Below are 1,097,378 nucleotides of genomic sequence, written 5' to 3'. Positions count from 1 at the left end.
GGTCCTGCTGAAGTCTTCAGGCTTGGAAAGGAAGAGAGAAAGAACCAGAAATGCTGTCCCCAAAAGACACCTTAAGAAATACCCCCTGGGAACGTGCAGGAGCCCATGGCCACGTGCTGAGGCAGGAGACGGACATGGGGCGGCCTCCACTTGGCACCATCTCTGGATCTGTACCCACCAGCCCAGTGGGTCAGTGCCACCACAGTGCTGCTGGCCCCACTGTGCACCCCAGAACCCTTCACTGCCCCTTGGTGCCGTGGGGCTGGCTTGTGCCACGCTGTGTGTCCCTGCTGCTGATGCAATCCCTGGTGTCACATCACTGCGGTCACCTCCTGCATCACCCTGGGGCTGTGCTGAGCATCCCGCAGTGCTGGGGAGGGCAGGGCTTGTAGCTCCAGAGCTGTTCAGTGAGGACATTGGAAAGAGAGGAAAACCTGTTCAATCCAGAGAGAAAACCCCAAAGAGCAGTTTGTGCCCAGAGCCCTTGTGCTGCCACGGGAGGCACATGGGGTGTCCCTGGTATGGGATTCACCCCACCAGGACAGAGCTGGGGCTCCCTGCAGGCATCCCCACAGCCGTGTCCTGGGCAGGAGGAGACCTTTGCTCCTCAGCCTGTGCAAGCTGAGCCACAGCCGCTGAGCCCAGTGCTGACAGAGCCGGGCTCAGGCACCCTCAGCCAGGCCGAGGGGCTCAGACCCTGCAGCCACGGCAGGACCATACCTGAGAGCCCCGAACCGCACTCAAACACCTGCAGCCCCACGAGCCTCCTCCGGGAGCGCTCGGAGGCAGGAGCAGAGGGATCGGCTCTGCCTTTCTTACCCACGCACCGAGGTGGAACCAGGAGAGGCCACAACCTTCCCATGGCATCAGGCAGCGTTCCTGCCAAGTGCAGGAGTTACAGGAAAGGGAAGATCCCAGCAGAGGCTGTGACGGGACTGACAATACCCCGAAGGCAAACAGGAGGGCACCTGTGCCTTGCTGTGCCCAGCGGTGAACCCACTCTCCTCTATCTGCCCCACCACACAACACAGCCTCTAACCTTCCCTTTGCACACCAATGGGCTGCTGGCCCTGTGGCAACAAGCACAAAGGGTCCTGAGTGTGCTGTGGGCAAGAAAGCTGCTGAGGGCTGGAGCAGCCATGCTGGGCAAGCCCGGGGCAGAGGAGCTGCTGCTACACCCGCACCAGCCAGAGCACCAGGGATGGGCACACAGGGGGTGAGAACAGCCCCTTTCCTGCACATCCTTAAGGGGCAGCACACAGCTCCCAGCTGAGCCTGGGCATGGGAAGGGCAAACAGCCCTTTCTACCTACAGCCCATGTGCCCCATGGTACAGCCAGGGCCTAGGGAAGCAGTGTGACCATGGAGTGCAGTCATTCCCATGGCAGCAGGTGCTCTGCAGCCTCTTACACACGAGGAACCACAGCAGCTTGTTCTCAGCTGGTTTTATTCCAGCTCTGTCACAAGTGCAGAAGTTTCTCAGCTGTTCCTGTGATTCTCATCCGCACGTGCAGCCCAAGCACCAGTCTGGAACAGGACCCTGCCCATGCAGCCCTGGGAGACTTCAGGACCAAGCTGGACAGGAGCCCAAGAGCTGCCATAAGCCCTTGTCTGCTTCCCACAGATCCAAACCTTAAACCCCCAGATTAATCTTCCCAAGGAATAAGAGTGGCACCAAGTGGGCTATTAGGAGATAACCCACTGTTGCCTTCCTTCCTTGCAGCACAGCTCAGGGGACAGGCTTCCTCTCACTGTGCCTTGCATCCCAGCACACAGACGTGCCTCACCCAGAGCTCCACTGGGGTCTCACGAGAAGAAACTCCCATCACCTCCAGCATCCTGAAATAAAGCAGAAGAAGAGTCTCATTCTGCTCAGCCATCTCCCACCTGACATAGTGTGACACCCACAGCCAGAGATGAACCAGACTGGTTTGTGCTGGAAGGGACCTTAAACCTTACCCAGCTCCAACCCCTGCCACAGGCAGGGACCCCTTCCACTGGAGCAGCTGCTCCAAGCCCCTGTGTCCAACCTGGCCTTGAGCACTGCCAGGGATGGGGCAGCCACAGCCTCTCTGGGCACCCTGTGCCAGCGCCTTAGCACCCTCACAGGGAACAGCTTCTGCCTCAGAGCATCTCAGAGGTTTCTCACCTCTTTTCTGCCTCTTGGAGAAGGGATTTCGCGGCTTCAGGGTCACTCTTCATAAAGGTTTGATATGGAGAAGATGACTCCAGGTAACCCACCACACCAGCGACAGTCATGGGGATGGTATCAAAGATATCGGTAATTCTGGGACACATGGGGGAGAAAGCAGCACTGGCAAGTTACATCTTAGAGGCAGGGGAGCAAGGACAACAGACTGACAAGGTGGTGAATATCTGATACCATGAAATACCAACAGATGGAAACAACATCCAGCTGTGGCATTTGGTAGGTCAGAAGCTCCAACTGATGCACTACTAGAGCAGAGATGGTCATTAGGACCATCTAACATAGTCTGTGACCTGATCAGCCCTTTCAACACAGGCCTATTCCCCTCCAGGAGCCAGGACACCAACACGTCTGCACCACCACTGCCAACATGTCCTTTATGCTGCAGAGTCAGCCCCTGCCCCAGGCCCTGGTGGGAAGGGGGCACTGGATCCCTGCAATTCTTGTCAGGTTCTTTCACTCACTGCATTGTTCCCCTTCCTCCATGAAGTGATCAGCCCAGACCCTCAGATTACCATAACTCACCATAAAGAAACCCCTAACCCCGTTCTCCTTGAGCAGGAAGGGCTCTTGCACCCCTCGGACCTCACACGCTGGCCAGCACAGACCCACATCCAATGCAGCAGAAGTGGAAGTGCAGCCACAGTGCATGTGCTGGAAGCTCTGGCAAACCCAGTTCTGACCGAACTGGTGGCAGGGAGAGGAGCGGAGATGCCACCTCCACGCACTGCTGGTGCTGCACCGAGGGGTTCTGCTCACCTCTGCTTGTCTGGGAATGGCAAAGCCTCAAAGATCTCCTTGTAGTCCTCCAAGACAAGTTTTATCCTGTGATGGGAGTGTTTTAAAAGCAGGTCCCAGAACTGTAAAGGCAGTGCATTAGAAACCAACCACAGCCCTGCTGGAAGCTCTCAGCCTCACCTGCCCCTAGATCTGATGCACTCATAAACATTTTCTTAAACACTCCTGGCATTAAAATACACCAAAATCTTTCTTAGCATCAAGAACTTGAGAATACTCTTTTATTATAGAGATAAGGGTCCTGTCCTGCTCCCTGTGCTGCTGTTACTCATAGTGGGAAGTCTCCTTTTATCAAGTTATTAAAACACTCTCTGTCAAGGAAGCATCACTAAAAAACCCTCTTTCTTTATTTCCCATTCTTTCACCTGTGAACAGAGCAAACGAGGTCTCTGACAATACCAGCCCCCCCATCTGCTCTGCAGCCCTTCTCTCCACATCAGTCTGCTCCATTAACCCCAATGCCCTCTCTTCCTCATCCACCCACCCTGCCATATCCCCCAAGCCCCCTGCTTTCCTCTCTGCCTCCAAGTACTACACCCTTCCCCTCTCCCGACCAGGAGGGAAGCCCTCAGGTTTGGATGTCACCACCTCACCTCCCTGAAGCCCTGGGTCAGGTTTTCAGAGCACTCCCCATAGCGCAGCCTCATGTCCAGGGTGTAGGTGCTGATGGCCACGCATCCCCCCGGTCTGACCACGCGCTGCACCTCCCTCATGAACCCATCAGTATCAAACCAATGTGCAGCGGTGAATGAAGTCAGGAGGTCCACAGAGGCATCCTTGAACGGCAGCTCCTCTGCAGGGCACACACTGGAAGGGGAAGGGAAAGGGCAGTGTCTAATATGGGGATTAGAGAGTAGCACATTAAGTCAGTGGGTATTTCTTGGAGTAGATGATGGTCACTTGGGATGCAAGACCCTGGCTACTCAAAGGGTAGGATAACGCCTGCTCACACCAGGAATTCCATCAAACAGGATTGTCCTTGGTGCCAGCTGATAACAGTGACACTCACAGAACTCCACCTCCACATGGGGACCTGAACTTGCTGCCCCGACACTCACAGGTAGGATACATTGGGCATGGAGAGGCCCTCCTTGGCCTCCTGGATCTGTGCTTTGCTGATGTCCATTCCCACCACCTTTTTGAAGTGCTCTGCAAGGAAGCGGGTGCCTTGTCCAGACCCACAGCCAACATCCAGCACCAGCTCAGCAGCAGTTATCCTCTGTGGGGAGAAGCAGATGCATCTCAGCAAACCATCACCCTATTTTAGTGCTCTCACTCCATTTCTTCTCCCAGCATTCACACAGGAACACCCATTGAAAAGGCTCTTCTATGCCCACATCTTGCATTAAGCCCTACTGATGTATCCTTCCCACTGTCACCAACCAAAGTGACACTCATTGAGGCATATGCCACCACCCCACCAAATGCCACCACCCCATTCTCAGCCTGGCCATACCCCATGTACCTTCTCCTGCAGGTAGGTGAGAATGGTTCTCTGCAGCTCTTTGCCCGGTGCAAACCTGTACTTCTGGTAGATGGCTGCGTGTCCCCTGGCCTCGAACATCTGGGTGGCCATGCTGGGGTGACCTGTGTGGGGGGAGGCAGCCAGTGGGGTTTGTCACCATAGGATCCAACAGCACCTAACTGTGAGCTGGAGTCCCAGCTGCTGGCAGGGAACCAGGGAGGACTTTGCCCATGAGGCTGCAGGCAGAGTGTGAACACACTCTCCAGGCATCCCTCCCACAAGTATGAGCCAATCCCAAAGCAAACCAGTGCCAACAAGGGAAAGCCTTCTGGGTTTTTAAACCCTTCCTCTCCTTTGCTCTCCCCATCCACCTGGGTGTCTCCGGAAGTAAATCACCTGGATTCTCTGTGGAATTCGGGGGTACTGAGCAGAGCATCAGGAAAAACCTGACCACGGAAAAGCTTGTTTTGTTTCTAAAGGAAATCCATGTTTTATTGTTAGCAACACAATCACAGCAGCTCCACCCTGCACCTCCTGACCCATGCAGCATGCCTTTTGCCCCTTGCTGCCCCACAAGTGTCCAAAGTGACTTAAATACAGACTCACCCCCCAGGCAGGTGAGCCTGGCCTCACTGCAGGACCCCTCAGGCTTCCCATCACACCAGCCCCACATACACAGCACCATCTGCTCAGCATTCAGAGCTGCTTTCACAGGTACAGCACATGGATCCCTTGCTCACACAATTTACCCTCACTCCAGGTCTATTGTGATAAACACATCAGTGTATTGGCTTTTGCAAATCATAGGTGTGGTTATGTGGATATAACTATACAAGTTTACAGTAACAAAAACAAAGCTCCATAAAGACACAAGATGAGCAAAACGGAGTCATATAGTAGAAGAATCTGTAAAGGTAAAGAGAAGGGGGGGGGGGTTGCATGCTTGATAGAAGAAAAGCTAATGCCTGTAAAATATAAAGTACTTTTTAGCTTAACTTAGATTGTAGAAAGAGAACAATGTTTATGTTGTTAGCCTGTGGGATTTAGTGGCCCCACTAAATGTGAGTTAACTGTTTCACACTGGTCCTCTAAAGTATCTTTAGTTGTAAAGAACAATGTTTGTGTTGTAAGTCTGTGGTGAGATAACAAGATTTAGTGACCCCACTAAACATGAATGAGTTGTTTCACACCATCCTTGTACTTATCAGTTAGTTCAGAGACAGAGCCTCCCAAACACCTGCTCCCTTGGGATGCTCCTTGTCTGCCTGTCCTGCTGTAATTGTGCAGGAAGGTCACACTGTTGTAAATCTGTGTTAGTTACCACAATGATTACAGATCTGGCTGGTGTTAGCGAGTTGTGTGATTACTGGGGCGTCCAACTGTGCCAAAGGTGAAAAGTACACTGTGAGGAAGACTGCTTACTTCATCCTGAAGACCCTTACTCACATGAGGAAGACGCCTTACTTCACCCTCCAGACCCCTGCCCACAATCATTGAAGAGCAGTGCGCAGACACCAAGAGGAGGAGACTTATGATACTGAATTACTGGACTTAGTTATAATGTTCCCTGCCTATAAGCAGGAATTATGAATATGGATGTGACTCATGGAATTGTGAAAGTATATAAACCTGTAACAAATACTGATCATTCCTGCCTCTGGCTACAGTCACACGCCCAGCGCTGTTTGCTTTTGCTTTATTGACTTTGTCCCTCAATAAAACCTTGTTACCTTGTTCAGAGGAGTGAATTGGTATTTCACACTGTAAACCCCACTGGACAGGCTCCCACAAGCCCCTGATGGGCTTGACGATCTTAAAGGTCCTTCCCCACCTAGCTGATTCTATAGCACGTTGCTATTCACACATCACACTGTACCAGAAGGCTCCTGGCCATATGGCTACACCTCAGTATTGTGAGGACAGAGCCCAGGAGCCTCCCTGCAGCTTGCCCAGCACCTGCCCCTCTCACACGCTCACAGCAGCACGGATGCACCGACAGAGGGACACAACTATCACCATCAGGCAGTAAAGGGTTACTGCATGTCACGGTGCAAGGCGTTGAACTGCTCCCAGCACCAGCCCTGCCATCCCCTTGTGGGAGGGGAGCCCTGGGGGCACCTCCATGCGCTCACAGCAGCCCTGTCCCCCCCGCACCCCCTGTGCCCCGCTCCGTGCGGATCCAACCCTCCTCTTACCGGCCCCAACCCTCCTCTTACCGACCCCAACCCTCCTCTTACCGGCCCCATCCGCAGCAGCTCCCGGCTCGCTCTGGGGCAAGGACCGGAAGGCAGCGCCCAGCACCCTCCGGGATGCGGCCGCGCAGGAGCCTGCGCGGTTCTTGCGCCGGTGATGCGCTGCGGGCAGCAGGGGCAGCGCAGGACCCACACGGTGCGGGCAGCGTAGAGCTGCGCTCACAGCGTGCTGGGGACCAGCACGGAGCAGAGCCTTGTATGGCACCTACACCGACTCCGGAACACACAGCTGGGATGTCAGGACTGGGCAAAGCCCTTCCGCTGGTCTGGGGCAGGATTTTAACCCCTTGCATGCCATAGGAATGCGCATTCCATACAGCATGAAGCCAGCATGGCCCTGGCTCGCTGGAAGCGCGTTGCCTTCAGTGTGTATTCTGCACAGCACTGAATCCATGCTCAGTAACACAAACGTTAAACCCTTCCTAATGTAAAGAGGAATCAGTGAAACTCCCCCCGGGACTGCAGATGGAGGCTGCCTTGAAGCAGTTTGCAGCATCAGCTGAAGTTACTGGGCTTGTGCCCTGAGTACTTCATCTGGGTCATCTGCTTTTGATTGTACCTGGGGTGTCTGTATGTATGTGTGTGTGTATCTGCACCAAGGGAACACAACACAAGCAACACACCCCCCATGCTTTCACAACCGTGTCCTGCAGCATCTGGCAAGAGCTCAGCCTCTCTGGGGTTTAGATGTTCCCAGTTTGCCTGTACCATGCAGAGAGCAGGGCTGCACACAGGGATGATGTCCTGGGCTTCCATCACCTGCCCTCTTTCTATCTCTGAGGTCCCCATAGCACAGGCTGCTCCCATGGGCAATGTACAGATGAGTCCTAACTGATGATCCTGCCAGGGATGGGGCAGTCACAGCTTCTCTGGGCAGCCTTGTCAGAACCCCCTTCCTTGTTCTGGGGAGAGCTGCTCTGTTGTACCCAGAGCAGAGCTGTGGCTCTGGAGCAGGCCTGGCTCTGTAGTTGTGCCCATGCCATCACCAGCAGTTAACTTCACAGCAGAACCTCCCCTCATTTCACCTGCACAGCTCTTAACCAGCTTCTTTTCCTGCAGCTACGAAACACGTGTGGCAAAACTCATGAACTCCTTTAATTAATTACCCCATTCTCAAATGGAAAACAAATCCTCATTTCTTTTCTCCATGACTGTATTTCAAGACACCACAGCCCTGAGCACTTCTGTTTTCTACCTGGGAAGCCTTAAAACTGAGTTTTCTCTTTCCCCTAAAGATGTGCCATTCATCCTTCCTCCCTGCAATGAAGTCAATGTCACACTCACCTCCAGGTTTCATGGCTCCTATGGCTCTTCCCATAGGATCCAGTGTCCCAGCCGACTGCTACATCCTTTCCAAGGCAGTTGGCACCCTGGCTGGTTGTTCTCATGCCTGAGCACACCAAATGTTGGAGATGGAATGAATTCTGCCTCCTCCCTTAGCTCACCCTGCTGTAAACCCTTCCCCACAGCACGTGGGGCAGCTGAGAGCAAAGCCCCAGCACTGGGATCTTCCAGGAGCAATAACAAACAAGTCTTTCTCCCATAATTTCACCTTTTGATTAAGGAAGATGGGAAGACCGATTGTGTGGTGATGAATGAAATGGAAGCTAGAAGTCACTTGAGGATTCCTGGCAGAGCATGTGAGATGTTCCATGCCTCTTGCAGGGACCGGATGCTCCTGCATGCTCCTGGCCTTGAGCACTGCCAGGGATGGGGCAGCCACAGCTTCTCTGGGCACCCTGTGCCAGTGCCTCAGCACCCTCACAGGGAACAGCTTCTGCCTAAGAGCTCAGCTCAGTCTCCCCTGTTCTGGCAGGTTCAAGCCCTTCCCCTTGGCCTGTCCCTACATCCCTTGTCCCAAGCCCCTCTCCAGGTTTCCTGCAGCCCTTTTAGGCACTGGAGCTGCTCTCAGCTCTCCCCTTCTCTTGTCCAGGCTGCCCCAGCCCAGCTCTCTCAGCCTGGCTCCAGAGCAGAGCTGCTCCAGCCCTGCAGCATCGCCATGGCCCCGCTCCATCAGCTCCACCGCTGCCCCATGACAGCCACATGAGGCCCCATGAACACAATGCAGCGCTGCCCGACGGCTGCGGGACGGAGCAGAACGGGTCTGGTCCTGAGCGCACCGCCCAGAGCAGCCACGGGGCGGGGATGGACGCGGGGCGGAGCCGGGCTGGAGGCCGGAGCAGCGGGGGGGGCCCTGGGCTGTGCCGATGGGGCTGCGGGGCTGGCTGTGTGCTCTGTGCGGCTGCGGCTGCTGCGGAGGGGAGGCGGCCGACAAGGAGAAGGAGAAGGAGCCGTTGCTGAGGTGAGAACCCTCGGGTGCTGCCCCTGCGACAGATGGGGCTGAGCCCCATCCCTGTCCCGTCGGTGCTCCCCATGGGGATGGAGATGGGGATGAGATGGGGATCGGATGGGGATGGGGATGGAGCCGGTGCCCGGTCCGCAGCCACGCGTGAGCCGCTCTGCTCCCCCCGGCCACCAGCCCTGTCCTCCCGCTGAGACCGCCCCAGTGGGTTTAGAGCCGTTGCTGTCCCCGGTTGTCCATCCCCGGGCTCACAGGGGGGTTCTGCCGTTGGTACCAAACCGCTCTCGGTTCTCTTTCCACCCGGGTTGGCTCCAACAGGGGCCGGGTTCTTTCTGACACCTCGTGGAACAACGCGTGCCAGGGCTTGGAGCAGCTGCTCCAGGGGAAGGGGTCCCTGCCCGTGGCAGGGGTTGGAGATGGAGGAGCTTTAAGGTCTCTCCCAACCCAAATCATCCCGTGATTCTATGCTAAGTTTTAGCGGGTGAACCAAGGGCAGCATCTCTGATGTTTCCTGTGTGCTTTTCACCATAGGAACCGTTCAGCTTTTGTCTTTCTGTGGTGGGGTTTCAATAGAGGAGGCTGAGGCACTGAACAAAAAAGGGGTCCCCATCATTATGTTGGGGGTCAGGTCCCTCTGCTGGGCAGAGCTCTGTTCCCAGGCGGGGGATGCTGAAAAGCAGATGACAACACACTGCTGGAGCCGGCTGTGTATGACAGCAACACGCATGTTGTGTCCTATAGAACAGCTTTTCCTCCTGCTGTCAGTCGCATCTGTCTTGTGCACAGAGCTGTGAGGTTGCACGGGAAGGGGGGTTGTGTTTAAAGATGAAGCCCCGAGTCATGGAGGAGAGCTGCGAGCTGTGCAAGCACACAAAGGAGGGTTGCACATTGCAAAACATCTGTGTGTGGGGATTGCAGCACCTCTCCTTCCTTCCAGCTGCCAGATGGGGTCCTGGCCACTGCAAGAGCCCGCAGTGGGATCCCTGGGATGGGGCAGGGACTGTGTCATCAGCGGGGCAGGGGCATTTCAGGAAGGAGGGTGGGATGCTCCTGCTGTGGCCTACATAGGAGTCAGGTAATACCAGAGCTGGCAGCAGTGTTTGCAATGTCCTGATCTCGTGCTGTTAGAGCCGTTCCCTAAATACTAACCAGATAATCCCGAGCATGGGGCTTCCAGTGCAGGAAATTGGCAATTAACCTAAGGCGAGCAGAATAATTAATCTAACAGCCTAATCACTGCCTTGTCCCTCTTCAGGAGGCTTTGGGCTTTGATTTCAAGGCAGGGATCTTGCCAAAGCACAGTTGCTGTGGTGTTGGTTTTATTGCAGCATTGTTTAAAAGGAGGGACTTGCTCGAGATTTCAGGTCCTTTAGCTGAGTTTCAGGTTCTGGGGAGCTGGTGTTGCTACCGCAGAGCTTACTTTATGACTTTTCACCTTATTTTCCCCCAATGGACCGGTTGCTGCCTTATAAATCCAATATGTCAAAGCATAAAGCAGTGAGGAGGATGTAATCTGTGTAGGATGAGGTGCATATTTACCTGGGTGTATACAACCTGTGAGGCCAGTGAGAACAGCCAGCACCCTGTGTGGAGATGGGCATGGACCATAGTGTGGGGCTGGGACAAAGCCAGCGAGCTGGGCTGCTGCAGGGAAGCATCCAGCCTGCCTGTCTGCCTCTTGATGCACAGAAGTGGAATCTGGCTCCGATGGTGTCCTTGGGATGAAATAAAGTGAGAATTTGGACTCCAGAACAAGTTAAATCTAAGCTGGAAGTCCCTTGGAGCACAAATGCATTGATGAAGCTTTGGTGCCCACCATTTGCTGGATAAAACCCAGTGTGAAACGGTCTGGGTCCCCTCTGGTCCCACAGGAGCATGCCAAGCAGGCTGCTGTTTGTGTGCTCCTGGTTTTGATCCCATTTCTTCATTTGAGATGTTCCTTGGAAGTCCAGCACACTCAGGTGTTCCCTGTCTGCAGGGCTCCTTGTGCTTGTATGGGTTTGCTGACTCCTGGGCACTGCCTGTACCCCTGACAGGCTGCTGGGTGCTCTGGAAATAGAGGCACATTGGGAAGTGCCTTGCAAGCTGTGGGAGTGCCTCATAGAAGCTAAGGCTTGTTGGTGTTACTGTTGAAGGTAACCAGATGTTATGGGTACCCTAAGCCACTGGGTGGGAGGAAGCCTGTTGAAGCAGGATGGGACCGGACACATGCTGAGAGCACATCTGGCTCCTGGGAGATGCCTTCCAGGCTGGGATCCTGTCTGCTCCACCTCTTGGCTTGAGAAAACCCATGCTGGCTCCAGCGTAGGAAGGGTTGAGTTATGCCATCCACACCTTCTAAGTTACTTTTGTTCGCTTGCCTTAATGAGAGATTATAAAAGATTATCTTTTCCCTTATTACCTGTTGCTCAGGTTTTGGGTTTGTTAAGTCTAATTAAGCTTCCTGCAGGAATGCTGATGTGAAGGGCTTCTTCTATCTTATCTATGTGCTCAAGCTCATCTTAGCATCTTTTTTATGGCTTGGCATCATGGTTAAGCACCCACAGTGTTATCTGATGTTTTGCTGGTTGGGTTCCTTGTGAAATGAATGAGATTTGGATAGCAAATGGAGTAAACAGTGGGAATAACAGAGGTGAGCAGGGATTGCCACAGGATGGGTGGTGAGACCATTGGGTAAGGCTGAAAATACTTCTCTGTGTTGTTCTGCTCAAGTGTTTGGACATCTTGATCAGAAACATGGAAATCCTCTGCTAAAAGATGTCCCAGCAGAATGCATAGAACCACAGAATGGTTTGGGGTGGAAGGGACCTTAAGGATCATCCAGTTCCAACCACCAAATTCAATAATCCTGTAAAGAAAAATGCACACCCCAATAGCAACATAAAGCCATAAAGTCAACAGAACTGCCACCAGTGCAGAGGAGGTTTCCCTCGGTGGGGACAGGGGTCTGTCTGCTTTGCTGACCCCTCAGGCCAGAATCCACATGCAGGCTGTGCCCATTCCCATCCCAGATAAAGATGTACCTCTCCAGTAGGAGCTGCTGGGGTGCTGAGCACCTGCAGGGATTGCCTGCTTGTTTTGGTAGGGTTTGGGCTGCTGGGAACCTGCAGGGTCACACAGAACATGGTGGTGGATGTGGGACCTCTGAGAGCACCCACTGCAGTCCCTGCTCAAGCAGCATCAGCTGGAGCAGGTTGCTCAGGGCTGTGTTGGGTTTAAGTGTGTTCAAGGACTGCACAACCTCTCTGGGCACCCTCAGGATTCACCCACCATACTAATGAGTAAACAGCATTTCCTGTATTTCAATGTGTGTCCTCCCATGGGCAGCACTAAGAAGGGTCTGTCTGTCCCCTTTGCTCTCTCCCAGCAGATCCTTGCACACAGGCAAGTACTCAATGGGGAGGTAAAGGGATGATGCTGAAGTACCTAACGCTGCCTCGTCTCTCCCCTTCTCTGCAGTAACAACAACCCCTACGCCTCCTTCGGAGCCACACTGGCCCGGGATGAGGAGCAGAACCTGTGGAGCACCCCACATGACGTGACCCACACGGAGGCAGATGATGACCGGGTTCTGTACAACATGATTGTGGTCAGGAACCAGCTGGACAAGGACTCAGAGGTGAGTGGTGCCATTCCTCGCACTCAGTTTCACCAAGGCTCCCTGCTTTCATCAGATGCTTTGCAAGTGCCTTTAAGCACCCGTTAAGCTGCTCTAAACACCCCAAAGTCCCCACTGTGGCTCACACAGACATGAGGTCCTCCCATCTGCCCCATCACCCTCCAGATTTTACCCTATATCTGGTGTGGATGCATCTGTGGATGTCATCCCTGGGAAGCTGGGATGCACAATGCCCTGCAAGCACCTCTACACCACCACCACCACCACACGTGTATGGGTAGCACTGGGATCCCCAGCTCAGTTTTCCAGCTTCACAGGCTGCTTCTTTGTGTCCAGCATTCCCCTGGGTTGGCCTTTCACTGGTCAGACTGGTGTTAGCCCTGCCTGCAGTGGTGGTCACCGGCAATGGCAGCGCCTGGAACCAAGCTGCTGCTCCATTGACACGTCAGGTTAAAGATGTTTCTGATGGGTTGTACAGCAATTACTGAGAAGCAGAGAACTGGCACAGCTCTTAGTGCAGAAGGGGAAAATCATCCCTGTTACATAAAGGCTGTTTTGCAGCCCTGATTTCCTTCACTAAAGCACTTGGATGCAAAGCAGATTTCAGTGGCCTGATTAGGATCAGACTGTAGCAAATAGTGATGCATTTCCCCCTCTCTGATTGCTTCTAAGACCTCAAAATGCTTGCAGCAAAGCCTGGAGGCTTCCCATTTAATTTCAACATGATTCCATTCCATCCAAGAGACTGCAAGACTGTAACTTCCTCCTGTTGTAGTCCCCTCTAAACCAGAAGTTAGCTCAGCTTTCACAGGAGCCTTAAGCTCCAGAGGTAAAGCTGAGATCAAAATTACAGTATTTGTAACTGGAAAGGAGACAATGCCATCCCTGTATACAGCTGACCAGAATCCCCATCTGATGTGTTTGTTTCAGGGGCTTTTGGTGGGGTTTGAATACATATTGATATTAGAATAGATGGTTTTGTTACATTTTAATGGCTGCATGTAACCTCTGCAGTTATAACTGAAGATATTCTCTTCCTCCCCACTGCTCTGTTCTCTACCTTGTGATTGCCTTCAAGAAGACAGGGAGTGTCATCCACCCCAAACTGGCTGAAGGAAACAAGGATGTCTCTGTTTTAGGGGCCAATCCTTGGTTGTTGCAGAGCTGGGTGTACTTAGGCAGTGCTGAAGCTCCTGATTCCAGCCCTTTCAAGTGCCTTTTAGCTTGGTTTAGGGCTCATGATGGGGCAGGCCTCCTACAGGCTATTATTACTGATAAAACAGTATCACAAACGGATGGGCTGCTGAAGGATGGCTCCCCAGGCAGAGGAAAGTGGTGTGTCAGCCCTGCAGAGGACAGCATCTGTTGTATGTGAGCAGGAGAGGGCTCCTGCACCTGCCTGTCCTAACCCCAGTGTGCCTGCCTGTCCTAACCCCTTGTCCTAACCCCAGTGTGCCTGCCTGTCCTAACCCCTTGTCCTAACCCCAGTGGGCCTGCCTGTCCTAACACCAAGGCTTTCTCCTGCATTCAGTGTATCAGTAAGGTTCTTAGGGGGTCTGAGCAGTCACCATTCCTGACAGTGAAAAAGGAAAGCACAAAGAGCACGCGGCTTCCTCTCCACAACAGATACGAGATCACATACCCTGAGGTCTTTATGCAATGCAGTTAATAAAAAAGCCTAACGTGTACAACATTGAAGAAAGCCAGTGCTTGATGTGCTTTACTTAAATGATGGCACAGTGCTCTTTGCAGCTGGTCATTGCCTCTCTCTTTTACAGCCAGGTAAACTGAGGCAGGATGTATAAGCCCAGGAAGCTGCTGCAGTTTCCAGCTGCAGCTCCTTCTGTGTGGCAGCACAGGGAGGGACTTGGCCAGGAAAGCCAACATTCCTGTGTTCAGCCTCGGTGCCAAGGTCTCTCCTTACTGCTGGCAAGCACTTTAAAAGTAGGCCAGATTGCATTGCCCTCCCCTCCTAATGGGACTTCAGCCCTGGGAGAGAGCAAAGAAACTCTAATTGCAAAGGAGCACTGGGCTGTGAAAGCCATAATCTGCTTTGGGAGCTGCTCTGCTCCCAGAGCCCCCAGGGAGAGCGTGTGGGTACTGGGGACAGGGGAGGGAGGTTTGTGTGTGCAGTGCACCAGCATTACGAAACCATAGATCCTCTTTTGCTCTTGGTTAAAAGCAGAACTATTGCCTCTATTGCTGCTCCTTCACTTAAAGAACCTCCGGTGTGCTGTGCACTGAGGCTGTGCTTTGCCATTCCACACCTTTGTCATAGCTGTTTTCTGGCACAGGACTTGGGAAGGGTCCCAGGATGGATCTGCCCTGGCCTGGGCATCATTGTGCTGTGGACTGCAGTAAATGAATAAACCAAACCATGCATTCCAAGGGCCAGGCGCTCTGACACCGAATGCACCCTGTTATCATCTGTGGTGGGGCTGTCAGCAACCTGCAGCATTGGTGTCCTCCTTTGGGGTCAGTTCCTTACCCCCACCGTGGGGCTGGACTGGCTGCCAAACCCACTGTGCAGTAGGTAGATGAGGCAAGGTTCACTTGGAGCCTCCTCAAGGCAGAAGGACTGAGTGACTTCCAGCTTCACATTTCTCTCTGCTTGAGGCCGATGAGTGTCACATCCTTAAACACACTTTTGGATGCAAAAGAGAAGAGTATGTGCAGAGAAAACCAGAAAAGCCATAGCTGAAGGGCTGGCTGAAGGGGGGTGGTAAGGCTGATGCAGCCTTTGGAGATCAAAGCTGTTGTCAAAGCTTTTGAAGGCTGGGGTCAACACTTGAGATATGGAAAACATGCTCCTGTTCTGCAGCGTTGTTGAACCTGGTGTGATGTAAAAACCCCATAGCTGGAGGTGAGCTGAGGACTGTCTAGGAAAACCGGATGCTCCTGAAGATACTACATATATGTATATACGGGTGAAGTCCTCTGATGGGGTGCATGGCATCACCCAGCTGTGGGCAGAGAGCCTGAGCTGTTGCACTAATACTGGTTTCAGAGAAGGAGCCAGGTTTTGGGCAGCTGCACCATGATGATGGTGATACCTGCAGGTGATACCTGCACCATGGGGCTGTGAACAGAAACTAAAGGTAGGGTTTTGCATTATAACCAAGGGAAAAACACTGTTCTTATGGCTTGTAAATGCAGCTGACATGGCCCCTTTTACTGCTTCCTCCTGCTCTCCTACTGGCTTCTTGTTTTAAACAGGTTGCAGAGAAGGTTGGTATTGCAACATGCTGTTGCTGGGGCATGCTGGGTTTGGGTGCCGATGGGTTTGTCCAGGGCTGGGGATGCCAGAGCCCAGAACTGACCCTCTTAACCTGTATGGCTTTCTTAAACTGAACCCAGTTTAAGCTTTTTTGAAGCTGCAAAGTCACTTGATGGTTCATTGTGTGAGTGTGGATTAGAGTTTGGATTTGCTCAGGTACTTCCAGTGGAGCACAGCACACAGCAGCATCCCTGGATGCAGCGCGGTACCTTCCTGCACTGATAGTTCAGTTCTTCCCTGACAGCTCTGTTTTGACCTCATTTCCAAAGTAACAGAATGGTGACACAATTACTTTCAAAGGAATAAAGGAAATGTTTCTGACAGAAGATTGCTTTGGCAACATGAAGAAAGCTCTGTACTAACTGGAAAACTTCCCTATGATCAGGGATGAGAAGTTGGACTGTTTCCTTGGCACACATTTTCCCAGAGCTCTGAGTTATGCACCAGCCTGGCTTGTGTTTTGTGCCCAGCATTTCCTCCCTCCCATTTGGCATTTGCAGGTTTGGTGTATCACACTACAGGAAGTGTTCCAGGTCAGTATCTGAAGGGCTGAGCACACAGAGAAGACAGCAGGTGGAGTTCCCCTGCTGCTCCTGCGATGCTCTTGACCCATGCACAAAGGATTTTGTCAACCAGGGCCAGTAACTGCAACCTGCTTTGGTTTCCTGTGGTTAATTCATATTTGGGGCAAAGGGGTATTTATTTCTTCAAGGATTGATTTTGAATGGGATGTCCCAGACCCATAGAAACACCAAGGATGTTGGTGCACAGCATGCGGTGCACACATGCAGCCGAAGTCTCTGATGTTGCCCATCCTACATGCGGGCACGACAAGCTTTGCTCTTCCTCTGCTGTGTTGTTAAAGGGGGATGCTTGGCAGAATAATTTTGGGGTGGAAAGATTCCCTCATTAGAGTAACCCAGAGAACAGCCTCCTGCCCACAGTGTTTAGGATGCTCTGCCACAAGAAACTGGCTGGGAAGACTCAGGGTAGCTGATGCTGATGGAGAACAGGGCATGAGTCCCTCTGAGAGCTCAGCCCATCAGTGCCCAGCCTCATCCTCATGATCTCTGCTGTTAATCCAGAGGAAATCAGGAGCAGCTTCCCTGCACACTAATCACAATGGCCATCTGGATTGATTGTCTGTGTTAAAGCACTTGTTTATCTCTGCAGGAGGGCAGAGACATGCCGCTTATACCCCCACCAGCGTGCCCAGACTGGTTTGCTCTCCTTTCTGCTTATACCATGGGGTCAGGAGCAGGCTGAGATGTCTCTGAGGGATCCTGCCAGCAGGGACCATCGTGCAGCCCTTTTAATCTGGTTTTAAACCTTTCAAGTCTGCAATAAACTCCCCACAAAGCTTGAATACAGCACAGCCCCATTCTCCTTTCCACTGCGAGGAGCTGGGTTCCAAGCTGGTGCCACAAGAGAGCAGGGTCTGGTCCCTGCCTTTCTCTAGCTGCTAAAAGCTCCAGGGCCAGGAGCTGTAACCTACTGTGGCTTCCTGGGGTTAATTCAGAATAGGGAAAACATGTGTTTTTAATTCCAGGATTGGTTTGGATGCAATGCTGGGATGTCCTTGCCTGCGTTCTCTCTGCTCTATGGGAAGATGAGCAGTACAGAGTGAACGGAGCTGTTTCCCCTCTCTCCTGACCTGAATTCACCAGTGACTTAACCCCACCGGCTGCTTCTCCCAAAGTCTAATCTCCAACTCTTCATCAGATCAGTTCCTTAAGGCACCAGTATCAGAAAACCAGTGGGATTTCTAGCATACATCCAGCTTCCTGGGTATTGTTTAACCCCTTTGAACCCAGCATGACACGTGGGAAAATCCCAGGCAGACAGCACGGATTAATGCCTGTGTATTCTACAAGAGTCCAGCTCTGTAATCTGTGGCTGAGAAATGGGATTAATTAAGGTTATTAGTGCAGGGGAATTAGCTGAGCGATGTTATGACCTGCTGTTGGGATGCTTCTGGGAATGCATCCTTTGCAGTGTGGGCATTGATTAAACTCAGCCAGTAAAGTACTCCTGGTTTTCCTGCAGAATACATGGATTTCCACAGGGACGCATACTTATAGAGTGGAATCATAGAATAGTTTGAGTTGGAAGGGACCTTCAGATGTGTTCAATTGTGCTGGTATAGTTCAGTAAATAACCTTAAACCCTTCCCTTTTAGACAGTGACCCTTTATGCAGATATATCGTAGAATTGTAGAACAGTTTGGGTTGGAAGGGACCATAAAGATCACCTTGTTCCATCTCCTGCCACAGGCAGGGACACCTCACACTAGACCAGGCTGCTCCAAGCCCCATCCAGCCTGGCCTTGAACACTGCCAGGGGATTTACAGTTTGAGGTCAAGTGCAAGGATTTAAGCTGTAGAGCTGGATGAGGCATTAGCTGCAGGAACTAGCAGCCACTAACAATTATTATGTCAAATGACTCCAGCTCAGTCCTCAACCATCCGTGTGCATCCCTCTTCTCTGGTATTTAAAACAGATACCCCAGCCTTTAAGGAAAAATAAGTCTATTTTCTTCTTGTTTTCTCATCCTTTTGAACCCCTGCCTACTCCAGTTAAATGCCAAACAGAGGGCTGAGCCACTCTATGTGTGACCATGCTGAGAGCAGTAACTTTTAGTTTCCCATGGGCTATCATCAGCTGTAAGAAAATGTGCCATGCCAACTGAACTGCAGGGGTATGGAAATAAGGTGTTGCAATATAGTGATGTGTGGTTGTGGTTTCTCAAGCTGTAGAGCCTGAATAAGGTACTTTCACAAGCTCAGGGTTTGATACTAGCTGGCGTGTCAAGGTTTGGGGTAAAGGGCTTTGGCCCAAATACCTTCATCAACCTTCATACCAGTCCCTCTGTGCCAACATGGACAGTTCTGCTCTGGATCTGTTCCTAAAAGCTGGAATCCCTAGAAAAGCAGCAGGAACCTCCCCACATGTGAATGACTGTCTCTTATCCCCTTACTTTGCAGGAATGGCAAAAGCTCAACTATGATATTTATACCTTACGGCAGACCCGAAAAGAAGTGAGAAGCAGGTGGAAACACATTCTGGAGGATTTGGGTAAGCCAGGGGACAAAATGATGTGATTTCTGTGGTACCGGTGAGGGTTCAGAATGGGAATAGCTCCACAGAATTAGGCTGGTAGAAGAGAGCCATAGGCAAACAGAACAAGGTTGCTGAGCACTGCCATCAGGTAGCCCACATAGCAGCTGAGAGCCTGTGGAGATCCTCCAGAGCTCAGGCATGGCTGGGAGGAGATGGGGCCACTGTGGCCCATCAGAAAGCCCATAAACCATGATCAGTGGGGAAGCCTTTCAAGCCTGTAGTAGGATGCAGAGTCATCTGCTTCAAGCTTCCTTCAAGCAGGGACACCTGAGAGCTCACGTGAGCTCCAAACAAGAATGAATATAGCTTTGAACACAGGTAAGTCTTACTCTCTTCCTTAGCCCATGCCAGCTGATCAGAGCTAAACCACCCACTCTGTTTACTCCTATTTGAAACATCCCTACACCAAATGAAATGACTCAACAGGGGCCCTCCTACCTTTGGAATGTGTCCTAGCTGCAAACTGTGGACTGCACCCACCAGTCCTGTGTGCTGAGCTGCTGCTCCTCTGTGTGGGACCCGGTTTCTCACATACATACATAGCATGTGACACTCAGGCCAAGGACATGTCCATACTGGTACATCAGCTTGGGGACTTGCATCATGCTCTGGAGGAGGTTGGCAGCTAAAGAGAGAAGGATGTGGGAACTGAGCACACTTGGGCTGTTCAAGGGTGTTATCACTGGGAGACAGAGATGGGTATCTCAGCTGCTCCTGCCCTACCTGCTGTTCTGGGTGGGAGGACCATGATGAGTTCATGACTAGGTATCAGCATTCACCTTCACCCAGGTGCTCAGGTAACCGGTACAGAGCAAACACGGGAAGGTCACTTGACACCCTTGCATCTGTTACTGCACGGTGATGTGGCTCTCCCACATCTCCCTCATGTCTGCAATGGCTCTGGAGCTGTTTTGCAAGGCTGGGGATCATTTTGCCTGAGCACAGCTAAGTGCAACCAGATGTGAGACCTGCTATCTTTTGTTATCTAGAGCTGTGCTTTAATCCTAAGACCACCGCTCTTTCCCCATAGGTGTTTTCAGGTGAGACATACCACCCTGGAGCTGAACAAAGAGTTAATGGTACCCATTACACTGAAAGATCCCTGCATTGATTTTCCTCCTTTCCTTCCTTGGATACCCTTCCTATGAGGGATGCTGACTGCTACAGGAAACATTACCCAGGCATTCTTTACAGACACAGCTTGCCTGGGGAAATGCTAGTTTGTTTTAGCAGCAGGGAATGCAGCAGCCCACGGTGGAGGGCAGGAAGGAGCCTTGCAAGAGCCTGGAGGGCTCAGGGATGACCCTGCTCCCTGTTTGACTCATTTCTGTAACATCCTTCCCCAGGTTTCCAGAAAGAAGCAGACTCCCTCTTGTCAGTGACCAAGCTCAGCATCATCAGTGACTCTCAGAACATGGGCAAAGCCAGGGACATCTTGTTAAAGCTCTCTGAAGAGACAAACATCTTCCCAACCAGCTGGGAGCTTTCCGAGCGCTACCTCTTTGTGGTGGTGAGTAGCTCTGAGCATGCCTTCCTCTGAGCATGCCTTCCTCTGAGCATGCCTTCCTCTGAGCATGCCTTCCTCTGAGCATGCCTTCCTCCGAGCATGCCTTCCTCTGAGCATGCCTTCCTCCCGCTGCTCCATCCCTGCAGGTGAGCTCACATGGAGGGAAGCAGGCAGGTGAACTGCACGTAGTGACTGTGAACCCCTGTTGCTTTGCCAGGACCGGCTCATAGCCCTGGATGCTGCAGATGAGTTCTTCAGGATGGCCAGCATGGTGTATCCGAAGAGACCCAGCGGGGAGAGAGTGGATGATAGCCTGAAGGCCCCGCAGTGCACCTCTGTTGTGATGCCCTGAGGATCCTGCCTTGCTGGCACAAGATGGGTAGTGGGTTCTTCCCTTCTGGGACCAGGCTCCTCTGATGAGGGGTTGGCACAAGCAGTGCTGCTCCTTGTTTTCCTGCAGAGAAGCAAGGGGCTGGCCGGAGCTCAGTGAGGAGGTCAGTGAGCTGTGCCCCACTGGGAGGGCACAGGAAGGCGGATGCTGGCCCCAAGGTCCTCCCAAGCAGAAGGGAGCAGGAACTGCTGTAGTGTAGCCCTGACAGGAGACTGCTAGCAGAGTAGCGTATGCAATAGGCACAAGGAGAACCTGCCACACCAGGTGATGCTACCAGTAGCTGCAGAAGTTGAGATGCCTGTAGTTGGAAGCACTGCAAGGAGACCCACGTTTCCACATCCATTGGTACCTGCCACTGTCCCCTCCTTTGGCCCTGCTAGCCAGGATGATGAGAGAGGGAGGAAAAGTACTGCAGTCTGCAGCTCCATGATGTGCGCTGCTCCTCTTCCTCATCCCCAGCCCATGGCACCCACACCATGCGATTCCCAGCGGATTCAGCAAAGAGGAGCCACACTCTCCAGGAGAAGAGTTAATGCCCTGGCAATGCCTTGGAGCAGTGTTACAGTTGGGTGCTCTACCCCAAGCCGTTAGTGGTTTGGAGGTGTTTGTGTTGGGGCTGCTCAGCCTGACAGCTTAAAAGCAGGTATATTTGAGGAAGGTGCCAAGGTCAGAGCTGCTGTGTTGTCCTCAGATTGGCTGCCCAACATCTTCATTCACTGCTGAGAGTTTTGATCTGAATTACATAAAACCTCACTGTAAAGCTGCGTGTTCTCTCAGAGTACATGGTCCCTGCTGTTAATGAGGGTTTTTAATGAGTATCCTTTATACCTTGTGGTTTGTCTGATAATGAGCAATAATTTTAACACACTGGATTTGATCCTTGTAAAAACAAGTGGAAGTTCTTCAGTGATGAACACACGTGCTGCTAATTGCCCAGCTGGAAACGCTGGTTACACAGGACCTCCCAAGATAGCAAACCAGAGCTTGTTTGTTTATACCTACAGTGTTTGGAATATATATAAATGTATTTATGAATTGCTTCTGTTTGTCTGTCTTGCTGGGAAGCATTTCTGTCAACTCAGGACACAGTGAAAACCAAGCTCAATAAACAAGACACATTACAAAACTAATGTTTCTGACTCTGCAGCCCTGTTCGGGCAGCACCATTCATACTGACAGCATAGCAAAGGAGTTGGGCTATTTGCAGAGCACACTGCACACTTCCAAGCACCTGTTGACTTGCAAGAGCAGGGTTGTTTGCCAGCCTAAGACCAAATGTCCTTGTAGGAGATGAGGGGGAGTGAATTTCATTGCAGTGGGGTTTGGGTGTGCTGCTCACGGTGATTTTCTCCTTCTTTTTCACTAGTTCATTTGTACTTTGGAAAACCTCCTGTTTTTACAGGAAATAAACATCAGTGTGTGACAGCTCAGCTGCTGGAGAGCAGAGATGCAGCAGTGTGAGGAGCACAGTGCCATAGCATGTGGAGCACGGTGCCATAGCATTTTGTTGTGGTAACTTAATAGGACAGGAACTGCCTAAAAAGGGCAATAATTAGGAGGTCTGGATGAGTTTAGGTACTGAAGCAGGCCCTGTAGTAGGGGGATGGTGGAGTTTCAGAGCACAGCCACAAGGAGGAGCAGGAATCCACAGCAGCATGGAATCAGAGCTGCTCACTGCTGTGCAGCAGGGAGGAGTCACCAGGCTCAGGAGCTTGTGCATCACATTGAGCACCGATCCCAAGGTGAGCAGAAAAGCCTGTCAGTGGCAGCACTCAGGTAAGGCTGCTCATGGGGTAAGCAGCGAATACTGCAGAACAGCCTTTGGGGAAGTAGAAGGATGCAAACATGCTAAAAACAAATCTGCAATTTGAACATTTACAGAAACCATCAGAAATGGTTTTCATAGAGGTCCAAGCTCAAGTCTGTCACTCTGTCATCTCATAGGAAACCCTCTGTCTTTCATGCACTTGAGGCAGAAGCCCCATAAGCTGTATTTCAGTCAGCAAAACACAGAATAATTTGCCTTTTCTAATATGCATAGAAGTGACCAGGGAGGCACACATCTTACACTTCAGGTTAGCTCAGATTTGGGCCTCCTCATGCACCAGGAGAAGGAAATGCAGCTCCGTTTGTCTCCAAGTGAGCCTTTGGCTGTGTGTCAGGGACCAGCAGTAGAGGATGCTTCACCCGAAGCCCAGAGATGGAACACACATGAGGTTCAGATACTGCCCAGTTGCCTATTGGTACTGATATGGTGTTTAAATGCTGTACTTAGGCTCTACAGAGCAAAAGTTACCTATGTCTGTACAGCAGATATGATGGGACCCTCCTGTTTAATGGCAAGAACAGAGATGGGGACATCTTCCAATGAGACTCATTCCAAATTCTGGTAAGTTAAAATCACTGGCACTGGCAAGCACTTGTATTTTGGGTTTTAGACTGAGAACATGACATTAAACTGAGACATTCAGATGGTAAGACCACAGCTGAGTATGATACTCTGGAGCTGCTGTGACACAGACTGTCAGAGGCTTCCTGGTGATGCTGCCCCACTGTATGGGGAGAATTCCTCCTCCAACAAGAGCAATTACCTTCTTCACTGGAAGCAAGCTTTGGTTTTGCTCATTTGATGCACCATCCAGCCCTCCAGCTGCTGTTTAGATGGGCTTGAGTCTCCCATATGACCTGTATCATGCTTGGACATTTGTACTGATGTCTTTGACATCCTACAGGTCTCAGGTGCCATTAGACATCTGCCACTGGATGCCACTGCTCCATAAGCCATGCTGCAGCGCGCTGGGGAAACCATCCTGTTCACAATGCAGGGGAAACTCCCCAAGTTCTTGTTGCATGCACCATGTCTCCGAAGCCTGCGAGCGCTGTCTGCCTGGTAAAGCTGGTGGGTGCATGGTTATAACTACTCTGTGCTCCCCGTGGCAAGAGCATCTCTCCTGTGAAGGTTCTGGGGCCAGGGCTCCTGCTTGGAAGTGCCTCTCTCCATGGGGTGGCTGCTGCAGGAATTAGCATGTTTGCTAAGGACATTAGTTTTTCTAGCTAGAGGGTGACTTTGTATTTAACCAATATTCCAACTGGAAAGCAAGAAAAAGGAAAAAAGAAGAAGAAGGAACATTTTCCCTTCATCCCTAAGCCATAGACATCATAGACATGTGCCACTTGGGTGTCCTTATTCTAAGCCACAGTAGAAGCAGCCACAGCTAGCACAGTTTGTACTGATAACTATGGACAGCAGGGTAGCTCTCCAACATGAGAAATGTGGCCTTATACCAACCAATGGTCAAAGCCTTGTCTCCCACCAGCACCCATTTGGATGTTCCAGGCATTGCCTGTATCGATCAGGCTGTTGAGCAAACGTGGAAACCCACTTGTGCCTCATTGTTGGCTTGACAGTGGCCGAGCAAGGAGTTTTAGTGCTTTGGGTCATGGGGAGAAACACTGTCAAGTTCCCTTCCTCTAAATTAAAGTTGGGAATTAGGCATAGTGCAACATGTCACCTGTAATAGAGACCTGCTAGAAACAAAGGTTAGTTCACAGACCATCCTGACTGTGCATGTGCACGCGTGGTTTCTTCTTTGTATTCCGAGTTTTCCTTGACATCATGGGTTTGGCAGGCTAAGAAAAGCAAGCATCCTGATGGAAGTTCGGCTGTGCTGTCAGACAGGCTGAAGATGGCAGTGTAGGTGTTCGGGAAAAGCGAAAGAGAGGGCAGGCAGTGCCTGAAAGGAGTCGGGCTTTCCATTTACTTGCTATGGATGTAAATCACACCGTAAGCTCTGATAAATAATGAGAATGGACATGGGAAAGAAAACTGTCATCTTTTACATTTCAGATATAGGAAAAATTACCATTTCAAACCACTCAGTTTCAATCATTTCTAATGTTAGAAATTCCAACACTTACATGCTCTTCCTGGAGGGAAAGCGTGTACTTTTCTAATCTAATGAGGATCAGTAATGTTGAGTGACTTACCACAAAGTAGCTCTCTAAAAGTATTTCTTTGAAGAAAAACAACATTTTTGGGGTTTTTTTTTGCATGGGGAGTCCTTGTTAGGTAAGTTATGGAGTATCAGAAACATGTCTCTGTCTTGCAAATTGCAGACCTTGCAGACACATCCATTGGGGAGCTGCCCTTGCACAGGGGAGGCCATGGAGAAATCTGCCCACTGCCCACTCCTAAAATGCCCTAAGGAAAGACTTGTACAGCCAAAATCTTGTCTGTTTTTAGTATCAGTTGGCTTAATGAAACATAGGAGAACAGTGATTCTTCCAAGTAATAAATTCTAATAAATTCAGGTAATAAATTCAGGTGACTGGTTTGTCTTACTTGGGTTAGGAAATGAAGACACTGTGCAGGCTGTGGAACATGATAGGGCCCAGCACCATTCAAATCAACAGCTTTAGGCAGTCGAGCTAGTCTACAGCCAAAGAGGCAGAGCCATATCAAAGCAAAGACAAGAGGGCAGCAATGGAGGCCAATAGGGTTGGCAGAAAGAGGGTTTGGCAGGTGGGGAAGGCTGTGTGCGATGGGCACAGTGCTGGTGCCAAAGATTTGATGGTGTGGCAGAGTGTGTCACCAGCAGGGTGAAATGTGTTTGTGTGTGCCTGAATAACCATGGTTAAACCCCCAGTCTGATGATAGCTCACCAGCAGATCAGAAAGAAGAGAGGTTTATGAAACCATGTGTTACCAAAGGTTTATCCTTTCAAGAGTGGCAACTTTATATCTGTTAAGCTGCTGGATTCTTTCCGTTGGCTTGAACTGGGTTTGAGTCAGCCTTTGGAGACACAAACACTAGGGCAAGTCCAGACACCAGTGAAGTCAAAAACAAACCCTGTGCCAGCTGCCCATCAATTCCTCTTCTGCATCAAAGCCTCAGGAATAACAACTATGGGTTCTGAAGAGACTTCCATAAGTGATGAGAGGTTCTACCTAAACTTGCCTGGAGTGCAAACCATTTCTCATGGCCAAGGGTACATTCAGGTCAGACCTCAGGAGCTCTCAGCCAACCCCCATTATTTCTTGCCCTAAATAATCTCTTCCATTTTGGAAATTTCGTGAGCAATTTGCTTTGAAAACATTATTTGCATACAGAATATTTCACCCAACCAAAGAAGTTGGTACAAAGGAAATACATTCAACTTTTTTCTCTTTTTAATTAAAAAGAAGTGAAATAGAAGATTTGTGACACTCATCTGGAGAGCAGGTTTGGAGCGAATTAATCCCCTATGAAATACTCCTTCAATACCTCTAATCATCCTTGGTGATAGGAAATTGGCCTAGAATTTGGAACCTCCATTTCTATTCCTGACCTGCCCTTCAGGTCACCCAAGTGCAGGATGGGGAGGTTACACCTACTGGTGCTGGCAGCAGAATGGCCTTCCTGTGCTGGAGGTGCTGTCAAGGTCTTGATATTCCTGCATCTGTCTTCAAGCAAAGCTTTGTATCTCTAAACCATTCACCAGGCTATTATCCACAAGACTCTGCTATAATAACTTCAAGATGTTTTAGTAGAATCCAGATAAAGCATTGTTCCTATCCAGAAAGTAAAGCTTCAAACTCAGATCACAGCAGTGCCTTTTAGAGCAGTGCTAAAACAGTTTTGGGTTTTTCCTTAATCCGGGGGAAAACCTATTCCCATAAATAGTTTCACTTCTGATAAATCAGCGTTTCCAGACAGAAAATCAGTTAATTTAGTTGTGTTTTAAATCCTAACCCTTCCCAATGCTTAACTCTTTGTTGTGAGCTGCTTTGGGATCTACTAACAGTTTGTGTTACGTGGCAGTCAGTAGCATTAAGATCATTTCTGTAAGAGAAAATTGCGTTTCAAAACATAAGGGAAAAGCATCTTTTAATCATTTTGCCTATGTTTAAGTGAGATCACCAAGAGAGACTGCAGCTCTGCAAAGGACATGTGCAGGCATGCACAGGAATTTGGCTTGCCTGAGGTTTATCTGTCCCAATTAAAGGCAGATGCAGCCTTTTTGCTTCCATGAACGTTTATGAACTGGCAGCTCTGCTGAACAGGGAGACAGTTAACACACAGCAACTGGTCCTGAGCTAATCACACACACATTTTACAGTGTTTGGCTTTAATTTGCTCAATTCACTGAAGAAGGTTTTCAGGTTTCCTACCTACCTCCTTGGACAAGATGCATCACAGAAACTCCCCAAGTTTGGGTAATCGTGTCCTTTGTGTCACTCCTCCAATGCCTATGACAAGAGAGGAGAATTACAGGATGCACAAACTATCCAAGTGCTTCTACTCTAATTCTGCTTTGCAGAAGAGCTTCCCAGAAGCCCATGCAAACATATTGGGAATGGTGAATGGTTTGGAAAACCCAACAGGCACTTAAATCTGCTTAAGTATCCAAAGAGGCACCCTAGACCTGAACAACACCATTCCCATGCTGAGGTGCTGAGTGGTGTCCTGCTGATGAGCACATCAGATGCCTGGTGAAGCTGTACCAGTTGTCCATCAGGGCCAGCTCCCCTGCAGCCCTGCTGTCTCCCACAGGATCAGTTCAGCCTGGAGACACTTCAGAGGCCAAACATGGTCACAAATGCAGCATCCTCTCATTATTGCTCCTTGTCCAGCAGGAAACCTCAGTTCCAAAGGACTCTGAGCATTTGGATCAGCTACGGATCTGGCCCCCTAGTTGCAAGCCAACACAAACCCTGCTAGACGACGCACAAACAGGATGTCTAAAGGTAAGCTCAGTGCAGTTTCTGCTCCTATACTCATAAATACCACTTACAAATGCTAATTTCTCTTTCAATTATGTATATGTGTTATCAAAGGTCTCAAGCAGTTTAACAGCAAAGAAAACGCTTCACACATCTGAAGAGCATCTGCAGGATCAGAGCACCAGTTCCTTTCCTCTCCAGCCTTTCTTTTTCTTTAAACAGTGACAACTTACTCTCCTAGTTCCAAATGCTGGGGCTTGTTTTTCACTCCATCACCCCTTTTGCACAGTCTTTCCTTGGGTTTTATTGTTCTTATTTCATGTCAGGTTTGCTGGTACTTGGTTTCTCCCTTTGAGCCTCACCTTTCACACCTCTCTATTTCCTAGTTTTTATTAATGTAAACCTGCAGGTTTCAGAGTTAATGAGGTGGTAGGGGCTGGCTGGGATCAGGACAGCCTGACGTCAGCGGTTACCAGGCTTTTCCTATATTTAGAGCAAGATGTAGCCGTGAAACTATGTGAACTGTCAGTTGGCTAACCTACAGCTATACTGTGATATGTGGTACAGACGTAACCGTCAGCCTGGGACTGACCCTCCCACCCACCAAACTAAGCAGAAGGGTTTGTTAGGGATAACAAAACTCTCTCCGTCTTGCAATGAGTCATGTCAAAAGGCTGTTGACTTCAGTGGAGAGAGCTAGGGGCTTGAATCTGGAGGGTGGGTAGTCACCATGCAGCCTCTAGGCAAAAACAAATACACTTCTCAATGCTGAAGAAAGGTTATCCTGAAGAGGAGAGTGGTCCACACCACCCAGCTTTTCATTCCTGTGGTTGGAGCAACTTCTGGAGGTGCTATTTGCCATTATCTCCATTCCTTTTACATTAAGGACTAGTTACACTTGGTGTTGAGAATGTTTTATCACCCTTGTTGTAACAGATTTCTTCCTTACATCCAGCCTGAATCTCCCCTCTTTTAGTTTAAACCCATCACCCCTTGTCCTATTGCAACAGACCCTGCTAAAAAGTCTCTCCCCATTTAATCTTACAGTCTTGCACTTAAAGGGTGCTTTACATGCAGGGAACAGCAAATAAAGAGGTCAGCATAGATGTCTATGACAAAGTTGTAAACACACGTGATTGGAGCAGTTTCTCTTCTTGCTTTAAGTGCACCAAATACTCCTTTTCACTTGAATTCCTTTCTCAAGTGGTTCAGCAGGATGTCAGCCTGCATCCCCCAGGCCAGTAGAGCATCCTCACTCACAGCAGGCAGCACCCTTGAGATGTTTCTGTAGCCTCAAAGGTCAACAACAGCAACAGGATGTGAGGATACCCAATCCTTTGTGTCACAGAGTTCCCAAGATGCCATTCCCAAGACTCCTTCCTATCCTGCAGTGAGGATGGTTGTGGCTCAGGACACAGACCTCTCTCAATGGCTTTGGCAAGCTTTCCTGGTTGAGGTCGGCTCTCCAAGCAGTGCACAAGTGAAGGGTCCATGCCCTGGAGTACACGCACATGAATCACTGCAGCTCTGCCCATTGCAGGTGTCTCCGGACCTGGCCACAGACACACTCTATTTGTACCATTTCTTCCTCCCTTTGAATGATTGGTGTCTTCTGAAGATGCAGAACTGATTTCAGCCTGAGCCAGGGCAGCAGTTCCCCCTCAGAGCTGGTGACCTGTGGCCTGGGTTCATACATGATAAATGACAGTGAGGAGTGAAGGGCATTTGCTCCAATGTCTTCAGTAAACAAGGGGATGGAAGCAAACACGCTTTCCTAGCTATTAACTTTCCAGTTTGAGTTTACAGCATTTGTTACAGCTCTTTTGAATGATTTTCCATTCCAGGACAAGACAGATGTGATGTTTTCAGAGGCGTTTTGCTTGCTTTGCACTCTGCAGCTCAGTGCCTTGCTTGGTCAGAGCACATCAGTGGGTACAACCAGTTTCTGGCATTTCAGTGGAGGTTTTAGTTTTAGTCCTCTCTAGGTCCCCATACCTATCCCCATATCCCGCTCTGGGAGGATTCATTGCCAGACAGAGGTGAGGAATGAATTTAGGCTACGTGGTTTGATGGGAGAGGCTTAAAAATCCCCAGGACCCCACATTTGCCCACCCTGGAGCACATCAATCTCTCCATAAAAGACTTTGGGAACAGGAGGAAGTAGCAGGCAGCTGTCTTCTACTCTTCAAGGCACTAGCCCCTCCTGAGCTGATAATCATTCCCTATGAGAGACCCTACAAATGATCAAATTCAGGGTACCTGTTCCTATTTGTATTCCTCCTGTGTGCTCCTTTGAAGCACATTTTAATTCTCCCTGTTCCCCAGCCTCATTGCAGCTGATGGTGCTGGAAGGTATTTAAAGTTACAGCCACAGTCCCATGGGTCACCATGGAAGAAATTAAAGGGGAAAAAAAGGAAAAGAAGCCCAGAAAGAAAGCCTGAGTCTGTCTGCTGCACAGCAATGCTTATATTTCAATTACAGAGAGCGAGGGGCCAGACTCAACAGTCTGAGACAGGGAAAGGAAGAATTATGTTGGAAAGCCAGACACTGGAGCCATAAAAGAGTGACTGCCTGTAAATGGCTAATCCAGTTAACAAAGCAGGCAGGTGGCAAACACGCTTCTGATCCGAATTGAGCAGATTTCCAGTCCCTGTGGGGCTGACCCGCAGCTGGGCTGCTCCTGCAGGGCAGGAATGACCCACAGGCCCATGTGTGATGGCATTAAAAAAGCAACACACCCCAAAGAATAACTCCTCAGCCCTCCTTCCTCCTGCTCACACAGCACTGGTTCAGAGCAGGCAGCTCCCAGCTCCACAACACCATTTCCTTGCTCCTTCCCTCCTTGAGATGCTGGCAGCAGGGATTCCTGTCCTGATGGCTGATGCTCTCCTCCTGCAAATGGCATTTATGGCAGGCCTGATCCTGCTGCTGCCAGCCTGTGCACACACACACACTGCCAGGGAAGACGGAGGCATCCCTTGGCTGAGCTGGCCTGGATAAGGCACGGAGGGATAAAGGAGCATTATCCCGTTGGTAGGATGTTATGAATGAGGCTAGGCAGGGATTTGCAGATGGAGGTGACATGGTGCAGCTGCCTTCCCAGGGGAGGCTGAGATAAACAGCTCACCGGCTCCTTGGGGCCACTTCTCCAATTACCCAATCCTTTCCTGTGGGCTCCATGTCTCATACATCCCTTGGCTGGTTGGGCCCTGATGGGGGCTGTGAACGTGCAGCCAAGCAATGCGCCCTGCTCCTGGGCTAACAAGGGACTGTTTGATAGGAGCTCCAGGAGGGATGCAGGCCAGCCAGGAACCTCTGGGATGGGAGGATGCTGCAAGCCAGGCTTTGAAGGCATGGTTTGTTTGGGGACATCAGGTTTCAGCTGCATCCACTGATACTGGATATGCCAATAAGAAATCCCAATTACCAGGGAAAATTGAGTAAGAGGCTTTGAGGCTGCGGGTACCTTTAGCTGAGCAGTACATAAACATCCTGCTCTCTCCTTGGCAGGAAGGGACAGAGAAACCACTCTGCCTTGTGTGCTGTGTCTGAACTAAATCTGAGCTCTCAGACTTGAGTACCTCTTCCTTCTCCATGCACCCAGCAATAACCAGGGGAGCAGAAAACTCACAAGAGATAGTGTTGAAAAGGGCTTTGCTGTGCCCCCCATTAGCCCCTGAATGCACAGCATAAGCCTCATCCACATGCAGAAGCTTGGTTTGAAAAGGAGTAACCACCTAGACCTTATGCATCTTTCTTTAGAAATGCCATGCAAATAGGCTGAGTTTTGAGAAGGAGTTATAGTAGCTTTTGATGGGTTTCCAAAGGCTACAAGAAGACACCAGGGGAAAGACAGCTTCCTAATCCTCAGGCACACACTGGGTTTGGGACCCAGCATACCTCTGTAGAACATGTGAGACCAGAGCAGAGATGTGCTAGATTGCCCTGTGACCGTAGGGAGATGTCAGTCCAGGCTTACTGAAGTCACCAGGAGAGCTGTAAACATACAGTGCTTCATGCTTTATCAATGAATAAACCAGGAAGAAACCGTGCTTGACATCACTGATAACCAGAGAATGGGATATGGCCTTCTGAATTCCCAAACCGTGGCTTGGATCCAACCCTATTAAAGAACAAGGTTTCACTAGGAGTTAAATTCTTTCTGCTCCTGCCTGCCTTTGGCCAAGCTTTTCCAATAGGACATGGGACCACTTTGGACTTTGTCCAGAAGCCACCCCAATTGGGGATGCTTTATTTCCTCTCTTTGCTGCTCTCAAGGTGGGCTGCATCAGAAGTCCCAGTCCTGGAAGCTGTATCAAACAGCTTAGTGCTTTTAGGAGATGCAACAGATGCAGTCAGGCTTTTATCTTCCAGGGCCTCCAAATTGCTGGATCTGTGTTTTATTTCAGTGATCTCTCAGTTGCTTGCAATTACACAGAGCAAGAGAACAGACCCATTTGGATAACTTTTTGCTTGGTCAAAGCCTATATTTAACTACAGTTCCTGGCTCTCTTTGCAACAGTCCAACCTGCACCTGAACAACCCAAAGCCCTCAAGAGATCAATAAGTACAGCTGGAAACGACCCATGATCCACTACCTGCCAAGAGCTGAGACTGATGCTCCTGATTGCTGTGAGCTCCTCTACCCATCAGTGAATCCTCAACCTCTCAAAGTGAGCTCCTGCACCAGTCCTCCACATTAACACTGTCAGCTGCTGGTGGCCTCCCCAAACAGCTCCATTTCATGCCACAGCCATCCATCTGCAGCTGTATGCCACCAGGTCACTCTCTGGGAGCTTGCTGACCTTATAAAGCATGACTTGGGTTTGTTTAAAGAAACAGAACTGCCTGCCTGCAGGATGCTTTGATCCTAAACAGTGTTTTTAAGTGATGGGGCTGGGTGAGGCAATGAAATGATATGCTGGTGAGTCACGACATCCGCTCTGTCAAACAGCATACCTGATTTCCTTGCTCAGTGTCAAATATTTGCTGTCTGTCTGAGTATAAAGGATAGTTCACAGCAAACCAAACGCCTGTTTTTGCAGTGGTGCATCCTTTCACTGCTGGGTGTTCTCTCTCACACATGTGTACACACACTCCGTTGTGCAGAGGAGTCTGACATAAAGCCAAGGTAAAAAAACAGTAATCAAAGTTACACACAAAGCAAAACGAGACACCCCAAAAATGCCATTAGCTTTCAGGAAACAGCTTTCACAGAGTCCAAATCACCCTTGGTGAAACAAGCCCAGCTCCATTAAATTCAACAGACACTGTTCCACTTCACTGGAGTAGTGCTTTTAGGGTTTATTTGAGGTTAACTGCCCAAATCTCTGGCTTGCAGACCTCTTTATGTCCAAGATAACAAATGCAAAGGCAAATAGGAGCAGAGAAAGAAGCCTCTGGTTCCCTGCTCGCTGTGTTTGCTGACAGCGCAACTATGCAAAGCATTTGGCTCCACACACATTGTGGCTGTCCTGCTTTTATTGCAGCCATTCCCAGTACAGCCCTGTTCCCTTGGTTTGCTCTTCTGGTAGGAGCCAGGTTGGGATACCCATGTCAAGTAAACAAGTCCTATCTGCACTTCTCCTTGAGTACTGATAATGAGAGTCCATTATAAACAGGGCCTGGGCATCCCCAGTCATAAAAGCTGAGCTTAGGTCCACACCTGGAGGATGCTGCAGCGAGAAAAGCCCAGTACTGGTCAAACTGGGACAAAATCCTGTGCATCCCATGGGCAGAGGGTGCTGTCTGCTGGTGCTCTGCAGAACTGAGATGCTGTCTGTAGCTGATGGAGGTAGGGAGTAGGACTGTGGCACCCACACTGAGTGCTCCACAGTATTTCTGTATCTTTCTGCTTCCCCCTGCACAGGCATGTCTGTCTATATACAAGTCCAGCAATTAATCTCACATTCAAGTGTCTGTTATCCTGACTTAAATTGCATCAAGGGTGATTTTGGTTACATATTAAGCAATACTTTCATACATCCCTATGCTTGCTTTCCAAGCTTGCCTGTGGAGTCTTACTCTCTGGATGTTTAAGAAGATTAATATCATTCTTACTATATATAAATAGATATATAATATAGTAATTATATATAATTTCATATTTAATGATTGTTGGTGTTGATTTGCACCTAGCAGGGGTAAGGGGCCTTAGCCTGACTTCTTTATTCATTTATATATATATTTTTAATAGAACCAGTTCAACCCTCTCTTACCAATCTGCTTGTTGTTATGGGAAGAGTCCCTATGTGGAAAGAGGTTTGGGGATCAGAGCCCATTATTACTTTGGAGTCCATTATTATCTTTTAGTCCATTCTCATCAGAGCACATTATCTAGGGTCCTTCATGAGATAAGAAACAGCTCCAAACTGCCAGATATCTGAGGGGAGATGCTGTGGTGTCTCTTCCAAAGTCACAGCTCTGATAAAGGCTCAAGCACCTTTTCTGGCACTACAGGAACACAAGCATCTCCCTGGGCCCCTGCAGAGCTTCAGGAAGGAGCCAAGCAATGGTGCTTGTACCTGGGTATTCCCAGCACTCTTCTATTTTCTCTCTGCCTTCATGGTCCTCTCCTTGACCTCGGAGCCTCTTGCAGCTATTTACACCTTCAAGAGAGGCATAACTGCCATGAGCTGCTGGCAGCAGTTCCAGGATGAGGCAAGGAACACCATTGGATTTACTCACTGCAAATAAACTCTCCTTTCCTGCAGTTCCCAGAGCATCGCAGGGATGCAGAGCCAGACTCACTGGTCTTCCTCACCTGAGAGCTGGGAGGTGTGGGGGAACCCATGGCTCCTTACAGCCACTCTGCCTGTGGCCTTGCTGCTGTGTTTTGGCAATTAAAGACAACCACCTACTTCCCAATGGCTGTTTCCTCTCCCACAGTGTCTGTGGCCACAAGCCACAGGCTGGGATATGCTCCACTGACTGTTTTGTTCAGGATAGAAGGGCCTCAGTGAAGATGCCCCATCTCCACCTCGCACACAGCTCCTAGAATGAAGCTTGTTACACATTGTAATTAGAGTTGGCACTAACACATGCTGCAGCACATTGTTCCAGTGGCTGTTTTGTGCCTTTGCTTTGCCGACGTGGTTAATGAACCACCAGTCCCTGATGGATGTCCTTGGTACCCAGCAGTAACCAATGGATCTGAGCTGCACTATAGCTAATGTGAATGATCTCCACCAAGCAACACCCCCAAAATTGCCTTATTACAGTCAACCAAGTGCCCTATTGCATTCTTTTCTTAATGCAACATTTAGTTAAAAACTGTCACCAGATTTCATATCAACTTATCATCACAGAGACACAGACTGGTGTGGGTTGGAAGGGACCTTAAAGCTCATCCAGCTCCAACCCCTGCCATGGGCAGGGACCCCTTCCACTGGAGCAGCTGCTCCAAGCCCCTGTGTCCAACCTGGCCTTGAGCACTGCCAGGGATGGGGCAGCCACAGCTTCTCTGGGCACCCTGTGCCAGCGCCTCAGCACCCTCACAGGGAACAGCTTCTGCCTCAGAGCTCAGCTCAGTCTCCCCTGTTCTGGCAGGTTCAAGCCATTCCCCTTGGCCTGTCCCCACATACCCTCATAAAAAGCCCTCTACAAGGTCACATCGACATCCCCATATGCCATACTAGGATTGCCTGGGGTTCAGAAGACCCTGATATCTTTCTTCCTCTCATAGCAGGCAAGGTTCAGTGGTCTGGGGTGGTTTTGCTTCTGGTCTCAGCAGGAGGAGATGATGGGATATGTTATCTCAGGACTGCCATCACATGTGGGACAGAGGAGTCCCCAAGGGATGCTCTGGTCAGGGGAAGGCAGCTGGGGAGGTGGTGGGAAGGGAAGGAGGCAGGGGGAAGGCAGAACAATAGTTATTTATTTTGAGTTTAAAACCCAAAATTTCTGGTTTGTTTATTCTGAGCTCTGAGGAGAGGACAGAGATTCCCAGGAAAGTATCTGGGAAAAAGAGGCTCCCATGTCCTGCAGCCATCAGAGAACAGGACCACAGTGTTTGTTTGAAATAAAGACAAATATAGCACAGAGCCAAGCAAGAGCCCCCCAACAGCCTCTGTCCTCACCATACATGTGCACAGGCACACACGGATGCTGGGACATGCCTGCCCAGAGTACCACCTTCGTCTTCCCTAAGCCTCCTGTGGCCTCAGAGCAGGTCTGCTCGGGTGTATTTTATGCTCTGGACAGGCATCTCCATCCCTCAGTGCACTGGTCCCTTCAGCTTGTATTCAGCACCGTAAGACTTTGAAGCAAGGATGCATGAGAGAGCAGAGAAACAAATGAATAAGTATCTTAACTGACAACCTCAGTTCACATAAACCCACTGTATCCTTCCTCTGTGTGTGCTGCCAGTCTCTGAAGGACTTGCTATGCCCAGAGGTACTGCATGTCAGGCAAATCCATTCAGTGCAAACAGGAAAAAACCTTCTTTCTTTTCTTTCTTTCTTTCCTTTCTTTCTTTCTTTCATTCTTTCTTTCTCTCTTTCTCTCTTTCTCTTTCTCTTTCTCTCTTTCTTTCTCTCTTTCTTTTTCTTTCTTTCTTTCTTCCTTTCCTTTCCTTTCCTTTCCTTTCCTTTCCTTTCCTTTCCTTTCCTTTCCTTTCCTTTCCTTTCCTTTCCTTTCCTTTCCTTTCCTTTCCTTTCCTTTCCTTTCCTTTCCTTTCCTTTCCTTTCCTTTCCTTTCCTTTCCTTTCCTTTCCTTTCCTTTCCTTTCCTTTCCTTTCCTTTCCTTTCCTTTCCTTTCCACAGATGTCCACTTAGTCTTTGTTATGGAGTTTTGGGGTTAATGGGTTTTTTTTGGTGGTTCAGTTCACATAAATCCACACTGAGGAGTTAAAGAGGACATCTCTCCTCAGCTGCTCAATCTCTTCTGTTGCTTCTATGGGATCTTTCAGTTTTCAGCCCAGCTCACTCTCACCCCGAGGCTGACTGCCTGTCTGAGGATATGATTACACACCTGAAGCACAACTGCTCTTACACTACCTGCTCTTTAGCCAGCTGCAAAGCACTACAAGTCATCCTGAAACAAACCTTGAGAAACGAGGCAAGCGGCTTACCAAGCAGTAATACTTGGGTTCCTCTGATCTCAGTTTGTCAGACAGTAGGGTTGCATTTCCAGGCTTTGAATCTACAATTATGATAGCTACAGATTCATTCCCTTTATTTCACCTCTTGAGTTTATCTCAAGGTCCTCAAGCACAAAATAACACAGGAGTTGCAAGAGGCACTGCCAGAGAGCAAATTCTGCATCCTGCTGGCCCCTGCTCTCAGCATTCCAAGGAGAAGCTCATCCCAAGAAACAGCATCTTTTCCATCTGAATCCCTGCTCCTTCTGCAAGGAAACTGCTGGCTCTGGATGCTGCAGGGTGTGAGATGAACTGCTCTGCAAGAGCGGATCTGGAGGGCTGCAGTGGGCCTTGGTAAGGCAGAGAAATGGCTTTGCAGTCCCCAGGAAGAGCACCCAGGATGGCAGAGAGGGAAAGAAAAGGGAGAAGTCTATTAAAGAAATCATACAAACATTAGGATAAGAGGTAAGAAAATGCAGTGCACATGTTTGTACTTACTGCACATAATTCAAACTGTAAGGTAGACACCAGTGTGGATGAACACCGAAAGGATGTATGGCACAATACCTTGTGCCATCAGACCTCTCAGAGCTCATATACAGCAGAATTAGATGTATTCCATTTCTTTTGTATAAATTTTAGCCAAAGCAACAGCTTAACTCTTTGGGGTCCTGCAGCAGGCACTGTGAAGTATTACATGTCAGAAAGAGCCTTCTGGTTTTGCTTAGACCTCAGGCTGGAGAAGCCTGACCTGACACTGCTTTAGCTGGAGAGAGAGCTCACATTCAGCAGAAAACCCCCTTGGAAGCAGGCCTATTGCAGATGCTGGAGAAGGAACCTTGCCTGCAGTTATTTATGCATGAGCAGATATCTGCTACATCAAGTTCATGGGAGCAGAAAGCATACCTATACACTCACCTGGGGACAGCAGTTCACATGCTGCTGGAGGCAAGGCTGAAATGCCAGTCTGCTGCCCAGCAGAGGTGTGCTTCCACAGGGAATGATGAAAGGGAGCCAAGTCAGCCCCAGCACATGGCCCAGCTCCTCACTGAGTGGGATAATCCAGGTCAGCTAGCTCGGGTGACATCAGGGAGTGCATAGCATTGCACTGGGAAAAGGAGAGATGCAAGAGATGCTGTCCCAGCTCAAGGAGATGCATGCAAGAGATTCTCCCACTGAAGAGACCTGGCATGGAAAACATCGGAGGTGGAAACACACCTCAAATGCATATAGATGTCTTGGGGACTGCACAGGTTGAGTCCTGAAGCAGCAACAAGGACCAGAACACATCTATTTACCTGGCTGGAATCAGCTCAGGAACCATTTCCACTAAACTACAAGAATTAGAGATGGTGAGGGCTGAGCTTCTCTCACCCATCAGAAGTATAACAGGCATGTGCCCCAGACGTGTTCTGCAATATTCCCTGGATGTGGTTTATCCCCACACTTCAGAGACTTCCTGGGCTCCCATTTCAGCTGCACGGGAGGGAGATGACTGCAGTTCCCTCTCACTTTTTCTACTCTTCTGCACAATATAGTTTATATTTAACACTTGTGTTAGAAACTGTAGATGTTGGTGATGCTGTCTCAAGCCCATCACTAACCAGTCCTATCCTAGCTTTGCTCTTCCCATCGCTTCTCTGACATTTGCAGGTTTCAGCGTTATTTGGGCTCAGGGGGTGGCTGTTGACATTAAAGCTCTGTTCCCAGTCTCCATCTCTGGTAGGCAAGACAGTATTTGGTCAGATGTTGGTTCTCACCAGGGGCCGGAGGCAAGGAATTGCACACCAAGATGTGCAAAAGGCTATTTTTGTTCCGTCTGGGTTTACACCCACATGTGTGGGTTTGTTGCATGAGCCAGTTCTCAGCTGGTTTGTTGGTAAAAGCAAGGAACAACTCATCATTCCGAATGGAAACACCCTGATTTAAAACAATGAGTGATCTGCCTTCTAAGATCTACTGTAATAAGAAAAGTGTGTGTTTTTTGCTAGTAAGTCGTGGAGAAAGTAAAGTGACAGTGAACTCATTTAGGTGTTATTAATGTCAAAACATATTTAACCTCAGAAAAATGAGGCTACTGAAAGAATTTCTGGTATGTAAAATGCTGTTAAGTAGCAAAGGAACATACTGAATTTTGGTATCTGGTGGTCATCTCACAATACACAACAAAGTAAACCAGAGCAAAGATGCAGACACAGCCTGTGGGCTTCAGAGGCTCCCAGGCTGGACTGGTGGATGTCGGGTGGGTAAGTCCATGGACACTTCATGCTGTCTTGTGCTATCCTTGGATTCTTCCCCTCTGCACACAACACCAGTTACTTGGGGAAGGATGCTCGTAAAATTGGGCCTCTGCTGTGAGCCACTGTGGAGACATCCCTACATTTGGAGAACAGTGATAATTAGGCTGAGCTTTAATTCCCTTCCTGTAAGTTTCCATGTTCCCTTTCTAATACAGTAGCCATTACAGAAATGACTTTAGGGAAGAATGTGCAAGGAGCAGCCTTTTCTTGGCTTCTGGTAGCAAAAACATGGAACAAAGCACAAGAAAATTTCCTTGCTTTGCAATTCCATGTATTTTAGTTTTAGTGTGAGGTGTCCCTGCCATGGCAGGGGGGTTGGAACCGGATGATCTTAAGGTCCTTTCCAACCCTATTCTATGATTCTATGATCTTTCAAAACACTTCTCTCACTGAAAGCAATCCTTGGGATGACCAGGACTGCTTCCCAGCCCATGGGAATGGTGCAGCAAGCAGGATTTACCCTGTGAACTTCCTTTGCTTTCTGCTTCCCCTCTGCAGTCCACTTACACACTGATGTCTACCTACATCCAGAAGACGCCTGTGGAAGCAGAGGCTAAAGGTTTCCCCTTTGGGGAGTGTGGAGGTTGTTTTGTAATGGTGAACTTCTTATCCTTTCTTTGTCAGAGGCCTTTCACATCCTGCTAACTACACCCGTCATACACCATTTCAAGGCAACGAGACATCCCATACCTCATCTGAACAATAACAGCACAAATTCAACACTGTGTACATATCCCCCCAAGTTTCCACACAGTGTGATTGATCAAATATTTGCTTTGCACAAAGCAGATAACATTTGTGAACTTACAAACTTCAAACCCTTATCCCCTTGTGCTCCTTATCTCAAGAGTACAAAGGCCAATTGATTCCTTCCAAGACAGCCAGACCCAGGCTCTCAGCTTTCATGCCTGTTGCAGTTCCTGGTTTTACTCTTTGGGTTGTATTTATCTGATTTAGAGAGCAAGGGAGAATAACTGGGAGAAGAGGGTCAGTAAGGACTGACTATATATATATATATATATATATATATATATATATATATACACCTAACGTTCCAGTTAACCAGTCAGCTGGGCACAAAAATCCCATTCAGCTGCTCCTCACAACCAAGGGCTAATTTAGCCCACAGTCCTTTAAGGAAGTCACACCAGTTTCTGATGCTCTGAACAGAGGCTGGCACTTGCAAAAGGCTCCTCCAGCCTACGGAAACCACACACCCAGCTTCCAGTGGCTAAAGTTACCCAAGAAGTGCCCTTAGTACCTTAAGGGGTGAACACCCGGAGCTCTACAGACCCTGAGATATCCAATATGGTTACAGGATTAACTTCTGAACCATGAAACATGAGTTCACATCTCCATCTTCAATTGAGAATCAGAAGCAACATGCTAGTGTGCAAGCCCCAAAGGAAAGGAGATAGCTGGAGACCCAAGGAAAGCACAGCTTGGTGCCGGGATAAGCTATTGCTGCTTCTCAGTTTCCCTAGGAATCCTGAGATCTCCATCAGGCCAAGCAGGCTGCTGGCAGAGTGATGCCATGAGGATCCGCAGCCTTAGGATGACCTTGAGAAATGGAATCAATTCAGGAAACAGAGCTATGAGAAAAAGATCCATTAAAAAATAAAAGTACAGTGGAAAAAATGTATCACTTGGCTTAGTTTTAGTTTGGAAGTAGGGGAAAAGCCTTACATTTCTCACTCCTGCATTTAGTTTTTCTTAAGCCTTTGCTACAGAGGAGAGATCAATTCTGCCTGTGACTTGTGGCTGTTGCCTGAATGTGTGGGGAGCTGTATCCATCACTAGTGGGGGTCTCCCTCATTCCTCCAAAGAGCTTGAGAGCCAGTGCTTTAATATGTGTTATGTCTGCCTTTAAAGTGGCAGGGAGCTACTCTACAGGTTTCTTTGCCCCTTGCAACAACCCTTCGGCTGCAATACCAAGCAGGACAGTTGGACACCTCGATCATTCAGCTCAATGAAGGCTTAATGGCAACGTCTTCTACCCTTTAACCTATTTGAAATGGTCCTTTCTTGGGCACTGACACTGTGGATGGAAAGAATACAATCAGAATTAACCCTTTCCAGGAGCACCATGAGCAGGGGGAGTCGGAGCCAGGGCTGGACAAACTAGGGAGCCTGCAGAGGGCTGATTCATCATCACTGGAGTTAGTCATCACTGGAATAACGGTAAGAGTGGGTATTGCTGGAATCCAGTTTCAGCCCTGAGGACTGTGAAAGCACTGGATCCAAAAGCTCACTTAGCATGCCTGGCATTTAGGGTAAGTACACATCATCTCCTACTCAGCTGACTGAAGTGTCCATTGTATTCCCATTTAATCACAAATAAGGTCATCTGCATTGCATAAATACTGGAGGAAAAACCCACAAAGCTGCATGCTGCAAACAGAACGTGAGGATCAGCCAAGAACAATGATTCATGACAAGCTTCCCACTTGAGACATCTTACCTAGGGGTCTGAAGAGCATGGCAGAGAAGGAGCTGGACAATCTTATATTGTTTCCCTCTTACAAAACACTTTAGTTTTGCAAAAAGCACTGAGAATCCTAGATGTAGGTAGATGTGTCCTGTAGAAATCTCCCAGTATCCTCAATAGGAAACTTTACTCTTTGCAGCTCAGCTTTCTATCTTCTTACAGACCGAAACAGAGCAAATATTGCCAGCCAAGACTATGCTGAGGGGTACCTCGGTGTGCTGGCAAGGCATGAGTTACTACACCGCTTCTTCCAGAAGCATAGCTATTCTTCCAGCTTCCCTTACCCAGACATGTACTTGAACACCTCATAGGGCTGAATTAGATCATTAGTCACAGAGAACATAATTCAGAGCCTGTCCTCCAGCTCCTTTGCTATTTGTTCTGTATTCCACCCCACCTCTGAATGTTAAAGGATGCCCTGATGTGCTATCTCTCCACAAACCATTGTTCTCTTCTAGATATAAAGGAGATTTACTTTCTTTAAGGAACCTGAAAGAAAAAGAGGAGACAACAAGATGCTCTAGAAACAGACACAGCTCTGCCAAGGTTATATCAGCTTACAGAAAGCCAGAGTTAGGAGCAATCTCTTTAACTGCAGTTTACATAAGTTCAGAACATGCCTCTCAAAGTTTTAGGGTCACTTAAGCTAGCTCTGTATTATGGGATCCTGTTCACTTTATCCCCATGAAATAACATAGCTGGAATGCGGGTTGTTTGTACATGAGCCCGATAGCAAAGATGAATGAAGTAGGAACTGCCCACATCTCTTGCATATGGAAATCTGTGTTTAAAAACAAGCACACCCACACAGCTAATTACCATGAGATGAGTTTCTTGTTCTGTGGCTGTGCTTACAACAGAACCACTGTTCTGAGAGACAGTATTTTCAAGCTCAGGTTTTGTGGTTCTCATGGCACTTTTATTTGCATGGCCACTCTCATCCACTTCTTCCTTATATCTAACCTGATATATATATCTATATATATCTAATGGTTGTTTACAGCTTATTGATTCCCATTAGAGCTCCTGAGGACCCCCTCATCAGAACTGAGAATCAAAGGTGTGGGAGAAGAAAGTACCTAGGCTTTAGAGGTTTTCAGAAGAGCCCTGTGTGAGATTCACGTTGAGCCAGCGGCAGAACTAAGTGGTTGTTTCCAATCTAACCTCTCTCCAAGCAAGGAGCAAGGTTGGAACTGGTTGATCTTAAGGTCCTTTCCAACCCAAACCAGACTGGGGTTCTATGATCCTATGGTTATTAGAAACAGATGCAGCATCATCCCAGCGGTTGCTCACGTGCTTGCAGCTGTGCTCTGCTAAGACCACAGAACTCCATGGAGCTCCAAGGAACAAAGGCATTGCTCTTGGAGGTGGGCAGAGGCAGTCACATTGGACAGCTGGGCTGGATGAAGAGGGAGCAGCCTCCCCCTCTCCCCATCACAAAGTGGGCCAGTTCAGCCCATCCTCACTTCTTTGTCCAGGCTCTCTGCCCACAGCCACGTCCAAGGGAGGAAGAGGGTGGGAATATCAGCACTCTCCTTGTTGACAGCCCTACACATGCAGCCTTCCCAGGAGAGCAGCGGAATACATCTTTCAGGAAGCAAAACACGTGTTTTCCACAGTGATGAATGGGAGAGGTTGTTCCCAGGCAGCCGTGAGCATGACCCCCACATCCCAAAGCATGCACACACCTTACATGCAGCTCCAGAGGACTGCAGCAGGTTGCAGCTGTCTGGATTAGTGCTGCCCGTGAGGGACAGCAGCACTGGGGCAGCATGAAGCACTGAGCATAGAATCATAGAATAGTTAGGGCTGGAAAGGACCTTAAGATCATCCAGTTCCAGCCCCTCTGCCATGGGCAGGGGCACCTCACACTAAACCATGCTGTCCAGCCTGGCCTTGAACGCTGCCTGTTCCAGTGCCTCACCACTCTCACCTTAAAGAACTTCTTCCTTATATCCAGTCTAAACTTTCCCTATTTAAGTTTGAACCCATTACCCCTTGTCCTGTCACTACAGTCCCTAATGAAGAGTCCATCCCCAGCATCCCTGTAGGCCCCTTCAGACACTGGAAGCTGCTCTGAGGTCTCCACGCAGCCTCCTCTTCTCCAGGCTGAACAGCCCCAACTTTCTCAGCCTGTCTCCATACCCTGGGACTCCCTATAAAACCCCTTGTGTCCTGCATAAGCTGTTGGGAAGCTTGCTTGGGCATGAAGGGGTAGGCAAGGATTTGCCACCTCGACTGGCAAATAGGGAATCTGCTCTCACCAGTAGCAAGCACTGGCCCCAAAGCTGACTGTCTGAGTGAAGTATCATGCAGAGGCCACTGCAGTGCCTGTGGCTGGGACAAGAAGACTCCTCCAGCACAGCAGGGAACACACATCAGCTACTGAGCTGCTTTTGTTGATGTTCACTCTGGTTCATGGCCTCGGGCTAGGTTCTCCAGAGTAAAGAGAGGGCTGAGGGGAGGAGGAAGAAGCTACAGCTAAAGAGAGGGTATTTGGTGTCTGTGGTGCTGCTCCCAGGACTTCTGCATTCCAGGGCTCACAATCAGAGGTCAAGTCCATGTTGACTCCTGGCTACATGCACACCTCCTACAGCCAGCAGATGGATCACAACCTCTGCTCAAGTGGCCCAATGCATCTTCCAAGAGACCTGTGAGACAGCAGCAGAAGAAACACCCCAAACACACAGCTCTTCAATTCCCTCATTACTCTTCCATTCCACACACAGAGGGGAGTCAGTGGCCTTTGGACCTCTAGGGCTGTTGAATATCTCCACAATGCTTTCAATGCCTTGACCCCTTTGTCTAGTGTGATGCCACACTCAGGTAGCTGAAGCCAGCATTAACATTTCACAGGCTGGGTTTAAAGCCAGGATGGAGATACAGAGATGCTGACATGGCTTGCTAGGTCTGAGTCAAATGAACTAGAGCTCAAAGGAGCTGGAGGAGCAAAACACAGCAGAGGAGGCTTTGTTTTGCCAGCTCTTCCTTACCTGCTAAACACACCTCAAGCACGTGGGAAAGCATTTGGGAATGTCATCATGACATCAGCTGATGCTGGTGTAATCTTGCCTAAAGGCCAAGCTGCAACTGGCTGTCCTGGGAGAATAGCGTGCTGGGGGCCATGAGCAGGAAGGACTCACACCTGCAGGGAAGCTGACCCCAGCCTAATGGCCTCTTATCGGGAACACTTCCATTCCTGGGAGAGCCCCAGCTCTGCTTGGAATGCTGCCCCACTCCCTCCTCACCACCACAGACCTCCTCAGGTCCCTCTCTTGTCACAGCCCTTCCAAGCACTGTCCCAGGCACAGGATCCTCACCAATCCCACCGGAACACCTCCGGAGGGCTGTATGCCCTGATGCAATGCCTGGATCTTTAGTGGGATTTCATTCCTAGAGCTTCCTGCAATCCCCCCAAGGCCCACACAGATCATACACAGTGACAGCCATGTCTCATTTCGTTCAGCCTGTCAAGTCTTGGAGCACATATACAACCACTAACCTGGAATTCAGATTATTTCTTCCCTTTGAATATGTCAGGTTTCTATTTGGCTTGAGGTGCTGGGGGGAAATGCATTTTTAGTGTGTTTAAAGTGTAATGGTGAGTTACTAAGAGATGCTGTGAAGCACAAAACAGGTTTTCAGATTCACTCTGCTTCAGCACTAGTCTTCTCCATTACAAGTTTGGCGAAGGGATCTGCCAGAGGGATGTGTTCCTGGAACTTACTACACTTGCTGTCTGTGCAGCCTGTCTCATTCATTTCTACTAACAGGTTACGGAAACTCAGCTCAAAGGAGAAACCATTGCACCTAATTCAGGGCATGGAGCATAGAATCATAGAATCCCAGACTGGTTTGGGTTATAAGGGACCTTAAATCCCATCCAGCTCCAACCCCTGCCACGGGCAGAGACACCTTCCACTGGAGCAGCTGCTCCAAGCCCCTGTGTCCAACCTGGCCTTGAGCACTGCCAGGGATGGGGCAGACACAGCTTCTCTGGGCACCCTGTGCCAGCGCCTCAGCACCCTCACAGGGAACAGCTTCTGCCTAAGAGCTCAGCTCAGTCTCCCCTTGGGCAGATTAAAGCCATTCCCCCCATCCTGTCCCTACAAACCCTTATCAAAAGCATCTCTCCAGGTTTCTTGTCAGTCCCACTAGAAGACTGTTATAAGGTCAACAGGACACAGGCCATTGAGGCAAGGGCAAGAGGCAAGCACAAATTGGCTTCCCAGAAAGAGGGTGGGAATTCCCAGGCTTGGCTTTTGTCTCTTCCCTGCTGGTCTACCAGAAATATCTCCATAAAAGAGTAAGTTCTATTTTATTTGAGGACATACGAAGTGTCCTCTTTTAGCAGCTTGAAATACACACATATAACCTGTCCACAGCCCCATCAGCAAGACCTTCTCAGGAATGAATTGGACAAACCATTTACCTAGCCACCATATATGATGACAAAGCAATTGTCAAGTTTCAGGCCATAAGCTCAGCACTGACATTCCCATTCTGAGGTAACAGTGTGGCTCTCTGGTGAGCAGTGCAGGCATGGGTCAAACCAAGGGATTCTTTTGTGACCCCAGCCTGTGGGGCTTCTCTTTGTCATACAAGAGTAATTACTTTGCATATCTCATCTCTGGGTAAGCCTGATGGTTGCATTTCATTACATCCCATAGGGATAAGTGTTGTACCAGGCTTTAAGGAGAGCTGAACCTGAAGGGGGCAGAGAGAAGTGGATATTGAGAGGCTGTTAGTACAAATGCACTATTAGAAAGGACATAGCAGATAAAACAAATATGGCCCCTTTAATTATGGCCAGGCAGTAATGAATTCATGCTGTCAACTAATTAATGACCGGCTTTGAGGACAAGGAGAAAAGGTCTGTTTGTAACCTACAATGATGTTATTGCTGCTCAGAAAACAAGAACAAAACATCAGCTGAGGATCAAACAGCTCTGTCAAGGCCTGAATCTGCTTCCAGGAAATCCTGTGTGCTGCTCACCACGGAGCAGTGATTCATAGTTGTGTCTTGCTAAACAGCCTAAAGCTGGGTGCTCTCATCTGCTCCACACTGACAAGTATCCACATTTGTTGGTCCAAATCTGCAGATTCCCAGAGCCAAAATAAGCTGCAGAGTGTCAGACAATGATAAAAATTGGAGATTTATGACAGGGCTGGTATTATTTTAGCACTTTGGAGAGCTGGTAGAGAGCCAGGACACCCTTCTCTTCCCTCTTTGCCAAGTATTGTATGAAACAGAACAAAACAATATGGTGCCTGCCCTCAAATACTCATGTTCCAGCAAGCAGGCACATGGAAAGTGTTCCAGGTCCTGCATAACCAGTGACTTTCCTGGGAGGCTGTGATAGCTGCATCACACAGTCCCTCACATGGGCCTGGGGCACACATGATTTGGAGAAACAGATGGTGGTCTTGTGCCCTTATTGCTCTTCTGTCTCCAGTAAAGATGGACCTAAAAAGGCACAGTCTCGAAAGGCAGGACAGAGATTTAGATATCCTTCTAGTCTCTCAGTCCCTTTCAGTGTCCCATAAAGCTGGCTCCCTTAAAATGGTTATTTGCTTTATACAGAGAGAGCTCAAGCTCATATGGCTGCTCCTTGGCTGAAAGAGCAGCAAGATCCTAAACTAAACAAGTGTGTCATTTCCCATGCAAGAAGGATGCTGGAGGAGCTCCTTTGTTTCTTGCTCTCCAGAAGTGAGAGCTCTGTGGCCAGAACCTCAACTACTGAAACCTGTATGAACTGGAACAGCTCTGCCTATTAGCTTATGGATGATCAGGTCACCAACTGCAGTCCTGGCCTGGCTTGTTTTTCTTCCTAATTCCTCACAAGAAGCCTTTCTGAGGGCAGTAAATTGCTTCTTGCTGATTCCCCTTCTTTCCACTTGGATGTGCATTTCGTCACCAAGCTAAGCAGAAGCAGATGGGGGAAAAAAAAGCCAAGTAGGCCAATAGCATCACAAATATAAACCACAAAGAAAAGCTTTCAGAAACCCCTAACAGCCCTCCTGAAGCCCCCTCACTCACCTAACACTCATTACTTCAGTTGCACTAAGAGACAAATTGGTCCCTACTGAGCATCCTACAAGAAACACAACCACTCCCTAGATAGCTTAGAATTTCCATGTCTTAGTGAATGAACTAAGGGCAAAACACTGCACCAAAGAGCACGTGTTAGCATTTGCAATGGGCTTGTTAGTAGATATGCTAATACTTGGCTCCTCAGATTGCTATGGAGAGCATTACTTCCCTCTTTTTGGTTGAACTGGCACAGGGTGCCCAGAGCAGCTGTGGCTGCCCCATCCCTGGCAGTGCTCAAGGCCAGGTTGGACACAGGGGCTTGGAGCAGCTGCTCCAGTGGAAGGGGTCCCTGCCTGTGGCAGGGGTTGGAGCTGGAGGAGCTTTAAGGTCCCTCCCAACCCAAACCAGTCTCTGATACTACAATTCTAACAGCAGAAACCCACAATAGTCAAGTGAGCAAGCAGAAGTGTGAGCTGAACAGACTCTTTTACTGGATTAACACAGTCTGTAGCCATTATTAGAAGAAAATATGTGAAACATTCTTATTGGCAACACCAGGCTTTAAGGACATTGATCATTCAGCCTAATCACACAACTGAGTGTATCTGATTTCCTTTTGCACTTGTCTCTATTTTCTCTGCAACACTTTTGCTAAAAGAAAGCCCCTTTAGAATCTCAAGCAGTTACACAACTGAGCTAGCAAAGAGAAGGGAAGCTTGAGATTCCAGCAGCAGATACAGAAAATCTTAGGAACAGCATGAGAGTGGCCAACACTTACTCACTTTTGACCTGCCATTCCTGGGAAAACCAGGATTATACCCTCCTCCTCCTCCAAAACCCAATACATGTTATGTGCTCAGCTCTTGGAACTAGTTTCCTACAACTTCAAAAGCCAAAATCACCCAGCTGGTCTGTCAATGTGATTAGCAATATAATAACTGCTTTTATTATGACAGTAAACCCAGTGACAACAACAGTGAACTGAAAAAGGGATTTAAAGGCTGGGGGATCATCTTGAAACTGTCATTAAGTATCAGACGCTAAGTAGCAACTAGGTGATGAGTAAGAGGAAACTCAAAAAGGGCAAGGTTAGCATAGTAATAGAATCATAGAATGGTTTGGGTTGGAAGGGACCTTAAAGCTCATCCAGTTCCAACCCCTGCCATGGTTTCCACTAGAGCAGGCTGCTCATAGGCTTTTTAGTGCTTTCTTTTTAATACTCCCCAAGCATTAATAACGTTAATAATGTTGCATGTGATGTGTCCCCCCACATCTACCCTGCTGCTTCTCAGCAGAGATGCCTGAGGCCAGCGAGTCAGACTGGGAATTTCTGACCACTGATGGTCAGAATAGTGACTAGAATAGACATTGAACACCAGGCTGAAAAGAGATGAGGGCCATGAGGACTCTGGAAACACAACCTGGTTCTGAAACCCTTTTCTGCCCTGAGCAAACCACCTTCCAAGGTTGCTCAAAGTGTGTTCCACATCAGCTCTCACTGAGAGCACAGAGAGAACAAATATGACCTTTCAAAGGGGACAAATATCAGAGGTGTGTATCTGGCAACAGTCAGAACAGATTAACCTTCATCTTAGGAAAACATCCCAAGGAAAATCATTGGTTTGATAGGAAAAACAACCCACTCCTAAAGAGTATTGCTTAGGAAAAACTTGAGCTGGATGTTTCAAACTGTATTGCTTTCCAGAAAGCTTTGAAATTGAAGTAGTTTTGAAATGTTCACAATTCTCACCCTAAATCCTTTCAAATGATTTGGGAAGAAACATCCATGTCTGCCTTGCATATGGCTGGATGTGTGCAAGACAACAGTGCACGGGCAGCTATAGATAGTGCAGCATTTTCTCCAGCCACCCTGGCATGCTCTTCTGTAATCTTCCATGTGTTCCCAGGAGGATGAGAGGAGGCAAACACTGCCTTCAACAAGCTGTACTCTCCTGGATGGATCTGAGCTAAAACAAATAGGAACTGGAAAACTGCTGTCAAGGAAAGAAATGCCAGGGGTGGAGGGTGGAAGGGAATTGCCAAGAGGCTGCAGTTTCCAGAGAGCAGAGCGTGAGTCAGCACAGTGATCTTTAATGTTACAGAGAGCAGTGATGCCCTGAAGACCACAGCAGATGAAACCTCTTTGCTTCAAGTTTGTGTGTGTTTTATCAATCAGGCAGCAAGTCCTCATTGCTTCCTGACAGAGAAACCAGCTGGGATGGCTTTTTGTGTTAAAGAAAAGCTTGTCTGTTGTGTTAAAGAGAGCTTGGGCAATCTGTGTGCCCTCCAAGGGCCTGCCTGGATGAGCAACTTCTTCCATCTCCTATCTGATTCATCACCACAATATATGTGAGTTCATGGAACTTACAGCTTTGTAGGATTTAGGAATTCATGAGGGTTCCTTTGATTTGCCCTTATATCCTGCTGAGAGCTTTCCCTTTGAGCAAACATTCACATCTCTTGGTGGCTGCTGTCTTTAACACCCACTGCAGCAGCCAGCCCCTTGGCTAGCATTTACTCCCCTTCACTGGCACTTACATGGCACCTTTGTGCACCTCTGCAGAAGGGAAGGCTCGGGGGAGATCAGTCTTTACATACCTGAAGGGGGCAACAAGAAATCTGAAGAGGGGCTTTTGACAAGGGCCTGTAGGAACAGGACAAGGGGGAATGGCTTTAACCTGCCAGAGGTTAAACATCTGGCAGTGTTCAAGGCTTGGAAGGAGCTTGGAGCACCCTGCTCTAGTGGAAGGTGTCCCTGCCCATGGCAGGGTTTGGAACTGGATGAGATTTAGGGTCCTTTCCACCCCAAACCAATCTGTGATTCCATTACGTTGGGTAGAGCTGAACCTAACACTGCTGAATCAACTACCCCTTTAACAGCCAGGGCAGGTGTCTTCAGATTCCTGCTCTCCACAGTTCCGGCCCAAAGTGCCAAAGCACTTTCCCAGGATACCAGAAAGCATCTCAGGAGTGCTGTGTTTGTGCCATCCCTCTCTGGGACTGTCCCAGGGCCCTGCTTGTGTTCAGGGAAAGCACAAACACACTGCCCATGGAGACAGACACTGGGCAGTCTGACTCAGGGCTTGGGGCAGGGTGACCCTGAACTACACATTGCAGATGATTTCTGTTCCTTCTGTTCCTTCTGTTCCTGTTGCCAGCAGGGATAATTGGAGCTCTTCAAACGCAAGCAGGCTTTCATCAAGATGATTGTGACACCCCAGCAAATGCAGAAGTGACCCTGTCTCGTCAGTGATTTCACTACACCACCAAAGCCTTACCCATGCTGGGAGTGCCTCTGAGCTGGGTTTTCCTTGGTGCCAGGAAGAAGCTTGTCACTTCTCAGCACTGCAGATCCCATCTGCACAGTCCAAGGGAAAGCATTACCAAGCTCAGGACCTGATAAGGCAGGCAGGCAGGCTTTGGGAGCTGTGGCTCGTTTCCCTGTCTCTTCTGCATGGGCTTTTATTCTGAAGCGAGAGCTGCAGCAGCTCCTCCAGCCTGGTCTCCCGAAGCATTCCTCCCCATGTCTGCAAAGCATCAGACACGTTCCTTTCTGCACATGTGGGCTCTTGCCCAGCTCATCCTCTCCTCTCCCTTGTCTCTGAGCAGAGCCAAATACTTTTGTGCTCTATTTCCCCTGACTCAAGTGGGTTTTGACCTCAGTGCTTGCAGAGCTGGGGGCCTGAGTGTGTGACCTCCCCACTCATTTGTATGAAAGCAGGCTGTGATACCATGTACAGAGGAGTGGGGAGATCCAGCACTGACCCAAAACCTACTGGGATCAATGGGAAGGCACTCAGGGATATCATCAGGCTTTGCATATGGCTGTGGATGCCAAGTTCAGGGGGTAAAGCACTGAGCTCAAAAGAAGGCAGAAGAGGGGTTCTGCTCCTGGCACTTGGCTGTTGGGTCCCTCTGTATTTCACCATACTGCTGCCATAAAACATCTCCATCATGATAGAGTCCCCCTGTACATCTCCAGCATGATATGGGCCTCCTTTAAGCTGCTGGATGGAGAGAGTTAACAGCCATTACAGACCCAGCCCACTTTCCAGCTATCAGAAGGTTCAAATAAGCTGTGCCACCAACATTAGTTACCAAGTAGTTCTGAACTATGAATATATGAGGGAAAGTCAAGATCAGTTTGCAAACAGACTGGATGGGAGGAAATCTGATGCATAAAGAATCTGTCATGAACTGTTCACCCCTTGCTATTCCTATGACATCCTCAATAAGCTAATAAGCAGTCCTGTTGCTCAATGGAAGATTGACAGTGTATTTGCCTTCTGTGGTGTGATGTGATCACTCCTAATAGATTCTGGCCACTGACTCGCAGTGCGTGGTGTGTATCTGGTAAGAGCAATAACTTTCTCATGCAATCATCCTGGTCAGAGACCAAGACAAGCTATTCTCCAACAGTCACTGGATGCCTTCCTACGTGCAGCTTCAGAACTCCAGCATAGCTCATAACTTCTGTGTCTTTCCTTTGCAGCCCTCCAGAATCCTGCTTTCCGGAAGGCAGGCCCCTTGCTCCTGGCCATTTAACCTTGTGCTTCAGGACTTTGGTCATTGATGGTGCAGTTTTGTATGGTTTTCTTTGGAAAAGATAAAATCTTCTGTTAAAAGGACTAAAAAAATCTCCAAAATATTAACAATGTGACAGATTTGGAGGTATGTAGGTACACAGATGAGCTGCTATGAACATCACTGTGGGTGACACAGTACAAAATACCTGGAGTCCTAGCAGAGAGATTGTCCTTTCCTCTGGTACTGTGTTTCATTAGTGTTTCCATTCCCATTACAGCCTAAAACCTCTCCTGTTCATAATCAAATGCTCTTATCTGGCCAGCTCTCCTTTCAAGATCTACTGCTTGCCCTGTTGGACTTTCACAGTGAGGTTGGTCACAAGAGATGTTTTACTTACTGGTTAAAAACCAACCATCCTCAGGTCATGCATGGCATAGGTTCATCCATCACCAGAGTTTGGGGCTTCTCAGGAAGTTTCTCACTGGGACCTTGGCTGCGAGTTTAATCTGTTGCACTGAGAACAAGGGTAGGTAACCTTACCTAGCTTTTGTTGGGTAAAGCTTAAGTAAGTATTGGCTGAGCATGAATTTGAATGAACTCAAAACCTCTTTACCGGAATGGGAGTTTCCAACCAAGAGGTGGATTGATTTATAAACCAGTCCAGGTTCATATACCTGATCCCAAAAAGTCTCTTCCATCCTGTAGCTGTGCATGAAAAGGAATCAGTGCCCTTTCCACCACCTACCTTTTAGGAGAGATTGCTTGCTGATTCCTAAAAGCATTTAAATGCAAATCAGCCTTTAGCTTAAGCATTTCAGATAAAGAGACCTCACTAACACATGTAGCTTTGAAAAGGGACAAGTGTAATTTGCATTGGAAAAAGGGAGAATTATCTTCAGGAGATGGTCATGGCAAGCTGCTGGAGCAGGACAGGAAAGTCTTCAGCTAGAAAAGAGCATATAAATGGACCCTAATGGCAGCTAGGATAGAAACTATCATAGGAACAGCTCTTTCTGAGGTCAAATCAAAGGCCCATCAAACCCAGCACATAATCATAGCTAGGGAGTGAGAGCAAGAAGAGGGAAGCCTGCAGAGATCCTTCCCTTGGCCTGACCTCCTCCTTGCAGCCACCAATGGGTCAGGGACTGCCAGGTGTCTCCTCCCTGAACCTGACCTGCACTGTGGTGAATCCTGTTACATACTCAGTCCCTGTCGAGGAGCTTCAATGTTGTATTCTCTGTGCCACGTGTGATCAAAGCCCTCTCTCATATCCCTAGAAGGCACTCATCCTTTTACTTGTTTTCCTCCTCTTTCCACTATGCCCTTCATGAGACAAGATGTGGGCTGCACACAGAATCCCTACACCAGGGATTTATTTAATCATAAAGAGTGTCTTCTGTGCTATTTGTCTGTGCTAAGTCCTACCTTTTGGTCTCTAGTGAACACAGAGATGATGTTTGCACAGGCCAATCCACAGTGCACTTTCCAAAGCAGTGATAACCGGGTGCGCCTGTGGTTGGGGTGCCTCTCTCCTGCCTTTGGCAAAATCAAATCTCATTTGCCAGTTTGACTGAATCTCTGCCCCATTTTGCTGCCCCATCCCTGGTCATGTTCAAGGCCAGGTTGGATGGGGCTTGGAGCACCCTGCTCTAGTGGAAGGTGCTGCTGCCCATGGCAGGAGACTGGAACTGGATGAGGTGTAAGGTCCCTTCCAACCCAAACCAACCTGGGATTCTATGAACCCTTCAGTACCAGGAGATCACAATCACTTTTTTGCCACACTCGAGTGTGTGTAAAACACTTCAGTGAAAAATCTGAGGATTTTTGTCCTGTGTTTGCTAATGTTACAAGTTTGTAACTGATGAAAAGTCTTCCCTTCCCTGTGAGCGCGCTGTTAAAAGCCTTGTGGCTCCGTCAGCCAGCTCAGCCTTAGCTAAGGGTTGTTTGACACTTCAAATAGTTGTAACAGATTTGTGAAGTGTGGTTTCTCCCCACAGATGCCACACTAACTCCTCCCCAATCTATCAGTTTTATCCAAGTGCCTACTAATTCTGCATCTTCTGTCAGCTTGTCTGACACAGAAGTCTGTCTTCCTGGTATATGGGTCCCAGGAGATGCTTTAGGAACTGGTGACGTATTTACCATGCTCCAAACTTTAGGCACAGAGACTGATTTAAGCAAGAGGCTTCACACTACCCCAAGTGGTGCTTTAGTTTCCTATGTAAGCAACACCAGAGCTTATGGGAGAAGAGCATCTCATTCCAGCTATTTATTGCTGTTTATTGTCTCAGCTTGGTCTGATCAAGTTATGCTGGGTTAATGAGCCATCACCTATCAGGCAAGCTGCCTGCATTCATGTCCCATTACAAAGATGGGGGATTTTAAGCTGTTGCATTTTACTTCACAACAGAATTAGATGAAGAAGCTGCATTTCTTCCAGCTTTGCTGACAGGCAGTAACTGATTAGATAGGAAGATTCTGCTGCTTGCAGCTGTAAATCACATTCCCTGATGCACACAATGCTCATATCCAAACTAGCTAGAAACTGCAGCAAAATTACCCACCAGTTCCATTAGCCTCCAAAGGGCATTCAGCCTAAAGAAAGGAAGGGCAGAGAGTGCAGGTGTTTTTGGGGATGGGCGCTGTGCAAACCCTCGTCCTTGCTGAAGAGCCTGCACTTCAGGCTTACAACCTCCGCCACTGTAGGTGCATTGTGTTGTGGTGGGATAAGCTGAGGCTGGAGGATGGAGAGGTTAAGTAATTCCTCAGCTGAAAATACATGATGAGAACTGTTGCCAGGTTGACTCCTAGAACAATCAGCCTCAGCCCGAAGGGCAGCTAGTAAATGGGAGTATAAACTAAACAAAGTGCTGACGCAGCCTTCGCTGGAGCAGCTCGCTCAGTGCTGCTGTAACACGGGGCCAGGATGAAATTCCACTGTGATTGACACTCTGCCATCACATCATTTGTTACCGAGCCCAGTTTTCCTCCCTTCCTCTGCTTTTCACTTCAAGGGACAGGACCTGCAGCAGCACAGCCTGCAGAGCCCTCCTTCGATCTGTTTTCCATCCCAGCATCCTCCTCTGGGGACTGACTCATGCTTCTTGACATAAAGCACTGCCTCTTTGGGCTTTTATAAGGAAATAGCCTGAGAGAATTGTCTAATTCAGGCTTTTCTGCAGACTTCACATACTATGCATTACAGTGTACATTTCTAGCCTATGTCTTTGCCCATTTGTGGTCATTTCAGAGCAAACTGAGCTGCCTGCCTCTAGATTTGGGTACTTTTGCAACCTTGCAATGCTTTAGACCAAACCAAGGCTTGAAGTAAATCAGACTTTGGTGGAATTATTTTAACATATGAACAACTCCTGTTTCTGCTTTGCGACTAATTCACATCACAGTAACTGCAAAATTCGCTATAAGGAAATACATTTCAGCATCGGATATGACAAATGAGATGTACAACTACTATCACAGCTATTGCCTGTGTTTATGGGAGCCCTGTCTCTGTCCCACACTCAGGTCTTTAAATCTTGAGCTGTAAAATGAGTCTGTAGTGAAACATGAAACCAAATGAGACTGACCTGGACTGGGATTTGGTTTTACTGAGGAAAGTCAGGCCAAGTTCACCTAGAGAGTTGTGAAGGTTCATGAACCTTGGAAATGAGCAAAGATCCAGTTCTGAACAAGCCCAGCCAAAAGCTTTGCAGCAATTTTAAACAGCTACATATTTGGGAACAGAGATCCTGTAAAACTAATAGTTTCAATAGGAAGTCCATCGGAGAGAGACCTGATGGCTTCAACAATGTTTAGCATTAATGTATTGAATGAACCTAAAGTTCAAGCTCACATAGAGGCTGAGAAGTGTTAACCAAGTAGGACTGAACCACAGTCCCCTTGCTCCTGGGGCTCCAATTAGAAATGTGGCATCTGCAGCTCTGCAGCTAAGGAAAGGTCTATTTTGCTTTATGGGACAGCTGCACTATGTCTGAACTATGGATGTCTCTAGCTGGCTGAGACCTTCCTACATTGCAAGCATCTCCTCATTTTCTCCTGAAAAGCCTCTGAGGAGAAGCTTTTTACTGTGAACTGCCAATCTGCCATTTATACACCTCCTTTTGGCCATGCTTAGTGAAATACTTCACCAACAAAAGCGCAAGCTAGCTGAAGGCTCAGTAAGCATTGCTGTTAACAGAGAGGGTGTTTGTCTGAGCATCACAATATTCCTGCAGAACAGATCCTTAGAGACAGGTCCCTGATTATCAGCATTATTATACCCTAAAATAAACCTGGGATTCATCAATGTAACAGAGTTTCTCAGAGGCAAAGAGATATGCCAGCAACTGATATGCTTTTAAATGCCACATTGCTAATCCACAGTGTCATTAACACGCTACCATGTGGAAGACATGCTGGTCTCAAAGTAACTCTTTTGCCCCTTACTCTGTGGGTTTGGGTAGCAGTGGTAATGCACAAAACCATTGATATTCTGCCCTGAGCTCCAAGCAGGAGGCACATTGGTGGTCTTGGCCTCATGACAAGCTGATAGTGACAGCACAAGAGAGAAGAAGGTGTCAGAGGACTGAGCTATTTGGGTGATGAAGTTCCCCTTGGTACCTCTGGCTCATGCCCCTCCTGGTATGCTCACTGCAGAAGTGAACAGAGAGAGGCAGGGCAGAGCACTCAGCTCAGTCAGCAGCCTAACAAAGGAGGAAAGGAGCAAAACTTCACAGCCAGATATAGTTACTTCTCAAGAGTAAGCTTAGAAATTAGCCTTGTTTCCCCTCAGAAAACTCCCTACCCTCCGTGTGATGGGCAAAGGATTAAGAATTAAGAATTAAGAGACAGAGCAGTGGCATGCATGCTATACAAACACTTCCGTGTGCTCTCCATTGCCAGAGCACACATAACAAAGCTTCATTTCCTGGTGCTGTGCCCTGACAGTGATACACTGCCCAGATCTTCCTCCTGCTCTCAGCTGAGAGCCAAGTGATGCTATAGGATTATTTTGTTAACAGCAAAGCTATTCGATCTGAAGGTTTAGCACCAGATTATTGCCACAGCTTCTTCCAGATCAGCGGCTGTAGAGGAAGAGGGCAGGAGTTATCTGGTGATTTGAGTTGAAGGAGCCTGGGAGACTCGGGTTCAGTCTTTATAGCAGCTTCCTCATACATCCAGAGATAAGATACCTTCTACTCCTGTTTCCACTGAAATATAGGGTTTGAGGAAGGTGATTATGTTAAAGAAGTGAGAATGGGTTAGATAGGGCTTGGAGCAAGCTGCTACAGTGGAAGGTGTCCCTGCCCATGGCAGGGGGTTGGGACTGGATGAGCTTTAAGACCCCTTCCAACCCAAACCATCATTCTATGATTCTATGCTCACCTATTATAGCAGGGATGGACTACAGTTTTGATAACAGCACATCCAAAGCCATCTGGAAGCCAGAAGCCCCATGCCTTTACAGCACTCTTGAACTCTTCCCTCAGCCCGATGCCACATCTCCTAGCCCAGCATCTCCACCTGAAATCAGCTGTAGTGCAGGGATGACCAGCCCCAGGCCAGGCCTTCCAACCAAGTGTGGCTGGAGGAACACATGGCACTGATGCGGCCTCACCTCACACCTCTGCCATGGGGTTAGCACTTGCCTTGCCCTGGTGCACCAGGAAAAGCAGGTTTTAATAGAGCTGATGATTTAGGGAGAATTCCTGTTTTTCATTGCTGTCCTTTGTTTCATGAATTGTTGAATGAAAATGAACTTCCCCCTGGACTCCTTAAACTGCAAGTACATCTTTTATTTGCACATAAGTGTTCACTTCACACACAAACAACTGTAACTTGTAAAGGGAGCGAGAACAGCCTTACAGATTTTATAGTGCCAGCTTTCTAAGCAAGCCAGCTCCAGCTCGGGTGGTTTATTAGAACTTCCTGTGGACTCTCACCCTGTTGGAAAGTGTTACCTGCATATTACTAGTGAAACACATGTATGAACACCTCCCTGAAAGGTGTACAAAAGTAGGCTGTAAGATGAGTGCCATAACTTTCTGGAGATGTACATAGACATATGCACATAGCACTCTGTGACAACTCCTTGCTTATAAGAAATGACTATTGTTACCATATCCCCCCCCCCCCCGAAATGCTCTCCTGCCACACCTGCAGCTCTAGAGGGAAGGATGTATGTCTCTGTGCTTTCAGCTGGGTTGCAACCACCATAACCATCATTGGCACTACCATGAATAGGTCTTTCTGTAGTAAGTACCAGTTATTTTACAGCAGGAAAACCTTTTCAGAAGTCCAGATTAGCTCCACAGTGGGGGAAATGAAAAGTAGAACACATCCCTTCCAGCCCACAGGCTGAAACTGCACCTGCAGTTGGCATCCTATCTCATCTCCCCAGCCTGTCTCTATTTCATACACCAAACCCATGACTTTCTGAATTCGCATCTGGAGCAAGCTGTGACTCAAAGAACAGCAATACAAACCATAATCATAACTCCCATAACCCAAAGCAGCCATCATGGAATGCTCTGAAACTCTTCCAACTTCATAAAGCAATGGCAAACTCTCTTTTGATTGCTATGGGAGCAGCTTTTTGCTCTTTGTGAACCAATTAAACCATTCTTTCTCCAGGGTCATGCTTTAGGGTTAATTCTTTGTAAAATACTGAAAAACCCATATCCCTTTGAGAACAAGAATGTAGTAGGTAAGAGGCTCCCAAATCTGTTTCAGCTTTTATGTGTTTGGAACCACTAAGCTGCAACAGGAATCATCACATACCAGGGTACCCATCTAACATGTCAAGCCCTTTGGCAGTGGGACATACAGCTTCATATCAGCTAGCAGGGGGCTCTTTTGGAGTTTGCAAGCAAGTGCAAGCCATGGACCAGCCCTGGGACTGTCAGCTCGCAGGGTTTTGCAAGCCTTAGGTTAGAAACCACAGACTACATCATAAAAATAACACAGTAACGTTACTTAGACTGGAAAAGAAAAAGGTTTGTTTAAATAGAACCTCATGGAATGTAACTATAATTATAGTATTACCACTTACACAGCCCTACCAGTTACTGGAAATACTGATCAACTTAGAAATACAAAACAGCTACTCTTAGAATCTGATATACTGGTGAATCTTTTTCCCAGCTCCATGCTGAATTGCTGGGTGGCTAAACAAGGAATGAGGACTGAGCACTGTATGTGTGATGTAAGTAGAACCGGTAATGGTCAGAAACAAAATGAGAAGTGATGGAGGTGGTTTTAAGCCTTGGTTAAAGACACTCAATAATTCAATGGACTTGCTAATAGTTTGTGCTAAGTGATTAAATTTGTACTGTTATTTATGGCTTAGCTTTTCATATTTCACTTACAGATTAACTTCACTGATGCAACAATGACCCCAGGCCTTCAGCTTCCCTACTGTAAGAGCAAAGCTGAAGGGCTGGCCAGTGAAACAGTTGGCAGGGTCTGATAATCTGAGAAACATGGGATAGACAAACACAGTCTCCAGGAACAGACTGGTGGTCCTGAGCCTCCACAGGCCCTTGGGAAAGGTGGCACTGAAAAGGTGGTGCACAGGAGCCCTTCCTGTGCGTTCAGCTTTAGAAGCCATGCATGGCCTCTTTAGACTATAAGCAATGCTACAGGGATTGTAGGCATCATGCTGCTTAAAAGTCTGATGTGGAAGACTCTAGCTGAGGCAATTTACTACCTTTCACAGAGGAAATGAGCACAAATTTGGCTAGGGACATAAATAAATATAAGATCATTTTCTCAGTGCTGACTCCTGTGATGAATGACTCGCTCTTAACTGTTTCCATCACATGTTGTTCAAACCCTGGAGGTAGTGTCCTCCTCCTGAAATCAACAGGAGCTGCAGATGCTCTTCACTTCAAACCAACAGGTTTCTTAGAGCCAAAGCAAGCACCAGGCACTTTCCAAACCTCTCTTCCAGGATTTTACATTTGCAGCATTTGTTACAAAACAAACTCCAACTAATTGTATGAAAGTCATGAGACAAATCATGAGTTCTCATTATCAGATTTTCATCTAGGCCATTTTTTACACTTACACTAAATGCTCCCCAAGTCTAAGTGTTTTGAACCAGATTTTTCTTCATGCATCATATATATTGAAAGAAAACCTTAAAAGTAACACTTTGTAGAAGAAACCTCAGTGTAATTTCCAACTGTTTGACATTCTGATCAGTGAAAATCTCATCACAATGCCCAGTCCCCAATATTCAGCCTTGTGTGGAGTTCTGACTGAAAGGATCTGATATTAGTAGCATGATTATGCACACAGCATTAATAAAGAGTAGAGTATGGCTATAAACCAGAGCTGGTACTAGTACCCAACTGAGCACTCCAAGGACAAGTTTGGTTTCTACCATTAAAGGACCCTGTGAACAGTAGGAGTCTGCACTGAAATAACTGCATGTTTGTATCATCAGATGGAAGGAAGATGTGGGTTGCCTGGGGGGAGGCTGAAAGAAGGAAAGCTCTGAGCTCCCAAAGATTTACTTTGCTCTTGTCAGAGGAAGCACAAAGTTTAGCCTAAGTCACTGCAGCCTTCTTCATGTGACTGAAGACACATTACCAACCACCTGAGCTACAGACAATGCCACAAGCCATGAAAGGAAAATGTCCAGGTAAAAAAAAACATAGGTCTTGACTGCCCTGGGAAGAGCTGCATGTTATAAACTGGAGGAAACGTGCTGCTTCAAAAGCTGTAGGATTCTATGCTCTTGAGGTGAGATATACCGAGTAACCAACTCCTGCAATAGCATCGTGGGTTACTGAGCATTTTACTTGAAGCTCCATTTCATCAAGTCACATACCAAAGACCTATGGAAGGCACACCAGAGCTCAGTGAAGTGTTTTAAAGCTCCTTCATACCTCCAGCCAGTTCCTGTAGCCCTGGCCTGGGATGTTGTCAGGGGTACGCTACCTGCCTTGGGTCCAGGGCACCAGGAAGTCAAAAGACAACAGCTTCTGCCCTTAATCCGGATCTTGCTGAATCCTTCTTCCCATCCCAGTCCTGAATTTCTGGGAATAACCTACACATACTCTGACAGCAGCTAAGGGAATCACAGGCTATTCCTACAGTTTGTTCATTTGAAAATCAATATCCACAGGGAAAACTGAGGTGAAAGAGGCCAAGAGGAACATCGTACCTTGTTATCCCAAGAGATGCTCCTCAGAGGATCCTGTTCTGCTTCATAGCCCTGACTGCAGCCAACTTGACTAACCCATGAAGAGCTATGAGCCATCCCTGCTAGTGGTATAGGGCTATTAGACTTTGGAGTGTTCCTTGCAAGTGGCTCTCCATGCAGACAGTCCTGGGAAGAAAAACAGACCTAAGCAAAGGCCACCCCCATGCTCCTTAATGTTCATCTATACTCAGGTCTTTAAGAAATACTATTGCTGCTCCAAGCACCTTACTGACAATAAATCCTTCCTCATACATCCTTTAGTGCTAGCGCCCTCAGGCAATGCCAAATGGAAAGAGTAAGGTTTCGGGCTCTGTACCAAGGAATTCCTGTTTTCAAAGGGCCAGACACAACAGCTGGGGTTTTGTGTTATTGCTGCTTTGTGTCAGCTCTTACCCATTCCTGGAGGGGGGTGTAGTTTCTGAAGCCTAATAGCATTAGAACCAGGCTGAGCAATCTTTGAGTTAGGTTTTGGCTGACATTTCATAGAGGAGGGAGTGTGTGTCCTAACACATAGCTAGATGTGTATTTTCTCTCTGTGTATGTAACACATGTCATGGGGAAGGAAGGAAGGAAGGGGGGTAACTCAGCATGTCTAGCCTTCAAAGTGCTGATTCAGGAGGCTGCATCTGCCCCCACATTGCTGTTCTACCAGACCTTGCCTAGCTTTCAGCCAAGAGGAGTCCAGGGATGCCCAAGGAATCTGTTTAGGGTGAGGGTCCAGCCTGAACAGCAGCACTGCTGGGCTGTAATTGTTAGCACATTTAGGTTTGTGGTATTTGCATTCCCAATGCTTCCCTTGCCTTACCCCCTCTCAGGAAGCTGTCTCCTCCTCCTCACATATATGCCGAGCCCCTGTGGGGACACACGTTTCCATGGGCAGGAGCAGTGGAGAAGCCCTTGTGCTAGCCCAGTAGTCTCCTGGAAGTTGCTTCTTGCTTTCTCCAGCACCACATTCCCATTACAGCCCAAGGGGACTTCTCTGCCCTCTCACAGGTGCTTTGCCTTTAGATCCTGCCAGGAGCAGCAAGGAGGTGTTATTTTGCTGGCATCTATAGTGACAGTGTAGCTGCTCACGTACATACACATGTGCCCACACACATTTCTTTCCCCAGACTCTTTCCATACACACATGTGCACAGCAGAGGAGGGAATCTCCTCATTCCCAGGAAAGGCAAACAAAGCTGTCTGAGCATATAGCCCCTGGATGGGAGGTGAGACCTTCCACAGGCAGCACAGAGTACTGGAGACTTGAGACTAATCAAAGTGGTTTATCCATTCTTCACTGGGCATGCTGTTAGAGGCTTTGCCACCTTGAGTATGCTCTGCCATGGGCCAGGAGTATCCAGCTGCATGAGCAGAATCAAGACATGGAGTAAAGGAACAGACCCCCTAACCCTTAAGACTCATCCCCTGATGACAAGTTTGAGGCCCTTTGGAGCCATGATCCTCTTTCCTAGACTTTGCACCCTGATCTTTGTGCTGTCACAAGTTCCTTGGGTCTGAGCCTGAGGAGGAAGATCTCCTCCTCTTCCTCCCTGCCTCCTGAGCCAACAAATGCAGGCGGTGGGGGCATTTCTCAGCCCTTTCCTGCGGGATCTTGAAGGGGCTGTGCAGCAATCCCTGTGGCTGGGTCTGCCCGTCTGCCTGTCTGTCTGCCTCTCTCATGTGGGGATCAGGACTCTGCTGAGAAAAAGCAGATAGGGTTTCACACAATCCAAAGCACATGTACAGTAACTAAAGCTGCGTAAGCACTTTTCTTTCCTAGGGAAATTTTCCAATCTATGTTTCAAAGGAATGTGAAAATATTCCCCCTCCTTTCTTGCCTGCTTCCTATAAATCCAGCCTGATACAGATGATCCCCTTGGATGCTTTCCTCCAAGTGGGATATAAGGCTCTAAACAAGACAACATTGGGAATGCACGCCTCGAGCAGCCAGTGCAGAGCAAGCCCTTAGGAAAGGCTTATCAGTCACAGGAACCACTTGAGGATAATCACACATTACTTCTGTAAGAAAGCATGCTCAAGCACTTCAGTCCAGAGAAAATGGATGTGTCTGGGGTTATTTCCCTCTGTCTAAGCATCATCACATGTTTACATCCTTCATAGGCAACTCAGTGGTTTGGATATTCCCCCCTCCTCCAGGAATGTCCATGCAAAAGGAAAACTCTCCATGGGAAGCAGTTTGTCTAAAAGCCATTTTCATGGGGAGGAGAAAAGGAAAGCCTTGACCAAACACTTCTGACCAGCGGCTTTGTGCACTATAGGCTGAAATGACCCGCAGAGAGCTGCCAAAGGCAGAGCTGGGGGGGAGAGGGGAGGGGAAGGCAAAGATAAGGTGTGATAAGCCACGTCCACTGCCTACAGATAGGTGTGATAAGCAACGTCCACTGCCTACAGATAGGCTTCTTGTTGCTGGCAGCTCCAGTTGGGGAATGAGCCTTCAGGATGGTGCCCTGCTGATGCTGGGATGGCTGACCCCAGACTATGTGTCCTTCACTTTTCAGCCTGTGCTGAAGTGGATACATCCATGTACACTAACATGTGAGCACATGCTCCTATAGAATCCTGCTTCTCCCACCCACCCCTAAGGGCTGAATGTGGCCCTCATGCAGGGTGGAGCGATGCTGGCTGTGAGCAATGACCCATGGGGCAGTGTGGGAAGCAGATATCCCTGGAGAAATGGCTGAGGAACGCATTCATACCCTGGTTTTTGCACTGTAGATCCCCAGCACGGAGCTGAGTCACTGCAGACAGACTTACAGGGGATGGTTTCCCCTTTAACTCTAAAAGGATTTGCTGGGTTAGAATTACTCTTCTTAAAAAACCCCAAGCCTCAAGCCCCAGAAAAAGCCTCCTCCTCCAAACACTGTATACATAAAGTCATGGAGAAGGAATGCTAAACTTGCAGTGTTTCTGCTGGGTCGCCACATCCATCTGCAGACTTGGTGCTCTTGCAAAATGCTGTCAAGGGTCTGCACACAGTTCTGGTTATGGCCATTTTTCTCATATCCAGATTCAAGCTACAGATCCATTTACACAGCAGAAGGAAAGCTGTAGGATTTGCAAGAGGTTAAGTTCCAAAACCCCTTCCAGTGTCCTGGTCTGTACAAGTATGCATTCTGGTACATGTGTGTGTCTGCATTCAGAAGACAGACAGCAGAGGTGAAGAGAAGGGATACACGTTTGGGCTCTCTTCCCAGTTAATGTCAGTCAGCATCACTGCATTGTGTATTTGTGTCTATTTATACCCACTGAGGAGCTACAGTTATGGCTTTATGCAGGAAGCTAAACCTAAGAGCTATTAACAAGTCTAGGCAGTTGAATTCAATGCTCAGGGGCAGGAGTGGCAGTTCTGGTACTAACTGGGAGGAGGGCTAGACTTGAGGAACAGCAACAGGAGACAATTTTCACCTTATTATTCACCTTATGAAAACCTTTTTAAATATACCTCATGATAGAAGCCACAAAACATTATTAATGTAGGGAAAGCCTTTCTGAGACTTACGGCAGCTTTCAGTCCTGGAAAGGCACAACTATACACAGACCTCTCTATTTTTCTTGCAGACAGCTCCAGATCAGAAACTCCTGACCCCAAACTTGCCCAAACTGTCCAAACATGCTCGAAATCACAACTAGAAGTGAACTGTAGTCCCAGAAATGAGCAGGGTCGCAAGCTGCTAACCAGGAATCTAATGCTGTAACCAGAACCTTTCTTTGATCTCTTTTAGCTCCCAAATGAACTTCATGCTCAGCATCCCCTAGAGAGGGGTGAGAGACAGGAATCCTGCATGGGGAAACTAAGGCAGGCAGCTGTGAAATGACTTCTTACAGTCAGGAGCAGGACTGCAAAGGAAATCTGCATCTCCTGGATCCCAAGGGCACAGGAATGCTGAAGGAGGTTATGCCTGGCCTGCAGGAAGGAGCTGCAGTGAGGTAAAAGGCCTGACCTGTCATCAGCTTGCTCTCCCATGCCTCACTCCAGAGCAGCACAAAAGCAGATGACAAGAGGATAGAATCCTTCCCATCCCTCTCAGCTGGGGCTGGGGCTGATGTCTCTCCTCATGATCCAGCTAAGCGCATTGCCTGGCTGTGGTGGCCTCTGCTCTGGAGCTCAGGTGCAGGGTGGGAAGGTGAAGGCAGGATCCCTGCATCTCCAAGCAAGGAGACAGCTTCCAGTTTAAGGGGCAACAAAGCACAGAAGGAGCTATGTGGTCCCAGTCCCATCCACAGCAGCCACTGCTCCAGCCAGAGCTGCTTCCCACCATAGTGTTTTATAATCACATTTAAGCTGTAAACAGTCTTCCCTCTGCTATAGCTCTGTCCTTCAAGCCTGTTGCAGGGCAGCCTGGTAAGGGGTTGTCTGAACCTGGACTCAGCATGCAAGCCTCTGGCACAGAGGGAAAACAGCTTTCTTAGGAGCTCACATCCAGATCTCAGTCTCAGTGTAGTTATTATTCACAACAGCTTTGCCTGGAAATGACTACAAACATGAGCAAGAAGTACCAGACTGAGGATGAACATGCAAGTAAACCTCCAGGACAAAAACTGTCTGTCCTGCTCTTCTGGGGAGAGGCTGGAAAGGCACAGGAGCCCTTTTCTCACTGCTCTCCAATAGGATGCAACTAAACCACCCAGGACCTAATGCAATTCCCAGGCATGAAGTTTCCTTTAATACATGGCCTCTTGTATTTGCCTTTTCAGCAGTCTGATTTCTAAGTGATACACAGAGTTCATAAATGGTCAGTAGAGCTCTACGAGCACTTTACAGATGGGAAAACTATACACAACCATCAGCAAGCTGCTGGGTGCTACCCACTGATTACTCATTTGTTACAACACAAGCCCCTTTCTACCACCTACAAATAAAGAACATGCTACAAAATGCAACTGTCTTGGAAAGCAAGTGCATGGAGATGAAATCCCTTCCCAGACATGGAGGTGACCTGTATTTACTGCAAACATTATCCCACATGTACATTTGGAAATGAAACAGGCATTCCAGGCAGAGCTTCCCTGCAGCTGGAGGTGAACTCTGGTGCCAAGCCTTGCTCCAGCCCCACTTTCACACTATCCCCCAGCTTTCTTTGGATCGCTCTGTACATGTTACAGACAGGGTGGGGAAAGGTTCGTTTGCACCCACATCTGATGAGGCTTACTCACAAGTGTTACTCACCAGCCACTTGCTTTTGGGGAAGGAGAAGTTCAAGCCCCGTTCTTTGCTCAGACCCCAGGAACAGCCACAAACTACCTTCAAGTGAAAGGGCTGGGTTCGATTCAAGCCGTGTACCCTGCGGTTTGTATGAAGAAGCAACATCAGCTGGAAGGAATTCCTCTCAGCTGAAAGTCAGGAAGCACATTTATGACTCTCCAATGGTCGAGGTGTTTCTCAATAAGCACAAAGATAGCTCTCCAGTGTGAGGAGTGGGGGGAATCCTTAGTGTCAGGTGTTGGCTATATGACCAGCAAACCCTGTTCAGCAAACCAGCATAACCTCAAACAGCATAACCCATCTGTAGCAGAAGGCTAAGCCATGCCTCAGTGAATTAAGATCCTAGTGAGTAAATTCTCTGTGAAGAAGTTACTAAGGAGCTGCTAACTATAGTTTCCTATGTATGTTGTACTGACTGTGTTTTTTTCACTCATGTAAATGGGAAAAGGAGGCATTTGGCATTTTTAGGCAGGGTATGGAAACCCCTTTTTCAGGAATGGCCCTACCTGCCTTTCTTTTCTGCCTGCCTTTCCTGATGCTCAGCATAAGCGAGGAGTCAGAAGTCTGACTTGTAGATTTAACCAGCATCCCACTCCCTTCATGTGGGCTTGCAATTCCCAGTCAGGCTTTTGTATCCTACGCTCATATTACAGACGAACAAAACCAGACACTGCCAATTTGAAGTTTGAAGCTTGCCCCATTCTAAGAGAGGCACAACAGGAAACTCATCGTGCTTCAACCTGAAGTTAGGAGGTCCTGCTGACATTAAAGAAGGCCTGGATCTACATTCAGCTCAGTCCTATCTGTGCAAGAACATCTGCAAACACAAAGCTGAAGCCTGAGGCCACTCATATGACAGCCTCTTATCCTGGGCTTCCCAGCCCAGCCCCATAGCTTTGAGAGAATGAGGATCCAGTTAGCCTGTAGACTATAACAGGTTGTCCTTGTGACTGTCAGTATAAAGCAGCATAGAGAGTTCTGTAAATGAAGAATCATCTAAACCACATTTTAACTAAAAAATACCAAAGAAAGGGAAAGACCATTTAAAATATTCCTCCCCTGCCATATAGACTCTGTTTCCTATTAAAGGCAACTGTATGCAGCATTTCTGCTTCCTGTTGTGTAATATGGAATGTTAAAAATCCCAATAGCACTTAAGAAGTTATTAGAAACTCCAGAGAGTTTTTTATTCCCAAGAAATCTCTCCCAGTGAAAAGCAGGAAAGGTTCCTGTTGAAATTACAGCAAATACCTCAGACCCTATGTAATATTTATGGTCTTCCTCTCATCTTATCCAGGCTGGTTTGCTGTTTTGCTGCTGTGAAAGGAAAGCCTGTTTCAATGGTTAAGGGCTGTGACGTTCACTTTGAAGCATATTGAAGCGGATATGATAGCCACAGGAAATGTTCCAGTCTCACTGGAGTACCTCAGAGAGGTAGTTGGCAAAATGGGAATTCTCTAATCTGATTCCCAGGGAAAAAAACACAGTAAGTTAATGAAGAAAGAGAAAGAAATGTGACATATCTACATTCATGGCTTGCCAGAGCAGGATTCCAGGAAAGCCAGGGGAAAAACTCCCATTCACTTTCATGGGAATAGGATTTTGACCCCAAAGAACTCCATTCAAACAGAGTTACGCTGCATTCTTCAACACTGTGAGAATTAGGTGGTATCCATTTGCATTAAAAAGAAGTCAGTGCATGATATGATGTGGATGTGTATTTGTATGGCCACAGGCTACAGATACTATAGCTCTTCTTGCTAGCAGGTCTCTGAAATGTCTCGCAGGGGCAGTGAAACAATCTAGTAGTGTTGTCCACCACTTCATTCCTGAGTCAAGAGCAGAGATGCCACCTCCAAAGGGCTGGTTAATATTGCTCCACACATGTAAGAGTGCCTGAGCTGTAACAAGTGCAGAATAGATTTCTTCTCAAGAGCTGTTCTACCTTTGGTGCCTGCAGAAGAAATGAACTCACAGTGGAAACGGTTGAGTATTCAAACCTATTGGAGAGAGAGGAGATAAAGGAAGGATGCCCCCTTTGGGTCGCGCTTGATACAATATAGAAATGGTAAATAGATGATGCATGTGTACTGACAGCTCCTTTAGTGAATACTTCTGCAGTCCTATTTACAGCCGAGACTTTCAGAATAGAGGTTAGGGCTAAAAGTCCATGTTTACCATGATTCACAAGTGCTAACCACTCAAAGCACTCAAAAGCTTCCACTGGTCCTTAGGGAAGATGCTGGGTGCACAGTGCTTTCTAAAACAGGCATTTTTGAGGAGCTGTGAAGCTTGTGACCAGGAACAAGATGTCCCAGTGGTGCTGAAGGCATCAGTCACATTGAAAGGTGAGGAAATGGGACATGGCACCTGCATGAAAGGGATGAAATGAGCAAAGAAGCAGCCAAGGGGCTGAAGATGAATCCTGGCTGTGAAGTCTGCTAGGTGGTAGCATCAACTGCCAAAGGGAACAGCCTGAGCCTGAGTCATTGCAAGGTGGTCTGAGCAGAGTCCTGGAAAACACTGCCAAGGTTAACCTGCCCTGTTCTCTGTGGATGAGAGACACAGCCCAACAGGTCACAACCCTGTCTCCTGCTGTCTCCATAAACAGAGAGAAGATTGTGTGGGAAAGAGAAACCCGCATTAGCTGTATCCTTGAGGGCAAATTATAGTTCAGGATACAAAAAGTCCTAGGAGCAAGAAGCAGCAGGGGTGCTAAGCCTACATATTCATTTTTAGTCTCCTTTGCGTATCCACACGTACACAGGAAGAGAGCTTATTGCACCAAATAAACCACAACCCTGCTTTAGACATGGACAAGCTGTCCCAGATGAGTTGAAGGTGATGTTGCAGGGAAGACAAATTCAGTATGATGTCTCAGTGGACATATAGAGAAGATGCAAAGCCCTTCATCCCGAAAGCAAACTGATGGAAGAACCATAGAACAAGAAGAAATAGTAGCTGTTCCACACTGAAAAGCAGAGATACTGAGGGAACAGGTAAAAGGATTAAAGTTGGTGCCTGGTTTTATTTAACAACCTCATTAATTCCTTGAGAATACAAAGGCATGAGTACATTCGCATCTGAAATGACTTTGAAAAACGCAGCCAACATCCGTGTTGCACTGAGTACTTTGAAATATGAGGAGGAAACAGTGAAACAATACTGAGTTTAGGGTAGTGAATGGTGAATGGCCAGGGAGGGAGAGTGATCCAAAATGCAGCTATTCAGTGGAAGAAATACAATGTGAAAGTGGGAATTGGGGTGGAGGTTATCACCTGAGACACAGATGTGTTAAACAGTATGTGAAGGTGGTTATAATTCATTTGTATGTAACTGCTGTGTGCGTTCAAAATGGAGCATCTCTGGCAAAGGGATCACCAATGAGCCTATGTGGAAATTAGTGGTGATTGCAACCCTGAAGGGAAAAAAAGAACTCCAGCAGGTATAACAGGAATAATTAAGGGATAAATGCATATGATGATAGTCACATTTAGAAAACCCTCAAGAAAAGGTAAAGTTACCCTTTGAGAGCTGTGATATCCCTGCTCCAAGAACATTTACAAGCCCCCACTACACATTGGGTATTTAATATTCCAATTCTCAGCCATTCATAACTCTAGTAAGAGAGCTAGGATGTGGCACAAGGCAACCACAGTGCAGAGATACAGCATCGAGGTACCGAAGACATGTATCAGCTCTCTGGTATGCAAACCTCACCTTTAGCCAGGCTATATGCCCGCTTACCTAGTGACTAGGTTGTAAGACTGCATCTGTGAGTTTACGCCTTTGGTGACATGGGGAGAAACCGAGTTTAAGGAGAAACTGTCCACCTCTGCATCTGAGATCTTCTGACTTGTTTGTAGTGTTCTTTCCTGGGGTGGTTTTGCTGCTCATGGCTGTCGGTTACAGTCAGAGCATGCAATGAGAAGGAACTGATGAAAACGCTGTTTGGGATATTCACTGCAATATCAGAGCACTTCAGTCTAGCAGCCCAATTAGACTGGAAGAAGCACTTGAAGAACAAGAGCTTAATGCAGGAAGTGAGTCTGCATGGAAGAAAGCACAGACTGGCCTGGTTCACATCACCAGCAAATCCTGCACCCCCAGGAATCCTGGATTTATCCAACACTATGGAAGCAGGATCTGAGCTGGGCTCTGTCGGCAGTAGACATCACATGCTTGAGGCCATTTAACATGGTGTAAGAGAGCTATCTTTCACGCAAGATGTTTGGGAATGTCTTGTGGGACTAATGGATTGAGAGTTAGCCAGAGAAGTGCTGCATTCAACATACATTCCTCTCACCACCTCATTACCTCCCAGCCATTCTGCCTCTTGTTTGTTTAAATGGAGCTCCTGAAGACAGAGGATGCTCATTAGGAGCCTGGTATGATAAACATGGCACTTGTACACTTGCCTGATCTGATACATCTGATGAGCCAGAACCTCATAAACGCAAACTGCTACCAAAATGACTTAGACTTGTTGTTTTCTGTCTTCCTCAGTGTATTCTATGGGCTGATCTCATGACATTCTCCTTTGTGCCAGGTTTTTTTGTCCATCTGAACTTTCTTTTTCCAGTGGAAGCCTCCAAGCTGGACTCCTCTCAGGCCCTTTGCACATATTATTTCACTGCTTCAGGGGAATGGTTCAAACTATTATTTTCCAGCTGAGATGCAAAGACTGATTCATTCAAGACCACTTTTTGTGTGTGACAATGTAGATTCCTTTGTGGTGCTCGAGGAGATAAAATGTATGCAGAGGGATGTGGGAAAACCAGGGAGCTAAAAGCAAGCATTTGGACACAGGAAACAATTGGTGCTCTTCACGTAGAGTGAGGTTGTGTGCTTTCAAGTGTATCCTATGTACTCTTCGGGGATAACTTGATTATCAGCTTGGGATGATGGGAGAGAATACAAGATACTAGATGCTGAGTAAGCATAATGAGTGACAGATACAAACCTGAGCTGAAGTCCTTTGCTGGTACTAACCAAATGAAGCCAACAGCACTAGTCAATGCCAAGAAACTGGCTGCTAATTCTGTGGCCAAGCAGCATGACTACCCTCAAAGCTGCTCCAGCAGTGAGGATCAATGCTATGTCATGAAGCTCAGAAAGTGATGCTAATCCTTTGCCTTGAAAACCAGCCACCCGTGTCTCTTGCCAGTCATTGCTGAGCCCAGCAACTCAGGACCTGGAGTGATGTGGACCTCCTACCTCCAGCCTTCCATTCAGGGTGGGATACATTGAGGAGAGGGAAGATTGAAACAGCAGCTTTCAGTGGGCCAGGAGGCTTTGGATGTCACCATCCATGTCAGCATGCAGGGCTTACAGCTCCAGAGACTGCTTCATGGCTGTAACCCCAGAGAGGGGGTTCAGGGCAGCTGAGAGAGATGCCAGGTATGAGCCTACAGTTACATGCAGTGAATGGAGGTCTTAATGACAGCCCAGCAGATCAGAAGCAAGCAGCTGGGGGGCTCTGAGCAATACATGACCCTTTCTTCTCCTGCTGGCAGAGTGTGGCTGATGATTAGGGCTGGCCTCCCAGCACTGACCTGCATGTCCTGGACACTGATGCAAGCAGATCTCATTGCCATGGCCCCAGATAGCAGTGAGGAAAGCAAGCTGCCCTGGAGGACACAAGAGAGATCATCCACAAAAGCATGCTTGGCAAACAGCAAATCAGTGTAGGCAGTGGGATGTCATGGCACAAGGGGGAACGTATTTGGAAGGGTGAATCCAGGTTTATTTCCATCCACTACTCATGAAAGAAAAAAAGGAGGACCATTTCATGGCTGTGATCATGATATCTGACAAGTAGCTTATATTAACTTGCAAAGTAATCTTAAGAAGTAAATAGCATTGTTCTGGTGCACTTAATTTAAAGCACTTGATGTGCTCTAACACATTCTAACAGATTGCACTTAATAATGTCTGAGAAATAAGGGTTTCCAGTCCCCACAGAGAAGTCACACCAGCTATAAGCTGTGAAAATTGATCTCCTTCAACCAGTGCTTATGGAGAAGAAACAATTCCTGTGCCTTAGGAACCAACGCAGCCAAAAGAACTTGAATGGCAATGCACCAAATCCCTGGATGAATGTTTTGTGAATCAGTTCATGGGTGATTTGAGAAGGCACAGGAACAGCAACGAAGAGTTAATGTGATAACAATCACGGTCTGCCCGCACAGTTTATTAAGGGCCTCAGGAAAAGAGAGAAAAATAGAGGAAAGAAAGAAGACAAGAAGGAATCAGTTTGCAAAATATGATTGTTTTTGAAACGTTCGCCTAGCAACAGCCCAACAAATGCTGTAAGGATGGCTGTATTTCATATTCCCATTGCAATACCACAGCGTTTCGACACTAGCCAGCTCTCACTCTGAAATCCACCCTGGTGACCTCAGCTGCCCTGCTCTGATCCTTGGGCATCCCACAGCTTCTATCACATCCCTCTCCCAAGCTGACTGCAGCGCTGCCTGCCCATGGGGGAGCACAGTTCCATCTGTTTCCGCTTGCCTACGTTGCAACAACCTATGCTCCCCAGTTGCTCTTGCTTGGCACAACAGAACAAAACAACTCGATGTGCCAACTTCCTTCCCTCTGCTCCTGGTGTCGCACTGATGCTGCCCACCTCTGTGCACTCGCCTCTGCTTGACCTGGCTTTCCCAACAGGCTGTCTGAGCTTGCTGATGAAGAAGCCAAAGTTAGGTCAAGTTCTTCGTCCTTTCTTGTGGGATGCAGAAAGGAAATCAAAGCCCAGGTAAAACCTCTTCCCCATGGAGTGCTGTTTACTTTCCCCATCATCTCACACATGCCAGTCCCCAGGCTTTGAGAACATGGCTTTGCTTTTCAGAGCAGACTCCTAGAGTCCAACAACAGAAACAATTTAAACAAAGCCCACTGGAGCTGCTGGGAAAAGAAAGGCATCAATCCTCAGAAATTTAGCCTGAAAAGAGTTTCAGATCCATTTATATCCCTGCTTTCCCATGGAGCACAGATGCTGAGAGAATAACCAGTGGCCACACTGTGAGAAGCAGACAGCTATGTGCATGGTAGAGAGACGTAGGATGGCAGACCACTTCCCCAGCTGCTTATGTTGCTATTGAGACAGGTATATCAGCATGTATATCAGCATGTTCAAAACCAGGGTGGATTTAGGTGTCCCTGCTTCTTGCAGCTACAAGGCACAGCTCAGCAATGGAATTGGAAGAAGATCTCAGACTCTTGGATCACCTGCACAGCTCTGTGCTCAGCAGGAGCTGTGAGAGGCAGTGTCCTGGGAGAGCAGAGAGCTCTCGGAGCTCCTGCTGAGCTCTGAACTCCAAGGAAGCTGCAATCCAGCAGTCTACATCCAAACATATCTCTCCTATCCACTTTCTTCTATTCCTTGTCAATAGAACAGTGAGATTCATCACAGGCACCAAGGGTAGAATCATAGAATCCCAGACTGGTTTGTGTTGGAAGGGACCTGAAAGCTCATCCAGTTCCAACCCCTGCCACTGGCAGGGACACCTTCCAATAAATCAGGTTGCTCCAAGCCCAGTCCAACCTGGCCTTAGGTAGGAACAATTCAGCCCTTAAGCACCAGTGCTTCCTGCCTCAATGCCTCATTGATTAACAGAGACAGTAGCACAGCACCATCTTACAGGCAGGGGTACTGTAGAGCCAGCACTTTAAACACTGGTATTCTGGTGATAGACACATCAATGCATGTTAGACAAAGATGCCACTGGAGGGAAACTCTTAGCAGGAAGCCTTTTGTGGGTCATCTCCTAATGTGCCCCATCAGCAAAGAAGCAGCACGCGCCCAGGCAATGGCTGATGTGTCTGGAACAAAAGCTCAGCAAGGCAGACGTGAGCATGAACTTGCTTCATTAGCTTACAACACATCTGAGGCAAAAGCAGCTCAGCAGCTGTCCTTGGGTGGCCAAAACCTGCTTTTATGAGCCCAGTTGCATGGAGCTGGGACTGCAGGTTGCCACCTCTGTTCCCCAGGCCCAGGTCCTGCAGACTTGGTTCCACAGTAACTAGAACCAGACCTATGTACTTGCATCATGGATGTAACCTTCATCACAGCAGCTCGCACAATCACATTTCCATCAAATAATAGAGTATATGAGATGGGATTTCACCTGGCTTCATGCTTTTATGTTAGCTTTGTCCTAGCTGTCAGAAATCAGACACTTCCTAACTTAGCATAACATTTGCCAATGCAGAGTTCACCCAGTTGCACTTTTTAGCACAGTTTTGAGGTAGAAAGGTGACTTTACATGGGATTGTCTTGTTTTGCATCACGCTGCCATCATGGTTTGATCTAATGCTAGGAACCCAAGAGCTGGATTTACCATACCACTGAATCATCGTTTTCATGTCCCTATCACAAGTCAGAGGGGACAATAGCTAATTAGTTACTATCTGCAAAGCACCCTGAAGCCCACAGAGAAGCATGGCAGTGAGTGACAAGTGTTACTTATTCTGAGTTAACAGTCCTTTACTTCGCAGTGTATCTTTGACTGTAGCTATCTTACCCTTCCTACCTCCCCAGCTCCCAACCACAGACAGTTACAATACAGAATACATCTGTTTCCTGTTTCATAAATTGCAATTGCACATTTCCAACAGGCACTCTCATCTGAGATTCAGAAGCAAGCAGTTTTATTTACAAGTAGTATGTGTTCCTGAACCTGTCTGTCTCCTTTGCATTGTGCAGCCTGCTCAAAATGAATAGCAGAATATAGCAGAAAGGACTTGCTGGGTTTTGGAGAAGTTTGCATCATCCCCTTTTACTGCTATTAAAAGTAAATAGGTGTCTGAGATACACAGGTATATTTAACAGAAATAAATAATTTACACAATATAGATAGAAAAGACATGTAGCAATTATTTAAGCTTGTCATAAATATTCCTTAATAAGTCATTATAAACATTGTTCTTTGTCATGAGAACCTGTGGGCCGAGTAAGCAGGGCCAGCGAGTAAAATCTTGGCCAAAAGAAGTGAGTGGTCAGAGGTCCCAGTAACTTGGCTACAGGCTACATCACACACTGCAGCAGAAACCTCTCCTGAGCATCATCTTTCACCTATCTGGAAGTGAAAGGAAATGTAAAAACCAAACACCCTTTGTGTATACCACTGTAAATGATGACTTTGGGATGAGACTTGGGGTTGTGTATGCCAGTGTGACAAGTCACCACTCTTCCCTACTGAGCCACAGCAATTTGCTGTCCAGTAGAGAAGCAGCATGGACCCATTCCTGGAGATTTTGGCCCAGTTCCTCTCCATCCCAGGTGGGGAGGCTGTGAGCACACCCTGACAGTGTCTGCACCTCACCTGATGAGTGGTAATTTAGTAAGCTGCTGAAAATCAGTTCTGCATCTGGGCCCATCGGCCCTGATCATAGAATCATAGAATAGTTAGGGTTGGAAAGGACCTTAAGATCATCTAGTTCCAACCCACTTGATGAAGTTACCCCTATCTGAGAAAATCAGCCAATGTGGTGGGATCCAGGCAGCACCTGCAGAAAAGGGCACACTTTATAGCACACTGCACACAGAGGCAAGGCTGCTCCCAGCAGGCTTACAAACAGGTTTTGCAAAATACACCTATTCTGGTCTGTCCAAGATGCTCTAGGACAAAGCCTGAGCACCCCACAGTGTAGGCTGTCTATCACCTTCTGACAGAGGGGAGACTGAGCTGAGCTCTTAGGCAGAAGCTGTTCCCTGTGAGGGTGCTGAGGCGCTGGCACAGGGTGCCCAGAGAAGCTGTGGCTGCCCCATCCCTGGCAGTGCTCAAGGCCAGGTTGGACACAGGGGCTTGGAGCACCCTGCTCCAGGTCCCTGCCTGTGGCAGGGGTTGGGACTGGGTGATCTTTAAGGTCCCTTCCAACCCAAACCAGTCTGGGTTTCCATGATTCTGCTAACACTTTGGATGCAGACTAGAAGCTCTCTCTCCTGCCATGATGGTCAGCCAGGCTGAGAGAAATGTATTCATCTGACCACCCCTCTCCTTCTGCCTGTTGTATGCTCTGGTGCTGTTTAAAGGACTACATCCAAACCCAGCACAGCTCCCTGCTGTTTCAAGTTAAGCAACTTGCAACTGATGGGCCCAGCCATGTGCTTAGGGATAAACATTTGTGCAAATATTTGCAGATGTGGGACCCTAATCTAGAGAACAATGTCAATCCCAGATACCACTTTGTTTATGACTGTCAATCCTGGGGCATTACTGAAAGCACAAGGAGAAAGTCTGTGTTTCAAGATGCTTACAGTACCAAGGCCTTATCCCACAGCCTGTCTCAAGCAAGCAGCCTTTACTCATCAGGGCAGTCAGAATGCAGCTAAAATCACCAGCTGCCATAGGATGGATGTGTTTTGCAGACAGAACTGGAAGCTGAAACATGCAGGCATGCAGAAGTGCTGGCACTTTATAGGACAAGCATTTGTAAATGCTTTGGCCAGCTCTAAGTCCATCCATGATAAAAACTCATGTGGACTGCCTGTGTATGGAAAGAGAAGAGAGAAAACAAACTGCTGCACAGGCCTGCTTTGCTTGAGAAAGTGAATTACCTGCCTCATTATCTGTGTGCTTTTGACTTAGCATATTCCTTTCTACTTGCTGAGGCACCAAAAGCAAACAGCTCCATCGCTAATGGTCTCCATGCCTGTTCATCTGCAAGACATCAACTCTGCTACAAGCTTTTGTGTCTCCAGCTCTTTCTCCCAGATTCTGAACTATAACATGGTCTTCCAAAAGATTTGCTGCTGCTTAAGTGTGGAATAGGACCCAAACCTCTGAACCTCAGGTGCACACTGTTTATAAGCCCTGCTTTTACCCCTCCAGCAAGCACACATAGCAGTTCTTTGTGCCAAAATAAAAGCTACAGCACTTTAGCTTTTAGCTTAGAGAACAGCATCCTGGGCTCTCAGTTTGGCATGCACAGCTTCGTGCCAGACCCTAATCTTTTTGAGAGGTAGTTTTAGCAAGCACAGAGTCACAGCATTGCAACCATGGTGAATCCATCAGGAGAACTGGAGGGATCCCTGAACTGCAGGGCAGAAACCAGTGTTTGGGAGCTACAAAGTTGGCTTCATCTGTTTACAAGAAGATCTGCTGTGCACACCATTTGCTGATGGTTCCCAGGCAGCTTTGCAGACATGACAGGGATAAAGATAGGCCCCTCAAGACCACACTCACTTATAAACAGCTCTCTTATTTGCAATGGATAAACAACACTTCTATCTGCAGTAGCTCTGCTCCTGTTAGATGGCTGCTGATGGCTTGGATGGATGTACTGGTCACTGGGTAAAAAGGTGGCTGGATTTGGGAGCCCAACATATGGTGGTGAATGGAGTTAAATCTGGTTGGCCACAACCACACTGTTTAATTACATGGACAAGGGGATTGAGTGCACCCTCAGCAAGTCTGAAGATGACACCAACTTGGGTGGGAATGTTGATCTGCTGGAGGGTAGGAAGGCTCCTCAGAGGGATCTGGAGAGGCTGGGGGGTTAGACTGGCTATTAGGCAACATTCCTTCACTGACAGGGTTGGAAACAGGCTGCCCAGGGCAATGGTGGCATCACCATCCCTGCAGGTATTTAAAAGATGCCAAGATGTGTCACTCAGGGACATGGTTTAATGGTGGGCTTGGCAGTGCTGGGTTAATAGCTGGATTCAATGGTCTTAAAGGTCTCTTCCAAGCTAAACAATCCCATGATTCTACCTGAACCCAGCTTGTCTAAAGTGTTTCTGCAGACAGTAAATCAATTAATGCCCTTAAAGTACTGAGCATCATTTGTGCTGCATCACGTTTCTGCAGTGAGAAGGTACACCATGCCCACACTGTGATGCCCTCTTACCACAGTGTGCCAGCTTCTGGAGAAACCTCTGGTCACGATCTCTGCTGGATATGTAGATTTGAGCATGATTTTATGGCAGGCAATGAGCTCTGTTTCTTGCACCACCACTTGTGGTAGTAATGATTTTGCAAGAGAATAATATTTTTATTTACCTCCTTTTTTCCTAAATACAACAAATTTTTTGTTGTTATTTTTTCCTTTGTTTTAGCCCAAATTTCCTCTCATTTGATGCCCCTGTGATTACAGACACAGTTGCTGGTAGATGACAGAGGCTGGAGAGCTGTAAAGATCCTACTTTTGCAGACTACCCAGACGTTAAGTTATATTTCAAGAGGCCATATCAGATTTTGGGGGAAGGCAAGAGAAGGCATTGTGTCAGATCAGCATTAATCTCAAGAGAAGAAAGGGGGAATCTTTATGTGTGTTTTGTCTACCACAGTCAGGAAACGCAGCAGACACATCTCTTCAGCATCATCTGCTGCCCTTATTCATTCTCTGAGGCTGAGGCATGCTGGAGAGAGAAGATTCTGCAGCCCCAGCAGAACTGTTTGTGCAATGTTTATCTGATCAGCTAAAGACTTGCTTTGGGAAGGAGTTCTAACACTTCATAACTCAGATGGAACTGAAATTCTCCGTGTCCCCTTATTATTTGCAAGAGAGACCTTCATTTAGGGCAGCAAACTTTGTACCGAGAGCAAGAACAAGGATGAAGTCAGGGTGCTCAGTGAGGTTTTGTTTATGATTTTCTTTTCCTGACCAAAGCTAGTGATGGGATTACATGCATTTCACGTTATCAGACACACTGTACTGTTCACCACCTAAGCCATCCCTGTAAGGGTAGAAAACCCTATTTTTGCTACTAACTGCAGAAACCATCTGGAGATGCACAGGCAGGTGTATGCTCTCCCTCTGCACGGAAAGCAAACCTGATATTAGCTCTTATTATTCCCTTCTATGTCAAGAAGAAGACTGCACAGTAGGGACAAAGCACTGTATGAATCTCTGTGCTAACAGGAAAGGTATCAGCTTTTTGACATGGAAAACATGATGTGACTGTCAGAGACACGTAAGCAGCCTGGGAAGAAGCAGCTTATTGACCTGCTCCATAGCTTATCAAGCTGTTTGACAGCCGGGCTCTGCTTCCTGCTCTATTACATGTGATAAGGATGAAGCTTAGAAAGAGCAACCCCTGTTATCCTCTTTTTACACTACTCAGCATATCCTAACTTCAAGATCAGACTACCAGAAAAAGATATATGGAAAGGTTATACGTTTCCATGATACTAAGTATGCCTAGTCCAAACTAGACAGTTATGGCTTACCTCAAGCAGAATTGTGTGGGTCTGCACAGTCATATTCTGTGGTTACATGTGCAATGTGCATTGCCCAGTGATCTACTTTGATTTTAGGTATTTCTAGGAGCCCAGCTACTTGATGCATTGCAATGGATGAATCATAGAATCCCAGCCTGGTTTGAGTTGGAAGGGGCCTTAAAGCTCCTCCAGCTCCAACCCCTGCCACGGGCAGGGACCCCTTCCACTGGAGCAGCTGCTCCAAGCCCCTGTGTCCAACCTGGCCTTGAGCACTGCCAGGGATGGGGCAGCCACAGCTTCTCTGGGCACCCTGTGCCAGCGCCTCAGCACCCTCACAGGGAACAGCTTCTGCCTCAGAGCTCAGCTCAGTCTCCCCTGTTCTGGCAGGTTCAAGCCATTCCCCTTGGCCTGTCCCTACAGGCCCTTGTAAAAACCAGCTCTAAAACCCCTCTAAAACCAGCTCCTTTTAAAGCTGAATATTGAAGTACTAGGACTGCAGCAGAGACTATATCTAGGCTAAGTTTCTCCTAACAATGCCTAATGCATACCAAGCATTCTCAAGACTCAGTGTGGGAAAGTCTCCCAAGAAATAGTGATGATCCCTGTTAACCTCTATCAGCAATAACTTGCTTAAATACAATTAATTCCTGTAAATCTCCTGATGATACCCGTTATCTCCTTCAGATACTGCTGTAATCTTCAACTGCAGAAAGAATTCTTTCTCTATAACTTCCATTTCCTCTATGGAGACCATTATAATTTCTGCCTTCCTACTTTCCAGTGTCACCAAGTTGCTCAGAATCTTCTCCCAAGTCTCCTTCCCTTCAGCTTGCTTTTATCATTTATATTTTCCCCCAGAAATGGTTGTAATTTGATTGTATTGCTCCTGGCATTGCTTCATCCATCCAACTTCCATTGCTGAAGCAAATGGGGCTGGAGCTTGAGCAATATGACTTCAGAGCAACGCAGCAGATAACTGAGGCAGGAGGGAGACAATATGATGCCTTCCTCTTGCGAAAGAGAAATAGAGATTGCTGAGGCTGTAAACAAGTGCTTCCTGGTGGATCAAACCCCCACAACATTGCAGGCACCGACAGAGGACGGTTTCAACATACCCAGGGCTGTGGTGTTTAGCATTAATCTGGCATATTTTGCTGTGGTTTTCAATCTCGCATATTAGCACAAGTCTATGAGCAACAAGCAGTGCGTATTTTAACCTTGGAAGTTCCTCAAAGTTACTGAAATATCTGAAGCTGTTTGTACTCCATGGGCTGCTTGAAAATATTCCTCCAAAAGGAAACTGGAGATATAATTTGATATCATTTATATTGATGTTTTCTTCCATGATTCCCTGACTGCACTGAGCACTATAAATATTTAGTGTTTATTTCCAAGTTTTGTTAGCATTGTTGCAAATGACCAGTTTTTAATGAGGAGGTTGGTGCAAATATTCAATGTGACCATCACCTTCACACCAAAAGGGGAAAATATATATATAGGAAGAGGTAAAACCATCCTGCTTTGAGGTGAATAAGATATAAATGGAGAAAATCAAGAAAACTGCAACTGAGACAATAAGCTGAAGCACAGAGAAATGGAAGGACCTGCCCAAGGTCACCTAAGAAAGTCAATCAGACCCAGATAGAAGCATACAGTGGTGTGGGTTGGAAAGAACCATAAAGCTCCTCCAGCTCCAACCCCTGCCATGGGCAGGGACCCCTTCCACTGGAGCAGCTGCTCCAAGCCCCTATGTCCAACCTGGCCTTGAGCACTGCCAGGGATGGGGCAGCCACAGCTTCTCTGGGCACCCTGTGCCAGCGCCTCAGCACCCTCACAGGGAATGGCTTCTGCCTTGTATCTAACCTGAACTTCCCCTGTTTCAGTTTGAACCCATTCCCCTTGTCCTATCACTACAGTCCCTGACGAAGGTGATCCTACATTTACTCGTTCTAACTGTATGTCCAGGGTAAGAAGCACAGATATTTCACAGACAAAGCTTCGATCCCTATTAGCTGTTGTATCATTATTTCTGTGAGCCCTAGTCCCAGCCAGGATTACTTTAGGACATGTTGCCACTGGGCACTGCAATGCTGGGTGTACAGTGAGCTGACAATTACATCTCACCCTAAATTTGACCCACTTCAAATCAGGAAAACACGTTGTCAGGTGTCAGACACATCTGCATTGATTTTCTTCAGCAATGCTTCAGGCTTCCTCATCTATCCATCTATTCCCAGTCTGCATGCAGGGAGATCTGGCTTGCCACAGAGGCAGAGGAGTTTGCTTGATCCTACATAGAAGCAAGAGGCACAAAACCAATAGTTCCCTGGGGCAATGTCAGCAGAAGACTGACAGAGGGTTTGCAGGTTAATATCAGAGAGCTTAGAAAATCTCAGGCTACACTAATTATTTGTGTCCATGGTATTCCATCTGATACACGGCATACGGACAGGCTGCTGTTTTCTGATGAAAAGCCATTAAAATAAACACCCTGAATTTCTGGTCTTTGGTTTCCATCAGAAACGCTACAGAAGATGAGCACCTTCCAATGTTGAATTTCATGTTGGGCTGCATCTGTCTCTGCTCCAAGAGGTAACAGGAGAATGGAATCTATGTTGGCATTGCATTTGTCCAACATTGCTTTTCCTTGTGAGCACACAGCAGGATTTAGTATACAACTGTGAACCTTCCAGATTTACTCTCAACCTGGATCCCTGCTAAGCAGATCCCTACAGATAACTGTGGTGCTTCAAGAGCTAAATTCCAAGGTTCCCAACAAAATAAAAGTATCAGTGAAATCATAAAGAAAAATATATTTCTAATTTCTATCAATTTTTATTCTGAATTTACACACTGAGTTTTGGACACCAGTAAATGTCACCAGTGCAGTGGCATCCACCAGTACAACTCATCTAGCAGTACAATTTACCTTCTGATTTGGGGCAAAAACCCTTTTGCCCTGCACCCTTTATTGTTGTGTTCGGATTATATTCACTGCAAAGGAAAATAAAGATAAATATAAATATCTCTACTACTTTTGCTCTGGTACGTGCAGCACAGCTATGGGGAACATGTTTATCCTGTAAGGAGCAGTGTGGGAAGGAAGTGCAAAACAAGCAGCCCTTGTGAGTGGGTGATCTGAACTCAAGTGAAATACAGCATCACTTTCTTATCTATCCCCTCTGCTGAATTCTCTTTGGCTTAAACCACCCCCAGGGAGGCTTCTCTGTGTGGAGAGGGTGAAGTCAGGGTTCAAACTCAGGCTAAAAGCGCAGTGGAAATTCACCCTGTGTCAAGGAACAGTACGAGAACTTCATGGTTTTGGTGTCCACATCTCTAAGATATCATAAGCTATCCTAGTATTGCTAGGGAAAACACATTTCTGATATTGCCAGTACTGGAGAGCAAGCAGAATACATTATTTTCTAATGGAAAAAAACATGTGGATGCATTGTTTTCAGGGAAAATACTATTTTCCATTGTTGGGAGGGAAAGGGAGTATTTTGGTCCAACACAGTGCTAGTCTACTTCCTCTGGCCTCAAAACAAGCTTTACATAAAGTATCCTGATAGAACTAGAGCTAGAACGATAAGCCTCATCTGCCTCTGCAGGCATCTTTGCATTGACAATATCCCATCCACAGTGAACTGCTCCTAGCCTGCCCACAAATGGAGAAGATACTGAAGGTGTTAATGTCAAGCAGCTAACTACCTGGTCTAAGGAAACCTTGGAACAACCTGGTCTAGTGGAAAGCTTCCCTTCCCATGGCAGGGGTTTAGAACTGGGTGAGCTTTAAGGTCCTTTCCTACCCAAACCAGTCTGTGATTAGACAGCTCTTGTCTCATTTTTGCCACGTGGGGCACAGCCAGCCCCCTGCCACTAAAGAACATGAGCCTGACAGCTGAGCATGGACATAAAGAACTTATGGATGACAGTTATATCCTACAACACTGAGCAATGACCACTCTTGTAAACAAGAAACCAGGGATGTGAACTCTTGGTCTAATCTGGGCTTGCAACCTCTGGTTCTTCAAGGTTTCAGGTGTGTATAAATACATTCATATATAGGTGTGTGAGTGTGCTTAGTTTAGCAGAGAAAATGAAGGGCAGATGCTTCTAAAGACTTATAGGCAATCAGGATATCACAGCCAGAGTTGTACTAAGTCAAGCTGTTACAATTCTCAGTTTTGTTTTGATCTTAGTTCAATCCTGAAGAATCCTATAAAATGTACCTTCCTGGAAAACATAATATGAAAGGATCTTATTGAAGCACCTGCTGTCCTTGCCAATGAGCTGTAACAGAGGGAAAGACATTTGGAAACTAATGTTCAGAGACTGGGCAGGAGGACTGGAAACTTTGCAGAGATGCTGTTCTGTTGTCCTCTCCTGTTTATCCTCTTTTCCTCTTCTTGCTCAGCTGGCCAGTGGTTTAGGAGAAGTATTTTGACTCTTGTGAGTCACACTTACCAGAAACATTTTGCTTTGGGCATTTCGTTGTTGCCATGATCCTGGTCCCCATTCTTTCTGTCTTTCCCATTTAAATGGAAAGACACCAACTACTATGTGGAAATATTACCTGCTCTTGTATGAAGAGCACTGCATTGGTCATATCCAGATCTTTCCATTACAGCAATCCAGGACCAACTGCAAATAACATTTGTAATTGGAGTAGGACCCATAAGATGAGCCACTGATGTGTGAGAGGTTCCTGGCTATGGCATAAGCAGCTCCCAGTTTATGGGAAGGGGGTGGTTGAAAAGTAGGAGAAAACAAAGTTTGGTTCTCGTCCAGACTTATATCTATACTGGAAGTGTGGAAGGAAAAGTGAAAGCTTTCCTAAAACACCAATGGAAAAACACCCATTGTTCCCTCCAATCTTTGTTATCCTATGGAGTAGCGCAGCTCCCTCATGAGAGGAACTCAGCATGTACAAGCAGCTGCTCCAGAGGTTTCCAAGAGGGTGCACACATTATGCTCCCAGTGCGGAAACAGAAGTGAATGGCCACACTGTCCTGCTCAGCACTGGGAGCCTCCTGGAGCAGGGTGTGCCTTGCCTCTTGCTGCGGGTGCTGAGAGCAGCAGAAAGTCCCTCAGGACTTCAAGCTGCAGTGAATCACAGCCCTGACTCAGTTCTGAATCACAATAAACCAACCTCAGTATGAAGGAGTTATCCACAGGCCCTCTCTGTGCAGGAGGTTGAAAGCCCTGATCCCATGTGTTGAAAGCCATGGGCCCTAACCAGCTTACAGCTGGTAACAGCCATGGGCAGAATAGCAAGGGAAGATTTCATGCCTACCTCTACCCTCTCCTGGATGCAGAGCAAAAAGTGGGGCACCCATCCAGACAGGCAGGACTCTCAGGCTCAGGTTTGGTTTTAAACCAGGTTTTCTCACTTCTGTTATTCAATACCAAGGACTGCATTCTAGTCAACAGAGATCCACGAAACAGCCATGGTGAGAGTGGCCCCAAGATACTTCCGATCCACCATCCTATATCTGATATGTATATCCTATCTGAGTTCATATAATGAACAACAGAATGGTTAGGGGTGGAAGGGATCTTCAAGATCATCTAGTTCTGAAATTCAGAATGATTGCCCAGCTCAGAGATGCGTGAACCCTCAGCAGACATCCCCTAAGTTTCTACAACATTCCTCATCATCTTCCTCGGCACCGTATCCTTAACTGAGGGCAAGCACATCCTTCTTGGTGTCCACTGCTTGCCAATGTTACAGCTGAGTGGATCCCAACCATTGCTGAGGAAGGAGCCCCTCCCTGTCCTCAACATTGCTCATTTCTTAACACATGTGTAAGCGATGGATGGTGTCTTGAAGGTCACTCTAAAGGGCCTAGCAAACAGCCAGCAATCTTCAAAGGATATCTGGAACCACTGTGCAAGTGGAAAGTATTAATAAGTACATTGCAAATCCACATGACCCCACCCAAAAACTCATTGGGGTTATCCTTCCTTTCTCCAACAGCCTACTCAGCCTCTGGCCTATGGCAACAATTGGGTCATAGCTGCTTTTTGCAGGGCACGTTGTAAGTTACAATAATGTGGTACAAACCCCACCCTTCCCATGGCTTTTGATTCCTGTAACCTCACCTCTCACCCTCAGTCATGGCTTGCCTGATGCACTGCCAGTGCTGAGGTTGCCTCGCTGCTCCAGTAAAGCCTTTTGTCCCTCAGAGGCTTACCTTGTTCTACAGAGTCCAATAGAGGGGCTCTGCTCCAGAACCGTTCCTAGTTTTGCTCATCTCCATTTGCTGAATATCCATCCTCCTTCCTCCTTAAACCAGTAAGGAAGGCATTCCTGTGTTGTTCCTTTCCTAAGCCATGCAAATCTGTTCTTATCCTCATTTTTCTGGACTGGGACATGAAGTTCAGACTGCTCTTCAGACTCAGCTCTGCTATATTTAACTTCACATCCGATTTAACCCTCAGGTTTTCCAGAAGGAGCCCAGATGGGAGTTTTTGACTATGCACCATTCACAAGTGAGGTGAGTGGACCAGCTCACACCAAGATACACAGCAACATTTCCAAGACAAACTTGGCATTCCTGTCCTTTGACACCCAGCTGAAGCCAGACTTGGTTTAAGGGACAATAATTCTCACCCAGGAGGGCTGGGTGTGTTGCTTTGTTAGACCAGGGGAAAGGTTCTCAGTGGCCTCACATCTGGCTTCCATGCATAAGTCTGGTTCAAGTCCCAGAGTACAAACTGGCCATCTTTGGTACAAATGCAAACCAAACCTGCTCTAACTAATGGCAAGAGTCAGGGCAGCTCATGATGAAGACTCAGAAAGCAACTGAGAATCAGATTCTCTCCTTTGTTCCTGTACCAATGCATCCATGGCTGCAGATTGGAGCTCTGGATGGAATACTGCAGGAAGCCAGCAGAGTGTGAAGTTGTCTTGTGACACATCTTAATGCCACAACCCTGTGGTTTCAGCAACACATCTAGTGACAGTTCCAACTCTGGGGCAGAAATCTGTACACTTGACTACTGCAGCTGAAACTAAAGATGTGGCATTCAGGAAACCTCTGGGTTTGGCTGGTGATCTTCCTCTCCCCTTGTCTTCTGCAAGCCAAGAGGTGCATCAGTGCCCTGCCACAAGACATGATGGGAAGGCATCCTGGGAACTGCTGCACAGCTGAGGAAGCTCAGGGCTGTAAAGTGTCTGTGCGAGAGCTCCCATGAATTAGTACAGTATGGTTCAGGGTGCAAACCAGAAGCATTTCTGGATTTCTTGAGTGCTCAGGTTAAAGTTTTCCATGGATATTTTTCCCCACAATTCACAAACTTCTTGTTCAAAAAAGCAACATTTCCTTTTTTGAAAGTCTGATTCCTTGGCAAAAGAAAAGCTAAATGGTCAGAGCATTAGGAAAGAATTCTTCCATATGGCAGTGACACAGGGTGTCCAGAGGAGCTGTGGCTGCCCCATCCATGGCAGTGCTCAAGGCCAGGTTGGACACAGGGGCTTGGAGCAGCTGCTCCAGTGGAAGGGGTCCCTGAATGTGGCAGGGGATGGAACTGGGTGAGCTTTAGGATCCCTTCCAACCCAAACCAGGCTGGGATTCTATGGTTTCTGATCAGCTACACATGTGATAAAGTTGTCTGAGTTATCACTGAAGGATCCTTAGCAGCGATGAAATCTGATGTTCCACCCCAGCTAAGTAAATGATGTAGAAGGCATAATGTAAAGCCGAAAGAAAAGCAGAGGGAATGAATCTCTGGTCTGTGGGCTGGTTATCAGTTCTAGCCTCACGCAGCTCTGTGGGTGGCATTTCTGTGGGACATGATAATAAAAGTGGGGATGTTTTTCCACCCAAACTTTTCATGCTTTGCTTTTGCTCTGAGATCTACCCAGAGACCAGATGTCTCGTGTCAGAGAAAGTGTGACTTCCTCAGCTTCACTTGAGGGAGGAAGGAAGAAAGGATTTGTCCTTGATTTGGAGCTAAATTGACACACAATGGATGAACGGCAGGCAGAGACCAGGTATCCCATTGACAGAGGAGAGGATAACCCTGATCACCACAGCAGCTGAAGAAGGTATGTTTGGAAGTAACTTTCACCAGGACAGGGTTCTCTGTAATACCTACAACAAAGCACCTGCACTTAGAAATTGCCCTCAAAGAGTTCTCTATTGACACCCTCTCAGCTTACCTAGTCAATACATAAGATTTTATGTATGCAGACCCTGCTCCAGCCCAGCCTTGCGTTAGGGCTGTGAGGGATGGCATACCTTCACCTCTGCAGCTGCTTCAGCTGTGACAGCAGTGAGTGATGGCAGTGTGCTGCAGTGTCTGCTGCTTACAGACTCGTTACTCATCCTCCCACTGTTATTTGGGCTTCTGTGTCTGGCTGGGTTCATATGCTAGACCTTGTAACAAACACTCTGACAACATAAGCCATCTCCTTGCACAGTGAATCCCTGTGCTTAGCAAAGTGGGACCTTGGTCTCCCATTCAAGCTTCTTGCTGATGGTCTGTGCAGATGCATCATTCATGAGAGAAGCTGCACTCAATAAATCATTCCCTTGACAGTGCTTGGAGAATGGGATATGAATGTCACTTATCTCCACCAGACTGGAGACCAGCTGGGACACTGAAATCACTCCCCACAAGTCCCAGAGAAGTACAGCAGAGCTGTTCAGTCCAGTTAAAATCCACAGCACATCCATCCCACACTCACTGCAACCATAAATAGACCTAACAAAATAAGGCTGTTAGCAGAGAAAAGACCAAACCCCCCCAGAAACTATAATATGCTACTGAAAGCAAGTGAGGAGCCTCAGGTGTTTTGGTGTCCTGAGGTCTTGCAGTAGTAGAGAACAGACTTCAGCCCATTTATGCCAACACAAACACGAGGGCATTTCAGTGTCAGATGGCATCAACACATGGTAAAGCAAACAGGCTGAGCAGTGTCTTCAGCTCCAGATGTGCAGAACAGCTGAAGGACCAACACATGTTTGTCAACTTCTTCTGAGCTTCCTTTCTGTGTCCTCCATCCAGGAGTCCTAATGGAGCTAATTCCCTCCATCTTTCCCAGAGCTATAAAGTGGCTGCTACTCCCTTAGGATTTATTGGCTCCCACTGGGAGAGAGGAAGTGAGATTCACATGAGTCATTAAGTTTTAAGTCCTGCCGGCAGGATGACCATGAAAAATGGCATTTTAGAAGGGTTTTCACTGGCACTGCTTATCCGGTTAGATGCTATAACATAATGATTGAGGGAAAAAGGATGTTTTGAGAGAAAAAATACAACCCAAACACAGAACTACTCCACAGAACCCAAACAAGCTACAGACATTGCTGTGAGTTATTTATGGTGGAACCGGCTGTTCTGCTCAAACACATTACATGGGTCAGGCCATCTCTGTCCACGAAACCAAGATCCTGCCCTGAAGCTTCATTGTGCTTTAAGGATGAGCAACAGAAAGAGCTATTGTCTGCTGCAGAGGTCATTAGGATTAAAACAATCCTGGTCAGAAGTTATCCTCAGAATCATTTGTGAGGCATAAATGGACAAACCCAAATGGATGCTTGAGCTCAAGCTTGGTTCTTACATCCAGTCAATGACAGGAAAGCCAAAACTTTAAGCCAAAAAGCTTTCATGCACGTGTCTGAAAGATGCTTTTTATTTTGCTTCTGGGCAGCCCAATGACATGCTACACTTGAAAGGTGAGCTGGTCACATCAACGTGTGGCTGCCTTGTCACACTGCTCTCCTGGTGCTAGGGAAGGCACTAATTTCTCTGCCTAGTCCTCTAGCAAGGCTGTTTCTCCCTCTCTTGCACTATTCAGTCCCTTCTTACCAGCTTAGCAAAGGTTACTGACACAGTGATGGGGTCTAATGAGTTTCTGCACCTATGCACGTAGCTAGAAACCATCTTGCCACACAAACATGGCTTTGTAAGATATGGGGGAATGCAGGTTCCTTGGAATCTGGCTCAGCAAGAACCATCAGCTCCCAATGACCATCTAAGTGATCCCAACAGGGCAACAGGAGGAATTGACTGTATGAAGAAACATACTATAATTAGAAATGGGTTAAAACCAGATGGACAGACCTCATCACTTGTTTTTTGTTTGCTTTTGCAAAACCAATACCAAGAATGGTTTGGCCGCGGGCCTCATTTCTGAGCTCATAATATTCATGGGTGGATTTAGGGATCAGAGAAATGGTTTCTGTCAAAAGCTGTTGGCAGAAAGAGCAAACTATTATCCATTTCAGCATGCTCCCACTTTTGTACAGCTGAACCCTTCCTGACTGTCATGGTTTAAGCCCAGCCAGTAACAGAACCACGCAGCCACTCTCTCACTTCCTCCTCTTCCTCCCCCCTGTTCCCAAAGGGATGGGGAGGAGAATCAAAAGAATTGAACTTCCACGGGTTGGGATAAGAACAGTCCAGTAACTAAGGTATAACACAAACCACTGTTGCTACCACCAATAATAATAATGATAAGGGAAATAACAAGGGAAGAGAATACAGCTGCTCACCACCCGCTGACCAATACCCAGCCTGACCCAAGCAGTAATCTAACCCTTCCTGGTAACTGCCCCCAGTTTATACAGTGGTCATGATGTGCTGTGGTATGGAATACCTCTTTGGCTAGTTTGGGTCAGGTGTCCTGTCTCTGCTTCCTCCCAGCTTCCCCTCCTCCCTGGCAGAGCATGAGACAAAGTCCTTGGTCAGAGTAACCATTACTGAGCAACAACTAAAACCATTGGTGTTATCAGTGCTGTTCCCAGGCTGAAAGTCAAAACCACAGCACTGCACCAGAAGGAGAAAAAAATGACTGCTACTGCTGAACCCAGGACAGTGACCATCATCACATCTATCACTACGGGTTTAGAGATCAAATGGCTGAATGAACCTGTGAAGCTGCTTCGCTGCACTTCAGTGATGGAGTTTATTCAGCCTGTGACTCCACAGAATATGCACCCACTCCTCAGCCAGGAACCATCAGCTCTGTGAGGTGTTCATAGAGTGGCCCTATTAGTGCAAATCAATACTGTGGGCTGTAGACTCTGCTTGGGTGTGAACAAGGGACTTTGGTCATGCAGGAGGGAGTCCACTTCCTATTCTGATAGCTCTACCAAAGTCCCAGAGCATGGGGCTTATAAACATTCTAACATCTCTGGAGAGGAATACTGCCAGAAATACCTGATTTCCCACATGGGAGACAGGACAACACAAAAATCCAGGGGCAGTGGTCACTACCCTCTCTCCTTCCCACTCACATCTATGCAAGACTACATGTACTTGAGTATCTGACCAAATTCAAGTGATGTGATACCTGAAGGTAATACTACTAACTTCTGCAGATATGTGACCTGCCAATTGCATATGTCCCTGTATTTGAGGAGCTTAATAAGTTTCTGGGTAACATGAGCTAACACAGGCTTAAGTGCTCTTACAGCCCCACAACTTCCTAGGGGTCCTACAATCCTAACCTAATTCAGGACAACACTTAAGCAAAATTGATCTTCCACACCACTGACATCCATTAGACTACATCTGCATTGACACACTGCTTTATAAAGCATTGCTCAGTAGAAAGCCCCATTATTTTCAGTGTATTCACTTCTATGGAAAATAACTTCCCAGCTGTTTGCCATTTTACCATTCCAGTATTAAGTGATGGAATATTATTACTGAACGTGTTTCCGTAGACCTTATCACTTCTCACGCTCCCACATCAGCTGCCTTTTGTTAATAGGTCCTTTGTTTGTAAGGCAACAACAAAGTCATAGTTCTTAGTCATTTGTTGTTCTTCCCAAGCATTAAAGCCCTCCAGCTAAAGGATCTTCTGTTCCCTACAACATGGACTGATCTATAGACAGAAATACTCTACTAGAGCAGCTATTGCTGCAGAGGAGTAGCAGCACAAACCTCTCTACATATTTCAGGCAAGCCAGAACCTAGATCTGTGCCAACCATGCCTGAATATGAGAAGGTATTCAAGCCTCGGAGCCAGTCATTCCTATGCCAGGGTGTGAATTTGTGCCAAATGAAGTGATTTGCCATCCTACATACTGTCCACAGCATTGCATCCAACCAACTTAGCACAGATGTCTCAACAGTGGCTTCAGTAAAGATAGGAAATCCACTGCCAGTTCACTTCCCTCTGCATGGAGCAGTGTTTCAACCTTGGCAGAACACAGAGAGCTGGGAATCATTCAAGCAGTGACCATTGTCAGTGTCCTGCTTGCTTTTGCCTCACTGGTCACAAAGCATCTTGGTTTCAAGAAGCAGAATCATAACATGGTGTGGGGTGGAAGCTCATCCAGTTCCAACCCCTTGCCATGGGCAGGGACACCTTCCAGCAGACCAGGTTGCTCCAAGCCCCATCCAATCCAGCCTAGCAATAGCGATCCTTTGGTAACTATAACAAATAACCAGGTCTTCAGCTCTTCTCCTTCCCTCCCATTTAATCAGCAGAGTTGTGCTGTTAATGGAGTTGGACCATTTGTTTGCAGCTGCAATTCAGCCAGAGTTACCCTGACTTTTACTAACTGAGGATGTGATCTAACACCTCTGCATTCCTCTGCTTGCTCAAGCAGTGCTACAAAGCCTTGCTGTGATTCTGCCAGCTTCCATTGGCTGCATTGGTCAAGCCTGACCTCTTCCTGGACAGTTTTCCAAGCAGAACCCAGTGAGCAGCCAAGCCTGCAGCGCGGTGCTCATGGGCACAGTGCTGTCAGAGGAGCCGTGGATCAGATGTGCTCATACCCAGGCCTGGATTCAGGACTGACTCAAAGGGAAGAACACCACTCCCTGAATCACCAGCGCAGCTTCCTGCAGACCTTGAGGTTTCCTGGCTGGACATCAGAAGAGGTTTCTGTTCCTCTGGACACTTCTGTTTGCCCTCAGTAATTTTCCACTATGTTAGACTTCCATGGACTCTTCTGGTTGGAGCAGGGCAGACTGTGACCCAATGTGTTTACCTGGTGTATGACATCCCAAACGCCTAACATGCCACCACTGCACCCTCATGGCAGGAGCAGCAGCTCTGCCGAGGTGGGCACTCTCACTCACATGGGACCTTGGTCCCCTTGGCTGATCTCTGGAGCTTCTCCAAGGTTACCAAGAGGAAAAGAAGGAAGAAAGGGAAAACGCGAAGGGAAAAGAAATAAACCCATCATTCCTGATGACTTCTGATTCCCTCCAGAGCCTGGGCCCAGCAACATTCACCAGCAGGTTCTTGTGCAGCAAAGCTCTGGATCCAGTCTGACACTGCACAAGGCCACAAGCCAGGGTTCCTCCACCCGAGCCTCACGGGAGCTCGGGTACACAACTGTGATCCTCCAGGACCTCTCTCCAGCTCAGCGCTGGGCTCTGCAGTTCTATGCTTCAAGGGGCCTGAAATGTCAATTGCTCTTTTACTTCCCCCTGTGGCATGGAAACAACTTCCTCACAAATTACTGAGGCTGAGATTTGAAATCATAGAATCCTTTAACTTGGAAAAGCCCTTTAAGCTCACCCAGTACAACCTTTACCCCAGCCCTGCCCAGGCCACCACTGCCCCATGGCACTGAGAGCTCCTCTCCATGCTGTGTGAACCCTTGCAGGGCTGGTGCCTGCAGCCCTGCCCTGGGCAGCCTGTTCCAATGCCTGAGCACCCTGTGGGGCAGGAATTGTTCCTCAGCTCCATCTAAACCTGCCCTGGCAGCTTGAGGCCGTTTCCTCTTGTCCCATCCCTTGTTATGTGGGAGACTGACCCCACCTCACTACATCCCCCTTTCAGGAAGCTGTTGAGATCAATGAGGTCCCCCCTGAGCCTTCTCTTCTCCATCTGAACCCCCCAGCTCCCTCAGCCATCCCTCATCTCTTGTGCTCCAGGCCCTGCACCAGCTCCATTCCCTTCTCTGGCCCCATCCAGCCCCTCAAGGTCTCTCTTGCAGTGAGGGCCCCAGAACTGAGCACAGGATTCAGGTGCGGCCTCCCCAGTGCCCAGCACAGGGGCACAATCCCTGCCCTGGCCCTGCTGCCGCACTGGTGCTGATCCAGCCCACGATGCTGGAGGCTTCCTGGCTGCCTGGGCACAAGCTGCTCATACTCAGCTCCATCAACCATCACCCCCAGCTCCTTCCCCATGAGCAGTTTCCAGACACTCTTCCCCAAGCCTGGAGCATTGCATGGGATTTTTGTGACCCAGACGCAGGAGCCGGCACTTTGCTTTGTTGAACCTCATACCCATTGGCCATAGACCATCTATCCCTCTGCAGATCCTTCCTGTCCTTCAGCAGATCAACACTCCCAGCCAACGTGGTGCCTGCAAATTTACTGAGGGTGCACTGAATCCTCTCATCCAGACTGTTGATAGATACTGAGCCCTGGGGAGCACCACTAGTGACCAGATACCCTGATGAGGCCAAGCACAAGCCCAAAGGCAAGCAGTTCTGCTCTCTGCCTCTGCACAAGGGGCTTCTTTTGCAGCTTCTTTCCATTACAGTCTAATAAAACACCTTACCAACATACTAAACTCCTGCCTGGACGTGGTTGTGGCCAACCCACTATAGCCAGCCCTGCTTGAGTAGAGGTTTTGCACTAAATGATCTCCAGAAGATCCTTCCAACATGATGGTTCTGAATTTCTTAAGCACATAAACCAATTGACACTTGATGCCAGAGAGAGAGTGGGAGATCTTCCCTCATTCTATTTCATTCTGGAAATGAACACACGTTGGTAAACATTATTTCTTCCCTGCTGGGTAAAGAGCTGATATATCTTTTGATGTTGTAGGCTTCTTAGTGGGTTGTTTCCAGGGGACTCAGGAGAGGGGGAGATGCTCCAAAGTAAGTGAAAATGTGTAGGCTTTCATAAATTCAACATGTGAGAGAATCTGCATTCATTCCTTGCACTCTCTGTTGTTCTTTTCCATTCAGTGCAATGGCCCCAGAGTCCCAGAAACCTACTGCCATTGAGAGAAACTTCTGAAGAGGCATAAAAATGCCTCCAGAATTGTGAAGATCAAAAAGCCCACTCATCCTCCTATATATGTCCTGGACTTTGTAGTTGTGTTAAAGGGAATAAACTCTTTTATTAACTCCTTTACTCAAAACAGCAGTGTGCTGCTTTCCCTGACCATACAGCCGGAATAGAGAGTCCAGACTTTACCCCAGGACATGGCTTAGAGCTCAGATTTGGTGGGCTTCTAGGACTGGTTATTTACCCAGGGCTATGCAATTTCCTCCCACATAGAGGCCAGCAGCCAAGGCCTCTCTAGCCAGATTCTAGTGCTGGATGGTTATGACTCAAGGCTGACTCAACAAGCCTCTTGCCTCTGCTGATGCTGCAAGACCATTTACATGTGATCTGATGATGCTGTTTGTCCTCACTGCAAGAACGGGGATGGAGGAAGACACCTCATCTGTGGATAGGTATGGAAAGCCTGGCTCTCAGGGAAGCACAGAAGCAGCATTTCTGGATGTCCTGGCTTCAGGGAGGAGGAGCAGAAGGACCAAAATCAGAGACTGTGTCTGATCTGCACAGTGCCTGAGAGAACACACAAGCCTGACAGTCAGCCCCATGAAATGGGCACTGTGAACCACAGTACAGGAAATAAAGCATTTTGATAGGAGGAAAGGGGAGATTAGATGGGAAGGCACCTTAATAGAAAAGCAAACATCATGTTTTTGAAGCAACAGCTATCCTGGGTGCTTACTGTTGTAAACCACTGCAACAAGAAAGGGAAAAGGGACAGTGCCAACAGAGGCAGAGCACTGTCCTAAAGCTAGGAAAGGGAGGAGAGTCTTGGTATGGAAATCTACACTTCCCAAGAGCATTCCTGGGCTGATTTTAGAACCCTTCACTAAATATTGTATTAAGGAAGGCATGCCTTCACATATGCCTTTAGTTACTTTAAAAGAACACATGCTAGCAAACCTATTGTGTTTCTCAAGCTGCCTATAAATGCTTTTTGGAAGGGAGAAGCAGCACACTGACATGGCTTTCATTAAAGAGATGCCCTGATAAGACAGACAGCAAAGGTGGTCTGCTGGCCAGCTGAACTGGTCCCATGTTGGAGAGCTCTATAAGCCTAAGTCATATTTAATCAGGAAACCATTTTCTCTCATGCTATTTCTTACTGCATCTACTTACTGAAAAAGATACTGCAGCCAACTGTTGCATGCTTCAGCTCTTGCTCAGCTCAGGGAGAGCTTTGCTCAGGGCAGAGGAAATCTGTGGATTCATACGTTTTGCTAAGGCCAGAAAGGACCCATTTGCTCACACATCTTCAGCTCTTCCATCGCCCAGGCCAGTGAGGCTCTGTCATTGCTCTCCTGGGGGTGAGAAATACCTTTCTTTTGTGTCTATGCCACCCCTAACAGGCCCAATAGCTTTGACTGACTTTTTCAGAGCACATTCTTGAACTAAGGCAGGAACATAAACTGTGATGTAAATGGTTGGACTTGAGCACACCTCTCTTCTGCAGCCTTTCTGCTTCATCTGATTGTATTAATGCAAACAATGTGGTGCTGTCATGAGTTCCAACTAAATGGTATTTGATGTCATGGATGCAGAATGTGATAACATGATTCCACTTCCCTATTGTCACTGTGCAAAGTTCACATGTCATTCAGAGAAAGAGATTCCTGCTACATCAGTAAGAAACTCCACTGTACACAAGTATCAGTATGGCTGGTTTATGTTTTTTTCCTTAGACCCAATGGCTGCTCAGCTAGCATCAACCTAATAACTTCTGACATAAAGGGAAATGCCCTAGGTGCTCTAATGGAAGGTGTCCCTGCCCATGGCAGGAGGTTGGAACTGGATGAGCTTTAAGGTCCCTTCCAACACAAACCAGTCTGGGATGCATTGTGACCATGATGATTCCATGATTCTTAGTGGCCTGGCAGGGTAGGGAAGCACTCAGCAGCTGTTGGGGAGATTGGCCTCCATAGCAAAGGTATCCTCCCATCCTTGACCACAGAGACCTCTCCCTATCCTCACACCCACTATGCTTCCAGCCATTATAATACTCAAAAGGAAAACTAATAGATTCTACTTGTTATTCCTTGCATGAAACACAAATCAGTAGAAGCCAAGCAGGTACAGTTACTCATGGAACACAGTAACACAGATATGGGGGAACCTCACAGTGATGGTTTAGTCTCCTCTCAGCTCTGCAAGGTTAGAAAACAGTTGTCTGCACTTTCTGCATAGAAAGATTCAGGCATCAAAAGGTCACCAAGTCGCTTTGTTCATCCCAGACAAGCCACTTACGTAGGAGAAGTTTCTTCCTCTGTCAGCAGGGACATGCTGCACTGCTTATAGCTGACCTGTGTGAAAAAGTGACTGCCACAGCTTTTTGCCACTGTCTGACAACACCCCAGTGTTAGAATTCACTGGCTCTTTGGTTTTGCCAGTGACAGTGCTGTTTCCTAGCAGCTCCATGCAAAATATCACCCTTCTTAGGTCTGCTGGTCTCTGCCCCAGGTCATCACTCTGAGAGGGGACTACATAAGAAAAAGGAACCAAAATGCTCAAATGTGGCTCCAGCTGCTGAGTAGTTTGGGGAATTGTATAAAACACCCAAAGAATTACAGTCCCACTGAAGCCAAGAGATCTACTGCAGTCACGTTGGGAGGAACTGAGTCAGGCAGCCAAGACCTGCTTCCAGGTTGGGCTTACAAGCGGTGCCTTGAAAACCACAGAGACAGCACACCGAGGACATAAACGCACTCTTCCCCCTTCCCCACTCCCCTTGCAGGGCCTCCTGGCTCTTTTGCAACGCTTTGGATGGCTGATGGGACTGTGACTGGAGGCTTTGTGGAGCCCGACGGGTCTGGTGCAGGCATTAGTAACCCTAGAGCCTCTGCATCCTACAGCAGGCAGGAGCTGGCAGGTACTGCACAGATGTAAGGAGCCTTTGCTGAAAGGCAGAGCAGTGGTTTTTGGCAAAGCCTCTGCTCTTCAGACCTCCCCTCCTGTTCTCTGAGCTGACATTTGTCTCTGCAGTGAGGAGCGTCACTGTGTGAGGGAGCTGAGCGAACAAGGAGGGGGTTTGAGGGAACACAGACACATGTATAGACAGGGAGACACAGCCAACAACTTCTGCAAAGTCACCAAAGGAGAGCCAGCCTTAACTGCTAGTGCTTATTTGATGTAACTGTATACACACAGTCAAGCATATGCACATACATTTGTATATATTACCTTCTCTGGTATCTATTATCCAGCAAAGACATATAAAGCTACATTTGCACATACTTCTGCTATATCCTTTCATGTACTCACAGCATGCCAAACTTTATGTGCTAAAGAACAGGGCAAGATTCAATGCTGGAAACTGCTTTAAAGAAACCTATCTCTGGTGCTTTAGAGGTGCCAGAGCATGAAAAGAAGTTTACAGACTCCTACCCAGCTGAGCATTCAGACATCTCCAGCTGATTCTGGTCCTTCTGCACTGCTCCAACATATAATCAGCCTTGTCCACAGGCTATGAAGAAAGGAATTCTGCGTTTTTTCCCCAGGAATACAACACCCAAATTCCTCCTCCCCCCTTTTTATTTTCTTTCAGCAACTGTTAAACAGCAACCAAAAGAAATTCACTTCCACTTTAGCATAACCAGATGCTGCTTGAAGGATTATATCATAACATGCAGTAAAAGAAACCCTCACTGAAAATGAAAGTTTTTCACAGAGCCCCTTTACTTTTGTTCAGTGGAAACTCATTTAAACTTGATTTATTGCACCGTGGAATGTAAAGCTTCAGATGAGATTAATGGGCTGTTTTCTGGTTACATCATCTGCATGGATTGTCAAGACAAGCCTACACTGAAATCACAAAGGAAAGTTTGGTTACAGTCCCCTGTTAGAACACGGGGTGACTGCTGTTTCTAAGTAACTCACTTGGATAACATAACAGATAGGCTTCATGAGAAATAAATATGGAATTTCCAGTGTATTAGAGCAGGGAGCTGTAGCAGTGTTTTACATTACAGGAACAGGCCATATATTTTTAAATCCATCAGACATGACTCATTCTTTAATGCATGCTCTGATTGGCTGGGAGAACACTTTTTCCCCTTTTGGACTGTATTATTTTAGTGAGCTTGAGCACTATACTTACAACCAAACCATACTGGAAAGGGTAAGCTGATAGTAATAGTGGATAGGTTGAAGGGGGGCATGGGGGTGGGATTTTCAAAGGCAAAGAGAGGCAAATATCCTGCTGCTGCAGAATCCCAGACTGGTTTGGGTTGGAAGGGACCTTAAAGCTCCTCCAGCTCCAACCCCTGCCACAGGCAGGGACCCCTTCCACTGGAGCAGCTGCTCCAAGCCCCTGTGTCCAACCTGGCCTTGAGCACTGCCAGGGATGGGGCAGCCACAGCTTCTCTGGGCACCCTGTGCCAGCGCCTCAGCACCCTCACAGGGAAGAGCCTGCTAGAACAACAGGTTTATTTATGAGCTGCACCTACAGATACCCTGGGGTTTGGACCTCATAGGTTCAAAGGCAGCAGCAAACCTCTTAACCTGCAAGGCAAACAGCAGCCTTAGTTGCTGTTGTGAAAGAAATGAAGGTTTACACTACAACCATTCCTCAGAAGAAAGGTTAAAACTGTCCAGCAGTACAGCTCTGACACGCGTTGTTGTTGCTCTCACATCTCCCTAGGGCAGACAATGACTTCCATCACATACTCATACCAGCATGTAAAGAAGACTGAAACCCAAGTCCCGCTGCCTGGCAGCAGAAGCCTGAGGATCAGACCCCAAGTGGCACAGGAGGGCCCAAGTGCCGACCCAGAAGGGCTGGGAGGAGGCAGAATAGCAGCCTACAAAGAGAAGCTTTAAGGGGTTACAAAACAGGTCCTTGCAACAAGCTACGTCTGATCCTCCCCACTTGAAGGTGGGAGCCTCCCCCAGAGCTCTGCACACATTTGAGCAGCTTGATAGGCTTCCAGGAACGCAGCCTAAAGCCAATAAACAAACAGCTTAGTAAATGTAAGATGTAAAGAATGATGCTGTTTGTTAACGTACGTCCAACCCATCAGGATAGCCAAGCACTTGGATTTGGCTTTGCTTCCACACAATTTCAATCCCTAGGGGTATCCAGTTCAGAAAGCAAATTTCTTTACAATGAAATGGATTTGGCAGCCCCACTGCAAATGAAGTTCATCTTCAGGGCAAAGAAGAAAAAACACCCCAGCCTCTAAATCCTGCTAAGCAGTTGCTGTGTAATTTATGTCACATTATTTGTTGCTAGGAGGAATCGATCCAGAGTTGCCCACGTTTACCACAGAAAAGGGATTATAGATCTTTCATTCAGCCCATCATAAGTATTATCAGAGCTGCTACTTAGCCTGCCAAATGTCTGATGAATGATTCTGGGGGGGGTGTCCTTGGAGGCTTCATTTCTTTAACAGCCTTGTCTAAACCATGGAGAAGAACATTAGCTGACTGTAAGGTTGAGCCATACGTGGAGCTCTTGGAGGACCAATAAACTCAGAGCATCGGAGCTTATAAACATCTCAGATTTGTTAATCTCCTGAGAGGAAGGTGTGAGAAAGTGCAATAAAACCAGAAAAGCAGATACAAACCAAAAGATACAAACCAAAGAGGGAAGAGGGGGAAGGGAGAGGGAGAAAAAGCAAGGAAAGCAGACTAAAATACAGACTTGGCTAATGAAAACAGAATATGATGTTTTAGACTTCTCTGGGGTTTATGGTGAAGCAGCTTTACTTCCTAGCCTGTATAAAGAGCTCACATTCAAGCAGGAGTTAGCATTAGTTAGAAATTAGGACCACTGCAATTCTCTTCATCAATTTCCATCTATAGACGTGCTCACACTTTGTTTAGGCTCAGATTTCATCTGAAGGAATTCCAGCATCCTACTGAATAAATGCAGTCCAACTATCAACGCACTCCTGACTGGTCAGTGCTATTAAATACATACATATCTCCAAAAGGATGAATCTTTAACACATGAGCAACTGTTATATCCAGCTCCCATGCATTTTCCTTGCAGGAGCTGGAAGTACATAGTAAAGCAGCACGCAGGGTAATTAAGGCTGAGACCGAAAGCCAGCACATTTATGGGCCCCAATAGACATTTCTCAGTAGTTCATAGGGCTTACCATAAATTTACATGCTTTTTAACTGAGACTGCTCACTGGATGGGGATTTTCTTCTGCTCCAACAGGTAATTTTCTAATGTAAGAATATGTAACTGATGCAGAACCAACCTGCTGCAGCACAGGGTCCTGCCGCTCCGCTGCACAGCCACAGATCCCATTGAGCTGCCCAGACGTTCCCAGATTGCGGATCATGACCCATGCTTTGCAAAGCAGCAGCCTGTGGGCTGGGCACAGGTGAGCAGCAACAGGGTCTTTATTCCTAGGAATGAGGTGCTTTCATTGTACCTGTTAACTGCCCCTGAGTGAAATGCATTTTAAAAGTCCCATGGAGAAATGATCTCTATTCTATATAGTCAGTACTTTGCTCACAAGGGCTTCTTCTTCCTCAACAAAACCCCATCATAAATCACAGACACCAGCTTCTTTCTGTAACTTGTCATTTTTTATCCTTGTAATTACTGCAAATTCACTAACATGAATGAAAACATAGTTAAGGGAACTTCATACCAGCCCATCAACTCCTTGATAACCACTTCAGTGCACATACACGTGACTGGTTATGTCAGGTACATGCTCTTTGGAAGTATTCCACAGTAACTGAGAGAATCCTGGGGGATGAATCACCTCAATACAAGTTCTGTTACAGGTCAGCAAAGGGAGGGGAGGGAAAAGCCAACCTAAGCAGCCCAGGTAGTTGACCTCAAATTCTTCTGTTCATACACCCCGTGCCCTGAAGGCATATTGAGTCCCTCCAGACTGCTGGGAACGTCATCTTTTCCCCATGTTTCCTTAGAGACAGGGGGGAACCAGCCTGGAGAAAAGCAGCTGGAGCCGATAAAAATTCCAGAGGGATAACCTGGCCCCTCTGCCTCTTTGCCTAAGACTTCCCAAGTGGGACTCAGCTTCCTTCTGGTGCTTCAACCACAGGGACTTCTGTTTTGAGGGAGGAATGCAACACCATCACAGTAGAACTGCCTTGGTCTTGGGGAGGGGGGTCCTCATTCTCTCTGACATTCAGCTGTTTCCCTATGCTTTGTTTATCCCCCACTATCTGTTCTTATGCAAGTGGCTCAGGCAGCCCTGTCCATCTGCAGCTTCCTTAATGCACAGGCTGAGCTCTTCAAGTAATCATTTCCCTGTCCCTCTGACACACAGGGTTATTGGTATCCTCACCAAGGATGACAGGCATCACTTGTAGCCTGCTGGACCAGAGGCAAGCTCTCAGTGTGCGGGATCAGGACCAGGAGCTGTGCAGCAGGACTGAAGTTTATACTCCTACCCAGCCTCTTCTCTCTCTGCACATAGAATCACAGTGGTTTGGGTTGGAAGGACCTCCAAAAGCCATCTAGTCTATCCCCCCATAGCTGGAACCTTGAGCTTACCTAGGCAATAAAAGATAGTCCTGTTCAGATCCTCTCCCTTCCATGCTCATCATTGCACAGGAGATGCTCTTAGTGGTGGTAAATGCCCTGAATCAGCAACGAGGGACATGACATGTGGCCACCCTTGAAAGGCATGGTGAAACCTTCACCTCAACACTGCACAGCTCCTAAGTCTGGGGGCCCTTTTGAAAAGGCCATCCAAATTATTTAAGAGGTTGGGTCTAGTCAGAAAGTAGAAGAATCACAGGATGGGCACAGGCTATGTAAATATATACAGTTAAAACCAAAGGAAACAGGTTTCTTAAAAAGAAAGAAATGGCACATTTGTTTCTATGGTTCTATGAAATGGCATATTTGCTATCATTACTTCTTGGGTAGAGGCCAGAGAAATACTTTCAGGTTGTCTCAGCCAATCCTCTTGAGCTGATTTCCTTCATGCTTTAATTTGTACGTTACATCTATATCTCTTTAATGAACAATCTACTGACTTACACTTCTATTCTAAATTCTAAGCCTTTAAGCTGCTACTACACAGCTCCAGACACCACAGGGATATATTTAACATGCTAATGTGTAACAGGTTTCATTCACAAGCCTCAATCTATTCTGTAGCATAACAGAGCCAGAGTCAGATGTGCTGTAATGAGCTGGGGCTCCACTCGGGCAGAATGAAACTCAGCCTTCTTTGAGTGTCTCTTTCTGGGGATAGCCTCTGAAAGCCACAGCAGACGGGAAAAGTGAGAAGTTCCTTCCTGCTCCTTCCAATTTCAACAAGTTGAAGGGTTTTTTCTCATTCATGAGCCTAGAAGCTATTAATAAACTCACTGAATGAGAATGGTGAACCCCAGAAAGTGACACATACCTTATGCTCTGCGAGCCAACATGACAACAGTCAAAACAGAAATCAGCCTGTCAGTATCTCAGCACCTAAACGCTGTCTGCAGTTCAATACAAACACATCAGACGACATCCTATCAGCTGCAGACAGATGAGTCACTAGGAGGGCTGAGACAAGCAGAGCCAGAGTCACCTCCAGCCTGCACAACACTTCCTGCCTGGGCAGAGTGGTGGTGGGTACAGGCAGATGGTGGGTACAGGCAGATGGTGGGTACAGGCAGATGCAGAGCCCTGCACTTCCCATCCCTCCTGGGGAAGGGGGAGCAGAGGGTGAGGAGGGAGAAGGGGCTGCTCTCCAGCAGGCCTGCAGTTGGCAGGGCAACAGGAGTTGCTCCCAAGCAAAGGAATATGAAAACATCCTTTAAAGATAAAACGTGGGATGAGGTGCAGATATTTGGGCTGGAGGGTAACAAAAGCTTTGGATGGTTTGATTTCTTACTCCTGTTTCATAGAACCACAGACTGGTTTGGGTTGGAAGGGACCTTAAAGCTCGACCAGGTTAAACTCCCTGCCACGGGCAGGGACACCCTCCACTAGACCAGATTGCTCTAAGCCCCAACCAACCTGGCCTTGAACACTGAAAGGGATGGGGCTTTATAAAGCCTGGAAGCATACATGTTCCATCAAGCAAACCTGACATTTTGCTTTTTTTCCCTAAAAGCACAACTCCATAGCAAGGTTTTGCACCAGCAAACCCCAGCATCTATCAAAGTGACCATGTATGTTAGAGCAAGCAGTGCTAGAGGGCTCAGAGCAAGATCTGGGCATCTGTTTAGAGGGGGATTTCTGCCCCTACCAGTCAATCCATGACTGCAAATGCCTTCTACTCTCCCCTGTTAATAAATAAGCAGAAGAACCATTTACCAGGTCCTGCAGCGTCCCTAATAAAGAGCAGTGCAAAGAGGAGGGAATGTTGGTCTCCTCAGCTCAGGGATCCCCCTTCCCTGGTGCTGGAGACCTCTGAGGTGTGACTCATATCACAGCCTTCCTAAGGCAATGGGGGTCTGCCTACAGCATGAATGGCTTGGGTTAGCATCTTGACTCAGTGTATTTATTTACATTGTTCCTCTGTTAACAAAACCTTCAGTCTGCCCCTTCCAGGCTTGCAGCAGAGAAAGGGGAAACAGAGATGGAATTTCTGCAGTCAGGTCTCTCTAACTTAGTCCTCGTGAGATAAATCAGAACAATGACTCTCAGCACTACCTCCTCTTGCACTTCTCAGATCCCTCTAATAGGTTACAAGGAAAAAGGGGTTGTTATTTGCTGTCTACACTGTCAGATGCCATACCCTCTCATGTCCTGCCCTTTGCTACCATCATCCTTGCAGCAGTGAGCCTGCCATGAGATGCTTTCAGGATGGAGCAGGTAGGGCACAGCTCCCAGCCCCTGGAAAAACATCTCCCAAGGTTTGGCTTGTGAGTGTTCCAATAGATCCACACCCATGGCAATGCAATGCTCAAGGGCAACCGAGTGCCCTGGGGAAGGAGGGCAAAGGGATGGATGGGCTTAAACCAGGGCGAGAACAGAAGTCAAGCACCTGCACTGCAGCCTGGGGAGTCCCTTGGAGAACCACGTATGTGTTTCTCATACACACCATGCAGCTGGGGTATAAGCTTTAATCTCTGTTGGGCATTTGATGTGACAGTTATTTCTTTTGGACAGCTTGCTGTGGTCAGAAATAGCATTAACTGCCTCCACTACTGGGGTAGCTGCAGGGGGAAGATGGGCAGCTGAAAAGTGCCCCTGTCTTCAGAGGCCAGTTGGGTGCGGGACACAGGCTATAGCTTGGCTGGGCAGGGGAAAAACATGCAGGCACACTGAGCTGGAGTGGCCTTACCAGCCACATCAGGGTGGATGAGAGGGAGAGCAGCGGGGAGCAGCCAGAGCAAGCAACATTGCAGGCTAGAGAAGAAGTTACGTACCAAAGCAGGAATGTGATTACCTTTCACTGAAGGCTAGACATGCAGGGAGGCATTTGTCTCACCCACAGATGATTCTGAGTTTAAAAAAGCCAGATGCAAGCACTGGATTGTAAAAAGAAGTTTAAAATTTAAGCACAAGCTCAGGACCTCTTTTGATAAATACTGCATCAAAGGGTGCTTCACCTCCAGCTCAGGCAGCATCCTCTATCTGACCCTATGAAAATCTCTAATTGCCTTATGTTTCTCCCACCTGAAAAATCCTAGAATGGTTTGGGTTGGAAGGGACCTTAAATCCCATCCAGTTCCAAACCCCTGCCACAGGCAGGGACCCCTTCCACTGGAGCAGGGTGCTCCAAGCCCCTGTGTCCAACCTGGCCTTGAGCACTGCCAGGGATGGGGCAGCCACAGCTTCTCTGGGCATAAAATAAAGAAGAAAGCTCCCTTATCACCCAGAGAGAAGGTGAACAAGAGGAACAAGATGCAATTGAATGACAGTGAGGGATGGAGAAGAGGGTCAGATACTTGGGAAGAACACTACAGCATCCTTTTGCTCTCCATGGGATGGATGAAATAGCTCTGTTCTAAGCAACGATGATGCTTTAAACTCAAATATTTGAGCAAGAGAAAGCTCCTGAATATTGCAGAACTTAAAGCAAGAGGGGCAGGAACATGAACCAATATACTACAAAAAACCTCTAAGTTTTCCAACACTGTGTAACTGGAAAGTGTTCATCCAGGAAAATACCTGCCTTATGTACATACAGTATCCATGCATTCTTTTCTTCAAGCCTGATGAAGGAGTGAATGTATAGGAAAGGAATTCACATCTATCTGTTTCTAATTGTAGAAGTTAGTAGAATTAGCAGAAAGTGTTCAAATTCACGTGCCAGGCTTGGGAATTTACATCATAGAATCATAAAACACCTCTTGAAACATTGCTGTTACTGCCTGTTCTGCATGTTAGCTGGGTAGCCAGCACATCACCCTATCCCTAAGCCAGCGCAGGCACTTTCTTTCTACCCAATGCACGCAGGACCCTGTGACCCTCACAGGTTTCACAGATCACTCCCTGCTCCTGCCCAGCTTCCCACAGAGGACTTCAACACTCCAGGACCTGTCCACGGGTCCCATCTTGAGAGTGAGAAACACCTTAAACCTCAAAGAGTCTTCAATTCCCCTCATGTTTGAGGAGGGGTAAGTGGCTTTTTGCCCTTGTTTGAGTGGAGCTGGGGAGGGTTCCTATCCCCAGCAAGGCTTCCCAACCACAGCTAACCATTTCCTTGCTATTTTCCAGCTGCTCAGGCTCTCAGCAGAGTGAGAAACCAAATGTAATGTGCATTTCAAGCATTCTACAGATAGCAGCTAAACTCAAGTGGTTGTTACTCTTCTGCTCTTGGCTGAAGGGGTTTTCCAGAGGAATGGATTGAGACAGGGAATCTTTGCACAGCAAAGGACTAGCCCATCCAAAACATGAGCAGTGGTGCACACAATACCTAACGCCTCTACTTTGTACTGACACGAACACCTTGGGAGCTGTAATGGTCATCTCTATTATTTGAATAGCAACTGAAGGAAAACAATGCATAGGAAGAGAGGTGGAGAATGTTAATGTGTGAAGTTTTAAGTGTGGATGCAAAGGCTTTGTTAAATAATGTTTGCCAAAGGCTCTAATGCTGGAGGAACTTTGCCAAGCAGGAATTTGGCTCTGTGCACTCCTTTGTTTTATAGGGTTTCTTTAAGCTTTATCCCAGCCCTTACCCCAGACTGGGTGTGTAAGTAGGTCTAAGATAGCGATGCCTATATATTTAATATACCATGAATATTTAATATTCATAAAGTAAGGCCTTTAGGGTTTCCAGGAAGTCATACACTGATCCTAATCCTGCAAAAGACTTTGGCAGAGTTTAACTTCTCAGCAAATGGAGCCCTGTTGCTCCCCTGCTCTGTGCACCGTTGTTAAGGATTTGATGGGATCATTTCAAAGATGCTCTGCAAGTCCCAGCTTCATTCTGTGACAACCATGAACATAAAAATCATCCGCTGTTATTTACATTAGCTGATGCCTTCCTTTCTGTAACTCCAAACAATGAAATCTCCTTGTTTGACTAGACAATGAGCCACCAGCAAGTGATGTTTATTTAAATCAGCTTCAAAGAGCCTCACAGCCAAGAAGACCCAAACAAAGCTGCTCTATAAAACTCCCTTGCCTGTTTCTGAAAGCCCAAAGCATACCAGTGTTCTTATGTGCCTATTCAAGATAAAACTCATGTTGAGAAAGCCTGGTCTGATAGCCTGGATATTCTGAAGACTATATCTAACAATAATAGTGAGAGATATCTCGATTAAAAAGACAAGGCAGTTCAGCATAGTCCCTGCTGGCACTGACTGACACAAGCAGACCACAGGTAGCTATAGCACATGAGACAAAGGGGGGGGCTAAAGAATGAATGGCTCAGCCATAAAACAGCCTCCTATCTATGAAAGGCACAATAGCTTTGTTAGATGAAATCCAGCTATTTAGCTAGGAAGTTGGATCCAGCACTGCACAATCAGGGTAATTCAGCCCTGAGAACAGCCTTGGACTCACACACAGCCAAGCTCAGTGGTGAGAAGGTACCAAACAGATGTGTTCACAGGCTTCCTGGACTCCCCACTCCCCTAACAGTAGTGTCACATTTGAGTTGGGGTGAGCTTTCAGTCTTTCCACTCATCAGCTGTTCCTATTTGCCGCTGGAGGTAAGAACTGATGCTGAAGGTGTGAAGTCATCAGTATCCTTTATATGCCCTGCATGCCAAAGCCCTTGGATTCCCTCTCATTTCTCCTCCCAGTCAGTAAGGCCACCACTGTTTGCTACAAGCTGGGCATGATGCTCATAAAACAGTTCTCAACAGCAGATGTCAAGAAGCTGCAGAAATGCTTTGGGGTCAGAAAGACCTTTCTGGAGCAGGAGGATCAAGCAAGCACAGCTGAAGGCTGGCAGTTCCTTTAAGTAATAGTGTATAGTTAAGAATATAATCACCATCACTAACTCCAAGCTCAGAGTTGAAGTGCACTTTCACCTATTGAAACTCAAGCATCCAAGTTAGATGCACTGCAAAGTGTGCATGGGCAGATTTACTGCCACAGAAGAGGAATTGCTCTGCATTGGAAACAGCACCGGAGTAGTTCCTAAATGCCATTATCTTCTCATGGATTTGGCACCCAACCTTAAATAGGAAGCAACTCCTTCCACTTGTGATTCCCAGGCCAAAAGCTTTCCCAGGATCTTAACTTTTAAAGGCTGAAGGAGGAGCTGTATGGCCCTGTTTCATCTGATTGCATCACCGGTGGTTATCACAAATGGGTTCATCTCATTGTTGGGGGGACTAAAACCTGCAGGTTCTGCTTTGCAGGAGGCTGCCCCATCACCCAGGTTTTTGTGAAGGTGGTGCTTTCATTCCCTCTATTTCCCAGCATACCACAGCCAGTAGATGTGAGCTGAGAATTAGGGCAATTGTTTGGTGTTTTGGGTACTGACAGGAAGAGAGGGTTTGGGTACAGAATCCTAAGCCTGCAAAGACTGACACGTGTAAGAGGGACTGCTCCATCCCACAATCAACATTTGAGAGGCCAGAAACCACTGGGGAAGGACAGGGATGATGTGCTGGGTTTGACTCACCATGAGGAGACCTGAAACTCAGCATAGCTCATCCTTCCATGTGCTATAACCATCATTTCTTGGGAAGAGGCAAATGATGTTGTGCCCTGACCTGACCAGTCTGACCCTGCACAGGCTGAGGACATGTACTAGCTTGAACCCTGTGCATAAAGCAAACCGGAGGATAACTGATTTATGGGGCAAGGATTAAGTACTGAAATGTCTGGCTCTGTCTAGACCACAAGCATACCTAAGTACGAGCAGGATTTTAGGTGGTTGTGGAGTCAGCTCGTGTTAGTCTCAGCAGCTATGCCAGCTTAAACAGCTCCCACCTTCGCCTGTCTCCCATCAAACACCCCCTCTGCTTTGACAGCCCAGTTGATCTCAGGGCTGCTCAGGACACAGCATTAGTGAACAGATCAAGTTAGACTTTTCTTCTAGGCTTATTTTATAGCCCGGAGCTGCTCAGATCCAGATTTACCATGCAGACAGGCAGGCCAGGCACTGGGTCAGAACAAACAGGTAAAGGGAGGGGACATAAGGAGCAGTTTAGGATTCACACCAGTGTATCTCCTTCTGGAATAGGGCAGCAGCTGACTGAGGATGTGGGGACCCCATTCTGGATTCAGGTGCTTACAGTCTTTTCTGGGGCAATACCATAATTCTGAACTAGAGAATCTCTGGCAGACAGTGTTGCTCTGTTAGATTACTCATAGTTGATATTTAAACCTTCCCTGCAACAATGCCTCTGTACCAGCCTTCGAAGTTACACTTCTCCTTAATATCCCATTAATTTGCCAGTATCATGCTGTTGATGTGTTGCTGAAAACTGAATACATGTTGCTAAGGGTCATAAATTTCATCTCAGAAACCAGCATTTCAGGGCACTGAGCCTACCACTGAACTAACAGTTATCAGTGGTGGGAATTGAATACATTGCAGAAGCAGCCAGTGTAGAAACAGCATCTGGGCAGATGTGTCAGGAGAGGGGATGTCTGTTATCCCTGCTGCCTGGATGGCACAGGGGTCTCTGGGTTAGAGCTCTGTTGCTGTTTTAACCAGTACAGTTGTAAATGAACAGCTTATTCCAGGACACAAAATAGCTGTGGTTTAAGGCTAGGATGCAGCTCTAGGTAAGCCACAAATGTTTGCATCCCAGAGGAAGAATTCCCCGGTTGTCCAGACAATCCAGGAGACTGAATTCAATTGAGCTGTCAGGCAGATGCAGACTTCTGTCTAGACACACAAAGCATACGTCAGGACAGGTAGACAGGACACATGGATGAGAACATGGGTGGCGGCAGGAGATAGTGAAGGAAGCAGTGTTCAGCAGCACAGCAGATGTTTCAGTGTGTCTAACCAACACCAGACAGCTTTACAGGGATTTTATTTGGCAGAAACCTTCCCTCGTCTTCCTTGAGGCCATGCCCTGTTGTAAGTCTGTATTTGCTGTCATGCTTAAGAAGGCAGCAACACAAATATGAGCGCATAAGAACAAATGGATTCTAACAGGGAAGATAATCTGGGGATAAATGCAGCTTTAAAACATTTGCCCCCAAATTATAACTCGTTTCCTTGAAGGAAAACCTATGGACATGCTTAACTCTCATAAAAACTGGAGCGTCAGCCCCTTGTTGGGGATTTATCTCTGTCTCTTTAGGAACTAGGGTGGAAAAATGCTATAGACACTGGTAGGCAGGACATGCAGGTCAGTTCAACTACCTCTAACTCCCACTGGACACAGCAACCTTGCATTTCTCAAAAGAATTCACACCAGATCAAGTTATTTGAGGGTCTTTGACCATAGGGAGAGAAAGAAAACAGCAATTAGGCTGCAATGCCAGAGCACTCTTCACTCCTGCCCCATATTTAAGTGAGACAGATAGCCCCAAACCACGCTAAAAGCTCACACTGGGCAGATCTCAGACCATTACTGGGCATGGATCAAGATACAACTCAGCAATAACATTTTCCTCCATCCTTCCAGCAAAGTACCAATACACCCAGCTGGATGTCTGCTTGGACCACAGAGTTGGTCGAAGAGTCTTGCTTGGAGAAGTGAGCACCCAGAAGCCTTCAGTCTGCTTTAACCAACTTGTGCTAAAGCTCCCAAAAGCTTTAATAATAAATATATATATATATATATATATGTATGTATATGTACCCAGTCATTAAAGAGAGGCAACCCTGTCCGTGACCAAAGGAAATGACAGGTCCCTCGCCAGGTTCAGAAGCAATTCCATACCTTGTCTGGACAAATGCTCCCCTGCCAATGGAAACACCTTCTAATAATCTTTTAAGAGGCTGGTTTTTAATAACCGCTCTCTAAAGTGAGCTGGGAAGGAATTCCCATTAAAATCAGCTATGGAACTCCATAGGAAAGAACCAAAACAAACACAGTGGGTTGAATCTGGTGAACCTTCCCCTCTGTGCTCCCGGACCCTGCCTTGCTGCACTCTGCACTCCTTCAGTAACTCCCCCATCTCCACTAAAACCCAGTTGCAGACAGACACTGGACAGGCTGGACTCCCAAAGGATATCGAACCACATGGCTTGTGCTAAATCATGTGGACCTGCACCCTCCTCCTTTTTCACAGCTCCCTTCTCTCTTACTTTCACCTGCAAGGAGCATGCCACACAACAGCCCTTAGCCACAAACTGGAGCAAACGGGTACCTGCCATCACAGCACTTAGGGCAGAATAGACTGTGACAGCAAGAAGAAGAATGTCCCAAAACCACATATTTGTGCCCTCACACATTGAGTGAATCTTTAAGCATGAGCACTAAAGTACAAAGAATTCTCTTTTTAAATAAGAATTATAGAACAGTTTGGGTTGGGACATTCAAAGCTCATCTAGTTCCACCTGCAATGAGCAGGTCCAGACAGAAGAAACTTCGACCTTGCCACATGAGCAATGGTCTCCCGAGATACCCACATCCCCTGTGACACTGGCTCAAGCTGGAGGCACGAGGAAGCTCAGGAGACAAGCTGGTGAAACGATATAAACCTATTTGCTGATATAAAAATAGAATGAGTGTTTTTCTTTGGGAAGCACTTCAAGCAGACACTGTTTTATCCAACCTTCCCAAAGGCTTTCCAGCAGCTCCGCAGGTTTTGAATGCAAACACCAGGAGTACATCCTGACCACTGGAAGGTGACAAAAATGTTTTGATGGACAATTTTGCTGGAAGTTTTCGAACTTTTGGGTGAAAAAAGCTATGAAAAAACCTTTCACAGAGGTACCTTTCTGTGGAAAAGTTGGCTTAAAAAGCCCATTGATTTTCATGCAGTTTTTGGAGTGTTGCTAAGGGGATGAAAGCTGCTCCTGTTTACCTATAAACATGATTACGTCCATGGAGTTGTAAGGACAAAGTCAGCACCACATGAACATAGCAACTCAGAGCAAAGGTGGAGCTGCATTTGCTCATGAAATAGTACAGACATACCTTGAGTTTCCTACTGTAAAACACAGCCTGTCAGTTGGGATGCTGCAGTGATCAACAAAGGAGTAGGGGGGTGGTCGTCCTGCATCTCCATGAGTACAGACAGGAGGGATGCAGAGCTCATGGCAGGGGCTGGAGTGGCCTCTCCATGCACCTGGGGCTCCAGGAGGAGTCATGTCTGCTTTGAAGTACGACTACAGCTGTGCAAATAATTGTATTTTGGTTTCCTGGCTGAACTTAAAAACAGGGTATGTGTTTTAGATCCATCCAAAAATGATGTAGAACGTTTGAGTGCACCGAACAGCAGAACTCATCTGCCCCCCACCTGAGGCCAAACAGAACCTTGCATTTAGCCCAGGACAAAGACAAAGATATTACTTTAAATATGCATTTTTCAGCCAGTGGCAATACCCTCAGCATGGTACCAAACTCACAATCCCAGACTGGTTTGGGTTGGAAGGGACCTTAAGGCTCATCCAGTTTCAATCCCTTCCCCTAGAGCAGGTTGCTCCAAGCCCCTGTTTACTCCTGTTTATTCCCCATGCTGCGTGCATTGGTGTACAGGCATTGCACCTTCCTTTTCCTCCCCATGCTCCTTCCTCTAGCAGCCCCAGCCACTGAAAATCAGAGCACAAGACTACTTGAGGTGACCATCTGAGAAGCCATAAGCCAGCTTGCAATAGAGATGTTTCTTAACCCAAACACCTCCAGACCCAAACACCTGAGTTCACACTTTGCTCCTCTGTTTGGCAGCTCCACAGCTCGATAGTCTCAGGATGGATCCCATTCCAGCCTAACTCAGCCATGACCTGCACTCGGTATATATATTCCACATTCACATAGAGGATAAGACATGAAAAACACATGGTGCTTGGAGAAGTTAGCGCTGCTGGAACTGGAGTACATATCCCCTTTGGAGAAGGGATTGGGCAAATACAGAGCTAGTGATCACCTTCCAGAAAGTCATCACATTTATGTATTAATGAAGGTGTGAAAACCTCTCAAACACACTTTATTCCCACCTGTAAGATCCAGAGCTACCTCCATATGCCCACTATAGGAGGAGAGCCAAACGCCAATTCCCCCATCCCAGACAAGGGCACGGGAGAGCTGCAGCTTGTTCAACTGCTGCGAGGGTTCAGCAAGTGTAGAAGCTGATCCAGGGCCAAGGAGGATGCATGTAAGCTTGCTTTTGCTTGGGAGGCCAAGAACTGCCAGTTTTAGTGGCTCCTGCCCTTCTTTCCTGGGATGAGAGGTGCAGAGGAACATGCCTATCAGCCCTTCCTTTCTCTGTGATTGCTTTCATGCTACTAAACCTGCTCCATCCACACATTGACTTCCTCACCACAGGCAATAGCTGTGATGGTTCTTGCCGAGTGTTGCATTTGGTTCTTCCTCTCCTTCACAAAAGGGATTTACAAAGGAGACTATATCAGGTCCCTGAAGCCTGTGGAGAGGGAAAGGCACACAAGCCATGTGAATGCTAAACAGCAAAGTAGTAGACCCTAGAATGTCAAATTCAGCAAGTCTGACAATACCATGAGAATGAGAGTGCTGAACGAAACCATTCAGTGTTTCCAAACATGTTTGTGAGACAAAGTTCACTACTTATATCTTCACTACCAGTATTATCTTAAACTAACCTGGAAAGTGACTTTGGCTTATTAAAATCAGCTTTCTGAGAGGATGGCATTTATCCCCTCCCACAAAAGTGGGAGCAGGTATAAACAGCATTGCCATCACTTGCTCTACAACCGCATATGAAACACCAGCTAGAGCTCACACAGAACAGAACAGCCACTGCCTTGAAAGGCCTCAGCACTTTGAGCTCAGTTTAGAGAAGCCACAAGAGCCCCACAGAGTAAGTGGGAGCCCATATGACTGAGATTTGATGACCACATAGATGAGGTGGATAAAAGATGACAGAAATAACAGACGCACTTACATTGCCTGACACAGCAAATGCCAGTTCCCATTCCCTCAGGGAATCCTGGCCTGACTGTGGCAGTGCAGCTCCAGCTATTATCACAAATATAAGCCTGCACATAAGTTCCCTTAAAACAGTTTGCATATAAAGTGAAACTGGCATACTCTGGCATATAAAACTGTATTTAATGAAGGACTGGTTTAAAAATGCTTGCTAGTTGCCAAGAATATTTCACCAAATCAAAACAGGCCATTAGCCAGGCTCTGGCTGTTCCAGATGCATTAACGTCAGGTTCCTATTCTGAAAGGCTGGATGTCTCAATGGCAAAGACATACTCCAGCCCCAGGCTGGAAGAAACAGGCTGGTCCAACGTGAAGACACAGACAGACTCAGTAGGAGCCTGTACTTTGCCTTTAGCAGCCTTGGATCTGGACCTAGCTGTGTCTGTACTCCCAGCACACATTTCTCTTCCTTACCAATACCCCACAACTGCATCAGCAGCCTGGGACACCTTCCCCACATCATCTTATGCCATGTGCTCAGATTTTAGTTTGGTGATCGGAAATCAAACCTCTCTTGTATTATTTCAACTTTGTTTTGTAGCACAGAAGAACCCCATCCAATGCTCTTCATTTCCTGCAGACTGGAGTCTAACAGTGAGAATCAGACAGTTTAATTAGTTGTCTTTTTCTTAAGTCTAAGGTGCAGTATTATATTAGGAAGCACTTTTCCTCTATTAAGTCAGATATATAACAGGCTCCAGTTAAATGGTATTTACCTACCTTGCAAATACAACAAGAAAAGTGACACCATAAACACACCATATATTTTGCTGGGCCCTTTGAGCACATCTATAGTAAGTCTGGGGAGCAAAACTGTTTAGATATCTGTGATTTAAGGTCTAGGTCTGCCACCCAGCTCCTGACTGCGGGTGAAGATTGAACAGAAATGGTCAACTTTAATAAGACATGAGAAAAGGGACTGAGGAGAGGATGATGGATTGTAGAAGGAACAAGATAAAAAGATCAGTCATAGCAGAAAGGGGACCTTTCTTGCTTGCACCCAACCTAATTCTGACTGGAATGGATTCCTGTCCTCAGCTACCAGTTTAGGATAAAGAACAATGAAGACACAATATGAGTTGAATGGGTCAAGTGTACACTTAACACATGTAAGTCCATTCCTGCTCTGACACCATTGTGCAGCAGTATGCTGTTTAGACAGCAGTTCAGGCAGATTACCCTCCTTTACAATGCCAGCAGACCCCTGGCCAGCAGTCACCCTGAGGCTAAAGAGATGCAAGGCTCTGGTGTACTCAGTAGGCTTCCAGCCTGACAGCCTATGTATTACACATTGATTGTGCTATAATGGTGATGTGCTACTGGAGTATACTTCAGTCCTTGTGCTGATACTCCAGTCAAAGCTCCAGTGCAATGTGCACAGCCCAAAAGAGTGTGCCTGTGGTTCTTGGAAGCCTCAAGCTAAACTTAATAGCATAACAAAAACAACTGAGAGCTTATTCAGTGCATCATCCATGGCATTTATTAATATTAGATCACCCACGTTCATTGGCTGCTTTCCTCTTGTGAGTAGATATCAGTAGAGATTTGCTCCCTTCCAAATCATTTCTCCTTCCTGAGTCAGAAGGGACCTATGAGAAAGTCATCTTTTGGAAAAACAGAGTCAAACTTTAAAGATCTATCCCTAAATTGCTCCTTTTCATCACAGTCCAAATTCCAGTAGCTTTTAAGAGAGCAGCAGAATAGCTCAGCACACAAGGCTTCCTTTCTGTGGCAGACGAGGCTGACACTGAGTTCAAACTTGATGTGTACATCCTCTTCTGGACAGATGGTTGTTTATCTTCTGTAACCAAATACGTGTGTCTGGCCTGTCTCCAGCACACCATGGTGGTGCTGTCATACTTCACCCTGCCTCCTGAACACCCCCCCCCCCCAGCCTTGCTTCTCCTCACATACCCAGCCAGACACTGTTTTCTAAGCCCATCACTTGAGCATCAGTCACTGCTTATCCTTCCAAACCCCTGGCAATGCAAGTGCCAGCTTCTCAGCACTCATTACCAGCACTGTTGCATCTTCTCATGGTTCAAATGCCTTCAGCAATGAAAGTGCTGCAGATTCATCTTCAGCAGCTCTTTCTACTGAACAGGGTGAAAGGTGTGAACTGCCCATTTACAGCTTTCTCCATAAATCTTGTTTCTCTGCAGGTTCAGAGCCTTGCTGATGAACTCGAGCAAAAGGGTTTCCATTGACACCAGGCCTGAAGCAGCTATAAATGTAATCTTGCTTTGCCTCTAGCAAAACCTGTGAGCTTCTTTGCCTCTTAAAAACACTTGAGAACTTCTGTGCTTGGAATTTTGCACTGTACAATCCAAGCTCATCAAACTCTCACTGTATTCCTGGAAGCTTTCAAAACCAGTCCAGGAAGCACCTTTCTTGGCCTGGCAATCATAGAACTTACCTTTACACCCAGCTACAAACCAAGTGAAGGCAATAAGTAAGTAAATGTGCAAACTCCACCTTTCTTCATCGTGGTGTTCATTTTCAGTGGCTCAGAGAGCAGAAGGCTGTCATCACAACTGTGCTGGGCTTGCCTGAACTGAGAAATCACAGCTCTGGTTTACATTAGGTGGACTCAGCCATTTGCAAGGGATTTCACTTTAAATCAGAGAATGCACCAGCACATCTGACTTCACCTTCAGTGAACACACTGGGTATTTTCTTGGGCCCTGTGAGCATATCCTAAACCTCAAGTACAAAAAGAAGACTTTACAAAGACTTCCTGCATTTTGAGATAGGAAAAAAATGACTACCATTAACATTGCCCTTGGAACATCTCTTTCATATCAGGCACAAAGAAGCAGGTTTTTTGGCCTATGATACCTGCAGTTCTCTAGTTGAGGTTCCTGCCTTCCTGCCTTCTAAACTAGCAGTGATTGCTCTAACATAATTAAGACACCATAACTGTCTCAAGTTTAATTAATACCTCTCAGAGTAACAGTTCCACCACAGACACAGTATCAAGGGGAAGTGCATTGGGCATTGGCACCAGCTCAGGCTGGTCTCCAAAGAGCTGATCCATGCACAGTATTATCTATTTCCATAGAAAAGAATGAATAAACTGAAGTTATGACAAATACAACAGTTTCCAAGGGAATCCATTGTGTCCTTACCTCACTATCACAAAGGATGAATCTTTTGTAAGATGAGACAATATAGTACAGACACAAGAAGTTGTTTTGAAGATGAATGGGAGGGTCTTGTATTCACTGCACAAGTAATATTAGTGTGTATCAATCAGAAAGATATTGACTTTTCACAGTCAGCCAATTTCACCCTACTGCAATATGAAGGCCTGGGAAAACTCATAGGGAGAATGGGCTTGTTTATTATGGCAAATATTGGTAGAATGTGATCCTAAATGTAGTAGTTACATTAAGTGGAGATACTTGCCCATCATATTTGAAAAATCATGGCAGTCAGGTGAAGTTCCCAATGAGTGGCAAAAGGGAAATATAACCCCTGTTGTCAAGAAGGGGAAAATGGATGACCCAGGAATTACAGACCAGTCAGTGTCACCTCTGTGCCTGGCAAAGTCTGGGAGCAGATTCTCCTGGCAGGCATGCTGGGGCACATGGAAAACAACCAGGTGCTTGGTGACAGCCAGCAGGGGTTCACTAAGGGGAAATCCTGCCTGACCAATTTGGTGGCCTTCTATGATGGGGCTATGGAACTGATGGACAGGGGTGGAGCAGTTGATGTCACCGACCTGGACTTGTGTAAAGTGTTCAACACTGTCCCACACGACATCCTTGTCTCTAAATTGGAGAGACATCAATTTGATAGGTGGAGCACTCGGTGGGTAAAGAACTGGCTGGATGGCTGCACGCAAAGAGTTGTGGTCAATGGACCAGTGTCCAGATGGAGACCAGTAATGAGTGGTGTTCGTCAGGGATAGGTGCTGGGACCAGTCTTGTTTAACATCAAAACTCCCAGTTTGAAATTGTGACTCTCACCTTCACTGAAATGGGCATCATGTAAGTGTAAGCAGAAGCATAAAAAGGGATCTATGCCACTGGATCCATTGGCTAGATATGAGAAGAAAATGGTGCACCAGTTCAGACTAAGACCAACACCAAAACATTCCTGCTTCCCACTGACAAAAGTACTAAAAGAAAACCTAAAACCTTTATAACTTCCTTTACATCTCTCTCCCATTTTCTTCATAGCCCAGGAAAGGTTAGGAAAAGCAGCAGAACAGGGAAGCCACGTGCAGAGATTAAGCTCAGCCACCTCTGGATTTAAACACACAGCTCTTCTGCTGTATTTTCACCTTTTGGTGGTGATAGAGACATAAATCTAGAGAGCAACAAGAGGCCACAGGTTCACAGCTGGCTGCATAGGCAAGTTGTTTACAGGTTTTTATACCAGCCCCACCATGGGCTTCTACAAAGGAAGAGAAAGATTTCAGATGTTTCCATTCAATCTTAAAGCATGGCAGCTCTGAGGAATAAGGGGATAATATCCTTTATGCTCTCCCATGGGAAGAACACAGCATGGAGCTGCAGCAACCCAAAGATAATGCAGTTGTGTTACTATGTGGTGCTTCTGCAGTGGCAATGTAGAGACAGTCCTTTGGTTTCTCACTGTACAACAGCAGAACATCAGCTCATTTTCAAGCATTTATCCCCATGTTGCTTGATAGTGTCATGGAGTCACTGTTAAGCTGTTAAACAGCAGAAGCTGCCAGTCCTTTTGGATTGGTGAGCCATAGTTTCATGCTGTGTCCCAGGAACCTCTTTACACCTTTACCATTAAGCTTTAAAGAGAAAATGTCAGAAAGTTGATGTAGTGCCATAAAGGTGAAGCTAAGCTTTTCCCACTGACCAGATATTGTCATTTTCCCCTTATTGGGAGCTCTATGGCCAACCCTTCCTCAGTATTCATAGCAGCAGAGGGCTGGATTCACAGTTAATTCCCACTGATCCCTGAAGCAGATTACAGAATTCAGGACATGAAGGATCTTAGTGCACACATTTAAGTTAGAAGACTGTTAACTTAGGAGCAGCAGCTGAGTCAACTTTAGGCAGCTACAAGATAGGGACAAAGCGTGCATTAATGAATGCTCTTGTAAATCAGGACATCCCAAGCGGTACGTGGCCTTGATGATAGATTAAGAGGAACTCAAGACCCCTTTTAATCTATTAGTTTACAGACCTACAGAAACATTGTGTCCCCACTTCCATAAGAGACATATCTTGAAAGCGTTCCTACATCTCGATAGGCAGGAGGGAGTATTTTTGGGCAGGAATGATAATTCTTTCCTGACTGCTAACATCTGTTTGCTGAAGCCTACAGAACTTCCCTGGAGTTTTGAGGTTTAAAAACATTGCTTGAAGATGACATACTAAATATTATGAAAATGTGCCTCAGGATCCACACCCAAAACCCCCCAAAGAACATTTCATATTTTCAGACTTTGGTCAACACATCTTTTTTGGACTGTTTTGAGTTCCTTAAATGATGGGTGTTTAATTAAAAATGAGGCCATGCAACAGAATGGAGAGGGAACTGGCCAGCCATAAACCCACAAGACTAACTTTGGGCTAGACTGTGATGGAGAAAATAGTGGCTATACCCAGCATCATCTTAATGGGAACTGGGATCATTTGCAGACACACTCATTGAGCCACCATATACAGGTAAACACATAGTAGATGAGTATTTCCCATCTCAGACATCCTTGGAAAGTCTGCAATGGTGCAGTATACTCCAATAAACTGGCCCCATTCAGAAGGGAGTCTAATTCATCTTTCAGTATAGCTATGATTTGATAGTACACTGCTGACCCTTCCTAGGGTGACATTTGGTGACACTGTTTTTCCCACACTGAATTTGCTAAGCTTATCCTTATTCTTCCCTTTCCCCTAAAATCCAGCCTGTCTACTGCTGTGATTTATGAACCATCTGCCTGCTGTCTCTTATCTGATTCCTGTCACTGGGTGACTTGCTCAAATGGATCAGATATTAAGTTCCCAAATAGAAATTCGTATGCCTACAAATGCAGGAATATTCAAAGTCTGAGGAAGAACAGGGCCTTTCCCAGATATGCAGGTAAATCTCCTTCCTGCTGCTAAAACAGCATGCAAGAACTAGTTGTATACATCTATTTAAATATAGGTGACCTCTTTTTTGAAAGATCCATAAAGATACAGATTTCTCCTTAAAATACATGGCATTAAAATCCCTAAGCATCTTTACAGATCCAGCCCTGCCTTTTAAGAATCAAAGCAAAGAGGGTAGAAATTCAAATGGTTGCTCAGGGGATACGTTTGTTAATCAAGTTCTGCAGCACTGCAGCCAGCCTTTCAACTGCAGCCTATTGACTCAGGAAGTTTTCCCTCTCTTGGGGACCTGCATACAGTGGGTTAGACTATGGGGCCACCCAAGCACTGTAACCTCCCTTGAACTGCTGTAGCCAACTATAAGGAAGCATGTGAGGACAGACATTCATGAGGGTGCACATTCGGCAACACCTCCTCTCTCAGGTTTTGGCCATGTGTATCTCAGACTTCTTGAGCTTAAACAGACCTTTGAGTTTAATAATGCCCAATAAAACTTTACAGTAGTTACTCTAAAGTTTTCTTTTGTTAGGGTTTTGGGGGTTTTTTGGATGTTTTTGGATGAAAAGATGCTTGGCAACGTTTGCCAATGACTTCTGCACCCAATTCATACCTGGTGTGACAAAGTACCTCTTCTCATTTGTTCTGAAGAATCTAGCTAGCAATTTAACTTCCTGTCTCTGAGTTTTAAACCATGAGGTGACTAAGCCTTCCCCATTGACCTTACCCCCACAGGTCATGGAGTTAAAGACAGTTCTTTCTTATTCATCTCTTCCATGCTGAAACAACACTTTCAGTCACCTCTTGTACAAAAGCTATTCCATGTCCTTAATCTATTTCTGTCCTTTTCTGTATACTTTAGAGTATCAAAATCCCCATGCAGATCTTAAGGGAAGGATGTGCTAACGACCCATCCCTTGTCACAGGTTTAGTTCATTCTTTTTCCTGTCCTCCTAGTTTTTAGCATCATTTCATCTTTTTCTTACCCCAGCTGAATTGCTCTTTTCATGCAACAGCCAAGGTGATACAGTACTCTAAAGTGACAGTCCCTCTTTGAGCTGGGGAGCTAGCAGAGTATCTCAGTATCTCTTGCAATGAGGCAAACCTAACTTGTCACCTCAAGACCTGGATGTGAACATAGTTCTCACAACCTGACAGTGTCCACTAGCAACGGACAGAGCAGGACTTCATCCTTTAAGCAGGCAATGAGCAAACACCAGCTTGGCCATAATGTGTGTTTATATATGTATAAATATATATGTTTATATAGGTATACATATAGAGATTCTTAATAAAGTCAGTTTGAAGTTTATTTTTAGGGCAGCAGAAAGCCACAGATGAAGAGGTTTGTTGTCTGGCAGTGATCCAGCCATGCACGTTTCCAGCATCTGGAATGCTAATGAGTCCAGCTCTATTAAAATGAATTGATTGGCACTTTGCTTGTGCCAGCTCCCTGAAACACCAGCCAAGGAGCACTTAGCATGACAGTCTTCATAAGAGATGAAAGGCCAGCTCAAATACCTGCTAAAGCTTTTCTCCAAGGTCACTGTCAGGATCAGACATTCTTGGAGCTAGGGTATCCAACAACATCTATAGAGAGATAGTGAAGAGATCAGGAGGAGACCATTAATGGAGTCAGCTCACACTCTGGTATGGCACAGCATCATCTCTAGTACTCTGTTGGGTTCCTCATGTAATGATGTTTCAGTCGTCTTCATAGTAGACTCAGGTAGTACAGACTCCCTAGAAAGAGCATCCAGTGAAGTACCAGACTGATATTCTCATTTAGCTCTCAACTCTGCTGTAGGCATGTCCTTTCAGCATTCATCTCTGCAGGTATTTTGCACCCGCTGTTCTCTTCCAGTTTAAGAGCTGGAGACTCTATAAATGCAGATCTTAGATTTGCCCAGGGTTTCTCAACCATTTAAAGCAGCTGCATTTGAAGTGGGAAGTGTACTCAGGTATCCCTAACTCTGAATTCAATATTGGCTGGGTTGCAAAAGGTAAATCACTGTCTAATATGTTCAGAAGTTAATTACAGAGCAATAGGCAGCACTAAGTTAATACCATGTTGTAGATCTATTATCTGTGCCACTTTACAAGTAAACAGCCATGACCACTCTCTTACTTCTTTGAAAGACTCTGAAATTCACCATAAGTGCAACATTAGGAGCTATTTTTCTTCTTGACATATTATTTTTCAAAGCAGATGTGTTTGGTAAACACCATCATAAGCCATCATACTTCTTTATCCACCTGTAAAGTCTTAGCACAAAGCCTGAGCATTTTAAATCTCTTTGGATTCTTTATACGTTGCCCAAATTAACTCCAGAGCAAGAGGCAAAACAAGGGTGAGTTCATTTTCTCCAACAAAACTCAGTTTTGATAGTGTCAAATCTGTTTCTCACAACCATTTCCCTTGAATCTGTTAGAGTCTATCAAAATAAATAAGACTGGTTCAAATCAGGGTCTTCAGCTCTCAGGCCCCTGATGTATAAGTTAGAGGGCTGACAACAAATGGCCCCCTTTAAAGATTGCATGGAACACTGCCACCTCTATGGCTCCTCATCCCCTTCTCTGCCTGTCAGTAATAAGAAATCACTTTGCAACAAGAGCAACAAATAGAAGGGGGAAAATGAAACCTTTACCCTGCTTGGGCATGCTTTAAGTAAGGGGACAACTTTACCACCATCATACAATGTAAAGCCTGGGGCACAGTTTACACAAGTCACCCTATGCTTCCATGGTTTTAAACAAGCTACACTATCCCCAAGATATGAAAGCATTGCAGGTACAGATTAACCTACTTTCCTTTCTCCATACACCTGATACCTTTGACTACCTTGCTTTTGTTCAGTTTTATACCTGGGAGGATTCAGTATTTCTTATTTATCTCCAAAAGGGCCAAGATTTTCTCAAATATTCCAGCTTAGAATATGCCAAGGACATTCACTGTGGTCAAACTCTGCAAAGGAGGCAGGGGAGTGTTCTCTCTTTTATATCCCACTCTCTTTAATAGCCACCCCAATGAAGAGCATCTTTTTTCCACTAAACTACAGCAAAAGGTAAGATTACTGTAGTAATATTTCCCAAACTCCAATCTTCAGTCATATTGACAGTGATTCCCAAAGCCTCACCCCAGCACCAAGACAGTCATCAAACATGATAAGTATTCACTTCTTAAATAAAATCTAAAAGCTAGGTCTGTCTAGACAGGAAAGGATGAGTAACCAAGCTTCTCAATCAGTCCAGCTGCACAGGTTTGTGAGGCTGGTTGTTTCAGACAGCATTTCACTCCTTGTTGGCAAGTTCTACCTTATGCTGATACTGCTGTTATGCTTCAGGTTAATTTGCTAACCCCAGGCTTAGGAGGCCTCTAATGACTGGGGTTCCTTTGCTTTCAGCTGGCAATGCCTTCCAGCTTTGCATGGCTCCCGTTTCCCCTAGACTAGAGAGCAGAGAGAATTGCTTTATACACAGTTAAAGTCATCTGGTGAGTTACCTAAACCTATGCCTAAGGTACAGTAATCTCCTGGAAGGGCTTTCAGTGTAGCTATTTAAAATACAACAGAAACAGGCTGAGGAAATCTAGGGAGCTAAGTGAACATACAGGTGCAATGGCCCTTACTTTGTAACGAATACAAGAATTCTAGATGCTTACCAAATGCTTCAGACTATGTTTACTGCTGCAATCAGGAACCCTCTCCAATGGGAATCCCATGGCATCAGAGTCTGCACATACAACTTCACATCCGAGATCAGTCAGTTCATGCAGCATCATTACCTGCTCATCTTTTTGCATGTGGTGTGCTCTGATTTTTCAGAGCTCAGCACAAAGTAATAACAATTCTCTCAAGGACCAGGGAACTTCAGCCTTCAACGTGCTTAAACTCAGGATATTCTCATAGTCATGAGGTTCTGATCCTTCCTTTGCTTTCCAGCCTAACAGAACATCAGTCCGCAAAGGCTTTCAGAGGCTGTCCAAGCCTTTGAATAATTGGTGGCTCCAGGAACTTTAAGATAGCTTTTATTAACCACTGCTCTCGAAGCACAGAACTCACAAGAGGTTTCAATCTGCTGGGCAATGCTTCATTTCAAACACTGAAGGATTCACCCACCTCTGTCATCCCATTCACAACCTGGAATTTAAAAAGTGACCCCATTTGTGGCCATATTTGTTGCTCCCTCCAAATACAGGCAGAAAGCATTGGTCTGAAAGAAGGAGGCCATGTTTCCAAGGCTGCTGACAGAGATTCCCAGATCACAAGATCCAGCTTCCAGGAGCTTTGCTGTCCAGAGGGACCAGCTCAAAGTGGGTGGCCACTTGATAGAACTGCTCACAAAGTAAAACCATTGTGATTTTTTTCCCCATATAAGTATGTGTATATATGCACATTCTAGAAGAGTACCTGTATTATAGAAGAGGGGGGGTTGGTATTATTTCTGGAATAGAAGAGTATTATTTTTATTACTTTGAACTGGAGAATTCCAGTATCTTCAAAAACTGAACAACAGCTGAATTTCCGAGAGTTTCACTACAACAGACCTGTTGTCTGAGAGCTCATTACAAACTTCATTATTACTCAGTGCTCTTACTCAGAGGTGTAGACACAACTCCCAGTGGCCAAAGTAACTCATTACAGCTCAGTCCTCTCACCTCCAAACTGCCTGAAGTGAAGCAAGAACAGCCCACAGGCAAACACATTTACCCACCTGGGTGGGTGGGCTTCAGCATACTATGTAATATTATATTGCCCATGCCAATGGTGGAAACCTACGTGTTTGTGCAGAAAGCAACCAGCCAATAATCCATATTCACCCATTTTAGTACTTCTGGATGAGTTCAACTTGTTAGAAAAGGGCTTTCAGCTGGGATAAGCAGAGGAAATGGAAAAGCCCAGCTCTGCCTTTATCTGAGACTCCTTGTCTCAGTCTGTGGTAGGTTTGAGACCAGCGAGTTGTTTTGGATAGCAGCTCAGTTGACATTTTCAACTATGGCAGGGTTAGGCTCAACTTGAGTAGGATTCAAGATGAGAACAGCTCATAGAAATGAATGGGCAGATAAAAAGCTTTCTCTGGAGAGTCTCCAGTACTGCCACCTATGCAAACTGAGCTCTGGCACTATATCTGGAAAAATAGTTGGCTTGGGTTTGTCATGTTTCCTCAGTACTGTGGGAAGCCTATAACCATAGCAAGTGCTATTATCATCTCTGCTTTAAATAGAGCATCTAGCAAGCCTAGTTTTGTCTACAGTGGTAAATGACAGCTCAAAATGGACGTTCATACACCAACTTTGGCAAGGACATTGGTGTTAGAGGTAGAGGATCCTATGTCATATCATACATACACTGCTGAGCAATGCCAGCGCCAACACTCCGCTGCTTCCAAAGCTAATGCAGCTATGACATTAGCCTATAGGCTTCCCCTCAGATCTTCCCAGATAAAGTCTTTTTGCACATTGAGGGTGATGCTCAAATTGTTTCATTTTCTTAAGATCCACTGATACATCTAATACTGTTTCTGCTCATTTCCCCCTCATACATACATCCTCACACAGCCTCCTTTCAGATCCCCTTCAAAAAACAGTTGGCAACATGGAAAGCAGCTTATTTCTTACCCAGTCAGAATAGGGGCTCTACTTGGTAGACAGCATAGCAACTAGCCTCTGGTTTAGGCAGTTCCAGTGGTTTCTCGAACAGGGGCTGCCTCGTTCAATGTATTCATGTAATGCTGACATTAAAGGATGATCGATACACTGCCTATTGTAACAAATAGATGTTGCTGTCCCCTTTGCTGCTTTGAACATGTTATGTATGCAAACATAAGCTTTGTCATCTTAAGACAAGAGCTATAGTAATACAGGAGAAAAATTTCCAAGGTAACCTGGAGCTAAAATGGCCCATTCCATTGGGATTGGAGCATGTGGCTCTTCTGGCCTGTTGAGCACACCAAGCTTTTTTTGAGTAGCAGAAACAACATGGAAACAGCAGCCAGATAGGCAGTTAGAGGAATAAGTAAATGCATTAAGTGCTGTCTGCATGTCAGCACAGATGAGTGTGAAATGGTATCTCCAAAAGGGCACTGAAGTGTTCATACACAGTGCTGGAGAACAATATTGCTGTGCTGTCACTGCTGGACCATCACTGTGGCCTGAAGATAAGCTGGGGAGAGGGGAACCTTCCCTTAACACTGAATATGAGCACAATCAATATTATTTTATTAAGAGACCAGCCTAGAAACTATGGAAAACAAAAAATACCTAGAACAGAGGCACAATTTCCAGCCCTTAAACCACACGTTCCAAAATACATGTTTAAAATACACAGTTCCTACCCACACAAATCTAGCTCCATGGGTTCAGGACACAAGGAAGTCGGCAGTTTTCAGCTCAGTCTACTGTAACTCAGGGTATATATCTAAATGGATTTTGAGACTATTTATATGGAGGTTTGGGTCAAACACTCTCTTCCCAAGTTTAAATGTGAAGAACTGAATGCCAGCTTAAACTAACAGCTCTTTGCATGGCACTAGTAGCATAAAAAGGGATCTCCTCAATAATCTTTGCCAGAATCATGCAGAAAGACTTAATCTATCATTAAACCTCAAAAGGTTCTTGGTTTCAATGTGTGCATGGTAGCAATATATTAACAAAATTAGGCTTTTATCATTTATCAATTCCTCCCAAAAATACACCAGGAGAGTGATTTCAGATTGTAAACTGTTCCCATCACCTTTGCAACAGCACAGTCATAGCCAACATTTTTATCCATGCTATGCCTGAACACATGGAGCAAGGCTCACAAGTAGGTTCTGGGGACTCTGCTGTTCTGGCACTGCACAGCTGTAGATACAGCACCATTAGAGCATCTCTTCATTAATGGAGTTACACTAGTAAACTTCTTACTAAAAATATCAAACCTTCCTGAATAATGCAAATATTCATAATACAAAAAGTAGTCAAGAACAAAATTAGACAGGCAATAGAAGCAACTATAGAACTGATCTGGTTCTAGATAAATCACTATTTGTCCATGAGAGAAAAAACAACAGAATCAGCTTCTACATGTTAGCAGCTGAGCAACTGTAATTTCTACTACAGCATCTGGCTGGAGCATTCTATTTCAATAAGTACCATCTGATTTAGGACCCAAAGTCTCATTTTACTAGACAGAATTAAGCCTCAGCAATAGGGGCAGATACCTAAACACCTTCAAGTTTCTGGGGTATGGGACCAAGTTAAGAGCTACTTTAGGGTCTTAAAGATACTGACACTGATAAAAGCAACTTTCTCTTTTTCCAAGAACTATGCTACTGAACGTAAAGGACTTGGAGGACTAAGTGAGAACCAATGCATTTATTTTGTGTGTTATGTGCATAGAGAAAAAGAGCACTTAGTTCATTCAGCTCACCAGCATTTTGCCTTTTCCTCCCAAGACAAGGATTATGGTTGGATTGTGTTTGATCTAGCTTAAGCTTCAGGGAATGTTAAACATGACTGTAGCAAAAAAACTGACTCTAAGTATGTTGCACATCTCATAAAACAACTCCACTTACAAACTCAATTCTTATCAGCATTTAGTGCACCAATACTCTCAAAACCTCCAGAAAACACAAGAGAATGAGTCCCACAGATGTGGGAGCTGGAGGGTCTGCAGCTTAGCCTCTTTCCCACCAACACCACAGATATAGCTGTATACTTCCACACACCCAGGTGCAAGCTTCCCTAAGCAAGGGCAAAACAGAAGATAACAAAAGTTGATCAATTCTTCCCTAATGGGACCTTTCAGCTGTTTCCAAGCAATATTTTGCAGCACCCCAAGTGCATTGTAGCAGATGAAAACCATGGGTAAAATTAGCATCTAACACCAAAGCAAAAGAAACCAAGACCTTTTTCGTTTACTGGCTCTTGGTACACTCTCCAGTATGAGTTGGCTATTCATCTCATATGCTGCTGGTCATCAGGGTTCACAGATCTTTTACAGCTTCTCAGTTCATAAAATGCTCAGTTAGATGTGAAATGGGTCAAGATTTATCAACTGCTTAGCCAGTAACCCTGCAACAGTTTCAACTGTTTTTCTATATGTATGTGTATTTGGCTTGCAGCAAAATAGGTCATGTTTAGTAGAGGGCATGTTCTAAACCAGTTTGTGTCAAGTCAGATGTCCCATAAATTTCCACCCAAGATGAGTTCTCATGCCACCATCCACTTTGAATAGGAGCTCAGCAAGGATACAGATGTGTTAGCTGTAGATAGGGCTTTCAGAAAGCATGCTGGTTAGATGGGAGAGCAGCACTACCACACTACCAGCCCTCCCCTCCACACAAGAGGGGTACAAAGAACACATTGAAACTCCCTAATTTCTACTGAAGTAATTGAGGCTGGTCTTTTTATTAGACAGCATTGAGGGACATGACTGACCCCAGCCATACCAGAAACATAAGGTGCTGAAAACTCAGTGCCCCTTGACATCTGCAGGTTTCACAATGTCTTTCAAGCCCCATTCTCCATTTGAGCACAACTGGGAACATGGTGCACAGGGAAGTAGAAGCTCTGAGACACTATGTCCTGCACCAGTGGGTCAGACAGGGAGTGGTGGTGGAAGCTCTCCCCTTGGGCATCCACACAAATGCAGCACAGGGAGGAGATTCCAGGAGCCTCCAAGATGAGACATGGGGCATTTCTGCACAGCCTACGGTGGCAGAGCTTTCACAAGGGTCAATTCTTCAGCCTGTGTATTTAAAGGCTTGGTAAATAACTAGTCAGGGGATGGGGTTTTCAAATGTACTAATGATGCTTTCATCAAAAGACCCTTTTCACTGAAATAGACGAAGGAGAAAATATTTATTCAGTGTTTCATGGAAGCTCCAGTGGCTAGTGCTTTATGGTAAATGATTACGGTGTTCTGGGGACAAACATACCTGGCAGGCCAGACTCAGTCCTGCTCTTGAACAAGCACAGGTGGAACAGAAAGAAGTTGTACCTTGTCTAGCCTACTGAAGGGATTTTCCCCCTCCAGCCTGCTTGAGAATAGCCCTTTAGTGCACAGATCATCCATTGAAGCATAACATTGTCCCTGTCATCATGCCTCTTCTTTCTCCAGCTCTTACTGAAGCTTGCCAAAGGGACAGATGGGGGTCACCCCCACTCTTTCCAGGCTTTGTGGGATGCTCAGTCACAAGCATTCAGCTCCCCTTTGGAACAGCTTTCAGAAAAACCCACAGACACATTTATTTGCCCCTCATATATGGTTACATATTCTAGTCCCCAACAGAAGTACCTCTTAACATAACCAAGGAGGGTTTCCAAAACCAGAAGGATAAGGTTGTTCTAAGTAGCAGTAGGCCATAACTTCCCTTCTCTACAGACGGGCTCATTCCCAGTTACCATTTCTACTTTAGGTCAGGAATTTTGGGATGGTCTTTTTTAGAAGCACTTTGGGAATTTCCACCTAGCTCTGCAGTCAGCTGCTCTGAAGTCTGTGTGCAGCAGCAGACAGTGGGGAACAGCATGAAAGGATGGATCCAGTGGGGACAGAGCTTAGAAGACTCATGCCAGGATCTTTCCTCAGGCCGCTTGGGATATTATTACTCCAAAGTGACTCATATGATGGCATCTTGTCAGTAAGGCTGTGGCCTTCTGGACAGAGCCACAAGTCCATGCTGTGCCTCTGTCCAAAGCAGGGAGAGATGCCACAAGTGTTCCACATCTAAAACAGCAGAGACGTGCAGCCAGTTGTACAATAAGAGACATTAGAAGTGGCCAGTGACTCAGTCTGGTCTCAGGAAGAAATGCAGTCAAACAGCCCAGTGTTTGCACCAAGGCCTGAAAGCTGCTGAAGTGGAAGGAATTCCTCCCTCCACACCAGCACAATGTATTTCTGGTGTTTCCAAATTAGAGACAAGACTTCTCTACTGTAAGCCCCTATAAAAGAGGGGCTTCGAGGAAATCAGATACCTATAGAAGGTTGTATGCAATGGGGATCACATGCTGCCTGTGACATTCATTTTGGAGTGGGGATGCACATTTAACCTTCTGCAATTCCCTCTGACTCCAAGGACAGCAGTGCTCTCCCTCACTGACTCAGTCCAAGGGGGTCATCTTATTCAGTAACAAGCACCCCATCCTGCAATAAGCCACAGAATCCCCACCAAGGAGGAGTACTGGCTCAAGGAAAATAGCATTACATGGGGCATCACAGTCTGGCTGTTCACACAGCTGAGTGCTTAGAACTTCATAAAGTTAGATGACTTTACAACAAAGGACCACAAATGTTTATATCATGAAGATATCCCTGCACTCATGGATGAAAGCTGCAAGCATGGCAAGGCTTCCAGCTTTGCAAGTGTCCAACAACAGCAATACATCACAAGCTGCTCCCAGCTGACCTTTCTGGCACAGTTAGACAAAGATGTGCCATAACAAATAGATGCTTTTCCAACAAGATGCATCAGTGTCCTGACATCACTTACACCAGTAACAAATACCAGCCACAAAACCCAGAAGCCAGTGGGCCTCGGAGTTCACATTACTCATTACATGACATGATCATTATGATATATTTACAGGAATAGCTAAGCTGAAGTAAGCTGCTGCAGAATGAGCACCTACCTGTTTTTCTCTTCAGCTTATTTGTTATGGGCCAGATTTAACCTCACTATATCCAAGTGGGAGACCCTCCAAGTACTTGGTTTTATCCTGTGATATGTAAGATATTCTTTTACGTACTCAAAAATTGCTACAGGGAGAAGAGATACACATTCAGGTGCCAGGTAAAGCCTTATATCTAGATGAAGATGTAAGAGTTATTATTGAGTGCTTCATGCACTATATAACGTGTTAGGGCAATTGGACATGAGGTAGCCTTCACTCCCATGGGTATTTTTTGCCATATGATTCTTCCACTTGTGGACTTGCCTGCATTAATACATTAAGTGGAGTTTGCCCTCCTCCTCTGGGAAACAATGCAAATCTAGTCAGAAAAGCATTTCTGAGAACTGGAGGAAGAGTGGGCCAGAGCCTCTGCTGGCCCTGCTCCACTGCAATCAGAGCAGCAGGAGATAGTTCAGCCATACATTCTTCAAGCCTTACTGCTAAAGAATCTCTCCCAGAGGGGAACAAAAAAAACCCCAAAAAACCAAGGGAAATATTCTCATTAACAAGAAATTAGATAAATTTATGAGGCAGAAATGTTCAATTCTTACTTCTTCATATCAAGAGTTTCCAAATGACCATCACTTCAGACTGCGAAACCTCTGAACTTTCGAGGAACTAGGAAAGAGAAACAAACAGAAATGGAAGGGAGGTGCTGCTAAGGAGAAATAACTGATTGTTTTCCTCAAAGCTAATGTTTCCTTTCAGGAGACCCAAGTGATCATTACTTCATTCAGCTTAAGCAAACAAAACACCACATCTAAACAAAGGACTTGAACAGTACAGTTCTGTTAAGGAATTGTCCAATAGATTCATATTGGCATGACTACATAATTGTAAGATACAAAATTAGTGCTGCCAATTAGACACACACCCCTCTTAGTCCAAGTGTGACAAATGACCATGTCAGCCCACCAGTCTCTTTGATGGAGTATGGGCTCATCTTCCCTGCTGCAGCAGGGAGAATGGTGTGAAGCAGGACATACCCAGCACTTCCATAGCATTCCCAATGGCTGGCTCATACCTTGAATGACTGATACCACAATACTGTAATTAAGTCATTATATATCTTCTAGAGGAGAAAGTGCATAATATTCAAGCTGGTAAAAGTAAACTACTCACTTCCCTTTCAAATCCACCAGATTAAATGTTCACAGCATCTAGAAGTCAGCTTGCCATTTCCTTAATGAAATTTATGAATGAGAAACAAAATACTCCAGCACCATCTTTTTCTGTCCACAAAGGGCTTGGCCACTCTCAACCCAATGTATGTAAAACATACAGTACCGTCTGAAAACATTCTACACATTGAAGAACATTAATACCTTACCATTAGTACTCTGCTAAGAAATGCCAGTGGCCATAAGAAGAATCAAGATGTTTTAGCATGCCTAAGAAGGCTAAAAGACATATTGAAGTTTGGTTAGTGCTTATGTTTGCTGCTTCTCACCAGCAAACATAATCTTGGGAGATGTTTGATAGAGCAGAGAACATATCTGAGGCTTTAGGTGTCCCTGGAATATCTGAGCTTCCAAGCTGCACCATGGCTTCTGGCTATAGCCATCTGCAATACTGTAGCCTCAAGGTTTTGCTGGAAGACTTGTGGATTATGACACCTCATCCTTCAAATCAGTGCTACCTTTCAAAGGAAAGGGCTCCAGGCAGATGCAACTGGAAACAGTGCATGATCACAGCAAAGAAACAGACTGAGAATATCCAAGCCAAAAGATTTGAGGTCATTTCTATCTAAATTACATCTGAATCCTTTGGTGCCTTCCAAAGGTTTCACAATCCTGACTTAAGTTTCTGGTACTGATGTTTTGCCCTGGGGTTTGATTACCAGATTCAGTGCCCAAATTCAGTTCCACTTAGGATTACACCCCTGAAAACCCCCCTCCTTCAAGAAGCTGCAAATAGGTTACCCAGAAAAACTGCAGACAGCTAAAAAACATCTAGGTTCCAACAACTTCAGTGGTAGCTCAGCACTGCAAGGGATAGTAGCAGTTACCTTCCTGTGGCTCCAAACAAGCACCTGACACCCACACTGCAGAGCACCTTTGGCTTTCCTCTCCCTATTTGATGGGATGGATTTTCCTTTTCTCCATATTCTTCCCCTCCCCTCCATGGAATCCCTGCCCTAGGAAACAGTCAGGACAGTCTCACAGTTGTTACCAGGTTTATATGTAGAGAGATGACAGAACCCAAACAGCTTTCATTGTATTATCCTCCCTCTTCTGATGCAGCGAGCATTTGTAACAACTCAATCAGCTTGTACCAAGAGACATGAAATGTTCCTCACTTCATTCCACAGCTCTTGTGAGGAAGTAAAGATGGGCATGGAAAAACATCCACTTGTCAGCCCCTGAATTTGTCAAGTGTTACATGGGGTCTCCTTACACACCTTGGAGGGAGTTAGAACAGTTCCTAAGCTTGTGTTTTTCCATCAAGAGATACTTGTGAAGGGCAAGTAGAGCAATTGATCCTGCTGGAATGGTTTTATTTGTAACTAAGCTGAGGGAGGGATGCAGTATTAAAAGAAACCAAATGTTCATACAGGTAAAGTTTTTTACTGCTATGTTTGTCCACATCGCAGCTGTGGGGAACAACGATTTGCCTCATCTAGCACCAGTGAATTTCCAGCAAGTGAAGCCAAAATTGGATGGATTCCAGCTAAGCCACTGCTCCCCAAAACTGTTTCTACTTCAGACTCCTAGAGGAATTCTCTCACCTCCACAATACCCATCTCCGCAATGTATCCAATACAATCCAATAGCTTTTTTCATTCCAAAATTGGGCACACTTGTGTACAGACAGAGGCTGATCAGGAGGAGATTAATCCCTTGATTCAGAGTTAAGCTCTCCTGATTCAATCACCATGTATTTGTGAGTATTCAAAGTGCTCCCTATATCCTCTAACAGATGGGCGAATCGCTTTCATCTGCTACAGCATCTTTTACTTCCTCAGGAGCAGCCTGCTACATAAAACAAAGGCAGAACTGAGCAGTAAGCACTGGATTCACTCACTGTTCTCCTGGTCACATAGGACTGACTTCTGTATTCTGTTTTATAAGTTTGGTGTTATTTTTATACAAATTAAAGCTTCCCTGGGAAGGTATTCCATGAAGATTCACCCTGCCTGAAGTCTTCTGTTCCAGTGTGTGACCTGCAGACACCAGGCTCTCCCAAACACTTTTATTCCAATACCATCTTATTCAGCAACACAAGATTTTAGGTTTTAGCTGTTTTTAACCCAAATAAGTGGATTTCAGCTGAAAACCTGAGAAAATAAGAGAAGTTAAAATCCCAAGCCTTATCTTTACTGTGATACTGCAGGCAGTGGGTATGGAGTTTGATATTACTACCAACTGTCAAGCTAAACCCTGACCTCTTGGCCACATCTTATTACAACCGAAATCAAAGCTATTGAGAGCTGATGCCAGTCTGGAAATTCCTCCCAATAACGTTGATGTGGTTTCAGAGGCTCCAGGACTGGCTTTTCAAGTTATAATTCCCTATTGATTGCTTTGATTCTCACATATGAATCCAGATGCTATCCTGGGGCACCCTGCAGCTTGGTATTTAGTAATAATTTTTACCCAAGGGTTTTGCAAGCAGATGGGCTCAAAACAGGTTCCTGACAGCCAGATGAGCCCAGCCGGTATCATGTATGAGCTCTCACCATCCCAGATTCAGACCAGTTACAAGGCAGCTACCAGATAATACCACCCTATAGATTTTGTGCCTGTGTACCAGTGCACTGTATGGCAATGCTTGTTCTGACAGTGGGGGGATTTGGGACATGGGCTCTTTTCTTGCACTGTCTGTTACCATCGTGTTGGAAAAGGACATGGTGAGGGTTACACATGCTGCTCTGCAAGAGGAAGGGGTGTAACAGCTGGATAATATCCCTGCAAATCCAAACATTTGGGAACAGCTTAATCCAAAGCCAGAACAGAGTCATGATTTCCAGTGCATCTAGAAACCCCCAAGGCAGAGCTGTCAGGATGGGACAAGAGTCTGTGCCATCCCCACCCTTGTTTCATCAAGAACTAATGCAGCTTGCTTTCAGATGTTAAGCTGCTTGTGTCATAATGGTACCCATTACACTGGTCCTTTCCAGGGTCCCAGGCAGCAAAGTAATGTGAAGGTTAGAAGAGCAAGAGTTATTTAGCTTTCTTTGCATGAAGCAGAGCTGGGCAGCCACTCTGACAGCATTCACTGAAAAAGAATGTTATTTTCCTTAAGAGCTCAGCATCAAATGGGAATTTATCGATATTGTAAGTAAAGGCTTCAAATAATCTACCACGAGTGCTAATAAATGAGGCCTGCCTATAATATATTAGATAAATATAACACAAACATTAATACAAGTGCAGTGCAGAAGAGGTGGGCTCAAGCAGCCAGCACACTACCAGCAGCAGTGAGAGGATAGAAGCACAGACTTCTAGCACAGTGAAATAACCACGAGGTGCCCCAGGTGTTTAGCATCATCCTTCTTGGTGTTTCATCTATAGCCTTTCCCTGATTAGTTATGTATTAGATAGGTAGATGCTAGCTTGGACATACCCATAGTAGTGACCACATTATGGAATTGACCTTAATATTTAAACAAACTAAACGTTTCTAAGAGCATTCCAAAGAGTGAAGCCAGACTGGCACACAGCATGAACAACTTCAGCTGTCACCAGGTGCGTTCAGGAGCATCCCCACACTTTCTAGCTTTGAAATCTAAGCATCAGAAAGGCAAACTTCAGCTTCAACTGCAGTTTTTCCTCAGCTTGGCTCATTTACAGCAAGCTCTCCCTGGTGGGGACTTGCAAATATCCTCCGAGTACGAGGTTACAGTTCATAGCTCAGTTGCTCCATGTATGTTGAGTAATACTCAGAACTCAGATTTAAAGTAGCAATGATCAGATATCAGCAATTTACTTGGTAATTCTACAGAGTTTTAGAACTGAGATTTCTTAATGATTTAAGTACATGACAAAAAGTGTACTTAATATCTGGGTTAAAGAAAAAAAACCTTTGGAGATTGGGGAAGAAAACCAAGAAGCTTATAAATAGGACAAGGAGGACTTTCTACAGAGAATGAATGTGTTCAAGAGAAACACTGGCTGGCAGAAAGCAAGGAGAAATGCCTGGAAGAGATGAGACTACATGTGGAGTTACCAGTTTCCCAAGACCATCCCTGCTGGAAATTCACTGCTCCTCTGCATGAACAAGGGATTATTTGACCATTCTTGGATAGCAATAAAAATCCTCAGGAACACATTCTAAAAAGCAAGACAACTTAGTTCTTGGTACTTTCCTATCTTGCTTTGTACATAATGATAGTATTGGGAAGTCTGGACCCACAGTGCCTCTGAACTACTTACTGAAAACAGAGCATTCTGGAGCCACAGAAGGTGCTTGAAACAGCGGGAATCATATTTAATGACAAATTAGAGAATGAGCACACTGATCTATGAAATAAAGAGGAGAGCATCATCCATGTGACATACAGCAGCAGCACATGTCACACATGCACAGGTTTTGGGAAAGGTCACTCAAAGGCTTGTAAACCAGGACAAAAAGTAAAGATCTCGTGACAGATGCACAGATGTAACTCTGAAAGCAGCAGAAGAAGGAGCTGGTTGCATTTGAAAAGGCAGATCCAGAATTCAGAAGTGATGTAGGGCTTGACAAATACCAGCATGTTTCTCACTGCTGCAGGGGAAAAGAGAAACTCAGAATTCAGTTTTAAGTGTCTCTGACTGGTCCTTATGAGGACCATATGCTTTGTTAGAAAGAGAATCAAAATTTGTGTACTTTTCCTTATACCCAAACAATAGCAAAAGCCTTTATAACATAAATGTTTAGATAACAGTTTTAGTCAGAAGTGATGACTAAACCCAGATGAGCAGCTTTGGCAGAAAGCAGCAGCAAGGACTCAAGAACGGGTTTACCAAAAAGGCAACAATAAGCAGTCTTCTTTGCTTTAGTTTACTGGATAAGGCATTCAGGAACACTTGGAATCTTTATCCACATCCCTGCTCTACTTCACTGTGCCCTCATGCCAGTCTTAACTCCAGGATTGTTGATTCTGATGCAGGTTCTTAAAGCCATCTAAAGCAGAACATTAAGGTGGTTTAGTATAAGCTCTTCAAATAGTTATGCTTACAGTGAAGCTGTTTGTTGGGGAGGTTCCTCCACCCCACAGCAATACAGATTATCCTACTGAAAATATTAGTCTCCATAATACTGTCACCCAGGAGCAAACATTCTGTGCAAAGTACAAGCCATGTTATCCAAGTCATACTAAGAGATACCCCCTTTTTCTCTATTTTAAGCCATTGATTCAAATAGAAGATGATGAATAACTGAGATGTAGCAGAAATAGCAATAATGGCTGTGAACTGCATGGTTATGTTGGCTGTGCATTAGAGTGCATTGTGTCTGCAACTCAGGAGGGGTTTTTTGTTTGGATGGGGCTTGAAGCAGCCTGGTGTAGTGGAAGGGGTTGGAACGGAATGAGCTTTAAGGTCCCTTTCAACCCGAATCAGCCTGTGATCCTATGAAATTCTTTTAGTTACAAGAATGTATTATACCTGAACCAAATCCAGATAAAAAAAAAAGCAATCTTAATTTTGAATGCATGTTGACATAAATCTGTAGTGCCCATTTTGGCATATTTGGGAAAAGAATATGCCACTGCTTTTTATATGTATGTATTAGTTACATTTAGAAAACGTTCCACGTATTCACCATTACATTTATCCACACATTTGAAATCAATGTACAGTTACAACCTACAATTTCACTTGTGCTGCCTACCATAATGTACAAATTAAGCATAGCCCCCCCAAAAAAGCATACTGCTCACCATGTGTGAGAAACATCCCTGCATACGTGCTCTTCATTTCCTTACATGCATGGTTTACAGCTGCTCACCACTCCCCAGCCACATTTTGATGCATTAACATTCCTACACTAACAATGATTAAACCTATTTCTGTACACCTTTGACAAGACACTAAGACAATTAGCATTTGTTGCCTTTTTTGGACACATTGAAGCTTTAAGAGCTATCATAACACAGTATATACCTTCTAACCACAGCTAAAGGCAGATTTAGGGAGGAGATGGCTGGGGAGAAGAGCAAGGCTCCAGGAATATGTCCGACTATACCCTATTGGCTTTCAGAGATCAGTGGTTTTGAAAACCTTTAAGACTTGCATCTGTTGAATGCACCTTGATAAATTGAGTTATACAGATAGCATCAAAATATTGCCTATATTTTGCATCCAGAAATACCCAGCATTAACTCCATGCCTTTTCATAGGCCACACCAGCCACTTGTTGCACTTGCGGATGGGGCGAGGGGACCATGCTCACTCTCTAGTTTCAAGCACCCTATAAATACAATTCAGTGTATGAGCTCTCTGCCTCCAAAAGGAGACCCCCTCTTGCTCCTGAGCACATCTGTACATTGCACAGCTACATTCTCTCACTTCCAGACTTAACTGGATCAAATGTGCACACAGACATGTAGTCACCCCTGCTCTGTAAGCAGTGCTGTTTGCACATACAAGCACATGCATGTGTGCATGCACCACATACATTGCTCTCACCTACACTCACTTCATTAAACCAGCTTTTCTCCTTTTATCCTTTACACTATTTCCTGAGGGCTGTCTCTCAGCACCAAAGTTTTCAGGGTTTCATGTTTTTAATGCTTTTCTAGGAATTTCAGAGCCTCAAGTATTTCCACATGAAAAGCCCTCACTGTTGACTTGAAATATCCAACAGTGAAGCACGCAAAATCCAGATAAAATCTATGTTAAAGATGACACATCATTCTCCCCAAGCCCTTAGGGCTGTAATCTTGGAAGAAGTACAGCCTGCAATGGAACTAAAGCCACTGGGGTGGGTGACTTTATTGTGCATTTCAGACTTCATGCAACTTTTGCTTACATTTGTTTCTAATGACAGTCACAAGAACAGCATTGTGGATATGTATAAATAGAACACCCAGAGCTGAAAGAGTATCCAAGATCAAATAACAAAACCTGGGATCTAGTTTTGAGTATACAGAGTTGATTCAAAGCTGCTCAGCTCTGCAGTCACACCATGCTCTGAGGCATGTTTTAAGTGTGCAGCTCTACAAACCCCATTTATCACCGTCTTAAACGGCAGGTCTTCATCATACTCCTGTCCAGAAGTTTTGCTTCTTACTACTCTGTGAAATACATGTGTAGTGCAAATGAACAAAGTGAGAAAGGATTTGGTTTTACATTTAGTGTAGCTTTCTTATGAATAGTTGACTGTATTTAGTTGCTTTGCTGTTTGTGTTTTTCTCTTAGCAACAAGGAGAAAACAGTCTTTTAACTATAGGAAATCATAACTAAGATCAGAAAAATTGGCATAGAAAAGATATTCAAAACTACCCATAACAAATCATTTAAACTGCCTAAGCCACAAATGGAAGGTGATCCTTTATCTTTGAAGGAATGTAAATACAAATAAATGCTTAGATTTGTGTTTTGTACAGAAACTTCCCCCAGACCTTTACATGTGGAACCCATTCAACCCCCAGGAACCCCTCGAGGGCTTGTGTTCATAGGAATATTCCCAGCTCAGTGAGATTATTCATTTATCTAAACTTAGTCACCAGTTGATGTATTTGCAGGAGTGAGTGTGCATGAAAGATCTGGGACACCAGTGAAATACAGACACCTTTAAAGCAAGTTCATGTTGCTCAGCAGCTCTATAGCACAGAAGATACCAAGAAGCCATCAGGTTTGAACAAGAGTTCAAGGAACAGACAGAAAATCACAGGCTAAGTTAAAACTTGACCTGGACTTTACATCATTTCTCTGAACAAAAAGCATACCACAGGCTGTTTAGCAATAGGTTGACAAGTCAAAACTTTGCCTTTACATCTCTACCAAAGATGCTTTATCCTAATTTAGCAAACCCCAGAGGGTGCTACTGGTTTGAGCACCATTAACATCACCTGCAAGAGATAAGATATTGCACAGGAGCTTAAAGAGCTGGAGGGGAACATGCTCCAAAACTTCATAGCCTAGAGCCTGCAGAATTTCTACTAAGTGGAGGGAGGAAGTTTTGCTAAAGGACTATTAGCATACAGCTGACAAAACAAACTCAGCATCCATTATCATCCTGTAAATCTTAGGCTGAGATTTACTACCATGGCCTGTTAGGCACATCCCATGCAGCCTTAAGGTCTTCCAAATTGGTGCAATGAGCAGCTCCAAGCCAGCACGTAGCCCCTGCTGCTTGTCACAAACAAGTACTTGTTGCCAGTAAACCACTAAGAAAACCATGCTCACCTCTGCACCTTCGGTTTGAGAATCACTGACTCCTGAGTTGACAGCACACCTTCCCTTTCCTTGGGTTTGGAACAACTCAACTACGATAGCGAAGTGCAAAACACCGTTTAAACAAGAGACTTCCCAGCGAGCTGAGGTCTTGGGCAAATTCCTTTTCCTTAATCTCCATTACTGTATAAGCAGCTGCTGTTTGCAAGTTTTCTGTGGGAGAAGGAACTAGCTCTTATCAGGGGGAAATCAGGGGTCAGAACAAGAGCTGAGCACTACTTAAGCTGCCCTCAGGTTGTCTTTCCTCCCATCAGTATGCTAATCTCAGCCTGAAGATTGCCCACAGGTAAAAGCCAAGCCCCCCTGCAGTTACAAGAACAAAGAAGGGAAAAGAGATTATGACCCTAAAACAAGACGGGGGAAGCAGGTGTTGTTTGCTGCAGTGTTTGAGGGTCAGTACTACTCATATGCTAAGTGATTCAGCTGACTGCAGGGATTGTGTCATCCCTCCCCCTTTTTCTGTACACCACCAGGTACAGAGGCAGGATCAAGCCTCAGCAGGCTCTTCGGGCAGCATCACCAGTATTTATATTGCTTTTAAGCACCTACATCGATCAAGACCTAAGGCTGCAAGCTAGTTCTGTATACTTAGCATTAAACTGCACAAGGCAAGTCCTCCAGCATTTCAAAGTACACCTGCAGTAGCAATTTATAGAGCCAAAAAGGCTGAGACAAGCAGGTACATACAGTCCCACACTTGGCTGTCAGATGTGTTTAACCATTTGTTCACCATATAACACACCAGTTGTGTCATAAAATCAGACTGGTTTGGGTTGGAAAGGACCTTAAGATCATCCAGTTCCAACCCCCCTGCCATGGGCAGGGACACCTCACACTAAACCATGGCACCCAAGGCTCTGTCCAACCTGGCCTTGAACACTGCCAGGGATGGAGCATTTACCACTTCTCTGGGCAATCTGTGCTAGTGCCTCATCACCCTCACAGTAAAGGACTTCTTTGTTATACCCAACCTAAACTTCCCCTGGTTTAGTTTAAACCTATTACTCCTTGTCCTACACCAAGTATTAGTCACATTGACAACTGCTACTCTAGGCTAACATAGAGACTGGGAGCTTAGTAGTAAGCTCAAGCTAGCTACCCTGCAGCATCTGATCCACTCAGCACCCCACATTCTGCCCAGGGCCCCCTGCAAACCCAGAACACACCATCTGAAGGCACAGCTGTGGCTCAGCACATTGCATTCATACCAGAACTGCCACACAAATGATGTGGTGGCACACGGAAATGCCAACAGTGCTCCTGAATAGCATCCTATCAAAAAGGTGCCTGTTTGGTAGGAGTTGAACAGCATCTTCCTCCCACAGCATATAGCAGCTTTATCTAAAGCTGTTCTGCAGACTGAACTGTACCAGTGGTCTTGGTAGAGAGACATTACTGTAGAAATGTGTTTCCTTTTAGCAAACTCAATGTCTCTTGGCCAATTCCAAATTGGAATTAGTTGCTTTCATTCTAGATTTACATTCTAGCTCAAGCCCACAATTACAGTGGATGTGGATTTGAACTGTACATGCTTACTGGAAGTGGCAGGCTCCAAATGACTGGCATGCATCCAGGCTTGTGAGATAATCACGCTTACCACAGGCCTGCTACACTCAGAGGTGCTTGAAACCAAGTCTCACCACCTCCTAGGACCTCAAGTATGCTCACTGCATTTGGGCAAGGGCAAAACAGCCAGGAGCACCTGTGAAGATCAGGAGGACACCAGTAGACAGGAGCAGCTGATCCAGAAGCCATTTACAACATTTACTGGAGGTGTTTTGAATAACTTGACTGCATCTTTCATTTATACAAAGTGATGTCTTATTAGCATCCTGCTGCCTATGGTACAGTCCCACAGAGCATCTGCAGCAGCTGGGTATAGTCCCTTTGGAAACCAGATCTACCTCATCCCCTCTAATGCATCCTGGAAGTGATCCCATCAAGGAAGAATTCAAGACAGGGAGGCAAAGAAGAGGCTGTGCAAGAACAGGGTCTGTAGGCTTCGGTCACAACCTTTGTGGCGAGTTTTATGGCCCACAGAATAGTGGGAATGTGATGGAAACCCTGAATGCCCTGTGAAAACATCATCACTTGAGAGCAAGGAAAATGATTCCAGATCACCTCATGGGTGCTGGGGTTCCTACCATTCAAAGCTCTCTGGGCTGGTTGTATGAACTTGTGTCAGCAGACGTATAGCTCCATTTGTTAAATAGCCTGAGATCCTTGCATAGTAAAGCCAAAACCAGCTTAAGGAAGAGCTCTGAGCACAAAGTATTATGTTTGGGCAGACTGACAGAGCACCAATGTAAATGTATTGGTGGGAGTTAAACCTCCTCATTACAAAAATGTAAACTCTAAGTATGTGCAGGAACACCTTTCTTAGCATGGAGTTTAAACTGTTTACATATACATTAGATACCTGCAAGCAAACTGGCAAGATGAATCAGAAGGGTGGTTTGAAAACTGCTTCCAGGACTTGCTGTCAAGGCTGACAGCATTTTGGTTTTAAACAACTGCACAGAGCTTTCAAGAGAGAAAGAACACTGTAAAAACACTTCACAGCAAAGTAAACACTCCACCCTAATAGGAAGTTGCTCTCTCCCCTTTGGATCAGACACTTCTGTTTCCAAGCCTGAATTTCAGATCCAGCCTCGGAGGAAGTCCCAGTCTAATGGCTGTTGGACAAAACCCCAGCACTATGCATTGGGGCACCTTAGGCCAGGCAGTGTCCTCACAAGAAGTAAATCAGTACTCTAGGCTTATGTTGGGCATCCCATGTGACAGATCCTGCTGTAAGGTACATGTGGAGGTTGATGACTGGTACACAGGGAAAAACCAGACTCTTAAGCTAATTTCAAACAACTTAAAAGCCATTAAGAACTCCAAACCGCAAAACAAAGCTCCAAAAGTCAACATCCATCTTCAAGTGATTGCAGTCTTTTGGGGCTTGCGACAAGCTCAAGCCAGTATCTTACATGATCAGCTGCTTTTAGTGTCTCATGCAAAGCACATCAATTCTAATCAACAAAGTCCCATCAACTTACTCCAGCCCCTTCAGCTTACTCTATTCTGTATTCAGATTTGTTTGATGCAACATATTTCTCTTCCCCAATGTCCTGCTGAAATGACACTGAAGTTTTATTGCATTCATCTCACTGCCCACTTTTCAGTGCTGTTTAACCCATTGCATGTTCTGCCTGACACTGTACCTCCCATTTCCTTACCCAGTCAGGCTTGTACTGCATGTCCAAACCCAGAATAAACTGCACTGAAGTGAGAGGTGGGCACTCATTTACCCATATAATAGCAACAGAGTTCCCCCACCTACAAGCAGTCAAAAGAAATCACTTTAGGATGAATACTATAGTGACAATGAACAACACACACTTGTAACAGCCAGATAACTTCCTCACCTCAAATATTAGCCATGCCTTGAGCAGAACATGAGCCAAACCATTTGGCCATTCAAAAAGCAGTGAATTTGAATGTATTTTCCATTTGCCCACTTGGAATAGGCAAGAGTATTTTTGGCTTGTAGAGTGTGAGAAAATTCCTTCTCAAAGCTTCTCCAAGAAAAGAAGAGGAACAAACAAACACCTTTGCTCATAAACATGTGTTTCCAGCACATTACAGTGAGAGTTCGTAGAGGCTATAGAATATTGGAGGAGAATTAGCTCTCCTACAAGCAGGATCAAACCCTGGGCTTTCTGAAGTTAGTCCACACTCAGTCATTAGCACAATGGGGTTTTGCCCAGTGAGTTTGTACACTTTAGGTAGACAACTCCACACGTGCTTGAAAACATAAGCCTGGATGTTTCAGAAGCTTTCAGAAAACAAAAGGAAGTAGGAAGAAAAGAGTTTCCACTCTTCTAGCTAGCAGAGCAGTACGAGTTGCCTGAATGTTAGGATAACAAACCACCATTACACCACTTACTTAGAAATAATATTTATGTACTGGAGTTGTGTCAGCTACAATAATGTAATCGATTTTGAGCAGTTCAAAAAGGGTACTAAATTATAGAGAGGAAGTGCTTAAACATACAGCCTTATCTGCAAGGAATTTGCATGCCAGTTTTGCTTTTTTATCAAGAGCTGGCAAACAAGGATTTAGCCTGGTTTTATGATCCTGGCATGGAGTAGATTGCGGCTGATGTGACCATTTAAGGCCTCATCCAAATACAAGCTTTTGCCATTTACTGACTACATTTAGTACACTCAGACATGCACATCTAGGCTTGCAAGAGTGGTCCCATCAGCCCTAGTCCCAATAGGACTGGTTTGTTTTGGTGACCTAAACTCCACCCAGAGCCAGTTCTTTGGATGTGGGGAAATGTTATTGCAGGACTGGCAGCAGCACCTACTCCACCCTCTTCACAGTACTCAGCATAGGGCAAAATGAAGTAGAAAGTGCTGCTCCTAGTCAAGTATCTCTAGGAGGTTGGGAGGGTGCCCAGATCTTATTTCCTTAGCCCCACACCAACACAAAATTAGTGCAGGTAGAGAGGACACTGACTTATAAAGCAAGATGTGAGGTCTGCTTCTGATACATCACCTTGTGATGCAGGACAGGTTATCTTCTCTCCCTCAGAAGGTTTATTATCTATTTCAAGCTCCAGAGAGGAGACATACAAACTGTGGTTTGTTCATATGACCCAAAGGCACAAGACTCCTCCAACCCTGGGACTGACAAACATCAGTAAGATGTGTTAATCTTGCTTCTCAGTTATGTCTGAAGTGCCTGGCATCAGCAAGAAAGCAATATTCATCTTCCCATTTCAATTAGGAACTTCACAAGTAACAAATGCTCCTCATGTGCATCACAGCTCTGGCATCAAGTTGGCTTTCTGGAGACTACACTGAAGAGCAAGAACAGCCCCAGAACTCCTCCAATTTGTGCTATCAACCAAACTACCTCATCTATTACTGCTTCTTCAGTGATAAATCTGACATAGAGGCATCATAAGCCAGATGAATGACACTTCTTCAACAAACATGGAAAAATCCCCTCTGCCTTTACTGTTTCAATCTGTTCACATTTTTCTGTCACTACTATTAAGCAGCTGTTTCTTGCCTGGGGGTAGTTGAAAGATCCCATCTGCTGCAAAAGCATCCTGCCTAAATAAGCTTTATTCCCTCAAAGGAAATAGCCATTATTTGGGAAGGAGCAAAGGCTCTTGCCCCCCTACAGCTGCCCCTGGGAGAAAGCTGTCCAAAGGAGAAGTCTTTTGACTTGAGACAAGCAGAGACCAGGACAGGCAGCTGGCAAAGGCTCCATGGATACTACAAACTGATTTAAGTAAGCGGATTCTCTCCTTAGCACTGACTTACAGTACTTAGAAGGCAGCAGGAGGCTGGCTTGCAATGCCAGGCTCCCATCTCTCCCTTCCTCACACCGGTGTGGAGTCAACACAGCTGAAGTGTTTCTTCTTTGCTGCCCCCCCATGATGGGGTCATGGAACAGAGTCAGAGGCTCTGGGATGAGGCAGCAGCCAGCACCTTCATCCTACAGCTGGAGAAGGAATAAGCCACATGGCATCAGGTTCAATTAGTGGCATTCCTAAGAGGCAGGTTTGGCCATGCCTCAGGGAGCACTGGCTTGATAGCACAGTGCCTGGGGCAGCAGGCTATGGAAACACATGGTAGATGGGAAGAGGGTCCTAGGAACCAGTGCTAAGCAATCCTTGTCAACAGAGGTTTCTCACTTTAGGTATCTGCCCTTTGTTGGCCTTTGTGGCTTCTCTCACAGTTTCCACAGAGGCAGACATGGCTAAAAAGGGTTATTCCTATGGGACTTCCTACATTTATAATCCCACACCAGCAATATCTTCTATTGTTACCTTCTTCAGATGTTGTCTTCTCAACCTCCATTCAATACTTATATATACCTCCAGCGTCAGCCACACAGCTCATGCTAAAGGCTGACTCATGCCCATAGCAGTGACACACAATGTTCTGAGGAGTACTTGAGATAGTCTCTACATTGCATCCCTTAGCACTGCTTTCCCTAGTGGACCCCCAGCCCACCACTTCCCTAAGGAAATCCCTTTCTCCATACTCCCTTCCTGTCATTTTTACAGCCACTTCATTCTCCACTGTGGATCAGAGATGTAGCCTGAAAGCAGCTAAATGTGTTAGAATAAGCTTTAAAGGTTCAAACAGTATGTTACCTTATTGGGTATGGATCTGAGGATCTCTGAAGGGAGGAGATTACAGTTCTGCTTCCACCACCAACTTGTAATGAGGTTCTGTGAAGCACTCCCAGCATTATGGTGCTTAGTCATCAATTACACAGAAATTCATTCATGAAAGTAACACTTGGAGGTATACGTTAAAAACAGGGCTAACCTGCCTTTCAAAGTTCCCTTCCCTATGTTGGACATCCTCAGAACTCCTAATTGGGGACATAGGAACTGAGATGTCAATTTTACTTCCAAGTCAGTTTTCATCCCAAATTAGAGAAGTTTCATGTTTCCACAGTTAAATCACCATCTCAGGGAAATGCCTGTTGGAGCCAAAACGTCTCATTCTATTTCAATAACATTGGGAAGGCTTGCTCAGAAGTGGCATTTTGAAGTTGGCTAATACTATGAAACCCAGCATGTTTTAAGTGAAAGTTTTAATCTGAAAGGAAATCCTTCATCTTCATTTGTTTCTATGACTGAGCTACATTGATGCCAGAATTGCACCAAGGAAGATTTGAATTTGCTAAAGCAAGTTTTCTTTGTGTGGAAATGGTCTGTCAGAAAGCTTTCTACCACATGTGCTCTGGAGATCCTGCCTCCTTAGCTGTCATCACACTCCTGTTGAGCAATGCACCCTGTGAATGGGAGTCAGTAGATTACTGACACAGCTACTAGTGATCAGCATCTCCACACTGCTAACACTGTTTACATGGCAACAGATTTCCAGCTGCTTTATATTCCTTAAAGCTGACTCCAGCTTCTTTTCCTTGCCTATTGCTTCAGCCCCATTTTCACATGATTTCCCCACCTTAGTGATTTTAGAGCAACACAAGAAGGATAAAACTTTACACTGTAAATAGAGCATTTATAGAGCTTCCAATCTCAGTTTCCATGAGCCATACTTCAGGGTGGTAACTATATGGGCAATACCTCCATTGAAGCCACCAATTTTGTGCCCCAAGAGGTTCCAGCCAGGTGAGGAATACTCTATGTGCCCATGCATCATCTTTCCACCCAGCCTTTTGAGAGATACATGCTTAGTGTTTAAGAAATAGTTGAGTTTTTGTAATTTAAGGCTAGAACCAGCAAATGGTTCACTCTCATAGGCAGTTCCCACTTAGTAAACCAGTGGCACTACACACATGGATAATAACAGCTCTTCTAAGCAGTGCTCTTCCCCATGGAACTAGGGAATTGGTGGTGAAAATGTATTTGCATGAGAGCATGCACCAAACCCACACCATGGGACACATCCTTAAAATTATATTCAAAGAAGTCACACCAGATACCACTGTTCTGCTCTCCTGTATTTATAATTAAATGCTTCCAATGGGTAGATCTCAGACACATGCACAAATTGCACCAGTAACTTTCCAGTGGCTGGAATTTGTTATGTTTGTTCAAAAGTGGCAATCCAGTGGAGAAAACATAGCCTTGGTATTTTACTTGCATAATCAGCAAATGAGGCAGAAAGAATGTCAAAGGAAGCAAAGAGCTGGCCAGGATAGAAGTCCACAGACACTAATGTTCAGATTGGAATAACCCAAAAAAGAAAAAAATGGAAAAGGAGGAATATTGAGCCGCAGTCTCGAGTCTTTTCTGTGATGGGAGACTTCAGCCAGTGTTTGGAAGATAAAATTCCCACTGTATAATGTAAAGCCAAGGGCAGCATTAGGGAGAGGGGATAATATAGTGGATCACAATGGGCCATCACTGCAGAAACAGTTAAGTTGTTGTTCTAGCCAGCTACTATCTGCACTCAGGATGCTCTAAACTGACTTGTAGCAAAACCAACTCTCAGCTAGTTAAAAAAAGACAGTATTTAGTCATATCAAGCTTGTAGCCTCCCCAGGATGCAAGCTGAATGCAGCTTCAGAATGGCAACCAGCCTTGACTGAATTCAAAGCCAGCAAAGGCTAGAAGTTTCCAGGAAGAATCCTACACCTTTGTGGTACAGAAGGTATCAGAGCAGGCCTCTTATCTTGGACCATAACACTTCCCCATGTTGATTAATTCTAGGGTAAACATTGCATTAGCTTATGACAACTATGAGCAAAATATAACACCAGAACACGGTCATTAACTTGCACAAGACAGCACCACAGCTCCTTGTGCAGGTACTCCAGATGGCCATTGTCCAGTTCATCCCATCTGGCACTCAACACATGCCCTGTAGGCTGACAACATACCTTCGAGGACCAGTGCTGTTCTTCCACTGGGAGAAGTGGGAACACCAAGAGCACCAGAAAACCTTCCTCCTTCCCTTGGTTGTAAAACTAGTCAAACTAGAACTCTTAAGGGCTTTAGGGAAACCAGTAGTACCAACAGCATTATGCACATTTTAAAGAGCATTCACAATATTGCCTTCCCAGATCATTATCTGTTTCAGTTTAACATACACCGTTCTCAAAACAACAGGAATAAGAAGAAACTTACATTAATATCTTACTCTGCCTGTTCCCCCAGGACTAGGAGTGTAAGAAATGGGTAGGTCTGTGTGGGGAAGACAGCAGCTAAGGAAGGATTCCTCTAACCCTCAACTGCTTGCAGCTGCTATATTGTGCTGTAGTCCACAAACAAGCCAGGCTTTGTCTCAGGCTGTGTTCTATGCATTGCTCAGAGGGAAATATCACTGTCTAGAGCTCCTTACAAAAACCACTTTCAATGTCTTCTGCAGAAACATTAGCAGTTCTCTAAATAAGAAAACAAAACTTACACCATTTTCATATAACAAAGACAGGGTTTTAAAATGAGAAAAAACACTAGAATTGGAATAACTGACAAATTATAGTAAACTCCTATTTATACCCGACACATGTTCTTCTGAAAATAAATTTGTTTCCTTCACATAAAGGCCACAAAACTGAAGCAAAATTATTTTTTAGGACAAAAATTAGCTTTTATTTTTATTCTGTTTGCTAATAGGATGCTTTTAAGCCCTGTCTGAAGTGTGCAGAGAAAGCTACTCCATTATTTTGGCCAAGAAAAGAAGCAAGAAAAAAGCCATTCAGTATTTGTGATGCTATTTCTCAAGAGCAGCATGGGCAATATCTCAGGTGGGTGTGTATCTCTTCATCATGGCCAGCCATTCACTATCCACTTACTCATTTCCCACATACATGAAGAGAAGCTGCCTTTAAGCTTCTGAAGTATGAACAGCCTCAGTTTTACCACACAATAAGGAGAGCTATTGCAGAAAACTTGTATTTCTGTTGCTACATTATCCTTTTTCACCCCTTTTGCACATCAACTCAAAGAACAGTTGTGTTATCTGTAAACTCACATCAGCCAGACCAAAACAGAAGCTCAAAAAGAACATCCATAAGTTGGTACAGGAAAAGCATTACCTGTTGTAGACATTGAGGATGTTCACCAAGTCGTAAAGCAGTAGCAATCCACTTGCTGGCATTCAGTGTAAGCTCATGCACAGGAAAGCACAGTGCTGAAAAAGAGCACAAAAAGCCCCCACATTAAGTCATCTTCATACCTGGTCTTTCATGGGATTCTCTAGGCAGTCTCACACTTCAGAGCTACCCAAAGCAAGCAGGGACAAAAGAAGTGCAAGGGGTTATTCCAGCCACCATTGGTTAGTAGGAGCAGAAAGCACAAGCAGCAGAAAGTTGACTATCCTGCATTTTAAATACCCTCCTGTGCAAAAAGGGGATGTGAAGAGACAGGTCAGCTTTCCCTAAGACCTTCAAGCTTTTGAGGGTAGTCAGACATATAGAATGGAGCAAAATTGTATCTAGAACCCCCTTCAGACAGAGTACACTTCTAACAGCAAATTTCTTCTAGAGAAAAAGACAGCCCTGTATAAAAGCCCCACACACTCCTGGGCTTGGAGAAAGCTCCATGCAAAGTTGGGTCAAACAACAAAAAGAAACACGTAGAAGAAACAACACAACAAACCCCAGACATACCTCTTCCAAGCAGTGGCAAACCAATATCCACAATAACCTTTGCACTCACCAAAAACACCTGATGGAGACTCCCCCTTATAAAGCACCACCTAAACATCACCTGCTCCATTTAAAGCAGCAATCAGTTGGTGCATGCTATTGGATCCCTTAGTAGTTCTCCCCCTCCCTCCTTGTTATCACCCAGTGCTGCACCTGATCACTGATGCTGAACACCTGTCTGATAGGAGCTGAGGTTATTTTCCCCCTTCCTTTTCAATACAACTAAAAAGATCCTGTAAATACAAAGCTTAATGTGGTTTCAGTTTTGCTCAGTACATGCTAAAATGATGTGTTCCAGGGGAAAGTAGTCAGTCCCTCTTGCACTGCTCTGTGTTCCTAAGCCTCCTACCACACACAGAGCCTGGCCTCACTCCTGCACAGGGGCTTGTCCACCTCAATCACACAATGTGGGCTTGAGAAAAATTGGCCTTTTCCATCAAAACTCTGCTTTGATGGGAAATTTCCAGCCAGTTTTCCTTCACCCTGAATATATTAGAGGCAAATGATCATAACAGGAAGGGGCTTTCAGTTTCAAATCACACTCCTCATCCGATTCAACAATTCTGTTTACCAAGTCTTACTATTTGTTTATTCCTAATCCAGCCCTTTAGAAGCACCAGTGTTTCTCTGATTTATGTTACAACCCGTTTTTAGCCTGATTTTAATTACTACTCAGTTACAGGAAGGATATGGCCAAATGAAATTGTAATCTGTGACCTTACATCCCTATTGGAAAAAGAGAAAACTGTCAGGAAAATGGACAACAGTCTCCTTAGTTCTCCTCCATGCTTCTAACCATCACTCTTTAAGCAGCACATCCTGCTCCCGGGGAGGTGAATGGCAAAACTGACCCTGGTTCAGTGGAATGGAGGGTAATTACATGGGTGGAAGGGAACCACGGATGGTATTTCCTGGTTACTGGTCCAGGAGCACCCCACGTCATCTGCTACACAGATGTGTGGAGCTGGGGGGGTGACGTCTTACACAATGAGAGCTCCTGAGCTTGGGACCATAAGACAAGGACCACTCTCTCCTCCCTTAGCAGTTATATTGTGATCAGTTTTGGTACAGCCTCAGAGGGAAGCATCAACACTCTGACCAAATGTGATAGATTGACCCTGGTCGGACATCAGCTGCCCACCAAAGCTGCCCTATCACTCCCTGCTTCAGAAGGGCAAGGTAGAGAAAACAGAACAGAATGCTCATGGGTCAAGATAAGGGCAGGGAGAGATCACTCACCAATAACCTTCACAGGCAAAACACACCCAAGTGAGGAAGTTAGTTTAATTTGTTATGAATCACATTAGAGTAGGATAATAAGAGATAAAACTAAGTCTTAAAAACACCTTCCCCCCACCCATTCCTTCTTCCCAGTCTTAACTTTAATCCTGAATTCTCTACCTCCTCCTTAACCCAGTGGAATAACAATGAGGAATGCAGGTTATGGTCACCTCATCACACATAGTCTCTGCTGCTCCTTCCTCCCAGAGGAGGACCCCTCACACTCTTCCTCTGCTCCAGCATGGGGTCCCTCCCACAGTGGACAGTCCTCCATGGACTTCTCCAATGTGAGTCCTTCCCACAGGCTGCAGTTGTTCACAGCCTGCTTGAAGATGGGTCCCTTCCATGGGGTGCAGTCCTTCAGGAACCATCTGTTGTGGGCATCCCCCTGCTCTGCTGTGGGGTCCTCCATGGGCTGCAGGGGGATATCTGCTCCTCCATGGGCCTCCATGGGCTGTGGGGCACAGCCTGCTCACCATGGTCTGCACCTTAGGCTGCAGGGCAATCTCTGCAGAGCTGTTCCTCACATCCTCACTCCTCTCTCTTGCTGCATTTGCTTCTGCCCCATAACTTTTTCTCCTTCTTAACTATGTTATTCCACTGTCACTGCTGGGCTCAGCCCTGGCCAACAGCAGGTCCATCTTGGCCTGATTGGCATTGGCTCTATCAGACACAGAAGTCCTGGGATATTGGCTCTATCAGACATGGGAGAAGCTTCCAGCAGCTTCTTACAGAAGCCACCCCTGTAGCCCCTCTGCTACCAAAACCTTGCCATGCAAACCCAGTACTCCAAAGCAGCAGCTACCCTGAGCAACAGCTCAAGAGAACACACAATTCATGACTGTGGCATCAGTGGCAGCAAAGGTATCAATGCATCACCTCTGTCTCATGTAACCACCAATGTATCCCATTGTCATGAGGAAAGGATCAGACCTGGGGGCAGAGAACAGGTAAAGCCTATGTATCTAGATTTTTCAGGGTCAATAGATCATGGAAGTTACAGAAGTCTTCTGGGTTGTTTTTGTTTTAATCTACGACAAAAAGAATGCATTACCTTCACATTTTGCTTTGCTTTGAATGAAAAATGTATCTGCAGATCTGCAGTAATGATTGGTTCCATAGAACCATAGAATCGTCTTGGTTGGAAAAGACCTTTAAGATCATTGAGTCCAACTGTTAACCCAGCACTGACAAGCCCATCACTAAAGCATGTCCCTTGGCACCACATCTTTTAAACACCTCCAGGAACAGTGACTCCACCACTGCCCTGGGCAGCCTGTTTCAATGCCTGACCATGCTTTTTGGTGAAGAAACCGCTCCTAATATCCAATGTAAACCTCTGTAGGCAATCCTCACACGAAGGAGGACTGAGAGCAGTGATTCATCTGGTGCAAAGCAAAGCAGCTACATAGAAGCATAGAATCATTTCATGTGGAAGAGACCTTTAGGATCATTGAGTCCAGCTGTAAACCTAACACTGCCAAATCTACCACTTCAGCATCAATGAAATGATACTGATTCACCAAAGCTGATGCTTTGTGTCTTATGAAGTTGAGCAGACAAGTTTCCTCAGCCAGCAGTTTTCCTCACAGTCACCAAGCCCTTGCATGTGCCCTCTCCACCCTGTCCCCCTTGTTTTGGTTGGAGGGTATGTGATTTTTAACATTCTCCCCATGGAAGAGAGTTGAAGTTTATCTTGGAAATGGGCATTTCCTCTCAGTTCTCGTTAAAACATCAGAGGTCAGACAAAGCAACACTCTGGAACTCAGTTTCTCACATTTCTTATAGGCAGTCCTCACCGGCAAAATAAAGAATCAGATGTCTACAAAAGAACTGTTATACCATTTCTTGCCATTTTCAGGGGTCTCTCAACATCTGGTTATTGTACTTAATGCCCCAGCTTAGGCATAACATGGTGAAATACTAGTCCTGGTCCTGTTGTTAAGATATCCAATAAACCTTGAGCCTAATGTGACGTATTTAAAGGCATCATAGAATAGTTAGGGTTGGAAAGGACCTTAAGATCATCCAGTTCCAACGCCCCTGCCTTGGGCAGGGACACCTCACACTGAGCCATGGCATTCAGGGCTCTGTCCAACCCATCATGATAACTAAGCCAGCTTCCTGATCTGAGGATGCCTGATCCATGAGTTCATGGGCTGAGAGGCACAACTCTTTGACCTCTCTGACTTCTAGGCTCTATCTCATTTCTAGATCTCTCTTTATGGGCCTTGTTTAAATTGTCAGGATATAAAAAGAGAGATTTGAGTAGCAAACACTTGTGGGAAGCTTCCAGGTGTCCTTTTTTCCCTCCAGAACTTGAAAAGCTTGGTTGCATATCCATGTAGACCAAGGGAACAAATCATGGATGATGAGAAAAAAGCCTGATGTTACTACAGTCTTGCCTCCTGCAAAAGCCAAATCTACCTGTCACAATCTCCTCTTCAGCAGAAATAACAGCCTCAGCTGTTCGCTTTGCTGGACTCTGGCATAAGGAAGTGAGAAGCAGGACAATGATCTTTTTGGCATCGCCAGCATTTTTCTGGGTGCAATTTTGCCTGCACCCAGACCTAGATCTGGAGGAACTTGTTGGCCTCAGTTTCCCTCAAGCTGTCCAAGTCTTCTTGTTACAGGGCATGAGGTGCCTGCAAGTCAGACTGAATATGTCAGCTCAGTTCTGCAGCCTTATTTCTGCCTGTCTTTCCACAGATTGACACAGATGGGGATTAAAAAGAGGACCCTCGATACTGGGCTGCTTTGAAAGTAGCAGTTGACTTTCCCTTTAATGACTGGATAGCTTGCAAACATTTTCAAAGGGTGTTCCACAATAGACCAGCAACATCAGAAGAGTCATAGCATCATACTCACAGGCCAATAGGGGTTGGAAGGGACTTCTGGAGGTCTTCTGGTGCAACCTGCCTCCTCTTCAGAGGGGGAGCAGCTTTGATCAGGCTGTTCAAGGCCTTGTGTAGGCATTTTTTAGTATCTCTAAAGCCACTTGAGCTACTTCAGGAAACAGAGACCTCAGAGTTAATCCAGGGAGGCATCAGAATAAGTCAGTTGATGGGAAGGTAGAGGAAAATGGAGTGAAATGTATATAGAGAAGCATATTTTTTCTATCAATCCTATTGGCATCCCAGCCATGAAATTGTTTCCTGATGGTTCATAGATTCATGGAGCTCCTGTGGCACATCACCTCTGGGCCTCCGTACCATTATAATTTAAGGTTCTCCAAAGACCTCTCTGCTGTGCCATCAACACCTTGGATTTTGTCATTAATCTCCATTTATTTGGCATTTTTCTTAACAGCTCAGCTCCTAAAGACTTAGAGCTGTAGAACAATGTCGACTTTCATGGTAGAACAGTAACCTGGTAGATTGCAGAGGAAAGCAGAACAGAGAACCTTACAAATCCAAAGGCCACAAGTCAAAAATCTCCCCCAATTAATTTTACTAGTTGAACATGCAGTGAAAGCTGCGTTGCTACTGAGCCACATCAGATGTGTGGATTCTCAATCATTTCCCCATTAGAGGAGCTTTCATAACATCCCCCCTGGGTACATTCAGACCTACTCATGCCTGAACTCACACTTCAGACTTTCCTTTCAGTCACAAGATCTCTCTCCTACTCAACAATTTAGTGCTGACACTTACAGAAACAACATTATCTTTGACATTTCTATCCTTCTGGTGAAGTTGGGTGACATTAGTCAGTTGGTTCAGGAACTGAGGGGAGTGGAGCATGATCACGTAAGGAAACAAAGCGTAGGCAACACAGCTAAAACGAGCTCACTGTAAACCAACTTTGTCTTTCTCCCTCTTTAAATGCCTGCCCTTGCAAGATAGACTCAATGCAAGTCTAAAGCTGGGTAGAATGTATCACAAGGAGGCTCAAACATGGAACAAGTTGTGTTCTAGTGTTATGCGACAGGTATATAGACAGGCAATGCCATGTTTTATCCTAGGAAGTGGGAAGCATGGAAAACAGCTGTTGAGAGCACATTTAATACATTCACTACAGCTATACTAGAAAAGCAGATCAGCCCATGTACTACTGAATTAAAAACTAAATATTGCAATGATTTACAGACCGGTTTCCTGTTGCTGCAGACACTTGGGACCAGCTTTACAATGAAGCAGCATTTCACAAGGACTAGTTCTAGCTGCTGTGTCATGTTTTAAACCAATACTTTTCTCAGAGCATTGGACCCACCACCCATTTGACTCAACAAAATATCCCAGGAATCTTTCTCCCTTTCTTCTCTCTGCTACCAATTCTGCCCTTCCTGTTTGAATGATGTTTCTCTGTAAAGAATGATAAAGCCAGTCTTTGATCACCTTACTCTTAATAAAACCCTTCTTGCTTCTATTAATCACCAGCTACTGTGATGAATAGAAGCAAGAAGTGCCAAGCACTCTGTTTAATGTCCTGTGGTTGAAAAGCAACAGATTGATGCCTGGGGTTTTCATCCCTCTCTAGCAATTTTGCCCATCTTCACCTAAGCAAGTGTTTAGCATTTGTACTTATCTCAACCCTGCCTCTTGACATCATTTCTGCCTGGTAAAAGGCAAATCCTCAAATCCTTACTCTCAGGAACCTGTAAGGATCCCAAATCCAGGAAGAGAACAATCTTGCTGCAAGAAATAGGAATAAATCTCCCCATTTTCAGGCACATTGACTGGTTTCATACTTCTAACCATTCATCCAGCATTTAATTCAATTAAGAGTCACTCCCTGGATTTTAGAGACCTCCAATGTACTCATCTCATCCTACTGCTCTGATCTCATGTTAACTTGCCCCCTCAGGAGACTCCTCTGATTGCTTTCATTTGTACTTCTGGCTAATTCACCCCAGTGGAGGATTGTTATTTCATTTGTGTGGGTCCATCTCTTTGGCATCTTTGCTCCTGTTACTGAATCACTTCCTCTACAACAAACACTTATTTTCTTTCAACTTAGGCTATGTAAGAACTGATGGTAAAGCATTAAGTAGAATTAAGTAGATCTTTGGTGGTCAAGACCAGCTGAATGTATTCCAGCCTTCAAACAGTGAGTAGGCTGCGTAAATGGCCTCTGAAATCCTAAATTACATGGCATTGTTTTTACTGAATGATTAAAACACTCCAACACCCACAAAGAACTTCCAAAACAGCTGAGCAAATGCTTTCAGAGGGTGTTACACTTTTTCCTTTCCATATTTGAGACTCTTTTCCATGGATATACTGTTGTAAGTAAAAATGGTCGTACAAATGCTTGGAAAAGAAGGAGAAAAGGGGTCACAAAACCCGTCAAAGCACAATCAATCAGCTCTGTTCTGATCTGGAGAAACGGGTCACAGTTTCTCTTATAAAATAAACACAGATTCATCCATCTTTATCAACCAGTCACAACCCATGTTCATTGTACGCTGTCTTCCAAGCAGAGTGAAGGGCAATGTAATAACCGTGCAACACTAAGCCACCACCCAGAGAAGGAAGAGTAAAGAGAAAAGGATAACACAAAAATAGAAAGACCAGAAATCCTTCTAAAACCAATGCACTTCATAAAAGGAGAAAAGAAGTCCCATTAAATGTATGTCCTGTAATATCTGAGAAAGCAATGTTCACTTTTACCTTACACTAGTACCATGAAGTTTAAAATGATGCTCAAGAACTCTAATGCATGATGCTCTGTAAAACAAGCTATAAGAGAGTCCTTGCCTTGAAGTATTTACTGCTTCATCATGGAAGGCAAGAGCAGAGGCAGAGGAAATCAAGGCAGTTGTAGCAGAGAGAATGGGAACAGCACACTGATTCTCCTGATACCAGTTAAATGTTCAATGTAACAACTCCCCTGTCTGTTATTTTCCTGGGGGAAGAACAGATCTCTGTCATTTAAGAAATGTTCATCATTTTTACTATGAAGTCTGAAGTGCTCTTTTGTAAACCCATCAGCCCAGCCTCTCACCAGTGATAGCTTCCAATCAATAAGGGTGGCAAGAAAGGTAGCAGCGAAGAAGCGAGGAGAGGCTACCCCAATGCACAGGAGTGGCCTGATAGAGCTGCATTCCTGTGGTCACAGGGACTAATGTCTTCCAAAATGATCAGATCCACTGATCAGGACAAGATTCCCAGCTGAGCTATCCTGTGATGGGAATCAGAGCCACAATGAAATGACCACGGTTATCCCACAGCACAGTTGCAGTTCTCAGCTATCTTTCATCACCATTTGCAACCTGACAATGGGGCAGGGCTTTTCATACCTGCATGTTGGATGGGCTTGGAGAAACCTGGTCTAGCAGAAGGTGTCCCTACCCATGGCAGGGGGATGGAACTGGGTGAGCTTTAAAGTCCTTGCCAATGCAAACCATTTTGTGATTCTATGATTCTATGTTACTGGAAACACTGCATTCATGTAGCACTCAAAACAGGGTTATGGGGCAGGGAGGGCTGGGGAGCAAATCAAGTTTCAGGTCACTCCAGGACATGATATACGCCTCAACATGGGCTATACAAAGAGTCCTCTTCCTTACCCCAACCAGAGGATATAAATACTCTGCTGTTGCAGCAGTGCACCATGGTGTTTTGCTGGGTGTTGTGCAATAGAACACCTGTGCAAAGGAACCTTTCAAAGTTACGATGCCAGCTTTCACTGGGATGGGTCTAGGGGCTGAACAAAGATCACTTCATAGAAGGCCTGTCCCCGTTGAAAACAGGAAAGATTAATTTGGAAACGGCCAGTTGTCTCCATCAGTTCCAACTGGTGCCCATAGGATAGACCTGTGAAAGTGAACTGGTACCTGTTGAACATCTTGACACTAAGTAACTACCTTCGAAGAAAAAGAAGTGAAGGGTATTTTGGTATTCACATGCCAAGCATGAGAATAACCCTTCTTTGTACCTATACACAGCAACAATGCCCACTCTAACAACCAGGGCCAACACCAAGTTGTGTCAATATATGAGTCAGAAGAGGAGGAGGAGAAGATGGAAAAACAGGCCAAAGAAAGGCAAAACTGCTGGAAGAAAAGCAAACAAAACCCAGCAGTCAAAGCAGCTGTGTTCTTAAGGGTACAACCTGGAAATGGGTTAAATTCAGGGGAAATTCACCTTTCATACTTCCTAATATTTGTAACAAGCCTGTCTCACATACTCAGAAGGGGCAGGGGAATGAAAGACATACTTGGGGATAACTAAGCAAACACAGGATAATTAAGAAATCAAAGTTGCTTTCCCTTCGGTCCAAACCACCATTCCCACTGCCTCAGTTCAGGGCACATTCCCCCCACTCCCGAACTGCTTCCGTATGCAGGGAATGTGGCAGGTCTTGGGACACAAGTCCAGCCATTCGTGAAACACATCAAGAGCTGATAAACCCCATGCAGGTATTTACAACAACATGCTTCAAGGGCAGCAGCCCCAGCCTCTACTGCTGTTTAATAGAGCAGGGCAGAAAGAAAGCCCAGAGGATCTTGGGTTTGTGCTTCTCCAAAGGTCCTGAGGAAAACAGAGGTGGTTATTTTATGGGGTGGTGGTTTCCCTAACCCTAACCCCAACCCCAACCCTAACCCTAACCTTAACCGTCTTTCACGTTCATAACAGCTTTTTAAAGAAAATGTTCTTTAAAATGTTAAAATTAGTAGAAATCTTAAAAATAAAATATTCTGTAATATTGGGGGTGTTGATATTATCCGAATGATGGATCTGATTGTCTATAAATTTTGTGGACATTTTGCTTATATTTCCAAAGTTCTGACTTTGAGGATACAATACTTTCCAACAGAAAAATATCCCATGAAGGCATTCGAGTCCAACAGATCCTCACCTGGGAGTGCACCTGGATCATGAAAGAATTCAAAGTAACAGCTATTAAGTTAAAGAAAAAGAAAGATACAGATTCCTAAGAGACATACAAGACATTGGATGGATGGACTGGATGAATGACAAGAACATAGGGTTAAGTCCACTGAGGAGTTCCAAAATGTCAGTGGAAGGGCATCTTCCTGCTTCTCACAGGAGTCATCACTTTACACCACTGACTGTGTCTCATCATTCAAAACCCCATCTCACTTGCCACAAGAGTAGGAGGGATAGCCCACAGCCCTGGCTCAGGCTCAAATGGGATTTTGCCTGGTTATAATTTCACTTGTGGTTTCAACCAGGAAAGCTGCTGTTTTCCTCTTGTTCTCGTAAATGCTGTTGTGCGTGGTGCGTGGATATGCCGCTTCATTCCCCCTCAGCATGGCTGCTTTCTCTTGAGTTATTATTTCCCTTGAATAAGGATTTTCACTGAATAATTATGCTGGTGAATAACAAAAGCACTTCAGGATCTTACAGGATGGAGTGGAGCACATCTCCCATCCCAGCTGTGGAACAGCTGCAATAGTTGTACCCTTGGTCTCTCTCCTGAACCCTTCACTTCAAGCCTACTTTGGAGCTGCCTATGGTAAAATAAAGCTCTGGAACAGCCAGCTTATGAATAGCTGGGTCCTCATGCAAGCCTTGCTGAGGACTTTCACCCCCCCTGTGGCAGGAGAATGGCTCCTCAGGAATCAATTAAATTACACCAAGCTGCACCAGCTGAAGAGCTATTTGGGTTATTCTCGTTCTCAGCTCTGCAGGCAGAGGATTGCATGCCTCCATGAACACCCTTAATCACACTCTCCATGAAGCACGTCTCCGACTCTTTTGCCTTGCTTCGCCTGCACGTGTTGGCTGTTGCAATATCAAGGTATTTGTATTACCAGGAAAAGTCTTGGGTGTGAAAGGAAATCTTCATTTCCTCTTTAGCTGAGCACTTTACAATATGTGTTTTAATAAACCAGGGAGAGTCAAATGATTCGCTTGTAAATGCCAATGCGCAAGAGAATTAATTAGAGCAGGAGCAGCCTGGCTGTAGAGCCTCTCTTGAGGGGTTTCACATGCTCAGGACAGCCAGAGCATGGATTCCCTGGATAAATGTCTTCTGAAATTGCAATCTCTCTTCAAAAATTGCTGCTTGTGAAATCAGACTCATGATACACCAGGGGCCAAGTTTATCTCTGCTCCTACAGTGTCATTCATCAGCACTGAAGTCGATGAAGATCCTGCTGTCAAGGAGGTGTGATTGCCAATGCGTCCAGTGTATTGTGTAACCTGGAGGAGATTACATGTTGGTTTTTTATAGCTCTCAGTGGGAATAAATCTGGAGGGGTATTAGGCAAGATGGCATAACAGTCCCACTAATCTGCTCCTTAGAGACTGGGTTTAGGCCAGTAGGTAATGGTCTAGTAAAATAAAACTAGATGTAGAGGAGAATCAGCTGCTATAAACTGAGATCCAACAAATACCCTAGGTGTTTAATTGCACATCATTTTACACTCTGTAATCCCTCCCCTGACACCTCTGTGCAGCTCAAAATGCTGTCAGTCACCTTAAGCTTCCCCAAATCCATCAGCTAGCTCATTGGAGGAGGGAGACATACTCCCTTTGTCTCTCAGAGCTCAGTATAACCTCTGGAATGTCCTCCAGAACTGAAAGTCAGGGTACAAAATAAAGAGGGAGTGAGACACCGTGTGATAGCCAGGATGAGTGTGGCTCCAGAGAAGGGAATGGGAGCAAGCAGCATCTCATGCTCAAAGGTGGCTGGGGTGGGTCAGAGGATGGAGAATGTATCCTCAGTTGCACAAGAGGAACCCATGGGGTTCCTAAAGGCTGAACATGCTTAGCAGATAAAGCACCACTACTACAAAACCTTCATTATCCATTGCACCAAGGCAGCAAAGAACTGAGCAAATAAGGCAGTAGCCTGACCCCATGCAAACCCTATCTGATTTATCTTTTCTATCAAAGGCAGGCTTGAGTGCTTCTCTTGCAGCAGTCTCCTCCCCAGTGAGTGGCATACTGAGTGCTACTGGTGGCTGTGGGCAGTCTAGTTTCTACAACAGAGAAGACTGGTCCAAATTCCTACAAGTGACTGTATTTACCCCAGTGAATTCCTACCAAAGAATCCCTCATTTTTCATGGGCTGCAATAGAGGCAGTGTGGTGAAACCAGCAGAGCAGCTGGATCTGTGTTTAAAAGCCAGTTGCTGAAAGAACACCGGTCTCCAGTATACTGATGGGAATGCAGAAATGTACAGAACAAGTTAGGAATATAAAGTGAAGGGGAAAAAACCTCCTGGTTTATGCAGTGAGAAAACAACTGTTGTCCCTACCTGCCTGGAGCAGCTGATTTTTCCATGACACTGCTATTCTGGGCTCTGCCAGCAACACACGTCTGTGAAGCTCTTCCAACGTGATTCACCCCAGTTTGTTTTCAAAGGACACACATATACACAAACACACGTACATGAGGCACCTGAACTGCAGTTTACTTTAGGAGCAGAGCTGCTGCTTTCATACAGCCCAGCCAGCAAGAGAGGCATTTTTGTTGTTCTGTCTGTTACTCTGTATGTAAACTTCACGTATTTCTTGGGATGCTCCATCCATGGCAAGTCATCAGAATGCATGAAAAAAGAACCATTTGCCACATAATCCAGTTTCTATTTCTCTCTTGCTGCTGCACATCATTAGAACATTGAACATAACTGCTAGTGCTCACTTGAAAGGACTATGAATAAATCACTTCTTTGATCTCTTTCAAATACCAAAAGAAAGAAGAGATAAGATAGGATAAGGATTGCATTAAATATGATTATGTTTAGAATTTCTTCAGTCTCGAATGCTTCTTTTTTAGGGAGAGGCTTTAAGCTAAAGATTCAAGTTATTCCAATTAAAACACAGTTCCCTAGTACAGCTGTCAAGAATAAATAGAACGTAACTGGGACATTTGTGTGTGGCCAAAAGTCACAAAACTTCCAAGAATCTCAAGGACAGTGTCAGATTCCAAAATGACCTTGCCATCACCTCTGAAGTCAATAACATGAAAGCTGATTTAGACAAGTGAAGATTGATCCGCAATAAAGGGAACAGCAACAAAACTCTAGCAGAGAACTAAGGGATAAGGAAAACTTCAGCTTATAAAAGGATCAGTAAGATGTTGTTGCCAAAAATTACAGTTCTCTTTTTGAACTGTAGGAATGGAGAGAAGCAGAACACTGTAGGCAAGACTCAGAGGGTTATTCCCATGCTCTGTCTGATCAATTGTGATACCACTCCATTTATTCTGGTGCTCCAGCCTTTCAATGGGTTGGCTAGGGCCAAACTGGAAAAAGTCTAGATGGAACCAGTAGAAAAAGAGCAATGGGAAAGTGAGGTTTATCTGTGGAAAAGAAGGAAGGAAGAAAAGTAGAAAGAATGGGATAAAGGAAGAGAGAACAAGAGAATGAGAGAGAAAGAGCAGAAGAGATTAAAAAGAGAAGGGGGAAAAGGGAAAGAAAGAGGAAGAGTCCTGTAACCTTACTTTTCAATGATTACATGCACCCTCAGTAAACAAGTCTACATCCAATTCCTTTCTGCAGTCAAGATGATTAACAGCTGAAGCCTTGAACTTCTTAGAACTGAAGGAGTTCTACCATGGACTTGAAAGTAACCTAGATCCCAAACTTTGAATCCTAATATCTTCAGTGTGAAGTTGAAGGACAATAACCAGTGAAATTCCTGGGCTCAAGTCTTCTGTGTTGCAGCCTGGAAAACTCCTTACAGACATCACACTGCAGTGGGCTGTACTGCTCAGCTACAGCTCACCAATGCACATGGCTGGTATGTGATACAAGCTGTGACTTGCCCACCTGCATATGCCTGTGTTTCACTGGTGAAGCCCAGCAGATGTTTAACTGGAGACAGACATGGTAGTTCTTGAAAAACAGTTTTGGGATTTTGTTTTTCCTTAATGTAATTCCATTATTCAATTATTCATCTTCTGATTTGTTCTCAGAGGCAACTTCTTAAAAATCTAAGTATTCTGAAGACACTGGATGCTCTTCATCTTCTGTACCTTCAACACAAACTAGGCTGCATTAGCATACACACACATTAGCAGAGTTAATGGTTGATGTTAGGACCTGTAGAGTGGAGATCTCCATCTTTTCTTTCATTTATTGTGCTGTCATTTCTACTTATGACATCCAAAATACACATCTTTTTTGATGCTTTATGACACTTTAATATACCTCTCAGGAAGCAATCCTTGCTTTAATATCTTGCCTTCCTGAGTTCCCTCAGTAGTGTTTTTCAAGTCAGTATCAGGAACCTTCATAGACATTAGACTGGTTTCTTTTCCCATTTATTATTAGCATCTGCCATGACATTTAAGTTGAAACGTTTCTTTGGCTTTTTTCTTTACATAAATGATACATTTGTTTGTTCAAAATAAAGACTTATTTTCCCTGTAAAGATGAACTTGAAAACCGATTTTCTCCCTGTAAACTTCCAGTTTTTCAAAGGGAAGGGCTCTGAAAGTTTTCTTTGACTCAAAAACAATTGGAGGATTAAAAAAGAGCATAGTCAGCATCATGCTATTCCATGTAGCACCTGACCTGAGGAACCACTAGGGAAAAACAGTGATAATCTGAGATGCATTTGTTTCAGAAAGGCAAACTGGCACTCAGCAGCATCTGGCCACATGTGCATTCCTTTTGACCCCAGGAGGACCAGTTCTTGCAATCAGAACATTCCAGTTCTTCAAAGAAGCCTGAAACATAGACCTTAAAATGGCAATTGGGTTGGCAACAATCTGCACATACCAAAGATGTGGTTAAGGGAAGATTTCTGGAAGAGGTATTTGTGCATGGGGTGATCGACAATACAATAACATAAGGATCCACGATGTTTTACTGTAGTGATAGTGGAGATGATTTAAGACAGATATGTTCAAGCCAAGGTTGCACAGAAAGTCCTTTGGTCTTTTAAACCAAACACAAGCAGGCTGTGATACCAGCATAAAAGATGGTTATTACTGTAGTTATAACAGACCCACTATAAATTCACTTTTTGTCTAGCTTGGCCCTCTGCCATAACGTGTCACAAACAATGCCTTGACATAGCATCCCAAAATGTCTTCCTTTGGCAGCACGCCTCCAAATTGCAATGTGTACACTGTTATTTTAATTCCTCAGGTCATCTTGACACCCTATAGTATTTTTCAGATGCCCTGTAGCCACATATAGATAAGGACACACTATGTTAGGAGAAACCAGACTAGTTTTTCCTAGCTGTCTACAAATCTTAGATGCAAGCCATGTTAGAACCTGTCTACCAGAGCACCCCAGAGCAGTAAGACTGCTATTGGCAGATAAGAATAAACACCTTCTGTCTGTGTTCCACTGTCAGAAAACCTACAGCTTCCTGCTCTGAGTCCACTGCAGTGAAAGGGAATTTGCTAAGAATGTCACAACTGTAATTTTAAGACAAGTTTTGCAACCCAATATAGCAAAGATTTTGTTTCAAGACGCATCTGGATTTTATTAGATGCAAACACAGTTGGTAGACGTCTGGAAGAGGAGAGAGAGATAAAAAATGTTCTCTCTGGAATATCTGAAACCAGAAGCATTCATCATGCTCAGCATACCCTTATAACGTAACCAGGGGGTTTAGGATGACTGTGCAGTTCACTGCAAAGCTATTGCTACCACAGTGAGTTATTGTGTTTATACTTTCTTTGCCTCTGGCAACTTGCAGATGGGGACAGGTGAAAAGTCTCCTTTCTCCTTCGCAAGACTGGAGGTGCTTGCAGCCTCACTCACATTCCCTAGCAGCAGGAAAGACTGAACACTGATTTCTAGATATTCACAGGCAGTTATGGGCATTTCCTGAGCCTTTCCCCTACCAAAACCCCTGACTTTTGGGATGTCATTGCTACAGGTGTTGCTGCCCCTGTTGCTGACTCTTCCAGCACCAGTTTAACAGTTATGTCTTCTAGTTCCCACCCAATGAACACTATAGATTTTGTTCTTTTATACAGAATTTATACAACATGAATATCTAGCGACATGTGAATGTAAATTTGACTATGAATCTAAATTCTAAAGTCCCAGATCAAAACACCCTGAAGCTATGCTTGGATTTAAAATCAACATCAAAACCTCACTTTTATAAATGAAGTCTCTTCTTTCAATGAGGCAAAACAAATCAGTGACTGACTTCTAGTGTGGCATTTGAAGCTCAGAAAGTGTTGCCTTCCCTGGAGATTAATTTCTTCTTTAAACATACAGCTCACTGGAATTATATATGCAAACAAGAACATGCTTGTCTAAGAACTACATAATCACAGTCCATATTCACATGCACTGTGATGTAACTTGGGCTGGAAGTGACAGCAGCCACACAGCAGGAGGGCTGGATGCTCATCAGCTGGTCCAGCCATCTGTGTTCACACGCAGGTGCTAAAAAGGATCCTCAGAGATCTAATGGATCATTTTTCCATGGGTAGGAAGGGCACAGGGCTGCTTTCTCAGCTGGCTCTCTCTGCCTGTGGTCAGTAGTCCAGGCAGCATGTCAGATCAAATGGGCAAGAAAGAAACATGGGGAAAGTCACCCTCATCACAGCAGCATACAGCAGGTCTAAATCACTTCTTCTTATACTTGGAAGCTTTTTGCATCAGGGAAGCATGTGGACTGGCAGTTTACAAAGCCCCCCCTTGACTTAATCTCCATAGCAGAAGGATAAAAAGACATTAATCAATGATGAGCATCATGCAAACTACCTTGCTAGAGAGGTACCACTCTCTTTTCCACTGTCTAAACCTCACATGGCACACAAAGTGAACTCCAGTAACCTGAGGGAAACCCTGCACGCTCCATTCCTGGGGAACCTGATTCTGCCAGCTGGCTTTCTATCCTGGGGCTCCCATTCACCTAACACCCCACCACCCCTTCCAAGTGTCAACACACCATTCTGATAATTTAGCTGTGGAAGAAGGTGGGTGTAGTTCACCATCTATTTATATTGAGTCTACCATTTAGGAGAGAATTTGACTGAACAGGACTTAAAGATGTAAGCAGTCACCCTTAGCTGAGGCATGTTTGCAGTGTCCCTGTGCATTCATAAAAAGAAATGGTGCTCATAGCCCTGGACACACTATGAGGAATGGTTTTGAAATGAAATCTTTCTGCATATCACTTCTGATTTAAAGTGCTCTGATTTGGGAACGTTCTCAAGCGAGGTAGTGAAGTGTGCCCTGAATGCGCTGGCACATTCTTCCATCCCTACAACAAAGTGTAGGGTGTTAGGCAGCAGTAATAAATAAGCAGATTTCTGGGAAAGCTCAGTAGTAGTGAAACCTGCTGTGTGGCACCCGAGGACAAGTGTAAATGAATCATTTTAAGATTGTCTTGAGGATGGATTAAACTCAGGCCATTTCCTATCCCCTCCAGCAGCTTGGATAGAGGCAGCAGTGTTGGAAGGCACATTCTGTGTATCTGAGGACCGTATCCAAAAAGCCATTTAGTACCACTCATAAACGCCAGTTAAGAGCATAAGCACACAAATACTAACTCTGTCTGTTGAGCCCTCACTGATTCATGGTATAAGCCTACGCAGACAACAGCAGCTCTCAAGGGAGAGGACTTTCGCCAACATGCTTAAATCATGGGAGGGATTTTTACAGATGCCAAAAGGATTAAGAGGCTCCGTTTTCATACACAAGGCCCCACAATGTCTTTGAGAGTTGTTCAATATGAAATCATCTGATCAATATGAAATCATCTGATGGGCTGCATCCTCCAGTGGGTGCATCTCTCCTTCTTTGTTTGCCTCCAAACCCAGGAATAAACTCTTAGTAATGGGGTAGGACTTCATCAGTGTGTTCAGATCATAACCAATACACCATTATGGGTTTTTACTTCCTGTTTTGTGTTGATTTTTAATTAACGTTGACATTTATATATAAAATAGTTGGTTTTCCAAAGGCCAAGTGGAAACCCTCTTGTGGATTACCTCATCTAAGCACACATTTTTTGTGTGTGCATATTTGTAATTGTTTGAAGGTTTTCCAAGCATGCCTTAAAGTCACACTACAGTTTTCAAACACATTTCTAAGAATGTTATAAGGTTACGAAACTTCAAAGGCAAAAAAATGAATTTTACATGGTAATGGTGTTTAGACTTTGTGATGGACACTAGACATGGGAAGAGTATTTAGGCCCACATCCCATGAAGGCTGACACACTAATTTAAGGATATAGCTGCAGTCATGGATTTAGACGTAGGCATGCACAGTATAAATGCTTTTGTGGGATTGCTCCAGCCTGCTTAAAAATCAGTTTCACTTTATGGTTTGGATTTTGGTTTCCTATAAAGACAGCAGAATTTCTAATGGTCTTGAAGCATCAATCATTCCCTGAGAAGTTAAACAAAAAGGAAAACATTAACAGAAATAAGTAGACCAAACCCAAAGAAACCAAGGTCAGAAATGGTCTCATTTCAATAGAACAGTCTAGTAGCAAAATTCCTGCCTTCCTCTTAAATGTTAGTCTTCCTTTCCTTTTCTCCTCATGTGTATGCCATAGTTCTCATCTCTCCAGCAGCTATGATCTGCTGCCAAGATTTGTTCTACTATCCATGTAATTTATGACCCTGTCATGCAACTTTTCATACACACTTTCCCAGTGGCAAGGCTGAGGGTAGCGATATATTGAAATGCTGCTCACAGAGGTGTGGGGTGCAGGCTCTGGAGAGACAAAGCACATGCTTAGCTTTATTCAGGTGACAGCCAATGTAAATCAAAAAGTCTAATTACTGCAACAGGTAAAGCTAGACACCTTAATTAATCTTTGTAGGGTTAGCATCTGAGCCTTGCAGCTGCAAAAAGTCCATTGCAGGTCTCTAAGCTGTGAGCCAACAACAGTAAGGAGTTCAGTGCACTGGGTTGCCTCTAGCTTGATGCTGCTGACCTACCTTCCCCTTGTCAGTGCTTCTACCAGATCCTACGGGAGCCAGAGGTCTAAAAGACATGCCTATATACATTCATGTACCAAGAAACCTAAATTGTACTGTTTTTCAGTTAGACTTAGGCTTACAAGTCCCTTAGACCTGGCCTGTCAAACTATCTTAGGTCTAAAACACATGGGAGGTAGATGTTTGTACGCTGACCTGAGCCCCAGGCATTTCAAAGGAGCTTAACCACCAGTAGTCCAGGACCCAAAGCTCTACCATAAAGTAATCTTACAACAACATTGATACAATACTACTGATTTTCCTGTGATCCTTAGAATTTTGTTGTCTTAAGTATTTCTTTCCCATGCACAGATGCTCCCTCTTCTATAAAAGCTTCCTATGAAAGGTATGTTTCTCTCTTCCCCTTTCTGTTTTCTCCTTCAAGGCTTTCCCTATAAGAAGTGTCTCAGTCTGGTTTATTTACCAGAGGAAAAAAAAAGAGTCATTTTTAGAAGCTATATTTCAGCAAAATACTCTCTAAAGACAGAAGACTTACACAGGCCTTTTACAGCCCCTCATTTCCACATGCCTTTTACAGCCTCTCCTTTCCACATCCCTGCACAGCGCTGAAACAGAACCCAAGAACAGTGAGCAGGAAGTGTCAGTCAAGAGATAAATGCCATGTGTAGCACTTACCTTCAATATTACACATTACATTCTGACTAAATTAATTGAAGCGACACACTGTCAAAACCTTTCATTTAATGTGCATGCAATCTGCATTTTACACTAATGCACTCTATGGAAAATATGAATGCTGTTCCTGGAAAGAAGTTAGCTATGACCTCTTTCCACATTGTATATAAATCTGGAGAGGATAATCAAATGCAGAAGCAATGTCTATCTCCAGACTCTGAAGCTTCTACCTGCCCCTATAAATCTTTCAGCACAGAATGGTCAGCAAGTAGTTTATACTAATCTAGCTGGGTTAAGAGCCCTGTTTGATGACACGTATTTAGGTAATGTTTGCTTTAACTTCTGCATGACCCAGCTAAGTAAAAATGTGCCGCTAATAAATATGGCAAGCTTGGGAAATATTTAATGAGTACAAACACCAGATGCATCATCAAAAGCTTTGGGGTATTTGTTTTTAACACGACCATAACACATGATGCATGTCTGCAAAACTTCCTACTTCATTTAGGAATTATGCTCAGCTTTTTTGGTGTTGCCAGAAGCTATCCTGGACAACATAATGAGAAGCTTTCCCCTCCAGACTGTGTCAGACTGTTTAGGCTTTTCTTTCCCTTGAAAGCCCCTTTTTACCCTCTGTTTCCATATCTATGGAAATGCTAATAGTTAGCCAGTTTGGAAAGCCCCTAACTCTACCTTCTAACAGGCCCAAATCCTGCTTATTTTAAGAGAAACATGTGTTTTATTGTTCAGTTTAACAGGCTGGACTACAGTCACCTCCTTTAACCAGGAAAAGGATTTAGTTTTCCATCCATTACATGGTAACTGCTTCTATGCCACTACAGAAGAGGTGTAGGCAAGAATGTGTAGGTTAAATTATGATGCCATCCCTTCCCCACATACTCCGTGCTGGTCTTGAGAGAAGAGATGTGCCTGAAGCTTTAAATCAGTGTGCAAGCACTTGGAAGCAGTGCATCAAATTCCTGGAACATAGGCATGGATCCTTGTTCTGGGCAAACTGACTTGTTTTCACTTGTCATGTCCCAGTGGAAAACCTCTTGCAGTGTATCTAGCTAAGGCAATCATACATCAATGACTAAATACTGTCAGCAATAAAGCTTTCTTTTACATACACAAACTCCTTTAGTGTGACTGTGTCAGTATAGATGGCAAAAAGAATTATGTAAAATGGCCCATGAGAACCATGTATATTTACTGTTACTACAATAATTCATCATCTCAAGAGTGAGGAACACTACAAACCATGTAAATATTATCAGAAAGGTAAAAAAGTGAGGATTTGGAAAGCATCAGCTCCAAATCTCTATGATTTCATGGACAGGTAGTTCAATACAGACTGAAAATAAAACCTCCAAGCCAGCTCAAGATGCAAAGTAACTCCAGAGCCAGAACAAGGACATAATAAAAAAGCATATGCACACTATTATCAGTTTTGGGTGCCAGCAAAACAAAGCCAACACAAAACAAATAAAGGTCTAGACCACAATAATCACTATGATCAACATTCCACAGAACCATAGAATAGTTACGGTTGGAAAGGATCTTAAGATCATCCAGTTCCAACCCCCTGCCATGGGCACAGATACCTCACACTAAACCATGTCACCCAAGGCTCTGTACAACCTGGCCTTGACCACTGCCAGGGATGGAGCATTCACAGCTTCCCTGGGCAACCCATTCCAGTGCCTCAGCACCCTCACAGGAAAGAACTTCTTCCTTATATCCAATCTAAACTTCCCCTGATTAAGTTTGAACCCGTTACCTCTTGCCCTATCACTACAGTCCCTGATGAAGACTCCATCCCCAGCATCCTTATAGGCCCCCTTCAGCTTGGTATAATCGGCAAACTTGCTGAGAGCACCCTCAATCCCACTGTCCATGTCACCAACAAAGATGTTGAACAAGACCGGTCCCAACACCAATCCCTGAGGGACACCACTTGTTACTGGTCTGCAACTGGACACTGGTTCATTGACCACAACTCTTTGCATGCAGCCATCCAGTCAGTTTTTTATCCACCGAGTGCTCCACCTATCAAATTCATGTCTCTCCAATTTAGAGACAAGGATGTCGTGTGGTTCAGTGTCACATGTTTTGCTCAAGTCCAGGTAGATGACATCAACTGCTCTGCCCCTGTCCATCAGTTCCATAGCCTCATCATAGAAGGCCACCAAATTGGTCAGGCAGGATTTCCCCCTAGTAAAGCCGTGCTGGCTGTCACCAAGCACCTGGTTGTTTTCCATGTGCCCTAGCATGCCTGCCAGGAGAACCAGGCACAGAGGTGAGACTGACTGCTCTGTAATTCCTGGGTCATCCATTTTCCCCTTCTTGACAATGGGGGTTATATTTCCCTTTTTCCAGTCATCAGGAACTTCACCTGACTGCCATGATTTTTCAAATACGATGGACAGTGGCTGAGCAGCTTCACTCGCCAGCTCCTTCAGGACCTGTGGATGGATTTCATCAGGTCCCATGGACTTGTGTATGTTCAGGTTCTTAAGATGGTCTCGAACCAGATCCTCTCCTACAGTGGGTCTAAAATCTTCATTCTCACAGTCCCTGCATCTGCCTTCCAAGACTTGGGTGGTGTGGTCATAGCATTTGCCAATGAAGACTGAGGCAAAGAAGTCATTCAGAACCTCAGCCTTCTCCAAACCCAGGGCAGCCAGTTCTCCCAGTAGCTTCCAGAGAGGGCCCACATTGTCCCTAGTCTGTCTTTTATTTGCAAAAAAACAAAATAAAATCTGAAAGTGAGGAATTAATTCAAAGGGTTCATGAGGGAGCAGAAATTCTCTGCGTCAGTGTAGAAACTCCTTTGCCATGAGGTACAGCTTTCAAAGCACATATAGATTTTAACATGCAAGCACACTGGAAAGTTACACAATGAGACACAGGACTGAGGTAGCTCCATTCTCAGCCTGACTTCACAGTTAGAAGTTTCCAATACAAGTGACTTTGGAGGAAATAAATCTTACCAATACCTATGCTATACAGGACAAAGGCTCTCCACTAGCAAAGCTCCCTAGGTAAGAATCACACCTGTAAGAGGCCCTGACTTCAGATTCAGAACGAGTTGAGTAATGAACACAGAATGAAGTTCCAGGCTGCTTCACTAACATTTCTTGTTAAAAACTCATCCTCCACAAAGGGTTTGCATAAGTCAGAAACAGCCCTGACTGGGCCTCACTCTGGGCTGCATTCCCACCCACAGAAGAGGAATAGTTGTGAACATCCCACAGGAGAAGTGACACTATTGCTGGGCCACAGAAACAGCCAAGCTAAAATAAATACCTCAGAAACCAGGGAACATCTTGCTGGCCAGCAGACCTGGAGTACTGGAAGGGAGAGGGTGGAAGAGGAGGGAAAAGAAAGTGAGAATGAAGACAAGGAGAAGACCCAAGTTCTTCCTCGGAAGCTGGAAAGTCTAAAAGGCAGCCAACGAGAACTCCTGGGCAGGGCTGAAAAACAAATGCAAGTGAAAGCTTCTCTCATGTGAGAGTGCAGCCAAAAAATCAAGTTACCAACTGTAAAAGAAAGAGGGGAAGGGGGAAAAAAAGGCAAACCCTCCAAAATTATTGGCAGCAAAGAGCTATCCACACTCATTGGCTGCATGTATGGCTGGGTGGAAGGGGTAAGAGGAAATGGGAGACAAACTGCAGCTTGGAGCCAAAGTATTTTCTTTCTGGATGCTCCTGGCTCAGTTCAGCCCTTTGTGACTCTTAATTTCAACCCTTTATGCACTCCCCATAATCATCATAATAAATAGCTGTTTGCTTGCTCAGTATATTCAACTTCCTTGCAGCAAGCCAAGCTCAACCCAGCACTAGCATTTATTTCTGGATGTTGACCAGGCCTGCCTAAAACCAAACAAGACTCAGTGTGATTTGCCATATTCACTGGGAGAGAATAAAAGCAATAGCACTCAAACACCAGGGTTTGTGGCCAAGTTCACCTCATGCTGCTGGTGGTGATATCACTGTTATTTAACAGTTAAGTGCTTTAGTACTTATAAGACTGCAGTGGAAAAAAGGGAGGGTTCCAGTTCTGTTTCTGTGCTTTGAGGGAGAACATGGATGTAACTAACTGTTGTCCTTCCCTTAAAAGAAAAAACCCTCTATTACTCAAAAGTCAAGTTATTGTTAGAAACCAGGAATGACTAAATAAAAACAGACACAAGAATTAGGAGCCTTACCCTATTACCACCAGTAGGTGGGATTTTGGCCAAAACACGGAGATTAAAAGGCAAATAACAGTCATAAGAAACTGTGCTTCTCCAGCTGTCATAACCTTTTTCCTTCCTTTGTCCATGCTTGATGTTTACAGGCTTGTACAGGACTGAAGGAGGCTTCTGCCTCCTCATACTTGATCTGTCACAGCAGTGTAAACCCCCGTGCTCCCTGCAGCCATCCTCTCTACTACATTTTGTCCCAGGTAGCCCTGTTTCAGGGCATTTTGGAGCTCTCTCTGCTTTGAGGAAAAGCTGCAGGATCCCATCTCCTTCCATGTAAGGAGGAGGAGAAGGCTTGCCCATTCCCTGCAGTGGTCCTTGGGGGCTGCTTAACCTCTGAAAGGAGGAAAATCAGTGGCACAAGAAGCCAGTTAGAGGGGGATTTCCTTTGAGCAGAGCAGACATCAACTGGGGAGATGGAACATCCTTCATTAGAATGAACTAGTTCCAAATCTGCCTAAAATAACATCTTTCAAGACCTAGCAACCCCATGCTTGGTGTCTCAAGAAAGGTCATGCAGCCTGGTTCAACAGTGCCCATGGCACATCCCAGAATGCTGATTCAGGTTTCCAGAGCTGTCTTGACAAGTTCTCAGAAGTGCTGCAGAACTTCCCCAGCAATGCAGCAGGCTGGGATTTCCAAAGGGTTTAGGGCAACAGAATTCAGACATCTGTGAAAATCTCTGCCAAACATCTCCAAATGTGATGAAGAACATATTTACAGCTATTTCAAGATGGTTCTGCCTTTCCAAAAGCTTCTTGTTCTGAACAAGGGTCTGTCCTATGGTACTTCCCTGGCAATTCACAGCGACATGAGTTCTAATTTTTCTCCAAGTTCATTAGGAAGCATGTCAGACTCATGGAGTCCTAGAATGGTTTGGGTTTGAAGGCACCTTAAAGCTCATCAAAGTCCAATCCCCTACCATGGGGGTGAACCTTCCACTGGAGCAGCTGCTCCAAGCCCCTGTGTCCAACCTGGCCTTGAGCACTGCCAGGGATGGGGTAGCGACAGCTTCTCTGGGCACCCTGTGCCAGTGCCTCAGCACCCTCGTAGTGAAGAATCCCAGTTTTCATTCTTAAATAACTTTTAATGTGATTCTTCCTTAAAGAATCAGGAAACCAAACAATCAGAATTCCCCAAAGAACCTCTCTACCTGGAAAAGGGTGAAAATCTCTCCCCTTGCTGCCTCCAAAGCTCTTCCTCTGGTTTTGCAGAGAGTGACTCAGGAGTGTTGAAAGCCTGGGGCTCACAGTAGTGCAGACACAACTGCAAAACAAGGCTTGTGGCTATGAACTTCTCATTACTGGCAAACTGCAACAGTTCAGGTAGACCAAATCTAAGTAACATAATCGCTGAGTAGCTAGAGAGAGGAAATGCTTTTTTCTGCTTTGATGACACTGAACAATATTTTAGGTAAGACTGGGGAGGAGGGAAAAGGGAATTTCCATTGAGAGTGCCAAGGACCTAATTAATGCCCAGTCACGAACCATTTATACACAACGAAATTCATTCCTGCACTGCAACCACATAAAGTTATGTACCACTGAAGTCACCGTTAACAGGCAGAAGGAACGGATTTCATTTAAAGAGCGATGTTCCAGATTCCTGGATGAGACACTCTGGAGTGAATGAAGCACTGTGCAGCAGAGCCTCTGAAATGGATTTCGCTGTGACCTAACAAAAACCACAGACTTGAAATTGTGATGATTCAGAAGTTTTCAGCTCGCAAGAGGAGTTCTTGCAAAATATTTGGGAACTGCAGGAAGTGCTTAATGGTCTCCTGGTGTCAAGGAGAGGAATCCTGACCTCTTGTCTTTATGGTTCTTGTTCCTCTGAGTGATAATTTTAGGAGGGGATGATTAAGCCCATGTTGCTGAAAGAATAACAAGTGACCTAGCTTGGTCCTTTCTGTACTGATTCATCTTCCCACTTTGCTGTTGGAATTTGCAAGAGAATGGTTACAGGGGCAGACCGTTCTCATAGTCATATGTGTAGCCCCCCCATGAGTGTGTGCAGTAAAGGAGATCAAGTCGATCCAGTGGAGAGGTTTATCTGCAGAGCAACACAACAGAGCAACAATAGTCAGGGAACCTTGTAAGGGTGTGTGCTTTTCTAACCAAGAGTTAAAAAGTTAGGATTTCAGCAGAAGAAAACCATGAATCAGAATACCCATGGCTAAGGCAGAGGTTTAGGACATTCTTAATCCTTATTTGGATTCAAAAACCACAGAAGGGTGGTTATAAATTCAAACTGATCTCATCGTAAGAAAGTCTTCAGGTGAATCTTCCTGCTCTTCCATGCTCTGTTAGCTCAAGGGAGGAACTGACAGCAGAACAGACAAAGGAGTTAACATCCATTTCCTAAAATCAATAGGAGACATCTCAGAAAGTCTAACAGCATGCAATATGATAATTACTACATGTTAGTGTCCTAATTACTGTCAGATTCATTTAGAAGTGAAACCAGGCTGTTCCAAGTGGTGTTGAAATAGGACTTGTAACACTGTTTCTGGCTGCTAACAAATAATGGGTATGCAAGAAACTAATTTGAGCAATGTTGGAAATGATCATTGTGTTTTGTGCGCTTCCAGTAATGTTTTCTTAAACAAGAATCTTACGTTTGTCCCTGTGTACATTTGTGCTGTGGAAGGCACATGACACAGTCACATACTTACTAACACCATATTTCTCATTCAGTTTTCAGAGTGAATTCCATTTTCAGTCTTGTGTAAATACTTAGAACTGCTCCTGAAGACCTAGGTGCAGTGCAGGCTTAACATGAACTGGACTTGAAGCAGCCATGGGAAATGAGGTCCATGCCCATCATTCAGTCTTCATGAGAAGCGTGTCAGTGTAAAAACCTAAATGACATTTCAAAACAGTCGCTAAAAGCACGCTGGAAATGGGGGTCACTAAAAGCAGCATCCTGGAAATGCATCTAAAAGTCTTATTTCTTGGGAGCAGAGACTCTCTTCCTCCAATGCCAAGACTTACAGAGGTTTTAAACTCTCTGGAGACCACTTGGGCTCTGTTTGCAGTGCATCTAGCACCCACAGGCTCTTTCTCCACAGTGAGGAGTGCTGGTTGCTTCCTCATGTTTGCTCATTGCACCATAGCCTGTTCCTTATGGATTACCTGTCCTTAGCTCTTACATTTTAAGCAGGTTTCCTCTGGCATTTTTTGCTTATAGTCTTCCTATACTTGAAGACTCCTCATTACCAGTTCCTTTTCCATGTCAAGTGAGCTTAACAGGGGGACATGTTTGTATATCCACTGGCACTACATTGCATACTGAGCAGAAGAAACTGAACTGAAAATGTGGCCAAGACCTATACACATTAACTGGATAAAATGGCCTAAAATTGCCTCCTCACTGCACATGCATGTTTCCTGGAAGGAAAATTCTCTTGCACTGATTTCTACTCAGTAATGCTTCCTTTGGAGCAGGATAGGTAAAACAGACCCCAGTTATAGAGTCATGCAGCACCATTTTCTGACAATGTGCTCTCCACATGGTTTTTATCGGAGAACTCCAGGTATGTCATAAGCTGCAATTTGAAGATGATGTTTCCTATCTCAGGTCACACAATAGCAGGAACACTTCCTGAAAGCAGGCTCTCATTTCAAGAAACCAGATATTTGTTAGTTTATGATGATGTTCCCTGCTCCAAAAGCTAATGCTCTCTCTCACTATGGCCACCTTAGTACTGTGCTTATTTTGAGAAGTGTCTGGTAACTCAACAACCACAAAAAATGCAGTGCAGCACATCTAAAAATAAAAACCAGGAGAGATGGGATTGAGCTCACCTCAACTGCAAGCTCGGGTTTCAGTTTCCAGTAAGTTTTCAGCAGGGAAGCTTGTGTTAATGTGTCTGTGGGCACTCTTCGTAGAGGAATAGAAATTTCTTTGAAAACAGCTACCTGACATCACAACTACGTGGTTTCCTGGCACAAAGCAGGTGCTGGATCTGTACGCCGCCTACTGAAAGAGTCTTCATCCCAAGTGAGATATTATTGCTTGTATTTCCATAGAGATAATACAATTGGTTTGCAGTAAGTAGAAATAAAGCTTGGTGCTCAGCTTGCCAAAGAACTCTTATGGAGACCTGTGGATATCCAGTTTAAGATGTCTGGAAACACTGTAGTATACTACACACACACATTTTTCTGGAGAGTTGCTTTAACACATCAAGAACCACAGCAGACTTCTAGATTAATAATGACAAGTGTAATGGTTGGACTTGGTGAGTTTAAAGGTCTTTTCCAACCTCAAATCAATTCTATGATTCTATGATTCTATGCCTGAGGGTCAGGAAGATGGTTAGCAACACAACCTTCCTATATGACCTGAGCTTGAGCGTTGGTCCAGGCACTGGACCAGGATGAGGCACACCATTCTTTGCTCACTTAGCTTCCTACTTGAGAGCCACAATAACAGTGCACACTCTCTCCTCTCCTTCAAACAATGGAAAAGAGACACCCTCAAACAGTAGAGATGGCTATCAGAAGACACGGGAAAGATGATGCCAAAAGTTGCATTCAGCAGGGCTACATTAGATCATCACACTGAAGGGGTGACTTAAAGGGGGGTCAGATCCTAGCATTTCTCTTTTTTTTTCACTTTTCTTTTGTTCTCAGAACTGATCTTGGGCAGCAAGAAATTAAGTCAAGGAAAGAGGCTGTTACAGTTTGGAACAGACTGTAACCAATCCGTTTTTTAGTTTCCAAGTGAGACATGAAACATATTAACCTTGAGTCACCAGGAGATAAAGCATCACTTCTGGCTTCCCATTTCCAACCCTGTACATATGTTACTCCTCACCTTCTCCCTCTGTGAGGAACATTATTCCTCCCGAATAGAGCGGTATCAACTTACAAGCAGCGTAGCTCAGAGAAAAAGTTTGTCTCTTCCTAAAACAAGCCATTTTGTTAAGCCAAACGCTCTACAAAATGGCACGACCGCCTTGCAGTCAGCTCTCCTCACGGGGACGGGCATCCCACCCGGGATAGGCTCCCTCCTCAGCCTAGACCCGACCTGGCTCGACTCCGCTCGGCTCGGCTCGGCTCGGCTCGGCTCGGCTCAGCTTTGTGGATGCCGGGCCGGGCCGCCTGCCTGCACAGGGCGATGGCAACCCCCGCCCGGCCCCCGGCGATGCCGAGGCCAATGGGCGCCGGGGCGGCGCCGGGCTCCCCCTCCCCGCACCGCCCGCCCTATATAGCGCTCGGGCGGCGCCGCTGTCCCGTCCGTCGGGCTGCCTGCGAGCGGCTCCGCTGTGTGTGCCGTGCTGTACCGTACCGTACCATACCATACCGTTCCATACCGTACCGTGCCAGGATGCCGTGCCGCACAGCGTGGCGGCTGGCGCTGCTCGCTCTCTGCCTGGGGGCTGCAGCGGCAGGGGGTGGCGGAGGAGGCGGCCAGCGCCGCGGAGGCGGTGGCAAGAGCCGGCGGCAGGCGCAGACCACCTCGGTACCTCAGGGCACTCCCGCACAGGGCAAGCGTGAGTACCGCGCCGGGATGGGGTCCCGCAGGCAGGGCAGGGTATGGAGGGGGGCGCGGTCCCGCTGGGTGACCCCCAGGCGGCTCCGGAGCTCGGCCCGTTGGTACCCGGGGGGACCGCACACGTGTGAGGCTGCGGCGCAGCTGATGCCGCTGTAGGCACGGTTTGCTGTGCCGTGCCGCTGCCGTCCGTAACGTCCAACTTTTCTTTCTCTCCCCCCTCTGCTTCTCCTTCTGTTCCCCTTCCCCCCGCCCAGAGACCTGTTATGATAATGGAAGATACTATCAGATAAACCAGCAGTGGGAGCGCATTTACCTGGGAAACACGCTGGTCTGTACCTGCTATGGTGGAAGCAGAGGGTTTAACTGCGAAAGCAAGCCCGAACGTAAGTTGGTGGTCTCTTTTGTCTGCACCAAGACCTCAGCGTAGCTTTTGATGCCGAGTAAGCTAAGCTTTGTACCGAGATATAGCTGGCAGTCCGCGTTTTTCAGCTGAAGTTTGGTACTTAGGGACAGTAACGGATCTACACTCAATTACACTGAAGATCTGGCTTGGGATTTTAAGAAATGCTTGTCGTTAGTGATGGGCCTGCCAGCAGAACCCTGAGCCAAACATCACTCATCCCTCTGGAGGATTGGACCTAAACAGTAATTCTGGAGCCAACCTCTTCTTTATAATGAACTGAACTGACTCCTGGACTCGCACGGGGAAGTTCAAATCTGGAGTCACTTTGCAGCTCTGGCTCTGCTGTTTGGTTGCTTCACCCCAACTTTTCATAGCTATGCAGTGTCGTCAGCTTGTTTAAATATATTTCAGCTTACAGCTTTCCACAGCCCCCTGTGCTGTGAGCTTTCTATAATTGAGTGTAAAATGAGATTGTTTAGTCTTCTGCAGAAAAAGCTTAGGTAACACAAAGAAGTCTAAATGCAACGTCTGCTGGAAGATGCATCTCTCTGGGATACCATGTAGTTTAGATTATCAGATGCAATCTGTCTGTATTTATTGGTTTGAAGCCACTGGTTTGCCATAACTTCTTTATGTTGCTGTAGAGATATGAGAGAGAAAAACTGGTTCCTGGCTGATAGTGTTCATGTAAGACAGATGGGAATGTCCCAGCAATCTGTTTTGCAAGCCTTGTGTGCTGCCTGCCTCACAGCTAGAGTATTTTGAGGAGTACTCAGTCTCCTTACTCCTCCATAGAAGAGAGTTCAATTTACCTTTTCTTCCCCTGCAAGAGTTCCCAGGTTTTACAGCTTCACAGTCCAATAGCAAGTTTCCTGTATGACACAGCTTTATCTGTCCAGAGGTGAAGAAGGTTGTCCTGCTGCAGATCTCAGTTTGGTGGCATCATTGACATAATGATTCAGTAATCAATTATTCATGCACGAGTGTGAACAACTCACAAGTAGTGCTGTTGACTTTGGGACTGCTGTAGATTTTGGGATTAATATACTCTCTCTTTTGCCAAGTCAGAATGAGGATTAACATGACAAAGCACACAGCTTCCATGGGATGTTTGCTCCCTCCTGTCTTTGGTTCTGTTGCACTTCAAACAGCTGGGATTGATTTTTTCAGGGCATGCCTGCCACATGCCATGCTCAACTTCTTGCCCTCTGGGGGAGGGAAGATGGGCTATTCAGCATCATGGGGACCTTGAGGGGGTGAATTTTACTCAACTTCCTCTCTGCTGTTCCATCCCAGGAAGAAATAGGAGATTGACATGCATTTTTATTCCCAGGGAAAAAAAGCATTTGTGTGAGGAGGTGAGGAATGTGTGTTTCTGTTGCCTGTGTGTGTTACTGGCATGGTTACATGAAGCTGATTTTTCTCCCTCACAGCTGAAGAAACTTGTTTTGACAAATACACTGGATCCACTTACCGAGTAGGGGAGACTTATGAGCGCCCCAAGGACTCCATGATCTGGGACTGTACTTGCATTGGAGCTGGACGTGGGAGAATCAGCTGCACCATTGCCAGTATGTAACCAAGAGCCTATTACTAGAGCTATTGTTCCTTAGTATCACGTTTTCCAGAGCAACTTACACAGTGTTCCAAAAGCGAATCTTTGGGGGTTTAATCCAAAGACTTAAAATCTTGGAACTGAAATTCCTTGCCCCATGTACAGACAGTTGCACAACCAAATTCCTCTTTTTTTTTTAAGAGGTAAATGGCTCTGTGTAAAAACATAGGTGAAAAATTCCTGTTTGTGTCCAGCATACAGGTCAGTACATTCACTATATACAAGAGTGTGTTACATCTTCACAGGTGAGTTTGTGAAAACAGTCTTTTTGACTGGGAGAAAACCCAAGTGAGGGTCTGCTGTGCAGCTGGTGACAAGCATGCCAGCACTTGTCCCTGATGGAACTGGGATTTGACATCCAGACACCAGCTCAATGTGTTTCTGCAATTCCATTTTGCCAGCTGGCCACATACCTTCCTCTTGTTCCTTCTCTTCCCTCGGTTCTTCATCCCAGCTCTGCCTTTCACGTCTCTGTATGGAATCCTTTCCTTACTGAGTCAATTGTTCACTGTATCCCTCTGGTTCACAATTAGACTTTCTGTGAGCACAGATGTAGATCACTGTGTGTCAGGACATGGAGGTTTCAAAGTCCCTGAGGCACTTTTGAGCAAAGTCTTGTTCTTAAAAGTACCCAGATTCTTGTTTTAAAACACACATTCTGATCATAGCAGCATTGCCACAGGATTCGGAAGCCAGCCATCATTATGGCATGGACAAAATGTATTGAATTTAACAAGTAGAGCTGAAGCCCTTCTGAATTTAATGGCTTTTTTGGGGCAGGGATGATAAGTGTTGTAAGAAAAGAAAGTCAGCAAGGAAATTGCAGACATAAAAGCAGTCTCGTTTCCTCATCATCGGCCTGGTTTAGAGCTCACTGGAGGGTCTCACTGACTGCAACTGGTTTCCAATCAATCTTTGTAACTCTTAGATTCCCTGCTTTCAGAAACGAGCCAATGAGACATTTTAGTGGCTCCTAATAAATGACTGGGTATATGTTCCTCCTTTTTTTTGTCTTCTTGGAAGAAAACCCTGTGTTTGCAAACCGCCCTTGTCCATGTTTTTCCCTACCTGACCCTGAGCCTCAGGGCTGTGGGCAGTGGCTGGTTAAGGATCTGCCTTTCCAAAGGGTGGCATTCCCAGATCCAACAGAACCAAGGTCTGACTGCGGTGTCACCCCAAGAACCTCATACACGCCACTTAGGGATGGACACACAGCTCTAAGCCCAAGAGGTACCACTCGGGACAAGATGGCGGCAAACCCTCCCTCAGCAGCCCTCATGAGGGAGAAACAGCACCTCCTCAATGCCCGTCCACCAGCCAGGCCTTGGCTGTGGTTTCAAACATGGAGGGCGTTAGCTGAGGAGAGAGGATAGGACCCGAGGCTCAGAAAATGGCGGCTGTCTGTGGAAAACACCAACCGCCATTGTGGAGGCGGCACAATCATGGCTACCCTGCTCCCTCAGCGCCCCACACCTCCACCCCACCTGTCCCCTCCACCCCATGCCAGGCAGCACTTACACCATCACCCCACTGCTGTCCTCAGTGTGGGGCTCCCCTCAGCTCCCCTCTCTCTGCTGCAGACCGCTGCCATGAGGGAGGCCAGTCCTACAAGATCGGCGATACATGGCGCCGGCCCCACGAGACCGGCGGCTACATGCTGGAGTGCGTGTGCCTGGGCAACGGGAAGGGCGAGTGGACCTGCAAGCCTGTGGGTAGGTGATGGCTCCCTCCTTCTTCCCCAGCTCCATGAGGTGCATGGCTTCCTCCTTGTCCTCCCTGCTGCACCCCAGTGTGGGATAGCTCTGGGCGGACGCTCATCCCCTTTCCCCCTCACAGCCGAGAGGTGCTACGACAACACCGCCGGGACGTCCTATGTGGTGGGTGAGACCTGGGAGAAGCCATACCAGGGCTGGATGATGGTGGACTGCACCTGCCTGGGGGAGGGCAGCGGCCGCATCACCTGCACCTCCAGAAGTAAGTGCTGGGCTCACCCTGCCCCTGCTCCTTTGTATTTACCTCAAGGTTTCAACTCTGTCCTGCATCAAAAGGAAAACATCTTCCTTTTCCCCCCCATTGCAAGCAGCTGTGGGTGTAGAGGGATGGCTGCCTCTGAGAAGCAGGGAAATAGACCCCGCTGAGGTGAGGGGAGGGTTTACTTATCCCATTTGCGATGTGGGGACACACTGGGGAGCTGATGGTCTGTGGTGGGATTATTTGGGGTTTTAACCTGATTTAGAGTGAAAGGTGTGAGAAATCCACAGCCAGCTGAGTCCCAGCTGTGCATCAACCAGGATTCCTGTCAGGGAAACTGCTTGGGCTGCAAAATGGTGGAGTTTAACTCCAGTTTCTCCTCAGGGAGAATTGGTTATCTACTCTGTCAGAGTGAAATGTTGTCTTGTTTCTTGTCTTCGTCGCCGGGCAATATATATGTTAGCTGAAACAGGTTTTGTCTTGCCTGCTCTACTGTCTTGCTTAGTTTTTACTGCCATTTTGTCTTCAGCAGGGCAGGTGACTGCTTCACTTTTTACATCACTGAAGGACATTACCCTAAATATTCCATTTTATTTGTATTTGCAAAGCAAACAGGGCTTTTAAAGCCCAAAATCTCTCTTGTTTATTCACCAGTCCTGTTAGGGGCAAGCTCTGCTGTGGAGCTATCATGCTTTACACCAGTTGCCTCAAGAAAGTTCAACTTTGTACCTTGCACTTTTGTCATGCAAGGTTTGGTAATGCTTCTGCAGCATTTAAATTGCCTTGTATTCAGTTGCCTGGGGGCACATGGATAATGGCTTTCAGCTGATATAAGCAGCAGATCTCTAAAGAACTAGAACACTTAAGGAGGATTGGGGTTAAAACTGAAGATCTGGAGAGACTTGGTCAAGAAATAAGCTATAAAAGTCAAAGCAGCCTTGACAATATTAAGTTTGCCTAAAAAAGCATGGGGAAAAGTCATTAACTGTGAAGCAGGAATGAATAAACCAGAATGTGGTGTTTGTGAAGTTTGGAGGAGTTGCTATTACTAATACAAGTTATTTGGCAGTATCTTTCCTCCTGTAACTCAGGTCTGCACTGTTGTGTTGTAGGGGAAATTGCAATATAATGACCTGGTATTTTGCTTTGTTTTCAAATACAATCAAATAGAGAAATTCAAATTTATGTGTGTAAAAGGATAGCTATAACCCACAAAGGGGTAATACAAGGCCATGCTGGATAGAGCCTTGGGCAACACGGTCTGGTGTGAGGCATCCCTGCCCATGAAGGGGGCTGGAACTAGATGACCTTAAGGTCCTCTCCAACCCTAACTATTCTGTGATTCTGATAACACTTCAGTATGTGCTGCAGTTATATATCTTTTATGGCCAGACTTTTCCAGAATCACAGCTGATTTCTTAGGGAACATTTCAGCTTCTCATTGTCTTAATTTGAGAATCAGCTCCATGAGACAGGTTTTTTCACATTTGCAAAATTACATTGTGAATACTTCACCAATTTACCACTCTTCTGGCATGCTGTAATTTTATATACTGCAAATTAGTAACTTGCTTTCCACATTCATATTCTATTCCATGTGCTCTTTAAGGGGCAATCTGGTATGATGCCCTTCCACAGTTCTTCATAAATCCATGTTCATTGATCCATGATTATATTTGAGCCACTGTATCAAGTTGCTTTTGAATAAGAAGGTAAAATGTTGTAATGGAAGTACAACTAGTTAATCCACGTGGATCTGGCATCAAGACAAAAGTAGTTTGTTATGCTGTCCTTTGAACCCATTTACTCAATTCATCAGGGGCTGCGGTTATTAAAGACAGCAGGGAGATTTAGCAAATCTAATATTCCTAGTATGACACGAGCAGCTTATGTTAACTTTCCTGGAGCTTCATGCACACTTCTGTTGGAAGAAATGGAATTTAACATGTTGCCCTCAAATAGGCTTTAGTTTCCTCCAACTGAAGTAGATTCCCAAACTTGAACTGTGTATAGTATGAAATTATCCAGCTACAAAGACTTCTGGTTTAACACCACCCCCCCAATAAGGCTTTAAATGATCAATAAAGGCTTTAAATGATCAGCTCGTTTGAAGGTGTTGGTGGTTAAGTACTATTAATTGTTTGGTGTGAAGTCATTCAATGCAGAACAAGGTAACAGTCATGTTCTTATACAGATCGGTGCAATGACCATGACACCAAGACCTCCTACAGAATTGGAGATACCTGGAGCAAGAAGGATAACCGTGGAAATTTGCTTCAGTGCATCTGTACTGGTAATGGCAGAGGAGAATGGAAATGTGAACGACACACATCCCTGCATACGACTAGCACTGGTAAGTGGGGCATCGTAGTGTGTAAGGAAGGGGAAGGGACACGGAAAAGCATTATTTGAATGGCTAAGACTTGGAGTTGAATTGTGTGAGAGGTCTTGTCCAGGACAGATCAGCAACAAAGAGGGTCAGAGTTCAGGAAATGCTCCTTGTTTGTGCATGAGTAGATAATATTAATTTATACTTTGTTTCTGTGCACAAATGGGACTTGCACATACAGGTGTGATTGCCTGCACAACCACAGAGCAGTAAATCACTTCTAAGGCCCTGCACACACGGGAACTCTGTACTAGCTTTGTATTGGAAGCAGGGCAAGTCAAGCTGATATTTGAACTTTATGTATTTGCCTCAGGGTAACTTCTTGAAATGTCCTTAATTTAAACTCCACCGAGACCATCTGGTTTCTCTGACAAGATAAATACACCTAGTAAAGGTTGAGCTTTGAAAACCAGAAATGTCAAGGAATGTGTACAACGCTATTTAATATACGTTCTTTAGATAGTTTGTAATTTTGGTATGAAATACTACCTAGTGTATACATAGCATATATTTTTCTCCCAAGGTTCATTAAAGTCTTCAGGTTTTAAACGACTTTTTTGCCATTTTAAGGATCTAGGTTTCCTACTGGTGAATGCAGTGTAAAGCTTCTCTGTTTTCCTGCATACCTACACTAAATTCTTCTTGGGAAATGACCTTTAACTGTTTGGAACCAGCAGATTAACTTCAGACTCTCAGAAGGTCTGAACCTCAGAATACACAAAGCTTCAAGGGTGCCAGTATTTTTTTTCCATTATTTCCCCTGTTTCAGCAGAGCTGAATTTATGAAGATGCCTGTGGGAATCATTAGCAAAAATTTCCATAATGTAGACAACAAACCTCTTTGTCTCTCAGTATTATTCCAAATGATAATGGGCCAAAAACGTTGATTCACAGTGAAAGAATCCCAGAGTAAATGGATACATTTGTGGCTTATTTTTCTTTTTCAATGAAAAATTCTGAATTAATTCTTCTTGCTTTCTCCCCCTACTTCTTGGAATTTTTTATTGTCTTGTCACTGACTTTGATTTTTCTATTCTACATTTCTTTCAATGAAATTAAGGAAAAAAAAACGTTTCTAAAATATTCCTGTGAAAAGCAATTGACTCTTAATCCTCTCTAATGGCACTCTGCAGAGGCAGAAACCAGAGGCTGTCATTAGCAGAAGTGGGAGTTCTTTTAACTTTGTAGTTTGCTAAGTGGAATAACTAAAATGTGTCTAGGGAAGCTAATAGAGTTGAGTCTTCGATATGATAGAGTGCCTAAGGTTTTATTAGCTCAGCATTTAATTGGAAGCATTCTGTTCTTTAGCTTTGCATGTCATGTCTCACTTCTCTCCTATGTTCTGGTGCAGGATCTGGCTCTCCTAGCTTCACAAATGTGCAGACTGCGTTGTACCAGCCCCAGCCTCAACAGCCCCAGCCTCAGCCATATGGCCAGTGCATAACTGATAATGGAGTGGTGTACTCTGTGGGTATGCAGTGGCTCAAGACACAAGGCAGCCAGCAAATGCTTTGTACCTGCCTGGGCAATGGAGTCAGCTGCCAGGAAATAGGTATGAGTTTGCATTTAGTGTCTGTTTAGTTCAGTGAGATCTCAAGACAACTGCCCTGGGGGTTAATTTTGAAGTAGAATCCTTTTATGTGTGTATCAGAACTGTCTTCTCAAGAAGACATGCTGGAGAAAGGTGTAAGGGGGAAAAAACAGTTGTTTTGGTTATTTAAAGCCTGGTTCTGTAGGGCAGAAACATTTCCCAGTGAGTTATATATAACACGCTGAGGGAAAAGAGAGCCCTTGGGAAGTAGCATTAATAACTATTCAAATCAAGCTGCAATAATGTATGTTTGGAAAAGAATGTTAAAGAATGACACAGCTGTGGAGCTAAGTCGTCTGTTGGTGTGTATTGGCCGAGGTCCATGGCAGTCAGTGTGGGTCTGCAGCAGCCTGTGACTTGGCTTAGAGGGGCTATTGCTGATTTAGAGCCGTAAGATTTGGGGATTGCTTTAAGACAGAATCTAATGCTGTGATTTGCTTGTTTTAAAGCTGTGACCCAAACTTATGGTGGCAATTCTGATGGAGAAGCCTGTGTTCTGCCTTTCACTTATGATGGAAGGACTTTCTACTCCTGCACCACCGAAGGCCGCACCGATGGGCACCTCTGGTGCAGCACCACTTCCAACTTCGAGCAGGACAGGAGATACTCCTTCTGTACTGAGCAGAATGGTAAGTACTTCTCAGAGGATCTTCACATGCACGTGACCCTTGTGCACAGATAGATAAAGGAGCAGAGAACATAGGTACAGATGTCCTGATCAATTCTTGCAGTGAGGAGGGACTCTAGGCATGCCTCAGCAGCAGGGCAGTCCTGTGAATGAAGGGCTGCCTGGTGCCAGGGCATTGCTGTGCTCTTGGCTTCTCTTGAGGGTAATCAGGGTGATATAAGTGTATCCTTTGAGTCCTGTTCTGTCTCCTCCAAGCTGACCTCAAACTGAGAGTACCTAGTCAGGGTAGAGCTTTGGCCCGAAGGATGCGTAGGCTTTGGGTTTGCTTGGCTGAATTGCTAAAGCAATGCCTATATTAGGCTGGGAAGAAGAGGTTATCCATGGAGTACAGTTTGTGCAGTCCCTTGTCACTCCCACTGTCCTGACTATCTAGCCAGGTTGCCATATATAGCAGTAATCTTAATGTGATTTGTGATCACTGATCAAGAGCTGGTGCATGACTAATGCAGCAGCATTCCCTCTTGCCTGTGGATGTTCCTTTCACAGCACAGCTCTACCTGTGTGGTTGCACTTCCTGGGAAACCCATCAGACCCCCAGGGAACACAATCCAGGCAGCTCCTCTGGGATCTGACCATGGAGAGGTTTTTTCACATTCCCACAGGAAAATACCACTTCTTACACTGCATACATTTATTTTTTCTCTTAACTCTCTTGTACTTCAGCTGTTTTTCCTAATAAAAGTCAAGGCTTCCTCTGCAGTGCATACATACAATATTCTTCCTTAAGAAAAAAACTAACCCCAAAACAACCCAAACACTGCCCCTGTCTCTGCACACATTCTTGTTTTAATGAGGCTTCTTGTGCTATACTGTGGGGAAAGGGAAATATCAATATAGAAAGACCTCAACAAAAGCCTCCTTGTTTTCCACTATCTGTAAAGCAGAGTTGCTCAAGAGGTGAGTAGTTCAGGTAGATTACAGCCCTCTTTCCACTGCTGCTTGCAAAACATGAAGCTTCCAACCTGCAGAGAGTTTTTGACTTGTCATGTTGTACATAACTGAATTGTAACCCTCTCCTAAGGGCTAAGGCCTTGCTTTAAGCCAAAGGGCACAACTGGGTAATAGCCTCAGTGAGATAACACAGGTATGCTGAGAGCTGAGAGTTTGATTCCCTAGACCTTGGCACAAAGGGTCTAAAAAGCTACTTCCCAAACAGAGTAAGCTTTGGGTTTTGCTATTCCCTAGGAATTCCCATGGCTGGCTCCACAACTTCTTCCAAAGTGATGTTTGAACTGAGCTGACCTTGTGCAAGGCTTATGTTTCCAGATCTGAATTAATTAAAGCCAAGAAAAGAGGCCTGTGAATAATATACAGGGTACACATGGGAAAAAGTAGTGCTAGTTGTTTGCTTTCCAAGCTTTTCCATGCACGCTAAGGGAGAGTGCAGGCTTCATTTGCATCTGTTTTCTTTTCGCTTTTGTACAGTTTTGGTCCAGACACGTGGTGGCAATTCCAACGGTGCTCTGTGCCACTTCCCATTCCTGTACAACAACCGCAACTACACTGACTGTACTTCTGAGGGACGGAGAGACAACATGAAGTGGTGTGGAACCACTGAGAACTATGACGCTGACCAGAAATTTGGGTTCTGCCCTATGGCTGGTAAGGCTGAAAACCATAAAGGGATTATGGAGTACCTATAAGTGGTTCTTTGAGGTAGAAGGGAAAGAGCTGCCTGTCATTGATCAGTTATTGATGACTTCCAATGAGCTGCGTTCCAACCCAGAATCCTTTAAGACATTTCTGAAGTTTCATTTTGCCCTTTTTCCTACTGATCACCTGTAGTACAGACCTAGGCAGTGCCAGGAAAATGCAATTTTCATTACTTCTTTGCTACAAGTCAGTGGTAGGCACACTTCTCAGATAGTGCAAACTGGTATAGATCCATATGAGAGTTTTGTAGCAAGTGAGGTTTTTATCTTTCACCTACCAAAGCTTCTCCTTCATGGCTCATCACTTCCTTTAGCCTGATCCGTGATTAGGAGTAAGTCTGTACTTACAGTATCAATGTGTTACCCCGAAAATGGCAGTAATTCAAAATCAATGCTGTGGTCCATTCCTCGGTTCATGCTTATCTCTGTGGTGCCCTAAAGGGACTTGTGAGAGGGAATGTCACTGCCAATTCTTAAATGAAAGGCTTTTGTTAACTAATGGCTATGTAGCATCTGAGTCCTAAACCAGCTTGTGGAACATGTGAGTCTTCAGATGGCTGTGTTCATGTAAAGGCATGGATATAACAAGAGCTGATTCTTTCATGTAGCACCTCTTGGACATAGTACAGAAGCTATTTCTAGTAGCTTTCAAATGAGAATTAAAATGAATGAGCTCCTACAAGGAATCTGCACTTAAAAAATGTCATCATCCAGCAAAAATGCTATTTGAAATTGAGTGAGTGCCTAAAGCTTCCTTGTTAAGTTGCAGAAACCACTACACAGTATGAAGGGGCATTGCAAATGGTCTCAGCCCTCAAGATCTTGTTAATTCTGGCCACAAAAAGTATCCTCTTGCTTTCTTCTCAACCAGCCCATGAAGAAATCTGCACAACCAACGATGGTGTCATGTACCGTGTTGGAGACCAGTGGGATAAACAGCACGATATGGGCCATATGATGAGATGTACTTGTGTAGGAAATGGCCGTGGAGAATGGACATGCATTGCCTATTCACAACTCAGAGGTACTGATTCTCATGTTGATGCCAACACTTTAGTCTTAAATGTTTGGGGGTGGGATAGATTGGTTTTCTTTTCCATCATTGTGAGTTTCAGCCCTAGCTCAGGAACTATATATTGAGCTTTTCTTTGGAGTAGAAAGTGAATCACAAGAGCAAAGTTCCTGTCTTGTTTATGTGCTGGAAAATGCTATTTCAACTTTTGCAGGCTAGCAAGTGGAGGCAAAACTTGGTTAACTTGGTCAGCAGGTATCCCTACCTCCTTTTGTCTACGTTTAGGAATCAGCACTGCTGGGACTTTATGGAGAGCTTGATAGAGGCACTTCCCCCGCTGAGGAACAGACAGGGCTCCAGACTAGTCTGAAGTTTGAATGTAGAACTGTTCTGTTTTATTGTTCTGCAGTAAAATTTTCAATTTCTCTGTGTTGGATTAGCCATTTGCTGGCTAATCTATATGAAAAGTTGGCAGGACAGCACTGAGATTACTCTTATTTATTTACTTATTTATATGAATGGTCCAAGTGGAGAAGTGCTTAAGCAATACCAAAAAAAGGAAACTTAAAAGCACAGACATTTGATCATCCTACAGCTAGCTCACAGCATTGGCTTCATGTCTGGAAAAGGCAGGGGGTTGCTGTCAAGCAGCCAAGAAAGGATTCTTAACACCACTGGTGAAATGGGATATAATTTATAGGAAAAAGCTCACTCAAGAGCTTTGGGAGGCTTTTTCTTAATGTGTTTCCTTCACAGCAATGGGAAATGCACTGCTAAATGTTCTGGTCTGTGAAACTCCTTTTTCCATATACACAGCTAGTTCTCTGCAGCTCCATTCTGGAGTTAAAGTGGTCTTTCTTGATGGGGAGGGTGGAGAGACTTTGCTTTTTCAAAAGGCAAAGGTTATCCAAGTAGAGCTGTTTAAACATAGCAGCCAGAGAAGGTCTTTGGCACCCATAGGAGGGTCTGAGCTGCTTGGGTTATCCTGACGCCATACCCGTGGTGTGGGAAAGTATGATGGAGAATGAAAGCCTGGAATTAACTGAGTTGCTTCCCCAAGGACAAATGGTCTGTGATTAACTTCAGAACGGAACTTGGGTCTCTTGGGTCCCAGTTAACAAAACAACATGCTTCTGGGGTGGTTTGCATGTTTGTTTGGTCTTTCTGTTCCTTGCTGTGATTAGACTGGTGTTAGGAATTCTGGGCCAGATCACAGGTTGATGTGTTGCCATTGAACCTAACAGACTGACACCACAGTGTCCAAGCATGGGGTCTGTTTACTGTTTTGAGTGAACAGTAGATTAGTAAGCACCACTAGCATCTCAGATGTGTAATAGATCTGCTCCTATCTTCAGGTTACTACAAGGTGTAGCAAAGATACCCTTCAGAGTAACAGTGTGAGGATGTTTGTTCTTCTTTGTGGTATCTTTGTAAATGTGGAGTAGCCCTTTTCTCCGTGGGTAGTTGTAATGATCTCACACACCTCTCACACCTCAAAGGAGGCAGTAAGCCAGTTAGTGTGCTGGTTTAGGTTTTCTTTCATATGTGGAATCCACCAAAAGGAAAAATCAGACAGTTCTGTAGTTTGAGTAACATCCAGTACTTTGGACTGCACTCTACAGACATCTTTTCTGCCAGCATTGCTTGTTTGCACACTGCTGATAAATGAAATTGGGAGCAGTAGTGTGTATGCAGCACTAACCTGTGATGATCACAGATAGTAGGAGGGCTCCCTTTTGCTTGAATGGAGCTTGTCACAGTCAGTCTCTATAAGCTGATCAGGAGGAGGGAATGATGTGCCAAGCAGAAGGATTTTGTCTTAACACTTAGAGCTCTTGCTGACAAACTGTCTCTGCTCTTTCTCAAACAGACCAGTGCATTGTGGATGGTATTACCTATGATGTGAACCAGACCTTCCACAAGCGTCATGATGAGGGGCACATGTTGAACTGCACATGCTTTGGCCAGGGCCGGGGGAGATGGAAATGTGATCCTGTTGGTAAGTCACCAGCTGTCCCCACATGCCAAGTGCACTCTGTGGCTATGTAGAAAATGATCATGGTATAGTGAAATTGGTGTGTGTGTTTCAGCCCAGTCTTTGCCCACTTTCTGTCCTAAATTGCACAAATGCAAAACTAGAAATACCACTGGATATGCTGGAGGGTAAGTGAAAGGGCATTTGTAGTTTTAAGGACCTAAGCTTGGGTTATCAGACATGCTACAGAAAAAGTCAGTGATGATGCAGTTGTAGTCGATCATGGCAACATACCTCTTCAGGCTGTGATAACAGGGCACTTCAGCCCTTGGCTGGGTGATTTGGCTGAATTCTTGCACCTGAGCTGTTGGTCAAGCAGGCAGGGTTGTCAGACTGAATGCTGATAAAACAATATGCAGCTAGACACTGATGCTAGGATCAGTTTTCTTTCTCTCTCCAAAAATCTTTAGGTCTCCTCATTGAACTGAGAGAGGAGCACCAGCACATATTAAATTACTTTGGATTAAATTGATTTTTTTGGCTGTCGTTTGTTCTGGCAAAGAGAAGGCTCAGGATGAGAGCATGTGTTAATAGCACTCTGGAGGTTAGCTAAAACCATCATGGTTCTCTGCAGGAATGGGGAGATTTAATCTCTTCTGCCTCCCCCCTTCCCTGGTGAACCTTGATTGGAAGATAAGACCTAGCTGTTTGTCTTGCAATTACTAAATTCAAGAGAACTTCAAACTATTTCCAAGAAAATCTGATTTATTTACAGTAATAACTGTACAGGTTTACTGGAGAAACTTGGATTGTAAAGCTCCTGAAAATTACTACTTTGGAAGAAGAGGAGGGGGAATGATTTCAGCTATCTGTAAAAGTGCAATCAGTTCAATTTTGTTGTTTCACTCTAAAAAAGGCTGTTTATCCAAGCAAGCATAATGCTAGTTCTCACTGTACATTTCCAATGAGCCAGAAACACAGATATAAGTCAGACTAGAAACTGTACCCAAGTGCTTGCACTGTGTTGCGTTTACATTAGTTAAGCTGATTTCAGGATTTGATCTGTCCTGCTTTGGTTTATACAATGGTAAATGGGGAAAGACTCTGCTAAAAACTAATGGGGGAGTTCCTATTTAAAAGGTTTTTTATTTTACTGCTCAAGCCAGTAGGAATTTTGCCATTGATTTCCTTGAGGGCAGCATGGTTTAGCTTTGGATGAGAGATGGGCTTAGTTGACTGCAGCAGAACTGAGCTCCACAATAGTGCAGACTAAATCCTTTCTTGAAGGAACACCCCAGTGACTTCCCTGGGAAGTTTGCCAGGTGGACAACTTATACCTAACAGTATCTGAAGAAATGCATCACAGCTGAATTAGCTTCCTAATAGCTAACTTAACACATGCAGTGATACATCAAGAGCTATGATCTGAGATTCAGTTTCTGTTGCCACTTTCTCTTTATCTAATTATACCTGCAAAAAAACATTTATTTGCCTAAAAGTCTCACAATTTACTCTTCTGTATTTGGCATAGATTTTCACAGCAGTTTCTGTGATGTACAGTGGTTAATTGTCTCTTTTGTGCCTTTAGATCAGTGCCAGGATTCAGAGACACGTACCTTTTACCAAATTGGAGATTCATGGGAGAAGTACGTCCATGGTGTCAGATACCAGTGCTATTGCTATGGTCGTGGTATTGGAGAGTGGCATTGCCAGCCTCTGCAGACCTATCCTGGTAAGAAACCCAACTCATCTGTTGAGTTATCCTTGAAGAAAGCGAACTTTGCACCCTTCAACCTGCTCATGTTTCCTTTTTAAACAGAACCATTTCACTCTCTTCCTTGGCAAGCACAAATAGGTGTCATGATTAGAAAGAGGAGGTGAGGCTGTCAACAGCTGTTACTGAGGCTAGGGTTAGTTTACAGAATGACTATCAGTTCACACTACTTGGGTTTACATTTTCTCATGGTATGTAGCAATATCACACCTGCAACCTTCAGTTTCTATTGCTTAAAACTGTAATATATGTAGTCTTTCCATTACCACTCACTACAGAAGCAAAATCCACCATGGAGTGAAATGTTTTCCCTGATCAGTGCCCTGAAGAAATTAAATATTTGGACTTTCGTTTGCCCAGTCAGTTCCAGGAAATCTTTATAGGGACAGGCAATGCCTGCTTGTTGGCTTGTTCTGTTATAGTTTCCTGAACAGAACATGATAAGGAGAACCTCTCTGCTTTCCTGTTTAAGCTTGCAACTGCCCCTGTCTTAATTTGTTGTTAAGTAAGGCTGTGTTTGTGCTCAACATAAGGAGGAGAAGGCTGTGCTTCACTGGTTACCTAGCCCATCTCTGAGCATAAACGTGGAGGAATTGCATAAAGATCAGATATGGCAGTTTCAATGCTCAGGTGGTTCTCTGTTTTTATATCAAGATAGGTTAAGAAGAGTCTGTCCACTCATTAGCTGCAATATATTTATACCCCAAGTGCCCTGTAAGTTAAGGGGGAAAGTGAAGCTCATTCAGAAAGAGGATTTTAATATAGGTGCCCCTGCTGTTTATGTGAAGCCACTATGTGCTTCACATAAATAAGGTACCTCTTCCCTGTGGCTGGCTTCACTCACATCATATAGAAGATCTTTGTGCCAGCACCCTATTAAACCTGACCTGTACCCAGCAGTGCTGTCAGTGAACTGACTGCATTTCTCTCTGTGGCCAGCTAGTGAGCCAGAGACAAGGCAGAAGGACACTTAGCAGCCAGAACTATGTGGACTTGCCCTTCTTTGGGGCAGCAAACTAAGGAGGGCAAGAATAGGAAGCAGGCCTTCTTTGAACATTTTTTCTTGAGTTTCTTACTGAAGCTTGCTGAACTTCATTGACTCCTGACAGACTGCTTAAACAAACATCTTCCTGAGCTATGTGAAATATTCATGCCTCCAGACTGGAGACCAGGGCTTTGGGCTTCTTTAGACACAGGAGTGACTGAAAACGTGTAAATAAACCAAATCTAATGCTTCTGAATGTAGGCTTGGGGTTAGGTGAGCTTTGAAATTTTCTGCCTGTGGGCACAGGTTTGTTTGCCTGGAAGTCTGGTTAAATATGAAGCAGGTATATATGTTACACAGTTGTCCAAATAAATTATAATTAGAAATGGTGGGAGTAGGGGGAGAGTGAAGGTATTTGATGGCTAAAATGAGACACTTCCTTGCAGATCCCAGGGTGCTCTTTGCTGGAATTTTCTGAGAATTGACATGAGGACATGTCACTGAAGGCTCAGCAGCAATCTCCCTAATCAGGCTAGGAGGGAGTGAAAAGAGAACCTTGGGATCATAGAACCTTTCCTTCTCCACTGGGGAGCTTTGTGGAGCTGAGCCCAAGCCTGACCTAACTAAATGCAGACAGTAGTCTTAAGCGTTAGAGCACTGCTGCTCTTGTATTTGCATCAGTTTCTGGGCCTGATTTCAGTGTTTCAGATCAACTGATTAAGAAAATCAGCACCACAGTAAAAGCCTAGTGTCTCTTTGCAGGGTGTATGCAATGGCAGGTCAGGAGTGTGCCGTGCCACAAGATTAGATTGCACTTGGCAGACATTTCTCATCTGTTTCTCTGCTCCCATTGCAGGAGATACTAACTGATGAAAGTAGCTGCTGAGAAGCTCCATCTCTTTGAACAATGCAGCTTTGCTTTGTACACTTTTTCTATACGGGACTGCTCCAGTTTTCTATTTCATTGACAGCTTATAGGAAATTAACCCAAACAGGGGATGTTGATTCTCTTCCCCCCCCCCTCCAATATATTCTAATTCATCAGTTTTTCAAGTAGAGATGAAGCATTAAGGGTGGAAAGACAATATCATTCATTTCCTGTGTATAGCAATAGTATGTGAGCCATGCAACTTTCCTCCTTTTTGATGACTCCACAAAGAAGGCAGAAGAAAAATATCTCCAGTATGTTAAAAAGAGCAATTCTTTTTTCCAGGGTCATCTGGGCCTGTTCAGGTGATCATCACAGAGAGCACAAACCAGCCAAACTCCCACCCCATCCAGTGGAATGCTCCCGAACGATCTCACATCACCAAGTACATCTTGCGTTGGAGACCGGTGAGTGCCACAGGCATCATCATTTGTTCAACAAAACACTGTATTTTTTGGGCATTTTTGGTGTCTGTAAGTGGCTGACAATATTTCAGCAAACTTTAGTTGCTAATTCGGTGTCTTTGTTTTGCTGATGTCAACAGTTTCTCTGAGGATCTAAGACAAGTGCTGCTTAAACACTTGATGTTTTCCTGCTCCAACTTTAATGGTCACTGTGTTCATGAGGTATCTTGTTAACCAAAGCACTAGCACAGTAAGCAGACAAGTTTATATCCTTCCTCACTTTAAGTAATGTAAGTCCTTGTGGAAGCTTCTTCATCCTAAGAAACATTGTTTTAGTACCATGTGCATGCCCAAAGAAAACTGGGATAGATTTTATCCTATTAATGAGGAGGTAAAAGTAAGTAGGATATGCAGATATAAACAGCTAGCATAGGATTAGTCATCTCCCATTTTTTCTAAAGTCTATACCAAAGCTGGTTGACCACTGCTGGTTGGCTCATTCGTATTTGAGGAATGATTCAGTTTAACTAAGGTAGATGAGTTGTGTTACAGATCCCGAGTGCAGCTTCACAAAAACCACTTAATGATTAAGAACATTAGTACCTCAATGCTGTCTGTTATTAAAAGAACAATAGGGGCCCTGATCCAAAGCCATTAAAGGCACTAGAGTCTTTTTACTGACTTCAGTGTATCTTGGATCAAGGCCTGAATGAAATGGACTTTAAAGCGCTGGAGTACAAACCTCAGAGGATGGAGCATTACTTTAGAGCTTCCCAAAGAGTTCAAACACAGGGTAGGTGGGAAGAACATTTCTGTATATTATTTTCATATGATGGCTCAGAATGTTATTGTGAACAGCCTTCGAATATGTATTTTCCAGCTATTCCTTCATGCCTTACTGTGTTTTTGATAAAGGAATGAGTTTAGTTTATATATTATGAATAATTTTCCTTTTAAAGGCAGAAAGTTCAAAGCTAGATTGTTTTTGAGTTTAACCCAGTAAAACTTAATCACCCAATTAGCCCTGCTTCCTGGCATACTTTTCTCATCTCCTTTGACTTGATTCCATCTGTGCATTAGCCATTCCAGGAATACCTGTGTTTGAATATCAGAGTGCTTGGAAAGCACATAGCAGATGCATCACTCCATACCTCTGCTTGCAGACTGGGGAGTTTCTTACTATCTGATTGTCCTTGTTCTTTCAGAAAAACTCTGGAAGGCCATGGAAGGAAGCCACTGTTCCTGGCTACCAGAACTCCTACACCATCTCAGGCCTGAAACCTGGTGTGATATATGAAGGACAGCTCATCAGTGTTCAACAATATGGCCACAAAGAAGTCACCCGCTTTGATTTTACCACAACCAGCACCACAGCAGTGACAAGTAAGTTGAACAGCAGGGCCATGCAGAGAAGCAGAATCTCCTTCACCTAAGTCTTTTGTTTCATGCATCCCAGGTAACGTAGAAGTAGTGATGGTTAATTAAACCTTTCCTGTTTTCTCTCTTGTAGGCAACACTGTCTCGGGAGAGACAACTCTTCTTCCTCCTATGGTTGCTACATCAGAGTCAGTCACTGAAATCACATCCAACAGCTTTGTTGTCTCCTGGGTTTCTGCTTCTGACACAGTCTCTGGATTCCGTGTTGAGTATGAGCTGAGTGAGGAGGGTGATGAGCCACAGTATCTTGGTGAGACTATATTTGAGTTTACTACACCAAAGCATTGCTAACTGTTTTCTGTGACAATCAGAATAGTGAGGATCTTCCTGTCTTTCCGTAGGATTCAGTAGGATATGAGAGCAGTGAGACTAGGTCAGATTAAAAGCTCACTTAGTTCATTGTCCTTTCTCCATCAATGACCATATGTTCATGTCCAAGGAAGAGTATGAGAAGAAGGTAATATACCCTCCCAGATCCTGCAGAGGAAAACTCCCTGAACCAGGGATGGTCGATTTGTACTAACTGTGGATAGATATATTTATTATTTTCAGCTCTGTGAATCTGTGCAGTATTTTTTTCCTTTTGAAATTATGTTAATTTTATAGCATCCACAGCATCCTGAAGTGAGCAGCAGTGCAGATGAGAAGAGAACCAAATGTATTTATTAAACTTGCAGCCTGGCTAATTTCCTTTGCTGTACCTTTGTTCTTCCATCCAAACAGACAGAGAGAAATCTTTTCCAAATGTCCTCTCTTGGCTACTTGTCATCTCATATCTGTTCCAGTCCACTTACTCAGTTGTTTTGTTTAGATGGGATCTTCCTCATCTTTGATAGTGTGACAACTTAGCTAAGATGGGAAGGTGGTTAAAGGCATTGGACTCAGACCTAGGATTTGAATCTTCTTACATCTATTGTAGAGCCTGTGTCACCACACATAGTTTCATCTTATCTTCTTTTTTCCAATTTCCTGTCTTAACCATGGTAATGGCAGTATCTCATGAGGATTTGAGGTTATAATAGATATTCAGATATGAGTGTGACTGATAGACAGACACACAGGAAAAAGACCTAATAATTCTCCCTGGCCTTTGCTTTCCTCAACTCTCAAGCTTGGACTCCTGAGCAGAAGTGACTTACACTGGGACTGCCAGCACTGTCACCACCTTCCTTATTTGCACAGTGGCTGCCCAGACAGCTGAGCTGTGTTGTGAAGCAGCTCCTGAGATCATATGTCTACAGAAAGTGGTTTCCAGGCAAATTGAAAGGCAATTCCCAGTTCCCCTTAAGATGCTTGGCTTCAGTCTGGCCAGTAAAGAGCTGCTTCATGGAGAGTTTCCTACATCTGGCATGTAGGTGGACATCTGGGGGAAAGGGAGAGGGGAGAGAAGTTCATCAGCCCTCATGTCATTCTTCTCTACTCATGAGTCAGTCTTTCCACATAACCTCTTCATGTGAACATTTTTCCATAGATTTCTGTATTGAAAATGCCATTTTGGGGTATGAAATGACTATTCAGCTGATATGGCTTAACGCCAGCAGTGTGCAGCTCACATCACCCTGCCACAGCATGCATCAAGGCATGCTGTCCTAGGTGTTGTCTGCCTGCTGAGCGCAAAGACCTTGTCCAGCTCTTCACACAACTCTGACGTGGACTAAAGACACAGTGTGGAACAGATGCTGTTTTATTGCAGGAATACTGTGTTTCAGCCCAGATTAAAACAGAGCAGTCTCAATTATTTCGTTTGGAGAGAAAGCAAGAAGATGGGTAGAATTGCTAAGGCAGTTTTTCTTTCCTGCCTTCCTTAGATCTTCCAAGCACAGCCACTTCTGTCAACATCCCTGACTTGCTTCCTGGTCGCAAGTATATTGTTAATGTCTACCAGATCTCTGAAGAAGGAGAGCAGAATCTGATCCTCTCTACTTCACAGACTACAGGTATGTGTGAGTGGGTGTTGCTGCACTTTGAAAGCTGTTTCTATTGTATGCTCAGTAACTTTTTGTTATCTTTAATGCTCACACTTGCTGGCCTGTTCTTTTTATTTCCTTAAACAGCTCCTGATGCACCTCCTGATCACACTGTGGAAAGTGTGGATGACACATCAATTGTCATTAGCTGGAGCAGACCACAGGCTCCAATCACAGGTTTGTCTAGTTGGAGTGTACCTCTTTTACATTATTGCTAGAATCTGAAATCTAGGTAAAAACTAAAAGTATATATATTCTGTAATGTGCAGTGGTTAATTATCTCTTTTGTGCCATATATAATATGTCCTCTAAGACAGAGGGATAGTGCATAATTCTGCCTAGTCTGAAAGACCAGCTGGAAAGCACATGGGCAGTATAGCATTTGCTTGGTTTCACTGTCTGAACCAAGCAATACAGGAGGTTGGATGCAAAACAATCCCTTCTGGATTTGTGTTAAATAAAAACAAGCCCCATGACCTTCTCTTTGTGTATGTCATCCAGACCATCCCCATAACAAGCAAGAGAGCTCCACATGTCAAATGATAATCCAGGTCAGGTTATGCTTCATAAAGCGTTCTGCGTGTGTGATCTGTAGATGGGGTGTGAGCACAAGCAAGCCATGGGTTCTGCTGAAGTTCAGGGCTATTTTTATAAAACCTCAGTAGGAAGATGAGTTTAACTATCATTTTTTGGCATTCCTTGTGCTTTCTTACTGATCATGGCTGAGGACTGTATATGCTTCTCTTGCTTTAGGCTACAGAATTATCTACACACCCTCTGTGGAAGGCAGCAGCACAGAGCTCAACCTGCCTGACACTGCAACCTCTGTAACACTCAGTGACTTGATGCCAGGTGTTCAGTACAACATCAGCATCTACGCAGTGGAAGAAAATCAGGAGAGTACTCCTATCTTCATCCAACAGGAAACCACGGGTGTCCCACGCACAGGTAATGGGCAGCATTAAACTCAGTCACTGAGTATTCTCTTAGCACACAGAGCCAGTGACAATGCACGCTCACATTGCTCTAGCTAAATGAATACTTAAATGGACTCAGTTCTAGTTTGTGTCATTGTTGTGTTTCTTAATGGTAAATGTCTGTGGTACTGAAGTTTCATAGTAAAGTCATGGTAAAGCAACAGTGATGAACTGACACAGTGAAGCCATCGCTCTGCATTAACTGGGGTGTAATTCCCAGGGATCAGACTGCAGGCAGATCTTGCATTGTGTCAACGGAAAAGAGAGATCAGAGTTTCCAGAGTTGTCTTCAGGGGATTCTGCTAAGAGATCTTTTAGGAGCCTGGTATATCATTTTGCCTTCCTACTTGGCCTACAGATGTGTGATGTTATGTACTCAGACACCACATCACAAATCCAAATTGTTCACCTGACTTATCCATCGCTTTTCCAGTCCTAACCATTATTTTCCATTGCAGTCAGTGAAGATTGGAGATTGCTCAGCACTGACTGATGTGCCAGAATAGCACCATACCATCTAAACTTGAGGCCCCACACAATGAAAAAAACCTACTGGTTTCAGGATTCTTTAAGTATCCAATTGGGCTGAATAGCCAAACCAAAAGAAAGGATAGGGAAAGACATGAGATCTCATGTGGTAGCAGTGGAATGTGATGGTCCTGCAAGTTGCAAGCATGCGTTTGCAAATGGGAATTTACCAGGAATGAACTCAGCTGAATGTTTTTATGGTTTGGCATCAGTATATTCCAAAAACAAGCATTGGTTAACCTTAGGGCAGTGTCAATTTAATTTGAACATAGAAATTCAAGGCTGCTGTACTGTGGACCAACACAGAGGTAACTGGATATTGTCTTTGACTACAAGGGCCAGATCAGCCCCTGTTCTTTTTTAATAATAAAGATTGATTTTAAGTTAATTATAGATACTTAGAACATACCATGGGTTTGAAAACCCTCCCTTTTAATTTTAAAAGGAGGTTCCTGTTTCCAACTCCTGGAGTATTTTTTTCCCTCCAAGCTTTTGGTTCTTCATATACTTGAATTTCTGTAGTGTATTACATCTGGTCTTTCAGTTCTCTGTGACAGCAAGATACTTTCTATGACTGTGGCATAAAATACATCAAACTATGTAGTGACATTTTGAATTGCAGTCTTCTCTAATATTGGCTGGGAATGTGTGCAAACACGTTTATGGTAAGGTTACCATGACATTCTTAATGTGGTACATATTCTTTGGCTAGCCATTACTCAGTCAAAATTAACTGGTTTTCTTTTTCTTCCATATAAACCTATAGCTTTTCCTGCCAATTGCCAAGGATACTCTCTAACATTGTAGTGTCACTCTGCTTTCAGATGAAGTTCCTTCACCCAAAGATCTGCAGTTTGTGGAGGTTTCTGATGTCAAGATCACCATCATGTGGACCCCACCACAGAGCCAAGTGTCTGGCTACCGAGTGGAAGTGATCCCTGTCAATCGCCCTGGCCAGCATGGCCAGAGACTGCCCATCACCAGGAGCTCTTTTGCTGAAGTCATTGACTTGCTCCCAGGAACAACCTATCTCTTTAAGATCTTTGCAGTGAGCCAGGGCAGGGAGAGCAAACCTTTGACTGGACAGCAAACCACCAGTAAGTGCTTCATGCTTTTTTCAACCTTTTGAAATGCCTATTTCTCTGTCGCTTAGAGAAATATATAAGCAGAGCACTTAAAGTGCAACAGTTATAGCTCAGGAGGTACCCCATAACTAGGATGACAGGGATGGGAATTCATTCAGTCAAACAATGATCTCTTCAGCAGATTTATCCTCCTCCAGGGCTTTCCAATGGGAGTTTAACTCTCATGGCACTTTAAAACAATTTCGTATGGCTGGAATTCAACTTTCTTATTACTCCCTGAGAATTGATGGGCCCTGCAGTTCTTTACAGCACGGATCACAGCCTGTGATTGCTTTTTTTTTCTCTTTGTGAGGATATTTTAGGGCAGATTTCAACATGACTTAAGAGCCTTGCTGAGACAGCTCTGAAAATCCTTATCTCCTTTCTGACAGCTGCATACCTATTTGGCTCCACTGTGAGCAGCAGGAGTTCTGCATGCACATGTGAGGACAAGCCTGGTCATTAAAAGGACTGCATTTCAGCTTTGCCAGGTCAGGCCTGGCTTTCCACAGGCTGCCTTACTATCCCAGAAATGTCACTCTTATCCCAGTGGAAGCTGGGGAAATGGTTTGCAGCAACTTCAATGGACTGTTGACAAGACCCATTGGAGCATATGTTTTTCAGGAAGGGCTGTGCAAGATCTCAGAACTCAGCTGCTAATGATCTAGTGGCAGTGTAGCATCCACCAGTGTGAGGCAAGTGACAACCACAGTACGCAAATGCTAGACATTGATTTTTGCTCTGCAGAAGTGCAGAGAAGAAAGAAGCAGTGGCTGGGCAAGATACAGGCTTTCAGATAGAAAAAGAGGAGTTTATCATGGGTTTGGGTGGGTATCTCCATTTCTGATTGAAGAAAGATCAGACAGAAGCTGGGAAGTGGTTCACTTGGGCAGAGCCTGTTTATCGGGCAGTAGAAGGGTGACTTGGTGCTTGTGGTGTTCTTTGGGTCATGTTATTCATAAGACCAAAATTCAGCTATGGATACCTGCTGCTGCTGTGGCTTTTTTCAGTAAAAGAGAGCAACTCCAGAGAATCCAGGACAGCTCTTACAGAGATGAGAGGGAAGGAAGTGGAATAATCTATGAGTATAGTCATGTTGTTTGAGAAATGCTACTTACTTACATCCATGAAGTCAGGAGCTGTGAATAGTGCCTCTACCTCTTACCATCCTCCTTGACTATGCAGGGAGAATGGGATCCTTATGTTCATCCTTTGACATAAGTATCTGTGTGAGTGCCCTCCCTCCTCTTTCAAGTGAAGCTTTCAAAAGCAAGGATACAGCTTAGGAGTCTGGATTCTTTTGGAAGCTTTTAGAACAAGAAGAGCTCAGTTCCCAGTTAGATCTGTAATTTTAAGTGGTTGTTTTCAGGAGCCTTGGCTATGTGTAGAGCCCTTCTGAAAGTCCACACAGAGTTGTACATTGGAGCACAGACATTTGATTCAGACAGCACAGGGCAAGTTACAAATGTCTGGAATCATTTTCCATAGGCTGTGATGATCCGCTTAACTGCTTTGCCTAAACCACATTTCAGAAAGCATTCACATAAATTGCATCCTGTAATCGAAAGTCCTGGGAAACAGAAATCAGTCAGAGTTCCCAAGGAAAACCCTGAAGCAAAAGTCTCTTCCCACGGTGTAAATGTGCTTCTCTTTTTGGCCTTCCGTTAAAAAACAGTCTACAAATAAACTCTGAGTGTGTGTGTGGCTTTTTAATCTTCCCCTCTTTCCTTTACTATGGGGAGAGGAAGTGATAAAAGCCTAATAGAGCTGGCAAATTAAATTGTGCAGAAAGGAGCTGACTGCAGGCTACAAATTGGTGGAAGATAAAATCCTTGTCAGATGAGACTTAGGGCAGATGTTAGGTACCAAGAAGTGATAAAGTTGACTCTCAGCCTGTGGGTTGGAGATAGGCCTAAGAAGGATCACTCTCATCCTTTGTCTCTTAGAACTAACATCTCAATTTTTTTAAGTGGTGGAAGAAAGAAGTCCTCACTTCCTTTATCCTCTCTCCTATCCTGGTTTTGGCTGGGATAGAGTTAATCTTCTTCCTAGTAGCTGATATAATACTGTGTTTTAGATTTAGTGTGAGAAAACAAAAGGGACACAAACTCCCACTGAATTACTAGAACACTGAGGAAAACATGATTTTTTATCACAAAAACGTTAGTTACTCAGGGGGAGAAGAAAAAAAAATGGTGGATTTGCCATCAAAAAAGAGCAATTAATTTCAGCATAGAATTGGGACCTAGGAAAGGTGGAAAACTTGCCACATAGATGCTATAAACTCTTCGCTGTATCCCGCCTGCTGTACAGGACAAATCACTTAGGTGTCCTTCCCCCTCTGAGCCTCATCTTTGTCTCAGCCAAAGGTAGTGACATCTCCACTGCTCGCTGGACTCCAGTGTAAGTGCTGAAGAAGCTGTGTTGCTTCAGCCTCCTGTTTACGTAGTTTGCTGGGTTATCAGTTGCAGCAGCTTCCCAGGGGCAGTGATAAAGAGGGGAGGAAGCCTGCTAAGAGCGGTTGCCTGAGTCCCGAGGGATAGATGAGCATGCTTAGAATTGTTGGATAGTCAGTTCCAGGGTGTGATTGTTTTTAAGTAGATCTGGGGACTGGTTTTCTGCTGAAAGTCGCTGACTCTTCTTTATTTTTACATGAAAATGACCAACTTGGGGGTATTTTGTTTTGGGAAGGGATTTTGAGAGGGCAGGGAATAGGTCTGGGCAAGGATTGAAACAAATAAATCTTCTTAATGAAAAAGGGCTAAAGTTGGGTTTCTGTGCTTATGCTGACAAGTCTGAACTGAGCTGAGCTTTAAAAAATGCTCAGCATTCATGAGAAACTATTGAAATTCCCAAGTGTGGTTGGGTTCATCTGTCTTGCCTCAGCTGTTAGCTTCACTTCCCATGGGATGGCACGTATGGCAAGCACCCAAATCAGCACAGCCAGGAACATGCAGATCTGCCTCACCCAGCATGTTACTGGATGGCACTAAGGCATGGATGTAGTAATTTCACAGGTATCAACATAAAAAGGACATGGAGCTGTTGGAGCAAGTCTAGAGGAGGGCCATGAGGATGACCAGGGGCTGGAACACCTTGTGTATGCAGATAGGCTGAGAAAGTCAGGGCTGTTCAGCCTGGAGAAGAGAAGCTGCTTGGAGACCTCAGAGCAGCTTCCAGTGTCTGAAGGGAGCTCCAAGGGTGCTGGAGAGGGACTCTTCATCAGGGACTGTAGCAATAGCACAAGGGAGAATGGGTTCAAACTGAAACAGGGCAAGTTCAGGTTAGATGTAAGGAAGTTCTTTACTGTAAGGGTGATGAGGCTCTGGAACAGGATGCTCAAAGAAGTGGTAAATGCTCCATCCCTGACAGTGTTTGAGGCCAGGCTGGGCAGTGCTGGGCAACATGGTCTAATGTGAGGTATCCCTGCCCATGGCAGGGGTTGGAACTATATGATCTTAAGGCCCTTTCCAAACCATCCCATGATGTGATTACCATCTCTGTCCTGGTTCCTACCTTCTCTCTGCCCTACTGTTGCACTCACACCCTGAGTGACAAATACAGTCTCAACAACCTCATTGTGTACCCATGTTTTTTCCACAGTAATGGACTGCCTTGGAAGTAGGGGTGACATACAGATTCAACTGGGAAATTGATTCCCATTATCCTTTTTTTCTTCTCCAGAGCTCGATGCCCCCACCAACCTGAGATTTCTCAATACCACGGAGCATTCAGTCTTGGTGTTGTGGATGCGCCCCCGCGCTGTGATCACAGGATACCGGCTGACTGCAGGTCCCACAAGAGGAGGTCAACCAAGGACCTACAATGTAGGACCTTCTGCCACCAAGTACCTTCTCAGGAACTTGCAGCCTGGCACTGAGTATACCGTCTACCTTGTGGCAGTTAAAGATGACTTGCAAAGCGCCAGAGAAACTGGAGTCTTCACAACTTGTAAGTATGACAGGCTCATACTCTTCTTCCTTAATACCCTGCTCCTCCTTCAGAACTTGTGCTGAAAGTGTCTACTGTGAATTGGTTTACAGAAGAAGCCTTTTGAAGCAGCATTCCAGCAGAACTGCTTGGGAAATATTCCTTGTTCTTTCTGAACTATTTGTCAGGATAAAAGAGAGTAATTTGCACTAAAAAGCTTTTAGTAAAATGTAGTTCAGCTTTTTCAGTCATTAAGGACAAAAGGGAAACTACTAACTACTGGTACTTCAGGTTTTGTTCAGCTGAATAACAAAGAAATTCTGTTTGACTTGATCTTTCCAGTTGTTTGGTTTTGGCAAACAAAAGCAAGGAATCAAGGAAAGGAAACAGCAGCCTTAAACTGGGCAAGGAATAATTAGTCTGTCATCTGAATAAAGTTGAAAGCAGTCAGTTCTCATGTCCACCCATACTAGCTCAACTGTAGTTACAGAACTGATACAAACATTGTGTTTGCGTTTTGCTTCTTGATTTCAGTCACATGTGCTGCTGGGCTGGAAAAAATATTGAGCAGATTTGGAGAGGAAAAGGAGCTCTGTAAGAACCCACATGTACTTGTAGAAAGAACAAATACATTCACTGCTTAAAAAATGATGGAGCCATCATATGAAGTATCAAAATTCAAAGCCATCCAAGCCCAGAACCACATCCTCTTTTCAAAGGAGAACGTGGTTTCTTTTAGAACAATGTGAAAGGGTTCAAACTTCTAATCACAGTAACACTGTTAACATTGGCAAGATTCTTTTGTTTTTGCTAACAGACAGCCTTATCTATAAATATTTCTCAATTAAGATATGATTTGGTATCTTAGATGAATATTGCCTTCAAATTTGGGCTTATCTGAATGAAACCAGTCCAGTTCAAGACTATAGATTAAGAAACCAGGTCTCTTCATTGATAGTGAGATCAATGCAGATTAAACTCAGTGGAGGTATTCCAGCTCATTCTGGGGTACACAAAGGCTTTGGCTTCTGTGTGATGCTCCTGACAGATATCAATGAGACCACAAATTCCTCAGATAGACTTTGAGCTCCCTTTCACTCTGCTGACTTCAAAAGAGTTGAAGCTGCTGGTGAGGAATGAGATGGTCCTAGCTGGGACAGCTGGATGACAGACAAGGGTGTAGTGTTCTGCTGATCAACTGGCATATGGTGGGTGAAGGAAAAAAAGCTGGGGTTTGAGGAACTCTTTAGATATCATGCCAAAACCAATATTCCTCAAATTCTTGGGGTTGGATGCATAGAGGATTCATGAGGCCCAGTTCAATATTTTCCTTTTCCTTAGGAACAACAAAAGCACTGCCACTTGTGTACTGGGTCAATCAAGCCCAGCAGCAGACAGAAGTCATCTGTCAGACCTCTCCCACATCACTGGCTTTTTAGAAGTAATATAGTTGAGCACCTATCACATACCCCTTGCCATTTGGACTGCTGTAGGTCAGGTTTTCTAGCTGTTTGTTACCACCACAGCAGCAACACTCCAACTCTTTCAATTCACTTCACAGATCAGCCTGCTGGCTCTGTTCCTCCTTTTAACACAGAGGTGACTGAGACTTCTATTGTCATCACCTGGACACCTGCCCCAAGGATTGGTTTCAAGGTAGGAGAATTGAAGTGCTGTGTTTCTTTTTTCTCTTGTTTTGTTGTGATAGGAAGGACAGATTCAAGCTGTTTATTGTGGACTGCATTGAAGACAGCACAAAGTACAAAACACATGCTGCTTACAGGGGGCAGGTCTAGGTCACAGAGGTCAATGCAAGCATCTCATCTGGGCTTCAGGTCAGGTTCATCAGTGGGACATCTAAAAAAGGGCTACAGGGTGAACAGCTGGCATTCAGCATAAAGGCCTATGATACTTGTATTGGATAAGTCAGGATGCTAATAGCTGGAATAGGAGTATTTGAGACTGGAAAGCAAACTTTCTGCTTCTCTGCAGCTGGGTGTGCGCCCAAGCCAAGGTGGAGAGGCTCCTCGGGAGGTCATCTCTGATTCTGGCAGCATCGTGATATCTGGCCTGACCCCTGGAGTGGAGTACACCTACAACCTCACAGTCCTGATGGACGGCCAGGAGAGAGAGACTCCAATCATCAGGAGAGTGACTACACGTATGTTGCATTTGCTTTTCCACAGTTATTCCTTCTTCCACTTGTTTCCCTTGCTCTCCTTTGTGCTGTCTTCTGGGAGTTGGTTCTAGTCTTTTCCTCCTGTCGTGGTTGGAGGGTGTTTTCCTTTCTGATGCATAGGTGACAGTAGCACTAGCTTATGCAATGCAGGGTCACAAGTTGAGAAGAGTATTTTTAAGTCATTTTGAAGGGTGAGGATAAAAGGTAGGGTGAAGGGATGGGAGGGAGCTAGTGTGATTCTCAGTACCACAAATGACCCATTTGTCTTAATGCTTGCAGCATTGTCTCCACCAACCAACCTGCGCCTGGAGCCTAATCCTGATACTGGCGTCCTGATCGTCTCTTGGGATAGAAGCACAACTCCAGGTAACTATGTCAACTCGCACTATGCTTGAACATTCTGTTGTATCAGAATGCCAGCATTTGTTCTGTGATGACCTGCAAGTCATTAAGGAGACTTTGATGGGAAGCATGCTGTAATTTAAGGAAAAATTTACGTGGTTTTGAATATATTAAGGATATGATGCGGTTCTGGGCAACATGATCTAGTTGAAGATGTCCATGATCATTGAAGTGGGTTGGATTAGATGAGCTTTGATGTTCCAACCCCCTGCCATGGAATGCTTTCCACTAGAGCAGGTTGCTCCAAGCCCTGTCCAACCTGGCCTTGAGCACTGCCTGGGATTGAGCAGTCGCAGCTTCTCTGGGCACCCTGTGCCAGTGCCTCAGCACCCTCCCAGGGAACAGCTTCTGCCTAAGAGCTCAGCTCAATCTCCATTCTAATTAATAGTCAAGTTAAAACTATTCCCCCTTGTCCTGTTGTTATATGCCCTTGAAAAAGTCTCTCTCCAGATTTCCTATAGGCCTCTAGGTATTGGAAGACTGCTCTAAGGTCTCCCTTGAGCCTTCTCTTCTCCAGGCTGAACAAGCCCATCTCTCTCAGCCTGTCTCTGCACAGAATGTAATGTGTTTGCTTCAGTTGTTTATACTGAGACCTGATGTAAATAAATACATCATGCGATTACTGCATACTGGTATATCTGTATTTCAGGCATCAGTGGGTACCGAGTGACCACTTCTCCTACCAACGGGCAGCAGGGCTCTACCTTGGAGGAAGTAGTAGGTCCAGATCAGACCACCTGCACCTTTGAAAACCTAAACCCTGGTGTGGAGTACAATGTCAGTGTTTACTCAGTCAAGGATGACCAGGAGAGTGTCCCCATCTCTGAAACCATCACACAAGGTAATGAAAGGATGAGCATCAGTTTTAGTTACTCAAAGTCAAGTTGCTGAGCCCAAGAGCTCTATATTGCAGAACGCAAATATTAGTCTGATGGCAGAGGGCTTATATATGGTCTTAAGAAGCAGAATAGCCATGTACTGGCATGTGACAGAGAAATTTTTATACCCATTTACTTCTCTGCATGGGCAGCCTACATTGTCTGTCAACAGGGTGGTGGTAAAGAGATGGGTCTGTTTTATCAGCACACTGAGCTGATAAATTCAGTTCTGAATGCAACAGGGATTTAACTTGGCTCTGAAGTGCCCTAACATCTGGAGTACAGCGGGTGGGAAAGGGATGTAGGTGAAGAGAGCTAAGAGTGGGAAGCAGCACATGAGAAATTTTGGCAGCAAAAGTGGAGGAAGATCACTTCAGCACAATGGAGAGGAAAACCAAGATTGAAAGGTCCATCACTGTAGCACTTCTGGGACACAAAGTGGTGTGTGCCACCTCACATGACATGCTGTGATGACTGCAGAAACCACCTTTGTAGCCACAGTAGCAAAATTAATATGCATCTCCACAAATGGTTTCATTTCATTTTCCTTTGTGAGGGCTTTGTTTGTTTGTTTTTGTTTCTGCTCAGCCCTGAAATGATGCCAGCTACTGTGTTTGCTTGCTCTTATAACACTGCTTTAAAATGTCTATGCTTCACTGAAGTGCTGTATGCTCCCTGGGGGTGAACTAATACTGTGATACTGCATAATTAAAGCAGTAATAGCTTTGGCCCTTCACCATCTTCTGGTGGGGGAAAGCTAAGGATGTATGTCTCTGGCTTTTGGCACTCTTTAAAGGTGATATGGTACATGCATTCCATGTGGATAAACAATGATTTTACAGAAAACTGGCAATTTTTTTGCATCTCTTCTGTAAAATGCATCTTTCCATAGGACATTAAAATGGAAATAACCACTGTTCTTAAAGCCAGTCTTTTGAGATATTACTGTCCCATAATTCCTTTTGAAGCTAACTTGTAATAATCCAACAGAATGGATACTGAGTTGTGCATCCTTGACTCACCTTTGGGTGTCTGATCCTCAGTGAGGAAGAGCATGCATAAGCTCCCACTGATTTCAGGATCACCCTGCTAAAGTTACCCATCCAAATCTTGTGGCTTAAATCAATACCAGTCTATTGACTTGAGCAACTGAGGGTTTGGCCATTGTCTATTAAAGAGGCATCTAACTTTCCCTGCTCCCTGCCCAATTCTGTTGGTCCTAACATGCAGGGAAAGAACAGCTTTGCTAATAGGAATAACATGGATAGGGAAAACAGTCCCAGCTGTGCTTGTTTGCCATACAGAAGTTTGGACAACATCTAGGTTATGAAAGAGGATCCTTGTTCAGTGCTCAATTCAGAGCTTTTGAACAGTTTAGCCAACAAATCAAGTCAGCCTGTTGGCCACATCATGTGCTGGGCATAACCTCTGAATATGGGACATGGTCACTTACAGAATTCTTTCCATCTAATGCTTATTTAAACCCATTTGCCATCTCTCTGAGGAAGTGTTTAATTATTCACTGTGCCATATCATCTGGTTTTGCACATATATTGCAGCAGTCAGTGGTAAGTAGAATGGAAGGAAGTCTGGGCCAGATCCTCAAGCTGTTACAGGGATTTGTGACTTTTCCCCCAAGTCCAGTGTGAATAGTTCAGGTAGTGGATGATCTGCCCTGAGGCTTTGTGATGGATCTCACCAGCTGAGGGTGAAATCTGATTTAACCCTTTCAAATAGACTGATTATTTTTATGATCCCAATGATAAAAGCCATTTGAACAAGACAGAAATTCTAGAGGGTAAATCAACAATTGTTTCAGATGAGTTGTTTTATTTATGTGCTAATAGACTTTGATGTCTTGTTTTCTACCTGCACACACACAAAACAAGAGGTATATTTTTCCTGTTTCTGTTTTCATCAGAAAATGAGTGGTCATTATGGCTCATTGTTGCTCAAAGTAAATTTGTTGCAAATTAAGTGCCTCTTCCAGGTTTTTATGAAAGTCATATGTCTAAAGTGGCAATGCATTGTCTCAGGGGGTTGGAGTTTCAGCTTCTGCCTGCTCAGGGAGGCAGTTGGAGACTGCATTGAAGGGCACAATATAAAAAGAAGAAAAAGCAACCCAGAAACCAAAAACCACCAAAACCTCCTCCTTTTCCCCCAAACCCCACGAGAAATTCTGCATATCACCGCAATTGCTTCTAATGTGCTGTCAATGTTGAGTGATGAACACTGCTTTTTTTCTCCTTTATCTTTCTTTTGCCTCTGTATGTCTTTGCCTTTCCCATTTGCTCTTTAACTCATTAGAGGTGCCCCAACTCACTGACCTAAGCTTTGTTGACATAACTGACTCAAGCATCGGCCTGAGGTGGACCCCGTTAAATGCCTCCACCATTATTGGCTACCGCATCACAGTAGTTGCGGCAGGAGAGAGTGTCCCTATTTTTGAAGACTTTGTGGACTCCTCAGTAGGATACTACACAGTGACAGGCTTGGAGCCGGGCATTGATTACGACATCAGTGTAATCACACTCATTAATGGCGGAGAGAGCGCCCCTACCACTCTGACACAGCAAACGGGTGAATCTTGCACACTTGTGTTTCTTGATGCGGACGGTGTTTCATGCTGTCACTGGCTGGCAGGAGGACGGGGCTTTGTCCAAAGAGGAATCGAGCCACTCACTGCAGGGAAGCCAGGAAGTCCCAGCTTGCTCCTTTTGCTAAATGGCAGCTGGGGATGGATAGGTGCTATTTCCAATTTGAGGTGTTTTAACACTGTGAGTGGCTGCAGACTTGTCAGACACATTCACTGTCTGCTATCTATATTTCTGGGAATTAAGAGCCTGAAACATGAGCTGTATATTCACCAGACTATGAAACTGTGATTCCCCAAAGTAATGTTGTGAAGGGTGGAGCAGTTCAGCAGACACCCTCCAGTTGATAGCTATTTGAGCTTCCAGCAGCCTGTTTCAGTGGTGGCTCCACTCTTTCCACAACGCCCCAAAGGATGCAGGAGAAATGGAATGGCCACTCCCTGTGTACAAGCCATTGACAGCCATGCCATGCCGTCAAAGGTGTCTCTAGTGCATGAGCAGAAGGCAAGCTGAAAACTGGTTCTTGCATGAAATCCTATTGTGGTTGAGGCTGTAAATCCTTTGACATGAGTAGAAGTAGAGCTATAGGAAATTAGTGGTATACCTTTTCCTCTCCTATGTGTGCATGTATGAATTCTAGATGAGATTACTTTTCCATCTGTAAGCTGCTGTATGGTGACTTTAAACCTCTCTTGGCTCCACATCCCTAATACAAAATGTATCTGCAAGAAGCATGTTATTTAAACTTGCTGCCTTGTTTTCAAATTAGCCCCCCAGGTGTATTTCAAGTATCAGGAATTGCCAAGAGGTTAAAGGAGCCTGACAGTAGTACAGACATATTTTTAACTATAGTAGAACCAAATGTAGTTTAGAAGTCTGTTTGCATGGATATGACCCAGTAGTTTGATATGCATGAGATGCTGATTCCCTGAACATGCATCTTGATCAGCTTTTATGAATCACAGAACTAAGAGATCTGCTCTTTGCCATGTAGCTGTGCCTCCTCCCACTGATCTCCGCTTCACTAATGTGGGGCCTGATACTATGAGAGTGACTTGGACTGCACCAACTTCCATCGTGCTGAGCAGCTTCTTGGTGCGCTACTCACCTGTGAAGAAGGATGAAGATGTCGCAGAGCTGACAATTTCCCCCTCAGATAACATGGTGATCTTAACAAGTAAGTAGGTTACCTACAAATATAAAGAGGCCCCTTATACACCACATAAGATGGGGCAAAAAAAAATTGCTTACTGTAAGTACAACTGGCCAAATTCTCAGCTGATCTAAGCTAATGTTGAAGTAGCCTCCTACAAACTCACTAAATGGGGTTTGGCCACATGCTTTACCCAAGTTAAAGGCCAACTGCAGGAACATTTTTTCCTATCAATCCAAGGACAGTGATGAATCAGGCTGTGGGTCAATTGCATTGATTTGCAGCCTGGTTAGGTATTAAGAGTAAATACCTATTACTCACCTGGTTTGCCAGAAATGTCAAGGACTTGCAGTGCAGAGGCTCAGGGAGAGGATCAGAATACGCAAAAGGTCATTGCTCCTTTGGCTTTGTATGCTCGGGACCAGAGAATAAACACTGTTTGTAACCTTCCAGGACATGGCAACAGAACATTGGGCATTTTCGGAAAGCTGACATTAATTTTTGCTGGTGCAAAAGCTCCAGTCTTTGCATTTGAAGTCTCTTTTTTCTTTTAATCCATCCTAGAATCAGGTAGGTTGAGCTGAGTGTGAGACAATACCCACTTTCAAAATAAGAGGGCAGATCTGAAGCTTATCTGAGTTAGAACAGCTGTGTTGGCAATCCTTGGCTTTATTCTACTTTATATCAGCTAAAGTTTTGGCTTGGTGCATAATTAAACTACTAGATAACTAGAAGGGACCTTGTAGAAAACTAATTGCTTCTAGCCTGTCTCCACAAACTAATGAAGCAATGATATAGGGTACCATGCTCCTTTGAGCTAAAACACCATAAGCAACCATAATGCCACAGAAAGATCTGATTTAATTTTTTTGTCTGTCCTGGAGGCTCAGATCTTCTATCAAGTCAAACCTGATTCTCTCCCTTAAGAAGCACAGTTAAAACTGTGTAGGCTGAATAACCTCTAGCTATTAGTGAAGAAAGATACCTGAATTCCTGTACTTGAATTTCTGTCCTTCAATTCCACAGATCTGCTTCCTGGTACTGAATATCTGGTGAGAGTCTACAGTGTTTCTGAGCAACATGAGAGTGCACCTTTGTCTGGAATCCAGAAAACAGGTACTTAGATGCACGCTGAGACACATGTAAGATTAACACCATCTACTAGACATTCATTTATGGGACTTTGCTGCTTGCTCTTGTATATTGCCACCTCATTGGTGGGTTGCCAGCTAGATATCAAAGAACAAAGCAGATGAACCTCTTGGGAAACACTAGCAAGTTTTGCATTTCTTTATGCCTCAGGGCCAGAACTTCTGTTAGTTTTAAGTAGAGCACCTGGCGTGAATGTACATATGGTGTCTGCCTGAGAACCAGCCAGGCAGAGCCTGTCATATCTATCATTCAATCTTTCATGTTTCATAACTGTGCAATGGAGTTTGCTCATGTGCATTGTTTATGCTGTGTTGTCTCTGTGTGCCATACTTTTTTCCCCTACAGTTGTGTTTCAGTGCTTGTTTATCTCTCTTTGATCATTAACACATATTTATTTAGTTCTATGGCTAAATAGTGTTTAGCTTAGGATCTGGTAGCGCTGCAGTATTGAGCTTAATGAAATATGCTAGCTGTCATAATGACCAGTGTTTTGGCTGAGCTCAGTCTCTTATCTCTTTGAAATACCCAGCTCTTGATTCCCCAACTGGCCTTGACTTCTCGGATATAACTGCCAACTCCTTCACCGTGCACTGGATCGCTCCTCGTGCAACCATTACAGGCTACAGAATCCGGCATCACCCAGAGCATGGTGCTGGCAGACCCAAGGAGGACCGTGTGCCCCCCTCACGGAACTCCATCACCCTTACAAACCTGCTTCCAGGGACTGAGTATGTGGTCAGCATCATTGCCGTCAATGGCAGAGAGGAGAGCTTGCCCTTGGTTGGCCAACAAACAACAGGTAAGCCTTGAGAGAGCACTGGCTAAAAGTTGCCTGAGGATTTTTGGTGTCCTCTAGCCAAAGTAGTTGCTATTGAACCAGATATTCCCTACCAGCTAGTGAAACTTTGCTTATGAGAAAGTGTCTATGATATTGAGGTAGGGCTAAAAGTAAGCGAGATGAGTAGCAGAGGAGCACAGTATGATAGGTGGAATATATGACTGATGTATGTTAACTGCATTTGAACTCTCTCAATTCTCTGTTTCTAGTGTCTGATGTTCCAAGGGACCTGGAAGTGACCCCCACCAGCCCGACTAGCCTCGTGATTTCCTGGGATGCTCCTGCAGTGACAGTCAGATACTACCGGATCACTTATGGTGAAACAGGTGAGGCCAGGCCGCTATGGCTAATCACAGAACAGAAACTCTATTCTGAGGCCATTAGAGAGCCACAGCAAATGGCAAAGGCAGGTTTGACTGTAGCAGACAAAAACCTTGTGTCTCTCTGAGAATCTTGCAAATCACTTTTTGTCTACCAAAAAGAGTATCTGGAGCATTCCAGACATTTAGGAGTAGTTCTCTGTACATGTTTCATTCTTTTCTTTGGATTGCTCTGAAAAGACGTTGACCTAAAAACCATTGAAATCAACAGGGTTCTGTCTTCAATGAATGATGCATATAGGATTGTTCTGGTTTTGGTAATGATTTAAAATGTAGAATTTAGAGATCCATTATATCTCTTTTTCCACCCAACCCTTAGGTGGAAGCAGCCCTGTGCAGGAGTTTACAGTGCCTGGTACTATGTCTACTGCTACCATCACTGGCCTCAAACCTGGTGTAGACTACACCATCACTGTGTATGCTGTAACAGGCCGTGGAGACAGCCCTGCCAGTAGCAAGCCGGTCACTGTCACCTACAAAACAGGTGAGACCTGTTTAAACAAAACAAAACACAAACACCCCTACAGCCTATGATCAATTATACACATACATTTTTATCACTGATCCCTGGTTTCTTTTACAAGCTGTGGGCTATGTTGTAAGCCCATCACTTTCAGTGGAGCTGTGTATCATAGAAACATAGAATAGTTAGGGTTAGATCATCTAGTTCCAACCCCCCTGCCATGGGCAGGGACACCTCACACTAAACCATGCCACCCAAGGCTCTGTCCAACCTGGCCTCAAACACCGCCAGGGGTGGAGTGTTCACAGCTTCCCTGGGCAACCCATTCCAGTGCCTCACCACCCTCACAGTAAAGAACTTCTTCCTTATATCTAACCTAAACTTCCCCTATTTAAGTTTGGACCTGTTACCCCTTGTCCTATCATGACAGTCCCTAATGAAGAGTCCCTCTCCAGCATCCTTGTAGCCCCCTTTAGATCCCGGAAGGCTGCTCTGAGGTCTCCACGCAGCCTTCTCTTCTCCAGGCTGAACAGTCCCAACTCTCTCAGCCTGACTTTGTATGGGAAGTGGTCCAGATCCCTGATCATCCTCATAGCCTCCACTGGACTTGTTTCTACAGTTCCATGTCCCTTTTATGTTGAGGACACCAGAACTGTACACAGTGCTCCAAGTGGGGTCTCATGAGTAGGGGGGCAGGATCACCTCCTTCGACCTGCTGGTGTTGTGGTGCCCCAGCATGATAATGGCATGACAGAGAATGGGATCTTCTCTGGACTTGAACTTCCGGTGGAGAGACACCCTGCAGAGTCCTAATGGGGATACAAGCAATATTTGACTGCTTATTTCAGAGGGGAAATCCTGTTGGGCTCTCGTATCATGGGAACACTCATGGCTTAACTAACTCTGGTGCTTGAGGCACACTGTCATATTATGTGATACTGATAACACCTGGCTTTCTAATGCCAGGACTGTCATCTCACTCCTCATCCAGATATAGCCTAATCCTACTCCTTCTGTAGCTGTGGATAAAGGCATTTAGTCTCCTTTAAAACAAAAATCCTCAGCTAATATTGATATGAAGTCAGTCACCCACACATCTTGGTTAAGGCTTTTTTGCTCCAGACTATTGTGAGGGATAAATAAGTAGCAACACATGTTTGCTGTTCCAAGAAGCACAGCTAGAAAAGGAAGAGCAGACACAAATATAGAAATGAGGCAAGACTGGGGGAGGGCTCCCTGTACCAACATACTCAAAACACCCTTTTTTGTTGCCCAGAAATAGACACACCATCCCAGATGCAAGTTACCGACGTCCAGGACAACAGTATCAGCATCAGATGGCTTCCTTCGACATCCCCAGTCACAGGGTATCGTGTGACAGCTGTCCCCAAGAAAGGACATGGGCCCACAAAAACTAAAAATGTCCCTGCAGGTAAGAGCAAGATCTGTAAAGGATGAAAGATGTGGCCACCAGAATCAGCACTATCAGGCACTAGGCATGTGCTTGAAGCTCAAACCCTGCTGACTTCAGTTGGGTCTCAGTCAGGAGAAGCTAGGACAGATTTTGTCCTTGAAAGCTTTGCATACTGCAAAGGTTTGCTTTGGAACCCTCAGTGTCTCTGAAAAGCACCTGGATTTCAAAGAAATGCCATTGGATTTTCCAGCACCCAGCAAAACTTCCTCTGAACTCCTTCTGAAGGTCCCATAGTGTGGCCCTTGCTCATAACATGGACTCAGTCACACAGGCTGCAGGCTTGGCATCATTACCATAGAGCTTGCCAAGTCAGCTCTCAGGTTGCTCTCAAGAACACAGTGCATTTTGTAGGATCAGCAGTGATTAGCACTCTAGGGATGCAGTTGGGTTAATGGTCAGATTTAGCCCAGAAAATGATGAAAGCTGATCTTCTCTCACTATTTTTTCTACTGTGCTGACCTGCCCTTTTAGCTGGGGGACTTTCAAACAGGTACAAATTGCAGATGCCGTGTTGTGAACTGCCAGAGAAGCATAGTGCACGCAAAAGGCAAACTTGATATGTCAATCCCATCTTGTTTAATGATGTTTATTCATGGTATGGCTTATACAGGCCCTTCATTCAGGGCTATTTAGAGGCCAGCTCTGATGGACTAATGTTGTTCTTTCCTGCCAGATCAAACACAAGTCACTATTGAAGGTCTGCAGCCCACAGTTGAGTACATGGTCAGTGTCTACGCTCAGAATCAGAACGGAGAGAGCCTCCCCTTGGTAGAGACAGCTGTCACCAGTATGTATTTCACTTCATGGTAACAAAACAAGTGTTATCTACTGATGTCTTACCATGCAGTATCACATTCCCAGTGAAAGCAAGGGGCAGCTGCCTAGTCTCCAGGAGAATGCAAAGCGGTCTCTGCCCTGTGATAAGTACCATGCACCTAAGTTGCAGATGCTGAGATACCTCAAAAAGTGCAGTTTCCTTACCTCAAACAGTGGCAAAATGCAGTTCCTCACCCCCTCAAAATGCTGTGCTTCTGATTTTCTTTCACTAAAGCCACAAAGTCTTTTGGGGTTTTGTTTGCCATCAGCCAATCAGTGGGAAACAATGTGCAAAGATCTTTCTGGAGCTAGGTGGCAAAGGTGATTACTGGCTGCAAAGAGAAGGCAAGAAGTAGCATGTAACTCAGAGGGGTATCCCTGATGTCAAGTGCCTTTTTCACGGACACCTTTGGGATGGGGATTTTGATGCATGTTTTTCCCTTGCTTGAGCTTGTATTCAACACCACAGCTCAGCCCCAAATACAGAATTGTCCTAAAGACAAGAGGAGCTTGGGAAATAGGGTCCACATCAATTTCAAATAAACAAGTTCCTGGACAAAAATCACCTTTGCCAACTAGAAGATGAACTAATATAACATGGCAAATAAGAGTTGAAATCCTGTAGAAAAGCATAATTTGAATCCAATATAAAAATGATATGCCAGATCCTTGCCTTTTGTGTAACAAATGGGTATAGCTCTGTGGTAGCAACTCCTCTGGAGCAAGGCTCACTTACCTTGCTGTCCAGCACTGAGCTCCCACCTCTGCTAGGAAAAGCTGATGAACTGATCGAAGCAGGAAGCGTGCATATCACCCAGTTGCACCTGTGGACATTCCCTGTGCACTCAATATGAAGCTAAAAAGTTCGTTTCGAGCTGATTTGAGACTATAATATACTGAGTCATTTGCTTTCTTGATGAGTGTGTTAATTGGATATTAATTCATGAAAGAAAACAGCGGGACTGATTCTCCTTGGTCTGGCGCTTTGCACAGCAGCTTACAATACCAAAAAGCAAATGCAGCATGAATCCAAACTTCCCAGGCAGGTGGGTTGACTGGTGACCTTTAGCACTAGGAACCAGTTACTGGCTCTGATGGTAGAAACAGGGCTTAAAATTCCCACTTCCTTTTTCATTCTCTTGACCACTTGAAGGTAGCTCAATGCTGCAAGAGTTGTTTGAAAGGGCTTTAGTGCTAATGGCATTCAGCTATAGGTAAGGATTGGTGGCCTGGCTGCTTTGAAAGTATTAATGCAAGTGCTTTTTGTTTAACCAAGGCCAAGGTATCCTTCCTGCTGCCTGGCACCTGCAGGCTCTCAGCTTCACTCAGCACAGTGTAAGCATGTGTGCAAGGTGCAGCACAGAGGAGAATCAAGTCCCCCCACTCCCGCGCAAAACCAAAAACTGCTTTGCATGTAATAGAAGTGCTTTTTATTTGCCTCACCCACAATCTGCTTTTTATCACATAACCTCTTCCCGTTAATTTGCCTAACAGACATTGACCGCCCTAAAGGACTAACATTCACTGAGGTGGATGTTGATTCCATCAAAATTGCTTGGGAAAGCCCGCAGGGGCAAGTCACCAGGTACAGGGTGACCTACTCAAGCCCTGAGGATGGAATCCATGAGCTATTGCCGGCCCCAGGTGGCGAAGAAGACACTGCTGAGCTGCATGGCCTCAGGCCAGGTTCTGAGTACACTATCAATATCGTTGCCATATACGATGACATGGAGAGCCTGCCCCTCACTGGGACCCAGTCCACAGGTACACCTTTAACTACACCACCCAGTAGGCCATGGCAGCAGTGGCTTCTGCCTTGTTGGGTAAAGTGTGCTTCCATGTGTAACTCTGTGCCGGGGAAGGCCCAGGGGCAGCTGAGGGGATGTGATTGCTCTTGAGAGATGGCTTAGTTGGTGCTGGAGAGCTGGCTGCCAGCAAATTCAGCCCACATGCACATTAGGGAAGCTAGGGAACGCAGGAAAGATTGGCAGGATTGAATGAGCAGATTCTAGAGGAAGGAAGAATGTCACTTCATAGCCTTCTCTTGGTCCTCAAGTGGATCAGTAATGTCCGGTCCCTACTCACAGAGCCTAATTCATGGTGAACCACCCTCTCACAATGCTCTGGTCTTTAGGATGTGAGGCACCTGCAAGCAGAAGCAGTTACCAATAACAAAAAGATCAGGGCAGCTTTCATTCCCCAGGGTCCTCACTGTTGGATGGAGTCAAAGATGAGCATGAAGGGCTAGGAGACTGCCTAACCCTTGGGTCTCACCGAGATCCTTCACTGGCACTGCCCTAAGGACTACAGCCCCTGTGCATGCCCGTGCCTCTGCTCACATCACTTCCACAAGGAAAGGACATACTCCAATCAGGAGAGCCCCTTATGTGCCAGTCTCATCCAACTCCTTGTAGAATACATTTCAAATTCCTTTGTCAAAAAGGAAAAGGAAGCTGATAAAATTATTTCCAGCAAAATGGAATGCATGGCAGATCTTCCAACATTACCAGACATGTCTTTATGGCAAAGGTAGTACCTCTGTAATAAAGGTCTTCTGCTCATTTGTGGTTGAAAAGCTAGCACTCTAATTCCAGGGGTGTAATGAAGACAGTGATTCCTAGTGTACAGATTGTTATGCTAAACTGAAGCTAAGTGCTATAATGATTAAAACAGCTGACTGACTACCTGCCAGAAATGCATATATAGTCATTTTTAAACCCCACTCTCTGGTTTTCCCTTTGTGGGCTCTTCAAAAGCTTATTTGAAGTCATTCAAGACTTTCCATTGACTCTCTTGAGCTTTAGACTGAGCTTTGAGCAAAGCAACAAGGAAGAATTACCTTATATTTCCACTCTATAAAATTAGAGAACTTCACAGCAGCATGCTAATAGTGGGCATTATGGTAACAGTGTATATTTCCCTTGTTTACAGCCCAGGGATTACCAACAGTAAGGCAAGAAACTGTTTCAATGGATGCTCCTGTTTATGTAAACATTTGTTTTCAAAGACATCAATCAGATGCGTTCGCTCATGAACAGGCTCTTGTGTGATGAGCCTTATGGCCACCATAGCTCTGCTTTTCCATTGCCTTGCTCTCTGTGTAGTAATTTACACTTGTGTAAGTGGCTGTAAAATGCTTCCCCTCTGCATTTGCAGTATTTTTATATTCTCTTTGCAATTCCTGAGCCTGCTTCCTACTTACTTTTGTAAATCATCCATCCTATGTTAGAAATGAACAGAAACAGGCAAGTGAAGCAGGACTTGACTATTGGCTGTGTGATGAAAAGCAGAATTAAAGCAGACTAGCCTACTGCAGATTTAAGCACCTCCCAAAGCCTTCAACTTATATCACAGCAAGTGTTGTTACTCAGCTAACTTCAGGGCTGAAGCATCAAGATCATATTATTTCTGCTGAAAAGTATTACTGTAGATTTGAGCACCTCTTCCTGAATTCCTTGTCCCCTTGCAGGGAGCTTTATGGCTGTGTCTGCAGGAGACACACCACTTTTCTGCCCCTCTGTTTCGAGCCTGAACCTGTCTCGAGTTTAGGACAAAATCTTGTTTTGTCCAAGATGGTTTTCTTTAAACTAACCATGTGCCAATATGGATTTTTGCAGCAATTCCACCTCCAACAAACCTGAAGTTTACTCAGGTGACTCCCACCAGTCTTACTGTCAACTGGAATGCACCAAACGTTCGCCTCACTGGCTACCGAGTCAGAGTGAACCCCAAAGAAAAGACTGGTCCTATGAAAGAAATCAACCTTTCTCCAGACAGCACATCTGCTGTCGTGTCTGGATTAATGGTAACTCTTTTCTCTGTGTAGCACAGACCATGTTGTGGGAAGATGTTAGGAAAACCTGTAGCAATTTCAAATTCCTGGGTCAGGAGCCTGAGCTGGAGTAGGTCACTCCAGCTCCTAAGGGTCTGATTGAGTTTGAAGCTGATGGCTAATCAGACTTTAACTATGTATTACCATAGCTTTTAAAAGGCAAGGAGTTGGCCTGCTGAATCTGCATTATTTTCCCTTCCTCATTGAGCACAGACAGACTGGATGCCTTAATCAAATGGAAATTATCAGGTTCCCAATCAACAGTAACCCAGTAAAATACTTTTACTCATCTTTCACAAAGAGGTAAGATAAGCTGATCTAATGCAGAGGTTTTCAAGCTGTGATACAGGAGCTCTGGCAGTCTTTTGCCTATTTTTAAGACATCTGTAAAATATAAGTACAAAATGCAAGTCTTTTGTGAGTAGGTTTAAATTTGCTGTAGAGCCATCTTCTCCACTGGAAACATTTCACAAGTTCCTGAACTGGGAAAAGCTGAAAATCGCTGCTTTTATGGTTCCTGCTATCTTAAAAAGCTGCTGATCTGGTTTTAAGGAGTTTTATGAATCATTTTCAAAAATGAGCCTTAAAAAACATTCTTCTTTAAGTGGACTCCTGGTCTGATGCAGACAAGGATGAAAGACCACGCTGTAACTTCCACCATTCTCTTTGCAGCAAGAACAGCTTATCATAGCAAATGGCATCCATTAACCCCAGGATAAACAGGAGGTGAAGTAGGTTTTTCCAGAGAATCAGCTTTGAAGCACTGATTCCAAAATGAGAGATGACAAATAAGCTTCTTCCAGGATTTTGTCTGCTCCTGTGTGTGCATATGTGCACTACTGGCGTTATCAACAAGGCCCATATCTACTCTTTTGTTACAGCTGGAAATAATTAGAATTATCCCATCAATCCTTCACTGATTACAGTTATTTTAAGGTTTCACACTTCAGTGACTGGTCATTGAGAAATGTGACTTTGCCAAACGCTGAGTGAGGGCAGGAGTATTTCCCTCTGTGCTAGCTCCTTCTGATAACATGGTGTAACTGTCCATTCTAGGTAGCAACCAAGTATGAAGTGAGTGTGTATGCCCTGAAGGACTCTCTGACCAGCCGACCAGCCCAAGGGGTGGTCACCACTCTTGAAAGTAAGTAGTGATCCTTTCACAAATGACCAGTTGATACTGTGCTGGGTGCAGAGGCTGAGATCCTACTGTGTCAGAAGTAGGGCTCTATACAAAGCTCCAGCAAAGGCTTTCACACTTAGCTGGTGAGATTCAGAGTCCCCAGTGTACTGACAGGAGACCTTTTCCTTCTGGTGCAGATGTTAGTCCCCCTCGCAGGGCTCGTGTGACAGATGCCACTGAGACAACCATCACCATAACCTGGAGAACCAAGACTGAGACCATCACTGGCTTCCAAATTGATGCTGTCCCAGCGAGTGGGCAGAATCCCATTCAAAGGACCATCAGCCCTGATGTTAGGACATATACTATTACTGGTGAGTAGCTTCTGCAGGTACAGGTGCTTCCAGGGTCATATCAGGAGGTACACCGAGTTCTTCCTCAGATAACTAACATTTATGTTTCAACTTCATTTTAGGCTTACAGCCTGGCACTGACTACAAGATCTACCTTTACACTCTGAATGAGAACGCACGCAGTTCCCCAGTAGTGATTGATGCCTCCACTGGTAAGGATCTTGTCTGACTTTTCTGCTTATGTTAGCACACTGTAATCACATATGTTTAGTTGGTTTTCTATATCTGACCCCATATAATACTTTCTGCAACTTTTACCAATAGATTTTACTCCCGAGTTTGAGAAGGGTGTCAAGAAGACGAAGTTCAGGTGAAGAATATGCTTGTCTTTACTGTGTTTGACTTGTGTCCCTTTGTTTTCACCTAGCTATTGATGCTCCTTCTAACCTGCGCTTCCTTACAACCACAAGCAACTCCCTCCTGGCTACCTGGCAGCCTCCAAGAGCCAAGATCACAGGCTACATCATCAGATACGAGAAACCTGGCTCACCAGTCAAAGAGGTTCTGCCTCGCCCTCGGCCTGGCACTACTGAGGCTACTATTACTGGTACCTGTCTCTGTCTTGTGTGGGAGCTCTTCACCTGGAATGCTTAAAGTTGAAGGGAGAGGGGGGAGGCCTGATCATAAAATGTGTTGGCGCTCAGCTAAGAGAAAGACAAAATTTTGCCCCTTCATTGTGGTTTCTAATGACAGACAGTGGTTTTACTTGTCCTACTAACATGATACACTTAACTGAGCAGATCAGCCATCAGGTTAGAACAGTTCACAGGTGTTTGTTCCCACTGTCACTGCAACTATTGTCCATTCAAGAAAAAAGCCCTTGACACTGGCACCCCATCAGTCACATGTTGTGAAGATTCATTATGCTTTGTCTGCAGCATCCATGATCCCAGCTGACATGGTCAGATCTGAAACTTGCTCTTAGGAGCAGGAGATTGGACTCTTTGTACTCTCCTGAAAACCTCAGATCCAAAATACCCGTACTGTAGCCATACCCACCTCCCTTTGTACCCTAGATCCCACATATAATCATAAAAGAAAAGCAGCTCGTAAATTTCAGATTGCTTTATGTCCTTCCTCCTTCCCTAGGTTTGGAACCAGGAACTGAATACATCATCTACATCATTGCTGTGAAGAACAATCAAAAGAGTGAACCACTGGTTGGCAGGAAAAGAACAGGTAAAACAAAGCTCTGGAATGCTGTGTGCCAACAGGAGATGATGTCTTCCGCTTGCGGAATGTAATCTCAGGGCTGAAATAATAATGTTATCTAAAATATCCTGTTCACACCATTCAGCCACACTTTTTTATGAGTCAAATAGGCTTTGTAGGGAAGTTTTCCTTTCTAGAATGCAGGAGGTAAGATTCTGAAGTTCCATTAATCACATTTAGCTGTGTTTGAACCCCAAGAACAAAACAACATGCTTAGTGCTTGATTCCTGCCTGGTTACCTAACTGATAATTGAATTAGGATTAACAAACACATTACTATGCAGCACATGGTGGCCTCAAGGGCAGGATACTTTAATTTGTTCCCCATTGCATTTCTCTTACTGTAAAACCTCCACAATGCAAGTGTAGTTTCTTACTACACACTTTAAACAGGTAACCTGTGGATATGTCTTGTAATCATTTCTTCTTAATTTCAGCAGTGGTGGCTTCTTTGGGTAGCAGTGTTCAAAACTGTTGCTCAGCTGTATAAAAACTTTATACCAACACACTTCTTATGCCTATGTATTAAGGATATACATGTATATAAATATACCTACAGATAGAAATTTCCTTCACAATCACAGCGAGGTCACACGAAGTGTGTTGCATTTTGGGATGATTGCTAATTGCTGATGCTTGGAGCAGTGTACAGCCTCCATTCTAGCTGTTTAATTTATCATTGTTAATGCTTTGCTCTGTGGCTTCTCACCTTCTTTTTGGCTAGATGAGCTTCCCACATTGATTACCAGACCTCACCCCAACCAACCTGACATTCTGGATGTACCTTCCATCGACGAGGTCACCCCTTACCTCACCAACAATAGGTATGACAATGGAAATGGCATCCAACTCCCAGGCACCTCTGGGCACCCACAGACAATAGGACACCAAGGCCAACAAGTCTTCTTTGAGGAACATGGCTACAGACGGCCTGTACCCACTACAGCAACACCCTTTAGGCCGGGGTCAAGGCGGCAACCACCAAATGTAGATGAAGCAATTGAAATCCCTGGGTACCAAGTGCCCATCATAGTTGAACCTTCGTACCCCCACTCCCGTGTGCCCCGACGCAATGATACCACAGGACAAGAAGCTCTTTCTCAAACAACCATCTCTTGGAGGCCATTGCTGGAGAGTTCTGAATACATCATCTCATGTCAGCCAGTCAGCCAGGACGAGGATACCCTGCAGGTAACTGAACTGTCCTGGCATAGGAATAGTGTTGGCCTCACTTGTGGTACCAGGCATCTCTTGACAGTCCAGTCCCTTTGCTGTGTTAAGGCAGTGGCAGTGAGAGTTAGCTTCAAGAGTCTTTTTAACATGTAACTGAAACAAGGAAGGATAAATACCTCCCTCCTCTCTATGGTGAAGGCTACAGGATAAAACTGCTAAACCAGAAAGCCTTTGGAATGCTGTCAGCATCCCCACAGGGAAAGGGACAGTCAGGGAGGTGGTTGGGGGTTTCAAAGACAGATGCTTGCTTCCCCAAAGACTCTTTTAGCCCTTCTCCTTTGTCTCCCTTGGTTTCTGTTTCCCTTAAATGGTGGTAATAACATATACCTTATAAAGCACAGTCCAGAGGAAATCTTAACTTCGTATGGGCTCCATCATATGCAGAGCATAGGAGTCAACCTAAACACCTATGTCTTTTCTACTTACCTAAGGAGTAGTCACTCTTTCTGCTGACTTGGCATTGCCTCTTGTTTCAGTTCAGGGTTCCGGGCACTTCCTCCAGTGCTACACTCATGGGTCTTACAAGAGGGGCCACCTACAACATCATAGTGGAAGCCCTGAAAGATCACCGGAGACAAAAGGTGCTGGAGGAGGTGGTCACAGTGGGCAATACTGGTAAGCAAAAGCCTTATGGAGTCCCAATGAACCTGTGCTGCCCTTCCTCATTTCCCTTACTCAAGGCAACCTACCTGGTGCCCAGGGTTGGGAACAGTTCGGAAAGGAAGTTTCTCCTGACAAAGGAGAGGTCATAGCAGGACATCAGGACAAGTGATTTGTGGGTTCCACTGGTTTTGGATAACTGACCCAAACTGACTGTATGACTAGAGCTATTCTGATCTGCTGTCTAATCATGAAAAATGTGCTTTGAGGCACCATACACTCCTCCTCTAGGATCAGTGCCAAGGAGAAAGGATCTGGTGTTTGCTGCTTGCAGAGGAGGTCAGGGATCATGCTGGTGTTGCACATTCCTGCCCAGTAGCAAAGGTCTGCTGTCCAAATATCACATCCTGCTTACGGGAAGGTGCTGGTGGCCAGCTTAACTGCTCCATCAGTCACTTGCCACTGCTGCTGTGTTAGCTATCCAGCAGCACCACTAGCCCATTGGGAAGGTCTGGCAGCAGGGCAGGCTGCCTGCTGAGATGCTGATCAAGCACAAACAGGCAGCACTTAGAAGCCATCTGACCAACCACAAAGTACTTGTGGTCTGAGACAGCACTTGCCATAGATGGAAAGCCCACAGCCCACACACACCCTGTGGGACCTGGGCTTTGCTTTTAGCAGCACAGGGGTCTAGCCTGGTCTGGTCTGGTCTACAAGTGGCTCTCCCTCCAGATCCTCCTGTGTGCATTTTGAGGTCAAAAAGAAGAGGACGGGATGGGTGAAGAGGAAATGAAGAGTTAAGGATTTATTTGTCCATCCATTATGCTGCTCCATGCAGCCTCCCTGGGAAATCAGTCTGTTTCTCCCCTTCCAGCACCCCAGTTGCCTTATGTCTGTCACAGACTGAACCGTGAGCATTAGCCTCAACCTTGATCATCACACACCGAGCTGTTGGTGTGAAAACCCCACCTTTCAATCAAGGCACATACCTAAGGTGTAAATCAGTCCGTCCTGGTTTCCACCTTGGTCTGGTCTCCTCCTCCCGTCCCCCTGCCATGAGCTGGAATCTGAAGTGCCTCAAAAATGTGCACATGCAGCTCCCAAGCTCCTGTTGTTCCCCAGCATCTCACAGCATGCTCCTCTCAAAACCAGGCTAAGTCAGGTTGTTGCTCTGCAGCAGCAAATGCAGAAACTCACACGTGCTTAAAACTTGGCAAATCAAAATGAAAACAGTCTCTGTGTCAGCTTTTTGTATCATTCAACCACTCTGACACACGCAAATGGGAAAGACATCCCAGGGAGTCTGGGCTGCTGGCAGAACCATCGACATGCCCATGGGGGAGCTCCATTACTGCCAGGATATTATAAGGAGAAAAAAGCCACATGTATTCAGTGACAATCATTCTTTCAGTAGTTCCTATTGCTGTGTGTGATGCCTGTTTCCTCTCTTTCCTTTCCAGTGTCTGAAGGACTAAACCAGCCAGCTGACGACACCTGCTTTGATACTTACACTGGCTCCTTCTATTCCATTGGCGAGGAATGGGAGCGGTTATCTGAAACTGGCTTTAAGCTCTGGTGCCAGTGTTTGGGCTTTGGCAGTGGCCATTTCAGATGCGACTCTTCTAGTGAGTAGCTTGCTTTTGACCATCCCTGTCTCCAAGCTCCCCGAGCACTAATGACATGTTTGATGGAGCCAGTCTGATCCAAACATGATGCAGATGGGTGCAGGCTCTGAAGTTTTAAACCAAAGCAGCGTTTTGCATCACGAGAAGTGATGGAAAACTGCAGTTGCTCCTGAGCTGTGCAGCTTAGCTAGTAGTGCCACTCACTGCCTCAGCAATGTGCAATGCTGTATTCATACATAAGGACTTGTTCACCAAAGGGAACAAGTCACATCTAGGTAATGGGTAAGAGTCAGACAGGCAAGAGGCCTAAGTGCCAGTGAAGAAGATGGCTGTGAGTATTAGATTATGGTTGAATCTGCATGTCCTAAGTATACACATGGTTGTCATGGGCCAGACAGAACTTGTGTGGATTTCAGTGGGTATTACAGCAAGTCCCCAGGCTGTTTTACAAAGCAAAAGCAACTTGTGGAACCAGCTGTGTCCCTGGCATGGCAGGAGGGTTGGACCAGATGATCTCCAGAGGTCCCTTCCAATCCTGATGATATGGTGATCTTCTCAGCAGCTCTTTGAAGCTCTGCTAAGCTCTGCAGGCACCATCTCTGCTGTGGCACTAAGATTTATTTTGGCAGGACTGGGTTTTACCTGAAATAATCTCAGACTTCATGGAAGGGGATGGAAGAAAAGCCTGTGACCGAGTGGTTTAACACAACACATACCCAGCTAATTTAAACTGTAGAGTAAGCTCAGCATAGAGGATATTTCTGCAGTTTGCATGGCCTCAGAAGAGTGACCAGGGAAGACTTTTGTTTTCCAGGATTCATATTTATAACTCATTGTTTCATACACATGGTCTACCCATTGTTTTGCAGTCTCAGTTTTACCAAGTATTTGCTCAAAACCAGCATCTGAAATATTTCTCCCTCCCTTCTTTCTCCATGTCTATTAAATTCCCTTTCCTTTTTCTTCCTCTCCTGTTATCCAACACTCCTTTCCCTGTCCCAAGTCTTTGTCACATCCTACTTACTCTTAAGAGCCTCCAGCCATTTCCTAGAGCTGTCACAGCCTTCAGCAGTTGAAAGCTGCAGGAGCTGAACCCATTTCCAGCAGGAACTCACTTTGTCCTTGGCACTTGGATAAGCTGAAAAGATCCTTTCTCCTGCCTCTCTGTTGGTTGCTGAGACACTGCCAAGGTGCTCTGCTATGGGTTGCCTCAATGTGTGAGATAACTGCTTCTGTTGTTTCTTTACCTTCTTCAGAATGGTGCCATGATAATGGTGTGAACTACAAGATTGGGGAGAAGTGGGACCGGCAGGGAGAGAATGGCCAGATGATGAGCTGCACTTGCCTTGGAAATGGGAAAGGAGAATTCAAGTGTGAACCTCGTAAGTCCCCTTCTGATGTTAATCTGAGCTCCCATTCAGGAAAGCTCAGCTTCTCAGGACCCTTCCCATTAACTTTTAGTCCTGCCATGGGCTGAGGCAGAGTATCAGGGTGTCTGATCCAGGTGTCGGAGGCTGAATCTGTGACAGACTGAATCTATTCTCACAAGGGCTGAAGGTGTAAAAGTCACATTGGCAAGCTTGACAAGAAGAAAACTCTCTGTTGTTAGCTAAGGTCACAGCACACTCAGCATCTGGCTGCCTATGGCAATGGAGCTACACAAGAGGGACATGTCACTGCACCGAGGGGTGTAGATTTCCCTAATCAGTAACACAGAACTTTCCTGCAGGGCTTGTCACCTGAATGTCCTCTGACTTCACACTCTCAATTAAACTGTATTGCTCTTGTCAGGCAAATACCCTCATGCTCTAATTTGAAGTGTCTGGAGAGCTATAAAAATGACTGATGTTCTCCCTACCAGTCAGTGAGCATCCTTTCAGACAGGAGCCAGAAGCTCCTGTTCTGAGCACCAACCTGCTCTGAGACTGCTTGGAGCCAAGGCTAAGCCATGCAGCTGAGCTCTGCCCATTCCTCCACAGATGAGACCACGTGCTATGATGATGGGAAGATGTACCAAGTTGGAGAGCAGTGGCAGAAGGAGTACTTTGGGGCCATCTGTTCCTGCACTTGTTATGGAGGACAGCAGGTAAGCAGGAGGGATGTGGCATGCTGAACAATGGGGTGAAGAGGCTGTACTGAGGGCAGTCCTAAGACTGCTGGGTTTCAGGTCAGATTGTGCCCAATGCTTGGCCAAAACAGGCCTTTATAAGAGGAAAACTGACTAGCAGGAGAGCTTAAATCTTGCATCAGGGCCTGTGCAAGGTAAAACAGGGAGCAGCCTCTGTGGTGTTGGTGTGAATGCTGGCAGCTCCTCGGCTGCCTGTCTCAGTGTGGTCTGACCAGTGTCCATGTGTTTCCCCAGGGCTGGCGCTGTGACAACTGCCGCAGACCCAGCGTGGAAGTGGCCCCCGAGGGCTCTGCTGGGCACACCTACACACAGTTTACACAGAGATACCACCAGGCCACAAACACCGTGAGTACACCTTCCTTCTCTGTGTGGGGTGTGTACAGGGCTTGAGGGTGAGAGTAGTGCTCTGCTTGGTCACAAGTGCATGGTCCAGCCCCTGATCCAGCAAACTCACTGAGCTTACCCTTCCACACGTGGTGTTGGGTGCACACTCACATCAGTAGGACTTAGTTCTGGGGTATTCCTGCATGCTCTGGCTGAGGTGGTGGTGCATGTAGTGATTTCCTAGTCTCCACTCGCTGCTCTAAACCAGCTTGTGTGCTTTGAGCTGAGGAAGCCTAAGCGCTGGCAGCAATCCTCAGCCCAAACCACAGCACGGAAGTGTCCGTCCTTACAGGACAGAGCACTAACTGATTTCCTTCCCTCCTGACAGAACGTCAACTGCCCCATTGAGTGTTTCATGCCCTTAGATGTACAGGCAGACACACAACATCCGCGGGGAAAGTAACATCCAGCAAGACCTCTTGCGGCAATGGCAACAGACAAACCAAAGCCTAAATCCCTGTCTGCCAGGATTACCACCAAACTGGAGTGATGCTAAAGCAAAACTGCAGCTTTGGAGAATGGCCAAATGCTCCGGAGCCATTGTCCCAGCTTAAGCTCAACTCACAGCTTCTCCAAGCGCCACTCTTGGAGTGTTTCAGACTTTTCTCATGATTGATAGCAATTGTCTTGGTTTTGCTCAAAGTGTTGAATACCAGTCAGTATTTTCAAATTTAAAAGGAATAAAAGGGGGGGAGATGCTAAATCACCAATTAGGGGGGGATCAAAAGATGAAGGGGAAGGGGAGGGTGTAGAAATTCAAGGGTCCCGTGCTATGCAAAGAACATTTGAGTCCAACATCACTGAAGCTTAGAGATAGGAAAGTCCACCAAACACTTCTGCTTTCACATAAGCGTGCAGCCAGCAATAAGATAGGAACAGCAAATCCAGTCACTGTGATATTTAAAATATGCACAGTCCTCATTCTTTCTCCATGATCCTAGTATTTTTCTAGCTGTATCTTTGTATCTCATACTGTTATTTATCAGTTTTGTTCCCCTGACCTTCAAGTGTTTTTATATGGGAATGAAATGTATTGAAGACACTTAGTATGCAGTTGACAAAGAGGAATTTGGTGTAATTATGATCAGTGATTATTTTTATACTGTAAGTGCCAAAGCTTTACTACTGTGGAAAAGAATAAAAAACAACTCTTTTAATAAAAGATTTACAAACCAGGCATGCAGTTTAAGCACCTCTCTTTGCTACCATGGGCTCTAGGATGAAGATTATTATTCTGAGCTGGAGTAAGATTGCCTTGAAACAAGATGGAGCAAACATCTCAGTGAAGGATGGAGTAAACCTCAAGAGAATACTTATAGAGCAGTTTGCTAATTGCAGACTTCCAGCTGCACCCCCTGCCCCAGTAGAGCCACTGTATGTATGTATGTATGTATGTATATATGCCATGCTGCTGGAGGCAGGGCCTTGCTTGCTTTGTGGGAACAGGTGAGGAAGGGAAAGGGGAAAGGAAGTATTCCCTGCTTTGAACAGGAACAGAGGTAGCAATGGCCTTCAGTCCAGCCAGACACTTCAATATCTATCTTCAGCTATGCTTTGGGTGAGGTTGAGTTGCTGAAATGAACAAGGCCATCCACACCTGTAAAGGCAGAAATGGTCAAAGACTCACTGTCCATGGGCCAAACGACTCCCACCCAGGTCCAAATTGATCCTGGGTCTCTGAGACCCTGCTCCATGCCTTGCCCCAGAGGAGGCCACAGTTCACCCCTCTCTGCAATGGAGCACCTGAAGGGTTTGCCTTCCTTCAACTCTCAGGTATTCCATCTCCATTTGACCACAAGGAATTCAAATGCCCATATCCAGAACTGAGGCTGTTGGAGCAGTGAGCATGCCCTTGGGCACTGCTGCCACAGCAGCCTACAGATCCTTCATCCTGCCCTTACCTCTGCAGAAAGGGAGAGGGAAACAGAGAGCGCCTGGGTCTGTGCTGGCTTTCAAGTCTGCTGTGCTGCTGCTCATGGGGTGGGGGTTACTGGAATTCACCTTAAAAGCTGTTTTTAAACCAAAGCCAGTCTTGATTTTAACGAACAAAATCTGCCATAAGTGCCTTGTGCTTGCACTGCTACCACTGCAAAACCTGTACAGCATCTGCAAGCACAGGGCAAGAAAGGTTCTGTCACAATCCCTTAGGCCACATCCCTCTCTCAGCTACACAAGTACTGTATTGCTCAAGGCAATGGATTTCTCTGGGTTGAATAAAGCATAGCATGAAAATAGAATCTGGCTTCTTACCACACATGGCAGATGTTTTCAGAGGTTGCTATCTATAGAGCAACCAAAACATTTGCAAACAGTGAATGCAGCAGGAATCAGTTCTGGCCCACCAGCATTCAAGAGCCAAATGAGTGTTAAAAATGCATAAGAACTAAAACTGGCATAGACAGACACACAGAATACTTTCCTTTCAAAGCACATTTCTATACATGCAGTCCACCTCATGTCACATCACTTGTGACAGCGTTATGAGATAGAAGTATTGAAACCCTGCATTTGTCTCAGGTCCCTGTAAAGGTTTGTCTGGGCCTTAAATCATGAGGGCTTGCATCTCTGAGAACGTCTGTTTAACATGTACCAGGGCTGGGAGCTGGGTCAGACAGGTAAGCTATCTATTCCCAGTGACATTCACAGGGTGCCCAGAGAAGCTGTGGCTGCCCCATCCCTGGCAGTGCTCAAGGCCAGGTTGGACACAGCGGCTTGGAGCAGCTGCTCCAGTGGAAGGTATCCAGGCTAGTGGCACAAGCTTGGAACTGGATGAGCTTTAAGGTCTCTCTCAACTCAAACCAGTCTGGATCTGAAACCCACCAGCAGAGCACAGCACAGGGGCAGTGGAAAGGTGAGAGCCAAGGTACCAACCACACACCTTCCCTTTCAGAAACAACCAAAAGGAACCAAAGCTTCTCAAGGTTCCCATGCTTCACCCAGGCTGTAGCACATCAAGTGACAACAGAACAGCAGCTGGGCCTTAAAAACACCACTTACATCAGTGGTCGCCTTGAGCACTCAGAGCAACTGATGTTGTCCAACCAAAGTTACTTTCAAGGCTGGGGCAGCTGCCCCTGTTGGAAAGGAGCTTTCAGATGTCCTGGGCTCCCAGTCCAGGTGCTCACAGCTATGCCAAGCCCAGTGGTATTTAAACCCTTCTTCTGCAGAGGCACATCACATGGTTTGTCCTCTCAGCTAACCCAGCTTCAGTCTGAGCACAGGAGCAACCAGAGCCAGGACTCTACTGCAGGGAAGAGGCCATCAGGGGCTGAAGGGGAATTAAAAAGGAGAGAAAATACATGGTACTGACTGAAAAGGTGGAGAAAGGCTCCTCCTGCTCTCCTTCTGCTTCCCCCTTTTGGGAGCTATTGCTCTGCCAGCACAGGACCTGCTGGGATCAAGGCGCCACACATGGACAGTGCAAACCAGAGCCTGTCAGCAGCCAGCTCTTCAAAAAGCATCAACCAAAGGAGCAGAACTATCCCCTCCTTGAGAAGAGACATGCTCTTTCCTATGGAAAACACATACACAGCAGAGCTGCCTTTAATCATGCAGATATCAAAGGGAGAAGTAATTCACTCAGCTAGCAGGAGCCCAACATGCCTCATGAGGATCCCTTCTGGACCTGTTCTTACAAAGAGCTGTGCGAGGGGAAGGCTCACAGCAATGCAGCCCAGTTGTCAGCAGGGACTGGATCCCCCCTTCAGGGCATCTCTCAGCAGCTTAGAAACAGCAGCTCCCACCCCGGCCTTGCAGAGCAGCAGCTGAAGCCCTTGCTTTCAGACCTGCATCCTAGGTTTGCTAGCATCTCCTACAGGAAGCTCACCTGGAAGATCAGCATCCATTAACTTCCATTAACAGTGCACCAAGGACAGCAAACAAAGGGTATATTATGAGCAGGAGCACAGAGTTTGCCAGGTGCTTATTACCAGTCTCTATTTTAGCCAGCACTCTACATGATGCAGGTAAAGAATGAGCTATCAGCTTCTGAGAGAACCTCATAGCACCTCTGTACCAGCTACAGCCAGAACAGCACGGCAGAAAAGACATCAGGAATAGAGCAACAGTGGAAGAAAGTGTCCAAAACCCAACTTTTGAAGTATAAACTGGTAAAGCCAAGGAAGACTACAAACACTGACAATCCATGGGAAGCAACAGCATAGAAAGCAGTCAAGGCCAGGGCTTGGGGTAACAGAGCCAACAGGCAAGCCATAAGCAATGAACTGTTTCTATTCTGGACTGTCTTCATCTGAGCCCCAAAAGTAGAATCCTCTCTACCCTGTCCTGCTTAATCCAGCCACTTGGAAATAAGCCACTATAGAGACCAGAAAAGAGAGGAGACTGCTCTCTTCAGCCAGAGCAAGGGCACACGGAATTCCTAGGCAGTACCCAGTGCCTCTGACACAAGAGATTGAGAGGCACACACATACATAGAATGACAGCATTAAAAGGAAAACCAGTGTGTGGATTACAATCAAAGACTCCATAGAATGGTTTGGGTTGGAAGGGACCTTAAAGCTCCTCCAGCTCCAACCCCTGCCACAGGCAGGGACACCATCCACTGGAGCAGCTGCTCCAAGCCCCTGTGTCCAACCTGGCCTTGAGCACTGCCAGGGATGGGGCAGCCACAGCTTCTCTGGGCACCCTGTGCCAGGCTTTCTTGGTATCTTAAATGCCTCATATTCCCCAGGAAACCTCTTTGCTTTGCTCACTTGAAGCAGTCTGGATCAAGCAGGCAGGCAGGGAGGGTTAAACACATGCCCACAGTCATAGGAAGGGAGCAGCTGAGCCAGGAACACACCAGAACCTCCGCTCTCAGTCTGCCTCCCACCTATGCACCCCTGCAGTGGCTTGAGCAAAGGGACCACAGACAGACTTCCTGCTCTGTCCCAGGCAGGATCTGAGGCACAACTCAAGGGTTTATTGCAAACCTGTGGACTGCTCCGTGCCAAAACTGAACAGATTCTACAGAGCAGAACCCAAACTCATCCCTTTGAAATGGTCACAGTGACTGCCAGCAAGGAACGTGTCTGGGCTTGGCTCAGTTCATCCCTGTGCTCCAGATCTGCACTTTGTTTTTCTAATCAGAGCTCAAATCTGCTGCAAGCAAACTGCACACAATGGAGAAGGGAAGTGGCTTCAGGCAAGATGCGTCCCAGATGCCTGCCTGTGAACTCGGAGCTGAACTCCCTGGAATGAGAACAAGCACATCAAGCTCCAGGCAGGAACCAGCCTTTCACCTTGGGGAACACAACCTGACTGCCCCTTAGCCCCAGGGCACTGGCTAGGGCAGGATTCAGAGGGCCTGGCACAAAGGACCCACTCCCCTCTCTTCGCAGTGGAAGAGAGTAATGGATTAGAAGCACCTGGAGAAAGCTATCTGCTGACTCCCCCAAAGGCAGCTCAGCTCAGTGTACAACACAGATTCTTATCAGTTCATTAAGAAGTTGGGCATGAGCCCAGCTTTCATACCACTCCATAAGCCTTCTAATGAAGCTGTAAAGTCTGCACTGTAAAATGTACCTCAGAGATAAACTTGTTTCCCCGAGGACAGGGTATTTGGATGACACAAGACTACAGACTCCACATAGCTAAGAACTGTATGTTTATTTGCAAAACAGACTTAATTTCCACGTTGGAGGCCAACTTCTTGTGCCTTCACTCTCTGCTACCACAGGGAAAGACTCATTTACAGACCCTACAAACACTTGCTAAGCACAGGCTGTGAGTGCCTGCCAATGAAATCAGTGATATTCCAGCCACTGCTGCTGGTGAGACTGTGACCAAAGAGGACCACAACATCTCACAGCAAACTCAGTGATGAAACAGCCGGAGATTGGTGTGAATCAGGGTTATCCCCAGCTCATTGCAAGCTTCAATCACAACCTCGTCTGCAGCCGAGCCGGATGGGGCAGCGATGAACTGTACTCCACTCTGAACAAACACGGAGAGAAGTGGAAGGATTAGAGCATGGAAAAGGAGCTGGCAGCCCCAGTCCTTCATTCACATCCCTACATCCTAATCAGTAAACGAACAAAAGCTTCCATTGCCCAAAGACATTCACAGGGAGTTCCTCAGTGAGCAGTCAGCTCTCTCCACAGCTCAGAAAGAACAAACCCACTCCTCTGGAAGCAATAGGCCTTGTCTGTTATCCTTGCATGGTTTAAGCAGCTTCAATCCTCTGTTCATTCCAAATCAACAGACTGAGCAATGAGTGGGTAATTACTGCCCATATGGGACCAGTAACCACAAGAAGCATCCTTCCCAGGGTGCACTCCTCCAGCTAACAGTGCACAGCAGACATTCCTCAGCAGTCCACACAAAGCCCAGCCTCTGCAGGCATTCCCTTGCACTCACCCTGGCACCACCTTACCCGCTTGGCTCTGTCAACGTTATCCCTGAAGGGGAAGAAGGCATCGGAGCTGAGGGACACAGCGCTCAGCTTGGCAATCCACTGCTTCTTCTCCGCCTCTGTTAACTGTGCAGGCACCTCTTGGAACAGTGCCTGCCACTTCACCAGGTCTTCACCCTGGGACAGGAGGAAGCCAGCTCAGCACCAAAGCATGGGTCTGCCAGCGGTCCCCTGCCAACATCAGTGGTGGCATCCCCCTGAAGCTCAGCAGGGCATCCTGCTCACACACCTCTGCTGTCACACCCAGGGCTTTAAAACCCCAAGTAGTGGTGGGGACGTGTTACTGACATCAGCTCTTTTTGTATCCATTTATCTCCTTTCCTTCCCCCTTCTCATCCCAGGGTTTGAGGGATTCTCTCTGTTTTCCCATTAATTCCAAGATGCTCTGCTTGGCCTACCTGCAGAATGCTCTGTGTAAATGCCAGCACACACAAATGGGATCTGGTAGATGACTTAACTAAGACATGACAAACAGCAGCCTGGTTTATGATTCACCTTCTGAACAGCTGTTCTTAACCCCTAATTGATGAATCACCAGGTGCCCAATCCAGCTCTTGGTTTTCAATACTCAAAAAGGACATACTATTTTCTTGCCTCACTATTGCTTGTAACAGGGAGGTCAGAGGGATTCTGAGAACCCAGAAATGCCACACAAGCAAACAGCACCATGTGAGAACGTGCCACTGACATTAACTGCAGCTTTAACCTCTCCTTACTGCTGGGGGACGTATCAGATGAAACTACACTGCACACCAAAGTGCAGGGCAGGCTCCAGCACCTGGAGCAGTGGGTGCAGCATCACAGGGGCACTGTGCCATTGGGAAGTCACCATCCTGGGCCCTGGACACTTATCTCTGGGATCATCCATTACCCACACCCACAAAACTCAAGCCACTACTCCATAAAGACAAAGAAGCTGGGATCTCCAGGAAAACCCTTACCTCACCAATGGTCCCAGTCACATACTGGTCGATGGCATTGGAGACCTCTGCTCTCTTCACACCCGCTTTGAACTTCATGGAGAGCACCCGCGGGTGGTGCCGCAGCCACCAGTTGTTTGCCTTGTCCCCAGCCAGCCGGGTGCAGTGGATCCGGGACTGCTGGCCTGCTCCGATACCTATGACCTGCAGCAGAGAGGGACAGCACAGTCACACATCGCTGCACGGGGACCACAATCAGAGCTGCAGATTCAGCCAAGCAATTAGGAAAGGCCTCCCACAAATCAGCTGCTCCTCACTGAAGCAGAGCAGGAACACAGGTAATTAGTGAGGAAAGCCAGAATACCTGCAACCCTCTGCTGTAAAGCAGTGACAGGGTCAGGGCTCTGCTGAGCTGAAAGCACCACGTTCTTTCATCCTAAACAACACAGCCCCAGCCATCAAACTGCTCACCTTAGGAGAGAGATACGATTACAGCTTTTGTTTCAAGCAACACAAAACCCTGTTGGTTGCAGGAACGAATGTGACAGCTAAAGAGAAATGGTAGGATGCCTACCAGCTCCTGAAAAGGGCACTTCAGGTAGAGGATTAAAGTCTGAGCCCAAACACCATGATCTTTCCTTGTGGGCCAGGCACACACAGCTTGAAGAGATCAGCTGTGGTATGTAGTGGATTGCAGGGCAGTTTGTCTGCCCATAAGAGACTAAATCCACTGCTCAGTGGGGGAGGCTGGTCAGTAGAACCATTGCATCACATGGATTGTCAAGGTCCTGGAGCTACCAACACATTTCCTGCTCTGCCATGTGCCCGAGAGCTCGGGGCTTTCAGAATAGCTGCACTTAACCTTATTTAATGGCACTTGTATTTGATATCAGACCCAGTGCTACCAGAAGCTAAATACAAAAATACCCTAATACACACTGCAAACAAGCTCTTGCATCCCCCCCAGAGACAAAGGCACATCTTAGGTGCTGATGCTGAGTGTGGCTGGAGACATCGTGGTTATGGACACTGGTAGAACAACCCCTACAGATGTGCTCTGCCTGCACTCACAACTAAGTCCAAGGGACTGAGCTGAGGTCTCTTGGGCTCCAGACTGTGTCCTGTCCCTCAGCTTTGCCCCTGCCATGACCATATGCCAGGCGCACAAAGGCCAGACCCAGACCTGACCACCACAGCTGTCAAACTCAGGCTGGTTACTTTTCCCTATGGCTTTCAGAGCTGTGGGTCCTGCTTTCCAAAGGCAGTTCCTGCCATTTCAAACCAGGGATCGGACAGAAAACAAGTCTCTCCTGTAATTTCCTCCTGCTATGAAGCCATAGCTGAGCTGTTCACCAGACTCTGTGCATGGGGATTGCTCCAGGGATGCTGTGTTGAGGCTACTAGCAGTTCTGGCTGATGCCTCAGAGTTTCCAGCTCACACTGGAACAGATGGTAAAGCTGTAAGTTGAAGGGTGCCCTCAAAGGAATGAATCATTTGTCTTCTCATTCATCAAGACAGTGACTTCACCTCTTACCAGAACTGTAAAACATGCTGCTGGATGCTAGTACCCCAAGGAGCAAACCAGAGCCTTGGCCTGCTATCTGGTATCATTTGCTCAGCTATAACTGATGTCATTGGTGCTTAACATACCCACAAGGACATTAGTATTATCATAAATACAAAATAGATGCAAAGTTCCCCATGGCTTAGTGACACCTTCCCCTCTACAAACACTCCTGATGCCTCTGCTCTCATGTCCAGCTTGTTTGACCCTCAAATGCACAGGAGACCCTGACTTTGTAATGGCTTAATGGGCAAGCTGCTTCTCTGTGCCTCCCTCTGATAAACCCACATTGTCCTAGGACTAAGCACAGCTATAGCCTAGGAGAATGAGATGCTTTTCACTGGAAAATGCTGATTCAGAGGAAGTGAAATCCTTTCTGTGCAGAAAACGTGTTCTGATGCAACAGAACATGCTGGGGAACATTTCCTCAGTGCAATTTCTGGTCTAGACAGAAGAACTCAAAAGTCTGAGCTTCTGCTCAATACAAACTATAGACTTGTATCTGAATCCCTCCTCACACTGTCTGAATGTACCTGTTCTCTGCCTTTTTCATTTCATGGGAAGTGAAAGTCTCTCTCCCTTCCTCAGATGTTGGCTTTCCACCATACAAAACCATAGCTGAAACCCCAAAATCTTCCACAGAGGAATCCTTCCCCTTCTATTTTCTACACAAAAATTAGCCATGTTTTTTCCAGACTTGAATGTCCTGGGAATCAAGAAGTGCTTAAGCAGGGCCTAGTAAGTGTGAGGAGCAGCAGGAGACAAGAGCACAGGCTGAGTACAGAAATCACTTCCTAAAGAAAAGCTTGGGTGAAAACAGAACTACTTCACCGAAACCCTTTGGTTCACAGAGCATCCAAACACGCCCCATAGTTGGGATACTGTGCCAAAGCAGACAAGATGGATAATGCCCAAAGGATATTGTGAAATGATCCAGATTGACCTGGATTTACTCAAAAGATTCACCCTGAATGTGAAAATAAACCCCCTAAATACATTTGGTATCCCAAAGATCAAACGAAGGACTTCACAACTGGAAGACAGAACAATGAGATCCCTGACAAACGGCTGCACCACTGGTGGAAAACAGGAAGGTAAATTAACAGGTTTGTTTAATCCTGCTGTGCAGACAATACAGAAAGAGAAGAATTCTCAACTGATGCTTTGAAACCTGATTATATCATTAGAGAAATGGTAAATCAACATGTTTCAGCACCCACAAAGCCAGGCTGAAAGTCAGACAAAACATGTGCAATTAGTGGCTGCTGGCTTGCTGCAAATTAAGTGCCACTCAAATCCACAGATGCTTTCCTAGAACTTATTAACACCAGCACCAGCCCTTGCTGGAGCTGTCAATCCACTCAAAACCCAACAATGCTGTCAAAAGCATTCTGAATGTGTGATACACAAGAGTTTTGCTTGGCAATGGGGATACTGGGAGGCTGAAATAAGCCCTGGAAAAGCAAAAGCAGTGAAGGAAAGCTTGACTTCCCAGGCTTGGCTCAGGTAACCCCAACTAAGTCAGATCCTGGAAAAGCTGTAAGTATAACACTCTGGAAGTTACTTTCCATCCCTGCTGATTGTGCTATTGGTTTGCATCCAAATATTCCTGTACAGATCTTATGCCTTGGTAAGTGATACAACCAGTACTTAGCTCTGCACATTACCAACACGGGTCTAAGCTAACCACTTAGTAAGACTGGGTTTCCATGGACCTTATTTCTTTCCCCACTTATACATCAAGAACAGGGCTCTTAATACTTAACAGTCTCAGGAAGCTTTTGGAGATGTTAAAGCCAGAAGGGAGCTCCCATCTGAGCTCCTCCATCACTACCTGTAGCATGTGCCACTGCTGGTTCTGCATTTGGACTGTAATGAGTCTCTCTGGGAAGATGTCAAGCTTTGATTTGAAGACCTCAGTGCAGATTCACCCCCTCCTTGAGTAAGTGATTGCAATGACTGACCTTTACTGGCAAAAAAGTCACTTGTTTCTTAGTGCAGCACACAGAGCTCTCATCTTGACCTTCCCTGTCACACATCCAGCAAACCAAGACAATGCACATGTGTATTCGATTCAAATGTATGCCTGCAAATATGCACAACAGCACTGAAGCCCAACTACTTAAATCCATGCCTGCCCACGCTGCTTTTCACTCCTCCCTCATGCTTTCCCCCTTCCATATGGTACACCCATTACCACACACATTTCAGTAACAGCTGCAGCACCACGTTCTGTCCAGACTTGCAAAAGCACTGGGGAAATTGCTGCTGTAATGAGGGAAAAGGAGCAAAGATAGTGACACTTTTGTTCTGGGGCTATGAGAACTGACACTCTTGAGTAGAGAGAACCATTTAAAAGGAAGGGGAAAAACCCCAAATCTGAAGAAAAACACCAGATCTCCAGAGACATGTTCATTTTCAAGAGCCATACAACATATGATGACCCCAGGAAGAGGTGTGAGACAGCCCTGCAATGTTTCCAGGCTGTAACAACAACCTGACAACTGCAGATGAGTACCAATGCAAAGAGGACAGCACTGCAGCTCACTCACAGGCTGCACCTGCAGGGCACACTGATCCATTCTGCTGATTTATGATGTACCAAAGCCTAACATCAAACACATTCTTTGGCTTGAATTCTGTACTTCTAACAAAATAATGCAGGCCCATGGAAAAGTTACCATGGAGAGCAGAGGATCAGGTAAGGAACAGCATTATGAGAACAGGCTGCTGGGCAAGAATACATTTTGTAATACATTTACAACAACTTTAGGACAACTGATTTGTTAACTGATTTTAGGGGTTTTAAGATTCAAGCGTCTCACATCTTAATTCATATCTTAACTACACATTTTATAATGCCCCACAAATCCAATTTATCATGTGTTTAAATCAGAGAGAAAAGATTTCTAATGCCCCAAAGGGGTAAAAATAAAACATATCCCATCTTCCTTACATAAGAAGTAAAAAATCAAACTAAGAGCCATTCAGACGTGAGAATCCAGCTGTGAAAACTCCTGTCATTTCCTAAGGCTCCATACAGACAACAACATATGCACATGGCCTCAAGAAACCATATAAAAGGACAAAGTAGTTAAAAAGAAACAACTCGAGGCCAGACTTGCAGAAGCACATAAGAGCTTTTCCAACCCTCCCCCTGAAGGAACTAGCCCAGTCATTACCAAGGTTCTGAAGCAGCCTCTTGAGAAACAAACGGTTAGCTACCATTCTGTACAGTGCTGTCTAGGGCAGTTCATCTGTACCTGTTTAACAGCTTCCTGTATGCTGAATGATTTCAGAAGTCAAGCCTGACAAAAGCATTACCTGACCAGCTTGGCTGTGCAAGCACGCTCCAGAGAGCTGCCTGATTCAGTTACCTGCCCATCCTTGGCATAGCAAACCGAGTTGGACTGGGTGTATTTAACAGCGATGCTGGCAACAATCAGGTCTCGGACAGCAGACTCAGGCAGCTGAAACAAAACACTGTTGTCAACAGCCATGACTAGCCATGTGCAGTGATCTGCAAACCCCCCAGGCCATCACAAGTACTGTAGCACGGACAGGGAAAACAAGGTAACTAAGAAAAGATCCTATTTGGTTCAATTACCAGCAAATTTTGTTTAGATTAAAAACTGTAAATGATCAGTTTGGCAGCTGATGTCATAGCTCATAGGGATTAATGATGGTCTTGGCAGTCCTGGGGTAATGGCTGATGATCTTAAAGGTCTTTTCCAACCTAGTTGGTTCTATGACTCAGCCTTACCAGGTCAAGAGGGCTCCATCACTGGCATGAAGCCTGCAAAGTCTTCTGTACTCACTCATTGACATCAGATGTGCTTATAGGTAAAAAGCTAAGCACATGCTGAAGTACACACTAGACCACCACAAAACAATAGAGCTCAGTATCTTCATGAAGTATTATTAAGTCTGTTCCATTACTAATTTACTAAGCTTATTTTTATTACCTCAATGCCAGAACTTGCTTCTGAGCCCAGGATTAATCACGTGCTCATTAACATCTGGTTTTTAATGATAACAAGATCAAAGACAAAGAAATAACTGATAACTTCCCAATGATGTGACCAGTATTAGCAAGGCCAGGGTTTACACAACACACTGAACACAAAAGGAAGAACTGAACAGTGGGTCAGAATGAGATCACAAGAGATCCTTAGCATATGGCTGTCTCACCATAACAAATCACACACGGTAGCTTCTTACTTATAAGAAAGACAAATACTTTGCTAGTTAGAGATAAAAGGCAAGGTTCAGCTCCTCTTTTTTATGCAAGGAATCAAACCAAAGGCAAACGACTCTGATTTACACAAGTATATTTGGCCCAGAAATTTGCTGCACTGTCAAAGCAATTTAAAAGCCAATTAAATTTCATTTAAATATTTTAAGAGCTCTTAAATCAGTGCTGACTTCCTCCACAAAAGCACACCAGCTCATTCCACCAGGATTTAAGCTCATTCATCTTCTGACACTTACACTTTTGTTCTTTGTAACAATGTTCTTGAACAAGGACCGGTCGATGACTGCATTGTTCCTCTTCTGCATGAGGTGCAAGCCATAGAGAGTTCGAATCTCATTGTCATCTGGCTCATAGTGGGGATCCATCTACAAGCCAAAGGAGAGGCCAATAAAATGCTCTTAGAGCAATTAAAAGCCTATATCCACTAACAGCTTCAGTTAAAATGTGTTATCTAAGGAATCACAGAAGTAGTGAACTGTTCATGGAAAGCAATGTCAAATCATCAGAAGTAATTAGAAGCAACTGGAGCAGCAAGGTCTCAACAGCACAAAGTGACATATACAAGGTGAAGAGAGGTAATGCAGTAGAGATGTTCATATACAAATGTTCACATGGCAAGCCATAAAACCTACAAAGCCGCCTAGTCTGGCACAGAAAGGGGAAGACATCCACACATAGAGCCTTGCAGCCTTGCACAGGAAAGGAGAAACATTTTGAGCTCTTTCATACATACCTCAAGGTACAACTCCCAACTCTCTTTGACATTCAAGAGAAAAGAGATTGTGCTCATTTCCAGAAGTGCACTCTCTTGGGGCACATCTCTTCACAAGTATGCAGCAGTGTAAAGGGTAAAGTTAAATGGAACTGTTACAAACTGCATTCAGGTCTACCATGCATGGGCTGACTTAGAATTCTGGTAGCCTCAGGTTATTGAGACATGAAGTAAACTGAATTAAGGCTATCACCTCTGAATGTGGCTTCCCTAATCTATTTATGTTCGTTCCCACCAACTTTTCTTAGCATCCCTCTGCAGACAGGCCCTGAAGATACAGGGTTAACCAGTACAACCTCATCCTTGCAAAGCTAATTGAATTCAGGAAGCAATCATCTGCCATTTCATTCCTTCTTGCCTGAAGCTCCTGAGCCATCTTCTACAGCTCCCCTGATAGTAACACTACAATTGCAGCTTCAGCTAAGCCTTGGATTCTCTTTTTGTAACACTATAGCAAAGTTCTCTGCTCATTTGTCTCCCAGAGACAGGCAGAAATAGGACCTGTCTGGCTGCTCAGAGCATTCTGTAACCCATTAGTTATGTTCACCAAAACTGGATGATTCTGAAGTCCTAACAATCACTGCAGAAACTATGAAGGCAACTGCATACTGACTTGACCACACTATAGTGATATGTCTCAACAAGCATCCTAGTTGCAGTACGTAAAGGTGTGTCATCCCAGATCCAGTCTCTCCCTGTACTGCTATCTTCATCACTGACTGTTGTGTAGCCTGTCCTATAAATACCCCATGCCCAGACAAGAGCTCCCCCAGTGATAAGACTCACAACATCACTGAGACACTATATCTTAGATACAAAGAATTCAGAGAGAAAACAAATCCAGGAGAAGTGAGAGGAAAGCTGGCAAAGAGAGCACAGAAATTCTGTCTCTTTGAAATACTCTGGCTGGTCATAGACTCAATTCCTTTAAATCCACATCCCTGTGAAAGCCAAGGAAGGCATTATAGTCATATAGGGGAGTGATTTTATAATGACATGACTACAACACTGCTAGTGGAATTCCAGCTCATACAGGAATCCCCAAAGACCCAAAGGAAACACTTCCAGGCACTGTAGAGGGACCTGGATCAGCCCTCCCACCTATTTGGACACTAACTTCTGTGAAAAGCAGGTACAGGGTTACAGTGGAACAGGAATACAAACCTGAAGGACACAATAACCACCATTCTTCTTTTTGGAAAGGATTTTGAGAGCTTCTTCCTCATAGCCAGGAGCTACCACACCATCAGATACCTGTAACACACAGATTTCAGCTTCCATGGAGAAAAAGAGGGGCTAATACTGAAAACCCCACATGCCATTTCCAGAAAGGCACTGAAGGCACACCTCTTGGGGTCTGTATGTATCATATAACACAGGCACCATTACAACTTCGGCTTCAGTCCTCAAGTGGGAACAGTGGAGTGCTGTAAGCTCTTGGCTGGAGTTAGTAAAAAATAGGCACCATCCCTTTCAGCAGAATGGAACTAATAACTAATATTCCTCTTCATGCAAAAGATCCCCACTTTAAAGCCCTAACAGTGAACATGGCTTAAAAAACCAGGTCTTTATTTCAACAGTGACACGTCTAATGAGACAAAAATACTGGCCTAAGAGCTGTTACCAGCCTTAAAACTGAGGAGTTTCCATTCATCAGCTCCATGAATTTCCCATTCTTATGGTACAATGTAGGTGAAGTTTTATTTGCTTCTAAATAACAGTATAACAAACATTTTCCTCATAATCCAGTCATCTGTTTAAAGTAAGTCTCCAATGTACAATACAGCCCTTTCCATTGTGACTTCCCCCTCTCAAATAAACATTGTAAGCAACATATAAGGGCTGAAGGTGCTTGGTAAAGCATGAGCTCCCATTTGTTTAACTATGTATGTAAACTAGAGACTTGTGTAATACAGTAAGCTACAAAGTTCATGTTGAATCCAGTAAAGTAACAGGTACAGCCTGGAAAGTGGCTGAGCCTACACATAACTTGTATCAACTGGCAGGCAGCAATACACAGCCACATTCCTGCCTTGGGCAACAGGCTGGCCATCAGCCCTCCAGTCCTATTGTACTTACAGCCCTTCAACCAGTCAGATACATGTGACAGAGTAATCAGGGCTCATTTCCACAGGTCTACTCAGAAGCTGAGGTTTCCAATCACCTCCTTGGAAACAGCATTTCAAGCACTGCTATTTCACAGGCTCTACACACAGCCAGGTTTTAACAGGTAGGGAGAAAAATGCATCAAAGGATAGGTGTAAATTCTGCCCTCTGGATACAGACTTACACAAATGGATCAATAGTCTTGAGTAAAATGGGTCAAACTCAAGCAGAATGGCTGCTACAAACCAATGCCTTCATCTAGTGCCATTGTCATTTTTACACTCACAGGCTTTGTTGCTGTTTAACTGACCTCTCTGGAAATGATCTTGGCTGTAGCCACATCGCAGATGTCAGACAGGGCAACGAAATCACCAAAAGAAGACATCCGGTCAGCACCTGAAAGATCCTATCTTCAGCAACTCTAGCATAACACAAAGGAAAGTCTTTGCTCCTACAACACAGTCCATTGAGTCAATAATTTAATCCTACGGCAATAATAAGAGACCACATAAGAGCAACAAGGATGAACAATCCTACCTCAATCACATGCACCTTTCAATATTCCCACAGTTCAGATATGCTTTCTTTTCCACTGCCTTTGTCAAAGCTCTAACTCTGTAATGACTACTCCATCCCCAAACAGCAATGCTGTAGCCATGGTGGCAAGAGGACAAGCAGAGGCAAGGGGCATGCAAAAAGATTTTAGAGGGGAGATAGTTGGAAGAAGAAGAAAGCTTTCAGATGCCTATGCTCCCATCTGGCTTCTCCTGTAAGAAACCAGAGCCAGAAAAGTAGCTGAAAGTGTTTTTAATAGACATTCTGTATATTTAATGACATAGCTAAGGTGAACTCAGCTCTTACCGCAGATGCTCTGCTACTTAGCAAGGACAATTCTTCTGTCCCTGCCACTCTAAAGGTTTCTTTCTCTATCAGTCATGCAATGGCTTTCTGGGGGCAACATTCAAAGGTGGTCTTTAAAGGGTGAAAAATGAACCCAAATGAACCCAAAGCCAATGTGCCCCTTGTCAAATAACTGCTTTGTTTTCTCTCATCTGGGCAGATTTTCCAGGAATGCCATGGAAAATGAGGAAATTAGGAAAGTATCTCAGCTGAGAAAGCTATTGTTATTTACTTAGTACTGGGGGTGGGGGGTGAGCTCTGAAGAATAAAAGCATTAAAAGCACCCACCAAATACCAGGCAGAAACATTTCTACCCCATATAAGTACTCCTGAGCACCTCAACTGCAGTGGAAGGCTGAGTGTGCTACCAGCACAGCTATTTATCCACATCCTTTAGCCAAAACCTCACAGATTTATACAAATACGTGTGTATATACATATTTAGTTAAATAAATAAAATCTACACATCTTCTATATACATCAAGGAACAGAATCCCCCAAAATGATTTTGGCCTCTTTGAAACAAGAGGCCTGCTCACTTGGAAAACAATGCTTGATAGACATTTAATTCAGTCAATAAGAACCTTATGGAGAAAAACCATACAGAGGAGGAATGCAACGCAAAGGGAAGAGCCTCCCAGGTGCCAAGCATGCTGTTTAGGTGCTGAGAATTCAGCTCAGCTCCTTGGACACACTAGTTTATTCCTGGACTTCTCACCTCTGCTTCGTGCATAGGCAGATGCCAAGGGTGTTAAAGTCTTGTGGAAGTCGTGCACCATGCAGACTTGCGCCTCCTCTTCACTGAGAGGTATTCCAACAGCAGCACCTAGTGGGAAATACAAGCCAGGGCACTCAATCCTGGGACCTCCCTGGACTGCCAGAGTAAGGGATGCAGATACATCACTGATGGGGAGTGCCAAAAGCTGGAGTCTATTCAAACATGGCAACATGGAGCCACCCTACCTGCAGGACTGACATGCTTGAAGGAGGCTGCAGCAGGAATGCCCAATGCCAGCTTGAGTTCTTTCACCAGCTGCCAGGCATTGAGAGCATCACACAGGTTGATGAACCCTGGAGAGCCATTCACCACTGCAAATACAGCACACAAATAGATGCATTAAAGCAGACAGAGTCTGGAGAGCAAGCAGAAGAGATTTGTCCCCCCAAGAACCAAAACGGTTATGAATTGTTCTTGTTAAACTAGCTCCTCAGCAACTGGTTAACCCTGAAAAGCCTCAGTGTCTTGTAAGGAACGCAGAGGCTTGAGACTGGGAACAAATGTATGCAAATACAATTCTAGTCCCTAACTGAAGCTGTTGGTATGACCTTGGAGCAAGACACACATTGTCCCTATGCCCATCTGCTCTTGTGAGAGAGGAACAAAGAAAGAACATCCCCCCTTATGTTCTATGAGCTCTTCAACTGGCAGGCATTTGGAAGAAGGGCTATCTTTTTCTGTGGAAGTCTCCCAGAGCTTGATTTTGATCAAGGTGCATAGCCAGAGTTGGTAGGGAAGAATACAAAAGCACATCCACTAGCAGGGTAGATTTCTTTACAAATCTAGTATAGGAATTTCATATAGTGACTATGGCTCTGGTTCAACAAAGTACTCTGGCACTAACCAAACTTTAAGCACACATTATCTCTAACTGATGTCAATAGAACCACTCATAAACACAAAATTTAGGGCAAGTTTGCATTAAAATGCTTGATCTGGTCCTTTCACCACAAATACATGCCAAGAGTGAAGCCCATTTAAAAGCCTATTCTCAAAACCTTTTGCTCTGGCTCTGCAAGAACTGCTTGTACCACCATAGCAACTCAAGAACAAGAGCAGCCAGACTTTCTTTCTCTCCAAAACAGGGGTATCCCTTAATGCAACAATGCTGTCATGGGTTGCACACCCTGCAAAATAGCAGATACACACCAGACATGTCTCACTCACAAGAGTCTGAGACTTGTATCCCTTCCCTCTGCCATCACCAGCAGAAACAGCAGTTTAAAACACCAAGGTAAAAAAATCTCTCCTCAAACCCATCAAATAAAGAACAAACCCCATTCAAACCTAGAGGAAACAGCGTGGTTCCTAAACAGAGTAAAGGGTGGCAAAAAAACCTGGGAAGACAACTAAGAAAAATGGGAAGCAGCAAAGCATCTTAAAAGGATGAAGGGTTTTCCTTCACAAAAGCCAAATTTGATGTAAAGCAGAAAGTTCATCACATAAATCTGTTCCAGTTGTCTTCAGTGTGGACACACCACCCTACACCAATAGGAAACACAATGCCACAGCAAGTCTTGCAGCAGCCAGGCTTTTCTGTCTCACACAGCTCTATCTTTCCATTGCAAAGCTAGTGCCACTCAGTAATAAAGCAGTTGTTAAGGCACTGCTTGCCATCCTTTGGACTAAAGTACAAGGTGATGTTTCAGTTTTAAAGACAACAAACAGACATGCCCAAGCACCTCCTTTCCTAGCTACCTCAGAGCTCCCTTTTGGCCAGCATGGCCTAAGCCTCACCTGTCATGGGAAGTTTGGATCTCATCGTGTAGAGCTGCGCAGGACTCTGGTGAGGATTCATACCATACCTCAGGGGCAGCTGGGACACCCCCTTGCTGTACTCCTTCCTAAAGTAGTCAGAGATGGCTGCATCATATTGAGCAGTGTGGGTGAAAGCCTGGGGACAGAATGGGGAACAACTGTCAACTTAAAAAGGATTTGGTATTTAAAGGTGATTGAGTCTGGCTTAGCCCTTCACTGCAGGCAAATACAACACACCTTGAGTGCAAGGTGACGTCTGGTCTCCATGGAAGTGTCTTTGTCCCTTGATGTTGCCATCTCTTTTGCTACTGCAGAATAGTCTGCAGGGTCACACACGACTGTCACACGAGCATGGTTCTTGGCAGCTGCCCGCAGCAAGGCAACTCCTCCTGCAAGAGAGGAATGGAGGCATGAAGCAGCCACATCTGAGGCCAAGAAAGCACATGCACCAATGGATCATTTGTGCCTGATGAATGTGCCTCTCTCCAGCAAGAAGGGACTGCAACAGTACTCTTCAATATGCACAAGTCTGGGGAGTTGGATTATGTCCACTGGTGACTGGCCTTTGGAGACAGGCAGAGCTGCAGACACAGAGGAAGGAAACAGGTCCAGGCTGCACTGAGCAGCTGGGGCAAGAATGTCTTCACATAGCACATCCACATCCTAAGGAGGATGGCTCATCTCCATTTACCACTTAAGCACCATCCTCTGCAACACTGGGCTGAGGAGGGCTCTATAGGAAGATCAGCTTCTATGCTGCCAAGCAACAGAGGTTCCCAAAGCTCTCTGCAAACATTAACTCCTGCCCAAGTCCTCTGTGTAAAATAAAATGCCACACTTCCCCCTTAAATGTGACTCTGCACAACTCTTACAACAGTTTAAATCATACGAGATACTAGGCTGTTGCAAAGGAAAAGTAGAAGCTGGCACTGCTACACATTACTCCATAAAATATTTAATAGAGAGCTCTGCTGGGCATCATTTGGACTAAACTACTGCAAGAAAATTCAATCTCAATCCAGCCTCATGGTACAGAAGCGTGCCTGTACTGTTGACAAGCTGCCAACCAGAGCTGCTGCCCTGAAGAACAGCACGCCTTATGGGGTTAATAACTAGCAGAAAGAGCAAAACTGCTGATGATACAGGTGTCCATGCTTCCAAACTCAGGACCCAACTACTCTCCCATGTATGCAGACCAACCGCTCTCCTTGTAACAGCTTCCTGCAGGGAAGTTCTCAGCAATACCCAAAGCCCTTTCAGTGGTTCAGCTTTTCCTCTCCAAAGCTCATGGGTTTTACTTTTATTACACTGCCAGACGCTGCAAAATAGGTATAATCTGCTCTCTGTGTTTAGTAGGAAGCATGCTCCACCTGGCCTTTCCTAGTACAGCCTTCTACAGTACATCAGGCTGCTTCTTCTGGGCATGCATGACTTGCCCATCTATGCAGCATGGCTTGTAAACCTGTGCAGCAGCCACTTGACTGTACATCTGCTTAAAAGCAATGAGGTTTACCCAGCTATGCCTTCAGCCTGCCCCTTGCAACTCCCAAGCAACTTAGAAGACTTCCTTTATGCGTGTGCAAAGGTACCAAACAAAAAGGAAACAACAGAGACCACATAAAGAGACCAGAACATCAGATCTGCCTAGAGAACAGATTTGCTCTCCCTTCAACTTACCAATATCAATCTTTTCCACTGCCTCTTGCACAGTTACACCTGGAGAAGATACGGTCTTCACAAAGGGGTAAAGGTTACACACTACAACTCTGAGGATTTAGAGAAAAAATAGGGTTATTCAATAAGATATATAAATAGCAAATTTGGCTCAGCAAGCACAAGCTACCATAGTGTGTTTATGTCTTGTCTCTCTCTTACATCAGGGACCAGCACAAAATGCTGTAGCCAAGGCTTCTTTCTCCAAAAGACTTAAGAGACAGCAACACTCAGCCAAAGGCCAAGTGATGGCACAATGCATTATGAAATTTGGCTGAATTGTGTGCACTAAACAATATTACAGCAGATAGAACCACAATTTACTGAAGATAGTTTAAAAGAAGAGTTTGTTTAAACACCTGGGCCTGTATTTAAATGTTTAGTGACTTTGGTGCACAACTTGAGACACTTCAAAGGACTTCAAAGTGGGCTCTCAGCAGTGCTGAAAATAGGCATCCACCAACTGTTGTATGACAGTAAGCACCCAGGGCAAAGTCCACTGCACATAAAGTACAATCTCATTTTCCACAACTTTTCCTAGAGTAGATGACCTACGTATCACCTTGTGGACTTTTAAAATACCAACAGCATATGCAGCCTGAGTGCACAGCCTGGATCCCATAAAATCTCTGGAGCACATGAAAGCAAGGGGGAGAATTGACTTTCCCCTCTCAAGACAAGACTGGACCCTGTTGGAATTAGTTTTCTCATCTGATCTGGAAGAAGCTGCAGTCTATACCAGAAAACATGAAGTAATAACTTGCACTGTCCCTTCCTACCAGTGCCACATGAACTGCAATGAATGGAGGTACCTTTTTTGACCTTCACATCATCCAAGGGAATAAGTTTACCCTCTTTGTCTGAATATATGAAGGTACTGAGCTCCCATGCATGCCCAGTATTGGCAGGAAACTGCTGTGATGCATACACTTGTGTCCAACTTTCAATATTCCTGTTTCCACATTGTGATGAACTCAAGGGATGATCAGCTTCCAGTATGGTTTTCAGAACCCTCTGTCTCTTAATTTCATACAGTGTCTTTTATTGTCTGTTCCCCCCCAATCCATTCATGCTCCTGACCTGTTCCCAACCATCTGTGGACTTAACACTGCTAATTCTTTTATCTATGGAAATCAAGATAAACCAATACCAAGGCTTCCTACCTTGACTTGGGAATGAATATTTTATGCAGCCATGCATAAAACACTCTGGCTGAGCATCAGCTCCTTCTGCTTTATATAAGACAATCTAAATACAAATTGTTACTTCAAATGCAAGTGCACTGTAAGTCACTTACTTATGTAAAGGCATGTTACTCCCCCTGGAATCCAGCAGAGCCTGATTTAATATGCAGCATACTCTGAAGAGCTACTGCTGCTGAGCTGTCCTGTGGTTTTAAAGTTCAGCTTTTGAATTCAGCTGGAAATCCATCTGAGGCATGTCAGATTTTAAAGGTAATTTTAAAAGCAAAGATGTATTTTGACCCGATCATCACAGTCAAACTATACCTGCCACCCTTTACTATGTTCCATTCAGGTATTCTTCCTAAATCAGGAGCTACCCACCAACACAGAATCAGTTACTCAGTTTCTAGTTAGATGTTGAAACCAGGCAGTTAAACACAGTCCCAAACTACCCTTTCTGAGTGTACTGAGTAAACAGATTCTCACAAAACCAGAAGAAATCCCTGGTATGTTAGTGCACAAACTGTGTTACTTCAATTCCTCACTGCCTATCACTTGCTCCCACAATGGCTCTTGGAAAGTAAGTTTTCTCTTATCTGTGTATTTTCTGTTTGTACAAATGCTGCATGTTCCTGGCTGCTTTTTCCTGTCTGCTCTTCATTTACATGTTGAAACTCAGCAAACATTATGCAAATATCAAAGGGTATATTTACAAAGCAAGTATTTCAAAAGCAGGAATTGTCATGCACCCAAGTTGAGGGGAGATGCGCCAGCTCCAAAAGTACTGAAATCAACCATGCAAGAAGTGCAATATGGTCCAACCTTGATTAGATGGAGCATCAACATTCCCAGATAACCACAAGGAATTAAAATCTCTGTTCCCTGTGGAAACCAGAATGTAACTTTCTTGGTTTAGTTTTAGAATCATAGAAGACTCTGAGAAGACCTCAGAGCAGCTTCCAGTACATAAAGAGGCCAACAAAAAGTCTGGAGAAGGGCTTTTGACAAGGGTCTGTAGGGGCAGGACAAGGGGAATGGTTTTAAGCTGAAAGAGGGTATATTTAGATTAGCTGTTAGGAAGAAATTCTTCCCTATGAGGGTGGTGAGACATTAGTACAGGGTGCCCAGAGAAGCTGCCCCCATCCGTGGCAGTGCTCAAGGACAGGTTGGATGGGGCTTGGAGCAATTTGGTCTGGTGGAAGGTGTCCCTGTCCATGGCAGGGGGCTGGAACTGGATGAACTTAAAGGTCCCTTCCAATCCAAACCAGTCTACATCTGAGAGAGTAAAAGGAGACTACAGATCTTCTGATGTGTAGATATTAAATCCCTTCTGCTCCCTTTCAGTGGCCCTGACTAGTTTCCAGTGCTCATTTCTGATTACTAGTTGATTGCATGATGTCCCCCCAGTATTTACCTTACAAGGCTGAAATCCTGTTTGTTCATATCAGCATTATCTTCTGGAATATTGCGAGCCAAGATGCCTAGTTACAAAAAAACAGTGTATCTTAATTGAAAAATAACTAAATCATAATCATTTATTTAATTCAACATCTTCCTTCAGACTGTGCTTTTCCTCAGAGATTTTCTATCACAAATGTTCAGATTCTAGTTCAGACAACAGTCCTTAGCCCCCACATCCATCCAAGATAATGGTAAACCCAAACTGCCTAGAAATCAGGAATATTACAGCATGCAGAAATCACCAAGTAAAGACTATACTGTCACCTTCCTTATGCTGCACACCAGATTCATCCACAGGTTAAATTCCATGGAGCTCCCTGCCCAAACAGCTCTGAAACTGACTGTGCAAAGAATGTGCAAAGGCATTTACAGAGAAGCCCTGTTACTTACAGCCCTGGGGAGGAGAAGCTTTGCTAACTGCATAGATGCCAGCAGAGCAACAGAGGAAGTAATTCAGCCACTGTGCACTTCTTCACCCTATGCTTTTCACCTCTGCTTCTGCCCCTAGAGCAAATCTGTTCTCATTATTCCACACAGATCTTAAAAACTAAAGACATCTGTCAGCCCTTCTTCCCACCCTCATTTTAGACTGAAAAGAGATTAGCAGCCACATACCAGCATGGACTGCAGGATGAAGGGTTTTCACACGTCCACCTAACATCTCAGGAAAGCCTGTCAGGTCCGAAACATCCCTGCTCAAGGAGAAAACAGCATGATAATACATGTGCCATTCTGACTTCATCTGTAGGTTGAGTATTTATTATTCCCATTGGAACAGTCATCTAGATCTAACTGGTTATGTTGGTTTTACTGGAAGGAGATTTAAAGCTAGGAGTGTCTGAGGCTGTAAGGAGGTGAAATAAACCTTTCTTTTGGTCTATTTGTAAATAGAAAGATAAATCATCAGCTTTCCATCAATTACAAGGGGAGTTTGGAGAGAAAACAAATGCATGATTCCTCTAAACTTCAATGTTTTGTATCTTGTTAAGAACACAGCACATGGAAGGTGTATTCCTAAACTGCTAGGAAAAACCTGTGCTGAGTGATAGGCATCCTTCTTGCAGAAGGCTGGGAAGTAGTTCTGAGATGAGGCATTAAGACACATCTGATTGTTTTTATTATGGCTGGTATCTGTCAACTAGTTTGCAAAATGCTTCTAGGTATAGAAGGATTAGAGGAAAAGGCCAAAATGTTGGTTTCATGCTCTCACTTTTCACACATGTTGATCCTGTGCAAAAGCTACACCTGACAGAAGACAGAAAGGACACAGCTTTCTAACAGTGACCCAAACAACAGAACTACATAGGTTTCACTACACCCCCCCCCCCATGCCAAAGGTGCAACAACTGCTTTTCCCATGAAGGGAAATAAAGTTAACGGGTCACACTAAACTAAGCAGTAATTTCTCAAATACACTGAAACACCCAAGATCAGCAAATCCCAACTCAACATGGTTTACACAGAGAACCAGAAGATGCAATATATCAGTACTCTGCTTTCCAGCTTAGCCAAAACATTAGTTTCACTGCTCCCTGTGATCCTTCATGATGTTAAAGGACCAACAGATTGGAAAGGGCAAATGTGACCATTCTTTGTTTCGGGCTTTACTGATAGCACAGCCAAGCAAAGAAGTTGGAGAGACATAAGTGAGATTGGCTGCAGCTGTGTTTTAATCACAGCATGGAGGAAACTAGAACAAACTTCCCCAGAATCATGGGCCAAAATGTGCCCTTTCTGCAACACTGGCTGTCTCATGGGGGAAAGAACCAGCTCAAGACAGACAAGGCAGCATCTCCCAAAGCTCTCTGTGTGCTGTCCTGCACAGTAACACTCTGTGGCCTCAGTCAATCAAGTGAGTGGGGTTTTGGGGGAAGGCAAGACTTGCTTTCAGAGCAGTTTTCCTTACAGATGGAGAACACATAAGCAACCTCAGGACCCAAATGAGCACGTTTAGTGGAGATGTACAGGACAATGTGTGTACCTGACAGGCAAACCAGCATCTCTCAGGGACTTGGCTGTTCCTCCAGAGGCAATCAAACCCAGGCCGAGCGCATTCAGACTCTTGGCAAACTCCAGCAGGCTGGTCTTATCGGAGACACTGAGCAAAGCTAACGGGTGGGAACGGCACAAATGGGGGGTTAAAGGTGGAGCAGAGAAAGGAAACAACAGGATTAGGAGTCGGAAGCCTCTGTAAGCCCTATAACTTGGGGATCGTCTCCGCTGTGGGGCACAAGGAGCAGACCTCAGCCCCTTACACACCACAGACGAGGAAGCCGGTCCCTCACCGCCGGCCGCTGCCCCATCTCCCCCGCACACATCGGCGGCCACCGACCGGCTCCGACCCGACCCGAGGTACCACCACCCCCGAACCGAAAGGAGCAGCTCCCAACCCCTCAGAGCACGGGAACTACCGGTTAGCAGCGGCACCGGCCGCCCCTCGCCTTCCGGGGTACCCTGCTTGGGTAACCGGGGATCACACCTCAGCCCAGCGGGAGGGCAGCTCCCCTCATCCCCAGCCCTCCCCGGCTGCTCCCCGTTCACCCCGGCCCCCGTTACCGAGCTGCTGCCGGGCAGCCATGGCGCCGGCGGTGGGTGCACGGAGCAGAGGACAAGGAGCCGTGGGGCCGGCCGGGATTTGGGTGTCCGGGGGAGGGAACACTGGGGGGGGTGGTCCCGGATGGGGCGGAGAGTGGGGAACGGGGTGGTGCCGGTGACCGGAGAGGCTGCGGGTGCTCCTTGGGTACGGAGCTGTGGTCCCTCTGCCCTGCCCATGGCCGTGCGCTGGTACCAGGTCCCCGTTGGGACAGGGTGCGGGATACCAGCACCTTCAGGCCATGATACAGGTTCTTCATGGGGCCTCTCCAGCGGCTCACTCCGCTGGTGGCAATGAGGTGTCGGTGAGGCAAACAAGGGTAGTTTTCCATAGAGATTCTTCTTGGAATTTCACCTGTGGGAAATACACACGGAGAACTTACAAGCAACTGACGAGCAGGGGTAAAGACAAAACACTTGTTTAGCAAAGCCGAGGTAAAAATAATAAGCTTTCAAACAGTAAAACAGTGCTTCTAATTCCTTTATTTTTTACTTTCCTATGTAAATGGATTAATGGGAGGAGCGTTTGTCCCCCACAGGCCTCCAAATATTCTGTAACTGTAACGAGTTTCTTGTTTCCATTGTAGGCTGTGGTTGGCAGGTGATGCTGACAGAACACATGGGGTTTGACACTGATGGTTAACACCTCTGCTGTCCCACAGGGTTAAACCTCCAGTGGAAGGGGTCCCTGCCCATGGCAGGGGTTGGAACTGGATGAGCTTTAAGGTCCCTTCCATCTCAAGCTATTCTGTGCTTGATTCACTGTGCCAGTGTCTGCACAAGGCTTCTCCATGCCTGTCCTGTCACTCCAGCAGCATGCACTCAGTGCTGCCATTCCCAGCCAGTAGCATCACCCAGTGAACATGCAGGCAGACTGCATTAGGCTCTCCACTTGCATTTACAATAAAGAATAAATGCATGAAGGTTTCTAGATCTCATAGACAAGAAGCTGGGAGTGCAAAACAAGAGCAACTGCAAGGCCCAGAAACATGCTGCTTTGATTTGTGTATCTCTGTGGGCTTGGGCAGTGTTGTCTGTATAAGAAAGAGTCAAGCAAGAAACACTGAACACACTGAATAAAGCCAGTGTATGCATTACTCTTAGTAGCAGCTACTGACAAGCAGTAATAGATGACTGTGCACAAGTGTAGCTGGGGCCAGATGAAAATATACTGGTAAGTGGTACATGAGCACTATCATTATGAAAATACACACCTTTGAGGGAATAAAAGTTGTACAAAGAGTACAGGTCTGTGCAGCTAAGGTGGGCTTTGGGATGATTAAAGTGTGTGAAAAGGGAAAATTCAACTGAGCTCTGCATATTTATCCAGTGTTGGAGAGCAATTGTGTATTCTGGTGCCTACAGCATTTGGGAAGCAGGGTGTTGGTGCTACTGCAGGCGAGTGGGTGTCCCTGTCAGCCTGTGAAGAGAACAGGCTGCTGGTGCTTTCAATGGGAGGGATGTTATCAGCACAAATAGTGGCATTTTTGGCTCATCCCACAGTTTGCTGGCCCTTACCCCATGAGACAAGGTTCCTGTTTGCACAGGGGCTTGTGTGGCAGGAGGGTGGTTTGGGTTTACCCTGTGTCCCCTCTTGGATTGAGGGTGAAGAAGGGGCGGTTTGGCTGTATGCTGGAGGGGCGTGTGGGTTTGGAGCTGATAGATAGCTCCTGGCTTTGGGATGGCAACACAGGGAAAGCAAACAGTCTGCGTCCTCAAAGGTTTAGTTTTGCTTTGTAGAGCTGAACTGATTAACTGGTTTGGGGATGTTCAAATGTCCTGTGCTCTGCTCATGTGCCATCATTTATTCAGTAGGAATGAGGTCTCACTGAAGGTTTGTCCTGGTGTTTCAAAGCATTGCAGAAGCTCATCTTGAGCCAAGAATGTGGTAATATCATATTGGAAATAATGGGAAGAGGTAAATACTGGAGTTACCAAAATCACGTTAAGGTTATTGCTAAATCATACTAGGGGCTTACATCCAAGAAAGAAAAGTCAGGCTTAATTAGCAATGTACTCTGCTGTGTTAATAAGGAAAAGTAAAAAGAAGCTGAATAGAGACATACAGAAGGGATGACATTGCTGGTTTTGTTGTTGTTAGGACAATACTCTAGGCAGCCTTCTCTTGAGACTGCAAGGAGTAATAACAATGCTTTGTAGCCTGGCTCTGAGTCATTGATGTCAGTCTGCTCTTTGTTGATTTTCTTTCCATGTAGCACACCAAGAGGATGTAGAAAAACCAGGTTCATTTGGCTGTGTATTAATTTGTTAGGGTAGGAATCCATCTAATCGTGCAGCTGCCTTGTGTCTAGCAGTGAGGTGTCATAGGTGGTGAGTGTTCCAGCAGTGGTCTGACCTGGATCTACTCCACTCCAGTAAATGTGTCTCATTGCAGGTATTTAAATGGGAAGCAAGAAAGTGTAAGTGGAGAAGACGTTGCATTGAAAAGGGGCACTGCTGTCACCTGCATTGCTCAGGATGCTGTTTGCCAGACACCAGGCCTCAATTTCTCAAGACTTAGAGTCTTGCAAGCACTTGTATATACCCCTGTGCTCAGTATTATGGGATTACTTACTACAAAGTTGGGTACTCCTGAAGGGGCATGCTCAAGCAGGCTTCACATGCCCTGTCTCAAATGTTACACAACAGTAGAGATGGGAGTGGAATTTAACACAGGCTATTTCTCAATGGTTAGCTCTATATTCAGTTGTCTGGTTTATCTGCCTTTTGGTTCCAGGGTTCATGAGGACTGCAGGGTGAAATCCTTTCTGGTGCATTGCAGAAGAAAAAGAGCCGTTAAGTATTGCTCTGTTGAACCTTGTTTGAACATTACATCACATTGCCCATGCCACTTGCCACCAGTAACCAAATGTCTGAGGCAGCCTCAGCAGCTGAGCTCATGACACAGACTGTGAGTATTCCACAATAACTGAGAGACTCAAGAGCTCTGATGGATTCTGAGTTTCTTTCTCAACCCTTATCATCTTGGAGCAGCTTTTGCTTTACTGTGTTCCTTGCAGGTCCCATTTAATGCCATTCATGAGGCTGGCATTCTATCTGTCAGCTGTACTTGTAAATCCATGATCAGGGCCCGCATGGCTGCAAAGATGGTGACTGGCATCCTAGCTAAAGTTCAGGGATAGCAAAGAGCTTTGCATGTACTGGAGTTTGAAGTTTATATCCCCTGTTCAAGCACCAACATAAGTGCTCAGTTTTCCCAAACCTTTGATACCACTGTCTAATGCTTGTCCTGTGAAAGAAGCCGTTTCCTTGTAATAGGATAAACATTACAGATTTCAAGCTGAGTTATTCTCCTAATGCTCTGGATTATGAATGAGACCCAAAGATGCATAAAATGAGCAACAGTTTATTTTCTGAATGTTCCCATTCCTTTCCTCACAGAGGTGTGTTCCTATCCAAGCATAGAAAGGGTAATAATAATAGAAAGAAATAGTTTCTTCTGTTGTTGAATTGGTAACTACTCTACTGTACGAAACTCCCATGCAGAATGAACCTGAGAGCATAAAACCCTGCACTGGTGGTGAGGCAGCAGCCTGTAATGTGTAAGCAAAGAGGCAAAGTGGTGTTTCACAGGAAGGTTTTGTGCCTTCAGAACAGCCTCAGCTGAACAGATGGAGACAGTTGTGGTGGTGCAGGTGTAAGAAGAAGATGGTATGTGAAGGGTGGGACTGAACAGGTCTGTTTCTAATCGCAGATACAGGTTTTACAGTGAAAATCTCATCCACTTTGCAGTTCTTTATGTGCCTCCTTGAGCCTTTCATGTGAAAGGAAGAATTTCCCCCCCCACAGTTGTAAAGAAATCACATTATCCTCAACTTATACCACTTACTTTTGTTTAATACTTACTTTTGTTTAATCCGACCACTGAGATCTCTGCCCCTTTCCCAGTGGAGCTGAGTTTAGTTGTCTCCCTTCTCTTTGGACACCTGCATTGGATTACCCGGTGTCCTTGGGAGAGCACCCCACTAGAGTGCGCTAGGGCAGTTCAAATGGGGATGGTGTCCTGGCATCCCAGTGGAACCATCAAAGATGCCTATGCTCTGCATGACAGACGAGGTGGAAATCCATGTCATACTTTGACAAGGACAGGAGTCCATCTCAAGGTCCCATTAATGACCTCCTATTGTCATTCGTGCATTTCAAAACTGTCCCTAACAAACTTGCCCAGCATCACACAAGAGTTTTCTGCCTCAGCCAGTATTTGTATGGATGCTCTTAGACTTTATCCCTTCTCTTCTATCCTCATTTGGTGCAGGTTTGCTTAGTTAGCCAGCTGGAGCATAACTCCTTTCATGATCTACAGTCTAATACATAAAGATGACAGTGACGCAAATCTTTGCTTTGGATTCAATTTGCATGTTAATTCATTGTCGTTCCCCAGGTACTTGGAATTTGCTCTAACAGGATCTGGGAGATGATGAAATGCTCCCTGGGTGGGGTGTTCTCCTGAGCCTGGAGGGATAGGTGACATAGTTTTACTGTCCACCAAGAATCATCTGTTGTGCAGCATGGGGGAAAAACCAGCAGCAAAACCAGAAAGCAAAGCAGAAAATGTCATCAAGAAGGAGTTCTTAGTGCACAGTGCAAATAGAGTCAAGGCTGATTATAAAGAGTTTAGGAGGAGCTGGAAATCAGTGAAGCTTGGCAAGAGATCGTGTGATAGATTAAGACACCTTCTGCTAGATCAGGTTGCTCCAAGCCTATGTATCCAACATGGGCTTCAACACTGCCAGGGATGGGGCAGCCACAGCTTCCCTGGGCACCCTCACAGGGAAGAGCATCTGCTTGATGCCTCATCTCAATCTCCTCTCTGGCAGGTTCAAGCCATTCCCCTTGTCCTATCCCTGCAGGCCCTTGTCCAAAGCCCCTCTCAGGTTTTCTTGCTGGCCCTTTTAGGCACTGAAAGCTGCTCTATGGTCTCCCTGGAGTCTTCTCCAGGCTGAACATGAGATGCTTTTATTCTAATAGCAGATGTTCTTAGTTGTAGCAAATAATCCATTATCAAATTTTGCTGACTTTATATATAGTCTAATTTTGACAACAAAACCGAAGGAAAGATTGAAGCATAACTTACTCCTTTTTTCCCTCAGAAGTGAGTGGATCAGGTCACTGTATTTTGGCTTTAGAAACATGGATAACATTTTGAAGAAGAACTGTGGGGGAAAAAAAAGAAAAGAATATAAATATTGTTTATTTTCTGTGTTCAAAACTCAGTGGCTTTGGATTCCACAGGAATTTCTTATGCTTTCTGAAAGGCTGCTGACCTGCATGCCCTGCATTCGTAATCAGCTCTGCCTCCTTCTTTCTATTCTGACCCGCCTTGCTCAGTTTCCAGTTGCAACAGGACAGATTCTGCCTTTTCAAAACCATCTCACTACAGCTTTTTGGTGAGGAATGACTAGAAAAGGATTTTTTTCCGCTGGAAAACATCACTAAACCAAATCTTTTTATTTTCACATCAATCAAAGCCAAGTTTTTCAGCTTTTCATTAAAAATCACGTTTGAAATTGATCAGGAGGCCTTAAAATGAACATTTCCAGGATAAATGATGTTATTTTCCAGATAATACTTTCCAACAGAAGTGGGATTTAATGCTGTAGCTACTCATCCATTAATCAGGATTCCCAGGAAAACTCAGCAGGCTCTGCACAGCTCTGGGCTTGGGAAATGCAAGTTCTGCTTCCTGCATGGTTATCGTGTGCATATCAAGTGAGGGGTGTTTGTGTTTCCCTCCATGGGGAAAAGATGTGTCTGCATCTGGAGTGCAGTTGAAATCTATTGATGAAAAGCCCCGGGCAGGACTGGGTTACATTAATTGTAGGCACAGACTGTGTTCATGTGGCAAGTCCACCTGTAAGAGGCAGGGAGCCTTCAGGATGGGGATGATAAATACATCCCTCATTAGGCAAAGTGGAGGTAGGTACTAATTACCCTGGAGCTGCAGTCAGGCTGCATGGGTTCCTGCTGGTGTGTGAGCTGTGTCCTGACTTGCTGCTTGATTCTTGCAGTGAAGGTGGCTGGGTCTGACCCGTTTGGGATGACAGCAGGATACAGCATTGGATTTGCAGCAGTCCAGACTGGCTTTCCATTGGCTCCATCCATTTCAGGCATTGAAACTGCATCTCTGTGCCCATCCATGCTCAGTGGCTCTTGTTCTGGAGGCACTGGAGCGATCAGTCACACTTAATGGGAATTCCTGCAGAACGCAACTACAGGCTTTTAACTGTGTTCTCCAATTTACCTAACTAATGTTTTCTCCACTCTTGGATTTTAATTACTGATAATATCATTAATCATATCATTATGGCCTCGTCCCATTGTCTTACAAGACTTGTGTGACTAATAACAGGGTAGGGGAACACATTTTTTCTGTGCTTTATTGACTAATTTAATGTAGTTTTACAAAAGCAAACATGCTGGGGATAGAAGTCCCAGAACATAACATTGTGTTGGAAATGTGCAACATTTAGGTATTTCTAGAGAGCTGGAGAGTAGGATTTTGTTTGTTGTCATTATTTACACTGGTTTTCACATAAGTGCACACCTTGTCAGAACCCAGACAAAGACCTGCTTGACTCTGATCATGTCCATTTAAGCTGTCTCAGAAGCACACATCAGCATTATAACAAACACACAGGGGAAGAATGATTTCTCCAGGGAAAAGGCAATTTAATCATGATGGGTCAGGTAAAAATCCTTTGAACAGACCATGGGGAGTCCTTCCTTTACACATTAACTTCTGCAGAGGGCTGAAATCCCAGTGTCAGGCAGCATCAAATCCCTCTGATGCTATAAACCATTGCAATGAGCACACCCAGCTTACAAATGAAGAATGCATGTGATAAAGTCGTGTTTCCTGTACTGATACTCCAGAGATGGCCTCAGGACTGCAGGTGGGGTCTCACCACAGCAGAGCAGAGGGGCAGAATCACCTACATTGACTTGCTGACTGTGCTCCTTTGCATGCAGCCCAATGTAGAATTGGTTGCCTGGGATGCAAGTACACGTTGCCAGTTCACATTCAGTCTTTCATCACCAGTATCCCCAAGTTCTTTTCCTTAGGGGTACTCTCAATCCCTTCATCCCCCAGCCTCTATTGATACTGTGGTTGCCCTGACCCACATACAGGACCCTGCACTTGGCCCCATTGAACCTTATGATCTTCACATGAGCCCACTTCTTGAGCCTGTCCAAGTGCCTCTGGATGGCATCCCATCCCTCAGGCCATCATCTGCACCACCCAGCTTAGTGTCTTTGCAATACTTGCCTTTCCCCTTGTTATCTCAGATGATCATCAGTTGATTGCACAGGATTTGTATGAGCTTCTGCACCCACTGACAATGGACCAACTTGACTTTTGTTCCTTTCCACTTCACCATCTCCTGCAGCTTGTCATTCCTTTAATTCCTGTCACTTCTCCTGATTTTCCAGGAAGAAATTCTGATTAGGAAAAGACTTCTGGGCTACCCATCATGTGATGCCAGTCACAAGTTACATGGTGCTTCTCAGTCTGTAAGGCACACATTGTTCTTAACCAACTGCAGTGAGCCATGGGTAAAGGGGCTACAAACCTGATTTCCATTGCCATCCTGTCTGACCCTACCGGAGTAAGGCAGAGCCATTGGAAGGGCCATGTAACAGCCCAGCTGATTAGAAGCCTGCAAAGCTCACAAAAGCCCTGTCAGTCAGCTTGCATGTGATTTCAGGTCCTGTTTTCATTTATTTACAGTATCACCCATTATTGCATATTATTATTGTGGCTAAACACTGAAGAATAATGGTCCTGTCCCACTAGCTGACAGCAGAAGGGCTGACAAAGGGAAGGAATGCAGTAAAAGGGGTAATTTATGCCTGTGTCATGCTTCCCTTCCAGCTGTGCTGATAAAAAATGGCCAATACCATGGGAAGGCTGGAAAACAGCAACAACAAAATTACCTTTGAGGGGGAAAAAACCCCTAAATATTTAGACCAGTACTTTGATTAAAGATGACTTATTATAGACAGCACAGGGAAGGAGGGCCCAAAGAGACATTTAGGTTCATCATACGCAGGCCTGTGTAGGGGAAGATGTTTGTGGCATGGACACATGCACCCAAGATAACATGGAGACAGCAGCAGCAGATCTTGCCTGCGGCACAGAAAAAGCTGATAAGGAAGCAGGAAAACAGAAGGTGCCAAATGTGAGGGATGAGAACTGATAAGTGAGTGCTGGAGTCATGAGCTGGGGTGGAGTCCTTTGTCCACCTAATGCAGAGGATTCTGCAGGGATTGTTTGTGTTTCCATCCACCAGTGTGACTTGGGATCTGCCTTTGCTCCGCTTAGGGGCAATGATAGGTTCCTGTTGATTCATGGAGCTTTAGAAATCCAAGCAAACTTGCTGTGGCAACTGGCTAATTCAATAAGAGCATTGATTTCTGCAGCTGGACAAATAAGAGCCTGAATGCAGTGTAGCTGTCTTCTGTCTCTGAATTCATGTAACAAATGATCCCTGATTCAGGTGAGAGGAAGCATTACCCCAGAGAGGGTCTTCCATATAGCCTGTGTGAGCTAGTCTTTAATGTGCCACAGATAGAGCTAGTTCCCATTCTCTAGGAACACCTTGCCTGCATTTTGCTACCTAACCTGTCATTCTGTGAAAAGCACCCTTGGGTTCTGCTTTGACTGCCATGGAACAGTCTGGGGCTTGGTTAGAACACTGACAGTGTTCCTGTGGGGAATTGGAGTGTCCCTCTTGGACCGAGACACTTCAGTATCCACAGAAAGGCTGCTTAAAGCCCTGCTTTTCTGTGCTTGGCACAGCTGAGCTGTCTGTGCCTGCTGTTTGTTGTAAAACAAAACCAGGCTCCATGCTCATACTTTTCTTCCTTTAATTCCCCAGCAACTGCAAAAGGGTTTCACTCAGCCACACCACAGTGGCACCAGTCTGTCGGGTGTTTCAGCCACTTGAGAAAATGGGAGAAGAAGAATCTCTGCATCATCTCTGTCTTTCATTCTTGCACAGGTATGTCTTATGGACTTAAAACCAAATGCCTTATCTGCATCCTATAGCAGGCACCTAGGGCAGATCTGTACATCCTAGTATCCTTGGCTCTTCATTTACAGGCTGGATGGTGTTTGTGGCTGCCAGCAGAGGTGGGTGCCAGGGGTGTGCTGCAGCACAAGGGCAGGCCAGGCAGTGATATTTAGCAGCTACGGCTGTTTGCGTCAGTGTATGAGAGTCGGGGCACTGACCTGGGGAATGTCCTGTTTCCACATTGATCCGTGGGCTTTGACGTAGTGCAGGCTCACCTCAGTGACAGATGTGACATCCCAGTCTTCTATCTAACAGTCTGCCAGTGCTTAAAGGGGTCAACAAGAAATCTGGGAAGAGGCTTTTTACAAGGACCTGTAGGGACAGAACAAGGGGAATGGCTTTAACCTGACAGGGGAGATTGAGCTGAGCTCTGAGGCAGAAGCTGTTCCCTGTGAGGGTGCTGAGGCGCTGGCACAGGGTGCCCAGAGAAGCTGTGGCTGCCCCATCCCTGGCAGTGCTCAAGGCCAGGTTGGACACAGGGGCTTGGAGCAGCTGCTTTAGTGGAAGGGGTCCCTGAATGTGGCAGGGGTTGGAGCTGGATGAGCTTTAAGTTCCCTTCCAACCCAAACCATTCTATGGCTCTGTGATCCCAACACACTCTGACCTGTCAGAGATACTATCTCCTATCTTCACCTTGCAACAGTAGGCTTCTGGGCTTGTTGCTTTTCTTTTTTCTGCCTTTTCTAGTAGCCTTCAACTGCAATAGAGGTGTTCTGAGACACCCCAGAAAACACAATGCAACTTCTGCTCTTCAGCACAGAAACAGGATTTAAGAGGTGTGATAAGAGTTGTGGAGCATTAACAGAGCAGGATGCTCAGTGCTACAGGGGGGAGGGATATTTTGATCAGTCACTGGTATAAAAATTAAACTGCTTTCCAATACAACCTGAGAGAAATTGGCTGTTATAAAATGTGTCTATTAAAAGGTCAGGTGTTGTCGTGTGTTTTGGACTGACACTTGCACAGGCTGGTAAACGATACATGATGAATGCTGTAGTAGGTTAATTTTGCCTAGTTGGGGTCACCATGAACAGTCTATTAGAAAAGAACTGTTTTCTCAGAGGATGCCAAATTGCTGGTTGTTATGATTCTGCAAATAATACTGAACCTGTAACTCATTTGAGGGCAGTATTTGGTGGTCCAGTTGTGAGTATTAACTGGATAGATCACTACTTAGTGTGCTTCTACTCACTCACCATAGGAGCGTAACTCTAAGAATCCATTTTCTCCTGTGCAATAGGCAGAGACACAACAATAAGTTCAGTTTCACTACCCCAAAACCAGTAAAAACTTGTGATATTTCTGCATTAGGTGGTGTTTCTGATGTCCATGTCCCTTTCGAGTTCATGGGTTTCAGCCTTTCAGTGAGAGCTGAAAAGGGATATTTTGCTTTAAGAGGAGATGATACTCTCACTTATATAGGGGAAAAATGAAACACTGAAAGCACAAACCTGCAAATGCTCCTTCAGAATGACACCCAGGATTTGCTCCCAGTAGTGTCAGTGCTCCTGCAGGAAGCATGCAGGGCTTGCTGAAAAGCAATGCGAAAAGCAGCACACTTGTTTAGAAGTTCAGATACACATTTACAGACTTGGAACTCTTTCCCCAGTAGCAACACAGCCCCACTCTTGTGGTAGTGACACAGAAGCTTTTTGTTTGCTAGCACAAAGTACCAGAGGCAGCAGTAGTTATGTTCAAGAGAGCTTTGATGGAGGATGTTCAAAAGCATTATTTGTATTCTCTTCCCAAAGCCTGGCCCCCAGAAACCTTCCTTGACCCCTTCCAGGTATGAAACAGTCCCGCATGAGCTTTGGTGCTCTTGTTCATGAGATTCATCATGTCCTCCCCACCTGCATCTTGCCACACAGACAGCTGAAATGTACCAGCAATGCTTTTGTCTGTGGGTGGATTTAGGTTAGTAATTGCTTCAAGCTAACAGAGGGGAGATTTAGATTAGACATTAGGCATAAGGTCTTCCCTGTGAGGGTACTGAGGCACTGGCACAGGGTGCCCAGAGAAGCTGTGGCTGCCCCATCCCTGGCAGTGCTCAAGGCCAGGTTGGACACAGGGGCTTGGAGCAGCTGCTCCAGTGGAAGGGGTCCCTGCCTGTGGCAGGGGTTGGAGCTGGAGGAGCTTTAAGGTCCTTTGCAACCCAGACTGGTCTGGGATTCATTATTATTACTAAGATGGTCAGGAAGAATGGAACTATTTCACATCTTGTCAAAGCAGCACAAGTAGGATGCTGCTTTTATGAGACTTGCCACTGCCCCTCCCTTCACTGGATCATCTCTTTCATAAGTCTGAGCCTCGCAGAGTGCTGCAACAGCATGGGAAACAGCTCAGGAAGTGTCATGGTTTAACACCAGCCAGCAACCAAGCCTCATGCAGCCACTTGCTCACTCCCTCCTGATGGGATGGGGGAGAGAATTGGAAGAGTGAGAAAACTCCTCAGTTGAGATAAAAACAGTGCAGTATGTAAAGCAAAAGACACACAAGGAAAGCAAAACAAGGAATTCATTCACCACTTCCAACCAGCAGGAAGGTATTCCATTTCCAGGGCTCCATCACCTGTAATTGATACTTGGGAAGACAAATGCCATCATTCCAAGTGTGTCCCACTTCCTTCTTCCCCCAGTTCTATATGCTGAGCATGATGCCATATGGTCTGGAATATCACCTTAGTCAGTTGGGATCAGCTGTCCTGGCTGTGTCCCTTCCCATCTTCTTGTGCACACACAGCCTACTTGCTGATGGGGTGAGAGGCAGAAAAGGCCTTTACCTTGTGTAAGCACATCCAGAGATGTTTTCCTTACTGCTGAGTTTCCACCACAAAACCAAACATAGTCCCATACTAGCTACAATGAAGAAATTAACTCTATTGCAGCCAAAACCAGCACAGGAAGTAGTTTATGACCAGCAAAGAGAAAACTCAGGGACAGAATGACAAAGAGAAAGAAGACAGCTGATAGCAGTTTTGAGCTTAATTCCCACTACCTTCCAAGTGGGCATTCTAGTATGGGTACATTAAGCTCACATGTTACTCAACAGCCAGGGCTATTTAGCAACAAAGACCTCTGGCACTGAAAGAGACTCCAACCAAATCTTTCCAGCCAGCAGTAAAGCAAGGAGTGCCATGCTGAAGATCACTGAGTTGCATTGCTTGTTAAGGCAAGAGGCTTGGGGCTAACTTGTGCAATCAGTGCAGGTGATGCTGTCCTGTGACACCCTCACTGCCATAGATAACTGCCTTGCAGATTAAAATAGAAAACATTAAATGTAGGCCTACAAATGCAGTTTTGTAGCCACAGTAAATGAGATTGTGCGCACACACATGCAGAGAACATGAGGGCTTCTTGAAACCTGATCCAAGCTGCCTTTGGAATTGGTTTTATAGCTGTTGATTGTTGTCTGTGGGGAAAAAATAACTGCAAGTGATGCTTGTGTGTCATGGAAAATAAGGGGAAAAACAAGGCTCAAAGTGAATGCAAGCTGCAGTGTTGTCTGGAAGTCCCCAGCTTCCAAAGGAGGGAGGCAGTGCAGGGGGTTCACATTTTCCTATGGAACAAGCAGAAGATGCCTGACTCCACAGCTTTCCTGAGATCTGAATAATGAAATGGTTCTAACTAACTACTGGGGTGTTTTACATGGCTTCCACAGCATGCTATGTACCTTCCTGCCATGAAGGAGAAGCCTCTGGCCTCCACAGTCTGGTGCCCCAGTGCTGCAGGGATGAATCACAGGCTTTTCCTCCCCTATGTAGGCATCTGTTTCACTCTACAGTTGTCTGCAGAGTTAAGCATGTGTGTAAATGATTGTAAAAGTGGAGCTTTGGGTTATTTAAGGCTATAAATGTTAAGATGGTTTCTTCTGGGGATTTTGCAGGCAGATGTGAGTTTGCCATAACTTGCTTCGTGTGAAGGCAGGAGAAAAACTGTTGGCTCTGCAATAGCTGGAGTAGTCATGCAAGCCAGTGTCTAGATATCACAGACTGGATGTTCTTGTGCTGAGAGGAGAGTTATTTCCTATGGGAGATGTCTGATCTTTTGTTTGATGATTTCTGCTATTACATGTTATGTTATTTGTGCACTGCAGGTTTCTTCATAGGAGTTAAATAGCCTGCACTGGTGAGAAGGTTAATGCCTTGCTATGTCATCTGAGCGACACTGGATATTATCTCCACATTTATCCTCTGATTTAACTTCGAGGAAGAAGTTATATCCAAGATAAATGCCACAGTCCCATTTGCTCTCAGAAATCCCAGAAATCCTTGAATATCAGAATGGCACAAACTGAGGTTTGTTCACCCATTTCTAGTGAGATACATGTATATATATGTATATTATAGTCTAGCTTGAAATCAGTTTTGGAAGACAAGGCATCAGTTAGCTCCTTTCAAGGGGTTACATTGGCTAGTGTCTACAGAGATATGGTAATTCTTTCCTCAAGCAGACACCTGATGCTACTTCTGTTTGCTTGAAGGCAATGAATGTTGTTTCCAGTGCATTATCAAATGTCTCATTATTAAGTAATTAGAGAATGGGTTTTATAAGCATTTTGACTATAAAAAGCCCCAGTTAATATTGTTACCACTACCTTCCAGCAATGGAGAGGAAGCCATTGATGAATCCTCCTTTGATGTCTGTTGAAACAAGCTGAGGGAAAAGGGCAAACCTTCGGACTCTAAATAATGATACTACCCATAAATAATAAAGCTCTTCAAGGCCCCTGTAGACAGACTAGCTTCCCCCATAAAGGTATTCATCTTCATGCACCTGCACATGTTCTGTGCTCCTGTCTTACCGCTGGTGCAGCTACATTGCATGGCTATACATTCCTTAGAGAACGCATTTCTTATGGTGGTAGTTGTAATGGCATCCAAAAGGACACACATATGAGGGATGAGTTGGGGGGGTTTATAAGTTAAAAGCATTTTCCAAATAGAAACTTAGTTTGGTAGCTGCAAAACCCAGCAAGTCAATTGGGATATCTTGGGCTTTTGGCCGGGAAGCCCTGAGTGTAGTCACCAAACAACCTTGCTAACAGTCAGGGAGATCTGCCAGGCCTGCCAGACATCCAGAGCTCCTGGACTAATGGCTCTAGACAACTTGCTTCTCAGCTTTGCAGTGCACAGTAGGACATAGTGCACACAGTAGGACCAGTACAACCAGGACCTGTCTGACCTGCTGAGGAAGTCCTGCATGGTGGTTCACTGTATGCCCACCAAACATGGGGTGTTTCGGGTGTGATTGACTATCTGCTGGGCTTGCTGTGCCCTTAATAAAAAGTGGTCCAACAGTACTTGGTTTAACTTGTCTTTCTCTGTTCCACAGCCAAGAAAGCTTCCATGTGATGGCAAAGTTATAATAGAATCATAGAATCAGAGACTGGTTTGGGTTGGAAAGGTTCTAAAAGCTCATCTAGTTCTAACCTGCTGCTGTGGACAGGGACACCTTCCACTAGAGCATGTCACCCAAGTCTCCATCCAACCTGGCCTTGAACACTGCCAGGGATGGAGCATTTGCCACCTCTCTGGGTAACCTGTTCCAGTGCCTCACCACCCTCACAGTAAAGAACTTCCTTATATCTAACATGAACTTCCCCTGTTTCAGTTAAAGCCCATTCTCCCTTGTGCTATCGCTACAGTCCCTGATGAATAGTCCCTCTCCAGCATCCTTGTAGGACCCCTTCAAAAACTGGAAGGCTCATATAGGGTCCCCACTCAGCTTCTCTTCTCCAGGCTGAACAGCCCCACTTTTCTCAGCTTTCCTTTGTATGGAAGGTGCTCCAGCCCTGATCATCCTTGTGGTCCTCCTCCAGTACCAACTCTAGACTTTGTCTTGCTGTCATTTCTTTGTGAACAATAAGACTGCAGCAAGCTGTTAGGTAAGTCCAGCTTATCAGGTCCAGCTCTCTCAGGTATAAGTCTAAAGTGGGGTCTTGCCCATTTGGTCATCCATCGATGGGCATATCCTAGCTAAAGAGCTCTGTGTGTATTAAGGGCAACTCCCAAGCCAAGGGCACATCATGCAGTCACTAATGATGAGGGCATACTGGTGGCAGGCAGGTGTGTAATTGCAAACTCTAGGCCTGCAGTTAAGGTCCAGGTACATGGCAGCACATCTTGACAGCAATAGCTAGGAAGATGCTGCCTTGCACATCAACCACACTGCTGCCCAGCTCTCCACAGTACACACAGTGTCCCTGGTGCTCAGGCACACACACAGTTTGAAATACAGACCATAAACTCAGAGTGTGTCTTTTAATATGCTCTTCTCATGTGCATTGTGCCACCCTCAGTGAATCAGATCAGTAGCCTTCATGAAGGACCAGGCTGTTTTCCTTGAGGAAAGGTGCTGTGGGAAAGGAGGGGTGAGCACTCTCTCCCAGGCTGATGACTGAGCCTCAGGCTGAGCCACCCTCCCCAGCCCATTCAGTGAAGATTGCCTATCTCCATTGCACAAACCAGAGAATCAAACCCTCTTTTGGGACATGTGCTTCTTATCAACAACCTAAGAGGGAAAAAGGTTCTTTAAATTCTCCTTTGCTATGAATTAAAGAGCTTTCAGTAGCAGTCTGTAGGTGAGCAAGCCCTTCTCTGCTTCACGTCTGTGCCCCTTCATCACTGTGATGCTTGTATGAGAGTATTACAACATGTATTTTTCTTCTTCAGCAAGCAAGTTCCCAGCTGCAGGAGCCTGACAGGCCTTGTGTAACTTGTCACCAGCACTCCCTACACTCATTTAGATCTCAGGGTGTGGTGTAATTAGGGGATTTTGTAATAGCACCCAGGTGACTTGGTGAGGGAGAGGCACTGCAGAAACCTATTAAATAAGAGTGTCGTGACTTTATATCCTTAGAGTACTCTCAGGTTGTTTGCTTCTAGAAATTGAGTCTGTGGGGTTGGTTGGTTGTTCCTCCTGCAGCTTCTAAACCTCCTGGTTGGGTTCAGCCAGGTTATGCTGGTGGGTAAATGCCATAGAAAGGATCAGACTTGTAGGTACTTTAGAGAAGTGTACTAGGTAGAAGAGAAAGAGTATGTTAAGTGCCTAGACTGAGAGTGCTGTGCTTCTTCAGGTAACAGAGAAGCCATGTGGAGAGGAACATGTATGAACACTCCAGTTATGTGGGGAAATCATTGCTCAGAACCCGGTTACTAAATCTGAGCAAACCTACTCTAAGTAGGTGTCTTATGATCCTATAATAACCCTAGTTAATGTTTCTTTCCTGTTGCTACTTTTAAGTCCTCTTATCTCAGCAGCTTAGTGATGCCTTCCATTTTACTAGGCTTCTATTGTCTTCAGCATGTGTCAGCCAAGTTTCATGAGCTTTGCTGAAACTGCTTGGGGCTTTGAAGTGGTCTGCCATTAAGGTATGTGCTTGGCCAAGGACTTCTTAGTATTTGATATCAGATAAAGCCAATCTTGTATACCCAAAGACTCAATATTGTTTGGAGCTAAACAAAGCTTCTTCACTAAACAGGTTTTTGGTCTAGTTGGTTGCCTTTTGAATAATAAGATCTAGTGGCACCCTCTGTAAGTCTTGAACTTTTGCTTTATCTCTGTTTTGTTGGTGTTTCATCAGACTTGCTTTTTAGTGATATCCTTAGATCTGAAATAACAAGCTATTTTTTAACCTTTTGCAGTCAAGGCCATTAAATACTTTCCTAAGGATGTCTTGAAGACAGGCTGAGAAAGTTGGGGCTGTTCAGCCTGGAGAAGAGAAGCTGTGTGGAGACCTCAGAGCAGCTTCCAGTATCTGAAAGGGGCCTACAGGGATATTGGAGAGGGACTGTAGTGATGGGACAAGGGAGAATGGGTTTAAACTGAAACAGGGGAAGTTCATGTTAGATATAAGGAAGAAGCTCTTTACTGTGAGGGTGGTGAGGCTCTGGTGCAGAGTGCCCAGAGAAATGGTAAATGCTCCATCCCTAGCAGTGTTCAAGGCCAGGTTGGATGGAGACTTAGGTGACATAGTCTAGTGTGAGGTGTCCCTGCCCATGGCAGGGGGTTGGAAGTGGATCATTTTCCAACCCAAACCAGTCTGTGATTCTATGACACCCTTAGGACTGTTTGTTCATCTGCACTCATCAGTACTTTGCTCAAGCATGTATTTGGGTCTTTCAGCCCACTATTTCAGGTCCAGTGGAAGGGTGTCTGTCCATCCCTGCATGAGTGCACTTGCTGGCTGCTCCCATTTTTATGTGGGAGAAGAAAGATGAGCATCCTTTTTGAGTGCTGGTGACCACTGATCTGTCCATATTGGCTTCATGTCCTGTGTTGCAGAATCTATCAGAATATACATTCTTAAAGTTATTTCTTCCTACTTTTTCAAGTCAGCTGTGAAGCCAATCTTACATTTATTATGAAAGAAAAAGTCCTTTTCTGAATCCACATGACTGAGGGTTTATTTTCCCATCGTGTGCAGATGACTGTAGTTAATTTTCTACTTAATACAACTAATCTTTCAGGAAATAGATGTTTCTGTTGCATGCAGAACAGCACACTCATACAACTGTTTTCACAAGTGCATCTTGCCTCTGCTGTTTCCTTATCCTTGCAGTCTCTCTTTGGAAGTCTGTTTGTTGGAGATGTCTTGATAGCTTCACTGACACTCTCATTTGGAAAGCACAGTTGTCCCAGCCTTGGCAATACTCATTGCTCTTTGCAAAGTCAAAGCTATTTTTCACAGTGAGCTTGCTTTGACCTTATCAGTCTCACCATAAGCAGTGTGATCCCTAGGCAGTCCATCTGTGAGGTGACCAGGTTCACATAGCAGGACATGAGCATTGCTGTGCAGATTGGAAGTGAGCTGAGTGCACAAAGAATGGGAAATGGCAGAAGATTTGGATGCTGATAGCTGTCTGATGTCTTGTTGCAACCCTTGGCATAAGATCTGGTGTTACCACTGCTGCTAATCTGGACAAAGGGCTAAAGGACATAGAATCATAGAATGGTTTGGTTTGGAAAGGACCTTAAGATCATCCAGTTCCAGCTCCCATGCCATGGGCAGGGATGCCTCACACTAGATCATGTCACCCAAGGTTCTGTCCAGCCTGGCCTTGAATACTGCCAGTTTCTTTGGTCACCCTGTTCCAGTGCCTCATCACCCTCAAAGTAAAGAACTTCTTCCTTATATTTAACCTGATATACTAATGAAACATCTTCCTTATGTTTAACCTGATATACGAATGAAACTTGTGATGTTACCTGCTTGAGCAAAGTTTGCATTGAATGGGGCATGCCTATTGTTGAGTTAGGTAATGCCCATTTGCAAGCCTTGGGATTCAGTGGGTTTGTGGAGACTGAAAGTTGTACCATTGCCCAAGGAATAAGGGTTTTGAGAAGGGGTTTTAGTTAAGGAGGCACTACACATAACTGAGCACAAGAGACCCCAAGTTACTGGGCTTGAACACACTCTGAAGAACTATACATTGCTGGGCTTATTTGATAAACAAGGGAGTGCAGAGCATGGCTGGTGAGTTTCTACTATACTAGGGAGAGACTAAACTGGGGGGTACTATGAGTAGCAACTGCCTCTCACTCAACAGTTACTTGTGCCCACAGCTCCTTTCTGACTAACTTTTAATCCTGATTCAGTGCTGTGTGTATTACCATAGGAGATTGTAGCTGGTGGAGAAGGGGCAGAGTGAAGCTTGCAATCAGTCTGTGGTGAGGTAGGAATGCATGTGGGAGCCTCACAAATGAAGTCCTCAGCTGCTGGGTGGGGTGGGAAATGATTCATGGATTTGTAGGTTTGGCAGCACAAGATGAAGGTGACCTTAGGAGCAAAGGAGTAGGGTGAAAGGCTGGCTGGTAACACCACACTTGTGAACATGGGCACCATGGCTTTACAGCAAGAAGCTGTATTTCCTTATCCTTCCCTGAATCTGTTCCTGCAGAATGTTGTTGATGTAAGAGGAAAAATCCCAGTGATGAGCTGGTCTGAAAATCCTGTCCCAAATGTTATGATGCCTTTTAACTCGCTTCCAATAAGCTCAGACATTTTGGTCTTGGTGTTTAGCTGCTATCAGAGTATCCCAAAACTCATACTTAGTTTGGGGACTTATTCCTGGAAACAAGGCTGCCCTGTAAAAATAAGCAGTTAATATCCAAGGGCTTTGAGCCAAATATCAGCAACACAGTTCTTGAACTATTTGGAGTGGACCCTGTGAGAAAAACATCCTCGTATTCCCAAGGTAATAGATGGCTGTGGACCACTGGAAGGAAAAGCCATCCACAGTCATCAGGAGGAGCTGGTTGGCAAATGGGTTTTAATGGAGAGGAGGAAAATCAGTAATTGTGGGAATGTGTTTGCTGGTGGCAGAGTGGTCCTGTGGTGATGCCACAGCATCACAGTGGCTAACAACACTGCTGCCAGTGTAGAGGGCTCTGAGTCCTTTTGAAGATGCTGAGAGAACATCTCTACCCATCTGTGCAGGTGCCTGGAATTAGGCACATTTCTAGACTCCTGCCATGCCTTTGGAAGGGATTTGGAGCTACCCAGAGATTATATGCTCTCCCTGGGAAATGCCATGGGCTGCTCAACATAAGCCATTTGTATCCTTTAGCAAATGATGTTCCAGTTAACACACAAGTCATGCACTGTTTCAGCATCACTCAGCACTGCCCCATGTTGCCTAATGCTGTCAAGTCCTTAAGCAACTGCTTCTCTAGTTGTGAGGAAGGCAGTGTTTTGAGTTGGCCCTAGACTTTTAACTTTTACCTTCCTTGGTGCTGTGAGTGCATGTGATGTTCTTTGATTCCTACTCATTCTGACTTCAGAGCATCCGAAGCCCTGGGTTTGGTTTGAAGGCCTTTTATGGATGGTGTGAAAATGAGCAGCCATAGGCTTTGAGCTGAAGGACAATTCTACCCATTGCATGAAAGCTTTTCTTGCTCTGTTCTTCACCAGTCTCTTTGTCCTGGTAGAAATGGTGACACTTGTGTTTTGTTGTGCCTTGCTAGTGTGTGCAGCCTTAGCAAAATGCTAACAGGACATGTAAAAGTGCACTTACCTTAGAGCAGGTAAGTCTGTGAGTGCCCTACACACTGGACAGGAGTGTGGAACCTAAGGCTGCTCACTCAGCAGTCCATGGCTTGGTTTGTGGATAAGAGATCACAGCTGAATCCTATGCACAACATCTCAGATCTCTAAGGACAGCATGTCAGTATTAGCTTACACAAGCCAGGAGGAAAGCTCATCTGTTGCACAGTCTGGACTTGCTCCTGAGCTAAGTACAGTAACTAAATACACTGCAAACCCTGTGTAAGGAAAGCACCATGTTCAGAGTCCTGCCTCTTCATGAGTCACAGCATTATCCTGTCGCTCCCCTTACAGATCCCCTTCAACTCATTCTCCTTTGCAGGCTTTTCTCTGGCATGGTAGTTCATCTGGTTATGCTGCTTCACTCACTGCTGCTGTGATCTCCTCCTCCAGGCCCCTGAGGGCACCTAACCACAGTTCACCTGTGTGCTCTGGAAGTCTCTGCTGCAGGTTAGTTGCAGCATGCACAGTCACTGCAAGATTAGTGCTGTGTTTGGTTTGGGTTTTTCTCTGATAGCAGAAGAGGTTTTCCCTTTCTTGCCTGGCACTGACTTCAAGGGGTAGGTATTCTGCCCTGTCAGATTGGCTGTAGCTACCCCTGTGTTTAAAAGCCAAGCCAAGAGTGTTAATGACCAGATAGCTGCTTACATTTTATGGTAGTGTGAGCTTTCTGCTGTTTTGGCCAAGTAGCTAGTGAAGCATTGACTGTAATGCTGCCATTTCTTCTCATCATTCCAGTGCATTTGATCTGCAGAGTCCCCCACATCCCTGTTTTTGCCCTGTGCAGCAGGACAGTGTTCTCTATTCATGGATCCCTCTCTTATGTTGTACAGTATTGCTAGCCCTGATACAGCAGGACCCATAAGGGCATGTCCTCCTGCAAGCATGTTTCCAGCACTCTTGCAGACCATTCTCTCATGGACTTTATCCTCTTCCTTCATGAATTCTGTCTTGTATCACTTCCCATGTTTTCATTTCCTTTAGAGGTAACCCAGCACACTTGGGGAGCAGGAGTGCATTCATTTTTACTGAAGTAAGAACTCCTCTACTTGAAAGAATGCCTCAGAGATTGTGAATTCTTGCTGCTCTCAGTCTTTTTGACATGCAGCTACAGCCCCTGCATGTCCCTGTAAGCCACAGCCACCACTGCATTACATGGGATTAGTCATGTCTCTATAGACCTGCATTGGATGAAATCACAGTTCAGAGCTCCCTTGAGTTTCCTCAGCTTCACAGTCACAGAAGCAGATTCTGCTTTTCTTCCCTGTGATCTGAACCAATGGTTTGCTATATAGCCCAGAAGAAGAAACCAGTTGAGGATGTAGTGGGGAAAGGAAGAATTTGGCCTTTCCCTCCTCTCCCCTCCTGCCTATAGCACACATACATTTACACAGGGACATGTCTGCTCTGGTCACTTTGTCCAGGAGTGACAATGCTGTTGCACAGCCTCCTGTGACATCTGCAGGAATCATCTAATGAGGAATTAAACAGCAAAAGGATATAATGGCTTAATACAGCTCTTGTGTTCTCGAGCTGGAGTGCTCTGGTGTTTGGGGATTTGAGTGCAGGTGCTCTCAAAGCCAGCTGGCATTGAGTTATTCTGGTTTTACAGTGGTGAACTTGAACAAATTACCCTTTGGGTACTTCCCAAGAGGAATGTTTGTTGACTCAGTTCACAAAGGAAGTAAGGATGTGCATTTGCTTGGGAAAATTATTATCCAAATCATAATGTTCTTTCGAAGCAGTTGTTTGAGTGAATACCAAAGAGAAGCAATCAGACATGTGCCTTAAAAGATCTTGGCAAACCAGTGAATGGTGAAATTATAGATTTTTCTCTCTTAGCCCCTCAAAGCAGAATTATCTATATTTGGATTTCTTTTTTTCAGCTCCAGAGAGGAAGTGAATCAAGTTTGCAAATGGTGTTTGAACCAAATGCAATGAATCTGGCTGTGCCTCTTACATGTAGCTGAATTGCAACAGTGCCTTGAGGAGTAGTGATTGTTCTCAACTCGGACCCAAATGAGATCCCTCACTCTGCTAAGGACCTGTGGTAGAAAAATGTGAATGTAGATCTGGGATGTCAGATGTTTGGGTCCTTCCCATTGCTATGAAAACTATACCAGGGAAGCCTTTTACACTCATTTTAGCTCCAGCTCCACTCCCACCGTTGGAATGTTCAATCTATTTAGACTGAAGGTATGTGGGGCAGGGACTACTCCATCTCTGTTGCTATTCCCATCTTTGAAGTAGTTCCTAACCAAGCCAGAGAAGCTGTTTCTCTTCACCGAATACCATATCTTTCTTCTCTCTTACTCTCACTTATTGCCTCTAGCAACCCCTAGATCAAAGCTTTCCTGCTCCAAGATCACCCTGGATGGCAGGGCTGCTGCTTCCTTCCACCTTTGTCCCTGGGTGAAGTTTGACAAGGACTCATGCAAGATGTTCTTCATTTCTGAGGCACAAACTTTGTTTGTGGCTGGAAGAAAAGCTGTGGAGGTGAAGCTTTTTTGAGCTCTTTTATGCTGGAGCAGTGAAGTCTTCCATGGTTTGCTTAAGCACAGTCTCAGTGTTAGGAGATAGGGTACTTGAGTGTATATGCTCCTCTCCTGAGGGGACCAGAGCTCTGCTGGATGACCAGAACTCATCAAACAAGTCTGTATCTCGGATTTGTTACAGTCCTTCGTGCAATGAGCAGTCCCCTCTGCTGTCATTACTTCCCCCTGTACTTCAGGTTAGTCTTTCCTTTCATCTCTAGCTTTTGTTTGGGCTTTTTTTAGGTATATTACCACTAGTTGGAAAAGCTCCATGGTCAGTTGAGTAACACCAGTGTTCAAGCCACAGTGCTGTGATATTTTTGTGGGCTCTGATCCTGCAATCCCATTCCCAATGGATTTGATGTGTTGTATTCAATTCCACCAGTGAAAACCCCAGCACTCATCTCCCAGAGGAAAGGGAAGATGCAGGAAGGTGAGCAATCAGATCGGTCCCTTGGAGTTTCACCTAAGTATGTATTTTTAACTCTTTCAGTTCATCTACCTGGCCAGGTAGGTTTGAGACATTCCGAAGCCCTGATTCCCAATCAGCAATACCAGGAAGATGCGTGCTGCAGCCATGGATGCTTTCTTCTTCCCAGCTATTCCCTGTGAAATCGGTGAAGTCAAACTGGCCTGGCAAGTGGCCTAACTCTTTGCTGTTGATGACACCTCTCCAGCAGCAGCAGTGTGTGGGCAGGCGAGCAGTTTCATCATGGGGAGGGAGGAGGCATGCATCACCTTTTGTTTAAGCAGAAGCATCTTTTTGGAATGCTATCCATTTTATCGGTTAGGGCTTGAACAAGGAGCATCCAGGAGAGGCTGGATATTGTAATTAACACAAGTGGAGACAGGCTGCTGGGCCTGCCTGCCTGCCTGGAGAGGAAGAACCTGTTGAATTTGCTAGGAGCTATTGCTGTGAGGACAAGAGCTACGTTTGCTGGGAGTACAGCAGCCACAAGTGGATGAAGTAGCTGCTTCAGAGCTATGCTGTGGGGAAGAGGCAGAGGCTTGGATACTGGACACTGGATGCCCATTTGGGTTAGAGCCTCTGCTTTTGCTTCCTAAGTCTGGGGAGGAAGAACACACAGCCTCTTTGCTTTTGGTGACCTCAGCTAAGGATGGCTGCACTCTCTCAGCACTTGAGGATCCTGCTGTGGAAGAACTGGCTCAGTGTCAAGAGGCAGCCGGTGAGTGCGATGGGAGCCTGGAAATCACAGGAATCAAGGAGCAAGGGGGGCACTGCAGGAGAGGAAGGTCACAGCTTTAACACAGAAATACTTTGAAGCTGATAGATGCAGAGGGAAGGAAGGGAACAGCATGGAGGTGAAGATGAGTCTTTTTAAGCCAAACTGATTAGGTCTTGCATCAGAGCTCATGCATGAGGGCTCAGGATTCTGGATCGAGTATTCCGGATGCCACTGTTGCTCCCCTAGGGCAGCAGTCCATGCAAACAAAGCTATGCCCAAGCTCATGGGCAGACCCTTTCCAGCAATGTCCAGAGAGCAATCTGAACTGCAGCAGCACCAGGGAACAATATGTTTCTTTGGGTGGCATTGTGTGTCCAGGCAAAGCCTGGCCACTAGTTTTGCCACAGTCTGATTTCAGTACAGCTGCACTGTAATTCCAGCATAAGCAATGTTGCAGCTCATGGACTTGCATTGCCACAAGTCCTCTTGCCAGTAATCCAAATGTGGTGGGTTTTAAACTTGCTTTGCTGAATGGAAGCCTTGGTAGGTGCAGAAAGTGCTCACAAGACAGAAAAATGGCCCTGAAAGGTGTGATCTGAGGATGGAGTGAAAGGCTTCTGATCACCACATGCTTCTGCAAGGTGCATTCTTACCAGTCTGTCCTGCCTCTTGGTTTTGGAGCCTGATCTAGTTAAGTGCTGAGTTGACCTGACTCCTTGTCATCCTCCGTGGGAGTGTGGATGTGCTGTGCACCTCAGAGTATCTTTCACTGCTGTCAAGGATACAGAATACTTTATCTGGGATGCAGAGGAATCCCATTAAGTTACCTCTAAGTTCTCAAGAGAAATCCTACCAGCCTTGTTAAAGCAGAAGATTTGCATCTCTTTCAGCTCTTCTGTCCCCAGAGTCAATGCTAACCTAAGCCCTACCAGTACTTCTGACCTCATGGTCTCACTTGCTTTAATTCTGTTTTCCCAAGGAGCTGAAATATCAATTCTATAGAATTGAAATGCCAATTAAAATCTGGCCAAGTACTGATTATTGTACGGCAGCATTCCCTGCAGCCCTCTTTCATTTCCCTCTCTTGCTCCAAGTTAGGGAGCTTGCTTACACTGGAGAGGCTGTGAGGAGGTAAACCCAGATCTCTGCTCCCAAACATCCTCATCTCTGTTCTCGTGGTGTTTGTTTTCACATGTGTAGTCTGCTTCACTTACAGGCTTTTAGAAAGCTTCTTTTCCTTTATTTTAGCATGCTTGTTTCATGAGAAAGTGTTGTGTTGTGATGCTGAGGTTCTGATAAGGAGTGAAGGTGGCTCCTGCTGCTGCAGCGGTGCTGGCTGCCCTCACTGGTCTGATGGGTATGGCTGACACCAGTCAGCTCCCCCCTGCAGACTCATGTGCTTTCCTGCTCTGCCTGTCAGCCTTTCCAGAGCTGGCAAACACATTTACTTTTGCCTTACACTTTATCTCCTCTGCAAGCTCCCTGCACATCCCCTGGGGAGAGTGCCCCTACCTGTGCACCATGGGGAGAGCTACAGCTTGCTTGGCTGTGAATGCGTTGACATCAGCTGCAGGTCTGCATCCATGGCTGGGGAGTGCCTCAATAGACATTACTTCTCCTGAGACAGGAACAGTCATGAGCTTAGGTCAGGAGCAAGGTTTGGCCTGTGTACCAAGGGGGACTGGGGAGATCAATGCTTCTTGCATCTCTGCCACTTCTAGGCAGTGTGGTTGTTTAAACAGAGGGGAGGGAGAGAGTGTGCCTGCATCCAGAAATGCTAAGTAAGGTCTGAGAAGTTAAATCTACTCTTAGCAGTGGAATAATCCAGCAACCAAAGGACTATGCAACCTGCCTCACAGAGCTTGATGTCCCAAGAGCCAGGCTGAGGTTGGTCATGGCTCCATTCAAGTCAACATGTTCCACCTGCAAGCAGTTTGGCCAAAGTGGTTGTCTTGGGTTCTGTGAACTAGAAGTGCTTGGTCAATGGGAATGTTGTTGTGTTGCAACTCATGTGCCCAGCTACTAATTCCAAATGAATCAAAGGACAGAGGTACTAAGGGAAGAGCTGTGTGGAAAGTGGGGAGCATAAACCCTGTTTTAGCTTAAAATGGGGAGGTACAAAGATTTCCCTGAGTAGAAACAATCAGCATTCATTTCTTGCCCCAAGAATATGACAGATCTCTTGCCTGTCCTTTAGGCATCTTCTGACTAATATCAGATTCTGTCCTGTTACCCTGTAATTGTACTTTAGCCTATATGGTACTAAACAAGGAGGATGTGTTAATAATCCTCTTTGCTTGTGAGTTAATCAGAGTTAAACAGCATGTTTGGGACTGATTATAGAGAAACCATCTGATATAAGAAAAATGAAAATGTATTAGTTTCAGTGGTCAGTCTTGTTAGCAGTTGTATATATGAAAAGCAGTAAGAGCACTATCTGTGAAAGCTAAAATGTTGCTGAATGCTGAGGGTAGAGGAGCATCCTCTCTGAAGGGATGTGTGGGGAGGTGCTTGTGGTTTGAGGTCTGTCAGCTGTGTGCTTTTGAGGCATGACTCTTACTCCTAATTCAATGGCTGTGTCATCTCGTCAGGGATGATAGGGATGGAGTTGCTGTGAAACAACCATCTTTAAGCTGAATTGCTCTCCAGGATTTGGTTGTTTGTCTGTCTGTTTTTATGTTCCCGTGAGTGTTTCAGGACATGAAAGCCCTTATGGGCTTGGAATTACTTTGGAAACCCAGGTTGGGGTAATATGTGCTGATCTGGAAAAGAAATAGCAACGCAATGGTGAAAATGGGATGATTTTGAGGAAGGACATCTTTGCAGCTTCCAAAACTGGCATGAAAATAGCAGAGCAATTTTGCAGAACACGGTAGTTTGAGCTTAACTAGTGGTGGCCAGAAAGCTCTATGCAGTAGCCAGCTAGTGCAAAAGCAGTTGCTGATTTGAATAATTGCATTTTCCTAGCTTATAAAACTCCAAGGCATGCAGTTTTAAGACTGACTTGGAGGCTCCTACCTAGGTTGGTTTACTGCAGTACATGATTAGCAAGCTGTATTTTCTTTATTCACATCCACTGAGACAGTCAACCCTGTGTCAGAGGCAAGACCTCTGTAAATGTTCATTGGCTTTCCAAAATGACAACTTTATAGCATCTCTTCCTTCTCAGCTCTAAATAGAAAGGTGCCAGGAAGTTGGTTTGCTGGGGTCAGAAGCTCATATGAAGGATCCTGGTGATTGGTGTTCAAATGTGACTTCTCCGATTGACACAGCTCCACAAATACCTTCCTTCCCTCTGCCTTGAGTTCCACATCTTGTCGATGACTACTATGAAAACATCCTTTGTTTCAGCCCCACTGTGAGGCTCAACTACTGTTTGTGAAGAACAGTGAAACTTTTTGGGGTAAAAAATGCTGTAGACTTGTCTATTCACTTCTCAAAAACTTACATTTTGGGGTATAATTCAATCAGAGTCATTTCTACCCATCCTTTGAGCAGTGCCATCCACTGAAAGTGAAAACAACCTTTCACACTCCAGCTCTTTTATCTTGTTATCAGTGCTTCCAAAAGTCTTACACATCTGAGCGTGCTTTTGCTATTACATAGCAGTGTCTCAAAGCTGTAAGCATCATCCCCTTATAATCATCAGCCAAACTGAAGCCCAGAAAGGCTTGTGTTTCTTTCAGACTTGTTATTTGCTCTGAAAATCTTACATAGCTTTTTCTTCCTGCATAGGTAATACTTGGGTTTAATTGTATGCATACCAAGACAGGAGTGATTTACAGAGCATCTCATTATTCATTTAGGGCAGCACTTGCACATTCCAGCCAAGCTCTGGGACACATCAATGTGACAAACATAACCGATCTGTTTTCATTTCTGTTTTATAGGTATGGTCGTTCATTTTGATTTCCTGGCCTGTGGTTGTTTTCATAATCTTGGCCATTATCCGTCTCAAATTCCCTCCAGAGCCGCAGCCCAACTGTAAGTAACTGGTTTGGTTTTATGTCTTTGGGATTTCGTTCTCATTTCAGCCACTGATGTGTTAATATGATGTGTTTTGTTACTTCTACAAACTGGGTTCTTTATAGTTTCCAGTGGAGATTTCCTGGGATGCAGAGTGTTGTAAACAAAATGTGTGTGTTCCTCTGAGGTTGTTGCTGCTTCTATTTTATTTTTCCAAATTAGCTTTATTATTAGAAAACAACTTTAAAGCACTGTCTCACTGAGAGGCACTCAGATGGTGCTGATGCTGACAGCGGTAGGAATTTACATGATATATTGATGGACAAGAGGGCAGCTGGTGTATATCTGCAGTAAAATGAGTAAGGGCATAGGCTTCAAGTGTGATTATGAGGGTAAGGTAACAAACATGAGATTGATCAGCATGAAAGAGTTTACCTTGTGTGTGCTACTGGCAAGAAGTATCAATATAGTTAGCTTGCTACTAAGGCTCAGCTGAAGAGTGGTACATTTTGGCTCCTGGGACCTGATGATGTAAATCTGTGAGCACTTTCTAGCAAGTCAAAGAGCAGCTTTTTAGGTGGGTGAATATCTGTTGGTGGTTAAATGAGTGAAGAGTTTGCACAAGCTAGTTTGTGCTTGAAAACTGTACTTCCTGGGTCAAGAGAACACGTCTGCATTTCAGAGCATGGGTGAACCTAGACCTGCTCTAAACCACACTGATTTAGTGAGTGGTCACTGCCATCAGAAGCAGCACATCCCAGCTCTGGGCACATTTGTTCATGAAGTGATATGGTAAAACACAGCAAGGAGCTTATCCACATGGAAGCTTTTTCCCCTTTTACAGTGTTTGAGTTGGGTGAAATCCCTGACTCTGCTCTCTGTGGCCTCAGAAGTGCAGGCTGAAGGGAGGGGAAAGGAGTAAGTAAAAGGGCTGAGCCCCTCTTTCCATTGATAGCCTGCCTTTGTACTGGGAGGAATCAATCACTGAGCTACACCCTTCATTCATACACCCCTTCTGCTCAATAGAGGGGTTCCTTGTTTCAGAGGCCATGAAAGGTATGCAAGATTCTTGCTTCATGTTGCACAGCTAGAGCTGAATCACATCCCTGTGCTGCAGCACAGTGAAGAGATATTCTTGAGAGCCAGTTTCCCAACACAGGGTAGGAATAGGCCCTCAGAAATTACCATGAACCAGCTGATTGATAGGAGAGACAGCAACAGGGACTGCCTGCATCAGGCTGTCATCAGCTTGATAAGAATAAAGCCCTGGCATGGGTAATGTTGGGATTGTATATTTAGGGTGGGGAGAAGAGGCTGTGTCTGGCAGCAGTGAGAGCAAGCAGTTGGCTTCCAGTCGTTGTAGCCATCAGGTGTGTAAAATATGGCTATGAAGAATCTGCTCTTGATGGCATGTGTAACATGCTGGAAACACTCACCTCAGTGACATGTTATACTCTGATTGAAGTCTTTGCTTCTGTATAATCTGTGAGAAATGGCCACTGTGAAAAATACTAGATATGCATTTAGGATAGCCCTTGTCCTAGAGAGCTTGCAGCCTAGTCTGACTAAAGGTTTGTGTACCTCAGGTTGTAAGCAGGGATGGGAAGGCTGCATAAATAACTATGGAAAGTATCATAGGAAATATTTAATGGAGAAATATCCTTGGTGTCTTAGGGTGACCCAAAGCCCATCTCTGTCAGTAAAAGGTCTGTTATATTCTTCATAGGTTCTCCCAAATGTGAGGGTGTTAAGGCCCTGGAAGAGGGTGCCCAGAGAAGCTGTGGCTGCCCCATCCCTGGCAGTGTTCAAGGCCAGGTAGGACACAGGGGCTTGGAGCAGCTGCTCCAGTGGAAGGTGTCCCTGCCCATGGCAGAGGGTTGGAACTGGATGAACTTAAAGGTCCCTTCCAACCCAAACCATTCTGTGGTTCTGTGCAATTCCCTTGAACCAGTTGAAGCAGGAAAGACAGGATGTGGTACTTTGTGAAAGCCCCAGGTCTTGCCAAGTGTGGAAATGGCAGTCCTCCCACACTGCTCCATTGGTTGTGCTTTCTGGCCCTGATAAATCAAGTAAGGCGAATGTCAAGAGAGCCAGTTGGGTGGTAAAGTATGAATTCTTTTACTCTACATGGCTATTAGTTTGAATTTGTATTTATTTGGAGCACTTTGGCTCTGGATGATTGTATCTTTGAATTAATGGATTAGAAGGAATGTTCCTAGTAACAGCAAGTAGCTCCATCAGTTGTGCTTTGTAGGAAAGAGGGAAATCGGGCAGGATCTTTGGACTTGTCCCCTTTTCTTCCATAGGTGAATTCTATTTTGAGACAAGTATCACAAACTATGCAAGGCTGTCTAACTTAGAAGTGGGTAATAGTAACTCTCTATTGAAAGAGATGCTGGAAAATAATGGTTGTGATGTATTCTTGTGATCCAGATATTCAGACACCACCTAAGAATCCCAAGGGGATGGAGAAGAACATTAACCAGAGCATCAGCCAGTTTCTGCTGCTTTTCTAGTTAAATCAGAATAGCCTCTTGACTATTAATATATATATATATATATTTTTTACACTTGGAAAAATGTATCCACTTTTTGCTTGAAAAGCAATAGAGAAAGTATTTGTGAACATTCTTTTCTATTAGGACATTGGACACATCTAGGAAAGCTATTACAGGAGGGGGGTTTCTGTTCATTTTGAACAGGAACAAAATCCACTTGATGCTGAGTTCCAATGCCTGCCTTAAAAGACACAATCATTGAGTAGTGATAAGAAGCTGTTTCCAGTTCTGCTGCCATGAGATTATTGTAGGTGGACAAAAAAAGTCAGAAGCCCTGAATCAATGACACAGAATGAACTACTCAAATGTTAAGTTTTGGATTAGTGATAACCCCACAGAAAATCAGAGTCTGTAAGTTTCTCCCATGTATTGAGTGCCACAGCAATATCATGAAATCTATTATTTGCTCAGTTAAAATAGCTCAAATTGCAGACAGTAAGGTCTTCTGAAGGATGTCTAATACACATTCAATATAGAGAGAAATTACCAAGCAAATATCAATCAAGAATGAACAAGTGGCAGGAGCTTCCCACAAGACCAAGTTGCTTTGAATGATGTTGTGTAGTACCTAGTGCAAGGGGAGCTTGTGCCAGACTAAAGACTGAAGGGAAATGACATGCCAACTAAATGTCACCCATCAAGAGGATGCTCAAAGGTAAACTCAGAGCTGAGGAAAGCGAGGAGCTGAAATCCATCTGTTATATAATTTTCTTCACAACTAAAGCATCTAGAGGAAGAAAACACCTCTCTCTTTTCTCCCAGGCATCTGTCTGATGATATATACCCATGTCAGCAGAGATTGTTGTCAGGAGAAATTGAACAGACTTCTCTCTCTTTGCATACCCAGTTCCTGTGATGATCTGAGAGTCTAACCAAACAAAATCCCCATCCAACTTACTATGCACATCACAGCTGTGGCTTTTTGACCTTGTTGTTACAGCATCTGTATTTGCTAGGAGGTACTGGGATGTGTTTTGTGGCATACATGTAGAATAAGAAGCTCTGGGTTGAAGCCTGCAGCATGAAAGCCATTGAACTGGGTTTGATGGTATCTTCCAGTCTTCTGTGCCTCCATCACCTGTTCTCTGGAGTGAGTAGGGGTAAAAGTTCCCTTCCATCATTACAGGTTTGTGCAAGGTATGGGAGCTGTATATGAGATACAATCTGTTCCTCAGGTCTCAACCCACTCAGTCTACAGAGAAGCCTAATTACACTCCTGGCTTTAACTAGCACTGTCACACCCTCCCTGCCTGCTTTCTTCCTTTTCTGTTCCCCTTCTTTCCCCTCCTGTTAGTTTGCCCTCATCATTATCCTCCACAGAAGCTCTCCTGGGTGTAGTTAGCAGTCCACTCACTCAGAAACCCTGCTCTTCAGTGCTAGACACCACTCAGCTCTGCTCCTTTGGCTTTCCAAGACAGCCAGGAGGCTCTTCAAGCCATACCTCATTCTGCATAGAAAGAAGCTGTGCTCTTGACTTTGGCCTTAAATCCATCAATTCTGACAGGGAATTTGTTCCCTGAACCTTTTTCAGTGGAAAATGTTCTCAGTGTTTCTCAGTGAAACAACTCCTCCCACAGTTTCCACCTGGATTTCATCACCATTGTGGATATGCCTGCAGGGTGTATTGCATTCATTCAGAGGTATTTGTGATGGACTCAATAGCAGTGCTCCACAAGGCCTATCTTTGCAGCTAATATTTGGGGGGAATATCCTAATAGTTGAGCACTGGACTGTTGGCCAATACCAGCATAGCTGCTGGGATCTAGTTTAGAGCCAGAGCTGCATGCACTATTATGTAGGAGCAGTTTCTACATAACTATGTAGGAACAGATATACTGCTTTCACTCTTGACTCCAGTGCTCCTGGGAGAGGGTCCAGGAGAGGGGAGTCTCTGAACTACATCCAGTGTTACTGTGATAGGTAGCTAGGATTTGAACAGGTCAAGAACTGGCTGGGAAAATCACAGTGGAGATCTGAGAATCCTTAGGAGAGAGGCTGTGGCTTGTGGTACCTGCAGACACACCTTTTCTATGGCTTCTTTGCTGAGGACTGTTGCTATGTTAGAGCTAACTGAGGCATAAGCTGCCCTGGTTAGAGCGCTGTCAATAAAAGGAGGATACTCTATATTGCTTAAAAGGATAAATGCAGATAATAGCATCTGCTTTCCCATGCCACTGAGGAAGCAGGTAAGGCAGCTGGTTGTGATGGGTGCAAGGTTCTGCCAAGCACATGGCAGGCAGTGCCTGTCACCTTCCACCACCCATGCCCCTCTGGCTGTTGCAGCAGTGTGGTGGTAGATGAGTTCAGGGGGGTCCTGCCCTGTGGGTCTCCATTACTAAGGATATCAAACCACTGTCAGCTCTGACAGTTCCCTGCCTCAATCCCTGTGTGTTGCTCTGATGCAGAGACCCCTCCATTGACTTTGTCCCAGGAGCAGAGAAAGATCCTGAGCTGGGTTAGTTCTCAATGTGAGTGATGGCTGTGTCTGCCAGTACATATGTGAGGGTAGATGGCATGGAGCAAGCTGACCACAGCACTGTTCTTCCTCTGAGATACCATCCTGGAGATGAGAGAGCTCTGAAAAGGTGCTTGCACTTTAAAGGAATCTTATTTCACAGTTGGAGGGACCTGAAATAATTTCTTTTCCTAATACTATGAAAGAATGAATAGGTTCCCATGCTAATTACAGGGAGTTGAGTTGGTGGCTCAGCTGCATAGGCCACTCCATTCATTTGGATAAGTCATAGGTATTTATGCAAGGCATAATCCATCCCAAGGCTTCATCCTACTCTTTACATCAGACTTCCAGATCTCCTTCACCATTGGCTGTGCTGGAGCAGCCCCAGTCCTCATTTTCCTTTACTTTGCTTCATTTTCCTCCCCTTCTTTTCTGTCAGTTTTTCCCCTTTTTCAAACACACACATCTCCACACCCCTGATGCTTTCTACAGCCTCTTCCCCCTTGTGAGGGGTGACTGAAAGATGTTTAGAGTTGAAGCTCTTGAGTGCCAGTGTTGGCTTTTTTCCTCCTCGCTGAATTACAACAGGGCCTTGGGGCAATCGCTTAATTCTGACTCCCTGAGGCAGTTGGATACCAATGGTGGCACCTAGAAATGCAAAGGTGCTGAGCAGTTGGGCTTGGGCTGAGGTCAGCAGTTGATGTGTGTGTTTCTGGAAAGATCACTTCTGTTTAAGGAATCTAAACCTGGACTCTGGAGACTTACATGGAGGCACTCACTATTGACAAGTGCTGGTTTAGTAAACACAGCTTTTGTGCAGTTTGGGGGTTTGTTTTCAAGAGTTTAGGTATGGATTTAAGTTTTTAGGTTCCAGGTTCTTGCTGAGAACATCCTGACTCTGTTCTCAGGGCCTGTTTGTGTAATGCCCTGCTGCTTATTTAGACAAGAGCAAGTTGGCTGCATTGCAACAAGCCTGCATTAAATACTGTTTGTAAAAGCCCTGTAGGAAAAGGACTGGTGCACAGTTCCTCTTGTCTCTCTTGGTGTGGTTGTGCTTCAGGCAGTGTAGCATCCCTCCTCAATACAGTCAACCTCCAGTGCCATCCCTGCTCATCAGCTTTGTCATTTCACCATCTCAACCTGAATTTGCAATACCTCTTACGAGGTTTCCATCTCCCTCCTTTGTTCCTTGTGCTTGGTTTGGGGGTTCTTTCTCCTCCCTTTACACCTACTTCTCCCACTCTGTTGCACTCCTTTTAGGCTCTCTCATCTTTCTGATATCCTTGATCAGTACATGAAACCAATACAATCACATTCAGGTGCTGATTTTGAGTTTATTAAACCAGGGGGTGGAAGGTGAAGGTCTGTGGGCGAGCAGAACTGGCTTTCCTGGTCTTAATAAGCATGGAAGGAGATGCTGTCTGCTCTGGGCTGGTCTTATTTGCAGAGCCTGAAATGCTCAAGGGAAGAATTAGGCAATGAAAAGCTTCCTCCATTGAGGCCACCAACACAGGGAGGAGTCTCCCAGTGAGTTTTCTGCTGTTTTGATCTCCCTGTGGTAGGCAGACAACTGAGGACATCGTGTTATTGAGACACTCGGGATGCTGTCACTGTAAAGATGGGAAATGCAAGCTCTTGAATCTCCCCCAGCCACACTGGGCCTCTTGGGGGGAATGGGTTTATCTGGGGTCCTGTTGAGCTTTCCTTTTGAGAAATAGGATGTGGGAACTGGCATATGATTTCTAAATCAGGATAGGCTGTGAGGGACACAGGGGAACTGATGTATGTGCAAGAGATGCTCACAGCATTTTTGTTGCATAATTTGTATGGGGAAATAAGAAAATCCCTCATAATTCATATGAGGGAAGGAAGATGGCTAAGGGTGAGACTGCTTAAAGCATAATGGGAAGGCAGAGGGGGAATGTGCCTGCTCCAGGGACACTGAGACTTGGGCTAGCACCAGATTGCCATTATTAGAGTGTGTGGTGGCTGGTTTCCCCATGCTGTGTGCCAGTGTGACTCTGATCTGATAGATACTGAGGCCTTTTGGTGTCTTGCAACCTGGGGGTAAGCTCAGGGAACCTCTTCTTCGAGTGCTGACTGCTCAGCAGATGAAATGGAGGAGGTCAGTGTCAGTTCTGCTGCCTGGCCAAAAAGAGGGTGAAAGAGACTGCCTCCTTGCTCTGGAATGGGTTTAAAAATGGCTTTATGATATGAAAGGCAACAGTGGAATAGGGAGTGCAATACCGCACCATTAGTTCTGCTCCAGCACAGCTCTTAAGTATGTGATTAACCTGAAGTCTGAGTAATCCCATTAAAATCAATAGGACTAATTACTCCTGTGGGCATTGGAGACACTCCTCAAGACTGGGGCTGTGCTGCCAGGAACTGTAACACTGTCCTCACCCCTGTTTGTTGCAGCAAGTGTGTGACTGGTGTGGGCATTGATCCTGCAGGTGTGAGAAGGGTAAAGTCTCAGCTGGCATTTGCCTCCTGGCCCTGCTCCTTCATTCCCACTTAACTGTGGAGGTCCCTTTCTCCAAGGTCACATGTGAGTTTCAGTGTACATGAATGTCACAGTGTCACAGCAATTCAAGTGCTATGGCAATTAAATAGTCTCTTATCATAGATAGGGGATAGGCCAGTCATCTATCTGGGGCTTTAACCTGGTCTAGCAGAGGGTGTCTTTGCCCATGGCAGGGTGTTTGGAATTAGATGAGCTTTAAGGTTGCTTCCAGCCTGAACTATCCTATGATTCTATTAAGACCATTCCTCATGTGTGTAAAAAATACCCTGCTTCAAAAGTAATCTTATCCCATAGATCTGATGATGGGGTTTAGTGTTTGCAGAGAGACCCAAAGTCCTAACATTATCATAAAGCTTTTCTACAGAAAATAGGCAGCTTCATTTGTTACTGCTAAATAGATGTGAACCAAGCTGGAAAGGGGCAGATGCACGTGGTTGAAGAGGAGCAGTATTGTCATCATGTCATGACACAGGCATGTTTGTCTTTGTTTAACAAATGAAAGGCACAAGGTTTAAAGTAATGCTGTGTGAAATATGAGAAAGGAAGTGAGAAGGTTGTGTGTACATTGTATAGTTAAACATTGTGCTTAGAAAGTAGCAGTAAATATTTTCATTCTGTGTTGTGACTTCTTAGACAAATATAAATCACATCTGATAAACTCAGTCTGGGTTAGACTCCCTGCTGCTGCTTGGTGATGACTGAGAGAGTGTGTAGGACCACAAAGCATAGGGTGTTCCCTCCAACACTCAGATCTTCAAAGGTTAAAGGTTTCTTCAGCTAGAATCTGAAGGGATTGAATCCAAGGGATCATAGAATCATAAAATGGCTTGGGTTGGAAAGGACTTTAAGATCATTTAGTTCCAACCCCCTGCTATGGGCAGAGATGCTTCACACTAGACCATGTCACCCAAGGCTCTGTCCAACCTGGCCTTGAACACTGCCAGGGATGGAGCATTTGTTGGGTTTTTGTTGTTGTTGTTTGCTTGTCTGGGGATTCTTTGTTTCATTTGGTTTGTTTTTTTCTTAAAACAAAGCACTTTCTCTCCCTTTTGCTTGCTACCTCATGACCATAATGTGATTCTTCATCCTTGTGTTGCAAGAGATGCTCATTTACTCACCCTTTTCATTGCTGATCATGGTTTTATTTATTTCTCTATCAAACCACTCTTTGGCCATCTTTTCCTTTGCTGAAGAGTCACAGTTGCTAAGTCTGTATGACTGAGCAATGATTGAATGCATTTTCACTTAAACACAATGCTTCCTAATGAAGCCATTTGCTCATTAGTGCCTCTAATTCACCAGTGAGGGAGCTGAGATTTGTATAGATTTTTTATGAGCTATGGAAGGACTTAACACATAAGGTATATGCAGTATCAGAGTGTATGAGATCTGAAGCCATTGGGTGAGCTGGTTGGTAGTTTACACAGGAGACCACTTAAAAATGCTACCAGTTCCCTTTCCTTTGCTCTGGTGTGGATAATAATGGCTGCTGTCCTCACAGCACTGATGTCCTTTGGGGCAGGCAGCCTCGGGTTGAAGGGAGTGACATTGGGGTTCATGGTGCTGTGCCTGTATTCTGCTAAAACACCCAATTCCTTGAAGTCAGTGGTTGGACTCAGCTAATGCAAATGCCTGAAACCTCTGCAATGAACGCAGCAAAATCAATGTGGCAACATAGAACATTGTCCAGTTAGATGGAAACACTTCAGTCAATTTCAGTTAATCTTATTGATTGTAATGAAATAGTATTTTTCATCTTTCTTATGTGACATTTATTATTACCCTGACACTTTTCGTTGTTATTCAACCAAGCACCTTTACTTGAAGGAAAGATGTTTTGCTCATGTTGAAGGGAAGTATGTTGTAGTTTACAATATTCAGGAAAGTAAGAGAGTTTTCTTCATTTTATTTGGGATGGAAGCAAATGTAGGAAACCAGGATTTCCAGTGTCATGCATGTATTATAAGTATCTTGTGTTTATTAAGACTGCTCTGTATGCCTTTGCTCTTCTCAGCTCTTGAAGATGTGGCTGGCCTGGCTAGACGATACTTGAGCATGGAGAACCAGCCCTTGGCAGCTCTAAGCCCTTGGCCTCTTCTGCCCTTTGGGATTCCTGTTTTGGTTTCTTTAGGTTCAGTGTCCTTCTTCCCATACTGATAGAAAATGAAAGCTCTCAGTGAGAGGGGACAGCAAAAGCCTCTGCACTTGGGATTCTGCTGCTGGCAAACCCAGGAGTCAGCCTTTACTAGCAGAATACAGACCTGGGCTCAGGTTTTGGTTGCAGACAAGTCAATTTGACCAGAAATAAGCTGGGGTGACCTCTCAGACATGGGCAGCTGTGGGTGCAGTGATTTCTCCCTCTGGGCTCATAGGCAGTGTAGTGGCACCCTCCACAGGTAATTGTAGTTTTAGGGAATTCAGAGGTTTAAAGCTAAAGGCAGTGGGGAGAATGACAGATTATGTTTTGCTGTGAATCTGCTCTATTGTGTGATGTAGGATCTTAAAGATGGGGACTATAGGTCTATGGAGATCTGTATTCCTTGGATAGGAGTCCTATCTTCTGTAGCATGGAGGAGGCTGAAGGTATTCCCAACAGTAGAAACACCACAAAAGTCAGTAATGGTGATGTTCTGTTTCAGGTTGTGAAACTATTCCCATCAGCTCCTGCCCTTTAAAATCTGAGGAGCTTTTGCAACTCCCCTTCAGTAATGTTTCATAGCTAGTGCTTATGTTGTGTACTAATGCAGCTGACGTGCTGGATAAATCCCAGCCAAGGGAGGGACAGGTACTTGCAAGTGTTTCCTAAAGCACTGCAGGGAGTGAGGAGCCAACTTCCTCCCTGGCCGTCTACACAGTGATGTATGAGGCTGGCACAGGTAATGGATTTACATGTGTGGGCAGAGCAGCCTGTGTGGCTTTGTGGAGTCACATCTCCATTCCACAGCAAGGGGGGGTTGGAACTGGATGATCTTAAGGTCCTTTCCAACCCTAACTATTCTATGATGGAGGGTGGAAAGATGGAGCAGGGAGCCCATTAATCTCTTGACTCACCTTCTCATCAGTAAGCTCCTTCCTTTGCAGGATGAGAAGGAGTCACAAGAAAGAACTCTGAGGTTACACCATGTTTGTCTGGGCCTTGGGCTCCTGAATCAGCCATGCTTCCTGTGCAGTACCTTATGCTATAGCTGCTCTGATCTTAGGCATGCTGGACAAAGGCAGCATGGTCATAAGCTGAGCTTACTGTGGCTGTGCTGCTCAGCTTCTATTGAAGGTTTTGCCTCTGTGGCCCTTGAAGGACAGGAAGGGCTTAGAGCACAATTCTATGAGGAATAACTGAGGGAATTGGGATTATTTAGTCTGGAGAAGTTCAGGAGGGACCTTATTGCTGTCTACAACTACCTGAATGGAGAATGGAGGCAGGAGGTGGCTGGTCTCTTCTTCCAAGTATCAAGTGCCAGGGCAAGAGGAAACAACCTCAGGCTGCACCAGGGAAGGTTTAGACTGGATATTAAGGTTCCCTGAATTAGTAGTTAGGCATTGGAACCGGCTGCCCAGGGCAGTGCTGGAGTCACCGTCACTGGAAGTGTTCACAAACCATGTAGACGAGGCCCATAGTGACATGATTTGGTGGTGGCCTTGGCACTGCTGGGGTACAGGTTGGACTTGATGATCTTAAAGGCCATTTCCAACCTCTTTGATTCTATACTTCTATGATTTTCAAGGCAGTATGAACAGGGAGACAAGTACATGGAGGCTCTAGTGGTGGTGAGGTTGGCTGCTTGTCACCTGGGAGTGACAGACCTGTTACACCAGTCTGGCCACCCTGTTCTTGGTCCTGTGCAGCCAGTGTGTGAAGAACACAGTGTGATGCTATGGCCCCTTCAGTATAATCAGCTGCCACATGGGAAAGCAGGGGTGGAATTCATCTCCCAGCAGAGTGTGTCTGTGGAAGGGGTGTCTGCATCTGAACCAAGTGTTTAAACTTCCTTTGGAGTCAGTGGTGATTTCCTCCACGTAAGCAGCAGAGCTAATGTAACAACAACCAATTTCATTCATGATGCATCCTGTATGTTACTTAAGTGCATGGTTGTGCTGATACTCAGGGTTAAGAACCAGCATAGGACTAACTTACAGCAAATGGGAGCTCAGCTGAGACATTTCAGATCTTTCTGTGTCATGGTCTGTCTTGAAGAACCTCCTTAATTCTCTAACATCAGAGTCCAGGTCTCTTCCAGAAAAGTCCCCTCTGCATTGCCAAGAACATCATGGGGTTACACTGGTTCATGCCTGCAGTGATTTAGTGATGGATCAGGCCCCGTAGTTGTACCCAGGTGCCAGCAAACTGCTCAATATCTGATGTGAGTTGGCAAAGGCTCCCTGAATACCTCAATCACATTGGGCCAATGGTGTCTTCACAGGCATCGTGCCACCGCCATGAGTAGCAGCACTTCCAAACTGTAGGTCATGAATTCCTGTCTTGATATATATGTATTACTACATATATCTCAAGAAAGTGCCTTCCTCTGGATTTGTCAGGATCTCCTTTGTAATTGCCTCTAAACATCTCACATTGCTCCAGAGAAGACCAGTGCTCCCCAAGGTCCCAGCCTCATCCTTTCATTCCCCACTCTGCCATCCAGCTAGGAGTTACACAGCTTTAGCTGCTCCAGGTCTACCAAGAGACATGGGCTTAGATCCTGGCCCTGGTAATCATTTGTAGATGCTCTTTACTGTGAGGGTGGTGAGGCACTGGCACAGGATGCCCAAAGAAGTGGTAAATGCTCCATCCCTGGCAGTGTTCAAGGCCAGGTTGGACAGAGCCTTGGGTGACATGGTCTAGTGTGAGCTGTCCCTGCCCATGGCAGGGGGTTGGAACTGGATGATCTTAAGGTCCTTTCCAGCTCAAGCCATTCTGTGGTTCTATGATTCTGTGTGGATGGCAGCGGAGGGTATAGCTGTTTCCTGTCTCCTGGCTCCTACCTGTGTCATTATGGTTATGCTCTCTATCCTGAACCTCATGGCTTTCCAGGTCTTCGAAGCTTCATTTTGGTAGGGACACTGATAAAGTGAGGTCTGTTGTGCATTTTTTGCCTGGTAAGTCCATTTCCTGCACGGGAGTGAGGGTGTGGGAGATCAAAAGGAAGATGAGAGGGAAACAAAGACATTTTGCAGGGTTGCAATTGGTGATCTCAAAGGGCAAAACATCCCAGACATGGCAGGGATGTTCCCACAAGGATGCTTCCAGGTTAAAGTGCCCTACTCTAAAGTTTTCCTTGTGGGCAGCAGATCAATTGCACTTCAAACCCTGTACAGTGGTGTGTTTTTGTCCTTTGTCCCAACACCTGAAGGACTGCCTGCCTGTAGGGATAAGAAGGATCCTTGGTGCTCTGATTACCAGGAGCTGGCTCAGCCTGCTGCGTAACTTGTGGTGGCCTGCGGGATGCAGTGGGTGTTGGGGGAGCTTCCCACAGCAAGCAGCTTTCTCCTCTGGCAGGGTATCTCCTTTTGTTTTCTATGGCACTTCTCTGCTGAGGCATCCAAGACAATCACAGCACCACTCAGAATGGGTGCCTTTGACTCTGTAGGTCTCAGCAGTACTGCTATAACTAATAGATGTAGTACAAATGTAGTAGGGTGTCTGTTGGAGGGGTTAGAGACAAAGCTGTGCCAGGGTGAGAGTCACAGGTCATCTTTTGAGACTAAAGAGTAAGGTAATCAATTACCACAAGCCTGCCTGTGGGCCTTTTTGTATCTCTGGCTCCTTTCCATAGTAGAAATAATAGTAAAGTCCTTTGCCAGGGAATTTTCCAAATGATTGTTTTAAATAACATGTTGCTGTGATCCAACAGAAGATGTTTGAGATTTATTGGGGTGTTTGTCACTGAGAGGAGAAGCAGCTGGTGAGCTCTGCGGGCTGGCACTGAGCAGCATGGGGCAAGTGGCACATAAACTACTAGAGCCACTAATTACTCAGGTCCACTCTGTGTGTGTAGAAATGGGACACAGGGACATACATCTCACCCTATGGTGCTGACTGCTGGCAGCACAGGTCACCAAGCAGATGGTACAGGAGCTGCTCTCAGATGGCAGGAGACGCAGAGAGGGTGATGGTGATAGATCACTCCTCTCCCTTCCCTGGACAGGTCTGCACAAAAGCAAAGGAGGCTTTCTGGTGCTGGATCCATTGCCCCTTCCAATGGTAAAAGCTGAGATAGAGCCCTCTTAGCAACCTGGCTTGATGCTGATCCAACCAAGACTTGGAGAACATACTCTTATGGGTGCTTCAGGTTACTTTGGATGTATGCCTGCTTTTAGTTTAGTTTCTAAAGGTAGAATTAGGATATAATAAACATAGGATGCTTTCGCCATTTCTGGCCTGTTTCGTGTGTTTTTGGGGTGGAGGGGGACATCTGCAGTTGCTTCAGTACCAGCAGGTATCTTACAAATAGCTTGACTCTTTTTCTTATTCAAAACCCATGCCTTTCATGGCTTTGGCAGTGTTGAGGAGGTGTTTCTATTGGCATTTGGCAGGTAGTGCTGCCAGGGTGGAGTGAAAGAACCTCACTGAAACTGAGAAACAGTCTGTGGTTTGGGAAGAGAAAATAACACATACTGATAGAAACACATGGCAAAAAACATGCATGTCCTCATCATAATAATGGTGTTTTCTTTATCCTCCTTCTTCTAGGTTATCTTGCACCTCGAAACCTTCCTAGTGCAGGCTTCTTCCCATTCCTGCAAACCGTGCTGTGTGATTCAGATGCCAGATGTAAAGGCACACCGTACATACCAGAAGATCTACTGCCAAGACTTAATGACATATCATCTCTCAGACTGTAAGGGCATCTAAATATATCTGGGTGTTTCCAGCTGTAAAGCAAAACTTGCTTTGAGGTGGAGGGAGCAGCCATTTGTGTCTGTATGTTCTAGTGTGTCCATAACAGAGAGATCTCAGATACCTGCTATAACACAGATACAGTCTCAGATATCTGAACACTTAGAAATGAGAATATAGGCTTCAACATGGGACACTTTAAATACCTTCATACAGGGGACAGCTATCAGTACTGTGTCAATTGATCCAGGCTGTGTCCATCAGTCCAGGATGCTGTGGGTGGAAATGGCAAATGTTTCCAAACAGCTCTAGTTTGAGGTACATTTGTTCTGGAGAGACTGCTCTTTCAGTAGGTTCTCCAGGTGCCAGCCACACTCAGTCTGGTATCCCCTCTGCAAGCCATCAAACCTATTGGGAAACATGAAAATGAAGAGGTTTTTACCCACAAAAGCATGTAGATTTGCAGCATGGAGCTGGCTGGCCATGTTTGTTGGAATGTCAGTTTGTTGAAGTGTTCAGTGGAGGCATTTTGATTTCATTGATGTTTCAGTTGAAGCCACATAGCATATGCTTTGGTACATGCCAGCCAGGGTTGTTTGTACATCTTTGCTGCCTGGTTCTGGCACACACCTGGGGGAAATGCCACTCTGAGTCCAGGTTGTTCATTCAGAGGTAACAATCTGGGCATTTTCCATACAAGGTCCCTGGTTGCTCATCTTTGCTTTCAGGGGAGAAGCTGCTCAATAGTGGCTATATTAGAGCCTCAAAACCTCCCTTGGCCAGAGCTTGAGAGTCTGAAGAGCTAAAGTAGGTCCCATACCTTCCACCAGACAGCCCATTAAGAAGGGTGAGGGATCTTGGGGTGGGCTGCTTCTTAAGGGTCCTCTTTAGTGCAAAGGACTGTCATTTCCTGGGTCAAGTCAATGGTCAGAATGTCTCCATTGGTTAGAAAGAATCTGGATGACTAAATATATGGATGACTGGAGGTGAATCCTAATCAAATTCAAGGTCACACAGCAGAGGAGCACAGAGCCACATAGAGACTGGATGCCTGGATTTGCAGCTCTTCCCTCATTTCCTCATTGCAATTGTTTTTTCCTGGGCATGTCAAACAATGGTTAATTTAGGGTATTGAAATGAAGAAATGAGAACTTCTAGTGCCAAAGCTTGAGATTTTCTGTGGGTTTCAATAGCTATAAACCCCCCTTGCTTTCTGGTTTTGGTTTCTGTATAGCTGTTTAGGAAATAACTGGTTTTTCCTGCCAACTGAAAATCAAAGGATTTGGCTAAACTGGAGTTCAAGTCACATGAGCCAATAATAAGCATCTTGACCACTATTGATGCTAGTAGTTGGCTCTGTGAAGTGTCATACAGCTGTGTGTGTATACCTACACTTGTGTGGTCAATGTTAGCCTTAGAAATACACTGTATTCTACAAGAAAAAATCATCAACTATTAATTAGCTACAGTAAAACTATCAGGACAGAAGGTACATCTTAGAATACAAAACCATGGGTGAGTTTGTCACAAAGGCAAAGTATTTGAGCAGTGATCCTTCCCTGTCTGGTTGTATTATTATGTAATATTCCAGTTTGTAATACTCAGCTGATCCAGACTGTTTTATCCCCTCCCATTGTGCAACTCTCACTGGAGCTCTTATTAAACTGTTTTATACTTTGCCCTAAATCTGTGTCATACCAGTGGCCAGTAGGGAAAATGGCAAGGTTCTCATCTTTGATTCTGTTCCTTAGAAGCATTTAATAAAAGGGAACTAGATACAAAACCTGAGCTTAACACCAATATCTTCCACCCTTTCTTTTCCTCTGTAGTGAAATACTTGGGAAGGGTGAAGTAAGGTCCTGTTGTCTTCAAGGATTTCTTGTTAGGGGAGTTGTTGCAGCTGATATCAAGGACTCTGCTCAGTCTAAGTGTCATGAAGTTGTGCGCTGTTTCTTCTTCTGAGTGTATGTTGGTGGAGGATGGAATAGGACTGAATACAAAGAACCTTCTTTCCAGAAGTGGGAATTTAAGATGAGACCAAATGCATATGTTAAGCCTTGTATGTCCTTGGTGCTCCTGCAGAGTAGGTATGAATGTGTCCCCTCCTGTTTTGTGTCTGAGAGCATTCACCAAAATACATGCCTGGCTTCCAGAAGGAGCCAGGCTTTTGGACAACCCAGATTTCAACACACCTCCCATTAAATCCAGCTATAGACACATTCTAAGTCATGCAGTAGTGAAGTGTAAGCTTGATCATAAGAAACTCTGTGAGTTGTTACAGGTGTCTTATTTTCTTTTCTTCCTCCCCAGTAAGCGAAGGAGCTCATCCAGTGCAGCCAAGAACAACCATTCATCACCATGGAGAGCAGAGGCTCCTAAACGCAGGAACGCTTCACTGGGTAGGTTATTTGCTGCTCTGCAAAGTTCTGCTCTTTTAAGGTTGATCTTTTGAAGCTCTCTGGGCAGAGATGCAATTCTTAGAGCACTGCTAAAATGATTTATGTGTTCTCTCCAGGCACATGACCATGGCCATGACATTAGTGTAAATTCTTGGCAATAAGTGCAGAATTTGGCTAAGAAACCAGGGTTAAATTTCTGCACTTCCCAGGAGCAAAGTGAGCTCATAGACTGTTTGAACATCAGTGAAAGACCTGGCTAGTTATGGAATATTGCCCTTTTACTGCCCACAGATTGTCCATAAACAGCCTACGATTTGTTTTCAAATGCTTTTCTTATTCACACTTCCCCAGCAAATAAGTTGTCTTCTGTGCCCCAGCAGGTATTTATTGCTGGTGATGCACTCCTCTGATGTGATTTTCTTCCCTGAAGGAACCCTCAGACTTAAATTTTCCATAAAATCATTACAATTATTATTTATTGATGGTAATGGCTCCTACTGTCCGCAAGCCACCAGGATGGATAGTCCTTTCTCTACGGAGCTCACAACCAAATGAATGATTACAGCTTTGCATTCTGTGACTGTTCTGCCCCAGCCATTCACATTTCCAATTAGCATTCCTGCCAATGCACTTGCTCTTTGGTGTACAGGCAGAAAGAGGCAGAACACAAGAGGCACCGAATGCAGAAGTGTGAGGGGAAAACCAATGATCAAAGCACAGTGATGGGAGCTAGCAGCTCATTTTGATGGCCACAGATGATCAGGGAGGAGCTCAGGTCTACATCTTACTTTTGAAAAGGCAAACAAAGATCCCAGGTGATAGCCTCTGCTGGTGTAAAATGGCACATGAGCTGTGTGCTTTTGAGAGTGCAGCTCTGTACAAGTGTTGGCTTTGGTGTGTGTCAGCTGGAGACCTGGCAGTGTGCCTCTGAGTAGAGCAGGCAGCAGTGCTCCAAATCTGTGTGAGAGCTGTTTCTGAATAGCCAGTACCACACACTGGTGCCAAAGGCACCTGGAGAGTTCTTCCTTATAGGGCTATTTGCTTGAGCTGATATAGACTTCTGTGGAAGGCTTACCCATGTCTCTTCCTGCATAGGGGAGCTGCAGAACTGGAGAAAAGAAGGTGGGAATTAATGTTGAACTGTAAGCACATAGTTAAATGCATTTAATTTTTAGAAGCTGCATAAGGAAATAGTGTAATCCAGGGTTTAATTATGTCAGGAAAAACCTTAAGTAAGTAATTACAGGATGCCATTGGCTGTACCATTGGAAACAGATGAATAATGATGGCCTGCCCAAAGCTGTTGTTGGCTATCTTGTCTCATGGTTTGATGTGGCAAAGAGGTTAAAAGACATTAAGTAAAATATGGTGTTTCAAACTGTTATTGCAGCGTTTAGGGATTTGGTATCTGGTGGAGAAAAAACCCTTCAGAATATTTCATTCCCATCCAACCTGACTTCCAGCATCAACATGTTCAGCAAAATCCTCAGTTTTGGGAAGGTAAGTCTGTATTTGCATAAATGCTGAGTGTGAACATTTATGTATCATATTTAAAGAGTTAGAAGCTCAAAGTACCAACATACAGCCTTCATTGCTTCCAGATCTCCCCTATTCTATGAATTAACTTTATATTGGGAAAAGGAAGACAGTTATTGTGGGTGGATTTTCAGCTTTGTGCTAAATTTATTAACCTCTAATCAGAAACCAGATAAACCAGACACCATGGGACATAATAGCATGAATTATCACACACTATGTAGGTGTTGACTATCTACAGGAACAACTACTTTTAACAGAAGCTTGGTCCCATGTAATGGGCACTGGCATGCTTATGTTTTTGTATTAAGGCTTACAAACATTTATGCACACATTTCTCTGTTCACCTGTTAGTATTCTCTCTGTGTGTGCTTGTAATGACAATGCTTTTCGTATGTCAGTACTACTACTTAAAGTCTCATCACTGTGTTTAAAACTGTCCCAAATAGAGTATTGCTTTAAAACTACCTTTAACTTCACATCTTATTTTTAGAGCCAGACCCAATATTCAACTGCAGCAAATCTCAAAGTCATTCTGTGTGAGGTGTTGTCACGATATGTAACACATCCTGATCTGGCTGAAGAGAAGATGGTAGCCAATATCCACCAGACATTCTGCTTTACTGACCTATCACTTTTAGAGTCATTTACCCAAGAGTTCAGAAGTCAGCTCTCTGAGGTAAGTGGGTCCTTTCCTAATATCTGCAGCTTGTAGCTTTGTTAGTTCACACACATTATTGCAGTGTTAGGGAGATAGAATGGGACCCCAGCTGGTAGGAGTTGCTCATCTCTATACCAAAGTGCATGAGGAGGCTGAGCTAATCCTTGCAAATGGAATTAGCCCAAAGACCTTGGAGCTGAGTACACAGCTCAGGCAGGCAAGGACACCTAGCTGTCAGCTAGTGGCCATTCAAGGCTCTCACCATGCCTAGGTGTTGTTTCTCCTTATTTGCCCTGCTGCAGCGATAGGTGGATAGAACAGAGTGAAGATGTGGAGTAAATAAGACTATTTAAAGCTAGGGGAGGCAGTAAATTTAATTTGTGTGTTATCTCAGCTGTATAGCTTCATCCAGTAACCCTGCACCTGGTCCAACAATTCATGACTGAAGCAGTGCTGGTCTTTGGGAAAGGTATATAATTAAAGCAAATGAATCCTTTAAAGGTAATGCCATGGTGAGGATTGATATTAATTTTTCTTGTATTCCTAGTCTTTGGGCTGTTTGGAACATTGTGAATTGTAGGGCTTGTCTAAGCAGAGGATTTATTGTACAGTCAGGGATGTGAAGGTAAAGCACAGTCAGTTGTTCCCTGTCACTACAGCCCTTTGAATGTATTGCTTTGTAGAGTTGCATACAGGTGCAGTGCAGGCTGAAAAGCATTAAAAGACCCACTGGCAGGAAGGATTCTTGTTCTTAAATAATCCCTTGCATTGTTATTTGTTAAGGTGCAACACAACCCACAGTACCAGGCAACATTCGTCAATGAAATGGTCTCGTTTCTAAACCTCATCTCCCAAGTGCAGAATGACACCTCCCTGTGGCACCTGCTTTTGCTGGCCCCAGATGTGTTTCAGGGCAGCATGCAACTGGAAGACATAACTGATTTCCTTCAGAACCCAAGCAGGTAAACATACAGAAAATGCCAGGAGAGGCACTGGCTGCTGGAGGGTTTGTGTATTGAACTGGAAGGACACCACCTCTCATCTTGAAGAAAGGGTGTTGGCTTGAAAGCATCATTTATTTGGGGGATGATAAAGTTCCATGCTAATGCATCTCTAATGGTCTCTCAGTGTTTTGATTGTCAACGACTGTTATGTCACTTTTTAAATGAGAGCTTGCTATAAACTCTTAGTTTACTTCCAGCCTGCTTAGAGACACTCTCATGCCCATGTACAGATAGAAAAGGTGGTGAGTAACAGCCACTGCCTTTGGTTGAAGAAAAGCCCTTCTGTCTGGATAGTTGTTCTGCTAAAGCAAGCAACTGTCTGTTCCTTTCCAGAAAAGCATAGGGCCCAATTCAAATTGCTCTGGAACACCTCAAGCATTTGTAAGGGAGCCATAAGTTCTTTTTCTGTTGTTTGTATTCTTTTTAAACTGATTACCTGATTTATTGATGTTTGAGCTTTCAAGATCGGTCTCAAGAAAGCAGAGGAAAGAGGGAGCCTGGTTTTTAGCTTAAAGGGGTTTGAATATGTTTGACTTTAAGAAGAAAGTACCAGTTATGTTCTTTCTTAATGGTTATATGAAGCAGATCTGGCTTAACTCCATTAAGTAACTGTGCTGAAATATTTGATGCTGTATGCAGCTAGACCAATAAAAATGTTCTAAAATGGGCTTAGGCCTTTAAATACCTTTTCTGGTCTGTAGCTGGGCTAAACTCTCACTGATCTCTTGAAGGCTTGAGTTACTCAAGAGAGTAGGGGTCTCTGTCCCAAATCATCTACTGGCTGTGTTACTGACACTGCTATAAATTATCCTGAATAGTCCACTTGTTACAGCAAGCACCTGTCTTCAGACTTCTCTTTTCCTTGAATGCATGAGCAGTTGGGTAAAGATGCCAAAAGGAGGCTGTAGATACTTTGCCACTTTGATTATGCCCAGGCACAGAGGGACTCACCTCTCATCAGTGGCATGTTGCCATGGTACTTGAAGCCCCATGCATTTAATACTGAGGTAATTTGCCATACTGCAATGTGGGAACTATTTGTAAGTTTTAGTGTCCTTATCCTTAAAAGAGTCAGTACCAGTGTGGCAAGAACTTTGATTTTATTCAGAGATGTTTTGTCCATGCTGTTGTTTCACTCACATGATCATTACATTTGTTTGCATTTAGTGGCTTTCAGATTCAAACCTGAAGAACCAGCACTGAGTGCCCAGCAAGAATTAGTATTTACTGTGCTGCTTTGCTTTGCTCTACAGTTATCATAGGCACAACAAAGAGGCACACAGGATTTCACCACCAGAAGTGTGCAGTGCTTTTATGCCTAGCATCTGGCAGTGTTAAGTGCATGAGTAAAGAGTTACTGCAACGAGATTGCACAAATAATATGCTTAATGATGCTTACAAAAGCACATCTTAGCAAGTCTGGCCATGTCTGTTACTAGTGTAGCACTGATCTCCTAAAAGAAAATGCTGGCCAGGGAATTTTTTTGTAGTATAGATATGAAGATTCAGAAGAAAAGAACTTTTGCTTATTGTGGCATCAGAATTAACCATGTGATGAGCACCAGCTGCTGTGAAACAGTAACTTCAATGTAATAAATTCTATAGAAAGCACAACTGCAGAATGGAAATGGTGAGCACCAAGTCCATGAAACCTGCATGGAGACATTATATTAAATGCAGAGAAAAGAGTTTCCTGGTGCTCTGTAAGTTGCCACTGAAATCAGCTCAGCTAGCTTCTTTGTGTGTCAGCTGCAGAGCCTCAGGCAGGGGAGAGATCATGCATTTCACAGTGACCTGTGCCTGCAGTGAAAAGCTGCTCTTTATATGGGAGAAGTAAAAGGAACTAATAATCACCATGAAGTTTTCAGTAACCTGCACACAGTGAGCAGACTTTTAAATGACTTCCTCTGTGATACAATATACCTGATTATCAGCTTGTTCTTTCCTAAGACTGAAAAACATTCCTTGCTTCCCTGTCAGCCTGATCATTACAGTATGAAAGAGGAAAGAAGGAGAACTGGAAATGGTAACAGTTGTCATTGCTTCTTCCTTCCACAGATGTTGTTGCCTAGGGACTCCTGCTCAACCTGGAGCTTGGTTCTTGGTTTCTCTTAGGACGAGATTGGCAGCAGCAGTGAATCACTGGCTGGCATATCACCTGGGTGCTTTCTAACACCTTTTGTGAGGATTTAAGTGGTCAAAATCTATAGGTTTTACATAACCTTTGGAAAAAGTACTCCTAATGAGGACTACACATCTGTTTGTACTACTATACTACCATAGTGTTCCCATCAAAACCCCTTGTTACTTGTATTTTGTGCATGATCAAACAACTAAAAGTCTTCTGTGTCAGGCATCTTAAGAATGACAGTCTGTACTCCAGCTTGAACACTTGTTTTATTTCATTCCATAAACCTGGGTGTGTGTTTGTTTTCCTTTAGCATTCTTCTGGCAGCTGGGAGTGTCTCTGCATCACTTGCTACTGATGATAGATTCAAAACTGATCAGAATGGGGTTAGAGATCTTCCATATTCCCTGAGCTGCTTGGAGCAAGGTAAGACTCCTCCATACAGTCATATCTGTGCAGAAAACTGTGGTGCTGAGGAGAAGCAAACTCCAGGCTATATCATAACCATATAGATTGCATACTGTTCAGGGCTCAACATAATGAAATCTTCTTTCAACCTTTTACAAATGTGAGTTAAATACCTCATTTCAAATGGAGAAGCAAAAAAGCTTTGTTAATACACTGAATGAACATGAGTTTGCAGTCTCAGTGGACATGGGGAGTGGTCATTTTTTGTCTTGATTTTTGGGGGGTGAGAAGAGAGTGTCAAAATCTGCCTGTAGTTGTGGGCTTTGTCAAATTCACTTCAGTACATCAAGGTAGGGGCTGGAATGCATAACAAGCAGTGTTCATCAGGATTAGCCATTCCTCTAGACACCTGTCAGCTTGTAGCAGAGTCTTGATGTCCACCTCTAATTGAGGTTATGTGAATAGGCAAGGGAATGGTACAGCATCTAGATCTACAAGGGTCAGATGGGTAAATGCTATCCATTCTCTACTTGTTTCATGGAGGTTGTGGCAGTTGAGGGGAATAAGAAGAAAGATTAATGCAATTTAAGTAAGGAGGACATGGAGATGTGTCTTGTGGGAGGACTGGACACTTGGGGATATCAAGATGAATGTAAAAGGCTATGAGAGACATAAATGACGCTGCAGACAAAGACTACATGCGAGTAGTAAAAAGTGATTCCCAGATTAAGGGAAAGAAACAAACTGCATAACTGATGGTGAAATGGTTCTAAAGCAGGAAGAGAGCTCCATTAGCACCCAGATCACAGGGGCATTTTGCTGTTCCTGAGATGGAATATCATTTCTACAATGGTAGATCGCATCCTGACTTTGAAAGGCCTGTAAGAGTTACACCTCAAAAGAACACCCAAATTTCTAACCTTGTGTCTTGTAGGAGCCTAACTTCATACATGCATGTTATCCTTGACAGATTTGCAATGCAGCTTTTCTCGGTTTCCAAAGTAATATGATCTTTACTCTTTACATATTTGTTCTAGATAAAGAAAAAGATTGGCTGACCAGATATATTTGTAATACCTTTGTTAACTGGAAAGACAATTGGACTTTAGTATCTGAATTGGAGGAAGTTCTGAGGTAAGATATTATCTAAAGGGATATTACTAACAGTATAATTCATATCTATGATCTTTACTCTATATCACCTTACATTTCCACTTGCATTGATTTCATATTCACTAAAATGCTTTTTTGTTCCCCTCCAGAAAAATAAAGTCACCAGAGCTGGGTGGAAAAGACTCCAAGATGTCCATTAATTTGAATGAGTTAGAAGCCATACAAAAGTCTCTACATTCTTTAAAAGGCTTTGAGAAAAAAATGAATAGAAGTGAATTAAAAAGCTTAAATCTATTCAGAAATTTGAAGAATGAAACATTACAGAAATTGTATGCAATTCTTGAACTGGGAATGAATCCAGATCATGATCATAAACTAAAGAAACTATATAATAATGAAATAATTGATGAAATCTATAACTTCACATCAATGCAATTACAGAGTGACTTTAATGGGACTTCTATTTTCAATATAATGACCCAGTGGAAAGAAATTCAGAGTGCTTTAAAATTAGCTACAAGGATTTGGAATCCAGTTCTGCTAAATACTTCTAATTTTAGTGCAGGGCACACTAAGGATGCTCTCAAACTTTTGCTCTCAACTGATGTGCCATCCTCTCTGGAGGACTTCAGAGACCATTTAAATGGAATGCAAGAAGTGTCCTCTTTGTTTTCTGGGGATCTCCTGAAGCCTGTGTCCTACAGAAACTTTCCAGACCAGCTCCTAGCTCTCCAGAAGCTGTTTTTTATGATGACAGACAAAACCATAGGTTATCATTACCTACTGATGCCTGTGTTTGAACTGATGCAGAAAGTAGAAAGCTCCATGGGTGAGGCCTGGTGGGATGAGTTGAATGCCTATTGGCGCTTTGGGGAGAAACTGAGATCAATGAAGTGGAATAACACAGGCATCAGAGCCTATGGGCAGTTTTTAGATGTATTAAATAGCCATTTTCAAAAGCTCAATAATAATTCAAATAGTGCTTTCAGTGAGCAATTGGATCAACTGTCAGAATTTATAACAGCCGTGTTTAAAGAGTTTGGGGAAAACTCTGAAGTAGCCAATATCTCACTGGTCACTCAAGCCATACAAAAGACCTTGTACATATTAAAAGACTTACAACTGAATTATAATGTCAGCAAATTAAAATCTATAGATCTTTTCTTTAATTTGGACAATAGAACCTTTGGAAGCTTGTCTGAACTTCTGAGGACAGCAATGAAAATCCTTCGTTATACAAGTGCCAGGGAAGCTTCCACTGAAGAAATAATGAACTCTGTCTATAACCTAACACGTCTTCTACAGCAGGAGTTCAGCCAGTCTTCCTTACAGCACAACACTGCACTAGAGGCAAGCATTTGGCAGTTGTTGCATTTAGCCTTGAAGCCTTTCCTGGAGAACAGCAGCAATGGTTATGGGCCATCCCAGAACTGCTCTGCTCCAGACATACTCCACATAACGCTAGAGGTGCTCTTTGAAAACACCACTCTAAGTGAGTCCTTAGGCAGGAGCCCCTGCAAAGCCCTCCTTGATACTGTGGTCACGGAGGTGGGAGCAGTGCAGAATGGCACCTTTACAGACATGTTCCAGCAGGCCTTAACAACCCTGAGACTGTCTCCAGAGCTCACTGGTGTCCACAAGAACAGCAGTGGCCACTTTTCCAAGGAGCTGTCATGTGTCATCCGGTCCCTGCAGTTTTCTCTGAGCTTCCTGTCTGAGTTAAGTGTCTTCTCTGAGCTGAAAAGCTCTTGGGTAGAGGAGAAGGCGAGCGCTCTGGCTGCTTTCACAGAGGGGCTGCTGCAGAGTGATGCCTCCTGCCCTATCCCAGTCCAGGATGTGCATGATGTGCTTCCATCTCAGCTTTTGGACATGCTCATTCCTCTCATACTGAATGAAACAGCACTGAACTCCCTGAATTTCTCTGACAGCTTTACAGACTGGCATAGGCTGCCTGTGTTTTCCCATCTGTTATTGACTCTTTCCACGAGGAACAGCAGTATGTATGAAGTGCTACAGGTGGGCAGAAAAGCTTCCAACCAATCGGAGTGGGGACATTTCTCACAGCTGTGGCATGCTGCTGGCCATGTGTTGACCACCAAATGGAACCTAACAGAAGTGGATGAATACATGAAACTCCTGGAAGTTATGAGGAAAGCTTTGATTCTTGTGGACTTTGGGATAGCTCCTGGGAAAACGTTAGCAGATCACATCTTTCACAGCTCTAGTGGGGGAATTAAATCCTCAGATCTGGATGATTTATATAGCTCCTTAAACCTCTTTTTCAATTCCACTTCTCCCACAAACAGCACTCTGGACCTAGAAAGAGTATTTCCAGGAATACTACCACTGTATGAAGGTGGTGGTGAAGGATTGTTCTACCCTGATCCCTACGGAAAAGAAAATCAAGATATTCTAACCATGGCTGCAGTGATTTGGAATCGGATCATTCTAAATGGGACCCATTTTAATACAGAGGAAGCATGGGAGGCTATCAGAATGATTGTGCTGCATGAAATCTCACTTGAAGACATTGAAAGTTATCTCAGCACAAATGAAAAGGTGTTGTCATTATTCTCTGACTTCTTGACCCCTGTAACTTCTAACCATGTTGCAGAACAGCTCTTGTCCCTTCAGCAGCTTCTTGCTGCCCTGGCCAATGTGAATTCCAGTGATCATGATCTGCTGGTCTCTTCTTTATCTGTGCTAATGGAGAAACTCCAGAGTTCCCCTCACGAAAGGCAGGCAAATGAACTTCGTGCTTTCTTGCATGTTGCTGAAGCACTCCAGTCCATGAACTGGAATAGTACAGATGACTTCATTTCCCAGTTACTTCTAGACATGCTGCAAGATCAATTCACTACTATGAAAGATTACACCAGTCTTCTTTCCAGCAAGGAACTGGAGCAGCTGATAGACTTTGCATTCTCCATGTTTGAGCTGTATGGTGAAGATGACTCCAGAGGAACCAACATCTCCACATACCTGCAGGCCATGCAGAGGGGTAGCTTGATTTTAAAAGGTTTGCAGAAAAGCTATAACATCAGTGAGCTTGAAACTATCAACCTATTGCTTGATTTTTACAGTAACTATACCCAGAGACTGACTGAAATATGGAGAGCAGGAATGGAAGTCCTTCAGGATGTCAGCTTAAACAAAACGTTTGAAGAGAAAATGGATGTTGTCTATAATTTCTCACATTTGCTGCTGCAGGAGGAGCTCAGCCAGTCTTCCTTACAGCACAATACTGCACTAGAGGCAAGCATTTGGCAGTTTTTGCATTTAGCCTTGAGGCCTTTCCTGGAGAACAGCAACAATGGTTATGGGCCATCCCAGAACTGCTCTGCTCAAGACTTACTCCACATAACGCTAGAGATGCTCTTTGAAAACACCACTCTAAGTGAGTCCTTAGGCAGGAGCCCCTGCAGAGCCCTCTTTGATTCTGTGGTCATGGAGGTGGGAGCAGTGCAGAATGGCACCTTTACAGACATGTTCCAGCAGGCCTTAACAACCCTGAGACTGTCTCCAGAGCTCACTGGTGTCCACAAGAACAGCAGTGGCCACTTTTCCAAGGAGCTGTCATGTGTCATCCGGTCTCTGCAGTTTTCTCTGAGCTTCCTTTCTGAGTTAAGTGTCTTCTCTGAGCTGAAAAGCTCTTGGGTAGAGGAGAAGGCGAGCGCTCTGGCTGCTTTCACAGAGGGGCTGCTGCAGAGTGATGCCTCCTGCCCTATCCCAGTGCAGGATGTGCATGATGTGCTTCCATCTCAGCTTTTGGACATGCTCATTCCTCTCATACTGAATGAAACAGAACTGAACTCCCTACAATTCTCTGACAGCTTAGCAGGCTGGAACAACCTGTCCAGACTCTTGAGTGTGGCACAGGATGAGCTCCACATGAATGACCTGCTGCAGAGACTTCAAGGCACCTTCAGCCTCACCAAATGGAGTTATTACTCAAGCCTGTGGGATGTGGTTGACAGTTTCCTAAACACCCAAACGAATCTAACTGAAGCAGCTGTCTTTGCAAAGTTGTTGGAAGCAGTGGTAAATAACTCTGCCAATGATGTGTCAGCTCTAGAAATCACAGAAGCCATTCACTACATTCTCAAGAGGCTGAACTTCTCTCATCTGCTAAATGAATTCAATACAAGTTCCAGTTCAGCTTTCCTCTCCAACAAAGCTAGTTTTGACACTGTGATTGATATTGTCACTCACCACTTCATTGTCATGGCAAAAAACCTCTACAACAAGACTATACCTTGGACTCAGAGTGACCATTCTCTGTCACCAACCAGTTTGATCACACGGTAAGTTTGTTTTCTGGGTATTGCAATAGCATTTATGGGTAGGGACCACCATTCTCATTTCAGCAGGACAAGTATGTCATTTTCTTCCAGTGGAGCACCTTAAACCTGCAATCACCATAATTTAGGAGACTAGCCAAAAGGTGGGTTAAATTGAAGAAGAAGAAATTTGTCCTTGAACTGAACATGCAACTAAAAGTGGGACTTTCAAACATCTTCTGGTTTAGGTTGTATCAGTTCATATTGAAAGCAGAATCCTGTAGGAGGTTTGCTACCAGTGGTAAACCCTTTGGAAACCTCTTCTTTATGGTATAACTCTAATTTTTGATTCTCAATCTCCCCTAGGCATTACTTTCCAACTTTTCCTTGTATCCACAGCGAACCTTTCAAGTGTGTTTTCTTACACATATGGTTTGAGAGTGAATGAATGACAGCTTTGGGAGATGAAAGTAAAAAGAATTGATGAAATATAATTGGGAGGATACCCACTTAGGAGCTGTCATGGGAGACACATGGCTTCATCTGGAATCCTTATTTACACTGCCAAGGAACAGCATCCACACGGTTGACAGCTTGCTCACTAACGCACGTTGTCTCTGAAAGAGAAGGTGGTTTAAAATCCTATCTTATTTTTCAGATTTCTGTTTTTAGAATTTGAAAACACCATCTTACGGGTGACAGTGAATAACAGCTATAACCCCTACCTGATGTGTTTAATAAATACCACCGAAGCTGAAGACAGCAAATTGACAGGTAATCATGGTTTCATTAATGCTGTGGGACCTCAGCTGGAATACGTTGTGCCTGTCTTTCCTCTAACACTGAGAAGGAATGGTGCTACATTATTTTGCCTGCTGGCAATTAACTGGAGCTGTGAGACTTCAGGACACAGACTCCTTATTTTGTCTGAGTTATGTCACATTGTGGATATAAGTTTTCCATCCAGTCCTATCCAGAAGGCATGTCTGCTCTTCGTGATGTGATGACAGGTTGCTGACACTCAGATAAAGAAATCGTACAAATAAGAAACCTATATTCCCTTCACAGCTTTATGTACCTGTAAGATGACAGGAGTTATTTTTGAGAGTTAACATGGTATTTCACATAGATATTCATCATATGAGCTGATTGTAGAACCTGAGAGGTTTATCTGCTCACAGATATAGCTACAGTGTGTACTCTGAAGGGTGTTATCAGAAGTTCTATTATCAATGGGGTGTGGATTGCTTTCAGACCAGAGCATCCACTCAGACTGGATCCACTGTAATCCAGATTACAGCCTAGGTCTTGGTCCATGATTTCAGAGCCCATGACAATGATTTTGAGCCATGACAATTTGGTGGAAAATATCAATGATGAGTAGGCCTCAGGATAAAAGTGCTGATATTCCCATCTGCAAAGTATCTGCAGGTCTGGTGTTTTTGTCTCTAGTAACTTTTGTTTTCTTCCTTGCACAGAAAACATCACACTACTTTTGAAGCAAACTCATCTGAAAAAGAACTCTTTTATGCAAAATAATACCTCTGAGAAACATTCCTCCGTACCAGAGCTCCTGAAGCTAAAAGTGAGTCTGCTTAAAATGCTGACTTGAAGGACACCATGCAGTGATACATGAATGTGCAATGGAGGTTTTGAAAAACAGCGTATGGAAAAAGAGTTTCTTAAAAGAATAGCTATAAAAACTAGGACTGAAATTCTCTTTTCTGCCTGCTGCCTATATTTAAAGGTCACCATCAAAATGGGCTGAGGATCTTGTCCTTATATGAGTCCCTACCAACTTCTGAGAGGGCAGAGGTGTTCCTGTCCTTCCACTTTGTTGGCTACAATGGCTTCTGCTTTTCACCAGCCATCCCAAAAGGATGAGCACTGCATAGGTTGCCAGTGGCAGCATATTCCTCATAACTCAGTACTCAGCCCTGCCAAAAATCAATGGAATTGTTCATACTCAACTGGTAGTTTTAAACATGGTTTAGTTACCACATGTCCAAGTCCCCACATGCTTCCTTTATCTCTGGATGTGTCACAGCACCATAATGGTTTCTGACATTAAGCACCTAAGCAACAGTGACTCAGGGATTTCTCTCACCAGCTTTGGATTTGGCAATGCCTCATTTGAATAGAATGCTTCTTACACCATACTGCAGTCCATGACTGCAGTAATAACATGCACACACTATTGTGTAAGAAATAGAGTTTAGAACTTTCTTTTAAAGCAAAGAAGATAACAGTATGCAATGCTGTTACTGCTTAATATATCTGTAACAATAATATGATGAGCTGCAGTGTGAAGGTAATGACAGGCACAAACCAGAAAACAGTCCTTACCATGAGACACTGATCAGGTAAATACTGATATCAGACAAGAGGGAAGCCCATAATAGCAGGTTAGGCAAAGGACTACAATTTTACACAGATGTGGAAGTCCTGACCTGTAGCCACCTGTGTTTCATATGCTGTAATACAGCTGACCAGGTGGTGTCTGAAAAGTTAAACCTGTTGCACAAGGTAGATTTATTTGGTCTCTGGGAAGGTTAGTTGGTCAGCAGGTAAGTCCAAATGGACTATTGCTGTGTATGCATGTTGGGCAGGGGAAATGATATGTTAAGGCTTGCAAGGCTTATAGATCCTGTGCAGTGTTGCATAGCCATGTCTTCTACAAACTCATGTAGGAACGATTGTTATAAACTGGATACATTTTGAATGATCTAAAAATGTAATACGTATGTTTAATCCTAAAGAAAAATTGAAAAGGACAGGTAGACTTTTAAAATCTGCCTTTTATAATCCTGTCACCTAAATGGTGTTTGTGCATTTGTTTTCCTTTTCACAATGTCTGTTGAAGATATCTCGCCTCCGGGATCTGACAACAATGCTTTGTGACTACGAGAGCTTTAAGTCAATACAGGACATCTGCCATCTCCCTGATGTTAGCTTTGGAGAACTGTGTGAACAGGGTCAATCTTATGCACAGCTCCTCCGCGCTATTGATCTGAGCAATGAAGTTGTGACCAATGTACTGAATCACAGAAGAATCTCCCAAGAGCTTCAAAATGTACTTATTGGGGATGCCACGAACATCCAGACACAAATGAAGTGGTGAGGCTCTCACTCTGCCTTAAACTGCTTTAGTATTCTCTTCATGAAATGGCTTCTTGTCTTCTTCACATATGCTTAATTTTGTTGGTGGTTTTGGTTTTTTCCAATTTAGGTTTCAAGAAAGTGTACCAGAAATTGCTTTCTTTCAAGAGATTCCTCAATACATGACTGCTTTGAGTTCCATATTGAACATCACTGAGAATTTAACATACTCTAACAAACAAGGTAGTTTTCTGTATTTACTTTACAACATAGGCAAACACTATTACTGGTACCATACTTCTGAAAATTCCAAGGCTTCCTTAGCTGTCAGGGAGACGTGATATTAATGAAATAACCATACACCAGGTCCTTGGGATCTTTTCTCTAGGGTAATTCTGAAGCCTGTTCTATACCACCCTCTGTTTCCCATACAGCCCTTTGTGTATCCCCTTCTTTTTGCTGCAAGTCCCAAATCTTTGCCTTCAAGCAACTTTTGCCATCAGTAGACCTGTCAACTTCAGACAAATCAGACTTCAAAACCTAGGAAATATGACTGCATTTTGAATTGCTTTTTTTTACCAGCAGCTATGTACCACACTTCCATACTTAACCTAAAGTCCTTTCTGTGTCTTTAAGATAGCTGTATGTCTGGAGAAAGGAATTACATCAATTGTTCTGTGATTGTTCTTTACAGAAAAGTTAAGAGATGTGTTTAAAAATGTGGACCAGCTCAAAGAAGATCTCAAAACCACAACAGGAATGTCCACAGCCAGTATTGATGCTCTTCTGGAAGCATCTCTCCCAGAAAACAGCAGTCAGGTAAGTTTGTGGTCATCCTTGCGTGAGGTCTTGTTGCGTTCTTGCTCTCAGACCATGAAAACCAGTGAATACAGCTAAGCAGATTAGTGCATGCCCAACAACACAAAGAGAGGTGGATGATACCATAGGGATAGACAGCATAGCATCTTATGGATCAAAATGGCCATCTGAAGTGCAGTAAGAGCAGTCACTGTCATCAGTCCAGCCATAGGAGACCGATAGCCATATGGTCTCTTTGGCTGTCACCAGCAGCTGGTATGCATCCAGGCACTGCCTGGTGAGTGATTGCTCTGATCTGCAACAAGAGGCCAGTTCACTATAGCAGACTAATGAGGACTGAGTGGGATCATTGGTGGGGTCTTCAGTGCTGAGAAATCATTGTGGTCCAGATAGAAAAGCACACTTCTAACCATGTGAGAGAACTCAGGATCCAGAAATAGCCTCCTGTAATAAGGGATGAGCTTGACTTCCTCAGCCTCCTGCACAAATAGAGCTCCAGATGCTTCTCCCCTTCCCAACAATCTTGTCTGGACTGAGCACACTCTTTTCCAAGCCTCACATGCATCAGTCAATGGGAAATTGAAGCCACAAAAGCTTTTACTGCTGTGCAAGCTGGGCAGTAAAACACAATCCTTAGGATTTGTCCCTTGAAGCAGGAGTAATGGGGTAGGTATTTTCTGGTTCTCAGGGTTGAAATATGACTCTGTGGAAGGAACAACAGCGAGGCAATGTTAATCCATGCATACTACAGTGAGCAATCTACCCCTTAACAAACCTTTTCTTTCTCTGTGCAAACACAGCTCATGTCTCAGATCCTCCAGCTGGAGTCTTGTAGCATCCATCCTGCTGACCCCCAGCTGCAAACAGTAGTGAAGGAGTTCTGCAATCTCCCTCTTTCAGAGAGGACCCGTGAGATGTACATCCTGGGGGTCACTCTGTTGCGACACTTGGACATTTACAATTTCCTATACAAGGTTAGTGCTGGATTTGTAGAGCGCTTTCTGTAGTCTTTGCTGCATGTAAGTGGCGGAAAGGTCATAAAATACCATTGCAGTGGCCAGAAGCGATGCTGATTTACACAAGCCAAAGATCAGGCTTTGCTCATGCAGTGATTTTTATTGCATATCCATGACAGTGTGGATATAAATGAGGATCCCAGCTGGTGTAAACCAGCTAACCTCATTGAAAGGCACTGGACCTACTCTAAATGCCTCCCCATCGTACATCATTTATATGCTGCACAACCTCTTGAACATTCCCCTCTGTGTTCAGGCTTCCCAAAAAATAAGGCACTGGGCTAAATGTTTTATTCCCTGGAAAGGGAAGCCCTGGGAATTTTCCTGTAAAATACATGTCCCCAATCTAGTTGGCACTACCAAGTTAATAAATAATTCAAATATCCCATGCATACAACCATAGAAACAGCATGTAAAAATCCTATTCACAGAGAAGTGCATATTGAATCTGTGTTTAAAAAAGCCACAGAAGTGATCCTGGGGAAGAAGATTTATTAAATGAGAATGAATTTGGCTCAGGCCAAAAGTCACTTGCAGTGTTTGACGTCTGTGTTGTGTAAAATGCTACCTCATAGAGACTTGGATTATGTTCCAGCCAATATGTGGTACATATTTCCCAACTGTAGGTGTTTGGAAGCATCATGCATTGTTCAGGATATGCAATATTCAGGGGAGTGTTTTCAAAAGCACTTGGGGATTTAGAAATACAAATCCCATTCATTTCCTATGGGACATCCACTCCTTAAGCCTCCTTACAGATTTGTACATCCCCCAGTCTTTGTCTTTGAATTAACACAATACACGTATGTGCTCACAGATTCCTGCTGATCATAACTGATTTCCTTCCTGCCTCTTGTAGATGTTTTTCCCTAAGGAACTTCAGAAACCCATGGACAAGATGTTAGGCCTCCTGACAAAAGTGAAGTACTTCAGAAACCAGGTTGAATCTGATGTTGATCCATTACTACAAGCTATTCATTCACTGAAAAAGCTTCGGCGGTCTAGAAACATGCCACTGACTAAGGTACGTGTAGACTGCATGTGCTTTGGAGGCAAAACACCACTGGAACAGTTTCCATAGTAATTGCTTACCTTAGAAGCCAAAGGTGTGTGGAATTGTAGATTACTGAATCTCTTTTAAAGCAGCAGTGTTCTAAGGATCTCTTTCAAACTTATACATTGCCTGCTTGGGAAAGCTTTGATTTGGAGCAGTGGGACTGCCATGTGCTCATCACAGGAGGGACACCAGGTACATGTGCCATGAGAGGGACAGCAAGAACAAAGATACACAAGATGAAGAACTGCCTTGAGAGGAGCATAGGCTTCCAACAGAATACTGGCAGGGGTCAGCTTGTGAAAACTACTGGAGAACTGCCCACTAAAGGCTATCCAAAACTACTCAAGTCAACAGCAAGACTTTGCTCTGGCTTTAGTCTCAAGACTACCCAGAACATGGGGTACACCCCACATCCTGCTCCAACAGCTGCAGTAACATCAGCTTGCACTAATTTAGTCCAGTACTGCATCCAGTCAATGACAGCACAGATCACAGGAATTGTTTCTGGTAACCACTTTGCCTGGGCACTGTAGAACCGCATGCAGTCATGGGGATAGAGGATGTGTGCATCTGTGTGACAAATTCTGTCTTGTAACCCAGGGTGTATATGCGTCTCCAGGCACACATTACAGGCAATTCCTGTACACATGCTATAGACAATATCTACATTTGATCTCATACCTGGAAATGAGTTTACCACCTGTGTCATAGCAGAGTTTAACATAAAAAAGAGCATGATTTCCATGAAAAAGCCTCCCCTCTTTTTGGTAGAGATGAACAAGAAAGCAGTGTAAAATGTCAGTCCTTGCCTTCTGATTCTGTTATTTCTTTGTTCTCTCAGAGTGGGATGCTTATCACATGCAGGATTTTGTCTCTTTTGCAGGCACTATTAAAACCAAACAACTTGGGAATAACACGTGGCACATTTAAGTCAATGTCAAAAGTTCTCTGCAACCAGGAGATCACACCCCTGTTTTTTGAGTCCTTGCTTCCAGATTTTGGAGACCCTGTAAGCAACAGTTCTTATGTAGAGGATGTCTATGTCCAAAAGATGATGAGGAAATATGGGATTCCACAGGACTCCAGTAAGTCTGGCTTTTCCTTAAGGCAAAAACATTTCGGAGCCAAACTCTACTCTTTTCAGAGAGAGACAGTGCTGAGCTGCTCCCCTGTGTGTGTTGGAGGGCTGCAATGCTCATTATTTATGCTAGCAGAAGATCTGGGGGTTTATTTCCATTAACGTTAAAAGGAAAACAACCTATGTAGCAGAGCAGTACTTGACACTGAACTGTTTCCCATTCGTTGATGATCTGGGCTTAGGGCTTGACAGGTCACTGCTTTTTCTTGATGTGTAGTTCTTCCAGCCCTGCTGACATTATTGGCTCCTCTGAGTTCACAGAACTCCATTTAACCTGCAAGCAGAGAATCTTGGCTCAAACAGTGAGGCTCTTGTTGTCTTGAGTCCAGCAACAGGAGATCTTAGGAGTGGACTGCTTTTGTTAAGACACATTATATCAGTCAGTAAAGAGGGCCCTGAAGTCATTCACTGGACACAGCCGCAAACTGGGCAGATGGGAAAAACCACACTGGTAGCTTTCTCATGTCTGATTTGTGCTCTGTGCAATTTGCTTTTGCTCCCTTGCAGCACCATTTTGCTTATCCTTTTACCTGGACTTGGTCAAGACCCCAACTGGAGCTTTAATCTGGTCTTTCTTAAAACCTATGATTTTCGGGAAGATCCTTTACACACCAGACACCGTAGAAACTCGAGCAATCATGGGAAAGGTATGGCTCTTTTTACAGTATAGCAGATTATGCCCACTCCAAAAGACTGTAATTTATCCATCACAGGCTTGTTTCTCTGAGAGACACGAGTCTGCTTTCTGACTGGTTGGAGTGCTAGTGAAATGATCTTTTCCTAGTTGCCTTGCTGGTCATAGGAGTCACCTTTTGTCTTTGAATGAATCTTACCTCCAACAATATTACTGTTGGTCTAATGTTTAAGTATTTCTTTTTAAGGCTTTCAGTTTCACCCCCATGTTTTCAGCCAATAACAGATGTGTCCCAGGCCAAATGCTATAACCAGTATTGTCTGCAATCACACCAGTGGCAGAAGGAGAGCTGATATCCAAGACATGCTCCAAATGCCACATATGAGGCCATATTTTTAAGTACTTGCATCCAAATTTAGGTTTTTTAGAGGCTTTTTGCCAAATAGACAGAATGCTAAGAAAAATCCTGAGGAAACCAAGCTTAGTCTTAGCTGTTTTATTCATTTATTTATTATTTAAAAGCTGTAAAGTGATGAATAAATGAATCCTTGTGTGTTGTGGGCTTTTCTGTAGTCTAACGCAACCTTGGAGCAGATGGCTGATGTAGCCCTGAAGTCCCAAGAGTGGCTGGACAAGTCTCCGGGCATCATGAATTCACTGACTAAGTTAAACCAGACAGTTCCGATGATCAAGGTATGATATCCCACTTGCCCCATCTCTGTTATAGGGGATGGGGGGATGGATTTCTTCACTGGAAGTGGGGTTCCAGCGACCTCAGGGACATCGTAGGTCTGCTGGGGAGACCTTTCTCAGGCTTTTGAGCTGGATTCACAGTTCCTATGCCTGCCTGCCTGTTCCTGCAACAGAAACACTCCTGACACACCTTCCCATGCAGACTCTCTGTAATGATCTGTTTGTAACACGGCCATGCTGAGGCCTGCTGGAGGGCTCAGATGAGCAGAGAATGCTCTTCAGTTTGTAAATTAACTTTCTGCTTGATGGAGTGATCCAGCCAGGCAAGACCAGGCAAGAAATGACTTCAGAAAATGAAACAGTGTCTATAATAATCATGGAGCTCTGGGTACACACATACGAGCTAGAAGATGCCTTTGTACATCAGTGACTGTAAATACAATTCCTTTTTCCCCTCCTAAGGAGCCCAGCCCTGCTTGGATACCGAAGGCAGTAGGCTGTAATGTTTTGCATACTTGCTCCCTGTTTTCTGCAGTAAAAATTGTCTTCTTTTCTTACAAAACTATGAAAAGTTGCTCTCTGGAACCCTAAAGCATTAGAAGTTAATGAAATTTACTGCACTTCTAGAATAACAAAGATTATTTCATGGGACTCATGAAGGCTCAACAGACAACCTCTCTTGACTCCAAAACAACTGCTAACTTGGACTGACATTTTCATTGCCAGCATTTCCCCATCCTGACCCACAGAGTGACTATATGGAAAGATCAGGAAAGGAGTAGGAGGGGACTGTACAAATGCTCAGTGAGGGCAAGCTGGGCTGTTGTATTTTAGAAACACACTGAATAAGCTCAAAGGGCTTCTGGTCAAACATGATATATTTTCTCTCTTCACTTGTTGATAGAACACCCTGAGGAATCCCTTTGTCCAGGTTTTCATCAAGCTGATGGTGGATTTGGATGCAGCTGAACTGCTGGCTCAAATAAACAAACTGGGTAAGCTGGTCCACATGTGCTGCCTTCTTACTGGTACTTCAGGTCTCCAGAGTCACCAAGCTGTAGCCATCCTCTGGTACAGCTCTTCTCTGGCCAGGATCAGATGCTGTGGTGCGAGGCAATCTCAGCTGTGATGCAAAAATGTTGTGGGCTATTGGAATAGACCCTTAGAAAGCCAAAGGGCTTGTATGAAGAGATGTTTCTTGTGAGTGTTGAAGGGATAGTAGGATGGGAATCTCTGCAGCTGAGTGTGGCCACTGGAGGACACTGTTTAGCCATAATTATGTCTTCAAATGAGTTACCTGGGACTCTGTTGGGGAATGTGGAGGGCTCACTCTCATAAGGGTTCAACTTAAAAGTTTTCCAGAGCAGAAAAGCAAGGAATCAGATAAAGGTGCCCAGGCTCATAAAGCCAAAGGCATCATTGCAGGAGATGCTGTGCTGGAATTTCTGTTCTCTGGTAGTCTTGCACAGGCCTTTGTGGTGAGAGTTGCTGATCTGTGCTATGGGAATCATCAGCAACTGTCCGCAGTGGATACCTGCACTGCATGGGGATCACAGTCCCTTCCTCGTTGGTCTTAGTGTCCATACCTGCTTTTTCAATGAGTAGCCATATATGTCAACATAAATCTGAGTTAAAGTAGCAAACCCCAGCATAAACCAAGGGTGTTTGTAGTCTTTTGCAGTCAGAAGGATATTTGCATACTGTTTGTGATGACCCCTTTATTATTTCATGAGTAGCAGCTCAAGTCTTAACTGCCCATAAAATCATCATGGTTGCAGCAGCTGTTCCATATTAGTTACACTGCATTATGCAGTCACCTTTTAAAACAGCCAGGAAACAGCAGTGTCTTTATTAAATTGCATTATCAGGTTTAGTATACACATCAGCACAACAGACATAAGTTTTCCTTGATGTGCTTGCATAAAGCACATCCTCCCCTGGGACAGAACAGCTCATCAGACAAGTTGATTACATCAAAACCCATAAGATGTGGGATGAATGGGGAGCATCGTATGTGGGTCTAAAACCTCAGCAGGTTAGTAGCATCTTCTGATTTGGGATGGCTGTCACATTCCATTGCTGGCATCCTCCCAGAGGCAAACTCACGAGCATATTACAAAAGATTAACATAAAAACTGGGTCACCAACATGCCTTCATTGCACTGGTTTTTACATTTAACATTCAGTATAATGGGTTTTTTCCTTCCTGTCTGGTGTCATTGTCAGTGTAAAGAGCAGAATGATGTGATGATTCTTTGTTGTGTGTAATGATGCTACTGGTTTTGCTTGTGGGTTTGGTGTCTTTTTCAGATGATATTCGGCTGGAATTGCAGAACAACTCTGACATTGTGGAGCAGCTGAACACACTGGCTACCCTTGCTGTGAACGTGTCCTCCTGTGTCTCATTTAACCGCATTCAGGGAGTCAAAAGCTTAGAGGAAATGGAAACGGTTGCTAAAGAGCTCTTTCTGAAGAACGAGCTTTTCGCAAGTATGTGACAGTCTTGAATCCCCCTGTAAATTAGCTTGGGATAGGGTGGAAGTCCAGCAGAAGAAGTTTGGCTTTCCATCAACAGCTCCCACCACACAGCAGTTGACTTTGAGCCAGTGTACATGGGACTTGCACACTGAGATCTCCTTGTGGCAGTGTTTTACAGTCTCCTGTTTATACCTTCTCTTCTCTTAAAGCTCCATTGTCTGTGTAGAAAGCCTTTGGTCAACTGGTGTTTTCTTTTGGTTCATTCTCAGTTTGAATGCCACTTCACTGCCCTTAGGAGATCTTCATGACAGCTGCCTTCTTTCAGGCCCCCATGGGAAAAGGTCATTAATCAAGAAAGATATCACAGAATCATTTAGGTTGGAAAAGACCTTTAAGGTCATCAAGTCCAAATATGAGACAATTCAATTTATCAGAAGGTCATGAAGCTGTTGAGATGTTCCAGCCAAACACTGCAATATTAGATTGGGTCTTCTCAGTCACACTTTTCGTATCTGTGGGATCAGATTGCAGCTTCAGATCAGACAATAGGAACTTATATTAATTTATATTAGCTTACATTAATTTGATGTAGTGACACAAATGTGTCTTAATTTTTAAACATTGCCCAATTTCTCCTCAATTAGGATTTACTTATAAGTCCTGTTTGGGTTTATACCTAGATAGAAACCTTTTCTTTTCTTGTGACTTCACACCCTGATAATCCTTGTGTATTCCCATGAAAACAGTTTTCTCCCATGATTGTCATCCATTCCATCATATGCTTTATATATGGAATACTCAGGAAAAACATTCTGTAGGGAAAAACTTCTGTTGCCTTTATTTAAGCAAACATTTAAAAAGAGAAAAGTCCTGTCTGTCTAACTGTATCTACAGCATGTCATTTCCTAACAGGAGCCTGCAAAGCTGCTATATTGATGTCTTCTGTATGGACATCTCAGCTCTGCAGGACTTTGTGTGGGCACAAAAACATGTGTATAGGTTTTCATGTCACAGCATCACTGCATGACCCCTATTGATAGTATCCTTGAGCGTGTTCACAAGTGCATGTGCTGACATACCTACCAGATATCTGACAGATATCTGCTGTTGCCAAGTACAGTTATTCTGAGAACCTTTGGGGTTTGAATGTTCAGTGGGAAAATGCTTAAAAGCACTTGGAGGTGTATTTCACACCCAGAACCACTGGTCACATTTGGAAGCATGAGTAGCTGCAGTGATATATTGTTTACACTTCTAGACACTTGATAAGCAGTCTATCCATCTAACCATTATTTGTGCAGCAAAGAAATTAGGTGATGGACTGTAATGTAGAAAAGACATATAAAAATGAGAAGTTTCTATGTATTCCTATGTACTGTTCCCGTGGTGTCAGCTCTGAAGGAAAGCCTTTTCCCTTCCTGTTCCCAGGTATAATTTTCAAGCTGCCTTCAAGTCATAGCAGCCCTGGAAGCTCAGTTTATGGGGACCTGGCCCTCCCTCCTGTGCTCAACTACACCATCCGAATGAGCAGCAGGATCACACAAACCACCAACAGGATCAGGGAGCGCATCTGGACTGTGGGTCCTCACAATTCCACCTCCCAGAGCCAGATTTACAGCCGAGCATTTATTTATATCCAGGACAGCATTGAAAGAGCTATCATTGAATTACAGACTGGCAAGAAGCCAGAGGAAATAGCTGTTCAAGTCCAGGCCATGCCTTACCCTTGCTACAATAAGGATATGTAAGTTTGTGTGCCTTTTGTTTTCATGCTTTGTCTAAGCTCATCTTGTCTGACTGGTGGAGCTCACCAGCTGTACTGGTCTCCTTAATACCATGTTCACATGACACCGAAATAAGTTCATTTTGTGTTCTGTTCTTTTGGCTTTTCTGTTTGATTGGCTGTTTTGGGGAGTTTTATTGTTGTTTTCCCAAGGATCTGAACAAAAGATGAAAGTTTGGACTCCAGTATAAGTGTTCTATATTTAGTTTGCCCATCTTTTGTTTTCAGCACTCTGTATGTCCCCGAATTGTCATGGTAACTATAGGTTTTACAGCAGGTAAAATTTGCTGTCCCTGTGTGACCACCCATGGTAGAACTGAGACTTGGGCTGGCAGGACCTGGGTTACATATGAAGTATTGGCTTGTTCTGCATGTGTTTGCATGCTGACAATGAAGCAGAACTTAGAAAATGTATTTACTGGGCAAAAAAGAGTCACCAGGTTTATGTGCTTTGTTCATGGAGATTGCTATCCAGCTGTGGTATTTGTTATTCATTCCAGTGATTCCAGCTAATGATTAGTGTATAGTGAATAGTTCTCAATACAGGTGCCTCTCAGATGCCTCAAGCAGGAAGATAAAATTGTACCATTCATCTCTGCTATAATGAGGGAGGACAGGGAATCTTTTGATGTGCTGAGTTGCCAGGTTAACAGCCTGTCACACAGAGCAGTGCAGCATTATCTTTGTGTGGGCCAGAGTAAGTTTTATACTGTAAAACAGCTCAAAGTTTCAGATCATCATCCTTTCCATTCATCTTTAGCCAGATCTGCAGCTAGTATAAACTGCACCTCTGCCAAATGCAACAGAGAGAAGCAAACCTCTCACAGCTGAGGACCTGCCCCTCTAGCAAGGCAGGTTTTGGTCTGTGTTGGGAAGCTGGCAAGAGGGTACTTACCCTGGCAGCAGGTGGTGGCCAAACTGAGTGGCAAGCACCCAGGGAAGGGATTTCAGTGTCCATCAGAAAGCAAATAGTGTTGGTAGGTTGGACAGTCACTCCATCCTGACACAAGTGTCTTGTTTGGACCTAAGGTACAGACCAGATGTAGGAGCTTTTCCTATTGTAAAGCCTGTGTGTCCACTGCATGAGCTATAAGATTATCTGGGAGCTATAGCTATAGGAGCTAGAGCAGATGCATTAATCTCCTGTGTCAGCCTGTCACTTGAGAGAGCTGGGGACCTATAACCTCTTCTCAAGAGCAAAGTGCCTGCAAGCACACAGGCAGTAAGCATTCAAAGTGCCAACTTCTTGCAACAAATATGTGGATTATTGCTGTGAGATAGTTTTGGACAATGATTAACTGTCTGCTCGAGGCCTTTACTACAGTGCTTATCTGCTCTTGTTCTTGTTCTTGGGCTGCTGAGAAAGATTACTGCCTTCAGGATTCCCTCCCCACCCCAGCTTCAGAGGGACACAAGTTTGCTCAATTATTAAAATAGCTAAAGGCTTTGGATTTGCATCCGGTAGTAGTCATAAAATGACTTTATTGTTATTCCATAGTTACCATCCTGTAGGGAAAAGAAGGGAATATGTATACATCAGTAAAGGGAAGATGTTGGGAAATGCTGAAGTTTTAATAGCCTAGAGATCCTGTATAAGGTGGCAGCCAAAAAGACCCCAAACAACAAAGAACTAGTAGAAATGCCTCTTTTTCTTTCTCAATATGGCTTCAGTTGCATGGAAGTGTTTCCAAAAGCTCTGGTTTATGGGAGATTTTCAGTTTTATAGGTAAAAAGAAATTTAAAAATGAATTTAATCATATTATTTTCTCCCTGGATTTTTTTTCCCCAGGAATAACACTGATTACTTTCTTATAAGCCAGGTTTAGAAGTGAGGGAGGAAAGCGTAAGCCCTGTAGGTACAGTGAAGTGAATATCCTGCTTATAGAAACTTGCTTTCCATCACAAAAGGAGAAGTTTGCCACTGTTGTCTTTTTCCTGTGCACATTCAGCACAATGAAGAAGGTTTTAACTAAAGTGAGGAGCCAAGAACTCTGAAGCCATGCTGTAGGCCTGGATCATCCCTGATAGCTGTCCTGTGGGGGTGATAGGACAGGCACTCGGAGGGGAAGCACCTGTATCCAAATTCCAGCACCAGGACATATGGCCTGAGAACAACATTTGGTTATTATATCTATTAACAGAACTGGGAATTACATCTGGCTGCTCATTCCAATTGGGATGCACCCATCAGGGAACCAGGAGATGCCACTGGCTGTGGTAGCTCCTGCTCCTGGTGCTGCTCAGCCAAGCTTCCACAATGCATTTGGAAATCCCTCTGTAATTTAAAAGAAATCAAACAGAATTTGAACAGTCAGGAATTCTGTGAATGGAAAACCCAGAGCAAGGGCAAAATAGCCATTTTTGTCATTATTAATTATACTCCCCATTTTGAAACATAAGCATCTCTTTTCCTGTGCCAAAGTATTCTTCTGTATAAAGCCTTAATCCCCAGCATATTTTGTATTCAGCTAAAGCCTGCATTTGCCTTTTACAGGTTCTTAACCAGCGTGACCTACTCTCTTCCATTTGCTCTGATGGCTGCCTGGGTGCTGTTTATAGCTGATTTTGTTAAAACACTTGTTCAAGAGAAAGATCTGAGGCTTTATGAGGTATGGTGAAACCCTCTGGGGCGTGCAGGATTATAAACAGATTTGCCTTATTAGTGGGTACTATGTCTCCTGTGCAATATTCAATGGGGCAAAACACGCATTAAGGAAATCATATTCCAAATACCTATTGTTTGACCTGCAGTGTTTGGATTCTGACTTTGTAACCAAGCTCAAAACAATAGGAATGCAGGGAGTTTGCCCTTCAAATGGGGAGGATATTGCTTTGCAGCTCTGAACACTGGAAATATGGGGACTTGACAAAGTTTTCTGAACATTTTAAGCTCTATAAAAATTGACTTTGAATCATATCTATTGGGGACAAAGACATGGAAAGTGACTTATTTCCTATCCTTGAAATTATTATACTTAATATTTCAGAAGGTGTTACATATTACATCAGCTCCTCTGAAATGAAGGTTTTCATCTCGCTTGCCTATTGGAAAAGAAATGACATTGAGACCTAGGGAATTTGTTAAATTAACTCAGGTTTTTGGTGCAAACACCATCAACAGAGATGAGCAGCAAAGAGCTTCTGTCAAACTAAGCTTCAGCAAGCAACAGAAGCTCGAGCAGATTTGTCTTTATCCAGTACCATGGAGACAAATACTGATTCACCACAATCATCTCCAGTAAAGGGCAGTCTATGAACTGTGATGAGATTGAAAGTGAGTGAACCCCAGGGGCTGACAGCCCTGTTAATTTAGGGAACCCAGTTTCACTGTCTCTAAGAAGCAGGGTGTCAGCAGTCTTTTTAGGTGTGTAATAATCTACAAGAAGCCACCAGCACCTGTAGTTTGTTTTGGATTTATAAATACACATTGGCAGTTTTATACAAGTCTTATGGGTGTGATCATCAGCTTGTATAAATCAGCTTCTTTAAACCTTAAACCAAAACAAAATTGCTCCCTTATAACCATGGTAGTTTACCTATTGTGTGTGTCTTGGATTTGTGTGAGGAATGGATTGGTTTCAAAGATGTTTCACTGGACCGATTAGCATCATTTTAAAGAATAACAAAGATGTTTTAGGAAAGTTACAAATCTAAGGCCAGAAGTTGCTCTGGAGCTTGTGGGCTACAGTGCTTCTTGCTTGCAGGTCCAGTCTGTAGCATTCTTCTGCAATAGACTGCTTTGCAAACCTAGGGCATGGTGGAAATGTGAGTGTGTGGTTTCTCCTTGGTTATCAATATGAATTTGAGTATAAAAGAGTGTGGTTTGGTTGATGCTTTGCCTAGAAACTGAATAAACCCAGCAGTTCAATATCAGCAGAGAGATCTCTTAATGAACACTTGTCATTTGTGCTTCTTTTTTTCACCTTTCTCTCTGTAGTACATGAAAATGATGGGTGTCAATGCCAGCAGCCACTTCATCGCCTGGTTCATAGAGTGTGCCATCTTCCTTCTGATTACCGTCACCTTCCTCATCATTGTTCTAAAAGTGGGTGACATCCTTCCCAAAACAAACACAGCACTCCTGTTCCTGTACCTTATGGACTACAGCCTGTCCATCATAGCAATGAGCTACTTCATCAGCGTGTTCTTCAATAACACCAATATAGCAGCCTTGGTGGGCAGTCTCGTATACATCCTCACCTTCTTCCCCTTCATCGTGCTTCTTGTCATTGAGAATCATTTGAGCTTCTCTGTGAAGAGCCTGCTGGTAAGCTCTGCTTTTCAGTAACAGGGACCATGTATGTGGAAGCAGACACTCACCTTCAATAAACTTCAGCTCTTATTATAGCTTGTGTCACAACTTGTCATGGTTGGGTGTGTTTCTAAATTCCATCAGTGAATGGTGACACATACAACAGGAGAGTTGGCTGTTTGAGGGAGACCTGGAATTAGTTGTGTCCCATGACTGAAAGCACTGAAATTCAGAGAGTTCCTACCTGCCAGCTGGAGAGTAGTCTGAGCTACATATCTCACCCTTACAAACTGCAAACCAAAATGGGTTACTTTCAACCAACGTGAAAAACAAGGCTGGCTCAGTAAGGAGTACAGGCTGTGACTGAAGTCTGGCTCTGCTCATTGCTGTCTCTGTTCATGCTTTAGTTTCATGTATCTCAAATTCCTAGCTATGGAAATAGATGTAAAGTATTGTTTCTTACCAAGGATAGAAATGGGAAGGTATTAGGTTCCAGAAGCCAGGCTTGTTTTGAATCACCCAGTTCAGGAAAGAACAACTGTTAGTGCTAGTGGTAAAACTATTAACCACATGGCAGGTAATTCTCAAGCCCTGCTGTATTTCAAAAGCCTAAAATAAAGGCCTGTATGAGGGAGGAAGTTGGGTCCTGGGTGTGAAGCAAAAGAAAGGCTGGCTCTAAGGAGACATTACAGCCTGGCACCAGAAGTAATGCCCATCATAAGCCTGGTTCAGTGCTTTTTGTGATAGGAGGGGAAAAAACACTCATTTATCTGGCTCCTGGACCAAGCTAATGAGGCACCTGATTGTTGACTGACTTAATTTCTCTTTGAGATTGATTCATCAGTTCTTTGGTTTGAATTTTGTTTATTCACAGAGTCTGTTGTCTCCAACTGCGTTCAGTTACGCAAGTCAATACATCGCTCGATATGAGGCACAGGGCATAGGTATGTTTGTTATAGACAAAACTAGGCTTTGATTCCCATGGTTGTGACATTTCATTAACTAATATAGAGCCTGTTTGTATTTCTGAATCCCTGTTTGCAGGTCTGCAGTGGGACAACATGTATAAGTCCCCAATGATTGGAGACAACACTTCCTTTGCCTGGATGTGCTGGCTCATTCTGATAGACTCTTTTATATACTTCATCCTGGGATGGTACATAAGGAATGTTTTCCCAGGTAAGGATACAAAACATTGAGGCTGGTACTGTGCCATCTCTTGGAAAACAATGAAGACAACACTGGCTGATTCCATGGTTCAGGCAGTATGACAGTCCACATACACAGGATACCCCTCTTTATAGATCAAAGGGAGTATGACTTTGTGAATGTCTGACAGTATTCATGAAACTGAGACAGAGAAAGGGAGAATTGGGGCTGCCCTGCTTATCACATGGGTAGGTGAGTCTCCAGAAGAGTCTGCAGCCAAGGACATGGGAGGATGTGTTTGCAGTCTGGTGGGTGAAAATGAGAACAGAACGTGTTAGCCTGCATTTGTCAGTTGAGTGATTTTGTGTTGTGTAACTTATATCATTTGATTTCAAAAAGTAATTCCTGCCTTGGGCAAGAGCCAGTACATTTGTCTTCTGCTTTTCTTCCTGACCTAATGAAGCAGTCTACTGGCATACAGAAATCTACCCAGTGGAAAATGTAAAGTACTCCTGCTCTCCAGCTATGAAGTTACTCAGAATAACAAATTAGCTAATGCTTCCTATTGTGTCAATCAGGCAAATTCTCTCCCAGTAGTACATGAGCAGATCAAGAGGGGAGAGATGTCTGAGGAGTTTCTTTTTCTATTTTGAGTGCACCCTGATGCTTCCTGGGAAACAGATACATGAATGAGATTCCTCTTCTTGCAGGTAGATATGGCATGGCTGCTCCCTGGTATTTCCCACTGCTTCCATCTTACTGGATTGAATACAACAGTTACCTCCCCTTCTGGAATGAGAAGCAAAGAGGCCTTCTCTTAACCAAGCTGATGTTAAGGAAAGAAGCCACCCTCAACAATAAGATATGTATGTGAATGCTAGATGGGGTAGTGATACACATATTATAGGTAAATGAAGTCAAATTTATGAAAGGTCACCATACTCAGAAAACCCATTTCTCTATTGATCCTTATGTGGTAGCACAGGAGAAACTGGAATCTGTTCCTTACATGAATAGAGATTTGGCTTTTAACTTATATTTGTTCTTCCTGTTTGGTTTGGAAACACATACTGATTTTCACATGCATATTTGTGTGTGTTGTAGTTAAGCAGTTCCCTTAGATGAATGTATCTCAGGCATATATCTCAGTCATACACTTTTGTTTGTGCTAGCAAATGGATGTTTCCACTTGACAAAAGGGATATTTGCTTCTTTGTTCATCTCTTTAAATATTTAGTCTGTAAAATACTGTGAGATCACACATAAAAGCTTCCTGATTCTATCTAACTGAAAATAACTCAGTAGTTTTGCTGTATGTCCTCTCATTTTCTGTGCTTGCTTCGTATAAACTTAGTTAGGTGCTGTGAAACATCTGAACATGAGACCTTTTCAAAAGTGATAAATGTCTATTGTCAGGAGTTATTAGAAGCTGCAGAGGTAGAAAGGAGAAATCCTAGGGAGCTCAAAATGATATAGATCCTGTGAAATGTTCCCTACATTCCGAGCTGAAAGGCACCTACTTTTGCTGTATTTTGGTTTTAAAAGCCCTGCTTGTCTCTGAGGTGGAAAAAAGTAGCACAAATACCTGCTGCAGTGCAGTAACTGTCCTCTGACCATTCCCTTTGGTGTGTCGAAGGTGCATCCCCTCCTCCTGTGGAACCAGAGCCCACTGATCTTGCCTTGGGAGTCTCTCTCTGCGGCATAACGAAGGTTTATGGATCCAAAGCTGCAGTGGATAATCTCAGCCTCAACTTCTATGAAGGGAATATCACTTCCCTGCTGGGACACAATGGAGCTGGGAAAACTACAACCATGTGAGTATCCTTTAAAGCCTTTTCTTATACTGTGGGGCATGATTGGGTGAACTCTTGTTCACCCAGCTGGTGAGCAGGTGGGGCTGAGCAGTGGTGGGAGACTGAATAAGAGACTTTATTAGGCCAAATCTCTCTGTAGTTCTGCCTTACTCATGGATGACCTCAGCAGTCCCTTCATCTATTAGAATTAAAGGTTCTTTTCTGCTTAGGAACATGCTTTTTAATCTGGTAGGAACCTGTAATGCACAGCACAGCATCTGTCCTAGCATTTTGTTCCATTGCACTTTGGTGCCTGGGGTTAGGCTTTTCTGAAAGTTGTGGGTAGCTTGTGAACACACCAAAGCAGAAGCGATATTAGCAAGACCACTTAATAAAGGTGTACTTGAGCTGTACAAGCTCATGCACTGGCTGTGCTGAAATGGCAGTGGGTTAATACATTGGCCTTTCAGTCCTTCCAGCTTTGCCATTTATAAATTATTATTTGTGTTGCTAGATAACAGCACTAAAACAGACATGTAGAACTTGGCTTCTCCAGTGATATTTATGTGCATCACTCTGAAAGCAACATTAAGATGATAAATAGAAGCCTCAGAAGAGCCAAACTCAGTAAGACAGATGTGTGCTTCATTTCAGCATGTTATCAATTCATCTCGTATGCTGTTTGCAAAGTGTAGGCAAAGGTGATATGCAGAAAAGTATAATAGCTTCTTGAACCTTAGTGCAGGCTTCAAATCCCGAGTAAGGTCACAAGTTACTTCTTCCCTTTTTAATGATGGTTAAAAGTCCCAGGAGAGAAAGAAACTCTGGGAAGATGAAGAGCAGTCTGAGACATATCTTCTCCTTTAGTCCCTCCAGGACAGCACCAAAAACTACCTATAATATGCAAGTAGTTATTCTGAGCAGAGGGTCTATTTGACTCGGGTCTATTGGGTATTGCTAGGAAGGTAACTTGCTTGAACTAGATTAAAGCACTGCCCACTGGGAGGTGTCTTGTCTGGAAGTCCTCTCCCATGTCTTGTTAATAATGGCAGTGAAATCTTAACACACATCCATGCTCTGATGTGATTAGTAAGGTGAAGATGTAGTTTTCAGTCTCTGTTGTGGTTAGCAATATAAGGCTGTCTGGGTACTGTAGACAAACCTCAGGCAATGTGAGGAAGCAGAATCCCATACCACCCAGGTCAGTGCTGCCTCTGCAGGGATGCCTGCTGAGGTTGAACCTGCCACCTCACACTGTGATGATGTTTCTCCAAGCTGGTTTTGGGATTGTCATTACGTTGTGTTTGGGGTTGGTAAGATAACCAAACATCAGAAATATCCTTTACTGTATCTTTTATTACTCTATATTTCCCATGTATTAATAAAGTAGTTGAGATTCTTTATTGTGTTGTGTTTCTCTCAACCCAGAATCCTCGAATTCTGGAGCAAGTGATTAAATTGGAAGTCAAGGGCATTCATGAGTATTGATGTATGGGATGTGCAGTGATCTTAGGAAGAGGAAAGCTGAAGATAAAAGTACATATGAAAAGTAGCCAGAGTTCAGTGTGTGAGCTTGGTACTTGCTCTTGAGTTCCCATGAGGGATATGAGGGTGTCCTTTGATGTTAATTGACCACTGCTCTGACAAGTGCAGTGGCCAGGTATGGACAAGTACACAGTCAGACAGCAGAAGAAGCAGTGATCAGTGGTCCCTAGCTGGAAGAAGTGTGATGGTAATGTAAGAAAACATTGAAAGTGATGATAGATACAGGATCATGTGAAAAACTTAAATATGGCTTTTCCTTTTTCTGACTTCCTTTTCCATTTATTCTTTCCCTTTCAGATCTATTTTGACTGGGTTGTTCCCTACATCATCAGGTACTATCTTTGTGTATGGCAAAGACATCAGGACTGACCAGGAAGTTATCAGGAAGAATATGGGGGTGTGTATGCAACACAACGTGCTGTTTAACTACCTCACCACAAAGGAACACCTGCTGCTCTACGGGTACATCAAAGTCCCCCACTGGAGTAAACAGGAGCTCTACGAAGAAGTGAGGAGGTACAAAAATAGGCTGTCAGAATTATTGTGTGGTAGTGCCATCCCCACTGCAAAGCTCAAATGAATGTTGAAGTGTTGCAGATGCAGCATAGAGTTCAAATAATGCCTTGGTCTGCCTAGAGGGATATAGAGATATCTATGGCTGTAAGAAAACAAAGTCTCTTCTCCAGGGGGTTTACAAGCTTCTGTGGCTATTCTTTGGAGATGTATTTATAGGCCTCAGGGTCCAGTCCTTGCTGCTTTACAGTTTTCCCCAGAAAGAGGTTTAATCAACCAGTCAGAAAGATGATGTCGATTTTATTGGTTTTGTGGAGAAGTGAAGCAGCAGGAGCATCCAGGGAGCTGGGATCTCAGTGTTCTCAGATGAGGAGGAGGAGCCTTTAACCTTGATGTGTCAGATGAAAGCATCCTAAAAACCCATGTTTTAGATAAAAGTCCCAGCGACTGAGCTGACAGGGGAATCATCTCCCTGCACTGTGAGGGCACTCCATACTTGAGCAGTCTTACACTTGCAGTTATGGGGGGATTTGGGTATTTTCCCATTCCCTGCCTTTAAAAGATGCCTGAAGGACACCCTTTGGGGGGTGTTTTTCCTTTGTTTTGAAGGACTTTGAAGGAGACTGGCCTGTACAGCCATCGTCACAAGCTAGCTGGCTCCCTGTCTGGGGGCATGAAGAGGAAGCTGTCCATAGCTATTGCTCTCCTGGGTGGATCTAGGGTGGTGATACTGGATGAACCGACCACAGGAGTGGATCCATGCTCTCGGAGAAGCATCTGGGAGATTATCTCCAAGAATAAGAAAGGTACCATCCTGAGACAAGGTGCTGCCCAGGGGCAAAGGTGATTTGTGTCACTTCTGCATATATGGGATTTGAACCATGGGGTTTGAGACCACAGAGCACAAACTCTGGGAGGCTGGGATTTGAGGACTTTCTGAGTGCATCCTGCTTGGTTTCTGTAAATTCAGAATGTCATGTGAAAAGTAACTTTACTACAATACACAGTGTACAACACAGTAACTTCCAGCTTCTCTCCAATGTTGCCTTCCATCCAGTTTCACTACTAATTACAAAAAAGCCCAATTTCCACCTAATACTCCCTATCCCCTCAATCAGCCTGATGTAATCACATGTATTTGTGGTGGCTGACATCAGCTTTGTGTTTTCCAGGCAGGACCATCATTCTCTCAACACATCACTTGGATGAAGCAGAAGTTCTGAGTGACCGGATCGCCTTCCTAGAGCATGGAGGGCTCAGATGCTGTGGTTCTCCATTCTACCTGAAGGAGATGTTTGGTGATGGATATCACCTGACACTCACAAAAAAGAAGGTTTGTGTATGAGCTGGTCCTAAATTCTTAGTGTCTTGGGTGGGAAACCATCAGTTGTATGACAGGAAAGAAGGGAACATATCACAGTGTCCCACAGAAATGAAACATGCTGCAAAAGGTTCATCTCAGTGTTAGGTGTCTGCAGCAGAATGGTTGTTCCAGTATGATTTCCCTTTTGTGGAATAGCTTCTTTATGTAATTGTTTTATGCCTGAGTAAAAGTGGAATGTCTGAAGCCCTTTGTTTTGGCCACACACTGTGCTGTTTCCTTGGGCTGCCAGGAAGATCATTTTCTGTATGCTTCAAACACTGGTACTTGTGTTACAGGGCTCTCTACTCCAGCTCACTCTGCTTGTCCCTTGCTAGAATTTGCACACTTCCCTATATGGAGAGTTCCCCAAAACACAGCAATGTTCAGCCCCTTTACACAAAGCCTTGACAAGGCAGAGGTCTGAACTTGAACCTCCTGTATCACACATGCACAATGCAGTCTTCTTTGCCCTCCTTTCCCCACTGGGCCTTAGCTCCCATTTGTGTCCCATGAGCATGGTCATTGCAGCACACACTGCAATGGGCAGAGGCAGAGATGCTCCTGTTTGCAAGCCTGCATGGAGCTGAGCTAGGGCTCTCAGCAGCATTGTCTCAGAGGGGAGCCATCAAGGCTTGTTCAGGGATGCAGGCACATAGTGGCAGGAGCTGAGTGACAGATCCAAGGACAGTAGGGTACCAAAGAACTATTGAGGATCTGGATGTAAGCATGCTGCTTCTCCTGGAGAGAACATGTGTCCCCACACTTCCTTCAAAGCAGAGGGAGGGTCTCCAGCAGGACCACTGGAAAACAGGAATGTCAGTGCTCTGCTTTGTTGGAAATGAAGTTCCTGAGGGTTAAAAGCAAGGCTGGGTGCAGAGCATGGATTCTGAAGTTCAGAGAAAGAAAGCAGATGGGAAGAGCCCATCTATAGCATCTGGCCTGAGGAAAAAGGCTCTGCTTGCAAGGAGGGGAAAATCTGCTTTTGATATAGCATTTATTACAGTGCTGTTGGTAGTCCCAGCACACAGAATAATGTGCAGATACCATAAGAGATGAGCCCCTCTTCCAAATTGCTGGCAGTATAGGGAGAGAGAAAATGAGAAAAGATCTGTGTTCAAGCCCCATTCAGGTATCAGCTTCTTCTCTGCTCCACAACAAATGCTCTAGCTGGTGCAAAGCGGTTGATTCAACCCAGTCCTTGTATCCCCATAGACAGAGGGAGCCCAGTAAGATTTTGGCTTGACCAAGGCAGGCACAGAGCCACATCTCCCTCTTCAAGGGCTAGAAACCCACTTTCATTTCCTTTTCATATTTACCCTGAAATGTTGCATACCTGCACTGAGACCACCTGTGGATTATGCTCTGGGACAGCATTTGGGCTCAATCCTGCAGTAGGAAGCTTGACCTCACATCTCTCTTGGTGAACACAGTGTTTTCCTCTCTTTTCAGAACATGGTAGAGGAGTGTGACACCACAGCAGTGACCTCCTTGATCCAGTCCCACCTCCCAGAGGCTTATCTCAAGGAAGATATTGGTGGAGAGCTCGTGTATGTGCTTCCCCCCTTCAAGTCCACAGTCTCAGGGGCCTACCAGGCACTTCTCAGAGCCCTCGACACCAGCCTGAGTGATCTCCACCTTGGTTGCTATGGGATCTCAAACACAACCGTGGAAGAGGTAAGAGCTCAGGATCCACTTGATTTAATGAAGTGTTATGGTGATTAACTTCACAGCATTGTGTAGCTCTGCTTGCTGGGCTAGATGGTGGCATGTTTTGGATGTGAGTTGCCAGCAGGGGAAGAAGTGGTTTGGTTGTTCAGTGTTACCCTTAGACATATGTGTGTGTGTGTGTAGATGTATTCATAAATCTATATAATAATGCACAAAGTGTACCGCTGTCTCAACTTGCTAACAGTTCTTTGGGCATTTTACCTAGAAAATGAGATACTGGCATTAAACTAAGGAGAGAGGGTAGTGATGTGTTTCTCTTTGAACTATTCTCTTTGTCTCTGTGAACCTGGGTTTGCTACAGATGCAGTCAGCAGGGAGGGAGTTCATCTGAATAACAAACTTCAGCATGGATGCTGTATTGGAGAAATGAATCAGCTGATGCATCTTGGAGTACCACAGACACCTTTCTGCTCATGGGAAACCTCTGGTCAAATAAACACAAACATTACTTGCATCAGAAACTGAATGTAAATGATAGCAGTGATGACCTTTGTCTTGCAGAAAGGAGGGTGGCACATTGGTACCTTTCTGCTCAGAAATTCTTGCTTGCTTTTAAGTGTTTTCTGAAGGCATCAAGAATGAGTTATATAGCATGGACAGCACAGCCATGCACATTCCCAGCATGGAAAATACCCCAGGAAACAGCCCTCCTCGTTTCCTCACTGGTGCCATGCAGGGAGAGCAGTCTGTGTGCTGCTCACTGTGTGAGTGTGGAGGGGGCAGAGTTATGTAGGCATTGAGCTGAAGTGCAGCTTCATTTATGCCTGCTGAGTAGTCATGTAGTAGGTGGTATGAGGACAAGGTAAGTCCAGGGCAGCTGCTAAGTTTTGTTGGCACTGCTGCAGCAGGAGGTGACAAGGAGTTGCACAACGATTTTATACTGGAAAGAATGTGAATTTCCCTCACGGAGCACAAAGGGAACAGAAAAAAGAGCATAATTCACAATTGCTGCAGTAACTGCAGCTGCAAAGTGGAAGAGTGGATTCTGATGATTATTTTGGTAAATGGAGTCATTTGGACCAATTTTCCTTCATATTTTCTTGCTCCATAGGTGTTTCTCAATCTGACAAAAGAGCTGGTGAAGGAGCAGAGAGAAGATGCTGCACTGCCCCAACAGCTGCCCGGAGCCAGTGGTCAGATTGGCAGTGATGAGATGTCTATGAGCACGGATACCTTCACAGAAAGAGATGGTACTAAATTATGTCCAGGTTTTATTCCAGATTGGTTGCAGATGCAAACAAGGATGGATGGACTGATCTGAGCTCCCCATATTCTTTGTTGAAAACCACATTTCCCCCAATTGAGGAATCACAGAGCAAATAAATCTTTAGAAGTACAGCCCTTAACAGTTGTTTAGATCCACCCATTTGGAATAGTCTGAATCACAGAATAAATTACAGAGGGGTTTTGTTTGCATGCACCTTCCTTTAAATTGAGACAGGTTTTAATCTAATCAAATACAGTGTGTGGGTGAAAGAGCAAATGTATACCTCTGAAAGTAATTGCTGTAATTGATGTGGAGGATTATTTCTACATAACTAGTGGAGTTGGAGAGAAACTCTGTAAACCCCTTAGCCTGTTGCAAAAGCAGCACAGCTCTGAGCTGGGTCCTCCTTTGCTGCTTTTTGCTGTGTCCCAGCCATTGCAGTGTGGTAAAACAGCTCCAAGGGCTAGGCAGTGGGATAAATTCATGGTCAGAAGAGAATGAGACCAGTATCTCTAAGGCGTTGAGAGCTGCAGAAGGTTGCACACCCCCAAAATATGGAAATACCTGGCTGAAATACTTCCTCGGAGCAGGAACGTTTTTTGTACATACAAATATACCATTAGGAAGGCAATGCAGAGGTGTTTTTGTACTCACTTCTTAAAGCTGGCCTGCCCTGTATATGTTACTGTAAGCAGTAACTCATAAGCATAGAGAAGTATTTTGTGTCACCCCTAATAAGAGCACTGAAAAGGATATGCTTTGTGTTGTGTTGTATAGGTTAATATTTCATTAAGAAATATAGGTTGCACAGGATTAGACTTTGCTTTATGTGTGCCACAGACCTTCCATGCAAAAGATCAACTGGTTTATGTGTTTTGTTTTCTTATTTTATGACTAATTCTCTTATTGATTTGTCTAAGGACCTGCTTTCTAAATGATGACAATTTCCAGTTTGCAAGTATAGGAGAATAATACATTTTTACTGTAAGTTGCAGCTGGGTAAGCAGGATGTAAACAGCTTATTGCATCCGGACACCAGTGCTCCTCTTGCAGTGTGAACTCAGTATGAAATCACTACATGTATGCATTTGAAAGGAAAGAGAAACAATGATGTTACATGAACTCATGAGCCAGAATCTAAGTCCTGTCCCAAGCCTGACCATTGTGCATGTTCCAGCTTAGTAGTTTTGATTTGTTATCTGTAATGGAGTGCAGGAAGCTGAACTCACAAATACCGATCCATGACAAAAGACTTTCTTCTTTCGTACCCAGATCAGCTCCTGATCAGATCCAAAAGCCTGCAGGGTTTGCCATTGCTGCTTAAGAAGACTTCAGCATTGTTCATTAAGAGATTCCACCATACCCGGAGGGATGTCAGAGGCTTCATTGCTCAGGTCATCCTCCCAGTCCTCTTTGTGACAGCTGCAATGGGGCTTGGGACACTGAGAACTAAGGAGACCGAATATCCCGAACTGATGCTTTCCCCTTCTCTGTATGGCACATCCGACCAGGCAGACTTCTTTGGGTGAGTGGTGGTGTTTGTGTTCCTTATAAAAAGCAAGTTTCACTATCAGGATTATTTATAAGTGCACCCAGTAAACAGTTACCCAGATGACGTGTAGCTATGGGTCTGTGTGGTTAGGTTACAAAGGCACATGCAGAAATCCTGTTCCTAAGGGATCTCTGCAGGAGATGGCCTGGCTCAGTAATCAGCCTTAGAAAAACAACCTTTTATTCGGGATTAACTGTAAAATATGTGAGGAACTTTCTTTGTGTTTCACATTGGAGATTTCTTAATATATATACTCTTCCCTCAATGTGAAATAGAGGTCTCCACATCAGTCACCTTCAGTATTATAACTCTGGGATGAAATTGTGTCCACTTTGTGAACTGTCTGCATTGCCCTCCTCTCTGTGGGTACAGAACATGCTTTCCTGTCCAGACCCCACTAGTCTAAGACACACAGTCAGTTTAAAGGACATTCACTTTTTCAGTGCAATTAAGATGCCACCACTGAATTATTTCATTGTGCTTAAAAATGTTATATCCCAAGTGATTAGAACTTGTTTCATTCTGATTTCATGGTGTGAACTGCTATCTTTCACCAGTAGTTTTAAGTCAGAAATAGAAAATGTAGCTCTAAAGCAATCACATCTGCTCTTAGGTGTTCTTCCCCAGAACTGCCCATGCTGTTCCACTCTAGTCCTTCTAGATGGTGGAATGAGCCAGAACTGCACATCTGAGTCCTATGTTCCTCATGTTCTCTGCTTCTGCTGATGGAGCTGGGTCAAAAGCAAGAAGCATCTTCTTGAATGACCAAATCCTAAATAGACATCACAGATGAAAGAGCTGATTGAGGCAAGACTGGAGACAGTGACTGAAAACTGCAGTAGATGCTCTTCCCCCAGAAACAGAGTTTTGATTGTCCAATAGTTCATCAGTACCTTGCTCAAACCTAGAGGCAGCAAATCACTGGAGTAGTTGTGTGGCTCTGAGCAATGAGCAGTCCTTTTAAACCTGCGTGGTGATCCTCAGGTACTGCATGTACTTCAGTGATTTGCAGGGCTGGCACCACGAGTAATCAGTTATTTAACATCTTAAATCCTTTTTCATTCAGACAGTTTTTCTCTGCTCAGTGCTAGTGGAAGTAGCTTCAATGTTTTCCTGTTTTCTTTTATCTTTGTTAAATCTTAGGAATTTTAATGAAACCACAGATGCTTTAGTTGCTTCAATGCTTGCTTTCCCTGGGACGGATAACACATGCATGAATGAAAGCAATTCGTAAGTACTTCTTGGGTTTCTTGTACTTGGGTTTTGAATCTGCAAGAGAATTGACATAACACCATTAGCCATATGCAGAGAAAAGAAACACTATCTCCTGCCTCTCTTCACATTGACTTGCAGGCTCTTCCAGCTCATTAGGAGATGCCTAACTGGCCTTTTGCAAGCAGGAGCAAGCCTGTCTCCCATGCAGCTTGAAGCGAAGGCTTGCATCTGCCAGCACAGAACTAGGAAAACTATACTGTGCTTTAAGGCTGAGACTGGGACTTCCAATACTGTCCCAGGACCACGATGCTGGTGTTCTTTGCTTGCATCAAGAAGCATTTACCACCACAAGTGAACTCATTTATTACTAGGAGTAGTAAGGAAACAGCTTTGGTGGTGACAGGATGCCAGAACAAGAGCAGTCTATTCTTGCATCTGGGAAGTAGTCCTTACCTCCCCAGTAATCCCAATTATAACACTGAGCACACCCAGAAAGTTCTTTCTGTAGCTTTTGTGGTCTGTGTCTAAAAGCTGTGCCACGAGGGCTGTTTTGCCTGCAGATAAATGTTCAAGGAACTGGTAGTAAAACCATGGGCAGACTTGCATGTTTATGTGTGCCATGTACCTGCAAGCAAATACTTATACTGAGTGTTTACAGTGCCTGCCTATTCAATGCAGTCCATTGCAGGACTCCCCAGTTATTGCAATGACAGCAGCCCTTATTTCTGCACTGTAAAATGATGTTGGCCTATGCTAACTCCTTACACTCTACTGTGGGAATGAAGGGGTGTCTGCATTCCTTCTGATCAGCTGAGAGAGCAGTAGTGAGGTCTGTATTCTGAGGGGCACTGAAGGCAGGGAGAATGGGTGTTCCCTGAAGCACCCAGAGCTGACAAGAAGGTCTGCTTCTGCTGAAGCTACTCAATGCCATCCTTGCTGTCATTAAACATGACAGCAATTAGCATCGTCTGCAGACCTGAGCACAGAGAATCTCAGAGGGAAATGTGTTCGTTTTCAGGCAGTGTTTAAAGGAGGACATGCTTGGCCCATGGATTAGCAGTGGAGACCAGAGAACTGAGTATTCTGCCTGCAACTGCACAGATGGCATCCAGGTAATTTCAATGAACCCAAAACTGAGGTTTGGGGGGATACTTGTGAGGCCTTTAAGCTGGGAGTGGTTTTGTGGGCAGGCATGACACTAAGGAGAACTGAGTGTTCAAACTCCTCTTGTCCCTTTTTGGCCTGTTGATTTTGTACATCAGATAACCAGTGTGTGTGCACTGGTTTGGGGACAGCACAGGAAAGGAAAGAGCATCCTCAAGAGATTTGCATGCCAATATAGCTGCCTTGCTCCCCATGGTGGGAAAAGGTTTAACAGTGCTTTTGAATGTTGTATGATTGTCCCATTAACAGAGGTGAGCATGTATTCAAGGGGAAATTTTCATCTTCTACAAGTACTGTCATTATACAAAAGCACAGCTATTACTGCTGTTTGCTCTTCACAATTTAACTTTATGCAAAGTCTACATCCATCAGCTTTTACTCTGTTCCTTATTATAAATAGTGATGATTAATATTGCAGTTATGGTGGTACATACAGAACCAGATATGAGCACTGCTGGGCTTAGTATCTTCACACGCATATGGGGAAAAGGCAGATTCTGCCCCAAGGATGTTACACTTTTACAGCCCAGTTTGAAGCTGAACTCTCCCCCCTCCAGTGCTCTAACATCTGTTTTCAGCTTTCTTTCCAGTAAGAAATCAGGCTCATGGTGCAGCATGATGCCATTTGTAAGATAAAGCATGTACTTATTGAATGTTCCTAATCATTCCTTAAAATGCATCTATTTTATGGGGTTTTCAGGACACACACTTACTTTCACAACATTAAAAGTATTAGCACCATTAGTCCCAGAAGTCAGGATAATGTTCAAAGCTGATCCTCACTGTGCCTGTGCAGGTGTCCCTCAGCATGCAGGAAGCTATGTTTCTGTGTTCTGATGCAGAGTTATAAACAGAAACACAATGGGGGAGACCAGGGGTTTGTTATGGATGAGCTGAAAGAAGCAGCCAGCATGCTGTCTGGTAGGATGCTTTAGCCTTAGGAAGCAGTTGATGTGACTGACCCTCAGCTTCTTACATTCAGGGCTAACCAAGGCTTCTCTGAAGCCTGGAACACATTCCCAGTGACTGACAGGAAAGCAGAAATGTGGAAAGTAACTGCTGTGAAATGCATGATGAGAGTTTGAGGCCACCCCAGAGTTTCCTGCTCTGTGGGTTGTTTTGCCCTCTGCAGTTATCTGTGCAGTCACTGATGCTCTGCTAAGTAGGATCAGCCTTAATTCAGCAAAAACCTTCCTACATAGCATGAAGCACATCTCAAGGTCTCTCTGATGTCAGTAGAACTGAAGTGTAGGTTTAAGGAAAGGTTATTTTTAGGCACTGCACTAAATATGTTCAGGACAGCGTGCAGGATGTATGCTGTGTTTGTGAATCATCAGCTTCTGTAAGAATCAGTCGCAGTGTTGTCATTGCCTGCTCTCAAGGCTGTCCTGGTATACTGGTTTCCAGTGAAAACAGACATTAATGGTTTTGTTCGCTTGTCTCCACTCAGACATGTCCACAAACGAACTACACTCCTGCTCACAGAAGGACCTTCTCCACACGGACACTTTATAACCTCACAGGACACAATGTGGAGACCTACATTCTGGCAACCACCAAAGACTTCCTACAGAAACGGTACAGCATGCACCTCCTCTGGACTGCACTGGGAACAGCCTCTTGTGTGTCTCATATCCACTGTGCTTGGAGAGGTGACAGTGCAGTAGGGGTTTAGCAGGGCCTCTCTGCTGATGGTCTCTGTGAATCTGGTGAAAGGAGGTAGAATATCCTGCAATCGTGGAGTTAAAAAGGCTCAAGCAAGTGGTCTGCTCCATCACAGCAGGGATAGCCTAGAGATAACGTGTCAATCACCCGGTATGCTGATGGCTGAATCTGCAGACAAGGCTTTGTCTGGCTCAGAAATGCTTACAAAGGATGATCTGACACAGCCTGCCATGAAGTAAACCCTGGGGAGAGACCAAGTTTGACTCTCTGAAGAGTCCCAGTGTGTGTTTCACTTAAACAAGTGCATCCATTCCAGTGAAATTAGAGGCTGAACATTTTATTGCACCATGGGGCTGTTGGAGCTATTAGTGTGTCTGGAACACAGCTGCACTGCATGTCTTGGGGCAAGAATAGCCTGTTGTTAAGGTTGTCAAGGAATATGTTCATCTGCCATTGATGTACACTGAGCTGCTTGTCTTCTGGCACCTGTCATTCCGATGAGGCAGGGTGAAGAGGCCACACAGCTCCAAAATGTTTCTGAAATGGAGGCTTTCAGCACAGTTTTGTGATTGTGCTGTTGAGTTTCCCTTTCCATTCCCCCCCTCCCAAATAAAGGGCTGTTGTAGCAGTGTTGGCTTTGCCATACACTACATACTGGGTTATGTTCTTTTCAGTGAAGCTTGAATTACCTGGGGTGACAGTGGCATGCTGGCATGCACCAATCAAAGGGATTAAAGCTTTGGAATGAGGGTAGCAATGCATTTCCTTCTGGTTTCCACTCAGGTATGGTGGCTGGAGCTTCGGGCTGCCTTTGACAACAGATCTCCAGTTTGATATCAGGCCAGTGCCTCCCAACAGAACACTGACTAAGGTAACTAACCTCTATCTGCTCATCCTAGCTTGGGATGTGTGGGACCCAGGAGAAGTGATGTCAGGTTAAGGGATGGTTCAGAAGATAGAGCTCATGAGCAGATGTTTCACCCCTGCATCTTACAGCTTCATCTTAGATCTGAAAGCTATTTGCTTATCACATGTCAGATTTAATACCTGGAAACCTTGACAGCATTGGAAGCAGGGCAGACTCCAGTCCTTGCTCGGCTAGGGCAATGAGAATGAGATCACTGAGCATGCAGGACTTGGGGATATACAAAGGTGGATGCTGTCAGCTATGTTTAAGCCACTAACCTTCATAGCCTAAGCTACCTTTGGTAGGTAACTTATGCCTCCAACCTGGGTGTGCCTGAAGTAGGTGACAGTAATACCCCCCAAAGTGCATGTCCTGTATTCTGATTTCCCCCCTCAGTCCTCAGGGTTTATTGTGGAGAAGGTAAGAAAAGCTCTCAGAAGGTGTTGCTGAATGGGAAGGTGATGACTGCCAACCTTTCCCCCCTGGCTTTCAAGGGATGCTGGACATTTGACTGCTTAGACTTAGGGAAGTCCTCACTGCTGGTCTTCATCAGATGTGAGCAGAAGCCAAGTTTCTGCACACTTCACGTCACATATCCAGCTAGTGCTTCTTCCTGCTCTCCCAGGAGGCAAATGAAGCGGATGGGACTGCTTGTGCTGAAAGTGAAATGTGCTTTCACACTCATTCAGTGCTTGATGTGGTTTAATCATTGCACTTTAACTTGTGGAACCTATGACTTTAGATAACAGCCATGCAATGATTCATTAGTGTAAGCAAATCAACCCAAATGTTATCAGTAACAGTTTGTCTTCCAAATTGTTTCAATGTCTCAATGTGTGCAGGTGTGGTACAACCCCGAAGGCTATCACAGCCTTCCAGCCTATCTCAACAGCTTGAACAACTTCATTCTTCGAGCTAACTTGCCAAATAATGAGACTTCCAGATATGGTAAGTGTCCCTTTACATGAGCAGGTAATGTCTCCCCTTTGGGGGGATATCATGGTTGTGTTGAAACTGATGACAGCACTTTCCTTGACTTCTATGAGGCCATTTTTTATTCCCAATTATGCAATTCCTTTAAAAACAGAATTGAGAAAACGAATAAATCACATCTCTCATTTGTCTTTGTCAAAGGCTCAGAGGAGCTGGACAGGGAAGGACCCCAGCTCCTATGTAAAACACTTCCTTCATCCAGAAAATGCCACTGGTTGCCATTTGATTTATTGCCTCTCCTCATGGTACTGAAATAGCTGTCTCCTGGGAGGTGCCCATCAGTTATGCATAGAAAGGCTACTTTAGGTCATCACTGGGGGTGGTTTAGGATAGTGAATGTTAATATGTCACCTTTCTGCTGAGAGCAGCTCAGGCTGTGTGGGCATGTGTATGTTTGTGTCTGAATGAGAGTGACATTAAGTGAGAAACAGAATCTTCAGCTATTTTTCCCTCTAACACACACCATATACAGATTGAGAAACATCCGTAGCCCATTTGGGGTTATCAGTTTCCTTATCTTCTCCTCAGTAATGTAATGCAGCAACCTGAATTCCTGTCTTGCCACTTAGCCTACGTTAAGGGTGCAGCATGGGCACACAAACAAGTCTGTGTATGTATGTCTGCCTCTAGAGATGGGGTATGCAGGCAGAAGAGAAAGATTTATGTCAATGCCATCTTGAGAAACCTTATACAGATATTTATGGGATCTGACAAGAGCAGCAATTGATTTTCTTTGACAAATGGTGCCCTCCCAGCCGTGTCCTGGTCATGCCTAGCACCCCTCACCTCCGACACCTGCTGTTCCAGGTGACAGTGAAATAGGTGACAGTGTCCCTTTGCCCATAAGACTGTTCCTCACTGGTGTGCCTGAATTCGACTGTAATGGAAAAGGCATCTTGATCTGAAGCCGACTGTCATACCATGAACTAAAGAAACAGCAGAATGCTGATTCCAAGTCAAAACAGCATGTCTCTCTTTCCACCTCCACGTACCAGCGCACAAAAACTCCCCTTGCTACAAGCTCAGCTGACGAGTGAAACCAGAGCCTTGTCCTCACCACCATCCTAAAATGCCCACTGGCTCATGCCTGTTTGATTTGTGTTATGCCCTCTGGGTCTGAAGGTTTGAGCTCTTTGCTGTACTCTGCAAGGGCACATCACAAAGCAGCAGCCCCTGCCCAGGTGCAGAGTGAGAGGACCTGAGCCAGGCGCTTCTAGCTGCAGGAACATCCCAGAGCACCTGAATTATTAAGCAGTGAAGCTTCTTGCCCTGTCTCTGTATTCCCAACGCATGTTGTAGTGAGAGGAAAGGCAAGAAGTTTGTGTGAACAGTCCAAGTTTTATACCAGCAAAATAACAATTTCCAGTGGGAAAGAATAGCAACAGTTTTATTCCATCTGTCCTACAGCTTATGTGTTGTTGGAAAGAAATGCTTAGTAGTAAATGACCAGACAGATAATTCCCCACTTCCCACTAATGATTCAAGCCATCGAATGGGGGAAATAAAATGAATGGATGAGGATAGCTCCCCTGGGGTAGAGTAAATCCAGTCTGCAATACAATTGAACAGACGTTCTGCGTGGCGTGTTCCTGATAGCTAAATCTATCTGTTGTTGTGACAAATAAATGACGGTTTAAGAACCATTGAAATGGGCAGATAAACGTACCTTGTCATTTCAGCAGTTTGAAAGAGGTGCCAGTCCCACTTCAGAGCGTTGACTTAGACTGCATAGCTTTAAAAACATAAAATAGGAAAAGCTTTTTACCGTGTCACTAAGCAAGTCATAATAGCTTTTGACTTTTGTATATCGTGCTTTCTCTTCTCTCAATCCCAACCAACAAAGAAGGGAAAGCATTGAAATGGAAATTTTGACTTCTGGCCTAAGCTTCAGTAAAGGAAAATGGCTTTAAAGTGAAGTATTAACAGATTAGACAGATGGTATTTGTCTTTCTGTTTTAGAGAAGGGAAACATTTCCTGGCTGTTTGAGTGGCTTTATCAGCAGCCCAAGATTTTAATTCCACTTCTCTCACTGATGACAAGACTGAGGTTTGGGGCTTTCCCCCTCCAACATCTATTTCCTGTGAAACCTTCCCCTTCACATTCATTTGCTCAGCTAAACCCTCAGTCTCCTCCTTTCTGGTCCCCACATCAGAGTGCTCATCCTTAGGGAAAATATCCCAGAGGAGTTCTTCCCTGTATCACTGTGGAAAGTCAGGCCCATGACCATAGGATCTTAAATCTTAGAGGTGGCATCTCTCTGGATTTAATAGCAGTTAGAGGTCATCCCACACTCCCTGAGAACTGCAGCATTTCCTTAGGTGCCTAAACATGGATAGAGAACCTTGTGTTTAGGCACATAAATATCTTAGCCTAAACCCTTTCTCCGGTGCTAGAGACCAAGGCAGAAATCTTCACTGGAGGATGGAACTGGTCCTTCAGAGCTCACCACGTTCCATGTGTTGTTTCTATAGGCACAAACCCATTTGTAATGGATCCTTTTGGGGCTTCCAAATGCAGTAACTAGGTTTTCCTAGTTCCTTTGGACACCTCAGCAGGTGCCTGTATTGAGAAAGATGCATGTCACAGGAAGGTAAGAGATGTGGAGGAAGGCAATAGGAATGATTTCTTTCTGATGATAAAAGAACAAATGAAGTGAGATCACCAAACAGCAACTTTAAAATGAAACATATTCCTCAGCTTTGGATGTGTCAGTGTTGAAGAATCTAACCCAAAATACACAGACCTACAAGCAAGTGCCTGATTTCAGGTGTGGGAGTGCTCTCACTGAAGCCACTATCAGCCAGAGATGCAGAAACAGGACCTGGGGCTTGCATTTTACATCTGCAGTGAAGTCATAGGAATAAAAACATGCTCAAGATTTTGCCCAAGCTCACACCAAGGTGACAGAGCAAAGCCCACCTTTGGATCTGCTTTTCCTCTCTACACAGCTTTAGGTCTTACCACCTAAACTGGTGAAGGAAGCTTTAAGTCCCCACATCTTTGATTCCTTTTCTTCTTGTTTTTGTAGGTATTTTCTTATCAGCTCACCCATATCCTGGAGGACAGAGTCAAGAGCAAGTAATGTAAGAAGGTTCATGTGGCCTGAATCGTTTAGCTTCTAAAGGAGCAAACCAGCTTCTTAGAAACTAAAACCCAGCCTAAATTACTGAATAACTTCTTCTAAATGGTGAAACTGCTCTCCTCCTTGTCCTCATTCCCTCTATGCATGAATCCCATCCTGTTTGCCATCAGAGCTGCCGATTCCTGCTAGGGTTTCTTTGCAGGATCCCACATAGATGTGGAGGTCACAGTTATGGCATCACACATTTTTGTGCTTTGGCACAATATTAATAATTACATAATTCTCCTTTTGGCTTTCCACTCAAGGCTCTGGCACAGTGTTATGACTCAGTGCTGTCAGTTCTCTTTGCTGGGCATAATTAACATCAGCTTTGCTTCTGAGCTTTAAACAATGCCTCTGCTACGACAGAACCCTGCCACTTGGACTCACATCTTTCTCTTTCTCCCCAGGCTCAACAGCTTACTTGACATCATAGTTTCCATGTCTGTTTTGGTTGGCTACTCTATCACAACAGCAAGCTTTGTGCTCTACATGGTAAAAGAGCATCAGACCAAAGCCAAACAACTGCAGCATATTTCAGGCATTGGGATGACAAGCTATTGGGTGACTAACTTCGTTTATGATCTGGTAAATAATTCACATTCCTAAATGCACCAGGAGTAGCATTACTTGGCGGGGGGGGGGAAAAGTGCTTTATTTAAAGTTAGTTGCCTAGACTTCTTAATGTTATTACTACCGAGAGTGTTATGTAGTAATTGTTCTCCAAGGCACTGAAGACTATTAAATGTGAACCGCAACACTGGATTTTGCTAAGTGAAGGCATTCCTTCTCTCTGGAGTATATGCAAAACACTCAGCACATTTATATGAGAGCAACACAGCACAGGGCAGAGCTTGATTTCAGTTTTAACATGCAAGCAGCGAGCTGTGTTTCAGATAGCTTGCGGGGCTGGATTAGTTGTCATGCAGGCTTTACACATCTCAGTAAGGCTTTGGGGCTTGAGGCTACAGCCAGTCAGGAAACCCTGGGAGTACAGGGTGTGACATTTCACAGCTGACACTCTCCTGTTGGGCAGAAATCCATCGCTGGGTTGAATGCTCTCTTTAAGATTATGTATTTAAAGGGTTTAAAGTCAAGGAAAGCTACCAATACAGCTATATGCTTTCGAAGACCTGAGCAAATTCCCTTCTATGGTGCTGCACTGTGCTGCATGGATTTACCACCTTGTTTCTATAGACAGTTGAGCTTTCCAGCACTGTGCTGTATTACATCCATAGGCATGCCCTTGTTCTCCCTGAAATTAAGTTTCTTTATGGTAAAGAGTGTTAATAGCACTGCTGAAAAGCATCCCTGGGCTAAGAGGGTAAATATGCACAGTCTGCAGACTATAGTGCTTTGTGTCTTATGAATTACCTTTGTGCACGATGTTAAAGCCTCACACAGGGATCTGCAGGTGCAGACTATCTCTGCTCATGAGCTTTGGCATTGCCAGGTATGCTGTAATGGTCATCAGCTCTACATATCTGACACATTTCTACTGATGCAGTTCTGCTAGTGCCTAAAATCCTGGTGATATCATCAGTTCCTAAAAATACTAAATCTTCAAGGGCATTTGGGTGACCAGCCCCCTTTGATGCAGTGAGGGCTAAGGGCTGAAATCCCATAGAGAATATGAGGCTCCAATCTTTCTGCAGAGCACAGCTTAAGCTTCTAGGTGTATGGTAACACCGATGCACACTAACAAAGCAGGCAGATACAGTGCTCACCACTAAGCAGCCTAAACTGCCTGCTTGTAGGAGCTGCTTTGATAAGGCAACAGCACAAATATCTCCTGCCTTGCACCAAGGGCTTGAAAGGGGTCCGAAGGCAGTGTGGCTGCAGTCTGGCTTTGCAGAGCAAGGATGAGGATGAGGCAGGCCTGTGTGAGCTCAGCACTGCATATGTGCAGATCAGGCTGTGGAAGAACCCCCAGAGCCCCAGCCACAATCAGTATTCAGTGGGCTGAAACTAATCCAGTGCTCTTGGCAGCTTGGTATTTTGCAGTGAATCCCTGCCAGTAAATCCTGTTAAATCCCAAGGCTGGGGAGCAGGAATCTCTCAAGGCAGACGTTTGGTGGGGCCCTGGCTTGACTCCACATTAGGAAGACTAGATTTACAGGGCACAGTGAAGTGGTCTGACTGCAAGGCTAACAGGAACCCCAAAGGGGTGTTCTTCATTCCCAACCTTTGTTCAGGCACTTTCTGCCCACAGCGCTGTTAAATCTCAGCCTGTGCAAACTGGGTTTGTGGGAATTCACTTGCAAGAGTCCCAAAAGCTCCTGGGGGACTGAAACCCCACCTGCATTTGGTGTCCCCCTTAGGAAAGACAAGCAGCACTTGTGGGAGCAGGTTCAGACCTGGCACTGTTGTTTCTGCATAGTTATAAATGTTTAAGAACTGTCACCCTGCTAACATCCTTTTAATATCATTTTGCAGGTACTTTTTATGATCCCTATTGGACTCTCAATAGGAGTTATTTCATCCTTCCAGATACCAGCTTTCTGCAACAACAGTAACTTACTGGCAGTATTTCTGCTGCTCTTACTGTTTGGGTGAGTGTGGAGCTCAGTTACTTTGATACCATTGCACAGAGTGAGGAACTGGCTATTGCAGGCTACTGCAATTAGAGATCCAAGGGGGGAATATGTAGGCTTTTTACTTCACTGTGCACTTTACACATGGTGACTAGCTGCTTCTTTCAGGGGCAGTGAGCTAAGCTACTGTTGTCATGCCTGCTTTATTCAAAGCAAACTCTAGGGGAAGGTATGTAAATATACAGGGTCACAGTGACAGGCCAAGCTGTAAGCAGATGCTTACTGGACTCTTGCAAAGTTCAAGATGATAGAAGCATTTCAAACTCAGAGAGAGGAAATCAAATCAGCACCACAATGCAGGGAAACCTGGCAAAGCTGTCTCCCTGCTTTGAGTCTGCTTTCAGTCAGCCCCCCATGCTCAAAGCATCTATCATAAACTTCTCCATATTCTAACAGATACAAAGCCATTTGCCCTTCTTTAAGTTCCTTATGTAAGTTATGTAGGTTAGGCATGTGCTAGAACAGAACTATTACACTGTCTGATGTCTTTAGTTGTTTGCTTTCACTTACTGTAGTATTCTCTGCACTGTTGGCAATTTATAGATACTCAACATTCTCATGGATGTACCTGCTGGCTGGGTTTTTCAAAGAAACAGGCATGGCCTTTATCGTGTATGTCTGTGTCAACTTGTTCTTTGGCATCAACACCATTATTACTCACTCAGTTGTATTTCTGATCTCCCAGGAAAAGGCCACGGACCAGGTAGGAGCCATACTAATACTCAACCCTTGGTAAAGCAACAGGAGGCTCTTGTTGGGTTTGGTGGCTTTGATCATGTCCTAGTGTCATGTATCTAGTTGGTTTCCAGGTATCTAAAGAGAGGATACTAGTTGCAGGACTTAATGGTGCTCCCTAAAGACAGGACATGTCTCAAGTATGAATCTTGCTTGTGTGTAAATCTGCATTCCTTGCAAAGAAGGAGATGATGGTGACAGAGGAAGAACACAGAAAGAGAGGTAGAAAACTGCCTGTGCAGAGAAGAGCAGGAGGTGCATGTGAATGTTTGATAACCAGAGGATGGTTTGGGTTGGAAGGGACCTTAAAGCTCCTCCAGCTCCAACCCCTGCCACAGGCAGGGACCCCTTCCACTGGAGCAGCTGCTCCAAGCCCCTGTGTCCAACCTGGCCTTGAGCACTGCCAGGGATGGGGCAGCCACAGCTTCTCTGGGCACCCTGTGCCTCAGCACCCTCACAGGGAACAGCTTCTTGCAGCAGAACTGTGGGGAGTGACAACTGTCTGTCATGGCCCTGAGTCTGATGTGCTGCATTAACCCACCACTAGCTGTCTGTCATCTAGGTCTGTAATCATCTCCTCCCTGCAAGGATGACAAATGACTCGGAGGCAGTGATGATTCCCTGAAGTAAAGCCTTCTTTTAAACTTGGATATCCCTGGGAATCACTGTGATACAATGTGCACCTTACATTTAGAGTTCTTTTATGAAGGGCAGTCACTTCCTAAAGCAATAGCTGGGTTCATTTTCCTCTCTAGCTGGACAATGCTCCTTTAGCAACCTTCTGGATTTCAGGGATGTGCAATTCTGACCTTCTTTTATCCCTCTGTGCCTCAGTGGCAGGGAGTCAGTTTCTTTCCATGCTAATTTACTGCCTCTCCTCTTTGCTGTGGGAGCTAATGCTTTCCTCTGCTAGAAACACACCAAATCCCTGTGTATGAGGGTTCGTAAGTGTGAGGCTGTGCACTGGGCTGTTTTGCCATTAATCAGCTAGAAAAGCCCTTCTATGTCTATGAATGACAAAGCTTGTGTTTTATGGAGATGCTTGTCCAAGGGAAGCAGCCAGGAGAGTGCTCCAGGGGAGCTGTGTAGTTTTAGGAGGCACAATGCAACTCAGTGGCAGGATTCATCTCTGGGTAGTGGGTGGGTATGGGGCTGCTGCATGCATAGGGTGAGCAGTAGAGCAGCAGTGAGGGAGTCTGCAGGGAACTGCCTGCTGTTTACTATGGGTGATCACAACCTCAGAGCTGCCTGTTGACTCCTCTGACCTTGTGCCTGTGAAACGGGCTGTCTCCAGAGCTCTCTGCTCTCAATTTATCTCTGCTCTGAGACACAAGCAAGTCCCAGTGTAATTGTTACGCTTCAATCCCACAGTAAAACCCATGAATTTCTTCCAAGAATAAAGCAGTGACTGACTGTGCTGCTTTCTGTTGTTGTTTCCAGGGCTTGCATGATCTCGCTGAGAACTTGAGGCATGCGTTCCTGCTGTTCCCACAATTCTGCTTCGGCTATGGCTTGATTGAGCTGTCGCAGGACCAGGCACTGCTGGGCTTCTTAAAAGCCTATGGAGTAGACTACCCTGACAAGACCTTTGAGCTGGACAAGACCACATCCAAGCTGTTTGCCATGTTTATCCAGGGCACTGTGTTTTTTGCCATCCGTCTTACAGTCCATGACAGGATGATTCAGAGGCTCTGGAACAACATACTAGAGTAAGTAACATCTGGAGTCCTGCAATGAAAACAGACCAAGCTGGAGCTCAGGGGTTTAATTCTGGGCTCTCACACCATCAGTGTCAATTACAAAGCCCATAAGTTTCCAAGACACTTTGCAAACATGGAGTAAGTTTTCTCTGGCAGCAGTCCCAGCACCTACCAGTAATTAGTTAATTCACTAATAGAGGTGTAGGTTACTGGAGTCTCTTGGTAGTCCCTCCTGGCTTAGACTGGCCCTTGATTCAGGGCTCTGGTGGGCAGATGTTCTGATGGGGAAGAGAGGCAAACATTTGGTACGTCCCTGGCTTGACTCAACATTAGGCACTTTCTACCCACAGTCCTGAATGTTGAGGCTTAGCCTGTTCTAAGTGGCTTTGTGGGAATTCCTTTGCAAGACTCCCAAAAGCCTCAAGAGGACTGAGACCCCCTCCTGCATTTGGTGTCCCTTAGGAAAGCCAAGCTGCACTTGTGGGAGCAGCTTCAGACCTGGAGCTGTGTAGGAGCTGTCAGTCCATTGAGAACCAGCTTTATTAGAACCTCCCTGTCCCCTCTGGCTTGGCTGCACACAGGCAGGAGTGACAACAGTCTTGTCACCTGCATTATGAGCGTGTCCACGAGGCAGGGCCTGCTCCATACACAGTATTTGCTGAGAAAGAGAAAGTGGGATGAAAATGAATTCTGGTGGTTTTAATTCCCTCAATGGAGCAAATACCCAGAGAGAACAGAAACTGTCTGTATGAGTATATTTTTACATGCTCTAGCATCTCCCAGGACCTTAGTATCTATCCCAAGCACACAGGCCCACTGCTGTCTGCTTGCAGAGGGTAAGGTCCCCTCTCTTCCCTTGCTATAGGTTCCTGTTTGACAGAGTACATGGCAAAGCATCACTTCTGACACCTGCAGCCGAAGAGGACGGGGATGTCCAGGCAGAGAGGAACAGAGTGGAGTCTGGCAAAGCTGACTTTGATGTGGTGCAGCTCCAGAACCTCACAAAGATCTACCACCTTCCTCACAAGCGCATCACGGCTGTGAGAAACATCAGCCTTGGCATTCCTGCTGGGGAGGTGAGCAAGGGGAAAAGGCTGCTTGCATCTTCCACCCTGGGGAGGGAAACTGGAACACATCCACAGTCCCACAGTCATCTTCTGACCTTGTCCTTGCTGCTGTCCCAGCACAACTATGATGGTTTGTTCTGCTCTGACCTCTTCATGGATTCTTGGGGTTACGGTAGTGCTGAAAGGCTCCTGGTGCATTTGGGACACGAGTAACAGTATGAAGGCCCTAGAAAGACAAAAAAGTGAGTGGGACATTGGTAGAGCTGTATTCAGAGCAAAGTGTCTGCTTGCTGTTTGCACAGCACCTAACACAGCCTGGGGCGTCACTGGGGATTAGCATATGGTAAATGAGGGCAGCAGAATTTGTCCAGGTGCAATTATTCATCTAAAGTGCATGTGAGACAGTGAGTCAGGGTTATCTGCTTGTATCCTCCCATCAGGGGAAGACAAATCACTTCAGCTGAACACCCATTTCCATGAATCAGGACTAAGGAAAAGCCATTCTTTGGCCATGTCAGTGCAGTTCTGATTCATGAGGAAAGAAGGAAGCACACAGAGTACTTCTGAGATCCAGAGGAAAGCGGAGACCAGATTCTAGCTCAGGATGCTGTTGGGAACCTTGGAATTAATCCTTGGTACCTGATATCTTTTAATTACCTGGATCCCATTAGAGATGAAAGGACACAGGGCACTGGGCAGGACAGCCATGGAGACTGTGGTGCTCATCTTTCTAGGAGAGGATTTCTTCCTTCTTGCCAAAGTCACCCTGATGCTGGTGGGGTTCAGGGTGCCAATCCCCATGTGTCAATCAGAGGCTGTGCATAGATACTGTCCCTGTATGGGCCCCAAGGTGGGGAAGAGCCTTGGATCGATGCTGTGCATCTGCAGTAAGCCCAGCACATGAGGGTTCTCATCATCTGGTCTATACTAATGACATGAAAATAACAGTAATTATCAGCACAGTGGTGATTGCTTATGCAGCACACAAGTGTGTATCTCCAACCTTAGCAATGAAACATAGATTTTCACATGAGAAACTGAACTGCACTACAGGAAGCCAGTTCTTAATCTTATTAATGTAGTGCATTAAGGAGATTATTTGACAAAAATCTTGTGTTGCATTAAGGTTTTATGAATGACAGCACAAACCTCCCTCACCTCCTTCCTATGAATAGCTCTGTTCCTGTCAATGGAAGGCTTTGCACAAATGAGATTATGAGGATTTGGCCTGTCAGATGAGCTCGCTGCAGAGATGTATCTTGCAGTGAAAGGAATGACTCTCTTAGAGATACATCTTTGATTCTTCACCATGTTAAGCAATCGGTCCTAATGTAAGCTGCAGTATATTGCACCACAACCAACCTCCATTATAACATTCATGTGCTCTGGGTACCTCCACCTTTCCTACAGTTCATCTTGCTCAAGGATCCAGGGTAAAGAAGAGACAAGATGCACCGAGCACTCATCTTGGAGCAGTATTCCTGCATTATAAATACAGTGTGGTTTCATTTCCACTTTTCTCTCCCTCATCCCAGTGCTTTGGCTTGCTTGGTGTGAATGGAGCTGGCAAGACAACCATCTTTAAGATGCTGACAGGTGATATCGGAGCATCCAGCGGAAGGCTGCGGGTCCAGGATCATGCTGGGTATGGATGATGTGGTCTCTGGGGAAGGCATGTGATCCAGTTGAAGGCTGCAAGTTCATAGCATTTTCCTTCAAGGGCTGGGGAAGGGAGTAGGGAGCAGAATGAAGGGGTTTTCTCTCTCCTGTCTGAGTCTAGAGTGCGTTGCCAATTCAGTGTGTTTAAAATGACTTGCCAATTTCCTTACACAGGTCCTTGAATGACATTAGTGAGGCACACTGGTCACTCTTTGGCTATTGTCCTCAAGAAGATGCCTTGGATGACTTGCTGACGGTGGAAGAACACATGTATTACTATGCTAGGCTCCATGGCATCCCAGAGAGTGATATCAAAGGAGTGAGTAACAATGGGGATTGACTTGAAGCATTTTCCAGTTATTGAGAGCTTTTACATTGATTTAATTACTCTTTCAATAAATAGATATGAATGTGGTATTTTATGCGTGGACATTGGTGTGAAAGCAGTACTCTTGCTCCCATAGGTTGTACTCCAGCTTCTCCACCGGCTGAATCTGATGCCTTACAAAGACAGAGTCACCTCTATGTGCAGTTATGGCACCAACAGAAAGTTGTCAACTGCTCTGGCTCTCATTGGGAATCCATCAATTTTGCTGCTGGTGAGAAATGGGGTCTTGTTGGAGGAAGATGAGCAGATCTTTGGGCTGGCAAAGGTAGACCTTGACAGTCTAGGAAAACCTCCATGGGCACAGATGCTGCAAGGGATGGAGCAGCTCTGCTCTGGAGCCAGGCTGAGAGAGCTGGGCTGGGGCAGCCTGGACAAGAGAAGGATCCAGGGAGACCTTAGAGCAGCTCCCAGTGCCTAAAGGGACTACAAGAAACCTGGAGAGGGGCTTGGGACAAGGGCCTGTAGGGACAGGCCAAGGGGAATGGCTTGAACCTGCCCGAACAGGGGAGACTGAGCTGAGCTCTGAGGCAGAAGCTGTTCCCTGTGAGGGTGCTGAGGCGCTGGCACAGGGTGCCCAGAGAAGCTGTGGCTGCCCCATCCCTGGCAGTGCTCAAGGCCAGGTTGGACACAGGGGCTTGGAGCAGCTGCTCCAGTGGAAGGGGTCCCTGCCTGTGGCAGGGGTTTGGAGCTGGATGAGCTTTAAGGTCCCTTCAACCCAAACCATTCTATGATTCTATGTCTCAGTCAGATACATAATGCAATTGAAGGCAATCCTTCTCCCAGATCTGTACCAGTGTACTAGCAAACATAATACTAATGGCGAACCTTAGAAGACCGCAAGTGTTAGGACAATCAGATTTTGAGTGCAAATTTACATTCAGCCCTGTCTTTCCCAATAGGATGAACCAAGCTCTGGAATGGATCCCAATGCTAAACGCCACCTTTGGAAAATCATCAGTGAGGAAGTGCAGAACAAATGCTCTGTGATACTCACATCCCACAGGTAGGGCTGGTTTGGCTCTGCCTCCAGTTTCAGGGTCTGTAGATGGTATGGAGAGACCTCTCCTTCATGCTTCCCACTGACTTCAGGGCACCAAGATCATACAGGTTTGGGGGTTTGATGTGGCTGAATGTGGGTGCCCACAGAGACCCACAACACTTCAGTGGGTAATGTTCTCTGACTACAAAAATAACTGGTTTTTATATCTTCTCAATGACTGATTAGAAGTTCTTGGTTGTTTCTTCAGCATGGAAGAATGCGAAGCCCTCTGTACCAGGCTGGCCATTATGGTGAACGGCAGTTTTCAGTGCATTGGCTCTCTGCAGCATATCAAGAGCAGGTCAGTAAAATGCACCTATTTCACTCACACTGAACAGCAAACAGTCACTGACTGCCAGCTTTGAGGGCTCAGAACATGAGCCCTCTGTTAACAGGGCATCAGAATAACATCATTTGCTAGTTAAAGTTTCTTACTACTCCATAGAAATTCTGTGTTAACTCATGCACTTTCTACCAACTCACAGCTTTTCTTCCCAGAGATGTGCTTCCCAAAGTAATCTGTTCACTCCTGCAAATGTGAAATGCATGTTAAGGTTGAGCTTCAATTTTATGAGTTATCACAATAACTTGGCTTCCTACTAAGTTTCTCTCCAGGTTAACAGCCCTGGCCCCATTCAAGCTGCACTCGGCCTGGTTTTGATTTCCCTAAGGAGGCTGTGCAGCACTCTCAAAGGATTTTGTGTTTCTCTTTTCTACTGTGTTAATTGTGATTCTCTCTTTCCCCTAGGTTTGGAAGAGGATTTACTGTGAAGATGCACTTAAACAGCAGCACAGTCTGCACTGAGATGTTGACAGAGTTCATGAAGTCGCACTTCCCAAATACCTGCCTGAAGGTAAACAGGACATATGCTCTTAGGAGAGGTCCTCTCCATCCCTTAAAAGTAACCAAGAGCACCTTGCAAGACAGTAATCTTGTAACATACTTTGCACATAGATCTGTGCTCTCAGTGAGTAAGATATTCATACACACACACTTGCCAGTGTTATCAGAAGCATTGTCCAAGGGCTGGAGCACCCAAGTTCCTTGGTGGCTTAAACAACTTGAACCATACAGCTTCAGTGATCCTATAAAGTAGCTCTGCCCCAGGAATGGTCTCACTGAAGCCTGATCTGCATGAAGACCCACTTCATATTCAGTGGGTAATGAGATTGTTGAGTGCTGCCAGTAACTGGGTAACTGTAAAACCAGAGGAACCAAGTCACAAATCCCATGCATTGTCCATAATCCAGACTTCCAGCTGGAAAATGCTATGGATACCCTCAGGCTTCCAGCCCTGGGGCTTAGTTATCATCTTCCAGCCACAAACACCACAAGAATTCCCAATGAAGGAACACTGGTCAATACTGGACAACAATATTCCTCAACTTTGGGAGCCAGGAGAGAACACCCCCTCTGCCCCTTCATTCTCCCATGGTTAGCTCCTCTTTGCTTGTCTCAACCAGACAGCCATCAGATCTGTTTGGATGCAACCTCTTACCTTGACCCCACCACTCCTGTTCCCACAGGATCGGCATTTCAACATGGTGGAGTATCACGTTCCAGTCTCTGCAGGAGGGGTAGCTAACATATTTGATCTCCTGGAAGCCAGCAAAGAGGCCTTCAATATCAGGCACTTCTCAGTGAGTCAAACAACATTAGAAGAGGTAAGGAATTAAAGATGTGTGGCCATTCATTTAAAACTGTTAACAGGGGAGCAGACTGATGGTTACACACAATTGATTGCTGCACACAATAGACTATATTTTGAGAGGGATTTCCATCTATATTGCTCCTGAGGATATTTTATCAGTACTATTGCCTCCAGATACCTGTGCTGGCACTATGAAAACACACATAAAAAGCTGCCTGCAGCATACAGGATCTGTTCTTCCCTCTGTCACTGCTGGTTTCAACAGCCTCGTGCGTGTGGATGACAGGCAGGACTAGAGACCACTCCTGAGTCCAGTGCTAGGCTTTCCACCAGCCCTGGAAATCTGCCTGGTTTCCCTCTTGTATTTGGGTTGTAAGTTCATTTAGCATTACTCCAAACAGCTTCATGGTTAAGTTCCTTCCAATTTCTCTTGGAAATAACATTCCCACTAGCATAAAACCTTGTAGGAAACAATGGATGCTGTAAGGACCATCCAGAATAACTCATCCTGTTGAGTATCAGCACCTGGTATTTAGGTCTGTCCCAGAGAGAGGAGCAAACCTGCAGCCCTATAATCCTAAAATAGTTAAGCAGAGATTCTCAGTATTGTTTTAGTAAGGGGCAGTGGCTATGAGAAACAGGCAGGCACAGCACAGGAAGCCCCAGTCACGTTCAGTGGGAGGACACTTTGGTATATGCACATTTGATGGCAGGTAGTGTTGTAGTGAGAGTATTTTATGTATTCATTAGATACTGTTCAAACAAAGACTGCTAGGTGTGATTATACATACCTTTCTATATCATATGCAGTTGTGCTTGCAAGGATGTCAATTATATAGACAGATGGGTTTATAAAGTAATAATGTAGCTGTATTACACTGTGATCAAAAGGAGCCACCTCACAGGTAGCACCTCGCTCATACTGGTGAAACATGAGCTGCAGGACAAAGAGGTTTTGTGCAGGAATGTCTCCCTTCGCATCCCAAGTGTCTGTTTGGCACTACAGGAGCATGCAGCCCTTTCTTTACATTAGCCCATAAAAGCCTAACATTTGCAATTCTCAAATCCAGTGTGAATTCATTCCTGGCCATGCTCTCCATTGGCTCACAGTCCAATGAACAGCCCTTCCTTTTTTACATTCATCCCTATTGTAAGTTCTTTGTGCTGTCACATACTGAATGTTTTCCTTTAAACTTACAGGTTTTCATCAACTTTGCTAAAGATCAAGCGGATCCTGACAGTGTGGATGCAGGTCCTGATGTGACAGTGGGCAGCTCTGACACAAGTAGCCAAAATAGCACCATAAGCTCCATCTACTGAAGGGACCCAACCACAGCATATCATAGAAGCTGGGGAAAAGACCTGATGACCCCTTGGGGTTCTTCCAGTCCTATTTTCTATGATTCTGGGATGGTGCAGTTAAAAAGTCCCGTTTTCTTAAAGTACTACTTCTTTTTGATATGCACTTATTTTGTTACTAGGAACACAGTAGGCATTTAAGACTGGCATTTGGTTACAAATCCAACTGGTCTTTCCACTGGTTCTTTTCTCCCTTCTCCCAGTTCCTGTTTTATGATCACTGCAATGCCTGTGAGGAGTTAGTTGACATCACCTGCTGCTCATGGCTGTTTTCTTACAGCAGGAATGACAGTGGTGGAGCAGGGAAGCTGTCAGCACTGTGGGGTGTTTGACAATAGAGCAGCCCCCAGTCTACTTGTTGCTCAGCAACAGACTTCCTGGGTGACCATGAGCAAGCTGGTCAGTTTTGACAGGTTCCCCACGGGTGAAACAGGGTTCACAGCCTTGCCCCACCTCACAGGGGTGTTGTGAGACATAGGTGTTATGTACTGAGTCGCATGTGCAGTTGGTGGGGGCCATCTTTGGTAATGACATAAAGCTTATCTGTATGTGTGGGTTATGTCAATCCAAATAGAGTTATTTTAAAGTCAGCACTTCCAGTGGTTTTATTTTGGTCCTGTAGTTTATTCCAGCTCTGTGTAACTCCTCAAGTCCTGCAGCCCCAGGCAGTTCCTGGCTCTTGGTACCCAATGGCAGATCATGCCACCCACCAGTGCCTTTCTCCTTTTGGTTGGTGTCCATGGCTTCTCCATTACAGCAGAAGAATGGCACAAGGAGTGAATACGCCTGCTGAATCCTCTCATATGAAGAAGTTTCCTTCATGAGACTGTTTCCCTGAGCAGAGGAAGAGCAACAGGCATCTCCCTTGGTCAGAAAAGCTCCATCTCCCATGTGGCTCTGCCTCTCTGACTTCTTTCCAGTGACCTTCCTCCTCACCACCCGAGCAGTGGCTGCCCCTGCAACTCCAGAGCTGTGGTTTCCAGCATAACAAGGGATAATCAGCTTCTGCTTCAAAGGCTCTGCCTTTGAAGGCTACAACTGAGACCTCTGCCTGCCTTTGAGCAGCAGAGTTCAGCGCACCAGCATGCACATCCTGCTTTCCCCCCCCCCAGAATCATTAACAGGTAGAATAGTTTAATATTACTCCTTATTATATGTATAGCATAAGGCCTCACAGACTGTTTTGGGCCAGGCACTGATGTACATGGTGCTGTTCAAGCACATAATGAACTTAAAGTCTTTGAGCTCAATAAACTTACTGCTGCTGGTAAAAAGAGATTGATGCCAAAGCCAGGTCGTACCTGCCTTGTAAGACCCAGGAAGGGCCCAGGTGGCACTCAGCTTGGTGCTCTCACACACAACTCCAGCCACAGGGTTTCTTTATTCTCCTTTACTTTTTCCCCTATTTTTCCTTTCCCCAAAGCTAATTTGAGCCAAAGGAAACTTTAGATGAGAGCTGCAATGACACATCCTTCTCACCCTGACCCTCAGAGCAGTCTTACTAGCTCAGTTCTCATTTGATGCTGAGGCTTGCTGAGAGAGTCACGCAAGGAAGAGGTATTTAACTATGGAGGGTGTCTGGGGTTTTACAATAGGATACTGAAGTTCAGAGTTTAGCTCCTGGAAGGAGGTTGTGCCTTCTCCGTGATCTTGGTGTAAGCTTCTTACTGGAGGCAGGAGGAGTTCTGTTATGGATTGGAGGTATTATCAAGCCTTGAATGATGCCTCAACCTGCTGACTGTAATTAAAACTGGAATTCATCTTCCTTCCAGAACGCATTTGACACCTGCAGTTTATAAGTAACTGAAAAAGCTGCCCAGACATTCATTGTAGCTTCTATTATTATGTCTCCAGCTCTGCAAAAGCTCTTTTTTTAACTCATTTTCATTGCATATCTTATAGAGATCAGAGTATAAAATTATGCTTTTCTCTAATGGAGGGCTTGTGCTCCCTGCAAAGGACTCAGAGCATGAATGCCAATGATTTAAATGCAGCCTTGTAATACCAATCAGAGTATTATTTTATTATGTCGATGGCTTTGCAACTGCCAGCGGAAGATGGATCTTCAGACTCTGTCCAGATGTACTTTCCATTTAATTGAGGGAGACTGATACAAAGCTCTTCTTTTGTCCCTTTAGAGCCTACTAATCAAACAAAGAAGAAAAAGCAGGAAGTGATTCATTGGAATACTTCAGTGAGTTGCAGTTTAATTGAGTAAAATAGAGTTTGTGGGGAGGGGAAGAAAAAAGGCAAAAAGCATCATTTGAGTTTCAACCCAATTCTGGCATTAATAGAAACATCTGCTCCATGTGAAATGTGTCATGGCCATGATATACGCTCCCGTTTTCACTTGCAGGTAAAAATAAAACATCTGCTGTTGCAATCAGGTCTGTAGGTATTGGTCCAAACAAGCCAAGCTTTACAGACTTAAGGGAATTTAACTGAAACCTGTGGAGAAGCAGTTACAACTGTTTAGGGGGTTGAAGCATCTGGCAAGGAGGTTGTATATAACATCACCAGGGGCTGAATTACCTTTTGTGCCGTGTTACAAATATCCATACTCCCTGCAGAGCCACAGATTCAACCTGTCCCTTTTGGAGGTAGGACACACCACAGGCTCAGCACCAGGGCAAAAAACGTGGAAGCTAATAGTGTCCTGCCTCTGAACACCAGCTCAAGGGTTCATAGGATCCCAGGCTGGTTTGGGTTGGAAGAGACCTTAAACCTTACCCAGCTCCAAACCCCTGCCACAGGCAGGGACCCCTTCCACTAGAGCAGCTGCTCCAAGCCCCTGTGTTCGACCTGGCCTTGAATCAGGGAAAGGATGGAGGCACTCATCTGCATAAGGTGCTTGTGTTGATCTTCACCCTGCTGATGTTCAGGTGTAGTAGCAGGTGCCCCCCATTGTCAGCCCTTTCTGAATCCCCTCTGAAACTGTTGCTTTCCATGACTCTGGTTTCCAGCAACAGGCAGCCAACAAGCCTGGTCCTTTCTTTGGTGTGAGCAGTGAGGGAAGATCATTGCAAGCACTGACCCTGGTGTCTCTGGAAGGCCTGGAGAAGTGCTTTGCATACCACTGCACATTGCCTCTCCAGGAGTGAGAGATGAATACTGCAGTCTGGGGTGGGTGGAAACAAGCTTCTCATCCCACTTCTTTCATGCAGTTGCACTACAGCCACCCTAATAACCCTTGCTGGAGGCAGCAGGGCCAGCCCTGCCAGCATGATCATGCTGCCCCTGTGTGTTAATTGGAAGTGTGTGGGACTCAGTGGAGCTTCATTGAAACCAACTCTAAAACATCACAAACACAAGGTATACAGAATTGCTAAACAGGTCTGGGGCCAGGGAGTCAAGGAGGAACTTCAGAACTGGTTATGTGGAGTGTGAGACTGATTCAAATGTGTTCTGTGCTTGGAGCTGTAGACCTGGAGGTGATGATTCAAATCTCCATCCTGGCTCTCATTCATTTATCACTTTATGCTGCTGATGGAAGCATGGTGCTTCTCCAGCCTAACACTTGCTGAGCTCCAGTCTTGATGCAAATGGCCACTGTGGGTTGGCTTCACAGGGTGAGAAAAGGTCTGGTGAGGGCAGGAAAGCTGTGCAGTGTTAAGCAATGTTTTCTCTCAGCCCTGACCACTGCCACAAATACAAATCCAAGGTCTAACCAGATTCTTATTGTCCTTTCATAAGAGCCACAGGAGTGGTTTGGTTACTGGGTCGGATCAGAAAACATGGTGCCAGGTCAAATGAACATGGCCAGGTAAACATAACCCAGCAGGCAGTAAAGCAAAGGAGCAGGTGATGCCTACAGCCCTGCTGCTTGTCTGGGGTCACTCCTGGGATCCAGGAATTGAAGGATGTGACCTTGTAACAGGCTCAGGATAAGGCCCCAGCCTGTCATAAGGGCTTTGGCTTCCTTACATTGCTGCAGCTTCACTGAAGCCTTTTACAAGCCAAGAAAGATGTATACTCCTGTGCTTAATAGGGGAAGGATTTTCTTGTGAGCTGGTGGAAGAAGAAGAATGGTTGTTGGATGGCAAGAGCACATAGCATGATCTTACTCTTTTTTTGCAGACAACAGCTGTGATCTTGCATAGCTATAACCAAATATCAACAGTGTATTAACAGCGAGCACAGCAGCGAAGAGAAGCAGTGGGGAATGACCAAAAATACAGAATTCATCAGAATTATTATTATTATTCCATGACAGTATTTAAATAAGAAAAACCCAAACCAACACTCTAATTAATTTAGTTGTTCAGGGAGAGGGTGGGAATGAGGAAGATGGCACTGAAATAGTAAGAACAGCATTAGTAAGGGACACAGCCAGCGCTGACTTACTGTTGGCTCTGCTCCTCATGCTACTGGCATACACAGTGGTAATGAGATAGGCTCTGCAGCACTAGGGTGCAGCCTGTGCTCAGAGCAGTGTAGGGACACAAGGCCACCCCAAGGGGCATTAACATGGGGCCTGACCCATGTCAGAGCACAGTCATGCAGCACTTAAAAGCTGGCACAAGGGCAGAGTCACAGTGGCCATATTTAGCCCAGAGTGAAGAAAACACACAGCTTGTGCTTGCAACCTATGGAGCAAAGCTTAAAGCCAGGCACCTTCCCACAGTACTGGGTTCCTGGATGTGCAGCTAATGGGGGCTAGAAGAGATTTCTGGAAATGGGCCATTGCCAGGGAGAACAATTGTAATGGCCCTGTGATGGGAGACACAAGCTTTAGGGCTCAAAGCAACATGATCTTCTACTCCAGCCTCCAGTTTAATGGAGGTTCTTGAATTTTAAGCAGTAGGTCTTTCACTACAGACAAGCATGGTGAGTAGAAATGAAGCATCGCTTACAGAGAGCTCAGCTCCTCACTGACCCCAAAGAAAGAAACAAAAGAATGTAACTTCAGGGCATGGTAACACATACAAGATATAATCCAAGTGAAGGCAGGGTAATAATTGAGGTTTTTACCTCCATTAGCAGGTCAAGGTGAACTCTCAGCCCTCTACTATGTCCTAGTTACTAGCTGAAGGGGTTTTACACGGCCTTTGCTTTACACACGGTGGCTGTTTCACAGCCAGAGCCAAACAAATTGAAGCACATCCAGAGTGTAACAGGGAGGAGGAAGGAGGGTGATATGCCTCTCCATAACCAGACCCAGTTGGGTTGTTCCCATGCAAGACAGCAATGATTTTAAGTTAAAATGATACCAAGCAGACTGAAATGCAATTAAAGGAGTTCCCCTAGGTTTGCACATCCAATTAGTAGAGTACCTTTAATTACACCAGTGCACTTTCAAACAGACACATGCTGAGAGGAGCATGGGCACAGAGCTGAAGTCTGTCTGCTGACCCATATCCATGAGGGCTCCAGAGGGTATTTGCATCACCAAGTGGTGTCTGCTCCTCCAGTGGGGGAAGAGCTCCTGGGGTGCCTTGAATCACCTTCTCATGCATCCTTCCTTTGCTGGTGGCTGCTGCAGGAGCCTGGAGAAGCTCCCAGGCTGAGCTGGGGCCCTTGCCTGGATTAGGTAACTTAACCCAAAGGGCTGCCTCTTATTTACCTTCAGCCAGCTCTAGGAGCAAGGCAGAGGAGAAACATGGTAACCACTTTCAGCTTTGTAAGAGCACTTTTATCTAACAAATAATTGCTGGAAAGCAATTAAGATCTATGGGCTTCTGAAAGGTAAGAGATTGTATACATTTTGTATGTAAGGTTTCCCTTTGCAGTGACTGAGCATACCCTGCTCCCAGGAACTCTGGAAGCTAGGGCATTGGAGTTCACTTTGATAAGAAAATCATCAAAAATCACAACAGTGCAAACATTAAGAAATGCTGGAAACACCAGAGTATTCTAGGTGCTCTTCAACCATCTTGGGGAGTTACATGAGGTCAAAATACCTTTCCACCTTTAATCTTGAGCATAATAACACCCTCAAAGCAGCCAGGTGAAGCTGGTGCAAGTCAAGAGTGCAGTCCTTGGCTCATAGCCTTAGTCAAACTCCCAGCTGAAGCCCATAGTCAGGCTGCTCTGGACTGCAGCAGGCTGTGGGACCACATCTTACTCCCCCCAAATTCCTGTTAAAGAAAGAAAACAAAGCTGAAGGAGAGACCCTTTGCCTGTTGTACCACCGAGCCTGAGGGCTGGTGTGTGTTGATAACCCAGGGATCCAATTTCAATGCAAAATCCCATCAGTTTGCAGCAGATCAAGCCCCAAGATCAATAATGACAGGTTCCCAGAAGCACGTGCCTGGTGCATCTTCATATGCACCTCCTGAAGTGTTTCTTTAAGTACTTTCAATGTCAGTAAGATGAGCAAAAGTTGAGACCACAGGCTTAATCAGATTAACAGTTATAATCACTCCCATCCATCACCACAAAGCAGGCTGCGATGCTGCCAGCTCCGTTCTGCTTCAGGAGCTGGGGAAATCAGAGCTGCACCTGATCAGGCAGACAAGGGCAGCTCGAGGCTTGCTGTACCAAAGGAAGAGAGCGATTGCTCAGGATGACTTCCTTATTCATTTCTTTATTAGCCTTCAGAGCCTCCCTAGAAATTATGGAAGCTTCCCTGAGCACTGCAAAGGGAGCATTTGGCTCATGGGCTGATGTTTCAGGCTGCAGTAACCCTCTGTGTGAACATCCTAGAGTGGTCCTATGGGCTTCCTCCCTCACATGGGCAGTGAGGCCCTTCCTTTAAACTGCACCTTCAACACTTGGCCATCCTCATCATAGACTCAGGCAGCAGCTTTATTTTTACCCTCTAAAACAGCTTTTTGCCATACACTGGTGGATGGCAGCAAGGGCAATGCTTATCTGTTATAAACCACTGTGGTTGTCTGCCTGAGGGTTGCTGGGTTAAATGGAGCTCCTGCTCCTCGGGGTTGGGCTATAAATTGGGATTTGGGAAATTGGGCAGGATTAGGGAATACTAGGGAGCTGCAGCAATGGGGACCTTCACTGGGAGGTTGGGGGCTTAACACTAGACAGCGAACATGCACCTAAGGTACAAGCCTGTGCTTGTTACAGAGGTTAGGTTTCCACAGTGAATAACCTACATGGGATGATTTCAGTGCCTGAACTCAGCTTATTTATGACACTAATATAGTGCCCCATTGAACAATACACTACCACTTCTCACGCTTAGTTAAATGACAGAGATAGGTGTCATCCCAGGACTGCTAAGTTTCTGTGTTACCCATCAGTCTCATCCTGACAAATCAAAGCTGCTGTGTTTTATTTCCCTCCCACTCCCATTTTTGAGCTCTGGTTCAAGCAGAAATTATGGGGTGAGATGGCTTGACTCATGTAAGAGACCAGACCAGCCTATGTGGTTATACAATTCCCTGAAATCATCTTAAAAGATGGGAAGCTGTTTTTCCATCCACCCAGGCTATGACATTCAGAGGTGCTCAGCACTGATCTCACAAAAGTAAGAGCCTTTCCTGTCCTCAAGGGCCTGTTTGCAGGGTGCATCAGGAAAAAGGGACCTTTTGGGCTTGAGTGGCCCAAGGCCAGGGGGAGAGGAGGTCCTGGCAGCAGGATGAAGCAGTGTAAGTGCAGGGGATGTGCACTGGCTCTGGAGGGGAGGTTTTCTCTGACGGTGCTCACAAACCATCTCACTTGCCTCAGAAGTGAACCGAGAGGGGGGATTATAGGAAAACCAAAGCACATAACCTGGAGTTGGTGCTTATGGCATGGTCCATGGGAGTGGACAACCCTGACAACTCAGAGGGGATAGTGCCATGGTGTCAGCTGCCATCATAGTTCTGGCACTCTTCCCTATGGAGGCTGCAAAGCCAGACCTGCCCCGCAGGCTAAAGGGAACCAGCCCCTGCAGCTCTAGGGTCACTCCTGGCAGTTTATAGCAATCCTATTTGTGGATTAAAATGCAGCCGTCAAGGCTGCTTGTACAGGATTTACGACACTGGCCTCAAAATACAGGAGCAAAGGAAAGCTGAACTCTCCTTTGATGTTTGCAAGTGTACACTGCAGACCTGAGCTGAAAACACTGTAAATAAGGATCATTAATCATCAGCTAAGCAGCACGCAGTTGCTGTTAGTTATTATAACAACATAAATCATCAGGAACTGCTACCGTGTTAATTTGGATTTAGTACGGATTAGAATAGAACAAAGAATATACTTACATACTTAAAAAGTATATACCCTTAGTTGTACATATAGATGTGTTGGGGTTTTTGTTGCTTAGTTTCCTCCCACCCAGAAGCAAGTCAGGAAAATGCTCTGGGAGCTCAGCATGTGAGGGTGTGCAATGGTCCAGGCCAAGCTACAGCACACAGGGAAGGAGCAATTTGTTTTACCTTAAGGGTGCATAACCTGCACATTTCATATTCGCCAGAAAGGCCAGCTATACTTCTTGCTGATATATACATATATATACACACATATATATATATATATATACATCCCTTGTGGGTTTTTTTTCCTGGTTTGACTTTATTCAAGCTAAAATGGGGCTACACCACTCATACACCAAAGCAAGGCCAGCAGAAGCACCAGTCTGACTGTATGCAGCGTTTTAGGTGTCGAGGTCCTGCCAGGGCTGGAAAGGTGGCCCCATCCCTCCCCACAGAGCATTTCTGAATTCAGTGGGGATGGAGCTTTACCCCACAAGGATCCCCATCTTGGTGCTCGGACACAGCATCTGCCCTGCTCTTGAGAACTTGTGCATAGCTGAGGAGTCTACTCAAACCTCCCCAAAATGATGTGAATTCTTCAACACCCCAAAAAAGCAATGTATACAATGAAGCATGTGCTGCCCTCAGCATCTTCCTTTAGGATGCGATGGACACAGAGATTCCAAACTGCTTCACAGACCCATTGTAGCATGTGTGTCACACAGTGCCATTGCTGCTGTTGAGCTCTGGTCCACTGCCCCCATTATCCCCTTGGCACAGCCAGGAAACCACACCACAACCTTTAGTGTCACCAGTGGTGCCTTAGCTAGAGGTTAGCCCTGTTTAGAAACAGGCGCTGATATTTAGAAAACAGAGATCAGAACAATTAGGATTTGGGGGTTTAAAAAACTCACTGAAAGGGAAATAAAAAGGAATTTATGTTTTGGGATTTCCCACAGCCTTGATGCTGCAACAGTACATGTGAAAACAGGCTTGTAAGTCACTGAACTGCACCTGCACCTTGACTTCACTGCCTCCAAACATGCAATTGCTTTTATTTGCCTCTGTCAATTTTAACCTGTGTTTTGTGCATGCCAGAACAGACATTGAATTTCTACTAGCACTGAGGCAGAGCTGAGGCTCACATTAATTGAAGTTGAGTTAGAGATAATAACTCTAGTACAATAAGGATAATATAGCAAGAGTAATTAGAGTGGATCAAATAGTAAGAGGGTTCAAGCAACAGCAGCCACTGTATAAACCTGCACCCAAGTTCTTCAAAGGTTTCCTCGGACATGTATCCCACTCCAGTCAAGGGCAATCCAACATCTATAAGCTGCAAAGCTTTGCCTGTGCCTCCCCGAGCATCCGAGCTTGCATCACACCGACCATATGTCTGCCTCTGCCTGCTAGCAGATTGTACCAAATATTTTCCTTCTTGATGGTGGCTGAGCAAACAAACACCATCTGTGGGGCTCGTCGAGGGAAATCCTGAGCTGCTCCGCGCCGATGGGAAGGCAGCCATGTGCATCCATGGGGCCTGACGGCTCTGCCATCCATACCCTGAGACAAGAGCTTTTCTCTGCTCATCTCTGCCCACCCGCCAAGTTAAGACCTGACATTTTGCAAACACATATAAACTTCAGCTTTGGTTACAGAAATGCTGGGCCCCATCAGAGGAAACTGTCTGGTGGTGGGACTGCCCTGGGGTGGTGTAGGCGAAGAGGGCAAGAAGGCTTTTCATCTTTTGGTTGGTTCTATACACACAGGTATGTCTTGGGTGTATTCATGCCACCAGGGGCATCTTTGAGCATCTTCCAGCCACGCTCAAATCCCTGGCCTGCATCTGATGGTGGTTCTTGGTCCTGCTTGATCTGCTTAGAGCCAGGGGGCTGGGTGCACAGCTGGTGGGGAGTGCAAATTATTCTCTGTTCAAACCTTTGTTCCTTTGGAAGGTAAAAATCCTGGGGGGCATTGCTTGATATGGAGGGTCTGTGCCATCAACTTGTGCACCTCAAATTGTGGGGAGCTGGGAGTATCAGCAGCTGCTGAAGCAAAGGTGTGCACATGGTCCCCATCTGATTGCTGGGTGCAGGGCTTCCTCCCACTTTGCTCTTCTGCTACTTGCCTTTTATGTCAGAAACCCCTCTTCTCCCTGTTGACAAAAACAGAAGGTTAATCTCAATTTGGTAAAATCCCCACTCTTTTGACCCAGCCAGGGGTTCATTCTCCCTGGGAATGATGGCCCAGCAGATGCAGGTGTGAATTACCTGTCACCTTGGCTGCCTTTCAGCTCATGTTTCTGCAGTGCCAGGTCCAGAGCCTGTGCTCTGACCAGATCTTTTGTACATGTACCCCTTGGATTTAGAAATCCGTACGGTGAAAGCAGAGCTGATGAACCACAGGCTTCTCTGCTGCTGCCTTTAATTAAAAATGCCATGTCTAACACCAGCAGATGTTCCTGCTATCGAGACTCGACTAATAATTTAATGCCGTGTAATGTAATGCTGACTGTGCTGCTTAGTCTGAAAGTGTAATAGACTTTTTAAATTGTTATTATTTCCACTGGGGCTCAAATCCCTCAATATTTGAAAGCTTAAAACTTGCTAGTCTAATGGCCCTAACCAATTACTGCACCAAATAATTAGAGCAGCCCCGTGTCTTTCAAGTTAGAGCCAAAGCCCACAGTGCCTCTGAAGGCCATGGTGAGCTCGCAGGACTTTGGGCACACAGCAAAACTAGACCCAGAAGGGAGGGCAAGGAGCAAATAAGCCTGTTAAAGGCTTTGTTTGAGACATTTGGGCAAAGAGGGAATTCAAAGCATGAGGATGCTTCTTTTCCCAGTTTTTTTCCTTTCTTCTACCAAAGCAGATCCATCCAGTTGCTTTTTGTGGATGCCTCGCACATTTGAGCAGGGCACCCTTTCCTGGCAGGGGGCAGTACTTTGGAAGGTGCTCCATATTCAGGTGGATGATAAGAAAGGAACCCCCTCTTCACAGATGCTTTGGTACTTTTAAGTTGTGAGATTGAGGGAACTGCTTCCCCCTGCACACTCCTTCCTGCTGCACAATGAATCACTTAACGATTGTGAATTTATTGAAGAACAGCTGGGGAACTTTGCCTATGAATAAAGTATCAGGTACCGGTGTATTTACATAAACGGGTCTTTACCAGATGGGCAATGCTCTGAAATGAAGCATGAGGTAGACACAGAATGTCTACCTCCCTCATCAGCTGAGAAGCTGAGCCCATCTGTCAGCACGGGCTCAGCTCTGAAGCCCTGCACTGTTTGAAAACTACATTATCAGTTTAGCATGGGGAAGATGATCGCTGCCTCGGTGGGGTGTGGAGCGCCTGCTTCATGCATGTCCCAAATGCGACTGTTGCACTCTATCACAGCACTGCTGAAACCGCTTTACTGGCTTTCTGTCAGGCAACAAATCTATTTTAAAGTGTTCGGGCCTTATACTGCTTGGAATGGCTTTATTTGTACTTTAAATACTGCATAAACCACATTTAGAGATGTATTTCGTGCTCCCCCCTGTTCTCTGCATCCTTTTTTTTTGCTTCTGACTGTCCAAATGGTTGCAGTAATTCACTGCAAAGGAAGATGCTTCTTAGATTTCCAAGAGCGCCAATTCCTTAACCTTCATGAAGCTAGGGAGAATGAATCACTTGTGACATTTACATCTTTCTGGAGCACAAGTATTAGATGCTGCCAGCACAGGGTGGTGCTTTGTCTCAGTTTAACTTACTTGTAAATGTTTGTAAATTTGCAAGTAATGTCTCAGCACAATGGAGACTATATGTGCACACATGGATTTATTGAGAGGGACACTAAACGTATTACAGCGGGAGGGATGGAAGATGAGGTACTTATCTGTTTTATTGTCCTATACAGTATATATCGGCATCTCATATTTTGTGAACATAAATGCCAGGTTGACTCAAGAGATCTATGGATCAAGTGTTGTTTGTAAACTGAGCTGAAGGCTTCAAATTGTGTTAAAGTTTCATCTTGGCAGCAAGGCATTCGCCATCTTTCACTAACCCTGGTGCGCCAGGCGCTGGTTCTTTGGAGCACGGGATGATTACACAATGGCTAAGTAAGGGAGTAGGATGTGAAGCTTGCATCTGGCAACTGTTCTTTTTTAAGGGTAAAATTAGTGTTTTAGCTTGTTTTGTGAGTTTATCCTCATTTTGGCAGCGTGAGAGAACAGATCCTGCTCTTGTCCCAGTTCCATCCTCTGCAACCCAAGGAAAGGAGCAAGGGTGCCCTGTCCAGCTGTGTCCCTTGCTGTCATCCCTCTCCTGCATCCAGATGTTTGGATGCTATCACACATGATTGGAAGAGGCACTGTGGAATGTGTCCAGCCCCCACCTTGGTGGGCTTGGGGAAAAGCTGCCCTTGGGGCAGGACAAGGCTCAGGTCACCTCTCTCTGCCTGCTTCCTCTAAGATAAGCAAGGAGGATGCTCACCTGCTGCCTGGGAGCATCCAACACCTACACATCTCTTAACAAGGTGCAGTTTGCATTTGGTTTTGTTTTACTTCTGTGCTCACCTCTGTGGCTGTTGTTTCTTTCCTCAGAGCTGCTTCCCTTCACAGGAGAAGCCCCATCACTGGGTACAACAGGCTGTTAGCAAAGGGGACACTGCTCAGTGTTATTAACACAGCAGGGGGTTTCCTGAGCACTAGAAAACAACAGGCTATTACAGAGACACAACTGTACTTTTCACAGCTGGATCCGAGAGCACAGATGCTGCTACTACACTGTCGATGACAACAAACAGCCCTCCTCTCTGCACTGATGAAAACGAGATGTGTGTGGATGGGGAGGTCTACATCCATGCCTCTCCCTGCAGGTTCTGGAGAGATTCTGCAAGCACAGTGTCACCTGCAAAGGACAGGCTGTTGGTTGACCTTTCAGACCTTTCACACAGCTCCACAGCTCATCATAGATAAGGATTGTAGTGATCATGAACACAGAGAATGCCAAGATGGCATTTGCTGGCAACAAGCAGGTTGAGAGATATGATAGCATTGACTTAACAAAGGCTGAATATGCCACCATCCAAGTTACATGATGGTGTTTTACCCTGCGACATGACGGCTTGCCCCAGATGACAGTAGCAAATTTTCCTACATCAAGAGAGCACAATTCTCCATTTACAGTGCTGACCTCCTTGCACCTCTGGCTAATATAAGTAGCAAAGTATTTAACTTTCCATAAAGAAAAGAGAAGGAATAATCCCAATTTAAACCATCCCCAGTGTTGAGGGCTATCTGGGGAAAGAACTGTCAAAGCAGAAGACCTGAAAACTGAAGAATCGCCTTGGAAGACATGGCTAACTTGTTAATAAATGTTTTCAGCCCCTATTTAACACCATCTAAGCAGAAGCCCTTCTCTCTAGATGAGCTAAGAGCTGTGGAACATGCCCCTGTTGTCACCAGTGGTCAAACTAATCCTCTTGCTCAGGATGCCATGGCAGCATCTTGCTGCTTTCACTTGACATTTCAAACGGGACAATGGGACTTGCTCTGATGGCTGCTTTCTACAACAACTGCTGCCAACCAAACTTTGCAGCTCCGCGCTGCCATGTCCTTTTATGATGAAGTTCCCTCAAAGAATAACTCGCTCGCTTTAATCATGTTTGCTCTGAGATTTATGGCTTGATGCTTATTCACTTCTTGACATGCAATGTCAGTAAGCCTGTTATAAATCGCTCCTGGCATTCCTGCTCTATCTTTTATTTGGCTAGGAGTATTTCTACCTGAAAGTGATGAATTCCTGCTGTAACTGCGTTATGTACTTCAGTAATTACACTGTGCAGGGGTGGAGGGGCTGTGGCTGGGGAGTTACCACCTCAGAAACAGCAGCCTGTAAAGAGTTGGAGATTGGGCTGAACCCTGAGGTGCTAATGGGCTGAGGGAAAAACCACTCTCAAAGTAATGGTGATGGGTGAAGAACCTCCATCAGACTGAAGGTGGTAAATGGGTGGAAGGAAGATAACTAGATGCTTAAAGTTAGGGTGGACCAGCACTGGCATGGAGCAGGCACCCCTGCTGAGGACAGGAGACCCTCAGCACCATGACACTGGGCCCTCCTGCCCTTTTGGGCCACCTTTGGGCAGATGTTTGTGTTACATTAGATCTGTTCGTTATAGATAAACCGATATTGGAGAGGTGTATATAGACCCAACTGGCTGGGTGCTTGCTCTGTATGGACGTTATACACCCCTGCACTATGGCTGCCACCCAGGCAGCCATGTACCTCAGCCCCCCTCGCCCCGCTGCAGAAGCGCTGCCCCTCCGTCCGCGCATGCGCGTTGGCGGACATGCGCCCTTCCGCGCTTGCGCAGCGGTGTCAGGCGGGGAATTCGGAGGCGATGCGGGCAGCGCTGCATGGCCGCTCTGGGAACCGGCCGGTTCCGGCCGCGGCCCCCATGGCGCTGCCCGGCCCCGCCTGGGCCCGCACCCGGGCTGCGCTGGCACGGGTGGAGGCAGCGCTGAGCTGCTCTCGTTGGTAATGAGTGCCCCCCCTTCTCCTTTCTCCCTCAGCCGGCGAGCGGAGCCGCCGCTGGCGCCGGGGCCTGGAGGCCGCGGGTGTTAAAAGTGCCCTGTTTCTCTTTCCATTGCCTACAGCGCCGGTGTCCTGAGAGAGCCCGTGGCCCTGGGGCAGTGCGAGCACGTCTTCTGCCTGTAAGTTTTCCGAGTGCTGGTTTAGGCTTCAGGGTGTTGGTCAGGCTAAAGGGAACCCTCACTCGGATGGAGGTGTGGGGGGAGGTTGGCCACTCGTGGGGTAGGAGGCAAAAGTTCCGTTTCTTGTAATCTCAAACTTCTTCCTGTTGCTCCTTTCAAAACGAACAAAAAAGAGCAGCCTGGAAAGATACTGTCAGTTTCTAAGGGGGTTTTGGTGTGCTTGAGAGGATTGGGTGATGCTTGTCATTGCATTAGCCTTCTGATATGTTAATGGCTTCACTCATTCTTATCTGTCACTGTAACTGTTCCTGTATTCATGCCCATCCCAACATGAGAGCAGGTAAAAAGTGCTAAGCTAGAAGCATCCTGCCAGTGGGGCAGTTCTGAGGAGGCAGTAATCACTTGGCCTGTCTTAGGATAACTCATTGCAACGTTGGTACAGTCAGAGTCTGAAATGTTCATGCTCCAGAACCTCAGATGGGGAAGCCAGTGGGTGGAACCTTCTGGCTGTCGTGTATGCCACTGCTGTTCATGGCATGCAAATGCAAACATGGGGAATTAAAAGATCAGTCATATATCTTGGACAGTTTCTGTGGACAGTACAGATTTGAACTGTATGTTAAAGTCCTATGCTTGTTACAGTGGGGAGGATAGGCCCTTCCAAACTTCTGCTTGTAAGCCAGTCTAGATACTCACCTTTTCCTCTTGTTACTACTGTAGTCGCCGTGTCAGTAAAAGAATAAAGTCCTGCCTTCCTCCCAGCATTGTATCCAATCTCTGTCTTTGGCTGCATTTTACTTAGAGGAGCTTGAAGTTTTGAAAGTTGAAGTGTTGAAGGCCTGAAGAGTAAAATACTAGCAAAAGTTTTTCTTGTTTTTAAAGAGTAACTGATAATGGCACAGATGCCTTCACCATCTCTTTCTCTCGTATGGATATATTAAAAGATGGACAAATTCATTTTAACACAGACATGTGAGTTCTTTCCCAGCCTTGACCATCAATTGCTGTAGAAGATTGTGCCACATGAAGAATATTTTGTTATTTGTACTTGGTGAAATAACCCCCAGAAGCTCATACAAGTTATTTTTAAATATATTCTTATCTACCTTATAAAATACCTTCTGATTTTTTATTATGATTTATTTTTTATTATTATATTATATTATTTATTTTTAATTATTATTTATTATTATTTCCCCAGGTGTAGTGTAGCTTGATGGAGGGTAATGTAAGGGTGGCTTAATAAACATGACTGTTTAGTTGCTGGGCATCTAAGGCCTTGTGGTTTTATTTTGGATAACCCCCAGTGTGTATAGGGGTGATAGATTTAAAACACCTACTGTTTGTTGAACGATTTTTTTGTTATGCTTTTGTGAGTTTGGGGTTTTTTATTTCTGTTTTCTAAGAAAAAAAATTGATGCAGTTTGCAGTTATGAGGCTGGAAAGAGCTAATACGAATGTTAAGCACTCATTGATAGCTATTTCTTACTCCAGGAAAAGAGTTTACTTGCTCTTACCAAGTTGCTGTTATGCCTTCTCTCTCCTCATTTGCATTCCTGACCTTTTAGTCATTAACGTAATGTGTCCTTTGATGATTGAGTCTTGGATAGGGGCTATTTTTTTAAATAAACCTAAGGAAATTTAGATTAATTTGTTTACAAGCAAGTTTGGTACAACATGGATTAAATCTGCAGTGTTCTGACATGAACTGATTTGATTCCAGTGCTAAAGACAGGCATTTATTAATATACCCAGGAAGGAGTGGGGTGTGTGGCTGAAGCTGGCTTCTGATGTATGCAGTGAAATATATGAAGCTAATGAACTGCAATAATCAGGTCACACATAATGTAACTGTTTTTCCCTCAGCATGGGTTTTATTATGGACAGGGATATTTATTAAGATCAGTTTCTGCAGTTTTGTCTGAGTAACTCGACTAAGTTAGTTACAGTCATTACCCATTAACTATAAAAACCCAGTAGCTAGACATAATTAGGAAATGTCATTGTATAAAAGTCGTTCTGCGTTTCCTTTGTACTACCTTTTACAGATGGAAATCTGAGACCAGCTTTCCTAGAGAATGAGACCTGTTTGGTTCTTTGCCAATTCGTCAATGTCATCTAGAATATATCAAAGCCAAGAATTGTACTTCAGTCTCCTAATCATAGCAGTGTCTGAACCACAAGGTCCTTTGCTGGTTAAGAGCAGGCTGGTAAAAACACACCTAGTAGCAGTTTTTACATGGCAAATTTCCTGTCTTGAAATTAACTAAGACATGATACTTTTGTGGTGCTTGAGGGAGACATGCTAGCTTAGAAAATAGATCTGAAAGTAACGCTTCACTTAAGAAAAGTGATGGTAGTTATAACTCTGGTATTGTTCACTGATACAGTACTAGTTTTGGGGTGAAAGACTGTCAGCTTTCAAGCTGACTATGTGTTAAGAGTCTAGGTGTACAGGCTTTGATCTTCCTCTCCCAATAGCAGTACGTTGGTATTACTGTTCCTCTGAATGTTTAACACGATCTGCTCGCATTTAACTTTATACCTTTGGCTAGAATTGTGTGTGCTACATGGTAGTAAGATAACAGACATTTTTGAAATTAATTCAGTCTTAGGTATTTGAATTCATAACCTGCACTTAATAGGATAGATTGGAGTTGAGAATTAACAATGGCCCTTAAATGTTGCAGTTCGGGTGGCAAATCATAAGGTCTTCTCGGTAGACTGATAAACAAATAAAAGATTTTAGGCTCACATGGGAAGACAAGTATTACTAAGACGCATCAAGTGTTAAATGACCTTTACTGAGTAAACATTTGCCCACCCACCTCACCTGGATCATTTTCTGATACAAATGCTCTGAAGGAGAAAAGTGATGGAATACTCAGCCCACCTGCAGATCCTGGTGGGACTACTTGCAGAAAAGAGTTTAGAAATGTGAAACTTCACAATATCAAGAAAATTTTAAGGAGGAAAAATGCAAATGATAGTTTACTGTGGGTTGTCTTTCTGTTACTTGCTTAAAAAGGAGGCTGCAGAATAGAATGATGCACAGTTTTGATACTTCAAGCTTAATTAGGAGACAAAACAGCAATGGAGCTTTAGCATACCTTGAAAATGTGGATCAACTCATGAATCAGTGGGAGTTAAAAGATAAGTCTTCATGCATTCAAGATGACTTTCATTCAGTGTCCTGGTGGGGCTCTGGGCTTGGCTTGCTTGATTATGAATTTTCACTTGCTGTAATAAATATATCCTCTATTTGTGACTAACTCATGGGGCTTTACAGCTGTGATTTGTCAATGCTTAAATAAGAGATTCTTGCCGAGCATTTGGGTATGAAAAGGGTGATAGTGAGTACAGTAGATAACTTATGCTGAATAATGGATTGCCACATTTGACTTTCAGGTCTTGTGTGGGTGACTGTGTTGGCGTAGGATGCCCAGTGTGCCACATGCCAGCGTGGGTGCAAGATGCAGAGATAAACCGTCAACTTGATAACATGATTCAGCTTTGCAGCAGGCTGCGGCATCTCCTGGGTGCGGACACCTCAGGTAAGAGCAAACCTGGGTCTCGGACTGCTGGTGGATCCAGACCTCTGTGTTTCATTTCACAGGCTTGCTAGAGAATAAGCAGTGCAGCCGTGTTTAACATTCTGAAAGGATGCTCTGAATCATGTTTGGAAAATTTGATTTGAAGAGAACTGTCTGTATGGATTGCTTGTTCTTTGAATCTATTTTACTAAAAAATCCGCATGAGTGGCTTAGTCCATAATTCATTAGAATCTGTCTTCCAAAATTAGACAAAAGTGGGATAGATTCCCAAGTCACGTGGCAGTTAGTTGCACAAACCAGGGGCACAAGTTGTCATGTCTTGTGCTTCAGGGGAGCACAAATGTGTAATGTTCTGCAGTGTAAACACCTTTGGAGGGGCATATATTCTCTCACCTTTCCTCCTTTTGTGTATGTGTGCACTGAGGCGTGTGTGCTGTCCCAGTAGTTTTCAGTCTGGGGTTTTTGCACACAGAAAAATTATCTGTTTCCTGCCTAAAGGAGAAGGAAGCAAGTCTTAACTCATTTATTTGCTGGTCCCTACCAATCAGCTAGTCTGCTGCAACAGAATTTTGTCATTGCTGACTGTGCTAGAAGATTGCGGAGATTGTACTCTGGGAATTCATCTCTCTATTAAATTTTAGGCTGATTGTCAAAGTAGGAAAAAGCTAAGTGAAATAAGCATAGGTGAATGTATGTCTCTTCTGCAGGCTCAGAGTTGAGCATTTCATGTAATACCAACTTTTAGAAAACATTAATGTAGCTATCTGATACAAAAAAGGTTATTTTTCCTTCATTGTTGCTTCCTAATATGTTTGTCTAAATTAAAGGTTCTTTTTCTAAATCTAATCCCATCAGCACCTTCATGTTCATTTATGGGGTAGCTTTTTATTGACATGAAAATGTATTTAAGTGAAGAGGCTGGAAGACTATATCCAACTCTAAAGGAATACATTTTCTATAGATATAAAATCCTATGGCAAGTAAATCTTCTGGGGGACAGAAATACAGATGATGCCTTAGATAGGATTTCAGGGAAGCATTTTAAGTTGTGAAGGCTTTTAAAAACATATTTGGAAGAGAATCTCTGTGAGGAGCTTGTTGTGATGCTATAAAAGTGTTTGAAATGTAACATGGTCATATTATTGATACTGTTTAGATGCTTTGGAAGACTTACAGGTGGACTATCTCTTAAAAATCAGTCTGATGTTTTAGTGCACTAGAAGTTGAATAATGCATTTAATCCCATAGTTCTTCTAAAATAAAGTTTGCATGATATGGCTAAACCACAGAACAGATGAGGCGATTCTTCTCATTCCATCTTCTGACTTAAAAGAAGACATACTTAAAAGGAGCTAAAGTTATGAACCAGTGTGGAGGTTACTTTCCATAACTTGTAGTCTTTGCAGTGTCTTAAGGATTAATGGCCTTTTGGGTATTTCAGACTGAGGTTAAAGGGAAAGCCTCCTGAGTTGGTGACAGGTCACTGTAAGGAATGATTTGGATACCCAAGGGTATGGGCACACCCCTTAGAACAGCCAGTTATGTGCTGTACTATGGGAAATCACAGAATGCTGTAGCTTTAGAGATTTTGAGAGCAAATCTGTTTGATATTTTGTCACTCATCTCTGGCAAACCTGTCACCTCCTATAGATGTATGTCTTGAACTTAATGTATACAAAGTGAAATATGTTTGAGTTGGGAAAATCAGGGCCTCTCTTGCTTAAGGAATTGCTTTCGTGTTCTATAAGCACTGTATTTTTGCCACATTCCTGTCAACAATAATTTTTTTTTGTTAGAAGGTCAGAAATTGTATTTTCTGTTCCAGTAAAGAGACTGAAAAATCAATGTCTGTGGAAGAAAGGAAGAGAAGCAGTTGACAAAGGAATATTTCCATATACTGTTTTATATCCCTTTTACATATTTATATGTCTTGTTTTGAGACAATTGTGGCTTGTCTCAAGGGTTCTGTTTGAGATCCTTGTTGACACTGAGGTTTCTAATACAAATGCATTGTACTGTCTACAACAGCCCTAGTGAACACAGCAAGTGTGTGTGTTGTCTTTAAAAACCCACAGAACTGCAGTGACTGAAGAGGATAGGGTTAAAGTCACCCATTGAATATTTCAAGTATAAAAATCCCTATACCCTGAAATCCCACAGCAGATCTGAGAGGGATCTTTGTACTCCACTGGGATAAGCATGGCTTTTTATAGGCTGTGTGTGCATTCTAAAAAGCAGCAGCAAGTAACTCAGAAAAGACTGCATAAACCAGCTAATACTTCCTCTTTAAAGGGAAGCACAGCAAATGACACTACAGAATAGCACTGGGGTGACTGATGGGGAATTGGCAGGTAATTTTCTACCTGAAACTGGCTAGAAAATGCAAGCTATGGGTAGCAAATGCTGAGTCCCAAAATTAATTCACTTGTTTATACCCTTAGTCTGTGGCAAGGTGCGAAGGGCTGCGTGACCTTTTCACTGCCTAGCTAGTACCTTTATGAGGGTAATAGGAAGGTACCTGCCTAGCAGGCTTCATAGATGGGACGTCTGCATCTCAAAACCCTTAGCTCTAATTTTGTAAAATCCAAGCCATCTTGAGAATTGAAGTTATTAGGATGATAGGCTTCATAGGTGGGTAATTGGTAAGAACTTGTTGAATCATGGACATAGTGTGTAAGTATAGTTGAGGTGAAGAAGGTTGATTTACCTTTGTGATTTTGCAGTTGAATTTCTGAATACTTCAGTAGATTTTTCTATGTGATGTTCATTAAAAAGAAGAGATTGTTTTAAATATTCACAACAACCGTTTATAGATTATTTTTACCTTATTTATAATATAATCTGCTTCAGTGAAGTGTTCCCTCTAATACAGAACTAGATCTTGCAGGTGTTGGTCAAAGCTTCCCAAGATCATGCTGATGCAGGTGGACAGTGGGAGAGGTTAACTTTTGAATAGCCTTTATAGTATCGTAACTTAGCTTCACATTCACTGATGTGGAAGGAAAGATGTTGAACTCCTGTTGTAACAGATTACATTGTATTTCCATGTATGTTATGATATTTTTTATAATAGCTAAAGATGAGGTTTTGAATAGCTGGAATTTCTCCGCTTTTTCCCCCTGTGTTGAATACTTATTTTGCTAAATAATAATACTTTAGTGAAGGCACTAATGTTGCACAGATGGTAGCAAAGCACTTCCCTTTGATTTTTAATAAGGGACTAGTTTGTCAAAGAGATTTCTCAACTTCTGTTCTGAAACCCATAATAGAGAATAATTTGAAAGGCACACAATGTGCATCATTATATTCTTTTGATGCAGATTAATGATAGCTAAACCACATTTTCTGATTGCTCCTTATTTCCCCTGCTCTAGCCTGATACTGCACTACAGCAGAACTTAAGAGATGTAGCTCTCTAGTTGCAGGGCACTGTGTATCTCCTGATACTTTTGTCTACTCTCAAGCCTTTTAACGCTTCAGAAGTTCAACTGTTAAATGTCAGCATTGAAAAACTTTTGCTTATTATGTGCATATCAGTAATTTATAAAGAATTCAGTTACTATTTTATGTATATGAATGTTATATTTAATAGATAATGGAGAGTAAATTTACTCCACGTATTATAGGCTGATTCCAATGCTGTTGTTGTGAATACTCTTTACACTATTGGAAATGCTTAAAACCTAGAATTAGCAAGGCATGTTTTACTGATTTAACTTGTCTCAATGCATCTCAAAAAATTTTGGGAGGATGCTTCTTAGGTATTAAAAAGACAAATCTTAATCATATATAGTAATTTGTTTTCATTCCAGCTGAGACAATCTCTGGCTTCCAACTTGGAGACAACAAAGAATTCCTTTGGATTGATTTTTCAAAGAGCAGTTTTTCCTGGAGGTAGTTTAACTGAATGCACTTAGCTACCAGATAATACCCTCTTCATATAAATTAGCATTTACATAATAAGCCATAAGAACTTCCTTTCAGCTTCTTAGCACTGTTCCTCCTCTCTCTTTTTCACAGCACTGGGTGCATCAAAGGATTAAATTTTCAGGTAGTGTAGATTGGCCATTTGTCCTTATTACTTCTACACCTTACCTTGTACATTTTGGAAATGGAGGAAAAGAACAGCAGAGGCTTAAGAATACTGTTTTTTGATGGTGCTAGGCAGAACTGTTCAGGTGAAGCTGATGTTAGCTACAGAGTATTCCAACAGGTGGAGTCATTGAAGAATAGCTGAGACATTTTCTGCCACTCCCTGGCAGAAACTGCAGTTTGGCCCCCAGTAGGCCATGAAGATGCTCTGGGTGGCCTCTTGATGTGACAGATCTCTTCTGCAGTATGCATGGCCTTTTAATCATATTCTTGGAGTGCCTCCCTGTTCTAAGACATCCAACATATTCTTACACCTGAAGTAGCTGCATGTGAGGAAGAGTAATCCTGGGAAAGTATTTATTTCAGCAGATTTTTAATGACCTGGCTAGTAAGTCCTTGCTGAGTGACCAGTAATGAACAGTCAGTTTAAGAACCCTTGTGGTTAAATTCTCACAAGCTTCCTTGCTGCCAGAAGTGGCACATACGTAGCTTCCAGTGTAAATACTTCATTGTGTTATGCTGCTTTAAATCATACTTCTGAAAGACAGTGCTTTTAATTGAATTTGTCACTTGGACTTTAAAGTCTTCCTGTGCTATGCACATCAAAAAGAATTCCAGCCAATGCAAAACTGTTGCTCAAATTACTTTTGCAAGCTGATTTCATTCTGCTCTTTACTTGGAGATGACTGATGGTTCTAGCAAGGTAAATATTTTAGAAGGAAATCTGCTAGTTGTGTAAACAGTGAAGTCAAGACAAGTAAATAGTAACTGTGGCTTATATTTTGCATCTGTTTGCAATCAAGCTCTTCCTTTTTTTAGATGTGATTGTCAGAATGAAATTGGATAGGATGTCTTTCTGAAGGCTAGCTAGTTATGAGATTTCAGTCTCAATTTCACTGCTTTTTTATCTCTGCACCAAGCGCAGCTCTACAGAAAAACCAAATAGCTGCAGTTCTGTACTAGATTATCTTTAGATACCTAAATGATTGATTAGCTAGCCTCAAGCTATATTCTTAAAGACACTTCTGGTCTGATGCCTTACTTATCTTCTAGTTGAATCTCCCAATATGCAGGGTATTTTAATTCAAGTGGGAAGTAGGGTAGTTTAAATCAAGACTGAGGAAACATTTAACCTTGAAATACTTCTTTAAAAGAAAATCACATTATTTTGGTGGTGAGTTATTAGCTACATAGTTCTGAGTGAGATTTCAAGCATTTTTTTGTGGCTAAGGGATTGGGACTACTCTGCTATCTGAGTTTGTCACAGCTTACTGTGGAAAACAGGCTATAGTTTCTAACACCACAAATAGAAGAGAAGGTGTGGAGAAAACAAATTATCTGTAGCAAGTTAATGCACTGGAGTGAAAGTAATCTATTGTTGCAGTCAGTGTCTGTCACGTTTAATAACTGAGACTTTGTATAGTTTATTTCAAGAAGGTTTGAATTTTGGTCTTAGTTCTGTTTAAAGAAAAAATATCACCCTGCTTGCCTCACTAGGCAAAATTGACATTGGTTTTGTGTTTGATTACTATAAATTACCAAGACTTTTGTGAATGGTGGTCCCTGATGCTGGAGGCAATGGAAAGAATGAGTTTTGTGTTGACTTTGGAGGACTCGTCCAAGTAACCTAAAATAACTTATTGAGAGGAGGAGCCTGTAAAACATCTGTTAGTTTTCTTGCACTGAAAGAGTTGTCCAATTAAATTAACGTCTAACTTAGATCACTTGATGTTTCTTAATTTATTCTTAAGCCATTGAGAACACCATTTATAGCCCTTGGTCTCAACTGTTATTTCATGCACTGGGAGTACAGGATATTCCTCTCTCATCTCGGTTATTGATTTGTAGTTTGCTGGATGATGTGACTTATAAAATTGCTTCACCACATATTGAAAACAAATGTTTGAGATGATCAAAAGGTTTAGCTTTGTTGGAATTGTTTACTACCAAAGGGTGAAGGACCTAATGACAGGACACAGTTATGTAGAGCTTTTTTTCTATGTGTTGCTCTGATTCATCTGCTGTATCTGTGGAATCAGTCAGAATTTCTCAGGAATGTTCAACATTCTTATCAGGATGTTATATTTGCTTGCTTGCTTGCAGTTTTTCTGTCCTGTTCATCTTCAGATCAACTGTAATATATTTTTTAGAACATTCTTTCTGCTTTTTTGTGTATGCACAGACCACTTTGTTAAACCTATTTCCAAGGAAACTTCAGCAGGAGAACCAGCTTCTCTCCTTTCTCTAACCTGGGCAGAAATCTGTGCATGTGCTGTGTTGTGAACCTGAGCTATTGAAGGAATTTCTCTACCAGAGTGCTCGCTTGCCTAGTGGGTAGCTTTAGCTGCACTGGGATCCCTCAGCTCCAGAGTGGCCTGTGACCTAGCCAGCTGTTTTAAACCCATTACATGTGTCTTTTTCAGATGAAATGAAGGCACTCATAGGTTGCAGTTAGTCACACTTCATCAGTTATTACCGTTATTCTCATTGTTTTAATCTTTGCAATGTTCTATTGAAGAGTACTCTATATATTTTTCCTCTTCCCTGCTGCTCTTAGATTCGACAGAAGGTATATCCACACCAACTAACTCAGATGTTGGACAAAAGGATAAGAAGGAGAAGATAAAAATGTGGTTCAGCCCAAGAAGTAGGAAGATTCGGTGCATTGTGAATAAGAGTCCCTCTAAGACTAAAAGTGATGGCCCTTTTCAAGATACGCCTTCAGTTTACGACTTCGTTTCTTCCCCTCCCCATGAAAAGCCCTCCAACCTGATAAAAAAGCCAACACAGAAACAGAGTAAGAAGATGAAGAAGAAACGTCTAGCAGACATAAACAGAGTGTGGAGCTTGGAAAAGCCTGAGCAGAAAGGAAGAGTTGAGGAGAAGACTGCTAAGGAGAAGTGTGTGACCATCTGCAGTCAACCAGTAGTCCTGTACGCTCCAGAATCAAATAGCCCTGAAGAGGCAGTACAGCAGGAGGCTGTAAAGGAAGCTGACTCCAGCAGAAATACAGAAGATGTGGAAATACTGCCACAGGTCGAATCCTCGGGAAACAAAGATAACAGTGAGGTTGTGTGCCTTCCGCAAGCCAGCAAGGAGGAAAATTGTAGTACAGAGACATCACTGTCAATGGAAAATGAAGCTGTGCCTTTAAAACGTGAAAGGGAGCAATCCAGACTTCCAGTTGCTTCTCAGTCTAAAAGACCAAGAAGAACTGGGAGGAGCATTATTGGGAAGTCAGTCGATCAGGCAGATTGCTTAGAGGAGTTACCTCAGGGTAGCCCCATCTCCCCAGTGACTGAACACAAGACACCAGTTCAGGTTTCTTCCTCTGTATCCAAACTCACTGACACCGTCATGAAGACACGTAGTTCTGCAGTCTCTCAAGCAATAAATAGTCCTTCAGAATCTCCCTCTACCCCATCTACTTCTAAGACTTGCAGTCAAGTAGGAATACCACACAGTCCTTCTGTGTTGAAGCTGCCCAGCAGTAACACAATTGCCAAAAGAAATTACAAAGGAGAGACTTTACTCCATGTTGCTTCCATCAAGGTAGGATCATTATCTTCTAGTTCAACTTTAAATAGAGGTTTGAAAAGACAATGTTGTGTTAAAGATATCCTAGAAACTAGTTACTTCAGTACACCCTATTTTTAGGGGGAAGGAAATATCTTTTTCTGGTCTTCTAGATTTATTGGGGAATTCTCAAACTGATTCTCTGATTTTTCTAAAGAAATGACTATTGGAATGATCAAAAATGTCTATACTTGAGAAACTCTATGCACTACAGTGCCAGTTATCCCTATGAGTTCTAGAAAGAGATAAACATTCGGATGTTTTGGCCAGAAAGCTGTCTCTGGGTAGTCATAGGGTGTTTAGCTAAGTATTTCAGATCTTACTGAGTGACCTTGATCAGTTTAACTTGACCTGGTAGCTCAGCCAGCATATGAGCTGAATTATCTACATCAAGATAACTCTATACAGCCTTCGCTGACATTAACCACTATATAATCTTTGAGATCCTTCCCCTGATGCAAGTGTTGGCTCAAGAGGAAGGAAATTCTGTGCCCTGTGATTCCCATGCTGAGCCCTATGCTTTGAGCATGCTTTCCTCAGAGATAGCAGAGTTGGGAGATTTGGGACAGAGTTGGGATGTTCTCACTTTTATGTTGGATCAGTGTTATTCTTGCAATAACAGCTGTTGCTCATTTTGCTGTTAAGTTATTCTCTTGGCTGGTTCCTGCTGTGGTAGAACATCATGTCTTTGCTCTTTGCAAGGGCTGTCCTTCCCTGTTGCTGTGTGAAAGCAGACAGGGTAAGTTGAGTGCTCGCAGCTAAACCCATCAGACACACTAATGCGACAGCTCTCTTCTGAGAGGTCATTTCAAAGAGTTTGTAGTCTGGCAGTTTAATTGTACTTTGTGTTAAATCATAATATAGAAATATTGTCTGGTTAATAACCTACCTATACTGGAAGAATTGATTCACCTGTAAGCATCCTGACATTTATCTAGCACTTCTATTTGTGGAGACAAAGGCTGTTCTTGGTAACTGTGTCCTGTTTCAAGCGCAGTCTATTAAGCCACTCCTGCTGCACAAGACCTTTTTAAATGGATGTGGCAGCTGAACTAAGCTGAGTTCAAATCTCATACTTTGTCATTAATACAGAATTAGGAAGTGAAAATGAAACATTGTCCACACAGGACTCAAGAGCTTTAAAGGATAGATCTCTTCCCACCTTTCATCATAAGTCTCGCATATTTCTCTTTATTAAAGCACTGTTTACGAATTATCCTTCCACTATTTTCTGGGAATTTGTAAGGAATGCTATCGTGACTGGTTCCAAAAAAGAAAAACTATCTGCCTTGACAGGTTTTCACACAGGTATGGTTCCCAGCAGTATGTATGATATTTGTGTTCCAAACAAGTATTTAACCTAAGGAAACAGCATTTCTGCAGTGATACACCAGTAAGGCATGTTTTTCATTGCAGAGCATTTTGAAGGTAAATGAGTAAAAATGAAACTGTTCATTCTATAGACAGAAAGGACAAAGAAGTTTTCACTCTCCAAGTGGAGTGGTGTAGCTGGCACTGCTTTTTGGCAGTGGTACAGCTCTCTGAGAAAGGGCTAGGGCCATCGCAATGGGTTGAAACGCTGACCTCCAGCTGCGGAGTACGCAATGGGGTGGGCGTACACATGAATGCTTTTTTCAGTCCTGTCTGTGCATTAATTTTGGTGTTGTCAGTTAATGTTTATAATTACGGAGCTAAAATGGGAAGTCACTTCTGTTCCTTGTTAGTTCTGCAGTGGTTTTCCAGTTGCATTGAGGTGCTCATTAGTGAAAGCTTTTTTAACTAGGTAGGGTTTCAGGGTAATGCCGAAGTTACCACTCTCTTAAATGTAAGTAAAATAAGGCAAAGAGAGTGGTTCTTTGGTAACAAAAACTACAACTATAACCAGCTACTAAACTTCCATTGCATCTCTAATGGAAAGTTGTTTTTATGTCTCTGAACCTCAGTTCTTAATCTGCAGAAGGTTATACAGATGACCTTTCATTTGTGGTGTTCTTAGTTCTGGTTATGTAGCTTAATCATGGGTGTTCCTAAGAAGTTGCTCCATCCCCTGGTAGCCAGTAGATGTAGGCACAGTTACTAGTTCATGTTGAAGTGGATTAAGTTGCTCAAGCCAGCATGATGTGAGGACTTCATCTTGAGTTCGTGAGGTTTGGTTACACTTTGTGAATCAGTGAGCAAGAAATACTAGTGTTTAATTGCCAAGAATTTGCTGGGGATGGGTGGCAGTTGCAAGAAAACAGGTTTGTTGCATGCGGTTGTCTTCTGTGTAAGCTGTATATTTCTATATCACCCTTCTAAACCTAGCCCTGCTATGGAACTGACAGATGTGTGTTCTCAAAGAAACGGCTCTGGAAAATACTAGGCTTTATACTGTATGTATATTCTAATTGTGGTTGGGGGGGGGTTGGATTTGTTTCCGGTGTAGCCCTGTCATTTTTTTTTCCCTGTTTCTGTAAGAAGTATTTCTCATCCAGTTTGGTTTTATGGGTGATTCTTTATCATGTGTGTAATGGGAAACAGACTTGTAGCTGCTGCCCTCCCCCCAAAGTGAAATAAAGTCTTAATTCTCTGGGAATTCATTAATTATGCAAATAATTCTGTATTATTTTCATTAACTGTTAGGATCTAATGCCCTGAATTTAATTAAAGCTAATTGAGTTCTCCTTTTTTTTTTCCTTGTTTAAAAGAGATAATAAACAACATTATCAGGCATTAAAATTAAGTGTACTATGCTGTTTCAAATGATTCAGAGGGATTGTTCCTGTTTAGTACTACTAGTTATTAACTTGCTGAAATCAAAAAGGTTCTAGTGTGGATGATCTTAAAGCTGAGTTAAATAAATGTGGCTCTTCCCATAGCAAACAGCAGTCATTTATTTTCCTTCATAGCCATTAAAGGTAAAACTTGCAATTAGTTAAAATGCAAAGCATGACCTGTTGCACTCCTAATATTCTAAATTGGTGGGAAGTTGCCCAATCAACAGCCCTTTATACAGGAATTATTTTACCATAAAATAACAAGCTGTTCATAGGACTGGCTCTTAGGTGACAATTAAAAATGCAGTGCTACTTAACTGGTTAGCAGAGGGTTGTACATCTACACAATGCTGTACCACCAAACTATGATTTCAGGTCTTGATTGTGCCTGCATTTTTTCTGCACTGGCAAGGGAGATGATGGGCAGTTCACAGTATGGAATTGCTGGAAGAGGAACAGTGAACTGCAGTGCAACAGGATAACAGCCATGGGTGGAAGGTAGCTGGGAGAAGGCTTTGATTTTTATGGTTCAAGTCAGAAGCATTTAGAGAGTTGTACCTGTTCTGAGGAAAGAAAAAGCTTCATCTATGCAGAGCATCGTCTGAGTCTGAAGAAAGGGAGAAGGAACCTTGGGACCAGTTTTGATTATTTCCTGTTCCAGGGACTTCTTAGTTTTGACAGATGACCAAGGAGGCCTTCATAAAAGCTTCACCTGTGGCTAGCCTGATGTGCTGGACTCTTCATAATCATAGAATCATAGAATGATTGGGGTTGGAAGGGACCTTAAGATCATCCAGTTCCAACCCCCTGCCACATTCAGGGACCTCTTCCACTAGACCAGGTTGCTCCAAGCCCTGTCCAGCCTGGCCTTGACCAGTAGGCAGTGGATTGATGGACAGCAACATTCCTGCCAGCTGCTTCACAGTGAATGAATGCATCCATTGGTCCAAGGTCTTATTTATCCAGACCTTGTGATTTTGTGTGGTTGGTGACTTAGCTGTGTGTATTACTATTCATTTCATTGGAGATGTGAGGTGTGCTGGCAGAAACTCAGTGTCTAAAGTTGACTCTAATGGTAAAGCCAAGTGCTATACAATTGGTAAGCAGCCCTGTAGTAGTATCCAGCCAGTAGCATATCCGGTAGCATTACAGTAGTATCCACCCGGTAGCATGTCGTATGAAGCAGTGTGATGGTTTCATTATGAAAGTTAGCTGTGAGTCAAGGCAATCCATCTTCCCAAGAGCTGATTTGAAGGCTTTGAAGCAAATTGCCATTTCTTTTTCAATAATACTTGGTGTTCTGTTTCTAAGGTGGGTTAAACTTCTTGAATCCTTTTTTTGTTAAAGGTTAACCATAGTTACTTGTATGCTTGTTAGTTAATAAATGGTCTGCTGGCTGGTGAATAAATACAGAGAAATTTGAGGTGAGAAACCTGTGGGTTCCTGGAAATAATTTGTTCCAGCATTCACAGTTACTTCAAGCACTTTGTAATTGGTATTTGTCCTCTTTGTCCATTTAGGAGTTGTAAATAACCCAGTTTTCTCCCCCTCCCACTTCCCCCCCTCTAATAACTCAGACAAATGTATTTGGGTTTGAATGGTGGTTTTTGTCATTTCTTTGACCTAAAAATTGAAGTCACTTTGTTACCTTTGCAAATAAAGAGAGAAGTGGTTGAAGTGGTACAGGTTTTTAGCATCATCTTAATATACTGCCCTAATTCTTTGCACCTCTCCCTTTTGAGCTGGTAGAATATGTTTGCATTAATTTAAATGTTACTTTTGGGTGGAAAATATGTACAGTTAATGGAAATAGTAAAGGGTAAAATGGGAAAAAAACCCCTATAGAATAGGGTTGAAAGGACACTTACAGTTCTTAACCATCTGTCTGCATTAAAATCATGACACAATTGACATGGAAATGAAAAAAAGAGCAAATCAGAAAACCTTGTCTGGGTCAAATGAGCTGTTTTGCTGGGCTCATGCCATCTGTCTCTGCAGGAACTAAGTCCTCCTTGGGAAGGAGGTGTTTGTAAAGCTGTGTGCTCTGTGTAAGCTAATGCTGTCTTCTAGATCTGCCAACAGATGGCCCCAATGCCTTTCTTGCTTGTATGGTTTTTCTAGACCTTCCTTAGGCTGTAGCAGAGGAAGAGCAAGCCCATTGCATTGTTGTGTTGTCACTGTACACAAGCTTTGTTACAAGCGTAAAATGTCCTTTGCTTTGTTTCTTCCAAACAGATTATTTTACATTCTGCAGTAGTTCCTGCCTCTTCAGAAGCTTGTTGTAATCCTTCATGGATAATGAGATTTAAAAACCAACACTTCCCCCTGAATTGTTAATGTTAGCATTTTTCTACCTTGTGTTTGTCCAGTTCTCCATTTCTAAACAAGTACTGTCTACAGCTACATTTCCACTCTGCTGTTGTCACAGACTAGCACAAGCTATGAAGGCTCCTGCTGGTATCATCTGGTATGGTTATGATTCTGTATTTGGGACTGGTGATTTTATGCTGGCCTTGCTAGATCAAGGAAACTCAAGGGACTAAATGTACAAAGTTGATTTCTTTATTAGTCAAAGTACAGCTTTGTGAAGCTTGTGCAAAGTAGTAATTTTGTGCTGGTAGGTGTAGCCTCTTCTGCTTTCTTACTTGTGGAAGAAAGATAATATGGTACATAGGTGTATTTCTGGCTGGGACTTGCCCCTACCAGGTTCTCACTCTTTCTTTCTTAAAGTTGAGCAAAACATTTATAAACTTTTAAATGTGAGTAATTCTATTAACTTTGTTAGAACTGTTCAATGTGTTAACTGCACTTTGTTTTACTCTCCGATCACTGTCAGATGGTAGTGATCCTGCTTGCAGGAGGGTCTTGGTAACACATACAGCTGCTAAGGATCTGCTGCTTGAAGTTTAGCCTTTGGCTGTTCACTCCATGGTAACTCACTAGATAGCCTCTGAGAGGACTACTAGTGTGTTCTCCTTTCACAGAATCCTGTAGGATCAATAGACTCGTTTGGGTCGGAAGGAACCTGAAGATCATCCAGTTCCAACCCCCTGCCATGGGCAGGGGCATCTTCCATTAGACAAGGGTGCACCAGGCCCTGTCCTTCCTGGCCTTGAGCACTGCCAGGGATGAGGCAGCCACAGCTTCTCTGGGCACCCTGTGCCCCTGTCTGTCTCACCACCCTAATACTGATTGGGTTTTTTTCCCTAACCCCTAACCCTAAACCTACCCTCTTTCATCTTAAAGCCAGTTTTTAATATTTTGTTAACACATCTCTTATAATCCTGACAGCACCCGTCCCGTCATTCACTGCGCAGTACAACTGGCATGCCAGCTTCTCCTCCTTTACTGTCACCCTCATTACTAGGTGCTGGTTTCACTTACAGCTGAGGTGATGACAATGTTTGCCTTCTGTAAACAGCAAAACACCAGTTTTCTTACCTGGAGGTAGACCTGGGTTTCAGCCTGTGGATATTGTCGGTGCTCGTATTCACACCAACAGCATTTCCTTTGATAAAGCTACAGCGTGGTTTTACAAATCAATGTTCTGGTAACAATTCTGAAAAGCTGTGATACTACCTAATGCCCACACAAATTATTAGCTATGCTTACTGCTTTAAAAGAGTACTCTTGAAGTGTCAAACCCTTGCTGTACATGTTTGCAAACTTAGCTTTAAATGATAAGCTCAGATCTTGCTCATTATAGATAATAGTATCTTCTCTCTGTAGAGAAAGATCTAATGCTGAACTCTGTCTTAGCTGCCTCTGAATGACTCTTCAGATTTGATGCATGTCTGTTACCTTGCAACCGTAAAGACTACTCTGCTGTTAGAATTCTTTAATTGCTTTGAAAGGCAACATTTTGCTGGGACACCTAGGTTGTGAATATAATGAAATGTCTCTCTGATGTGTTAATTTGACTGTTGTAAAGCCAGTGATTGTCAACATTGTTTTTGGGGGGGGGTGAATGTTGAACTGAACAATTGCTGCTTGCAGGATTTATATTATGCTGAGCAGTCTGTCTTCATATTTTCTCCAACTAAAGAAGAGCTATTTTGTATTTCCAAACTGTTCCTCAACAACAGATAGGATTAAGTTTATTTTCGTTGTATTTAAAGCCTAATTTAAAATTCTCTAAGGTATGCTTGTCAGGGTCTGACTGGAGGAAAACGCCAGTGCTGGACCCTGTGTCAGTTTGTGATCCCAAGAGTGAAGTTAAGACACAAACGAGGTCAAGTAGCCTAATCAGAGTTTATTACAAATTACAAAAAGACAGTTATTATAAGGAAATGAAGTTATTGCAATAAAGGGGATAGTGATAGATTGGGAAAAAAGGCAAAAAATGAAGCAAGAATTCAGGGTGCAGAGAGAGAGGGAGTCACCACAGTGAACCCAGCAGTGTCCCAGGGATGCGTTGCCGTTGTCATTGGTGGTGGGAGTTCTTCAGAGTTTGTAGTCTCGTGGTATCAGAGCAGAGTGTCCCCCAAGAGGCTGTCAGTGGTGGGTGTCCTCATGGAGGTGTCCTTCTGAAGTCCCTTTGAAGGTACCCCATGGAGTGTTGTCTTGTGGAGTTACCCTCATTGTTGGAGACTGTCCTCAAGGAGGTGTCCTTCTGGAGTCATCCTCATGGCAATGGCTTCCTGGAGATGTGTCTCTTGGTGATTACCTTTTCCCCTTTTGTAAAGAGTTGGGGGTGGGGATACCTCTGCTCTTCATGTCACATATTACACGGTCCTGGTGGACCAGTTTCCCTGGTCTTGCAGCCAGGTCTTTGACACACGTGTCTGCAGCAATTGTTGGGATAATAGCTCACACCAATCCTCAAAGTAATGGATGGAAGAGTCTTAGCTCTCCCACTCATCCCTCAGGCAGTGGCTGGTGGAGTCCCACCATCCCTTCTCCCAGGCAATGGATATTGGAGTCTTGTCTCAACTCCTCCTACCCATCTCTGAGACAAAAGGGATTTCCATCTCAGCTTCTTAGACTGATCTTTGAGACAGTGGATAGTGAAGTCTGATCTCAGATCAGTCTCTTGCAGTGCATTAGAGTAACAGCTAGGAATTCCTGACTTGCCACCACTTAAGGGCATGGAACTGGGGCACTGGTGACAAACCATGCAGAAACTACTATACTAGTTTAGCCTTTTAAAAGCTTGCATTATTTAGGTAGGTTTCGGTCATGTGCTGACACTTGGCAATCTCCTTCCTCCCCGTTACTCCATCAGCTGAGAAATGGTGTGTGACTGCTCCTGATCTGTAATAGTGCAGGTAAATCATTCCTTTGGCCTTTTCCCAGGTTTTAGCAAAAATCCTGTAACGGAATTCATGATGCCTCTTCCAGTAGGGCAGACCATTACCATGGCGCAGTGAGGTTGAAGTACCAACATGCAGAGGTGCAGACTGTGCTGTGAAAGAAGGGCCTCATAGTCTGCTTGATTTTAGTCTCTTTGGGTGACTTTTCCCAGCTGTTTTTTAAGATCTGCACTGCAGAGACTTCTGTGCCTCAGGAAGCTTCTCCTTGCTTATTGGTATCTGCATCTGTATATGTATATGCTTCAATCTGTTACGAACTTTCTCTCCTATACTTGCCTTTTAAGAGTGTCAGAACCTCTGATTCACAGACTGCACCCTGTTTATTCCTTTGCCTTGTGTCAGCCTCTTCTCTTCCCATAATCCCTGTGTCAGTTTCCACCCTTTTCCACACACATTCCCTTATGTTAAAAATAGAATATAGCATTCTTCCAAAAAGCAAATCTTTGGGTAGAAGAACTGTCAGAGAAAGTGTCAGTGAGATTCAACATGAATAGAAATTGCAGTGTTGAATAAAACTCTTTTCGTTTGGTTCAAGACTTGTCAGGCTTATTAATTTGTTTCACCTAAGCGTGTTTTTAGCCAGTTATTTAGATTAGTTTGAAAAAACTCCAATCTGAAGGACAAGTAAATTCTCAATAAACATTCCTGACTTTAATGCTTGTAGCACAAACTTGTCCATTTATTCCGGGTTAAGTCTGTTATGTGCATTTTTGTCTGACAGTATATATTTGTGTGGGGCTTCTAAATGAACAGTAACAATAAACCATGGCCTCCAAACCAGTCGAGCTTTTGTTGTCTAAATGGAAGACTTGTATCATTACATTTTATTGCAGCTAAATGTATAATTCTGCATCTTTCATTTTTTGCAGTCTTTTTGTGTTTCCTCCATTGCTTTTTAATAACTGTATGTTTTTTCCTCTCTAAGGGTGATTTAGCAGCTGTTGAACAGCTGCTGAAAAATGGAGCAGATCCCAATGTCAAAGATAACGCAGGCTGGACACCACTGGTGGGTACTGAAGACTTCTGTCATCTGTCTTCTAATCACATTTCCTTCTTTCTTTCCTCTCCCATATTTTAGTTTCCTTTACATGCATTTTGGTGACAAAAAATTAAGCAAAATGAATAAGTGGCAATAAACAAGTTTAAAAGAATTTATTCACAATTACTGATCACTGACGTGCCCAAATCCAGCTCTCCTCTGCTGGGGTAGGGCATGCCAAGATATTTTATTAGCCTTAATTCTGCAAATGTAGAAAATATAATTGTGGTAACCAGAAAATAATTAGTTGCAGGCAATGTGTGTGTTTTATAGGTTCTTAATGTCCTCAGTGTTTCTTACCATTTTGGCAATATATCAAGTAGCTGAATGAAAAACTTGCTTATTTGAGTTATAGAAAATAAACAAAAGGTTCTTTTTAACCATGGCTTCTTCTTCTCTGAAGAATACTCTTGAGAGAGTCTCTAATCTGGGAGGCTTTGTTCTCCATAGTCTAATTTGCATGCAGTTGGCCTTTGTTCAGTTTTGTTCTGTGCTTTTTATTAGGGCTAGGTTCCAAGGGTAATTCATGTCAGGAATGTAATGCAGTGTCCTAGCATCACCTTCCCTCACCATCTACCGTAAGGTATTTGAAAATGAATATGTTAACTGGTGTGACAAATATCCTTGCTCTGAATCCTGTTTCACTCGAGTTTCCTCTCCTATGGCTTTACTCAACTAGCACGAGGCATGTAATCATGGGCACAGAGAAGTGGTGGAGCTGTTGCTGCAGTACAGGGCACTAGTGAATACTACAGGGTACCAGAACGACTCGCCGCTTCATGATGCTGTCAGGAATGGGCACGTGAGCATTGTTGAGCTGCTGCTCTTGCATGGTGCTTCCCGTGATGCAGTGTAAGTACATGTGGAATGTTATTTTAACTGTGGCACAGCTGCAACTTCCAAGGTGTATGTTAAGTAAACATGAAGTAAAGCTAGTAGTAAATATGGTTTATCTGAAGTGAGGGGGGAGTGGGTGTTAAACATGTGCTCTGCTATACTTGCATCCTTTTTTTCCACATAGGTGTTTTCTTTCCATTTTGCTTTGTCCTAAACTTTTCTAAGGATGTCTGAATCATAGATAGCTGGAGTACTGGAGATTGTAATAGGAAAGTAACAAAACAAGCTTACCTGGTTCTTACACTTTCCTGTTGACATCTTATAGCTCCTGTCAGATCTAAGATGCTGAGGTAGGTGAGTTTTGAACTCCTACAGGTGTTTCTTTGTCTCTATACTTTTACTGCACTTACAAAAAGGTGTTTTGGCCCGGTCTCTACCTTCACAAGTGACATGGACACAGGCTGATACATGGGGAGTGTGTTTCATTTTTTACCATTCACATTATCACTTTAGGATCTCTAAAGGAGAAATTGAGTAAAACTTGAATCTCTTCTGAAAGGTTTATGTTTTCTTTAGGAATATACTTGAGGAGTGCCTTAACTTTAGAGGTGCACTGTGTGTGATCTAAGACAATACCAAACTGATTTTGCCAAACTGATAATTTGTCTGATTTTGGTGGATTTCGTTTGTTAGGGATTTGTTTGCTGTATGAAACTTTGTAGTTCTTCTGAGGGCTCTTCAGGATCTTAGTGAGCTAACTTTCAGCCCAGGAGAGGGCCTTCTTTATCCTAGCATATTAAAGTGATTCTTCATGCCCTCATGGGGGTCGGAGGAGAAGTTTAATTAGTTCACTGTGGTTACTTAAAGTCTTTTCTTTTAGCTAAGCTAAGTAAAATGTGAACATGATAAATGTATTCAAATGTGGCTTGGGACACTATTAAATATATAGCATGAAACCTCACAGAAGTGACTGATGTCTTGCTGCTGTTTTGACAGCAGAATTAACTCAGGTTTCTGTCTTAACGTCCCTTGTGTGTTGGAGAGTTAATCTACTGGAATAAAAACAGAGCTTGTGTTGAATAGGCTGCTTAGAGCAGTAGTCTTGAAATTTAGTATGATACTCAATTGTGCAAGATGAAATGGTTTTTAAAGATGTGCAGTATTTATTGACTGCAGGCTCCAATGCAGGTAAGATCCACTGGTCTGGAGAGGGATGCAAGATACATCTAGGAGCAAACAGAGCCGCTTTCTGAGGGACCCCAGTTCATGAGGCACACAGATATTAGCATAACCCTTGCTGTTAGAGAGCTGAGGTTAATTCAGTTTTAGATCATCACGTTCACGGACCCATCAAGTACATTTCATTCCACATGTCTTTTCAGGCTAGTTCTCTCTCCTTGCTTGCTAATACCTCGTGCATTAAATGTATGTATCTTTAGGACCAAGTGAATACAGATGAAAACTACCTCTTTTGCCAGAAAGCAAATACTGAAATCCTGGGATTTCGGTATCCCTTGGCAAAAAATGTCTTTGGAAATCTGTAAGGTTTAATAGCTGTGGCACTTCATTTGCCATTTGAAGCTTTCACTGACTGGGGAAGATAAGAACTACAAATGAAAAATACTGTATGGACCAGTGGACCTATTAATTGTCCTGGTGGCCTAGTTAATTTTTTTAAGTTAATCTCCTACACATAACTAATTTTTCTTCTTATGGCTTTTTCTTCATGTGCTCACTCCCTTGAATTCTTTTTTCCTTGCTTCACAGCAAGCCAAGTGATTTGAAAAATTAGATCTGTGTGTTTGCAATTTCACAGCACTTCCTAAATGCTTTCACTCAAATGGGCTCTCTTTCCAGTTCTTCATGCACAGTAAGTTTAGCATTAGGAAAAATTGTTGTGTTGCCCTGTGTTCTTTTTGGGGGTTTTTTTGGTCTTTTTTTAGGTTTTAGCTGTCTTTTGAATAGTTATGAAGCTGATTCTGACCAAACCTGTAGGATTGCTCCGGGGTAGATAATGGTTCTCAATTATGAATGGCGTAAGGGCAGAAACTTCTGTAACCTGCAGTTAATTCTAGGAGGCACAAGACCCATCCATGACACTAGCATAGTTTTGTCTGCTTTTTCTGAGCCAAGCCAGTGCAACACTTAGCTGTCTTGGTGCAAGACAGCATGCTTACCTTCCTGCTGACAGCAGGTTAAGTAAAACCCTGGCTCTCTTCGGATATCTAAGATGGTCTTTCTGGTTACACAGATTAAATTCTCTTATTTTTGGCAGGTTCTCTACTTACCACAACATTACCATACTCTCAAAATACAGGTGCTCACTGGAGATCCCCAAACTGCTCAGCTTCCTACATGGGAATAAGTGGTTACAGAACTGCACTGGGACATGGCTGTGGGACTTCATCAAATACTGAACTCTTTTGTGGGACTGGGGTAAACTTTGGTTTATGCCCAACTGTAGAACAGCAAATAACATCTGAAATCAAAGTGGAGCAGCTTAAAACTCCTGATTACACAGTATTATATAGTCATTGTTTGCTTGTATTAGAAGCTGTGCAAGTTTGGGACTTCTGAAGAATTGATAGGGGTATCTCCTGGTTTATCTTATCTGTGGTTACATACTTCCTGGAAGTTCAATGAAACATTTAGAAGGTAGCTGTTAAACTTCTTTATGACTATAGCAGTAACCTCTGTTGTCCTCATACCATAGACTTCAGCAGTATTGCACTATAAACTGAATTTCGTTTCTAAAGCTTTTGCTAAGAAGTTCTTTTATCTGTCAGTCCTTAAGATACCATCTATCATCACATGTAAAGTTATACTGGGCAGATTGCATTGAGTTGCTCTTCGCTGGGCTCATCTTTGTTCTCAGCAGAGTCATTCTGTTCTTTGATTGGAATTTGTTCTAGCTGTAGTAGCCCTCTACTGCCTATTCAGTACTTTAATGACTTACTAATAGGAGACTGCTTGTATCAAAGGGTACATCTGACTCTTGAATGTTTAAAACAACTTACAAAAAACCCTTTTTCATTCTGGTATAAAGAAGTATGCATCAGAGACCTTGTATTCTAGCTTAAGCACTAGAGACACTATTTATTTCTTGTAGAAACAATAGTGTCTTCCTTCTGAGTGTGGAACTTACCCTGCTAAGCAAACATGTGCACTGGACTTGTTCTCAACAAATGCAAACCTACACTAGGAACACACAAACATAGTTACTGGTATTTCTAAGGATGCTCTGTCTGTGTGTAAGGGTAGACCGAAGATGCATGTCTCACTTAACTTTGTTTTGCAAACTAAGTCAAAACTCATTTTTCACTCTGAACAAAGTGGATGATTTCTCTTGTTTACTTTGGCTGAATAAAGATGGAGTTGAGCACATGTTTTTGCCAAAAGCTCTGTTTCCCATTCCTGTGCCTTACCAGTGTTCTTGTGGCTGCATAGATGTAGTCCTTGACCCTCAAAACATTCCTAAAATGGTTTGTCAAGTAACTGCATTCATATGTGTACCAGCCCAACAGAGAGTGGCCAAGGTCTCGTTCTGATCATGATTACTTCTTGGATGCTTAGTAGGTGCCTAACTAAAAAGAACAAATCTCTTTTCCATCTCTTTTCCCTTTAAAAAGGACATGTAAATCATAGTGCACTACTTGAAATGTGTTGTTAGGACATGTTCTTTGCCTTAGTTTTTATTTTGCAAACTCTTTTCTCCTGTTACAGCTACTTTTCACACTTTTCTTAAGGAAAGCTTAAGCTCAGCAGGCTGCTTTGTTGCAAATATGCAGAACTCTTACATCCATCCCTTAGGCTGAAGTTCCTTTTTTCAGACCTCAGCTCCCAAGTTTGTCACATTTTACTTTAACTGTGCTATCTTAACATCCTATGAATAGCCATTAATTCTTTAATGGCACATAATGATGGGATAGCAATACATGATAAGAAACAACTGATATGATCTTAAAAAGGAGGAAAAAAAGAATACAGAGGGAGTAGCTGGAGCTCTTATTTGTACAGTTTCATTGGTAAAAAATGTTCTAGATTTAACTGTGGAGGCCTCTATATTTATCTGTGGTAAACATTCATGAATTGCTTTCAACAGTCAAGGATCTTACTGTGTCATAGGATGTGGGGTGAAGACACTCTCAAACCTCTGCTACTGGCATGCAGTGATTTTCAACCCCTCGCATAGTTCACAGTAAAAGATCAGCCATCTAGTCTAAAGGTGATTTTAGTGTATGTGCTAGTATACACCCACCCCTTCTCCTCATGCACTGTCCAAAGGAACTCTGTCCTGCAGCAGTGTGAATCGAATATGGCCTTTATTTAAGGAAAGGGCAAGAGCTACCCTGATGATGTGTGACAAAGCAGGAGCAGCATGACAATATTTAATGGGCTGCAACTCCCAGGACTGGGCTGAGATCTAACCAATTGTGTTTTAGGCTGCAGAATTTGTATTATGCTAGGTCTCTGCTCATTAGTACACAGAAGAGCTTGGGATTGGTAATATTGTAAAACTAGCAATTGTAAAATACCATCCCAGAATCTTCTGTGTGGGATTTTTGTGGGTTCTTTTCCCAAGAGGCACATTAGTGAGCAGTGCTCAGTCAGCAGCATAGAAAGGTGCTAAGATCTGATGCATCTTTCAGCATTGCGTTGGCTAAAGCCCCCTGGTTAAGTCAGTGAAAACTTAATGATTTGAGCTTATTTTTGGACTGGATTGGGTTATAGGAATTCTTCCCTATAAGATTTCCTATATTCCTTCTCTGCACAAGGCATGTGGCTGGCTGAGAGGAAGCACTTCAAAGATGCAGTGTTTTTTTGACCTCTTCAATGTTTCATTGTTTGATGACTAAACTCACCGGATTTCAGATACTGAGTCAGGGCTTTGTTCCTGGTGACAAGCTTCCCCTTCATAACGAGCTTTTATTATGGCTTTTGAGAGCCAGAGCTACATGAGGTGGGGAGAAGAGGATCAGCCAGTGACAAGTGACATCCCTCAGGGGTCTCTACTGGGACCAGTATTGTTTAATGTCTCCATCAGCTACACAGGCAGATTAAGTGTGCCGTCAGCAAGTTTGCAGATGATGCCAAGCTGAGTAGTGCAGCTGATGTGCCCAAGGGACGGGATGCCATTCAGAGGGACTTGGACAAGCTCAAGGGGTGGGCCCATGTGAACCTCATGAGGTTCAACAGGGCCAAGTGCAAGGTCCTGTACCTGTGTCAGGGCAAGCCCCGGTATCAATACAGGCTGATGATGAAGGGATTGAGAGTACCCCTGAGGAGGACTTGGGGGGACTGGTAGATGGAATGCTGTACACGACCGTGGCAGGGAATTGGAACGAAGTGATCTTTAAGGTCCCTTCCAACCCAAACTGTTCTGTGATTCTATGAGCTGGCAATGTGTGCTTGCAGCCCAGAAGGCCAATGCTATCTTGGGCTGCATCCAAAGGTGCGTATACAGAAGGACAAGGAAAGTGATTCTGCTCCTCTGCTCTGCCGTGGTGAGACCCCGCCTGCAGTCCTTTGTCCATCTCTGGTGTCCTCAGTACAGGAAAGACATGGACCTGTTGGAGAGGGTCCAGAGAAGGGCCACAGAAATGATCAGAGGGCTGGAGCATCTCTGCTATGGAGACAGGATGAAGAGTTGGGGCTGTTAAGCTTGGAGAAGACTCCAGGGAGACCTTGTTGCAGCCTTTCAGTTCTTAAAAGGGACCTTTCCAAACCAAACCATTCTATGATTCTGTGTTTACCAACTATTAGACCTGGTTTTTGTCTTCAGGCTTTTGCTCACTACTGCCCTGCATCTGCAAAGTTGTATGAAGAAGAGATAGAAGCCATGGCTGTGCTTGATGTTGTGTTTATAGCAAATCATATCTGTCTGAGTAATGCTTAAAGAACGGGGGAGGAAATGGGTCTTGAAGCATATCTAATAACTATGAGGTGCCACATAGGATGAATAGTGTTCAACAGAATTGGCAAAGCAACTAAAATCTGAATGAATTTGCTATAATGTCTTCTGTGGAACAGCATGCTGAGCTAAAATGAGATGCATACTCAAATTTTGGAAGTGTGAGGGAGTCACAGTTCCCAAGTAGGAAGCAGATAGCTCTTCCCATAAAAGCATAACTACATCGAGCTCCAGTGTTTAACACAGTATGTAGAATCTTCTGACATGTCTTTTATGGCAAATGGGTAAGCCAGAAATACATTTCTTGATTATGTGACTGCAATGAAATATTAAAGCTGAAGTTTCTAGGTCTGGTGAACGATATTGAAATGCATGTTGAAACAGTTTAACAAGGACTGGGGTTTATTTAACCAAACATACTGCTCTGAACATCCCTTACTCCTCAGCTGAATGCAGCAGCTTGTAATTCAGTATCCATCTGTCTTGGATGCAATTCTTACTTGAAGCTTTGTGGGTTTTAGCTGAAATTACATATTAATAAGAATGTGGGAGGGAAAGTTTCCCAGCTAATGTTCCCTGTTAGTTAGGAATCAAGTCACATTCTATTTACTTAAACCCATCTGTGCTTGTTTTGCCAGTAATATATTTGGTCTGCGGCCTGTGGACTATGCAGAAAGTGAAAAGATGAAGTCTGTGCTAATGTTACCAGTGAAGAATGAATCATTTCCACTTAACCAACCCTCTGAGGTAAACATGTGTGGTTGTTTGCTTTTGGTTTGGCTTTTAAAAAGTGTAAGTCATCCTGTAAGTGTTGCACATCACCTGCCTTTACAGGGACATGTAAAATGGGCTGGGAAACTAACTCGGCCACTATTTCTAGAATGTACATAGGACACTTACAAGCTCTGGTATTTTGTGTTATAGCTTTATATGGGAAAACAAAGGATGTTTCTTGTAACATGGCTTTAGCATGGAAGAATGACCCTTGTGTTATTCTTGAAGTATTGAACTTTGCTGTTGTTTTTCTGCATATTTGAATTCATTCTACATACCAAACTGGCTGAAAGCAGTAGCAGTCTTTGCTTTTTGCGTGCTCTTAAAATGCTGTTCCAGTACAATTCTGTGTCCAAAAATGAAGATACCAGCTCAGCACTTAAAAACAGGTTTTGGAAGATTGTTTTTGTGGTTTCTTGCCAAAGCCTTCTCAGGACTGTGTGATCAAAATCAGGTTATCCCTAATGATACCAGCAGTCCTAGTCTGCTCCAGGATATAGAGCCTGTTATGTTCCCTCCTTATTGAGGTAATAAGATAACCATTGGCCAGAAGTAAACTGTTGCAGCTAAATCTGCAAAGATCTGGCTGTTACTCCCACCTGAAGCAAATGAAAGACGCAGCTTTTGTGTTGCAAAGATAACCCTCAGTATTTGCATTTGCTTTGGGATGAGTGTGTACCAATGGGTGGTTACTAGCTTGTATGGATGACTTGATCCAAAGCCTGAGTACTGCCAGGGATGGGGCAGCCACAGCTTCTCTGGGCACCCTATCGAGTTAGTTGCTTTATTTATGTTCCTAACATTCAGTTTATTTCCTGTTCATGCAGGTACTGAGCTCCAGCCAGCCAAGAGATGGACCTCTTGGTATACTGGGGAGCAATCTTAGTGAGGAGCAACAGAAACTGCTGAACAAACTAACAACAGTTCTGAAGGCTCAAAGATGTACTGATTTTAACAGCAGAGGTATGTAGTCTTGATAAAATGTCTCTGTCCAAATGTAAGTAACTACAGTTCTGCACTTTATCCTTTAAGATGGTAGCTGCAACAGTGTTTTTATAGTTCCTGATTAGTGTAGTTTCTGAAATCCCTGAATTATAGCTGTAATAGAATAATGGTGTGCTGTTCCATGTAAATATATATAAAACCTGGTTACTACAATAGGATGCTTCCAGGGGAGCCACAGTTTGGCAGTATATTTAAAATCCCTATGTCCTCCTCAAAGTCTCTTTACACTTTTACCAACTTAAAGGTCTCTGCTCATATGAGACACTATAAGATTCTTATCTTTCAGAAATGAGTCTTAGGCAGATGATGGTGCCTTTAGAAAGAGCATGTAATCGAGAAGAGGTTGACAATTTTCTTCTCACATACTATCTTGCTTCAAATTTGGTTCTTCATTAAGACGATACAGCCAAATTATGGACTTTGGTTTGGGTTTTTTGTTTTTTGTTCACCTTTGAGGAGAATTTTATCTTAATCCCTCCTATTAGTTGTTTGGAGCACTGCCTTTCCTGCTTGTGGAAGAAATGCTAAGGTAATTTTCCCCTACCATCTTTCATACCTTGCTTATTACTCCAGGATTGTGAGTTAAGTTCTGTTAGCTCTGAGTTAAAGCTGTGAGATCCCATAGGAAGATTCCTGTCAAAGTTATATTTAACTTTAAAAGGACTGGGAAAAAAGGTACTATCCTATAAACCAGAGCTTCCTCCGAAGATTTAAGTGTTAGCTTACGACTATAAAAGTATGACTTCTCTTTTTCACAGCAAGTATATGTTGAAACCCACAATTTTTCTAATAGCTCTCCTACTTAATCATATCTTAGTGTCAAAAACTTCACATACTTGTGCTGGAAAGAGAGGCTGATAAATTATTATAGTTTGCTTATTCTTTAAATGGTGATTGATTGCTTTTCAGCCAGGCATGGTTCTGGTTTTTATGTGCTCTTAGTTCTACTGATGTAATCTTTTTCCTAGTAACTCATCTCGTTATCCCTGATGTTCCGATGCCAAAAACTGTGAAATGTATAATGGCTGTTCTGACTGGATGTTGGGTCCTCAAATTTGAATGTAAGTATTAAATATATGGGATTCTTTGGGTTTTTTGACCACAAATTGTAGCTGGGATTCCAGAGAAAAATTCCTTTTCTAAACCAGCCCTAATATCAATACTAGCTTAACATAAAGTGTGAGGGGTTTGGCTTTTCAGCTCCTGAATGGAATGACAAGAGAATTAACTTACATACAACTGCTCCTTCCTTGGCAAATGTGTGCATTTCATTGTTAGATGGGTTGGTCTTACCCTAAATACCAGTAGGGAGTGAATTTGTTTATTGCTACATTAAGAACAGTTTGAAAGATTATGGAAAATATCCTGGGAGAGGAGGAAGGAATTTATTAAACCCTTGGATTTCTTATAAATAGCTTCCCTTGAAATGGATAGGAAAGTTTTGCTTGGTCAAGGCCTGTAGGAAGGTAAGGTGTTGCCTGTTTGCATATAAGCTGGGATCTGTTGAAAGTTAAGGTTTCTAACCAAAATTGGGCTGTCATCATAACTGCTGTTTGTACCTTCCACTGAAGTTCTTGATAACTTCAGTTATGAAGAACTTCAGTTTCATTTGAGAACATTGTCAGGCTTTATGCAGGCTCAGGCAGACCAATTGTGTATGTAACTTTCAGTACCCATTTCTGTACGTGTGAACCCAGCAGACTGGAGTACTCGTCAACTAAAATAGTAACCTCCAAAGAAGGATGCTTTGCACAGTGTCCCTTCAGTATGTGAGTAGTTTGGATGTAATTTCTCATGTAATTAGTAATTAGTTTCCATACAGTGCGTGCTTTTTTGAGCAGCTGTTCAGTGGACTTGCACCCCAAATCTGCTTTTTATTCTTTCTAATATATTCTAATATATTTCTCACAATAGTTGTAAAAGCCATTTTCTTCCCCTTGACCTTTATGGCTAAGGCCTTTTAGCTAATAAGTACCCTACAAATGAGTTAATTATCCATGGAAAACTCAGACAAATATCATTCTGGTTTTCTACTGTGTGACTAAACATCAGAATATAAGGATTCTTTAATAGTCTAAATTTTCCAGTCACTGATGTTTATGAAGTTACTGCTTAAAGCTTCAGAAGTTGCATACTAGTGTTTCAAATAAAGCAGAAATCAGACTCTTGAAGACTGGGTTCTTTTATTCAGCGTGTTCCTGTGGCTTCCAGATAGTCAGTATTTGTTCCATGCTTTCTTAAAGGGTTTCTTAAATTACTGTCCCTTCAGAAATGTTTTCTGCAACATTGGCTTTGTTTGTAGCCTTAATAGAGCTTGCAGAAGGAAAACGTATTGTTTTTGTGCTCTGATTCTTACAAAGAGTAGCAGCTTCTTGTTGAATATAACCTGGAGAAATACTGTTTCAAGCAAGCAGATGGATTTAATAAACTCCAGATGCTTTGTTGAGAAGCAGAAGGGAGACAGTTTTCTATTTGGAGGTAAGGATGCAGGAGGAAACTCAGAAGACTTCCAAGTGATGTTTGGGTTGTGTGATGGGAAAGGGTGTGTTCAGCTGCTCTGGAACAACATGCTGTTTAGCTGACTGAATAACCTGTTTCTGTGGTGAATCACTTGGCAGGTTCTTGGCTTCACTCAGGTCTGCATGCCTTCTATCATTCTGCTAGGATGGATTTCCTGTATTTAATTGTATCTTTTTGCTGGTCAGATGCTTAGAAAAAATCACCTGAATGGTAGGGAGATTTAATAAGGGAGACCTGAGTTTAAATCTTTGTGGAAGAACCTTTGTAAGCGATTGGAAAACTAAAAACATAGTGTGGGAGTTATTCAGGGACTATTTCCATATTTTTTGTTTGCACCTGACTTTTATTTGATGTTGTTAGTACTGATTAGTACAATCCTGGCTGCTAATGCTTCCAGCTTAGTAAGCAACATACTACTTAAAAGCGAGTGATTCTCCTCCCTAGTGGGAAATGTTTGTAATAACTCATGGGGTCTGATGCAGCTAAGTGCCTATAATTAACAGCACCACTCCATCTGTTCCCACCAGTCTGTTATTAGTCTTCTTCAGAGTCATTACAAGTTAAAGATTGTTATAACAAATAATGGGACTCCTGCTGATGGAACATGTGTCTAGGAAAAAGAGGTCTTTGCTTTTCCATAATTTGTCAGTTTTTGCCTCCTATTTGTTTCCTTAAATGTGATGCAAGTAAACTTCCAGAAGTGTGCACATATCTTGGCTTACTTCTGTCAAAGCCACTGTGAATAGATTGAAGGAGTTGCTTATAACTCAGTGATCTAAACTGTTCCAAACCTTCACTGAACTGTTTGAGACAGCAAAGCTCAGTGTAGCACTTACTGAACTGCTGACTGTGCAGAAGTGAGCATCTGAATTTCTTTTACTATGAGGCAAGCTGCATTTGTCTGTTATTTCTAAAGTTACATTTATAGCCCGTACATAATTTTACCACTTCTTTAAAAAACACCACATGCTTGCAAAACCCAGGATTTCATTTAGGAGTGTATTTCTTGTGTTAACTTTTCTGTTCTAACAGGCTTTCAAGCTGTGTTTCTTTAATAAAGAGCAATTTGCTTTTCTTGTTTAATTCTACGGTGCTCCTGTTTACATGTGTCTATACACACAACAGCATCCTTTAGTATCAGTGGAGAGGACATAGGGAATTTTCTGAGCTAATAAGTATTAGAGGGCCAAAGTTTAAATACATATCTTCAGTTTTCGGGTTCCCTTTTTTCTTCAGGTAGATTAGGATGAAAGGATGCCACACTGAGCAGTATTACATCTTCACAGAAGAAAAATTCACCTTATCAGTTGCAGTTCAGTCTTTTCCATGTATATAATATACTGTCAGCAATATATCCACTTCCAAAGCAGCATAAGATTCAGCTGAGGCACTGTTGTCACAGTGCTCCTTGCCCTTGGCCATATCTTTCATTGGTTTCATTATTTTATTGCCTTCATTATTCCTGAGATGGTAATAGGGCACAAAGTAGCGTATCATTATCCTTCTGCAAGTAGGCTGAGACAAAGATTCAAGTATCACTGTATTTCCTCTGTGCTTAGAATAATGTAATTAAAACCAGAAGAAGTCTTTAATAGCTTTTCAGCTTGTTTTTTCTTAAACTGATTGTCATCTGTTAAAGCAGAGGATGACAAATGATCTTGGTGATGATACACATTGGAACAAGCTTGTGTCAGTCTTTGCAGTGAAGCATCTGGCAGAATTCTAAGCATCTGATTGCTTATTCCTTCATCTGTTTTGCTTACCTGGAGCAGCGCAATGATTCAGCTCTGATCATATAAACGAATTCAGTATCTCCCTGCTTTTCCTGTAAGGCCCCAGAACAACTGGAAGTTGACTGGAAAAGCTAGGGACTTGCATGACTGATGTTTTAAGGTGAAAACATCCTTCTGAATTTCTTGGAGCAGTATGTCCATCCTTGTTTATGCTTTTAGACAGAAAGTGCAAGGCTGTTTGAGCTGACTGCTTCTCAGGCTCCACTGTCTCTCTTCCATGCATAAACTTCCTTAAGGTAACAGGCTCATCCTCAGCAAAGCCCTCTCTCCTGAAAGCAGCCCAAAACTTTATCACTGGAGTTTCATGCTTCTTTTGCAGTTGGAGGCTTACTTCAACTGCCTCCTCCTACAAAAAGACTCAGCTCTGTGGGATGTGGGTGAAATCTGTGTACGCACATTGTGGACTGGGTGTAAAGCTGAAGGGAATGTTTCACATCAACATGGTCTGAACATCTGCACTCCTGTAGTGTTTGCAGCTTCTGGAAAAGAGGCAGCAAACAGTTCTGTTTCAAATTCAGCACAAAGTTAGACTGAAGCTTTTGGGGTTTGCAGAGGAGAAAATGGGGTGAATCTCTTAAATGTGGTGCTTGCCCTTTGTCTGCGGAGCTAGGAAGTGGGTTCTTCTGAAATAAAGTCTAAAGGAAAAGGAAACCAGGTTTCCACTATTCACTCTGTTCTAGGTCATCCAGATACTCAGTTTTTCATATTTAGAGTCCTTTTGCTCTAACTCTAACATTGCATTAAGGAAGCCCATTGTAAGGAAAAGGATGTAAAATACTAATTTAACAGTATGTGATGGGATCCAGAGGATAAGCACACTTGGTGGAATTGAACATGATCTCTCCTCCTTACCTCCAGTCACCTTCATCAGTCTAGAGGACACCTGTGGCAAACATCAATTCCTTAAAGAAGTTAGGACACTTGGGGGTCTAAATGAAGTAGTGATTTTCATATTATATGCTCCTAGCATCTGGGAATTGATGTTTAAGGACTTCCTAAACATCTGCTCCATCATGTTTAATAAATATCACCTGGATAACTTGTTAACTACCTTTCGTAAGCCAATTCATTTTAGTCTGTGCAGCATCTTGTGTCATTTCTGTATTAGAATAATGGACTGCTCTTGTTTGACCAAATGGGATCTCTACCTCTGTGAAAATCTCAGATTCTGAAGTTACTTTCTAAGAACATGAGACAGTTTAAAAACTCTGTGCTATAGCAGAGACTGGTAATGCTGTTGATGGGAGCGAGTTGAAGCTAGCCATGCCAGATTTCCCTAAGGCTTTCTCTCAGTCTAGATTTCCTCCTTTTCTAGGAAAATCATCTTATCAGGCTTTACTCAATCTGCATGTAAATCTTAAAACCCAGTGCAGGCTGAGCTGAGGAAGTTTCAGTTGCAATCTGTTAGATCTTGGATGTGCAGCATTTTGTCTTCTTTGTTGCTATTGTGTATTTCTGAATTACCTTTGGTGTTCTAAGAGATTTTTTTGGACTAACCCCTGCTCTTTCCTTTATTAATGCAAATCCAACAAAACTCCACTAAGGCTAATTGAGTTGCTGAGAGCTGCCCCTGGGTATCTGTGGCTGATTACAACTTGTTCTTGGCAACCGGTTCTTTTAATACTCCATCCTGCTTAAATTGTTTTTGCTGATGCAGTTAGTTTCATTATAAACCAGTAAGACTGACATAAATAAGGGTTATAGGGCTCTGACCTTAAATTTTGCATATAATGCTGTTATTTATACCAGCACTTGTAGCTCCTGTTGTATCAAAGGTCAAATAATGATACCATTAAGGTAGTCACCCTTTTAACTTGCTTGCTCCATTATATACCTGAAGGTGAGAAGGTAGGGGCAACTGTTAAGTGAGGTAATAAGTATCAGTGTAAGTACTGATGCTTTACTATCTTGCTAATAATGGGCGGAAAAGATCAGTATTCTCCTTGGTGCATGTGGTAGCATTAAGCTAAAATGTGGTTGTATTAGGCTAAACCCCTTTTTCTGCAGTATTTTCTAGGGACTTGAAGGTAGGCTCATTTTTCTGCCAGCATTTAATGCATTTTGTTTACACCTACAGATCACAAGTGTGAAAACAGCTATTTAAGAGGCTTTTTAAAATTTTAATGTTCTGTATTTCTAGGGAAGAACCTTGCATGACCAGTCTGCACATGGGATCTTGCCCCATGTTTTTCTCTCGGGCAAGCTTTATTAATGAGTGCTAGTAAACGAGAACTGGACACTGTAAAACAGCTCTGGTCCACATGAAGTGCCTTGCTACATGTCTTGCCTTTTAGAATCATAGAATAGTTAGGGTTGGAAAGGACCTTAAGATCATTCAGTTCCAACCCCCCTGCCATGGGCAGGGACACCTCACATTAAACCATGGCACCCAAGGCTCTGTGCGACTTGAACACCACCAGGGATGGAGCATTCACAACTTCCCTGGGCAACCCATTCCAGTGCCTCACCACCCTCACAGTAAAGAACTTCTTCCTTATATCCAGTCCAAACTTCCCCTGTTTAAGTTTGAACCCATTACCCCTTGTCCTGTCACTACAGTCCCTAATGAAGAGTCTCTCCCTAGCATCCCTATAGCCCCCTTCAGATACTGGAAGGCTGCTCTGAAGTCTCCACGCAGCCTTCTCTTCTCCAGCCTGAACGGCCCCAACTTTCTCAGCCTGTCTCCATACAGGAGCTGCTCCAGCCCCTGATCATCCTCATGGCCTCCTCTGGACTTGTTCCAACAGTTCCATGTCCTTTTTATGTTGAGGACACCAGAACTGCACACAATGCCCCAGGTGAGGTCTCACGAGAGCAGAGTAGAGGGGCAGGATCACCTCCTTTGACCTGCTGGTCATGCTCCTTTTGATGCAGCCCACGATGCTGTTGGCTTTCTGGGCTGTAAGTGCACACTGAAGCTGGCTCATGTTCATTTTCTCATCAACCAACACCCCCAAGTCCTTCTCCTTGGGCTGCTCTGAATCAATCCTCTGCCCAACCTGTAGCTGTGCCTGGGATTGCTCCGACCCAGGTGTAGGACCTTGCACTTGGCATGGTTAAACTTCATGAGGTTGGCATCAGCCCACCTCACAAGCGTGCCAAGGTCCCTCTGGATGGCATTCCTTCCCTCCAGGGTATCAACAGAACCACACAGCTTGGTGTCATCAGCAAACTTGTTGAGGGCACACTCAATCCCACTGTCCATGTCACCAACAAAGATGTTGAACAAGATTGGTCCCAACACTGATCCCTGAGGGACACCACTCATTACTGGTCTCCAGCCAGACATTGAATGGTTGACCACAACTTTTTGTGTGTGTTAATTGATCCAACTACTGTGACTAAAGTAGAGGGCCATTAAAGTGTAGTTGCAGTAATCATTCTCTTTAGGGAAAAGAGCATGTTATGTGAATAAACTTGGATCATCCTCAAACCTAGAAGGTCCACAGGTCTTACTGGCAATAGCATCAAGGAATAAATCAAGATGTGCTGAGTTCCTGAGTAAGTTGAATGGTCTTACTCTATTTTAGGGCAGAACAGACTAGATTTTTAGTCAGGCATGCCAGTGAAGAATGTACAGACTGAATGGGGAAGAAAAACAACGTGACCCTTATCTCTGCCCCCATGTAAAATTACAGGTGTCTTCTCAAAAGTAAGTTTACTTTCCATTTTCAGAGTTTCTTTAAGGATGTTCTTGTTCTTCCAAGATTCAGCCCTGTTCTGAACTGCTTTTCTTGCATAAGTACTCAAGATGTCCATCTCAATTTCGAAAGGGAGGTGGCATAGTATTGATGGTGTCCTGATCACTTTCTAATTAGGATAATAGCACTTCTTTGTTTCAGTCCATTCATTTCAGCAGTGTCTTGGCACCAAGTTCTCAATGGTGGCTTTTCAATACAGTGATGGACAAATGGGAGTCTGTAATCTCAGGAGTTCTGGGAAGCAATTTAACATAGCTCCTGTTTGAAGTCAAAGGGTGCTATACTTCTGACTTAAATAGGAGTGCTGTAAGGTCAAGAGAGCTTCTGGGAATGTCCCTGTAAAAGAAGTGGAGTGATGTACCTTTGAGTGCATTATGGAATTTTATTTCCTTTTATATATCCTCTTAATCAGCATGACACTCAGTTGGATGGAGAGACTATTAAAAGGGAACTGTCATGTTATTCAGCCACTTACAGATGTTAGCAGCTTTAGAATTAATAATGCCTACTCAAGAAAAAAGACCTGGGCTTTACTGAATAGATTCAGCACTCAGTTTTCACTGAAAATCAAACAAAAAACAGCCCAGAAGTTGGGGTTTGCTCTAATCTTCTGTTTGTATTTATTCATACTTTTAATTGAGTATGCTCCAATCTTCTGTTTGTATCCCTGCTCATAAGTGTGAAATTGAGGGGGGTTTTTTAGCACCAGGTCATGTGGTGGTGGTTGTGCCATCTCATAGAAGGATGATAAAGCTTGTACATGCCTGCTGCTTCCAAGTGACACTGAGGCTGATCATGCTGTCTTTGAGAAGCTCAGTTTGACTGTTGGAGCCACTGCATCTAAAAACGATAATGCAGAATCAATAATCTAGAAGCAAGTGACTTGACACTAAGTTTTGGGTGGAGAGGGGAGAAAAAAGAATAGGTAAATGTAGTCTGTTTATAGATGCATAATGAATTAGGTAGAAACACAACTTGAGCCCTTTGTCGTTTTATCTCAAATATGAGAACAGGGAAATACTCTTTTTTAATTTTCTGAGTTCTTTTTTACTGTGGTATGTGAATTCTTTAATTCTTTAATACAAAATCTCTTTTTAAGTATGTGGAGTCACTGAAGAGAAATGAGCAACTGGAAGCAATCAGTCTGAACAAAGTCTGCAGTTAACAGACATACTGGTCTCTTATCACTTAGATAAATTACTTTAGCTCCCTTCTTCTAATTAGGAGGTCTTCCATGGATAGATATTCCTTGACTGTTCATCTTAGGTTTGTAAGCACCTTCCTCAAACACCGGTTGCTAACTGCATCAGTTTTCTGAATATATAGCTAGACCATGATTCTGATGATACATGACTACTGTCATTCCTTGTTCCTAAGGGGTTTTTGCTGTTACCTTGTCTGTGCTGTCTTGTCTCTTTCCAAGTGATACTCTTACTACAGATTGGCTGTGCTGTTGGTGGTAGGATTGCCATGAATTATTTTGAAGTCTCAAACACCATCTCTTCAGAGCTCGAGGATTCCAAAGACTGACTTTCTTCTTTTGCTACCTGCACATAGACAGTGTTAGATGAGGCTGCTTAAAATGTCCCTGAGCACAGTAGTTCCAAAAGCATTTGTAGTTATCTCTCAAATATGACAAGACCCATGAGTCAGAGCAAGTTCTGCTTCTACATCTTGCATGAAAAATATGTTTGGGATTGAAAATGTCCTAGTTTTCTACCACCAAATACCACAGAATCTGTTGCTTCACAAAGGGCTGTGTGTGTGGTAGGTTTAATGATGTTGCCCCTTAAGCTTATGTTAAAGGAAACACCTGGGCACTGAGTACTTACGTTCATGGCTTTTTATCATAAAATAGCTTTTGTGCCACGAGTCTGTTAAGACACAGATCTGTTGTGATTCTAGCTGGTTAAGAAAGGCTAAAATTAATCATGGAATCATAGAATAGTTAGGGTTGGAAAAGGCTGTAAGATCACCTAGTTCCAACTCCCCTGACACAGGGGTTTAATAACCAGAGCACTCATCATGCAGACACTAGCTAGACAGATGCTCTGCTTGCATGCTTCCAGTTTTTCAAGGAAACAAATGTTTGTGGCCCTTACAGATACGATGAGAACAGGATGTGTAGGTGAGTTTCTCTTCTTGCTCTCTTGCTTTGAGGCATACGGATTCCTTGGAGAACTTTGCAGTGTGAAATGGATGGACACAAGTATGCATACAGTCATAACCTGTTTTTCTAACATAGACATTCCACTAACGGTCACTTTCATAGCTTAATTTTTAGTTTCTCAGGCAAGTAGCAGTGCAAAAAGAAATTGTCAGGGTTTTTTGTTCATTCAACCTTTTATTACTTTCATATCACATTTGCTTCATTTGCTAATGCTGGCTCTGGATGCTCAATTTGTGATGTACTCATTGTATAAACCCCTCGGCTATAGAGAAGCTTTAGGTGGTGAAAGTCCTTGAAATAGAGTTTTCGATTGCAGATTGAAATAAAACATGCTCTTAATGAATGGACAGTTCTGTTCTTTAGATGAGATGGTTTTTCCTTTATTATAAGTGGCACCCGTTAACATCTAGATTTTCTTGGAAAGAAAGAATAGCTGTAAGTTAGACACTGACACAGGAAGTCTTGTTGAGTTGTGATGATAAAAAATACTGAAGTAACTTAGATTTATTTTTGAGTTATGAGTGCTTTGAAAATGTATTCATTGCTGTTACCAGTAATGAATATGTAAGTTGCTATTCCAGAAAATACATGACTAGGTTGCTTTTCCAGTTCATGCTAATTTATCTCGAAGGAATGAACTACTGCAAATAATCAGTCTTATGGAGTAATATGGAAGGATATATGCCATAGTATTCAGTCAGTTCTAGTTTTCTGTATAGGTTTATCTTTATTGATTTAAGTGCATTGGAGGACTTCTAGTAATTAAAATATGAATTCCCATTGCATTATGTGAGTTACGTGAACTGGTAGTAAATTACTAACAGTTGGCTATCAAGATCTCTCTACGTTAGATGATTCCTATCTATTGGCTACTTACTGCCATGGTATCCAATACTTTTGTCAGTGATACTTCTCTTTATAGTCTTGTTTTCTTCCTTTTTAGGATCAACCCCTCACATTTTACTTCTGATGTTGTTCAGTTTGTATTTTTTAGGTACTGTGGGTTTCATATTTGTACAGTGGAAATAAGTTGCCTGAGAAGAAACGCTATGCAAGGCGTGAAGTGCTACTTTACAGTTACCAGCACTGACAGCACTGTAAATCCTCATGGAGCAGTCTACAAAATTAGCTTTGTAAACCTTTTCTTGGGTAATTTTTATTAATGAATGCAGTGTATGTGTAGGCAAAATGCTCCATCCTTGAATGGGTGACCGCAGCAATCTCTCTTTCCAAAGGGGGGTCAGGTAGTACATTTGAGTGATGTTAGCGACACATTAGCACATTCTATATTGGGAAAAAAATAAGTAGGCTTAAAACAAGGTAAAAACATGTTGACTCTGAAAGACAATCTCATTATGCAGCAGTGGTAACAAAAATGAATGCCACTGTTAAGCCCTAGCATAAATCTCCAGTTTGTGCTGATCTTGGAGATCCTGAAGTCCCATCTGATTTGTTATTTGAGGCCATAGCTGTTCAGAAGCCAGCTTTGTGCTTGCTTTGTCATTGCTCTTTATCAGGCAATTGCTTCCATTTCATAACTGCAGAGTTGGTTCTACATGCTGGATTTAAGCTTCCAAATGACCAGCACTCTGACATTTGACATTAAGAGGTTGACCTTTAGTGGGTAAGAGGAAAAGCTAAAAACTCCCAGTGTTCACAGCACTGATTTTAGTGTGATATTCTCCCCATCTAACTTGCATCTTCAGCTGTGGTTGGAAATGTTCTCAGGTTTAAAGGCAAATTTCTAAAGCACATAGGCTTTGATGCTATGTGGATGCAATATTTTGCATTGTGGGTAATCCTTTTATCATAGTGCAGCTCTTGAGTCCCTAAAATGGCATGCAAGCCTCTGTTAAAACATGGGGTCTCTAATCTCTGCCTTCCTCATTGTGTTTTTGTAGGGGTACGAGCCTGTCTACGGAGCACAGTTCGAGAACAAGAAGAGAAGTATGAAGTTCAAGGTGGCCCACAAAGAGGCCGGCTCAACAGAGAACACCTGGTGGGTTTTATTGCTTCAGACTGATTATTTTAATGACCTTTGGTTCATGCATTTTTTTTGCCCTTTGCCACATGTAAAGGTGCAGTAGATGTAAAAGTTTAATGTGGTCTTGTACAGAAATTTGATTATGTGCAAGGTGATGGAAAGAACTGCGAACACCCATAAAGCTGTCATTTTGCTCTATTAATAGATATGTTGCTATAACCTTGTCAGAGGCTGTGCTACACTTGTGGAAGAAGCTGTATGGGACAGGAAGTGATGCTGCATCGGCCTTCTCTGTTCAGCTTTAGAAGCCTGTTGAAATTACCTGATGAAAGAAAAAAGGATTTATTACTTCTTGTTTCCATATAAGGCCACTTTTATATTTAACTGAGTTAATTTCTGGTTACTTACTGGAAACATTCATTAAATGCATTGTAACAGTAGTTGTAAATATTCCTATCTCACTGTTCAAATCCTGTGCTGGAAAATATTGGAACATAAGCAAGAATTTGCCATGCAAGCAAGCTTTTCTTGGTTGCATGCTTACACTGAGGATGGTATGTAGAATCATAGGACGCTCAAGGTTGGAAAGGATCTTAAGATCATTAGTTCCAACCCCTGTGCCATGGGCAGGGACTCTTCTAGCTTCCAGTGTTGGTTATTTGAAATGATATCTTTTTGTAGGCACTGATTATTCCTTTCCACTGTTTTCCAGTGTGCTCAGTTGTGATGACCTGTATTTTACTTATTTTTTCTTTCCTTCCACATAGCTGCCTAAGTTGTTTGATGGATGTTACTTCTATTTCATGGGATCTTTCAAACATCACCAGAAGAGTGACCTCATGGAGCTGGTCAAAGCAGCAGGAGGACAAATTCTGGTTAGACAGCCAAAGCCAGACAGTGATGTGACGCAGACAATAAACACGGTGGCATACCATGCAGAATCTACTTCTGACCAGAGATTTTGCACTCAATATGTGATCTATGATGTGTCTTCTAAATTCAAACCGGAGAAAATTCGTCAAGGCAAAGTCTGGATGGCCCCCTCCAGCTGGCTTATAGACTGTATGATGTCATTTCAGCTCCTGCCTGTGAAATGACTATCTGTCTCATGAGCAAGGCTTTGAAATGTGGTGGGTCTGGGGCAGTTGGAACACTCTGGTAAACACTGGTCTGCAGCTATGATCTATGTTTTGCTCTTAGGAATAAAGGAGAGATCTGACCGTTTCAATGAGTTGCTAAAATCACTGAAGTGCTGGAATAAGAGATAAATATACTGCATTGAAAAATGTGCCTTGGGTTCTTTAGTATGCTTTGGTTTTGCATTTCACTGTAATAATCACTGACATTTTGTAACTAAGATTGTGCATAATGAAACCTTTTTCATTCTTGATTAGAACTAGCCCTTTGTAAGTAATAGAGCATGACCCCATTTATTTTGTCTTTAATATCCATTGACAGGGATCTGCTGTATGCGTTATCTCATCTGTCAGATGGCATGTGATGTTCCTTAAAACATCCTACAGCTGGACTTTGAAGGAAACTCTTGGCATGGGACAAGCCTTACAGAAATTGGAGTTAAACTAATGGCCTGAATTTGTTTGAGGCAGATGATTTTGAAAACACTGTCTTTAAAATTTAGTCTTGGTCTAAAATTCCTTATTAGAATTAGAGGAATGCCTTATGTCTGTCCTCTTTCACACTTGTAAATGTGTAACTTAAATTCTATTTTCTGAAGGTTTTTAAGCATCAGGATTCGTATTTAATTATAATGACAGATATTTCTGTATGGATGGATGGTTACTATCATGGTTGCTTAAGAAAATTAATGCTCAAAAGAATTGTGCCTCACTTTGCCCAGCTATACGTAAACTTAGCTGTCTACACTGGAGCAATATTTGATTCTTTCCTATTTGTTACCCTATTTCTCATAATTGATCAGAAGTTACTGTCAGACTTCTTCACTCTGCTCTTATGTAGTGTCAAGCATCTTTTGTATTGTCTCTGTGAATTCGTAACTGAAAAATGGTGTCTTGTAATAATATATAATGACAATGATGGTTGTGGGATAAAACAAATTTTCTTGTGTTTTGCTTTTGTATTGCTTGTAATAAATAAAGCTTGGTGCCAGTAAGCTTGGAGTGTCCTATTACATGAGCTTAGCTGCAGAGTAAGTGCGCAGTGCATATATATCTCAATAGGTAAATGGAAATGTAAGTACTTTCCTGTGAACTTAATACAGCTGTGAAGACAGCATATCCACTTGCAAGAGCAGCTCTTCAGTGTGAGTTGTTTTCTGTAACCATTGCCATTGGAGATCCCATGCTGATTTTCAATATGCTCTTAGAAATGTACACTTAAGGTGTAAAAGGCTTAGTTTTCAATAGGATCTACTAGACTTCAGTAGTTTGAGCATCTTGATCACTTGTGCTACACTGAATCATTGCTCTTCACTAAATGCAGTTCTCAAGTACTTGCACGTCTGTGTGAGCGAGCAAAAATGCCACGAGGCTCATTAATAAATGGAACAACCCATGGTATTAATGTCTGGGGGTTTTGTGCAGATAAATACTGGCAGCAAATAAGGTTCTGAGTCAATACTGCATGGACTTGGTCATTTATTTGAGCAATTGTTGCACATTTTAACTTGGCATTTCGTAGCACATCAATACACCACATGTAGTATTCTTTGCACAAGTAACAGTGGATCTCTGCAAAATTCCAAAGAATGGAGCTTTTCTGCTGTGTACCAGAAAGACATTTGGCCCATCAATAATACTGCTGTAGGTTCTAAAGTAGAGGCAGCAGAGGGACAGGTTTTAAGAGCCATTGTTCCTTGGCAGCTGAAAAGAAACTTAGAAAATTGCCATTAATTTCTTCCTTTTAAGACACACCCTGAGCTCTTCCTTGTTCCTTTGAATAAAGTCCTGTTTTTAAGAAGATTTACTATCAACTTACATGAAGAATTCCTCCTTATCATATTGAGGCGTGATCCTTACTCATCAAAATGTGCTCAAGATTGATTCTGGCCCATCTCCTTCAGGTCTCTCAGGAATTCAGTGTTTGAGTGTGATCAACCTGTGTAAATGGACATGCTTAAAGAGCCTCCCAGAACCACAGGAGGTAGACTTTGATGCCAGAGCTACAGCAGGTGTCAAACACTGCTGAAGCAATGGGTAAGTACACACACAAAGAGATCAGTGACACAGACCCTGCTTAATTCACTCTTGCTAATTGTTGAAGCCAGAGGGGTAGCACTTGATAAAGCATGTCTGAAAAGGTCTTGTAGTAAGGATAAATCACATCCCTTAATCCATTGGGTGGGTTTTGGCTCATGAAAGCAAAGGTATAGAATTCATAGGGCATGTGGTGAAGGGTGTGTAGGGATCATTTCTCACTCTCTTCCAGTCTGAAACCAAGAGTGCAGTAAAAGAAGCAAGGAGGAGGCAGGCTTAAAACAAGAGGTATTTCCAGTTGTGTGAGCAGAGCTGTGGCACTGACAGCCATAGCCTCTTGTGGGTGCTCTATGCTTTGGCATAGCCTGAAGCCAGGGAGTAGATGAGTTCATCAAAGAAAATCAGTTAAAGGTTAGTAAAGAACTTAGCTATAACATGAATTTGTATTTCCATTCTTCTGATAACGTACATACACTTAATGTGCATTGATGATTGGGGCATTTGAAGAGGTAGGAGTCCAACACTTGCATTCTGGATTATAGATGGTTTGGTTATTTATACCTCAAAAATGCTGCGAATCTCAGGCTAATGAGTTATCTCTTGAATTTTACCTATTTATGTAATTAGTTCATAATTAATCACTCCAGTACTAATAACACCTTCAGTAGCCATATCTGGGGTTCAGTAATGTCAGCTTTAACATTACTCATTGTTAACATATAGAACACTCTACATGTGGCCTGTAGTCTAAGGGAGAATACATGAAGTCTGGATGGTTTGGTTGCTTTTCTTTGTTGTTGTTTTGTGTGGGGTCTTGGAGTTTGTTTTTGTGAGTGTGTATTGAAGTGAAAGGTATTTGGGAAGAGGTTGTCTTCTTGCATCAGTGTCCTGGGTAGATCCCAGGGAATATAACCAGAATCCTGGAATGGTTTGGGTTGGAAGGGACCTTAGAGTTCATCTAGTTTCAATCCCCTGCCACAGGGATGTCTTCCACTGGACCAGGTTGCTCAAAGGCCCATCCAACCTGGCTTTGAACATTTCCAGGGATGGGGAATAGTCATGGAATGGCTTTTACTTTGGGCTGTTCTTTTATCTATTTGGCTACTCATTTGCAAAGATCTCATGAGGTTTACATATACCTAAATCATCAATAGTTCTCTTTGGTTTTTGTTCCTCTGGCTATAAAATAAAACCTGCTTTCTGTTGCTGAATATTGAGGATTCATTTATTATCTGAGATAGAAGTTACTTTTTTGAGGTAGAAGGCAGTGAGTGGTCTCTCTCTTACCAGAGCAATGCAGGAGAGCTGGATGTTGCACTATTTCCCTAAGTGTTTCAGGGAAACAACATGCAAACAAGTAGTAAATACCAGACAGTGGTAGCTACTTTTGCTCCCAAATTAGAACTTGCATGCCTGCAAGGTGCTCAGGGTCTGTTTCATAATCCTCTTCATAGGACCTTCAGAGACTGGTGTGGGTGGGAAGGGACCTTAAAGCTCATCGAATTCCAACTCCTTGCCACAGGCACGGACACCTTCCACTAGACCAGGTTGCTCCAAGCCACATCCAACCTGGCTTTGAAGACTTAATGATGTTCCTTGGGATTCTGAATGGATAACAAGCATGGGAGGGTGCAAAGACTTGTATCTGCCCAATAACAAAGATGTCAATAAGTGGTTCACCAGCTGGCTTTTACACAGCCTTCCTTAGGCTTGAACTAAAAGCCCTCTCTTCTGCTTTATCACAAGTGTCTGAAGTGAGTTTGGGCCTGACTAAGCTGTATGGAACACAAGACAAAGTTACCTATGATTAACCTTGGGCTGAGAGGAGCAAGAGCTATTGAGGATGCATAATCCAAGGATGGGAATAATTGTAGGCAGGGAGTTAAAGCTGGTTGTATTCCTTGAGGAATTAGGTCCACACCTGATCTGCAGCACTTATTTTATGCTGCATTCTTCTAGCAGATCAGCACTCTGGCTAAAGAAACTTGCAAATACTATGGTCTGGACAAGGATGTCTGTATGGAAGCCACAGGCTGTTGCAGAACTACATATTGGTGCATATTATTTGGGGAAGATGTGTAAACGTAAGCACCAAATGATCCTTCCTGTGCTGCTTCCCATTCACATGCTTTACTATCAAGGGGGTACATGGATGAGATAAAAACAGGTTTAGAACTGCCAGGGCTGCAGTACCAGTAGAGCCTCCAACAGGATTGTCTGTCCTGGCCCATCTTGTGGATCATCAGCTGCCAGCAAAGTCTAGATAGCAGCCTCTTGGGATCTTGTTGAGGACAAGCCCATGAATCATGGCAGAGCAAAGCTTCTCTTTTACCCCTTGAGCTGTTTTACTCTAGTGATTGGAGGATTACCTGGCTTTACTCTTGGAAATGGAGTGAATTTGGTGTTAGATTCATCGGTATGAGTCAGTTTGTCCCCATGTCCTTTTTCTGACTTCCTCCCATCCCTTGCAAGAAGAAATGTGATGGCAAGGTTTGAATCTTGCTCTGATACCAAAGCAGACCACACTGCATTACAAAAGCCAACAAAGTAGGCTTAAATATCAGCTTAAAAACTGCAGCAAGGTCTTTGTGCAGCCAGACTAGGAAATGGGCAGTAATGTCTCAGATGGAATGAATGAAGATTCAGCTGTTTTAAATAGCAGTTCAGCATGTTCTATCTTTTCAGACTTGTTTGGTTTAAATTAATGGTAGTTAACTAGTGTTAAATTGCCCTTAAAAGCAGAAGAACATTTTGTATGTAATCAGATGGGGGGAAGGGAGGAAGGTTCCCACCTTCCTTATTTTATTCCTACAGAGAAGATGCATTTTCTGTGCTTCAATTCAATTCCTGGCAGGAGGTCTGGTCTGATGAAGTAGCAGAGAACCATCAGCTCCTGCTGTGTGCTTGAGACACCGCTGTCATTCACCCAGCAGAGATGCTGAGGCAGTGACAGGCTGGGATGCCTGGTACCCATGGTTTTGTTAGGCAGCAGGGGGTGTGATGCCTTGCTCCAGTGGATGTTGGATGCATTGTGCATCACAGCTGGGAGAAGTTAACCATCAAGTGCCATAGTTAGTTGCATTACAGTATCTGCCCTGGATGTCCAAGTGTGTTTAAGAAGCAGAGAGGTTTCTTCCCTGATGGGCACAGCTATAAACCACAGCAGCCCTTTTGCAGGTCTGAGTTGACCTTGGGGTGATGTCTGTTCAGTTGCAGTCAGTGTGCTGAAGAGCAGTACTGTGCTATGAGGGCTGCACAAGGATGAGTGGTGCTTACTTTCACAAGCCTGTAAGTTAAACAGATACACAGAGAATGGGGTTAAAATAGGTATTAAAACATCGGATGTGAACCAACAGCTAAGCTGTCTTGTTCGGCTTGCTGAGCTGATAAAAATCACTTATTTCTTCAGCTAATGTGGGGCTGGGTTGGTTTCCTCCTGGTTTAGCAAAATCCTTCAAGTCCAACAAGTATTTGGAGGGGGGAACAGACATCAAACTGTCTCTTTTGGCCATAATCAGCTGGGGTTCAATTGTGGCATGAAGTGGTGTTTCCTGATTGCCATATGTACTCATGCACCCCCTGAGGGGGCCCTGGTCTTGGTTTGCAGCCTGACCAGGGATATGGCTCCACTGGAAAGGTCAGTTTGACTAGCTGGTGCCAGGGGAAACCCAGATGAGCTCTAGTTTGGATCCATCTGGAATGCATGGTCTCCAGCACAATTTAACTTTTCCTCAGCATAAAAGATCTGACAGGACATTATTAAAGTAAAAGAGGCCTTTTAATATAATTAAATATTAATATGGATAATGCAATCAATGCTGTATTGATTACATTAGCCATGGTAATGTTTAATTCAATATGTCCACAGCGCTGTTATTTCTCCCTGTGTTTATTTGCTGCTGTGCAGCAATGTAATACCCCTGTGTTCTGTGTCCCTTAGGCTTGGTCTAGGAGAGCAGGAAGTCATAGCATGGGGAGAGGGCAAAGCAGCCAAGCTGTATTGTGGGTTGAACCCCTTCATGTGCCCTCAGGCTGACTGTATGAAGTCAGGATCACCTGTGTGGCTGATGTAACCTGGACTCCAAACAGCTCCTCTCGGTGTAGTTTGTAAAGCCTGCACAGGAACAACTTACCAATGTAAAGATTGATCATGACCTTTATGTGCTTTCCTCCTGGAGCCTGGCCCCGGTGCTGTGCTTCACTCTTGCTGAGTCCCACACCTGCATGTGTCAAGATGGGAAGATTTCCTACCCTAAGCTCTCGAACATGTTTCTAAAGAGGTGCCAGGTTCTGGTTTTAAACTCAGCCAAGCTTGAATGATTTAATCTGTGGTTGTAGGCAGAAGGTTTCCATTAAGAGTCACAGTTTTGTTTAAGTGAAATATCGGAGGTGGATGTTCTCCTCAGTTTAACCCACTACAGAACAAGATTTCTGGTCCCTGGCTCTTTGCTTGCTGTGTACCTGTTGGACAGGGTTTGGTAAAACCATTCATGAGCAGCCTGGAATAAGCAGTGCTCAAGGCCAGGCTGGACAGAGCCTTGGGTGCCATGGTGTCATAGTGTGAGGTTCCCTGCCCATGGCAGTGGGTTGGAACTGGATGAGCTTAAGGTCATTTCCAACCCAAACCATCCTGGGATTCTATGACTTTTGGCTTCTGGTTTAAAAATAACAACCCTGACTCCATAATGAGAGATGGAGGAACTGCTTACACCAGGCTCTATGGTCTGTGCAGCAGAACTACTTCGTGTGGTGGTTCTGCAAGCCATAGGGGTTACTTTTCCTGTGCGAGGTAGCAGCTTAGGCACCCAGGGGATGGAAATGATCATTCTGGTGTTACCCAGTCTAGCACAAGAACTTGGGAAGGAGCCCATGTGGAGTGGTGTTGCACTGCCCATCACCCATGGTGGAAGGCTGTGCTGGAGCAAGCAAAGCCATTGCACCTACCTTACCACAGCCTCCACCAGAGCACTGCACAATGCTCGCATAGGCAGGCAAGCAAAGGAAGAGAAAGATGCAAGGAAAAGCCTCTGTGAATGGCAATGAGAGAGGTTTATGCAGGTGCATCAAAACTGAGGTGGGCAACAACATTCTCCTGCAAAAGGGGCAGCTGTAAAGCTGTTTCCACATCTTCACCTCTCCAGACCCTTCTTTGCAGGGTTTCTCTGCCTGAAACAAATTGGAGAGCTCTCTTTAATCATCTTGAACCTGCAACCCCCTTTTGCATGGGTCTCTGTCCCCTGCTGTGCTTTTTCCCTGTATTATAACATTTACGCACCATGGTGCCCAGGCATTTCCTTCTAATGCATTTTGCATTAGTAGCTAGTATCGGGAAACCCAGTACCAAAAGGTTAATGTGCATCCATTAGTCCTTTTCCCCCCCTTCTTCATGTGCTAGTAGAAGACAACCAATTTCAGTAAATACATGAGGTCTGGAAAGGGTCTGGAAGCACTTGAAGCTCTGTATGCAAAGCTGTGGGGTTATTATACTGTCCTGTCTTAAGGGCTGTAGGTAAATGGGACTTGCAGATGTTTGATGATACCTTTCAGGTGTTTTCCTCATGAAAAGAGATGGGTTTTTCTGAGACCTGTTCTTTTCAAGTGCACTGCTTGTTCTACATCTGCATCGTGAAGGAGGCTGTGCTTCTACCCACCCACAGCCCGTGCAGGAGCAGATACCCCATGGAAGGTAATCTCTCTTCTACTGGAGGCTCAGTGACTTGAAGAGACCCAGGTGAAAGGGGGGTACACAAAGCTGGGTGGATGAGCAGCTCTATGTATGCAAGTTCAAAACCCAGGCCAAATGAAAAGACAAAATCCTGTGTGCTTTGATTTCACTTAATGAGAAGCTATTCACAGCTTTCCATTTCTGATCTGTATCTTTCCATTTCTATTCTAATGGTAATTACTGTAGCAGTTTATTAACAAAGAAATCATTTGATAGCTTTCACATATTCCCATCCTTCAGGTATCTAACAACCTATTGATTCCATAGCCTGGCAATCTTCCTGACTGAGGAGCTGGAGTTAGATTCCTTTCTTTCTTCTTTTCTAAAGCACTTTGATCATTTTATAGACAAAGGATAATTACTCTGGTTTAAACAAGGGCTGGATTGCAGTGATACAGCCTACAGTATGTTCTGGTGTGTGATCCCTGCTGCACTGTCTGCATTTCCTCATAGAAGGACTTTGAAAACTGGGATGGATTTCTGATCCCTGGGTCCCTACAGTCAGCAATGGAAAGGTATGCACCACCTGCAGAGAGGTGATTTCAATATCTGACACGGCTGAGCCTGTCTTTATGAAGGCTTTTTGTCTTTGCAGCTGTATGCCCTGCTTGCCTCTGGTGCTGTGTGGAATAGGCTTTGCAATAGCAATGTGCTCCCTCACACTGCAGACTCATGACACTGCTGGTTGCTTCAGCATCCCTTTCCTCTCTTCCCAGGTGGTTCCTCATGTCCTCAAGGTGGTTGGAGGAGTGTTCCCTGACACCAGTTCACACTGGTCCAGAAGACCAGGGCACTGGAGCAACAGCAAGGCAGTGTGTGATGGGTGAGTCTGCAGCAGTGCAGGAGCCCAGCTGTGGTCCAGCCCTTCACAGGTAACCAGCAGCCAGTCTGCACTGGTGGTTGGTGTGCATGAGATGTGGCAGAAGCTCACAGGGGTTAAAACAAGGTGGTTCTCAAAGCAGGATGTGGTGTAAGCTGCTTGTGTGTATTACTGTCATGGGTTTTGCAGGTTTCTAGCAAATTGATGCCTATTATATTGCAGGCTTGTTTGGGAATTGTATTTCTGCTATTAAATAGCAGGGAAACCTGCCTGGAAAGAGGCCCCAGCTACTTCAGTTAGACCAAACACCTTCCATCATATCACAAACCCTTCTAGAAGGAGTAAGGGGATGGAAACTGCTCTGAGTTTTCTCATAGACTCCATAAGGAACAGAAACATTTGACCCCTACAAGGAGAAGCTGCTGCTTGTTGTCCTCACAGGGCTTTTTCTGTGTGTGACCCTTAATGGGCTTCCTAACTGCTTGGTTAATAATTCATCTGCTTCCGAAATGGCCTGGTTTGATCATTCAATGCCTAGGTGACCCTACAACCTATTGGGAATAAGGCACTGGGAGAACTTGAATTACAGGTTAGTCATTTTCCCATCTAATATATCACAGACTGAAAGCTTTATGACTTCAGAGCTTACTGTATTAATTTTATGCATGAGTGCTTTATTTTTGCCATACGAGATATATCACTGGCTTACTAGAGCAAAATATCATTAGACCTGGAAAGGGATTTGGTCACTTACACTTTGTCACCGAGGATCATTGCACATAGATTATGTAGGGCTGTGCTGTGCCATTTCTCATGTGTTTATTAAGTGATTATAAATACTGAACAGTGTGCCTACAGGGCACACTTGAGGACTGTTATTGTAGCAGTATTTCATTTAGAAAGGTGGCATACACGCAGTGATTTGTGCCTTGGGAGGGGCTGGTGAAGGGTTGTGGGATGTGAAGAGGGAAGAAGCCTGTTCTGCCTTAAAGCTGTTGATTGTTGTGAACCTTCTCCCATCCTGGTGGCTTGTGTCAAGGACAGGATGCTGAGATACCTAGGATGCAGTCCTGCCTGCGTTGGACCCCTTGACTACATCACATTGAACTGCTTTGGGTCCTTGGGTTTTCTGCATCTCAGTTCAGGATGTCAGTCTTGAAAACACCACAGATTTGACTTTTCAGAAATGCTCTCAGTCTCTGTTGTTTCAATACAATGAGTGAGTTTTTCCTATAAACCCATAAAAATCATCTGTTTGCCCTCAACATTAAACCCATCTCTGCAAAATCCAGGGAAAAAGAGCTTGTGGACATACCAGTGTCTGAGGAACAACTCTGACCATCTTCTTGAGACCTTGATGCCATTCCCCACAGCACAAAGGTGTGCAGGAGTCCACCTCATTGCTCCTCCACTCCTCAACCACCAAGACCAAAGAGCAGCCCCAGTCTGCAGACCTGGCTTTCCATTTGCTGCCCATGTAAGCTGATGTCTCCAGTCAGGTTTCAGAAGAGCTCAGTTCCCCTCTGCTCACTGCAGTAGGTTTGATCTATGGTCTATGGATTTCCACTATGACTGAACAACACAGCCCCACCTTTGATTAAGTGATCCTTAGAAGAAGAAAAACCCAAACCCACGTTATCTGCCTCTTAAAAGTTAATTAAGAGGCAGAATTTAAATGCTTCCATGATTCATTAATGAAAAAGACCAAGATGAAGTAGGTGAGCAGTAAAGAGCTGCATAAATTCACCAACAAAACTGATAGAAGCCAGCAACTGTATTCTGAGACTGCAAACACAGGGAAATGGGGTAAAAATGATTTGTGGGCAGGAGGAGGAAGAATTTCCTTGTGTTACATGACTGCATGCTTTTATTAGTTTGATGATGTACAGGGGGACTATTTATCTTGGAAATGGCTTTTTGGTTAACATTTCATTTTCCTTCCCAAACTTAGTGATATGAAACACAGTTCTCTGCAATTGGCTATCCCCGGACTTTATTAATACCACTTGTTGTTGTTGTAAATGATCTATTGCAGAACAAGTAATAAAGCTCTTGTTTTGCAAGTAAGCAAGCCCTCACCCTTATAGGGGAAGGATGAAAGATTTGTTAATAAAAATAGGAAGAATAAAACTCATAATACATCGCACTGATAGTTATATCCCTTTTATACTACATGCTGCTTCTCTTTAGGAATTTGAGGCCCTGCACTAATTTAACATCACTAAATTGGCCTGGTTTGGGATGTGATCTATCCTATCCTATTGCATTGCCAGCCGCTGCCACTTTGATATCACACAGTGCATCCAAATAAGAGCACCTGGGAAAGTACCAAGTTCAGTTTTACCTGCAAAAGGCAGTTTCCAAGGTCAGAGAGGTGGTGCAGATTAGCCAGCATCTGATTAACATATCTTATCACCAAATTTATCACCAAATCAAGCCCTATTGCTCATACCCATGGGAATAATATCCTGTGGTGAATGGAGCTATTGATTTTGGGGCTGGGGAATAGTGCTCATGGGTTTCTTTAAAGCTCCTCTCTACCCTGCTCAAAGCTGGAGGAAGTGAAAAACACACTTCAAAGAGTGTGTGTCTGCTTCATTGGTCAGAACTTCAGACATACATCCACCTATATTTCTATTTCTACACTGACCTACTCCTCAGGATCTTGTCTCCCATTCAGCGACTTCTAATTGCTGCTCTTAACATGGTTTTACAGAGCAAAACTCCTGTATTTCTGCTCCAAGGCATCACAAATCACTGGTAGCATATAAGCACATTGTGTGAGTTTGGCCTAGGAAATGATGGGTTTTGTTTGTGATCTCCTTTCTCAAACCCAGTAGGATGGAGCCCTGGTTGCTGCTAACAGTTTTGGTGAGAGGTGGGCTGGCAAATGATGCATCAGACCCCAAGCTCCAGCTGGATGGAGACCAGGCTTGTATCTCCTAGGAAGCAACCAGGAGGAGCAGGCAGGGAAACCCTATAATCTCCTGGGATTTAGGGTATCTCCAATTTTCACATGCTGTTCACTAATGCAGGGAGACTCTTACCATTAGGGACATATTAAAGATTGTCCTTCCCTACACATCTCCTGCTCCTTTACCCAAGGCACCTGTACCTCCTTCCATTCGTTTTGATGCTGCTGACAAAAACAGGGGGATTTAGGATGTTTTAAGTAAAAACATGAGGGTTAGAATATCCTATAGAGCTTCACAGCATGATAACAAATGCTCTTCCTTTCCAGGCATGTCTCCATCTGTTTTCATGCTGGTGGGACAAGGAGGGGCAGTGCTACTCTTTGTTTAGCAATGCAATTAGCCCAAGTGTACAGGCCTGCAGCAAGCCAAGTGGATAACCTTGAATCCAGAGAAAGTTAGAGGAGATTTAAAGCCATCTGCAGCTCCAATGGGTCCCCACGCACCCCTTTTGCTCGCAGTTTCTATTCATGCCGATGAAGTGCCAGAAGATATGCAATACAATGGCAAATTGCTTCTTTGGGTATCATAGCATCTTGACTTAGAAGTGCTTTAACCTTGGCCTCATGCTTCCTGCGGGGCCTGTTGTCTTTGCTGCACAAGTACCAACCCCAGCCAGGAACGTGCAGGATTGTTCATCTGAGTAAAATTAAGAGCTGAAGCCTTTACCATCCTCTCGATGCCAGACATGCTCTACCTGCATTAACTTGGGCTTAATGGACTGCAAAACGAGTGCTTCCGTGCATAGGGGAGTGGGTTATTTGCAGGAGAGCAAGTTTTTATCTCTTCCCTTTCCCAAAGCTTTTGTCTTTTTAAATGAAGAAGAGGAATGGCAAATATAGCTAAATCATAGGCACACAGCTGGGCCTTGGGAATACAGAAAACCCTTTGAGCAACGCACAGGCTGCATCCCTCGAGCCAGCTAAGTAATGCAAAGAGCAAGGATCGCCAGTCCCTCTCCATTAAACTGGAATGTTCTTATTAACCGAGTTCTTGATGGCAGTGTTGAGGATGATGCAAGCACTTCTCAGCAGACCAGATGAACACATCAACCTGGTTTCATTGCAGACTCTTTTGGTCCTTCAAGGTAGGGCCCAAGGCTCTGAAAGTTGGATCACACAAGCTCCAGCCACCCCAATGCCTGGCACACTGACTGCATAGGCAGTGGTGGGATGCTCCATCTTCACAGCCCACTCCAAGCCATGGGCTGCAGTCTCCACTCCATCATGCTCCATCTCTGGCAGTGTTCAAGGCCAGGTTGGATGGAGCCTTGGATGACATGGTCTAGTGTGTGGTGTCTGTGCCCATAGCAAGGGGATTGGAACTGGATGATCTTAAGGTCCTTTCCAACCCAAACCATTCTATGATTAAAAGGGAGAATGTAAAATCCTGGTAACCCCATTTTTCACCTGCTTCCTTGGTTATAAATAAGGCACACATATGTGCACATAAAGCACAGTAAGGCCCCAAATAATATTTTATATGGCTTAATATGGATCCTTTAGGTACATAAGCGCCTCTGATTGCTGTTTGCCAATGGGATATTGGTGCTGGCATGCCTGCTTCACAGCCTGTTGTCATGCACATCCATGGGTACAAGAACGTGAACTGCCAGAAGGAGCTATTTGGTAAGCAAGGGCAGTTACCTGGGTTAAGATGATATGTTTTTGGGGTTTCTGTGGATCTCGGGTACTTCTTTTCTCCTGTGTGAAGCTGTTGGGAAAAATACCATCTATTCTGTGCTCATCTGCTATTTATTTAGATGTCAGTCTGTGGCCCTGTTAGTTAAAGGGTTTCCAGGCTCAGCTTCTGTCTATGTGGCTTGGAAGGTGGACCAAGTTCATGGCTGTCTTACATGATCTGTGCCTTGAGAAGCTCCTCAGAGAGAACTTGGCATCACCTTAGTATGTGAACTGAAACAGTCATGTTCCCAGAGCTCCTGTGTTCACAAAGTACTTGTCACCATGTGGTGTTGGACATTGTCCCATGTTGGGCATACTTGGATGCAAAACTACCCCTGCAGCCTGTGTCAGTGGGTTGTGCTGGCTCTTCTGGGAGCACACAGGAAGAGTGTGGCTGAGTTGGGACATGAGAGCTCTTTGAGATACTGAAGTTAGTCATGGTAAAAGGATATTTTCCCTTAAAAAAACAAACAGAAAACCCCAAAACTCTGAGAATGTCGGGATTATATTTGCAAATACAAATAAATACATATGGTATGTTAAATATATAAGTACAGGCACTTAATGTCTTTCCATGTGCTCTATTTCCTGTGTTTAAAAAACTAAGCTTCTACACTAGAAAAGAAGGTGGGATTTTGATATATTTTTCATCTTCTATATTGACTTCCTGCTGCAAACCCACGTAATTTTGCTAGATAAAAGGCATTCATTTGCTATGCATTCACATGGGTCCTCTTTTCCCTTTAACAGCCACCAAAGAGAAACAAATTATTGCTCACGCTATGCTGGAAGCCAAGGATTTGCTTTTTGCCTTTACATTTAGCAGAGCTGTGGCTGTATTGGGGTTGTCTGTGACAGCCAAGTCAAGGGGTGATCATGTCAAATGGGACTCAACTTGTTACATGCCACCATAGCCACTATATGCTGCTGATTCAGGTGCTCAGCATCCCAGTACTGCCCATAAATACCTCTTGTATTTGCAAGAATGTCAGCGTGGGGAGATGGGAAGGACAGTGCCTATGCAGGAGGCTGTGCTCCCCCATCTAATAACATAGATATCAGACACCTTTCCCTTGAGATGGCAGCCTCTGGAAGCCCAAGACGAACCTTTCAGCAAGATTAAAGAGATGGGATTAATTGTTATCGATCATGGGTCAACAAATTAAATTGCATCTGCGACTGCACCTCTGAAAGGTCTAAATAAAAGGAGTAGTTAATGGGTCTGCCTGGCCCAGAGCTGTGATTAATTAAGGGGAGAAATGAACTACAGCATTAAAAAAGAGGCAGAAAGGAAGGTGGTTGAGATCAGATGAAGTCCTTCAGTGTGTCAGGTGAGCACTCAACAGCATCTCAATGCTGGAGTCACCCTGCCTGGCCTGAGACAGGCGCAGAGCTGGGGGCAGTGGTTTTAGACACTGTGCTCCAATTGCCCCAGGTACTGTTGGAAACTGCACACCCAGGGGTGGCCTCTTCCACACTGACCCTCATAAAACCCAGTCTGTGCCCATTGCTCCTCCCTGTTATCCTACTTTGGTGCGCAGGGAGAACTACAGTGGGACAGTGTGCCTAATGCCTAATGGAGCTGGGGGAATCAGATCCCTGCTGCCATCTGAGCCAGCATGGATGGGGACCTCATAGAAATACCTGATGGGATCTGCACCGCTTCCTTCTCATTTCACCCAAACATAGCTCACTGTGTGTGGTCTGTGAGGCATTCCCATTTTATCCCATTTGTTTCATAGGCTCAATGCCCTGGAACAGCAAAGGGAAAAGAGAAGCATCCTTATGGTGTTCAGGAAACCCATCACTGTAGGTAATGCTCTTCCAGCTCCCATCCAGCACAGCCACCAGCACCACAGCATCTCTGTGGGAGCAGGAAGTAAAGTACTCCTGGGTGGGAATGAAGGGTGCCACTGCGACTCCTTGGGAAATAATGAGGAAGCACAGCATGGAATAGAGATGGTGCTTAATTAATAGTGAAGAAAAGAATATGTGGGATGTATAGCGCTGTACTTGTTCCAAGCACTGTACAAACATTAACTACAGTAATTAAGCTGTAATTAATTAGAGTAACTACTAATCAGTGTAAATAATGATGCATCTGGAGGTACCAAATGGAGTTTGTGAACTGAAAGCAAATTTCCATGTTCAGGAAATGGCACCAAATATAAAATGGCACCAGTAAAAGGCAGAAGCAGATGGAGGTTAAAGCGAGAGCCTGGGAGCTGTGCTTGTCCATGATGGAAAGTGAATCCCAGTTTGGCACATGTCTTGTGACAGAGCAAAGCTGATGTACTGATTCCCTGCTGAGGAGCTCCCTGGGCAGCCCATCCCATCCATAGGACTTCCATGACTGCTTCCAGGCTCCAAGCCTGCTGCATTCATCAGTCAGGGGCTGGGATGAGGAACTGGGAGCTCGAGGGGGTGAGTAAAATACACCACAAATATGTAATTTTGGGGATTTTTTTGCTGGTTCACACACTTTATATTTAACAAAATAATTTTTTAATAATATAGTCTTTTACACATCAAATATTTGTTTTAGGCCCCCCCCCCCCCAGTTTTTACAGGTTGTTTTTTCTTTTCTCACTAGTTTCAGGCACACTATTGTTTGAGAAGTTTGAAACCGGGTAGTCATTGACAGGCAACAACCGACAAAGAAACGTGGCGATGACATCTTTAATGGTACCAGTTCCACCCGCAGGAAGCCAATGCTCAGCCTGAAGTACAGTGATGGCTGCACTCACCAGTGCTCCTCCTACCCCCTGCCCTCTGCTAACACACAAGAACTGGGAAGAAATCAAATATGCCAAGGCAGCAGTGTGTGTAATAGAGCCCGACCGTGCTGATCTGCTTCGGTGGAGGATGCTGTGAGCAGGATCTGCTGTTAAAACAAGTGCTGGACTGAAGTCTGACCAAAATAAGCACCATCACCTTAGTGGCCATGGCCAAAATGCAGCAAACCAAGTGTGGGCAATGATGGGAAAGGCTTGTGGAGCAGAGAGATGACATTGGTGGCTTTTCTCTCACAGTATCGCTTGGAAGCTGCAGCCTGAGAAAGCAAAAGGCAGTGCCAAAAAGCCTGAAGGGGCCTCGGCTGCTGGTGGAGATGTCTCCTTCCTGCAGGCAGGCACAGAGCCAGCCACAGACAACCCAGGTAACATGTTGCTTTCATGGTGTGTTTCCAGCCCATCCCTGCCTGGTCCGTGCAGCCGGTGTTGGCTTGTTGTCCCATCAAGGTCACGGTGACTGTGTAGGTGTCTTTGACTTTATTGTCCCCACTCAGTGGGGAAAGTGTAACACAGATACAGCTTGTGTCTTGGGGGTTGGTGGTATACCTGTGCATCTGCCATGGGCTGTCTGCAGGTTATGCTCCAATCAGGGCTCTTCCTTAGCCCCTTCCCTCCTGTCCTTAACACACACACCCCCACCGCCCATCCCAGACACAATCAGAATGATCCATCACTTGAGTCACAGCTGTATTGTCCCGACAATCCCAGCTTAGGAAGTGTCTTTAAAAAACAAAATCACATTAGCAAAATAATCCTTGAATAAATAAAGGTGAAAACCCCCCAGGATCCACACTGCAGACAGTGACAGCAGTGACTCCATCGGAGGCATCACCAGTCCGAGAGCTTACATGGGTTGTTTTGCTTTGGTCCTCCCCAGATGTGACCACCGTGTCCCTGTAAAGCACTGATAGTTACTAACGCAGAGTAGATACCTAGATAAAGGATACATAGTGTGTAAAGCGGGACAGGAGCAGGACAGGAGGGAAGAGGGAGACCCTTCCCCACAAGTAAAACCCTCTGCTTGTGTGAAACTCTTGCAGGCTTTGCTGGTGACCCTGTTCCAGGGGGAGGTCGGACGCATGTGCAGCATCGAAGACGTTCCTTTGTCATCATCATCATTGTCATCATCATCATTGTCATCATCACTATTGTCATCATCACCATTGTCTTCATCACCATCACTTGCCCATCAGTGCCACAAGCAGGGGATTTCCCACTACAGTGCTTGCTTGCCCTGGCACTCGCGCTTGGAGCACTGCGCCGGCTTCCACCAGTCCCCATTGTGGCAGTGGCAGATATTGCAGTCGTCCACCTTCACCTCGATGCCAGCAGGAATGATCGTGGTCCCTGCAAAGCAGTTTGGACCTGCAGGAACACACATGGAACAGGAATGAATACATTATGGGTTCTCAATGGGGCACAGCAGCTCTGCTCACAGCACCTGGAGCAGGCAGGTGCTCAGCCACAGCCCCTTGCTGTGCTCCAGTGCACACAGCAGCAGTGCTCCCAGCATGCTGGGTGCCAACCTGCACCCCATGCTGAGCACTTGCCTCTGTTTTCTGGCTGCCCTCAGGTATTAAAGGGAAAATAAAAAGGCCTCAGGACTTTCCTTCTCCTGTTTCTACACCCACCCCCTTATACAAATAGCATTGGATGCCCCATCAATGCACTCAGGTTCTTCTACTCAATTGTCCTCTAATTTAGCCTGTTTTTCACCTAAAATTTGGCTGTGAGATGGACAAGACCATGAGGACAAACATCAAAACACATATAACACTTTGCTTGGTGACACTGCATTGAGCTGCAGGGACTGGAGCCAATTCACCCCCCAGGACCATGGCAGCCATGCCTGAATGCCCAGTATCCCACCAGTTCAGGACTATCAACCATAGAAGATTTATAGCATCAAGTTAACAATAATAATCCACCTCCCAGATAAGCTTTCTGATAAAACCTGGGTCTTCTCAAGGGCTATTCCTTTACTCTGCTCATTACTGCTGATTTCTGTGGGCTTCTGTATTGTACAACATCAAAGCAGCAAGCCAGCAAGGACCTTATTTTCCTCCTTCTCATAGAAGTCCCACAAATACCCATTGCCTCCTCCTCCCCTCTCATTCCTGCATCCATTAGTGCCAGGCATTAATGGCAGAGGCAGCAGCACATGGGGAGAACAATCAAGGTGCTGCATTCATGGTATAGGGGAAGCATGAAGGCATTTCAGAAGTGTCTCGTGGCTCCAGTGCTGCTCTGGAATGTCACCCCTCAGCTGGCCACTGGTTTTAATCTATGCCTCCAGTGCACCAGTTGTGTTCAATAGATGGCAGTGTGTGCAGACCATTACAGGCAAGTTGTCAGTGCTTAAAATAAGGCTTGAAAGGGGAAATAGGGTCCCTACATGGCTGGAAACAGGCTGAGCTGTAGCCAATCCACTGCTGGGCTCTCATGTTTTATAGCCTCACAGAACTATTAATTTTATCTCCTTGATTTATTAGTGCCCTGACTTTACTGGTGCTCCTCAAGACCCTATGTTTAAGCTCAACAGACCATGAGTTTGACAGGGCTGGGCTTAACCAGATGTAGGCACTGCAGGTTGCTGCTGAGCCAAACAGTGCTTGGATGCTGCTTGCCTTTAGGCAATCTCTTTATTGAAGGCCTCCTCAAATGCAGATCAGCTCTATAGCAGCTTTTCAGATCTACCTCAATGAAGCCTCAACAGAAGACCCTGAGCAAGAGGCCTCCGATGGCTCCTGGAGCAGAATTTGGGGTGAGTGGGTGTACCCCATGGCTGCTCTTCTGTTCCCATTCAGGACCTAGGAAGGCTGTGGTGCAGGGAAGCTCTGTGTCTCTCCAAGGAAGGGGGATGCTGCCTCCTCCTTTGCCCACCAGCATGTGAATCCACCAGGGTGCCAGGCTCCAAACAGGAAAAGTGACACCACTTGTTGAGCTGGAGCTCAGGCTGTGGTGGACTGCTGGCAATTGAGCAGTGCACTGGGCACAGGGATGTCTGCTTTGGGCAGGGCAACTGCAAAGGGTCCCCTCCACAAAACCAGGGCAGTAATCATCCTCTTCTTGCTCAGGGAGACTGATGGGACAAGTTTGCTCCTCCCACAGACACTGTAGTTGTGAGATTTGCTTTGCTTAACATAGTTAATACCCAGACCACAGCACTCCAGGCTGTTTGCTAGAACAGTGAAGATTTTCATGGAGATATATTAGGGACATTCAGATGCTGCTTGGATGGGAGAGAGCTCAAAAAATCACATATGGTTTGTTGTTTGGGAAGAGTGATGGTAAAGTTTGCAACTGTATGTGTAAGACCAGATGCTTGGGTGATGACCCATGCTGTGCTGCTGAACGGCACACTGGTATGGAGGGGTACTTCTAATCCCATGCTCAGGCATTAATGCATTCCTCATGCAATGCTACCCAAGAGTGTGAGATTAAGTCCTCTTGGGGGTCTGGTATGATGGTGTTACAAAGAAACTCAAAACTCCCTTGATCTGACATTTCCTATCAAGCTGGGAAAGCCTCACAGCCCAAAGGCAAGAGGAGCATCCATCCCAGCTCACAAACTGCATCTTCTGCATAGTCCCCACCACAGCACTACAGGGATGAGGAGGAACACACGTGAATTCCAGAGCACGCTGCACAGATGCCAAGTTAAAGCTGGAAACAGCAGGAACATGCAGTCTGATGCATGCAGTGTCACACTGATGACTGGGAGTCACTTGGTGCTGAACACCAGCCTGGCTCCTGGGGCTGTGGGCTTCAGGCTGCTCCCAGTTACTTCTCTGCTGGTTTTACTGAACTCAATAGCTTCGCCCATGGCTTACAGCAGCTCTGGATTTAGCTTCATGCGTGCAAAGGAGCAATAAAAGGAAATCAAATGTTAAGCACCACAGCAAGCACAAATCACTTCAGGCCAACTGTGATATTCAGATTTGCCCTGAATAGCATCTTGCATGAGGCAAAGCTCATTGCCTTCATTGGAACTTCTCATGGTACAACATCTGATTTCTGCAAGCAGTGGGATTTTCCTCTTAGTTAAGTATTTTCCAGTGATGATTCCATGTCTCCAGTCACTACTTCAGGAGTCTCCCCATCTCTTTAGGACATACTCAAGCTGACTCCAAGATAATTTACCTTATTCAATGAACAATGTCAAGGAGAGAGGTGCTGATGGCTACACTGACCTACCTCACACCGGTAGTTTAGATAGCTGCTAAATAGCAACTCATTATAGCAACCTGTCCCTTAAGCTCCCCTCTGATGTGTCCCACAGTGTAAGGTGCAAGGGATAAGCAGAAAACAGTGGTGTTCCCTGACACTTATTTAGGAATGGCTCTTGCCTGAAAGCAACCCCATGGACACTCATCCAGCTGAATGTTGTCTTGATGACTTTGCTTTTGGACCTCGACCATGCATACAACAGTGGGAATTTACTGCTGGTATCTGTGTGCAACTGGTTGTTGCACACAAGGAGGAGCAGGGATTGCCAGCTGCCTGCACCTTGTGCTGTTTTCCCACATCCAGGCTGAACTCTGTGCTCAGGGAGGGAATTAAACCCAGCATCATGTTTTCAATGACAGCCACATTCCTGTGGGTTAACACAGCTCCTTGTTGCTGATGCTGCAGGATCTTCACATGTTCATTGAGCGCTGTCAATGCTACTGAAGCAATCACTTTGGATTGCCAGAAAAGAGCTGTTTGTGGCTGTAATTGATACATTGAGGAGGGAAGGAGTATTGTGTTCAGTGCCTAGCATCAGCACTGCCTGCCACCCTCTACCACAGGGAGGAGGTGAGGTGAGCAGCTGCCAATGCTGAGCTTCGCCTGGCTGAGAATGAAATGAGGTGATGCTCTGCAGCAGGGGCTGAAAACCCCAACAGATAATAGCACTGGAGCTTTGTGGTGTTAGAAGCTGAAGCCAAAGATCCCGGCTTAAAGCATGGCTGGAGCCTGAGGGGCATCAGGAACAGAGCTGCCAGAAACAGAGGCTGAGGAAGCTGAGGCTGTGCAGGCTGGAGGAGAGAAGCTGCATGGAACCGTCAGAGCCGCTTCCAGTGTCTGAAAGGGGCTACAAGGATGCTGGAGAGGACTCTTCATCAGGGACTGCAGCCAGAGGACAAGGGGTGATGGGTTCAGACTGAAACTGGGGAAGTTCAGGTTAGATGTAAGGAAGATGTAAGGGTGCTGAGGCACTGGAATGGGTTGCCCAGGGAAGCTGTGAATGCTCCATCCCTGGCAGTGTTCAAGGCCAGGTTGGACAGAGCCTTGGGTGACACAGTCTGGTGTGAGATGCCCCTGCCCATGGTAGGAGGTTCAGATTGAATGATCTTAAAGTCCTTTCCAACCCTAACTCTTCTATGGCTCTATGATTCTATGACCATGGCACATGTATGTGGGGTGAGCCCAGGTCAGATCCCTGGTCTGTGGTTAACCACAGGAGGGAAGGGAGTACACTGTGGCTCTGCCTCTTCCCTGCTCTGCAAGGTGATGCCCATGTCCTCCAGGCTATGGATGACACAGCTCTTTGCAGATTAAAGGACATCCAGGCATGTTCCCAATACATACACCAGGTGAAAATACACCCCTGGACCCCTAAGTCCAGCACCACCCAACCTGTACAAAGGCTCCTGCAGGGCTGAGAAATGGGACCCTTTCAGGTCAGTGCCCCCATCCAGATCACCAGTAAGACTTTGAAAGCCCCTTTCCAGTCCACTCAAACTCACTGGCAGCAGATGTGCTCTCCTAAGATGCCTCCACCTAAATGTGGAGGCTGCATCAATGCCTCAACCACCACCCCAATGAGATGTGGATGCTGCTCTGTCTTTGGAAAGGACCAGAAGCAGAGTCTACCAAACCACACCAGCCTCAGTGCTGCAGATTACAAGTCCCTACAACAGCAGGTAAGCAGGAGATGCTGGAGGTGTCAGTGCTCACTGCCTTATCAGAACACTTTGCAGAGCCATCTGGCACCCAAATGCTCATCAGCTGCACATCTCAGTGCTGCAGCACATCAGTGTTTTCAGTATGGGCGGGTGAAAGTTGGTCACCAGCATGAACCATCATCTGCTAATCCCCTCCCCACTGCAGACCTGTTAGTTTGCAATTGCATCCTGTGGTTGAAGGAAGCTCTACCCAGCACAGCAGACACCAGAACTGTTGCATCTCCATGGGGCAGGTGAGGAGGCTCCATCTCACAGTGGGGTGGGTGGTGAATGGGGGGAGGAAGGCAACAGACCCACAAATGAGTGGTGGTAAAACACTGGCACAGGTTGCCCAGAGAGGTGTGGATGCCCCATCCCTGGAGGCATTCAAGGCCAGGCTGGATGTGGCTCTGGGCAACCTAATCTAGTTGAAGACATCCCTGCTCATTGCAGGGGGTTGGAACTGGATGAGCTTTAAAGGTCCCTTCAAACCCAAACCATTCTATGATTCTGTGATGATTCTATGAACTCACTGTGGGTTTCATCCCATCCTTCCCCATGAGTGAGGGATGAAAACCAAGGCAGGCATGGGAAACTTAGGGCAGGAGATGTGAGCAAGCAGAGGCTAGTGATGCCCCCAGAACACACACACCCACCCCAGTCCCTCTGCCATTCATAACCCTCAGGAATTGCTTTGTGCCCCTTTTTTGCATGGACACCCGGGGGGGGGGGGTGTTCACATACAGGCAAAACCAAAGGAGTCTGAAGTACACATTTCCTACAGCCTTTTTACCCCCTCTTGTCCATTTCCTTTCAGCCAGTGTTTTCCTGGAAGGACAACAGGTTTGGGCAAGCTTTCCCATGTAATTTCATCCTGCTGCTGTTTCCATTCACCAGCACAGACAGCTCCAGCCAGGTGGGTCATTCCTGCCCTCTGATGAAAGGAACCACACATGGGTACATGCAATGGTGGACCAAGGGATGTTCTGGCAACAAGACCACCTTCTGCCTGGGGTGTTTCCACTTTGAGGCAGAGTAGCCCATGGTGATGGCTCCTACCTGTGGTAACAAGTGTCACTTCCTCAATGTGACCCCAAGGTGGAAGCTTCACTTTTCCCTCACCACCTTGTCCAGCCACCCATGGGGAGATGGCATCTCCAATAAATGCCTCCAGCTTCACCCCATTGCCTAAAACATCACAAAATGTGAACCTTTTCTTTCCTTATCTATGCACAGACCCCACTGGCTCTGGCTCAGAGCTCCCTGCAGTCAAGTGGTGGTATCTCCACCTGCAGGCTTTCAGTCTTGCACACCACTTCCCCAAAGGATTAATCTCCTCCATAGCTTGCTGCAGCTCTTTCCATCCTTCCTGCATATTTCACTCCTCACAAGACGATGCTAACAGCCCTTCTCAAGCATTGCCTATTTACATGAGAGATTTTTCCAGCCATAATTCACGTTGCTGGGTGCCTGAAGATGCCTAAAGCTTATTTAATCTCTGCATTAAAAAATACATCTTCAGTATCCAAATTAAACCCAAGTTCCTTACTCTAAGCAAGCCCTACATCATTAAAAGGAGCGCATTAAAAAGGTGAGACCGAGCTGAAAAGCTAAATCCAGGGCAACAGGAGCCTTCCCACTGACTTCTGCCAGCAATGAAGCCATAAGATAACCCACACCTGCAGCTCCCAGCCAGCCCAATGGGACAGGGATGTCCTGAAGGCCCCACATCACCTTCTGGCTCTCCCCATGCAGCGATGTTTACATATAACCATAGAACAGTTTGGATTGGAATGGACCTTCGAGTATCATGGACCTGGAGTACCATGAATGCAAGGGACCCACTCGAGCTCCCTGGCTCCCAGTGGCACAGACTGATTTAATCCTCACTGCTTTGCACCATGGTTAGAAAATCACTAATAGCTCCTTTTCTGTCTTAATCAGGAGCAGTAAACAACTGAGGGACAGGGAGACATCCAGAAGGGAATACACCACATTACTCCTCCTTATTGATAGCACAGTTATTTAGGTTGATGTGGAGGCATAACTTCAGGCATCACTAAATACTGGAGCAGGGATGTTTTGGTGCAAGGAAGATCTATGGGTGCAATTTAAAAGCAGTCTGTTTAGGAGTGCTGACATCCACCAGTGCTGATACAGATCCAAGCTGTGTGGACAGACCTGAGGTTATCACTCAGCAAGTTAAATCAAGACACTTAAAAAACACCAGTTGAAAACTGCAGCCCCACTTCTCCCTTCATCCGTTGTGCTTGTGGGATGAGCATGACAACTGGGAACCAAGCACAGGGTTCATGGTCACTTCCAACCTCCCCATCCCTGGGTAGCACTGTCACTTGCTTTCTGGTCCATAGCTCTGCCCGTGATGGGGCAGCAGCAAAGCTCTGGATTAACCTTTGGGCACAGCTCAGTGCAGGGAAGGCAGCATGCAGATGATGCAGAAAACCATACAGGTATCTACAGGAAACAGATCAGCCACAAGCACTGCCAATGACTGACAGACAGGCAGTGCTGTCGCCAGTGGGTATGAGGAGATGCCAGAATAGGCACTTCCAAGGGTTAAAGCCTGGAAGGAGCAGAACTTTTCCTCCAGCAGGAATATTCTGGAGTGAGAAATGATAATAAACTAGCAGGAGTCTCATCTGTGAGAACACATCTCTTTAATCAGGTTAAACCATCTGAACTAGTGCAGATATGCCAGTAAAACTGATCTGGGCACACTACATACATACATAGGGCAAGGAGTATGCTTCCTGCTGCTATAGATTCAGGGCATTAATCTCATTATATGGGCATCTCCCCCAGCCTCTTTGTTTCTGATCCCAGGTGCACTGAAATCAGAGCCAGGAGAACATCTGAGGGCACTTCTACCTCCTGCAAAACCTCCATCCCCAGTCTCCCCATTTGTACTGGGTTCCCCATCCAGTGGTGGGTTATGGACTGTTAAGCAGCAGGGCTGGGCACTGCTGCAGTGCAAATTAATGGCTAATATCAAATTGATAATCATTTACCCACCCTGCTGACTGAAATACACCCAAATTGAGGGCAGTGTTGAAGTCAAACTACTGTCACCAAAGACACGGCATGTCTTAGGATCACCCCTCAGACAGCAGAACAAACCACAGGGCTACAGACCTCGCCTGCAGTAAAGGGTTTCCCTCCCCTCTTTCAATGTGAAATGCTGCTTGGCATTTTCAAAGTCACCTGTGGGATTTGCACACTAAATTCCTCTTCATTTTACAAGGCTCTCTGTGTGCAAATACCTTAATCAGCACTGAAAAGTTTAGCTTATGGCAAAAAACCTGCCCAGGCAAGGTGCCTAGCATTGCACAGGCAGACACTGTGCATATAAAACAGCCTTTCTGAATCAGATTTTCACTGTGTACCTTCAAGGTTGAAGAACAAAACCAGCAACATCTCAAAGACAACAATAAGCAGCTATTAAGTGAGAAATGCATGTTTCAACATTTACCTGACCAAACAAAGGGGATCAGCTTTTTATAGGCAGCATAAAGCTTTGGGAGAATACCAGCTTTAAAAACCCCACAGGTAGGTTTGAATTGCAGACAATGAAAGCTACTCCTGGGTCATTATAACCTTTCAGGCTTTAAAAAGTTGTCTAAATAGGTATTTCCCCAAATGAAGTCCAATAGCACTGAAGGTACATTAACTCTTTTAATGGTCCCAGCATGGCAAATAAGGTGAGGTGGGTTTGGTTTTTGGAGCTGGAATCAAATAGGTTAATTTCAAAGAGATCAATTAATAAGGCTACCATTAAAATAGTGCATCAGCTAACAGCATTACCGGATAAATCAGCAGCCAAAGGGAAGAAAAGTTGGGCCTTACAGAGGATGAACTTCCAAGGCAGGAAATACAGTCAGAGAGTATTGTGTATATATGTATAAATCATGCTGTTGTGTTTCTGATGCCTTCACCTTGGCATCATTCACCTTCAGCTTGGGTCCTGAGAGCAGCCATGGGACAAGCTCCATCCAGCTGATTGCACCCTTGCAGTGGGTATTTCCCAGGTCACCCATGCAAGGAATTGGGATGCAGAGGGGCAAACTTGGATGGGGACTCAGCTGGATGTCCATCCTGCCCACTGCAACAGTGCTGGGGCACGTCCCAAGGCACCGTACTTGGACACAGGTAGGGAGCAGCAGCTCCAGCAGGCAGCAAGAGCCCTTTGTCCATGCAGACGTGAGAAGAAACCCTTATCCAGAGAAGCAAGTGGGCAAAGGATCCCCTGATTGCCAAAGTACCAGGTCTTTGCTCTCTGCTTGGGTTTCTCCATTCAAAGGCAAAGGTTAACAACAAAAGAATAACAACTGGGACTTTTTCTTTGGGTCTTTGGAGCTTTCAGCCAACTTATTCACCTCTTGGTTGTGCTCAGTGTGAAAATTTAATGATTTTTATGGCCCATTTTAACATTTTTATGTCTTCTTTCTTCAGAAAAAATCCCTGCATTCGGTGTAAGAATTAAAACAGTATTTCATTCTCAACTGCAATCACAGATGATGTATGGAGGAGAGCTGGCTGCATGTCAACTCAATAGAAAGCCAGAATTGAATCTAACTTGTTCACTACAGCTGTGCATGATGTTTTATGGGGTGGGTTTTATTCATATCAGTCATAAATGAAGTGGAAACTGTGACTGTGCTAATTTGGTATGAAACAAGAGGAAAAAAGGCAACATGGGGGTGGGGAGGAAGAACCAGGATTACCTGAGCTGTGCATTCAGATGTGCAGCCTACTGAAAACCCAACTCACTGCTGGATAATGAAGCTACACCAGCTATTAATGCACAAGGACAGTCACCCCACCACGCACATTAGTCCTGCAATGGTTGCCTGTTGGGATGAGCAAACCTCTGCACAAACCCCTTGCAAAGAGGAAGAAGTGTTTCTTTAGCTGCAGGAGACCATTGCATGCTCAGGACAAGCCCTCAGCTCCTGTCAGGAAAATAGGGCAATCCGGATGACTGTGGGAATGTGTCAATTGGTAGAAAAATGCCTTTCTGCCTTCCTGCCCCTATGAGATGGAATGTGATGCTTTGAGAGCATCAGCATGGTCCTTTTTGTCCCCCCACCGGTGACAGATCTGATGAAGGTTTTGAACGTGGGATCATGTCAGAAATGGAACTTCAAAGCAAAGCAAAAGCTTTTCATGTGAGCGCTGCTGCTGAAACCATTTCTTTCTACTCTCATGTTGGAGTTGGGTTTTCTGCTGCCACTTTGGAGCACAATCCAATTTTCAGGCTTTGTGGGACCCAGCAGGCCCATCTCCTGCCATCCTCATCCCCACCACTCCTCAGCCTCCTTCCATCCACAGTGACAGACACAGAAACAACTGAAATCAAAGGTAAATTTAATGGACATGTATAAAAGCTAAAGTCTGATTCAGGCACCAAAGGTTCCCCTTCCTCTTCTGGAGGGTGTTTTACACAGCCAAGTGGCATCAGCCTTTGGATCTGCCTTTTATTCAACTGTAAATTCAGGTCAGGTTGCAGCAGCAGAGCTCCCACTTTGATGCACATCATACAAAAGACTCATTACCAGGAGAAAGGGAATAACCACAATGGTAGAAACCTGATTTCTTCATTTGCTTGGGAATTACTTGCCTGGCACATATAAGAGGAAACTTGAGCAAACATCTCCCTTCCAACCTAGCCCCAAGCAACTGATAAGCTTGGGTGTTAGAGAGAGAAGACATGGCACTGCTCTGCTGAAATCTGTAGCTCCTGAAGCAACAGGAGGAGGAGGAAGAGGAAGGAAGGATGGATGGATCTGAGTGCACACACTGGGAGCACAAACCACTGCAAGGATGGGCACACCTCACTCCAATGGACAAATGGGACACACAGAGGTTGATGCTTCTGGAATAAACATGCTCCTAATCCCTTCTGCTGGGACCTGCCCTGGTTTCTCCAACAGCTGCAGAAACAGCTTTAAACCACGTTTGTTCCCTGATTTTGCTCTTCCCATTATGCTACCTGAATTTAATGGCATTTCCATGGCATTTCCACAATGCTTTCTAATGGTGCTGTGCAAAGAGCCAAGCTGCTAATAAAGACAAAATGAGTGGTGCTGGTTTTGCATGTGAACAGTTGCATTTAATGGAATCATGACATGGAAAAGGATCATCCTTTCCTTTACTAATAATTCTGTGTGCCACTACAAAATGCATTACCATAATCTATATGGTGTTTTATACTCTGGCAGATGTCATATGATATTATGGTGATGTATCAGGACAGGATGGTTATCCATACGGCAGCAGCTAGGAATGATGAAAAGCTGGGGAAAATTTATGGTGGATATATGTGTTTCTGCATCCCTGCTCTTCCCAAATTTTCACAATGCTTCATTACCCTGTGCTGGTTTTATTCCTTAAGTACTGGATAAAACTATTGCTTACATGCTGGTCTTGGTGCCATCATAGTACCTGAATGACTTGCAACCAAGAGCCTATTTATCATCCCAGCATCCCCACAGGGCAGGGAAGTGCAGGAAGTGCCCAGGGGAAACTTAGGCACAGAGGCTTGAGGGGATGTGGGTTATTACAACTAAAGCCAGCAGACAACCACTTTTAATGACACTTGTAGGAACACGACAGGTTTGAAGCTGCAAATTGGGTTCTCAAATGTGATGGAAATTGGTTCAGACTCTATTGGCAGGGGAAAGGAACTGTGGGACAAAGCAGCAAAGTGATGGACAACAACTTCCAAATGAAAGTTCCCATATCTAAGTGTTTCCACACTCTTTAGCAAGTATTCCCTACCTTGTTTTCCAGCATTCGTTTTGTCCTTTGGAAATGGTTTTGAAGCCAGAAGCAGGATTTAGACATTAGAACAGCTACTGACCTGATACACGTTAATGATTTTATAAAACGCCTAAAAATGCTTTACTTTAAGAGATTGATGTTTTCTATTGTATCTTTTCAATGCCAATTAATTACTTAATTCATTAGCAATGTAACACAAGAACAGTCTTTGAAAATCTGGTGCTTTGTGTAGATGCCTTTAATTATGGATAATTAAATACTGTGGAAGGACCTGATTATACCTCTGAGCATTTTCTAATTCCAAACTGAAACACGCTCCTGTGCTCCTGAATGCATATAGCAAAAGCTGAGCTCAACCAACACATGCAGTAAAAAGAGATGGAAAAATACCCCATCCCAGAATCCAAACCAGCCCAAACCCCACAGCTAAAGTAGGGGAAGCTCAATGGCTTTGTGCACACCCAGCCTGCTTGTTCCCAGTCCCTGGCTTGTCATGGATATGAGCAGAAGCCCAGGTAAGCTCAACACGGAGCCAGCAAACACATGTGGGCTCAGGGCGACTTGATGTTGATGCTTGCTAAGGTTAGGAACAGGTTTCCAGATGGCTGCAACAACCAAAACTGCTACAGAGCAAAGCACTGTGAATGAAATCAGGGCTGACCTAGGAAGACGAACACTTCCCAATGCCATTAGTTCGGCTTTGCATTCCTTCCCCTTGCTTTACTCTCTGATTCTCTCCCCTTTATCCCTCCACAGAGCCCATGGTGAGGAAGTCAGCATCCTGAGGGCTGCAAGAACCACTGTGGCTGTCTCAGAAAGGGGGTTAATCTCAGAAGCAAGCAGGGAAATGCTTGTTTTGAAGACAGCACTTTCCAGACAGATCCCTCCCTACCACAGCTGAGATCCTGCAGGGGGGGCCAAGGAAGGTTTATTTCTGGCTCCTTTTGTACTCACTGGAAGAAAGCAGGGAAAGGAGGGGCACAGATGTCTCCATAAAGCCAATTAGTGCTGTCATGCCAGGCACCCTCGCTGTGCACACCTTCCCTCCCTCCTCCCCCCAGCATCTTATTTATACCACAGCCAGTTCCTCCCAGCATCTCTGCCTCTTCTGCATCCTCCACAGCCAACTGTTTTCTGCCTTAATCAAAACCCACCCGTGATGGTGCTGAGTGATGAGGCCAGGGGCTTTTCACTGCTAGAGGCCAGTCCCAGTTGGCTGACTGGGAGCTGACTTCTGCCACTGGGCAGCCTAACCCAGCTCCCTAATGAATCCCAGACTGGTTTGGGTCAAAGGGACCTTAAAGCTCCTCCAGCTCCAACCCCTGCCACAGGCAGGGACCCCTTCCACTGGAGCAGCTGCTCCAAGCCCCTGTGTCCAACCTGGCCTTGAGTACTGCCAGGGATGGGGCAGACACAGCTGCTCTGGGCACCCTGTGCCAGCACCTCAGCACCCTCATAGTGAAAAGTTCCTTATGCGTAGTCTAAACCTCCCCTGTTTCAGTTTAAACCCATTCCCCTTGTCCTATCACTAAGCCCTGATGAAGAGTCCCTCTCTGGCATTCTTGAAGGCTCTCTTCTCAGGGTTTATAACCCCTTCCTTTGAGGCCATTCCCCTTCCACCACCACTCCCCAGGCCTTTAGAGCCATAGATACAAGCTAGGTTAAGTGTGTAAATACAAGGAATCACCATTTATTTCACTGGGTGACCATTTGGGCAGGGGAGCCCCTCAAGAGTGAAAGGAGGGGGTCTGGGAGGGTCTCACTGAGCACTGGGGCAGCAGAACCAAGCACAGCCCCTCTGTGCTTCTCAGTCCCTTACTCTGATCCTGGCAAGATCCTTTTGGCTAAACCTGGTAGCAACCCAAAGGAGGTAGAGCAGCCACATATGGGGTGTGCAGACCCTCCAAGACAATTTCCCTGCCTAGGTAAATGCTGGCTGTAACTTCACCTTTGGACTCACTGCTCGTCCTAAAGGGAAATGCTGCCTTGCAGAGGTAATGGCAGCAGCACCCTCTGATTTGGAGGGCATGAAGCCAGCTGATATGGGTGCAGGAACTATTTGTTGCTGTAACAACTTCACTGTCAAGCTGTTAGAACAAATGAGAGAGGGGAGCAAATCCTCAGCTGCTGAATAAGCATGGATATTTCCCTTGGAGCAAGGCAACCAGGCCAGCTTACACCAGTCTCAGGAACTGGATCAGTGCATTTGCTCTTAGGAGAGCACGAATGCAGCCAAGAAAAAACGTGATTTCAGGGCAAAATATAGTAAATATATGTAATTGTTATTACTGCAGACAGGTTTCCATTTTTAATCACAGTTTTCCAAGTCCTTAATAATTACCATTTGACATTTCCTGTAATACATTTCCTTTTTGTCTGACACAGCTTGAAAAGCAACCAGAGTCTCTCGATTCTTTCCTTGTAGCACAGTGAGGGTACCAGAGCCTCACACACATCAACCACAGCATCTCAAATGAAATCACACTAAATTCAGTCATCAATAGTTGGCAGCCACTGCCCTGATCCATAACCCAGAGGGCAGGTCTGCGACTGCTGTGCTGTTGGAAAGGGGCCAGTGCCCACAGCTCTGGTGTGACTGTGGCCTCTGCTTGCTGGGAGATAAGGGATGACGCATGGGATGCTGCTGCGGACCCGGTTCAGATGATGCAGGAGTCCCTTGGACGTCAGCGGGGGCTGCGATGAGTCAGAGATCAGAGAATGAGGCTTTTCTGGAAGGAACACCCAACACTGGCTTGGCTTTGTGGAATCAGAGCCTTGCAGACCGAGCTGGCACTGACACACTGTGTGTCGGCTGCAGTGTGCTCCCCAGCCTCCATGCACAGGCAGCACAAGGAGATGAGGGGGGTATTCACTCCCTGGGGTTTGTGGTCCTGAGTGTATGCAGTGAGAGCTGAGGGATGGCAGGAAAGCACACTGGTTCTGGTTCACCAGCCTGAAACCAGGCAAATGCACTGACCGGGGATAATGAGGCTCAGGCATACTGAAGCAGTATTGAACGAGGGCTCTTCCACCTGCACCTCCTGACATTTCCCATCCATTTCAATCAGACAAGAAAGTGCAATCCAAAGTGCAAGCAGCTTTGCAAATAGCAAAGCCTGCAGACCTCATCCTGCAAAGTGCAGAGGGTTTTCCAAGCAGCACTGGGTGCCTGCAGTCCTCTCCCACCAGGCATAGAAGGTGGTGGTCCCAAAGGCATCTAACCCCAGCACAGTATATTAATCCCATCCTAGAGCTGACCACTTACTCTGGTGAGCAGGAAGGATGTTTCCCATTACAATGGGGAGTTATTTCTGCTACTCCTCTCTTACTCAAATGGGTAATATTGTCAAAGCTGCAAACACTTTGATTTTAATAAAGATCCGAGCAGGTTGTCAGAAATAATTCATTGAGCAAAAAGCTCCTTTGTTTTCTGTCTTTCCTACTTAAAATGATGAAGATCTACACCCCAAACCATGTCACCCCCTTTCCCTGCCAGGTTTAAGTGAGTTCATTTTGAACACATTAAACTAGGGCATTTGATCCTTCCAAGGTTTTTTCTCCGACCTTTTATAATGTACAAACAGCAAGTTTGCTATAATTGGCCTATTTCTTAGGGATGTTTCAGTGAGTCAGCATTTTCCGACCAACATATTCCCATCATCTTCAAATACTCTCAACTGGCTGCAATGAAAAAAGCCTGAGCTTTGAAAGGTCAGGAAGAACTTTGGCTGCTCATCTTCAAACAGACCCATTTCTCTCAGTACATCCCTGTGCAGGACATGAGTACTTTTCTTTTTGGTGCATCAGCTCCTGCTCCATTTAGTCTAACAAATGTGAGCTTCCCTGCCAGCACTAATGGCACAAAACACTTTTTAACGGGGACAAGAATATGGCTTAGCTGACATCAAATGTATTATACCAGGTATGGGATTTGTCCATATCTATTATTTTTCCCCCTAAAAAGTGCTTACAGAACTCCTTGTGACAATTATCATTTCAGAAATGGGGACAAGTGGAATATGTATGTCCAGAGTTTACCTGGAAAGAACAAACTTTCCACTCACAAGATCTGAAACTCTGCTCACATGGTGTAGAGTCCATGTGATGAGGATACAGCTGCTCTGGGATACCCAAGGGGAGCTCTGATTGCCCTTCCATCTTCCCAGGAGATGAAAACTGCTGTTGACATCTCTGGTGTGAGAATAAGGTTAAATCATGTACATGGTTAGATCACGTACATCCTGAGCTCATCGCAGATAAGGCAGATTTAAAACCCTGTTTGTTAGAATCACACAGTGATTTGTGTTGGAGGGGACCCTAAAGATCATCTGGTTCCACCCCCCTGCCATGGACAGGGACAGCTTCCACTAGACCAGGTTGTTTCAAGCCCCATCCAACCTGGCCTCGAACACTGCCAGGCATCCCTAATAAGACTGTCAGTCTGTTGTGTCTTCCACACTGTTTTCCATAGGGTTTTTAGCCTGATTTTCTGAGTTTCTACCATGAGCAAATTCTGATGTTTAGGTTTTTAAGTTTCAAGAACCTGTATACAACAAGAAATGATAAGGAATACAGGCATGCTGGCACGGGGGGGGGGGGGGTAAGAGTGACCATGTTTTGCAATGAGACCCACTTAGTACATACCTACACCCCCACAGGACAGGTTCCTTCCATCCAGCAAAAACCTAGGATGTCCTCAGGATACAGAAGATAGAAGGACCATGGGACTGTCTTTGCTAATGACCTATGGTATCACCTGGGGTGCAGCACTGCCCTTCTCCCTGCCTTCTCCCCAGTCCCTGTTCCACGTGTAAGCTCTGCACCTCATGTCTCAACACACGATGTCTCCTGATGGCTCAGTGCTTCTGGAGGCAGAAATAATGAGGGGTAAGAGTTCAGTGGCAGCCTTCCTTGTGGGGGGGCTCAGAGAGCACTCCCATACTGCCAAATGAAACAGGGCATGACACTCTCTGGCTCTAATGCCACATAGCAAAACTGGCCACATCCTCACCCCATGGCACTTCTCCTGCAGACCTCCTCCATAGGGCACATGAGGAGGTGCCCTCTTCACCCTAAGATATAACTCTTTTGTATGCATGTGTTTGTGCTTGAGCTAGCAGGAGGGTGGCCCTGCAGCCCAGCGGGGTGAGGGTCCCTTAGCATCTGGGTTAGGGTGAAGACATGAAGACACAGCTGGGCAGTGGAGCACACAAAGCCTGCTAAAACAGCACTGGGTGACTGCTGCACCTTAGGTGTGCCACCCATTACAAGGTGCTGACAATCAGAGTCCTATAGGTGAGTTCTCTGCCCGGCTCTCTTTCATTTAGCTGTAGCAATATAGCCAGAGGCGCAAGGAACCGAACCACACTAACCCAACCAGCAGAAGCAAAGAAAGCAGCATCATCTCCTCTTTTCCACTGGGCTTTTATTTGCTGATGACTAAGCCTAAGCTCTTGTGTCTTAGGCATTAATTCAGATCGACGTTGCAGAAGGGTTTTCTAAACACAAACACAAAAAGCAGGAAATTACCCCCTAACCAGCCAAGCTCTTTGCAGCCTGTGCTACAGGAAGTGAGGTGAGAAAAGCTTCATGCTGCAGGAGCCATGCCTTGGTGCTGAGCTTGTAGACTGCACCGAGAGCTCAAAGCCCTTGTGGAAAGCCAGAGTATGAAGACAGTTAACAGAGAGGGAGAGGGGTGGGCCAAGGTGAGGGTGGAAGGGAATAGATGCTGATGATTATGGGCAGAAGAGCATCTCTGGACAACAGGGACAGGCAGTATCTCTTGGCAGGCTGTACCAGCCTCAAGACTGTCCTACAGGAACCCTCTCAGGCAGCACAGCTCAACCACTGTTACACAGCAGTATCACTGCCATGTATAAAGAACATTCTTCTACCCTCACCTGGACATGCTGTAATGAACTATGAGTCCTTCTGGCAAATGGTTCCCCCAAACTTGCACTTGTTCTCATTCTGTCCAGGAGCTGCACTCTGTCAGCAGACCAGGGATGGAGATGACGAAAAACACACCTTAAAAATGCTTTTTAGCCTCTCTAGCTGAACTAATTGGTGAGCTGGCAAGCATAACAGGCTAGGATGATGTGCAAACACACAGTAATACCCAGAATGAGATTACTGCACCGATTTCCTTTGCAGAGGTGCGTAGGTGTAGCAGAGACAGAAGCCTATGCTTGAAATACAGGACCCTTCCAAGGGACAGAGGCACAGAAATGTGGAGGGATGGAAAGGAAGCAGGAAGAGAAAACTTCTAAGTGCCTGTTTTAATTCTGAGTTTCCTCAGACTTGCTTAGCTCTAATCTTTAATTCATATTTTCATTACAGTCTCTTTGCTCTGCAAAGTCTGCATTTCATGTAAAAGGAGCAGCTCAAACATCAATTATTTGACATAAGTCAACCCCTTGTTCAAGTCCTCTACTCTACATATATGTAGGCTCCAATAAAAGAAGCATTAAACATTCATTAAATTAGAAATACATGAAGACAGAGCCTGCCACTCTTCTCATACAGATATGCTTAATAATCCCAACCTTCTAGAGCAGCAAAAGCAAACCCATCTCTAATCCTTTTAGAAAGCCTAACCATGCAAAACACCCCAGCCTCCTGCAATGTGCCTGTGAGTCACATAGATATTAGCTCCTTCAGGTTCCATCCTCAGCTAGAGCAAATGGCAGTAAAGCAACACAGCCTGCGTTACACCAAGTGACACGTACTCAGGATTTGGCTTTAGGCTTCTCTTGCAGCAAAATGGCTTACAGCAAAGTAATTGGATAATAACATCACTTTTGGTCTTTCAAGTTACACCACAGCCCCATTCCTGCTTTAATTTCAGTCCTACTGGGCTGCCTGTGTTCTGCAAAAGGAACCTGGTTTCCCAACCTGAATCTCCCCAAAACCCCAAACCCACCCCTCCTCTACAACATACTATAGTGATTGTAGTGGATCTTGAGCTACCACTGCCATAGGCTTGTGCACACAAATTTCAGCAGCATTTTTCCCAAGGAGAAACAATCACCAATGAGCAAATGCTTCCTCATAAATAGTTCAGAGTTTAAAGGGCAATGCAGAGACCATGTAATGTGCTTCTCACATCGCTCTGAGCTGTGTCTGCTCAATGAGAGCTCTGGAGCAAGTCTCATCCAAGAAATGACTTCTCATAATCATCCCAAGCCCTTCTCCTTATGGTGCCTGTAGACATTCATTTTGAACTCTGCTGGGATGAAAGCATGGAAACACACTTAGGGCCTGGGGTACATAAGCAGGATAGTGGCTTTCAGCACCTAGATGGCTTTTGGCTGTCTGGCAGAGTCTTCTTCCGCCTTGTTAAACATGTGAATTATCCTGTGCTTGCTTCCTGGGCAGAGGAAGAGCTCACAAATGCTTGGGAAGCATTAGCTGACCTGTGAGCATGCAGATGGACATGTTGGGTCGAAGGGGGCTGCTGTCCTGCTGGCTCCCTACACAGCACTCTTTGAATGGAGCTTTTCCTAGCAGCATCCCTGTCACTCTGAGGCTACACAGTCCAGCAGCTTCTAGTCTGCGTGAGCACTGAGCTGTGTGATGGAGTTAATCACATTAAGCACTGTTCAGTTCATGTCTTTTTTGTTCTCTAAAGGCTTTTCCTCTCACTTGCCTCTTTCGGTCTCTCCTTCTAAACTTCAGGAGGTGGCAGATTCAACTCAGTCCTCCTCAATGCAATCCAGCACCAGGATGGCCAGTTTTGGAAGGTGTAACCTCTATATACCTTTCCAAAGCTTTACACCATTATTAGGTGACTCTTCCAACAGCTGCGTCCACAGGGAGCAGGGTTTTGAGTTAGCAGGACATTTAAGCATCCAGATAAATCCAACTGCCTGAGGCTTCCAAAAGCAATGAAGGAGCAGGTGCTTACATACCTAACTCTCATCAGCTAATTCCACATCTACATGCCTTTAATCACTTGGCCCAGTGATGGAGGTTAATGAGCTCCATTGAAAACCAGCTTCATGGAAATGAGATTTTTCAAGGAACACTGAAGTATTTTGTCAGGTTGGTGACTTCTTGGCCAAATACACCACCTTGTTTTCAGTGTGATCTTCTGCCACTGTTTAAATTGGTCCTTCTTTCCCCTTTGTTGGTAATCAAATCAGTGCTTTAATTGAGTTAATGGGGCACCACAGTTTACATTCCTTCTGGTGAATACAAAGACCATTAGGTGTCAAACCATCAAAAATGCATCCTTTGTAGTCTCAGCCATTTTCTTCTGTATTCAGCCTTCCAAGACCATTGATTTTCACAGCTGGCCACAAAGTCCTGGTGCTCTGGGCTCTGTCATCACAATGTTCAGATGGCTTCCACAGGTTCTGCAAAACTGGAAGATGACTCCTGATTAGGGGTGGCATCTCTGCATCAGCAGCACTAAGGAGTCAGCAGTGACACAACCACCATCCTCCATGTGCTGGGCAAGCATTGCCTGAAGAGGAGCAGGTCCTTCCTGCGACCATTCAGAGATGTGAACAAGGTGGTGGGGTCAACTGAGCACCCAAAAACCTGTCTGGCTGCCATTAATACTTTATCCATCAAGAACAAAGGGAGATGCTGCTATGCTAGGCTACCAGCTTCAGGCTCTGGGGCCTTTGAAGAGGATTGTGGAGTCCAGCAAAGTCCGGCGTGGGGGATACATCTTCTTGGCTGGTCACATTCAACTTGCATCTGCACAAGCCATCAGCATATTGCATAGACTTTGACTGAAGGGGGTTTAACTGCAATCTTAAAATCTGGCCATTTCAGGAATTCCTGAAATAAATTAGAAGAGGAATTTCATTTAGTTGGGGCTTTTTCTAAAGGAATTTCCCCATGGCTCCAAACCACTGCTTTCCAAAACATAAATGAACATGAAGTCTTCTCTCATCCTCTTGCCACATTTCCTGGGTCACCTTTATCCTGCAACAGTTGTATATAACCAAATGGCCGAGAAAACATCCTCTCCCCAAAACCTTCCTGGTTTTTCCTCAAACTTTTAGCATTTTTTCCACACTTCATTGATTTTTTTGTCACTGATCATGTTAGAAGCAGATGCTTTCCAAAACAATGACCTGGAGAGTCAGTGATCCACATCTTGCACATAAATAACAAGCTCTATTCATGCAATGAAGCACAGGTAACTTAATATCCAGGCACTGGATTATTCGGTATTAAAACCTTGGCACTTTTCAAGATAGCTGATAATTTGGAACAATAGAGACCATGTGGGAAAGTTCTTTTTGTCAATATTGGTTAATAACATGCACTTTTAATCCACTACCTTCACCTCAAATACAATAAATAATTTACATTTATATGGAGCTTTATATCCCTCCAAATCCCAAAGGGTGTTGCAAAATAAAGACCCCCTAAGATAATACCAGGGAATTGATTTGCTTGCCTCCCTGATTTGGAAGAAAGAGCCCTGTTCATGGACTGCATTGCCAACACCTCCTTCGGTGGCATCTGGCTATTCCTGAGAGGTCTACCCACTCGAGTGGTATTCAGTACTAACCTTGCTTCATTTATGAATGGAAATGAACCAGTTCTCACCCAGCATGTGGCTGGGCAGGATGGGAACAGCCTGACCTCAGGACTGCATCAACTTCCTTCTGCTGTCCACAGCAGAGCTCTTCCAAAGGGACACCCCTTTAACATTGGGAGCTTCCAAAAATCTCCCATTAGAAGTAAGGCATTTCCACATACCCCTTTGCTAGGAGAAGGCAGCCTTGAAGGTCAGCCCCTGGGTGTTATTCTGCAGTGATTAACATTTTTGCCACTGCATGCAGAATTCACTCCAGGACACATGTAGCATATATTTGTTTGCTAAAGCAAAGGCTGCCCTCGGCATCGACAGGCTGGGAAAACCCCTGGGGGTTTTCTGGGCAAAACATACTGTTATGGAAGGAACAGGCTGGGGTACAGAATGCTTATTGCAAATTAACTCAAACAGAGGAATAATGAGCAGCAAGTTTGGATTCTCAATAAATTAAGGGAGAAGCTTAGGTAAAATGTGGCTTTCTATGCATGGAAATAAATTATTATTTACTCACTGTTGTGTTTATGGCCTCAAAGATGAAGACATTTGTATGGAATTATTAATATTTATAGCATGTTAAATTAAATACCCATAAGAGCCTCTCCTGCATACACGCTGTTGTACCAAGATAAAATCTGCTGAAGGTCAAAGGGATCTTTCACTTGTGTGTGGAGGGCAGGATCAGAGCCTACTTTGAAATCTGTATCAACTGGGATAATTTAGACCTTTAATTAAAGACCCAGTGACAGAGTATCTATGGAACGTCCTCCTGCTGCCCAGTATTTCATCACAGATGTCTCCAGAAGCCCATGCTAACGTGAGTGAGCACACTTGCCAGGAAGTATTTCACTGCAGACACGTTCGCTCTTATCTGCCTTGTTGGGTAAAGGATTCTTTTGTTGACGATCAGTGGCAACCCAAATTAAATTAGAAGCAAAACCAGATCCCCAAACAGACATTTATAATGCTTATTCTGCTCATCCCTCAATAGAATGGAAGTGCCACAGCAAAGTCTGTTTTAGCAACTGCGTTAATGGATGCGTAAATGGGGGAAGGCGCCTTGGAAATGCTCTGAAAAGGATTCCCCACTTTGGAGAGGAGAAGGTAACAATTCTATTGTGGCACTTGTTACAGTTCTTAGATTGATTTCCCTGACACAGCTGTGCCACAAAATCTCCCATGATGATGAATTCTTCTTAAGGTTGAGCTTATTTTTGGGTACGATTCTGAAGGAGCACTTTATAAAACATGGGTTGCCGAGAGCCCTGTGCTGCCCTTCCCACCATTTGCCTCCAGCCTTTCCCCAAGCAGCTGGGAGGCCTCTAATTTGAAATTGCATCTGGTTTTTATTCCAAGGAGCAGCAAACAATGGATGGATGCACAAGCAGCATGAAACTGAGCTCCTCTAAGAGCAGTGGGCAAAGATCAGGGTGTCAGCACTAAGTCAGCACGGCATTAGAGGAGGGACCTCCAAGACCAACTGGAGACTCCCTGCTAGAGCACATGTACTCACCCCCTCAGACAGGGCATGTTGGACACTCTTTGGATCTGAGCTAATAGCACTGGGGAAGCTGAAACACAATGGATTTCTCCCTTTGTGCACAGCAGTAGGTGAGAGTTGTTTGCAGCTGGCAAAGAGGAACCCATTTAATCTGGATCACAGATTACACCAGATTAAGCGATGCAAATGATGATACACTGGGGATCCCCTCCCGTCCCTGCATCCTACATCCTTGCCAGACCATGTCCAAAGGGTTGAAGGAAATTTAAACAGCAACCCTGCAGTGATGTGTAAGGAAAGGCTTTAAAAACCACACATCCCACCAATAACAAGGCTCAGCCTTCAGTGGCTAATGAACTTATGGGGAGGGAAAAGCAGAGGTTTGGAAACAAAGAGTTCAGGGTCAGGTGAGAAGACCGAGGGGAGGTCTGATTAACACCACTACAGCCATGGACCCAGAAACATGGGAACTACATGGAGGCTTTTCGCTCTGACGGGCTTTGGTGTAAGCAGAGTGGATGGATGCTCTCACTGAACTGCAGAGAACCTGGGGGCAGGAGGGATAGCACAGATGGAGGCAGCCCTGAGCTTGATTTTGACAGTGACAGGCAAGTTTTAGATCCTGCAGAGGAGACAGTTAACAATAGCTGACACACTTTTGTCTGCAGAAGTCACAGTGACTTGAAATAACAACTCGGGGCCATAATTCTGCAGTCTGCCACTACCAGGAGAAGTGAAATCCAGTGACCTTTCATCTCCATGATAGAAATGCTGCATGTCATCTGGAGCCATAGACCTTAAAATCTACTCTGACAAACTGGACAATGGGGCATGGAGAAGAAAACATCCTCTCTCTCCTTCACCCCCAGATTTTAGCTTCCCAGTGCCTGCTCCATGTGTAATGCAGTACTCCTGGAAAGCAGAGACAGTTTTGCATGAGCTACAGCATTTAGTGAAGCACAAGATAATACTTCAGTTTCTTTTGACAGTAAGGAATAAATCTCCAAAGCCACTTGTTCAGACTGCTCTCAAATGATGGTAGGGGAGGGAAATTGGTATTGGCTTTTTATGTATCTTCAGGTCAGGTATGTTAAATTCAACTGCATTATCATAGAATGGTTTGGGTTGGAAAGGACCTTAAAGCTCATCCAGTTCCAACCCCTGCCACAGGCAGGGACCCCTTCCACTGGAGCAGGGTGCTCCAAGCCCCTGTGTCCAACCTGGCCTTGAGCACTGCCAGGGATGGGCAGATACAGCTTCTTTGGGCACCCTGTGCCAGTGCTCACTGCGTCACAGCACTTTTGTCCTTAGCAAGACATAATTAAGAAAGGTGTGAAAATCCATCTGAATGTATCAAGAGGAAATTATTCTTCCATTAATGGCAGCAAAAGCTAAACAAGGAGGTAAGCTATGCTGCTAGCAGAGTGCAGCCAACGCAGGGTTGTGTTTTAATGTAAAATGAGGATCTTTACCAAAATTGTAAGGAGCAGCTTTTGGAATGAGGATTTGCACTCCATGTTGTTCTAGGGATTAACTTCCCCATCCACTCAAAAGTTGTATCCCTTGAGCTCTCCTGTTTGCCAGTCTAAACTGATGACCACAGGGGCTGAGATGAAGCTAAAACCTTTTCGTCACACCAAAACACAGCATTGTAACTGCCTTCATCACTTAGGGAGAAAGCAAAAGCATTGGACTGGAGGAAAAAAACAAATAAAAAAAGGAGAAAAACCAGGATTTTCAGTCATTTAAGTGGGTCTGTCAGCTTCTGTTATCTTCATGCATTTGTGAAACTGAGCTCTAATTGGCTGGCCGCAGCAGAGAGCCGAAAGATAACATTCTGGTCTCAAGATGACTAGACAGCTTAAAGCACTGCGATCCTCATTCATTAGGTAGTGTCAGATTCAGAGGGGTAAGAGACATAGCAATGCCTGTTACTCTTTCACATGAAGTTCCCAAACTGTTAGAGGGAGGCAAAGAGTGTGTGCCACACTTGGAGCCACATCCAAGAGCAGTAACAAAACCTGCCCATCAGACTCCCTGTGACAATGGAGACTATGTCAGTGCCTACTGACTTCTAACATTGTGTGAATGATTTAATTCCATTTGCAAAGGATAAAGCCATAACAACAAGTATTGCCCCGTCAGCTCCAGCTGTGCAGCAGGAGCAGGAAGCCCTGCCAGCTGGGGTTTTCATACCTACAGCTAGGATGGGATGGCAGAAAGCCTTCAGCTCTCCTCCACAGCACCCACCAAGAAACAGCCACACCACTGTGTGTCTCTCCCCTTCATCCATCGCTGTTGAATGAAGGGAGCTGTTGGAGCTGTTCCTGCAAGCCCTGGTCTCCCTGGCCCCAGACATCAGAATCCCCAAGGCATACAGGGCTGCTCTTAAGAGGATGGGGAGAAATACTTCCCTGCCTAAAATGGTTTTCAGACAATTTTATATCTATACCTTCAACAGATGAGTGAAGAGAGGAGAGGAGAAATTCAGCAAAACCATGGAGGAAGCCTCCTGGCTTCTAGTTCCAATCACCACACTGTGCCCTGGAGCCTCTTCACCAAGTGTCTGGTTTTCTTCCTGTCCTCCTGTCCACATTCCCATCAGTAGGAGCTGCTTCCTTCCCTTTCCTCCTTGCTGTCTGAGCACTCTGACTATGTTTAGAAGATGATGCCCTTTCCTGGTCACCAGATATGCTGGGGACTACAACACGGAAAGCCACCAACCCTCCAAAGTGGGGCAGTCTGGTTATCAGAGGAGGTGGTCATGGTGCTGAAGTGTTGGTAGGGAAATCCAGCAGCTCCTGGACCTGCGTGAAGCCACCTTTGAGTTTGCTCTCCTGGGAAGCCTGTTCACAGGCTGGATTCATGTCACGCAAACCAGATGGGAAGGAATCGCCAAGTGCTGCCACTGTAAATAAGGGGCATTCAGCATGGTACCCTGTACATGATGGGAACACAGAGGCCAAACACACGCAAGAGGCATTGGTTTGGGTGTAAATGAATCTGAGCTGTGGTGACAGGCACGGCTATGGCCACTGTTACCCTCCCAGCCATCAACCCAACACATCAATCTTGTTGAGTGCAATGGGAAACCTCACACCCAAGCACAGTGGGACATACATGCTGGTGGTGGACAGAGCTGGTTAACAACAGCTTTTCTCTGAAGTTCATCAACAACAACAACCCAATGACATTTCCTGTGAACATTTTCTGCTTTTCAACAGAAACATCAAGCTCTAAATGAAAACTTTTGAGTAAAAATAATTACTATCAACCTCAGGGTTACAAGCAGTATTTTGGGTACAGTTTTCCAGACCAGAATTATTTATACCAATTCCCTTAGTAAAAATATTTTGTATTTCCAACTCTGCTTTTTCTCCATCTTAAAGAGCAGAAAATGTGTTGAAAATGTTATTTCATTGTGAACATTTTCATTTAGATCCAAAAGCAACCATTACTCTTATCCAGCAGTGGTGATGTATGCAAAAGGAACTATATATGGACAGTGAATTCCAGTCACACGAAGATGAGACTAAGTAGCTATTTCTTATATGTCAAGAAAGCCATGAAGATGTTTATGTGATGCTAGCTCATCTTTGAATCTCTCTTCATATGTGCACTAGAAAGGTGTTCTTCCAGAGACATATGTGCATACATGTGGTACAACACTGGGGAGACCTTGGAAACAGATTTCTTTTTGGAAGAGGTACTTTCAGTCACCCCAAAACCTTTCTTGAAAGTATTGCTATATTAGACTCCAATTCATTAAATCTTTCCAGCAGGACAATGGGGGCCAACACTACACACACAGACTCCAGCACACAACTAACAATGTTACAGGCTTGGCGGGTGTCTTACCAGCCCCAGTGGAGGTTTTGCCATCGATTTCTGTGAATTTTCCCCTAGTTTTAGGTAATATTAATTGGTTTCTTAATTTAGGGACAGAAACTCTCTTTTTAATTAGATTCTTGATTTCATGTTAGACTAATTATGAGAAAAAAGCAAAGACATGAAGCAACTATCTCTGATACCAGGACTCAATCCTGTAACCCCTTACTTAAGTCAGCAATCCCATCAGCTTCAATGCGAAGATACAGGCCAGGAAGGGGCAGCCTTAGTTTTCACAGTTGCCAACCTTGTACATGAAGCCCAAGCACAAGGGGAAGGAACAGCCCCACCGCAACCCTGTGCCGATGGAAGCAAATCTCCTGGCGATGCATCAGTAACAACATTGTCATCAACTGTTTCCTTTATGTCTGTTTGTTAAAGCCAACACAGTACTTTCTTACCATTTTTGCAGACAGGACAACACTGTTCTGGTTCATAGACTGGGTTGACACACTCAGGAACTGCGCAGTCTGCTACAACACAGTGAACTTCATTGCTGGGCTCGCAGCGACACCATTCGCATGGCGAGGGCTAGGAACAAATCTAAAATTAGCCTATTTCCTCCTGTAGCTCACAAGTTTGCAACATTTCTATCTTGCCACAAGATAAACACATTAGAGTTCAATACCTCTTGACTGCATTCATTCATCATGGGTAATACAAATTAACCTATAGGACAAAATAGCAACATCTGAAATAGGCAACTGGAACATCAGACAAACCAGTGAAAGGGATACTTGTTTTCCCAGAGCAGGCATGGGGTGTTTTAGCTTTCATGGGGTTCCTTTGTTAAAAAGGCTGAGAGGAAACCACTAGGTCATCCCTTTGCTCTAACCCACTTGTTGTTATCTTACCTATTTTGGAGCACAGTAGGAGTTTTGGAAGATCATGAGCTTCATCCCAGGAAGGGAGGACAGGGCAGTTCTCCAGATGACAGAATTACAGAATGGTTTGGGTTGGAAAGGACCTTAAGATCATCCAGTTCCAACACCCTGCCATGGGCAGGGACACCTTCCACTAGCCAAGGCTGTTCCAAGGCCTGTTCAACCTGTTTAAACACTTCCAGGGATGGGGCATACTCATACCTCATGCAGACTGCCATTGCCAGCGAACCCCAAGCTGTTGGAAAGGTGCTACTGGGGTGGCCTGCCCATTTGTCAGCCTCTCAATGTGCTTACATTCCCACTTCTCAGAACAGAGAAGAGTGTTGCTCTTAGAGGGGCAAAACCGTTTCATTCTGTGCTCATGCAGTACCTGTATCAGGGGTCTGTAAGCACGCCCATAACATAACCATTAGACCTGGCCCTTGCCCCAGTTTCTGCCGGTTTCAACAAGGTTTGGGAGCAACTGCCTCACACAGAATATGTAAAGAGCTTGAGTAATTCTGCTGAATAATCAAGAGCTTGAATAATTCTGCTGAAGTCAGGGAGTTCTGGATTAAAACACACAGCTAAATGGTTCTGTTTCAGCTCCATCAATTCAAACAGGAATCTCTGTCCACCTCTGAGTAACAGAAAGTTGTCACACTCTCACCCTTGGAAAAGCTATGGAAATCTGCTGAAAAACAGAAAGGTCAGTTTCTTAAGGTTCTCAGTGTCCTACGTGTGTGCAAGTGTGATGAAAGGATGACAACACAGCTGAGAAAGGAGAGTAAGAGGAGAATCTGAAAGGAAAATCGCTTCCTTTCAGTACCTGTACATTCATTACGCAGTTCCCAATTCCTTAGCAGTTGTAGGTTGATCACTGACACTTAATGTTAGTGATAAAGAAAATGTGGGTATCGAAAAAAAGATAACCTTCTTTCTGTTGCATTGATGGGAATCTGCAGGAATGAGAATTCCTCTCTCCATATATATTAAAATAAAGAGATGCAAAGGAAAGGAGAATTCATCCCCATGTGTTTCATATGCCAGTGATGGATCACTCATTCCTACGAGACAGATACAACACATGAACTCTGGTTCTGGCAGGTAAAAAGCTTTTCAGTTCACCTCTAAGAGGCTCCATATGTCTTGAGTCAAATAATTTATTCCCAGGAAATTCATTTCTACCTTAAAATGCACTAATTGAAGCTTCCCTTGCTTTGTCTCAGCGTCTGCAGTCTGTAATTCCCATCACCCCTCATTTGCTCACAGCTTTGGCAATTTAGATAAAATCAGCACTCCTCGAGCAAGGGAAGAAGTCTGTGGAGGTGGAATTCCTCTCTCTAATTATCTTTCCTCATTCAATCCTGCTTTGATTTCTGTCTGAAGCACCAGGAATCTAAATTCACTTGACTGACATTTCTTATTCAAGGCTATTTAATAAGAAGAAACAATACAGAAGAAAATAGAACTATTTGTTGAGGGATCAATAAGAAAATTGCTGCTTTGTTTTTACTTATTTAATCGCTAATTATATGGAGCAGTAGAACTAGATTTGCAGAGGCTTTTACTGTTGTATCCTTCAGGACTTGTCCCCATCTTCACTACTACAGTGGCTGCAATGCTAATACATGATACATTTCCAGGACTGCAGCCCATCTATGGCTTAAAGATGATCAGCACAAGAAGAAGATGTCCCTGAACGACTCTGCAGCTGAGTAAATGAGACATGACATTCACATCTTTTGCTTTTGCGTTGTTGGTGTAACACGAAAATGACACTGTAATAGACCATGATGTTGCTTGACACTGAGAGCAGCTTTTCAAGAGGGAAGAAGGAAAACACACCTCAGTGGTACAAGCAACAGGCAGCAAACAAGAAGTCTGCTCTGGCAGAACAAGAAGACTCTTCTCAGCCACCTCCTCTTCCCCATCTTATCAAGGTCTTGCATCCAAGATCTTCCTCTATCTGACCATTCCATTCACCTGCCACCCAGTGTCCCTTACCATGGCTCTTACCCAGCCCTCACCTCCATGGGTGACTCCAGCCTTCCTGACCACTTAAGTCTACAAATGTCTCAGATGTGGAAAAGGACTTTACCCCAAGCACACTGATTGAGCATCTTTTTCCTGTGGGCTCAGCTATTAATTTCTCTGTAGCTATCCTTCTTGTGGAACAATTATGGGACCTTGGCCAAGAAAGTCCTCTATTTCTTTATGTAACCAGGACACAGACCAAGCAGCAAATGACAAACTGGGAATTAATGAAAGGTGTCCCAGAGTTCTGTTTCCTGACTCATTGTTTAAAGATTCATCCCCCATGGAAAGTGATGGTTTACACATTTGTAACCACTGAAGTTCAAACACTGGGTGACACCAGCTCCTGAGAAGAAACTCTCATCCCTACTGAAAACCCAGGTCGAAAACCCATGGAGGGTTTCTGAAGTGTGAAGGAGAGAGGGCACAGAGGCTATGACATTCCCATACAGACAGTGCAAATGCTTTACTGGTGTCTCTTAAACTGATATTCTGGAGGAAGTGTTAAGATTAAAGGATCATAAAAAGCTTGGACCATAAGATGATTTATTCACTCCACCTGTCCAAGGCAGAATAATCTCTTAGAAGACTCTCTAGGGAAGGATTAGTTAAGAAGGATTTCAAGAGATGTTGGTGCAGAGACATTCCTCTCACTGTGATCCTAAGGGAAGGATGTTCACAGTGCCCAGCCATAACATGGATACATGTCCACACAATTGCATGGTCCCTTACTGTTCAAGGTGTACTTTAAGAAATAAACCTATCATTAAAACCTGAGGTGCAAACTAGGTCCTTTTGTAGAAGGTACCAGTACAGCATTTTGACTTGGGAAAACTGGTGCAAAGCACCTGAAACTCCTTTTACCCCATTTTTACTTACAACAGGGGTGACAGCACTAACCCTCAGAACTAGTGAGGAAATATGGTCTTTGATGCTGTTTTCAGCGTAGGGTCCTATTGTGGTTAAGTTGGTGGGAAGGAGATATGTATTCAAGGGCTTTTGAGAGCAGATCAAGTGGGACACAGAGCACAAAGGACCTTCTTAGTCTCACCACTGACCATGATTCACCTCTCCTTTCGCCAGTTGCTTCAAAGAGACTAAAATAAGCACAAGGATGTGGACCCTGAACACCCCTGTTTATAGCCACATCTAAGATCACAGCTCAGCTTCTATTCCTCTTCTGTTCTAGTGCTCTCAAGGAAGACTGTGACCCCAGGTTTGGCTGGGAAGTCAGATTCACTCCCTGCTTCCACCAGGGAATGGCCCCATCCCGCACAGCAGGGTGACCAGAGGAAAGAGCCAGGACTCAACGGGTTGTGTGGCTGGAACACCTTAGTCTGAGGCGCTGTCAAATGGGAAACATCTGCAATCAGCAGAGTTTGTTAACAAAGAAGGGAGGAAGGAAATTAAAACAGAGAATAGAGAATATGGATGGTTAATAAAGACTTTATGTGCATGAACACATAATGACAAACTTGACAGATGATATATACAAACAAACAAAAAAGGCAGCAAAGCAAACAGAAAGAAAACCAAGATACACCCGGAGCAGGGGAAATGAGGAAGCCAAACAAGATGTGGGTCCCATATCTCCTAATCTTCACTTTCATGCCTATACAAACTCCCCACCACTTTTACCCTCTTTCTGGAAGCAAATGCCAGCACATGTAGGAATTATGACTGCTAACATCATCCTGCTAGTCCTCACAGTGATAAGGGAGTTGGGCACTACATGGGTCTTTCTTTAGGCAGCTCCTAGGTTTCATAGAACCACAGAAATACCACAGCTCTGAGAGATCCACACTTGAGAGCTTCAGCAGGACCTCAAGTCACCCAGATGGAGTGTTGGACAAATAGATCCTATGATCAAACAATTATTCCAGAAAATAGCCTAAAAACCTCATTCTTCTACCAGAGAGAGGTAGAGAAAAGCAAATGGAAACTTGAATTCAAAACTCAGGTTCAAAACCTACTTTTATGCTTTTCTCCAGCTGAAGAGATCTGAATCAAACATTTCTTTAGACCAAGGCAGCTGGTACAATCACACAAACAATTTTAGGCAAGATCTTGCAAGAAGCTTACTGTATCTGAGCCATCTCATTTGTCACAGAAATCTTCTTGTCCCAAACACTAAACTTCCCTTAGCTTCCATAACTACAGCACCCTAAGCCAGCACTCTGCTTCCCCAAACTTGTGCAAGACTCTTCTATAACGTACAGATTGCCTTGGAAAAGCTTATTACTGAGTATAAGTATTCTTCTTGAGTGAATGGAGGAAGCACATATATATATATGTACATATATATATATATATATACATATATATATATATATAAAACATTAGACTGTATTCCCCCTCTCCCCTGCCTCCAATAAGGATTCCTCTGTCTGTGTGTCTGCTTGTCAGTTACTCTTAGCTGCTTCTATACAAACATCTCTAGAGAGGTGGAAAGGGAGTGATTGACCCAAGACAAACAAAAAGCTCTGAAGATGACATCTGACTGATACTGTTTCTTTACCTGTTTGCTCTGTCAATCAGAAACAATTTTCCTTGGTTTTCACTTTGTGATCACATTCACCAGGCTAACTGCTGCTTCCAAACTCACTCATTTCAGTCCTGCATGTGGGCTATCACCCAGCTCAGGAGAGGTCCCAGACCATGCTTTAGGGCTGCAGCCTCCTGCAATCAGCTGTGATGAATCCAGCTGGCTTCTCTCAGACTTGGGGTTAGATGCTCATATTGCTCTAGGAGGAATGGGGCCCATTTTCCAGGCAGCCTTCTGAGAGCAAAGTGTTGCTTGGCATGTAAGTATTTCAAGAGCTGGTGGATCTTATGTAGTCTAATAGACTATACACAGACCTGTAACTCCTTCAGACTTCCCACTGTGTATTTAGATGCCAGCTCCCCATTTCCTCCAGGCATGTTTAGCACAGCCACCTCCTGAGACTTTGGACCTCTCCTCACCTTTTCAATAGGAAACTGAATTGTGTGGCATTTTATCCAAGCCTGAGTTTTCAGCCTCATGAAAGAAGGTTTACATCGTTGATGGAGCTAGCATCCAGGCTGCTCAAGAGCCCTGTAGTAATCTATTCTAAGATATGGTTAGCAGAATTTATTGGGCTGCTCTCTTCCCTCTGCTTTCTACACTCTCCAGCTAAGCCTGAAGAGGGTATTTGTACACGAATGTCCCATAATCACACTTGAAGACCTTATCTCATTGACAAGGTCCCATGAAGTGGTCGCTTAAGGGCCCTGTCCTCATGCTATCTGACTACTGCACAATAGCCCTTTATCAGCTATACACAGCTACTAGTGAACAAGTACGGAGCAATACACACTTTACAACTATTGTATCACAAATACTTGACATTTCTTCTGAGGAAGGAAATTGTAAAGCTTCATGTAAGTGTTTACAACCATCTAATCACGTTACAATAGACATAGTAGAAGACAATCTAAGTATTTCCGCTGAATTGAACTGACCTGCTATTGGGACCTGTGATGCTCTTCACAGTCAAATAGGTATTCACAATATGGGCAGAACAACTGGAGAAATCTGCTTGGTTGACTGGCATTTGAAGTGTTGGATAACCAGGAAATTAAGCCAGTGGGCTTGATTTCTGAGCCCCATGGAAACCCAAGCAGCCATCACCTAGAGCAAATGCAGAGCAGACGGCAGGGCTCCTGATATCACTGCAAAACTCACCAGCATGTTAGCTCCCACCTCCTTTAAATGAGATGCCAACATCTCCATCTCTGCAGATGTCAAGGTGGTTTTGAATGCAATGGATCTAACCTGGTACTTCTGTACACACTTGTCTCAGATCCAGATCCACCAGCTGTATCCACATGCATGTCCTTCCTACATGTCACTGGGAAGGACTGGATATGTCCCATCCCCTGTCACTGCTGGACTCCAAGGGAAAGAAAGCTAAACACCATCACTGCTGACAGTCTCTCTACCTTTTAGTTTTCAAGAGACTGTGTTCCAGCACTCATATCACACTCAGCCTCCCCTCTCAGACAGGCTCATCTGACAGCATCCTGCTCTATGCAGAGAAAACAGTGGGAAAAGCAAAGCCACGTAAAGTGAACTCTGTCAAATTGGGCACTTACACATTAAGAGTAGCTGTAACTTTTAATGACACTAAGGACAATGGCAATTCTGATGGAAATGATTTTTGTAGCTACAGGTTCAGGTGGTGAATTTATTGCAGGAAGCAAAAGAGGGAAGAAAGCTAAAGATGAATAAAATGGGAGGCAAAAACAATTTGTGCATTATGGCTGAGGTGGAAGTCATAAACCAGGGGAGATGAATAAATAAGAAACCAGGATAGCATTCATCAAAGGTATTCCTGAAGCAAAATTAGAATCATTTTGATTGTTACTGAAATTGCCTGTGATCTCAGCCAGGTTAGCAAGAGATTGCAGGGAGGTTCAGGGAAAGCTTTTAACTGAGAAACTCTGCAGGTGCTAAACTAGAGAGAACAGGTTAGCTAGGGAGTCCTGCCTCAAGAGGAGATTGACATCAGCCCATTTCTCTTCTGGGCTGCTCACTTTGCTATTAGCATAAATAATAAGTGCATAGTGTATTAGCATAAATAAGTGCATAAATAACCATCTAAATTCTATTAAAAGTCTGGTAAATGGCTCTATTTTTTGTGCATTCCTGTGTGTGCCAATACAAAAACTTGCACCGGCAAAAATTTCACTCATTTTTGTCATTTACTTAAAATACAAGTCATCCATCCAGACAGTGGAGACACGGCATCAATTATGCTACAGGAACTGTAATGACTTGGGTTTTCCATAGGTGGAAAGTTGCCCAAATAAATGATCTGGTGAGGGATTATAGACAAGTGCAGTCACGGAAAACGCCACCAGGTTGCAAATGATTTTGCAACAGGAAGAAAATACTGAGTCATTAGATAATTTATTTGCAGTGAAAAACTGGAGCTGTATTCTGCTTACATGGAGCACCAGCAATACAAATGAATGGTGCCACCCCAAAACTGAAAAATGCTTGCACCATCCTGCAGATGGGCTGAAACAAGGAACTGGCTTCCAAGAAGCAGCACAAGCGGATGCTGAGATCCCATATTTCTAAGGGAGCTCCAAACACGCACACAAACATTGCTCATGTAAGACTGAAATGAAATGACACATCTCTCACTTGATGGAAAGGATGAGAGACACAAATACATTAATGAAAACCTTTTCTATACATGGTGACTCCATCCTATACTGAAAGCAGCCCCAGCAAAAGGAGGTTGAAGATGACTTGCCTATTTTCTTAGCCTACAGATGCTGCAGCTCTCCAACCAAAGCTGGATTTAGTTACCCCTAACTGCTGCTTGTCTCTTCACAGGTACCAGAGTCTTTCCAGCAGGCTGGTGACCAGGCTTGGATTCTGGAGATGGAAAGGCATAAAGATGCTGTAATCTCCCACATGAATGTATCCCTCTCCTCCCCTCAGCTCCAGACCATGCCTGTCCATACCTGGGAACAAAATGACTCCTACCACCCTTATGTAGAAATTCCTGGGGAGCTACTACAGATCAGTAAGCCAGATGAGGGAGAGAAGCACAGATGTGCCCCATTGTGGGTATCCTGGGCCCACATCTGATGATTCAGGACTGTGATGGCAATGAGAGCTTTGTGGCCATGTGTTTGTTGCTATGTGGCACACAACCTGATGGGTTTAAAAGGCTCCTGGAAGCACTTCTGGATCTGGAGAGTGACTCCTCCATTAGCTGATAAGAGAGAGACAACCTTGAGCTGAGCCCTGGCCCTTTTTCCACAGGAGCTGTGTATCTGCAGTCTCGTGGTTGCTCTTCTCTCCTGAGAGCAGCAGTGGAGCTCTCTGTAACAACATGACACTGCACTTCTTTCATCAGAACACTCTGTTTTGATATATGTCTCACTTTATTCCTTACTATACTTGCACCTCACCTACCCTGGGGCTGAGGGGACTGGAGTTCTCTATTACTTTGGTGATAATTTTATGACTCTATTTCAATGGTTTTTTAGTTGAGACATGCCCAGTGCACAGGGAACAGAACTCCTTTTGAAAGGTTAGGGGTATGACAGATGGGACTGTGGCTCCAATGTGCAATGAGCAGCCCTGTTTGGACACAGAGAAAACATCTGTGTGTGCTTCATATTCGTTAAGCTCCTTTTAATATCAATAAGGAAAGTGAGCCCAGCTGGCAGCTTCGGCTGATGGTTGCTGGGCCCAACTGAAGGCAATCTAAAGTCAGTCTGCTTTGTCTGAAGACAAGCTCCGTGTCTCCAAGCAGCTCAGGCAGCTGGGAATGATCATCCTGGTGCATGGGTGACTCCAGGCTGGGTCGCTGCAGTCAAGGGCAGGTGTTAGCTCCTCTTGCTGTAGGCACCACACTGCAGGATTCAGTGCTGTATCACATTCTGCATCAGCAATTCACAGTTTTGCACCTTTTGTGTCCTAAGGGAAGGCTAATCCTAAGGGTCCCCTTGTATTGCAGTGGGAGCATCCTACTGGCACACCAATATGCTTCCTCCTTCCCTCTGAAAGGAGCATCTCCTTCCTGGATGCTTTGCTCTTGTCCACCTCTGCTGAGCTCAGGATTTCCTCCAGCATGGGAGCTGGAGACAAGAGCTCACTGCTGGTCTCCATTAACATGCTCTGTTGCCTCACCTTTATCTCCTCCCAAGGAAAGTCATTGGCTGGAACCAAGTCTATGTCAAAAGAGCAGTTAAGAGCTGAACTACACTGCTGAGGATCAAGGGTGCTAAGCACCCATGATCACATCCACACACACACCCTTCTCCTTTGCTGTCTCCAGGCCCTGCTTCAAAGACCTGTCCTGGCTAGCAATGAGGTGTGTTTGTACCAGTGGGTTAACAGCATGTATCTGACTGGGTTTGCTGTGCTTCTGGTTCCCTTTGCTCCTGGGCTTCAACACTGGTCCTGTTTTGACTGCATGAGGGGTGGGAGAGGGGCAAACACATCACACTCTGACTTGTTCCTGGCTGCTCTATCTCTCTCATTCTTCATTATCTGTACTTTTCTGAAAGCCCAGCCCAAGTTTTTATTCTCTGGCAGCTGGCAAGGCAGATTAGGCTTCATGGGAGCCCCCTTGGGCAAATTCTTATCACAGGTCAGCATCATGCAAACTACATAAAGGAGCATCGAAGTGGTACCAAACTTCACACCAGTGTAATATCCTAATGGGCCACTTGTGATCCATGAGGCTGCAGCAGTTCATAGAAATGGAGAACCTGCCCCACAGAATAAAGCAGCTCTTTACTAGCTGGCACTATGCCTGCCACTTATATCCAGTTCCCATTGCTTAAACCCTGAGGAGAGAAGCCAGCAGAGTCCAGGAGCTTTCTCTACCTCAGGGGATGCTACTACATTTGGTTATGAGCTCAAGCTGGGAAGGATATGAAATGAAAACAGGTTTGAATAGGTTATCTGTGATGAGCTGGAGTCTGCTAACACAGCAAGTACACTGGCTTAAGCATCAGAAAATTTTCCTGCCTGGGCTGACCACAGTTAACAGATTGCAAGATTCCCTGCTTCGAGGAGCTGCTTCAAGCTCTAATGCTCCTTTAAGCTTACCCATTTTATTATAATTCCCAAAGAACTACCTCTGAACTGCAACACAGAATGAAGAGTACCGAAGCCTCACACTACCTGTGTCTTTATTTTGCAGCTAGACTGGGCATTGCTCACTACATGGCTTATCTAATTATATTCCTCAAACTCGTAACTAGGGTCATTAGCTAACCGAGCATTATTTACAATGAATGCAATTCTGCATAAAGCACATTCCAGCAGCACCAAATGCACACCTGAACTTCCCCTTGCGCTGGTAGCAAATGGGTTTCTAACAAACTTCTCCCCAATGACCTGTCAGCATTTCAGTGGCTGAAATCCTTCACACTTCATGATGTGAATGTTTTGGGTCTCATCAATGGGGAGGTCTGGGAGAGTGTGTGTGTGTACCAGTGGCACCACTGGGCTCTGAGCTTTTGGGGCCTCCACGTATTACTGTGATCTGGGGAAAACAACAGCATGGAGTCTTGGTAGCAACATTCTGAATACAGCCCATCTTCTTTCCCCTATCATAATAATATACCTGTACATAATGTAATATATATGTTAAAGAGTGAGTAGCTAAGTACGTAACAGAATTTAAGAAATAGGTATCACTATAGATCAATGTGACATACGTATCTATTTTAGTACGTTTTCTTGGTACAAATAATGACAGAAATACAGTAAGTCAGTAATTTCAGATTCCTTTGCATAGACATTGTCACTGTAATTTTGCCAGGAGGGAGATAATAAATCATCCTTTTCCATCTGACTGATGTTCTGTTTCCCCTGTCTGATTTCAATGACTGTGCACTATCTTCAGAGCTGGCATTGTTCATGGCTCCTTTTATTAAAGCACAGGCACGTTATTGAGATTTCTTTTGTATTATGATTTCCTAGCCGTACGTGAAATTGCAGCACACACAAGGAGAAGAAGAAGCTAAAAAGAAGCCCCATTAGTTTGAGTCAGTCATAGTAGGGAAAGAAATCTGCTGCACACATCTTGGAGAGAAAAAATGCCTATATTAAAATCCCCATGCTGGCTTGGGATAGTAATTAGTTGCTTGGAATTCATGAGTGAAGCTCTGTCTAAAAACTACTAGTAATACGGAAGACAGGTTTAGTGTACTACCAAAAGGTTGTAACAGTTTTTGCAATGATGAGCTTTGCCATGATTTGAGAACTTTCCAAGATTCAGGAAAGTCAATGCTGCTGCAATAGAGGAGAAAACTCAGTGAAGAACCTTTCATTTCTCCCTACTTTGTTTTTCTAGTGGCCTAGTGAAGCTCCTCAGATTTAAGGTGCTGTATCTGTGTCCTCTCATACTGATGCAAACCACAGTATCCACAGTCCAGACCTGCAGCTGGACAGGGCTGAAGGGCTCTCAGAGCAGCCTCTGCACCCCACCAGCCAATTGATGGTTGCACACTTCCCCCAATCAGCCTCCCTTTAAACCTAGGGTTGCAACAAACCCTTGTTTTCCCCCTAACAGCATCATCCCATCAGCAATGCTTCGGGAATGTCCCAAGTGTTCCATTCATATTTGATAAGGCTGCACTCCCAAGCTGGGTAAGTAGTGGTCAGAGCCAGGCTGTAGTTTGCACCACTTACATTCTATTTCTGGCATGGTTCTGGGGCTGGAGAATCACTTTTTGCTTTCATTGCTTCCTTCTCTCCAGTGGCAGAATGGACACACTGCATTTCAGGGGCTGAGAGATGCTGAGATAGCAGCTGAATGCATTCCTCCATGCGCTAATGCCTTCTGATGAGAGGTCTTACTTTGTTAAGTTATATTGAGATAATTGCATTAATAAAACATTTTTAAAGAGCATTAACAAAGGAGAAGGAGGTGGCACTGTTCTGAAGTAACAGTTTCCATAATGAGCTGAGAATTAGTATATGATAATGCTATGCTTATATAGTCCCTCATTTATTTGGGATTCTGATTAAACCCCAAGATCCCTGCTAGAGCTGTGATCCCTACTGTGCAAAGTGCTGCTCAAGAAGACATAAAGTCTACTACATACAGAAGCCCTAGCTGAAGGATTACAGATATTTGTGGACAAAACAAAGCAATGAACTTAAGATATACTGGCAGGAAACATAGGAAAGAAAAATAAAGTAGAACTCCAGCAGTGAAATCAGTGGGGATTTTGCCCTAGAATGAAGCTAAAATTCATAGAATTCCTTCTTTTCTGTTTTGTTTGGGTTTGTTTTTCACAGGGCAGAGGCCTGTTCCCCATTTTCCACACTTCTGCTTTATGCAAGGGACAAACATTTGCACACCATCTAAGCATTTTTTGAGTGTGGATGGGTTTGGGAGCAGTGAAGGTGAGAGGGGAGAGGAAGAGGAGGTGCAGGAGTCATTGGGAAGGGCAGACAGATGAAAGGCAGCAGCAGAGGTTAAGCACTGGAAGAAACTGCAGCTCTGTGCTTGGCAGAAAGCAGGGTGGCCACTGAAGAGCACCCAAAAATGTCCTTGATGTTCAGAGCTGTTTCCAAGCTCAGGTTCAGGTTGAAGCAGATCTTCTCTCCTGAACACTACCAGGAAGGCTACGTTGTGATGCCAAAGCCTCTTGCATTACCACATCCAATTACACATCCAATGTCCTGCCTGGCACAGGGAGGTATTTTAATGCCTAGAAAATCTCTGCCATTGACTATGAGAAGGATGGCATCATGCTACCAAACTTGGACTTGCTCTCCTGAGGGAAAAGGGAGCACTTCCTGTCTGTAGGGTCTTCAATGAAGAGAATGTTTCAAGATGCTAGCTTGTACATCTCTTGTGAACTCGTCATTCATTTCCCAGTGAGGGTATTTTGCTACAGATTCACATAGGTCCATAGAAGATTATTCTGGATATGCCTATATTGGGTGGTGAGAGATCTGGGAAATTTGGAAGTGATTATGGACTTTTCCAACTGACAGCCTAATCATAGAATAGGTTAGGGTTGGAAAGCACCTTAAGATCATCCAGTTCCAATGGCAGGGAGCTGCCATGGGCAGGGACACCTCACACTAGGCCATGTCACCCAGGACTCCTTCAAATGGCTTCTAACTGTGGCTACAAATACTCCCTAACCACACTGTAAACCACATCTCTCTAATGTGGGTAGGTGTGTGCTTTGCTGTCAGCAAGTTATGCAGGAGAGTGAAAACTAATCAGCACTTAGGAAAAATGTCTCACTGACATTTGCACTTCTCCTCCATAAGCTGCCAATGAACATCCATCACGCTGGTGGTACACCGTCTCCTGAAGTTTATATAGGCTGCTTTCTGGGAACATCCATTTCAAACACAACCATGCGGACTTGTAATACCTGAGACTGCTCTTTGAGCTGGTATTTGCTTTTGTTCTCTCTGGGAAGAAAGGGGAGGGTTAATGGTCTCCTTGAACTAGTACAGGCGAGTGCAGAGCACTGGGACTCAGACCTTAACTGTCACGATTGGAATACAACCATGGCTGATGTGTGGGAGGAAAAGCAAACTGCTGCATGACCCTGAGGATCCCTGTCTGATCCCTCTGGAGAAAACAGAGACTGCCTGAGGCTCACAGCATCCTCCACAGCATCCCTTGCAGCATCCTCCACACCATCCCTTGCAGCCACCACAGCCAAGCATCACCCTGTCCTTGCCTCTGAGAGAGACCAAAGGAGATGCAAGAGACCAGATTTGAGGTCGACAAGGAGAGAAGTGGAAAATGAGATAGAAAAGAGATAGATGGATGCCAGTGAAAGTCACCAGACCTCTCCTTTCTCTGGCATACTGAACACTGTTCTATATCTGAGACATACTTGAGGCAGATCTTGATCCATCCAGAGACTGTGCTGACCTTTTCTGCAGGGGTTTCTATGTGGAACCACAGCCTCAGCCGAAGCTGGGGTTAAATCCCAGTCAAACCAGGGGGATAAGGCACTCTCTGTATGGGCAGCTGGGGCCCCAAACCCACAAAGATTTCCCAGGACCCATAGCAGAGCTATGAAGATGCTACATGGGGTTACTAAACCATCGGTAAGGAACACAAGATTTTACAGAAGTATACAAGAAAAACTACTAAAGGGTTTAGATTTACAAGTGATGTTCATTTCAGCATTTCATTTGTACCTGATAAGGATGTAGGGGCACAAGCATAAACATTAGGTCAGCTATCTAAACTAGAGGGCTTGTTGCTATGTTTGTATTTTGCACTTATGATTGTTATGTGTTAAAACAAATCCGAGGTACAAGATCAGTTCACTAGAAATAAGCTAAATATTCAAGAAATGGACCTTTATAACTACTACTGTACCCTGAGGTGCTCACAGTTACTGCCAATGGTAAGGAAAAACACCACATTAAATCACATTTGGACTTCTCACGGCAAACCTAAGCAGAAATCTAGAAACGGGACATCAAAATTCTCTTAAATGTAAACCTCTCATAGACTTTGATAGCCCAGGGAAGAAAATTTAAAAAAAAAAGAAAAAAAAAGGAAATCCTAATTTCTGAAATGAAAGATCAGGTAGTTGAAATTTCTACAGGATGAGTCAGTCACAGAATCCCAGACTGGTTTGGGTTGGAAGGGACCTTAAAGCTCATCCAGCTCCAACCCCTGCCACAGGCAGGGACACCTTCCACTGGAGCAGCTGCTCCAAGCCCCTGTGTCCAACCTGGCCTTGAGCACTGCCAGGGATGGGGCAGCCACAGCTTCTCTGGGCACCCTGTGCCAGCGCCTCAGCACCCTCACAGGGAACAGCTTCTGCCTCAGAGCTCAGCTCAGTCTCCCCTGTTCTGGCAGGTTCAAGCCATTCCCCTTGGCCTGTCCCTACAGGCCCTTGTCCCAAGCCCCTCTCCAGGTTTCTTGTAGCACTGGGAGCTGCTATAAGGTCTCCCTAGAGCTTCCTTTTCTCCAGGCTGAACAGGTCCTGGCACACACACAGATTCACACTTGCAAAAGGTTTTTAAATGGAGGCTCATTTCAGCTGTAACTAAGCAGTGACAAACACTTCTGTGGATGATGATTTGGAACCTACATATTAGAATAAGTAAATCAAGTGGGTGAAAGTGTTACAAGCCCACAGAAAACAGTGCCTCCCTTCTAACTGAAACCAGTCTGGGTTTGAGTTAGAACAACTGGAGCAAGCCCCTCTTCAACTTCAGCCCGTGTGGAATGGACTTGAGAAAGTTTGCAGACCTTATAAGTTCAACAGGATGAGGGAAGAGCGGAGCTTGGAGCCTGTAAAACCTGTGAACTGTTCTGTATGTCACCTGTGGAGACAGCAGGTGAAAACCTTTGTTCTGTGAAGGAAACAGTCAAATGCTTGGATGCTTCAATGAAGTAAAGATTTCACCTTCATGGCAGCAGTTTCGTGAATATAGAAGTTCTGTCTTTCCCATAGGATTTATAAAGTCATAGTTCAGAGGTGCTCCTTTTCCCCCCTCAAACACTCCTGAAAGTGCACGGTAATCCTCCATTGCCTGAATCTCTTCCTCTACTTAGAAGCAAAAAAGAATTTCACTATTTATTCTATGTAAAAACATGGATTAAAACCAAAAAACCAACCCAAACCATTTCTGCCCTGCTCCACAGTATTGAGCTCTCAGCACAACACAGGTCCAGGTCAGAAGCTTGATGGTCAGCTAAACTGAGTCTGAAGGATCTCACAGCCTGCACTGAAGGCTATTGTGTGGTTGGCGAGTGTGTGAGTGGTGTGCCACCATCTACTCTGTGTTTCTCAGAGGATACTGGAACTTCACTCTTCAACCCACAGGTTTTGAACACAGCAAACAATGAACCAGATTGCTCTAACTCTCCCTAAAAGCCTTTCTCCCCTAAAATCTGCTTCTCTACCCTTCAATCCATTATCAGAGTGTATTTTTGTACTTCATTCACATGCAAAAGTTGCTTTAATGAGAAGATCCATCTGATTATTTTCCCTCTGGAATCACTCTGGAAAGGGTCCTTATACATTTCTCCTTTCTAAAATCTCCCCCCAAGAAAGTCCTCATAACTCTCATTTAAGAACCTGACCATGTATCAGAATTGCACCTAGGTGGGATACTTTACCACCTGACAACTCAGCACTCAGAATGGGATCACTGAAGCATGACTGTGGGATGAAGCTGCGATAAGCCTCCCTAGGGCAAGAAGAAACTCTTATTTAAGCACAAGATCAACATCTTCACATTCCTCAGCAGAGCAGAGCACAGGTTGATCAGGATGGCCCTCAAGGAGATGTTCCTCATGTATTTGTTGTGGCTTGTGTCTATGACACTGAACTGTCTTGCCCATACTGAGAAACTGCACTTACAGATGGACAGAGAACATAAACTACACATGACAAAAGGGGAAGGAACTAAATGCTACCTTCACTGAAAATTACAGTATCTGGGGGAAAGGAAATTGAGATCCATGTCACCAAGAGCTTTTGAAACACACAGACCTCTGTGGAAGTACTTTCATTGTCAGAAAAGAGAACAAATTGGCAAGGGCATAATGAGATAAGGCACACAGCCATGAAAAGTTACAGGCTGTTGTTAACTATGGAGGCACAAAGCTTAAAAGCCACGTGACCTGGGAGAACAAACTCATGTATACCTATTGCCTTTAAAGACCCATTCTTCATTGTGAAATGCTATTTTCCTTAGGAGAATTGAAAACATGCAATCAAACTCATTCGAATGAGAGATGCAGGTTGTGTAAAGGGTAATGGGGTTTTGAAAATCTGGTCTTATTTTGAAGATATATTCCGGAAGGATTTCCTAACAATTTTCCTAGTGGGAACTGAGCCATTACAATTAAACCCCATACTTCTCATTACTTGCTATGGTCATCTGCCTAGGAATTCATCCCTGCCATTCTAGACAGCCATATCACAGTTGAACTGAAAATACCAAGTATAGCTTGAGATCTACTTACTTGCATTCTCATACAGTTACAAGTAACAATTCTCAGTACCATGCCATCAGATTTTGCTATCCAAACTGGAAAAGGGTTCTTAAAAAGCACTCAGTAGTGGTTTACCACCTCTGCTATTGACCACATTGGTAGTCCAACTTGATTCAGACTATGAGCAAAGAAGGAGGTTGTCCAGAATAGCAGCTTCAGAGGGCTGGTATTTCACATGGGGGCTTCTGAATGCCCATTAGCCATCAGTGAGTGCACATAAGGGGCGAGGTGGCAGCTTTTACATTAGCCAGACCTGCATCACAGCTAAAAAGGACTTCAGCTTTAGCATTAATGAATGGCTGTAAGCAAACAGAGTGCCTTTGAGAGTCCCCAACAGAAATAAATACAATTCCTAGAGGAAACTAACAGTAAATACAGAAGAAAGGGTTTCATACCTTAAATTCCTCCAAGATTTTGTAATTTTTCCCATGATATTCACAAAAGTTTTTCACTTCTTTGCATTCCGGACAGCATCCGTTGTGTTCCACTTTTGTACACTTTGGGTGGATTTTAGGGCATTCCGGTTGGTCACAAACGGGTCCATCCTCAGTACAGACACAGGGACAGTTGGAATGCCCTGGGAAAAACCGTTCTCCCAGTTTGTACACAAAGCCACTGTCATCCACACAGCCCTTCCCTCGGTAGTCATCAAAGATCAGATTGTCATTGCTGGAGGTCTGGTCCCCTTCATCAGCAGGGTAGTCTTCATGATTGATGGCAGCTGGGGTGACCAAAGCAGGGATTACAAGAAGAAGCATCCAGGCATCATGGATACGAAGAGCCATCCCCCTCCTCAGCTGCTCCATGGGATCTCAATGCCAGATGGAAACAGCTGCTTCCATAGGGAGACCAGTGTTGTGGTCTGAAAACAAATATTTTTAAGTGAGAAAACCCTCAAAATTCTAATGAATAATGACATATAAAGGCCATAGTTTCAACCAGCACCCAAAACATCAGTGCTTTCAAACTACACAGATAACTGCCACTGTTTAATTCAAATCAAGCCTCTTCTCAATTGTTGTTACAGAGAATAAAGCATATGGAATATATAAATTAGACACCCATGCCCTTAAGCATATGAGCACAAAACATCTTCATAGAAATGGTGGCTCACAGAATCACCTCATTTTTACTGTTCAGTTCAGTTTTCTGATGCACCAGAAACTAAACTAGCTGCTTGAAATTCTAGGGGGACAGGCAGCTCTGATTTCAGCCCAAGTTTAAGCATGCTGTGGCTGCTGTTCCTCTGTGCTATGTGTGGTGCACTGCCCACTTCATTAAACTGAGGTGGAAACCTGAGTTGAAAATGAGGTAAGCATAATCTGTAGATAGATCTGCCCCCAGTACAAAAGATGGTGCTGGGTTATACTTGGTCGATGAGGGATGGAACAGCATGGAATTTTATATACAGCATTTCTGGAGAGGAAAAGGGACTACCTGGGCTACGTCCACAGCCCAGCCTCCAGCAGGTACATATAATCCCAACAGAAGCAAAGATGTAATTCACCTTCTCCATTATTCAGCATGTCATTCCCAGAGAGAAACGCAGTGAGCACGATGTGAAGTGCAACACATGGAGCCGCTGAAATGTGTCTGATTAAACCGGAGCCTTGTTAAAACTTTGGGAGCAATGCTGCATGGTCTGACCCCAGAGAGCTCTGCTGAAGCAGTGGAGCCGAGGACTGATCCAGAGTGGGAGAGTCACCTCCAGGCAAAGGCTCAGCACGTGTGTTGTGTGTGCACTGATGCCTGCCCATGGTGCCACCTCACTGCTGCCAATGCACTGTCCTGCCTGCACACCCAACAGTAGGGATGCCCCAGCAGCAAAATAGTTTCTGACCCCTCCTAAGAGAGCTGGGCAACCAAGGAAACTTTTACATGGGATGAAATACCAGCACTACATGGATTAAGGAACACCGGAGGTAGCTGCTGGCACAGACCAGGAATGGACTGGTTGGAATTGTGGCATTCCTTCTCTTGCTTCGTTCCCATAGCGTGCACACACAGATACACACAGTATATACAAACATGCATTAAACTACACACACAGGCAAACACATACTCCTCCTTCACCCTTTTGGCAGATCTTTTTATGTACTGGGATTTTTTGGTGGACTGCAGATGTTCAGTAACTAATTCTCCCTTAACTGAAGCATAAAAGCAGCAGCAGGAGGAGGGAGGTTTAATCCCAAAGAAGCAGCTAAGGGATCCTGTTGACAAAGCAGTTTTTCCAAAGCCACAACAGAGGGAGACACCGGATATTACACAAGCTTTATCAAATTCAAAAGATATCTTCTTAATTGAAGTACTAGCTACATTTCCATCACCAGGATTATGCACCCTGTTACTACTATCAGCAACATCTATTGTAACATGCTGTTTGGGAATCAAGTGTTTCATGCAGATGTGGCTGCTTTAGGTATCATCTCCAGGGCTGAGATCTCACCCACCTAAATGCTACAGGTAGGCTGCAACATTGCAGACTGGGGGGTATTCAGAAGGCAAAAAAAAGCAGAAGCAAATGAAGTAATTCATGTTTGGGGGAATGTGAAACAATTGAAAGAATCTGTTGAAGTTTTGATGAGGAAGCTCTGAAAATCATATATATACCATAAAAAGTTCTCCAAAGATCATAAATAAGACCACTGTATTTTGCTACAGCATCCGAGCTGTCCCACAGCAACTCACAAGGGCTGTGCTCAGCAGCGATGCTGGCCGCCAGACAGACTGCAGACGTCTTGCACAGACAGATTTCAACAAGTAAACAAACGCTGCTCATCTCGGAATGAGTTTACAGCTAACTTTGTTATCATTCCTCATCATGAGAGGCCAGCATCGTAGGCAAGTGTCTGAGTGAAACATTTCCCCCCGCCTTCCCTCACCCCAAGTGAATAATTTACACTTACCTAATCAGGCTCGGTCTGAAAGCTGAAAGGGGTCACAGGCCAACATGGACTAAAAGGTTAGAAACAGATTAGTAAAAGCAGTTCCTCCTAATCACATTTTCAGTGTTGACTCACGGACAAGCCCTTTTCCTCCACCTCCCATCGCAAAACACGGGGAAGCAGCAGCCCAGCAACCACAACATGAGAATTAAGCTTTAACCCAGCGTTCAGGATTCAAAGCGAGCAGCGGCGAGGCGGTCCAGAGGCTGGGATGCCGCGGAGAAACCCCGATGCCAGCAGCACAGTCATCGCGGCGAACTTGGGCTGGATTTCCTCAGGTCTTGGAGAGGGGGAAGGACCGGGGGGGTGGGGGAGAAGAGGAAAAAAAACCCCATAGACATCTATAGATCCCCTCCCTATGCCCAGCGGATCTCTTGCGCTCCAAGATCTGCCACGGCGAGGGAGGGAGGGGGGGAAAGGGGGCTGGTTATGCTGTGGGCAGGCGGCGGAGGGAGGGCGGAGGAGCCCCCGCTGCCCTGCGGGGACCCCCCGGGCCGGGGGCCGGGCATGGCCGGTGCGGAGCGCTCCGCTCCGCGCTGCCGCCGCTTATTATTGAGATGAGTTATAAATGTGGTAGGAAAAGAAGGGGGAAACAGAGGGAAGCGGAGGGGAGGAACATGGATAAATCCGTGTGCGGAGCGCTCAGGGCCCCGGGTGCGCCATGGCCGCGGTGCCCGCAGACGGGCGGCCGTGTTGCCGTCGCTCCCCGCTGCCGCTCGCCCCCAGTGCTGCTCGTTGCTGCCGGCGTCCGGAGCGTGTGCTGCGGGGGGAGCTCCGCACCCCCGCCCTGTCTGCATGGCTCAAACTTCACATCGTCCCCGTGGCTGGCACCGCGGAAGGGGCGCCCGGCTCTGGTGCCGCGTGTGGTGCTACGGTAGGATCGATCTCCTTGCAGTTCGGCTGCTCTGGCATTAGGCGTCATTGTAAAGCTGTTTCTCCAGGAAGGACCAAGAGAGAGGTTTGATGTGCGGAAAAAAACGAGAGTGGCAACAGAAAGAGGGAGAAATTGGGGTTTTTATTTGGATAAAACACAGACTAATACTCCTTTCGGGCGGTTATTCCCACTGCACACATTACCTATGAAAACAATTCACTAAGCCCTCACTGCTCTCTTGTCAAACCGTTCTTGTTCCATGAGATGAAGGTTAGGTTCAGCAGCGTGCTGGTCCTCATTTCCAGAGACAAACCTTACCGTCGGCACCCCCGGAGAGCAGCAGCTTTAACCGGCGATGGAAGCCGACGCTGTGCACTTCGCCGCTGTGGCCCCGCAGGCTGGATTGCCGTCCAGATTCAACTTGCAGAACCTTAACGGATCCATCGCCGCTCGCCAGAGCCACGACCTGACCTGAAATTCAGGGGAAGTTATCGAGGTTTGCAAAGGCAAAGCAAGAGAGCGGCGCTGGGAGTTTTGAGATCGTCGTTTTAAAGATGTCCATACACGCTCCTGTTGTCTGAGATAAATTATCGGAGAGTTGGACAGATCAATAATGATGAGATTGGATTTTGGAGTGATTAAGTGAATCTGGAAACCCCAGCATGCTACTCATTAGGAGCACAGCTATTTTGCTTGTATTTGGATACAGTTATTCAGGGCCAGACTCTGACACAGAGACTGAGCACAAGAGAAGTAGATGCTGTTCAGATACTTGGAGGTATCAGCATCAGACTATGCTCTTAATACTGCTTTTCTTGTACAGGTCTGTAAGGAATGAAGATCATAGAACCATAAAATGGTTTGGGTTGGAAGAGACCTTCAAAGGTCATCTAGTTCAACCTCACTGCAATGAGCAGGAACATCTTTAATGTGGGGTTTCAACCAGGTGTCAAGGATGTCAGGTATCTGGTGGGACTTGGTGATCTTAAAGGTCTTTTCCAACCTAGCTGATTCTATGATTCTACGATTCGGTCTAGCTGAACTGAGCCTTGCTCCCTTACACCCTTAAGGAAAATGATGCTAACAAAACTGTTAATATAATATAATATAAATTCAGGCTAACAGTAGCAAAAAAATAAAGAAAACCTGAAAAAGTTTCTAAGGAGTGCCCATGTGCTTATTTATGAACCAAATGGGCTCAGTTTTCATAGAATTATAGAATGGTTAGGGTTGGAAAGCACCTTAAGATCATCCCGTTCTGACCCACATCACTCAAGGAGGCAGAACAAGCTCGTAAGTTTATTATCTTCCTGCTTAAACAGAAGCTGGTGATATCTTTGAAGCACCTTTTACTTGCCCAGCCACCAGCTACAGATTCTCTCCTTTTAGAAATTAACTATAAGAATCATGAGTTTTGTGTAGATAAATAAATAAATAAATAAAGAGGATCAATACATTCATTTCAAGGCTGATGTGGGCCTCCCAACAACAGGATCATTGCACTGCCAGTCCTCATCTTGGTCAGACACCTTTTCCTATTAGGAACAAGTTCAGTATACCCTCCAAATGATTACAGCTCTTTTATGTATCAGGATTTTCTCTCTGAAGGCAAAGTCATAGCCAGCAGAGGAATAATTAGTATTGACTTTGAGAAAGTCAATCTGGCATCGATGTCATCATTTTTGTTAAGATTATGAAAAACTGAAGTTATTTAGCTATTTTTAGTCATTCAGATTATTCACCAACTATCCAATGGGAACATATTGCCAACAGGAGTTAGTATGGAGGAACCTGTCCCAGTTTGAATAATGTGCAAGCCGCAGAGCCTTGGGTGTGCCTATGTGATGTACAGGGAATATATCCAGGGAATATATTGTCCCTCCATTCAAAGCAATTCTTAACAATAATGTTTTCTGCTCTGCTCATTGAGGTCTGATGATTTCGTTTGGCAGCTTGGGAAGTAAACAACTGCCCTTTTCTCCATTTATCCAAGGAAACACACAGCCAAAAAGATCTTACAAATGTGCTGAGAATATTTAATCACAAGTTATGCTTAGCATGGTCATGGATATTTGTGCAAGAAAGGGAACCAGAAAGTAGAACTAACCATGATAAATACGCCCTATTTGCAAACCTTTATAACTACCCGGCTTCTTCATCTAGAACAAAGCCTGACACAGCAAAGATCTGTAGGATGGATTAGAGTGTCCAAAGGAGCAGATGTGAATATTTATTATAAACTCTTCCAGCAATTCTTTGCTGACAGAAGCATTGCATATGGATTTCACTTGCAGCCAGACTCTCCAGGCAGTCGCTGGGATGACTTCTGTAGGAGCCAAACAAATGCCATTTTGCCTGGAGCCCTGACACCACAGCAGCTGGGCAGGGGGTTAATGTCACTTTCAGCTTCTCAAACTCAATAATGAGCCCAGTCCTTACAAAGAGAGAGGGTCAGGAAGGAGAAAAGGTTTAGACAACAGCAGTTCACATCCAGAAAGTAAGGGCAGGACAGACTGATAACTGAGACAACAGCTTCCATGTCTAACTCACCCCCACTAAATACTTTGCTAGGTAAGTTATATGCTGAAGCAAAGTCACAGCACTCTTATCCAGCCAGTCCATGCCAGTATCCTGACTACTAGGAAATGACAAAACCAATAGAGAAGAATAAAATCCAACTAGCAAGGAGGTGCAGTAGTAAACTGCACATGCCTTCATTGCCCGTACGTGCTGGGGAAAGGGTTTAAGTGTATGAGGCAGCCTTGATGCAGAATGGTTCTTTTCAGAGGAGTTTTTGTTACCTGAGTTATGGTATATTACTGTCATGACTATGAGCACAGCCACTGCCTTGCTCAGTAGCAGCCACATGCACAGGCAAATGTGTGTGAGAGGGAAGGAAATGGGAGGGGAAGGCACAATATAAGAACATCTCATTTCACTCACCCTTATGTCAACACTGATCTATGCGCTCATAAGAATTTGTTCATTATAATGCAAATTTACTCCCTCCTTCCTTCCAAAAGGAGATGTTTCCTTTTGGAAAGAGGGAACAAATTGTGTTTTATTGCTCTTTCAAAATGTTCTCCAATTAGGAAAGCAAACAAAAACTATTACATAATTGTCATGCAAAGCTCTCTTTTAATGAAGAATACTTACTTCTGCACTGACAAAGGCACTTTGATACAACACACAGAGGAAGTTAAAAGCCTGGAGATAAATTTCCCTTCATACCTTTGACCAAACTGTCAGCTGGGGCTGGTCTATGCAAACCCACTGAACTCAGCAGTTACATTGATTTGCATTGAACAACACTTTCTTGCCTAGAAGATGTAGAGCCTCAAAGACTCTGACCTCCAGATCTCACAGCCTCTAGATCTCCAGCTCGTGAGGCTTCCAAAAGGCCTGCTCTGGATCTGCTGGTGCACCTCCCAGGCAGGCAACACAGGGAGCTGAAATGAAGCTATGCTTTGGCTGGCCCCACACCATTCCTGAGCTCATCCTTCTTCCTGGCAGACAGGAGTGATGACAAAGCATCAATGGATGCTTTTGTTGCCACAACGGAGAGAGACATACAGCAGCAGCTTTTGTACTAATTATAGCTGATTTGCTGTTGTGCATTGCAAGAACATAGGTACTAATTTTTTCTGATGTACCCCTATTATGTCCTTAGAATAACATAAGCTCAGACCATCTGGTCATTTGATTCAGAAAGGACGCAGTGAGTTAGAAAAGTTAGAGAGAGGCAAATAGTCAAATAAAGGAATAAACAACTTCTGTGCAAGGAATTGTTAAGAGGGATGACAACTTACCCAGAAAAAACTATTTGTGCACTAAAATGTACTTGGCTGATCATGCTCTCTCCATATGCAAACCTCAAGCTTCAGTCAGCCTGGGACATCACCACTGTTTCCCTTCCCTGGAGACCCATAAGGAAATCCAGAGCTGAGACAGACCCCAAACTACCACTTAGGTGGTGTGGGTGAAACACAGGGTTTCCATCAAAATGCTTGTCTAAATGGGAGCTGCAAGGCAGCCGAAGCTGTCAGGAGCTGTGCAGCACAGGACAGGCTATTCTTAACAGTCACCTTGCTCCTTGGATGGAACTGAATTTCCTCTGAGCAATCAGTGCTCTTCAGCTCCCTTTTCCCATCCAGTGTTTGCATAAGCTCCCTCTGTAGGTTTCCAGTCCTGGTGTCCTACAGAGAAAGAACTCTGTCCCTGATCTCATGTGTGCTACCTTGCCAAGCTGGCAAGGCTCTTGGGTTTAGGCACTGATTAATGACAAATGCGGTGCTGTTGTTTGGGCTGGAAATACATTTGTATTTAAACCAAAAATTACTCATACCCTTCTAGAGAAACTGTTTCTAATGCTAAAACCACATCCCTCCATTGTTTTAAAACGAGAACAACCCAAAGTTACTACATTCAGTGAAGCTCAGTACATGTTAGTAAGCAACATGCTTTTTCTCGTCTGCTAGGAACTTTGCTATACAAATACTAACAAATCCAAAGCTACTCCAGGAATACAATATGAGATCCATCTCCTGATTTGAACTGGTGGATACATTTAAAATAGTATGTTGAAGCAATCTTATTTGTTACTGCATTTCATCAGAAGACAAAACCATACAAGATTAATTCTGGGTTGATGGAACCAAATTACTTGGGGTGGAGGGAACAAAACCTGCACTTGTCAGAAGACAGCTTGACAATTTATATTCCATAAGAGCCGAACAGAAATCACAGCCATGATTACTGTCTTTGTTAAATGAATTTAGAGTAAAGCCTTGCCAAGACCGCAGTAAGCACTGCTTCACTGGTTTATGCGTTCAAACAGCTGGAATGGACTGGGAAAGCCTAAAAAGCAGACCAGATTACTGGCTCTGACAGTCAATGAATTATATTGGCCAAAGCCTTAAGATTTCATCTTAAAACAACAGACCCAATCTTCCTGCTTTGTCCCAGCGCATCCAGTTCATGCTGCAGACTGCTACATATACACACTGCTGTGTCCAAACAAACCACCACCACCAAACCTCATTGGCAAGCCCTTTATAGACACATTGAAGGATCACGCTTTTCTTCAGGCAAATTAAGTTATAAATGATGCAACATTCCATTATTGAATACTCTAAAAATTCCTATTTTGCCAGACAAGTACTTCATGTTTCCAGAGTAGTCTAGCACCTTAAATGTTAATAAAATAGTACTGTAACAAGAGTCACAAACTCCACAACTCGCTGTAGCCTATCAGGCTGAGACATTCATATTTGTAACTAGCTGTTTGCAACCTCAGAACAGTTTTGTTCCATAGACTCAGCAGTTAACATTAACTCCTTTGCTCAGATACAGTGCAGAACAAGGCCAGTGAAAGATGGGAAACTGCTCCAGCAGCAATTTACTCCCAGAGCAAACAGACCAGTTGAGGTGCTGGATTTGGACAATCGCTTCTAATGAAAGTATAACAATTCCTTTAGTCTTCCTTGTAAATAATTCAGATCCAGTAACTTTCCCAATTTCAAAGTGCTTGCACTGCCTAACTGTAAGCAAAGCATTCATCTTCAAAGACACAAACCCAGTTATTTCTTGCTTCATGAAAATTACATTCTTGCATGGATTTAAGAAGTTCTGTTTATCATAACTGCATAGAAAAGCCTGAGACCATTACTGATAGCAGAGATGAAATAACATATCAAAGAGAGAAAGGAAGAAAAGCTTTGATCAATAGGGAAATGATTTTTATACACATCAGGACCAATTTAAAGAATTCTCTGGGATCAATTTAGATAGACAGAAATGCTTCTCAGCATTTATTACCTGTGGAGGGAATATTGATCCCATCCATTGATTTCCCCTATGCATGTAGAGCAGCATCTGGTTTTGTTGTGTGGGGTTTTTTAAAGATGCCCCAAAGTGGAGAGTATCAAGAAACTACTTACATTTTAAGGACTTACATTAATGGTTCAACCAATGTCATAACTCAGAACTTTTAAACCCTATTTAAGAGTAGGCAAAATGTAATTTAGCTTAATTTTGGAAATTGATTGTTAGTCAATAGAATATATTTTAAGAGAAGGGTTTTTTCTTTGGAAACCTTACTTACCAAAGAGTACTAGTTCCTTATATAACACATTGTACCAAACATTTTCTTTCCTGTCCCCCTTTCAAACAGAATCTCTCTTCATGATGATCTTATAAATCACACAGTATTAATGGATTACGTTCCCCCTGAATATAATCTTTTGTCACTATTGGAGCCGCAACCATTTCCATCATCATGACGATCACTCAACTTAGTCTCCTAGGAACAGGGCATCCCTCAGGTTAGGTGTATAAGCAAAAACGCCCAGTCCCTTCCTGGAATAATTTGCAGTGCAAGTATAATTAAAAAACAACCAACCACAACACGGAATAGAGCAAACAGATCAGAAAGGACAAGGCTACAGATAACTAGCCATGATCACGCTGTTTTCCTGTAGTTAACTGTTTCATAGGCATCCTGGCTGACATCACCTGTGCTGCGGAGAAATGTGAACTGGGTGGACTGGGTTCCTTACTGGGAAATGGGAGGAAAGCACTGAGCTGGCTCACAGTTTTCACTTGGTATGAAGTCAGACCAAGCTTTAACATTGAGGAACCTTTCTGAACAGGTAGAAGGGCAGATGGAGAGGTTGCCAAACACAACAGAGATTCTTCATGCAAACGTTAGTGTGCTTGCCTAAATATAAGTAAATACAGTGCTCACAGATGCTGCAAACTATGATTGCAGTGGCTGTAGATCACTACTGTCAGGCTAAGCAGAATGTTATTTACCAGGCAACTGGTTTCACCTTACAATAGATGTTGCTTTTTTTTTGGTTCTATAAGTAGCTTTCAACAGATATAGCAATTATTCCTTGTCTTCCAAACGTACACTGTATTTTGCTTAGGAAAGCACTTTTCTGACATTGTTGAAAGTCCTCCATTTTCAGATGTGAGTAAAACCTCCAAAATACTATTTTCTTGGACATAATGACAACCCCTCCTCTCTTTGCCTTTCCACTGTGTTTATTTAGCTTTTTCATGGGAGAGGGCATAGAAGAAAGATCTTGAGCAGGCTGTAATTCATGTGCAGCAATTTACTAAACATTCTCAGTAACTGGGACCAAAAGGCAAGCTGGGAGAAAGAGAAGAGGTCCAACAATCTGCTGATACAGGTTTTTAATATATTGCTACCAAAATAAAATCCTTTTGTCATTCTCTAATGTAATGACTTTTTTTCCTCCCTTTCTCAGAAGTATTTAAATAGACAGGGATTTGGCAAAGTATATTAGGGAAAATTAGCTCATCTCAGTATGCACTTAAACTCGTGACTCACCTTATGCATATGAAGTCATTCAGTTCAGCGTAATCATGTGCTTAAATGATGGCTGGATCAGGGCATCACAAACAGATTTATTATTGCAATAATGAGTTACAGCACAAGGTCTTCAAATGAACAAATTCACTTTTATCTGGCTTTTAGCAGTACACTAACAGTTAGACCTTTTAAAGAGAAAGGCAGCTTTATAGACTGAGTAGGAGCATATAATGCATGTTTCTTAGACCCAAGTATTAGAAGAAGGTAGTGACAGCAAAGTAAGTAAGTGCAGAGAAGTTACTTAGACAAATTGTCCAACAGACATTTACAAAGGTGGAAAGTGGAACACAGCAAAGTCGTATTACCCAGGCAGTGTATTAATAGAAATCCAGTTGTTACCTTTAAAAATCTGCATATAGAGATTTGTCCTGGATGAGAATTGAGTGAGTAGCAGGATATGGCCTTTGGCATTTCCCTCAAAAGAATAAAGGAGTGGGGTAATGTTAAGACAACAGAAAAAGAGGACTTACCTTAACTTTTTACTGTGTGAAAAACATGACCTAGATGAAGGGGCATTACTGCCAGAGCTTAAACAGATCTCACAACTTGACAAATCCTTTTCCAGTCAAAAAAATCACCAGAAAGTTACTCAGAGCAAAGAAAGCATTTATCTGATAGGAGAAAATCCTTTCTATAAAAGAATTTAAAGCCTTTTTATAATGATTTCTAGACCCAGACCACTACTGTAACGCTACCTTTCAGCTGGACTTCAGCTTGTTTATATTAGATTTGAGTTGGCCTTTTGGATTTACAAAATAGTTTCAAAACAAATCAGAAAGTATTGAAGCTGCAGCTTTTGGAGCAAAGACTTCAAGATGTCATAACCTTTCTGGACGTGTTTATGAGGCATGCTTGAATATATTCAGAATATATTAACAAATAATACACTGGGAATAAAAGGACAACAGTCTCCATCTTCTGACCAGGGCTGGAGGGGTTCTAATGTGATCATATATAATATATCATCATAATATAGTGATCATGATGTGCTGTGGTATGGAATACCCCTTTGGTTAGTCTGGGTCAGGTGTCCTCTCCCTGCTTCCTCCCAGCTTCCCCTCCTCCCTGGCAGAGCATGAGACTCACAAAGTCCTTGGCCAGAGTAATCATTACTGAGCAGCAACTAAAACCATTGGTGTTATCAGCGCTGTTCCCAGGCTGAAAGTCAAAACCACAGCACTGCACCAGCTACTAAGAAGGAGAAAAATGACTGCTTGTGCTGAACCCAGGACAGTCCCTATAACAGGAACACATTACCCAGTTTTCAGTGTTACATAAACTATTTGTATGTTGACACAAATATAGGTGTCTGTGTGTCTGAGTGAATCTACGTTGAGGAAAAAACAGATGAGGCACAAGGTAAATGGCATCCTGGCAAAATTCCTTGGATTGCTCCCACATGTGGGACCTCAGTCTCACAAAGCTCTTCCACAATCTAAAATCCCCAAAGGCAGCACAGGCAGCACCTGTAGGTTGCTACAAGGCTACAGCCTGTAGCCTTGTCAGAGAAATAACCTCCTCCCCACTTGCTGGCTGAGCAACTTCAGCGAAGGTGACACCAGTGATGTTGTTGCTGTAGTGGTGCTTGTGCTGACCAGGGCAACAACATGACAAAACTGTCGAGTTTAAAAGATGCATGAGAAGAAAGCCATGGAGAAAAAGAGTAAAGATCAGTACCATCTGATGATCTTAAAATAGGAATAAATCACCATAGCATTATCTGTGTAAGCTGCCAAGCTGAAGCTCTGCTTACAAAGAAACTTTCCAAAGGACTTAGGTGAAGTCAAATGCTCCAGAGCATAGTTAAGGTCCACACTAAAATCTTATTCTGAGGAAAAAGCTTTCTCTTCTGTTAAACTTGTATATTGGAAGCAGCATATGAAGTACTGTACTGTGTGTAATGTTATCTCCATAATACATTAGCTGGTTTCTTGGTGTGTCAAGAGCCTAAGAGGAAAAAGAGTCGCACTTACATTAAATAAAAATTTTCATTAAGAGAAATAAAACTTCCTGAGGGGTTAACTCGGAGAAATGAAGTCACAGCAAAATTGCTGTCACCACAAATTGGAATTTATTCTAGTTTCTGCTACAAGAGAGGTCCCTGAATATAGATTTGGGTGCAAAACGGCTTTCCTCTGAACTTCTTAGTTGATTGCAGCTGTATCTATTTTAGGCATTAGTATGTCTCGTTTTTAAGACTTCAATGCAGTTGAGCAATGTCTAAAGAACGATTCCAGGAGCTACGCAGGACCCATAGCTTTGACTCTTTTAAGGGCATTCAGAGAACCTTTTAATTAATATTCTATTCTTTCTCTTTTCCTCACTCTCCATTTTCAGATGCCTGCAGTCATCCAGTTAAAGCCTCTTTGATCGTTCTTCCTTTTTCAAATGGGAAGATGGATATGCTTGTGTTACAGGAGATGAGACCAGGATGTGAACAATGATTTATTTTTCCCTTGGACAGCATATGCATCATCCTTTCCATTAACTCCAAAGGAATGACCAGATGTGTAATCGTTTTTTCACACAGAGTGGGATTCATTTCATCTAACCTTGCCATCCCACAGCAGAAACCAAGACAAGTAGCTGGTTCATCCGTGCTCCTTCTGCAGTTACCATGAGAGAAACTTCCTTTTCAGAGGAGTACACTCTATCTCTTCTAGACAGCTACTGCAGGTGCTCCTGCCTGTGCCCTGACTAAAGGGATTCTACATAGATCAGACAGCTGAGGCAGCATGAGGTTAAAACTCACTCAAAACCTGCAAATAGGTACCTCAAAGTAATTGTCAAAGTAAAAAGTCAGTTTGCACAGACTTCTGTATACCACAGCTTCTGAAAACATAGCTAGGCATGTCCAGGTGCTTAAATACCATCCAAAGTCAGAATTACATAGGCAGTGATCTCTATTAAACCCAACGCTTCATCTGGTGCAACTCATGCTGTGGCAACAATCCATAATCTAAGTGGCATTTGGTAACAAAGCAGATCATGTGCATCGTCAACATCTTGTAACCCTATTAACTCTGAGATAATGGACTTGTCTCCACTATATTTCTAAGCTTATTGAAATGGATTGTAATTAGCACTCCCTTTTTATACAAATCTCTTGACCCTAAGAGCCAGCTTTGACACAGCAGCTAATAATCACTGCAGGTGATCAAAGCCTGAAATGAAGGTGGACTCAGACCTAGAAGCCAAACTTCAGATTACATTTAGAGTTTAAGCAGGAGTCATTAAAACTACTGCTTCAGAGAAAAAGCACTTTTGAGGAAAAATAATACTTATCTTGCTTTACCTCACAATGTCATGCCTAAATGTTTTATCTCTGAACATACTCCTTGAAGAGAAACTGGATGTCCTTATAAGCCCAGATCAGAGCAGAAGCTCTGGGTAAATATTGCTGATATGGAATGCTTTTTGCACTCCTCAGTCTTGCAGCAAATAAGATCAGGAAACAATTCTGTTTTGTCCTTAAAGCTAGTTTGTTATTATCATTACTATTTCCATCTTAAAAGGTGATGTAATGTAAGTTGGTTCTGTGTTTTGTCACAATCCTTCCCTACACGATGCTCCCTGGAGAGGACAGCTGATGAAGAGCTGGCTAAAGCACTGCTGAGGAAGCCAGTTCAGCTTGTGCAATGCATGCCTCCAGCCTAGCCTGAGGTTACCCACCTGACTTCTCCCTGCCCAGGCTGTCATAGCTGACTGGGCATTTTCCATGGCGACTGCAAGGAGTCGAGGGGAATAAAGCATACTCTGCAAGTCCTCACTCTCCATCCACTCCAGAGGCAACGCTATGATTCAACATATAGATTCAACATATAGCTTCAACAAATTACCTGATTTTCAGGGAGTCAAATAGATCGGTTCAGTGCCATCCTTAATCTTTCCAAACTTTAGCTCTCCTAACTCTTTTGTTTCTTTTGTCTGTTTATAAGCTTTCCAGGATAAAACAACAGTGAATTTTAATCCTAATCAATGCAGCTTTCAGATGCTGGCTACACTATCATGATAATATAAATGAAACAGAGTGTTACAGACTGACTTTTATCTGCCTTTATCATGACAACTAAATAGTATTTTACCCTGGTAGTAAAACATAGAAACACAGAAAAACTGTGGAAGAAACAGAAGTAGAAAAACAGGCTTAATAAAGTCTTCTCCAAGTAAAAGCTCAAACAGAGTCTACTTTTAATGTAAGCATGTTATTGTCAACAGTGGCATCTCTATTAGGCTTGTTCCCTTACCTATACATTCCTATTACTGTCATTTCTCAGGGCTGTCATATTCACTGCCTTGACAGCACAAACACTATGCTGTAAAATCTGTCAGAGAGGCCAGTTGATTCCCTACATCTTCTGACACTTGCAGGTCTTTAATATCAGGCTGTCAGAACACCTAAGAGAAGGGCGGGTGCTTCCCTGTTTGGTGCTGTTACTGTGACTACCATTGCACATACTTTAATCATTAGCCTTCTACCGCTATGAAATCCTGACTTTTATGCCCTTGGAGTCCCATGCTAGAAGATGCTGCTGGCATAAATCTGTCACAGAGGTTAGCTGGCTCAGTTACCCATGGAGTTATATTTGTAAAATGAAGCCTTTACGTTTTATGAAGCTTATATATTCTTTCCTTAAACTTTCTTCTGTGACTTCTCTTTTGTTTTGGAGAGGGGAGCTGTAGTAGGTGTAATGATTATTCAGTGACAGGTGTAGGCGAAACTCAGCTGCTTAAAATAGATCTCTCTACCCCTGGATCATTTTGTCTTTAGGTGTGCTAATGCAGCAGATGAGCCCGGTGGGCACTAAGTTTTCTGTAATGCAAAACTTCTTTGATTCACTCTTGAAATGAAACTGAGAGGAGAACAACAAAGTAAATCAGACAGAACAGCCTTTAAGTGTTCATGGCACTCACTTCCCAGGGAGGAGGGTATCTGTATTCCTGCTCCTGCTCTGCTGTTGTCCCCCAGTGACACTGAATGAACTAGATCCTGAACTAGTAATTATCCTGGGATAGACCTTTTAGAATCTCCCCTGCTTTAGCATTCCACTTTGTAACCCCAAAACATTCAAAACTGGTAAAAATGATTTTCTAGCCCCCAGATCAGAGCTATAGAATATATACCCTGAGATGTAGAAGTTGCTGCTACTACTAATAGCCAAATTAATCACACAGCATGGCATGGCTCCACAGAAATGACATGGATTTAGGGAACCCCATTGCAAGAACTAAGAGTGTGATAAGCAAAGCACATACTTCCAGGTGGTATGAGTCAGGTAAGCTGCCAGAAACCATAGGTGGATGTTTGTTGTAGCTTTAAGTGACTGTATTGATGCTCCAAGAGCTTCTGTTCACAGAGAAGGGAACAAAAATTAAAGTCTTTAGTACTTTAATTGCCAAAGAACATTTGCTGCAGACACCTAATAACTTTTATATGCACTAATCCATGAACACCCCGCAAGAGCATTAGTGTAGAATCAACAGGCTTGTGACTTCAGCAGAGACAGGGCAAATTTGGAGACCAGTTCCAATAACTGCCTTACTCCCTGACAGGACATGTCATTCCATTTCCCCATGCCCCAGCTCCCCCTCTGCACTAGAAAGCAGTACTATCCTTCATTCAGCTTAGACTGACTGGGGCAGGGACTCTCACAGCTTGTCCAGGGAGCTTTGCATTAATAAAGCAACCATAAATAATAACAGTAGGATTTACTGCTGTAAATATACAGCAGATCTCCTGGCTACTAACAAATACAAGGCATCAGCTGAATCATGGGAGGTAACAATACACTGTCACTTCCTTGGGCTGCTCTACTCCTACTGGCTGCCAAATTGCTCTCACCTCTCGTCGAGTAATGGCCAAATACTGTAAGGAAATGCAGCCTGGCTGCTATTGCTTACAGTAATGAATGCTGCTGTCGAGTGTAACAAATGTCGTATGTCATAACGGCATTTATGACACTAATACTGAATCACTGGATTGCATCCAATAAAAATCTATGGTGAGGTAATGGGACGTAGCTAGACAGTATTGAAAAGGAATCCTAAGTTAATATCGTTCTTATAGTTTCAGGTATACACACGATATCTTGTAATACTATGGCTAAGTGATAGTTATAAAACAAGAAAGCTAATTGTAGGATGCATGAGACATTCTGCAGATTTATGGTACTTCAAATGCAACTCCTTGCAGAGCTCCCTGACAAGGTTTTGAGCAGGGTTAACAGTTCTGAGTGCTTTGTGGCATCTGCTATGCTTTAAGTTTCTGCAAGGTATGAACTGTTTTCCACTCGCTGCACTGGACTAACTGGTATTTTACTGCTCTTATTCACAGCCAAAAAATACTGTTAATTCTTTATGGGTTATTTTACCTTACCTGAGAAGCCAGCACTGGTCAAGTCTGGATGCGTTTGTCTCAGGTCCTGTATCCTGACTGCTGTTCCAAGCCTAAGCCCACAGCATGTAACAGTTTCCAAAATATCCTACTAGACCCAAGTAGTCTCTCATATATAAGATTAAGAAATAAATGTGCCTTAAACAGTGTTCCTTTACCTTGAACTTGCCATTTGCAATACTAGTGACTGCTTAGATCTTAGTTGCTCTGTCCTGTGCACACAGAGCCAGTTACACACTGAATTTACAGAAGCAGAGCTTTGTAAGTCCAGTCTATCCCTTACCTAGGACTGCATAAGCATGAGTAATTTAAATTATTTTCATCTAAATCCAGGTTTCCAAAGCAACCCTGTCAAATAGAGGCATTCACCTTTCTTTTGCTGGATGGCTTCAGCTAATATTTAGACAGTCGTGGTATCCAAAAGAGGAAGACTGCAGTCCTCTCCACCATTGTATTATCTTTTCTCACTGCTTTTCTACTTTTATATTATGGCAAACCCACAGCAGTAGGAGGTAATTGTAGCTTGTAAGATCTTAGAAGAATTGAATGAAAGTCCCAATGTATATATTACATGTCTAAATATGCAATTTTCTGCAACCTTCCTGTCTCCTTCCAGTTTATCCAAAAGAGCTCCTGGTGAATACTTCACTGTTCTCCCTTCCTCTGAAAATGTGCTCTGACAGCTCTTTTCCTTCTTCATCAGCAATTTTCCTCCTTCTTGTACTGAAGCTCTATGTTTACCTGAAGTTATTGTTCTCAGAGTCTCAGAATGGTTTGGGTTGGAAGGGATCTTAAAGCTCATCCCCCAAACCCCAGCCATGGGCAGGGACAGCTTCCACTAGACCAGGTTGCACCAAACCCCATCCAACCTGGCCTTGAATGCTGCCAGGGATGGGAATTCTCAGTGTATCTCATTATTTTATATCATCTTTATCTTCTACATCAGCCCTGTTCTTTGCTTCACACTCATTCTTCAGCTTCTCACCCATGCTTGAACTGGTCCCATTGCAAGTCATGGTTTCCAGTCACCATTTTCAGTTATCATTCCATCCATCAGACTAACACATTCCCCTCTTCCAGCCTCCACACAAAGGATGCTTTTGATGATTTCTAAAACCCCTCTTTTACTTAGCTTTCTAACCAGCATATTAAGCATATTAACACAACTAGGCTCCTGTAACCTCATGTATTACTAAATCACCTAAATGACTGTTCTGATAAGGAAAAAAAAAATCCTATAGAAAACCACTTAAAAATTCAATTGCTCCATGCATATTTTAAATGCCTTCCATATTACTCTTAATTAGAAAGTTATCTATTAATATTGTAGTGACATAGCCCTATGAAGAACCTGAGCTATTACAGTGCACACTTTTCACTGTCAAAACACAAGTCTTCTTGCAGTGCCTTGTGTTTTGGGACAGTGCACAGACCCAGGTACCTGTCCAAGAGAAACTTAGGCTATATGGTGGGACAGAGTTCTCAGGCACACCTAGCCAAAGAAACCACCAACCTTTGTCTTTTTGCTTCATTTATACACAAAGCATTTAAACATTCTTCTATGGTAAACATGAAAGAATGATCTTAGGGCCAAATCCCAGGAGCTTGCTTTCTATACAATGTAGCTGTGGGTTAGGTTGTGTTCCTCCACATTGGGAGAACATTTGGTTCAGATATGCTACTGCACTCCCGTGATTCCATTCCCAAGGACACATATCTCTTTCATGTGGATTCTCCAGGTGAATGGATGATGCCATAATACAGCTCATGTTTGCTATTAACTTTTAATGACCTCTATGATTAATTTAAGCTGACATTTCCATTAGACAATACGTTTTTTGTGTCTGTTCTTTCTTCCCACGCTAAGTGAGTCTTCAGAGCTGGTGCCTTTGAGTTAAAGTGGCAACTTCACATACCTTCATGAAATTAGATTGGGTTTAAAACAGGCTTCACATCTGGTTCTGAAGTTTGAGATGTTCAGGACTGAGGTTTTGATCACAGCCAGCAACTACTGAAAGGAAAAACTGAGTTCCACTTCCATACCCAAAACGTGAGTTCCATATATATGTATCTCCAAAGGTTTGATTCAGCTTCAGCTCCTATTTTCCTTATGCAGTATTAATACATTTGCCAGGGATTTGCTCTGGTTTCACAACAGCTTTAGCAACAGAACCAAAGCAACCATGCCAGGCTGCAGGAATGCAATTTCAACAAGAACTTTTGAACAGAAAATTCTCTTCCCAAAATTGTTTTTGTGTAATTGAAAAATGCCTTTCAAATGGAACCACTTAGCATAGCTCTGAACTGTATCCAGGATGGTCATAAACTGCTGCTCACAGGCTAGGGGCCAAGATTTTAACTTCAGATATAAATGCAGTAGGAAATGCCGATACTGCTAACACTGAAATCTGGCCTGATTAGCTTGATTTTAAAGCATTTGTTTCTTTGTTCTCATTTCTGCTTGTAAAATCAAGGAGTGTATTTAAAGCAGAGATCAGAAGAAATATTATTTGGGAAAAGTCACCATGAAAGTTCTATCCAAGCCAGGCTTCTGGTCTGTTTTATCACTGCCTGAATTGCTTCAAATGGAGCCTTCTCCAGACTCCCTTTTTCTTTATGAGCAATAAACAGCTCAAGAGCCTCAGCATTAGCTTCAATTCCTTCCATCAAATCATCCCAGCTATGTGCAATTTCACCACTTCTTCCCTGACATCTCCAGTGAATCATCTTTAGCTTCTTCTCACAATGTCCTCCCTAATACCTACCACGCTGTCATTCTGCCTTCCTCACAGCAAACTACTGCTACTGAGGTTATCATTGTTAACTGTTCTCACTGAACCACTCTCAGCGGCCTCCACTCCTCAGCTACACCAGACTTCTTCCTCTGAAGATTCATTTGGGTTTCTTTCCAGCTCCCTCCTTTCCACCTGTTTAGCTTTCAATGTCTCATTTTCCTGATTCACCCACAAGTCTTTATGCCAAGGAGTTCCACAACTCAAATAACTTATTGATGCTTTCTTAACAAACACAAAGGACTTGAATGAGATCAATTGAAGCCACTGATGTCAAATTTCCTCAATCAGAGAGCTGTTCAGCACCTGTTCTTTCATGCTGTTCATGCCTTTGATAATAGCTGTTGAGAAAACAGCCTTCCATGGGACCTACTGCAAATTCAGAAGGCTGAAAAGGGGCAGGCACTGTAGATGGCTTAATGGGTACAAATATGTCAGCAATAAATCAAGAAAGGAGCAGAGAGGGGAAAAATGCCTTTCACATTGTATCAACCTGTTTATTCTTTTACCCCAGCATGAAGACCACATCTGTACAGGCAGCAACCATGCCACCTCTTTTACCTTCACTCCATCGTAATGATCAGGGTATAACTTAGGTTTTCAGAATGACTTAGGGCACCAACATCTCAGTTTCTGCTGAAAGTTGGTTTGATTTAGCATCCAACCCTCAATTATAGCTCTGGTTAATGTTCCTGGTGCACTAAGAACTGTCCCATTTTCACTGCACAAGTGATGTACCCTCTGAAAGATGTACCACTGTTCTGGCCATAGACAACAAACAAAATAAGGACATGGATGCTTTGCATATATAGTAATCATTCAGCAAAGAAACAGAAGTTTCAAAATGGAATCCAGCCTAAGGAAAACTCTAGTTCCTATTCCAAAAACATAAACTGTAAAATCTAGTTTTGCTGTTTCTGGGCTAGTGTGTCGAGATAACAATGAGAATTCCAGCAGACAGAGGATTAATGACTAGAAACAATTTTAAGTTATCTCTTTCTCTGTCCCTACCGGTGGAATATTTTGTTCTTACAACTCTGGTTCTGCACAACAATAATTAATGGGTAAATTGGTGATTAAATCTGAGCTCCTAAAGACATCAAGTAATTGTAATAAGTAGTATTAGAAAATCATTTAACTCTTAGAACCTACTGATTAACGTATAATTCATCTGATTCTTTTGGTTGTTATAAATACGATTTAATTTAAAGATAATATTCTAAACCACTATATTAAAAAGCAATTATCACAACAGTGCATTAACTAAGAATCAGCTGCACATCCCAGAGACATTGCAGATCCAGGACTTTGTTAGATTACTTCACAGCACATGGAGGTGACTGAACAACTGGGGAGGGCATCACTTAATCCACTTAATTATTTAATGCAATGAGATTTAATCTTCCAATCACAGAGTTTCTGGATACTGAAAACATGCTGGCTTATGAGGGCTAACCACAGTGCTCACTATCATGCAGATGCTCTACCCTTCATTTGCAGACATGGTATTGTGGTGTTGAATTGGTTATATTCAGCAGTAATACTAAGAAAGGCTTTCCAAAAGCCCTTTTAATGGAATTTAGAAACTGAGATGCAGGCAAAAGAAACAGCATCTGTAATCAAGCCGTGCTGTGCACAACACCAGCAAACCTTCTGCAGATGTCTCCTGGCCCCTACAGAGGAACACTGATATTAATGAAATCTGGAATCATTAAGGCTGTAGTTTTAGACAGAAGTGTAGAATCCTCTCTATGTTAAGGAAATGAGTGAAGAGAAACACACACAGACAGAACTACATTGTTTTGGATGCTAAAAAGAGACCCTGCTTAAAAAATTAAAATCATGTTTTCCCTTAGTACCTGAACATCCATAATTCAAAAACTTAAGTCAACGAAAACTGTTGAGTATCGGATCTGAGTGAACAGAAGGAGTTAATGGCAAATTCAGGATCAGAACCTGATCTGGTTTTCAGATCATTAAATCATGCCAGAAAACCTCTTTTTGAAATTCTCTTAGTGCTACATGGATCATATTGGCTGCCCTTAGTGCTACATGGATCATATCATAGGATGCCTGGACTAGGAGTTTAATTCCTCTGAAAGGCAGGATTGTATTATAGATGGTTAGCACCCTCCATTACCTGTATATGCAATTCATATGCCCATTTGTTTTCTGCACAGCTACATTTCAATCTCAGTTTTGTTAGTAACTTGTACTGTATTTGGATTAATTATTAAATGATGGCAAGATGAAAAGCTTGCAAACAGGGAACTATAATTCCCACTGTTTTACTCACTGCTTCTCAGTGTGCTGTAAATCCACACATGCTCAAGCACTGAATTTCTTCATCTGCATCTTAGGTAAAACAAAGTTCCTTTTTTGATATCTTTATGCTGCATGTTTTAGGAGGTCTGGAAACAGAATGTGGTCCCTGTAGCTTTATAATTATTTATTGATATTAGCTGTATCTCACTAAGTTACCCTATGGAAAGAGAAGTTTCCTTGTTTCAAAGTCAGATTTATCTGCAGAGCAGAGTTTTTATTGTTTAAAAGCCCAGCCTAATATTATGTATGACAATAACTAAAAGAAATCAGGTCTGAGCAGAGATTTGTTGATGTATATTAATGTTGGTTTCTTAAACCTCAGCTCACTGTGATTTTATAGCCAAGGCAAGCATTGAAACCTGCAACTATTTCAAATTAACCTTGTTTTATCCGGACTGGTATATTATTTTTAAGTGTGTACCATCAATTAAGAAGAATAAGGTGCTCCAATTGTTTCTGGCAGAAAAGGCAAGTTCTGTTTGGAGGCCACAGGCATACAAGATAAAGAAGTGCATGAAATTAAGCAAGAGGTCACTTGTGAAGGTACAAAACACAGGCAATGTTACAAAACCAAACTCTGGCTAAGTGAGTTGAGGCTACATGGGAGCTAGGCTCTGAAGATCAACAACAGTGATGCAATAGGAGAAATCCTATGCTGGAAGAAATCAGAAGTTATTTTTTTTCTTGAAGAATGCCCAACAACACTGAGGTTATGAACACTATTGACATCAATGGATGCAAAATAACCCAATAAGCAAATAGGCAATAAAAGAGTAGTTCTGAATTAACATTTTGATGTGGGTTAAAATGAGATGGGATGGCAATGAGAGGCAGATGTGAGGCACAGGGTACTGCAGAGGGGTGTGCAGTTAACTGGGGTTACCTTCTAGTCACCACTGCTGGCTGGTTGTAGGAGAAAGGCAATGGGAGGAAAAATATGCAAGAAGACATGTATGTACAAGTGTGTTCAGAGATCACTGGTTCCACCACAATTCAAAGCCATTACCTGGCTAATACAGAGGTTCAGGGAGCAAAAAGGGACTAGAGATAGCTCTACTTGCAGCTGGAATATGTCAGAGAAAGCAAGAAGAAAGATCCCAAATGACAGCAACCTAGGATCACCCATGGGGACAGTGCGGTGGGATGGGCTTCCTCCAGAGACGATGGATAATTCCCACTGCATTAGATTTCTATGGTGGAATGAGAAACTGCTTTATTGCTGATTGATACTAGCCATTAGGAGAGTAGCTAAGCAGAATCAGGAAAGAGTTAGGAATAACGACTTCCCAAGTAAGCACAATCATATCCTGAGATGAAACACGAATATGTTTGCCCATATGTTCTTGCCATCACTTCACGATTCAGCATTCCCATTCCCGTCCCATCTATTCTGTGATTTCAAGGCAAACCAAAACTAAGACAATGTTGTGAATATATCCAATTTGCTTAAAGAACAAAGATTTTCTCCTCCTGATTGCATGTGTCCGAACTTTATGAGCTGCATTTATATTGCCTTGTTTGCAGTGTCTAGGGCCAATCTGGATGTTTTTAAGTAATTCCTCTGTTCCTACTGCTTTTAAGCTCCAGAATTCTGATTGTGGGGACATGATGGAGAATAAATACATGTTTTGTATTTTATTTATTCCTATGTTATTAAGTCTTATTTGTGCTTCACCCAGGTACAAATAACAATGAGAATTTATTTCACACCACAGTAGGTCATGGCATCAAAAGCCATTATTCCCATTGGAAATACTGCAGTTGCTTGCAGGCCTGGAAGAATATGATATTCCTGACTCAAGATCCTATGACGGGAATGAAATTCATAGTAAGTCTATAATTACATCTGGTCATATACTGTGAAGATACAGGCACTCAGAGACAAGTGTGTCAATACTCTGTGTTTATATTTTTGCAAGATAGGAGAAATTCAATTTTATTCAGCTCTTTCCCAGTGACTTTCTGCACCTACATATCAGCAGAACTTTTTCCTCTTTTTATTTTAAAGATAAATTGCTTGGTGCTTTATCAAGGATACTTAGAATTTAAGAATAGAATCTATTAGTCTGTCACTCTCGCAGAGACACAGACCTTGAAGAGTCTGAAGAAGGAGTCTTTATGTGACAGCATAATAAGGATGTCAGGCTCCCTCCCTCCTCCCCAGTCTTCTTGAATGACGTTTTCCCCAGCAGGGAAAATTAATACACTTCAAAAGCTATAACATGCCGGAAAACATAGAGCAGCCATCAGCATGGTTTCCTAAACTGAAGCAGTGTGGAAACCACATCCTTAATCAACTTTTGTAAACCAGCTCTCCTACTTTAGAAAAGGAAAGAAAAAGCCCTAACAAAAAATGTGCTTCATAATGCTTTCACTCTGTAGCATTAGATTTGCTAGTGAAGTGTGGAATACTTTTCTTCTTATGTTATTAAATTTCAAAGACCCATTCCTTAGGGCTTGTCTTAAGTCTGTCATCTGCGCTGCTAGTAAAGACTCTTAACACTTGGACAGCTCCATCCCTCCCCTTGGATCCCACCAGCAAATCAATCAAAATGGCACCATTTCTCTTCTGCAGCATGCCAGCAAATGTTGATGTTTCATCACTGCTTAGCTGGCTTTTGTCATCACTTGAGAGTTGTCTGTATCAGTTAGCACGAAAGGGATGTGCACAAAGGGGTTATCTCCTTAGTGTCAGAGGAGGTGTGATTATGTTATTTGATCACAGTGAAGAGAGTGGCTGCTACCTTGCAAAGGATGGGAAAGAGACAAAGTAAGGGAATTCAACTGAGGCAAAATAATAAGAGAAGGAAAGAAAAGAGGAAAAGTAAAGCAAAAATGGAGGTGAATAGAAATAAGAGGAAAATTATAAAAGATCAAGGGATATGAATAAAAAAAGTTATGTCAATAGGAAGAATCAAATGGTGGCTCACACTGACTGAGTGCAGAGATGTAGCTTGTATGGATTTCAGAAGATCAGACACAGGAAAAACAAATACTGGCTCTACATAGTGTTTGAAACTGAGAAAGCAACTGGTAGTTGGTAGTAGTTTAAAGCACTGCCAGGTTCCCGATTAGCTCCCTTAGAAATAAAACAGAGATGACAGATGATGATGTCCCTATCACTGAGCAATAGTTTTTGCTACACAAATCATGTTATTTTCTGTTTAGAGGCAGCATGGTTATATCATTAAAAGATTTGCTGACAGCTTCTGTTATTAATGGTCCCAAATGTGCCTCCTGCCATCTGTGATGGGCAAAAGATAGTAGCAGGCAGTGATGTGCATGGAAGTTAGCTTTCCTGACTACTGCTTGAGAAAAAGGCAGATTTCTGTTTTTAAGAACAGATCTGTTTCACTAGTGACCCTTAAGAATACTCTTGATACGACTCATCTGCTTTGTAAAAACACAGTAATTTCACACAGAAGAGCTACTATTCTAAGGCGTGAAGATTCAGTTTGCACTTACATACATATTTCCATTATAAGTATGTTGGGAAGGATACGTTAGTCTCCAAGCTGGGGCTAAGACAGCAGTGCCAGATTTCTCACCTCAACTGTCTGAAGAGTTCCAAAAAACAACTTGAAAAACTATCAAAAACCCAGAACAAGCTGCAAAATGGCTTTTTCCTCCCCTTTTTTTTTCTGAATCAACAGAATCCAAGTGACTTGGGGCTTGATGACTGCTCTGAGCATCTCTGCAAGCACAATGGGAGAGAAAAGCACGTAAAGGACTAGATTTTACTGACAGGTCAAGTGCCAGCAAAGGTGGCTTTGCTGGCAGGCTAGTTAGATCTCAATTTCTCCAACATAATGAACACATATCCTCTTTTCATTCTAAACTGAAATTATAATCTATCTCTGAATAAAAAAGTCTCTCAATCCTGTAATTTGCAGTCCACTAAATACACAAAATCTATTAAGCTTTATAATGTTTATAACGAGGTTCTAATCCTGCTAAAGATCATGTCTTTACAGAATCTTCAGGTGCAGCATTGCAGGATGATGACTGGACTTGCATCTGCTTTGGCTGCTCTCAGAAGCAGCATCAAAGAAACTTGCTTTGGAATAGAAAAAGATGAATGCCAAACCCTTCTTGAATAAAAAAAGGGAGTCTTTGAAAGTGAAGTTGAAGCCATTTTTTCCCCTTTCTTAAGTAAACAATGCAAATAAAAATATTTGCCACTGCTGGTTTGTGATGGAAGGATAAAAACATTTTAGGGTCAAGTTCAGCACAGAGAAGTGAATTACTGATGTTGCAGGGAATCCTGCCATCAGCTGCAGCAGGCTGCACTCAAAAGACAGACCTTTTATTGAATTAAATGATGCTATTACTTTGCAACAAAAAATGAGGGTGGTAACACTTAATATGAAAAGCAAAACCAAAACTCTAAGGTGTAAACAGGTTCTCTACAGAGGTGCACTTGAGCCTGAGGATAGCACAAAATGAACAAGGTGGGTGTGGGGGAGGAAAGGCAGCATAGCTATAACTGTTGTCTTAAGTTCAGTCTATGGCTCTACTACAGCATTTGCATACTGTGTTATTTTAATCATGAGTAATTACTAAGAAACAAAAGCAACTCATGGCAGGATAAGAACTGTAATAAAGATATCATTAAAAACATCAGGGGATTTCTATTAAGACCAGATGTTAAGAGGGTCATTCTTTTAGTTTTAATATTGCCAGCATAAAAGATAACTCAGGGCAACAGAGCTCAGCTTTTATATAGGCAGTTATGCTACTGGATTAATACAATGGTAATAAGAAAAAAGGGGGTCAATATTTGTATTTAATCTATTTAGTGTCAGATTAATTGATTTAATAATGCTCACACTGAGTCCATATTAGGCGGGTGTGGATGTTTGGTTTCAGGGTCTTAGTTCCATGGCAGCATGACAAGGGGTCTCGTATTGCACCAGAAGGACCCCTGACTGCAGAACACTGTCTCAGGGTTTCAGTAATGAAAAGATGTCAGCTGATGCCATGTCCATACTGCAGATACACTCAGTTCTTGTATCAGTATACTTATGCTGATTTTCAGCAGCATCAAAACAGCATAGCACCACTGTAGTAAGGAGGAGAATCAAGCCCCAGTCTTTCTCTCTTACACGTGTCTCAGCTTTCACCTGGAACATCAGACATGAAATAGAAAGCCAAGGGTTTCCTCTCGAGAGAAAAAAAGCTAGTTCTTTGCTGGTAGATACTCCTTACAACCACCAAAAGTAGAGGAGGAGACAAGAAAAGGGAGAGATCAAACCAGTGCATATTCTCCTTCATTTACATTCAGTGACTTTGTATCCGAGCATAAAGCTGACTGTAGAATACTTGGGAAAAATCACTGGAAGGCAGATTTGTTCACAGTTCTCATCTCATGGTCCCTTTGCATGTGAAATTCCTATTAACTTGTGCATTTGAAACACAGACAGGATTCTGCACAAACTTGCCCAGGCATCCTCAATGTATATTCATTTAGATAGCAGCATAAAAACTAGTCAGGTGCTGCATACTTCTCTGTAAGGACACTTCAAAAATACAATGCAAATTCTCTTTTAAAGATGATGTTTGAAATTTCATGTCCACACTGTGAGAGAGGGAGGATTTGCAGGCAATTTAGAACTACTGCTACTTCCAGGTAGGTAGGAATCAACCCATCCAGCTGGTCATCCAAATATTAAATGATAGAATGGCCATTATCCAAAGCTGGGTTTCTGATAGCTGCAGATTGGAGAGGCTGTGGACGAGCTGTCACTACCAACAGATGCATGTTCTGTAGTATCCTGGCAGCAGATGCTGCTGTTGCTGACAGGATCTACAGCATTGGGGATGGATGAGAGTGCCTTTCTGCTGTGGCACCAGAGAGACTTGTCTAGTGCTCAAAAGCATCTGCAGGGAGCTGCAAGACAGAAAACTATTTCTTATTCAAATGGACATAAACTCCCCACATGGAGGCAGAGAGAAAAACATGGGCCAGGAAGAGGTGTACAGGGTAAATAATTAAGGAAATAAAATGCTGGAAAAATGAACCTTCAGAGAAAGGAACAAAAATACATGTGCTCATTGAAGTGAGAAATGCGACATTTAAATGCCCCAGTAAGTTTCTACGAGCAGTCATGGTAGCTGTGTTGTTACAGGGTGTGAAGGATTTCAGCCCTCATACTTCAGGACATAAGGCAGTTGTTACCTGCTTGAGGTTGGCCAGAACCACATGCCACACACCCTTCACTGGCATGATATTGCTGAGCTATCCATTATAGGGGTTTTAAACCATTTTCTGAAGCATCTGGTCTTGGCTCCTGTCAAAGGCAAGACACCTTAGCAACCAGATAAACCACTGCTCTGATGCGTTACGACAATTGCTGTGTTCCTACAAATGTCTAGATTAAACTCCGTTTTTCTTTCAGCAAAATGGTTCACTTTACAAAAATAGCTCATAGAAATAGAAAAAAGAGGACAGTAACCTGCCCAGGATATTTTGTGTCTATGATAACTAAAATATAGTATCAAGGGGTTTCCCTAGACATTACTTTAATAAAGATCATATTATTCCATGCAATGCACTGTCAGGCAATAGGTAATTCCAGTCAACCAACAACCCATCGCACCAGACTGAGGAGATTAGTTTGATGCCTGCTTACTTGCTCTGATGGTGCATTGTGACAAACCCCCTAAAAGGTTAACCTGGATTGCAGTGGTTCTTGATAGTAAAGGAAACCTTAACTGGAAAGCCTGGATGAATGCTAATTTAGCAAGGCTGCCAGTGCCAAAAGAGTTCCTATCAAGAACAATGAAAAATTACCCCTGGGGTTTAAGCTAAAAAAGAATGATTTCTGAAAAAGTGAAAACTCTTTTGATTTTAAATCCTTGCAAAGCAAAGTCAAGTTGAAGCTGTCACTGTAATCTGAATGGAAGTTTTCATTTCAAATCCCTCACAGCCTATAACGCTCTGATTTTAAAGGTTAAACAAGCAGTAGAAATGCAAGTTGATTAACCCTTGTCTTCCCCTCTGCAAAACCCCAAATCAACTAAACCTAAACCAGCTACACTAGCTGGAGGTCAAATTTAACATGGTAGCTGACAGCTGGTGGAAACACTAATGGATGAGGAGGAACGTGAAGAACAGGAACTCTACTAAACTTGAACATGATGTCTTAGAAGATTTCACTCATCTTTAACTTCTGGCATCAGCTGGTACTTAAAAGAGAGAGGGAAGAGTTCTCTCTGGAGAACTCTACATACATGAACACATGAGGAAAATGTCCTGTTCCTCTTTGCCAGTCAGGTTTGTCAGAATGAACAATACCCAATCCAAAGCTATTTCCTCCTCCTACTTTATCAAGATAAGGACTCTCTCCAGTCTTTTACCCCCCTGCAAAACCCGGGGGTTATATCTCTCTACCTTCCACAAAGCAAGGATTTATGCTAATTAAATTCATTTCTTTGGGAAGGGGAACATTCTTCTGTACTGCTGTTTTCATTACAGCACTACAAGCTCTTGTCTTCTTCACGAAGCAAGAAACACAAATGACCTTTTGTATGCACGTGTGAACTGCCAGACAGCAGAGATAAAGATCCACAGGTTTGGAAAGACACACAGGACATGTATAGAGGGAGAAGGAAATACTTTGCTATAACATAACTAAAGTTATATACATTTTCAGTATGTGAATATTTTCATTGGCTTCCAGTGAAGGAATGGCTTCCAAGAAGATATCCATATGTGAAAAGTTAAGCATGTGCCTCACAGTACTCAGAAAGGTCGGAAGGACAGATTACTTATGATTGCTGTGGTTCTCTTATTAATTACTTCCCTCACAGTCTGCCTCCCCCTTCCCCATATCCATGCAGCCACTCATGGGCATACAACCTATCTCTTGATTTATGTCATCTCTAAACTTGCATCATAAGAAGCCAAATGACTGGTTGATGAAGTTCTGGGGATACCATGACTTAAGAGCTATCATCCATTTAACCTGTTTTCCTGTTCTGCAGAAGACAGGCTATACAATAAAAGAAGTGACACAAAATTACTGTCTTTCAACCCTAAGAAAGGAATGAAGTTTTTCTCTGAGAGCTTAAGTTCCACGTAGCATCAACACAAGGCAGATCTCCAGCTCAAAGGGATTCCTGGTTCTGCCATCAATAAAGGAAGACAAATTGACTTGCTCTTGTTTGATTTATTTTCCCCCCAGATGCTTTCCTTAATGAATGCATCAGGAATCACAACTCCCAACTGCATAAAACCGAATGACCTCTGCAACATCCCTCTAAATTTGAGCAAGAAAGTATTGGTTGGTTATACATAACCCAGTTTGATGAAGTTGCTTATCTAAAGCTCTAGGCACCTTCAGCATCAAAGTCTAATAGCAGGAATAAATAACCAGAAACCACAGCCACAACAGAAGTGCCAGCACGATAGGAATGTTTCTTGGAAGACTTCAGTACCCTTCATTCCAGCTGAGAACTGTAAGAAATGGTTTGTTTTAAGCTGGCTAACATTGGAAAATCAAATCCTAAGGGATGAAAAGTGTTGATACATAATGTTCCATGTTTCAGGTTCAGGACTAAGCTTTTGAGTAGATTTGCATGGGGACAGGAAAGAGGATGATAGATGGGATAGTTAAGTATTCTACCCTGGTTGCAGGCGTCCAGCAAGAGGCAAAGGTTGTAATTATCAACACCATCTTGATAATTCCGGAAAAGAACTCTAAGGGAATTACAGTCTTTTAAGGTAGACTAAGAATATGTTGGAAATCTCATCATATCTAACCTTAAAGATCCTGTAATATGTCCACAGGTAAGTCCCATGCTTGTCATTGGGGAAACACAGCTACGGAACTAAAAGCTTCTGTGTCTGTAAGGATTTGTAATGAGGAAGTTTTCATACAGAAGAAACAAAGATTTGCTGGATTTTGTAACCAAGCTGACTAGAACCGCAATGTGGGTAACAGAAGGGAGCACAACTTCCACAAACTGACAAGTCAACAGTAATGGCCTGAACAAAATCATGCTGACATTGAGGTAAGAAAGAAAGACACAAGTTTTAGCATTCATCAGAAAGTGTAGTCAACTGCCCTGTGAGCAGTGTGCCTCTGAATCTATGCAACACACTCATGTTAATCTCCTTCCAAAAACATCCTTCTTCTCAAGTAACTTACCTATCACTGGGGACACAACTTCACTCTTATTGCTGACAAAACCTTTCCATTAGAAATGCAAAACCAACAGGCAAATGCTAAAAAAGGGTTATTTACATCACACAAAGCTATTCCACATAAGTTTAACATTTCTGCCTGCATTGTGTCTTATGTCCTAGTATTAAAGCTGCTGATTTCAGGCAGAATCCTGTCCATTGAGTGTAAATCTACTCATCACTTAATCTTCCTAATACCATTAGGAGTATTAGCAGTAGGATTCTTCCAAACAAAGGGTGGGATGATCTATTAGCATTTCAAGTGTGTTTTCATGCAGGGTTACTGATAACAATATAAACAAATTCTATAAAGTATGAGTAGTTTCAATACGTTATTTACTGAAACCTGAGAACAGAACCACTGCCTCATCAAAGGGATTGTTGAGGCTTTTTAGGAGACTTCTGCAGAACTTATTAGAGATGAAATTAAAAGTGTTCTGTAAAAGCATGATGGGGTTCAGCAGAAATGATTAAGAAATCCTGCTGTGGTGAGCAGAGAATACCTTTTACTCCATGTAACTGTAAAAAACAGTGGAATGAGTAGAGAATTAAGGGGCAGACACTTGGCTCAGTGAAAGGAGGATTAGTCTAGGTGCTGTAGATCAGGAGCTGCAGGCTTCTCTGTGTGCATTTACAAACTCCACAGAAAAAGAAGACTTGTTTACCTTCCTTGCATTCATCTATTGGATGAAAACTGAATGAAGTAACGGGAGAAGTGCTTACAGTCCAACAGAGACTGCCTACTGCATACATCCAACTATCTCCTGCTTGACTTTCTGGTTTTAGTGCTCTTTGCCTCTCACATATTCACCCCACTACACACAAACTCTTATGTTGTATAAAAATACAAGCTCTTGTGAACACACTTTCCTGAAAGAGAATGATAAAACTGCCCCATCCCTGCAGTGCTCAAGGCCAGGGCAGACAGGGCTTGGAACAAGCTGGTCCAGTGGAAGGTGCCCCTGCCCATGGCTCAGATGAGCTTTAAGTTTCCTTCCAACCCAAACCTGTCTGTGATTCTGTACCTCTTCCAAAGTAAATCTGAAGTGCCTTTTTTTGGTACATTGCTTTAAGGATCTTACATAAGCAATAAAACCAGAACAAATCTGTCTGCTTTTTAAGAGGTTTTCATGCCAGACTAACTCCGAGGGTGAAGCCATATGCATTTAAAAGACTACTCTATGTTGGAATCACTAGGCACAAATAAATGTTATAAATATAAAAGAAAATGAGCAAGGAGTTAGGAAAAGGTATAGTTAGAAATTTCTAAATTAGTTGGTACCAATAGTTACAACCCACCAAGATAAAACAGGCAGAAGAGAACCATATAGTTAGATTTGGGATAGGGACTAAAGAATGGACCAAACTTTTCATATGGTGTCAAACACTCGTACTTAAAGTACCCTATAAAGTATTAGTTACCATTTCTACTAACCATGTCCACCTCTTATCATCTGCAACAGAAAACAAAACAACAAAATCACTGCAGCACTTCAAGATAGAAATTACATGTGTAAATGTTTGCTGCTTCTTTCCATAAATGACTCCCACCATGTTTGAAACAATAAATCATCTCCTTTTTTCATCTATTCCTACCTCCTTTTAATGTCTTATTTAGTTATCTTAGCAATGCTTTTTTGCTTTCTTAACCCAGGCTAAGGAGTCCAGGACTCATGAATTTAAAAAGCATCTTTGGCTTTGCTGACAGCTATAAGGGACCCCACTGTGGATAGCAGGAGATGAGCATGCAGTCAGGAATGATATCCCTTCTCTTATGACCTCCAGTTTTCCTGTCAGCCAAAACACCTCACAGAGTTGTAAGATAAAGGTCTAGGATAATTTTTGAGGCCACAAAGACTCTGAAACACATTTTCATATCCTTTTTAAGGGTATAAAAAAGGGACAGCAGCAGTACTAGTGCTGTAAATGACTTTGGGAAGATCTCTCCTGATCTTCACAGCCCAGACTCTGTCACAGGCACAAGTCTAATGTTTGCATTCATCATCTCAGCATAGATAAAAGTGATCAGTTTTTTGAGGGGCCTAGTGTCTTTGCATTACTTCTCCTAAACACAGAAACTTATCTATTCAAGGTGGGTGCCTGGCTCAACCATGACCTTGTCAATCTCATTAAGTCTTGCATGAATTTGCCCAAATTTTCTTATCAATCAAGGTAATTGCTTCTTGCAGGAAATCCAATCTTCTGTTAACCACATCATTACCTGCTGATCGAAGTCCTCAAGCTCTGGGGAAGCTGGAATCACTCAGTTCACCCAAGAGAATACAGAAGCCTAAATCCATAAACAAATCTCTGCAGGTCATTTCTATTTCAGTAGCTATTCCCCCGTCTGTCAGACACCTTGAAATATGGTTAAGAATTAGAAATACCTTGACATCAGGCTTTAGAGTAATAAAAGATGACACCATCCTTGCAAAGGCCATGTAAAATGAAAAGGAGATGGAAAGAAGGAAGAGAAAAATCACTGGAAGAAGTGCATTTTAAGCAGGGATCTGAATAGTATAGTAGATAAAATGTCACCCTGTAGTGACAGGACAAAGGGTAACGGGTTCAAACTTAAACAGGGGAAGTTTAGATTGGATATAAGGAGGAAGTTCTTTATTGTGAGGGTGGTGAGGCACTGGAATGGGTTGCCCAAGGAAGCTGTGAATGCTCCATCCCTGGTGGTGTTCAAGGCCAGGTTGGATGAAGCCTTGGGTGCCATGGTTTAGTGTGAGGTGTCCCAGCCCATATCAGGGGGGTTGGAACTGGGTGATCCTGAAGTCCTTTCCAACCCTAACTATTCTATGATTCTATGATCCTTCATCTTACCCTCTCTCCTAAAAACCTAAGCAGAAGTTCTTTCCCTATTAAATTAGTGTGCTGCTGCAAAGCTGAAGGAAATCTAACCAGGTTCCTGAATAAAATCAACAAATTCCTTCTCTGAGGAATGTGAGGTGACTGCACACAAACAAGGGGATGTGTTAAGTAAATCCCTTAACTATTTTTCTACAGGCTTCTTACCAGCTTTAATGTGAGAAAATACAAAATCCAGCCAGCAATACATCTATGAGCCTTCCAACTCACCCCAACCAACAGTTACACAAATGCTGGGTCTGTTGTTTTTCTCTGTGATGCCAAATAAACCAAGTACCAAATAAACTGGAGTCAAACTCTGCTCTTTCAGGAAAACTGTGTTTAAACTTTCTTTCATCTCATGTCCACTTCCACACAACACAAGTAATTCATCATACTGCAAACCCTATTTTGCACTACAGTGAGTATTTCTCAGTCTGTTAAGCTGCAGATTAATTTTCCTCCCATCTCAAGCCCATTACATTAATTGGAATGGTTACTTTCCTTCTGTTTCCAAACTTACTAGCTTAATAGTGTAACTCAAAATGAATGGATGAGAGGGAAAGGTGTTTCCCAGTGGTTAGAGTAACTAACTAGTATCTGGCTACTGTTTGATTAAAATTTGCACTTCTCTTGATCACAACTAATTCACACTCATTCATAAAGCTTACTGAGCAATGCTATACTTACAATACACAGCTGCAACAGAGAACCTTCCAGAGAACATGTGCAAACCCTGCCTCAAGCCATCTCTGATGCTGGACAGTGAGCCAAAAGGACCAAGCATTTACATGCTGAGCAAAGATACCCACAGCTTGAAGATGCTATGGGGTTTTGCCCATTTGGAACAATTACAACTTCAAGTCTTGTGGATAAGACTCAGAAAAGACCTAAGGCAGTTCCAGGGGCTATGCCAGATCCAGGACCTAAGAGACTGTGCTCAGTGGGATGTGATAAGGTGTTAAACCTCATGCAAGGACTATCTGCTACTACACTATTCAAGTGACCACAGCAAACCTGCATCACCGGTAGGACTTTGGCACATCCAGATAGAGACCTCACCTCCACATACTGCAGACCTAAGGGTTTATAGTTACAGTCAGACTGTCATTTTGTTCCCCTTACCCCCCTCAAGAAACCTAACAATCTGATTGAAACAGAATAATCACTTTTATGGAGGCTTCTGTAAAAAGATCACTAAGAAGAACAGAAAACATGCTGTCACCAGAGAATTGCGGCTATCAGCCGGAGGGCTGAAGAACAAGAAAATGACTGTGATTGTACTTTACAGTTCACCTCTTAGATGAACACAAGGAACACAAGGAACCCAAGGACAAGGGCAGCACGGAAAAGGAGACACATGCGTGAGTTACACAAAGTCACCAGCCACTTTATTTTCCCTTTTACATGACCCAAATCTCTCCTTTTTATCTCTTGCTCTGGTCTCATAAGGAAAATAAATGCTGGATTTCTGGATAGCCTGCGCTTGCACAATAACTATATTTAAGCCTGAAAAAGGTTTTTGGCTGACTGCAGAATTTCAAGACATGTTTTGCATTAAAAACAAGACAAAGGCAACCACAAGGTCTTCATCTTTTCAGAAGTGGAATTCTCCGGAGCCTGTGCCCATCCGAGGCAGGAAAGGACAGCTTCCTACTTGCAGACTCCTAGGCAGCTCTGCAGAATCTTATAGAGTCCTTATAGGATGCTATTAATACTATTAATTAGGAGTCAGCCACTAGGCATGAAGAAGACTGCAGCTGATGAGTATGTCCAGACTTACAACTATTCATAAAAATATTCACAAATTACTATTACTTACATAGAAGATAGTAACAAAATAAGCTTCAGTCACCCCTCTTGCTTCTCTCTATAGCTGCAGGTGAGAGATGGGCCTCTCCAGAGAAGTCTAACCTCAGGGTGTTGAATGGCCTCCAGCAAATCTGATTCCTCTCTCCACTAGCCGAAAAAGGGATTGCAGATAGTCTGGCCTTCCAAACCCGTTATTAGCTTATGTGACCTCATGCAGTGGAAGCCTAAGAAAGCTCCTTCTGGGGATGTTTAATCCATTCTGATAGGTATCTCACATGCCTACAGTAATGACAGGATCTCAGGAAATGACATTATTATACAGTGAGAGCTTTATTTTATCATTTTTACTAGCCTAGTCTATGTGCTGGTTTCCCCCCAGGGATCTCAATCAATGATCACAGCTCTATTCAGTGCCAAAATGTATTCTTATATAGCAAGAGTAGGATCCCAATAAACTGTCACACCATTACTATACGCTAAGAACATACTGCTGACATGAAGATAGGTAAATTAATATCTTGATCTTTTTAAATGACTATGGGAGTGTGTTTACAGATGCAGAATTAAGTCTTTGCTCTATTATCCATGCGCACTGTTGCTACTGATGTGAATGTCTCATATACTAATTGAGTTTAAAGGTTATGGTGCACCCTTCCCGATGCAGTGGCCCTTTTAATCAGCAAAACAAATAATGCAGCACATTCATTAAGATGGTCTTAAAAACTTTGTTTGGATGATAGATAGAAGTCAAGCATTAAAAATCTTCACTTGAGATTCCCTTTTTCTAATGCTCCTTGCCTATAAGCATGGAATTATCTGTAAAGCTAATACCAAGGTAAAAATAAATATGAGATTATGGCTAAATAAATGATTGCTTCTTTGTTGCTCATGCATCATATAATTAATACCATGATGTGATCTAACATGTTAAGGAAATAAGAATTTGCCATGAGCAGGCTGAAAGCAATTTGTTTATTAGTTTACTGTGATCCAGTTTATGAGAATGTGCTTCACTGATCTTTGCAAAAACCCTTTAATTGGAAATGAATATCACAATCTATTTACCACACCACTAAGCCCGGTCTGCTACAGTTCATTTAAACTACACCTGCTACTTAATTTTCCAAGATGAGAAAAACTTTGAATTAATACAATAAGAAGCAGTTAGAAAGTAGGCTCAGTAGACCACTGTTTTAATCAAGGTGTTCCTTGCGTGCCCTTATGCAATTCTGCTAGGAGCTGATTGGGATTTTAGGTAGCATTTACATCAGAGCTTGAATTCAGACACTGTGCATTTTGATTACCACTTGCAACATGCAAAGTCACTCCTCCTTTGCCTGAGAGATCTAAAACCTATATCCAGCATGCAGATTCAGAAGAAATATTCCAACACTTTGGACCATCAACCCTAAAGCAAGGGTAAAAAAGGCTAAAATGAGACTTTTCAATTCCTTGTTTGGTCTTTGAAGATTTAAAGTGGGGCCAGTGCCATGTGTACCTAGAGAAGTGAGTCGAGGAAGATGACAATAGGGTCTGATACCTTCATGTCCTAATCCCTATGTTTAAGCAAGAGTCAGAACAATCCTAAAGGTCTTGGAGTCTCTGGAAACATTATTTTTGTGTGCATTTTCCAAGGACATACACCATATCTGCCACCTTTATTTCTAGGTGGGGCAAGTCCTCCCTTCTAACTGGCTGACTAGGGATGAAGAATGACCCAGGTCCATGTTTCATGATACCACTGCACAGAATTAAGGTTAGAGGCCCCTCCTGCCAAAAGGGGGATAAAAAGCATTGCCAGGTTCAGCTGGCTTAATGCAGGTCTTCACACCCCACTCCTCTGATCTGCAGCACACCCTCATGGCTCAGCTCTGATTTATAAGCACCTGATTTTGAGTCAGAAAGACTGAACTCTCAACATTCCATGTGGCCCATGACCAAGTGCAAATCCTGGGCTGTTATCCTTAGCATTTAACAACAGGAAGCATGCAGGATGGGAGGGAAGAAGAGAAAGGCTGAGCCCCAGTGACTGTGAACTTGCTGTGAGCAGCTACCACAGTGACCTGCAATGAACATCCCACCTCTTTGAAGAATCAGCCACCAGCACAGCTTGGCAGTGTAAGGCAAAGCCTCATGCCACACAGCAGCAGAGCCCAGTTACTCAGGCAAGCAGCTGACCAGGTGAAGTCACACACACTGAAGTTACATCCCACTATACATTAGGGATGAATGAAAAGACCAGGAATAACAAAGGATGGGTTTTGAGATCTCTGTCAGTTTTTCATAACTGCTTCCCTGGAGTCTCTTCTATTCACCATAGCTGTGAAAACAGAAACAAACCCCTAAATGAGCTAGGACTGGGAGACAGAACCCAGATAATAATCCCACTCACAAATAGCCCCCAACTGCCTTCTTTGCACTAGTGCATCATTCCTGTTCTTAACTGTGGGGCCAAGATTTCATCTTGTTTTAGCAAGGTTCCTCAACAGTGAGCTTACTAAAAATAAATAGCTCTTTCTGATGCAATACGTTTCTCCTGATTAACAAACAAGACTGCAGTGAAACACTGAAGTCTCCTTCATGAAGCCTTTTTCATCTTAACACAGTGTCTAATTAATAGAGTTCTTTGAACACGACTGCCCTTTGTGTAATATTTTAAGGGATTCTGATAAATTAATACTTTAACAGGTTATGCTCAGATCGTTATAATTTTTCATTAAAGATGGTTTGTGGGGTCAACTTCTGACCCTGCAGTTTGCAACAATGGAAGGCACTCACTACTGCAGAGTTATCCTCCATTTATCACAGCAGGAAAACGTGGTACTGCAACGGCTCCTTGGGAACTCTGCCCTCTGGCTACTCAGACGGTCTCTGACAGAATGAGTTTTTCCCTTAGAAATACCCATTTGTCAGAATTGAAGCTGTTCCCCTCAGTGAAGAGGCTTCAGGTGGTTCTCCAGACCTGGAAGAATGTTGGAACAAATTTAGGAGTGACCAGAAGGTTTATTCCAATGTATTTGGGATAAGAAACCTCAAAGGGAGTTTTGCTTAAAACTGCTTTTCATGTTGGAATTTAATTTCCCATTGATTTCCCAAAAAGGTGAAATATCATACAGAATGAAGGCTGGAATACAATATTTTTAAGATATAAAAAATATGTTTAAAATGTCAAAAATAAATATTTTCACTGGCTGCATGGTTTTTTCCCCTCTCCTTGCTAATATATGAAGATTGCCAGATCACCTTTTATCTCAAGTGGGAGTATTCTTACAGGAAGGCATGAAAGGTTTCTGTTTAGGTCTATTCTCCACCCTGTGAAGAGAGAGCTTTTCAGTGAGTACCTATGTATGAAATGCAGAAGTGCTGAGAACATGGCCAGATACTTCAGAAAGCCAAGATCTGCTGAGGATGGAGGCAGCTCAGAGGTCTGTGTGATGAGCTGCACTAATGCTTCACCGCATCAGAGATGAAGGAGAAAGCCCTTTAGCAAGACCCATTTTTCCTGACTTTCTGCTTGGGCCTATGAGTTGGACCATTACATTAATTTTCCTGCACTCAAATTGTTCCCTACTGGCTTGTGAAAGTATGATTAATATTCTTGAGGAATCTGTTATTAATTCTTCATTACAGTGTAGTCGCACAAAAGGCAAGGAGAATATTATGTCTGGCTTGTTGCACCTCACCAACCATTTCAATAAATATCTTAAAGAACAGAGTGTGTGCAGAGAATGAAGAGTATCCAGGATTGCTTACAACCCATGCACTGCAAAATAAATCACCAATCTGTCTGATTGAATACAAAAAATAGTACAGAGCAGAGTTAAATCAGAGTTGGATGTTGAAAAGTACAGTATTGTGAATGCACCTTAATATATTCAGCACCGAGATGGATATGTATTATACGTTATTTATTTTAGCTGCACAAAGGCAAAAAGGTGGCTTTTATATGCTATACTGTTCTAATAAATATCATGGCTCCAAAACCAAATTATGAATGGTATTACAAATGAAGTACACCCAAAACACGCGACCTGTAAATGAAGAATATCCTATGGGAGAAAAAAAAAGCTCAAAGAATTCACCAGTGAATAAATACAACACAGCATAATTACAGGCTCTTGTGTTTTTCAGCCAGGGTACAATCATGCAGTTTACTCAAAAGTCTTCTAATAGCCTCTGGGTACATACTCCATTTATGAGAAAGCTTCTATTGTGAGCGCTCTCTTCCCTGCCTGACCCTCCACACTCTCCAAATGTGCTTTTGGGGGAAAAAGTCTGCACTTGAAAGGGGATGGAGCAGATGCTTGGAGAAATAATTGGCTTTTTGGAGTTCTGATTTTGAGCATTCTCCTTTTCTCAGATCCTCCCAAGTCCAAAGTCCACTCATGTTCACAGCTACTTTTCAGTTAAGTCTGACTCACTTTGGACACATTTTTTTTCTCCTGGGTCTCAGTTTTATTTATTATCTTTTTTTCTGGCTATTAAAGAGAGGAAAAATATTAATAATTCATTTATGCTAAGTTATCACCTTACTATTTTTAGTCAGGACAATTTAGCAACTCAATCATTTGAAAGTTACTATACTACCATGATAATCCAAGTACGTGTGATCACACATATTTAGTGCCACCTGTGCCTGCTTGGCAATATGAAAGCGTAAAGACAGAAAGAGCCAATTTTGCAAAGTCCTAATAGTTTTGCCTAACTTCAAGGAGTTTATTTTAAAGTAATGTGGCATCATGAGTGGACTGCAGCACTGTGTGTTAATTCCAGCTAATTAGGGTTTGGCTATTTCACCATCAAATCAAATGAGATCTGGTATTCTTTTTCCCTGCAGGTTACAGTTATTCAATGAAACCACTGTGAGTTTTGGGGAATATATAAGTATTTATATATAGTGCTTTGACTCTTTAGTGTGAGACTTCTACAATACACGAAAATTCATATTGGAAATCCAGTTAAAACCAAAGTCAGAGAGATCTTTTATAGAGATTATTTACTTTAAAAGGACCCAAATATAATATCTTAAATCCATTTGTCACTGATAAAAATGGATTTGCCTCTTTCTTGCTTTGATCAATGGGAATTTGGTCGGTTGTGAGGGAGTTAAGCTTTCCAAAGGCAAAAAAGGCTGCTATAGGTTGTGTTTGTGGAAGCACCAACTAGAGACAATGATAAAATTTGACTGATTTGCTAAACCATGAAATGAAAGCTTGCTTTGTTCAGAGCATTAGCACATTTCCTTTTGACTGCGTATTTATTACAGAAGGCTCACTTAAAAACAGTCAAACAAACAAAAAAGACAATAAAGCTATCAGGATTGGGATCAGGGGGATACTGAATCAAAACGAGGTTCACTCAGTTAACCACTAACAAAAGTTTGTATTGATACACATTTTAAAGCAGTCTTGGGACCCGAAAAGAAACTGCCTAGATATGAATCTGAGTCAGCTCAAGAATGCTGTTATTATTACAGAGAAAGCTGAGGCTTTATGAATGAAGGTAGATTGGCTAATTGAAGGTACAGGATTGGGTATAGCACCAGTGTCAGAGTGAAAAGGATAAAAGTAGCTTCCTCTCCCACCTCAAATTACACACTGAAGTGGATTACAGAAGACACACATTCTAATGAAATGTACTGCAGAGTGAACACTTCTGAGATTACAATGAGATGAGAACTTGTTCTCCAAACCCCACTCTCCAAACCTCTCTTCATTCCAGTGCCTTGGCACTCCTAAGAGCTCTCAATCACTCTTTCAGTTAAGTACTCATTTCCCTCCTTCTCGTCATTTACCGGCTTCAGCTCCACTTTGTTCCTTTAACAGCAGATTAAACTTCCTTTCCCTCCCCCTCAGTAACAAACCTCATCTTCAGATGTGACCCCCAGCCTTTGTCACCTTCACAGTGGGAACCTTGCAAGTACAAGTACTGTGTTAAGAGGAGGAGTTTCACTGAAGCTTTTCTTGATGCACACAGTGCAGTGCCCAGGGAAGCAGCAAAGCCAGGCTGAACCAAGACAAGGTCTTCTAAGAAGTAGCGAGACACCCTTGCTTTTCCTCCTGCCTCTTGCCATCATACTAATGAACCATGGAAGGTAAAAGCTCAGGATTAAACACAAATGTCCCAAAAGATGGACATGTGTCAGTTCAGAACACACAGTAAACAGAATGCAGTCTTGGTCTTTATGATGTGTCATTTGAAATAAATCTTTAATCTTCATAAACACATATGAAAACCCCTACAGTATCACATGTGAGAGGTAAGGGATATCTCACCCTGCTTGAGCTATCTACAGGTTATATTTCTACACTACATTTGTGAATTATTTAAACTATTCTTGGATGAGATGAAACATCATTCAGAAAATAGCTCTTTATGTCTCCTGAGATGACAGAGGAAGCAACTTCTAAATGATTAGTCAATTGAGATGAAGCCTTTCACAAACAGATGAACAAACCATACAAACTGTACAAATTAGGAAGGTGTATTGAAATATTTTGCCTGATTCTCAATTGAAACCTGTTAATTGGATATTCTTTGCAAATTAACAACTTTGTTTAAATATGTTTAAGCAACAGAATGTAGTTAGAGAAGCAACTTCTATTGTTACTTTGAAGCACTGATATTAATTTGGTAAACTTTGGAGAAGCAATCAGATACAAGTTGGAATTGTCTCTAAACATAAAGACACAGGTTTAACACAGTTCTGTCTTATAAGATGAACAGTTCACAGGAAAAAAATCTTTTGTAATCAGTAACTGATTCATTCTTAAATGACTGATGTTCTTCATACCACAGAATAATCTGTTCATATTCAATGTACCAGCCAAACCTGGCAGAGAAAAAGATTGAGGAAATGTAGTTACAGCTGACATGAAAATATAAAAGATCTCCAATAATATAAAATAAGCAGTAGATTTGATAATAGAATATGGTGAACACTGTCCTGGGTTCAGCAGAAGCAGTCATTTTTCTCCTTAGTAGCTGCAGCAGTGCTGTGGTTTTGACTTTCAGCCTGGGAACAGCACTGACAACACTGATGTTTTTAGTGGCTGCTCAGTAATGCTTACTCCAATCAAAGACTTTCTGAGTCTCATGCTTTGCCAGGGAGGAGGGGAAGTTGGAAAGAAGCAGAGCCAGGACACCTGACCCAAACTAACCAAAGAGGTATTCCATACCATAGCACATCATGCCCACTATATAAACTAAGGGGCAGTAACCTGGAACAGCTAGATCACTGCTCAGGTCAGGCTGGGTATTGGTCAGTGGGTGGCGAGCAGTTGTATTCTCTTCCCTTATTATTTCCCTTATCATTATTATGATTGGTGGTAGCAGCAGTGGTTTGTGTTATACCTTAGTTTGGACTGTTCTTATCTCAACCCGTGGGAGTTACATCCTTTTGATTCTCTTCCCCATCCCTCTGGGAGCTGGGGGAGGAAGAACAGGGGGAGTGAGAGAGCAGCTGCATGCTTCTGAGTTACTGTTTGGGCTTCAAACACAACAACACAGCTCAGGAATATTTATTCATCAGCTAGGTCTGTACAAATCTGCACTGACATTCTGATCTGGATAAACTGCACAGGTTTTGATCTGTCTCTGGAAAGACTGAAAATTGCTACTTCACCCAGGATATATACTAGAGAAGGCTTTTCATATCATTCAAATGAGCACACAGTGTACAGGAAGAATAAGAAAATTCAGATTCAAAATCAAATCTGAACAGAAACAGGGGCTGTGAAAATTGGGATTCAAATTGCATAGTCTGGGTCTGAAATGATGTAACTTAAAGATTCAAAGCAACTCTAGTTACAGCTAATCAACAGGAATATGCTGAATTCATAAGGGCCAGATTCTAGCTACTTTACTCATATTGAATTAACAGTCTTCCTTTACAAAAAGCCCCTCTTAAATCAACGAGTCTACTCTTGAAGTAACATCCAGTATTTCTTATAAGCTGATATAAACACATCAAGATGTCTAGTAGAGATAGTCCCTACTATTTGCAGCTTTATAATATTGAGTAGTTGTCATCCTAATATTGATTACTAGTTAGATTACAGATGCAGATTACAGATGTGTGTGAATGAGAGATTTCCACAACCTATCAAAGTGGAATCAGCTTTCTCATGAAATCAAAATAATTTCAAAAGCAGCATTTTCTGCTTCGGTTTAAACACTAAGACACCTTGATGGCTTTCAACACAAAGATTCACTGCATATTTATTCTAATCAAGCTCCTAACACATACAGAGATGAGTCCTAATGAGTTACAATCTTCAAAGAAAATATCTAGGAGCCACTACAGACAACTCAGTAACTCACACAGCAACATTCACACCAGCAAACCAGGCTGCAGGCTCCATGATACAGGAGTTCCAGTATGCACTATGTATTAAATGTTGGCATTTCATAGTCTTAAAAGACACACTGAGATGTGGTCACTCTCACTTTGAAAGAGTAAAAACAGAAGCAAACATATTTCAGGGAAAGACAAAGCAATGGGCAGTTGATCATAGGATAAAGAGGCACATTAGAACACTAGTGAAGGAGTATTAATGCCCATTTCAAAGCTCCTCATGCAGCTCCATCTGGAATACTGTGTAAACTGTAGTTTTAACAGCTACAATGGGCAAGCCCAAGGAGAAGATCAAGGAAATAAAGAGCCTAAAAGATGTAATGTAGCCATTAAAAAATGGGGTTTGAGTGAGGATAAGTCTGATGGGTAACGTAAACTACAAGAGTAAGCATATTTCAAGTGAAAGGAAAACATACAGAAGGATAATTCAGTAGGAACTGACAAACTATGAATAAATGTAACCTAGAAATGAAACCCACTAGAAATGTGAGGTCTTCAAACAGACTTTCAGTAGGATCAGTGGCAGGCAAAAACCCCAAAATGCTCAAATGATTTTTAAAAGGAGCTTAAAGCTTTACATATGAGGAAAAAAACCTGTCTGTTGCTCCACTAAGAATAGCACTACAACATCTGTGGTTTAGGACATAAATTGACCTTCAGCAGGAGTTGAGGTGAAACCAGTACACTATACATACCTCTGCAGAGTGTAAAACAGACTACAGGAAGAGTCAGGCTGTTTCAATAAGGGAAGAAGTATATAAACCTCTTTCACAAGCTAACTTAATCCAGGGGTTTTCCAGTACTTTCAGTGGAATATGAGACATACTTTATATGTGCATCTTTAGTATTTAATTAAGTTTTTCATTGATACGTTTTGTTTTCAATGGCTAAAAATTACTAGGCATACTAAGACTCACTTGCCACCCAACCTTTTCAAAGGTCTGTAAGTTAATGGATCTAACATTTAGAGATGTTTTCACCCTTTGGACATTCCTATTAACTTCTACAGAGTAGCAACAGGAGAGATCGCTGCAAAGTTCCCTCATGTGGTTGATTTATCTGTAGAAAGACATAGAAAAACATGCAATACAAAAAACATTTCAGCTTGAGAGGGAAGGGACACAGACATTATAGGCAGAGATGATGCAAAGGCAAATAGGAAGGGAAAGACTTGAAATGGTAATGTCTTGGCAATAAATACCAGCCCATCTGAATTTGAATGCAATGGAAAGAAAAAGCAGATTAAAAAAAGACGCAAATAACAATATCTTGAATTGTTAAAGACTTTGTTTTCTCTTTGGAATAACTGCTTTATCACACACATTAAAATGTATGATTTGCTTCATTAATCACACTCATTTCCCCTTCCAGAGGTATGGATATGATCACCACTTAATTCACAAGACCAATATAAAAAGCTTGAGCTTTTATTTTCTTCCATTTGAGTGTGCATTCAGTCTGATTACAGCAAAAGAACATTTCCACCCCAAAAAGTTTAGATGCTTCGTATGTGAATGTACAGGCTGCAATAGCCAGCCACATCTTTTGCCCTGTACTTTCAATTCCAAATTCCTTTTCCTGACTCAGGAAAGAGAGATCAGCAATTTCTTTCTGAATGGATTACCAAGAGTCTACAGAAAGTGAATAGAGGCAAACATTAAGGGTCAGAAATACATAGGGAAATGACTTACTGAATCATGGGAAGAAAGAAACATGTCATTTTAACAAACTGAGAAAAGCAAAGTTCAGCAATACCACTGTTTAAATGCTTCCCCTTAAGATGCATTAAATGAAATTCATTTAATATAAAGTAAGCTTTTCCTGAATCTCTGGGCAGAATTTGTCTTTGTGCAAGGAGAAAAGGAGAAAGGCAAGTGAGACTGCACTGAATAATGATCAAGAGAAGAAGAGGAAACTTGTCAAAGACAAAATCCATTGGTGGAGGGCTGCTTGGAAAAGGGGGCTATTCTTTCCACAGAAAAGAACTCTGGATGATCAAGAGACACATCATCAGAATACTTTTTCAGCCAATACGTTAGGCAATCAGACCGGAATTGCTTTTACAAAGGAAAACTAGTCAATTGGTACTCATCACTGAAAGTATTGCTTTGGTATGAATTTACAGAGAATTCATTAAAACTGTGCTCTTGGGCACCTGTTTTTCCTGGAAACTAAAAGAAGAAAAATCTTTAATTAAAAAAAGAAAAAAAATCCTATAAAAGTAACAAATGGAAGTCAGGTTCACAGCTGGCGTAAACTGGAAAGAATTGTCTTCTTATTCACTTGTAGCAGAAGAGAATGGTAGTAGAGGTACTTGTCCCTACTGAGGGCTTTCCCACTGTTCCCCTCTCATCACCCACAAAGCAATGAGTGGACTTTGCTTGGCTTTTACTTTATCCACAGATTATATCCCAGTAGCAAAATCACCTTTCCACAGGTAAGATGCTTGCTAAGAGCATCTGACAGAGCTGCATGTGGGACATAGCTCCCTTCTCAGCACAGGGATTGACACCGTAGCTGCAGGTCATGTTGTATGTCTGCACAGAGGGATGCCTCTATGTTGAATACAGGTTTGTTTCTCAGTCTGCTCAAAAATGATGATGCAAATCTTCAGCCATTATACACACACTTTAGAGTTACACAAATGTCACTCTCCAGCAAGGAAAATGGCATGGAAAAACACAGGGCCCAAGTTTTCAGCATGAGAAAATTAACACCTCCAAGTCAAGTGACCTCAGCTTTGGAAAACAACCTTTTCACCTTGAAAGATCAAGTTTTCGTGTACCTGATTTCTTCAATATCAGCTACAGCATCTCTTGAGTTGTATGTCTTTACTCCCAAAGAGCAGAGGTAACAGCATGTTTACCACTTGTTTCTACAAGTTAGATGAGCTCCCTGGTTAACTGGTGAACTCCAGAGCTCCTAAATCAAGAGAAGTGTTCATATGAACAACGGCTTTTAATGAATCTGCATCTTAGTAAACTGCAGCTAAGCTTAATATTAATTTTATTTTATTGAATCTCTTTTCTTGCCTCTGATAATCTTTATGTGCAGCTACTTCACTAAAAGCTCTAGATATTACATTTTTATTTGTATGTTAATCTAAATTGCTACTTAAACAAAAAGTAGAGGATTGGAATGATCACAAATGTAAACAAAGTCTACTCAAGTATCTTCATCTTCTGTGCCACAATGGTATGCATGCACTTAAAGCATTTTGCTCATTAAACACAAAGTGTTGGAGCAATATAAAATGCTGCTAACCTTCTAATGCATCATTGGTTTGGAATAAAGCTTTTTATCCCCTTTGAGCTCAAGTGGCTAGATTGCCTGTGAATAATTAACAACAAAACAAATTTACCTGTGTTTGCCAGGAAAAAAAAGTAATCCTGCAATTTAGTAGGCAAAGGGTAAAGAGAAATATCACATTCCAAACTCATGGAAACTCCAAGGCAGTACCTGGGCTGCAACAACATCAAATCCTATTTGATAATGTATTATCCTGCCTAGGATAGTTCCTATCTCCATCTACGAAGACGTAGTGGCACTGACTGTCAGTATCCTTCCCCAGCATCCCGAGACTGCCACCTCATCCTCATCCCCTTTTATGAATATTCATCCATTCTGCAAACAATGTGAGCCCATCTGCCTGAAGTAAAGTTCGCTCCCTCCGTTGGAAAGACTGTCCAACTGGTATTAGGCAATACATGAAACAGACAAAAGACAAAAGGTAGAAACCAGCCTTGGCCCTTCATCTCTCTCTCAAAAGTTGGTATACCTTCTCTACCTTTCTCTGCAACTATATTCTAAGTTCTTGAAATAGATAAATCATGTCTCCAGGGTAACAAGGGGAAAACTTAAATTCTTATGCAATATGAACAATATCCAATAATCCAGATGTAGAGCAAATAGCCTGAGACTTTTAATGTAAAAACCTCCAGACTTTTCAGGATTTGTTTTGGTGGAAAAGAGAAAAAGAAGTTGTTTGTTATCTAGGAATGGCCACATTGTTTGAGTTCTTACAGTCAGCATAAATGAAAAGCAGAGCAAAGTCCACAGAAATCAAAAGCTCAGGAATACTCCTGACAGAAATACCTGTTCACGTTGATCCATCAGATACACAAGAGTGGGTGTCCCTGAGCACCGTGACCAGTCATACTCAGATCAAACTCACATCCTCATAGGTTTCTCTTTACCAAGAAACACACTGGGCTAAAAGAGTGCTTCTCTGATAGGAAAAGAAAAAAAAGAGATATAAACTCAGAATGATAGTATGGAATCAATATTCTCTGTACCAGGCAGTCACACTAAATGCACATGATATGCACTATATGATCCCATTTACTGACTGTGAACTGCTTGAAGGCACAGTGGATTCACTCCTCTGAATGGTCAGACACGGATTATTGTTATTGCCGCTTATTTTACAGAACACAAATAGTGAGCTAAGCGCTTCAGAGAAGTGGAAAGATATAGTCCCCTTATCCAGCAGCCGTGTTAATTCATGGACTGAGACCCAGAGCTTAGGAACTCTCCTTACTTTCCTGTACATCTTCCACAATTTCTGAGGTACTCAGAAATCAGGGAACTGAAGGGGAATAAGAAGGAATAATTCAGGTTGCTGCAGTGTGAAGGCCTAAGGCAATTAATGCTCCAGTCGACAAAGCACTGTATGCATTTCTGTAACAACCTGAGATATGCCAAATCAGGAAAGAAAAAACCTCATGAACATAATGACTTCTAAAACTTGAATCTGAGGAATCCAGACACCAAGATATTAAAACTTTCGAAACGTGCATTTATACACAGGCATAGCAAGATGTTTGTCTCCTCCATTTGCATACACACAGCTGGAAGTGATAGAGACAGCCTACCCACTTAGATCTGGTTCTAAGGCACACCTCACCTTTCCTAAATCAGGTTTCTCCACACAGCAGTAGAGGTGCACAGTAACTTCCTATTGCGCTTCAGAGGCCGAATCACAGCTCTGACAAGAGAGTGGCTCCCTGATTCTAGAAAGAATTGCATGTAGCTGTAGACATGACCTTTTATCCCTTTCCACAGAGGATTTAACTCCATTGTCAGTTGATCATTGTGAAGAATAGCAGGAAGCCATCTGAAATAACTCACATTCGTCTGACACTTTTAATGGCTTTAACTAAGTACCTAAATATCTCTCAAGTCAACAAGTATATCTGAGCAAACATACTCTTTTTTTTCCCCTAAAGTAAATCTAGTTATTGTGTATCTGACTCTGGAAGGACTTCCCAGTTCTGCAACTGATTGACAGTCAAACAACAGATACAGGTTTGACAGCTCTAGGAAAGAACATACTTATAGACTATTAAGCTAACTGAAGTTATGTCCATAGCTATCTGCATCAACTCCCAATAGCTCCAAAGCTGCAGATAGCACCAGGCTCACTTGCACAGGGTTTGCCCAAAGCAAGGTGGTTAGTGCTGGTAGAGCAACTACACAGCTACTACAGATACTTGTATTTCTGCATTTATTGTGTACCACACATGTACCTGTGAGGCTGCTACATGGGAACAGCATTAAGGGCCACAACCCTGAAAGTATTACCTTTAAAAAGAGTCTGGTTTTCACTTGTTCTGCAGACGTGCCCTTCATAAATGCCAACAGCGAACTTAGGAGGGACTCTACAATCCTCCTCCATGAAGTTATGTATGATCCAAACCCAGTAACTTCACTGCTCTATGTCAGTGATGGGGCAACTGTCCAAGTAAACATAGAAAACTGAACCATGAGATGTGTGTTCAGTGCATGTCAGTGACATGAAGAAAATGTGACACCATGAGGTGTAGATACTGCAGACAGCTTGCACTACGCCATGGCTGTGACAGAGCAGACAGGGGGTTGGCTTGACCAGTCTGATTTTGCATGTGTCCTCTGTAGCAACATAGGAGCTTATCAGCTCCTCCTACAAACATCTTTGTTCCTCCTTCCCTGCAGCCTGTACATGCAGCACAGACTTCTTCAATGACTTTGTTAACTATTACATTGCCTTTTTCATACTTGTGTCTGTTTCAAAATTACTATAAGAAAGCAACTAATAGCAACAGGAAAAAACCTTGATATATTTGCATGATGGTTTTCCCATATAGACAAGCATTAAGCAGCTGCTTTTCTGAAGAAGTAGCAGCAGCACAACAGGATTTAATTTACTTGGGGTCTAGAGTTACCTGCAATACCCACAAAATAAAGACCTGACAACAGAGAAATCACTTAAGGCATCTTGAAGAAGCATAAAACATAACACATCACCAACAACATATGGTTTTCTTGAGTCTCATTCCTGTGAACTGGTTATAGATGACTTTTCAAAATTAAAAGCAATAACAGAACTTCTCAATAAATCACAATACAGAAGTTGCTGGTAAACTCATTATGGCAAAGATCTGTCTTGATACCAGCAAAATAACAACTCCTAATAATTCTTGTACTGAGTTTTTCTCTTATGGGTATATATATTACCTCTTACTACACTACATCCCAGCAGTATATATTAGATTGCACTTTTTCCACTCCCATGCTTCATATGTCACTTGTATATGCTCACATAAAACCTTGGGGCTTATGTAAGTTCTTGGGAGAAAAAAGCACACCTATATGGATAAAGATAACACCAGGACAATGCCATGTGAATTCCAATTACAGCCTGGAGGAGTTGCTGTACAATACAGACACCAATAGACCAGCTGTGTGGGTGTACCTGGAGGAGGGATGCAGCAATTCACAGCTGTTTCACTGCCCTTAAGGAGATGTTTCCAGCTCTTATACCACAATCTGGTCGCTGTTCTGCTCTAACTTCTGCTGGATCTGAATCAGGCTGGAAATGAAAACTTTAGGTCTCTTGTCAGATCCACTCTGAGTCAATATACAAGGATGCTGGAGAGGGACAGTTCATCAGGGACTGCAGTGATAGGACAAGGAGTGATGGGTTTAAACTTAAATAGGGGAGATTCAGGTTAGATCTTAGGCTCTTCCCTGTGAGGGTGCTGAGGTGCTGGCACAGGGTGCCCAGAGAAGCTGTGGCTGCCCCATCCCTGGCAGTGCTCAAGGCCAGGTTGGACACAGGGGCTTGGAGCAGCTGCTCCAGTGGAAGGAGTCACTGTCATGGCAGGAGTTGGAGCTGGATGGGCTTTAAGGTCCTTTCCAACCCAGATAATTCTATGATGATTCTATGAATGTGAATTCAAGATGTGGATTTCTTAAACCCTCATCCTTCCTGAAAAACTGCTTGGCTCTAAGAAGAAAAATGTATTTTCCATCACTCAGTGCCACTTTTCTTTTTAATCACTTCTTTGTCTTAATAATACAAAAGTTAGCACATCCATTCAAACCCGTAAAGAAGAGTACTGTAGTGTCAAAATGCCTGTCAACTCCCACAGCTCTGGCACCGATGTTACCGAGACGATGAAAGGCATGTCCAGTGGCAATGCCTGAAAGGTTCCATGCATTGCATTTCCACGAACTCTGCAGACTGTGAAAAGCCCCCTGTCCATGGTGTTACAAGAACTCCTGGTAAATGTAAGATTCTCCTGCTTTCTCCCTTTCAGGAACTGTGATTTCAGAAGCTGTCACATGTGTTTCAATGTTTCGTAGAGAATAAACCAGCCTGAATGTTTCTTTTGCTATTTTAATTAAGTTCAGGCTTCTACCTACTTACATTTTCTTTAAAAATGCATAAAACTATGAATTAAATATATGCATTATTACTCATCAAATTGTTTATCTCTGTACTAATTATATATATACACAGATTAAATATTCATGTGTTCCTTCTCCTTTTCAGAGCATCCTATGCCCTAGTTCCTTTTAATTCCACACTGGTGTTTCCAGTTGCATTGTATAAGCTGAAGATCATCTAGGTAAAAGCATCCTTAGGGACTTCTGCCTAAAAATTCCAAATTAAGCAGGGTTTCTTTTTCCTATATTAGTACTGGAGAGCTGTCCATATGCTTATGTTCAGCCTGACAGATCTTTGATTACCCCTCAGCTTGTAGTTATGCAGCTATAATGCAGTTTAGATACATTCCAAAGTTGTTAATGGCTCAACACACTGAGACCTTGAAGAATAACAACCAAGGTTATTTAGTAATGTAACGTAATAAAACAAAATAGGCTTCACCATGTATGCAAGAGTAGTAAATGCTTTGCTGATTTTAAGGCATATGTTTCTTTTCTCCAAACATAAATGATTTAAGTGCCAGACACACGCACAAACACAAAATCACAAGCCAGATTTACTGCAAACTTTGCAAGCTGCAATAAATAGGTAAGGACATAAATTGCTGGCAATTAGGAATTTACTGAAGAGGGTAGTTAGGGGAATTGCGCTGATTCAGACAGATGAAATGCAAATACATCGTGCTTACGTATACAGGGCCGCTGCACCTGTGCCCTAGCTAAAGCACTAAATCAGCAAGCACAACCCAACCCGAGGACCCTGAGGATGCACATCACGATGTAGCAATGAGATCTTAGAGATATGCTATTTCCACTGATGTTAACCAGGCCTGTGTCACACTGAAAGGTGACAGTTGTTACCCTAAGGATTCACTAGCACTGTACAAAGTGACTGGCTATAGATGAATGATCATCAGCAGAGGCACTGTTTCAGTTCCTGGAGTTTACATGGCTGAGTGAGGCCATTCACGCTTGGATCAAAATGTCCCCACTGCCTGTGGGTTAGCAAACCTCCGTTTATGGATCTGCTGCTCTACCAATGTATTCAGCTTTCAATGCATCGTCATGGAGTACTCCAAGATGAGAAAAAGGGGTTGGGTGGAATACTCCTACCGGGAACACTCACAATGACAATGCCACTTCTATAGTGGCTCTGGCAGCTGGCTGGAACAGAAGGTTGATGACTTATGAGCCAAAAGAAATACAGGTGGGAAGGAGCATACTGGAATGGTTGTAGTGCAAAACACAGGAATCACACACACAGACTCAGCAAAACACACACACAAATGGAACAGACCATTGTAGCTGTCACAGAGCATTGGTGGGCAGGAATATTCACCCCTTTCCCTGGCATCCCTTCATCAGTCCTGGCCCAGGACAGGTATAATGTAAATCCCCAGTCTGCTACACAAATGGCAGATGAACTTGCAGAAGTTGATCTTAACTAAAATCTGCTATGGAAAGTCCCTCTCTTTCTGTTTCAAGTACACAGTTCAATGACTTAGGATTGCACTTAGCATCCAGTTGCTGGCATTCATGATTGCTTGAGTCTGCACTGGTGCATGCAAGGTTCTCTGCCCTCAGATCAAGTGGGTATGGCATCCAGTGCAGGCAGCCATTGGCAGGAGTAATAACTTGTTCTGATTCAGTCTATAGCTAAAATAAGCTGTAACACAAGCCAGGCACAAGGGAAATCCATTCAATGAGCAGCTTGAACAAATCTATGTTCAATTAATGTAGCTTTTCAAACACTGTGACAGTGTTTGTGTGCTAAGAAGATGGTTAAGACATTGCTGCCACCAATCATTACGGCAGTTCTCCTTCCTCTCGGGAAGCAGTGTCAGTCCAGGAATGGAGCACAATTAGCAGTAACAAGAGAGTATGTGGGGGAGTGCAGGATGGAAGGCAAGACTGAAATGACTATCGAGGCATCCCTTAGGAGAAAATGAACTTAGAGAGGATAAGGACACAGAGGTAAAAAACAGAAAAAGAAGGAACGGCTGAAATATCAGAGACAAGAACAGCTGGAGAGGAGAAAAGGAAGGAGATAAAATCTTGATGAAAAAGGAGTCTGAAGAAGAACAAACATTACTCTGCTATCCATGGTATTAATGTTGTCTAATTTGGGGTAGATTTGTATCTTCTATTCCTTGCTCTGCACTCTTTGTTATAACTGCCCAGTTCAATCCACCTATTGCATTTGGTCAGCACAGACAACAAACATCACCAAGCTGCAGAACAGCTATTACTGGCCATTTTCTGCCAGATATAACGTATAAAGGCTGAACTCTACTACATATTCCTCCATTTTCTACTCTGTCCCCTCCCCAGTCAGTCATCTTCATGAAACCTCAGCCATCTCATCATGCTGTCCTCCTTCGTGTTTAGCTGCAATTAGCACACAGGTTCCAAGTTATTAAAGGAGGACTGACAAACTCATGGAGGGCCTGACAGGTGGATCAATTATATAAACCTTCATTCCTTAGGCATCCAGGCTGAAAAGAGGAACAAACCAGGAGGAACACGAATCACGTTAGGAGTAGAGGGGAAGTGGCTGAAGGAGTGGGGGAGCAAGGGGGTACAAGACAAAGGGTGAGGGAATGGCCAACAGTAGGTGGTGATGTTACTGGAAGAGGTCTGGAATGACATGTTAGAAAAGGTTTTGAAAGGAGAGTGTGTTACCTGGAGCTGTAAAGATGCTCTGTATTGACAGGAGTGTCCTTGGAGACAGAGTTTGCTGGGAATGTTCTCTAGGAAGTAATACAGGGAGCATAAGAAGTTAGAGGATAAGGTTAAGGACACAAGAGCTGTGAATAACTATTGAAATCTTCAAGAGATGAAGAAAAAAATTAAGAATAGAAAAGATCTCTCGTTTGTGCAAAGTGAGATTCACCAAATTCAACGTTGCTATGGTGATTTACACCACCTGAGGACCCAGGTTCAACTGTTTAAGGCAATGCATATAATTATGCTTTTTATTTTCCAAATAAGTACTTGTAGCCTCTTGCTTATATAGAATGTGTTTCATAATTCAGAATTCTGCTGCGGTTTGACAGCTGACTGATGTTCTTTCATTACTAAAGCCAGTAGCAGTTTTAACAGGAAGGGTGCAATTAAGAAGCATGTTATGAAACAAATGCCTTTTACAACTTCAATGGCATTTGAAGAAATGTGGTTTGCTTAGCAGACCTGTAAAGAAAAAGGAAAAGAAGCAAAATTCAGTCTTTAGAAGATTGGTTTCACTTTAAAAGTAAGGGAAGGTCAGTAACAAAGGGCAGTCCTTCAACAGTCCTGTGTTACCCTGCATAGACAGCAGGGACCCAAGAATCCAGTTCAGCATTACCACAAAGTTCTCCTGCAACTTTTGGCAAGTCATTTAAATCCCTATGCTTCTGTTTCTCAACCTGAATAACTGCTGGAACTAAACTTACCCTAAGGATGTATTTTGAGACTTCAGTAATAATTCCTAAGTGCTTTGAAAAGTGCTACATCATGTAAGTGAAGAATGTCATTATTAAAATTGTGCTTCAGAAATCATCACTAACAAGGATTTGTTCTATAGCTAAAACTGCGCCAAAAACATTATTAGCTTGCAAATCACAAAGCTCCCATCAACACACAGGCGAGAGCTGTGCCTGTACTGCAAGGGATACATACACTCAGCATCCCTGCGTGTTGTAAGGCTCAGCTGCTACTCCCAGTTAACCTGCAGCAGTGCAAAGCTCACTGCAGACCCACATGCACAGCCCCTTTTCATCTGCAGACATCCAACCAGCAGTATCTCAGCTAAATATTAAATAGCTGTAGATTAATTCTGCTGGCAGCTGCTGCAGTCTCTACCGTAGCATAGGGGTAGCCTAGCAAACACAAGTAATTGCTGGGCTTAGCAAGAGGGGGAGTACAGCCATGTTGGGGTGTTACAGGCTTGATTCCTGTTCTGGGGTCTGACTGACAGTGACAGTTATGCTGTTCCTTGGTGGTGTTTTTAGACAATGATTTTGTATCTGATTAGGATTCTAGGACACCTCTGTTTGCACAGATGTTAGTTTGGTACCGCCACTGGCTTCATAGTGAAAATCATATTTCAAGACACATTTTAGAAAGCAGCCTGATTGAATACAATATAGGGAGGGAGTTTTATTTAGGAGCAATGAGGAGGGTATGTAAGCTATAAAAGAAGCATTAATTATGTGAAAAGGAGGCCGGTCTCTGTCTCCCTTCGCACAGAAAGTTATTAAGCTAATGCTACCAGAAAAGGTATTCACCATTTCCTTAGAGAACACACTCTTTTTTGTGTAAATTGTTCAATACTGAAATTTTAGGCAAGCTGCTTGTGACTTGGAAGTGGCCTATGTAAGTTGTTATTTCTCTCTAATATACAGGACAAATGTTCACATCACCTGGCATTGTTTTTATGTAAACACCTAGATGACTGATTGTGTAATACAACAAGGTTACATGATGCTGTGACTGCCTGCTAATGTGAAAAGCTTGTTAGGTTAGCTGTCTCCTTGTCTGGCAGTGCTTAACCAGCTTTGCTACAAACTCAGATGGAAAAATAACCCCTTTTCTAACCACTATTTCAGAAGCAGAGGCAGCATCTTCTGCAATAGATACGTCATTATCCTCTACCAAGATCTCATTCAAAAAAGAGCAGTATTTTGAAGCATCCAAGGTACGTTATACAAAAGTAAGCCTCTGAACTCATTTCAGTGTTTTTAAGCTTCCTTTAGATTTCAACTTCTTTTTTTACCCAGATAGGGTAAAAAGCCTATTTTAGAAAATAATAACAAAAAGACTTAAAATCCTGCCTCTAGTCTGTGAGTTTCATGAAACAAGAACAGATGCAAGCAAGATTTTGTTATATATGTAGTGAACAGATTATGTACGCCCGAACTGAAAAGCTTACTAAAACATCACAATGCTGAGCCAATTGAAGGCTCAAAGCTAATTCTGAAGCTAGACATACTTGAAAAATAGAAGTTGTGACACCCTGTATGAGAGGGTGAGAAAGCAGCTGTTACCAACATCCTTCAAATTGAATGTTGGAATTGTTCGTACAGCACTTTTCCTGCAATACAGTATGTGGCTAACTTTGAGAGCTGGGATGCCTCCCAAGGGAGATGCATCTCTCCAGCTGAGAACCAATGGCTTAAACCACATATTCCTGCTGACAGAAAATGGTTATATCCTTGATTTACCTCCTCCAGAACAACACCTTACACAGCTTTTTGGAGCAAATGACAAATACTTGCCATGTGTTCATGAATCTTATCTAAGTTTACTCCAGTTGGCCACAATGGAAGTACATATACTGATTCATTTAACTGTGATGTATCAAACACAAATCCAGTTTCGTGTTGATTGGCAAACCACTTATTTCTGTGTGGTGCATATAAAGATGGGACACTGTACTGGGGCTTACTGCTAGTGTTGGAATGCTCTACTCCCCCTCAAGAACAAACCTATTGCCTAAGGTGAAACTAAAGAGGAGACACAGAAGGGACTGTGAACAAAGTGATTGGAATTAGATCACAGTTTTACTTTGGAATGCTTCCTGTCTTATATAAAACTATTCCTCACCACTGCTTGTTTTTTGGCAGTGATGTGCCTTACAAAGTTGCAATGAAGATCAACCACTTTCACATCAACAGAAAGAAGCCAACCCCCTAATTGCTTGTGTAGAGAAAAGCCTTGAGTCTCAGTCTGAAGAAACAAAAGGAATACTTCCTGCTCTTTTCAGGGTGAGTTTTAGATAAAATATGTCAATATTCAACAATTCAGATTAGCTCTTGCCTCAGCCCAGGCCACAAGAGTTGTGATGAGCTTATGCCCCAGTCTTAATGCTGGCTGGGCTCTGCACCCACTGCATCACTCCGAAGAGATGCTCTATGCACCTCTTCAACTGCCTCATCTGTACTTACATTGTACCTTCTTGCCTGCCTCTACGGCTCCTCATTAGCTGCTTCATGCACTGCACAACACACTGAGACATCTGCATTGGTTGGGCTTTCAATTGCTGCTCTAATTTTTAATAGTTTCAGAATACTACTAATGAAGGTGCATGGTTTGCACAAATGCTCTCCCACAGTCCCCCCCCCATAGCATCTTTTAGGACCTGGTAGCGCATCCTTAAAGCTGGAAAGTTAAGGGGGGGGGGAAGAGCATTTGTTGTGTTCTGTAAAAATAAGGCATACGAAAGTCACTGCAATCAATCTGAATTTCTCCCTGTTAAAGTCTACCCTGTTTTACAGCTTTGTTTTGTTAGTTTTTGCCAAATCCCCAGATTCATCCTGTAATAATGTGCTCTCTCCCCAGAGACTGAGTTGGTGCCTTTCATCAGCACCAGTCCTGCAGAAGTCCCACTTAGCTCACAAAACAGACCCAGTGTTTGGCATAGTATTTCAAAAAGGTCATACTGTGCTTCCTAACTTAATGGCCATTTATATTGCTTTACAACCCTTGAATTCACACTCTGCTACCAAGTGGAGCCGTGACATCTAAAAATGAATGCTTAAAAGCTAAATAAAAGAAAAAAGCCCTAGATACCTGCATGAGGAAATGTTTTCTGCTTATCTGAAGGCAAATTCTGATGCCCTGCTTCACAAGTCCTTTAACTCAAGGGTACATCCACTGAAAATAGCAGGATAGATACTGAGGCCGTTACTCCCAAGTACTAGTGACACAGGTTCCAAAATACTCATAATCTACTTCATAACAACCACCAGCAAAGAGTCCCTTGCATTTAGTATGCATTATCACATCCTTTGGAAGAAGGAAAAGGTATTAGTCATAGAAATCACAAAATGGTTTGGGTTGGAAGGACCTTAAGACCATCTGGTTCTACTCCCATGCCACAGGCAGGGAGACCAAACACCAGACCAGGCTGCCGCAAGCCCTGTCCAACCTGGCCTTGAACACTGCCAGGCATGGGGCAGCCACAGCTTCTCTGGGCAACCAGTGCCAGTGCTTCACCGCCCTCACAGTAAAGAACTTCTTCCTTATATCTAACTTCAATCTCCCCTGTTTCAGTTTGAACCCATTACCTCTTGTCCTATTCACTATGGTCCTTGATGAAGAGTCCCTCCCCAGCATCCCTGTAGGCTCCTTCAGACACTGGAAGCTGCTCTGAGGTCTCCACACAGCCTTCTCTTCCCCAGGCTGAACAGCCCCAAATTTCTCAGCCTGTCTTTGTATGGGGGGTGCTTCAGCCCCTGGTCATCCCTGTGGTTCTGATTCACAGAGGAATTCAAAGCACACATACGCCATGTGCAACAGTCAGAGACCTGCTCTACCCGTACATGAACTAGTGCCAATCCCCAAGCCTGCAAACCACACCAGGCTGATGGTGAGCTTGGGCACTCCATTCCCCCCCTTCCCTGGTCCCTGGCTCACATCTGATTTCTGATTAGTGAAAAGGAATTTCACTACAGCTGACACTGCCATTTCAGAATGCAGCTGCTGAAAAGTCAGAAAAGAAGCATTTGCCCATAGGTAACCACTTAAAGTAAAAAGCTGATAGTAACTCTTCTTTTGCTGAAATGGAAAAGTTTAAACCTGAGCTATTGTTACTTTGAGGCAGTACAATCTGATTAACCAGCACAACAAAACTTCACAGGAATTTAAAGCAAGCACAGCTTGAAAGTACAGCCACTGTGATTAAAGTTATCCTTTACCACACTTACACACATCCATAGATAAAGATGTATTCTACCACCTTGGTCATTTATATAGAAAATGAGCTGAAAGGCACAGGGCATTTACTTACTTCTTCTTGAACCACTGCCTCCATACTCTTTTTACCTGCACAAATGAAGTAGCCTTACATGGAGACCACTTACGTACAAGTGCTAAAGCCACAACATTGAAACAGGGACAGGTACATGGGGCACAAACAGTTAAAAGGTTGATGCTTCCCACATCCCACTCTTTACCCTACCTGCAGTATTTGCAGCAATTCCCTGTGCTTTAAGGGAGAGTCACTGCAAATGCCACTGACCCAATTTTTGTTTCCTAATTTGTGTTTCCTTGTACACATTTCATTTTATTGCCTTTCAAGCTACACCAAATCTTTCAAACCTGCAGTGTGCCAAAATTGTAGGCAATCCACACTGACAATTTCACAGGGCTGGGAATCCTCCCTCAGTGTTCCCACTTATTCAAACCACAGGTTTTCACCCACTTGCATATAAAGATGTAGTAATCCCAGTACTTCAATGGTGCACATTCAACATTATGTTTCCTAGAAAATGTTAAAAGAACCCCTATTCTATGAAGAATTACTACATCAAGCTCTGTATTGGCACATCAATATCACAGTGGATCTGAAAAAGGTACCCAAAATGAAAAGCATCATTTTACTCTTTTTACATTACTTTTCAAGTAGCTATGCTATGTAATTCTCTGGTATTTTAATATCTCCATTTCCTAACAAGAGATGATAAAGGCTAGATTAACCCAAAGAAGTTATTGTAATTAGCAGTGTCCAGATTTAATGTGCTATGCTTCTGTATTTCTGATATCCTGTGAAGCTTATGCTGATATCACGTTGGTTTATGTGCAATGTGTCTTAAATTTAATGCATGTTCTACACTAATTTCAGGTCTCCACAATTTTCCTTTAGGATAATTATGGAATGGTGATTAAGGTGTGAATAGAAAAGGCTAAGAGAACATTTATCCTAAATCCAGATGCCACAAAAGGCATTGGTAATTTTCCAAGTGTTACACAGATCTCAGGCAGCTCCACTCAGCTGGTTTTCCCCTAGCATCACTATTCAGCCTTCCATAATTCCTGTCTCTTTGATCTCCCCTCAAAATATAGTCTGAATTTAATGCCAGCCAAAGATGCTGGGGGGGTTTCATTACTTCTGAGGACTTTAGGTGAAAAAATCAGTACGTACTACTCTCAGGCAGTGGCTGTTTCCTCATACCACATCAAGAGCCATTCCATTAACTCCATCTGCATAGCACTGGGAGTGGAAGACCAAACTGGAAGTATTCCTCCTTCCTCTAAACAACAACAGTAAGAAAACCCCAGAATTTCTCCAACAGTTGCTACCTCCAGATAGAAAAGTGACAGGAGTCTAAAACACTGCATCTTACAGATGTAATGCTCCACAGACCTGCTCTGCTGTACTGAGTAGGATGGGAGGTGGCCAAGGATTAAAAGCACATTTTCCTTTCCATTTGATAAGATTCTGGAAACACCACAGCTCTCAAACCAGGAAAAGCCACATAACAAGCAGAAAGTCTGCCAAAAAGAGGATCTTTGGTTTCACATTGATCACTGATCACTGCAGAGAACATCTGACTCACAGAAGAACCAGAGAACTGAGACCCTACAGAGCAGCTTTCACAGCTGAACATCAGAATACAGGGTGAAGTTTGGTACCACACATCTAACTGGGGCTTTTAATGCTAAAGCTGATGTTTTCTAACAGCTGTTTCTATCTCCATGCAGCCTTACCATTGGCTGTGCAGTGACTTGGTGGTATCCCACAAGCATATAAAACATGAACTGTCTGCCATGAGACAGAACAAACAAATAGTTAGAACTAAAACAACCTTTTCCCTTCTACAAAGAGACAACTACTGCAATATTCTGAAGTGAGTAGCACAGGTATCACAAGTTGTGATGAATTATTTCATCTTACAAACTTCCTTCCTTTGGGCACAAACTACTTTCAGTATTTATGATTTAAATAACTAAATGATATTCTTCCATGAACAGAGAGAATAAACTGGAAATCAGATGCATGGTCATCCCCCATCACATTTTTCTGGATCCATAATGAAATAGTTGAGAAACTGCATATGCTGCCTCTGATCATGATTGTTCTGTTCATTAGCAAGTACACGTTCAGCCACAGCGCCAATTACATCTACTTAGCTGTGTTTGGAAGGTAATTAATAGTAAATTAAAGTTCTGAATTTCATACATATTTTCAATCCATACATTAGATTTATCTCATGGTTGGCATTTCAGAAGAGTTTTTCATCACATTATTTTCATCTAAGAAAGTGAGCTACCAAAATGGCCTTTGTGCTTCATTTCATGGTGTCATTAAAGGGCATCCTTCAGTATTGGCAAGCAATCCTTTCTGCCTCTTTGTATGTGTAGTAGCTGTCTATATTACACTGCCATTAATAGAACTTCTGTCAAAAACTAGAGGAAGAGATCCTTCAGGCTCCTAATTGACTTCACCCTTGTCTACTCACACTCACAGGACACTGTTACTCCTTTCCCACCTAGCAGGCTACCAGATGTGCTAAATGGAAGCCAAATGAAATCATCTGCTCTTCGGATCAGTAAGTACAGGTAAGACAGATTTTCCTATTTCTTTTTCACATTAAGGTATTTATTTCATAGAGTCCCAGAATGGTTTGGGTTGGAAGGGACCTTAAAGCTCCTCCAGCTCCAACCCCTGCCACGGGCAGGGACCTCTTCCACTGGAGCAGCTGCTCCAAGCCCCTGTGTCCAACCTGGCCTTGAGCACTGCCAGGGATGGGGCAGCCACAGCTTCTCTGGGCACCCTGTGCCAGCGCCTCAGCACCCTCACAGGGAACAGCTTCTGCCTAAGAGCTCAGCTCAGTCTCCCCTGTTCTGGCAGGTTCAAGCCATTCCCCTTGCCCTGTCATAACATGGTATATACAGTATTATTTAACTGTATTTAATGATATGATATATACCAAACTATATGGTATTATCTAACTAATTTCTGTATACTAGAAATTAATTAAAACTGACATGCAAGAGTAGAAAAAAGTTAAACAGCACCTCAAGAAAACAGTGAAAGGGCTCATCATTCTTTGTCAAGCTTTCATGGTAATTAGCTGACAGACATAAGCTTTGTATCACCATGTTTTTCACAGGGAATTAGCTAGTTCTTTCCTCAGTTTGCTTCTACATATGCTATGGGCTATGATGTATTTCCAGGTCCAGACTGGCGTTGAGATGCCACCTCAGCCATGGGTCACTAAGACATCTCAGGCAGGGGCACATAGTAAATCCCTTTTGCAACAGGAAATCCTGCAACAGGCCTGAGTTAAACATGGTGTTTCCTGAGACACCTTTTCTTTGCTCAGGAAGAACAAAGATCAGGAAGGGAAGAGGGAGGATCAAAAATCCAGGTCTGGTGTAACTATAGTGAAGGGTGAAAGGTTGTATTGCACACTACAGCAGTAACTGAGTTATAGACCCAAATCATAATGATGGTACAACAGCCTAACTAGGTTGCTTAGCCCTGGGACTTAACTCAAGGTCAGGCCAAATCCTGTATTGTTCATTTTGCAGTGTCAGAAATACACAAGGGAGTGCAATCCTCCAGATGAAGCTGGTACAGACATAGTGACTTCATTTGCATCAGCCTTCTCATGCATCATGATCAAGACTCAGCAGCACACATCCATCTCACTGAATCTCTGGGGCTATTAACTTTGGTAGAATTGAAAGAGACACGAAACCTCCAATGACCATAGCACCTGATTCAAGATTGCAAATTGCTTGTTCAGGAGCCCATCATGATTTCAGAAGTCATTGGGAAGAACAAGGAGCCATTAGAAATGGAACATAATCAATTCTTTTTGATAACAGCTATTTTAAAGAATGGTTAAGGTCAGCTGTAAAATACAACTGTAATTGCACATCTTAGCCTGTAAAATTACTCCTTGCTAATACAGCTATTGTAGCATACACTAAGCAATCTGTGTTATGGAGTTTATGGAAACATGAAATTTGCTTAAAATCCCACCCTTTTTCAACAGGATGAAACTCAGAAGGATGTCTGGAGGGACTGTCAGTTCATATGTAAAGCACTGTTCTGAGCCACCAGTCAGCTATGTGATAAAATTGTCTATGTAATTCTACTGGTGACCTACTGAATAGAAGCACAAACCAGACAAGAACCCTTAATTTATTAGTTATTCTGAAATAAAATGTATTTGAAGTCAGTTTGTGGTGGCCAGATCCTTTCTGCAAGATCCACTGCATGTCAGCATGTCAGAAGACATGACAAATAATGAGATCGCAAATCCCTGTAGTGTCTTTCAGTATCACTTTAAAATAATGCTTCATCTGATCTTCTAATTATATTCAAATTAATTAAAACCCATTTATCACTACAAGTTCTCTGAAGTGCTTGAGGATTCAGAGCCAGTTTTTCTTGCTCTGTCAAATATCCTGGTTTTGAGTGGGTAGGATGTGACTTATAAATTACAATGATGGATAACTTTATGAGTAAGGACATGGGTCAGTTTTTCATTAAAATTAAAAGGTCCTGATTCTCTGTTGTGAGATTATCAAGTGCTGCTGCAAAGGGAAACAAAGCACTGTCACAGCAGACTGATGATACTCTACATCCAGATTGCCTCAGAGTCAGGAACACATCATGTTACAGGACACTCTGTAGGCAGAACCATTATGCTCTTTTTCAAGGACAGCAAGTAAATTCTGATTTATTCATGGAAAAGAAATTTCTCGCTGGTTGAAACTTGCTTCTATGAACACAGAGGGTCAATGTACCACTTAATTCCTGTATAAATCTTCTGAAGATAGACAAATTTCAAGCAGCACAATGTTGTATCGTTTCTGCCAATCTGAGGGAAAGACAGCCTTACTGATAATTCCTTCTTCTGATCCAGGGGTTTTGAGAGTCAGAGAGATGTGAGCAGGCTGTCAAGTTATAGGGACTGAGGGTGAAAGACAGATTTTAGGGTATTCTTTTAAATGCAGCAATGAAGCCTCCTGGCATTACTGTGAATTTTACACAGCCAGAAACTACCAAGCAGTACAAGATACAGCTGAGAATCCTTAAAGAAGCAGTTGAAGGTAAACTAAAAACAACTTCAAAAATAGCTTGGATACTCACAGAACGTGACTTTGCGACTTCATATTAGACCTTTTTATGGTGGGGACAGCTGCTCCCAGGTGAAAACCTGATGGATGCCATGTGGACACAATGAAGCTGCTTACAAATGAAATATTAAGTGTACCAAGGAACTTGCACTGAGAATCCAAATAATCATCATGGCCATTTATAAGAATCATAAAGGAGTGAAGCTGAGCTAGAAATGTGATGTTTCTTTCCATTAGAAGTGCCACCTCTCTGGTTTGCACATAATCATAGTCTTAGCCAATGGGAGGCACTGGGTGAAACTGTGTCATGCCAAGGGGTTGCACTAATGCTCAAAGACTGAAACCTGCTTTTAGGTACAGCAAGGTTCCTCCTCTGTTGCCATTCTTGTCAAAGACAGGAGGCACCTTTACATCTCCATCTAACCTGCCACTTCTTCAACCAGTCAGTTCCCAGATGAGAAGGGAACACATCTCACAGGGCTGACATTTTCCACCTTAAGACAGTTTTCTGACCAGAAAGGAAGAGAAACCTCTTGCCCTAAAAGAATAGTTGGCACCTACAAAATACCTCCCCCGGCTCCATATGATAAGGAAGGAACAATAGGTGAACCTCTGTGGCTCAGCTCTGCAATGTGTTGCGCCTGTAGATACTTTGCAAATTTGGTGGTTATTTACTGATTTATAACTGTGTCCTTCACAGAGATTTACAGGATTGGATAAAACAGAACAAAGAAATGCTCCAAATATCTCATCTCAAGTGAGTTAGATAGAGGGAATTTTTAATGTTTGACCTTAAACATATCGAAAGTATAAAATGGTTTCATCTGTTTTCTCAAACAAGAGAAACATCTATTCCAAGAAACTGCAGAGGATATAAACAGTACATGATGTGAATTACCTGACCTGAAAAATAAGGCTTTGGGCAAAGATGCAAACATTAATCAGCATACAAAGATAAGGAAGAGCCAAGAAATTAGGATTTTTGAATAGGAATAATGAAGATTTACCTTTTTATCATTATTCTGTGCTAAAAGGGAGATCAGGAAGCTGTCGGAATAAAGACATGAGAGAGATGAATGACAGAGAAGTACATTAGATATGTTATTGAACTCTGAATAGACCAAAATAGGCAATGAGCAAGACAAAAAAGTAATACAGAAATACTGCAAACAATAAAAACATCCCATATAAGAACATATAAAACAGTATCTTATGTAATGCACATTATGACAAAAATCCTAATTAGATATATGGAGGCAAAAAATGTGAATCAATTTAATGGTTTGACTCCTGCAGCTTTGAGCAGTAGATTACTTAGGGGGACTTTATAGTGATTTTATTACGTTCTCCCTGAAAACAACAGCTGATTCAATCTAACACCAGACTGAACAGTAAAGTGAAATGTTCGAAACAGTCTTGTCAATCACATCCAAGCTATAGCACCCAATAATATTTTACAAAGGTGTATTCTGCATGCTAGTATGTGTGATACAGATTGACTATACCCGGATTGTCTCTGCATACCCAGATTGACTGTTGAAGATCATACAGCATCACTGATACCCCACAGTATGGAAAAGACTTTGGACAAAGACAGCTCCTGCAAGGAAAGGAAATGCTGTGTCACTGGTGGGAACCACTGAGAGAGGAGTCTGAGAAGGGGAGATGTGTTCAGACTCTGATTTATTGAAGGTGGCTATAGGTGTCCCTGGAGAGCCTGGCTTTTCCAGGTATTTCCCTAAGCTAGCATAGGGGATGCATGCTAACCAGTAAAAAGTACACAGCTTGGCACTTCCAGGAGCTCAGCATACAAACAAAGATGAATGAACAAGTATCTGCCTTTATTTATCTTGTACAGAAAAAGGAAAGAACTCAGCTCATCGAGGACAGGCATCAGCCTTCCAAGCGCACGAGTATCAGCTAGTTTTGTGGATTTCATTGACCTGAAATACAAGTTCTCAGAGTCACAATGTGAATCTTTTGAACCTACATGCTCAATCTTACTACAAAGATACGTTTTTAAAAGAGAAGATGTAACAGTGAGCAGCAAAGCATAGTAATGATTAATATCCTGTTTGCCAGCAAGTGCTCTGAACAGCTCTTGCTCTGCAGACACTGACATTCTCTTGCCAAAGAAAAAGTGCAGTGGCATTTCACATTAAAAAAACAATGTTCATTGAAATAGAAAAAAACCCAGGCTGGCACTGAGAGTAACAACAGAGAAGGTCAGCTGAACAAACAGTACACAACATATACACCACATATTCCATGAAAGAGATACTTAATTTACCCTATGCAGCATTCACTTCAGCAGTATTAATGAAGCTTACATTAGTTTAACAAAAAAGGAAAAGGAACTACATTCACTTTTTTGATTCAATGCAATTATAACTCTCAGTCAGCCCCTTTTAGCAGGGTTACTAATGGAAACACATTAATTAATGCTGGACACCTATCATTTTATTCTGGTTTTAAGAGTCACTGTTATTTGCAGTTCTGTTCCAGAAGAACAGGTAATGTTCAGAAAACCAATCAAACCTTCACAACAGTTTTAGCCTCTGTTAGCTAAATGCTCCTATCTTATCAGAGTAAAACCTGAAGTAAGCAACTATTAAGTCTTTTTACAGAGATGGAGCAGCAGAAAAAACCCCAAAAAACCACCCAAGCCCTCCTACTTTCCTGATGCATGTCACGACCAGGAATCAAGGAGAGTTAATGCTCCCTTTCTGCCTTCCTAAAGGCCTTGTGGTACTCCAGAAAGGTAAGTGAAGCTCAGACTAGGATATAATGTCTGTCTAGAGCTTTGCTTAGCTGGCACGTACCCCTGTGTGCCAAGAAGCTCGTAGATGAGGGGATAGCAACCTGGCCGTACAGGTCAAAATCCTGATCAAAACATATGATCAACATCTGGAGCAAAATAAACAGACTGTGGAGGAGCAAAAACTATGCACATGTGCAAAATATGTGCACAGAGGGACATGTCTGCAGAAGCTTTAAGCAACCAGAATAAAAAGAATGAAAAATGAAAGATTTCCTCTAGACTGGGGTATTAACCCATAGCTACAATTGTTTCAGATGGCAAACAGACAGAAATACAAGTTAAATCAGTAGCAGAACAGTAGCTGCTCAAACAATGCTTTTGACTAGTTAAAGTCAGGGTGTATTATCTTGTCAAGAGAATACATGAATGATAAGAAGCATGGTAGCTTGATCAAACTTCAGCCCTGTCCCCCAGCTCACTGTGTGTAGATATAAACCAGTATGGTAAACAAAACAGGAAATGCTTTGGGTTCCTGTTAAATAAATGGAACTTCCAAGCAATGGTCTGGTTTTTAAAAAGGAAAAGCAATACAATAGATAGAGCAGAAGAGACAACAGTGATGGTATTTATAAGGTAGGAATCAAAAAAAGGTATTTGTAAAATCTATAGATTTAAAAATGATTCTCAAGAGATAAGCAAAGAACGGTTAAACACAAACCCTAACACAAACAGGACTGTTTGATTCATTAAAGTTGAAAAGCTACTGGAAAAAGACATCTGAGCATCACTAAATTTTAAAGAGATTGAAAAAGTAAATACAATTTGCATATTTAATTATTTCTTTTCACTGAAATAAGATTAGATAATTGTAACATTTAAACAGATCCCATACTAGCTCTTCCATCTGGATGCATTAACTGGGCACATTAAAGGGAAAGAATCTTACAGAATATGCAAGCTGGAGTCTCTTGTGCATGGTAGTATTGACAGGGTCCTGAAAGAGCAAGAGGCTCCTGAACAGTAAGTGGACACTGAAGAGGTTCCTCTGTGCTTCTCAGGTTCACAAACTGGGGTGCTAAAGTTCATTCACATTGCAGAGATGGTACAAAAACATCACCATGAGGATTTTACAGGCATAAGCAAACACTTAAGTGGAAAACAGGTAGAATAAATAGAAGAGGCCACTTCGTGATGGTAAAGGTTTTTTCACCCTCTTCAAAGAAAGACTTCAGATACAATCATCCACTTAATACAACACCTATCACAACAGGGAACTATGCTCTAATACATTGGGCATTGCCACTTCTTCCTAGATGTGTTTAGAGTCTGACAAACTGCATGGATTCTGGGAGGCTGTGCCCTTGTAGAACTAAGCAAACAGATCCCATCTGCTCTAAGCAATGGTAATTTATAGCCTACTTCCAACACAAAGTAGTTCCATACAGACAGTATGGAAGCTGCATTAAAAAAACACAGCTTAAGGGGATGAAATAAGATGTGGTAAAAGAGAATCTATCAAATGGGAAGAATCTTAATGCAAAACTTCCAGGACTGGTCCTGAGACTCATTTTATTTAGCATTTTCCTCAGTTATCTAACAGAGCACAGAATCATAGAATTAAACTAATTAAACATTAATGGCACAAAGTGACCATAATGATGAGGATCATAATCACAAGCAAGAAAAGCTGATGCCGTTAAGTACTGGAGCAACAAAAATGGAATAAATCATGATAGTAAGAAGTGTAAGGTCTTGCCCTGGAAATTAATACAAACTTCTGCTATAAACCGATGGTACAAGGTAGATATTGTCTGGTCAAAGGAAGATGTAGAGCCATACACAGAAGTGTGATGCAAACCAAGGAGATACTGCACTGAGGTAGAAGATGGGGTGTAATAGCATAAGGGTCATCAGGAAACTGGAGAGATGATCTTATGAGAGGGCATTTTAATGCCCCAGTTATCTCTCCCCACAAAACAAAGGCTCTGGGAAATTCTGCTGAAGATTAAATACCAGCAAGGACAGAAGGGCCAATATACACAGGAGAAGAAAAGGCATGTTTAGTTTGGGCCTGGAACTTAGAAGACGGTGTTTTAACTGTCCAGAGAGTAATGTTCTGAAACAGACTTTTTAAAGCTAATAGTTTTTATGGCAAATTCTATTAAAAAAGTAAAAGAATTATCTGACATGTTTGCCTGCAATTAGAGAGGAGTGAATGGGCTCACCCAGGAGAGCTGCCTCTTCCTTCTGCATTCTCTGTTCCTAACGGCCAAAGCCAGCTCAGTAAGATAGATGGAGCTTCATTTCTTCTGCCAAGCCTTGATCTGAACTTATAGATCTCAGAAACCAAGACAGTCAGAGACAAAATAGAAGTGCAATCCAGAGCCCATTCTATTGTGCTCTGCTATTTTATCCCCAGCAGTCCTGTAGACAGAGCTCTCTTTGGAGACCCCTCTCCAATCTCTCAGCAAACTGTATAAAATACAGTAAAAATTTCCTATTTAATCCTGAATATCTTGGCAGTTGTTTTCATGTGATTTCCCACAGTATTTCAGTGAAGGCTTTTTGAAACCTTCATAAAACCCAAGCATGCATTACAAGAAATGACTACATTTACGACCTGATATAATGTCATATAATTACATATTAATGTAATTTTTTAAATTGCTGTTTTTCTCCTGATGGCAGCAGAAATGCTGCACATTCTGCCACACACATAAATTCAGCAATATCATGTCTTGCTTTGGAATACATTACTGTACAAGAGTGGATTTTTTCTGTCTGACTTTGAAAAGTGAGCACTTGGTTGGTATACACTGTTCTTGCAGAGGCTGCTCTGCATTCTGGGCAGTGGAGAGGGTTATCCCATGTCACCAGAAAACGTTACCTGACAGCCTCTGAGACATTTCCAGCTCCACAGTGGTTGAGTGACTGGAATCCAACAGTAGTTTCACTATATGACTTGGAAACAAATCTACTTTAGAGCAGAGCTTTGCAACAAAGATTTCAGATGCAGAGTGCTTCAAATTCCTATTTTGGTGATGTAACCATGCATTTTAAGTCATCTAACTTTAGCCTTTCTCTGTTAGAAACTCCTAAGGCAAGCTCAGTTTTCAGCTTTCAGTCTCATCGATTGTTGGTGTTCATAATCAAAATGAATGACATGAAACAATGTCATTACTAACAATAATTAAACATTAGAATTTTAGCCTTTCTCTTCTCTCAATGTATTAGCAAGAACTTTTGCTTTCTTCACCACTGGGCAAAGAGCAATCACTGATTTGGAATGAAGACAGAATTACTAAAATTGTCCTGACCTATTTGATTTCCCTGCTTATGAGAGGATATCCCCTAAAATGACACTAAAATACTCCAAACTCTGCTTCATAAATCAGAAGCCTTAGAGAGCAAGGCAGCTTTAAGCCAAGGCAAATCCTCAAAATGCTGAGTAATGCCTTTACTCCATCAATCTTTTTACTCTATCAAAATATTAGCCTTTTACCATACTACATCTTCTGTGCCATGTATAGCAGTTATGATGGGACTGAGAAGAAAGGAAGCCTGACAGGTTATGCTCTTATGTCTCCAGGTTTTAATGTGTTTGACTAATCTCAAGGACTCTCTCCTGCAATGTAGCTGCTGTTTTGCACAGTATTTCCCCCAGCAGTGAGCAAGTTCACATACTGCTTAAACAAAATTAAGCAGCAGCAAGGAGGAAAGGTAGAAAGCTGTATGTAGGTTAAGAACAAACCATGGTGTAAACCTCATTGGGTATTTGCCAGTAAGTATTCATGTATTGGAGCTGGCATGTGCAGAATTGGGTAACTCCCTCCTTATCTATCCAAGGAAACAAAATCAAAACTCTCTTGCCATTGCAGGGGAAGGAAGGGGATTGCAGCTATACTGAATCCAGCATTACACCACTGAATTCAAGAACAGTTTCAGCCCTGACGTCCACCTGGTCAGAAATGGGCCTAATGCACTGTTGGACTTTCTGTGTTCACTTGTTGCTGGAGTTCATGTGGCAAATTCCACGGAGAATTGACTGCAAAAAGGCTGGACAAAAAGCACTGTTGCAACTGCCCTTGCTTTTGTCAGCTACTTCTTTAGACCTTGTCTACTCCTGTCCCTCCCCACAGCAGTGCTGCAGCTGCAGAACCCATAGAAACCTGTGTGTATCCAGCACAAACACAATTGTGTTTGATAGTATTGCTCTGAAAGCAGAGCTCTGAAGCTATCTGCAGTGCCTCAGCATTTGAGAAGTGCTGGTCCTGGAGTGCTGGGCTCCCCTATTCACTCCTGACAAAATAGCCTTACCCTGCAGTGCAGTCACGCTTCCATGCTGAGCGAGTGCATTTTGCTTCTTCTTTAAGATGGGGAAGATGACATGAACAAGAACTCTTCATTTCATGGCCTCATTTGCCGTTTCTTCAACAGCAAGAGAACTAGCACAGCATACTCCATCTGTTGTAATGAATTATGAGCTTCCATTAGATGCAAATGTAGTTTGAGGCCAGTCAGCATTAATACAAGCCAGCAGCCCTTTAGCCAGAGGTTTAGGAGTTGCTGTGTGGTTTAGCTGCTCAAGATGTCTTTTCTATAGCTCCCAGAAATCCAGCAAGCATTTCAGGACCTCAGAATCCAAGGCTGGAGGGATTCTTCAGAGGTTATTACTCCTGCCATCTCCAGGCAAGATCAACTTCACCACAAGTCTTTGTGACAGATCTTTGTTCTTAGAGCTGGAAAATGCAGGAGCTCCCACAGCTCTTCTCAGCACTGTATTTCAGCAACTTGCCTTGGAAAAATCACTTACATGAATAAGTTTGCACCTGAAAGACTTAAGAAAAGAATAGGTATTTCATTCAGGGCAACACAATTACTGCAGTCAATGTTGATGAGCAGAACTTGAGATGCCTGGGGGCCATTACTATCCTGACCCTTACAGCTGTAATTCCCCGTCTTTCTGATGGTAAAAAGCCTCAAGTGAGCCTCTCATTCATGGCCTTCGGCTTCTTAAACTCTTAGAAAGTGAGAAGATCTTTCTCTGATAAATTCAAATCAGTATCTAGCATGAGAATCCATTTTTCTGTATTGCAGAGGGTTACAATGCAGACTGGAATAATTTACATTACAATTACCTGGCCTATTGTTGTAGGAAAGATCTGCAGACAGCATAATGCAGGGAAACATTCTGCTTCACTTGCTGAGTTTGAGCAACCTACAAAGAGTTATTCTGTGAAGACTCCAGAGCCCAGCTGCTGCAGTGTGTGCAGGCACTATGTGTTACTACTAAAAATAGGGCACCGTGGAAGAGGGTGGAAAAAAGGAGAAAGTCAGCAACAAAAATGCATCCCCAAACTTTCCACTTCTCTGTCTTACCTTGAAAGGAAGCTTGCACAGACAAGATGTGATCTCACACGCACAGGCCCCTGACAGCAGGGGAGGGACACCCTGATGTTTGCTAGCTCTGTGATGCTGTTGCTGTAAAGAGTCATAGAATGGTTTGGGTTGGAAGGGACTTCAAAGGACATCTAGTACAACCCTCCTGCAATGAGCAGGGATACCTTCAACTAGATCAAGTTGCCCAGAAACACATCCAGCCTGGCCTTGAATGTCTCCAGGGATGGGGCATCCACACCTCTCTGGGCAAGCTGTGCCAGGGTTTACCAGCCTCATTGTAACCAATTTCCACCTCACGAGCAGCCTGAATCTACCCTCTTTTGGTTTAAAACCATAACCTTGGACAAATCACCTATAGCTGTTTCTCTGCCCATCTTCCTTTGTATTGCCTAGATTATTCAGCTTCGATTCCTAAAGGTACAAACGCCTCTGTGGACACAACTCTATGTCCTCCAGGTCAGGTACTGTCTCTTACACTGTGAATATACCAGCTTTGATCTTATCTGCTGTATTTCATCACTACTGATATAAAAACTGTCATCACAGCTCAGCTCTAAGGTCTCCTGTTCTACAATATGAGTTAACAAGTGAATTCACTTCTATCATGTATTCAAAAAAAGTCAGGATAGGAATTCAAACAGAAGGAAAAGCATATTGAGAATCCATGTCACAAAACCACTGTATAAAATCATATCCACAACAATTACAGCTTGATTTTAACTGTAAAATTAATTCAGAAGAAAAGCATGGAAACATCCATTATTTTGAGAACAGAATTCCCCCCAGTATTTGCTTCTCAGCTGACAGTGGGCTCAGGATGATTTGCCCTTCCTAAGCTTTAGTAGCCTGATTTGGCCATGTCCAGAGCAAGGTGACCAAGATGAATTGAGGACAGTTAAAAAAGTATGTTCTGACTTGGACCAGGAGGTGGCCAGATGCAAACACACTCTGATTCATAAAATGTAAACGTTGCTTATGAAAACAAAGGTTAAAATGTGACCTTACTGCACATGTAATCTTACACACCACAGCCTAAAGTACTAATTGCAGAGAACTTGTCAGTCTTATTAGATAAAGCCATAATTAAATCTATTCTCTAGAAGGGAGAGAAACTTGGCCCTAAAAAGGATGCAGTCTCACAGTGGTGTGTACTTAGATGCTGCAATGGTTACTGAAAGTGATGGTGCAACACCTGAATCTCTTAAATGCTTTGCAGAAGAACTACTGGGAAAAAGCCTGGTGTGTGTATGTACCACTCTAGTCAGGTGTTTGAAACCTGGGTATAGGATGATCTGTCCCCTGATACACCAAGGTCTCTTTCAAATGTTTGAATTTCTTATTATTTCTCTATTTCTACAGTGGCTCCTTCCGACCTCAAAAGATGGAATTTGCCTTTGCCAACACTACTGTGGTATCCTTATCCAATCCCTGAACAGAAGCAAGTGAATAACATACCCCATTTGGCAAGTGTTTTCTCAAGCACAAACAATTGGGTTTTTTTTAAATGCCCCCCTCCTTACAGAAATACACCAAATTCACCATATTAACTGACAAACTGTGTACTAAAGTACTGACAAAACCCAACAATAAACAATAAAAGCCCAATCCCACACTTTAAAAGAAGCCTTGGGACAGAAAGAAAGGTTATCCCTTTAGCTCCCAGCTTGAACAAGGATAAAACTGCAGTAAAACTGTGTACCATGTGTTAAAAAAGTGGGGTCATGAAGAGGAAAGCCACCGTAAGATTTTAAATTATTACATGGTAAAGTGTAAGTTCTATAGGGACTGAAATGCTCGTTTAGATGCTTCAGGTGACATTTCCATTACAAGCAATAACGTAAAGAGTACCCAGAAGTATGTTTTCATTGTTCATCTGGCTCCTTAAGGAATTTCAGGGGAAAAAAATCAAAGCCTGTATCCTTCTTTCTTTTATTATACACATTGTACATATTGAAGAAAAAAACCCATAACAAGCAATTAATGTAGGAATTAAACACAGATATTTGGAATGAAAAAAATCAGAATGCTTAATTAGTAAAACATAATGTGTCTTTTGGTGAAGAATGTTTCAGTATTCTCTACATTTTGACTTCAATATTTGGCTTTTTGCTATTTTGATACTGTTGAAAACTCTTTAAAAAATGAGGCATTGCACACACAGAGCCTTCTTTTCCATAATAAACTTCAAACACTGAGTACGTGAGGGAAAGGATACCTGCTCACTGTCAGTTGTTGAACAATCTTATAGACCCACAGGCTTGGAATGAGTCAAACTGAAGGGACCTCTGGAAGGCATCAGTCTGAGCTCCTGCTTGAATACTCTCCGAGTACTCTGGGAACCAAAGCCGAGAACTGAGATAGCCACCCAAATTCTTCCTACCAGCAGTAAAGAAGTCTTACTTGTGCAGAGCTGTGCTAATAGCATCTTTAAGCACAGGCTAGACTGGATCTAGATATTGCATCCAGTTGTGGGCCCCCAGTACAAGAAAGATGTTGAAAACTGGAGTGAGTCCAGTAGAGGCTTACCAAGATGGCCAAGGGCTGGAGCACTCGCTCTGTGAGGTGGTGGATGGCAGGAAACTGAGAGACAATGGGCTTAAACTTAATTAAAATGAGTTTAGATTTGGTAAAAGGGAACATTTGCACAATGAGGATACAGACAAGGAGTGAAAGTGGCTGCTCAGAGAGGCTGCAAAATATCAGTCCTTGGGGGCTGGATATAAAGCTCTCAATTAGCCTTGTCTGATGCTGTATCTGACCCTGCTTTGGGCAGGAAGCTGGACTAGAGATCTCCTGCAGTTCCTACCTGATTCTCTTATGATCCTGCTTTCCCTACAACACCTAAGGCAAGTGAATTCTGAGAAAAATGGGAAAGCCACCGGATGTATGAGCTAGTAGGGAAACAGAGAGTGATGAGAAATCCCACTCTGTCATTCTTCAAGCTGACCACAGGCACTTTCATATGAAAAACTCTGGACATCATCTGCTGTAAAAGCAGAACAATTTACAGTGTAATCAGGAAAAAAGATGGCAAAATTGCTTTCCCAAAGCAAACACCTCATATGCATATGAACAGATGCTCTCATTGAAAGGGATATAGAAAGAGGTCAATATGAAACTTTAGCTCTCTAAGCATCAGGTAAAAGAGCAGACATCCTCTAGCATTGTACTTCTAGTGTTATCCCTGAGAAGAGCTGAACTCCAAAAGCTCTGGCAAGAGCTGTATCCCAAGAGCTGTTCCAGTGAGACTCTTCCTGAGGAGGATGACATGAAAATAAGAAAACTCAAGGATTTTAAAGTGGGCTTATAGTCAGTCCCTGTACAGACAGATGCATTGTACCATTCTGATGGTGAAGGTACTGTCCTGGTACTTCATTTCACAGAAGAATCTATACTCTTCCTAAGGTGCTGCATTTTAGGAAGAGGTAATCAGTGTTTAACTCAGAGAATTACACAGCACAGGGAAACTTATCCAATACACAGAGGTATTTTCATTCTTTGTAACTCTGACAGATTCCCTGATGAAGAGACAATTTGTTTCTCCTATGCTTGTCTTTGAGAGCAGGGAAACCATACTGAAACAGAGCTTCATATTCAAGGAAAAAAGTTGGAGAAACTGCTTCAAAGGGAGGCATCTCCTCATCTTGTACAAAACCACATTGATGACACAAAGCATTAGAAACATTGACATCAAACCTGCACAGCAACAGAATCAGTTGATGGAACTAGTCCCAAAACCACTGAAACGATGCTGTGCCTGGATCCTCCAGTTACTGCAAGCTGATAATTGCAATCCTCATATCAAACCTGCCTTTTCACTTTTACTTCAGAATCTTCCAAAACCCACCAGAGCTTACGCTTTGCCCTACATACAGAAAGAACATTCACCAGGAGGAAATCTTGGGCTCACACAAAAGAGTTCAGTGTGCCCATTCCTCTGGGCCTGAGGCAGAGACAGGCCATTTGGAGAACTAGCTTTTTGTAGCACACATCAAGGCATAGAAAGGGTACTCCAGTCTGGAAAGATGGTAAGTGAAGGGCTGTGATTAAGTCAGGTTTTAGGGAGAGCAAACACAGGATTTTAAGCAGTGGAAAGACAGAAACTGCAGTGTCACAGTATGAACCTCTGCTGGTTGTGGGGTTTCCCTCCCTGATGCACCCTGCAACCTCTGTCTTCTCTAAGAAGTCTAATACATACAAGTGCTAGCAAAGAAGAAAAATCCTTAACCCCCAAGTCCCCTGCAGACAGTACAGAGCTCTTTAATACTAGCTGAGTGTGGACAGGGGAAGCCAACATGCAGAACAAAATCTGTCTGTATTAATGAATACCTGAATGGAAATCTGCCTTCAGGCCTCTTATACAAACTTGAGGATGCAAAGTCTTATTCACAGTTCTTGAAATGATTTTCCACTTTTCTTTCTATTAAGGCACACATCTGCAGCATATAAAATTACAGTTATGAAAAAACATCGTGGGAATTCAAAATATATTCCATTTTAAATACAGAGAAATGGTTAGCAGAGCATTTAAGACCCATGCTTCTATCATATTCCACAGATTAAGATCCACCAATATCTCTAGACGCATTACATGAAGAGCCAGCATTTCTGTCAGAAATGAGAAGTCACAGAAATCATTTGCCTTTGGAGACTGATTCTGGTGTTTTTCACATATTAAAGACAGGTTCCTATTAAGTCTTTGGATTTACTGTGACTGTGTCCTAAATCTTAGGAAATGCCAATATTTTCCACACTTTCTGTCCCATTTATTGCAGCATACTTCTTCTTCTTTCGGTCAGCCTCTGTAATTGGTGGAAAGTAAGAGAAAAGCCCAGCATGGTGCCGAATTGATCTAATAGGGAGTTACAATGATTGCTGGTGGACCTGAACTGCTTAAGGGAACGGGCTGTATTTTCACAAAAGGTAGTAATCTTTTTATGGTGATAGTGGGGGTTTGGGAGGAAAGCTTCGGCCAAGCAAACAGCATATCACTTAGCACAGCACAGGACACAGGGGTGTTCAATGGCAGGTCCAGGGACCACCAGGGTCTACCAACAAGGCAAGTGAGGTTTTTTGTAGCACTTCCCCCCTTCCTCCTTTATATATATACACACTTTTTAATCCAATGCTTTTAGGCAGCTAACTTCCATCTTATTTTCTTGAATCAGGAACTACAGGGATGTAACCTGCTCAGAATAAGTTTCTGCTATATACCAAGAGAGCACAGCAATAACTTTATGCTGGAAAGAGTTCCTGAAGCTCAGCCCCTGAGTCCACTCTCACACTAGGTCAGTCAGAGAATATCTGAACTTTGCTGGATGCAGACATACATTAAAACCAGAGGCTAAGATAAAAGAAACCACCTGAAAGGTTTCCCTTTGCAGTTACTATTCAGCCACAGAGAAGCATGTGTTGCTTTCTTTTCTCTCCTGCTGATGCTCTTTTTCATGCCTTTTTTACCAGCGATACCTTGTTTTGTTACCTGTTTCTATCCATTCATATTGCAGAGGAGGAAAAGTAAGGAAATTATAGAGTGAACCAAAAGAAAAAGATAACAGCTTGAGATTTTAGCAAGAGAGGATGTAATTTCATCCAGTAAGATGCACTTAAGATTTAAAAGCAAATCAAACCCAATTTATAGCTATATAGATATACATCAGTGAAATAAAACACAACAGCAGATACTCCTTCTGAATTTCAATTACTGTAAGACCCCACACATTTTAGAAATAACATTAAACAATGCTCATTAAACCATCTGAGATTCTGAAATGGATCTTCAAATGTGTGTTTAAACTTTTAAAGCAATCTTTATAGAATTCAGATTTTGGCTCCCTTAGGAAAAGACATTAATGAGTTTTATGCTCATTTAAGATAGACACTTGCTTCCTGATAGATCCAAGTGCTAAACAGAAAATTGTTTAGATGATTTCAAGCATTAGTGCTCTCTGATATTAATGCAGCAGCACACAAATAAATAAAACGAAGCAAACTCTTTCCTTGGAACTCATTTAAACAGCAGCATTCTAAAGTCATCCTGAATTCCACTTAAAAAGTGCGATGGTTTTGTTGGTTTGTTTTAGAAGCAAAGCAACAGTTACACATCAAAATGATGCAAATCAATCAGAAGCCTCCACCTGCACCTATGTGTATTCTCATGAGCTGTTTCATTAGTAGATAACAGGAAAGCTTTTCCTTGTGCTTACTTGTCAGCCATTGTTGGGATTACATGCCCTCTCCTTGCTTGTCAAAGCCAAGAGAGACCTGAGCTCCTCTCCATCAGTGGCTTCATAGAAACCACTGCCACAGGAGGTAGAGGATCCTGTGGCTCCCCATGCCCCCTATTCACTGAGCCTGCAATAACCTAACTTGACCTCCCTTGCCTGAATAACACTTGGCTTTTCTTATTTCTGAGCATAATCATGCATTTTGCATGAAAAGTGTATTGTGTTTGATGGCCATTTTCAGATCACCTGTCAGCAAAGAGGTCTGTGAGTATAAGCAGTCATTTGATGCAAAAGCTTCCTTCCTATGCAACAAAACACAGGAACACACACAAGCTCATTATTTTCAGCATGAAATAAATCTGTTCCCTTCACCTGGAACTGGAGAGCATCCCACTCATGCTTTAAGAACAGAATATGACAGGGAAGGAAAAAAAGAGCTGATGTATTATTCTTTGTGCAGTCCAAATTGGAAACCTACATGCCCTAATAGCATTTTGGTTTCCAAATGAGTTCTTTGAATAATATTCCCTTCCCCTCTTTCCATTAAAACCTCCAGAAATTAATAATTTAGTCTAGTCATACCGTAGGCCACATGAGTGGTAACTTTTGAATAAAACAATAACCATTCATACCCACATTTAAACTGCTGGAAGGCTTTCGAGGTTCATTGCCAAATAACTAACCCATCTCAAGTGTTTGTAGCATGAAAAGCAGCAGCTCAGTCAGCATTAACTTTAGTTTTAGGAGTTTGGTTTTAATTTGTTATGTTGCCTTGCATGGGACTTTATATCCACAAGGAAAGGTACACACAGAGAGTTTTATTTGCAGCAACAACATAGCCAAGCCTTCTACAGCCAAATACAGCTCCAGGGTTGCCAGTCACCCCTGTGACTTTCTGCATTGCCAGGTTACAGAAACAGCTCTAGACTGCAACCCTTCTGTCAGCCTTTTGTGAAGATCTACGCTCAGGATGCTACTATCAGGCAACACAGTGAGCAGGTACACAAATCAAACCCACCTCAGTATCACTACATTTGGAAACTTTGCATTTCAGGAGATTCAACCAAGTCTGTGACAGGATTCAACATTTATGGCATTACAGAATTCACCATTATGTCTTTGATGTGGAATTAGAGTACACAGTAAGTGAAAGAAAGGAAAACAAAGGAAAGGAAAGGAAAACAAGGGAAAAGGAAACAAAGGGGGAAAGGGAGGGAGGGGGGGAAGGAAGGGAGAGAAGGAAAAAGGGAGGGAGGGAAGAAAGAGAAGGAAAAAGAGAAGAGAATAGAAGAGAAGAGAAGAGAAGAAAAAAGAAAAGAAAAGAAAAGAAAAGAAAAGAAAAGAAAAGAAAAGAAAAGAAAAGAAAAGAAAAGAAAAGAAAAGAAAAGAAAAGAAAAGAAAAGAAAAGAAAAGAAAAGAAAAGAAAAGAAAAGAAAAGAAAAGAAAAGAAAAGAAAAGACATTTCTGTACACCACATCACTGCAGAAAACTTGATCCATATATTGCCAGGTACACTCCCGAAGAGCTGAGGTTGAAAGGTTGAAAGCCTCTGCACTTTATCACAAGGAAGCACAATGGCAATTATGGAGGCTCGACCCACACCACCCTGGAGGGTTTAATCCTTCCAGGGATGAAAGTGTGAAGGAGGGGTGTCAGCAGTGTTTCACCAGCCAGGCAAATCTGCTTAGCACTGATTGCACTCACCTCTGCCTGCAGACTTCCCTCAGCTGCCTCCTCCATTTCTTAGCATTTCTATTAATTAAATTCTCCACTTCAACACACTGGCTTGAAATACAGGCAGGGCTTAGTGAACGTAATTCCAGACTCCAACTGTGATATTAACACTGAAACACTCACGGAGCAAAGTCAGAATTATAAAGCCTGCTACTGCCTGTTTTAAATGATGAGACCAAAAGGATTCAGATGTCTCAGACATAAGTGTATCAAAAACAGGGGCTTATGTTTGTGAGAAGAGTCTGTTACATGCCTGTTATATGCTTCTAGATTCTCAAAAGCATTATTTTAATTTTGCCACTTATTTCCATTATTCTCTTCCTGCTTATTCCCAAAGCCAATTAAAATGCAAACAGGAGATTTTAAAGGCTTTAGTTTGATAACAGGCGTCAAGACAAGCGAGGCATGGGACAGCATTGAAATATGGATCTTTAATGCAAGCATATTAATAGAAATAATTGGATTTCTAACGTCTCACAATTGCAAGAGTACCTCCTATCGTCCATTAAATCAATTGACATCCTGCATTTGTTATTTCAAAAGTGTTATTCTTACTGCACGAGAGTGCTAAACATATTTGGCTTGCTTTAATGAAAGCTGTGGAGTTTTCTTCTGAAGTACATACTAGCTCATAGCAGGTAATACATATCCGTGGATATATAATGGATTCATTAAAGCCAATATGGTAAATGCCAGCCTCGCAGAAGTTAAACTCTCAATTTTGTTTTCAGCAGGGCCAGACTTTCATCTAAAACACATAATGTGTTATTAAGCTTTTAGTCATTATAGTAAAAGTATTAGAGTTTAATCTCAACTTTTTCAAAGGTGCCTATGGGAAGCAGACCTTAGCATCCAATATCCTCAGGAAATCCTACCTTATCCCACTGCTAATTTCTGAATTAAACATCATCCTCGTTTTCTATTTTCTATGTTCAATTCAAATTATCTCCCCTGGCTACAACTACTGTCAGGTGATGCCCAGCTAGCCTTATGCCCCCTGTTCCTGCCCCTTCTCTTACAATACATTCATGCTAAAGAGCCAAATGCAAAGGAACATGGCAAGGAATAAGGAGAGAACAATAAACAGAAGGGCAAAATTATAGTTACAATTACCCATAAACTGGTTTTGTTTCCTTGTCAGACTACAGGTTGCCTGTGGCTGCACAGGATTCAGACTTCCCCATGCCTCTAATGGTACAGTTTCAAGATGATTCATCTGACCAGCAATTGTGCTGCTGCCATAAATGCTGGTTCTGCTCTCCAGCCCTCTCCCGAGAACGCATTTCTGCTCCTCTCCTTTTTGCCAGCACAAACATCCTTGTGACTGTGCTGCGAGCTGAAGTGGGAAACAAATACAGCTGAATAGTAACTTCCATTTTTCAGAGTGGGTTTTATCTGAATTGGTTCCCTGGTCTGACTCACAAAGCAGCCACACACCACCAATGCCAGCAAAAGGGAAGGGCAGAGAAGAAGTGTCCATCCCTCCAAGCAGCACTGTGAACTTATGCCAGAGCTGTTCATGGAGCTACAGCTGTGATTTGAGAGCTGAAAGCCAACCCTTCAAAACTGGGAAATGAAAACCAGCCTTCTAACTTTGTTTACAGCACATACTGCATTATGTATCTAGGCTCTTGAATAGCTTAGCAATGAAGTTCCACTAATGATGAATTAGAATTATGCCCTGGTTAGGTATGGCTCTATATCCAACTCCAGATTCTAAGCACCCATTTCAAACATTAATTAATATTAAAAAGATACATCTAATTTTTTATATTCATTTTCTATTACTTATTCCACCATGTACATGTCCCTATTTGTAGCACAATAAATTATCTTCTATTTTAAGTCTTCCTACAAGCAAGTGTTCAGTTTTCTTTTCAGCTCCTTCAGGTATTACCTCATACAGAAATGCTGAAGTGCCAGGTTTTTATTATCACTAATGCAGAATAAGTCATTTTGCCAGCTGAAATTATGACAACTGTGTCACCAGGAGAGAAGTAAGAGGAAAACTGAGTCTGTGTTTCTGTTCTAATGGTTAAAAAAGAAAAGAACAGAGACCACTGTTGTTTTATTTCCTGGAAGAACTGTCAGAGGAAGGTGGAGAGCACTTAACATACACCCTGTGGCCTTGAACACTTCAACATTACTTCAACATAAGAGCTGATTGGGAAATCACTTTTCACTTCAAGGTGAAAGCACTGAAATCTATCTAGGGGATTGAGGATTTCCCCAACAGAAGATTAAGTGTTTCAATAGGAAAGTTGGATTATGTGGGCTTTTAAGCAAATCAAGGGAGAAAACAGTCACAAAGTTTGGTTCTAACAGTTCTGTTCTCAGTTCTGGATCTCTTAATTCATATACTTAAAAAATACTGCATTAAGTATTTTACACTCAAAGCAAATAATGAGATACAAAAGTTTAAGAGATAGAAATAGTACTGAAAATGTCTGGACCTCTAATCAGGAACAAAGTCATCCATTAAGAAAATGGGGCCACAAACAGGAAAACTCCTTAATCATAATTTTATTGCAGAGTTTAATGTCAGTCTTTTAGACGCCTTAAACTGCTAATTTCCATAAATTAACAAGCCTAGGTCTCTTTTAATAGTAAACATAACTTGCATTTCCTGCTTGTAATGCTTGGTTTTAATATAATTACCATACATTCCCTGGGTTCAGTCCCCTACAGAGCCCTCTCACTGCTTCCTCCCCAGTCAAGCTTTGCTCAACATAGCTTTGCATTAGCAGAAACACAAAATAAACCTACAAAATTTACTCAGAGATTTACTGCATACATAACACTTGCACATGTATATGCAAACTCATATTTGCATACTCAAAATGTCTGTCTGCTGTTGCCAGCATGTTTTATTTTTGCATGCTATGGCTGTCCATGCAAATTCCCTTCTAACAGCATCAATTATCTGCTCCCCCACAATCAATAGGCTCCCTTTCCTAAAGCAATCCATTTCAGACCACATATTACTCTGCTTTCCTGTAAATCAACAGATACTGTCATGTCCCCTACACAAACATCTTTGCCTAATTCTTTTTACTGTTTCTGTCGATTATGTGCTCATCCCTGTTTTCTTTCCCAAATCTTCAGCTTCCTCCCTCTTCTTTAGCCCAGACCCTGCTTTTGCTCACCCCATGAGGGAGAAGGAGCAGCAGCTCTAGCTCTTCTGTTGCCCCGTTTCTCTTTCTCACCTGCCTGACACAGAGGCACTTTCTGCTTCCTTTGCTAAAGAAAGGCAGTGTTCAATAGAAGCCATGTAAGGGACTGTGACTAGAAGCACCTGCCAAGGACAGGAATGAACAAAATGCTGCATGAATTTACCTCCTTAATGCCTACCAAAAATGCCATTATTTTTTCTTATTTCTTATGGGAAGCACTGGTCTTGGGAACTGAATGTTGCAGTCTCCACAGCCACATGGACAAGGGCCAGGATGAGGCTGCTAAATGCTCTGCCCAAGGGTCCTGTTAAATGAGATTCTGCACTGGGGCGTTTCTGCATCGGGGCCAACTGCATTAACCAGTTCATCACCACAAAACACATAACCCTGTGAATCAGTTAGGGGCTAGCAGATCCCACCTCATTTGGATGCTTCTGCCTGGCACTATTGCAAAGACTGGTGATTTTGCACAAACACAGGATCCACTTGCTACCTTCATCCCCTCCCTTCAGACTCACTGAGGTGTCCTAACCACCAGCGTGCACAGACACAAAATCTGTGCATGACATGACAGTGCTACGGGGAACTGCTTCCTAAAGGTTCATGTTACTAACCCTTAGCCTGCAGTGGTGTCAGCCTGGCTAGTGGAGTCACTTGAGCTTCTCTCAGCTTTATCCTTGCAGGGCTGGCTCTGAGTACACTTCACACATGAATGAAGGAAAAGTTTTGTTCTCTGAGAGAATCAAATTCATGCTAGTTATAAGAACTGAGACAGTTAAACCACAAGCATTTAATTATTGATCATGACCATTAAATCACTTCAAAACAGGAAAATAAATGCCAATTGGACTTGTTAGACTATATTTATTGTCATTTTTTTTCCAGGTTATTTTTGGCTTATTTGCTTAACTTAACGATTTGCAGCTCTCTTTAATGTGCAAATATTTTCTACTGTGAACACGCAATATATATAAAAAATAATCAGAAACTTTCATTCTGAAATGATGCTGTTTATTTCCTTCCTGAAAAATCAGCTGAGTGAAGTCAGGTTAATTGCCTCTAAGTCTCTATGAATAACATTGCAAAGCCTTTCACTTGACAGTTACACCATTCTTCTGCTAGTTGCATATCTCAGAGCTATTTCAATGTGTAACTGAAACTCATTTTGGCTGCTAGATATGCATGTGAAGATAAAAGCCAATAGCAAACTTCCTCAGTCTGCCTCTGGTTTTCATCAGCTTTCTATCCAGTGGGTGTAATTTTGGAGATGTTACTTGATCTAACATGCTCCAAAATAACAGAAGTCTTTGCTCTCTTTAATATATTCCCTGCACAATGTCATCATTCGTGGTGGGAGCAGCAGTATGTTGACTCATTATGTTGTACTAGTCTTGTTCCCCAATCAATCTATTGGTTACAGCCAGTTTAAAACTTAGTAATAAACAGGATTTTGAGATTTTTCAAAGGACAATGGAAGCAGAATTAATTAGCATCCATCAGAGGGCAAACCAAATCCTCCTACAGATAGAACTGAGAAACTTCATAACCCGCAAGGACGTTTATGGAGCTTTTACACACTTGCAGTATAGGAGAGCATAGCATCCTCATCCCAACCAGGCTACGGAGAAGCTAATTCTTACACAAAAATTGATTAATTATGCTTTTACACTACCAAGTTAGCTTGTTATTGACATCAGATCTCAAACTGTTCTCATTTCTAACTCATCTTTGACACCTGCAAGCATGAAGGTTTGAAGCTTCTCTTGAAGCATTTCCAGGTTACACTATCACTCACAGAAACAAAACAACCCCAGTCTAACATTTGCATGGATAACCAGGGGGAATGCATATAAAAAGGGGGGACTATCATATCTGTTTTCTTCAAACTATCTTTACAGTATGCTCCATAGTTGGCAACTTAACGATGTTACTAACATTACCAATTACTTACAATGTAAGTGCTTTTGAAAGAACACTAAAATACTTGGAAATGGGGCCTTTGAAAAAGAGGTTAAAAAAAGGGACATTAGTTACATTGCTGGCATTTACGGAAATAACAAAGATTATTCTTGCTTTTATGGACAACAGTAACATTTGCAGTCCACAAACTTCCTGACTGTCCTGTAACAGATGATGCTCGCCTCACTGACATGACAAATAAGAGACATTTAATTTTTAATGGCTTTTGTAATTTTGTCTTGTATTTCGTACGAGAGCAGCACACTGTGTAAAATGTATTTTAGTCTTTAGCACTTGGAAGTAACTTCACACATTATTATTCTACATTAGCTCCATTTGTCGATTTGATGACTGAAGACCTATTGGCCAGATGCAAATGCTGCTTTCTAATCTTGATCTATCACACAAGACAGCTGAGGGTATGCCATTCCCCTTGAAGGAGAATGAATCAGGAGAATTCTTGTGTAAGGTATGGTGAAAAGATAAACCAGATGCATTAATAATCAATGGAAATTCTTGCTTACCTATGAGAACATTTAGCATAAAAATATAAGGAAAATGAGCCCAGGTGTAAAGATAAGCCTTGTCAAAAGTATAGTCTTTCTCATTCAAAGGATGCTGGCACTGGCCTGGAATGTGTATGTTGCAGAGCTACTTGCCCTTCATCAGCCAAACGTTAACAGCCTAGAGAAGTCAACAGGAATTCTGATGCTTTACTGGATCAAGGCCAGGAAACCTAATATATTTTACTTCTAATTTCCATCATACGTGCATAAGATGATATCCTCCAATTCAGACATACATCAAATAATCACCTCAAGAGAGCATCAGGTGAAAACAGTGAGATGTGTTAAGGCTTTGCTAATTGATAATATATGGCCTTAAATTAATTTTCTACTGTTAATGCCCGTTAATGGAGTGTCCTATTTCTTGTTTGAAAAATGAGGGTCAGAGGAAGCAATGATGACAGACAATTACAGTTTCCACTTAGGACCATTAATATGTAAATATATGGGTAAGTTAAGATTGCTAATTTAAGTTGCATAATTGCTAGATATTTTTGAAGTTAGAGCTTAATGGGTTCTGCCATTATTCACGACTATTTTATGCATATAATGTCAATGATTTTTATTCTTAACATACTATGAATAACAGCATTGCATTCATTTTGTTAACTGATATAGGCATTAATGTCACATGATGCCACTCAATCATTGCATTTCTTGCTAAAAATACAACAGGTTAAAAAATGGGATCACTTACAACCCTTCATGCATCAGCTCATGAGTCAATCACCAGTAGCTGGGTTTGAGCACCAGGTTACATATTGGGCAGATATGTCCATAATCACCCATTGGAATGGGTTTTTTTAACCTTCCTTTGCAACATCTGATATTACTAACTTGAAAGCAGAGGTATTTCTTAAAGGTCAAGATAGAGAATGGATTTGATCCAAAGAGCCCCAGCTTAGCAATCCAAAAGTCAAGAGATCTCTATCAAATGTCAAGAGAAACTGGAAGAGACTTCAACAAATTATTTCTACAGTACTTCTCATCTATGCAATGTGTGCACAAGATAAATATTTTAACCAGTTCTAATGGAATGCTATTTTACAAACTTAATTTTATTTCAAACATAAAGCACAGATGATGCGAATTTTCTCAGTTATGATTTTTAATGAGGAGTATTTCACTCTTACAGATAACTTCAAAATCAAGACTGTCCTTTAAAGCACATAACCCTAAACTGTGGCCTGTATTACATGGACCATGAAAGTAAAATCAGAAATAAACCACGGCAGCCCACTTGTAGCCCCAGTATGTTCTTCATTTGAATTTAAAATGGAGTATGTGCCCTCAGAAGAATCCTGCACAGACTGCCTCACACAAGTGTGACAAATGACAATGGCTGTGGGAGTCTTTTCAATAGGATTTTAAGATATTTATGTTTTTTAAAGCTGGGGTTTGCTTCTTGAGATCTATCCAGTGCAAACATTCAGGTGTCTCACAGTAGAAGAAAGGCTTTCAGTTTCAGGCAAGGAATTTTCTGTTCTAAGCAATTTTGGTAAGAGATAATTCAATTAAATCATTAAGATCTTCCTTCTCTTTTCCTTGCATGATTTAAATGAGTGCCTGATAGTTTAAGGGAGGGATAAAATCAAATCAAATACTATCATCACAAGAAACAACTTTCTTTGTTCTTCTATGTATAAAAGACATTTATATAAACCACCTTTGAGCACATCCAAAGTATGAACAAACCTGGAGTTAACTTGTTGCAACAACCTAAAAAGAAACTCTTTATTCCTGCTGCTGAAAATAGAAGAGTTTTGGGCCTGTGAGGAAGCAACTACCTTTTGTAATTGCCCTTTATTCTGTCTTAAGTATGATGTGGCCTTTCTGTAGACAATTCACTCATGTCACTCCAGAAGACATAAAGAATAAATCAAGACCTGTATCTGAGCCATCAGTAATAAAGTTTTAACTACTGATTCAAGAGATATTTTCCCCATAAATTGACTTACTGTACAATTGGGATTGCTCCAAGCCTGCAAGACGTTATCTGCTAACCGTTTGGAAATAGTAGATGATAACTCCCCCACAGCTGATACAGCCAAGTAGTTAAAAAGTATTTTAGATGATATCTTCAAAGGTCTCAATGGAGAATCCCATAATACTTTAAATTTCTTCAGCTGTGATTGACTCTTAATATAAACCTCTCCTTTAATCCCTGCTTGGACTGCTGGAATCACTGGATGGGTTGGGAAAAGTACTTTGTTACCGCTGAACAGGTGAGGAATACTATATCCAGATTCCTCAGAAGATACAGAGAGATCTATTTAAAATCTATTGAGAAAACATTCTTGCAAAGAAAAAAAGGTGAATGCAGTTTATGAGATATACCTACTTAAAGGAAAAGTTAGCACAGGAAAAGAAATACTAGTAGTGATAGAACAGCTCAAACAGCACCTCCTGACACTATGAGAACTCTAGTACAGTCAGATGGAAATCCAGTTCTTGTGGGTTACCACGTTAAAACCCCAGGGTAATCTGTGCACTGTTCATGTTTCTAAACTCACTTCTTCCCACAGTTCAGATGTCATCTGTACACTCTCAGGTACCACTTCTATATGAAACAGCAACATGTAGCACACTTATCTAGAAGATCTCTATGAAAAGGTGTACAAGTGCAATCAGGGGAATCAAGGCCAGCAAAGCACCAGCAAAACCCCTTCAGCATGCTGCTGTCAGCATGGAGAAATCAAGGATGAATCTCACTGGCTAAGGTTTGCTGTCTCCACTGCAGGGAAGACCCCTAGATACAGCCCTTAGGTACAGAGATGAATGCCTGTAACCTCACTGGTCTTAACTATCTGATTGACTTCTGCCTGATCTCCTTTTTTGCCCTTCATTAAATACAATGTATTAACATGCCCAGTCCCAAGAAGTTTTTCAATACCAGTCCACTTTATCATCTGCCACACAGATACCAAACCCCACACAGAAGTCAGAGGATAGGTCCTTTTCACACTACATCCTACCCTGGCACTTACAAAGAGATGTCACCATGAACGTATCCCAGAACCTGCCTTTTAGCCATCCCCTGTCAAGAGGGCACTGCCTTTCCAGTTTCCTTCTGTCTCCAAAGCATCCCAGGCTACAAACCCAGGATACTATGGATTAAATTGCTTACCTAAGACACAGCTAGCCACTAATTATAACAGAGAGAACAAATATTAGGTAAAAATTATTCCTCACAAGTGATGCAGAAACCCTAGCAATACTTCAGCAATGGAGGATGGAAGTCCATGGAAAATCTCTACTGGAAAGGCTGAGGTGTATAAATGTGTGTATACTGGAAAAGGATGTCAGAGCCCCCTTCCTCCACATCACCCACAAAAAAGGAGCAGCAGCCTCTCAGCAAGCAGAAGCATGAGACAGAAGAAAGACATTTCAAGCCAAAGGTAATGTTAAGAAAACACTAATAAAACTGAACAGCAATAATGGATCCTTTAGAGCTACAACTTACTACTACTATGACCTTCATTTATGTGCTTCACGCACTTTGCACCAGAGCAAAAGGAATTTTGCTAGGAATTGCATTTGGTTCTATACAACTTCAGTTGTGCAAAAGCATTAACTAATCAGTGCAGCACACTGCTCTATGTGACCCAAGTTAACCCAGCCACATCTGTGTGGACAGGCTGCTGTACTCGCTGCAGTGGATGGGGTGTGATTCGAAGCGCTGCAGCTAGCACCAAAGAACAATCAGGTCTTCCTGAAACACATCCTTCTGAATAGAACACAGGCAGAGCACTCCTCCTGCAGTGGCTGAGGAGCCCAAAATATGAATCAGAATGGAATATGGTCAGAATGGAATCACCCACTTGGGAAGCGAGCAGCACACTGGAGCTACCAGCTTTCCCAATATCTGAACTACTCAAACTGGTTGGAAGCTTGGTGTTACAAGGGAGATGAATGAAAGTATTTCAGTTCCACAGAAGCTGGCAAGAAAGAAACCCCTCCCTTATTCTAAAACTGCAATTCAAACCTAGAAAACAAGTCAAGATTTCTTTGAAGGGGCTAATTGAATTTGGTCCTTTTTGGACTTGGCCTCATTTTATTTTGGATTTGCTGTGTCACTGAAGCTTATTTAAAGAACTTACACTTTTGACAATTAAATCAGAAGTTAGAACTCTTTAAGATATTTCTTTTGTTGTTCTGAGAATCTTAAAACAATTTACAGAAGTTCAATAGAGTAGGAAGAAGATTAGGCTGCCAAATGAAAGAAATTCAAATGATCTTCAGAAGCTGCCTCTCCCAGTCTTATCTTTGAGAGTGGGTAAATCCACTTTGATACTAGGATTTAATAGAAAGATCAAAAAAGTCCACATGCTTATATCTGATGTTATTCAGATAATTTTGTTGTTTAAGTAGTTCTGAGGATGGAACATAAGCCAGGGGATGTACATCTGCTTCTTCTCAGCAGTAAAACATTAGCTCTACACATGCAGAACCCTAGGACTGAGGGATACAGGCAAACACAAAGATTGAAGCTTGTAAATACCTTTCTCTTTGTTTTAAAAGAATCATAGAATCATAGAATAGTCAGGGTTGGAAAGGACCTTAAGATCATCAAGTTCCAAGCCCCCTGCCACCATGTCAACAGCAAACAGGCTTTCCATCTATCAATTAGGTATCAAACCCCCTGTATCTTTGGTTTAACAGGAGATGGTCTGAGGATTCAAGATGAGAATAAAAACCTGGGGGGGTACTGATAAATAGAAGACAAGACTGTAAGCTACTGTGAGTCAAAGGTATATATGTAAATGGTTGCAACCACTTTTATTCATTACAGAGTCAAAAGAGAACAAACTCATTTAATTTTATATGCTCAGTCTAGTATTTGTCTTGTAAACGTTCTAAGAGACAGCACTGAAAACATTAATTCTATAGTTTCTTATAAAGGAAAGAGAGAACAAATAAGAAGAACACTCTTGAATGATAAAATGTCTGAGGGATCTGGTGGGAATTCTTCACAGAAGACATATTCTTCTTTAGGGAACAGGGGTAGATATAAACAGATGGGCTATGTAAGTAGAATTGGCAGCTGCACAGATAGCTGCTTTCTTATATATGATTTTTCAGACTCACCAGGGTATTCAGGACCACTCTGCTTAATTATTCTTAATATTTTGCACATTTCAGATGTTCACAATATAATGACCAAATACAAATGTAATTTAAGCAAATAGTAGTTTGACTCTCAATGGAAACAATACATTTTCTTCAAACAAACTACATAAAAAGGGGACTGTCTGTTACTCCATCTGTTCACAACAGCTCCTTTACAAGTGTTTGTTTTGTTTAGAAATACCAAAACAGACTAATTGGTGGTAGATGGGTTGAGGTGTGCTTGCTGCTTTTAAATCACTGAGCATAAAAAGCTGGTTTTGCTTTTGTTGGCCCAATACAACCAAAGAAAGGAAATGCTTGAATTCATTTTCACTGGGCTACACTGCACATATGTTCTGTACTGCGACTGTTTCAGGTGTTCCTTTTGTGGAGAGGACAAAGTGACAAGTGGTGTGTGTTCATGATGATGGCCAGGCTGTACTGGAGTACAGTTCTCACCTCTCCTCCATAGATTATAAGAAAATACTAATTCAGATGACAGAGAGAAGTCCAGCACAGCACACTTTAATTACATGTACATCATGCAATTGCACGTACCACATGAATGTACAACACCGCATGTACAATTGCATGGTACAACAGTGCTTATAGTGCAGCTGGTAGAGCCATGCTAGTAATTTGACTGAGCACATGGTACCTACCATTTTTAAATGACAGGATCCTAATGCTCACTCTGCCACATCATAACAGAAAAACCAGCACCACATACCTAACGAGTGACCTTCTGGTAATAAAACCTTGTCCAGCCCTCAGTACATCATTCTAAAAAGGCCAAAGAGACTGTGAATACATCTGTTAAGAGCAAAACTGTACAGAGCCAAAGGACTGTAATCTGCATGTACTTGTACATAAGGTGAATGTCAGCTCTGTGCTAATGGGTGTGATTGTGCTCTCATCTGTTGAGCAATCCAGTCTGTGTCATTTTGGATCCATTCCACTGAATTATTCAGACATTCACTTCAGTAGTACTAAAACTTGTAATTGCAGAGAACATCAGGACAAATCATAGAAGTGAACTTCAAATAGAAGAACAGAGGAGCGTTTATAGCAGTAAAAGGAAAATAATGACAGCAAACAAATGAGCAATGCATGAAAAGGAATCATTATAAAATATGTAACAAAGTCACTGCTTACTGTAAGAGTTTGAAGCAGGTAGCCCCACAAGCCCTCAGGCTGGCAGCATGCACGCAGACAGGCAATTCAAACTAGGACTCCCAGAGAAGCTGTGGTTGAAAAACATCACAGAGCTGAGATGTCCAACCTAAGGAGCCACTGACAAACAGCAAAGCCTTCTGCTGCATCACAGTATCTTCTTAGTTGGGGCCCCTACAGTGTGTCAGAAAATATCCTTGACAAAGAGTATGGTTCCTGCTAGACATGAGCTGGCTGAAGCTGGTTAGGTTGGACTCTAGTAACAGAAATCCAGAGCATGTTGTTGCAGTATGACAGGAAGCCAAGAAGAAACCTTCTGTGGAGGTGTGATGCTCAGACTTCTCTTCCCTTGAAAGGAGCAACACAGACTCAAGATGCCCTCTGCTGTGGTCCCCTAAGTCATAGCATGCCACAGTGAACCTGATGCACAGGGTTTGTGATACCATGGGGATGGCTCAGCACTTCCCAGCAAACAATGTCAGTTTTCTCTCCAGACTTTAGATTTACCTACAGCTAGGCTTATGGGTGATACTTTAGGAGAGCACCTTTTCTTTTGGCTTTTGCTGGCATGTTCTGAGTGTGGTGATGTTTAATGATTTCTGTGGGGTTGGTTCTCCTTATCGATTTCCTTTGCTGTTTCTTTTCCCTGTGTTTTGCTCTGATGCCAGGGAAGAACAACCAATAACCCTGTCATTGTACTCAATAACCTTGATTTTGGGTTATCATTCCTGCAGTGCCCTATCAAGCATCAGAGTAGCCTACTAATTAACACAAATATTCTAAGAAAAATCTACATTAAACGTGTTAATTAAAAACTAACAATTACAGGAGCATACAGCAATCAACATATCAGTATCATAAGGCTCAGCAGTCCCAGACTCAGATGCTTCAGCTCACCCACAGAAGCTGTAATGGGAAGGCCATGTGTTCCTAAAGCCAGGGACTTCACTCAATCCTGGCATTTAGAGTCATAGCTCAGGGAGAAAAGTGGAGGAGGCCTCTCAGGCTGAGCAAGGCAAACGTTGGTTCAGATCTGCCCTCCCTATGGGGTGACTCAGAGGGTTCATCTGCTTAAATGAAGCCCATATTTTGCTGGTCCATCAACAAATAACTCTCAGCAACTCTACTGTGGCAGTGCCTAAACTCAGCCTGCAAGCACAGTTAAAGTACTAATTAATCATTACCAGAGACATCCCAGTGTCATTCAGGTTGACTGGCTCGTGTATGAAATTGAAGGAAAAGAATACACAAAAAAATAAAGGCTCTCAAATACTGGACACAAAATAGGCAGGGCTAATTCCATTGATGTGAGCAGAGACCTGGTTTGATAAATAGATAATATACATGTAAATGTATATTAGAGTTTGAAGTAGAGAGCTGTGACTGTAGTCTGGAATAAAGGGATGCTCATGTGTAAAAGGCTGTTATCAAGTACTACAGTTCTGGCAAGGAAGAAGCCAGGGAAAGCAATGAATTAGACTATATTTTAAGTTCTGCTTTTTTATGGAATGCACAATGAAATTCTCAAATTCAATGGCTCTTGCATTCCAAGGACAGTGTTAACAATTTAACTCCTGATCTTAACATCCAACTTCAATGTCACCATCCAACCTCAGAGGCACATCCAGCTGAGAAACCAAAGCATCTTGCATTATATAGATAGATGTCTCCGGCTGAAGGAATTGCTGATACAGTCCTTTATTGGCAATAATCATCCATTCCTTTAAACATGAGGTCATGCACTGAAAGCCATGTGCCCTACGTACCAATAGTCTAAATCCTTCTCCTCTGTGATGGATTTCAAAGTCACCTGTGCATTATTTCAACCATATCCAACAAGCTTCAATCACACCAGCAAGAAGAGCTATACAGACAGCTGACTGTGTTTGTAACTCCTGAGACATGCCCTGGTCAGGCTGGTTCATTGTTTTGTTTTAAACAGAGAGCAGAAGTCCACAATCTGATAATAAAGTGATTAAATATTTGCCAGAATCAGAGAGTATTCAAACAGGAGTTTTATAAAGCCTTAAATATGAATTTAGCTGAACTTGCTACTGAAGTACAAGACCTATTGTTTAACCTGGTCCAAGGAGCAGAGGAATGGAAGGTGGCAAACGTTACAGCAGCTTCTGAAAAGAGCTTCAGGACCTGTCAACTGGTACCTCTGATCTCCTTACAGGTCTAATAAACTCAATTGCATAGTAAGGAATGGATTTAGTTGATGCATGGGAAAATGGTACACCGTAGCAAAGACTTACCAAAGAAACACAGGGGTAAGGATCACCTGACTGACATAAGATACTTGAATTCCCCAAAGCTTTTGACAGCAAAAGTGAGAAGGGGGAAAGCAAAGAAGAATGTGACATCTGTTCTGGACCTGTGCTAATCAGCACATTCATAAGTATTTTTTAGAGGGTGGAAAGGTGAATATTGAGATGACATTCATTGACAGCACAAAATCATTCAAGTTTTTCAAGACAGCAGCACATTCCATGCTCACTGATTAATCTCAAGATGCTACTGGATTAAGTAATAAAGTGGCAGATGAAACTGAATCCCAAAATGATTCAAATGAGAAGAAAATACCCTTAATTATACAAATCCAGCAAGATACAAATCAAACAAGGAGAGTATCCTTTGTCATTCAGAAGATGGATCTCACAGCCACCACAGATACTTCTTATAAAGCATCAGCTTCATATAATGTCAAGTTTTATTGGGAGGAGGGGAAGCTAAAGAACAAAAAGAGGAAACCTCATTAGGCCTCTATTTAAAACCATGATTTAAGCACATCTTAAATGGATCATGCAAGCCTCATCCCTCTCCTTTGTTTCTGAGAAAAATATACCTGAAATGAGATTTATACAAGGGCAACAAATGAAGAAAGATGAGTAATGGCTTACGTGTCAGGGTGATTAAAGAGACACGGACTCTTCAGCTCTGCAAAGAGCTTAGGGGAGGATGTGTCAGCCTGAAAAGGTTGAAAAGGAACAATTATTTCATAATTCCCACATTATGAGAACCAGAATGGATCATTAAGAGATCTAAAGCAAAGGCAGGAAAGTATTTTGTCACTGCTATAGGATCTATTGGTAGCTGAAACATACAGAAGTTCCAAATCAAAAGACGAGACAAGATTAACAGAGGAGAGATCCATGAATGCCAGACCAGCCACATGAAGTCCTCAGCTCTGGGAGGTCCTAATCCATAGGGCATTGGAGAAGAGTAACAGAGAAACCTCAGCACTTACTCATTGTGTTTTTATCTATTTCCCCTAAGCATCACCTCCTGCCTCATGCCAGAGATGGGACACTGACAAAGCAGACTTGATGATTTTAAAGGTCTTTTCCAGCCTACTTGATTCTGTGATTCTATACATAGGAGATACTGACACCAGCTGAAAGACAAGCAAAGAAATAAAGTTCATTCCAGGGGAAAAAACCAAAACAAACAGTTCAAATACCCAAGTCAGGCTTTGGAAGTTGTTTCTGGAACTTCATTTTCCCATTCACCATTATATATATAGTATTTTGCCCCAGATAAAGAAAAGGAATTGAAATACTTCATCTTCTTGTCCCAAAAATAAATGTCTATCTGCCCAGGAAATGCGAGTGTGCTTGTTGGTGTGAGCCTTTTCAATAGGACAAGCAATAGTTATGAGCAGTTTGAAGGATTCCTAGTGAATACCCACCTGGAGAAAGAGGATATACAAGTTTTGCACTCTCTCTTTTAGGTCACTTACCTAATTCTAAAATTGCAGCCAATTTTTTCTGGGGAATACTTCTGCATAAGCAGAAGTTAAATGCCTCAAAGGCACCTAAATCATTATTTTCTTAGTACTGGAACAGCATTAAACCCAAAGAAGTTAAAATCCTGCTTTCATGACAAAGGGAAATTTGTCTCAGGCCTCAAATTCATTTCAAGCCAATGGATTTCTTTTGCTGGCATGCAGGCTTAACAAAGAGGTTGGCAAATACTGTGGTAGGAGCAGTTCTTTAGCAGTTTGTCCTTTTCAGCAAACTTGATGTCTTTCCCTGTACATCAGACCATCATTTCACCCAGTTCTGACTACTGGTGGCAATGGAATCAGACCATCATTTCACCCAGTTCTGACTACTGGTGGCAATGGAATAACGGCAGAGAAGCCCTGAACTTTGTCTCAGTCCCCTTTCTCCACTTGTCCCAAGAAATTCTAGCAAGACTCCCAGACTGGTTCATAGAGAAAATGACAAGTATTCCTAGGACATCTCTATGGAGATTATATTGGTAATCAATTTATTTTGCATAGCCCCATGGATCACTTATATTGATGATTATGTGTTTTAGCTCCTGTGACAACTTGTCAATAAAAGTAAAAAAAGGCTAAGGACAGCATACTTTTAATTTAAAGCTGATCTCTTTCTTGAAAAGAGATGCCACTTTCCAAGTGCTGAAGAGCCCTAGCTCATGAATATATTCTGTTTACCAAGTGGAATACTGTTCCAGGAATCAAAACTTTCTTGCAACCACAATACATGTATCCAAAGGGGAATAATTTCCTTTTAGAGTTCAGTTAAAGATGGATTTTGGAAAAATAGGAAGTTTGACAAAACTTTAGGTCTTGAGTTACTTGAAAATGCATTATTCAGACTCATCATAGACTGGCATAGTTTTGATCCCCCCATAGTGGAAAGCTAAATACCGTGTACAGGTTGGTTTAGAGATTTGGTTTTTACATGAAAGATTCTGACATTTCATTTCAAAGTTTTCACTCAAAAGATGAACTTTACTTCTTGCAAGGCAAAAGAATGATGGGTAAACAGACTAAATCACCTAAATTATCCTTGCGTTTGAAAAACACACTTGAGTTACTTAGGTTGTTACAAGAATTACTGTTTTCTCCAAAGCATTCAATCCCAATGGACTCTGTTTCCACTCTAAATATTTGCTTCCCTTAAAGAAAACTGCCCAGGTTCTTCTTTTTATATGTTCTACCCTCCCAGTACAATTCTGGATAAGTCCACAAAGCCACCAGCTCACTAATGACTTTTGGTTCCTGATGAAAATACATTTAATCTCCACACTGATGAAGATGAAGATCGCTGACCCCTTTCAGATTCCCAGTCCTTGGCAGAAAATGCCGTGGCTGTTCTATCTTGCATGTTTAATACATAACAAGTACACAAAAATATTAGGTCAATATAATACCTTATTTTAAAAATCCTTTTCTTTTAGTACAGAATATGAATGATGAATGCAGTATTGATTCATTTCTTTACATCCAATAGAGATGCCTTACTCAAAACACAAGACCTGGATAGCTGTCGATATTTAAGAGGAGCTCTCATGGAAGAAAGGCTGTGATGACCTTCAGAGGTCCTTTCTCTCTGACTGTCTACAGGAGTAAGTTAATCAGGAGATGAAGCTCTTGTATCTAAGCCAGGCTTGAGATGGAGCTGTGCAGCTTGAGTGAAAGAAAGGAGTTCTCCCTGTATCCCTGTAAATACACTCAAAGTGGGAATTTGCTAATTGCAGAGCTCTGTAAGCTGGAATTAATATAAACAATATACATAAAATGCAATGCATGCACTTAGTGAAGTTACAAAAGCAGTAAATGCTAGAGATGACATGTTGAATACATTATTAGGACTTGTGCCTACTTTAAATGGGATTTGAAGTAAACCAACTTGTTGCAAGCCATTTTAATTCAGTTTGTGGGTAGCTGCTAGAAAATCCAGATTTTCAACGGTTATGCCCCACCTGGGATGCATAAAGCTCCAGTTTTCAGCTTCTGTTAGTTTAATACAAGGATGGCAAAAATCATGTGGACATTACCTTCATTTACTTTTGGAACAAACAATTTGCTCATCACCATTCTTTGGCTGACTGCCTGAACAGCTGAAAATGTTGCTTCTCCTTGAAGAACAGCACTGAACCAGTCAGATAATAATCCATTCAATCTGAGGTCCTCAAAAATCCCCTAACAGGTCAACATAATGCTCTAATGAGGAACCACCCCGGCTTCCAAAACATTGTTTTATGCTAGTATATGCAGGCAAGTGAAATGGGAATATTTAGTATGGTATCTACTTGAAAAAGGCTGGCTCTATTAAATACCTGTCCATCTTCTTACACTCCAGGGAAGGAAGCATTCCTCTGTAACAAAGATGAAGGGAATATCAATGGGGCTAATCTCTTCAAAGTGCTCAGTGCTCAAAGCAATTGCCTGCAGTAGTACACAGTCCCCACCCTCATTAGCTCAGCAAAGAAAACACAGCCAGAGACAAAATACTAACCTGCAGCTAGGGCAACAAATGCAAAATAAGGGGTTTCTACCTTTTCCACCTGCCTTTTCTTTCCAAAGGACAAAGATTTCAAGCATTTTAAATGATGTGTGTGCTGGAAATGGTCATATGTCTTCAGAGCCCCTTTTCTTTCTAGAATATTTAAATATCGTAGAGTTGAAGAATGACACGACAGAAACACTGTGTGGTACAACTGTTCTGGTCAACAAAGGGGGAAAAATCATTGCCAACTTTTTCCCTTCTGAAAAACTGCAACAGTCAAGAAAAAAGGAGAGTGATAGTTTCATACCTCCATGAAACGAGGAAACAAAATAATCCGTCAATCATCTCGTGTTTCTGTAAGTTCCAGTCTATCCACTGCCTCCAAATTAGGTCAGGAAAACAAATGTTGAGAACAAGAGAAATGAAATACAACAGGACTGAGGGGAGAAGTGAGAACTATGAGACAAGGCACTGCTGTTGAATAATGTGGTCTTCCAGCACATCCTTTTCCCATGCTGACCATAAGAATAATTAAAGGTGGCCAACACATGTTGTAAGCACGACTCAGAGAAAGAGGGCTGACATGGATGTGTTACCCATCTAACTTCCAAGACCAAGAAGCATGATTAGGACCAGAAAATAGGTTATGGGTTGTGTAAACCATCTCAGCCCACACAGGACTCTCTCCAGGGAGCCCACTGATGGATTTGTCAGTTCAAACACTCAGGCTGGGCAGGCTACCTAGGGACAAAACATCAATATTGGTGCACTGTCTAAGAGTACACAGTCGAGGTAACAGCATTTGCTTATTGCAAAGCTCTGCCAAAGCATGAAATTTTAGATAGAAGGACATAGCACAGAAACCTTTCTACTAGTGTGGGAGGTGAACCAGCCCATCACCATTCCCTCTATCCCAGGAACCAGTTGTGAAAATCTTTTGCTTGGATCAAAACAGCTTCATCAGCAAATGGTGGACCTGGAAGTTCATTACATAGAATCACAGAAGGGTTTGGGTTGGAAGGGACCTTAAGGCTCACTCATTTCCAACCCCCTGCCACGGGCAGGGACACCTTCCACTGGAGCAGGTTGCTCCAAGCCCCATCCAACCTGGCCTTGAACACTGCCAGGGATGGGGCAGCCACAGCTTCTCTGAGCACCCTGTGCCAGCGCCTCAGCATCCTTAAAGCCATCCTCAGAGATAAAGCAGGGATGTAAATTCAGACAAACACATACCACAAAGGTGTCTTTCATTCTTCCTGTCATCCTTGTCTGATTGTTGATTGATGGTTCCTTGGTTAGAAAAAGGGACACTCAAGTTTGGAGTGACAAGAAAAAGAGAGAGATGGACAAGATGTGAAGAACCACCATCACTTGCAAACAGCCAGGGTAAAGGAAAATAACTTCAGCATTTAGCCCCATCCCATTCTGGACAGAGGACAGACGGATGGAAGGAAGGAAGGTTGGTTTCTGTGACTGATTACTACTTGGCTTAGTGTCTGCAGTGTCTCCTGCACTGGCCTGGCAGAGGAGGCATGCACGAGAACAGCGATCAGACACAGAGCACTGACACAGCACTTGGAGATGAGCTGAAGCCAAGAAAGTGAAGTCAAATTAAAAGTGCTGATCACCAGATAAAGAATGGAGAACAGAGATGCAGTGGCTGGATTTGTGCTCATCAAGCAAAACCTGTAGGAATTTGGCTCAGTTATATTTCCAAGAAACAGAATATGGGAATCCTTAGTTTGTATAGAAAAGGGTGTGTAAAGATGCAGTGAAAACACAGAGATCTTGCTGTGCTGGACCCATAGCAAAGAGGATGCTCAGGCGCTGGAGCACCTCCCATATGAAGACAGGCCAAGAAAGTTGGGGCTGTTCAGCCTGGAGAAGAGAAGGCTGCGTGGAGACCTCAGAGCAGCTTCCAGTATCTGAAGGGGGCCTATAGGATGCTGGGGAGGGACTCTTCATTAGGGACTGTAGTGACAGGACAAAGGATAATGGGTTCAAACATAAACAGGGGAAGTTTAGATTGGATATAAGGAAGAAGTTCTTTCCTGTGAGGGTGGTGAGGCACTGGAATGGTTTGCACAGGGAAGCTGTGAATGCTCCATCCCTGGTGGTGTTCAAGGCCAGGTTGGACAGAGCCTTGGGTGACATGGTTTAGTGTGAGGTGTCCCTGCCCACGGCAGGGGGGTTGGAACTGGATGATCTTAAGGTCCTTTCCAACCCAACTATTCTATGATTCTATGATTCTATTTCAAACTATCTATATTTCAAGCTCTCTTTGCATATTAGGCATCAATTTGCAGAGTTTACTACAATCATGCATGAGTGCCCATGAATGCATGCACAGACACCCAATTAGCTCATGCATGAGGGCCCAATGATCTTATGCATGAATGCCCCACAAGTTCATGCATGTGTGCCCAATCAGCTTATGCACTGACACCCAATTACACATAAGCCTCCAGTTAATTTACATGCAGCCCTGCCAAATGTTTGGCTTAAGGAGAGACTGGGAAACAGGGAAGAAAAGTGTTTCCTTAAGCACTTGTTTCATTCTTCATGTTTTCTTTCTTCTCAATACCCAGAATCAGTAATCAGAAGTTTGCATTAATCAGAAACAACTTAAATCAAGTAAAAATTGCCCAAATTGAGACTTGCCTGTGACAGCATACACATAGTCAGAACTAAGTAGAGACTTGTTTTGAGCTAGTAGGGGAAAAGCACCCTAAGGAATCAATTGATGTTATCAAGTAATCTGCCTCGGAGATTAAAGAACACAGAGCAATAAAGTGTTGTAATGAAAAAAGCTTTTTAGTCAGAAATGGGGGTCATAGGGAAAAACACACATTAATGTCAGCACATAATTGCACTATATGGACAAAATCAGGTGCTGCTAAAAAGGTTACTGTGGTAAATTCTGCACTGAAGGATTTTTCTCTCAGCAAGCACAAGTTCTACTGTAAAAAAGAGGGAGATATATACAAAAAACAAGCTTCAGAAACTGCAAGAAAAGGTAAGATAATGAGTCAGGATCTTGCCCTTCTCTGGTTCTGTTGATTCCTGGAGACAGACACCGCTGAGATCGGAGAGGTGCAGGTGCAGCCCCTGCTCTCTCTACACCAGCCATCAAGTGCAAAGTCCACTGTACAGCTTCCCAGCAACAGAGAGCTTCTTCCATCCTGGAAATATCCCTCCCCTGCCCTGCCAACATGCAGCTTTATCTGCTCAGTGCCACTTGAGCAACAACAATTAACCAAAATGTGAACAAAAGACAGAAAAACCAGGTTTCCAGCACCTCAATATCAGCTTGTCTTTGTAGCCAGTATGCCAACCAAAACTGAGGAAATAGAAGACAAAAATAAGTGGGCCCCTCAAAGCAAGATCATAACTGTAAATAAATGAGACTGCCATATAATAAATCAATATTATTTATGTTTTCTTTAAGAAATAGAATATATACTCAGCTAGGCACATATGCATTTGAAAATACAATTTCTATTTCTGAATTTTCCCCCTCAATTTACAAGGACTATTCCTGTCAGTTATGTTCTAAGCACAGAAATGGCTACCAGATAAGGAATCTGAAAACTGTAATTCTGGCACTTTATCTGAATACTCAACACCATGAGGAATTCTGACAATCTAAGGTTTCATCTCCATGCCTCCATCCCTCTTGAGGCCTGTGTGAATCTCCCATGGCTTTAATATTAGCAGTAATAGCCCAAATAATGTCAAGTGCCAATATTGACATTGCTTCAGCAAACTCATCCCAGAAAACCCCATCAATAATTCTGTATTCAGTAAATGATGGGTAATATAAACTAATCGTTTTGATCACTATTTAGCTCCAGATCCAACAGCAAACAATTGTCACCCATTGGACTAATGGCTGCCTTAATGGTAATGGTCCTGTGTAACATCATGTGATGTGTAATTAAGCAAATGAAGCTTGCTTTTATATAGCAACACTGAGCAGTTACCCTGACCCCACTGTGGTTGACAGTACCATTTGTTCCACAGTCACTTCCTAAAACACCATGTCTCTTGATCCACCAGAACTGCTGTCCCTGAAATAAACCACTTCTATCACCAGGTAACATTGATCCTGGCATTTCTCAACTTTCACATTAATTTACAACCTCTACATTCTTTTAAGATACTCTCCCTCTAAATAAAACAGGTACATATTGCCCTTTTTGATGTTCAGAGGCATTGTAAGGCTATTTATTCATGCTCTGGCAGAAGAATCACATACCCTTCACACATCTTCAGTGCTGAGGTCAAGATCTGGATGGAGGCAGGTTAAGTGATAACACCTCATTGTATCTCCAGATCTCAAAATATAGCAGTGTATCTTAGAATCATAGAATAGTTAGGGTTGGAAAGGACCATAAGATCATCTAGTTCCAACCCCCTGCCATAGGCAGGGACACCTCACACTATTCCAAACATCGTTTGTTTTCCCTTGGCCTTATTGTAACTGCTATTGATTTTGCACCTTTCCTGTTGTAGTGGGGCTGGTTTGGTTTGTTATGATAACAAATAAATCTGTTGTAGCATACAGACTAGAGCCCTCTACAGCTTCTCTCTTACATACGCAACACTGTGTTGTGACCAGTTGTACTGTTTTCTAAACAGCAAGTGGAAACACAAAAGGTGATGACAAGAAGGTGTTTAAGGGAACACTACACAGGATATAGGCATGTGGAAATGTTGGTTAACTTGCATATGAAAAAAAGAAGTGATTTGTAGTTTAAAAATCAGATGCATTGGGGTCTGTCTTGCACAGTGATGATGGTTGGTCCCATCTCTGAGGCCATTCACAGCACACAGAATTCATGTTCCTTTGTATTTCTGATATAATATTGAATAACATTCAATAATACTTATTAATATTTCTGTATAATATTGAAGATCACTACCACATTGGACTGAGCCCTGACCAGCTCCACCCCCAGCTCTCATGGCAAGACAAAGACTGGGGGAAAGAAGAAAATCCACATCAAGTGCAATGGTAATTGATCATGTAATTATTTCTCCTCATTCCCAAGTATGCCATATCAGACGTCCATCTGTAAGCTGACCTGAAGAAAGCTAAGGGAGAGCCTGGCTAAAGATTTATACACAACTTCCTTCATTAACTTATTTGGGATCTGAGTGTGGCTCTGATAAAACTTTATAGTCAAGCATTCATGTCACAAATAGCATTGAGATCACCAGTTAGCAAGGACCAGCCCCAGTAATGCCTTCAGAAGAATCACAGTAACTTACAAACTCACTCTTGATAAGCAACTCCCATCCAGTGCATGTCAAACCAACAAAAGATAGTGCCACTTCAAAACAAAAGGTGAGATGTGGTTGTCTACATTACATTTGCAATGCTAATTACCTGAAAACAATACAAGGGAAAACCAAACTAAAATCTCCCATTAGCTGGGAACTTACTATCTCTGACCTCATCTTGTTTGCTGATACTGCCAAACTTGTCATAAACCCCTTCATTATTAGCTATAATTTAAACAAATATGGGGCAGAAGTAAAAGAACTGCTCCACCATGGCTCTCTAATCTGGTAATAAAGTCTACCTGTAAGATGATGAACAGCTTCTTTCCAGTCTATGACTATGAATGCCATCAAGTTTTTACACTAACTGGTATAACATCACCATGAGAGCCTGAGGGATACAGCTGGAAATTAAGTCACACTTTGCTAAGGTCAGAAAAATCCATCCAAGCTCCTCCACAGAGGTCCCAAATGAGACAGATGTCCCATGCCCAACAGTCTGTTATTTAAACATAGGATATATTCTCCCATCCCTATTTATATTTGGAATATTCTGTCTGGTTGGCATATTTCAATGTGGTTATCACTTTTAGTTAACTCCACTCAAATGACTGAGTAGTTTAGATTGACCAAATTCATGAATTCCTGTTTAGACAAACGAAGCAGAAACCTGCTGGATTATCCATCTAGCTCTCTGCTGTTGCAGGCAAGCACATCATTCAGACTTTCTCACTGATGTATCAAGGGCTCTTTTAGGATTACTCAGACCATTTTGGTTTAGCAAAGAAAAATAAGCTATGATGACATGGTGTCTGCATGAGTTGAACACCCACAAATCCAGGTCCCAGAGATATTCACATCAGACTGGCTCCCACACTGCATTGCAAACAGCACCCAAAGCAGCGGCACCCAAGCAAAGACAGCTTTGCTATGGAATACCACATCATTCCTTCCGGATGTGGGGCAGAAAATCCATTCTGTCCAGCCACTCATTAAGTAAATTAAATACTGCTCCATAACAAATAGATATTAGCATGCTTGTATTTGTACAAGGTATCTATTTAGAATAGATAGTGCCTGTTCATTTGGTAAGTGGATGGTGCCCTCCATCCCTGGCAGGGTGCTGTAGGCACTAGCAACAGCAGGAATTGCAATAGTCTCTTCTAGCTAGATCGTTTTCTATTGTTAGTTAGGGGTGATTGCATCCAGTTGCATTAAGCCTCATGGAATCACAGAATGGTTAGGGTTGGAAGGGACCTGAAATTCTGATCATCCATCCTAATTTAGTATCTCTGTTGTGTGGTTATTCCTGCAGAGAAAATTTTGAACTTTATCCAAATGATGAGAAAATTTGCCCATTTAGATCACCTGAAGCTGATAACCTTTCTACTGGAGAGTTCCCATTTGGCTAGAGATCTTGCTACAGCATTTGTCAGGGATGTGATTCCTTTGCAAATGGTCCAATGTTATACTCCAGAAACAAAAATGCAAAACTTCTTCAAATCCTCCTGAACAAAAAATGAGCTCTTACTCCAAATTACACACAGAAAAAGAATAGTGGTTAAATTTGTCAAAAATGGACAGTGTCAATGCAATTCTTCCCCTTGGAAATGAAAGTATCTTATTTAATGGTACAGTGGAAAGATCTGCAAAATCACTAGAGAAGTAATACAGAATTTGATAGCAAAGTTTTCTGCCAAGTGATTTAATATATTGGTATTATGCATTTCACAGTACGTGGGTCAGTATTGTCTAATTATTCCTGAATTATATCTCATATTCTATTGAAGCATTACATTTTATCCACATAACATATAATGCAAACCTATATGTATTTTTCAATATACCTATATATATTACATTATATATTACTATATTATATCACATCGTATTGTACTACCTTTGAGTAAGAACAATTTCCTAAGCAAGGATCTAACTCTGTGCTGCAACATGAATGTTTGTCCATGCTTTGGAACTGCGGATTAATATTGGTTTTAAACCAAAATATATGGTTTACAACAGTCCCTTTTCAAATGAAAATGCATGTTCACTCACAATATTGCTGACATGGTAAAACAGGCTAGATGATGAAAAAGAACTGGTTAATTCAATTCTCCGCGCATAGTAAGCAGTCCTGTCAACACAGTGAAGTTCTGAGGCAATTATAAGAGGATTTCGGAAGATTGGTTATGAAATGCAACCACAGAATTTGCAAGTAAAAGAACAAACAGCAATGGAGAATAAGCATCACTAGAATGCAGGTAATGTGGGTATGTTTTTTAACTCCAGTGATTAATTCTGCATTTTATGAAGTACTTCTGTAATTAATTGCACTTTTTGTTACTGCACATTTTTCATTTCACATGGATCATTAGTCCAATTTGCCACAGAAAACAAAGGTATTGACCACTGGCATAATCAGGCAGCTATTGCTGAAAATGAGCACATCTATGCTGGTTCACACAAACTATCTGGTTTCAGAACCAGACAGGTTTCAAAAGAAACCACATCTGAGGACAAGAAAACAGAGTCCTACCGGTGTGATCAAAGACGGCCTGGTTGGCTGGATGTGGGCCTGCATCTACAGATAAAACAGGGACTGACTTCCGAATGTCCCAGAGCTTCATCATACCGGAGGAGTCGCAGGAAGCAATCAAATCACCCTGTCAATGATGGGAACAAAATAAAGGCATCACTTTTGTACTCCTGCAAAGAAGAAAGGGTATCACACAATGTTATTGTATGTGAGGTTGTCATAGCCACTTAATAACTATGGGGACTTGAATTGCAACAATACAGTATGACTTTTACAGAGAACAGTTCAGGAGAAACTGCAAGAAATAAAGAGAAAAGAGGTTATTCTGAATTCTGATACCAGTGTCCCCTAAGAGCATGGCTTGTGATTACACATTTTTTTCTCACAGAGACACAGGAATTGCCCTTTAGCCCTGTTTCTTAGCTTATCTACTCATGCTTTCAGTGTGAAACATAACATTAGAGAATAACAGACACTCCTTCATCATTCATTAACAGCCATGCTAAGGACAATCTCACTCATTTCAGTGAGTCAGAAACATGCAGGGACTACCTATGCAAGGAAGCATGTCCCCTATGCCTCTCTTCAATATTCACTTAAAAACCTCAACAACTAAAACAGTGGCAGAAGTATTTTGAATATGTAGCATATAAACAAAAGGAAAAACCCAACAGGGCAGGGTAAAGATTGCCCAAATTTTACTTTGTTTAGCCAATTCCTGCCACTGTAACAGAAAGAAACCCCTAGCTACCCATGCAGAAACATTTGCTTTTCATTTTAACCTCCTAAATAAAGATTTAAAATCCCCAAACCAGCTCAGCTGGTTTGCACCCAGAGTTATCAAAGTCAATATATTTTCCAATTTATGCAAGAGTGTAAGATTAGATTAAGATACATTGTTTTGGAGAAGCACAATGGCATGGAATAGGTAAAACACAGGTCAGATGCTGCACCCATGATGGTTTTATATTTAGTTAATTTTTGTGTCTTTCACATAAATAATACCTGCAAGAAAATATGTGGATTTATCTAGCAAACAGAGGAATTAAGATCTGAAAATATCCATTGACTTCTCAAGTAGAAAGTAATGGCCTGTGAAACGCTATCATGGTATAAATATAATGAAATCTTCAGGTTCATTTGGAGGAGATCTGAGATGTCAAAACTCCATTCTAGCTTGTTACAGGGAGTAATACAGAGTAATACCGAGAATCAAAGTAATCATTGCTTGGAGAATTTAGCCAGCAATGTGCAAGCTCTCAGCACCTGCTGCTCTGCAGAAAAGCTCAGTAACCATAACTACATCCCCCCATAGCATTGTGATGCTGAGCACTGAGGAAAGGCTATTTGTTTAACTGCCTCACCAACTGTACCCACCTAATTCTTTTTAATGTCATTTGGCTCCTTTCATAAAGTTTAGCCTATACAAATAAGGTTAAGCATGCTGGTTGGGAAACAAAGGACAAAACCCCCTGAATACAATAGCTACATTTTATATTGTTGTATGGCTTAAACTCCATCTCAATAAAGCAAATTTTGAATGGGGGAAAAAAACCCAACAAATAACCAAAACCAAAGCATCATCCTGGATATAAGACTGGAAAGGCATCAAATCCAGTCTCCTACTCTTACAATCAGTGCTTTCCTACATGTGCCACAATAAAAGTACTGAATCCCAGATTAGTTGGAGATCCTCTGTCCAGCTCCACTGCTGATGAAGAACCTGTCTTTCCTTGCATTTATAAACTTTTCAGCCCATAAGCATAAAACAGAAGTTTAAAAGTACTTGTTCATATGCATACTATATCCTTTAGGTTAAATACAAGGGGTGTTTTTTGCAGGAATACTGCTCCCTTCTTCCCTGTCCATGATGCATTCCAATTACAATATTACTCATATTGGACCCTATTTTCCAGGCTAAACAGCTGAAGCTCTTCCTTCTCCTCTCTGCACCCTTTTCAGACAGCATGGAATCTGGATTAACTATGAAGGTACCCAGCCCTGATTTTTATAAAGCAACTCTTGCAAAACTGATGACCAGTTTTGGAAGCCCTGACTTTCAGAGAGCTTAAAGATGCTTATCTCAGCTAAGCAGAGGTTTTGGTGAGGCTGGCACACAGCAGCAACTACAGAAGAGGAGGATGGGACACAAGATTAAATGTGACATCTCCTTTCTATCATTACGTATCACACCAGTAAAGGGAAGAAGAATTGAGTATGTGCATGTAGAAAGATACCTCCATTCCTCACTCAGCTTCTGGACCAGCTCCCCACACCTCACCATCCTCGCTCCACACCTCACTTTCTTCTGCAAAGATTATGTCTATCACTATTAACATTACACTTAGGAAAAATCACTAGTATCCCTTATACCTGTTATTTAATAACTTTTAATATGACTTTGAAATATTCTTGCATTTTACTTCCATTCTTTTTTCTATCCACAGAGGCATTTTAGTAAAATATACCTTTTATTTGGGGGTGGTGGTGGTGGTTTGGTTTTGTTTTAGAATACACCTGTCTTCAAGCTTGTTTTGTATGTGTCCGATATGCTTCAACTTAATAAATGCTCCTTAATTACAGCTTTGGTAACTAAGCAATTTTGAACTAGATCAATGGACAGCCCATCTGGATAAGACTGTGTATAACCCACTCAGTGTAGTTACAGAAGACACTCTAGTGTGTGCTCTGTGACTCTTCCTTATGTCATCAACAGTCATGCCCATGGATTTTCAGTGTGACATTTCTCTCTTAAATAACAGCAAGGTCTGGCTAATAGATCATAGTAGCATCAAGAATGCTTCACTGAAATAGATATTATGCAAATATTGATCAGAGACAGTCCCTGATGCAAAGTACAACTGTAGAGCTGTCTTTGACCTTCCCACTGGTCCTGACTGAGGGATCGTTACTAGCTGCATAATTATGAGGAAAACAACCTGATCCACTTCTATTACAGGTTCTTCCTTCCATTAATTCATTTTGCTGCCATAAAAGAAGATACATACCCCACCCCTTTCAATCTTGCCATCCTATTCTCTGCCATATTTTCCCCCTTTCTACTAGGGTTCCCTAAGAATCACAAGGGGTAAACAAATCTTCCCTTCCCAGGAATGTACATGATCAAATTGTTCATATGTACCAGACACACTGAACCACTCTACCCTGTTACTTAAGCTCTCTTTCACAAGGTGATTTGTGCACAAAATCACAAAGGATAAGCCCCACCACCAACCCCTGATCCTTGCAGATGCCATTTGAACAGAAGCAGTGGTGGAGAAACCTGGTCTGGGAGCACCATCCCACAGTGCTAGGTGCTGTGGAAACAAGCAAGAGAAGATGGTCCAGCTCTAAAGGGATGACCATCTTCTTAGCAGCAGGATTAACCAGTTCTTGCTGTCAATAGTCTGCAGACTTTCTACAAGTATCTTCCAGGCATAAACATATTGCACATAGAATGCAACACCCAGTAGCATATTTTGTCAGATTCTCAAGGAGTCAGCAGACTTCATGTGCAGACAGAAACAAGAAACCATAGGGTTCTGATGGTAACACATCAACACCTGCAAACAGGTATTCTATCAGCCTCAGCATACTCAGTTCACAGACATATTATTAAATGCATTAATTATTCCTGATACCTAGGCAGCTGCTAAGCTAGAAACACTCCAAAAGGACTGTTGATTAGCCAGCTCTTATGTATCACCACTTCTTCTTTTGATGTCATCTCTATCATGTGCCTGTTCTAAATCAAGTAAACTGGAGACATGGGGTAAAAGGAAGAAATAAACCAGGAATGTAATCAAGCTTAAGGATAATTTGAAGCTATGTGCTATTCAAAGAAAAAGAAAGGGGTAAGTCATATGTTAAATGAACTCATCTGCATCTGGCCATAGGCCATTTTAAAATCTATAAAGTGGAATCACTTTGAATACTCCTATGAGCTTTTGGCTTTTTCATTCTTTTTACAGTTACTATTTTAGTTATTCCTGGAATAACTAAATATTCCTCTGGCATAACAAATCACTGATGAGCTTAGTACCAGTCTTACCAGTCTTGTTACCAGTCTCTGAACAAAGTAAGAGGAATTTGTTATGTGTACACAAGGTGCAGTTGAAACTCCTTGCCATTAAGCCCCAGTAGACAAAGCAGCCACATGAGGAATAGCTTCAGCTACCTCAAACTGAGACAGACTTGAATAATCTGCATTTCTAAGATGCTCCCTGTGGGACATGTCCTAAGTCACTTAAATTTACCACCATTTTATAGGTGTTTAAGTGAACATTTTTAAGAGAAGAAATCACTACCTCCCTCATTACAGCATGAAGCACATCAGAAACCTGATGAGAGTTACCACCTCAGGTTACCTGTAATGCAAAACCTAACTACACTCAGAAAACATAACAGGGGACACGCATGCATGGCAGAGTCCTACCCCTGTGCCACTCCATCCCATGGGGTGGAACTGGGCTTTCTGAGCAGCAGTGAGTGAAGGCAGAAGAATCTCAAGAGAATCCAGACAGGGGCGAGTGACTTTGCTGTAGTCATTACAAGGAAAAAGACTTTAATGTCCAATTAAGCCAAATGAATTATGTAAAATATGATAAAGATGGAGGGGAAAAATGCAGATGTAGTCCATTATTAGACTGATGATTAATCAATCACCACCCATTTTGGAAATATCAGATTGAAATCATCCCAGTTTCAAATTAAAATAGCATCTTCTTAGCAAGACATGGAATTACTTAGCCCAGCAAAAATACAGAGCTGCACTGATTACAACTTTGAAAGGGTAGTGGTCTATTTTTAATAACTATTTTCATCAAGAGTGGGCAAAAAAGGGTGATTAAGGGTGACTGAGAGGCAGCACCAGTGCCTTCCCATATGCTTTCTTACTAGCTTTTTCCTTTCTTAGTTTTGACTTCTGCATCGCGATCTAAGTGACAAAGGACCACTCCTGTCTCAAAGCAACTGAACACACAGAACTCAAGCAACTGAGTGGGCCTCCCTCCCTGTGACATTTGTTACAGGCAATACAATATTTATTACTAAAAAACATTATGGATTCAGAACTACAAGAATCTGTTCCAAGCTCTGTCTTAATGCCATTTACAAAGCAATATCAGTACCTACTCCAGTAGCCCAAAGGAGACGCCTCAGGATAACGGATGTTTTATGCCTGAGGGAAGCAGGGATCATTCTTGTCCCAGCTCCAATTCTTTTGCTGCCAGTTCTTCCTTCAGGCACCCCAGCAGCTGAGGTTCATAATGAATGTGGTAAGTCAAAACATGCTTTACAAACATAATAGGGGAATTCTATGTCAATGCTTTCCCCTTTCACGTGATGCTGCAGTCCAGGACACAGACATACAGATCACTTACTGTAATGAAGGTGAGAGGATGTTAGCACATCACAAGTGCTGTGAAAATGTTGTTCAAATAAACCACTCGAAATTATGGTTCAAGATTAAATACTTTGACATTACTGCTGGTATACACTGGGACCTGACCAGCTTCAGACACTGCAGCTCAAGGCAGCAAGTCCTGGTGGAAAACACAAAGGGAGAGAAGCACATGGCTGATGGGTGAGTCCTATTAGTGCAAACAACCACAGTCCTCAGGAGGGGTTTCAAGCAGAAGGGATATTTACTACAGAAAGTAGAGGCACAGAGATGCCTCTTTAAAGTGAACAGTGACTAGAAGTCTACTGCTATTAGAAAGTGGAGGGGAAAAAAAGGTATCAGGAAGTGGCAAAAGCATGTGGATGAGAAGTCTGTGCTGATAAATGGACAAATATGTGCGCTGTCACATAAAGATACCAAGGTAGCTCTATTTTACCTCTTACCATCATTTTGTCACTGATGATTTTGATCAAGATGAAGAGTATCCTAAAATTATATTATTTCTAGGTGATTAATTTTATCCTTTCAGAGCACAGTGAGGCTCACAAAGAACACCCCTTGCATCCACCAGAGGAGGAGCTCCATTAGAAGTAATCAGTGGAAACGGCAGAACTTTGTTGCATCAAAATCTCCAGTGCTACTGCCTTTCAGAAAGCACCATGTCTTATGGGTCTCTCATCTGTTTACATGCACTTTGCATGCTTTCCTCTTGCTGTGGGAAACAGGGAATCTCTCTTCCCTTTGCCACACGGAGTAGCAGCAGTGCCTGGGGGTGTCTGAGGACAACAACACCTGCTAGGCTTGCAGAAACCCTTTGCATGAATTTACATAGGAAATGCAATATCACTATACTCCCTGCAGTTACTGCTGGCTGTAGTTGACACCACACTTGAAACAGTACTGCAATGGAAGCAGTATCTTTTGCAGGGAGGTTTAAAACAATCAATGTTGTTTTTCCTTTCTAACCATCAAAGAAGTGCCTTGGAATTCTAGGAGCTGTGCAGTGAGAGGAGATGAATGATAATTGCCATTTCTGGCTTTCCTCCCTCTTCTGAGAGCCACCACGACTACAGTGAAGTCAGGTGCCATCATGACCTGATTAGACACTCCTGAGAGCAGTAAGCATAACAAATTCCTAAGGTACACCATGTTCATGTACAGGGATTTCATTGTCATTCAGCTCCTTAAAGTCTAAATAAGTCCATTTTTTTAAATCTGGGTACTACCCACTGCAATAATACTAAAATATAGATGTAATACATACTTTCATAAATTCATAAATTAGTATAGTGGCAATAGATCTATTGCTGAAATGGGAAATAGCCCATTTAAAAATGCACAACATCTAAGTAACTGAAAGGAAATAAGTGTCAGTAAACTCCATGTGCTTTTTTAAGCAGGAACTGCCAAAGGAACATGTAAAATGAAAAAGGCCAACTTAATATTTAGCTCTTTATCTTGTCTCTGGGCATTTTTAAAGGGAAATTAAATGCATAAAGAAGAAATATCAACAATATATAAAATACATTCACAGAAGCTTGCCCAATTCTGAACTCTGGTAAGTGCATGAATATTTCTTCTAATTTCAAAGTATTTCAGGCAAAAGAATGCTCAGTTCAACAAATACTATCCCATTATTTCCCACAGGAGAGAGTCCTCCACTAACCTCCCCAACATGAGTCCTTCCCACAGGCTGCAGTTCATGACCTGCTCCAGTGTGAGTATATCCCATGGGGTGCAGTCCTTTGGGAACAGACTGCTCCAGTGTGGGTCCCCCATGGGGTCACAGCTCCTGATAGCAAACCTGCTGCTGCACAGGCTCCTCTCCATGGGGCCACAGGTCCTGCCAGGAGCCTGCTCCAGCGCGGGCTGCCCATGGGGTCACAGCCTCCTTCAGGCATCCCTCTGCTCTGGTGTGGGGTCCTCTATGGGCTGTGGGTGGGTATCTGCCCCTCCATGGGTTGTGGGTGGGTAGCTGCTCCACTGTGGGCTCCACAGGCTGTGGGGCAGAGCCTGCCCTCACCATGGTCTGCACCTCAGGCTGCAGGGCAATCTCTGCAGAGCTGTTCCTCACATCCTCACTCCTCTCTCTGGCTGCAACTGCTCCTGCCCTGGAACTCTTTCTCTTTCTTAAATACATTACCCCAGAGGTGCTACCTTAACTTCTCAAACCTAAATTCAGTTTAAGCCCTTTTGAAAAGCCAACTTTGTACAAACAGGCTTTTTGTTGGAAGCACTGTTACCCGTCTGCTTGTAGCCGATGCAAAACCCCAGCATATGTGATCAGGTAACCCAAATAAAGGAATGTGAGAGCCCCATCTACACGTGAACATAGCAAACTGGGAGTGCTGGGTGAGCTGGGGGGAGCACATTCAGTGTGAGCAGACATATCTGGACCCCTGGCCTCAGAACTTAACACTGAGCACCTGCAGTGACTCCCATTCATGTGAGTGCTAACAGCAGCAGTGTGGATAAAGTCTCATGAGAGAGTTCCAGGATAGGGATGGTAAGCTGCTTCCCAATGTCTTTTCCAACATGATTTCCTGGGAAATATCACTTAGAGAGTCAGGTTTGACTGTTCTGCAGGAGGGAAATAGAATTCAAGAGAACCTAAAAGGATCTTTGCATTCTGATTTTGATAGGTTTGCAAAGGGACATGTTTTAAACACAGCTGTTAAAACACAGAATTATGCTGTTGCCTGGACTCACAGTGTCCATCTGCCACACAAAAGTCAGGCGTGCTGGGCCAGGAGAGGCATTGCAAAAAACCCTTATTCCTTAGGATACACAAATTAATTCTTCTCCTCCAAGAAAGAAGGGCAAAGTTTTGCACAGTGCTTGCAGTTTTGCATACTAAACAGTGCCTGCTTCATGTAGGGTATACGCAGAGGGTCACATTCACTGCAGAACACAGAACGCAGCAAACCAAATCTCATTAAAGGAGATAATCTCTTTTTCTTATAGTTCTGGGCAAGTGGACATAATATGTTTGTAATTGTAAATATAAAGTCTGAAAACACATAAGAAAATGCTGTACAGTCAGGTAATTCTTGGTTTCAGCTGAGGATCTTTCTAAGGGCCAATCTGACCTAAAACATACAGTGTTTTTAAAGTTACCCAAAACCAAGTTATGTCAAAGCTAGTTAAAAATGATGCCACATTTTTTCCTCTTGGGATTTACAGAAATGTCTAAAATACAGATGCCTATTCATTACCCCAGACTTGTGTTATGCAGAATTTACACAAAGCTTCATCACATGCAAATATTTAAACAAAAGCAAGAAACTGGTTAAAAGCTTCAATTAGAAAAGTTAAATATTTCATTTACTGCTGGTTCAGAACAAATGACTGAGATAGTATGATGGCAGACACCTGCCTTGCTCCTAACCCATATTCTTCATCTACAACATCTCCATGAGCTCCTCTTCTGGAGCACAGAAGTCTCACTGACCATGACTAGAGGCTTTCAGCCATAATGGTACATGTAGTTTGCCCCCAGGAAGAGAAGCTGTCCCTCTGTTATCTCACTTCTATAGAGTCCATGTGCTAGTAGCTACCACATTAACCTGAGGTATGTCTTCCACTCACAGCACCAAGACCATGTAGAACTACTGTTACAGTAAGGCTTTTTGCCTTCCATTTCCTGATGGGTTTGAATTGCTTTCCTAGACCCTAGCATCAGGAAGAAGAACAAAAGAAGGTCTTCTCAAACCTATACTTCTCCATAGTGGTCTGGGTGAATGACTGCAAAAGAACTGCATTTTGCCCAATTTAGAAGTGCAGAAGTAAGTTCTAGCAGCAGTTGGTGCATTAAACACTGACACTTAAGGATTCTCGGTCACATCATCTAAAATGGTGAAAGAAAAAAGGTTTTTTCTCTGTCACTGACTTGTTGAGTCAAAACCTATTACTAAGTTTTTCTTTGCAAATGATCTCTGATAAGAAACTAGAAACGGTGATGAGAAACTGTGTGACACAAACTGGGTCTGACATTTAAAAACCAGGCTTGGGTTTCAATCCCAGCCCTTGTTAAAAGCCTGTCTCTTTTCTCAAAGACACAGGGATACACCACCCTGGGAGAGCCACCCCTGCTCAAATCAGTGCATCACATATCTCCTTGGCCTTTTGAACATGGTCAGACAAGTCCATACATACTGGAGCTTCCTCAGAAAGAGCTGGAGGAATTCTTTTACTTCTAGGATACCTGCTAGACATATTCTTACCTGTTTATCCAGCCTTCTATATCAGAACTCTGATGTCAGAGGCAGATAGCAAGAATATTTACGCTGATTAAAATTAAGATAGATCTACCCAGCATTTCCAGAATGGTTTCAGAACAACTTATCTGGTCTACACACAATGTGTAAAACAAGCACATTCATGCTAACTGTTGGAGCCTGTGAATAACAATAGCAGCAGAGATAGTGGGAAGTGATTAAACAGTGTGATTAAACAGTGTGCTTGGCCAAGGGAAGAGAGCATTCCAGCAAAATTACTTCCAAAAATAGGGAATAACATGAAAATTTCAGAGACTGGATGTGGAAGTGGCTTCTAATACAGTTTTCTGAGTTTTACTATTACTAGAAAGAGCTTTTTGCCAACAAGTGAAATGAGGGTATTGTGATGCAGATTTTGTTCTTTACCATGACACAGAGACAGAACAGATTTACTTTGTTACTTCTAACAACATCTGATAGCTTGAAAATAGGTAACTAATGATACTAAAATCTGTACTTAAAATGTAATTCAGTTCTGTAATTATATTTCTTATGCATGGAGACAGAAATAAACTAGAGGAAGAACCTATTAGTCCTTTTGCATGTATAATTGAACACGTTTGATATGACTAGGTAACCTCTGCAAGTAACTGGCTTTGAGTTTATGCAAGTGAACACTTGGAATACATAAATAACAATAGGAGCAGATAGGGTTTTGATTTTGTATTCTGTTCTTTTCTTGTTTGTGTCTGTTAGATGCAGTCAGACGTCCTGGCTTTTTTTTGGCCATCCATAGGAACATCCGAAAGATCTGACTCCTGCATCATTTTGGGCTCAGTAATGAATAAGAACTGACATCAAATATCAATATTATTGGCCCAGCTAAATGGTAGCTGGCATCCAACTGGACTGCTGAAGAGGTAAACAACATTGAAACTTTGTTTTTGTTTAAAAACTGTCTGACATTATTTGTCCTTCAGTGAATCAATGGAAGAATGACCAAAATGCTGTTTACATTTCGGCTTGGGGGGGGTAAAATAGGGCAGTTCCTCTATCAAGCATATTCTTTATAGTCTTTAAGGTTTTCCTCATATAAACCCTATTCCCAAACTACTTTTTTCTTGTAGGGAAACTTGGTAACTTCTGTAATGATTTCTTAACCTGCAGATATCATGCAAGATACAGACAAAGGTGAATGACAATCATACCCTTATTTGAACACAGACACATATATACACACACACATAAGGGAGGAAATTTTGTTCTAATTTAAATTCATAATGATTCAACCAAGCAGCAGTCTTTATGCTTCGTTATATATTCAACCAGCAGTCTTTACACTTCGTTAGCACAGGTGATTTGCCAAGCTGATAAAATGCTGTGCAAAGTATGCACAAACCTTACTTCAAATGCTATTTAGGCCATACTTGGATTTTTTATTACCTGCCAACATCCAAGAACAGATCACCATTCCTTGTATGAATTGTACTGTGTGCTATGGCTTTGTTTTCTCCTAGTTGTTGACTAAAACCATGTACTGATGTAAAAATGTTAGTGGTTTGATTTTTCATGTTTGCATGAATTATTCCAGATGCATAATATCATCCCCAGAATTACCCACATAACAGAACGAGAGGGCCAGGGCTGACTTGGACATCCCTGCCTTGATGTCCAGGAAGTTTGGTAGCATTGGGGCTCCCTCCACCACCTTTTGCCCACTATGAGCCTACATTTGTGCAGTCATATGGAATCCACCAATTAAAGAGGGTCACCTCAAATTCCAGTATCATTCAGGAACAGCAGAAACTGCCTCTTAGGTGAAGTCTCACTTGGTTTTCCCTAGATTTGGTATCTTTGCTTTCCGCAGGTGAGTTCACATGTATCTTTTACTGCCCACAGAGCATCTGAAGAGAACTGGAGCACGCGCAGTGGCCTCTAAAAAACCACCCTTATAAGCACACACACGTTTCAATTCAAAGGCTTAGCCCTCAGTGGAAAAGAAACGTCTGAAACATTTGTCTCTGCAAAGCTAGTTGTGTTATGGGGCATGGGAGTGAAAAGGACAGTATCATTAACTTTTAGGAGGAAAAATGCACTTAGGTGCATTTTCAGTTCAAAAGCAGCTGTACTGATTTTGCTGAAATGGTCTCAAACTTTCCACAGGCAAAGAACCAACTTGGAAAACCACAGGATCTATACACTGCTGAAAGTGTTATCTTTTCTGTCCTCATATAACCACAACTACAGAAGGCAACCACAACTGTCAGGGCAATGGCACTACCCGCCAGTATCTCCAGAGCTCATGTCCCAGCATGGCATTCTCCAACAAATGGCCATGTTTCAGGTGCCAAATGGGCAGTTATGTTCCATAGAGAAATGACTCATTATGGAATCTGAGTATTGTTAAGAGTTCTGGCTGTAAATGTTGCCCTCTTCACAAACATCTATTAACTACAGTTTCAGAAGCACGGTTAGTAAATAACAGAGATTTAACCAGTTTCACAGAGTTTAATGAGGATTTATTCAATTTGTATAAATGCATTATTCATTTTTTCCTTCTTCCTCATCCAGTATTTTCCCCTAAAATATCCCTTAATAGCTGCATGCACTGCTTGGGCAGCTTGCTGATCTAAGGGGAACTTTTTGTCTTTGTTTTTGTATTTTCTCTACAGTGCTTTGTGTAATTAGAATTTAACCTTCTTTAAAAACTCCTTTGGGCACCAAGCAGCCTGAGACATGACTATCACAAGCCCACTGAAGTGGAGCTTAGGAGCCCATTTCAACTGACCTATATCCTAAGTAGAAAGAGGAGTGAATCTCTTGAGATCTTTCCCCATTACTGCACCCACACAGTCCGACTGATAGATAAGACTTCTGACAAAGCATCTGCAGACCTGTGCCATTAGGATATATTAACTAAATAAATACTCAGGATTTTGTCAGCAACCTGCCTTCAGTTTTGCCACTTCACAGTTAAGAAATCAGGCTTTTTGAACAAACCCTTGCCTGGCTGCAAAGCCAGGCCTAGCCATTAGACTTTCTTTTGGCCATTCTAGAAGTGATCTTGCATCTTTGTCCAAACTATTGATGATCAATCTCCACAATCTTTCCTATGAAAGTTTGCCTGAAAACACTGATTAGTTTCCATAAACTCTTCCTTCCTCATCAAATATGTATCCTTTAACAAAATGTGTTGTTGCTTCAAACACCTTTATCAGCTTTCTTAGGGCGGAATGTTCTTATTTCTTAGAGGGCAAGCATTAGAGGGTAAGAAAACAGTTTTCTGGTTGAAAAATAGCCCTTGCTTTGCCGGCTAACCAATGTGGCAACTGTAGCTTGTACAGCTCAGGACCAACTACTCAGTCATTTCAGTACGTTTCCAGTACATACAGGGTTAATTTATATAACTGCAATTACAGCTTCTGAAATCATATTCCTCACTCAGTTTAATCAATGCTGAACTAGAGGTTTCCATTTTTACTAATTCAATAATTGAGAATGTCAACCAATGATTTTAGTTTAGAGTTTAATGCCAACTATAATATTCTTTATCAAAATAACATGCTTGTTTGGGAGATTATCAGCACACAGTGTTTCAGCTCCCTGTTAATCACCATAGGTCACATTACAGCATAAGGCTCTTTGTAAATATTCATGTTAAAGACAGTGCTATAGTACTACTATAGTATTTCCCCCACAGTTCTTGCTACTCCTAAACATTCCTTGTTCTATACCACAGTGCTTCAAAGTCCTAAGAGGCAGGTTGTGCCTGTCAAATATACAGATATGTGCATATGGCCAAGAAAGACTTAGGATTCCTTAGGAATTCCTATTCTCCTTGACATAACTTTGTCTCACACTTTCTGCTATGTCAGTCCTTAGGGTTTGGCCTATAAACAATGAAAAAGTGTGAGTTGCTAAATGAGTAGCTGATACTGATCAAGAAGAGTATATTCAGAGTCTCCTTGAGTGGTACCTTGCTCTCCTTGTAGTTCAAATGGCAGTGAGACCACAGGAGCAGGAACACCATTAAGATATTTTTAAGGAAAGATGGTCCTGGAGATGAAAGAGTGCAAGTGGTAGCAGAAGCCAGGACATGCCTCTCCACTTCCACACCAGTTTAAAGAGCAGTGTGGCCAGGAGAGCTAGGGGAACCATACATAGAATTATAGATGATCTGGGTTGGAAACGATCTGTCTGGCCTTGAGCACTGCCAGGGATGGGGCAGCCACAGCTTCTCTGGGAAACCTGTGCCAGTGCCTCACTACCCTCACAGGGAAGAACTTCCTAGATCTAACCTAAATCTCCCCTGTTTCAGTTTAAACCCATTACCCGTTGTCTTATAGCTATCACAGTCCCCATCTGATATTCTTGTAGGCCCCCTCACATCACATCACAAATGTTTTGATCATTTCAGAGTATTTCATATCATCTCAGATCACAGCCTGTCACCAATTTCAAGCAAAATCATTCTTTCTAGATAACAGCTATAAAATTAACCATCCAGGAAAAAAAGCCAACAACAAACACAACCCAAACAAACAAAAAACAAACCAAAAAACTACCAGCAAATTTCCTTTAAGTCAAGTCACTAAGTGACCATGGCAAAGGAGAATGGTGAACTGATCAAAGGAGAAAAGAGGCAAGCACAAGGACAGGGCAGCTTCATTATAGCAGTCTCCGGGACTCTGTTCTGACTGGCAGGTGTGTCACACTGAACTGCTTTAGATGGCATTACTATTACTGAATTCAGCTGCAGAGGTATCTGCTTCACACAGAGCATGACAGTATTTACCAGAGCAGGGAATGTGATGATTAAAAAAAGAAAGAAACCAAAAAAACTCCATGAAATTCATACTCAGAACTTACCTTCAGGTTGAATGTAGCATGATTACAGGAATGCAGGTGACCATAGAATGTGTAGACACGGAGACCCTAGGAATTAAAAACAAAGCAATTAAGTAACTTATAGTTATGGCTGTGTGCAAACCCAGGCACTTTGTGTGCTAAAACCCAGCTCCTGGTTGCTAGAAGAGGAGCATGTTTCTCACCATTATGAAGGAAACACATCCTTACTTCACATATAGCTAGCAAAGAAGGTGCATTGAAATACCACAAAAAAAGCCATCTCCCTTGCCAGAGGGATTGAATTTGCAGGTGTAATCACTGCTGCCAAAAGACAGAGCTCTTGCTCTAAGGCATTGATTCAGTACATGTCTCTTGTTATTCCACACACACTATTAAAGTCTTCCTTAAGGAATCACAAGCATGAAATCAAAATTAATTATCTTTTGTCATCTTCCACATTAAGCCATAAGTGACCTACATAGTGCATTAACATATGTCAGATGTCATCACTGATGTCTGACTTGTTCTCCCAGTGCAAGAGGCATCCAACCACAGCATCTCCCACTAAAAACTGAATTCCTCAAGAAGGGAAGAAAGAGGTATTAAAAATAGATGCACTTCTCTGTTTTCATAAAAATCACTGGCTTCACAGGGAACAGCAGCAAAAATACTTTCTATTTAAAGTCCAACCCAGCTTTGAACAATGCAACCATATCCTGAAGAACAAGTTTTTACCCTAAGAAAGCATTTTCTTGACTCTGCAATTGAAAGACTATTTGTTGTAGTTTTCTGGAGAGACAAAACAACCCCAAACCAAGATCTGGAATTGCTCTACTTGTCCTAGCAATCCTTCTTTGTACATAACTCCAGCTTGAATCCACCTTTCAGGAGCATGGGTAACATAGCTTAATCATACCTCTGTCATACTTTTAAGTTTAAACTATCAGCTTAATTCCATTATAATTTTCCCAATTAAAAGAAACATTAGAAATCACTCCTTCTGTGATATATTTGAATTCACTTTTGCATCGACAAAGCCTCCTACATGAGGAGCTTTTCTCATCAGCATGCTTTATCTGTATATTCCTACAGTTTGCAACAAGTCCTTTCAGGCAAGCAGTTAATGAGGTTTGACCACAAAGTAATACTTGATAATACTCTGTATTACATCTGTGAACCATTTAGAAGTCAGTCCAACAAAACAGCAGTTAAAAGGGATTAGATTGCTGTTGTAAGTATCTCAGGGGTTAAGAGCAAAGAGGGAAAAGAGCTATTGAAACTGAAGGGTAGTGCTGATGCAGGAACATATGGGTGTTCATTATCTGCAGATAAATTTCAGTTGGAAATGAGAAGACAGTTCTCAAACAGTGAGATGCAAAACCTCCCCTCCACTCCAAGAGGTGGGGATAACAAATTCTCATTAACTACAAGAAGCTGCTTGAAAAGGCTGGACATAAATAACCTTTTGCTGCATGTGATCTTTGGGTTCAACTTGAAAGACTAAGGAGACTCTTTCCAGTCTTGTTCATGTAGCATTAGAATACAAATATCTGATAAATCCCAGCATTTAATGCTTCACAGAATTTCTTCTGTTTAAAATGTCACCAAGAAAAGGCAGAGGGCTACTTTGGCAAGTGCCATTTTGTATCTCATTGTAGTTTTCATTTACCGTTCTGTCTTGAAGTAATCTGCTTCAAGGCTGCAGACACTATTGAGATCAAACTAGGAAATTAGTATTATTCCCATGGAAGGACAGCGAGGCAAACAAAACAAGAATAAAATGCTCTGGACTATTAAAAGCAATCCACTGTCTTTAAAGAGTAAGCACAACAGCCACTATAAGCATAAAAGGATCCACAAAGCACAGTTCTTGAGTCCTCCACTGTTTTCAACAGACTTACAAGGGGAAAAATGCTAAAAAAAACCCACCCCAAAAATGTCTTTTTACATGACTTCTGAATAAAAAATACCAACTGATAAATCCCCATGAAAAGAAAATGTAAATAATTATTATCCAATTCTAAACTCACTGTTGGAATAGAAATTACACCAAATTCCCCAAGATTGTCAGACAAATTGAATTTTATAAAGGTAACGTAATAGGAGACAAGGATAGCCAAGCGCATAAGAGCAATCTAGAAAGGAAAAAAATCAAGGACATAAAATCTATCTTGTGACCTAGCAGCAATATCAATTGTACCCAATCCATGGTAGCAACAAAATGCTGGTGCTGTTTTGCATGTAAAAAGTAGTCCCTGTGAAGTAACTGCTGTTGCTCAGCAGGGCATAGTATTTATCCTCAAACTCGCTCAAATACCAATATATACCCAGTAATCATTCCACAAATGCAGAGAAAGCGTGCCTTCACAAACCATCATGCCATGCCACAAAATGAATGTAAATGCTCCGATTTCCCTTCTGTAAGCCAATTCAGTATAAAGCTTCTGAAAAGGATTTTAATAATAGTAATAACAATAATAAAAGCTAGACAAAGGCAATGGTTCTGTAAAGTGTTTCTCAATATTATTGCTGAAACTTAATTTCCAAATGCCACTTTCTTTTTATTCAATGCACAGCTAGTGTTTTCTTTACCAACACCAGGACATCTGAGCTTTGCATACACAGATATCATGAAAACAAAACTGGAAAGATTACTATTTAGCTGTAATGTCCCAGCAAAATCAAACAGTAATAAATATTCTCATGATCAGAGCTCATGTTAAGATAGGACTGAGCTTTCGGCATCAAGAGCTCAGCAGTAAGTTAATGATACTCCTTTTGTATATGCATCCTGCCTTTCAGTCTTTAATTATAAAATAACAAATAAGACCACCAGGACCCCTGCTTCATCCACTGTAGAACTAAACAGGGCTTAGTCTCCCTTTGGGAAAAGTTTGGAGTACCTGTTCTTTAGGGGAATTTCACTGGAGTGCTTTGCACATTGGTATTTGGCTTACTAACAGCTTCTTGTCATCCAGGAACCAGCTGTATGCATTTGCCTTTTACCTGAATTTCTTCAAGGTTCAAGACGAGCAGGGGCAAGCTTCTGGGATTTGTATCACAAGGATAATAGCAGAGGAAAAAAGAGAAGCTTGTCTTAATGTTAGGGGAGTTGTCAGTTAGGAAAAATTCGTCTCCTTTGCTGCTACCTTCAAAGTCTCACTGACAATTATCCCATTGACAGAGATGACATTATCACAAATTGAGAGTAGGAGAAACAACAAAACATCACAGCAGAAGTCTGCAGCTGTTCAAAGACCTATTTTTTCCCACATGTAACACACAGGGTCTATCCAGTCTCCTTGTGTATGACACTGTAGCAGTATAAGGGACAGTAAATTATGGAGCATATATTATTACTGTTAACTGAGTGATCAGGTCTTGATTGAAATCTTAATGGAGGAAATCTCAGTTCTATTCACTCCTTGAACTACTGCCCAATTACATTAATAACCATACATTCTTCCTCTGCAGAAAACAGATAATAGCAGTGTTCAAGGAAAATATGATGTGTTCGGAATTGTTTTGCTGTGGGTTTAGAGGGTTTGGGGTTTGGTTTGGTTTTTTTTCTAGTCATTATTCACACATGCACACACACATATAATTTTCCAGTTTGAAACCCAGAAATTAACATTAGAATCAGCAGTTGGAAACACCATGGCATTATGTTATGGAGCCAATCAACCTCTCAGCTTGCACTGAACACAGGCATTAATTGCCTGCCTTGCACTGGAGCTATCGGAAAGACTTCAGAGAGAGAAAACATTTCATTTTTCCTGGTTTGTCTTGTCTTTTTCTTTATGCAATCCAGTGTTGTAGAAAAGCAGCCTGACCTTTGGAACTATGGATCTACAAGCAGTAATCCTGCTGCAAAAGTACTTAAACAAGGAGCCTAAATTGGAATGATTTTTTGTTCTGACTTACACAGGCTAAAAGGCCATGATTTCGGAATCAATAGTGAAATTCTGCTGTAAATCCTCCCTATAGGCATACAACTATTAGGGCAGGACGAGACAGGCTGAAGACAATCATAATTGATATATTTAGCTCTGCTTAAGTAGAATTAAGCTCAACTATTAACTATGTAACACAGCCATTGAATCTTCCTATACCTGTTTTAATTGCCAGTTCAGCAGCAACAACAACAAGCTTCCAAACCTAACAAGTGATAATTCAAGCAGCTGCAGAAAGAATAAACAGTTTAAAACTGCTGAGCATCATTTAAAAACTACTCATGTTTTTCAGACTCTGCTGCTTTGATTATTTTTCTACATTTTGAATACCCTGTTATACATGAAAGTCTAACATGAACTAACTTACTTTGCCCAGTTCAAAAATCCAGACAATACATCCATCTGATCAAGATGAGTGTAACAGACTAAGTGCAAACCATGATTATCTGTGTAAGTTTGATATGATACGAGCTTTTAGATAACAACCTCCGAGTATGAGATTTATCTAAACAGTGTTCAGATAACAGAATTACTCATAATTTCTTGGTTTATTGAGAAATAAACTCAAAGAAATATGTTCATTCAGAAGGACTGAACTAAGAAAAGTGTTCAAACCATGAAGCACTCTACAGTGGAACTGTTCACCTCATTCTCTTCACTAAAAAGAAACAGAAATTCCCAATGGTATTTTATGAAAGGTTTTCTTATATTTGAGGGAGAAAAACAGTATCTTGAATGAAATTTCCAATCTTACAGAAGTAAATTGATTTCAGAAAGTCAAATAATCTAATGCTTAAGGAAGCTTCCTTCACTAGACTTGAACTTTTCCTGAAGCAAGGGTCATGTTAGGTGTTCCATGATTGGCACCATCATACAGTGGCCATTGACTCACTGGGGAAGGTCTAACCTTTCTCTCAATCCCCTTGCTGAATATGGCCAAGACTTTCCTTTTTTTACAGCAAAGAGCAACATTAAAAGGGCAACTCCTACTCAAACCCTTGCCTTATTCATTACACAGACTCTCTGCTTGATCTACCTCCAGTCTGCATTAGCAAGGCACTAGAAAGCTCTGAAGGAAATGTGACATATCCATCAGAACTGTGGGCTCTGAAGTCACTTCATGCTGCAGGAAAATTGCCTGCATTGTTGCACTGGAAGTTTCAGAAGGGATTTGGATCTCTTTATTAGATCAGAAGCTATGGCAAGGTAACTTCTGAGAAAGAGATTACTCATTTTCATGGGATATGACAGGTCAACAAAAAACTTGGAAGAGGAGCCTAAAAACACCTCCCCCCTCTACCTTTGCAAGACAGCTCCTTTCTTTTCCTCTCTCCTTCCAGCCCAGCCTGTAATAACTCACTTCAGCAACTTCTTGCATCACACAATGTCTGTGTGACCCCCCGCAAGGTCAGCCCAGCTGCTCGCAGCCAGAGCCACGCTCTTCTCCATCTGCCCCATCCTGTCTCATCCAGAGGGCACTACTCAGAGCAAGTCGAACCGCATCCATCTCCCAGCTCCTCTCTCAGAGCCTCTTTGAGCACATGATGCACAGTATCTGTACAGTAAGCAGTGTTTCACCATCTGTCACCACAGGTTTAACTTGATAAGCTCAAACACAGAAACCTCAGCATGGAGTTTGCTTCTGTTCTCCTTGCCTGGAATATACCCTGGGGGGGGAAAATCATGCGGAGAAGACTGTTTCTTGATGTTAGACTAAGGGTATTACTCAGATATTTTGTAATCCTGTAATAAGTACAATATCCTATATAATTAATGAACAAAGGATTAAATCAATAAGATGAATCAATAAAATTAACCTCCAACCATCACCTGTGTGCGCTATTACACAAGGATTCAGGGAGGCAGGTATGTACACAAAAGCTGAGTACATCATGAGTTGGGCCCTTTGCTAGTACAGTGATCTCTTTTTCACAGTTTTTGATACTACTTTTTAACTTTATTCACTATATCTTCCTAAAGAAATGAAAGAGAATTTGGATCTCTTAAAAATGCATGAACTTATGTAACAACTTTCATACAGTGAAAGATGAAAAACTTGAGAAACAGTGTTTTTCTAAACCTAGCTAATAAAACCCAGAAATAGAGCTCTGCCTGCCAGCTAAGCCTAACACCATGCTTTTTATCACAGACCAGCCTTCCTTTCACTTCAGAGTTAGTAGCACCTGCTAGTAAAAGTACAGGACAAAACCTAAACTACCCTTGTTCTGGGACACTCCTGAATTACCTCATTTTCCTGTATCTGAACTTTCACCTGAGCATAGCATCAAAGTCTTGTGCACTGAACATGCAGTCATACTCATTTTCCTTAATCTGAAGGAAAAGTATGTTTCTAGGCCAAAACCTCATATGCTAAATCTGTTCAAAGCAAACCTCTAAGGCTCTCCCAAAAAACACTAAAACCAGGAGTTTCTAGTAAGAAATGCTGACAGATTATATTCTTGCCAGCATAATATAACCTGACTCTAAGATAAATGTTTCATGAATTAAAAGAGTTGAAAAAAGCTCCTCTGCTCAGCTTTGTTCTCGAGATGAAAGTGAATTATCTTTTTGTCTTCTACTGACAGCTGTACAGCAGTCTGCGGAAACCTGTAACCACAGGCAGTATTTAAACAGACATGACCGTGTGGGATTCTCTCCTCACTAAACTCTTGCAAGAGACATCAAACTTCTGACTACATAAGGAGGAAGAAAGGTTTTCTAGCAAGCAGATACCTTCCTGAACGCTTGCCTGTGAAGAGAGAGAAAAGCCATCTCCACAGACCAGCACAGTTCCACAGGCATGGCCATGACAGACCATCCAGGGAGAATTCCTTTGCTGAGCCCATCATTCCTTTAAAAGAAAACAAATAGAAGAAAAATCCCTCAGAGATATTGAAATTCTTTTACTAACAGCAGATTTGTGTATTATTCACCTGGTTGATATTGGCAGATGGCTTCAGTAACAGGATCAACTGCATCTTAATAAGGATTTGCAAGGCAGGTGAACATACATCACTGTCAGCACCTAAACAAGTCAAGTTTGGTTCACTGCATTTCTCCTATGCAGTATAACTCCTGGGTGTTCCAGGGAGGGAAGGACCAGCAGTGCAAGAGCAGGGATGGCCAGGGAATTCCATACACTGAAGCCCATTAACTAAAGACATCTCAGCATGGGATAGAGCCTTTTCCTGACAGAATTAGGCAGCCCATATTTACCATAACTAAAGCTTACTGTAAAGTAAATTGGTATTCCAATAGCTGGCAAAACATACCACCCATTTTCAGGAGAGTAATGTGTGAATGACAGAAACCTAGTAGGACTGTCTAACATGAAACATTATGGGTTCTATTGCTTTAATGTAAAAACAAGATCAAAAAGATTCATTATAAATGAGTGAAAGTTGCTGGTGGAATATAACTGTAAAAGTTATGAGCGCAGTGAAAGCACAGCAAAGAAACACAAAAGAGTTTGTGTTGGCTTTGAAAATGAAATTACATGAAAGCAGAGTAAAACAATGAATGCATAATTGAATTAGACATGACAAAAAGGGAGAGGGCTACATGGGAAACTCTTTCCTCCTTCCCACTTTGAAAGGCAGGAAGTTTGAAACTTAAGTTGCATGCTTGGCAAGGTTTTGCTTTTCCTCTGTTCAGAAGTGACCTGCATCTGGCCTGCACAAAAACTACAGAAGGAATAAGAGCTGCTCACATGTAGAAAACTCAGCTTCTGCACACATATGGCTTCTACAGCTGAAACTACCACTCCTGTGCGTTGTCTGCACTCAAGAATTGTGTTTCTTCACCTGATAATCCAACTCTGCTTTGGTAACAGAAGCCTTAAGAAAGCAGGAACTGAGCAAATCCCCATGATGCCCTATCTTCCGATCTTATCTGGACATGAGAAGTTAAGCATCAGTCTGAAGGATTTTAGTGCTTTGAAAACCTTAAGCTCAAATTTGGCCCAAACTGTTGCCTTGAGTGAATTCATACCAGAACACTCATTATTTCTCCTAACAAGAGAAGGGAAAAACTAAGCAGCTTTAACTGAAAAAAAGGCAATATAGAGGTAAAAGCAGGTACATCCACAACTGTGACTATTAAATAAAACAAATGAGGGATCCCAAAAGTTTAAAAAGGAAAATATAAGAAAAAGCTGAAAAATTCCTTCCCTTCAGAGAGTCAGTATAAATCAAGAGTAAGCCAAGAAGATCAAAGTTATTACTTCTCTGACAGCCGTTGGAGAGTGTTTACTTCTATTGCTATAAATGAATTTATAAGCCTTCTGTATTCACACTGTGAATTTTGTTCTGGCAGTCATTGTGCATCGAAGGCATCTCATCCAAATTTCAAATGGCAGATGCACAGACAAAAATACCAACATGAGGAAAACAGAAAAGGGCAAAATTAACAGAAAATGTCTCCAGTTCTCATTTGTTAACCTGCAACTGCTGAATAGCACTCTTGAAGACAGGTTCCTCTTGGGTCTCTATATACCATCAGGAAGGGATTAACTAGTTCCGAGAGTAAGTGTCTTGGCAAAGAAAACACATCACTTGCTCATCAGCTACTGCTGCTTTAAGAATCATGGTACTGCTGACCTGAGGGACTAAGATCAAAGAAAAGAATCCAGACTATTTGGCTGGAAACATTGAAGAAGTTATTAACTGGAAAAAGAAGTCACTGAAATAAAAAAGCAATAATAAATGGATAAAAAATAGAGAACAGTTTAATTTTCAAAAGCCTTTAGATTTAACAACATGAAAATATCATCAGAGAAAGAGGAGAAAATGTTGAAATCGGCTCTTACACTGTATGTAGATTCTGTACACCAGATCCTGCATGCACTGTCTACATATTCTAAGTGAAAGGAGAAAAAAGGATTATTGCAAATGCCTATCAAAAATATTCCTAATTTTCTCCAATTTCCAATTCAGAATTGTATTCAAAAGCAAATTCATGTGATATTTTAAAAAGTGAGATTTCCTAGAGAAAACAGAAAGTACAGCAAGAAGCTGATGGAAATTGTTACATTTTTAGTAAGTCTAGTGGACATGTAAGTTTTATTTAGCATTCAAAACACAAATACTTGATTCCTATCTCTGTGTCTCAATAGTGTGATGGTTAACTTCATGCCTTATATATTATGGGCCTTTCATATTTGTGGCCCCTTGTTTAGCTGAAACAGATACCATGTGAAAAGGCATCAACCTTTTGGTCATTGCCTTACACTCCCACAAGGAGGTACTGTGAAATGAAGCAGATCCAGGGCCTACTGAAGGTAATGACAACTTTCCTGCCAGTTTCTCTAACAGCATGAGGACACATGGTAATGCCTTTGCTAGGAAAAGACTTCCACCTGATGTCAAGTTTCACTGCACATTAATTACCTGTGCCAATAAATATGCTTATGCTCAGGCCAAAGATGTGTAAATACATCCATTTGACTTCCGTCACACAAAGGATTCCCACTGGAACTACCCTGCTGAATCTCAGTGTAAGGATTACTAATGTTATCTTTGACTGTAGCACTGTTCCCAGTAGAAACTGTGTTCAGTCTTGGTAGTAAAGGAATTAGGCAAAATACCAACTTTTGAAGTCCCACCTGCCTTATAGATCTTATTGATCATCTCACAGAAGAATTACTTTAATCATTAAAAATACACTCTAGTGGCTTAGGTTTGTTAAGCTTATTAATATTTCCCACTAAACTTAATGACTTAAATGAAATAGGAATAAATATATTTTTTAATCCATCAATACTGGCACTGTACATAGTGACTGGATTTAAAGGACTACAGAGTACGCAACTATTAATGTCACCTTCAAAGAAGCAAGTGTATAGGGTTGGAACCAGAGAAACTTTACTGGGGATATCCCGCAACAAAACAAATGTTAAAATCATTTGTAAATACATACATATACACATATATACATAGTGCTTCATGTGCAAGAAGAGAAGTCAAATGATAAAAATACTGGGGAAAATTATTCCAAAGCAATATAAACACTTTGTCCCAACATGTTTTTGTCTGGTGCTAACAAGGTTATTGAGGGCAGAAGGGATAAAAACATTTAGCATCTGAGGAGCAAGAGCTTTTCACTTGTTTTAGCACTATTTTCCCAAGATGCTCACATCATGGCACAAGATTCTGAAGAGAAGTGAAACTCCTGGGAGCCTTTTCAGAGACCAATTTACAGCAGGATTACATTACCTCCTAGAGTAAAAAAAAGAATTCTTCCAAAGTTCAGCCTGTCAGAGTTGCCAGGATTAGATTTGGGACTAAATGTATTATGATTAAGCTAAATGCTGTCTAAATATTAGATCATAGAATCATAGAATAGGGTTGGAAAGGACCTTAAGATCATCTAGCTTCAACCCCCCTACTATGGGCAGGGACACCTCACACTAAACCATGGCACCCAAGGCTCTGTCCAACCTGGCCTTGAACACCGCCAGGGATGGAGCATTCACAGCTTCCCTGGGCAACCCATTCCAGTGCCTCAGCACCCTTATGGTAAAGAATTTCCTCCTTATATCCAATCTAAACTTTCCCTCTTTAAATTTTAACCCATTACCTCTTGTCCTATCACTACAGTCCCTAATGAATAGTCCCTCCCCAGCATCCCTACAGGCCCCCTTCAGATACTGGAAGCTGCTATGAGGTCTCCACACAGCCTTCTCTTCCCCAGGCTGAACAGCCCCAACTTTCTCAGCCTTTCTTCATTATTCAAACAGCTCACAGGACACTCCAAGCTTGATTTTACATCAACAAAAACTCCCCAAGAAATATCTTTCCTGGGATTTTTCCCTAGTAAGAGTTGTAGCATGGGGCCCTTGTCTGAGCAAAAAGGAAATGTAAACAGCAGGTTCCCATTAAAGGAGTTGTATCGTGTACAGAAACCACCAGCGCTGGGGTTCTGTGAGTTATTAACAGCAGTCTGCTCTGTAATTGTCAGTGAAGTAATCTCATTGACACATACAAGTTAGGAAATAGAGGTCTCATTAACAAAGCCTCTAGCCTCTATTAGATCATATAAATAACCAAGAGAGCCTGCAAAAGATCGATTACAGCCTTTAAACATTTACAGAATCAGTGTTTAATTAAGACAATTTTAATATGCAAATCAAGCCTAATTATCATCATTTGTTAATGTGAAGTCTGCCTGGTCTCTAAACAGCTTCAGCTGCAAATATGGTAACAGTATCATATTTTTGCTGCTTATTTTTGCCCTAGGAAGAACTGCAGAGGAAACAATCAGGTTGCACTGCCAGTACGTACGAAGGCTTTCAAAACCGCATTTCCATTTACTGTGTGGAGATGAAGGTCAAAAAAGTGCTCAGCGTAGCATAAAATCGAGCTGAAAAGTTATGCATTTCTTCACCCACTACTTTGTTGAGAGCTTTAATTAATGTAGTTCCGTCAAAGCTAAGTAACCCCTCTGGGAGCTTCTTTTGATGGAAATCTGCCCTTGTTCAGTGCAATGATTGAATAGACAGGTTTCTAACCTAGACCATTGTCACTCAGAAGGTAGTATAGGGAGGTTTTTTCTTTCTAGCTCCTCTGCTCTGGGAATGCTAACCCTCCTATGATGAGAAGCCACCGCATTACAGCAAAGCCCTTGGATATTAAAGTGTGAAACAAAACAAGAGAACAACACAGCCTTCAGCAACATGATGGAAGCAGCAGCCGGGCAGGAATACAAAACAGTAAGGGAGGAAAAAAATGGCTGTGCTCTGATTCTAGAAGATGTCAAATTAAAGCCTTGAAAACCCCATGAATTCCTTTTGGGAAAGAGGGTGCGGCAGCTGCAATTCAATCCTGGAAAAGTCATTCTCTTTTCCCAACACTGCTGCTCACCTGCTCCACAACGAGCTGCACAGGTTAAAACAAAGAGAGCCACTCACCATTGGGTGGTATTGGTTTGTGATGGAGTGATTACACATTGAAAGCTGGGGAAATCCAAAATGTTCCTGTTTGCAGCATTTTCACTGTTTTTTTCTTTGCCATTATGCTTTCTTTCCTCATATTCCCAGTGCTTCAGACCCTATAGTTTCCAAGCCCTCAGTGGCTCACAGTAAAAGAAAAGCTTTCTACTTTTACTTATTCTTTAATATATTTGGTATTTCTAAGTAAATGAAGTCCTCATAAGGGACTTACAAATAGGAGTCGCTGTTACACCAGGCAATGAGTCTTTTAAGAGATTATGAATAAAAATGTAATAAAAGAGAGTAGAAATAAAATACAAGAGGCAACTTGAAAAGCCCCCAATCCAAGTGGGAGCAGAGTGGCTTTCTCCCAGGGTTTTGACTAAATAGTGGATGAAAGGACTTCATAGAGACATAGCGTTTGGCTTCAGCACAGAACGATGGTTGGGAGAGATCTGTCAGGCCATCATTTCCCAATGCCTTTTTGCAAGGTCCTTCCTGGAGATGCTCTTGGAGAATGGGGTGTGTTCAGTAAAACCTGTGCACGCTATTGCTGACACAGCAAACTGAAGTTGAGATGGGCTAGAGGAGAAATTTGGGCTCAGGGGATGGAAGCCTTACATAGCAAAAGCACCTAATGCTTGTGAATGTGCAGGCAACGAAGAGTCAAGCAACAGTACAAAGCTGCTGATGGGGCTGTGAGGCAGCTGGCAGGCGCTGGAGCTGGATTTATAGTGTGTTCCCATGAAGTGCTGTGAGCAAAGGCACAGCGTTCCTGAGGAGACTAACAACAGCTAGCGAGCTGCTATCATTCCTGGGTGAATATCTGAACCTGAGAGCACCATGAGAATTTGAACTAACCATCCATGGAGGGAAGCACCTACAAAGCTTAGTTTTCTAAAGCTCACTATTAGCTATAGTGAAAAATATTGACACCCAGATTAGTAGAGGTGATCCTGCTCCTCTGCTCTGCTCCCAGGAGATCCCACCTGGAGTACTGTGTACAGTTCTGGTGTCCTCAACATAAGGATATGGAACTGCTGGAGCAAGTCCAGAAGAGGTCAGGAGGATAACCAGGGCCTGGAGCACCTCCTGTATGGAGACAGGCTGAGAACATTGGGGCTGTTCAACCTGGAGAAGAGAAGATGTGTGGAGACCTCATAGCAGCTTCCAGTGTCTGAAGGGGGCTACAAGGATGCTGGGGAGGGACTCTTCATCAGGGACTGTAGCAACAGGACAAGGGGGAATGGGTTTAAATTGAAACAGGGGAAGTTCAGGTTAGATATAAGGAAGAAGCTCTTTACTGTTAGGGTGGTGAGGCACTGGAATGGGTTGCTCAAAGAAGTGTTGAATGCTCCATCCCTGGCAGTGTTCAAGGCCAGGTTGGACAGAGCCTTGGCTGACATGGTCTGGTGTGAGGTGTCCTGTCCATGGCAGGGGGTTGGAACTGCATGATCTTAAGGTCCTTTCCAACCCAAACCAGTCTGTAATTCTATGATTTTCACAGAGCCTATGGAAGCCTGAACTTCAGTGGAACTCTGTAGAATGAGTGAAGCAAGTACATGTTCAGGAAATAGCTGCAAACTGAAGAGCAGGGAAGAAAGCCTGGAAAAGAAATGTAAACTAGAATAATAGAATCAAAGAATAGCTAGGGTATATCTAGCAGGTTTTGTGGAGAAGTATTGTGTTCAGACACAGTATATATCACTGAGCTCTGAGCTACACCATCAGGACTAGAACAGGGGAGGAAAGAACGAAGGAGTAGTTCAGCAGTTCAGTTCATTCTGTCATTTAGTACAGTCAACAGTGCTGAGAGCTTCATACAGACATTAAACCGACAGCAAAGTGAAATGTGAAAGGTGATACCTGAGCCTACTAATTCACAGCTAATGATTCACAGTCATTTTCCAGGTCCCCTCCATGCTACTTACTAACACTGGACGAGAGACAGTCCTTTCCATCCCAGCTGAAATTTCCCAGACCATGGGACGTGCTGTGCCCCATTATACCTGCTCTAATTTTCCAATGCAGTTGCACACAAAAACAGTGACTTCTGAAGAAAGTTCTCTTATACAACAGGTAGTTATGCTGTCCATAAATATTATTTCATGTTCCCAAGCCTAAACTTGCTATTCATATTAAAAATATATGGAACACATTTTATGTTTGACACATTGTATGGTCTCATTATGCATACAAATATCCATTCACTTTTGTATCCTGCTTAAGTCTTGGCCTCAGCTGCTCAAACCTGCCAGCAGCTCCAGTGATGGGAAGTTAAAAACATCCCCAAACTCCCTTCTCTCTCTAAGTGTTGTCATGTGCGCTCAGCAAGATAAAGGAGTACCTGAGTCAGACAGAGATCTGATAACTTCCTAAGATATATAGACATATCTCAGAGTAGATATTACTGTCAAAACCTAAAGAGGTTGAAAAATTAATTCAGAAGAAAAATTCCCTGCATTAGACATGCACATCAACAACCCTGTTCTCTAACAATGTTCAGGCATCTACCAAATGAAACACTGCTTTTTATGTAGTGGTCTTCTGAGTGTTCGATCATCTGAGCATCCAACTTTCAAGACCATTGTTATAAGAACTATCATAAATAAAAAGTACTACTTACACGGCATTTTACACCTTGGAAGAAATTGAGGCTGTGTTGAAGCCTTACTCTCCAGTGAGGATGGAATTAGTGTCATTTGACAATGTGGTGCAAAGAAAATACGCTGGCATACATGGCTGAAAGCTGTGGGAGAAATCCTGCACTGAATTTATGCAGAGCAGTAACAGAAGTAGAGTTCTTTCATTAATTTTAGTCTGTAATTTTTCAATTTAAGCCAGGCATTTCCTGATTATTGAAAAATAAGACAAGACACTTAAAGAAAAAAAGAGGAAAAATATGCATTTAACAAAAAGAAGCTCAAATGGAAAACACGCACAGCACTTTAAATGCAAACAACCTATAACTTGCAAATTTTCAAACAAATTTCTACAATCCCAACCAAAACACTTGGGTTATGTTTAAAGCCATCTCTGCCCAGCTTGTGGCCTTCTTACCCTGACTTCCTGCAGGGAACTAGCAGGAAGCAGGATGCACTGTGCTCCCTCATCTTCCAGCCAGAAGATGCTTAGCAGCAACACAGGCTGGCCCACATTTATCATCCCTGACGTGGCAGGGCTCTGCCCTTGGTGTGAGCCGTGCTGCTGTACAGCAGGGTCACTGCAATGACACAGCAAAGCTAGTGTCCGACCTCGGGAATCAATTCATGCCCTTGCATGTCTTCAAGCCACATGTGGAGTACCTCTTATCCACGGGTAAGAATATATGGCCACAACAGCCTCTCAGGTCTCATCAGAATGTATATCTACCCCCTGTACAAGACAAGATGGCATAAGAAGCGTTGCACTATGAGATCTCACATTACGTTCATTTTTCCTTCAGTGAGCTGAACTGCAAATAAATGACTCATAAACCAGCATGAAATGAGGACATATCACCAACGGGGGTTTATAAACATTATTTGTTAGAAGATGTAACTCTCTTAACAATATATGACCCATGACTAATTTCAGGGGGTCAAAGTGATCTTTGACCTCCACTGTGTAGAGTATTATTCTTCTCTAGAGAAGTTCAGAGGTTAATGAATAAAGTGTCAGCAAAGAAGAAATGAGACTAAGCAAGAAAACGCTCGTTCTTGGGCTCTGCTATAAATAATGCTCTCATTAAAATTCTGCCTTGGAAGAAAGGCAAGTCCATTAGTCTAGGAGCTAATTTTTACTGGCTCCTTAGATGTATGCATATTAAAAATTCAGCTTTTATAATTGCCAGCCATCAACCACCTAGTCAGTGCTGTTCTTGGAGTTTTTAATTATTTACTTCATTTGCATAGACACTCCAATTTATGATCAACCATTTAGTTATCAAGGGACAGTTATAGTAATGCCTCTTTTACATTTTTATTTATTCCCTTTGTATCTGTAGCAGAAGCGCTGCTAAACACCCGTATCCCACCTCTGAGCATCACAGCAGGGTGTGAGGGCAGCCCTCCTACCCAAGACCTTAACCTCCTCCCCAGCTGCTGCTGAAGGCCCTTGCCTGGCACCTTGGCCTCAGAAGAGGAAGGAAGAACTTACACCTTGGAACGTGCTGCCTCTTTGCTACAAGTGCTCTAGCACTTTGCCCCAAAGCTGTTCTCCTTTGGGGTTATCTGTTGTCTGAGGATACTATAATGCTGCAAAACCGCCTCCACTATCACCCTTCCTCATTACCAACAGAAAGGTCCTGGCCTTTTCTGTTCATAGATCTAAGGAGAGATGACATTTCTCCTTGAAATGCTGCCTGCCCAGCTCCCTGGACACACAAAAAGAGAAAACACAGAAAGACACAGGCTTTGAAAAGACCAAGCTCTGCAGTCCACAGGAGCCTGTCCCTTCACTTCCCCCGCGCTGCGTGGCCAGCCTCCACTGCTGCTGCCAATGCTCTCTTCAGCTGGACAGCATCCCCCCTGGGCATCACTGGCCCAGAGATGGCAGTGAATCTTGAAAAGCCACCCAGTTTTTTGTTCATCCTTAAATTATTGAATGAAAGATGTGTTGTCTGTCTTCAGCGTTCAAAGGCAGGCTCCAGCAACAATGGCAGTGATTGATTGGTATCCCTGGTATCATTGTGCTCCTCCCCAGGTACCATCTCTGATGGCTTTTTGCAGACAGGACACCAGACAGCAAGTGCGAAGGGAGCAAAGCAGCCTTGCCTGGCAGGAAGGGAATTGATTACCAATCCCTCTCTCTGCCAGGCAGAATTTCTTTGCTGCAATTCATACTTTTCAATGGCTGTCTACAGACAGCTTCCAGATGGCTTTGAGGAGAAAGTGAGGGCAATGACACCAGAGATTACAAATCAATCACTATTATAGAGCCTTTTATTTGGTAGGAGCTTATGAGCAGAAAACAGATACCAAAAATACATAATATGTCCTGATTTTTGTTTGCTGTTTCCGTTCCTCAAGCTCTTTTATGTCCTCTTTTCCTCCTGACACTACTGCTTTCACTTCCATCTTTCTTACTACATACTTCTCATTTATACTTGATTTTATCCCTCTGTCATCCTTCTCACTGCTAACCTACACCATCCATACTTACCTGATATGGAAGTAAAACATACTCTTCCTACTATATGCTGTCGTCTTCCCTTCCCAGACCCCTCTTCTTCAAAAATGGGACAGTAACACTGACAGAGGATGGAGCAAGGTCTACCTAATTTTTGTCCTGAAGCCATCAGCATGACTGATTTTGCTCATAGCATTAATTCAGGTTTAGTACGATAGGATCCACACAATAAGGAGAGGAAGTAACAGAGAGACTGGCAAAAGATGATTGTAGCCCCTCAGCCACAATATAAAACATCCAGAGAAAGTTTCTCATGTGTCAGGGGACACCCACAGCGCTGGGCATGAATGTGACACTTGTCACATGTGTGACACTTCTCATCAGTGCATTAATTTTATAAGGGAGATAACGGCTGCAGCCCCAGGCACAGGTTTCTGAGTTATGACACTACTGTAAAGTAGACTACATGACACACTTCAAGTCAGTCATGTTCTGCAATCAGATGAATTACTGCAACCAGAGAGTAACACCTTCATAGTAACACAAGAGCAGAAAGCAGTGGACTGAAGGCCATAGAGAAAACACTTTGCAGCAGGGTATGCAAGTGCCATGAAATCAGCATGGCTTGTATAGCAGAAGGAAGCTGAGCTTTGCAGTGTCTTGCTAAAGAAATCACAGTGTCCTTTCACACCTCATTCAAACTCTTGAGAAACAAGTGAGAAGCTGGAGGATGTGTTTTTTTACTGAAGTTTGTTCCATTCTGATATATCTCTGATTGCATCCAAGACACAGAGAGCCAAAGTTGCATGTGTGATGGTATGAATTCCAGCCAGGCACACTGGGCTCCCCAGGTCTCTGAGCAGCTCTTTTGCTCTGTGGACTTCAAGGGCTGTGCTCTGCCCACCTCAGAAGCTCTTTTGGTTGGTCTGGCACCAAAACTCCCCTTTTCCCCACAAAGGATGAAGAGAATTTTCACTGGGACACTGCCTAGCACATAAGTTTGTAAAATAAAGATGTCTTTACAGAAATATTTGGGTTAATGATGGCATTCCCTTTCATCAGATCATTTTCAATGTTAAGAGAGATTTTGTTTGTAACACATGCTTAACCTCTACAATTAGTTGGAAAACTATACAACAATAATTGCCTTTATTGATTCAGCTATTGGAAATTCAGAGATTTTGACAAAATATTTCTTTTTAGAATGCCATTTCTGACAGTTGAATATTGCTGAGATGAAATAGCAGGCAATTATTTTAATACACTCTTACTGCACACTACTTTAGAAGAGTGTTCTAAATTGCTAAAGACAGACCAATTTATCTAAACAGAATTATTTAATACCAGTATGGATTAGCATTACAGAGGCAGGTGGGCAGAAACTATGGATAGAAACTGCAAATCTTCTCCCATTTCTTGTCTTAAATTCAGAAAAAGTGGGCTGCTCCAGAACAAGTCAAAACACTGCATTATATAGCAGAAAGAACACGTCCTCCTTCAAAATCTCTGCTGATCTGTCAATGCTCAGCAAGCTTTTATTATTAGACACCATTTGCAATCCGTGTTTCCTACACCTGAAGGCTTGATCATTTCCCCTAAGCACATATACACAAGGGAAGAAGATTTATAGGAAAGGAAAACCATTTTTGGTAGCTTTTTTGGTCTGCAAATGCTGGCAGTAAGCCACTGTTTCACTGAATGTGTAATTTTATGCCTCTGTGTTAGGGGCAGATGTGTATTTAAATCATTTACATCTCTGTCTTTTCTGGTTTAGACACATTTAGTATTAAGGGATGCTCCCTGAGTAACAGCGTACATTAAAAGTTAATTAAGAGGAAGTTAAAGGAGAAGGGATTGCTTTTTTCATAGCACCAACAGACATTTATTTTGTTTTGCCAGGTTAAAAATGAGAAAATTTGGAACAAGGTGTGAAAACCAGCGAGCCATATTTTTAGGGAGAAGTTTTATTACCTGTTTCCTTACACGTTCATTAGGAAATGCAGTCCCCTTTCTCATGTGCAATGAGACTAGCAAGTAAAGATAAGCTGCTTCTTGAACTTGTTTAATAATTCAACTTTTCCAAAGTGGAAGGTGTGAGTCAAATAGCAGGCAGTTATGGGCTGTCACCACAAAACCAACCCATTTTGAACAATACATTAGTCAACACTGTTTACAGGTTTTTTACTTATTATGCAGTGTTAAATAATAACACTTTTATCACCTTAGGTTTAATACAACTATTTATTCCTGACTACCAATTCATGTTTCTGAGAGAGCAACATATAGATAGAAAAACATGTGCACACACACACTCCCCCCATTCATAAACACACACTTTTTAACTCTCAAGTATGTGTTCAACCATAGTAACTCAGAGTTCACTGGAAACACTAGGATCTAAGTTAAAAATAAAAACCTATTATCAATATAGAATCCCAACCTGGTTTGGGTTGGAAGGGACCTTAAAGCTCATCCAGCTCCAACCCCTGCCACAGGCAGGGACCCCTTCCACTGGAGCAGCTGCTCCAAGCCCCTGTGTCCAACCTGGCCTTGAGCACTGCTAGGGATGGGGCAGCCACAGCTTCTCTGGGCACCCTGTGCCAGCGCCTCAGCACCCTCACAGGGAACAGCTTCTGCCTAAGAGCTCATCTCAGTCTCCCCTGTTCTGGCAGGTTCAAGCCATTCCCCTTGTCCTGACCCTACAGACCATTGTCCAAAGCCCCTCTCTAAATTTCTTGTAGACATTCTTCCTCCAGAAAAAGAACACTTTTCAGATTAAAAAAAAAAAAGGAAAATAAAATAGAATAAAATAAAATTAAATAAAATTAAATAAAATCAGCCTTAGCCACAGAAAAAGCTGCTCTATTTAAAGTAGGACAATTATTCTTGTAAAATAAAGCCCTCATGCTCCAAAGATGTTCTGTGCCCTGATGTCAGGTCTCAGAAAGATTCTACTGTGGGGAGTGCTCATGTGCCCTTCAGGCTGATCAGCAGCAGGGTGTCCTCAGCCAGCCAAGGGAAGGCAGTGCCCAGCGGAGGAACATCAGCCCTTTCCCTGCCCATGCTCAACTGAATCCAGCTGAACTTCAGCATCATGGGTCATGTCTGCTGCTGTTGGTGACAGGGGGAATTTGAGACATTAGGCTCCTGCATTATTCAGAGAGGCTCTGACAAAGGGCTATCTTTTAATAACTTGATTAAAAGGGGACCAAAAATGGGAATACTCTGCAAATCCACAGCAGATCTTGCAAAATCCATCTGCCAGATTTGGAAAGGAAAGGTTTTGAATGGAACCAAATTCACCAAAAACCCTGCCCCTAAACCAAATTTACTCAAATACGTCATACAGTTTTTCCCAGAATAAAAAACACTTCATTTTTTTTTTCCATCAAAGCATTTTGCATTTCCTATTCCATTTTCTATGAATTCAGCATTTTTAAGAACGGAAATTATACTTAGTACAAAGATGACTAATGTTTATTATCACTTTGTGTAAAATAAAATCCTTCATCCCCAAGTTTTTTATGTTTAGAGGTCTGACTTTAACTTATCCTATCTCTGTTATAGTGGCACTGCAGGAGAACCACAGATATAACTTGGGGGTTGGTGGGAGAAAATGTCTGATAAGGCATGTTCATGTGCTCTCCCACACACAGGTTTCTCCATTTCTTACTTAATCAAAGCAGAGTATGGTGGCCAAGACCAACACAAATGGGTGACTGTATGCAGATTTTCTCTGAATGCAGAAGGTAAATAAAAGGAAGGAAATAAAAAGACTGTAATCCTTACAATTATAAACTTTGCAATATATATCTGGCAAGTGGAATTGACACAAGACTGTTTCTCAAGATGCTTCATGTTTCCCAAGGCACAGGCTCAGACACAGAATCACAGAATTATGGAATCAACTAGGTTAATTCCAAAAAGCATTGAGTCCAACACCCAGCCCTCTATGCTTCCATCCATGCTAGTGAAACCATTTGTGCGCCATTACTGGAAGGGGCTGGAAAGGGGGATGTGTTGGCCAGCAGGACTGGAGTGGGTAGATCTTGGAGTACAATGTACAGAGTGTCCCAGCCAGCCTTATTCTAGTCCTGACCATGCTCCTGCTTTTCCAGGTTTGTTTTTGCTAAAGGAACTCTTTGTTGCTTTTGCACAAACCCAGTATAAAACAAGAGATTTAAATAAAGAGTAGGACTGTGGCACAGTCCTATCAACATACATCACTGAGTACCTGCCTTCCTGTGAGCTTGTTCACAGCAGAAAATTGGACCGTTGATACTGGACCACAGTCACCAACAGGGGAAGATTATGTACAAAGGCTTTGTCACATTGCTAAATTTTGCTTCTCGCCTATCAGCTTTGTCCCAGTGTTTCCAATCTATGTGTGATAAATACCTCCTTGTTGAGAGATTACTGCTCTCTATAAAGCATTTTTGAGGGGAAAGAAAGGTGACATAAACCATTTACGAAGGGACTGGCACACAAAATACTATCATTTGCAGAACACTGGTCAGAAACCCACCTGGAGGCAGAGAAGCTGGGCTTGAGCCACAAAAGAGGAAAACCAGGAATGCAATAATCACATATTTATTTTTAGAGAAAATGAAAAGCTAAATAAGCTGCAAAACCAGTGTTTACCAGTAAATCCTTTCTATCCTGAAAACCATGCTGAATGATGCAGGAACAGTCAGTTCTCAGGAGATCAACTAGTGGTACCTTCATGGCAGCATCTCATTCCTCCTGTTTTGGTGCCAGGACACTTTAGGTCCTGAAACAATTAATTTTAGTGGAGCTGTAGCAAACTATTGCCAGAAATCTGAACTTGAGGGACAATGATGCTGCTTCAGAAGCTTGTTCTTCTACCCTTGCTCTGAAATCACCTCACAATCAAGAAGGGCTCTGAGACTCCTGAAAACAAGCTGATGGAACTCAGCCTGCCAGGAAAGAGGGACACAAAGCATCCAGACAGCATTTGTGAAGGGATTAGTGCACTTACCATTGGATTTGGCATGGGGTAGTGTGTGAGACTGGGATTTATGGTAGGGATGAGGAACTGTGTGCTGACTGCTTTGATAAATGTGCATCCTTGAGGTATGCCTAATTGTTCTAAGGAAACAAGGGAGATATCATTAAACACAGGAGGAGAAAACACACAGAGGAAATCTGCAGGCAGTGCCACAGTGCTCAGGGGAGAAGTTTGCCTCCAGATGAAGAGCCTGGGCACATGTTGGGCTGAAAGAAAACCTGGCAGGTAACTGAAATGACACAGCAATTCACACCACTGACTGGAATACCATCCTGTTGTTAGCGAAATCCAGACTGGGTCAGAAACAAAACAGATCTCTTTTCATTGCTTCACATAAATTACAGCATGTAATTAGCCTTGCATTCATTGCTGCTGAAGGGGGAGAGACCTGGGGTTCTCAGGATACCAGAACACACAGTTCTCCACAACGTAAGTCACTATTAGTTGCAACAATTTCACAGTCACAATGCTGTCACATCACCTTGCGCAAGACAACAAAAGAACATGCACTCCTATCTCTATTGGCAATATGAAATCCCATCAGGGTAGTCTACTGGAGCAATTTTAGATAGAACTGTACAACACAAATTAGGTGCTGCCTCATTGCTTCTCCTCTCCAATAGCCCCTGCCAATGTTTCCCAATGTCCCCACACCAGAAGTTCCTTCTGAGGACAACTGTCATGTACTTTTTATTCCACCTTCACCATTTTAGCAACCAGGTCTACCTACAGAATAACCCATTCCAGAGAGAAGTGAGGATGTTTGTATTTTATGGCCTCAGCTGAATCATCTTTAGATTATTAGTGCAGCACACTCTGAGATGCCAAGACTCTTACCTTTTAATGCGTCTTTTTCACACATCATACTGCAGTCTACATCAGCAAGAAGGGGTGAAAGGGCAGATGGAAAATTACTGAGGAGATATTCCTTCTACTCATAAGCAAATTTGTGAGACTATGTGAGGAAGAGAAGCATCATCTCCCAAATTTCATACCAGTTTCACATCAGACCAAACCCATTGCCTCTTAACATACAATGTGATTAACTATTTATTATGCTTATAAATGTGGAATCTAAATTCAATTATAATCACAGTTGCACTTTGGTCTTGGACCATAATATGTGAACATCACCTCTCTGCTGTTACCTTGGGAGTATGAGAGTATAAAGCTGTTTTAAGCCTGTGTCTGCCTGGCAGTTCCCTGTACATTAAATGCATACTACAAAAACTGTATCATATAGGAAATATCTGAAGAACAAATTACCCACTGCAAACTTTCACTATCCATCCACTGCATGGGGCACCCTATTCAAAACCACTTAGAGAGCCTACAGCTTTTGCTTCAAAACTAGGACCCTCAACTATTTTGCAGATGCCACTTCCAATTGACTACATAAGCCTTTTCGAAGCAGCAAGAAAGTATTTCTTTTTAAGCAAGTATCTTGCAAGCTTTAAAACTCCTGTTTTCTGAATACACAGCTGAAGTAATCCCAAAGGTCTGTCTACTTTTCAGCTCAAGCTGTTTCCAGACAGTATCTCTTTTGCTATTATGAAAAGGACATGTGAATGGGAAATCTAAAAAAGCCACCCACTGAGGCTGTGGGAAAGCAGAATGGGAATAAATCTATACACAAGCAGTAGTGGGTAGGAGTAGTCTATACAAAGAAACATTCATTCATCACCAACATTTTGAGCTGGTATTTACCAAACTGGAAAGCTATTTATTAAAACTATACTTCTTCCCTCACAGTGTTAATGTTAGTTTAGGAAAGGGATTTCTAAGGTTTGGGGTTTGTTTGGGTTTTAATAGATCTTTTTGAGAATGTGTAGCCACAATCAGAATGTCATTAGAGTTCTGAAACTGAAGTTCTTACAGCTACATTTGAGAAGGGACAGTGGAATACATGGTTTGATATATAACAGCTTATGCTTGGACTAGAGAGTCTAGTGTAATCTTAGGGTGAAAGTAAAAACTCATCATACCATATTCTTTATAGACAAGTGTGCCCAGATGCCTTACTTCAACCTGACAGAACAGCAGCGCTGTACTTAGTAGCACATAAAAACAGCTTGTGGGGAACCCAGATGCAAGGAAAGATAGCAAACTACCCACTCATTTTCTTCTGCATAACATAAACAGTAAAGCACTGCAGGCGTGCAGGTGGACAGGCAGACATGCTGATCCACTAAGAGGCCCTTTACACAAAAGTTCACATGTACAATCTGCTTTCTTTAATTAATATGTGAGGAAAGAAGATTCCTCAATTAATTGTGGAATGGAAAAAAGAGCATTTAGGATGCAATGCCTTTAACTTAATAGACTAACAGATTTATCTGTTTTTCATACAACCTGAATGGCACAGTAATTTTCCCCCCCACTGCCTTCTCAAGAATAGGATTTGGTTCTGAGCAAATGTGTTGAAGCAGAATCTAACTGTAGCAGGCACAATTACTGTCTAGAGAAAGCGTTTACAGGTGCTGTGCAGAGTGACTATTAATGGGAGCTCAGTTTCCCAAATGCCTATAAAGCTCACAATATTAGACGACTCCTAGATACCCCGGCATATATATTTTTTAAGTACATGCTTATCTCAATTCTGTCTCCCATGATTTAATGAATTTCCCTTTGCCCAGGAATACATGTTCCACAGGCACAGGAGGTGCTGACTATGGCAGGTATTTGCTTAGCAAATTTCCATATCCATGCTTCAAGGTTTGGATTAGTTTCCTATTAGCTTGCATGTGCAAGCAGTATGGTGATACTGCACTACATTTATAACCGGCTCCAGAACAGGCTGTCTTCTTACCTATGAACTACTGCACCAATTAGCTACTTTTGCAGTGATAAGTAAGCTAGACAATTTATACTGAAAGATCTGTGGCAGAGGGTGAAGTGTTTGTAACAGAGCTTTCATCTCAAATGTGTTTCCTTCCCTGGCTTGTCAGCACATGATAGCTAAATTTCAGAGATGATGCAAAAGCTGTGACTGATTTTCCTTCATATAACATCATGAGCACCTTGTGTAAAGCCCACAGTATAATCAGTACAAAACTCAGGAGCTCTCCATTCAGGGGAAGGCAAGCAGTGCCTGCCTGCATACCTTGCTTGCGAGTGGCTATTTTTCACTTGTAGATGCCAAGCTTTCTATCAGTTCTTAAATCCTCCAGTGTCACCTCTCACTGCTGCTCTGTCAAAGGCAACAGTGTTAAGTGGTCAACTTTTCTCACCAACACCTTTATGCTTTCCTCCTGCTTCCTTTCACACCTATAAACATCCATGGACGAACTTGAATGACCTCTAAGAATTTCCCCTTACTTCTCATGCCTATAAAAAAGTTGCTAACAAATGTTCTGTGTAGTACAAAGCATTCTTTATGATGTTAAATAATAACATAATAGTTTCACAGATTATATTTTTTCTCTCTCTTTGGCTGAAGCTTCAGCCTTCTGCCATGGTTATCATGAGTAGAAGCACACTATGGCTATGTACCTCCTCCTGCACATCCCACAGTGGAGGTCTGGTCTGGGAAGAGAGGTGTTAATATAATATCAACTAAGTAAATTTAGCCATTATTTTTAATTAATTTAGGTATTGTGTGGCCAGTGGTAATCTCCTAGGCACATTATTAAACACATACACACACTGAATTGCTTTTTTACTAATGACTCATTTGTTTTATTCTTGCCTCTTTCAAGAAAGCGATTAAGTTGAAAATGACCTTTTGAAGATTGTACTTGTGGACCGATCTTTTCATTTTTAATTACTTACTTTGCTTTAATTGTTACATTAGGAACTATTAGGAAAGCAGCCAGCTTCATAATCAATAATTTAATTAGATGTTTAGGACCAAGAAGTCAATGCAAATGTTATTCTGCAGTCAGGCCTTTCCCAAAGCCTTTCAAAGAACTTTATTCCCCTTTTGTTTCAAAGTGACATTGACAACATAAAAATTAAATTCATACTTACTTCAATACATCATGCATACACATTACTGATCTACACAGGCAGCTGGTAACAAGTTCAGATTCAGGTCAATCTATTTGCTGCCCAGACAGGAATATAGCCTGCTTCTCTCACTTCATTTCTAAATAATCAGTGACACAGCCAAATGCCATTACACTGCACACTCCAGCACACCGCAAGCCACACTATCCAAGTGTTTACTGAAATCTATAGCCAGACTTTTCCCCTGGCTAGAACTTCAAATATTTTAAATGCATCTATTTATAGTTCTCTAATTGCTACTAATATTCTAAGATAACCATCAGCAACTGAAAACTGTTCCACTCTAATTTTACAGCCGATGAAATCTGATTCAATCAGGAGTGAATTAATACCCTCCTCAATTCCACTGATACCTTTCTGCCTGCCCTTGCAAGTTTACAACACAGCAGCATCAGTGATACATCACAGGGAGCTGTCAGCGGAGCTCTGAATTGCATGGCCTGGTGCCTGGAATATGGATGTCCCTCATTTGTAATTATAGGCATGTGTTTCACATTCAGAATGACTTGCCCAAAAGCAACCCCATAGCTGGTAAGGTGTAAGTAATAGAAATGAGTGTGCCAAAACACCTCCCCGTCATCCATCACTAGATTAGGGGGACCATCCTGGGGAATGTAAGGGAAACACAGCATGTGGATGAAAGCCTTAAACCAGAACAGAAGCCTTGGTGAAAGGCATAAAATCTTGCAGATGGGTGACCTGCTAAGAGGCAGGCAGGAAATCAGACAGATGCATCTACACCTACACCTACATTGCTAGAGAAGGGTCAGAGGACTTCTCTGATCATGGGAAAGACTGTGATACCAGAAAGCAGCCAAGACTTGCCCTAAGACACACAGTAAGTTAAAACTTGGCCAGGCTGCACTGCAAGAAGCCTTGCCTGGAGGGTGCAAACTTCAGCTACAGAAGGAAACTCAGGCAGATCCCCTGGGAAACCATGACAGTAGAGGAAGGAAAGCATCAGGCTATGGAGAACTCCATTGCTCTCTTCTTTAGTAGCAGCTTAAATGACTGTGATCATGTTGAAAATGCGTTACTTTAATCTAACTAAATAATTACATAACTGCCAAGATAAAGCCATTTATACGTTTCACATGGATTAGGAATCAGGATGGATATTAAGCTTTAACATACAGAACTGTCTTGTTTTGCTAAAGACTTCTCCTTGAAATTAAGTAAAATGGAGCTTGGAGACAAGGCAGAGGACAATGTGTTAAAAGGGCCTGCATTCCCACTGGCAACAGGACTCTGACATCCAGTGGACAGGCCCAGGCATGTCAATGAACAGGAACAGCTTAATGAAACAATTATTATAACCTCTTCAGAGCCACTAATTCACTTAGAGCTTTAGAATCTCAGAATCATTTAGGCTGGAAAAGACTTCTAAAATCATCAAGTCCAGCCACTGAGATTTGCAGAACAAGGTAACTTGTCTGATCTGAAATGTTTAGTGTCTCATTTAAAGACAGTTTAACAGGGGAATAAAAACAACCCATGAGATCAACTGATTATCCAGTTTGTTAAACTTTGGATTTAATAGTTTGATTTCAGAGCAAAGTCAGGAAGGCAAGAAAAGGGAGGGACTATTCAATGGCAGGCCAAATGAAAGCCAGGGTCATAGTTCCAGCCTCAGGGTTATTCTCAGGACAGCAGCCCACTAGTCTGAAAGACTATGGTCTTCCTGTTTCCCCAGGAAAAGGAAAAACCCCACAGCAAGACAAGAACACAGGATACTTTCTTGCTTGCATCTGAGTCAACTGATCCCAATTGCAGTGTTACATGCTCATTATTTGAAATACTTTATTTTAATCTTCCTTTTCCCACTGAAGTTGTTTTGGAGGAAAGTCAAAAAGGAGCATTTTTTACAAATCACAGTGACCATACCAAGCTTTTTTTCCCCAATTATTTCAAGGTTAGAAAGAAATCAAGACATTTCTCCTCAGCCATGCTTTTGATTTGTGAAAAATATTGGCACTAAGTCTCTAGGGAAGCGTCCCAAACAGATTTCACATAAACCTCTTCAAGTTTTAGTTTTGTTTTTCATGCTATTACTTCTTGGAGAAAACATAATCTGTATTCAAAGCTACTTGTTCCTGATTTCATATTTCACTGTGACTCAAATTCCCTTTCGTATTAAGACAGGGAGTTTTAAAATATGAACCCATTATTTACCAACACATAGAACAGAATGAGGACCACAAAATTTGTTACGCTTCATGCCAGGAACAGGACTTATGCTTGCATATACCTTCTTTACAGGAGAATAATTCAACTACACCAAGAGATTCAAAGTTCGTGTGGAAGAGCTCTTCATCTCCAAAACTGACAACTTCAGTCTTTGACCTGCTTTTGAAGAGGATTGACTTGAACCAGAAACTGCTTGTCAGAGATCTTTTTAAATGACCCATCCTGTCTATTCGTTCAGCTCTGGAATTTGTCCCTCAGGAATTCAAATAAAGCTGACAAATCCAATGCACTCATAATTTTGTGTCTAAGGTGTTTACTGAGGAATAAATCAAGTGGAGAGGCCAAAAAGTGTAAAGACAACCAGATCCACTCCCTTTGGCTGCTCCAAATGAACACAGGTATAAAAGCCCCCACCAAGAACAGGCAGCATCCCTACAAGGATCTGGGTGTTCCCACAGACTTTAAGCTACTGACAAAAAAGTTCTGACAAAATCCACGTTGAGAAACATGTAGTTTAAAAGATAATTTATATTTCACTGGAAGAAACAAAAATATAACAAGGCTTTTTTTTTTGGAATTACTAATTTGAAAATTACTAAATTCTGACTAAATCAACACTAAAAATGAGTGGTCTAAAAGATAATTTCATTAGAAGAAAGGAAAAAGGTTCTCTAAGGAAATTACTAGTTTGGAACAGTTCCACTGAATTAAATCAAGTAAGAGTTAACTCACTTTCAGGCACAATCCAGTTGCATTAGGAACCACAGCACAGTTGTCCCATGCCATGGTGGGGAAATATGGACTTCTGTTGTGAAGGAAAACACTGCAAGACTGGAGCTTAGATCAGCATCACTGTAATTATTCTACATCCATAGGAAACACGTCAGCAGCTAAACCCTCATCATTGAAATGCCACACCACAGCTGGCAACAGCAGAGAGCTCAAAAATGGGAGTATGTAAGTGTTTATTCCCTGGTAGGACACAGTGTGAAAAGCCCTTTAAATAGCCACTGTCCTTACATGATCTGGATGCCTTAAATGCTGAATATTATGCCTTTTACAAGACTTCAAAAATGAGAACTGCACTGCCCCAAATTTGCTATTTCTTTGAACTCACAGACCCATCATTTTGGGGTCTAAGAGTGTATGGGGTAGGTCATGAAAAGCCAAGAAGGAAAAGTCTCAGGCAGCATCTTACCACCACCCCCTGTATGCACATGGTAGAACAAGGCTGGTGGGGCTGCTGTGGACCAAGGGAAAGGTGGTGCTTGACAGCAGGGCTGAGCACCCACTGCCACTTCTACCCAATGTGGCATTCATTTGGGTTTCCCTGCTGTTACCCAGAGACCTAATCGCATAGCAACTTAAACTCTATCAAACCTCGTCTAGCATTCAAAAGCCATTGGTAGAAAAGGTTAAGCAGATAGTTATTAGGAAATAACTCTTTAAAAAGGGCTGTACATACTCTCTTTTATCCAATGCCACATTTAAAGAAAAGAAAAACTGGCCTAAAGGAACATCCAGCTGCCTCTTGCTCTCTTCACTGACTGCTTCTTTCTAATGGCTTTCTTCTAGTATAATGTGGCCCTAGACGCTCAGCCTGCTCTACTAAAGTGTGCCTGTAACCTACTAAAGGTTACAGGCCCTACTAAAGTGTGCCTAAAAGTGTGCCTGTAACCACCTCTGAACCATACCCATGGGTTGAGAGAGAACTGATTTCTTCACGTTCATTAAGAGATACCCCTGCATGAGCCTGAAAGGAGGCTCTGCCTGGATTCCCACTCCCCTCCCTTGCTTTGGGGCATGGGGAAGCTTTACAGCCAGATTCTGGCTCAATGAGAATGAGTTATCATTACTGGGAGCTATTTGCTGCTGTTAAGGCAGGAGTTTGGACAATCTCATTCTGCTTTTTTTCCTCTGAGATTGCTGCCTGCATTATTCATCAAAGACCACACTACCTCAGAGCTCCCAACTTCTGATTGTGCTGTTCAGTCCACAAACTACTGTCAAGGATAAAATGCGACGCACAGAGCTAGAACTTGCATCTTGTCACTGTTCTGCTGAGCTGTCATACCCATATTTAAGTCATCTTTGACCCAAACAGTAAAAAGCTGACACGCTTAATGCCTTCCTGTCTGGATGTCAGGGATATTAGTTTGATAGTGGGGTGGGAATAGGATCCTTTCATCTGTGCTATGTGCCAACAGTTTTCTACTACAGGAATGCAGAAAAACAAGAGCTTGTCTTAAATCACTGGGCTACAGTTCACACAATCAGAAATATATCCTGGATAATTAAAAAGTCAAACTACAAGCACTTGAATATCAGTGACCAGTAGAGACCAAGATAGGCAACAGTTATCAAACCATATCTTGAATGTTTAGTATTTCACAGACTCAAATAGAAAAAGCATTGTACGAATCTAGCTTTTTACAGAGCTATGCATATGCTTGACTTCATTAACAAGAACGGTAACACTGACATGAGTGGGACTGTCCAAGTACACACACAAGTCTTCCCAAATCCTTGTGAGGCACATTCCTTAGGGCATTACTACTGAGTTCTGACTTCTAAATGACAGTCACTGCAGAACTTTTTCAAACATTAAATATCCACTTGGAGAACCTGACATTTCAAAACTCAGAAAGCAGATGAGACAGTTACTAAATCAATAAGTTTCAAATGTGTAGAATGAAAAATGAGAGTACTTTCCCCCCCCTATTTAATTATTTAAGAGTATAAATATTTGGCATTTTATCTGTCTGAGGAAGAGCAAAGATTCAGCTTGGCTCAAAAGTTACCCAGACAGATCTGACAAGCCCCAAGAAATGACTCATCAGAATGTGGGAAATGCAGATGAGTGGCAGACCACTTATCATGGGAAGAATTAACCCAGGCCGGTGAACTTGTACTCTTGGGGTATCATGCTCTTTTGCACCTCTCATATTTGTCATTGGACACACTTTGCAATTCATGGGCAGAGATGCTTACTCTGATGTGTCAGCAAGAAAATACTCTGGTGAAAAGCCAGAATATATTTGCCTTTCTATGAAACTGGCATAAAGATAAATAAATTCCCCAGCTTATCTTGGCACAAGAGCCATCAGCTTTACTGGCAAGAAATCCCACCAGTGAATTGCAGCCTCAGTCTCACACATCTAATCTACTGGGAGTCTGGCACAGCATGAGGATGGTTCCTATCCAAATCCAATACCAACTCCCTGTTTTCTCCCAGAATGTTTGGAAAGAGCCATAATCATCTAAATACTATTCATCCTTCTGTGTTCTGATTTCTCTATAGGCAACATCTATCTTAGGTTAAAATTACTGTCAATGTGCTGCAGATTGGAAATGCTAGATCTTACCCTATGTTATCCAGGGGAAAAAAAAAAAGAAGAATCAAAAATGAACAAAGTAATGCCACACATTTCCAAAGTCTAAAGGCTGCATTATAACTTCAGCTTAGTAATTACAAAGATTTATGTCCCACTCTCCCCCAAATCCAGAGCTCATTGTCCATTCAACTTACATTGCTCTGACTTACAGTTCTCTGCATCCATTATCTTTAATAATAAAGAGCTGACTGAAGTTAATGATTGAAGAGCAAGATGTGGTTAGTAATATGAATCTAATTTATGAGAAAACAAACCAGAGTATGATTTTCATGTTTCATTAAAATTATCTTAAATGCACTCTTTAATGCTAATTGATCTTGCAGAGGTGAGAAAAGACTCTGTTCCAAATTAATGGGGGAAAACCATTCATCTTCCTTCTGGAGGGAACATTTAATATCATTCAGCATTTAGAGGGAGATAGATAGCATCTTCACAGTGATTTCACCACTTAGAGTGATGCTTCAATGTGGGCCCATATCTGAATCCGGCAAGATTTCCCACTGAATAGGGAAACAATTCAACAGAATAAACATGCCACACAAAATATTTTCACAAAAGGTCTTTCCTATCACAGCAAAATTATCCAAAGCTGAAAAAATTGTTAATGAAAATTGAAGGGTTTTTTCCATAAGTTTATCAAAGAAAAGCTCTTGTGTAATTCTGTTCATTTGCTATGAACAGGAAATTACTGAGACATCCGCAAGATTAAGTTCCTTGCAGGATTCATTAAAAGCAAAACAAAGCAGAAAACTATTTTTCCACCCAATTTTTAACTTTTGTTTGCATTTCAATATTTTTCTCTCAGTTTCAATTATTCGTATTCCTATATCAAATATCCTTACAAACCAACGCAGATAAGAATAACGAGTCTTGACTGGCTTAATTTTAACTGGTACTTTATGCCCAGGATTATTATGAAATGACCTTCTATTCAGTCTGTTTCTATGACCCATACATAGAAATTGCTTAATGAGCATCTCAAGTATTTCACTGCCATTTTCATGTCAGTTTTGCCTACCCTATGTTTGTATAGCTCTGATGACAACACCTATTAGTTAGTACACAGCAACAGTTCTTTGCCGCCTTCTTCTCAAATCACTTCCATGAATACAGCCTTCCCTATCCTGGGCTGGAATCTTGTAGCTTTACATTGTTTAAGAAATGCAAAGTGACAGTAACACCAACTGAAGTAGCAACTTGAGCATTTCAAGAGTTGCTCTATAAGAAGCATCACAGCACAGCAGCAATAATTATTGAATGTTCCGATAGTAGAAGAAAGAAGACTCTTGCCTTCTTCTGCCATTCCACTTGAACATGATTTACATATTCGGTCTGCAAAGCAGCAGCAACAAATATACTCTCCAATGTACTACATTCATTTGTACTTATAGCAAAGAATGAAGGTAGAGAATAAGATGCAGCAGTTTGGGCACTACCTACAGTGATACATTATGGAGAAAAGATACATATTCCATGAGAAATAAGCAGTGAGTTCTGGGAGCAAGAAGGGGAATCTCTTCTATAGAGGAAGAATAAATATACTAGACCTCTCTGTAGCTTGAAGTTCTCCTATGTCACTTTCTCCCATTTCCTTTGTATGTAACCTAAATCACATGCCAGCACTTACAAAAGAAGCATGGCACAGTTGACTTCCAGCTGCTCTGTTGACCTGACAGAGGACAGTGTGCAGCAATACCACCTTCCAGACTGACCATCAGCTGGAAACACCACTACCACCAAACTAAGTTTCCTTGTTTATTCAGTGATCTCAGTGCATGTCCATGTGTTGCACTGTGAGGACTCAGACATTTCAGATGTCAAAGAAATGTGATATGGTGATAATTTTGCTCAGAAGATAAGAGCTGTGTTAGTGAATACTCTAGTGCCACACCATCCTTTATATCTATTTTGATTTCATACTGACTTTCATTTTTCTTATACCATACATGGCATCACTTTCCTTGAGTTCAAGAAAGACAAAGAAAAAGGCTGCTTACCGTTCTGGAATCCCACAGAGACAAAGTCTTGTCAGCAGAGCTAGTGAGAACAATGTTGGAGAATGCAAGAAACTCAATGCTGTTGACTGAATCCTTATGGCCATACATTGTGTATTTGCATTTCTCACTGTAAAAGAAAATAACAGGAATACAGCACTTACCATTCAGGATAATAATAACAACAAGAGAAATGTTCAGGTAAATTAGCAATGCATTTCAGGTGTATTTCCTAGCTACTCCTTAGAAAAGATGAACATTGACAGCTATTCATCACCCAAGCACTCCACCACAGAGGACATAAAAAGCCCAGAGTGTTTGTGTGTGCTTCTCAGTAATGAAGGCTGTAGTGGGAAGGCAAAAGGAAATGGAGAAGCAGGTTTTAAAAGACTGAATTGTAAGGAGCAACAATGAAAGCACCACTTTAGAGTTCCCTGGGTGCATCCTTAAAAACCTTGCTGATGTAGAATTGAAAAGGAACATGGATAAAAAGGTAGGACAGGGACAGCACCATTTACTTTTTAAAGATGTCTTATTCATTCTTGCGTACAAAGGATCTAAGAAATGTATAGCATCATGCCAATATGTACCTCGAAGGAAGCCAGAGAGGGCTGGCAGCCTGACTTTCTTCTAAAGGTCTGCAGACTTGTAGAAACTAAGTGATGTCTTCTTCAATGGGGGTGAAGTATTGTCACTGTGGACACTCAAGAGGCCTTTTTCCTTACTATGGACAAGCCTCACCAATAGCCATTGTAAGCTGTAAGTTCTTAAAGCAGATGTGAAAGAACAGAGGTGAACCCCAAGCATGGAATTCTTTGCTATGAACTGACCACAGCTTAGATGGAATTACTCTGTGACATAGCTTTGGAAGTTCTTTCAAGGCTGAAGACTTTCAACTGTCCTGTTTTCTCTCAGCTGATTAGCTATGAAGTAATACCTTAAGGAGTTTTGTTTTGCTTTCTTATCTGTTTTTTTCCTTACCTTTTAATGTGTAAATTTCTGAGACAACACTATTGATCCTTCTCACCTCAGGGTATGAACCTGAATACAAGATGGGAAGCTTTTCCCATTGTAACAAATAGAGATGCAACCACTATGACAATGCTGTAGAGAAACAGTTCTCTCACAAACCAGCGTGAAGTTGGCTATCTATCTATGATCTGTACAAGCTTTTGGGCTTCTGTTTTGCTTTCTGCATGCACACCAGAGAAGATTCCTTAAATCTTAGAAGATTCCTTAAAAAAGTCCAGGAGAAGAGAAGGAAAAGTCCAAGGATTCCTCACAGCACAGAAGGTAACAACCAAATCTGTGATTATTCAGACTGTATAGAATGGTAAATGCTCAACTCCTACCCAAGCATGTCAAGAGGGGAGACAACTGAAATAAATCTGCATTCATGACTTATGTCTGTATGCAAGAGTCACCCATGCTGATAAGGCTTTCAGTGTATGATTTCTTTACATATACATGAAACTTCATGAATTTACAGTGTTTGAATCGTTGTATCTTGTGAAAACCTACAGGCAGGTGAGCGTACTATGGAAAAAGCAAGTCAGTTCTATCCTCTTTGTCCAGCTGAGTCAAAAACAGCATGAAGAAAAGAAAAGCCAAGAACTCATCATAAATTATTGCAGCTTTCAGTGAGAGCTCACAATTTCATTCCTTACTCATGTGATTCTGACAGTGGAAACACACCTCCCCTGGGCTGGCTGGTGAATATATCACTGGGGCTTGCACATTAGATTACTGGGTGGCTCCTAGCAGAGGAATTTCTTACAGTATTTATTAAGGAAGCTGTCAGCAGGGGGAATTCAAAAGGTGACTTTTTTATTTACTTTTAAATAATTCTCTTCCTGCCTCTATGTCACCAGAAGACTCTTGGAGCTCTTGCAAGTCTGGGATCAACAGCACAGATCAGTATCTGCAGATCACGTACATGCCAACAGAGCTAAAAGGTTTGGATGGTCACTGCCCCTGATCACTCATCTAATAAAATGACCTCTCAGACGTACTTTCATGCCTCTCTATTTCCCAGACCAAAATCCATATGCTGTGCTTAGCTGAACACCAGGCCTGTCCCTACAGAAGGGAGATCAGTTGTTTCCGAGTAGAAATATCATCCAAGAAATATTTTTCAAAGGACTATTAGATTCCACTGGTATAATTTTAAAGAACCTATGTTTTTCTATTGTAAATAATACACTATATTCAATATATTCAGTATTTTGATATTATCTGTTATACAGACTATATGTGTTACTTTATCACAAGGACTTGTTTTAAACTAGTCATAAAGTACTGTGGCTGTTAGAGCTCGGTGCACAAGATGTTCATGATCACTTGATATATAAGACAATAAAATAACTTCAGTGAAATACTTTTTTTGTTTCACAGTCTCATGGGAATGTTTGACACCACAGAATATGCCTTCCTCAGATCATATACTTTTATTTGTGTATAGGTATGCCATGATTTAAAAGTGACCGCTGATTTCCTGCTTGCCTGTTACACTGTGAGGACTTGGGGCTGCAGCTTCTGACAAGCAAAATCCTCCTGTGCATTTTTGTGGGCACTTATTAGGTTTGAAAACACAGACAACTTTATATACCAGTGGGACAGTGTTCACCAGAAGAAAAGGGGCTATTTTCCTGTAATAATGAAGAATGTATGCATGTAATCTTCAAAGACAAGGGAAAACAACATCTTCAACCTGCTCAAGGGGGCTTGGGGTGAAAGAACATACGAAAATGAAGGAAAGTAAAGGAAAAAAGCAAAGAAGACTTTGTTTGTGAGGCACTGACATAAGATATGGCCCATCCCAGGCAGACAGGCTGCAAGAACAGGCTTGTGAGAGATTAATTAGGTGCCAAAGCAGGAAGGCCCACTCAGAATCCCTCAGCAAGGTGAAAATGGACTAAAGTGATGGACCATGACAGCAGCAGAAGGGAAAGAAATGATTTGTATTTTTCCGTTAAGAACATGAACACCCAGTGCTGATGCAGTTGTCTGTCTCTCTCCTTGCCACTTCCATATCACTGCGTACTGATGAGCGAACTCTGCCTCTCAAGATTTAATTTACCACTCTGGTAACTGACTGACTGGTATTTCTAAGAACCTCCAACTGCTACATAAAAAACCTCATCTTCCCTTCCAGCTGAGATATAATTTCAGCAAGCCTCTCTTGTATACAAGCTATCTTTTGGTTAGAAAGGGGAACATTTTATTTAGATGTTCCTTTTCCTCTGACATGAAGAGAATTACCCTGAGCTCGTATTTTTATGCACTGGTTCAGGTTTATCTACATTAGAACAGATCTGGAGCAACTTTCATTATCTAATGTTTTGTTCTCACAATTGAACACATAACCTCACGGGTACAAGTTTCACCACCTCTGAGCAATTTAGTTCAGCAGATAGAGAGAATCATCTATGAATAGTAGTTTAGGAATTTACAGTACCCTTGTGGCTTACATCCGGACACAAAGAGGTCATGAACAAATGCTGCCATTGTAGGCATGAGCATACTGCTCAGTATTTTGCAGATTGCATTCTGAACCTCCTCACAGCCACTGATTCCAACCCTCATCCTTTACCTGTGTTATTATTACTACTTTTTCAATGTAAAGCATCAGTTAACACATTTTCTTGACTTGTGACTGATTATCCTCAGTATTCTCTTTTTCTCTACAAAGTCAATTTCCCTTTCCTTAAATCCAGGTAAGGGAATGATGTCCATCAATAAATCAGCCCTAATTCTACCTCACCAGGTTTCGATTTTCCTTAGCAGGTTCAAACAAACACAGACAGACTGTTATAGTTCTAAAGCAGCACACCTATAGCATGAATCCTGCCATTAAATTAATCATACCATTATTGATATCACTAGCTTAACAGTGATGGGCAAATTTGACTTGCTCAATTTTTAGAGATTTCTTTTTTGAGAATCACATTTCAGAATGGTTCATTCAAATTCAAAAGGGCTTTCAGTAAAACCACATTGAAAACAGAAGATTTGAAACACTTCCACTAACATGAGACTTCACTGAATATTAAGAGACTGCTGTCTCTGCACTAACATACAATAGCAGCCAAATAATGCACTAGTGAGATGTTTCATCAACTGTACAATAACAAAAGAAAATACAGATAGTGGGCAGGTTTCTTTTCCCTGTGTACTTTCCTGCCTGCACAGATGGAGTTGAACCTCAGTGAGGACAACAAGCTGGCAAGCCCTGATGAGAACATTTGACAACTGCCTGCTACATATTTACTGCTAAAGGCTATTTAGAGCACAAAGCACTGGACAACCTGCAGTGCTCCACACCAGCTTAGCACTCATTTCAAAAGACACACAGCAAATCAGAGCAACAAGTGAGATTACATGTTGCCAATTCATTTGCTATTTAAAAGAGTTTTAACACCCAACACACACACATGCTTACTAGCAATCCTATGAAAACAGCACAAGCTCTGCATCCTTTCTTGATTCTTATTTTTCCTTTTTAAGCATATGGTTTCTATGTTCAGCCCCAGTTGAAAAAACTGGGGGGTTGGGGAGTAATATAATTTCAATGATTAATTAGGTAGCCACAGAATCCCAGGCTGGTTTGTGTTGGAAAGGACCTTGAAGCTCATCCAGTTCCAATTTCCTGTCATGGGCAGGGACACCTTCCACTAGAGCAGGTTGGTCCAAGCCCCGTCCAGCCTGGCCTTGAACACTGCCAGGGATGGGGCAGCCACAGCTTCTCTGGGCACCCTGTGCCAGTGCCTCGGCACCCTCACAGTTAAGAACTGCTTTCTAAGATCTCATCTCAATCTACTTATTTCATTGCTGTGCCATATTAAATCTCAGTTTCAGACATGGTAATTAAAAGTACATATAGAGCCATTCAAAATTAATGAGATTTTTGCATGTACTTTTGAGCCATTGCCTCTACCAACCATCTTTTTACAAGCCTTCCAAAGGAATACATTAAATGCACATTCTCAAACTATACTATCTTTCCCAACAATGACTCTCCCAAATCCATGGAATGAACAAAAAACTAAACCCTTTCTCATGCCCATAGAAAAACATACTGCTATGTTACTTGCAATCACCAGAAGGTAAAATATTAAGATAAATTATACCAGAAAGTCACCTGCTATGAAGATGGACACAACAATTCTAAGCAAGTTCTGTAAGGTCACACAACAACCAGCCTCCATTACTGTTATAGTGATATAATTGTAACAATTAAAGGAGAATACTTTTTGCAAAACCAAATCCTGTCCCATTATATGGCTTTATCTCCAAAATGAGCTTAAATTAGGCATAGAACTTTTCCAGCCAAGATCAATGGGCAAGTATAGCATATAGGCTGGCTTAAGACATTAAAATGCCAGTTTGGTTTATGCTGTTATAAATGCATCCTATCATGTCTTTACATTTTATGACCGCTATTTTATTTCTAGGTAGCTTCACATATGACACACCCAATTATTCATGTCAAGAATGTAAAACTACCAGTATTTCAGTAAAAAGCGCCTACCATCATTTATGACAATGATTTTTTTCTTGACCCATTATTTCACTAAATATAACACATTTTAGAAGACACTGACATGTGAGGACACTTCCTCCATAAAGTATATTTGCTTCTGAAAAGATATATGTCAGTATGATGTTGTCAATATGAACCACTTTGTTCAATTATTACTTATCTTCTATAAAATAAAGCTGTCTTCAAATTCTGAACATTCATTCGTGACCTCATTCAAACTAGTGTCTGGCAGTTTGAAAATGCAGTGCTAAAGTATAGGCTACAACTATTGTTATGAAAATGTAAACATTTCTTCTCCACTATTTAGAAGCATTTAGAAAGAAAACACAAATTAAATCCTTCTCTGTAATTTATTCTCATACATGGAACATTTTAATCTTCACAACCTGAGTGCTCTGCAAAAAAAGCAACCCCTAATTTAAAAGAAGCTGTACAGCAGGGCTTCTCTAGCAAAGGTCAGTTACTCCTGAGTTATTAAACTACGTGAAATCACTTTATATTGTTGGGTTTAGGTAATTGTAATTGTTAGACATTTTAAATTCACAGTGAGCAGAAGCAGGATTAAGTATTAAACTTTCCTATCATCGCTCACATCAGAGGCTGCTTTGAGTTCAGTGCGGTAACGCTGGCTGAAGCACACAAGCACAGTGTCTATGTCCTGCTCCCACTGAAAGCAACACAAGGCTTGCCACTGATGTCAGTAGGAGTAGGATTAGATCCAGGTTTATCACCACAGGAGCCTGACAGCTCACACTTTTGGTCTAGCACACAGTAAACTGAGCACGTAAAAGGAAACTGATCTCTGAAGGCTTAACTGTAAATTCAAGGGTGCAATTCTTTCCCTTCCTGTATTCTTTTTCTCCTCCTTCTGCCAAAAGCAAAGCCAACGCTTAGCAACCAGGAAGGCTTGGCCAGGGAGGAAGGAGCCCCAAATGATATAAATGTTTTATTAACATTTTCTAGGTATATAAACAAACATTACTTATCTAACTCGGCAAGTTTACAAGCCTGCAATAAAATACTGCTACATCCTTTTCCTTGAGAAATTGGGAAGTTGGGAGTCATAGTCTCAAACCATGGAGGTTCTGAAATAGATAAAATTGCTTCTTTTAATTAAAAGAACATAGGGTAACTTTAATAGTTACATTTTGGTCTTGTTTGGTCAGATTTGAAAGCCTGCAGCAGTTTATTTTTCAGAGTGCAGATTTATCCTCTGAAATTTGACAAAGTTCTTTTCCCCTTACTTTTCAGGAGCTAAACGGAGCATGGCAGCTTCTCTTTAGTACCAATTTATAAAGACTGAACAAAACCGTCTGCAGCCCTGCTTCAGCTCCTGCTGAAATCAGTAATAAAAACCACAGTGATTTAGTAGATGAACAGATAGCACCCTGCTGTGGGTGGGAACTGTAGTCTCAGTCCTCTTCTGGCCCTGCTTGTACAATGAACACCTTGCACACACAGGGCAAGCTTTCATGCTCGTACGGGATGCAATGATACCTTCAGGTAAGCCCCCAGTTTAGACTGAATTTGTCTAACCTATTATGAAAGCCCTCCCTTTTAGTAAAGCTCTAAGAGAAAATTGAAAGGCAACATGTAATCATGACTGGTCCTTCAGACCTCATTTGGTGAGGACTGAGCATACAGAGCGCTCCCCAGCCCAATACAGTCCCACCTATTTTGGGGTACAACCTTGCAAGTACCATGTGTTGAAATCTACCTAAAGCAGGAATATGGGACAAAAGCAAGTCCACCAAAGCATGCCTATAAGCTTGTCAGTAAACCCTTCCTCCAACTCAAAACAGATACAGGGTTCATTTCTTCTGTAGTGCCACCTCCAGTAGCAGCGCACTACCCTGCTACCATTTATGCATTTGTGTGCTGTTAACAACCTACTCAGGCAACAGCAACACCCAAACGGAACAAGAAAGCTATTTTGTTGTGTTGTGTTTGAGATTTATTTCATCTCCAGAGACCATGCCTCCTTACATAATTTGCTGTTCTAAAAATTACTTTGTCCTATTTCTGTGATTTGAAAAAGCCTCTTTGGCAAACAATACACAGAAAGGGAAAACTGGACATACCTGAGAACACAAAAATACAAGTAAGCACATGCAGAACAGAGAGGCTAGTGCATTACATTTAATGAAGTCTAATAGCTTGAACTTTGGATTCAGCAAAGTCTAAGATTGAGGGACATTTGGTCAGAACTCCCCTAATAAATTTATAATTAACCATCAGAAAGCAATGCTCCAGTCAGATTTCATTCTACAGTGAAATCAGAGAACAGCCAAATAACCACAGTCTTTGAAATAGTGTTCTATAAATGCAGGAGAAAGGTGCTGCAACACTTCATGCCTTACCTTTGGGATTAAAATGTTTATTTGTCTCAATTCCTTGTAATCTATGTAACAGAATCTGTGTTATTGGAAAAGTAGCCAATTATAACACCATATTTATTTTTCTGGAAGAGCTCTACTACGTGTATTTTAGTAGAAGCCGTGTATTTATTGAGTGTGTGGAAACTTCTGCTACTACTGAAATACTGATCACCTTACTAAGACATATCACTGAGAAAAAAACCACTCTCAGCCAAAAAAGCACAAAGGCAAAGCTTTAAGGACACTCTGGTTGCTATGGTGTTGAACATAGTCTTGACTGCCTGATGCTAGCCTGCAAAATAAGAACCTTTATATTCTACCAGCGATTATTGAGCATGTTTCTGCATAGAGTGCAGAGACAGTGGCCGGCTGGGGTTTGCAGAACAAAAGACTTGCACAGGTACCATGTTTGGTTAGTGCTGTCTAGCAAAATTAGACAAAAAAAAAGAAATATAAGCAATTACATTATGTTCTCTTTGAGTGATTGAATACTACTCAAAACCAGGATCTATTTTGATAAACACTGAGAATAATAAATATGATTGATAATAGCTTGATATGTACTCTTATGGAAATTGCAAATTACTGAATTAATATTCTTCTATTTTGGCTTTCAGTAGAAGGTGTGAAAAACTGACAGTGTATGCCAATAATCTACCTCTTTTTTTGCTGGCCTGAAACATGAATAATGAATCTGCTCATGATTATACTTAAGATTTAGCCTCTTAACATCATACACTTCTTTGAACAAGTGTTATGTAAGAAGTATTATTATTTGTATTATTTTTGTTTCCTGATAAAGAGGTTTTGATGTGAAGCTTAATTTTTATAAAAAGGAAAAATAAAACAATAAAGCAAAAGATCTCTTAGGAATGAAGTATTTTAGTTCTAACCTTTACTGTTAATGTATGATTTTGAATCTAATTAAACCTATGTAACCACAGTGTGCACCTCAAGTAAGTGTCACTGTAAAAAAACAACAGTACCCACAATCACAAGAGGAGACTGATTTCTAAAGCAATATAGTGATGCTGTAGAATCCTTTACAGATACTACAGATGTGCTGGAACTTAGCACATCTTCAAATGTAAGTATTTACCTAAATGTTCAGCTGAACCAGGACCAGAAGACACATCACTTTAACAAACATAGCTTTAAAATAGCAACAGAAATCAGTAGTCTTGTAGCTGTCTCAGAGACACCAACAAGTGATCACTGTGAATTGAAACAACCATTTTTTCCTGTGTAGCTGTTCTCGACTGAGTCACAGCAGTAAGGGAGGCCAGAGAAGCCTGAACACCTCAGCAGCACATCACGTCCACCCTAACAGAAAGAGGGTTGCAGTTGCCAGGTCTGTCTTCAGGAGGCAAGGAATACTGTTATAACATTTCAGTGGGTTCCAAGCGGACAAGTGCTGAGACTAAAAGTTTTGCAATATAACACATATATTTTCATACCAGATGGTAATATAGTATTCATTACCTTTTACTATGTAGGCTCAGTTGAACTCTGTACCTTGTCAAGGTATCTTTACAATCTCACTAGTCAACACCTAATTGTTGGCAGCACCAGGCTCTTTTCAGGCTCATAGCAACAGCTGTTGCAAAAGCTCACTTTGCACTGAAATTGGGCTCCAAATCAACTTTGGTAATTTATTTCAGCTACTTGAGTTTGAACAGAAGCATGTTACTTACGATCCAGATTTTTCAGAAGTCAGATGTAGTTTTTTATGCTTCAACTTTGGATTCTTTTTCATTTGAAAAGGGCCAAGGTTAGAATCAGGTCAATAAAAATGACTTTGAAAGTCGTGGCACAGGAATGAGATTCAGGCACTCACATCCAGAATCTAGATCTTAATAAGCTCCCTTTTCAGAGCGCATCTCAGTCATATACAGAACCTTGCTTGTATCACAAAAGGCCCATGTCTGGGAATGGTAAAAAGTATTTTTATCCTGAGAATACTTAGCAATTTGTAATCTATCTCTCACCCTTGACCTCAGTCAGAAACAATGAACTTGTTAAACACTACTCTAAGAAACTTAGTAGGCATTTCTAGAACGTACGTCCATGTGATTTGGACCCCACATAAACTGTATTGGTACTCACTCCTAACATGACATCCTAAGATGACACAGGAGTGCACACCTTAGATTCCTTCATCATATTTCAAAATCTAGGTTTATTTCTTCCTTCTGCCTCAGGAAGGTCAATCCCCATGTATTAAACCATCTGTTCATGGCTATAACTTTCTTTTTTATCGAGTCTGGCTATCTGCAGATAATAAATGTAGTCAGCTGAAGAAAAAAAGCTTCTGCAGACCAATGGTCACAGCACTCAGAAAGACAACATCTGAAACTGTCCCCCTCCAAGGTCAGCTCTTCTATTCCATAGTTATTGAATAAAGTGCCATTTGGGTCCTTAGGGCAGGAACTAGAACACAATCTTCTCTTTTTCTAAGATGCCTGGGTCTTCCTTGTAACATACAGAAAGCAAAATCATCTATCCCAGAATTACTGACATCAGTCAAGGGCAAGGAGCACTCAGGTTCAGAAAGGTACATGGTGATGCTTATATTATTTTTGGACTCTAACCCTTGCTCAGCACTTTCTGCAAATAAAGCTTCCTTCAGGGATTTTTTTTGTTGGTGTTGGACAGTTAAAGACAGGAGCACCTGAAATCATCTATTGAAAACCATAGTCTTATTTTATTAAACAATTATTCCCTACTCCCTCAAGGCATCTGGGTACTACATAATCAGATAAGCACAATCTCAGTAATAATAAAATAGATATAAACCACTTAAGCTGACATTAAACACTGCAGAACTAGTACGAGCACGTTTTCTGCTCAGCACTTCTGCAGACAAATAAGCAAAGCCTTGCTCCCTGGTGCCACTGGGTTATCCTCAATTATCATATCAGCTGACATCAGCACTGAACTGATGGCCTGTTTCTGCAGGCAGTATGGAACCTGCCACGGCTTTATTATTCTTGCCCTCCCTCCTCCCTCTTCTTTTTAATACAAAACCTTTACAGGTAGAATTTCTGCCTTTTCTGGCTCACCCTCAGCAACTAAATCCAGATGTCTCAATTAATCCAAGAACTTTACTACTGTTGAATCTGAAGGATAACAGTATACATGTATTTTGATCCATCTCTGCCAAGTGGTTTAATTTTGTGTGTATATATTAGTACTTTTGTTAGAACTGCTCTATTCAAATAGGGGTTTGTACTGTTTTAGGCTTCTGCTGTTCAACTACTGGGGAAAATGTGAGCCCCCTAAATTCAATATCCAGCTTTCCTTTATGTTGTTTCAAGCACTCGAAAGAATTTCTCTGTCATTTCTTTCTTTTTCACCATTTCACTCTTTTACTTGATTACATTAAGATAAAGAATATGGCATTATATGCACAAATACTGACTGGTCACACATAACACTGAAAATGAGGAATGTCACAATGAAAAGCAAAATTTGAAACCTCTTTACACCAGAAGACAAGACAAACTTATTACGCTCCACTGGAATACACATTTCAGATGGAATCCTGGTATCTTACTGTGAGGCTGATATGATCTATTTTTGTCTGAAAAGTCACTGAAGAATGGAATATGTAATTGCTTTTTATAGGATTTTAAGTCTGTAACAATCTATAACAGCACATTTTAACAAATGCTACTCCTGCAACACTGAAGTCCAAAATATCTTGCCAAAGCCTATTCTGAGTTCATCCCATAGAGATCTACCACGCCATATTCTCTACAACCTTGTACATTTAGGATGAGATTTCCAAACTTCCCTGACAATGCAGAGTCTCAGATTCATATAGCTTTTGGGGGCCTAAATATGCAGTCCTTAATAGGAGCTGATAACCAACAGACCTGTACATGACAAGCACAATATGCCTACTCCAACAGATTTTCAACCATCACTTGTTAAAGATCCAGCTCTTGATTCATATTAAGGGAGCCCATCCTCTAACATCTGCTTAGATAAGAACTCTGCTAAGTGACTTTCCAGAATTAGGCAGAAGCTGGCAAGGAGAAAAGTTGTCTCACTGAAGAAGAATAAGTGACTCTCAGGGCTCCTGTTTTCTAAGAATCAACATGAAGCTGCATGAAGGATGACCCAGGTTGTCACTGTTTCTAAAACAAAATTCTTGCCTGCCTTCCAAACAAAAAATCAGCTGTTGTAAAACTACCAACAAAAGGGAAAAACTGAAACAAGAACTAGATAGGAGACCAGCAGAATGAATCCCAAGAACTGAACTTCACCCATAGTGTTTTTATAAACCTGACTTTATTCAGCTACGAGCCCCCACACTCACTCCCAGCAAAAAGCCAAACAAAAAACCCAACAAAATTTCCACCATTTGGTGCTCTAGCTTTACAGTCATTAAATTCTATAGAGAAATAAATGGAGAAAGCAGTACCAGTACTTCACAATTTAATTTCACCAACCTCTTAATTCTTTTCTTTTATGTGAGATTAGACTGGTATCTCTATAGTTTAGTCCCAGCCCATAGTCAGGAAGACTCACGTAAACAACACAGGTAACTTACACTGTTCAATGCACATGCAAAGGGCCATCTGCAAGCTGTGTTCCTTGAACATCACATACAAATGCAGAAGGCATCAAAACTATACACACACCATGATTACTCTACCAGTTACCTTACTGTGTTCTGATACAGGAAATGCCTTTATCAACAAAGTAAGATATAGAAAAACCTACAGTCTCAAACTAAAAATGCAGTGACAAGTGAACAAGGCATCTCTTTATCAATTACTGTACTGCAAACCAGGAATTCCAGTCCTTACTTTTAAAATAAAAAACTATTAGATTTGTATATATATAAAGGAATAGTGCAGAGAACCATGAGAGCTTGGGTCAGTACTGTGGTATTGTAAAATAATATGCATTTACATATTAATGGATGAGTTTAATCTAGAGCATGCAGATTCACTGCATAAAAAGCATTACTACTCTCATATATTTTCTTCTCCATTTTAAATTTACTGACATTCCTTTAGACTGATTAAAAGAGCAAGTCATTTTTGAAAACAGTACAACAAAGCTGAAATGCAGTAAATATAAGCACTTTAATATTTAAGTGAGGAAAATGAATTTCAGTGTCTTTTCAAATTGGTTTTCTGCAGTGCAGAGTTTCTTTATTTGTCCAAATAAAATGGATTTGAGTGGGTGGCAGCTTTAAGGAGATACGCAGCACTATTCAATGGCTTTGTGAACTTGGGAAGATATTATGAATAATGGATTTGCTGTGCTCTTAGACACAGAGCCACAACAAAAACAATATCATTCTAGGTTCTCTAATAAGCAGCTGTTGGAGTAGAGGCCTAGTGATTTAAGCTACAGGTGCTGGTGTTTTTTATTCTGAACATTGCAGCAAACTATGGGACTGGCTGTTTTCAGCAGGAAAACTACTAAAACAAAGAATGTGAAGGCCTAAATTCCCAAGGCTACCTCTACCACTCTGCTTTGCTGCTTTCTTCTTAGAAGCCCATCTTTATATTACACACTTCTCTTTATATTGCCCCCACTCATCCCACATAGAAGCCTTCTCCCCTAGAAAAGGGCTGGAGGAAAAGCTAACTTGAAATACATGCGCAAAATACAAGAATACTGGCTTAGTTTCCTCCTTTTATGGATCTTAACATATATCCCCCTTCTCAAAGGGAGAGAGCCCTTGGCTTTTTTTAGTAACGAACTTAAAATACTTAAATTTCATCAGCAAATTATTCACTCTTAAGCACAACTGGAAACAGCACCCAACTGTTTTCAATATAGACAGATTTGACCAACATAACTTTGAGGAGTGTACTTCTCAGTCCCTTTGCGAAGAATCTGGCCTCAGCCTAATGAAAAATCACAATAGTTTGGGACACCTCATCCATTCCTAATAGTGTGCAAGTTTTCAGTGCTTGACACCAGAGGACTGCATGCTTCAGGGTATACACCACAATTTTAGTACTGGCACTGTAATTCTAGTAGTTGTGCCATCTTATCGTGTTGGTAAGTACATCTCCATCAAATCACTACCGTGTTCAGTTGCACATAGCAAAGCTTAGTTTGTACTGTAGTTGTAGGTGCTGAATATGCAATCAAAGTACTGTCAAGCCAAAGCTGATAAGGGTGACTTAAAAGGTTCATGCACTCAGAATCAGGTTTTGGGCAGCCCGTATTGCTAGCTGCTAACTGCACACTTACTTAGCAGCTACCTCCCCAAGCCCTTATTTTTATTATAAACCTCCAAACACAGTTCAGTCTACATGACTATGAAACAAAGTCTGATATTAAAAATACTATGAAAAGGGCTTTTGAATCTGCAGGACATCCCACATCTGCAGAAGATCCCATATAGTTTGGTGTTTTTTATGATTTTGTTAGAACTTCAGAGTATAACTTCAACTATGTTCCCACTGTGCAGCTAACTGGCATGCCCTTTCTGCAATAGAAATGGTTCATGACTGTTCTGTATTAAATAATTCACAAATTTTGTTGACATTTTACTGCAGTCCCAATGTTAAGACTCCATTATCTAGAATTTTTGTTTTGGTGACAGAAATATGTTTGAAAGAGATACTAAAATATAAAGAAATTCATTGGGTTTGCATCAACTGGATAATTCCAATACATATTTAATAGGTTTCCCACAGATACACATACTTTTGCAGGCTCTGAGTTCAGTAAATACGTGCATAAATATTGCCTTTCAGATGCTGAACTGATTCCTAGCTGGGAAATATGCTGGCCAGTCTAGAAAGAGATTTCTGCCTGATGTATCTCAATTCACATCAGAAAACTTATGCTGAGTACTGGAAGTACAGAAGGGAAATTTCCAACACTTTTGTTTTCTTCATTCTGATCTTCACCTGTTTTCATGATAAGGGCCAGACTGGCTATGTAAGCAGTTCAAAGATTTAACCATTTGTATTGTGTGGACATAAGCTTTAAAGCTTTCAAAGTCTACTCTACAGATCCTGAGATCTGGCTCAAAGAAAAACCCACACAGTGTACCAAAGAAACTGTCTTTTATGTCCTATGTACTAAACAGTAGGACTAATTTAAGAAATGGAAAAGGAAACAGAAATTTAAGATTTAGAGCAGAAATGAGCCACAAATGTTGAAAACCATCACTGTTGGGCTAAAAGCAATATTGATTCACATTTTAAGAAGGTACAAACACAATTCAGTGTCCTCCAACTGCAAGAAAAGAACCAGAAGACTCTTCCTGTACATGGAAGTCATTGTCTAAGGATTAAGATGTAACTTGTGTTCATATTCCAGCTGAGGCTAATCAGAGATGAATGTAGTTTGCTTGAACAGGATACAGACGGTACACAACTACAGTTCCAACATTTGGGAGAGAAAATAATATGACAAGATTTTGTGTAAAGTCTGAACCCTTACATTCTTTTTTAAAGAATGGAGGGGGGAGGGGTGTGAAAAAAAAATCACAAATTTAAAACCAAACCCCTCGTACACACATCTCTGAAGACTGTCGTGGAGCCAGAGGATAAGAATTTAAACAACAGGAATTTATATGCATAAAGACATCCATCACAGCAGAGTTTCGTTTTGAAATCAAATGACTGACTCATATAATTTCAAACTAGAAGGCATTATCAGCTAAAAAGTTCAATATTCAGGTGAATATTTCTATCAAAGTACTGCTGCTTATGAATAGTAAGATACGTTCCTGTTCTTGTAAATTCCCTGGAGATACAAACAGGGAAACAATCTACAACTACTTGTGTTGCAGCACACTGTGATTTTGGGTAACAGCACTCCACTTTAACACGTATCACAGACTGTATGTGTAATATTTGCACTAACTGGTATTGACAGGATATGGTTGTGATGATTGAAATCCATCATTTTAATGAACTGTTGTCTGCACTGAATTCTGTAATAATATCTGACAGCTTTCACTGCTGTATGAATTACTCTGTTGGTACAATTAACTTTTGTTTTGGTTGAGATACTGTGAGACAGTATTTCTAGGAAAACAGGTTGGGTGAAGAGTGAATGTAGCATGAAGGAGAAAGAAAACAACTGGATAATGAGCCTGGATATGTAGTGAAAAACTGTACTAACTTAAAATGTGCAGAATGTCTGCAGTGCTGACCCTCTGCATTTGAATACTGAATGTATGCCAGTGGAAACACCTTGTCAAGATCTTAACAACATTTTGCAGAAGGCATAGTTACAATACCTGCACTCTTGCAAATCAGACAAGGAATTCAACTTACACATTGTCAAAGAGAGTAAAACCCCAACTGAGCCCACCCTACAGTATAAACAATCTAAAGTGGACTAAGTTTTCCAGACTTCCCAGCTGTTTTGGTTAGGATTTGATGAAAGGAAGCCTAAGTACCAGCTTCATAATTCATCCTGCTCCTGAACTAACCTAGGAAGCATTTTGACAAATAAGGTAAACCAAGTAGAAAGGTTTTCAACTTACAGAATATCACATTACCTTAGAACTTCAAACAAATAAAGCATTCTGCTGTCCAACAGGAATTTCTCAGCCAGCTACATATAATTCAGCAAATCTGTGCATCCCTGGGCTGACAGAGGGCAACTGGAACATAAAACTACTCAATCAACAGCATCTAATAAGTTTTTCCAAGCCATATTGGATGCTGACATAATGGAAGCAAGGAACAGGTGAGATGAGAAAAGGGTACATCTTTTTATGCAAATCAAATGCAACTTTCTCTGCTATCTTACCATAAAAGATGGAAATCTCATATAGGTAACTGATGGCAGAGCTCAGGTATACTAGAAACATTTGCAGAGCTGAGAACTCAGACATTTTAGGAAGCAGCTCCATTCTCTACCCCCTAGTTTTAAAAAAAAGTGGTATTTTGATTCCCTCTCCCCCTTAATCAAAACCAGTGCTGCACATTTCAAGAGTAGTAGCAGAAAGCAGAAAGCAGAAAGCAAAGCCCTCATTTCTGCTTCTCATTTTCATTTCTGTCCTTTCAACACTTTAGGAAAAAAAAGTCAAAATATTTTTATATTTAAAAAAGTATTTTCAGTTTAACTACATTCACATATGCTTCTTATGTACAAGCTAAATTGCCACAGACAGTTGCAGTGAAAAACAGAGAACATTGATTTATCCAGACCTGTAGCCAACAACCACCAACATAAACATTTCAGCAGAAGCTACACAATTCCTGTCATGTTTAGCAGTGTAATTCCATAGAGACATGTCTCTACTGTGTCCCAAGTGGTGATTAGTTTATGTTACAAAGTGTGAAGACTGACAGTCTTTGCAATATTGCTACCAGCATATGCTTTTAATGTGTGCTTTGAACATTGCTATGCAACTGCAGACAACTCCAACATTGCTTTATTGCTGGATCCTATAAGTGACAGAGAAATAATAACCATATAAACACATGTTTCTCATGAATCTATATTACTACTGAAAATCCAATTCCAATTTTCTTTCTTCTCAGCTGGTAGGAAAATCTGAGGACAATTCATTTTGTCATTTTTTTAATGTTACCAAGGAATGGAAAATCAGGTTTGTAATGATGACTTCAGCAGTAACTTCCTGTATGGCCTCCAGCAAAGCACTTCACCTCTTTGCTTAGTTCCACCAAATGTAAACAATTGTACCACTTCTACAGTTTAGGCATTCCATGGGATTTAGGTGAAGACTTGTCTGGTTGTTTTGAGCTGCAAATATATGACTATATTAAACATTTCTCATGCTTAATGTCTGTTGTATTGTACTAACTCTGTAATGTGACTTAAATAAGTTTACAATATGGAGTTCAAGCTACACTTCTTGATTAAGTTTTCTACTTCAAGATTCATCTTTTCCAGTATTATGAAGATTAAGCCGTATTTTTCCCTTAACTGAACAGCTCTGCTTTGGATATCATTTTTTACCCTCATAATTCACATCTTCAAATTGATTTTTACAATTGGCTCTCTGGGAATTATAATAACTAGGTTTTAGACTTTCTTGGTCCTGAAAAATGTGTTATAGAACTCAAGCACAATTATAAATTTGGAGGCTTGGGCATAGGTCTCATTTTGATTTGAGGGATTAATAGCAGGTTGTCTCTCCAGTGCTCCTCAGAGGATTCAGAAGGGAGTTCTCCTTCATCAAAATGGCAAGCATTTCCTGATGTGCTGTCAGGACAGACATTACAAACTACCCAAAGATGGTCCTTCCACATTTCCTCTGAGTTCTTCTACCTGCCTTCTAATTTCCTGGAGGACATTTGTCTTCTCTGAATATAGAATAGCCTCACTTTTACTGGAATCAATTAAACATGGTATCTGGCCAGAAGAGCTTGTGGCTTCTGTCCCACTGAAAAAGTGAGTCACATAAGTGTCATCTGAAAAGGGGTATTTGACAAGGACTGGTTACACACCCTCATTCTCATTCAGAATGTGGAAGTATGACTCCATTCTGAAACTAGACAAACCTTATGAGTTTCTGCAAATGAGATTTTATAGAGTCCTGATATGGATACATTTGTGAGGTGAGAAATAACTACAAATCTGATAGTAAATACATAATTTTAAAGCTGTCTATTGCCTGAGGAAAAAGGAAGAAAAAGAAACAGAGTATGAATGTAAAAGATGTCAGGAGAAGTTAGCCTAAACTGTGCCTTTTCACATTACTCTGATACTATGAAGTAACTGGTTTGACTAGTTGACTTGGTAATTCAAGCACCAATAAGTAACTTACTGAGACCAAAGCAAAGAATCCCAAATCCAACCAAAACTATAATAGCAGTTTAAAATCAATCATGTCATACACAGCATGCTGTCAAGATGCGCCAACAATAAAAAATGTGCAGTATCATCATTGCATGGTATCTTTAAAATGTATGCTAGCCCCAAAGTTCCCCAAATAAAATGCTTTTTAAGAGGAGAAAGAAAACTATAATCAGCAGTTATTAAGTAGAGAAGTTGTAACAGAAGAACCCTAAAGTAGGCTTAAGAACGAAAGGAGAAATTATTTAAATAAACTGGGAATTAATTTATGTCACATACATGTGACACTAGGTAAAGATGTGAATTCCTGCTCTTGTAGAAAAACAAAAGGTGTCAACAACTATTTTTGTGTGTATCTGGAAACAAGTATAGCTATGTATTGATGGCTTGACTGCGCAAAGGAAGATTTGGGAAAGGCTTTACCCACGCTTACTACAAGCATGATGACTAAGGGCAATGTGGGATAGGCAAATATGGCAAGGCTGCCTGGTCATTTAGGATGTTTCTGAACAAGACTGTCATCTCCTGGGTCAATCTTGAGTGACCATTGTCCTGAACAGCCCACATGCAAGGCTGGACCTGCAGCTTCCAGTGAACCTTATCACCCGCTGTTTTGTCCCTCGCCTGTCGCTACAGGGCTTTGCAAGTGTGAGTAAAACCTTTGAGCCCGCACAGTGGATTATTTAGGTGAGGCACAGCATGTGTGGAGTTAGCCACACCCTTTACACCTGAGGCTTATCAAGACAGCAAAGCCCTCAGGTGGTAGGTTTGATTAGAATGTCCTTCTCTTAGATGGAAGACCATACAAGGCTAGACGAGCTCCATCTGCCCAGGTTTGAAGTTAGAGTTTTGCTTCTCCTAGGATGGTTGCCTGAAGGCCAGTTTGAAGATGGCCTGGCTTCGCATTTGGGAAGGGCTTTACCCACACTTTCTGAACAAGACTGTAATCTCCTGGGTCAATCTCAAGCGACCAATGTCACAACAGCACAACATCAAACACCTAGGTTGGATTCTGACTCTGACTTAGAGGCACTCAGTCATAAGCCCACAGATGGTAGCCTTGTGCCAGTGGCTCCTCAGCCAAGTGCACACACCAGGGGTCTGAACCTGTGGTTCCTCTCATACTGAGCAGGATTACTAGTGCAACAACACATCAGTAGGGTTAAACTAACCTGTCTCACGACGGTCTAATCCCAGCTCACCTTCCCTATTAGTGGGTGAACAATCCATTCTAGGTAGTATCAAGCTGCTCTATTAGTGATTGTACAGGATCATGGTGGATTAGTTACTTTTGTAAGTTGCCCCTGAACAAATGCACCAATTGAATGACAGAGAACTGATGTAAACAATTACATTTTTTATAATTTAAAACTAAAATTTTGATTATGGCAGAAATTTTAGGCAGGTAAAAAAAAAAATACTGTGTTAAATGAAAAGAAGTGATGAAGTGAAAAACAGCAAACAGAAAGCAGCAACAGCACCCATCTGCAAGCATTTATTTATCCTGAGGTCTGCTGCAGGACAATACAGAGCTGCATTTCTCTGTGGCCTAATCCTGCCTTATTTCACACTGCTGAAAGAAACCAGAGGAAAATGGAGAAGAGGTCCAAAGACTACATAATGGATAAACTGGAGAAAAAAATTACCCTGAATGTTCTGCAAATAATTTGTCAAGCTTAAAGCATAAATAACAGTCTTTGCATTTATCATACAGTCCTAGCATATGTTTGCAAAATTAAGTAGCTGCCTGTGTTTACATGAGATATATGATGTTCAGTTTGATTTGCGTATCAGAGATCAGGCTGTAAATCTCCAACGATATTTACAGTTGGATAATTGAAATTAATCCTGCCAAAATAACTCTGACAGGCCTGAATTTATGGCCTGAGAAAACAATCCTGGAACTGTTTGCCAATCTATTAATATGGCTGGCTACATATTTCCAATCTGAGCTATGTTGCTGAATAAAAACCTGTTCACAAATTACAGCCTCTTCCTTTCTTCCCTCACTTCATGTTCAAGTTGCTTTCTACAGTCATGAAGAAAGTAGGATCACTTTGAAGACAGCAGATATACCAGTGCTTTGCTGGTACTGTGGGTTTATTTTTCTACACATGGCAGGTACATTAGTTATCTTTCTCCCTTCTCAAGTTATGCCATTCTCTTTTTCATTTCCTTTCAAAGCAGCCAAGTCTCCCAGCAGAAAGCATCAAGAAGTTTCAACACCAGAACTCAGACTCTCTCAAATCCTCCAGTAACTTGGATTATATCTGCATCTCAGCATGTGTCTGTGTCTTCAGGGAGGAAGGAAGGTGTCTGGATTTTTGTCTGTTTGTTTGGTTTCTGTTTTTTAAACTTAGATCATATCTTTACATGGAAGAATAACATTGTTAACTACAAGCTACCTCACATTATTATCCTGGTAGGAATGTCATTTGTGGCTAGATATATGACAGAAACTTCCAACGTACCAAAAGAAAAATGCTTGTGACTAATATCCATTGCAAATAAAAAAGGAGTCGGCAGTGGTTTCACTTTCTAATAAAACAAAACTCAAACAATTAGCAGCTTAATTTTCTTATCATTGGCAAAGAATTATAAAATTTATTAAAACTGTTGTAAATCTTTTCCTATTTAAGAGACGTTGCACCTTATATTCTTTGGACTTCAATATGGATTTGATGATTGTGAAAGCTGCAACCTGGTTTTTGGTGCTAAAAGAGAGCCAAGGGCCTCCCCAAGTCTTCAACCACAGAGAACTCTGTCTTAGGTATTTCAAAAGCTATGTTTCTAGACAGAAAAAAAGTGTATTTCTAATATATAAAAGCAACTTTTCAAAACCTGGATATAAAAGCCAACTGCCATCTGTCACAGAAATGTATTTATATTCGCAGCATTTATTTACAACATACCTTTTTAAGAAAGGTGGCAGTGATAGTTTTGGTTTGCATCTTGCTTTCTTTCTTTACCTTCCCCCCAGTATCCTGCTTTCCAAAACCTTTCAATTTAAAAGCAGGCATCCATCCAAATATGTAATATTAAGGAAGAAAGACAGCTCTCATTTATAAAAAGTTAATTCCTTATTAGTGGAAAGAATAAATCACTAGATTAAACACAAAAACTGTGATCACTGACTATCATCCTACCACAAGTATGTCACCTGCTCTGTCACTGTTCAGAGATTGTGTCAATTGGCAGGTTCCTGAGAAGGAGAACTCTAAAGATGAGAACTAGATAAACACATACTCTGTGAGGATGGGAAGAAAACAAACTTTCTAAGGATTGCAAACCCTTGTGGAAAGCCTTCTCCACCTGCCCATTTTGTTATACAAACCACACTGCAAGGGAGTTTGAAGGAAGTTACACATTTATATGGTACCCAGCACAGCTGGCTTCACTCATATCAGTGAATGCCAGGTATGTAACGAATGCACAGGCGATACTCAGCCGATTAGTTTGGCAAGTAGTACTGCCAAGCCAAAATACACTGCAGGTTCTTTACAGGTAAAGCATTGCTGTATATAAGCATCAACAAATTAACAATCCAAACTGGAAACTACCAGCCTTATCAATCTGTCAATAGCTTTTCTTTATTTCCACATCTCATCACATATTCTGCACAGGTTGATTTTTCACTCGAATTAGCCAACGTGAGCATAAGGATCAATCACAGCTGCCTTTTCTGCAGAATCAGATCTTTTGGTGGGATGTCTTAAGCTTGAAACAGCTATGCCCTGTCACCATCAAATCCCTTTTTACAGAAGGTCTTCGAGAGGATCTCATTTTTCAATTGAAAAAACTTTATGCTAAGTGCACACACCACATACCTTCTACAGCACATCTTACAAACTTATCTAGACTAGCTAAACAGAGCTCAATGGTATTTTGAACTCAGGTAATGTCATTTACATGAGTACATGGGCTTTTATTGTGAACAGACTGAAAGTCCATCAGTGAGAACTCCAAGTGAGGCTTTTTTATTTCATACTCTGAATACTCCTATTTTAAGCACACTGTGCCATGTTTTTGTGCCACCTCCTGCTCCCTTTAGCCACTGAGACTTTTTCACGTCTAAAGGTTTCAATAATTACATGCTGATAACCAGCTTTTCACATCATGGCTCTGCTCCTTACTCTCTTATTTTCAAATGCAAAATGCACATCAGATACACTGAAGGTAGAAATGAAAGCTGGTAATGAGTGTGAGTGGGAGGCATGGGTTGGTGATGAAGATTTGCTTTGATTCCTCTGACTACAAAAGGTTCCTCAGTAGAGAAGATATTTTAAAGTGTCTAAACAAAACCTTTGTCTATGCAAATGCAAAAGCATTCTGACATAAAATTAAGACTATTCTTAGTATTATTTCTTAAAGGTCATGAATATGCCATAAAGGATAATCAAAGTATTAAAATCCTACAACAGGTTAAGTAAAGAGGCAATACAGTAGATGTCTGATGCTTTCATTTCTAAGCAAAACACTGACCATTAATTCTTATTACTGACAGTAACAGTGGATGCATCATCTGTTATCAGAACTGGCTGACAATTTCTGTTACAAAACTCACTTCTCAGTTGTCTTGAACTTTGCCAAACTTTAACTGCTTTCTCTATGATCTCATAAAAACTGAGTATTTCTTTCAAGCTTTTGCTTTAAGAAGCTGCTCTCAGCTTTGACAAAATAATCTGGAATAATTCATGAAAGGATACATTGCTTACCCCATTTTGTAAACAACATTTTTATGACTATTTAATGCTTCCTCAATGCAGGATTTGAAAAGCAAGACTGCAAATCTGATACTGACAGTTTTAATTAGCTCTCAAGAAAATCTGGCTGGATTACAACAGGTTGAAAAAATCTCAACTCGTACATGCTTATCAGAGAAGTACTTCACTAGTACAAGAAAACTCCTCAGCACTCATGGTTCAGAAAAGCACATTCCTAAAATTGGTCTCTAGGTCTTGCTTACAGGCCTCACTGCAATGGCAACCAATGGGGAGTGGTCTAGGCAAAAGGAACAGAAAAAGAGAGTCTCCCTTGCTTTTTCAGAGAAGCTTCTTTCCCTGCAGTGGCCAACAAGCTTGAAGGAGTATTTCACCTCATCCAAATGTAAAGGAAGAAAAAGACTGAGTGGAAATGGAAAAATCCATTAGGAACTAGATGACCTTAAGGGTTTTTCCAATCCTAACCATTTTAATTCTATGACTAGATAATAAAGAAAGGGAAAAACACCTGTGAGACCGAAGACTTGTCTGTGGACTTATGACATTCAGTTGTTAAAAATCAGACCTAGAACAGTACAGTGCTGTCAGTCACACTATGCTTGCGTCATTCAGGAATCTAGAAGGAACAGTTTGGACTTCTTTAAGGTGTACATTAATCAAAATATGTCACCTCAAATATAACTGAAGAGAGCTGAGGAACTAATAATTAATTGGTAAACAAGAATATACCATTATTATAATATTATAGAAGCACCTTCATAAAAATGCATTTGCCTGGATAATAAAGTAAATGAAGAGGTATATGCTGATTTATTAATCAGGAGTCACCTTGCCAAAACATACATAATGAATAAATTTCCACTTGTCCAACCTTGAAGTGTACTGTATACTCATGAGCTAGAAATACTGTACAGAAAACTTACTTAAATGTTTGTTCAGTGACTTGTTGAAAATAGATACTGAAGTTCCATAAGGAACTGGCCTTAAAAAGCAAACAAACAACACAGAATCACAGACACCAAATAAAAGCAAGTACTTTTTTGGATCTATCTTAAATTAAGTCCTTCCCAGCTCCCTATTTAGGAAAGCTTTTGTCTAGTATATCACATCAAAGTTTCTGTACCACTCCCTTTAATTTATCTCTGTTTCTAAAGTGAAATCTACAAATTGATGCTAGGTATCCCTCTTTGGGCTAAAACATAAAGCTGTCAAGTGGCTAATAAGGAATCTCCATACCTGTTAATATCCCATATTTTGCTTGTGTTGTCCATGGAGGCAGAAGCCACAAAATCACCACACGAATGCCACGAGCAGTCCCATACAGCTTGGGTATGTTCTACTAAAGTCAGAACGCAGGCACGTTTTGCCAAGTCCCATAGCCGCACTGTGGTATCCCCACTTGAAGTGATCAGCTGAGTGCCACTGTTACAAGGAATAAAAATAAAGAGTACTTTTCAGCATGAACAAGGTAAGGTTTTTCAGAGTACACAGAAAAGAATTCAACCATGTTTAGAAAGACAGGTTAAGGAGCAGCTGTTGGTTTTACATCAAAATATATATGAACAAAAGATTATGTTTGAAATCATTCAGATTTTTACTTCACACAGTTTTCTGACACATGATAGATGAAGTGGCCTTGTATTAAATACACTACCAAAAGGAAAGGAGATATGAAGTAGCTATCTTCCATGGGAAGTAAATATGGGTTCCAAAAGTTACATTTTTACTTTTTATAGTCAATTTATGAGTTTATCAAGCAAATAACATGAGCCCAGAGAATTGCTTTCAAAATAGAATAAAATAGCTTCAGAGAAGAGTATTTTCTTATTTCCAAATCCATACCATTTTCTACATACAAATTATGACTTATGCATCACAATTTTATCTCTCCCAACTCAGTATAAAGACTTTAACACATTCACTATCTCTTGAGTCATTGCTATGTTATAGAAATTAAATATACAGAGTTAACTCAAACCTTCTGACCAAATCTTCAGGTACAAACCAGTATTGTTCTATTTCAATTAAGCATGAACACATAGCTTCAGACTAGAAGTCCATCTGGTTCAGTACCATGCTATACAATAACAAGTAGGGGATTTTTAATAAGAAGAAAACAACACAATGTAGAATGGTTCTCCTGTTAATGTCCCATACCTGGCCTGTGGCTCAGGATTCTTCGAGACAGAAGCACTTTTATTAACATGCAGCTATGGAGGTTTTTCCCATTACTAATGGATTTTTCACCATATGCAAACCTGTGGCACCCACAATCTCCTGTGTCAGGGAATTCCAAAATGTAATTATGCCTTGTGTGAAAAACTATTCTGGGGTCTTCAGTATCTTACTTCATTTCATTTGATGCTTCCAATGCTAATACTGTGATTAAAAGAAAACCCTGACTACACATTTACTGTCTCTAAACCAGTGGTTTTAGGACTCTATCATATTTTAACCACAAAGCAGAAGACTCCTCCTCTACTGACTCATACCTCATAGAGACATCATTCCACCCCTCTGGTCACATTTACCATCTTTCTCAGCACCTCTGGAGCTATAACTGAAGATATACAATGGCACAGTAGTGTTTTCTGGTTTATTCTGTGTTCTTCTAGAATTTCTGGCACTACTACATAGATATTTTTAGAAAACCACCACAGTAACTCCAGATTTCTTTCCTGAGAACTACTTTAGACCCATTCTGATCTATCTATAATTAGGACCATCTTTTCTTACATGCATTACTTTACATCCACTTGCATTGACTTTCATCTGCCACTTTACCATTGAGTCAGGTGTTGCAACTGAGATTCTCTTCCTGTAATTCTTCACACACAATCTTCACTTTTACAGCCATGACTAATCAGTAAATCCATCCACCTCATTCTCTTCCCCAGCTTCCAATATCATCTAATAACTTAGGTTTCAGCACAGCTCCCTATGGGACTCGAATAATAATTTCTCCACTCTGAAAGTGTCATTTTATTCCCATCCTTTCTCCAGTTTTTAAACTCACAATATAAATTTTCTTTTGATTCAGGACAGTTTGGCTTCTTTGAGCGTTTATGTCAAATGACCATAAGAAGAATTTTCTGAAGATCTGAGTATACTGAATTTATGAATCTCCCTTGATCAAATGCTCAGCAAGCCCTTCATAGAACTCCAACAGATTTCTGAGACTTCATTTCCAACGCCATGCTGAGACCTCCCAATGCTTCTCTTCAACAAATGTATTTATGTATCCTGTAATTTTGCTTCTGAATATAATTTCTAACAGCCTTCCCAGGATAAAGCTTAAATCTACTGACATTTACCCCCTTCATCCCAAACTCTTTTAAAATACTGAAAAAAAGTTAATGCAGCTTTCTCAAATTATACCATGGATAACTCAGACAAATAAACAAAAATACATGCCGAATTATTTTAACCTTGGGTTTTCAGACCAATTTCTGCTGTTATCTCACCAACATCAGTGAGAAGATCTTGCCTTTAGGATCCAATAAACTCTGCTTTCATTTGAATAATGAAAAATGTGCTATCACTGGTGATATAAACCCTTCTTCCAAAGTTCTGGATATAAAACTATGGAAAATGAAAACAGCTCAAGGCTTGATCCTAAGCATTTACTATAAAACATCATCCTAAGAATAAACTCAGAGATAGCCAGTTCACTATTCCAGTGTAAAATAAAAACGAAGGAAACAAAAAAAGGTCTGGGAGGAGTGGTGTCAACCTTTTTCTTTTATATTATCCTTTTCCTCCTTTTCCAATAGGTGCCTGCAAATTGTTCTGTAAAAAGCACCTACAAAGACAGCTTGAAATATGTGCATCATTTATCTGATGGATCTTAAGGGGGAACTTGCCATTATGAAATATCACCTACCTAAACTTTGGACTATTTTTAACACTTAGGGTTTAGATTGCTATTTTTTGCGAAAATATCATTAAATTCCTCATTAAGACAGTTACACCCCCATGCCAAAGACAAAGCTTTGAGAGATTCATCTCTCAAGAATTTTAATACTGCTCAGGACTAATCCTGAAGTTTTTCTGACATATACCAAAGCACAAAGGCTTGGAACCCAGCTATGGGTTTGGAGGAGACCCTAATTTTGTCAAGCTGCTGGGAAAAAATGTGCTTTTATTAATGAAACACTTGTACTTTCAATAACTTAAGCTAGATCTCACTTCTGGAGACAGATAAAATTGAAATGACAAATTATCATGCCCCTTATACATTTATAAAATAAGAGCTTAAAACAAATTCAGAAGCAGGTACTAGGTGGGAGTGATGAAATCTATAATTGATTCAGAGGGCAGTATGCACTGCCACTGTTGTGAATCGCAGAAAGAGATTTATTGCTTATGCATTTTTTAATATATAATCCAAAAAATGCTACCTGAAAAACCAGTTCCTTGGGCTGAATTTTAAGAATACACCATCTAGGCAGCAATGAAAATCTTTCAGAAAACAGATATGAGCAGGAAGGTAGTTCAAATGGATTCAATTTGGCAATCTGTGGCAGGGGAAAGAGCTACAAATGAGGTTTAGCGCTCCTTACAGATCAAAGAAGAAAAAAGTGGAGACTGAAAACAAAAGCAAGGCTTGTGCAGGAGAAGGATTTGAGGGACAAAATGACCACAGAAGTGGAAAAATACTCAGGAACAGAGTGACCCAGCACCCACTGCCATGCAACACATCCTAATATTCCCTGTGCATAAAAGAAACCCCATTTCATTAAAGAGAAGGGAGCTGCATCAACTGAGGGTCCGTAATTCTGCATGAATGTCAGCAGTTCTGGGAAGCACTGCTGCTTGTAGGAATGATGGCTGTCAGAGCTGGTTTAGCACTTGGTCTGCACTTTGTGGTCATGAAACCTTCACTGCACACTAGTATTCAAACCAGACACACACGTAAGGAAAAAAAGGAAGTGCTGTGTCAAGTTAAGTCCAGCATCTTGGGAAAAATCCTAACTACTTCATAGCTGATTAATAATTACATGCTTTTACTCATTGCCAAACAACACACTGTTTTTGGTCCTGGGAGATAAAGAAAACACTCCAAATTTGGAGGTGATATTTTGTTACCCATCGCTGTGACACTTCTCTTACTATGTTATTGCTCTATACATATGATATAAGGTTATCTGAGGGGACAAAAATAGCAGGGAAAGTAGGTATTTTTCTTGACTTAGGTTGTCAGTTTAATAGTCTATGATACCCACACAGCCTTCTACCATATGACTGATTTTTGTATTAAAAACATATGGAAATATGTTATTAAATGCTCAGCCTTAATTATCAGCAGCAATATATATAATCTCCATTTAAAATTGAGATCGATCAGTAACAGAGAAAGCTGTAAGAAATCCTGTGCAGTGTGTGTATCTTTAATTCAGAGGATAATAAACCACTTTAATTCCTTTTTTACCAAACAAATCAAAGAACCAGGCAACATATTAGGAGAGAAGAGCAACACAAATCCTATCTTTTCCTGTCACTTGAAGCACACTCACATATATGCAAATAACTTTGCTTACATTTGGTACCAGCAAGGTTTTTGTCTACAGAAAGTAGCACTACATTTCTTCTTAGTGCTCTGTGGACCCCAATAGTTGGGGCTGTAGGGTCTTGCTGAGTCTCTTGGTATTTGTCTGTTTACATCTTCTAGCAACCAAAGCACTATGAGGGATGAAACAGGCCTGTATAGTTTAGAACAAAGTATCTGTGTAGAAAAAGCCTTCAAAAATTACAGGCATTAGAGAGCCTGTGCCACCACCTGCAACCCCTGCATTGTCTCTACAGATAGATCTTTTTCCTTAATATTACATACTTGTAATATTAAGACTGCAACTGATTTAAGGTATTCCTAACTGATGCTATAAACTTGCCCTTCTAGAAACAATTAAAGTGGGGAAACAACTTTGGAAATGTTAATTCCATGTTCCAGAAAACAGATAGAGCATTAACTTCTCAAACCTTTACAAGTGTTTCCTCACAGACATCAGTTACTTGGTAAATAACAGTAAGGCAGACAGCTCTGTTCAACATATCTCAAGAGTTAATCATAGGAATATTATTTTTAGCAGTTGCCAGGGCCAGTACTGTGAATCCCACAATTTTGTTACTGTATTCTACACGACATTAAGTGAACGTAGCAACATCTGTGCTACTACCATTTGTATGTATTATTTATGTAGTGCTATGGACATGCCCAGTGTTCTGCAGACAAACTAAGATACAGCTTCTCTCCTGAGACAATTCCAGTCTAACTCAAAAGGTAATGAGCAAAGCCTTACTCACAGTGCTGTCAAACAACAGGTCTCAAAATAGCACACTAAAACAAGCACAACTTGTGTTTAAGTTTTGTGTCCTAAAAGAGCTGTAGCAACAGGTAGCATCTGATAGGAACTTAACTGTACAACATAAGCATCAGCAATTCAACAGTAAATTTTAAACATGCGGTCAAGATCATTAGAAAATGAACAGTCTTTTACCATGGCAATTGAAAAACATCTTAAAATCAATATTCCAATGGCTTAATTGGAAAAATGATGTCTCTTTTATTTACCTCTATTCACACAATTATTCTAAAGCAAAATTCTAACAGCTACTCCACTATTTGCAGTATTAGGGAAGGTAGACCCTAAGCACAGCAAAGCCCAAGGGAAGAACTGCAAATACTGTTACAAGATAACTTTATTTTTTCTGACATTTTATGTTAGGGCAAAGAGGAAAGATAAAGAAAGGAAAAGTCTAGAAATACCGAGTTACTCCATGAAGATCAGAATTAATGAAGTCTGAATGCCTATGGAAATATCTTTTGCCTCCTTGCTCCATCATCTAAGCTGTTTATTAATTAAATATATCAGGAATTGATCAAACCTTTACACTTCTGTCTTCCATGTCTTGGCAGAACTAGCCTGCAGGTTAAAAGTGACTAGAGAGCATAGAAGATGGAGTTAGGAACACGTTCAGAAGTGAAGGGGGGTGAGGGGAGTACCTCCTCATAACCTTCATTTTCCTTGGAAACAAGGTTAAAAACAGTCATCCAGACATTGCACTTAGGGAAGTATGTACCTCCGAATGGGTTCTCACCTTTGGTTATGAGGGCTGTACTTAAACACCTTATTTTCCATTTTATATTAAAACCAACGTAAGGAAATGTAATACTAAACCTCAGTTCAGCTGTGCAAACATTGTAGTTCCTCACTGTCCTACTTTGCCGCGGTGTGTTTTTGTCATAGCCCCTCATTTTCACCTCACCAGAGAAGGTGAAAACCAGACTGAATTTAAAAAAGGTTGACCATAACATAGTAACAAAAAATTCCCATTAAAAATATTTTAAAAGCAATAAGTGATTTTTTTTTCCATACTGGGCAGAAGACTTCCATAGTTCCTCAACAAAGGATGATGTGGATCCAGCGCTTTGTGGGTACAGAAGAAGATGGGAAGTTCGAGAAGAGGAATACATCAGGGATCACATGGAAACTGCATCTGGCCCAAGAACCCAAGAGCCCAGGAACATAATAAGACAAAATCTCAAAAATGCCTTCCCTTATTCTTAACCATTCTTAGGCATCCTCTGGTCCTTGCTGCTGGGGACAGGAGAATCTGGCATATGCAGCCATCCTCATGTTCTTAGCCTGTATTTGAACAATACACTCAGTAGCAAAGATTTTGTTTCTAATAGATTTTGTAACCTTGAAACAGACTTGAGATACGGTTCACTTTTTTGCTACTGGAACTCTGAGTCACATTAATTATTTACAATGACATTTCTTATTAAAACCCCTAGGGTTTTTTTTATATCTATGGTTCATTTTGGGTGTTGCTTTCATTATCCTCATGGACTATGTGTCTAAGACACATTTTATGTAGTAATTTTAATATGGTTCATCTTTCAGAATCATCTTAAGCTCAGTTTTACTCCTGTTTTATTCATAGACAAAATGTCATTTATACAGAAGGTGAATGCTGGAATGCTCAGCAGTAGAAATATGAAAAGTTATGAAAACACCTTTTCCTCAGTTATCAACAAAGCTGGGAAGGGAGGGGGGAAGAATTAAATCACAAAATGCAAACTCAATCATAAACTGATATTCTATAAACCAATGAAGAAGTTTCAAAGACGGGAAGCACTGCAGTAACCAGCAGATGGTGGATGGCACATAGGTACATGGCTTTTTGTCTGAGAAAAAAATGAGACCCTCCTGCAAAAACCAGTAGCACCAGGCTGTTGGCTGGAAATCTTCATAAAACTCAATGCACAGTATGCCAAGTGCAAGACTCAAGGTAATCTTTCATTCTACATTACCTAATTGATAGATCTTTTAATCATATTTCATGCTTATATTATTGACCCAAGACAGGATAACTGTTTCCCCCCTGCCATTCTACTGGCTTACAGCTGGGTGTGACATCAAAGCAAAAAAATAAAGCAGTCTTTTGGCATAGCACCGTTTGTCACTGCTTCTAGATCACACATTGGGGTAGTTGTAATAGTAGTAATCTTTTGTTTTAATGGAGTTCACCTCCATTATTAATACTTCCTTGAGGCCACATTACACTTCAAAAGGAACAAATCTGTGATAACTTAGAGTCATAGAATAGTCAGGGTTGGAAAGGACCTTAAGATCATCCAGTTCCAAACCCCCTGCCATGGGCAGGGACACCTCACACTAAGCCAGGTCACACAAGGCTCTGTCCAACCTGGCCTTGAACACTGCCAGGGATGGAGCATGCACAACTTCCCTGGGCAACCCATTCCAGTGCTTCACCACTCTTACAGTAAAGAATTTCTTCCTTATATCCAATCTAAACTTCCCCTGTTTAAGTTTGAACCCGTTACCCCTTGTCCTATCACTACAGTCCCTAATGAAGAGTCCCTCCCCAGCATCCCTATAGCCCCCTTCAGATACTGGAAATCTGCTCTGAGGTCTCCACGCAGCTTCTCTTCTCCAGGCTGAACAGCCCCAGCTTTCTCAGCCTTGTCCTTTTTATGTTGAGGACACCAGAACTGCACACAATGCTCCAAGTGAGGTCTCACAACAGCAGAGCAGAGGGGCAGGATCACCTCCTTTGACCTGCTGGTCACGCTCCTCTTGATGCAGCCCAGGATACGGTTGCTTTCTGGGCTGTAAGCTGGCTCATGTTCATTTTCTCATCGACCAACACCCCCAAGTCCTTCTCTGCAGGGCTGCACTGAATCTCTCCTTTGCCCAACCTGTACCTGGGATTGCTCCCAGGAGTCCCTACTCTGTTTTCTATCTGCTATATTCCTACAGAATCCCTTCCTGTTATCCTTAACATCCTTAGCCAAGTTTAATTCTAACTGGGCCTTAGCTTTCCTAACCTGGTCCCTAGCTTCCCAGACAACCTCCCTGTATTCATCACAGGCCCCTGTCCCTGCTTCCACCTTTTATAAGCCTCTTTTTTCCTTCGAATTTTTCTCATCAGCTCAATAAATATAACATGCTCCTACTACCAAAAAGAGTTCCAGTATAGGATATATATATTGTTAGACAACAAATTAAAGTCATTTATAAACAAGTTTCAACCTAACATCTTCCATATTTCAAAGCGTTTCCCTTTCTGAACTGATGACAGAAGCTGGCATATCCAACCATGCAGATAAATTTTGTTTCACCTGGCACCTTTCCCACTGCTCTTACCAGCTTGTCTCTGTCCCAGTGCACAATTATTCCTTTATTTCACACTCTATAGTTCTGCATTCAGAATCATTATGATGATTTTTTTTGTTATGACCACAAGGTAGCAGATTGCTCCAATTCACTTCATCATCTATACCGTCAAGCCTGCTGCATTCAAACCCATTAGCTTGCTAAGATTAGCTTGGTACCCCTACATTCACTGCAGGCTAGTCTGTTTAATGTACAAAAAACGAGTTGGCTGTCTTTCAATGTCATGTAATTAAAAGTGGTTAAATGAGATTTAAAAATAATTTAGGCACCTAATAGAAGCCAGGTTTTAGTACATGTAAAATTGCCTTTTAGGAGGCTTTGGAAGCACACCAGGTAAGGAATAAAATTGAAAAGACAACAGATAAACTAGTTGCAATATTTGGAGATTAGATGTAGCAAAATGCATGTCAGCAGGACAGCAGGCACTAGACAATGGAGAGCTCTATGAAAGATTTAAAGACCAGTGAATAATTACCCTTTAAAAACAACAATAAATGATATCAAGAAAAAATTAGGTCTCTTCTAAAAGCTTTCTGCCATTCCATGTCCAGCACTCCACACTCTACACCATAGTTCTACACCTATTTACCAAAGAATAGAGCATTTGGGCATCCTATTTGAAGGAGGGTGCTCACAGGAGCCTAGCCAGTGATATCTCCAACAGTTATGAAAGCTGCTTATGCCAAAGGCAAACATTGTTTCTGTATCCAGTTGTGGCATCTTGCTGTAGGATATTGCCAAGTAAATTTTCCTCCATTAACTTCATGAGAAATAATTATTTTACCTGAAATTAAATATAATGAGTAAACATTGCAAAACTACCCTATTTTCCAGAAATGGTATCTATTCTGCACCATTCCAATACTTTCCTTCAAGTAACACCAATGTAAGTTAAAGTCTTCCTATACACTATCCTTTTTTTTATAAATAAATTTATGTATTTAGCCCACATAAAATCACACATAGTACCAATCAATACCCATAATAAACATTACACAACGTACTATTACAGTGTGATACTTAATCTCAACACCCATCCCATCTAGCATGGGTTGTTTTTCCTGCACTGGAATGACTCCAAACCCTCTAATTTTAATGAAGGGCTGTTGAAGCAGGGAAAAATGTAGTTTGGAAGGAGCTCAGACATGTGAATTCCATGTACAGAACTGATTTATGATCTATATTAGCAATGATAATCCTGTGTCACAGTTCCTCTGAAAGGCAAAGCTGTGGATCAGTCAATTCAAATCCATTACCATCCCCAAAAGGTTGTCCAGTGATGTCTAATTTCAATCAATAGCCAGTAATGAACCACAGCCATTAATCCCATTTGCAAGTTTGTACAAAGTATAATTTTCAGGCTGCATATGCATATGCATAGAGACTGCAGTGAGTGTCTAGAGATTTCACAGCCTGTGGCAATTTCTGCACTGGGATTTGAACATTTCCCAGGCACCTGGAAGAATGTTTAACTCACTCTGTGTAATGATGTCGACAGTGAAGCCCAAGATAACACAGAAGACAACGTACTAGCTATTTTAGCAACTAATGACCTTTCTGAGCCATTCCCCAGGGATTTGAACATAACCAAAGGCAGGGAATTAGTTAATGGAGACAGTGATCAATAACAACTGAAGTCTGAGAGTGGAAGAGATAAAAATGCTGAATATGAACAGAATCTTGGGTTAGTACAAGAGAAGAAGCATACCAAAATTAATACAATCTTCCATCTTCACAGAAAGGCTTTCTATAAAACTTGAATATTCATTCATGAGGCCATGCAGTCTAACATCTGACTGCTCAACAAAGGGGGGAACCCAAAAAACCCTGAAAGCTTCAAACCCAGCAACTCTCAAAGCTGATCTAAAGTGTGGCCCTATATAGTGTGACCATCTTCCTGTTCCTCATTCATTTTACATATACTCTACTCAAATGCAAAGAATACAAGAAGCTAAGAAAACCTTCCATACCCATGTCCTTCAATGGTTAAACAAGTCCTGAGGCTCATTCACAGTCAACTTCCCCTGCTACTTGGGCTACTGAAACTGTTTTGTACCTAGAGATATCCAAATGAATGCCACAATACAGCTTGAGAGAAAATACATAAATTCAACAAATAAATGACAGAATTCATATTTGGAGTTCGTACTCAAGACAAATTTTCCTTACTTCAACCATTAAACCTAATTGCATGCTAACGATTTTTGAAGCAATTCACAACTGAAAGGAAGGTCTAGCCCTTGAAACAAGGTCTAATCCCTGGAAAAAGATTCATGCCAAGAAAACCAGAATCTCCATGGATCAATCCCACAACGTATTGCTCCAGGGTTAGGGAGATGGTTTACTAAAAACCCCCATATCAAAAACCAAAGAAATACACTGGGAAATGCTACAGATATGCAATGAAATTACATAGTATCCAGGACTAAACCAACCATATTTAAATCCTTCCATCAATAAAACTTGATATCTGAGCTAAAGTACCTAATTAAAGGTAATGTATCACCAACCAGTAAGTATTCATCATACCAATGTCTCTTGAACTGTACTGCTTAGATCATTTTGTGGCAAGACGAAATAAATGAAGCACCCTAATGCTATGTTACGAAAGAGAAGGTCCTGACTTCACATGTGACAAAGCACTAATCAAGTTTTTCCTCTGACTAATTCAGAGCACTACTTTTCACTCATTGTGACTAAGATGAGGTTTCACCATGTTCACATTTGCATTTCACAAAGCATTCCTCAGGCACACATTTCCTTTGTTAGCATTACATTAGAAAAAAACTTAATTCGTAGAGAAACTGGAAATGAAGTTTCCTGGCAGCTGGGTTCTCCGAACACAGGCTCACTGTGCACCAGAGCTGTCCAAGTCCAGGCACTGGAAGAGAGTGGCTGGATACAGACTTAGGAGAGGCTCAGAATCCTCCAGTTCCACAGAAGCTACAAACAACTCTGGCACAGGCATAGGAAAACCCTCCAACACCAGGCAACACAGAGATTTGAACCTCCACCTAATTATATAACCAAAGAAGTCAGTCATACGAAAAAAAAAAGCCCCCTCATCTTCTAAAATCTTTGTTTCTTAAATGTCAAAGCAGTATTTCTATAAAAACTAAGCCTCCTACCTCGAAAAGAGGCATTTCAGTGCAGTGCAATTTTTGTAAACACTCTAAATAGAATCATAGAATAGTTAGGGTTGGAAAAGACCTTAAGATTATCCAGTTCCAACCCCCCCTGCCATGGGCAGGGACACCTCACACTAAACCATATCACCCAAGGCTCTGTCCAATCTGGCCTTGAACAGTGACAGGGATGGAGCATTCACAACTTCCCTGGGCAACCCATTCCAGTGCCTCACCACCCTTACAGGAAAGAACTTCTTCCTTATATCCAATCTAAACTTCCTCTGTGTAAGCTTTAACCCACTACCCCTTGTCCTATTACTACAGTCCCTAATGAAGAGCCCATTTCCAGCATCCTATAGCCCCCTTCAGATCCTGGAAGCTGCTCTGAGGTCTCCACGCAGCCTTCTCTTCTCCAGGCTGACACAACTTTCTCAGCCTGTCCTCATACAGGAGGTGCTCCAGCCCCTGATCATCCTCGTGGCCTCCTCTGGACTTGTTCCAACAGTTCCATGTCCTTTTTATGTTGAGGACACCAGAACTGCACACAATACTCCAGGTGAGGTCTCACGAGAGCAGAGTAGAGGGGCAGGATCACCTCCTTCGACCCTGCTGGTCACGCTCCTTTTGATGCAGCCCAGGATGCTGTTGGCTTTCTGGGCTGTAAGCGCACACTGAAGCTGGCTCATGTTCATTTTCTCATCGACCAACACCCCCAAGTCCTTCTCCTTGGGCTGCTCTGAATCTCTTCTCTGCCCAACCTGTAGCTGTGCCTGGGATTGCTCTGACCCAGGTGTAGGACCTTGCACTTGGCATGGTTAAACTTCATGAGGTTGGCATCAGCCCACCTCACAAATGTGTCAAGGTCCCTCTGGATGGCATTCCTTCCCTGCAGTGTATCAACCAAACCACACAGCTTGGTGTCATAGGCAAATTAAATACTTGGGTGTTTATTTCCATTTCAAATATCTCAAACATTGCCTCAATTGAACTGCCATTCTCTATTCAAGTCTAACACTAATGTTATTTTAACAGCTACACTTCAGGAAATGCACATTTGAACAATATAACAAACATGGATATCTCCCCATCTACTCCACTAGAATTCAGGGAAGAAACAATTGCCTTTATCTCACAGCTGAAAACAATAATGAATCAACTATGTTAAAGGCATCAAGATTGTAATTGCACACAAGGAAACATAACACAGGAGATTATACCGACAGAGATATTTTGATGTGTATAACTCTGAATAGAATGAGAATAACTCGATCGACAGAAACACAGGATAGATCAGTGAAACTGAGAGCAGCCCAAGCAAGGAGGCAGCTAGCTCTCTGTACTTCCAACTTCCCATCCTCAAATACAGATGCTGATGAACCTAGAAAACACCTAAACTACTCACAGTCTGAAGAAACCATGGTGAACAACAGTTTTTTTCTCATAACCTGAATAAACAGATTGAAGATCCACAAAACAGAATGCATGTGGTGATCCTTAGGCAGCAGCTGTATCAGGACCAGCAGAAACTGAAAACCATGGTGACAGGTAAGAAAAGAAATCAAAGCATGCCCTGAAGAGGAAAAAAATTTCTGCAAAATTTTCCCAGAACATATTCATGTCTTCCCTGACACTGAACTAGTAGGTTTAGAAGTATATTATTTTATTGGTACTCTATAAGGAGACTTCAGCTGCATATTCCTGCTCTCTTTCCCTGTCAAAGTGGCTATGATAGAAATTATTTTCTTCCTTTTAAATAAACACCAGATCTAGTTACCCACAGAGCTGATCAGAATGTTTCCTCTTCATTTCCAAGAGTCAAAACAATCACATCAAAATACTACTGCATTTGAATAACTGAATAAACTTTTGCTGAAAAGAGAAAGATTAAACTTGACACTTGTTTTGTGACACTGATAATCACAATGCCTCTTCAACCAGTATGATTATATTGCTTTAATGCTCCAAATACTAATTATGGCTGTTTTCAAGTCTAAGATTCAGATAAGGGGAGAATGAAGCACACAAGACAATCATTTAAGAATAATGAGACAATTCTATGCAAGCAAAGCATTCAGTACATTTGAAAACTATTTACCTTATAGGCAAGCATAAAATTTAAATGATAAGTTATGAAGATAACTAAATAATAATTTAAATAACACTATACAAAGACTAGTAATCTTTTTATTTCCATTAGGAGTTCAAATGTATCCAAGGTCACAAACCACGGGTATTAAGACAGGCTTTTTTGAAATGGGTTTTAAAGACATGTTTTGTTTCTGTGATAAAGGGTCAACAAGTTAATCAGTAACAGCATTAGCTCAGCTGAAAATAAAAGGAAAGAAAGACAGAAGATAGCAAATGAACAAGGTGAAGATTAGACAAAAGAAAACCACAGACACCCTGTAAGAACTCCTTAATAAATTCTGAGTTCGTATTGTTTGATTTGACTAAAGTGGTATCTGCTACTATCATGTTAAAATTGTTTCAAAACCAAAACTAGTGATGACATACCAGTCCACTGATATCCCTTCTCACTTTCTCAGGAAGATTCTTTGAAAAGCTGTGGGCAAGGGTTCAATTTCAACCGAAAGAAGATGAATGTGCATGTGTGTAAGCTTGGCCAAACTCTTAACATCTAAGAATAAAAAAAACCCCACCCTCTTGGTGATTATATATATGTACTAAATGGAAAAGTACAGAAATATTGTCCAACATCCTACATAATTAAAAATGTGTAAATTCAAGAAGTATTGTTTTGTTAAGAAAACGTAATTATTTGTTAAATGTATAGCTGTACAAATATTTTGTTTCAGCACAAAGTAACAGAAATTAAAGTCTCATGTTATCACAGTTTCAGTTTTTCAAGCTGCTGACATTTCTGGCCTTGACCCATTGGCTGAGTCCTCCCCTCTAGCCCCTTGTCTCTTCCTTAGGAGTAAACCAGCCATGGGGATTCACTCAGCACCAGCTGCTGAATGACTGCTGGAGCAGCAGCTGCTCCAAGTGGAGTGAGCCACAGGGATGTGCAGATTCTGGTGTCACATCTGGCTAAGAGGGTGGTGGGGACTGAGCCTCCTCCAGCAAGTGCAGAGAGAGGTCAGCTCAGAGGCTGATATCACTGATGTTTCCCTGGGTATTTCTCTATGTGCTTTGTAAGTCGAGTAACACTGCTTTGAAGCAGACCGCCTCCAACTCTTTGCCTTCTTACATACATTTTAACTCTCTCTCCTAGTCTAGTCTTTGCTTTAACTGAAAGCAAACTGCCATGGCAATAGTCTTAACTCTGAAGAACTCAGGATGGTAGCTTGCTTAGAAGCTCACATAAATGCCCTGTGAAACAAGATTTACATTTCAGAAGCCACATTCCTTTTTCCCCCCACCAAGAGAGAGAGAAGTGAAGTTTCTCACTATGTATCGACACAAAAGAAAACATACAAGGAAACAAAGGAGCCAACTACACTTTTCACAGTGTTGACAACTGCAACTCCTTTCCAATACACAAGAACCAAAAAAGAGATAAAGCAGTCAGTGTAAGCATCTATCATAAATTCCTAAAATGCAAGAGACCTTACTTTGTTTCAGTTACAATAATGCCTTAAAGGCTTGAGCAAAGCACCACAACCAGACACTCCAAACACCTTTGAACCAGCTCCCACTGTTCAAGAGCTTTTTAAAAATCTAAGCCATGCTGCTAGCAGGCAGGAAATGCCTAACAAGACAATCAACAAAATGGCTGTGATATCTTTGGTCTTCAAAATTATATGTTGTGGTTTACCTTAAATATTGGAAAGGCTTCCTACGATTTATTAGTTTTACACAAAAACTTCAATAGGTTTTCAATCCCTGGTTTTGAAACTCACTAAGTGTGTAAGTCACCTGTGACATTAACTACACAGTGGTTTTACCAAAGGGCAGCATTTCATTACGATATATTTTCTTCCTGTAATTATTTCAAATCTACATTTGAATTGCTCAATAGGAGGACCGCTTCATCTGTCAGCCAGTTTCCTCCCTTTCCTCTCTTCAACTGTCATCAGCATTTCTCTCTCCTGCTGTTTGCTGAATTATTGTAATGGCAATATTATTAGTGAATCACTCTGCCTTTGAGTGGTCAATATTTCCACCAAGCAAGAAATAGAAGCCAAAGGTAGTTTTTCATTAAAACACGGTCATTCTGAATGAAAAGCGAAGCCTATTCAGTAACCACATTATGGAACTGAAGGCTGTTTGCTTTTTAAAATCAATATAATGATAGACTCTTAAGGCTCCTGAGAGAAAAGAAAGAAGCTGCATTTTGTCCTGCAAAGTATTTCTAGTTTAGAATTAACTTTCAAGGACAGTTCTGGTAACAGAAGGATATATTTAAAAATAGAAAAAGTGATGCAAAGTCTAAACAAATTTCTACAATTAAAGCAAGCTATGAGTCAACTTCAAAATGCATGCAACAGTGACTTTTATTTTTGTCTTCCTATTTGTTTGCCTTCTTAATCCTACAAGTGGAAAAATACTTCTTTATAGCAGAGGTAACAGCCTCGCAGAACACTAACAGTCTAATTATTACTGTTTTAAAGTCAAACACTGCAGGTGGCCCGTGGCCTTCCAATACAACTGTCTCAAAGACAGAAGATCAGAAAGACTGGGGGAAAGGAGACACCTGATGATCTGGCAACAAAGAAAACCTCCAGAAGCTCGGACAGCTGCTGGGTATGCTGGCCTGGGTAAGAAAACACTCCTCAGCATGACGGGAGCCGCAGAAAAAACAGGCAAATTCTGAACAACAAAACAGGATCTAAACATGTAGCAAAGCTACAATTATTTTCATTCCGTATTTTCCAAAAGCACAACTGATCTCTCTATAGGAAAATAAAATGAGAAAAAAACACTGCTTTTTCTTAAAGCAGATACTCACCAGTAGTTAACACAGCCCTCTGAAAGGACATAGAGCGTATTAGATAAATATATAGATACAAATCCCCAAACGCCAGAGAATAACCAACACTTACACATGCTGAAGAGATTAGTATGGGTAGAAACATTTGGCTTGTGGGAGTGGGTGGAAGGGGAAAAATTTTAATCAAATCCATTACCTGGTTATTGATTTCTCTTTGCCAGACTGATTCTGTAGAATACTTATAAAGCCTTTGACATTGAGATGTTTGGCCAAAGATATTGGATTAGACTAAGCAAAAGCTGAGCTTCTCATGTAATCTCTCATATTTCATTTATATATGATTTATTCCTTTGTCCAGCAGAGGCTTTTTATTGATAAAAATAATGAGACTGAGAATCCCAAAGGAAATCTAATGCCCACCCACTCAAACATGTTTCTGAAGTAAAAATAGGAGGCTTTGTAGGCCTGAGAGGGAATGATGTTATGGGAAGACTGTTTTCTTTTGTGAAAAGTATGAAGCTTGACATGGATTTTGAAACAAAAAAAAAAGCTACTTTGGAAATTAAAATTCTGCTATCCTTGAAAACACCAAGTTAAACACAGTTAAAACCATTCACCAGGGAGCTGACCAAAACACTTCTGAAATAGTTTTTTCTTTGCAGAATAAATGACTGCACCTTTTTTTCTTTTCACTTCCTATAGTAGCTCAGTTTGATAAAACATCTTAAAATATGTCTAGTCCGCTAAATATGATGCATTACATAAAGTCAGTTAGACAACAGGAAATTAATTGTGTCACTCAAAAGAAGTTTCTAACCACTGCCAAATTTAATATGTAATCTGGTAACTAAAGGCTTTGCTGAACTACATGAGAATTTGAGATTCTCTAAGAAATTAAACCATGTCTTTTCAATACAGACGCTATTCAAATGTCCTAAGCAAAACGTACAGACTTTCATGCATTGCTTTAATAGCTATTAATAGTAGTAAAAGGATAAATAGAAACTGTGTGTTTCTGCAGTGAACCCTGACTTAAGTTTTAAAGTCTCCATTTCAAGGCACAGATCAGAATAATCCTATTCCACTGACAGCCAACAGAGGTCTTTGTGATGAACAGGAGTCTTACAACTCTCTTATGTTAATGCTTAAAGCAGAGTTAGTGGCTTTTAACTCTCAGCCTTGTTTCACATATAATGTGGAACTCAGCATCTATTACTCAGAAACTAGCAGAGAAGTCTTTTGAAGCTCACTGTTTATGATGATTTATTAACAGTAATTTCCAAGATCCTTTCACTAAGAGGACCATAAGTCTGGCTGTCCCAACAGTCAGACAGAAACAGTGAATGCTGACATTTTTCTTCATCCTCCTCCCTGGCTCTCAGGTATACACAGCAGCTTGCTTGACCAGTCTTACTTTTCATGTGAACACAGAGCTTCTCTTACTAATGACTCCTGTGAAACCTCCTAGGGCAGTGAGGTCCCTTCCTTCCCCATGTGTACCTACAGGCCATGGGCCATGAGTATTGTTACCTACAAGTCTAGGTTTGCCTTGATTCAGCTCCTTACTTTCAGGTTGAATTAAAGTATGGTACTCCACGTACTTTGAAGACTGATTGACTGTGCTTTTTCTAAGATTCCTGTATACAAAACCCTCTGTTGTCCATAATTAATCCATCAGCTCCTGAATGGGCAGAATCCGTCCCTGGGATGTGTTGCACCTGCTGCCTATCTGTAGGCTACGTGGGCAGCCTGTGCTCAGTATTCCTGAATCGCCTGGAAGCAGCTGACAAACTGGAAATGTTGCAGAGCAGTAAAACACCTACACAATTAATTCTCTGGGAGTCCCCAGTTAACACACAAAACTCTTCAATGCCACCAGAAATACAATCTGGATAACAACATGCAGGAGGGTACCTGAGCACATCACAGCTAAAATTTTACCATCATGGAATTTGAAAGGGTCCCTGATGCGGCTGAATTCCCATCCTGTTCTTTCCTGACATCTCAAAGAACTTCCTTTGGTCGTGAGCAGGTTAACGTGTATGGTGTTACCTTAGCATGACTGTTGGCCCAGCCTGGGCAGTGGCTCTATGGGATGGGTGGTAACAAAAAAGCAACACTTTAAAATCACTAAATCCAAAACTATTTTCATGTTGCCAGATATTCTGAAAAGCCCCCAGAGTGTATGAGAAGGTCTCTAACTAGAAAGAGCCTCCAGCAGCACAGTCAAGTCACACAACTGAATGTTAAATTACATCTTACATACAGACAAATGCTGCTCTATTTAACTAAAACTAACAAACATTAGCTTGTAGCAATATTTTATAGATCCTGGAATCATAACTTCAGTAGCAACTGTGTGGTCTTGAAGTCTCCCCAGTTTCACCAAGTAACTGTAGCATCAATATTTGAAAGTCGGTCCATTAAACAAAATGGAATAATAGATATTTCCTGTTTCTTCTCATAGAAATAAAAATACATCTCAGACCAGCCATAGGAATTATTATTATGAGGAATATATTTGATGTCAGTAGAATTTTTTAAATTATCCTGCTCTTGTGGCTACAGACCCTAGTTACTCAGGATGTCATCAAGTGCTTTTCATTTGCTGAGGCTTCATGGGCCATGTAGAGTTTTAGTTATTCAAAACATTCTTTGCAATATGTAATCAGAAAGAAAGCAGCCACTTATTTTGAGTGTCGGATTGTCTGTCTGAATCCCTTCATACCCTGTAGGTGTTTCTCACCACACACTGATAAATGAGAATATTATAGTTGGCAAGAAGATTGGTATGGACTGATGCATCAGCATTTCCCAGTAACGGGACTCTCCTCAACAGGGGCCAAGAGCTATAAAGGTAAGGGGTGAAAATAGAAACATGCTGCCTGCTTATAATTCACTTTGATAATTAAAGCACAAGAGTGCCCACTGCGGAATTCCAAAATTACACATGTACCTGCCAAGTTGTCAAGACTTACTGTTGCTCCTTAGTGTTTCCCTCCTCCAAGCAGAAGTCCTCAGGGATACAGTGAGCAATAAACACTGTCAGATTCTGCCTGTTACATCCGAACAATTGATCTTGGCTGGCTTGAAATTCTGCCTCCCTCTCCTTTCTGTGCATGCCTTCCCCCCTGAATTTTGCTCCTCTTCCCCATCACTCTTGTGTTACCCATCTCAAGCCTTGAATTTCCACTAGAGACAGGGCACAGCTGAAGTCAAGAGCAAACCACAGCTTTTGGTTGCTTATGTATTAGCCAGTGTAAGTTCAGCAGTGATTCTGTGCTGCTCAGCTTTATGCAGCTGGAAGAGACCTTGGTTTTAGAGACAGGTGCTTACAACTTTCTGCAGACAAGGCATTCATAAATGTTTCACTGCTGACTACCCACAGCCCCCCAGCCAATCAGGCAGCATCAAAATCACTGCCCCTTCATAGACTGCTCTGATGTGCTACTGAATTCCTCTAAAAGCTTCTGGTGTGAATTCAATACCCCCTGGAGTTGCTATTCCCTCCCCAACCCATTCAACCACATCCTCACATCCAAACTCGATGTATTTTGCTAATTCCTTCTGTACTGTCCCTCTGCAAGACTGGCTTTCTCATCTATCCACGCACAGGTTTTCATCAGGGTAATACTACTTCCTTCAGCTTCCAGAGATACATTCTTGAGCTGCTTCTGTTCTTTCAGAACATGGCTTGTTCTTTTAGCTCAACACCTCATCCTTCTCTTGTACCCCCTCACTGGCATTTTTTTCTAGGTTATCAAACATTAATTACCTTTATTTTCAATATGTTTGATGCATGAATCTACTTATCCTATTTATTCCCCCCCCCCCCCCCAATTACTGATGGGACAATACCCACCTCCAGTTTTCCAATAGCAACAGAACTTAAAGAAAATCCACATGGTTCAAAACAACTGTTGTGGGGTTCTTGGTATAATAAACAAATTGAGAAAAGTTTTGATTCCTTTCCTCAGTAACTGTGAGAGTTGAAATAGCAACAGAGAGAATACAAGCAATTCCACTTCTGTCTCATGTGAACAGGACATTACAAATGAGCTGATGACAATATTCAGTGTGTGTTTTAAATAGCTGTAAGAACCTACAGTTATTCCACAGATTCGAACAATGCATTAAAAGGTCTACAAATATTTCAGAACAGTTGACTTGATTAATATTTATTAATATATTAAGGACACTGTGTATTATACCAGCACGTACGCAGAACAAGAATACAGTCTTTTACTGCTGACTGGGATTTTATTGGGCATTAACACACACCTCTGCTATGCTGCAGAGCTTCAATCTTCAGCCACCCAGGAAGGTTAGTAATAAAGATAAGTAAGTCTAGTACATGTCATGAAATATCTTAATTAAATTAGAGTATGGTTCTTAAAGGTGAAGCATTTACATTGGCAGCTTAGTCTGGAAACTGGCAGAAGCAGCACATTTTTGTTAACAAACCGTGTAGACGAGGCCCTTAGTGACATGGTTTAGTGGCACATTGGGCAGTGCTGGGGTAAAGGTTGGACTTGATGACCTTAAAGGTCTTTTCCAGCCTAGTTCATTCTATGATTTTTGACTGCTATTCCAAACATTCAGGCCACCCGGTATCTGCAGGTACACTACAAAGCTCTTCAGCTATCCAGAATTTTAACATGAAGCCCATGTGGATAATGGTCAAAAGCCATTCTGACTCCCTTGCTCCTTCACACGTATAAAAGATAAATTGAAAATATTCCTAATTTTTTCAACAGTGACAGGAACTTACAATAGGTAATTCATCTGCAAAGGACTCTTCAGACACATGAAGTAAAAACAGTGTTTGTTTTTGAAGTCTGACCAGTTGTCACCTGAGCTTCAAAAAGGAAGCCCTGTTCTCTCCCTTCTTCTAGCTGCTACCTCCTGTAGATGACAGGATCTGTTTGAAGTTTTACTTTTATTCTAAAAGCTTAAGGCAAAATTCTAATCTCAAATCTGCAGAGATCCTCACATCAGAGATGTTCTGCTCTCCCCACATGCACACAGCTAGTCTGCTGCCCTTAGTGTCCTGGGAGCTACTACCGTGCAGGGAGAACACATGGGGACCTTAGACCCTTTGTACAGACTGACGAGCACTGAGTGCAATGCAAAAAATCATACAGCAACAGACTCTGAAGCTTCAGCAAACCACTCACTTCATTCTACTTTGCTCAGATGCAAAGCAGATGTATTTTTAAGCAAAAAAAAAAGTGGAATGAAGCACATTGTCAGTGGAGGGGAAAATGAGACACCTCAACCCCCTCCATCCAACAGTTCTTCAGAAACTCAGTGGCCCTTGCCCCTAAGGCTCAAGCGCATTATGATAGTTAAGGATATTTTTGTACATCAGTACTGGGAAAGATTCAAATGACAGTCCTCATCACTAATTTGTATTATTCAGCAGACAAGGTCCAGAGCCTGAAATGCACCTTTACCTTTTTATTGTATGCAGGCACATTCTTACTACAAGCCCCCATTCTCTCACTGCTTTTGGAGAGGCTGTTGATATATAAACCAAACCACACCATTAGTTTGAAGATTACAGATCTTCACAGCTACTAATGAGACCTGCAACTTCACCCCTATTTACACAGTGATGGCACTAAGACAAGCATAAGGAATAGTACACTCTGAACATGTAAAATGGATTTCTGAGGTTTTCAGTCATTTGTATGTGCAGAAGCACCAGCTGAATTTACACCACAGCTCTAGATTTCTTCCTCCTCAAATTACTAGTACACTCAGCATCAGCATGTGGATCATTCTGATGCTGTCCAAAGATGTTTTCAAAGTGGACTGGTGTGTGTGACTCTGCATGCATGTGAATCCTTTGGCTACACATAAGATATTTCTCAGAGCAGAGGTGGAGATTGCTCTAAACCTGATTTTACAGATGGAAAGCACAAACACAGAAGAGAAGTGCTCTAACAGAGGACAAAAAGGAAAGAATGTAGAAGTTTGGAAGTTGTACCCAAATTTCTGTATAACAATTTAATAGCCTAGTGCCAGAAAAATAGTTTTCTTATCCACTTTTGCATGAACATAATTTTAAGCCTTTAAAATAGTAGCAAAGCTAGAGACTATCTACATTTGATTACAGAATACAATCTATGAGAAATTTCCATTTTTAATTGTTTTTACTTCCAGAACACCTGACATCTAGAAGTCCCCCACTTAAAAGAAAAAAGTATGAATAAACATATTCTGTCACATTATATGTATTTTATCCAATAAGGGAAGACAACATTTTAACAGCACTGCTTTTGATTCACGCCAGAGCATTCAGCAGGAGTCAATTTATACTGCAAGAGAATAATGATGTACCTCAACTCATTTTAATTTCAATAATTGAATGAGGAATAGGAAAGCCTACTGAAAGAACTGTATTCTGGCCAAAGACTAATGAGAAAATAGTTTTGAGTCTCTGAGTCAGCGGGTGTCATGGTAACAATGCATTATCAAAATCTGATTAGCATGCCCAGCAGCTTTAGAAACGATAACATGCTCTTCTAATTGTATTTTCCTTTCTTTCCCTGTGATGAGTTTTATATTCATAACAGGTAAGAGGTAAGGCAACATTCTGTCTATCTGCAAGTTAGACTTAGGATGTCCAGGACACTCACAAATTCTGTGCAAGTGTCAGAACAGAACAATTCTCTTACCACCTTAAAATAAAAAGCTGAGTCTTCCATTTCTCTCCTCCAGTTACTTACTTAAGTCAAATAGTATTTTCTTCTTTTAAATATAGAAAATCCTTTCTAAGGATATACACGAGAAGGAGAACACTGTGAAATGGAAGACTCTTAAGAAAAAGCCTATGTTTCATATGAGAAAGAGATGCAAGAAAAAAGTAAGTGCATGTTTAATTCATCCCAGAAAGCAAGACTCCATGTTCTTGAGTTTTCAAAAGACAGAGGGGATTTCCTGTGTTTAGATGACTCTGTGCGTGTGCTTGATAACTATTAAAATATCAGAAATCAGGAAGAAGCATGAAATTTAACAGAGTATTTTTCCTTCTCATGAAGGAAAGAGCTAATATTGTTTCATAAAAAAATACAATGAAAATAAAAGGTTGTAGGTTTAATAATGCTCTTTTTATAAGTGAACCTCAGTGAGTAGCCTGGTAGACCTTTATTATGTTAACATTAAAGAACTACATTGCAATTGCAGCCTTACAAATCTGATGAAAAGTCATTTTAACATATGGAGTCTCAGTCTTAACAAATGTTTGAGTTTTTTTGAGAGAGAGTAAAATGGCATTCTATTTTTCAATAGAATGACCAAGAAGTCTACTTCATGTTTGGCCTATTTCCATGACCCTTGTAACCTAAATATTTATTTCTTATTTTCAATGTTCACTTTAATTTATTAATCAGTGTCAAATCTTTACAAAAAGAAAGGAGGAGAGCTTGTATTCTTATTCTCTAAGTAAACTCAAATACTCTTAGTCATATGACAAATAATACCTAATATGAGAAATCAACTTTTTTGTATTATTAATAATGGAACAATGTTTGTTATAGTGCATAAACAGGGAGCAAATGAATACAGTGAGCCCTAGAAAGCTTATTAATCCTTGTTACGTGCACTGGCATGCAGGCAGAGTTTAAGATACACAAAATACTAAAGGCAATCAATCTTAAGTCAATACACCGAAAGCCAGAGCAACATGTTTGGAAATTCAGCAGTGAGCACAGGGTTACACTGAGAATACAAAGTCATCAGAATAGACAAGTGAACAAAGAAGGAGCAAATAAATATGTCCCAGAAGGGATCAGTGCTTGTTCAGGGGACTGTTTGCACTAACCTTGGATGGAAGCAGCAGCCTGAAAGCCAATCAGTGTGACCTTCACCTGTCATGATGATGCTCCCGTCAGGTAAAGCCCACATTTTCCAGAGGTGATCATCACTACCAGTGACTACAATGTCTTTTCGGGGATGTGAAGCCAAGCTACAACAGAAAAGAAAGGCACATTATATTCTGTAACAATTTCATTTTATGTTAAATACACAGCAGTGAGATTCCTTTAACTTAGGGCAACAGCTACAGAGGACTCTGATCCTAGATGGAAGAAACAAGTAGTGATGCCTTCTATGCTCCTAAGAATTTAAAACACACGCTAGAGGAGTTTCTGCTACTTCTGAATAACAAAAGATGCCTGACTTCTGCGAAACCAGGCTTTTTTCCACCCTCTCTTAAGGTTTCAATTGATTAAAACACTTGAATACACTTTAAAATACTTTGTTAGATTATGCTCTTACAAGCATGCGACTGGGTAATATATGAACAAGCCGTACCAGTATGAACTTTGAAGAGCAGTGGCTTGTCAGTCGGCTGCTTATGGCCAAAGGGAAACAGGACAAATGCTTTTGCTTTTTTCTTCTTCATTATGCCCACAGGTCTAAAGTCTCCTACCAGTGAGAAATAACTCAACTGATAATTACAATCCAGGAGTTACAGTCTCTGCCATCACTTTAGCACCTATTCACCAGGAGTAGGTCAGAAAATCCATTTCAATTCTATACTCAAAATGTGTTACATGTTTTCATTTTTTCTCATACAGCACACTGGCATGCAATGGAAATCATACACTTATCACACCCCTATGCTGAAAACTCAGTTTATTTTTGATTTAGCAACTGCAGTGCAGCTTAAAATGGATCCAGAGAAGAAAATCAATCAGTTGGAAAGATAACAAGTAGTGTATTTCGTATGGATTTGGCTATTTGATTTAAATTATTGTAATGCTTTACTATTTGCTGAACATCAAAAAGTATATAGGAGTTGATGTAAGTCACAGGAGTAGATTACTTAAACATATTAAACCTGGATTTCAGAATCAAAATGCAACTACAGGGAGAGGAATCATAACGTGCATGTGCTCCTATTTCAGCTGTGCACCAGAGCTCACGGTTTGCAGAGAAAAACACTTATTAAAACAGAATGAGAGTAGAGACAATGATAAACAGACAAACTGGAAGAGAGGTCTTAGAATTTACATTATCATAAAAATCCCTTTTTAATAGTACCTTTCTCTTGCACTCAAATTATTTCATAAAATTCCTAAACCAGACTTGAGGCTTCCACCGTAGTTTGAAAAATAATTCCCTCTATCAAATCCATGCCAAAAACATATTGATGAAACTAGATTTTCATTACAAAACGCATCTATTCTTGCAGTTTCAGGCAAAGTCTAGGAAGATTCCTAAAGACTCATCAGCTGAATTTAACTGCTCGAGCAAGGAGCCTGGATTTTACCCGTTCTTTAGTTTCTTAGAGAGAAAAAAACATATTTTTCTGTCTTTGTCTGAAGAAGAGAAAGTTCCTTTGCATTTATAGGCAGAAAAGAGAATGAGGGAATGAGCCATTTAAATTCTCCAGAGATGCACAGACAGCAATCATATCACTTAGACTGGCCACAACAGATACCTTAGAAGAGCAAGGAGAGAATAGAGATAAAAGGAGAGAATTAGACTGAAAGAAGGCATGCCAGTGGCCTGCAAATTACAGGATGAGAACTGTCCCAGAATCCCTCTACTGCTGGAGACCAGTGAAACAACAAAAATCCCACTGCTGTTTTCTGCAGCATGCATAAGCACAGAGCATTGCTATTCTAGAGACCAGCTTCACAGAAAATGTGTGGGCTAATAACTACAAAGATAAATCCATATCAGGGCTGCTACAAACCCTTCCCTGAGCCTCAAAAACAGAGGACCTTCCTTCCCCAGCAGTATGCACCTCACACAAAAGTGAGACCAGCACAGGAGGATCTTGTTAGCAACAAGGTCCAAAGCTCCTCTGGATGCAGCAAGGAATTGCAAAGGAAAAAGAAACAGAAGTCAATTCAAAACTACAGAAGGAGAAAAGGATGCCAGCTGCAAAATGGCAGCAAGTGGTATTGCAGGAAGATCCATCACTGGTTCAGGCCTGTCTATGATTTTTCAGGTTTGTGAAAAACTCTATCACTATGTTATCTGGAGAAAAAAACAAAACAACCAAGCAAGAAGTGTCATGGATATAGTTTACATTTTTCTCTTAACCTATCTTACACATATCAGACACCCTCCAGGTTTCCCTCTAGATATTTCTGCTATTAGTCAAAGTGCATGCCTGTTGTGAAGTCTTTCCATCAGTTCTCTTATATTCTTCCCAAATATCTGCCTTCTCAGCTGCCAATATGTGTTACACAGTCTAACTTAAATTGCCTTCAGCCCACATTTCACTCAAAGGAATATACTACTTCCTTCCAGATCCTGACCTTAGCCCTCCCAACACACTTCCTGTCCAACTTCTGAAATGTCCAAACTTCTTCAGTGACTGCACATTCCTAAAGAGCTTTGAGACAATCCCTAAAGTGAATTTCATACGGAAGGAAGTATCTTGGCATCCCTGTGAAGCCTGCAGATATATTTTTCACAGGCTTTTCTTCTAATTGCAGAGCTCTTGGAGTTCTTGTAAAATGCTGTTGCTGCCCAATGTTGTTTTTTTTTCTCCGTGCCATTATTACAGGCACACAGTGAGCACTATTTAATTAACAGCAAATTTGCGACACGACTGTTGAGCTGTTTCTAAGAAAGGGAAGTCCATTCATCCAAAAGGCGTTCTATATGCAACATTAATTAGGCACCCTTGTCTTCACTTCTGGCAACCCGGCACTGTATAGATTTTTTGCTTCATGTCTGTTCACAGGGTCTAATTATTTCCAGCACGGAAGACTTTGGGTAGACTGCAGAGGAAATCAATAATGGAACATATGTGATAGGAACATTAGCTTTCTCCTCCTCCTCTTCCTTTGGGATAGAAGTGGGATCAGAGGAGATGTGGCCAAGACAAAAAACCCAAACCCTCTCAGAGTTTTGCTGCTGTTGAGTATATAAATATGCATGTTTACACAACTCATTCTAGCATTATAAGACATGCTCATCTCTTCAGCACTTGCCATGGTAGATATATAATGCTCCCAGTAACTTGCTTTCAAAACAATCATAAATTACCTTATTTTAACTGAACCATAAATAAAAATATTGTATCTTCAGATGCAAAATACTTTTGGTCTCAGCATGTACTACATTTAATCATTTCACACACCAAAAAAATCAACCTTCAGGTTAAAAAGTGTTAAATCCAAATCTGTCTGTAACTGTGTGTTTGTTTTAGTACAAACACTAGCTACACTGCACTGAGGCAGGGAAGATTTCAGTCAGATGTGAAGAAAAACTTTCTGTTAATAAGGTTTCTGAAACACTAGAACCCATAGCTATCTGCCATCATTAGCTTGTTCTTAAAGCTCTCAGCACTCCTATCATGTATTGCCTACAGATTACTTCCATTATGGTTAGGAGAAAGGACTGGTTTGTGTCTTGAGGTTCCTTCAGGTCCTAAGATAGCAATGTACCTGCTGAGCCCTGGTTCATTCCATGCACAAAATACACAGTGCTTGTATGCAAAGGGCAATTTTAAAACAATAAAAGCATGACCTCAACACCCTGCTAAGGCATAACAGCAGTTAAACCCAATTGCACAGGTGCAGGACAGTAAGGCACACAAAAGCTCCTATAATTTTAGAACCATTTTAGTGGCTAAAGCATCTCACACAATCACCACATATTCAGCCATTTTTACTAGCCTCCTACAGACCTCAAGAGATTGTAGGAGTAAGAGGGGTCCAGAATTATAAACCTAACCCAAGAAGTCTCAAAATTAGGCACTCTGAGAAGTAAGAATGCAAAAATAATTACTAACTTAGTAGTCTAAGTGACTTACCCAGCCTCACCCAATTGCTCTGTGGCAGAAAGGAAGGAAAAATCCAGTTTTCAATGGTTTGACATATAGGAGTTATACATAAAAGTATGTTCTCAATATAGACAGCATTTAGCTGCCAAAATCTAATAAAGCATTCTACTGACTAGCACTTGTGATATGTAATTATTAGAACTTCATGATTTGATCAAATTTATTTATTTGCATTCCCGGATACTGGCAAAGAGGATTGTTGGTAATGCCAGTAGCTGCTTTCAGACCAGAAAGCTCTTGTGCTGCATTTCTTGCTCCAAAATATGAGAGCAGCAGAGTTCCTCCAGACTGAAAAAAAACCCTAAACCCAACACATTTTTCTTGATCACAGAAATATTTTAGCTAATGAATTCAGCCTTATTCATGATATTTAGCACAGGAAATTTCAACCTGAGAAGTTACACATGGGTGAAGTTATAAATGGTTGAAAAAGATATTTTTTATAATGAAAACTGCTGGGAAATGGCAAGTTTTTTTTTTTACCAGCGGGGTTTCTAGATGTGTTGGAATGGAAGAACAGAGAAGTTCTGAAGGCAAGGACATACATAATACACACTGAATTCTGGAGGATGCCTACTGATTAAGGACATGGAGCTGTTGGAACAAGTCCAGAGGAGGCCACGAGGATGATCAGGGGCTGGAGCAGCTCCTGTATGGAGACAGGCTGAGAAAGTTGGGGCTGTTCAGCCTGGAGAAGAGAAGCTGCATGGAGACCTCAGAGCAGCTTCCAGTATCTGAAGGGGGTTACAAGGATGCTGGGGAGGGACTCTTCATTAAGGACTGCAGTGACAGGATAAAGGGTAAACTTAGACAAGGGAAGTTCAGGTTAGATATAAGGAAGAAGTTCTTCCTTGTGAGGGTGGTGAGGTACTGGAATGGGTTTCCCAGGGAGGTTGTGAATGCTCCATCCCTGGTGGTGTTCAAGGCCACGTAGGACAGAGCCTTAGGGGACATGGTTTAGTGTGAGGTGTCCCTGCCCATGGCAGGGGGGTTGGAACTGGATGATCTTAAGGTCCTTTCCAACCCTGACTATTCTATGATTACATGTGGAGGATCAGTAGTGCTCCTCACCTCTGCAACTGCACTCCAAGGATCTAAAGCGAATCTGTAAAACTGACAGATAAAGGGGTAGAAGACCACACACACAAAAAATATCAATAGAAAAGCCAATTATTACCTCAAGATGGACTGAAAATCCCTTTGCTTTCTGAGCAGGAAGGTAGGGACAAGAAAACAGGCAGTTAACCCCTTTGCTCACCATACCTTTTGGCACGTCTCCGATTTTCCTCCTTATCTGCATCAGGGCGGTGTGGTGAGGATGAGGATGAGAAGAAAACAACAGCGAACAAGAGCGTTTTGCATGGGATATAAAGAGAAACCTGCCGGCGCCATCACGTTCTGTGAGGAGAGCTGAGGGCGGGAAGGCGCCAGGCACAGCCTGACCAAACCGGTTTGAACCGCCTCCGCCACACACCCAGCGCACAAAATGGCGGCGCCTGCCTGTGGGTGACCAATGGTGCCTCTGGGACAAGGCACTGGTGCGGGCTGCCCGGATGGAGTTGTGGCTGTTCCATCTCCAGCAGTGTTCTAGGACAGGTTCCGGAGAGGAAAGGGAAACAAGGGAGGGGGAACAACAGGTTCAGAAGCACTAAAGGCAGAGGAGTCCTGTTCCAGCGCCATGTGGAGCTCCTGCATCGCCTGAAGACCACAGGTAGCCTGTGCTGGATCAAACTTTCCTGTCAGGAATTATGGCCTTTTCCTGAAGGATTGCAGCCATGGGGAGAGACCAGAGCAGGGGAAAAGTGGGAGAAGAAAGGAGAAGCAGAAACTGCGGTGAACTGACCGTACCACCCTGCCCCTCATGGAAGGGTTGCAGCAAAGGACTGCAGTGGAGGGAAGAAATGGCACTGCTTTCATGTTGATCCGTTTCTCACTACCCGAATCTGGTTTAATTAGCAATAAATGAAATTAACTTTCCCCCCGTTGAGTCTGCTTTGCCCACAATGGCATTTAATGGGCCTTGCCTTGAGCCATGGGCTTTCTCAGCCTGTTTTCTCCTCCTGTCCTACCAAGGAGGGTGAGTGCACCAGTGGCTGGGTGGGCACGTGGCCCTCAGCCAAGATTAACCACCAATAAATCAAAACCAAACACATCACAAAAGCCTAATCAATCATTTTGCCTGCTACAACTTATCCTAATATGTCTTCTTTGGACAGCATCTAATACAGTTGTTTCTGCCACCTTTTTATCTTGGCTTGAGCTATCCAGTCTCACCTGCCATCAGCTTCAGTAGTAATTATAACCCTGACGTTTAATTCCAGGTTCTATTATGCAAAGGAAGCGTAACTAAAAAGCATAACTTTGCATTCTTGCAAAGAGGGAAAACACTTTTTAAAGAGAAAATAAGAGCTAAAACAATTAAAAAAGGCAGAAAAAAAGAACCACCATAAAATGAACGTAAGTAGGAGAAAATACTCATAGCACAAAGCTCATATCTTTTGTTTCATTTATGTAAATGCCCATCTGGATGCCAGTGATAGATCCCACCCAGAGCAATGCTTAAAAATCTCTATCCTGTCTAGTGAAATTCCTGGCTGCTTCCCAAGCTCCTATGACTCAGGATTTGGGAGGAAGAAAGCTTGGGAGGATCTCAACATACCTGTAGTTAACCTTCTAGACCGCCCAGCAGATCTTTGGAAATAATTAGAAAATGCTCTTCCAGAACCGTAAACCCATATCTCTAAAAGGCCAAAAGGCTTCATAATTTACAGTGGTAGCTTCTTGTACTCGTTCCATTCACCATGCACACAAAATCTTCAATCTCAGCTGTACAGCAGTAGAAAACCTATTTATTCATGTGCAGAAGCGGAATAAATTCACACACTTCCTAACTTGCCCAAAGCAGCTCTCCTCCCCACAAAAAACTTCAGAAAGTGAATGCTCCATACAGCACACAATGCCTCCACCTATAATTGTACTAAACACATTGTTATAACGCACAGATATAGACACAGCTTTAGTGACTGATTAATAAAGTCCATTTTGTGATGCTCAGTCTTTGATCACTTTCTGTTTATCCACTCTTTGTGCAATTATCAAAACATTAATTTGCGTTAGCTGCCTGTTGTAATCTACCTGGCTATTACCACATTAGATCTGATAATTCACATGCTGGGCTAGCTGAAAATGATTTTCTTCTAAACAACAAAGTTTGGCCCTGCATCAAATCTTAGGAAAATTCAAACCTCTCCTGCTGATCTGCATGTGTTCTGTTTAGCTCTCAGTCCTTTGAAGATGTATGTACATTCCTGATTATGCACTGATGGCAGTCTTGGTGATTTGACAACATACCAACTTAAAAACATAAATAATCCTTTTCAAGATAGCATCCTTAATCAGATCAGAGAAAGAGGATTTTTCTAGAACCTATGTAATAATATGCAAATTGTTTATGTTGTTATAGTATTGGGGACTGTGAAGCTCTGCAACCTGACACTAAGCCTTTCATCTAAAATGCTTGTAAAGAACAACCGGCATGAATCTAAATCACTTCTTAGAGAATCTTTACTTATTCATTCCTTCCTTTTGCTTACAAGGCTGTTGATAATTACTGCTGCCCAAAACAAAAAACAAATCACTTTAGGCTACAACGTCAGCTGTTACACAGCACAGAAACAGGGCATTTCTAACCTGCCTTAAGCCAAAGCAGCAGGCAACTCCACCTTGCTCCACAGAGAGAGCCACTGTTTATTTTCAGTCTGCAGAATCCATATATATGTATCTGAATCAATTTTTCAAGCTTAGTCAGCTTGGTACCCAGCGTACCTTAAGGAGAAGTAATTAAGCCAAGAAGAAAAAGAGAGCATGACAATAGTGACAAACAAGTACATGCAATCAAATGTTAGAACATTGATGTCCCTTCCAGATATCTTCCCTCTGGAGTGAAAGCTGTATTTCCTCACCTCTAATGAGTTCTGCCATGATTCATACTACCTGTTATCATGTAACTAATCTTTTAATATCACTTCCTTTATGAAATATGCCACTTTCTTTTAGGGAAAGTCAGTCCTATATGAGTATTAAATTACAGCACTGGAAATCGCATAGAAACAGGATTAGCTTACATCTGCCATATCTTGAAGCCAATTCTGAAAGAGTTGGCAGCCCACAAGACAACTCTTTAGAGCAGCAGGGAAGAGGCTATAGGTAACCAGGGTTACACCATGCGCAAACCTTGGCAAAGGAGTAGCCCCTATAGTTTTACACTGCACTTGTGGTTGTGAACCACTTCACAGACAGAGAAGCAAAGGGAAAGGCAATGTGGGCAAACTTACATAAGATTTTCCCTGTTCAGTGTATCATTGTTGCCTGGTTTTTGGCTTGTGCATTAGGTACTTGTCGGGTACTGAGATAATGGCTTATCTTCTTTTGTAATGAAAGACAAACTGCTTTTCTAAGAGGCAATTTTAGCCTGGCCAACTTGAAAAGATGCAGATTGCTTTCACAGAACCTCTTACCTGTGGCCTGGTTTGAATTAGTTTTCATCATTACTGTTAGCAATTCCCAGTCTTCTGTTGCATGGCAGCTTTTTCACAGATGATTAGGAGCAGTGTTGTGGTGTATAAGAGTCTAGAATGCAAACTACTTGAAACTTGCCAGTTGGTAGATTCTGTTAAATTATCAAGGTTGATAAAAGAAAATATTTAAAGATATAACTTGCAATTAGAGCATCAAACTGTCAACTCACATTTCTAAATTAATAAGGAACCAAAGCATTAACGTTTCAAGGTCAGTTTCCCTTCTGTGTTTCTTTCTCACTTCTGAAGGCAGAGAAGGGTATTACGCTCTGTGCTTTATTTCTGTACTGTAATGCTGAAAAATGCTTCCATCAACAGAATTAATGGAAGCTCTTGTGGGAAGAAAGTTACATAAATAAATAGTTTCTTCGCAGTTAGGACTAAGAGGCAAAGTTGGTACCTATGAATCATGTTCTTCCTCTGCTGATCTGTGTAACTGGACATATATATGTATGAGAGAGAAATGGATTTTAGGTTCAGAATTCAGGGTAATTCTCCAGTCCCATGATCCCTAAGTGGCAGGCTGCAGACCCCATCTTGCCTGCAGAGCTCTGCTGAGTAGCTTCTCTGCCCCAGCCGCTAGGCAATTTTCCCCACTGAAGAAGCCCATTCAGTTTTTCCATGATGTTTTAAGAGGAAAACATTTCAAGCTGTTTGCTCCACACCATTTCATGCTCAGAATTACAGAAACATATGCTGAAAGGCATCATCTAATCCACGTTGTGCTACGGAAGGACTGTGTAGACTCACCCAACACAGATTTGCGTGACTTTTCCTTGAGAAGGAGGTTCTACAGCACTTCTGGGTGGCTTTTTCTAGGATTCATACTTCAACAGGTATTTTCTAAAGCACAACCCCTTCACTTTGAATGCAAATCACAGAGGTTTCCCTTAACTCTTCTCTCAGGATAGGGAAAACAATTTCTCTCTACCTTTTGTCTTAAAATCTGTATATATCATATGGTTGTTACTAACATTGTCTTAAACTAGGCAAACTCAGTTCTTTAACTGATGCAGTTTCCTAAACTTTTTCAAAAATCATGACCAAACATGGATATAATAGATCAACTCAGGCCTCACCAACCTTAATTTGGAATAATTACCCAACATTATAGACACCACATCCTCCTCACACATACCAGAATTACATTGCCTCACTTTGTGACAGCAATGCATTGTGGACTTTGTTACTCTTTTTTCTCTTGATAGCTATTTGTGTATCTGAAGTCTTTTTCCTAAATATGTCATATAGCACTTTATTACTGAATTTCATCTTGCTGATTTCAGACCAGCTTTCTAATTTGCCATGTTTATTTTGAATTCTAATTTGATACAGAAAGGCATTTGCAACTCCTCACAGCTTGGTGTTATCTGCATATTTTATAAGCTATTCTGTATTCCACCATCCTCATTGCTAATGAAACACACTGAACGGAACTGATTTCCTAAGCAAATTCTCACACTGAAACACACACTGTGGAGCTCAACCAAGAGGTTCCTGCGAGCCATTTCACTGATTTCTACTAAAACTTATCCTTTAGAAAGGATATAATACATATTTTAAACCATTAAATGCAAGAAAAGCCACTATTTGATCTGCTGAATTGACATGATACTTAATTATCCTCTTTACTTTTGCAGAACTTTAGAAAGCTTCACTCTCTAGCTGCATATTACACTGCTCACTACATCAGAGAGAAAATGCCTATGGAAAACATTGATTTGTAGAATGATAGACTTACTGATAGATTCTACTATATCATTCCTTAGAGCTTCAGTGGATTAATCTTCACAGACGGTTCCAGCTGAGGTTAATTCCTGAACTGTTCTGTGAGACTCGACTAGGCTGGTTTAGAAGATTCAAGTAATATTTTTTGTTTGCCATTCCTGGCTCTGCTATGGAATTTTGTACAGCAGCTTGCAGAAAAATACGACCCTACTGCTCATAGCTGAGCACTTTAAGACCCTGTAATTGCAGAATATTTGCTGTGTGTTATAGGCTATATTTGGCAAATTCTTCCCACCCCTCCTTTGCTGTCTGTAAGCCTTATGGAGAAGAAAGCAGAAAGCAAAGATCCTCAATACTGGAACTTAGAAAGACCCAAATCCACATTTCTTTACAAAGACTAGAAATAGGCCTCAGGACTCCCTTCGACTTCCAACATGTGTGTTGAAAAAGAGCTTGGGATAGAAGAAGACACATTCCAAGTGCTGTTAGTTAGAGATTAAAAAAAAACAACAAATCACCAAACAACAAAAATCCCCCTTTATCTGTTTCACAGTATTTGTGATATTTATCCAGCCCTTTAAAGCACAGACAATGGGCCAAATTATCTAATTGATTAAATACCTACAGTTCTTCAGTGTAATACATACCTGCAAAAATGGAATAGAATATACACACTCCATTTCAGTGCTCAGGATTCAAGTAACATTGTGGTGATCAGAATGTAATACACAAAGGTTAACCATGATCAAGTCTGCTGTGATGCCTGGACATACCATGCTGCCCTCCCTGGCATGGGAAGGTGTATGGTTGCTTTCCCATCTTTCTCTCAAACTCCTTTTAAACCATTATCATCCTATCCTTATAGTAATGAATGCAATGTCTACATTTCAACAAACCCTGAAAGTATTTCTTGTAATGAACATTGACTGCACACAGAATAATAAACTGCATGGTCAGAGCTCCCAATTGCCATGTATTTATCTGTATTGCCACATGCCAGACCTTGTAAATTCTTAAGTAGCTGGTTCTAACCTTTATATAGTATAAAGGTACATTAAAGACTGACAGAAGAGTTTTAAATAATATAAACACATACATATTAAAAATTACTTCTGTAAGCATGAGTCTCTCTGACACATATGGGAAACCTTACTATCAAGCTGCAGGAGTTATCTGAAAGGAGTCTTCATGCTGTTAGAATGTGATGCTTTTCAGTACTTACTGACATCTGCAAAACCAACCTCGGAAGACTCAATCATGCAGGGTACCAATTTTCAATTCAAAGCATCTTTGCAATAAAATGCCTTTTCCCAAGTCACATCCACATGAAATGGTGGGATTCCAGATTTCAGTTTTTCACCTTTGTTAGCATTCACACCATCTGTTACCATTTACAGATCCCAGCTGTAAATGGTCCCTAAGTCTTACAATGGTCCCAATATCCTAAATCTTCTGCTGTTCAATGGACTTAGTCTATAGCTGGCTGCCATCAACCTAACTGAACACATTACCATGAAGCATCACAAAGACTTCCTAACCAACCCCTCATGTAACCATTTTGTTGGCTGCTCTTGTCTGTGGTAAGCATCCCAGAAGCAAGCTCCTACAAAGACAGTGCTTATGTAAACTGTGTTGGAGCAGTAAAGACAAACACACAGCTAAAAGGATTACTTATTTTCAACAACCACAATTCTACAGCAACATTAAACTTAAGGGTTGGCATTTATCCTCCTTTCAAATGACTTTTGATTCACTTCAAACTGGGTGATAAGGAAGGATAAAGATCACTTTCAAAACACCACTGATGTGGTTGAAGGATACATAGTCATTACTGCTCATTAATGACAAGTAACAAATATGCACTTTTAATGTATACTACACAGTCCTGCTTCTGGAGCAGGAAAAAGAGGGAGAAATTTGCCTGTTGTAGTGCTGTTAGACCCTAAATCATTATTCCAATGGAAAGAAACATGGAGTCCATATACAGAAAGACGTAAAGTTTTCTATGTGTTTGGTATCCCGTGTCTGAAAACAGCTAAAACCATTTCAGTTTTAGTTTGCTACCACCACTTTGTGTCCCGCTGCATGTGCATTATATACCAGTTTATAACAGAGAAAACAACCAGATTCCTAATGCTTGGCTTGCATAGTGTCCTGCAGAGAGCTAAGCCCTCTCTGAATCTGACCAAGCGTTACCAATAAGCCTATTAGTCATTTGTCTAAAATCATGTTTTTACACATGTAAACATTAGCATATCACTGAAGTACTAGAGATGACTATGAATGAGGAGATGGGCTTCTGCTCATTTTTGACAAGCGGGAGACTAGACTTAAAGGAAATGTTGTTATATATGCCCATGGCAGGGGATTGGCACTAGGTGAAGTTAAAGGTCCTTTCCAATCAAAACCACTCTATGATTATGCTATCTATTCTGTAAAAGAACTTAGGATGTCTTCAAGACAAAGATGGATAAACTGGGGCACTGCATCTTGCACAAGTCAGTCAGAGAAGCAAGATTTGCTTCATCAGAAGCAAAGGTACAAACCGCAACCTAAAAGATTAGGTTGCACTTTTGAGGATAAGCACATCTGCATTGCTGCATATGGGCTATTTAGTAAACACACTCTGGCATGCTACATATTGCCAACAGCTGCTTTAGAGAATCCTTCTGGATGAACTGTTAGGATACTGACTGCCCATTCTGTCATTAATGATTCTGTATGTTTTTCAGCAGTACCCATATGTGTGGTATCTGTATAGTATAAAGACCATGCAAGTTGATTTAGGGGTTTGGGTTTTGTTTGAAGAGCAAACCCCCAGTTCCTCTGAACTCAAAATATCAGAATATTTTGTGCCACTACCAATAATCCCTTGGCACTAACTAAAAACCAGCAAACTAAAAGCTTTACAAACCTAGCTGATCAAGTATAGTGTGTATGTAGCACTCTCACACATTATAACACCTGCATAATGCCATTTACATTTGACCAATATAGACTGCAGACCAAACACCCCCACCATGCCTATGGAAAGCTCAGTATTACTGTAAATGTAAGAACTGCTAGGATGCAGAGAGCACAGCAGAGCCCTATAGTCTATTTGTCATAGGGAAAAAAAAAGCATCAATATGGTAATTACAGAACTGCAAAATGCAGTGTAAAGACCAATGCTGGCTATATTTTCATTCCACGTAGTAGGAAAACTAATGAGGCACATCTTAGATTAGTTTAGTGTAATCCTAAAAGCACTAAATAATGCTTCCTGTGTAAGTACTTTAAAGTAGATCGCTTAAATAAAAACAGCACTACAGATTCTGCTCTAATGTTACAGATGCAGGAACATAAGAGTTTAAATCACCATTAAATCAGAAATTACATGGGCTATTTTTATTGCTCTTAATTACTCCAATTTGTCAGAATACTTCACATCGTATTAGCTTCAGTTTTAATATAAATCTTGTTTCTAATTAAGAAAAATAATTAAAAAAGCATCTACCTCCCAAAAACCCCACCACAAACAAATAATAATCATATCCAATAGACAGAAACATAACAACAAAATAAACAATGGATTTTAGGGGAGCCACTCTATATAAAGCTGTAGTAGTCTAAAAGGATCCTCATCAGTTCCCCTACCAAGTGGGACAAGAAAAGGAAGCAATCTGAGCATGAATAGCTTAAAATGGCAACTGTACAGACAAAAATCTCTGACAACATCTCCAGAGAGCTGGAATTAGAGTCTCAGTTAGTAAAAGAGCTACACCGGTACCCAAGTTCAGCTTAACAAGTGAAGGGACAGGCACCTGCGCTCTCCCAGGTGGCCATTCAGTATTGTATCATGCAGAGCAGAGCAGCTACGTGGAGTGGAAGTTCAGAATGTCAGCAATGGGGATACTGAAGTCCTGTTTAGTTCACAACAAAAACATCCAAAGGAACATCCATAGCAAGCCCAGGGCCTGGTTTGGCAATAATCTTTATGTGGCTTGAAAAAACAAGAAATTACAATAATGCTGTGCATCACAGAGCTACACCTTTCTTTATGCAGCAGCTTTGGTGTCTTCCTGGTCTGTTCCACCAAATTCATTGTTATCCATCAGTTCCATTCCAGCTCAGCAAGACGTATTCTTTCAAAACAGTGTTTGGGGCTATAGCAGAGCAATCTCTTTAACAACAAGAGATTTCTTTACATACCAAAATACTATTTTCCCTTGCATGTAACTGGGATAGAGTTTTGCAGCGTTCACACTTGAATCGCTGCAGCCAGATGCTAAAGCTAGTGTAATCAATAGAAATCCTTTGCTCATTTAATGGGACTTGTACGGAGAATTGGTTAGAAGAAAAAAAAATACCATTTAAGTTCATGGGAATTTGGACTGACTTAGTATTTCAGCATCTAGCACTGTGCAAAGAGTTGCTTAATGTGCTTGATTCTCCCTCTGTAAATGCCACTGATCAGCTGTGTGTACCTTGCAGCAGTGCAAAAGGAAACAATACGTTATGTCCTACTCCATGACATAACTGCACTTACAGTAATAAAATAGGGATTTATAGAAACATCTACTTTAAACTGTTTTTAAAGCTTCTGAAATATATCTGGTCTAGTTTATTTTACCCCTGCAAACCTGCACAAATAAATGTACTCTGTCCATTAAGGCTTACAGGCAAGAAAATGCAGAAGGTAGCTGTACCAAAGCATGTCAGACTATTAAACCACACCTAAAACCTCTCTCAGAAGTAACAAATAAATCAGATGTTATGCATGTACATGAGTATGTAAGAGTGGAGCTTCATAATGCTCTATTTAAGACCTACTCCCGCAGATACAATGAGCTGAATAGAGGAATTTGGTCTCTTTGTACAAATTCAGGTGTTCCAAATAACAAGCAGTCTAATGGAGGGGGATAAAGAAATGCAGTGTCACAATGATATTTTAAAGTATGATCCTGTATTCTGCTTTAAGTTCCAATTGTAATGAAGTCAAACACTTCTGTTACACTCATAACTTCATGCACACAATTAGCCCCACAAAGCAGAGCTGAACATCAAACTACAGCAATTTACTTTGGTGTCAGTAGGATTAATTACATCCTTAAACTTAACTACTGCCCCGTGTACTTACATCACACACGCAGAAGAACAGCTGATACCAACACAGCACTACACACTTATGAACCCCTATTCCCAGCTTCCTCATATCCAGGGAGAAGATATCCCAGTTCCTGTCTGAGTTGTACACAGTAAAAAAATATGTTTTATGAAGCTGAAATATGATGCATCTTGCCCTTGCTATTGTGTGTGTATATATATATATATATTACCAGAACTTGCTATTGCAGCTGGCCTTCATATTTGCGTATAATAAAGTAGAATATTGAGAACAAGTATCCGTGTAATTAGCACATCAATCATGTTGTTGTTTAATATAAATGAAGAATTAATTCACTTTTCCGTAAATTCCCTCACCATAACTAATGCAAATTATTAATTAGCCAACCACAAGCAACAGAAATGCAGAAAACCACTGGAAGTACACAAATTCCAGCAGCTGTAGCTCAGGCAGCACCCATGGTAGTGACCCAGCATCCCACCAGCCACAGCTGTGTGCAGATCACCCTGTACACAGAGGTTTGCCAGCTTCAGCATTGAGTTGGCCATCTTCCGTTACCTGGAGCACAGGTTGCTGTGAGCTGTGGGCCTCTCTGCTTAACTACTGCTACCGCTCCAATCTTCCTTGTTACTATGGCTAGTTACTGAAAGCCAAATACTCCATTTTCAAGGGAAGTGAGAAAGCTTTATGGCATGTTCTTGACATATTTTATGAGGGCCCTGTGATAGTTTCCTGCTGGAATACCATATAACCACCTTCCTAAAAGGCTTAGTGGAATTCTTCCAAAGCTGCTGCTTCAGAGTGATGGGCTTCTCCCCACCATGGCTGCACCAGTACAAGCCAAGAAGTTTGGTAGACGGTTAAATCAGAACCACGCCAGGAAGAGCAATCAGCTGTGATGTTCCACCCATCCTGTGCTTAAATACAGATGATTCACTCTGCTGAATGACTTGCAAAGCTCTTCTTTGTGTAGCTGCAGGTACAATCTGCTTCTTTGCTTTCTTCTTATTCAGACTCAGACAGTTATTGTAAGAACTAGGCTAAGGCTCTCACTGTAAATGCACACCCACCCATGAAGCAAGCCTCTCCAAAATCAGAAAGCAATAAAATGTAGAAAGCTGTTAAGGTGTTAGTGTCTGTTGCCGTAGTGTAGCTATTCAGTGCTCTCCCAGACAACAGGTGCCTCACTCTGCTTTTACAGGTATCAGTTTGTATTTCTTAAAACATCAACTTACTGAACCCATTTCTCTTTTTCTTCTGGTTCATGCTTCTCCCCACACATAGAGTGTGCATTTCAAGCGACACTTTGAAAAGCTAGCTCATGAGAAACTGAAACTTTCCCCACTGGATCAGCATATAGTCAATTCATCAAACTTGTGGTCCATCTCCAAGTGGAGACCAGTGACCAGTAGTGATCCTCAGGGGTTGGCACTGGGAGTGGTGCTGTTCAACATCTTTGTTGGTGACGTGGACAGTGGGATTGAGCACCTGGACAGGCTGGAAAGGTGGGACTGGTCCTGCAACTAAGTAGAGACAGTCCCAAGCACAACTACAGGCTGGGCAGAGAATGGATTGAGAGCAGCCCTGAGGAGAAGGACTTGGGAAGCATTAGGTGACAAGAAGCTCCCCGTGACCCAACAGTGCGCTTGAGTCCAGAACTCCTCCATGTGTTGGGCTGCATCCCTAGAGCATGAGCAGCAGGTCAAAGGAGGGGATTCTCCTCCTCAACTCTACTCTCTTGAGATCCACCTTAAGTACTGCATCCAGCTCTGGGTCCTCCAACACAAGAGGGATGTGGACCTGCTTGAGCAAATCCAGAGGCCATGGAGATGCTGCAAGGGCTGGAGCAGCTCTGCTCTGGAGACAGGCTGAGAGAGCTGGGCTGGGGCAGCCTGGAGAAGAGAAGGCTCTGGGGAGACATTATAATGTTCTTCCAACATCTAAAGGAGGCTTTCTTTTACATTGAACTTTTAACTCTTAAGAAAGTCCTTTAAAACCTTGCTAACATTTTAGCTCCTATAAAATTTTATGCCTACCTATGACTCAAAAGACACACGGGACACATCTTTCTTCTTCTTTTATACCTGCATCCATCCCTACTGGCTACATACACTGAAGATCAGCATTGCATTGGTCATCAAGTAAAGGAATCATACTTTTATTTGTTTTTAAATCAAACAGGCTTTGGGGAAGGACACTGACTATTCAACATGACCATACATTATGGCAAACAGGGTTGAAGAGTTCTTTCTGAAAACCATTACGTTTATCCTAAGAACTCAATTTTGACCATTCTGGCACCCCAAAATAACTGTTACTGAAGTCCCTGGACACCAAGAACTGCTGATGATCTCCAGTGCCATCCAGCCAGCTGTACAGTGTCACCTTTCACAGCAAAAAATGGGAGATCCAATTTACTAAGAAAGGCAATGGCAGAAACACTCCATTGAGGGAAGCCAGGTGAAATGGTTTCTATCGATTTGGCCAGCTGTCCTTTCAACATGACTTAGTCAAATATTCTTCCAAAGCCTGTTTACGCCAGGAAGATGACAAGTGGTAAAACTCTTTCTCTGATGAAACACTTCTCTGAAACAGCGATTAAAACCTCTGTGGATTTGAGTGTACAGGGACAAGATCGTTTGAGCACCTTGCCTGAAATCTCTGTCTTCACCTTCTATGTGCCACGGCAGAGCCCTGAAGCTGACTGTGGCATGTGACACATGGAAGTGAATTTGGGACTCAATGCCTTTTCCAAACACAGACACCTGACTTGGTACACCCAACATGGGAAAGACATGATCATTTTTGCCATTGTGTTCCATTGTCCTTGATGCTTAATTAAACAAGTCTTTCTTTGCCTGACAGATGAAAAAGGTGCCCTGAGGTTATGTGAATGCTATTGTAACTTGCCTGAGCTTCCTCCTCCTTGCATCTTTCCCCAGAACCAAACAAAACAAATGGGCACTGCTGAGTACACTGAGCACATCCAAGGGCACTGGAGAAAGGAGCCAGTCCTGTGCTACTGCTCCATGCTGTCTTTTCCAGCTTCTATCTGGCATGTAGATACCCACTGCAGAGAGGACAGGATTACACAAGGATGACAAGGAATAATCCTGCAGAAGCAGTGGTAAAAGGCTGGTTGGGTTAAGAGATCTTTATCCACCACTTTAAAGGAAAAAAATCCTATCAAATTTTATGCTGTGCATTCATCAGGAATCCCACCCTGGAGCAAACATTCCTGCCAGTTAGAAGCAAGGTATAGCATAGTTCCCATGCCAGTCCAGTCCAGCAAAGCTGGCTGAGGGAAAGGGGAGTCTTCCAATGCCTAAAAGGGACCAACGAGAATTTGGAAAGGGACTTTTTATGAGGGCATGTAGTGAGAGGACAAGGGGGAATGGCTTTAACCTGACAAAGGGGGTATTTAGATTAGACAATAGGAAAAAATACTTCCTGTGAGGGTGGTGAGACACTGGCACAGATTGCCTAGATAAGCTGTGGCTGCCCCATTCCTGGCAGTGGATATATATACATGGGGAGCAAGGAATTAATTGTACCAACTGGCCAGGACTGTTCTGAGGCACCTCGCTGTCCTTGCAGGTGCCGAGGCTGCTGCAAAAGCACAAGGTAGCTCTGCCAACTCTTATGAAGCTTGCGTCCAAAATCAAGTCATTAGGTGCAGTATAGTATACAAGGAAGGTCCTGTCGCTGGAAGGAGGAGGACAAGTAAAGAGGTAGTAGGAAATTGCCTTTCAAAGGGTCAAATTCTGGCAAAGCAAAACCCCCACATGTACACCAGCAATCACCAGATGGCAGGATTTGCTTACAAAACTGAAGCCTATTCCCACACCTCTCAAAAGCAGGAAGGGAGTGGAGAAGTGCAGAACTTGCTCACCAGCCACAGTTACTAGCTAGGGACAGAAAAGAGGTTAGAATGGAACAAATTAGAGATACAGTAGTGCTATTCAGACCTAAATGCATTCTGTACTACAAATTCCTGCTCATACACCTCTAATTCAGTGACTTTTTTCTATTGATGCTCACTTTTCTCCTCCCTTCTCAGAATGAGGATTCTAGACCATGCTTCCATGGAAAGAATGAAGCAGAAACGTAACAAACTCTCCTTCTCAGATGTGCAAAGAAATCAGTAAATACTCCATATTTCTACCTTGGATTGGTTGCAAGATATTAAAAAACCCCTCCTAACCCAGTTTTGCAAGTGAGGTCTCTCCTGCTGTCTGCCTTCAGATTATGAGATGATAAATGATCAAATGATGGGGGTTGGCTGGTTGCTTTACAATTCCCTTTGAAGTTAAAAGGTTCAGCAGAAAGAATCCTATGAAAAAACAAATGCTGCCATTTCCATCTGCCATTTTACTCTGTGGATCACACATTTTCCCACATTTTCCCATGTCCTAATGGTTGAGAGCATGGAAGAAATCCTGGACACACATTTTGAGAACTTTTTGTAGTACATCCCAAAAGGTTGAGAATAAGAGTTATAAAACATCCCTTTTTGCATGACTCTGATGCAGAAGTAGCAGCTGCGACATATACACAGGGGCAGAGGGAGAAGACAAAGTGCTTTTCAAATACAGAGTGAAATCTGTGTGCAGTCAATGCATAAAGGACACACTGACGGATACTCGAGCAGAAAGGCTCTGTAAGATAAGGAATGAGAAAAGGGCATTTTCTTCTTCAAATAAACAAAACTGTTGACAGCTTTTTCTACAAGAAAGAATTGAGGCAAAAGCCAGCCTAACAGGATAATATTGAGAGATGGAATTGTGTTTCACAGCAATTGACACGGGCGATAAATGATCACTGGAGGGAGAAAGTCCTCAGAGTAAGAACTACACCAGTTCTCTCTGCTGTACCCTCACCCTGCCATAACAGCTAATTACTCCGAGGAAATATTAGCTTATTTATATACATACACACAAGAAACCATCTATTTTCTAGCAGCCTTGCATGAATTCAAGCAAGCCACTACCAAAGCGCAGCAAGACAGTTCGGTTTAATACACCAGCGCCAGGCTAAGCAACCCTGAAGAGCAGTCCTTCTGTGTTAGCTCCATTATTGATTTTACATGTCCCACAGGGGAAGAAAAAGCATAGTTTTGCATGTAGTCTGTAAGGCAGATTGTTAGAGTCATTCAAAACAAAGGAACAGTCTTAAATTTGAAGTGTTTGTGTAAAGTTATGGATTCTACAAGGAATATTTGAGGTTTATCTTTTTACCCATATACACATATGAGTTGTTTCCAGCCCTTAAAAGGTCTGTTTGGTGTTTTTTCCTGATACCCAATGGCTGACATTCTTATGCCAGAGCTTGACAAAGGTGCCACAGAGAGATCCTGACACACAAACTCACTTGTCCTATTTGCAGGAAACAGTTTGACTACATATGACATTCAGGAATAGTATTCCCTGCAGGCTGAAGATGAGGAAGATAGCAGCCTAACTCTTGTGGGATGCAGAAGGCTTTGTAACCATGCAGCACAGTGGCAGCAGAACTCTGCTGGGCAAGGAAACTGATATGTCACACTAAATCTGGTACACTAGAGAGGTATGAACAGAAAGCATCCTCATATTTCACACAAATTAGAATCGCTTTCTTCTGGCCAGTGCTTAGGGGTTTCCAGTGTCAGGCTTCACGCAATTGTCTATGGCAGGAGAGAACAGATAGACAGTATTATCTGTTCCTACTTAATTTGTAAACTTAAAAAAACAAAAATCAATTACAAGTTGGACAAGAGACATTTAACACATGGAAAATGTGTGTTTTCCAACTGTTTCACGGTGCCCAGAGCTGTGGGCTGGTGTCCTAAATATTCAATAAATATATAAAAAACTCAAATGCTTCATTTCCACAAAACTTATTTCTGAGCTTAACACAGTAAATTTTCATTAATTCTTCCCCTAGGTTAAAAGGAAACAAATTACACTGCACAAAATGTTAATAGAATTTCCCTACAGTTTCTCTCTTATGTACTTGCACCTGTAAATGTTTAAATATGATGAAAAGATGTAAGCAGGATGAGACAATGGGCAATTTACTCTACTGTAAGCAGAGTACTGGGTAGGATGGATGGAAAACATGGAAATAAATCATGCCTGAAGCTATCTGAAAGGTCCAGCAAGCTCATTGCAACAGTTTGCTCTGTCCTTAAAAGAATGGCTGAAGTAATGAAACTATTAGATGGTGTCCTGCGAAATGGAGCAGAAATGGATGGGGATGCAAGGTTCAGTAGAGGAGAACAAATCGTAACAGGTACAGAAAGAAGACCAGGGAGACAAAAGCAATAACATTTGAGGTGGTTTATCTATAGCAAAATAGGCAGAGAATATCACTGATAGCAAATCAAGAAGCCCAGCTGGTACTTACTACTATAAAACTGTAATAGTACACGATTTCATGCTATGTTTAGACAGCACATAGTTCTGTTCTTCCAGACCTTAGGATAAACCCACAACTGAGTCAATACATCACCATTCAAAATGAGCTGTATATGCTGTGATAATACTGTTATGTATTTTTTACTTTTTCTATTTTGACATATCCACCCACAATGAGAATCATTTCTAATAGATAAGATTAAATAGTAGAGCATGCGTTTTGAAATGTACTGTGGGTTTTTTGACACTCTCACTGAAGTCTTCAAGCTCCTCATTTCCATTTCTTGTGCACAAATGACAGTCAGAAGCAGAGCTTATTTCAACTGATTCACCCAATTCACTTTTCAAGTTCAAAACTGCATATGGAATTTTGCCAGTCTGCACAGCATTGTCAGGCTTAGAGCAGGATGTTTCCCTGCCATGGATCAATGGCAGAGGTTCCAGCAGCACTTCATGTGGCCAGTGTGAGGAGTCTCCTGCCAACCCATCAAGTCCCTAGTGAACATATGGAATGTTGTTTTAAACAGCACATATTTCTAGCAGCTCCTACTTCTTCCCTGGTACTCCAAAGGTAGAATTTCCTGTAAGGATCCCTAAGGGGCAGCACAGCTCCACAAAAGTGCAACCTTGATTCCAGTGACAATTGCAGCCCACGATTTACAAGGATCACATGCATTTCATTCTGTATCTCCCAAGTACCAGGCAATTCCTAGAGAGATGCCATCTGGGACTTTTTACAAGGGCATGTAGGGGCAGGGCAAGGGGGAATGGCTCAAGATGAGCTCTTAGGCAGAATGATCAGCAATAAAGTCCTACTGACATTGTCTGAAGTGTCATTTTCCCAGGGTTAAAGATGGGGCTGAGACTATTTACCATCTTCATTCACAACCAGGATGATGGACCTGGACACATGCTCAGGTTTGCAGCCTGCTGGTGACTGGGGCTGCTGTCCAGAGGGAGCTGGGCAGACTCAAGTATGTGCTGACAGAAATCTCCTGAACTTTAATCCAAACAAGTGCAAATTATTGCATTTAGGATGCAAATTCTGCATAAACCCCGCAGGATAGGTGCTGCTTTGCAGAAAAGAACTGGGATGAAGTCAGGGGAGGGGGAGGTTGTGATGGACACAGGTTGAAAATGAGATAAATGCTTGTCCTTGTAGTGAAGAAGCCAAACACATGCCATGCTGTATTAGCAGCAAGGCTGTAGCCAACAGGGTAAGGCAGTGATAATTCCCCTCTGCCCAGCCCTTGTGAGAACACAGCTGGGGTACTCGTTCCAGTTTTGGACAATGACAGGTCTCCCAGATGGAAGCTGACAAACGGGAATGAATCCAGTGGAGGGCTGTCAAAGTGACTGGAGACTTGACAGAGCACATGACCCATAAGACTCATTTTATCAGTCTTAATACTCACCTCAAGTCACCAATCCTGCTTTCTTTGCATGCTAAAACAGTAATCAATTTACTATCATTTAGGAAAGACAATCAAGTACCACGAATATTTTACCTTGAAAAGTAATACTGAAGTCAGTCACTTTGTCAAACAGGACAATTCTGTAAGTTTTCTGCTAATTAAAATGAGAATTATCAGTCCAGTCCTCATTTGGTTGCAAATCAAAAGCAACTTCACTGCATTAGAAATAATCTGAGGTGAGATTAGTACTCATAAGAGAAAAGAAAAGCTCTGTCACAATTCAGGAATCACCAGCTTCCTGTAATCCATAGCTTTTAATAACTTGTTCAGAATGTATAGAATAATGATGACTCAGGTAGTTTCCCTTAAGAGACAATTCAGACCATTTCCTCATACTGACTTAGAGCAACTCAGAGGACAAGACACATAAATCACAGCTTTCCAGTTTCATCTGACATGCTGCACGCCTTCATGTTAGCTGGTATATTGTTAATGACTCAGGCAAGGACAGCACAGCTTCCCATCTCAGTTAGGAACAGCCCTGTTACTCTAACACATGGATTCCATCTTTGTTCATAGTTGCCTTAAAGCAGAAGAAAGTCAAAACATTATGGCCCTGCTGTTCCCATTTTAGTTAGTGTGGATCTTTCATGGTCCCCCTGCCTTCACAGAGGATGGGTCTCATGCACAAGATGCAAAACTGCTCATGGGTGTTTCTATTCCCTGATGTTTGCACACACAGACACACACCCTTTACTTGTATCAACAAAAGTATCAGTCCTGTGTACATGCAACAAACCAAAACAGAAATCAGAAAGCAGAATTCTCCCTGGAGTTGGATTTTCAGGGAATCTCAGTCCTGATATTCTGGTTTCCCCTGCACGCCCCCCAGTTCAATAGTGAATTTAATGAGGGCAGAACACATTATACAGTTCAGAGATGGGTATGGAGCCCTGTTAAAATTTCAAAGAAAAAAGGCACCATTCAGTTGGTTGTAACACAAAGTCATTTTTACTGACATAGAAAACAAAACTACCTGAATTTGTATTTCCTTTCCCTATGGTCCGTAAAGAGAATCCATAGAAGAGAAAGGTATTTCAAGACAGAATGAATTAATGCAGTTTACAAAAGCCAATGAAACTATTGAGAAAACAGTCAGCATGCCACTTTTTAAGGAAACTGTGCCAATTCAGCAAGAGAAAACTACTGGCTTATTTAAATTCACGTCTCTTTATGCTGGGGTATTTTCTGCCTTTCACATACTGACATATAAATGACACGTTATTTTTTCCCCCCAGACTAAAATAACAAGGTACTGAATTGTGCAACTAATGTAAGAAACTGCACTTTTGTACAGCTGAAGAGAAAACCACATATTCAGAAGTTTCACATCTGTAAATGTTAACGTTTCTGACTCCAGCTTCTTGAAATCAAATGATGGATTACAAATACTAAACTCTGTTTTATTACTATTAAAGTTCAGCTAAATTCTTCAGGCGTTCTGAGGTATCTTAAAATTGCAAAGAAGAACTATTCAAAGGTCATCATACCCCATCATAATGGAGACAGCTTGCAAGATATGAAGTACAAATTCCAGCAACAGAAGCATGGATGGAGCATGGAAACATACCTGTTGTGTATAATGCAGAACAGCTCTTGGCAAACTAGGAACTAACAGGCTTCTATTAAAAATGACACACTGGTGCTGAGCTTTAAGAAGACATTCCACTGCTTTCAACTATCACCCTTACAGTAGTGTAGCTGAGCCTTGGCTAAATCTAAGTATCAGACAGAGATCTGTTGAGTCTTCCCAACTGACTAAAAAGAAAGGCAGGATGTAGAATTCTGACCCAGCTGAGCACCAAAGCAACACCTCCCACTGAACTCCCTGGAATCAGAATTTCACTCCAGTTGCATCTGATTAGGGACTGAATAGTTCTGGTTTTTTAAATCTTTCAATTAAAACTTAATCCTTTAAGAACCTGATCCATACAGGTCTTGATTTTGTTCTTCCAAATATTTAATAGCACAAATCTTCCTGCTCACACAGATAATCCCATCTTCAAAACCAGAAACAAATACTATGCTGTACTTAGGCTTTTACAGCCAAAAAGGAAGGTGGTCACAGATACTGACAGAGCTTGGAGAAAATGAAAGAGCAGAAGGCTAAAGTGCTGAAGGAAGAAGATGAAAGCCTGAAATCACCGAAGAATGAGTGACAGCGCCCCAAGAGTAGGAGAGAAGGGCACCTCTGTCAGCACTGTTTTCTTCAGACACGAAATTAGGAGGGTATGGATAAGATGAAGGGAAGCCAGGGCAGGAGCATTTTTTATCTCCACAAGACTGCTGAAGCCCCCTAAACACTGAAAAACATCAGCATCTATAAAGAGGAAAGAGGATAGTCCTAATGGAGAAGAATAAGGAATACAAGATACCAAGGTTTGCAATAAATATGAAGAGTAATGCAAGATTTACTAAAACACAAAATAAAGCCAAATAGAAGCTTATACATAATATAATAATAATAATAAAAGATCATTTTCTGATAGCTACAGGCTCTCAACCTGGGTCTACAAAAACTAAGCAATTGCACTTCAAAATGCTGGCTCCGTAAGGACAAATCTTGCAGTGGTATGAGCAAAGGCATATACTCTAATTTCTACCTCTAATTTCTCTATTTTCTAACATGGTTATTAAAACCCTGAAATACTAGTTATGTTTGGCAATATGTATGATAAAGACCAAGAGCAAAATACATCTGAATGTATCTGAATGCCAAGGTCCTGCCTTTCCACTCGAAAAGATGTAAATGGCAGGTCTCAGAAAGATGTACATGGAAGAATATGTATGTTTTAAGTTAATGATGTCCTATGGGTAATATTTCAGAGGAAATCTCAGTAACAACATATAAAGTAATAAATAGAAAAGGAATGGACTCAACAAGGATCAGAATATTTGATTACCAAAAGGAATGCTAGGTTATGTGTTGCAGTTCAGCACACTTCAAGGAAAAGGCAGAAATTACCAACAGGGAATTAAATGCTAGAGATTATCCATACTTAAATCCTAGTCTAATATAGATTAAAGACAACAAGGGAAGTAAGAATTTTCAATGGACCTTACAGTGTTGCAGTCAATCAGGTTAAAGGAGCCTTGTTTTTCTCCCCTGTGACTCCTAAGCATCTTGTTAGATGCAATTATCAGCTAGTTAGTAACAGCAGTTTAAGTGGATGACAGAATGGGGGATTTGTTAAACATTCTCAAATAGACTGGAAAACACAAACTTCTTTATTCCATTGTGCCCATGCACACACAAGTATCCCACAAGCTGAAGTAAGACCCTGAGCCCTCTGGATGGTCAGATCCTGATCCACCTCTGCGTGACTGGATCAGTTCCACATCTGCTCCCTGGCAGTGGGGAAGCAGTCACTGAACCCACTGTTCTATAACAAAGCAAGTTGATTGTTCAGTTATATACAAGTAAGTCCTGCCCCATTCTGCACAGTTTCTGATATTCTCAGCCAGGTATCTTCTAATGACCACTGCATGCACATTTCTAAGATCTTAAAGCTCTTTTCCAGCATAAATGATTCAATGATTCTATACTGACCCTTTGTATGGCACAATGCTCCTACTTTTCACTGCAGTACAGTTGCAGTCACAGGGCTCACAAGTGGCAAGGGGTGAGAACAAGGAGCAGCAGATGGAAAACAGAGATGGGAACTGGTTGTTTAAAAAGCACAAAGTAGATCTCTCACTAGGAGCCCTGTGACACCTGAGGTTATTCAAGAAAGGGTCACAGAGTTAATAGTGAGGGATGCAGCTTCTGCAGTGTGACTGCTGATCAGATCCCTGAGCTCCAGCTTTTTCACCTGGAAAATGGTAATCAGAACTGTCTCTAGTTTTATAAAGCTCCTTGAGCTCAGTGCTGGGGGCTAAGAAAGTTCAATGAGAGCTGGGTCTTAACTGTGTTGTCCTGAAATAAATAAGTAAATATATATATATATTTATGTATAAATGTGTATTTATATATTACATTCTACAGTGTTTCTATCTCCTCCTTTAGAGTGCAAACTTATTGTTGAAATCTTGTTATTCCAAATTGACTTTGCAAGTACACAATTTAACAGACAATTCTTCCTTGTATATCCGCAGGGCACAAGAGATAATCTCAAAGCAAAACCTTTGAAGGAAGTTTATTAAGATTTTACATATTTTGACTACTAATAAGCTAATGAAGGAAAAAGAAAAAAGATTATTTAATGATTTTTTTTTTATATAAAGTAGAAATTAGTGATAAAAACACCCAAAGAAATCAACATTACATTCATCAGGATGCAACAACAGCCATACTGTGGAATGAATATGGCTTGGAGGCTCAAGCATTTATAAGGCTGTGTGTTGATTCAGGAAGGACTCCTGAATGCAATCTCCTTCCCACAATATAGGTAGAGTTATAGTTTTGCTTAGAGCCAAACTGTCATAAAATAGTTCATCCTAACACATAACCATTTGGCAAGCAAATTATGCTCCGTTACATACCACAGAATAACAGCAGAGCATAATCTTCTCACTGGGAGACTGCAGAATCCATTTCAAATTTTACACCTGAACTCTCTGGATTTAATTAGAGTGTTGCAGTATCTCAGTGTTGCTGCTAATATCACCAGCAAACAGATACCGATATTAGGGGACCCAGAAAAACCCTACTATTTACTGCTTCTAACTCATCACAAGGCAGAGACATACATACATGCTGTTTAATCAGCAGGTAAGAGGTGACAATTCACACTAGGTTAGAGGCAGCAATCAGTTACTGCTCGCTTGCACACACAATATGATAGGCCTGAGTTTGTTCCCAACTTTTTATTGTTCTTCTCTGAAAAGCTGAAATAAATTTATGCTTTTCATAAAATTATCAACTCCTTATCCAATAATTACACCTCAGTTACCTCTTTGGTGCTTTCAGCAATATTCACTTCCCAGTATTTACTGGTGTAGAGGGGCTACATTCCTGAAGGAGCCATTCTGAAGTGTCTTCAATGCTTTGATTTGCAAAAGCACAGCTTTGAAATCCTCTCTAGGCTATTGCTACCTCAAAGCTTAGATTAATCATCAGCTTTAAAACATCTAAATGAACCAGTATTTTGTAAATAGTTAATAAGGGAATTAATAGTCAAGGACAAACACCAGCAGGAGCAAGGTGCTTCTTTATTTATTTTACTCAAAACCTATCACATTTCAAGCAAAATATAAGTGTGAAAGTCATGCTATTAGTTTAATAATACTTAGGTTAATATTTGTTCTAAGCCTCTCAATCTGCCCACTGTAAACACGGCTTTTCCTAAATCTGCAACAATCTGAATCTGCTTTGTGCTTGCATATTTAATAAATCTCTTGTTAAACCTGCCTCCAGAGTTCTTATTAGGTCTCTATAACACAGTGCAGAGCATTTCTCTAAGTCAGGATTTAGATGTATGGAGTCACCAAGAAGCCAACTGTGCCTATGTTAGAAAAATCCACATCCAGTCTCCCCATTCCCCAAGTGCTTTTCATGTCTTAATAATTCAAGCAAAAGGAATCCCCTAAAATCAACATAATTTATCAATAATTTATCAATATCAATAACCGCACTGATTAACTTTGCCATAGCTGGCAGTGTTCATCTGTCAAGAGTATAATATTAACAACACTGGAAGCCGTGTAATTAAAAGGAAAAGAAACATCTGCTGTAACACCAGAATACTGATGGCTATGCAGTAGAATGTCACCACACTCATCACACACAGGCTCTACAAGGTCAGCTGTATATAAGATGGGCATCAAGCTCCTTAGCCTGTCATGACAACTGTAATTAAATATTCCCATAACACAGTCCTGAAGTTTCTCTATGTTTTCAACCAAAGCCACATCCCTGATTTATAGAAAAGTTCTTATCCTGAATAACCATTAATGTTTGAATACTAAAAATAGACATTTTTAGACTGTCCCAACACAGCCAAGGCCAGAAGCCCCCATCATACACCTGGACACCATTCTGCCTTCTCTATATGAAAAATACTACTGTAAAGATCCACTGCTGCTGGCTTCAGACTGAGACAGAGCAAAGCCCTTTTTGTCTGGATAAGCTGCTTTCTTCTGATGCCACATAGAGGTGATAGCACTAGAAAACAGGGAGGAACAGCAGATGGAAGTCTCATGTCAAGCACAAATGATAATACAACAGAAAGAAGAAGTTTTCTGGCTTAAGGAAAACACCTGGGGAGATGGTTGAGGAAAGTTCTTTGGGGTTTTATATAGACATAAAGAAAGATACATTTCTCTGTGGAAACTGAATATGATCTACTCACCTTAAAACCTCTCCAGCCAACATTTACACAGTAACAGACTGGAGGAAGCAAGCAAACACACATGCAGATTAAAACCAATGTAATCTGAATAAATGGGCAAGGCCAATGTTGCGAACTAATGTAATCCTTCTCTAGCATAAAACTAATACACTACAGAATCTACTACTAAAGAATCAAATCATGCACTCCTGCAGAAATGCAGTAGATAAATAAATAGTGAAGCAATATAGGAACACTATGAATCAATATTCCACTCAGCTCTTGCTCTACACCTAGGAGAGTCAAATGCCCAGTTTCCAAAGGATGTCAAACAAGAAAACTGACAGATAACAATCAACATTTCACTTGCATTTCAATACACAGGGAGAGAAACAAGTTTTTTCTTCTCGTGTAGAGAACATTCTAGACTTCTTGGTGATAATGCTGACAAACTTTCAGGAAGAGCTGCAATTTGCTGTGTATTTGCACATTAAAATAAGAAAAAATAAATCAAAGTTTTCTTCCTTTATGTTTTAAATAATAAAAATTACAATATTTTATTGCTGAATATAAAAACTTTGTACCATCTGTTCTGCAGCTTATACTGAAATTAATACGGAACCTACCTTCACCTTTCCCTTCATCTGCCCTGCTCATTTAAAAAGCATCCTAATAATGACATGTTAATGACTGTATTAAGTATCCCATCTTTGGCCCCAGTGTCATTGACTTTGTGCAGATCACAAGATAAATTAACACTCCCACTGTGCAATTTCTGCTCTACCCTCCTGGTCCTGAAAGCATGTCATTTGAATTCTCAACACCAAGTTTTACTGCACTGCTTTTGCCACAAAGGAATATAAACTGAAGGAGATGGAAAAGGCACTAATTTGACTGGAATTCACTGCTACCAATTCACCAACTTCTGAGCCCAGTTTAAAAATGAGCAGAAAACCACACATAAAAATTAGGATAAGCTTTTGGAGATGAAAGACATCTGCTTTCTTCCTTTCAAGGCCAGGTTGGATGGGGCTTGGAGCACCCTGCTCTAGTGGAAGGTGTCCCTGCCCATGGCAGGGGGTTGGAACTGGATGAGCTTTAAGGTCCCTTCCAACCCAAACCATGCTGTGATTCTGTGATTCCTTTTTTTATAAGAATGAAAGGAATAATATCTACAGGACCTGCCAAAATCAGTCGTCTACCTAAGGAACAGTTACAAATAGTGATAGCTTAGTACTAATATAGTAATACTACTGTAGTATTTCTCCTGAGTTGTTAGATGCAGGATGCTAGAAACAGTTATTTTTAGGCAGAACAGCTCCATTCTTGGAGTAAGTCCTTGGCTTGCCTACGGACAAAAGCTGGATCTCCTTGACTGAGTTCTAAAACCACCAATACCACTCTATAGCTTTGAAAGGTGTTTTTTTCTGCTTTCATGCTGCTGAAGGAGTGCTTCATCAGATGCTCTGAGGCATACAAATTGCTACACATTGGAGCAAATGGACCTTGTTCAAAACCTGCAACTGAAACATTCTAGAACAGAATGGGAAAACTTGGCTTTGATCAAAGCCTTTATCAGACATCATCTTTAGTGTGGTTGTTCAGGTGAGCAGAGCTTTACGTGGTGCTCATCCTAATATCTCATATATGCATCCCCAGCAGACACCTATGACCCTGGTGCATTCTGTGACATTTCTCTTTCCCCGCTGCAATTTCAGGTTTCATTTCTGATCCCAGCATTCATGCCGAGGAACACTTGTGGGTATAGATGCCTTTTACACATAGATTTTGCTTCTTCTTTTCTAATTACTTGTAGCATTTTGGCTTTTTCATGATTTTTCAGGAAATGCTACATTTCTAATCCTAACATTTTAAGGGGGAACAATATAATGTAAACTGCATATTCTTAATGATCCAGAAATGAATCTAAAACCCTCAGTGAAACAACTCTTCAGCCAAGGCTAGAGGCAGCCTGTCATGTGCTGACCTTCACTGATACCCTTTACAAATCTCCATTTATAATCTCCATATTATAATCTCATCTATAAATCACGGTTGCAGCTGCCATGATTTCCTTTGCATGTCAACAATCATTTTTGATTAAGTGTTAAAAGAACCCCTCTTGTTACTTTTGGAAGGCAGAATTTCTCCAAGGTTTGTTAATTTAAATGAATATTTGAGTTTCTGTCTTTTAAAGGCTATTTTCTACACCCATTTTCTGAACTTGGAACAGAAGATCCCTTTAGCTCCTTTAATCTTCTTGTTAGCAATAGCCATCTGTCCTTGCAAGAATCTTGCAGAGTAGCAAGAAACACAGTTGGCAATTCAAAACCAACATGTAATCTTTAGTTTCAAAGTCACATCTTAGGATCTCCAGCTTTAGAGAAAAGAGCTTCTCCCCCTTGACTCCTGAAACTTACTTTAATTCTGACGACCCTGAAAACTGTGATTATACTAAAAGCATTTAAAAACTTGAAATTAAATTACTGATATGTATTAACATAGATGCTAGCCCAAACAGAATCCTCAAATAGAAGTGTCTGAAGGGAAAACACAGCAAACACAAGGAAGGAATTATGTAGACAAACTCAAGCAAACAAACAAAGCACCAGAGTGTTCTTGCTGTTTGTCCTGTTGCAAACAAGGAAAAATAAAGCATCCAAGTAAAACAGCCACTACTTCATTTACAAGAAACCTGGAGAGGGGCTTGGGACAAGGGCCTGTAGGGACAGGCCAAGGGGAATGGCTTGAACCTGCCAGAACAGGGGAGACTGAGCTGAGCTCTTAGGCAGAAGCTGTTCCCTGTGAGGGTGCTGAGGCGCTGGCACAGGGTGCCCAGAGAAGCTGTGGCTGCCCCATCCCTGGCAGTGCTCAAGGCCAGGTTGGACACAGGGGCTTGGAGCAGCTGCTCCAGTGGAAGGGGTCCCTGCCTGTGGCAGGGGTTGGAGCTGGAGGAGCTTTAAGGTCCCTTCCAACCCAAACCAGTTTGGGATACTATGATGGTGTTACTGAAACACACAAATAGAGAAGACATTCTGGATGTAGAAATACTGATAGCACATGCATTTGGAGAACCGTTCTGTAGCCAGAACAGCTGTGTTCCTTAAAGAGGATTTTCCTTTCACTGATACTGAAATATTCAGAATTGCACAAATTAAATCACAAAATGAACAGATGTACACATGCAAATGAAGGAGTCGTATGCTGATACAGTTATTAGCAATTTGCAAAGCTTCCTTTTTGAGCTCTGGAAACAAAAGAAACACCATCTTTGCTTGTTTTTCTGCTGATGCTTTTGAAGATTTGTCTCCTATATACACTTTGTTAGATTTAATCACTTGCTAAGTAATAAAATAGATTATTGTGGGGTTTTGTCTTTACAGTCACAGAAAGGTAGGAACAGACGTCTCTAATCCAGGTGCCTACTTGAGGCAGGAATATCACCAACACTAGATCAAATCTGCTGTGGCTTTCTCTAGCCAGCCCTTGGAAACCTCTAGGAATGGATTTTCCATGACCTGTTTCTGGGCTGTACTGTCATTCTGCTGATACGGTGTTTTCTGATGTCAAATATGCACCTCCTAAGCTACATCTTGTGGCAACAGCCCCATTTCACCATCTGCTGCTATCAGAAAGAGTTTGGTTCCATTGTCTTTGTAAACTTCTTAAGATTAGTTGTAGGTCAATTGAAGTCTCCATTCAGCCTTCTTTTTAGCTGTGAGCAGCTATAGAAGATAAGTCCCTCAGCCTCTCTTTCCAGGTCATGTACCCTATCTCCCTACCCATTTTGGTAGCCACCTGCTAGAACCATTCTGCTTTTTCAAACCCTATTTTGACACCATAGGCCCAAAACTGGATATAACTTTTCAAGGGTGGCCTCAGCAGCACCAGGTGCAGGAAGGATTATCACCTCCTTCATATCTGCTGGCCAGGGTCCTCCCAGTATAGCCCAGTATGTCGTTTTCCTTCTGTATGATGTTGCACATAGCAGGCTTATACTTAACTACATCTTTTTCAGCTGCCAGTTAGCTGGCTTCCAGTCTGCACCAATGTGTGGGGTTATTTACCCCAAGATGCAAGACCTTCTACTGCAGACTCACAGCTGAGTACCTTTGCACATCCAGAAAGATGATACGAATGCATCAACCCAGGCAAGGGATTAGTTTGTATCTTTAAGTGCTTCTGAGCACTGGGTTACACGACTACATATATGTGAAAGTTGGCATGTATTCATCATATAAATTACCTGGAAATTGTCACTGATCTCTTCAGTAACTTGTTCTACCTGCATAAGCCAGCACTGAAACACTGACTGATGGGAGTCAGTGCTTTTAATAAAAACCACTAAATAAATAGTTAAATAAAAAGTGTCACTAAAACCCACCAAATAAATAGTTAAATAAAAACTATCAACTTTTTATTTACTACTACTGTGTATTTGTCCCATGACCCTACCTCTACAGTAACTGTGTGGAATATAAACCAGTGTATTTTGTCACTATTTTAACTGATAAAAAGCATGCCTTCCTGAAAACTCCAAAAGAGATAGCTAGAAGCATACTTAGGATAACGAGGCAGAAACTTAGAGATGGGATAAAGTTCTGGATTTCCTGCTTCACTGGGTTTTGGACTTTCCATTTCACAATCCAAAATGAATAGTGCAATAAACACCACAAAGCTTAAGCAACTGAAGCCTGAGGCTTCATTCTGGGGCCTGAGCATAGGTTTTATATTGTAACTTCATACACGCTTCACAATATACATGTTCCACACTATTGTCAGATCAGTTCTTAGCTTAAAAGACAAATTCTGCCAGTTAGCTGAATTTCCACCACAGTCCCTGGATGAAGGAGTATTAAGTCTGAGCTCAAGAGAAAGGTAATGAATTTCTGTACGACACTAACTCAGTGATCATCTTCATTAAGCAAAGCAGATACATCAGAAATACTTCCTGAAATGTGGAAGAAAGCAAATTAGATCTTACACTAGAGCTGCAATCCAAATTTGTTAGCATTTGACTAATCATTCTCAGATAAGAAGTTGAACTTATTTGAAGCTGTATAGGTTCCAGTATACAAGTGCAATATATTAGTAGCCTTTAAAGCTGTACATCAAGAGGAGCCATCTGGAACAGTGGTGCTCAGAGGTACACAAGCAGGCTGTGACCCACCTTGGTGCTTGCCAGTTACCATGTTCTCCAGGGGACCAGCATTAAGCTGTCCAATACTCAAGAGTGTTAAGATGTCAGAAAGATGCTGATGCCCATGTAAGCACCTGCAAGAAGAACATGACTTACATGGACAACAGCTCAAAAGTAAGAAACATTGTGGTGATTCTCAGCCCCAGTTTTTCTGACCTTCAGCAGGAAGGTTTCCCTGTCAGCTCTCCGATTATGGACAGTAGGTGCAGGCAGCTGTGGTGGGTTGAACTGGGTTGAATTGCTTAGCAGTAAGCTCATACGAACTGCCTCTTCTTGTGCCTTTTATACATAAAGGCTCCTTAGAACTAGATGGTTGGTTGGCATCAGTTCCGTAGCCCCATCATATAAGGCCACCAAATTGGTGAGGCAGGATTTCCCCCTAGTGAAGCCCTGCTGGCTGTCACCAAGCACCTTGATGTTTTTCATGTGCCCTAGCATGCCTGCCAGGAGAATCTGCTCCAAGGTTTTGCCAGGCACAGAGGTGACACTGACTGCTCTGTAATTCCTTGGGTCATCCATATATTCCTTCTTGAAAATGGGGGTCCACTGACTACAGAATTCATTTATCAGTCTCTGTAGGAAAGTGGGATAGGTTTTGATGCTTTCTACTGACATTTGAAAGCCAAGAGGTCTTAACTACCCATGTAAATACTGTCTGGTTCACTGCAAAATCCCTTGGCTAACAGATCTTTCTGCTCAGCTGATCTGCTGTTATGTTGGCATTCCTCCACTATGGATGGATACAACAGACATTATTTGTTGTAGATGGAGAGTCCTCCATTGATGATCCTTTGCTGTTTGGATAATAAGGGTAATTATCCCCTCACTGTTAGTACATGCTGGAGGTTGTGCTTGCTTGTTTTTCCCTGTTTCTTTAGTGCTTCTGCTTCCTCCAACTTCAGGAAATGTATATTCCCTTCTCTCCCTATCTCTACCTAGACTGTACAGACAGCACTGCTGTAACAAGCCACATCTTCAACACAGGCATTGACATCTGAGAAAGCTGCTTCTAGTTATGATGTTTCCTCTCAAGACAAGCAGGTTCTAGAAGAAAAGGATCAAAGTTTCCTATAATTCCTGCAGTTCTTTAGACATAAAGATTCACTGGGATATATTATACATGCCATTTTATAGCAAACAGTGGAATTCTGGAGGCTCATCCATATATGACAAAGAAAAGGCTTACCATGCAGTTACTGCAACCATCTGTCCTGCAGGATGGACTACTCGGCTAACAAATGAGGCCTCCCTTTACAACATGTGGGCACCATTCCAGCTCGCCTGCTCTACTCATCCCATCAAGCTCCCACCTATCATTTGGAGACAGATAATACTGCTTGCCAGAAGTCAAGCCTTCCCTTTCATTTGTGGAAAATCTGATGATGAGGTTTGTAACCTCCCTTTAATAGAAATATTGCATACACATGATGCTATAACCTAATCATTGCAATAAACAAAAGTAGAAAACCACACATTCTTCTTTGTCTTTCACCAAGCCATGTTAAGCAGCAGACTTCCATGCCAACAGTCATCATACGAAAATCAGATCTCAGCAAGAAAACAGTATCAGCTTGTACCCAACACAACAAAGAGATCAGGAAAGCTGGTTAAATGTCAAGAGAGTCTATAAATACCATTTAACTAAGATACTGCAATTTATTGTACAGCTCTTTTAAGCATCACTGGGAAATTGCAATAATGTCTTACCGTAAACCACCAGAAAACCAGACATTTTGGACATTAAACTGTCTGCAATATTCATTCTGTGATATTGGTATTAGGATAAAGTAGAAAAATAGTTAAGGTTTTCGTTAGTACTTTCCAGGGTGATAACATAAACACCATAAAGGGAAGATCCAGTGAGAAATCAATTTCTAGATGCAATTTGCTGCAGTGAGAACACCAAAGTACAACACTTCCATTAAAGACTGAAAGCTCTTCCTGTATTACCAATAACAAAACATTCACCATCAAAATCATCTGGGACATCTGCAAGGTTTTGAAGCAGGGCTTCACACAATCGGGAGTCATAATTTGCATTTACAAGAAATAAAGGCATCCTTTCCTTACTTTGATGTGCTAAGTGAGAAGTTAACAGGATAGTCACTTCAAAGACACCTTATTTCACTGAAGGACCTTCAATTATGCCATCAACTGGACAAGGATTTCTCTTCCTGGCAGTCTCTGGTTATTGGGGGACACACTTTTAAGCCACCTGTGCTTATAAGAACCACAGAGCCCACTGTGGGAAATAAAAAGGTGGAGAAATACACATTACCCATGGAAGTTATCCTGTAATATATTATCCTTCCTCTTCTACTTAATTCAGCCTTTTTGATCTCTGTGTCTGTAGAGAACAAACTGCTTGCTTTTTACCACCACTGTGGCAGTTTACTTCATATATATGCATTTTAGTTAAAGCTCACAAGATACATTAATTTTAGCCTTACAAGCTAAGAGAAGAGCACAAAAGTCACATGCTGCTGCATCTTTTAGCCAGGTTATTTGTTTCCTGAGGTCAGTGAAGCCAAAGGAACCAACAGTCTAGTTCTAAGGAGCCTTTATGTATAAAGGCACAAGAAAAGGCAATTCATATGTGCTATTCAGCAGTCCAGGTAGACATAAATTCATTGGAAATGACACATGGATTGGAAGTTTTGAAGAGTTTGTATGACAAAGAAGGGCTAAAATTCATGGGTTTGAATTCCACAGTCTGTATTATTGCAATTCATTCTTTACATTAAAAGTTTTGACATCTAAAAATTGTATTTCACAACATTTAAAATAATAAATGCTGTATTGTGAGATCCAAGAAGTTTTATGGAGTTCAACAGAGTTCAAGTACTCTATTACTATACTTTGATTTCTAAGTAAGTACTAACTTTTCATAATCATTCCCCAATCCACCATTTCTCCTATGGGCATGCAGCCAGACCTCAAGATGCTGTGTCATCTGAATGAGCCACACTCTAATTCTTCCATCCCATGGCAATCCAGTGCATCAAGAGATGGTCTTAGACTATAAATGTTAAATACCCTATGGCCATGAGCACCAAAAATGAGGGTGACTTTGTTCTCCCATTCTCAGTGGGAGAATGGGGTCACCCCAAATCAAATAAACCCCAGAAGTTCATGACAGCTACAGCCACCAATACAGACACCACAACATCCCTCATGACTATTCACCTGTGCCTCTGAGCCTACAACAGTTTCTATGAACACATCCCAGGGTGTTTGACTCCTTTGTAACTGATTCAAGACGTGAGGAGATGCCAGCCCTTTTAATGACATATCACCTGGTTGTCATTTTATGAGGTGCGTTATGATGAGCCAGTTTCTGTAAGGAAAGGCAGAGTTGTACAAATGCACCCTAAGCGCTGAACACAAAGAGGTGACATTAATCTCATGGTTTAATTTGTGGGAAACACGTTTCAAAACCAGTGTCTCCAGTTGTGGGGGGTTTTATAGCCCAGATGCCCAGCTGGGCCTGATGAGTTCTGTTAAACATCATATGCGTAATTCAAATAGCTTGTTAGCAAACCTCAAAATCATCTCAAAAAACTGTTTTTCACCCAAAGCGAGCTCTGAAATGATTCATTCAGACTGAAATGCATGTTTTCAAATGAATTTTTCCTGTTGAAACAATAAGAAAAGAAGCATCATGACTTCTGACTAAACTTAAGCTGCAGCCAAGCCTCACGTTTGCTCCCCATTTTGCCACCCAGAATAGCTCAGACTCACATCCATTCCATCTTGATCACTAAAAGATCACTCAAGAAACTATTCCTGATCTTTAAGCAATACACTTTTTTTTCCTGAGAGTAATTTCAATATCCTTAAGATGCTATAATGGGAAAGGTAAAGATGTTCTCTGTTTCTTTAATTTACAACCTCATTCTCCACCTGGTATGTATATTTCTTTTTCTCCAAAAAGTGAGAAAAAAGACTTCTCACAAAGTTTGTAAAACACCTAGTTGTAAAAATAAAACAAATTTCACCTGCTCTGCAATGGGTTATTTTTCACTTTCGATGCTTTATACTAATGTAAATCTACATGCTGTAATTTAACCAGCAAGAAGTTTTACATCACTCTGACAGCCTTATTAGCCTCAGTGGAATAAGAAAGCAAAGAGAAAGTAGCTAATACGATGCATACAAGCTATCTGCATCTCTCTCCTACCTTCTCACACTTCACCTTGGTATTGGAAGGACCTTAGTACTCCTAAGAAAACCTGGTTAACTCTTTATGTTTTCTTACTTATGTCCATTTTAAAGCTATCTTTGAATTAGTCGAGTCCTTACCCAAACATTTAACACTGCTCTCTTGATAAAAATGCTAATAGAATACCCAGGATAATAGACACTTCTTGTGTAATCTCGTTTCTCTCTGTTCTGCTATAACAAAACAAGCACAAACCTAGCATAGGAAAACAGACAAGGGCACTTTTCATCATAAATACACTACTTTCTTCATTTACTTATGCAAAAAAAGAGAGAACAACCTCTTCACTGACTTTTACAAGCCAGCCTGGATTTAATACTATAGCTTCTTTCCTGCCAGTATCTAAACAATGGGTAAAAAGCATTTCTGTTGTTAGAAGAAAGAACATCACCATGGGGGTCACTGCTGAGTGCAAGCCTTTGAGTGAAAACCTGTATACACCCACACTCTTGGTGGTGAGTTGATTTACCACCTCCAAACAACAGTCTTCAAACACAGATTACCCACAATTGCTACATAACAATCACTTTTTAATATGAAGAATTACAAAAATAAAGATTTTTCATATTCTCAGCAGACCATTACTTTACTCTTGTCTCTTCATTCAACTGACAAAGCAAGTCTGTTGCATATATTACATCTTTAAGGGATACTATGTCATAGTCTGGTATCCCACAGACCAGCCAAGCCATACATTCTATAATCCCAGACCCACCTATGGAATGATGAGGATGTCCATAGCAGTTTATCATCATACACATTTTCATGGCTTCAATTCATTCAGGAACTAGTTATTTTTAATTTACTTCCCAAAGAAACAAAACAGTATCTCTTACACGTACAAAAGAAGGAAAACTAGGCCTAAAATGTAACAATCCCAGAAATTAAAATGGAAACCTATTTTCAGGCTAATAGTAATAGATTCTAAGAAATCACATTCATAAAGTTTAAGTAGAATTGTTATCCAGCTGCAGAAGAGAAACAAAATACAACCTCAATTCCTTTAACTGAGTAATGCAGAAAAACAAACTATAAACACAAATATATGAGCTGCTGTGAATTGTCATAGCTCCATTAATTTCCACTTTACACCTGGAAATGTTCTTACCGTGACACTTAGATATGAATATCTGTTTTGTCTCTCTTCTTCTGAATTTAAAGTAGCTGTGCTGCTAGTTCGGGCATTATAGTTAATGTGAATTTACTTATTCTCATTTGTTCTGTGAAAAATGAGTGTAAGGTTTTATACTACAATGCCAATCTGATTTGGGTTTGTTTTTTATATTTTAAGTATACCTATAATGCGACACTTTGCAAATCCCTGAGCTCTCCTTTCTTCTTACAAGAGGAAAAGGCAGATCTGAATTATGCCCTGTTGGAACAACCCCAAGGTCTATTATAACACACAAAACATACATCCTTCAGTCAGTGGGTTATAATTAAGCAAAAGTGGTGAACCTTCAGCACAAGTTCATCGTGAAGGAGGACTCAGATCACTTACTATGACAGCCAGATTATGTCAGAGAAAGAAAGGAAGATGCTCAACATTAATTTTATTAGTAAGATCTTGTTATTTAAAAGAAATGTGAGGGAGCCACAGAGCCTGCCATGCACTGATGAAAAATACAGCAGGCTGCCTATTACTGCTTTAAAGAAACCCAGTTAGAGTGAAAAATGATACCACCATTCTACTTTCACAGGTTAAAATAAAATACATCTTCCACCTATTCTCCATAGTGCCTTTGGTGTGCAAATGAAAATGTGCCTCCCATGAAGCCTCCAAAGAATAGAATGTTAACTTCTAAAGACTAAAATTCATTACTGATAACAAAATGTAATTTCTAAAGGTAGTCTTATTAAAATACTATTGCTCATAATGCCTGCTGAACCAGTACTAGAGAACCATTACTACTGCTCTGACCAAAGATCCACATAACCCTCTATCCTATTTCCTGCCAAAAGTGGGTGTCTAGGGAAGGAAGTATAGGAAACGGTTACCTCCTGACTGTCAGCCACTTGCAGCTCAGACACTTCATGAGCCAGATACATGCTCTGTGAACTCCAGAAATTTCTGTTCCATGACCTTCATCTAAACTTCTGTTGGGCCTCTGCAAATATTCACAATGGATGAACACAAGAACTACCACTCTTTCATGTTTACTTTCAACATCCTGGTTCAATTTCCTGTCTTCTTGTGTTAGAAGACAGCAAAGAAAAAACCAACCCCAAACCAAAAACACCACCAAAAAAGCCACCACCCCTTAACAATTATGTGTAAATGGCATTAAAGTGTATTTGTGTAAAAAAGAAAACATATGAATCCCAGACTGGTTTGGGTTGGAAGGGACCTTAAAGCTCCTCCAGCTCCAACCCCTGCCACGGGCAGGGACCCCTTCCACTGGAGCAGCTGCTCCAAGCCCCTGTGTCCAACCTGGCCTTGAGCACTGCCAGGGATGGGGCAGCCACAGCTTCTCTGGGCACCCTGTGCCAGCGCCTCAGCACCCTCACAGTAAAGTATTCCTTTCTAATATGCAGTATTACTGATTACAGTTTAAATAACTACTATGCCTTAATAATAAAAAACCTCATAGTAAAAGAGGACAGAGTAAAAACTAAGTTCTTGGCCTTACCTTATTCAAAAGATTAGACAAATGCTGCACAGATGGCAAACTGAAGAGATATTTATGCATGGATATGCAAGTCTCAAAGCCATGAGATCGAGAAATTAAATTTGAAGGGAGAGAGCAGGGTTACTTGAAAATGCATGAAAGCACAAAGACAGAAATACTGACAACAGTATAGCTGTGGAAACATTCTAGAGGATTAGAGGAAACTAAGGCAGGCCCCTAGCTGCATAAAAAATGCCTCAACAGCTTTATAGATGAGAAAAGCATGAAACTCTTCACTGATAACTTGGAACAAATGCAGAAATTATACTCCAGTGGGCTGAACTGTCTCAGATAAAGATGATCCCAGCAGGAGTGGCTAGAATGGACTAGGGTAAGAACACTGATGGCAAGGAAGGCAATTAACATAACAAAGGCATAACTTTGACAATACGGGATGCTTTTTTGTCCACAGCTGAAGAGAGTGAGAGCCAGAAAGAATCTAAAGGGGAGGTTGAAGAGGGGAAAATAATGACACCAGGGACACACATTCTAGATGATGAAAGAGATAATGATGACGTTAAAGCTACAGCAAAAGAATTCATAACTGAACCTGTCTAGATAACAAACATCAGCTGACTGTGGATGGTAATATGATGAGGGTGGGATAAAAGGTGAGGGACGCAAGTGAGTTTTGTAGGGGGAGATACAAAGCTCTGGTTTACCTTTGTTATCAGCAAGCTGTCAAGGCAGGAATGCTGAAGATGCTTGATGAAATGCATGCCTTAATAGAGGCAGGCAAACTGTAGGCTGACAAACAGATTTGCAAATCATCTGCATAAAAATAGTACCTGATGATGTACGAGGAGGTCATCGAGTGATAAGATTCACAGGGAGAAGACAGTCAGCTCAACATTCCTAAAGGTAAAGGAAGGAACAAGGAAAATACCTACAAAAATAAAGGTGCAAGAAGCTGGAGCAGTAATTCCAGAGACAGTCTAGTATACAAGAATGGAAGGAGTAGAAACTATGATAGAAAGATGAACGAGTGATCAGCTTTATGAGAAAGTATGAGGCAAAGGTTATGATCTTTGATCAAGGAATTATTTTAGGCTTGCTGAAACATTTTCTATTGTTAAAAACAGATAGAAACCAGACTAGGGTGTACTTTGAAGCAAGCCTGGCAAACCCAGTGAATCAACAAATGGTAACAGGACTGGTGACACAGTCTCCAGCCTGTGTAGGCTTTGGCTACAAGAGAGAATCTGGTGCATGTAAAGACTCCAAATTACAATGTCAAACAAGGAAGGCCAGAGCAAAAGGCTAAACTGTCAAGTAAATGAAAATGAGGGATTAAGGACTCACCATGAAGGCAAGAAGTGGGCAGGCCCTCAGAAGATATCCCCGATGCCCTCCTGAGATTAACATCAAGATTTGTATCAGTTCTACATCAGAAAAGGGTAAAGCCCTGAACAGCCAAAAGTCAGTGCCACTGTCACTTTATCAGAGTACCATAGGCAACATGATATTATCAGTGTAACTCATTAAAAAGTTTTATTTGTCTTCAAGAATATGGAAGAACTCATGTGTGACAGCCATGGAATATCTACTGAAACTGGGAAAGCAATGCAATTTACACGAGGCAGTATCTAATTCTTTGTCTTCTAACTCATTGTCCTGTGCTTCATTTACCTTCTCACACTCAGACCACGTTTCCCCTCCTGCAAAACAACTTCTTCCTTCTTTAGCATGAAATCTACTGTTTGTCACAAAAGCATTGTGCTAATATTAATGAGTCCATCCTTCACAGGTGTTTTCCAATCCCTGCAGTCAATGTTTTCTCATTACCTAAGCAAGATTTATTAAAATAACACTTCATTAATAAGTCTTAGAAAAGACATGTAGCATTGCAAATGAGAAAGTGCTAAGCTGAAGACCACTCAGGTCTCAATGTCTTTTGTGTGTTATTAGTCAAAACTCCTAAACCGCATTGGGCCAGACTGCATCCTTACCAAGTTACCTACAAACTTCCTTAAAGAACAGCCCCATAAAAAACAATAATCCTGCTTATGAAATAAGATGCTATTCAACATAAAAAGGAGCCAAATAGTATTGCAATATTTCTATCAGTGCACTACTGCAATTCCCTCTCACCTATGGGATGTCAAATAAAGTTTAAGGACAAGTTTTCAAATAACTGAGACCTATGCAGTTAGCGATAGCTGCTCTGAAGCAATACACTGAAAACTTACTATTACTGATTCTAAAAATGAATCAAAATTCACACTGGTATTAAAAGATAGAACAATTTATCTCACTTTGCTTACTTGGTAGTGGGCAATTTCTCTTTCAATTGTCTTTTAAAAAGATGTATTCAATTAGCTACTTGGAACATTTGTTGTAAGCTGATACACAGAACAAATATCTACGAAAAGCTCAGATTTTCTCCCATTTCACTAAATACATAGATATCATCTCTATTATGAGTTACACAAACAGCTGCATTTAAAAAGGAATGATGAACAGCTTGATGCATGAAACTTTAATCAAAAACCAGAAGCTGTAGATTTACACTGGTGTAAATGAACCTCATCAGTCATTCTCAGAATTGTTTAGATCACTTTGCTATAGAGTAAGATCACACTATTCTGCATGAATGATCAGCAGAATAATTGAGGTCTTTGTGGCTGTTTACGCTGTATTTACAGTTGTTTTGCATGACTAGAACAGTAGAAAACAACTGGTGCATGTGAGTTAATCTGGCTCATTTATTTGTTCGTTTATTTTGACCATGTAATTTGTTTCACAGCATTTGTGCTTTAACATCATAGTATACTAAACGTAATAGAACACTACATCAAGCCAGTAAAATCAACTGGAATATGAGCCCTCAGTACAACATAGAATCATTTAAGTTAGAAAAGACCTTTGAGGTCATTGAGTTCACCACTAAAACCATGTCACTCAGTGCCACGTCTACACGTCTTTTAAACACCCCCAGATATGGTGACTCCACCACATCGCGAGGACAGCCACCTTTGCTGAACAGCAGGAAGAGAAAAGTACATTTTCTAGGTGGTTAGTATAATGGGAGAAGATTAGTGAGGTGCTGCTGTAACAGGCAGACTACACTCAGCAGCTCCTAGGTGTTTGTTTCCAACTTGAAAAGGTTTCGCTTACTTCAAGTCAAGTCTGTTTTCTCTCCATCATCCTGTTTTATTCCACTAGCAGTGGACTCCTCACTTAAAATAACAAACTGCTGAGAATCTCCAAGACATTCTGGTTTTCTTTTTTATTATTATTATGGCAGTAGAGCTTTATATTTAAAGCCAGTTAAATGCTGCCTGCCTTCAGTTCACCAGTAGGATCTTCCTTGGAGACTACTATTAAACTCACTCAGTGAAGCAGATGGCTCCAAGAACATATGGGAATAGGGCATTTGAGCACTACATGTCTCCTCTCTCTTTAAAGTCTGTTGGAGCAATCAGCAGTAGTTACTCATGTTTAAAACCTCCAAAATATCTACCTAGGCCAGATGCACAGCAGGCAGAGATGTGTGATGAGACATAGGGTGGTGATGTTCAGAACAACTACACCACAGTAATCAAGTGAAAATGTAACTCAACATCATTATAACATGGAAAACCATGAACTGGGCTAACAGAAGCAAAAATCATTTACTTGTCTGAGAGTATCACTGTTTCTCTGTTTACTACAGGCTACCATGCCAAAGATCTACTCATTGCAGTATCAGAGTAAAGGACATGCATTGTGTTTCGTGTAAATATGCAAAGGTTTGTTTTCTCATTCATATAAGAACAGTTGTAAGACTGTTGTAAGACCGGTCTGAATATTGTATTGTTGTATACTCAGTTATCCTTTGGATAGGTAGCAAAAACATTCCCTTCACAAGGGGCTCACGTGTCATGATGAAAAAGGGACAATTCCATAATACTTTGGGTATTAAGTGATCAAGCATGTTCAGAACAAATTACTGCCATCTCTTCCTGAAAATTGGACAGGTAACTGATCCTTTCCTTCCCCAAACACACACTGTAGCTGTACAAAGAAATACACTGAAATCAGAGGGAGGCTACAACTTTAATAAATCAAATGACATGCTACAATTACTCTGGTTGAAAGCTATTATGTTCTTTATAAAAAAAACAACCTTCTGGCTTTCTTAATTTCAATGATTTGGGAACTGTTTTGTTAAAATACCAATGCTCCATTTAACAATAAATTACTAACAGCTAGACTCTGCCAGGGATTTTTTAAGCAGATTTTATTGTTGAGTAATGGACAGTTCTGCTCAGAATTGATGCTCTAATACAGTCCTAAGGCTCTGCTATAGGCAAACTGAGCTGTAAAGCCAAACATCGCACCAATGGGAAGTTCTAATGACTTCAGAAGGATGAAGTGTTCTCAGAAATGTGATTATGGAATCATGATTGCACAATGTGTAGCAGAATCACATATTTATGCTTTAATAAAGTCATATATTAATTAATCTTTCATTGTACAGGATTTTTCTCCTTTTCCCTTTCACCTCTCTGTTTAAAGATTCATGGGTTTATTGTTCATATATTCTAAAAGGCTTTGCAGTCAAAGTTTTATACTCATTTCCAAACAGTTACTACAGATATCTTCTGGTTTAAGTGCAGCATAAAGCCAGGCAATTCCAGATGCTCTCTTATGGTAAACGATGGAAATAAAAATTATTTTCCAATACATGTCACTATATAAATGGAAATCCTGGGAAGTTTAAAGCACTCTTTGCTTCTTGGCTTAGTGACCTGTAGAAGCAGCGCTCTTTGGGACTAGCAGTGCATCAGACATGCAAAACCTGGGCAGCAGCTCTGCTGTATCTGGAGATTTTCAATATCAGTGCTATAGCAAAGGAAAACATACAATCACAGACTAGTTTGGGCTGGAGGGACCTTCAGAGGTTATCCAGTAAAGCACCACCAACCAATTTAAAAGCCCCAGTCCTACAGGGAGGTGATCAATCAGAATCCTGTGGGCTACATTATCACAGCTGCAAAGACTTCTCAGAGTATAATCTTTTAAGGAAAACCAGCACATGCTGCCTGGAAACTATTATGAAGAGATGAGTCAGAAATGCTGTGCAATTAAACAACTAAAGAGATGGGTAAGTGGGAAAGAGAGAGGCCCATTGTTAATAATTGTTGATGACTACTGAGAAATTGCTCAGCAATTTCAAGTCTGCAAATGAAAATAAATAAAGAAACAAAAGTCACATCTACCTGGACTTGTGCAAAGCATTTGACACTGTCCCACATGACATCCTTGTCTCTAAATTGGAGAGACATCAGTTTGATAGGTGGAGCACTCGGTGGATAAAGAACTGGCTGGATGGCCTCACACAAAGAGCTGTGGTGGTGTTCAAGGCCAGGTTGGACAGAGCCTTCGGTGCCATGGTTTAGTGTGAGGTGTCCCTGCCCGTGGCAGGGGGGTTGGAGCTGTATGATCTTAAGGTCCTTTTCAACCCGAACTATTCTATGATTCTATGATTAAATAAATAAAAATAATAAAATATAAAAAAATAATGGCAATAATGAAAAATAATGAAAATGAATAATAGTCACCCATTACTGTCAGGTTCTCATTCTGGCCACCCTCTTGCAAGCTGCTGAAGCCCAGCAACAAACCTACTGAAAAAGCATTCCAGCAGTTTCAAATGTGAACCCATGCTAAATATTGAGTGGACATATTAAATAAGCTTTTTCCCCTCTTTTAGTGCACATGTTCTGGCAGACACTACAAATATATCCCTTTAATTGTACAGATCATGACATATTAGAACACTTTGGCTCCTCTCTCTTGTGGCCCCCAGCTTCCCTTCTGCAGTTTCAGTGAGCTCTGTAGTCATGACAAGAAGTTCTTAAAAAAAATGAACTTCGTTTTGGGGTGGGTTTTCTTTTTTTAATCTTTTTCTAATTGTTTTGGAAAATATGAAGTGGTTTAATTTAAGAATACACACAACATAAATTAGTATGTGGATGTCAAGGTGGAACCGCAGCTTTGCAGCATAAAATCCCAAACAGACATCAGAAAAGACTGGGATAGGTGAGTCCATTCTCACCAGTTATTTAACCTGTTGCTTCCCAATGCATATTAGCAACCCTTACACAAAGAATCACAGAGTGGTTTGGGTTGGAAGGGACCTTAAAGCTCATCCAGCTCCAACCCCCTGTTGTCACAGGCAGGGACCCCTTCCACTGGAGCAGCTGCTCCAAGCCCCTGTGTCCAACCTGGCCTTGAGCACTGCCAGGGATGGGGCAGCCACAGCTTCTCTGGGCACCCTGTGCCAGCGCCTCAGCACCCTCACAGGGAACAGCTTCTGCCTCAGAGCTCAGCTCAGTCTCCCCTGTTCTGGCAGGTTCAAGCCATTCCCCTTGGCCTGTCCCTACATCCCTTGTCCCAAGCCCCTCTCCAGGTTTCCTGCAGCCCCTTTAGGCACTGGAGCTGCTCTCAGGTCTCCCTTTCAGGAGCCTTCTCTTGTCCAGGCTGCCCCAGCCCAGCTCCCTAAGCCTGGCTCCAGAGCAGAGCTGCTCCAGCCCTTGCAGCAGCTCCATTTCCTCCTCTGGACTTGCTCAAAACTGCCCAGTAAACTGACTTGAATTTTCTTGTGTATTCTCTCTGGTCCACAATTACTGAGCATCGTGGATATGGAAAACCTCAGTGATGACTCTGTGGGGTTGGGGAGATGAACATGGTGTCAGGAACCTGACATTTACTACTTGATATAAACAAAAATCGAAAAAATAAACCACAAAGTTATGCCTTTGACCTATGACATTACTACATCTGCATTTGAATCACTCAAGACTTAATCCAGGGTCTTGAAAACTTCCAAGGGCAGAGACTGACAGCTTCTCTAGACAGCCTGTCCCAGTGCTTGGCTATTTTAGTGGTGAAGAAGTTCTACCCTTACATCCACTGAGACATTGATCTCCAACAACAGATACGTCTTTCATGACCTCTATTATGGAATCCTTCCATAGTAAAGGGTAAGGGCAATGATTGAATATTTTATTCCCCATATTACAGGCCAAAATATGTTTTATTGGCTGGGACCTCAAGACCTGGGTTCCAGTTATTTGCATGCACACAGCTCTTACAGGTTTCAGAGGGAAAAGTACTTCATGCTCAAGAAGGGAATATAACTGGAAATGACTAACTCTATTTGACATTAATATCACAATTATAGTTCACGCACTGTATCTAGTCAATTCTCTCAGCTAAATTACTTCATCTTATTTACTAATCATCTGGAGTTAGGGTTCAGGGTTTTATGATGATGGCAAAACGGAGATACAAGGGTGTCATTAACTTTGCCTCTATTTTCACATTATTTTGATGAAGCGTGCTCAAATATGGAGGAAAAAAATAACTTGGCAGCAGATTTGATTCAAAAATATCTTAGGCACTATATTACTAAAACATTCATTTTTTTTCTTAAGGAAAGAAAAGAGATTGATTTTAAGTGAACCATTTTAAGGTTGATAATGTTTCCATATACTGGATATATTATTTCCTAAACTTTATGGAAAAGTTTGAATAACTTTCAAACACACAGTGCAGACAATAATGCACCAGATAATATACACAGAGTCAAAAACAATATTTTCCTATTAACTTAATCGTTTCTAAACACTGATGATAACAAACCAGCATATAGACTTTCTGTTCATGCACCACTACTGATGCTGCAGATCTGAAGGCACTTCATAAACCACACAGGAAATCTCCCAACTCATGGCACAAATGAGATGTTCACATCAGTTCTCTGCAACCTTCCACAAGCATGTATCTATAGAGCTACATACACCATGATCATAATGTAGCCAAAAGGCACTGAGCAGCAGAGGAAGAGTGGATATATTGAAGGGCATATACACCCTTTAATAAATATTGCTATGAGAACTGCAATGCTATCTTTTGCAGACATGCAAAAGATGCAATACTCTGTTGCTTTCTATCTTATCTGAACAGCAGGCTGTCTATTAGACAGCCACTAAGAAACCCAAAGGGGGGAAGGATGGTATTGTATGCCTGTTCAGCTATCATCTGCTGAAACCTGGGTACTGACGTGAAGCTCTAAGTCAATAGTGGTATCAAGGGGAAAGGATTGCTCCCATAACAGCAATCATGCAGTGCTAAGACGTGAGCCTGAATGGTGAAGTATATAAGAACAGAGCACGTTCTAGGCACAACTATGCAGATTTCATTTAGTCTTTGCAAAGGAGGTGAAAAAGTTAAAGCTATACTGACAACATGCCAGTGGAATACATCTCTTTCTCTAACATGGCACACTACCAGAATGTCACGTTGTTCCCTGTAAGTACCATCCATGCATCTTGCACACCTGGTTTCTCCCGACTGAGCACCATCTCTGCCCTTTTCATTCCTATATGATACATCTCCACAATTTTGCCTTTATATTGCTCCCAATTCTAACTGTGTCAGGCTTTCATTCACTTTGAAAAATACCAAGAGAATGAGTTAAGAATGTCAATACAAATTTATGGAGGTGGCATTGCAATGTCAAATCAAGAATCTGGTATCAAAATGAAATACAACAGCGTCAGGATAAATGTACCAAGCTGACAGCACAAAGTCAAAATGGAGCAACGTCACTGCAGATCTACAGAAACAACATTCATCTGTCAAAACTAAATCATGTCATTACACATTAAAGAATAGCTTAAATAAACTGGCAAGCATAACTCTTTGTTCAGATTAGAATATCCCACCCACACTCTCTTCCCAGCATGGAAAAACACAAGTGTTTTGCAGCTGTAGGTAGGCAAACATTGTGACTGGACTTAATACCAGAAACCCAGTTAGACTCCAAGCAGGAGAGCACACTAGAATAAGGAAACTTCCAAGTCAGGACCAACAACCACTTGTCAAAGCGCCAAAGTAATCACCAAAGAATGACCCCAGAATGAGCAGTGACTATTCACACAGGAGCAAGTTCACCCACAAACTCATTTTCAGCTCTTCACTTTCATAGAACTGAGGCAGTTCATCCCAAACATGACATTCCTTTCCTTCTTTTCCTGAATGGCATAACCACCCCATCACTTGCTATTAAGTGGACAGTGTGTAGCCCCAAGTAAAAGGTCTTTAGAAAGCCCACACAACCATAGACCTGCTCTAATCCTATTTCTGGGACTAAGGTCCTCATTAACCAAAAGGCAGAATACTTGATAAAAACCAGTGGACTAAACTGCACATGGCTAAACACACAGTTGTTTCCCAGTGTTAATAGATTATTGGATGTCACATGTGCAAATACAAAAGGAACACTTTGAGAAGTGGCTGAAAGTTACCACAGTGGAAGCAAGGTCAGGTACAACAGAGGGTTAAGCAAAGGGAAGAATGCTCCTGTAAGTCACTGAGCAGGAATTGTTTTCAGTGATGTCTGCTGTGAGTTTAAATTATAAACCATGTCCTTAATCTCTACACTGTTCAGCCCTTCAGCCTGGTTCAGCACAGCAGTGACTACACATGGAATAAACATATCAGCTATAGCATCTCTATTTTTCAAGTGGGGAATCAAAACAATATTGGTTTGGTTTAGTTTTTGTGTACAAAGTCACTTGAGATTACAAGTCTGTTTCTTTTTGTACAGAATACAATACTGAGTCTAAGAGAACTATCTCTTTCTTCATTGGTGATCACAATCCTGGTTTCACTAAGTATGATCCTACAAGCTCTTGGTTATAACAGCTTTAAATCTGACCTGAAACTAAAACAAATAAAAAGTAATTTTCTCAATGCTAAAGCTGCATCCATCAGCACATCATTCACACCCTTCAAATCCCAAACCAAAGTTATTGACATTAGGAGCATATGCACAAAAATATGATGCATGAATCTAACCCTTTGAAAGGTACTGAATTAGAAAATAAAGAGAATACAAATGTGAAAAATGCTTTCTCTCTGTCCTACCATAGTTTTAGTACAGAAAGACACTATAAATTGATAGAAAACTGTATGTAAAGTAATCATGAAAAAGTTTTCTTACTCCTAAGGGAAGAAAAACAGGTAAATGAAAGTTTATATGTCATTGAAGAATGTCTAACATTGGTGCTTACACTCACCTTCCTGAGGAGACCCAGTGAACAATATCCATGCTTTTCATATTTCTAGCCAGGAATATCTTTTATTGCACTGTATTACCTCATATATATCACTTTCCTGAAATAACTTACTAGAAAACACAACACCAAACCAGGAGAACAGAAAAGCAATCCACTTTTCATTGAGAAAGCATCACATACATTAGCCATTAGCTGCCACTTTCCACGACACATTGTCTTATTGTGTTAAGATACCTCTTGTGAAGGCCACGCTACCCAAAAGGGAAAGCAGAGATAATTATGTTTTATTTAGTACTGCTGCAGAACACATTAGTTAACTAAGCATAACCCATATACCCTTCCATATGTTCCTATTTTCAGCAATTTCCAATTAATTGAAGACTGCAGGTGTTGAGGACTCACACAGAAACATCTGTGCTAGTCAGTCATCTCCAGTGGAAGGCTGTATGAGTATTGTTATGGTCGGTATTTCAACTACAGCTGCAAACCTCTGACGAGGAATGCATTGGAAGTTGCATTTATATCCTCATAAGGCACTTCACAGCATTGAATGGTAAATTGAGACCAAGACACAATAGAGGTACTGAACTATGCCATGCTATTTCTGAGGCAGGACAAACTGAGGTTATCCATGGGGATGATTACAAGATGCTGTCTTGCACTTTTCCCCAGGGCTTCAGAAACTGGAAGTGGAACTGAAGTTCAGCTGGGATTCACTGTTTGGAGGGGTTGTTTTTTCAATCAACATAAGTATGAAACAAGCTATTTCCTTTACTAACACAGTGTTATTCCTTTCTCCCTCCATCCAAAAGCATTAAATAAAGTTAATACAAAAAATATAGCATATTCTACCAGGAAATAGTTCAAACCTCATGGTCAGGTGAGAAAAGGTATATAAATACAATCTTTTGCAAGCACAAACCCATACAATTTATGTGAACTGAATCCTGATCACAGAAGCAAACAAGAACGTCATTCTGAGGCTGACCATTTCTTTAATTACTTACCCCTTCTGTGATGAAGTATCACAAAAGCAGGAGGGTAGTCAGCTTCAGAATGATTTATCATGTGAATTCTTTCAGACAGTGTTTGACTACCTGCTACACATAACCAAAGACATGGCACAAGGTAACTTATCTTTTACAACATGGGGAATCTTCTTCCTCCTTTACAACCCTTTCTTTTTAAGTAACAATACTCAGCTTTTCACCCAACATGCTATCCTATTTCAGGACAAGCAGGAACCAGCGGGGAAGCTTATTAAATAGAGATGAGATTTTCACTACAAAAGCACAGAAAACATTACCCTGATATGTTATGGAAATAGGCACAATGCACTCACACAAACTGATGAAAGTTTCATAAACTATGTTTTCATACAGTCTTTCTAATAGAGAGGATAGCAAAGCAACAAGCTATGCTCCAAATATGTTCCTTTAGCTTGGCTGAAAGAAGGGTAATTATCTAGCCTCTCCTTCCTACACATTCTACAGCTACCTCTCAGGGCATGCCATATTCTAAGCCTGTTTATTGCACCTAATCTCAGATACCAGGGAAGTCTTCAATACAATCACCCTTTTGAGCAGAGGATCAATACTGCTCAGTGACTCCTTAAGACACATCACCAGAAGCTCGCCCTTGTTGGTACCAGTTCTCAAACACTGAAGTCTTTCATGGAGCAGAATTGCAGTTGTGCCCCCTGCAAGGCCTACATCTTTTCAGGCTGTATTTTGGTATACAGCATTAGTGACAGCTGTTTTGAAGCATGATGATTGTAAGTTTTCAGAACTGTTGGCTCCCAAAGCTAAAACTGCATATACATTTCAGTGGTGAAACAGATGTTAATACATATTTACATTATCTAAGTCATTACTTATTAAATAATCTGGCTGGAAAGATTGCTTTGCATTTGCCAGTTCAAAGATCCAGTATTTCAGACTAAGCAAGTAGCTTAGATTCATGCAGAGCCTTTGCAGTTTGCCTTGATATTCCTTTGTGAAATGGCTACTTAATACTTTGAAGTTACATACTAAAACATTTCCCATGTGGAACAAGGACAGATGGAAAGAGGCTACTACCCAGACTAAAGGTATTTTGTAATCACATTCTGCTTGAACATGAAGAAAAACTAGTTCCAGCTGCTATGCCTGCTTTTTGTTTCTATATGGCAGGCTGTGGATGGCCCAATTAGTACCAAGTAGTTCACAAGGTGCTGTGTAAACAAGTAAGGAAGTGTCTGCCTTGAGAGCTTCTACCTTAACGTTATGAAAAAGCACAAAAGACAAAGCAGAGGCAGAAGCAAGATGAACATCGTGTGCATAATAAGCAATTCCCCTAGTGCTACCAACACAGCTACTGAGAGGAATTACGATGAGATACTCTATGCCTGCCAAGAGCAAAGAAAAAGCCTCTCCTTCAGAAATGAATTCTCACATTTGCTGAGAAAACTGTATTGTTTTAATTCTATCCCAGCTTCTCTAAATCTGAACACCCCATGGAAACAGTATCCATTCAGCTAAGTTCTGATGAAAGCCAAGAAATCCTTCATGGATTTTTAGTTTCTTCCTAACTTGCCCACCAAGCTCCTTGGTGGCCTACCTGATTAAACACTTGGAAGTCAGTCTGCACTACATGTACTTCCATAGCAGCTCAGACTATTTTCTCTTTCACACAGAATTCCATAATCTTGGATTTCTTCTCAGAAAAAGCTTAATATAAAATCCTGAAATACCGACATCTTTCACAGATCAAAACTTCATTTCCTAACTCCAAAACACATTTTAATGGTGCCACCACACAACTCATAACTACCACAATTTCACTTGAGAAATAGGGAGAAATATTGGATTTAAATTCATGTCTTGCAAATAATCCAAATGCTTTAACCCTAGAGAAAATACAAACAGTGGTGGTCTCTCTTCCAGTGCACCCATGCAGAAAAGGTAAAGAAGATAACAGTCATTTTGACTATCCTGGTCTAAGCCCAGCCCTTGCTCAATCTGCCCTTTCCTCCTCTCCTAGCTCCCAGAGGGGTGGGGAGGAGAATCTAAAGAATGCAATTCCCACAGGTTGAGATAAGACCAGTCCAGTAACTAAGGTATAACACAAACCACTGCTGCTACCACCAATAGTAATAATGATAAAGGGAATAACAGGGGAAGAAAATGCAACCACTCACCACCCACCGACCGCCATTCTGCTAAGGATGCTCTCACATCACTGTTTTATGAGGAATGTGATTAGTTAGCTGCACTCTTCTCACAGATCCAGTTTCTTTACACCACATTCCACAAAGCACAGACTTATGGCGGTTTACTTAGGAAAAAGACCTCTCTTGATCTTAAAGCATCATGTTTTAAAATCATTAACTGCAAGGTATTTCTCCTGCACAATTAATACAGGTGTAATAGATGATTGCTATGCCACAAAGTCTTCTTTATAGTTCATACACAAACATGTCAAAAATATCTTTAGAGAGGTATATATCACAATAAACCATCTTCTAAATAGCCTGTATAGCAAAACAACTGACTTTAGCTATTGATAACATGGTATTAAAAAGGCTCAGTGTACAGCAGGGGGTTGTTTTTTATTTCTCATACGTGATACAAGAAAAACAATTCAATTACTCTGCTCTTAATAAAGAACATCTGCACATTTTGTCATCATGGCTGATATAAGCCTTTCATTTAAAGTGTTACTGCTTCTCTTATCATTAAGATCAAGTTCAGACCCTGCAGAACTGCCAACTCTATAAGACGCTTTACAGGAGGGAGGAGACAAAAGAGGCCAGCTGTTCATAGGATAACATCTTCACACTGCAGTTTAGCTGTCTGTAGCAATTAGAAGAGCCTTGCTATGTATCTCATTTAGGTGACTGTTGCTTTCATTTCTAAAGAAGAATGAACAAATACATCTATATGAGAAGTGAAAGTCATTTATGGTAATTGAAAAATGTGTTAACTTCTGTAAAATATAGCCTGTGGTTTATTTCTCACATGAAAAACTGAGGTGTTGATGTTAAAAATTACAGCCCACAGATATTAGAACTTCAGTTGAAAACATCTCCTTGACTGGGCTAAGTAGTTACTCCAGGCAAATCCACCGCAATCCATTACGTTGAACTACCATCACTTCAACCACATCATCCTGTGCTTCAATGCCTTCTTCAGCAGATAATGTAAAGGTCCTTGAGAAATGCTTACCCTACCTGCAAACAGGCTGTGGTTACTTTTTGCTGCCTGTGCAAGAGGGTGGAAGCTGGCATCATTACCATCTGTGCTACAATGCTCACCTAAGCTCAGGCACTAGGTGATGTCAGATCATCCAGGACTCTTGGTAGGATGCCATACACACCTGGCACAACAGCTCCTCCTATTAGTACAGAGCAGCTCTGTCCAAAATCTGACACAAGAAGACAAAGCATAAGATGTGACACCAAATATATCCTCATGTTTCAACTACACACTGAGCGCAGAAGAACACACTAAGACTGTATCTATTCTTCTGGCCTATTTCAGTTTGTTTTGATGTGTTGCTTTGTTTACTCTGTGCATCATCCAAGATTTTTAGGGGCTTCAATTGTTTTTATTGTTTTTCTTCACAGAAACTTGCATTTAATCTGAAAAACCCTTGAAGATTTTAAAAAGAAATTTATTTAAAATTAAAGATTTGGAAAACATTCTACTTACATAAGAAACTGAGAAAATTTCATCTTTGTAGAATAAAGTTGGTAACAGAAGACTATCATCTAGTGCTGAAACCCTGTTTACTTCTTAGTACTTACTTCCTAAGATATGGGCTTTTTCATGAAAGAAGGGGAATATACATACACATTACAGGTAGAGCTGGTTTTGCAACTGGGAGACAATAAACACTTGAGTCCAAGATGTACTGGATCTTGTTCTGTGAGGGTGCTGAGGCGCTGGCACAGGGTGCCCAGAGAAGCCTGGGGCAGGGGTTGGAGCTGGAGGAGCTTTAAGGTCCCTTCCAACCCAAACTGTTTATGATTTTATGATTCAATGTTACTGCTGCAACACTGAACTGCTGCTACGCTCTGACCCTGCTCCCTGGCCAAGCATGACCACGAAGCTCATTCAAGAGGCCTCTTTCTCTTTAGTTGGTCATTATAAACAAGCTGCAGATCTACTTTGTGTCAGTCTCCCTGGCCTAACTAATGCACTTCCATTGAGTCTGTACTCCAGTAGAAATCAAGCATGTAAAACAAGGTAACCTGACTAGCCAAGAATACCTGGCATGGCTGTAATCATCTTGATGAATGGCTCCAACTGTGGAGCCCTAAATATTACACTCACACTTCAGGTTTCATATTACCGAGTTTGAAGCCTTGTATTAACACAGTATGACGCCAGCATGAGAACTGCCACGTTAATTTGCTCCTGCTTATGCTGACAGCCCTTTGTGGCCCCATGCCAAATAACAGGCACAGATTAATATATATCTGCCATGTTTTCCTGCCTAAGAAAGGATATGAAAACAGGTTACATCCACAGACAGCATCCTGAGGTCCTTAGTTTTTATGCACACCCAGCCTAAGAAATTTCAACTAAGTCTAATTGAATTTTGACTAAGAAATTACTTTTAAAGGAGAGTTCCTGCATTGTATGCATGGTTAATTTTCACAAGTGTCCTGAGTACTGAAAGATAAAATCACTTTAAAAGCAACTATGATTGCTACAATCACACTGACTAAACTCCACTTCTGTGTACGTGTGCTATGTATGTATATACTATTCCTGTTCATAGGGTGTACCGTGGACATACGTACTATGTATTCTGAGTTCCATAAAGCAAAAACAAAAACAGCTGGTGCAAATAAATGTATATTTGATATGAAGAAATTCTCCTTGATAGATTAAAATAGTTAAGAGTAACAAAAAAGCCACCAGATCTAATGCAGATACACAGCTGATAAATCCATGGGTTAGCTTGAGCATACTTCATGGCTCTTAGGACATTCACAAGCTCTGTGTCTAGACACACCTTATGCCAGAATCAGACAGCACAGAGAAAAAGCATTGCAGCCCCACTGTTTGCTTCCCTCCACCTGTCTCTCCTTACATGTGTACAAGGCCTTGTGGATATAAGATCCATACAACAAACCATGGTCAGTGAACTCATCTGTGTTGGAAATAACTGTACTTCATTTTACTGGGCTATTTTAATCTGTACAAGCCTTCTGATCCGCTTCAGTGCAGACACTCTAAACTGAGGGTACAAAGAGGCTGGAAAAAGGGACCAAGAAAGAAATAACATGAGATTTGCTCCTCTGGCATCAACACCAGCTTATGCCTCCCTAACATGCCCACAGAACTGCAGCACTGGCTTTAGCCAAGGCAGCCCCATGCTGCCATCTCAGCAACCATCTCAAGAACAGCAGATCAACCTTGGTTCATTGGAATCCAAACAGCTACAAGTGAGAAAGCCTTTTCCCTATGCATCCAGGAATGTTTCTGATGTCCGAACTTAAAGACAAACTTACTAAGCCATGCACTGGGATCTCTGTATTTTACCCACAGTTTTTGCTTGCTTCTATTTTATATTTTTAACTCAATTTGCCTACCCTGGATTTTTATATATTAGTCTCTTCCTTTTCCCCAGAGCTTTTACTCCCATTGAAATCACCCTTTAAACAACGAAACGAGGTATGTAAGAAGAGTGAGAAGAGAGGACGCTTTCCAAAAAAGAAAATACTCAAAGCCCAATACTATTACACTGAGACCATCTAACTCACTCTACCTGCTTTCTTTCAGAGGCATTTTTCTGCAGGGGTAGCAAATTTGATGGAGGGGGTCCATGGGACATACAGAAATACTCTTCAGACACTGTGTTCCAGAAACTGGAATAAAGCATTGGGAAAATAGCTTAGACCTGTGGGATGTGAGAGAGGGGCAAAAAAACCCAGACAGTGAAGACTCAATCCAATACTGAACCACTTTAATCTGATCTTGTCCCATCACAACAACAAAGAAGGGTAAATAGATTATTGCTGCACAATCTGTTCTCTGAAAATTGCTTTCATCCAGAGCTTTTGTATTAGCTTTTAGCAGCACAGTTTTTAGGGGTCTAGTGCCACAGGACAACTGTGTTTCTTAAGGTTTATAATTTGTTTGCAGCAGGATAATGCAGAAACAAGCTTGAAAGCTGGAAAGGGGCACACTGATCTGCAGATGGCCTGGCATTACCCATTGCCACAAAATGGATCAATTCTGGGACAGTAATCACCAATTTTCCCTAGAAGGTGGGCATGAAATCCTGCTACAAAGCAGATTCTGCACAATCCTTACTACACTGTGAAATTCTCACAAGAAAACTAACTGCAAATGTCATCACAATCCTAGCCTTTCAGTTGAGAGCATGTATTAAACCATACTAAGGAATTAAAATGTAAGTTAAATTCATCAGTACAGGAAATGGAATAAACCACTCCATATTTTCAAGACTGATTCTGCAGAAAGCTGCTGCTTGGAAAGCGACTTTCCAGTAAATCCACCTATCAAAATTCAGGTAACAGTCCCACACCAAGACACCAATAATTCCCTTTCAGTATAAAGATACTTTCTGTAATATTCCACAGATGGAAGATGCCCTTGAAACAAAAGGGAAAGACATCAGGTACAATGTCTGAAGCTCACTTTCGCATGCCAGCTAAAGCGAAGCACAGAAGATGCTTTGAGAAGAAAAATACATCATCCATGCAAAAGGGAAGAACAGTCTACCATGCCAGGAATTATGGAGCACAGCAAAGGTGCCCCATAAGCTGTTCTCATAAGCATGGTTTGGATGTGAATAGCTAATGGAAAAGCCATTAGACAAAAAACAAACAAAAAACCCCAAACCAATCCCAAAACCAGCAAAGGAAACCCATCCTTGTAAATTTGATTTCCAACATAAGATGCTTCTAGCAAATACAGATTGAACTCAGTAACGTACATAAATTTAGACCACAAAAAGTAAGTTACTTAGAAACACCTACACTTATAGTAAAGAATGACTTAACCACTGAAGTGTATCTAGTACCCACTTCTGAGAGCTCTGAGTGCCTTTAGTCTCTTCCTCCTGTATAGCTAAAGCCTTGGTCTAGATGCTGCAGGACTACATAAGATTTACAAGCCTGATTTAACTGCACTGCAACCTTTTAACCTTTCAGTATTAATTTGCAAGGATTTTTTGCTATATTGCTCTAGGATATGTTTTCCATTTTGATCTCAAGCACATCAGTAGAATGTCAGTGTCTTCTTTCTCCATATGTAAAGGCAAATAGCATGAAGCTGAAGAACAAGCATCCCCCCAGAGTAACAGGCTTAGTCCTGATTTAGACACCTTGCAGATGTACTTCTCCTTCACTGTTGTAGGATATTAAATCCTTACGGATTTAGGAGTAGTGTTGGGTAATTGCTGTCTACCTAATACTTAACAAACCCACTCCTTTCCCCATTGTTCATCAATACAGAATAACAGACCCTTCCAATCTAAATGAAATATGACTAGTCCAGATGAGGCCAGAAAGATGCTGCAAAGGCTGGAGCACCTCACCTATGGAGCAGGCTGAGAGAGCTGGGCTTGTTCACCCTGGAGAAGAGAAGGCTCCAGGGAGATCTTATTGTGGCCTTTCATTGCTTAGAAGGGGCCTATATGAAAGATGGGGAGAGACCTTTTATCAAGGCTTATTGATACAGGTCGAGGGATGATGGTTTTAAACTAAAGGAGGGGAGATTCAGGCTGGATGTGAGGAAGAAAATCTTTACAATGAGGCTGGTAAAACACTGGCACAGGTTGCCCAGAGAGATGGTAGACACCCAATCCCTGAAGATATTCCAGGCCAGGCTGGATGTGGTTCTGCACAACCTGATCCAGTTGAAGGCATCCCTGCTCACTGAAGGGGTTGGACTGGATGAGCTTTGTCCCTTCCAGCCCAAACTTTCTGTCATTCTATGATATAGCCACAGCATATAGCACAACATGCAGCCACTGATGGCACTAATTAGGATGCAAACTTGTGTGCAGGCAGGAGGAAGTCCTGAGAGGTTGGAATATAAATCTCCTTCTCATGCCTTTCCTACCCCAACCTAACCAAGTAAGCTGCCCACTGGGTACTTCAATCTCTGTTTGGAGATGCTTCCTTCTATCCCAGCCCACACAGCAGCCGTGGTTTAGCAAAACCTATTCCTACTGCTAAGGTAAGGCCTCCTACATACTTACTGAGGTGAGGTTTTTTACTCCTACTGAAGCCCTGTTTTCTTTAACTAGAATATACCTCCTAGCAACCAACACTATCATAAGAATTTCACCTGTGCACCTTTTGGAGCTGTCATTTCTGTTTCACAGAGAACACTAAAATAAACGTGGCCTTTTCTTTCAGTTAAACAACTGCCCTTTTACATCCTTCATGTACGGCTACTTACTGGGTATAAAGATAATGTGCCAGATATCAAAAACTCTGAATGTGTGATTTCTTGTCATTATGTAACCACAGCTCCTAATATCTCCTTTCTTTCTGTAAGACTTTAAGTAATAATACTTGGCACTAATATACTACTTAACATCTTGAAAGCACTGAACAAACATGCACCTAATGTAATCTTCCCAATTTATCTATGAATAAAGCTACAAGGAATTAAGATTATTAGTAATCATTATTCTCTTTAATTCTCTTTATTTGTTAAATCATGATGGCCTACACGGTCCTAAGCATGACAATATATCTATCTGCCTTGAGGGCATCACAATCTAAATTGTGAAGAATTGACAAAGGTGCACATAGTTCTGACAGCAAAATTCAACAACCAAAAAGAGCTGAGATCAAATCAAAAGCCAAATTAGAGTTTAAGATGGAAAAATCCAATCATTTTAACACTAAACATAAACCTTCACCTGAAAAACTGTACTGGAAAGAAGCACAAGAAGACTGAAATCACTCACATTAAAATCAACCTGCACATATTAAAAGATGTGTAGATTTGGCACTTAAGAACATGGTTTAGAGGTGGACTTGGCAGTGTTGGGTTAATGACTGCACTCAATGATCTCAAGGTCTTTTCCAACCTAAATGATTCTATGTCCTACAGAAAAAATATTTGGTTTACACATTTACATATTTGGTGGCTTTTTCATTTTGTTTTTGTACCAAATACTGATGCAACACATGGGGTATTTTATTAGTACTGAAATATGACCTCTCTTGGGTTTGGACATGAAACAAATACTGTATCTCTCGGCAATCTTTAACGCAGCACTGATGCTGCAGCACCCAACAGCTTCAGGAATCCTTTTAAAAAGCAGGATACTTACCAAACTTCCAGGCATCACGTAAGACATCCACCTGTCAGCATGAAAAGTAATTCTTCACATGTTGTTTGGTAAACCTCACAAGACCCTGTATTTGTGTTGCTCACAGAAGCACCCTGAACCATCAAACCTCCTCTCTGTATGATGATTCTAATGCCAAGGGGAAAATGAATCAGATATCCTTCCCAGAAAAGTCAACACTTCAGAATCAGGTGTGGAACAGGACTGCATGAGAGATACAATTTACATGCAGATGAGACACTGCACTGCATATCAACTCTGTATTATTGCTCTCCTCTGAAGTCTCTTCAAGCCACATCCCAGCTGAACATTTCAGAACAGATTCCCAGAGTTCAGAACACAGCATAAAGAAAATCAGAAGCTAGCTACTAACAGAAAGTCCAGCTCTATTACTATTTGTTACCTTCTCATTTTGGTTCATATTTGAATCTTTCATGATATCAATTGCTATCAAAACTGAATCGTAGAATAGTTTGGGTTAGAACATACCTTAAAGCTCGTCAAGTTCTTCCAACCCCCTGCCACGGACAGAGACACCTTCCACTAGAGCAGGTTACTCCAAACTCTGTCCAACCTGGCCTTGAACACTGCCAGGGATGGGGCATTCACATCTCTCACAATAAAGGACTTCTTTTTTGTCACTGAAATGGCACATAGCTGTGTATTACATAGCTCCCTGGGAGGATTCGCCATCTGACAGCAAGGTAGGGTATTAACTCATGAACTCCAGTACGTACTGCTCTAATCCCTATGACTAGGACAAACGTACTCCAACAAATGTCACCTTATGCAGGCAGTGTGGATACGGCCTTAGCAAAGTGAGAAAATCGAGATTACGTGTAGTAAGCAGGTAAAACAAGACAACAATAAAACCCAAAAGAGTATACTTTGAGTCACAGTCCCTGGAAGTATTTAGAAGATGGTCAGACATGCTACCTAGGGACACGGTTTGGTGGTGGGCTTGGTAGTGTTAGATTAACAGTTTAACTTCATCTTAAGGATCTTTTCCAACTTACATGATTCTACAACTCTGTGATTCTGTACTTCTTAAAGAAAACAAAACCAAAACCAAACCAACCAACCAAACATTAAAAATAGCAAAGCCCTCAGATACAATGACAAAACATAATGAAGACTTCCAAATGAGATAGAGCAGACTCCTAGTGCACAGTGATGTAAGGCCCATTTGCATGCTGCAATCTGAAAGCAGGACTTCCTAGCGACTATCACAATTTACCATTTCTTACAAAACACGATATACATTATTTTTGCTATGTTAAAAATATTGTTAAATGTAACAATTGAAGGATCTGAATAGTTAAAAAATGACTATTGAATATTTCTCAATGAAATTACTGAGTTTGAAATTACTCTGCTTCATCGTCTTCCAAAACACGTACTAAAAGCAAGGCACCACCATCTTAAACACCAGTTTACCTCAAGAGAAGCAATTGTTACTTTCCTTCACATCACAAATTCGTTCATGTAAAAAACAACTAAAAGGTTCTCAAACTAGAATTTAAGCAAATAGCATGACAGCTCTTTTACATAGAATGTAACTTGAGCTAAACGTGGGTAACTATTGAGAAGAAAATGGTAACTGTCTAATAAATATTCACTTTAGATGCATATTTTCCTATTTCTTTCAATTTTGTAGCTTGAATACGATGATTTCCTACTAAGAGATTTAATTTAAGTATTAAATATACTAATTTAGAAGAATCAACCCCAGGATTACTTGTGAATAGAGTTAATATACAGGTTCAGGGGATACCAGTTATTTTGTTGAGTATGATTCATCACAAACTGAACTGAAAACACTCCTTCAAGAAGTTTGACTTCACCTGAGTTAAACCAGCTTTGGCATTAGACATGGAACTGAGGTGGGAAAAAAATCCCACTTGCAATACCAAGTTCAGTGGACCTCTGGGGTCAAGGGAACTGATCCCACTGTGTTCGTATTTGATCTGCTGAGAGGGTTTTGGTTGGCACCATTTCTACTGGAACTTAAAAGCCAGAAGCTTCATCAGAAGCTGATGAAGGGGGAAAAACATCCCATCTTTGCATAGCTTAGAAAAGGGAATGTAGGAGACAAAGAGGCCTCCTCACCACAGCAGAAATTTGGGAAGAAATTAAGCCCACTGTCAGTGAATTGGCCTAGCTTCAGGTTTGCCACTTGGTTTGATCAGTGACTTTCCAAAGGACACGACAGGTGGGTTGGGTTGGCAGGACTCTTCCTCGCTACTACAATCACATTTCCCACATTGCTTGGCTGCAATTCCATAATGCTAGGGCAACATCCTGCCAACTGTAAGGAACTTGAGTAGCTTAACAGTTTTCATCAGAAGATAGATAATCTTCCTCTTTTAACCCACTGCGGTGGTGAAATTGAATACCAAGATGATGCCATGGATTAACTCCATAGAAAGGGTAAAACAAAACAATTTTGTCTTAAGGATAGGATACTAAAAACAATCCCTCTACTCTAGAAGCAGAGAAAAGCTGGTAATTTTCATACCTGTGGAGTATCAACCTTATAATTTCAGTTGCATGGAGAACTGGATACCTTTCAGCAGCAAAAAGGACTATATTCTACCACCACAGCAAGCCTGCAGCAGCCTACTAGCACTGATTTCATATCATCCTCATATTACCAAGTTCTCCTACTTACTACATCCTGTCACAGCACTAGAATCACAGAAGTTTGGGCTGGAAAGGACCTAATGCTCATCCAGCTCCAACCCCTGCCACAGGCAGGGACCCCTTCCACTGGAGCAGCTGCTCCAAGCCCCTGTGTCCAACCTGGCCTTGAACACTGCCAGGGATGGGGCAGCCACAGCTTCTCTGGGCACCCTGTGCCAGCGCCTCAGCCCCTTATAGTGAAGAAAAGTCTAGCATCCATAATTTTTTCTTGCCTTTTCAATGCAGGCCAACACAACTGACCTTAATTTACAAGCACAAAGCCTTCAGAAGTCTCTGAATACCCCTGCATCAGAACTGAACTGGAAACCTCAGCCAGCACAGACTAACTCATCACTGAAAAGGAATATCTGGCAGTAAAGTATGCCACAGACCTCTCTTAGAGGAGTGTACCACAGACCTCTCTTAGAGGAGTGTGCCACAGACCTCTCTTAGAGGTCTTGTACTTAGTAAGTCCCCTCTCTAGCTACACATTGCAGAGTAGTGAGTGACACTTCTAACTTACACATTTTCTGCACTGTAACTTTTAATACCACTAATGCATCCTCCCACTCAAACTGCTGGTTGGCAAATGCCAGAAGGATGAAGAGGTTCAGGTTTTGAGACAGAAAAAGGTGTATGTGTCATTAAAGAACCCTTTGAGGTCTTCATGACCTTTGTAAGGTCATGTCCCCAGTGACAGCCAGCTCCACAGGAAAACTAAACCAGACTCATGCAGGCTGAGTAACAACACCTCTTCAAAAGGACCCATTCCAGACCTTCCATTGGAATGGTGAACACTGGCTTCAACAGAAGGGAAGAAGAGAGAGCATCAGTTTCTGCTTCTGAAAAGTTCATATGCAATACATTTACTTTAAAATTAGACAGGCTTTTATTTCCCCGAACAGTAATAGCTCAAAACATCCCAGCTATGGCAAGAAGATACATAGGCACATATTATTTCTAACTGAAGTTTTTCCCTACTTAATTCTCTTGATATTGTTTTTTAATCTTTACTCATTATTGCAGATATAAAATAATGTTGGAAACCCTTCTGAATGTGGCAAACATTCTTTGCTCATTATCTGTAAAGCACAAGATATTTGTCATACTGGATTAACAACTGACACTTTCTGTAAACACCAAGAAATACTCAGGTTCAGAAGAGGAGTCAGGTACTGATTCATACAGGAGGGTTTTTTTAAGTCCCATTATTTTCCTGTGTATAGACTATGCAGACTATACAGAAACATTCAGACTTAAGACCAGTGTAGACATATGGCTATAAGAATCTAAAATGTAGGCTTGCAACCCCAGTTTCACCCCAGAAATGCAGTTCTGTGCAGGATACAGGAACTGTTTCTTCAATGCAGTTCTGGTAAGGAAAGCAAAGGATATTTCTGTTGCTGCTATATTTGGAACCACTATCACATTCAAAGAAATAACAAAGCACATGGCATTCCCATTTTCAGTGCAGCAGCTGACCTCTCCTAGACATTTTCCAAGTAGTAATACATGCCTGTGGGAATGTGGATACAGGCACATAAAACAACTTCTATGACATTATGAAATAAACCAGAAAGTGTTCCCAATTTTTATTTAGTGCATAAGAAACATTACTTGAGGGTATATATATGAGGGAGAGGAAAGAAAATAGCTCATTCATTATTTAAATTGGGGAATGGACTCAGAGAGGTTTTATTAACGTTCAAAGTAGTAAAAAGCCAGGATCTCCTTATGCAGGCTGTATCTGTCTAAATCCTGTTTACAGCACAGACGTTTGACAACACTACTGAGGTTCTAAATTATTTCTATAGTGTAGCAGTACTTTGGGTATGTTTTTTGCCTTTTTTTTCCCTAATGTATTAAAAACAATCATGAAAATATCCTTCTCCAAGGTCACTTTACCTAATTCCTCATAAGGTAGAATGACAACTCCATAAATCATTGAAACAGTGAAGTATTATAAAGTTTATCTAAAGTCAGTACCACAACCTGCAGTGAATCATCTTCAATCAATTAACAGATTACCTTAATTCAGCAAAATTCGATACATGCATTTTCCTGATTAATACTTCCTATACATCTAGAGTTCTGGTAATTACTGCTAAAAGTACCAACTGAAATTAAAGATGGATTATGCATTTGTGGATACAGATGTGAGAGACTGGGAGATATCTTCCTTCAGTAAATAACTGTGACAGCTAGAGCTGTGCAAGTTGTTTATAAAATTATGGTTCCCATCCAGCTTTATTTACTGGGGTCTAAATGTTGTCAGCTTAGAAGGCCTGGTATCAGGATTTGCAAAATACATACACAATGTGGTATTTACATTGTCATGTACTCAAAGTCATGATGGTTTTGGTCTGGGATAGGACATTGTAGTGCAAAAGACCCTTCATTTCTGCTAACCTGTCCAGAAGTCTGATGGGGTTAGTGGAGTGGCACCCCAGCACGGATACTTACTGCAAAACCCCTCCAGTTCAATCCAAAGTGTAGCTGCCTCCACCAACTCAACACTATTACATGATGGGTTCTGCAAAACAAATTGATCACTCATACACATCTTGGGATGACCAAGAACTAGGGCCTCCAGCTGGAGTAACTCCTGCCTTTCCATACCCATTCCAGTGCCAAACCCTTCTAACAGCTTCCATATGAAAACTGCTAAGAAAGGACCTGGCTGCTGTCCTGTAAGGGAAACAACAACTGTAAATTCCCAAGGAAATGCTGGTTAGCCAGGCTGAAGATGACATTACAAGACCCAGAGGGACTCTGGACAAGATCCTGGAAGCACAGGACAAGAGGGAATGGCTTTAACCTGCCAGAGGGGTGACTGGGATGAGATCTTAGGAAGTTCTTCCCTGTGAGGGTGCTGAGGCGCTGGTACAGGGTGCCCAGAGAAGCTGTGGCTGCCCCATCCCTGGCAGTGTTCAAGGCCAGGTTGGACACAGGGGCTTGGAGCAACCCCCATGGCAGGGGGGATGAGCTTTAAAGTCCTTTCCAACCCAAACCACTCTGTGATTCTGAGTCTGTGTTAAGAGCTGAAAACCATGCAAGTGTTTAAGGCATATTAGGAGAGCCAGAAGCAAGATGAACATATCAAGGTGGAAACTCAACAGCAGTGGGAGAAGAGAGGCAGTTGGCAGACAGAAGGAAGGGAATATTTGGTATTGACCATCAGAGGATGGAGGCAGTGCACATAGATGAGCCTGCCTTTGTCCTGCTAACAACAGAGCACTTGTGCTCTTCTAAAACTGATGAGAGGATTTTCTTCTGTGGACTATGATTAAAACCCACTACACTGAAATTCAGGAAAATACCAAGAGTACCTAGATAATCATCCAGCAGACCAGAAACAACAGTCCTGCCTGATAAAGTGAGCCTCCTCCTGTGTCTTTCAATGACAGGTAACAGTCAGGAGCCAGTATCCTGTAACAAGATTGCTATGATAGCAGTGCTACATGAAAATGCTGGGGCTAGTTCTAAACTTGATTATACAACCAGTAAATTTGCTTTGGCAGTTTAGAGATCAGTACGGCTGCAGTGTAAAGAGATTCACAGTAGGTTACCCAAGAAAATGGGTGACAATCAAACACTTATCCCAGGCTAAACTTCATGCTGCTGGTATTGAAGCTAACTACTTGCACACAGGTGTTTGCAAGGGCACACAATGCAGTAATCACTAGAGGCAGTGTTAGACATTTTCAGTTATCTGTGACTTCAAGCCATTCATTTAATTGGCCAAAGTGTAGCTATTCTAAACTAGACCTCAAAATACACAAAAATTGCTACCAATTTCTACAGTGAACACACAGACATCTGAACAGAACTGGGAGAACTCCAGCAACTCAGTTATTTTACTGCAGAAAGTCATTAAGATTCAGAACACCGGTGGCTTCAAGATAACATTAACATGTACATGAGCTCAAATTTACCATTAAATAAACCCCTCAAATTAGAGATTCAGACAACAAACTTCAGTATACCACTGTAGTTAATGAGCAAGATGAAACCAGGGTTATACACTGTACTACAGAAACTATTCACTTGTGTGCAAACCTTTCTTGGGCAAGTCACAAAGTGACCTTCAAGTAACTACAGTCTGCCAAAATAAACAGAATTTTCCCTATTGATTAGACTTTCAGATTTCATACATTCTCATGCCCCAAAACTCACGTTAACAAGACACTGTGTTATCAAAATAGCTATGTCAATATTCATCACATGAAAATCAAAAAGAAACAACATTCTGAAGTCTTAAAATTATCTACTCTGTAACTAAAATTGGGTTACCCTGCTCTAATTAAGATATTATACACTCATTTTCTTGGGTGCTCACAATCATAATTACGGCATGTGCGGGTGAGCCCTGGAAGTACTTCTAATAGAATCTAGCATGTGTATTGGCTCCCCACAGGCAGTAGCATATTAATATGAAAAGACACCTCCTGTCAGAGGTAAGGAAAAGTGGAAATAGAAGTTACTTATCCAAAAAAAAAAAACAAAATGGTAACTCTGAAGAGAGATTAACAGAACTTAAATTTAGTTCTTTTTCTAAGCCCCTCAGAAATATCATCATCATAGACTTTCTTATTTACCTACCACAATGTCTGTCCTGGGGTCAGCAGTAGCAGTCATTTTTCTCCTTCTTAGTAGCTGGTGCAGTGCTGTGGTTTTGACTTTCAGCCTGGGAACAGCGCTGATAACACCGATGGTTTTAGTTGCTGCTTGGTAATGATTACTCTGACCAAGGATTTTCTCAATTTCATGCTGTGCCAGGAAGGAGGGGAAGCTGGGAGGAAGCAGAAGCAGGACACCTGACCCAAACTAACCAAAGAGGTATTCCATACCACAGCACGTCATGCCCAGTATATAAACTGGGGGCAGTTACCCGGAAAGGTTAGATTGCTGCTCGGGTCAGGCTGGGTATTGGTCAGTGGGTGGTGAGCAGATGCAATTTCTTCCACTGTTATTCCCCTTATCATTATTATGATTGATGGTAGCAGCAGTGGTTTGTGTTATACCTTAGTTACTGGACTGTTTCTATCTCAACCTGTGGGAGTTCCATTCTTTCAATTCTCCTCTCCACCCCTCTGGGAACCGCAGGAGGATGAATGGGGGGAGTGAGTGGCTGCATGGTTCTTAGTTATCAGCTGGGCTTAAACCACAACAATGTCTAAACTTCACTCTTTGTAAATGCTACCAATATGAAAGGTTCTTACTTATATGACAGCGGTCCTTTGAGTCACTCCTTATGCTTCAAAATATATATTTTTCCCATTTTTTAAGAGTTTTACACACACCCAAGCAGGCAGCTGTATGCCAGTTGGCACTGTTGGTGAAATATGACATTAGTTTCTTTAATACCTGCAAAGCAAGTATGAAAGGATCTTATAGGCATGCATTATGCTGTTAAGTCTTCTGTTCAAACAGTTGCCAAGAGGAGAAGGTGATTAAACAGCAACTATTCACATTATTGCTATTTTAAAGGAAAGCTAGCAAGAATTACAGTACTAAACACCTCAGTATTCTGTATAATAGCCTGTTATCATTATATACACATGTGTATATATAGCAGTAGGTTGATAGATTATACATTATATATTCATACACATATGGAAAAAAACTAAGATGTAAACAGTGTGACTGCAAGTCTCCCACTCAGCATGAGAGAATGAATTCTGCTGTCTTCAAAGGCATAGAAGCAGCAGATACAACTGCCCTCTTACATAAGCTGGCTGAGGGAGAATGCAAGACAAAGTGCAAGATTCTCATCTGAATTTACTTTAGTTTACAAACTAACACTCCAACAAATACAAAAGTATTTGCTACAAAGATGATCTTTCTTAGAGGATTGTCAGGGTTGTGGACTGTAAGAGCTACAGAAAGGCTTACACAGGCAGCAGAATAAGCCACAGAAGATTTCAGAGCCATTGACATCTGAGTAGTTCTTCCAACTCTTCTACTCTTAATTACACCAAGTCACTGAGCTGTGTATCACCTTGCTGTACATCAGACTTTGCCTGGGTACTTCTGATCTCTGGAAGCACATCTTGTTCCCTGGGTCTGCCCAATAATAAAGATTTTATCCATCATACTTTTTGTGTCCTTAAGAAGTTATTGAGGAAGCATGGATATTTAACGTTCTGGATCCCAATTTTAAAAATCATGATTATAAACTTAGCCCCAGTTTTATTCCCAAATTAAAAGACAAAAAGAAATTATTTAAAAACTTAATTGCTAAAGATAAAGTCTAAAAACATATGAAACAACATTGACTTTATGTATCACAGGCTTAAAACATCTCACATACAGGGCACAGGAACTTTGCAATACATTCATTGTCTTCATGTGCCACAATTATTTTTTGGGCAGCTGAAAATGTTGGCACCTTCAGCATATTGTGTGAATATGGCCAATTACTTGGGAAGAATAACCTTCGTGTCACAATACTCAATGACAATCCTAAAGCCCTGGACCATCTCAAACTGCATTTACGTTCATTTAGCTCATAAGTGGATTTGCTGTTTTCAAACATTAGCAGCATTACATACTTCAGCAAAAAGGTTTTGAAGACTCAGGCAACCAGCAAAAAGGATGCTTCAAAACCCTTCAGACAAGGGCATTTCAGGAAAAAAGTGCCTTTTCCTAGGGTACCTAGTGTTTCTGCCTAGAGATTCCTTTAAGACAAAAGAATAATCCTCTTAAGAAAACAGTAAGAGCTGTTTCCCTAACACAAACACATGCTATTTCCTGAAGAACCCCAAAGAGCCCTTTTCACTGACTTTCTCTTCTCCACTCCCTGTTCATTCTGTCTACCAGATAAGGAACATCTTGTTTATCCAGTACTCTTTCTTTTGTAGTTGTATAGGAGATAGAACAAAAGCACCACTACAATTCCTAGCCTGGAAATAGATCTGCAAATTCAGCTTCTGATTCTTCCACATATTTAACTGTAGAATGATTTTTCAGTTGGTTGCTTTCCTCAAATGTCCCTGACTGAAAGAGGGAAAAAAAATGGGGTGGGAGAAGGGATTCTGCTCTAGTTGCACTGTTGATACTTGATATTGCCTTACCCCATGAAAAGGAAATAAGTTCTGGGTTGCACAGAACCCATTAAGTCAGGAAAAGACTTGGCTGACTTAGAGGAGGTGCTCCCCTCTCCTCCTAGCCAAGTGCACTTTTGGTTCAGTTTGAGACACTCCCTTGGTGCTAAGTTTTTATGCACAGCTTAGGCTGGATTCTTTTCCCCACCCAATCAGAAAGGTCAACTTTGACACACTGTTTGCCATAAAAATACTTCTCAGTGTAATAATTAGAATTTCAAAAGCATCAAACCAAGACTATGTATTCTGGTTGCAGACAGAACATGTTTGTTTACTTCAAGCCATCTTCTCCCACTTTTCTCCCTTACCTGAAGAATATGACAATATTATTTGTGGACAACTAAACAAGTTTTTCTGCACTATATCTCAACTGCCAAGCTGAAAGGAAAATATGCAAAACTCTAGAGTACCATGAGCTAGTAATACTAGCCCAGGATCTACATGTATAAGTAAAGCTATTTACAGGCAAAACTGGATGCAAGCTGAACAGGGGAATTAGAATTAAGCAGATTTTCTCTTGAAGACACTACTAATCTGTACAGTCTGCTCGCAAATGATTTTTCATAAAAATTCTAAATTCAATTTAAATGTTTCTCTTATTTGTATGAGACAGGGAAAAGATTTTTTTCCCCCTAAACTGTGATCTATTCAAGGAGAATGTTGTTCTTAGCTTTACTGAAATAAAGGAAACAGGCTCAAAGCATTGCTTGCAGGAATGTAACAATCCCCTAATCTAAAATAATACTATGTTCTTAGAGGAACAGATGTCCTTATGGTTATACAACACAGAGCTAGAACAATGAAAGTTATTCATAAAAGCCTTTAAGTCAAGTGTAATTTTTCATAGGAACTGCCAGTCTAGTTGAGAATTACAAAGAACACAAATAAATCTGTTCTGCACTTTTCCAATAGATTCTATACCCACATTTTTACTGCGCTTGTGAGTTAGAATTCTTTAACACTAGCCCCCACTTAACTTCTAGTGTACCACATTAAAAGAGCCTTGCAATCATAGGTACTGTTTTGGTATATGCAGATTAGTTTGCATGTGGGTAATTTATCATCTAATTACTCATTAATAATTGGAAACAGATCAAATGATTTCTCTCTTTATAGATCAGATAATTAATGGTTATTTCTATGGTAATTTGTCAAGGCACAGCTGGAAGAATTAGACAACTCTTCAGCTAAAGTGCACATAATCATTTTAGCATTAACATAGTCTGAGAGATACAGCTCTTTCTGCAGTTATACTTAGCTATAGGAGTCCTTACTCCATTTACAGGGACCTAAGTGAGCATGCATTTTTAAGATATCCCAGTGGACACCTGGAGGGGTGGGTGAGTGTGTTCATCAGTTTAGCAAAATACAAAAGTAGTAGAACTAATCCTGTGATCATGATATATCACTGCATTTGAACTGCAGTTCTGCAAGTGCCAGGAAAGGAAGGAAAGACTGCAGAACTGGGGAGCGATGCTGGCTTCAAGTGTACCATAGACTGCCCTGTCCTGGAGGAGAGCTTTTCTTCTACCATATATAATTCTTGATAAGGAAAGGTTTCTGAGTATTCATGTTTGTAACAAATGGATTTGGCTGAAAGAAAAAAAAAAGCGAGTTTCATCCTTAGTTCCTTTTCTCTTCAATCTTTTTTTTTTTCCCCTAAACTTTTATTTTTACTGCATTTTCTACTTGGCAGAATTGCTTTAAAAAGAGAGGTGCATTAATTTTCTCTTCCATGCCAAAGACAAATGTATTCAGATGCCAACAAGTTACCTTCAGGTGAAAACTATGCTTCAATGATCTGCGTACCACATTCATTTTGCCCAATTTTATTCTCATGTAATTAAACTAAAAGTTCCTTTGTTTCAAAACCCATCTTGAACAAGTTTGCTAAAAGACAAGGAAAAGAAGAGAATATCAGAATCCTGAAAAATATCAACACAAACTGAATACGTGGGTTCAACTTAGTTACACAGCCCCATCAACTGAGCTAAATTCTGCTCAGGTCACAACCACACGGGTTAAAAACATGCTTTCAATGTTACTATCACCCTTCCCTGTATGTGACAGGGAATATATAGCTTTTCAATAGAGAAGTTCAACTAACTTTGAAACTACTTTCTGGACAGCTGAAGAACAATATTTGTTTCCTCACAGTAGCAGATCTTCAGTATTCCATTGAGAAAAGAGGGAAAAGGCAGCATATTCAAATTGAGTTTTACAGTACTGAATTTACAGCATCAAACTGGGAACTTGCACAGGTTGTAGTAAAATCCTGCAAAAGATGAGCATTTGGACTCTAAGTTTGCCCTGAAGCATCAGGCCAAGTCAAGCTCCACCTCAAAATACTATTTTGACCTTTTACTACTGTTTGCAGTGAGATGCAGGATTCGCCAAGAATTTCATCATCTTTTAATTGCATTTTAGTAATAAACTTCTCTTCTTTGTTACATATTTTCAGTCAGCTCTATTTAGTAAAACACATGCAACAACTGTAATGAAGAGGATGTGTACATGAGCTAGACAGGGTACAAGAACAATTTTGGCAAAACAATGTAGTGCTTTTTCCCTTTTGCACAGACCCTGATAAATGGCTGTAATTTGAGCTTCAAAATGAGCATCCTATTTTTAAAAAGGGAAGAGTTATAATAAGGCAATTTTTTCCTAGGTTAAAGGCACTTCATACTGGCACAATATTAATACAAATATGGCCTCAATATCTTAACTCCATATACACTCCTATACTTGTGTCTATTTATAATATCATTAATTTAGAATACAACAGGCCACTTGTACTTCTAAAGTGTGCAAAACAAACTAGCTGTCAAGCAAAAGGCATCAAGCTAAAAAGCGAAACCACTCACATTATGCAGCTCCTCAGGCCCTTAGCATTTGAAAACCTTCTATCAAAATGACAATTATTACTATATTTCTTTTTCATGCACATTTCTGGTGTAACTATGTATTAAAGATCACCCAAGTGCTGAACGCCAGCGGCTGTATTCAGGGGAATCCAACAGCCGACTGGGCCACCAACTCAGTTAGGAACAGATACAGCCACTGCATGCAGCAACAGCCCCATCCAGTATTTATTTCAACAGGATTAGAGGCATCCAGCCCCATTCTGATGGTGAGTACAATTAAATACACACTGGAAGTAAGGATTTTATTAAACAACTGCAGGATGTGTTTGAATGCCATGCTATGTAAGAAACTTACACCAGCATCTGTTAGAGAAAATCCAAAGAAACTGGATGAGACAAGACAGACACTGGGTTGTACAAGTCATTCATCTCAGTAATGAAAAAGATCATCATAAGAATCAACTTTTCTTCTTTCCTTGAGCCCCAGCTATATAAATTTCCATTCAAAGTGGAGTGTGACCCATTAATAGAAACAAGGCTGAGGAAAAAACTGTTCAACAGATTTGCTTTCACTCCAAAACAATAAAGGAGCTGGAAAAGAAAAGTCAAATCCATTAACTAGGCTTTTAAATAACACTAACCTTGGTCCTGTCTGACTGGGAAACAGCAGCTCAGAATAGCAGTACAAATGATGCCTGCAGCTGTAGTAAAGGCAGAGAAAGCAGCCAGGCCATTTTAAAACTTGCAATCTTGAAAGCATGCAAAGCTTTAACATCATTTTTGCAGAAAACAATAATTAAAATACAGAAGTGTTTGAATAAACTCCACCAATTTTACTAAATACACTGTTCTAAACTAATTCAGCAAGGTAGCCAGTGTTTTAGGTAAAGCTGGTCAAAAATCAACTGAGGAGACAAGGAGTATTCAGCATGTCCTTAAGAAACTCTTATACAAATACTAAGAATCTAATGAAAGTCATAGTGAGAAGATGTAACTGCACTGCCAGTACATAGGCAAATAATGGAGTAATAAAACTGGATGTCACTGTGGAGCAAAGCAAGAGAAATGGGATGTAGTTCAATACCACAAATCAGGAGATGATTCAACTGTCTACAACAATCTCAGTTAAATTCTGGAGACAGCTGAAAGTGAGCAACATATTTTATATGAAGAAATGGCCACAGTCTTTGACCATAGCTTTGTGAACAGCTGAACCAAAGTAAAGGTTTGTCTTAACCCTGTTTCTGCTCTCCATGCTCCCCATTCTTCCCTCACCAGTTTCAGCCACACAGTTCTGCCTCTTCCCTTTCACAGGTGTCTCAGGTCCACCTGTGATTCAATGCAACCAAACCAGTGCATTGGTGCTTTTTGTGGGTGTTCTTTTGGTAGCATACAGAGAATCACAGACCACTTGAGTGAGCTTGAACAGGAACTTCTACAGATCATCTGGTCCAATCCCCCTGCTCAAGCAGGGCCAATTGTCCAGATGAAGACAACAATGTCTGTGGGCAATCTGTGCCAGTGCTTGGTCACAGTCACAATAAACAAGTGATCCCTAAGTGTCCACCCCTTGTTCTGGGTTAACACATTAAGCAGTCTCATGCAAAGAGGATCAATGGAAGGTAGGCAGAAGGAGACAAGTAGGACTATCCTCTTTCAGCAGCAGTGAGCTAGATTGTCTCATCCCATCTGGGAAAATAAAGCCTGTAAATGTATCAGATGAGAAAGGAAAGTATCATTTTAAAAGCACCAAAACATTTTATAATATGTATGTAGAATCCCAGTTACTTAAATTCAAGAAGGATGAACCCAAATTGGAAAGAGTATAAAGGAAAAAATGGTCAAATGCACAACAAAATGGATAGCTGAAGTTACAAGGGGAGATGGACTGACTTAGCATGAAGGAGACATGAATGCTTACAGTATCATTTGGATTATATTACAAAAGCAAGACAAAACCTAAAATCAATAACAGGTTTCTCATTATTAAATCCAAAATCTGAAAGATTAGTGACTAAAGGACATTAAAGGTTTTCAAAATTAATTTGATTAAAGATAAAAAAGATAAACCACTGTTTTTAAAAAGAAATTAATTGTTAAGGTGCAACTTAAAAGCATCAAACTCTGAGGTTGCCAGTATCAATACCAGAATGCAACCTGAACACCTCTTCAGTATTCCTGAACCCACAGGATACTGTGCTAGTAAAACAAGAAGTGTAAGGCTGTATAAAATTGCAAACAGAACGCAAGCTACCACAACACATCTTTGCCACAGACATTTTCCAGGCATTGCTATAATCTTGTAGAATACATTATAAAAGTTTCTGCTATTGAAGCATCTATTCATCCTCTGTACACAAAGATCTGAACTATCTGTTCATGACCTCAGCAGTCTGGGGAGGTTTTCCCTTCTCTTTCTGCTTTTTCTTTTGGTTTTACTCCTTTCTCTACCTCTGCTGTTACTCACCATAAAAGAGAGCATTTGGAATCTGATTACCATTCCACAGCAGAGGCTGCATCCTGAATGCCTGAAAAACCTAAGTGAAACATTCAGTTAGAGACAGTGCTCTGTCTCTCCATGCTGAACAATGAGTTCTTGATGCACTCTGGGCAGACGAGATCAGATACCCCTTTCACAAAGCCTAGCATCCAATTACCAAGAAGAACAAGGACTGAAGCTCATGATTCTCTCCAATATATTAATCTCCTTTCCAGACAACAGCAAGTGCAGGAAGAGCAGCAAGGGAATATGTGGGGCTCTGAAGCAGTTTCTTTTCACAAAGGGAGAGAGTTGGAATTTCCTTCAGGTTGTGAACCTCGTGGCTCAGTTTATCTTTTGTAAATGAGTGTATTCTGCAGAAGAACTGCAGATCAGATATGCTGTAAAGCATGCTAAGTTCTCAGATGAACAGAGCTATACAAACATAAACTTTTCCATTAGCACAGTAGGCCTGTATAGTGTTGGTGTTTTTGATTGAAGCCATCAGATTAGGACATAGGAATAAGAATCTAAGACTTTCAGGCTCAGCCTAAGTTAGCTTTCTTACCTTTCATTGGTGTGCAGCATGAAATCAGCCCTTAAATTACAGCCAACACACTGGTGCTTGCGTTGAATACTGATTGCTTGTCCACAGGCACTTACAAGTTAGAACTTGCTGGTCTCAGAAGATAACATGATTGTACCATTTTTCTTCCTAGCTGTGATCCAACCATTTTCAATTATATAAATAGCATCATCACAGCTAATTTCATAGTATCCCAGAATGGTTTGAGTTGGAAGGACCTTAAACCTCATCAAGTTCCAACCCCTGGCACAGGCAGGGACCCCTTCCACTGGAGCAGCTGCTCCAAGCCCCTGTGTCCAACCTGGCCTTGAGCACTGCCAGGGATGGGGCAGCCACAGCTTCTCTGGGCACCCTGTGCCAGCGCCTCAGCACCCTCACAGGGAACAGCTTGTGCCTAAGAGCTCAGCTCAGTCTCCCCTGTTCTGGCAGGTTCAAGCCATTCCCCTTGGCCTGTCCCTACAGGGCCTTGTCCCAAGCCCCTCTCCATTATTTTTGTAGGAAGCAACAATTCAAGACATGTAGCACTCACTAGCAAACTTTCTTTTGTGCTTCTTTTAATTATAAAGGGAGAGTGAAATCCCAGTGTTGAAGATACCACCATCACATCAATCTTTGTGTTGGGTAGCAATTTATACCAAACTTCTTCAAATCCTCAAGCCATTTTTATCAACACAAAAAGAGGATTCAGAAGAGCATTCTCATCAAGCATATTGGCTAAATAATTGCACTTCCAAAGGCCAGTAAAGTAGAACTGATGCATCATGTAAGCCCAATTTAATCATTCATCTATCAGGAGCTCAGACATTCAACAGCTAAAACTGTGACTGTCCAATGCTGCAGTTCTGCATGGTTGGTTTTCACCCTTCCTTACCACCCTACAAGACATATGAAGTCCTGATTCGGAAGAACTTCCAAGAAAACCTGACTCCATCCTTTTGTTAACATCCTGACAGAAGTTAGGTTCAACACCAGCAGATATGTATATTTGCCTGCTGAAACAGAACTGACATCCTTTTGGAAAGTAAAAATGCATCTGTCACAGACTTTATGGATAATGTGACAATCTGATCAATGCAAAACTTTAATCTCAGACACCTTCTCCTCCCAAGTCTAAAAACAAAACTAAAGATTACATGTTATCCAAGTGAAACATTTCTTGACAGGGAATGAGGATGTCCCATTCAACACAGAATGTTTTGATACCTCCTCCCCAGTTACTGAAAGCATGCCTTCACAGATATATTAAATAATCCTTCAGGTCTGTTTAAACTCCAAATTGATTTTTCTTGAATCATTTTTTGGTAAGCTGTAAATGCTGATCTCTTTGTCCATGACTGAACTTGCTCAAAATTCATGGAACAGAATAGTTCTTGATTTTATAGTAAACCCTCCATATTTCACTATTCTTTGTTCAAAACCTGTCTTAGGCAGTAGGGACTCACGCTGTGGGACTCAACACTGAGCTGCAGAGGACCTCATTTCTCTGAAGCCAAAGCAAAGCTATCACCTGGGAACACCATCTGTGTAGTCAGCTGACAGATTTCTTTTTCATTATAATAACCCATCATTAAAACAGAAATGGAATTTTTCATATAGTACTTTCAATCTCAAATGCATTTGCAGCACTAACCAGATGCCTCATCCTGCCTAAATTCAATATCCGTTTTCCTCCTTACTAAATCATAGCAACTAGGAGATTGTCAAAGGTTTAGATTGTCAAAAGTTTACCTTTCTCATACTAACTGAAGTGAAAGAATCAGAGGCTTTATCTTAATAAAATATGTGTTTGTTGATTTCCACTTGCAGAATAACTTCTATTTACCTTAAAATAAAGCTGTTCTTGCAGGTACCTTAATGACTTCATCTGCATAGTACTTGTAAAGCAAAAGAATCATAGAATCATATAATAGGATTGGAAAGGACCTCAAAATCATCCAGTTCCAACCCCCCTGCCATGGGCAGGGACACCTCACACTAAACCATATCACCCAAGGCTTCATCCAACCTGGTCTTGAATAAAGTAAGCATCCCTCATTTGCTGCTCTGCCAAAGGAGAACTGCAGTTTCGGTATTTTAGACCAAACACTTTCCCTTGAAGTATTTTGTAAATCTTGTTTCTGGGCTCTTAAAGATTTCTCACTTTTATTTACTTCCTAACTATGAGAAATCAGGAAAATTACCAAGTTAGTTAAGCTTGCATACTTTTCACGTCTTAATTGGTTTTTCCACTTGGTTTGAGGATGTAAAACAAGAGCGTGTTTCACAGCAAAAACACAGTGTCAAATTAGTATGTTTAAGATTTGCAGTCAGTATCAATTATAGTATAGGAGAGTTAACAACATCTTTATTAATATATTAATGTACTCTGATGCATTAATGCATTTTGATGGAAAATTATCAAAGGCCTCAACTGAACTCATGTAGTTTTCAAATACAGCCTCAAGCTCACTTTCAAATTTGAATAAGGATCTTGCAAAAGGGGTTCAGGATGAATGAATAATAAAGATCTTTTTAGTCAAATTCAGGTGGATCCTCATTTCACACAATGACATACTAACTGAGAAAGGAGATTCTGGATATCATCCAGTCTAAGCCTCTGCAGGGTTGTCTAGACAGGTTGCTCAGGGCCATTTCCAGTTACATTTTGAGTATTACAAAGTCAATGGGGACTCCAAAATCTATGGGCAACTTGTTCCAGAGCTTGACCACCCTCAAGATAAAGTTTGTTCTGATGTTTAGACTGAATGTCTTGTATTTCCATTGCAGCCAGGTTCCAAAGTCTGACTGCAGTTCAGTTCAGCTGCCTTTCTAAACACTTTCTGTACAACCTGTTTCCTATCCTGTAGCTGATTTTCAGTGCAATAAGAATCTTTAGTCAAAGTTTCTTCTACACTGTTTTCAAAATGAGAGTGTTTTGGGATCATATTGATAAATCTTACATATGTATTCAGCCTAAGATCGATGTTATTATCATCAGTGTTAGCCTAGGAACTTCCATATCCTGGAAACACTAGCTAATTGGCAGAAAGATTCCAATCTGTAATGATGAGTGCTGTCAGGGCCCATATCTCAATGTAGCTGATAACCACGCAGAAAGGTTTTAAAATGCCTACTGACCTTTTGAGCTCACATTTTCTCCTCCTCTGTCTTGAAAACCCTAAAGACAGAGCTCTTTCCTTTTGCACCTCCATGGAGCAAATGAAACAAAGAATACATGAACTTACACATACAAACTAAAAATAGTATCCATCCCTATTAACTCAATCTCTATCTATTCCTTAGTCAAAAAGGAAATGGCTACTCAAAGTACTTAAAGATTTATGCTTCTCCTCCAGTTCAACAGGTTAGAGAGCCAAAAATTCCAGAGAAATTCTTTATGAATCACCTTTAAAAAATAAATCATTTCAAAATTTTGCCATACCTGTTACTACCATCTGTACCAAATATAAGTCCTCTTTCTCCTTCTGAACTGCAAAGGAAATGTCTGGATTCACTATTAAATGCTCTTCTAAGTTTCCCTTGGGGACATCAAGTTTAGTAGTTCGCATATAATATCTTGATAGTCACTATAAAGCATAAGGAATTGTACAAGTAGTTCTAATTTTAATGAAAATTTAGATGATAACTTGGTGAATGCAGCTTCCAGTGCAGTAACTAATAAAGAAGCTGGAAGCCTAATTCCTAATATGCTTTCACTGCATATTAAAAAAGCCAATCTGTCAAACAAAACACTTTTTCTTATAAATCATACTTTCAAATATTCATAATGTTTCATATAGCAGTGCAAACATTCCATGAGAATATTGTATTCCTGTACCAAGCTAAGTATTTCATCAATAAAAATCACAGAACTTCATCTCAAATTTCCTTCACTTAAATGGCTCAACATATTGGATTTGTCTACAGAAATATTCTTCCTGTCTCCACTACTTGCAGTCAACTAGAAGCACTGTCCTTCAAGTGCTGACTTTCCTGCAATAAAAGGGATTTATTTCCCCTTTACTTTGTTTCCTTGCAGTACATCAGGGTGTGAGAAAATAGTTATGCTGCTATAATCTGATTTTCATTTGATTCACAGCATACTTAGGTCAGATGTTGAAAGCTCAAAAGTAAGGACACATTAGAAGGTTGACAATCCTATTTTTAAACCTCTCCTGCTAGCTATGTACTTCTCCCTAGACATATTGCAGTCAACATTAAAAATAAATGTATTTAGATTATAAAGGCAACAATGCCAGCTCTATTGAAACCTCCCCAGCATGAGTCTTTTCTTTCTTGACAGGTAAATACCTTCAAACTTTCATAAGCAAATGAAGCAAGAGCCCTGCAAACTCTCTTTTATTGGCTATTTATGCAGACAGCAATTCAGCCTATACACATTGTTTACTCCCATGTTCTGTAAAGAGATCTGTACTATAGCTTAAGAATAGACCAAATTTGTAACTCCTGTGGAGAACTGGTTTTATTACATAGCACATGCTAATGAAAGCTAAAGATACTCAACTCCACTTACGAATTTCACCATGATAATATTCTTCCTCTAACTCCAACCACCAAACTATCACCACTGACAGGAAAATAAACAGATCACAGGCAATTAGAAGGCAGGATGACAGTTTTTATCTGTAAGCAAGTAAGCTAAACAGCTTACAATCAAAACACTCATATTGTGGGTCTTAAATATAGTGACAAACCCACTACTCTGATTTCAAGAACATTCAATATTTGATACTAATGTTTGGCTCGTAACACACGGTTACTCTACCCACAGTACTATCAACTATGCAGGACTTAACAGCCAAAGGGAGGGATGCAGATATTTACAAACCACATTTGACAAAGTAATCTTCCTTACAATAGCAAATTAGTGGGTTGTGGTTATTTAGAAAGGTAGTAATTTGGTTTTAAATACAGATTTAAGCATAAACATTCATATTTCAAGCAAATGATTATTATGTTTAGATTAAGTTAGTTTTATTAACAGTATGTCTCAACTAACAAAGCAAAAACATCAGACCTTTATGCAGAATGATGATTTTAAGAACCAGTACAGGGACATGCACCAATTACCCAAGCAGCTCACAGAACACCTTCTCCAAACTTCAGAAGGCAAAGAAGTCATGCTTCAGAGATCCTGACAATTGCTTTGTAGCAAATACCTTGCATTAAGGCAAGACAATCCAAGCATTTACCTAACTCTCACCTCCTAACTCTCAATCAAATGGGCTATTATAAAATTACAGATAAAAAAGGTAAAATATGAAGACACTAAAAAGGGAAGAAGTTTCCCAGTCTGTGTTCCTTCCTACTCAGTAGATGTTAGGAGGAAAAGAGGAAATGAAGCAAGTAATGCAATAAAAAGTGCAAAGTCCTGTGGCAATTCCTCTGTTTCTGCAGTCTAAAAGTTATTTTATCAACTCCTTCAGCATTCTGCATTAAATGTAAAGGATACCTCAGATCACTGAGACCAGACTTTAAAAACACACCCAAAGCCCAAAAAAGAATCAACTGAAGGGTGATCAAGGTAGCTGTCTGAGACCTTGTGCATATGGCAGATGAATACATCCAACAGTTGCAATTCCTCCTTGCCTAATTCCTCACTTACTTTCTAAGTTGCACTGGGAAATAAGGCCCCTTTGTAGCAATTATTCCCTCCAGAGAGTTACTGAAACAGAACAGTGTTTGAGAGGCTTAGTTATAAAATAACAAGTTATGTTTATATTGCTCATTGATAACTTTGCAAAACTGATTGATTTCAACTGGTGAGAAGCACTAACATTGAAGCCATACGAAATGATACAACAAAGCCTAAAGTACTATGTATTCTTCATCCTTACTAGCCAGAAGGCCAAAGAACAGAAACAAACCTGAATAAAATGCAAAACACTAGGAAGTGATGTTTTGAAATCATTGACACAATCATTAACAACATGGGTAACTGTATTCTCATTAGGAAAGATCCTCAGAAACAGAGGTGAGAAAATGATATCCAATTATTTAAATAGCCTTCCTGCTTTCAGGGGTTAGGATTTAATTAGGTGAACTATACAGTATCACTCTAAACCATCAATACAGTTGAGTCTCCCTGGTCTTACTCTATCCTACACATGTCTGGACACAAACTGGCAAAAATGCCAGATGATGAAAGAGCTTCTGAATGCCACTGAGAAAGTCTGTCCAGTTTTTAAGTTAGAGTCCTTTAATTAAAGTTGAAAGAACACTGCCCTCCTCACTGAGCTTTTGGTCTGGTTGGCTTTTTCTTTTCCCTGTTTTTTTGTACACTAGGAGATCTATATATTGCAGCAGATGAAAATGGCATTAACTTTTAGGATCATGGGTGGACAGAGAAGGGTACTGAAAAAAGAAAATGCTATGTACCATTTTAAAAAGATCCTACTCCTGTTGTAAGTGCACTGATGATTTCCTTCTTGTTGTAACAAATAACAAATACATTGACAATCCTTTTTCCTTCACTATGAGGTGGTGTGGCGCTGGCACAGGCTGCCCAGAGAAGCTGTGGCTGCCCCATCCCTGGTAGTGCTCAAGGCCAGGTTGGATGGGGCATGAAGCACCCTGCTCTAGTGGAAAGTCTCCCTGTCTGTGGCTGGGGGTTGGTACTGGGTGAGCTTTAAGGTCTCTTTCAACCCAAACCAGTCTGGGATTCTATGAATCTCATAAAACAATAAAAATAGCCAATGGAAAAAACAGTTTGTAAAGGTTCTACAGTTCCAACAGTTCATGTAAGTAGTATCAAGATTAATGTAAACTATATCTGAACACATGTAGGTGTGGGTGCATACCTGCCTTCCAGAGCTGCAATCCTACTTTCTTCTAGCTATGAATTCTCTGTTCATTAGGGAGTCTGATTTTACATCAGAAAATAAGCCCTTCTTCATCAATGAAAACAGGTACTTTCAGTTTCATGAAATCAGTAACTCCTTGTTTCTTCCCCAAGTTATTAAACAAATGCAAGAATCCAGAATGATCAACATAAACTAATTTCTCAGTTTTCTTTCTTCAGAATAAGCAAAACTTCCCCATTTCTGAACTTCCCAATTAAAATAATGCAAGTTTATTGCTCTAAGTTTAGATTACCATAAGCAGATGTATGTACTTAGAGTTCTCATACATAGTACTAATGGTATTCATTAATTTGGTCTTAATACAAAACTTTCAATGGATTTAACTTTATCATGCAGAGAATTACCAAATGCCTTAGGGAATTCATAATCATTTGTATTTTGCAGCTATAAATAGCATAACAACTTTTCTATCTTGAACTACCTTAACAGGACTCTCAGCAGAAAGTTAGATTCAGTCACTGATATTAAGTTCTAGAAGTACTGCAGCAATGTAGTAGGACCAGAATATCTGTTACAGAACAGTTTCAGCCCCGTGGTTGTTCCACTTTGCCTGGGAACAACAATGGAATCCTCAACAAACTATGGAATCCTCAACATCTCTTCATTCAGAACAGTGCTTCAGCACTCAGGTTCAAATTCGCCACAGTATGAACACCTGCAGCTCAAAAGTGATCAATGAATTAACTCCTGAAAGGTGAATTTTAGACAAGAGGTTAACTATTAGATGAACAGAATACATTCTTCAAATTAAAGAAGTCAAAAAGGTTGTTAAAAGAAAATGACTCAACACAGTTACTATATATATAATTTAAGTAGAAAGCACTGATTCCTGCTGATACTTAAATCTTATTATTAACACATCTTTAATAAAGATTTTAGCAACTTGAGAAAAGGAAAAGCTATTTGCAATGTTTTGGGGTCCAGGAAGCCAAAAGTATTTTCCAGCACTGTGTTTGCGGCAAAAAGTAAACCAAAATCATCTAAAGGTGTATTCCCATGTAAATTTTAGAATGGATCTTTTTCCAATTGGGAAAACCTGTTTAAGCTATAGTTCTGAAGATCTGTCAATGACATAACAATAAAGATACCAGATGTCTGCAAGAATATGCCTATATATACATTTTGTTAAATCCCTATATCTGTCTCCAAGATAAACAACCACGTTGTGTCCTGAAAATAAAATGTTGGCACCTTATGTTGTTAAATGCAAAAAAGCTGGTGTATTCATTATACTTCTTGTAGCAAAGCCTGTCACATTTCATTAAACAATATAATACTGTGATATGCTCAGTAATAAAAAAGCAATAAAACTTCATATTTTAATTTCATCTGGGGAAGACACTCATGATTTATGTAGCCTTTCCTCAAACAAGTGACATCTAATGGAGCACACGACTGCTGTACATCAAGAAGGCCAAACTGGTTTGAAGAGAGAGAAAGAACTGCTCATTTGTGCAAGTACCCATCTTAAAAATCAGTAGATTAGTTAAGACCAAGTGTTAGCAGTAGGTTAAACAGCACCATTTTTGTGCAGAAAAGATGTGCATATCATGTGTCCTAAATCTAATCCTTGACGTTTTCTCAAAGATTTACTGTCAAGTTTTGTTGGTGGTTTAAGTTTTTGTTTTTTCAGTACTGCTCCATTTAACAACTTAATAGACATGAAAAAATTGAATACACAAACATGTTTTGACTGTTATTTACATAAAGCACAAAATATAAACGCACTGGATCCACAATAATCCCTACCAACAAGCAACACCTGAATTACTTGCCATTCATACTTGTCTGCATGATAATTAGGATGTAACTAACATTTTTGGAAAGCATTTGGAAATACTGGCTTCCTAAACTATAATCCCAAACGTAGAGCTAAGTCTGACTCAACACCTTGCTTAAGAAAACCTAGTTTAAAAAGGGCAAAGTGGACTTCAAATCTAATTAAGAAAAGCTGAGTCATTTCAGTCAGTAAATACCTCACTAGTTTTCATTTTCTTTTTATTACAAACATTTCTTATTTGTTGATAAAACATCAAATAAAATGGGAAAACCTGAGAAAAAGGAAAAAGGTAAAAGTCCCCCCTTTTTGCCTACTTATTGTTGCTACTCCAATCAGGATCTTGATTTCCCTTTATGTCCTGTCCTGAATGGGAGACAGTGAGTCTGGTAAAAAGCAGACTCTGTAATTTCTGTACTGTAACACCCACGTCCTCAGGAGAGAAAACCTTTGGTATATTGTTCTTTCAGTCACCCACTTATGAATGGTATTTCAGTCTGCCTTTCAAATTCAGCTGGAATTGACCTGGGAAGTCAGTCAGGTTATTGGAAGAGGATGACACTGGTGAAAGAACAGTACCAGTGTGATAGACCTGCTTTATTATTATACAGATTTGATATTTCAGTCTGTATATTGATTTCACTGAAATTCTTAGCCTTTACTCTGAGGTGGCAGAAACAGTAAAATGTGAACCACTGATGAGTTCAGGTGATAAAAGTATCAACAGAAGTGCAATAATCATCTCCTTTGAAGATCTGTTAATGTGTCTAGGAAAATACTAGTAGTAAAGTATTTTCATTTGTTTGTTAAATGGGTTGTATAAAGAGCTAAATAAAAAGTATACAAGCAAGGAGCTGATAAAATGCTTAATCAGAAGCAAAAACAAGCACAAGATCTTTCTCCTTTTGTAGTAGAAATTCTTTCTGCCACCTCTGAACCACTCACTATAGCCTGTAAATAATTTGGAAGTATGTTATGCAGGAATACTTCCCACAAGCCATGCATGGGGATTTTTGCTTAGAAAGGTGTGCTGGTACCACTGCAAGTATACATTCCTACCACGACACTTGTCTAGCAGCCACTGGGGACACTGCTGCCTGGATACTGCATTTCACAAGTGCATTTTAGAAACACACACATTAGTCACAGTGTGTTTCAAAAGATGAACATATGGCTACAGCCATACAGTGTGTGCAGGGAATGAAATGTCAATGGGTTGTTTGTATGGAGTCTAGTCATTACTAAGTATAGCAACACTTCAACATTAAACCCAAACTATCTTGATGCTATATTTGATGTTTCATCAAGGTTTACGACAAAAAAAACCAAAACAAACCTACAAAAGAACAATCCATAGAGAAGAATCCTATTATCCACTAATACATTTCATTTAGAAAGCTGTTGAGAAAGCACACATCTGTGAAATAATACATAGCTGTTCTGTTAGGTTTAAACTCCCATTTTCTAACACCTTGTCATTGTGCTGCAAAATATAGAAGTAAACCAAGATTCATGTTTCACAGTGCAAAGAAAAACAAAAATTGAACTCAGAACAATCTTGAACTGAAATCAGTAATACGGCAAAATTAAGCATCAAAAGCTAAATGTGCCCAAAACCCCCCTTTCAAGTTTTATGTCTATGACAGCTTTCAATGACATTACCACATAGTTCTTCAGGACTGACATTGCTCAATCATCCAATCAAGTATTTAACCCATGGCCTTACCCTGAAAGGCATGTGAATTACTACCATTAGGTCATATTAGTAAACTCCATACGAATAAACTCCTTATAGTGAAGACAAAATTAATGTCTTCAGTTGTGTGTTCCTTGTTTCTCTTGGTTTCACAGTGTTTTTTACTGACAGTATGTAAGTCCTTCAAACCCTGTAATTAATCTCCTCAGTCTTGTGAGCAAAACTGCTTACATTTTAAACTCACAAAAAGATTTAAAAGTGAGGAGACAAAGGACCCAACTTGACAAACTCACCATTACAGGACATTCAAACTCAGCTACAACTGATATCCAGTCCCACTGAGTGCTTATCTTTGGTGCAGACCATGGTCTTCAAACTGGGTATGTACTAAATATATAGCATGTAATTTGAAGCAAGTAAAACAGTTTGCATTGCACAAGAACTACCAAAACCAAATTCCTGCAGGAAGGCCACACATGGTCCTAACTTCCCTATACTCCAAAAGGGAGGAATCACAAATGTTTTAATTTCTATGCATTCGTGTGATACTATTGTAACAGAGTAGCAAAGAAAAACTTTGATTGGGTTATTCTTGACCAGAACAGCTTATTATTTTCACTCTTTTTCTCAAGAGCAATACTAAATAACAAGGATGCACATCAGCACTGTAAAGTCTGTAATTTGCTTGTCACAGACCTATTCGGATGAAAATGAGGAATTTTCCAATGAGGTACTCTAGATAGTACACAACTCTCAGAATCTGATATATCCTCCTTAACTCTTAAGCAAAAAAGAGTATAGACTTTTGTTTTAACAAAACTTGGGCATCGTTACTTTTTCAAGTCCACTTTTATCATAAGCAACATACTATTTGAATAAAAAACCAAATCACTGCCTAGACAAACGCACATCTATCACTATATGCTTTTGGAGCTGAGACATCCTTCCCTTAGTGCAATCTTAAAGCTGAATAATGCTAAAAAAGATAAGCAATAAAAATGTTTATCAAGATAGACATCAAATTCAACAGAGTTTTCTTTAGATTTTATCTCTATTGCACACCTCCACTGGATCAAGTATTTTATTCCTCCCATTAGATAATACAAGATAGCCAGCATTTTACACTCCAGTGAAGTGAACATCTCACAGTCCCTACTGCTTCCTAGCCAGTGACATTTCACTTGACACACTATTATTAAACATTAATTTTGTTCTTACAACACATTTGAAAACTATTCAGTGAGCAAGAAAAAAAAAGGTTGGCAGTTGCCACTGTGCCCTTTAGGAAAGTGATATTTGATAGTGATCATTTGCATACTTTCAACTGAGAATTCACTCTATGGACAGATAATATAGTGGCAGTTGTCACAGCTCCAGAAACAAGAATCGTTAGGGGCTTTTTTAACTCCCTTTATCAATCCCAAACACTACATAGAACTATCATAGAACCACAGAATGGTTGGGGTTGGAAAGGGCCTGAAGATCACCCAGTTCCAACCCTCTGCCATGCACAAGGATGCCTCATGCTAGACCATGTCACACAAGTCTCCATCCACCCTGGCCTTGAACACTGCCAGGGATGGAGCATTTACCCCTTCTTTGAGCAACCTGTGCCAGTGCCTCACCACCCTCATAGTAAAGAACTTCTTCCTTATATCTAACTGAACTTCTGCTGTTTAAGTTTGAACCCATTGCCCCTTGTCCTATCAGTACAGTCCCTGATGAAGAGTTTTTCTCAAGTAAATTATGGGAAAAAGCAAAGCTACTGAAGACTGAACTGAGAAGCAGTGGAAGCATGACAGCACTCGTAGGAGAGAAGTCACAATTTCAGGTTGATTTCTTGCCTAAGTATGAATGGAACAAGCAAGGCAGTAATTCTGTTCAGGCACTGTAGAACTATCAAATGTTGGAGGATACTCCATCCCTTCCCTCAGAGGGCAAGAAACAAACAAGCCTTCATGATTCTTGGCCATCCTATATACTGAACAACTCAATATCTTGAGATCATCCTAATTAATACCAAGCTGTAGACTACAGAGCCCAGCTTTGCTTTGTATCTCCTCCACAAGCAGGTACCCAACTTCCAGTACTGACAGACTAGTATCAGTAATTTATCATCAATGCTTACTGCTGGAACAGGAGCTTCCTGAAGACTCATGATGCCAAGGATCATCTCCAACTTCTCACCTCTCCCTCTAGAAACTGGTGTCTTGACAGAATTAACCACCTAAAAATTCTTTCTATAACACTTTTCCAAATGAAAATGCCAAGATTTTAAAACAGAACAAAAATAAACCCACCATTTTCCTGTTAGTGCAGTCATATGCCTAAGTGCAGACAATTAAATGGGTCAAGACCATGCCTTTGGACTCCAAGAGTTGAAAACCACCATTCACAGGGATTTGCCATTCTGAATCCTACTGACAAGACCCCATCCTGAGTTATTTCAGTCAATGGTTCCCTTGATACACATTCCACTGATTTACCTCAAGATAATTTGGGCCCATCCTTGTGTTCTACCTCCTGATATCCAGCACTGTTAAATTAGTTTTAATTTTCACCAAAACCACTGATTCTTCAGTTCACTGGTATCTGCCTCTCCTTTGTGCCCTCAACTGCTACCAGGAAACTGTCCCATACAGTATATATGCCTCATATGTAATAGACTAAATCCTCTTAGACAAGGCACACTTCATTCAAGACTCTTCTTTCCCTTTGAAAAAGCTGAAATTGCTCACCACCACTACCACCCATCTGATAAGAACACAGCACTTTAACCCTGTCCCATATACAAACATCTCTTACATAAAATGCTGGATGTAAGAAAAGAGAACCATATATTTATGTTTCTATCAATATTGCTAGAGTAGCCACCACACTGCAGCCATCAATAAAGCAATCACTGCCTTGTGAGTTCCCAGCTTATAACTAAACACTGCTATTAAACGGTTATCATTTAACTTCATCAGTCTAGCACAAGCCAAGAGAATGAAGAAATTAGGGAAATAATTTCCAATCACTTACTAATTTGGCAGTGGATAGCAAACCAACGCATCTCGTGGAGACTGACACCTGATGATCATTTACTTCCAGCCAATTACTATTTAATGAAGCACAAAGCCACAGTGATGAAACATTCAAGGGTGATTGCAGAGTGTGTTTGCAGTATCATATTATAGAATAATTAAGATAACTGTACAATTTCAGCATGGGGAAATAAAGGCAACTAGGACTTTCAATAATAACACAGTGCCTACCTGTGGCATAATAATGATGGATTGCTTTTGCTCTAGCAATCACTGCTTAACCAGCACTCCCCATCCACCATCCATAAACACGCATCACTGGGAAGTTTTCATTGTCAAAGGATGCACTGACATGTACAGTGACATTATTTAACACTTCACAGTTATTAAATTAAAACCATATCAACACGCTAATTAACAGTATGTAGTTCAAAGTCCCGTTGGAGATACATTTCACACAGTACCCAGTAAAACAACATAATGCTTGCTTCAACTCTTTGACAAACAGTGATGTAAATTTTACCTCTAATTCCTAGCTCTTTTAGGTTGCCAAAGGTATTTATCTCTATAGCAAGAAAACAATACTTCCCATTAGGTCACAGCCATGGTCCTCCACAACTAACTTTTCATCCCAATAGCTGAACTTCTAACAGCATCCACATGCAAAGTTCTTAAAGTGAAACCAAAAAGTGCATAACATGTCAGGTTTGATGTATTTAAAAAGCAAAGCTGTGTTTCTTTGTAAGTCAATTGACAGTAACCAGACTTGCCTGTCTATCTGTCTTTGTCAAACTTTTTCCAGCTGGATAACCCCAATTGTTATTAAAGTTGACAAAAGACAATGGCATTATTAATGAAAGCAGCTACATGATATTAGACTTTTCATTACAGGCTCCTAGTGAGCTTTAATTAATTGCATGGCTGCTATGCCTAAAAAGGCTGCAGACAAAAACAAGGGATGGGAGCAGGGGGAAGGAGGAATTTTTGACTTATTGGCTTAAGTAAGATTTTCAATCCATCATCTTCCACCTCAACTGTAAATAAAATATTGCTTCAGAAAAACCCTCTTTAGATTAACCTTATGTTTTCTTCTTCAAGCACAACCTGTATTAAATTACACATCTGTATTCACCAGCTATTTAGACAGCTTCTGATAAAATTAAGGTTTCTATCCTATATTCAATGATACTGTATTTGGTTAACAGATTTAGTTTTATACAAAGCATTTCTGATTAGAACACAGAAATAAGGGTCACAAGTCCAGAGAAGGCCACGAGGATGATCAGGGGCTGGAGCACCTCCTGTATGAAGACAGGCTGAGAAAGCTGGAGCTGTTCAGCCTGGGGAAGAGAAAGCTGTGTGGAGACCTCAGAGCAGCTTCCAGTGTCTGAAGGGGGCCTGTAAGGATGCTGGGGAGGGACTCTTCATTAGGGACTGTAGTGATAGGAGAAGGGGTAACAGGTTCAAACTTACACAGGGGAAGTTTAGATTGGATATAAGGAAGAAGTTCTTTACTGTTAGGGTGGTGAGGCACTGGAATGGGTTGCCCAGGGAAGCTGTGAATGCTCCATCCCTGGCAGTGTTTAAGGCCAGGTTGGATTAAGCCTTGTGTGACATGGTTTAGTGTGAGCTGTCTGTGCCCACAGCAGGCAGGTTGGAACTGGATGATCTTAAGGTCCTTTCCAACCCTAACTATTCTAGGTGCTTTGGGAACCCTTCCCCTGCACTGCTGCTTACAGGATGCTCTCCTTGATCACCCAAAAGGCATTCCCCCTTTGTACAACCCTTCAGCTTAAAAGCTTGCAGAACCAGGCTATGCAGCTTAAGTAAAATACCTCCTGGTACTCTCGAGGTACATACTCTGTGGCTTTCTGATCACTGTCTCTCCATCTGAAGCTGCAAATACCATGTTACCAGTAGAGATGCAACTCAGAACTGTGCTTGTCTGAACTGTTTGCAAATTATTAATAATTCACATTTTAAGTCCTCTTTCTTACCCAGGAAGGCAGCATGGATATTTCCCTATAAATGCTTCCATACACTGAGCTATGTGCTTCCTATAAATAACTACATCAGTAATTCAAACAGACATATGAATTGAATTAATCATCGCAATTCATTAGAGACTGTTAATTGCTGACACATCTAAACTGAACTACTCTTTAAAATGGGTGGCCTTTAACACCAGCTTTGAGACTTACCAACAGATAGCTAAGGAAAACCACAGATTTAGACAACACAGGAATGATATTCCTTTACAAGCAGTTCCTGACATGTAATACCTTTCTTTCAGCACAAACTTAGACAAAGGCTAAAGAAATTAATGTTATTCCTTGGGTCACAGACTCCATCTTTTGAAACAAGTGCTTCAGTTACCCTATCCCACTCCTGTAAGTATGAAAACCAATTGTCCCTTAATTAAAGCAAAGCAGTGAAGCTTCAATAGCTTCTAAGTGCACTATTCTTTCCTTCGTTTAACCTCACTTGCAGGTTCTTCTAATTCAGAAAGCTTCAGTTGAATTTTGCCTTTTCTGCTAGTATGACCTTATCCCTTATGGTCTTGCAATGACCTCAGACCATCTTCTGGTTTTGTAGTATTAGCTATTTTTTACATAGTTATTACCTTTTTCTAAGTGTTTCATCTTCTGTCCCAAACCACTTGTGTGAGCAAGTCATTAACTCTTGCTTGCTTTCTCTGTATTTTTTATTATTCATCCCACTTTGACAAGGTCTTTTATCTTTTGTACTGATTTTCACTATGATCTTGCTGAAAAGTGGGTATTATATGCATCTTCAAGTGTAAAATCCTGATCTCTCTTGGTTTACTAAGCTCATTTACTGTCCTCTCCTTTCTATCCTTCGTTTTCACTGATCCTATCTATTCTTATGAACAGATAAGAAGTAGTTCAGTGTTCTGTACAGTTCTTTTGGCTTCAGTCCCATTTATGCAGTTGTGTTAATTATTGTTCCTTGAGTAGTACATAGCTAAGTTAAATTAGCTTTAGTTAACCTTTCAAAAAGCAATAAACCATTAAATGTTCCAGTGGTTAATATTCAAGCAGGCAGCTCTGCCTCCACTCACAGACAGCAGTTGGTTGATCCTGCATTAAGGAAAAGAGATTTCAGACTGAAGTGTTCAAGAGCTCTTCGGAAAAAACATTAAAAGAGTATGTTAAAATATCCAAACCATGGATAGAGTCTGGAAAACAAAAGGTCTCTGCTTGCTCCACATCAACAGCTGGCAAGTTTTGACTTCACTCTCTGCTTTTACAGACCACAGGAACACTCATATACACACAGGTTACATGAGCAGCTCTTTGCAAAGTCATGGGCTGCACATTCCAACAGCTGCATTGCTGCTCTATGTGAGCCACAACCTTCATATATGAATTCAGGAAAGTCATCTAACAGTGTCTCAGCTTCACAACTCAAAGTAATGCTTTCATTCGCAGTTAATGCACAGAAAATCCATCCCTCCCCCCCCCCCAAACAAAAGTAGTTTCATAACTTTGAAGAAGCAAGGAGGATTGCTCATGAGAACCTTTTATTTTGAGGGAATTATATATATAACACTGCAGAGGACTGATTTTATTTTAATAAACTAAAATGTCTTCTAAATTGTCTTTTAAATGTATCATTTATGCCAGAAGTACCACACTGAGCAGATGGGAAACTCAAAATTCTAATTCTGGACAGTTTTAGCCTTCATACTTCTTTCTGAGCATCTGAGAGTGGAGAGCAATGGCCAGTCATAGTAACCATTCCACTCCCTTTACATTAAATAGAGTTTTAGTCTCTTCTTTTGAAAGCAGGTTTTTTGCATTGAAGAAAGATCAACCTGTGCATTTCATTACTGTGAAGGAAAAGTGAAGAGGATGCAAGTTGTGGAGGAAGAACTCCAGAGACAATTGCTGCCCTTCCAGCACTGTTAGCTTCAGCTTGCAACAAATCCAGCTGTTTGAGAGGACAAAGATGAGGGGACCCACTCACCTGCCAAGTTCTTGTGTAAGAGAAGTGAACTGTACTGGAATCCAGCATCAGAGAAAGAAACCCATACTGGGAACATAACAATCAGCTGATTCAATAGGCTTGTAATATTTACTAATATTAAACACTACAATATTTACACTTCCTGATCACAAAGCTATTTACATTTCATACTAGATTACACCCAACAAGGTGCATAACTAGAGCTAGTGCAGGCATCAGAATTGTATTTTTGTGTTAAATAAGCAATAGAATAAAAAAATTGTTAGTCTGTAGAGAGCACAGCTCCCAGTCTCCTCACCAGAAGTCTGTCAGAGCTCATTTTTAAGTCCTTTCATAAAGAAGGAGCCTGAGAAACCTTATCTAACTTTAGATCATAGAATCCTAGATTGATTCTGCCCACGGGCAAGGACACCTTCCACTAGAGCAGGGTGCTCCAAGCCCCTGTGTCCAACCTGGCCTTGAGCACTGCCAGGGATGGGGCAGCCACAGCTTCTCTGGGCACCCTGTGCCAGCGCCTCAGCATCCTCATAGAGAAGATCTTCTAGAATAGGTTGGACTGGACAACCTCTTACAGTCATTTCTAACAGTTACTATTCTATGACTCAACACCATCATTCTGGCCACAACAGAGGGCCTTTTGATAGCAGCAATCATGTCTGCTACATAAACTGGATTAAATGGAAATGATAAACAGTGCTATTCTCTCACACAGGTAAGCTTTATTAATTTTATTGCGTGCACATCTGCTCTTTGTTATTTCCCCCTGCTTTCTTAAAACAGGCCATCTACTTAATGGACTAAAAACAACATTAAAAGCACCTTGAAATAAAATATTTCACTCTAGTAATTGAGAAAACCAGAATCTTTCAGAGCCATAATCCACAGCTGTTACACCTTAGAATTCAGACACACATACAGTGATAAACTTTACTCTCTTAACAAAGCTGTAATACATGGAATGCTTAAACAGAATAGCACATATGGTCCTCGTATCTTACTGGGTTTAGGAAACATAATTTTTACCTATTTGTATGACGAAGTGCTAGACCCTAAATAAAGGATGTATATTTTCCCCATACTTCCAAATAGCCTCCAAAAAAAGAAACGTCCTGAAATGAACCTATACAAAGTGCAAGGTAAATCTGTCTTGCTTTCTCATCCATGTTCCCTGCACTTCAACAAACACAGAGCTTAGGCTCATTTCTCCCCATCCACTCATTCAGAGACCAGGCTCTAACAAACAGCCACATGCAGGATCCTCACTCCTGCAGGAACCAGCTTCTTAAAGGGTAACATGAAGAGCCAGGACACGAACATAAAAGACGGCACTTGCACCCACTATAATTAAGTACTGCTATATTAGCAAGACCACCAGTTGTCTTTAAGTGAAACAAGGATGGTAACTCAGACACCACTTTTGTTTGTTATTGTGTTAGCCTCTTTGCTAACCCCCTTAAATTCAGTCATTCAAATTTACTGGGTTTTCCCACTCAGCTGGGAATCAGTGAGTATCAGGCACATACTGTTCAGCCACGTAACTTAGATTACTAACACTCCTTGCATAATAAAAGTACTTTTGATAATAAGCTTTGTAATGAGTGATTCTTTATGCTTAACTGTTCAAATGGGACACTGGGAAAAAAAATAGATAGCATTACCACAATGTCATCTTCTTGCACTTCTGAATTATATTATATAAAGGCTTCATGAATATTGGATGAGGACAGCACATCTCTGCAAAAAATAACATTAAAAGCTTTCAAACTGTCCAAATAGCGCAGTTAATAAATGTTAGCATAGGTCTACATTTTGATAGGTTACATTCAATTTCTCGTTAAACAAGCATTATATTACTATGAGGAAGCCATCCTTTTGATAATAAGCAGTGGAAGACACATAAATGGTCTATTAACGGATAAAAAGATGAAATGAAATAACTGAAGGTCTTTTAAATCATTTGTGTGCCATTTAACTTTATTTTAGAAAGTACATGAACTTTGTGATTTAAAACAAATTTCCTAAGAGACTGATTTGCTCCTTTTCTTCTGACCCATTTCATGATTAAAAGCAGCAAAGCTGTGGGTTCATAAAAGGACATATCAAACTTGCTACCTTTGCATATCCTTTAACTTCGTTAGTGAAATGTCTATTTGCAATCACAAATATACTTTGCTTAACAGTTTTAACGATTGCAAGACTGAATTCATGGATTTTAAAAGCTGGCACTTAATAAAAATACTAGAGAGATCCTAAGGTCTTTAACATGAACAAACACTGATTTACTAGAAGGGTACTCAGAAATACATTCTATAGGTGACTTGCTAATCTGCTCAAAATTGCACACATCTATAGGTGTAAGTTTGCCAAAAATCAGTATTTTCATCTTACTCTGTGCAGCTTCTTTTTCAGAAAAGACATAACTAAGTGTATCTTTCCTGCCAATACAGCAACTTCATGTAATTCTGCCATGGGCAGGGGCACCTTCCACTGGAGCAGCTGCTCCAAGCCCCTGTATCCAACCTGGCCTTGAGCACTGCCAGGGATGGGGCAGCCACAGCTTCTCTGGGCACCCTGTGCCAGCGCCTCAGCACCCTCACAGGGAAGAACTTTTCCCTAATTTCAGCTGATGATCAGTGCAAGTCAGACCTAAAGGAACCCATAAAAACCTGATCTGTTGAGCTGTACAAGATTGTTCCAGTTAGCTCAGACTGCTTTCATTACTTCAGATTTAATGGAATGATAATCAAAACATCATTTTGTCAGAAGTGGACATTACTCTCTAACAATTAAGCTTCTGCAGTTAACCCTCCATAAAACTTTGAAATATACTTTTAGAGAAAATATTGATACTTTATTATTTCCTCCAGGTACTAAAGTGGCTACTTAAAAGAGAATCTAAAAAGATGCTAACACTTCTAAGAGCCCATTCAGATGCAATTCTAAAGGGAACCTAGAGAACCAATCTTTAAGCTTACTTGCCATATTTTAGTCACACCTTGAAAAGTGTTGGTATTTAGAGTACAACACAGCTCATCACATCACTGAACTTCCATATTGCATTCATGAGAAAACCCCCACAAATATCCATAAATATCTATTGGGAGAGACAGATAAAACCACCTCCAGGAAGTACAGCAGGGAAAACCCTTTGAATTACCATTATTATAGTGGTTTCTCAGACTAACAGATTCAAGACTAATGACTTATCAATGTCAATGATGAAAACAGAATTCCCACTCAAACTTGTACTTGCTCTCTTAAGACTCAACCAATATGCTTGAGAATTTGCTGCCTTTTTATTGTCTGCCCTTCACTACTATATCATAATATGATGTTTATAAAATACCCACTTCTGATTCGTTGCTAATAATAACTACAGGTTACAAACAGCTACTCATTAGTTGTGAAAGGTAAATGTATCTCATCCTCATGAGTTTTTAAAATCTGAAACTCAAAGTGTTCCTACAATTGAAACTAAACACCTTCTGCCACAGTAGAAACATTTAATAGGTGTGACTAACACAAGCCAATGTGAAACCCCAGCATTCATTTTAATGTTGAAATTATTTCAAGAGTGTGTAATTTTTATTCCTTTATATATATGTACACAAAACCTTGAGCCTCTGCATAAACCAAATTCTTACTTTTCAGCTTAAAATTGATGGAAATGGATTCAGTCAAAATATAAAATAACCCCCACACATCAAAATAAAGACTAAGTGTCTTTTCGCTATTGATTGAAATGACATTTTTCAGCTGATTAACCCACAGACTACCAAATTAAACCTGTGAATCACAGTTACTATAAACCCTTGTTATTCAACCACAGCATCTTTCAGCCGTTATAGCACTTTCTATTCTCAACTCAAGACATTTGTGCAAGGGTTAATAGGAAATAATTTAATTTTATGATTTAAAAGGAAGTAGGGACTGTAGTGATAGGACAAGGGGTAATGGGTTCAAACTTACACAGGGGAAGTTTAGATTGGATATAAGGAAGAAGTTCTTTACTGCAAGGGTGGTGGGGCACAGGAATGGGTTGCCCAGGGAAGCTGTGAATGCTCCATCCCTGGTGATGTTCAGGGCCAGGTTGGACAGAGCCTTGGGTGACCTGGTTTAGTGTGAGGTGTCCCTGCCCACGGCAGGGGGTTGGAATTGGATGACCTTAGGGTCCTGTCCAACCCTAAGTATTCTATTATTCTAAAAAGAGCAAATACTTTCAAAGTTACTCCACTCTAATGATACCAAACTGTGTATGTGTTGGAAACTACCAGGTGTCTAAACAAAGAAATTATATTGACAACTCAGTAACAGCAACAGCAGGATGAAAATGCTTCCTTCTGGACAAGACAGCAAATGTAGAGCACAAATGTGATGAGGAACAACTGAGGGAGCTGGGGGTGTTTAGTCTGGAGAATAGAAGGCTCAGGGGGGACCTTACTGCACTCTACAGATACTTGAAAGGAGGATGAAGCTGGTCTCTTCTGCCATGTACCAAGTGATAGGACAAGAGGAAACGGCTTCAAGCTGCACAGGGCAGGTTTAGACTGGCTATTAGGAACAATTCCTTTCCCAAAGGGTCATCAGGCATTGGAACAGGCTGCCCAGGGCAGTGGTGGAGTCACTGTCCCTGCAAGTGTCCACACACCATATAGACAAGGCCTTAGTGCCATGGGTTAGTGGTGGCCTTGGCAGTGCTGGGGAGCACTTGGGCTTGATCTTAAAGGTCTTTTCTAACCTGCCTGATTCTGTGATTCCATGAAACCCAAATGGAGGGGGAGAGGGATGCTGCTAGAAGCACAATTCTAGGATCAGTATATAAGCCACTTTCCTAGCATGAAAGTATTATAAATTCACGTGCTACTTTGTCAGGATTTAGAGGTGATCAATACACAACTCGGATTTTGCAAGCCCACCATGAGCAGACACTGCATTTCCTGCACTTCTACAGTTACAGGATCTCCTGAGTCATGTACCTTGGTTACAGCAATGTACTCAAAAGATCAGTTATCTCACCTGCTATATTTTGCTTATCAGATGGAATAGCAATAAAAAAATAAAAAGGCATTGGCCTGACTGAATAAAGCACCAAAAGAAAACTGAAGAGGCAATAATAGCATCTCAGTATTCAGGAGAGCAGAACATATATCTGGCCATTCCACCCAGAAAAGATGAGCTACAAAAGGGAATATAGTAGATATAAGTAGCATTTAAAGCAGGACAAAGATAGAGTTTCTAAAGCATAGCTGTTTGTAGGGCAGTCTGTCACCAAGGACAGCACAAAGCAGCATTCCTAGATTTGATGAAATGAGCTTTGCCATATTAGAAACTTAGCTCCTGTCTTTAGGATCAGAAAAACACTTGTGATGGAGAAGCAGAAAAAGGTGCAGCTGTGCTACTGCAAAGAAGAAAAAAGAAGAAAACCAACTTTCAGCCTAGTTTCCAAGGAGTAACTCTCCTCTATACATCCATTTTTCTCCTGTGAGAAAGCACAAAAACACCATCGAGAATAATAACCTATGAAAGTGATTTTTAACCGTAAAGTTTTACAATACACTTTACATAAAACAGCTGTTGAAACTGCCCTAGTAGATTCCTGCATTGACAACAGAGTAACAAGCACTGCTGCTGTTACAGCAATTGCTACTCTTACAAAAGTAAGAGCTACTGCTATGTCTATGCACAAACCCTTACTGCTCCCCAGGGCCAGACAAGTGCCCTTGGCCAGAGGCAGCACCCCAAGGGTGGTCCTGGTACCCAGGCATCATGCAGGGCTGCTCTGCCTTCAGTCTACTTGGTTCTGCATCAGATAGGAGATGGAGGCCAGGTTGGACACGGGCTCGGAGCACCCTGCTCTACTGGAAGGTGTCCCTGCCTGTGGGTGGGGATTGGAACTGGATGAGCTTTAAGGTCCCTTTCAACCCAAACCAGTCTGGGATTCTGAGACACTGCCTTAAACAATTGTCTATTGCAGCATAAATCCTCACATCTGGATTTCAGCTGCAATTGCTGTTCAAGACTAGAATGTCTACCATTGCCATGAAGGCATTGCACTACACTCTCCAGCACACCATCTAGTCTTGTTGCATACATCATCATTCAGGAACTACACAAAAATAATTAAAGATTCTTACTGATTTTCTGTCAATAGAGAGCAGCTTAAATGTTCTGTACTGAGTTAAGGTCATTATTCTTTTGTCAAAGATTGCTCTGAAGAACACTAATTTGCTCATAATTATTGCAGAGTTACAAAAATCAATTCAGTGTACTGGTGTGCTCAAGACAGGATTGAACACTCATCATACAGGGATTTTTTCCCCTTTAAACAAGTGTTCTTGAATCAAACAAGCCTTTTCAGAATTACCTGTATCAGGTCATATTGTCCACCTCACCACAGCAGAAATAGCCAATGCATTTCACACAATCTCCAGCAGGCCTATTGCTCAGAACTGATCAACAATAGAATTCAATTCCTGCCAGGTATTGACCACACTGGTTATAGATTCATAGAATCAATTAGGTTGGAAAAGTTTAAGATCATCTAGTCCAATTTGTTATATCAGCTTACCTTTCTTCTAGAAGTCAGTGCTGACCTCAACCACAGTGATGAAAATCTCAGTTCACACATTTAAATAAGAGGCTTGATTTATAGCTGTTAAATAAACTTATAATTCCAGTGTGGTTTACACAGGCTTTGTTATTAATATAATCTGCAAAAAGACAGACCCTGGATGCTCTATAGAAGATGATTTCCAACTACAAAACACTTATCTTCAGCATATAGTGGAGCTTTGCCAGACATCACTCATCACTGGATGAAGCCTCTACCACAAGCAGAACTTTGTGCCCAGAGATAGGGGTTGTCTTTCTGTACAGAAGTACATGCACACACATATATGCTTCATGCAAGAGGTTGCATATCTATCCTGTCATAAGAAGTAGTAGACGAGGTACTGTGGGTGGAGAGGCAGGTATCAGGCTAGCTGACAAGTGCCATATGTAAAGCTTGTTCTCAATAGCCAAGATGGCACATTTTTCTATTAAACACTCTCTATTCTTCTCCTGTGCAGACTGTCAATTTAAAGACATTGAAAAGACAATACTATTTCAGTTATCCAGAAATAAAACACATACCTGTCCCCTACAGCCATTAACAGCAGCACCATTATGAGCAAACTAATGGTCTTGGACAGATTACACCCCAGGCTTTGTAGCAGTAACAGAAATGGAAAGGAAAGAGGACAGCAGCTATTATGCAGAATTTGTCACTGGCAATCTGTGCTGCATTTTTACCAGGAAGAAGCTGCCCACAAACTGCTGGAGCAACACTACTAGACTGCAGTTCACATACTTCCTGAATGCTTATCAAGAGGAACATACAGTGGATCTAGAGGATTTAGTATTTTACAGCTGGCTTCTATCTAAGCATACCCCTAATTTTCATATGACCGTGCTGAAGTGAGTGATATAAACACACCAAGACACAGCTACCTATAGTATCCCTTAGAAATCAACATTCACTGCAGTAAAGCTGAAGAACACACAAGATCTCTCACTGTCTGATTCACGCAATATGACAAAAAGGACTACTATAACAAAAGTGTACTTAAAGAAAACTACACAACACTACTTTAAGACTCCAGAATTCACTTTATGACAAAACTTCTGGATAATGTTTTAACTCATGCACATAAGCACGATAGAAACAAAATACTAAGACTTAAAACTAAACATTTCAGCAGTGTGATTTACAGTGACTATTGAATTGCAACCCAAAAGAAAAAAACCTGATTTGACATAAAGCTTCTACTACCTTTGGCTTTTATATTGGGCCAGAAAGCTACATTGCTCAAGCTATGGCTTCATGCCACTATTTCAAGATTAAACTACTTGGAGTAATTCTGCAGGTACTCAGGCTTTGTAATTATGAAGTTATACAAGTTCAACATCAGCTCAGCGAACCCACCATTCACTTTCACTACAAAAATCAGCTCCCTAACTGGTGTTCAGAACTTGGGCTCATCATCACCCACTGACTCCCAAATTATCTCAGGCCATGTTGCAGGTGCATATATATTTTACCTCACTGGTTCTCAGTATAAAAGAGCAACAGGACAAAATGCTGAGTTTGAAATGAAACTGTTGAAACCTTGCGCATAAGGATGCCCATTGGTTTGCTTAATCCTGATGAGTGGAAGAATTACTTAAGTAATATTTGGAAAACTACCTTAAGTCAACCACCTAAGTAACATTAAAGCACAAATATGTATTTTAGTGCATTTTGTAAGGATCGCTTTTTCAGAAGTCGGACTTTAGCCTTGAAGGAGTATTTGTATAGAATGAGAGATTCCTAAGTGCCTTCATGTCTGTAAATATTATCACTTGATCTATATAATTGTAACAGCAGCCTAACATTTAGATCTAACTAACCTGAATCTTACAGATACTGAAAGAGTGACACTGAAAGTTATATCTAATAGATTAGATAATTTGAACGGACACATTATCAATGAAAGAGAAAGGCTGCCTTAAAAACCCATAGAAAGCAGCTGAAAATGTAGGTACACAAAAAACAACCCACTAAAAAAGCTTTACAGCCTTCTGACCATCATCAGTCATACAAAAGTGAATGGCAAGAAGATGATAAAAGCTTATTCCAGCACCTCTTTGGAAAACGAAGTTTCAATCTGAGAGCAAAATCAGCTTTAAGATGTTACATTAACCAGTCGCCTCCCAGCTTATTATCCTACAGCTGATTTTGCCATCATAAAGATGAACTTGAAATGCTTCAGATACTGAATTGGGCCTGAAGTAAGAGCATTACTTTGCAGTGACTTTGCTATCATCATTACTGATTAATATACCTATTTCTATGGAATGTTCTTTGTTCATGCCCTTTCTCCTTTAATTGATGTCCTTTCTGTCAGACCATTTAATCTCTGGCACTTCCAAGTCACTGTACATGGCTTTGTCATCCACTGTTGAGTAATTAGATTCCATGTACTTTCCAGATTTTGGTTTGTTCAAAACCAGAAGTTTCATCTTTATGTGACCTTAGCAGATGTGGTTTGGTCATTACTCCCTTAAGCCTTTAACTGTAAAGCACGCTTAGACTGATTTTCACCAGTCACCTTTGCAGCAGTTGAAGGCACAGTCTGCTCTTTTATTCCCACAAAAGGCCTTTTTAATGGCTTTTATACACAAAGTCTATGCCACATAACACATAACACAAAATTCATGGAAGAAGTAGGGTTATAGTACCCACAATATACTCTTTCTGTGGCATGTTGTGAGCCTGCTGCTGTGGTTATCAGTGTTGAGGACAGGGAAGCCCTGCAGTGGTGACAGTTCTAGAGGATGTTTTGTGACACTTCTCATACTGTAATCCTAGGTTTAGCATACAGCTTTTTCTTCCCTTACTCACTGCTACCAGAAGACTGTCAAATGGCAAACAACTTGAAGAATTAAGTACGTTTGGTTTATATTTCTTTTTTCTTGTTGTTGTTCAAAACAAAATAAGCAGTTTAAATTCCCTAAAGACAGATGAAAATAATTATATTGAGCAGCTGAGAAACAAAACCCACCAGGATAATTAGATTCAGTTTTATTAAACAAAATAATAGTGGTGTAGATACTACAGAGAAGTGGTGGATGTGTCATCCCTGGAGACATTCAAGGCCAGGTTGGAGGTGGCTCTGAGCAACCTGATCTAGTGGAAGATGCCTCTGCTTATTGCAGGGGTGCAGGTCAGACTAAATGAGCTTTGAAGGTCCCTTCAAACCCAAACCATTCTATGATCCTATAATTCTGTGATACATGTTACAGCATGATGACACATGGAAACCCCATCAAATATGCACATATTGTTCCTGTGGTTTTTACTTCCTGCATAAAACAATGTACAGGCATGGAAAGGAAATCACATCACTTTCATAAGTGATGCACATAAATCCAAAACATATCAATTTCAATAGTTATGAAATACACAATGCAAGCTTCAGAAAACTCTAGCTCAAGTTCCTCCCTGAAGTAATTGGAAATCAGATGAGTTGAACATGCAAGAAATAGGATAGTTCTGAAACCTGCAGAGTTTCTCACTCCTTGTTTGCCCATTTCTAGCTGATATAAGGTTTGAAGAAGGCATCCAAGATACAACCACACACACTGCAAGTTTTAAGTCTGCAACTTTGAATACTTCTTTATCTTAGACATGAAACACTATAGGGAGCTATATGGAAATTCTTTTCAAAGTCTGAAAACTAAACTTCCATGAGGTGTTACTGGACTCAACTATTCCAGCAACACAGCTTTTATGTAGCACAGGAAACAGGAATACTTGATTTTTCACAACATGACCCTGAGTGGCCTGACCCCACATGCTCTGCAGTATCTAAGAAGCCCACATGACATGGTTTTTCATCAAAATACATCAATAGAAGCAAACACTGGTACAGGCCAGAAACTGGTAAAAGTTCTTCAAGGTAGGTCACCTTTACTTGCTGAATTTTCTTAAGATGTTTCCCTTTTTCTACTTTAAAGTCCTACATCAAAAAGAAAGCTGGTAAGAATTCCAGGTTTTGAGAACTAAAGATACAATTACTGAAATACTGGAGTAAGAATGGGGTAGATACCAAAACAAAAACATTTTCAGGAGGTATTTACAAAGCCCCATTCCCTACAAATACCATTTCATCACTCACTGAAAACTGACTCTAGTTCCTTCCAACTTTTCTGACATTTATAAAAATCCCTCAATCACATGGATTCTCCAATAAATATGGCATCACTGAGAAATCTCTCCATATTTGTGCACTTTACATCATCTTTATCTCTCTAATCTCATTTTCATGTGGCCACCAATTTCTACAGTGCAGGAACAAACATACACACAGACAATAAATAATTTCACACACCTCCCTTTCTTTAGGAAATAAAAGTGCAATGAATGTGGGCAGAATTGTATCACACACAAGTTTATTTCACCTTCCCACCCAATTTCCTTCCTCCTTTGCTTGCTTACTCTTGCAAACTCTTGCTAAGAAGGGAAATGAAGCCTCAATTATAAAATAATAAAATAAAATGAAATGATAAAAAAAATAAAATAAAATGAAATGAAAAAATAAAATAAAATAAAATAAAATGAAAAAAATAAAATGAAATGAAATGAAATGAAAAAATAAAATAAAATGATAAAATAAAATAAAATGAAAAAATAAAATAAAATAAAATGAAATAAAATAAAATAAATCTTCCAATGACAGCTCAAAAATTTGACATCTGACCAAATAAGCTTTGTTGTGTAGGTACACTGCTTGCTATGTTAGGAGAAAGGATGCAGGACACTGCCCTCTCTTGAACAGTGGTGTTCAAGCAGAGGTGACTCACTCAGCCATCTGTCCATAGTTCCAGTGCTGGTGCACCATTATGCCTGCTTTTGAGCAGTTGTAGGCTGCACTGCTTCTGCCCTCTGAGCTACTTGCCTTTGCAGAGAACTACAACTCAGAAACACATGGTAAAGCACTCACCACACCTCATTTCAAAGCAGCAGATGTTTCAGAGGCTTCCTCATCCTGTCGTGTGCTGGCCTAAAAAGCTGGCTTGGATCTGCAACCTCAATGAAGTTAGGAAAAATAACCCCACTTATTGTGTATCCAATAGTGAAATATTCTTGTCCAAAGTAAGATTTTACCCTAGGTACAGCTTTGGTATTAAGGTATTACTTTGCTGTCAGTGTTACAATTACAGATGCTAACTAACTGAAAGTAAGGTAACACTGCAGAGTGGAACATCTTTGAATCAAGCTCCATTCCCCAAGAACAAAAGAGTCCACACTCCAGCAGTAAGTATTGTGAATTAAGTCAGGACTGTGACTTGATTTTAATGCAATCACTGGTTAATTTAATATCCCCAAATCATTATTGCTCTGGGGCTTTTGCCTGTAACTCCATTAATTCGTCTCATTTTATTCAGCTTGCAGCATACAGAGCTATACTATGCTAATGGAGAAGTTGCAATTATTTACTTTGTGCATTTCCTGCTGACTGAGGTTATTGCACCACGCTAGAAAAGTCATTGTGATAGAATAAAATACTGATAATGGCACAACATAAAGTAAGAAAAGACTGCAGTTCCATCATTTGTCATTGAGTTTTTGCCTTTTGGGTATGCAGAAAGGCATTAAGTCGTTCAATGAAAGCATGGCATTACTGAAAACCTGTCTTCAAATGTTCAACAAGAAGGAGATCATTTTTACTTTAATGTATTATTCCAAATTCCGTTTAATTTACTTACTAAATGCACACAGTCAAGTTCTTACTGTTTAATCCAGCAACATCTATTCAAAATGCTTATTGTACGCATGTTCAAAACTTGAATGCATGGAGATTTAGAAGATAACTGAAAAATTAAGTGACTTTACTGTAAAAACCTAGACCATGTTGTATTACTTTGTACTTCTGGGTTAAACATCAGTAATAGAATAATTAGTGAAGGGAAAGGTCACACTGCCAAGTTTTACTGGTTCTTTACCCAAATTCTACCAAGTCAGGCCCTTTCAATGAAAACAAATAAAAACCTAATAATAACCAAAAAACTAGTAAAAAATGAAATACATTTTCACATATCCACTTACTGAGAAGGCAAAGGGCTAACACATACCAATGCTCTGGCCACCTACTCCTAACTATAATTAAACTGACTTTAGTAGTGCTAAGGGAGACAGCTGTGGTTTATGTTCAGTGGCTTTTATAAAACACAAATACACACATAACCTTACAAAACTCAAAAGCCTCCATCCTATAAAAAGTTTAAAAAAACACAACAAACTCATACAGATTAAAATATAACACGAGTTTGTTAGAAAGGAAAAAATGTTTACTCATGTGGGAGGAAAAGAAGAAATACATAAAACTCAAAGGAATCAATAGAGCAGGAAAAAAAGCAATAGTCAAGAGATAGGTCATCAAAACATGAAGGACTCTGAAACAGGAAAACACAAGTTTGAATTTCAAACACAATGAAAAGTCCTCAGCTAAAGTGAACTGCTGGCAGAAATGCTGCCTGGTTCTACAGTCAAAGTCAGGATTAAAATGATAGACTTTAAACGTAAACATGGAAAAAAGCCATTCCCCTGGTTTTGAAATGCTCTCCACAGCAACTTACTTTCATTCAGTCTCATATTCAGCCACACAAAGTAAGACCACAAAAAAGGGCAAAACTCAAGCCAATTCCATTAAACTTGTCATATAAGAACCACCAACACTAGAATTAGCTTACTGCAGATAATGTCTGATATTTAAAGAGTTTATAGATTATAAGCAGAACAACTGATTTACAACTTCAAGTTCCTGACTCATGCTACTGAGTAGGGAACAAACAATTCTGCTTCTTCGAGCCACTGTCACCATTTCAAAAGCAACAGGCATCTTTCATCTGCAAGAGCATGTCTCCAGATATGAGACTTGGGATGACTTTCATTCGAATTAAACTAAGCAGAACTTTTGTATTAGTAAGTATATAATGCCTTCACCAAACATTTTCCCCTTCAAAAACACACCCCATTAGACAGGCAAGATACTCCACACAGACAATTTGTATAAATATTCAGAAAGCAAAACCTAAAGTATATAGTGTTGTTAACAGATATTTTATCACCTGAATTTTGTAAGCTTTTCCATTTTCTCATGGAAGGAGGTGAGATTTCTCAACTCATGTACCTTTTGTACCATTTAATTCACACAAGTTCCTAAATGCCTCAAACATCCAGTTTCTATAATGAAAGAGCTTTCATTTATCATCCAATCCCCTTCCACTAATGTTATTCTATTACTTTCAAATGCAGTAAGAAGTATAAAACACTCTGTGGGGCTTATAACGGCATAGAATGAGGACTGTATTAAAGCTGATGCCTCCTGACCCAGAAAAAAAGTATTCCCTGATTGTACCTTTCACACAGGGTAAGGACTGTCAGTCAGGCCATGCAGTAAAAGAGCAAATTGCTCAGGAAGCAGCGGGTATTTAAGACTTGCAAAGGTTTGGAAACGTGAATTTCACGGCAAATTAACATCTTAAATCAAGCTTAAAACTGGATTCGTTCATTTGAAATCCTTCCCTCAACTGTAAGGTTCTGCTGATGGTGCAGGCGGGTCACAGAATCAAAGTTAACACACAAACTAAATTCTACATTCCGTGATAAAAGTTAAACCATAGCTCTAAATTAAGAGTATGAAAGCTACTGACAGTACCTGAGGAAAGAGCCTCAAATGACTTCATTTCAGCAAATGTAGCACAAGCTCAAAGGGTTATCTTTTATCTCTAAAAAATAGCTTTTAAACTGATAAGCATCCATCAATGTCTGCTCCAAAGTACACCAGAGCAAAATTAATTTCCAAGGCAGAAAGGAATGCAAGAGCAGCTCCCAGTGCAAAATTAATGCTAAATACCCCACAAACCTGACTTGATGTTGATAAGGCGCTTATACTTGTTACAGCCATACGCATCAGTGCTCCTTGTTCTCTGCAGAACAGCATGATCCTGTTTCAGAACTGGCCTGACCTCAACAAGAGAAGGGAAACCAAAGAGTCATAGAAGAAGGACACGTAAATTAAACTATTCGAGTTTCCAAACAAAAAGGGAAAAAAGGGCCATAGAAAGAGTCACAAAGAGGTTTCACACAACAGAAAAAATCAGAAGAGACAATAGTGTCTTCAAAGTTCATTCTAAATTAGACTAAAATAAACTGAATTGCTTGACATGCATTCCATAGGAAAACTTCAGACCTCAAAAATGAAAAGCAAACCACCTTTGCAGACTAGCACACAACGAGATTTTGCTAAAGCTCAAAAATGAGACACAAAGTGGAAGACCAGAAAGATTGATATATAGGACTTTGACAATAAACAGCAAATGTAAAGAATAGAAAGTTTGAAAGATGCTGTAAGACATGACTCTAAGCACTGTTCAGGTATTCTCTGCATGTTAAAAAAGCTCCAATTACATTGAACTGCATGGTTTTTCCAAAGGCAACAGTGATGACAGTCTAGAAGTGATGAGAGCACAGATCAAGGCATGATTATAGTAATGTGGAGGAATTTAAAGATCACATCAACGATTCACTGTCTATTTAACAGTAAATTAAGGACTGGAAGACTGCTTAGTTTATGACAGATAAAGAACACTAATGTATGCTCTCGTTCCAAGTGGTAATCTTCCTGCAAAGATACTGATTCAATGCAGAGGTCAAGTAAGCCTACATCACTTGATTTCCTAAAAGCAAGGAAAAAGACCCACAATTTCTAGCAAAGGTGCAGTTTCTTGTTCCAGCTGCCTCCAATATAGCTCCATTTGTCAGCCTGATCAAGACTAACACAGATTCAAACTCCCTAAGTTATGAAGGCTACCAGACATCTAGATGGAGGGAAGATCACGTTCCAAGCAAGGCATGGCATGCTTCTCTTCTTGAGCAAGTTGTCCCTCTTAGGATTGATTTTGAAACATTTCCCTCCCATTTACTTATTTCTAAATCTGAATGTTATCTAAATATTCTTTAATTTATGTATTTTGTATAGGTAGGGAAAATAAAATGAGTCTAAGTGGGTGATTTATCTTTACCATGCCTGTTGTGAATTTGTCCTTCTCCCATCAACAGATAATGTTTAATCTAGTAAACTTTAGCATAATTTAGTAAAGCACTAGCCTCAAAAGTCTTACAGATCTCGAGTATTTGGAACATTATTCTTCAGGGAACCCATTAATCTTCACAAAAAGGTCTCCCAGGGCTGTACTAATTAACAGATCCAAGTAACCTCCAGAACTGAGATACAGCCAAACCGCCCTGCACGTACTCCCAGCTCATTAAAAACACCCAACCTCACTTGAACATTAAATAATTCCCACAGCACTCTCAAAAACACTTACACAAGTACAATATTTAAGAACTGTTTTAAATGCTAGGGAAATTTACTGTGATTTATTATCACAGTTACACATAGTAAGCCTTTCAGAGCTCTGGTTCTAACTGTTACTATGTGATAATGAGCTTCATTGGTACGTCCTTTCCATTTGGATTTTGTGCTCTCATTCCCCCTGCTTTTTAGGGAGTGCTTTGTTCAATCTGTCCCAAAGAAATGGATTGGAAAAGAAATGGCAAAAGCATAGAACAAAAGTTGTTACTCCCAAACATGACCTTCAGCACTACCAGAGCCACTCCTTGCACTCTAACAAAGCCTTGCTTTCAACATATGTGATACCAAGGAAGTTACAGCATATGTGCATTAAACAATTACAGTTACCTGGGAAATAACAATACAGAAAAAAACTCCAGGTCCTTTTCTGTTGTTGGTCCTTCTCTCAACATGAATTTCCTAATCAATGGCCACAATTATTTGTTTAGCCATCTTGAAATGCACAAATACACTTGAAAAGGTCATGGTTATCCTACTGGATGTTACAGTCTGACTGTATTTTTATTCATTTCCAAAAATCAAGGTGTGTAGTAGGCAGTTAAACTTTCTAGGGTAAAAAAAAAAAAGATGATTCAACCTTTCCTCATCAATGCAATCATAAAAAGCATTCCTGAACTACTACTGAAACAGACTCAACCTTACTCACGGTTGGTATGAAGTCTAAAGAGGATGATGAGCTTAAGAAGTGATACTAAAATACAACAGGAACCAATTCTAAAGAGATGAAGAAGCAAACAAGGCCAACTAGGGTATCATTTACACATAAAAACAGGTTAAGAAGGATGCCCATGGATTAGAAATAAGACTAGAAATACTTAGCACCTACTATTGAGATGGCTGAGAGCTCTTATCAGAAGAATGCAGTCAGAAAATTTCAATGACTATCCAAGTCATGCCACCATAGTCCCAACTTTATTCAAACTATGCAACTGCCGTGTTCTCGTTTTTCTTCTCCTTCCCCCAACACCCCCAAGTGTGACTGCACAGCCCAGTTTCATCCATGGCCAAAGTTCCCACCTGCAAGGTCACACGACTCTAACCTCATTACAAAGCATTAACTAAGCAGTTTTTCTTTACAATCTGTCAATGATAAGACATCATCTTTGAAATAAGAAAGAAAAACAAAACAAACAAAACCAACCAAACAAAAAACCCTCCACTGCCAATTCAACAAACCAGAAGACTTAAAAACCTTGTTTATCCCCATTATCTTTTACTTTCAAGTTCTCTACTTCCTGGACTCTGATTTGACTTTACTCCCTGAAGAGATGGTATTTACAGTACCTCTTTGCATTTGAATGAAAGGTCTTTCGGTTGGTCCTTAAACTTATATCATGGACTTATAAATAACTGCATAGATGTGCCACAGTTACTCATATGAAAAGCACATTCAAGTACACTATCCTACAGTAAGTGTAAAGTGCCCCATTACACAAGGCTATGACAGGCACTGCACTGTCAGGCACAGAATCAGTACCTGAAGCATACATCACAGTGTTTTGCTTTATACTATAACAACATGCAACACAAAACGGGGTCGAAGGACATCAGCATCAAAGGTACCAGTTATCATACCAGCCGTGTAAACCCATATGCCTTTATGTAGCTGGTGAGTTAAAATCAGTCCCTAGAAACTATTAAATCAAGCATTACTGCTCTATTTTCTGAGGCACAGAGCTCCATGAATGTTTAACTGCTTGCCAGCACACATCAGGATACAGCATTATAACGTTTTTCCCCCCCCCTATTTCCCCCCGATTACTCAAACCCAGGGAAGTTAGTTTTGAACAGAAAACTCTACTGCTCTCAGTGGCCATCAATCTTCCTTCATTTACTGTTGTCTTGGTTGTCCTTTCCTTGCCACTGTCTATCCTCTGAGAGGTAAGTGATCCATTTAAACACTGTTCAAAGCCCAGGAAAAAGTTGCCTTGTCTCCCTAACTGCCCTGAAGCCAGCCAGTAACACTGCAGTTAATACTATATTGTGGAGTAATTAAAGGATGCTACATAATGGAGTTTGAGAAACTACATGGAACTGCACTAGAAGTATTTCTGGTTGGATGAAACAAGTGCTGCTCATTTTCTGGCTGATGGCACCTCTACTTTTGAAAGCAGCTATATAAATATGCATGTATTCTACTAAGGTATCTTTACAAGGAGGGATCTTAATGTAACAGTACTCGGGAAAGCACTATAGTATCTGGTAGCCAGTGATTCCTGTAGAATTTTACTGACCACCTTAGAAGTTGTCTTTTTAAGATGTCTTAAAAGTTGATTTACAGATGTTTAGACAGCAGAATTACAAGGTTTGGTTTCCCAGTACTTTTAATCCATAGCTGAACAACATGGAAAAACCAAATACCGAAGTGTGGAGACTTTATTATTTGAAGTTAAAAAATGAAACATTTTCATTCAAATAAAGCCAAAAAGAAACTGTAACTACTCTACAAATGAGAGCAAGAAATTCATCTGAATCAGCTGATGTGCCTACCTCAGGAGTATAATATCAGGTAAAAACGGTAAGAGTGTTCTGTTCAGATAAATAACTACTACAGCAATCCACAAAGCATACAAGAGCATATCAATAAGGCACTGTTTAATAGCAATTTATTGATGTTAAGACACAGTGAGCACGAAAACAACAAAAGCAACAAGCAGACCCTAAACCATATTACCCAAACCCCAAGAACAAAAAGTTCAGTTGGTAGCACAAGATCAGTTACTAACCAGAAGCTGGTATTAGAAAATAATCAGCATCCACCTGCTGAAGAAAATGTATCCAGTAGGAAGTAAAATATTCCTAGCCCTGTACTTGTAGGATGTGGAATAACTTGGCTTGCAGTTCTAAATAACAAGATGATGGGTTTATTCTTACTTTGTTGTTTTCAAGCCCCTGTCATGTGAAAGACTTGCCCTTTTCAATGTAAGAAATTAATGGGAAAGATTAAAAATAACCCTTGTTGCTGAATTAATCTTTTAAACCAAAAGATATGAATGAAGCAGGCTAAGACGACCTGTCTGCAGCTACACGGAAAACCATAAGCTGTGAATATTAATAAAGCAAGCTTGTTTTGTTTTGGACAGGCTCTACCTAAAACATGCAATTTCACATCCAGATTGTTTTATTTTTAAGGCAAACAAAACAAATATCAGCAGTAGAGAAGCTCAGTCTGGAAAAAGCCCTGGTAAATGTAGAAACTTCAGTTTCCAGTGTCACAGTCCATTAGCTTTCATGACTGTGAGCACTCAAGGAAACAAGGATGATCATAGCCTTAGACAGACATTCACCTGGTTAACAGTTTATTTTCAAATGCAAATATGTCTGTTCAGGGACTGGAAATTAAAATCTCCATCAATTTCATTTTGATTATGTCAAGAGTTATAAGTCTAATTGTTTTGAAACAAGAAAAGAAAGAGATACAAGAAGATCTGGCAAGTGCTATTATAGCATTTAGTCATTTAGCATCAATTAGTGTAAAAGGAAAATCAAGATGTTCTTTTGTTTGGCTCAGCAGTAGCATTTTGTTACTTGCTTACCACAGTAGACACTCTGTCCTATGATGACTGAAAAAACTTAGCATGAATTTAATGCTGTAGTTTTAAGACTGAACTAAAAACTCCACAAATCTTCAAATTTTAACCACACCTACAATTGGGATGAGAGTTTCAGAATATGTCAAGCATCCCCAAGGCAATCTAACCTTTTTGTCCACATCTCCATGTAGGAATTGGTCTGTTCTGAAGTACTGATGCTTCATTATACACCTATGAAGTAGCTGCTGACAGCCAGGTCTGAATTAGAATTAGAGCACTTTGGTGTTACAGAAAGTCTGTCTCTTAAGCTGAGCACAGCTGATGAAAATTTCCATCATACGTAATAATACTACTACCATACATGTGCTCTGTTTCATAGTTCCCAAATCCCTAGTTAGAAATCCCTTACTCCTAAGCTGATCTACACAGAACCTATCATAGGTAAGAAACACAAACCACATGATCCAATTATGATGTTCAGTAAATGTTCTAGTTTTATGCCAGCCCTAATTAATTATACCAGCAGCAATTAAAGTTTATTCAGTAAATAAACCCACAGCCATAACTCATCACTGCCATTCAGCTCTCGTCTGCTCATAAGTACTTGTTTCAATACAAGGACATAATATCAGTGTTGCAGATGGCAGAAACAAAAGCACCCATTACAGACAGTGCACAGCCTCCTATGCTTATCACACCTCCTTCAAAATTAAGTTAGAAAATCTACCACTGAATTTCTGGCAGTGGCATGTTATTCCAAGCCCTGTTAACTACAGGCCAAGAATCTACCTATTTCTAACCAAAATACTGCTATAAAAATAGGGGCTGGGTGCAAAAGTGAAATGGGGGGGGTGTTGTGCTGTTCTAAAAAAGCTAATTTTGGTAAAGCATTCCAAATATAAAGGATTTTCTAGCATTTGATTTTCTGCCAACTGCACTCAAACATTTTATAATACAATGCTGAAAATTCTTAAGAGAGATCATAAAAACATAGAATAATAAGGAACAAAACAACATAGAATAATAAGGAACCTTGCATTTGACAACAGTCCACCCATCAAATCCATATCTCTCCAGTTTGGAGAGAAGGATGTTGTGGGAGCCTGTGGTAAAGGCTTTACAGAAGTCCAGATAGACAACATCTGTAGCCTGCTCTTTGCCCACTAATGTAGTAACTTCATCATCGAAGGCCACTAGGCTGGTCAGGCAGGACCTGCCTTTGGTGAAACCAAGATACTTCGTGGTAATTCTGAAAGTCTCAGTATCAAGACACTTTGAGCCATGCATTCTTGAACAAGTGCTGGTTCTCTTGCACATGAGAATACACTGTGTCATACAGTTGCACTTTCAAGACAGAATTATAATTGAATGAAATGTAAGATTTCATATTTGTGCAGTGTCTGGCATGACAGCTGACTGCTGACCTCTTGATCTCCTTACAAATCCCATTATGGGAGTTACTCCATGCTTCTACTACTGTCCCATTTAATACCTATTGCTATTTTTATTTTGCTACTCCTAATGCTGATTTTCCTTTTATTCCATTATAATTTCAGTATTTCCTTCATGGTAAATTCTGAAAGTCTCAGCATCAATACACTTTGAGCTATGCAATTTAAAAGATTAACAGAAAAGGTAAGAGCTGAACTCAGTTTGAGAGATAAAGCTTTAAAAATATTGGAAAGATACTGAAGTTGTAACCCTGGAGATGCTTTTTTCTAGGCAGTTCAGATCACCCCCTAGTGTGAAATCACAGGGAATGCTGCCTTATCCTATCTTTTAGGCAGGCACGCCTGGTAAATGTAAAGAAAAGGCAATCCTCCATTACTCTGAGCACAGAACCTTGTCCTGTGTCTGCTCTATCTTCACATGGAACATACATAATTCACCAAGACCACTTTTTATACTTTACCACTGTCCTGGCCAAAATCTAGAGTGATGTGTCTGTATTGACTAATTCCAACCATTTTGTAACAGGTTGAAGGTTACTCCATGACATACATTCTATATTCTATATAATATTCTATACAGAATATTAAAAGTTAAAATTTCATCTTAACCACATCAAAGCACAAATGTTGTAAATATCCTTAATTTCTCCTTATTTCTCTTTTGTACTTATTAACTTCCATTCAATACTGCAGTAAACTTGCTCACAATCCAAGTTTTTTTAATGTCATTTTTCTTTGACCTGCTGGATATTTACTCACTGAAACACAGGAGCAAATACCCCTATTGTTTCCTATGTTTCTTATATTTATTCTCCTTTTCTTCAGAGGCATTGCAGCTATTGTTCAAGTCCTATGTTCATTTTAGTAATTGAAAATCTCCTCAAAATATTTAGATAGTGAAAAAACAACTGAAGATTTTCTTTTTTAACTTCAGGCATTAAAACCCTACACCATATAACACCAACATGAGATTTTCCAAGCTGAAGAGATTAAAAGCTAGAGAATGTAGGAATAGAAACTGCCATTTTTATGTACTTGTGTGTTAGTAGTGTACCTCTAAAGCATTGCAACCATAAATACCCAAAACCTTTAGTGATTTTACATTCAGGTTATGAACCTGGCCTACAAATGAAGTTCAGTTTCTATTACTTCAGCCAATAAAAAAGGAATCGCCAGCACGGTAGGTTTCTAATACATGCACAATATCTTCTCATTGGTCATATTAAGAATAGGGAAGCATCAGAAGCATTACAAGATGCATTTACTATTTCTACAAGATAGTATCAACCAAAGAGCGCAAAAAGTGCTTTATGGTATTAACTGCAAAGCATCACATGTTTTAGCAAACAGAAATCCTCATGAAAACATGATGCAGCCTTACATGATACTTGAGAGTAGCAACTGATTTTTATACATTGTGCTTTATGTTTGTATGGATGCAAGTCACTCCTATTTAGAATACAGACATTTTAATCTGGCATTATATTTGTGTTACATTCCTCTTCCTTCTTCGTTGTCACCATACATTATGTACTGAACACTCCCTGGTTCTCAGAAACCCCTCAGCAACACTCTATCCTTTTCCCAGCAGACAAATGCTTACCCATAGGCTAATTATACATATGTTGCCAGCTTCCAGACTTATAAAGTCTTGATGTGACTGCCTAAAAATCTTACAAAGTAAAAATATTTACTCTCCCCCAAGATATGTATTTCTTCACAGGGAGAAATTCATTGCCAAAGACTAGAAAATTGAACTGACATACAGAATCAAAACAAAGCTTCTTAGAACACCTCCTTCCATGTTCCTTGACAGAATAGTTCTGAACAAGTGCTAAAAATAGAAATAGATAAAAAGTAGAAATAATATAAAAAATGGCTTTTCAGTTTATAAGAATTTTAAGATTGTACATTAATTGAGGATCTTTTTGCAGATAACTATTTAGAACTGTAGCAAAGTCAATGAAGTCTGAAGAGTCACCTTTCACAAATCAGCATTTTTGTATTCTAAACCAGATTGAGTACTTGAAAACAAACCTCCTAATAAACCCAAAAAACCTCACACTCCACAATGCGAAATCCATCATACAAATTATCTTCTTTTTAAAACTCACCAATACATTTCAAGAAAATCTCAACATTTTGCACCATCTTCTTCACACTTCATAAAATACACTTATAAATAAAATCAGTTTCAAAATAACTTTCTTTAAAAATTAGCACTTCAACCCATATCACAAGTGTCAAAATTCCTTTTTCTATTGATCACATTTGGTCAAAATAAGGACACTTCAATTGAGTGTTTTAGTTACCAGCATATTTGCTGTTCAGAATACACTGACTGTTCCCAGTTAAACACTTATAAAAATATTAACCCAATCTATTCAACCCTTTCTTTTCCACAGACTATTGGAAATACAAGGAAAATAAACCAAATCTAGTACAGCTGACAGTTTCCTGGCATCACGGCTTTTGGTCTATGGAGAATATGCAAGAGCCTTAATAGAGTTAAGACAATATCTTTTTACAATCATGCTTTTGTAAGCAGGTACTTCCAAGTTTTTCTGCAAAGTCTGCTTCAAGAACTATGAAGGTAACTAGTAAAAGAATACTAAAAATTATATGTTTTCCCTCTGTTGACCTTCCCTGGAAATGTTCTGGTTTGCTGATAAAGATGCTTGTTTGCTAATAAAATTAGAGATACCAGCTCATTTCACGTGTGCACCATAAAATAACACAACATGATTTTAGGTTCTTGCTGCTCCAGTTTCAAGCTGCCTGTTAAGTGACGGCCAATGCCTCCTTCCCAGAGGAGCAATTGTGTATGGCCAAAGATGCAGACAAAGATAACGAGAAATAAAAAGACTTCTTAAGACTATGATAGTTAAAAGCTTATAGAGAGGAACAGGAAAGTACATTTAGGAGGCAAAAAGTGAGTGGAGCAAGGAGGCAAAGGTGGAGCTATGGGAACCATCTACTTCTCTTATGCTGTGTTAGTTAGAAAAAGCTACAAATAAGGTTGAAAGGTCATAGGAAGGAACTGTGCATTCGTAGCATTGCAGCAGCAAGGCCTCAAAGAGCTTATCAAAGTGTGATTCACACTGTTCTTCCTGATTATTCATGGAGAACTCACTTTTCTCCTTATTGAACTGCATTACAGGGAGCTAAACTACATTTGCCATCATACTCCTATGAGTATTTCTTCCACATAAACTGCATTAAAGCTCTTACAGAGACTGTACAATAATGAACAGAGAGAAGTCCATGAAATAATCTCTCCATTACAATGTAGGCCTTAATGCAGAAAGAAATTAAGAACCTAATTTTGTATGGGAAACAGTGATACTCGGAAATCGAAGGTTAAAGCACTGAACTGTGACTTGGAAGACATGAATTTAATTTCTGGATCTTCCACTTAAGCAACCTTGCAGGAATTACTTCATATAGGAGGATAAGGCTGCCTTGTAGGACTGCTGGGGAGATAAGTGTGTGTGTGGCTTCAGCTAGCAGGAGAGTTAGACCTATATGAGTGCATACACAGATATGTACTCCTACTCAGTCTTTACTTTACATTAGATCTAAATTAAATCTGCACTGCCCACTGCAGCCTGACACTCATCACACCCTGACTCAGCTTTCAAGTTTCCATCCTAGTGCTTGCAGCTGAGCCTGCAGGTACCCATGTTTCTGAGAGCTGCTCAAGCCTAGGCTACCTGCTTGTATCCCATCCAGCTGTGCCTGAGATGGCATCAGGGTCTCTGGAGAAAGGACCTTGGTGCCAGCCTGGGTGCCTGACATCAGCCACACATGATTCTACTGGGACAGTGACAGAGCTAGGACAATAAGCCAGGCAAAGGATATTCTGCTCATCCCATTATAGGTGTTGCTAGGTGTACCCAGCACACTGAGGTTTGAGGGTTGTCACTTGTTCTTTGTCAGGATGTTAAGAACTCCATTTATTTGCAGTGTAAACACACCTTTATACTTCTCATTAAGGTCAAGGAAATGACTTTTTTCATTAGGGACTGTAGTGACCCATCATATTGTATTTTGTATTGATGAGATCACCCCTGTGACTTCTTTCCTCCAGGTAAACAGTCCCAGCTCTCTCTCAGCCTTTCCTCACAGGAATGATGCTCCAATCCACCATCTCTGTGGCTCTTTGCTGCACTCACTCTAGTATGCCTCTTGTACTAGGGAGCCCAGGACTGGACCCAGCAATCCAGGGATGGCTTCATCAAGTGCTGAGTAGAGGGGAAGGATGACCTCCCTTGACCTCCTGGAAGCACTCCCACTAATCCAGCCCCAGATACCATTCACCTTCTTTGCCGCAAGGGCCCCCAGGTCCTTTCCCAAGAAGTTGCTTTCCAGCTGGATGATCCCCAGTTTATACTGGTGGTGCATGGGGTTATTCCCTGACAGATGCAGGACTTAACTATTCCCCTCATTAAAGTTTATGAAGTTGCTGTAGTTCCATTTCTCCAGCCACTGGACAGCACCATGACCCTATGGAGTGTCACCAGTCCTCCCAGTCTGGTATTATATGCAAACTTGCTCAAGATATGTTCTGCCCCATCACTCAGACCACCAATGAAGAGCTTAAGCAGGACTGGACCCAGTACTGACCCCTGGGATAGACTGCTAGTTAGTGCTCTCCAATTGGACTTTATGGCACTGATTTCCACCCTCTGCACCTGGCCATTCAGTCAATAGACCTCACATTCTGTAAATAAAACTCATACCTAGTTAGTAGGGGACAGAGTATTTTTATATGCATGTGAGACTCACGTTCTTCCTTTTTGGGCTCAGGGTTACATACATAAGTGGAAGAAGTAATTAAAGCTTTGGCTTTTGAAGAACAGTAACAGAAAAGGGATACGTACAGTTCTAATAAGATCAATTCCTTATGTAGTAAGTTTTGAAAAGTTCAATATTATTATTTCCTTACAGAATTACAAGGACATAAATGGGTTTTAATGGAACACCTTCCTGAAAGACACAAAGGAGCTCTTTTGTCTCAGCCAAATAATATGGATGTTTTGACACTGCTAACATGAAAGATCACATGCTGGGATGGTTAGCCCCAGGGAAAGACACATGCCTAAGGGTCCCAGGGCAGTTTTATAAGGAAAAGATATTCCAATCTGGAGCTAAATCTCAGCTGTCAGAGATACAGCTTTGAGATCCACACTTTAAACCCCCACAAACATCCTTTTAACAGTCATGGACTTGATTCTGAAGCATACACTGAAATGAGTATGATACAAAATGTGGACAGAAAAAACCCAGGTGGCTTCTGAATGACAGAAGCCAGAAGGCAGGGAGGGTCATGCTGCCCCAGCAACCTATATGAGGACATGCCCCCAAAAAAACCCCTTCAATATCTGCTATGCTGAAGCTGAGCTGTTCAAACTGGCTACAGCATGAGAGGTTGGGAAATGCCTTGTATGTCATACTCCTTTAAAAAGGAGGTATAATTTCTGTAGGAAAATCATGCAGCAGCAAATGTTGCTAATGCAAATCTCCAGCTCACTGTAGCTACTCATGCAAAGAATCAGCACATGATGGCACAATTTAAAAGTGTTACTGTTAATGGGAAAATGTAATTTAATATCTTCTTTTAATATCCTAGGGAGGCAAGAAGAGGGTTTAAATAATTAATAAGGATTTCTCTACATCCTTAAATTTTTCTTGTTTGACAGAAAATTTCACCACACGAAGTCTGGACCTCAGATCCTCTGTTTTCTAGCTTGTGTTAAATGAGGACTTAATATGATTCATATGACTGATCACCTTTTGGTTAATGGACCCTATTTTGCTTGGCATTGTTCAGACATGGACCAAAATGACATTACTTCACCATTTCTAAGACAACAGAGAGACAGAAACAAATGGACAGACCACAGGGAAAAGGGAGATAACATCCATCAGCATGACAGGCAGCAGTCTCAGCAAACCTTCAGAATAGCTTGTCAGAACTCCACAGGCATCACAAGAAAATCAAGGGATGGAAAGAAAGACTAGGAAAAAGTTGCTTTGAGATGTTAATACAGAGCTCTTCCCAAATGAGAAGGGCAACAAACAACACTACCAAGATGGTTGCTTAAAAATAGTCTGCACTGCTTATGTTGCTTTATTTATACATGACACAATCTTAACAGCCTGCTCTTCCCATAAGCAACTCCATGGAAACAAAAGTTTGGGAATGAAACAGAAAACTGGCATGTGTGTCTAAGAGGAACTAGAAGAGTGTACAGCTATGATATAAGAATTTGACTGACACAACAAAATACATAGCTTCTCTCACTACTGCCAAATTGACTCTGCCTCACCACCTTAGTCTGTAAATGGAAAACATGAAACTCTCAAGAGGTAATGTAGATAAGTATCATCTCATTTTACAGCAAACTAAAGACTATAATCTATTTCACAGTAAATTTCTCATATCAACACTCACAATCAATTCTCTTTCCTGCTAAGATTATTCCTCTGTGTGCATGTCTATGTGCATCTGTGTGTACATATGAATTTATATGTTAAGAAAGAGAAAAAGTAGTAGAAAGGAACCAAAGTGGAAAGAGTACAGAGGTTTGCAATGCTTTCTGTAGTCTTACCTCTATACCTTCGCACAAGGCACTGTAAGCCTAACTGTAATTTCAATTTGTGAGTAAGTCTCATGTAATCACCAACACAATTTTATGTTCTAAGTTTATTTGCATGGTTCCCAAAGAGTTAAGTTTTTAAGAATCTTCTCTGGAATCCAGTGATAAAAAAATAGGGAAAACTAGATATGATGATGAATTAGTCCCTATAGAAAAGTTATCTTTTGCTGAGCCCAACAGGAAAACCTTGATAATCACTAAATGTTTTGTATTTGCTTTTCTTTCTTATTATCTCCAGCTTCATATTTTTACTGTGCCTGGGCAAGGCATTTGCAATTCTTTATCGTTTTCTTTAACACAATATCAAATAAGGATAACGGATTTGGGAACATCAGGTTTCATGAACACAAGAATAATATACATTTTCTATTTTTGTAGGCACCCTTCCTAAGTAAAGCATACACTTAAAATATTAGGCCATACAAATTCCTCCCACAATCAAAAGTGGCATTTTGACAGCAATTATGATAAACGTCAAACGAGCTTTGAATGGAGAACTGTAACCTCTGGTTGTGAGGCATGGGAAGCAGGAGGAGGACAACATTTAAAGGAACAAAAAGCAAGGTGAAGCCTTTACTTGGCATTCTGCACAAGTTAATGGGCATTATAAAAGGTCATCATTAAACTGCAAGTAGTATTTTCACAACATTCATCATCTGATCTGAAATTTAAACAAGAGAAATAGTTCTATCTGCAAAACCCATTAAATTCTATGCTAAATATACGACTGTACTAATCTGAAACTCTAATGCCATTACTGCTAATGTTTCTGCTGCATCTTAGATAAGTATCTTTAAAATAATACATGACATTTTCCAGTTTTCCAACACTGTACTAACCATTATTAATGTACTGAATACTGTATGGGCATCTTTCTTTTCCCAGGTGAAGACAATGTAACCCATGACAATGTAATATTGAATATGGTCATTGTAGAAATACCTTTCATGGAAAGCAGTGCAAACCCCTTGGGGCTATGTGAAAGATGCAGACAGCAGGTGAGGATAAAGGGAACAGTAAGAAAGCAAGACTAGAAAGATAATTTAGTCATTATAGATCTTCCAGTGATTCTTGTAGGTAGCATAAGATTTACCAGGATATTTAAAAGGACACTGGAGAAATGTGAGCTTAATGCAGAGGAGGAATGCCTGTGTGATGATCTGAAAAGTGGGAAACATGCAGCTTAGTAGAAAAAAAAACCAGTTTCCCAAAGGATCTTCTCCCCCCTGCAAATAGGATTTTCAATTAATACTCATTAAAGTCTAAAGCACTAACCTACATCAGCTTTTTGGCATGGAAAAACTGGGAATCTGTCTTTGCAGGAACTCCAGTTTCTAGAGCAATGTAAAGGAACCTAATAATATATGTAGTACATACATATACAGTGTATATAGTAATATACACACACAAGCCAAATTTTGTTCTGTATTTCTTACATACTAGTTCTGGTGAGAAAAATACTTAAATAATTTTAAAAAAGGCAATTTTTTTCTCAAGTCAATAGAATGTTTTCTAGCTATGCTATGAACTACAAGAAAATTATCATCTAGTGGATACTGATTCCACCTTCTGTCTGTAAAATAATCAAATAGACAATCATAATCCCCATAAATACATTAATTGAAAGTTCAGAACTTCTTTAAATGGGCCATTTTTATTTTATTCCCTATACAGAGAATTTAATCTAAGTCATTCTGCTCTGAAAAATCTTGATTTATGCATTTAATAACCTCTTGGACTTCCAAGGAAAGCCAGCTTTGGCACTGAAAAGCGGCTACGTCAAACTAAAAATGATAACCCAAGCTCTGTGTGCATTAACTGTTTGCCATGAGATTGCATTCTATAGCATCTCATAAGGTATGAGCTCCATTTGAAGCTCTTCTAAAAAACAAACAAAAAGAAAATAGAATATTTACAACCTCTCTCCCCTCTCTGAATTCTTAGCTGCTTACAGCTAACAGAGTGCTAGAAGAAGCCCTTTCTTCAGCAGAGATCTTCTCTGGAAACACATGGGAACCTCAGTACTTCCAAGCCTGTTATTCCTCTGTCAAATTTGTCTAAAACTGGGAAGTGTGTTAATAAAACAAACAAACACATCAATAGACAACATGCTGCCAGAAAGGAAACCCTACCTTTAGTCAACCAGGCTACAACACAGCCTTTAGCATTAACAGGAGAAACAAGTGTCCTTTTCAATCACTTTAAAAAGATTGATTTTAAGTACTGGCATTTAGATAGGACAAATCTTTGTGAATTGAAATAACTAAATTTAAAATGTCCTGATTTACAGCTGGGCTTAAACCAAGACAAAGGCGTTAAAATTCTTTTGTTTTTTACATGCTTTTATATTCTTACGTATTTAAAATTAGCATTTCTGTTCATTCTAAAGCACAATCGCAGTCCCTCACTTGGTTTAAAGCATTATCTTAACATGCAGCTCAACTTTCATATTGCCTTATGAAATTAAATGCCTATCCTCAGTGTTCGGGGGGAGTGGTTCAAGCTTAGTTGCTGTTTCTCCAAGCAAGTTCTAAAGTAGTTTCAAATAAGTTGAAAGACATTCAATTTATTTTCATTCCAGTAAATTGCTTTCTCAAGTGGCATTGTATCCTTAAGGTGTGATACCCAGTTATTAACTGTAGGAAATACTTAGAATTCCCCAGCACATAATAGTATCTCTTCAGCAGTAACTAGAAGCACTAGATATAAGGATCTAGAATAGTTTTCAGTATCATTCAAGAAGGGTAAGGAAAACAAAGCATACATAAAGATGTATGATATTTATCTGTTATGCAAGTGTAAGATAAAGGGAAAATTAAGGTAGAGATGTCCTTTCTTAACTAGGTTATGAGCTTCTACTACTCTGAATTACATATTTTATAGTTTAACATTCACTAGTATTTTGCAACAACATTCCAAAGTAATTTGCAGCTCAAACCTAACTTCCTACTGCAGTAAAGGCAAACTTTCAACAAGGCAAACAGGAAGATGAAAGTGCTAACTTTAGCCTTGCCCCTCTGCAGCCTGTCATGCATGTAAATCTTGTGATGATGTAACCTGTAAAGGTTATATTTCAATTGTCATTCCACCTGATCTACTAAAAATCTTGCCAAGTGTGGAAGTGTCTTCCACCTCCTCTAGATTGTTGTTTTGCTTTTTAAACCAAAACAATACAGCACACCATTCTTGCACCTTCTGTTCTTCAAAAAGCCTAATAAGCCACTAAGATGAGTGGATTTACTACAGACACCTCAGGGCAGCAGCAGACAGACACCAGTTGAAAGCTTTCATTCCTGATCAGACCAGTATGACTATGCAGTACAGGAGACAATTACCCAAAGTATCATTCCCTTATGAATACAGGATAGGTATTAGCCAGACAGAAAACCAGATTTGAGCACCTGAGGGTCTAAGCAGAAGCCTTCCCAGCCAGGGAAAAACACAAAGCAGTGCAGTAGATATTTATTACAGACACCTAAAGGATTTGTGATCTTTGCATTGTAAATATTATATGTGTATTATTAATGCTTCCCTTTTCACAGACAAGACTTACCTTACACCCACATCAGCATGCTGTAATTTGCACCCTCAGCTCTGATTTTACGTACTGTTTCTATGGTGGACTACTCTCATGCCAACACTGACTTTTTTTAACAAGCAAGTTTATTGTCAAGATCTTAATCTGCATTAGAATTACACTGCCCAAGTTTTTAAGCATTTAAAACATAACTACATTCAATTACGGTTCTTAGATGCAATGAGAAATTTCGCTTCCAAAATTAAGTGGAGGAATACAGTTCATTCTTCAGGGAGATACCTTCAGGAGTAATCTACTAGCAGTCTGAGTACAGTAACAAGCATTAAGCTACTTAAAGTTTGTTCAAATAACTAAGGTATTGATTATTTTTAAATCAATTAAAATAGATTCAATACATAGACAATGCATCTGAATTGTCTGAACTTTGCTACTAGCTTTAACATGGGGAGGGGGGAGTAAATATCTTCATGTTTATTCTTCTTCAGCTGCAACCAGCAATACCTGAAATGTCACTGCTTATAGGCTATTTGCACGCTCAAGCTAATCTAAATCTAAACTCTTCTGATTTTTGACCCAAGGGAATAAGCTTCAATCAAATACAGATTGCAGAAACACTCAGCACTATAATTTAGTTTCCAGAAACCTGAGTTAATAGTCATCTCTGGTTCCCGTTTTCAGATCTACTAACCAAATCCCTCCCTTCTTACATAAAAAATGAATCTGAATCTGAACAGTTCTGCCCAGGTGTTTTACTCTATTTATCCTACCACTAACTTCCATTACTTTTGCCATTTTCACATTCTTCAGAGAGAGTGTGCCCCCCTGACTGCTGCCAGTCGGGTTTTTCACAAGTTTACTTAAAGCAGATGCTTCTCAATGACCTGTTGAGAAATAAAACTCATCATGTATGTAACACTAAAATTAATGTACTGTTAATGGTTCCTACCAGCTCACTGCGAAGTTGTGCACTTTCAGAACACTGCTCAGTTTATACTCTCCATATTTCAGGCATTGAGTGTATTCTTCAGGATGCATGTGTGTGGTCACTTGAATATCAATAGGAACCTCCTGGGAGAAAAGAAAAAAGGAATAACACTATTAGTCCTCAGAAATGCTGTGTAAGTTAAAATAAAGTACTACTGGTTATGGGACTATTTGGAAACTACAATTTCATCTTATTTTTCCACTGTTTCTCCTCTGTTCCATTTTTATAATTTTTTTTAAATCACTGTTGTCCTGATTTTATTAATGTTGGTACATACTGTTAAAGCTGAGTGCAGGTTTAACTGGGAGACTGGACTCTAGTGAACAGCTTAATACCATGGTATTTTGTTAGTTTGTTCTTTTAAAACTATATGCTTACAAATTAACTTCTGGACATCTGTATCAATCTAACATTGCCCTAGAAAGAGATCAAGCATCACTACTAATCCTTACCTGCAGTCAAGACAAACTAAAAAGCCCCCCAAACCCCCAAAACCCCAACACTTATACAGTTCAGCATAACAGCAATGGGACAAGAAGCAACTCTATACAGTGCATATGGTGAAGAAAAGTAAAATAGAGCAAATAAAATTTTGCATTTATAACAAAGTTAGTGTAATAATATGGGTGTGACAAAAAATTGGCCTGCTACTTTAACTGTTAATGTCAGATAGGTACCTGCTACTGGAAAAAAAAGATGATGTTTAAAAAGGAAGGTTGTTGTTACTATGAAATTTCCTATATTGAATTCAAGATAATCTCATTTTTTAAACATGTGTTTGGTGGAGGACAGAATTTAAAGTCAAAATTCAGGTAAATTAATCATTTTTCCCCAAAACAGAAGCATTTTAAGATTGTTTAACAGTAAGTTTAAAACTACCAACTGAAGATGCAGTATCTACCCTGCGCTGGACCATTTCACTGTTAAACAGTAAGTCAGGAGGTCTCAGTCTTTGGAATCTGTGGCTTCAAGAACAAACAGGAAAGCTAATTCTGTAATTTAAACAAAATGAATCATACAGTAGACATGAATTTAGAATGAACTCTGAAGATAACTTTAGGTAGAATAGGACATATTAAGAGTATGCTACAGAGACATCTCTCAAGAAGTGACAATCATCAAGAAAAACACCATCATCAGATAATGGAAGGCAAAATCAGATGCAGATTGAAGTGGATTGCACAGCAAGGATTCATGGATAAAGTAATTAAGACCCACTGCAGGACTGGATTCCCAAAAAGATCCAAATCCTTTAGATACATCTACTGAGCAGATAATACAAAAATACTGAACACCAAGATACCCTTGAAGCATTAACCCAGTTTTCTTTAGCTCCAGCAGTTAACCTAGAGGGATAAGAACCACAGAATTGCTGGATTGTACCAGTTTAGCAGAAGAAAATCTGCTGGCCTGGACACAGCAGAGACATTCTTGCTATTTATCAAGAACCTTACTGTAATCCTGATATTCAGCACTCCTGCCATCAGGCAGAGGGGGCTGAGCTCAAACTGAGCTCAACTCAGACTTGATCAGAATTGAGTTTTCAGGCTCTTCAACAAAAAGGAGATTTTCTGGAGCCAGGATTGGCTTTGCCAGAGAAGGGGCAGAAGGGACTGCAGCATGTGCAGCATGAGAAGGATTCTGGATGGAAGGAAACACACACATCAGCTTCCCCAAACAAGGAACTGAGAAATTACTCAGCATGGGCCCCAGAAACAAACTGGCCCTAAACTGGAGAGAAGATTATTCATAATGACATTCAAGTCAAAGAAAAATGCTTCAGAACACTTCCAAATAGCTATTTGGACACCATAATCTGCACTTATAATTTACAATCAGCTTGAAATTACTGCCCATGATTTTAGGTAGATAAATGGCATACAATGGTATGCAAAACTCATAACATTACTTCAGAAAGCTCAGTTCCACTGAAGAGCTGATACTACATCTTGATAGAGAACACAGGAGTTTTTACAAGTATCTTCATGTGAAGCTATTAACATTTAAGCATCAAGTTATTATTAATGGTTAAATATGTGCTTTAAAACGACAAATGGATTGTCCAGACCCCCCCAAAACACTGTTACTATGGAAATGGGTAATAAAGCTAAACTGACAGAATTTAATACATGTATTTTTAGTACTGGACACAAAGTCTCTGACATATCACAGGTCACTGTACAGTCCAAACAGAAGCAGATCATAGTCAGAGGTGACAACTATCCAGTCTACTTGGTCTCACCCACACAGTTAACATTTCCCAAAAAGGATACTATACAAGTATGAGAAAGTAGTATTAATTTGAGGACACCTGAGTCTGTGCTAGCTTTACAATCTGCTCCAGTGATATTCACTGAAAACCTGGGAAAACTCTCTTGCAGTTTCAAGAGTAAATTACAATTGCTTCGTACAATGTACAAGTGGTACAAGTGTACATGTACAGTGTACGTGTACGTGTACAGTGTACAGTGTACAACTTAGTACAAGTACAACGTGGTAGTTCAGGTGCAAAGACAAGTAGGAGAAAGCTTCCAAGGTACAGCAGACAGTGAAGAGAAGCTGTGTCATGGGGCTGAACTACAGAGAGAAGCTTAAATGGTTGCAAGAAACCTCGAGGAAAAAACAGGGTAAGATAAATGGCATACTACTGTCATCAAAAACTGGACTTGAACTGGGAATGAAGGTTTCTGTGAGATTACTAGCATGGGCTATTTTCCATTTATTTATTGGCTTATATTTTGTCTACTACTATTTTGCATGAAGAACTGCACTAAAAGGCAGATCTGCCATAGTCTTCAAAAACTTCTTGCAACTATAATGCTGATAAGCCAAAACACAGATCTCCATAGAGTAAATCCTGCAGCCTCTATTTCTATCAGTGTGGTCTATTTCCGAAGATTAGTCAGCAGACATGGAGATTTATTACTAACTCTAATTAACCAAGCTAAATGGCTTTATTAAAAATAGATCGTCAAAGAATGTAAAGAGGGTAACTGTGCACATTATATTTTAAGGGCTACACAAGTCATTACAAAACCACTTACAAAGACAATACAGTTTCCTGATGACTTAGCTGATCATTCATGTTTGCCACAATTTCAGGACATCCTGCTGTGAGAAGCTTTAAAGGAAAGACTGAAATTACAGACTCTTTAAAATGCCTATCAACCACGAAGATTAAGAATGGAATAAAATCAATGTATTTTAAGCTGAAAATGTACACACACAGCAGGGATAACCACTAACTTTTTTCTATAATCTGTTTGCACTTAACTTGACAGTAGCCATCCCATTAATTTGTAGGAGTGAGCATGCAGCCCTTTTCAGAACGACAGAGTAACAAAAGAGTACCCTATTGTCTCCATTTCAAAAGGTCTCCTCACTGCATGTGCTAGAAGGATGCTAGTAATCAGAATCAGCATTTTTTAATTATTAAGAAAATAATTAAGCTAATGATGTGATGACCAGTGCACATTTGGAAGACCTACAAGAGAGTTTTCAGTGCACTATGGCTTCAATCACATGCACAGCCTAACAGGACCTTTATAAAATCTAGTTTTTCATTTATTTGGCTTTCTTCATTATTAAAAAGGCAAGACTAGCTCTGATAGAAGCTATAGATGTTCACTGCTTAGTTTTGGTCCATCTAAACTGTATTTCTTTCCTCTCTGAAGCAAAGAGGCTACATACAGAGTTCTGTTTGCAGGAAACCTTCTCAGTATTATTATCCTATGCAAGAATTTTGTAAGCTCCTATAGATATGCTAAACTTTAACTTCAAATTGCTTTAATGGTGCTCAGAAATCACATTACCAGAACACAGAACTCAACTTCCATGGAACAGCAGGGGCTTAGAATGGTGACTGACATAGGACACTGGTCTCACCTTTCTTCTCTGACAAAATCTGGGCATCATGGAGAGCAGATGATCAAAATCATCCTTTGTCATCTTAACTCGGGCATTAGCAAGATACCAACATCCTGTACTATGGTGCTAACTAAACATTTACATCTTGAACTAGGCATTTCACATCGATTAGCTGTCTGTCTAAATACCATGTTCTATATTTCCACTTCTAGGAGTACTTCAAGATGTACTAAGAAGCAAAGAGAAACCAGGAAAGAAAATCAGTCTCAAAAGAAAACACTTAAATTCTTAGGATTCCACTGAAAACCTGTGGGAGATAATTGTTAACAGAATAAGAAATCCTTCTCTCTCAGCTAAGAACAGCACTGGAGAGAAGGGCTAACTGTGGGGAAAAGCCAATCAAAAACATAAACAGAATTAGAAAATAAAAAAGTCAAGTACAAATAAGTAAAGGCTCAAGATTACTTTAATCCTACATTGTTATTCCAGGAAGGAATTGTAAGATGTGTGTGGCTAAAGCTATGTTTTCATAGTAATAAGTAACAAGTTCTCGTTGTCTTTCAGCCATAATATTCCTGCACATCTCTGAATCCAGTTTCAAGAAAAATCCATAAGTCTTCCAAATTTAGGAGTGATTAAAAGGGGTCTGCAGTATTTATTATACAGAGAGTAAAGAGCAAAGAGGTCAAGTAACAGTGAGTATGGCCCCAGTATGTGCCACTGCCTTCATATAAATCTTAAAAGTTGCATGTGCTCTTTGTCTTACAAAGTTTAATCTTTGAACAATTACAAATTTGATCAACCACTTGTAACATAAACCCCACACAATTAACATGCTTTTTGTAAACCACATCTTATTCACTTTCTGGAACAAGACTAATTATTAAATGTAACCAGACTTACTCATTTCAGACTGAAATAGTTCTAGGAAAGCCTAAGCACTCTGAATAGAAGTACCTGAAAGTCCTGCATTCTGCAGTAGAAAAAACCCAGACAAAGCCTGACAAAGCTACCAAGGAACTTAGAAGCAATACCAGCTTAAGGTTCTCTTACAGTATTTCCAAAACATTATTACTATATTGATTTATCAAAGCTTCATTGGAACTTAGATTTATGTGAGGAACACCTCAGTATGTAAGTTCTGAGCTCCTCAAAACAAGCTACCTATAAAATTACAAAGGTCAATATAGATTTTTCTTTTTTCCCCCCAGATACCATATTTATTTCACTGTGATAAATATTTGTATCTCTAGCCTAAAAACTTCCTACAATAAAAATGCTAATATGAAGATAGCTGCCCTCCCCCAACAAATGTTGACAACAAAGTGTCATTATTTAATCCTCTTTCTATTATTTTCAATTGCTAAATCTTAAGGGTACCAAAGAATCCATTACACAAGATGAGATCTTGCATAACAATGCTTTGTGAAACAGTTATTACAAACACTGATTGCAAAGCCTGATGCTACTTCAGCATCAGCAAGGGTAATGTGCATGCCAAAATTCAAGAAACACATGGACTGAGCACTAAGAAGCAAAAGCAATATATTATGGGTTTGTTCACTCTTGTATCTGCAATGTACTAGACATTTGTACTATGACAAATACAAAAAGCTATTAAGCTTCTCTGTTACATCAGTATAAAAGAAAAAGTAATGCATTTCCTGCCAGTGAAATTAAACATCCTATTTCTTTATCATCAAAGGCAAGGAACATTACATGCAAAATAGCAGCCTAGAAAGAATCTGTGAACCAAAACCATCCACATGTCCTCAGTCACTGGCAATGGTAAAAGCAAATGGTGCATTGTATCTGCCACAAGTGTCTACTACAAATGAAACTACACTATCATTGTTATCTAGAGTTCCAGGTGTAACATACAACCAGCAACTCATAAAATACTACCCATGACTCTTAGTAAGTTTATATATAGCATTTCCATAGCTCTCAAAAATATTAGCAAAAGTTTGCATCATTATCTGCATTTCTTCTACAGGCACAGGGAAGACATCCCAATGCTAGATCCTTGGTAAGCTAATTAAGACAAACCCATCTACACCCCCAAATAATGGAAGGATCTGTTACTTACCTAGAGAGCCCTATAACAATCAGGATTTCACAGGCTCATAGAAGCATTCCCTACACTAAGACTCACAGGTTCATATGAAAAACACAGCACAAGAAAAGAAATAGTATAGCTTGCCTGTCCCCACCTTCTCCATCCCCCTGCCATTTAATCCCTGGAACCATATAAGGATTTCGTGACTTGCCCCAAAACAAGCTGAAATTCTCTAGGAGAGCTTGTAAATGAAACTCATATTTTCAAACAGTTACTTAATTCTCCCTAACAAGATACAAATCTTGCCTTTATGGAAATTGTTCTGCAATTAAGACCATTTACCCTTAAAGCTCTTAGAAATCTTCCTTTTCTCCTCTGTCCTGAATTTTTGCAGTAAGACTTTTCCCTTCTGATAGCAGGGCTCTTCCAAATGAGCCGATAGCTTTCATTTTCCTTGAGGAAAACGCAAGAGACTCATTTGTCAAAGCATACAGAAGGCAATGAATAGATAAGTGGAACTGATCTAAATCATCCCACAGCTGAGAAAAATGTAGTATAGTTTAATACACAACAGAAAACACCCAAATCAGTTTATCTAAATCACAGCTTGGCCTTGTCTGTATCATTACTACACTGAATTCTAAGTTTCTCCTTACTCAGAGGATAAAAACTGAAGCCAGAAAGCAGGTTCGCAATGCAACCACGACCAGAATCAAGCTTTGTTAATTTATTTCTAAAGAAGAAAGCAAGTTTAACTGAAGCAAAGATCAATGGGCAGTAACTTGGTGATCCAAAGTCCTTCACTGATGGAAAATGAGGAGTAATTTCATTTTTTTAATATTTATTTTAATTGATGAAAACTGAAAATTACCAGGGTCATTCTAAGACATGCACAAGGGGCACAATCATACTCACACATGTCGGTGTATTCATACATTCCATTTACAAAGCAGATACTAGATGCCTGGTTCAGAAATGAAAACAAAGTCATGAAAACTAAATTCTTAAGGCATAGCCAGTCTACGTCCAAGAACATGACCTGACTTGTATCACTTACATATTTTCAAGGAAATATCTATTTTCTAGCCAAAAAATCCAAAAAAGGATTATCTCTGCTTTTCTGTACTTGGAAAAGTACTGCACTAATCACTGACAGCTACACTTACATACTATTGAAATGATATTTTTACTTGAAGTTAAAGAGATAGGGGGAAGAAAAATGATTTTAATAATTGCTTGCTTGATTTTCCTGAAGAAAGAGATTTACTTATATGATGGGGGATATATTTTGTAATTTTTCCTTTTAATTAAATACATTTCAATAAATTGAAATTTCCATATTTTAGTTCCTCAGTGTCAAAGTGGCTTCATGAAAATCAGTAGTGTTACTCAGAAACTCCTTCTTAAATACAGTTTTCACAATAGGACTTTAGTTTTACACTAAAAGTAAAGTTTCTCAGTTTTTCTTTAATCACAGCTTTCCAAACTACCTAAGGATTACTGAGAACCCAGTTTCTAAGAGCAGAAATGAACAAAAGCATTTTTAAAATGCCAAAAAAACATAAATAAGAATGGAAACAGTCTCAGCTGTAACTGCTCCAAATGAATCTTAATCATCAGACTACCAAAAATAAGGTATGTCAAATAAGCTATAACATTTTCAAACCACCATTTTACTTTTCCTCACCTTTCTGTTTTTTAAAGAATCAGACAATTCCTGAGGAAAGATGTGGAAAATGACCTCTATTATAATGACATAGACAATACTAAAAAATTATTTTAAGGTTGAAAGTTAATAAAGATTCAAATATGTTCCTGTTTCCTTCTTTCCCATGATGGAAAACCTAATACTCTTACTATGTTTACCAAGTATCTCTTCAGTTTCGGCACAGTAGAAAGAGGTTCAAGAGGAACTAAATGCTAAGCAAGGAACTCCTGGATTAATATTAAGTGCTTTGCTGCAAGAGTGACAAAAAAGTAATATAAAATATAGTAGCAAAGCATTATTTTAACTTCTTCTGTTTTCCATAATATAAGGAATAAGATGCTCTTTTTTAGCAAAGTATGAAAGAAATAAAGATACTTAGTACACCCTCTAAACATAACACCATTAACAAAATATTCAGTAACCAATGTTGTACTAGTGTTTATATTGAAACAACTCAATTGCAAAATGTCCCAGTGCCTACAGTAGCTGTATTACCATGTATTTTCACATTATTTTACTATTTTAATCATGACCACAATTATTTTATAAACATTCGAATTGTAAGAAAAGCAAGTTGAAAGCAAAAGCAGGAGAGGATAGTAAAACTTTTATTGCATACTACATCTTGCTTGGCTTGCTAATAAAGAACAAAAATCACCTACAAAGGCTGTGGCCACATATCCTCCTTATTATATTATTCAGTTTATAACTCTGTCATTTTTCCTTTTTTAAATAAGCACAAAGTTAGGTAATAGTAAAGTCAGATTAATTACAAAAAGCAATGGTGAAACTGTTCTGTCTTCATGTTCAGGACTAGTGTATTCATGCATCTCTTCAGACTGTGAACTGGTGCTAACAGTAAATTTAATCTTGAAACTGCTCCTGACAGCGCCAGTTTTAAGGATCTAACAAATCAAGTCTTCCTACAGCAGTTGCCTATGCAATAAAGAAACTAGAAAGTGCTACTACTACACATATATCACTACACCACAGACACTTGATATCTTTTTGAGTAGAGCTCTTATCAGCACTCAATTATAAATTTACAGAAATTATTTTCCACTATAAAAAACATGAACTTAAAGATCAAAAGCTGCTGCACTTCACTAATGTTTTCTTTCTTTTATTATGGCTTTTAAAGCTGTATTTTTCAATGATTAATAATCGGAGAGATTTGAAGAATGAGAGGGAGCTATCAATTATAAAAAGATCCATTCCTGAAAAGCAATAACTTCCTCCCAATTCCACCACTACAGCTTTTTAACTTCAAGTACCACTATTTCAGAAAGCAATGGTACAAGAAAAAAAGAACAACAAAACACACACACACACACACAAAACCCTTACTTTATGCAAAATATATTGCCCAACCCAAATGAAATAAAACAACTGCAACATTTTCCCTTCTGCTAAAGTTCTTAGCAAATACTCAAGTAAATCACATTTCTTAGTTTAAAGCAACATAAAATCACACACTGGTTTGAGTTGAATGAGACCGTAAGATCATAGAGTTCCAATCCCCTGCCACAGACAGGGATATCTTCCATTAAACAAGGTTGCTCCAAGCCACATGCAACCTAGCCTTGAATACTGCCAAGGATGGGGCCACAGTGTCTCTGGGCAGTCTGTGCCAGGGCCTCACGATCCTCACAGTAAAGAACTGATTGTGGATGATGCTGTAAAGGATCAACATGACACCCCAATGTGGGGACTTAATCTGTACACTAGAGAGAAATGCCCAAATCATTGCACACCTGCTTAGATAACAGAGCTTGGAGTCTTAGGGCTAACAGCTGAGAAACACACAATGACTCCTTGAGCTTGCACAACATTGCCCATAGAACAATTAGTAGATTTAAGACGCTCTGCACCCACAAAGAATGGAAAACAAAGGGGAACTGATTGTTTTGCCACAGAAGAAACAGTCCTCTATAATAAACTATTCACTGAAGACCTGCTCTATCTTCAAAAGGGTATCTATGCTGTGCAGAAATACCCCACGCAGCTTCTTCCATCACTTCTACCACCTCAGCTACCTCATCAAATGTATTTTTAATCCCTTCTTTTGATTAATCTACTCTGCTACAGGACACAGCATGACCAATGATCTCTGTTAAGTCAAGAAGTTGAGGAGTCACAGCAAGATTGTTATAGTACATGAAGGTATTAATAATTCCAAGTGCTAAATTCACTTACAGTCTCACAGTGGTGTACCGATCATCCAACTTTCAATTTACTGCTCCTTGATGCTGGGAATTTAACTTAATACATGCAATTAAAATTTATTTCATGACTTGAAATTATGCAATTGAATATTACAACTCTAAGGTACAAAGTCAGTACTAGTACTGATATGCCTCGATTTTAATGATCTACTTCTGATTGCCATTAACAGGAATTACAAATGTAAAATTCAGTACTATTTTACTGGTAGCAATTCTGATTGTGTCACCCTGATCCTTGTCATCACAGCATCACCACATCATAACAACACAATATCCTCCTGATTGTTTTTCAAAACAGCATTTTATGCCATACAGATAACCAACATTTTAAAGGCACAAGATGTTTCAGACTACAGTTCAGTTTAATTACTTTTGATTTTATTTCTAACACACACACTGTAAAAAATGTGCAGAAAAACTATTATTTTTTATGATTTAGTTTGATATTATCCTACCCTGCACTTCTAATAAGAGGAAAATATGTATTCTCCATAAGATCCTCCTACTGCTAGTAGTGGCCAAAAGGCCGCTAGATACTAGAGGTTCAAATAAGTTCCAAGTTTTGCCATCCTTTTATTAACTTTCTAAATACTAAAAAACAAGTTTCATCCTCAAATTAGTACTCCACTCCTAAAACACTGTCAGGAACCTCAGAAACTATTTATATTCTCAGTATCTAGTATACACTTATTTTTCACATGACATATTCACATACATATTGTAATCATCTCAGTAACTGTTATAAGGCACACAGGGTTTACAAAGGTCCATCTATCACTACAATGAACTAGTAAACACATTCAGGGACCATTAGTTATTGATTTATTTGCAATTATCCTTTACAGATGCTGTCCATATTACTCCCTTTTGTATTTAATCACACTGCTTCAGTTTCAGGACAGGTAGTAACCATTATTCCAAGCTCCACATAATGATAAATAATGAAAACAAAGCTGTAAGAGCACTCTGACATACAAGTACAAAGCACTCAACCTGCCAATATTAGTGAGGAATGGATTTTTTTATAATACAAAGCTAATTAATCGATTACTATATTTGTAAGCAGTAAGTACTATATCAAATGATGATAACGCTGATTATCTATCACTGTAGCTCAGCACAGATATTTTCAGCACTGCAGGAAGTGGATCCTAGAAAATATCTAAGTGAGGTACTGCCAGACTGACTTCACAAACATGCCAGCAGTGAAACTGAAACTGTTAAAAATGCCTTAAGGTTTAAGGAACTCAGTCTGTTCTAAATTCATCAAGACAGATTATAAAGCCAGACAAGACAACGTCTGTAATTGATTCTGGACCACATAAAACCCAGGCCATCACACTTTCTTGAATTAATTTCTACTTGAGCTAGACATAGCTTAAAAAAGCCATTATTTATCATCAGTTTCTTCAATACTGAAGAATTTACTGTAACTGCCAGTAAAAGTGTGAAATGCCTAACCACATTCTCTGTTAAAAAGGAACATTTTATATCTAATCCAGAATGTTCTTAGAGTCAATTTTCATCTGCTAAATCCTATTCTACTGCTAAGTAAACAGCCCTATTTAGAATGAATGTATTGTGTTCCCTTTGTCACAGTTAACGACAGCTGTTAGCTCTGTGTATGATTCTAGTTCTCATCTCTAGTTCTCCACTTCATGAGTCATTTCTTGTATCATAAAAGATAGCTTAGGAAGTATCCACAGATTGCTGGGACCATCTCACCCAGACAATTTCCTAGTGCAGGAGATGAAAGAAGGTAATTAGTTTATTACCACCTGACTCCTGAGTTACAAAATTGAAGGGCTGAGCTTTCATGTGGGATATCAAAAGCTGCAAAATCTTATTCAATTCTTGAAAGCTGGCCCATGTACTCTCAATAGAAAGTCAATTTGGTTATGTGGGTTAGGACAGATGGCATGGGGACCTAAAATGAGTTTTCCTCTGAAACACAGCAAGGTTTCACCCAATAGATCTGGCCACCTTTTTAATTCCGATTCTTCTGTAAGAATGCAAGTAGCAGTTTGTATACCTGCATATTACCATTAGCCCCTCAAAAGCCATTCCATTTTGAAACTGAATTAGATTCTATTTGTCATCTTTGGTCTTCCTCTTCCAAGTATACAATATCCTTCCATACACAGCAGCTTTCTGTTCCGTCCACTCGGACGGAGTCAGAGGGCATATCTGAAACCAATTCTCCACAACTGCTCATCCACAGACAGGTTCAAGATAACTTGCAATCTCATTCTAAATCTAGGCACTTGGGCACTGCCTTAACAGTCTCAAAGCTTTTATTGGAGATGTCAGATTTCATTCATCAGTAGCTACAGTACAGGGTAAGTATGAAGAATATGGGCATTAGCTTTCTTAATTTTTAACAGTGCTATATATCAATATACCTCTGTGGACTAAGAGAGCAATAGTACAACCAGTTATGAGATACCCTCCAGAATTCACTGACCACAACTTTGAGCCTAATGTTTAATGAGACAATACCAGAAATCTACACCAGAGAGAGACAAAACCCAACACAGTACCCAGAAGAATTAAAAACCTATCTGATCACAGGTTGCAGCCTGTTCTAATTCACAGGACGTTTCTAGACAGAAAGTCTGGATTAAAAAAGAACGTTTTAATACAACTAAGAAGCCAGTCTGGATGTAAGGAGAGGGAGACACAAGCATGAAAATAAATGGCTGAGAGGGGAGCATTCCAAAGAATTCTGCACACCAAACCTAGGAGCATACAAAATTAGTTTGGAGAAAAATAAGCAAGTTGTGCAAGCAGAGCATATCCCCTGGGAAATCATAGAATACCAGCTTGGAAGGGACTGCAAGCATCACCTGGTTCAACCTATCTTGGCAAAGGATGACCTGGACTATGATGTCCCAACTTGCACCCATTACCCCTCCTCTTTTCCATACGACTCCTTGTAAAAAGGCACTCTCCATCTTCTTTATTGCTACCCTTTAAATGCTGGAACATGGTGACAAGATCTCCCTGAAGCCTCCTTTCCTCCAGGCTGAAGAAGCCCAGCTCTCTCAGGCTTTCCTCATTAGAGCTTCCCAATCCTATGGTAATCTTTGGAGCCCTTCTCTGAACCCTCTCTAGCCCATCCACATCTTTTTTTGTATAGCAGGAACCAAAATTGAACACAGTATTCCAGGTGCAGCCCAACATGCACTGAGCAGAGTGATGTCCCTGTTGATGTAACCCAGCATCCTGTTGGCTTTCTTTGCCACAGCTGCACACTGTTCTTTCATCTTAAGCTTGCAATCCACTTTTCCATCTCTGGCATGCTTTGGAAAATATCCTTTCAAATTATTATGACTATCCTTATAACAAACTATTGCCTTTTTTCTTCCATCTGCTCCTCTAGCAAAGGTTTTTTCTTCTACCTTTTTGAATTCTTGAGAATCTACAGAGGTTCAAACTCTCCCTTGACTCCTCATTCATTGGTCATAAAATTTTGCCTAACTGCCCTTTGCATATGCCTGAGCAGGTAGGACTCTTACCCACAGGAATAACACATACAGAAAATTTATTTAAGCAATTCTAAATCTCAATTTCACTCCTACTTGTATTATGAAATAATTAGTTTCATTAAATGTCCATCCTGTACCCCATCTTCTTGGCATCTTCCTCTATGACTTCAGTAAAAGCTCTAGGATAGCAACCCATCTTAACATTCCTATTTAGAGTAATCCCAAGTGGACAGGAGTAGGCAAATCAGATTTCCTTTGCCAGTATTCTACCTGTATAAGAAGTCCTATCTCATTCTCTGTTGATTTCACAACATGAAAATTCTACTACATTTTTCCACAGATAAATTAAACTGTAGCTTGTTTTACTTTTGTTATATGAAATTCTAAATCATATTAATCTGTCCCTTTTTTATCATCTATAATCTGTTTCATTGCCTCATTCTTTGTTTACTTGCAGTTCATAGTCATCTCCCAAATTCCTTACCAACCTTTTATCCTGTTCTTTTTCTAGCTTTCATGTATTTCTATGTACTTACATTGTCGGTGGAAAATGATGTGAAACATAACTATGCCAGTTATGCAGAAAGATCTTCCTTGCCATCTATTCCTACTCCTATTGGAACAAAGTGTTCTTACAGTGCAAAGAATAACATAAATACAGGAGTATGCTGAGAAACAAACCATCATTTCTGGAAAATGCCTTTTGGACCTGGGTATAAAATCTACTTCTGCTGGCAAGTCTTCTTTAGTTTCTCATTTCTGATCTAGAATTCATGATTGCAAACTTTCACTTGTTGCTATTCAAGCAAACAGAACTGTTACAGCTCACTTTTCATCTGCAACACAATACTCAATCACTTGTTCTCCTCTATCCTTCCCCAAGCTTGCATCACTTTCTGCATTATGTTGCAAATTACCTTTTTATATCAAACTCCCCAAAGACCCAGTCATCTTACCTTCGAGCTGCCTTGCTTCCTCACCTGTCATTTCCTCCTTTTATCTTTCATTTCTACCTTCAGCTGTCATACCAACACCTTAAATTGTTTCGGTTTTTGTTGGGCTTCTGCCTTCAATCTGCAGGCACTAAAGGCAACATTTGGCAAGAGCTTTCAGACAGTGAAACCCAAAAAAACCCAACACAATTTTTACTCGAAGGAACTGCAGTTACTGAAGGCATTTAATATGCATTTAAAAGTCTTTTTCTGTGTGATCACAGCCATTGCTGCACATCAGATAAAAGGCCTGTGATGTTTCAGCCACAAACTGTACTTCTGGACCCCCTTTGTGTTTACCCTAAAGGAAATCCTAATGAAGTCTTCAACTTCCAGAACCTGATGAAAATTTCTGTAATACTGACTCCAAATCAGACTCAGAAATTTAAGGGAATTACACTGACAGTTTTTTAGCTATTATACAGATTAGGGGTTTTGTCCTATGGATTAAAAGGAAGGACACATTAAGGATTGCAGCTCAGCTACATAAACTAATACTAAAACACATCAAATGTCATTCCTCTCAATTTCTAGCACTCCCACAATTAAACACATACCTACCCTTTTCTCTGGAGTTGAAAAAACCCCTTATGTTAGATGTACACAGTTGATGAATTTCAATAAATAGCATTTCTGATTCTGTTCTCTCAGTATTATCTCTACACAAATAGCTGCTTAAAACACTATCTTTTTTACTCTGACACCAACAACACCAATAAAACCAACAACCACAAAAGCAGCCCTTAAGTAACAGCTGAGAGCAACAGTTCAGATGTCTACAGAAAAGATACTGAAGAGAAGGTCTAAATATATAACCAATGTTTTCTGCACTGATATAAAAGGTCTGTCTATTTGTAGCTTGTATGAACACTTCAACAGAAAGGTAAAATGCAGCAGCAAGTCCTTAGCATTGTCCTGGGTTCAGCAGTAGCAGTCATTTTTATTCCTTCTCAGTAGATGGTGCAGTGCTGTGTTTTGACTTTTGGCCTGGGAACTGTGCTGATAACACTGATGTTTTTACTTACTGCTCAGATTACTCTGACCAAGGACTTTGTGAATCTCATGCTCTGCCAGGGAGGAGGAGAATCCAGGGGGAGGCAGAGACAGGACACCTGACCCAAACTAACCAAAGAGGTATTCTATACCATAGCATATCATGCCCAGGATGTAAACCAAGAGTTACCCGGAAGGGCCAGTTCACTGCTCGGTCAGGCTGGGCATCAGTTGGCAGGTGGTACTGTATTCTCTTCCCTTGTTATTTCGCTTATCACCATTATTGTTGCTGGTAGCAGGAATGGTTTGTGTTATACTTGAGTTACTAAACTGTTCTTATCTCAACCCATGGGGGTTACACTCTTTTGATACTCCTCCCCATCCCTCTGGGAGCAGGGGGAGAGAAGAAAGAGGGGAGTGAGAAAGAGACTGTGTGGCTGATTTACAGCTGAGCTTAAACCACAACAAGCACAAAACTAGAATTTCAGTTCCCTCAAACCAAGAAAAAAACCCATAAGGCATTCCTTCCTGCATTATCTGAATAGGACCAGACAGAACTCTTACATGTGCAATATTCAGAAAAGAATTGCAGAAAAAAACATATAGGTATGAAATCCTCTTTGCAACTAGACAAAATCTCACTCTTGGTTCAATTAGCTTACACATACCTCCACAATTTCATCTGAGTTCTGTTTCAGATGTAGAAATGCTGTTAGGATACTGTAAGAATCATCACAGCCTTGAAATTCCCCCCCAGAAACTGTCACCTACTGGCCAGTGAATAGGAAACAAAAATGAGATTTCATGTAAAACACAAACCTAACAGCTAGCAGCCATAGAGATGATCCTGTTGCCTCCTCACACTTGCTAATGCAGATTCATCCTCCCTTGCACTGAATAACATTACCTTGATCCCAGGGTGATCCTGTTCACCTAACTAAGCCAGCAGAAAACAACCACTACCAGAAAAGCAGATTCTTCTCTACAAAGAATGAAAAGAGAGGAAAATAGAAAGAGAAAACTGGAACTTTATGAGTGGCAACAAGACATTAGATTTGTTTACCTTAAGATACCAGATTATGAGAAAAATCAAGCTTCACATTATATAATGATACCTGACTTAAACCAGAAGCTGGATACTTGATTCTCTTTAGCATGCTCAGCAAACTTAGACAATAATATCAAAACAATATCAGCATATAAGCCTTAAATTCTCAAAAGCATTTATGCCTTTACTCTTACTAACTTCTATGACAGGGAACCTGAAAACCTTTACAGAACTTTAGATATGAAATGCTGCTAAACATATAGACATTATTTTGAGAAGAAAATTTGAACATTAAAGGCCATTGATAAATGCATTGGGTGTGCAGCTAAAGCGTATTAAGACAATATAAGCACTGGTAGATCAACTTCTCATTTATAAAACACAGGTGCATTCCTGTGTAGCTAAAAATAGCTAAATTAGAGTTGAGGCAAAATCACCAAGAAGACAGCACTAGTAAAATCGAATTTCAGCTGTGTCAATATATCAGCTAGAACAATTCAATGACAGACTAACATAATATTCAAATATATCTGGCTGGGTAAAGAAGCAAAAAGGTTACCCTTTTCTTGTTTCCTCTCATTACTTATATTCCAGTAGCTTGCTCCTGACATGAAATTCATGATGAATGAATTCAATGAGTAAAAATATTTTCAGAAGTAATAAAACCAGGATTTGTAGCATTAGGAGCAATATTTATAGCTCTAAATCTCCAGCTTAAAATCTTTCTTAATTTATGAATGTCAGGAAAACAAAGTTTTTATTGTAAAGAAACAGAAAAACTTTGTTTCAAAGACATAAAATATAAGACAGTCTAAAGCATCACTGAGTAGCTGATATAGCTGAGTAAGAATAATCTCTGCACGGGTGTTGGCACGCTCTGACTAAGCTCCCAACCACAGCTTTGGCACATACAGCCTGTTATGTTGCCACTGAGGCTGTCTACTCATAGAGATCACCAGATGATGGTTAGAAGCTTAACTGTGAGTATCCTGACAAAAATGGAAATAAACTACCCAAAGATTATAAAGATCTCCTTGATGCAATTCCAAGATGAAAACTCAGTTAACTTAGCACCAGGGTTAATATATGCAAGTCTGGCTGTGGTTTTAGAAGAACACAGGAGTTATGGAACGCAATAAAGGATGTATCCAATTAACACTGGGTGCAATTTAACAATGAATACAAGTAACATTAAATGTGTTCCAAGTATCACCAGCTTTCCCCTCTCATTTTTATGTTTACACAGTTTCCAAAATACTTAATTACTACAAAATAGACTGTGTTATATTAAAATCAAATAAAGCTTTCTAAATAAACAAAGCTGCCAACAAAGCCCTTTCAGCTTCTCCTCACTAATATTTCCAAAACTATATTAGCCTGTGTGGATTTCTGACATCAAAGGAAGTCTACATATACTGCCTGTCAAAAGCTTTGGCAGCAGGCAAACACTGGCTTTGAGCTGCTAGTTTGCAGAACAGAAGAGAACCTGGAAAGGCAAAATCAGAACGAGGAAACTTCAGACAAGAGCAGAACAGGAAAAGCAGAAGAAAAAGGTATCAAGGATTTATATCCAGGAACTCAACTGAACATCTGAAAAGACAAAGGGGGATGGCTTTAAACTGAAAGAAGGGAGATTTAGATGAGATATTAGGAAGTTCTGTACTACAATAAGACACTGATACAGGTTGACCAGAGAAGCTGTGGCTGCCCCATCTCTGGCAGTGTTCAAGGCCAGGCTGCACAGGGCTTGGAGCACCCTGCTCCAGTGGAAGGTGTCCCTGCCCAAGGCAGGAACTTGGAACTAAATGAACTTTAAGGTCGCTTCCAACCCAAACCAGTCTGGGATTCTATGATCCCTTCCAAATCACTATTATGTTTGGACAAAACCAAACATGTAACACTGTCTCTAAAAAATTGCAAGTACAGTATACTCAAAGTGAGAATCTTTTTTTTAAGGCTATTTAAAGTATCTCCTATTCCATCTCCATCACCATGTTTCTTATTTGCAACAATGCAGAATGAAGGATGGTATCTTCACATAAACCATTCTTGTTATCTATGCAGACACACATAATTGGGGTATTCTCCATAATTATCACATTAACATGGATATGTGCAGCTCTAATTATTTTATCTTCTGGGATCAAGCCAGGATATGTAAACCATATAGCACAGCAACAGTGTTTGCATGAAGAGTGGAAAAAAGAGATTACTAATTTCTTTACAAGCATCCTTTTATGGCCATTTTCTTAGGCTGTGAGTATGAAAACTGAGTATATAAACAGCTAAGATATTACAGCTCTATGTATTGTTCCTACATTAGCTACAAGAGCTAAAGAGTCTAAACAAAATAAAGAAATAATCAGTATACCACAGAAGTGTGGAAATGTAGCGTACACAGAATTCTTGCATTAACAACTGGTACACATGACTTATTCTTTTTAGAACATCATGTATAGTGTTTGTTCTTTTACTTTTTACCCTATAAAAATCTGTGACAGATTTAAAACACAGCAAACAATCTCGGGTTCTGCTGTACTGCTTCAAGAGAGCAATTTCTTTACAGGTACTACAGGAAAATTGGGGAGGGTTTGAAGCAACCCTGCAAAAATAAAAGCAGCTTCAGATATGTAGTAAATTAAAGGTCTGATCAGCAGGTCTGCTTTGAATGATTTACAATATATAGCACATCATTTGAATGGCATATACACAAGATGATAAAAACTTGTAAGCAAATGGACAAGAATGTTGCTGAGTATACTAGAGACATGTGATGATTCTACGGTAATTTGCTATCACTTCAGCATGGTTCAGCCTGTGTTTTGAGCAGCAGAATTCTACATTAGACTTCCAAAGTTCTGCAAAGGGCTTTTTAATGCAGCACCTTAGTTGAAGGAATTCAGAATATTTACAAAGAGAATAGAAGTAGGAAAGAGAAGGGCAGTTGGTAGGGAGAAGAAAGGGGGGCTGAAAGGAAGCAGGAACATAAAGCAGTCTTTTAGATAAGATGTGATAAGAGTCCAAAAAGTACATTGTGATTTTTCTTTAGAAAACAAAAAAAAAATCAAGCTCTCAGAGATCATGGCCGAACTCCACAGTAAGACATTAGACTGCACTTACACAAAGCCAAATGCTTTTGCAAGATAATATAAAATCATTCTTATGATGTGTCCACAAAATCGGTGCCTATTTAGCACATACTGTTTAGTAGGCATGCATTTAGCTCAGCAGATTCAATCCACATTTATTGTCTAAATACCATTTGGTGATATTGTTTCTGGTCCCATGGCATGAAAAAACCCCGTAGCTGTAAATCTATCATTACAGGTTACTTTCCAGCAGAAATTTGTCACCAAGGAACCTTTCCTCAAGAAAGCAAAACCCTTCATTGGAAAGAGTAAAGGTGTTACCATTTGACAACTGTTAAGTGATCTGTATGAGTACTAAGGACAAAGAAAGTATGAATGGAGGTGGAGGGCAGCAACCTCAAGGGATCTCAGACAGATGCAAACAATAGGTTCTCTCCATCCCCATCATGTTTCTCCTGAGGACTGAGATTATAGAGTATCCTGCCAGACCTCAGTCTCCCTGCTGACAGAGCTCACTGTGGTTATTGCACGTAAGAGAAGATCAACACATCCATGATTATACAATGACTAGTTTTAATCATGATCAAACCTGTCAGAGCCAGAATTGAGCTAGAAATCCAATTATGAAAAGTCCTCTGACCCATTAACATTATCTTCATAGTATGTGTCACTCTGAAAAATAATTAAGTTTCCTGAAGGAAACTGCCTGCTTATTAATTCATAAACTGTCTGGAATACAGCCTTAACATTTATTCCACTGCATGCAAAGAAAAACAATTAAGACTACTTTCAACTCCCAAAAGTACTGCTTGAATATGCAAGACAAACAACCCTGGACATGATGAGCAGTGCATGTTTCTGACAAAGTACTTATGGTATGTTAGAGGGATTTGTTACCATGAAAATTAAATGCTAATGTCGAATTTCATTTCCCTTAAAGTGATGTTTACATATGCAAAGGCTTTGTTTAAATATTAGAAAGAAAGATTGAAACACCAAAATCCATAACTTAGTATAGAATAGGTAATTTAAAATACAAATACCACAGTTGGTGAGCACCTGAGCCCTTCCTCCCAGATTTTAGGGGTCTGTGTACTTATTTCATATTTCAATCACATTTCAGTAATTTGAAAAGGGATCTAGTTTTATCCATGAATAAGTTAAGCTGAATCACATTAAAATGGAAAAACAAGAAAACAATTAGTATTGTTAACATCGGCCTCATTTCATCTACCTTCTTTTTCCTGTCAGTATAGCATACAGTAGGTCACATACTACCCTTTTAACCACATACCTGAACACCAATGTAAGTTAACAGCTGTATTTTACATTGCAAATGTTTCTTCTGGAAGACTTTATTTAATGATACAGCAGTGATTAGTCCCCCCAATTCAAATACATTTACCATTCTGAATATTTTTACTTACAATTCCGTATCAATTACAATTAATACTCTTACATCTATTTTATTGATACCCACAAATTTACATCTATTTTATTGATACCCACAAATAACAATGGTTTGTTATATTTGAAACTAGAACTATACATATAGGTTCCAAAATTACTGCAGAAGTCTTCCCACCTCTTGCATTATAGATGTTTATTATTGAAAGACTTAAAATTATAATTGGAAATAGACTTTTGTGGAATTTTAATGTTTCCTCTCTCACACACACACACAAAAAATCCCTTCTTAAAAACAATCAACCTTTTCAAGTGTAATGAAGTTTCCATCAATAACATCGTACCCTAGGTACCTAGCCAAGAGAGCACTGCTACTTGTCTTGTGCAGTGCATTCTAATGCTACTTAATGATTGCTCTTTCCTTCAAAAGAAGACAGACAGACCTCGGCAAAAGTTAAACGTTCAGCTCTTCACAACTGCATGGTGAGAGAGGATTTATACTGGCAGGATCCCATGCGGTGGCAGCATTTCACCTCATACATTCCAACAAGTGTGCTGTAAGCACTATACATTTGTTAGAGAAGGGGCAAGCACAACTAAGCCATTCTCCTCCTTCACCCCTGCAAAATTCCCCACTGTTGTCCAAGAGAGTCTTGACAAATTAAAGGGGAAACAAAGCATTATTCTAGAGTTAATGAAATTACCCAATTATAGCCTCAAAAGCCAAACAATGCTGATGTTACTGATAGTTGTACAGGCATCATTCCACCACCTGCTGTGTGCTTTGAATGGAGGCTCTTGTTCTGTTGTCAAGCTCCCTTTCAAATCATGCAAAGTCAATTCCTATCATAAAACTTAAGGTGAATGAGAGAAAGCATTGCAAGAACACCTGTGAGATAAAAGATACCCTTATGCACAATGTTTCCAGCTCTCCCCATTCGATAGGGCTGTCTGTCCTGAAGAAGACAGCAATGTCAACAGCTATCAGCAAAAATAAACAAGTATTTTATAGTCTTTGTATTTTTTGATATTTATATAAATTCTTTATATAAATCCTTCTTTTACATTTTCACAGCCATATTTGAAGGGGTTTAAATTAATTTCAGTAGGGCCTTCTTTTTCAGAGAAATAGAAGCATTTGCATATAAGAAGCCATCATTTTACTAGCAGCAGCTTTTGCAAATGATTATAGCAAGAGTGAGGTTCACAGTCTTGCAGAAAACAGGCTATTATTCCAAAATCTGTCACTAGTTACACTCAACTACAGAAAAACACATAAATATGCAAAGCATATCTACAATTAGAATTAGCATCAAATGCATTTTACTTTCCAACAAATCCAAGTGAATTTGTTTCAGTCTTGGGGGCCTGTTATTTTATTATTCTTAGCAGCATATAATGACTCAAAATAAGCAACACTCTTTAGCACAAAGAAACCCTTTGGTAATTGCATCAAGTACCAACAGCTTTAGATATTAAACAATCTATTTCTAGAAATGCATGGCTTTGGGTGTCTTGATTTAACAACACTGCAATGATGGATGGAAAATTATATCTTATAGAAATCCTTCTTGCTGATGTGTGATTATTTTTTACAGCTTTACTTGTGGCTGACATTATTAACCATTTTCCTATTTTCTCCATGTAGGCCTGTCATATTTAAAAATACATGTTTAGGCAAAGCCTAGAACTAAAGCAATCTTCACATCCTCATGTACACAATATCATACACAAAGCAAACGCATAGATTTCATCTAAAAAGAAGTTTTGTCATTTTACTATTTTCAATGCAGAAGCTTTCTTAAAAAGCAGAACTACTGCCTAACAAAGTATGTAATTCTTTTAAAATAAATTCCATCCAAATCAACTAGCAAACACCCTGCAGCTTACATTCAGTTAACCTTGGACCATACTCTTAACATTTCAACCACAGAACATTAATTCCATAAGTAAAGAGTCATAATATTCTAAAGATATATATTCTTTGATATCTAATATCCAGTAGTACCACAATAACACCAGCTCCCACTTTGTATGTGGGGACAGTCCCACTGAACAAGCAGCAGAGCATGCTGTACTTGTTCTAGAGCTACAGTCATGCTCACCAGTTCACAAATACACATATGATGGCTGGCATATCTTTGGAATGTTTTCCCATCCCCAGACACTATTGCAAGTCTTTCCCCTTCCCCAAGTCATGAAGTCTACTGGGAATTATAAAAACTTACTTTGATATTCTTATTACTTAATAGAAAGTTACAAGTGGCCTGCTATTTTAGGGCAAGGCAGAAAGCTTCTTCCCTTAAGTACAATTTCTTGGGGGAAAAATCAACCTAATAATGACAGCTAGATAGCTGGAAAAGTCTTCTGCTGGCCCATCAGTACATCCCCTTTCCCACACTGATACTGCACCTATGTTTTTCCTTCACAGAAATTCTATTCCAGTAACACAAACTCTCTAGGTAACCTATCCCAGTGCTTCAGCATATTTACTTCCATACATTGTTTAATACGTAATCTAAATTAGTCTTATTGGATATCTACATTATTACTTTATGTTCTAACAGATGGTTTTGTTGTTTTTCAGTTTTGGTTGTTTGGGTATTTGTGTTTTGTTGTGGGGTTTCTTCCAGCAGAATTATTTTGTATTTAAGGATGTATCCTATCTCCCCTTAGTGTTCTTTGCTGTTGACTATGTAATTTGACTTTTCACCTCCTTGACAATGTCCAAGAAACACTATTAAATATATTCCAGCTGAAACCAAAGACAGACAGTTATGTTTCACTGACTTCTAATCATTCTCTATTGTAGATGCTCCACCTTTCTCCTGAGGAGCTGTGATCAAACTGACAACGATACTGCAGACTGAGCTACATAACCAACTGAACAAAGCAAGAGGAATATTCCACATCCTCTACAAATTATTCCTGGATTCACTGCAGTAGGGTGTTCATAAAACCACAGACGGGTTTGGGTTGGAAGGAATCTTAAAGCTTATCCAATTCCAACCCCCTGCCATGGGCAGGGACACCCTCCATTAGAGCAGGTTGCTCCAAGCCCCTGTGTCCAACCTGGTCTTGAATACAGCAAGGGATGGGGCAGCCACAGCTTCTCTGGGCACCCTGTGCCAGCTCTTTTTCCTCCAGGAAGAAGGTAGAGGGACCACACAGGCCAGGCAGAAGGTCCTGCAGATGTCCAGCAGAGGCAGTGCTCTGCCCCACTCCCAGCTCCCAGCCAAACGTCTCCCCTTAGGCAGCCTGTTCCAGGGCCTCACCACTTACAGTAAAATGCTGATTGTGGATGATGCTGTAAAGGATCAACATGACACCCCAATGTGGGGACTTAATCTGTACACTAGAGACAAATGCCCAAATCATTGCACACCTGCTTAGATAACAGAGCTTGGAGTCTTAGCACTAAAAGCTGAGAAACACACAATGACCCACTGAGCTTGCACAACATTGCCCACAGAACAATTAGTAGATTTAAGATGCTCTGCACCCACAAAGAATGGAAAACAAATACTCTGTCTTTATAAAGGGGAACTGATTGTTTTGCCACAGAAGGAATAGTTCTCTATAATAAATGTGAAGCCTTGGCTGATATGGTTTAGTGTGAGGTGTCCCTGCTCATAGCAAGGGGGTTGGAACTGGATGATCTTAAGGTCCTTTCCAACCCTAACTATTCTATAATTCTATGATTCATTGAAGACATGCTCTATCTTCAAAAGGGTACCTATGCTGTGCAGAAATACCCCATGCAGCTTCTTCTATCACTTCTACCACCCCAGCTACCTCATCAAATGTATTTTTAATCCCTTCTTTTGATTAATCTACTCTGCTACAGGACACAGCATGACCAATGATCTCTGTTAAGTCAAGAAGTTGAGGAGTCACAGGGAGATTGTTATAGTACATGAAGGTATTAATAATTCCAAGTGCTAAATTCACTTACAGTCTCACAATGGTGTACCGATCATCCAACTTTCAATTTACTGCTCCTTGATGGTGGGAATTTAACTTAATACATGCAATTAAAATTAATTTCATGATTTAAAATTATGCAATTGAATATTACAACTCTAAGGTACAAAGTCAGTACTAGTACTGATATGCCTCGATTTTAACAATCTACTTCTGATTGCCATTAACAGGAATTACAAATGTAAAATTCAGTACTATTTTACTGGTAGGAATTCTGATTGTGTCACCCTGATCCTTGGCATCACAGCATCACCACATCATAACTCAATATCCTCCTGATTGCTCTCTAAAATAGTGTTTCATGTCATAGATAACCAGCCTTTTAAAAGCATAAAACATCTATGTTCATACAATATAGATGCACAGAATAACACATGTAACTTAACCTCTGCCAGTGTTCAGCTATGCTGCAATGTTGTTATTGTTGGCTCACATCAAGCTTGTTTTATACAACAAAACCTAGAACCTACTCTAAATAAAAGCTATTAGGCCAACTCTTTATCTTCTTGTTCTGTATTTGTATATTTGACTGGGTTTTTTTTTTAAAGGTAGAGTTTTGTAATTATATTGCATGTTATTTCTTTAGATCAATTCTCCAATAGGTCAAGTTTGAAGTTGTACTTACTCCTTTCCCCAATTACTGTTCCACCCCCACCAAACACAGTTCACTTGGGCTGCAAGTGTAGTCAGCATATTTTCTGCTCCATTTTCTGGACCATTAATGACAACATAGCCTAGCAATAACCTATGCAATATATCTGCATGTTTCCAATTTGGTTTCCATTCATATCGGAAAGTTTCTGTAAGGTCACATTTCCACAGCTGCTAACAGGAATGATCTGTGAAACAGTGTCTAAAGCCCTTCTGAAAACATATAACCTCTTATCTCTAAAGTTACAACATGACTTCTATCCAAGAGATCTCTTAACCTGTTATGAATGCAATTCAGACTGGATTGAAACAGGGTTTTCTAGGAAAAACATTTCATGGTACTACTTTTCCTGGTTTCTTCCAGATAGTCAACAAAATTCCACTTACTCATTACAAATTTCCTTGGGAATTTAAGGTATACTGTCTAATCTATAATTTCTTAGCTTTTACATTTTATCTCATTTGAAATACAGACATTGTATTTTCTTCTCCCTTCTCTAGACTGCAGTCTTATATCTTTGTAACTGGTATTAATTTTCTTTGCTATCTGTCTGGAGATTTATATACCAGTGAAGGACTACAGAAATAAGTATTCCCAGTATTACCTGTTGGTCACCTGCTCTCTGCTGAATCAGTGTTTCTCAGCAGTCTTACTACAAACACAAAATGATAGCCTATTTCATTTATGGCCCTTCCTAACTATTTTGGGACCTCATCTTTCCACTGCTGAACCAATATGTGCGAATTTATATTCAAACTCAATAATCTGATTAAGTAATCGTTTGGGTTTAGCTTCCCTTCTATTTGAGAGCACAGAAACAGTTCTTCTAAACTTTGTACACTTTCTTTCATGGAACTCAGGAGAAACTTGGGTTTTCTGGATGTATATATGTGATACTTCAGCCTAAATTCCTATTGATTACAAAAGCTATGTTTGCATGATAACTGGATTTTACTTTCTATGTTATTCCAGTGGCCATAATTTCAAAGCCTGTTCCACAGAACAGGTGATGCCTTCACAAGAGAAATAGCCAAAAGCACCTTTTGATAAAGTTTTACCCAAGATAAAACTGCAGAAAATTAAACTGCATTGCAGTATATTGTATATGGAAATACAATAAGCATGAAGAAGCTGCAATTGTCCTAATGACCAGGGAATGCAAAGATAGAATGTACTCTGTGAGGAACCCAAAAGAACAAAAGTCACAGAATCAGGCTGGTTTGGGTTGGAAGAAACCTTAAAGCTCCTCCAGTTCCAACCCCCTGCCATGGGCAGGGACACCTTCCACTAGAGCAGGGCGCTCCAAGCCCCTGTGTCCAACTTGGCTTTTAAAACACAAAATAGAAAAAGTTCATTTCATCAGAATAATAAAATTCACATTATCAAAGATTCTCTTCAATTTTAATGATGTGTAAGATTTTGATGCAAATGTTTAAAGCAGTACTCAAAGCATAGTCTTAATCAAAGAATATTTATGCTATTTCCACTGCCTTATTAAGGGCTAGCTATGTAAAGAATTTAGCCAACATACCTGTCACTGCAGAATTTAATTGAATCTTGTAACAAAGATTTTAAAGTCAGCAGAATACATTCTCTCAGAAAAAAAATTACACTTGCTTTTTTACTGTTTCAGTGATAAACTTCATATCAAAAGGACCTTAGGTTTTAAATTACATGTCAGTTTTTACAAGCTACTGCAATAACACTATATATGTCTCTCCTTGAAGTAAATGTTTTAGCTCAGTTATGAGTCATATTTGCATCTACTTAAAAGTACAAGCATTTGTTTGATCACTATTTATCTACAAGACACAGAAAAGACTCTAAATCATATTCATCATCATAGTTCACTCCTATGCAACAGTAAACACAAACATTTATAGTTTTGTCTCAAGTATACAATTTCACAACATATTTGCTTTTTACTGAACGTGATACAATCAAAATGCTTAAACTTTAAAACTGGATACTGTCCACCCAGAAATTCTGTAAGCTTTAAATGTTCACTTACATTTAATGAAGAGTCAAACACAATGCTTGACAATGAATTTTACCTAGATCTGCCATTTATCATAAATGCACTGTTTGAACATAGAGTTTTTCATTACACATATTTCTTTTATATATTCCTCACCTGAACACCATGGAACTGACAAATTTATGTTCTGAGTCTTATTTACTTTGTGGTATGAAAAGAATTTAAATTAAGTGTCATTTTAAACTGAATATGTGTAAATCAATTTTACACAGGCACCCAAAACATTCAAAATGTTATTTTCATTACTGTAAATGAGAGCAATACTATCCTTTATAGTACACTCTTGAATAGAGACATTGCCATGTTGAAGCATTTTAAGAAAGTCTGTAAGACACATAATACACGGAAGAATATAAAAGATCACATAAGCTTGATTTCAAGTATCACACAAAATGATCTAAGGAAGGCAAGGCATTCCTTTGTATCTTATCCTTTTGACTGGGGAAAATACTCAGATAACTAAACTGTTGGGTAAGAACACCCTTTTTAATAAAATAACTTATATCTTAACTGTAGTTCAATAAATCTAAGTTAGAGAACAGCATCCTGTATCTTTGTTTCCAATACAATTTTAACTCACACCTTTGCCCTCTACAGACTCACTATTTCCTCTACTGTTTATTTCTAACAGCCTAAGAAATAAGACAATTCATATGCATACCTAAGGTAGTATCCTTTATTAGGGTCAGGAACAAATGTAGACATAACAGATGTGAAGTGAAAAAAAGGTATTGGTTCATTGTTGAAATGATGATAGTCTCACACCTGAAGTTTTAAAATTACTTCTTAGCCATGTAAAATTTAGTACAAAGATGCCCATATTTTCTGATGTCTTATTTCTGGAGCTACTCCAGTTTTCTAATCCATTGATTAAATAAAGACATCAGTGCCCCTGGTAGGACTCATTTGGGAAACATAAGACCCGCAGAAACACAGATGCTTGCCAGAACCAGTCAACTAACAGTGCTCATGAATTTCAAAGAACAAGAAAGAGCCAGACAGGCATACTACCTGTGCAGAGTTTATATATTCTGGGGGTGAAGCACAACTCCACCAAAGTTCACTATAAAAATCCTGATGACTTCAGTAGAAACAAGAACAACAAAAATAAGATTTCATAAGCCAATAAATATTCATCTGTTCACAGGTCAGAATGAAAAGAAGAGATACATCCAAGAGCTGAAGTTGGAAGCTTCCATCCACTGAATGAAAAACAGGGAAGTGGAGACAGACTAAATGGCAGGTGCCTCAGTAATACTCAGATACTAATATGTGGGCAAACCACACAGATAATTATTTCCAGTATGTGGTGAGATGTTTCAGACAGCAACAGATCTTTATTATTATTATTCTATTTGGAGGTTCAGGAGAATGAAAAGGGATGAGAACAGACAAAGTGTTATGCTTGTCAGAGAAGAGGTACACTGCCAGTGTCAGAAGAAATGCCCTTGCAAAACCAGACAGAAGCATACAGAAAAACCCCACCATGGAGATCTTCTTGTGTGGAAACACGGAAAGGAAAGACTAAAGTTGATTGCAACTACATCACTGTAAACACAATTCAAACTCTAATTGAGTCTCAAACAAAATTAGGCCAGTCTAAGAGTTTTAAGAGCTTAAGAAGTTTTAAGTATTAGAATGTTTACCTTGATCTGGAAATACAAAAAGCAGTTAGATAATACTAAAATGCAACTTCAATAAATAAACCAAGTGAAATAAAGTAAACAAATTCCTTTCAAAAGTAACAAACTCCAATCATGAAATAATTTTTATTTACACAACTTCCAAACAGGAACATCAACAACAGGAACTTTCACTGACTATGAAGAAACCATCAACTTTTTGCCCTGTCTCGCAGATGTTATACCTTTGAGACCCAGCTGAAACAGGGTTTTTCAACAGGGCTTGAAAAGTTTGTGAGCACTATAGAATCGGGCAGGATTTCTCCAGCTATAATAGAAACACAACAGAGCAACAAGCATTTATAGCCAATGCTCTTCCTCTGCAGGATGATTACAGGTGACTCTCAAAAAGTAGCTTGCTAGCTTCAAGTCATCAACACTCCTATTTTTCCCTGGAAAAATAACTCCAATAGAAACTCATGCTAAAAATAAATAACTTGTTACTTACCTGTCCTATTTACTTTTACTAAGTAGGATTTCATTTAGTCATGTTGGACAAATGTCTTTCACTACAGCTTTGTAACATTTTAAGTGTACTTTGAATTAAGATTGTGAGCAACTAGAAGTAACGTTGTGTACCTTTGGTTCTCTCTTGCTTGTCTTCTCTGCATCTTTGACTGGATCAGATGGAAAGCTTTCAACATCAAGGATTTTTTGCTGCCTGGCTTTCTGAAGAGCTTTCTGGGTGGGACCTTCCAGCCACTTCATCCCTGAACATTCATGGCCTACTATAAAATAACAACAACAAGCCTATCATCAGAATGCATGATCTTCTGAAAGGTCTCTCTTTACTTAATATTAGCTAGACATGCCAAATTCTGAAAGAAACACCACTTTGAAGATACTCTGGTTACAGTTCCATCCATGTAACTATGCCAAGACTACATAACTCTGTTCCACAGACTATTCTGGCACACTCTATTATTTCAGCTTACCAATGGTTCCCTAGATTTTATTCCCAATGCAGCAATGATTTTAAATCTTGCACTAGGAGAGTCACAGTAAAATGGATACAACTCTTCATTTCCTCAAAGGCAGAAGAAACATCTCATTGTGTCCTAATGTCTACCACCAACACATTGTTCTGATTTCCCTGCTTTTGTTTCCCTGCGCTGTCTCCCATATCACCTTTCAAACAAGTAATTCCTTATGAATCTTGTTGCAATGCTCTGGAGTATGTACTTAGGTTTAGAGAAAAACAGAATAGTCAATTCCAACAGGATTTAGGCGCTTACATCCCTCAGTTCTTTGAAAAAACAAATAAATCTCAGGATTGAAATCCATTACAGTTAAACCCCATATTGAAACAAATGTTCCTCACACTGCATTTTGCTCTTGTAAAGTAGTTTTAATAAAACCTTGACACCAAAATGCAAACTTTCTGACTTAAAGGGGGGAAAAAAAAAAACCCAAACATGCTCTCCACTCTTGAGGCAAAAAAGGCAGATCAAGCAAACATGAAGCCTTTCTGTATACCTAACCTGAGTAAAACTAACTGATGAGAAGTGGGCCTAACAAAATGGTCCAATAAAATGCCTGTATTCTCACTGCTTTAAAAGTTAGAGGTAATGTCACATATCCCAAATAATAGCTTCCTCTGAGGAATGTCATATAGCAACTTTGGGGTTTATGTCAAATGCTTTCTACTCAGTAACTGCTACCCACTAGCATGTGGCTCACAGATCAGGTTTGTCAGTGCTTTTGAAATACACATACTTATAAACCAACAAGGTTATGACAATTGAAGAGCTTAAAAAGTCAGTAACCATTAGGAAAAAAAGAAAGAAAAAATTCTAAAGAACTGTTACAACTGCACTAAGAACTCAGCTTGTGTATATATATTTTATATTCTGATTGCATTGTAGATGGAATGGGGACAAGCAGGCTTAAATACATTAACTGGTGCATTTTAGATTTCTTTTTGCATGACCTTCTAACAGCAATTACATCAGATCAAGGGAAGGAAAACCACAGTTAACAGTCTTAACAATGACTTAACTCAATCATCAGTAAAGAAACTCATTGAGTTCAACTTTAGAGAATAATTGGGTAATAAATAAGCAGCTGTTGTGTTTAGAAAACACAAGAAATTTTCTGAGCAAGTAACAGTTTTAGAACATGTTCTTAGAATCAAATGTTATAGCAGTGCCCACTCAGGTGAGCAAGTCACAATCAACACTGCTTAATTCTTTCATCAGACAAAATAGGTCTTTTTTCAGAGCAACACTTAACACTGTATCCTGATCCATGAGTAAGGGCACAAGGGTTCTGTTAATATACGCCAATAACCTAAACAAAATTAGTTATTTCTCTTTGATAATTAGATCCCTCTATGTATGATCTTGCTACCACATCAAGGAGAACCATACTTACACCAAACCCAGTTCTTAATGGAAATCACCTTACACAAGGCATCCAATTGTTTTTAAAAGTAATCTGAACTCAAAACACAACTGTTCTTTCAGAGATGGATTCTGAGTGAGTCCAGCAGGGACAGAGAAACAGTCTACAAGATGACCAAGTCTAATCAAACTGTTAATTCCTCTCCAATGATTAAGCATCATTCATATCAACTTTAAACATCAGGGTAAGTAAATAGGAAATAAAAACTTCAGGTTCTAAAAAAAATTAAGATCCCTAAAGAAAAACTTCCTCTAAGGAACAGCAAAGAAACCCTGGTAACTAAATTACATAATCTGTGCTGTGAATGCTATCCCTCTTCAACTGCTTGAAATGCATCAGGCTGAAAGCTGCTAAATCAAATGCCTAGGTAGTAAGTACTGAATAGTTGTCCGAAAATTAACACTATTATTTTTTCTACCTAGTAATCAGATACAAATTTACAATGCAAACTCATTGTAAATACTGTGAAGCTTCTCTTTGTTCTTCAATATGCACTCAAAACATATGACTCAAACCAACAAAAAATGCCCACGCAAAAACCAAACTCAAAGGACTGGATGGGCAAGACCTACTTGCCACTTTTCAAAACCTCAAACAACTCAGCGAATCCAAATCTAAAAGCCACTCTCAGTGTCCTCTAGCCAAAGCCATCTCTCCAGGTGTTCTGCAGTCAAGTCAGATTGGGGGATAGAAGCAGCATCAGGAGCAATGACAGGCATTCTCCTGCTGCCAGGCAGAGCCATTCTCATTCCTTCATGGTCTGCACTGCAGTGAAAGCAGACAGCTGGCCAGAAAAGGCATCCTGCCTTGACAGTTGGTAACTTGCCAGTCTGATTGTTCATTATCTTCTAACTAAAATGTACCACTGTATTAATGCATTAAAGTCAGCCCTGAAGAGATGACAACTGAATAAGAAAGAGCTGTGGGTCTCCTTGCAGCAGAGATTTGCAAGTCCAACAGTACTAGTTCCTTCCAAACTAAAAGCTTTAGAGGAAAATGCAGAAACATTTCTCCAGGATCTATGCACTGCTTGCTTCTGAAGACTGTGTTTATATGAGTTCAAGAGTCAACTTTCAAGAGGCAGCAGAAAGTATCTGAATAAGAGACAGTATCACCCACTGAGACATGAGCATGACTTACAGAGGGCAATAAAAATTATGTAGTGTTAGAGGATGAAGCACTAGAAAGAAATTAACCAAAATATCCCTTAATTCATGATGCACAAGGTATGCAGCAAATTAAGGGTTGTACAAGCAAGCTGATGGATGGCTGATGAGCTTAATTGGTGTTGGAGACTAAGTGACTTTCTAATATATATTATTATTTATGAAGTGCTCTCCTACCTGTTGCTTTTTGGTATTATAAAGTGCTCTCAAGATTTCTGGAGAATAAACAAGTACTGCAAAGACAGAGAATAGTTTTTAGAGTCACTCAAACTTGAATATTTGTAATACAAAGAAGAGAGAGATGGGGCATCTATTCTGTGAAACATTAGCATGGGGGAAGAAACTGCACTATATAACCTCAAGCCAGAGTATGATGAAAAGCTGAATGCTATCTGCTCTAAACAAACAGAAAACAAAAACCCCTGTTCTCTACCTCCCTATCTGAAGTGGAATGAAAATGAGCCCTGTGCTCATAAGAGGAGCAGAGGTTTATACTTCAGTTGTAACAAGATTTCAAGACTACAGCAGAATATACCCAGTATATATACCCACAGAAACATGTTTTGGGGCCTGAATAATGCCTTGCTGAAGAGGCTCATACAAAAAAAGCCATCAGAATCCAAACCCAGAAAGATACTGGGAACACTGAAGAGCCTTCCTGCCAGTATGTCAGTATTTCACTGCATTAGCACATCTCAAGTCTGTATTTTCAGAAGTTATTATTTAGTAGCCATTTGCTTGTATACAAAATAAAATCATAGCTTAGTTTATACTGGGTAAGATGGGGTTTATAGACTGGATAAGAACCCTTCCAGGTTCTCCCAGAAATGAAAGCAGCTATGTTTCATGTTTAGAAAATGAATAGGGTGGGTTCCAAGGGACTCCTCAGCTATGTAAGCCTCCCACTGCTGAAGGAAATCAAGACCTGAGCTAGAATGAGGAGAATCTTTAGATCATCATTAGATCTCAGTCCAGTGCTTTATAGCAGTTCATGATCATTTAGGAGACCAACTGCTTCAATTTAAATCAGATGGAATCTGAAGGCCAAAATTCAGCTGAATGTGCTATAGGTGGGCAGTAGCAAAGATCTGAAATGCCTTGAAATGTCTGCATTAACAGTAATGTCTGCATTAACACTTGAAATGTCTGCATTAACAGTAAATAAACCATCTTAATAGAAAAGGAAATGCTTGCAAGCCTCTTCACTCAACAACAAACCCAAAGAAGAAACTAAAAACATTTATGTAGCTACTACCCTTCACAGTCCTGCCTTTTCTACAGGGATTTATACAGTGGAATTAAGTCCACGAATATGGGAACCAATGAAGCTTGATCGTCAAAGGCAGGAGTAACTCAGTGGCTTTTTACCTGGGGTATACTACCAGTGCAAAAGGAATTTTAGGCCTCCAACACCCTGGAGGCAGAGGGGGAATGACAAACAAAATGTATTAAAAAAAATTGTCCTAATTGTACAGATGCTTTACCTGGAAGGTGTATAGTATTTGCTACCAGGTCACCCATGTGGCTGAGAAATTTGGGGTTCTCTAATGTCAAATAAACTGCAAACTCTAATTGCAGCTCTGCTCATGACTAAGGCGGTTACAACATTCCCTTCTCACGTGACTACTGTCTTGGTCAAAGACATTAGAGCTCACTGTTTCCCTTTTGCACCATCTTATCTATTTTCAAGAATCTTCTAGAAACCTGGTTTCTTCTGAGATTTATCTCATTGTCAAATATTGCTGCAATTGGAAAATAGACTCAAAATTATTACTGGAAGTGATGCTCACAAAGAATGTGCTAGCTTGGGCTTCATTTACTTAGGAAACCAGAGGTGCTTTGGTTTGTTTTTTATTGATGCAAGTTAGAAAAATAACTTCGTAATTATGCATTTATTTAAAATCCAGGGAAGTAGCACAGCATCATATAAATATTCCATCAGGTCCTGTATAACTCTCACAACCTCCTGTAAAAATGAGATGTGTTAAAATAAGAGCCTGAATTTTGTAACACCAGTATTTTCAAAACGTTTCTGGACCACCATATATAGCTGCTTAAGAGTGAGCTGAAAAAGAACACTCACATTAAATAAAAAGCGCATAACAAAAACAGACACAAAATAGATTTACAGGACAAGGTCCTTCCATAGTTACTCGCACATTCCATGTTGCCATACACGGTCCCACTGTCCTTACAGGATACATTTTAGAATAGATATTGCAATAATAGAATTGCTGCTGTCACCAGGACAGCTGAGCAAATGTACACTGTGCAAATATTTGAGTTACTATTACACCACATTCTGAAATGCATAGCAACAAAAAACCCATAGCCAGTCTAAGCTTGGTGATGGAAATACTGTACCTTTTGTCACAGGCATCTGAATAGCACATCCAGGCTCTAAGTTTTGTAGTGCGGCTTGCAAATCTGCAACCTAATTTCAAAAAGAGCAGAGAACAAGAAGAGAGAATATGAAAACACTGCTTTTGAACTGTCTCTTCACAACACAGCATTTATGCCTACATATTTAAGTACTGAATTCCATCTACATGTTTTAATTTTTCTAACTGTTGTCTCAAGTTATAAACATCACTCCTAATTCAAGACCCAGTGAAACAATCTGGTAAAATAAAAACTGTCCAGAATCTCTCAAAATACTTTCACAGCTCTAATAAAATAATGCCGAATATTAGGGCTCTTACTGTACCATCAGCTTTTAGCCACTGCTACCCCCTGCACTTACCTTTAACTTAATGGCATGATATGATATATAGCTCTCTTCTAAGAAAATGCCACAAATTATGGTGGTATGTGTTACCAAAAAAGTCACCACTCTAGAATGCATACAGTTTTTAAGTGCCTACAGTTCCATAAGGTCTTACATATGTTCCTGAAATATCATAGCACTGGAACTGCTCTCTTTTGTACTCCTGATGCAACATAACTCTATAGAGACAGTAACCTTCCTACAGGACATTTCCTTTTACTTACTGAAATTTCAAACATATAATCTTTAGACTTTTAGAAATAAGTCCTCTGGTGACCTGAGTAAAAACATAGGCAGAGGCAAGGAGGCAATGAGAGATGAGGACTATTACAAGACAGTGCAAGCATGGTAAATCCCTTTCATGTTATCTACATATAATTGATGCTACTGTTGAAATACAGTGCATCTGGAGAGGTTTTTTTCCTTCTCATTTTAAGCAAGCAACCTATTGGTTAAAGACAGGCAAGACAGAATGGATGAAGAACAGAAAATTATCTGTGTTAACAGTACTTCCTGCTAAAGGAACAGAGTATTTTGTACACCAACCTATACATCAGATAAGATTATAGAAGCAAAATATTACTCTATTATTCCACTCAAAACAGAAAAACTGTCCTATATCCTCATGTATTTTTTAACTTTGGAAAGTTATTCCTGGAGAAAATAAATAGATTTCTAAAGGCACAGATGAAAGTATGCGAATCTGTGGGAATATCACACTCTTCCTTAAGCTGTCAACAGTGAATGTGTAACAAGGTTTGCACATTGCTGACTCACGCAGAGCTGCACTGAGCAAGTACAGGCTAAGAACTACTACTTTGAGGGACTAAGTTTTTATATACTTTCAATATTAACATTTCCACCAAACATCATGAAACTAACTAAAATATTCTGCTTCAATCTATTGCATAAGTGAGTTGCTTTAATAGAAATATCCTGTGAATTTACCAAAGTAAAAAACAAAAGCATTTCTTACAGCTATGGAAGTGGTGTTCACCATAGTGGTGTTTACCTGCCCAACTGCTCTGTCTTTCTCCAAAGTAGTTAACATTTTCTGTCTCAGAGCAGTCTGGTATTTTTCAGTCAACTGCTTGAGCACTGGTTCATATGATGCATAATGTGCCTTTAGCCTGTGAAAAAGAAGAGGAGAAATGATTCCTCAAAGATTAGTTAAACCAGAGATTTCTGTCTGTGTAACTTTTTCCTTATCCCTAATAAAAGAATAAAAGTGACAAAAGGCCAACACAGAGGAGACAGCAAATATATTTAGTAGGCAACCACCCAACCAGAATACAGCAAGAAAAAAAAAACCCACAAGAGTGCTTCAGATTAGTAAGAGGATTCATAGTCTCTTTAGTCTTACCTTTTAAAAGAACCCACCTAATTTTGACCTGTTCTTAATCCTTCATACACATACTGCACATTAATTTTGTTGACAACTGTTTTCTGGCTGATGGATGATATTTCATTAGAAAGATTTTACATCTATTACCTGAATTGCAACTAAGATCCTTATCTAGACAAAAGTCATAATATGATTGCTCTTTTTCTTCACTGCACATTACATTTAAATACTAATTCTTCAGACCAACTAAAAATGAGAAATATATATATAATCTCTCTAGAGAAACATGTGACACTAAAAGCTTTCAAAATACTGCATCCTGCAAAAAGCTGACACACAGAGAATAAGTCAGTGAATAGTGCTCTCTTGCTGTATGTATGGATTTCAAGGTTAAAGATACAGAATACGTAGCAGCTATTACACACACTGATTGACAGTAGTATCAATAAGATTCTGTCAATTGTTTGGAGCTGCAGATGTAAGCCACTCCCCTATATTGTTTTAAAATATGAGCTGACAAGCATGTGGGAAGAAGAAATTTCAAACTCAACTCTGCCACCTCTCTATTCATGGAGATAAAGCGGAAAAAGAGTTAATAGGAAACTTACAGAATTCCAGAAAGACAGAATTATAGAATTAAATTTTATAAAATAAATTATTCAGTACCAATGGACTAGTTTGGGCTTATTTGTAACCAAAGTAACACAGCAAGTTTCATGTAGGAAGTTCAAGATGTAAAAAGACAGAAAATATCAGCGATGGTTCTGAACTTGGTGTGATAAATACTTTTAAGAACAGGCAAATGGTCAGATGGTGCTACTATTTATCAGCACACTAACTGCAGCTAGCTTTACTTTAGAACTTCAAATTCCACAGTGTTACCTCATTATCAGGTACACATGTATCCTACATGTATAATGACTAAAGTGATTTTTTACCTTTTGATGTCACAAATAAGCCTGGTTTTCTCCTGGACAACTCGCTTATGATGCATTCGATGGAAGTCACGCTCCTTCTGCATTTTTAGGAAAGCCTCTTTTGCTTTGCTATATGCAAACAGAAAATTCAAGAGTGAAGTATTAGTCTCCTATTATCTGCTCATCAAGGTATGTCAAACACATATAGAATTTATTTTCAGGTGTGCACATGACTACCAAAATTAAACTTCTGGTAGCATGCCCTGTGATGGAGAACACATACTTCCCAGCGCTTTTGAGGTCTTTCTGCTGCCAGCTGCTCTACAAACTATGGGTACTCTTCACCTTCCCTTTGTTCCTTTAGATAGAATCCATAAGCATTCTGGCATTATAAATCTCAGAGTTGAGGTTAACTTTACTTTAAGCACAGTGCCTCTTGTGGAGGTATATATTCAAGTTACAGGTGATTAGAAAACAACATGCTTCTTGTGGATTTAAAACACTACAGGAACATGGATTGCAATACTGATTTTCTAGTATCTGCATCACATCTGGACACACAGCCAGCATAATGGTACATGCTAGAAGGACACACACAGAAGGATAACTATGCCTGCCTTGAGAATAATGTGTTTAGAGAGCTTCTTGAAAAAAATTGTGCTAGAAAAGTCCTGGGCTCTATTCACTCATGTTTGCAGCCTGCCCCCAGGTGTGTCCTGTATGACAACAGGAAGCAAAAAAGAACCCATTTCAAAATTAATGGCAAACATATCGATAACCAGTTATTCTCTTAGCACATTCTACACAGCCATAGGACACCCTGAGATACTTCGCTCCATAAACATAAATTAAAATACTCTGTATATATTCCATATACCTTCTCCTTGCCTTCACTGACAGTGGCTTGGCAGGAAAGACTACCAGATGAATTGCCTAATTGGAAAGGAAGCCCAAAATTACCTTGCACAGAAACTGGATATCTGCTCTTTACAAAAGATAAAGCTCATTTCCTCTCTAACAGGAGACACAGAGTTAGGAAAACCACTATGACAGCAGAGTATGCCAAAATCACAGGTCCAGGAAGAAGACTCGCAACTGACAGTGTTTTATATTTAATTGCACAAATAATTTATATTTACTACATATGCATTTGCTATATTTATTACTTATACCAACCACCCCAGCTGTATGCATACATTTATATGTGAATTGCTGCTTGTAGCAGGAACAACCAGAAAGATCTGAAGAGCAGCACTGTGAATTAATGCCACTACGTATCAGTCACAGCTGGCAGTGAAATCAAAACAGGCAGGGCTGCCCCTGCAGTAACACAGTGAACAGCTCAAAGGAGCACTGGTCATAGGCACAAAAGCTGAGAAACAGAGGAATTGTTGGTATCGGGATACAAATTATAGATCAATGATTCTGCTCAAGTTCCTTGGAACAGTGAAACATTTAAGAGGTAAATGAATCTGTAGTCTCAGGACAATTCTGTGAAACAACTCCATCGTGACACTACTCACAAAATCTGACTTGCCATAATATCTCGAACACAAAACCTGCCCCTTCAGAGCTAGAGCAGACGGCTTGTTTTAAGAGGAAAAAGATGTTGCTACTGCCATAGCCAAGCCAAAATACATTTCTTTTACTTAATACATATGTCAAAGACTGCAGGTCTCTCCAGTTAAACTTTTCCCAAGCAAGCAGTTTCATAAAAATGGCAAAAAAGGACAGGGTCCAATAAATTTAAGTAGTGGTTTTCAAAGGTGAGTTATGTGCCTGGTTCACACTGAGTTTAGGTGGGACTTTATTTCAAGATGCTAAAATTTTAATGAAGACAGGTTTAGAAAACATACTCTTACTTTTACTCTATATAGCATTTAGCAGCAAGCATGCAAATGTATCATATAATTAAACAGATACATTTAAACATGGTGCACAATACAAGAAGCATGAACTTCATTTTTTTTCCATGATGTAAGTGGAGAAATATGCACAGAAATAGTTAGGTTTTAGCATGGAAATAGGAGATCAGCTGAGGATTTTATTGCTGGCAATAGCACTAACAGTAATAATAAATATGATTTCCAGGATTGCTTTATATTTTGATTGTTACTGTGGCTGTAAACTGGGTGTATATTTGTGAGCATGCCTCCAAAAATCAAGACAGAAAGATACTTGCAAGTGTTTAGTCTTCATAACTGACATTTGTGAACTCAGTTACAAACCTCACAGAAAAGCTGTGCACAGTTTTCTGTCTACCTAATACCTAAATCATTAAGTTATAAATAGCACACTTAGCAGTCCTAATGATTAACACCATCTTAAACCTGATGTAGCATTATGTTGTCACTGACACATTTAAATAAAATGGCAACACAAAGGGTCTGGTCATAGGAAAACACAAGAAATGGAGGTGACTCAAGCTATTTCAATTCATCACACAGGCAGAATTTAACATTCCTATGAAATGACAATCTATTATTATTCAACTCTAGCAAACCTTATTAGGATATTAAAATACAAATCACAGGAGACAATGAATTAAAATTAACTAGTCTCCTGTAAGAGCTGATCATTTTCAAAGATATTTTCAAATATTTCTTGCATATTGGAAAGAATAGCTATGCTTCCATTTGAGATAACAAACCCTTACCAATCAATCAGGGCTTAGCTGTAGCCTTCAAGATACAAGAGAAAGGGGGTACATTTAATGTATTCTCTAACTCCTGTCACAGGGCAAACTAAGGTAAAATTAGTTTTGATTTCTATCACAATGTTTGGGTTTTGAAATCATCTAAATAAAATTAGTAGCACATCTAAACCTTAAAGTAATAACTGTCACTAACTCTGGAGTAGAAGATTTATGCTAATATTTCTTTTATTGTATGCATCCAGGGATTTTGTTATTACATTGTAAGATTCCTTCAGACATTGGACAATGAAAAACACATACCTAATGCATACAGGAAACAAACCTGACAATGATTTTCTCTTTAAATAACAAATTGTAACCAGCAGCCAGCAATTAACTCTATTAGCCCTCCTGCTTGTCATGCAATCACTATATTAAAATATCCAAAATACAGTTATAGTTTGCTTTTAAACACTGAATGTCTTCCACTAATTGCTAAACATTAAAGCATGAGGTAATTGGTTTAGTCATTTATCCTGGGCCCCCATACTGCCAAAGTCCCAAGTAACATCTCCTTTCTGCAAGACAGCTCTCAGGAATGCCAAGCTCAGAAATACCAGTTCAAATCTTCAAATACACTTCACAACACTGTATCTCAAAGTTTTCTGACTCATCCACAGAGCAAAATATCAGACTTTCTTTGCCCATGATTTCTTAGTTTCTAACCAGTCAACTCAATATCTTCAGTGCACTCTGTTTTCAGTTTCAGGTAGTGAATTCTCTCTCAATACCTGAAAACTAACTGTCCTCCAGGTAATCCTGGCTCCTGGCTCCTGCTGAAATACTTGCTTTACCATAGTAAGGGTACCAACTCCAGTACTGAACATATGAACAACATTCACTACAGTAAATGGATTTAGTACAAGACAGGGTTTTTCCAAAGACTCAAAGGAACACTGCAACTCAAGATACATGCAGCAGAAATGCTCCATTTTACAAATTCATTTACTGCTTTAATTCATAAATTACTAAAAAAAACCCAACAAAAAAAAACCCCAAACCACAAACCCAAGTGAAATAAATGTCACAGAAGTGCTGAACTTTAAACATTAGTATCAATGAAAATGTTGAAAAACCAAGGTAGGAAAAATGAAGTAGTGACTATCAGCACAAAGCAAGTTTCACATCTACATATATTCCATTCTAGTATTAGGAGGAAGACTGAGAATAAAGCTCTCCCTACAAGTGAATAAAGGAGGACTAATTTCAATAAGTGTTTTAACAAGGCACATACAGAATAAGTGCAATATTTAACAGTAAATGCCCATGAACAGAACTTACTCAATTCTAATCTGTCATACAAATTCCCCTACATCTCACTGCCTTCTCTGGAATACCACACAGGTGACATGACTGATTTACCACCAGATCATTACTATTTTAGGTTTCATAAGCAAAATAGGGCACAGTGTCAGTGCATGGATTGTTCCATTTTGGGTTCTTTTTTAGCACAGTTCACTTTAGTGAATGTTAGGAGTCTTATTTAACAGGCTGCCAATATGATAGGTTCCTACAGGCTATGTCTTTTCTCTCTCCTGATTTCTTCCTGTTGCACATTATCATGTCACCTTTCAGCCTTTTAACTAGACATCTGCTACCAAATATTTTCTGGCACCTTGAAGAGTAAAGAGACATGGGAAAAACCCAACTCATTTATAACCCCAGTGAAATGGTCTTCAGCTTTATGGTTTTAATCATGTAGCAACACAACATAGCCAGGAAAACTCTTACCAAGTCATAATCCACTCCGACTACCTTGATATAGCAAGTTCTGCTTCATAAAAAAGGTAAGAAAGAAGAGTGAGGAAGGAAAGCCTGTTAAAATTACTCTTGACAATATTAAATTTCAGAAGGGCCAGATCCTTATCTTTTCTTCTTTTACTATACATTACAGAGTCCTTCTCTCCCACTCAAATGAGACACAAACCCTAACTATTCATTGTTCAAAGAAGCTGCAGGTGAAAAAAGAGGGATGTTTTCTATATGGCCCATCTCCCAGTGCAACAGTTGTCCTCAGTTCAACAGCAGCAGTCATTTTTCTCCTTCTTAGTAGATGGTGCAGTCCTGTGTTTTTGACTTTCAGCCTGGGAACAGCGCTGACAACACTGATGTTTTTAGTTGCTGCTCAGTCATGTTTACTCTGACCAAGGACTTTCTGAGTCACATGCTCTGACAACAAGGAGGGGAACCCGTGAGGAAAAGGAGATAGGACACCTAACCCAAACTAGACAAAGGGGCATTTCATAGCGCAGCACGTCATGCCCAGTATATAAACTGGGGGGAGTTATCCAGAAGGCCCAGATTGCTGCTCAGGTTGGGCTGGGTATCAGTCAGCAGGTGGTGAGCAACTGTATTCTCTCCCCTTGTTATTTCCCTTATCATCATTATTAATTGGTGGTAGCACCTTAATTGCTGGACTGTTCTTATCTCAACCCATGGGAGTTACATTCTTTCAATTCTCCTCCTCATCACTCTGGGAGTGGGGGGAGGAAGAAAGAGGGGAGTGAGCAAGAGGCTGTTTGGTTCTGAGTTGCTGGCTGGGCTTAAACCATGACAGCAGTACATTCAGACTACACAATATTTGACTTTATTATTAAAGCTGTTTCTTTAACTATTAGACTATGGTAAATTAATTTATTAAGTTAAAAAGTACTAAATCATTATCATTGGCAAATAATTTGATCACCACTATTAGCAGCAGCAATGATTATTTAACATTTGAGTAGCTACTTCCATATAAAGGAACAATCTAAATGAAAATTAGTAGCTTGGGCAATCTTGAGGAAAAATCAAGGAGATGAAGGTAATTTTTTACAGCTCTATATTTTAAAACCATGCACTGACAAAACTGAACTGAGCACATAATTAGGTCTTAGGGTAAATTCTCAATGAACACATACATGTGCAGATGTACCATTCTTCAGAAAAGGCTATTTCACGTGTAGTTCATTATTGCACCTCTCCAACACATAGATTAAATATTTTAACTCTATTATCACTAAATAAAACTGCCTTGTAAAATCAAATACTACAATGTACACATATGTATAACCAGAGTGATAGACTTTTTGCAATTAAAAAAATGAATAAATGCAGAAGTGATTTTTTTCCTATATTAATAGTTTGAAGTAGCTGTAATTTATAGCTCTGTATTTTAATACAAAATTCACATAACTGTTTATTTTTCAGTTCTACATATACTCTCTTGTTGTGATTACTGAATATTGAAGATTATTTTCTATAGCTCAGTAAACACAAATAAAAGAAATTGAGATTTTAGGTTTCTAACAGAGCTCAGAGAAACCTGAACTTTAATTGTAAGTGGCAGCTAGAAGTAAAAATATGTGCAGCCAGCAGAACAAACAGGAACTTATTATTTCCATTCAGAACTCAGGTTTACTTTATGTGGCCATTTACTACTGTATATCAAAGTGTCAGTAAGAGCAAATAACATACTTTGCAGCATGTTTATAGTTTTCCAGATCTTTCTTCAATTGCATATTTTCAGCCTCAAGTTGCTGGTTGCGGATATACACAGTTGGAACCGATTCAATGTCTTTGGCTGTGAGCAGGCCTCTCTGTACAAGTTCATACCTAGTAGAAAAGAAACAGAGATATTATATTCCATGTTCCCTTTTTTCTCACTTCGATTATGTCTCCCCTCTCATGCTAGCATTTACCTAAACTAGAATTACAAAGATATTTATCATCTTAAGGCCTTTACATTCTATGATCATTAACAATTAGCAATAGTACTATTGCACCATGCTGTTCTATTTTACTACTTTCCATCCTAAAATGCATTACAGTTCATAATAACCAAAAGACATGTTATGCATAACAATACTTAAGGTTACACAATTGCTCTTTGCCTTCCTTTCTTCCAAACAGCTTACACAGAAGACAGGAAAAAAATATTCTTGTTCAAATAACATTTGTATATATTCACAATGCTTTTACATGCAACTTTAATCTTTGGGGACTCAAGTAAAATGGCAAAGCTGCAGATAATCTGGATAAATGAGTCTATGAGCTATCTTCAGCATAGAAGACAGAGCTCACCTAGGGAAATTTCTTTATTCCTCCCTCTTTACTTACGTTGCCCTCTCATTAAATTCTATTTATCAATATTTACCTATTATACCAGCCCCCATGAAAACAGGATTCTGGGATGTAGAAGCCTGAAGGCTACTTTAGTAAAATATTTGTACAGACTAACTTGCCTTTTGAGAAGTAAAAGGAGAATCTGGAGCAGCATGTAATGCTATGTAGCAACCTAGGAACACCTATAGTTCCAGGCAATGAAGCCTACTTGGTCTCATATCTTTTAGGACTATCCATCTTTCAGTAGGATGTCAATTAAAGCTAAGAATACTCTAACTGGCAGTAAAAAGGATATAGGCATTAATACTATTCATATTAGGTTTATTTTAAAGGCATTTAACTATTGAGCAATTGAAAATACCTAAATACCTTCTATCCAAAAAGAAAGCAGCAATTAAAAAGAAAAAGTTGACAGGCACTACACAAAATAAATGCTTCTGCAGAACACTCCTTGTTCAAAGGAATCATTATAAGTGATATGTCAAAGTGTTTCAAAAGACATGAAGATTCAGGTCTATATATATGAACGTAAGATGCTTTTGTGCAAGCAGACATCGCAGAGGTGATTCCAGAAGCCAGAACACATACATACAAAACAGCTATTTCTTATCTGTTTCTGTCCTAAACACAGAAAAGCTAGTCCTTCAGTTCGTACAAGCCCTTACACACCCATGGAAGACAAAGACATTGTGCACTACTGTATCCATATCAATTCAGCATAGGCTCAATGGAGCGGTAAGTAATTTATACCAGATAAAGACAGTCCCACCATCAGCTTTCCTGCTGATTATGACTGCAGCTGAAAGAAGCTGTTCATGGGAATTCCCTGGGAGGAGTAATATGAACATTTTTTGCCTTTCAGGTGAAAAATATATTGAACCTGTGCAGATTTTTTTTTCCCCAGTAGGAAGAAAGTATGAAAAGAACATCAGTAATTCAAAATAAATACTAAATGCTATCTCCCACACTTGGACACAAGCAGCAGGTTTGAAACTTGAAGACAGGAAGCACAACATAGCTAGATTAATAAAACATGCTGTAGGAACAAAAAGTGGTTGTAGAATAAGGGATCCTGGGTTGCATCAAAAGAAGTGTGACCAGCAGGTCGAAGGAGGTGATCCTGCTCCTCTGCTCTGCTCTCGTGAGACCTCACCTGGAGCATTGTGTGCAGTTCTGGTGTCCTCAATATAACAAGGACATGAAGCTGCTGGAAACAAGTCCAGAGGAGGCCACGAGGATGATCAGGGGACTGGAGCACCTCCTGTATGAAGACAGGCTGAGAAAGTTGGGGCTGTTCAGCCTGGAGAAGTCTGGTTGGAAACCTCATAGCAGACTTACAGTATCTGAAGGGGGCTTATAAGGATGCTGGGGGGAACTGTTCATTAGGGACTGTAGTGACAGGACAAGGGGTAACAGGTTCAAACTGAAACAGCAGAGGTTTAGACTGGATATAAGGATGAAATTCTTTACTGTTAGGGTGCTGAGGCACTGGAATGGGTTGCCCAGGGAGGTTGTGAACGCTCCATCCCTGGCGGTGCTCAAGGCCAGGTTGGACAAAGCCTTGGGTGACCTGGCTTAGTGTGAGGTGTCCCTGCAGGGGGGTTGGAACTGGATGATCATCCAGTTAAGGTCCTTTCCAACCCAAACTATTCTATGATTCTAACTCAACAAGCAACTTTTACTTAACAGCCTCCAAAGAAAAAGAAAAAAAAAGGGGGGGGGAGAGCATGTTAACAGCTTTTGAATCCAAATTGCATCCAATTATAGTCAGCTACTTATCTGCAACCTCTGGACACTTCTAGGAATGCTCATCCCTATGAATTAAGCTGTCACTCACAGTCACCAACAGTAAATAAACGATCTTTCAAAAGTTAAACTGAACACATCTGAAGTAAAATTCTTTCTGTCATCACTTTTGTTTTCCTAAGCAAATGACAGTGGCAACAGGCTTTAACACTAAAAGCTTAGTCTTCCCCCCCAGTAAATATTGACTGATGAGCAGGTACAATTCCTGTTGGAAATATTGCAAAATAAGGATACTTTTCATCACAAATTATCGTAACTCTATATATTCCTTCATTTGCCAGAAATCTCAACTGAATGACCTAACTGCACGTCATGTAAACCATTACTTCTGCATGAAGATGCATCAGACATGGATAACTGATGAATTTAGCCTCCAGCAGAGCTAAGAACTCTGAAAGACAATTTTAATGAAATACAATTAATGCCAATAAATTCACTATGCCCTTGTCTGAAAACAGTACTAAAAATTAAGGCTTTTGTGCATGTAGCTGACACAGAGCAGCTACAACCCCGCAACAAAACTGCAATTTGAAATCTCATTATCTTTCATCAACCTAGTCCTGTAAAACTTCTAGAACTCCTACATATCTAGCTGACTGCCAAATAGCTTTTGTTCTCACTTCTTTCAATTGTAGAAGGGAACTGGGATGCAAATTACATTAGTTCCATGCACACACATGTATTTTCCTAAGCTTTTCAGAAATGAGTAATTATTCTTGAACCACTATATAAAATTAAGCAAGAATCTGGAAACCTAATTTCAACTACAATTTTATTATCAAGCCCCATGCAGATTGACTAAAACCAACACATTGCTACTATATATATACATTACATTGAATTCAAAGTTGTTAGAGTTTAAAGGAATCAGGTTGCACAGACCCTACTGATAGGTAGCACAGAACAGCTTTTTCCTAAGGGATAAGTCACCTAGAGATGCATTCAGGGATTAAAATTTCAAATTCTAGGTTTTACAAGAACTTCTTACTAAAAGATATCATTCCAACTGATGTCTTATATCATTTCAACAGAAGGCTAAGAAAGAAATGACAGCAGAAAAATAAATCACCTTTTTGTGCTAGTGTACTCCTCCAACCTATTACAGTGTGTAAGTAGAAAATCTCTATTATCAAGTTGTGCAGGCAAGAAAGCAGGTATGTTCAGATGGCCTTTTGCAAATCAAACTTGCTATTACTTCACTTGTGTTCTGAGCCAGTTCTAATACAAAAACTGAGTGCGTTTTAGTTTGATACTATCCTGAAACTGATAACCCTTGTTTCTCTTGGGATTTACGAACTCAGAGCAACAACATATATTAATGTAATCGTATGATTTCCAGGCCAAAGAGGGCAGAGAGCAGACAGAGCTTAGGCATGCCTGGAATAAGCAGATTGTTTCCAGTGTCTTCAGAGAGTTGTGACATGGATGATTCACAGCCTATACCCATTGTCTTCAATCTGCAAAAGGGATTTTTTCTGTAATGAGTTTACCCTTTATGCTCAGAGCAGACAAAGTAACTTTCTTGCATGTGCTCTGTTATGCACAACCCAGGTGATTTTTGCAAGGCACACAAGAAGATAAACATGGCTTTTAACCTTGCTTGGTCATCTCACATTTAGCCACATCAAACAGAAAAGCACTTTCAAATCACGTTTCTATACTCAGTCTGCAACTCTCCTTTTAATCCCAAGCTGAAACACTGCCAGGTCTCCAAGAACACTTAAGAGATACCAGTCCAGTGAGTATACTAACTAACCACAGTGATAACTTTGTGCATATGTGAGAACAGCAAATGATTCATCTGTTTAATCAGACTGGCAACATGCTTTCAGGAGCAGTGAGCTCTCTGGGATTAGGAGGAATGGTCTGTCAGATGCATGAATTTACAGTATCAGCCCTTGCACTTCATACTTCAAAGCTGCCAATCCAATATGTTTAATAAGCAACTAAAGCACTATAAAGTTCTGTATATCAAACAAATAGAAAATATAATGGTAAATTAGATATTCTAAAAAATAATTTAAATCTCATTTTTAGTTGCCTAAAGTATAGCTGGCAAAAACATGTACATGCAAATATATCTCCACAAGTAAAAAAATCATGACAAGTGTGATGAAATGACACATTACACCGTACAAAAAGAGTGGGTTTTGCTTAAAGTAAAACATAATCAAATCCTAACAGTTCATACAGCTGGAGAGAGTAACAATGTTTTCTCAAACTCTGAAGTAAACAGATAATTTGGTCCAATTAAAGTGACCTTTAGATCTCAGACACACAATTATTTCGAAGCAAGCCTTTTGATACATTTTCTGTATGTTAATTAATTTCTCATTTTAAATTCCATTAGGACTTGATCGCCACAGCATGAGAGTGTCATCCCAATACATAATGAGGACCCCAAGTACACTAATTTGCTCTCAGTTTCATTAATATTGTCAGTTATCTGTTTCAAATCAACATGAAACATTTTTAAATAAGGTATTAATGCAGAAAAAGTCTCAATACAGTAAGAGCAGAACCTGATACAATGAGCTCATTTGTAATGCTGCAGAAAATAGTACTTATAGAGAAAAATATATATGTATAGCTAAGGACTTACAAGATAGGGTTTGCTAAGGCCTGCGCTTGCTCTGTTAAAAAGCACTTTGAATTTTGCCATTGATATAAATTCAGGCTACATGCTTCAAAGCAAGCTCTAGTTTCATAAGAAGGTGCTATTTATATCTGTCTAGTATTAATTATCTTTTAGCCTAAAAAATTCAGACTTCAAACTTGATGCTATTCATATCACTTCTTTTGTTTAAAAAGAACACAGAAGTATAGGGCTCCTTCTCTAAGGAGTCATTTAAGTTGCATTGTTACGCTATAAAAAGCTGATCATCATTAATTCCAAAGGCAATCCCTGACCAGCGAGCTCTACACTAGCAACATCAGAGCCTTGCAAACAACAGCAAGGACTCCCCACTAAATCCATTTAAAAGCTTCAAGGCCTTTGTAGGAAAAAATAAGATGTTTGAAGACTGACTACAAGATAACTCAAAGAGGTGTCTCCAGTTCTCAGAATCTTTCCAATGCAACTTACAGATGCAGAGCAAGCCTCTAAGTAAAGTATTTCAAAACAATTTTTTGACAACTGTCATCATTTGCTACAAAATAATTCAGTTCTCCTCTTGAGCTTTGCAGCATGCCTGCACATCATTCTTACTGAACTATAGAAAGAGTATACATCATATGGGATTCCATATATGAAGGAGGAGAAAGTGGGGTATTTAGACAAAGCTGCATGTTTAAACTTATTTACAACAATGGACAAAATCCCTGCAATCTATAAAAGCTGGGAGAAAAAAATAACAGCTCAAGTTTACTCTTCTGATCACTATAAGAATTAAAATTGTAGGGGAAAAATGACCATATTATTTTGATTGATGTACCAAAAATTACCAAGTACCAAAAATTGTGATTATTCCACTTACAGTGATGAAATCTACTTAGCTACGATGAATACCCAAATCCATCCAATTACAGTGCACATACTGTAGCATACTACAAAATACGCAGTTTTTAAACAGGCACTCATGTTCTGGAAACTAAGAAAATAAAGCCACATGACTTCTCAGCACTGCTGAAGTGAAATCATCGTCATTTTGTATTGGACTCACCTGATCCAATGATCAGTCTTTGCACTGTAGCTGGTTTTAATTTGCATTGGTCAGTGGAGAGCAGAACATACTTTACAAAATACAACTTAATTTGCCTTAAAGGAGACGGCTTAAACAACTCAGATGAGTTGCATCCTGAAAAAGAGTATTTCTCTTTATTGGTCACAAAAGAGGCCTCAGGTGACCACTTCAGGTTTACAGGTAGATGAAATGCACCCGGTTCTTCAGAGATACCTGTTTAGGAGTTCCCTGAAGTAAGCTTTCTTGAAAGTCTGCCCTTGAAACTATAGTTTGCAGCCTCATTCTCAACATAGTTACTGGGTAAAGCATTACATGTTTAAGATTGACTTCTAATTAAAAGGGTTTTCTGGAAATATATCCTGAAATATTGGAAATATTTGAATCTTGAGCATCTACTTCATAATTCTCAGACTCTTAAAATATTTTACCATTCTGTTTGAAAGCAGTCAAGGGTTCTGGACATTCCCAATCTGACCAGGAAATTGCAGAAGAAGTCATCCATTGCTCCAGGTACTCCAGAAACTGATTTCTCAGAGGTCAGAACTGATTGTGAAGCCTGAAATTGAGATTTGGTAATTGTTATTAATCATAAAAGAGAAATCTAATTTTAATATCTTCTATTTCTGAAGTCATCTAAAGTCACAAATCTACTGGAGTAAAGCTGAATGCTTCCTTTGTAATCACTGTTCCTTCTAATGTCAAGGACTGTAAAAGGTTATAGAGAAATAACTCAAAAACTCACCCGATTTAAGTATATTGAACCTGCCATAATCTGATATGGACCTGAACTATTTAAACTGATGGATGATCCTGTGTCAATGACCAGAGAGAAAATATTAGTTCTCACACTCGTGTACCCTTCAGCAACCTTCAAAACTACTGATGAGAAAAACCACCACTTCATTTAATGGAAAAAGCCAAATTCCAAAGTGATGGCAAAATGGCTTGTATTCTTTTTGCAAAAATGCATGCAATGGAGAGACTGAAAGAACTGTATCTCCATCATTAGATCTCTTAGGAAGTCACACAAAGATCAACTCTCCCTTTTCTTCCCAACACCCTTATGCAGGCAGTGAATGGAGCTGCCAGACATTGCTACAAGCGTTAGCAGAATGCAGATGGTGTACTGAGACTTCATATGCAGCTCATCCAGTGCCATCAAGATAGACAGCTATTCAGATAAGTTCAGTTCATGGGTCAAGCACAGTTGCCAAAAGCAGAATCAAAACAAAACAGAAATCCTACTACAGACGGAGAGGGAAGCAGAAATAACAATAATAAAAAGAAGAGCTTTCACAGCTTTCTGTCTCAATGCAAATTTCTTTCCTTCACTCAACCCCTTTCAGCCATCTCAGTGCACAGTTTGATATTAATCTCTCCTAGAGAGATTTCAAGATGCAAGGAAGTATGAAAAAAAGTAAAATATGATCCAGTCTGAGACTAGTCTCCCCTCCCTCCCAAATGCATTTAAAGATAACCAGATGAGAGACACTGCCACAACTTGGCAGCCAAAGGTTTGCTTAATTTATTCAGGATGCAAACTCATTACAACAATTTGATATACCTAAATATTAGGGTCTTAGCATCTGGTAACTTCACATGGGCACAACACTACAGTGGACTTGCTCAACAACACCGGCTACCGTGTACGACAAACTACTACCTTACACATGCCTGCTTCCTGCTGAGAGGGTGACAGAACCATCTGGGGCCTGACAACCATCACTTAGTGCACTCCTGAAACTCAGGAGATATACACACATACACATATATATATATCATTGAAAAAATATACCACTGTAAAGATGAGAAGCAGAAACCACTTCCACACATGCCCACCTCCTTTTCCTTTTAACACTATCAAAACTGAAGAAAATATAGTGAGATAGTTATCAAGTCATGCTGAAAGTTGTGACTATGAATTATTTCCCTCCAACCATTTATAAAAGAATCTGTGGGCCAGGGATTTTTGATAACTCCATTCATTTATGGCTTATTCATGTCCTTAGTGGGAACCCTATCAACATGACTACATAAATTACCTGGAGATAATGGCATTCCTCTCAATAAAATAAAATCACTGGAAAAATCTCATAGCCTTATAGGACAATACAGAAAATGTTGTGTTTAATCCAAGCAACCTACCTAATATAAATAGGAAGAATTGTAAAGTACAATCAAGGCCATGTAGCACTGTATTATGAATAATATAATATGCCAAGCGCAATACAGAATTCAGCATATTTTCATTACTACAAATACAGTACATCAGACAAGTCTATTTTCTAATTGTGGCAACACGAGAACCAAAAAGAGTACATTTGCAGACATGCAGCTGCATCCCTTTTCTTGCTTCTTTTCTTTCTTTAAAGGGAGGGAAATGTCTAATACTGTTGGTTGTAGTTTCCCAAACACATCTATAAAGCCAGCCTTTGGAAAAAAATACCACAGTTTGATTCCCTTAATAAATGGAATTATGATAGAAATTCATTTCATCTGTGCAGAAGTAAATTTATTGGCTAGATGCTAGTACTGAAAATCATTTCAGGAACCAAAGCTCAAGCTGCGAACAATACAGGGGAAAATGAATGCAGTCTAACAGACAGAGCATTGGAACAGGGCCTCAGGAAACCAGAACTATATTCTTAGCTCTTCCACAGACTTTGTGAGAGACACTAGGCTAACTAACCACTTCGTTAATTGTAACCTTGGATGACTACCCATAGAATAGTGTGACAATTTCATATATATATTCCTATTTAGGAAAAGGCAATTTAATTGTAAACCAAGTACATTCTTGTTAAACTTCTTAAACTAAAAAGAATGCAAGAAAGGAATTCATGGATTTGTAACATGCTCAAACAAATAAAAAAGATCAAACCTACATTAAAAACAAAGTTAACGAAGGACAATGTAACTTCACATCATCGTTTGGGATACTAAGAAAATAGAGATCCTGGAATGGAAGCAGAACAGCTGTAACTACTGGACAAAGTATTTCAGCCAGCTGTCTTTCACATGTGGTTTTCCAGAAGTTCTGTACCCTTTTCCTAGGGTCACTACCAGCTGATGATTTTCTTTTACAAGTGAAATATTGTGCTGCTTGTGTTTAAAATTTGTATTACTTTGCAATGTCTCAAAAGAAAGGAAAAATCATGAGTTGTGGCTAAGAGGGACAAATGATGACTAGAACACGAACAGCAGGCAGAACCACTGCTATCCACAGCCCAGCACAGCTGTATTTGCAATCAGCTGCTATTTCATCACCAGACTAGGGGGAAATGCTATTTAGAAATTAGAGCTCCTCCACCCTCATTTCCCTGTTGGGATTCAAACAAAAATACAAACTGTAATTGTTGAGGGAGCTTCAAACTCCTCTATGACCAGTAGTTCCACTACACACATGCAAAGATCAAGAAACATGCCTCAAACATGCCTTTTAAAACATAGCTTTGATTCCTACCCACCAATTTCTTTTTAAAGGTGAACAGCACCACCTCTCCTTTGCTTATGCTTGCTGTCCTTCATTTAGTAATTAGGGCTAATTACTTTCAGAAGAAAGTTTGAAAATAAGCTTCTTTCTTAGATTTTCCTGGTTACACTTGACCTTTTCATAGAGTGTAAAAGAAACTAATCACTCAGTTTAGAAACTGTGAATATTTATATTATCTGCATTTGGAAAATCAGTTAAATATTTTTGTTAATCACTTTATCTGTGCCTTCTCTATATAATTTCCTTAATGATTTGTATCTGGTATTGAAATGCAACCTTCAACATATATTAGATGTACAAGTTACTATGAACAAATATACACAATCACTTAAAACTGTTTATCCCAGAGTAGCTGCTCCAAGATATGATTATTAACCTAATTTAACCTGTTTCAGCCGTGATTAGAAGGTAGCACTTGAAAAAGTGTACTAATTATTTACTGTGTGAAGAAGACAGTCTTCTACTGTGCTTCTTAGCTCAAAGTTGGATGTTGAGTCAATATTAATCCACAGAAACAGTGCTTCTAACTTGGGTGACCAAAAGCATTTGCTGCAGCACTAGGTTTTTCCAGTGAGTTAGCATCAAATAATCTAGTCACTAAGCCTCACAAAATATATAGTAACTTGTTATGAAAGGTGTCAAAGAAGTACCTAGTGTATTAACACATTTTTCTATTCATGTCTTTCTGTCTAAAGGCTAAAAATAATGTTTGCATTTCAAAACTACAAAAAAGTGAGCTCTCCTGAAAAATGAGTCAAGAAACAAAAAGCCAGACATCTACTAGCATAAGCATAAGTCAGAGTTTCAGCATGCATGTTCTTCTCTGGTTTTAATGAAAGGTAACACTTTCTTCAGGTTGAATACATGGGATAGATATTGTTTCCTCAAACTTAAGCAAAAAAGGAGGTAAAATATTATTTAAATATAGCATTGTCAAAAGATCAATAGATCAAAAAAATTTTTCCTTGTCTTGCTTTTATTTGTATGTCAACTCACACAGACGTAACTTCAATTATCCCTAAATAACATACGAATTGGCATTACTTGGTTAACAAAAAGCATATTCAGTCTTAAAAATTTCTGCTGTCTTCCCTTTTGTTTTCCGTTATATTCAGCTACAATATATAAGACTCCAGTATTGCCAGTTTTCATTCAAAGTTTTATCTAGAATACAAAACTGATCTGTTTTGTACTGAACTGCTGCAAAAGAAAACGCACATCTTCCCTCCATTTTGATGTTAAGAATCATTCACCTTATTTTCTCTTCGCATTACTAACAATTTGCTTTTGCAAAACAAAGATTATGACAATACCTTACTGATGAGGCTGTAAGATAGTGGTGATATTAGAAACAGCAGGGAAAAGCACTTTTCCATTAGGCTGTCATAAGCACGTAACTCCAGGTAAAGCATTTTGGAAAATGCAATATAACAATCCTACTGTGTAAGTCTGAGCTATTACATGACTGTTCTGAAATCAAATTTTAAGTGTAAGAAGTGTCAAAAATGAATGGTGTGAAAGGATTGATTATTTCATTCGTGCTTTGGTTTAACATAGTATAACTGCCCATTCTTTAGTTTCAATATATGAATGATTTTTCTAGCAAAGTACTCAAATGTACAAGCTTCTGCGACTCTTAGGCATTGTTTCTTTCCCATGTCAGGGATCACACTCCCATTCAATATGCTCAGAAAAAGAAACAAACCATGAAATACTGATACATTGCCACAGCATCTTTTTATTTTAAAGACTCTGCCTATATATTTGTTACACGTATCTGCAATATCAGGTTCCTTATGGAACATGAAATTAACAGAAGTTCAATGATGAAACCCAGCAAAAATAAGTTACCTTTTCCACTGTGGCACATGCTTACCTCTAGAAACTTCAAAAGTAAGGAGACTATCTTTTTCTCACAAATATTTCATAATTAAACTATGATCTGTAAATTTTAAGCCACCAGTGCATACAAAATTACAGACATTTAGGTAGCTCTTACTAAGATTTGGGCATCTTCAGCCTGCTCTTCAATAGTGCGCAAAGCCTTTGCCAAATCTTCATCCTCTTCTTGAAGACTGGACTCATCATCTGGTGGAACCTAAATGAAATTATTTGAAGTATCAACATATTTTGTATCTTTTTTTTCCAAAATACAACCATTTCTACTTCCAATACAACTACCGAAAATAATCTCATTCTTGTTAAAATAATATTTTGCCATATTTAAATACAATTGATATTACTGAAATATTCATTATAAAGGCTGAGATGTAAATAGGATTACCAGTATCTTTAAGAAAATATTTAATGTTCAGATGTTCAAAGTAAAACCTAGATCAACTGACAATAAATCTTCTCTTGAAAAATAAAGACATGCCTAGCATCACCACAGTTTATAAAAGATTTGTGTCATCTGTCAGGACTTCTTTATGACTGATGAAGTAAACCAGAAGACTGAAACATGAATAGTCTACCATATATATCAGAAGATCATCAATTTAGTAAATTACCTCTTCATACTCGTGATCATCCTTAGAGTCATCTGTTATGGTAAATTCTGCACCTCTTGTTAAGACTCAAACAGCTGACGCATATGATGAATTCCAACTTTAAATAAGAAGTATCATAAAGCAAACATCTATAAATCTATTACTACCACCTTTCCCCTTGTTCTTTTTGACACAAAACTTGACACTTCGGGGCTTTCAGCCTTTAGCTGAACAACCTCCAGTGAAAACAATGTGCCCAGAGAATTCTCTCAGAGAATAGCAATTTTTTAAATTGAATTCAGATGTCCAAGTTCAAACATGGACATCTGAGATCAAGTACTGAATACTAGAGAACCATTTACTGCAGCTGATACAAATGCCTTAATTACAGCACAGCTACAATAAAAAGACAAGGAACTTTCAAAATGTAAAAATTCATTTGGCAATTACCTACAGTTCCTCCAAATGTTTTGCACTCAAATTTTTCATCCCAAGTAACTACAAATGGTGCAAAATTAAAAACACGAATATATTTTTCACACACTAGCCTCACAGCCCATTAAAGTATAACTAAAATGTTCTTAGCAGGATGCTCTGTTGGGAGTTTCCATAGGAAATCAGTTAGCCTATAAATGACCCATGTAAATAAACCAGAATTACATTGCAACAAAAAGAAAAGCAGCAATTCAGTACTTCACACACACACAGAAGGATAAAAGATACATGATTTTCCAGCTTCGTATCAGGTTTCAAAAACTGAGTTACTCTCCCAAACACCAGGCTTTTTGCTACATCTCTCGCAGTATAATACATATGTACAAGTATCATCTGCATTCAAGACCCCAGCATCAACAAAACTATCAGTTAAATTGTAACCATCTGGAAGGGTAACAGCTGAAGATCATGTCCCAGAAAAAGGACAAATACCATTTGGTTTTTAGAGATGCTTTTTAGGGTTTGAGATAAAAGATGGAGAGATGCCATTTTCTCTTGTAAACAACAGGGGGAAAAAAACAAAACACAAATAGGGAAGTCATTGAGTGACTAAAGGCATAATTTTCAGTAATCATGTTGAAGCACATCTATTTACCTCCAACTGCACAGAAACACTACACATTTACTGTAAAAATTGCATACAGAAATACAAAACTGCCCTGAACACTTAGAATCCCCTGTACAGGCTTAGTACAAGAAAGCAAATGCCTGTAATACATGTACCCCCAAAATTTACTTCCCAACCTACTGCATCAGAGACTGCAGAAGTGCAACTCAGGACTTAAGTCACCACCACTCTGTATCTCTAATTTCACTCTCTACAAAAGCCCCATTTTCTAGCTTGACTGATTCTTAGAATGTCTAATTCTAAAACCTGAACTATGCAGAAACTCTTCTCCAAAAAAACGTTTACTATACTTTCTTTCATAAGGAAGGGGGGGAAAAGAAGGAATCCCCAAACTATTCAGCCTAAATCTGTTTTCTATCACACCAGAAGAAATCTGGATTTACTCTTGTGACATTAAAGCAAAGGCAAAGAAATTGCACAGTTCAACAAATGTATCTTCTCTCAGCATGGACCACATGTGGATCCAACAAGAGAAGCAAAGAGAACCAAGATGAAAATAGCTCATGTTGAGATGTAACTTTCAAGAGCTGATGCAGGGACCCAACCACTGGGCTAGCTTTCAATTGTCTGCCTGTCAACAGGTCCTTACATCAGTGTTTGGCCACATCCTGATAGAAGCACACTTGATTCCTGGACTTTGTTCCTTCAACTCAGAGGAAAGTTCATCCAAACTGCTGATTACATAAGAAAAAGGGAACAGTAACAAGGCACAAGTGCAGAGCAGTTGGAACAGGTTACCTTTATCATTTGAAAAAGCAAGAAGAATGCTTGCAGCAGGCAAGTCACAATTGAAGACAGTAGTAACTGATTAGTCAGGGTAATGTTCTAAGACCCCCTTTTAAAGCTAGATCAAGACACCCTAGCACTAGCTAGCTAATTATAGAATTCTCTTTAAAGAATGAGACTGTTAAAAGTGTGGCAATGTCTGTAGAGCATAAGTATTTGGGTATAGCATTTTTTTCTATGAAGCAGGGGACAATTCCCACACATATGTAGTAATTCTATGCATGAACTAAGTATCTGCGTACTTCTCTGGAACCTTTAAGCCTCTTTGTTACTTTTCAGCACAGTATTTATCAACTCTAAAATACTGTTCCCAGCAATTTTTCACACATTTAGTGATTTGAACAGAGTCTATTTTCCTAAAGCTATCTTTTGTATGATCCCCCACCCCCATCTCAACTGCCTCTTTCTGCATTTATCAGTAAGAAACATCACCACAGCACTTGATAAGTAAACCACTTTCAAACACTGACTTTCCTGTGACCTGATTGTCCTTGCAATCCACTCCTGTCTAAGCTAACATGTCATTGCAAACACCACGCACAGACTGAAGAATTACTTAAAATGATCCATTTGTCTATGCTACACATAGCCTAGTGTACAATAAAACAGGAATTAATTTTAAGCTACTGTATTTTCCCAAACACAGCCATTTTTATACACATCCTGATGCAGTGTTTTAAGCACACCACAGTGTGAGAACAGCTCTGCAGTTTCAAGGAAGCAGGAACTGAGGAACAAGCTCCTAAAGGATAATCCTTGGGTTTTGGTGTGGTTTTACACTCTCTTACATTCACATCTTAATTCTCACAAGGCAGGAAAGATTCTGTTTGGCATCTAAAAACAAAGATTGAAAGATCTTGTTGATTTGGCAGCTCACAGATACAAGAGATCAGATAGAACTAGTCTGACCTAGTGACAAAACTAGAATTTAGGTCATCTGAGCAAAAATCACACTTTCAAAAGCCATAAACTAACAGTACAACCCAACTGTAAAAAGAAGTCAAACTGAGGGTTGGGAGGGTTTCACCTCTAAAAGCCACCATCAATGAAATTACATCTAGGTTATTGTATCATTTTGCCATACACATAACTAAACAAAACCATGACTATCTAGTCAGTTACAAAGTGTGAAAGGCACTAGGAAATTGAAGGAGCACTTCCACAGCACACTGGGACTATGAGCTTGATAACAGCCTTGTCACTCCTCTAGATAAATTGCATTTCCTGATCAACGACTAACACAAGGTTCTTCCATTTCAGAATTCTACCTCTTGCTTAGTGTGGCCCATCAGCAGGGAAAGATTAAAGTTACCTGAGGATCACTAAGGGACTTTTACCATCAGCAATGCAAATAACCACCACACTAGAGCAAGACCCTAGTCATCTTCACAGGGAATACCCCCACTGTCTCCTTCTAGCTCCCAGGACCTAGAACTCACAAAAAGAATCAGGATGGAGTGGGTTTTTGTGGCTTTTTTCTCCCTTTAATCAGTTAAACACGACCCTCAGCCCAAGGGTCCCCCCGCCTCAGCCACACGCTGAAGAGCCGGACCCGCCCGCACCGCTTCCCTCCCTGAGGTGGGGATCCCGAGGCGCCTGCACCCTCCAGCTGGCGGCCCTGGGCGAGGAGGAGGAGGAGGAAAGCAGTCCTGAGGAGGAAGGATACTCTGCAGGCAGAAGGACACCTCCGAGCCCGCAGCCTCCTCCATGGCCGCCGCCTCCGCGTCGTGCCGTTGCCGGGGCGACCTCTCGCGAGAAGACAGCCGCCCCACAGCGAGCCCCCGGGGCGGTGGGTCAGGGACAGACCCCGGCCGCCATTTCGGTTAGCCTGGTTCCACTCAGTGTTAGTCTCGCTTCACCTTCTGGCCCCTGCAGGTCCCAGCTGGAAGTCGAGGCAAGCTCCTCACGCCTTGTACTGGCGAGGAAGCGGCATGGTGGGACCACGAGGAGATTCTGGAAGCTTCCAGAGTGGACCACGAGGAGATTCTGGAAGCTTCGAGAGTAGTCACTTTCAGAGTGGTCAGTGTTCCCTCAGCGCCCTACACCTGTGTGGTGCCCCCTTTCTGATCAGGGTACGCTGAGTTTTGTTATATAGAAGGAAAACGGGAGGAAAAAGCTGTTTTAGTCTCATAAGAGGGGACTCATTTCTTATTTAGAAGAAACATTTTGTAGTCCAAACGGGTTTGCTGGTTTACCTGAGCTCCATCCTTTTGGGACTCCTTAAATTCCTGCAGTATGTTCAAGTTTGATTAAGGGCAGGAGTTTTCCCAGGCAAAAGCTCAGGCAAGAAGTATACAGTTTATTGTAGGGAATAACATAGGAGTTTGAGATAAGGCTGCAGGATTCAACGGGGAAATTTCCACCCTTTTTTCTTATTTTAAAACAAACTGGGAGGTCCCAGTCCTGAATGTCCAATGAGTTAAAAGGCACAGCATGCAATAGGAATTCAGGAATTGGTGCTCAGTAACTGAAAATAATTGCCAAAAGTCCCAGGAAAAAAAAAAGTAACAATGAAGTATTAATAGGTAGGCTAAAAAAAGGAAGAAAAAGGTGCCAGGTTTGCTTGCAAGCTTAAAAAGACCAATTGAAATGCAGTCTGAAGATAGAGAAGATGGAAGTGGGTGAAATTGCATTATATAATTCAATTCAGCCCTGAGCCTGAAAGAACAGGATGCAATCCTGCAAAAGAGGGCCTGTTAGCTATGAAAGTATTATTTTAGCATTTCCTTTCCAGAGATTGTCACACGGGATTAAGTTACAATGGGAGAGAAATGACATTAGTGAGAAACAATGAGTACTTGGGCAGTGTCAAAGTCTCCAGGTTATAATAAAGGAATATTTCGGCACAAGATAGTCACAACACTGCTAAGGCAATGAGAAACGTTGTATTTGTTCACAGATGCTCTGGTGTCAGCCTCACTACTGGGTTGAGTTTGATACATGGCAGGGTTTGAACTCATCTGGGTTCATGAGACAGAGGGCAGGGGCTGACATACCTTTCTTTTTGTCTTACAGGGTTTTTTCCTTCAGAGTTAAAGTGATGTGACTGGAACAACATTCTTTCATCCACATCCAACAAAGTGGAGCAGTCCTGAACTCCAGCTGAGAATCTCAGAAGAAATAGCAAAGAATAAGCAGAAGTAACATCATAAAGCACAGCACCCATGGGTCAGTATTTCCAAAACTGTAGGATTAAAAAGAGTCATAATGCAGTTGGGATGGCTCCAGGTGAAAGCATTGTTCTCATTAAAGTAGCACCCAATTCACCACAAACACAGAATAAGTACAGCTGTACTTAATGTCATACAGTCCAGCACAGCTGATTGATGTCATAAGACTACTCCTCTCAGCAATAGGTTTGCTATTAGCCTTTACACAGAGTAGCACAAACAAAAGGCTAAGCAGTACCCTTCTCATCATTCTCCACTTGTTAGGTTTTCTCTGACTCTACAAGCCTAACTTGTTCCTACATATCTTTTACAAGACTTCTGTCTCACTAAAATACGGAAATGTATGGTATCCACAATTGAAGAAGGCTGATGAAAGCTTAAAATAGGGCTCACAGAAATGCTCAAGGGAAGATCAAGATTGGAAAAGAATTAATAATGAAGGACAAAAGGAACTAAGCCTTCTTGGTTTGTTAAAGGCATAGTTAAACAGCTTGATCAAAGTGCATGGGTAATATATTTGATAAGAAAGGCTATGCAAAGATAGAAACATGCAATCACATCAGGAATTAAATAAAAATAAATTACAACTAAAAACAAAGAGCAAATTTTTAATGAGTATTTGACAGATTTTTCAAGTATAATGGAAACTGTTCCTGCAGTTATAGAATTCTTTATAAAAGATATATTCCAAATGCAGACTTTAGCCAGCTCAGAATGTCCTATAGCTTGCCTTTTCAAAATTATGTGGTCATTGCAATAGCACTATGAAAAACAGTTGAAATGAGAAGATAACCAGTTCTACCATATGTGGAGACTTGCCAGTATCCTGAAGGACCCATAGTTTACTTGTTTGCTTTTCAAGAAGAATCAGTCCATTATTGTTATTTTCCAAAGGTTTAAAGCTTTGTTAGGAAACAGTGTTTGATTAGCAACTTCTAAACTATGTGTCATCCCATTGTGACTGTGACCTGATAGTACAATCATTTTCCTTCAAAAGGCATAACAAGCCAGCTTGTTTCTCTCTACCTTGTTGAAAGCCACCTACCATGAATACATTACATTTGGTTATTGCTAAGCTGAAGTCAAAACACCCAATTCACCCTGCTTTATAGCCTCATAACAGTCTGAGATATAAATTATCATCATCTCCCAAATGGCAATAACTAATGTTGTTACTATATCCCATAATTTCTTATCAGAAAGACACACAAGCAGCATATGCTATAGCTTGAGCATTTCATTAGACAGGCTGTTTGCTTTTCTCACACAGCAAGACGAAGCCATATACTTCCGCAGATACATCAGCCAAACAGATTGGTGTTTGAAAAAGATCATTCATGAAAACTGGGTAAACTGGGATGCTCCAGAAATGTTGTACTTGCTCCCAAGCCTTAAAGGTCAGATACACTTCAAGCTTTAGAAAACCAACTGAAAGACTGTGAGACTATCCTCAGAGCAAAATACTCCCTCCTCCTAAATTCAGCAAGCAAACTGACCACAATTCTGATGAGTTAAAAAGAGCATCTGTGCAAGCTACTTGCAGTCACTTTTCCTCCCCTGAAGGAAGATGTCCCAAAAGTGCAGTTCATGCACTTCATCACAACATAAGCAGCCAAAGAATTGTCTGCTCCACTGACTTTTACACACCCATTTCTGATGGTTCAGCACAGTTTGGGGGGAGAAGGTACAAGGGAATGTCATCACTTCAGCTTTTTGAATGAGCACATAGCATTGCCAGGAACACTGTAAAGGCAGTATCATGGTGACAGTCAAGAGGCTGTTATCTGCATGGTCATGGTGAAGCAAGGGACCACAGCTGGAAGCCAGAATGAGTTGGCAAACATCGTGTTCCAACTTCTGCTGTGCCATCTGGCTTCCAGTTAGGTGACTGACATTAAATGTATTTTCTCGGTATTGCCATCTGGCAGCTGCTTGTACAACAGCAGAGTAACATGCAGAATCTGGCTAAGTTATGCTGAGAATCATATCAAGTATACTTGCAACATAGACTCTGAAAAAAGCTTACAAGAGAAGTTTCTTTAACTGCTGTCATTCCACGCACACAGTATTGCAGGTAGGAAACATTCACCTTCCCAAATACAAGAACAGGACTTCCCCCCCATAATAGTGCATGCCAGAGGTATTTTTAACAAAGGAAGCAAATTAAGGGAATTGACTATTACACACAACACTCTCAAAAAGATGGTGCTTTAACAAGTTTCATCTAAAAATGGAAAGATTATCAAATACACTGTAACTACAGTATGAAGTACAGGGCAATACCTGTGATGCAAAGTCTTCATATTTATAAAGGTTACATTTGTAAAGCTTAGAGGCCATAGTAACCTTGCTGAGCTTTAAATGTAGCAGTAGGGGGTGCTTTAAATAATGGAGTAGGGTTGTCAGTAAATATGATCTCATGACAGCTTAAATCAATATATTTTCTGGTCTACCTCCTGCTGTGCATTTCAGCCTCTTTCCTTGCTCCTGTGCTGGTGTTTATATGATTCTCAAATAATTTAAACCTGAAAAGCTAATCTGGACAGAAAAAAAAGGGGTTTTGTGGGGAGGCTTTCTGGGGGGAGTAGGGGGCTTTGGGAAGTGTGAGTGCTGGGAAAAGCAATACTAAAATTCTAGAGACTTCACATTCAGAGTTAAGGTGAAGTTAATAAATGCTGTACTCTTTTGTCTTTATAGAAGTATTTTATTGAAAGCATAACTAGCATTAGCTGGAATACTAATTGTATTATTTAATGACCTAGTCCAAAAGCTGGTTCTATGTGATTAATTGCTAAAATTTAGCCTGGCTTCAATTACACAGCTATTTCACAGGAAAGAATGAGGCAATGCTGTGCTCCAAATCCAGTGATATGAGTGCAGACAGCAGTATTGAAGAGGTTTGACTGCACTTGCAGAAAAATGCAGGAGTGAACAATCAAGTATTTTGTCAATAATACAGAGTGACATTGGTACAAGGTGATAACACACAGCACTGGTTTTACAGGGCACAGTAGTGTAAAGTGCAGGTTTCCCACTGCAGACACTGGATTTTTAATGTATATAGCCTAGTCTGTACATTGTAATGTGTAATAGAACTATTCTATCCACAACAATGCTGCTGTTTCCAAGAAGTGTAGCCCTCCTATCTTCCACTGTTAATGCCTTTGTAAATTCTCAAGAGCATTAAACAGATGATACATTTTGACTCTCCCTGAACTAAATGTCAGAGTATTTCTGCATCACAGAGTAGAACAAGTTCTGAGAGAGGGGTGACATCACTTTTTGGTTTAGAAGTCTAAGTGACCCATATTCTCTCTAAAATCCTAACTAATGATCATCTGTTCCTGATAATTACAGGCTTTTAATTTCATATCTTCTCTTTGAAATTAAGTTTAGTTAATATGCTTTTCAAATGTAGGCAGCTTTGATCACAAAGCAGCCAGGACATTCCTACTACAAGCTAAAAAAATATCACTATGTGACAGCTGTAGAAAGGAAAGCCACCATCCTTACACAAAAGGCCAGAGAAAACGAAGTGCTGTATTATCCTAATCTGTGCTTAGTAATAGAGGCAAGAACTGAGATGCCATCATATCAGAAAACATGCAAACTAAAAGACAAGCAATGAAAAATCTAGCAGAAATTACATTTGTTTATTTTACCATGCTTCCAAGTAATCCGCTGCTTGTTACCCAGGGAATACATCTTCCCACTGGAAGCCTGAATCCCATACTAATTAGTATGTGCCAGAATAATTTTAGCTGGTTTCCTGCTCAGTTTTGAGAGTATGTACACATATTAAGACCCAACACAACCAAATTCTGTCAAAAATCAGATTTAAAATATACATAAAGGAATAGATCTAGAAAAAAAAAACCAAAAGTATTTGATACTATTGGGTCCTTCAATAAAATTAAGTTTTCTCCCCGTCTTCTCCTTTCTTACCTGTGTCAGATTGATTTAGGTTGGAAGGGATCTTAAAGCTCATCAGTTCCAACCCTCCTGCGACAAGCAGGGACACCTTCCACTAGACCAGGCTAATCAGATAAGCCAAGCCTTTTCACTGTTATTACCACAAAACACATTTTCCTGTTCTTTGCTGCTTTCCCCACATGGACTCATTGCTTCCTTTTCACTTGGGTTTTCCCTATTCTGGCCAACCTCCCTTGAAATGTGACCATTTCATGTGTGGTTTTAACAAGTTTGACAATCCTTGGATATCTCTTCAGCACATATATTTTCAGAGCTACACACCTGGAGAACATTGTGTATTCCTGTTCCAAGAAAGCAACAAGGAACTTAGTGAAAGAAAATCTTCTGAGAGAATTTGGTGCAAGATGGGCAAGGACAAGCAGAGGATTTGTAGCCACAAGCAACATTTGCTACTAGAATATTTAGGTGAGCCTTTCAGCTACTACTTAAAGCCATTTTGATTGATCAAGACTGGGCATGGAATTTCAGCTTCCTCTCTGTTATTGTTTGTTCTTAGTGCAGTGTTAGTTTCTCACACACAGAATGTGAAGATACAAATAATTAGAAGTCAAGTCATCCACCTCTAATCTGTCTTCATTCAGCTGCAGGTGGCAATGCATGCTTGTTGCTGGGTATTAATATATAATGGAGACTGCCCAGTGTTTACATTCATCTTCTAGCTTTGTTATTATCAACAGAGATAAAGGATATTGTGAACAATTCTGTAAAAATCCTACATTTTGGGTAAAAGTGATATTTTATTTTTTTACCAAAAAAAAGTCTTCCATATCCAGTACTGACTGCCATTTGTGATGTGAATGAAGCATTTTATGGTTTTCATTTTTCATGTATGGCCAATGAAAGCAGTGGTACTGTGCTGACACCCTATACTTAAATGTCAAAGCTCTGCTTTGTGGTTTATGTAATATTTTGTTTAAATATTGAAGTACCACAAAATTAAAGTCTGAAAAAGCTGTGTTTAAGTTCTTTGCTTTTACCTTCCTATTGCTTATACACAGCTATTACTTTGGTTATCAAGCCATTTGCTCATTTTGGTATAGAATAGAATGAGCAAATATTGGTAATTCAGATTTTTTTAAACTATGCCTAAATCTTGGGCACACTGTGTTCAGTCTGAAAATGCCCAAACTGGTTTTAAATGGGCTAGCTCATACAAAGAAACTCAATTTTATATAAACTCCTACTATAACTCCCACCACTTTTTATTTCAGGTATGTTCCCAGTAATTTAGAGCCAAATCCATAAGATAAACTAGAGAGGCCTCAGGCATCCAGGTACCTGAAACCAAGAGGAAATTCCTCTAGGTTTTCACTGACTATGAATCCTTAAAACTGACTCTTGCAGCTTTGTCCTCTTTCTGAAAAGAACAATTGTAGTGCCAGTATCCAAAAGATGCTTGCTGTATATGGGCCCCCACTCTTCTCCAGTTCACTCCCTGAAGTCAGGGATGAGGTACCCAAGCCCTCTATAAGATGTCATTTTGGATACAACACTTTTCCAGTGCTGTGTTTTGACCAGATGAGGCAGTTTCTTGCTCTGTGTGTTGATTGCTATAGTACCATCCTAAAACAGCTAGCTGTCTATAATAGGCATTTACCAAGGCAGTCTGAGGGCTCTTAATTCCTCTCCACTGGCCAGGAATACAACTTGTTAATGTAGCCTTACTTTTGACATTAGTTTATTCCAGTAGAAGCTATGCTGTAGCTGCTTCAGGACTACAAAATCTGTTACCCATTTAAATTAACCCAAATATTTGCTTCTTAAAACAACTCCATGTAAAGGCATTTCTGCTCTTTCAAAATACACAGTTGGTTCAGAGGAGAAGAATCAGAATTCCCTCACCTCAGTTCACCTGTAAGAACATCTGAACATGTATTTGTACTTTCCTGGGACATAATACAAGTCTCAGAGTGACCAGCTGTCTATCTACTCCCTTAAAAATCCACAGCTTGCCTTGCTTGCACTCTGTATAAAAACTCTTCAAAATGGTTCTGTTCAGGTTTAACTGTTCAATACCTGCTTAGCAAAGTGCAGTTCCATGTCTACAGCTCTTTCACAGGCCAGAATCAATTCAAACCCCACATCAGAGCATAGCTTCTTATATTCCATTCTGTATAATAGTGGGAATGAAACAAAGTACAGAAAGAAAAGGAAAGTAGGTTGAGCAACACATACATATCTCTTTCAGCATTGCCATCACAGATGTGCAGTTTCACTGTCTACACTTCATAAAGTGTTTTGGTTTCTTTTTAAAGCAGAAAGAAACATTACAGTTTTCACAAGCTAGGGACTAAAAATCAGTACTTTTGCACAGATGACAAGTGCCTACAGTTGTAATTCCCAGTCTCACAGAAGGCAAGATCACTTGCTTTAAGAAAAACAACTTTGTGGACAAAACCAGCAGGCACAATAGCCCTATAGATTTTGACTTTATCGCAAGTGGCATAACAGAAAACTGTTTTTCTAAACAGCTCTAGGCTGTTTAATTGGACATTTTCAGGCTGGACATGTCACTTGCCTCAGGTTCCAGAATCCACCACGAGATTCCCCGCATGAAATTGGGCTTGCAGCATGATGGCACCTGAAGTGAACAAAGACTGCAGGCATCTCGAGCTACAGCCCTGTCAGTGCCCTCATTCTCCACTGGTAAAATGGAGGTGAATGTCCTCTTGCTAACTTCAGCTGTTGCCCCGTACCCTCAAGTGAAGAGTGCAGTCCATACATGAAAAGCATTGTGACCATTGAAGCACTTTACCTGTTTCATTATCACACAGAACACATCTCAATCAACATTTTATTAACACTACCATTAGTGTAAATTTATTTTAACAAGTAACCATGATTCTCAACTTTGGGAAAGCACTGATGAAACTGATCCCTGTTGTTTGGGTATGACAGCAGTACTGATACACACAGACCAAAAACTTCATTCTGAAAGTCCAGTCTGAACTGATACCAAAAGCTGGAAACCAGCTCTGGGTCCAGGTTTCATTAGACGGACTTTGTCAACTCAGCCTAAGCCTCCATGCACATGTATTTAAATCTAGATATCAGCTTGGCAGCTTAGTGTGCCTTGGAGTTAGCAAGCATGATAAACTTTCATTGCAAATGTAATTTCATAGAGCCACCAGTTGTTACAGTACAACTTTGTTTACCACAGTTATCCAGACCATCTCAGTTCATCATACTCTGCTGTACCATAAATCTGTTGAGAGACTCATCTACTAGGCTATTTTCACAAGAACCTTCTTCATAGGCACATACTCTTTCACTGTACTCTGTCAGCTTTATCTTTCCACTAGTCACAGCTAATGAGGACTGAGTGATGTAAAGATGTAGATGTAAAATGCTGATGTTGCAAGTGGTTCATACCCCATGTCTTGCCTATGTACCCAACATGGAAGGGCGAGGGGAACCTCCTGAAAACCAGGACTTGTGCATAGCTGCCTCTCTGCTCCCCTATCTACATCTTCCTCAAAGCTGTCCAGGAGAAAAGGCTAAGCAAAACTTGGACCAGGGTCAGCTGATTTCAACACCAAAGCTTGTACCCAGCTGCTGTGAAGAGCAGACCATGTCCAGTGGATCAGATATGAAAAACTAGAACAGAGGGTTTTCCATATCTGAATTGCTTACACAGAGGACCATTAAGCTGTGTGCCAGTATCAAAGTTAAAAGCATGTGTGAGAGCTGTTGGCTTTGCCCATTAAAGTTGCCTGGTTTTTCTGTAATTATATCAGTGAAAATGAGGGTCCTTAATGGGGATATTTATAATCTTTGTCTGAACCATCCTCTTTACTCCTTAGTCATTACTGCATAAAGATCTACTTCTGCACAGGGAATTTATATTCCAACTGTGTCAATTCCTCTAATGGTGTATTGGCTGGTTCTTTATTAAAGGGAAAATTCAAGATCTGTTAAAGGAAAAGATCCAGTGGGGGTGAATGGTCTTTGAGTCAGTTCCCCATGAAAGCTTTTTTCCTCCTCACAAAGCAGAGTAAATTCCCACAGACTAAACAGAGACAACCCATCAATAGCAAAGAAAGCAAAAACTTGCTGTTTTCTTCCATTCTTCTCAGGTGTTGTCCCATTAACTTGTCTCCTACAGCAGGGACAAAGTGCAGCCAGTGAGGACACACACATGTTGTCCACAACTGAAGAAGGAGAAACAGTGAATCTAACAAAAAATTCTTTCCTCCAAACTACTAATAAGGTAAATTGTGTATTCAGGCAAATGGTACCCCCTCCTTCCTGCAGCACATGGTCCTTAACAAAAAACCCATCAGTGGCAAAACCAAGATCCCTACCAGGCAGAACCTCACACTCCAAGCACTGCTTTTACTTGGATTTCTCATCTTCTGTCCCAGGGACCTGGCAGGGTGGTTACCCTACAGCTGTACAAAGCAGTGTTTTACCAGTGCCATGTCAATATAGTTAAGTGTCTTAAACAGCCCATGGACCCTAATCTTCTGGTTACCTTCTCCTAGCATAGACAGACCTAAAAATCCCTTTTACTTGCCTCAGCTTTTAGTACACTGCAAGATATCCTCTCCACATCACAGTTTATACTTCCCTTAAACATGAAAATTATTATTTAATGCTTTAAATAAGCAAGGCACATCTACATGCTCAGATATTTGAGCCTTAAGTGTGAGGTCATCTTGTAGCTCATGCCTTGCATTCATTACGGTGTTTCCCCAAGGATGTTGTGTTACCCGGTTTCTCTCCCAGCCAACAACTTTACAAACTGACAAACTATAACAAGGGCTTCTGCTACAGAACCAAGAATCAATAGCTGTCTACTTGGATAGCCTCAAAAAGCGCTTAACTTTTAATTGAACACTGGAAACAAAACTGCAAAGCATGAGAGCTCAAAACAGCATGAATCCTGCATAATTATCTTTCTCCTTGCAGCTTCTTATGCAGACTGGAGACTAATTAAACACATGTGCAGCCTAGAAAATGATTTGCAAAGATCTATCTTCTGTCAGTTTGCAAGGGGACCTCACCAGAAGCACTAGCAAGGAACAGGAGCCATTGCCAGCTGTTTTGTACTGTCATCTCTGCTAGTGCTTTGGCTTCTAATTTCAGCCCTCTAGCACAAGGGCAAACTAGATTTTGCATGTACTGTGCAAGGGGATGAACAAAGTTCAGGCCAATGGTGAACTCAGGGCCCAGGCTTCAAAGGTAACATAAACATACAGGAATTTCCAAGCATTTTGGGGCTGTCTTCATGTACTCTACAAATACACTTTTAATTATTAAGAGACTTTTCCTACCATGACCCATTTATAGCATAAAAAAGCAAATTGAAACAAGCACTTACCTTTTTCCTCCTGCTGCAGAAAAGCAAAACCAAGTAATGCCCTCAATCTTAAAACTTAATCCTTACCATGTTAGCAAAAAGGGCCTAAAACATTCATTAAAAAACAAACACACTTAGTAAAATGCTTCTCCAACACACAACCACTGCCTACTGCCAGCTCACCAGGGCCTTAAATCATGCCTCTTATCACATTCAAAGTGAAAGCACCTGTGTAGGCTGTCTCTCAGCTGGCAGGATCGAATTGGAGCCCAGCAACATTGCCCTAATAGAAGGCAGTATTATTAACTTTTAATTCATTCACATCAGCATTGACCAGAAGCAGTTACTGAGGAGCAAGAAGACATCAGGATGTCAGTACCTGGCTCTCAAGGCCAGTGTAATTACCACAGAAATGAAGGATGCTGTGATCAGTCCAAACAGTCGTGTGCAATTATAATGGGAAATTCTGATCCTCTGTGGTTTTCATCCTGCCTGCACCCTGTGAAGGCTCATGTCGTTCAAAGGGTTGTGGTTTCTGTGAGTCTGGAGTACAAAAGAAAGCATCAGCTGCTCCAAAACCTGTAGCTGCTGAGTACATTTTTAAGGTGATGCCAATCTTCAAATGATATTTCCCACCAGTGAGGCAAGAGAAAGGAGACTGCAGTGCTCATGAATGCTGCTGCTCCAGGCTTTCTGAAATGAGATTTTAAGTGTGTTATGGCACTGCACAGCTCTGGCAGAATAGTTTAATGCTACTTCAGGATCCCAAGAGGGCTGATGGAGCAAGACTGCAAGGCTTTGGATGTGTCAGTCTCTCCAATAAAGCATTCATTTTAGATATCCAAAAGCCTGAAATCCCACAAGCAGAGGGATGCCTCCTGAAAACATGTTTGCTGCGAGTGGGACTGTGGTAGAAGTTGGGAGAGGAGAGATCTTCCAGGATGAATGATACTTTCTCACCTTTACCAGCACTCCATCATCATTTATCACACTCCATCATCATTTTAAAACCTCCCACGTGAATAAATGGGCTGCTATATCCTGTCCTCAGTTCTCCATTTCCCTGGCTCTTCCTGGCACACATCCCCTTCCTCCCTCTGCACCTATGGAGTATAGGAAGGGTTGGAGGGATGCAGCATTGGCAGATGACTGGTTTCTCTTGTTCTGAGTCACCCTCTGGATGAAATCCTTTTCATTAGCGACAGGGTCCCCCATCCCAGTGGAAACATTCTGTCTCCAAGCTCTATCTGTCCCCTTTCCAAAGTGCTGAAAGAGGCAGGGGACAGCAGGGATAAGAACACTGAATGTTCATGTGTGTCCTCCCTGTGTCAAATACCAGGCTCAGATTCAGCTCGCTGAATGCCAGCTGGCCACATGTAAGCTGCCTGGGGCTACTTCATGCCATAAGATATCTCAGAGCTGTCATTTCAGCATGGTGAAACACCAGCTCTGAAGGAGCTTCACAGGACCAAACAGCTTTGTGTCCCCACATGCATCCAGCCCTGTGCTCCCCTGCTGATGTAGCCCTTATAGCTCAACACCTATAGCTCATGCAGGATGCACAGCTCCTGCGAGCCCAGCTGGGGCTGCTGCAAGTCCCCATTGCACGGCCAATGCTGCCACCCTAATGCAAAGCAAAGAATAGATCTGCACCAGGCAGGAGGGAAGAGCTCTGTCCCTGTTCCCCTGCACAGCCCTGCAGGGGGCATGGAGCTGGGGGATGTTTTACCCACTGCTTATCAGAGATTCACGAAAAGGCACAGCCTCCTGCAAGGTGCAGTTTATGGGAAAGCCATCCCAGGCTGGTAAAGGGGATGCCCAGAACTATAGGTGAGGCCCTCACTGCTGGAGAGCAGGGAGAAGAGAGGCCAAAGAAAGAAATCATAACTTCTTATATGCTCTTTCTCATACTCATATGATGAGAAAAACTTAAAGAGAAACCTTAAAAGATTATCCCACATAGCATTAAACTGGTGGGAAAATGGCATTTTTATCCATCAGAAGACATTAACATGAATATTTTAAAAAAAAAAAACTCAAAATGTGCAGAATAACTAAAATAAAGGTTCTTCCCTATTAGTTTAACATTTCCTCTATGTGACTATTTCACTAATTGCGCCTCCAATGGAAATTACCTCCCGAAAGCAGGCGGGGGGCCTCTGGGCCGCCCGCTCCCGTTAGGTAAATGGCAATGCTGACATCTACTGTCGGCATCACTGCAGCGCTCATCCATCCAGCCCCAGCCGGGTGTAGTAAATAAGGAGTCTGGCTGAGGGCAAACACACGTATACCAATAAACTGAGGAAATATAACTCAAGCCACTGTGTTACCACCCTAGAGAACGATCTGAAGTGCAAATATTTATAGAAGAGTGCATTGCACTGATGTAATTTTTATTACTGGGCAAAGATACCTTCAAAATATCCATACTCTGTGCAGGTAAATATTTGCTTTCTTTAGGAGACCCACAGGACTTTTATGCATTAATTCTCTCCCCCTTCCAGATTTATTTCCTCTATTAAGCTTTACACTGTTCCTTTCATCCAATTAGTACTAAAATCTCTTTTTTTTCATCACGGCGCAGATAGGAAACATGTTTTATTTCCTGCAGCAAGAAAGAATAAACTGCCAAAGAAAAGCCTTAAAGATTACAAATGAAGCTTATAACAGTGTTTGTGCCTCTGCTGTGGTGTTTGAACACTGCGTCTGTAAGAGCATTTAAGTGACATTCAGAAGCCCCTTGTTGAGTACATTATAGGAACCATCAGCAGCAGGAGGAACAAACCTTGAAGCTGCAAAGCAAATACAATACTGAGAAACACTGGCAATTAATCGAAATGGAGGAATTGTGGATGGCTGTGCATACGTTAGAGGGGGACAAGCAGCATCCACTGCTTCCCACACATCAAAGCAGCCAAAGTGGCTGTCAGTTGTGAACCAACGATTAGACCAGGTTGCTCCAAGCCCCTGTGTCCAACCTGGCCTTGAGCACTGCCAGGGATGGGGCAGCCACAGCTTCTCTGGGCACCCTGTGCCAGCGCCTCAGCACCCTCACAAGGAACAGCTTCTGCCTAAGAGCTCAGCTCAGTCTCCCCTGTTCTGGCAGGTTCAAGCCATTCCCCTTGGCCTGTCCCTACAGGCCATCATCCAGGTTTCTTGTAAGCCCTTTTGGCACTGACATCTGCTCTAATGTCTCCCTAAAGCCTTCCCTTCTCCAGGCTGAACTCAGCTCTCTCAGCCTGTCTTCATAAGAGATTATGCACAACAAGCAGCTATTGGTGTAAAGTACAATAGACTTCTGAAATGATCCTGCCATTTCTGATGTATCTCATCAAAAGTTGCTTGAAAATAACAGAAGCTTGAAACTTGTCTTTGCTCTCTCATCCTCATCTCTCTCATCAGTGCTCAGAGCTAACATGCATGAGACCCAGCTGCAGTGCGTTGGATTGAAACTATGTAAGATCAACACCTGATGAGCATTTTAGCTGTAACACAAGCTGTATTTAAGCAGGGGTGAAGAGTTTGGTAAGACTTTTGGTAAGAAAGCAGCAGTAAGGCTGCTTAGAAATTGTTTGATGAAAGGCTTCTCAAGAAGAGAATCTTCTCGGACAGGTTGGTAATGGTGAGGCTTTCTGGTATGCCAGGGAGCTGGAGCCAAGCCCCTCTGTTGCTCAATTTGGGTTCCTGTCTTTTTCCTGTTTCCTTTGGTGTTTGCTGTTCTGGAGGAACAGTGGATTTTTTCTCTGTTTCAGCAATATTGTGTTCTCCTGAATTAGGAAGGGGGAAACCTCTAAAAAACCTGCTTTTTGCAACATGGAAAAAGGGCATCTTACTGAGCTGTTACCTATCCTGGTGTTTATATTGCAACACCATTCTCCTGCAACATGTCTGCTGTTTATGTGTACTAGGAAGAGATGCTTGTTTGGGGGATGGATGCTGGAGGACCAGAGAGGCCATGGTGCTGCCTCTATCTCTGTTTCCTTGTGGCTAGCTCTGTTTTTCTCCTTGCAGGAGCTCACCTGTCCCCTGTGCACAAGGTTGCAATGTCTCCTATCTTAGAAAACACTTGCAGACACTCAGCAGGGAGAAGAACTTTGTGTTGTGGGCAATGAGCATGAAAGAGCTCCCAGGTAAGTGGCTGAGAAGAGGAGGGGTTGTAGCCAGTAAGCAGGGGGCCAGGAGTGTGTGGGATCCTGGTGGCCACAGCCCCCCCCCCCCCCCCCATCAGTGATAACAGCTATGAGGATCTAAGCTAGCATGTTGTCATCTTGGCTGAAGCTCCTTGGGGAAAAAGATGTCTTGATACTTCCAGGAATCTCCAGCCCTTTCTCTGTAGCATAAGGAGGTCCCACCTGTATCCCCTAAACTGGGGGAGACTGCTCTATGTGGAAAATCTGCTTTGAGGGCAATGCAGTGCTTTCCAACCCAATGATAAAATCTAGCTGCTTCTAAATAGAAGAAGAAAGCATTGAGTGCTGTGCTCTCCTGCCCTAAGTCAGAGCCTCCAGCTGTGCCTGCATGCCAGGATGCCAAAACCAGCAGTGTATCTGCAGAGCAGGGACAGAGTGGGGCTGGCTGCTCTAAGGTACCTTCCTGAGCTTTTGGGTTGCCTACAACTGGCACCTTCCAACTTAGGAATGGTGGGGAAAGTATTTGGAAGTAATGATACAATCTCACTTTTTCAGTGTATGAGGTAATGAATATCTTCAGTGCTTAAGGTACTGTGAGGAGCTGCAGGGCATGTGTGAATGCCAGTGTTTTATGGAAGGGGTGGGCTTACTGCCAGCAGGCTAAAAAATCCTTGCAGTTTATATTAATAAGACTGGATGTTATTGCATGTCAGGAGTTATTGTGATTCATAAAGTACTTTGTACTTGGTGTGTAATGAAAACACTTGGTGCTCAGTCCCAGTTACTAACAGGAGATGATAGTAGCATTATCCACAATAGCCAACTTGACCTGGAACCTTCTATCATTTTTAATGATATTTTAGTGCTGCCTTTTGCTTTCACCTGAGTTTAAGGTAGCTTTGGCTTTCATAATGTGCATGTATAATAGAATCCTTGTTTAGAAAAAGGATCTAAGGAAAGGGGACACTCCTGTTTGGTATTAATGTCTCAAACAACCCTGTTCCATGAGTGCAGAGCCTTGTGCAACAGTGCAGAGTTGGTCCTTTAATAACATGCTCTGCTTGCTGTTCCCAGGCCTCTTGTTCAGGACTATTATTCTTCTGTTGAGAATCTGACATATCTTAGAAATGCCAAAAATACAACAGGGAGCAAAGGGTGGAGAAGGGTAAGTGGATGGGTGAGTCCAGAGTTAGATAATTGTTTCCAAGTGTGCTTCCTTGAGAAAATATCCTTTATTTAACACCAAAAGTGTACAGCTGTGAGTGGGGAAAAGACCCTTCCCAAAGGGTCCCCTTTCCTGGGGACCATGCTGGATTTTTTCTTTGCCCCAAATGCATGTGCATATATAGGAACTTGCAAAAACAAGAGCTGATGTTCCCAGGGCTTCTTTTGCTACTGCCCTGTTCAGCCATTCCTTAAATGCTCAGGTGAGGGATGGGTGTAGCTTGGTACCTGGGAATCATGAGCTCTGCAAAGGTAGGGCTGGCTCCTAAGATAATGCCTTCCCCTGTTAGCTGCTGTCATGATAATACAGCCTGGTATGAAACTTTCTGCCTGAGCATCATCCTTGCAGCATGAGCTGTTTCATATACTGCTGGGGTTATAGCAAGTGGGAATAAGTGGGAAGGCAAATTGTTCAGCAACTCCTTGGGTGAGGAAAGGTGTGAGAAGCAGCTTCAGCCTTAAGCAAAGCCCCAGTGCACAGAAGTACTGTACTGGCTCCATCTAGCTGCAGGGGAAGTTTTAGTAACTAAATCAGAAGCAGCTCATGTATCCTGCTGATCTAAATATAACAGAGCTGCAGTGTTCCCCTGGGAGCAGCAGGAAAGCTGGGCACAGTGGTTCCTTTCTCCTTGCTGCAGTGTGGATGTAGGGCTGCAGGTATGGGAGAACCTTGCCCTTGCCTGTCTCACTGTGCCTGCAGGGAGCCAGCAAATAGCATCATATTTGGGCTGTTTATACGCTGGGAACAAGTGCAGTCTAACACTTCTTCCAGAGGCTGGGAAATCTCAATCGGTAGAAATGTGGTCATTTTGGGCAGTGGAGATCAGTGATGTGCTCTGATCTGCTTTGGACTTTTCTTCTTGTCTCTGAGCTGAGCTGGCCCCATCCAGACAAACTTTACAAGGAAGCAGCTGCCATCATGCTCTCTCCACACCTACAAAACCCTGTCAGCTGTGTCAGTGGCAGCTGGGATATGTGATTCTTGGGCTGAATCAAGAAGCTGGACAAACCTGGATGAAACGAATTGCTGCTAGATGTATTGTCATTGTACTCAAAAAGCCAGTCTTTTAGGTTGTGCTTACTTTATAACTAAATGCAAAACTAGGTCCAAGGCAGAAACATGATGTGAAAGGGGAATAGAGGTAAAATACACTTTAGGCAATGAATGCCAGCCTCCTTTGAGGTAAGAAGATGCATCAGGAAAATGGCAAGGAGTAGAATCTTCTGTAGAATCAGTGGAGAAACCATGAGGGCTAAGTACAATAGAATCAAGAAATAGTTTGGGTTGGAAAAGACCTTAAGATCATCTAATTCCAACCCCTTTGCTATGGGCAGGGACACCTCACACTAGACTATGTTCCCCAAGGCTCTGTCCAACTTGGCCTTGAACACTGCCAGGGATGGAGCATTTACCACTTCTTTGGGCAACCTGTTGCAATGCCTGTGATGTACAAGTACCTTAGAGAATGGCAAATGTTTTACAGGCAGCCTCCCTGTGAAATACATATGGGGAATGACCACAGATGCTTACAGGGGACTTAATTGTCCTTGCCAGCAAGGCTCATTATCCATACATAAACATATGTGCTGCTGCTTAACAGCAAAGTGCTTTTTTCCAAGAGAATACTTTAAGTTTGAACTGCTTGGATGTCAAATTAGTTGAGTCTGGCTTGGTTTTAATTACATCAGCCATTGCGTTGTGTGAGAGGATGAGGGATGTGCTACTTTTGTGGGCAAAAGAAGGTATGTTTGTGGAATTACTACCACTAAAACACTGTTCTGTCATTCAGCAGCCCCACAAGAGCAATATCAGAGGTCAGGAATGGATCTTAATGTCTGTTTCAGTGGGGTTTTACTCAGGGCTTCAGCCAGGGTTACCTTCGTAAGAGGTTTCTACCTCTTGTTGATTGCAACTGAAGTGAGAGCTGGGCCTTAGGTCTGTTGCCCCACACCACCTGCAGCCCCTGATCCAAGAGCAGGCAGGTGGGAAACACAGCCAGGATAGACTAATAACTTTAAATGCTTGTTCTGCATTTGTGTCAGGCACTGGAGAGCTGGACCCCAGGGAAGCAGGCAATTTCCTGCAGGTATTTAACAAGGTGTGGCAGGGAAATGGGGAGAGGGCAGAGGCTCCAGAGGCAGAATTGCCATTGAGGGGGTTTTGTGTCCTCAGGCTCCATTTATAACAACCTCACTGGTGATGAAGATGAGGCCCAGGTACTTCAAAGCGTGTATAATGTTGGGAGTGGGCTAAGAAACAGCAGCCTTTGAAGTGTGACTTGAAGAATAGTGGGTTGGGCATGGGATGAGAGGGGTGAGCATCCTGACAAGTGGAACAGGTTGGGTGAAAGGAGGGAGGGAATCTTGTTTTTCTCCCTAAACTGTTGTATCTGTGTTAACCAAGAGACCTGTTCACATCTCTGCAGCTTGGACAGGTTTTCAAATAACCATGTGTGGCAGTAATCAAAGTGCTGGGTATTCAGGTGGGTGAAGCAGAACTGAAATGTGCCAGAACACAGCTGCTGTCAGATGGTGCTCCGTGACCAAGAGTCTTGTCAGGAGCTGGTGTTGGCTTCCCATTTCCTTGGGCAGGAATAAACAAAATCCTTTTCAGCAAGCAAACTGGCCTTACCTGGGACATGATATCCCAAGCTTGCAGTTTACAGACTATTCAATAGCATCACTGGGGTTGTTTTACATGTACCCCAGTGCTTGGTGTAGTGCCCTGGGGATCCTGCCATGCAGCTTAGCAGCATGAAGGGACACTGCTGATGCACAGCCTCTGCTGCCTGAGAATGGCATTTCTAAAGCACAGGTTGTGGGGTTCATTTATTATTTGCTAGGACTGTAAGTGATGTCCAGGACAACGTCAGTGCCCATCAGTGTGAGATGCATCCTTGCATATGCTGCTCCCACAGACAGGATGGCAGATGTTTACAAGCATGTCGTTGGGGTGTCTTTTAATAGCCAACTCATTACATGTGAATGTGTTTCTGGGGATGGTGAAAGCCTTTAAAAAGTCCATCTGTCCTCACACTATAAACTTAGCAGGAAAAGCTCTGAGTGTGTGGGAATGGAAACTCAATGCCTGCAGCAAGTCTGTCTCAGTTCATACTATTTGTGGATAAAGGTTAATAATGTTTGAAACTCTTAAGTCAGAGTTTAGTCTACCATCCTTAGGCCAAAAAACACAAACTTTAAGAATTAATTCAGAATTTCCCTTGGCAGAGCAATGCCATGAACCTCTACATCTCTTCACTGCAGCTTCCAACATCTCAAGCTGCTTGGTGGTACTCGTACCAAAATCAGGAGGGGAAAAGTGTTGGCTGTTCCATCTAAATTGGTATTGAAATGAGGAGTCCTGTCTGCTTGTACCAAGTAAAACATCATGTTGGTAGGGCTGCTGGGTGGTTCAGGCTATAGCCCCTTCAGACTCTATGCACAAAAGGAAAATAAATAGCATGGGTTTACTATCCACTGTGTATGATCAAGCCCAGGCATTAAAAGGGATCCCAAACAAAACACAACAAAGCCAAAGTGTAACTGACCAACCACCAAGAGATTAAAACAAGAAAACCACATTTTAGTCCATAATCCCTGTCTCTCTTGTCAGTGTTTCAGTGCTGAGGGGACACGTTCTCAGTTTTCCCAGCTGAAGTGCTAAGCTTTCATTTTCTACCTTCCCTGCTGCCATGAGCTTTTATGCACAAAAGGATGTTTCTAGCTCCAATGGGTCACCTAGGAAAAGAGATGATGTCCTCTGTCCGGAGTTACAGGCAATGGTAATGCATTGAACAAAATTGGGCAAGCCAGACAGTTATAAGAGCACCCAAACTATTTGTATCTCCCTCCTCTTTAGTGAGATCAAAAGAAAAGGCACAAACCCACAAAAGAAAATCCTCTTGTAAGACTAGGGGGCATTAATAGCAACCATATCTGAGGCCTGCAGGAGCGATGACTGCAGCAATACAGCATGGGTGTAGCTTGAAGGAGCTTGGGGAGAGGAAACACAGGAGTGGAGGAGCACCTGAAGATGAGGGATGCTGCCCTGCAATGTCTCACCCTTGTCTGGATTCCAGACCCCCCAGTTTTTGGCCTTTCCCTTGTATCCAAAAAATACAAACCATATCCTGCAGAAACTGTTGGTGGTTTGGGGTCTTTAAAACCAGGAGTTTCCATTGATCTGTTGTTTGTTTTCATTCCAGGCATTTGAGCCCATTAAGTGTCACTGAACCAAGGTTTTCCGTAACAATGGGAGTTACACATTTGCCACTGAAAAACTAAGAAGTCATTTGGGGTACGGAAGGAGCAGCTTTGGGATTTGGCTGCAGCTGGAGACAGTCACATTTAATTGCCATCAGCTACAACCTGAGGTCTGGAGCTTGTTAAGGAAGGAGTATGTTTGTTTTAAGAGCCCCCTGCACCCCACTTAAGAGTGCCCTGAGTGAAGGAGGGGAAAGTGTGAGCTCTTGGCTGTGTGAGGTTGTGAAGCTGCTTGTTGTGTCCTGTTGCAGCTGTCCTTTGGGGAGTTTGGAGGTCTGGTCCTCTGTGCCTGTGAGCGTTTTACAAGCCTGGTCCTGGGTGTAGCTGGTGGCTGCTGCCTGCAGCACATGGGGCCTCTCTCTTACAATGTGGCCTGAGCCCTAACTCGGTCCTCCAGTGGTAGGCTCAGTATAAATAAGAACAATAACATTTGTTTGTGTTAGTTTGGGGTTTTTTTTCCTCTTATTCATAAATCCTGTGTGCCCAGCTTTCTGCAGCAGAGCACCTGCAGAACTCAGTCACAGTCCAGGTAGGAAAGCCTCACTTGTGCTAGCAAGGTCACAACTCTTCTCCAGACCCACACGGGGCTGATTGCCCTTCTGAGGAGTTTGCTTGGAGCTTCTGAAGTCACCGAAGGCTCCCACTGTATGTAGATCCCAGGGACCAGCTCTCTGTGGTAAGGGTTGGAGCTATCAGTGTGTTAGCAAATAAATTGTGTTTCTGGTTAAACTGTTAGAGCTTGTGTCTGAGCACACGGTGAGTGACAGGCACTATAATGTTATGGGAAATACTGTATCTGGGGTGATATCCCCCTGACTCTGCTCCTAGGTGATGTACATAGAATCACAGAATGGTTCGGGTGCGAAAGGACCTCAGAGCTCATCCAGCTCCAACCCCTGCCACAGGCAGGGACCCCTTCCACTGGAGCAGCTGCTCCAAGCCCCTGTGTCCAACCTGGCCTTGAGCACTGCCAGGGATGGGGCAGCCACAGCTTCTCTGGGCACCCTGTGCCAGTGCCTCAGCACCCTCACAGGGAAGAGCTTCCAGCATCTAACCTGAATCTCTCCTACATGCCAAAAAACAGTTGCTATCTTGAGGATCTTTCTGCTTAACCAAGGTTACTTGGGGAGGAAGGGAATTGCTCTGAGTTACATGGAAGCTCAGGGCAGAGACATGGGTTTGCAGTTCTCATCCTTGCAGAGCCTGCATGCAGTTCCTGCAGCAGTCAGCTCTCTTATTGTCTATACAAGGGAGGGCCATCCTGTAAAAATCAGCCGTTTCTCCTTTCACCTCTTCTCACTCACTTCCCTATTTCCCAGGGACTTCTGAGAATACCAGTGCTCTAACACTTGTGCAGGCTTCCTCTGATGTTGGTCTCATCCTTGCATGTCTGCTGCATCCCTGCTCTCCTGCCTGCCTTCCGAGGAGCATGGGCTGCAGCCTCCTCCAGGTGTGCTGCCCAAAAGGGGCTTTGCCAAAGCCTTGCCTACAGATGTGCTGCCATCGAGGTTCTTGTTTTGCCATAGCTGAATCCCAGAGCTGCCTGCTTGGCTCCTCTCTTCACCATTCTCAGGATGCTCAGGTGCTGTTTCAGGGCACACCAACAAGCTTTCCCATCGCTGGCGAGCCTGCAAGGAAAGGCTGCTCTGTGTGGGTGATCAGTTTATTTTCTATCCTCTTTTTTTCCCTTTCCCCCTCCAGCCAGAGCCTTGGCACAATTTCTGCCTCTCCTACGTTGCCATCTGACAGCAGCGTGTGCCTCGTGCCGTGCTTGGCACCCACAGGAGGGCATCTCGGGAGTAGCATCTCTGGGTTCCTGTGTGTGATCATTCTGTCCTTGGGCTTTTCCCTCAGTGCCCTAATGGGGGGCTCCTCTCTGCAGAGGAGAGAGCAGAGAAAGGAAAACCAAGATTCAGGCTTCTGTGCATCAGCTGGCTTGCTTTTAGGGGGCATATCAGCATCATTTTACCTCTTATTTTTGAGGCCAGGCAGAACTCCTTTATTTGTCATTGCAATTGCATAATCATCACTCCCATTCCCCCCCTTCCTCCCCCCTTAAAGAACTTGCATTGAAAATCAACTCTTTTAATGGTAAAAGGAGCCTCTTCTGTTACTGAAACATACTCATTGGTTAATTGTATGTATGTGTACCTATGGATTTGCTCAGAGGGCTGTGATAATCCTCAAATCTGCTGCAAAAGCCAGCCTGCTCTTCCCATCCTCTGTCTTGTGGGCAGCCTGAAGTTTAAATGGCTGGGGTCACTCAAGGATGCACCATTAGCACATTTAAATGTACCCTAAATGCTAGGAATGCCTCAGCTGGGGGGGGGGGGGGGGGGGGGGGGTAGTATGTAAAATTAGGATGTTGAATTGACTGAGGAAGATAATGAATAGGTGCCCAGCTTCAGGTGTGTGGGGAGGGTAGGGAACTCAATGGGAAGAGCCCTGTGAGGTTTGGCAGATGTTAACCCTGTGCTTTGCCTGCTGTGTTACTGCTGGGATGAGGAGGCAGGTGGGGTGTGAAGCTCTTGATTAAGGGATCGTGCAGGCTTGGGGAAGACTCATTGGGTTTAATGGCCAAATGTCCTGCCCTATGGACCCAGCTGTTGAGTAAGTGGTGAAGCTCTGCTCCATGGATGAGGTTGTGAGGAGTGTAGTGGACTAATGTCTTTCATAGCTGAAATCTTAGGGAGAAGCCATCCCAACTGTTTTGGGGCAGCAGGGGTTAGCAGGTTTTCTGCTCCTGGCCAGAAGAGGCTCCCTGCATAGGACAGAGCCTGTTCCTGCCTCTGGCATGCCTGGAGCAGTGGATGGGGCTGCTGAGCTGCTCCAGGTGCCTTTGGGGGAAACGCTGGCGGGTTTGGGATCTGCCAAGCCTTCCCTGTGGGTAGACTGGAGGTGAAAAACAAGCAGGTTTGTTCCACGCTGAATATGCCCACGTCTTGTCACACAAATGTGCAGCATGGATGAAAACAAAAAACAAGCCACAGATGGACACTGGCAACCTGTCGCTAAGCACAAGCCTCTGAATTCAAAATAAACAGAATGCAGCAGAGAGTGTCTTCTGAATGGGATCACATGCATTTCCATTGCGGATATTGTAGTGTCCTGGTTAGTGGTGCTGCAGGGGAGCCTCTGAGTCCCAGTGAGGTATAAGGCACCTGGGGATTGCAGCAGAGTTGGCTGGAAGAGACTCCTGAAGATGACTGGGTCTGTTCTGAGACTTGCAGATGCTGCTTGGGTCATTCCTGAGCAGTTTGTCCAGCCTTAGGAAGCACTAATACCAAAGACACCCCAACCTCCAGGGGCAGCTGCTCTGCTCCTATGCCTGTGTCTCTGTGCCATTAAGAAGTTTTTCCTTAAGGCCTCTCCTTTGCTACAGGTGGCACTTTTTGCTTCCCTGCCCTGTGCTGAACAAGCCCAGGAGGGGAGGCAGCTCTGCCCAGGAGGTCTGGTGGGCTGCACACGACAGATATAACCAAAGGAAGCCGAGTGGACGTTGTTCTCCACCAGATATAACTGCCCTGACGTCTGGAGGGCAGGAGCTGAGGCAGTGGAGGAAGGAGATGATGGCGAAGGCATTTCTCTAGAGCTGCAGCTCCTCTGTGCTGGCTCCCATGCAAACTTTCCTGGAGGCACTTAAGAGGCTTTCAACGGAGCTGCTCTTTGGTGCCAAAGCTTTCTTCTCCTACCCAAGGAGATAAGAGCAGCTGTGCTTGGCCAGCCCCAAGCTCCCTCTTGCCTGGTATGTTGTCTTCAGCCGAGATCAGAGGTGGCTGAGGAGGGGAAGGCAATGCTTTCCCTCGCCTGACCTCCCTGCTGGCTGCCCATTACTGGGCCTGGCTCCCGGAGCACCCAAACCCTGCTGCCCACCGCTGCCTTGGAAGGGGCTCCCAAACAGGCACAGGGAAATCAAGGTCTGAACTGCAGAGAGAAGGTGAGGTTAACTGAGCTCTGAGGAATTGCTTGTGGAGCACACTGGGTTTGTGTGTGTTTGCCTAGAGTAATAAACCAAAGTGAAACACAGGCGTTTCCAGCCTTGCATGTTGTGGTTAGGATAGAAATGAAGGTGATGGTCAAATGGAATTAATTCTTTATTAGCAAGGCTCAGGGACACCTCTACATCTATGTAATTAATTTTAATTCTGCATATAGGGGTCTAAAAGGACGTGGAACTGTTGGAGCAAGGCCATGAGGATGAGCAGGGGCTGGAGCACCTCCCATATGAAGATAGGCTGAGAAAGTTGGGGCTGTTCAGCCTGGAGAAGAGAAGCTGTGTGGAGACCTCAGAGCAGCTTCCAGTATCTGAAGGGGGCTACAAGGATGCTGGGGAGGGACTTTTCACCAGGGACTGTAGCAATAGGACAAGGGGGAATGGGTTTGAATTGAGACAGGTAGATCTAGGCTAGCTATAAGTGAGATATGGTGATCTATTTTCCTTTCATGTTTGAAAACTTGCAAGCTGATGAAAGTAGAGAAGCTCCTGCTGAGAATGTCCCTTAGTGACAGCCTGATGCAATGTCCATGTGGAGTGCAATGTTTTGTACTTGGATTTACACAGAAAGAGACTGAAAACAGAATTAATGCTCTCGTCCCACAAGTATTTTCTCAAATGCCACAACTGACACCAGCCACCCCGTGGTGAGATGTGAGGACCTTGCAGATGTTCACACTGACTCACACTCACCTCACTTGGATCAGTTGGGTTTGTTACCCTGTCTCTGCTCCTTTAGGTGGTATGTAGCCTCCAGGTATGTCAAGGAGTCCCTTGAGTATGTTAATATGCACACAGAGAGCAAGTTACAGTATAGGGAGGAGAAGAGCCCATGGAAAGACTTATTTCTGTTCTTACCTCTGCATTAAGCTGCTGAAAACCTGGACAACGACAGCAGCAGCTTGACAGTGTTCCCTGCCATTGAGGTGCTTCATTTCTGCGTCTGTGTGGTCTCATGTAGGGATGCTCTGAGATCTTTGCTGGACAAAAAGGCTACTCACAGTTAAGCTGATGGAGGACACAGCTACAGATGGGATCAGGGTATACGGAAACGGGATGTTTGGGCAGAACAAGGCAAGTCTTGTGCTCGTCTCCCTTTGTCATACGGAATCATAGAATAGTTAGGGTTGGGAAGGACCTTAAGATCATCTAGTTCCAACCCCCTGCCATCAGCAGGGAATAGGAGGAGGTATAGCCCTTCTGTGTGATATGGTTATTTGCATAGTAATTCAACTTAAAAATGTTTTAAAAGGGCAAAGTGCTAAAGTACAAAGCAGAGTTACAAACTATAACCTTTATCATTACCACTGTGAAGAAACTACTTATGCTGCTGTAGCTTTTGTTTGCTGATGAAATACCATCTAGCACATCAGTGGGGGGGAGAGGGGGAGCTGGGTAAAAGAATAAAACCCAAACTATGCTGTGTTTTAATTGCAGCCTGGCTTTTGATCAGATGTGTATTTGGGGAAGAGGAGGAGAGAGAGAGAAATGTGGCTTTGTGTGTATTCTATGTTACATTATTAGTCAGTAAGCCTTAAACCACCAAAGCTCCTACGGGAAGATTCATTATCGCATTAAGTATGAGATAGGGAGAGGGATGCCTTGCTGCCAGTCACAGGCAGTATGTTGCTTTTGCACATTGTTTGGGCTGGTCCCCTCCCCTTTGGGGGTGCGTGCTCTGCAGAAACAGTTTCAGACACAGTTGGATGGAAACAAACCCAGAAGAAAGGCAGCAAGAGGCAAGTGACCGCAGTGCAAAGCACTGTTTTGGCAGGCTGGAGGTTTCTAACGGCTCCCCTCTGACTTCAAACAGCTCCCCAGCCTGCAGCGAGCCCTCCCTGCAGCTCTGCACTCTGATAAGCATCACCAGTGAGAGACATCGTGGTACCCGCATCCCCCCGTGGTACCCAGCCTCACCCCACAGCATCTCCCGGTCCTGCCATAGAGCCAGGCTCTCCAGCCCTGCTCTGGGTGTCTCCATCTCTCTCCTCCTGCAGTGCTGGGTTTTCTGCCCTGATGTCTTCTTCTCCCACACTCTGAAAGCTCTTCCTTTCCCCAGGGCACAGGGTGATGGGGAGAGCAATGGCCTGGCTGTGTAAGGGAAAGGACCTTCTGGAAATAACCAGCATCTCCTTGTTGCAAGTAATAGGGGAAACAAAAGCTTTTACTTCCCAAATCAATGATTTACAGCGGCTCAGCTCACAGGTGGGGGGTGGAAGGGGGAAGCTTAGGTGTTTGGAAGGTACTCAAGGCCCATCTTCTAACAGAAGGCAGGTTTCAGGTGTGTTGCATGGGATGCTCACTAATGAATAGCTTAGCAAACAGGTTTTTCATCTTGCGTGGGGCATGTTATCAGAGTGATGATACATTTAAGAAAAGGTATTAAAACCCATTTATTCTTCTTTGAGAACTAAAATCAGAGGCCCAGCCTGGATTGTTCTTTTGGTTACAAAACCCCATTCTTCTTCCTGCGAGGGAATTCTGCAGCTTCAAGACTGACTAGTTCCCTCATTTGTGTCTTAAAAACAACAAAAAACCTCCAAACCCGAAAACCAAACCCAAAGATACATCACTTGTGCGTTCCATTTTGTTGATGTTACTGTAAAATACATATTTGCTTGCATTCCTAATTGGGGAAGCACAGATGGCAGTGGCTTCTGCTAGAGTGGTAGGCTCTTTAAAATATCTGGTAACATTACAACAAAGTATAGTCATTAAAATGAGTGTCTGTGCGTGCTGCAGGAGTTGTGTGCTGAGGAGCAAGGTTTAACTATCCCTGGGCTGGTACCTCCCATGGTGGGATAAATCTGGCCTGGTTCACCCAAGTATGGTGCTACTGAAACTTGTCCTTCCTGCATGGAGGCATTCCTTGGGGGTGATGTGCCCACAGGGTCTGGAGCTGGTAGAAGTCATAGGTAAGGTTATTTTGGTGGTGTGTACCCTTTGTGCAATGAAAGGGGGAGGTAAGGAGCACCGACTGCCTCCTTGGAAATGCTGACAGCATCTTCAGGACTGGGTACCACTGCTTTGGAAGAAAAGAAATAAGGAAATAAGGAAAATAGAACCATAATAAAAGAAGGTAACATTGGATCATAGGTTGTTCATCATCATCTTCAGAATCCTGTTTGAATTCTCTCTTCTCCTCCAAGTCAAGCTGTCATGAGCAACCGCAGAGCAAGTGAGCAGCATTTTCCAGAGTGCTTGCAATGTGTTGGCAGTGAGCACGTGCTGGGAAGGAGGGGGAAGCTCTTTCATTTCATTTTACAGGCAGTTCTGTGCTGAAGCCCCTGCTGTCGGTATCTGATGTTCTCTGAGATCCTCCTCTCCCCTGCTGGAGATCCCTGCTCTAGAAAGCTCGCTGTGGCCAGGGAGTTTGACCTCATACCCTCTTGTCTGGGGACAACTCTGCACATACCTTCCCTCATAGAATCGTGGAATGGTTTGGGTTGGAAGGGACCTTAAAGCTCCTCCAGCTCCAACCCCTGCCACGGGCAGGGACCCCTTCCACTGGAGCAGCTGCTCCAAGCCCCTGTGTCCAACCTGGCCTTGAGCACTGCCAGGGATGGGGCAGCCACAGCTTCTCTGGGCACCCTGTGCCAGTGCCTCAGCACCCTCAGGGAAGAACTTCTTCCTTATGTCTCATCTCAACCTCCTCTCTTTCAGGTTAAAGGCATTCCTCATTGTCTGTCACTACCTACCCTTGTCCCAAGCCCCTCTCCAGCTTTCCTGCAGCCCCTTTAGGCACTGGAGCTGCTCTCAGGTGTCCCCTTCAGGAGCCTTCTCTTGTCCAGGCTGCCCCAGCCCAGCTCTCTCAGCCTGGCTCCAGAGCAGAGCTGCTCCAGCCCTCGCAGCAGCTCCATGGCCTCCTCTGGCCTCTCTCCAACAGCTCCATGTCCCTCTTATGCTGTTGCCCCAGAGCTGGATCAGCTGCAAGGGGGGTCTCACAGAGCACAGCAGAGGGGCAGGATCCTCTCACTGGACTGCTGCTCACACTGCTGGGGATGCAGCCCAGGATATAGCTGGCCCTCCTGTTGGCAGGGTTAAAACACTAACAGCTCATCAGGAGCTGGAGTTCCATTAACTTTGTTTTAAAAGGCTCCACTCCAACCATGACTTCACATGTATACTTGGTGTTACTAGTCCTGCAGTCTCCAGTGAGGCTAATCATGTGCCTGGCTTCTTACTCGCAGCATCCCCCATAGGCCAGGGTGCTTTTGGGTACCTTCCCAAGCCTTCTTTGACCTGTGCAGGTTTGGGGGGTGCAGAGCCCCCTGCCACAGCCAGGCTGCATCAGGCATCATGAGACACTTGGTTCCATCAGGTCCTTGGGTTCTAATTAGAAGCCTGCAGTTGAGAGGCTTCTGTATCATGGTTTGCTCTGGAAATTAAGGTTGGCTGGTAAAAATACATGCCTCTTGGAGCAACAGGGAGCAAAGAGTGTGATGGCAAGGTATGGGAACCACACATTACCTACCAACCCTGCCTGCTTTGCTCCCCTTTGTTGGAGTGAAAAAGGTTGCCATGGGATGGCAAAGTGTGATCTAGGAATGAGTTTGGGTTTTTTCCATTTGTGGGTTGAATTTAGTAGGTGTATGAGGACCTGGGGGAGAAAAGCAGTCAGGTGAAGCCCTAGGGAAGGGTTTCCATTATAGCAGCACACCTTCATGTTTGCATGTGGAGAGGGACACAATTCCAACCCCCAGGACTATGCAAGGTGGGAAAGCTGCCTCAAAGCTTCACCCAGGCTGTCCGTGCAGTGCTAGGAGTCAGCCAGGGAAGCAGATGCTCCAGCTCCCTGCTCCCCAGGCAGCATCCCTTGTGGGGCAATGGGGCCTTGCTAACAGGATGGGGTGCTCTGGGGGGGATACTGCAGCAGCGGTTACACAGGATCCACACAGCACAGGCAAGCAGCAGCAGTCACACACACAGCACTGGTTTTGTCTAAGGTATCAATATGCCTCCAGGCAGAGCAGGCGGGGGGGAGCAGGCTGGGAGGGAGGGGGTGAGGTACCAGCTGCGTTATTAAGCCTGATCCCAAACCCTTTGAAGTCGATAGAAAAATTATCCTCGACTTTGATACACTTTGGATTGCTCCTTTTAAGTCATGTGAAAGACATTCGTGTTATTAAACCAGCAGCAGAGCACCGTCGGTTACATCTGCTTTTATTTTTTAATGGCAATGGTAGGTTTAGCCTTGGGCACTATCTGAGACTCATAAATAACCCATGTCAAGTGTAACACACCTACTGAACAGCCACAGAAGACAGAGGACTTGGCTGTTTATCTCCCTGCATTTTTCAGTAACAAGCCACTTGTACATTAGGAGGGGTAGATGTCCTCTAGCATTCATTAATAAAGCATCCTTAAACAGCCAGGCTTCTCCTTGATCATGCAGGGCTAATGCGATAAATATCTTCTTTCCACACTCTCCTGACAACTGAAAGACAGGAATGCAGTCTAACTTACAATGTGAGTTGTGCAACAATATTACAGGGCTTATTCCTTCTGTGCATGTGTCACGTCTGGGTATGGGACCTGTTCGCTGCTGGGGTAACAAAAGCAGAGCACAGAGAAAAGTCATTTCCATTACAGCGCTGGAGTTACCCTCCCATGGTTATGGGATAGCGTGAGACCCCATGGAAAGTCCAGGATCAGGTCAAAACATCATTCCATAGGGACCCATGTGGATGTGTATGCAAGTCCCAGGCTGCTGGGTCAGTCAGGTGCAGCTGATGAAGCTCAGATGCCACCATCAGAATACCTTGGAGATTACCAGTTGTGCTTGGGAGTCAAAGCAGGCCTAAAGTATCTGAATCTGTCCATCACTGATCTCATCCAGTGCTTTGGTTTCTTTATGCCTATAGCTCATTCCAGCAGGAAGGCCTTATGTAAATATATATTACTATTCACACTGACAATATATGGATATCAGCCATGCAGCCATTGACCTGCAGCACCAGGATGTCCCACAGCAGCAGTGGAGAAGCACCCATTTAATTCAGGCAGCACAGTCACACTGGAGATTAACTTTAGACCTTTGCATCACTTCCAACACACCAGTCCATGAAAACCCTACACATACATGAACTTGTGTGTGGGTTTTTGCTTAACTGATGTGTTTTATTTACTTCCACTTCTTCTCGATCATGTGGGTGTCTTGTCCAAACCCTCCCATTTTCGGAGAGGACAAGGGGACAGACTCAGCTGTTCTGAGCACTGTGCATAGATATTCCTTCCCCTCATGTTGTTACTCATCCCCTCCCTTCCTGCCTCTGCTACCTGCTAACAACCAAGGCTGGGCATGCCATTCCTGAATGGCCCTGCGGCTCCAGGGCTGACACTGTGGGGAACTGCCACAGAATCAGTGCTTTGGGCTGGAAGGGACCTTAAAGCTCCTCCAGCTCCAACCCCTGCCACAGGCAGGGACCCCTTCCACTGGAGCAGCTGCTCCAAGCCCCTGTGTCCAACCTGGCCTTGAGCACTGCCAGGGATGGGGCAGCCACAGCTTCTCTGGGCACCCTGTGCCAGCACCTCACCTTCTCATCTCCAGGCTGAACAAGCCCAGCTCTCTCAGCCTGTTTCTATAGCAGAGGTGCTTCAGCCCTTGGAGCATCTTCGTGGCCTCTGCTGTTGTCTCTCCCCCCATTTTACTCTGTTGATTTAACAGCAAGGCAAAGCCAGGGCTTCCCACTAAGGAAGTGTGAGGTGTTTTGTGGGGAACAAGTCTGCAAGGAGCTGTGTTTGCAGTTAAAACAGCAGGATTACTGGGGACGCCTGGTCTAGAGCAGCCTGAAATGCTCATCCCAAGAGGGTTTGTTTCTAAGCTATTTAACCCCTTCAAATAATAATTAAAAAAAAGAGGTCAACCATGAAAGGGAATTTAATAAATGCAGCTCATACATAAATATTTGCTTCTGCTCCGAAGTGCCTGATTCCTCTCGGTTCTCCTGTTAAAGAATACCCATGAGACAGCCAGTTTAAAAGTGTTTCTGTTTCCAAAGCTTTTTAAGGAGCTTATGCCCATGTAGTCTGCATTGCTCTGGGGCACGGACAAGGAAAGGAGCCAGAAGGGACCCACATATGCAGCAGCTCCCCTACTCCCTGGGTAGGGGTGCAAAGAGACCCCTTCCCTCCAGTAAGTTGTTCCCAGTCTCCTCCACCCTGACCTAGCAGGAGCCAGAGCAGCAAATTGAGGTCTGTGAGGTCTTTCCCATCCAGAGCTTGCTCACAGCCCTGCCCCATGCTTCAAGAGCAGACCCATGCCATGTATCTCTAAGCCATCCTGCTGCACAAAGGACAAGCTGAAGGATGGGGCTTCTTGCCTGCATATGAGCTGGGCTACAGGAGCCAAAACAGGATGGAGCAGGCAGGGCTTCAGGCAGGAGGCTGCTTTAGTGAATTAATCCCCCCCCTCTTTAAATGATCACAAGCTGGAGGGTATTTTAAGAGAAGGTGCTGCTTTATCCCTATGGCTTGGGATTTTCACAGGAATTTTGAGTATCCAGAAAGGTTTTTACCCTGTGCAGATGATGTGCTCTCAGCATTCTCCTTTTCTTATGCCATGTTTTCATCTCCCTGATCCCTTTCTCCCCATCACTGAGCTATGTCTGTCTTTCCTCAAACCAAAGCCTCCATATTATCCAGTTCAAGCATCCAACCTGTGTTTTCCTCACTCAGATTTGGACAGGCAACAACGCTCCTTTTCAACAGAAACCTTACAGAAAAAGTGTTAATTGCTGAAGATTTGGGGCTTGGTTTTGCTAACCACAAATGCAAGTGGAAACAGCATCATAGGATACGGTTGCACTGAAAGCTGGCAGGTGTTAAATAGCACACCCAGGGCTTCAGCATCCTCTGGCTCCGCAGCTTTGTGGTGGTTTCTGACTAATAGGCACCAACTTCATTTTTACCTTTGAGGAGCCTTGGCAGATACTCGCTGAACCCCCCTGGGCCTCAAGCCACACTGAGTTAAAACCTGAGTTAAAACCCTTGGAGGCATCATCCATCCCACAAACTAATGTATCCAACAGGGCTGCTCCAACATCTTAAAAGCAGCTTTCCACTCTCTTGCATGTGGGCAGAAACCCTGCAATCCTAATGACATCTATATGAAACTGCCTCTTTCATGTTGAGCAATTTCCATCCAAGACACTGAACTGACATTTTATGTATGCAGTATACCTGAGGTTAGACAGCAGATAGTTGCTTCCAACCATCGAGTTCTTACTCAAAGGCCATTTAAACATCTCTCTTCTACACCCAGCCTCCTCTTTCCACCTCCTGATCTTTTTCACAGATAGGAAGAAGAGTTTGTTTGCTGATGTGATGCATTTTAGCACCAGATGCCCCAGTGGGACATCTGTATGTGTGTCAGCTAGCAGAGCCAGAGCCTGGACCTGCTTTGGTTCTATCAGAGCTGTTGGCTCTAGTGCACACATGATCCTGTGTCCAGGCTTTGCACATTTATGATCCTGTGTGCAAGAAGTTGGTTATTAGGCATTTCAAAATCAGGAATGCTCCAGGTTTCCCTCTTAGCATCTGCAAGAACAATGGGACTGTCGGGAAGCTCCTGATTCTGCCAAATCTCACATTTCTGCTTATGTGAAGAGCACTTAAAATGAGAGCTTTTTCTAGCTTGTGCTTCCAGCTGAAATGCCAAACCAGAGTGGCATGACCTGGATACCCTGGAGGGAAGGAATGCCATCCAGAGGGACCTCGACACACTTGTGAGGTGGGCTGATGCCAACCTCATGGAGTTTAACCTTGACAAGTGCAAGGTCCTACACCTGGGTCGGAGCAATCCCAGGCACAGCTACAGGTTGGGCAGAGAAGAGATTCAGAGCAGCCCAAGGAGAAGGACTTGGGGGTGTTGGTCAATGAGAAACTGAACATGAGCCAGCTTCAGTGTGCGCTTACAGCCCAGAAACCAACAGCATCCTGGGCTGCATCAAAAGGAGCGTGACCAGCAGGTCGAAGGAGGTGATCCTGCCCCTCTGCTCTGCTCTTGTGAGACTTCACTTGGAGCATTGTGTGCAGTTCTGGTGTCCTCAACATAAAAAGGACATGGAACTGTTGGAACAAGTCCAGAGGAGGCCACGAGGATGATCAGGGACTGGAGCATCTCTTGTATGAGGACAGGCTGAGAAAGTTGGGGCTGTTCAGCCTGGAGAAGAGAAGCTGCGTGGAGACCTCAGAGCAGCTTCCAGTGTCTGAAGGCTATAGGGATGCTGGGGAGGGACTCTTCATTAGGGACTGTAGTGATAGGACAAGGGGTAACAGGTTAAAACTTAAACAGGGGAAGTTTAGATTGGATATAAGGAGGAAGTTCTTTACTGTGAGGGTGCTGAGGCACTGGAATGGGTTGCCCAGGGAAGCTGTGAATGCTCCATCCCTGGTGGTGTTCAAGGCCAGGTTGGACAGAGCCTTGGGTGCCATGGTTTAGTGTGAGGTGTCCCTGCCCATGGCAGGGGGGTTGGAATTGGATGATCTTAAGGTCCTTTCCAACCCTAACTAGTCTATGATTCTATGATTCTATGACCATAAACTGCAGGTGCATTTTCAGGTGGGTGAAGGGAGAACCAGCTCTTCTCAGTCCCAGTGTTGCAAAGTGCTGCTAGTCTAAATGCAATTAAACCAGCATTAAATCTAGGACAACTGCACTGGGTAGAGGCCATATCATTCCCCCAGCACATTGCAGAGATGTGGCTGAGGCTCTCCAAACAGATGCAATGCCAGCACAACGGCCATGGGGCCATGAGAAAGGAAGGGGCTGTGTCCTCCTTCTGCCTGTCTCAGGTACAAAACCTGTGATTTCCCATCCAGTGCCACCTCCTGCCCCATCTCTCACATCTCCTTGCCTTTTCCCTGTACATCTGCTCTCCACCAACAGATCTGGATGCACAGCTGGCAAGTGGGGCCACAGCTTGCCCTGCTCTCAGAGATGGTTCTTCCTTGCAAGAGGGCTTTTTGGGGTGGAAAGAGTGAGAGATAAAGGAAGCACAAGAAATACATAGGTGCTCAGAGGGGGTGATGAGGGGATGGTGTAGCTGGAGCATGGCAGATGAGGAAGCCAGCACCTTCTGGTGTTTTTCAACTCTTTGCAGTCAGGCTGTCACCCCTGGTGTCTTACCCAGCCCTCTACTTTCAAAGGACCCTTTGAGACCAGTTCTCAGCCAGTGTGCAATACACAACCTTGGGCAGCCCTTCTTTGGGAGTCTGGACAACAGGTTTGCCCCACAGAAACCCTTCCCAGACAGATTCCTTCCTCCTCCCTCTCAGCCATTAGATGTGCCTTTTCAGTGCCACAGTGCTTGAATTCCCCCTCTGGAATGTCAGAGCCAGAACCCTGAAGGCATTTTGGGTTGTGCATCTCAGACCCCCACTGTGGGCTCCCCCAGACCAGGGGAACATGTGGTACATCTCAGGTAGCTTCTATTTTGGTTGAACAGTAGGTGATCAAGCATCAGTACTGCACGGCACAGCCAAATCCATCTTCTGAACAACATCAGACTCCTAAAATGCCATGGGAGGGGAGAGAGGAGTATTTTGAAGGGCTGTTAGTACAACTTTTCATCTTTGATTTTTATAGAACTCAAAACTGAGGACTGGATTTTATCAAATGTCTTTTCTGGCACACCTGGCAAGAGGGAGGAAAAGAGATTTTACCTGTACCACACAAAGGAATTAAAACACCTCTGCTGATCTTAAAATCTTCCTTACTCCTGCATTCACTAAGAAGCTGAAGATGAGCAGTTTAATCTTAAAGCCTTTGTTCTGTGCCTTTGAAACAAGTACTCTCTTCCTTCTGATAATGATTGAAGTGCCAGCAATTCATTTTTTAAAGGAAAAGATCACAGGAATTTCTGAGCTCCACACCCTGGCTCAAGTATAGCTTTATATAGGTGATGCTCCTGTGCTTTAACCATTGTATACATCCCACCTTGGTAACACAGGGAACAAAAAGGTGTTGCTCCAAAATGATAAATGCAGTGGCAAAGAAATTATGGCTGTAGTGAAGTTTTCTTTATATGCTTGATGTACCAACTTCCAACAGTGACTCTGTGACACTGACTCCGGTAACAGTGAATTTGGGGTTTATGGGGGTTTGTGTGTGTGTGTGCTTTGGCTTTTAAAGAGGTTACTGCAGCCAATGTTGTGGACAAACTTGAAGGTGTAAGGTTTTATTCTTCCTCTGCCAGCACAGATAATGAAGTTTTATCAACTGCCTTTTATTATAGTAATCTAAAACTGTACCATGTAATAGGGTCATAAACGTTTAATGAAACTGAACGCTGTATGAATAAAACCAGAGAAGCTTTAGGATGGACAAACGGAGAACAAAAGGGAACCCAAGTAACTCAGGTGACTCTAGTCCAGAGCCTCAGTAAAGGGTGCTCCTCCATCCTCACCTCTGTGCTGACATGTAGCCTGGGCACCTCTTGCTTAACTCCCATTAGTGGGATTTTGCCCTGTGTTTAAACTTTGCCATACCTAAAGTGAGGTGCTGACATGCAGCCCTGATCTTTGTGAGGGTTTTTTTCCTACTGTTTCAACCCTTCCTGGTACGTTCTGTGGAGACTTTTAATGTATTGTTTCATCACATACTTAAAACGAAGGGGATGTTAATTACTCTGATGCCACGAGAAGCATAAATACTGCCTAACTGACATTCACCGGTGCGTTTCAAAGAGCAGATGTGGATTACTATAGCATGGCAGTTACATTAACTCTGTGCAATGACAATAGGAAAAACTGGTAATAAACATCAAACTCATCTGCCTTTTACCACAGGAGAGAAAAAAAGAAAGTTCAAGTGTAGTGGAAAGTTTTGGGGTTGTTTTTTACATTACCTCTTGCTCGCTTGGTCTAAAACCCTTTGCCAGGGAAGGTTTTTGGACTGAAGAAGAGCACACATTCTCCCTAGTTCTGGTTTAGTGAGAGCACCTGTGACCCTGCTTTCCATAAGGTTCACTTGCTGATGTTAGACAAAATACGTTCACATGGCCTTTGCCATGCCAAAATGGGCTTACAGTGCCCTAACACAAGTAGGCATGTGTAGGAATAGGTTACATATCACTTGGGTTTTCTTACTGGCAAACATAAAAGTAGCCAGAAATACTACAGTGTCTTTTGTGTAAGGGCTGTTTGTTGGGAACTATTCATGCTCGGCAATGTGAACCTCAGTTTGTGCGGGGGTTCAAATACACAGATACACATAATACCCTGGTATTAGTGACTGTGGCCTTGGTTTCATTTGTTAAAGATGGTGGGTGTTGGAAACTGGATTAGAATAAGGCAAATAATATTATTCCTTTGTTATTCTCCATGTGTTTTCCTTTCACATAGCTGTTGCTGGAGACTTGTTTCTGCCCTCTCTTCAGGCCATTGCCATGCCAGCAGCTATGGACTGAAGCAAGAATAAAGATTGCAGAAGGCCGAAAATCTTAATCATTTTTTTTAACAGAAAATTTGAATTTTAACTAAATTCAACTAAAATAAAATTGTAGTGAAATAATTTCCATTCCCCATGTTGTTTTTTTTTTAATTTTGAGAAAATGGAAGACTCCAAATCCAGAACTGTGTTTCCAAAAGTAGAAAATTTAAATTTAGGGTGGACATTTTTCAAGTTGACTGGCAGACATGAAAGTGTAAAGGGAAGAGAAAGCCCAACAGTCTGGGGGTTTGTTGGAAAACTTGCCATCAAATTGCACATTCTGGTATCTGCTGAGGTGCATTGTAAAGGACAGTCTTCAGCTACAATATACTTGCATAGCTATTTTTTTCCTGTTTTCCTACTCTGAAATAATGATCTTGACAAATTTGGAACCATGGAATGGTTTGAGTTGGAAGGGACCTTAAAGCTCATCCAGTTCCAGTGGACACCTTCCACTGGAGCAGCTGCTCCAAGCCCCTTCCAACCTGGCCGTGAACACTCCAGGGATGGGGCAGCCACAGCTTCTCTGGGCACCCTGTGCAAGTGCCTCAATTTCTCCTAAATTCCCTCTTTCTCCTGTTTTTCAATGTTGGTATGCATGGTGTAGGTTGTGACCCAAAAGGACTAATGTGATACAGAGAGCAACCTGATGGAAATTCTATTCTTTATCTTGTAGGTTTCCATGTAGGTACATCACAGGTAGGCTTTATTCCCCCTCCTTTGCTTTAGTGAAAACGGGGAACAACATTGTGAAAAGGGAAGCTTTAAAAAGAATGTGTGATCTGGAAGCGTGAGTGCATAAATTATCAGAGCCAGCTTTGGAAATGTGCATTTGCAAGTGTTACGATCAGACACGTTTCCCAAAGCAAACCGTAGTAGTTGTAAGATAAATGGCGCCCCAGAGGAAAGCAATAAATAGTACAGCCACACACTTTACTACGCCTTCATCTGTGTACTTCCATTATGTCTGAAAAGGTAGAAAGCAAGCTACAATTCCAGAAAACCCTTTGATCAGTGTGTTTATTTTTCGAGTAACTTAAAAAATAATATGAAAATAAAAACCCAAACCAGAAGAATCATTTGAAAGGCTGGAAAGTGGCTGTGGATTTTAAATATGCATGAAGGGCAAAAGATTGGGATGAGTACACAATTTCCCTTGAAGCCTTATCCTGATACCCATGATACTGCAAAGAACTATTAGATCACTAGAAACCAGCTCTTCTTCTGCACCGTATGTTGCCCTTTCTCTGTCCTTGCTTCTTGCATATGTGGATTATAACATCTTTGAACCTGTGTGTTCTGTGATGGTCATGGGATACTCTTTCAGAAAATATTAAGTAGTATTACTATTAATGTGTGTATGTGGAGTGATTTAGATTGGAAGGAACACCTCTGGAGCTCATCTAATTCAACTTCCTGATTTAAATAGAAGGTGGGAACACAAGTACTAAGATACTGGCACAGTGAAGAGGTCTCACCAGGATGCAGTAGGGTGAGTGTGATGTCTGGTTTTAAACAGTCAATCATTAGTAAGATCAGGGTTGTACATAAACACCATATCCTTAATGTGGTCTTGCAAAGCAGAGGCACCCTGCTTTAACTCGCATCCAAACAGGATGGGTCTTTCAGGACGATGACCTGACAGCGTAGAAGAGAACAGGGATGCTGTGTTCAAACATGTCCATGAAATTGGATGATCAAAATGAGTCCTGTGCCTCTGCAAACATACAGCCTCTTCTTGTGCCACCATGCTGAGAGCTGGAGCAAATCATCCTTCTTTGCAGACCTTGAATAAGCAAATACTGAGGAGGGTGATGGGGTAGGTCCTTTTTCAGCAATTGCTTTGAAAAATTAAATTTGAAAATTAAACAACATCTGTATAAGCAATTTTCTCCCCCAGGAATACTCTAATCTGAATAAGGAAAAGGATATTCAAACCGAAGCCAGCAGAGAAAGCACATCATTTCTGTGGGCATGAACTGAGGTGGAAACTTACCCATATTCTCACATCCCCATGATTATCTAAGACATAGCCTGAAAATCCCAGGATTCTTTATTGAACCTCTTCTTTCCCCTCCCTTTTTAACATAAAAAGCAATTCACTGACAAATCCTTCTGATGTAATGGATTTTTACATGCCTGAAATCATGGCTAAGCTTTAAGCAAGGAAAATCAATAAATGCATGTATACAGCAGTTTGGGATTATTTCAGTAGTGTTATCACTGCACAAGGAAAGCAGGGGAGACATATCTGCTGCTTCAGTTCAGCATTGAGAGTGACCCGTTGCTGAAGAGGAAGCTCAGGGAGTGGTGTATCCCTCAGTGTGTCCCCTCCGTCCTACCATTAACCACTGCCTCTAGGAAATGGTGACATCTGCAGATGCATGGTCTTCATATTCTCCACACAACCACCTCATCCTCTGGCCATCAGACTGCACACTGTAGTTTGGGAGAGATTGTAATTCAGGCAAGACTAGGAACCCAAGTGAGATGGAAGGAGGCTGCTCTCACATGTGGCCTTCAACTCATTAATTAACCAGCTATTAAATATCATCAAGTAATCTTGTAACTTCATCAAGTTCTGCCAAAGCAGTGCATGGTGATGTTTTGCTCACCTGGAGAAGCTAAGTAAAAGGAGGACTGTATGTCATAGAAGCATAGGATGGTTTGGGTTGGAAGAGACCCCCAAAAGTCATCTCTTCCACACCCCTTGCAATAAGCAGGAACATTTTCAACTAGATCAGGTTTGCCCAGAACCACATCCAGCCTGGCCTTGAATGTCTCCAGGGAAGGGGCATCTACAGTGAAGTCAGATTATTCATTTCTGTGAGGGGTCTCAAAAAATAATTACTTAGAATATTAGATTAGCTTGCCTGTTCTTGAAAACCCTTGTGAGACAACCTGAATGTGTGAGTGTTCAGACAGGGAGAGCCCAGTTTACCCTGGTTTCCTTTTTCCTTTAAGGCTGAGCCAGCTTAGGCAGTGGCACAGGCAAGGAGAATGTGCATGGATGAAGCTGTTCACTGTTAAGAAACGTTCTTCCCTGTTTAACAACAGAAGTTACTCTATACTGTCTGGAAACAGCGATAAGGAACAGGACAGTGCTTTAGAGATACCATGCTTTAAATTTTGAATAATGTACTACTGGGATGTTTCAAGTAGCTAAAGTGCAAACTGATCACACAGGCATAAAAGGGCACACCGGTTACATAAAATATAATAATGTACCCTTCAGCACAGTGACATGTTCCATGCAGAATATAATGTACTATATGAAATCAGTAACACATAAGAGAGTGTTCCATCAAAGACCAGACTGGAGAAAGGAATAATACCACAGAGTAGCACATGATGATATATGACATGTGGAGGAAGCTAAGGAATTAGATTGAATCTCAGGGAAGATTGAAGTTCTCCATGAGGAGATAAATATAATCCAAAGCAAAGATATTTGGTCAGTAGGAGCTACTTACAAGGCAGTCGTGTTGGAAGTGCCTGAGTGGACAGCAAATCAGATATGAGCATGCAGTGAGATTGAAAAATAAATGTATAAATGCCAATTGAATTCTGGCCTGTGCTGTGACAGGGTGGCGGAAAGGGACACTCCTTCACACAACACACAGGTAAAGTAGGAAATATAATCTTTGGGAGCCTAAATATAGCTCCAGCAATTAGAGGTGAGTGTGAAAAGGAACAAGGATACCACAGAGAAATTAGGGACACAGAGGAGACAGACTGCCACTGGAGCAGAACTGAGTAAGTGTGGCTGAGTGGCAACCAGCACGTGGATGGCTGCTTGCAAATAGCTGTTGCAGGGAAGTGTGGTGGACCATGGGCACAGCAAGCCCGAGACTGAGCAAATGAAATGTCTTCTTGAATTTCAGGGGAAAAATGGGTCAGTAAAGGTGGTCCATCTTCCTACAGAAAGGGGTAGGAGCACTGTCATTTGTTATGTAGGAGTTTATACAGCTGATTCCCTAGGAGTGAAAGGGAGCTTGCGTGTTATGTCATGCATCATCCCACTTGACGGCAGTGGGCTTTTGGGGCTACCACTGACAAAGCTGAGGTCATGAGCGGTAAGGAAGAAGGGCTGAGATGGGCTACAAGGTTGATCCACTTCTCGTTTTCTCCTGCTCTGCCCTGAAGCAGGATTGCTCAAGAGCTCAAAATGTTTCAAGTACTGGGGGTGGCCAGTGGGTGTCAGTTTTGCTCTATGAAGCAGCTGATGGAGCTTCCCTTATCTAAAGTAAGAAACTATCTCTTAAAGGAGGCAGTGGAAAAAAAGCATTCCCATGGAGAAATATGAGGTCAGCCCCATAGTTTGGCATTTTGGTTTCTTCATAGCTCTGTCTGAGCAGCCACAGATAGTAATTCTTAGAGAAGTCATCATCTTGGTTTCTCCTCTTTCAGTAACTCTGATTTTAGAGCAAGGACAACTAAGTGATGGTTTTCAACAGAGTCTTTTTGTCTTACAAAAGAAGAAGCCACCATCTACAGGCAGCCAGACACTTTATTTTAAAGGCTCATATGTGCAAATGTGCAAAAATTGTGCATGAGCCATCTATGATAACCTCAGTGAGGGTCATGGTTTTGTTGTCAGTAAATGAAGACAACTCAATATAGTGTAGAAATCACTTAAAAGATCCAAGTCAATGCTCAAGACCTATAGCTACTTTGGACACAATTTCCATGGAAAACATCTTCACATTTTAAGGATCATTTTCAACAGCTATTTTTAACTACAGAACCAAATGTAAAATTATACCCTTGTTGAATTAAAACCCATCCCGACAAAGCCAAACCAGCAGCAAGCCACTACAACAAAAAATGTTTGCCTTTCTAATGCAATGAGTAAGCTGAGACCTGGTACTTCTACAGGGCTTTGTAAGAAACATTTGCATGAGGAAAGTTTAGTTATGAAAAGAACTCCCTTTAACAGTGTACAGACACAATAAACCAGCAAAAGCAATCTGGAGAAGGATATTTAATTAAAGGATAAAGAAAATATCTGCAAAGGTTTTTCTATTTGTGTCCTCATTCATAATGCTGTAAAATTGGAATCTTTATTTTTGTACATCTTAGATGGGGTCTTTTCAGCTGAAGTCAGTAGAATATCTGTTCATAGTAGTTGTATAAGCTCAGGCTTGTGCAGTGAAGATACCTGATAAAATGACATCTTCCTTAGCCATCATTCCACCACCTAAAATCTTCATTAGAAGAATCCCTTGTGTTGCTAATAAACAGAGAGTAACATTTGTTCTTCCAGACCTCAGAAAAAAATCAGTGTATTGGCATAGCTGGGAGTACAAGATTGTCTTTTAATACAGAGACCGAATGATGTCTTCATTGATTTAAATCCCCAAAGGAGAACTGAAAAATAGAAACACCGCCCTCTTAAAAATAAACAAACAGGAAAAAGGAGGCATTTTCAAACCACAAGAATGAAGTTATGCTTTCTTTGCTTGCACAGTTATGTGTGGGTAATGTCTCGATGTAGAGAAATGTTATTCCTTTCCTGGAGTAAAATAAGAATAATAAATAAAACTTTGAAAATGAAGAAATCCTCTGGCACTAACCAAACCAGGCTGTGGAGCACTCCGTCAGCTCTGCTGCTGGAGCAAGACAGAGGAATGCTTTGCAATAAAACTTAACATGCAGCTTTAAAAGGCTGTGGTCAAACACTGTTTCATGTAACACTGAGAAGAGCGTAAAAAAATGCTAATGTTTTATTTTTATGATCTAAATTGTTGCTTGTGGTTAATCAAAGTTAACCTGGCTCCACTTCAAAACTGATTATGTGGCCAGTTAATTTAAGGTGAGTGTATTTATATAGTTAAACCCCAGGACACTTGTATGGTGACACTTTGCTTCTGGGCACAAAAGAGGCATACAGCCCCTGTGTTCTTTAAGTTTCTCTCTCCTGCACAGTCACAGGGCCTCCATCACAGCTGTATCCAAGTCCTTGCCCCTCCTATTGAAGTGTTCCTCTTTCTTAAAACATCTGACAGAGAAGAAATACTGTCAGCTTTATTGTCTAGGTGAAGAACAGAAGTATGAACAGGAATATTCACCCCCTGTAAGTAACTCATTTAGCCAACTGATTTCTCCAGCCTCCCTGTGTAGTCACTGGAGAAAGGAATGCTCCTCTGGAGAGTCACTACCAGTGGAAATTTAATTTTGGTGCTTGGAATTGCAATTGGGAAGCATCGGTCTTTTCCATGGACTCCAAAAGCAGCTAAGGAATAGGAAGCTGAACTAGATGCGTGTAGCAGAATACCCCTTGTAAATGGAGGGGGAAATGAGCATCCTTTTCCAAAGCAAGGCATTGAAAGTGAGTCATCCACAGTACAAGTTTAGGCTTAGTCCCTAGGCTGTCCTTCACCTCTGAGATGACAGTATCAGCCTTTGGCTCAGCTGTGCCACTTCTGGACAGAGAGGGCCAGGCGTTCTTGTTTTCTCAGACACTTTTATGTTCTGACTTCATTACTCATGAGACTGATGTCATACCATTTCTGCAATGATCAAAAGACTGGTTTGAATGGCAGCTTCTCACTGTAGGTGTGGTACTGTCCAGTGAACTGCTCGCTCTGAGTCCATGCATTGTACTGAGTAGCACAGAGGGGACTAACTAATCCCTGCCCTGCTCCCCTGGCCTGGGACAGCTGGGCCTGTCTTCTGGATCAGGGTTTTTTGCAGAGCCACATGCCTGCAGAAGCTGTCAGCCTGAAAGATTCATTACCTATTTAGTCCGTGACAACCACTTCAACTCGTTTTCAACCCAGCACAACAGGTTCTTCCTAGCTCCCTCTAAGCACCAGCATGATGCTGGAAAAGCAGTGAAGGAAGATGGACAAGGGCTAAAGAGGGTAAAGCACACAGCAGTAAATCCATGCTCACATTTTGTAGCTATGCACGCTGAACAGGGGTGATGGTGGTTTTGGAAACATGGTAAGTGAGGACTGTAATGAAGAAACAGGACATCCTTCAGGTGTTTTGAAAAAAGGAACTCGTACCCTGAGAGAAATTATACAACCACTCAGGCAGAATCAGTGAAAACAGCCTGATTAACTTCCAGGGAGATATGTACTCTCTGGAAAGGTAAGGCAAGATGTGAGTTTAAAATATGCCAGTTACTTCCCTTGTGCACAGCATCACTCTTCAGCAAAGGAGAAGTGGGATGCCTAACAGTTTCTGCTGAGCAAGGGAGTCAGTTAGACAATCTAATTTCATGTTAAGGTCAGCTCTCTGTTTCCTTGTTTGAAAACTCCTATCCATAGTTATTCAGAGTTGAAGCTGGTTTAGCAGTACAAGGCACCAAAAGACCTTAACGACCCTGATTAGCCTCAGCTGGGGCCTGCACACACACTCCCAACCATTGGCCAAGTAGCCCATTTAAGGTTAGTCCTGTGAGGGCTCTAAGTTTGGGATGTGCTGGTCTTCTGCTTGGCAGAAACTGTGCCTCTTTCTAGCCATGGACCTTGCTGATTCTGACCTGCAGACTGATGTGGCTTGGCGTCCAACCTGCCTCATTACTGCACACTTGCATGGGTGTCAGGGTTCTTGGTGAGACCTGGCGGTCATCTCTGGCCTGCCCTGCTCCCTTTCTGGGGGTTGTGGGAACCTCACCTAGGTGGTTCCTGCCACGCTAGCCTGGGGCACCTCTGGGTCCTAGCCTCCTGGGAGCCACAGGTTCTTGCTGTGCACTTACAGGTAAGTTGCATTCAAATAGAAAATGTCCTTATTCCTCAGTTATTTGCCAAGCTTCAGAAAACAGTAGTGAGAACGCTTTTCAAGCTCAGAAATAAATGTATAGAGTGGCCTTATCTATTCTATATTTCAGCCAGGATGAGGACTCTGAATACAGCTGTAGTATATCAGGTTGAACAGAAGGGAAGAGTCAGAAGCCTTGCAAGACCTGCTCCCACAATGTTTGCAGCCTTATTTGGTAGAAGACTTCAGTATGGTAGAAGCCCCTTCAAACCCAAATGGCAGCTTTTGACATTTTAAGATTCAATCATCATGTTATTCCTGTTATAAAGAAATGGAAGAATTCCATGACCACCAAATATTCAGCTATTCAGTGGTACTTTGCAATACTCAACATAATGGAGACCTCTAATTTTACTAAATAAAAGAAACAACTGCCTATCTGCCTAAATGCCTCTAGCAGCTCTAGCAATTTAAATAGATCCAGTACACTTTTTTATCGGCTGCTTCATGAACTTCATAATACTTTGTTGTCCTCTGTTTGGTATTTGTGATTTCCAGACACAAGCAAAGCAAGAGTTAATTCTCATTTTTGTTGAAGTACTAAGCAGGAAGCTAGGTCATGCATAAATCCTCATTGTGCTAGGTGCTGTACAAGCAAAGAATAAAAATGATCCCAAGCTCAAGGCTTCTCTGTTAGTAGCTTGTGTCATAGTTAAATTTTGTTAGGACACTTCAGAATTGCCCTTCCTCATAAATGCTATATCCATATACATTTATATCTCCATAAGAGAAGATAAAACCTGTACACTTTTACTGTTGATAATAAAACAGGAAATATAATACTATTTTCCAAGTAACTTGGATATAGCAATTGGAATACAGGGGGGTAAAGGAAAGGATCTTTGTTTCTTGTATTCTTCTGGGTTACATACACATGAAGTTCTCCATAGAATAAGGAAGAAGTATTTGTTGTGAAGAGTCTCACACAGAGCACACTGAATTCAGGTGGAGCGTACAGAGCAGGAGCTGGTGCCCTTTTAAGAATCAAATATTGCTTCTTGATGAATGAAGCTCTAACAGTAAAGATAAGAGAGGAAAATACAGCAAACCATGTGATAGATTAGCAGAATGTTTTACAGAGTCCCCGACAAAGCATCCGCTGCTCTTGAAAAGCCTAACCAGCCCAAGTGAGAAACTATTCACAAATTTAGTATTCAGATTACATACTCTGCCTTTTCAACTGCTCTCTGTACAATGAATGCCTGTACAACTACAGTAACAGACACAGATCTACAGTTTCTGTGGCCTTTGAGCTATTATGAGTATTGTGCCTCTCCATAAATTACATCTGCATGTCCTGAAAATACCAACTGTTTTAATAGGAATTAATCTATAGGCTTTTATCTCAGTGAAATACAAGGGATACAGTATGTTGTGTCCCTGTTAAAATTAATAAAGTATGCTCTGAAGATATTCAAGGATGTTCATTATTTTCTTTATGGGTCTCTTTATGGATGCATATAAGCATAAAACAGTCCTTTATTGTAGCAAAGAGGAGGAGATGGAATAATGAACAGATTAGTGCTTATATGCTTTTTAGATTGTCCAATGCACAGTTAAGTGAACAAAGGTCTACTTTTGTCCTCTTCAAAGTATATTGGGATTTGATCCAGTTTGCCTTCAAAGTGCCCCCTTCTGTGGGTAGAGAAGAGAGGGTTCAGTCTAAAGGCAAGAAAGCAGATGCAGGGTTCTGCTGCTCTGTGGTGTTCATAGCTGTCCAAGGGACAGTGTGTGTTAGATATGCCTTTTTGAATTTACTAAGTATAAATAGATCTGGAGCTTATGCTGTGAGGAGCTACTATTTATGTGAGTACGTAATACAAGCTTTTCGGGAGTGAACTCTTAGAATACCTTGACCTTATGTGAGTATTTAAAAAAGGAGAAAAATATCATTTAAACCAGAATTTACACATCTGCATTATGGCTGTTTTGAATAATAATTCTCACACACATGCAAGTGCACATGCATATATAGGGGTTAAAACTTTTAAATAATTTGCTGAAAAGAGGCTGAGCCCAACACTAACCTATCAAATCATGTTACTGACAATGAGGAAGTGAGTTCCCCTCCCAGGGTCCTTGTGAGACAGGGCAGCTTTATTATCTCCAGCACATAAGGGGAGAACTGAGGCGCAAGGGGACTAAGCAAACACCTGGAGGGCCATATGGGTCTTGAGTAGGTGATTGTTGGCACTGCTTGTAATATCCATGGTAGCTGGCCTTGTGTCCCAGGGCAGGCAGGGCTGTGCAAATGCTCCTTTGTCTTGTTGAACCAAAAAGCTTCTCTTTCAGAGCTGTGCTAAAGTGACTTCTAATGTGGCAGAAGTCCATTACAAAGCTGGACTTCACCACATTTTAGAAATGGAGAATTGAAATGCAGAGAAATGATGACTTGGCTGAAATTACATGGAGGACCCTAATGCTCTCTTGATCCCCAAGCCAACACTTGGTCCCTCAAGATCATCACAGTTGCTTTGCTGAGAATCATTTGGGGGCAAGTCTGTGGTTGATATAAACCACTGTGGAGCTCTTGCTGCAGCCCCCAAGCTGAGTTTTATATTGGTTTCAATGGATTTATCCCTGTGCTGCTGTAGTGAAGATACACTCATCTCTGCAGCCTTGGAGTTGACAAGCTGGTTTTTAAAGGGAAGCCCTTTCACTCTATTCCCTGTCCCTTACTTTTCCTTTAGTCACTCCTTGTTTTCACAGCATCATTTTGCTTATGGTCCAGCAGGATTAAAAAAATCAGAAGCATTTAGTGAAGAGCATGGGTCTGAGTTTTCCCATCAGCTTCCATGGCTCAAGCAGGTTCCAGCAGCTTTGTGAGCAAAGCTGTTAGCTATTAAATTATTACCTGTAAGGAGAGCCAGCTGGAAGCTTTCAGTTTTCAACATTTTGATGAAAAGCACCATAAAAATCTTGACAACAAGGCTTGTAGCATTTCAGTGACATCTTTTGCATTTTCTCCTGCTTTTCAATGGTCTGTGAAAGTGATCAAAGGCTTCAACATGCTGCTGAGACCCACATCTTAGGCATTTTGACCCCCCAATATGAAGAATGAGGAGGGGAATAAAAGGCAAAACCTGAAGTATGTGCTGTTGAGTGAATTTGGACAGCTTTTGGGAAGTCACTTTCCATCTGGAGGAGACTGTCCGTAAGGAGAGTTATTCCGGCATAAACTGTTATGGTATAATTACACAGCTATAGTTATGCCAGTCTATTTTCTGATGTAGGCAAGCCAAGTCTAGTTGTTGAGACGTAGGTGTGGGAAACAAGAAGTGTGCTTTCTAGGCTCAGCTTTGAGTGCTCTTTGTGGCCTTGGGCCAGTCCCCTAACCTTTCTGCCTCCTTTCTATGCAAAATGAGAAGAGTTAAATTAACCCACTTCACAGATGTGGTGTAATGACTAATTGGCTAAAATTTGTAGTGCTGGGGAGAGAGCTGTCTATTAACTTCAGTGTCTTTGGCTTGCTGAGTAATTTAATGTATCTTTAAGAGTTTGTCTCCCTCTCTCAGGGTAGGGCTGCTCGGCCACTACAAAGGAGAATGTCATTTGATGTGAAGAGTTTAAGCTAATAAAGCCTGGGTTTTACTTTACTGCCTCTAACAACAGTATTGTGCTCATGTATAGCTGGAGCGAGAGTTAAGGCTGCAGTAAGGATTTTGCTTGAAAGCAAAAACTACAGTGAATTTGCAGACTGGATATGCAGAGGATGTGGTATGAAGTGATGAAGGTACATGTGTCAGTGCGTATCTGAAACTCACTAGCAAATGTGTGTGTTATTCCCCTTTTGTGGCAGTGAAAGTAACGGATAACTCCGTGTTATTCCTGTTGGCTGCTCTGCTGTGTGAAAAGGCACAAGGGTGTTATGGACAGCCTGAATTCAGATGCTTCCTAGTGTTTGTGCACTTAAATTTATGAGTTTTAAGTTAATAATACCTGTGTATATAATGCACGACAAACACATCCACAGGATGTTCTTCCCTGTGAGGGTGCTGAGGCGCTAGCACAGGGTGCCCAGAGAAGCTGTGGCTGCCCCATCCCTGGCAGTGCTCAAGGCCAGGTTGGACACAGGGGCTTGGAGCAGCTGCTCCAGTGGAAGGGGTCCCTGCCTGTGGCAGGGGTTGGAGCTGGAGGAGCTTTAAGGTCCCTTCCAACCCAAACCAGTCCGGTATTCTTAATGGATTAACTCTGGTGCCTAATAATGTCATCACTAGTCTCCAGCACCCAACAGTTCAGCTTTGGTGGAGAGACACTTGAAGAAAGGGTAATGTTGCACTCGATGTAAGGCCTGTCCAAGCCAAGGGGAAGTACATTCTGTGCTCATCACCAGCACCGAAGACATTCCAGTGGGCTTGGGTCAAGCCCTGACGTGGGGTGGTGGTACTGGGGGTTGTTACTTCATCCTCAGCCCTGAGGTAAAGCAGGGTTTTCCTCAAGGGAACCACGCTGGTTTTCCCCCTTTCCACACCACACTCAGTTCTCAGGAGGGGGAAATACATGGAAAGGTTTTATTTTAACCTGGCTTTCTCTATAAGCGTAACACTCACAGAATGGCACAGAAATTACCTCATATTTACTCCGAATGCCCATTAGATAACGGCAGCTCCCACAGCTCCCCCCTCACCATGGGGGTAACTGGCTCCACGCCAACGCCGCCGGGCCGCGCTGAGGGGTTAAAAATAGAAGTGCTGAATCATGACTCGGGCGGCCGCGGGCACGAGCACGGGCACGAGCACGAGCACGAGCACGGGCACGGGCACGGAGCGGAGCCCACGGCAGCCCCGGTGCCCGGCGGATGGCGGCGGCGCTGCCCTGAGGGGGCGGCGTGCGCGTGTGTCCGTCCGCGTGAGGCGCGGAGCGCACACGGCGGCGGCGGCACTTGTCCTCTAATCGATTGCCGAGCGTGCTGAGCGGCCCTGCCGGCGCGGGCACCCGCCCCCCGCGCCCCCCCCTCCATCCTTCATCCCTCGCTTCTTTCCTTCCCCCCCCTTTTCCATTCCCTTCCCGTCTCCTTCCCATCGCCTTGGGTGAGGCGGATGGGGCTGCGCGCACCCGCGGGGCTGCGGGAGCGCGCGTCCACGCGCGTGGCCGTGTGTCGCCGTGGCCGTGTGTCCCCGTGCGTGTGTGTGTGTGTGTGTGGGGAGTGAGTGAGGGAGTGCGGGCGCCGGCGGATCGGTTTCTCGGGGTTTGACCAGCTGTCCCAGGCTAACCCTGCTCTCTGAAGATGGAGGAAGTAAAAACAGGATTACCCTTAGCTACAGCTCCACTGCCTTAGTTTCCATAGCCAACTGCCGTGCACAAACACACCTCCACTAGGCAGAGGGAGCCGACACTAATAAAAACACAAACAAAAGGGGGATGGAAGTGATTCACTGCCTGCGCGGCTGAGGTAAATCTGCGCCTGGCTTCTTTTTCTTTCTTTCTTTTTTGTGTCCCCCCCTCCTTCCACCCCCTTTTCCCTTCCTTCTCTCTCCCCTCCCTCACCCCGGTCTTTCTTTCCCAGGTGGGGAGGACAGCTCCGTCCGGTGTGCGAGGCGGCGGCGGGGACGGCGGGGTTCTGTGTGTGTGTGCCTGCCTATGGATGCGTGTGTGTCTGCCCGTATGGAGGGGTCCCCGAGTAAAGTGCGGGTGTGCAGCATCTCCCGCACGGCGGTGGGCTCCAGTGACTTGTTGCTGTGAGACCATTAATAATCATCATGATAATGGGGAAAGAGAAGGGCAGAAGCGCCGTGGGAGAGGGGTGGTGGGAGCGGTGCGTGTACCGGGGGGCGACGGGGCTCGCCCGGTCCGTTAGTCAGCGCCGGCCCCAACTGCCATTTCCCTCAGCGCCCGCCGCCACCTGCGGCCCCGGGGGGCTGCGGCCTGACGCGGCGGCGGAGGGAGGAGAGACGCAGGGGTGTGTGTGTGTGTCTATGAAGGGAGATGTGTGGAAGGGAAGGGCAGAAAATGAAATAAACCGAAAAATGAGGCAGGACTTCCATGACTTTGACAGGTTGTGCTATGGGCGGGCGGAGCGGGGATGAGGCGCCGAGCCCGGTGTCGCCCAGGGCCGGAGCAGCACTCCGGGGAAGTTGGCCTAGGCGTTGTGAGCGGGGTGTGAGTGCGGCTGCCGGCCCCGTCCCCTCACCCCATCCCGCATCCCCTCCTCTCCCCCCGGTTTCGTGTCGATTCGTAAGGAACCGGTGGATCAAGTTTTTCTCTCTCTCTCCCCGCTGGTTAATCGCATTGCTGTAGCACCGGCTGACCTCCCTCCCTCCCTCCTCCCTCTCCTTCTCTTTTTGTGTGTGTGTGTTCTTCATCTTCCTTCAAAGTATGTGCCATTCCTGAGCGAGTTTCCCCTTCGGCTCATCCCCGGGGCTGCCCGGCTCCGCATGCCCCACCTGTAAGTGCTAGGGGAGGGTTTCTCTCCCCTCTCCCTCACCCACCTCTCACCCTTTGATTTTCTCCATCTTTTGGGAATAATATTGTTAAAACTTTCCCCATTTTGCGCTGTTTTCAGCCCGAGCAAAACTCTCTTTCCACTCTCTCCATTCGTTGTGAAGAGAGAGGCTTGGCAGCTGGGATTTGCCATCACCAGCTTAAAAATGGTGACCAAACTTTTTCTTTCCCCCCTTCTCCTCCTTTCCTTGAAGAAATAAGAAATAAAAACCAAACCATGTTTTAATTTCGGTTATGGATGTTTCTGTGTTTCTTTTTGTCTTCCTTGCTCTTCCTCCTCCCTTCCTCCCCTTTCTTTCCTTCCACTTCATTGGCTGGGATGATCTTTCCCTGTTGCTTCTGATGTTTCTTTCTTTTTCTCAGTGTGTGCCTGCCTACCTGGACTAGGGGGAAGATAAGGTAATTTTGAAGGGCTTGAGGAAGCAGTTTACCTGTTTTGGAAACTTTTTGTTGTGTTTGGAGGTTTCTTTTTTAAGAGCCATGTGAAAATCAGCAATTGAAGAGAGTTTGCTACCAGCTGGGCAGGTTGAAATTTAAGTGTTATGTGCTGAATGCCTTGGGAATTTGATCTGGTTTATACCAAAGAGGAGCACAGAGAAAAGTATTTATTTATTTGGGGGAAAAGGGGGGGGAAGGAAAGCCAGTTAAGGGAGGGGGAGGGAAGTGGTTTTGGAGACAAGAAGTGAAGCTGCCTGTTTTCCAGTAAGTAATGGAGAAATTCCAGGAGCCAGGGCTAAATATACTTGGCGATCAATACAGAAATGGCTCATTGTGAATAATTTAGCTGCCTGGTGCAGTGAGAGTTTTGAAACTAAAGGCAAAAAAGAGGCCATGGAGGGAGAGAGGAAATAAAATTCTCCTCTGGTCATGTCAGATTTTTAACTTTTCCACTTAAAAGAAAATAGTTATGATTATTGGTATCTCTTTTTTTTTCTTTTCTTTTTTTTTCCCCTCAATATATATCAAATGATAGCTAGGGGGTGTCATTCTATACAGTTACTTGGGTTTCTGGAAAGTAATAGCTTGTTCTGTGTCAGCAAAGTGCTTCCAGAAACTTTAAGATTGCTTCACACCGCAAAATGCACGATCTGGGAGTATTTAGTGTGATGTTCGGCCCCATGCTGTGGCAGATAAATAGGGTTAGAGTGAGCAGGTGCCTGTACAGGTGTGTGTGCATGTACAGTGGTGCGAGACAAAGAGTTGTAACAGACATGGGAGGGCTTTTTGTTTTGTTTAGCTCAGGATGGAGTCTCTTGGAGTGTGTGTGAAAAGAGCAATTGTTAGTAGTATCCATCTCTTCAAAGCCTGTTCTGGCTGTGAGAGCTGATAATTGATAAAGCATTTACCATCCCAGCTTGAACAAGACAAGTGGGAAGTCAGGGAAAAACCTCTTGGATCAGGTGAAGATAGAGTAGGGGAGACAGGGGAATATGGTCAGACCAAGGTGATCCCAGTGCAGCCTGCCTAGGAGGCAGCTGAATTTCTCTACTCACATAATTTTCAGGGAGAGTTCAGTGATTTGCAAATGAGCACATGCAGTACACTTGTGTGTTTCTCTAGGCAATGGTTACAACAGCAGTAAAATGGGCAACTACTTAGGGCTTTTAAGTAAGTTTAATCATTTAATGGTTGATACTGACAGGCGTCTTTGAGGGTGTACTTTTCTGCCTTGCAGCACTGCACTTTGACTATGGAAGCAGAGGCTGCTGATGGATATATAACATGTAAGTAGTCATTTCATTTGATTATTCTGAATTACTTTTCTTCTCCCACTATCCTTTCTATAATGCAGACACTTGAAACTTTTGCTTCCTTTATGATTTTTGTATTGAGATGACACTAAATTAATAGCATTTAAGCATAAGTTTTGTGTATGACTGAAAATTGCATGGGGATGGGTGCATGGGTGAGTACTTCTACATCTAAGTATTTGCATGAATGAACTTTGCAAATAAGAGTTTATCTTCAGAAATTCAGATTGCAGCAAGAAACTTTTTATGCCTTTCACTCTGTATTTCTTCTGTTTTCTGTGTCAGGGTTTATTTAAGTGCTTTGTTCAACTGTCATTTAACCCAGAGCTTTGGGGGGGGGGGAGAAGGTCTGTATAGTGAAGTACTGTTTCAGTCTTCTCCTGCTCAGCCTGGATTCTCGGTGTCTGCAAATGGAAAAGTAAGCCTTAATTTCTCTTGAGACAAAGCAGTTGGGGCAAGGCTTGTCACAGGTGTGTGTGTGAAAGACTGGTAACAGTAGGTTTGAGGGAACTCTTAAATCAGTTCATCAAACCTTAACCTGTGGCAGCTGAGAGCTTAGGTTTTATACAGGCTCTGGAAGACCCCACCAGTACAAGAGGAAAGGGCTGAAGGGAGCAGGAGGGCTGTAGTTCTTAGTCATGGAATGGAAACTTACGGGGAACTTGTTTTGTGAAAACAGGTGACAATGAGTTTTCACCCGAAAGGGAGCATTCCGGCATGGCCATTGACCTCACCTCCAGCACACCCAATGGGCAGCATATCTCTCCCTGTCACATGGCAAGCAGTAAGTCTTTTCTTAAGCCTGTTTCTCTCTAGTGGTGTTTTTGGGTTAGTCTGGTCCTCCGGGTCCTCGGCTTGCTTACCAGGTCTTCACCACTGCTGTAGGCGTTGCTAATAAAAGGACAGGGTAGATCTTTTCTTTTCTTTCTTTCTTGTTCATGCTGGTGTCTCATCTAAACATGAACGGGATTACTAGTCTGAACTATCCCAAGGCGGCATTTGAGAGCTGGTCCTCACCTGTTCCAGGTAGGAAAATACTAGGCTTGACATGTGCTCATTTTGTTTTTGAAATCCAAGTGGAAATTGTTATTATTTACTGTGCTTCTTGAAGTAGCTTTATTTGAAAACAAACATGTTTTATTTACAGAAAGGCTCTACTCTGGCAAAAGTATTAAGTTAAAATATGTGGGTTTGATGGCAGGTTGTATTTTACTGTTCCGTATAGAAACTTCAGCATCCTGTTCATTACCTCTGCTTTGCCTGGACAAGTCCAAAAGTGGTTGGGATAATTGGAAGTTTATGGCTCTTGGTAGCTGAGTTTCTAACAAACTGAAAGGATTTTGTTTTAGAATGTCAGGGGAGAAATTGAGCAAATGTAGAGATTTGGCAGTGTACTGAGAGTGTCAAGTGCTGATAATATTTGTATAATTATTTTTGTGCTATATTTTGGAAGTAGATAAATGTAGTTTATACACATTTAGTAAAACCAACATCCTTCCTTTTCTCTGGGAGTGAGTGCCATAGTTTATTTTACTGTTGGTTACAATGTTATATCAAGATATTTACCTTAAAAGACCCCTGTACTTCCCTTAAAAATAATGTAATGTTCTTTGCTTTCAAGATACTTTCAGAGGTTTCCTCTCTGTGTGATACTTACTTTCTTCCTAGTGTATGTACTATAGATATGTATTTATCTTTTTAAACTGTGAAAGAAAAAGGGAGCTTTCAGGATTGCTGGCTTTCAGATACACAGTGTATTGCCTCAGAATCATTCTTACTGAGAAAAAGATGTTACTTTCCTTTAAGAAGTCTTTCCTCCTGCAAATTAAGGGTAAAATGCAGTTTTTATGAGTCTTTAAAACTGAGGGTTATTATGAAGATCTTCCAATTATATACATGTTGCTAGAGAATATGGTTGCTAATACTCTGGACTGAACTTTATATGACAACCGATCATAATTCAGCATCTTTAGACAATTCCAATCTTGCTGCACTGGGATTCTGATATATTTTATTATGTTGTAAAAGTTTTACTACTCACTTTCTTCATTTTCTTTGTTTCCTTTTTATTAATGGAAGGCTTCATTGGAAGGGAAAAAAAAATCTCTGTTTTAAATCTTCTTTATAATGTAGACTAAAAACCAGAGTCAAATTAGGGAATAAAAAAGATCTAGGATGAAGTAATCCAAAAATACTTTAACACATTCAGTATTTTCATGTTCATTGTGTTAACATTTTCAGTGGTTTTTAAGCTTTGTTAGTTCTTGCAGCACACCTGTCTGCAACCTTGCTGAATATCTCATTTTTGTAGGTGTGTTTTTTGGTCTCTCACAGGTGTCTCAGGTGCTCTTATCACTGCTGCTCTTCTGTTAACCATGTAATGCTGTTGAAAAATTAGGGGCTCTGCCTGGGTTCCCTGAGCCAAGCAAAACTTAAATTTGGTGTAATTTATATACTCTGTTTTGCAGAGAGGAGATTTGTTCTGTCTTAAACATGGAAGGTATTGATTGGAGGTTGTCGGCTTTTGTGGCAGCTGTTACACTGATTCATTTAAGGTTTTTGGCCAAGTCTTGGATCTGGCATATGTAGACTAAATCACCAGGCTGCGCTTTAGAGCTTTCCACCTGTTTTATAAGGTACAGGAAATTCTTTTAAAGGTTCTATAACCCAGGGGCCTGTGACCTCTCTCTTTTAAAGGAGAGGTGGAGATGGGAGAGTAAGGGGGGATAGCTGTTTGAGATGCATGGTATAATGTGGTATCTCCTGATGGATTGATTCACTGTAAGTGGCAGAAGTGGCTGTGTTGTACTCCAGTATGGTTTTGTTTCTAGTGGAATCACTGGAGGACAGATCCACTCTGCCCTTATAGTGAAGCATTCTGGCTGAGTAGGATCTGCTGATGGAGGAGATAGTATATAAGTAAGTATGTGGATCAGACTGCAACTATTTCACTCCTGGTTTTGTTGCCACCAGAAGGTGGATGGCCCTATTTAGCTGTGTGCTCAGGACATGCACCTGCAGGGTAGAGAGCTAAGTTTTCACCTTTGTTCTTGCATTTCTTTGAATCATTTTGAACCGCAGCTCTCAATTTAGCATTAATTTGTATCTGGCTCAAACAGAGACAAAACCATAAGAAGCAAATTTCTTGGATCTGTACTGCAATGACTGAGCAGCACTCTCCCAGCAACAGTAAAATTATGTGCTAGGTAAAGAGTTTTCTATGTTCATTAGCCCTTGGCAATCCAAGTTAGTAGGAGTTCTGGCTTTGCTACTGATGTTTTCGGGTTCTATTCCAAAAGGTTTCAGGTTAAATATTTTGGCTGGTGTTGGGGAGTTGTGTGCTGCATCCTTTAACCTATTATCATTTTCAAGTAGCTAGATGGTATGTATAGGTTATGGATGGGGCTGACACTCAATTTTCCTTGTGAATGAGATGATCCTGAAAGATAAATCACAGTAAATCGCCTGTCATAGCTAGCTAATGATCTCACATATACCTTGCGGTATGTATCTGCCTTCAGCAGAATACTGTATGTATGTTGGCAGATGCTCTATTCTAAAATAATAATTGTAGTTTTATGTAAGCAGAGACTTAAAATATGTGTAAATAGTTAAACAGAATAAGCTGATAGATCATCTCAGTGTCCTCTACAGTAAAAGACAAATTAGTACTATACCTGCTGAGTACAGATGATATATTTACATAGCCCCAAATCTAGAAGTCCAGCTTTTCTTCTGATCTTCCGTAGGTAAACTGTTCCAAAGGCTGATACCCAGAGCTGGGCATCAAAGGCTCAATTAACTTTGTGTTGGTACTAGAGAGTTCCCTGCATGGCCCTAAGCTCTCCTATAGACCCCACAGGATTCAAGGGAGTCTGTGTTGTTGCCTTCAGTGAATGCTGAACTGGGCTGTAAGTGATCAGGAACCTCTGAATAGGAACTGGCATGCTAATTAAAGGCTGATGGGGAATCCTTATAAAAGAGGCTTTAAAAAGAAATAATTCCCAGTCACCTCCTCATAATACCACACTGGGTTCTTACTACAGTTATTAGAGGTTGGGTTTTTTTGTTTTTCTGAAGCTTAAAATGGACTTAGAATGTCCCCTTTAGAAACTGCAGGGCACAGTTATTTGATTAGTGAGCTCGATGACGGCTTTGTATAGGATGAAGGATACTTCTCGAAGACCACTTGCCTGGTATCATGCAGCAAATAATAACATCAGCTATTAGCATCTGACAGTCAGTGACAGAGGAAATTTCCTCTTAAATTAGAGACTTTACAGTGGGTGTCTCAAATAACTTTATCTTTGCTTTCATAGACAAAAGGAGCCTTTAAATGAAACAGAACAATCGTAAATATCAAACCCAACATCTGATGTTTGAAACTGATTAAAATTGTGGTGCATTCTAAAGATGTGTTTGTAGTAAAGTGTTACTAAGTTATGAGAAATAATAGATTAAGAAAACAGCCACTGTCAGCTGACTCTGTTGCTGAAACGGAGGCGATTGCATTTTCTCCGTGGTGGGGAATGATTGTGCTGCCTGACAAGAGCACCCCAAATCCTTCTTGATTACTTTCATTTCTGAACTCCAAATTGTCATATGATCCCTGTTTTGCCATAATTGTGTTGCCCCCAGAAACAGTTCCATGTACCAAAGCTGTATCAGCACCATATCTGTATGGATAAAGAAACATAATTGTTGAGTTTGTTTTTTGGGATGAAACTGTTTAAAATTAGAGCTTGCTTCATGCCGCACTTACACAGCAAACAAGCCTTGCCATCAGTAGTCTACTGCCCTGGCAAGTGAGGCTGCACCTTGCAGTGGGATTCTTTTGGCTCAGTATATGTTTTTTCAGTAGGATGAGGTGATGGGGGCTGAGCCTCTGCAGGAGGCTTTCCTTTAGGGAGGGTGGTTGGAGCTGGCTGGGCTGGGCTGCTGGAGCAGGGACGGAATTAGTGCTTTGAGGCAGTCCCTCACCTGACACAAGCACTGGGGCATGAAGAATTCTGGCAGCCAAACTGTTGAATCCCCCTGAAGTGGGGATTCAGGTCTTCAGTTCTTCCAAGTATCTCACAAAGTGTGAAACACCGCATATGGTGCTAAAAACTTGGACTGGATAACCTTGAGATGTGGGGGAATCTCTTCAGCAGCCTTTAAGGAGTAGGGCAGGCAGCTATCTTTCATGTTGCCTTGGTGCCAGGAGGTGGACTTCGAACCATCCCTTAGGATGTCCTTCAGTCCTTTGTGTCTGACTTTCCAACTTTCGTGGTATGATGTTTAGAGAGCTCAGCTGTGCCTGATACAGATGTACCTATGGTTTTGCAGGTTGAAGGGCAGTGAAGATGCTCTATGCCAAAATGAGCTTACACATAAGGGATGAGCTCAATAAAGTGTGGCAGGGAACTGGAAGAAGTGAACTCCTTTGACACTTACAGAAGCACTGACTTTGCATCAGCCTTTGAACCTCAGACTCCCTGGGAATTGTTGGAGGAATAATACTCATCAGAGTTTCAGCCAATGGGCTTAGCTTTCTTGAAGGTTAAAGAGGAAAAATAAGAAATAATCAGGCTTTGAACAGAAATCTAGGGGGTTTTGAGCACACCTAAAAACTGAAGTGCTGCAGAGTAGTGTGACACTGCTTGTTTCTTGGAAAAGAAAGAAAAAAAGGGGTACCTGGAAATGAAATACTTTCTGGGATGCAACTTGCATTGTTGTAACTTCATCCACAACAGCTTAGATTTTTCACACTGGTATGGTTAAAATAATGAAGTAGCTCCTCTGATACAAACTCTGTGGATAAACGAACACCACGTAGCTGCTGAAACTAATACGTGTTTAAGTGACTGCTATCCATAGCTCACACTCCAATGGCAGCAGGTTCCTCAGTTGATTTTTCATGTTTCTGTTACAGTCTCTCTGGCATTCCCTATGGAGTCAGATACTGGGCTGCAAAAACATTCCTCTCTCCCAGTGAGTGTTATAACGAGGGTGGAGCAAAATGATCAGTTAATCTCATTAAAAAGGTTTTTATCCATTCTGATGGAAGCCTCCTGAGAGGTCATCTGCCAGGGCTTTGTTGCAGCACACACCTTTTCTTAGGGAGCTTCTGTTATTCTCTTGGACTGTCAGGTTTGGTTAACTTTCCTTGGTACACACCCTGTTACAACACTCAGTGCTTTTGCTAGCTTTGGAGTCAGCAAGTTTTCAGAGTTTGCCTCTGGAATTTCAGTTCCTTTTCAGACATGCCAACAAAAAGAGCAATCCTCATCTTCCTTGAAACGTGGCACTTTGATAGCAGCTGTGTGATGAGATACCTGTGAGAGAGCATTTTGTCTTTCCCATCCCTGAATCTGGAGGAATGTGCCACTCATGTTGAAATCGATGGGTATTTTCTCCAGGGAAAATGGATCAAGGGCTTGTTTCCTATTCCTGTGGGCTACAGGCTCTGTCTAGTCCCTCTGGTAATTGACAGTTTGTAGGACTGGGTTTTACAAGTGGAAATGCAGCTGCCTGTGTCATCTTTGTGAGTTACAGAGGGTGAGCCACGCTCGTGCTCCTTTCAGTGCCAAGAGAACACCTTGAAAGAGTGATGCTATTCTAGCTGTGAGGAAAAGGCTTAGCTCTCTTCTGCCTTTTCCTCAATAATCCCAGTGAAGAAAACTCCTTAGGGGATCCACCTTGAAGCAGGTTGGTAGAAACTTTAAGAGAAGGCTGTGCCACTGCTCTCTGTAGTAACAAGACCTGTTGCTAGCCCAGGTGTGGAGCCTGTGCCATAAGCATAGAGTGGTGAACACTTGTTTAGAGTCCAAATGTCTGGCTGCTGCATCCCAATGTAAGAAAGCAGCTGTGGTTATCACTGACAAGTGATGAGGCTTGACAAGTATAGGCTGAGTGACCAGAGGTCCAGCTTTTCTCCTGACTCTTGTCACCATAGGGAGTGCTTTCATGTTTCTGTGCTGCCTTTTTGCCCCTTGCCTTTTTTGTGAATCAAAGAGGCTACAGACCACTTAGGGTGGTTCATGTTAAGCCTTGTCAAAAGTGGGAATTTTATTACAATATCTACTTTGCTTAGGGATTGTTTTACATTTCATTTTTGCAGCCCCACAATGAGACACTTTCAGAAGTACCTGAATAGCAGTGTAGCTTATTTCCTGTCCTATGCAGGAATAATTGCACCCTATTCTGATGTGATTACATTAGAGCAACCACAGCATTTTAACTCTTCTCATACATTACCAGGTCTGTGTATGGACAAACCCCTATTTACATTGCCCAGCAAAATGTGCCCTTGATCCAGAGCCAGGTTTACATTACCGGCTTGTGCTGGCACTGCTGTGTCAGCCTGTGGCTTTGGAGAGCTGTAATCCCTCACAGGCAGAGCAGTGCTGGCAGAAGCTCCTACTGTGAGCGTAGCCGTGGCTGGCAGGGTCACCTGCAAGTGGTGTTACAGGTGTTACACTGGAGTGTACCGTAAAACAGCGGGCCCTGTTCCTGGAAAAGCTGATTGATGCCCCTTATTTCTATGCTGATAAAAAGCTTCCATGAATTAGAACTTCTTTTTTTGTTTTTAATGGACTTTTTCTCCACACATCCTTGCTTTATGCTTTGGAGGTTTATTCCAGTAACGCTGAGTGACCAAGGCATAGCACCACAGAGGTGGTGTGCTCTGTGTGCATCATACCTGCTCTTTTAGCTCATGGTTGCTGTATTCAGCCTCACCAGAGAGGTTACAGGGCACTGGGTCTACCCTATGGGGAAGGCAAAGTTGTTGGTAATCCCTGTGCTCTTGAAGGGAATGGTATGGGGGATGTGGCTGTAGGTCAGTCTTAAGGCTAAACTGCACTCTCATCCCTGGTGTAGAGGGTGTGAATCTACTAGCTGGTGGTGAATGAAAAAGACAGCAGTTAAGTGCATGGTGTCCCTAAACAGGTTTAGCAGACTGGGTTTTACATAAGGCAGGAGCCAAGGAATCCAGTTCACTCCAGACGTGCCTCCGCTCTCCCCACCATGGCTTTATGAAGAAGCTGCACCAATTGGGGCTTTTTTACCTCTTTTTTCTACTGGGTTATTGGTACCACTTGTGAGGCTGTTCTGAGCACAGGTATAGTCACTGTAGTAGGGAAAGTGAGAAAGGGAAGATGAGTGGGAATATTTGTTTCCCTATCACTGGGCTGGACAAGGCCTTTTGAGGACTCAGCTCTAGTGTTCACCCTGAAGCTTCATGCAGCGGGGTTAGAAGACCCAGCTACATCTTGATGCTGCTGATGTCAGGCCCTTTGTCCTGAGGGATGGAAGTCTGAAGCAGTTTCCGAAGAAGGTAGGACATACTGAAGCACAGAAAATCCATTCACCTTGTCTGTCTGTTCTATCACCTCTTTTTCTCATGAAGTTTCCTCTTCTGTGGGGAGGTAAGGTAGTTGTGTTTCATCTCCAGCTAATGGGGCAGGGCTTACAATAGAGGTGCTCCATTTGCAGTTAAACCACATACATGACAGAGCTTGACTTTTCGACGAGGGATATTTTCTTGTTTATCCCCTTTGTTCCTCCACTTAAACAAAACACGTGTTACCCTAAACATATCGATGCTGTGACCTTCAACAATAGACTGGAGTTTTTTCAGCTCCTTATGAGTCATGTTTCGCTTTCATTCCTCTCAGCCTCAAAAAAATCCATAATTCCATCAGAAGGAAGTGATGTTGTCCTGTTTTTTCCAAGGGACACGTGTTCCCTCAGTCCATGAGAGTGATGCTGCTGAGTGGCACAGAAAGTGGCTAGAGAAGCCTGTGATACACCCAAGTTCATGTTATTTGTTCTCATAATTACTCTTTGGGAATTTGTGTGTGTGCAGTCATGAGAATTCACACCTACTCTTTCCCAGTCCTCAGCTCAGCCTTTGGACATTTTATGTTTCCCTTTGCAAACAAATGTGCTTTTTAGGTAATGATCTAGCCATAAAACACAGACTGAGAGAATTTTTGGTAACTGTATGTGTGCATCCTTTGAGCTTCAGCAGCAAAAATTAAACACCAGTTTCTGTCCAAAGAGCAACAAACAGGATGATGTGAATTCCCTTCTTTTGAAAATGAAAGAAGTTGCCTCTTTCTGTATGAAAACTGCAAGTCTTTTTACACAGAGGAGTATGAGGTCTATTCATTTGGGGAAGAGCAGCTATTCTCTTTTAAGTCATGGATGGTTTGAAAGTTTCCAGGGAAGAGCTGCAGTAGATTGAAGATCCTCTTCTGTTTAGCAGCAAGGTCTGTGATACTGGGTGAAGGCAAAGAAGAAAACAGTGTTTGAATTTGGTGGGGTTTTATCTTGTTTACTGAGAAGTTGATATCCAGCAGTGTGTGTTTTGCTTTGTCCAGATAATGGCTCCTGAAGGGGAACAAATCTTATTAATTAGCAGTTTTGCATACTGCTTTTAATTCCTTTCCTAGGTATGGCCTTTGTGTTGCACATGCAGTGTCATGGTGAGGGGCCTCTCTCCCTGCCGTTCTGGAGAGTTTGCAATGATCTGGCATCTGTGCAGAGTTTGTCCCTGTGGAGAAATACTTTAGAATACACTTTTGGGCCTTAAATTCACTCAGTGCCTGAGTCCTCATCACCTTTCAGAAGCAGACATGTCCTAGACATAAATGTGTGTAATAGTTTCACAGTTCCATCTCCCCAAATTAGGTAAACTTTACCAGTTTTTTGGACCTTGTTACCAGCACAGGTGGTTCCTGTTTGAGGTTAATACATCTCCATGCAGCTGTCTGGACCAATCTGGGGTATCAGTTTTACTTGAAACCCCCTGTCTGACATTTTTCCTCTAGCTTAAATGCACAGGCCTCTCTCTCCATCACTGTTAGGTGTTATCCTTTGAATAATCTATTCTTCTGGAGTGTAATGGAATAATATCTCCTCATTATATCATGCATTTCAACAATAAATCTTTAAGAGCTTCACAAAGGATGCCAGCTGAAGAGATACAAATGGGTGAATAAAATTATAGGCTGAAGAGGTGGAGAAAAATTAGGGAAATTGATGTTAGTGTGAGTTCAACTCCTATAGGTGGGAGGCAGTCAGCTTCATCATTTGTGTATGTGACTTCAGAATGTCGGATTATAGGTAGGTCTCGAGTTCAAAAGAATGATGTGCTGGTTGTGTGTTCAAGGGTCAAGTAGTATATGACGTTAGCAGACTGTGAGAGCTCTGTGAGTTTATTCTTGCATTCTTTTAAATTTATAGTCTTATCAAAACTCCTTCGTTTCCCTTGAATCCCATATATTTGAATGGAGTATAAATGCTTTCATGAGTCAGCTGCCCCCAAATTAGCTAGTATCAATAGAGAAGGTATGAAAATGTGTCCAGCCCTAGTATGTGACAAGCCTGTGCATGTGAGATGTGTGTAAATACAAACGGAAGGCACTTCAGGAGAGTTTCGGTCACATACTATGGAGACATACAGGCTTGAAAAACACTGGAATCGTGCAAATCTTATGAAATTAGGAAGCCAGAAAGAGGAGAAGTCTGTGACTTACACCTCTGCTAAAGGAAAAGCTATTAAGTGCCACCCTTTTCAAATGTCAAATCCATGGGAAAAAGTTGTTGGAAGCCAGTCTCTGCTAAGGCTGCTGCTTGCAGGACCTACATTTTGTTAGATGTTTGTGCAAAATCACCTCAGTGCCCGGACTGTGAGACCAGACATGACTCAGGCTATCAGCACGTAACATGGTTTCAGGTTGCTGTCTTACTGCTTTTGTGCTAAAATGCTGTAAAAAGGCGTCTGCTTTTTTTCTCACACTTTTCAAGTGCTTGGTTTATTTAATGTCATTAGTGCTATTGTTATTTAAATTTAGCTTCTGACTGGTAATCATTAAATATTTATAGAAAAATTGATAGCAGTGAGTTTTTTGCTCTAGTAAATATATATCACATATGTATTCAAAACCAAAGCAAACTGCAGTGCATTCCAGGAAATAATCTATAATGATGCTCTGTAACGTACTTGCTCATCTTCGTGTCAAGATGCTTTATCTGTGTCCTGACTGCAGCCAGTCCTGCAGTGGAACCCTGGTTGGTTTTCTTACTGGCCTAGAACAACAGAGTACAGTGTCTTAGGAAATGAGCAAAAATAAGTTTTCATTGTAGAAACATGGATAATAATTGCAGTATAATTATTTAAGGTTTCTTAGTGACTGTATATGGGGAGATCCTTAAGGTTTATGTGGCATCTGATTTACAGCACCCCACCAGTAGACTACTGTGCTAGAAGAGAATGGTGCTTTGCTTATGCCGATCACTATCATACGTTCTGTTTTCTCAAGCATGTGGATGTTGTTTGGTGCCTCAGCTTGTCATGTTTTCCACATCTTTGCTGTGGCATCTGAATGCCTTTATGAAACTAGTAGTGTGTGAGTCCCTTTAAGGGATTTCTAATGTGTCTCCTGTTGTGAGGTCAGTACTTGGGTCTGGGTAGAGCAAAATCATCTCTGTGTTTGGGAGCAGGAAAGTGTTTTTGAGAGAAGGTAGCAATGTGGCTACTGACGATGGTGGTTTAAAACCATTTAAAACCAATGTCTAGTTAAAAATGTGACCTTAAACTGATTTAAGGCTAGAGTTCATTGGAGGGGTATGGACAAAGGCATGGGATCTATAGGATGCCTGACACATGAACAAGACAGTTGTTTCTCCAGCCTGGATCTCTGCATTGTATTACTGTGCAACTGTAAATGGAATAGATCTTGGTAGACCTTCAGAGAGATGACCCGAATTAATTGTTCTGGCCAGGTGCTTTGAAGAGGGGGATGCTTCCATCTGAGTTGGCGATGAGGTATCAATTTATAATCATGACTGTAGTTTATTATAATAATTCTAATTATATATATAAACAGTTTAATCTACTATAATGTGATATGATAACATTTGCTGAGCTTTGGCTGCTTTCAGATAGTGAAAATGTGCTGGTGGTTGTTGGCTAAGATTCAGAAACATTTGTCAAAATTTGTGCACTATGTGAACAACAATTTTGTGTGGATTAAGCAATTATTAATTCTCCCCTATTATCCATCAGATAAAACTACAACTAACTCATTAACCAAAATTAATGGTAAATAAAGCTGATCTGTTGTTGAGGAGGCTAATTAGAACGGTAATTGTGTAATGATGATGCAGTTAATTTCAAAATGCAGATTTAAAAGCATCTCTTTTTGGCAGTGATAGAGCAAGGTGTGAAATGAAGTGGGATACTTACCACTGGCATTGGCCTCTTAATTAATGCCACCAGGATTGCCTGTGGCTTTAGGCTTATTCATGCCCCCTGTAGAGCCCTCGGAAATGTCCTAATTCTGCTCACACTGAAGCCAGTAGTAAAACAGCTTTTTCTTTCTTACTTCAATGGGAGGGTGTTACGTGGAAGCACTGGTGTAAAACATTGCATGCTCCTGGGTTTACTACTGCAGCAGCGCATCCGAATGTCTGAGCTCTGGGAATACCGGCTGTGCTTTGGGATTTGCTGCTGACTTGCCATGGAGATAGATCTGGAGTTTCAGGCCAACAGAACTGAATTGTGACTCAATGGTTTAAAAATGATTGAGTGAGTAATTTTCCATGCAAGTTCCATTACAATATGTTATGCCCCAAGGATTATTTACTGTAGATGAACTTGCGGCATTTTTTTTACTGCTATATGTAATCTGGAATTTTAATAAGAAAAGAACAGTTTAAATAGGATGTTTTACCCAAATTTCCTCGTTCTTACAATAAAATCAGCATCTCTATAAATCAGCAGTTGCACCTGCTAGACTGCATGCACAATTTCTTTAATCTGGTGTCAGAAGTATATTAAATGCTATTATGAGTTATAGGGTTTTTTAGCAGAGTGTGTTTTGTTTAAATCACTAACAAAGAAATGAGCACTGGATGCAGAATATTTGATTCACCTTGTCTCATCCTTTCTAATCACTACTCATTTCTTTCCTTCTGACTTGGTTTAAAGGGAATTACAGGACTAAAAGCATTGAATTAATCTTGAACGTTCCCACTAATCATTCTTGAAGGGAGTATCGAGCATAAATACACTTTTACCTATCTTATTTTAAGTTTTCCTCTGTAAGTTATTTTCCTTGTGCTTCCTGGTTCATGGGGAAAGAAACCCTACGAGCATGTTTTAGTTACATCACTAATATTAGAACTGAGTAATCGGGTGGCTTTGGCAGCAGCCTCATTTATAAACTGGTGGTGAGCAGATGGCTCACCGAGTTGGCATGCCAACTCCAAACTTTCACAATCATGAGTCAAGTTTGAAATCGCACGATTGCCTTACATGCCATGAGATGATTTTTTTGGGTGTTTGTTTAATAAATGTAATTCTCGACGTCCCTTCTCGTTTCTGAGCTGTGTTTTGCCCTGCAGCATGGCTTCTCAGCAATCTCTAGGGCTGGGAATTCCTGGGTTTCTTCCTTAATTTAATGAAGCTGGAGCCTCTTGAAGCCACTTATCCAAACCTCTTGCTGCTAAGACAAAGCAGTAAATATGGGGCTAAAAGACATAAAAGCGAGACTTTGCAATCCTGGCTAACATCAGATATTTCAAATGGTTGAGATCATTCACGATTATCCTTTCAGCAGCTCCTGCTTTGTTCATGCAGTAATTCACTAGGAATAATTTGCAGGTATCTGTAATCCTGGCTATGCAAATCTGTGCCAATTTGTTTGTTTCCCAAGTGTGGGGCTTCAGTTGTTAAGCTGCATAGAGTACAAATGTTGTATTTTGAAATGCAAGAGTGAGTATTTTCTGTAAGCAAAATGTAGCAATAAGAAAACAGAGCTGAGCTGAAGTGCTCAGATGTTCTCACTGTAAACACAGCGAAGTTCCAAAAGGGTCAGATCTTGATCCACTTGAGAATTTGGACAAATACTACTGGAAGGGGTTTTTTCTGCTGTTGATTTTGTGGTTTTTTGTTTGTTTGGGTTTCTTTTTTGTTCTTTTTAAGCTATTCCTTCAACTAAAATGAGCATGGTGTATATGGGTTATAATGCATTGTGGGACCTGTTACAGAATGATAATTAGGCCTTATTCCTAAATGACTCCACACGAAGTGTGCTATTGTCAATGTTGAACAACAGCGTTTCATCCATAATCATGTAATTGGTGTGTGGAGCTAATTAGTGTGTGTTCAATTTAGGCCCAGATTTTTTGGAAATGGCTCCTGTTCTGGTCCTGATTTAGCAAAGCTCTTAAACAGATGATTAACTTCCCCTGGCTTTAATAGGACTTAAGCACATTCTTAATCGGGGCCATTGTGTCAAATCGTGTCTCTTGGTGACAATCAGAACAACCTGCCAGAGACATAGGAAAAATATCTGTAGTTCCTCCTTAAATTTAATCATTTCTTTAATCTGTGAGGCATTTTATTTTAGAACCTGAAACATTGTGTAGATCTCTTTTTTTTTTCTGAAATTTCTTTTTTTTTCTGAAATTTCTTTTTTTTCTGAAATTTCTTTTTTTTTCTGAAATTTCTTTTTTTTTTTTAAAAGCAAACAGTTATTGTCACAGTCTAATTGTATGTATAAAGTTTAAAGATTTTAACTAGCTTGGCAGGAGGCTGTTTACATCAAACCTGCTCAATACACCTTTGAGATGGAAAAGAATATGCATCGGAGTGTGCCTCACTTGAATATAAATGTCAACGCTGATAGATATCTGTGATAGAAAATTTGTGTGGGAGTAATAATTTAGTAATAAAATAGGTCAAATTAATTCTTATGCTGAAGGGGATACCTTACAATAACCATTTTGTAATTTTATGTTTGACAGTTTGTTCTGCATTATGTGGATAGGTGGAGCCGAGATAATGTAATCCATTTCCAGTTGTAAACAAGATTGCTTTAAGAGCTGCTGTAGTAAGATGCATGTTGGCTGACTTTAAGCTGAAAGGTAATTGCCTCTGAATATTAATGTGCATGTGGGGATTTTGTTTTTAATTCTGGGATTTCGTCTTTGCCCTATAGCAGCTCTGAAGAGCCCCTTGTTTTCCCAAAACCCACTTTGCTGCTAATTGAAGCTGATGGCAAATGTTGTGCTTTGGGCCCTTTGCGTTTATTTTATGTGGCCTGTGCACCTTGGAGAATACTGTTTTCTTTGGCTATGTTCTTTATTGTTAACCACCTTTTGAGTAGGTGAGTTGTTCTGGAGATGCTCTTGCTGTCCTACAGCAGCTATGGCTAGTTCCTGGGTTCGGGGAGGGTTGCTAGGTTATAAGAAAGGGGAGAAGTTGGCTGCACTAATTGAATTGTAGCCTCTTAAGAGAAATGATGAAAGTTAAGGTGCTGATCCTGTGCTGTGTAGCTGGAAAGCTTCCTCAGGAGTCATTTAGGATGTACCTAAAGCCCACTGCATTTTGTGGGAGATTCTCCATATACTTCCAAATGCTTTTGGAGTAGGCCCATATCATGGGGGCAGAGTTTAGATAGTGACAAACTTAATCTGAGGGAATATCAACTGGCTGCATTTGTATATGAAATTATTTTAGGCATCGAAGAGAACAACTAGGTCACAATCAATTTGTACCTAGTCATTCCATTTAAATCCTGGCACTTAGCTGCTATGAGCTATTCTATTACCTGCTGCCTACAGCGAGGCTCAGCACTGGTTACAGTGGGATTGGTGTTGAGCAAAGTGTAACTGCAACTCTGCTCTGGAGGAAACTGCAGTCAGAGTTCTGCAGGAGCTTGAACATCTGTTGTGTGCCAGGTTCTAACCTGTGCGTATTTTAAGGTCAGTGGATAGGTGAGATGTCACTGTTCAAAGATGTTATAACTGGCAAGTTAAATATAAGGAAGAAGCTCTTCCTTATGAGGGTGCTGAGGCGCTGGCACAGGCTGCCCAGAGGAGCTGTGGCTGCCCCATGTGCAGTGCTCATGACCAGGTTGGACACAGGGGCTTGGAGCAGCTGCTCCAGTGGAAGGGGTCCCTCCCTGTGGCAGGGGTTGGAACTGGATGAACTTTAAGGTCCCTTCCAACCCAAACCATTCTGTGATTCTGTTAGTGCCCTACATGCCCTTCTAGCAGAGGTATTTATTCTTAAGGCAGGCATTCAAACCAGAGTCCAACGTGCCTTGTTCTCTGCCAGCAGTTTTTCTATAAAAGAAAAACCAAACAACAAAATGGAGTATTTTTAGCTTGGATGGATTCACTGATCCAGTTTGCTGCATGGTCTGATGAAGGGAGAGGGTGGTATCTGAGCAGGGGTGGGAGCTCCTGGTGCTGATGTTTCTGCAAATGCAAAGGTAAGCTGAACCAGAGCAATGGGGGCAGCAGCTCAGAGGCAGTGGCTATGCACACAGCCCCTTCTCTAGGTCACCTTTAGCTCATGCCTCATGGTTGGACTATAACCTCGTATAATGTCTCTAGTTAAACAGTGGGCAGAAGATAGGTGGTGTTATGGGTGACAACTGCTCAGCAGAGCCAGCTGTGAGTCCTCCCCATCCTTGCATATTGCACAAATTTGGGGGTATTGATGTTTTTGGTTTAGAATAAAGTTTAGATTTCCACAGTGCCCTGTCTCTAGTGATTTGGTCTGACACTTCTCAAAGTCAAAGGGAGTCCTTGTGGTAATTCAGTCATTTTTGCAATGTGATGCTGCTTGTAGCAAAGCTGCTCTATGGATGCCTTTGCTAACAAATTACTTAGCTACAGAAACATTTGACTGTGGGCTGGTAAACAGAAAAAGTGAGGGTGTGTGGGTTTGTGAATGTATGTTGCCCATTAAGGAGTCTCACTTTATGCTGTGGCTGCTTCATTACTATGATAAAAATAACATAAAAGGATTCTAATAACTAATTAACTCGTTCACTAATGGATCAAGCATTGTCTTAAGGGCAGCAGTTTAAAGGAGTCTGTTTAATGAAAGTTGACTGGAGGTATGTCCTGTGGCTATTACAAACTTTGCTTTATAATAGCATGTATTTTTCAGTAGCTCCTTTGCCATGCTGTAATGTGGTTGGAGTGGGAGAAAGAAAACTGGCCATTTCCCGGCAGATAGCGATAAGTTTCTACTCGGTCAGAATGCTCTATACAGTGTGATAGGTTTATAATTATTATCCTAAGATTGATGTTTTTTGGGGGGAGTGTAAATTTGTGCAGCAGTAATCCATTAAGAAATCAATAATCATTCCATCCTGAAATGCAGTTTCTCTACAACATTATAAATACACACCAAAGACTTTAAAGTCATCTTGTCTCCCCTTCTCCACCCCACTCCTCCCACTTCCCTGAACTCCAAGTTCAATGTCCTTTGCTGTGTTGGAGAAACAAGGATGTGGTAGGACTCTTCAGTTGGATAAAACCAAGGGTGGTAGTATTAGCATAATCCCGAGAGCCAGTAAAACATTTTAGTGTGAACTTTGCTTCCCCTGCAGTACGCTTTTGATCATGGAGGATTTCCCCTTCTCCTCTGCCTTGGTTTCATCCCTGGTAGATGGGGATGATGAAGATTCATGCCTTGCTCCTCTCAGGGACTATGGAGAGGAAGTGCTGTATAAGTGTGAAGTCGTGGTATGTGTACATTTCCTTTTCCTCGCTCCTCCTCCTCATTGAGTCTTGCTTCTTCATGTAACAGCACAGAGGTTTGACTATCAGAGGCTAGCACGTCCTGCAGGACTTCCCTTTTTGCTCTGAATTCTCCCCAGCTGGGCAAACACACTTTCGAAATGCTGCTGTAAGTTATCCCCTGATCTGGAGAGCTGGAAACCTCCTTTATCTCAGGGCAAGGCTGTTTGTAGCTGATTAGTAAACTCTGAAGAAGACTAAGAGTAGTAGTTGTGTTGCTCAGTGGAAGGCTAAAAAAGCAAGATGCTGGGCTGGCCTGGTTCTGGTCTTGTGAGGAAAATTAAGGATAGGGCAGGGAAATGCTGTTCATGTAGTAACAGCCAGAAAACATGGAGTGCTTGTAATATGATGTTTCCATGTGTTTTATTTTCATTCTTCCTCTACTTCCTGTTTGTTAGAGCTGTTTGAAGAATCAGTTTTAATGAAAAATACCTCCATTTTCCACTTGAGTTTAAATTACTATAATTTTTAGCCAGCTCTGCTGTTCATTAAAAATGGAGCATTCTTTAATGATAGGGTTGTATCTTACATCCCTGATACTTATCCAGGCCTAATTTCACTCTGTTTTCTCATCTGCCTCAATAAAATGCATGCTCAGCTTGGGATGGGTGCAGTAACTCAGTACCTGCCTTTTACTTTTCTGAGAACATTATCATCTAGTACATGGATGCTTACCAGCCTTTTCAGCTTCGAGAGGGAGAGAAAGACCCAAGTGTTCATCACATCTTTCCTTTTGAGATTTGAGTATCTCGGGTTATGTCCAGAGGTCTAAGCAAGTGCAAAGTGTGACGTTTGTTTGTCACTTGGTGCATGTAGACCTTTGCTTATCAGAGCAGGCTATGGGAATATCCATAGCAGTAGAATTATTCACATACTTCAGTCTTCACAGGCTTGCATCTTGGACAGGGGGGTTTCAAGAGCTGGTAATGAGTGAAACTGGACACTTAAAAGCCAAGAGCAGTGCTTGTCATCTGTGTAGTTGCTCTAGTGCAAATTTAAAGCTACTGTGGTTATAAGTTCCTCACTGTAATCCTCTATGAGGAGAGCTTTCACACATGGCTTGATTGTGGGGCAGCTTGACTTCCACTGGTTTGCACTGGAAAGTGTGAAGTGATGGTAGGAGGAAAAGGCCCAGATGGCAGCAAAACTGTTGGTCTTGTCAATTGCGTTTAGTAGGTTTCCATTCAGCATTGACTGTCATGTCAATTGCTTTTTTCTAAGGCCACAAACTCCATACTGGGTTGCTTTCCCATCAATAAAGAATACTTCCTTATTTACCTAAAACCATCCCTCTTGCTCAGATGATGGGAACATAAGAGTTTAGCGAAGCCTGATACTTTGTGGGGTTTGACTCTTCTTAATTCAATACCTTGTCACTTGTGTCGCTTCTCCATTGGCCCACATACTGATCAATGGCTTTTACACATCAATGCAATTCTTAATCTGCAAATAATTCCCCCTGTCCCTGGTCAACTTGTGATGCAGAAGCAGCAGCTGATTGACAGCTGATTTTTATGCAATGATTTGCTGAAGTGTTCATGCAAATGACACGTGGCTATTCATTGAAATAGGAAGTCTTTATCACATCTTTTTTGGGTTTTACCCATTACCTTCTTTTTCCAGTGGTTTGCAGAATGATGAGTGCTAAAAGCCCAGTATCAGCTCACAGGATGCTGTGTTTAACAGATAGGGTTTTACTAGCTCTTGGTTGCATTTGTCTTTACTTTCTTTACTTCAGAAGTCTCTATAATTACCTGTGAGTGGTTGTTTTCCGGTGTGCTTTTTTAAGACAAACTTTCCTTTTTTGTTGTTTTTTGGGTTTTTTTGTTTTGTTTTGTACTTTATTGTTGCTGCTGGTTTGTTTGCTTGCGTTTTGGTGTTGTTTTTTGTAGTTACCAAAAGCTCATCACCATGTTGATAACTTACGAATGTGTATGTGTCCACTGGTAGCTTGAATGGCACGATAGAGAAATTGCTGTTAGTGGCTCTTTGCAAAGGAAATTCTTCAAAGAGAAATATTTAACAAATGGAAGGATTAAGAGATGCCATCTCAATAAGTTAGAGTTAATTGGCTGTGTACAAAGCATTTTAAAACAACTTCCTTGAAGATGCTGCACGTTAGGCTTGGAGTGCCTTTGTAGCAATGCTAGACACTGAGGCTATTTCAGAGGCTGGCTCCATCTAAAAAGTGCTTATAGTCTTCTAATTTCCAGACTCAAAACCGTTCTGCGTTGTAGCTATGGGTCTCCCTGAGGGATTTAAGACTGGTTCATGACAGCTTTACATATCTTCTTTGTTGTATGTGTGCCCCTCTAGGGGTATCCCATGCTGCAGCGACTGCAAACTGCTCCTCTGGAAAACAGTTGCAAGCTGCTCTCAGTCTGTGGGCAGTAACAGTGCTGCAGATTGTAGTCAGGTCTGTGTGTTACCTCTGTTTTTCTATTTCTCTTGCTGTGAGCATTATCAAAGTCTCCCAAGTGCAACACGTTGACCACAAGCCATGTGAAAGGGCCAACGGACCTAAACTACTGGTTCAACATTATGCTTATAGATGTGGTTTAAAGTGTGTTGGAATTAAAAGGGGAAAAAGAACCCCAAGCCCCCTTATTAGTGTTAGGAGGCTATGCAGAAAGTTAGGAAAGGTTTTTTTATTAAATCCAAAGGTTTTAAAACCCACTTTAGTGATGAGCAAGCAGCATCCTCTGTATTTTTGGAGAATGGAGGTAGAATAACTTATACTTCTAGCAGGAGCCAACTGTCTTTGAGGTGCCTCACTTATGGTATCATAGATCTGCTTTTAGAGATGGCATGGATTGCTAGACCATTTCAAAACAGATCAGGAATACAACCAAGTAGGACTCTTGAAGAGCTGGTCTTAAGTGACTTGGTCAATGACATGCAGTGAGTCAGTGACTGAGCCACAAACAAGCTGAAATGCCTGTCTTCCAGCTATGAGTTCACCACACCAGCATTTCTTGCTCTGTGGGTTGTATAGAAGTGTTAAATGTGTTTAATGAAGCTCCCCCCTTCTTTTTCTCACCCCCAATGTCACCTCTAAAAGTCAAGGTAAACTGTAAGAAAGAAAGAAATCCCTAGCATAAAATCAGTAGGAGGAAGTAGTTCACAGCAAAATGCTTTCTCTTTAAATGCTTGTGCTGGAAATTGTTCTTCCCACTTGACCCACCAAAGGTCTTCACCAAGACTTGCAAGGAGGGTAATAGCTCTCAAATCCTTTGAGCAATGCTGTGTTCAAATGGAGAAATGTTACCAAATCTTGGTCAGCCTAATTCTCCCTAGCCTGGTTGGGTAAAGGAGGGGGAAGTAAATCATTGAGTAGGTATATCTTCCATTCAGCAGGAGCTGCATATGATGGGATTATTAGTATTTCTAAACTAAAGCCCCTGACAGATCCTTGGATGCTTAAAGCTGTTGTGATGCTTTACCAGATGGTTCAGAAACTCAGACTGGAATATCTCATTGGCTGGTGCTGAACAATGACATTTCAAACCCACACGTTTGTTTGGATTTTAATTTTCAGGAGGATTAAAGCTTTTTGGGATATGGGCTGTCTCTTTCCATATATACGCTCAGCACCTTATGTAGTTTAGATGCTTCTGCAGTGTCTTTATAGTTCATCATATACTTACGAAAGAGCAGTTTGAGTTGTTGCACATTTTTAGCCTTATACCTGGTCTGGCAAAGGGCAGACAGGGAAATGCACAAGTTGTTGCCTTGCTTCATGCAACCATCATGACAACTGCAGCTGCTTTGTCTTGTAGCTGGGAATTGTGTGAACAGGTCATCATGCTGAAATATGCTATTTTTGATGCTGTATCCCTCTGTTCTTTTCACTTCTCAAATCTTGTCTTTGAAGCCCCAATCCTGCAAATACTAATACGTTTGCATAACTTGTATCGAGTGGAGTGTTGCTGTTTATTCCTGCTAGGTGTTGAGCTGTTCAGTCCTGACTCTACAAAGTACTTTGAATGAGACCCCACTGCTCTGGGGGAGAAGATCAAAGGAAATTGGTTGGGTTTTACCCCCTTTCAGTCCCATGGCATTTTGAAAACAGGATGGAGTGCCCCTCTGGCAAAACGTAAAACATTCTTAGGGCCTGCCAAGTTAGGCAGTCTTCCCTGGCTGCCCACATGGCTCTCCTGGTTAGAACTAGGACCTTTCTGCTACTTCTTAACTGCCTTGAAGGGATGGGAGGATTACAGTTAAATTCCTTAGGGTAAAGACTGCTAGTTTGTTGTGTGTAGATGTATCTTGTGGTGGTAGGTTACTGTGTAAAAATGTATGTGCACGGATGATTTTGGGATGGAGGGAAGGATTTGAGCTTAGCATTTGAGGAATGCAAAACTTAAAATGCTCGTTTAAACAACAATTAATGCACGTTGTACAGTGCAAAGAACCAGGATGCTTTGCTGACAAGTCTGAGAGCTTTAGTTTTTTTACTGCCCACTCTTACCCCTGACAACTATTAAGAGAAAAGCATCAGTGGAGAAAGAGTTTGGTTATGTTGGAAAGGAAAAGTGCATTTTATATAATTATTTTCCTGTGTTAGTCTGGTACATTCAATCCCACTGTTCTCCATATGATTCATCCTATTTGTACATGACTGCTGCATGGTATTAAATAATGTGCAGGGGTTTTTGCTGTTAAACAAGTGTTCCCTTCGCTTGTCACAAAAAGCTGACACATGTTCATTCTTCAGTGAGGGAGTTCTGCATCTGTCGGCACTTCAGACATAATCAGTTTAGATTTCAGCAGATGATTAGTGCTCACCTCTAACCAAACTGAGAAGCTGTTCCTCCAAATGGTAACAAATAATATCCTAATTAGTCCTCCACATAAGGAGCCCTCACTGAAAGCTACTGATCTCGGAGGCCTTTCTGTTCTAGTCCACTGCCTCTACAGACTGTTGTATCAGCATTTATGCTGAGCTTTTATTCCCCCTGCCTCAAAATGCCTCGCAGAGCAATTAATTATGCACCTGAAGATAGGCATTAGCCACGCAACAATATTCCACACACAGTTATGCACATTTCATTAGTGCCAGTTAATTTATGTATGATTATGAAAGCAAGAGCAGGAATGCTGGGCAGGACTCCAGGATTATCCTATAGCCCTTGTAGCTGTTAAGTGTCCCTGTGAAGCTTTTTGACCCGGCCAACCAGTGCAGATGAATACAGCTCATGCTGCTTTAAATACTGGTTTGCTCAAAGCAGGAACCCGCAGAGTGAACAGAGCAGAAAATGAAGGGAAGAGGACGACATGCAGAGCAGCTCCTCTGTGCTCCAGTGAGTGGCTGGTTGTGACAGCACCAGGTTTTACCAGGAAGTTTTAAATGGGTTTATGCTTTTCTGAGTCTGATTAGCTAGTTAGCAAAACATGCCCATCCCTGTCTATTAAACTCTGTGTACTTCCTCTTAGCTAATGCTATTTTGTACCAGCCTGGGGTTTTTAAGTAAATAAATGTCCATAAAGGCATAATTTAAGGAGCACCACTCACAGGGATGGCAAAAAAGCCACTGGCATATCTCAGGACAAAAGTCATGTGAGCAACTATAGCTGGATTAGCGTGACCTCAATAGTACAAAGAATTGAGGAAAGAAAAGAGGGAGAGAGGATGGGGGGGGGGGGGGAAGCTGTAAGATGCCTTCTGGAACATGTGCAGCCGTAGTTGTCCAAAGCTGGGCTGAGCAAGTTGAACACCAGAGTATGTAAATATCCATTAGTTTAAAAAGGAAGTTTGAAAATGTCAATTGGATTTTCAGGTTCGATTCAGTAACTTCTTTAAACCCTGCTTAAGTTTGAAGGTGAGAGCGCCTATTTTAAAACATAAATTGGCAGAAAAGAATAACTTAAATTACAGCAGAAGTGTGTTTTAAATATTTGCTGCTGAAATGTTGAATGTCTACCTACCAAAATTGGGGATGCCACAAAATTGGTACCTGAAAGCAGAGCTTGTAGCTGAGAGGGCTTTATTACTATGGTTGTTGCTTTTACTTTTGGTACAGGAACATTCAGTTTATTCAGTCAAAGTGAGTAAGGCAGCTAGGAGGTGAAAAAGCAGAAAGATCTATTTTCCTCTGCAAGTTGGGGAATGAAAACTGGTTTGAGAGGTTGAGGCCAATTCCAATTTGCATTCAGGGTAAGGTTGACATAAATAATGAATTTAAAAATCATCTAGGAAATGAAGCTGTTAATTATCTTTAATATATTAACATGTAAAATAAATGTGTGAATAGATGAATGTTAAGCTTTTTGAATAAGTGCACAATTTATCCCCTGAGGTAAGAAAAAGAAGTGCCTGATAAAGCTTACATTTATTTGCAAAATTACTGGTCTCTGTGGCTAATAGTTTTTGTTTAGGAAACAACTAAGAAGTCCAAATGCAAGACAAGGTTAAGCTGCAGTATTTTAAAGTATTTGAAGTTTCCTTGTTGCTGTTTTTAAACCCCAACTTTAAAAGGTGATTAAATCACCTGATTGTTAATAGATTCACCATGTCTTTCTCTTGAATAAAATGTATTTATCTTAGAAACAAGACACACAGTACATCTATTCTATCTGCATTTTGGTACAGCAGCTGCTGTGTTATTACTGAGAAACTTGTTAGTTTAAGAGGGTAAAAATTGATAAGGCTATTATAAAGTGCATGAGAAAATACCTAAATGGAAGATTATGGCAGGCTATAATAGATGGGAATTATCAGGTTACTAGAAGGTTGCAAGCTCTTTCTGGTTTGGTCTCAAAATGGATTTGTTTCAAATATTTGTTAATGAATTGCCATTAAAAATGAGGAGGTACTGATTTATCTTGCAAGTCAAATCAGAAGGCAATAGCAACGTGAAAAAGAGTCAGAAAATACAGAAAGAGTGGACACATTTGAGCTGGAGCAATGAAAATGTGATGAACACACATTGTTTCATCAATGTGATGAAACACACATGATAGTGTTCAGTTCAACGTTGGACACACAGGGACTAATAAGAATTCCTATTGTAACCTGTATGGCTGAAAATGGCAGAGGAGGAAAAAGGTCTGAATGTTTTTAGGTGACACAAGGTGTCTGTCAGACACCAATGTGGTAAAGCTATGAAAAAGGCACATGCCATGATGTGTTATTGCAGTGTTTCCAGTGGAGAAGGGAAGTGATGCTGTTTTACTATAGCTTAGCCCACGTAGAGGCCCGCGCTTCAGTGGTGAGATGTCTTCCATTTCTTCAACTCCCTTTCCAGGGTAGTTTGGAAATTGCTCTTCTCTGGCAAGAAATGAAGGTTTATTCTGCCACATCCAGCCAGCCTGGTAAAGTAAACCTATTGAAAGGGCATGGGACTGGGCCCACTGAAACGTACAGGAAGGGGTAAATATCAGGTAGGGTTGCAAGCTATCGTCATGAGGAGCTGCAGACAATGAATAACACAAAGTTACCCTTTTGCTTCTGCCAGAGCATGGGCAGGATTCTGACACATAAGACCTATTCTAGGTGTCTAGCAAGGAAGCAGTTGCTTACAAGAAGCCATGAGATACATGGAGGTGTGGTTATGAACTCCCTATAGTTGCATTAGATGTTCTGTATTTTACTGTAGAGCTGGGGGGAGCATGAAGTCAGCTATGACTTAGTCTGTTTCTGGTTTTGTTTGCTGTGCTGCGAGGCAATGGAAAAACTAAAGTCTTCAGACATCTGTATTTCTTCCTCTCCTTAAAAGAGTAAGGTGGGAGAAAGGAAAGTCATCTTGGTGTGCAGCTGTGGAAGGAGTCTAAATGATGTGATGTTTTGGCACTGCTCAGTGATGCTCTTTCGTTCACTGTTGGGAGCAAGGCGACTTCTCTCTAACAGCCCTTGCTAGCCAAACTCACACCAGCCATGCAGCAGGCTGAGGAGGGGAAGAACAAGTAGAAAAAAAATAGCATTTTAAGCAATGTCCCTATTCCTAGTAAATATCATTAAATCCAGAGTGTCTGGTCTGATGTTATTCCCTTGAAACTTACATTTTATACACCTTATGCAGATTTTAAGTGACTTTCAGATTATTTTCTATATCCTTATACTCAGAACCTAATCTTGACTATTAGGGAAAAGTTAGATCTGGATAGTAAGTCTGAGGAGTCATTGTTCCTCATGAGCAACAAGTGACAGAAGGTGTGTGGCCTGAAAACTTAGTGCATTCCTTTTTCCCCTTGCTTTGTTCAGGGCAGGGTTAAGCCCATCTTTAATTTTAAATGGCTAGTGGCAACTTTAAATGAATAGCAGCAGAAATGAAGGCTCAGGCCTGTGTCTGCAGCACTGGAGGTTTAACTCTGCTAGGGGTAATTGCAATTCTAATGGCTGAACCACATATAATTGTTTTATTATTATTATTAAACGTACTGTAAGTGATATATAAATTTTATGGCAAACTTTTTGATCTTTTTGGAAGAATGAGATATGAGAATGAAAATCCTCACTGGTGCCAAGCTTTCATTTAGTGTGAAGTGCCATCAGTATAAATCTAATATAGGGCTTCTGATTTAGAGCATCTGATCTTCTAGCTTACTAACTATTGTTTATCTCATTTTAAACTATCATTTTTATTTAACAAAAAGCACCATATAAAACATTGTTTGGTTTCCTTTCCCATATATTTATCATGAGAAGAGAAGGAATACCATTCTTCTGTTGTATGGCTGAAATCATGAGTTCACTCCAATGATCAAAATGAAGTTTTACAGTCTACCTCTCCTCTGCCATGCAATAGGAGGGTGTCATGTCAGTTCTGTCAGGCAACCAAGGTGGTAAATAAGGCAGGGAATTGATTTGGGCTGGCTAACTGGAATCTTTGGACAATAGTTAGTAGGGCAGTGTTTTCTTACAAAGAATAGTTTACAATGTCTTTGAGACTCCTAATGCCAGAACAGTCTGGGATATATTTTCAAAGCTGTGTTCTCAGGGCTTGTTAACAAATAATGGGATTTGTGCATGTACCTCCCATGAGTTGCTTTGAAAGCATACCCTTAAGCGTCAGAAGATTTCTGGACACACATTTAAGCCTTACTATATTCTTTAAAGGCTACGAATAGAAATTTCCCAATGCTCTCAGCTTGCATCATATCTAAAGTACATACTAGAAGAAACTGCTGCTACAAAAGAAACAAATGAAAAAGGACTTTCTCAAAATTACCTTTTAATGCAGATTTGTTGTGTTTCAGGCTGCCTGATGTGACAATAAGAGATGCTGGGTGTTTCTCAGAGATACGTTTATGTAGGAGATATATCTATAGCACTATTCAGGGGAAGGGCTATTCTAACCACCTTTACCTCAAGTTATCTTGTCTGTCAAACCAGAACAAGAAGAAATTGTGCATATCTATGCATTGAATATAATCTGATGTTTTGGTGGGTGTTTTGGGGGGTAAAATTCACCACAAAGTAGTACCTGCTCACCTTGAGGTTGGATCTTGGAATATGATAATTCATTATCTCGTGGACAATGTGACAAATAGGGATCAGTTCTTGCTAATTTACTTTCCTATCTACACGTGTTTCCACTGCTGGGTTACTATCTCTACAAGGGCTGCGAGACAAGGAAAGAGAAGCACATTTTGATTGAAAACTATTGCTGAGGTTTTACCTCTTTGCCTTAAATAAAAAGGTGAATATAATGTGCATCTGGTTTTGGGTTGGGTTTTTTTTATCATGGAATTTGGTTGCCGGAGGCAAGCTGAAAAGTTACAAATGCAAATAGACCTTTGTGTAATGCAGCATCCTTAAATATTGCATTAGTAATATTAATAAGACCTGGTGGGTCCAAGATTTTTCCATACCTGTAGCTTTCAGTAAAGCCAGAGAAAATCAAACTAGTGGACTTGAGAAATATCTGTGTCTAAAAGCCAGGAAGTGGAGAAGCATCTTCCTCTGTCCTTGTGGTAGTTCTGCTGAATAATCGCTTGGCAAACAGCTGGGACACGTTGGAGAAGCTCCTGGTTGCAGTTTAGGTGTAGGATATTCTGAGTGGCTGAAGACTTTGCATTAGGAAATGCTGTATGGTAAGAATGGTAAATTCCCTCTTAAACCATGTTGGTGATCTGCAACATTTGAGGTACTTGGTACAAATGAGCAAAGCTGATGTTTCTGTTTGCTTGGTGGTGGTGGGACTTGCAAAACTGAGGACACTTTAGGGAAAGGAGACAATCTTTGGAATGGTATTTTCACTTTTCTGCATTCCTGAGAACAGGATCAGGTGGCCTGTGCTCACTGTGTTTTATTTCTGCTGTCCTCCTAGAGCTGGAATTTTGCTCCTGGCTGGCTTTTCAGCAAAAACTAGTCCAACACAAACCAGTTGAGCCAGGAGCTTAGGTAGATTCATCCAGAACTGCTATTTAATAAGTCTCCTCTAAGCTAAGTTAAAAACTTCAGTTTTCTTCTCCAAGTTAGATTCACCCAAGTTAACCAGACATTGAGGCAAATCTGTTTGTTTCTGTTCTCTTTACACTGCTCTCTCTTTTCTGGACCCTTTACCACTGTGAAACAGTTGGCATGTGAACACTGTCTGTCCTTCCTGTACTGATTAAAACATTTCCAAATGGTTTCCTAGAAATTGTCTCTTCATCAACCTGCCTCCTTCTATTGTTCTTTGTAATGTATGCTTCTTTGTATTTGGTGTTTTCCTGATTGCTTTTCACTGAACTCTTTCTGGGATAGTGATATGTCCTTGAGGGACTGACTTGAAGTTTATACAAGTTAGGTGGGTATTTAGCTTAGATCCAAGTTTGGAAGCACTCTATTTAATGTAACACTTGGGCGTTTGAGTAATCCCCTTCCCATTCGCAAGGAGTCTGAAGAGACTAGCAAGCCCCTTTGGCTTGTACAATATTTGAGTGTGCACCCAAGGGCCTTTCTAAATGAAGCCTTCTAGAAGAATAACTGCATAACTTGCTTTTCTACTTGTTAGTGTATATGGTACTGGCATTTTTCAGCCACATTTCTGCAGTGGTAGCTAGTTAAGAATGGAAGAGCCTTACTGTCTTTAGCTGTGTCTCAGTTTCCTTAAGCTCCATCTTGAATTTGCCCAGGCTTTTTGCCACCTATCCCTCACAGCTTCCCTAGACATTTTCCGCTTTCCAGAACAAACATCCTTGTGATCCATGTTAAAGCAGCCTACCCCTTTTTTCTGTTCTTGACCAGTGTACTGGGTTGTGGTTTTGACTACTTGTCTATCCTAACCCCAAGTATGAACTATTTAGGCACATAGCTGCATACTGAGGAAGCTACTTCAGGCTCACATCTATCAAAAATCCTTAGACATGTGATAGCTCTGTTCCTTCACTAGTCCTAGCTTCTGTTTAGTTTCATTATTGTGCTTTTTAGCAATTGTAAAATGATGTGCAAATGCACATGCACTGGAACATGTAAAGGGACAGCAAACCAAGACCACATTATGGACTTGGTATACATCTATCAAACATACAAAGAAGTGAGAGGAGCCTGTATAAATAAATAAGTACCAACGTAGTTTTCAAGAGGTTTAAAGTGACCTCTGGAGTGATCCTTTGATTTCATTCCAACCTTGAAATATTTTCACTTTTGGTACCCTTTGGCTCCTGCTCTTAATTCTATTTACTGTGCGGGCTCCTACTTTAGATCTTCTTCCAAAACTCTTCACCTTAGCTGTTGCTGTCTGGTGCAGAGTCTTGTGTAATGCTTTTTAGTGCTCTAACATCCTCTGAAATTCCTTTAGCTCACTGCAGTACTGTGTCCCTGGGAATTCTAGAGGCCTTGCTGAGCATGACCTCTTCTGCCTTGGTCCAGTTCAGCATATTGCTTTCCACATTTTCCTACCTTTCCCTCTTCCTGCATGCAGTTGCCAAAACTTTCTCCCCACAGTTCATTTTTAGCATTATGGCTAATAATGTTACTGCTTATTTCATGACCTGATATAAAGTGATACCAAACAAAAGGCCTTTCTAATGTAATTCATTGAAGTTTAAGGCCCCGTTGTAGAAATCTCAGTTCAGGGTCATTTGTATGACACCATGGTTCTTGTGATGGACTAGAGTTAAGCTTCTTCCCATATAAAAATCTTACATTTCTTCTAAAAGTTTGATATGAATAAGGAAGTTTTTTGGCTTGCTACTCACGAGGATGCAAGTTTGTGGCCTTCCTTCATTTTCTTTGGATGGTATTATCTGAAAACAGCGTAATATGCTTATTTCTGGTTTGCAGAGAAGGCATTTTTAGAGCAAGCTGATAGCGAGCCAAAGTCTCTAAAACCTTAAAGTTGTGGTTAGCAGACAGCCAGTCTAGGAAATTAGGTCACCATTACTTCACTTTTATATATATATTACTCTTATTTTTTATAATTCTGTAGTATGTCCTGCAGTTGACACTGTTGCTGTCTTGCCAATGACACCAAGATGGATTGGACCCCAAGCTGGCAGCAGGAAGGGGACCAAAAGGAGGGTCTAAGGCTGCAGAGGGGTGAATTTGGGGTGTGAAATCAGTGCCAGGAGCAGAGCAGCATTTTAAGGTGTCTGGTTTAGTTGGGAAAGAAGGTCCAAGCATAAACTGGTCTTTAACACCATAGAAGTAGGTTGGGTTTGGGAATCTGGGCAGCTGGCAGAACTCATGGTAGGAATTGCTTCCCTGAGGACTTCGGCTTAGCAGAGACAAGGCCAGTAAGAGCCATGGTCCTTGGGGGGAGGCAGCTGTAGGTGCTCTGCCTGCCTGAGTGAGTATTTGCCTCTGTGCTCTTGGCTGTTACAGCCTCCACTGCAGCAGAAATCATCCCCGTGTGGGCTGGTGGGATGAGGTGGGAACAGGAGTAACTTGAAAACCCAAATCTATTTATATCGATATTAAAAAATATATATATTTTTTTCCCCTTAGAAATGCTATTAGCAGATTCTGCGAGTACTGAAAGCTTGATTCCCATCTGTTACACTGTGCATGGCTCTTCTAAGGTGTGACCTTATCAAAGCTGGAATCAAAACACAGAGTGAAACTCAAGGCAGGTTCGATCTAGTTGAGATTCCCTTCAGTAGACCATAGCAATGGGAAACAATGGATGTGCTGGTGAAGTTTGTTCTTTCCTTAAGTGTGGTTTTACTGGTAATGAGTATGTGAAAACAGTGCTTACTGGCTTCAGGATCCTTCCCCTTGCTTTCAGACTTCTATTTGCTCAATTTGCTTAAAAATAAGGAAGGTTTCTACTCCAACTGTAGTATTGGCTGAACCAGCAGAGCCATAACTGCCTTGTTAGAAGAGCAGGTATTTGTGCCTTGTCAATGAGATTATTTGTTAAGCTCCAGATGCAGAACTTTTACGGTTAAGTTTTCTTCATGGGCCAGGAGGAGAACAATTTAAATCTAGGATTAGTCTTCCAAAGGCCAGGAAAATCTTTCAGAGAAAGCTAATGTATCATTGTAGAAAGCTGGATTTTAGGGTTGTTTTTCAGGTGTGCTTTCAGGGCTTTGTGAGGGCTTTCATGAGTCGGAGGGAGTTTTGTGACTAACTCGGTCATGATACCTTGTAGGGGAAAAACGAGGCTGAAAAGGGAAAGGAGGGATCCAGTGGGCAGACTTTGCTGTTTGTACTTGTCTGTAATCCCCTGACTCTGGCAGAGTAGCAGGCTACTAAAGCAGATAAAGGCAAAATTGGCATTAACCTGAGTTTCTCAGCCTGCATTTAGTGTCAAGGGAAAATCCTTATCCCCAGAAATTTGATTTCTTTTGGAGAAGTGGCTGTTTGGGGGATGCAGTTCTTCATGCAGGTTGGAGGATGAGAACTGTATTTTGTATGCTGTTCAACAAGCTTTCAGGAGCTTAACAAGTACTTTAGTAGCATCAAGTACCATCAACCTTAGTGCTTTTTTCCCCCTTTTTTTTACCATTTCACCTGTGACAGCTTCAGTTTACAGACCCCATTCTTCTTGTGGAAATTTTACTGTGTGACTGTTTCCTTGTTTAGTAATACGGTGGTTCAGGAGGAAGCAACTTTATACTTTTGATCTAATTTTAAAGCCTCCGAATAGGTCATTCACTCCTCCAACCAATTTCTAAAGATTTTCAAATAAGGCCTAACTTGATTTAGAAGGTGAGGAATAAAGTGTCAGGGCCAAAACTTTGAAGGAGCCTTCGCATGTAACCTTATTGGGATTTTTAATGGGCTAAATACAGCATTGTAGGCAGAAGCTGTAAGCTGAGAAGCCCTCCATCTCAGCAGATCCTTGGGGATATGCCCTTGGGAGGGTTTCAGACTGCAAGAAAATGTGGAAAAACAAGAAGATTGCTCTGCAAGGATGGACATAATGTAGGGAGAGGTTGGGAAAGATAAATCCTTCTGGCCCCCTTCATTATGAGAGTAAAACGACACTTTTGGCTAGAGGCCAGTGAAACCTGGGAGATCTAGGATGGTGCAGACAGGACTAGCAACAAGTTTTGTCAGGGAATGGATTGGATGAGTGCAGATCTGCCTCTGTATTGTGGTTTTTGTTCTGAACACAGAGCATTAACCCCTCTGTTCCTGCTGCTTTCCAGAAGCAGAAACAAGGCCGAGATGCTCAATCCCTCAGAGCAGATGGGTAAAAATTGTGGTGGATTTTAATTAAACTTGGAAAAACAAGCGGAGGTAGAGGAATGCTCTGACAGGAGGTGTGGGATTGTTGGAGGAGCATGTTGTTGTGATACTGACCTGACGATACAGAGGTTAACAGCTATCCCTCCTTCCCCACGCAATCAAAATATAGCAGCTGCGTGGAGAGGGGGCTGCCAGGCACATTTGCTTACTCACAAGGAGCATTGAAAAGTTGGGTTTGTTTGTTTTTTTCTCTCTTTCTTATCAAAAGAAACTGAAAAATGATTTTCAGCAAGAAATGCTGCAATCTGTCATCCCGAAAATGGTCACTTTGGGTTAAAATGTTGTCATTTAATCTTGGTTTCAGCCTGGTGGTCCAGCAATGTATGGCTGAGGTGATGCCTGCAAGGAGGCAGGGAAAAGTCTTGTGATCTTGAACATCTGGATTCGGCTTAAATGTGGCACCTTTCTTATGCCTATGGAAACTTATTTTTCTGTACCCATGAATTTGTTATGTCCGTGATAAATGAAGAAAAGGTTGTCTTTGAACTCAGACCATTAAGGGCTACTTTTTCAACAGAATTTGGGGTTGCTCTGCTCCCTTCAGAGTACATCTATGGTGTGGTCAGAGGTGTGAATGCAGCTTCTGCAGCTTTACCTGAGCTGGCTTTAAGTTAGCTCCTGGGTGCGTGCAGGGAGCCCAGTGCTGCATCCCATGGATGCTTTGGGGATTGACCCTGATTGCATCCCTGGCACTGGTACGCAGGAAAGCAAGGCAGTGGCTGATGCTGCCTTAAAGGAACCTCTGTTAAGTTGCCTGTGGCCAGGCAGAGCCTGTATTTGCACAATGTCATGATCTTCAGGGGACAGTATTTAATATTTTTTATGGGAGTTGTATGTAAACATGGGAGGATGGAATTTGGCCTGTAAGTAGGGTCTATTTGGGAATAAGCCTTTTCCAGAGCTGTATAATAATAGTTATTTCTTCAGTTAGAAACAAATGAGGGCCACGATACTAAACAGGCTTACATGAAAGCCTTATTGTAAGGTTCACCAAGTACTGAAATTAGCCTGTAACTTCAGGGCTTTCAGGTTAAACATGCTCTTTTTCAGAGCCTCTGGCCATAGAACATTTCACCTCAGAATAGTTGTACTGTTCCAACTGCTGGAAGTCTAGGCATGATATCTTTGTCTTCCCAGAATAAGAAAGATGTATTTTAAAGTCCAACTTTTTACAACTGGGAGATACCAAGGGGCATTACTTTATAATGATACGAGGTAGAGCTGTTTTGGTAACATTTCCTCTCTGTTGTAGAATAGAAGGTCAGAATGACAAAAGCACCCATGGAGGGTAACTGAACTACCTGGTGTCATTTGAACCTTTCAGCAACCAAACCCCTTAGGAAATACAGTTTACATGGTGTAAGGATGGAAGGTATTTAATGTTACATCCCTTGGGGTTTTGTATTAGCAGCCCCCTAAGGAATGATACCATTGATAAAGATATTTTTTCCCCTTAAAACATATGAATAATATTTTGCTGCTCTGAGGAAGAATGTGGGGAAAGGGTGTGTGATGTTAACTGGGTGTAGTACAAGGGATTCATGAGTTAAATCCAGATTGCCTTGTGTTTGAAGGCTTCTGAGGACACTGGAGAAGTGCAAAAGGAGTTGCTGTTTGCTGTCAGGTTGTCACCCTTAGCACAGCTCCAGTCCTGACTTTGTACTTTTACCTACTTGCTTTCGAATAGCATCAGCCTCCACTGTTCCCAGGCTGCTTAGTTATAAATCATACCAAACCTTTGAATCCTTGAGTCATTTTTCGCTATGACTTTTCTTCCTCTGTGGTATGAAGTACACGTGTGTTATCTCCTCACCTGGAGCAAATCTGAGAGGTGGTGTGGTCTGCAGGAATGAAAACTGGGTTGGGAGGCAGGAGGTGGTGAAATCAGTGCTGGCTCACAGGGCAGAGTTAAGCAAACTCCTTCACCTCTCCAAGGAAAGGGATAGGGATACTTCTCTGTCTGCCTACCAGGATGGGCTTTGGGCAGAGTAGTTAATTCAGTCCCACTTGAATCTTTGGGAACATCACCATGCAGGACATGACTATCCTATAACAGCTAATGACACACAGCAGTGGTCTGTCATTTGCTCTGGAGTCTGTGTGGCTCATGTGTGATTCCTGTGTTCCTGACCATATTTACATGTGACTCTGAAGGAGGAGACATAGCAAGGGTCAGCTGTGTCCATGCATTTTAACACAGACCAGTACAAACCCCAGTTTTCTGGTGTGGAGGGGCTGCTTTTGTGCTGTGATGTGTACTTCGGTTGTTCATGTGCATGTCCTTGGAATGCTGAGAAGTCACTTAGGGGAATCCTGGCTCTCACTTTTTGCTTTCCTTCTGCACTTTTACTTTATGAGCACCTTTCCTCCAGTTGGGGGAAAGGCTGGCAAACAAACACCCTCCCACCTGCCAGCAAGGACCACACCTTGGGCTTCCTGAGAGTCATAGCAGGCAGTAATTTATTGCAGGCAGTACAAATCTGTTTTCCAGCTCTGCTCAGGCAGCAAGCGAAGAACTCAAACCAACTGGAGATAATGCCTATTAGAATAATCTCTTACCTGAGAGCAGCCATTCTTAATAAAAGACAAATAGTCATGGTTTTCCGCCCTTAAATAGCACAGAAAGCCCATTGATCCTTTGCAGTTTCACTGCAGGAAGAAGTGATTCTATTTTCTACCCCTCAGCTCAGGACCCAGGCTTTCACGGTGTTGCTGGCAACAGGGAGAGGATGGGACCTTCAGCCTTTGCCTGCTTGTTCTCATAGACTTATTACTGCAGGCTGTGTGTGCATTGCCTGTTCTTCTGGTTACGTGTGATGAGGAGAAAACCTGGAGTTGTGAAAAGCCAGTTTAAAAACCAAAACACAGTGTAACTCTCTTGAGCACTAACTAGCTTTCATAAAGATTATATAAGCTAGTTTTAGTATTAGCAACTAAAATAACTTTAGTATTAATAATTAAAATAATTATTTAAGAAAAAAGTTATTTTACTCTCTTTTTATTTTTTTTAATGTCCAAAAAATACCTAAACATAACAAAATTCCCTGTGTATTTCTTCAGGACTTGTTTTCCATCTGTCCTTTTTTCCCCTGTGAGAAAACCTGTAAGGTTTCTGTTTAAGTCTATAGGTGTCTCTGACATGATTGCTTCTTTCAGGGAGGGTGGGGAACTGTGTGAGTCAGCTTGCAGGACTTCTGCCCTAGCAATACTTGTGGAGTTAGGAGGAACTCCAGCTCCTACTAATCCATTCTTTTCCAGCAGTATGCTTTCGTGCGTGCTCATAACCTGGGATTAAACCTGGATTTGCTCAGTGTCCTGGCTGGAAGCTTGATGGGAAGGAAGACTTAGCATAGTGGACAGCCAAGTGCAGCCACGTGTCCTGGTATTTTCAGGGCGTATCACAGCATGCCAGGAATGAATCCTGAGTTAATTCCACTGGTCACACCATTAGAGTTCAGGACTGTCCTGTGTACATAATGTGCTTGTCTTTTAGAAGGGAGTGAAGCAAGTTGATAGAAACCTTTGAACTACCTGCTTCAGGCACCCACAGAGAAAGAGAGTCAGTGGTTTAGGGAAAAGATAACAGCCAACAGGCTGTGGCTTCTGTGCAGGCATTGATAGGAGAAGCTCTGTGGGTAGAGAGGTCAGACTAGAAGATCATAACAACCTCTTCTGATCTTAATGTGTCTGCATCTTACTCAAGTCTGGACTTCTCAAACTGCTCTACCCCCTTTGTTATTGGTAGTTTTCATTGTTTCACAGTGACTTAACGGTAGGTTCTGTCTCACCAGATGATGCTTTGTTCAGAATGCTTGTAACCTTGTTGCAAATCTGTAGTATGTGAAAGCTTTAATAGGTGAGTGTGTCTCTTCATGTCTTTTCACTCCAGATGTTTTCTGTAGTTGCTTCTTTCATGGGAATAGGGGAAAGAAAAGGGTCTGGTCTTTCCTACTGTAGAGTGGAAGAGCAGAGCTTGGGCATTATTAGAATCAGCATCATTGGAAGGACTTTGACCGTATGTGCAAGACAAGCACACATTATCTTTTTCTATTTCCCAGTGTGAATTTCTATTTCTTTTTCCAAGGATCAATAAAGTAATTAAAATAAGTACAAGATTTTCTTCTGGCATAAATTAATCCATGATGTGTAAAAAGGAATTTGGTATAAGAAATTCCAGTAACATAAAATACTCTAAAACTGTCTCAGATCCAGATAGGGCTTATAATATTCCAGGAACTCAACTTCAACCTAAGATAGAAAATGAAAGTGAAGGCATGGGTAACCCATGTCCTTCTAGGGTATTTGAAGGGACAAAACAGGCAAGAAAGTAGAACAGCAGGTGGTGGTGGCACAATCTGAGTGTCCCTGCTGAACTAGGGAAGGCATAGCGATATCATCCAGCTTTGCTTGATAGCTAATGAGGATGACTTGCTCTGAAGATGATTTAGGACCATTGTCTTAGTAATAAAGGGTTTCAGTAATAATAGTTTCAGTAAAAGATAGTAAAGATTGTCCAAGTTCTGTGGAAGGATGTGTGAAGTTCTGCACTGAATAGTCCTGTCCTCATGGAGTTCATTTCGAGGAACTTCAGCCTTGCAGACACCAGGTATCTAGTCCAAACTAGTCATTTCATTTTACTCTGTGGGCTCCTCCAGAAAATCATCATCTCACAGAACAGGTGGGATGAAATTATTTGCCCTCTGGAGATGCTTGTTTATTTGGATTGACTTCACAGGGAACCTAGACAGTGCTAGCTGGGACTTGGCTAACTAGCTGTTAGATATGTAGAACTAGGTGGCATAAATTGGCCCTTGCAGCACTAAATGGTGAGGTGATAGTTAAGCTCACCATGGGGAAGGACAAAGACAGATTGGAATGCATGCACCAAAACCATTCTGGAATTTGAGTATGGCAAGGACATCTCTCATGTTGGTTATTTAAAATGCAGTGGTTGTTTTGATATACTATATGCTCATAACAGTAACGTTCTTTGTAGCATCATTCTGGGCGCTGTCTGCTAGTGGAACTCATATGCACTGTAATGAGGAGTTTGGTTAAATACACGTACCACCAGATGATTACGTTGGAGATTAAACTCAGGATAAAAATGACAGACTTCTCTGTTTGCTCAGATAACAGCCATAGCAACTGCAGTACAAGCATGATGATACAGTTTATTCCTTCTGTTATTACTGTGCTACCTGGCATTCTTTACAGAGGAGTAAAGTCCTGAGAAGTAGTTACTGAACTTCAGAAATAAGGAACACTTTCACTTTTCTCTGCTTGCTTTGCTGATATGACAAACTAACTGAACCAGCCCCAGTAAAACCCCAGCGCTCTTTATGCAGTGATTCACTCAGGCTTATTCCTCCACTGTCTCCTATTGCCCACCTCCTGTCTGGTTACTTAGTCTGTGGACAAATGGAGTTTTCTATGGTATTTAAGAAGGAATGGGGGAAAGGGTCCCAGTCTGCAAAGGGCTTAAACTTACATTGTGATCAGAAATATGTCAGGGTCTTCCTTGTTCTTATGTGCCCCTGAGAAGCAGGTGTGCCAGTTTTCATCTGCTTGAGGAAGTGGCTGGACTGGCATCACACCCAGCTGCCTTTGGTTCTCTGTCTCAGTTAAAGCAGATGCCTATTTACAGCTGATCTGGTTCAGAATGGCTTTAAGCTTCATCTAGAGCAAGGCTTTGGTGTCTGCCTCTGAATCTGTAGCTAGACAGCGCAGCTGCTTTGCAAAGGGCTGGATTCACTGAAGGAGCCTTTGTGGATTAAGGTCCAACTTAGCATTTGTAGGGTTGTCACAAGTAATAGTGCAGCCTGACAAGCAGCTCAGTCAATAAAACAATGCGGTCCCTCTGTGTACTGTAGTCCTCTGCTTTAGATGGGGTGCAGAGTCCAGTTTTGGAGTTCCTAGGTCTGAAGCTCCTCTTGTTCACTAACCTGTAAATTCAGGGAAACAGCTTTACTGAAGGCAGCAGGGTGTCAGCAGCATGTAAAACCTGTGCTGCCGGCTCTGCGCTCGCAAGTCTTGGTCGTGAGTGTGAATGGTATAGAGATCTGTTTTTCTTCTTCTCTTGTAATAGTGTCCTGCTTTCTGCTGCCAATGTAGATACTGCACTTTTTAAAGTGGAATTTCTGCTGAAAACATGAAGAGTTTGCATAAATAATGAAATTTGAGGCCAGCCTGTTATCTGCAGTGCATTCCCCACTAGCTCTGGTGCATCTCCAGATAAGTAGTCTTGCAGGCTGACTAGACCTTTCCCTCCCCCATATCCCTTAATCCATCAGACTGTGTCTAGATCACTACAATTCGGAGTTTCTTTGTCGTGCTTGATTTATTCTGTTCCTTGTTGGGTTTTGGGGGGTGGTGGTGGTGTTTTAAACTGGGACAAGCCCAAATTCTCAGTAACAAACACCCTGACACAAGTGTAGAGCTGGCTACTAATTATTATTTGTTGCAAACTGTTTTTCATGACGATCTCTCACTAGATCCACAGTGCTTTAAGAGAGCAACTGAGTCTTAATCCAGTGAGCAGGAACAGTACAGAGAAGCTGCTGCAGCCTTTGACTGGTAACAAGCAGTTTTGATAGCATCTTTTGCATAAGGAGAAGGATGGGAAATGGCAAGGCCAGTTTTGGAACAACTGTATCCGTGTTTCTCTACTCTTAAGGACAAGGGGGACAAGTGCCTACATGTGGTGGATTTTGTTAGCTGGATCCAGTTGCTGCGTTGAGTTAATGAAGGTCATGTTAGTCTGTGGAATGCCGGGAAAGCAGGAGAAGCTGAAACTGAGCTGGCCCATCCCCAGGCAAACTGGTTTTAACCAGGAAAAAGTCAGAGAATGCGAAGAAACTTCTTGTACATCACCTCAGGCGGTTATGTATTCTGTTTCCTAGTTACATTTTTTTTCCTGGTATCAATTCCAAAACAAACAAATGGAGAGAGAGACACACACACACGGGGGGGAGATGGAGGGGGAGCATTCCTTGAAATAACCCTTTAACATCTTGGGCCAAGTTCTCTTGTCCTCAGGCCTGAAGATACAGTCTGTGTGTGCTGGTGTTGGTAGAAAGCACCCCAGATATATGCTGTAATGATTGTAAAATGAAACTTCTGATCCCTTTTTATTCATTCAGAAGTAGAATCATATGACTGCAGCATGTATTGGGCACTACACTAAATAGCAGGGTAAAGAAGTGGGCACTGCAGGTACAGACCTGACTCTCTGCTGTTGCACCTTTTTCTTACATGGGTAGAACAGAGTACTGAGCAAGGACCCTGGCATCAGTCAGCGTCTGGAGCCAAAGCCCTGATGGAAGGGCTAGTAGCAAATCTGTTCAAACAGTAGCGTGGATATTTAGAAGTAGCAGTTCAGCACAAGTATTTCTTCTTGGGCTCTCTGGCAGAAATGGCACAGCCAAGTGCAGCTCCAGGAGTGCTTCAGTTAGCTGCCCTGCCTTGTGAATGCTGAAGCCTCAGGTCTCCAGTACTGACTGCACATTTTCACTTCACTGGGGCATTTGCAACGCATGATTGTCATACTGCAGTGCTTGAATAAACCTTCTGGTTTTGTCTGTGTGATGTGAGCACATCCACTTTCGCTCCTGTGTTGTTCTAGTCTTTCAACTAACATTTGACTCCAAAAAATGCAGGGAATTTATCATACCCTGCTTTGGAAATGACCATTTGATCTGCTTGACAGCAAAAGCAGAAGACATTTCTTAACTTCCCTGTACCGCTGCCCTCTATGTCATCCTGTTTCGAGCTCCCTTATACAGCTCTTAAAGTGCTATATAAGGTTCTGAAAAGTATCACATTGCTTGGCTCGGTGCTTAAGGCAGTAGGGCACACAGTCTCTTTGGCATGCTCCAGCAGCCAGTGGAAACAAGGGTAAGCCAGCTCGTGTACATCTTAGCTTTGGCAAGGATGATCAGAGCCATAGCTCAGCAAGAAATCAGCATTCCCTCTGCAAGTGAAAGGTCAGGAATGCAGAAAGCTCACTGCCTTTTTAAGAAGATTGAAAGTTTGCCCTCCCTTTTTTTTCCCAAAAAGAGGGCAAATAGGATAACAATCCCATTTTCTGGTTTGTGTTTGGCTGAGAATGTGTCATCTAATCTATTTAAGGAATGGTCACATGTAATATTGTGAAGAGCTGGCAACCTCTGGGTCAAATCCATTCCATTCAGTCCTGCCGTTTGCTTGGCTCACTAATGGCCAACAATGTTTGTTATCCAGCTGACATCATGTTCTTCCTGCTCCGAAGTTCTCCAGCCAGCAGATAGAGTAGAAACAAAACCTATCAGCGTAGGCATTTCCTCATTGAAACCTGTGGTGCTTGGATCTAGATGGGACACTGTTCCAATGAGTTCAGGGTGCTGTGGTATTTTTCAAGCATGGACATCCCAACCTAAGCATAGCTTCATCAGCAGAAGCACGTGTGTGTACATATGTGTGTGTGTGTGTACCTTTTGTATCCCAAAGCACAGGCACAAATGTACTGTTATCAGTCTTGCTGAGAGAGTGGGTGGGAAACTATTCAGAGAAGCTTTTTTCCCACTGGAAGCCTTTGGTGTCTAGGAATCAAAGCTCTCTGGAGATGTGTGCACGTTTTCATGAGATCCAAATTGAGAAATACTCTAAAATCCAGATGGAATTTCTGATGGAAGCAGATGTGTGATCAACACCCTTGCCAGCTTAGACGGCAGAGGCTTTAGCAGTGCCACGGAGAGCTTTGGGCTTAGTCAACCTGAGCAGGTACTCAGGGTATCACCATAAGACCCCAACAGGAATTGAATTGGGGTCTGCTTCATCTTCATGATTTTCTCAGTGACAGCCTTGACATTTTCTGTATAATGCATCCCCTCTTTAAAGCCAACGTTATTCATGTGCTGTGTCTATAGAATGAGAGAATAAAATATTTAAATATTAGGTAGGATTTTGTTAAGTGTTTCTTCAAGTAGATACTGTTCTAGCAGATGCAGTTACTTTTTCTTCCCAAATTACTATTAGTGACCTATTTTGCCTTAAATTAACATCCAGATTCTGGGGTTTTTTAATCACTGTATTCTGCTTACAGTATAAGAACAGCTTACTATAACGATACAAATTAATTTTCCTTCTTAGCATAGTATCCAACCATGCTTTTCTTTTAACATTGAAAATAACTATTATGGAATCAGCCACATGTGATGAAGTCTTTGTGGAAGACATCTCAACTGGCATGGGGTCATGTTATAAGACATTAGCATTAGAAGTTTCTTCCCACTTGCTTGAACAATTCCTCTTTTATGCAAACATATGCAAAGTCCTGCCTGCCTTTTTCTTGCAGCCTGTGTTAAACTTCAGTTGTCACTTGAATTCTCGTTCCAAGTTTTTCTGCATCAATTTCATTGAAACCAACAGTAGAGAGCTTAAAGGATGTACAGAGAGATTTTCTCTGAAGGGTTCATAAAAGAGGCAGGCTGCTACTCCTAACTTGAGCCAAAATACATGGAGTGAAGACTGTGCAAGTTATTTTGCAAGCAGATGTATCTTGTCCCTGATAGGGAAGGCGCTGGCTTTACAAACGCTGGGATTCCTGTAAGCTTACAGTGAATTAGGGTTTGTTTCTGCTTCCATTGACTTCAGCGCATGAACATTAATCTCCGACATTGATCAATTTATTGTTGCTGAACCCCCAAAAGATAAAGAATTACAACCTCTATTTCGTAGATGAACTGAGTTGCAAAGAGATATAGCTTCCTGTTTAAACGTGTGTTTAGGCACCTAAGGGTGCAGCTAGGTGCCAAATACGATTTATGAAAGTGCCGTAACTGATTCTGAGTGGAGGTTTAGGTCTTGGAGATGTAAGGGGCTTTCATAAATTGAGCTAGGCACTGGGGTATCTATAGCAGCCTCCTGCTCACTTCCTGATCTTGCCTGTGTTTAGGAGCAGAGCTAGAGCTGAACCCAGACTTGCAGAGAGGGAGAAAAGTGCATGCAGAAGGTGAAAGGTGGCTCCTTGAGCAGCTTGCAGCTAGCGTTAGGGGACAGCGTTACTCATGCAGATGTATACAGCCACTTTTCATTTAGTTCCAGCCTCATAGTCCATCAGCATTCCCCTTCCCACCTCAGGTTATTTTCCAGCTAGATCCTACAGAGGTTTCAAATGTTTGCTTTTTCATTTTTTATATTTGTCTTTAGTTAGTTTTAAACAGCACCGGTTTCAGAACTTCCGTGATTCAAATGAGTTCAGTGCTTCCTTAGTTCCTGATGCAGGAGACAAGCTCGAGACTGGTTTGCATCCTTGCAGCCTGCTGGGAATGAGCTTGCTGTGGAAACCGTTAGGTGGAAATGACAAGTAATAAATGTGTCCAAAAAGGCAGCATGTGAGCAGGACTAGAATGAAATTTGAGTCAAGTTAGATGAACATGTTGGGGGACAAAACACTTTGGCAACGTTGAAATAGCTTTTGACGTTTGAAAGTAGAAAACACTTCCGTGTTTGCTTCAAAATGATGTATTTCAGCTCAAAAGGACCAGTACTTGAAAGACAGAGGTTCTACAACTTCACAAATGTTTGGGTTTTTTTGTTCAAATAGACATTTTGCACCAATTGAATTATTTTCATAGCAAATGAGACATTTCTGTTTGCCCTATATGATGATTTCTTTGGTTTTGTCTTTGGTAGTCACTGCAAAAAACTCCTATTTTCCTAACGCTCCCACCAGAACGGAAGGTTGGAGACTGGAATATTCCACCTCCGTGTGTGCGGGATGCGACTGCCTAAAATAAATCTCCAAGCTTTAAGCATCTTAGACTCTGCCTCATGGTGGATGCGTTTTTCTTACCCTCGAGTGAGAATCCTCTGTTGATGATATCTTCAGGGAAGCCAGTGATCCCAAAGCCTCAGGCCAGATACTTGACAACAGAGCAGTAATGAGGCATTGCTTATGCGAACAGGTCACTTTCTGCAAAGACTGTATAGTATATATGCATGAATAATGTTCAGGAACATTAAAAGAAGTCAATGGATCCCCTATGCACATGGAAGCAGACAAACGAAGCATTACATGTGATATATAAAATTCTGTGCCCTTCCTGGGACTATGCATAATGCCTTCCTGAGCCCCTCAGGTCAAATCTGGCACCAGGGTAGTTGAATCTGACATGGTTCTGATCGTAACCTTTGCAGCTAGAATTGTGCGGGTACATACACTTGATGAGAATGTGACAAGAGCAAATTGAATGTGAAGCCTGCTAGACAGCCAATAAATTTATTTTATATCTGTATCTTTCCCTTGCTTGGCAATTACTTCAGCAGGTGCTGAACTACTTTCTGCTTAGTGTGAGCAAGGGAACCCAAATGACCTACTGTAAATTCTTGGTATTTCCTGTACTTACAAGAAGACATAATCATCTGCAGAACCTGTATATTTGCTGTGGACTAAGGTAGTTTTTTAACTAATACTTTTATTATCTCCCCAATCTCCTTCCCCCCACAAAGATGAAGATTGCTCATAACTAGTGGTAGGTTACTTAGTACTACATAACCAAAATGTCTTCAGCTTGTCACCAAACCCTGTTATCTGTTTTTAAACTAGAGGGACAGAGTTGTCGCTCAGGTCCTTCTACATTATTTGTTGTAATTCAGGAGACTCTTAATAACAGCATTATCATTATTCGGTTATAGCCCTCCTAGATGATGATTTTTAGAACCATAAAGCAAGAGTCACAGAGTTTCAGAGGTTGATTACAGAGAGAAATTGATTGTTATTTCTTACACTTAAATCTGCCAGGCAAGTTAAAACAGCCAAGTAGGAGATCAGGAGTAGAAATGATCTGCAGTTAAACACTGAAAAATCTCTACCTCTTCTATTCAGGAGAGCTATTAAACTATTGCTTATTGTACATCAGTATTCTGCATTTGTTACCTGAAAAGCTACTATAGGCAGTAGTTTGAGCAGGTTATTACCATTTCTAACTTCATGCTACGACGTTCTCACTTGTCTGCACGGTTGACCCGATCCTGTATGTCATCAGGGAGGAGATGTTTAACTTGTGACACTACTAATCCTTTCCTGAAGGCTTTTCGTTCTTCCTGCACGTTGTCCTTTCAGTGCTTTTTGTGAGCTGGAACATGCTTGCTCAGCCCCGATGATGAATTCATGTAATTACCTATGTATGTGCTGAAGTCCTGTTGACTTTAACGTTAAAGATCAGGGATTGCTTAAGTATTGCACTGAATCAGGACTCCCCAGGCGTTTTCACATGCACAAGGTAACTTGGGAATTGGTGCACCTTCTTGTAGTTTCATCCTGATGGGAGCAAACAGCAGGCTGTGCATGGGGACAGCTAGGAGCACAGCAACCCAACAGGGTGCTTGTTCCTCCCCAGGTAAATAAATCTGCAGAGCACAGTTGGCCTGTGTGTGCCTTTGCATTAACTCGAGTGTGATATGTGGAAACAAATCATGATGTTAGACAAAGTTCAGAGTACTTGGTTAATCCAATTCTGGAAAGCCTCATTAGTCTGTGTGCAGGTACAAGTTATGCAAAAGCACATGTCTGTGCCAGGAGTCTGCATCCCAGTATAGCTATGTGTGTGTACCTCTGCAGAAACTCTGTTTGCAGGAGCTCGTCATGCAGGCTTTTCTTTCTCAGCCAAGTTCTCACACAAGGATACAGATGATTTTCCATGTGCCTCTTGAAAATGTGCTTGTCTCCACATTTTTATTTTGCTGATATAAATACACCTAATGCACTGTGATAGCGCTGTGTTTTGTAGAGAAGGCTGCACTACTGTCAAGCCCAAAAAGTCTAGGTTGGTCTTGGTGTATGCAGGCATCAAGCTTTCAGAAAATGAGATTGTCCTCAGCTGGAATGACTGACAGTCCTGGGAATCGCATCTGAATTACAAAAAACCTTGGGTCTCCAGCTCCTATGTTGTCATAACCCAGTAGACACATTATATATTCCCTGAAGAGGCTCATTTGTGATCCTTTCTAACACAGTTTGTGCTCAGAATAGCATTAGCCCTTTGACAAGAGGGGCGATGTTGCTGTTAGAGCAGTTCCAGTCTAGGCTTCTGCTGGAGCTCTGTGGCATTGCTTTCCCAGGTTGATGATGGAGTGGATTTAAGCTTTCTCCATCCCTTCAGAAGTCATCCGTGCTGCTTCCTCAGTGCTTTGATATTCTGCCAGCCAAGAGAGGGAAGAGCCATTTATAAATATTTCTGGTAATACAGTAAGTACTCTCACATGTTTTGCTCACTCATTTTCCGTATCCAGAAATCTATCTGACCAGAATCGGTTCACTCTCTTTTATTAGCAGAAATAGATCCACAACAATTAAAATTGATTAAAAAAAATAGAGAAAAGCAGCAGCAAGCACAACATTGTATTGACTGACTGTGTGTATATTCACACTGGCTTCCAATCCATGGATAATTACCCCTCAGAGATCGTGTGCTGTGTACAGTACGGAGATGGAATTATGCACTTTAAAGAGCTTTAGTGAGGCTCTTAGGATGCCAAATTCTTTCTTCTTTTTTTTGTGTTGGTTTTTTTTCCTTCTTTTCATTGCAGTGAGTAATGATTTTTAAATGCACATGACCCATCCTCAAAACCAAAATAGGGCATGTCAGTGATGGTTCATGTATGGGGGCCCCTTCTCTTGAACACACACATTACAAGTGTGCCCATGAGGTGAAATCTGGGGCATGGTCGGAGATCTCTTGGGCTTGTTGGCTTTTTATCGTGAGGGGAAAGGCAAGTGGAACTCGGATGTTGCTTGTAGGCAGCAGGTACTTCAATTGGGATTGCTGCAAGGAAGGAGGACTTGATTGCTGTAGATCCCTAAAAAGCAGACGTACTTGAATGCGAAGAGCCAGTGGTGGTGGTTTCTCCGACCTCTTTGTCAGAGCCAGTTGAACTGTTTTGATTTGCAGTTTCACGCACACACACAAATTAAAATATTGCCTATAAATTTCAGCCTAAATTGGTTTTGGCAAAGTGATAAGCAAGTAAAAAACAGGGCCTCGTCGTAGGAAGTGTCAACCCATCTTAATTTTAGACAGAGATACCAGCTCCTCCTAGAGGAAAAGAGCCAGTACGTAAATAGCTCCCAACAGATCCTTTACCCAAGGAGACAAAAGGGTGACGTGCACAAGTTGCTCCTAATGCCAAATTTAAGCTTTCCAATGGGAAGGTGTCATGTACATGAGGTCTGAGTTTGTCTGTAAGATGCGACTTGATGTTCAGGCAGGAGTGTTTATTGTTGTTCTGTAGTTTGGAGGTATTAACAGCTCTCCAGATTTGTTGGAGCTCTTTGGAGAACATCTCCAAAGGGACTATCTTGGGAGTTTAAAAAGGGAGGCACCTTTTGAAACACAGCAGTTGCAGGGCTGCAGTACTCTTCTATGGCAGGCACTTGTTCTTTGATGGTGGCCATGCTTATGGATTTTTATCTCTAATTCATGTTTAGTAACAGTGAATGGTGCTGCATACTGTTCCACCAGGCTGCTGTGTTAAAGGAGGGCTCCCAAAGACAACTTGTTGACCAAAAAGAGATTCTGTAACAGGAACATCCCTGTTCAGGATCCCTGTACAAGGTCCCTGCAGCTGCCCTGCTCTCCTGCTCAAAGATGACTGAAGGTGAGCATGGGAGAGCTTCCAGGACCTGGTGTGTATGTACAAGCCAGCTTTCTGGGTCCTGTATCCCAGAAGCAGCAGTGTCCCTGTGTAACTTGGACTGCAGAAGCTAGAACAAGGCAAACAAGGACCTTCCTTGATGCTGCCCAGCTTCAGCCCCTTAATAAAACAATGGACACGCACTGCTTTACAGGTAACCAAAGGCAGACATATGAAGTAGTTCTGCCATCTATCAGAGAGGCCGTGTGCACGGCTGTACATGGTGGCTGAACATGCATTTTCCACAGTAGCTGGGGTTATGGGGTGTTTTCAGGAGAGAGCTGCATGTATCTCCTGAGGAAGTATGAGATGCTTCAGTCTACAAATCTGTTATGGCTCCTTCTTCTTGACTTTCCTTGGATAAAACTAAGTGGTGCTCAAAGCTGCTCGCAGCATCTTTTAGTGATGGTGCATCCCATGACCACCTCAGCAGTCTGGGGTTTGGTCCTGCAGTCCTGTATCCTTGCTTGGTTTAGCGGTTGATGGAGGTATGTGCTCAGCACTCTTGGGTACTGTGGGGAAAATGTGGTGGGTGCATTCGGTCTTTTAGTGGTTGATATGAGAAACTGTGTGTGTGTATGTGCCCATTCTTACTGTTTTAATCTAACTTGAAGAAACATTCCTTACTTGTTAGATATGTAAATTTGTAGGTACCTAATTATCTGCTTTGCTTACCAACTCTCTCCAGCCCCTTTCTTCCATGATCCCACCACCCTCTTTCCTCCTCATTCCCTTAAATATGTGTAGCTGATGAATAGCAAATCTTCTCATAGAATTCTTCAGGAATATTTACTGTAGGGTTTTGCTTTTGTTTGCTTTTCTGGTGACTTAGAGATGGCATAGTGAGAAAAGAAACATGTGAGCTAAACCTGTTGGTTTGAACATTGTGTCAGAAAATATCCATAAATTGCAAGTTACTCCACAGATGTATAGATTTAATGAGACTGTGTAATGCCATTTATTTATGCTAAAGAATCTGACACATACGGTACTGAAAAAAGTTAATACTCTAAGAGTTATTTTATATTTTTCCATTGCCATCTGTCACTGCCTACATAATAATGATACAGGTGAAAGCCTAGCACTGCTTTAAAAAAATCAGAATGAATAGTCATTTAAATGTCTTGCTGCTTTAATAGCTGGTGTGTTTTAAGTTGTGGGAAGGAGGCAACAGAGATACCCTCCCCCTGGTTTTTGTATATGAAATTTAGGGTTTAAACAGGTTTATATTCTTGAAGTGACTTCTGAGAGTGGAAGATGATGATTATAAACTGTTCTATCCTTTACATTTGGAAAAGTTAAGGGACTAAACCAGACTCTGCCATCCTTTATGCCATCAGTGTCTGGTTCTTGGAGTCGCCCTTTCATGTGCATCTTCAGATGTAAGCGAATTTTTGTGCTTGCCTTAATGTGCTGAATTCAGTGGTGTGAGTGTGATTCATCTGTGAGTGGGTCTTTCTGGATCCCGGATCCCAAATCCCGGTTCCCATTGGCCATCTGAAATCAGTTCAGAAAAAAAAGGAAAGAAAATGCACTTTTTCAGCTGTCTGAAGTAAAAACGTTACAAAACAGCCCCATGCTGACAGAACTCAGCATTTACAAATACAGTGGCTTCTCCGAGTTTAACTTTGTGCAGTCTTACTGTGGTTAGGCAATACTGCTTTCCCCTTTTTCCTTTAATCACAGCGGAGTCCAACACAGCAGTGGCTGTGAAGTGTGTGCTGAGGAGTCGCTGTGCTCTGATGTTTGCAGTCATCAAGGGCAGCAAATACTCCTATACCTGGGGAGTTGCCCATCACTTCGCATCCAAGGGTGCAGGCAAGGCTCTTACTTGAGTGAATGGAACAGGCTTTGTTGTTAATCACCTTTTTACAGTGTAGGGATGCAGACAGAACATATTTCTGTGGCAGGTGCTTATCCTATGATTTTCCATGGGTTGATGGGTTAGGGAGGTTCCTCCTTTAGAGGAGGAGGAGGACATGGCTGGGTCAGTTTGCATTACGATGATTTAGAGTTTATATGATTAAAAATAAACACATCTTTTCCTGAAAGCTGTGAATGATCCAAAGGTGTAATTTTGTAATGAAAGCCTTTCACTTGTTTAAATTAATGTCTCTGGTTGTAAAAATGCCAAAAACTGAAGCAAAGTGCCTGGTCCAGACGCAGAGAAATCACTTCACTGTCTTCCAACAACGTTTTCAGGTGTATTTTCATATATAGTGCAGATCCCTAATGGCAAGTTCCTTATAAATGAAATAATCATTACTGTTCTAATTACTATTCTTTGCGTACATTGGAAAGCATTTTAGGAAGTCAGGCACTTTTTAAGAAGCAGAGATGACAATGAGCAATGAGGTTTTGGGCACTTTAAATGGGTGTTATAAATCACTTTATTTTTGTTTATAAAAGATGATCCATATATAGCCGTAGTTTGTCAGCATTTTCCATTACAAACTTCTAGTTTTGGGTACTGTATAGAGCTCTCAGCAGCCTTAGAAAACCCACTTCGAGGTGAACGTTGTGTCATTGCTTAATGAGTATATGTTTCTTCTGCTCCCTTATTAGAATTTGAACCAGTCCTAAAAATAAAAAGGTGTTCGTGGTTTAATGTTTTGAGAGACTGTGTTTCACTACAGGACTGAGCCCGCTTTTATTTTTTCTTCCTCTCTCTGCTTTCCAGTTGCATCAGAAATAACTCTCTTGAAGTAAAAAAGAGCTGTGGTAGGAGAGGAGACTGACAGTCTTTAATGTATGTGTTGCAGACAGTAAGAGACTTGCTTTAGATCGGCAAGGGAAAGGGCTGTCAAAGACCACCCACGTCCCCGAACCCTGCCTCCTGCAGCTCATGGGAACTGTGAAATGGAAGTTTACAATGAAAAGGGGCCCTGGAGAACACCTGCTATACAACACAGACAACCCCCTCCCCAACATCGTCTGCCCGTCTGTAAGGCCTGAGGAGTCATTAAGACAAAGACTTAGTGGTTAGGGTATGCAGCAGGGGAGCAGGGGCTGATCAGGTGTTGCCTAAAGGCAGAGAGTTTGCTAGTGACATTTGCTCAGAGAAGCATGTTTCATGCAGCATAATAAGGAGATGAGAAAGAAAAAGCCCTGATCCCTCTCACCTCAACAAAACAGCCTGTAAAGTAACAGAACAAATAAGTATCCAACAGTTTCTCCTAATGTGACCATAGGGAAAATCCAGGAGTCCAAGCCTAATAGCTGGCTTAGCTTGAGCATCAGTAAAGGGGACAGCAGCTAAGAGCTGAGTACTGCTGCGTTCCCCTCATCTTTTGCAGGAAGCAGGTTCTGACACTGTGAATGGATAGGGAGGAGTGGGGATGAGGAGTCTTCTTCACACTTATAGGGAATCAACAGAAACCTTGTACTGCATTAAGCACATTACCCTGTTGCACCATCATTACTTTGCAAATGTAGGCAAAAAAGGAGGGCAAGGTTGGGTCATCAGTACTGCTTTTCCTACCCTGGGATATGAATACATGACTCTCACTTGTGCAAGTACAAGTTGCATAGATGCGTTTATGAGTGAAATTTGGCCTGAGGTCCTCCTGGAGAGGAATCTTGCAACACTGAGCTATCATATATAGTTAATTAGGAGTACTTACTCTTGCTGCTTTAGAGGTAAGCAGCATTTGTGACTTGGGGTGAGCAAACAGCCATGCCTAAAGGCTGCAGCTCATTCTGATTTAGGTATTGACATCTTTACTTACACCAAGGTAGTTCTTACTTGGGGTCTCATCCTTTGGACTTCAGTGGATGCCTCATTGTATGCGACTCAAAAGTCATTGAAACTATCTGAATTTGGTCTTGTGATAGAAATTTCAGGTCTTAATGCTGCAGTTGCTGGGATGCCATATGCTTAAATCAGAGCCCTTCCGACTGCAACTGTTTAATATTTCTATAAGCTTGTATAGTCATTTGAGCATAAAAGTTGTTCCACAGGTTTAACTGCTGCAGTCTCTTCAGTCCTTGTGTCTGGCTGTGGACAGCTGGGTTGGCAGAAGCTGTCTGGTATTTTAAAAGCATTGCTACTGAAAACATGCAATGACAGCCAGTGTGCTGCTCCACATCAGCAAAAGCTGGTTCATGTGATGGTGTAGTATGCCTGGTCAGGGCCTGGTCCAGCTGAAAATGGTTCATTTTTCTCAGGAAGGGTAATTTTCAACCAGGGTGGTTTACCACCCAGTCCCATAAGCACTTCCAGTATAAAAGATGGAGGTAGGGTGGGGAGTGAGAGGATGGCAACCACGGTTTGTGTCAGCTAAAACCTGACTGGAGCTCGGCTTAGCTATGCAACTGCATCCTAATTTAAACTAATCTTGGGTGTAACAGACCTGTTAGTCTACACTTACTGCACACACCACCTCCAGAAGATATGAAATAAGTATTCTGTTGCATTTAGTGAGAGTTTAAATTGACTCCAGAGAGGTAGCAGGCTTAAACTGAGACTCTTCCATGTGAAAACTAAGAATTTTGAAGGATGCCTAAATAAGCTGATCACTTCTCACTGTATTTCTGGCGCATTAACCACCTCCATGTGGGCTTGAAGAATCCCGTTTGTAGCATGCAGAAAAGGACCCAGCACTCCTAAATCTTTCCCTTCTCTCCTTCTTTTTATTAGTTATCAAACGTTTGGTTTGATTTAACCATTACAAATGGACATAAGGCTGCCGGGGTCACCGCGGCAACATGGTGTCACCATCTAAGGTTTGTGCTTGCTCAGCAGCCAAAAGCTAAATCTTTGGCAGCTTGTGATAAACAAATTTGACACCCAGCATCGGGGACATCCATGTGTAATGCAAGAGGCCCTGCTCTCGGCTTTTGTCGCTTGACTCTAGAAAGGAGCTGGGTAATTCCCCTTTCTTTGCAGGTGACGTTCACCCTCATTTGTTCCATGCAGCTACAGCTTCACTGTAAGTCTCCAGAAAGCCTCAGTCTACTGTGAAAGCAGAACAGACTTCCTTGAAATACACCTTTCTAAGCCCCAACTGAAACGGTTTCCATTACAGTGTTGTTAGGGCAGTGTTGTCTCTTAAACGACACCTGTGGGCGTCTTCCTTTCTCCTGAAGATCAGGGTTACCAGCTTCCAGGACCTTGAGCATCCCTGCATCTCCTTATTCCTCAGCATCACACCTACACAACTCTTGAGGGATACCTGTGTGGCACCAGCAGAAGGGGAGGCCTGTTAGTTTCTCAGGAATTAAATATAATTTGCAGCTAATTTAGCTCTTAATGTCAACCCGTTTGCCAAGTGCTTTGTGGCTATGAGGCAACAACAGAGCAGATTCCTTGCCTGGTTCTGCCACTGCTCAGCTGGCATTCTCACCCTTTGTATGCATGCCTATTGAAAAAGGGAAGGTTTGCCTCTGCTCCCTTGTTTACACATTTAATAGCTCACAATTAAGCCGAAATGGACTTGAAAAGCCTCGTTAATTAAGAGCCAAATTACCAGCAACAGAAACTCAAAGATGAAGTTTTCTTTTCACCCCTTTGTCCTATTCCAGGAGGAAAGTATATTTAAACATGCATTCAAGTCTCACTACACTCCTGGAGTGGTGTAGACACCCTCTTTAAGGACCCATTTTGCTCCCAGAGTGCTCTTAGACTGAACAAGAGTCAGGGCTCATTGTTCCCAGCTTTTGACATTCCCTACCTTGAGTTTTCAAAGCCTGTCAAGATGGAAGCGTTCTCGCTCCCCCCACCTCCTTAATTTCCAGTTTACAAAACACTGGTTTGTCATTCCAGGTATTAAAATTAACTATGTCCCACTCACCATTACTGGGTGTTTTTAATAGTGTAGAAACACTCCACATCTGAGCCTTGACATCTGTAAGAATAGGACTCCCAGGTTCAAAACTTGTGAGTAGCTGGGTCATTTTCTCTTTGTCTTTCGCTGCCAATTAGCAATGTCATTAATCCACTGCCTAGGAGAAGTTCATGATTAAAATAGACGGTGTCACTGACCATGGACAAGACGATATGCAGAAGGTTGTGCCATAGCTGCCCGTCATTGTGCTGCAGTAGTCAGAGCTCAGCCTCATTCTCCAGAGGGAAGTAGAAATCTCTTAATTTCTCTGCCTCCTGGGATACAGACAGACACATTATCCAGGCTTTGAATATTGCATTATATTGCGTTCTGGATAGGGACCCTGAAGCAGACCCTGCGAGAGCTAATGCACCACCTGCCACCCGTTATCAGAGGAGTTTGGCTAGGGAACACGTGTCCCCATTAGCTGCAAACGTCCTTTGCCACGTCCACCCACAGAGCCACCCGAAGGCTCCTTGGGGGTGGCAGGTTTGGGTTTTGCCTCCTCAAGGATGAGTGTCTTGAAGCTGGGCCAGAGCTTTGTGTGCTGCTGGTGAGAGAAGACAGACTGGGCTGGAGGGATCAGGCTTGCTTTTCCTGCATCTCCGGGGGCAGCAGGGAGGAACTGGTGGTGCACGGCTGCTGCCAGTAAAGGCTAACCTCTAGCTGGAGACCACAAACCCTTGGTGACAGTGGCCAGCCTGGTTTTCCCAGGCCACAGATAAAATAAGCAACAACCTAGGCCAGCAGACAGTGGAGGAGACAGAGAGGCACAGTCCTGCTGCTTGCTCCCTGGTGTGCTGTACAGGAGGAATTCTGTTCTGGAGAGGGAATTGCACTCTAGTTTGCTTAAGGAAGAGGTGACCAGTGCTTTAGTTTATACCTCACCTGCGGATCAAGCCTCTCAGCAAGACAAGAGGGGTTTATTTTCCCCCCAGTTCTCACTTTTGAGGGAAACAGATTTCTATAACAGAGGATGAAATACTAGGAATAGTTTTCTTAGGTGGATCTTCCAACTTCTGGTTTGTAACTACACTCATTTGTGGGTGAAGGAAATATTTTGGCACTGAAAACTTGCCAAAATGCTGTTTAACAGAGAACTGCAGTTTAATTAGCACTTAGGAGACATTAACAATAATTGTGTTCAGTTTCGCCACTCCGGATAGAGTGTGGTTCAGGATCAGCTGCTTGGTGCGCTGAAAGAAAGGGGGAAACAAAGAAAAAGGGAAAAGAAAGAGAAAGAAACATTGCTGTGTGGTCTGGTGCACATGTGCCCTTAACGTTGTGTTTATAGGTAGAAGCTTTTGTGGCTGCCTGTCTCTTCTCACATGGTGTTGTGCTGGACTGGGAGAAAGTGGAAGAACTTGTATTAACTGGAGGGAAGGGATGTGACTTCAGGTTCATGCTTTCGCAGTGGGCTGGATTATGGTTTATCCCTGCTATCTCTTTTGCTGTAATTTTTAGGAAAAGTGCCAAATACTTTGAAAAGAAATTCCATTTACTTATTTCTCCTTTGCTTTGCCAAAGAATGAGAGAGCCCCCACGTTCAGTGAGTGTGTGAAGGAGAAAGGCAAGGGAAGCCAGGGTGAAATCTGACATGGAGACTTGTGTATGATGCAGGATAGCCATCAACATCCCTTGAATACTTCTTTCTTCTTAACAGCAGAGTTCATTATGCTCTCAAAGTTTGTGGCTGTAGGTGAAAACTAAGTGCCACTAAACGACTGTAGTTGCAAAAGCTGGCTGAGAACAGAGAAGACACTATGCAATTGAAGTGCCTGTTTGCATGCAAGCTACCACACAAGCCTGATATATACACCAGTATGATGTAAGGCAGTGGAGAGAACCTGATTAGCAAAGCCCTCGCAATGAGCCGAGGAGATCCCTACTGCACCAGCACTCCCCTCCTTGGAGACCTGCAACTAGTCCCAGTTGAAGGAAACCTTCCCACAGCAACAGATCTGGCAGAGGGCTTCTGCAAACGGCAACGGCACTGCTTTGTGTGTGTGTGTATGTGAAGGTGAGGGAAGTAAGAGGAGTAAACAGCCAGAACAACTCTGCAGAATAGCTGGGATATGGCGAAGGATGCAAGATGAATTACTTGGGCTTTGTGAGCTGTGTTTGTAGGAGTTGTGGAGCACTGCTTGTCTGGGAGCAAACGGCTCACTCTGCTTTGCTGGGCTGTTTAGCCTGTTGGATGAAAGCCATCGTTTAGCAGAAAGAAATGCTAGGGCAAGATAAAGTAAGTGATCTTCTGGTTTGTAAGCTCTTGCAGCCTTCATTTGTGCTGAGCAGGCAGGGATCCACAGGCTGGAATGGGAAGCAGTGGTTCTCAACACTTACTGCAGTTAAGTGTATTCCATATCAGAAGTAGAGTCAAAAATCTGTATATGTAAGAAGACACATAAGATACAAGGCTTTCTCTCTCTGTTGTGAGTACACATAAATATATACAATTAGTAGGAGATTTGGGTTATTTAGTGCATTACTGTGCAATGGGAGTGCACAGGCGTGTGGCAGCAACCATTAGGGTTAGTTAGAGTTTTAGGTGAGGAGTTCAGGGCACTATTTCTGCCTCTACCATAGCTACTTGTGTGGTCAAGTGTATTAAATCCTGCTCCCAAAGACAGCCAACCATTTATTCGGGCTTCGTTCTCAGACTTGCTGAATACCCCAAAAAGGCTGCTATTATTAGAGGGAACTGCCATTCCTCTAGCTCTGAAAGTGGGCTGTCCATAAATCGCCAGTGCCTGCTTTCCATGCGGAAGTGGGACCAGGAGCTTGGCTTTCTTCCTGCCAGCCTGTGGAACTTCCAGAGCTCCCACTCTTCCTCCCTTTGCTTCTCATGCTGCTGTGATGGGTCAGGCCCCCTCATTCTCCCCAAGCAGACAGATTCCTGTTGACCTTTTTCTGCCTTCCTCCCCTTGTTGTGGCAGTGGTGGCCTTGCAGAAGAAGCTATTGAGAAAAACATACCCTGTCCTTGGTGGATGGGTGATTTGCACTTACATACAGTTTAGGGTGTCTCTTTTATGGCCAGGTTTGGGTGCAGGAGGTTGCTGTCACCCACATATTTCCCTGTGTGTGCTGTTGATACAGGGTTAGCACTGTGCAGCAGAGAGCTACCCTGGGCCACTGTGCTTTTCCACCATGCCAGGCACCAGCTGAGGACAGGTCATGGTCAAGCTCACAGTCCCTGCTTTTTTCCCCTTTTTTTAGACAATAAATGCATCTCTGGCAACAAAAATATCAATTCCCTTCTATAAATGTAGCACTTGAATGTTTTGCAGTTGCAGACTGTTTGGATGACGGTGCCTGTGCTGGGTACTAGTCTGCTGTGATCTGATCTGGCTGTGTCCTTGCTCTGGATGGGCTTTGCCGTAATAGTACTTTCATTCCTTAGCTCCCATTAGTGCCTTGATGAAGAGTGGAAGATGCATTTCAACAATTTTATGATTAAAAAGCAGCATCTTCCCGTTCTTTGGTCTCTGGTGCCTCTGCCCTGTTCATTATGCTTTGCCTAGGGTAGCAACAGTGATTTAGAGTTAATGTCAACATCAGTCTGTGAACCTTGTGTTTTCTTTAACCGTAAATTCTGGGGAAGAAGGATGAAAGAGGAAGTCTAAGTAGCAGGGTTTGTTCTTTTGACATTTCAGGCCTGCTGTTTGAAACTCACAGCACTCAGATGCATTTACTCATTGGGTTCCTGGACATTCCCCTTGGTGGCTGTACTCTGGACCACATCTGGCCAGGGTTTGGAGGCAAGCATTTAGGCTCTCAGTCTACTGCTGTCACCGGCATTCCTGCAGTGGCCTTAGTACAGAGGTCAAAGACTGCTTAGATATGAAGGCTGAATCACCTCCTTTTTTAAACCCCTCAGCAGGATCAAGGCTTAGGGAAGCAGGCACGTGGGCTTGCCTTCTGGCTGACTGTGGATGGGAGAGTGTGACTCTGAGACAGGCCTTTCGGCCACTTCAGCCAGCCATTTAGACATTGAAATGAGGGTCCCTAGTGATGACAACGCTCCTATGTGAAAAAGCCTGATGTATTCATTTTCTGTAAAGATATACTGATCCCACAAGCTCTTGATAGTTAGAGAAGATTTATCCCGTGACCCAAGGATCACAGAAATCAGTGGTGAGCCCATCAGTCTAACCGGACAGGTGTGAGAGATCTTCAAGTGAGCTTATTTTACTTGCAAATATACATAAGCCAGCAGCATAAGTCTCTCTTCAGACCTGTTTGCCTTGGCAGTGTCCCATTTGTGTGAATCAGAAGATGGTAGCAAAAAAGCACTGGAGGTTCATGCAGTCAGGAAGCCTGCCCGATTCTGGCTTCACTAGGTCCCTGTGTTTTCAGTTATCCTGCTTGCAAAGGGTATTTGTTCCACAAGTGATGGTGCAGTGAAACCTTGTCTTTGGAAACCCTTCGTCTTGGTGCACTAGGCAGGAGAGACCTTCAACAAGCAGCTGTGGCTATGTCCTTTGCTCTTGTGACTTGGGCTTCTTGAAAGGAAGGGAGCTCCTGTGTTTCAAGCTAAGCAGGAGGATCACTTCTTAAGCCTGCTGCATCTCTGCAGCTTTTGGTAGGTCTCTGGGTCATGCTGTGCCTTAGTTTCTAAGCTGTAAAATAGGGATAGGAATTAAGAACTTAACAAACCCCAACAAAACAGGGCCTAGACACAGTTGTAAGTTGTGGTGCCATCACCATCATCAGACTGAGATTGTGGTGCTGTCAGCACCGTGAGACCCTCGTGTTGGTCAGAGCTTTAGGGCTGTGCTTGAATATTGATAATAGTAGAGATTTATCATTATATTAGTGATTGGGAACTTAGAACATACATGGGTTTAATTTTTTTAATTTTTAATTTTTTTATTTTTTTATTTGTTTTATTTCAGCAAATTCAGTAAAGCTAGAAATGCAAAGTGATGATGAATTTGACAGGAAGCCCCTGTGTCAGGAAGATGAGATCAGGGCTCATGATGAAGGATGCAGCCTGGAAGATCCTCTCACTGAGGGTAACGAGATGATGGATAACAGAAAGATCCAGGAGCTCTCAAGCGAGGGAGGAATCCGGCTTCCGAATGGTAAACTGAAATGTGACGTCTGTGGCATGGTTTGCATTGGGCCCAATGTGCTAATGGTACATAAAAGGAGCCACACTGGTAAGCAGCTGAAAGAAAATCTGATGACTGCCCATGGCGTCTGATGTTGATATGACCTGACCACTCTTCTCTCTTCCCTTTTCATTCATGGGGTAGCAGGAGGTGGGGAGGGGAAGATGGGCTTCATTGGTTTGGTTCTCTTCCTGCTCCCTGAATTCTGGTGATGCTGTGTTTCTGGCATAGTGCTTCTTTGACATTGGTTTACAGCCTTTAGTACTTAAAAACAGCACAAAAGTCTGAAAATTGCTTTTTTCCTGTTCTTGACCAGGGACAAGATAGTGAGAGTCATTCTTTGGCATGGGGGTGTGTGTGTTCATGTGTGTGCACGTGTGCAAGGCTTTTCAGCCTTTAGGGCGAGTCTTAGGTAGTCTTCCATTGGAGGTGCCCAGTGTGGAAAACATCAGAAGCTTCCTGGGGGTCTCTCACCTCCTTTGCAAGTGGCTGGGCATGATGCTGGTGGCCCAACAAACTTGGGATTAGCAAAGCCCACAGGGATATGCATTATCCAGTGATGTATCGTGTGACAGCTCCATAAGGAGACCTCACCTGAGCTGCTTCTATGAGCTAGCACTTGGCTCCCCCTCACCATCCAGATGTGGCATCTTTCAATGCTTTCAATGATTGAGGGGGCCTGTGGGGCCTGAAAGATGAGGCCTTGAGTTCAAAATAGGGAATTTCAGGCAAATTTTGGCTAATAGGGCAAACTCAGCTGCTGGAGGGGCTGGTATTCACTAGCACTCACCTCTGGTACTCACCTCTGTGGCTTCTCAGGTAGGAGTGGTGGTTACCTCCAACTGGATAAAGTGCAGGTGGTGCTAGAAGACAATTCTCTCTGGTTTTGCAGAGGTCTACCTGGCAAAGCCTTTGTTAAAAAAGGCACTTAAGCTTGTGCTTAACTTTTGTGACATTTAAGCACATATAAGTCACCTGAAGTGCTACCATATATGCTTAACTTAAGACACACACTTCAGTCTTACTAAGGTTAAGCGCAGGTTTTTGTGCTGCAGCTTCAGTGGGTGCTTGTTCTTCATATTTTTTGCACAAAATGAAATCTACCTTTTTTCTTTTATCTTTGCTATTATTTAATGGGGTGAGAGACTGAGATTTCTGCTAAGATATTAGAAGAAAACTGGGGGTTTAAGGTAGAGTAAGAAAGAGTATACATAATCCCTTTGTAAACCTGGTAGTGCGCAGTCAAGTAGTGTGCTCTTGATGTGAAAGAAATCAATAGAATTTTTGTACAGAGGAGTAGTAAATATATACTACGTAGTTAATGCCCTCTTATATAAGTTGTATTGATAATAACAGAAATGTATAATGCAAAGCATTGCAGCATCATTTACAATGCAGCCGTGATTTTAGACAGCAGTTAGAACAGGGGAAAAGCAATAGCTGGAGAACCAAAATCTAGATTAACAATTTGACATGCTGTTACTAGGAAAGAGAATTGAGATGTACAGCCTGAACCCCCAGCTTTCAACCTCCCTGAAAGTTTTTGTTGGCACTTCTATGTATCTGAGCATATGTATTGTAGGTGCATCAGAGTCCATGTATTTGAACTTGAGCAGCTAAATTAGACTTGCTAAATTTAGATATAGGTATACTTCATTAGATGGTCTGCATTTTTTGACACACTGACTAGCTAGTGCATCTTTTAAATACAGACAAGCTGCCTTTTTCCTGTGAAAGAAGACATGCACATTCAAAGAGAACAGAGCAAAATCTCATCTGCGTGCGGGTAAAGCGGCTCTATGCGGATGTATAGATGGGGATTGCATAACTGATAGCATTTTCCTGCAGGCTACTGCTGGCTCCTCATAGAGCCCTGGCTCTTCCCATCCAAGCAGGGGAGCTGTGATATATTGCTCTATACAGATTATCTCAAGCATATAGAAATGACATTCCTTTTAACGTGCTCTATGCTCAGTAAACCAGTTGGCAAATTTTGTAGGGTTTTTTAGTTTTCTTTCCCCCACTTTGTTTGTTTGGTTTATAATACATGCTGCTGCTTCACTGTCCACAACCGAAGGGGAAGTTTGCTTGGATTTCCACATCCTTGATTTTAAGGGGAGTATTTTTAGCCTACTGGTATCTGTCTTTTGAAGTGCAGTGTTTTAAAATGTATTGCCACTTCCTCGGCATAGGCATGATGGGCTGGCCCCAGCTCTGGAATGAGCCCTGACCTGTGGGTAGTCTGGTTTTGCAGCCCAAGGGAGAATTGTGGAGGGAAGGGAGGTTTTCCCTGGTGAATGTAAACCAATGATGTTCTTTATCAGCTAAATGCAACTGGCATGTAAATCCTTACCTCTCAAAGCCAGTTTAAGTGTGTTTGGGGATCGGAATGTCACCTTACTCTCCTCTTTGTCTATACAAAACCAAAGCATGGTCTGGCCAGTTACTCATATTGGCAAAGACTGAAGTATTTTTCCTTTTCCAGAAAACCTGTCATCGTTCTGTGCAAATCACACAAAAGGCTGTGGTCTATAGTAGAGGCTGTAATTTGCATGTATGCTGGGACAAGAGTGTGGCTTTCCTTACACTGGGGACCCAGGCTTTGCGAGAAGCTGTGCTGTATGGCTTTGGCTTCATTACACACATAAAGGGGCACAGTTTTCTCCAGCCGTTATTCCTCTGCTCGTGAGAGGCAGTTGTCTTCCCTGCCACATTGTTGTAGTTCAGTCAAACAGATATAGGGATGGGGAAAATGATCTGTGCTGTGGATGAGACTCAGTCTCCTATCTCTCATCCTCATGCTGGAGCGTTCATTTCCACTGACTCGTGCGGTCATATTGTATCATATTGTGTAATCACAGCATGGTTTGGGTTGGAAGGGACCTTAAAGCTCATCCAGTCCCACCCCCCTGCCATGGGCAGGGACACCTTCCACTGGAGCAGCTGCTCCAAGCCCCTGTGTCCAACCTGGCCTTGAACACTGCCAGGGATGGGGCAGCCACAGCTTCTCTGGGCACCCTGTGCCAGTGCCTCAGCACCTTCACAGGGAACAGCTTCTGCCTTATACCTAATCTAAATCTTCCTCTGTCAGGTTAAAGCCATTCCCCCTTGTTGTGTCCCTACAGGCCTTTGTCAAAGTCCCCTTCCAGATATCTTGAAGGCCCTCTCAGTCGCCCCTTCCCATGGTAGATCAAGCTGAGGATTTCTTATTCATCCTTCAGATCCACACAAGCTCTGCCTCATGTGCATGGTGCAAATGATGCTCTGGTCCATAGCACCTCTTTTACAGAGTCCATAGCACTACTCCTCCGATTCTGCCCAATGCGACTTCTCTTTGAAACACTGATAATTCAGGTGAAACACTTCTGTAGTCTGTATGATCCACAGGAGAAGGCCTTTCTATTTATTTATCATCACTAACAGAGAAGAAATCAAGTGTTCAATGTGGGAATTAAGCATGATGCACTCCCCTCTTTAGTGAGCAGAGTAACCCCATCCTCTCTCTCAAGTGCCACATCCTCATGTCAGAAAAATAGCATGTGTCAGGTTTGATTTATTTTCCTCCTTTCTCACAGTATCTCCTTTTAGTCCAAATTTCATATTCCAGAGTGCATAGCCTGATTTGCATCATCTTTATCAGAGGTATTTTGTTACTGCAGGAGATGACTGGTCACATAGTATTGCCTCTGGATACCCCAGGGGCTTGTCCTAGGGAATATTGAGGGAAGGGGGGGAAGGTAAGGTCAGGAATTCCATTTGTCTGAAAGGATGAAAGGGAACTCGAATAGTTTCTCACCTCTTTAGGCTTTCTGCTAGTGGGCCTGATTTAAAACTTCCTTGATCCTCATTTATGGTAAAGCAGAAACGTTTTGCTGGTGCCGTCCTGTTGCTGCCCCTGTGATCTGCAAGGTCCTCACCTTGTTCTCCCTTGCACTGTGAATTGTGATTTTTCTCCACCATAACATCCAGTCCTTTATTTAGTCCACTTCTGGATCTTTAACTACTTTCTATCTCTAACAGAGGTTTGGGATTATCCTCATACAACACCCAGAAGTTAAATGCTTTCTCTGTGTGGACTCAGAAGGATAGAGGCAGAGCAAAGCCACATCCCTGGGTGTAGGGCATGACACAGCAGGCAGTGGGGATAGTCTTGTCCCACTCTCACTTTGGGCTGCTGATAGGTTATTTTTTGAGATGCTAACTACAGGAGAGTCTCTTCTCTTTGCTTGCCCTCCCTGTGCATTTTAGTACCATAAAGTCAATGTAATGAGACAAGTTATGTGCCTGTGAGAGAAATCCTCAGGTTCTACTATAGCAGCCGTGGCATTATTAACTGAACAGATGCAACACTGGAACTCTGAGTGCTAGTTGAGTTTTGTTTTTCATGCAAAGTTCAAGTTTTTGGGACACAATTAATAAATGAGGAAAACCCCAACTGTGCTGTTCAGTATATAAGACTTTATGCCTAAGTCAGCTAATTAAGAGCAAGTTTAAACAAATGGACATATTAACACATTGCAATTAACTCCATTGGCCTCTCTTATTCTTCCAGAAGAAAGGTTTTATTTGGTTTAATTTGTAGGTTCATTTGTAAATTGTAGAGCCAGACTTTTAAAAGTGTGATTTTTCTACTTAGGTTCTTAAATCTGACTTTTCCACGGGTTTCATTTTCTACTTCAGCATAAGGAAGGAGAGCTTCGATTTCTGTAATCACTGTCTGAATAAGGATGTGTTTTACTCTCAATACGTGGTAGCTGACCTCTTCTGATACTTGTGCCAGTTCACTTAGAGGGTCTTTCTCTCTTAAGGATATGGTCACAAAGCTGTGTACAGAGGACACTTGGAAATCACCCAGGATTTCTGAGGAATTTTTCATGAGAGATTTGTCACTGGTGCTTTATAAGAAGCTGCCCTATCTGGCAGTAGGTGTTTCCCAACAAAAAGCCCTAGGAAAATCACTGATTTCAAGTGATGTGCAGCCTGTTAAGTGAATCTGATAGGACAGTGAAGTAGGTATGCAGGCTGGATCGTCCCTAGAATAACAACTACAGAAATGGAGCAAATTCTGCTGCTCTGTCTCTTGCTTGCGTGAAGGCAGGTTGCAACTCAGTGTCTGTCAGTGTATTGGTAGCACAGCTGATACTCCATTTTGCTCCTGGGACAGCACGGGATCAGAGCAGTTGCAGCATCTTATGATCCAGGAGAAACGTTTTAAGTGAGTATTAACAAAAAGCCTACTACAGCAGGGTGAAAATCAAGATTATCAGACTATTTGATTATTGCCACACTTTCTGGTGGTAGCACAGGCACAGTAATTCTGCATTAAGAGGTTAAAAAGCTAAATTCAATCCCATTTGAGAAGTACCTAAGCTGTCCTTTGCATATCAAAGGTATGTGCCAAAGGAAAAAGGCTGAAATCTCAGATATACATGTGTCCCATGTTAAATGCGGTCCTGAGGGACCCACTTCTTATATGTAGATGGACTTCATCCTGGCTTTCCTTGTTATTGTGAAGAGACTTTAAACCTAGTGGATTTTCAAGAGAAGGTAATTAAAACCTTCAGAGGAAGGGACTTGAGCACTGCTGTTAAAACAACCAGGCCTCACTGTTAATGAGAGCTCCTGCATTATTCTGTGAGTCATTCCTTTTGATTTCAAAGGGACAAAGTCACCCACCAAGGGTTATGAAGATCTAAACCTACTTGGTTGCGGCGTCTTCAGGCTCTTTGTCCTCAGCCAAATTTCTGTTTTGATACAGAGAATATCACCAATGTACTTTGCATTGAGATTCAAAGAAGGGTAACTCATACTGAAACTTCTGCAGAGCACTTCCGTGCTGAGGCGGTAAAGGAGAGTTGTTGTGCCGGGAAGCTTCCAGTTAAGCAGAAAAAGGAGTTGGTTTGGTTTTTGCAATAACATTTGACATATAGACAGTAGACTATGAGAGCTATTAGGAGGAAGTTAATCACTTCGTTTGCCTGGTTTCAGGTTGTATCAGCTAGACAGTGTTCATAACTTGTGCTGTGAAGTCTCCAGGCAGCTGCTGTATGTTAAAGACACTTATGAAAGGAGATACTTATGAAGGGACTGTGTCTTGATGATAGCCCTGACTCCCTTGGTCCAATTCATCTTTCATCTCGGTGTTTGTTTACACAACAACAAGTTATCTTGGGTACTTTAGATACTGGTGTAGCTAAAGAGCAGTAGTAGTTCACTATTAATTTTCCTGGAGGAGGCATAGCTGTATTGGATGCATGTTAAACAATGAAGTTTCAGCAGTATTTTACTGTAACTTAGAGGTAAATATTTGAAATCATACCTTTCAATTCATGCTTTATTTAACTGTAAAATGATAGAACTCCATGTATTTGTTTGTTTATTAACTTCATCACTGGGGCCATTTCCTTGCACAAGTCCCTCTTCATAAAGCCTAAGGAAAAGTCATACTTTACAACTCTGGCTTACCTTGACTAGCCCATTCCTGAAGTAGCTTTAGATAATTAACTTACCTGTGCTGGAGATCAAGGCTTCTTAGGCATTCTTGGTTTTGTCTGGCTTTACATATTAAATCCGGAGCTGGAAAGAAACCTGTTTTCTGGTTGCTTCACTGTTCCTCCCTCTCTCCCCATTGAGACAGTCTTTTGTTTAATCACTAAGGTTTGAGGGGCTTCTGCCCTAGTTTAGCTCTAAGATAGAGAAAAGGTTTAAACTTGAAGTAGATGCCAAATATTTTGTAGTTATATTGGAGTCACCTAGTTTCCACTGCTGAGAAGCAAAAAGCTTAGTCACATTTCAGTATATGTTACTCTTAAAAGGAGTTCTTATTTTAATAGATCAATAGAAGTATATAGAGTCCAACAGTAAATACATAGCTGTAAGTGGTGAAAAACACCCCACGCTCATAATTGTCATTACCCTCCTGTTGTCGTCTATGCCACCTGTTTCATAGTTCTATAGTTTCTGGTATGTCTGTGCTGCCATCACCCCCAAAGAAAGGAAAACATCTTAAACACACTCAGGGACTGTCATATAGAGAAGAAACGCATTGAAGACTTTTGAGTGGATGTGTAGTTTGAAGTGTGATTAATTTCAGCCTGTGAATAAAAACTTTACATTTTCACACAAGGGTAAGGCAAGTGAATAAGGATGTCAAGGTTGTTAATTTGTTATCAGGAAATAATAGCACTGGAGGACTACATGCCAGCTTACTAGGAAAAGGCAGCAGGAGAAATAATTGGAGAACAGTCTTCTCGAGGCACTGAAGTGATAAAGAAGTCTGGTTTGGTAGTATCTGGAGTGGGCATCAGACAGCACAGTTCTTGGAACACCAGCAAAACCTTATTATTCAGTCTTTTTTGTGCACTCTTCTGTTGGATCATGGTCTCTCAGATTAGCTGTGCTAAATGGAGAGGCTGCTAATCAATAGCACGAAGGTGGGACTAAAATTAACAGTCATCCCACAAGCCTGCAGCTTAAACAAGGAGGAATCAAGTGACTGCACAAAAGTGTAACAAACAGATCAAAGCAGCTATTTACCCAAAATGAAGCCAGTAGGAAAAACCAATTCATGCTGCCTTTGAATAGATACAGAGGTTATTTAAGGTAAATTGTGCTGCTATAGCAGATTCTGTCTGTTTCAAGAGATTTGGTCACTTTGTGAGCAGAGTGGTGTCACTCATTTTGTGAGTGTTTTCACGTCGTCTTTGCCACTGAACCATGGTGCAATGATCATTTGAATTCCTGACCAAAGGCTTTCAGCATCTCTTCGGCAGCCAGTTTATGGAGGAGTAATACCTGCTCATACGTGGCCTCCAGAATGTCAAAGGTGAATGGGTGGTATAGCAGGTAAAACACTCTAACTGCATAGTTTTAAATACAGCAGCAGTAAAAGGAAAGACTTTAGACTTGGTAAGAAACTTGCCACCTTAATGTCATCATCCTGAAACTGAAGCTACCATTCCAAAATACTAAGAAGCGTGTCAAAGGAAGAGACTTTGCCTGTTTTCTCAGACAGCGAAAGCAAAACAGAAAAGAAAAAAGCCCCATGTATTTTTCTACTGCAGTCTCTGCATGTCTCTGTTATGGACATTTTGAAATGATGTAAAAGAAGATAATGGCTAATCAGATCTTTCAAGTATAGTGTGGGAGTTTGAAAGGGAAACCACAAACTCTTTATCAATTCCAATGAGCTTGTGTTCAGTGTCTTGGAAGAAGAGCTTTATGCCCTGATTCTTTTTTGTTGTCACTCCATAATGTTCTTGGCAAGCTTGTAGAAACCTTCCTATCTTCTTCAGTGCATCTGTAGTGATTTCAGATGTAATTTCCAGTTCATGCACGTGAAGTAAAGTTGCAGAGGTATGGCATGTATATGGCCCATATCCTGCTTTATGCTAGACTCCTGGCAGGGCTGTAATGCTGGCAGTGATTTAAACCATTGAAGCAGAACTGCTTGTGGACACCTGTAAGAGCTCTCTTCCTCCCTCTCTTTCCATGTGAATCTACAGTTGTATTTTGGACTTTACACTAGACACATGAACTCCTTTGATAAAAACATAGCATTAATTTTGTCTAGCAAGGGAGTAATCACTTTAAAGCAATTGTAAAAGGCTTTGGAGAGATGTGATAGATCGCACAGTGTGTGTGTTATTCATGAGATCTGTGTTTCCAGAGAGTGAATTCAACCTCAGAAAGTCCCACCAGGATTTGGCCAAGGCTCCATAACAGGTGATGCACTGAGAAAATGAATGAGGCTGCTTACATCTGATATCTTACTAGTCTGGTCCTTACTTAGTGAAAACATGTCCGCATCTAAAGCCTTGCTGCAGTAAAGCACTTCACAAGTGGCTGGCACAAGTATATGCTTGTGCCCTATTGGTGTGCACAGTGGGACAAGCAGATGATCAGAGCTGATTGCCTGCCCAGGAGTGCTATAACAGACTAAGTGTCCTCAACAAATGTTGACAAAGAGTATGGCTTTGATAATACTTCATAAAACCCATGTGAGTTTGTCAGGGGTTTATCCTCTAAATAGTGACTTTAAAAAAGGATGTTTGTTTTTATGGACCCACTCTCCACTGCCCAAAGCAAATACAAAGGGTGAACATCACAATAAGTTTTGGATGCGTGTGTGTGTGAATGCATGGGTTGAGGGGAAAGGGTAAGGTAAAGAGTTTCTGTTCATTTAGATACTTCGGTTATCATCAAACAAGTCTTTTCAGTTAGCTTTACTTAGAGCACAAATTCGCTTACTTCTCAGTTTAACAGTGTAACAGTTTTCACAGTGCTAGCTACTGCCCAAAGCTTGTAGCCCTGGTCCTTACTTGCTTCTATTCCCTCTGTATCACTCCAGCAATGCAAAGCAGCCTTTAAAAAGGGTTTTCAATGAAAGCATAATGTAAGCAAAAGATCTTATTTGAAGCAAAGGCCTTAGCATCTGCCCAAGTCCAGTTGTTCTGCTCAGTTCTGAGTGCTCATATGGATTGAACCTATACTAAAAATAGGTGCAAAACCATAGAGAAATACTACAAACCCACAGTCACGGATCTGAATTTTGATCAGAGCTCCTCTTTTATGAAGGATCAAACCCTTGAGGTGGAGAGCTTTAAGAAAATCAGTCTGTATTAATCACCTCAAGGAAAGAGTCTCAGATCACTATTGGAGTCTTTGCCCATTGTGCAAAAGAAACGGCCTCTGACTTTAGCAAGTGCCATGTGTGGTGGTGGGGGCCATACCTAGGTAAGATGGCACTGTTACAGAGAGCAGGATAAAGGGCTTCATGCCTCTTCCAATGTTTCTTGACAGCTCTCTCCCTTCCATTTCCCTTCCAGGTGAACGCCCCTTCCACTGTAACCAATGTGGAGCTTCTTTTACCCAGAAGGGGAACCTGCTGAGGCACATCAAGTTGCACTCTGGGGAGAAACCATTCAAATGTCCCTTCTGCAGCTATGCCTGCCGACGGAGGGACGCCCTCACAGGACACCTTAGGACGCACTCTGGTGAGCCTGCCTTGTCTTCTCTTCCCTCTTGTTTTGCCCTTTGTCATTGATCTTCAAGTGAAGCAGGTTGTAAAAACAACTGTGTGGTCCTGGTGGCTCTGGGTCTGTACCATCCTCTTCAGATTAGCACAGCTCTGAACTTTGGGAAAGCCTTGATGTGAATCACAGAAGTTGTGGTTAAGCCACACCTCTCCTTTTGTGTAACTGAACTCCTCTGCTGATGCTATCGTTCTTCCCTTTGAATGTCTCCTTGGGTGTATCCAGGCTTCCCTGGCAGATTGTTTTGACACTGTCAGCCCCAAAGTGGATGTGAAATTCCGAAGACTGTAAAAAATAACTACTCTTGGTAGCCTGCTTTTCAGTTCATACCCATTTCTTCATCTAATAAATGCCATATGCTGGTGAGTTCTTACTTGCTTATCTTTCAGAAATCTCCTGATTGCATTTTTGATTGTTCCATCTTGCTGTAAAGCCCTACTTCATGGCAGGCATAGCACTCACCCTGAAGCAGAAGGTGGTGGAGGGAGATTAGGTTTGTCTTGCCTTGCTACTTGATATATATCAGGTCTACTTGATAAGAGTTTCTTGATATGTTCTGAAAAAATATCTGTCCTAGAGCTGCAAGTTTTTAGTCATGCTGATAGCCCTGATCAAGATCAGATGTGTTTCTAGTCTTTGTATGCTACACCAAAGGGCCTCATTCTGCCCACTTATTCAGTTGTGTAGGACTCTTGAGTAAGATCTTAATTTGCTGCATTTTTTATCTTCTAAGATGTTCGACTTCTGTGTCCAGGCCATTTATAGGAGACCGTGTTTTTCATTGTTGAATGAGCAGAGATAATTGGACTGCTAATAAGTGATAGCATTACAGATTAACATTTTGGAGGTATTAAGCAAATGTGTGATTGCTTGAAACACAGTTGAAGTACAGCCACAGACAAAAACTCTGCTGTGAAAATGCAGTCATGGAGCTTCCTGATTCTTTATATGTATTTCTTGTACAGGGTCAGCCTCGCTTCAGTAGAGGTTTCTGGTTCATGAGCATTACCTTGGTCTTAGGATACAGAGTTGCCTTGACATTTCCAGGAATCAGAAAGGATAAGCTAGTAAGCTTCTCCAGGTAGACTTTGGAGTATGCTGTATTGATGCAAATGCACTGCTGACAGAAAGCATGAGCTTCCCAGTGACTGAAAGTGTGGGACTAGGCTGAGAGAATGGTGTGAGAGTTGTCAGCTGAAAGGATTCCATCTGCAAGTCAGAAGGGACAGTATTTGTGGAACTGTGAGATGAGATTGTCACATATCTGACCATAACCGTAGTTTCATCTTGAAAGGTAGTAAAAAAGGATACATGATCAAAATAGCCACACTTAAAATAACAAAAGGAGTTGTGACATAAAATAGCCCATGTTGCAAAACACAAACGTTGAGTTTGAAGATTGTTTTCATAATGTGAATATAGGTCTTGTTATCCAGATACAGCCATTGATAGAGATTGTTGGATTTTCCCATGTGAAAAGTGCACGTTTCTGCTTTTTGTATGAAGATGAAATGCAAAGGTGTGGGACTTTCAGAAGCCACCTAAGCTGCTTAGGCACGTGAGTTCCTCTGCATCTCCTTCCCTAACTGACTTACCTGTGTTCAGCTGTGCTCAGTGGGTAATTTTATACTTTGTTTTCAGTGAAGGAAGTGTCACCCCTCTCAACAGTCAGCTACAGCAGTTTCAAGCAGAGGGCCAGCCGAAATAGGCAAGTGTTCCCACAGTACTCAAGACAGTTCTTAAGAGTAGCACTCACAGATGAAGAGTTAAAAACCTGGGATATTGCCCTAAAACATGGCACCCACCTGTGAACATGAGCATGGGCTTTAAGATGTCATTCTGTCTACATCTTACAGGCCAGCTTTGTTGGCCTGTGCATATGTACGTGAACGTGGTTAATGGGGAAAATAAGAAGATGTTTCCTAGAGATTTTAAATGGTTTCATATCTGTGTACTATTTAAGCACTTTCTGCTTTAAGAAAGTGCAACTCAAAAGTCTGTAAGCAGACCATGAAGATACAACAATTCTAGTAAACTTCATCGAAGATCTTTCCAACCTAAATGATTTTATCATTTTTACATCTCTTATTTCTGACCAGAAAAGATGATACCAGATAAACCATACAAAGAAGGGGGTGAAAACTATTTTGAAATACGAGATTTCAGTCACATTTCAATCTAATACACTTAATATCTAAATTGAGGTGAGTCTGTATATGTTTTTATGTTTACAAAAGGAAAGCTCTTTAGATCAGATCCTCAGCTGATACAGATTGGAACCTTATCCTCTAAGCAAAGAAAGTACTGCTATTTTGCACCAGCTGAGAATCTGGTGATTTCATAAATGCAAGACCAGTTTCCTTTTTGTGTTTCATCCTTAAATAAGAAAGTGCTATGTATTAAGAAAACCAAAAAACCCCAAAACAGCACTCTTTTTGCTTCCCAAGAGGGCTTTAAACTACCCAATTTTTTTATGGAATGCAGAGTATGCAAGAAAGGAATTGCAGGCTTTTTTCTATCTGTTTTTTTTCCTCCCAGCCAGTTTGGTCTGTGAATGGGAAAGCACTCTGTGTCACCATTTAGTCAGTTAGACGCTCTCTCTATTGCCAGTTAGTCAGTTTTTCCTGTGCTTAGTGCAGCGTTTTCATACAGTAAGACAAGAAAGGTAAAAAACTAAGGCAATGTAATTGCAAACAGAAATCAGCAGAAGCATCTCAGAGTTATCTGAAATAGCTGAAGCTACTGTCAACGTAAAACCCACCAAAATTATTACAGTTGGGTTTGGGTTTTGGTTGGGTTTTTTTGCCTGGGGTACATTTTGTTGTTCATGCTTTTTAATATTATTTCCTATTTATTTGAAAGTGTTTCTAAGCATCACAATCCACTTTTTACTTACCCTTCTTCTGCAGAATAATAGCTTACTATATCAGTGTTCCCAGGATGAGTGGTTAACAAAATATTCCTCTGCATCTGTAATGCTGCTCCTGTTTAACCCTAAATAATTAAGGTCTTATCTTGCAGTGATTTAATCCTGCGATTATTTACCATTTACTGACATATGGAGTTCTGATGAACTTTGTGTTTATATTTTCCTCCCACATGCAGCTTTTTTGATTTCAGAACTATAATGATGCCTTCAGGACATTAGTAGAATAATGCCTGTAGAGAGAATGTATGGAATTACACTAAGAGTGGGCATGAGCATCAAGGTACTTACTTGAAGGACTTTCAGATGTTGTCTTCAGAACTAACTCCATAGTTCTGTAACACATGTAATACGGGAGAGGTGCTTGAGTGTGCTTCCAGGATGTGAGTCTTAAGGACAGGCCATGGAGGGCTGGGGCAAATGTTCGTAGCCCCTGCTGCAGGATGCACTTGACAAAGCAGCATGGATTGGCTTCACCTTGCCTACCTTTTGCTGTCTTCAAGGAAGAAAACATCCAGGCAAAGCCAGTCTCCTGGTAGCAGTCACAGAGTACCTGTTATCTCACCCTGAGATGTGCCCATCTTCTCCATCATCTCTGTAACTGCACAGTGAGGCAAAAGCAGATACAAAACAGATGAAACATCCTAATGTAGGCAATTAATGAACGAACCCCAGAAGCTTTAAGGAAGACAGTTAATCTGACAAGCAAATCTGATAGTTCAAGCACCTAGATGGTGACTTCTGTAGTTGGAAAGATATGTTGTAAAGCCTGATGCTGTTTTACCGTGAAAAGCTAGGCATCCTCAAATAGGCAAATAAAATTAGCAGTTGTGTTTTGGCATTAATCTCTCATGTGTCTAAAATGGAACCCTCATAATGCTATTGTAAATACAAATGCTTTGCTAATTCTTAAAAAAGTCAAGGCTGTAATGATGAGCAATCTGGAAGAGCCCATAGAAAACATTAGAACATCAGTTTTCAGAGCAGGGCTTGGGCAGTAAGCCATAAATTAGGGGTGGAATCACTTGCTAAGGGGAAAACAACATACAGAATAGGTTTTGATTAAGACCCATCCGTCCATCCTTTGCACTAAGCAAGGCTGGTGCTGTGGGCAAATTACTTTGCTGGTTTTTTGTGTGTATGTGATTAACAGAGTGCCTCATTGTGCATACACACAAACTGGCCACATGAAGCCCTCTCAGGCAACCTTACTTCTGGAATCTCCTTGTTTTTCCTTTATCTTGACAACTTCAATCACACTCTCTTACTCTGGGAATATGTAAGTGTTACTCGTATATGAAAGCAGTTTTACTGTTTATTTCTTCTTAAAACCCAGGTACTCAAATCTTTTTTTTCCTGTCACAGAAGCTTTTCCTCACAATACCTTTAAAAAATGTGCTTCCAAGCTATTTCTTTCCTGTTTAGAAAATGGGTTTTTTTCCCTTTTCTACTTTCAATAAATATTTGCTTTTTCTTCCTCCTCTTCCTGCATTGCTACTGCACATTGCTTGTTATTTACTGCCCAGCTCTTCAGTGGCACTGAAATAACACTGTTGTTTCATTTGCAAAAGAAAAGCAGTGAAGCATTTGTTCTGAAAAGAGAGGCTTAGGCAAAAACTCCCAAAAGCACTATCTTAGCAAACTATGTACAGTGTGCGAGATAAAAGGCATATCATTTAAAAGGTAAATGTAATTTTTCTGTTTCTTGGTTTGCAAGTCTATCTTTCCCATCTCTTACTCTCCATAAGGACTTTTTGCTCAGCTCCTGCTTTGTGGTAGGAAGCCATTGGAGGGGTCCTACATGCAATTGTATGGCTGTTGTTGGCACAAGTGAGATCTGTGTGTGTGACTGTGCTCAGAGGCAGAAGGAACCTGGTTCATACTTCTGATGACATGCCTGACTCAAAACCTGTTTGGGAGAGTCCATCCCACCTGTGAGTGTCTCAGTCCAGCTGAAAAATGGGATGAACAAGCACAGTGCTGAAAAACACAACACTGTGCTTGAAGTCCTGCCTATCAAAAGCCAGTGAGAATTACTGGAATAGTGGCAAGGATGGTTATTAAGGATAATGAAGAGTCGGTGTTTTACACTGCTTTTTATATCTTCAAGAGACTTTTACCACTAATAACATCTCCACTCTCAAAAGGCCTAGTATCTGTTCTGTAACCATGTTTTTGAGGACGGGAGCAATATAATTAGAAGACTCTTGGGACCTGAAATTCTCCTTACACTCTGAGCTGGACTGGCTCAAACGCATTGTGAATGGAGAGAAGAAAGGAGTAAATGTGAATAAGTAGGATACTGTCTGTGAAAAATGAAAGGTATGTGAAGAAGCAAGGGGATATTTTGCATACAAATCCCATTTCTGCAAATAGGTTAGCAAACAGCATCTTCCCTCAGTTGTGGTGAGCCATTGGGTGTTTATTCTCTTGATCTGATACTTAGGGCTGTATTTAATCAGGCAGGGCTACTTTTCCTCTCAGGTTTTCTTATGCTGGTGGAATTAACCTTGTTACAAAATCATTTTGTGGTGTTCTTATCAGAATCCAGGTTCCAAGGTGTTATTAGCAGGTACACAATACAGCAGCTCATTAATGCTTCCAGTACCTAGAGACCTTCTCTCTGTGTTGTAGAGAGTGTAAAATCTCAGGGATTCTGCTTTCCATATTGTTTGCATGTGCATTTTTTGAAGGCAAGATCAGAATGTGTACAAGGGTAGTATCTTTCATCCCCTAGGCATCCTTATTTAAAGTTTAATCCCCCCTGTAGATCCAGTTTGTATCCCATGCTTTGCTAAATCCCTATCTGAACCTGATCCTTGAAGTGATGGGGTCCTCTTCACCTCCAGAGCACTACAGTTACAAGTACTAGTATCAGCTCTATGAAAAGATCATCTTTTATGTGCTCAGAATTATCTCATTATACAAGCTGGGTCATGATAAACCTTTTCTACAGAGCACAATTATCACTGAGAAAACATCTTTGATTTAAAGGTGCTGTAGGGTCCTGATCTTTCCAGAAAAAATAACATTTGGGCTTTGTTTTTAGGAGAAACTTGTGAAAAGATCTGGTTCCACCCAAAGCAACAAGAGTTCACTTTTTTGCTTATTGGAGTTCTAAAAGTCTTGAAATTCCATAAAGATTCCCTCTTATCTGTGGTGGTTATGGATCAATCTTTGACTGTTCAACCCAGGAGATCTGTTTCCGATAGATAAGGCAGAGAAACAGGAGAAGTGGTCCTGGCAAGCAAAGGTAGATGTGCTGTGTACCAGCCTCATTAATATCTCACTCTTGCTTAAGACTGGATATCAGCTTTTTTCCCTTCCCCATCCCCCAGGGTGTGTGATTGAGCTGACAGGGGAACAGACACTGTGTCCTTCCATGCTTCTCATGGTGCCCCAGTGTAAGCAGGAGGTGGCCAGCTTCTTCAGTGGTTGGGGTTGTCTGTAACTGGCTGAGTAGGGACAGACTCACCCACTCTCTTAGCAATGAGAGACACCAATACTATGGGAGTATCCTTGTTTTAAATATCAGTTCACAGCAGGATTAGTAAGTGCTAAGATTTATCATGGTATCTGTGAGACGAGTCTTGTGCCTCCTGCTGTATCTCTCAGTGGAGCCATGGCTTGACTGCCTCTAGCACCTGCAGGTATACCACCAAGTGCTCCGTTCTTCAGCAGAGATAAGAGGGAAAGCACGTCTGGAGGGAGGTTGCATCATGTTCTCCTCTCCCTGATCATCTAAGTTTGCTCTCCTTAACAAGACAGAGTGACAGAATTAGATGGTTGGTGTCAGGTAAGGTCTCTGGACCCTTGGCAAGGAAGAGTTTTGTGTTAAGGTAGCAGATCCTGCACCCCAAAATGGGGAAGGAGTACTAATGCCCCAGTCCTGTGGCTTCACCATCAGGGAAAGTTTTCCCTAGGGCAGATTACAGTCCTGCCATGCAAGAGGGTGCTCACAAGGAGCAGACAGGGTGTCTTTTACCTCTCACTTTAGACCTCTTGAATGTGCCGTCACCTCATCTAGAAGGTCAGATAGCATCAAAGTACTTAGGGGTAACTAGGTCATTGTTTAGACAGCATCATCGTGGTGCAAGACTTGCATGGGATCATCCTTCATTAACGTTGTGAGTTCCTTTCTTCCTGTGGGAATGCCTGTGCCAAGATGGAACTGTGTGTTTGGGGTGGGACTGTTAACATCCAGTTTGTGTGGGTTTTTTTCTCTCTCCTTTACATTAGAAATTCACATCCTGGCATCATCAGCCAGATTCTGTCCATCTTTGTGTTGCCTCAGGCCATGTACAACCAGAATGAAGTACATGGTCCTGCACTACTGGGCTGCTCATTGGAGAGGAAAGGGATACTTCACTGCTGCATGATGCCCGTTCTTACGCCAGCCATTCTGCTTTGGAGGAGCAAACAAGACAGTGGCTTTCTTTTTCCTCTGGGCTTTTATTCTGCCACAGTGCTATATGTGGGATTTCACTGGCATAAAAAAAGGCAGATGAACGTGATACGACTTCTGCATATAGAGCAGCAGCCCTTCTAAATTGCGTGCCTAACCTGTTTCTTTAAACATCCAGAGAGACTGTTTCTATCGCCTCCCTAGGGAGACAGTTCCACTCCCCATCTGCTTTTTATAGCTGTAACTCTCATTTGGATATTTAACCAAAACTATCCTTTCTTTTGCTGCAGATTATTGCTCTTTGTAACACTATTTTCTGTGACTGTGAGTAATCCCTGGGCTCAGTTTACACAGTGATAGGCTGTAGTCATTATGTTTGGCATTGATTCTATTCTAGCCTGTCTTTATCTTTCAATCCTCTCCTCTTCTTTATATTTTTACTAATTTTGATTATTTTTTTTTACTACTCTTACTATTATAAGGGACCTAAGTTTTGAAGCCATTTTTCACTCTGGAAACATGGGCCAGTGCAGATGCAAACCCCTTAACCTCATCTCTGCCTCAGTTGCCTGTCAGTGAAATGGAAATAAAGTGCACTTCTCAACCTTGTCACGATGGTGAGAGGGCAGCATGCACAAATGATTGCAAGGCGCACACACACTGCAGCAATGAAGGTCATGTAAGTACGTGGCAGAGTATTCCAGTGCTGTGTGTGCCCCTGCTGCATAGCGTTACATGTTATCTCCTTAGTTTTACATAGCCTTTGTGCAGTAGTAAAATGAGATAATTACAAAGTGGAAGGAATAATAACTTTGTATTGTTCCCATAACCACTAAGGTATTATACCCTGATCCTGGTGTGATTATCTTCAACACAATAGTAAGGTGATTATTAATAATGCTAAAGGACTTACTACTTAGCCTGCAATTTTTGTCCTGTTTCTTTCATGAACCCTATCTATTTCATCAGCCCAAAGCCTGTGAAGTGGGTATGTGTTGTTGCCTTGTCATTATCCATTTTTCAATGATGGGAAAATGAAATAGGAAAAAAACCCCTATGAGACCCGGTTGGCAAATTCGGGTACCTAAGCACCAAGGCAGCTTCATGTGAATGAATCACTTGTCTTTTTGAACCAGAACTACAATGGGCAGGCTGGCAGGTGAGGATCTAGTGGCTTAGGTATTTAAGGATGTGTAGTTCTTTTCTCCTTTAAGTTCAAGCTGTAAAGGCTTCTTGTGGCATTGTTTTCATTGTCATCAGGGATTGTTTCAGAAATCCAGTGTTTTCACACTCCAGTTGATGTATGTACATCCAAACCCAGTTTAAGGTGTAGCTGTAAACACAGGCATTGTGTAGCCAGGCTCCACACTCTTTGGGAGCTGGGTGTCACATTGCATTAGGTTAAGCCTGGAGTATGTGATGCAGTGCCTCAGGAGTCCTGCTGCAGAGGTGGCCTTCTGACGTAGCTGCAGTGGGTTTTGCAGAGCAGAGAGCCAAGAAGTGACTGAGAACTTGCTCGTGTACTTGAGATGCAAATGTGGTATTGACTTGATGAAGCCATCTCTTGGCAAAACCAAGACCTCTTCTTGCACATACTCTGAGCAGCAAAATGCCATAGTAGCTCTAAGGAGGAAGAAAGTTTGGCTTTTTCCCCCAAGAAAATTGTTTTCAAGGGCCAAAGTTTGCCTCAGAGGAAAGGAGATGCAGCATTTGGAGCTGGCCTTTGTCAGTTCTTGAAGGACTTTGTGGAAGCTTTCAGTGTGAGAAAGTTTGAGCTTGGAATCAAATGGTGGTTTGAGGCTACCTCTCCTTGATGTCTCAGAGCTGGTTTATGGGGCAGTGTGAGATGGAGAAACGTCACTGACATTTTTGACACTGTATGAGTGTTTTAAGGGGCAAGAGGGGTTATTGCTGCCATCTGGAAAGGAAACCAAGAGAAACTAAAGGGGGAAAAATAACCCTGGTAACACCACACCATAGCAGAGCTGCAGAAAGCTGCTGCTGATATATTCTCCTGGGCTCTCAGCAACCTGTAATTATGAATTATCTGACAGCTAAGATATTGATGGATATTGCTCAAGGAATATGAGAATGTCTAGATTTTGTACAGTGAACCTGTACTGAACTCTGTGTGACTCTCCTATTTATAACCCGGTGTGAAGTTCAAGGAAACTTGTCCTGGAGGTTTCCCATGAGAGGGATCTGTGTTTTTACCTGACTAAAACTCTCTGGATATTTTCCCACTTTTTATTTGATCTAAGTGTGAACTTTCTCCACCCTCTGCCCCTCCTTCCTTTCTGGAGTGGTTAGAGAGGTTGATTACAGCCAGGATTACACAAGAGATGCCAGTTGCACACATGTTTTGCATAACTGTGCTGTGCTGATTTCAGACAGGGTGCCCCAAGTTGCCTCCCTGCCTTGCAACAGCGAGTCAAGATCTCTATCTTCATTCCTGAAGCTAGAGAAATGGTGTTGAGGCCCTGCCTATAGAAACCTTGTCAAAGAGCACCTGGCTGGGACTCTCCCCAGCCACAGGGTTGCTGTATGCTGCAAAGCACTCCCTTTTGGAAGAGCCTCTCCTTCAGGTTTGTTCAGGCTTTTTGTATTGAATCTGCAATAGTCACTCTGCCCCTGTGGGAAGTGCTACAAGTGGTCGGTGGGACAGGGTCATTGAGAAGGATTTTCAGTGTAAGGCAGCAGAGTTCCCCTGGATGCTGCATCAAGGATGGGGAATGTGCTCCCCAAGGATGTGTGCTCTCCTTCCCTTCCAGGGAGACAGGCATGAATGCTCTCACATGCTCCAAGTTGGTCAAGGGTCTGCAGTGAGGACCCTGACTGGACAGCTAAGCTCATCCCTGCACTGATTCTGGGGCTAGTTAAATGTTAGGTGTTAGTTAAATGGGGCCCTTATCTTCTAAAGCAGTGAGCTCTGTTTAGTTTCAGTGAGAACTGGGGGCTTTGAAAGCTTAGTCCTTGGCCTGTGTTTTCAGTTCCTTTTGCTGGGATATAGGTAATTTCTTCCTCCTGCCTCTTTTCAGTTTGGAATAGAAGTCTAGGGCAGCACATGGCCAGACAGGACCGGGTTGTGTTGCCGTGCCTGTGGCACCGTCCTGTGCCATGGGACAGAGCTGGTCTTACAGGTAGGCTGAGCTCAGACTGTTTAAGGGCTTCAGGCTTTTCCTAGAAAATAAATCACATGCAAAGGTTACACTGCTGAGATTCTGATGATGAGATTTTTATATAGAGAAGCGGCATGGGCCATAGACTCTCTCTCACTTGGATACCCTTCGTGTGCATGCATTCTGCTCGTCTCCTTGGAGACAGTGGCTTGTCTGAGAGCAGCTAGCCTTGGCTAGGAAAGGCCTGACATTTCTGGTTTGTGGGATGAAGCCGTGCTGCTGAATGTTCCAGCAACCACAGAGGCATGATCTGATGGAAGCATAAGCAATTCCACGCAAGGTTTTCTTGTGATCATCTTCCTCTCATACCTCTCCGAGGACACCACTCGAGTCTCTGAACAAAGACGGGTTCAGATATCTGCAAGGAGAGCCCAGCAATCCCCATCCCTCGGATATCAGAAAGGTTTGAGACATTTCTCCCTTCCCTTTCCTCCTTTCAAAGAGCTGAGTCAGCTGGACTGGCATGTCTGGAACTCTGTGGCACTGCGAGCAGGCAGTCTGCCAGCTGCATTACACACCGCATCCAAAGGAACACGTCACTCCCTTCTCTCCCTCCCCACATTCCCAGCCCCCCCTCCCCTTTTCCCTTTGCAGTCTCCACCCTCTCCCTTTTATTTTTCCTTGTTGATCCGTGTAGGTGAGTCAGAAAAACCTGCTCATCCACAACCTGTTCTTTCTTGCCAAATCCTGGAGCAGCACTCCCAGTTCTTGTTAGTGTCAGGAATAGGTTATGAAAACAAAAACTGATACAGGCAGTGTACTGGGTATAGAGTGCATACTGTAAATGAAAACTAAATGCATAGTGAATGTGTTCCTAATAGAGTGATGTCTTTTGTAGAAGGCACTTTATTCTGTGATTCATATATAATAATAGTATTTTCCTATAAAATACCAGGTTGGAACAAGGAAATCATTTAGGGCTTGTTCAGCCTGGAGAAGAGAACTCTCCAGGGAGACCTGAGAGCAGCTCCAGTGCCTAAAGGGGCTGCAGGAAACCTGGAGAGGGGCTTGGGACAAGGGCCTGTAGGGAGAGGCCAAGGGGAATGGCTTGAACCTGCCAGAACAGGGGAGACTGAGCTGAGCTCTTAGGCAGAAGCTGTTCCCTGTGAGGGTGCTGAGGCGCTGGCACAGGGTGCCCAGAGAAGCTGTGGCTGCCCCATCCCTGGCAGTGCTCAAGGCCAGGTTGGGTTGGACACAGGGGCTTGGAGCAGCTGCTCCAGTGGAAGGGGTCCCTGCCTGTGGCAGGGGTTGGAGCTGGATGAGCTTTAAGGTCCCTTCCAACCATTCTAGGATTCTGTAAGAGTGAGCATATTTACAAATGTTTAAAATAATGGATTTTAAAATAATTGGAAAGTGGAAAAATTCCAGTAGGAAAATAGGTGGCTCCCAGAAGTGATTTTGAACAAAATGACTGAGCTTTTGATATTGATTTTAGTTGTACTAATCTGAAGAAACTCCACTGATGTTGGCATGGCTCCTCAGAGTTTGCATTATCAATGTATTTCTGCCCCCAGGAATTGAAAAACGATGGATCTGGATCCCCTCAGTTCATGGATACTTAGAAATGGGAGTGAATGTGATAAATTAGCCTTTTTGTTTACTTATGGTATTTATGAGTGGGGAGGAAGGGGGAAAACATGCAGGTTAACTTTTCCCTTTGGTCAACTGACTCTGGGAGTTAGAAGCTGAAGAACAGCATAGTGTTGTGTCTGACTTAGGATGAAACTGCAGGTGTTGGTTAACACTGTAGGAGCAAGCATGTCTCAATATCTGTAGGTATGTTTCCATCAAGCAGCATCAACAGGTTGATTTTTGGCATGTTTTGGTGGAATGAAGGTGCTCAGCTTCAAAGAATAGATCACCCACCAGGAAAAGTGCTTTGTTTGTGTGTGTCACAGTAAAATGTCCACATTAGCTGTATGGTGAAAAATGTCTCCATTATGTGTTCATATCATTGGTCTCTACAAGCAATCAATTTTTCCCAAGGGCTAATGCTGACCCAGCTTCAGGAGACTGCAAGTGTGGTGTTGGTTGAGTTGCATGAGATTTCTGCCCTGAGCAGCATCAAGTCCAGGACTGATTTGATCTGGCTGATGAGCAGTCCGTGGCATAGGATTGCACCATTGGTGAAGAGAAGGTAAAGGGCCATTTTGTGTCAGGGAGTATATAACTTGTAGTGAGGCACAGTCATTTCTCAGAAGGTTCAATCCCAAGACAAGAAAACAGGAAGAGTACCTTCTGCAGAGGATACATCTAGTACAGACAAAAAGGGACTTGACAAAGGCATTCGAGACATCAGTGTCGCAGATAGGAATGAATGCAGACATCCTCAATCCCCATCTGTTGACTTGGTTCAAGCCTCTTCACACACAAAGTAAATAAAAAAATAGATGTAAGAAAATGGAAAAAAAGAGATAGTTTTGTTCTCCCAGGTATTGACAAATGAGCAGATTCACACCCTTTCACTCTTGATTCAGGCTTTGCAGAGAGCTCAGCTAATTTAAATAGCCTACTGCAGCCTTCAGGATGAATTTTGATTGTGAGGTTTTTTTTGGGCAAGGAATGCAGTTAAGTGTGTTCAGAGTTTCTTAAATTCCCCTTTTTTACAGGAAACCTTTTTAAAGCCTTTCTGGATGGTGAGAGAGCTCTGTTTTGTGTTGTCCTGCTTCTCTGCCTTTACTTGCAGCCCAAGCAGTTGCTTTTTCTTTACTTCTTTTCTTTTTCTTCCTTTTGGTTGAATTTCACACCCATATTTAATTTCCTTTCATTTTGTCTGCCTCCCTTTCAGCCACAATAACAGTTTCTGAATGTGTCGAGGGCTTGTAGTGCAAAACTAATTGCACCAAAAAAGAAACACCCAATTTCCAGCAGGAAAGATTTGGGGTTTTAGGAATTGCTGAATTTTATTACCCATAAAAGATTCATGCAGCTTCAGTGTCAGACATACAGTTGATGCAGAGGTTTGTGCTAGAACAGAAGCTGCCCAGTATCCCAGATTCATCTCCCACAGTTAAAGGATGCCATCATCCTTTAAAAGATATCTTTATTGTTAATTGCTGTTTTGCTAAGGATTGTTTTCATACAAAATGGTCCTGACTTCCCCCTGCCAAATACTATGGCTAATTTGGAACGTGGAGCAGTGAAGACCCCAAGTGTTGGTGACAAACGTGGTAGGGGAAGGAGGCATCTGTCCAGCCCTGGTGGCAGCAGATTCATTTGCTTTGATGAAGCTGGAATAAATGGGAAGAGCATTTGGGAGCAGTAAACTGGCCCAAAACCCTTTATCCTGGAGGAACCTTTAAGCATATGAGGTTTTACAAAGTATGCAGCACAGCTTGGCTCAGCACTGTCTGCTTGAGAAGAGTCCCACTCATTTCAAGTCCCATTTCGAGCTCTTCTGTAATGTTGGTGGTAAATATATATGTTGTCAGGCAGAGAGCAATAGGAGGAGATAGGAAAACTGCATAGGTAAAAACAGTCAGTCAGCTCAATCTGTCTGACCTCATTTGACATCTGTGCAAGGCATGACAAAACCACATGCTTGAAGAGCAGATCTTTCCAAGGGTGGCAAAGGCATGGGCCACACTGGTTCTTGGACGGAAAGGAAAGTATGAATAAAGATGTTCATGTCCCAAAGGAGCCCATTAGTTTCACAGCCTGACCTGGTTTCGGAAGCAAGGTTTCCTTCACTTCTAGCCTTGATCAAAATAAGTGAAAACTCCCAACTTCAGTGGTTGGGAAAGAAGAGGAGCTGTCAGTGTTGCTCTTCCCATGTCACTGTTATCTTCATGACAGCTTACTGTTAATAGTCTGTTTCCAAAACTTTGTTTCTGACAGTAACAAGAAAAGGGAAAACTAACTTACATAAAGGGAACCTGGAGCATGTTCTTATCTCCAAATATGGGACGTAAAATAGAATGGTGTCATGTGCTAAAAGAAATGCTTTTTCTCATGTGGAAGCATGTTGGTGGAACAGTGGAACTCATTGACATGGGATGAAGAGAAATGAACTAGGGATAACTGGTTCAGAGGTTTGATGCAGAAGAAAACTAGCTCATTAGGAAAGTTAAAGGCTGTGTATTCGCTCTGTCTTCCTTTATTTATATAGTATAAAATAACTGGTAATACTCTGTTTGGCACTTTCTTGCTCTGAGTAATTAATGGATTCTGTTTGCTTTAAGATGCTAAAGGACTTCTGAAAGGTATGCAAAGGGACTGCACTTGAAATAAACACAGACTGTATGCAGGTGATCTAAATTGACTTCAGGGTGTTGCTTCCATTGATACTACCTGTGAATCTGGCCTGACATCTGCATTTGTTTTGCCCAAAGGGGGGAAAAAAGCCCCAAAACAAACAAAAGCACTTCTCAAGGGAGTGTTTGTCCAGCAGCATTCCTGATCTGCACCAAGGCACCCACACCCTGTGCCGAGTGTGTGAGCCATTCCTTTCCACCTGTAGTAGAAGCTTGGCTTGTAATAACGTGTGGATCTCCAGTCACCTCCTTGAATTCCTGCTGCGCTGTAGCATTGACAGGGAGTGAACAGGACAGGGCAAAGAACAACAGACCAACCTGTGCTTGTTTGAATTTTTCCTATTTGCTCTATTGCAGAGCAGGGTTAAAATAAAGGGAAGCAAACAAGCACATTTTGTAAGGTTTGTTGTGTGAACCAGTTAACTCTCAGCTTATCAAGTCGAGTTTAATATGACATTAAAGGTCTGAAGTGGAGTGGAAAGTACAGAGCTGGTACGTACAGTTAAGGTTTAACCTTCATCTTAAGCTGGCTCCCACCCACAACCAGTTAGCATGGAGGGACTGTAGGGAGGAGGCTCCTTTCTGAAGGCTCCTCTCTCAGGTTCATTGCAGGGTCTCTCTGCCTTTAAAAGTAAGTTGCACTAAACCTGGCTGCCTCTAAGTGACTTTGAACTTAGCTGGGTGATAAAACCCCCAGTTATTTTGTGGACTTCCTGGGTTGTCTTAGTTTTATCTCACCATCAGAGTGCTATTTAAACAGAGTCTCTTTTTAATAGTATTTAACCATTTCTGAGTCTGCATACAATTCCTGGGATCCCCACCAGTGTTGGGGTGCCTGGAGGACTGGGATGTGCTGGTATAGAACAAGGACAATGCACCCAGTTCAGTGGCCTCACAGCACAAGTGCAAAACATTTGCAGTTGGAATTTTCACATATATCCAGGGGGGAATGTGAAAGCCCCAACCTTGGGTGATATGGTTTAGTGTGGGGTGTCCCTGCCTATGGCAGGGGGGTTGGAACTAGATGATCTTAATGTCCTTTCCAATTCTAGCTATTCTATGATTCTATGAATGTCAGGTGCCTTTTGTCAGATTTGAAGCTCTTATATTGAAAGAAATAAAGGTAAGCCAAGAGAATTATATGAGGAGAGTGTCTATATAGCACAATGTGTTTTTGGGACATGGAATTGGAGCAAACAGCCGTGAATGTCATCTCTTTTCAGAACTAAGTATAACTTTAGTGTCCTTATCTTTGTTTTCCTTGATGTAGTCTGTAATTTATTTGCATGGTGCATTTTCCTTTGGTTTTTTATGCATACATAGATACAACATAAAAACCTACAAAATGAACTGTTTGTCTTCTGTGCTGCAAGGGAAGGAAACGGGGTGTGAGATTCTTGCTTTTCTGGTTTTAATTATTTAATAGGTGATGTGAGACTGTGGCAGGAGCCCTGCAAGTATCGGGGCTGTTAGGGAGATTTCAGTGATTCTGTGACTGTGCCAATGAAACAGGAGTTAGTTAGTTAGTTTGTTTGTTTGTTTGTTAAACTTCTGGCACAGAAATGCCACCTACTTATTTATAACCCTTGTGGCAGAATGGAACGTTGTTTTATCTGTAAAATCCTGCAGAGCAGTTAATAAATAAACACAATCTGATGAATCAGATTAAATAGCAGAGCCACCAATAGCTGCAAGATAAATTGTAATAACCTACTCAAGTAATAAAAGGCTGCAGGCAGAAACATCTTGAAGGTGCAAATAAGGACCCCAATCCCTTAGCTGTTGGACATGAGCACTCATGTGTACTGGTTTACACTAGGTTCTGGCTGTGTGCTTATGCATAGAGAAGATGAAGATGATTGAAAACTTCTCCCAACTAGTGTATTTACTTATTCTCCATGTGTTCATGTTTTAGTGGGTCCGTTCGAGCCAAAATGTAGCCTCTACGACGTCCTTGGAGTTCACATATAATCTGATGTTTGACATTGCTTGGTGTAGAAGATCAAGGCAGGACTGCACACTAGTACAGTATTTCTATCTAGCTGCTTATTTTACAGTACCGTAAACAACTGGCAGGTAGATGCAGGTGTCAGGCTGCTGTTTTGTGCCCTGGAGATATTGATGGGAAAGGCAAGCACGGCTAGGAAACAAAGGGTGTGTAGGTGCAATGTGTTGCCATTGTTTTACTGTGCTGATGTACCGCAAGTATCTAGTGGTGGTTCACTGCAAGCTGTATAGGGCTACTGTAATAGTATGTGATAGTTGTCGACAGAAATAACTTATCATTGACTGCTGCTGTATAAAAAGTCAGGACAAGCCATTTTTCATGTGCTGGGAGGCTCACAAAGTGTTGAACAGCCACATAAATATCAATAGGCAATTGATAATAATCTTTACTAAGAGACATTGGGCCATGAGGTCGTGAAATGAGTCAAGTGCTGTATTTCAAGATCCAAGTCAAGAAAGTACTAGTTGCTTAATGGCATGTATGTAGCCTTCTCCTGATGTAATGCTGCATTTTAGGTTTTGAACCTTTTGAGGAATCCAGAGTATCCAGAAACCTTTTTAAGCACAGATCTATCTGTATGATCTCCTTTACTGCATGATCTAGTGAACCCATCCTTTACCACGTGACCTTATGAAACCTAAACCTTGGCCCAAAATACGATAACCTTAATGGTTTTGTAGATTGGAGACATCAGAACTCCATGAGGTCCAGAAACACATTTGCATCCCATGAAGTATACCCCAGGTATTGCTGCCTTTGCTTGGATTGGCTACCATTAAGAGATTAAGCCAAAGTTTTTATAATGAGTTTAGAGATTTGGTTCTTTCTGAAAATCAGACTGCTTTCAGATGCCACAGGTTGGGCACTCAGAAGTGCAAGTACTTGATATTGCGTGTTGCATGTCTGTGTGTGTGTGCTCTAGCAGCCTGAAGCCTTATTTTAGACGTTTGCACATTGTGACTTCTGCATGCAGATTGTCTTGGACAGTCTTGGGTTAGCTGTGGGACTTGCTGTTATTTCTGAACACCAGTATATACCCATTATTGTGTGTGTGTGTAATCTCTCAGGCAAAAAAAGGCAACGAATCAAAGAGCCCCCATGAATTTCAATGAACACATTTACAGTCATTAAGCACAGCAGCAAGATACAACATCAGAGTGGGAGGCAGTTTCCTTTGCAAAGCTACGTGCTGCTCAGAGCCAGCATGGGCTTAGGTCTCACTGTAATTCTTTTTGTGATTAATTCATTCAGGGGTCTGTTATTCATGTAAATATTTGTGTGTGTGAAGCTTTGAGCTGGGCAGCTCTAGAAAAGCCAAAATGTGCTGTTTAATTACAGTAGCGAACTGTGTTATGTCTCTGCAGCCTCAGCCCTCCTGCCGGAACCTCAGCGCTGCCTTGGTCCTCCGTGGCTCCAGCAATTGCTTCCTTGGCGCAGGAAAGCTGGAGGTGGGAAGGACTATAGCAGTTATTATATCCACCTCTTTCTCACTGTTACACTCTCTCTTTTTTGTCCTGTATGGCGTTAAATGTCACTAAGCTCAGAGGCATTTTACATTTGCTGGGCTGACCATCTCATGGCCTGAAAGGGCACTATGCCTGCACATTGCCTCCTATGCCACCTATTGTTTTATTCCTGATTAATTTATTCCTGCTTGGTCCTCTACTGTGCACCATCCTTAATATCTCCTCCCTCTCTTTAATGTTCACTCCCATATCTAATAAAATCACAGTGTATTATTAAGTCCTTAATTTCTCAGTAGAGATACAGGCCATATTTTCCTGTATCTACCTAGTTGTGTGAGCTTCACCAAATGAGCCTCTGTGCATCTGGCAAAGTGCATGAATTCATTTACATGCTGTGAAGAAGGGAATTATTACCTTAATCATATGTATGAATAATTAAAGCACAGGAAATCAGAATAACTTGCCTGCAGTCACAGAATTTGTAGCATAACTAAGAGGTGAACTGTACGCTCCCTAGTCCCAGCCCAGTGCCTTAATCATACTTCCTACCTCTGTATTAAAACTGATCTTACTCTGATAAGTCTCAGGGAAGGGAAAGGGCTGCTCTGTAGTAGGCACCACGTAAGTGCAGAACAGCTCTGCTTGCCAGGGGCTTCCAGTTTTAGGGAAGAAAGAAGAAATAATGCATTACTACTGGTTATGATCATGGTGGTGGATTCTACAGCCTCACCAATAGGTGTAGTATCAGTCCGAAAGAACACTGTCAGCCACAGTGCTAGCTTCCTTATATCTAATCTAAATCTTCCCATTACCCTTTGTCCTATCACTGTGTCCCTGATGGAGAGTCCCTCTGCAGCATCCTTGTAAGCCCCCTTCAGATAGTGGAACATTTTAGCAACTTCGATGCTGCTTCAGAAAGCTTCAGTTGGAGAGTACTGGGGTTTCCTCCAGCTCTGAGGTGCTGGGGGCTGAGTGGGAATTCAGATTACACAGAAATCAGTCACACTTGGTGTGCTCCGATCGAAGGGACTTCCTCAGACTGAAAGTAGCTACGTCAGATGGCCACTTAGTTCCTAAATCTTGGCTGGCTTCCTTTGTAAGGCTCTCATGGGGCAATAGTGCAAAAGTAATAAAAGTCTGGTGCAAACCTCAGTGCAAAGTCTCTGGTCCCTGGGCTGGGCTGCCCTATGTCATACAGCTATAGTAATGCTCGTTCCTGTATGAGCTGTTAGTGGTTGAGCAGCCGCAGGAACCTGGGACATGGGCAGGTGGATGGGAAGGTGCTCGGTGCTGCTGCCTAGGAAAACATGGTGCTTGAAATAGGGAAATGTGGGAATAGTTAATCCTGACTGCTAAAATCCATGCATGTTTTGTCATTGGTCTTAAGGAAGACAAGATTTTAGCTCAGCAAAGCGTATCATTGCTCTTAACCTGTTCTATAAGCCTTTCTCATGTTATATGCTTCTTGCAAGGTATTACCTGGGATGCCTTGTTATTTCCCTTTGACTTACTTTATATTCTGCTATGCACTCCCATCTCTGTTGAGAACAAAATGCTGTGCAAATGCCTTATGGGCTCTTTCTCTTTTGCTGACCTTTTTTTATGACTTTAAAGAAGTTTCCCTAGGACCAAGTCTGCTTTCTGTCTGGAATATTGACCTTAGTGTTACATCATCTCATTGTCACTGCACAGACTTCTCAGCTATCAAAGTTGCCCCCAGGACTCAAAGTATTCCTAACTCAGAAACACCTTGGCTTTTATGTCCTCCTCCTATTCTCCTTCCTCCTTTAACATGAGCATTTTAATTTCACAAGCAAGCTCCGTTTCTCTGTGAATTTCAACAAGTGGTTTACCTGTTTCATGGTAAAAATTGTACTTCAAATTTAAATGTCTTTTTCACTGTGACTGTCATAATATTTTCCATTTGAGGCTGAGACTCCCCTGTGGGTTTTCGGTGCCACATTGTCAGTTGTACAAATCTGAGTTTAAACACGTGGAAATTCTGACATTTCAGTGTTTTTTAGTGTTCTTCAAGTTAGCTGTTCCATGAGTATGGTCGCTGGGTTTTGCCCCGTGCTGTGGTCTTTCCCAGTTCAACAATAGATCGAAGATTTCTCAAGGTTTTGGCCCTGTTTGCATTCACTGAATTGCGTCATTTCTATGAGAATGAGTGGTGGTAATTTTTTATCTGATTGCTTACTCTGAAAAGGTGATAAAGGAATAATTACCCCAAGCCAGGGATTTCCAGACTGATTTTGCTTGGGTGCCACTCTCATTGGCATTGGTGGTTACATACGGTGCCAGAGGTGGTGTCATGTACCATGGTCTTCAGTGAGGATCTTGGAGAAGGCAGCTTCAGACCAAGCAAGTTGAACCAAACTTTGAGCAGCTTCACAGTGAAAATGGCTCTATGGAGGAAAGAACTCTCTTTAGTGGGGGATTAGGGAGGGTTTTGTTAGCCAATAGCACTGTTGAGCTCTTTGCCTTCAAGTCAGTGGCCTATAGACCAAGACTGCTCATGCCCAGTAGTGCAAGTCACATTTTTGCGGGGCAGATTTGGGCTATTAATGCTTACGTACTATACAGTATTTGAAATCCTCTTAGCAAACCACCATATGAAACCACATGACTGCCATGTGTAACAAAGAATGCTGTTGAGGAGATCACTGGAGTTGAATTCTCCAATACGATTTCTACAGCTTTCAGTTGGGTAATAGGAACTAGATGATCTTAGTGTCCTTTCCAAACCTTACCATTCTGTAATATGAAATACAGAAAAATGTGCACCCACTTGTAATGTTCATGTCCACAAATACATATTTTGTCATTAGTTAATTTGAGAACACGAGGGGAAATTTGCAGCTATTTCAGTGACATGACATTTGTCACAATGACAAGGTTTCTAAAACCCAGACTGTAAGTGCTATCTCAGCCAGCTGCACCTCTTGCCAAACAGGTTGTGAGAACTGCTGGTGACACCAACTGCTGCTATCAGAACTGATTCCATTGTGGTCTGACCTGATCAATGGCACCACAACACAGTCAATTTGTGTAATTGTATAGTAAAAATCATAGAATGGTTTGGGTTGGAAGGGACAGTAAAAATTACCTGGTTCCAACATCCCTGTAAGATCAGATTGTACAGGTTTGGGCCTCTGACATTGGCTGCATCAGTAGAGCAGGAGGGACAGAAGCTGGAAATGAACCCAAGGAACTTGTAGTCAGTCCTACTCAACTGGAGCCCACAAACGTTGTTCCTCACAGGTGTGTCTGAGCAGCTTCCAGTTGTGTAATAGGCAACAGGACTAACATTTGTCACATGTTGTTTATTCTATTCTCTTCTCCCAGAGGAGGCAGAGTGGGTGCTGGAGTATTTCTTTCCTTGGGGAGTTATGTTCTGCAAATCCCATATTGCCTATAGGAATCGTGCCTTTATCATTAGCTTTTACCATCTCTATGAACCTTGAATTTTGATGGAATTTGGGTAGCTGACCATACTAGATATCATTGGAAAAGCTCAGCCTTGTGTATAAATAGTTTCAGATATTGTTGCAGTGCAGGAAGCAACCGTTTCAAGAGGTGTCATATAAACCTTTGTCGGTTGTTGAATCAATTTTGGGGGGTTTTTTTGGACTGGGAGTTTGTAACAGAATGTTTCTCTGTGCTAAATGACAATATATTTGATTAGTTATAACTGCCTCTTGAACAGCTGAAAGGAATCATCCCTTTCCCTTGTGTCTTACAGTTTAGCTAAGTTCCTTGATAACCTGGTGTAGCCAAAGCAGGTGGGTTAATTCAACCCTGCTTCAGCTTGGTTAGCTTAATACCTTCAATTGCATTGGATTTTTTTGATTATACAAGGAGTTAGCTTCTAATAAAGGCATCAGGCTGACAGACATTGATGCCATCTAGAAGCATGATGAAGCAGTGTGATGGTGATGATAAAAGTCTATCCTAGGGAGCCGCTAGTGTGTTTTCCTAAAGGTGCTTCTAGAATGAAATGGCTGGTTTATATTTAAGAGCTGAGGCTTGATCCAGATCATTCACATCAAGGGCAATTACTCTGGGAATGATAATGAGCCTCATGCTTGGCCTCCACTGAGATACCCAGTGCCAGCGCCAGTTGCAGCAACAGTGTAAGGCAGTGAGCAAAATGAAATAAAGACCACAACTCTTTGGAGTAAGGCTCTGTTTTCCTGGGCCTAAGCTCAGGCTTTCTCATCTTCCATCATATGGGTGATGTGGGGCACACACTGTGGTATGGGCTAGTCCTGCAGAGGCCCCAGAGAGTTTCCCTGGTGCTGGGACTTTTGTGTTTAGGAGCCCTCTGCCCAGCTTCTTGTTGGCTAGGGGTGTCCTCCCCATAGTTTCCTCTGTGTTCTCTCCATCCTAGTGGTGACAGTGCATTTTGGCTGTAATTAGTAAAGCTTGGATTTCATTAAGTAAATGACCCTGAAAAGCTTTCAATACTGGGGGAAACCCAATAGAAACACATATATTATCCAGCAAAGGATGTTCTCAGTTTCTTTGGCTGGAAACTAATATTCTTACCTAAGATCTTCAGAATTCTGGAAGAAGTTTGACCATCCCCATCCCTCTTCCAGCTCTGAAAATCACAGCCGATGGTGTTTTACTAGACTTACAGTACTGACTTAATAGCCCTTTAGTTATTACGGAGTAAATGTTCATGTTCTACAAGTTTAAATTATATTAAAAGCCTTTATTAGCACAGTTTGGCAAAATCCACTTCTGGCTAGCTTTCTGGCCTTGGGTTAGGCCATTCTTGTGGTTTCTTAATGACATGCTATGAAGAGGATATACTTTATGAGGATCTGGTGCCAGGTTTTGCATGTATTAAGAGGCATTTAACATTTGTTCATAATGCTTCTGAGTGAAACAAAGAAAATGAAATTCAAGTTACAAATCATATTCACATGGCTTGATTTTTTGTTGTACATGGCCATTTATATTTTATTTGTATATATATATAATTATATTATCCTCCAGTCTCTGTGAATTACTGGTGGAAGTTCAGTGCTGGCACGTGACAGTCCTGTTACCAAAGTTACTTTCTATGGTCTTTTAATTTCCAATCTTCCCTTAGTAATTTTGGCAACATTTTCTTAATGAAAGAACTCCTCTGGGCTATGTAATGGGTTTCCTCACAGCTGGGAACAGAATTAGGCCACTGGGGCAGCTCGTTTTAGTGACTGCAACTGTTGGTACGATAGGCAAAGTGTCTCAGAAGTTTCTTTCCCACAAGGCTTGGTGACACACAGGCAGTGCTGGGGCGTGATTCAGCTGTTTGGTTTGTTTTCCCCTCTTGTCTGTTTGCTTTGCAATCAACAAGTCCGCCTCTTTTTCCTCCTGCTGGTATTGCATGTTAGTGTGAAAAAGAGATGGGGCAAAGTACCCATCAGGTGGGAGGAGGTGTGTGCGGCAGGAAAATGGGGCTGGGAAAAAGGTCTGGGACTCGAGTAACCTTTCTTAGGTGTCTTTCCATCACAAGAGTTGTTTGTTGCAGAGGTGATATTGTTGATAGTAAAAGTGGGTCGCAGAGGATTTGACCTGACGTTCTCATTCTTTCCACAGTGGGAAAGCCTCACAAGTGCAACTACTGCGGCCGGAGCTACAAGCAGCGCAGTTCACTGGAGGAGCACAAGGAACGCTGCCACAACTATCTGCAGAATGTCAGTATGGAGGCTGCTGGGCAGGTCATGAGTCACCATGGTGGGTGGAAACTGCCTGTTGAGGTCTCTTGGACTTGGAGCACCCTTTGAGGGGGTTTTTTCCATCTGTTTTTCTTCCTTCCTTTCGGCTTTGCATCACTTCCATCTTTGCATCATTTCCATTTTAGAGGTACATTATGCCCAGATAGGCAGAAGGAGAAAAGATCATAGAATCATAGAATAGTTAGGGTTGGAAAGGACCTCAAGATCATCCAGTTCCAACCCCCCTGCCATGGGCAGGTACACCTGGGCAGAAGTCCTCACTCTGTCCAGTTTAATAGCAATGGTTTTGCTGTTCAGCCAGTATTTCATTCTTTAGTGTGGATAAATAGGCAAACATGCAAATAAAACAGTCATCTGTATAAAGTTACCCTAAGAAAATAACTCATAGGAGGTAAGGACAGTGGAGGTATTCAGAAGTCATTCTTTCTACTCCCTCTAATATTATATCACCAGAAAAGCAAGGGGTAGATACAAAAATCTCCAGAGTAGAATGGAATTCAGCAGTGTTGATGAAAGTAATTATAACCCCCCAAAAATGTTTATATGCATTTACATGTGTTAGTATTAATATGTTAACTAACACTGCATGTGTTAATATACATAAAGACTGAAGATTGCCAAAAAGATTGTTGCAAGCAAGAAATGTCAAACTCCATGAATTCGTTTTCAACGGATCAGTGTGGATAATGAGCATAATGCCTCAGACTGCAGGGTTGTAGCGCTAAATGCTAAATGATTGCTATCCATAAATTGTTACAGTTCCATTCAAAATTAACGGCTTGGAAACTGTTCTAAAACTGAACATTTTTTAACTTTAAAAAGTTGTCTTTATTGTTTGGTATCTAATCAAAAAATATCAAAAGAATGTGTTTTCCATTTTTATAAGAAATTACCATATACCTAAGAATACCAAAAGTTAGACTGTAGGTAAATGAAAAGGCAAAATAATGCTCCCTTTGGGTTTTTTTCCTCCCCGTTTTGCTTTTTGTTATCGAGTGGAGTCATGTGTCTTCATTTGGAAATTAATTATGTACAAGTTCTGAAAGGTCACGTCTAAAACCCTAAAAGTACAAGCTGAAACAGAATCTGTTCAGCATAAATAATATGGAATGTTTTCTGATGAAAAAGATCACAAAAATTAGAGTATTTTTCCATGAAGAATTTAATCCTATAAAGGCATTCTAAATATATCTAATACATATTGTCTGAAGGTTCATACATCTGTATTAATTACAATCTTTGTAGAAACCCTGGAGACTAAAGTCAACCTTTAAAATGTAATGGATGACTTTAAAGACAGTGAAATTAGTGGTCATATGGTTTAGGCCTGACTTTACACTTGTAAAAGTCAGTGGAAAGACTGATTTCAGGGCTTTGCTATTGGCAGGTACCTGTTGTGTGCTCAGTCTGTTAGATGGAGTGGTTAGTAGATAGTAGGAGTTTAACCACCAACTCCATTCCCCACAAAACACATACTCTTTGCAAGGGTGTGCTTGTCTTTTATTAGCTAGTGATTTCAGTCAGCCTTTCTTTAGAGGAATAACAGAAGGCTAATGCAGTTATGACAGCCAGGTTGCTTTAGAGATCATGTTGCGGAGCATCTTCCCAAATTCTACTCAACTTCCGGGTTTTATTCAGTTAGATATTAAAATTGGGTTTCCTTTTGTTGATAGTCTACTTCTGAGGAAATCTAAAGCTTTTTCTAAGCTGCTTAGTGCTGTGACAAGAAGGGTAATTCCTTATCTACCCAGAGAAGCTGGAATGGTTGATCTTGCATTGATTTTTCTACCAGCTGAAGTTAAACCAGTGCAAACCCCATGTGGACAGTTCTTTTATTTACAGCCTGACTGACTTTGCTGAGGCTTAAAATAGAAATGTTCACACAACCACTTCACTTTTCTCAACAAAATTAGCTTAAAACGGCACTTTGAATTCAACTAGTGCCTCTTTCTCCTCCGGGCAAATATGTCTAAATCTCCCCTGGTGAACGTTTAAGGGGATATTTGATCCACTGTCTTTGTTTAACTGTTTAGCGAGGGCACAGCAAGGACAGGCAGCAATAGGGAGCTCCAGAGTCAGTTGGGACCAGGAATAAATCTCACCTCGCATCCCAGCATCACTCCCACCCGTGAAGCTCAGCATGGGAGAAAGGATCGTGAGCACCAACCTGTAGATGTCTGCAGCAGAGTCCTTTCTCCTGGCACTATAAAGTCAGCAGGGAGGAGAATACAAATGATTACTCAGCTTAAGGTTAGGTCTTAGTCTAATGCTGAAAAATGTACTGTTTTTCCTCTCTCCCATCTCACACATGGAGAAGCTATTGCGGAGGATGAGTAAGTGTATGCTTTGGAGATTTTGATCACTGGTTAATTTTGCATCACATTGGGATTTTTTTCTGACTCTTTTTCTTCTTCCTGAGTGTTTTGAAGCCCCTGAATGCATTTTGGTGTGGCTCCTGGTCACAACTTCACCATTATGCACAGAATAGGTAGAGCTGGGGATTTTTCAGCTGTGTGGGCATTGTGCTTTAAGTAGGCAAGCAGCTGTGCTGAGTCTCAACCAATACAGACAACATTTAACATCAGTCTAACTTATTTCTGGGGAGATTAATTATTTCCAGAAAACTAGACAGTTTGAGTGCTCAAGTTGATGGGTTTATAGGCATGTTACAGAGATCTCCTTGGGTGCTTTTGCTGTGGCCTGATGAGATCTTCGTTTTGGAGATGGCTAGATCACCTAACTAAAGCCAGAGGGGGAAGCAATAGGCAGGGAAGGAGGGCTAGTTTCAGTGTGTGGGTAGGAATGTAGAAGTCTCCGAGTCTCTCTCCATCCTCTTGCAGGGTGCCAGTTGCCTGCTGAGCTGCCCCTCCTTGTGGCTGTGTCCTATTCCCTGCTCAGCACGATGGCTGCTGCAAGAGAGCTCCCACTTTTCCTGGCAATTTTTGACTTGGCAGTGCTGTCCCCAGAGGTAGAAATCAGTCTGTGGTCTCGTAGCTAGCGGCGTATTGGGGTAACTAAAGTGACAGTCTCTCAATGCCAAAAACATGACCTTTGTGGGAACAAACAGAGATATATTGAAGGCTAGCTATGGTTTACATTCAGTTACATATTCTTCTCCATCTTCACAAAGCAAAAAGCCAAGGGAAACTCTTAAAGTGGAGTGGAGAAGCATACTCTTTAGGAGAAGGAGAAAGAAGCTTAGCCCTAGGCTATGTGAGGCTCAAAGGCCACTTCTACATAAAACACACAATGGCCTTGTGTCCTTCCCTCTTAAATAGTTGCTTAAAACATCATTAAAATGCTGGTCCCACAGGAGGCTTCACACCAGGGTCCCTGGGAATATTTCCTGTCATTTCTCTGTGCACACACGCTTTTTTTGATAGCAATATTGTGTGCTTAGGAAAGGAAACTGAAGTTGATGGAGTAATACTAATTTATACCAGCTGAGATTTAGCCCAGTGTCTGTTGTCTGCACACAAAAGTATTTATCAGCACAACACACACTGGGTATGTTTCTGGCTTCTTTTTTCCCTATTCTTTCCTCACTGAAACAGCATAAAACTTCTTTAATAGTATGTGTGGTTTCTTGCAAATTAAGAAGCAAAACCTAAGTGAGAGCTGCTTTAAGCACTATGGTTGAAAGACCAGTTCAGGAAAGTAAAGACTTTGTTCTGAAAGCCATCCAGTGAACTGAGAGTTTGGGCTTAGAAGCAACATTAACTGCAATTGAAAAGATGGTGAACACCTGCATGGGCAATCTAGGAGTGCATCCTGATAGCTGATCAAGAACATCCTTGAAAAGAAATGTACTGGAGTGTGGGCTTTTCATGGGCTAGATGCTTGGCTTTAAGCATAAAAAAGCCTTGCTGGGCTGAGACTGTAAGTTCAAGGCATAAAATAAGTTGTGTATCAAAGCTAGTTATAAGGTGTCAGCTGTTCTTCACTAGCTCCCACTACCAAGGTAATGAAATATGATGAAATACAACACAAAGGGAATTGTATTTACTACACATGAGCTTCTACCACAGAGCAGCTGATTTGTGATAACTGTTGTCTGTGTGTGATCTGTTTGGTTTTCTCTTTTTTCATTCCTTCTGGTTTTCCTCGAAAAAAGAAAGAAAGAAAAAGGTGCAGGCTGGGCTATTTGTCCTTCATTTGTGTGTTTTTAAATTGAAAAGGAAATGTATCTAGAATTGCCAATGTGAGATTTAGCTTCTCTTTGGGTTTCTAAAATGTGACATCTCACCTGTTTGGTTCTGTTTTCCATGCAATTTAAATGGTTTCAGAAACTCAGCTATTTCTGTTTTTCCCTTCTCCCAGGAAATCTGTATCACAAAACACATTCTAGTAACTTGCTCCCATCACAATAGAAATATTGGCGTGATTCTGTTGAAATAGAGCCATGCTCTGGATTATAGAGTTCTGAGGTGGGAAAAAGATCTTTCAGCATGAAAGATAGAAAAGAAAATGCTTTTATCGGTGATGATTTTACTTTTAGAGGATAGAAAAGAAAATGCTTTTATTGGTGATGATTTTACTTTTAAAAGGAGTCCAAGCAGAATTTTTGCCTGACTTAGAGAAGAGCAGATGTCTTTTTTAGCACTATTCATTTCTCATGGAAGAAAGGTTTCAGATTCTGTATATGCATTTTACACACATATGCCCAACAGTAGAATTATTTAATTATTACTTAATTGCTATAAGACATGCAAATGTCACTACATTTGGGGCTTAATCAGACGACTGTGAAAGTAATCAGGAGGTTTTCAATTGATTTTGTTGGCAAGTACAGCCCTATAAAACCAATGTGCTTTAGTGGGTCTTCCTAGGAGGGATTTAAAGCCCTCTGCACTTCCCTAGGTCCCCACAACCAGCCTGTACACTAAGGGTTGGAAGTCCTTGAAGTGGCACTCACCTGCAGACTTCACCCATCGCCGTGAGAATGGGTATTGCCACTGAGCAGGGATCCAGGGTTTCACACAGAGTGTGCATGTGTCTGCACACATACACTGGTTTTCGGTTAGCCAAAGGACAGTCAGATACCAGTTCCCAGTGAAAATCAACAGACATAATCTTTCCTTTCTTCCCCAATCTCCTTGGTAAATACCTGTGTAGAACTAGTGCAGATAGCTCCTGCCCAAGCATGGTATTTAAATAGCCTTAAAAATTTAGCCTTAGATATTAGAGGATGCCAGACCTCCCGGTCTGCACTGGGCATTTATTAGGTCACTTGAACACTGCATCCCATTTTGTTGCAACATTAGATTCATTTCATATTTATGCTTTTTCTTCCTTTCTTTCACTGAAGCCAGCAGGACTGCCTCGTAAATGAGATACTATTGTGTTTCTCAGGGGGAGCATCCTGTACAAATAAAAAAGCAGCAGAGTAAATCATTTTATAGCATATGGTAGATTCTGAGTCTCAAAGAACTCAGTTTTCCATAGCAGCAGAGGCACAAATGGAATAAAATGAAAAAACTGCCATGTTTTCTTATTATGAATGTCTGAATTGAGAAGTTCACCTGAGCAGATACTCTCTTTTGTAACTGCCTGGTATTTGCTCTTCCTTACTAGAAAGAAGGCAAAGACAAGACCTTTATCACCCCATTTTTCATTTATTATGGGCTAGCAAACAGCTGCCTGTTTAAGAACAGGGGAGTGATTATTCCATATTAGGATCCTTAAGGTAGTAAATTTACGTGGGAGGAAAGTGGCCTGGTGGTATTCACTTGTGGCACAGTCTGAGGGAGAAGGTGCCTGTGACACACAAGGCTGCTAAGGTGAGAGACCAGAGGAGGACTAGCAGAAGACATGGGTTTCAGGCCTCCTCTGCAATACCACCCGAGACCACTGGCAGATTTATCTCATGCAGGGAATGCAGTGGGTTGCTCACAGTTTACAGATTGTAGGAACTCTGTGCAAGGTCATCCCAGTTTCTCCTGAAATAACTTGGACCTCAACCTTCCCATTAGCACATGGGCCGGTGCCTGATTCTCCTCAAGTTTCTCTTGTTACCTTCTGAAGGTGTATGAGGGACCATTAGGCCATATATTAAATTCATGGCAGCAGAGCAGAGGTACAGGTTGAATCACACTTGACATATATTGCAAATGACTCAAACTCTCTGGGCCTGATCTGCAGCGTAGTACCACTGCCTCTCCTTGGTGTTGAGATGGTGTTGGCTGTTCAGCAAACATGGAGTAGTTGGTAGGTATTTAGTGAGTAGCTGTGTATTCAGCAGGTGACATAAAACCCTGTACACGTTGGTCACTTCCCCCAGTGAGAAGCCTGTGCTATTCTTATACTTCCTTTGCTCTAGCACCTTATTCCCTAACCCAACAAGCAACAAAGAGTGAAATGAGTAAAAGCAGAACAGGTTGCTGATTTCTTTTTATTGCCTTAAAGACGATGTGTGAGCATTCATCTAACATAGGTTGCACAGGAATGCTCCCTGCTGATCCCAGAAAGTGTGAAGACAGACACAGAAGACTTGTGTTCACAGGTTGTTAGGTCTTGTTTGAAGGGATAAAATATTAGAATCATAGAATGGTTTGGATTGGGAAGGACCTTAAGATCATCTAGTTCTGGCTCCTCTACCATAAGGAGGGATACCTTCCACTACACCAGGTTGCTTAAAGCCTCATTCAGCTAGGGCTTGAACACTGCTAGGGATGGGGTACTCACAGTTTCCTTGGGCTTCAGTGCCTCACCGCTCTCATAATGTAAAGAACTTCTTCCTTATATCTAACCTGAACTTCCCCTGTTTAAGTTTGAACCCATTGCCCCTTGTCCTATCGCTAAAGTCATATATTAATCAAAAAATTGATAGTTCCTGCAAGTGATTCTGAAGGGAATTTCCATACAATGTTAGTCCTGTAATTCCGGTTCAGTGTTTGTTGATTTTACAATCTCATGTATAGAATGAGGAAACACACTTTAATGAACAGATCCTTCATTTGGGAAGCTGTTGTCTTGGGGAATGCACAGCCAGGCCCAGGAAACACAAGTCATCAATGCCTTATAGATGTTTTAGTCATTGAGATTAGTGGATAAAGAAAATAAGAATGGTAAGCATGCCTTATGATAAGCCTGAAGTTAAAGGACTACGCAAAGAATAACTGAAGAAGTTACATCGGCAGCAGGCAATGATGTTGAAGGGAGAGTAACAGAAAATGTCATCTACAGAGTGAGGTTTCTGAAGTGTACCTTCCTCACTGGGTGTCTTAAGTATTCAGAACAAATCAAGTCCTTTAGTAAATGCTTAAATTTGGGCTTCTGCTGAGTAAGATGTTCCCAAAGAAAGGCATTTTGTAACTGTGGCTCTGCTTAAATGTGATTGGTGTCTTGATGCCCAGTGTGTCCTTGCACCTTGCTTTACTTTGTGTTGCACTTGTTGGGCAATCAGCAGGGCTCAAATGATTTGTGTTGTGTGTGAAGTGTAGACCAGACTTGTCTGATGTGATTTTTTGGTTTTATGTAGTACCTCCTATGGAAGATTGTAAGGAACAAGAGCCTGTGATGGACAACAATATTTCTCTGGTGCCTTTTGAGAGACCTGCTGTTATAGAGAAGCTGACAAGCAACATGGGAAAGCGTAAAAGCTCCACCCCACAGAAGTTTGTGGGTAAGCTTGAAATACGCCTTTTATTACTTCTAGTGTGTAGGTATAGGTTACTTGTTGTTTGCAATAGCCAAAAGAATGAGTGCCCTCAGAACTTGGTTGTGATGGGGAAGGACAACAATGGAGATGGTTAAATAGCTGCAAGAAATCCTGAAAATTACTGAATTAATTTTACCAACCCAGAGAATTCAAAAGTGAGGTCCCCAGAATAATGAAAATGGTTTAGAAAATCTTGAGCTTTTTACTGTGCCTTGAGGCTGTAACTAAACTTTTCTCTGGCCCTTTTTGAGCTTTAGACTTGTCCTTGCCCCAGCAAATAAAAACTGAGATTCTCATATAATTATCTGTCTCTATATATATGTATATGTGTCTGTGTGTGTATTGGTGTGTTAAAAACCAAGTATCTCAAGACTTTTAACTTGTATTACATCCTTGAGAGCTGGTAACAACTGGTCTGATAATATACCAGCATGAGGAAGTAAAATCACATAACTTCCTTTGCTTGCTCCAAGTGCAGTATTCTGCACACAATAAACTTATTGAGGCATGAACATAAACCAGCACTGGATGATTTTTTGTTACCAATTTTAGAATCCTAGGCCAAAAATTCATGTTTTGCTTTGTGTCTTGGCATCTTAGAATTGTTCAGCTTCTAACAGGAGACAGTGTAGGGAATTTTACTTGGCTTGAGTGGTAACTTACAGCTTCTTTTTACTGCTACTGAGGCAGTGCTGAACTTCTTAGGAGAGGAGCTGGGACATAGAGTTATTTGGGGTAAGTGTATGCTGCTAGACTCCAAAGTCATGTAATATGCATTTTCCACACTCACTCCCTGGAAGGACAGTTGTACAACATTTAAGGCTGTCATATAGTCATTTCACCTACACTGAGGACACTTACAGAGAGGATCAGAGCACTGTAAGCAATTAACACAGCCATTTAGAAAAGTTGTTGCCCCTCAGCTAAATGCCAATTCAGATGGATTTGTTAAATCACCACTGAAGGTGGTTTTCAGCTAACTCACATGGTTTTGAATGGTAGGGGGCTAGCAGCATGCAGCAGCTCACCTGGGGGGCACTGACACACTGACCTGGCTGCTCTCAGTCATCTGACCATTCCCAAATATCAGTGCTAAGCCAAGGTTAGGTCAGGAACAATCCAGCCCACACAAGGAAATCTGGGGGACGTCAGTGTTTCCTGTATTGTAATTAGTCCTTCTGATATAAAAGCTTAATCCTTAGACTGTTGTCTTTAAAAGTGGTCTGAAATGGATCACTGTTTAGCTGATGAGAACTGGAGGATCTATATTTTCATTTAATTTACAGCTGTGACAACAGTGTTAAAGAGGGGAGAAATGGGAACACAGCTCTACTGACAAGCCAAATACAGCTTTATGAGATTATAAACATGGCCCCATCATAGCAAGTTTCCCTAATGTTGTCTCAATCAAGTACTGTATGTTCTTGCAGGTTGTGATCAACAGTGGTATTAGTTAACCAGGCTGATATTTAAACTGTCAGACCTCAGAAGTATTACAGCCTCAAAATGAAGAAGGGCAGTTCACCTCTTTCACTCTTTCCCACCCCCCAGGTTGTCCACATGTGAACAGAATTGTTTGCAGTACCTCTCAAGGTTGTCTTTGCAGGGGCGAGAGACTTAATCTGGGAGGGCTGGAGACCTTGCTTTCTTCCCTTAAATCCTGGTGTACCCAGGCCTACTCCCATAAACACTATAGTTTGCTCATTATAAACTCACCTCAACTGATTGGAAATCCTTGCCTGAGATATGCTGTAGCAGATTGTTATTCTCTTCAGTAGAGTATACGACTTTGTTGTTAGATAAACTTGTTTCTTCTATAGGTGTAACAAATCATTCTGGTATTCCATTTTCTGGGGCTGGGAATTCAGGGTTTCATGTGACATGCAGCTTTTTATCCAGATCCAGCTGTAGGGGAAAAGTGTATTCTTTAATATTTACTGTATCTTATTTTTCTGTGTTTTCTGGTCTTTCATGGCATCACAGTGCTTGAAATAACAGCTGTCTCCACTTTGTTCCTTTATTCTTTTCACCATGACCTCACTTTTCTTCCCGTTTTCTCCCCAATGAAATACTGTTCAATTCTATCAGGAAGAACTTATAATGGTTCTCTTGCTTGCAGGAAATTTTCCTGTGCCTACTGCAAGTGTGGCACATATCCAAAACAACTTAATGGTGTTTATGAGAAGGTCATGTAAGCATAAGCTAAAATCTTTGCATGCTACATCTGTCAATACTTTACTGCTCTTTCTGATCAGCAATCTCCAAGGGACATGGGGTTTGGACCACAGTCTCTACTGTGGCTGAGATTTCAGAAGGGAAGGAAAGGAAGCAGCATACAGCAAAGAGAGTTAATTTGGTTATATATCCACTGTTGAGATACGGGTCTTACCAAACCTCTTGGTAACAGTGGAGGCAGAAAGTATAACGTCTTGCAATGAAGGGAGAAGCACACACTAGTGACATTGAAAGTAACCATCTTCAAGCTGATCACATGAATCAGATTCACATCATTTTGGTTTGAATGTGGTGCTTACTCTCCCAGAGCATTACTGAGCTGTCAAGGACTAGCAGGATACAGAACAAGACATTCGTGTGGCTTAGGATAAGACCACAGTTGTTATAGTAAGAATCAAAAATACACAGGCATTTCAGAACAGATGAAGACCAACCAGCTTCAGAATTAGAGTCCAATTCTAGTTAATGGGGGTCAGAAGGAAGTTTACCTGGTGGTAAATTCTGTAACTGCTTTTTCCAAGACTTCCTGCATCTTTCTCACAAGTGTCTGGTGTTGCAGTTGCTGTAGGTACTCAACAAGATGGTCTACAGGTATCACAGGGCATTTGTGTCTGTTTGCTTTGATCTAGCTTCACATACCTGCTTTGAGGCTTTCTTGACTGTCATACAACAAGATGACCACAGTGGAGAATGTTTCTTCTTCTACTTCACTATTGTAGGGTCAAGTGTAAGTAGAATTTGAGCATAAACTTGCCCAAAAATTAAAATATTAATCTGATTGGTTTTAAGTGCAGATTTGGCCAAAGAAGAATTAAAATTGAAACCCATGTTGGACTGGTTTGTTAATTCTTCTGAACCCTTTTGTTTCACACCCTCTCCTCCCCACGTGATCATTTATTTTACTCTTTTATGTCACGCTCAATTTCTAAGGCTCTGACATCTTTGGAACCAGTTCATATTTAAAGGAATGAATAATTCAGGTCACTGACAATTTATAGTTTACTCTGCTGTCTGTGCTGGAGTAACTAAACAAGGAAAACAGAAGGAATCAAAATAAGGTTTGTGTCATTCATTAAAGTAGTCCATAAAGAACAGGTATTATTTCTTGATCTGTATAGCATACAAAGGACTGACAGCATGTTTGGCAGCTGGATCAGACTGTCACCAGATCCAGTTCTTTATTCAAACACAGGAATGATATGGGTGGCCAGAGCAGGTGACAGGGACCAATGGATTTTTCCATTTTCATTCCTTTTCTTCCCACCATGGCAAAGACTCCATCTGCTTCATGGAGCTGTCCCCATCTGCCTTGTGGACCTCTCCTCCAGTCCCACTTTGACCCCACCTGGGGAGAAGCTGCTTAATTTCATATGAGACTGGAGCCACCTCCCATTGCAGAGTTGTCCATCCTATCAGTGGCAGGACAGGTATCACAGACAGCGAGACTGCCAGCCCATGGCAGAAACACTGAAAAGAGGATGTTTGATGACAAAAATCACCATTACATCATGGTAGATTAGGGAGGCCATTGCTTTAAGACCATTTGCTCCTTCTGTCCTTCCTTCCCTCTTTTTCTCCAAATACCTTGTGTGTAGCAATGAAATAATTTTCTACATTGTGCTTTCTCACAGCCAACCATAGGGAAACGCAGTGAGGTACATGACATGGTGTCTAATCGGAAGCATGTGAGCAGTATTGCTGAAGAGAGTAGGAATATTTATGTGCTTCACTTTAGACTTGCATTTAATTACCTTGCTAATCAGGACTAAGTTCCCAAGCAAAAAGCAATGCATCATCTCCAAGGATAACATGATTGTTCTGTGGGTAATGTTAAATTATTTCTGTATGCATGATTTTAAGATAAGCCACGTTAAGTGGAATGAATTATTATAGTCAAGAATAAAATGCTGAGTGATAGCTATGTTGAAATGTACTAATGCTATTTGGAAGAGAATTGGGATTGCAGTTCTGCTTCTTTCTTATGGTGGTTTATACACATTTTGTTCCAAGCAATTTTGGCAAAAGGTGATGGAAGATTCTTGAGTTCTTTAATTCTTGGATAGTCAGGCCTCTGTTGTCTGAAGCGATTCCTTGAATGTATTAGCTTATGCTATTGAAGAAAGTGCAGGTTTATGCACCAAGGCAGTGAGAAGTAACAAAGACAATGAAAACCAAATTATTTATCAGACTTTGTCAAATCAGCTTAAAGATTTAACTGTCAACAACTAGCTAATATTTGTGTCTGTGAACACATATGAGCATGCATATCCTATACATCTAGTTATGCGTACAACCTTTTCGATGTAAAAAAAGAGTTGCTGTTACATGAACTTTCCTTGTACTGACACTCTAAAGCCATCACGGGAAAAGCAGTGCTGCTGAGCTGAGCCCTGATGGAAGTAATGGTAAATTGTGAACTTCAAAGGAGAGGTGTGATAGGTAGGTAACATGCCCTACAACTAGCATAATCTGACAGCATATCAGGAATGCCATTGATTTAAAAAAGTTCCAAGGATGTGAACTTGGTTTCACATGAGCCAACTTCATCATCATTATGTATGTACTTAACCTGTGTCAATTAAAGTTGCTTTTGCCTCTTACCAGAGACACTAAGCTATAGATTGTGGTTTGTCTATTTTGTTTGCTTGCTCAAGCAGGCACTGTGGTGGTGGTTGCTATGTCTTTTTCTCAGACCAAAATATTGGGATAGGTTTTCCTTCTTTTTGTGGGGGAGAACTACAAACATTCCATAGCTTGACTATGAGATGGCAGATCAGCCCCCAGGGCTCCTGGTACTTGTTGAAGTTGAAGGACTTAAATATTGTAGCTCTAAAGGTGCCCCTGTACCTGTTGCTCAGGTTTCTTGCAATGCAGACCTGTTGTAAGGTACGTATGAGGCACCTCAGAGCACAGGGGACATGTGGCACTGCCTCCATTAATTTCGGGGAACTATGCCTAATGGTATAAACCAGCAAAGCTTCATTGCCCTTGGTGGTTCAATCCCATTTTTTACCAGTTAACATGTGTTTCCTAACCAAAGCACAGGCACAGTCAATTGGTCATGAAGTCACTGCAGTCACATGCTTCACCTTTAATTAAAAACCAAAGGAAGTTGTTGGTAAAGTTGCTATTTTATCCATCTCAGGACAGAAACTTTATAGGAGGTCAGGTGTGAAGTTGAAGGAGGTGAACTTGGGACTCAGGAATGAATTTTGCCCCAAGTCAAGGGGAATTTCAGGGTGAAATTCTTCCTCTCACTACCCCTTTTACAGTGAAGCCTTGGAGTGATTATGTTGATTTGTCTCATTCATTTGCTCTTGTCCCTTAGGTGAAAAGCTCATGAGATTTGGCTACCCAGATATTCCCTTTGATATGAACCTAACCTATGAGAAGGAGGCTGAGCTGATGCAGTCTCACATGATGGACCAAGCCATCAACAATGCAATCACCTACCTTGGAGCTGAGGCACTTCACCCCCTGATGCAGCACACACCAAGCACAATTGCAGAGGTGGCCCCCGTCATCAGCTCAGCTTATGCTCAGGTCTATCATCCTAACAGGATAGAAAGGCCCATTAGCAGGGAAACAGCTGACAGTCATGAGAACAACATGGATGGCCCGATCTCCCTCATCAGACCAAAGAGTCGAACCCAGGATAGAGAGGGCTCCCCCAGCAATAGCTGCCTGGATTCTACTGACTCAGAGAGCAGCCACGAAGACCGCCAGTCCTACCAAGGAAACTCTGCCTTAAATCCCAAGAGAAAGCCAAGCCCGGCTTATATGAAGGAGGACACCAAGGTTTTGGATGCCACAAAAGCTTCTAAGGGCTCTTTAAAGGATATCTACAAGGTCATCAATGGAGAAGGGGAGCAGATTAGGGCTTTCAAGTGTGAGCACTGTCGCGTTCTTTTCCTGGACCATGTCATGTACACCATCCACATGGGCTGCCACGGCTACCGGGACCCACTAGAGTGCAACATCTGTGGCTACCGAAGCCAGGACCGCTATGAGTTCTCATCGCACATAGTCCGAGGAGAGCACACATTCCACTAGGCCTTCTCATCCAAAGGGGACTTGTATGAAGTAGAACTGCACATGAAGAAATACTGCACTTACAATCCCACTTTTCCTCAGACATTGAGACGCCTATTTTGTTGTTGTTGCTGTTGTTGTCGTTGCTGTTGTTTAATTATTATTATTATTAACCTTATTTTTTTGTGGACCCAACCTCATTTGCTCTGCCCAGCTTAAGAATGGAAAGAAGAGAGGGAAGGGATAAAAGAGGGGTTTGCTGTTGCCATCACTTTTTGGTGAGTGGCCCACCTTGCTTTCAGTGGGAATTCAAAGGCAGCCTGTTTCTGTACCAATCAGCTGTACATCATGTCCTGTTCTGGGGCATCACTCACCCTGCTAGGTGCTTTAAAGTCCTGATAATATGCCACTCATTTACAATGTCAGACAAATAGATAGAAACATTTCAGAGGAGAGCCTTTTCCAAACGTGTAGATACGGTGTGGGGTTTTGATGGCTGGAGGAGAGAGGGGGATCTTTATTCTGCAGGAGGAACAATTACTTTTAAAGCAAAACTGTTAGGGATTTAGGAGCACGAATGAAAGTCAATGTTCCTTTCCAAATTCCTTTCTAGGGTGAACTGTTTTCCTGGGTTCAGTGTGTATTGCCCCTCTAGAATGTAAATTTAAAGAAAAAATAAAACTGAAATGTATGTCTTAACACTGTACCACATTACAGCAGTTTAGTTTCATAAGTCTGAGGGCCTTCTGTGGTAAGTCTGAGGCTTTGTCTTTTTATTTTCCTTAACTTATGAAGCACCTTTTTTAGACTTGTTGATTTGCTGTTACTCCATGCCTATGTATTGAGGCACTGGCTTCTTAGAGACCCTTGGGAGCCTTACTTCTTTAGTTGCACCCTATGTTTTAATAGCATTTAGAATAACTTTTCCACTTGCTTCTAGGACAGGAACTGGGCTAGGAGTGGGTGAGTCTGTAGTTTACTCAAGAGGTTCTGCTGCTTTTCTGAAATAAATTTGTTTTAAAATTACAGATTTTAAAATGACCGAAGTCCTGAGTAGCAAAGTGTTCTTTAAATATAGGTATATATAGATATATAATTATATAATGCTTTCTCATTCCATTATCACAGTGTTAACCTCTTGGCAGCAGCCTGAACTAAGACTTGCAGCTGGGAAGAAGCTACGAGCCCGATCCTTGGCCAGCATTAGTCCCATTAGCCCCATTGAATTTAATGGAACTACCCCAGCTGCTTCAGGAGCCAAGCCTTTACCGTTTATGCTCTCGTTGACATCTTATTTGCTAATCTGCTGAACCAGTGAGTTCCTTTTGGTTTTAAGTCATCAATTCTGCTTTAATTTAGGGGTGTGTTTGCAGGTTTTGCTGCATAGCCTTTGCTCTTGGAGAGCACAGAATCCCTGCAAATGAGCAGATAGCACTTTTCCTGCTTCTTCAGGAAGTGATACGTGGAGATGCAGGTGTTGTGCTTTGATGTGGATTTGCAGATCTCATTTTTATTCCTATTTCATTAGTTTCACTGGGAAGTGAAATGGAGAAACAGACTTCAGAGTAAGTCTTTGAACTATAGACTGGACAAGAGCAAAACCAAAATCAGACCTCCAATCCATTTTGTTTCCTTTCTTTCTCTCCCAGTAAATAACAAAGCCAGCAACCACCCAGCAAGTTGCAGGTTGCATCAGTAAAAACTGGGCTTAAACCTACATGACAGATTGCCATTGAAACCCAACTGTTTGTACCAATCACAATTGAAATGTTGTTGTTTGGCAACAAGAACGCAGCTTGAGAATGGAAAGATCTGCATGGTTTTAACCCCCTCCATGCACACGGTCTCCATGCGCTTGGTGAGACCTTTTCCAAAGTATAAAGTTACTCAAGTGTAAAAGAGAGAGCAAGATCAGGCCATAATGAATTCCCATCTGCTCACTTCAATCTGCGCACTCGATGCATATGCCAGTTTGCTGTTCGTTTTGAGGGTACTGCTTTTTTTCTTCTTCTCTTCCTAGACCTGGAGCATTTGAAAGTAGGAGCTGAGTGGTATTGATTGAAATCTTTTTATGGTGACATTCTTGGCAAGCTAGAACCTGTGTTTAGAAAGGATACAGTAGATCATGGCCAGATTACCTGATGACTGCTTCCCAGCACTGAAATGCTATTAAGTAGGAGCTGGTAAAGTCTTGCAGTAGCCTATTAATTATAATACAATGTGGAGAGAAATGTCATCTTGTGTAATGTGAGAGCTATGAAGGCTGGGAATATATGGGCTTTGGAGAGACAGATTTAAAGACCTATTCCCAACATTGTTCTTAATGTCATTGGGTTCCTCCCCCTCCTTCTTTCTTTGTCCTAATGTAGAGGAAAGTCAGGCAAATGAACCACTGCCATCCTCCAGACCATTCTCATTTTCTTGTGCATGGTGCAATCAAAGGAGCTTGTGCAGGAGAAAAAAGGGGAGATGCTGGAAGGCATCACTTTTATTCCTTATGGCTGATTCTCTGCAGCCGTGAAGGTTGGCTTAGGAGGCAGATGGCCGTGTTCTGCATCAGGATGTGCTTGGGAAGTCAGAAAAGAGGGGTTGCTTTTTGAGGTGGAAAAGTCATCTCAGATCAATGTGCAAAGGGAAGGCTGCTGGGCCTGAAGTTCAGTCAGCTTGCATGGGCCTCCAGGAAGACACGTGGCTGAGCCAGAGAAAAGGGTTGCCGGCAATCCCTTTCAGTCTCTGGGGGACAACATTCTCTTCTCCCCTCTGTGGTCAGGGGAAAGAACACAGGTTATGGTTTCTTGGAATGGTTAGCACTAGGGAAAAGGCGTTAACAACTTCTGCCTGCGTTTAGGAAAGCACCAGAATACGGGAAAGGCAGAGAATAATCTCTTGTGTATCCACAAGTAAGTTGGCTGCAATTACATCTGCAGTTTGTTAGTGTGCACTTTCATTCATTGATGATTCATTGATACCTCCTGTAGTGTATATTCTGTAGATGTTTAAAATATCATACGGGGAGGCTCAGTGGTTTTGTAGCTGGCTTCAGTTAAGCTCAACTTCTTGTTCCAATGGTAGTATGTGAAAGCTGTAGCTGAGAACCCCCTATGTCCTGGTATCATAGGCACAGAGAACTGTGGAGGCAGTGGGAAGAAACACTGATTTAGTTATCCTCCAAAAACTGCGTCTTCTGGAGAGCAAGAAGGTGAAGGGTTGCATTAAATCAGTGTCCTTTTCTGAAGACTCAGTGCAGTTTTTCACCCTAGAGCTAGGGAAAAGACAAAGATTAAGTTCTAGTTCAAAGTTTGACCAGCGTTTTGGGCTAGCATTGATTTTAGCATTTGCTTACTACTGAAAGTCACTGGAGGGTTTTATCTCAAGCAGTTTTCCCTACACAGAAGTGTGCAAAATGAGGCCTCAGAGAGTTTTATTTTTTCCCCCTTGCTTGTTCTCTGCAGATTTCTAAGAAAAGCTCTTGAGTTTTGTCGAGTTCATTAGTCATTCAGAGCCTACTAGGAATTTCAGTAGATAATCCTTGGCCTGTGGATCCAGTTGTTCTGAGTATCTGGTGCTGGAAATCGAACCTGGCTCATTTTTATTGGGCTCTCATGAAATTCTTGGAATCAAGTTTCCAGTTAAAACCATGCATTTGCAAATGCTTGTGAACATTCCCCATTTTCATTTAAAAAAGGCAGTTTCTGCACACATCCCTGCCAGTAAACCCTTTTGCTTTGTTTTACATCAAAAATGACGAGATTCTGACTCAACTTCAAGTATTACAAGCCTGTTAATTTCCACAGAAGTGTGACTGCTTATTCTGCTCTTGGTATGATCCATATTCTTGGAGCAAAGGGCATTATCTATGTATCTGCTGTTATGGCAAATGAATTTTACAGCCACCTCTTTGCAGTCAGTTATGAGTGCACATCAAAATATATAGCATTTTCAGTAAAGCCAGCTCTTTACTCAGTAACTTATGGGATTGAAACAATTCTGTTCTTAAGAAGTGCTTCCATCTATGATGTGATGTGAAATGTGTTTAGGCATTAACCTCTATTGCTCTGTATTAGGGAGAAAGAACTAAAATCTGTTAATTGGCCTGATTTTTAACGGTGGGGGTTTCTACTGTGTGATGTAGAAACAAATGGCCATGTGGAACTGAAGTATGTTCACTGCAAGGGGAAGAAATCCTTGATTTCAGGAGTTCCCAAGTTTCTTTCTGTTTACAAGGGCATTCCTAAGCTGGGGCTGGCAGGCAGAAGAGGAGGCCAGGAATTAAACAAACCCTTCAAAACTGGCCCTTTGTAGGACATTATTACTGTTGCCTTGGTCCTGTGTTTGCTCTTTCATATTTGAAAGAAGCCAGACAACAGACACTCCTTCCTCCAGAAAGAAACTTGGGAGATAGTTTAGGGAAAGGTGCCAAGGACAGGAGCCACAGTAATACAGTTCCTTTGCTAGATAATATTCCTTTCCTTAACTCTTGCTGTGCTTTATAATGTGATGAGGAGGGGGAAAGGAGGCTGCTCTGACACTGGAGTTGCCTAACTCAGTGTGGGATTTGAGGAAAAGTGTGATATAATTGGCTTTAATGCTAGAAATTGGCATCTTAGCTTGGCTTAGTATCATTTAAAAACACAAATGGATGACGGTCGTGTCCTGCGGTCTAGGGCAGCTGGAGACTTTGAGAAAGTGTATTTATATATATATGGTATCGTATAATTAGATATATGCTTTATTGTAAATGTGCCTTTTTCAAATGCATTTTGAAAGGTTGTGATGTTGTTCACGATATCCTACCGTACCCTTTCAGAATGCACGACAGAAAACAACCCAAAGTAAACATCCCTTCTGCTATGGTGTAGCGAGGCAGATCCCTCTCCCCTTTGGCACCCTCCTTGGCAGCTTGACCCCGAGGGAGGACCATCTTTGTGCTTTGCTGTGACGCTTCCTGGAGTTTGATGGCTTTTAGGAGTGCAAAGGGCTAAGGATTGCCTGGGCAAAGTGCATTCCAGCTTCCCAGCCAGAGCTGGTCCTAAGCAACAGAGCATCCCCAGCTCACAGAGTGCAAGAGCAGCGCTACCTTGTTCTCCCCCTCCCGAGATTTAAGTAAAGCATGCTTGAAAACAGACTTTGCTGTGCTTTTGAGATCCTACTGAGGAATAGACTTTAAAGCATCTCCTACTTGCTTCGGCCTGGAAAAAGGAATCTATTAGAACGAAAGTCCTTTGGAAATGCCTTGTAAGTTTAATAATCATGGTGCTGCCACCCTGATGATTGATGCAGAGGTGAGAGAAGCCCCTCTGTAGATGTTATGGGGGGTTATTAGCTAGAACACTGGGGTGAGAAGCACAGCATTTGTTTCGGTGCTTTCCTGGCAGGTTGGTGACCTAGTTTCAGATGTAGTTATTTACCCTGCATGGGTGCAGTATCTAAGTGTGCCAGCACAGGCACAGCGTGAACGTGGCAGGGGAGGGGACTAGGTGAGGATGCTTTGGGTCAGGCCCTGACCCCATTGCCAGCTCCTCAGCACCTCTCTGCTGGGTCTGGGCCTGTGGCAGTCACAGTATGTGGGAGGAGGAATTAGGTAGAAAAGAGGCAGAATTTGGTTCATCGTAAATATATTCCCTTTATCCCATTAAGAATTGTCCTGAAGTGTAAGCCAAGGAGAACGTTACTGGTTTCTGATTAGCTGCTAACCTAAAAGTGTGTGAATATGTCCTTTTCCACTGGAGTTCTCAAGTGAACAGAGGACAGTCAGGAGGAGGTTATGTGCTGACATCTTGCCGTGCTGCACACTTAACAGGCTAAGATAACAATAAAACTGGTATCTAAATCACCTAGCTTTTCCAGCCTTTGGAACAGTGGTTGTCAGTATGCTCACTTGGATCCTCATTTGGAAGGGTAACTAACTGCCTGTGTTCTCTCCTCCTGTAAAAAACTGCTTTACAAACTGTCCCAGGTTCAGTTTGTGCAGAAATGACCATTTCAACAAATACTTACACTGCTGTAGTAAACCATATGATTTACAGTTACAAAAGGACTACTGTGATGTATTTACTAGCAGTATGTGAAGCATCATAAAAGAGCAAATGATGATGAAGTTAGTTCATGTCTTGAGAGAGGCTCATATGATGCATACTCCAGTGGCAGGAAGGGAGCAGCTTGGCCCAAAGCTTGAGCTTGATGCTTCCTTCCTGCAGCAGGTATTGACTTAGTTGCCTGCACTGCAGACCAATAAAACATGTGAGCATGATTAGCCTCCTGCCATCCCTTCATTTAGATCTGGAAGTACACAGGAGCTTTGCAGTTAAAAACCATGCTTAATAATTGCCATTATTTGTGAGATTGGGTCCTTAGTTGCTAATTGGTGCAGTGCAGCACCTGTGGTTAGGTCTTGGTTGTTGGCACTCCATGGTGGGGCTCTGTGGTGAAGACGGTGGTGTAGCAGCCTTAATCCCTCACACTCGGCCGTATGTGAATGGCAGCAGCCTCTAGTCCGGATTATCCATCACGGATAATATATGGGCACCTCCTGCAAGGCATGGTGGAGAGCATGACTCCGTTATTGGCACAACGAGGCCAGTTTGCAGTAAATTGGGCCATTTAGTTTTACCTCAAGTGACATCAAATAAGAAAAGCTTCTTGAAGGGGTAGAGGTCACTGAATCCCCTACTATGCACTTACCGGGTTTTGACATTGCTTACTGGAAATGGATGTTCGTTCCTGAACACACTGTAACAAGGGAAGGACTTTTTGGTTATTTCTGTAGTTGTTCAGATTCTGAAACTGTGATCAATTATTTGACGCATTGTCAAGTGTCCTCAGAGCTTGAACACGTTCATTCCTCTGCCATGTAGCAGTCTCCTCGGGCTTTCAGTGGTTGTCCCTTTCTCTCTCCCCCTTTTCCTTCTCGGAGCTTTAAGTCTGGGCCTGCTATTATCTCCTGTAGCTTGGGGCTGTCTAAGGGTTTGGGGGTTTCTTTTGGGGGGGTGTTTTTGTTCATTGGCTGTACAGTCTGTTTACATATTTTTGTACTCAAGTGTAGTTTTATATTAAAAACAGGAAAAAGAAAAAAGACAGTTTGAGAAAACAAACTATTAAGGTACGTCTTTGTAACACTTTAAAGACCTAGGGTACCTTCAGAGATGACTCCACAGTGATGTAATTATAATACTGTATATTTGCCTTCCTTTTTAGTTGGTTTTGTTTTCCGGTTGTAATTTTCTTTTTTTTTGTTTTTTTCCTAAAATGTGTATCTTTTTATGAGAAACTGGAAACTTTTAATGCAAATGTTTAGAAAAATTTAAAATTGTAAAGTAAAAAGAAAAAAAAACCAACAAAAAAACCACAAAGTCATATATTTTTTTTTTCCTGTTGGAAGAAAATGCTTTAAAAACAAAAGTTTTACTACTGTTGTATTCCAGGGTGGGGGTTACCAACCCCAAATTTGCTTCTTATGTTTCATTCTCGGATCCTGCTTTCTCAACGTGCTCAATGCAGACCTGGATGATTTGCTTATAGTAGTCAAAAGAAAAAGCTCAGCCCCAAAACCACCTTTTGGGGTTATGTTTCTGTTCAAGTGCAATACTTTCCCTGACATCGTATTAATGTGCGGTGGTTTCTTTGTTCTTTCCTCAGTCCACTCGAATCAGTGAAGTAAAATGCTCTGTCTTAAATACGTGTAAAGATAAGGGTTAAGTAAATTAGACAAAATTAGACTGGCAAAGTGTGAGAGAATGTAAGTTAAGGTTAAAGCCCATACCTTAACTCCTGCTTTTATTTGATATTGAAACACATCCAGTGCATGAATTAAGGACATACCTGTTCTTGCCTCTTCCTTTTCTTTCCTAATTGCAGCTTTCTTTTGAAGAAAAGCACTTAATATTGATGTTTATTAAAAATAACACAAAGTGAAAAGATCTTTTAGTCTGATCCAAAACCCACTCAGTGGAGACTTGTGTTGATTTTGATGATGGGTTTTGGATTAGACCTAATCTCTTAGCTAGGGCAAAACTGCCATTTACTCTAATGGGAGAGATTTGCCTGCAGAAGAATTACAGGACTCATGTCCTTTATCTACCTGAGAGACCAGAAAAGCTTCTTTAGAGTTGTCCTTGTCTTATATAAGTTTAGATGGGACTTGTTTTACATATCATACATATTTATATATAGTGTATTTTTAATGCCTTTTTCCCCTCCCCGCCCCAGTAGACTGAAGCCGCTGTTCTGTAAATACGTATTTAGGTACAAACTAAAACAAAGAGAGAAAATCCCATTGAGATTTCTTTGCAAGGCAGTCGCTGCGCATGCACAGGAGCCACTTTTGTCTTTTAACTTTGTATTTAGGAGATTTCTTGTTAATAATAACCAAGGTGAGGAACCTATCCCATTCTGACCCATTGCCAAAATGATTTCCCAGGCTTTTGTGTTTGAATTCAAGAAGACAAATGCATTCAGTGGGTGACTGTAGCAGTCACCCACAGGTTCACACTCCTCGGGTAACCTCACATAGGTTGCTCAGGTCCTCCCACAAATGGGAGCAGTGGGATCATAGCAGAGCATGCACCGTTTAGTGAGCGTAATTCAGGCTATGGGCTCTGACCCATTTGTCGCAGCGTCTTCCCTGACTCATAGGGAGCCGCATTCTGCCCACTTTAGTGCTGGTTTCTTGAAGCAAGCCAGGTGAGTAATCTGGCAAATGACTGCTTTTCTCCCCGGTTATGATTCTTTTAGTTCTGTGATGGATATTCTGAGCTCAAATTGAGGAACATTTTCAATTTTAAAAAGCAAATTAGAAATAGAAAATGCAAGAAATGGGATTTTATTCCAAAAGCCAGTGAAAACACTGGATATTGTCCCATTTCTTTATGCTCTTATAAAAGGAGTTAGGAAATGATTGCTATGACAGTGGTGCATGTGAGCAACCCTAATGTAAACCTGTATCCCCCTGCTGAAAGAGTTTTGCCGCTATAGACTGAACTATGGGACTTGTTTTGTTTTCTTTTCATCTTAGTATATATACATGCATACATATGGTTCCACATCTGTATGTGTGTACTCTGTACATGTGTGAGTGTTGTACAGCCATGTGAGAGTGTGAGTCTGTATGTGTGTATAAATAAAAGAAGCTGCAGAAACTTTGTAATACTTTGTGAAAAGGATTATATTATAAAGGTTTGTACTGTCTTGAGTGCACAGCTACTGGAATAAATGTAGGGAATCTCAGGAACAAGCATATAATTTGTCCAAGAATTATTTCTTCTCAGAAGTGTAAGTGCAGTTTTTAATTCTGTATATTATTTAATATTTTACCAATAAAAATAAACTTCTGACACGAAAGGGTTTTCCATTCACGCTTTCTGGGAACATTGGTGTATGCGTACGCTTTGCTTTCTTGCAGCAGGAGACACCTCAAAGGAATCACATTTCTACCTGATAACAAATCCTATGAATTATATAGACTGAATGCATTATGAGTTGGGGTTATGAGTGTGGGTTATGAGACTGGTGAACTGGGTGCAGATCCACTTTTAATCCTCATTTGAAGCTAATGACATTCCTTTCATCAGCTTCAGTGTGAGCTAGACAAGTATCCCCCCTAAGGTCGCACTGTATAAAGTGGTGGCATTGGTCACCTGCCACTGGGTCTGCCATGTGTTTGGGATGAGTTAGTGGGCCAAGGTCCAACTTCTTCCAGAAGGCACTGGGATTGCATATACAGTTCCTTTGAGACCTTTTCTCAGCATGGGTTCCACTCTATTGTATCCAGAGGCCATCTTCCCATTAAAGGTTTATGGGGTAGTTCACATCACCTAATTTGTTCCTTCTTTCATAATGCAGCTGTCAATCTGGTAGTGTTCATGGTACAAACCCCTCAGAATAACAGGAAGAAGATCTCATGAAGCTTCGTAAGTTTGTTGTTTGTTCTAAGAATCTCTTGTAAATTGTTGGTTAAGGATTAACCAGCCTCTCCCCATCATTAAAATGTTCATTACTGACATGAGAATGGAAACTCCTTAAGATATCATCTGAATAAAACAATCTTCCTTTAAGACGTGGTTGATATATGTTGTCTCCAAGGAATACTTCTGACTGATGAGCAGAATTTCCTCTTTCTTTTGCTCAGGATTGCCAGATTACTGGTTTTACTTTAGGAAGACCAAATACTAATGGGACAGTCCAAGTATTTAATGCATGGAGAAGAAATCAAGTTTTATCATTGTAAGACAGAAATGACTGATTTGACTGACTCAAGGTCCTGTCCTGAAACTTACTGGAGACGGTGACACTCTTTTCATTGACTTCTGATAAGGGTTCTAAGAAGAAGAGGGGAGAACTCATAGACAGAGATTAAATGACTGATAATCATTAAAGCTGCTGAGTCATTTGCTGGAGTGAGATCCTGTGCGTGGCCTCATGTTGTTAAGGAAGAGAATCTTAGAAACCTGGCCATGAGTCAGGGACAGTATGTTGTTTGCGCCTGTTCAAGTGTCTGGGTGAGAGTCACACCATGGTGTGCCATTGCCTTTTTCTCTACATCACCCAGTCAGCAAGCAAAGGGCAGGTTAACATCAGCTATTCAACTCTTATCTAGGCAACAGGGAATCATGTCTAAGCCTTCCCCTGCATCACTTCTGCTAGGAAACTTCTACTCTATTGAAAATAGCCTTTTCCTGCTTTATAGCAACAGGGGCCTAAAGATTACTGCATCAACCAGTGCCTGCATATGCTATCATGGTTGAGTCTTAAGTTGGTCTATGGGAGGAAACTGCTTCAAAACATTGAATCATTTACTCTGTTACTGGGTCAAATTGCAGCAGATCATTTGAACTGCAGTGTTGCCCTTCATGTTGATGGACTGGATCAATCTAGTAGCCAGGTAAGTGATGTGTTTCTGACCAGGCTGTCCAGCACCTTGGCATTAAGCTGAAATTTCCCTTGTCACCACCAGGCAGTGACAGCACAAGTGAGGTTTGAGCAGTGTGTTCTGACAAGTGCCTTCTGCAGCTCTACCAAAACAAATAGCATTTTCCCAGTTAATAAAGATTAAGTGTTGATTCCTGACTTTCACTTGTATAGCTCTAATATTGCTATTTTCATGCAGTACTTTCAATAAATTACTAAAGCTTCATCTAAGGGTGAATTTGTGTTTCTAGAAGGTGGTGAAGCAAAGCACATTCTTCTCCATCTCTGTGCTCAGATGTCAAATCCCAGCCCTCCAATGAATCATTTCCCACCAAGACACTGCAGAATATATAACAGAATAATGGGAGCCAACAGTAGGCCCTCAAAATCACATTATGAAACTCACAATAACTGAGGGACTAAAAATAAAACTTGCTTGGATTGCACTTTAAACGTGCTTGTTTTGGGGGATGTTGGTTTTAGTCAATCCTAATGTAGTCAGTCCTCTATAAACCTACCTTTAACCTTCTGCCCTTCAGTGCTTATTTTTCCTCTTCTTGGTGCATTGTATAAGCATGTCATAATTTCCAGCATGCAATTAACAGTGTTTTGGTTGGGGGGGTTTATCCACAGCAGAGTACCTTAGGAGCCACGCTGACTTCTGGATTCAATGAAATAGGAGTTGAGAGGATTACTGTGTAAGTACTCAGGTCTCTGAATATTTTACGACTAAGAATGAAAGCTCTTTTCAAAGGAATATACTTGAGAAATAGCCTCTGTGTGTCCTATTCATTCCTGGGGCACAGATTAGGGATGAAGCCCCGGAATACAACATTTCCCATGGATTTCTCTGTGGAGCAACCGAGCCCTTCTAATGAGACTGTCTAAATGCTCAATATTATCTCATTATTTCTCATTAATCTGTGCACACCAGCCCGCCTCCACACGCTGTAATTCCACGTTACCACCCCTGTTCACATTAAAATAGGAACAGATTATTCAAGACTCCCACACAAATCGTGAACCTCTATCCCTTCTGATCTGTCACCGGCCATCCCTAGGGCTGAGGGATGTCTCCCCTAGGCCTGAAGAAGTCTTTAACCCTGGCAACCCTGCTCTTCAGAGCTCAATGTTTATTCCTGGCATCCAATATCTGAGCCTGGGTGAAACTACCCTGTCAAAACTGGTTTTTAACAGAAAATTGCTCTTCAATGAACCCATTTTCTATGGAAAGTGTCTGTTTTTCATAGATTTGGGAGGGTTTGGGGGTTATTTTTTCCCCCTTAATAAGAAAGCCTGAAACTCTAAACCCTCCAAAGGTTTCTGGGTTATTTTGTTTGGTTTCAAGAGGAAATACTTCCCTGCCCTCAACTCTGTTTTCATATCAGTTCAACTAACATCAAGACACTATTTGCTGCTCTTTCCCATTATTTTCGTTACTTTTCCTGTTTCAGGCTGCCTGTATGTAGTTTATAGGGTGTGGTGAGGAATGTAAATGATTATTTCCATGTAGGTGTGGTAGCTATTCAGTTGTAAACGTTGTTTTCAATCTGACTATTTGTGATCTGTAATATTGATCTGTCTCCAGGGCAGAGGATGCTGCAATCTATGAGGAGCAGGGACTTTCATTCAAAGCATTCAAAGGACTCCCAGAAATCTCCAAGATGGAAAACACAAACCAAGAGATCTTGATTGAAGCCTTTCTCTTATATTTTCCCCTCTTTGAGCTGAGTAGAGGAATTTGTTTCTGCGGTTGATTTGCTTTTATCAGTTAGTTGCAAGATCTGCCCGGCCTCCCTTTTCAAATCCATCTCCTGTGATAGCCTGCCACTGGCTGTCCCTTGATAACTGACTTTAAAGGGACAAGTGTAAAGGTTTGCCTCTGAATGTGATCCATGACGGCGAAGAAACGGGACTAATCCACACAAGGGAGCTCTGCAGTTGCTGTTGGACTCCAGTAAAGTTGTCAGGCTGTTTCCAGTTCCACACGGGTGTAGCAGACATGCCTGAAACACAGCTGTATTTGGCAGCCATGGCTCTCCAAAGCCCTTTTCTGAACCAGCCCCATCTTAGGGAGGACAAGCTGCTGTTTAAGGCATAGGGGGTACATCCTGTGTAGGACCATATCCTCTTCAGCTGCTACAAATCTATATGGCCCGAGCAGTCTGACTGGAGCTAAGCTGATTTACTCTGATTCTGTGAGATGCAAGCACTCCTCTGAGCTCTCTGGGCTGTTGTGTTTGCTCTTGTGGACATGCTCTCAACTGTGCATGTCCTCTTGAATGAACCTGTTCTAGAGATAGCCATTAAAGCCACCAGAATGGTGATTTATGGGTAAATCCAGACATCTAGGAGTACAGTCATTGCAGGCTTCTTTTGTTATGGTTGAGGCATGTAGAATCCTTATGTCTCAGGTTATGGCTAGTATCAGTCACTGGCCTCCATGAAAACCAAAGCTGAGGTGTCACATGCTGCATACCTAAAACTGGTGGCCATGCTTGATGGTTTTGGCCAGCATACTATGGTAAATGCGGAATCAGTTGTCCTTGGATACCTCAGTCTATTGTTACCTATCAAAGAGACGTTTTGTTGTCTGTCCTGAAAATAACCCAAGTCCTACCAGCTTGAAAAGCTTCTCCCTTCACTGAAGTGGCAGAAACACGCAGTGTTTGGGCAATAGTTGCATTTCCTGAGTAGTGAATGCATGGTTCGGATGCCTGCAGTACATGCTGAGTGTTATGCTGATGCTGTGTGGCCCTGATAAGGCATTTAAAGTGCTTTTTCTTGGGAGCTCTTTTCAAACATCCATTTCCTCAGTTAGATGTTCTTTCTTATTTGCCTTCAACTTTCCCCCCTTTCTTCCAGTAATAAAACAGAAGTTGTCAGTAGGCAATAGAACACAGCAAGGTTTAAATCAGTCCAGGTTGATATTAATTACTTGCATTATGTTAGTTGTTAGGAGCTGTTTGGAGTGAGGTGATCTAGCAGAGAAGAAGAAATAGGTCCTAGTGAACTGTTAACAGTTTTATCATCTACTTATAAAAAGAAACCAAGTTTCTTCTTGCTTTCAGAAGTCCAAAGACATTTTGTCAAAGCATGGATACCAGACGTGCAGACAGTATTCCAGTAACTGGCTCTCCAACATCTTGCTGCTTCTTGAGACTATTCCCCATGTACTTCTATAGGAGTATATACAGAGTTACATCCTTATGTTCCAGTGAATGGCTTCTTAGTATTTGTGGAGCATGGAGCTGTGCTTACAGTTGGGCACTGCACTTTTCCTACTGTTCAGGTGGCCTCTAAGCTTTGGCTGAATCACTGCTGCAGAATACAGCCCTCTCCTTATAAATGTGACCAGCAATGCTGGTCCTTGGATGCCTGATGGCAAACTGAGATGTACTAAAACACGTGTTGGTCAAATGAGTCCAGCTCCCCAACAGATCCGGATGGCTTTGGCTAACTGACATCCTAATCTTTATCATGCTCTCACAGATCTGCCTCATCTGTGGATGTTACTGCCTCTATTTCTTGTTTAATTAGATCTTTTGATAAGATAATAAATTATCTGGCTCAAAACCAGACCTAAATGGGACCTTGCTTGGAAACACTGCAGCTGAATGATATCCTATTCACAGTGCCTACTGAAAACTGTCCAGTACATCGATGGACTGTGATCCATTTAGTATGAGCACTGATTTTTCTGTTTTCTCTGGAGAGGAGGAAAATGATCCCAGTATCAATAGCATACCATTTTTGTGCTGGCCATATCTGCTGGAAAGGGAGCTTTTAAGGTAAACCTGGTGTGATGCACCCTGTACAACACACTTCAATGCTCTTAGAAGGCTACTTTTTGTGACAGATGAAAGGTGAAGGACTTTCTGGGTTTGGTGTAGGCTCAGTTATGAAAGAAAGCTGAAGCTCTTCAGGAAGGACTGGCTTTGAAGATAATGTCACCATCCAGTTCATTCAGCTTCATGTGAAATTCATGATATTTTAATGATCTGCTATCCTGCCAAATTCAGGTGACCACAGTACTGGCCACGTACTTCATTTCATCATATGTATTGCTGCATTGCTGAGACTTCTTTGAGACCAGGCTGTTAGCAGGGAAAACCCTGCTGTTATTTCAGGCTGATCTGTGCACATCTAAGCTAGGCTGCATAAACCATGGATGACCTCTGATGCAATGTTATCTTCAGCTGCTTGCCCCATTCTGCTACCAGGCTTACACACCAGCACAGTCCCAAACCTGACATTTCTTTTGGTGAAAATGATGGTGGAATAAGCCAAATGGTGATTTTATAGCACAGTAGCTGCTCTCAGGGTACCCTCTAATTCAACATTGTCAGAGCCTTTGCAGCACTTGGCTCATCCCATTCTGCACTGGACCAAAGAGAGGGGTTAGTGCAAAGCACTGTGTCTCTATCTCAGGAGGTATTTAGGCAGGAGTATTCCACAACAGCTATTTTGGGCAGTTTCCCCACACAGAAGAAGCTCTAGTGCTTATCTCGATGGAACGAAAGTCAGGCCTGTTCTGCTAGATAAAATGCTTTCCCCTCCAACTGCCTGATGGCTTATCTCTGGTCTTGCAGCATCACTCGTAACCCTTCTCCTGACCCACTTAACTTGCTGCTTTTAGCAGAGCTGGGCTGGGGGCAGGGAGACTTGATTAATGAAGAATATTCACTTTCTTTTAATGTGAAAACTCTTCAAGTGCTCCATGCTCACTTAATTAGGAGAAAAATCTCTGTTCTTAATCAGCTGATAAATTATCTATGGGTAAAGCTCCAAGAATGTATTTCTGGTGTGTTTGGTTCATATGTATTATTTATTTAGGAGGGGATAAGCATATTTAAGGATCTCCTAACAAAGAAAAGAACTTTAATATCAACACTTGTCGCCTTGTTTTCTTTGCCTATTAAACCAAACCAAAACTGTGTTTTCCATATCTATAACATTTCCTATGAAGTCAGTATTTTAGCAAGCATAGCAATGTACTAGTGCTCACCTTTTGAGCTTCAAAAACCAGATAATGGCTAAATATAGGTAGTCAAAGCAGTGAATGCATTGTCTCTTAAATTTCAGTTTCAACCCAGCACCAGTACAGTGAATGCAAACCTGTTTGTTCATTTATTTGGAATGAGACTGGTACTTCTAAGCCATTTCCTAGTGCATGGTTATCTATTGAAATGCTTTAGTCAGCTCGAGCTGGCTGGTGTTCATTCAGATAGCTTCTTGGAGAGCCACCACGTGTGCAGTTAAGCAGGGTTCAGTCTGGTTTCCTACTCTAACTGGTTAGAGGGCTGCCAACATGCAGGAGACAAGATGCTTGGTTGACTTTATAGTTTCAGCCCCAAGGAGAGGACAGAAGGGATGTAAGCACGTGCACATCTAACTTACAACGGTTGTTGCCAGGTTCTGCCTTTGGGAAATGGCAAAAGAAGCCGGCAAATCAGTCAATGGATATCTTCATGTGTCACACAGCCTTTCACATTCTTGCCTTCATTCCCTCCATTAATCGTATGAAGGATCACCATTACACCCACTGCTTCACAAGGACAATTTCACCACATCAATTTTGATTTTATTATCTTTCTTCATGCATTCATTCATAGGTGCAGAGGAAGAATGAAACCTGCTGTACTTAGCCAGTGTGGAGCTGTGATGTTCCTATGCTGGCGTATTGAGTTGCATCCATGTGTCACAAATCTTTTGCTTGTCACCTCCCATGTTCTTACTATTCCCTGTCACTTTAAAGTGAATTCATTGCTAATCACTTACTCCACCCAGATTTTCTTTTACCACAAGGTCCCACCTGATGCTTCATCTGGAGAGGATGGAGAGAAGGAAAAACAAAACCTGACAGTTGTGCTATGAACCAATATGACTGATATATCCCTTATGGAACACTTAATCTAAACAGTATTACTAATGAAGTTAGCTCTTTGATCAGAGCATTGCATCTCCAGGTATTGCAGTGTAATTTTGCCTATGGAAGGGGGGAGAAAGAGGAAAGGAGTCGTATCTTCCTTTCTGTGTTTGTATATGATCTAACATTGACAGCTCTTGGTGGGGCAGTTTGGCATTAACACCATGCCAATCACAGTCATATTAAAGAACAACCATCTTCGTGTATTGCCAAAGTTGCTTTAGGAAGCTGTGCTTGGAGACAGGTGGGAGTTTTCTGAATCACAGAATGGGTGAGGTTGGCAGGGACCTCAAAACATCACCTACTCCAACCCCCTCCTCAAGCAGGGTCACCTACAGTAGGTTGCATAGGGCTGTGAGTTTGAGTATCTCCAAGCCTGGAGTCACCACAACTTCTCTGAGCAACCCATGCCAGTGTTTGTAACCCTCACAACCCCTTGTCTGTGACCCTTCTTGTGCAGGGATCATGGTGGCATTGGGAAACAGGATGCCCATATGGATCACGGGAGGGTGTTGTGCATGTAGGATGGATAAGATCAGAGCAGAGCCCCCTTTTCAGTTGGCGGCCGTTGCTGGGCCCTGCTCCCTGCTTGCAGCACATGTAGCGACAGGGAGCAGCCTTATCTACCAGCCCTGAGCAAGGAAGCCTCAAACCACAGCTAGGAACATCTTGAAACAGATTTTTGTCACCCCAGAGGAAACATCACAGGGGAATAACAGGCCCCGGTAGCTATAAACCAGTGATGATGAGATAAAGGCACCCAACTCATCCTTGGTACACATCTAATAGTGTAAGAGCAACTAATTTTAATCCCTTTATTTCAAGCTTGGGAGGAACAAGGACATTTCTCTTTCTCAGCTCTTCTCACTATTTTGTTTCCTAATGTATGCATGCACCTATTTTTAATGTATATATAGATATGTGGGAGGCGTGGGGGGGTCTGTACATTCTCTGTATGCACATACAGAGAATGGGACTTGCGAAAACGATGGGCTTTGGGGAAACACAACCCTGAAAGTTGAAAGAAGGATTTCTGCTGTGTTTTGTGGAGCATCTCGTACCACTCAGAGCTCACAGACACTGAGGGTGTTGCTGGACTTGGCTGATGTGTGACCTCAAGCCAGAGTTGCAGGACTAGTTTTTGACCAAAGGCAGTACCTTTCTGTGCTCGAAGGATGCCTTCTGCTTGTGGGCAGTGGTAAATGCCCAGAGAAGGTAAGGTTCTTCAGTTGGGTTGTTCTGGTGATTGTCAGTAGGTAACTGAAAGCTGTCACTGCTATCCTCAGTAAAAGGATGGATCAAGTATTAGATCTCTGTGGAGAAGTGAGGGAAAGGGAGCCAGCAAATCACCCACAGGTTTAATGGGAGTGTATAAGAAGCTGCAGTATTCCAAATGAAACTGATTGTCTTTATCCTTAAATAAGCCCCTGAATCAGTATGAATCAATACTAGTGAAATCAATAAATGTATCTCAATTTAGTCTAGTTTAAAACCTATTTCAAACGAGAAACAGAGGTAGGCTCTGAGGAAGCATTTTAATACACTGATGTAAGAAATGCTACTGTCAGATAGATTCAGATTATCCCAGATAAGGGCATTATAACCCAGAATGAAAACAGGCAGCAGAGATATAAAAGCAAAGAACCTGTTAGCGCCAGCCTCTTGGGACATGCCAGGAAGGCTGATGTGAGGAGCGGTGGTGTTTGCATCCCAGCATCAGCTAATATTTGTATTGCTGCTGTTTGCCCTGTGCTTCTGCAGTGGTGAGAAAGAGAGCTCAGTCCCCAGCAATGCCAAACAACGCAATTCCATTTAACTATTGAATTTGACCAAAAAGATGAGAAATGTGCATTGGTTTTCTTCAAAACTGACTCATTTCCAACCCACCTGGCACCACTTCTGCTTTGAAGAAGGTGGTAGCGTTTCCCAGGCTGTAATGACTCCTGAGTTCTTTGAAACCCACTTGCAGAGCACATTACTCTGGTTTTTTACAGTGCTTTTTAATGCGAATCAGTGTCAGTCCCTATTTCTGCACCGTTTGCAATGGGTGCCACCCCAAAAAGACGATGAAGCTGAACGTGAACACCAACCAAAAGGTGGAATAATGAAAAGGTCAAACATATTATTAAGCATTAAAGTTCTGAGAAGTCCGTGTTGTGCAGCAGATTGTAACAAGAAGAGGAAACGGCACAGCATGAGCGATCTGTCCTGATAAAGATCTGGTGAGCAGAGAAGAGCGGAGGAAGTGGAGCGCGTGTGATGATTCCTGTTACAGGACGTGGCCCTCCTCCCCATCAGGTGCTGTGTGCACGGACCCGCCTGAAATACACTGGAATTTGGTTAAACTCAGAAGTGTTTTCACCTTTTTGCTTATCAGGCGAATGGGAACCTTTGTTTTTGCAGTTGTAAAAGGCCTCTGAGGCTGAAGTCTGATCCCAATAAAGCATCCTGGAAGGAGTCAGTGCCATATATCTCCAGGATCACCACCTCTGTAGCATGTCCCGTGTGTAATTCAGACTCCTGTTTTCCAAGACCTGGGATGGGACTACTGGCACTGTCCTGTTTTGGCACCAAACAGGTTGGTACCCAGTTATCATGGCTGGTGACACATGGCTATGAACAAAGACTCCATTTAAGCCGCTCTTGTGAAAGACTTTAAAGGTTTTAAAGCCCCTGTTGTTACTATAAGGATTGAGCAGCTTTGTGATATTTAGACGCATTATTTAGGGGATGAGCAACAGTTGGTTAAATGACCTCAAATATACAGTATTATTCCTGTCACTCAGTACAACCCACTGTGGAGGTTTGGGTTTTGTGGGTCACTTAATGATAAGCCTCTGCTTTTACCTGCAGGCAAACCCGATGAACAAGGTGAGGGTGGTAGAGGGCCACCTATATCCATACTGTAGCATACAGATGCCAAGTCTCAGAGGGCAGAGTGAGGTAGTATGATCTCTGAGGGTGCCATCCATCCTCTTCATCAGATACCCTGCCTCAGACTGGACCTGGGCTTGGCTCTGCAGGTGAGTGGAGAGCCAGATTTCCTCCTCTGATGAGGACACCAACCAGATTCCAAGCAGGATGGTCTTCCCCATGCCAGCTGCTGTTGGGTTTACTAGTGGGGCTTTGCAGCCCTGCTGAATTGCAAAGCAGCAGTGGGGGCATTGGTGTTTGTTTGGGGGTTTAGCCCTGATGTAGGCACAGGGACACAAGAAAGGGGATTGAAGAGAGAAGGAAAATGGTCACATTTCAGGAAGCTCCTCAAGGGGTGATCAGTAGCTGAGGGCTGCTCATGGTAGTTTGGGTGGGATTTGCTAATTCACCCATGCATGCAATTGGGATGAGAAGACACGATAACATGGCAATGTGTGATGAAGAGCCTTGAGGGAAGCATGGAGCAAGGACAAAAACCTGCTGGGAGGCACCAGCCAGGAACCCATGTTGGTTTAGGGGAGGTTTTGACATGAATAAGTTCATTCTGAAACTTAACAAACAAATGAAAGGTGACAACAAGTGACTCCATCCCCTTCCCTGCCCACACACGTTTTTTCTCTAGCTCAAGGAATAAGTTATAAGCACAGAAACAGAGCTGAAATGGACCATGGGACATGAAGCAGTGTCACCACCACACAGAGACCAGAACAAGTTTAACTCTCATGCTAAGAGACTTCAACCAGGGTAATATGGATACAAACCTCTCTGCAGACTGCATGGGAGACGAGGCCCATGTTCACCCTGTACCTGCTCAGTGGAGATGGCAAATCCTAGTGGTGTGTGGTTCATCTCCCCAGTGATGGTCCCATGTGTGCCCACTGCACCCCAGCAAACATCACTGCTGCAGGGCAAAGGGGCTAAAAGCACCTGCCTGGGGGATGTCTATGTTAAAGCTGGGATGCTCAAGCATTGGGATAATGGACACGGGCACTTGCAGGTGCTGCCTTGCTAATTACTCGCCACTCATCCAAATAACCAGGAAAATCATCTTGCAGATTGTATCAGTCTGTGGTTGGCTTCAGCTGGGGCTTTATTCTCCAGGGCTGAAACACGCAACACTTTGGAAGGCCTGGACCTTTAAAACCAAGGCTGTAAGAGGGTTTATTCATTTCTTTCTTCCCTTCCCATTCACCACAGAAGGAAGAAAAAGAATCCCAACAAAAGCCTAATTGATGCCTGTTGTTTTGCTTCTCTCCATGCTTTTATTTCTCTCTGTTGCTTGCTACCTAGTGTTTTCCCTGGCTTTAAAGACGCCAGTGAAGAAGCTAAAGGGGAAATGAAGCTCTGGCCATGCAGTATTTCCAGATACAAATCCATTTTGCTTTGTGAAGATGAAAAGGAAAAACTCAAATCCAGCCCTGAGATGTTTCCATTTCAGGCCTTCAAATAATATCCTAACCCTCTTGCAAGCACTTTAGGGCAGAAACTGCCTTGCTGTGTGTGTAGATAGCAAACGAGTGATCCTTTTGTGAGTGTATTATGGGAACCCCTTACATGCCACTGTCCTTCTGGTCATGCAGCTGGATTGAAGGGCTATGTGATTATCTCCTAAAACATTATTCATCTTCCCAAAAATGAGGAACTTTGGGTTTTTTCTCCCTGCTTCAGGTTCCTGCCTGGTTTTAGGTCGAGAGCTGGCTTCGGGAGGCAGGATTGCATTTTAATTCCTCCTTTCCCCACGGATAAATGATTGCCTTAATTCAGGAATCCTAACACCATTATTATTATTCCCCCTGGGCACAAGGAACACACCTGTAATTTCTCACAGAATATGCTTTGTTGCAGAAAACTCACATCCCCTCCCGCGTCCTTATGCATCCTTATGTAAAGAGCAGCTTAGCTCATCTGTTTATTGCTCCATCAGACTCCGCAGCCGTATGTACACGCTTGGCGTGTTTGTTTGTGTGCTGGTGGTTAATGCTCATTAAGCAGGGAGACTAATAGCACTGCCTGGAGCCAAGCAAAGTGGAAGGCAGTTGCCATACACATTTCCCCAGCTTGATTTGGCAAGTGCAGGCAGCGCTTAACCTGCAGCATCCCTGCTGCTCCTCTTGCCTGTGTCGGCTCTATGAGCCTGTGCCAAAGCCCAGGGTGTTTTATGAACAGCATTTCCCTGTTCATCGGTGCAGAAAAGGCACTTATGGCCGGGATAGGGGAGCAATGGGCTGTCAATGGGCATGGGGTAATGATGGAGCCATGCCAGGGGTCCCATTCCCATTCCTGGTTTTTAGAAGCTGTGGTACTTGCTGCTGTCCACTGCTCCTCCCAAGCATCTTCTGCTCCATTTCAGTCGTGTTTTGTTGGCTGATTTATCCCTCAGCTTCTTCTGTGTTCTTCTGTGTGTGACAGCAAATGGGAAACTGAGGCAGCTGGCTGTAGAGTGGGTGATGTGAAATATGTCAGTGGTGCTGTAGTGCTAATCTATGAGAACATACCAGCAGGCTGACAGGTCAGGGTGCTGGTCAGTCTGCAGGCAGGAGAGATGTGGGCCAGGGCTGAAAATCTGGCATAGCATTGAGGGCAATATGGGTTTCATCAACCTGTTGTATTCCACACACTTAGAGAATAGGTTTAATTAGTGCCAAAGATGAGAAGCACTTTGGGTTTGCTCTGAAGTTTTATTCCTGGGGATAAACAAGCCTTAGGTACCCAGAACAGGGTTTCCCCCCCCAAGAAAGTGAAGCTGGGGTGTCCACTGAGCTGACCCATGTCTGTCAGTAAGCATGAGAACAGCTGTGATGAGAGGTGCCCAAAGTCACTGCCCAGGGCATGTGCCTTATTGAAGGCATCAGATCCCAGCTCTGACGGCTCTGCAGTCACCTTGTCAGCTGCACTGGGTGGGTGAAGTGCAGAGCAGACCCTGCAAGGAGGCTGATGTGTTAGGTGGTTATCAAGGAGCCAGGCTTCACATGGAGTCATAGAACCATGGAATGGTTGGGTTGGAAGGGACCTTAAAACTCATCCAGCTCCAACCCCTGCCACAGGCAGGGACACCTTCCACTGGAGCAGCTGCTCCAAGCCCCTGTGTCCAACCTGGCCTTGAGCACTGCCAGGGATGGGGCAGCCACAGCTTCTCTGGGCACCCTGTGCCAGTGCCTCAGCACCCTCACAGGGAACAGCTTCTGCCTAATATCACTTGTTTCTAATGTCAGCATTTGTTACAGTTCTCTTGTTTGGACTTGGCAAGATTTGAAGGAGTCTCATCTTGTGACAGGAATCATTGCATGTGTGCACAGCAGAGGCTGGGGTCTCACTTCAGGAAGCTGTTTGAAGGTAAAAGGTAGCTCAATGCTCCTTGCTGTTGCTAGAGGCTTCCTGAGGGATGCTGAGGAAACACGACTGCAGGGTACCCTGTTTGTGGAGAGAAGACTTGAGGCACAGTGCATCCCTCTGAACCAAGGGAGAGCTTTATTCCCTATTCCTTGGGAGGAGAAGGGTTCTTCCCTGAGGGTTTGGGTGCTGAGGATGGGCTGGGTGCAGAGTAGGTCAATGTGTCAGAAAAGCTGGCAGTGCCCACTTTTGCCTACCCTGTGGTTCTGTCTGTGGCCATGCCAAAGAGTCCAGGCATGTGCAGAAAGCCATGCCTGGGTAGGTGTCATACTGATAATAAAAACCCCATAACAGTAATTAAAGCAAAGCTAATCAGTCTTGGTGGATGTGATTGGGGATTCTGCCATATGTGGCTCATCTGGCTTGAAGTCTCTTGGGGTAAATCCCATGACTTGGTTCTCTTGTAGGACGATCTCAAGTCCACTGACAAAGACTCTGCTGAATGGTCAAAGAATACACAAATGAGTTCTAAAGGGGATTGTCCTCAATGCTTATGGTTAAGCAGGTAGTGAAAATGAAGTGATAATGGCAGAAAAACTAGGCAGTGCTCACAGCATCCTTAGGGTATTTCTCTGTTCAGCTGTGGCTGGGATGTACAGAAGTGTCTAAGGGACTTGGACACTGAAGTCTCACTCAGTTTGTCTGACAGCTTTGGACATCTCAGCCTTCTGCACACTTCAACATTACTTGTCTGGAAGATGAGAGCTTACATTCAAGTTGTTATCTCCAGATAACTCACTGCATTAATGGTGTCTTACTGACTGATGGTGGTTAAAGTTACCTTTTGTCCTGGTTCAGTCTGGAATGACAGCTTTATTCTGCAGAAAGGATGCATTTGATCTTCACACAGAGGTTGAAATTAGGTCTTGTGTTTGGGGAAGACACTTTAACCTGTAAGATATTGAATGAAACTGCTTTTCCCTTCTCCTTCTTCCTTTCTGGAAGGAGAATTGTCCTGTCCTTAATCTTGACAGACTGAGGTGCCACATTGAAGAGTGAATCTAGAGCACGATGAAGTCCCAGGAGTGCAGTTATGGGGAGGTGAGGTGAAAGATAACCACCATTCCCTCACTGAAGGTTTCCTAGTCCTTTTGTTGAGCTGTGAACTGCCACCTGGTGTGATGCTTAAAGGATCTTGAGACATGCAGCTCTTCCAACCCATTCACAGCCCAGGGAACATCTCCATCCACTCCAGGCACAGGTTTCTGCAATGGGGACCAGGCTCTTGGGTAAGTCTCAAGGCTACAGCTTTTCACCTCCTTTCTCAAGGGCTTGGCCCAGTGAAGTCAATGAAAGCGAGAGAGCCTTTGGATTCATGTATATCTAGAAGCACATCCATAAGGACTGATGTACTGAACACAGAACATAGTAGCATTCATTCTGGAGTAAGAATTGGTTTCTTTTAATTTGACTTAATACACTTTCTTATTCTAGCTTAAGAGCATCCAGAAAAGCTTTTCTAGTCAGTTTTCAAGTGACAACAAGCTGGTTTTCCTGGTCTCACAAACTCATCTTTGGAATGGGAATAACTTAGTCTCCCATATGGTGTTTAAAGCTACTTCATAGCGGAAATCTGTATATACATCCAGGATTTCAGAGGAGCAGGTGGAAATTATCTGGCAATTAAAGTTAGTGCTATGGAGCTCAGCCTTGGAATGCCATAGTCCATCTATTCAAGGTTTGCATCTCCCACTGTCAGCAATTGGTTACATGACTGCTCATGGTGCTGCACCTTGGGGGAAAGAGGCCTTGAAGTGATGGCAGAAGATTTCAGCTGATTTCTGATAACTGTTTGAGCAGCTGATTACATTTATCAGAAAGGAAATGGTTAAAAGCAGTTCTTTAGCAGTTCTGGCTCTGATGATGTTCTAAAGGCTTATGGGGCCACTGATGGAGAAAAGGAACTTTCAGTGAATGCAGGAAGTAGCCTCACAGAAAAACGGACATCAAAAGGTCAAGGCTGTGCTCAGACATTCATGTCTAGTTTTATTTCAAGCAGTAGATTACTCACTTGAAACACTCAGGTTTGACCAGTAATACAGGATGGTTGCCATCATCCTGAAGGGGAGATGTTCACCGTCCTCGTGCAGCAGCAGCTAAAGGAGCATCAGTCACCTCCTTTCAGAATGGTACCCTATTTTTGTGACTGTTTGTAGCTGATGTTAGATCAGCAGTGAAACACAGAGCCAGAGAGTGGTTTGGGTTGGAAAGGACCTTAAAGCTCATCCAGTCCCAACCCCTTTGCCATGGGCAGGGACACCTTCCACTGGAGCAAGTTGCTCCAAGCCCCATGTATTTGTCTCCATTGCAGAAGTGTCAGGATTATTGTTTTGTTTCTCCATTTATTTCATTTCTCAGCTATTTTTTGTTTCTCAGTTTATGGGGACCTGGTTCTCACATCTCCCTGAAAGGGTTTGCTCAGGTTTTCCAGACTAACTTGCCTGGAATTGTGGGGTGGCTCCAGAATTCATGACTTGTAGGGCAGAATAAGCATACATAAACAGCTGGCTTGGCTGGAAATCAATGTACAGTATTGCTTCCAATACATCAAAAAATGAAGCATAACACTCCATTGAGGCTCCATCAATGGACAGGAAGGTTTGCTACCTGTGTCCAAGAGATACTGCTCCTGTTTAAGTTTCCCTCTGATGTTACAGCAAGGAACATCATGGCATTGCTGTGAAAACCCTGACAAGCAATAAGAATCCTAGAGAGCATCCTTGGCAGCATGGAGGCTCCTCTGCTCCAGACAAAACAGAAGCAAAGCCACACGGCTGGTGGGAATGCAGGAGGTTCCTTGGGGTGGGAGCACATGCAGATGCAAACTGATGGAGAGGTGTGCTTCAGGGTCAGCCATGAGGCTTTTGAGAATCAGATGGGGGATGTCATTCTAAATATATGTATATTCATTAATATAATTAATATATATATATAATATAATATAAATAATACATAGTAATATAAATACTGTATATTCATTTCACCAGCTGAGTGGTAAAAATGGGTATGAGCAACCCAGCGAGACCAGTTCCCTGGGGAACAAGTGCTCAGGTGGGATCCTAGAGCCTGGTGCTCATGTGGGATCCTAGAGCCTGGTACTCAGGGAGCCCAGGGCACTCTCCATCATGCTGGGGCCAGAAGGTGATCAGGGAATTCAATGCTTGGCATGGGCAGTCTTGGAAGAAGCCAGAGTTGAGCAGGCTTCAAATGAAGCAATGAAAATTGAAAGAGAGCATGATCAATCTCAACTGGGAGTTGGTGCATTTTAAATACAGGATGGTCCTCTATTGTAACCTGTGTAAGAGTTTGCTAATGCCCCGATATATTATAGAGGCTGAAAGAAATAGCTTTGCACAGTGGGATAAGCATGAATTTGACTTGGTTCCAGGTATAGAACAGAGAAGAGCCTTCAAAACTGGAAGAAAATAGCTGCCAACAGTCCTGTCTATCTCAGCTTATCCTGATTTTCTCCTTGCTCTGGCAAACCCTGCTCCCTCGTTCCTTCTGATGGAGTCAAGGACAGCATTTCCCTTCGAGAGCAGCTTTAGTTCCAATCAGCATTAACCACGTTTCATCTGTAGGATATGAAGAGCATTGGAAAGAAAAATCTCTCCTCTGCTTTCCCCTTGCTTCACTGGCAAGAAATACTGAGAATGGAGGAGATATGGGGTGGGAAGAGGTCTGACCTCTAAGGTTCACAGTATGCCAGCAGACAGAAGCAGCACCTCTATGATATTCAGGAAGGCATTTTTGCTTTGCCATTGGGAGTTACCAAAGGAGTATTGTCCCCTGCTCCTGGCTACAGCAACAGGAAACACCACACCAAGCCTTTTCTGCCCTCCTCCTTGAGAAGGACAGCAAGAGGCCAGGTAAGCCTTCACTACCCCTTGGTTAGGAAGCATCTGTGCTGGGGTTATTGGCATGCATGGACTGGGTGGATGCTGGAGAGGATGCACAAGATTCTGGTCTGAAATAAACCCAGAACCTGAGAGTTTGAGGTTTCCTGACACTGTAAATGGATGTCTATTTGCAACTGTTCACAAGGGGGATTATGTGCGTGCTCTGCTGTCGCAGTGGTTTAGTTTGCATGCTCACACAGCACTGCAGCTGGGGTTTGATGGTGCTTTTCCTCTTGCCGTGGGAGGAACACCTTCCCAATGTGGAAAGGTGTTGGAATGTGTTGGAATGTGTTGGAATGACCAACTAGGTAAAACCATTTATAAAACAAGGATGAAAAAGTGGACATTCTAACCGGAAAAATGCCAACTCCAGGTATTTGGGCACTTCCATAGTCCTTTGACATAACTCGGAAATAAATGGTTAAAAATTGGCTAAGAATACTTGGCCCTAGCCACAGCTTAAGAAAAATGCCTATTTTGTGCCTTTTTTTCCCCACCAGGCTGTTTAAACCTGCTAAGAAATTAGTTTTCACATAGAATTTGAGCTGTATCCATTTTTCTCTCCCCTTGTAATATGCAAAATAGTTGGATTTTGAGCAATGTTGTAGATTTTAAGTCAGTCAGGCAATGTATCTAATGGTTATGAAATATAGACTGAGTTTGGGTCATTCATTGAGGGTAAAGGTGCTGAAGAAAGCCACAGTTTGGAGCAGTTCACTTGAAACACTTTGTTGGCTGCAGCTTTGCTCTGTCCTATGAATTCCCATTCTTTGCCAGGTTCTTGGGGATAAAGGCTGTCCTGAGGATAAATAACCTCTAGGTAGTGAATAATACTGCAGTATGTGTGGAGTATGTGGCATGAGTAAGCTGGATGCCACCTTTGTGGGCAGGCTTATATTGAACCTTTGAACATGCAGCCTGTGGTTTTGAAGGAGAAGGTGACAGGGTTTTGCTTTGTTGGAGGAATTTGATCTTGAACTGAATAATACAGCCTTTAAAAGCCCACAGTGATGATGTCTGTCTTCCAGACAACTATACAGGTGTGTACTTTTGTACCCGAAGGTGTCTCTCAATGTGTTTCTTCCTGGACTGAGACTCCAGAATGCCATTGAAGTGCAATAATATTGCTTAGGGAAACTAAAAGCAGCCTTGCTTTGGAATCCAATCCCCTCATTGCTAGATGCATCTGAAGCTGTGTGTAATAACTGCCCGTATAGTCAGTATTATAAGCTAGATACAGTTGTAAGTAGCTGTAAGTTTCTTGGATACCCCAAAAACTGTGGGGATGGAAAGGAGAAATGAAAGGAGGGCTGGGGCAGAAAGAGAAGCCCGTGTATAGACACACATCTGCCCTGTTACAGACATGCAGGAGGGGAAAAGTGAACTTGAAGAGAAGCCTGTGTTGGGTATAAGGCAGGGAGTCTCAGGGTGCTATTGCTGTGGACCTGTGTCTATCTCTTGTGGCTATCCACACGTTTGCTGTTATTTGAAGGTTTGGGTCTGCTTTGGAGTGATTATTTAATGTCAGTGCAGTGTAAGGGCTGCTGGGTTCCATTTGTAAGAGCAGTGTGTTTGTTCATCACCTGCTGCCAACTGGATCTGAGGACAAAGAGGGAGGAGGACAAGATGTGTATGTATGGACGATGAACCCCTTTCTGCCTCAGTTAGCACCTTCTTTACAGCAAGTGTTTAGTGTGTGGATGGGGGGAGGATATTTCTTCCCTTCTCACTCAGAGATCTGTCATATCCACAGCAAAATCCATCAGTTCCAAGCTCCTTCCCCTTCCAAAAATCCTTGTGCTCTACTCACCTACCCCACACCAGGCACAAGGCTCTGGTACCTTCCAAGCCCCTTGCTCCTCCTCCCTCCACACCTTTTCCAGGGGTTCAGATTTGGGATGCAGGTCTCTTTTCTCATCCCCTCCTTTCCTTTGGTGAATTCATCCCAATCCAGCCCTGGAGCCTGGGGTGGCACCAACGCTGGCAGAGGGAGGGTGAGCCCAGACAATGTGAGGAGGATTCATCTGTCGTCTGCCCAGAGCACCCCATTTTGCTGGCTTCTGGTGAGGGGGAGATGATAAACGAGGCACAAGAACGCTGTTCTCAATGCACAGTAAGTGCCATAGGGCTCCAGAGTAGGTCTGAAAGCTCCCGTGCTCTCTGACAGCCCAAAATGAGACAGGGAAGCTGGCATAGTCACAGCCATGGTTTTATGACATTACAGCAATAGGCCTGCCCAGTTCTCTGTTCCAGCTCTTTGCCCATCTGTGTCCTTACAAACACAGACCTGGCAGGCACAGCATCGTCTTCTGAGCCCACAGCAACAAGTCTGCAAGCTCAGGTCCTTCGTGGACCCTCTCAGATGCTTGTCATTGGTCCTAAAGGTGCAGATTGGTATTAGCTGAGAAGGTTTTTGTTTTCATGAGGTTCAGAGTCAGATTTTGCCAGCAGTGGCTTCAACTGTAAATGAGAACAAGGTTTGTCTGGGTGTTATCTCACACACAGCTTGCTAACTGTGGAACTAAGGTGCCACTTTGGATCAAAACAAAATCCCCTATATTAACATACTATGACAATGTTTCCTCCTGTAGAACACTGAATAGAAGCTGCTCTTCAAAGGTATTTCATTGAGAAGCATCCATGGATGGTGATGGCAGCTGTCTCTCCTATCTGCTTATAGGATACAGACATTCTCATGCAGTTTCTAGATACTACATCTATATGTTAAACAAAGATTGGGTTTTCCTCAACCCAGTTAGGTCTGTGACTCTCATTGCTCAGGGATCATGGCACAAATGCTATTTCTCTTTTGCAGGAACAGCACAATCAGGCTATGTGATCTGACTGAATGGCCACAGTGTTCATCTGTAAGTACCCTCATCTCATGGCAAGAATGCAATAAGCTCATTTGGGTTTTGCAGGTGACCATCCATGTCACCCAGTGACCACAGAGTATGTGCAGGAGTGTTTGATACGGATCTCACCATGCTTTTAAGGAGGACTCCCCTGGGTTTGCAGGTTACACTTGACTTACTAATATTTACTTTCAAATGCAACATGTCAGCTCAAAGAGGAGACTTAATACAGACAAAACCAAATAGCAGTGAGTGTGACACTGGATCTGATGCAGGTTCCTGGACAGCAACTGTGATCAGTGCAAAGAAGCTGCCCTCAGGTTCTTGCTCTCCAATTAGGGAGATGTCAGCGAGCACACAGCTAAGCAGCAGCCTGGTAAACACAGGGATGTTTGTATTAAACAGCTTTGGGGAGCACATTTATACTGACCTTGTTTGCCAACTCTTCTGAGGCCCAAGGAGAAAGCTTGTGATTCTGTAAGGAGTGAGGCTCCTTCATTATCCTGCTTCCATCTGTCGGGTTAGTTTTTAGGATCTGTATGTATTCATCTTAGGGGAGCAATGGGGATTTCACAGGCAACAAAACATGTGAATGAAACTTTGTCAGTGAAGTGCTTTCATGTGTCATATGGGCACAAACTTAACGACAGGTTGCTGGGATGTGAACAACGTCAGGTTAGTTCCATGGTATCCTGCAGAGCATGTAACCTATAACAGCTGCATCCAGAAGCATGGATGGATGGATTCATGTGCAAAGAAATCAAAGCCTTTGGGTTGCAAGAGGGAAGAGAGGAGAGGTAAACTCTCCCCTTGATGTCTGTGATGATAGTTTCCATAAGATCTCATATAAAGTTGAGAGTCACTTGAATGAGAGGATGACATGCAGTAAGTAGTCTGAAGGAATAACCAGCTGAGAGCAAGCCCTAAGCCTGGATATAGGATATGATTTTCCAAGGTGCTAAGGAGAATCACCATTCCCACTTAAGTCCTATTGTAACTTAAGGGGATATGTTTGCCTTTTTTGGTGCCTGGTGAAATCTGCTGTGGGTTAAGGGCTGAGCAGCCATCCCAGCTGAAACACAGGCCCCAGCAAGCATCAGCTTGGACAGAAGCCTATGAGGAACAGATCTGGTGTGGCAATAAGTGGGGTGTCTTGTGAGAGGTGATGTGATGCCAGGCTTGAGGAGCAGTTCCTGTTCACTCTATTGGAACTAGTTATTACCTTCTGGAGAATGCAATTCCAAGTGAACTCACCCATTTGACATAGGGATTATTGGCCCCATCTAATTAAAGTGTGCCTGGGAGAGAAGTGCTGTGGTGAGCGCAGGTGGGATCCCAGTGAAATCCTACCCCTGAAGTGCCTTCCCAGGGCATGTGCAGACCAGGGGAAAGGAAGATGGGATAAAAATGAATAATGCTGGCTGCAGGAGAGAGGTGAAATGATTTCCCATTACACTGAGTGTGTCTCTCCTCATTGCTGTCCCCATTGGATAGTCAGGAGCAGGGCAGTGCTGCACGTGTGAGGTAATCCCCAAGCTGTACTCAGAGCTGGCAAACTCATGACGAGTTTCTAGTGTCCTTCTGCACCACAGAGGCCCCATGAAGCTGTTTGTCTCTGTATAGTCCTGTTCTTTATGGCCTTCCAGGTATATTCTTGTGACTTCAGAAGGCTTGGTCAGCCCTCTGCCCGGTGCTGCTGTTTGGCAGGTTAAAACATGCCCAGAAGTCAGATGTGTTGATGCTGATTTCTCCCTGTGCAGGCCAAGGAGGCACATCCCTCTGTGCATGGTTGGGGCGTGCATGGGGATTGCAACACCAGGCAGGTTACTCTGGCAGGGTTAGGAGCTGCTCTGAACCTTGCAGCAGCTACACTGCATGTTCTCTTTGTAACCTATGCTGCTGGGCACTGAGTAGCATCAGGTCATGTCCCCTACAATCTGTCTGCTGGAGGCTATCCTGCCATCATTGCCTGTGCTAGCTGGCTTAGAGTAAGGCAGCCTGTCTGCTCAGGACTCAAAGACCTCTGTGGGTTTCAGTATTGCTGTTCTTGACCTCTTTTACTGAAGGACCTTGAAGTGAAGGTCACTCCTGGGTCCTTTAGAAGGTGGTCATGGAGCCCATCTCCATCTGCCTCTTTCTCAAGCCCCTGTACTTGTCTAGGCTCCTATGCTGTGGTGTTGTAATGGATGAGCTGGTTGTAACATCACTAGAGCAAAGTGATATTTAATTCACTGTTGCTTTCATGCTGCTCTTTCCTGCTCTGTCAGTGCTTGGTGCTTCACCTGAGGCCTGGCTTCAGGTACATGATGGAGCACAGAGGACTTTGCTTCTCTTGGAAAGTATGGGCCTTGCTAAGGTGGCTGCAGCTGCAGCTCCCAGTCCTGGGCTCTGCATCACCCCTGGCTCTGTTCCACCCTTGCCATTCAAGCTGGCCCTCCCATTGCCTCCTGAGATGCATCCAGATCTCTTCTGAGCAGTTAGGTTCAATCTCAGCATGTCCCTAAATCACTACACATGAGTGAAAACCTTGAGGAAGCAGGAGACAAGCAACCTTTGTTCCTTGGTTAGTGGGTTTCAAGGCAGTGTTGGGATTCACTGAGAACTGAGTGGTTTGTGAGCTCTAAGAAAGCAAAGGAAGCTATTCCGTTTGATGCGATGATGGTGTGTGCCCACCCTCTTAGGGGCAAAGCAGTTGTGGCATCTCATCCTCCAGTACGAAGCCACGTTCCGCTTTTCCCATGTCTCTTTCTAGTTCTCCACAGCTAGTTTACTCCTAACTAAAGCACTCCTTGGAAGGAGGTGCTTTCCTGCCTGCAGACAAGGTAGAGCTCTGCAGAGCTGCAGTAGCAAAGTGGGGAGAGCTCTGTTTCCTTCTGCAGAGCTGGGCTCTTCAGCACCCCCCATTTATTAACCCTTGCTCTCAAACCTGTTCTCGCTCTCACACCTCCAGAGCTCTGCAGCCACTTCTTGCACCTCCCACAAGTGCACATGCTTTTGCTCCAAGAGCCTCCCTGGATTTCGGACCTGTGTGTGATCGGAATGCATTAAGACTTGGCTGAGGCATGGGATTATTGCAGACCTGTCACTTCACAGTATGTTCCTGTTACAGCCCACACTCATGTCTGCTAGTATTTTAAAGTAAACTTTAATTAGCATCTCCCAAAGGGTGTGAATAAATTGTTTTATTGTTGTTTTAGGTTCGGTTTTGTTATAAGGAAAAGAGTGTTTACTCACCAAGGACATGTTTCCAAACTCCCCATCCACGCTGGTCCTGGGTTTCTGGTAGCTCACTGTGAAGCAATGCATAGTGCCATTGGTGGGAGCAAGGCTGCTCATCCATGGGGTAGGACCTGACATGGAGACACATGCAAGCACTGAAGTCTTATGGGGCCGTGTTGGAGCAATGCTGTCAGACTCCTGATGGCCACGTGTCACCCACTGACTAGCAAGCTATTCCAATGAGAGTCACTCTGGGCTAAGCAGACCTGTGTCTGCCTTGGTTTGGTCTAGCAGCTGCTTTACCTACAGTCTGATGGGCACAGCTTGGGCTTAGTGCCCCCAGAGGTCTTAGCTTCTGTGTAACACTGCTGCAATCCAGCAACACTGGAGAGATCTCCCCCTTATTGTAAGTAACATGTTTGAGATGTTCTTTGCAAGGAGAGTCGAGCATGTTTTCCAGCCTTCACTCCAGAAAGGGTGAATCAGGTATCTGATGTGGTTTAAATCATGTATCTGATTTAAATCAGGTATCTGATGCGGTCCAGAGATCTGCTCATAGATAGAAAAGGGACATTTTGTACACGGCTGAATTCCTGCAGAATTTCTTTTGAAACCACTGAAATTAAGCCTATTGTTATTGTGAGGAGGTTTCTACCCACCCAACCTGTTTGCTAGGCTGAATGTGTGACAATGGTGGGATAACGGCTTGGAAGGGGATGAGCCACAGACCTGTTTTGGGGGAGAGCATTAAGGAAGGGCTGAGACATCAGGCTGGGGTGTTACCTGGTAGTGCTGGCACAGAGCAGTGACCCCCACCCCATACCCTCTGCTTTAAAAGGTGGTGTGTGATGTGAGGAAGGTAAACCCACTGCCTGGAATACTGCAGGCAGGAATAAGTAAACTAGCAGCAGGGGGAAGAGGCTAAATTTAAAGGCCTGGGTGTTTCAGAGGACAGAAGGTGTTGACTTGGGTGAGCTGTGAGGCCTCCATTGGCTTTTGCATTGCAAGGAAATGTACTTGAGCAAATGTGCTGGAATGAAGTATTCAGGCAGATAGATTTACTCCTTTTAGTTTCACCCATGCATGGCTTCAGTTCCACCCATCTTGTTTAAACAAACATACTTGGTGGGGATAAGGCAAGGAAAATCCTGCTCTCTGTGTTTGTTCTTCCCTCTGCTCCTCCAGCAGGGACACTCGAAACACAGATGGAGCTCAAGGCGTTGGGTTTTAACAGATCCAAATCAATTTGATGTGCCCTTAAGAATTCCCGCAGTCATTTCCAGTGGCATCCACAGAGCTGCTAACAGACGAGCGTGTGCCCAGTCACTAGCTGCTGCATGCATTGGTTTTCTCACATTGACAGCCATTATTTCCCTGTAATGTGAAGGCTTCGAGTGTGCCTTTTTGGTGGCGTGAGCACAAGAGCATCTTTAGATGTCACAGAGCGATGTTATTTGGAGTATCAACATGGGAGCAGCAGGGCGGTGGAGACTGGGTTGTCATCTTTGTGCTTCTAAACCGGTTGTTCCCACTTTCCTGGTGAGTCCTGTTAGTGAGAGCCGCATAAAAAGGATCCCTGTAGGTGGCCAAAAAGAAGGATAATGTCTGGGAATCGACAGATCTGATGGGAACTGACCCATCAGTTGTGAAAATGGGGTACCAGCAGTTACCAAAAGACACAACCCACTGCTTGAAGGAAGACCCTCTTCCTGCTGGGAAGGACTGGAGAAAAGTCAGCCTGCATTGTATCCTAATATGAGATAGAGGGAATCAAGAGAACCTGCAGCCCATGCTGTGCTTACCCACTGGTGTATGGCATTGTCCATATTTGTGTGAAACTAGTATCTGATGGCTTGGAAAAACGGTCTTCACAATAGGAAAGGATTGTTCTATTTGTGCCACTTCTGCTTTGTTCCTTCCCCCAGGGTTCCACAGAAGTGACAGTGGGCATGGACCTCAGGAGGTCTGTAATCCACCCTCCCATCTGGAGCAGAACTGTCTCCAACACCACATCAGGTCGACCATGGCTTTGACTTCCCAAGGTTTGATCATTGCTGTGGATGGAGATGTCACATCTTTCTGTGTGACCTGTTTGAGGTCTGTGCTACCTTCCTAATGCAATTTATATTCCTTATTGTCCAATCTGAACCTTATAAGCTACACTACGTGGTCATTGCCCCTGCCTGCCATTACCAAGAAGTGTGGCCCTGTCCTCATCACATCTCCCCTTCAAATCCTGTGGGCAGGAGCTTGGCTTTAGAAAGTGACCCCAATTTCCCTTTCGTGCTGGTTTTATGTTCAGGGATGACTCCTCATACTCCTTGGCTTTGCTACTGGAGGAGAAAGTGGTTTTCCATGGGCATGAGCTCCCTCTGCAGCTGGGGAAGAGCTGTCAGATTCAAACCCTATGGGAAGGGTGGGAAAGTCCAAACCATGCAAGTCCATAGGGCAAACTGTGTCTCTGAAGAAGAGTTCACTTTCTTTCCTCCATGGCTTATTCTACTGAAGAGGGGAGAGAGAGAATTCAATCACTGTTAACACTGGTTATCAGTATGCAGGATTATAAAGGACTGAAGCTCTGATGCAAGCTCCCGGTGTTCCCTATTCCCCTTCTCCTGACTCACCTGCTCTGTTTGCTGTTCATTGCTCCATCCTGGGGGAAGCAGAGCACTCAACACATTGCTCACCTCCCCTGTGACCTCTCTGGTGCCACACCTTTGTTGGATGACAGCAACAAAAACCACACAGAGAATTCCCAAAAGGGTGAGGACTCCTTAATCCCTTCAGAAAACCAACCTGATACTACATGGGTGGGTCCCTGCCTGTCCCAGGGTAAATGAACATCTCCTTCCTCATCCACAGCTGCCTTTCCAATCACCCTAAACACAACTGCCAATCCCATGTCCCTTCTACCTCCTTGTTGGCAAGGGCAGTGCTTCATAGCGGCAAGGATCTTACCCCCTAAAAATGCCATTCCTTTTTCCTTTCCTTAGTTCCACACATGCTGTGTAATCATGGGTCGAGCTGTGTGCCTAGCAGCCAGTGACAGTCCCCTCACCACCACTGCCTTAGAGCTGTTGAGAGTTTTGCTGTTACTTCAGGTGTTTTCCTTACCTGTGTTTCTCTTTGGACCGAATCCTTTGCCTATTTATTTAGCATCTTTCTTCCACCCTGTATTTTGTACAGTCACATCACCATGGTATCAAGACACTCTGTGGTCAGTACTAGATGCAGTATTAGATGTTAACCATCAAGATGCTGAAGACTTCACCTCCATTTTCAGAGATAAAGGCTAAAAGAAGCCAATCACCCAGGGTATGTGATGGATGCAGGTGAGACTGAACTCATGGGCCCCATTCAGGCCTACTCAGACCACCCTTTCCATTTGATGCTTCAGGCCAAGACACGTTCCATAGGGCAAACCCCAGCTCACAATGCTTTTGTTAAGGAATCTTGATGTTTCCCTGCCTTTCCCTGGATCTGTAAGGCTGTGATTTATCAAGAAAGAACACAGCAAACCAACATCTTGTTCTACAGCTTCCCCACAGGGATGATTCACATGGACTGCTGATGGCATCTGCCACTGGGTTTTGGCTGCCTTTCTGGAAATAGTGAGCTCTTTGTGGATATCTGGTCATTAGATGATGGATTCTTGTTTGCTTTCACCTCAGCTTAATTCAGGCTCAGGTGCCACACATCTTCATTAATCCTCTTAGCCGCGATTTGGTTGCACCCTCTTACCTGCAAGAAAGGAATTTGTTAATGCACCGATGAAATGAGCTGCAGCAATCTGACATTCAAACCCAGACAAACAAAGCTCTCTCGACTCGCTTGGAGAAAAACCACATCAATTACACTGTCACTTGTATTTACCTTGCACAGTCCTGAACCATCCCAAGGCTGAAACATGGGTTGTCAGTGTCTGGGGCAATGCCTCTGTGGTTAAGGATGTGCCCTGGTCGCTGGGATGGACTGGGGACACAGCGCACAGAGGTGCATCCATGGGCTGAACAAAGGTGCAGGAATGCTGAAGAGCAAAGCCTCCAACACGTAAGTGCCACATCTGAGTTCAGCAAAGCTCATTTTGTAAACTTGGGCTTACAAAACAAAAGAAGAAAGGGAAAAAAGGAAGAACCAACCTCAGGCACTGCCTTAATTCCTGTGCCATGAGGACTGCATGTCCAGAAATGCTCATTTGCTTTGTTTTGCCCCCAGCCTTTTCTTCTTGCTTATGTCCAGTAATATGCACCTTATGGCAACACTCCCCTCTCCATTCCCTGGGGTTACAATGGAAGCTGCTTCTGATGGTAAGATGGGAGTAGGTGTCTGGGCACCCATGCAGGGGAGCAGAGGGGAAGTGCCCTGCTCAAGCTCTGACCTTACAACACCCATTGCTCCCATCTGCTGGTCCCTCACTTCCCCGAGCTGGGAAACCTGCCCCACAGCTCTGGGGAGCAGCTCTCCTCCGGAGCCTGAGGAGCAGCACATAAGGAGGGTTTTGTTTTGCTGTCTCTACCTCGGCACGTTCAATGGGGAGAATTCAAACAGACACATGAGCGGATTAGGTGTCAGAAAACGTCTAATTATGGCTTATAAAATTACCGGCTCAGTGGCTTACGAATGGGAACGTGCAAAGGAACCTTGTAACAGTGTAGCCTCCAGCTTATCCCTGCAAGCCTCAGCTCCAGGGAAAAGGGAAAGAAGCAAACCCTCTACTGCCATATAAATGGAGAGTCTGGTTCCTTGGGAGCAGCTTCAAAGCAGCTCTGTGCTGTGCCCTGTGTTCCAAAACAGCCTGTCTCCTGGAGGATGGATAGTAAGAGATCCTGTTGCTATTCATTACATAGATCCTCTCTGCCCACTCTCAGCTCCTTATGTGGTTTCTGTCATGGGTTTTGCTGAATGATGCGGATCGATGCTGCTCTTTGCACTGCTGCAGTGCTTGGAGGTTGTGCCCACATCTGTGATGCTTCAAGACATTCAGAGGCCTTTGCCCCTCTCAATGTAAGCTTTGATGGCTGAACAATTATGGTTTGGGTACGGTTTAATGTTACAGAACAATTTGATACTTCTTGCTTCTAACAATGTCCCATGAAATGCAGGCATGATGGCAAATGCATTTTGGTCCCAGTTTCAAGCCCACTATGTTCTATGGTGTAACCTCCATGTGTTTGCAGCCTACAGGACAAAGACTGTCCCCAGAGCTGTCTGCCAAGGCATGGCAAGGGAGAGGTGTGACTCCCTGGGAGTTACTGGGAGGTTTTGATGGACTTTGTGTATGTGCAAAATGCATTCACACAGTAGGAATTTGCCAGGTCTTTCTCCAGCTATCACCATAAGCCTTCAGAGCGAGTGTTTCAGTGAAACTTTGGTGCAAGAGCAGCAATGTTATACATATAACCTCTTTGGTTTTCTTTTTAAGCTTTCTGCAAGATAGCCAAGATCTCTTCCTTCAAAGCTGCATCTTTAACTGTTGGAGAGCCCATATCCCTCCCTCTCAATAACTAATACCCCATTCCTGGTATGTTGTATCCATCCTTCTGGCGGCTCAGAAGCTAAGTGCTGCTGCAGAGTCCAAGGGCCAAATCTTGGATCAGCTCAGCTGGGTATCACATAGGCCATACATGCGATGGCTTTTCCTCGTAGTGACTCATGAATGTAGGTGTGCCCTCGACTTCTTTTGGAGCATTTAAGTGGAATAACTCAAATGGGAAGGGAACACCTTGTACTTTGCATGGTCTGCTTGTACTGGTCTTGCCACAGCACTGATGAGGACCCAGAGTTGTCCTTTTGTGTTTCCAAATGGATTGCACGAGATGTGTATCCCTGGGCTTCATATCTCTATCCTTGGAATATTTGCCTGTGCAAACCTGATGAGTGTTTTACTCAGTTTTCCCATGCAATTTCCTATAATGCCATATATACATTTTGTAACCAAGATGTTCTCCTTGAGAAACTCCCTGATCTACTACAGTAGGTACGCAACCTGGACCACCACCAACCCTCACAGTAAGCAGTCAGTTCATCTCAGTAAAAGACAAGAGCTGAGGGGTGGATTTGGCAGGTGATGCTCTCAGCACTGCTCAGCATATTTGCTCAAGCACAGCATCTTCGGATTGCACATATCCTGCTTAGGCAAAGGCCTGTATATGGCTGCGGTTATCGTACACATAGGTATACCTACCAGTAGAAACATGGTCTGAATATTTGGGACCAGCTTAGGACCAGTGAGGATGTGAGCAATTATAGAATCATGGAATAGTTTGGATTGGAAAGGACCTTAAGACCATCCAGTTCCAACCCCCTGCCATGGGATGCCTCACACTAAACCATGTTGCCCAAGGCTCTGTTCAACCTGGCCTTGAACACTGCCAAGGATGGAGCATTCACAACCTCCCTGGGCAACCCATTCCAGTGCCTCAGCACCCTCACAGGAAAGAACTTCCTCTTTATATCCAATCTAAGTGGATCTGTTAGTCCTAGTTCTAACTCTTGTCATGAGATGGCTTTGATGGGATGTCTCTGCCACTCCATGTGCAGAGCATGACCTGGAGAGCCAGTTGCACACATGGATATCTGCACCACTTTTGGTCAGCACTATGCAGTATTTAATGTCCTAAAGGAGTCCTGGCCCCAGTGTTGTGTATAGCAAAGTCCCGTGGGGATGAGATCTCACAGGACTCTATCAGGAATACAGCTTGTCAAATTTATGGTTCAGCTTCTTCCTTTGGTGCAAAATCACTTTTGTTTACTTTTGTTTTTCGCTTTTAACTAAAAATTGCCTTTTTCATGTGCACATCTGCTTTCCACCCCAAATCTCGGTATTTATATATCATACTGCTGACAACCAAGCTGTTCTGGCCGAAAACCAAAGTATTGTTGTGAAAAATGACATTGGTCCCTCATGGCAATTGTGGGATTCAGCACCTTCTGCTTCCATTCTCCTTTCCAGGCTAAGTTCTGTTGCAACCTGCAGCTCCCAGCACAGACACAGGGAGTGTGTGTGCTAAGCTAGGAACATCTTTAGCTTTCAAGGTCTTATAGATTTCAGTGGGGAAAGAAGAACAGACTAAAAAGCCAAATGGGGAGGGAGTAAAAGAAAACCTTAAGGGGCAATAAGTGAAGCTCAATGACACATTTTTGAGTCATGATATTTCAGCAAGAAATAGTGTTCTCCAATGGGAAATTCTGATAAACCCAAACTTGTGCATCAGCACTTCCTATAGGAAAACACCTTTTCCTTCCATTTCCACTCTAGGCTGCTCCTATGACAAGAAAAAGAAGTTTTGACTGTAATTGGCTTATGTGGGATTTTAACGACCCAACCAAATGCATCAAAAGCCTTCAAGATATTTCATAGCAAAACTCTCTGGGGTTCCACAATGTGTGTCCAGCATCCTGAAACTCAGGAAGGTATTTGGAGACATGAGAAGTTTATAACAGAGTTACCAAGCTGGAGGGGTAGCTGCCTGAAATCAATCTCATTCCATTGACTTTAGTGCTACAGTGATTTACAGCACTGGTGAGTGTCGCTCGGTGATTTGAGCTCACAGTTTGCTGTGGTAGAGCTTGTGCTGCTTTCATTTACCCATATGGGAAAACTGGTATAATGGGGCTGCAACTGTGCAACTGCTATAAATATGCTTGTTTCTATGAAGGGATAGGATTGTGTGTGTGCCTTTGGTTGTTTGTTTGGTTGGGGGTTTTATTTAACTGTGTTTTGCTCTCTACAAATACCTGACAGGAGGATGGAGCCAGGAGGGGCTGGGCTCTGCTCCCAAGGAACAAGGGATGGGACAAGAGGAAACGGCCTCAAGCTGCACCAGGGCAGGTTTAGATGGAGCTGAGGAACAATTCCTGCCCCACAGGTGCTCAGGCATTGGAACAGGCTGCCCAGGGCAGGGCTGCAGGCACCAGCCCTGCAAGTGTTCACACAGCTGGAGACGAGGCCTCAGTGCCATGGGGCAGTGGTGGCCTTGGCAGGGCTGGGAATGGTTGGAATGGGTGAGCTTAAAGGTCATTTCCAAACCAGTTGGTTCTATGGTTCTATGTCCACAGCAGTGGTTTTCTGCTATTAACTGAGTTTTGTAAATTATAGCACCTGTGCTGAAATACTGAGAACTGAGTGTATGTCCTACCTGAGAGGGAAGGAAAAAGCTTATTTCAGATTAAAAGTTCGTTTTGGAGTCAGAAAACATGGAAATCATGGTTGTGTTTATACAGCAATTAAAGGGGGATTACAGCTGCCGTGGATCTCAGCACCCCATGCACACCAGGAGACTCAAAGCCGCATTGTTCCCTGCAGCCGTCAGCACCAGCCTGGGGACAAGGTGGGTCGTGGAGATGGGCGAGGATGGTTTCTGCCAGGGAATGAGATTTAAAGGAGGAAAAGATAACAAAGGCTAAAAGAAAGGGTGGGGAAGGAGCAACAGTTTTGTTTTCTCCTTCCAGAGGTGTTTTCTATGGCCATCCTTGGTGCAGGGCAGTGGGGAAGGGAAGCTTCTGTTCCAATAGCACCCTGGAAATCACGCTTCAGGGCATGTGTTATACAAGGTTCTGTACAAGTGTGTGGGCAGAGGTTGTCCTTGCCCTGAAAGCAATGACTTAGCATGAAGGACTCTTTGGAGGCAGCATCCTCCTGCTCTGCTCAAAGGAGCATCACTGGGGATGGGGTGAAGCAGAGAGACGAACTCACGTCTCTGCTTCAGCAGGATCCTTGCTCTCAGTACAGCTGGACAGACACCAGCAGAGCCGGATTCCTGCTCCCCATGGAAACAGCCTCCCATAGCTCCATCCCTGCCCAGACAGCCTGAATCCTCCCTCCACAGTCACCCTGAGAAGCCTCCCGGCTCCCTTATCACTGAGGATCTGTCTTTGGCAAACATTGACAAGGCTGCTTTGCAGTGGGGCTGGTGAGCCAAGGGGGGTGGCGGGGAGAAGGCACTGACTGGGACAGGATGGGGGGCAAGGCACAGCCACAGGTTTCCTGTGGTGTGTGGGGCTACAACAGCCCCATCACCCTCACACACACTGGCTGTGTTCCTGTGGGTTACAGCATCCTGCCCTCTGCTGCTAGCAGAAAACCTTTAAACAAGGGTCAGGGTGACCCCCCCAGGAGGAGATGGGGGGGGACAGGGAGCAGGGTTGGAGGGGGGAGATGGGGTTTTTCCTCAGATAGAATGGGTTTTATTGCAGAGAGAACAGGTTTATTGGGGAAGGGGATCCCTGTTCCATGCCAAGTACAAGTTCAAGTGCTGAGGAGCCACAGGCTGTTTAACAACAGGTTTGTAGTTAGTCGCATAGCTCCATTCTCAGCTTGCAGGGTTTGGGGGTTTTTATAGACCCACCAGAGAACAAAATAAGGATGGTGGTGAGAGGCTCTTCATTAGGGACTGTAGTGATAGGACAAGGGGTAATGGGTTAAAACTTAAACAGCAGAGGTTTAGATTGGATATAAGGAAGAAATTCTTTCCTGTAAGGGTGCTGAGGCACTGGAATGGGTTGCCCAGGGAAGCTGTGAATGCTCCATCCCTGGCAGTGCTCAAGGCCAGGTTGGACAGAGCCTTGGGTGATGTGGTTTAGTGTGAAGTGTCCCTGCCCATGGCAGGGGGTTGGAACTGGATGAACTTAAGGTCCTTTCCAGCCCTAAGTACTGTATGATTCTATGATTTATCCTGCCTCACAGGCAGGATGGAGGGCTATCCAGAAAACGTGCTCTGGGCAGAGCAAACAGCAGAAGAGACATTGGTCCCTCCCCAATGCAAGGCACAAACTCAACCCCATGCATGGGTTACCCTGATGGCTGCTACACTTGGTGGTAGGGCAGGAGCTGTTTCAGTGGTGCTGCTGCAGAGGATGTGAGCTGAAGCCCCTTGCTCAGAGCCAGTGTGCAGGCTCGAGGAGCAGCTCCTGGTGGGGTTTTACAGCCTGGTTGGAAACTGGTGGGACTGGGAGAGAAGCTCAAGCAACCGATGAGAGCTGATCCCCATAGTGGCATCTTGAACAGACCAGTGAGAGTCCAAGTGAGTCACAAGGAGGCACTTCCTGCCCAGCCTCTCCATTCCTGGGTGTTCATGTCGGTACAGGTGAGGCTGCAGGTCCAACACCCAGATCTCAAGTGCTCAGGACTGCATAGCCAGGTTTGTACCTGAAATTCATAGTGAAACTGGTGCTCACCCCACCCATGGGGGCACACGAGGCTTGGGCAATACAGAGGGAACATGGGGATCTTCAAAGGGACTGGGAAAGAAAACACTGCTCCCTGCCAAAAACCCACACACAAAAATACCACCAAATAATAACCCAGCTCCTAAAACCAGGCTTTGGGAAAGCAGCAGGTCCTGCCCCAGCTTCTGCTCTGACCGTGGGCATGGCTATGGATGCACCAAACTGGAGTCTTCACTCCCAAAGATGATGGCACCTAGGTCCATAAGGACCAGTGCACACAGGTGTAAGCTCACTTCTCTTCTTTCTCTCCCCACTGCAGCAGGCAGTCACTTGTGTCTCATGAATGAAAGGTGAAGCTGAAAGCTGGAGGGGCTTTGCTACCTTGCTAATGGTATGTAAAATAGATGGGGCCTGAGAACCACTGAGCTGGAAGCAGTGATCTGCCTTTGTGGTAACATCCATCTCCCTGGACAGGCAGCATTGAGAACACAGGATCACTGAACCTTAGAATGGAGTCTATGGAAGGGACCTTAAAGCTCATCCAGCTCCAACCCCTGCCACAGGCAGGGGCACCTTCCACTGGAGCAGCTGCTCCAAGCCCCTGTGTCCAACCTGGCCTTGGACACTGTTGTGGGGATGTTAACACCTCACAGTGAAGTACAGTAAGTAAATGATACCTGGAGCCTTTTGCAGCACATGTTGGCTTTTTACATCTCCCTGTGTTGCTCTTTTGCACCATGCAAACTGACCCATGGGACAGGAGATGTGCCCCTCACTTGTGCAACAGCACAGGGGAAGATCAAGAGCCACTGAGGTTTTGGGCTGGTTCTGAAGTGCCTTTGCACACACATCTCATATCCCTTTCTATAACAGGATGATGTTGGTTACGGAGGTAACACTGCCAAGAACCCGGGCAAAGGAGAAAGCCTCACATCTCCTTGGGTCTGAGCCTCAGCTCTGTCTCTGCTGCCTGCCGAAAGGCAAGAGGTGCCCCGCAGACTGCGTGGCTTGCAGGGCATCTAGTGGCCGGATGCTGTACGAGTGCTCAGGGCGTTGCAATGCTTCCCATGTACTCTCTTCTAACAGCAGCCCTCTCATCCTGAACAGGTTAATGTCCCTCATTATACAAATACAATGAACCCCTGGAGGACAGAAATGTGGCCACTGCTCTGATTTAAATGATATTCTCCCTTTTCTTTCCCTCTGCCCCTTCCCAAAACGCCCGTTTTGGGTGAGAAGCAAAACTTTGCAGGTGGCTTCAATCCTCCCTCTGTTGAATGCCTGTGAATAATGCTTAGTGTCAGTAGCATCCCTTCACACATCACTCTGGCTTCCCCAGGCCCACCAAGGAGCTGCTGTGAGGAGCCTGAGTGCACACATCTGTTTGGAGGAAGCCTGCTACTACTCCATCACTTTTGGTTGCAGGTTTGGCACAGGCATGTCTCAGCTTCAAAAGACTGAAGAAATCACAGAATTGGGTGGGAGAAAGAAAAACATCACACCCTGCTTTGCAAAGCCAACATTCCTTAGCACACTATGGGGGTTCAGGACCAAATCTGCCTCTGCCAGCAGAGAGATGCCTGCGGGCAATCCCTGGCTTCAGGGATGGGAAAGGGGCAGGGAAGAGCACTGCAGTGGTACCAAGTGGTGCCTTTGCTTTCTTTCAATATTCATAGGATGGTACCTATGAATCAAACAGTCCCTGAAAGTACAAGTGCAATGCAGCAGATTGGAGGCTGATGAAAAAGGTTCTTTTGTAAGGACCTGTGACTTGTGTCTCCTGGATTTTATAGGAAAATGCACATAAAAGCAATTACTGGGGTGTGAATAATTTCATTTCGTAATGGCCTGACAGTTTTGACAGCTCTGAGCTTGTTATCTATCACAAACTTTCTTGATCTCCTAACTTTAATGTGACTTTTAATTATACTTTCATCTGAGGAAAAGGGCAGACAATCTATAGTCTGCTTTCCATTCAAACATACTTGAAGCATAAAGGAAACTTTTCCTCCTAGCAGGTTAAGAAGGGAGATTTGGGTGACTAATGTGGTACATGAATGTAGGTAAAGAGCCAAACCTTAACACAGATAGTTCAGCGTTTGTTCTTTGTATGCATGGAAGGTGAATCAGTGCTTCCTTTCCCCCCCTTGCTGCAGAAGCCATCTTCAGGCTATGCCAGTGTTTGCTGGTGGAGGTTTGGGTTTGGATGCAGCTGTGGATGTCATTCCCAAGCAGAGTGTGGACAGGGTGAGACTTATGGAAAGGGAGTGGGAACATGAGGATGTCCCTGAGAGGGTCACTCTGCACCAGGCATGGTGGAGGTACAGGGGTTCCCATGTGTCCCAGGCTGCAGAGAGGCTTCAGAGCTCTCTGTGGAGGCAGCTTATGGCAAATGTCATTTAAAAATCATCCCAATCCAGTTGAAAAAGAATCATCCCTTGTATTCAGAGCTTAAAATCACCTGATCACCACAGGCTTGAGTTACCAATGCCTTTGCCATGGACCTTGCTGGGAGAGCAGTAAGCTGCATGACTTCTAGAAGACCCTTTTCATTTCCAGAACACAGTCTTGCCTTCCCAGTCATGCTGATGCTCAGCAGCACTGTGCATCTTGGTCTTCATGGGCCGTGTTCCTCCAGCTCAGCCCTGGTCTGAGAGTAATGCTGCTACAGACCAGCACTAGAAGGCTGGGTATATTAAGGATTGTAAACAACTTGGAAGCTATAGTGAGGGACATCACATACACTGAATGAGGTAAAATGTGAGCAGGAGCTAAAGTCTAAACCAAAGTTAGGAAGATTATACTAAAAAACATAAAATCCATAATGAAGCCTCCTGTGCTCTGCCAGACCAGTCATTCAAAAGTTAGGAGGGACCAAAGTTAGGGATGCTTGTACAACACATTTCTCCTGTGTATGTGCATTAGAGCACATTCTTTCATGTCATCATCCAATATTAATTTTCCTATATGACCTGTTATGAGCATGCCTTAGAACAGTGGAAAGGAACAGCACATATGACCAGAAGGCCTCTGGAGTTGCAGAGGTATTAAATAGATCCCATACATCAGTTGTTTGTTGGTCTGTCTAGTGACAGGCTGCTGTTTATCTTATGATAAAATAGCATGTTAGGGAAATGCGTCTTTCAACTGTGCTTGTATAGAGAATGTTTTTGTAGAGAGAAAATATAAGGGAAAGGTAAGATGAGAAAAGTTAAGTAAAAAAAGAGTAACTTGAGAAATTCAGGGGCAATAAATCACCGCAGCAGATGGCATTCATCTGTGAATGCTGTGCGGAGCCATCAGCCTAAAGCATTGCACAGGAGTGTGCCATTCAAATGCAGACATGATACGTGCCCATTCTCACTGCCCCTCGTTGTGGTGCCTGGGCAGGTAAGAGGTGACTTGGGTCTGCCTGCCAACAGCTCTAGGTGCCTTCAGATCCCATCCAGTGCTCCCATCACAGCCTTGGAAAATCTGGCTCAGTGGATTATGTGTCCATTTACTTGCTAATTCTCTTAATTATAGCGAAGAAGTGCAAGGAAAGAAGTGTATTCTGAAGAGTATTTGTTAAATCCATGGGATATTGATTTACAATGATCTTCCTGCCAACTTACACACTTGGAGAGAAAAATGCTTCATGTCGAGCTCATATGTGTTTCGTCCTAGGTTTTAGAGGGCTTTTGGTTGTGTTGGTCCCATGTATGAGGAGACAGCCTGCAAAATGCCTACATATGACTCAGATCGGGACCCAAGTCTTATATCACCACCAGTGTGCAATCCAGCGGAGGCTGTTCTTGCTGTCAGCATCATTCTACAGACCCATCATCGTCACCCCGAGTGAGGCTTTTCAGGTAATTCCCATGGTTGGGATACAATGGATGAGAAATAATATGTCTTAATCCAGTCTTGGGTCTACAAGATAGAGCATCATCCATGAGAAAGCATCCCAGCTGGTTGGTGGGAGCTGCCTGTTCTCCCAGAGAAAAAGGTTAAGTAGGGATCAAGTTCTAAAATACAGGGAGGATGTAATCAGCATCTCAGCCAAAAGGAAAGAAACCCACCAGCTTTATCAGGTTTGGGATTTCTAGCAATGCTTTGAAAGTGTTGGCAAAATAACGGGCATAAGGAATCCAGGAAAAGATGCAGAAGTTAGCACATGGATTATGAAGCTCACATTGAGAGCTTGGGAAATTGCAGACTGCACAAAGTGGGACTTGAGTGACAGTAAGTAAACCCCTTCATCTCTCGAATCCTATTTTTGCTCTTCCTCACCTTGCAGTGTGAGGATAAATTCAGTAGAAGGCTGTGAAGTTATGGCAGGTCACAGTTGCATAAAATAAGGGAGTCTTTCATTTGGGAATCTGCGATGTGGTTCTCCTGCCATTTAAGATTTGGCAAAGAAAAGGAAAATAAAGGCTGGTTAGGAAGCCATGGTTGTGGCAGTGCATGGATATTTCTACCATATATAATTATATACATATATACATTCTAATAATCAGTGCACAGCTATAATTGCTATGGGAGCAACCTGCTGTGCCTGTGACACAGGTTAATAAGGGGACTGAGAAATGGGGTCTTGGGGACCAGCTTTTGCCTGGCAGGGAGGAAGGAGGGAACAACACGTGTACACAGGGATGCAAACCCAATTGGGTAAACTCTTTGCATTGGCTTGTGATAGGGAAAATATTTCTCCTCCTCTAGATTAAAGTGGGAGATGTTGGCTTTATGCCTGTGAGTCCTGTTCAGAATACATACAGAGTGTGGGGACTCTCTTTAACAATAAAGAAAAAGTGTTGTTTCATTTGCCAGTCCTAAAATGACGATTTGTAAAGAAAAGAAAATTGATTTCAAGGCCACAGGAACAAATTGAGGGGTCAATGTTGACTTTAATTCCAACAATTAATTAAGGAACTCTTCTGGAAAGGCTTGTAAAATGAATATTGATCTCGGATCTCAGGCACTCTGCAGTCATGTCTCCGTTCTGCTTTATATCCTTCCATTTTGATTTATAGATTGGGTTTAGCAATAGTGGAGCTACATGACAGGGCTGCTCAGCAGCACTATGCAAGCACTCATCCTGAGAGCACAGAGCTCATTGCAGTCATCTGCACAGCGGAGCCAGACTATTGTAGCAGTGTGAGCAATGGATGTGTTGCTTTGATGACCAGGACTCACCTACTGCTGTCCTGCCTCAGTTTACCCTCCTCCCTCCCAGTAAATGACCCTCTGAGCAATTTTTTTGTCTCTACAGCAGTGTAAAATGAACTTAATGCTGCATTGATACTTTAAGAAGCAGAAATAGTTGATAGCCTTTGTATCTGCATGTAATTATCTTTGATAGCCTTTGACTGAAAGGAAGCTTGTCTGTAGAACGATGGCCATGGGTTTTGGGGTTTTTGAGTTGTTTCAGTCAGTTGTGTTGGGATTTCTTCATGGCAGGGCTGGGGTCTTTTGCCACCAGGTATCTGTGATTACTGAAGAAGAGGTGTGGGAAGGCAGAAAGGCTCCTCCTGGTACCTGCTGCAGATGGGTTTGCTCCACTTTAGATGTCCTGCTCCATAGCATGGGCACTACAAGGCACAGCAGAAGTACAGCCTTCACTCCCTGAAGAGTGTGCCTTTTCTCTTTCATTGTCTATTTTCTCTCTTCTTCCTCCTCCACTTGTTCATGGATTCAAGTGAAGGACATAGCTTTGTGTTCTGTCAATGCCTGCTCTGCCATAAATGGGGAATTTTGGTAAGGGTTAATGTGAACAGCTGTCCTTAGCACTTTACCACTTTCCCTTCTTCTTGCAGATACCCTTTATACTGACTGCAAAGCACAGATTTCTCCAGCTGAGTGGGTTGATTTGCCAGGAAAATCACCTCTGTCCATAAAGTTTGGAGACACCAAAGCACAGTAAGTGGTGATTGCATCAAATGTATTTCTAGCATCACCTGGACCTAAATCAAGTGGCATCGGATTTAACGCTATTGCTGCAGGTAGAAGCCTGGGAAGCAAAGTTCAAGCTTCAGAAAACACTACTACCTGCTTGGTGTAAGTCATGTTTGCTCTTCACTTGGAGGATAATCAGATTGGTGATAGATATGCAGCACAACTTAAAAAGACTAGGCTTGAATTCTAGTCAAGGTGTAAATAGTAAGAATCAAGGAGTTTTAACACTGGGAATTAGTGTGTGGCTGAAAAGCACCCCTGGCTCTGAAATACAGCTGGTATTTAGAGTCTCATTGTTTTATTTACTACTGCATTTAGAGCACACCCAGCTAGTTAGCCAACTACTTATAAAACATATTTAATGTTTGGAGGTGCTCAGTACAGCTATAAAGTGATTTTAAGGGCATGCAAACATAGTGTGTTAACAGCATTACATGCACTTGAGTTCCCTCTGGAAACAAAAAGAACCAAAGAACACAAATGAACCTGCTTTCCGAGTAGACTCGATTGTCTCATCCAGAGTTCCATAGATGAGCTACAGCTCACACTGGCTGACTTCCCGGTACTTGATAGGAACCATTTAAAAGGATAAACTCGAAGAGATCAATACCCCTTACATACTATAAGTGTTGTAGCAGTGAGTACTCCAGGGCTCTGCGATAAAGGACTGCTCAGACAAGAAGAGGGGGAAAAAACCCACCCGTTGGTTGTAGGGGCTTAGTCCCATTTCATTGCATTGGGGGTTCATCGGCAAAGCTGGGGCTGGTGATGGTCTTTCAGGCAGGTTTTATTCCCCATTTATATGGGTAGCAGCAGCAATATCAGTCTGTGAGCAGGCAGGGATGAGAATAGGCGCCAGGGAGAGAGGCACCCGCGTGTGTGTTTATCCATTTATGAAAATAGGGAATCCAGAGGCAAACATGCTCAGCAGTCCCTCGGTGCAGATAATTGAATGTGAGCGCTGAAAGCATGCGCTCCTGTTTCATGCTCCAAGGGTTAATAGTCTTCTGGGGCACTAAAGATGAAGCTCCTTTGAGAGTCCACATGATATCTCCTGCCTATCCCCCAACCATTACGTTGTTTCTCCTTTCAGTAATTTCTTATTATTTAGGACAGAGTGTGGTTATTTCTCCCTGGCAAAACTCATGCTGGCTCACCCATCACATCTTATATTCATCAAGAGGCTCTACCACTTTCCCTAAGGATCTTTGCTGCTATTTTTCCTGGTAGTGTGGGGAGGGACTGGGAGTCCTGGGAGAACCATTAGTTCTTTTTGAAAGGATTGATATGGACCTGGCCTTCCTCCAGTCCCTCCACTGCAGGAATTGTAACTTCTCATTTAAAAGCATACATTATTTTTGTTAGCAGTTCAGCTCCTTCATTCTCAGTTCCTTCAACTTTCCTGGATGGGTGCCATGGAAACACAAATGATTTATTATCATTTAGTGGTTGGGATTGAACGGGCACCTCTTTATCACCATCTATAGATCTCCATCAGCTCTGGGCATGGTGCAGAGCAACCCAGCCTCAACACCCAGGGCAGGAGGGGTAGTAGGATCCAGCCAAGGAATAGAGAGCTTGTTCAGCATTGGCTTCACACCTTTAAGTGTGTTGGGGTTTTGAACTGGAAGGAGTAAAAGCAAGAGATGCCTCTCCTGCTGCATGCTGCAATATAGACATATTCATATATCCAGGCACACATCAGGGCTGGTGAAAGGTGTTACTCTGCATTAGTAACTTTGCTGGCGCACCGAGGTCTCATGTCTAGCTGAATCTCAGCCTTTCCTGTAAAACTGATGTGTAAGACCATGCCTTAAATTTGTTTCCCATTATCTGAACCTTTGCTGCTTTGCTTTGCGACTCTTCTCGCTGTCCTGTTGGCATGGAAATAGAAATCAGAACAGAGACTGAAGACCCTTCAATATCTGCTCAGTGAACCCTCCCCCTTCACTGATGTTTGCTGATTCCTTTATTCCGGTTGCCCCAGATATTTTCTTCCACTCAGTAGAAGAATCTCAGCACAAATATTGCCATATAAGAAGTAATGAATCTGTGCTGCCCTACTGCACGTAGGAATGCTACATGTGCTGTGCTAATGAATGTATAAGCCAGAGTAATGCAACAAGCCTGCTGCTACCTCACATCTGCATGCACCTGTGGACACACATAATGCTGCCTTATGCTAATAGCAGGATGGCCAAATAACACAGGACAGCAAACTCTCTCCTGAGATTATTTTGCTGATGCAGGCACCAAGGCTGAGCCATTTAAACTGGAAGATGCAGATCCCCGAGGCTGAACATAAAATATTTATATGAAGAGACCATGGCCCAATAAATTTCAGTTATAAATGTTTACAGCTGAAGGTTGTTATAAATAACCTCCAAAAGCAATAATTCACTTTGCACTTATTGTACTTGTATTACACGTCACATTTTCAGGAAACAATAATCATTGTAGCAGGACATGGAATTAGCTCATGTTTAATGAATGATTACCCCCTTTAGTTGTGATCGTTACAACATCAGGGCACAATTAAAACTGCGAAGTGGTGTTTATTCTGGAGAGATGGGACTGTTTCTCCATGGCTACCATTTATATGCCCACCAGTGTATGATCTGTTCATTAAATTGTGACAGAGCTGAGTAATAAATGGGTCTGACAATTGAATTTCCAGTAGTCTAACTTCAGCTGTGGAGGCTTCACATGGTCTTTGGCAACAAAGGGTTAACACCAGGGTAAAATTTACTCTTCATTGAGCTTAATGGCCATCTCCTGCTGATGTGCAAGAACCCAGCTGCAGATCATCGCAGGTCTTTCTCCACCTTTCCCTCTTGTTCACTGCACCCAGCACGGCTGCTTTCTCCTCATCTTCCTCTTTAACCTCTGTATCTCTTGTAGGGCAAGGCATAGGTTTGTTCCTTTGTCATCTTGCTATTAAGCACTGAGTTTTAAAGAGAGAAATACCTTACCTGGTGACACAGATGTAAATGCTGTGTTGACTTCTCTTGGGTTGGTTTATGCTATAGAAAAGAGTTACTCTCAGTGTGGGGCAAGCACCTGATAATAAATCTGGTTGTGTCTCTCACCTCCTGGTGACTACAGCTGTGCTGTGGCAGGGACCAATAAGCTTTTACCAGATGGGGAGAGCTCTTGGGTTGTCTCTCTGACAAATCAACCTCAGACAGGGTGGGAGATAACAGAGTTACAAATAACTCTATATTGACCTTGCTTTCAAGTTGGAGGACACTCACCTAACCTGAAACTCTAACAGTTGGGCTTCACCTTTCACTAGGAATGGCACCTGTAAGAACTGTAAAGCACAGTCCTCAGGGTACTGTGTGAAACGCACAGAGAAGGAGAAACATCTACTGAGGATGATTTATGTCACCTTTGTTATAGGATGCTATGAGTCTTCTCCTAGGGAGGCTTAATGCTTGTTGATGACTGTAGACAGCACTCTACAACAGTGTCTGAATGATGAGCTTTCACTAGACAGACAGCTCTTGTGTGGCTAAATATGATGAAATGACATCTGTCTCTCTAATGTTGTTGGTATCCTCTGAGTGTCTCCAGTGTTGCACACTGTGATAATTCTCCCTTCCTTTCTTTCTGTCTGTCTTTGTCTTTCCCCAGTGCTCGGTGTCTGGCTGCCTTTCTCCAGCCCACATGTCCCTGTGGACAAAAGGATGACTTTGGCAGGAAATACATTCTTAGCCTTTCCCGGAGAGGACATGACTTACTGCAAGGAGAGATGGGAGCTGCAGACAGGGTGAGTCACAGTGCAAGGTGTCCTCTAGAGAAAGGCCATAGATCTTTCTTGACCAGCCTGGTATTTAGGATACCCCTGGGTACATGAAGGTGCCTGAGGAGTGATGCTTTAGAAGTGAGGTACCTCTATAACTTCATGGCATGAGTCTTCATGATAGTGCTCTGACTGTGTTGGTTTAAATATATAGAATTATAGAATAGTTCGGGTTGGAAAGGACCTTAAGATCATCCAGTTCCAACCCCCTGCCATGGGCAGGGACACCTCACACTAAACCATGGCACCCAAGGCTCTGAACAACCTGGCCTTGAATACCACCAGGGATGGAGCATTCACAGACTCCCTGGGCAACCCATTCCAGTGCCTCAGCACCCTCACAGTAAAGAATTTCTTCCTTATATCCAATCTAAACTTCCCCTGTTTAGATTTGAACCCGTTACCCCTTCTCCTGTCACTACAGTCCCTAATGAAGAGTCCCTCCCCAGCATCCCTGTAGGCCCCCTTCAGATACTGGACTTCTCAGCCTGTCTTCATATGGGAGGTGCTCCAGCCCCTGATCATCCTCGTGGCCTCCTCTGGACTTGTTCCAACAGTTCCATGTCCTTCTTATGTTGAGGACACCAGAACTGCACACAATGCTCCAGGTGAGGTCTCATGAGAGCACAGTAGAGGGGCAGGATCAGCTCCTTTGACCTGCTGGTCACACTCCTTTTGATGCAGCCCAGGATACGGTTGCTTTCTGGGCTGTAAGCACACACTGAAGCTGGCTCATGTTCATTTTCTCATTGACCAACACCCCCAAGTCCTTCTCCTTGGGCTGCTCTGAATCTCTTCTCTGCCCAACCTGTAGCTGTGCCTGGGATTGCTCTGACCCAGGTGTAGGACCTTGCACTTGGCATGGTTAAACTTCATAAGGTTGGCATCAGCCCACCACACAAGTGTGTCAAGGTCCCGCTGGATCCCATTCCTTCCCTCCAGGGTATCAACAGAACCACTCAGCTTGGTGTCATCGGCAAACTTGCTGAGGGTGCACTCAATCCCACTGTCCATGTCAGCAACAAAGATGTTGAACAAGCACAGTCCCAACACCGATCCCTGAGGGACACCACTCGTTACTGGTCTCCAGCTGGACATTGAACCGTTGACCACAACTCTTTGCATGCAGCCATCCAGTCAGTTCTTTACCCACCGAGTGCTCCACCTATCAAACTGATGTCTCTCCAATTTAGAGACAATGATGCCTCCTAAATGAGAGGTACCAACAATTTATAATCCAGACAAATATTTCCTGTTTCTGCAGTCAATAAATGTTACATCTATCTTGCAGGCAATGTCTCCATCCACTTGGCGAGTGTGGGACTGCTGTGCTTGCTCTGTATGGAATTTAGCATCGATGGGAAAGCTGTTTGGAGGCTAAGAAGTGGCAGCACTGGAAGAATGGTGAGACAGAGTTTACTTTTCTCACATTCCCCCTGGCTTAATGTACTAGGTAAGCTCCCTTATCCCTTTCTTTTCCAAGAGAGTACAAGAAGGCTGCTGGCTTCTCCCTCACAGTCTGCATCTCCCCTAATAACTACCTGAGATAAGTTTAGCTGTTAAACCAAACTGGTTGGGCTGCCTTCTGGGGGACAGCAACCCTTTTGCAGGCATTGACCTTCACTATGATGTTTAGAATGTGCAAATAGACAGAAAAAGGAGAGCTGGGCAAGTATTTGAATGCAGGTGTCTGTGACAGCTCCCCTTAGTGAGCACTCCACCCAAGAGCCCATCAGAGACCTTTTGGCTGTGTTACCTCAGGAGTGGCTCTTAAATGGGCAGATGAAGACAGCAAAAGCAGGACTAAAAGTAAGGACATTCCTGCTAAGGATGCACAACATTCCCATGCTCCTCTCCACACTTCTGAATAGGCTCTGGTATTACTGAGGTGCTGGAGCAGGTCCAGAGAAGGGCAATGGAGCTGGTGCAGGGCCTGGAGCACAGTGTGATGGGGAATGGCTGAGGGACCTGGTGGGTTCAGATGGAGAAGACAAGGCTCAGGGGGGACCTGATGGCTCCCTACAAGTGCCTGCAGGAGGATGGAGCCAGGAGGGGCTGGGCTCTGCTCCCAAGGAACAAGGGATGGGACAAGAGGAAACGGCCTCAAGCTGCAGCAGGGCAGGTTTAGATGGAGCTGAGGAACAACTCCTGCCCCACAGGTGCTCAGGCATCTTTTCCCATTAACAAAAGCAGAAAGAGTATTTCCAAAAGCACAAGCATGGCCCTGCTGCCACTGGTGAAGTGCTTGTGCTCTTAAGCCAAGAGCTCAGTTGAATGCTTTGGTACATTGAGACCTTAGAGCAGATACAGGATCGTGCACTCTGCACCTGCCTTCTCAAACGCATCACTTGAGGCTCTCATTCAGCTGCTTTTCAGTAGCTTCGTGCAGGACAGTGAGACAAAGGGAAAAATGGGCAAAGAGGATGAAAACATTAATACATATGAAGGTTCCCATTAATTATTGAATTACTAATTCAATTATTGAAGAACAATTATTAATATTTATAGCACCCAGATTGGTGGTGATGGATTAACCGCAATGGCATAATTTAACAAATACTTTTAAAATCAAACATTTAACAAATAGCATTTCCACCATTTTCCATCTTAAAGAGAAGTGTGAAGGCTTCATGAATATATGCAATCCTTTCTGATTTAAAACATGGGTTTGATTATCTCATTTTTATTATGGATTGCTTTAATGTAGGTTTTATCCTCAGGTTGTTTCCCAGTGAACTTCTACACTCTCTTAGGCAGAAAGAAACCTATGGCAAAGTAAGCTTATAGTAACAGCACTATAAATCCACAGTGTAAGTACAGGAGTAAGTAAATGCATAATGCAGCTATTTCTTTCTACTGATTTCTCTTTCTGACGTCTTTGTAACAGCGTGATTGATGTATATGAAAACCATTTAGCATGTATTAAACGGGGGAGTCAAAATATTAGTTTAAAGTTTTCCAAGTTACATTGATCCAAATTTATGTCAGAATCCCCTGAAAGTAACATTGGCCCATGTTTTGCAACATTCATTTTTCACTGCAGAAGTTCCTACATGACACTGCAGTAAAACCCAACGCATACATCTGTACCAGCACACAGAATTTCACAAAGGAGATGTCTGGAGCTAAACATCACATGAAATTGGCAGTTTCTGTAAAATGTCAGATTTGTAAAGGCTTTTTGGGTTTCTTTGTCAAAAAAAACCTGATTTGCTAATGGTTTTATCCCCAAAAGTTTTATTCTACTGGGGGAAAAAGGGATCTGGGGGAGATCATTGCACCTGATCTTATGAAAACCCTACACCTGATGAATTTTCAAGCCTCATCTGTAGGAACTCTTTCAACAGATGTTTACTCTGTGTGATATTATCATGTTTGCTCTCAAGTATTTAGCTGCATTTCATAGGGAAAAACAATTCCTTGACTTCCTTCACAATAACATAATGTCAAAAATAGACTTGAGATCTTGTTATTTATATTACTGCAGTACTGAATGGCCTTTCCTGAGAACAGACTGTTCTAGCATCAGATAGAGTACTGAAGTACGGTGGGAGATGGTCTTTGCTCTGAAGGACTAACACTCGAGGTAAACAAGACAGAGAAGGAGAAGACGACAAATGGAGCATCCTAGAACTGCCGCAGGGAAGTGATGAAACAGAAGTGGCAAACCTGAGCCACATTCCGAAGCATCTCACCATTGCCTGTTTTTCCATATCTCCTTTCTAATAGCCAGAATGGGCCTGGGACATGCTCCTGGTGACAAGAGGTGGAAAATTCCTCCTTTGCTTCAGTGTTCATACCAATAAACAAGTTTATTAAGGAAGCAGAACTAGAAATGCCCCAGGTTGTACCTTGTAACTCAGCTGAAGGTGAGCTGGTAGCGAATGAGGATGACTAAATTTCTTCATTCCTGCCTTGCAAACCACAACGACTGATCCACTATAAAAAAGAATGAGCTGTTAAATTGCTATTTAGCAAATACAAACTGAAACACCTCTTGTACATCTGAAAACATGCATCCTCACAAAGCATGGGGATCAAACTAGCCCATCTGCCTGTACAAGTGCTTTAGTTACCTCTCCATAGGCATGGCTAGTGAGGCTGGTTCTTTAGGAGGTCATTACCCTGGAGCTCAGAAAGGAAGCTGGCTTACAGGTTCATTTTATTTAAATGTGTTCATTATTATTTGCTTATTCTGGGGGGGGAAATAGCTGAAAACACACAGCTTTGAATTAAATTCCTTTCTTTGTTACTGCCCTTTTTCAGGATGTGGGTGCTAGTCCATAAGAGTGCTCTGGACTTCAGTTTCTTCTGCCCTGGGTCGTATCACAGCTGTGACCTCCCTGCCATGAGTTTACTAGAGAAGATGTAGAAGACAAGAAAGACAAGGTGATGTTTCTTTAGCAGTTGCTGTTTGAACTTCTCCAAGTGCTTTGTTGGCAAGCAAGCTCTCTTCAGGATTCTGCTTGCTCTGGTATATAGGAGGCTATTTCTTGGCATGAAGTAATTAGAGGCAAGGTAATTCTATGGCAGAAGGCATGGGGGTGCTTGCTAATCACAGCCTTCCCCCTGCTCAAGTGCTGCGATTACCAACGAACCCCTCTTTGCTGCAGGCAATTGTGTGTTCTGGGGCAAATCAGGTCACCAACATCTGCATGCTTCCTTGTGGCTAATGCAATAAGCTGGAGCTCCAGGAGACATCTCCAGGACAGCACTTGCTATGGATGAATGTGGGCACCCTGCAAGGTGGGGGCAGTCATTAACTGTCCACCTGCTAGAGGCTGGAGCTGATCTGGTGGGGCATTCATTTGCAAAGAGGTGCTTGTGCTCATTGGAGCATGAGGAGGGAGTAGGTGGTATCTTCTCTTTGTGCTCCACTTGAAGGGAAGTGATTTTTCCCAATGACCCAAGTACCCCCCGAGGTAACACGTCCCTCAGGTAATGCCAATGATGCTCTTCAAAGCAGTGATAACTTTAGAGATGGCTCTGAAGAAGCAGGATGGTGGCCTGAAGTCTTTTCACTGACTGCAAATGTGAATGGGGAGTTTCATTGTAAGGATATAAGGGAAGCCCAGATGTGACGCATTAAGTATCTGAAAAGCCTGACCTACATAGTGCCCTCTGCAATTCAGATCGTGATGATCTTCCAAACCAAAGCTCTTCTCACTCTGACATGCAGAGTGCTTGTCTACAGCTACAGGATTAGGTTGCAGGTCTGTGCCATGCAAAGAGCTTGTTTTCTGTTATATGTTTGCGTAGGAAGATGTAGTGCATCCAAAGAGATGGCAATTTTCTTCCTCGTATTTGTCACCACAGCTGGAAGCCAGAATGGATTATTTATTTCTGTTGTTGCTGTTTATCAAGTATTAGATACCTGCAAAGAAGATTCAAGTAAAACTTCACTTGGTGGGACTCCTTGAAATGGTCTCTTTTCAGGTTTCCCATGAAGAAGGTGATGGTTATACCCTGCTTCCCTACTCACACTCATTGATTCTACACTAGGGCATTGCAGATCAATGGAGCTGTCTTTCAGGATATGCAGCTCCTCAAGGACTGGTGCTCGAGGGAAGATGCATGACAAAACACCATACCAGGAGGCATGGAAACAGAGGAAAATGCGGTGACAAGGAGGTTTTCCTGCTTGTAGGTGTTCTTATTCTCAAAGTTGATATCCAGCATCATCCAATGCAGGACAGTACCTTATCCTTTACTGGTAAAGTCACACCTGGAGAGCAGAGGAAAGAGGGAGGAAGTGGTTTTCCTATAGAAAAAAGAAGTCTTCCCTGCAGATGGCTCAGCCAGCCAAGGAGGATTACAAACCTCTCTGGGAATCCTTTCTTTATGGCTAGTGAGAAGGTGATATTGCTAGTGACAGCACAGAAAGATTGGCTGAAATAACATAAAGAGGTTTCCATGGTGATCCCTTCATATTGCAGTAAATCTCATCTTGCAGCCAGCCGGGTTGTGTTTCTTCCCCCCGAGGAAGAGTCCTCGGCTCCCCCTGCGTTATTAGTTACTACTGGTGCTAACAAAATGCCAGCAGACCCTGAGCAAAGCCAGTGACAGGGACAGTCTCTGCTATGGCCTTGTTAATGATCCCAAAGAAGTGGGGCTGCCCAGGCAGCCTGCAGGTATTCAAGACTAATCCTGCTTTCTGCTTTAAACTGTAAATAAGGAATAAAGATATAGTTGTGGTTAAAGATCAGAGAGGAAAGAAGGAGATTTCCTCCCATTTTACAGCCGGGGAAGGAAACCATAGTCAAAATGTGTAACTGCCCTAAAACCAGAGCCCAACTGCTGTGAGAGGAGGGGATTGAATGTGTATTCCCCAAACTCCAGCACAGGAGATGCTTTTCCTCCCAAGCTTAATGCTGGCGAAGGCACTGACCTGCAGGCAGGGAAGGGAAGCTCTTTGCACTTGGGTGACCAATGCAGTATCACCCAGGAAGTGTATCAAAGGGAAGAGGTGAGGGGTCCTCCCAGGTCTTGTGTTGACAGCAGTGAAAACTGCCTGATGAAAGGATGACCTTTCCTTTGGGAATCCCCTCCAGCTGTCAGAGCTCATTACTCACAAGTTACACATAAGCCTGAGCTCTCCCACAGTGCCAATGAAATGAGCAGCCACAAGACGTGCCTCTGTGGGTAGGCTCAGTGTTGAGCTTCCCAGCTCACTCCTGGGATGACAGCATCCTTCCATCTGCATCTGAAACTGAGAGTCACAAGCACAGTGCTAGTCAGGCTTTGCCACCCAGAACATGCTTGACATGGAAAGCACTTCCCTATGAAGGTGTGTCATTGAATGCAAATGAATGCAGCCTTAAGATCACTTGAATTTCTGCTACAGAGCAAATCTATCTGCTTAATGCACTACACAAACAGAAAGACATTGACCTGCCCATTGCCACACTCAAACCTCTGTGTCTTTGGAAGCATTTATTTTATATTACAGGCAGTTCAAATAATGTGCTAGAGACTTAGGAAGCAAAGAGAGATGTGCAGCAGAGATGCCCAGATTACTGCTAGCTGTAATGGCTCAGGGTGACTCTTGGGAGAGCAGAAGGGGTATGAGGGTGAGCTGCTCCTAATCAGATTTGCTGGGGTTGGCTACCAGCTCCAGCTGGGAACTCATCATGGACAAGGATAAAATGAAGCCAGCCTGGCAAATGAAGCACCAGCCTGGCAAACAGACAGTCCTCGTGCTGTCTTCTACCTGGGCTCTGTACAGCAGCCACAGTGGCCAACATGTGATGTTGAGGGTCCCCCGGCCACCAAACCGGACAGTTGGACAGGCTGAATTGCACCATCTGCACTGGGACATATTTCACCTCGAGCCTTAATGTGCTCAGGTTTGTTGAGCCCCAGCCACTTTGCAGGTGAGGCACAAAGAGCTCTTCTGGGAGCACCAGGGACAAATGGGAACTTCAGCAGGGAAAGGAACTGGTATGAAGCTGTCACTCTGAGTTCAAAAGTCATCCCAAGTGCTAATATCCTGCCATTGTCCATGTGAATTGGGGCTCAGCCCCTAGTTTGCAGTAGGGCAGCTATAAAAACATGTTTGGCAGCCAACTTTTAATGTGCAACTGGTGCTGTTCATATTACTATGTTAAGGGAAAGCTGTGATTCTTTCTGCAAAGAAAAGAGCTATTAGGAAAACAAACCACAGAAAACAATGGGAGATCAAGACACATGCTGTCTGGCTCTGCAAGGAAAGCTGGAGGAAGCCTTAAGAGGGAAAATAGTCATAGGCTGGAGGCTGTGATGGTTACCCCGGTTCAGTGCTGTTGAGCTGCAGTACCTTGGCACTGGATTGCTCACATCTGCCTTGCTTTTACCCTGGAGTGGCACTTGTGTATTACTGGGGTAAATTTGCTTTGCAAATCTACCTTTGTGTCCTCAGATTAGCTGTATTTGCTCAAGGATTTTGAAGGTAATGTGGGGGAATATTCATGCTTCTATTAGTTAACATATCCGCTTTTTGTTAAGGTCGTAACAGCGTGTTATCCATGGAAAGCACTTTAAGTGGGTATTTGAGGTGCATCCTTTTATTTCTTTGCTTTGTGTGAGGCCTCTCAGACATGCATCCTTCTGCTCAGAAGTGAGGGGTGCAGTATGCGGTCCTCTGGCTGTGGAGGCTACACAGTCATGTCTTGCCATGAGGTATTCATGTTGGGGTGATGTGAGAAGAACCAAAGAACCTGATTGCCTGTGCTGTCAAAGCTGGAACGGGGGAAGCAAAAGGTCCCAGATGCTTTATTGAGTCACCTGCCTGTGCCAGAGGAGCCTTGTGATGCTTTCCTACCAGCCAGCTTTGCTCCCAGCAGAATGGTTTGTCTCTATTTAAAGCAGAGAGAAACTCCTTCCAGAAGGAATTCTTGCCTCAGACCAGCCCTGCACCACATCTGTTGCATATCCAAATTACCTGGGACAGCTTAATGACCTCATCGTGCTGCACCTTGTAAACAGGATTTTCAGCTGGAGACCATGGGCAGATCCAGAGGAGAGTCAAAGGGTCTTTAAAGCATATGAGAAAGGGAAGAGAACCATTCATAGCATGGTAAAACAGATTGAAATTGCACAAAAACATGGGTTCTGATCTCAAAACTTAGGGCACCTGGCAAGAAAAGCTTCAGCTTTTTCAGCAGCAACAAGGCCTGGAGATAAGCTAGAGATAGTAGAGCAGAAGGACAAGAGGTAAACCGGAGTGGGCTATTGCCATAGAGGCAACATTGAACAGCACATGTATCTTCTTAGTACACCCAGGTGAGGCCAAGAGACTTTCATTGCCCTTCCTAAAGCCGTAAAGCAGCAGAGCTCTGCTTGGCCTCGCACCAGGCTGGCTGCCCTGCATCCCAGTGATGTGATGCTAGGGAAGTGATGGGACCACAAGAAAAGAGCATTAACCAACACCATGCTGCCCGGATGGCACAGACTTCAGGGGTCACCCAGAGCTTGGGAGCAGCATAGAACTAACCCTGTAAGCAAAGTGGCATGCTCAAGAATTGCACTGTAGTAGGCAACCAAGGATGTGGCATCTGCAGGAATCTGATGCTCTTTACTGAAAAACAAGGGGCAAAGGGAAATCTTTACAATTCCCATTTGTTAAGAAATGTGCAAGCACCTCATTAACTCTGATGGTACCATAGTTTTGGCTAGATGCATTGCTAGGCATGTGTTAAGCTCTGATTTAGTGCAAGAAATTACCTTTGTAACAGCAGTGGAGTCTTCTGAATGCAGTTAGCACCTCCCCAGCGCTCATAAGGTGCGAAAAATGATCTTCCCATCTACAGTTGTGTCAACTGAATGCAATTAGCACCTCTACATGTGTTTAAAATCATGACCCCAGGTTATACATTTCAGCAGCCTGCAATACATTAGCACTTAATCCCATCTTTGTGAATCAAGGAAAAAAATCCCTGCAAACCAGTGCAATGAATACAATTAAATGCCATTAACATTCCATTAACTATTTTTAATGAAGCAAATCCAATCCCAGATTGGTGAACAATGGACTAGGGACTTGTCACAATTTAGGGACAACAGTTGCTTGCTGTATAGGCATGTGTCAGAGGAAGGTCTCTGCTCCTGCTAGACCTTGTTTAAACAGCTCTGTTAGGCTGGGGTGGCAAAGCCAGGCTTTTCACTTGGTTCTTCATCCTAGGGTACAGGCACCCCAGGATGCTGCAGAGGGAGCAGGATGCTCCTCCTAAAAATGCTGCCTTCCCTGGAGGGAAGACAAAGAGAAGAGAGAAGGAGGGACAAAGCACAGTAGGTATTTCTTCATTTGGTGCAAGTAGCCAAGTTCCAGTGTGTTGGTCATTTATTATACCCCTCTCAGGCTATCAATCACATCTTTAACTGCACTAAGCCAGATTCTCTCTGTCTCTGTATGGAAGTCTTCCCATGTCCAAAGAATTATTGTCAGCAGTGTCCAAACTCCTTTTCCCACTGTTTTCCTTCCAAGTTTCACTGACTAAAAAGTACTATATGGAGGATTGTGTAGGTGGGCCTGACACCAGAGCTTCAGTAACATACTTCTTGCAAACACAGCATGTATACAGAATGGTCATCTTCAGACATCAAACACATACACTTTTGTTATGAATACTTGAAAGCTGTAAATAAGAAAGTAATGCAGACACACACCTCAATGGGATTGAAAAGTACTTTCATCCCAAACTCATTTTACATTATATATTGAACAAATGATGAGCCCAAGGCATTTTCTATGCTGGGATTCATCTGGCACTCTTTGCCCAGAGCCATACTTTCCAAGTTTTGCTGCAATCACTGGCAACACTTCACATCAAGGAGCATCCCAATGCTGGGGCTTAGGATGGAAGTGGGATGCAACAGTGGCAGCCTCTATACCCCATCTCTATTCATTTTTTAGAAGCCAGCTATTGATTGTTCATTTCAAGATAAATCAGCAACAGCTGTGAATTGGTTTTTAGTATTATTTACCTTTTTTCACTGCATTTGTGATTGAAAGGGACAGATCCCCATCTGGGACACTTGACAGGGGATGTACAGGACTCCTCCTGCTGCTGGAAGCAGCCCCATGTTGGTATGGCATCTCTATCTTGTCAAGGAAGAAGGAAACACCGTGCTCAGTTCATTTTACTCCCTATATATCACAGGTCACAAAGCCTTACTCAGTGATTCCTACACAGAACCAAACAATTTGTGGCCAAACACAGGAAAAAACCACTCAATCTCACTGTAATTTATTCTTGATCATCCTTTATTTGCTCTGTATTTCCACAGCGCATGGTCTTCTGCACAGGGATAACTGCTCTGAGGAAGATGAACATCTGCAAAGAATCCTCTGAGAGAGACACTGTCCTGATTCTGAACCTAAATCCAAACCCTATCCCAGTTAATAGAGATGTCTACTGCAAATTTAGATGTTCATGGGCGTTTTTCCTCTAAATGAAGCCAAGTTAAGGGGGAAAGAAGGGCTCCTTCATACAAGAATGTCCATCAGAGAAGTCCTTTTCACCCCTGAGAAGCCTCCAGGACAGCCGGGACATGAATGCCTGATGGTAAGTGCCTGGGACACTGCTGTTGCCTTTTGCCTTGGCACAGCAGCACAAAGTGACCTCATCCTCTATTTTCTTCTGAAAACTGCCCCAAAAATCCTTGTGCCAGCTGTAAATACTGCACCTTCATGATGTGATGGGTATATGTGTTCTGCACGTTGCTGTGAACATGACTGGGGCAGCCAATGCTGACTGTCACATACCACAATCCACTGATTTTCTGGTGCATATGGGGAAGGGTCACCATCTATTTCCAGGTACAAAATATTGAGGTATCATGATACACAAGGCTTGAAGTGCTCCTGTTTGTAGTCTGGGGAAAACCAACCAACCAAAGCAACCCAAAACCTCCAACCAAACCATTCTAAAGTTCATCTTTCTACACCCATGCATGAGAACTTGTGTGTCTATCTCAGTCTTCTGGATCAGCAGCGTTAACCAAAAGGGGATGCTGAAGGCAGTGGGATCAGTGGTTAGGTCTGGCTGATGCTGGTTATTGCTTTGACTTTTTAGCTGGTCTTCTATGAGATCTACAGGTCCCAGTGTGGACATCAGGAAAACAGCTGCACCTTTATTAGATTATGTCTTTTAGCAGCTCCTTTACTGCACTGGGATAAACACCTTTGCTATGTGTATCCATGCACTGGTCAGGCATTGCTGACAGCTACAGCATCAATCTGACTGTGCTTCTTTTCTCAGGGCAATTCCTGCTGGAGTCACACTGGTTCCAGCAGTGAGAGCTGCCAGGGGGAAACAGCATCCAAGCAAGATGAGCTTGAACCTCATAGGGGTGTAAGGGGTCACTGCTGGCTGAGGGTGAATGGGGGGGCTGTGCTGAATTGCTTCCACCTTGCTTCTTTGGAAAGCAATGCAGTGTTGTGGTCAGCAAAGCAAGGGAGATATGAATCCGTTCCAAGGACAAGTCCTACAGCTGGAGGTGAGCAAAGACCATTCAGCCTTATGAAGGGTAAGTGGAATTAAACTCCTTCCCCTCGTTGTCCTCGGCTCACAGCCCCACTCGCTTGCTGGAGGATTGCTGAGTGTGCAGATTGGGATGGGCTAAGTCCAAAACCTATGAGATCAGTGAGAAAGGCTCCAGAATCCCAGGGAGGCATGAGCTTGGTGCTCCAGGAGGGGGTTTCAGCTCACACATCTCCAGCTGTGGGTATGAGGAGTGGGATGGAGCTGGGGGTCCCCTTTGCTGTCTGTGTGTTGTGGGATGCAGGGCTGACCTGCTGCTGTGAGTGGGATGGGACAGGCAGTGTTTCCCTGCAGCCTGCCTGGGTTCCCTTTTTCTCTATCCCAGCCTGAAACCTTTCAACAAGGACTGAATTAATGCACCAAAGGGCCCAAACCTTCTTGTTCAAAGCAGTGGGAGGGGACTGGGATCAACCTCAGGGTTAAGTGTCTCTCTTTCAACCAGGGGGCAAATCCCTGTTATGATATTGTGCCTCTGTGGGCTGAAATTCCTGCATTTGGGGAGAGGAAAATGTGAGCAGTTAAGTGGAGCATGGAGAGTACTGCTGTGCTGGCAGGGTCCAACAGGGTCTGCTTCTGGCCTCAGGAGCAGAAAATCCCCAAAACCAAAAGCGTGATCCTTGCCTGAGACTCCTGCTGAGTTTTCCAGTGGTATCCTGGGGAAAAAACAGTCTGTTTAGGCTATTGCACAATGCAGATATTTATAAAACTGTATCTATTTAAACAGAGGAATGTGCTTTTTCCCAGTGAGCTCTCTGAAAACGAGCAGTACGTCGCTTGACCCAGGCCTTTAACTTGAACTGTCTTGGCAGTTTAATGAAGCTAAATAGCTGGGCTATGGGGAGTTCATTAGTAAGTAATCCAAAGGCCAAAGCCCTGTGAGCTCGTTCAGCTCTCAAACACTTATTTGTGTTTGCCAGATTCAGTAGAGCAAAACCCCTTAATAGGCACTGGCAGCATGTGCCACATGCTCTCCTCTGAGCTGGAGACAGCAGCACATGCACTGGGGTGACTTCATCTTTCTCCATGAGGCTTAAGGAGAAGCCCAGGATGCAATGCAGTCCCCTGTGCATCCCTGGGCAGGCTCAGGTGGGTTTGCAGGGTGCTTCTGCTGCTTTCCAGCCTCTTGGTCTGGCAAAGCAAGTGAGGGACTCACATTTGCTTCCAAAAGGGCTTTCAGAGCCGGCTGCTGCTGCCAGCAGTGCAGCACTGAACCTGCAAGGGGGTCTGGCTTCCTTGTCATGCTCTTATGAGCTGGTTTATTGAGTGCCTGTTGCCCCGGATGGGAAGTGCCTGTAGGGTTTTGGCAGGTTGTAAAACAGGATGCAGAGCTGCTGCTTATTACCTTTGAGTCGGGGTTAGAGGAGGAAGAAGGGAAAGGATCTTCCCCCTGCTGCATAAAGGATTTCTGGCTTTCCAGACACCAAGTGGACATGCTTCGGTTTCACATTGGGATTGACCAGGTGTAACTGATGAGACTGTTTCAGAATAGATATGAGAATAAACTGTCACTGAAAGGGTGCTCAGGCATTGGAACAGGCTGCCCAGGGCAGGGCTGCAGGCACCATCCCTGCAAGTGTTCACACACCATGGAGACGGCCTCAGTGCCATGGGTTAGTGGTGGCCTTGGCAGGGCTGGGAATGGTTGGACTGGGTGAGCTTAAAGGGCTTTTCCAACCTGGTTGATTCTGTGATTGTATGGTTCTAAGGTTTACAAACAGATGAGCTGCAGCAGCACTGAAGGCTTGGCAGGGAGCTCACCAAGGGCTGCCTGAGATAATCAAAGGGATATCTTGAC

General features: G+C 42.5%; 9 protein-coding genes across 14 annotated transcripts; 5 read left to right on the top strand and 4 right to left on the bottom strand.

Annotated features, from left to right (window-relative positions):
- Positions 1-1,126: 1,126 nt before the first annotated feature.
- LOC101870128 (putative methyltransferase DDB_G0268948) lies at positions 1,127-6,861 on the bottom strand. Of its 2 annotated transcripts, none has more exons than XM_034065536.1 (7): positions 6,709-6,861; positions 4,472-4,593; positions 4,065-4,225; positions 3,600-3,813; positions 2,968-3,068; positions 2,149-2,286; positions 1,127-1,838 (listed from the first exon to the last, which is right to left on the bottom strand). In XM_034065536.1, exons 2-7 carry the CDS (start codon positions 4,580-4,582, stop codon positions 1,748-1,750), a joined length of 816 nt encoding a protein of 271 aa, XP_033921427.1. In that variant the 5' UTR covers positions 4,583-4,593; positions 6,709-6,861; the 3' UTR covers positions 1,127-1,747. The 2 variants fall into 2 exon arrangements, with proteins under 2 accessions (XP_033921427.1, XP_033921428.1); XM_034065537.1 differs by having other exon boundaries at positions 6,688-6,857.
- Positions 6,862-8,930: 2,069 nt separating this feature from the next.
- MREG (melanoregulin) lies at positions 8,931-22,069 on the top strand. Its single transcript, XM_034065539.1, has 5 exons — positions 8,931-9,025; positions 12,485-12,644; positions 18,906-18,996; positions 20,388-20,551; positions 20,766-22,069. The coding sequence occupies exons 1-5, from the start codon at positions 8,931-8,933 to the stop codon at positions 20,898-20,900; spliced, it is 645 nt and encodes a 214-aa protein (XP_033921430.1). The 3' UTR covers positions 20,901-22,069.
- Positions 22,070-178,575: 156,506 nt separating this feature from the next.
- FN1 (fibronectin 1) lies at positions 178,576-232,844 on the top strand. Of its 5 annotated transcripts, none has more exons than XM_034065511.1 (46): positions 178,576-178,765; positions 179,022-179,150; positions 180,604-180,741; positions 182,366-182,497; positions 182,622-182,759; positions 184,951-185,109; positions 186,497-186,697; positions 187,186-187,365; positions 188,850-189,026; positions 189,948-190,100; positions 191,959-192,087; positions 193,652-193,795; positions 196,036-196,157; positions 197,360-197,537; positions 197,665-197,841; positions 199,400-199,528; positions 199,646-199,735; positions 200,312-200,506; positions 201,888-202,160; positions 205,872-206,138; positions 207,679-207,773; positions 208,110-208,278; positions 208,576-208,662; positions 209,348-209,539; positions 211,884-212,156; positions 213,165-213,347; positions 214,350-214,439; positions 215,005-215,274; positions 215,523-215,639; positions 216,013-216,177; positions 217,433-217,588; positions 218,304-218,417; positions 219,941-220,210; positions 222,064-222,251; positions 223,335-223,422; positions 223,599-223,775; positions 223,877-223,966; positions 224,182-224,361; positions 224,904-224,993; positions 225,751-226,217; positions 226,736-226,874; positions 228,320-228,484; positions 229,741-229,866; positions 230,464-230,570; positions 230,847-230,957; positions 232,215-232,844. In XM_034065511.1, exons 1-46 carry the CDS (start codon positions 178,600-178,602, stop codon positions 232,242-232,244), a joined length of 7,416 nt encoding a protein of 2,471 aa, XP_033921402.1. In that variant the 5' UTR covers positions 178,576-178,599; the 3' UTR covers positions 232,245-232,844. The 5 variants fall into 5 exon arrangements, with proteins under 5 accessions (XP_033921402.1, XP_033921401.1, XP_033921404.1 ...); XM_034065510.1 differs by lacking the exon at positions 232,215-232,844 and adding an exon at positions 231,325-232,173; XM_034065513.1 differs by lacking the exons at positions 211,884-212,156; positions 232,215-232,844 and adding an exon at positions 231,325-232,173.
- Positions 232,845-236,584: 3,740 nt separating this feature from the next.
- Positions 236,585-257,471, bottom strand: ATIC (5-aminoimidazole-4-carboxamide ribonucleotide formyltransferase/IMP cyclohydrolase). The gene is made up of 16 exons (XM_005144947.3): positions 257,377-257,471; positions 256,802-256,928; positions 255,436-255,512; positions 254,774-254,840; positions 252,140-252,228; positions 250,700-250,851; positions 250,442-250,598; positions 248,890-249,015; positions 248,645-248,752; positions 247,337-247,422; positions 246,085-246,174; positions 244,385-244,513; positions 243,271-243,363; positions 238,350-238,532; positions 237,370-237,525; positions 236,585-236,930 (listed from the first exon to the last, which is right to left on the bottom strand). The coding sequence occupies exons 1-16, from the start codon at positions 257,396-257,398 to the stop codon at positions 236,811-236,813; spliced, it is 1,782 nt and encodes a 593-aa protein (XP_005145004.2). The 5' UTR covers positions 257,399-257,471; the 3' UTR covers positions 236,585-236,810.
- Positions 257,472-281,187: 23,716 nt separating this feature from the next.
- On the top strand, positions 281,188-363,488 carry ABCA12 (ATP binding cassette subfamily A member 12). The gene is made up of 54 exons (XM_034065509.1): positions 281,188-281,271; positions 285,162-285,255; positions 299,469-299,616; positions 301,926-302,014; positions 303,405-303,514; positions 304,044-304,229; positions 304,995-305,173; positions 307,657-307,769; positions 308,789-308,885; positions 309,014-313,168; positions 313,803-313,918; positions 314,623-314,729; positions 316,008-316,261; positions 316,374-316,486; positions 316,938-317,062; positions 317,863-318,036; positions 318,938-319,102; positions 320,019-320,220; positions 320,781-320,920; positions 321,481-321,600; positions 322,505-322,595; positions 323,911-324,090; positions 325,507-325,822; positions 328,356-328,470; positions 329,799-330,128; positions 330,988-331,057; positions 331,158-331,292; positions 331,973-332,128; positions 332,899-333,076; positions 334,898-335,116; positions 335,723-335,919; positions 336,286-336,446; positions 337,926-338,150; positions 339,256-339,394; positions 340,684-340,936; positions 342,107-342,193; positions 343,197-343,290; positions 344,793-344,920; positions 345,791-345,878; positions 346,757-346,862; positions 349,937-349,991; positions 350,440-350,617; positions 352,466-352,581; positions 353,167-353,326; positions 354,799-355,067; positions 355,924-356,134; positions 357,661-357,770; positions 357,959-358,103; positions 358,249-358,383; positions 359,072-359,175; positions 359,420-359,512; positions 359,960-360,065; positions 360,739-360,876; positions 362,064-363,488. Exons 1-54 carry the CDS (start codon positions 281,203-281,205, stop codon positions 362,181-362,183), a joined length of 11,964 nt encoding a protein of 3,987 aa, XP_033921400.1. The 5' UTR covers positions 281,188-281,202; the 3' UTR covers positions 362,184-363,488.
- A 13,260-nt stretch (positions 363,489-376,748) lies between these two features.
- On the top strand, positions 376,749-420,216 carry BARD1 (BRCA1 associated RING domain 1). Its single transcript, XM_005144951.3, has 11 exons — positions 376,749-376,885; positions 377,005-377,061; positions 380,470-380,615; positions 387,265-388,259; positions 397,277-397,357; positions 398,070-398,242; positions 404,777-404,885; positions 405,740-405,875; positions 406,886-406,978; positions 418,003-418,100; positions 418,853-420,216. Exons 1-11 carry the CDS (start codon positions 376,749-376,751, stop codon positions 419,180-419,182), a joined length of 2,355 nt encoding a protein of 784 aa, XP_005145008.3. The 3' UTR covers positions 419,183-420,216.
- Positions 420,217-436,321: 16,105 nt separating this feature from the next.
- VWC2L (von Willebrand factor C domain containing 2 like) lies at positions 436,322-483,561 on the bottom strand. The gene is made up of 4 exons (XM_034065543.1): positions 483,242-483,561; positions 480,731-481,197; positions 463,327-463,456; positions 436,322-436,614 (listed from the first exon to the last, which is right to left on the bottom strand). The coding sequence occupies exons 2-4, from the start codon at positions 481,139-481,141 to the stop codon at positions 436,466-436,468; spliced, it is 690 nt and encodes a 229-aa protein (XP_033921434.1). The 5' UTR covers positions 481,142-481,197; positions 483,242-483,561; the 3' UTR covers positions 436,322-436,465.
- A 715-nt stretch (positions 483,562-484,276) lies between these two features.
- SPAG16 (sperm associated antigen 16) lies at positions 484,277-872,006 on the bottom strand. The gene is made up of 17 exons (XM_034065775.1): positions 871,964-872,006; positions 868,410-868,456; positions 867,899-867,997; positions 862,835-862,962; positions 856,270-856,407; positions 850,140-850,247; positions 848,869-848,986; positions 847,454-847,523; positions 842,100-842,248; positions 840,379-840,384; positions 812,250-812,371; positions 685,058-685,201; positions 660,740-660,925; positions 636,099-636,225; positions 602,515-602,580; positions 588,028-588,154; positions 484,277-484,625 (listed from the first exon to the last, which is right to left on the bottom strand). The coding sequence occupies exons 1-17, from the start codon at positions 872,004-872,006 to the stop codon at positions 484,450-484,452; spliced, it is 1,854 nt and encodes a 617-aa protein (XP_033921666.1). The 3' UTR covers positions 484,277-484,449.
- Positions 872,007-924,692: 52,686 nt separating this feature from the next.
- Positions 924,693-1,030,550, top strand: IKZF2 (IKAROS family zinc finger 2). Its single transcript, XM_034065525.1, has 7 exons — positions 924,693-924,741; positions 925,448-925,552; positions 982,381-982,647; positions 992,427-992,594; positions 1,016,463-1,016,600; positions 1,024,083-1,024,226; positions 1,029,826-1,030,550. Exons 1-7 carry the CDS (start codon positions 924,708-924,710, stop codon positions 1,030,548-1,030,550), a joined length of 1,581 nt encoding a protein of 526 aa, XP_033921416.1. The 5' UTR covers positions 924,693-924,707.
- The last annotated feature ends 66,828 nt before the right edge of the window (positions 1,030,551-1,097,378 follow it).

The sequence above is a fragment of the Melopsittacus undulatus genome, chromosome 8 (assembly GCF_012275295.1).
Source record: "Melopsittacus undulatus isolate bMelUnd1 chromosome 8, bMelUnd1.mat.Z, whole genome shotgun sequence".
NCBI classification, from domain to species: domain Eukaryota; kingdom Metazoa; phylum Chordata; class Aves; order Psittaciformes; family Psittaculidae; genus Melopsittacus; species Melopsittacus undulatus.
This window is presented reverse-complemented; position numbering and strand designations above follow the sequence as displayed.

Bases quoted from the DNA above. Each gene is read 5' to 3' on its own strand.
- LOC101870128 (XM_034065536.1), bottom strand. From the start codon at position 4,582: ATGGCCACCCAGATGTTCGAGGCCAGGGGACACGCAGCCATCTACCAG. The intron at 3,069-3,599 runs GTGAGGTGGTGA...CTGCCTTTACAG, and splicing joins TGACCCAGGGCTTCAGGGAG to TTCTGGGACCTGCTTTTAAA. The intron at 2,287-2,967 runs GTGAGCAGAACC...CATGTGTCCCAG, and splicing joins CCATTCCCAGACAAGCAGAG to AATTACCGATATCTTTGATA.
- MREG (XM_034065539.1), top strand. From the start codon at position 8,931: ATGGGGCTGCGGGGCTGGCTGTGTGCTCTGTGCGGCTGCGGCTGCTGC. The intron at 9,026-12,484 runs GTGAGAACCCTC...CCTTCTCTGCAG, and splicing joins GAGAAGGAGCCGTTGCTGAG to TAACAACAACCCCTACGCCT. The intron at 12,645-18,905 runs GTGAGTGGTGCC...CTTACTTTGCAG, and splicing joins AGCTGGACAAGGACTCAGAG to GAATGGCAAAAGCTCAACTA.
- FN1 (XM_034065510.1), top strand. From the start codon at position 178,600: ATGCCGTGCCGCACAGCGTGGCGGCTGGCGCTGCTCGCTCTCTGCCTG. The intron at 209,540-211,883 runs GTAATGAAAGGA...TTAACTCATTAG, and splicing joins CTCTGAAACCATCACACAAG to AGGTGCCCCAACTCACTGAC. The intron at 218,418-219,940 runs GTATGTATTTCA...TTTGCCTAACAG, and splicing joins GGTAGAGACAGCTGTCACCA to ACATTGACCGCCCTAAAGGA.
- ATIC (XM_005144947.3), bottom strand. From the start codon at position 257,398: ATGGCTGCCCGGCAGCAGCTCG. The intron at 254,841-255,435 runs GTATGTGGCTGC...TTTTGTAACTAG, and splicing joins TCATCCTGCAGTCCATGCTG to GCATCTTGGCTCGCAATATT. The intron at 246,175-247,336 runs GTCAGTTAAACA...TGTGTGTTACAG, and splicing joins CCAAGATCATTTCCAGAGAG to GTATCTGATGGTGTGGTAGC.
- ABCA12 (XM_034065509.1), top strand. From the start codon at position 281,203: ATGGCTGCACTCTCTCAGCACTTGAGGATCCTGCTGTGGAAGAACTGG. The intron at 285,256-299,468 runs GTAAGTAACTGG...TCCTTCTTCTAG, and splicing joins TCCAGAGCCGCAGCCCAACT to GTTATCTTGCACCTCGAAAC. The intron at 350,618-352,465 runs GTAAATAATTCA...ATCATTTTGCAG, and splicing joins CTAACTTCGTTTATGATCTG to GTACTTTTTATGATCCCTAT.
- BARD1 (XM_005144951.3), top strand. From the start codon at position 376,749: ATGCGGGCAGCGCTGCATGGCCGCTCTGGGAACCGGCCGGTTCCGGCC. The intron at 398,243-404,776 runs GTAAGTACATGT...TTGTTTTGCCAG, and splicing joins GGTGCTTCCCGTGATGCAGT to TAATATATTTGGTCTGCGGC. The intron at 418,101-418,852 runs GTGGGTTTTATT...CCTTCCACATAG, and splicing joins GGCTCAACAGAGAACACCTG to CTGCCTAAGTTGTTTGATGG.
- VWC2L (XM_034065543.1), bottom strand. From the start codon at position 481,141: ATGGAGCAGCTGAGGAGGGGGATGGCTCTTCGTATCCATGATGCCTGG. The intron at 463,457-480,730 runs GTATGAAACCCT...ATTTGTTCCTAG, and splicing joins AAATCTTGGAGGAATTTAAG to CCCTCGCCATGCGAATGGTG. The intron at 436,615-463,326 runs GTAAGAAAGTAC...GTGTTCCTGCAG, and splicing joins TTGTCCTGTCTGCAAAAATG to GTCCAAACTGCTTTGCAGGG.
- SPAG16 (XM_034065775.1), bottom strand. From the start codon at position 872,006: ATGGAGGAGGCTGCGGGCTCGGAGGTGTCCTTCTGCCTGCAGA. The intron at 862,963-867,898 runs GTAAGAGCTACC...TCTCAATTTCAG, and splicing joins CTGAAGATGCCCAAATCTTA to GCTTCACAATCAGTTCTGAC. The intron at 850,248-856,269 runs GTATGTTATTTG...GTTTGCATATAG, and splicing joins AACTATAAACATGCTGCAAA to CAAAGCAAAAGAGGCTTTCC.
- IKZF2 (XM_034065525.1), top strand. From the start codon at position 924,708: ATGGAAGCAGAGGCTGCTGATGGATATATAACAT. The intron at 924,742-925,447 runs GTAAGTAGTCAT...TTGTGAAAACAG, and splicing joins TGCTGATGGATATATAACAT to GTGACAATGAGTTTTCACCC. The intron at 925,553-982,380 runs GTAAGTCTTTTC...GTTTTATTTCAG, and splicing joins TCCCTGTCACATGGCAAGCA to CAAATTCAGTAAAGCTAGAA.